The sequence below is a fragment of the Rousettus aegyptiacus genome, unplaced genomic scaffold (assembly GCF_014176215.1).
Source record: "Rousettus aegyptiacus isolate mRouAeg1 unplaced genomic scaffold, mRouAeg1.p scaffold_m13_p_3, whole genome shotgun sequence".
NCBI lineage: Eukaryota > Metazoa > Chordata > Mammalia > Chiroptera > Pteropodidae > Rousettus > Rousettus aegyptiacus.
Genome location: NW_023416306.1, coordinates 128,615,616 through 129,769,048, shown reverse-complemented (window position 1 = coordinate 129,769,048; position 1,153,433 = coordinate 128,615,616). Strand labels below are relative to the sequence as shown.

Genomic DNA, 1,153,433 nt, shown 5'->3' with positions numbered 1-1,153,433 from the left:
ATGAGTTTGGAGGAAGAGAGGGTGGGCAGATTTGGGATAAGAAAGAGACTTAGATTAGTTTGGAAAAAGAGAAGGCAGCCCACCAAATAATTTTATCACATCAGGGACTTACTCATGCAAGATCAAATACATATGTACATGGGAAACAATTAATCCAACTGGTTCCACGTTTAAGATATGATAAATCATCCTCTTCGACAGACTCCAGCAAGTCAGACACATCAGATCTGAGCACTTGAGCACTGTCATACTTCACGCCTGCTGATCTTTAAAAAGATTGATTATCCTGACATGTTCTGAGTAGACCACTATCACGCTCCACCACTGTTTTCTGTGTTCTAAAAACAATATTTCAATTTAGTAGAACACCAGGAAAGTTTCAAAACTGCTAAGCAGTTTCCTGTCTGAAGTTGTAGAGGGAAAAATACCCAAGCTTCCAGAAGTAGGAAGAGTGCTTGCATTGTGTTTCAAGGAGTATGGGAGATCAAGGGATAGGTTGAAAGAAAGGGGAGTAGAGAAACATGTATTTAGTAAAAGAGGAATTTAAACATGTGGCAATTTGTTGCACAACTTAACCATAAAACACTGTTCAGATGCCCCGTTTGTATTCTGTAGCAATGTCCTAGATGGAAATCTTTCTGGGAGTTTCTAAATATGTATTTGTTGGAGACTGCAAAGGGATGTGGCAGGAAAGGTTCCCGAGGATGGCTGGGTGGTTCAGGAAGATGGAAGGTGGACAAAAGAGGCAGGATGCGGAGCTGGGTAACAGCATCAGATTTGGAGAATTATGCACAAGTCTTTCTTACTTTCTTTCATGTCATTTGAAAGCCCTATGGTATTTCATTTACTGGCCGATCCTGTCTTTGCCATTTCCCAAACAATTCTGGTTCATGATCATTTTCTGGTTCATGGCAGTGTTGTAAATGCTGAAACAATGGACGTGTGTCTGCCTCCTGAGACTGTGTCTCACAAGAGGCTGGCTGCAAATCTCTGCACCTTTTGTGGAGGAAGAAGCAGAACATAAGAAAAATAACACAGTAAATAAACTAACTTACTTGAAATCTAGGGAACCGTTTTTCTTGGCTGATAGTTAAGAAATTTTGAAGTTAATAAAGTAACTAGAAATTTTGAAAATTTTAAATTCTTACAGTCTTTTTTTTTTTAAAAAAATCTTGATTGTGTATCAAAATGCTTCCATTTTAAATTAAAGACAAGCATAATGCGATTAGAGAACTGGCATCTAGCCCAACTTTCTCATTTTACAGAAGAAACTTAAGCTCAGAGATGTAAAGTAACTTATCTGAGGTCACACAGCATGCTAGAGTCAAATCAGATCTGGAACCAAGGGGCCAAGATGAACACCAGCTTTCCTTTTAAAATGCAAAATTTCCTGGAATGATCAGAAATAATTCTCTAACATACTCACTCCAAGTGAGTTTTCCCTTTGACAGGAGAAAGGTGGACAGATGAAAATCTTTCTTTTCTAGAGAAGGCACACAAAGGGTCAGCAAGAACTTAGAAAACACACCGTTCTTTAATATTATTGTCCAGAAGCATACCGTCTACAAAATCATTTTCTCAAAATCCTGCTGTTATTATTCATTGTTCTACTCAAAAATCCTCCACGGGCTCTGTCATTATCAACAGAATCAAAAACAAATGCTTAACTGGACAAAGCCCAGCCCCAGATTTCATATCCACTTCTCTCCTGTAATGAGTCCACACTTGGTCCAGTACCTACTTCATGCTTGGCACTTTAAAGATGTGGTGGAACACATTAATAATGGCCAAACAAGGTCCTTTCCCTCACTGAGTGCATATTCATTAGGGGAGACAATGATCAAGTAGAGAAATGAATGGATAAAATAATTATGGCTTATACTGACATATAAGGAAAGCAAACAAGATGAAGTAACAAAGAGTAGTTGGCGGTAGTGTTGGAGGAAAATGGGAAGGGAATTCCTAATTAATTTATCTGGAAATGACATTTGAGCTGTCTGAAAGCATTGATGAATCAACCCTATGAAGAGCTAAGGGGAGAACTGTCTAGACAGAGTGAATTGTAGTTTCCTCAACTGGACAGCTAGCTAGTAGTGCTTGCCTGCCTTCACTTCTTTGTTAATGCCATTTCCACTGGTGGAAATGCCCTTCCCCTACTCGCCTAGACTGGGCAGTCTCATTTGAAGCAATAGTGAATGGTGGTTAAAACTGCGGGTACTAGGTTAGATGTGGGTGTGGTTCTTTCTTCACCACCTGTAAGCTAGGTGGCCTTGGGCAAGTCACTTTTATAAGCTTTAGTTTCCTCATCTTTAAGATGGAGATGATAATAAAACTTACCATGGGGGATTACTGTGAAAATTAAGTGAAATATTTAATATAAAAATTTTATACAGCAAAATATGTAAGTCAATAAATGTCAGTTATTATGTACTTTTCAAAATCCAACTGAAATAATTTCTCTATAAACTTTCTGGACCATAGAAGCCCTAAATAATATTTATTTCATTGAACTTCTTATCTTTTTGGACCTGAATCACCCTATCCCTGTGATTTTTGTATCAACATTCTTCTGTTATATTTTGTGTATCTGTTCTATTCACGTCCCCTAATAGGATGTGAGCTCCTTCACTATAATCAATGATGTATCTTCACATTGCCTTGATCATAAGTTACACTACATGTGTGTTCTATGGGCATATGTGTGGGTGGCTGAGGAAGAGGGATAATGGAGGGGTAATGTTTATAGGTACATGAGTTTGGATGAATGGGTTCTAGTTCTACTTTTATTCTCTCTATTGCGATGGCCCAACTCTAGGACAGCCCCCAGTGATCTGCTCCAGTATTCATGCCTTTGTATAATCCTTTTCACTTCAGTGAAGGTTAGACCTGTGACTTGCTTCTATTCAATAGAATATGGTAAAGGTGATGTCGCTTCCATGACATCATTGTGTAAGAGTGTGACTTTCATCTTCCTAGAGGATTTTCTCCTTAACGAAGCAAGTGACCACATTTTAGGCCATGTACAAGGAACTAAAAGATGGCTTCTGGCAAACAATCACCCAAGGACTAAATCCTGCTAGCAAGCAAGTAAGAGAGCTTGGAAGAGGGTCCTTCCCCCACTGAGCCTTCAGGTGAGACGCAGCCCCGGTGGCTGACACCTTGACTGCAGCCTGTTGGCGACCCTGAAGCAGAGAGCCCAGATAAGATGTGCCTGTGTTTCTGATTCACAGAGACCGAGGTAATAAATGTGTGTCTTTCTGAGCCCTTAGTGGAAGTTTGTAATCAGTTCGTAGTAATTTGTTATGTAGCAATAGGTAACAAATATACTTGTTGAATAACCTTGGAAAGATAACTTCATCTTTCTGAACCTTCTTTGTGCTGGGCACTGGAGTAGGCACTTGTTCTGTAGTAGGAACCAAGGCAGGCAACATTCTGCCCCATGGAGCCTCGAGTCTAGCTTCAGTCCTGGATATTGTTCTCACCCTTCTGGTTTCAGGTCTTTCCATTATTAGTTCAACACAACAACTAGGTAGAGAGACAGAAGCTAGAGCCATTCTGCAGACTCTTAGGAAGGAAAATCAAATCAAACAGATGTGGGCTGTCAACATAAGCAGATGCATTTAGGATTTTTGTTTGTTTTTAAAATTACTGTGTTTTAAAATAAAGGCAAACATAGGGCTCCTTCTGAGAGGTGAGTGTATAACATGAAAGACTTTCTGTAACTAAAGCACATTCTGTTTACCTTGAGCTCAGACTGGAGGCATTCTTACTTTTTCAAGAGAAACACGATTACAAGTGTCATTTGACGCAGGGAATAGTAGAACATTAACTGTGTGGCAGGGTTATTTCTGGCCTATAAAAAGGTGTCTCTGTAAGAGGTTTCTTTCATTCAACTAGTCCCACATGGACTGTGAGACCACTGTTAGAAAGGAGGGCCCAGTGGTCCAACCTCAGGATTCCTATTCTTTACATCTCTCCCCACAGCCTTCCTCCCCTAAGCTGTGTTCCCTCCATTCCACTTCCCATGGATACCACTTTTCACACTTACAAAATTCTTAACTTTACCTCTTACCTTCTTCATTAGTACTGAATAGCCTATGTGAAGTCATTCTCTGAAAGGAGTAATAGCCCTTAAAGAAGTAAACCTTGTTTATTTTCTTTGAAAGCTAAAGTCCTCAAAAATAAATGCCTGCTGGCCCTCCCTGGAAGGAAGATGCAGGTACTTACTTTCTTCTTTGATATACTCATCGACATGTACTTTTAACCCTTATGAGCAGTGGGCAGAATGTTGTCTTTAAGAGCAGGACTCATTTACTGAGCTCCTCATCCTAGCTCATCCACTTACAGCTGTGTGGCCTATGGCAAATTATTTAACTCTCAGGTCTCTGTTTTTTAAATGGGAACAATAATAGCACCTACCTCATAGACATGGTGTAAAATACTTAAAATGGTTCCTGGCACAGGGTGATCACTCAGTAAATGTTAGCTATTACTATTAATGTAGCAAAAGGAACAAACGAAAACAGTTTTCATTTACTCTATTACATTGAGTTTGATCAGGACATTACCAGGAAAAACTAGAGAGACAAACATATTTGTTCTCATAGCTTTGGCACTTTTAATTTAGATCCTCCTTTACCTCCGCCCTCTGTACCTTTCTTGGCCAAAGCCCCTCAGAGCAGCATCCCACCTGGGACCACCTCCTCCAAGCCTCATATTTTACTGTTCCACTTCCTTCCTCATCACATCTCTCCTCTCCTCTGTCCTTGTCCCTAGGGCTTTTGCTAGCATCTGATCAACTAATTTGTGCCAAAATGTTAATCACTCTTGGTTTAAATCAATTGTTCTCAGTTTTTAAAAAAATATCTCCACACCACGTGCATGAAATGCATAATAAATGCCCATTTGTAACAATATCCTTCACCACTCCAGTCATTTTAGGCTTAGTGCAGGAAGGGGTTTTGTAGTCTAGAAAAGCCGCCCTCCCTAGCAAGGTCTCACTCCGAGCCCCTCGTGACCCTGAGAATCACAGCAAGTGCGGCCTCCCAGATTTGTCTTTTGGCAGATGCCTTCAACAACTTAACCCAAATAATATCTGATAATGAAAATTTAAGGATCTGTAACATAACCATTTTTAAGGCCTGGAAAGGGTCGTTGGGTGGGGGCTTGAGAGAAGGCATATTTAATCAATTTTCTAATCATATATGTAAACTATCCACTTCATTCATCTTCAAAAAAACAAATAACTGTGGTGTCTTAACCTCATTTTCCTCTGCTTTTAAATTAAATGTTAGACTAGCTCTTCGGAGTCGTCCTCTACTAGTGTCTTTCGAGCTGGCCCTGGGAAGAGGGCAATGTCTTTTTTAGAAGTAGGAATAATATGAAAATTCAGCTCTCTGCTTACTCAAGGCAATGTGTTAACTGTTGATCACTTGCCACTGAGCACTGTCTGGCCTCAAGGGCAAGATTGGCTGCGAAAGATTAGATGGGATTTCTGCTTCTATTCTTTAGGCGCAACCTAGTCCTAGTCCAGGAAGTCCTTGATGTCCCCAAATCCCAGTCCTCACTGGCTGATCCTAAAATGCAAATTTCTCCAGGAGGAGATACATCTCATGCTATAGTTTCCATTCAGGTTGAGTTGACAAAATACATATCACTTAGTGACACCCTGCTTGGGGGGATGAGTGGAAAGCACCAGGTCAGATCCAACTTTAAGTATTTAATTTTGTCTCATTAAAGCCATCTAAGATGTTTAATATTCTGGTATCAAAACAAAGTCTCCTAATTTGATCCAGGTGATGATTGTTACATCATTGTTGCTTTAAAATAGCCTGTAAATGATACAAAGTGTGTGTGTGTGTGTATGTGCGTGTGTATGTGTGTGTGTATAGATAAATGGATCTACTAGAGCATTGGTTCTCAAATAGTGCCGTATATTAGAGTCCACTTGCATCCCAGACTAATTAAATGAGACTCCCTCGAATATTGGTATTTTTTAAGTTTCCCAGTTGATTTCAATGTGCTACCAGTTTGAGAACCAGAGTACTAGAAGAACAGGATCTACTGAAAACAACAACAAAAAGATTTCATTCTTAATGAAGGCCGATTTCCAACATCCTTTTCAGCTCTAAGTTTCTATGATTAAATAAATATTTGTTGCTTTACAAAAAGAAAAATATATCTGTGAGACTATCTCTTGCACCTGACAGTTGCAAAAATATGAACAAACAAAAAGTCTTTTGGTTCAGAAAACATAGTCCCTAGACTGGAAGCTTTGAGACTTGTTTAACACAAGTTCTGAGAATTCTCCAATTTTCCTATAGGCTGGCCCTGTCTAGTCTAATGCAAACATTCTTAGATGCCCATATGATTTCTCCAGGAAAGATGCCCTAACATGGACAAGCAAAGACTAAAACCTAGAGACCAGGTGGAAACTAAACTCCCAGCTAAGTAATGCATTTGTGTATATGGAGGTCCTAAACTCAGTCTAGGCTATTGGGGCATCATTAATTTCAGTTAGGTGGAGAGTCTTTAGAGTGGTTTGCTCCAGTAACAGTCATGTCAGAATGTCTTGCTAGCACATCCCCTCCACCAAGGATGCTGCTGATGGAGTTTTACTTCAATAGATGCTTTATTAAGTCTCCTCACGTCTGTAGGTACCTGTAGCTGCCCTGTTCCTTCTTAATTCATTTTCTGTGTGGCATTCAAGAGTATTTGGACTCTCTGCAAGAACAAATAAACCTCTGAACTCTGATACACATGTAATCTGCCAAGGTCCACCCCACAACTCCAGACTGTCCCCAAGCACGGCTGAAACATCAAAAAGCATCAGTGTTTCCTGTAATCCATTTGCCAAAGACAATGCACCAGACGTGTCAAGTTCCTATTTTAGCTGTGCCCGGCACTGCTTTCCCTCCAGTAACTGGGCCAAGGGGTCAAGGGAGAGTTTCAAGGTAACAGATTTGTTAAAGAAAGTGTACAGTCACGTTAGCTCCCAGGGCTCAGCACGAGCTACTCCTTATCTACTTTCTGTATCTGCTATATTTTTACTCAGTGGGTGAAGACCTTGTGTTCGATGGAAAGCGCAATTGAAAGCTGTGCAACCTTGGGCCTCAGCAGCCGCCTCTGTGAAACATAATTCCTCAGCGCTCTCTAAATTTCTCTGATTTTACTCTAGTAAGCATATGAGGTCAACAACAACAACAAATGGAATTCTTTCTATTATCACAGTCACCTTTTTGATTCAGCTCTCTCTTGATAGCAATTTTGTGGCCCTTAAAGACAAGTAGACAGCTTTCCAAATAGTGGACAGAGGCAACCCTGACTTTATCGGGGAACCAGAAAGACTAAGGACTTGATGGATGAGTGCAATACACTCTTCCCACTTTCTGTGTAAACTGTCAGGAACCAAAAAACACTGGGGACGCTTCTCCCTCTCGTAATTACTTGGGAAGGAATGTCATAGCCTCAAGCATAATTAACAGCATTTTAATTCATTCTCTCTTTTTAGGCTGTTCACATACTTGCTATTGCAAGAATGAGCACAGAATTATGGTGTGTTAACTTTTTAAATGAGGCCAAAGATGTTGAATTATGGCTATCCCTATAAGGAACCTTGCGCTCAGCTTAAACACAGGTTGAGGGAAAGCATTGTGTGCCTGTGATGAAACATGTTCGGGCCTGTATAGTTTTGTGCTCCCCAAATGACATGCAAACAGCATTTAGTTATGCTTATCCAAGGGAGCGCCCGCTCATTATCTGGACAGCAGGGACAGATTCCACAGTACACCGCCCACTGACAAGTTACAGAGTTAGCCATGACACCGCGATGGTGCATCTGTGGGCTTGCCCTCCCTCTCCCCACTCTCCTTATTGCTAGGCCTGCACATCTTCCGACCTGCCACGGCAGCCATACTCGCTCTCTCTAGCCCAAATTTTAATGAAGAGAAGAGATTCCCGTGAATTTGCTTGCAAAAGACACCACGTGTTATTCCATAAAGTAAAATGTGATGATCTCCATTCTTGAAATGTTTTCAACTCTCGTGGATATCTTTCCTACACTTTTAAAACACACAAAGACACACTCATTATGCGCACATTGACTTAACAGAAACGACTAGTTCTGTCCATCTTTTAATTTCATACTCAATGGTAATGAGTTATTTCAAACAGAAACAGTAAATGTGAAACTGACATTGGTTGAAATTTAGGGCATCCTGCTTTCCTATACCTTATTCCTTGCTTCTGAAATATTCATAACCATTTAAAGATGATTTATAGATGTATATGTAAAATTGTATCCTGATAATAAGAGCTTTATATATTTTTATTTTTCAGAGTATAGATATGTTTGATAGTAATTGGAGACCAAAAAGCAGTAAAATATTTGTATGTGTTAATTATATTATATAAATATACATGTACTCTATATACATATAGATTAGCCGAAGCTCTACAATGAGAGATACCGTGTCAAAAAGCAGTAAACTGTCAGGAATCTATGAATATAAATAATTTTTGGCAATAGCATATTATCAAGGCATTCTTAACTACATTTGGCATTTTTGGAGCAAGAAAAATGCTGGGTTTTCATTAAACTGCAGTGCAAAGGAAATGGAGAATTTGAATCCTATATGGGAATGTCCTTGAAATGGATAGATTGCATAAAAAAGCTGAAATCACACAAAATTTCCCCCCTGCAAAAGAAATCTCAATTCAGTTTTAAGTGCCCAGAAATTAATGGAAAAAAAAAATTGTAGTAAATAATTAAGAGTATGTTTAAATGTCATATACAACATTATTCATGATGAAAGTGGAATTCATAAAAGATTCATTTGTTTTCTTATTCATGTAAAATAGCAAGATCAAATAGAGTGAAAAACTCTATTTTTGTGATCTATCTCAATTGTGTGCATTCATATTTGATTCTAAAAAATTGCAGATGGTATCTAGTGATATACTGCTAAAAAAATATTTGTTTTCAATGCTAAATGCTAAAGTTATATAGCAGATTAAAACTATAAATGATTCTTATTATAAAATACCCAGGCAATATTTTTACTGTATTTTGGGTGCCAGGATATCACCCCAGGTACCTAATTTAAGCCAGCCGATCTGTGCTATTCTCAGAAAAGAAGAATACATTTCTGGGAAATTCGCCATTTGAAATTCCAATGGTTGCTTATCCCCTTCTGAGACTAATGGTGCCAGTTGCTAAGAAAATAGGGCTTCTTGGCTGGCCAGAGAACATAGCTTGTTTGCTGTGTTGCTGTAGGATCAGGGATCAACTTGGAGACACTCATTGTCCTGGAAAATTAGTGTATTATGAGCCTTTTCAAACTTGGCATCCAAGAGTACAATCCATATTGCTTGTTTTTTGATCCCCAAGAAGGTGCTGATGACGGTTTTGAAAACACTGTGTGCTAACTCCCAAGATGCTCCTATTGTAAAGAACTTGAGGTCTGGCTGGCTTGCGGGGAGACTTGGGGGGAGAATTTCTAAAGACAGAGTCAAAGAAAAGAGGCTGGCTACAGCTTCAGGTAATATTTTTAACCCAGCCTCCTTCATCTCCTAACCCCGATGATAAGGTACATTAATTTTGAGTTATACTCTGTCTCTTTATGTTCTCTTGGGATCCGTGGTAGACACCTGATGATGATGCCAAAAATGCACTTTTAGGAAAGGATTTCTTTATTCTTGTGCCTGCACAGCGTGCTGGATTTGACCAGAAACAAAATGGCTCACTATATCAAGATGAGACTCCATTGTAAGCAACAGTTAGACTGTTAGAAGTAATGGTCAGGTCTATAGGCACCATCTTGAGTCAAATTTTCTCTAGGATGCGAGACCTAATTTTCACTTATGAATTGTATTCTTTCTCTAAACCTTTCTGAATGTAAAATTCAAAGCCTTTCTACCTAGAACTACAGAAACAGAGTATGCTAGATGGAAGAAATTGAGTTCAAAGGAAAAAGATTCTGGAGGAAAACAATGGTTTAGAGATCTGTGGAGTGAATGGTAATGGAAAATGATGTAGACCAGCATTCTCAACCTGAACAAGTGGTGTCTACTCCCTAATGATAAGCTCTAAACTGTTCCGTGACTGCCAGTAGCATACTCCCCTCATTATGGCAATGACATTTGTCTCCTCTACCTCTCTTCTTCCTTCACAAGATAATAATACAAATGTTATCATCAATAACCATTATTTATTATATACTAGGCCACATATATATGTTATCAATACTTCCTGTATGGACCATTCAAGGGAGGCTAAACTTTCCTCATTTTACAAATGAGAAAAATGAAACTAAGAGATGTTGAAAAATTTACTAAGACCACAGAGCTAGTAGGTAGTATTGGTTTCAAACCCAGTCTGCCTGAATCCAGCCTGTTATCTTAACCACTCTACTCATGCCTGTCTAATGATACAGAGAAAATCTTCTTGATTCTTGCTTCCTCTCTTCATCTCTGCTCCACAGCAGCTCAGGAGTCTCCCAAACCTGAGACTCCAAATCTAGGTCTGTCTGATGCTAGAGCCTCACCATTTTCCACTAAATTTGCACTGGCAAATACAGTAGCCACTAGCCACATGTAGCTATTGAACACTTAAATTGAGATGGGCTCAAAGTAGAAAATACATACAAATTTTAAAGTCTTAGTATGAAACAAAGAATGTACAAAATCTCATTAATAATTTTATGTTGTTTTTGTGTTGAACTGTAAATATTTTAAGTATATTAGGTTAAATAAAATATTTAAATGAATATTCACTTCTTTTTACCTTTTATAATGTGACTCTTAGACCATTTAAAGTCACATATGTGATACACACTCCTTTTCTACTGGCCGGCACAGCACTAAATCACACAATGACTACATGGAATGGTATAAGGAAAAGCTGCTGCCAGCCTATTCCAGGAACTTTACAAACTCTATTACTCCAAGCCCTCATCACCCTGCATCAACATCTCAAAAGTAACTGCTTCCTACTCAAACGTTGGAGAACCCCGGCATATCATAGAATCTCAAGATTAGAAGGAAATTTACAAATCATCCAGCCAAAGTCACTTAGGCGGTACTTTTATAACTTCTGTCATGGCACAGACATTGGAGTAGACTGTTGTTCCAAAGATTCTCCACCCCTTTACTTCCCTGCCCCATCGATGCCAAGCTTAGCCAGAGGACTTGTTGTGCCCCTCCCTGGAGCAGCCCTATGACTTCCTTTGATTTATGAAATATGTACACAAATGTTCTTCTGAACTGTGGCTTTTAAAAGCAACTAACTTATGGTTTGTCATGACTCTTTTTCTTTTCACACAAGACTTGCCATGTCCTGAATAAGGGCCACTCTGTCAGCCTGAGCCTCCAAGGGAAAAATATGAAAAAGAAATTCATGACAACCATGATGAACATGTAACCTGAGTGACAAATAAGCCTGAGTTGTTGTTAGCCACTGAAGGTTGGGGGTGAGGGAAGATCTTTGTTACTGCGTCATAACTTAGTTGCTATCCCCACCACATCATCACACAATTATATTTGAATCTCTCCAGTGACAAAAATTATTGCTACCACTGCAGGCAGTATGTTCCATCTTTGGATAACCCTGACTACTAGAATATCTTCCTCATAGTGCACCAAGATCTGATTTCTGGGACAAACTTCTTCCTGTACCACAGAATGGGCTCCCTTCCAACAGTCAGCATAAATGAAGGAGTAACAAGCTGAACTTGGTCTTGGCTGAGGTCAGACACCAGCACAAGCAGAAGAGGTCACTGTGGGTTTTTTCATAGAGTAAGCAGGCTTATGGGTGAGCCACACAGGAGGAGAGAACTCGAAAAGCTGAGTCCAGGAGACAGGCAAGCTCAGAGTCATGGGGGGGATGGAAAGGAGAAGCCAGGGAAAGGAGAACGTCAATGCACAGTTGGTCTGCTGTGCGTTGCCAGGTGGGTCACCACTGAACACTCTGGCCCAGTTTGAAGGACCTTGAACTCTGAACCTGACATCACCCTCAGCATTCTACCTACTCGTTTCACCCTAGGAACCACAGTGCAAAATTTTGTCCTTTTGCCACATGACAATCCTCTCTATAGACAGTTTTATTTGTGCCTGAACAAACCAACACCAAAACTTTGTAATTCAGCTAAACGTGTGGTGAACTGACTCAACTTGGATTTCAAAGTTACATTAGATCTGGATTTGATTCCTGACCCCATCAATTGATAGCTCTGTGACCTTTAGCAACTTTCTAACCTTTATAAACCTTACTTATCTGTAAAATAAGGATACTCCCAACCTTGAAGGGCTATTGTTTTGAGAATTAAATGAAATAATATAAAGTTCTTGCTACTGTATCTGACCTTTGATAAATAGTATGGTTATATATTTTTTTATGGTAAAACCAGAGGGGGAAAAAGATCCATCGTAATGGCAAACATAACTGATAACACACACTATGCTTTTAAGGACTCATTAGAGTCTTGCAAAATGCTCAGTAATGATATATTGGTCCTTAAATTTTAGGACAGAGTCATCTGCTATTGAAATTTTGCCACATGATCCCTTAAAGGTTTATTTGAGGTAATTCAGAAAAGGATGCATTCTTTATTTCTATTTATGTCTTGTTTTTTTCTGTTGTATTCTAATTTCTCCCTTCCGTTCTATTGACATCAGTGCTGGGAATCAGCACCTTACAAGAGCATTACAGCAAGGGAGTGTAGGAATTCCACAGCCAATTTCAAATGAGTATTTGAATGAACAAGAGAAGGAAAAGGTGATGAGAACACTTATCATGCACCATGCAATCATAAAAGCATCAGAAATGCAACAGAACTGGTCCAGCCATTCAGCCAGCACAAGATTCTGTCCCTGGCACCCAAGGCTGTCATTCCTTAAGTCACCTTGAAAGGTTTGGGTCTGACGCAAACAACTTTGCTTCCCCTTAATATTCGAGGAAGCCCATTAATAAAGCATAACATATGGTTTTTAAAAATCCCTACCTGATTGAGTGTGTGTGCATGTGCATGTGGGGGAAGAGGGAGAGAGAGAGAATGAATGAATGAATGAGAGAATGAGAGAGTATCTGTTGGACCTCTAGAAATCACTATGTGTTGTTCAAACTTGCGCTCTCCTTTTGCCAGGTCTTCCCCAGTCCTGTGAGCAGGAGACTAAGCCGTCTGTCTGTTACCTTAGTCATTTCAGATGTCCTTCTCCAGCCTTCTCCATGGTGGTTACATTTTATTGAGGCCCAATGACCAGAACTGCTTTGGGTTATGGAGCACAGTGTAGTACTTGATGTTCCCTGTCACACATTAATTCCCTCTTTCCCTAGCATATTTATTTCACAGCTCTACTATACAATAATTTTTATAAAAATTTTACATATGTACAGATAAGATAGATACCAATAATACTAACTTGGGTTCTATAGTTCTATAAATATACTGAAGATCTTATATTTACATAATAATTTTGTAGTATATTTTCAAATTTCTAACCCAATTTTAAGTGTCACCACTATCATTTTTTAACGGAAGTTATTCCCTAATTACATTGTACTTACTTACCTTCAGGGGTTCAATGAAATAAAGTGCCTTCATTTTTGTATTATTAGGGTTTTTAATTCCCTTGTACCACCTTCAATTAGCCCATTTTCTGTCTTTATTCATTATAGACTTTTAAACTCTGGTACATGAATTGGAGATTTTGAAAATGTATTCTCAACTTCTGAGTTGTCATAGTGGTAAACTGGATGTACCCAGTAAGCCTTCTCCCAATTTACAATTAAAATACTCAAAAAATACATTAAAAGATAGAAATTGGTGACAGAATTATCAACTACACTTGCTCTTGGACAGGGATTTATGTTAACTGAGTCATTGATGAAAATGGATTGAGAAGGCCATTGGGTGGCTACGCATCACAAACCATACATCCTCACCAGAGCAAGACAGGTATTTGCTGAGAAGGCTATACTCACAACCGCTGTCTGGACTCACTGGTCTGCCCAGGAAAATAGGATGGCACAACCCAATTAAGCACTGACTTACAGATCCCTACTCTTCCTCACCCATATCAGCTGTTTTTCTACATAGCATCATTCTAACTCAACACTTGCAACACGTCACGAAATAGTAGCTCTTAGTTGTCTAAGGAAAAATATCACAGACTAGGAGTAAAGACAGAGATTTATGAATGGTTGATGTTGTTTCAAATTGTCTGATTCTCCATGTCATATCAAAGAGAAACTATCAGATCAAGGTTCAGCCAAACACACCCACACTGTAAGATGCCTGTCCTTGGCAGACTGAGCGAGAGCACTGCAGAGCAAAATGAACTGAGAAGCAAGAGCTGCCAGGGCCTGCGTGAGCAGCAGGGACATCTGAGGAGCTCTAAGGACAATATCTATTTCCGTTGATGAGACAATAGCCCTAGGGAGCATTTTCTCTCTGTAAGGATGAGTAAAGGAAGGGAGGAATGGGAGAGGAGGAAAACATAATGTGAGGATGTAGATTTAGGTATAGACAGATGTAGACACAGACATACATGCAAACCTTAGGTGTAAATATATAACTGTGCTTATGAACTGATAGTAAAACATGGACATTCTCTGAAGATTTGGAGGAAGAGATTATCTTTAAACATGATCTTCTGAAATTAAATCGTATACTATATTTCTCTGTTTTCCTCAAACACACACACACACACACACACACACACGAAGACATGACACAGGAACAGGTTGTCATAACAGAAAATGACTAAGATGAGAACAAGTATGCCAACAAAATCTGGTCAAAACAAGAAATAACTACAAAGCAATCCAGATTTCAAGATCAGCTTAAAAAATTCTCATTGGAAGCCACAAAGCACAGCATTGGTAATGCAGAAATAAATTGAATCAGTGACGTAGAGACAAATATAAATAAATAAATCATCCAAAATACATATAGAAAGTCCAGGATAAAATCAGTGAGTAAGAGACTGTTCAGGGAGTGAGAAGCTGTTCAACAGGAGTTCAGAAACTGGCATTACAATAAAAGAATTATAAGTAATAGAAAATTAACCAAAATAGAAATGGGAATAGTAATCAAAGATATCTTAGAAGGGAATATGCCTGTGCTACACAATAAATTGAAAGGACTTAAACAAGTAAACAAAATAAATTTATATTTTTGGCTTAGCAATGTTTCCGAATTATGAAAATAAAAGCTCACACACATCAAGGAAGTAAAATAGTTACCTATAAATCAAGCTTACCTCTGACTTCACTTCCAAACCAAATAAAACAAACAAAAAAAGCACAAAACAGTGTAGGAAAGCCTACAGTTTTAAAAAGGAAATTTTGTAATACATTTCTAAACCCAGATATCTAATACATGAAAGCAACAGAAGGAAAATTCTAGAGCTACTTCAACAAATAAAATACACCACTTATATCAAAATGAGGCAGTCAAGAATGGGGAAGTTATAGAATAAGATGTAATAGTGCCGAGCATTCAAACCACTTAAATGTAAGATGATCAGGTGCTCTAAATATGAGTCCGTAGTTTTGAAATTGTTGAATAGGTTCTTACTTGTACTTCTCTCCTGAATCAGAAGCTTTGAGAGATGGATGGAGCCTAGATATTTGTGTTCTTTAAGAGCTCCACAAAGGATGGTGATATGTAGTCAAGTTTGAGAATCATTGTCATATACCGACAATATCTTTGCTTGAATTTACCTTCTAATCAATGGTAAAGTTAAGGTTTTATATTTCTATTAGCTATTTTTATTTCTTCCTTTGTAAATTATACTTTTTTTGACAATGTTTCTGTGAATATGTCAATATTTTCTAAGTGTTTTTAAAATTTTTGTCGTATATTAAAAACATTAAACATTTGTCATAAATGTTATAAATGTTTTTCACAGTTTTTCATTGCCTTTGTACTTTGTTAATCTAGCCATTCACATTCATAGTCAGGTATTTTAGCTATTTCAGACTCTTTGGGTCCATATAATATTTTAAGTTCTCACATGTCTTTTCTGAGTATCTAGAAAAGAAAAACACCTGATATGCACTTATATAGTGCAGCCATAGCACTATACATGGGGCAAATAAAGTATGCAGTAGAGACATTCAAAAGTAATTGAGACGACAGGAAAATCAATATGCAAACATTGGGCCTTTTAAGGCCAATTTGTGTTGAGGAAACATCAAATCCCTGTTCAAACATAAAAAAGAGAAAAGGTAACTACTTTTAAGGCTACAATCCCACACAACTCACTAAAATTTTTAAATTAAATTTATTGGGGTGACATTGGTTAGTAAAATTATACAGGTTTCAAGTGTACAATTCAGTAATATGTCATATGTATATTGCATTGTGTGTTCACCATCCAAGTTAAATTTTCTTCCATCACCATATGTTTGACCCCCTTTACCCTTATCTGCTTCCTCCTACCCCTTTCCCTCTGGTAACCACTAAACTATTGCCTGTGTCTATGAATTTTTATTTGTCTTGTTCATTTGTTTCTTTCAGTTTTATATCCCACATATCAATGAAATCATATGGTTCTGAACATTTTCTGACTGACTTATTTTACTTGGCACCCAATTCTAATTGAGAATTTTCTTTCTAAACCCTCAGAGGAGGACTCACTGACTTTTTTCCTCTTTAGTTTTTCCTTTGTTTTCATGTTTAGAAAAGCCTTTTCCATCTAGCTTTGTAGATTCATGATTCACCTTTAGCTAATTAATTCATCCTGACAATTGGTGTATTATTATCCTTTCCATTTTTCAGATGACAATATGAAAGCTTAGAAATGATTTTAAAAATGTGCCTCAAGGTCAGGTCTTCTAAGTCAGTTCTTTCCCAACAACTCTAGGATATGAACTGGGTTTCCAACCACGCTGGGCCTCATAAAATTTCTGCGATCATAGGAATTGGGCTAGAGACATGGGTGGAATAATGTCTGGCTCATCAACCTTTGACCCTGCCAGTGCAGCAACAGTTATTGGAGGGATACGCCACACTGCACAAGGCAAGGAAACTGTGATCTGCCCTGCGGCCCAAGTGGGAACAACCACTGTGTGCTCAAACTTCAGCATTGAGAGCCTTTTGCGGGTCATCCTGTGGTTCTGTGGAAGGTTCTGTGGAAACTTCTAATAATTTGCTTCCATTTTTTTTCAACATATTCTAGCTTTTTGATAAACTATAGGACTAGTGCTCTTTAAAAGATAACAAAATTATTTCCCTATACAGTAGGTACAAAAGAATCCAGTCAGTCTCAGTAGTATGAACTGAACATTCTATTCCAATGTTTTAGTCTTTTAAATGAAAAATAATTACTTTGATCTTTCAGAAAAGTGTTTGGTTCAGTTTTTGGAATTATGGAGAAACAGTAAAATGTGAGAGAAAAATGGGCTAGGTAGTGTCATGAGTTTAATTCTGCCTTTTCCAGCATCTCTTTACTAAATCTGACTCTGAAACGTAAGTGTTCAAAAGTACCTTTGGGCTAAGATTGACCCAATATTAAATGTGACAATTTGTCAATACAGAGATTTACAAAAACACTGAGGAGAAATTTATGTATGCCATTCAAAAAGTGGAATTCAAGATTCTATTTAATAAATTCCTACGTGGTATAGAGAATTTTTATTAAGAAGAAAGAAAATGATACCACTGTACAGCCTTAATTAAAACTCAGCTCTGGCGACTGTTCTTTCTTCCATTAGAATAGAAAAAGAAAAGCAATTAAATAGAAATATTCTATTTTATAAACACCCATATTTTTTTCTCAATATCTCTTTGATAAGAATACACTGTTATTAGGATATAAATTAACTACTCTCCTTTGCTTTCTCTGTTTTTATTTTTTTATGATAGGGATAAATTGCAAATTATTTTGGACACTATCTCTTAACCTTCCACTGTGAACAAAGCACACTTTTCTGTGAAAACATTAAGCTAATTATATTAGTAAAATTTAATTGAACACAGCATGACCAGTGTTCCAAATTTATATGCATGGTCTACAAATCATTCATTCATTCATTCATCAAACACTTATTGCATACTTAGATAATTCAGGCACTCTGCAAGATATTTGGAACACAAAAATGCAGATAACTGTCCACAGAGTGCTCACAGGCTAATAGAGGATCCTGATCAATGAGGTAATTGCAATATATGATATATGCTGTAACAAAAGCATGTATAAAGTATTAAGACAGCATAGAGGAGGAAGGGGTAAATCTATCTATGGGAGTTAGAGAAGACTTTAATACAGAGATGATAATATTTTGGTTGAATCCTAAAGTTTACCACTTTTACCAGCATACGCAATGTGTTCATAAGTAAGAAACCTTAAAAAGACAACAGTATGGTTCCATATAAATGATAGGATTATTTGTTCTAGCTCTCTGAAAAATGCCATTGATATATTGATAGGGACTGCATTGAATTTATAGATTGCTTTGAGTAGTATGGCCATTTTAATGATGTTGATTTTTCCTACCCATGAGCACGGTATATCCTTCCATTTATTTATATCTTCTTCAATTTCTTTTTTTGATGATTTATAGTTTTTCTGAGAACAGGTCTTTTACCTCCTTGGTTAATTTGATTCCCAAGTATCTTATAGTTTTTGATGCAATTGTAAATGGGATTGTTTTCTTAATTTCTCTTTCTGAAATTTCATCTTTAGTGTATAAAAATGCCACTGGTTTCTGGATAGTCTGGATATTTATTTTGTAACCTACTACTTTTAAATTCATTTATCAGTTCTGTTTTTTGGTGGAATCTTTTGGGTTCTCTATATATAGTATCATGTCATCTGCAAAAAAAAAAAAATGAGAGTTTTACTTCTTCCATTCCAATTTGGTTGCCTTTTATTTCTCTTTCTTGTCTTATTGCTGTGGTTAAGACTTCCAATACAATATTGAAGAGGAGTGGTGAAAGTGGGCATCCTTGTCTTGTTCCTGATCTTAAGAAAAATGCTTCTAGCCTTTCCCCATTGCGTATGATGTTAGCTGTAGGTTTGTCATATATGACGTTCATTACATTGAGGTATTTTTCCTCTATTCCCACTTTACTGAGAATTTTTATCATAAATGGATGCTGGATTTTGTCAAATGCTTTTTCTGCATCTGTCGATATGATTTTGACCCAGAAATTACATTTCCAGGTATTTATCCAAAGAAAACCAAAACAATAATTTGTAAAGATCTATGTACATAAATATTCTTGGCAGCACAATTTATAATAGCCAACATATGAAAGCAATCAATTTGCCTATCAACAGACAATTGGATAAAGAAATTATGGTTCATATATACAATGGAATATTACTCAGCCATTAAAAAAAATGAAATCCTACTATTTGCAATGATATGAATGAACCTAGAGGTTATTATGCTTAGTGAAATAAGTCAGACAGAGAAAGATAAATGCCATATGATTTCACTTATATGCAGACTCTAAGGAATGAAAAAAGCAAAGTAATCAAAAACAGATTGACAAATATAGGGGACAAGTTGGTGATGGACAGGCAGGAGGGTGGATTTGGGGGGCTGGGAGAATGTGGTGAAGGATTAAAGAAGTACAAATTAGTAGTTAATAGATGGTCATGGGGCTGGAGAGCATGACATAGTGAATGCAGTTAGCATTAATATATTGGCTAGGTAGCAAACCAGAGGAGAGAAGGACCAATTAGGGAGATTGTTTTATAAACTATATAAATGCCTAATCAATGTACTGTATACTTAAAACCAATTAAAATAAATATTTTTTTAAAAAAGATGACGGTATTTTTGGAGACTAATAAGAAAATCAGTCTGGTGTTAGAATATGGGAATTTATTTTGGGGACAGATGTAAAAGGAGATTGAAAAGTGGATTGAGACCTAGAACAGAGTTGGTAAATTTTTCTTCTGTTAAAATAGTAAATATGACTTGGGGGAGACCTTTTCAACTTTGTCTTTGTAGTGTGAAAACAGTCATAGACAATATGGAAATGAATGGGCATGGCTGTGATCTAATAAAATTTTATTTACAAAAAGAGTTGATGGGTTAGCATTGGCCCTTGGGCCATACAAAGGGTATTTTAATGTTATAGATTTGAACTCTATCCTGTGAGCATCTTTAAGCATGACATGATCAAACTGGTTTTCAGGATTAACTCATTGTGTCTTTATGTAGGCATAGTGGGAGTGGAGTTGGATATTAGAAACAGTGGTCTGGTTGCTTAGGGAGAAAGACAGTGGAAAGAGAAGAAGGGCCAAATGTTTGAAGTAGTTCCAAAGTAAGATGGACAGGAACTGAAGGTAGAGAGGTGAGGGAGAGGCTAAAGTTGGCTTTTACTCTGAAGCCTCCCCTATGCGTCCTGACAGTATAGAAGGAATGGCATCTTCCACTTCTGTAGCCTAGTTGTCCTTTAGTCTATTGTGAATATGAAACCAGAAGATAATCCCAAAAGGATTTCTACCTATAAGATGCTGTTTATCTGTTTTTAGATCTCAGGTCTTATTCCAATTAGCAAATTCAAGTTATGCAATTCTTGGAATCAGCTTCAGACCTGGCCACACCCAAGACCAGCAAATCAGTTATCCTGCTGAATTTCTGATGTTAAATTCTATTATTTCCTGAAAAGGCCTTGGAGATCTTAGAATCTAAAGATATGGTATGAAGAAAAAACATAAAGGATGAAAAAATTCTATTTTTCTCATTTAGATTTGTGTTTTACATTCCTTTAATGGATGTTAAATGTTCTAAATGGTTATATCTTGACTATGAGATGCCCAGAGTGCATTGGAACTTAAAAATAAATTCGTGCCATGACTCCATCCTTGGAGTATAGGGCGTCTCATAATTCCAACATAATTTATAAACACGAAGTGATAAATTAATATAGGTAATTTGTAATCTAGAAATCTTCCTTCTGAAAGTTGTCTGCGTGTCAATAAGGAAATTGTGGCTCCTGTTCTTACTTGTTTTGTTTTCCTAATTGAACATATAGACAATCTAAGTACTTTTCCCAAGGGACTTTGCTTTTAAAAAGAAGGAAATATCAAACACATTCCAGACTTTTAAAAAATAGTTTAATTTGACTAAAAATATTATGGGTTAGGAAGACTTTTAGAATACTACATACGAAAAATATTTCATGAAGATAGAGCCCAATGTAATTAAAACACAGGAGTTTAGAGAAGTAGTTCCTTGTTTTGATCACTACCAAAGATTGTGCGCTATGACCAAGTAATTTCTTATCTGTGAAATAATAATGAAATTGAATTAGATGCTTAATGTCCCACCCAACTTTAAAAACATATGTCTTTTTGATCATTCAAAATGAGATTTTTGACAATTTGGCATACCTCTTATAACTATGGAATAGCCATTCTCAGGAGTGAGCTCTGCCTGGGAATCAAGATGTAGCTTCTGAGCCTGGCTCTGCCATTATGTTATTAGATGCAGAAGCAGAATTTCTACTATGTCCCATCTGTATGAAGGAGAGGATGAGCCCCTATCACTTTAGGGAACCTTTATTTCCCTTTGGTGGCTGGATTAGAGCTCAGAGAACACACAAAATTCTGGGTCAGACTAGCCATTTCCCTTTTCTAACTCTCTTCTCTCTCATCTGAAGCAATAGGGATAGATAAAATGGCCTCTTCAATTTTTGAAGTTTAGTGTATAACCGAATGTTTTAATCATAATGTTTAATAAATGGAAGAGAATTTAGAGGTCAGATTCTACTTTAAGTGACATACTATCTTTGTGAAACTGGCAAAGCAGAGAGAAAATCAGAATGATTTGGGAACGCTGGAAAATATTTTTAAGTTTCTTAAATCTACAACCCTCATTTCAGTCCACATATTCACCTGGCCTAAAATGCTTTTGTGGCAGACTTTAATAGATATGGCTGTGTTGTGCTATTGTATAGCAATGACATGGACTGTTTTCTCTTAGGAATAATCTAGTCAGGGAACTTGACATTGAGATTCATTCATTGTCTCGGGTTGGGCTCCCTAGAAGCAGAGTCAGAGTCGTGGTTTCCTGTCAAAGTGATTTATTGAGGGGATTGCTCCCGGTTGAAAGTTATAAGGGAGTGGTGGCGGGGAGATCAGAGGAGCACAGAAGAAGCATCTAGGCAAAGGTGTGGGTTGAGGTGACACCTAGCCACAGTCTGACCCCACTGGGAGCCCTGGAGCATATCAGCACCTCCCAGTAATCTTGCCTGGAAGTAACAGAGCCCTTTTTTTCTGCCCTTACCATGGTCTTTGGCTGTGGACCCCCATCTCTGTCCTGTCTTGTCTTGTTCTTGACCTTAGTAACAATACTTGCACATCAGAACTTGTGGACATTCCCTTTTATCTCACATATTTGTCTTCCCAACACCACGGTCATTGCATTACAATTTATCAAAATTCATTAACTTTAATAAAAACATTAATATTTTTTGTAACATACACAGAGGAAAGTTAAATTGTAGTTGAATATAATTCATCAGACTGTTCCCGTCAGTGGTATTAAATACTACTACGAAGTGTCGAACTTAAATCTCAGACGAAGGTGTCTTAATATTTTTCATAAAATATCATGTAATATCCAAAATGTTTTCCCTTATTGTGTCAACTGGAAAAAATATTATAAACATTATTTCTTCTATTTGATAACACTAGGAAATCAAAAATGAAAATACATAAACCAGTCTAACTTAAACCTTAGTAGAACCCCTTCCCCCAAAAAAGAAAATAAATCGTCTCTTTCTGTGTACATAGTGCTCTAGGTACGTTCTAGAAGTTTATTTTAAACAAAATCTATTTTTTAAATAGTAAAAGTTATTTTTTTTTCTGGGAGAAAGATATTTTCATCCAGAAATTATACTTCTTAACCTAAAAGAAAATTTCCTTCAATTTAAAAACTAAGTTTTGTCAATCTAAGAGTTAAAATTAAATGTCTAAAAATTTAAACATCAATAATGTCACCAACACCTAATGATCCAAAATGTGGGTATTTGGATATATACATCATGTATTATGATATCCAAGATAGTATAGACGAGCCTCAACTCACACAAAAGAAGCCTCATAAAAAGATTCCCTTATGAGCCAGTTTTTGGAACTTGAACCACAGTGACCCAGAAATAGTATTAAAGATATTGAGATTCTAGGTGAGTCCTAACCCTAATGATCTATTAAATTTAAATGCACAGGAATGAGTACTATATCATACATTTACTGATAAAATAATTTTCCTAAGGTGAAATATGTTTAGAGTTTCCGTTGGAATGACAGGCATCCATCTCCCATTCAAAGACACTCCTTCCTCTGCCTCTCTCAGCCTCAAGCTGTGAGTGAGGGACTGGTGAACATAGTTATAGGATCAGAGTTTGCTTGGGAGCTTGGGCTTGTTGCCTCTGAATACCCTCCCTTTCTAGCCCCAGCTATGATGCGCTTCACTCTTCCTTTCTCATCCCATTGCATGCACTCTTTATGAATCAATGGGAAAGCATTAGACTTTAAAGAGATGAGAAGAATAACATTGCCTCCTGGTTGGACTCTCCTCTGCCCCTTACCCATTGTCCTAGCTTGGTTTCTCAGTACTTGCTCTGAACCAGAAGAACCTCGTCTTTGAATAGACTCCTTCACCGTAGTTAGACCAGATGCTTTCCAGGCCTGTGATAGCACTTGGAACTGTAATTTTCTCCCTGTTGGTTTACTTCTACCAGCCTGTTTCTGTAAGCCTTTCGTTGCCAGATTTGTGAGAATCAGACTTCATCCAATTCAGCCTGAAGCCCTTGTTTCTAGGACCTATCCAAATGAGAGGAACCTAGTCCAGGCTTCAGTCAAAGCACTGGAATATTTTTTGTCTTCTTCAACTTTGAACGTGAATGTCTTAACTCTGCAAACCAGCTCAAACTTGGGGGCAAAGCAGGGATACAATAATTTTCATTTTTAATTCCCCCTAGTACCAGTGCCTGACACAAGATAGTGGTTATATCAGTTGGCAATGTGTTGGCTACTAGTAACAGAAAATCTGACTGGAGTTGCTTTCACAGTAGGAGTTTGTTTCTCTCGGATAAGTAGTCCAGGGGTAAGCATCTGTTGGTGTTGGTTCAGCTGCTCAGCCATGCCACTGGGGATCCAGGCTTTTTCTCTTCCATTCCCCATAGCATATTGGATATTTGTTCGCATACTTATCAACCATGTTCACAAATGGCCACCCCAAGGTCCAGGCATCACAAGGCAACATGCACATCTAAACTCACCCTCATCTCCACTCTGATGATATGTTGCAATGATCTCCAGCCCATCTCTCTGCTTCCACTCTGTCACCACCCCTAAATCCATTTTCCATCAGCTAAGATGATCTTTATTTAAAAATAAATTTATGTATTTAAATTAGTTTCAAGTTTACAGTACATTGGTTAGACATCTATAATGTTCATAAAACGATCCCCCAATTGCTCCCTCCCTCCCCTGGCCCTCCACTTAGCCATCATATTAATGCTAACTGCATTCCCTCTGCCATGCTCCCCATCCTCATGCCCAACTATCAACTACTAATTTGTACTTCTGTAATCCTTTACCCCATTCTCTCAGCCCCCCAACATCCCTCCCCTCCGTGTGTCACCAAATTGTCCACTATATTCGTGAGTTCGGTTTTGATTAGTTTGTTCTTTTTGTTCCTCAGATTCCACATATAAGTGAAATCATGTGGTATTTATCTTTCTCTATTTGACTTATTTCACTCAGCATAATAACCTCTAGGTCCATTCATGTCGTTGAAAATGGTAGGATTTCATTTTCTTTAATGGCTGAATAATATATTGTAGGTATGATCTTTTTAACAATAAAATCAGATTCTATTTTTTCCGTTATTCAAAACACTCCTATGGCCCTAGTAGATTTAGAATAAAATCCAAACATTTGCCCTCAGCCTGCAAGGAATGTTTTGCTGCTTCTCATTATCCATATCTCAGCTCAAAGGCCACATATTCAGTAGAAGTTTTATTGACCACCCAAAATAAATGAGCCATGCCCTCTACCCTCTACCTCCCTCCCTTCCAGTCAGTTCCTATTTTATAGATTCAAGTTTAATTGGTCTGGGTAGACCCCAAGCATTGGTATTATTTTTAAAGTATACCACATAATTCTGTTGTGCAGCTGGGATTAAGAACTCCCAGCAAACTTGGATAAAAGTAAGAAACTGTGAACAATATTTTTGGATAATTATATAATATTGACTTTTTTATTTATATGACTTAACTTGATGAGGAGACGTTAGGATGGCACCCATTCTTGGTGTATATTACCTGTAGCATCTAATGGGTATTTGTGTTAAATCAAAACTTATAGCAAAGAAGTACTCTTTTTAGGAGAAAATGATCCAAAAGAGGAAATAGAGATTATGGCTCTGTGTGTCTGTGTGTGTTTTCCCATAGAGAGTGTGGTTTCTCAGTTTAGCTCACCCTCTGCACCCCCTCTTCTAGCTGTGTGGGAGTTGTCAGTCAGTTTTGGGAAGATGGACTGTGGAGGCAGGGACCTCAGGGGGTTCTCAACAAGCCTGGAGCCAGCCTGAGTATTCTCTGAGAGGGAAGGCATGGGTCAGAGGCTGACAGATGGTCTTTCTGCCACACGAACTGCAGGCAGATGGCTCTGACAGTTTGGACAAGGCCGCAACTTTGGGCTGCTGAGCTTTGAAAAGATGCTTGAAGAAGCTGCTGATTACATTCCTGTCTCTTGCCCTGAGCAGACATTGAGCCTGAAGACTTGCAGGAGGTGGGGAGGAAGAAGAGAAGCAGGAGAATAAAGAAGAGTGAGAGACTGGGACTTGCTGAAAGCCCTTTCACCTACCCTTTACTTTTCATGCTACAGAGTCTGTGGGAGACACAAGCCTACAGGCCAGGAGGCAGTAAGCATAAGAGGTAAGCACACAGCTGTCACCATGCACAGCTGCCATAAGTTCCCACTCTGTTGCTTATTATGTCCTTAAACTTCAAAGGTTACCTAACATCTTTTAATTTCTGTTTCCTCTCAGTAATCGAATCTAACTCAAAGCATTGTTTTGTGGAAACACATTTCTAAAATACTTGGCATAGGGCCTGGCCCACAGTAAAGACTCCTTACAAGTGAGCTATGAATTGTGGAGCCCAAGGCTTAGAAGGAAGTAAACCCAAACTATGCCTTCATTATTAATATGTCCAACATTTTTACTTCCGTTATGTAGCACCGGCTTTCTTTTTTCCTATCATATGCTCTTATTTTAATTTACCAATATGGTCAGTTTCTACGGAAAGCAAGACGGTGAGATGTAATGAGAAGGGAGGACATCAGGAGGTGGAAACTAATCCTATTTTTACCTCTTTTTAGCAGGAGGCCCCGTTATAGTATTTAACCCTTCTGCAACAGTTGTTTGCATTGTGCAAGATTTCTCTGCTTGCAATCACTTCTGTCAAGGGTCCAGTTGAAAGTTTTTGTGACTCTTCCACTTTAGTCTGTGGACATCTGGGAATGGCCACTGCGGTGAGCATGCCCGTTCTCTTGTCCTCACAGACCGGATTTTGCAGGGCCTCCTGGCACAGAACTACAGTAGACATTTAATTAACATAAGACACTATATAACATCATTAAGACAGCAGCTAGATTAGGAAGCTGGCGATTCCCCAAACCCATGCAGCCAAGTTCTCAGACATAGGTATGTCCTTCAACTTGCTCACAGTGTTTCAAGATGCAGAAGGTCTTTCTTATTCCAGCTCAGTCATCTCGGAAGCTCCCCCACCAACATTTTCTGGTGTATGCTTTTGGGGTGGAAGTTGGAGACACTGCTTTACCCCATCTCCCACTGATCCTTTGGGACTCACCACCTCCTTTGCGGTTATTGGGTCACAACAGCTACATACTGAACAACCTCTGAAAACTGCAGATCCAATCCAGAATACCTGTAGACTTCAGCATCTCATCATCTTGCCTTTCTTATGCCAAATCGTCTTCTTCAAAGCCCACTCCACAGCCCCACTCTTCAGTTTGCCCCTGATGTGACCAGAGCCTGATATTCCCTTTGAAGGCTTTCATGTCACACCTAATTTTCATGCCAGCCCTTATTCTTTAGTTAATTGTACCATCCTATTTTAAGTCATGTTACATGTAAAAAAGAAACTTGTTCAATTGCTCAACAAAATGTGACTGAATACCTGCTATGTGTCCAGCAACTAAAAAAGTAAGGCTAAAATAAGGTTCTTATCGCTGAAAAGACATATGATTTGCCGAGAAGTCCCACATATACACCTCACTTTAATGCAATGTAACTACATGTACAAAATGCTCTGGACATAGAGACAAAGGATTGGCTGTTCTGCTAGGTAGGAATGGCACGTAGAATCAGAAGACAACAAAGGATTTTGAAAGTAGCAGAATCGTACAACATTCTGTGATGATCATACCTGGGATTCTTTCTTGTTCCAGGCACAGGTGTTGGGTTTTATACACAGTTGAATGATTAGGGGTGTCAAAAATGGGCTTTCATAAGATCGACCCCTGTGTCCTGAACTATATCTGAGATGTCAACATTTGAGATTTTTTTTTTTAATTTGCACCATTTAGGGAGCAAATACTCCTTGAAGAGGAAACACATTAAGCCTAAAAAATGATGTCCTTTTTGATTAATTTATCCGATTTTTCTTCTTGGTTCCTCTTTGGTTGTTCTGTACTTTTAGAAGGAAAGTCTTAGAGAATCTGATTGGAAAGTAGAGGTGTTTAAACAGGTTCACTTAGGGTTAGGCCTACATATGGCAAATTTCTTTTTCTTTCCAATTTAGCCAAGAAAATTATATGATTTTCCAAATGTTACTTTATTAGAAAACCAGTGACTGGGGTGGGGGTAGGAGTGGTGGGTAAGAGAGGAAACACAGCAGATGGGAACACAAAACTAAAACCAGAAATTGTAGCATTTATGAATATAGTACAATGTAGTAGGGAAATGGTGATTTTTGAGTATTAAGAGACCTGAGCTCAGGTCCTTGTGTAACGACTTACTGGTTTGCAACTGTTCTGAGCTTTAATTTCCTCCCCTGCATGGTTTACCTTTCAGGTTTGTTTTACAGATTAAATTCTGCACTGTTATGTGAATGGCCACAGTATGGTTAGATATATTTCTTATAAATCTTATTAAAGTATGGTCCATAGACCAACAACATCAGCCTTACCTTGGTGCTTGTGAGAAATGCAGACTTTGGGGCCCCAGTCCAGATCTAATGAGTCAGAATATGTATTTTAACAAGATCCCAAGTGATTGGTTTTCAAACATCAAAATCTGAAAAGCCCTGGCCTAGACAGTAGTTCTCAAATGTATTTGCACGTTAGAATCACTTAGGAACTTTAAAAATACCAAATGTCGAAGTTCCTTTCCAAGAGATCTTCCTGTAATTGGTGTGGGGGGGTCAGCCTGGGCATTGTGGGTTCTATAAGCTCCCCAAGGTGATTTGAATAATAAACAAATTTTGAGAACCACTGTTCTCAGCCAGTGCTTCTCGAACCATCTCTAATGAATACCATTTTGCTTAAAACTTTTCAATCCACCTAGTTGTAAAAATTGGAAAAAGTCACATGTCTTGGGTATACCAGCAAAGTCAAATTGGTATAAAGGTAGATAAATGCATACTCTCAATTTGTTCCTTCACTTGACACAAACATGTAACAAAGAGTTCTCAGACAAATAGTGATCCTTGGACCGCACTTGGACTGAGTTGCTATAGTCTAGGCCGCCCTTCACCCCACCTGGGAAACCGGTCCACCCTGCCTCATCTCTATTGTCTCCCTTCCTCTAGGTCAAGGGCTCTAGTAGATGATTTTATTGAACACACTTATATAAGTGTTTTATAGTATTTACTAATATCAATATTTAACTAATTTATTGTTACCCTCTTCTCTTTTATGGAAGTGGAAAAGGAGGCACTGAAAAGTTAGGTAACTTGCTAAAAGTCAGAGTTGCTATATGGCAGAAGCAGGATTCTGAACCCAGGTCATCTGGCTCTTAGTCACTATGCTCTCTCATCTACCGGTACTTGTGAGAGAAAGGGCTAGTCTCCCATGTATACCCCACCGCACTGGTTATTTTCCTGTCCTTAATTCCTAAGTGACTCTTGGTCCCATCTCTCCCTCTCCATCCCTTTAGCCTCTTCCTGCTCACTGCCTCCATCCAGACACTCATCATCTCTCTCTTGTATCATTACAACAATCTCATCTCTCCCTTCTAATGTAACCTCTGAATCTTTATAAAGGTAATCTTTTTAAAATTTAAAGCCACACAGGTTCTAAATCCTCTAATAGCTCTAAATCTATGCCTCCCAGTAAAGTTCACATTCCTTAGCATTGTGCAGCAGGCACTTTGTGATGGAGCTCTACCCGTCCAGCCTTCTTTCTTGCCCCTTCCCTTCCTCTCACTATAGCCACACAGAACCAATCACAGCTTGCTTCAGCCACTCATGTATCAGGTCCTTTGTGTGTATGGTTTCCTGGATGGATGTCTTCTCTCTAAAGCTAACTCATCCTTCGAGGTGTAGCTCAAGTAGTCCTCAGTAAGGAAGTCTTTCCTGAACATCCCTTCCTGATACCATGCCTGGTTGCTTTTAATTTACACTGGGCACTTCTCCTATAGCATTTGCGACACTGTATCATGCTTCCTGCTTTCTGTGCTAGCATCCCTCTTTACCGTGAGCTCCTTGCATCAGTGACCATGCTTTAGTCAACTTTGTATTCATAAAACTAGTACACATTCATGATCATAGCAAGTATTCACAATTTGGAATGAACCAGTGAGTGAATGAATGCAAGCAGAACCATTTACATCTTTCAAGACATAGTAGATGCCCCTTGTTTCTTTCCTTCCTTACCTCACCCCCTATATTCCCACCACCTTCTGCCTTCAAACAGAAAAGCTATATGTTCTCTTTTGGCCTTGCCAAAGCTCTTCTGACGGTCAGTTTGGGGAATCTGCCCCTTCCTTGTGAGAATGGCAGCTGTTGGGCAGCTGGCACCAAACAGAGGTCTATCTTTCTCTTATCACTTCCTTGCTCTGTGTGCCCTGGAGAGATTATTAAATGCATACACAGAATACATGCTAAAATATTCATGAATGTATTTGGAAAGTTTTTTGCTTAAACCTTTTGTCTGAAAATAGAACAGAAGAGACAAGTAGACAAACATGACACACAAAAGCTTGGAGAGAAATATACAATAAGCAATTAATTGCAATTGATCACTTTGCTCTTGGTTATCTAAAGACCAGTCTTTAAACATGTCTGAACATCAAAGGAGAGACATCCCCCCATTGTTAGAAGAATATGATTCTTAATGAGAGTCTTCTTTCTGTGTTCATGACCAGGTGGTCTATCCCAGTATTGTCTGTCTTTCTCTCCACCTTTTTAATACCTTTTCCATTATCCCTTGAGGCAACCGGGCCTTAGCAAACACAGAGAATTGGGTCAATCTGGCTGGATTTGCCTCAGCTTGCTTGGTGTGGTGTTCTGCGTGAGGGCAGGCAGCTAGGTGTTGCCAGTGGATGCTGATGATGGTGAGGGCTATCAGGTAGCCTTAGACAGAAGCAGGAATGGGAAGCCTCATTTGAATTGGCAGGGCACAGGGCTCTCTGTCCTTATGGACCTTCCACTTGTATTCTCCATCTTGCTGGTTTCCACAGACAGACCTACTTCCTTCATCAAGACCTTCCCAGTCAGCCTTGGCCATGGCATGTCGCACGCTCCTAACCTCCTGTTAATCACCTTTACCACTTATTTCCTTCATTCCTTTCCTCCTACCTTCCTTCTTTCCTTCTCTCCTTCCTTTTTTTTTCCCCTCCTTTGACTTTCTTCCTTCCTATCACTGTGATAGAGTCATCTTCCTATCATTACCAAACTTGGAACAGTAGATATGTAGTAAGTGCTATTTCAGCATTTATTAAATGAATTGAAAGTTAAGCTTCAGTGAGGAGAATCATTGCCCACTAAGATATAGCTCTTTTTAGGGGCAAATATAATGGTAATTGGGTAAAAAGATGATTGTGCTAACACAAAACTCAAAGTTTTGGAAATGCCCTGATATCAGACTGGGGACGCAATGATCAGGGTATGAGGGCAAGGCCACACCCTGGGAGTGGGGACACTAGTAGAGTTTTCTCCAAAGAGTGTAGACTTTTTCACCATGTCTTGTCCTAGAGGAGAGTCTCAGGGTGAGATACTAAGGTCTAAAATTGTCTCTCCAATGGGGATGACCCGCCCCTCCCTTGGAAGGCAAGCATGAGATGTCTCAGTAGCTGTGACATTGCTCTGTGTTCAGTACATCCATTTTCTTATCTTTTGTTTACTTCTCACTTGAAATTACCATTAGCCTCTATTGTGTGTGGGAAACTAGGGAGAGACCAGTGTTCTTTCTTGTGGGGAAGGAATATGAGGGGATCACGATCCTCTCCTGATCCAGGAGTGGGGACAGAAACAGTTCCATTGTGCTCATCAAGGGCCTGGCCTTAGCCAGGTCATGGGAAGCCAGTCAGTGGGTGGCAAGGAGACATAACCAGGGGATCCAGATAAAGAATTCAAGTGTTTATATACTGAGCAATAAGATGCAGGGAACTGGACAAACTGCAGTACAGACAAAGGCCTTTGAGGGAGCTAACTTACAGCATCATGTCATCAGGGACCGTGACTCCATCATTTGTGGCCAACGTAGATTTGACCTTGGATAACGATAGCTCCAACATAGAGGAAGATAGAGCCTGATATGCTGAAACGGGCCAGGGTCTTTAAGTTAGGCAGAACAGGGTTGGGATTCCAAGTCCACTACCTTTAACTTATCATTCCACTACCTTAATAATGGTTTCCACAAGTTATAAAGTGTCTCTGAGAACCAGTGTATTGTTAAAGACATAAGGATTAATAATAAGAAGTCTGGTTAGTATTAACAAAAATAAAAACAAAGCAAAATAACCACAGTGCTTTAGGTATATTGTTAGATCATGTAGATAATTATGAATGTTAGTTTCTTTTCCCTTATATCCAAAACAGCAGTTGTAGGACACTTGTCCTGATCATAGGTATTGGCAGTCATATTGTTTGTCACAGTATCTGCAGAAACTTCACAACCCTCAATAGAGAGTCCAGGTAGCTTCTGCTAACCCATGAATTTGCCATGAGAGGTGGCCTTTCTCTGCCATTTTGCCTGCATATTATACCATTTAAACAAGTGATTGGCTCCCTGCTGGTTTCCAAACCTATTTCTAGGCCTCCCAAGGGATGCAGGTCATGCAGTGTGAGGATCTCTTACTTCAAAGGTCTAGAGGCTGAGGGCACTGAGAATAAATAGCTCTTGAACTCTATAGCCTAGTGACAAAGACAAGATTTCAACGTATAATGTACATGTTATGACAGAGCTATGGATAATGTCTTATGGAAGTTATGGCAGAAGTATGGACAATGTTATATGGAAACAGCAGTAAAAAGTGAATGGGATAGTTAGAGTACTTCCTGGAGAAGATAGCACCTGAGCTGAGTCTTGAAGGAAAAAATGAGAGTTGACCAAATGAAAAGGGGGAGAAGGCATTATATAGGTAAGGAGACATATTGAGCAGAGAAGCAGGGATAAAAGAACATTGTATGTGCAGACGTGCTGGCAACAACCAGAAGAATAATGTTACTGGAGAATAAAATTCAAAGGAAGATATGAGAGGAAGTGAGATCTGAATGTTGAATGGGAAGCAAGTTATAGAAAATATTAAGTTCTATGTTCAGGAGCTAGTAATTTCACTAATGGGCAATGGGTGACCTCCAAAGGATATTTACCAGGAGAGGAACATGGTCAGAATGAAATCTTAAATCTGAGGATGGCCATGTGGATTGGAAAGGGAAATGACAATAAACAGGTTAGGAGGAAGCTGCTGATTTGGGGATAGGGGTAGGGAGAAGGGGACCCATCTGACAGTTACTTAGGAGCTAAATCAAGGGGTATGTGGCTGACAGAAAGTTACAGGAACAAAAGTAGAGGAATCACAGGAGGCCCCAGAGTTCCTGCCTGCTTGCCTGGAGTCAGTGAGGAAAAGTCCATTGTAAGGAGAAGCCAAGGCACAAGGACAAACCTTACTTTTCAAGTTGGTAAAGGTGTCCCTTGAGCTTGGGACATGTGAAGTAAAGAGAATAGCCAAGCCATTCCTATGTGGAAATCCAGAAACCCCCAAGAGAAGTTCTTGCTATATAAGACAAGGGAAAATAAGAAGTGGCACTAGTTTTATTTATTTATTTATTTATTTATTTATTATTTATTATTTATGTAAATGGACTCTGTTGTCAATAATTTGTAAGAATATGGACTATATGATTACAGGCTATCCAACACATTCTATTTACTTTAAAGGTAATTTTAGTCTTAAATTTTTTCCAGACAGCTATAGACCTGATATTTTCTAGCAAAAGATAGAAGCAAAAGAAAAGGAAGGGAAGAAGGGGAGAAAAATTGACCTCGAGTCTGTTGTAGAATGAGGAGACCTCTACCATTTTCCCAGGCAGCCCCACTTCAGTCCTCCTTCTCCTAGATCTCGCTTTCCCTGCGGGGGCAGAGAGCCGATGGGCTGGTCATAGTACAGAGTATTCACCCACCCTTATTTTCCCAGCAAACATGATAACTGTGCCTTGAAGGGCAAAGCCTGCTGTTCTCCTCTTCTCTGTTCTTGTACCTCATCTTTCTCCATACCCCAGAATTGTTGAGACAGGACCTGCACAGGTCTTGTCTCTCTTTTTTTTCTGTGTTTCCATATGGCTGGGTAAGCGAATGAACCCACCCTGGCCATCTCCTGATTCATAGCCTCACATAAAGCACCCTGGCCTCATAGGTTAGTTCTGGGGTGTAAACATAGTGATGGGAGAGTGGTGGTGGTTTGTCCATTTTAGCCTCAAGTCCAAGCCACATGCTGCCACAAGGATTTTTATCAGTATTGTAGTTTGGGGTTGGGCCCTTGCACAGCTGTTAAAAAACAGGTATTTTTGTTCAGACTGCAGGGTAGGAATGGAGAGAATGGAAAAGAGTGATTATTGGGAAAGGATATAAGTATCCCTAAGTCTCTGATCAAATTACATCATAGCAGACAACCTACACATTAATTCCTAGCAATAAAAAGGAAATCTGTCCAAATAACGATTAACACCACTGTGAAAACTCAATCTGGAGTTGAGGTTTGGGGATTCAACTTTTCCTTTCAGATTAGAAGCCATGGCCCTTTCCGATATGTACAGTTTACTTACTCTCCCTTTGGCTGATTAAGTTCCAGGTCATCATAGGCTGCCCAATCCCATGTTCTGAACTTCAAACCTTTTATCGAAAGAGATTATGTAGGGGGACCAAATTTGTTGGCCAATCCTATTTTATTAGACTCAGAGGTTAATAAAGGTTATGATCTACTCAGATCCTTTGAAGGAAGGAGAGCAGTAAACAATATATGCATAAAGCCAGAAGCAAGTCTATGCATTGAGGGCCTATTATGTGCCAGGTGTGGTGCTGTTATTTCGCTTACGTCATTTCCTTTACTAAAAATTATTGGGGATGTGCTTCGCATGTCACAAGGCACCATAGTGATGTCAGGTATTTCTATTATAGTGGAGGGGGAAACATGGATTGTCATGGGAAAGTTTCTAGTTTACATCCCAACACTGTCCTTACTAGTAATGTCAACCTGTGTCGTCACTGTCTCATCTCTCTGGATATCTGCATTCTCATTTGTGAAAACGAAATAGAGAAAGACTGTATCTATCATATCTGTAAAAGAACCTTGTAAACTAGGAACGCAATGAAACATTTTAGAACATGGAGTTTGTTATTTAGGGTCCTTTGTGCATGTGTTGTTGGGGTTCGGACTTGTCCTTTGAGCTGGCGCATGGGGAAAGACCACACAGAATCATGTCTACAGGGTCCTCAGATGATTCCTATCAATGTTTCCAGCTGTAAATGAGTTCTCTGGCTTTATAAGCCCCAGATTTTGCTAAGTCATTTAGGAGTTACATGCCTGCCGAGGAGGTGCCAGAGTTGTGTAACTTGCTACACTGCTCTTGTGAGTGTGAACTGCACTTCTCAGGTACGACAGGGCTGGCAGGGCTATTATAATATTTGGTGTGATGTTGCCTTCTATTATCACCACCTTACCCTCTCCTCTTTTCCCAAACTGTGAGAATGGGAGAGGTGCTATATGGTTCATATGACTGGGCTGTATTTCAGGGTTTGGAGAAAAAAATATATACATGCATTGTATCTTTAATAAATTGTTCTTCATAATATTAGAGTCTGTTATACAGGGATTGGTGATATTGGGACCATCCACAATTTACCAGAAACTAGAGTTTATATTTGTTGGGGATTTTTTTTTCTCACCTGAAGACAAGTACTATACCTTTTGTTTTCAATAAATATTTAACAAATGTTGAATATGTTTTTCTGAGTTGGACTTAATTAACCACTCGAAGAGATACCCGAAAACTTAAGAATTGAGTGCTCTGTTATAGAAAATCACCAGTAGCCACTGGCGTTACTGAGTTCGGTGGCTAATCTCAACAAAAGGTTTTCATCTTCTGTTATGAAGATGTTAGAATCATCGGAGGAGCTTTGGGAAAAAAATTGCATTGCCTAGGCTATGTCCCAGAGGTTCTGGTTTAATTGGTCTAGGAAAGGCTTTAAAAATTGATATTGTCAGTAATCCACTGATACCAAAGTCTTGCATTTACTTCAGTAGAGGTTCTTAACATTGAGTGTACATTTGAATCACCTGGGAAACTTGAAAAAGCACTGATGCCTGGGTCCCATTCTGGGGGGTTCTGATTTGGGCTGGTGTAACCTGGGCATCAGGATTTTTTAAAACTCCCTACTTATTTCTAATGGAACCAAAGTTGAGAATCATTGACTTGGAGATAGAAGCATCTTTGTCTTTCCTAACAAAAGTACAACTTGTAACTAAAACAACCAAATTTAAGTAAGGAGATATATAGCGCTACTCCTATAGTATTCATTGTTCAATGTTCATTGATGTATATTTTATAGAAAACATCTTTTAAAATCAAATACCTCAACCTTTTGTGTAAACCTAGCCCTGAATATAAATATTGCCTTTCTTAACTTAAATCTTGTTTCAGACTCCAGCTGCGATGACTCATGATTTTCAGGCCAGTTTGTTGTCAAATGACTCTGGAAATTTATTTTCAACCGCCTGCCTTTTTCTCACTTTTACCACAAAGAGCCTACTGCCCCCTTTTCATAGAGCTGTTCAAAGGCACCATTTACCTTGACTTTCTGTCTATCACGTAGGAAAATCAGCTACTCCTCTGAGTCCCGAGGACTCCTTCCTTTCATATAGCTAGAATAGAATTCCCAGCCATACACGTTTTGGTATCATTTTCAACACAAAATCCTGTTTGGATTTCAGTTGGGATGTATTGAATATATAGATCAATTTGGGGGAGAATTAATATCTTTTGCTATACTAAGTATTCCAATCCACAAAGATCATATCCTTCTTTATTCAGATATTCTTTAATACCATTCAATAAAGGCATTAATTGTATATTTTAAAATTTATTTGTTGCTAGTATATAATTTCTGTATATTGATATTTTTTAATCCAACAAACTTACTCTCTTATTCAATTTATCTGTAGATGCTTTTGGATTTTCTAAATATAGAATCACATAATCTGCAACCAAAAATGTTTTATTTCTTCTTCACCAATAACTATATTATTACTTTCTTTTCTTACTGGGTTAGCAAAGATCTCTGTTGTCTAATAGTTGTCTAATGAAAATGGTAATGGAGGCATCATTGTTTTCTCCCTGTCTCAAAGGGAAACTGTTTAAATGTCATATATGTTATTGGCTGTAGATTTTTGTTGATTTTTGTAGACATCCTTTATCAGTTAGAGGAAGTTTCCTTCTTTTTCTAATGTGATAAGTTGCATTATCATTCCTAATTTTTCACCTCTCCCTATGTACATGCCTTTTGTCATGTGACATTGCAATTCCTCCCACTTGAGGTGGCATATATTTCCCCACATGATATTGACTATGTGACAACGAGTTTGACCAGTAGAATGTGAATAGAAATGACTTTATGTCAGTTCCACGCCTAGGCCTTAGGAGATATCCTATGTTTCTACTTATTATTTTGTTGTTTCTGTTATCACCATAAGAAAAACATATTTCTCAGAGCCTATTAGTCAACATATGGACAGACTCGAACCTAACCTAAAATTCAGAATGAAGCCTAGATGAACCCGGTATAGATCAGTCAACCATCAGTTGACCTGGTGTTTTGTTACATCACATTATTGTGTCAATAACTCGCCAATATATCTAATTCGCTAATGCTGTTTTTTACCAAATCATGAATGTATTTTTAATGGTATTAAAAGTTGCTATTTCCTCTATTGAGAAGACCAGTTTCCTCTTTAGTTTGCTTATGTGGTAAATATATTAATTTGTTTTCCTAATGTAAATCAGTCTTGCATTTCTAGACTAAATCCTACTTGGTCACGAAATATTCTAGTTTTTATAAATTTCTTCATTTGGTTGGTTAATTTTGTTTAGGACTTTTGCCTCAGTGTTTATGAATGAGATTCCCTGCAATTTTCTTTCCTTGAATTGTCCTTGTCAAGCTAGTTAGCAAGTTTTTGTTATTCCTACACAGTAAAAGATGGGGAACACTCCATGATTTTTTGTTCTTTGGAAGAGACCAAATAAATTGCAATTATCTTTTCCTTGAGTAATTTTAGAACTTGCCAGTGGAAAAAAATGAATCAGAAATTTTATTCATGGGAAAATTTTTGACTATTGCTTTTCTTTTATTTATGGCTTATTTTGAGTCAGTTTTAATGTTATGTTTTTCTAGGAATTTGTCTATGTTATCCAAATTTTTATAATATCTCCTATCAATTTTTATGTTCTCCATTTTGTTCCCAGATAATGGTTATTTGCACCTTCTTTTTTTTTTTAATTAAAATATCAATTTTACCAGTTGAAAGAAATTTAAAACTATTAACTTCTTAAAGAGTAAACTTTTCGTTTTGTTGGTATTCTCTTTGTTCTTCCTCAGTTTTACTTATTTCTGTTTTCATCTTTGCTTCAGTGAACATAGGGGTGCATATATCTTTTCAAATTAGTGTTTTTGTTTTCTTTGGATAAATACTCAAAATTGAAATTAGTAGATTGTGTGGCAGCTCTACTTTTAATTTTTTCAAGAATCTCTATCCTGTTTTATACAGTGGCCGCATCAATTTACAATCCCACCAACAGTGTACAAGGGTTCCCTATTCTTTATATCCTTGCCTGCATTTATTTGTTGATTTATTGATGGTAGCCATTCTGACATGTGTGAGATTATCTATCATTGTGGTTTTAATTTGCATTTCTCTGATAATTAATGATGTTAAGCATCTTGTCATAATTCTTAGCCATCTGTAGGTCCTCTTTGGAAAAATGTCTATTTAAGTCCTCTGCTCATTTTTAATCCAGATTGTTTTTGTTGTTGTTGTTAAGTTGTATGACTTCCTTATATATTTTGGATATTAAATCCTTATTGAATGTGTCATTGACAAATATCTTTTCCCGTTCAGTAGATTCTTTTTGTTTTGTTAATTGTTTCCTTCACTGTGCAAAACCTTTTTAGTCTGATATAGTTTCATTTCTTTTTTCTTTTGTTGTCTTGCCTGAGGAGACATATCCAAAAATAGATTCCTAAGAGCAATGTCAAAAAGTTTACATCCTTTGTTTTCTTCTAGGATTTTTATGATTTCATGTCTTCAAGTCTTTAATCCATTTTGAGTTTATTTTTGTATATGATGTAAGAAAATGGTTCAATTTCATTTTTTTTTGCATGTATCTGTCCAGTTTTCCCAACACCACTTATCGAAGACTGTCCTTACCGCATCGTATATCAATCAGTACCTCCTTTGTTGTAGATTAATTGACCATGTAAGCGTGATTTTATTTCTGTGCTCTCTATTCTCCTTTCATCCTTATATTTGTCTTTAAGCCAGTATCATACTATTTTGATTATTGTAGCTTTGTAGTACAGTTTGATATCAGGGAGCATGATCACTTTGTTCTCTCTCAGGATTTCTTTGGCTATTTGAGGTCTTTTGTGGTTCTATATAAAATTTAGGATTATTTGTTATAGTTCTGAGAAGAATGCCATTGGTATTTTAATAGAGATTGCATTGAATCTGTATATTACTTTAGGTAGTAAGGACATTTTAATAATATTAATCCTTCCAATCTATGAGCATTTTTTATCCTTCCCTGTATTTGTATCTTCTTCAGTTTCTTTCTTTACGGCCCTATAGTTTTTAGAGTACAGGTCTTTCACCTCTTCGGTTAAATTTATTCCTAGGTATTTTGTGCTTTTCGATGCAGTTATAAATGGAATTGTTCTCTTAATTTACCTTCTGATCTTTCATTATTTGTGTATAGAAATATTAGTTCTGATAGTTTTTTGGTGGAGTCTTTAGGGTTTTCTATATATAGTAATACACCATTGCAAATAATGAGAGTTTGACTTCTTCCTTTACAATTTGGATACCTATTATTTCTCTGTCTTGTTTGATTGCTGTGGCTAAGACTCCCAGTATTATGTTGAATAGAAGTGGTGATAGTGGGCATCCTTTTCATGTTCTTGATCATAGAGAAAAAGCTTTCAGATTTTCATCATTATGTGTGACATTAGCTATGGGTTTGTCATATATAGCATTTATTATGTTGAGATGTGTTCTTTCTATACTCAACTTCGCTGAGAGTTTTTATCATAAAAGAGTATTGAATTTTGTCAGATGCCTTTTCTGCATCAATTGAGATGATCCTATGGTATTAATCCTTGCTTTTGTTGATGAGATGAATCACATTTATTGATTTACAAATGTTGAGCCATTCTTGCATCTCTGGGATGAATCCCACTTGGTCATGGTATATATAATTCTTTTAAAGTATTGTTGAATCCATTTTGCTAATATTTTGTTGAGAATTTTTTTTATATTCATCAAGACTATTGGCCTGTAATTTTCTTCTTCTCCTTCTCCTTATGATTTTATGTATTTGGCTCACTTTTTTTTTTTTTTTTGGTGAGTTTGACTAAAAGTTTGTCAATTTTGTTTCTCTTTTTAAAGAACAAGCTCTTGGTTTTATTCATCTTGTCTATTTTTTTCCTATTTTGTTTATTTCTTCGCTGACCTTAACTATTTCATTCCTTCTGTTTACTTTGAGTTTTGTTAGTTCTTCTTCTGGTTCCTTAGGTATAGAGTTATCATTGCTTATTCGGAATTTTTCTTGTTCCTTGAGGTAGGCCTATATACCTATGAACTTCCCTCTTAGAATAGCTTTTGCTGCATCTCATAAATTTTGAAAAGTTGTGTTTTAATTTTCATTTGTTTTCAAGATATTTTTTGATTTTCTGTTTGATTTCCTCTTTGAGTCATTGGTTATTTAGTAACATGTTTAGTTTCCATATATTTCTGGGGTTTTTTAAGTTTTCTTCATGGTTTTTAATTTCACTACTCTGAAATTTGTTGAGAATTGCTTTATGGATTAATATAGAGTAAGTTGTTAATATTCCTTTAAAGTATGTACAAAATACTGTTGCTGGGTATATATTTTATATTTGTCAGTTAAACTAAGTCTGTTAATCATGTTCAAATCTTCTATATCTTTACTGATTTTTTGTTGCTTTCACTATCAGTTAATTCTACAATGATTGTCTATTTTTTCCTTTCTTTTGGTAGTTCTATCTGTTTTCACTTTATGTAGGCACATATAAATTTCAAATTGTTGAAACTTCCTGGTTAATGGAACTTTATTGTTATGAAAACTCCCTCTTTATCTTTAGCATTTTTCTCTTTTTAATTTTGGTTTATTTGGTCTAATATTACACCAACTAACTTTTGGTTAGAATTTTTCTGGTAATGTCATTTTCCATTCTTTTACTTTTAACCATTCTATTTAACCATTATACATTGTAGATGTTTATCTTGTAAATAGCATGTGGTTAGCTTTTTAAAACCCATCCTGATATTTTTATCTTTTATTTGGAACATTTCTCCATATATATTTAATGCAATTGCCAATGTATTTATATTTACCGTTGTGTTTTGGGCTTTCTATTTGGCCCTCCCATATGACCTTCTTTTCCATTAATTATTTTTATTTTATTAAACATTTTCTCACTACTGTTTTAGAATTTATGTTCTATGTTTCTATTCTTTAGTGACTACCTGGAAAGTTGCAGCGTATCTGTGTCATGTATCAGAGGCTAGATTTAATAACTTCATTTTTGCCAAGATAAGAAAAAAATTTAGAAGAGTTAAACTTCTTTCTAACTACTCCCTAACTTATATGATATTGCTATAATGTATTCCAATTCAGACTTTTTGAAAAACTCTTAGTAAATTTATTAGGTAACACTGAGGGTTAAAACAAATAAATCCTGGAATCTTAGTGTTTGGCCTATGAAAGCTAATTTCATATTTGAGAATATGATGTCAATATCCCCAACTAGACTGGAACATCAGAACATCAGTATGTTCCAGTCCAGTCGGAGATATTTCTTTTGGGGCAAATTTCCATGTGGTCATTCAGGGACCTATTCTCCTTCTATCCTGTGGTTCTACCCTCTTTTTAACTTTTGGATCACTCTCCATTACGTCAGAAAATGGGGAAAAGGAACATGAAAAAAGTATACCCATTTTTTTAACCACTTCATTCTACAAGTAACTTACCCATATCACTTTTGCTCAAACACTAATGACCAAAATGAAGTCACATGCCCATATTTAATTGCACTTAAGTTCCTCACAATAAAATGAATAGAACAATGGCAACTGCCTACAGCATTTTGGAAGCATGAAATTCAGTGTATGGATGAGTATTTAGTAAGTTCTCACCATGTGCCAGGTACTATGCTAAGCACGTAGTTTAATACAACACCTTGTAATGTATTAGCTAATTTATCTCCATCTTCAGACAAGGCAACTAAAGCTTGAGGTATAGTGAGTGACTCATCTGGAAAGTGGCCTGTAGCTACTTCTTTCCCAATCTCTTCATAACTGTAATCTTTTAAGTAACTCCAGGAAGCCTCTTCTGACTCCTCCCATGCTTACTTATTATCCTCTTTTAGATTCACATCTAAATCATATCATTTGCACTCATACATGCCAACTTGCATGGTTTTCTATTTGTTCCATATGAATTAATGTTTTTTTCTCAATTAATTGGTAACTTCCTTGATATCAGGGTCCGAATGCCTGAGACTCTTTATTTTTTTTTCCTTTACAATTCTTCACACAGTGCTGAACGTGTAAAGAATATTTTATAAATTGTGCTGATTGATGGATAAGTGTAAGGACATGAAGGATTAGCAAAATGTTCAGGTGGCCACAAATAGAATGGACTAAAATGCTATCAACTACTTATATGATTTTGGATTTTAATTCCCTGGGCTTTACCTTACTAACCTATAAAATCGAGTATGTAAACTCAATATTATGTCTCTTTTGACTCTAAAATTGCATAATTTTGTGGTATTTGGGGATGAAAAATATATGAAGTTTTTACGTGATTAATTCATTGAATCCTTGCAACAAACCTATGTGGTAAATAATGACTATCCCAATTTTATAGTTGAAGACACTGGGATCAGAGAGGCTAAATAACTTGCTTCAGGTCACACAGTTACTAAGTAGAAGAATTGGGATTCATTCCTGCGTCGCTTAGAAACCAAAGCACACATTGTTCCTACTTTACCACTCAGCCTCCTAAAAACCTCTGCCTTAGCAGTAATGGAAGATTTTTATCAGATTTCCTTTTAACTGCTTTTCCTCTAAATGGGCTGTCTTAAGCTTAACCATGTCAGAGAAAATCCTTAGGCTATTAAATCAGAAATCAGTCTGGCAGCCCCTCCTTGCAAGGTGCATGTTTAGCTCACTTTAATTTGTCATTCATTAAGCCTGGAGGAATGGAAGAAGAGACATCTTTGACTTTGAAGGAGCCAGAAGAACAAAGTTATTGCCCAAACTCAACATAAGCACTTGGGCTTCATTTGGGTTTGAGATTTTGGCAAAGGTTCAGAGCTTTCCATTTTCTCTGAAGCCATTGCCCATTCCTGTCAGGAGATCAGTACATTTTGAAAGAGATTCCAGAGCTGACGGATGAGTCACAGACGTCCGGACTCCATAGAGCCTTGCTTGCACAAATGAAATGACCAGATAAGACCCTGCGGCTTCTTTGTGTTACATGGACGTCTGCCATCAAACACGATATAGAACTGAGTTCTTAATACCAATGGATGAGAGGACAGAAAACTGTAAAAGGGACACTTTGAGGAGTGTCCAGAGGATCTCCTGAGACTTTGGTTTAACTGTACTTTAAGATACTGTTAAGCGCGACAGAGACATCAAAGGTGTGTGTCAACCACAGCTCAGGGTAGTGAGTAACGATGTGGGATTTGGAAGTGGTTGGCTTGGGGTTGAATTCTAGCTCTGCCACCTATTTATGAACTTGGGTAAGTTCCCTGACCTCTCTAAGCTTTTGTCATCTATAAATTAGGGATAATATTAGTAGGACAGGCTACTGTGAAAACAAAATAAAATATGTATATGAGGAAGTTAGTATAATTCCCAGTGCACAGTAAACACTCTGTAAATTGTAGGAATTTAAAAGATCTGGTTTCCAAAGCCTTACAGACCATGTGGTTCACTATCTTTTCAGGTAGCCCAGGGGACTGAGGCCCAAACAAGGGAAGTAAACAGCCACTTCATTTAACCAGTGATGCAGAGGGAGGGCTAGAACCTACGTTTCTGGGCACATAAAATCTCTCTCTCTTGTTTCTTAACTGAATTAGCTGGAGAATCTCTAGCTTCCTTTCTTAACTACCTCATCTGACCCAGATAAACAGGAGGCAGGAGGGTGAGGAGCAGAATAGCCCTGCATGTTGTTGTTGAGCTATTGGAGGTTTCAGTCAGGCTGGGCCAGGTCAGACTAGATGCTAGTTATATTTTATGGGACTTCAGCTTAGACTTCATACCATTTGTCATCGTTTGATTCTTGTGGAAAATCAGATTGTAAAAAGGCTTTGAGGGAACTTTGGGAGAGAGAGAGCCTCTTTCTGGTTGGTCCCTTGTCTTTGGAAGTCTGGCTAGAACCTTCAGGTGGTTGACATTTTCCGCCTTGGGCAGAGCTGAGAAGCAAGTTGTATTTGCACTGGGAGAAATTGGCTTCAGTCGTCAAAATCAAAGAAAACTGGAAACTGTTTTAAAGTTTCACTAAAGTATCAGAGGAAGTGCCATTGAAATCCAGACTCTAGAAAACAAACATAAAAATAATACTGAAGAAATTTTATAGGTTGGATTTGTTTTCAGACTTTCTCATCATAGCCTGGGATATCAGAGGAGTGAAATATTCATGGCTTAAGGAACTAGCTTTTTGCCACCAGGTTTGACTGTAAAGAATGGGCACCACTGATTGCATGAAGCAATTCCATCTTCCCATGAAGGACTTCTCGGGCCAGTATCCCCTTCATCTAAATTCAGTGTCAGGGTTGCCAGATAACTTCAAGAAAAGGACCAAGCCCTTTTTAAAAATCTACCAATGTAAACATTGTTCCTATGAAATACTAGAAATACAGTGATTATCTATATTACAGCATGTATTTTAGATTAGATTTATATGGTTTTGTTGGTTATTATATCTGTTTGTATGTGTATGTGTACATCATATACATCAGTTGTGTTATATCTGTGTGTACCACAAATGTTCACTTCATGTTGATTAATATTTATTCAATAAATATGAATTGAGGACTTACTATATGCCAGGCACTCTTATTCAACCTGTTTCTCTTTATTTTATAGATAATCATGACCTAAAACCTTCTTTCACAGCATCAATTGACAGAGGAATTGAGAGAGAATAGTAAATTTATTTTCAAGAAATTTGATAGAGTCTTTGCTCAAAGCTAATATTTCTGTTTATCAAGATATGTTTCTTCAAATCATAAGAACACTGTGTCTAAAGCACATTCCTCCTTACTAAAAAGAAGTCAAAGGGATTATGTTTGTCCAAGTAGCAATGACTAGATTTCTAATGATTAGCCCGAATTAAGGTATTCAGGTCATGGAACAATAATTTTTTAAAAGGAAACCAGTTCTCCAGATATCTGAACCTCCTATGAATTCATTTAGTGCTTTTAAGGGGACTTGATCAACTAAATGAACACATGTATAGTTCTGTAATGGAACTATAACTTACACACTGAAATATGTATCTGCTATGAAAAAAGAATTTCTGTGTTCAATTAAATTTTGAGGCTTTTTAAAAAGCAGATCAAACATTCTTTACCTTAAAAGAACACTGTGTGGTTAAAGATAGATAAATGTTAGATAAAGAATACTACTGGCTTATTGCATTATATTCTTTAAAAAATAGATTAATAACAATCAACATTGATTGCACATTTATTATGTGCAAGGCACTATGCTGAGTTTCTTAGACTCATTACTTCATTTAATCCTTACAATGTCATAATGAAATAGGTATTATTCCTTTTTAGTAGATGAGGAAGGTTAGGGAGAGAGAAGGTTGGTAACTTGCCCACAGTCACGTAACTGCTCAGGCGATAAAGCCAGGCGATCTGTCTGCAGAACCTGCCCTCTCCAGAAGTGGAAGGTGGGGCAGAGGCATTTGAGTCTTTGAGGCAAAAAAAAAAAAACAAAAAACAAAAAACAAACCAAACTCCTGGGGCTAGAATTCCAACTCTACCACTTAACAGGCTGTGTGACTTTGGGCTGTACTATATATTCAGCCCTGCTCTGTTGCAGACTGCTTGGCTGGTAGACAGCACTATATTGATTAGGAATTATGCCAACTGAGTGACCGTGTGGTGCTGCATGCAAGATACCTGTATTAATTCATCAATAAGGCCGGAGATGTGCTGGTAAATGTATAACCACAGGCCCTGCAGGGGAAAAGATCTCCCTGATTGATGGCATTTGCTGATTTCTGTGGGTAGTTACTTCGCCCATGGCTGATTTCAGTGTGATGTAATTGAATGCAGAGTTGAAAGGAGATACAGTCAGCTTTTCCAAGCTGATACAAATCGACTCTAGCACACCACTGAGTAAGACTCATTCTCATATTCAATACCAGTTCAAAATCTTGGTGTATAGTTCAGGTTTTGAGAATGAATGAGAACATCTGGACATTAGGCAAGTCACAGCATGATCTTGATACAATTTACTTAAATGCCCTCAAGGATTCCTTATTTGTCACAGCATTGCTCAAAATAGCAAAAAATTTAGATACAATTTAGTGACACAAATTAGAGAATTAAGAGATTCTATGATACAGTGCTGAAGTGCTCAAAATATTCACAAGAGTGTTTCCAAATTTGGATCAGTGTATAAAATTCCATTTTTATTGTAATTGAGGGACACATTGTCATAGATAAATTCAACAGGTGAAATGTTGTATTGGATGGGCATGTGAAATAGGAATAGAAAGGTACAGAGGTAGGAGGAATAGCGTAATGCCAAGCCAATGCCATAGAAGGATTTAGTGTTTACTATTAAATATGACTTGGTCTATTGGCAATACAAAAGGATGTTGTCATGGCAATTAATAATGTTACTCAGACAGTAACACAGTGATGAAGAGTAATCAAATGAATAATGCAAAACTCTTAGCACAGCGCCTGGTACATACGTTGGCTATAATTATTATTGTGATAAATTATAGCATCTCATATAATGGTGTAATGGTTATTAGAGTTTTATAATATGTTGACATGAAAAGATATAATGTATTTCAAAGTGAAATAAACTTGATCCAATTTTGTAAATTATATATGCTCAATTTTGGTAATGGAAAAATATTTGAAATATCTTAAGTGGTTCTTTATGGATGGCATATTGGGTCATTTTAATTTCTTCATTGTTCTTATGAAGATATTCAAATTTTTCTCCAATGCATATAAAACATTATTATTCAAAAACATTTTTAATTAAAAAGCAAATATACCTAATATACCTTTCCTGTTTTCTTAGAAGAAAAATCAATACGTGTTTATGTGGTTCAACACTGGACAGCTGACGGACTTTTTTCTTAGGTTTTTTGAATGGTAGATTGGTTAATAAGTAGTCAGAGGTCCTAAATAATATTTTGAGTCCTATGCTACCCCATAAACCTGTATGACTTAAGAAACAAAGCAGACCTAGAGAATGGAAAATGAAGCTAGCAAAAATAAGAAAAATGTAAAGAATAACCTCATATCTTTTTTCCAGTTTTTATTATTAAACTGTGTCTTTATATTTAAAATAGATTTCTTTAGACCACATTTAATTAGCCTTTTAAGCTGTGTGGCAATCTCCATCTTTCATATAGACTATTTAGAGTATTGACATTTAATAAAATTATTATATTTAGGTTGAAATCTACCATCTTGGTAGTCCTTTCCTATTTTCCCATGTTCTGTGTTCCTTTTTTACTTTCTCTACCTTCTCTTGGACTAATCGAGTTGTTTAACAATTCCATGTTGTTTCCACTATATACCTCCTTTTCTATTTTTATTTGATTGGTTGCTCTAGGGCTTACAATATGCATTTTTAATTTATCATAATCTGCTTTATACTTCATTATAGTTGACACAGAAGACTTAACACCCTTTTTAGAGGATAGGTAGTACATAAGTCCATTAGAATTAATGAGTAAGAGATGACAAACAAAAATATAATCAGCGAATCTTTAAATGAGATAGAGTATGGACCTACTTTTCATTGTAGGGGTATCTAAGTTGATTTTATGCACAATTTCCTATAAGATTTTCTACCTTTCTTTTTGCTTTAGGATTCTAGAAAAACAGCGTGATGTAATAGAGCATGTGCTTTGGAATCAGGCTGTCTAAGGTTAGAGACTCTGGACTACTGCTTTCTGTAGTGTGACTTCAGGCAAATTACTTAAAATGTGTGAGTCTTATCTATAAAAAGGGAGACATAATATCCATTCTTCAGGAACTTTATAAGGATTAAATACCATTATATGTGTAAGTGCTTTGGCATAGTGAGCACATGCTTAGTGATGGATAGTTTTCAACTAGGAAGATGTGTACATCTTCATTTAGTAGGTTTTAAACAGCTTTTTATCAAATTTATCTTGGAGTCAAAATGAATTTTTATTTCCTTTAAGCTTCTCTAGCCCCTCCACCACCCCCCAAAAAAGTCAGACTTCCAATCCTGACTCAACACTTACTATATAAAGTTGGGTAAATGACAATTTTTCAAGCCTCTGCTTCCTTCTCCACGAAATGGAGATAATTTTGTCATAACTCTTTCAAAAAGTGATGTGACAATGAGTAGAACTCATTTTTAAATAGTTCTACCAATAGTGTCTCGCTATCAAAATGTAAAGTGTCATTAATAATACTTCAGTATTATTGATAAGGATATATCGATAAGGATAATAAATACTGGTGTGTGTTACCATGTATTTATCTAAAACATATGCCACCGATTCTTCCCCTCGTAAACTTGTAGTCTAGTTGGAGGGAGATGGATGAGATCATACTAGCAAAAATGGGTTGACTGTCAATACCAGATGAGGGGGCACAAACAGCAAGGGCTAAAACATTTCACAGAAGGGAGAAGTTTGTGAACCCAAAGGATAACCAAAAGCTTCCATCTTCGTGAAGGGGAACATGACCAGGGTCGTGAATATGGATGAGTAAAGAGGAGGGAAGGAGAGGACAGATGGAGAACTGCAATAAGGGGCCAGGGTGAGAAATGCAGGGACTGACGGGTTTTATCTAGAACAGAGAACTCACCACATGGCTAGGGTATGGTTTGGTGGTAGGTCACAGGGCCAGAAAGGTACACCAAGACCTGGAATTCTTCAGTGGGCTTTGAAACATTTTTTTGTAAGTTAAAATGTATTGAGAAGGGAGTAGGATAGAGAAGAATTGGGCACATTATAAAGAAAGTGGTGTTAAATTTAATCAGACTCTGTATTTGGCCATTCATTAAATTAACATCTAGTGGAAAGAGTATCATTTCACTAAAATGAAATCTACCAACCTACAAACTTGTTTTTTGTAAATGTAATAATTTTTCAAGAATATTATGAAACATTTATATATAACCTTATTTATGTGTAATAGTCAACTAGTTTTAAAGAGAATATTTATTTTATGTAATAAGAGACTGTAATACAGATAAGAGTATGTCTCTAAACATTTCATTAGAAACATTAATGAGCTCCACACACTCTTTCAAGATAGAATATGGAATCTGCTTAAGAAAATTACTTTCCTTCCAAGGCTGCTTTCCCATAAACTACCGACACTGGAAATGGGCTACTCCAGACCAGGGTTTGGGCTTCAATTTAAAAGACAATCTGCAAGCTTTCTTTTCAACTTTTTCCTCTCCATGGTTTTTTTTATCCCATTCTTTATTGACTCGTTCCCTCTTTGTAAGGGAAAATGTGGGTAGCAAAGTTTTGCAGGTGAAGTAAAAGTTATTTTTAGCCTTTTTTTTTTTTTTTTTATAAACTACTGGGGAAAATTGCATTTCATTTACCACGTGTCATAATGGCTCTAGATAGAATGGAAAACTATTAGACCTGAGTAACTTGAAGATTCAGGCCAGTAATATAAATTTTGTCAATTCAAAAAAACTCAAGGACAGTATTCTCTAGAATCATTATTTTTCTTAAGCCATAACTAGTTTGGTTAACTTGACAGGCTTATATTCAGTTGAAATTCAGTTCAGTTTTTAAAAATACTTTGGCAAGCTGATGGAATTAACTAGTTATTTAACTAAATCGACTCATAATATGAAATGACTAGTCAGTTGAATAAAATTCCGACTGATTGTGCATGCAGATGTGAGAATAGACAGGTGAACATTCTCTTTTGGCTATCTTTTGTTAAATGAAATGACAAATGTAAAGATTTTTTAAAAATGTAATATGAATAGCAGATTGTATAAAATGGGCCAGACAGCAAGCAGTTTCTCTTTTGGGATTAGTACTCAGCGCTCTCACTCACAGAGTTTGGATCCTCTAAATATATTTGCCAGATTCCTGTTTAAACTCACGTCCCATCCTGGGCCTTCCTGACTACCCCTTTGATATTTCTTTTTATTCTCTGAGCAGTCCAGCCAGAATGTTTTGGGGATCTGCTCTGTGCTATACATGCTTTTACACTTTACTCTTTATACATACGAAGACTACATTTTCCAGTTAGGGGAGAAAACAGAAGAATAGATAATTTGTAATGTGTCCTAACAATGGACCAAAATATTATCTGCTTGGGTTGTATAATTTTCAAACTTTTGTGTCACAGCAAGGAAGGAAAAAAGAGGGAGGGAAAATAAAAGTTAATTGCATATTAGAGGAGAAATATTAAGTGGAATCAACATCATATAAAATGATAAAAAAATTAAAGTATAGATTCAGCTACTTTCTAACTGTAAGAACATCTGAGTCTTTAAAACAAAACTATTCCTTAGTATAATCCTTTCTTCCATTTTTTCATTGTTTTATTAAGTTGCTATGATACTTATTTTTAACAAAAAGGACAGATTTTTAAAGATGCAGGATATATTCAGTAGCATTCAGGAGTTCTGAATGCTGAGCCTGAATGTTACTGTCTTTGGGGAAATGGGTTCAGTGGATGAGTCCTCCTTATTTTGGAGAAAGAGAAAAGTTGCACAGTTCGAAGACATCTTAGCAGTGAAAACCCACTCTGAAGAGCCTTTGAGGTGAGTGAAATGAATCAGAAACATATGGATTACATTTTGCTTTGAGTGCCTCAGGGCTCAGAGTGTTTGGCTAAGTACATTTTAGGTTTTTTTTTCCCATTGTGGAATTGAAAAAATACTCTTGCCTGAAGCACTTTCCCAAGCCCAACTTGTACTAGGATTCAGCTCAGGGAACATCTTGCCCCTCTTCCATTAGAAATGCAAATGAGCCCAAAGTATCAGTTTTTTCAGAATGCTCTCAGGGAATGCATGAGTGATCTGTAGGAGGCAGCTGCAAAGATGGCATCATTTATGAAGTGGGAGGGAGAAGGAGTGAGAAGAGTGGGGAGAGAGAGAGAAAGAGAAAAGGGACCCTCTGATCAACTATCCAAATGATGAATCTGAAAATTCAACTACTAGGATCTTCTCTCTTTGTGCTAAAACTTTACTTATGTCCTTTCCAAATGCCTCCTACCCTGAGAGAAAGCAATTCACAATGGTGTAGTAACACTTGAGTGTGAATGGGGCATTCGGTTGTCTCCAGTACAGGGCACTGAAAAAGACTGGTCCACACTAGAAGCCTCTCAGATCTTCCAAAAGAGGAGAGAATAGTACTTTTGCTTTAATGGATACAGAATACATGTTTCCTCCCTACTGCAAAGGCAGTGATGATGTTGGGAAAGATTAACCTAGGATTCAAATAATAAAGATAATAATGTCAAATGTTTACTTTATATGGATAATCTAATTTCAATAAATTGTATAATCTCATTCTTAAATATTCTGACTTAATTTTCTGGGATGGGATATGAATATATAGTGCCCAAGAGAGAAAATGTATACCAGAAAATGCTTTCAAAACTATTAGGAGTAGCATCCTTCTTGTCATTTTCCATTTTCCTAAGCAGCAAAATGGAAAAATAAACTGTACCATTGTCATTCAGTGGAAGTCCTCTACAGCAGTACATTGGACTGTGGACACAAGTTATGAACCCAGAAGCATAACAACATCTTGGAGACACATGGAGTGGACACTCCCACTTAAAGGAATAGTTGCCCCTCTTGCCTCTGAATACCAGACGTAGCTGCCATTGCCACCACTTGCATCATCAAGACAGATGTTTGCAGTCCCTGGGTTGAGAGTGTCTAGCTGGCAAGCCCGGTCCCTGTTTTCAAGGCAGTCTGGTAAAGCAAATCTCTGTTACTTTCAAGTTCTCTAGCAAAAGATAGATTAGTGTCTAGGTTATGAGGTAGGAAATTTCCAAAATGGAGGGAGAGAGATCGGATGCTGGACAGCTGAAAGGAATGCCAAACATTGGTAGACTCCATCAGAAAGATACAAAAAGCAGTAGTGAGCCAGGAAACTAATATGGTCGCAGTTAAATCTTATATATAAATTATACACAGAGGTATGAATGTATGTACATAAACTTATGGAATTGATAGATCAAATGATATATGCTTCTCAAATTTTGGTAGATATTATGAAATTGTTCTCTGAAAAATATTGTTTGTACCCTTTTCATTCCACTAATAATGAATGGCAGTACTGTTCTTCCATGTTTTTACCAGTACGATATATTATCAAACTATTTAACATGGCCTATGTAATAGGTGAAAAGTGGCACTTGTTAATTTTAACTTGCATTTTACAAAAATTAGTCATATAATTTAATTATGAATTAGCTGGAACTCCTTTTATATGTTTAATAGCCACTCGTATTTATTTTTCTGTTCGTGTTTTGCTCATTTTTGTAATAAGCGGCCATATATTTATCATTTTGTATTGTGGCAAAATACACATAACATAAAATTAACCATTTTAACTATTTTTAAATGTACAATTTAGTAGCATTAAGTACTTTCATATTGTTTTGTAACCATCAGCACTATCCAGCTCCAGATCTCTTTCATCATTCCTAAAACTTTGTACCCACTAAACAATAACTCCCCATTTCCTTATGAATTTTATGAGCTCTTTATCTATTAAAATAATCTGTGATTTGTCATTTAAATCCTCACCATAATCCTGTGAAGAAGGCAATTGCTTTTATAATTCACTCTAGTGAGTCTTACCCTCAGCACTCAATTAAAACTGCTCTTACCAGGGTCATCAATGACCTCCATATTGCTAAATTCAATAATCAGTTTCAATTCTCTTCTTGCCATATCAACAGAATTTGATACAGATGATCACTTCTTTTAGTAAAACTTGTTCCACTTGGATTCCAAGATTCCACAATCTCATCATGTGTCTTTTATCTCATTTGCTTCTGGATCTCAGTCTCTTTTGTCAACTCTAAGTTTTCTAAACTTTGCAGAACCCTGTCTCATTATTTGCATTATTTCTCTTCTTTGCCTATGCTCAGGCCTTGAGGAATCTCTCCCAGTCTAAAGGCTTTAAATAGCATCTATATGCTAATGACTACCAAAGTTATAACTCCAGCCCAGATCTCTACCTCAAAATCTATGCTTGTACTTTTAACTACTTCCTCAGTGTTTCCACACAAATATTTAATACATGTAACAACCTAATAGATTCAAATTTAAATTCCTGGATTATAGCTTTTTACAATAGAACAACATGGTTGGACTATCCCTCCTACAAACGGCCATTTAAAAATCTAGACAAAATATTTTAAAAACACATTTGAAAACACTGTAGAGCAAACAAATGTAGAAACTGTAGGAAAGTTGACCCTTGAAAGATAGAACTTAGGTATGGTAATATGTACATTTTTGTGGCTATTTGCCTCAGGACATTTCCTAATCTACAGGAGGCAGGGCTAGAGAACATCACATACTTACTGAATTGAGGTAACAGAGGACAGAATTTTGGGGCCAGCAAAGTGACATGAACTTTAAAAGGGGGTGGGAGAGATACCAGAAAGGAGGGCAAACTCCAATAATATAACTCTTCTAACTATCGATTAGTCTTTGAATTGTTATGTTGTGGGAATATTCCAGTGTTAGACCTATCACTGGTAAATTCCAACTTTGTCTGAAAATGGGTTCATTTCATGTTCATTTTGGAAAGATAGTTTTCCTGGGTGTATAATTATAGACAGTTCTTTTTCTTCAGAATTTTTACTATATTTTGATTTCCATGTTGCTATAAGGAATCTGATATAAGTCCATTTGTTAGTTCTTTGGAGGTAATCTTGTTTTTTTAAAAAAAACTGGTCTTGGTATTTTTATTTATTTCTTATTCTATACTTTTATTTATAAATACAGACTTATTTTGTTTCATATTCATTGTGTTTTCTGAATCTGAGAACTTGTGGCTTTTATCAATTCTGGAAAAATTTGCTTATATTTCAAATGTTACCCTCTCTTACTTTTTCTAGTTTTCTCTTCTGGTACTTTGGCCAAATCTTTTCTAGACTTTCTCTTTTAATTTTCCATGTTTCTTTAAATTATTCTGTCACATTTTCATCTTTTCCTCTCTATAGTAAGTAATTGCTTCAGTATGCAGTATATAATAAGTAACTTCTTTACAGCTATTTTCTAGTTCACTAATTCTCCCTTTAACTCTGTTCTGTACTTTATTCCTCCATTGACACTTTTGTTTTAAGAGTTATGCAACTTTTTGTTCCTATATGTCTATTACTTTGGTATTTTTCAAGATTTTTTTCTTCATAATATGTGGTTTCTTGATTATATTTTCAATTTCCTCTTTGCACACTATAAAACATCAGTTGTATATTCCATTTCTGACAATTCCTTCCAGTAGTCCATGGGAACCTAAATCTTTTTTTGTGGTTTTGTCAACTCTTATTCATTTTGGTTTCATTCTTAGAGTTTTATATTTTGGTTTCTTGACTGCTATTTATTTCAGTTATAACCATGTGTATTCTTCAAAGTCTATGTTGATCATGATTCTTTACAGGAGGAATTTGCTTTTGTTTCTGCCAGGCACTTGTTCCATGATCATTTAAAATAATTTTGGCTCAAGGCTTCCTAGACCACTCAAGAAGTATAGAAATAAACCTGAAGTCTATTTGAACACAGAAAGGTGTTCACAAATTCTCAAGAGAGTCTTTTTTTCTCACAAGAGCTTATACCAAGATTATCAAGTTTCTCCTCTTGCTAGTAGGCTGTTTTCTACTTACCCTTTTGTTGAAGTTAGGCTCCTTTTAAAGCTGTAAATTCTATATTGGAGTCTTAATTTCAACTCTATACCATGCACAGTCCCAAAGTTTGTCTTATGTCCTTACATACAGCTATTAAATCACACTGAGTCAAAAGGACCATCATAGGCCCTGAGAGCAGCTAAAGATTCAGTATGAATCTGTCATTCTTAATTCCCATTCCCTCTTATTTTTTGGCTCCTAAGAATTTTCTTTGTTGTAAACTTAGCCAAACCTTTAAATTTTTTTTTATTATATTTTGTCTTATGTTTCTAGGTGTTTTGAAACAGGTAGATTTAGCTAATAATTCCCAAATATGAATCACAAGCTAACCTAGGTCAATCTCTTCTTTATAACAATAAAACTCATTTCAAAGGATTTGAAGAACTTCAATATGTTAATTAAAATAATAAAAAATAAAATAAAATAAATAAAATAAAATAAAAATTCAGAACTTCCTTGGCTATATGTTGACAAGACCAGAACTCTGAGTGTTTGGAGTTTTCCTTATTTTCCATGGCAGCATCCAGGATACCTGTTGAGACCTGTAGGACTATACAGGTTACACTTTGAAGAAAAGTCTAATCTTGATCAAACCTTTTATTTTCAAAAGAAAAACAATGGTAAGAGTTTGCCTTGTTCAGACTTCTCTCTTTAGACTGGGTCCATTCTACAGATGGAAATGAGGAAAGATGATACATTCAGGATAGCCTCACATCTATTGAGGCATTTGGTTTCCTGTTTTTAAATATAAATGAGGCTTAAACATAGTATTAAGATTAATGCATTTATATAGTTCTAGTAAATTTACATGCACGGTTACATCGATTTCTGAAATAGTTACACACCCATGAAAATTTTAATGTAAACATTTAATGTAAAATCCTGCATTCCTACTTTCATTATCAGAACTATGCTATCATGAGAAAGACAGCATGGCCCCAAGATTCTAAACTACCTTAAAGAATGCAGAAAATCTATTATAAAAGTGCATATTAATTGAAAAAAAACTCTTATAATAAAATATTATCTCTTAATAAAATATTAAGCAAGAAAAAAATGGAACACTGTAAATTAGATTGTAAATGAGATATATAAAAAAGAAGCCTCGTTTCATTAATCAAGCACTCCAGGCTTTAAAAAATTATATTTATTATATCCACAAACCTCATCACATTCAAAGACAGCTGAATTGAGCATGCCTTCTCTGATTGTTCATTCTCTTGAGAGTTTCTGGTTCACATTTTTCCCAGGTTGTTAGGACAGATGGAAATATAGCAGAGTAAAAAGCTGGTCACAGACAGTTAGTCTTGGATTTCTGTAACAAGAACCTTTGTTAGTGCAAAGCTCCCACTTTCTCTCTTCTGGCCATAATTCTAGTAGTGGCCAATTTTGGAGGTCAAATCCAGAGAGATTTTGATTGGAAAGGTTGGAAAAGTGGGATTGGGAGGAATAGTCACATGACATGGAGGTTTATTTGCTTCCTTGGCAAGCTAGCAAGAGCAAAGGCAAAAACATGAGAGTGAGGCAGTAAAGAGAGAAGGGAGACAGACAAAAGGCAAAACACAAAACAAGGTACAAACCAACCAAGTGCTTTTACTTCAATGAGCAGTCAAATTTTGGAAAGGGTGTTTGCATGCTTTGGCTCTTCCATACTCCCTCACCCAGTGGCCAGTATTTTCTGTATTTTGTGATATGTCTTACCTTCCTTACTAGATTCCACATTTCTTAAGAGAAGGACATAAATAGTAATTGTTATATTTCTGTAACACTTTCAAGGTTTATGATATTCTCTCATATATTTTTTTGCTTATTCAAATTAAGAAATGCATTTATTAAGAATATCTCCATTTTATAGTTGAGGAAACTGAGTTTCAGAGAGGTTAAGAGATTTGCCCAGAATCACCTAGCTAGAAAATGATAAAGCCAGGAGTTGGACCAGAGTTCTTTGACTAAATTTCCTATGTTATTCCTACCAAACCAGCACCCATATCTGGTTCATTCCTGTGTTCACATGCATTGAATCTTTATTAGCACTTTAAACATAGATGTTTATTTAATGAAGGAATAAATGTTTCTGGAAGAAAGCAAACTTCATATTGAGATGACTTGCAGGAATCACTTAAAGTATTCATGTTAAATTATATCATGTCCAATTTGACTTTTCAGTTGTATTTAATCTAACATATGTGTTTAATCTGTATAGCCTTAATTTTCCAAATGTCTCTAGAAATTTCTTCCACATGAGAGGTACCAGTTAAAGGAATACAACCTCTTTCTATAATAGCTTGCAGTTCATAATCTCTTCTCAAGGCTAGAGTTGTCTTATACCATGGTGGATGATGGTTAAACTGCTTGAACTAACATTTGTAGGCCATTCACTAGAGGCTAGGACAGTGCTTAGAATTTTCTATCCATCGAATCTTTTAATCTCCTCAAAATATGATCCCATGAGGTAGGATTAAACCAACAAAATTTGGATACATTTTCCAGATTAAGTAATTTTCCCAAGACAATTGTGCTGATAAGTTGGAGAATAGGCACACAAACTGAGGTTGACCTAATTCAGTAAACATCTGTGGCAAACTCATTCTGTTACAGTGGGTTAAAATGCTAAGCAGTACCTCCAAGGAGTCTGTAGTTTAGCTGAGGAATCTGATGAGCAAGGAGGTAGAGGACTGCAATGCTGTGTGCTAAGGGCTTGTGAGAAACAAACCCAGTGGGCTATAGTAGGGGATTATGAGAAATATCAAAATAAAACACGAAGGTAATAAAGGCTTCCAAAAGAAGGTGACCTTGAACCGGGTCTCTAGGGATGTTTTGAATTAATAGTATAGAAGAGAAAGAGCAAAACACATTAAAACCAGGGGTCATAATATATATAAGATACAGGAAGGCAAAACAATATAGGTCTTTGAACATGCTGAATATTCAATATTAATTTCATGAACAGGTAAGTAGATCGATAGTTGGTCTACTCAAATAACTGTCAAGAGAAACAAAACTCATGAGTGTGTGGAGCTAAAAACAGTAATAAAAATTGTACATCAAGCTCATGAATTGAGATGAGATCACCAGTAGATTAGAGTAGAGATCCAAGGATGTAGTCCCAAGGAACACTGAGTATAAGAGGCAAGAAGAAGAAGAACCCAAAACAAGCCTGAAAGGGGTAAGCAGAGGAGGAAGAAAACCAGACAGGAGGGAGGGAAATGTGGTATAGACACCAAGCCCAAGAGAGGATAGTCACTCTTCTCCAAGGTCAGAGAGAAAACACCTGAAATAAGACTAGAAAGTTGTTCCGTGGATTTTCCAATAAGATGATCCTAAGAAGGATGACATCAGGATAGAGGCATAAATCACAAGAGAAAGGGTTGCAGAACAGTGGGAAGAGTAGGCAATAGTAAACAGTCTTTCAAGATGCTTGACTGTAGAGGGAAGAGCTCACTGACATAGGACAGTATGTATAGAAAAATCAGGTATATGTGTTGTGAATATATTCTCCCAGTCTGAGGTTTACTGGTTTATTTTCATAATCATGTCTGAAGTTTTTCATTTTGACAGAATGAAATTTATCATTTTTTATTTACCCTTATGGTTAATGCACTCTATGACTCCTCAATGAAATCTTTGTCTATTCTTAAGTTTATGAAGCTATTCTTCTATGTTTACTTGCAGAAGTTTTATAATCTTAGGTCTAGGTTTAGATCTGTGTTTTAGCTCTATGTTTAGATCTGTGGTCTATCATAAATTAATTCTTGTATATGGTTTGAAGTAGGAGTTGAGGCTCATTTTATCTATGACTACCCAATGATTTTTGAAAATACTTTCTTTCCTCTTTGAATTGCTTTGATCCCTTGTCAAAAATTATTTGACTGCATCAGCGTGGGTTTCATTCTAATCTCTGAATTCTATTTCATTAATATTTTTGCTTATCAATAAGCAAAAATATTTGTCAATACCTTATTATTTTGATTAGCATTTCATTTTGGTTCTAATTATTCAATTTTTAACCAGTTAGTTCAGTGGACTCTCCATAATTATGGAGACATTTGCCATTGTTTCATTGTTTCATTCATTTTTTTCATTTATTCAATAACTATTTATTGAATCCCAGCCTTGTGACAGACACTGTGGTTGATACTAGGAAAAAACAATAAATTAAGTATATGTAATTTTCGTCTTAAGGAATTACCATAGTGAAGGAGACACAGAAGCAAATCTCTGTTATACAATGTGCTAAAATCACTTGATCGATAAATATTTATTGAGCATGTACTATCAGTTTGGCAATGTGGAATACTGAGCTCATGTTGAATTTCAGCTTTGCTAATGCGAGTGTGAGCTTCTCTCTCTAACCTGATGTCACCCACATGATATCTTTTCCAAGCTACACATTCACTGCTAATTAGTTGGATCCTTCTCTTTTGAGCATTTTCCCACCAAAAAAGGAAAATAATATGAATAGTAATACCTTATATTACCATAGTGCTGTCAACTTTTCAAAGTGGTTTTACATCTTTTATCTTGTTTTTTTTTTTTTTTTTTCCTCTTCACATTTCTCTGTGAATATAGGAAAAGCAAGTATTTTTATCTGACAGAGAGACAAATTGATCACCATTAACTGACTAGGGCTAGCAGCCTTCCCTTTTCCCACCCCTTAAAACTCTCTTCCTGCTTTTGTTCCCGCTACACGCGCACACACACACACTCACTCTCTCCCTCCCTCCCTCCCTCCCTCCCTCCCTCCCTCCCTCCCTCTCTCCCTTCCCCCCCCTCCCTTGCCCCGCTCTCCCTCTCTCCCTCTCTCCCTCTCTCTCTCTCTCTCTCTCCAGCATCTTATCAGTACATACTATACTTGGGAGTCTTCCAATTTCAGGTACCACTCCTGGGCTCTATGTTAAGCTCCTACAATGGTACCTTACGTTGCAAGACTACAATAGATTGTCAGTGTTATCTTCAGGTGCTGACGGAGATTTATGAATGGGGATGGAAAAAAAGAATCGTGATCATTTTCACTATTATATCTGCCTGCAGAAGATTCATAACATTTCTGACACTGTCTTCATCCTTTTTGCCCAGCATCAGCTGTCAGGGGACGGTTGCCCCTTCCCACCCAGCTTTGGAATGAAGCGATAAATGTGTCAGAAAGCTCACGCCAAGTGCAATCTTCTGTCTGGTAAACAGTTTTCATTGATAACATACATTACATTTCACTGTCCTTTCTTTTTTTAAGCCTCCATAAAGGTGCTTGGAAAACAGCACTGTCCCTGACAAATGTCTCCCCTGTTGTGGGACTTTTTAAGGATATGGGCTTGTTTAAGAAAACAAAGATGTATAAGTGACTAGATATCTTGAATTTTGTTTGATAACAAGCTGACCAGGGTATCAGAGCTGTTGCTTTTACATGAGGAAGTTTCACCAGTGTTCTGAATTTTCATAAACTCATCTTTTTCCAGTTCCTCTTTTTCCATTTCCAATAGCTTACAAAACAAACAAACAAACAAACAAACAAACAAACAATAAACTTATCAAATCTCTAATGACATGGAAATATTGAATGCATATGTTTTTTTAAAAAGGATTTTTAGTGTAGTTTGTTGTTTTCAGTGTTTAATGCAGAAAAGGGCCCATTTTGTGTTCCCATCAGCAATGTAGACAGAGTAAGAAGGGAGTAATTGGCATCACAACAGGAGATGTGCTAGGGACTAAGAAAAAACTTGGCAAAATTAGACTATCAAGAGGGCATGGGGGGTGATAAGAAAAAAGAAAGAACATCTCTTTGGGCAGAATGTGGAATATAGCACATACTAAATTAGAAAATAAAGAATGTTAGTTTAAACAGAACCAGAAATGATCAGTTTAGCTCTAGGTCTTCAGCTTTTAGTAGTGTACTATTATTGTTATTATTATATTATTACTATTATTATTATAATTAAAATGTATTTTATCCAACCAAGCTTCAGAGTAAGAGGAATAAAGTCACAATTGGATCAGAAAATTGGATCAAGTATACCTCTACAGCACTCTCAATTTCTCAGTTGCCCAGGCTCATCATCTTGGGCTCCACTGATGCATAAATCAAGAGAAACAGAGAGACTAAATGGTTTATCCAAAGTCACATAGCTAGGAGACTGTTCAAGCAAGAAACTAAGTCTTTTTGAGTTAGTCCTCTTGCCCATCCCTATCCACTTTATTAGAGTCCCTGACAGTTTTTCGGCTTTTATTCTTTCATTTCATTCCTGCTGCCTCCATGTTTACCAAGTCTCTCAGCACTTTATATCCAAGGTCCCTCACTCAGGTTGCCTCCTGTCTTGCACGTCCCAGACTCTAACCTGCAGAAGCATGGTGCTTGCTACGTTATACCTAGGCATGCCTGCTGTACTTCAGCTGCCTCTTTCTCAATGCCAATCAGAATCCCTATAACCTATGCCTTATGTTTTCAGTTCCTAGGGCTACCATAACAAAGTACCACAAACTGGGTGATTAAAAAAAAAATGTATTGTCTCACAGTTCTGGAGACTAGTAGTCAAAAATCAAGGTGTTAGCAAGGTCATGCTCACTCTGAATCTTTCCTTGCCTCTTTCTGGCTTTGGGTGCTTTGTGGACAGTCTTTGGCTTACCATGTCTTGCAACTGCATAGCTCTAGCCTCTGCCTTCTCCATCACATGGTGCTCTCCCAGTGTGTATCTGTCTTCACGTGGCCATCTTCTTATAAGGACATCAGTCACATTGAACTAGGAGCCCACCCTACTCCAGTTGGACATCATCTTAACTAATTACATCTACAATGGCCCTATTTCCAAATAAGGTCACATTCTTAGGTACTAAGAGTTAGAACTTCAACATATTTTTATGTGTGTGAGAAGGAGGCGTTTTTAAACTCCTCACATCTTCTTCAAGTGGCCACACTCAGCCTAGATAGTCTTAATTCCAAGCCTCTTATTATGTGGCCTCAGTCTGGTTCCAAGTGCTCAATACAGATAAGCCCAGTGATAGTATCACCACGAAGCAAAAAAGACTGAGTTCTGAGGAGCATGTCTATCTGGGAGGGAGGTTTACTCAAGGCCTCTTAAACCATTAATAGCTGCATGGGATTGCGGTCAAGATGAGCGTAAAGTTCCTGGGTAGGACTGCATACTCTCGCATGTCCGAAACCCAACATATTTGTTCCCACTTCCAGGGCCTGACTTATTTCATTTCTCCCGACTCTCAAATAATGTCCACTTTGCTTCGTCTTCAAAGTCCTACCCATTCCAAAAAATAATTTGTACAGTTCACGTTTTCTTGGAAGCTTTTAGACAACTATCCAACTTTTATTGTCTTCATTCTCCAGCCTTAATGGTACTGGAGCTTGTATACCACAACTGTGCACTAAGTTATGTACCATCTACCACTATTTGCACCAGGTCTGACCATTCATTCTGTCCCCCAGAGGGCAAAGACCTAGAATGAGCACTTGGAATATTGGAACTCTGTGGGCTAGATAGAGAATAGTAATCTATTTCACAGTTTCTTAAACTATGCTCAGAAGTGCCATGAAGATAAGCATAGTAAGAAGAGATGTCAGCAGGAAGGGCTTCTAAGCCAGCCACCCCTCTTCAATTGGAGTCACCCTACTTTGATCTAATTTTAATTGGGGAGAGCTGCATAAGATACCATTTGGGTTTTAAAAAGTTCTCCAGCTAAAGAAAAGTTTGAAAACTCTAGTCTAATTTAGTTTCCTGATTTTACAGACAACTAAACTAAGATGCAGCAAACTGGATGTCTGATCCACCATGACGAAGTTAGCCTGAAACGAAATACCCTTTTTCTACTAGAAATGCACCTACCTAATCACATATAATTCACAACACAGTTGTAGAAAATTCACAACAAAGTTGTATTATTTCTCTTTCAAAATCAACAAAATTTAATTCAAAATAAAATTCACATGATTCGTTCAAGCCTTGCCGTTTTGCAGGGTTGAGTTTCTAAAGCATCTACTCATTCCATTGGACCACACTGTCTCAGAAGAATCAGGAACTCTTGGAGCTAAACCATGAAGATTACCTTGTTGAGCCACTTTTATGATGTTTATGACAGGAAAATAACCTAGGCCTCTAATCATAAATCTATTAAATGTTGGTTACCATTATGATGTATAACACACACTAGGGATTCGGTGAAAATTAATTTAAATATTGTTCCTTTGGTCTTCTTTTAAATACAGAAGTAACTCCCCCTGAAATTCATGTATTCAACTTTATAGTAAAAGTAGTATTCTGTTTCTTTATGTCCTCAGTAAGACTGAGCTATAATAGGCTCTTATTTAATGCATATCTTGTTGAAATTGTGCCTTGAGGAATTTACTCTACTGATGTCTTCTTTTTCTCATGCATTATACTAAAACACTTTACTTTCTCTTCATATTCCCTCTTCTTTGTGCCTAGTATGTTTTCCAAACAGGCTGGCTTTTTCTAGAAGCACAGCCATAAGTGCTTTTGGAAAAGTGCTTTAGTTCTTCTGTGAACGACTGCTTATAATTCAGTGAGGCTAAGTTAGACCAAATTAAACTAAAGGTCTGTAATGGTCTCATTTTTTTCTGGCTTTAGGCAAGACACCTTCTCTGATAACAAACAGAAATTCTTAATCTCTCTTTCCCATCAACAGTATGACACTGAATTCAAGGTGCTATAGGAAGGTGATGTAAAGGAAGGCTGAGGAAGGGATCTTCCAAGTTTCAAGTGGTTGTTAAATATTTTACTTTTGGATGCCTTTAAAGTGGCCACAGGGGCCAGCTAGTGTCTCTTTGTGTTAGTTATGGGTGGCAAAACTGGCCAATGAAAATTTAAAGGGATAGATACCTTCACCCTTGTCTTCCTTAGATAATATTTCTTCTCAGCTCAGTAAGCATAGCAGAATTTCTGAATTCTGATGTGCTACAGTGTTTAGTTATTTGAAAGTTAGAAAACTGTCCCCAAAGTAAGCAACTATTTAGAAAAGGGGGAAGGCTAGTATGAACCCTGTGTTGGATTGGAATCAGAGGTATTAGTATGAACTCATGATTTTGTTATACACACACATACACACACACACACGCACAAAATGGTAGATATAGAATAATTATAGGTTTTTTGGGTGTGTGCATGCGTGTGTGTGTGCATGTGTGTGTGTGTGTACATGGGCTGATATACATAGGTGTATTTTCTAACTCTGTCTAGAAGAAATGACACTCTAGCAGCAACAAGCACACCTACTGCCCAGATCTTGGTTTCTAAATACTGTTCTCCAGTAAAAGGAGCCTGGGTTCCTCAGAGAAGTGATTGATTCCAGGGCTGGAGAAAATACAAGATGAGTCTGGAGTATCTGTGGTGCCACAAAGCCAGAAGTGCTCAGAAACAAGATAAGGAATGCCAAAAGGGAACAGAGTTTTCAATGGCCAAAGCCAAAACAATTTGAACAACAAAATATAATGATAGTATTGGGTTATAGTCCATAAAATAAAATAAATATTCATGAGTCTATGTTGAAATAAATAATCAAGAAAACAAATGCGTAGGGGAGACGGAAAATTTATTCCTTACAAAAGGATTACAATTAATCATTATAAAATGGATGTAAAAGATATGAAATTGACAGAACACCATAATTGTTTCAAGCAAGATCCACCAATAGATGCTAAAATTAGTGAGCAAAGTTTTGAGGAGAAAAAGGATATTTGTATAAAAGTATCTCTCCTAAGATTTTTATTTACTGTAAGGAAAAAATAATAACTTTACATTAGTGAAATCTTGCAGGCACCATATTTACCAAATGATCAAGGTCAACTTTGACATCATGTACGCCCTGGTATACATGCACTGTGATGCACGTACTAAGATGGCAAGATTTAGTACATCTTGCCAAAAATACATGACCTCAGTCTAATCATTATGGAACATCAAATGAGCTGAAACTGAGGGACAGTCTACAAATAACTGACCAGTACTCTTTAAAAGTATTAAGGTTGTGAAAGACAGGGAAGTTTGAAGAACTCACATTGAGAGAGGCTAAGGAAGCCTGATAACTAAATGCAAGTGGGATCTTGGGCTGGATTCTAAAAAAGAAAAAGCCTAGTGAAATCCAAACAAAGTCTGGAGTTAGTTAAAATATCATGCAGTGTTAATTTCCTAGTTTCAATCACTTTACGGCAGTTATATAAGATATTAACATTATGAAACTGGGTGAAGTGTATATGGGAGCTCCCCATACTATTTTTACAACTGTTCTGTAAATATAAAATTATTTCAAAAGAAAAAAATGTAATTATAAGTAAGCATCAGGCTAGTAATTTTCTTTCATAGTAAAATTTGATTAATTGCAACCTAACTAACTAAAACCTTAAGGTGTTGGAAACTTTCTCCTCTATATGTCTATGTTTATTTAGAAAATTCACTTTCAAGGGAAAGCCTAGAGTTAGTATAGATCTGGTGTAGACTAAAGTCCTGGATTCTGAGGTAAGCCCCACCTAACTTCTCTATCTAGCCTCTTCCTCGATGGGTAGCCCTACTCTGCAACCAGTTTCCGAACCCATCAGGTACTTCCACATCCATACGTTGTCCGTAATCTTTCCCGAGCCTGGAGCTGCTTTCCCCCTTCATCTGTGCATTTTTGGATCAGCTAGAGCTTGGCCTGAATGACAGACGGTCCTGCCAAAAATTCATTATATGAGTCTAAAGAAGTTACTTTACTCCCCGAATGCTGTTTTCCTCATGTGTAAAACATAGGTATTACCACTTACCTTTCATGAGTTTTAACATGTTTAGTGCAGGGGCCAATACACATATACTGTAAATGGTAATCTTGCAATTGGTGTTAATGGTTGAAGGCTCAGCTGTGCCACCTTTCCTGTGAAGTCCTTAATTGATTAATTCATTTATGTATTCATTATATTAAAGTCTACTGTAATCTACTCTGTGCCAGGCACTGTGCTAGATCTTAGATATACAGCAGTCAGCAATGCAGACTTGCCACTGCTCAGGCACAGCCTACAAAGTCTAATATGGGAGACAGGCATCAAACAAGGCTTTCCAAGTGTGAGCAGTGCTAGAAGAGGGGAAGTAGTTTTGAAGCCCACTGTAATCACATTGATTAGAATAAGTTACTCTTTCCTCCTCTGATTTCTGACAGCAAGGACAGATCTTTAATATTCACTGATTTCCTCTGTTGAGCAGGTACAAGGACAGGTAAAATTAGGATGGATTATTTACTACTACATAAGAAACAGTTTTCTGGAATACTCATTTAAATAGATAGCGCCACTCTCCACGCACTCAGGGTCCTAGTTAACTTTACTTTATTGGTGCTACTTGCTTCATTTCCACATCCAACTGAAATCTCTCTGGGGCCAAGTTTGGATTAGGTGCTTTGTTGGACTTTGGCCTCAATGAGTTCCCAGTCCATTGGTGGCCATGAAAGTTCATAAATATTATAATGCAGTTTGATGAATTAAAACCTAAAGGTAAGGGCATTAAATTCTGTCTCTAGGGAGAGGTCAAGGAAAGTCTAAGGAGGCAATTCAATCTGTATGTGAAGGCAAACAAGACTACTGTTTGTGAAAAAGCCAGGACATATTCATATAAAAGAGTAGAGAAGATGTTACAGGATAAAAAAAAAAAAGGCAGTAAAGTAGTACATTGTAAGACCAATAACTAGTCATTTTACATGTGCCCCACTGGATTTTGTAGACTAGGAGGCAAGGGCCAGTTGGGGCTCTGAGAAGGACTGTGTTCTATGCTGAGACTGTCCTGAGTGCCAAATTTGGGCTGGGTGTTGGTATTTAAGTTTGTCAAGTTTGCAGCATTTCTGGGTGATTTTATTTTTTGTTCAAGTGTTAAATTTCTTTTGATTAGTATCTGTATATGAGTCACTCCCCAAGCTGTATCTGTTCCTGTTCATCAGTCATTACCAAACACCTCTCCGCCTCTCAAACGCTTCTCTGCTGTAAGTGTTTTTGCAGAGAATAGGCCCACCCTAGAAGCCTTGGGCTCCCAAGTCAGCCTCCAAATATATCAGCAGTATCCACAATGAGAGCAGAAATTCTTGCTCTGGAGGACAACATCTAATCCCCAAGGATGCTTGTCATAGTTTCCCTAAACTTGGTTTTCACAAGGAGTCAGGCAATGGGACATACCAGAAAGGGCACATACATACTGCACCTGGAACCTTCTTCAGTCTACTTTTTACTTTAAAAGCAAATTATAGGAGTACTACTACAGGGGTTGTAGAAAGAGCTTTAACCTAGGAGTCAGGTGATTTGGATTAAGCTACTGCTCTATCTCTTGAGCTACTGTGAGTAAGCTTTAATCTCTCTAAATTTCATATCTTTTCTGTTAAATGGGGATAATAATAATTCAACATGACCATCTTCTTGTAAAAGTCAGATAAAATAATGAACATGAAAGTACTCTGTAAACTCCAAAGAGCTGTACAAATTTGAGCAAGGTATTATTAATTTTAATGATAATCTTAAGTAATCCTAAATATAATAGAATGATTCTTTGTTAACATTTTTGGATTTTAAAATTAATCAGGGCCATTTTTCTAGACAGATTATTATGATTATCATTTATTACTGGAAGAAATTGATATTTATGTGAGCTTTTCTAGATAAATCAATGTTTACTAAATATATTCAGTTTGTCATATACTTTAGAACTCCCACCAAATTGCAGAGTTTTAGTAAGAGATAATGTCATTTGGACAATATCTCTCCTACCAGAGTTTGCCTCTAAAATCAGAGGGATAAAACTGCTGAAAAAGCAAATCTAGTGCTAAGAGCTGATGCTGGCGGGACCAGGCATGAAGTTTGGGTCTTGGTTTGGCTGTGTCAGAACTGGGTGATCTGAGCATGTTAGTTGATTTCTCTGAGCTTCAGCCCCTTGTGGGCATAATTACCCCCCTTCATAGGTTATAGTGAATATTAAATAAAGGAATGAAGGTGGAAAATTTTTTCTAAACTGTCCCATGCATTGGATAATATGTAGTTATTGTCATTAGGTGAGAGATATTTTATTCTTTTCTAGATTGACGATAATCATATCTCTTGATATGATATGTGTCTGACAGTGCTCCATGTAATAATACATTAAAATATAGTGCAAAAGACAGATTTACACTTCCTGAGTTCAAATCCTGCCTGGCTTCACTCTTAGCAGCTAAGTGAGCTGGGGCAAGTTCTTTAACCTTTCCGTGCCACAATTTTCTCTTTTCTAGAATGGAAATGACAACCGCATCAGCTTATGAGGGATTTTATGAGGAGAAAATGAGTAAGATAATGAATGAAAAGCCTGGCATGTAAAGGTTAATTCTCTTTATTACTGTGCGTTTTGTGTGTCCGGCATTTTGAAGGAGCCCCTTCTTTCATGTTCAGAGTGAAGACATGCCAGAGGAAACACTTAAATGCTGTTTATGGACAGCGGGTACTCATGCCTCAGAAGCGATCTGTTTTCTCTCAGCCTGGTTTATTTATGCTGATTTTCTGTTTGAGAAGACTTGCTTTTCCTTGTCTCTCTACCTGTGCTATAATTGGCTACAACATTTTTCTTAGAAACCCACTGTCATGGGATGCGTTATTTGTATTTTGCTCATCACATTTTAGATACTGCTGTTGCTCAAGATGGAACGCTAGCCTGGGAATTGCGAGGTTCTGGTCCCAGCTCTGCACTAACTGACTATGTTCCCTGAGCAAGTCATTTCAGCTCCCTAGCTCCTGGTATTCTCCTGTGTGAACTAAAGAAGGGACACTCTGTTTAAAGAAATGTGCTCCAGTTACCCAAATACTTCCTTTTCACATTTTTAATATTTAAAATGTTATATTTTTAATTTCTAAAACAAAACAGAGAAGATAATGGGAGTAGTTGATATTATTTGGGGATTGTTTGTTTTTATGCCCATTTTGAGGCAAAATTAAAGCTGGCAATTCTCTGTTGCTGCCCATATGTATTTAACCCCGGCTCTGAAAACACTTGGAATAGATAAAAGACGGAGACTCACAGGCATCCTTCAGTGATAGCCGCTTCATAACTGAACCCCTGTCCCCTTCCCAAGCCCACTGGAAGAAAGGATTTGGGGGGCTCCACTTTGCCATTATTCATTAGGAAAATCTAGATTCCTAAGTGCTTTGCAGAATTAGTACAAAGTGAACAATTACAAAATATTTAATGAATATTCACAAGAACGGATTGTTGCTTTCATTTTTCTTTCTTTTTCTTCTCGGCCCCACATCTCTCACCTCCTGCTGCATTGATCTTCTCCGCCTTCTCCTCTTTAGACTTGGAGCACCTTCCTTTGTGGCAGGACTCATATCTTATTCCTCTATGTCCCCAATACTAGTACTTAGCTCTGCATATTATACTCATTTAATAAACATTAGTTAAATAAATGAATGGATAATCTCTAAAATCCTTTCAGCTTGAAAATTCTAATTTATGTACCAAAATATTGGTTAATTTATTTCAAAGAGTCTTTCCCCATTATTTCTGGTATAGTCTCCCAGCCTTTGGGGACAGCATTAAAATGTATTAAATATCCTCCTCCCCTTAATTATTTCCTTTAGTCTATAATGGACACTAGGTTAAGTACAATTGAACAAGACAGGCATGGTCTCTGCCTTCACATACCTTACAGCCTAATTAGGAAGGTGAATAGTGAACAGATAATCACAAAATAGAACATTGATTACAGTTGTGAATAGCAGAAAAGTAGAGCGCATGAGGCATAGGGAAAATGCATGCTTCCTGAGGTGGAAAAAATCTGCAAGTCCAGCTGGGATCTTTCTGTCAGCATTCCAAGAGTTAAAGTAAGCTGTGTCATAGACTGACTAAAGGGTTTCTCCTGAGACCATCCCTACTTAAATTCATTTCTGCCAATCATCATGTCCTACTTATGTGAGCTTGCTCAAGTATTATCTCTGTCGCAGTAATGTAATCTTCCACCCTCTCTTACCTGTGCTGCCATCTTATTTTTATACTAATGGATCACACTTACCTCTCTATCTGACTCAGCATCATATCGTTTGACTCCTTCACTGGGCACCTCTCTCATTTCCTTTTTTCTGTTTATAGCTGGGCTTTCTACCATTTGCCCATTAGCTAATGGGAGGCAATAGATTATAGAGAAAAAAGAAAGCCTCAGCTTTGAAGACAGACTACAATTCAAAGTCTAGCTTCACTGATTAACAGTTATGTGACCTTGGGTGAGAGGTTAATAATTGTAAATGTCTAGAGAAGTCAAATAAGATGAGAAAACTGAGTTTCAGAAAAATATTTCCCCACTGTCCTCCTTCAATCTTGATTGGCTGAATGCCTTTTATAACAATAGTACTTGTGATGTGTTAGGCATTTTTATAAATGCCTTATATATATTCCCTCATAAATTCCTCAGAATATTTCTGTGAGATGAAACAATAATCCTCTCTTATCATCTCTCTGCCCATTTTACATAAGAGAACACAGAGCACAGGGAGATAAGACATGTGCCCCAAGTATAACCGCTCATGAATGTCAGAAGCCTGATTGAAACATCGGCATCTCACCCCACGCCCACGCACTGTGGCACCTCCCTGTTCCCAGTTATCCTTCTTAGTTTTCTCATCTGTAAAATGAGACTAATAAGATGCACTTCATGGAATTGTCATGAGAATTACATCAGACGATGTATGTAAAATCCTTAATGCTCTGCCTGCCATTTAGTAGATGGCAAACAGATGTCAGTTCTGATTTCCTTCTTTATTAAAAATATAATTTCTGTGATTTTTCCATTTGTCTTCATTTTGTTAATATGTGCCCACTGTGTTCTACCTATTCTTTGTGCCATGTAGATATCGAAATGTATCATGCTTTTCCTTTTATAAATATTCTCTCTTCTATCTTCACCCCTCATTAAGCATCCCAACTACCATTCTATAGTCTTTATTTAAAAAGAAATTATATGCATCCATGTAAACATGTATGTAGCCCAAAAGGGCAAAGAGCGCTAAAAGAGTTATCCTGAAAAATATTCGTACCCTGCTCACTCTGCCTCACATTCAAGTTCTGCTCCTAAAATACAACTACTTTAAACTCTTTTAGTCTTCTTTTCTAGTTTACTTTCATGTTTTTAAATAATGTACATATGCTATATATCTTGATTTTTTAATTTTAGTGAAAAATAGATTTCTATTGACATCTTACCATGGAAAATGAGCATTTAACAAAAACACCACCACCACTATGCCCAGCCATACACAAAACTGTTCCACACATCCATTTATTTTAATTATGTCACAGTTTTGAAAAGTAATGTTTGATCTCTATATCATTATAAACACTGAGTTAAATATATGTATATGTAAATAATATGTGTGTATGTATATAGTTTGTAGCTTAACCAAGTAGTATATACTATGATTACATGTAGTTCCTCATGTATCTTTGTCTTTCCTGAAATTAACAACTGCCTTTAGCGTTCTGTGTCCCATCACGAGATAATCTGACAGAGCGTGAGATGCTATACTTTCTATAGAAGGAAACATCTACTCTACCTGACTCCTGGCTTTCAGTACAGCACCTCATCCCTTCATTCTCTGTCTCTCCTACTTCCAGGTCTGGAGCTTCTCTGGCCCAATGTGTTCATAGAACAAACCCGGTTCCTTTTTTTTCTGGCAAGTGGAGGGAGGTTGATAGAGACCTGTCTACATAAGTTCAGGGAGGGATGAGGGAGCCTTTATTATTTTTTTAATTTTTATTTTTCAATTAGAGTTGACATTCAATATTATTTTGTATTTGTTTCAGGTGCACAGCATAGTGGTTAGACATTTATATAATTTACAAAGTGATCCTGCTATTAGTCTAGTACTCACCTGGCACTATCATAGTTATTACCATATTATTGTCTATATTCCCTATGCTGTACTTCACATCCCCATGACTATTTTGTAACTACCAATTTGTACTTCTTAATCCCTTCACTTTTTTCACCCAATCCCCACGCCCCCTAACATTTGTCAATCACCAATTTGTTTTCTATATCTAGGGATCCTTTAGATTAGTTGTTCTCAACTGGGATAAATTTTGTTCCAAGGGATATTTAGCAATGTCTGGAGACTTCTTTGGTTGTCACAACTGGAGAGAGGGTGCTACTGGCATCTAGTGAGCAGAGGCCAGGGGTGCTGCTAAACCTCCTACAATGTAGGATAGCCCCCTAAAGAGAATTTTCCTGCTCCAAGTATCAGTAGGGACAAGGATGAGAAACTCTGCTTCAGGCACAATTTCTAACAGTTATCCTGTTTGCAGCCTCTCTTCTGTCTCCAGAGGAACACGATGTCTCTAATTCCTGAGATTTTCCAAGGCCCTAAAGCATGAATCAGCAGATTTTTCACTGGTACCTCCCTGTGAAGGCGGTTATGTTCCAATTATCTCACACTCACAAGTGTCTACCTTTCAAAATGCTTTTTAGTACCCCAGTCCTCTGTTGTCTCCTTTCCCATTTTCCTTGTCCTTGTAGGTTTAAAACTGTTTTATTCCTTTACTATCTTTTTAGTTGAGTGTTGAGAGAATGCCAAAACGAATATGCACGTCTGGTCTGTCATGTTGAGCTGGGAGTCCGCGGCATTTCTAACGTTCTTAAAGAACGATTTTCTCACTTTCCTATTACAATCCGGTGTCATGAATTATAAGTTGTTCCTGTGTTTATTATATAAAGATTCTGGGGGCCACGAAGCCAGGTGAATTGGTATAAGAGGAGGATGTAGGAGGGGTATCTTGTTCTCTGTAAATGTGTTTGCTTAATTAATAGGAACAGCAATTAGGACACAATAGGTAAGCCTGCTTCAGCTGGAGTGCTACTACGGTTCTTGATCATCTAGATCAGTGGTCTCACTTTCAATTATCTCTTGTCCATTCCAGCCATGTGTATTTCCCTCTCATACAAATAATGGTACTCCTTAGACATACTTTTAAAACTTAAAATTCCATTTATTTTTTAAGAAAGCATTGTATTCCCACTGTCAATGGAATAGCAGGATCACTTGCCATAATTACAAGGAGACCTTAAAATCAAACACCGTTGGTGGAGTGGGGGGTGATATTTAAATTCTAGGAAGAGACTACTGCCTGCTAAAAGTTCTGAGCATGTTAAAGGCATATCAGCATCAAATTTTCTCTATCATATAATGTGAGAAAGATCCTGAAAGTTGAAAGGTGATTGATGTTTTTATTATGAGTCAACATTATTGAATGTTTCCAAGTCCCAGATCAGCAGTGTTAGGTCTCCCCTCCTCTGAGAAGCCCTGGCCTGGTCCAAATCTCCTCTTTATTCCTCAGATAATGAGTTTAAGGTTGAGGGATAAATGCCTTTCACAAGTTCCTCAGCTAGATAACAACAGTGCTGGTGCCCAGTTCCAGGTCTTCAGAACTCCTGGTCTGTATTATCTTCCCCATCACCCCCATTTTCCTGTAAAAGTACACACGTTAATGAGGCGATATCTAAAGAACTGAGTTACAAAATGCAAAATCAGAAAAAGTGAGGCTCGTTTCTCTTCGCCCTCTTCCTGTCAAATAAGCAGAAACACATAAGGATTGTTAAATTTACATGAATGTGTCATGGCAGTTCTCTTTGTTTCCCCCTCCTTTAGATCATTTTTTAGTTAAGACTTGTTTTTTCTTCTGAAAATATGTTTTAGCTACTCTTTCACAACATTATCCACACTCTACAGAAAGCAAGCTTATTAAAAGTTACACAGGAGCACAGAAAATAGCACTTACATTGCAGCTGAACAAAAGAATGCATATGATAGAAAAGCTGAGAATTATTTTTATTAATTAAATGACAGTATTACTGATTCCGTTTTCATATACATTTTTAACCAAACAGATTTAGAAATAAATACTGAACACTCATGGTCCTGAAAATATACATCATATTTTGACTTGGAGTTTCAAGAAAAATAAAGAGAGGAAGGCATGTATCAAGCATAATTAATTCAACTCACCAAATCTACACTAGAGATTCTCAGAAAGAAACAAAATCAAGGAAACAAAGTAATTTGCCCCAAATTCATGGGCTCTTTTATTTCTCCACTCTTTATTCCTAGATGTATTTCAAAACCTACTTTCACTTCCATAATTAAGCTAAATTTTGCTAATTAGGATGCCCCATAACAAACAGGATGCTGGGGAGGCTAACAATTATTAAACACTTTTTGTATAATGCATGTGGATGTTTTTTTAATGAGGTGGGCTTCATCTACAAATGTTACCTCCTACATGTTTTACATTTCTTGTTTACTTGCTAGTCACATCAACCCTAACAGATAAAGTTGGTACGTTAGCCATGGTACGTATGCCTCCCTGGTTATTACCTTTTTACTTCAACACATGGAACCCCCTCTGGCCAGGAGAGCAGGGCTCTTCCGTTCTTTGCACAGAATTGGCCCCTTAGTGAGACAAGGTGATCATTTGACCTGAGGAAGGCCTCTCAATCAGTGTTCAGCCACCAGTGACCTGCTGTGAAAGGCTTTATTCAGCTGAGCTGATAATTATGAGCTAATCCAGTTAGACTATCTCCTTCCTGAAACTGGCATTCATAAAACAGAACTGCAGCAGCACAAAAATGGAAATGCAATGTGAGAAAATCACTTGGTCCACATAGAGGAGTGGAGGGATCTGTGGGGTTGGTTATGAATAGCTTTCCAGTTCTGTAATAATCTGCTCATACTTTTCCAGTAACTCCCTTTTTCCTAAAGTAGTCCAAGGGAGTTTTGTTGCCCTAACAGAAGTAGGTATCAGTAGGCCCATTTTATAGATGAAGACATTGAGGCTATGAGATAGTCTATAAAAGTCACTCATGTAATTAAATTTGGCCCTGCCTTTGTCCCAACTCAGTAGTCTGTATTCATCATGCCACATGCTACTTTCCTAGATTCATCGTCTGAGACCCTCATATTTCAGGATCTTACACAAGTCCAAAACATTCAGAAGAAGGGAAAGGAGACCTCTGTCAGTCCTACCTTCAAAATATATCCCCTATCCTTCTCTCTCTCTGTCTCTGTCTCTTTCTGTTTCTCTCTGTCTCTTCCCGCCCCCCCTGCACCCCTCAGTTCTGACCTAGCCCCATCATCTTGCACTTGAAACAGGTAGACCTAACTGAATTCTTAGCTTCCACTTCTGTCCCCATCCAACCCTTCCCCTTATAGCAGCCAGAGTGATTTCCTTAACACATCTATTAATGTTCAGCTGATGCTGTCTTCAAGATGGTGAATTGAGTATGCCTCTTAAGCTACTTGTTACCTACCTCACTTTCTAAATTCCATTGATTTCAGGAAGCAAAGAATGAAATACATTTTTTTCAAGTGTTGACAATGGGAAGGGTGAGGTGTATCTATAGCAGTGATTCTGATAAATATCTGAAAGACTATAAAGGGGATGGAATCGTGTTAACTGATAAACCAGGGAGAAGGGAGATCCAAGTCACGAAAGCTGAGGATTGTTCTTTGTGTGGAGCCCCAGAGTGGCTCTGGGTAGAGGGTGGCAGGCCAGAATTCCCATTGAGGACAGAAGTCCAGAGGGGAAGCTGGTCCTAACAAGTGTGTTTAGTGTTTTCTTGGGCCTGATGCTCGCCATGGTCCTTCATTTGTAAATAGGGAAGGATGACTAAAGACAACCAGACAGCTGAGGCAGTCCAACCACAAAGAAGTGACATTAACAACAAATCACCCAGGAGGTACAGAGAGAATCTATAAAGAGAAACAAACGTTTAAAAACATTTTATTAGTATCCTCAGAGAGACTTAAGAATATATTTCACCTATAAAACAAAAACAGGCCACTATAAAAAAGAAAGTCAAATAACAAGAAATAATTTATGAGAAGGAAGATATATAATATATGGTTGCAAACAAATTTATTTAAAGAGCTACTAGAGAGCATTGAGGAGTTTCCCTAAACAGAGCAAAGAATAAAAAAAAATATAAAAATGAAGGGTAAAATGAATGAGACACAAAAAATCATCAGGGAAGGCCAACATCCATCAAAAGAAAGAACAGAGAAATGGAGGAGGAATAATAAAAGAAATAACAGGAAAATCTTTCCAGTACTAGAAAGATTCAGGTCTTCAGAATGAAAGGCTTCACTGAATGTCAGAAAGAATAAAAGAGGCCCACGCCTAGATTTATACTTATGCAATTTCAGGACATTAAGATTTAAAAGAAGATCAAAAAAGGAAAAAACTTTCGGATAGAAATATAAACACATAATAAACACAGGAGGATGATAGATAGGTAAAGTGGGAGGATGGGTGAATGGATAGATAAGAAAGTAGACATAAGATCTTAATACTTTCAAGTGGAAATATGAGTACAGGGGCGCATATGTCTGTGTGTGTTACTCACAAAAGAACAGGAATCAGATTAGCATCAGAGTTAGCAGCATTTAGTGCTGAACAGAATGGAATCATGTCTTCAAAATTGTGACTTCAGTTTTTTACATATCTTGTTTCATCTGACCTGTATAACAACCCTATGAAAAACTACACTAGATATAAAAAGGTAAGCTCCCCTGTACAAGTTAACCTGTGTCTCTAATCATAATGACTAATAAAAATCACACTCAAAGCATGCTTTCTGTTCCAGGCACATAGTGATAACAGATGCAATTGAAAATCAAGAAATTAAAAAGTCAGAGTTGGATTAGAAAATTGGTTAAACATTTCTGTAAATTAGAAACCGAAGAGAAATTCAAAGTGATAATCAGGGGCAATGAAAAGCTCTTTCTTGAAGCCTGGGGCTGGTGTAGGGCTGTTCTACTCATGAGAAAAGTCTCTCAAAATGCTATTGACCACCAGCTGTAGCTTTTTGCCTTTAACAAGCTATGAGTCATGGAAGGCAGCATGACATAGATACTATTCAAAAGCAGGATCTCACCCCTGCTCCTCCCTGTCTCCATGAATGGTTTGACAATGATCTGATTATCACCCTGGGAAAGGAGTCCTAACATGCCAGGGATCCAAGAAGGAGCCATTGGGAAAGGCTAGATGGAAGGGGATGTGCACAGGGAAAAAAGAGGAAGAAAGAGTACATGAAACTGCAATCTGCCATTCAAACTGGGCCTATATAGTTAAAATTAAAAACCAACAAAAAAAATCAAAGTCAATAAGATCAATGGTGAACCATCAAAATATGGCTTCACTCTGGATGAAATGAATCATATACTCTGCCAAAAAAAAAAAAAAAATGTTTAGAATGCCCTAAGAAAATGCAGAAATTTAAAAAATATTGGAAATAAATATAGTATTAAAATTAAAAACTTATAGATGAGATAAATTTTAGATTAGACACAGCTTAATGAAGAATTAACCAAAGGGTACTAAAGTGAAAATATGTTAAATTTCACCACTAGTTATTAGGGATTCGAAAATTAAAACAATGGAATAATACTGTTTCACATTCATTTGGTTGGCAAAAATTTAAGTCTTAAAATATCTAGTGTGGGTAAAGATGTGAATAAAAATGGGAAATCTCAAATTCTGCTAAAGAGATAAATTGCCACCACCCTGTTATTAAATGTTTAGCAAGATCTAGTAAAGATGAAGATGCATGTACCTGGTAAACTAACAATTTGATTATTCAGTATCCTAGAGGGAATTTCACACATGTGCACAAGGAGATATTTATAAGAAGGCCTATTACAGCATTGTTTGTGGTAACTAAAAATTGAAAACAACTTTAATACACATCAACATAAGGGACAAATTTAGATATAGCCACACTGTTGAATATGTTACCTAAAAAAGAATGAACTGCAATTATCCATGTATCAACATGAATAAATCTCAAGAACTCTTGAAATGTGCAATATGATACTATTTATACAAATTTGAAAAAAATGCACAAACCAATTCTCTATATCATTTAAGACATATATTTGTAGTAAAACTATAAAATTATGGAAAGGAGTGAAAAACACCAAATTCAGAATGGCAGTAATCTATGGGGAGGAAGGGAAGAGAATCAGATTAGAGAAAGGCATACAGGAAACTTTAATGATATCTATAGTTTAAAAAGATATTATAGTAATTTCAAACATACACAAAAATAGAAAAAAAATAGTAAAACCATGTACCTAACCCCCAATTTCAATAATTATCAGATAATTACCAAACACTTTGCCAGTCTTACTTCATAGATTTTTCCTCTATACACAGATTATTTTCCTGGAATTTTTAAATCAAATATCAGACATCATGCCATTTAACTCACAAATAATTTTAGTAAGCATCTGTAACAAATGAGGACATCTAAAAATATAATTGCCATTATTTATCAGAATTATCAATAATTTTTGTGGTAAATTGAATAATGGTTCCCCAAAGATATCTATACCTTAATCCCTGGAACCTGTGAATATTTTACCTTATGTGGTGAAATGGATTTGCAGATGTGATTAAATTAAGGCTCTTCATATTTAGAAAGTATCCTAAATTACCCATGTGAGTCGAATGTAATCACAAGAGTGCTTGTAAGATGGAGGCAGAAGTGTCGGAGTAGGAGATAAGAGGAGGAAAGCAGAGTGAGCTTTGAATATGAAGGAGGAAGGGCTATGAACCAGGTAATGCAGGTGGCCTCTAGAAGCTGGAAAAAACAAGGAAACATTCTCTCATAGAGTCTCCAGAAGAAACAAAGCCCTGCTGACTCAATTTTAGCCTAGTGAGAGCCATTTCAGACTTCTGACTTCCAGAAACGTTAAGATAATAAATCTGTGTTGTTTTAAGCCACTGAATTTGTGGTAATTTATTACAGCAGAATTAGGAAACTAATGCAATTCCTTAATATCATCTAACATATAACTGATAGTTAAATTTCCCCAATTGTCTCAAAAGTGAAAGTATCTCATCATAGAATATGTGCCTGGTACTTCAGTAGAAGAACTAAATTATCAGAAGACAAGATTTCTTATTTTGTGACCTCTGGCAATTCATTTACCTTGAATAAATTAGCAAATGTAAACATACTTTTAAATAGTTAAAATACTTTACAACTCTAGGTAATTGGCTCATAATCGCAATTAGCCAAATAGTATTTATTGAGCAACTATTATGCACAGGACACTTCAAAGCAGAGGCAGGACTCTATTATGAAAAGATTTAATTCCTGACCAAACAAAGCTGGCCAAACATCTAGTTGTGAAAAGCATCCTAATGTCGGGAGAGGTAATATGAAATGGTGGGCAAACTGAGATCTGAGAATCAAACAAACCTGGGTCCAAACTAAGTCTGATTCCAAACTTGGCCAATTTACAAACCAGGTGTTCTTGGAAAAGTTGCTTAAGCTCCAAGAGCTCTTGTATCCTTCAGAGAGTTGATAGTATGATTAAAGGAGTTCAGCCCTGTAAAGCTATGGGCAGATAAAAGTGCTCCAGGTGAGCTGGTTTCCCTTCCAGGTGTTTTATCAGCAAGACAAGTGTTACTCAGTTTAGATTCATGACTCAGCAGGACGACGCAGCAGGGTGAAACTAAAGATGTACAAGCCCGAGGTGCTGCCAGCTCAGAGAAGGTGAGACCGTCGTCAGGCAGAAGCTGAAAAAGTCAATGGTTTAAAGAATATTGTGGGATTTGACCCAAGCTTTGCTACGTGTAGTCTATGTGGGTAGGGAGAAAGGGGGGAAGCCATTCCAGGCGAGAGAGAACAAGGAGAGGGAGGCAGGCTCACATTATGGGTCAGGCAGCAAGGAGATGGTGTCAATGGTGGGGAAGATTTACAAAGGGCAATAGCAGAAGAGAGGACGGGGCCTGAAGCTCATAGCCAGATCACAGGAAGTTCTTTATTAACCATTCCTTCATTCATTAAGTAAGTCTTAGCACCTACAATGTTCCCTTTCCCACTGCTACTGCTCCTACAAAGAACCTCGAATCCTGGTTTGTTTTATCTTTTTTAACCCTGTAGCTTAAAAAATAAATAAATAAATAAACCTAGTAAAGGCAAAATTCATAAATCCCAGACAATGGCATGGTGACAGAGAGCAGAGCATATTGAGGCTGCTGCCAGGAGCCATTTCACAATTCCTGCTCTGAGCCTTTCATTAATCCCCACCGTTTCCATTTAATTTGGAGGCCTGTACAGAGTGTCCTACACAGAATTGCTCGCTGTCTTATTCACCTTCATCTCCGAGTTCCTGTGTGACCCTTACATCAGCATACATTACCCAGTCCCATACCCTTCATGGTTTTCCATTTGAGGGGGCCAATCTGAGTAAAACTGTTCCTGGGTCATATGCCCCAAAGGAGTTGAGTGGGCAGACACAGGAAAGGGGCATTATTTTATTGTTAAATGCTTGTTCCTCCCCCCGGCTGTCTGCAAGTGAGGAGGCTGGATAGGATGTAGTGCTACTGGATGGGTTTGAGAATAGCAAACAGAACCCCCTGTGTATTTCAAGCAGAATGACATTTAACATAGGAAATTGACTTAGATCATTGGGAGGGCCGAAGCAGTGCGCTCTAGGCTGATCCCAAACCCCCAGTGACCCCCAGAGCACTGCAGAATTGATCTGCCAGAGAAGCCACCGTCTCTGCCCCAATCAGGAGGCTGCCCCTGGGGCTGAGAACTATTCTAGGGTCTGTCCTAGAAAGTCACTGCTACCATCACTGTCCAACTCAGTAACTTTCTCTCAGCTCCACCCCTCGCCAGTACGTGATGCTGGTAATTCTCTGAGCCTTCATTTCCTTCTCTGGAAGTTGAATATAAAAATCCAAACAGGAAGGTGGTTAATAGAAAAAAGATAGGGTAGTGAAGTTACCTCCACTGGTTTGAACTCTTGATGAATTTTGGTTCCCTTCTTTTTCCTTCTATAACTACTAAGTGCCTCAGAGAAATAACCAGGTCAGTATGGAAGCAAAGTTTGGTCTTAAGTTGCTGGCTGCTGAGTTACAAAAGGAGCATGTGGGATAACGTCAGAGTGTAATTGAGAGAAAGTTTCATACTATATCAGAGAAGTCCCCGAGAAAATAGTCAACGTGCTCAATTTAGTTTAAAAACGAAACTTTAATCTGTGTGTACATACCATGCCGAGAAAATCACCAGGTGGATGATAACCTTTCCCCCTGTCCAGGAAGGAAGGATGACTTCATATAGACACTGCTTTGTGCCCTTTTCCCCTTATCAGTTTCATTGTCCTGTAGAGATTCTCCAGTGGAGCCAGCCCAGCATCTGTGGTCACCAGCAGTGTCCATGTCTATATTACGATGGTGTCTGCCTGCTCGTTTCTTGCCAGAAAAGGTCATGACCCCGCTGTAACCTTCATGAGCATCTCTTCAAACACTGTTCCCAGTCTCCTCACTCAAGCTGGTGATTAATCTTTTGAACTCTCCTAACCTTTTTTGGAAACTCACACTAGGCCAGACATTGGGCTGCCTCTGGAGGAAATGAAATGAACCAGGATCACTTTCAGACCAGAGAGGGAGGCAGACATGTTAACAAGTACTGTGATTCGATGCAATGAGTGTATAAGGGGGTCAAGGTTGGAGGAGTGGGGAAGGGCACAGAGAAGAGGAGCCGTTACTGTGCCAGAGGAGGTTGGGCGTGCTTTCCAGAAGGGCCTAGCCTTAGTCACCCTTTCAGCAGCTTCCCGCAGCCCACCACATCCTCCTCCTTGAACCTGCACCCCTCTTGGCTTAGGGGTCACGACTCTCCCCTCGCTCGCTGCTTCTTCCTCATCAGTCTCCTTTGTCATCTCTTCCTCTTCTACTCAAGCTCTGTATGTGGAGGCTACTCAGGGTCCTCTACTGGATCCCCTTCCTTCTTTCCCTACTGTTTGTCACCACGTGATTAAATTTATTTCCATAAGTTTAAATGCCCACTATGTGGTGATGATCCCCACACCTGTTTTCTGAACTCACACATTCAGTTTCCCACTTAGCATCTCCCCTTGGGGATCTCAAGAACAGCTGGAACTTAATATGTCCAAAATAGAACTCTTGATCCCAACTTGTTCTCAACCCAGGTTCCTCTTCTCAGTGTGATAAAATCATCCACCTGCCCTTTGTCCTCCTAAACATCAGCTTTCATTCTTCTCACATCCAATGCAGGAGCTTGCTGATGTTCAAACTACATTAGCTCTGATCTCTAAGTTTAGGCCCATTATCATTTCTGGACTTGACTATGCAATAGCTTCCTACAGACACTCTGTCTGCACTTCTGTCCCAATCCATTCTCACAGAGTAATAAACGAGACCTATTAATAATCACATCAATCATCTGCTTAAAACTTCTAATGGCTTCCCATTACGTTCAAGGTAAAACTCAAATTCCTTTCCTTCCACAAAAGGCCCTATATGATCTGCATCCGTCTCCCTAGACTCATCTCCTGATGTCTAGGTGTCAAAGAAGTTGCTTCCTACTCAGGTCTGGGAACACAGCAGGGCTGACAGGACCAGTAATTCATAAAAGGCTTGCGGTCAGAGCAAGGGGCAGGGATGTGGCCACCTGCAAAATGACAAGGTTCCTGACCCCCAGCAGTGGTGCTATCAGCCCACCCAGACCAGTCAGACTCACTGGACGCCAGAGCAGGATCCCCAGTGGCCAAGCAGGACATGTGTCCTTTCATGGGAGCCTAGGAGGCCCAGAGGACAGGTGCACTACCTCCCTACATCCTGGTACCATGAAAGGAGGAGGTGGGGGAGTCTGCTTGAAAGGAGAGAAAAGTATAGATAGGGAGTTTAAACTTTGAATTGATTGAACATTTATCAAAAGAGAAACTGTTTTATGTCACAGAGTCACTTAAGTGGAAATGCTAAGTTTTTCTTTTTTCTTTTTCTTTTTAACTCCATCACTTGGAATGGGGCTCCAGAGCAGGTGAAGACAATTATAGTAACTTTTTAAAGTTCTGTATTTTGAACACACCTTATTTGTGGGCTTACATTTTATACCCATTACAGATACAAATGTAACTATAGATATGGATATAAACTGAAAAGAAACAAACCTAAATTTTAACAATAGTCATCTCTGGGATGTGAGAGTAAATATTTTAACTTTTTAAAATATTTTTCTTCATTCCAATTTTTCTACAATGATCATATGTGATTTAGAATAATACAGTTAACACTTTTTGACAGTTCAAGCATCTCTTTATCTGTGAAGACTTCCATGATACCAAAGGCAAGATCTAAGAGCTCCTTTCTCATCCTGCCATTATCCATGACCCCCTTAGAGCACTTTTCTCACTGTATTGTAATTATCTGGCTTCCTCACGAGGCTGTGAGCTCTTCTGAACAGGGGCAGTGTCTTTTCATCTATGTATTCTCAGTGCCAGCCCAAGACACACAGCCACTGGACATTTAATAAGCATTTGTTGGATAAGATTAAGAATCCACCATGAGACATTCATTCTTTTGGCTTCAGACATTGTAGTTTTAGGGCACTTTTGTTCATTTGGTAATTTCTAGGAGGAGAATAAATTCTTTGTCAGTAATTAGCATACAATATGGATTAACTGAATAACAAGGTAGCAGACAGTAATTTAGGCTTGTCAAGGAGAAAACAGAGACAGGGTCATGGACCAGCACACCACTGCATGAAATTATGTAACATGGAGTGTAACAGGGCCAGGGCTACGGAAGGTGAGCGAGGCATTTGCCATGGGCATAAAATTTCAGGGGACTCAAAAAACTCAGTGATTAAGATAAATCATAGTTTTATGCAATATTTAAAAAATCAGAATTTATGCAAAAAGTCCATAATGAGCAAAATCTCAAACTCGTTCAATAAAAATAGGATCAGTGTTACTAATTTTACCTTTTGCCTCAGGCTCCGATGTGGCTCAGCGCAGCATTGCGGCTGATCTTGTCTTTACTTAAATGTTTGGTGTTTTGTTTTGTTCATCACAGTTTTTTGGTTTTTGTTTTTGCATTGAATTTAATCTTTTTTTAAAAAAAAAAAATAATGCATGGAAATATTTGCTTGATGATGAAGTATTTGGCACCGCCTTAAATTTTACACTGAGGTGAGTGCCTCACTCTCCTCTCCCTAGTCCAGGCCCTGGCTGATTGCCAGCCCTGGGGAATATGTGAACAAGTTCACTCTCTGGGGCAAGAAAAGGGATTTTGCCTGCCGTAACACTCATGTCTTAGTCTACTGGGGCTGCCATAACAAAATACCAAGGACTGGAGGAACTTAAAAAATATATATATATTTTTCATAGCTCTGGAGCTTGAAATCAGGGTACCAACATGGTTGAGTTCTTCATGAGGGCCCTCTTTCTGGGTTTCTACCCTGTGGTTTCTCTTATAAAGGTACTAATCCCATCCTAAGGACTTCGTCTAACCCCAAGTATGTGCTAAAGACATCATCTCCAAATACAATTCCATTGGGGGCTAGGTTTTAACAAATGAATTTTGGGAAGACACGAACATTCAGTCCAAGGGTAACACCCAGGGTGTGCATTGCTTCTGATCATAGTGCCTATAACAACAATAGAGATATTCATTACATTAATAAACTCTTAAGCTATGTCCCAGCTTCACTTCTATTGTCTCATGTGATCTTCACAAAAAGTCTGTGAAGAAGGGCAAGCCAGCATTGTTAGCCTATTTATGGAATGAGGGAACTGAGCAAAGCCAAGTTGTATGTTGATAACAGAGATGTTATTGGAATCCAGGACTTCTGGTTCCAAAGGAACATTCTACCACGATAGTAAGATCTCTCTCTCCCTTGATCTGTGAAGGACATTTTACTTATCATGTACGTTAATCTAGATTATCTTCTTTATGATTCAACCCATTATCTCCTTTATGATTTCAACCCCCAGTTCTTTGACCATGCCTCCTCCTTAGCAGAGAAGCACCCATGTCCCCACCCAATTGAGAGGGGTGGCAGGGTCCTGCCTGTTTGCTGGACCTGAGCCACTGTAATGAAAAAGGGCCTTGTGAACCTACCAAGTGGGAGATTCTTCCTGCTGAGGCACTGTGGTACAGCCTTCCTGGGATGATGAAAGGTGCAGGCATGTGAGCAGGCTGTTCACATCCAGCTCCGGACTCTACTGGAAGCCTTGCCAGTGCCTCTAATGTTCATGATCCTTCTCTAGGAGATGGCAGGTCCCAGACTCACAATATGCAGAAGTTCCCCAGGGCCGACTTCGGAGAAGCCAGGCTCAGCTCCCTCATTTCAGCAGCGCTGATCAACTGATCACAGAATAGGGGCTTTCAGGGTCTCCATTAACCATATTTCCTCAAAATAGGAGGTAACATGTGGGCCCAGAGCTCCATCAGCGACTATAAAAATGCCAGCATATGGCAAATAGACCACATTTCTTAAAATTCAGTTTTTGTGACAGGAGCAAAATATTAGGAGGAAAAAGTGGATCCCATCCAAAGACCTGACTCAAAGAGGAACAAAATGAAATCCCTCTTAAAAGAATTCAGGGGTGGGGGTCTCATTCAGGACCCAGCCCTTTGAAACCCCAGGAATCAATCACCACAGTTTTTTTATCTGCTCAGTAGAGTAATGATGAGTCTTAGAAGGATGTCAGGTAAATGTGTTTCTGACTCAGAATAAAGAATTAATAAGTACCAAAAGGTTCAGTAGCCATAACATTAAGTATGAATGATTGAGAACAAAAATGTCAGAGGCTGATGATGTGTCGGAAGCTGCCAATGGGAGGACAACCCAAGGGAATCTTTATCTTCCATAGAAGGCATCTATCATGCGAGAATCTAGAGTAGACCTTTTTAAATTGGAAAACACCAAATATTTGCCTCTTCCTTCTCTTGCCTTTCTCCTCCTCCTCCTCTTTCTGTTCCTCTTTCTTTACTTTCTCCTCTTCTTCCGTCATCTTCTTTCTCCTTTTCAGTCTTCTTTTTTCCTCTTATTTCTTCTCTGTCTCCCTTTATTCTTCCCTCCTATTTCAATCTTTCTCTTTTACCATTATTCCTTTTTCTACTCCCTCTTTCTTCACCCTTTCCAGAAAGATTTTTCTACTCCCAAATGCCTTTGGCCGTGTGATCTGGGGGCACTTGGAAAACTCAGAAGTCTTCCTGGAAATGAGAAGACTACAACACCTTCCTGACACCAGAAAGAAGAGCATGTGTTGCTTGTAATTTTCCAAACTGGAATGTTATGCAGCCATTAAAAATGATGGCCCTGAAAACTGTGACATGGCATGAAAACAGCTTATCCACTACATTTAAATGAAAAATTCAGGATTTAAAATTGTATGTGCAGCGTGATTACAATTGTGTTTAAAATTCAGCCAAAACGGATGCATAGGGAAAACCTGAAAGTAAATACACCAGAATTTTAACAGCTGTTTTCTTTAGATAGGGTGGCTTTGGGGGATTGTTTTCCATTTTTCACTCCTTTCCAACTTTTTTTTTAGTAAACACATACCGCCTTTTTAATGAAAAAATAAGCAGTAAAACGTCCTTGCCAGAAACTTGCTGTCAGGGCACAGCCATTCTGTAGCTTGAGGTCACGCTCTGCAATGGGAGGGATTTAGTGCCAGCTGAGTAAGAGGCAGCTATTCACCAAACTTCGTATCAACTCCCTCACACTGTGTGGCTTAAGCAACCTCACTTGGCTTTTCAACCTTGAAACAGGAGACTCATATTTGTTGGGTAGCCCAGAAGGAATCAAGTGTTGTATTGGAAGCTTTGCATATCTTATCATTACAGCCCTAAGAGGGAGAGGCTATTTTCATCCACATTTTACTAAGGAGGAAACCGAGACTTAGAAATGGTAAATGATTCATTTTACATAACAGAGAAACTCAGTCATAAAATAAGTTTTAACTCAGTTTGGTCTGACTTCTCTATTTCCTCAAGTGATCTCCAAGGAGTTCAAGGTTCTCAAAGAACCCGGAAAGGGAGGCTCTTTAGGATAGTGAAAAAATATAGAAACCAGGAAAATTTGGGTTGGGAAGGGAACTAGCTCAGGCTACGAAGCTATAGGCCCCCAAATATTGAATAATATTGGTTATCACTACTGACGTCTAAGAACATCTTTTCCCTTGACATTTTAGTTCAAAATGTTTCCATACGTAACCAAGCCGTTAATATTAAGGACAGAAAAGTTCCACATTTAGTACACATTACTGTGCACTAAAGAAAGTAGATTCTTAAAATATTTTTTAGTCTATGTCATTAATTATTTTTGCTTATTATTAGGACAACTTTATAATATTTCAAGAAGGAAAATAAGGATATAATGTTCCCACTCAATCATATTAACTATTTACATTTTTCAATAGTCTCTATAACTTATCATAAGTGTGTTTACATAGTAGTATATTTTTATACAATTTTTGTTTTAGTTTTGTACCTAACATTTTATATACTTTTTCTACTTCCTAGACTTTGTTTTTGTCATCTTCAGTGTGTACTCAATGTTATTGAAATGAATATGCCACGGTTATCTTAATTCCCCTAACACTGGACTTTTTTACAATAAAGATTTTTACTGTTACAAATAATGATGTGATAAGTATGTTTTACATATCACTTAATATTTTTTATTTGAATTATTACCTTCAAACAAGTTCCCAAGAGTCAGATTACTGCTACGAAATATGTAAAAATAGTAATGGCTCTTACTATGTGCTGCTGAATTATAATCCCAAAGCATAGGCCAACACATAGTGCCGAGATCTTAGTAGGTGTTGAATAAATGTTTAATGAGTGCATGAATAAATGCCATGAGCAACATATGTAAATCTTCTTTTGAATATAAAAGCTGTTTAAGGAAAATAATTTTGGCCTTACTTTATTAAATGAATGCATTCTGGTCACATTGACTGAAAACATAATTTCTAAGAATCAAATATTCTTTCCTCATTTATTTTAGTTTTCCTCACTAAAGATTTCCAAGAAGGGAAGGTTCTTCAGGAGACTAACTTGAGGCCTTTGCTAGGGAAAGAGTGGCATTAAGTGCCATCAGTGTGACTGCTGGGAGTCTGGGATTTTCAGGACACCTCAGTGATCAGAGCTTTTCCATATCCCCATTGGCTTCCTAGGTCTGTGCATATTTCCCCTGTTCCTCAGCATCTCTTGAGTTTAAAGCTACAGTTTGTTCATTTCTCCTCTCCCGATTCTAGACTTCAGTAGAATCTTAAGAGAGCAAATCTACCACAAACAACCCAAATGAAGACATGCAGCAACCAGAACTCAGAATCCAAGCCCCCAAAGCACTGTGTAAATTTGAGGGAAGCAGGAGTGAGTCTTTGATGAAACAAACTCTATCGTAATTCCAAAGAGGAATAGAAAGCCAACAGGAACCAATAATGGTAGAATCTCCCTAAAAGTAGCAGAAATCATCTGATACTAGCTCCTTTGGTAGATAATAAAAACACACAAAAACTACAAATGAGAGCTTGCAGGAATAACAAAGGACAGCACTGAACTTGTAAATATGATGACAGTACCAAAGGCATCCCATGGAGACCTTTTCATCAGGGTAAAGAATTAGCTGGAGAAGCTTGTGCACAACCAACTGAAATCTCACAAAATGTCCACACATTTGAAGAAATGCAAGAGAACGAGAGACCTGGGCAAACGAATGACAAATGGACAAAAGAAAACCAAGACCAACAGGACCAGTATTGAAGAAAGTAGGCATGGAGCGAGTGCCGAGTTTGATAAAGTGGCTGGTATTTATGCTAAGAGAGTGTCTGTCAAAAGCAGTCCTTCAAGATAGACCACCAGAAAGTGACCTGTCAGAATCGAAACCGAAGGACAAAGACAAACTCTTCTAAGTGATCAGATACAAAAATAAAAATTATGTCACACTTCACCCATCCACATTTGGCCCACGGCAAGGGCCCTTGGAGGGACATCCACTTAGAGCCAAGAGAAATAAAGCTAGTACGTGTACAGCTTCTTGCCAAGATTATTGTTCTCCTTGTAAGCACAATGCGAATGTTCCAAGACCCGCCCACAGGACGTGAAATGATTTGTCAACTATCCTACAGACATAAAGATCATTTTAGGAAGTAATGAAGATTTAAAACTCAGTAGAGTATAACATTTTTTCCTTAAAGTTATCTACTAGTAATTAATATTCATTTTACCAAAATTTGCTGTCTCATGTATGATGTTCTCTAGCCTAAGTGCTTCTCGAGTTTATAACTGTGGTTAACACACAGTGAAGTGCTGACCCTTCTTTTTCAACTAATCTTGTAAGGTCAAAGCTTTGAACTTCATGAGATGAATTTATTTAAAACAACACAGTCTTACAACTCTAGAAACAGTACTTAACACATTGCTCTGCAAATTTTATGCATTTTATAAGTGTTGGTAAAAATAAAAAAGCCTGTGTCAAAACTGGGAAAAAAATTGTCTTCAAAGGGTTTGTGTATTATTATGCTCGCTGAGCTTGGATTTTTAAAAACAATTTTATTAAGTTGATAGTTGGGCACCAGGAACATGGCAGAGAGAATGCAGTTAGCATTAATATGATGGCTAAGTGGAGGACCAAGGGAGGGAGGGAGAAATTGAGGGATCATTTTATAAACATTATAGATGTCTAACCAAGGTACTATATACTTGAAACTAATTTGAATAAATAAATTTATATTAAAAAACTATTAAAGTAATACATGCACATGGTTTAAAAGTCAAAAAGTTCTGAAAGGGGTAGAACGATTTCTAAATAATTCCCTTTCCTACCACTCCATACTCTCCAATCTCCCTCTTTAGAGGCAACTATTTTGTTCTTTAAGTTTTTTCTTCTGACATTTAAATATACACATTGCTCTTTTTGGATTAGGGATTTTAAGTCTTCTGACTTCCTATTATGTTAGATGAGGATTTAACTCCTTCTCTGCTGTCCTCCATTATATTTGGGTTCATCAATAGCCAATTACTATCCTACTATTCCTACGCAAATATTCCCAGCTTTGCACTGTAGAGCACAGAGTTTGCTTTCTTCTTTGCTTTTTGTTTTTTTCTAAAGTGGATTCATGTCTGTGTATGCATGTATGTGTGTTTTCATGTTATTAGTTGTCTTTTTATATATTGTTGATTTTCTCCATCTCTTCTAAAATCTTGTCAGTAAAAGTTTCACACAGCTGTGAAAGTATTTCAATCTAAAATGGAACCAGAGGGTATGAAATGGAGAGTCTTGGGGAACCTCTCATTTGATTATTTTAATGTCTCTTTCCTTGGGCTTGTCATATACCCTGGGGAATACTCTTCCAGTACCCTGCCTGGAGGGAAGAAGTCTGGCTGCCAGTATTCTGAAAGCTGAAGCACAAAAGAGGGTTGGAAATTCTCAGCATTGGGTATATGATTAGCCATCAATTATTCCTGTAGACTCCATGTCCAAAGACTTTTTTTTTCCTCTCCAGAGAATAACCTCCACAGATAGGGAAGAGATAGTCATCCAGGAATGAGGAATGGAGAAGTGGAATTCTTTCAAAAAAGTACCTTTGCCAATCTTTTCGATTTTACCTTTTCACCTCTTCGCTCCCAGTTCCAGAGTTTCTGGTGCTGTGGTTCCTGAGCCATTTTTAAAGATTCTGCAATGCAACTTTGATTGGTCCTTAGATTCTTCACTTCATCTTACAGCTTTAGACTAGTTATCACTCATCTATCTGCCTGCTTTTCAGCTTCCAAAGTTTTCTAACTGTTGTGGCCTCTCCTGTTTTCTCTTCCTGGAAGGTTTAAATCTTTTAGAACAATCTGTTGGCCTTGTTTAGAGAGATTTTAGCAGCAAGTAGAATTACTGTAGGTGTTCAAGAATTTGCGTTTTTAGATTTGAACCATATAAGATTACCATTTTTGTAGGTCAAAAATTGGTTGGAAATTGGCAACTTCATGTGGTTCAACCTCATATGTGCTTCTTTTTTTATATCACTTTAAAGATCTCTTTTCATGAGATAGGAGAAATGGCATATTTATTCCTCAGTGATGATCCACATGAAAACATAAGGGCTCCCTGAAAAATCAACCTGAGTAGTTTTGACCGTATAATTATCTATCCATATACTTACTACTCACATCAATTGCTCCTTCTCCCAGAAGAGGATTTCATTTTATCTCACCAGAGTAGAATAAATCAAGCTTTGGTACAATGAAATGAACAGTGGAGTTGACATTAACAGACTCAGGTCTTACCTTCAGCATTTACTACCTGTGTAATATTAGGGATTTCCCGAACCTCAGTGTTTTCTTGAATAGAACACTCTGTCTTTGGTGTTAGCATCAGTTGAAAAATTTTTTTAGATAGATGACTTTGGAGAGTCTTCCTCTCTGATTGGGAGTGATAACATACATCTTTATAGGATTCATGAAAGTGAACTTCTTAGCATGGTACCTGGCATGCAGTAGAGTTCTCAACAGTGTTAGCATTATCACTATTAATTGTTAACAGCGTAACAAGAATAATACCTACATGACAGGTATTAAGTTATAAGAATCAAATATATGGTTATTTCCTTTCTCACCATCGGTGCTCTATAGATGTAAGAATCAAAAGGAGACAACATATATAAAATCTCCGTGTGAATGATATATGTATTCTACCATGTATTGTAGACCACTGATCAATGCTTTGCTTTGGATTGGTTAAATCAAAGGCAGCTACAAAATGTTGACAGTAACTGCTTCATGTACCTGCCAATAAGACGGATATATCTTCTTTTGCTTTTGTGCTTCTTTGCCGTAGCTCCCCAAATCACTAGGATCCAGATTAGTTAGCAGAAGTGACAAAAGTCAGATAAACCAAATCCCTTCTAGATTTGGTATATCCCAAATATATTTTATTTTTAAGTACAAACTAGTCTCCAAGAATAATCCTTTCTCCTAACATTGTCAAGAAATGTAATAATTAAGGGGAAAATAAAGATTGGGCTTCTTTTCCAAATGTGGTCTTTCTTGCTACAAGATGAGATATTGGTAAATAAGGCTGACCAAAACATTGTTGGTCAATGTGACTTTTAATTTCACAACTGTGAAATCAATTATGATCTTGTACAGTTTTATGAGATGTAAGTAAGCATATGAAGAATCTATAGATGGATCAAAGGACTAAAAAAATTTCCAAGGTTATTTTTCCATTGATTTGAGACTATTTCTATGGAAAAGTCTCCAGTAAGAATGTAAGTCTTTTGTCAATTTGATAGAGTGGAGTATCTTGAGAATAAATCTTAAAAAGAGCTGTGCTGTGATGTATTATTGCTAGTGACTTGTGAGGTGGAAATGTCTTATAGAATAAAAGAATTGTTCAGATCTTCCAATAGTCTAGTTTTTGGAATTACAGAATATTACAGTTACAAGTATAATCAAAGTGGAGGAGCAAATTAAATCACTGAGCACCAACTCTTCTTCTTAGCCCCCTGAGGATGGAAAAGTGGATGTTATTATCTATTTAGTAGATGAGAAAAAAATGGGCTCAGAGAGATTAAGTAATATGCCCAGAACTCCCAGCACATTGAGTTGAAGTGGAACTAGATATCAGGACTGTCTAGTTCTAAAGTATTAGCTTTTTATTCTCTAACTTGACAGATGAGAAAAATAAGATTCAGAAAGTGGAAGTAATACACTCAAAGCTTCACTGCTAGTTAGTAGTTAAACCAGAACCAGGACTCAGGTCTCTCAGCTTTTAGTACACCAATTCCTACTCTGTATTGCCTTTGTCACAAGTCACCCACAGACTGTCATTGTATAAATATTTTTTCTATGTCCAAAAGTGAGAATGGATTTGTCCTGGGCTCAGGTTTAATACGAAGTTAATTGAGAAGATAAACATGAGGCTTACTATAACTGATGGATGGCACCGAGTTTTACCCTGGGATGAATTTACAGATGGCCAGGAGTCTGGTCAGCAAAGATTCTTTATAGTTCTTGATGTGATCAGATGGTGGCTGCTGAGATTGATCGTCTTGTTACTCCTCAGAAGATGTCTGCTAAGTAATTGAGAGCTAGGAAGCCCCCTTTCCAACAGTGATATTGGGGCATAATCATGAGAATTTACATCATTCATTTGACGTTGCATAAGAGAAAGCTCATTTGTCTACAGAAATAATCCCTTTGAGTATGATGATTCAGGCCATCATTTCTCTAAAACCACTCTAGTCATTACAGATTCCAAAGGCCTGGCTATGGCAAAAGGACTTTAAATGAACTCTCTGAAAATGCCTTAAAGGGCCATCTTGATGGCTAATTGCTGTACTTAATGCTAGAGTGTTGAGAAATTTTGTTTTAAGTAATAGAATGCTTTTCATGCTGTGAAAGAATTGCCTTACTAATGAGCTCCATAGTAAAAAATATCGAGTACCAAATATATATCAAATACATACATATATGTGTGTGTGTGTGTGTGTATCTATCTATCTATCTATCTATCTATCTATCTATCTATCTATCTATCTATCTTGTCAGGAGGTGGATAGTAAGAGACATGTGGAGTAGAACTTTCCTAACTAAGCTGCCCTAACCTAGAATAGAGGCCTTTACCACTCCCCTACCACAGCCAATCCATAGAAGCATGAGTGAGTCCAGCCAGGATCATCAGACAAGCCTACCCTACATTATTAGCCAAGCCCCAGAAGCATTAGCTATAACAACAAATGTTATGTATCCACTTTTTTAAAAAAAAAAAATTATCAGTTTCAAGTATACTGTATAGTGGTTAAACATTTATGTAGTTTATATAAAGATCTCCCTAATTGTTTTTTTTCTCCTCTGGCTCTCCACCTAGCCAATACATTAATGCTAACTGCATTCCCTATTGCATGCTCCCCATCCCTGTGACCACCTATCAGCTACTAATTTGTACTTATTTAATGCTTCACCCCATTCTCCCAGCCCTCACCCCCCATGTATACACTTTTAAAATAAATTCTTTTAAACCACTGAATACTGAGGTGATTTGTTACACAGCATTGCTACCTGACACACTCATAAAAAGTACCTAGTAAGATCTTCTCCAATAAGATCCAGAGTTGAAAAGCCACAACACATGAATCTCTCAACCACATACCTGTTTGTACCAGTTCAGCCTCTTAACACAACTCTGTACATCTATACTGAGGCTCTAGGAACTCTACAGAAAGTGCTTGGAGAGTCTCTTCAGCAGCTAAAAGTTGGTCTCCAGTCTTCTCTTTTTCTGATAAGGTATCTGCAGACTCAATTACCTAGTACCTGGGTTATTCCTCTTCGGCCAGCTCTACAGACTTTCATGTTGGTCATCCTAACAGTTTGGTTTTTTATTTTGATTTTGGTTGGATACTCTGTCACATGCTATTCAACTTTTGTCAGCAGCTCAAGGGGCCTGCCCCACAATATCCCCATACTCAGCTCAAGCTTTGAGACATAAGTTCTGACTTCTCTTTTGTCTAGGATGAAAGACTGAGCAAGAATTATCCATATGATAATGCTTAAGCAGTACTCTCATTGTAACTTTCATTGGAATCACTTGGCTAAACAATTCTTATTGTAGTGTGAGGGCAAAACAGAGCATTTATCAGAGTCCTGTCAAAATTCTTTCAGACAAGTAGGAGCCCAGAACACTAGAATCCCAGATGCCTGTACTGAGCAGAGGATATAGAGAAGCCAATCTTCAAGTTTATAGAGAATAGAAATAAAGAAGTTCCAAGACACAACATCCATGAATAAACCCAAAATCAAAAGCCAAGTAGACAGTTCAATCAAAGTGTCAATTACAAAGGACTTAGACCAAGAGGTACAATCTAGGGGTGAGGCAACTGGTCAGAAGCCAGGAATCTCAGTCCACGTTGGAGTGAAATATTTCCATTGGCGAAGGAAATGGGTCCTGGAGAACTTCCCTAAACTATTGGATCTCCTGAGAGTTCAGCTATGGCTAGGGAAAAAGATTATGTTACATGCCAACTCCAACAGCACCTTTAATGAACTATAAATCAATAAATTGTTAACTGTCAGAAGACCTCTAATGGTTCTTGGACTGTGCGTGTAATACACATTCAGAAAGAGAGTCTCCTCTACCCATATTTCTCCCAAGTACTTCCACTCATTCCATAGTAGAAGAAGGTAATGGAATAACTGCCTGCACTCACCACATCTTAAGGACAGTTTAGCTTTCTTACTTCCTAGGGGTCCCAAAGGTGCAGGGAGATGTCATTGACAGTGGAGATAACTGCTGTGTATATATGAAGAAAATCGTTCATATCTTTCCATGGACCACGTGTAGTCATAGAATTTTAACAAAATTTGGCAGTATGAGGGTGTGGGGAGAAAACTAGATGACTATGAAGGAATAAATCTTCCACTAGGTTAAACTAGTAGAGACCTAGGTGTGGCTATAATTTCAGATGTCTAGTAAATCCTATAGCCTTCAAAAATATTTTGTATCTCTGCCTGAAATTTTATTAGAGATTCATTTACTTAAATACCTTAAATATTTTCCCCAAAATACTCTATTATAATACAGTGGTTTTAGGGAGAGGTAAGAATAAACTAGCCATTTAAACCTTAGTGACAATTAGCTAATAGAATGAGGTTGGGGATAAGCAGGCAACCTGGTGGAGTTTCACAGTGGGTGTCATAAGGCTCTGTGCACCTAACTGTGAAAATGATGGTAAGGTAGGGACCAGGAGACAAGAGAGAAGTAGAAGTGAGGAAAAACACAAGAAGTGAGAAAAATTTCACATACTTAATAATTAGAATGTTAGAAACAAATAGAAAGAAAAAAGACAAGCCTGGGTTCTAATGTTAATATCTTCCTCAGTGGATTATCTAGAGGACCAACTAAAATAATGTAAAGTGTCTAGCATAATGCCTGATACACCAGTAAATGACAACTATTGTTATTTTATTATAAGTAATATAACAACTTCCCTAAGGAGATGCCTGTCTTCTGAAAACAGTTGCCCAGAGACCATTGTATGAAGGTCAGATCCTGAATCTCTTAACCTCACGCAGGTCCACTTTTCAATCCTTATTCTACCCAGTCCTCTTGGTACCAAGTCTGCTGCCCATTTTCCATGTAAGTTCTTCCACTGAGTAGACCATCTGGTTCTACATCCTTCCTTCCTTCTCACTTTTTTTTTTCACTTCCTTTATTCAGTGTTTACATGAACCTAATGCTCTTCCTAGAATAAACTGCCATCCAGACTCTCTTCTTATATACTTTTCCTTTATGCAGACCTTTCTAGTCTGTCCTGGTTTCGCAGAAACATCATTCATGGAAAGAAACTTGCACTTTTATTAAACCCGAGTGTCAGAACTGGGACTGCCCTTGGTAGGTGTGTAACCATAAGAAACTCATCTCCTAGCCTCAATTCTCTCATCTATAAAACCAAGATAACATTTCCTACCCTATCTATTTATTCAGCATTAAATCCATATTTATTGAACAATATGCTTGGTAATAACTATACTATAGTGAGTGAAAAATATGCACGGAGCTTGTAGTCCAGAGTGGGAGGAAGCAAATTTAGACATTAATAAATAATGTAAATATAAAATAATAAATGTGACTTAAAATAAATGTAAAATATCGACTGTGGCAGGTGCAATGAAAAAGGGGTGCTGGACATATAATAGAAGGATTTTACATAGTTATGGAATCAAGGAAGATCAACTTTCTGAGGAAGTGAAGCATGAGCTAGGGTTCGAAGAACTGGTATAAATGAAGTAGACAAAAACAAGTAAGAGAAAAGCAAAAGGAACAGCATTTTCAAAGGTCCTATATTTACATAACAAGATTTGGTGTTGATTGCATAAAAAGGTGGAGGAGACGAAGGTTGAGAAGGTCTTTGCTTTCTAGTGAATGAATGGCTGTTCCATGCACCATGTGGATATGAGAAACTAAGAAGGGTCTAAGATTTTACCCTACATGAAGTTAACAGGTTAGTCTGCTACAGCTTTATGGATGCTGGCAGAAGACATGAGACTCCTGGATCAGAGATAAAATACTTTCTTATCCACGGCACAGCCAGCTGTACAAGCTTCATGTTTGCATCAGTTTTCCTTGCCTCCAAATCCCATAGGGTGCACTAAGTGGACCAGGTGGATGCTGTGCACACAGTAGGTTCTCATCACAGTTGATTACCTCTAACCTTAGGAAACACATTTTTTAATGGGCTGATGCAAACCTGTCCTTTGCCCTGGAAGGGAACATAATCTTTATTTCCCTGGACAATAAGCAAATCTGCTTTGTTCCAGAGCTTGACATTCACTATAGAAACATCCTTAATAATACAGTCCAAAAACTGCTCACAAGCTGTACAGACACACGAGAGACCCAAAAGGAATTGTCGCCCTATGGTGGTAAACTGTGGAAAAGAATCATGAGATTTTATAGCTACCATGGGGGTTTTTATGAGGACCAAATGATGTATGTTAAATTGACTACAAAACTACAAAGAAATAAGCATGAGTAATCACGTCGCCACCTTTTCTTGGTGAAATCATGCTGTTATTTCTTTGAAGCTTTGCAGTCAACAAGAAGGAAAAGAAACAGGAAGGAAACTGACATTTGGTAGTAAGAGAATTATTGGGTATTTCCCACATGCCAGGTTGAATGCTAAGATACAGTATCTTATTTAGTTCTCAAAATCACACTTAAAGTTAATTTTATCCTCTTTTTATGTATAAGAAAATTGAGCTTCAGAGGAATTTAAAAACTTTCTCAAGGCTCCCTTGTAGGTAAATGATGAAGCAGTCATTCAACCCTAGGCCTCCGTGACCCCTAAGCCCATGTTCTTGAGCAATGTGTTATATTATACACCATTTCACCCAAACTCCATGGGGTTGGATTATCATCCTCATCTTAGTCTCCGTTAAACTGGTTAAATCCCACTGATTAAAATGCCAGTAAGCCAAGACAAGGAGCCATGGCAGTAGCTACCTGGCCTCAGTCAATAAGGGACAGACTTGACTTTACTGGCTCATTATAGGCTGCCTTGGGGTATGTAATATTCATGAGTAAGCTTTAAATGAGTCTACCTAGAAATGATGCCTTCTCTGATACTTTGTGGAAAAGAGGCAAACAAGCTTTCTTTAGAACTTTTGTTATAATAAAGTACTGTAAACACATCGAATATCATCCATAAGACACCAGCTACATAAATTATGGAATATCCATGCTATGAGATACTATACTTGCCATTGAAAAATAAGGTAGAAATATATATATATATAATTTGAAAGGAAAATAGCTCCAAGATATATTCACACGTGAAATAAAGCACATAACAAAACAGTATTTACATTATTGTCTATATTTATGTAGGAAACAACATCAAAAATCTATGTACAGGTTTGATTGTGTGTAGGTAGATGAATAGGAAGAGGATCAGAAGCACTAGTTAACTCAGCAGGGAATACGTTTATGGAGAAACGGGGGCCGGTGAGGAGGTAATGGCATCTGGGGGGATCTTTACATTTCATTTTATATACTTGCGTACCATTTGAATCTTTTATAGTAAGAATGCTTTCTATATTACTTATGTAATTAAATGTAATACAAAAAGAGAACCATTTATATTTGGCACTTCCAAATGCATAGTTTGTACCACAAGGACACATTTCCATTTCTTACTGCAAGATCTACACTTAAACCAAGTGCTTGAATTTTGCATGTGCCCAAGTACCTTTTAACATTGCCCATGGAAGGATTGTCATTTAAAATATGTTTTGTACTGCTTTTGAAACACATTTAATCTTTTCTCCATTAATCTGCTTTCCCTAAACCTTTCCCTAATTCTTCTCAAGGATTTCCCACCTGCTGTGCAGGATATACAACAGAGTGACTCTAATCATGTTTGGAATTATTTTTATCAATTTAATCCATATTTGGCAGTTATTTCCATTCCAAAGTCTTAGACGTTTTAGGCTGTTATGCTGATCAGTTTCTCAGTGTTAAGTGACATTGGCAACAGATAAGATAATAAATGGATAATTATCTTCTGAAAAATGTAGCTCTTCACATAGACTAAGCTAAGCTTAGATCTATCTGCTGAATGTGTTTTAGACCTTCCAGTTGTAGAAGTTCTGTACAACCAAAAATAATACCTTTTCATGTGGTTATATACAGGCTGCATAAGTTTTGAACTCCTTCATGCAGGCTTATGAATTCATTGGGGTTTTTTGCTGGTTTATGGGCTACTTTTTGATGCCTAATTCAGGCTGAGACTTTACAAAGAGAAGGAAGGTCAGATGGCTTAACATTTGCGATTACACCTCCCTAGATTTGGCCAGGACTCCCTTTGGTCTTGAATGAACTGGGGTCAGTTTCTCTTTGGGTGGTTGCCCCCTGTGGCTGCAGATGCTGGGTCAGCCTCCTCACTTTGCTTTGTATCCATGGCATGCCCCTTCCTGTCTCTTCGTTTTTATGAAACAGCAGCCATTAAGAATATGTGGAGAAAACGATGAGTCTGGCATCAGAGAGCACAGCCACTGGGCGTTGGGTGGGCACAGTGCTACTGGGAGACATGGCAGGCACCGTGAGGTATGCTGTTTGATTATGTTTGTTTATTGTTCCTTTGTCATTGGGAACTATGGAATGACACCTCATAGTTCTGAGAGCAAACTCTGTACTTTGAGCTGTAGAGTTTATTTCTAGTTTGACCTGCTGCGTGGTTTGGACACTATCTTTATAGTCTCTCAGCACTACGAGTTCTAACCTTCATTAAATGGAAATTATAACAATAACCTTGTTCTAATGCTGTCATAAGATACTAAAAATTCTTTATATAAGTGAAACCTTACCAGAATAAAGTATTTTGTTACTTTCTGTACTCAAGGCTTTATTGGACCAACCCTGGCTCTGCCACTTATCAGCTGTGTGACTTTGGTCAAGTAATTTAATCTCCCAAAGACTCAACTTCTTCATTGCTATCCAATGATTCTCCATCATGAAATTGTTGGGAGAATTAAATGAAATAAAATTAATCGACTCTGAACCCACTCTACCTCTAGACTTCTCATCATATGAAGTAATTGATGTCCTTACACTTTAAAACACAGTACCTGGGGATCCTTCTCTCAAATCAAAAGCATCCTGACACACTTGATTTTGCTGCTTCCAGTCCTAAGGGTTATCCTTCAACAGCTGCAGCCTAGTCCTTGGGACTCTCCCCTGGAACAGTGGTCATCCATGGATCCTTGTCCTTCTTCCCTTACATCCCAATAATAAACATCTGATAGAACCTGGAATTTTTCTTTCTAAATCTTAGATATTAGGTTCCTGAATTATTACCCTATATTCTCTTTAACTGCTTCAAAAAGACAAACCCTTGACTCTTTTCTCTCAACTATTCCATTTGGAATCCAAATTCTGGGGCTAACTGACTGCCTAGCTTATGTTTGTCTCAGGCCCGCCATTCAAGTTTCTGTCCCATAATTTCCTCTTCAGCCACTACTGTGACTTTCTTGGTGAGGATCTCCTGCCTGCTTGGCTTCCTTTCTCTGCAAACAGCACTAAGCCTCTGCCACCAAGCTTCACAATTTCTCTAGCGTTGCACATGAGGAGGACACTGCTTAGGAAAAAAAAAAAAAAATAGATTTCCTAACCAGTTTCTTTTCTTATATTCTCCTTCTTTTTTCCAGTTATACATTAATACAATAACATTGATATACATGAAACACAGAGACCTAGATTTTCGTGGATTTTAAGCCATTTTGTTGAATTTCTTCAAAACTCTCCACTTCTTTCTTAGCATTACCTCATTCAACTGGATATATTATGAAATAATCAGTTTGACCTTGAGCTGCATGCCCTAAACCACTATATTTATTTGGAGTAGGACTAAGTTTTTTGACTATGAAATAAATGAATAGATTTCTATTGCTTAATATGGTAAGTACTAGCCACATGTGATTTTTAAATTTAAATTCACTACAATTAAACAAAATTTAAGATTCAGTTCTTTAATCACACTAACCACTTATGGCTAGTGGCCACTATATTGGACAACACAGATTATAAAATATCTTCATCATCGCAGAAAGTTCTATTTTATAGTATTGTATAGTACTGCTCTAGATTGTAAAGCATCAATTTATAAATCTAGTGATGATGTTCTAATTATGGAAGGAATATGAGTTTCGATATGGTGATAACTTATTGACTTTCAAGTTCATGCTTGTGCTCCACAACCTATGTGACCTTGGGCAAATCACTTTGCTTCCTTGAACTTTAGTTATTTCAGATCTATAAAATGGCAATAAAATATATTACCCATTTCCCTGAGCTGTTGTTGTGACTACAAAAAACATAGAGTTTTGTTGTGGATTGCAGGTAAGGCATGTAATAGAAGCAATCACCATATATCTATCACCAACTCTTAAAATGGAGGGAACTATTTTTGAGTTGACCTTCACAATGATGAGGGGAAAGATATAGGTGGTGGCCAAGCTCCATCAGCCACCGGAATTAGTCTCATGCTGTTTTTGACAGGTACAGCATATTGTCAACCTTTCCTCTCAACCCAGGTGCACCCAGGAATGTACACTGATTGCTTGGCTATGTTTGACATATCTTGTCCAGGGCTTTAAGGCAGAATTCTTACAGTCTCACCAGTGAAGATCTGATTAGCACAGAAAGGGCCTTGGTTCCACTTGTTGACTGTTATTGACCATCTCGGGACCAAATGCAGAGATTCCATTCTGTGTTTTGATGCAAGTGCAGAGGTCTGCCACTCACCCTGGGATAATACCCTTGTACAGCATCACTGAGCTGACTCTTAAATAATCTCATCACAAAAAAACATGTAAGCCATTTGCAAGATCCCACAATTTGTGCCATTTTCCCATGGAGGAGGACATTAGAAACTCAGCTCCATCTCATTATCCATTTGAATAACTTTTTCAATTTCGAGCTTGCTGCCTAACCATGAGGGCTGAATTATGACTAGATTCTCCCTCTCTCATGCCCTCTCTTTCTCTCTCTCCCTACCTAGTGGGAGCACTAAATAGATAAATAAAAATCACTGCAGAATAATTGTAGGCACTGTGGGCTGGAAGCCAAACTGGGCCTATCTGCAGCCTCTGAGCATTGTCTGTCTGGATATTTTTTTTTTTTTGGCCTATCATTATAGGGGATTCAATTATAATCTTTCCCCATAAGCACAGTAGAAGTTTGCATACACCAGCCCTGGGGCAGTATTCATCATAATGCATTTTGAGAGCGAAAGAAAAAGAGGGAAATGTCTCTGGTTTCCCTTAAAGCTGTATTTTTCATTTGGAGATTTGGTCAGATTTTAGCGTTTTAACCCTACCTTAAGTCCCTTTCTCAAATACAGCTATTCTCAGAGTGTCTTCACAAAAATGCTCGAGGATGTTGAGGATGCAAGAGAGTGAAGGCAAAGCCTATTGGCATTTGCTGGGGAGGGTCCCTCAAAAAAAGGTCAAGCCAGCAGAAATTTAAGCCTGGGAATTTGTTCCTTTCCATGTAGACTTTTGGGATGATTTGGGGCAAAGTTTCCACTGAAGGGGAGACAGATCTGTAGGAGTCTGTTTTCTCTAGTGCTACAGCCTTCCCTAATAATGACAGCTACCCCTGAGTGCTTCCTCTGGGCCAGGCACTATTCTGAGTGCTCTAAAGGCATTAACCCATTTAAAGGTCGCAGAACTCCCTTGAGGAAGATTAGCATAATTATTCACATTTTGCAGAGATAAACCTGGAAAGAAAATTTTTTTAACTGAGTCCAGTTCACAGAACCTGTAAGTAGCAGAAATGGGATTCAAAATCTGGATAGCCAGAGCCTTTGCCTTTAGCCTTTATATATACACAAGTGGTTTCATCAAAATAAAGAAGAAATAAAACTACAGTCTTCATGTCTGCATCAAGTCAGGTGGTCATAGCTGCTATTAATAACCATTGTCCTCCACCAACCATGCTGCATTGTACTTAGCAAGTGTTGACTGCTCGTGGTTCCTTGCCTGGTGGGCATGACCCAAACCTTCATTCCCGAAGGGCCTTAACCATAAGCAGTCCTGCCTATATTGGGTTGTCGTAGTTTTCCATTTAGTTTAATCATAGGACAGGGGAGTATTAAGAGGCTCCAGGGAATTTCTTGCATTCCAGACATATTCTTCCTTTATGTGATTTTGCAGTAGCAGACCAATTTCCCCCTGGTAGTCAGGCTCGCTCAACCCATCGGAAGTAAACACCCTTTTTTGTCTGTTGATCACTGGCTTAAGGATCCCTAAGTGGCTGGGTGGCGTTTCAGCTTCAACTTTCAGAGAATCATTTCTGTGTCCCAGGGTGGAAACAGTCCTCCTTTGGAAAGTAAGACCTCTAGAGCAGCACACCCCACAGCTGCGGGGACAGAATGCAAAACCGTTTCCAGTAGATCACTAGTGTGCGGAGTCTCTGCCAATTTTACCCGTGATCACCATCCCATGAATTCTGCCTGTGGGAGAAACAGCACCATATGTTGGTTGCTGAGTTAGTGTACATACCATCTCCTGGAGGACATTTTCCCAGCCCTGCAAGGTTTTTTTCCCCAGCTGTCACTATGTCTGAACTTTAAAAGTCATGCCACCATTCTATCAGGCCAGCTACTCTAGGGGTGATTGGGGGAACATGGTAATATCATGAGCATAGGTCCATCGCTGCACTGCATTTGCTAAAGGATGTGTTCTTTGATCAGAAGCTAGGCTGTGTAGAATATTATGATGGTGAGTAAAGCATTCACAAGTCAATGGGTGTTGGTTATGGCAGAAATATTGCAAGTAGGAAAGGCAAATCTACATTCAGATAAAGTTTCTATTCCATTGAGAATATAGCGACTCCTTCCATGGTGGACGTGTTCCAATGTAAACAAGCTGCCACCAGGTAGCTGGATGATACCCCTGGAGAATGATGCCAGATCATTGTTCAGCAGGCTGTTGGCAAATTCAGCACTCTGTAGGGGTAGAAGCCAGATTGGACTTCACGCATGAAGTCCATTACTAACCCCATGTGTAACCTCCATTGGTGTCACCATGGCTGCTTTGTTTGTGAGCCCATATTGCCTATGGATGGAGGTGGCTGAGGAAAGAGATTCACTCATGTCTACAGGACAGGTAACCTTATCTACCAGATTAAGTTTATGATAATCCACAATTATTCTCCAAGACATGTATGTCCTCTGCATTGTTGAATGGGGATGTGGTAGGCATCACCAGGCCTACATCCTTCAAGTCCTTGGTGGTATCACTAATCTTCATAATCCCTCCAGAAATGTAATACTACTTTTGGCTTAGTATTTTGGTAGATACAGTTTCAGTGGCTTCCAGATGTCCATCACCAAATCTTAAAATGTAGGAACTATTCCAGGGCTGATCTTCACAATAGGTGGCGGGAGGGAAGTGGTAATAGACACAACTCCACCAGCTGCTGGAATGGGCAGCTGGATTGACTGGAAGGTGCCCCAAGCGAGTTAGCGAGTGAGCAGTGAGTGAATGTGAAGGCCTAGGACATTATTGTACACTGCCGTAGACTATAAACGCTGTATACTTGAGCTACACTAAATTTATAAAAAAATATTTTTCTCAATAATAAATGAACCTTATCTTACTATATAACTTCTTAACTTTATAAACTATGAAATTTTAACTTTTTCACTCTCCGTATGTAATACCACTTAGCTTAAAACACAAACACATTGTATAGCTGTACAAAAATATTTTATTTCTTTATAGCCTTACTCTATAAGCTTTTCTCTATTTTTAAAATTTATTTATTTATTTATTCATTTATTTATTTACTTACTTTTAAGCCTTTTTTGGGGGGGCGGGGGGTGGAGGGGTTAAAAACTAAGACACAGACACATTAGCCCAAGCCTACAGAGGGTCAGGATCATCAGTATCCCTGTTCCACATCCACATCTTGTTTAGCATCGGTAAGATCTTCATGGGCCATATACACGTAGAGCTGTCATCCCCTATGGTAACGATGCTTTCTTCTGAAATAACTCCTGTAGGACCTGCCTGAGGCTCTTCTGAAGAGGTGTCACTCTTTTCAGAAACATGTTCATGGTGGTTTGCTTGGTTTGTTTCTTTCTTTTCTTCTTTTTTTTTAATCATAGATTTGCGCATAGCAAATAACATACCATGAAAATTCCACTATATTCATGAAAACCTTTCAGTGTTAGGATCCATGTTTTCGAACATTTTAAGATGCTTGTTGAAGTTTGCAAAAGCTTCTACTAAACACTTTACTATGGATTATCTTGGGGTGGGGTAATTTTTTTCTTCTCCTATAGTTTTCTTTTGCTTTTTTTCCAGCTATGTGTTCTTGTTTCAGCCCCAGCAACTCCTCATTAGTCAATTCCTCAGGAACCATCTCTAGAAGCTCCTCAGTGCCATCTTCATCCAAACCCAGGCTAAAGTTGTTTGCGTCTCATCCACAACCTTGTAGATTTTCGCAACCTACTCATCCTCTGCAAATCCTTTGAAGTCATGGATGAACTTCTTGAGTGTCTTCCTCCAGATGCCATTCACACACTCCTCGGGGACATCACCCCAAGCCCAAGGAAGGTTCTTGATGCATCATAAGTGTTGTGATCCTTCCTGAATTGCATCACTGTCTTCCTCAGTTGCAACAATAGCCTGGACAAAGGTCCTTCTCAGGGAGTAAGCCTTAAAAGCCGCTGTAACTCTTTGATTGATTGCATCAAAGAGGTGATGTTCAGAGGGAGAAACACCGCTTTGATATTGGGATGAAGATCACCAGTAAAAGGAAGATGTCCAGGAGCATTATCAACAGTGAGCAAAATCTTGAAAAGTATGTTATTCTCTAAACAGTGCTTCTCCATTTTGCTGGCATAGCAATTCAGGAGTGTATCTTGGAAGAGGAGCTAGTTAATCCATGACTTCTTATTGCTTTTGTGATACACTGAAAGTGTTTACTGTTGATATGCTTGAAGGCCCTGGAGTTCTCACTGTGCCATATTACAGAGGGTTTCAATTCATCGCCTGCAACATTGCCCCCAAGCTAGACTTATCCTGTCCTTAAAGACCTTGAAACCTGGCATTGACTTGGCCTCATTATGGATGAAAGTCCTTTCAGGCATTTGTTTCCAGAATATTCATCATATTGAATATTTTCTCTGGCAAGTAATTTTCTTCCACATCAGCTTGTCTAGAGTTTCCAAAAATGCTTCAGCTGCCTTCTCATTAGCACTTGCAGACTCACCACTCACTTTCACATTATGAAATGAATAACAATCGTTTAAACCACTCAGAACTAGCAGTAAATTTAACATCAGAGTTGGGCGCAGGCTTTTCTTTCAGTATCGCAAATAAATATTTTGTTTTGGTCATGGATGTTATTATCTATTTAGTAGATGAGAAAAAATGGGCTCAGAGAGATTAAGTAATATGCCCAGAACTCCCAGCACATTGAGTTAAAGTAGAACTAGATATCAGGACTGTCTAGTTCCAAAGTATTAGCTTTTTATTCTCTAACTTGACAGATGAGAAAAATAAGATTCAGAAAGTGGGAGTAATACACTCAAAGCTTCACTGCTAGTTAGTAGTTAAACCAGAACCAGGACTCAGGTCTCTCAGCTTTTAGTACACCAATTCCTACTCTGTATTGCCTTTGTCACAAGTCACCCACAGACTGTCTGAGAGGGATATGTGCTTCTGTGTCTGGTCTTCAATCTAGTCATTAGAAGTTTCTCCATGTCTGATGTAGGCCTTTGTTGAGTTTTTGTTAGTCTTATTGCCTTCAGTGAAACAGATCCTTTAACAGCTTCTTTCATTTGTTCTTCAAGGTTGTAGCCATGGTGGACTAGGATATAGCTAACTAGCGAGCAGTTATTATCCCTGAGTTTCCACTTTCATAGTCCTTAATCACTTTTAATTTCATTTCTAGGTCATTCGGTGTGGCCTCTTATTGGCAGCATTAGCAATGGATTTTGTATGCTTACAGGCCATGCTGAACAAAACAACTCCAGTTAAATCAAGCACAAGAGAAGATGATGCAATCAAGAGACACAGTAACCACGAGATGTATGAGGCTGCTGCCGGCATAATAGGGTATACTGTTTAATAGCAAAACTTCTTTTTGTAAGTCGAGAGAGTACTCTAAGTAATGATAAACAGTATAGTATAGGAAGTACATAAAGCAGTAATATGGTTTATTATATTATCAAGTGTATGTACCGTATATAATTTTATGTGCTATGCTTTTATATGACTGGCAGCACAAAGGTTTGTTTACATCAGCATCACCTCAATACACGAGAAATACATCGTGCTTCAACATTATGATGGCTTTGAGGTCACTAAGCAATAGTTTTTCAGCGCCAATATAATTTTATAGGACCACTGTCATATGGGTGGTCTGTCCTTGACTGAAAAATATTGTAATGCAGAAAGCTTGACTGTTTATGATTCCATTGATATGAAATCTAGAGTAGGCAAAAGTAATCTGTCAGTGTTTGCCTAAAGCAGAGGGCAAAGGGGGACTGGCTAGTTTGAGAATAATAAAAAGGGTCTCTATTATCTGTACACTTAAAATGGGTATATTCATTTTTTAACAGCTTTATAGAAGTCAAAATACGATTCAGTTCTCCTTTTGTAAACTTATAGTTTGATGATTTGTTAGCAAATTAAACAGCTGTGCAACCATCACCCTCAGAAATTCCTTCTTTCTTCATTGTAGTTTATCCCCACTTGAATCCCCAGCCCTAAGATATCACTGAACAGATTTTGGTCTCCACAATATTGCTTTTTCTTGAAATTTCATATACTTGAAACCATAAAATACATAGTCTTTTGTATCTGACTTCTTCATTCAGGATGATGTTTTTGAGGTTCATCTACGTTGATGCATATATCAGTAGTGCCTACTTTTTTATTGCTGAGTAGTATTCGATTAGATGGATATGCCACATTTTGTTTATCTATTCATTGAATCTAGTCTAATCTACTTGTTTATCTATTCATCTATCCATAGGTATACCTCACTTTTTTGTGCTTCACTGATGTTGGGGTTTTTACTAGTCGAAGGCAAGATTCTCAACCAGCAGAAAGATGACAACTCACTTTACTGCCATACTTGCTTTATTGCTGTGGTCTGGAACCGAACATGCAATATTTTTGAGGTATGACTATATTTATCTAATGTTCAACATTTGAGTTATTTCCCGGTTTGGGATATTAGAAATAAGTTGCTGTTAACATTTGTGTATATGTCTTTGTGTGAACATAATCTTCCATTTCTTGTGGGTAGATAGGAGTGGAATTGGTGAGTCATATAAGTATACATTTAACTTTTTAAGGAACTGATGTTTAAAAACCTTTTAAGAGATGTTTTAAGAAACTGCGTTTTCAAGAAACATCATGGTATAGTGGAAAGAATATAGGCATTAGAAGCCAACAGACCTGAACCAACATCTTATCTCTGCTATTTAGCAGCTGAGTGACCCTGGGGAAGTCATTTAACATCCCTGTTTCCTCATCTGAAAATGAGGGTAAGTAATTCTTATTTTGTTAATGTTGTAAGAATTCATTGAGATACTGTTTATAGAGTGCCTAGTAAAATACAAAGAGAAGTCTCTCAAGGACAGGTAGTTAAGAATAGTAGCAGGAGTAGCAATAGTGGTAGTAATAGATAATGCCTCAAATATTTTGTTATTTGGGGAATAGAATTAGCACAAACTAATAGACCACCGATCATCCCTAAATGTCCAACCAGAACCAACAACAAATATATGCTCTTTGTAGCATTTGCTGATATTTATTTTCATTCTTCCTTTTTTTTTTTTTTTCCTGAGCCTCATCTGGCATATGGATCAGTAACCCTCTCCAAGTGCAGGCCACCAGATACAGGTGTTAACAGGAGAGAAACCAGAAGTCAAGAGAGTACAAACCAGAAAAACAACAGAAGTGGCTAATAAAGCCTTCCTGAGAGGCTCAAGATTCAAGAGGTTATCACACAGGAGAAACAGAGATGAAAAAGCATATCTCATTACCTAAATCTGTTTGATGTAACAGTTTGTCCTGGTACCTAATATGTGCCCAGGAATGGGGTGTTAGGGGCTCAAGGCATTTGGAAGGACCACCAACTAGCATATTCTATCTTGGAGAAACTTATCATCAAGTTGAGAGAATAAGCCGAAGGTCCAGGAAAGAGTCAGGCAGTATGCAGTCAGGTGCTCAGTTATGCGGTCCAGATTCATTCACTGTGAGACTCAGAAGGGGGAAGAGATTTATGTAGGTGAGATGGAAAATTTCTTGAAAAATGTAGGGCTTGAGGTAGACACCAAATACTTCCTCTTTTAAGACATAACTTTAATAAGGGCTCAGAAACAAGAAATACAGAAATAGCAGATAAATGTTTGAAAGGCAAAAGGGTAGATGAGATAGAAGCACTGTGAAATGATCACTCAATTCCTATAAATATGACACTTTAAGACATGAACTGATACCTATATGGCCATTAAAATGGATTTAATGTCCAGTTTAGTGTTCATAAATCAAATAACGATGGCTTTTAAACTCAGTGATTTTGATCAAGTAAATAGTCACCTTGTAAGAGAGGTGGCAAAATATCTTCAAATTATGTGCAATTTGCTACATTTCACATCATGTACGATTTACTACATATGGTGCAGTATGTACACCATCCTGATTGTATGGTAAATAGAATGTGTGCTGTGGAAACTTTGAAAGACACAGACACATAGGCACAAACAAAAAGGAAACTCATTTGGCCACAATCCCACCATCCGGAGATTCTGCTTGTTAGCGTGTTGTCATTATCTTTTCAAAAATATTTATGCGTGTGGTTGAAATGATCGCATCAAAGTCACATAGGCAGTCTTACAGTGCACATTAAAACTCACTCATCCTCCCCTCAGATGAAAACCAGGTCAGATAATAACTTCAGATAATGAAAGGTCCTTCAGTCACTTTTCATCACAAAGCAGTTTGGTTCAGTAATTAATGTCTAGCCTAGAGAAACAGTATAAATTTCAATATTTACTTAAAGCAAAGTCCCTCCACCTTCCTTTCCCTCCTGTTTGGCCAATATAGGCCTGCCGCCGGCAGTGGGTAAGGGGCCTTCTTCTTTCCTTGCTCAGCACTTCTGTTTCTCCTCTGACTTGCCCATTTGGTTTCTGAGCCTAAGTAGCTGGGGCATGGGGAGGAAGAAGAGGGAAGGACAGAGAATTCTTACTTCACTGATACTGTCATGAGTTGGCCTCGGTTCTATCTGGTTCTGGCAAGTATTTAAGCTCATAATTTTTCTCATAGAGCATTTCTACGGTTTCTTTGGGGATCCCCAACCCCACCCTGTTGTTGGGAATTTCTCTCTTGTAATTTCCTTGATATAAGTGGATGTGTATCTTCTGACTGGTCATTTAAAACACCTTTCTGAGCCTCTAAGATCTGGTAGTACATTTCCAGCTTGCTTTGCTGAGTTTCCCATGTGCCTCCAGGTGACCCCTCTTGGGCAGGATCTGAGGCAACTGCTCACCAACTCTCTGTGGCATGTGGCCTTCAGATATGGCCAAAAAGAAACAAACCTCTTACCTATAGCAGGAATGAAATTACTTCCCAAACTGCGACCCCTAGTTCACTTCGGCCAGCTACTGACCCCAAGTTCCTCCTCTTTACACTTCTCAGGCATGAGTCAGTCACACTTCTGAGGACTCTAGTTCTCACTGAAATCTCTTTCCTAGGCTTAAAAAGCGGGAGGAGAGGTATAGGCCTCATAGAACAACAGTAACTCTTTTTCTCTATATAAATCCTCTTAGCAGCTATAACTTCAGATCCAGAGATGGAGTTGCAAGACTGTTTTTTGAACACCTTCTTTGCAGATCCTACATGTGCTCTCACATCTCATCACTGTTGTTAGGGTCATAGCTAAAATTGAGACTAATCTAGTTATATGTGTTTATGTATAAATGGATATATATATATATATATCCATATGGATATATATATATAGATGTGTGTGTGTGTGTGTGTGTGTGTACACACACATATACATATACATACACATACACATTTAGCTCCTATAAGACATGTAATTTGACTATGGCCAGAGACTAGGTAGTTGTTCACCACCATTTTCTGTTCTTCCGAGACACACAGCTATACAATATTCCTCACTCTCTTTCCACTTAAATATTCCCATGTGATTTATTTCTATCCAACAGAGTGTGAGTGGGTATGACATGTACCTCTTCCAGGCTTGGCCTGTAACAATATCCCATTCATGAACCCTCTAGATTTTTCGACTCTTCTGTTGATTTAGTGGAACACAACCATCTTGGAAGCCACATGTTGAAAATGATAGAGCCATAAGTGGAAAAGCTCAGGCTCTGAATCTTTACAGGAAGAAAAGCCTCCCACCACTGAGGGGCACTTACTTATATTAGATTTTATGAGAGTGAAAGAGTGTTTCTATTGTAATAAGCCACTGAGATTTTGTTGTTTCAACTGTGAGCATTCCTCTAACTAATATACCCTTTTTATGTTAGGGTATTGGGGTTTTCCTTGTGGATTTATAAGAGTTCTGTATTATTATTAAATATATAAAATGTCATTTTGTCACAAATTTTGCAAAAAAAAAAAAATCCCAGCTTGTTGTTTGCATTTAAAATTGTCTTTATGGCATTTTGGGCAGTCATTACTTTCATGGTTTGGGTCTTTTGCCATTATGCTTAGAAAGGTATTTTGGCATGTTGATAATTATAGATTTAAATGCCAGCTTCTCTGCTGATATGCTAGTCTTCCCAGTGACTCTTGATTCCTGGTTTGGAGACTTTTCATCTGTAACTACAACAAGATTTTGAAATGGCCATTTGAAACTCACTTCGAAATACTGAATGAAAGGGTCCTCAGCCATAAAGGGAAAAAATATGTGCAATCAGGCCTGGTGAATAAGATTAATCTCATATCATTTAAGAAAAAAATCTTGTCAAGATTCACATAAGTAAAGTTCACCTTAAGAGTTTTGATAGTCTGTATCATCATCTCCATCTCCTGCCAGACAATCAATAGTCTCAAGATAACTCGTGGCCGACTAGGAAACTTTAAGAACCCCCTTGTTATTTGTGGCATTTGAGCCATAATTCATGCACTCAGGTTTCATAATGTCACCCTCCACCTTGTCTCCCACATAAAAACTGTCTTAACCTATATCTTATTTCTTTAGAAAATTGCCATAAAAAAAACCAGAATCTGAATTAACATGAATCTAAATTCCTCACATTTCCAAATATCTATACCACAATCAAAGCAGGAAAGAATGGGAAAATTTGTGCAACCTTGGGGAGGAACCCCTAAAGCCATGGTATCTCTGGCACTCCCAGATCACTTATAGTAAGCACTGACCCTGAGTGAGACAGTGATCAATGTAATTATTTAGTATCTGATATGGTCACATACCAAGAAACCTGTGTTTCCAGTGTTAGTATATGCAGGATTTCAGTGAGATACAATGTGTTATTTAGGGAAAATGTTGCTCTGAAGTCAAACTCCTACATGGTCCTACACCATGTACTTGAGCAAGTTGCTTCTTGGTTTCCTCTCCTATCAAATGGAATTAATAACATTACCCTTCTTAGAGGGTTGTTTTGAGGTTAAAATAATATAATATCTGTTAAGTACATGACAGCTATCTGGCAGGCTGTAGGCACTTGGTCACGTTAATTACCGTTGATCCCTTTAAGAGCTTTCTGGTGGAGGTACACCCTCGTTTTGTCTATGAGGAGCTGGGGCTCAAAAAAAATTGGAGCTTGCTCAAGGGCACATGAGCTCAAGCCCAGCTCTGACTCCGGAGGCAGTGCTCACGCCTTATACCCTCAACCAGTCATCTTAGGTGATACTGTCTCCATAGCAGGGAACCTGAGATACGATTACCTTTTTATACCAGTTTGATTTTTGGCAATCTCATAAATCAGAGAACAACAACAACAAAAGATTAAAAATAAGCAAGAAAAGAAGATAATTAGAAGATTAATATAAGAAACCCAAGACCCAACTAATTTGATTCAATAGAAATTCCCCAAATTAAAAGACACATTTCTCCAGCTTAAATGGAGCCATTGAGTACCCAATATAATGAATGAAAAAAGACCTACATGACCCATCACATTGTGAAATTTAGAACTCTGTGATAGAAGGAAAATAAACGCTTCCAGATAGAAAGAAAATAACTACACACAAAATAAAAGGAATTATAATGGCATTGGACTTTTCATCATGCAAAACTGAAGAAAATGGAGCACCACTTAAAAATTCAGAGTGGTCATGATTTTTAACACATAATTATATTTGTAGTAAATTAACCAAAAGAATGGAGTTAAAGTAAGTGTAGTTTCTTAATTGCAAGACTTCAAATGGATATACTCTTTCTTAAAAAGCTATGGAAGGATGTCCTTCAGCAAAAAAAAAGTTGTAAACCAAGAAAGAGAAAAAGATCCAGGAAAGATTTCACTTGATACAGGAGAGTGGTGAAGGGAAGTCATGGAATGTAAGCTGTGTGGGAGAGCCAGGCTGGATTGAAGAAAGAGAATCAGAAGGCTGTGGGAGACTCCAGGAAAGGAAATGGAACTTCCATATTATCTGATGTATTTGATGTTTAGAGAATAATATCAGTAGACTTTAAACAATATTATTTTTTTAACTCTGTGCATACGCTTCATTGATAAAAATTAAAACCAACTTTAAAAAAATAAACCAATGGACTGGATGAGATTGCTCGAGGAAAGAGAAAAGTAGCTAACTCTGAAATCCAAGAACATTCTAATTTGGAAAACAGATACAGGAGAAGAACAAGTGTCATGAGAGATAAAAAGAAAAAAGAGAGAGAGAATATAAGGAAAGAGTAGTTGACTACTACTGAGATATTGAATAAAATGAGATTGAAAGTTGTCCATTTGATTTTGCGTCCTGCAGGTCTGGAAACTTTTTTCCAGGAGAAATCATTGGCAGGATAAAAAAGGGCAAAAGCCAGATGGAAGTAGGGTAAGAGTTAGTGTGAAGCTGATGTGCAGACAACTCAATTTGTAAGGGATTGGGCTATGAACTCAAGAAATGGGATGGTAAATGGGAAGAGATGTGGTGTCAGTGGAGACTTTTGTTTTTGATAAATATGGGAGATAATAGAGTATATTTGTTTATTGGTGAGACTGATCCAGTAAGAGAGCAAAAAACCTATTAATGTATAAAGAGGGAACAGATGAAGTAAGATGGTATTAGAAGGGATGACATCCATGGTACATATAGAAGAGACTGGACTTTGATAGGCTGAAGAGCAGTTTTTTACATTTTAATCAAAGCAAAGAAGAAGAAAATGGGCTCCAGTGAAGATTACAGGTTTGGTGAAGTGAAGATGATTTTTCAGTTTTATCCATGTAATGAAAAGTCATCATCTGAGGGTAGAAGAAGAAATGGAGGAAGTTTCAGGAGAGAAAAGAAGGTATAAAATAGTCCTCTCAGGGGATAGGGAAGTAAGTAAACAAGAGAAAAATAAAAGACCCGCTGGGCAGATTTGAGTGCCCATTTGAAGCTGGAGGTAATGAATTTAAAGTGAATCTTTAGCTCTATTGCATTTTTCTATCCACATGTAGCAACTTAAGTACAAACTCAGAGGAGAAGGTAGAGCACACCCAGAGCTGGAGTCTCGTCTGATGAATAAGATGGAGGGAGTGAGGAACAGAGGTTTTTGCAAGAGGCAAGTGCTAGTGAAGGAATGCTGGAATCTAGACTGATGGTCAGAGGGAATGGGTTGACCTGGTGAAAAAATGGGGGGATCAGTAGGCAGGAAGCCTTCCTGCCCTAGGGCATTGCAGTCTTGAGGGAAAGTAGGCATTTGAATCCTGTATTATTATGGCACAATGTCATTATTTTTGCTAAGGTGGTAATTGGTAAAATAGGGTTGCATGCTTGTCAAGAGAACCTACAGGGTTTTTCTTAAGTTTCATGTTCCAAGCAGGGCAAAATGTGCCAATATCTGAGTTACTGCCATTCTTCTTTAGAGTCCCAACAATTCACTTAAATTAACATTAGCCTAAAGTTGACTCCCAGGTCTCCTCTAGCTCTAAATACCTCATGAGCCATAGAAGCAGAGGCCTAGCCTATGGACAAACTGATGTTTCAAATCCTGGGGCTGCCACTTAATTGGCTGTGAGGCTTCAAGAAGCTACATAATCTGCCTAAATTTGAGGACTGTCCCTTGTTTTTAATGAATTTCTTAGAGCTCTGATATCTATTTTGAATGAGCAGAATGCATGTGTCCTGCTATAGAGAAGAGAAAGTCATGGATCATCTTACACAGAAATGATAGGATTTTCTTATATTAAACAAGGAGTGTCCAACTGGCCTTGCTGAATAATTATTGCAAAGAGGAAGAGCTATGGATCGATTACTCTGAAATCAATTATTTTGGTTAACATTTCCAGTCGTAACTGAATGGTAAATACAAATCCCATAAGATGTGACATGATTGTTTCGTTACATTTTGGCTTGTTTCTCTAACTAGCATGCTCCCTCCAGCATCAGGACTTTTGCACTTAGAATGCTCTTCCATCAGTCCACCCATATTTAGGGTATCTCATTCTGCAGGTCTCGTTTGAACACAAGCTCCTTGAAGACATCTTCCTTGAGCACCATCTTGCGTACCATCCCTAGCCCTCCACTCTTATTCTTTTTCACAGACATACTATTATTTTTCTCCTAAAGCTTAACACCTTTTATAATTATGTATTTATTTGTATGCCATTTATCACCATATCTCCTATTTGGCACCCGACACATGGAAGATATTAAATTTATATTACATGATAGAAAAACTGGAGAATCTAAGTATCTTGGGCATAGTTATGTGATTGTTTGGTCTCCCACACTAGTCTTCCACTTCCATTTGGGCAGTAATCCTGCATTTTGTTTCCAAGAGTATACTTAGTACATGACAGATATCCCAACATATCTATTGGCTCAATAAATGGATGAACAGATAAATGAGTAGATGGATGAATGGTATATATTTCACAAATAACTTCTCTAGAAGAAATAATATTGCCCAACTATAACTATTCTATAGACACTTTGTATAGATTTTCTTTTAGCCGAGGTGAAGATCAGTCACCATGGCCTTAAAATTTGTCCAGTCTAAAACTGTATCATCTTTGTTATATGAAGTATAACTTAAGATCAATCATTCAAATTATTTAGATTTAGAAGAGCATTTTTGGAGGAGAATTCTATTTTTGCACAGAATATTCCATGAAGTTTATCCACCTCAGAGTTGGGGTGGAATGGTTTTTATTCAAGCTGTGTCCTTGTTAAGCAACTATGCACAGTTTTTTATTTAACTCATTTGGACATCCACTCAACCAAAGCTCCCTGCTTTTTGAACAGTTTCTAACTCACAGCTACTTAGCATCTTCCAAAGCTGAGGGTTTCTTGAAAGACTCACAACACTCTCATTTCTCCAGGTTGTCTATGATTCAGTTCTGAATCAAACCACAGCAGCTAAATGCCAGGTGCTGGACTTTGTCATGTGTGTTCCAGAAGGACTGCATTTCTGAATTATGCTTGGTTTTGCTGTGTCGGCCTTCATAGGAGATTATTGTAAACATCACCCCATGAAAGCCGACTTTGGGCGCATTGTGAGTAACTGTTGAGAAAGTCGGTCATTACAGCACAGCATTTCCTTTGTATGAAAGGCCATAGGAGGTTTCTTTGCATGATCTGATGTAAAGAAAGGTTTGCTTTGGTTTTTTAATTACATGACCACTGTGAATTGTTCGCCTGACCAGATTTCTTTTCTTGTTGGCTACTGGAAAGTTGAGTACTAAGGATGGCCAACTGCTGGCAGGCGGGTAGTCCTTGTGTGCTCATTGAGGGCCTCTGCTCTACTTTGTTTGCACCCAGATTTTTCTTTTTGTACCCACATTGAAACTTGTGCTCTCTTGTCCTGATGTTAGATATTCTTGGACATTACTTTATTGATTAAAGTAGAATATGAATAACTAAAAATTCATAATAATGTATTTCTTACTGAACTGCTGTAATAATTACCCATAAAATGTATGAGAACTTAAAATATAAAAGGTATTCAATTAACAATACTACTGCTGCAGCTACTATTGTGGCTGCTGCTGCTAATACTACAGCCTACACTCTGTGATCCCACCTTAAATTTCCTTACCTTACTAATCGAGCTTGTAGCTTTAAATAGACCCTGGTTAGAGTATTGTTTTAGCTTCAATTCTCAGCTCTCCCACATAATTATCCTAATGGCACATACTGGATAACAGCTGGAGAGTATTAGAAATGTCGGTCTGGTTTTAATTTCATTAAGAACTGCTTGGGACTGCTTCACAGATCTGGCCACTCACTGCGTTGTGAGAGAAGGGAAGGTACTGAGCTTTGAAAAGAGGTCCTATTCATAAACCAGTGAATAATTTGGAAGCACTGGGTGTCAGCTAGGATCATGCTACTCAAAGTGTGGTCAGCAAACCAGCAACAGCGGCACTACCTGGGCACTTGCATCTGCGGCCCAACTCCAGACCTATTGAATCAGCGTCTGCCATTTAACAGGAGCCCCAGGTGATTTGTATGCATTTTAATGTTTTAGAAGCACTGAACTAGGACAAACTGAACAGCAGTCCAGGCAGCCTGCATTAGCTGATGGAGAAGTGCCATGCCACCAGCCCACTTGGCAGAATTTCAATGAGATTATGGGAAGCATGTGCACACTGTAATCTAATGAGTGGTTCGGATCCTAGCTCTCCACTTGTGAATTGTGTGACCTCAGACAATTTTATTCACCTTTCAGAGCCTCAGTTTCTTCATCTGTTAAACAGAAATAATCACACAGCCCCTCCTTGCAAGGTTGCTATGAGGATGAAATAAAATAATGTATGTTAAAATGACCCACAGAGAAATTAAAAAGTATTAGTATGACAATTTCTAAACAATGCCTAATGACAACTGGCTGTGGTCTTTGCCTAAAGACATTGGGTATCTTGGAACATCTCTAAACTATAGCACCTAGATGGTGAATATCTGTGGACCATGGACGAGTCACCGCAGGCATTGTCTCTAAGACTCTAGTGCTCTCCCGACTCTGGGCATCTGCTATTGGGGCTTCTTTTCAAGTGAAAATTAGCCAGGACCTTCTTGCTTGATTCTTCCCTCAAAACGAAACCAACTGGGAGAGAGTAGCCCACCCTAAGGAGTCGGGATTAGGAGTCCCATTTGATAGACAAAGAAAGGTAATCGATGGACTCAAAATCCACAGCTGACATTCACAGACTTGGTATTTGAATGTAGCTTATTCCACTTTGTGCTCTTCCTACTATATGATGATTATTGTGGGTACATTGAGGAACCTATCATTGTAAATAGGAGTTTAATAATACAAATTTAATAATACCAATCCTGAGATAAGGTTCCCTTCTCTTTAGTGCACATCTATTCACACACACACACACACACACACACACACACACACACACACACAGGAGTCTTTTGTTTAAACACTTTTGTAAATACAAATGGTATCTCCTTAATTATAATTCTCTTCTATCCCACTGGCATTGGGGCTCTAATCGCTTTTATGGTTCCGCTCATTGTGTCAGGATCTTATCTCACATTCAATGATATTTTTCCTTGAGGACAGTGACCAGTGGCTTTCTCTATGTGATTAACTTGGTAATATTTCACCTGCATCTTTGTGCGCTAAAAAGCATCAACGTTTTACATCAGGATCTTGACTTACTAACCATCTGCTGAGAAGTCTATCATCCACGGGGATGATTTTTTACTCCCTCTAGACTATAATTCTTTGCCAAGGCTCTAGTGAGTCAAGGCCTGACCTTGAAGGCAAAAGGCACATCGTAGCTTACTCTTTAATTGATTTGTCTTCCTGTAAAGGTAAGCGGTAAGCCCTTTTGGTTTTTCTTGCCAAATTTTATGCATTGGAGATGTGACTTAAAGGCATCCTCATAGGGGGATCTCTGAAGAATGTCTTCTTTACTGAGACTTTATTGTTAGGAGCTTTGATACAGTAGGCTGTTAGTTGGAAGGAAAAGAGACTTAATCGGGTGCCTCTGGGAGGTAAAAAGAGATAAATGAAAAGACACATGTGTATGCTAACCCAGGAAAAAGTGAACAATAGCAAAGTCACAAACTGGGGTATCTTTGGGGAACAACTTTTCTTCTCTAATCAATTACTCTTTTATAAGGATACCTGATCTGATTTTATTTCCACCACACTTATGGCAATTTCCTTGTAACACCATCCCACTGCTACATCATAGCTGACAGGTCTAACTCCATGGATATTCTTTTACAATCATGCTTCTCTAACTGGCAACAGTCTCTCAGTTTCCAAATGGCAAAATTCTTTAAAGAGAAGTTGGATTGACCCAGTTCATTTTTATAGGACAGGCTTTAGATTGACTTTGAATCGGGTGCACAACTGGTCCAATTTTATTATGGCTTCCTTACTCCCTATTTCAATAGGGACCATGAATAGGCAGAGTCCCTGGAGACGTCATGGCCAGGGTGTGAACTTACTGTTCCAGAGTACATCTTTGTTATTCCGGTTCTTTGACCCATGCTTTAGTCATGGGCAGAGCAAATATGTGCAAGGTTACCTCCACTACAAGTACCACCTGTTAAACTCCCCCATCCCTGGCAACTTCACGAGTACCCAAACACAGCAAGAAGAGTGAGTGGGGGAACAGACTGCAAACACCCTCTATGGAAGGATGCTGGATCATATAAGTTATCCAGACCTCTCTGTTCTGACCCTTAAGATCTTGTGTCTTGCCGACTTCCTGGCTTTCAGGGTTCCCCTTCTCTAATCTCTGACTCCATGCACCCAGCCTAGTATTCTTAGTGCCTAGGTTTTGATCTGCAATTCCTGGCCTCTGATGCTTGCCCTCTTACTCACTTGTTTTCCTTTTCACTTCCTCATTTTGAAAATCCAACATGAGGATAAAATACTATAGTGTCTGCCTCAATTACAGGCATCTAGCTCAAGGATAGTTAGTGGAATGATGTATATTTAAAGAAAAAATGACTCTTCTAGAAATAATGTGATTATGCCATCAACTTTGTGGAATATCAAGTAGCCATCAACACTGAGAAAGATTATATATGAAAAAGAGTCTAAAATAGAGTATTAACACTAAGGTAGAATTATTCTTACACTATGGGTATATATATACATATATATGTATATGTGTGTGTGTGTGTGTGTATGTGTGTGTGTATATATATTATGAGAAATGTGAATTAAGGGAGACAGATATAAAAGAGTAAATAAGTTATTCTAGGGTGTGAGACATAGGGTATTTACTTTGTACTTTTTCTAAAAATTCTTCAGCGTTGTAGTTGCTATATGGCTTCTATATTTTGTTTTTTAAAAGTGTGTGGGGGGAAGGTGGTGAGAATGTTGTGAACTTAAAGAACCAGTAATCAGAGGGAGAGGAAGTTCTTCCCAATTACCCAGGCACAACTGTCTGTATGAAGTGATGCTGCCGTGCCCTCTCTCTCCCTTGAAAACAAGCAAGGATGTTTCAAGATGCTTTGCCAAAAGCGATCAAGAATTTTTCTTTCAAGTCTGCTTTGTCAAAATAATGATTTAAAAGATGGAAGGTGCTGATTGGAAGCATAGAGGTGAAGTAAGGGGTCTGCTCGAAGGATCGGGGATAGAGTTTGGGGCTTGGATTGAAAGAACAGAAGCACCTGGGCAGGAAGCACCAACATGATGAAGGAGAATGGCCTCCCCTGGTGATGTATTTGGATGCTACTGAGATATCCAGAGGACACCAGAGGGTCTCAGAGGATGTTTGGGAGTACAAGGGACCCATATCACAGAGGCCAACATCTTAACAAGATTCCAAGGCCCAGATAACTAAGTGATGAGGGCACTCAAGGCAGGAATGTCCATCCACTTGAGCTAATGTCTGTCCAAGTACTGGAGCTGTTAAAGCAGAGTTGCCCAGCTGTATGCGGTGCCAGGGATGATCACCTCTGGCCTCCTTACATCAGCACCCCTGCACATCCACTTTCCAGCAGGTGCTATAACTTCTCATAGTTTGACTGCGCTGCTCTGAGGGAGCATGTGTTTGTTTTGGTGCTGCATCCTCAACTAGTCTCTATCATATATAAGGGACCTTAGACTTTCCAAATAGGCAGCCCTTCTGCTAATAGATATTAGGAGTCAGAATTTCAGGGAGCATGTCTGTATCACCATAGATTTCAAGATGGATGACCCTGGGCCTAGACTGTAACCCTTTTTTGTTGGCAGCTCAACAGGCAACAGAGAGTAGCTCTCAGATGGAGAGCTTAAGAAATCTGAGTGAGTGCTATTGCCCTGTAGATACCAAAGAAGCATGGTTGAAAAGCAAGGTGATGGAGTAGCAAGAAGTTGAACTAAGAGTCCAGGAGCTGTATTCTATGAGCAGCTTTGCAGCTCACTCATCGTGCAACTTCAGCAAGTCCTTCATTCATGCTTTCAGGATCTGAGTTCTACTTCTATCATGTGGGAATATAACTATTTCAAATTTTTTAAAAGTTGTTAATTATTACCCAATTCAACCCTATTGCTCTAAACTAGTCAACCTGCTGCAAATTCCCCAGCCAGAATCCAATAGTTTTATATTTGAACCCTGAGTCCCTTATTTGAATCACAGTGCACATCCTGAACCATTTTATCCTGACCGGCCTTGCTTTCTAGTTGCTCACAGCTCGAGTTTTCTTGGCTCCTACCACCTTGCTTCTCATGAGAACTGCTTGGAGACGAAGCCTATGGTCCCAGTCTTCTCCCTCCCCATGCACTCTCCTTTTGGATGTGGCCTTCTTCTAGACCCTCCCACAACAGCCTAGCACACTGGACCCTCCCTGGCACCATTTCCACTGTGTCTTCCTGGCCCCCACAAGGATCACTACATACTTATTATTTAGTGCTTCATGATTTATTCAGAGCTCTGCACTTATTCAGAAAACATGTTGGTATTATACAGGAGGTGGACCTTACTTCTTCTCTTGTTGATTATTTTATTTAATATTTCACACAGTTCTCCTGACATGGGGACTAACTAGTTTTTTAAAATATAAGTAAAAAACACAACAATAACAGCAAAGTAAAAACCATATAACACTTGGTTCCAAAGTTCATTACATATAGAATAAGCCCTAAAAGACATGAAAAAGTGTCCTGTAAACAAAAGTATTTCATGGACAGTAAGACTGGAAATTATTGTACCATGTATGGAAGCATATTAAAGGCTCCAAGAAGTCTTATGTTAAAGAAGCCTATTTATATTTGCCTAACCTAGTATTTGCCACATTAATTTAACCAAGAATCCTTTGCTCATGAACACCTCTTCATAAATAGCATGACATTGAAATTGCATAGAACACACATTTAGGGAAACGCCCCTTTAGAAAGTCAAGACAATGTTCTTTTATATCTACTTAGATATCTACAGTTCTCACTTATTGTCATCATTGTTACTATTGTTTAATAAATCTCCAGTTGGCTGCAGGTTATAACACATTAGTCATCAGAAAAAAGTTGATGCAGTGGCTTATGGTTATATATGGAATGTGTTACTTAGAAATGACTTAATAGTTATCTACAGGCATCAAATCCTAGATATCTGCAGTTCATTAGACACATCGGGAAATAAACAAAAAAGAAAAGACATTCAGAGCCTTATAAATCAAGTTTAAATAAAAAAATAATTATATCACACACAAAATAATTTGGAAGTAACTTTGAAAAAACTATTAATACCTGAAGAGTGATCAAATAAAATCTAAGGAGCCATCAAATAAAAAAAATGGTCAGAGTGAAATGGAGTTGATAATCAAAAGTAATCTGGAAACAAATACAGGGATAATCAGAGAGCAATGGAATTTATGGAAGCTGGAAAGCACTTGGACAAGGCCTAAAGAACTTAGCAGATATGAGAAAACTAATCCTAAACTTGCAAAGGAAATTACCAAGAATCCATCTAATTTTATAGAACCCCAAAAGACTCAGGAGATGATTCCATCACTTACTTCAAGAAGTGAGATGAAGAGGTTAAAATTAAGGACCTTGAGTTGAAAGTATAAGGAGCATTGAGAACTCCAAATTCCCTTACCTATTCCTGACAATCCAGGCAAATGTTTCACAGGTTTTTCTCCCTCACCTCCAATAAAAGGCTAAAACGAGTAAAAGAGAGTCTCTAGTTTGGGGCAAGTTAGCACAGTTTAGGATGGTAGGATGGGCAAACAGTACTAAAAGTGAGGCAATTAAGAAAACACGGACATCTTAAATACTGGGAGCTCCAGTTACCCACCCCTACCTCAGTCTTTCCAAAATAATAGTGGGGGCAGCCAGGCAGGTATGATCCAGACAGATTAGAAAGGTCAATTATTGGGGGATCTGAACTGCTCAAGAAGAAATATCTAAGTATAAAAGTAAGGTGACAATGAAGGTAAAAGGAATCTAGGGAAAGCTTCTAAAATGGAAGGTGAAGACCAAAAAATAAAAAATAAAAAAGAAAGAAAGAAAGAAAGAAAGAAAGAAAGAAAGAAAGAAAGAAAGAAAGAAGCAACTTAAAGGAAATAGAGACTAAGCAGCAAGAATAAACTTTCAAAATATTTTCATAAGTGTACGAAGAAAGATTAGAAGATACTTTAACCATGAAACAAGAACAGTGTACTGTGAAAAGTATGATTCAAAGAACAACCACCAGAACTGCCTCTAGGAAATTAAAATTAAATAGAAGAAACAAAATAATTGATAGGAGTCTTCAAAGATAAGTGAAGAAAATTCCTCGAAAAATAGTGAAGCACAAGAAAAAAGAATAAAAATTAGACAGCTAATCCAAGAAGCCCAACACCTAAAAATTCAAGGAAGGAAGAACAGTAAAAGAATGCATGGACAAAAACAATCAATAGAATAATTTAAGAAAAAAAAAATGAGGAACCCGAGTTTCCCATTTTAAAAAGCTTACTAAGGGCCTAGATAGAAATAGATTCATACAAAGAACATCGTTCTTAAGTTCCAAGATAATTGGCTCAAAGAGAAAAACATACAAACTTCCAGGAGGGAAAAAAACAGTCACATGGGAAGGATTAGGAATTAGAATGGCTTCAGACTTCTCGGAATCGACATTGGAAAGTATAAGGCAATTGAGCAATATTTTCCTTCAAAATTCCAAAGGAATCTTGTTTCCAATCTGGAATCCCATAACAAACCAAATTAGCACTCAAAGTAGAGTATAACAGACATTTTCAGTGGTGCAAAATCTCTAAATATTTACTCACGCAAAGCAAGTAGAAAACACGGGATGCAGGAAAGAGCAGATCCAATCTATGAAATGAACATAGGGAATCCCCGGATGATGGTGAAGGGATGCCAGCTGTCTACAAGATGCGGTCAGCAGCCAGTCTACTTTGGGCAGGTCGGGAATCTCCCATACCAATTACTTCAGAGGATAAAACTGATAGAATATCTATTGCATCTGGATATCCTGTAAGGAGATTTAGGCAGTTGGCGAGGAGTTCAGTTTGGGATTGAATTAGTGATAAATATAGAAACTAAGCAAAGAAACAAAATGAACAAAAATACAAATGTTATTTAGGCAAAACCAGTAAGATTAGAAAAGGAAAAGCTGTCTTGGTTTGAATATCACTTATATAGTTCTTATAAGAAAACACTGATATAGTCATATCTAACTGAAATTATGACTGCATTGGGAGGTCATAGAGAGATGGGAAGAGTATATGTGTATATTGGAGCAGAGAAAGGAAAGATAAGTCCTCATTTTTTGTAGTGGGAAATCATACGTTTTACAATGCAAGCATGTTTTCAGAAATTTTGAGGTAAATATCAAAATAACGAGCTAACAGTTTTTGCTTCTGGGGACAGAAAAAGAAGAATTGGGGGAGGAGTGTGTTAAGAGGGAGGGAAGCTTTCTTTAATCTTTTTTTCTTTTTTGGTAGCAAAACCTTAGAGAAACAATTTTACTTTTTAAAGTGTGTGCATTTCTAACTTGAATATAAAACAAAAATCTGAAAGTAAGCTGGAAAAAATGAGAAAGTTTTACAACTAATTTTATAAGGTTATTATAACTTTAGAAATATGAAAGTGAATTTGTGGACCAATATCAATTACAAACATAGATGCAGAAATCTTGTATGAAATATTAATCTATCTAATTTAACAGCATTTAAAAATAATATGCCAAATTCAAATATATTAATCTCAGAAATCAAAGAACAAGTAAGTATTTGAAATTGATCAGTATAACACACTGATCAATAAATAAAAGGGGAAAAACATGTGACCATTTTAATAGAATTAAAAGAATTATTTGATAAAATTCAATACTATCCAAGAAATAAACTAAATTTTTGAGACAACTTTCTTCATCTGAAAATAAATATCTATTCAAAATCTACATCAGATATTTAATGTAAAACTCTAGAAGCAATTTCATTAAGTTGAGAAACATAACAAGATTACCCTTTATTATTATGTCTAAGTATCTAGCTGTTGCATTAAGATAAGAAAAAAAATTATAAGTATTGGAGAAGAAAAAGAAATTTGTTTATTTATAGTGATTGTTTATATACAGTCTATCGAAATTTACCAATAACTTCCATAATTAATAAGAAAGGTCAGCATGACAACTGGATATCATTTTACCATTCGAAAATCAATATTTTTATATATACCAAGAATAACGTATTTCAAAATGAAATGGAGGTAAAATTTCCATTCCCAATAGCAAAATATTGCTGAGGTAATGAGTACTAATTAACAAATATGTGTATTATTGCTTTGGAGAAAATGTAAAAACATTATTAAATTACATAAGATTGACTGAATTAAAGAAAGTTATACCATGTTCATCAGTTGTGATACTCAATATCACATATATGTCATTTCTCACACAATACTCTATAATTGCAAAAGGTGTCCATTAAAATCCAAAGGAAATTCTTAGAGCTTGAGAAGCTGATCCTAAAGTTCATGTAGAAGAGAAAGAAGCCCTAAGTAGCCAACGCAATTTTGAAAAGAAGAATAAGTATGGGATTATCCTTGGTGCTTGTCCTAACAGATACCAAGATGCTTTGTAAAGGTATCCTAAGTAAGATGATGCATTATAGGCACAAAGCAAGGACAAAAGACCAGTAAAACGAATAATCCAGCAACAGAGCCATTAAAAGTATAAAGTTGATCTATAACAGAGATGACATTACAAATCAGGGAGAACAAATGGACTATTAAAATAACAAGATGCAGAGACAAGTTGCAGTCTAAATGCAAAAAAGTAAAATTGAATCCCTATCTCACAGCATACACAAATAAATTCCAGGTGGATTAAAGACTTAAATATTGGAAACAAAATTGTAAGTCTTTTATAAGATAATGTAGAAGAGCATCATTATGACTTGGAGTAAAGAAGGATTATATAAACAAGACACAGAATGTGAATACACAAAATTTTTTTAAATTTTGCTGCACAATAGACACAGTAAGAAAATGAAGGAAATGAACCCCAGAAGACGGTACTTGCAGTATGTATAACTGAACAAAGGATTGATAACCAAAATCTATAAAGAACTCTAGAAATATTAAGACGAGCCACCCAATGGGAAAAATAACCCCAAAAAAGTCCATAGAGGAGGAACCTGAAATGAAAAATGAACAAATGTAACATTTAGCCCCACTAATAATCAGAGAAATGCAAAACAAAACAATTAGAGACCACTTCATACCAACCAAACAGGCAGCACATCGAAGGGCCTGACAACACCAAATGTTAGCAAGGATGAGGAGAGGTGGCGGCTCCCGCGAACTGCTCCGGCTGATATTGCCTCTTTAGAGGATATGTGGAAAATATCTAGAAAAATTGAAAATGTATGTGCCTTACAATCCTGCCCTTCTACTTTTAGTATGAATCCCAGGGAAGCAATTACAAGTGTGCACAAAGAGCCATGTAGAAAAAGATATATTTTAGCATGGTTTGTAATAGCAACAAGTGGCGTAAGATCTTAGTCAACAATGTCTATTACCCTTTGGACAGAAACATTAATGCCATGACACACCCTGTGTAGCTGCATTAAATATCTCCAGGAGTTTAAAGGACATTTCAGGTCCAATGTGATGTGAGGTAAAAAAACCTCTCAAAAAGAAAACAAACAAAAACAAAAACCTTCCTATTCCACGTCACAGTTCTGTGCCTGTTATCAAAAAGAAAAAGCCATATCTTCATTTAGAACAGAGCTCAGAAACCTCAATAGAGACTGGTTTAAATTTCAATTTTGCCAATCTAAGAGAATACAAATGTAATGTTTTTGGATATGAACAAGCAAAGATAGACAACTGTGTAAATCAAATATTTATTTGTCAATTGTAAAATCATCTTTCAATTTTGTGCATTTGCGTTTATTGAGAGCTACAGGTTCTACAAGAGTAATGTGGCTGAAAAGAATCGATATAAGGCGATTCCCTGATGATCAGTGGTCTCCTCTGAACAGTCCCTGGTGACACATTCTCCTTTGAACACTAAGTACTTTTGGCAAGATCCACCACTTAGACCAGGCAGCTGTGCTTTCCAGAGGCTCTGAACATCTGTCCAAATTGTGGCACAAAACTTGCCTGTCCCAAATTGACCTCATTACTCATTTACAAGCATACAAATAGATGATGGGAGAAAATCATCCTTGTCCACAACAAGGGACTGCACATTGCACTTCCCACCAACTCTGCTTGCTGGCTTGCATTTCTGGGGAGACCTGGAGAGTCTCTCAAAGGGCAGCCTTAACAAATACCTCATTACTACTTTGGATACAGGATGGACATAACAAGCCTGGAGAAAAGAACAGTCTTTGTCCCTCGTATTCAGAGATGATTCATATATGTAACATGAACACATCATCCAGAGTGCTAGTTCTTTGATGCCTGTTTCCTGTTTCCTCTTTTAATGAGCAGCCCCAGGTTTCCCTGTGTACTGTAGGCTTTGTGAGCCCCTAAATGGTTTCTAGGGAGCTGCCAGTAGCATAAGCTGATTTGGTAAAGCATTTGGACACTTGCCCAGTTTCCACTTCACCTTCAGATGAAGAGGAACCCAGTTGAAAGCCCTGATCAGACTCTGTGCTTACTGTAGTTTCTCTAAAAGCTCAAGGGCTGCCTGAGAAGGGTAGAATTTTTCTGTTCAATTTTCATATCAAATCAAGTTAGTAATACTCACTGTTAAGCATAGACTCCTTTTTTCTACAAAGGATGCTTTATTTTAGAGTTATTTTTTTTCTCCTTATGATAAAGTCAATCAATCCATTAACAAGTATGAAAGCATTTACAAATTATGTAACACAGACCACTTATAGTAAGTGGTCAGTGATGTAGGCAGCCTGCCTTTGAACCCCATCTTTCATACTCCCTAGCTGTGTGATCTTAGACAATTTGCTGAATTTCTCTAAGCCTCAGTTTCCTCATTTGTAAAATGAAGATAATACTAGTACCTACCTCACAGGGTTATTGTGAGGATTAAATGGGTTAATACATGTAAAGAGCTTAGAATAGTGCCCAGCAGATGGCAAATGTTCAATAAATGTTGGCTATTGTGAAAACCTAGTGCTATGCTACACATTTTGGGATAAAAGAAATTATACAGCACTGCTGCTTTCCTCAAAGATATTTAATGTAAAGAGACAAGTACTATTCATATGAGATAATTAGTACAGAAAACATTTTCTTTGTCAGCAGCATATGCTGAGGTAAACTCCTAAACTGGGTGTTGCAGACATTTAGGAAATAGAACCACCTCTGCTCTGCCATTTCTGCAACATGGTTCTCAAAGAGTTAACAAACAGAATGACTAGATCTGAGAGCAATGGAAACATGAAGAAATCCTCACAGAGAGGATAGAACTTTACCTGGGCTTTGAAGGTTCAGCAAAATGCAGACAGGAAGAAGACCATTTCGGAAGTAAGAACCACATGAGAGAAGAGACAGATGGTAAAAAGTTGGCATGTAAGGAAATGGGAAGACAACCATAAAAATGGGATTCAGGCACTTCTCACTCTTTGCAGAAACAGCTTTGTACTAGATACCTGCAATGACTTTGTTCATTGCTTTTCTAACCAAATGCCCCAGTTTCTGTACAGGTTCTTTCTTTCCCCCTTCATCTATTTTCCTTTACCCGAAAGACCAGATGCTTCCCCCTTGTGACTATGGAATCTTCCCCTAGCTGAACAACCTCTGGTCATCATTATAAAAATCTCTTCCACCTTAACATAGTCCCTGGTATCCATTCCCCAGGATGGTCATCTTGTCAAGTTTAAGCCAAATGAATGTATAGGAACTACATGCTTTAATCAGTGAAATTCACGGTCAGCTGCTTTACAAATGAAGATTTTAATATGAGACCTATCTAAATTCCTTGTCATCCTCCCTTTATTTGGAGATATGGGCAAGTTATTGCTTAGAATTAGTCTTAAATTCTCTTACAGGATTATTTTTAATTGCTATTGTTTTATAATCTCCTTATCAAATCTCTAGATAAAAGATATATTATCTAGTAGGGAACTCCCCCCCCCCAAATGAATATCTGAACAAAACTAACCTGAGCTTCCTTCAAAGTTTTCTTTCTCTATTTTTCTGTAATTGAAAATTTCTTGTTCATGATGTATCTTGAGTGAAAGTTTAAAAAAAAAAAAGAAAAGAAAAAACTAGATATATGCAAGGGGAGGAAATGGTACAACAAAACAGAGGAAGATGCCTTTCATTGATGGCCTGAAACACAAGCTGGAAGGTTGCTTCCTGGCAAGCCCAAGAGAGGTTCTTCCTCTCCAGATGGGGCTTTTCAGTGTTGCTTCACATCTAGTAGGATCGCAACTCTTGAACCATGTCACCCTCACCAAGAGTAAGGCCTCCAAGTAACAGGGACATTGGCCTTGCTCTTCAGGTGATGAGAGGGACTACATTGCAAGAGCTTGTTCATTCTGGATCATGTGCTTTCCAGACTGGTCTACAGCTTCCAGGCTCTAGGGTTGTGCTTTATAGGAAGAGATGTTGGGGAGGGAAGAAGCTCTCTCAAAGGGATTTCCCTCCGAAGCCTAAGCTCTTCTTAACCCTCAACAAGGGAGCCTCTTGAACATGGCACTTTCCCCCTCTAAAATGCCAGTATCTGAGAAGAACATATTGAATCAGAATAAAATCTTCTGTACAAATGTATGGCAATTACTAGCTCACTCCTTAGGAATCAATGACATATGATACACTGGTTACTGGTAACCAACCCAGAAAAGAAACATAGTCAAGGCAAACAATAAAAGGGAAGATATGTTTGCCTCTCTATGGTATAAGACAAAGAGTTTTATATACAACATGAAGCAAACTACAAACAAGGTCTTAAGCCAAACGTGTAGGTCAAACAGTGAGACCATGAAAAATAACTTCGAACAGGTTAGACCACATCAAAACTACTAGAACTTTCATCAGTATCTTACTACCTGTAGGGACCCTCACAGTGCCTGGCACGGGTAAGCATTTAATAAGTTAACAAAACCTGTACTGTAATGACTCAGATAATCTGAACAGAATCAATCAGGAGAGTGAGAGAGTGGGGATTCGTGTGGGTTAATGGGGTCACAATTATGTTTGTTTAGTCCGTAGGGGAGAAGACCAGCAGCATTCATGGTTTAACAGGTCAGTTTCATTCATGCAGGAGGGAGCTCTACGGTCCATAGAGTAGGGGATTTTCATTTTACTCTGGTACTAATTTGAATTGCATGTGCTGATGGGTTAATGTGCATGATCCCATGAAATGGCTACTGAGTGACCTTAGCAGACTGCTGGAATCTACACTTGACACAGATTTCTGTTATCCTCTTATGTCCATGTGCTTAATGGGAAAAATTTTGTGTGAAAATTTAAAGTCTCAAAGTTTCTGAGAGCCTCCTATGATTAAAGACTTATCATATAGACTAGGAAAGAGGATTGAGACCTAATGAAAGGGCCTACTAGAACTAAATGGCACAAGACACAGGAAGGAAATTTCAACACTAGAACAGGTTTTCTTCCGAAGAAGCTTAATAATTTCAAGTGTGTCCTAGATGGCCAGTTCTTCAAGGGTTTTGTGATCACAGGAACCTATGATATTTGTCTTCAAACCTGATACTATGCATAGTGGCTGGCACGTGAAAAGTCCTAGTGAAACCATAAAATAGTAGAACTCTTAAGGCTCTAATCTCACTACGACATTAATTGGGGAGGAAAACAAACCCCAAAAAGATTAACTGACTTGCTCAATGTCTCATACTATAAAATGGTGGGGGCAGTACTCAAGCTTAGGTCTTTCAATGCCATTTTAGTGCTATTTCTGAATGGGAAGCACTTCACATTTATGTTCATAAAAATACTCTTGGGTGCTAGATATGCTACATATATTAAGTGGTTTCTCAAGCTATTCCTAGAAATTCCTTGAAAGAAAGGGTCGTTTAAGGACATGGGGAAGTGGAGCTTTCTTCCTCTCTCACCCCAGCTTCCCCATTGCGCTGCCGTGTCCTTCACAGAAGAAAATGACCTGAGAGGACGTGGGAAAGTTCACCAGGGATTCAGTATTTCCAAAGGGTTAGAAACCACATCTAAAGAACTGGAACTTTGAGAACTCAGTTGAGGTGGAGGGGTCACTTCCCCATTCACCCTCTTCTCTTTGACTCAGGCATGTGGAAGAATCTCGCCCATTTGTTAAATAAGCATTGGTAGCCTCATTTGCGTTCCAAGTACTGGGCGCTAAGGGGAGTGCTGGAAGGATGCAAAGAGACGTGAGATGCTGATTGCTGACCATTAGCCCAGAGGAGAGATAAGACAACTGCTTTCACGGTACATGTATAGAGGGGAGACAAAGTGCTGGGGAAGCTCCACAAAAGGAGATAATCAGAAAACTCTTTCTGGCCTTTGAAAGATGAGTAGGATTTGCAGATGTGGTTTAAAGACCACATTCTAGGCAGAGGGAACTGAGTGGGTCAAGGTGAAGAGGCTGGAAAGCTCTGACTTGTTTTGTAAAATACTAAATCAATCTGTCAGAACTGTTAGATTTGTGAAGAAAAACAAGGCAAGCATGAATAAGTGGATGGTACTAACCTATTGAGACTTTGGTGTAGTTAAAGAGCTTAGAGTTTAGGGAGTCATTAATGGTTGCTAAGTGGAGCAATGATTGAGCAGTAATATGGCAAGGTTGAACTGGTGGTATCATGAAAATCAGCATAGTGAACACTGTCAACGCTCTGTCAAGTGCCCAGGCCCACCCAGATCCCTTTCACTGTTTCTGTGAGCCCCTTCCCAGCTTCTGTATGCTTTGCTTCCAACGGATCAGACCCGTGACTTTCTGGGCTCTAGAGAACATTTTGACTAAACAAGCAGAATGCTGAAAATGCTGGGAAGTTGACATCCCTTGGGGCAACCCTTAGCCAGTGATTGACAGAGTGGAGATATGAAAGCCCAGCTCCCTTGCCTCTAGTTGGCACAAACTCTGAAGTGCATTTACACTCTAAAGTTACCTGCAACTGAGACTATGTATGAAAACTCACCTTTGCTTAGTGTCTTCTCCTTCCCTGTCTTGCTTCCTGTACTACCTTACCAGTTTTTTCAGAAGCAGTTTCATAATACATTACTGGTTCGTGAATCCTCATCTCACGGTCTGCTTCTGACAGGTTAGAATAAGAAGAGCGCTAAGGTAAGGGCAGTTAGGAAGCTACCGCAAAACTCCAGGCAAGAAATTATAGAGGATGATGCTAAGATAGTGAGTGGCACAGTGACAAAGGCAGGGAAGAAAGAGGAGAAATATTTCAGAAGGAAATAGACAAGACCTTTAGAGTTTGTGCAGTAGAGAGAAGTAGGAGTCAAACAGGATTTTTCCTGGGCAACATTGCAGGAAAAATTTCAAGCCTAGGCAATTTCTAAACCTAGGTGGGATTCTGTTTAAAGAGTTGAAGAACTCCAAAAGGAAGAACATATTTGGAAGGAAAATAGGTTCAGTTCGGAGATATTGCCTTGGCAGTAAGAAGAAAATGCAGTATAAATTCTGAGCAGTTAGCAGGAGGAGTCAGGGTTGGAAATCTCTTTTTGGCAATCGTAAACAATGAGCTCGTCATTAAATGAATTAAGGGAAACTTCCAGAGAGAATCTAGGCTTTGTGTCCATCTATGGAGGTCCCAGAAGAAGAAAACACTCTAAAGTTCGAGTGTACCCCCAGCGGTGGACATGACAAGGTCTGGGATGAATCTGAGCTGATTTCTGTACCAATATCTACTTATAAAAATTCTCACTGAGCACTCTGCCTAGGAAGAAATCTCTACTTCCCAGTAGAGAGAAGGGTGTCTGGAAACGGTTCCAGGGCCTGATGACACTGGAGAATAAGCCATGACAGGTCTCAAAGATGTTGATCTGAAGATGACATTGCCTTTAAAGAATTCATTGAGGAACTGTTAATGAATCTATTATTTTAATCTAAAGTTCTTATCACAGGATTTTAAGGCTGGAAGACGTGAGAGGTTATTTAGTTCATTTAACAGATGAAGAAACTTGAAGCTAATAGTTACATGGTCAATCATAGAGAGACCTTAACCAAAAATTTCGTACTTCCTAAGGCCAGTGCTAGGTTTTCTTCTTACCCAAAGCAGTGCCCAACCTTCTCCTATGCTCTCCATCCCTGTCCTGGACTGCCATTTACATCCTGGGCATAGGCAGGAGGCTCTCTACATGGAATCATTTTTCCAAACGAAATGAGTTATATCTATGAGAGCATCTTAGTATGTCACAGGACTATTTTTAAGGATCTAATAAGGTGGTAAAGTATGTGAAAATATTTTAAGGTAGAAGAATACTATTTAAATGTAATAACATTTATATTTTTAAAGGTATCAACATTTATAAAATTCAAAATGTTTTTACTCTCTGGCTTAGTTTGATGATTATAGATGTGGATTAGGATCATGAAATTAAGTGAAGCCACCAGAAATGCGTAACTAAACACTCTTCCTTCATTTTCACTCACGCTGGATTCCAAGCAACCAGTGACATAGTTTGTATCTATTGAAGGGAAACCATGCCTAAACCCAAGCTCCTAGTTAATTCAGTCAATTAGATGCCCTTGCCATGAGATAATCAAATCTACAACATATACTGATCAGCAAACATGAACCAGGCATTGTATAAGGTTCTGGAGTTAGAGAAATGAAGTATAGTCTGTGCCCTCAGGGAGTCACAGTCCAGCAGAGGCAAAACTTGTAAAGAAATGATTGAAATACAATGAAATGAGTGCAGTGATGGAGAATTGTGAAAGGTATAGTGTTGGCAAAATAGGAGTGCTGGCTCTCATTGAGGAAGGACTTGCTTGATTCACAGAGAAGTTGGCGCTTAACATAGAACTCGGATGAGTTGGAGGTGAGCCAGACAGGAAAGGCAGGGGATAAAGGACGTCATTTCAGAAAAGCCAACAACAGTAGCAAAGGCAAGAAGGTAGGTCATTGCTTCGCTCCTTTCAAGAATTATAGTGGATTAATATCAGGTGCATATTTACTAAATGGGTGAATGAATGAAAAACTGAGTGAATGTATGTGATAGCAATGGAAACAAAGTTAGAATGGGAGGAGGGACTGAATGAGTAAGGGTGTTCTATTCCGTGATGGCTTGCTGGCCTTATACACTCCAGGCCAGTGGTTCTCAAAGTGTGGTATCTGGACCCGCAACATCATCATTATCTGGGAAATTGTTAGAAATGCAAATCCACACAGACCTATTGAAGCAGGAACTCTGAGGTTAGGACCCAGGAATCTGTGTTTTAACTAGACCTCCAGGTAATTCTGATGGATGCCGAAGTTAGAGAACCACTGCTGTAGGCACGGTGGAGAAAGAAAAAGTTAAAAGAACATTTATGGGGACAAAGAACCGCACTAATTTATTGGGGCTAAAAGGGAGAAAGAGAACTCTCTACAAAAAATAGCTCAGTCCTCCAAAAGTGCTCAGCCAGAGCCATCCGGGGTCCTGCCTGGGTCTTTTCAATTGAGTCCTCCTGTCTCATCAGGTAAGTAATCTTGTAGAAACAGCACCTCATTACCCTCCATCAAATAAGCAGTGAGGAAGCACTTTTCATCTGAGAGCTAGATGACTGAAAAGATTTGTCTGGGGCAATCGCAGTAGATAGTAGTGATTTAAGCTAAATTCAGTTCTGGAAGACAGCTGAGCTATGGGACAACTTGTATAAAGTTTAGGCTGAGGTATCAGCAGGAATGTTGAACAGTGCACTCAAATCTGAAATAGAAGGAATTAAATTCATTCGTAGATCCTCTTTCAGACCAATTTATATATTGAATAAAATGGAAGTTTGCACCTGGCCTCTCATCTGAAAGTAAAGTCAGATAGCCCACGACTTGGTCCACTAAAAAAGCAAGCAATCAACCACCACTATCACCCTCCCCCCAAAACACTAATGAAAGAAAATGGAAAATCAGTAGAGAAGCCAAATGATTCATAAAAATCAATTTAAGCTGTGTGAGATAAGCAGAAAGCTTAAATTTTTAAAAAATTCAGTTAGGGCATCAGACAATTCCAAACGAAAATAAATATCTTTAAACAGGACTCTGAATAACCTTGGGTAATTGCTTTAGGCAGGAATTGACCACAAAAACCATAGTTACTATCCAGGGAGATATCCTTGACCAGGGACACACATATGGACCCAAAAAGGTAAAAAGAGCAGTTTGAGGATCAGGTTGGGTTGATGGACAAACAGGCTCAGAAACCGGTTCTCTATGTATTGAAAGTGTCTCTTTTCAACATAACACAACTGCCCACTGCTCCCCACCTGAGTGGTTGGAGCTGTTGTAGAAGCCAGCAGAGCACGTAGTCAGTAGGCAATGACAGTAATCGGATCTTGGAGAAAGCGACACAAGTGTAAATAGCCTTCTCCCAGCTGGCCTGTGATCAACCTGACAACAACTTGGACGTGATTCTCAATGGAACAAGGGCAGCCTAGTCATTTGGAATGAAATTGATAAAAGAGCGTCCTGCTCTATCTATTATGTCCAAACTCTCAGTATCTGCTTAGGATAAAAAATAAGAAAAGCCTATGTTTGAAGTACCAAATATTTGCGAAAGACCTCATATAGTACTCTCTCTTACCCATGGGAGATGTATTTCAAGACCTCCAGTGGATGGCTGAAACCAGAGATAGCATCAAACCCTGTATATACTGTTTTTTTTTTTTTTCCGTACATACATACTTTTTCACTTAAAGGAAGCACTTTATGACTTCTCTTTGGCATATCCGAATTGCCAGAATCACTACTCTTATACTTCGGGGCCATTGTTAAATAACATAATAAGGGTTATATGAACACAAGCCCTGCAATACTGAGACAGTTGAGCTGATAACAAAAACAGCTACTAAGTGACTAATGGACAGGTGACAGGAACTTATACAGTGTGGATATGCTGGACAAAGGGATGATTCACTTCCAGGCAGGATTTAGCGGGATGGCATGAGATTGCATCATTCTGCTCAGAACAGTGTACAATTTGGAACTTATGGATTGTTTTATTTCTGGAATTTTTTATGTAATATTTTCATACTGCAGTTGACCACAGGTAACCGAAACCATTGATAAGGACTACTGTATATACATTAATTCACTCAGTCCTCTATGAAGCTGAAGTTAGCACGAGCCCTACTTTATCCTTTTTGAAGAGGACACAGGCTCAGAGTGGTAAAATAGTCTTTCCAAACAAACTGGGAAAAAGCTCATCAGTTTTAAACTCATGAGTTTTCTGAATCTAGATCCTAAGCTTTTCCAACCACAAGAACAAGATGATCAACTGAGGCTGCAGGGGAGGCAAAGTGATGCTTGATGTATTATCAAAAGAGATTAATGAAAAGCTTGCTAGATCCAACCTTAGATATGAAACATGGCCCCAAAGTCAGAACCACTTCAATCACTGTGGTTGTATGCTTATGCTGGTACTCAGAAATATGGAAATACCAGACTTCGGCTGCTAATGTACATTTTGGGATTCAAGAGGCAGTATCAACAAACCATCAGACATGGAGATTTCCAATATGGTTTGATGAATGAAGCTTGGTGGAGTAGGTCAGAATTAGAGCCATTAATGACAAACATGACGAGGGAGGGTCATCCCTAATTCCCACTGGGGTAGGGATCATGCATTCCTAAGCTCTTACTTTTAGAAAATTTAGTTTTAAATTAGAGAGGAAAGGGTGTGTGTGAGAGAGAGACAATCATAGCCCCTTGAGGATAAGATCAAGTGCATTGGAAACAGAGCTTCATTTCAGAAATAGGGGAGTTACATTCTAAGTGCAGGGAGAGTGTCTTGGTAGGCAGGAGAATCTCATTTTTTATATAGAGTCTGAGACTCTAGAGGGAGAAGCCAGACATCATTCTGGCTGACGGAATAAGAGGCCAAGGTATGGGCCTGGGTGACATAGTATAAGGGAAGCCTTGAGTTTTGGGTTCAACCTCCTTTGGAGACAATAATACCCCATAATGCTTGTAATGTCCCTTTATTTGGGCTTGTTCTCAAAGCTCCTACTGGCACACAAATGCTCAGTGGGACTGCAAGTGTCGGGAAGGAGGGTGAGGACCACTCCTTCCCTATGAGCTATCAGATCCAGGGAGAAACATTCCAGAAGAGATCTCAGAAGCAAGTGTTCTCAGGCTCTTCAAGAGAAGGTTGGGGACGCTGTGCCTGAGTCTGAGGAGACCTGGTGCCACTGGTTTTTGCTTATTTTGCTTCTTCCTTAAACCATCACTCCCTTGAGGGAACAATCATATCATAACTTGTAGGGACAGGGAGGACATTTTGTTCTCTTCACTGAGGGTCAGCCAATGAGGGGGAGGTAGAAGAGGCGAAGGCTCTAATAAGCTGCATATGATGTGGGCTCAGAGGCCAAAAGCAAGCTCAAGTGACAGAAGATGGCCAGGAACTGCCTTCAGGAAGACATGTGCTCCTGACTGGAGGCCCTTGGTCTACAAATACGATGAGTTTGTGTGTACATATGGGAGGGGAAAGACTAGGAGAGAGTTGAATTAGCCTGTCTCCCCAAATTCAAGAGAAGTTAAAGTTGGCAACAATTGAGGGAAGACAACCAGTGATATTGGGAACTTTATGATATCTGGGTCAGGATTAATGGATTTGGCCAAGAGGCCAAAGAGGGGTGTTGGGAACATAACAACACTGAGGAAGCATTTCAAGGTGTAGGCTGTGAGGTGTGATGTGAACCTCCTCTTCTGTGTGCTCTCCAAAGTCTTTGCTAGACTCTAGACACTTGTCTATGCTTTTCCACAAGTGAATTGTTATTGGGGGTTAGGGTCATCTAGGAAACATCTGCAGGGACACAGGAGCCTGATGATTAAGGAAACAGCCACCTGGGTTATAACCGACAGCCTCTTTTAACATTTTCAGCCACTTTGTGGAATAGATACTATTATCATCATTTGAAAGTGAGCAAGCCAAACCTCCTGGAGGTCTAGTAATTTACTCAAGAAGTGGAGCCTGCGTTGCACCAAAATCTTAGAGATGCGAAAGCTCTCTTTCCTCACTTCCATATTACTGGTTCTCGAAGTGTGGCCCCTGAACCAGCAGCATCAGCATCACCTGGGAACTTGTTAGAAGTGCAAACTCTCGGGCTCCACCCTAGCTTTACTGAACCAGAAACTCAGGGGCATCTGTGCTTTAATAAATCTTCCAGATGATTCTGAGGAATGCTAAAGTTTGGGGACCACTGATCTATATTATAGTCCCTCTTAGAAAGCCTGCCCAGCACTTCAGGTCTGATTAGTCTGTGACTCATTGCCAGGGAGATGACATACCACTTGACAGCTTGAGGTGCCTGGGTGAGCAAAGCCTGCAGAGACACAAAATTCAGTCACTCGGCTGTAAAATGAGATACAACTCAAAACCTCAGAGGAACTGATGGGATCCCATGGGTGGGAGTGTGCAGACATAATTATAGCCAGTTTGAAAGTCAAGGCAACAATATTAAAAAGAAATTTAACTGGCTTGCTCCAACATCACCCTGCCTTCAGGCCGCCTCAGCAGCATCTATCTTTAGGCACAATTGTCTACTTTTTGTTTCGTCATGTCTATAGCCTGTCTTGAAAAATGGGGGAAGTAGGTCTGTCAGATTTTTATATATAACAGATATATGGCTCAGGAAAACTGAACTGTGGTCTGAGCCATATAAAGTGGTGTGCTGTGTTCAGAGATCTCCTGGCTTTTGAGCTCTAAACTCAGGTCTTAACTTTGCAGACCATTATCTCTGTGATCTTAGGCAACTCACATAACCTCTCTGTAAAGTAAGGATCGTAATAACATCTTTTCTCAGAGTTTGTCATGAGAACAAAAGGTAATGCACGAGGCACTGCTTTGCAAAACGCAATATTATATGTTGTTATCATTATTTGCATTGTACGAATGTGTGCCTTGTTCCTTCACATTTCCCCTCTCTCTGGAGTCAGGGATTGAGCAACACATGTTCCTCTGGTTAATGAATCTTTGTGTTCTCTGATCCTCCTTAGGTAACACAATGCCCTACAAAGAACATGCTAGAGAGTGTTGCGACAGGCAAGAAGGTGGAGGGATGCTTTGGTCTCAGGAGACTTTTAGAAAGTTTTCCTGCAGAAGAGTCCCACTGGTTTTTAGGTCCGATGGGGGCACTCGGAAATCATGGAATTCATTCTCACGCCACCTACCCGCTTTATTTATGGAAGAGGAAACAGCCCAGAAAGGAAAGGCACCTGCCCAAAAAGCCTATTTCTTTATTTGTAAGTCTTGCAGTGAGCAACAGTCCCTGGCAGGAACACTGGGGTGGGGGTGGGGGTGGGAGTGGGGGGAGGCAGCAGCAGTTGAGAGGATGGAGAAGGGTTCACCCTTGGAGGATGTGCCCCCGGGAGACAAGAGCCCCTGTCATGAGCAGTGACACTAGGCAAACTTGTCCCCTGAGTGCTGATACAGGCTCTTCTTCGGCCACATTTGCACATGCCTAAAACCTGCTCCTGGCCAGAGCTTTTCCTAATGATATTGTATAACCAGAATCTGCTAGGTTGCAAGTCAACATAGAAGTTAGAGAAGAAAATATACATTTGGAAAAAAAGAAATTTTTGAATCTAATATGATTACAATTTATTTAGAAGCCCTGGAAATCGGTTAAAAAAAAAAAAAAACAAGAATGCCAGTCTTAGAAAAGTGAAGATAGTCTGAATTTAAAATTATTAGAAAACAAAAACAAAAACATTTATTGGGTTTTTACCAAGAGTCAGGTACTGTGTGAGTGCTTTGTATGAGTTATCTCATTTCATCCTTTAAAGAGTCCAGTGGATTCAGTATAAGTATCACCCCCATTTTAAAGATAAGAACATGGAAGCTGAGGCAGGGGAGGTAGTGATTTGCCTAAGGTCAAATAGGAACCAAACAGTCAGACTCCAGAGCCTGAAATCACTTTGCTCACTTAGCTATTTACTCTGCAAAGACTACCCCTTCCACGTTGGGTGACTTGGACCAAATTATTCACCTCTCTGAATGTCATCTGAAAACATTCATATAATAGTAGTCCAGCAGGCCTCACAAGGTTGTTGTAAGGATCAAACAAGGATAAAAAACGTTGTTGACTTACCACACACAAAGCTAATTGCTGTTTTGCTAGCTTCCTTACAAAAAGAATAAAGGACACGTTTATGGCAGGATGATTAAAATGAGAATAAAGGAACAAGAGTAGTAGCAGAAGGCAAAGTGAGATACTGCTCCATCCAGTCTTTAGAAAGCAGCTTAGCACGGTAGCATGTGTCCTGCCACTGAATCCCCTGGCTGCAAATCCAGCTGCTGCTGTTTACTGAAGATGATGCTACTGCTTGCCTCTTGGATTGGTACTGGTTGTTATCTGTATTCCGCACCTATCTCAGATCCATTTCCACCCCTCTCTGCTGTATTCAGCACCCAAGAGGCTGAAGTTTATGGACTGTGTCACCCAGCTCCCAGGCCTTCTGATTTCCACTGGGGTTCAGCCAACAGAAGGTGGGAAGACAGGGGTCAGGGTGTTTATTACCAACAGCTCCACACAACATACACTCACTGGGATCTAAACTTGAGCAATGGATGTAGCCCTCTATAGCCACAGCACTCACCTCTAGATTCTAAGAGCACTGTCCCCTCCCCTCCCCCCTTCATTGTTGTGATGAGTAATAATAATTCCCATTGTCAGTAACCTGTGGGTCTGCACCACCCTCACTGGTTCTCGTAATCCAGATTCACAAAATAGCCCCTTTATAAACTCTACATTTATACACTTTGAATATGCCATCTGCTTTCTGGCAAGGACCCTGATTGATATAAGGTTGTAGGGAAGTTAATATGCTTAGACAGCCCCTAACATATAGTAAGTGCTCTCTAAATGCTGGGGATTGTTATGAATGGCAGCAGCAGTGGTGGTGGTAATAGCAGTAGAATAGCCCAGCCCCCCTTATCCCCAAGGGAAATACGTAATCTTGTTCTTTTCTCTATTGACCAAGCCACCCCAGACCATGATGCTCCAGCTGGTGAACTGGTTAGATTATCTGGTGGGAGCAGATGAGCTGAAAATACTCATTTGATTTGGAGGGACTCAGAAAAGAAGGAGCTGATCCTTAAGGGAGAGAAAATAACTATTCAGAGTGGGGACCCTTCTCAGACAGGTGCCTATGCCCCTGACCCTGACAGCAAGTACTGGAGCCAGAGGATATGGAGAAGTCTTCTGGGAGGGAGCTCACAGCGGCAGTGGCTATGAGAGGGGTCCCTGGGCAGCTGCCTCAGTGATCAGGGTAGGATTCACCACCATTGGTTCAATGATGGTGCAAATTCACATCATCCTAAGTCACTTGTAAGGAGATATTTAATGAGAGAGAGATGAGCTCAAGTTTCTGTACTTTGAAGATAGACTGGGTACAAGTAGGGGACCACGTAGAGAGGGTACTCCTATTACTTGTGGAAGAACTTCTAACTGTGGGAGTTAGCCCAAGAGAAACTACTTCTGTGGAGATGGCTCCCCATCACTCCAAGTGTGTGAGAACACAAGGCCCACCATTTCAACAGAAGGCCGTGTAAGTCAGGGTTCTGGGAGAAAACAGTTGATGCAGTCAAAATGGGTAATCAGTGCAGAGTTGAATTCAGAGGCTGTTTACAAAGGTGTAGGCAGGCTGCAGAGAAGCCGTGGAGCACTGCAGCCAGCTCTAGAGTAGCCTGTGACAGTCTTTATGTGTGGCATGGCCCGTCACATCCTCCTTGAGTGATGTCATATTTGTAGTTTGAAACTGGCCATGATGGGAGCATTTACATTATGGAAATCAGCCAGCACCATAAATCAGGCTTTTGCTTTTTATTTTTGTTTTTTGGAGAGCGGTTTCTCAGTGCATCACTGTAGGAAGCATCTCAAGGCTATTAACAGCTAGAATCTGTTCTCACTTCTAGGCTTCAAGGAAATAGGGGAGGAGGAGGCAGCAATTACCAGAACCTCCAGGCAAAGGGCTGTGTGGACAAGGCCTCCAGACAGTAGTAGCTGGTGGTAGCTGAGGTCTTTGATAGAGAGGCAGACATAACCCATGGTAATATCATAAGGAAGGAGCCAGGGAAATAGTTACCAAACATCACTCTCCTCCATGCTTCAGGGCTCCCATTGGTCAAACCCAGGGAGAACCAGAAAGCCAGCAAGCCAGTGGATAGAATTCACATAGGCCAGCCTCCTGGCCTCAGAGGTGAGCATTGGAGAGCAGACCTGGAGAGCAAATGGCAATCATGCATGCACCCCCATGCTAGAGGAAAACCAAGCACTGTGATGAGAGTGGAGAGAGGGGCTGGCCCTGGGAACTTTGAGCCCCTTGCAACTGTGGAGTCTATGAGAAAAGGGCAGCTTTTTCTAAGGTCCAAGGAAGCAGACAGGTGTTTAGGTGTTTGAGGTGAAGGAAAGGTGCCACAGAAGGCAGAGAAGGGGCTCCAACTCTATGGAAGCCAGTTTGCCTGCCTCAGTCTGGTCTGGGCCAGCAGCTACATTGGAATTTGACTAAGGACCCCCCACTCCATCTCCAGAAGGCCCTTGAGCCCTCGGAATTCATAATGAATCCCTGTTCTTTGGCTGCTGTTATTTAGCACATTTCAGACTAGAAAAGAAACATAAACATTTCCATGCCACATCTAATACAATTATAAGGTCATTACACATTCTGTAGCGCAAAACAGCTGTTTCAAAGATCCTTATTAGAATTTCACAGAGTTTTATTTGTTTGGGGCAAAAAAAGCAATCTTTTAAATTATGATTTAATGAGACTGTTAAATGTTCATCATTGAGTGGTAACTTATTAAAGCTGCATGGAGCTGGGCTATTTGAGTTCATAAGAGGTTAACTGAACTTTTCTTGCCACCCTAGCCCCATGCGTGCTTGTGTGTGCACGCACATACACACACATACACACACACGCACATACACACACACATGCAACATTCACAGACATAGACACATACACATTCACATACATGTTCATATAGAAACAAATCAACACATTTTCATCTAAACTCTCTTTTCTCCAAAACTGTATTCCATTCTTTTAAGACAAACTTCATAAAACTAAATAGATCTAAACTCCACATTTCTGTGGTTGAGTTAGCTTTTAAGGCAAATTCATGAATTTATGTAAAAAATACCTTGGCTTTTAAAAATCTTCTTTCCAGTACCTTTGAAGAAGGAAGCGTGTGCATCGCAATTCATCAAGTGATAAAATGTCTGTGGCCAGCCCCGATATTTGGGGTTCTACATAATAGGTTCTTGTGGGGTTTATATTATTTCTCATTGCATTGAGAAACTTTTTGAACTGCCCTATTTTCTGGGGTGAGGGCTGGGGATGGAAGAGGAGGAGGGATTTTGCCTGATGACCTACCAGTGATCTAATACAGATGTGTCATTTTGTCAGGCTGCAATAAGGTAGCAGTTAATCCACCAGCATTTATAATAATTGCTGTATCCTGCAGAAGCCGAACTGTGACACAGTGTATCCCTGGAATTCATAAGTAGGTTGTTTAAATGCAAAATAATTATTAAGCACTCATTCTTAGAATTCATCCTGAGATAAGTAGACCTTAAGAAAATGTCTAATACAAAATGACATTTGGGTTTTAGAATATATAACCTTTTGTATTAATGGTATCCCAAGGTGTTTTGCATAGTAATTGGATGGTAGTGTGGTAAGTATTTCAGTAAATGAAATGGCTCTTGGGACTGAAGTAGAGGTCTAGCTATTCTTGGATTTCAAGTTGGATTTCATTGACTTGGGGAGGTGAGGTGGAATGCCAGGCTGTTTAAAAGTAGCCCAAGGCCTTCTTGAAACTTTATTGAAAACATCAGGAAGCAGAAAGGGTCTCAGAGTTAAAGAGAACAAACCCTTCTGTGATAGATAAGGGATCCGGACAGAAAGATGAGTTAGTCCCACGCAGGACTACAGACTAGGTCTCCTAACTAAGAGGACCCAAGGGATAATATTTATTCAGGGTTCACATTTCACCTTGAGCAGGTTCTAGCTGGGTAACTTAGAGCAACTTAATATTGCTAGGCCTCCATTTTGTCATCTGCAAAATGAAAAGTAATATCTTCCAGAGTCAGAGGAGATATAAAAATAATATATATAAAGTAACATATAATTCCTGGGACGTAGTAGGTGCTTCACAAATGGCAATTATTATTATAAATCCACATTGCCATCAATCTTCCCTGCTTGAACATTTTTAGTATCGATTTGCATCACTTATCGTATTAATGCTGTTATGTTTTACAATTACAAGTTATAATTAGGCAAATATGACTCATCCGACTTTCCATGTCCAATTCTCAGCACTCCACCCGCACATCAAGAAACAAATCAAAATGCAATTAGATGCTGACTAGATGCTAAATAGAAAGTTTATAATTTATTATCTCATAGAAGATTACATTGTGAAAGTGAATTGATCTCATGTCAGTAATGGAAGGGTTGAGACTGGATCCGTGTCAAGCATGAAGAGGATTAATGTAGTTGCTAACTTGTCATGTTTGGTGGGGGCAGGTCTTACATTGCAGTCGGTGGGTGTTGGGAAGTGCAACCACACAGCAACAGGCTGAGAGAGAGACTGCTCGGCATATTTGAACAGATCATATTCTGCAGTTTTTGGTTATAATAATATAAGTGTCCTCATATAGAGACCACTACCACCCAATTAAGATACATGGAAGTTCATATTTAAACTCCCACCATGATAAAGATAATTATTAATTTTACCAAAGGAGTCACAACCAGAGAGTTCTTTGAAATGCCTCATCTCCCCAGTGTGAGTAAAGTATGTTTGACTCGTTTTAAAATCAATTTACAAGTAAAATTTTCAGGAACACATCTGCTAGGTAAAGCATGTTCTGCCAGTACCCTGCAATGAAAGTGACAGTGATATGTTCAGTTTTTATAATGAATAAAATTATGTGAGCAGAGAACATAATTATATATTTTTAAAAGAGCATAGAAATACTTCTAAACCTGGACTTTAAAATCACATTTTCAGTTTCTAAATCTGTATATGTGAAACGATTTAGTATTTACCTTTTTCTCTACATCGGCAGTCTTTGAGACACAGTGTGGGTCATCCCACAGATATAATGGAAAACCTACTAACAGATGCACCCTGGAGGCTGCTAGAGAAGTTGCAAAGCATTTGCACGTTAGAGGCCTAATTTAATCCTTTGGCAACCTTCTGAAGCGGAATATCATTATCCCCATTCTACCGATGAGGAAATTAAGGCTCAGAAAAATGAAGCAATTTATGCAAGCTTGCAAGGCTGGAGTTCCAGGCTGGCCTCCTACATATTTCTTAAAACACACCACTCCCCCCTTCTACTCCCACTAACCTGATTTGGAGCTGCACCCTCTCTCACTCCAACTAGCACGGCAACCTCCTCTTCCTGTCTCTCTCTGCCTCCAGCCGTGTTCCAGTCCATACACCACAAATCTGACCTTGCTGCTCTTGCTCTCGTTACCATTGGATAAAATCCAAACTCTTAACATGTATTCGAGTCTCCACCATCTGCTCTCCGTATATGTCTTACCCTTATTTTCATTTCTCCCTGCTTTGCATGTTTTAATCCTAGCCACACAGTTAGATTGTAGGTCTCTGCAAATGCTACATATGTCATCTCCACTCGCTTGCTCGTGCTGTCTTTTCTCTCTAAAATACTTTCCTCTCCTCTTCGTCTGACTCACTCCTGCATACCCTTCAAGGGCCTGTTTGGGCATTACCTCCAAGGACCTTTATCTGCCCTCCCCATCTCCCCTTGGCTGGCTTTGTTGTGCCTCCCCAAGGCTTTTGTAATCCTTTGTTATTGCCTTTGATGCATTATCTCATGGGAATATGATTGACTGGAGTATCCCTCAACATCAGAGACTCTTATCATCCTTGTGTCCCCAGGGCCTAGCTTAGGGCCTGATCTGCATTAGATGATCAGTAAATAAACACTTACTGAATGGATACATGTGTAAGTAGTAAGTAATAAAACACAGTCCAGGGCTCTTATATTTAAGTCTAATTCTCTTTTTTAATTTGTCCAAGCTAAGTAACGGAAGACAGTAAGCCTTCACGGGCCTCAATCTCAAGAGGCTCCCAGTCCCAATGAGCATGGGACACACAGAACCAGAACCAAAGAGAAATAGGTGGCATACGGTGCTGCACCAAGTGCTCAGGGATTCCTTGCAGCACTGTTCCCTCCGAGGGCTCTAGGAAAGACTCCTTGCCTCTCCCTAGCTTCTGGTAGCTCCCAGCAATCCTCCGTGTTCCTTGGTTTGTGACCGCATCACTCTAGTCTCTGCCCCATTATCACATTGTCTTCCTCCCTGTGTTCTTCACATGACCTGCTTCTTGTAAGGACACCAGCCATTGGATTTAGAACCCTACCCTAGTCCTGTGTGACCTCATCTTAACTTATCTAATTATACCTGCAAAGACATGATTTCCAAATAAATTCACAAAATATTTCACATTCTGAGGTTCCAGTGGTCATAATTTTGGGGAAGAAATTATTCAACCCACTATTGGAGGTATCTCTCAATTCTTGCTATAGATGGTTCCATTTGCAAAGCGGTTACCAACAAACATCATTTATTAGCTCCTTTCCCAGCCTAGGCCAGAATGCCCACAGAACTTAGCTAGACCGTATGTTTTTACCTTGAACTCACAGTTTTCCCATGACTTGGGCCCTAATAACCAATGCCAGACTTTCTTGACATCACCTGCCTCTTTCTCTGGACTTTGGTCAACTTCTACCCCTTCCTTCTGTTGGATGATACTCTGAAATAGAGTGGCCTCGCTGGACTTTTGTCTAATGGTACTTAGCATTTTCCCACTGTTTCTCTCACAGACTGACCCCCATATCCAGAGCCCCTATAGACTTATATCTCCATGTACATGCCCCCAAGCCCTGCAGTAGCTCCCACACCCTGACACCTGGCCTGGCCTATGCCTACTCAGTGGGTTCCGAGTCCTCGTGTTCTCCGGGCTGGCCCATCTCACCTCTTACAAAGCCCTGATTCTAACAAAGAAATATCTTTCTCCTGAAGTAATTTTTCCCTTCCCGAAATCCCTTGTGGTTATTACAGCTCTCATTTATAAACTAAAATAGTCCAGATGACAGGCTCCAAATGTACTAACACTTTAGCATCATAACCTGTTAGCAGGGAAAATATTCATGGTCATCTTCCTCTCATTAAGATGTTTTCTGTTGATCAATCTGCATGCTTCCCCCTAGGGCACCTTTTAAAAATACCTATAAAGGCAAAAGCAGAGTATTCAGCTTTATTTGTGCAATCGTTGCTGGTGTGCTATAAACGGGGACAGATGTGAATTTCATCTTTCATTAGCACAGTACCTATAATCTTTTAAAAAATGGACTGACTTATGAATGTAAGGTATGAAATCCATCTGAATATACTCTTCGCCCTAAAAAAAAAAAAAAGAGAGAGAGAGAAAGAGAGAGAGACGGCAAATTTCACACCAGTAGCTTCCTCCTGTATCAGGCAATGGGGTGAGATGAGGTTTTGACAAAAATGGTAGGTATTACATAACACTCCCGTCGTCTTACAGATGCGTGCGCAGCTTTAAAATAGAAACGGGAAAGCAGTGCATTGTCTGCAGAAGCAAAGTATTTGAGGGAGGAAAGCAACATTCCCTTTTGCCCACAACTATTAAAGTATAACAAATAAGGGGAGGAAAAAGATCCCTGTTGGGCATCTCCGAGCGATCTCAGAGAAAGGATGTTGGTCAGACATTATTTAGGAGAGTTGTGCTCACGGAAGGCTTTCCATCCCTTAAGGGGCAATTGTCTTTGAGTCAGGAGAATCTGCCCTATGTCCAGAAGCAGGTTTGGGTAGCCACTCTGTAAATTGTACCATCTACAGAAAGGATGTGCTGGGTTTAATAGTGTCCTCTGAAAACTCATGGTCACCCAGAATGTGGCCTTATTTGGAAGTAGGGTCTTTGCAGATGTAATTAGTTAAGATGAGGTCATCCTGGAGTAACGTGGGCCCTAAATTCAGTAGCTGATGTCCTTATAAAAGAAGGTCATACGAAGACACAGAGGGACAATCATGAGATGACAAAGGCAGATATTAGGGTGACGCAGCTATAAATAGGAACACTAAGGATTGCTGGGAGCCGCCTGAAGCAAGGGAGTGGCAAGGAAGGAAACTCTTTGTTTTTAAGCCAGCGGTTTGTGGTAATTTTTTATGGCAGCCCTGGGAAGCATACACCACCCAATTCATTTTCACAACTGGGGAAAAACAGGCTGTCTGTCTTGCTACTGCCCCAAGGAAGATGCTACCCCAAGTCACACAACTGCCTTTCTGTCTGCCAATCCACCTTGTCCATTCCGGCCATCAGGCTCTGGTCCATTCCCTTGGCATTGCCCTTTCTCCTTGCCCACCACCAGTTCTAAGTCTCGTCAAGACCCCACCCAAACCCTCTGCCCTCATCAGACTCAAACTGTGGTGTTTTAGGGTGTCCTTCTGCTGCTCATTAATTGTTTAGACCAATCACGTGGGCCCACCACCATCAGCTTTGAGCCCTCTTCAAATCCCATGCTCCTGCCATTTTTTCAGATACCAGCTGCTTTCCCAGCCCTGGTGAGACTCTGCACACATAGTCACACTCACTGAATTTGTGCTAAATGCGCGTTACATGCCTGGTGGGCCAATAGCCTAGCAAGAAGAAAAAAAAAAATGCTATAGGATTTTGTGTAGACTTCAGGGGTTTGCTTCAGTGTGGGACTGCAGATCCAAACATGCTATAAACATAAATTAGGTTTAGGGGTGGTTTGGCACAGTGGGAAGACAATTTACCTTGGAGACCTATGGTGGAACCCCAAAATCATTGCACCCTATCAGGCATTTGAAACAAATTAGAGGTGACGGGGGCAAGTGACTTCCTTCACTATTGGTAATTTATAATTTGGGACACATCTTTGTACTCAGATCTTCTATTAGCTTATTGGTTCTATCCATATGCAGACTGCACAGGCAAGGGGAAGGTTAGGCATGCTAGTGAGGCTTGGATTCAGGATTTTTTTTAGTAGGAGAATAGGAAGCAGGGGAACACACCTCTGGGCATAGAACCTTTGAAGCTAATTAGGAAGTGATGTTCTCTGCCTGCCGGGGGTTCCCTGTCCTATGTATTTGAGATTCAGTTCCCCCAACAGGTCCTGCTTCATCTAGTTCAGCCTGGAGGCAGCCCCTGCTACCTGCCAAGAAAAGGGAAAGAATATGCAAAAAGTCAGCCACCTGGCTGCTCCTACTCACCAGCCTGTCTTCATCCCTGGGCCCCCTGCTCAGGGCCCCTGCCACTCCCAGGGTAGAACATTCTTAGCATATTCCCAAACTTTATCAAAGAATTCTAACAAAGGATCCTTATTCATCAATCTAGATCCTGCTACTTTTAGCTTTTTCTCCTCATTCCTTCTAGGCTATCATTATTTTCCTTTGTTGCTGCATTTTTTTTTATCTTCCTTCCTTCCTTCCTTCCTTCCTTCCTTCCTTCCTTCCTTCCTTCCTTCCTTCCGTCCTTCCTTCCTTCCTTCCTCCCTTTTTTCTTTTCTTTTCTTTTCTTTTCCTCTTTCTTTCTTTTTTTTTTCTTTCTTTTCTTTTCTTTTCTTTCTCTTTTCTTTCTTTTCTTTTCTTTTCTTTCTTTTCTTTCTTTTCTTTTCTTCTTTTCTTTTCTTTTCTTTTCTTTTCTTTTCTTTTCTTTCCTCTTTTCTTTCTTTTCTCCTCTCTGTCTCTTTCTTTCCTCCCGCCCTCCTTCCTTCCTTCTTTCTTACTTTTTTTTTGGAAAAAAATATATATATATGTACACATATATATTTTATTTCTAGGTATTTAAATCAGGAAGAAGAGGTTATAATGTGTGCTCAGTCTACACCTTGAACAGGAAACCCAGGCAAATTTTTTAACTTCTCTAAGCCTTGTTATTTTTATCTATAAAATTAGAAAAAAACAATAGTACCTATTTCATAAACTTGCTATATGGATTAAATGAGATAATACACAAAAAGCACTTCGCACAATGCCCACACACGCACAAAAGAGCATAGATATCATAAATGCATAACCTTTTATGAATCACCTGACTTCTTTGAGCCTCAGATTCTTCCTCTGTAAAATGGAGTCATAATAATGATTTTATATCTAACACAGGGATGACACTAGTCCGTGTTTTTATCCTTCTACTTTTCTCTTGAAAAACCTATGTTCTAGTTACAGCAGCCTATTTGAAGTTCCCCAAATGGTTCATTGTTTCCAGGCTTTTGTGCTTTTATTGAATTATTCTTTTTGCTTCTAATATTCACACTGTATATGTACTTCTCTGCCTCGGCAAATCCTACACATCATCACGTTTACTTAGATTTCACATTCTCTGGTAAAGCTCCTTAATTCAGACAGAGTTCCTTCAGTCATTCAGTGAAGAACTGCTTATTGAGAATTCGCACTAGGCCAGGAGCTAAGACTATAGCTGTGAGCAAGACAGATAAGACCTCTGCTCTCATGGAGCTAAAATTTTTTAAATAAACCTTATTTTCTAGAGCAGTTTTAGGTTCATAGCAAAACTGAGAGGAAAGTGCAAAGATTTCCCATATACCTTTTGCCCCCACATGCACATAGCCTCCCCCATTTTCAGTATCCCCCATGAGACAGGGACGTTTGTTACAATCGATGTACCTATATTGATACATAATCACCAAAAGTTCATAGTTTACATTAGGGTTCACTCTTGATGTTGTATGTTCTATGTGCTTGGACAGATGAATACTGACATGTATCCATCAATATGGCATCACACAGAGTATTTTTACTGCCCTAAAACTCCTCTATTCATTCGTCCCTTCTCCCTAACCCCTGACAAGCACTGATTTTTTTACTGTCTCCATAATTTTGTCTTTTTCAGAATGTCATATAGTTGGAATCACACAGTATGTAGCCTTTTCAGAAGGGCTCCTTTCACTTAGTAATATGCATTTAAATTTCCCTCATGTCTTTTTGTGGTTTGATCGTTTATATCTTTTTAGCGCTGAATATTATTCCATTGTCTGAATGTACCATTGTTAATTTAACCGTTCACTGATGGAAGGGCATCTTGGTTGCTTCTAAGTTTTGGTGATTATAAATAAAGCTGCTATACGCATCCATCTATGTGCAGGTTGTGTAGACACAAATGTTCAATTTTGCGGGGTAAATACCAAAGACTATGGTTGCTGGACCATATGGGAAGTGTCTATTTTTTTGGTAAGAAACTATCACATGTCTTCCAGAGTGGCAGTACCAGTTTGCATTCCCACCAGCAATGAATGAGAGTTCCTGTTGCTCCTCATCCTCACCAGAATTTGATGTTGTCAGTGTTCTGGATTTTGTCCATTCTAATAATAGGCATTTCTAACGGTATTTCTTTGTTGTCTTAATTTGCATTTCCCTAATGACATTATGGGGAGCATCTTTTCATGGGAGCTAATATTTTAAGTCTGGCTACTTAGTCTCTCCTCTCTGTAGCCTTCTCTAGAAGCACCCAGATCATTGCTACCTCCTACAGGCTAGGAGGTTTGAAGCAGTCCCTGTAAACTTTAATTTTCTTATTTCCCAGAGCACTTGGGTTACAGTAGTTGCTCAATCATTTATATAAGATCCTTGCACCTTGAACGATTGGTTGAAAATTTGAGCAGTAAACTAGTTTAGGGGATTCATGACTATGGGCAAGAGTAAAAAGATATGCAGTAGCATCGGTGAGTAATAAGCAACAGGCATGTTATGTCAGTCTCCAGATCAAGTGCCTCTCTCAAAATTGCAAACTGACTTTTGGCCAGAGTCCTCTTGGAAATTTTCTTGTTCTGCAAGTGTAGTTTTTTTCCTCAGTTTGACAGTGGAATGTATTGAGCACTCCCAGATGGGCCTTTGCCCAAGCAGGGCCCACTGGGGCCCAAATGAATCAAGTTGAAGGAGAGTGAGCATAATCAGTGGCAAAAGGAAAGACTTAACTGCAAGGTCAAACTGCATCAAAAAACAGGCACAGTTGAAGATAATTTTCTTGGATCATCGTATAAGAAAAGGGGATGTTTCGTTCCTTTGCTAATCAATACCTTCTAACCATGTGACTAATGATACTACCCTGATTGATTCTGTATCTCCCACCTAAGATGAAACCCAGGGAAATGGTGGCAAAAGCCTGGAACTCAGTGTTAGAAGACTCAGTTTCAGCCCTAGTACCACCCCAGATGATTTGAGTGACCTTATACTCCTGACCTCTCTGTGCCTTAGTTTCCAAATCAGATAATATGGATGTGGTGAAAACTGTCTCCTGGGTCTGTTGTGATGGAGTATGGCAGTTAATATGAAAAGCTTTGAAAAACTGTAAAGCACTCTACAAAAGCAAAGTATTACCATTTCCCTCTTGGAAGCAAGTTTTTTAAGTGACCCCTTGCCTAGTCAGCATCTTTTGCTTCGTTTTGTCTCTGCTTCAAGTGCAGCACCTAAAAACACCTGGGGAAAAGAGCAAAGAATGCAGAATCGAGGGAACCAATGTCCTCTAAGAAAGGAAATTTACAAAGAAGCAAGAATGTGAAGGAACCAATATGACATAAGGGTCCCAAGCAATACCTGGCCTCGTTAGGATGTTTTTGTAAGATGTCTTTGTACATTCAAAGCACACCTGCTACCTTATTTTTTCCTCTTAATATCTAGTTGAGTCTATCCAAATGAGATACACATTCTGCTCCATTTGAATGATGAGCAAACTGAGGTCCAGTGAGGATAAGTGACTTGTTTGAAGTTCACAGAAGTTCAGAATAGAGCTGGAACTAGAATAAACATCTCATGAATCCTAGCCTTGTGCTTTTTCCAATATAGCATGCCATGCGGCAGGATCAGGCAAGAGTGAGCACGCCTCAGTCCTACTATCCCTGAACTGAGAAGGATCCCAGGAGATAGTCTTAGCTTCTTGAGTCTTAATAAACTGCTTTGAGATTGTGATGAAGGTCTGTAAAACCAGATTCCAGGAAAATGCATTCACCTCACTCAGAATTTTAACATACTAGTTCAAGGGCTTGCTTGAAACTAATTCGTGGATCTGGAGTTAAGTCCCTCTTCTGGGGTATACTTAGAGGCATGTTCAAAGCAGAGATAAAACGCTACTGACTGTTTAGGGGATAACTGATGTGGAGTTTTTACACACACACACACACACACACACACACACACACACACAATACCTCAATTATCTTATAAGTTTCAAAAAGAAATTGAGTTTGGAAACAGGAAAATAAAAAGATGTTAATCCAAGCAATCTGTTCAAGAACTGTCAAAACTTTAGAGATACAAATTCAGTTTTAAAAAGACATCAAAGTTACCCAACTGGTTATTCATTTTAGAAATTGGTGCTGTAATTTTTATTTTTATTTTTATTTTTATTATTATTGTTATTATCATTACTACACTTTTTGCAATTCTAGTTGCTTTCTCTCCAAATCTAAGACTTTATTTAAGTAATACTAGATAGGGAAGCTAAATGTAAAATACTGAAATTTTCAAAACTCTTTGCTCAGGAAAGCATCAGCTGGTGGGTTAAAAGGTTAATAACTACTAACAAGAATAGTTTAATCTCCTGCTTGTAAATTGAAATCAAGACGAGGTTAGAATGAACTACAGTTGTGAGTTTTCCTACAACCTAGTGTACATTCCCACATTCATTTAAGCCTTGAGTCCGAACATGTCTGTGCCATTTTTTAAGTGTAAATACTTGACACATGCAAACAAACAAACAAACAAACAAAAACTGAAGAAAATCTGGGTTCAGTAGTGTTTGAGCTTCATAATTAAAGATGTGCTTGGTTCGTTCAATGTGAAATCTCTTTGTTGATTAGAAATTTTTTTAAAACTGAGTGTTTAAAAAAATCTTGTTCAAAGTAAGTTCAGCCACTCTCAAAGCTAATGTGAGACCCCCTTCAGATGCTTTCCAGGGTTTCAGTCCTTCTAGGTTTTTATGTGAAACCTAGAAATACTCCTGGAATCCCTCATTCAGAACATCTGAAGCTGAAGTCTCATTTCCCCTTGAAACGTATTTCTCCTCTTCCAGCTTCTACTGAAGACACCATTATCTGCCCAGGTGTGCAGTCAGGAAACCTCCAAGACACCTTATGTGCTTCCATCTCTTTTTGCCCCTACCATGCTCATTCATTTCAGCCAGCTGCCAGATCCTAAACTGTCCATCTTTACAGCATCTCTCAACTGCCCCTCTATCATCATTCACACAGGTTCTCTCTTTGCTGTTATCTGTATTGATATTACTGATTTTCCCACATCTAATATCTACATGTACCTTCTTTATACAGTGCTTTTGAACAAAGACCAAAAAAAAAACAAAAACAAAAGCAAAACAAAACAAAACACTAAACAGAACAGCTCTAATCAAGTAATTCCTGAAACTCAAAACCTTCAAAACCTTTATAAAATATATCCAAATTATTTAGCATGGCATTTAATGTTCTTCGGGTTCCTAACTATCTTTTTAGGCTTCTCTTCCTGACTCAGTTATGTACTTTAGACTCCAGAAAATTTCACTGTTTTCTAGTCCCCTTTCTGCTTCTTTCTGTTCTTCCTCTTTATTAGAGGGAAAGTTCTGGAGCTTTACTGCCTAATTTTCCCAACTCAACCTATTACAAGCTATGATATTGGCAAGGCCTCTTGTTTGTAATGAGAATAATAACACAGACGCTGTAAGGATGACATGATTTAAGTATGTAAAATGCTTAGCAAAATGCCCAGCACACAGGAAGATATAAATAATTGTCAACTATTGCTATTATTGTACCCAGAATGCATTTTTCTCCCTGACTTATTTTTATCTAAATTCTTGTCATTTTTCAACAATGAACACAGTCACCAATTCGCTGAAGCTTTATCTTGTTCTTACAACTCAGAGGATAATCTTTCTCCTATAAACTGTCCCAATTCACTCATCTTCACCTTCTTTATGATACGTGCGATTTTCTAACTTACACTTATTTGTATTTACACATCATCTCTGCTACCAAATTATAAATTTTTATTTAAAATGAGATTTATTTATTCAATTAATAGCACTTGAAGCCTGTTATGTGCCAGGCACTGTGCTAAACACAAGATCAATACCATAGTCCTTTCTCTATGCTTGGCAGCTTCCAGCACAATAAGACAAAGCTGGCACTTAACAGACATTTCTGTCATCAGTGGATAATTATGCCCTTTCTATTTATGATTTGGTAAGGAAATAAATGATCTCTTTTCCCCAAAATCTGGAGAGTATTTAAGGCCTAGTAACTGAAATTAACAATCTCAGACTATTTTAAAACAGGACTTTGAAATCCTATAATCCTAAGAGCTTCTATCCTTTTTTAATATTTTAAAAATATTTTTATTAACAAAATTTCTATTTTTTTTAGAACTTTAAAAACATGTTTAGATTTATGGAATATTAGTCAGCAATAAAAAAGAATAAACTAATAATGCATGCAACAACTCGAATGGATCTCAAGGGTGTTATGCTAACTAAAAAAGCCTAATCTAAAATGGAACATTCTGTATGATTCCATTTATATAGCATTCTCAAAATAACAAAATTTTTGAGATGGAGAACAGGTTAGTGGTTGTCAGAGGTTAGAGATGGGGAGGAAAAAGGAGCAGGTGTGACTGTAAAGGTAGTACCAGGGAGATTTTTGAGGTAATGGGATAGTTCTGTATCTTGATGGAGGTGATGATTACAGCAATCTACAAGTATACTTTGTTTTACTGTGCTTCACTTTAGTGTGCATCAAAGATATTGGGGGGGGGGGAGTATCCTTTTTTTTTTTTTTTTTCAAATTGAAGGTTTATGTCAACCCTATGTTGAGCAAGTCTATTGGTACATTTTTCCAACGGTATTGGTACGCTTTGTTTCTCTGTGTCACATTTTGGTAATTCTCACAATATTTCAAACATTTTCATCATTATTATATTTGTTATGAATATCTATGATCAGTGGTCTTTGATGCTACTGTTCTAATCATTTTCACGCTCCGCAAACCACACCCACATAAGATGGCAAACTTAATCAGTAAATGCGTGTATTCTGACTACTCTACTGACCAGCCATTCTCTCATCTCTCCCCGTCTCTTTGGGTCTCCCTATTCCACAACAATATTAAAATTAGGCCAGTTAATAAGTCTACAATGGCCTCTAAGTGTTTAAAAGGAATATTTGCAGGTCTCTCACTTTAAAAGCTGGAAATTATTAAGCTTAGTTTTAAATGCAAAGGGAAAGTTCTTAAAATTAAAACTGCTATTCCAGTGAACACACAAATGATAAGAAAATGAAACAGACTTATCGCTAATATGGAGAAAGTTTTAGTGATCTGGATAGAAGATCAAACCAGCTGCAATATTTCCTTAAGCAAAAACCTAATCCAGAGCAATGACCTAACTCTCTTCAATTCTGTGAAGGCCGAGAAAGGTGAGGAAGCTATAGAAGAAAAGCTTGAAGCTAACTGAAGTTGGTTAATAAGGTTTAAGGAAGGAAGTGGTCTCAGTAACATCAAAGTACAAGGCGAAGTAGCAAGTGCTGATGTAGAAGCTGTAGCAAGTTATCAAGAAGTTCTAGCTAAGTTAATTAATGAAGGTGGCTACACTAAACAATATATTTTCAATGTAGGTGAAACAGCTTTAGACTGTGAGAAAATGCCGTCTGGGACAATCATAGCTAGAGAGAGGTCAGTGCCTGACTTCCAAGCTTCAAAGGACAGGCTGACTCTCTTGTTAAGGGCTAATGCAGTCGGTGACTTTAAATTGAAGCCAGTGTGCATTTATCATTTCAAAAATACTAGAACCCTTAAGAATTGTGCTACATCTACTCTGCCTGTGCTCCATAAATGGAACAACAAAGCCTGGATGACAGCACATCTGTTTATAACATAGTGTACTGAATATTTTAAGCCCACTGTTGATACATACTGCTCAGAGAAATTGATTTCTCTCAAAACATTACTGCTCATTGACAGTGCACCCAAGAGCTCTGATAGAGACGTACAGTGAGATTAGTATTCTTTTCATACCTGCTACCACAACATCCATTCTGAAGCCCATAGATCCAGGAGTAATTTCAACTTTCAATCCTTATCATTTAAGAAATACATTTCCTAAAGCTATAGCTGCTGTAAATAGTGATTCCTCCAAAACAGAATTTCCTAACCCTTGGGCTACAGACTGGTATTGGTCCGTGGCCTGTTAGGAACTAGGCTGCACAGCAGGAGGTGAGCAGCAGCAAGCAAATGAAGCTTCATCTGTATTTGCAGCTGCTCTCTAGTGCTAGCGTCACCACCTCAGCTCCACCTCAGATCTTCAGGCATTAGAGTCTCATAGGGGCACTGCTCCCTGGTGCCAAAAATGTTGGGACCACTGCTCTGATGGATATGGGCAAAGTAAATTGAAAACCTTCTGTAAAGGATTCTTCATTCTAGATGCCATTAAGAACATTCATGATTCATGAGAAGAGGTCAAAATATCAATATTAACAGGAATTTGAAAAAAGTTGACTCCAATCCTCATGGATATCTTTGAGAGGTTCAAGACTTCAGTGGAAGACACAGCTGCCCATGCAAGAGAACTAGAATTAGAAGTGCAACCTAAAGATGTGACTGAATTGCTGCAATCTCATGATAAAACTTTAACCAATGAGCACTTGCTTCTTATGGATGAGCAAAGTAAGTGGTTTCTTGAGATGGAATCTACTCCTGGTGAAGATGCTATGAATATTGTTGAAATGATAAAGGATTTAGAACATTGCATAAACCTAGTTGATAAAGCAGTGGCAGGGTTTGAGAGGACTGACTCCAGTTTTGAGAAAAATTCTCCTTTGAGTAAAATGCTATCAAACAGCATTGCATGCTACAGAGAAATCATTTATGAAAAGAAGAGTCAATTGATGCAGCAAACTTTATTGTTGTCTTGTTTTAAGAATTCGCTAGCACTCCAACCTTCAGCAGCCACCACACTTACCAGTCAGCAGCCATCAACACTGAGGCATGTCCCTCCACCAGCAAAAAGATGAGGACTCACTGAGGGCTCAGACGATGGTTAGCATTTTTTAGCAATAAAGTATTTGTTAATTAATATACGTACATTGTTTTTTAGACATAATGCTATCAGATATTTAACAGACTAAAGTATCATGTAAACATAACTTTTACGTTCACTGGAAAACCAAAAAGTTCATGTCCTGCTGTCACTGCTCATCAGAGGTGCTCTTGTCATGTAATGTGCCTCTTCATCCCTGTCACTACTTTGCTTTGGTGCACATTTGCCTGCTGTATGCATTCTCTTGATCCCTTAATATTTAACCTTCTTTTTTTTAGGTGTATTTCTTCTAAAGAGCATTTTTATTTGTTCTGAATGCATTTGAGAATCTGTGTACATGAAGATGCAGGTTGAATCCATAAATGCAGTGTTAGATAGGTAAGAGCTAAAGAAACAGAACCAGTTGGAGCTATATATTAAGAAATTTGTTGCAAGGAATTAGATCACTTATTATGGGGATTGATTAGCCAAGGCTAAAACCATAGGCTGGACCATCAGAAAGGGAAGGCAGGAGCTCTCAGGAATGGGCTGAAGCTGTTGTTCATAGAATTTCCTCCTCTCCAGGGAAGCCTCAGCTCTACTTTTAAGACCTTTGAACTGATTGAATCAGACCCTCAGAGATTATCTAGGATAATCTTTGTTACTTAAAGGCAATTGATTATGGACTTTGATCACAGCTACAAAATACTTTCATAGCAACATCTAGATTACTGTTTGAGCAACTGGGGACTATAGCCCAGTCAAGTTGAGAGGTAAAACTGACTGCCACAGATAGTCATTAACATCTTTAGATTAATTCCTACCATTTTAACTGGAATTTTTTGTTCATTCTTTACATCTCTCATTGTTTCTTTCTTACCATACATCTTTTGAGGTCTCTAAGTTGCATTCTTAAACTCATCTTCCAATTTATTCTTGTATTAGCCGACTTTGACATGCTGTGTTAAATTTTACAATTACGAGAGCAATATTTTTCATTTCTAGAAATTTTTGCTTATTTTCAAGTCTGCTTACTCTGATTTTATAATGTCTTTGACATTATGAGTTCAGTTGATTCATTTATCACTTTGAATATTTTTTAACATACTTATTTTGAAGTTCTTTGAAAACTGCTGTTTTCTTTAGTTTCTCAAGTGGAAATTCTCTCCTTTGCTGTGTCTACTGACCGTCTTTTATGGGGGTAGATTTCCTGATGTGCTTCATATCTTTTTACTGTTAGCTTATTTTCAGCAGTGGTCTTCCATGGTAGTTTCTCAGTAGTGCACTAGATTGTAGAGGTGATTTAATGCGGTAGTTTAACATTTGCTTTTAATAGTGCCCTTCAGATTCATCACTTCTTGACCACTTAAAAATTGTTTAATAATAAAATATTTATATCATGTATTTATGTGTTTATATTGATTTGCTCTTTAATTCTTTTATTTTCAAACTTTTAGTACACATAGATTTTAGATATACTCAGTTCTGATTTTTCTAACAGTTCTGACAATCTCTATGTCTAACCACTGAATTTAGACCATTTATAGTTATAAGTCATATATTTGAACATATTTATGCTGTGTCATTATATATTACTTATTTATCTTTTTTCCATTTTCCCATCTTTTGATCTCTTTTGTCTATTTTTTTTTAAGTGGCAAAGGTTTTGGAGAGGTTTATTTGTCTCCGTTTTTTCTTCTACCGGTTAGGAAATTACATGTTCTTTATTCTTCCAGCAACAATTAAAATTTTAGCACTGTAACATTTTAATTTCTGGGAAGAGATATCCTCCAATGATTTTAAAGTTAGGCCCCTGGGCCTGTTGGGTAATATGAATTTGGCTTCCCTGAGCATATGGCCCACAGCACCCAGCATGAGATTCCACTTTCTTTCTTGGACAAGATGTTTTATTATTCCATTCACAGTCCAGGAGGAGTTATATGCCACCATGCCACTTCTCAGGGTACTGATCTGAGTTTTCCATAACAGTAACCAGTCTCAGCTGCCTGATTTCTAGACTTCTCATCAGGCATCACCTGCCCTGGCCCACAACACCTAGCAGGTCCTGATAGCCCCACAGCCTTCCTATCATCTACTTCTCATCGCTTTCGTTTTCAGTGTTTTCTTTATTTATGGCATCTTGACATTTTCATTTCTTGCTTTCATACTTAGTTACGTTTAAAATTATTTTTTAAACATTCTGTCCATAATTTATCATGTTTGTAGTAAGAATGCTGGCATCCAGAGTTAGCTCAATGCTCCCATCTAAATTCACTCCACAGGCCAGAAAATGTACATAATTTACAAAAATTTCTGTTCTAGCATGGAGAATCCTTATATATAAATCCCTTTACCATTGCAGAGTATTTCTACAGGATAGAAGAGATAGGGTGATGTAATTAAAAACCCAGTTAGTACGTAGAAAGACCGCTTCATTAAGTGTCAGGAAATTCATGTTTTAGTGTTAGTTCCATCACTAACTTTGTGGCTTCAAGTAAATTATTGAATCTCTCTGGGATAAACTTTTTGCCCTTGTCTAATGTGGCTATCTCCTATTTCAAAGAATTCCTTTGAATATGAAAGGGAAGTTTAAAAGATGAATTTACAAAAGTTAAAGTCCTGAAATTTTAAAAAAATATCTATGGATAGGTAATTTTTACAATTACTGTCATTATTAATGATGAGTTATCTGTCATAGAGGAGAATAGTTAAAATTTCTGGAAGGTAATAGCTACGTTTCAACTACCCTACAGCTTTGAGCGTGGTGCCCTGGCAAAATAGAAGCTTAGAAAGTATGGATGGATCAATGTACAGCAAAGACTCCATAGCACAGTTTATAGGCTACTGTGTTATTTGTGTGCAAGTTAATATAGATTTCGGTTTAGACCCCATATCATAATCTGAGGTACCAGTTTAGGAAACAGTGCCAGGATATTGCTCTCTAGAGTAGAATTCGAGCAAATCCAAACATATTTTTAGTTACTGGTAGACACTTAAGCTTTTAATAATGGGTTAAAAACAATCTTACTTAGAATGAATGATTGCCCTTGATAGCTGACGTGTAGTAAAGCCTTAAATAATACATTAACTAATTGCTTGTTCTCTCTGATATTTGCTGTTAATGGTTTTTAATTGTAACATATGAATTTTAATTCATTTGCCCTCAGAAACCAGAAAAGAGTGAAGGTGAACATGGTAACTGCTACCAACCCCAGGAGTTAGTGAGGTATACTTTATGTTTCACCTACTTGGACAATATAAATTGAATTCTCTGCATGAGACTTTCAGACAAGTTCTTTACAATAGAAACCCAAAGCGAGAGAGTTGATTACAGTAGCTACCCTGGGCAGAGTCTTCCTGAGTGAGTTATTGCCCAGTATTGTTGAAAATGCACTTGTAAAATTTCAATATGGTTTTTTGTCCCAATGGGGTACTGTAGGAGCAGGCTTTGCCAGCATGGCAAGAGGGCAGAATTAAGATCTTTTTATTATATTTATAGCTTTGACCAAAATATGGGAAGCCATCAGGAAAGCTGAGGCTTAGCCATAACTAATCTGAGTTGATTGGTGCCCATAAGTTACTTCTTTATGGGGATGTCAGAATCCCCATTACCTAGAGAGTAAAGGACAGTTATTCAACTCCTTTATACTCCACTTTTTAAAGCTCTATTCAAGTAAGCCCAACCAATGCTCTTTTCAGTCCAACAAGCTTTGCCTTCTTCTAGTCATCTCCACCTTGTAATTAAAACACCATCTATATTATACCAATCTCCTACTTGGTGTCTAAACTCCTTATTCTGCTCTTTGGTTCTGGTTTTGTCTATGGCTGGTTCATCTCTCCCACATAAATCCCATTGTGGACCCTTGCTCTGGCAGCCTAGTTTACATAGGGGTTTAATGTGTTCTTCTGATTTCCTCTTGTGAGCCCAGAGCTCCTCTAGCACAAGGTTTCTCCCTCATCTCCAATTTAACTGAACCCAATTTTATGACTGAAGACAGGTCCTCTATTTGGAAAGTTTTCCCTTTTTGACCAAGTTCTCAGCTTTTGAAGGGCTCCACTTGAAACACTGTGGGATGAAGGTTGCCGTTTAGCCGTCCAGATGAGCCAAATCAATCTGGAATCACTTGGGTAGAGGTTGTTGCAGCCAGATGTCACTCTCATTCTGAATTCTCCATCTCCTTCAAAGGTGTTCCAAATCCCATCTTTTCTAGCCCATCTCAGTGGGATCTCTTTTTTCTCTCCGTGGTTATACATCTTGTAGATTTAAGAAAATGCAGACAAACACTTATCTGTATCATTACAGATACATATCAATTCCTTTATGGAAAAATATTCTCTCCTATCCATAAAGTTAAATTATTTTTATGATAATAATTGAAGTATACAAAGATTTTAAAAAGGTACAAATACTTTACAGTTTTATTTCTTTTAAAAAGTTATAAATTAAAACAAAATTTCGTAACCAAAATCAAGTTCAGAGCATGTCATAGACAATGTCCTCTTGCTGAAATTAATTATGACAGATGATGTCATTTTGCTGAAACTAAATTAGCAACAAAAATGTGAATGTGCTTCTGAGTGCCATAGTGCAAGTTCTTCTGGGTTCAGCCAATCTGTCACTTATTAGCTCTATAAATTTGTGCAGATAACTTCTCTGAGCCTCATTTTCTTCATCTGTCAAATGGATCAGTGTCTGTATCATAAAGTTATTATGGTATTAAACATGTCTGGAAGGTATTTAACTATAGGATGGATAATTGTAAAGGATTAAGTGAAATATGCATGTAAAATGTTCTGCATAGAATCTGACACATTATAGGTATTCAAGTTGTTTATATTATTATAGTTATAACATTTTCCTCATTTTATAATTTTAAAAAGCAGTCTTAGTCATTTAATTAATTGCACTTAGGAAACACAAGTTTCTTTATATTAAATGCTCTGGTGAGCGCCTACAGTATAGAGAGGAAACATTACAAATTTAGGCTTCTTTCTGGTCATACGTAGATTGACTTGATTTGAACAATATTCCAAACACTACAGAGTATAAGGTTTGGTGTTATAAGACTATTTTATTTTATTTATTAATTTATTCCAACCCTGTTCCCAAAAGGATTTGAGGCAGCTTTCATATGTGTAATATAAAAAAAATAAAATAAAATAAACTGAAGAGGAAAACAAAATAAAAAGAAAATAGAAAACTGAGTAAGAAAGTCAAGGTTAATATTAGTTAGGCATGCTATACATTTCAATAAAGTTGCTAAAGGTATGTAAAAATTTCTAACTTTTTAAGGAACTGAAGCATAAAGGATTTTCCTCCTTTGAGTCCTCATACAGAAATACTATTTGAAGAGTGGTATTGATTTCAACAACATCCTTGCTCAAACTTAATTGTGAATTTCATGAAAATGATAACTATTGTATTCCCTAATGCAACCTCCATGTGAGTAGCATACCTTCATGGACAGTACTTCTTTCAGCTAGACCTTTGGCAAATATTGAATAACATTTTTTAGGCTGATATATATAAAAGTAGCTGCATTTTGGTTTACTCCTATGGTCAAATCATCAAATGATTTGTATTCATTATCTCGAATAGTAACAGCTATTACTATCGGACCCCTCCAGTGGAAAAAGTTTTTTCTCATATTCCTAATATTAACTTAAATTATTTCTATGGTGATACTTAAAATATAAAAACATAAAATATCCAACATTTATTTGATGCTTTCTATGAGGCAGGTTCTATGTGACTTTATAAATAGTTACTGCATTTTATTCCACAGCTCTCCTATTTTACCAGGAGGAAACCATGCCTCAGGGATTATCTGACTTGTGTAGGGTCACAGAGCTAACAAGCGTCAGAGCTGGGATTCCATCCGAGGTGCGTCTGAACATGAAGACGATGTTCTTCACCATCATCTCCTTGCTACACAGCACCAGCTCTTCTCAGCCATTGCAGGAGGACAGGAGAACAGGACCAGACTTTTCTTCACTTAGCAGTTCAGGTATGTTTTTGTATATATGTCTGGTGATTTTTATTATAGTAATGATTACGAATACTTATTGAGCCTGTTATTATGCACCAGATACTGTGCCAAGTACTTTAACTGCAATATATCATGTAATCTATAACCCTGTAAGTTAGGTATTAATATTATTATCCTCATTTTATAAGTGGAGAAACTATGGATTAGAAAGATTAACTTACTCAGAGTCACAGAGGTAGGAGTGTCAGAATTTAAAACCAGATCTGTTTTCAGAGCTGGTCCTATTATGCATGAACAGAGGGCAGAGGGAAGGTACTACTATTATACATCTTCATATCTCCCATGTCACATGGCCTTCCCATTGGGGGTACCCTAAAACTGTTGGTTGACTGACTGAACTGCCAGGAACATCATCACCATAGGTTGTGTGGTGACAGCTATACTCTACTGATGCATATGGAAGGGGATAAAAAGCTATGGGTGCAGTAATGATAGATGATAGACAGATTTTTCAGTACATCTCAACTCACGTATTCTCTCCTCATGTTGTCATCTTTAAAAACTTTGCCCATCATAATTATTTGGTCATTTTCCAAAGAGCACTCTTGTGATGAGGCTGGGGATACAGATTTGAGGTTTATAATTTAGAATTGGGAACTTTTCTTTTCCCTGAACAATCCAGGTTTTCATATTTTTAAGCAATGAGGTCATATGGTAAAAAGTTACATTTGGTGCTCATTTTATGAGGAAATTAGTCCCAATTCTCCACTTCTCTTAGTAAGTATAGACCTGGCCAAGTTGTCCTCAAACATCCTCTCCTGCCCCTGAAAACAAGCCAAGCTCCAAGGCAGAAGGTAACAGATTTCCAGAATGAAACCTTTCAGCACCAGCAGCCAATCAAGTGGGAGTGAAGGAGGCTCGCTCCCACAACTGAAACCATGAGGGAGTTAGAACAGGAGGCAAGATAATTACCTACCTGGACAACAGCCAAGGAAGCAGCCCGGGCCTCTTGTGAAAATGCCATGGGAAATGCAATGACCACATGTGGTAAGGAGGACCTCGGCTTCCCACCTGATCTGATAAGCAAGGTCAAGCCAGGACACTGATCCCAGGGACAAAAGGGACTAGTATTTATTATTTAGCCTCCATCGGCAGCCCTGCAAGCTCTGCATGATGCAGGGATAAGTCTGGGCACCTACCTTAGGGCTTAAAATGTTTCTCTGGGGACCTAAATTTCTGAAGTTCTCATGTTCCCCATTTTCTTAAACTAAACTCTTTAAAGTCCAGGGTTCTTTAGTGACCTGTATGGGAGTGGGGGGCAGTGGCTTCATGGATATTAGAAGTTCACCCTGTATCCACACATTCTTTTCCCTAGGCTTCTCTTCCTCTTTCCTACTCTTCCTACAGCTCATCCTTTAGAACTTAGCTTAAATGTCTTTTCCCAGATCCCCCAAGGGTGGACAGGGGCACTACCTCAGGGATGTAGAACACTTTGTAACATCTTCTGCCATAGCACACACCTCACTGAACTGTGAACTCCTGTTTCTCTCACTAGATGGCAAGTTTCTTGCAGTCAGGGACTGTTCAGTATTTTATTCAAAGGTGGTAACCCCAGTACAGTTTGCTCTTCTATAATGTATGGTTTCTGTAAATGCAAATGACATACACAAGTTGTAAATAGGAATGTGATGTCTATAGAATTTGGAAATCTCATTGTTTCATAGGCAATCCGTTCCAACACTTTGCTGTTTTGTTCCATGAAACAGCAGCCGATGAAATTAACATGGTGACTAGCAAGCCATGAAAGACTACAGTACTAACACAGCGCTCATTCACCTCACTGTGCACAGTCCCCATTTACCCACTAGCAGATACTGCCCAGATGCTCTCAGTCTACCCACTTCTACCAGGTAACTTGCAGACAGTTCCAGAACCTGTCAGTCACTTTCTACCTCTCTCCAATGGAGCATGCTCTTTGGCCTACAGGAGTGATTGTGAGGCGTGTATATAAGGCAAGAAATGCCAAGGCATTAATGCCCCAAAAGTGATCTGCAGCCTGACAGGGTCCCACATAGGGTCGAGTCTCAGATGCCTATGGTGGTAGATCTGCTCAATGATTCCACTTAATAAAGCGAAGGACTTTCCTCTTTACTCTGTCTCACTATTCCACTTTCTTATTGTGCTTCCATGGAGCACCTCCAATAAACTGCTTGCAGCAAATCCTGATCCCAAGGTACATTTTGGGGGAAACCTGAACTCATTCACCTTGCACTTCCTCTTGACTCTATCTCCGTGCTCTCTTGGAAGTGTTTGCAGCACCATCCTCTTGTAGCTGGGCCCCACCTTCATAACACAGCATCCTTCACCCTACCTTATACCTCACACTCCTACCTAGTAACTACCATCTTTAAAAAAAAAAAAAAGCTTATTTAATAAATATTTACTCTAGTTTTTTTTTTTTAAATAATTAAGTTTAGTGGGGTAACATTGGTTAACACAATTATATAATTTTCAGGTGTACATAGTCATTTGACATCTGTATATTCTATTGTATGTTTACCACACAAAGTCCAGTTTCCTTCAGCTACCATATAATTGATCCCCTTTACCCACTTCACCCTCCCCTAAACCCTCTATTTGACCCCCATCCTCCCCTACCCTGCTAGTAACCACTAGTCTATAGTCCATGTGCATGAGTCTCTGTTTGTTTGTCCTGCTCATTTGTTACTTTTAGGTTTACATCCCACATATAAGTGATATCATGTGATTTTCAACTGTTTCTGTCTGTTTTATTTCGCTTAGCATGATTATCTCAAGATCCATCCATGTTGTTGCAAATGGCAGTATTTTGTCTCTTCGTATGGCTGAGTGTTCTAGTTTTTATCTAGAAATTTTAGATGTCTTTTTAACTATACTATTTTTTTAATAACAGTTATTGTTTTTTATTATTTGTGTTAGTGCACTTGTTCCAAAAATTTCTAGGTTTCAAGTGGTCTGTTTCAATCTTATTTTACTTTCAAGACCTATAATTTTTTAGTGCATAATTTTACAGAACATGAGGTTTTTCAGAAATGCATTTATTATGTTACAGTATGCATTTCTTATGTTCAGCAAGGTACTGGCATTCATAAGTGGATCAATAAATATTTGGTAAGTAACCAAGTAGATGAATTACCGAATGAGCATTCTGGTTGTCCCCTCTAAATTTTGGAAAAGCCACAATTTTCTATGTGACAGAGCCTTCCGTTTGTAACTAAAACATGCGCCATCAGAATTTTCAGCAGCGTTTCCATCACAATTACCTGTCTTCTTGGATTTCGTTATGTATCATTAAAGTATGGGAAGAAACTTTTAAATGCTTAAGGAAGGAGGCTATCCAAATGAAAAGTCCCTCTCAGAGTTTAAACGTGTATAATGCATTATCTCCAGTGACAGATTTAGTTCTACAGAAGCACCACTACCTGTAAAGCGAACGGCAGCTATTTTGGTGTCTGCATGTAGGTTGCTCTTAGTCCTGCTATTTCTAAATTTTAAAAACATTATTCACTGACAACACACTGTAATAAAAAGGGTGCAGCCAATTTTTACAATTTAAATAAATATATTTTAGCCAAAAAGATTCAAATGATCTACTTAACTCCATAGAGCAGTCAATTAATCAGCGTGTACAGAATTCATTAAACATTTTCTATGTGGAAGGGACTATGCTATGAATCATGAGAAGATACACAAAAGTATGAAATTATCATAATTCTAAGTTTTTCATGGTTGACCTCCAATATTCAGCCTTCTTGTGCCCAGAAGTACACAAGCCCCATTTTGGGATTCAAATGATGTGATAGCCATAGTAATCAATTTTGCCACCTTCAAGGGGCTTTCATTTACTCAGGAAGATAGACACATGTAGGAAGAACAAGTTGAGACATCGATACAAGTGACACAGATTAGTTTCCTCTCAAACTATGTATCCCACATGTCCCAAAGGTTCTTTGGGAGATGAGAGGGAGCTGAATGTGGGATCTGGGATGCCCCAGAGCTCTACTTCTTTTTTCAAATTGGACTTATGTATAAGATTTCACTTTTTTAAAAAAAGAGTCCATTACTGGAGAAAAAGTTGAGAACACAGGCAGAATCGTTAAGATCAAGGAATTGGAAGAAGGAGCTGGGCTGGGAATGGGGATCCCTGTGAGCTCAGGTTGTATGGAAAAGATTTCTATTAAAAAAATTATTTTATTTTATTAATTTATTGGAGTGACATTGGTTAATAAAATTATAAAGGTTTCTGTTGTAACATTCAATAATACATCGTATGTATATTGGATTGTGTCTTCACTGTGTGTTCACCACCCAAAGTTAATTTTCTTCCATCGCCATATATTTGACCCTCTTTTCCCTTTTTTACCTTTCCCCTTCCCCCTTCCCCTCTGGTAACCACTAAACTGTTGTCTGCATCTGAGTTTTTGCTTGTTTGTCTTGTTCATTTGTTGCTTTCAGTTTGATATTCCACGTATGAGTGAAATCATATGGTTCTCAATATTTTTCTGGCTTATTTCACTTAGCATGGCAATCTCAAGACCCATCCACGTTTTCTCAAATGACAGTATGTCATCTTTCCTTATGGTTTAGTAATATTCCATTGTGTATATGTACCACATCTTCTTTATCCAATCATCTATTGAAGGGCACTTTGGTTGTTTCCATGTCTTGGCCACTCTCTGTGAATAATGCTGTGATGAGCATCAGAGTGCATATATCTTTACAGATAAATGTTTTCAAATTTTTTGGGTGGATACCTAGAAGAGGGATTCCTGGGTCATGTGGTAATTCTAGTCTTAATTTTTTGAGGAACCTCCATACACTGGGAAAGTCTTTTGAGGGAGAACAAAGAGAAAAGGTCTTAGGTGGACTTGAAAGAGGGATGAGATTAAGATAATTGAAGAGAGGGGGAAATGTCAGGCCAATGAGGAGGACCATCATTTACATGCACATAGGATTTAGAATTGCAATTAGCAAGTTAATGCTGACTCCTCTCAAAATACCAGCCAATCCAAACCAACAAACAAAAAATTCTGCCACCTAAAATAATCTAGAACTCAGTTCCTGATTCAGCTGCTTTGCTGTGGTTGATGGTAGCAAATGGCTTTGGCAGAGGTTAGAGGGCCTTGAGGTTCTGAGTCAGGGGCAGAACTGGGGGCAGAAAGACATTAATCCTCTTTTTAGCACAGATCTTGCTTCTAAAAAAAAAAAAAAAAAAAAGCTTGATTAATTCAATCAGGAATCTCTGTCTACATGTTAGTACCAAGCTCTCTCTTGATTCCAGTTAGACTAAGTACCCACTGTACTTAGTCTCCACCTCTTCACTTGACATTTCTTTTGAAGGCCTGCTCATCATCTCCCTTCTCTCCCTCTTTACTTGCCCAAGGACAAACATCGCATTCACTTGAATTAATATTGTATGACACTTGTTTTTTACCCTTTTAGTGATCTGCAATGGATATTGGATGGGTCTGATAGAATAGAACCAGATTTAAGGATAGGGGGACTTTAAATGCCTTCTGATTGATACTGGCTAAAGTAGCTTTTACCAAACCTGCCCCACATGCATGTTGGAAATCTTCTTTGCTAAATACCGGAAAATAACCTCGAATGTGTTCTGAGAGATATAACCATTTCCAGTCTGTGCTGGGAGCATTCAGTGGCTGCCTGATCAGCTGTAGAACAACTCCAAGGACCCTGTCCATATGAGAGTTTCCGGTACTCAAGGACCAAGATTGGGACAGTCTGTATTTGCATTGAGGGGAAGCGCATAAAGGACTAGCCCCTGCTTATCTCTAGGACTGTCTCTGTCTTTCAGCCAAATGGAACTGTGACAAGACTTGTTATGTGGCGACTCCGACATTCTCTTTCATGAAAGCTGACATAAGGGACTGTTGCCTCCAAACCACACTAGGTCATGGAAGGCCTGTGACAAGCAGCAATTTCATTTTAGTTCATTATTCAACATTTACACAAGCTTAGGTTCATTTGGTATATGTAATAGCTAGCAAGCCAAGTTTCTTCTATGAAAACCGAGAAACCAAACACAAAGTAATTACTCTGAGGAGGGAAAAAACCACCTTCGATCAAATAGTGCCACTCTAAATATTGACATTGTGTACTTTCTGCTCTGGGTTAACCGTTTGGATCCCACTGGCCTTCAAATACTGTCCTGTCCCCACAAGGGAAACTACATACAGAAGAGGAAGGTATTAGATATAGGAAGATAACAGGGAAGGTTGAAAGTCTGAGCAACAACCCAGGAGGCAAAAATGAAAGGGTCAATGTGGTGAGTAGGAAAAAAGAAGAGTGTAAGCCACATTTGGAAGTTATAATGAACATAGCCACCACTTATGGGTATTTCTAGTTGTCAGCTCCTGTGCTAAGTGTTGTACATATGCCAACTTATTTACTATTCAAAAAAAATCTTTTGTGAAGTTAGATACCCATTTTACCCCCATCACTTCTGAGGTCGACATGAGCAGACCACATCAGCTACTGTTAACAGAGTAAAGGTCTTTGAGTCCGAGGAAATCAACTTTCAACCTCCCTTTGGCTCTAGATATCTCTATCGTCCCACCTCCCAAAATGAATCTCTGTTAAATTTGCTTTACATCTTTTTTTTCCTCGTAATAATTTCTGTCGAACACCTTTTCATGTCAAGAATGTTGATGTGAGAACCCTTGGACATCTGGCTGAGCCCAAAATAGAAGTTCATGATGCCTGTCCCCAAGGCAGGAGCACGTTACTTCGGGTGAAAACAGTCACAGATCTTCAAAAACGATCTTCCTCCTCCTCCTCCTTTTTTTTTGAGATGTCAGACTTCAAAAGAACCTCACAGTAGAGAGTCCCAAAACATTTATTACAAGAAAAAACTTCACAATCACTGTGCCCATCCCCTCGTTATACCAGTGTCTGAGTCCTCATATCGGTTAGCTAATCTATGTCCTGTGCTCCACCAGTCTGCTGCCTGGCTTCTCTTATAAGGCCAGTGGTAATTCAAGAGCCAAAATAATTCGAGTCTCAAAACTCAGTACTTAGTTATTGGAATCCCACTCTGAGCAAGAAGCTAAAACTATGAATGCCCCGCACTCACTTTTATATAGATGTGAAAATCCAACTAGCAAACTTAAAGATTGAGTACCGTTTGCTCAGTACTCAACAGAGGCTCCCTTTTGCCCCTCATTACTGAGTTTCAGAAGACATTTGCAGTAGTTTTTCACCAGTCCGTAAAGATGGAGAATTTCCAGGCATGCAGGGCTGTTGAAATATGTGACATCGATAAGGAAGAGGGTTTTTTTCTTCTAATAGCAGAAACTTTTACTAGCAGCCATACATGGTTATTATCTAAATTCAGCAGATAACGATAATGAAATAAAATTTAAAGATATCTAATATCTCACCACCCAAGGATAATTACTGTCAATATTTTGTCTATCTTCAGGTAGTTTTCTATGGATATATGTGAGTATATGTGTTTCTATGTACTTAAATCTATTTCTTTTACAACAAGGAGATAGTATAATCACTGTTTAATAATTTTTCATTAACAATCATAGCAAATTTACCCTCATGTCAGTAAATGTTATTTATAATCTATTTTGATGGTTGCAGAACATTTTATTATGTGTTTGTTTATTTAATTCACTTAGCAAACATTTATTGAGCACCTACTTCGCCCAAAGTACTATGCTATATAAGGGGTACAGAAGTGAATAAGACAGAAACTCAGCCCTCAAGGAATTACATTGCTACACAGTCCCCCCAGTTTGCTTCCCAGGGCCAGTCAAGGTTCTAAAGGGTGAACTCTTGGTCTATGGAGCAGAGCAGTAGCTGGTACCTAAGATCCTGTGGTGGCAGCCTGCGGTAACAATTACCAAAGGCAAGGAGATCTTTAGAAATAGTTTCAGAGAATATAAGACTTTTTCATATCTCCTCTTCTTACCTTCTAACCTGTTCTTACTAGAGTCCGATGCATGTTAAGTACCCAATAAATTCTTGTAGATTGATTGAATGCCAATTATTGTTAAGCAATATAGGAATCTGTTTTTAAAATATGCATTATAAAATAATTTACTCCCCAGCAATTTAATGTTAGCAAGCAGAGAACACTGCACAGAGGTTACTTTGCTATTCTTTATACTATACGAGTCTATCTAATATTAAACTACACTAGTCTATACTATGCTATGCTAAAATTAGTACCATGTGAATAGCTTGTCACATAATTGCTATGCTTTTGTCCTAATGACTGCTCTAAAAATTTTTTGTTCATTCACTACCCAATGTAGGTAGGATAGCGTTAACCACCCTTAAACATAGAGAAAGTCAAGCTCAGAAACATTAGTTAACCTGCAGAATACCACGAACTAGCACCTGTCTGAAACTGAGCCAGAACTCAGGCCACTGCTTTGCTTGGTACTTTAGCTACAGGGCATTAGTAACAAAGTAATTAAAATCAAATAAAAGCAAAGCTAAAGTGACAAAGTGGACAATAGCAGAACTTCCTTTGTCCGTGGTATGGTAGAAAGAGTTAAGAGTTTTAGAATCATAGTGAAGTGTGTTTCTATCCCACCTCCACATTTACAAGCTCTGTCACCTTAACAAATTTTCTCAAGTCCTGGTACTCAGTAGGAATTTGCAGAGTTGTGGTGAGGCTGTAAGAAAATGTATATAAAAGTGCCTTACCTTGGCCAGTACATAATAAAGATCAATAAAAAGATGCTACTGTTGATAGCATAATTATCGTAATTACTATTCTTATTATCTCCTGAAAGAGGAAAGATATTCCCTTCACCAATTCTTTATTAGAATATTCAGAAGCTGAAGTTTGGTACTGCTCATCTGCCATGGGGCTCTGTTTACATCTTGAATTACTCAAATGAAATGTAAAAACAGCTTCACAGCATCTTAAAGTGCTCATTACTTTAATTCAAACAGCACAGAGTTCCCCTCAAAATAAATGACTCTGTCCATCTGTTTATTTCCTTCCGCTAAACTGATTTCCTGCTTTTCTTGGGATGGTGAGAAACACTTCAAAGACAGCTGATGTAAACTAAGTAGGAAAGTCTATAGCTCACATCACTTGTCTTTGGAGGGCCTCACACAGCCTGAGAGGAACAAGCATCAGCATAGTCTCCAGTCTATGCATATCATGATGTCCACAGTCCATAGACACTGTCAGTTCAGAGATCCACTTGAGAAAAGGATTTGTTTAGATGCTAATTTTTCATTTTTAACATAAATTTCATTATGCACGATCGAATATAATTTCACTTATTTTTGGAAACCTTTAGATCATTACTTTCATAGGACACAATTTAAATGAAAACTTTGATTATAATACGTATTTAAATGATTTCGTATAAAGACCAGAAAAAGAAATTTTATGAAAGTGATACATAATAATTTATGAAATGTGTATAACAGTATTTTATTATTCTTCCGAGCATTGAAAGTCCATGAGTAGATCACTCAGACACCTGCAATAATTAAATTTAGTTGTCTTCAATAATTCTCTAATTTAAAGTCATATAAAACTCTCAAATTTTCACATATTTTTAAGTTCTGTCATTTTTTGACAAAATGTATTTGATTTAACTCTTTGTTAAACAATGGATTGATCCCTATAAATATTTAGACATACCATATGTGGGCCTCCATTTAAATTCTTGACCTTGGCCCAGCAAATGTTAGGGAGGAGCCTATTCCTGGCTTCTAGTGATCACAGTGATTATGTGAGTCCATGTGCCTGGTGGGGCAACTGTTGGACTGACCAGGAAGACCAAGAGATTCTGACACTGTAATTGCTTCTTTTATGATTTTATATAGAATTGACTCTTCTATTTTTGACTGTAAATATCAGTTAAATGTTCAGGGTTCTTAGACTGCCACATTCTTAAGCACTGCAATGCTCTTTTTGATTTTTAGGCAACCTCGAATTCAGTGTCATCCTGAGTAATTCCTAAACAGTTTTATAACATACAGACTTTCCCATTTAAATTAGGAAAATAAGTACCAAAAATATTACCGTTTTTACAAGTGACTATTTTTGTTTTTCTGTATGCTACCTCAGTCCATGTTATATGCATTGCTAAAATTCTTAAAATTTTTATTTCTAATCTAGTTAGAATTTTTATATTGTGTATTTTTGTGTTTAACATTGTTATATAAGTAATTTCTTTCTGCATTATTACAGAATCATTACAAATGACTACAGAAAAAACATCGCTTTGGCAGATTGTATTTTATTTAATCATTGTCCTATTGCAAGTTTTAGTTATGTCCAATTCTTCACTATTAAAAAATGTTGCAATGTATTATTCTCCCTCTCCCTAACTGGCCCTATTTTGGGAATTACTTAGGAGAACTCGTAATAATAGTAGTAGTAGAAGAAGTATTCCACAATCCATTATTGAGAACCCTTGGGACAATTATGTTTTGGAATTCAGAATCAATTAGATTTTGAAAAGGTTATATGGTAAGTTTGCTGTGTTTCATGTTAAACACCCAGCAGTGTCTCAAAGCAACAGCCCATAATCAATTCCATGGATATTTCAGTAGTGACATCTATGAATATTCACTCTAAGTAGTAAAAATAAAGGCCGTAAATACCCTCTCATCAGTTTAGGTCAGGTTTTGCTGTCAAATGAGATCATATCAGGTCAGTTACTGATGCCCGATGAGTTAAGGAAAAACTTTTCAGAGCATTTTAGACTTGGAATTGAAAATAAGATATTGATGACTAATAAAAACTATAATTAACACTGGCTACCATGAATTTATTATTATACCAGAATTTATTATTAAAGGTCAGGCACAATTTTAACTAGCATAGATTTGGGTTTTCGCTATGTGAAAATTTGAAAACCTTTTTCTTTTAATAAGGTTACATTTAAATGAATGAAATCTTTGGTCTCAATGCTATCTATTATCTTATTTGTAATTATTAGGTATATTATGTTGCATTTGCGAAGTTTATTTCTCCATTAGAAATATCCTATTTGCTTTTTCAAAAAATTTATTCTAGTATTTCAGAAGGCCTACCTTTTTATTTTAATGGTTACATTTGTATTAATACTTTTTATAGTGTCCTTAATTTCCTCTCTATTTATTCTTTTCCTCAGTTTAAATACTATCACTTAACTCTCATCTATTAACTCTATAGCAGTCAATGATTTTATTCTAAGTTCTTCCTTTTTTCTCTTTTGTCTTACTTTTTAGTTTCATTCTTTCTACTCTATCAAAACATGGTATTTACATATTATTCTTCAATCTATGAAGCTATTCTCTTTCTAGTTTTAGATCTACAGCTAAATATATGAAATAGTTACTATCAGCACTTCTGCAAAGTTTTCTCATTTATATGAGAAAACTTTTATTTATATGCATCTTCTAAATTAACGGTTAGTAAACATTTTCTGTAAATTAGTGTCAAAATAAATATTTTAGGTTTTTTAGGCTATATAATCTCTGTCATAACTGTTCAATTCTGCCACTGTTATCACTAAAGCAACCATAGACAATATTTAAATACACAGGTGTGGCTGTGCCCCCAGTAAAATTTTATTTTAAAAATAGATGGCAGATTGAATTTTGCCCGTGGGCTGTGGTTTTGACTCCTTCTCTAAATCCATGGGAATGGAATATATGTCCAGTATTATCTGACTTCTGGCACATTCAAAATGATTACGTATGACCTTGATAGTTGAAGGACAGTATAGCTGGATATAATAGCCTTTGTTTGCAATTTCTTCTTCAAGCTTACTGAAAATCCTGGTTTCATGTTGTCTTGCTTTGTATGTAGGTTTGGAAAATATGATGCCATTCTGATTCTCTTGCTTTTGTGAAGTATTTTATCTTTTTGCCTGGAGGCCTTATAGAATTTTCTTTATCTTTAAAGTCTAATGGTTTTACCAGAATATTTCTCAGACATAAAAATTATTCTCCACAGTACTCAGTGAGCCTTGATTCAGGTCTTATTTTGGGGAAGTTTTTTTGGATTTTAGTTTTAAATATTACATCTTATTCATTGTTTCAAGTTTCTTCTTCAGGGACAACAGTTATACTTGTGCTCAATCTCCTTTGCCTGACTTCTATTTCAACCACTTTCTTTCTAATCTGTTTTACTTATTTCTTAATCTTATTTTTATTCGCTTGGTTGTTTATCTCCTCAGTTCCATGCTTTTTATTGTTTTTACTTTTAGTATGATTTTGTCTTTTTCTTCTATTTTTTTTTCAGAGTTTCATTTATTTATGTTTCATTCCTCTTTTTTGTCCAATTGTCATGAGCTTATGTATTTCTGATTTGATGTTGTTGTTGTTTTTTTTTCGTATTCTCAAATCTGGTTTGAGGATATGTAATTACATTTAGAATGCTGTGTTATAGTTTTCTTTAGCTTCATGGTTCATTTTGGGAAAAGACTTTTCATCAGAAGAAGAGTTTTATTCTCATTATCTGACTTTTTGCAGTAACTGTGTGTAGATATTCTATGCATTTTGATTAGTTCGATTCATTTCATGGAGAGTTCCTACTTTGCGAGCAACTTCTTCTATCAGTTCTGTCCTCTTTGGGACAAGTTCTTTAAATGATGATTTTGTTACACAGCAAAGCATTGGCATGAATTACGTGTTTCATATCTCTTTCATTTATTTAGAACCCTTAATTTTTCTATTTCTTTTTTTCTCTTCATTGCATCATCACCAAGGGATATCACACACACACACACACACACACACACACACACACACACACACACATATCTATATGTATATCTATCTATCTATCTATCTATCTATCTATCTATCTATCTATCTGATTCTCTCCCAGAAGCAACACTTCTCCAAGGCTGACACTTCTGATTCTATATACTCTTAAACCCTTTCCATATAGCCAGAGCTATGAACAACAAAGTCTACATCTATGTTTAGTATTTTGGCATTTGTTGTTATAGATTCTTTTTCTTCAGGTGATTTTGTCAGTGCTTCCTCTCAGTCCTCCACTCTCCTCTGCTCTTTTATCACTCAGTCTTTTAAGCCTCTCCTCTCTCACTCTCGGTGCCTATAGACTCACAGCATTGTTGAGCAGCAAGATCTCTGTTGGAATTTATTTCCTTATTGTTACACTCACAGGTAATCTAAAGGATGTAGAGTTCTCTTTAGCTTAGTAATACAGAAGATATGTTTTTGTGTAGTTTTATTAATTCACTTTGTTGATTTTATGTTTTGAGGTGAAAGGAAGATTTATAATCAGGTTTCTGCCGTTGTTCTGCAAACCTAGAAGTCACAACTATTCACTATGATGCTTTTGAAAATATATAAAAAAAACTTTTTTGATCTAAAAATGAAGACTAGTAAGGATTTTAAAGATACAATTCCACATCTCCAGGGTTCATTGTTATGTCATGGAGATTGTCTTAAATATTTGTTCCCAATGAAATGAAATACCTACTAGCCAACCCTGTTTTCCTTTAGATAAAGTTCCTAGTGTAAATTAGCATAATTTTTTATAATGTAATGAGGTATAATATAACATAATTATTGTTTGCTTCTGTTATTCAATCATAATACATTATTATTTTCTAATTTATTAGCCTCAAAGGACATATAAGCTTTTGGTACTTGAATACATTTGTGCAAATCACAGAATCTCAGAGTATTAGCCCAACAATTCAGAGGCAAAGCAAACAATTTAATGGGGTTGCCTCAAGACTCACAGGCTCCAAATTTCTCTCCCCATACCTTTCACCAAGAATTAATGCTACTAATCATTAATGTGGTTAGTTTTTCATATTAATGATATTAAATGCTCCTGTTATACTATAAATATATTACCAGAATAGGCACATTAAATTATTAACATCAATTAATAGTTCATTACCCAAGCAAATGAGACTCAGGACCAATAAGGTGCTTCTGTTAAAAGGAAGGCATTGAAGAAACTAAAAGCAGCAAAACAGCAACAGCAAAATTAATAGCAGCAACGACAAAAATAGTATTGACTAACATGCATTAAAAACCAACTAGAGCCCAAGCACTCTACTAATCTCTTTACAGAATGCCACCCACTTGACAATCCTTTGAGGTAGTTAGTATCAATCCTATTTTACATATTAGGAAACAGAACTTTAAAGAAGCTAAGTCACTTTTCTAAGATATAGTAGGAATTCAGACTTGGTGGGTATAAATTATCTCATTCAATCAAGACAATCATCTTTTGAGGAATTTACTGTGATTATTCCCATTTTATAAATAAGAAAGTAAAAACTCAAATAATAAAATGTCCAGCTTGAGAAACTTTAGAGTTAGTTAAAAAAAAAAACAAATTAAATAACACGTGAGCAGTTAAAAAAAGGAAAGATTTTAAGTCACCCATATTTCAACCATCTTGTAGTTACTACTCAATATTTTGCTGTATCCCCTTTTAATAAATATATAAATACATTCAAATGAACTATTTGTAAACAATTTTAGTGACTATGTGAGAATTCCTCCTGTGCATGTTTTAATCCTCTATTGTTGATCAGTTTGTTTCTTTGTTCTAAGTAATGCTGTGATGAATATCATAGAAGACAATATTTTTTCACATGCCTAATTACCTCCTCTGGATTTAATTCTCAAGGTTCACTTCTTATTTTAAAAGTGTTACATGATTAAAACATTTAATACTTGACAAGTAAATTATATTTCTAATAATCTAATATGTTCCAGATCACAATAATGCTACTTTATTTCAATTTTTATTCTCTCTTAATATAGCATTGAAATGTGATCACAGCATTCTATACATACTCTCACATTCATACTCCAATGCATAACAGTGGCTAATAATATGTTTCCATTGAGATAATTTTAAAAGACCTATCACTGAAAAATTAGATAAACATTTCTGTAGATCAGAAATACCCAAAGGCCGAAACCTTGGTCCTACTGGACTTCCAGAATAAAAGCAGACAAAGACAGTCCAGGGTTCATTCCAAGAGAAAGGGATCAAACACACCTATTCATGGTGATAGATCATATTTAGGCTTACTTTGTGAGAAGTTCTAGAGTAGGGCTTTCTTAATTAACAGAGGCTAAAAAATGTTTAAACTACTACCTGAGTCTGCTGAATGGCTAGGTAATTAAAAGTATAGTTTCATGAGACAAGAGTTAAGGGGCTCCAAAAATGAGACCTGTTTCTGAACTAGGGACTCTGTTTGAGGTCTCTGATGGAGACAACCAAAAAGTAGTCAGTTGAGAAGACTAAATGCAGAGAGAAAATAAAACTCCTATACAAAATGAATTTACATGCAAAATATCAAAGCTAATGCAGAAAATTGAGGTATAAAAGATACTTCGTCAACCAAAAAATTTCACTTTGAGGAAATGGATATAATACAAAAGGAAGAACTCACAGGTAGAATAAACACCATACTGACACAGCTGAAAAGAGAATTAATAACTAGAAAGATAATACTGAGGAATTTATTCAGATTACAGAATGGGGTGATAAAAGAAAAAATATGGATGAGAACTTAGGAATCACAGATAACAGAAGGAGAAGCTGTAATTTATATCAGAGGTTCAAGAAATAAAGGATGGAACTGTAGAAAGGCAGTTTTAAAGAGATGTTAGATGAGATTTTGCAGAATTAAAGAAGGACTTGAATTATCAGATAGACAAAAATAGCACTGAATTGCACTCAGGAAATATAAACATGTGATAGACACATCAGAATGAAACTGATAAACACCAAGTATTCTATTATGACACATATACAGGATTAAATGCTTTATTTTAATGCCTTGGTTACTATCATTAGCTTTGTTCCTTTTGAAATAATTACTAAGTATACATGGCTCAATAATGTGAAAAATGCTTGTGATATAATACAATGAACTATATCACATGAATTTTTCCATATGAAGCTGCATGGACTTTGGTATATAGCTCAATTTCTCCAGTTTTGGGCCACCAAGTACTATTTAAAGGCTCTTCTTTATACATAGAGGCAACTAATTTTAGGTTAATTTTTAAAAAGATTTCTCATAAATTTTGTAATAAAGTATGAACACTTTTAAACCATAACATAAATGACATTTTATTTCAATTCATATTATGTTAAGTGTGTATTGTTCGCAGTCTATCACCAACTTATCTGTACCAATGGCCACTTGCCTTACCTCCTGGCCAAAGCTGCTCTAGCCACAGCTCATTCCATTCCCAATATTCAAAAGCCTTTCTGCTGTCACCAATTCCACCATTAAGGAACTTTAGTGTATGATGTCAACTGACAAAAAAGAGGGCTCCACTGACTAGTGTGGGCTTATGGAGACTTTAGCCAAAGGAGAGCTGCCACATTTCAAGTAGACTTTGAATAGTGGAAGAGGAAAGACAAAAGGGAACCAGAAGATAAATTTGTCAACCTTTCTCTCATCTCCATCCCCCTCAGCCTCCATCTGCCTAGGGTTATTCTGAAACACAAAAGTTTCATATTGCCTTAGTGATGATACCTATCTAGGAATGAACAACTCAGCTGTATTCGTTATGGAATTTGGCCATCTCAATAATGCACACCCCTGTATTTGATCTCTCTTCTCCCCTTAATTAATCCCCTTTTCCCTTCACTCTTAATTCCCTGGAATTGCACTTCCTTATAAAGTGTTACAGATAATCTTTTGCCATAGACTCTTTTCTAGAGAATCTGGGTAAGACTGTATCAATATCTGAGAGGTAACTTGAGCCATAGGCCATGTTCTGTAACCAGACAGTTTCTATTCTTTAAATGTACTATATTAAAAAAATGCAAATTTACAATCACAAATTGTCAGGAATGGCAGTGAGTTTTTGGTGGCTCTGACAAATGGTTCTGTATTGAATATGGACATAGAAATTATGAAGAGATTTCCCACTGAAGACTACTTTCATCATTCAGTCAGATACTAAATCAATGAGCATATCACATTCAAAAGCCAGAAGGTTAAATATTTCAATTTGAGAGCTGGCAGTAAATGGCTTCCTAATTTTACTCTTACTGCTTTTGATTTTGGAAAGTATTTCTGCATGTCCTTATGGTTCTCATTCTCTTGAAAAGTATAGAAAGTCAGTGATAGGAAACATCAAATCTTGTGATTATGTTATTTGTACCACACTCTGGTCTTTGTAAGACATCCTAACCTTTATCCTTGACGTTAAAAATCATTTAAAAAAAAACTGAAATAATAGGTTTGTCTTATTCAAAAGATTTAAATTATTATAAAGAAACACCATATGATTAAACACCTAAAATTATAGAAATGGTCTTTATGAGAATTATGAGAACCATGATTTTATTTATTTTATTAGACACATTTTTATTATGTTATGAAAATTTTCAAACATACAGAAAAGTTGAAAGAATTGTGCTGTGAATGCTCATATATTACTTAGATTAGATTTTACTGTTAACATTTTACTGTTTTTATCATATTTCTTTCCATCTATCCATACTTCTATCAATTCATCAATTTACCTCATTTTTCATACATTTCAAAGTAAATTTAGCATGCATATCATTAAGTAAAGTTGAAAATTGTTATAGTTCCTTATAAAAATATAATTTGTTATATACAATGAATGTAAAAATCTTGTGTAGTATTCTATTAGTTTTGACAAATCTAAACACCTATGTTACCCGAACCCCTAAAAAATACCATTACCTCCAAGAAGTTACCTTGTGTGACAATTCCTACTCCCAATCTTCCAAAAACAATCACATTCTGATTTTTTTTTACTATAAATTAATTTTACCTATTCTAGAGTTTCATATAATTGGAATGATAGAGTATTCTTTGTAGACTATTTTTTGTAAGAACTTCTTTCACTCAGCATAATGTTTTGAAGATTCATCCAATCCATTGGGTATATCAGTAATTCATTCTTTTACATTGCTGTGCTCTAATGTTCTATGAATATACCATAATTTAGACATTCTTCTATTGATAAACATCTAATCAGTTTGGGCTATTATGAATAAAGCTGCTATGAACATTCTTATACAAATCTTTTTGTGGATATATGTTTTTATTTTTCTTGGGTAAATACCTAGGAATGGAATTTATGGGAATTACTTTTATCAGAAACTACCAGACTATTTTCACAAAGTGAATAAAGCATTTTACAGGGCATCAATATATGAAAATTTCTATTGCTTTGTAGCCTTGCCAGCATTTGGTATTGTCATTCTTTTTAGTTTTAGCTATTTTAAAGGGTATATACTGGTTTCTCATTATGACTTTAATTTGTGTTTACCTGATGAGGTTGAACACATTTTTATGTGCTCTTTAGCCATTTGTATATCTTCCTATGTAGACTATTTGTTCATATGTCTTACTTACTTTTTATTTAGTAAGTTGTCCTTTTTTATTATTGGGTTGTGGAAGTTCTTTATATATCCTGAAAACCAATTTTCTGTCAGATACATATATTTGTGAATATTTTCTCCTAGTCCATGTCTTGTCTGTTCATTTTCTTAGTAGTGCCTATTGATAACCAGAAGATTTTTTGTTACAATGAAGCCTACAATATCATTTTTTTTCTTTTATGGTTATCGTGTTCTGTAACCTAAGAAAATTCTGCCTATTCCAAAGTCACAAAAAAATATTATTGTACATTTTCTACCATTAGTTTAAAGGTTTTAGCTGTTACATTAAGCATATTATCTACCTTGAATTAATTTTTGTGTACTGTAAGGAAGGGGTAGAGATTCATTTTTTCCATATGAATATCTAGTGAAAAGACTTTGCTTTTTCTATTGCATTGCTTTGATACCTTTGTAAAAAATCAGTTGGACCTCTGTAGAACATTCCACCTAACATTACAGCAAAATACACATTTTTCTATAGTGCACACAAAACATTTTCCAAAGTAGACCATATTTTAGGCCACAAAATGAGTCTCAATAAATTTAAAATGTTGAAATCATACAAAGCATGCTCTCCAACAACAATGGAATGAAATTATAAATTAATTTAAAAAGATAATTTGGAGAATTCACAAATACATGTAAATCAAAAAACACAGTTTTAAATAATCAATGTGTCAGAGAAAACAACTACAAGAAAATTAGAAAATTTTTTGAGATAAATCAAAACAAAACTTAGTGTACCAAAACTTATGAGATGCAGTAAAACAGTGCTCAGAGGGGACTTTATAGCTATAAATGACTATGTTAAAATAAGAAAGATCTCAAATCAATAATCCAGTTTTCTACCTTAAGGAACTGTAAAAAGAAGAGCAAACAAAACTCAGAGCAAAAAAAAGGAATGAAATAATAAACATGAGAGTGGAGATAAACAAAATAGAGAATAGTAAAACCATACAGAAAGTCACCAAAGCCAAATGTTAGTTCTTTGAAAAGAACAACAAAATTGGCACACCATTATCTAGACTGAACAAGAAAGAAAGAATTTACTAAAATCAGGAATAAAAGAGGGGATCTTACTACTGGACATAAAGAAACAAAAAGGATTCAAAGAAATTACTACAATTGTATGCCAGTGAACTAGATAACTTAGATGAAATGAACAAATACTAAGAAACACACAAACTACCAAACATAATTCAAAAAAAAAATGGAAAACCTGAATAGACCAATAACAAAAGATTGACTTAGCAATCCAAAAATAACAAAGAAGTGTGGTTTCTTAGGTATGATACTAACAGCATAAACAACCAAATGGGGGGAAAAAAGAGAAATTGGACTTCATCAAAATTTAAAACTTTTATGTATCAAATGATATTATCAAGAAAATGAAAATCCTACATAATAGGAGAAAATATGCAGATCGTATATCTGGGTTTAATATTCAGATTATATAAATAAGTTTTACAACTCAACAATAAAAAGACAAATACTCCTATTAAAAAATGGTCAAAGTATTCTAATATTCATTTTTCCAAAAGAGATATACAAACGGCCAATAGGCACAAGGAAATATGCTCAACATCATTAGCCAGTAGGGAAATGCATATCAAAGCTATAATTAGATTCCACTTCACACCTACTAGGATGGCTATAATAATAATTTTTTAATGGAAAATAAATATTGATAACGATTTGGAGAAATCAAAACACACTCATATGTTGTTGCTATAAGTTTAAAATGGTATAGCAGCTGTGGAAAATAGTTTGGCAGTTCCTCAAAAGGTTAAACTTAGAGTTTCCATATGACCCAGGAATTTCAATTCTTGTGTTCATAGAACTACTACTCATCATATCCAAACAATGGAAACGACTCAAATATCCATCACCAGATAAATGAATTAACAAAATGTGGTATATCTATACAGTGAAATATTTTTAGCCATGAAAAAGGAATGAAGAAGTACTCATACATGCTGCAGCATGGATAAACCAGTAGGCTATTACACCAATTGTAAATAACCATACACTAAAGTCCACATGTTGTATAATTCCATTTATATGAAGTAAACAACATAGGCAAATCCATGAAGACAGAAATTAGATTAGTGGGTGTCAGGGAATAAGTGAGAAGGGAAGAGGGAATAGGTGGTAACAGGTACAGGTTTTGTTTTGGAGTGATGGATATGTTCTGGAATTAGGTATTAGTCATAGTCGCTCAACATTGTCAATGTACTAAAAAAAAAAAATCCATACACTTCACTTTAAAAATGATGAATTTTATGTTATGTGAGTTTTATCTCGATACTAAAACTGATTTTTAAGAGATCAATTGATGATGTAAGTGTGAATCTACTTCTGGGTTTTCTGACCCGCTGACATATTTACACCACATTGACTTGATTATTGTAGCTTTATGATGAGATTTGAAGTCAGATAGAATATGTCTTTTATCTTTACTCCTCTTTTTCAAGATTGCTTTGGGTAGCTTAAGTTATGCCCCTTGTTTTTAAAAATTTGGGTGTGTATCTTTGCCTTTCACAGCAAGCATACATCACCATAGAATAACGTTCTTGTACCTGCTGCATAACATAGCAAATTGAAAAATGTATACTTGGTAGCTATGATTTACTTGTATTCACAAAGGTCAATATTTCCTTCAGTATTTAATCAAGATCAGCAGGACCATTCATTGTTCACTGGTCTTTAAAACAAAAATGTGGATTGGTGTTGACATAAAGTGTCTTCGCGTGATTATGATGATACCTTGTCTTGTTGCATACATGTCTGATGTTCCATCAGTATTTATCAATATACCTTTTCCAGTTTTATCTTAGTTCACAAAAAGTCGTTACCTAAATTCATGTATGTGGATTTCTCAGTGATGAACAAACAAAAGCTCCTCAAGTCCTCTCCCTTCTACATGTACCATCATTTTCCAAGATCTGATTCATGTGCTGCATATCACTGGGTTTTCTCCCATTGAGAACCTTAATTGCTCTTTCATTCTATGTACCATTGTTATTATGCTGTGTTAATCTGTATCATTTGATAAAGAGATTTTACCAATATTTTGTTCTTTCTAAGTATAATATTTGTTATATTGGGGATCATTTTATAAGCTTTTCAGGAGTGATACTTGTTCCTTTTTATGCTATAAAGAATGACTTTGAAGGACGCTTCTGTAGTTTTGCTCTCTGCCTTTAGCAACAATATATATCAGTTTTGTGCTGAAAAACAATTTTTTGTGCTTATTATGGAAAACCAAATTTTATTTACTAGAGAACTCATTGTGTTTATAGAGATTTTTTTTTAATGTGGTGGTTTTATACAATTATTCGACAGTTTCATATCAGACAAAACACTTAGAACTGAGAGTGAACAGCTGGCTGACTCAATAAAATCTCATTTTCAGATTCATCATAATTCTTTCTATTACCTTTTTTCTTTTTTGACTGTGTGTGAAAAATCATCACACTTATAACTATGCATGTCTCAACACACACCAATTCACATTTTCTCTTAGCACTGGAGCTACTCACTATTCATGTTTTAGAGATTATTTTGAATTGTGTTATTTTATCAGCACTCAGCTACTTCAGTCAGTGACTTCTGAATTATTGACCTTTCAGTTTATTGAGAATTTAACAATAGAATAACAACAAAAAATAAATTTTATAAACAAAAATTATAACATACAAGAGACAAGAAAAAAGTCATTTAATTAACTACACCAGTTATCTGATCTTAGCCAAGACAAAATAACTAATATAATTCTAGTAGTGCATAACTAACATTTAAGAATATAATGCTTATTAAAAATGTAACTTGATTTCTAAAAACTTATCATTAAGCTTACATTTCAAACATATATAAACATAATTGTTTTAAACCTTTCCTTCTGAAACTGTAAAAAGACCTGGAGAATCTTTAATAGACTACCAGAGATCATCAAGGTGCCCACGCCCCTCCTGAGAAACACTGGTTTGGGGCCCTGCCTCTCTACTGAGACACATAACCAAAATGTTTAAATATCCCCAAATAGCAAGCCTATCTTCTTGAAATGCTTCACTAATTTTCCCCAAACTTAGCCAACAATCTGTCCCCTTGCTTGTTGAACAAGTTACAGTTCTCAAATATATTCCTCCTAGGCTCTGGAGCTCATATAGTGCCAAATTACCATCAAGAAAGCTTCCATCGACTTATTTCCCACCAGCTGTGAGTGACAAAGTCAGTGTCCCCAACCTCACCAATACTAGGTGGTTGCATTTCATATGATGTTTAGACTTTAGAAATAATGCTTAATCAGATACAATTCAAAGACTCTTGAAGGTCCCTGGAGTACAGAGACAGGAAAATAAGACTGCATTTCTTGCGTCAAGTGCAATCTAGAGTTCAGGCTTATTGAGTGGAATGACACACAAAATAACCCCAGTTGTTTTTATTGTGATTTTTCTCTCCCTTTATGTTTATTTGTTTTTGACTGCATTATGTTTTAATTCACGTAAACTAAATCTAATTGTTCTGTGAATTGCCTTTGTCACTTTTAAATTTGGAGCATTCATCTTTTTCTTACATTAAGAGTATGTTTACCTTTTTATTTTATATATACATGTGCATATATATATATATTTAATATGTTTTCTAATAGGCCATCTCTGTGCATGATATGTTCTGTGCATTTGTATGTACATATGTGTATGTATTCTATTAATGACCTTCTCCACTAAAAAGATTAAGTATGTAACATCATAAATTTACTTGTAAAATTCTTTCACTTTATTGTATATTTGAATTCTTAATCTTAATGGAATTTTTATATATATACATATTATATATATATATATATATATATATATATATATATAGTACAGCATAAGGTAAGCATAGAAGTTTACTTTTTCTCAAAAGCTTAAACAATTATCTCCTGGAGGGACATCCTTAAAAGTTCTCTGATATTTTTATATTTTCCTTTTCTAGTTTTCATACAAGACTTTCACCTGTTAGTAATCTGAAAGATAAGAAAAAAATCAAGTCTTTCTATACACAAATTTTTCCTGTAACACACTTGTGCCCAGGGCTTTTCCTTCCTCTTGGAGGAGAATGGTGCTACTTCAGTGATTTAGTTATAAATAAGACAATGGAGAAAAGAAAGAAAGTGAGGTCTTTAATCCTGTGGCAAAAGCTGTTAATTATCCCTCAATATTAGTTCTTGCCTTCTTCTTTAGTAACAGAACTCACAATTTTTAGCTGGGCACATGACTGACCAGAATAAAGACTATATGATTACTAGGTTCCTTGAAGCTAGGAAGTATCTAGGGGTGTGTGTGTGTGTGTGTGTGTGTGTGTGTGTGTGTGCGCGCGCGCGCGCGCGCGTGCCAGAGAGAGAGAGAGAGAGAGAGAGAGAGAGAAATGCCCTCAAAGGTAGGAGGCATAAGCTTTCTTGCTCCTACTTCTTTGTTGCTGGCTAAGATCTGGGCATGATGACCAGAGCTAAAGCAGCCATATTGGACTGCATAATATTATGTTAAAGTGGCCAGAGCAATGACACAAAAGCAGCCTGTGTCCTTGACTTTGTGGAGCTGGCACCTTCTCTACTTTTTTTCACCAAAAAAACAGAGTTAACTTCTAGCTAGTGTAAAATGTTACTGTTTTTATTGGATTTTTGTCTTGAATGGTATACAAACACGGGGATGGGGGCTTTATTTTATTTTGCATTATATTCATAAAATTTGACACTGGATCTAAAACATAGTAAATACTCCATAAATGTTTGTAGGAGGCATATATTTTCATTTCTACACAAGATAGTAGTGATTCTGAGAATTTCAGGTAAATTGATAACAATATATACATTCCACATCTCATCTTTGATATTTGGACTGCGAAACTTTAAAGAAAACGTATCTTAGCTATGTTCTGTATAAGAATCACCTTTCATAGACAATTCTTTAGAAGGACCTCTTTTATTTGACTTTTATTTTTTAGGAATGGCAGATCTGGGAGTGCTTACCACCATTTTGATTCACTTTTCCTTGGAGCACACCGTGAATGGGGAATGGTGAGTGCTCTAGAAATGTCCCAGACAATGTCTGGCACTGTGGTGACAGCTCTCTGCAAGGTTTATGTGCCTATTTAATTGCAGTTACATCCTTCTCCATTCCCCGGGGGCCCATCTTTATGGAGAAATAGGCAGTTGGCCGAGGATGTTGGAATTGAACGTTCCTTGCTAATTATTTAATTCTCATCTGGCACAAACTAAAGCCTCTTAAGTTTAATGGGAACTATAAGTCAATTACCTTCCTTTGCTAGCAAAGAGCCTACCACTTATAACTAAAAACAAACACACAGCTCTCCTCTAATATAATACCCATAAAAACCCAAGGAGGAAGATGTCAGCAAACCAGGGCTTGGAGAGGTGAAGGTATTCACTCACAGCTGCACAATTAACCAAGCTGCCTTGGTTATGATTTGGGTCCCGGACCATTATTATCTTTAATACTAGTAGGAGGTCTTTTAACCCCCCTTCTTTCCTTTTAACCCCCTTCAAACTCCTGTTTACCTTTCAGAAATGCTTTGCAGGTGCCACTTAATAGCAGATGAATCCTACTGCCTGGATTGAGGCCCTCTCCTTCAACAACCTGCTTCTTTATTCCAATAAGGTATTTATTTCGAGCATTGCATTTACTGTGTACTGTAAGTGTTTTACGTGGATCACCTACTTTAATTCTCACAAGCCTTCTCAGGAAGGCTGTTATGATTATAGACAATCTATGAGAAAGAAACTTGAGAAACTAGAACCAGGAATGCAAATTCAGGTCTTTTTGGTTCTGAAGCCTGTTCACTTAATTGTTAACGATATAACACATTATACTGAATCTGTTTATTCATTTGATGATCTCTATAATGAACTCATTTTTTAAGACCAGAAACAATTTCTTTCTTTTTTATTTTTTTAGAAACAATCTCTTATTCATTTTGTACTCTCAGCAGGTAGTGCAGGATCTGACCCATAACAAGCAGTAGCTCATCTGATTTAAATCTCCCTCTCCCTCTGTCAGCCCTTGAATGTGTTACCACTACATAAGATGGGGATATTAATTTTTTGGAATGGACATAGTTTCAAAACAAGTGCACATGCCATTCAAAAAACAAAACTGTAGATTCATTTTCTTCATACTCACAACTTGGCTGAAATTTTCTCCGAGTACTTCCAGGTATGTGATGAATAGTATCTTTTTAAAGACGTTCCTTCACAGGAATGTTTCCTATGGTTTGGTCCTCAATGATTAACCAGGTATTTACCATGCTCCTTCCTGGGAACGTGTTAGGATTTCTTTTCCCTGCCACCATGACTTAGGTGAGCCCACGTGACTTGCTTTTTGGCCCATGCAATGTGGATAAAGTGGCAAGTGTCACCTCCAGGTGGCAGCATTAAGAGTCTGTGCATGACTTTCCACTGCTCCAGTGGCCAGCATTATTTGAAATATAACTGTGAAGAGCAGGCCTTCTACCTCTGACCTGCAAATTTATGGTAATCAGGGCGAACATGGCACAAATTTTGGTTGTTATAAGCTATTAAGTCTAGGCAGTTGATTGCTACCATAGCATAAGGGTCTGTCGTGACTGAGAGACTCCTGAAAGTCTCCAACAGAGTGATTCTTGGCATTTTTATTTTACACTGAGGAATGAGAAGGCAAATCATGAAGCTTAACCCCAAAAGCTTTAGACCCACTAGAAGCTTCATGACTGTCATTGAACTTAAGAAAGTTCTGTTTTGGAGGGCGCTACCAATCCTCTGTCCTCCAGAGGATCACTGGAGGCAGAAAAGGTGAAATGACCCAAGTTACTGCCAAAGGGATTTAAGTTAGATGAACGGAAGTATTCTGAGGTCAGAGATGGAATGACTTCCTGGAATCTCCTTCCTTTTGTAATCAGCAAAGATGTCTACCTTGCCTGAGACTGTATAGTGCGAGTGTGCCAGGAGGGTGGTGGGGGTGGGTACCTGTTGCTCTCAAGGAATGCCTTCTGGCTTTATGATTTTATATCTTCAATCTTGGCTGGTTAGAAGATTCATTTATACATTTAACCAGATTTTCCCAGGGTGTAAATTCCCCCCAGAGATAAATTAAACACTTTTAGGGATACAATCAGTCTGTGAGGCCACCAGGGTACCATTCACTGCTTTGCAGCAGCAATTTGCCAAATGGTACCCTGGTGACTTAGGGAGTGAGTATGCATCTGTAAAAGGGCTTCCTTCACATCCAGGGATGCGATGCACTGTCAGAATTCTCCCTGCAATGCATGGACAGCCGAGGGTGGAAAATAGGAAGAGTAAGACCCCCTAGTTGCTCTTCTGCTCCCATCACGCTCTCATGCTGTGCTGCTGTGTCAGTGGAAGATAAGCCAAGGTAAATCAGTGAAGGAGGGCAACTCAGTTTCTGAGCACATGCCATTTCCCCTTGATTAGAGCACCCAAAGTTGGGATCATCCCTCTACAAGGGGCATGCTGTGTTGCCCAGGAGCCCAAATATCAAGGGCTTTTCCTGGACCACATTCTTAGGAGATGGTCCATGCTTTTGTCCTGCCATGTCTCTCTCACTTCATCTCATAAAACTGTGTTAGTTTTCCTTCATTCATTCAACAAATAATTATATTCAGGATAAAGTTTTAACCACACAGGATCTTGGTTTAAATCTTGGCTCCACTGTTTACTGGCCTTCAGCCTCTCTATTGCCTCATTTTATCCATTTATATAATAGGAGTAATAAAAGTTACCTCCTTTATGATGTTACAGTTAGGATTAAATGAAACTATGTAAAGGTTTAATAAAATGCTGAGCACAGAATAAATATTAGCTATTATTCTTATTACCATCTACTACATGTGCCAGTTGCTGAAGTGCTAGAGATATAAATACAGATACCGCCTGGTTCTGGTACTCAAGACATGTATAGTCTCGAGCAGCGAATGTGGTCCCAGACCATCGGCAGCAGCATCACCTGGGAACTTGTTAGAAAAATTCTCAGACCCCACCCAGACTCACTGAATCAGAAACTTTGGGGCCCAGCAATCTGTTTTAACAAGCTCTCCAGGGGACTCTGACCCTAGCTGGGTTTGAGAGCCTCTGCTTTGTATTAGAGGAATACTAGTATCTTATATCTGCAGAGTGCTTAAAGTATATACAATATTGCTATGTGCTTTTGCTTTCAATACAACCAGCCTGCAAAGGAGGAATGGTATTTCCCCTATTTTCAACTGAGGAATGGACAGTTCTGTTGTAGAAATGGCTGGCTTACTAACAGGCCTGCACTTGTTTCATGGGTATCCATTCCTCAAGGAAGGTGACCTTCCAACAATTTATAATAAATCTCAATTAGCCTAAACCAATTCTGGTATTCTTGGTCCCTTTTGTGGTTGGTTTAGTATTGGGCTTGTGACTCAGTCTGGCCAAGAGGCTTGAATGAAAATCTCTCGAGGAGTTTCTGAGGACTGTTTTTCTCTCTTTAAAAATAGAGCGCAAGGACAAGATGGCCATCTTCTCCTGATAAACATGCTACCTATAGCAGCAGCAGCCATCTTGTCGCCATGAGGGAGGTAGTGTGAGGCTCAAGCTGACATGCGGAGGATATAGATAGGGAGATGGAAAGGCCCTTGTCGATATCATGGAGGGGCAGAGCTCACCAACCCCAAGACCATCCTATCATGCCATCCTCTTGTATTAGGGAGATTTCTTGTTTAAGCCATTTTGAATTGGGTTTTCTGTTCCTTGAAATGGAATATAACCTGATACAGTACGACATGGAGAAAGATTGGCCAAGAGTAACAGAGCTAGCAATCTGAACTCATGTTCTGAGGTTCTAAACCCTCTTTTTTTTCTTTAACAACTTTCTGATGGATGATAGTTCTGATGGCTGGGGAAAACTAATACAGTAATTCACATACATACCTCATATCGCAATCCGTACCACTCCCATCAGATAGCTTCTTGAAACTCTAGGCTGTCACATTTTTATCCCCAGTACCAAGTAAAATGCCTGGTTCACAATAAATGGTAACTAATATTGCTTTTACTTTTATAATGCCTTAAAAATGTTTATCAATAGAGGGAATGACCACATAATTGCATGAATAAATAAATGAGTGACTATTGAGGGTTGATGGCATCTGAGGTTTGATTGTGTGTGTGTCTGTGTGTATGTGTATGGATGACCTTGGTCTTGTTACTTATCTTCTCTCTGGACTTCAGTTTCTCCAACCATAACACGAGAATGAGAATAGTAGCTGCTTCATTGCGTTGTTGTATGGGAAGTATGTGTAAAGTGCAGAAAATATGTTTAAAGCACTTGAAGAGTGAGTGTTCAGTGGCTGTTAGTTATATGACACTAATATGTGCTAATGAGGAGTAAGGGATGATGACTGGAAGAACGACCTGGAATTTGGACCCAGGTTTTTTAATTCTTGTATATTTCCACTAACCCATTCATTTCCTTTTCTTTTTCTTTGTCTTTTTCTTTTCCTTAGCCTGAGATTTAAGCTTCATTTTTGTTTTTCATTTTATTGTTGTTTGCACTAGAGAGAAAATATGTCCTAGAAGGAACATGGGCACTGGAATTAGACCTTGGTTAAGAACTTATATTCACTGAATATTAACTGGTCAAACAGTTTAATAATCCAGGCTAAGTTTCTTTGTAATGAAGGGGTTCCACCACCCAATTCCTAGCACTGTCATAATGTAAGTAACACTCTGGTGTGGTTCAAGACTTCCACATCTGTGGTTTGAAATTTTGATTTTTCCCTGAGGCCACAGCCTGGAAAGTGTCCAGGCAAAGATTCTAAGCACTATTTGTCCAAATGGGCCAAGTCCAAATTAACTCAAATCTAACTCGATCATTTGGTTAAGGTTAAGGCTGGTTGCTGACCTTCTAGAATCCTATAGTTAAAATGTGGCCGACAAGAAGGTAAAATGTTGACCACATTTGGGGCCACAGTCATAGAGATAATACTGTCTCCCATCTTATAGGCTATGTCTATTCTTAAAGATCCTTTTGCTCACACTAAAACAAGTGGTGCTTTAAAGTAATCTTTCTGTCAGCCAAAACAGAAGAGCTGCCAGTAGTGTTTGGGGCTGCTAAATTCAGGCCAGCAGAACAGCTTGGGGCAGAGTGAAGGGCATTAAATGGGGGAGTTTGGAGTTTATGGTCTTTCTTTCATGAGGCCACCAACTCTGTGAGTGACTTTGGCCAATTGCTCACTTACCTCTCTAGTTTCCTCTGAGTCCACAGTGCCATTTCTCTGTTTAATGAGCTTCCCCAGCACAGAACATTTTACCCATAACATCTTCCATATTTAACATCTGCTTTTATCCATCTCTTGTAACACAGCTCCCTCCAACACTTTTTGCAGTACCAAGTACTGTTTAGGCAATTAAATGGAATTACAGAGGTGCCTCGGAAGTCATCTAGTTCATCAGATGAGAAAACTGAAGCCCAGCAATGTTTAGCAACTTCTCCGGAGTCACATAGTTTTTTTTTTTTTTTGACAGCACTTCTAGGGCTCCTGCTTTCGGCCTCCTGCAGTGAAATCGTGGTTGGTGCATGATGATGCATCCTTTGTGGTCATGTCATCTTGGAATAAATGTGAAGGGTAACAGCTGTGTAGACCCACGGCTTTATTTTCTTTATTATAACAACATATCCCTGGAAAGAAAATATTTGCAGATCTAACTTTTGGATGTGAAGAAAGTGTCAAACCGAAATGTTATTGACTCTATAGTGCTTCCTACTCTGATAAATGTATCCAATATGTTCCCAGTGACTCATCTGCAGGGCGGATGTGTCTTTTTTTCTTCTTCTGCACTGACATTTTTGTTGCTCTACATAGTGCTCCCCGCTAAATCGATCATCAGCCATAGCATTACAAAATTTCATCCAAAAATTAATAATCTGATTGATTATTCAAAATCTCAAGCATCTCGACACCCAGCAATCAATTGAGGGGAGGAAATAATATGCAAACCAATGATTTATCTTTTTCTTTTTCCAAGAGATGAGCTCATCTATGAACCAGACAACATATTGGGAAATTATGGACAAATGTTTGCTTGATTATTATATATAGAATATCCCTGAAAGATATGAAGTATTCCCTAAAATATAGGTTAGTACTTGAAGTATTATCTTTCTTACACATAGGAAAAAAAATCAGAAAGGGGTCATATGTTATGTTTGTTTTCACAGCGTCATAAAGAGGTTTAGAAATACCCTAAGCTGAAAACAGAAATAAATTAGTAATGGAGTAAATGACATGACAGTTCAAGATTAAAATAATTAGAGACCCTTATGTGGCAAAAACTCAGCTGGAAATAAGTATGGTTTGCAAAAGACTAAGGCTGCTGATTTTCATTAGCCTTAGGTATATCTTTTCTAAATTGTATGGTAGGAAACTTCCTTTAAACAGATCTTTTTAAGAACAGTTATAAGATCCTTTATAATTTCTATATGTTTACAGAACTTTGAATTCCAGAAGGCACCAAAAAAGGCAATGGGCAGTGGGGCTGGGAGTGGGGAGGGTGTTGTCTTTTTGAATGTAAGTACATATAGAAAATATGAAAATAAAAGCAAAGTTAAATGTATTCATTGTCTATGCAAGTGTCCTATGCCTTGAGATGATAGATCATGACCTCTAATGATAACAGCAGGATTCTGTACTGTCCATGGATGGCTTTTCCAGAATTGTAGACATTTAGCAATTAGCGCCCACAGCAGTGTTTTAACTTTAACATAGATGAGTAACAAACGATCACCAGCAATTCATTAGAATTCAATGCTAAGAAAATCTCTGATGGTACCTTTTATGAATCTGACCTGAGGCTGCTCACTGGAGGGAACTGAAATTGCATCTGACACACTAATGTGCTTTAACTGTAAATGGTCTTAAAAGATTGGGAGTTCCCAAAATGAATAGGAAAGGAACGTCCCCAAAGCAGTGGTCAAAATTTTTCAATTCTTTAATCAATAGCATTTATTTTGACACCAGTGGTTCCAGACTTGGCTGCTCATTAGCATCACCTGGGTAGCTTTTACCACTCTCAGGGCTGCACCCCACACCAATTAGAACAGAATCTCTGGGGGAATTAGTACTTTTCAAAACTCCCCAGGTGATTACAATGTATAGCCAAGCTTGAGAAAGCCTGATCTACAGATAAGCCATCTCTGGTGATTGAATTATTGGTCTCAGTTGTTTACTCTCCTCAGTTCATACCCTTGCCTTGTGAAGGGGGTGCTTCTTTACCCCTTGACTTGGGATTTGGGCATGTGACATGTTCTGGCTAACATGATGTTAACAAAGGCTTCACTGTGGTTGGTTGATGGGCATGCTCCCTTATACACTTGCCTTTGCCATGAGCAGAGCAGGCCCCAGTGAGCCACTGTCCCAAGAAGAGAGAGGCATAGAACAGACTTAAACCCAGTCACCTGCCTGGAGTCATCCCCCAGCTTTCCCTACAGATAAAGAATGAGAATGAAATGTTTGTTGCTGAATTTTGGGGTGGTTTGTTATACAGCATTGTTGTATAATAGGTAACCAACATACTTAAAATGGAAAAAAAAAATTAGTGAGATGCCCAACTAAATTTGAGGCCAAATAACTACATTTCTTCTTGAAATGTAGGAAAGTTTGACCCATAAAATCTAATATGATGTAGCATTTTGGAACAGTGCTATGATGGTTGTCACTATTCTGATCTGTTAAGCAGAAAATATTTCCTGCTGATTTCTTACTCAGTTTCACACAGGCCCTCAATCTAAATATCTGTATTCACAGAGGGAAAAACTGACATTCTGAATCATCAGTGCCTGGAGCTAGTTTGACAGGTTTTTTTGCTTGTTTGTTTCTTTGTTTACTTTTCCTTTTTTTCTTTTAATTTTTAAATTTGAGCTCTAAGTTTTTGTCAAAGAGCAGAAAAAGCCTCTGTGTAACTACTACCAAAGTAATGAGACCAGCATAGACTTAGTTATGGCTCCTTACTTGGTGCTGAGAAATCTGTGGTTGTGCTGTAGTCATAGGCCAAGTTAGGCACACAGAGGCATGGATGTTATCTCTCATAAGAACAGCCCTCTTTTAGGATTCAGAGTTATTCATATACGTGCAGTTTTACAAATCAGGTGGTCTTGAATTTAGGACAGTGGTTCTCATACTTGAACATGCATCAGAATCACAGATATAACTTGTTACAACAGATTGCTGGACCCCACCCCAGCATTTCTGACTTGGTAAGTCTGGTGTGAGACCAAAAAATTGTATTTCTAACAAGTTCCCAGGTAATGGTGATGCTGCTGGTTGTGGGCCACACACACTTTGAGAACCATAGTTGTAGGGTGAAAATATAGATGTGTGTTATAGTCTATCTGGGACATTGCCTTGCACAGGGAAGATTCTTATGTACTTTCTTAATGGAAAAATGTCTGTGTGCAACACTAAGAATAGGTCTACCTGGAGAATACGAATGGAGTCAGTGGTCTCCACTTTCCTTGCAAAAGTTCATCTATTCCCATAACCATTTACCAAATGAGTACATGTCTTTAATCCTGACTCCAGAAAAAACAACCCATACAATGTATTCTCTTCAAAGAAACTTTCCTTGATTAATCTAACAGGAAACATTGGCTTCTTCTTCTGAAGTCCTTGTACTTTATCTGAACCTGTCCTGTGGCATTTAGTACTTCACATCCTAAAGTACAAGTCCCATGCTGATGGACTTGTCTGAGCGCCTCATAGAGCTCTACCCAATTCATCTTAAAATCCCAACAGGATCTTCTCAGAGCAGATATAAAACAAATACTTTTAGAATCTAGAACCTATGAATGAATATTCATGTGTGGGCGGCTCAGAAATTCAGAAGATCAAAACTTGAAAAGCCTGCATAGTCCAATATAGTGACCACTAGCCACATGTGACTGTTTAAGCCAGTTTAAGCCTCATCACTGAATGTCACTTAGTTTTGGTGTGCACATCCTACCTTCTCTATAAGACACAATAGTTTCGTCTCTTTTCCTTAGCACCCAGCTCAATGGCCTGCAAATAGCAGTAGCACAATTAAGATTTAGTAAAATGACAAGATGGATGTTCATTCTTGACTCAGTGGTGCCTCCAGCTGAACTCTAGCAGTTACTCTAATTAAATCATTATAATACCTACTATGTGGCAGACATGTTCCCACCAGCACTGTATAATGTATAGGTCTATACTATAAAGCAAGTAATTTTATATTTTCTAGTAGCCACATTTTAAGAGATTAAATTAATTTTAATGATATATTTTATGTTATCCCAATATATCCAGACTTTTGTCGCTTCAACATATAATCAAAAATAATTATTAATGAGGCACTTCACATTTTTCTGTCTTCGAAATTGTGGATTTTAACATCTATCACATAGTTCAGTTTGGATTAACCACATTTCAAGTATTCAATAGCCACATGTAGTTAGTGGCTACTGTATTACACAATGCAGTTTTATACAGTATTTTATTAAATCCTGTAAGATGCATGACAATAAAAGCAGTATTTTGAGTGGCAAGCATTTTAGAAGGATTATCTCATATAATCCTCATAACAACCCTCATCTCAAGATGAGAAACTACAGACAAAGAAATAGTGACTGACCCTCAACCACACTGCTAGTATGTGTGGCAGAGTTGAATCTTGAATCCATTAATCCGAAACTATCACATCATGCCATGGATTAATTGGATGGTCACTTCTCTGCATCTCGGTTTCTTCATGTACAGAATGGGAAGAGGGGTGGAGTTGATCATCCAAGGGAGACACTGCCTGCTTTAATCTTCTTTATTTCCTTGTGTCTGGCAAGCCTGGGTCTCCTGTTCCCATTCATGTGGACTTCAGGTTTATACCATTCCTTCTCTGATTTGAACAGAAGGCCCTTCTTAGCCTGGACTCTCCTAGTTGGGGCTGCTCAGACTATGAACTGCAGCAAGATGGTTTTTCACCTGAGCAGTGATGCATTTTCATCTGAGATTCTTCTATTTTCAGCACATAGTCCAGCTTCAGCTTCTTGAGGCTTATTTGAAAGAAAGGAAACTTGTTGGCTAGGCACTAGCTTTTAATTTTCAGTCTTCTTTGTTCTTAGGCATGTTGTAGAAAGTTCCCCTCTCCTAAGGAAATTCTACTATGTATTTCCATAATTTTCCTCTCTCGCTCTCCAAGAAATGCAAAGAAAATAACTGTCAACTTTTTTTTTGCATATATAAATTTTAACAGCCCATACATGTCAACTAATCCTTTACTCAGGAAGCAAAGGCTTATTTCAAGTGATCGAAAGTTGAAATGCTTAGGTATTCATTCTTGTGTAATGGAATCACTGTGTGGACATGCTACCTTATGATGAGTTCATCAGTTCCATTCCACAAATCTACTTACACTAATGAGTGCCTACTGTGTGCAAGGCCAGGGACCTGTTTTCAAGGAATTCATCTTCCACCAGAGAAAGTAAGGCAGATGTTCAGCCAACCACAGAACAAGGTAGAATATACCAAGTGCGTTAAGAGAGGTACTAAGAGTACTAAGTTTGGATATTTGGTTTGGGGTAAGTCAGGGAAGGTCCCACACAGAAGTTGCCTTTTGGAATAGACCTTAAAAGAAAAGTGGGGTTTCAATAGACAGAGAAGACAGGAAGGACATTTCATGAGAACAGGCATAGGCATCTGTTCCCTGGATCCTGGACTACAAAGGGGAGGAGGCGCAGGAATTAGCATGTGGCATGGATTGAAGGTTACACATGGATTGCAGGGATTATGTAAGGTTGGAAGGCAGTTTGGCAAACTCCTAGCATGAGTGTCACACTCCCAATCCTCCATAGCAGGCAGCATTAATCCATCACAGCCCACACCTTTCCATCCAACTTCAGGACTTCCTTCATGAGACAAGATTGATTTACCATCCCTGGTGCAGGAGTGCAGCGATAAGGTAGAGCCTTGAATACCATGTTGACTAGTTAGTAGTTAATTGGATAGGCAATGGGGAGTCATTAAAGTCTTGTAAGCAGGGGAGTGACATGGTGGCAAATGAGAGCTGTAGTTCAGGATAATTAACTTGGCAGTGCTATCTGGGGTGGATTAGAATGGTTATAAGACTAAAGGCCAGTTGTTTGGAAAGTTACTATAATGGTTTAGGCAAGTAATAATATCTGGATCTGATGCAGTGATAGCAGAAAAGAGGGGCAGATGGTACAGAGGTAGAATTGAAAGCATCCGAAATTATGTTAGGATGTGGAAAGCTAGGCGCAGGAGAGAGGAGTCAAAGCTAACTCTGAGGTTCCCAGTAATTACTTTAGAATAAGAAAAAAGTAGTATTACCATCAAGAGGGGAGCCTGGGATCTGCAAGGAAGCAGGGAGAGTCCTGGTGAATTTAGGGAGAGAGGAGTTGCAAAACATGTATTTAGGTTTATCTCTCCTACGAAGCATAGATTTTCTAAGTCATTGTCTGTCAGAGAACTGAGTAGTACAAAGTCAAATAACCGTTTTTTAAGCAACACTGTTGGCCTTTGTCAGTAAGCAGAGTCTAAGGGAGGCTCCCATCTTTCCAAATATTTGGCAAATTGAAAACCTTAATTAGTAATCCGGGTAGAGGCACGAGGAAAGGAAAGAAATATAAACCTAATCACTGTGCTTTTCAGGTTTCAAATACTTCCCCAATCCAGGTAATTTACACTTTAGTAACAATGATTGACAGTCAAGGAATGTATCTAACTCACTTTTATTTTTCCCTTGGGGAAATCACTTGAGTTCCCAATTGTTTTAAATTGCAGAAGCAGTAATCGTTTGAGAGAGTTAGGAGGAATGGCTTTTTGGAGCTGAAATTTAGTGCGCAGGGGAGTAATGGAGTCTATCTTAATTGACTAAGGTCACTAGGGTTATTTTCAGGAAGGTCCTTCCGGGATGAACAGATACCAGTTCAGGAACCAGTTGAAGGCCCAGGGGAATAGACTTAACCAAAAAAATGTTAACGAGTTGCTACTGGTACCTAAAAAGGAGCCAGGCATGTTTTTTTTTAAGCCACTTGCATCCGAAAGAGAATTAATGGAGAAATTTAATGTGAAAAGCATTTAAAAAAATATTCTAAAAGAAATATGTAGCAGGATACATTTTGAGATACTGTCTCAGAGGAACTTATTTATTAAACTGCGCACTTTGATATATTTGTTTACGTAGAAAAGTCAGATGTAACAAGCTAGATCAATTGTATAAAGAACATTAACAGATCAATTGTAAAGGGTGTGAAGGCTGCTCTAGAAATCTGTGCTTTGATGTATGGGAAAACGCACACATCTGATTTGGGATGGAGGAGACAATTGTGGCATTGTTCATAGGTGCCGACAGGCTAAAACCGGGGATCCTTGCAGAGACTGGATTAAGGTATCAGAACTGTTCACATCTCATTTACATCACTCCCAAGAGTGGACCACAGGTTTTGCTGATTAACATACAGGCCATGGCAAATAGCACTGTGTATTTGAAGTCACACCAAGATGAGTAACAGTAACACAAACCTCGGGTGAAGTTTGGCATGTGGAGATTCCTCTTCAGCTATTATTACCTAGTTAAGTTTTTCCCTTTTATTTTTAAAAAGCAATTTCCAAAGTAGAAAGTTAGCAACAACAAAATGTTCCCCAATTGCCTCCCCCACTCTATCCCCCTAAATACACATATTTATGCCACCTTCTGGTACATAATATTTTTTATTGTCAAAATTTGCATGTGAGCCTTCTGAAAGGAAGGTGGGTTGTGTGTTAAAAATGTGCTGATTTCATCAGTGTCTCCCAGGCAAAAGGAAATGGCAGATTGAGTATTGAAGCTGAGAAATCAAGCTACCACTTGAATGTTTTCCACTCATCCAGTTTGTGTTGTTACTTCATATTGGAGTTTGGGATCAAGGTAACATTGATACAATTCTCCACTTTCTTTGGGTTTCATTAGGCACCTACTGTGTGTTGGGGTGTAGAATGATGCCTACAGTGGTGTGGCTAATTAGCTGTTAATTATCTGAATTTTATCATGCAGACATTATTAATGTCTCTCCAGTATATACTTTATGGATGAGCTTGTACACTTAATACCAAAAGTAACAGTGGGAATTGACAATTAGCAGTCACGCATGAACTAGTTGCATCTGGCTTAGATAGTCATCAATTGAACAGGCCAAAGTTTCTTCAGTAGAAATCGCCCTGCCAAGTGGTTTCTGGATCCTTCGCAGAGGAAACAGCAACGAAGCTGGAAGCAACCTCTTTCAACCACACCAGAAACTGGCTGTTGACGGCGATTGTAGACTCACAAAATCCACTTCAGAAACAGCTGTGTCAAACCAAGATTGGAAATCCACTGGACGTCCCATCACAAAGTCAGAAGTGCCCCGTCCGTCCTCCCATTCTTTCGCCCACCTTGTGGTTTCGAGTCCAGGTCTATTCCTTTTTAGTTTTTTCTCAGTCCTGGGCTGCACTGGGCTGGACTGGGCTGGTGGGGAGCTACCTGCGACTCCCCAATGTGGACAATCGGATTTCTCTCTCTTTCCAGGCTGACTGCTGATGGGGACGAGCTCTTTTCCCGAGAGAGTCTCAGAAGTAGACACAGAATTATCTTGCTGATCTTAATTTCTGTTCCTGGGCTGAGGAGAGGGAAGGATCGGGGCACAGGAGGTTCTTCCCACCTCCTCCCCTCTTTTCCCCACCTCCCAAAATTGGCAGCCAGTCCGTGGCTCCCGGTCTGGGGTCTGGAGGGTGGGGAATGTGGGTGTGGGGGCCGGCTGGAGAAGCTCTCGCTAGCGCTGCCTGTGGCCAGACCCGCCTCCCATCCCCTCTCAGGCGCACACACACGTCCACCCAGACACACTCCGCGCGCTCCCTCGCGCTCTTGCTCGCCCGCCGCCGCCTGCTCTCTCTCTTCTGCTCTCCCCGGTCTCCTTCTCCTTTTTTTTTTTTTTTTTTGGTACCATAGAGTTGCTCTGAAAACAGAAGATAGAGGGAGTCTCAGAGCTCGCCATCTCCAGCGATCTCTACATTGGGAAAAAACATGGAGTCAGCTCCGGCAGCCCCCGACCCCGCCGCCAGCGAGCCGGGCAGTAGCGGCGCGGACGCGGCCGCAGGCTCCAGGGAGACCCCGCTGAACCAGGAATCCGCCCGCAAGAGCGAGCCGCCCGCCCCAGTGCGCAGACAGAGCTATTCCAGCACCAGCAGAGGTAGGCGGCTGCGAGAGGGGCTGAGGAGGGGGCGGCGGGAGCCGGGGCGCGGAGCGGGGGGCGGCCCGGAGCAGGCGCCCGGGGCGCGGGGTCCGGGGCCGCGCGCGAGCCTGCAGCGGCGCCCCAAGCCCGGAGCAACCCTCTCCCCTCCCCCCTCGGCCCCCCAGAAATGTTGCAAACTTTTGCAGCCGGTTCTCGGGTTGCGGGAGGAGAGGGGGGCGGGGGAGGCGGCAGGAGGCTTGACAGCCGGCGGGCTCATCCCCTGGCTTTGATTTTTCTGCAAAGAGAGGAGGAAAGCCGCGTCGCCGAAATTAAATACGCTCCCCCAAAATACGGAGAACCCGAGAGTGGGGGCCCGAGAAAGAAACTTTTAAAGCGGCAGTGTCCTTTAAAGAAAGAAAGAAAAAAAATCTGTTTATGGCCACCCTCTTCCCCCTTTACCTTGTCTCCTTTTGACAGTTTAGGCCCCGGCTGCCCGAAACAGGATATGTTTTCGACCCCCGACAGAGCAGAGGGGGGCAGGAGGAGTGAGCGACCGGGGAAGCCCCGGAGGTGGAGGGGGGGGGCGCTCCTGGATCTGGGGACAACATGGGCACCTTCTCTGGAGCACGGCGGTGGTCTAGGGGTTTGGAAGAAGGGCTGGAGTGAGTGGGGTGCGGGCGCGCGAGGTGTTCGCCAAGTTTTCTGCCGGGTGCGGCGAGGGGAGATGCGCAAGTTTGCCGTCCCAGGGTTCGAAGCCCGGCGTCCGGGCTGGCGGGGAGGCGTGTGCGCGCCAGCGCGCGGAGGGCGGCGGTCCTGTGGGGCGCTCCACGCGCATTCGGAGTGAGCGTCTACCAAAGCAAACAAGCAGAAAGAGAAAGCTCGAAAGGCGCCCAAACTTATTTCTGCCATGGGAATTCTTCCCTCTCTGAGGTTCCAAGCGTTTCTGTAGGAACCTGGGAATGGTCTGTGCAAGTTGAATGTTGGTTGGATTGTGCGAGCGATGTCCACCCCCCCACCTCGAGCGATTTTTACACTTCATTTTGGAGTGTGTATGTGGTGGGGCGAAGGGCTCCATTACCCCCTCCTTTCTTTTCCTAGTTAAAGTGGAGTGTTCGGGAAAGCTTTTTCTTAAAGGTGTCGGAACCCAACTTGGGGGTTTTTCTTGGGGGTGGGAATTATTTATTTGAATGCGCCTGGAGTTTGCAAAGAACTGGAGGAAGCTACGGCTTTAATTACTCTTGTAAATAATGTATAAATCACGCCTGTCACTCCGGAGGAATCGGGCTCCCGCGAGCAGCCCAGGCCTGGGGACAGAAAGGATCTCCACTCCCGGCTTGGGCACTGGCCCAGCGCATCCCCTCCTCTTGACACTCGGCCTCTGGTGGCGATTGGGGAGGGCTTGGGAGAGGCGAGTGGGGGCCCCAGGAGCCGCTCCCTTCCTCTTGATGTTTTAGTTGGAGGCAGGAATATGGCTGATCATGTGCTGGCTGTTTTACAGTATTTCCACCCCCACCACCACCTTAGCCACACCCCCTGTCCGGGAGCTTTCCCATTCACGGAATTCGAGTACAGTAAAAGCCATCAGGATGACATACGAGAAAAACATTTAATTAAAGGCGATTTTTGAAGAGTGAATACACGGAACCACGGGTCGAGCGGGAGGTGTGGGGGGCAGCGAGGGCCAGGAGTTGAAAGGAAAGGAGATCAGGGTCGGGGGCCGGGACCTGCCGTTCGCTGGGTGAGTTTGTGTGTGGAGAGCTTTTGGCTGGAAAGAGTATATTTAGACCCTGAGACGGTGGATTTGGAATGCGAGCGGGTTATGTAACAGGGTTAATCATAAACACTGGAGAAAATCCCCTTCATGTGTTTCTGAGGCTTTTTTTTTTTTTTTTTGATGGGAGATATAGGAAGCTACACTAATTTCTGATTTGAGTTGCCACTCACCTCTGTCTTACCCCCTACCCCCACCCCGCTGCCGTGTTATTAGCATCTTCAGGTGTCATTCTTGCCAGAAGGTATTCTTGCAGGAGATCTGGGTAGCAGGCTGCAGAACCAACTAGCAAATCCGTAACTTGCTGTTCTTGCAAATTATGTAACACTGGGGCATTCAGTAAGTACCACCAGCCCCCTTGGCTCAGCAGAAAGGGGAGAGGGATAACTGGAGGGGTAGGAATGCATCCTGCATAGCTGACCTGCTGACCCATATCCCCTTACCCTGTAGAAGGTCACCCCCCACTCACTTTTATTTGAACCAACCCCTTGTCCATCCCTCAGGAAATTTAATGGGGGGAGGGAGAGGAGGTAAGGCCCAAACACTCAACTCACATCCTGCACGCAGGCACTAGGTTATATAACAGTCTGAATGGAAAAAGGAAGGTCAGAGATGGAGGCATCCTTTAGCTAACACAGCAGTAGTAATAGCTTCCAGGAATTATGTGCATTTGCAGACTTTAACCTCAGCTGTAGCGTCTGCTCCTCAGGGGTACTAATCTTTGTGTGTGTGAGCTAGGGAGAAAAAGAACATGTAAGTATGCCTGGTGGATGAGAGTGATTTGAAAATGGGAAATGTTTGGGTTTTCAGATGATGTAATGGAGTTGGCAGAATATGCAAGTCGGCTCCCAGAGTGTAAGCAGCAAGAAAATTGGAGCTGGCATCCAGTATTAATGTTGCATAAATTACAATATCGGAAAGAAATTAACCTACACACTAGGTGATTACGCCATTTTAATACCTAAAACCTAAAGGCATACAGCTCAAAAGGAAAAGCAAACATCATCACCTTATAATTAGCATTTTCAACCTCAAGAAGGGTCGAGTGGTGTTCTTGGCATTGGGTGAAGTAGGTAGCTTTCTGATTTGGGAGATGCTTTCCAGAGAGGGTGCAGGGTTAGCTTCCAGCCAGCTAACATTTGCAGGCCACAGAGATTGTGCTCCGATTTTCATGACATTGAGGTGACCTCATGAGATATTACGTAGGTAGCCTTAAAGCTGTTGCTGAATTCCAAACTCCTGAGAATCCCTGTGTGAATGGGCTGCGTAGGTTAGCACCTGAGCTTCCAAAATTTGACATATGAGTTTATAATCTGAAAGACGATCTCCTCCTCTCCTGAAAACTGGGCAGGGAATGTTAGCAGTTTTAATGAAAACTATTCCATTTTCTAGGTGATATTAATGATGGCTGGTGTCATTCAGTTCCATCTTACAGCACAATGAAAGGGATAAAAGAAAGGCAAGAGGCAACATGGGAAGTAAGAATGAAGCGGGGAAAAAAACCACAGTGAATCTTTAATTTAACAAGGCTTTCAGGGACTTCAGGGAGCCATGAGCATTGTGACATAACTGTTGTTAAAAAACCCTTTTCCAGAATCTCGTTATTATATGCATGCCGGAAGCTTACATATTTTACTTCACTAAAGTTTCCTCACAGGACTGCGTGCTACACAGTTGGTTTGGATCACCAGTGCTGAAAGTTGCATGCTTTTAGGGCAGGCCATCCTAAGGGAAAAATCGAAACCAAAAGATGGGATTAACACTGAAAAGCTCAGTTGGGTTGAGATCGAACCCCTTGGAAGCTCAGTTTAAATTGACTTAAAATCAGTTAACAAGACCTGTAGTTTATTTGTCACCCCGAGGACTTCTAGAACCACACAAGTCTTTGGAAGTGTTTCGCCTCCACTCCCCCCTTTAGTCTTGACTGACTCACACTTTCTGGTAGGTGCTCTTGCCTGATAATTCAGTGCCCTTTCTTGAGATTGATTCTCAGATCAACTTTTCTTACGTGAATCCTGCTCTCCACAGTGAACAAATGATGCCCAATAGTTTGAAAGAGCTGCTGGCTGGGATAAAATCCTTTGCCAGAGGAGTAGAACAATTATTTTTTAAACTAAGGGACTTTAATTTTCCGGTAAATTGCTCATAAAACCATTTATAATTATACCCTTTAAAAATGTAATAGAATAACTTTAGAGAATGCATTTGATGATAGTTATGATAACCTTTTCTGTTGTTTCCCCCTTATTTCTTAAAAAGAATTGAATTATTAATCCAGAAGTCAAACCCTCACTGGCTAAAAACATTTATTGCAGACTCTTTTTATGTTAGTTGACTGCTGGAATTTCCCAAAGCATACTGGCATTATGAGGAGCCCTTGGCTTTAGAAAGTGTTTCTTTTTCCAATACTGAAACACGGAACCTGTGTGTAGCCCCCTAACCATGAGACCCTTAAACTTGTGTTTTCTAGGCAGCAGAGGTGGGGGTGGGGGGAGAGTACAACACACACTCTAGGTAGACCACAGTAGACCCTTAAGTGGAATGCACAGAGGTGCAAGAATGTTTATTGCAATTGTTGTGCCTCTGGATGAAAATGTTCTGAGGATTTTTGGTGACAGCCGAATTTCTTTTAGAAGCAAACCGACTCCTGTCCACCAGAGCTGACCTTTGGAATTCGAGTGAGACAAGCCCGTGGGTTCTTCTTGGGCCATACTCTTGTCACTTTTCAGTTAAGATGCACATTTTTCTCCAGATCTTCCCATTTTTGCCTTTAAGAAGTTGTGGCATGATGTTGGACAGACTGAGTTGGATGTCACTGGAAATTCTGTTCAAGTGGTATGGTTTCTACAGCACGTGCTGCTTTTTCTGAGTGTGCTCTTCCTTTCTCTTCCACCTTCCCAGTCTACTTGGTGAATTGTATTTCTTAGCTTGTGTATGTACTTCGGTGTCTGTAGAAGCAAAATATGTTACTCATTTTAGGTATCTGGGGAAAGAGTCATAATATGATTGTCCCATATGCTCACTCTCTCTGTCTTCCATGAGCCAATGTGAAGGGACTTTGAGGTAGATATCATCAGCTGCCCCAAGGAGATTCCTTACGCATTCATCTAGATTAGTGTTTCCAGAGCAAAAAGTTTGCTTTGAAAGACCTTCACATTCTAGGCCACTAACCTACCATGTGGAATACCTTTCTGAATTTCAAGTCTCTCTTCCTTGATCAGAATTTCGATCTTTATCTCTCTCCCTCTCATTCTGTTTTCTTCTCTTCTGTCATTTGAAAAAAATGTTTTGTTTTTATTTTTATCTCATACATCATGGGAAATGTTGGTTTGGAAATGAGCTGTTACATTTTTCACCCATCTTATTAAAGCTATATGTTAAGAAAAGTAAAATTGAATCATTTTGAATTAATACTTTAAAAAAACCTTCCAGATAATCAGTGTTTGTGTATTGGTTAATATACAGTGAACCGTGCTTTTTCTATAAGGGTACCAAGGCATTACTGATGAATTGTTGTTGTTTTTTTGGCTCATAGTAGATTAACCAGAAATAGTTTTTTTGTCTTTTTATTATTGAATATGTTTTTAAAATGTGCTAGTTCTCTTTCCTACCCTAGTAGAACATTGAGGATGTAATTGAATCTTGGAAGTTTGAGAATCTTATGATGCCACAGGGTCAGTGTTCTGGAGATGAATTCTGATTGTACATTATAGAACTGTAAATGGAGACAGTGTCAAGAGATTGGTCTAAATCTGTCCTGATCCTATCTTGGAAATTGTTTTCTTTTCTTTTCTTTCTTTCTTTCTTTCTTTTTTTTTTTTTAAATCTTTAATATTAGAATGTTCTGTTATTTGCCTCTCGTTCTCTAAGTTGCAAGTAACAAGATAGAAATTCACTTAAATTAATTGATTTTGGTTAGTTAAGGTTTTTACTTTAAAGGAAAAATTTAATCTGAGTTTAGAGCCATAATTTTTTCTTTAGAGTTATAGAGGATGTCAAATCATTCTCAAATAGTCAGGAAGGCTCTTATACTCAAGAAGTTCTGTATTCTTGTATTCAGGAGGTTCTGTACTATAGTGTCAGCATTATGTAACTTCTCCCCTATATAAAGGTAGATAGAAATCTCAGCTAATTTTGCCTCCTCTGTAGATATGTTCAAGAGGTATCTTTGGTAAAGGCTTCATAAATCTGGAAAATTAGGAAACTCGGGGGTTAGGAGGAAGACTTTCAAGGATATAAATAAAGAACATTTAGATTCTCCCCCCTGCCCCCAAAGAAATTCTTTTTCCAAGCTTAGGCCTTTGTAACCTGGACCAGCAGGGAAAGCATCCCTGGGACCACACCGACAGAGGCGGGTTTTTCCAGGGCCATCCCACTCAACTTAATGATGCTCTGTGGTTATCTTTTGATACCTTTGATGTCCTAGTGTTAAAAATTCAGCTTGGTTGTCTTAATATCCTTTGGTGATGTCTCAATTATTGATTTATTTTTTTGCTTTTGTAGTAAAGACATCAAGGAGATCATCTAAAGAAATCCTTAGAAGAAGGGAATGGGGTATGATGAGGAATAAATGTACCATAGCTCATGGTTTAGGCAGGTTCACTTTTGCTCCGGTTTTTATGCTAAATGTTAAAAGGAATTACAGGTAACAATTCCCTTGTGTTGATGGAAGAACATTTTTTTTTCTCTAACAGATGTTTGTGGCCTTAACTGACACGTCATTATTACAAACTGTCTTATCACATTATGCACTGTGGCACATTGACAATGCGCTGTGGTTTCCTGGTGATTATCTTGTCCACAGACTGAGGCCCTGGTGGCCAGCTGGGGAGGCTTTTGCAGTGTCCACTGACAGCTGAGAGTACAGGTTTCCCACACCCTTGAAAGGGCTGAAGGACTCCAGGCTCTCCCAGGTAGTTGCTATACCAGCACTGTTTTTCCCGAAGCTCAATCAGAGGCTGGAAATGAGTAGGAATGATTATGGTGTAGAGGATTTATCATCTTCCAGCCCCAAATCATCTCTAATAATGTTATTGGGTATTTGATTTTTAATTATGAACTGTCTTAAAGTTTTAAAAAATTATTAGGATGTTCCTAGACCCATGAACAGACCATAATAAATGAAACTCTTCGGGGTACAAGGAAGGGTGCCACTTAGTCTAGGATCTTCAAGCCTGTGAAAGAGGCAGCGCACTGTTAAAAATACCTAGCTTACTTCGGGGGAGGATTTGGCTGAATACTGATGAAGTTTATGAAATATGAATGTAGTGAAGTTGCTATACGTAAGTGGTGGGCGTGTGTGAAAGAAGTAAGAAGAAATAAAATTGTGTATAAATGACACTCTGAAACCTGATGGAATAGTCTACGTGACAAGAATGGTGACATTTTGGTCCGTGCTTAATGGGGGAAAATAAACTGGCTTAAAATCTATATGTCAAACTAGATGTGGGAATAAAAATTACAGAATATGAAATCGTTTGACTTATTTTATAAGCAAAGAATGCCACCAGGGATAAACAGACAGGTTGCAAAGAATAGAGGTGAAATGGAATGGAGGAAAAAATGAGGGACTAACACTTAAATTTATAATGAGGTATGCTAATCTCTGTTTTAAATAACACAGACTATTAACTACTGTGCTGCTAGGTAGAGAATTAGTTATAGCCAAACAAAAGTCATAAATATGAATTTTAGGTTATATGGGAGAAATCCTCTTGATCCCCAAAGCATAAATGCATGTACTGAGAAGCAAAGCTGCACACGATGTAATTTTTTCTGTCTTATCCTGATTAATTGACACAACTGTATGCCTCTTTTCTGAAGGTGACTTTACAATCTCCAGACACAGACATTTCTCTCAGAAGTGGAGTGAAGGAAGGAGAACCACAAGCTAAAGTGTGTTTCACTGGGTGAAGTATTTGGGGGAAAAGATAAGAACGGTGAAATAGGGGAATGCAGTAGTGCCTACTGAGATTAAGAATGCCTGTTTGGGGCTGGGGAGCGGGGCTGCGAATGAAGGAAAGGACTGTCTAGAGGGAAAGGAGGCTTCCGTGCAAAAGAAAATGAAATTAACATTGACTCTGAAATGGCTGGGAATGTGCCTTTCTAATTTTAAATTATCTTTAACAAGGGCAATGAAAAGAGGAAAAGTTGACACTGAGAAATTACAAACTTGTCGAGAATGTCAGTTGACAAAGGCAAGTAAGGGAGTATTTGGGAAAACAGAACAAGATCAGGTCTGAAGGGCATGATGATCTGCTTCCTACTGGGTTCAGGGAATCGGCGGGCGTGTTTATTGACTCTTCCAATTAGTTTTAAAGAAACCTGAAGAAATGGACAAAGATGGAGAAAAGACAACCAGATGTGATTCTGCCCTTCCAGAAGCAAAGAGGCTCATATCATCCTACACAGTCGATGCCAGTCATGGGGAGGAGCGACTATATAGAAGTTAATGGATTTTTAACATACAAATCACAGAAGAAACAAGGATATATTTAGCAAGTCTAAAAACTCTTCAGTAAACTGCATTGCTTTTCATTTTCACTGTACAATTATAAGACCAGTGGATGATAAGAAGGCCACAGTAACAATATAGCGTGTACTCCTAGGAACATTTGTGTGATGGGGATATTTTATCGGAAAGGACAGGGCAACTGGGTGGGTGAACTGCCCATAACTCTCAACTGTCCAGCTAATGAAGCATTGGGAAAGCAAAGGCAAATGAAATACTTCAGTAATCAAAACTGATTCTTCTTTTAGTGATCCTATTAGTTGACTGATGCTGACAAGGGTGAAATTGCCAGAGTTGTATTTTACCATTTCTGGCACTCACGAACCACTTCCGATGAGCACGTTTATGCAGAAAGTGGGCAGTTTCTATAGACCTGGCTGTCAACCCTGAAGATGTAAAATTTCACAGTGTGAATGATGCAAGTCGAAGATTAGTGAGGTTCTACAATTTTCTTGAGGCCCCACAGAGGATCGGTAGTACTGACGCTACACTGAAAGGGCTCTTGAATTTCTAAAGCTTGCTTTCTAATCTTGAGCTTGCGGGTATATCTTAGATAATGTGGTGCTCACTCTCTATCTATGATGTATTGATAAAAGATAGATGTAAATATATTTAGATATATATTCTGCCACTGGTCATGTTTTATTAGAATAAAGCCTATTAGAGCCAGAGGGTGGCCTTATGAATCATCTGGCCTGGCCTCTCATTTAAACCGATACTCACAGAGATCTAAAAATGTGCCTGAGGTCCCATTCCTAGGATGCAGCAAGGCTGTGACTAGAACACTAGTCTTCCGCTTACTTACCTAATGTTCCTTCCACTGTGTGCTGTGCCAGGATGCTCAGAATTTCCAGTAAGGTACAAAATCCAAGTCTCTACCCCCTCCGAGGAAAACCCCCCACAGATATTAAAACATGTTAATCCAGCATTAGGTAAGTGCACATTATTTTGGCTATGTAGCAGTAGTGGAGCATTGTTAGTAATTGTTATTTTTTAAAAATCCCACTGGGCATGTTCATTAATTAAAAATTCGTGAGCTGGTGGCTGTGTCAGAAAAGCCAGTTGAAAGCACAGGGAAAATAGTGCCTGTATCTCATGGTCTGGCTTAGTGGAAAGTAAAATACAAGACATGGAGTTGCGCATCTTGTACTCAACTCTAACCCTCCTCTCAGTGACAGGTTCAGGCCTGTTCTAGTCTTGAGCAACTCAGACCAAGGCTGGACATGTTGGGAGATAGCATGCATGGTTATTACAAGCCTGCTGGAGCTGTTATTCTCACTGGAGTTAGATGCAGCCAGGGGGTAACGTGGGGGGAGATACCGCTGAGCAACAGTTTTCTTTCCTCAAGGCAGAGGGTTTAAAGGTGTGCCTTTTATAGAGATGCTCAAGAGCAAGTCTGCAAATGGAATACTATATAGCCAGTCCAAATCATATTGCAGTAGAAAAATATTTCTTGACAGGAAAATGTTTATGATCTATTGCTTAGGGAAAAGCATCGGCTTCCATAGCAATGTGTACAGAATGATATCCTTTTTAAAAAAAAAATATGTGTGTACATACATACACACACATATGCTATATGTGTGTGTATATTCATATACACACACATATATATACACATATGCTATATGTGTGTGTATATTCATTTATGTATATATATGAATATACACACACATATATGTATTAACATGGACCCACATGGACCTAAGTGATGAAATGATAAAGTGGTCATCTCTGGATAGTGAGATTGTCTATTTTCTTTTTCTTGCTCTTCTGTATTTCAGTTTTCTGCATTGTGCATGTATTACATTTGTAACTAGAGAAAAATAAAATTTTCTTTTAAAAAACATTGTGTGTTGTGAAACTAGAGGTGGTTTGAAGGAACTAATTCTGAAGTTAGTTATGTTGCACAGAATTTCTTGACGTTTTAGCATGGGCCAAGTTTACTGGTCTAAAGAGCAATCCCTTAGAGAGTCATATTCAACCAGGAGGATGAGGGTCATTCAGCTCGAATATGAAAAGGAGTGCCCCAATGTTGGAATTTCTTGCCCTTCTGGGACAATGTCTTACATGTGTTTATACTGTAACTTACAATGAGAAAACATACTACATTGTGAGCCAGTACACACACACACACACACACACACACACACACACACAACTCAGTTAACTTTTCAGATGAAATTTTTAAGCTATACCTGTGATACATCATTATTTTCGTTCTATCATTTAAAGACACAATACAAGTCACAAGCCAGCAAATTGATTTCATGATCTTTTTGTGGGCTGTTCCGGCAGTTGAAAAACCTTGTCCTGGGCATGAGGTAGAAGCAGTCTTTCTGTGGGCCATAGCCTGGTAGCTGTGGGAGGGAGGGAGGTCTGGAGGGAGGTTGGGAGAGTTTCCACAGTAACTGGTGTTGAACTTTACATGTTATTCATTACGATTTCAGGGATTAGGTGTGGGAGGGAAAATGTAAATATTTTAATTTGTAATCATATGGTATCTATATGTCACTTTTCGCACATGTTCATTAATATCCTATTACATTTAGGCATGCTTCTGCCTAGACTGACTTAGAATGTAAATTCTGGGATCCCCCTTGAAGTTGATGTCATGGTGAAAAAGCACGAGGGCTGCCTTCTTTCATTCAACAAATGTTTGCTGAGCACCTTCTGTGTTGCAGGCACTGTGCTAGGCTCGGAGGTAAAGCAGCAAACAGGAGAGGTCAGAACCCCGCCTTCAGAAATTACATTCTAGTGGTGGCGTTTCTCAGCGTAGCCTACTGTCTGGGTCACCTTTGACCAAACACTTCTGATGGTCCTCCTCTGTGTGTGTCTTGGACTTGGCCTATTTCACCTCTATTCCTTCTGTGCACCTTCACCCTTCTCGTCCTCCCTGCCTCCTCCACCCAATCTCCCGTCTTATATCGCAATTTCCCTTTGCTTATTGAAATCTTACAATAGCTCCAGGTAGGTTGTACCCTCTCCTTCCCACAGTTCCCATGATCCTGTCTTTTACGTCAGGTGGGCTTTGCTCATTCAATCAACATGTAACCTCTTCCTTAACCAGGTTCCTCTACACTCTGTTTTGTAGTGTTATTTCCTGGGTAAGAGTCTACTCTCCCCGAGAGACTGGCACCAGGGATTATTCTTTTATCCCTGCACAGTGCCTTGCAAAACCTAGATGCTCACTAACTGTGCATATAATCTCTCCCTCATTACCCTGCTGGGCTGTTTGCTATTTCAGTAGATACAGCTCTGGATTTCCCAGCTCTGCAAGCACAGCTTCTACTTCCTTATTTTTCCAACTGGGCCTTGAGCATGGACCCAGCCACCCTTATTTGTCCCACTTGTTTCTCTTAGATCCACCAACCCTTCTCTCATTGGCAAGTTGAGGCCTGTTCTAGCCTTGAGCAACTTAGACCAAAGCTGGACATTGTTAGGAGACAGCATGCATATTTGTTACAAGCTTGCTATGAGTGAGACAGACCTAGGCCAAAGGCCCAGGTATGCTGCGGGTAAGCTGTGACCTTAGGTAAGTTCATTAACCACTCAGTCTGTTTCTTTCATTACCCGAAAACTGGGGATGATGCTGGTGCTGGCTTCCCAGGGTGGGTGAGAGGATCACTGGATCATGCCTGCTGCATCACCTGATGGGATGTCTGGCACAGTGACAGTGTGATGATGGAGCACATACAGGAGGAGTAGTGGGGCCCTCTAGCCACTTCTTCTCTGGTTCCGCTTCAGCTCCTTTTGATTGGAGCATTCTTTCTCGATTCTGATTGATCACTCTGTGAAATAAGCAGGAGCCCCAGGGCATGGGTGTCTTGAAGTCTTTCCTTTTGCCAGTTTCATTTCCTGGACTGAATCCTGCCCCAGTCCATCAGCTCAGTTGCCATGGGTTGGACCCTGCCAACTGAGGACAAATCACTTAAGTCGAACCCCATCAACCCCTTTTTGGGCTTCCCGAAGATTACACCCCACACATTCGTTAAGCTGAGCCAGAGGAGGGCCCATGTCTGGCTGCTTCCTTTAGTCCTGCCCCAGCTATTCCTGTGGTACCTGCTGGCTGGCTCCCCGCTCTAGCCATTGAGGCTGGGGAGCTCCCTTCCACTGTGCTCCAGTGTGCTCTCACACCACATTTTGTAGCCCATCATTCCTTGCCCTCCCTACCCTTTTACTCACTTTCTCCGTGCTGCCAAAAAATCACACTGGAGAAGCTTGTCTGCAAGGGTTTCATTCAACTTGTTCTACATTAATGCTCCACTATGGTGACCCACTGCTGAGTCTTTCACTTGTAATGTAATCTAATAATTTACATGCACTTTGCAAGTAATACTCTTAGAGACTCACAACCTGCTTGAAATTGCTCTGCTGTTATAGCATTTGGGCTGATGAGAGAGCAGCATGAGAAAGGGTAGTTGTTGGTATACAATGGTATCAGGTAAACCCAGGAAAATAATGTTAGCACAAGGTAAGGGTGTGCTGATGGATTATAATAGTCTTTCTTAGAGAATCAGTTCAACTTGTTAACAGTCTTTTTATTGATTTTAGCTTGCAATTAGCCTAGGATAGTCAAAGTATAGTAGGGGTAGAAACATAACAAGCTAGAAGTGAACCAAGAATTGAATCCTATCTTTCTGGGATGCTGTGAAAATGCTTTAGTTTTGATATACTACATGACTTTTATAGAACTAATTGGCACTGTGATTGGGTTTTATTTCTTCACTCAAACATGTTGGAAGCTGATTCTAATATGCAGTAGTAATGGAAATAGAATAATGCTGTAATAATAGTGCCATTGTAAAGTGAATTACACCATTAAGCATCTATTTTGTCTAATTCGTATTATGATAGTGTGGGTGATACATATACATACAGACTTAGAGTAGCTGGTCTTTAAGAAACAGTCACCAGCTGAGAAGCCCCAATTTTATAATATTGAACAGTCAATCAATGAAAATAAGCCATTATTCAATGATATATTATTCAGTGATATATCAATATACATTTTAATATCAATGCATATATATGTGTGTGTGTGTGCGCATGTGTGTGTATATGTGTGTGTGTGTGTGTGTGTGTAATATGCTCATGCACACACACAAACACACATGTACATATACACACACAGGCACACAGGCGTATTGTACCAGTCAGGCAGATCAAGAAGATACATGACTGTGTCATAAAAATGCTTGCCTCGTGTTGCCTTTTAATGAGTTGGCTAATCTACATGGAGACAGGCATCAGTTATGGCAGACCAAGTCAATAGGAACATCAAGGCCAGGGTTTGAAAACAAGGCTTTGTGTATGTGTTTCAGCCTCTTCATCCACATAACCATGTCTCAGAACTTTTATTAATTGATATTTCTTAAGTTTGCGAAGAAGTATTCAGGGCCCAGGAACTATGGTCATTTTGTCATTTGCCTCCTAAGGAAGTGACATTGGCCAAACAACTTCTTCCACAACAGAAAGATAGAGGCATATTTTTATGCCTTAAATCATAAGCTAACCCTAAGAGTATAAACAAGATCTGAGAAGGTAACATCAAATGGGGCTGCTCCCAGTGGTATCGATAAATTAAAAGTCTGAGAATGTATTACACTTTGACTTGGTTCCAGTGAGGTGATCCCTTCACCCCCCGAGGAGGACTGGCTTTGGGATCATTTGGCAGTAATCGTCTCTGAGTTTTCAATTATTAGGATAGTATCTCTAGGGAGATCCTGAAGACTTACCTGGTTTGTTTCCAGTCTGGATTTTTGCATCTAAGACTCTCCATGTTTTCCAGCAGTGGCCGTCAAGAAGAGTTTTTACTGGTAGCTTTCACCTCTGACTTGCTCTCATTCCAAGGTTTTGTTTCTGTGGCATTGGCAACACCACCACCTGGTAATCCAGAACCTCGGAAAGACCTTGTCTAGAGTCAAGATTTTATGTACTTTAGAATATATTTACCTTTCATATATATACTGATGACCAAAATATTGAAAGCAAATTTGCTTCATAAACAACTATGCCCTCCCTTTATCTCAGACCAACAATGTTGATTTTAAACTCCATCAGCATTTGAGAGGAGAGTATGCAGCATCATTCCTTGGCATGTGGATTAAGAATGTATTTAGTGGAGAAATGTTACAATCCCCAATATAAAATATTGATATCATATTGTGCCTAATAAAATGTTATAATGGCATTCGACAAAGTCCCTTTATTAATTGGTCTTTTCCTCTGTTACTTTCATAGTAACAAAGACTCTGATTTTATCGCTCATTAGTTATAGTTCTTTTTGAATTGGCATTTTGCTGCTTCACCTGTGTTTATATTCTCATTGGTCTCAGTTCCTTCAGGGCAGCTTTGTAGACTGTCTTGAATCTTTTGTCCCATATCTCTGTCTCATAGTTGGACATTCAGTGAGTGCCCTTGGGATGCTAGTGACGGTGCAATTCAGGATCAATATATGAAAGACGAGCCAGCTGAGGAAAAATTGGGATGAGGCAAGAAAATCTAATATTCTTTGAAAGCTTCAGATGTTTAAAGGTGATGCAATATATTGCCTTCTTTCATTGATTCATTATGTATTTATTGAGCACTTACTATTTGCCAAGTCCCATGTTGATCAATGGAGGTACAAAGTTGAATTAAGGTAATTCATAGGCAGGAAAAATACATTAACTTGGAATTTCAAAATATGCTAAAATAGAGATACTTAGAAAATATATAGCATACAGAAGAGGGAGAAAACACTTTACGAAGAGTCAGGGAAAGCTCACTGAGGGGGATACATTTGCCTAGTTTTTGGAAAAATGAGAAATTTGCCTAGAGGGCAGAAAGTGAGGGCATTCTGGGACAAATCGCATGAGGTGAAAGTTTATGGCACATTCAAGTAGCATGAATGAGATGTGTTACTTAGACTAAGCATGGAATATATTGGTGAGGATTAGGAGATGAGATTGGAGAAAGCAGGCAGGGACCAGACTAAGCATCTTGGAAGTTTTCCTATGGCAAAATTTTGAGCAATTTTTTTTTTTAAAGATATTTAAGTATGTCGAAGTTGGGGTAGAGAATTTACATTGTAGATAGGAGGCCAAGGTAGGAAATGTTTGCAGTCATTCTGAAGAGACATACTGTAGGTTGGGGCTTAAATGGGTGAGGAAGTGAACCCTGAGCTAGAATGTCCCAGACGGTAGAATTGGAGGTGCATGATGAAGATAATGACAAGAGTCAGTCTAAGAGCTGGGTGGAATTATAGACTGGAACAGTTTGGTGTGGGACGTGAAGAGGGAAGAACGCATGAGTTCCATTTTGGGTTGGGAGTCGGAGGTACCCAACAAGCATCTGGCATTCAGGATGGACAGCTGGGCTGGAGGCATTATGGAGGAGCATTTTTGACAGAGAATTGGAAGGTAAGATTTTTCTGCCAGGTCATGTTCGTGGATTTTGAAGTGACATCAGGAAAAATAAGCCTAGGGTCCAAGTGGGTGTGATTAACAAAGTAAAGGAGATGAACCAGTGTAGTGACAGAGAAAAGTATCTCAGAAAACTGGATTTAGACCTGGACATGCTAAAGGCATAAAGAACCAAGAATGTCTTTAAATCCAGAGTGAGTTTCCAACACACTTTGCTGCTTCTGACTACATTTGAGTTGTATCTGCTTTGATGGTGGTCTCCTCAACGTGTCTAATTGATGATTGAAGAGTCGCTGCCCTTTTTTTAAAAAAAAAACTTTCTACACAGTCCAGCATTGATTTATCCTGTCTCTAAAGGGAATCTGCCTCACACTTGGCAGGACCTCAAGATTGGGAGAAACAGAATGAATAGTAGCTGTGGAGTGGTCTCCACATGGCCTTGGAAGAAAGGCTTTGTGGGAGAGAAAGTTGAAAGACGGGGTCTTGAGAAAGGGTGTAAGATCTTCAAAGGATGGGTCTAGCCATGGGAAACTAATGAGAAATTTTTATTTAGTTAGTTGACCATGAAGAGAGAAAGAAATGCACAAGTGTTAGCTGGTGGAGTAGATAATGTTGATTATGATTACAGCGGGATTGTTAGTCTGTGTGCGAGGCACTTAACTGTTTTCAAGGGGCTTTCACATATGCATTAGCCTGTGGAAGTCCTGGAAAGAGATTGATAATGTTGCAGCTCACAGAGGGACGAGAGAAGTGTTGTGTAATTAGGGAGACCTGTTGACTTAAAACAACTCAGATGCCGATAGGCTGAACTTATCTTTAACTCCAGTGAGTGTGACAGGAGGGGGCTTTGCCTGTGGGAAGGGCCATCCCTTTGCCTTCAGAGGCAGTAGCCAAGCTCCTTATTGTTTTCAATGAGCTCTGACTAAATACTTTCCCTGTAGATCTTCCACTAATGTGTCATATGAATTATGTGTGTTATCTCCATGCTGTGAAATTAGAGGCCTTCACCCACAGTGTGGTAAGTAGATTAAAAATGAAAGCCTGTTTTTTATGGTATGGGGAAACCAGGCAAATATCAGAACTGTTCTGTGTGTGTTTGATCTGACAGTGGGGAGGCCTTGGGATGCCAGTGTCTTCTAAAACCTGAAAGCTGAGCTGTTGCTCGAGTTTTCTTCAAAGAGGTTTATATTTTATCCCTTGGCACTTCTGAGAGGGAAGGAAGGTTTGGAGTGGGCGAGTCTGTGATTATTCTTTTCTTGCTGCTGTTTTCTTCTCCTTCTTTTTAACTTTGCAGAAAGCCCTTCCAGTTCTACGGTCAGACCCCGTTCAGGACGTTGGTGGCCAAACAGTCCTCTTTTGTTAAGCGAGCGTCCTATTTTTGTTTTTCTTGAAAGGTGCCCTTCAGGACAGCAAAGCCTTTATTTGGGCTGTTTAGAATTGAGCCTTAGAGAAACCAAAACAAATCATTCTAAACCAAGGCCAAGTGCCTCCTTTGCCTAGCGAGGCAAAGCTAACCCCATATAAGATGAAATCTAACCAGCTGGTTACCTGAGAACCACCTTGGGGAGTTCTCCAACTTGACTTCTCTCGCTTTGGCCACCATCCCAAGAGCCAGTGAAAGCTGAGGGTCATGGCCTTTCTGTGCAGAGATGCAGGAAGAGAGTTACAACTCCTGGTGAAGAAGCATAAGTTAGGTTATGTTTTAAAGGGCCCTGTGTCACCTTGGAGAACTTTAAGGATCTGTAAGGATCCTGAGTAGAAATGGATCAGAGCAGATATGGCCATAAGCCTCGTTGCCTTAGGGTGGAGCAGTTTTTCTTCCTTATTGTTCAAGCTTTCGATATACATATATTTTTAAAAGAAGGTATCCATAGCTTTAGCCCACCTCACTTCCGTTATTCCTCATTCTGCCTTTTTTTGGTCACACATTAGGTAAACTGAGTCATTTGAGGAAATCTGGGCATTTTTGAGATTGGATAATTTAGAGGTCATGCAGTTTGAGGTTATTTTGTTTTCTTCTGTTATAATAGGTATGAGGTTAACCTCTGTGATTTGAAACAGAATCTTTGTTCCTTACCCAGAAATCCTCTGGTTTCGGGTTCAGACAAGCCTCACTGCACAAGGACTAACTTCAGTTTGGGAACTTTCCTTCTCACCTTAGGTATCACCTGGGTAGTTTAGGTGGAATAGGGGAAGAGTGTTGGGCTTTGTTAGAGAAAGAAAGACTGGCTAGACAAGTTTGATCCCTTGGGGTAGTTTGGAACCTTCCGGAGTGTGAGGTCATCCGTATATTTAAATTCTGAGCTCCCGCATACACTGGTCAGCGAAACTCTGCCCCTTTTTATTAACTGCCTATTTTCCCCTGTGTTTTGAGCAAGAGACACCTGCTTCTTGGGGAACTGCCAGAACCCTGGGAGCATCCGTCCAACTGGCCCCTGGGTATACAGACAACTACGAAGTGAAGCAGTTGGGAGATAGGCATTATTGTGAGGCTAAAGTCACACATTTTAGAAAGTTAAGGACTGGTTCTGTGACAGGAAAGTTGAGCTAAATATGCAGTTCTATTTTAATTTTCACTTTATGCCAAGGCGAAAGCATTGGGAGATAGGCTATAAATGTATAAGTAAGCCACTGCAAGAATAGCCCCTTGCAAAATGCAGATTTAGGAAGGCTAAATATTTTCTCACATACTTTAATGCACATGAATAACTAACCCCTGATCGAGTTCCTGAGAAAAGGATATTGTATAAACACTTAACCTTGATCAATGTAATGAATTGTATAGCCATCTACAGAACTGGAAAGTCGCTAAGTATTTGGTTGTCTTAGCTTAGGCTGCAATACAAAATAACGTAGACTGGGTGGGCGGGTGGCTTAAACCACAGATGTTTATTTTCTCACAGTTCTGGAGGCAGAGAAATCCAGACCTAGGTGATGGCAGATTTGGTTCTTGCTTGGTGAGGGCCCTCTTCCTGGCTTGCAGACAGCCATCTTTTTTTCTGGATCCTCACATCATGGAAGAGGAAGTTCTGTTGTCTCTTCTTCTCATAAGAGCACTAGTCCCATCGTGGGGACCCCACCCTCAGGACCTCATCTAAATCTAATTGCCTCCAAAAAACCTCACTTCCTAATATCATTGTATTAGAGATCAGGGCTTCAGCATAAGAATTTTAGGGAGACACATACATATAGTCCATGACATTGGTTGATGCTTAAAGCTTACTAATAATTTTCAGGGTGGCCTATCTGTCTCCAAAAAGTTTAAAATTCTTAACGTCATCATTTGTTTATTTAGACAGAGTCCTATTTTTCTTTGTGTATTTTATCTTAGGCAGGCTGTGTCTCCTATTCCATCACTGTTTGAAAGCTACAGTAGTAAAGCCCCTGGTAATTAAGGCTCTGGTATCATTTTTTAAATTAGTGTGTGTGACTTTTTTTTTTTTTTTGATAATTCAACAAGTTCCTCCATATTCTGCATAATTGGATCACATTTTAATTTTGTGGCAAATAAAGATCTATTTTGCATTTCTATGAGAAAGATAAGCCCGTGCAGCTAGGTCTGAATCAGGATGTTTGCTGCTGTTGTACTGAAGTAGCAAGGCTTTTAGAGTTGATTCAGCTTCTGTGATCTTTAGGGTAAGGAAAGAATCCTTAGTCTAAAGGTTATGCACAGTAGTAGAGGGCATGCAAAAACAAATATTGAGATGACAGGAAGACACGTGCTTGTGAAAGATGTAAGCACAAATTCTAGCCGAGAATAGCTAAATTATGGGTTATCTAGTATGGTATATACTCCAAAAACGTGTTGATATGTAATTCAGGCACATCTGTTTGTGAGCATATTTTACTATCTGTATGATTAATGCCCTGGGAGTTCGCATGAAGCAAAACAATGAAGATAAACTGAAGAGTGCTCTGGACAGGTAATCAAGAGGCCTAGGTTCTTATCCCAGCTCAACTATTAATTATGCAAGTGGCTTTAAACAATTGGGTTTCACCCTCCTCCCTCTTGAGGGCTTCCCTCATCTTTCTCCAGGTGAGCTCCAGGTGTAGCTCAGGGATTCACTGAAGTACAAGTTCCTGCCAGGGCTGACATTGTATGACCACATGACTAAGACCCAACTTTTTTAAGAATCCAGCAAATAATACGTTTTTCTTATTCTTTATACCTTTTAAAAATTGAGACATAATCTATGTATCATTAAATTCAGTCTTTTAAAGTGTATGCTTCAGTGATTTTTAGTAAATTGATAGAGTTGTATAACCACACAGTAATCTAGTTGTGGAACATTTCTGTCATCCAAAAAAGATCCCTTGTTCCCATTTGCTATTATTACTCCTCCATACTACAAGCTTAAGAAAGCCATTAATCTACTTTCTATCTCTATAGATTTTCCTTTTCTAGATATTTTGTTTAAATGGAACCATACAATATATGGTCTTTTGCATCAGGCTTCTTTCACTCATGATAATGTTTTGGGGGTTTATCCATGTTGTAACAAGTATCAGTGCCTCAGTCTTTTTTATTGCTGAATAATATTCCATTGTATGACTATACCACATTTTTTATCCATTCATCAGTCAATGGGATCCTTCCTCCCATCCCCCCACCCCCCTTTTCTTTCCTGTAGAATACTTAGTCTCCCTGTAGCCTACTCCATGTGGGGAAATAACAGGTCTCTCTCAGAGAAATGCAACGACTTTATTTCAGGCTTTTCCTTGTAGAACAGGCTAGAGCTTTGTGTTTAAACCACTTACAACTTGCTGGTCATTGGGCTTAGCTCACTGGATCATTGGAAATGTGATTAAACACCTGTGTAGTAACTATCAGTAAATGCGAAAGCACTAGCTGTAGATCTTTTTCTGTGATATATAATTAATAGAAATATGAGGTTTCCCCATTAAAGAACTTGACTCACAAGCTTTCCCAATGACAACTTGCTTGCCGTTTTATATTTGCTTTATACATTGGGTGATGAAATACTTGGGTGCAAGAGTTAAGGACACTGGCCATTACTCTCAGTAATGTCACTTTCAGTATTTTCCTTTAGAAGTCACCAGAATTATAAACAGCAACAAATCCAAAGAGGGAAAGAAATGCTTGAAGAGAAATTCATACTTTGCTTTGCAGCTATAAATTACAAAGACTAATAAATATAATTGTGTAGAAAAGTAGATTGAAAAGAGGACTGAGTTAAGTGTTTGGGCTATTAATTTCTTACAAGCAATACCATAGGCCAGACAACTCTAGTGGTGTCAATATTTGGCATTCTTTCTGGGTGGTGAGTGAATATAGGGTATGCATTATTATCATTTGGTAATCCCTTAGCTAATGGACGGTAGCAGCTCAGTGTTCTGGATTTCCCTCAAATGATTCTCCAGTTTAGAGTTTAGTTCTGGAAATGCGATTAATCTACAATGTGTTTCCATCTTTAGCTGCTCCCAGGTCCATTCAGTTTCTTCTAATCTATCCTTGGCTAGTGTGTCATGTAGGATAATGGAGAAACACTACTCCACTTGATGTGTTTTGTAGCTATGTTCTGTTCTAAATTTTAGAAAGTTTGGACCCACAAGTTGTGTGTGTGCATGTACACATATGTATATACATGTGTATACTTACACACATACATTTGCTCACACACACGTATATTTTTCCAACTGCATAATAGGGGTAGGCCTTTGAAAGCCAGCCGCTTAACTCAGTTTTATTTAGCATGCTAATTATAAACAACATCAGTATTATCTTTTGGAATTTAGACGTTTAACTGTTTACTATTCCCAGTGGTAGAAGTGGTGTTTAGAGCATCATACCCTGCCTCTTGGGTCCTGGGAAAATGTTGCCTTGGGTGAATCCATATGGTGCGTTGTTATAGAGAAAGATAAACCAGGACATTCTTCAGTAAACCTCAGATCCTCCCTTGTGCCAAGACTGAGATATGGTAGCTGTGGGCAGAGAAGGCTGCCCAGGGCTGTGTGCTTCCAGGCCTTTCTAAGGATGAACAAGCCTGCATCCAGGCATGATTACATTCTTATTCTTCTCTCCCACGGCTTTAAAGCAGGACAATTTTCTTCTCTTGGTCAGGAAGGAACCAGTTAGGAAAATAGTGTCCTGTCTCTTTGGTGGTGGGTAGGGGAGGGAGGGCCAGCAGCCTATCGTGCTTGGACCTGTGTTACAGTATTAGCACAGTTGATCATTACCAGGGTGATTAATGGGTGAATCTCTAAGTGGTGAGATCCTTAAGGATAAGGGTACAGTGGGGTGACCTTAGTGTTTTCCATTGATCCCAACACAGTGCTTTGCATACAGTAGGCATTCAGCTTTGTTTCGTGAATAAGCAGATAAGTACTTTCTATACCACAAATGATACTTGTGAGATATGTTAGTATTCACAATAGTGCCTGACACTATTGCTGAGGGTCAAAGATAGAGAAATAAAAGATGGAATCCCTGGTTCTTTCCCTTTCTTCTCTCCTTTGTTTCCTCCCTTCTTTCCTAATACAACCCTGAATTCTGTTCTTATGCTTGCCAGGCACTGTACCAGGGGCTGAGGTTACAAAGATGAAATAAAATATTGTCTGTATCTTCAATGAGTTTGTAAGAACAGTTATTCTAGAGTCTGATATTTGATTTGATAGGAATTCGTAATAGTAATGAGCTCTTACTTGTCACCTACTATGCTCCAGGCACTGGCCACACTGAGCCCAGTCCTTAAAATTCTCTCTACCTTCCCAGGAGGCAAGAATTATGATCCCCATGTTGCAGATGAGAAGACTGAGGCCTAGAAGAGTTGGTTAGTCAGAGTCCAGAACACTGTACCACGCCAGCTACCACAGCTCCTAGGCCCCTTCCCCTAACTGTGACAAATGTGTCTTGTTTGCTAACAGTCCCTTCCTAGCTGTGTTTACGCTCCTCTCCATCTGCGGAGGCAGGAGGGTGCAGCCCAGGCAAATGGAGCTCCTTGGAGTTGTGCAGAGTTCAGCCAAGTCAGCTGACCACAGCCGCCCCTGGAGACTGTTTTGTTACTTTCTTTTGCCCTCTGGCTGTTCCTGTGGCAGCTTCTTCATCCTTCCGGTTGTAGGTTTTCCTTTCATTCCTTAGGTATCCTGTTGCCCTCCCTAGGCCTGAAATGATCGTGCCAGAGAACTCCTTGAGATTGAACCCTCTTCCTCACTGTCTTGGCTGACTTCCGGCTGACTAGACAAAGTGAAACTCCGATCTCGCTGGAGGAATTCCTGCGTGCAGTTGTGACAAGTAACTTTAACCGATTGTTAAGAGCAACCTGCGATTGTGGCTTGGCAGATGTGTGTACTTTGGACTATGAATATTAAGGATGCGGAGTTTACCACATGGCGGGGCCCATGCACACAGGCATGACGCATCTCAGAACCTCCCAGTTCCTCTAGTGCTTGGCAGCCCTAACGGGAGCTGCCAACAGAGAAGTTGCTGAGTTTGGCATTAGCTGGGGCATGGTTTTATTCAGCCAGACTCTTATGGGCTTGCTGCCCCTTTCTGGGAGTTATCTGCACAAGGAAAGTCATGATCATTACCATAGACCCTTTTCTGGTTTGCTACTTTTGCAAGAAGGGAGAAAACTCAAACTTCATAAAAGTAGGCTTTGCTTGGCCCCACATGTGACACTGATATTTCAGGGGATGGTTTGGACCAGTGTAAAGCAGACAACATGAGAACAGCAATGGTGCTGACCAGCACATTGAAGTTTTTAGATTGAAAAGCTGGTACAGAATGTTCAGCTGGAGCTGGGGACATATTCCTTTCCTATTTTATCTTTGCTGTAAGCTTCGGGGCTGATTGGAAAACATACCCACTGCAGGACTTGGATAAGCCAGAATTTTATCTTTATTTCTTAGAGCTGCTTACATACTGTCTCTGTGTTTCTGGCTCTCTCTGGCTCTCTGTCTCTCTCTGTCTTTGTCTGTGTCTTTCTGCCACCACCCCGCCCCCACCATCCCTGTCCTCCTCTCTCTCTGTTTCTCCCTCCTTCCTCTCCCCCTCCCTCCCTCCCAGTCGCCCTTCCTTCCTCTCTCTCCACCTCTTTTGAGATTTGAAAGCTGCTCATCATATTACTGGTGAGGAAGTATACCTTCTCCTAAAGAATAATGCTAATTTCTCTGACGTGGACACTAGGACCCAAGCCATTTTTGCAAATGCAAATCTAGTGTCTCTTCCTTGCTTAAACCCTTCCTAGAATTCCTAGCACTCTTAGAATAAAACGCAAACCCTTTAACATAGCCTAAATTGGCCCCTGTCTAGGTTTCCAGCCTCCTCTTTCACCTTTATCACCCCATCTTCCCCATACTCACATACATACTCTGTTCTCTAGCCATCCTAAGCTTTGGTGCTCAAACATACTGTACTTCCTCACCTCCATATTTCCCTTACACCTGTGTTCTAGCTACTCCATTGATTTATCCACTCATTCATTCACTTGGTTAGCATTTATAGAGCACCTCCGGAGTACCAGCTACTGTTCCGAATTCTAGGGATACCATAGTGCACAGATGGAGAAGCCCTTACTCTCATGGCGTTTATAGTCTTCATTTGCTAATCCCTTTCTTCTGACTGATCTCAGCTTGGCTTTGCTTCTTCTTGGAAGCTTTCCCTTCCCTCCCTCCCTCTGGGTTAGACGTCTTTCTTTTGCCTTCTAGAGCACCTATATTTCAGTTATCACAGCACTTAAAACTCACCTGAATCTAGAGTTTTAAGCTCTTTGAGATCAGGGAAGTTTTTTGACCCAGGCTGGCACATAGTCGGTGCTCAAGAAAAACTTTTTAAAGAGATAAATGAAGGGTGCATTTAACATGAAAGACCTTAGTTAAAAAAAAAAAAAAGAAAGAAAGAAAAAAAAGAAAAAAAAAAAGACGTTTTGTCTGCAAAAATTTCAAACAAAACTCAATCTCCACATTGTCGACAGCTTGAGGTGGCCTTGGACCAATAGGAAGCACCAATAAGGTGTACAGTGTTAAGTTTGCTGTTGGCTAAATCATTGTTCCTTATAGTTAATTTGTCTTCCTGGTCGCTTTAAGATTTTCTCCTTTTTTTTGTGTTCTGCAGTGATATATTTAAGCACAGCCTTATGTATTCATTCTGCTCAGGACTTAGTGTACTTATTCATTCTGATAACTCATGCTTTCTTTTCATTCTGGAAAATTCTCAAACACTGTCTCTTTTCTCAATCTCTCTTTCTGAACTTCCCTTTGGATGTATGCAAGATCTCATTTCTCTTTAATGTCTTTTTTCTCCATTTCTTTTTTCAACATTCTGGGTAATTTCCTCAGTTCTTTGAGTTCACTAAACTTCTTTAATTTATTGTCTAAACTGCCCATAGAACTTTTACAGTAGTGGTTTAACATGCATGCAATGAAGTAATGATGGCTTTATATGGGAATAAACTTGTGTAACCATCACTCTGATCAGGATCTAGAACATTGCTTGCTCCCGAGTAGCCCCTCCCAAGCAGGACCCTCCCAAAGCCAAATCCTCTCCTGACCTCCCTCATCATAGATTAGTTTTGCCTCTTATCGAATTTCATTTGAATGGAAACATATCAAATATATTCTTTTGTCTCACGTCCTTTGAGTTTTTAATTTTAAATGACTAATATTTGTCCTTTCTAGATAGTTTTTAAATTTGTCTAATTAATTTCCATAGTGTTCTGTTACTGCATTATTTATCCTATTTTTTCTTTTTTTAACCTCTCTAATAATTTTAGAGTTGCTTATTTTATAGAATCTTCCATAATATTCTGTCAAGTTCTTATGGTGCTAATTTTGGTAATTTGTATCTTATATATAGTGGATCTTTTCCATATATGACAATAATTTTTTAAAATGACCATTGACATTTAATATTACATCAGTTTGAGGTAATATGACTATCACTTATTACTGTGAATTCATCTTCATCAGGATATTTTCCTCTAAGAAGTCCTGTGTATCTTGAGTTGTGACTTATCCCTACCCTGCTGCACAAGGGGAGTATAAATTCAGAACCCGGATACATTTGCGTGGGTTTAGGATTTCAGCTTCTTATAAAAGACTTTTTCCCCCCAAACTGGAATCGTAGGTGGGAAAAATATTCTAGGTAGATGCCAAACTTCACTTTCAAGCCCCTTAGCAAGGAGTAGAGGGGTTTTTTGTTGTTGTTGTTCTGTTGAAGGGGACAGCTTTCTGCAGCCTTCTGTTTTAATAGAGTTCTCAGTTCTAGCTTCTGACCTAGCAAGGGTGCAAGGTCACATCTCCCAACGCTGTGGGAGTATTAGCACCCTCTGTCCCTCTCCTCAGGGTATTATATATAGGGATGTGTGTATCCCACCCCCTCCCCCATCACAGGCCATCATTGCATCCTGAGGTCATTACTTCAATGGCTCTAACTTTTTTTTGCTATCGTTTTTAAATTTATTTTTCTGACTCTAACATGTTTGTTTTGCATCTGGTCTCTGTGTTTTATGGTAAGTTTCGGCTTCTGGCAGGTTTGTATAAAAAAATAAATCATTGAGGCCCAGACTTACTAAATTTAAATCTCTGGAAGGAGTACCTAAAATTGCTGTGTTTTCATGAAATGATCCAGGTAGCTATTAAAATCAAGCAAGTCTGAGAAATATATACGGTAATCTCTTAGGTTCTATTTAGTCTTGGATGTTATCAGATTCTAATGGTTTTTTCTTTGTTTCTCTCTGTCTTCCTTTATCTTACCTCTTATATCCAGTCCTTACAAAAGTGGACATTGAAATGTCTCACCATGATATTCAGGTAAAAATGAGTTGGTCTCATTCAATTTTGAGTTACATTAATCTTTCCTGGCTCATGGTTAGAGGAGGCCCTGTTAAGACAGTGGTTCACTGCTTTCTCTGTGTCTTATCAGATATGTAGTGATAACCAAGTGGTGTCAAACTTCTGAAGAATAATAGAAAGAATTACTAAACACTTTAGTTAAATCAAAAATATTTCCTTGAAAAAACTGAGTTAATGTGCAGTGTTTGAAAAAAGCTTGTGCTGTTAAGTACCCCCAGGACTGAATCTGACTGGAGGCAAATCACCCAATTACTGGTAGAGAATGAAATCATGTTTACAGAGAAACCTTTAGAATCCCACCTGTCCCTGTTTCATTTCTAACCTTCTTTTTGCTTACCACATGATTGCATTGCTTTGGGGGCCTGGTTCCAAATTTATCTCTTAGCCGATTGTTTTATCTGCCTCCCCTACCCCCAACCCGTCCAACCACCATGGCTACCATGTGATGCAAGAAACTGCCTGTAATTCTTTTCCTTTATTTTGAAAAAGCAGCAGGTTCATGGAGGTGCCACAAAAATTCACAGAGACTTTGACATTTACAACATTTAATAAGATTTGTCAGCGTGGTCTGACCTTGCTTGGGCAACTGGGTCTGAAGACGGTAGCTATCTATTTTGGGGGTTTGTGTGTGGTGCCTCTAAGAAATGCCTTAACTTTCAAAACAAAAACCTGAATGTAAATTATGAGGGTGGCATGGAAGATAATAATTGTTGTGAAGCCTAATTTAGGAAAATTATTTATTGTGCCGCTCTATCACTGTGAAAAAATATGTAGTCTGTTGCATTTGTTAAAACAAGTCAGCTTCTGCTTTCTGGTCTCAAAACACACTTTGCATTTTTTTTTCCCTGGGACCGTCAATTTAATTCAGGAATGATCTAATTATGAGGAAGTGAATCCAGTCCTCAGGATGGTAAGTGTTGACTACCCAGGGAGAAGCCCTGGCAGATGGTTAGTTCAGAGTGAATTTACCTTGGGATTGGGGCTTTAGACTGACAGCTTTTTTCACTCAATTAAGTGCAACAACTGCCAAAAGGACAGCATTGAACTTGATGCAAATCACTACTGTTGCAGGCGTTGATAAAGTTTAAGCCTGAGCCCTGAGTCAGCCAAACTTGTTAGGGTGTTTCAAGGCGCCACATTGTGAACAGAAAACAAAACCCAGTGATGCACAGAGGAATATGAGGCCCCTCCTTTAAAATGCAGGTATTTATTTCCTTTTCCAGGTCAGCCGCTTTATTTAGGGCCTCTATTTTGGTGTCCTGTCTGTCAGTGATTCATTAGCTATCTCTTGCATTTTGCTTTTGCTCTGGGCCCCACAGATCCTGCAGTCGCTCTATGTTCCCCAAAGTTAATTTATTACTATTTTATTTGGGATACAAAATGACCTCACTCTGCATGCCTTGCCTACCCTGAACGGCCCTCTAAACACCTAAGAGGCAGGGTCCACCAAAAAGGAGATAGACCTCCTCAGCGTGTGTGGCACCTCCATACTTTGAGAAGCCCTATGTAGCCTTCCAAGCCATTCCTCCCTCAGAAAGTCAGCTTACGGCAGAAACTGCAGAGCCACTCTTTTCCCTGACCCTTCTGCCGGGTGGACCTCTGGTAGTCTGCAGTCCTCACCACAGTGTACCACTCTGACTTCTATTTGTCTCTTTCTGCTCCCTGAAGATTCCCCTGACTTAGTGCTGTATTTCTGTGGTGTCCAAGGTCAGGACCCATTAAGATGTTTCTGAATGGTGTAACAATAAATGGCCTTCTGCAAAACAAGGTCTTTGAGACGGGCCTTTCAGAGGACTCCTTGGCTCCCCCCATCCCAACCACCCCCGGACTGTACTTCCTCACCCTCCACCCTTTGTCCCAGAGGCTCCCAGGTGCCCAGCAGCGCCGCACAGCTTGTTCTGTGTTGTTATTCCTGCTTTACAAGTCTGGGGAATCTGAGCCTGAACCTCCTCAGTCAGGTATATGCCATTGTCAGCCTGTTATCAGTTTCCTGATTTCCTGTGTAAGCAGTTTTGATAATCCCTGTCATATGTGATTACATTTTCCCCCCTTCCCAGAACATCTCAGTGTAATTGGTTTGATAAACTCGACCTCAGCCCAGTGGTTTGCTTGGAATATACTTCACCTTCTATCCGTGTGACTAAGATGGTTTTGAATTGCTCTGCTTGGGAAAATTAGGCTTTGAGCAGCAGGCCCTTAGCTGTAGAAGCAAATCACGCCAGGCAGGCGACACAGGCCGGGGAGAGCAGACATTCCAGTTACGCCTCTGGAGGTGAAATGGAATTTTTCTCTCCTCCCCTGCTTGGGCCAAGAGTGGTGTGTGTTTCTGTTTGTGTATTCTTCGTGATCTAGAGAATACTCATCTCGTCTCTCTATCTGGGGCCATTACATGGACTTGTTTTCTATACTTTGTCTTTACTAGAAACTGGATGCATTCATTTATCCTTTTATCGAATGCCTACTTTGTTCTTGAAGGTGTCAGTGAGGAAAAAAGAGCTTTATTTTTTTCATTTTTTCCTTTTCTTTCCTCCCTGCAGTGGTACTGCTCTGACGGGTAGAGAAGGAGGAATCAGTGTGCTTTGACAATAAGATGTTTTTAGTAAATTAAATATTTGGTTCATTTGGAGTTAAACTGAAATAGTAAGCTACTTGGAGCTATTTCTTACTAATTTTAATTTGCCTCATTATTTAGCACACAACAGAGCTCTAAAGTTTTGTGGAGAAGGCAGTTGTAAAATTGAGACTGAAAAAATAAATAAAAGATTTAGAGAAGGAGAGATGGGTCGGGAAAAGAGAGAAGGGTGTTTCTGTTCCGAACTGCGGAACAGCCTCGGTGAAGGCAGGAAGGCTGAGAAGCTGAGGTAGGGAGAAGAAAAGAAAACAGACCCGTAAGCATTGGAGAGTAAAGCTCTTGATTTCTTGGCTTTGGAGTTTGAATTTAAATCTGCAGGCATTTAGGAGCCAAGGTTTTTGAGCAAGGGGCGGCATCATCAGAACTATGCTTCAGAAAATAAATGCATATCATGCAGGCCAAAACTTTGTCAGTACTCAGCTAGTAATTATCATTATCATTATCATTCTAGAAAAAAAAATTTTGGTGGCGATATTTTCTTCTAGGACACAACCTTTCACGGAGTCATCCCCAAGAATTTCTGCTTAGTCTGCCTCGTTAGCAGATAGAAGCCAGATACCCTCTCATTGTCATATCCCACCACCATGATTCTGTAGTCCTATTGCTCATTTCTGAATATGCATGATCAGAATTTTAACAAATGGAGATGTGGATATGACAAGGATGAGAACTTGGATAAGTCATCAGCGGTAACGTCCTCTGGTTATTTCCCTAGATCTAAATTTAAAGTGGGTTTGGAAGATGTTTTGATGGTTTATTTTATGCACATCAGACCTACTCTTTTAAAGGAATCCGGCTGTCTGGTCGTTACTAGACTATTGCTCTCTCCATTTAAAACTTTGATATTTATTCATGGTGATTTTTTTTTTTTGCATTGACATTAACTTTTAAAGGATTATATTCAAATATTATTTATCTTTATTACTGAGTTTTTTGGCACCTTTGACCGGAGGTGAGTGCCCTACTCGCCTTGCATATCTGGCCCTATTGCCGTGACAGAACAGAGTGAAAAATCTCAGCAGTGTGAGCTTTTTCGGCATCTCTTCCAGTCTACCGTATCCTTGTAAAATATGTCCCTCACACCACACAAAATAAACAATAAACAAAGCAACTCAGCTCTCAAGCCTCCTTGGGACTTCTTGGGAGTATCTCGTCTTCAAGGGTGACAGTGGGTTCATCCCTGAGCATACCCCTCACCATAAGGTTTTGATATATGCATGAGGAGAACATCTTAAGAGTGGGAACCTCCTTGTCAAGACTGGCTTCACCAGGACTTTTTGGAAGAGGTCCAAGGACAAACCGCTCATAATGAGTTCTGCTGGGGAGTGAAGGGATTGGAAACATGGTCCAGTGGCTTTATATGTTTTGACAACCTGACAGTTCCCAGTGAATGTCCTTCTCTTAGCCTCACCTGACACAGCCCAGTTTAGAATGAGAGGTTCCCTGCAGAGTGAGTCTTTGTCCATGAAACTAGAGGGAGAAATGATAGAATTAGAAGGGCCTCCTTGAGAGTTAATCCCTGCCCCTTATTTTGCAATTGGCAAACCTGAGACGCAAGGACAGATGTGACGTAGCTTCTCCTGAGCCACACGGCTGGCAGTACGGTGGGCAGGCCTGGAAGCCAGGCCACAGTTCTGCTCTTGACAGGATTGGCTGTGCCATGGGAATGGTGGAGCCCAGATGGGGACCCACTTTGTTCTCACTGTAAAGCAACCTGTTATTAAAGCTTCTCCCTGATTCTAGATTTCAGTGCCTTTCCTTCCGAACTACATTAGGCCCCCTAAATGCCTTTATTGCCCTGTAGGGAGAGGGAGAATGCAGACAGTTTTGTAATTGAACAACCATGCTCTTGTCAGTACTCATTGTTTTCAAACCAGTTATTAGGAGGGGCTAATGCCCTGGTCTGGCACAGGCTAGCCGAGCTGGCCTTCTCACCTCACTGTCTGAACAGCTAGCGCCCTAACCAGCTCCCCGCTGTTGTCCATGGAGCAGTGTGTCTTTAAATTTTCGTTGTTTCCTAAGTTCTGCTCTGGCAAGCTAGCTCTGCCTTAAACCTGCAGAGTTAAATTTACCCAGACTGACAACTGTATATGCAGGGTTTAGTTACATAACAGCAGTTGCTGCTTTTCACATCGTGCTAATCCAAACACGGTGCTCAAAGAGACCATGAAAAAGCAACCTTCCGTTTGGTGCGCAGCACGGGTGACTGGATTATGTGTCTTTAAATTTTTTCAAACACTGTAACAATTATCCCATTATCCTGACTTTGGTGCCATTAGGTGACTTTTTTAATATCTTAATTATTAGGTTAGCAGATGCTGTGTGCACATGTGCCATTTGTTAATTTATGCTATTTGAAATGAAATCCAGTTGTTTGCAATGTATTTCATAATATTATGGCTAACTGAATCGTAGCGCTACCAGAGTTGTAGAGCTGCTAGCAGGGAAAATGTGTGTGCACGCCTCATGTACTCTTTGATAATTGCCTTGTGTGCTGCTTGTGTAACTGCTCTGTGACTCTCACCTTCCCAGTTTTCATCTGAGAAGATCATTAGATCCTTACAACATGTAATGGGGCTGGGGGGCCAAGCATAGTGCCTTCAGAGCTGCTCCAGCTGAAGGAGTTTTCCCATCTTTCAGGAGCCCTGCCTTGTTGGATAAGCTGCTGAAATGCCTGGGTTGTCACACACAGACTCTGGGGTCTGAGGTCTGGTGATACACACTACCACTGGTGGGCAGTAGTCTAATATTGCAGATACTCAGCATTAGCTACTTCTTAGCTATTTAAGCAACCCCTAAATGTTTATTTATGTGATGTTAAATGCATATGATTTTAATGTAGCAAAAACGTGGTCTTTTGGGCCAGATCTGGTTTTGAATTCTGGCTTTTGGTTTATTTGCTGTGAGGCCTTGACCAAGTAATTTTATCTTCCTAAGAGTCAATTTCAACAAAGGGAATAGAAATATCCATCTCGTAGGTTTATTGATAAAGATTATGGCGTGACCAGCAATGTACTTGGCACATATTAGGTCCTCAATAAATGGTCATATCTTCCTTTTATTGCTCCTGGACACTCATGTGGAATAGAAAGACATATGTGGCCTCAGGAGATCATAGTCTAGCTGGAGAGGCAAAGCATCAGTTTAATCTGAGTTAGATAAAAGTACAAAATAATTATGTGGGATGTGTCCCAAATAGTCTGGGACTCATTGGCTAGTGATTGGCATAAACCTCAAGTTCACTGGGTTCAAAGGAGGATCTGGATCACCAGTAAGTTGAAATGCAGACAGTGCTTCATAAAGAGGTGGATCCTGATCTTTGAAGGATGAAAAGAATTTAGATCAATGGAAAGACCATTGGGGATTGTGTGTGTGTGTGTGTGTGTGTGTGTGTGTGTGTGTGAGAGAGAGAGAGAGAGAGAGAGAGAGAGAGAGAGAGAGAGAGAGAGAGAGAGAGAAAGAGAGAGAGAGAGAGAGAGTTGCTTATCAGTGGGGGCAAACTGTAAAGGCATAAAGATTAAGAGGCCCAAGGACCATTTGAGAAACAATGTATTTATTTGAGAGTGATAGTTTGTATATGGTAAATAGTGGAATAGGAGTTTAAAAATGTAGATCTGAACACCTAGTTAAGTACCTCGTTACATTATCTAATGTGGTTTGGTTTGTTAAAATATGGAGCTCTGGAGAGACCAGCAGACCTCTGGGAAGCTCCAGAGAGCAGTGAACCCATGAATGAAGGGTAGACCTCTAGTGGACAAGAGAGTTACTGCAAAGCTTCATGGTAGGAATCTTCTTTAATGTGTCTCAGGAGCTTGAGTATATTGTAAATTGAAAGCAGAATGTAAATAATGTCCAGGCTGACATCAGTAATGGCTCACATCCTAGAATCTCAGAATCAAAAGAACTACAGAAAACAGAAACAATTATAAAACAACCGAGGGCCATTTAGGAGTGGTGTAAATCTACCTATATGCTTCTGTAGATCCTAAAGAAATCATTCTTACAAAAAAATAATAATAATTGGTGACATGAAAATAACGACATTAACGATATTATTATTTATAACAACAAAGAAAGAGCTCACATTTTATAACTAGCACAGTGCTAAGCATTTTACTTGCATGATCTTATTTAATTCTCATAGCGCTTTAATGAGAATGGTGCTGCTATTATCTCTTGGTTACAGATGTAGAGAATGTAGCTTAGAGAGGTTTATTATTTTGCCCAAGGTCAGAACAGTTGGGAAATTGTATAACTGGGATACAAACCAGGCAGTGTGGCTCTACCTGTGCTTTTAACAAATACCCTATGCTCCCCAATAACATCCACATCTTAGGTCATGATGACATAGTGATTATGGACTCCTTTAAACAACACCAAAGTGTCTAATGTTTCATTAATGCAATGAAAAAATAGTGAGTTTTCATTACTCATAAAATCACTTATGTGGGATATTGCCTTCTCCAATGATATGGTGTAAGTGAGGAACTATTACACATTTAAGTCAATGTAAGAAATACGTGTTGGTTTGCTCCTGTCTCTTCTACCTCCGACATGGACATTCCTCTTCTTCTCTGGGAACATGGGAGGGCACAGGGTCACACGTTTCTGAAAGGAGTTCAGTTTACCTTCTGCTCTAGAATTTGAAGCAATTTCATTAGTGCTCTCATTGATTCACGTTGGACTTCAGTACACTTCCCACTGGCCATTCATTATGAGTCTTGGCCTTGCTGCTGGGGCGAGTGAAGGGCAGGGAGAGGTGCAGTGTGTGAAAGCATACTCCTGGGGCTGGAGGGGATTGCTCTGGAGCCCCTTCCAGCTAAGTCACTTCTTGAAAGTGGGGCCACTGTCAGACCAGCCACCCTTCCTACACGTGCCCAAAGCCACCCACTAAAGGCAGTGTTTGTGGGTGGCATATGGTGGAAATGGAGCATTAAGCTGGGAGTCTTTACATTTTTGGCACTGTCACTACTTGGGTGACCTTGGGAAAATTATTGATCCTCTCTGGGTCTCAACAGGTCTACAACTATAGACCGAAAATTAAAAGAGATCATATATGTAAAGCAATTAACATAATCTTTCCTCACATGCAAACAGAACTGCTATTAATATTGGTATTGGTCACAAATTTTTTTAGAATTCAAATAAGACAAACCAAACTCAAACTAGCAAAAAATGGGAATTAATGGGCTCATGTACTAAAAAGTTTAAGGGGACTATCAAGAGAGTCAAAGAGTTTCTGAGTTGGCCTTTATTGTCAGGCAGTTCCTCGCCCTGAAGAGATCCAAGGGGAAAAGGACAACTTCCTCTCACTTGGAACCTACATGAATCCTTAAAAACATACTCCTTGACTCAGATTGGGTCATGTGACTCTCTCCCCCCCCCCTTCCCCGGCACCATTAATTGTGTCTAAGAAGGGGTGTATTAACCTCAGCGGCCAGCCTGGATCTTGTGCCTATCCTATGGTACACATATAAGGTTCTAAAAGATATTATGGGTTTATGAATGAATACAATTTAGATAGGCTGAGCCAAGATGAAGACAAAAGCATTTCAAGATGATAAATATGAACAAAAATATAAGGGGCGGAGGTTAATATAATGTGTTCAAGGGTTAATGAAAAGATGTACGGTTGGAGTATATGGTTCATACTGGGAGAAAGAAAAGATTTAAGGTAGGAAAGGGAATGTGGCCTGCCGTAGGTCTCGATCTATGGGCTGGGTCTGGTTATTTTTTTGGTGGTAGAGAGTGGTTGAAGGTTTCAGTGATGAGTTATAAGATGATAGTAATAGCAGCAACTGACATTTGCAAACACTGTTGCTTTTGGCAGTGGCTGTCTTGGATACCTTGTCTGACCTCACAAGAGCCCTGTGAAGCAGGTGTTAGCTCTTTCACAGATTACAAAATCTGTACTTTGAGATTTGAAGGGGCTTGCTGGAGCTGTCTAATAGCCAGAGTCACAGATCTGAGAGGTAGACTCATCTCTGCTCACCAAATTCTGTACTCTGGCTGGGGAACGTATGGGTTTTGATGTGAACTGTGAACGGCAGCTGTGTGCATCTATCAGTCATCTGTTTCCTAAATCACACTGAGTGCTAACCACAGAAAAGCAATAGACTGAGACTCATTGCCAGATTGGCGTTGGGTCTCAGGGAAGTAAAGAGCCATGTTGGGTGTGGCAGGCACCTGTATTTTGCGATGCTTCCTGGTGGATGAGCTTAGACCCAGTGTTGAGCTGCACACAAGGGCCAAATTCCTGAGTGCGGTTCCCATTATTTTGTAGCAGGTATGTCTTGGTGGTGAATGGGATACCTGTAGGCTTCAGGTAGGGATGGTAAACTTTGTTTTCTTTTGTTGTCCATTTAGATTTCTTCCTCTGCCTTGGATGGAATAGGCTGAATTCCTTGTAGCCTGGCTGGGAAACCAGTAATCCAGAGTAATTTGCCTTTAAGCACAAGCCAGTTCGACTTGTCACTTTAAAAATAAAACACATTAATTTACAGAACGACTATTTTATGGTGAAGAGCAGCCTGTCTAAATGAGAGGAATTAAAGGCCAATGGTCAAGTCCTTAGCATTATTCACACCACCCTTCTCAATAAATCACAATTGCTGAAACTGCAGGTTAGCACTTACTTAAATAGCAGTGTGTTGGTTAAGGACGACACGTGCTGACATGACCTCTGTTTGCACACAACATGCTCTGTGGAGAGCTATCCCCCCCCCTCCCAAAAAAAGCTGCACATATCCCTTGGCTAACAACGTAAGTACCTTGTGCACCATTAAACAAGGTTTAGATTGAGCCTGGACTGCGGTTGTAATCTTCATTCTAGGCAGCCTGTTCTGAGAGTAGTGAAGCTTGAATGGCAATAGTATTTGGCATTCAGTCCTTATAGCACTCGGCAGACCTGATTTTTAAATATTCTTGTTGCCACCAGGTTTTCAGAACAGATGCAAGAATATAGAATGTGGGAAGCAGAATTCTTGGGCAAGCTCATTGGCACTTTGGGTCTTGCTGAAGCTGCCTTGATGAACAAATTTGTACTTGGGGTTACCAGGGTGCATCCTTGGGTGATGCATGTGTAATGTCTGCCTGAGTGCCCCTTTACTGCTTTTATTGTTTAGAGAGAGGGACCAGATAAGCAGTCACTCTCTCAGTTCCATTGGAAGGAAGGATAGAAGAGGAAGATGAATATTTTAAAGGCTGACAATGTGTTCATCTGCAAAGCACTGATTTTGACTAAAATGGTTGGACAGAGCCTAAGAAATACAGAAGCCAGCCTTTTAGTGTCCCAGGATGCATCTAAAGGAATGAGAAAGGGCTGCATGGGGGCGTCATCTTCCCATTCCACTTTTCACTCTCAAGTGTTGAGAGTGCCCTAGGTCAGAACTGATATCTATTTTTCCCAACGACGAGAGGTAGCAGTATAGGTGTGCTTTCCTTTAAGAAATATCAATGTGTGAACTAATAACGTAGGTAACAATTATTAAATGTGTGCTCTGTGTTGAGAGTCATACCAGAGACTTCGTGTATTGTGTTCCCATCCTGCATGATGATTGTTCTGGTGTTCTTATTTTTAGATGAGTAAACAGAGGTCCAGAGCTTTGTCCAACGCCACAGCAGTGGAGCCAACATTTCAACAAAGATCTCTTCGACTCTGAAGTTTGTTCTTTCCACGACACAACACTGCCTCCCAAATGAAACCCCACATATATAACGTATCTCCTGATGCAATTAGCCTTTGTGTATAGACCATTCATTTTCAGCTGCAAAGCTGAGAATCTCAAAACTATACTGTTATGAGCTATTGAAGATCAATCAGGTGTTTGCTCTTTTTAAAGGAAGCAAGTGAGAAAATAGAATTCACATATTAAAACAAAAATATTTATACTTTATACAAATTATATATAAAATTGTACTCACACAGATACACACATGCCAGCATTCTACAATATACTCACTGGGTGATGTACCGGCTCTCCCTTGACTTCTCTATGCAACCCACCTTTCATGGCTTTCTTTTTAGATGAAAGCATGTTCTGGTATTTAAAAGTGGGCCTCACCTTATGAATGAGATGTTTCTGTAAAGTTCCTGTTAGTTTAGTTTCCAGGAGATGGCATGCTTTCCTTTGCACCCTGTAAAATATTCAATTTTAAGGAACCTATTGGTATCCCTTTGTTAATGGGAAAACACTTTTTGTAAAGTGAGGAGTCATAGCTGTTGATGTGTGTGCCTCCTAACCTTAGGTTGAGCCTATCAATGTTCTTAAAGCAGGACATGATGATTTTGTTTTCTGGGCCAACTACTAATTGATGGAGAAAATCATTTTTATTGACATGCATGAGAATTTGCCTCACCAGGCTTTAGGGGTGAGGAATAGATAAACTTCAGATGTATCATAGACTTAATTTCAAGTCAATAGATGTAAATCTAATTTACTTTTTATTGAGAATTGCAAAATTTCCCATAGCCTGGACATACCTTTATATATTCATCCATATTGATGAATATGTGCATTGTTTACAGGTTTTTTCATTATAAATAATGCTGGAATAGTTATAGATGATTCTGTCTTAAGTGTCTGAGACCCTTTTAGGCAATACTTCTTCTCTCTGGCACGTTGTCATTGTGCTGGCCTCATCTGGCTCCATCTTCCTCCATCCTTTTAATCAGGTGTCTCCAACCCCCAGGCCGCGGATGGGTACTGCACAGCAGGAGGTGAGCGGCAGGGAGCCAGCAAAGCTTCATCTGTATTTGCAGCCGTTCCCTAGTGCTAGCATCACTGCTTCAGCTCCACCTCAGATCATCAGGCGTTAGAGTCTCATAGGCGCACCCATCGGTGGTGGCGAAAGAGCTGGGGACTGCTGCTTTAAGTCATCTACTACAGATATACTAGGAGCTGGAGAAACCAGATAAGCAGGCTGGAGAGGATCCTCTCTAAGAGTCCATGGATGCTCGGGGGGAAACTGCAAATACAGTGCCTACATGTAGATGCTATATATTATTTATGTTTTCATTCTTTTGTGTGTTCCATAAATAGACCATTAACCCTAGGAAGGCAAAGATCATCTCATATTCATTTCTGAATCATTTAGAACATTGCACATGAAAGTAAAATTCATTTGTTCCAGAAACAGTGACATACTGTGTTAATATAACACTGTCAAGTCACAGATTAAGACATGGTATTTAGACTCAGTGACTTGCCACTTGTTACCCAGGAAGTCATCAAGAGAACCAGGGTCTTCTTGCTCTTGTTTTCTCCTTACTCTTGTTGTCTTTCCCCAATGCTGCGTATTTTTTCATTTTATTCTAGAAAATTCAGGGCTGGGTTTGTAGTGCCTTTGGTTCTGATAGGCTTGTAAAATATTTCCCTTCTTAGTGAGGACTCCAAATATTAGCTCTTAATATTGATAATGGTGGTAAGGCCTTTTCGCACTGACTTGTGTTACTCATGTGATGGGAGGTGATGTCCTACTTTACCCAAAGTGTTTCAAGCTTCTTGAGAGAATCTCCTACAGAAACATGTGGGCATGAGATGTTTTTGAGGTGCGCTGCCCTCTCTCCATCATCTATTTTGAAAGATTTTGATTACCTCACTGTATTTACTAATGATTATTTCCCAATTTTTGTTACAAAGACAATGCAATTTACTATCAAAACAAGTAGCTGACATAGTTCCAGCCAAGAGATTTGGGTTAGCCTGTGTTATTGTGGCAAACAAAAATCAAATGCATCTTTTCTGCCAAATTTTTTGAAATATCCCATCTAGTTTTGTAGAACTCATTAGTACCTGTGTTCCTGGATTGGGCCCTGCTGCTCTAGAGCGAGAGTCAGCAAACTACAACCCATGGATCAGACCCACCTACCCACTGCCTGGTTTTGGGATGAAGGTTTTATTGGAGCAGAGCCACACCCCTTTGTTTTCATATTGTCTACAGTCACTTACAGCCACAAAGGTAGAGTTGAAAAGCTGCCACAGAGATTGTAAGGCCTGCAAAAACTGGCCCTTGACAGACGCAGTTCTCCATCTCTGATCGTGTTTAGAGGAAGGCTGCTAAGGTGGGTGGGGTGAAATAACTTCTTCAAAGCACTGGCAGCTTTGGGTTGGGGTATAGGGTAGTTGGGGGGACCACCGGGAACATACAAGCTGCTAAAAGAGAAGGCACGAGGGAGAAAGACATTGCCCAGCCCAGAGCTTATCAGGGTCCTCCCTGTGTGGGGCAAAGGAGGAAGGTCCGTTAGGCCTAGAGGCAGTGAGGTGAGTGTTAAGGGAGAGGATTCTGGGGGACTTCCCTTAAATTCCAGCACAGAAAGAAAAAGAAACATCGACAAAGCGAGACAGGGGGCAGTTCTGTCTTCTCCCTCACAGAATGTTCTCCAGAGCCCCCAGGGTGCTTCTGGGGAAGCGACCAGATAAACAGCAGCTCTCGCCAACAGCGCAGGCTTGTAAACTTTTCTTCCTTCCTTTTTATGCCTGCGGTGATAAACATATGCTTTGAAGCATGAGATTTGATTATCCTGTCTTAGTGCTTATAAATACAAATGTGATTAATGGTCATAAAAAACAGGTTGACAGTGTAAGACTAATTCTCAGCAAAGCAGCCCAGCGCTGTTCTCTGGAAGCGCTGGGTTCTCGCAGAGGCCTGTTGACCAGTGTGGGTGACGCGAGCCCCCTTCCTGTCCCCACCATATCCTCTCCTCCTGCTCTTGGTTTCCCCCTCCATTGTCCCCATCCTCTCCTCAGAGGCTCCTCTCCTTGATAATTAAAATTGGTGGATTTTCCCCTAGAGAGCTACCTGAGGTAAGTATCCGAGTCTCTTTGTCGTGCCATTAATAGTCCGGAACTCTGCAGGAAGGCGTTTGGCTGCCTCCGTCACTCCCCACTTGGGCCTGGCGGGCCGCCTGCACATGGTGCAGAACAACACAACCTAAATCCGGACAATTTGTATTTTAGTGGTGACGGGGATATTCACTCTCCCCTTCTGTCATTTTGCATTAAAGACCTGCCACTAATAAAACTAATTAATAACTGTTGGCTCGGTGCGGAATAGTTGGACTTCTTAAACCTGGCAGGCTGCCACCGCTGCTTTTGAAAGAAGCACTTCATCTCTGTCATGGACAGGATGAATATTTCTCCACACTTCTAATTGGACAAAGTGCCTTTCAAACTCGCCGGCATTTCGCAGAGAGCAGATAAGTAGTTTGTGTGCTCTCTAGATACAGTCGCCTCTCGGCTGCCTCCGAGGTGGGGAGCTGGTTCCTAAGAGAAGCCAGCACAGAGGGCCCTGAACTTCCTCTGCTTTAGCGGCTCCTTCGGACTTCTCCTCTGACCTGTAACCCCAGAAGGAGGCAGCTTGAAGTGCAGGCGGGGGACTGGAGCTTGTCAAACCCCAAGTGTGAAGGAGTGGTTCTCATCTTTGGGGAGCCACACAGTTAGCTGGCAGGAGTTGGGGGCGTAGTGGAAAGTAGAGATTTCTAGAACTCTCTGCAGTCCTCTGAATCAGAATCGGCAGGGGCAGTGATAGGGCAGTTGCGTTGTTCACAGGCTTCCCAACTGATTCTAGTATACACCGGGGGCCAAGAACCACAGGTGTAATTCTGGAGCTTTTGCCTCCTGGTACCAGCCAGTGTTCACTCTTTAGTCACCCACCAGCACATCTTTTTAAATGACCCAAGTATTCAGGATGCTGTGCTAGGGAGGGAGGAGTTTACAGTCTAGTCAAAGACACGACACATATGCTAGTGAAAACTTAAATAAGAGTTATATAATTAAATTCAACAGATTGTGCTCTGCAGACAAATCATGGACGGGCAGTTCTGCACATTGTGGTTGGGGCCAGCACAGAGAGGACTTTAGTATGGAGTACTAAGCAATGCAGTGTGTTTGCCTTTTCTCTGGGGTGAAGATTAACCAATGCGCTTTAAAGCTGGGCAGTGAAGGATGTGTTGGGGTTTATCAAGTACGAAAAGAGGGTGGAGCATTCAGGAAATATGAGTGGTAGCAGTGAAGGTCTTTGGGCATTTCAAAGTGTTTGTGTTTGTGTGGTAAGAGAGCAGAGAGAAGGAGTAACTGCAGACCCTCTTCTGGTGAGGCCATCAGAGATGTGGTGAGGAGCTGAGATTTTGTTGGGCCCAAAGTACAAGTAGGGATGGCCTGGAGCTAGGGAAACCAGGTAGGCCCTTGTCGTAGCCCAAGCAGTAGATGAAGGTTGGGATTTGAGTCCTGCTGCAGGATGGAGAGGAACATTAGTTTAGGTTACTTCAGTTGTTGATGGGTGACAGGAGGTTTTCCCTCAGTTGTGCGGGCTGAGAGAGAGAAGCAATAACGAATCGAAGGTTTCTTCTAGTTTGGGGGACCACAGAGATAGCAATGCAGCTAGCCAAAAGTAGAGGAGACATTATAACACATAGCCATTAGGGGAAATAGAGGGAGGAAAACGACTCAGAACACTGAGCCGGCTGAGGTGAAGTTTCTGATGAGAAAATTCTAGGCAGATTTCACTTATTTATACTAGAGTAACCCAGGTGTCACTAGAGATCCTTCTGGTTTGGTTGCCCGAATTTACTTCCTACCCTCTTACTGAGCGTTCATGCTCGCAGGGAAATAAACAAGATCGGATGAACAGGTCTGGGGGTTAAATATCATTTAGTTTGCTGCAAAGGCTCAGGAAGTCAGAGTGTCAGCTGATGATCATTTCATGTTTCACCAGTGGGCTGAGGCTTCAAACCTGGAAGCTGGCTGCAGCAGCAAAAAGGACCTGTAGCATGTCCCTGCAGCCCGCGTTCCTTTGTTCCGGGTAACATCTGCATGTTGTGTGTGTCTGCCACCTCAGTAAGTTTCTGGGCGCTGAGAGCCAGAGAATGGGAATAACAGTCATTCTCTGATTCAGCCAACATGTCACTGACTGCATGCCAAGAACTGTCCTAGGGGTGAAGGATCCATGATAAAGCAAAGTTACTGCTCTCAAGGAGTCCCTGTTACAGCCAGAAAGATGGATGTGTAAATAGATCATTAAAATAAAGTGTTACAAGGCAAGAGTACATACCAGGTAACATAGGTAACACAGAGAAGGAAGTGATTAATTCTGAGGAGGATGAGGGCTGTCCAGAGGAGGCTTCCTGGAAGAGGTGATGCAATTCACAAAGTTTGGGAGGATGCCTGAATGCTTTTCCAGACTGAGAAAGATGTGAAGGGCAGTCTGTGCAAAGAGCACAGGGAATTTTCAACAGCATTTGCTTCTTAAGCATTTAGTGAGTGAGGGCAATGTGCTGTGTTGGATTCTGTAAAGAGACAGAAATATGGTTGTAAACACAGCTTGTATGTTTTAACTTATGGAATGGGGAATTGGGGACAAAATCATGAAATGCAGCTGAATGCATATAACTCATCCATGGGAAGCAGGTGCATCTAACATCAGCTGTTCAGAGATGTGTTTGTGAGTTCCATGGACGTGAGATGGGGCTTTAGTAGGAGATGGCTCTGTGTCAGTTCAGCCCCAGATATGAAGTCATCGTCTCGGGGCAGAGCTAGAGCCTGGTGTACACCAGGCATGAGAGCGGGAGCATCAGGGAACTCTTCCCTACTCTGTGAATTCCAAGGCTGGACAGGTTTAGACAAGGTATGTGTATCTGATGTGAATGCAAGGAGGAGAAGTATGAAAAGGGAGCAGGAGACTATTGAATGTAGCTTACTCATTCATGTCACTGACTGTTCCCCTCATTTTTATTGAGATAGAATTGATGTAGAGCACTGTATAAGTTTAAGGCGTACAACATAATGATTCGACTTACATATATTGTGGAATAATTACCAAAATAAGTTTAGTTAACATTTATCATCTCATGTAAGTATATAAAAAAAGGAAAAATCATTTTTTCTTCGTAATGAGTATTCTTAGGATTTACTCTCTTAACAGCTTTCGAATATACCACACAGCAGTGTTAACTATAGCCATCACATGATACATATATCCCTAGTACTCATTTGTTTGATCTTACTAGAAGTTTCTGACTTTTGGCCACCTACATCCAATTCTCCCTCCCTCCCCAAACCCTTCCTTTCACTCTCAACCCTGCCTCTGGTAATCACAAATATGATCTCTTTTTCTATGAATTTGTTTGTTTTTAGATTCCATGTACAAGTGAGATCATACAGTATTGTATTTCTTTGCCTTATTTCACTTATGCTAAGTGAAATAAGGGTCCATCCATGTTGTCACAAATGGCAGGATTTCCTTCTTTTATATGACTGAATAATAGTCTAGTATGCATGTGTGTGTGTATATATGTGTGTATATATGTATGTATATGTGTGTGTATATATGTATGTATATGTGTATATATATGTATATGTGCGTGTGTGTGTATACACACACACACATACACACACAATCTCGTAACTTGTTTATCCATTCATTCATCAGTGGACTCTTAAGTTGTTTACATGTCTTGGTGTTGCAGAATTTTTAATTAAGTACTTTGTGAAAAATATAGGATGAGGTCCTCTTAGCAGTGATAAAGATTCTTCCTAGTCTCTGCCCATGAAACATTACCATTTTTAAAGGACAGATGCACAAATAATCAGAATAAATTAGAAAAAAAGGGCTTGTGCAAGGTGTTTTTGGAAGAAAAATGGAAAAATGATTGATTCTAACAAGGGATTGAGAGGAGGGACTGGAAAGTCTTCAGCTGTGTCTCCTGCCAATTCATGAGCCACTTAAAACATTTTTTAAAAATTTTGAAATAATTCTAGATTTTCAGAACTGTCACAAAGGCAGCATAAGAGCTACTGCCCACTCCTCAAACTATTCACCTAAAGTTAACACCCCCTACAATAGCCCATGTACAGTTATCAAAATTAAGCAAATAACTTTGGCACAATACTACCACCTAAACAATAGACTTTATTTGGATTTCGCCTCTTTCCACCAGGGTCCTTCTGTTCCAGAATCCAATCCAGGTTCCCACATTGCATCTAGGTGTCTTGTTTCCTTGGTCTCCTCCAACCTGTGACAGGTCTTTGTTTTTTACTTGTTTTTCACGTTCTTGACTTTGTGAAGAGCACTAGTCAGATACCTAATAAAATATCCCTCAGCATGGTTATCTGGTGTTTGCTCATGGTTAAGTGGAGGCCTTGATTTTGGAGATGACCACAGAAGCGAAGTGCCCTTTGCAGCATATCATGTCAGCGGAATGTGACATCAATTTGTCCCACTTCCGGGAATATAAACCTCGCTCACCTAATTAAGCGTTTCTCCACTATAAAGTCACTATTTTTCCCTTTGTAATCAATAGATTGTCTGGGGAGACACATTGAGGCGAGGCGAAGATCCTGTTTCTCTTTAGGCATCCACACGGGCCACTTTCAAGCTTGTGCCTGGGCTCACTCTAACTGCTCCTTCTGGAATCAAAACTGCTGCTTCACTGTGATGCTCTGTCTTCCATCTTCCTGCAGTTGGCTCAGGGGACTAAACACCTACACTGTGGATGTTCCCGGGGTGGAGGTGGCAGGTGGAAAGCATTGCTTTTATTTATGTAGGGAGGAAATGATGCTCAGGGCTAGCAATTTGTCCAAACGCACATTTCCAAATGAACATCTATGCTTCTTTGCTTTGGTATCATGGGAACAGTGCTGAATTGGAGGAAGGCAGATCTGAAGCCCTGTTTCTGATAGTCCTTGGCTCTGTGACCCCAGGCAAGGAACTTGAGTTCTCTTAGCCTACATTTTTCTAATGTGGTTGGGGTTAGATTAGTCAATTACTGGGATTACTTTCAGCTCTAGCATAGTGGGATTTCCCCCTGGGCTAAGACTCTAGTTCTAATGAGGAAAACTGAGTTATGATGGAGTAAAGAAAACAGACATGGAGAGTGTCTGAGTGTTAAATGTCCATGGAGTCTCAGATAATTAGGACATCTGATAAGAAGGGTTTGAAATCAGACTAATGAATGAAAAATAAATTGCTGTTTTCGAAGTCTAACAAAAGGATACACATCCAGTTATATTGGATGGTCATAAGGATGGACAAGCTCTTTGTGTTTCAAGACCTTTACTCTCTGTAGCTTTTCGTAAGATTAAATTGCCTATAGTTACCCAATCTCAAATTTTCCCCTGAGTACTACAGGTATTGGCCTCTTCTTTTGGAGGTATGCAGACACCTCTTCCATGTTAGATTTGGGGCAACATCTTAATTCCTACCATTAGGCCATATTCTTAAAGCTAGACATGGAAACAACTTACTTTACCCATTTCTTTGCCAAAGCTAACCCTAGGCAAACAAATTCTTCCTTTGCTCTGCTAATGAAAATGTGTGTTCTTTGCTGGTGGGCATGCCACTTAAAACGAGGCAACAAAGGCTGCTTGATTTTAGAGCATGACTTTCCAACCGTTTTTGATGTCACATAAACGTTCCAGATTGTTAGAGGCCCCCCACCCCTTCTCCAGTCCTTTTCTGCTAATTGACTGTTTTTCACTTTGCTATTGCTCTTTGCCTTGTAAAGTTCTTATCTTGATTTAAGCTGTCCTTTGAAATACGCACCTATACCAGTTGCAATTTGTATACTTTCAGAAGGATGAAAAGAGCTGAATGAATGTTCTTCCAGGAAATATGTTTTTAGGAGACGGCTCTTCATTTTCAAACCTGTCCAGACTAACTCACCATCACTAAGATACACAGGCTGGATTTCTAACTGGGCTTGGAAAAAAATGGAATTTCACCCCTTCCTTAATATTCTTTTGCATTTTACTTAATTCTGATACTTGTACCAGAGTTTGCTTGGGTTTATGAAGTGTCTACCATGTTTTGACACTATAATAGGTACTGGAACACAGAGGTGAATAAAATGTGGCCTTGCCTTCAAGGGGCCATGGTCTACTAAGGGAGACAGTGAAAATAAAGAATTCCAATAGCATGTGCTACATGGTGCCATAGACACATGTACAAAGTACAGAGATAAGACAGATGAAGGAATTTTTAACCTTCTCTGGGAAAGAATTCAAGGAACGTTTTTTTGGAGGAGGTATTATTGTCCAGAGTGGATTTTGCAAAATAAATAAGACATGACCAAGAAGAAAACTGGAAGAAGCACATGAACACTATAGCCATGGAACCCAACAAGTTAACTGATTGATCTACAGAGGTGACCCCAGGACCTTCTGCGGGCTCTGAGCCCTTGAACCATGCAAGATGTTGCATAGTTTAATTAACCTATGTATAAAATTCTCATAAACTGCTTTAAAAGGACATGTTCTCTGAATTCATAGAAGATACTGTTTCTCTGAAATGAGAAATAAGCGGAGATAGGATGGACAAAGGAAGTTCACTGATAATTAGAACTCATTTGCACCAATACTCATCTCTCTTTATTTTACTTGCTTTCTCCTGTCATTAAGACATGCTTACCTTATACATCTATAATAAATCATACTTATAATGCAAAATAAATCCTGCATTATCTAATGCAGTAATTGTTTTTCTATACTTTGTGATCTTACCACCTTTCTTTTGAATTGTGTTATAACCAGCTGCATAGGACGTGAAGGTGGTCATCCAAGGGTCTTTACTGGCCATATCTATTTATTGAATTGTGGGGTCTCTTGCACATTTAAAAATCATCATTAAAACCCTTTAATCAATTCACCATACATGTATTGAGCATTTACTATATGTCAAGCATTACGCTAATTCACTGGTTGTCAAACTTTTTGGTCTCAGGACCCCTTAATACTCTTAAAAATTATTGAAGACCTTCAAGAGCTTTTGTTTATATGAACTATAGATATAGATATAGATGTTTGCCATATTAGAACTAAAAATGGAGAAAATATTTTAAAAGATTTATTTTTGTAAAATAAGAAACCTATTGCATCCTAACATAAAGAAAATATCGCAATAAAAAATATTATTTCAAGATAAAAACAGAAGACTGGCTTTTTTTTTTTTTTTTGGTAAATCATTTCTTTTACTTATAGCTTAATAGACGACAGCTGGATTCTCAACTCCGCTTCTGCGTTCAGTCTGTTGCCACATCACCGCGCCATGTAGCCTCTGGAAAACTCTATCTCTTGTTATAAGTATTATTATGAAAATAGTTTTGATCTCATGGGTCTCCTTAGAGTTTTGGAGACCCTGGGGGTCCATGGATCACACTTGTGGGAACTGCTGTGCTAAATGATGCCCTCGCTTTCCATAGAGGAGAGGCTGAAACATTGGAGATGGCTGGAAAGGAACCCGAAGAGGCAGAGCTTTTCAGATTGATGACCTCTGGTCTATATTGCACTCCAAAAGATTTGTCCATGGATATTTCATGTGATCGTGTTTCTTTAGGTTTGAATTCACATAAGAAAAGAGACTGTATGTGTCTAGGTTTTCTTCGTGTCAAAGGAAATTACATATATGAGGAAGAATAATGGGAAAACAATGGGTTAGGTATACCAAAATAAAGATATTTAAAAAGTTGTATGTATTCTATACAGTTAGCTATTCAAGAACTATGCCATTGATGTGATGTTTCTGTTTATTAGATGTCCCTTAGTAGGTTTTTGCTTATTGTTTATCAGTTATATGTAGGTTTGTTTTCTGTTTTATCTATTTTGTGAACGAGACTTTCTTGTCTAGTTTTCCGTGTGTGTAATGGTAAAATGCTATCATCATTTATAGTTTCTTCATAGAGAGTATCTTTTAAGATGCATTTTGAGATGATGATTTATTTTAGAGTTAAATTAATCAAAATGTCAAAAAGCGTTTCCAATGATACTTTGGAAGCATTTTAATAGACACAGTACTATCAGTATTTTCCAATATCCATGAAAGAAATGGGTATGAGTTTTCTAGATAAAATTGATATATGTATCTGTACTCTTCAGCTCATAAAATGGAATTTGATCACTTTTGGATTATATTTTGAAATATTTAGGGCAAAGTATTTAAAATGTTCTAAAAGTTAACTAGAGAGAAAAGATGAAAGACTTAATTTCCTTGGACCTGAATAGTTCAAGTTGAAAGCTTCTGTATTCAATTTTCCTTGACTTCTGTTGGTTGGTTTGGGATTTTTCTTGGCCTAGGATTGAATATTTCTGCGTCACTTTAGGAAAGTCAGAATGTATCGAGCTTTTGAAGTAATAACCCAGATTTATATTTGAATGGATTTAGATTCAAAGGATTTTGAAAAACACACATTAGGTTCGTTGCTCCTTTTTTTTTTTTTTTTTTAAATACCATTAACAGAGAATACGAATATTCTAAACACACTGTCTAGTGAAACTCTTGGAAGTCTTTCTTAAGGCTAAAATAAGAAAATGGAAGATTTTTTCCTCTCTTGCTTTTCCCCTCCCTTTCTTTCTTTCCCTCACTTTCTCCTTTCTTCCTTGCTTTTTAAAACATTTCTTTATACTTTCCCTCATCAGATTTGCAACATTCAAATGCACATTAAAATGTGAAAACAGTGATGTGATGGAAATTGGGCCCTGGTGCTGACAGCAGTATTTTTCACATAGTGGCGAACATGTGTGCGACCACAAATTAGTCTTTGGTTCAATTATTTGTAGCAATAATACAGTGATTTATAAAGTTCCCCTTTCAAAACAAAATCTGGAGTGTGCAGACCACACAAATTACAAACATATTCAGAGATGCAGGGTGAAAATCCCAAGGCCATTAGTTCTAAAAACAGATTTCTGGAAACATAAATCTCCACTTACCTGCTTTTCTAATTGCATTTTCCTCGAAGCCACTACCCCCTCATCCCCCAGTGCTCACTTGGATTTTCTAACCTTAACTTGGAGCCACAAATCCTCCTCGTTTGCTGGAAATAGCATTAATTGTGGGTGCTGAAATGTTCTAGACTTAAACATCAGAGCTCCTTCTGTCATTTCACAGAAGGCCTGTTATAAACACTGAATGGCTGTGTGGGGATTATCTCTTCAGTGTTTTTTAAATCTTCAACCACCAACATTCATCTAAGGCCCAACCAACCCTGTTTCCTTATTCTTCACCAACTTCCCGGCCCCCACCTACGGGAACAGGCATTTCATAAATGTGGGGTGATGAATCTTCCAGAGGCCAGTGACATGTTAATAAGAGGGCAAATAATATGAAGCATGAACATACATATCAAAACCTTTGTACCTCTTTTGATCGCGAATGAATGCCAGCCATAATTTCAATAATGACAATAATAGTAGCCCTTTTTATTAAATGCTACAGTGTGCCAGGTGTTAGGAACTTCGTATGTATTATCTCATTTAATTATGAATTGCACAACTCTATAAGGTAACTACTGTTATTTGTCTACTTTACAGGTGAAGAAACATAAGCTTGCCCAAGTTCATGCTGCTTAGTTAGGACGTTTTTAAGCAATTGATAAAATATTTTATTTTCATAGACTGGTCAACTTAAAGGGCTGGCCACCTGATATACCAGGAAATAGAATCTACTCTCTGAAAACCAAGTGTTCTCCTAGTCATTGTATTTAGGACACCAGGTTTTCATTTTGATCCTCCTAAACCTAAATGGGTTAAGCCTAGGGAACCTCCCTCCATTGGCAGAGTTCATTACTTAAGTGGTGGTAGAGTAGCATACAGAAGGCACACCCAACGGTCAGTCAGACTGCCCACCAGTAACAGAATGTTCACACACATTTTGCAGCCTCCTGTCTGTGTTATGCATCACTGAATGAGAAAGAACTAGATTTAGTTGACCTGGGCATATATTCAACATATGTTAAGTGATAAAAATTTCAGAAATGAATAATTGTGTGTGTGTATTTTTGTTAAAGAAAGAATGGTGTGTATGCTTCTATATATGTGCATGAGTTTAGGAAATAGTATGATGATATATGACTTGTACGTCACCAAGTCATTGACATGGGCAATCTCTGGAAGCCAGGAACCTGGGGTTAGATACAGGAGAATGCTTCTTTCTTTATCTAAGCTCTTATTTTTCTGCTACAATGATCCTATTTTCTTTTGTGATTAAAAAAAAAAAAGTTTCAGGAAAAAAGACAAGCCTGATTGACAGCAAGAAGCATGGATTTGAGCCTCAGCTTAGTGGTTCATTAGCTGTGTGACAAGGACAGATGTCTAACTTCTGTGAGTCTCAGTGTCCACATCTTCAAAATGAGAGAATGAGACCAGAGATGTCATGAGTCTCTCTGGCCCTTCTGGTCTTGTGAAGCCTTTTGAGAGGCTGTGCTGGCGAGGCAGGTAGGCTCGTGCTCACTGCCACCCGTGTGCCTGGTCCCTTTGAGCCCAGGGTTCTGACTGAGGGCATGCCCCTTGTCGGGTCTTGAGGTGGAAGTGCCCCTGGGCAGGCTGGAACCTTTGACTGATAAGTCTTGTGCTCCTGGCAGGGTGAGCTCTCAGGATGAAGCTCTGTCCTCTGAAAGTGTTTTCCATCAGCTATAGAGAAGACACAGTCTTTCCTTCTTCCATTAATATTTTGATGGCATTGCTTATATTCTGTAAAATCATATGGATCTTCTTATTAAAAAATTAGCAGAGTAGTTAAGATGGGCTTTGCAGTCAGGCAGATTTGAGTTCAAACTCCAGCGTCGCTAACTGTGCAACCATGGTTGAGTTATTTAGCCTCTCTGAGCTCAGTTTTTTCATCTTAGAAAATGATGATGATAGTACCTTAGAGGGCTATTGTGAAGATTAGCTATTATGCATATAAATAGAGGTTTCAGTTCCTGGGACACAGTAAGTGCTCAATAAACATTCTCTGGTCATCAATAAATCTGTCCCCCAGGGAACAGACACAAATTGAAAATGTGGAGTTGCATGGCCGAGGCTTCCTGGGGTCCATGAAGGTACTGCCGGGCTCAGGAGACATTTGCTTCATTTCAGGTGTGATTGAGATGCTTGATCATGATGACAAATGCAAAAATTAAAACTGTATGTCAGAGTTTATTACAGGAAGTTTTGATTACAGGAAAATACTAGTGCCTCATAACCATTTGTGTATTATTAGCTCTGGATCACATTTTTTAAGTGAAAAATGAACATCACTTTTTTCTTTGTTTAATTCCTATATGAGCTCCCTTTCCCCTTTTCTGTTGATGAGAGAAGTCTTGTTTCTAGTACAGTAGCTACTCCTGGTCTCCAGAGACAAATTAGACCTGTAGATCCTCATTAAGAACCTTCTATGGCCAGTGCCTGCGTGAAGAGCTGGGGAAGCAAAGAAGGTTGGTAAGAACCAGTCCTCTTCTTAAAGAGCTCACTGTCTGCTGGGTGAGACAGGGGACAGCTTTTCATGATAGAAGGCAGAATGTAAGCAGGGTGCTGTTGGGGCGAGTAGGACATGACAAATCTCACAGGAGACAGCAGGCGAGGCTCCCAAGAGGAGGCCTTTCAGCTGGGGCTAGGAGGATAGGGTGAGCCATGCACTGCAGGCTGGGGAATGGTCATGGGCAAAGCACAAAGCCAAGAGAGGAGGTAGTGTGCCTAGTAATGGCAAGTTGCCCTAGGAGATTAGTTATTATGCTTTGGATAGTCATGGTCAGAAGGAAATGTTTCTCAATCTTACCTGCCAATTGAGATCTCCCAGAGAGTTTGCTAAAAGTACGGACCCTCAGCCCTCTCACCTATTGATTCAGACTCAGTGTGCGTGACAGAACTGGAAGATGGATTTGAAAAGATAGGACCAGTTTAAGAAGGGCCTTGAATGTCATTCAGAGATTGGAATTTATTTGACTTTATTTCCCAGGGCATTTGACAGTATTTTTAACTACCTATTTTTGTTTGGTCCTAGAAGAATTACATTGCAAATGATAATTCAGATGGTTCTAGGTCAGTGGTTTCTAATGTGAGGTCTAGGATAGCTAGGGATCCATTGAGACTTTAATGGGGCTCTTCACGCTATTTTATGTGTTTTGAAAAAATCTAATGCAAGTTATGCATGCTTACTTCATAAGTTTGTAACTAGTTTGACTGGTCCTTTCTTCGGTCTAGAACTGTATTAACACGGATTAACATGGATAAGGTAAGGCAGCACAGTGCAGTGGTTAAAAGCATGGAGACAGATCTGAGTTTAAGACTCATTCCACTGCCTTCCAGCTCCAAGATCTCAACCAAGTTGCTTCACCTGTGTGATCCTGTTTCCCATATGTAAGGCGTGGATAAGTGCAGTATCCAGCTCGTAGACTTGTGGCGAGAATTCCTAGAGAGAATATGTGTATAGTGCCTGACATAAGGAAAATGCTCAGAAATGTTATTCATATTAAGCTGTCTCATGGAAAAATAATCATATGTGACTGTGTAATTTTGTTTGGTAGCAAAACTCAGGGGAAATAATAGTAATGACAAAGGAGCACTGAAGGTGAAAAGCTTGGAAAGCTCCTCGAAGGGCTTGTTTGGACACAGCATCTAGAGCAGAGTGAAGGCATGCCTTTTCTTAGCTCCCCGCGTCTAGGATAGATACTCCTTAGAGGACCCTCACACTTAAGCTCTGCCTCTGGAGCGTGATTTATCCTGGAAATGGTTCTAACAGAAAATAATAGAAAATTATTTGCCAGGGGAAGAATCAAATGAGAGTGTGTATTTACTTTGGGCGATTTTCCCATTGCACTGGGTTAGACTGCCAAGAAGTTAAAAATAGTGGTGATAAGCAGTCTGCGAATCGGTCCCTCTTGGGGTAGCAAGGGTCAACTGAAAGTAGAATTGTTCCTCCGGGCCCCTGAGAACTCCACTTTATCCCCTTTAACTCTGTTAAGAGCCTCTCTTGCAGCTTCTGTTGGCTGTTCTCCTGCGATCTGCATATTTAGCCTGAGTTTCCCTGCGTAGTCTGTCCTATCAATTTCTCAGACTTGTTCTAGGCAGCCTATGTTAAACCAGTCGGTTTTGGATGGTCTCATGCTTTAAATACGCTATTTATAACCAGTAATTTATGTTTTCATGATACTTCATGTAGCAGCTGGTCTTTGTGCCGCTGTAATAAGGGAATAATGAAATACGTGGTATTTATACGGGTGGCTGTAGTGTTTGTCATTTTGTGTATGGATTGCTATTGTGGGGAGCATGTACAATTGCAAAGGGTATTTTTTTTTCCCTTAAAGATAAGCCTTAGCCTATTAAATATTCATCGGGTGTGTAAGAACACTATACCATCTTTTTGTTTCCTTCATCCTTATTTTCTCGTGGAAATATATTCAGTTGTCTACAATATGTATTGTTCTAATAAAATGCTCCTCATATAACTGGTCCCCTGAACAAAACTTAAAATCTTTATCAGCAGCTGCTCCAAAATATGCTAATGAGCATGCCCTTCAGCCTGTAGGGTCACGTCTAAATAACATCACCAGAACACTTGAGACCTTGGTTTCTAAATTTCTTGAACCCTGGCAAGCTCAGGACTTTGAGCTTCGGGTGAGGTGTGGAGGATTGGTGCCTTTTAAAAGAATTGCTCCTCTCCTCTGCTGCCTCATTTCCGAAGGTGGTGTTTGGTGGCTTATGCTGCATCTCATTGTTTGGCTGAGCTGCAGAGACAGGGTACACAGGTGACTCGGGCCTCTCTTCTGAAGATGTGAGAAAGCCAAGGCTGTGGATCGGGGCCTCCTGGAGGGGCAGCAAGGAAAAGGGAAGGACGTGTTGTAGGTTCTGTGGAGAAGTCACCCCCATCTCTCTGCTGGGCTGTATTAGTCAAGCGGCCCTCATAGCTCTGTGGAAATCACAGAGTGGAAAGAGTGGGTGGCGACCAGGGAGCATCGATCCCACACATCCGAGCAATTCTCCTCTAGTGACTTTACCTCCAGATCACTCCAGAACAGAGGTTCTCAGAGTGCGTTCCTGAACGAGCAGCAGCAGTGTCCCGTGGGTGCTTATTTGAAGTGCAAATTCAAACCTCCTGTCATCTGGGGATGGGGCCTGCCATCTGAGTGCTCAGGCCCTCCAGGTGATTCTGACCAGTGCTCAGGGATCAAAGGCATGCCCCCATCTCATTGGGCTGTCCTGTTCCTCACAAAATGACAATGGCAGGCACTGTGGAGGACACAAGAGAAGCACAAACCAGCCTCCTGCCCTGAAAGAGTGTGCTGGCTGGTGTCGGGCAGGCCTGGGATCGTTCCAGTGATCAGAGCACACAGGAGCCAGTGCATTGCCACATCCTGATGCCTGGAAAGAGGACAGACTCTTGAGTCAAACAAAAGAGGGTTCGTATCCTGCCTTTGCTAGTCCATGGTTGAGTGACTCGAATAAGATGAGTCTTAACCACGAGGAATAAAAAGCAGTGCTATTTAGTGGGTGCCCAGTAAATGTTTGTTTTTATTTAAAAATGAAGGGTGAGGATGTGAAACCTTAAAGTGATGACTCCGGGCACTACCTGGACCCAGGTGTACTTCCTTTTTGCTCCCATTAGAATTGGAACTACCTGGCTCCACTTTACCTAGGTAAGCATTAACAATCACTTCTCTTAGTACTACTAATGCTAGTGCCGGCATGCTGCCGCAATCATGGCTGACATTTTTTGCGCACTAGCGGTGTGCCGGCCAGTGTTGTGGGGACTATGCACGTATTCTCTTCTCATATTTTCATAATGGTCCCGTGAGAGATGGGTGGTAGGCAAATTAATGAGCCCCTGATGCTGCCCACGTTCTGATCCCCAGAACCTATAAATATGTTACTTCACAGATGTGATAAATTAAGGGTCGAGATGGGAGATCATTCTACATGACCTAGGCAGGCCCAGTGTAAGAGAGTCCTTATAAGAGGCAGGTGGGGGGGTCGGAGTTAGAGAAGGAAATGTGATGTTGGGAGTGGAAGAGGGCGAGAGGGCTTTGGAGATGGAAGACGAGGCCTCCGGTCATAGACGGCAAGTGGACTCTGGAAGCTGGAAAAGGGGAGAAAATGAATTATCCCCAGCGCCTCCAGAAGGAACACAGACTGCCAACACCTCGGCTTGAGGGCTTCTGACCTCCAGAACCGTATGTAATATGTTCGTGTCGATTTAAGAAGCTAGTTTGTGGTAATTTGTTTAAATAGCCAGAGCAAAGTAATACAGAAAGTGTTAACCACTGTCCCCATTTGACAAACGAAGGAAGTGGGGATCAGGAAGAGCAATTCCTCCTGGGTCACACTGGTAAGAAGTGGCGCCCCAGGGAAATGTACCCAAGTCCCACTCCAGAGCCCACACTTGGAACTGTTATGACACACGCGGCGTCTCCAGGAGCAGGTGTCTCGCATAGTAGGGCTGCCTTCTGCATCGCCTTTTCAATTTTACTGGCCTAATAGAGTTGGCAGAAAGGTTCATGAGAGACTCAACTTTGTGATGAAATCAGATGAGTTTTTCTTCCAGAGTGTTCCATGCCATTAATGTGAGCTGTTTCTCTTTTCTAAGTCAGTTGGTAAAGAAGGTAATTTCTGAGGGTGGTGTTGAGGGGAAGAGAGAAAGTGGCTTTAGCTATAATACAAATCAATCAGCTGATTGAAAGAGCCAAAAGTGCTTTTTCATGAAAATGGAATAAATGAAATCCAACAACTAAAACACTGAGGCCAAGAAAGCCTTGCAGGGCTAGAGAAAGCCTCAGAGTGGTCTGGCTCCCAGCTGAAGCATGCGTTCAGGCCCTACGTGGGGGTGGGGGGCGCGGGGGAGACGCTGCCCTTCCTATTACCTAGCTCGTTTATTCTCTGGGATCAGAGAGACAGCCTGGAGAAGAGGCGGCGGAACCGGCTGCCAAGAGAGAAGCCGTAGTGGGGAAGATGCCAAACACAGAGGCATCGTCAGGACCCTAAAGAGCCAAGCTCCAGACTGAATGTTTTTTAACATCAAAGTCAAGCCAGGGCCCAAAAGAAGCCGAGACTTTCTTCGAAGCTGTGTACAGGAGTGCGAGAGGGCAAGGTCTGGAAGGGCGATGGTTAAAGCAAAGGGAGGCCCAGTGCAGTGACCGCCTGCAGAGCCAGCACTGTGCTGGGGGCTGCTGGGGCCAGTTGCAGGAATCGGCCAGCTCTCCCTCCTTATGCCCTGGTCAGAAGAAAACTGCATTTTTACAAATTCCTCTAAGGTAGAAGCAGCAGGGTAGAGCCTCAGGGAGGCACAAAGAGTAGTGGGGGCTGGGAGGAGATACAAATCACACTGACTACAGTGGGAAGGAAAGAGAGTAATAATTATCGAGGGTCACTCTGCAGCAGATTGCATACTAGACATAGTTAAGTAAATGCTCTTATAGGAGACACTGAGGTAAACATTACACTGTTTCATAGAATGAGGCTCAGAGATAGTAGATAAGTTGCTCAAACGTAGGGAGTACCTGCCAGGCAAGAACTGAAACTGGATGTTTTGGTTTCAAGCCTAGTGTACTTTCCACCATGCTGCATCAACTCCTGGGGGGATCATAAAATGCCTCATGTGTTAGTTAATGATGTGGAAAGATGTTCAAGAGATACAGCTAAGTGGATAAAGCAGATTATGTGATCCAGCTCTTATTAACACACATTTATCCTAAAAATATCAAGATTAATATATAACACACTATAATACCATCAAGTGGTTACCATTTGAGTGTTGAAGTTGGGGGTATTTTGTTAAAATTCTTTTTGTTAATCTACATTTTACAGATTTTCTATAGGGAACAATACTTAATGTATTCATAAATGCTAATAGAACTCGGCTTACAAACCCCTTTAGAGTTGTGTCTGAACAGAAATTCCAAGTATTTTAGAGGTGCCTGAAAGGACAGGTGACTGCTGGGCTATTTCCAATCATACTAGAAGAGCAAGAGCAAATGTATAGAAGTGGGGGATGTTAGGACTGTTTTTGGATCTGCACGTCTGTGCAGGAAGCTGGGATTCCAGTGTGGCTGTAATATGAGGACTGTGTAGAAGAGGAGTTGGGGTGAGTATGGGTTGTAGGCTTGGTGCCACCTTGCAGGGCATTGAGTGCCAGATTTAAGATTTGGGGCTGAATTCTGCAGATTATGAGGGAATGGTTCAGATGCTTTAGTAAAGCAACACTTTAAATGTGGTAGAAGGCTGAGGCTCTGTGTTACAGAGATTGCTTTTTTTGGTACGGAAAGTGTGAGGAAATCGAGCAGATCCCAGCGCCGCTGGATCTGGGTTGTGGTACACTATCACCATCTAGTGGTCACACAGCCAAATTGCAGGGCTAGTGGGCATAGAACCCTGGTTGTAGAGAAACTTCATCAAAGCCAAAAATCAAAGTCAAGTTTCCTGTGTTTCCAAAGGTGGCTAGAGGTTTGTAAATATGTGGATAAGGAACTGAATATTTTATTGTTAATTTGGAATCTTTGCTGATGTGAACACTGCCTCTTTGAGTAACTCAAAATTGTTCAAACCCAGCAGATAAAGAACATTTATATCTTCTGGAATAGACAAATATCTGGGTTCAGGTGGAAGCTGAGAGCACTCAATAGCTTTGAGACTTAAAGAAGAAAAACGTTTTTGCTACCAGGTTGGCATTTAAGAGACTTAACTGCTGAGTACTAAACGAGCAGTGATTTTTACAGAAGTCCTCATTTCAGCTGATTCCACTGCCTGATTAGATGTCATTACAATAAGGCCAGGATTTTGAACAGAAGAAGAGTTGGGGATGTAGCTGGTTCTGTGATTTTTCTTTTTTGTCCGTGTGTGTGTGCGCGCGCGCGCGTCTTTACAGCCGGTTTGAGACATCTTCTGACAACCGACTTTTTCTTTCTCTGTTTATAATTCTAGGGAGGGCTGGTCTTGAGAAGTGAGTGTAGCTGAGTTCAGAGAATTGTTTGTTGGTAACGAGGCTGAGGGATGATGACGGGAGGGCAATAAATCTGATCATGGAGACATAGTATGGGAAAAGTACCATTTTTTTCCTCCACATTAGCTTTTGGCAGGCAGAGTAGCTATAGATAAACCCATAGCAGGATCTGTTTTACATGGAGCCCTCTTTGTGGTGGGATGAGCACTGTGTTAGGAGTTCTGAGGTCTGGCTCTCCCCCTGATTTTCTTGTGACTTTGGTTAAGAGGACCTCTCTGGGGCCACACGTTCTTGAGCTGTAAAGCTTGGTTTTATATATATATGCTTTTTCTATGCGCTAGTGGTTCTGTGAGGTTCAATCAAACAACATCGAGTAAATAAACATAAGGTGGTGTGATAGTTATCAGTGGGTGTGCAATTTCTTTGAAGAGTCCAAATGCTATGTAAGATGTACTTCTTATTCTCCTCCCTCTCCTTCTATACTTCTATTCTTGCTCCCATCCTATGTATGTTTCTATTCCTGTTCTTGTCTCTGGCCCTTTGCTGTAGTCAGACTCGGAAGGTGGACAGGGGGAGATGATTCTGGCATTTCAAGTTGTGTCTTATTCATCTGTCATCTCCCCAGTGCTTGGGGTGTATTCAGTAGAAACTGGCAATCTAACAGGTCCTGAACACTATCAGTATCACGCTTGTCTTGGCATCAGGATCAGGGTCATCAGTAACCTCTTAAGGAGACAGTTCTCAAATGCTTCAGTCTAAAAAAAAAAAAATTCAGTCGTTCAGATCAGTATGTTTCTCCTCCACATATTGCAGTCTCCTCCTATTGCGCTGATGAATCTGGAGGAGTTTGAGAACTTGCATTTAATGGCAACCAAGCATGTAGGAAGAGTAAAGGTTTCAGAATACAACGTTGGGTTTGAGTTGAGTTTCTACCACTTAGGTCTGTGTGACCTTGGGCAAGTTACTTAACCTTTCCGGGCTTCACATTCTTCATCTATAAGCCGAAAGTCCATAAATCACACAGAATAGTTGTGGGGATTAAATGAGATATGTATAAATGCCTGTATTAAGGGGAAGATATTTTTAATTTTTGTAAAGCAGGCCTATGAGTTTCATATTTCTGCCTGCCCTACATAATTAAGAATGGGTTGAGGATTTTCAGCTTCTATGTTCAAGATGGAATGTTGTTTTCCCTTCTTTCATGTTCATGAGTCCTTTGTTCTCCCAAGTCTTGTTTATTTGTTTGCATTCTGGCTCAGTAATCCACAAAGCCTGAGGGTTCTCCAGGATGGGAGTTGGTGGGACCCCAGCTCCCAACTCTGCTCTGATCAAGCAACCCGCTTTCAGTCTATTTTACATGCTGAAGTTTAGAATGGGGTTTTCTTTGGTAAGAGTTTTTTTTTTTTTTTTTTTTTTTTAAGAGTTTGGAAACAGCAATCATTGGCCTTGGTGTAGGATAAAGACATTGGATCAAAAGGAAGAAAAAGGACAGTCTGGTGAGGTATAACAGCTATAAAATCACAGAACTGCTTTGGGAATAAAGGGCGGACCTAGATACACACAGCCACTTTTGAACTGTGGAGAAGAGGGGGCTATAATTCAAGCAAGAAATAACCCCAAAGGATGACAGTTAGAGTCGCAGCCACAATCAATTTTTCAACGGATGGCATTTTCCTACCCAGAAGTTGTTGGAAAACTGACTGCTGTCACTGGATGCGTGGTGCGGTGTTGACAGGGGGATGCTACTCCCCAGGCAGAAGCAGCAGGAAGGCGAGAAGAATGAAACTGTGTTCCTTCTACAGCACACACTGTGTTCACAGTTACCGCAGCTTCTTCTTTGGGGCTGGTGAGGAGGGCCTGGAGAGAGAAGTAGGATATCTGGCTCTCAGCAGGCACTGTGGGAGGGTGTGAAGACACTGCGGGAGTGGAGTTTAGAGTCCAGGGCAACTTGGGGCGGGGCTCCTATTCTGTCTTTGAAAAGATTCTCTGCTATACAATAAATGGTACAGTATTCTTGAGTATTGATGGGCACTTGGAATTTCGTGGTGCTTTGGAAAATGCTCGGTAATCACCTGCAATAGTCTTAATTTTCTGTTACACCGCCATACCTCTCTTTTAATTTTTCAAGAGTCAAGTCTTTCAGTTTCTAGATCTCTTTAACCCTTATCAGGAACCCTCGATAGAATCTGCAGACCTGGTACAGGGGAAAAAAACAAAGTGTTAATTTAGACCTTACTGATGCAGAATTTGTGATAATTGTGTCAGGGGTGGAGCAAAAGTGTAACTACCTCTGCTCAGGAGCAAAGGGCTCTCCAGAGCAAGTTCAATGGACCAAAAGCTTGTAGGTATTGAAGAGCATGCAAAGTGATGTTCTAATTACAAATCTTCCTTGCCTTTTCATTAAAGCGGGACCTTTGCAAAGCAAGGTTGCATAATCAAAGTGTGTGTTGCTCTGCCTGATAAAAAGAAGGATACCTGATTGAGGGAAAAGTAAACTTTTTCTCATTCAATCTGCTGATCCTCCACCCACTTTCTCTTTAATTAGTCTGAAGTAGAGAGGCTTTACCGCTTATGAAATTATTAGCCTTCCAGCAAATGCTGGCAATTTTTGGGTTGGGGGACTGCAGAGAAACAACTAAAGTGGGAAATAGCTTTAAAGTGCTGATGAAACCTTATACTCAGTCAGAAAAAGTGCATGTTAATACATAATTAAGAGTGCACTCCCCGGGTGTATTTGATCTGAGGTCGCTGAGCTCTCTGGCTACCTATTAGCTGTTCCAGTGATAAAGCGTGTCTGTCACTGTTTTGTTTATTTTTGATCCATGTGTATTTAAATTATCTAGCAGTTTATCAAGCCCAGCCCCTAACCCTACAGATCTGGATCAAGTTCCTCTGAGCTTGGGCAGGTCATTTTCTCTCAGCCCAGCTTCAGGTTCTCCATTTGAATCCTGGAGAGAGCGGCTGCTTTGGGGGAAAACTTCATGCACTTGCACTTCTCAGCATGGGAAAGGCTCTGGATGAATGTCAATGATGATTGTAGGCAAGCTGTGTCATGGTTGGAGTGCAAAGATGACACCGAACGTCCTGTCAGAAACTCTAAGTCATCTTTGTTCCAGGGCGAACCAGCAGCTACTTTCTTTACTCCCTTCACCAGCTACCATGGCTTTTATGACTCACCTACATGCCCAGGTCTCTAAACATCTGGTCTCAATTTCATGTGTCTTTTTTAGCATCACTTCCCTTCTCCACTAGGAAGTACAAATCATGAGTTGTTTTTACTTAAAGATTGGACTAATGTCTACGTGTCGTTTGCTGGCACTGTTTTCTTGCCTGATCTAATTTGTCAGACTCTAGAACCTTCCACATGTCCTGTCCTCTGAAACCTTTCTGGCTTTTGGAAGGCTGACCTGTCTCTGAACAGATGTTCATAGTTGCCCTGTCCCATCAGGACGCTGGTCTGTAGACTGACTTACCTTGACCAACTGCATATACACACATGAAGAAATGGAGAAATAATTGCAAAAACGGTGAGTAGAATTTTGAGAAAACCCTACTGAAATAGAAGTTATGTTGAATGTGTTGCTTTGGCTACTCGTAGCCATTGGCAGTGATTCAATCATTTATTGACGTACACCCAACATATATCGGGTACATGTACCTTATGAGCTCTTCTGCCGGGTAAAGCGAGTGACACAAAGAGTGAAAGGCCCATTCCGACCCGATTAAGTGGAGCATAAGACAATTGTGTATTCTGTCCAATTCCTCAGTAATAGTGGACTTGTGTCTGGTGTTGTGTTGAAGAATTATATTGTGGCTCAGTAGCTGGAAACCAGAGACAGAAAGCTCAGCTATAGAGCTGGCCCAGAGCAGCTTGTATACAGCTGACAGGGGACTGGATTTTGTCTGGAGAACTTGTCGATGGCCCCAGCTCTTTCACTAACAGTGGGACGGTAGATGAGACAATCTTCATTTTGGACCTTGGGTTCTTTAGCCATAAAAAGAGGCAGTTAGTCTAGATGAGCCATCTCTTGAATCCTATTAATTTATAAAAAGGGTTTTGAAATGTCAGGGCTACAAGACGGCCACGGCTTGCTTCCACCCTGCCCCTGTGTTACTCAGAGTTGGTGGATTGCCTCACCAAGACCGTCGCAGGTGAGCCTCGTAGGGAAGTGCCTTTCAAACTTTTAGCACCAGAAGTGCCCCCACTGGCAGCATCTCCTTCAGGAACAGTCTAGCTCTGTGGCTGGTTCCCTGTGTGTTGCCTGACAGGCTTTTGCTAAGACTGGTTTCTATAAAAATACACATTTACCAAGATGTTTCCTCTTTTGCTTTTTAAAAATGTTCAATTCGTGCTATATGAAGATTGAGATTAGCTGTTAGAAGCCATCTCCACTAAAATGACCTAGAATCGAGGACTCAGCCGAATAGTTTTTAAACACATCGTCTGTAGCACTGTGCAGAGGAGCACATGTGTTAGGGGAAAGGTGCACATTACATGTCAGAGGGAATTCATCGGAGTTTGTGGAAGCCTGCGGTTACTATAGTGTAAAATATTTTAAAAAATCCATTCTTAATTTCTTTGTTTATAGACAAAAGATATGCTCATTTTGAAATAGAAAACAATAAAACATCCTAGAAATGACGACTTACAGATTTAGTTGTATATATAATTATGTGCATTTCTATTTATAGTCTGCTTTTTGCATCAGACATTACAGATTATGCATTTTCCTTATTAGTTTAAAAACATGATTTTTAATGGCTGCATATACACTCCATATGATTTTATTATAATTTAACTGTTGCCACAAAGTATTACTGTATTTTTATTTAGACCTCATGAGTTGTTTTTGTTGCTGTTGTTTTTGAAGTAGCCTTTTAGTTGGAAAGACAAATATATAACAGATTTGAAGTTCATATTCACTGTGAAGAAATTGCATGTAATTAGCATATTCAAATTTTCCATTCTAGCCACAATCTAAGATGCTTGATATTTAAAGATTCAAAAGATACATAAGGACTTCTTTTGGAGATTTTATTTTTGTACTTAGGTGTGACCAAACCCAATAATAGCAAAACAGTCAAAACAATAAAACATTAAGAAGCAAAAGGAAGGGATGAAAACTGACATTTATGGAACTCATGCTGTGTAGATACACATATATTATCTCAGTAAGGTCTCATAGCCAGTCTGTGAGATATAGGTTACTTACCCTTATTTCACAAAAGACAAAATTGAGCTCAGAGAGGTTTGCACTTGCCCAGGTTTGCGTAGCTGGAAAATGGCAGAACCAGTGTTTGAACCTAGGTGTGTCACATTGAAAATCCAAATTCTGTCTATATACCTTGCTGACAAAGTAAAATTCAATGCCGGCTCTAGCTAGTTGCTGATGCTTTCCTGCCCCATTCTCTGCAAATGTGTAGGAGATATTCAGAAAGATAACCCCTGCTCTTGGGTACTACTGTTTCTTAAAACCACTCGGGTACTTGCTGGGGTGGGGATCATGTGGCATCCACGGTTCCTCAGCCCTCAGCATCTGCTTCTCTCCCACTGCTTCAGAGCAACTCAGCTTTTTCTAGTTTTACTGACTGGGCTTCTGAGTAAGAAGTTGCCCCCCAATCTTGCAGCCTCAGTCCCCAGTGTAGCAAAATTCATTCCCTGGTATTTCACTGTAATGCAATTGGTTTTTCATGAAAACTCGGCTCAAAACAGTTCTGTGCTCGCACAGTCCAAAGTGGGCGTGTTAGATTGGTACATCCCCCTGATACATCCTCCTTAGATTCTCAATGGAAATGTTCATTTATTGAACACATTATTGTACTGTTTGGGCCGCAACGAAAAAATAATTGTCTTTGTGCTAACTTTGTGACATTTATGTCTTCATTTATGAAGACAGTTCTCTTCATAACCCCCTAAGAGTTCTTACTCGGAGAATTCTCTTTGCTATGATCAATTATGATAGCTCTAAAATAGCATGCAGTTCTGAAATTCTCCACTTGTCACCATGCTTCTTATCACCTCTGCAGTTTATTCATTCATCCATTCGTCAGTAGTTAACTGAGCACCAGCACCAGGTTATGGACCAAGCTTAAGGCCTACTACATCTGCACCAAAGTCCCTTCCTCCGCATTTGTAGAATACTATATTTCAAGGGATTTTGACATTTATTTGAAGTAATAAGAATTAACTTATTTACTGACTATTAAAGCTCAGTAATAAGATACTACAGTGTGAAATGTGGGTCAACATTAAAACAACAATGCTGTGAAAAAAATATGTAATGTAACATGAACTTGTAAATTATAAAAGTTATTTTTTCTCACCTCATAGTTACTTTACATATGTTACCTTAGGCTAAAGACCTCACAAGCTAATGTCTATAAATGGGAACAACTTTTACTTGGAAGCAGGTTTATGTTACTGTTGCTATTTTTTGTTTATTTAAACCAGGTCTTGTCAGTCCTTGGGTTTCTGATCCCTGTCAGTCACATGAGAGCTTTTACTGTGTATTTTAAGTTTGCATAACATGTTTACATTTTTGAAAACTTCTTTTCAGCAATCTTGTGGTGCAGGTACGTGTTAGCCATTTTATAGGCAAGGAAACCAAGGTCATGCAGCTGGTGATCACAGAGAAGGGACTGGAATGGATAATTTTCTATCTCAGTCTACTGCATGATCATTTGACTTTTAAAAAATTTTTTTTGGAATTACGTAGGAATTATCTGCTATCGTTGTGTATACCCATCCTCAGATCATCACAGAATCAAAATTCTCAGTAAACATATATGTTCCCACTTGAACAAATGAGTGCTTTTCATTCACAATAGAAAATAGAACCTCACAAAATGAATTTGGTAATAGCCAGTTCCTATTTATGGATAGCTGCCCAAACTGGTAACGCATACATAATGTACAACTCGTTGCTACTGTACATTCCAAAGACAGTGATTGACGCGAAGGTACATTACTACCCTGAGTCAATATGTCACCTAAATGTATGACTGCAACACAGTGTGGTATTTTGGAACATGATGTTAGGTTGCCTGATTGGAAATGTTCTTGAACTAAAATATCCTCTGTGAAAAGCTTTTTGTGGTTACAAAAAAAGATCAGCATCTTGCAGGTTATCTGATTTGCTAATTACTTAGAATTCAGATCAGGTATTTGTGGTGAAATTAGCATGCAATAACCATCAGTTTTTGACAAGGGCTTCTGATGGAAGAAAAGGATAGCTGTAGGTGATAAAGTGGTAAGAAAAAAATAGGAAGTAGATTTTAAGGTTAAATTTTATCACCTGGGTTAGATGATGGCTTAATGTCTTAATGATGTTCAGTAAGAATAGATGCATAAACAGGGAAAGCAAAGTCTCTTTGTGAGGAGAGAAATGTCTCAAAGGGTGTGGCTTTTCCTTCATAAAGACTAATATCTAGAACTCTTAACATGGGCTAAGTTACCCCCTTGTATTCTATGTAGGAGGACCTGCAAGAGCTGGCTATTTTCTAATTAACAAAGGGTAGAAGGTTATTCTTAATATTATTTACTTGGAGGCACTGATTTGATTATATCTATTCATGTGTGTCTGACTATCTATACTTTCACATATAAAGCCCTCTCTGCTTGCAGTTTGTAGAGGTCTAAACCTGAAATGACTGAGGCTGATTCAGAGAATACCCTAGTACATTTGGGTCATGTCCTTCCTTTGTAGTCTCTGTCCTTGACTAAAGATGCTAATAAAAATGTAAATGCAATATAAACAATGTACTTTCTTGTGGTTCTCCCCTCTGGATCCCTGCCTTCATCCTTTAAATGCCATAGAATATGCTTCAGAATGACTCACCCTAAAAAGGAATGGAGCTCTTTTAACACTCAAGTCTTTCATCAAATACTGTTTCAGCTGACTCGACAGGTCCTGCAGCCATCCAGGTTGTGAGCTGTTTCTTAGCCTCCTTGGGCCTCAGTTACTGTATCTCCAAACTGAGAGAAACAATAGTACCTAACTCAAAAGATTGGATAAGGAGTAAATAAGTGAATATTTGTAAAGCACTAGAAGAGGGGTTGTTACATAGCAAGGGCACAAAAAGTTTAATAAAGGCAAAGATTGACTATTGTCCAGGAAGTAATAAGCTACTCAGCTATTTAAATATGGAGTAGGTCAAAATAATGTCCCTATGAGCAATATTAACTACCCTGGAGGAGGAATAGAAGGGTAATATCCAATTAATGCTGCAGATTGCCCATCTCCCACTAGTTCAAGGATATTGAGAACCCAGGACTGGCAAAAACATCCTGGCTGGGTTCCAGTAGGGATGACCCTTCTATGGAAGAGACTGTCAGACCTTCCTTTGAGACAAGTCAGATGAGCACGTATTTCCTCGCTGCCTGGAGCAGTGGAAAACTCCATGCTGTCACTTCAAGCACTCTGGAGATCACATCTGTCAGGATGGAATTGCTCATCCCATACTCTGGACAAGGGCTTGGCCTCCAAGCCTGACATGTGATCAACACCCTTTTGGGATAGTGGTCACAGCAAATTCTTTTGGAAGGGAATGTGGTGCGTTTTCCTACGAGTCACCGTGCAGCTGGGGTTGGGCTTTGGCACGTCCTCCCTTGGATTGGACCGTGGCTCTCCTGCTCTCCAGGGGTTGGGATTTGGCTCTGGCCAAGGAGCATTCACATGCCTCCGAGGCCTGACGTTGTTTCTCTCTGCAGCTCCACGGATTATGGAATTTTACTGACATGAGTCCTAGGCATGGGGTGATTCGCCCCCGTGCTACTTTCGTTTTCATCTGGTCATTCTTCCGTGCATGTATTTATTCAGCCATTGATTAAAGAGTCATCTAATAATGATCTACTGTGTATCTATTAGGCTAGAGCTGCTTACTGTATATATACACCAGTGGGACAGATCTATGTAAAATCAATGACAAAGGTTTTTTTCCTTCATCTGTGTCTGCCTAGTGCCTCTCAAAGCTCTCAGCACTTGGTGATGGTGGGGTTGTCCCTGAAATCTTAGCCTTTTGGGAACAGTAGGGTTAGTGTTGTGATGAAGCAGATTACAAGTTGAAATGAGAGGCAAATATAGCACAAATACTTAGTTTTATCCCATAATTTTTAACCTTACAATTTGGTTTCATATTCACTATATCACTTAGTTTACACAAATAACTTTAAAATTAAGAGAGATTTTTCTTCTTTCCTTGATAGACCAAACACCAAGGAGCTAACTTAGTTCTCCAACGTCACATAGCTCTTTGGTTACCGTGCCTGTCATCAAACTCTCTCAGGATCGAGGTTCATCTTTATATTCATGGCATTGCCTGTATCGTGCCAAAAGGACTATTCCCTCCCCTGCCTCCCCAGGAGGTGGTGAAACCTAATGTTTCGGGTGCATAATCTACTCCCATTTGGCCAGAGTTCTTGGTGTTGGTCATTTATCTCACAAACATGTTGAGTACTTACCATGTGCCAGGTGCTAACCTATAAGTAATCTACTGAAGATTTACTACATGTGCCATATGGTTTCCCTCCCACCCCCCCCCCCCCACCGAGGCTTAGAAAAAGATCAATTATATTCTTCCTTGAAAACATATTGATCATACTATTGCTTGGGTGATTTGCTTGGAAGGGACTTGAGGCTCTGACTGTCCCCAGGTTCTTCAATACAAGCATCCTTCTTACTGTTCATTATAAAACAGACGGTATTGAGCTGAATCTGCTCTGGCTGTGTTATATATTCTGGAAAACTCTTTTAAAAAGCAAAGCCTTGATATGGGCCAGTACTAAGTCACAGAAGTGTGATCTTGAGCAAGTGTATTAACCTTTTTTTCACCTCAGCTTTAACATCATCTGTAAAATGGAGGGGTCTGGAGAGGAGCTATTTACTAAGGGTCTTCAGATGTGGTGCCAAGCCTTGGCTGTATTTCATGACCCTAACCTAAGTGATGGCTCTTAGAGTGCCATAGTTACCAAAATTTTCTTCTTTCCCAAACAACCTCAACCTCCTAGGGTCTCAGACTTCCTGTTTGCTTTTCACTCCCACAGATTCCTGCTGGGCTGTTCTCTGGCGCCATCTCTCCCTGTCTCTGGGGAAGATAATAGAGAGGAGCTGAGAAAACTCCATGGAGCTGCCTCTTCCATGAGCTATTTTATGACTCATGTACTGTAGGGGGTGCTGGACTGAGGGGGGAGAAGAGAAACTTCCCTTTGTTTTTTTCCTTTCTGCTTAAAAGAAATAACTCAAGGATCCTACAATCTCAGGCAGCTGCCTCTTCCACACACAGTATTGGACCATTTGCAAAAATTACAAAACAAACAAACTCTAGAATTATCCTAAAATTGGTAACAAGAACAGATTTTTAAATATCTTAATACATTTTTGCTGACTATCTCCTGCCTGGTTTTACCTTCTTTTCCTTTTTCTCTCTCTGTTTTAAAAAGAGAAGTGACAGGCAACTGGCTTTTTACCCAATAAAGAATAGAACATCCTTTTGGCTTTGGAGCAGCTCATGAGATTTTTTTCTGCAGAAGTTTCAGGGAATTTCTTCCAGAAAAATCTTTGGTGAGGAGGGTAAATGGTTGCAGCTGGGTTAATACTCTGCCTGTTGGATTCTGAGGCATCAATAGCACCTTTCTTGGTATAATCCCATTTTCCAGAACACGAAGCCCAGAGAGCACACTTGCCCATTCTGGCCTTGGTTGAAATGCTGGGCTCTCCTTCACCTTAAGTGTGGGGAAGAGAAAAAGCCACTACTGTGAGGTGTCTGAGTCCCGGGACCTGCGCCCAGTGATTCACCACATTCTCTGTATCTAAACACATCATCAGCCTTTGTCAAGTTTCTGCTGTGGTTGGGTAATTAATGTTATTGGAGGAAACAGTGAATTTTTTCCCCCTCACAGCTGAAGAAGAGCCAGAATTTGTCAGGCATCACACACAAGTGTATTTTGGTTAATCTTTCCCATTTGAGCGATCTCGGTTACCCAATAGAGCCCAAAGACTCTTCCAAAGATCTTCCCATGCCTGAGGCCACAATTCCCCCAAACAAGCAGCAACCATTTAAAGACGGAAAACCAAGCAACTCTTTAGCTTTGCTCTTTAACTTCCTAATCTTTTTTTCATAGGAATGAAACACGTTTGAAGCCTTCTTGTGAGTTAGATTTGTCTGTGTTTAAGGTTCATATGCCTCAAGAAATGGTTCTTCCAACATCCTGAACCAGAAGTGGCATTGTCTGCGTCATTGGTATGCCCATAGATTTCCTTGCCCAGGCCGATGCCCTCTTCATAATGCAAGAAGCAGAACCATCATTTTCCCCATTTCTCAGCTCACTCTCTACTCTTGAATCAGCCAGAAGTTTTGACATTCATTTCATGCCATAATACATGCCAGACATAATCCATGGCATTGCCTTGCAAGCCACTCATCACATGGAGGCATAGATACAATGGCTGTCCTAGCTCTGACACCATTTTCTCATTAGAGGAAACATACTGAATGCAGGGCTGCTAAGGGGCTTTATTATGTGATAACCTTCAATCCCTCTAGTTTATGTGGGAAAGTTTAATTATTTGACAGCTTTGGAATTTGTACTGCTTTTAAGCCACAAATGTCTCGTGACACATCTGGAATGACAGGTCATGTAGAGTCACGGAGAACCACTTTGTCCTTCCAGAGATCTTTCATGAACATCTTGCCCGGAAGTTCAGTTGGTAATGGAATTCTGTGGTTCAGTTTCTTAGTAATTGTATTTTTTCACCCTGAAAAGCAGGACATAAGAAAGTTTGTGGGTCTGAGAGTCAGAGCAACCTGGTTGGTATATTAACAGTTGACAGATGGCCTCAGGGAAGTCTGGTATGTAAATAGTGAATCAGCTTATCTGTAGGTCCTTCCAGTCTTGCCTTTTCCTTTCCTATTTTTCCATCCCAGAAATAGGATGCGCTAAGAATGTTATTCAGAGACTGCGAAGAGTAAAGCAGTTTTGTTAGTGGGGAGCAATATCTTTAAAATGAGCTATGGGCTCTGGGGAAGTGAAAGGGTGAATTGGGCAGGAGAAAAGGGATAAATTAAAGCCTTGTTATTGGGACATGAGGGACATGGAGAAAGAGTTTGGTTAGGAACTGTGGGATATAAGCATTTGAGATGCACTGGTCAAGAAGGGCCATGTGCTTTGTGTCAGTAAGTTTTGTGAGCCCACTGCAGGTGAGATGTCCACGTGGTTAGAAGTGGCTTGGCCTTCCAAAATCTACTCACTGTTAGACACCAATAAATGCTAGCTAGTGTAAGTGATAACTCCAGCCTGGACCTCCATGTCATTCTGTGTCCTTACATAATACTTTGCTCCTGAGGGTTCTGAACTGCTGAGGAGGGAGCCCATGCATGAAACCCACAATCCAGAATGCACAAGGTCGTTACTGATACTTGTAGCCATAGAGAAGAGTCATGGATTTTAGAGCTGGAAGAAAATTTAGAGCACATTGTGCCCAAATCCCCTCATGCAAATTAATTAACAAAAATTATATAGCCAAACATTCACATAGATGCCCTGTAATTAGTAACTGGAGTTTGAGGTACTCAACAAGGTAATAAAGCCCATTAACAGCCGTCAGACCCACGGAGTCTCTCTGGCACAGCTAGTGGGTTAGCAGCTGCTCGCTGGATGAAGTGGTTGAAAGGAAGAAAATACTATCTCTGGATGTGTTGGGCCCCATCCAGTCTGGGCCAGTCACACTCACATTTCCTGTCCTGGTGATAATTAGCAAAATTTTCCTCATTCATCTGCGAACTGGAGGAGGATCAAAATATTGAGCTGCCACCATTTATCCTCCTCACCCAAGACTCCATCCCACTTAAGGAGAATATAGTGTAAGCTTTTTTGAACAGAATATTAATCAGAAATGGCTCCATCACGCCATTCTCCCAGGTTAAAGGCCAAACTCCTGGACATGATCTTGAGACCCAGCTCCTTAGGGCTCCAGCCTACTTTTCCGGAATCCCCATCCACACTCTGGGCCCCAGGGCTTCTTATGGGTCTTCCAACCCTGTCTGCACTTTAAATACTCTCTGATGCGATTCTCTGTCAGGATACCTTTCCTCCCATAGTTGACTTGGAACACTCATTCATCCTTGGAAGGTCTGCCCGTTCAACTGTGACTTGCATCTTTCCCTAAGAAATGTAAGGAACATCGATCACGTCTCTGTCCGTACCTCCATTAAAGCAGCCTGTTATTCTGCAGTGGATTGCTTAATTATCTTAACTGCTTGGACGTTATGTGTTGTTTTTCTCCCAGTTTAGTTGAAAGCCTGGCATAAAGTGCTTCTCTACCAAATACCTCTGAGTGTATGGATAGACAGATGTATAGACAGATGTCCTGCAAAGCTGCTTTCCTGGTTTTATTTTTTTATATATAAATGTAAATTTTATAAAGCTAGAAATGTCTGTTTATTTTGTTCACTGTTGAATGCCGCAACACCTAGACTAGTTCTTAGCACATAATAGGTTTTAAAAAATATTGGTTGATCAAAGGAATGAAGCATAGTAGAATAATTTTTCAAGGTTTTAACTAATAAAGGCTTTAGATTTTTTGCTCACAAATATAATTGATTTAGAAGAAAGTCTTCATTAGACCCATAATGATTCTTTTCTCATAGTGGCTTGGCATGGCTGTCACCGTCCTCAGGACTGCACGTTGCCACTTCCTTCTAGTAGCCTCTTACTGATAGTTGGGCATGAACTCAGCTGTTTCTCCAGCTTAGCAACTGGGGAGTCTTTTAAGGGATGTGCGTTTCTGCTGGCTTCAGAAAAATGTCCATTTAAGCAATGTGTTTATAACATTTACTTTTCTACCACTGCCTTTCCTGGTTTATCGTTCTCTACCGGGAGACTTGGGGGAGGGGGGCGTGCAGTTGTTTGCTTTCGTTTGCATGTAGAGGAGACAAGCTATTGAGTTGCAGAGAGTGTTTGAAATAGCACTGGAATTTTTCCCAAGCTACTGTGACTGGCAGCTTGATGGAGAAAGATGAACAGCTATTTTCACCAACTGTAGAGCAAACTGGGCCTTCTTTAGACATGAGTGTTGCAGGTGGCAAGACAAACCACGTGCTCATAGTGGACACAGGAACTGGAAGTCAGTATACGTATTTCGTTGGTTGATTGCACCTTGCACCTATCAGCACTCTGCTTACAGTAGGCCATTAATAATTAGGTGCTGCATTGAAAGTAAATGTTTGATGAGCTTCATCATCGAAAAAGGTGTTAGAAGTCAGATCTTAGAAACTTTCCATTTAAAAATGAAAACTGGAAAAATAAAGAAACCAGTTGTATCCAGAGACGGGAATATTCTCCAAGGGTAACAGATCTGTAGTAGCAAAGTGAAGACTGGTGTGCAGTACTCATCCTGTGGGATTTAAGTTGTGGGATATTTGGATTGGTAATTATGAGCTGTGTAATAATGGATGCTTTGGTATTTTTAAATCTAGGAGTGGGTTTCAGTTCTTTCCATTTGTCTACTAAGCTTCATTTGGTACCCAAATATTGTGACTTGATAATAATTGGGAGCATTGTTCCATACATGTCTTCCCAAAAGAGAAGGGGAAGGCACCAGAGAACACAAAGGAAATGTTCATTTATTCACTTACCCCACTTAGTGACTGCTTATTAAGTGCAGCGCACTGCCCTTGGTGTCTAGTGGAAGAGCACTGGATAAGGGCTGTAGAGTTCAGGGGACGGTGCTGAATCATTGCTTAACTACTGCCCATCTTAACCAACTTTGAGTTTGCTCTCCTAACATCAGACTTGGATGACGTAACAGGATGCGAAAAAGCTTTCACCTCATGTGCTGTCAATTGGTATTAACTGTAGCTCTATGCTGAGAAGAAATCTGAAGCCACATGTGGGCACAGAGTAAATGAATGCTCTCGTTGATTGGCTGGTGATGTCTGCTATGGACAGTGGGTTAGGAGTCACAGCCTGGGTGCGACTTAACTGCGAGTCTGAGCCAGATAGTCTGTGAAATTATGTCTGTATACTGTTGCTCCATAAAATTGAGTATTGACTTTCTAAGAATTTAAAAAGGGCAACTGAAGCAATGTAATGATTACAGATCTCTACTTATAATATGAGAAATGGCAGTTTTCCTACAAGCACATTTTTTTAAAAGACCACTGTCCTTCAACAGAACCGAAGAAATATCTGTATAGTTTAGCCTGGTCAATTTAGTTTCTATGTGTCTCAATGAAGAATATTTAAGCTAATGTGAATGCAGAAGTAGAATTCTTCCTGAGTTACTATTTAGCCTAATGAAAGTTTAGTTTTCTCTGCCTCATTTCAGTGAAAATCTTGAATCTTTAAATAAGTCACATGAAGTTTAAAAATATATGCAAGAGCCTTTTTGTATATTTTGGTCTAGGGGACAGATTTAACTCTAATTTGAAATTGTGTTTCATTAGGATGTTTTCTTTTGACTATGGGTTTAAATTAAGGTTGTTATACAGAATATGGGTAGTACAGGGCGGACCAAAGAAGGTCATTAAATATGGACCAAATTTCTGTTTGTTGCACATTTTATCTGTGTATGTTCATCTTTCATTTCTGCGCCAAAAAAAAAATGATGGCTCTAAAATATTTTTAAATAGTACATCCCATTTTAAGGAATGGCAATTGTTGTAGAGCATTAGAAGCCCAAACAGAATCAGCTGAGGCCAGTAAACGTTTCACATGATGTTTTCTAATGGAGTATTTCTTTTACTTCTAAGAAATATGATAGAATACCGCTTGTCACATGTGGCTTATTGCCATATAGAACCATAAACTATTGAGTCTTAGGATACCTCCAAAAACAAAAGCTTAAGAGTTAATTTAGGAGGATTTTAAACGTGTAAAGAGGGTTTTTACCATATGTGATACCCCTAAATGCTTTAAAAACCAATACTATCTTAAAAATCATTTAACACTGGAATCAGAAAGGCTATCTTTGATTCTCTCCTCTTATTTTACGGGAAAGGTGAAACTATTTGGCTAAGGATCCCCTGGCTAGGTATCACGTGAGTCTTGACTCCTAGTCTCCAATGTCTGTTCTTTCCTCAAATAATAAAGACAGTATAAAACATGATAAAGTCACTTAAACATCATAAAGAAGAAATGGGAGTTCTTATCCAGTGATTTGGTTTTTCCAAGTTGGTACTTTGAAAACTGTTCTCAAGTTCTCCCCTGTGGGATATTGGTAATATTTCATCGTTTCTGATCCTAAGAAACAGGTAGCTTATTCTGTAGTCATGCTTTCCCTTTTGTTGTGGCCATGCGGAAGCTCCTGGCTGATGTCCACGTCACGTCTCAACAGTTATATTGATCATTATGGGGTTAGTATATTGGCTTCCTGCTTTCCTCAGAACTGATTTTCTTTATGGCATGTCAGCTCTGAGCTTCTTCAAATCTCTCTGGAGGGAAGTAGAAAAGGAAATGAATAAATTAAAAAATGATTTAGAGAATGGTATGTTCTTAGCAGCTGGAATGTTTTTTTCTGGTAGTGGTGGTGGGATTCTTTGGATGAGAAACTTGTCTGATGAGTTCTGTAGGAAACAAGGAAGCCTTTGGGGCACCCAGGTTTCAAATCAAAGTTAAGATTTCTCTGTAGATGAAGAGAGTCAAGAAGAACCATAGATGGGCAGGCTGAACACAGAAGTTGGAGGAGACTGTCTAATGGGGACTCTCCCCTATAACCCCAAAGATATTCAGTAATGAGAATAAGCTGGGAATGTCTCATGGAAGCTGGTGACAGCTCTCATTTTGTAGGTGATAGTACAGGAGCAGAGTCAGCTGAATAGATGCAATCCTTAGCACTTGAGTTACACTTGCTTACATCGACCATACCTCAAGCATTTGGAATTCCCACATGTAACTTCTGTCCATCTATTGCACTATCAAGGGGGAACAGAGCAAGTTGCCTGATGTGAAGTCCCAGCAGAGCTGGTAAGAGTCCCAGCTAACAAGCATATGGGAAGGGATCTGAAATGCATGCATCCACAGATGCAGCGGCCCTGTGCTTTCTGCATCAGGTGTTTTGTTTGCAGGGTTTGTGAGCTTTCTTTGTTTAATCAGCCTTCAAAAAGGGTCACCTGTGTAGATTTTTGCTCATACAAAAGCTCATCCAGGCCTCCTTCCCTCTTGGATTAGTCAGGCTGCATGATCCCATTATAATCTGATTTTAAATAACTGCTGAGTAGATTTATAAGGACCTCTTTAATAGTATTGAACATTTTGTCTGGGTGTTATCTGTTCCATTTTCTGACCTGAATGAATTGGCCATGAAATTGCAAGAATGTTATGCACATTCATTAGGCAGTTCCTCCCACCTTGTTTTTGTTCTCCTTTTTTGGGATGGGAGGGGTGGTTTGAATTAATTTACCAGGTCTTTTAATGTTTGTTAGGAATAGATGTTTCACACCTGGGCTGTGTTAATGGAGACTAGGGAGCACTTTCTGATAGTTAGCAAGGTGATGCGGTGACTCAGGTAATAGGCCACTGTCCTGTTGCCTTTGTAGTCTAGTGCAGCGGTCCCAACCTTTTTGGCACCAGGGACTGGTTCTCCTATGAGACTCTAACGCCTGATGATCTGAGGTGGAGCTGAGGCAGTGATGCTAGTGCTGGGGAGCAGCCAGCTCCAAATACAGATGAAGCTTTGCACACCTGCCCGCCACTCACCTTCTATGTGGCCTAGTTCCTAGTAGGCCACAGACTTGTACTGGTCAGTGGCCCAGGGGTTGAAGACACCTGGTCTAGCAGACTGTTTAGTATCTAGCAAAGTGGAAGTACAAGCCAGAAGTCCAGCACTGGCTTCTGAACACCTCCATTTTGATGTACCTCAGGTGCCTGACATCCAAGATGTGTGAAACAGCTCACCATCTTTCATCCATCTCCCTCCCCCACCCAACCCGTACCCTGTGCTGCTTCCTGTTTCCCTCCAACCCTCAGAGACCAGCATCACCTTTCACCTGGCTATCTTGGCCTAATTCCCATGCCTCTTCTCATAGCCCACACTGCTGCCCACTTCACTTGGCCCCCACTGCCACACCTTTGATCCATACCTTTGGTCCCCTTCTCACCCAGAGTGATGTGACAGCCTTCTTGCTGATCTCTGTCTTGTTCACGTCACTTTCCACCTTGTTGCCAGAGTGATCACTCCAGGAAGCAAATTAGACTCTGTCACTCTCTTTAAAATCCTCTGGTGGCTCTCCATACCCTTCCTGATAAAGTACGTATTTCTTAGGGTGATGCTGAATGGACTGTCCTTGTTTCTTCCCTGCCATGTATCTCACCATTTCCCCCACGTGGTACCCAGATTGTAAGCAGGCTGAGATTATACAACGAAGCAGACAGGGCAGAAACCTGAAGATGGGGGACACACACGGGCACACACCTACTGACCAGTTTTAGAACTGCAGTAATGAGCGCCTCCTTTCAGGTTACTTGGGCTCAGAAATGTGAAAGGACTACCACCTGGTCAAGGAAGCTTCCCTGCTTATTCTTCTTACTATCCTTTCTATGAGCAGTTATTGATGGAAGAAGGCTCATGTTCTCTTAGATTTTTTTTTTTTTTCCTTGCCTCCAACCTATTCTGTTTTCTGGGAGGGCTAGAGCCAGGACTTCCTGAGCCAGAATCAGCTAGCCTCTAGCAAGGGTTGGAATTTTCCATGTCCCTTCTTCAGTGTCCTCTTGCACCTGACAGGTGACCCTCCTCTTTTCCCAGAAGGCTTGGGAGGGTGGCTGGGACTTGCTATGCCCAAGCAACTTGGCTCCCAGCAGGAGCGGAAAGAGTCAAGCTTAAGCGGACTGGCCAAGCACCACAGAGTTGCCCAGGTCACGTCTGCCCAGCTCGTGAGCCCCTTCATTGTCCCTCCCCAGCCTCATGGTTCCTTCAGGTGGTGAAAATGACTGTGTTTCCAGCCGTGGCTTTGTGGTTGACTCATGTGCAAGTTCTGGGGAATAAAATAAGATGGCCTGAAAATGGCCAGGATGCGTGAGGCGTCTGCCGAAGTTGGATCTATTGTGATGTTGGGCCTGCTTGGTGTTCTCCAAGCGCTCAGAGGGGGCAGAGGAAATGGAATCCATTTAGTTCCCCCGTGACTGCCCCCCACCACGAATAGCCTGGAGAGGGTTTTCTTGGGAAAACGTCTGCTTCAACCTTCTGTTGCTAGCCCTTGCTTTATTGTCTCCCCCTCCTCCGCTGCTGCTATTTCACTGCCTCCGCCCTGACAGAGCATCAGGTTTATTCTCTCCCTCTGTGTGTTTGCTCGCTTGGGTGTCTAACCAATGTCTCAGCCTCAGCTAATACATTAGAATTTGAATAAATGTATAACAGCAGGTAGCAAGTGACTGGTGACAGGGTGACATATTGACTTAATATCTCGTGTAATGTGATATGAAGGATGTGCCTTTTGGTGTGTATTTTCATTTTAATTATTTTTTGTTGCTTTTCTTAGGCAGACACTTGTAGGCAGTTTTGAGTAATTGTCTGAAATCATTAACATGTTTATTAAATAAGGAAGCAGAGTGCATTATCTAGCGAATCAATTATGTAAATGCACAAAAAGCATAAGAAATTAGTGTTTAACTGTTGCTGAACTGCATCTATTCTCTAAATTATAGATGAAAGTTGCCATGTGTGCCTGTGTGTGCACTGGGGGGAAGGAGGTATATTTAAAGTCATCCCCCTTTCTCAGAGTTTTAAAGCAGCAACAGTTCATGTATGGTTTTCTTTGGAACGGGACATCGCTGAGGTACAGCAGCTAGTAGGGATTTGTGTAGATCCTTCATGAAGATGACCGCAGACGGTCGGCAGTGAGAAACGGCAATCTCTGGTGAAGAGCCTGGGTGAAATGATAAAACAGTGTCAGTGAAGCCAAAGCAATTCCACCCCTCCTCTGGATAACACTATCTACGTTCAAAATCTTCCGTACTATTTGTTTTTTTAACCAACCCATCATTCACTCTGATTACTAATGAGTAGAATCTTTTTAAAAAGATTTCTGTCATTTTGGGTCAAACCTAATTTTGGGTAACATTGGCTGTTTTCATTTGGGAAGCAGTTGCTTCCCATCCACCATCCCCCAACTCATTAGTTAAATAAAATTACCTCAATATTTAAGAGAGACATCCTTCACTTAAGCCTTATTTTTTTGTTTTTATTTCATCTCAGAATTCTGTGAGTCTGTTCCGCCCACAGCCTCAAAAAGTTCACCCAGACATGCATAGTTTTCCATTATTTGACCTTGAGTTTAATAACTGAAAGGAAAACAATGATGCTGGCCGCCTACTCCTTCTCTTGGCTAAATGTCTTTCCTCTAATCCTTCTTCTCATGGCAACCCAAAAAGAAAGGCTGGGACAGAGATCTCACCTACTTTGAATTCTCTTTTAGTGAGAGGTTTATGAGCAGATTAAAGTGTAGGAGGATGAAGACTGGCATTCTAATATGTGAAATTTTCTGAGCTAGAGAGAGATATTTGCCTGTTACGGTTTCTCAGTCTTTTCTTCTTTAAAATGGCAATCATACCGCTTCTATTTAATCATACCAACCATTTAGGTTACCAAGGATTGCTTACAAAATACTTTGGAAGCCAAAAGAAAAATATTATGGGAGGCAAAAGGATAGCGTAGAAGAAAGAGGCAAACATCTAGATACAGACTCACGTGGCCACTTTTAATTGTTACATAGAACTGGTCATTTAACCTTTGTGCACTCTTTTCATAATGATAAATTGAGAGTAAGACATACGGTTGTTAGAATTAAATGGAATATGTATTAGAGTGCCTATTAGCATAATTGACATATAGTATTTCAACAGTTCCGTTTCCTTTTCAAATTGTTAAGAACTACTAGGATTTTGAGTTAAATTGATATAGTTTCCTATTCAAAGATAAACACATCTAGAGACTTTATATAGGTTCCCCATATAAGATTAAGTTTACAGTATTGAATCTAGGAGATACTCTAGCTACAGTAGTAAGGAAACCAAAAGTATGTTCTTTTAGATGTAAATATCTTACGGTGTAGACCATACATATCTATCTTTATAGGTAGATATTTCAATTTCATGTTCAGATTTTCTTTTGACCATTATTTTAAAAGTAGTGCCATATACAGGGTAAAAAATAGCATGGTATAAAAGGGTGTAGAGTGAAACCCACCTACTATCCTTTACTTACAGACTGACTGCCCAGAAGTAACCAGTGTTAATAGACTTTGTGCATATTTTGGATATACATATGAATCTGTAGGAACAATTTCTAGAAGTGAAGATGCTGGGTCAAAGGATGTGTGCACTTTCAATTTAGAAACATATGCCAGATTGTCCTCCAAGGAGGTCTTGGGGTTTTACATTCCTTTCAACAGTGTGTAAGAGTACCGATAGTAACAACTCTGGGTTGGCAACCATTTTATCTTTGTTTCTCTAATAGGACAAATGGTACTCATTTTTTAATTTGCAGTTTGTTAGTTGTGAATGAAGTTAAGTATAGTTTTGTATGTTTATTAGCCATTTGTTTTCCTTTTTCTATGAAGATGCACTTACTAAAGCAGAGGCCGCTGTGCTGTGCTACCCAGGTGGCCCTTCAAGAGGAAGCGCCCAATCCCTTAGCTGCGGCACAGGCTGCAGCAGAAAGAACTCAGCTGTGAGTCTCCCTTTTGGCATTGCTTCAGCTGAAGAAAGCCCACTAGCCTAAGATCTCGCTCTCTTCCTGGGACTACTCGTATCCAGTTGTCAGTATGGGACTGTAAAGGCTTAACCCCTTTTGCTACCCAGTTGGCAGTTCCACCCCCAGAGCTGCTGAGGTCTTGGTTGTGATTTTATCACTGTCCAACTTCATCTGTGATTGAAGCTCCCTTCCCTTCTATGGGGATTGACCCTGAGAACACTCCCCAGTGAGCTTCCTGTACCCTCTTCTCCATCTCTAAATCTGCTTCTCGGAGAGCCCAACATACATTGCTAACTGTATGTCCATTTTTTAACGCTGAGTTCTTGGTCCCTTTCTAAATGATTTGAAGGTACACGTTTAGGAGAAATTAACCATTCTTCTAACTTATGAGTTGCTGATATTTTCACCTCTTCGTCACTTTTCACATTTTTGTTGGTATTCTTTGTCTTTCAAATTTTTTAAATGCCGATGCAAATTTATCAGTTTTCTTTCCTTTTATTTTTTGATTTATGGCATTTGGCTTTTGTCCCTTGCCTAGTGGGGCCTTCCTTATGTTAAGCTTTTCTTTTTAATGTTCTCTATTTTTGTTCTAACAACTTTATTTTTTACATTTACATTTTTGAGCCATCTGGGATTTATTTTGATGTAAGACATGAGAATGGAACTGGCATTATTTTTTCCCCAGTAACTGGCCAGTCGTACCAACATATTTATTGTTTAATCCATAATTATTTCACATCTGAAGTGCTAACTTTATAATATAATAAATTTCTATATGTATTGTCTCTATTTCTGAATGCTTTTTGCTCCATTTATTTAACTGTTCTTTTGCTAGTAACAAACTATTTTGATTACCTGAGCTTCTTATGTTTTAATATTCAGTTGGGTTATCAACCCTAGGGAATATTATATATTTCCCTACAATTTCACAGGTTTATTTTCCATGAGTATTTTAGAATTAACTTTCCCAATTTCAAAAAAAAAAAAATTCTTCTTGGCATTTCTACTGAGATTGTATTAAGTTTATTAAGTGATTTTGGAGAAATTTTTACAATGAGTTTTCCATCTATGAACGAAGTATGTCTTTCCATTAACTTGTCATCTTATGTCTCACAGTAAGATTTCAGTTTTTTCTAATGAATTTTATACATTTTAACAGTTATTTCTTGAAAAGGGATGCTCTTTTGCTCTTGTACATAGTATCTATCTTCTATATATTTAATTAGCTTTTGTTTGTATAAGAAAAGCTATTGTATGCTACTTTTGTCATCATCTACTTTGTCACATGTCTTAATTTTCAGTTGATTCGCTTTGATTTTCTAGGTTCAGACATGTATCATCTGCAAAAATAATAATTTTCCTTTTTCAGTTTTTATTGATGACTGTGTTATTCTACTTGGGCTGCCATAACAAAACACCATAGGCTAGGGGGCTTAAACAACAGCGACTTATTTATCAGGGATCTAGAGGCTAAAGTCCCATGGGAAGGTCTGGAGGGGACCTAAAGCGTGAGCTCTCTGGTGTCTCTTCTTGTAGGGACTAATCCAGCAAGAGCAGGGCCTACCGTAGCTATTACCTCATTTAACTTCTTTACTTCCAATACAGCTACACAGGGATTCAACAGAATTTGGAGGTGAGAGTGGGGGGACACACAGACATTCTGTCCGTAACAATGACTTCCTCTTAATGACATTAGCTGGTGGTAAATGGAAAATGGAAAATTACAGAATACTGGCGGTAGCCGTTGTTGTTTTAATAGGCATGTTGCTTACGTGTCACCATTAAGCATTATTCTGGCTTTTGGGTTAAGATTTATTTGTTTGTTTGCCATGTAAAGTATTCATAGGTGCCTATTTTATTAGCACATTAAATCATGATATTTATCGAATGCTTTTTTTTAGGACCTATAGAGATGACCATATGGTCTTTTTCTATTAACATATTAACATTATGAATTTTAGAAGTACAATTTCTGTTCTTGAGTGAGACTTGTATCCTTATAATTAACCCTATTTGGTCTTGGCATGTTTCTTTTATCTGCTAGTGGATTCTGTTTGCTGATGTTTGAGTTAGTTTTTTACATCATTATTTATTAGTTAGATTGATTGGAATTTTCTTGGGTTATTTTTATCCGATTTGAAATCAGTGTTAAAGCTCTTTTGAAAAACATAACTTGGAAGGTTTTTTTCCCTGAATACATGTTTAAGTATTTTAATGTGAATCAGCTTATTAATGGTGTCTTTCCCTGAATATGTTTTTAGAGGAAAATATTTGACAAGTTATAGTTACTAATTGTCAAGGTTGGGCCTGTCCTATTCAAGCTGAAAAAGGAAGATGCAGGAGTAACAAATATATCTCAGAGACATCGGGAGTTTGGTTCCAGACCCTCATAAAAAAGCGAGAATTACAGTAAAGTGAGTCTTAATCTTTTTGCTTGCGAAGGGTCTTGCCTTCAGTTTGTAAAAAAATGCAACATCTGTGAAGTGCAGTAAAGAGGAGCACGATAAAATGATGTAAGCCTGTATTCCTGAGGAATGAAGAAATGCCAGAGGAGCTAATGTGCCTACGAGTACAGTGAGAAAGTAAGGAGCTGTGGAATTCAGCTGGAACACTCTGGAAATTTATAGAAAATCTGGGAGATATTTAGAGTAACAAAAAACCTTTATAAATTGGTCTATAATGAGTGGATTCTGAAATTATGACTATATATTCCCACTGTTATCCTCTGGCAAAATGTGAGAAGGGTAAATGCTGTCACAGTTCCCATCTGCTCCCCAGGTTGCACTTTTTTTGGAGGCCCTCCCCATACCTTAGCCTCCTGCCCCTCCTGCACTTAGCTTAGGATCCACCTGGTGGTACTCACTGGCTGGGCATCAGGACTCTGTCACTTCTTCCCACCAAAGCCTACCTTTGTGTGGTTGCCCTTTATTAAGGAAAGGTCTGGCCAGTCAGACTCAGGTACAAATTGATGATGATAGCTTGTTTGTGTCTCCCATGGGTGACCTGTTTGTATTTTTCAGGGTGACCTAACAGTATTGGAACCCAAGGAGTAGGGAGGTGGTGACCTACTTGACAGGCTTGCAGATCCTTTTTTGTGTGTCCAGTGGAGCCACACTTCTCATTTCTAACTCTGGCTGTCATGGGTAGGGTTGATCTTATGCTTAGGAAGTCAAGCCAGGATACCATTTTGTTCAGTCTCGGCAGTCTTACCTGTTTGAAGGTGTTGACTCCTTTTTAAAGTCTTCTTGAGGTCACTCCTCCAATAGATTTCTAAAATTTAAAGAAAAACATTTTTTCAAGTTTCTTTTCCCCTCTTTCTGATGTTTAGCAGTGAGATTAAAATTGGATCATTTTGCTGCTTTTTTAGGTTTTCTGGTTGTCTCTCTGCTGGTCCTGAGGAACTGTGTTAGACTTTATAACAAGGTATAAGATTACATAATAACATGTATATTGGCTTAAAACTCTTCTGGTCACAAACTGTTCTGATAAAGCCTTTATACCAAATTGTGCATTGATTCCAAACTTAACTGATCATAAAAATGGACTCCCAATAACATATATTGAAGAACATTGTGCATAAGACAAATCTATTAATGGTGCTGGAACCCCTTAAGTTAACATGTACCCTTTCTAAATGTGTTTGTGTGTGTATGTATGAAATATGAATACAGTCTTTTGAAATGTGGCTTCTTGATTAGTTTTTGGCTTTAGAAATAAATAAAAAGGATTTGGGGAAGGGGGGAGAGTCCGTTTTATTCTTTTCCATTGAGATACTACTAACACATAAGGGTACTGCAAATAGAATGGAAGTGGGTAGGATTCAGGTTTCTGAAAGGTTTCTTGTGTGAAAAATGGCTTTTCTTGACAAGCTGCTTGTCAAAGTTTTCAGCAGCCTCTCTTTTATTTATTTGGTTTGAGGGAGTTAGTTGTTTGGTATATTTTGTGCTGGCAGCTTACCGTCACAAACACGAGACTAAAAATATTCCCCAAATATGAATATATAGTATTTTCTCCCACCTCTCCCCCTCCCTGCTTCCCGAGCACCAGTGTTAAAAACTACACAAGAAGTTGACTGGTGGTAAAACTGTCCTGAGGTGAGTCCCTGTCCCTCTGCTCTTGGTTTCCTGTGCTCCTCACTTTTGGCCCACACATGGCCGTTCCTAAGATTTCAGGTTCCCCTTGGGGTTCCCTATCTCAGCAGCTCCTTCTTTATGGTTTGGACCCTTATTTTGGTGTTAAATTTATTGGGGTGATGGTTGATAACATTATATAAATTTCAGGTGTATATTTTAATATGACATCTATAGACTCTGCGCACTTACTCCCGAAGTCTAATTTCCTTCCATCAGCTGGTATTTGACCTATTTTTACCCTTTTCATTTTTCTCCTCTGCCTTTCCCTCTGGTCACCACCACTCTGCTGTCTGTATTCTAGGAGCTTGTTTTGTTTTGTTTTGTTTTGTTTATTGCTTTTTGTTTTAGCATAATACTCTGAAGATCCATTCATGTTGTCACAAATGGCAATATTTTATCATTTTTATGGCCGAGTAGTAGTCTATCTTATGGAATGCTGCTGCTTTATTTATTCATCTGTCAAAGTACACTTAGGTTGTTTCCATGCCTTGACTATTGTGAATAGTGCTGCAATGAACATAGGGGCATATATATCTTTAAGATTTTGGGGTAAATACCCAGAATTGGGATTGCTGGGTCATCTGGTAGCTCTATTCTTAATTTTTTGAGGAACCTCTATACCGTTTTCCATAGTGGCTGCACCAATTTACATTCCCACCAGCAGTGCACAGTTTCCCTTTTCTCCACATCCTCGCTAACACTTGTCATTTCTTGTCTTTAGTGATAGCCATTCTAACAGGTGTGAGGTTGTAGCTCATTGTGGTTTTGATTCACACTTCCCTTATATTTAGTGACATTGAGCATCTTTTCGTATATCTGTTAGGTATCTGTGTGCCTTCCTTGGAAAATTGTCTTCAGAGCCCCTGCCCATTTTTTTAATCAGATTGTTTTTGTTGTTGATTTGTGTGAATTCTTTATATATTTTAAATATTAGCCCTTTACCGAGAGGCATTGTTTGCAGATATACCATTTAGAAGGTCGCCCCTTTGTTTTCTTGATGGTTTCTTTTGCTGTGTAGGAGCTTTTTAGTTTTACATAGTTCCATTCACTTTTTTCATTTGCTTCCCTTGCTTTCAGGGTCAAGTTCACAAACCCCTGAGACCAAGGTCCATAAATTTAATGCCTGTGCTTTCTTCTATGTATTTTATTGTTTCAGGTCTTATATTCAAGTCTTCAATCCATTTTGGTTTAATTTTTGTCTAGTTTCATTCTTTTCCTTATGGCTTTCCTGTTTTCCCAGCACCATTTATTGAAGAGACTTTCCTTTTTCCTCTGTATGTTTTTGACTCTTTTGTCAAAAATTAGTAGCCTGTCCGTATATGTGCGAGTTTACTTGGTCCACCCTTCATCTCTTTTTTCCACAATTAGAATTTATTTATTTTTGGTCCCATTGCTTTTTATTGTAAAAAACAAAACAAAACAAAACAAAACTGAAGCATATTAAACATTTTAAGCGTTTATTTGAGCAAAAATCAGTTTAAATCTAGCAGCACCAAACTGGCTAGATTAGGAGCACTCTACTGACCCGAGGAGCTCAGGGGAGAGAAAATGCAGAAACAAAGAAAGTTACCTGACTGGCTATAGTTTAAAGCCTGGTTGGCCCGCTGTGGTTGATTGTCCTTAGTGTTTTAATTTCATAACCTTGAGGCATTTAAAAGCTTAGATTTTGGTTTGCTTACGTAGGCTCACCTCTGCATTAGAGCCCCTTCAGTCTAATGGCCTCCTTATTTAATTAATTTAACAGTGTGAAGGTGTTGTCTGGGAATCCGTAGCAGAGAACCATTAAAGAGTGAGGGAGAGCTCACGTGGGAGGGAGTATCATAGAATATTTTTTGAAAGAGACGACATTTAAACTGGATCTGTACGATGAGCAGAATTTTGACAGGGGGTATCGATTAGGCACACCTTCTCATGCCATGTAACTCCTCATTTATTTGGAAAGCCCCTATATCAAGAGGCTTGAGGGATTGGTGGTAGTGCTGAAAATTTTAGGCACTGTTCTTGGTCTTCTGCCTAAACACAGAGTGAAGTTAGAACCAAGTTCTCTTCCTCTGTCTTATTTTGGGAAGTGAGCAGACACTGGTAAAATGAGGCAATTGACATGTTGAGGAGAGATATTCTTTCTCAAAAAATAAGTTCGACATTGTACATTCAGTGTACTGTGAATGTGTATGCATACCGGTGGTTACATTTATAGCAGTGCAACTGAGAATGTGCAAATGAAGTCTGAGAAGTGCCAAATGGTGTCCTCCAGCATCTAGCAGAACTTCTCTGGTGTGAGAGGAACTTTCAATCAGGTAACAATTGCTTTTGGTTCTATTTATCTATTTCAAAAAACAAACAAACAAAAAAACAGGGAAAGAGGCTACAATTTTGGAAAACAAAACAAAAAGCCTTTGGGAGAGCATCTTTTCATATTTTTGTTGTGACTTTTTTGTATGTTCTTTTCTCCCATCAGATATTAGTCCCCTCTGTCCTACCTGGCCCTAGTGGCAGCCACCAAGAAGGACAGCTGATGTATGCTGTCCTGTGGTCAAGTTTCTGGGTTTCTTCACGAGATTGGTGAGGAACTGGTTCTGCTGAATGTCTTCCTTTAAAATCAAACTATTGGCTATTCCAAAGTGCTCTGCCTCCCCCAGTGAGAATGCAGTCCCTTCAAGCCAGCGGTTACTGTCAGGCTGCTAGAGTAGGTGGCCCCTTATTACTTGACTTGGTCACATTTTCTCACCTGCAAATTGGAAAGCTTTCTATTAATTTATCTACGGGTTAACAAGTCAAGATCCTCTTCTTCTTTTTGTCCTAGTTTGACTTTATGAATTAAATAGTTCGTATTCCTTTATTTCTTTGTTGGCATATTTGATTTTCTAAAAAAATGTACACAAGACTCTGTGTCTTTTTCAGGCAAAATGTACGGATTCTTCTAATCTGTTAAGTTAGAGAAGTGTTTACCTAAACCGAATTCCATAGAACATTGGTGATTGGCGAGGGTGTCCTAGCAGTTGTGTGGAAACTGCTTCCTGGTCAGTTTAGGCTGGGGAGACACTTCCTGCTGCTTCTCCCTTTTGTTGCTCCCCAGTGCATGACAGAGCATCTTAAGGACTGAGAAGTTTGCAGTTAAAACAATCCGTTTTTTAACTTTGTTTAGCCTAAGTTTGCAAATTTTTTCTTTACTTAAAATTCATTTTTCCCTCTTGTTACCTCTTCACATCAGAGCGACACAAATGTTCCACAGAACAGTCTAGACCCTCCCCAGATACTGTGTTTATCTGTGCTCCACAAGCTTTTTGCTGGCCGTAGTAGTTTGGTTTCGAGACACGAAGGGACTCAGATTTCTTTTGATGTAAAAGCTCACACATTTTGCAAAGAATTTCCAAAGATCTGTGCATTAAACAGGCAACTGTTGCAATTTGAGCATTTACAGAGTGGTCTTCTTTGCCCCAGGGCAGTAATGACAGCCAACCTGAAGCAGTAAGTTTTCATATTGTGTAAAGTCTGCTTTCTGAATATTTTTATTCATACATCATTCAGCATACACGAAACCATCTAGCTCCAACCCACATCTATGTGAGTCACTTTTTTTAAGTACTTCTTTTTTAAAAAGTGTCTCATGCACATAGATAATTAGAAAAAAAAAAGAGTAAAAATAAATCTTGTTGTTTAATTTAAAAACCCAAGTGAATCTTAAGAATCAAATACATATGTTTCTCACTTTCTTGGATTACCAATGATTACCACCTTTGTTCTGGTCCTATTCCAAGCGTGCGAGTTAGCATTTTTTACCATAAAAACGAATGATATGGAAACAGCATGTCAAAATAGAGGTGATACTGTATTAAATTCTCCCAGATGACTCTATATAAATAAAGCATGGAAAAGTTCATTATAACCATATGCTTCAGGTTAACAGCCCCTTGAATTTCTCTTCTCTGGGTAATTATGTTTTCCTGATGGACAATAACTTTCCAATTTATATGCTCCTTCTTTAAGATTGTTGCCCAGGAAATGGGATGTTTAAAGTTGGTCATTATTGTTGAGTGGGTTTACTGATTGTGTAATATTTGTCAGAACTGTAACCTGTTATTACCTATTATTTCATCATTAAATTTAATGTATGAAAAGTGTAATTTTATAGCTGTTCATTACTGTTAATTTAATGTAATGCAAATTGATCAGCTAGAGTGGCACTCATCTAAGCACATGTTTTAAATTAAAAAATGGTAAATATAGTTTAGCTCTTTTTGTAGCTGTGGATAACGTCTGCCATTGCAAAGGCCCAACTCTGACACAAGCTCGGTGATTGCTGCAGGCTAATGGCTCTTTTCACTGCGAGATCCATCAGGCTGTGCGCACACACTACCAGGAAAGAGGGCATTTTACAAATGAGAACAAGTGCGTTCGATACATTAATTTTGCAGGAAAGAACTTAAGGTCTGTTTAAGAAAGTAAACATTCAGAAACGCAGAAGGCAGTTCAAACTCGATCTCCAGGTTTGGCCTGCCCTTCTCTCTTGAGAGAAGACATTTTTGAAAGTTAGACCAGTAACTGCTGTTGCTCATATTTTCTGTATTGTATCTGCTTCAGATTAAGTGACGAAGAGCCTGAAGAACAATAAAACATGTCAAAGTTCGTAGTACTCAGGAGGCAGTTTTAGAGAAATGTATCTAGATTTCTATGGAATCTTATCATTTGTATTGGTAACTGTTGGCCATGCTTATTTGGGTCTGGAGAGACGGGCTCCATTTCTGACTTGTTAGCTTTGGTCTCCAGTCATTGGATGTTGAACCATGCCTTCTTGGAATGGGAGGATGATAGCATGGCAAGTCATGCTATCACATGCAAAACTGAGGCCATTCTTGATGTTGGACTTAAAATAAATGTGATATTTATGAGCGTTATTTTAAGAGCATGAACATTAGCAGAAGATGATATCCTGTGCATGAAAGCACTGTGAACAAACTTTCAAGTGCTTTCCAATAGAATTGTGTTATAATTACCATTATTATTATCATCATACTCATATGCCAGTCTTGGGGGGTGGTTCATCTGTGCTGGTTTCTTTGAATTATATATGAATTGAAGTATTCATATTGAGATTTAATTGACTTACAGTATTGTGTAAGTTTAAGGTGTCCTGCATAATGACTTACAAATATTTTGAAATGATTATCATAAATAGTGGTATCCATCATCTCATAGATACAAAATTAAAAAAAAAAAATTTCCTTGTGATAAGAACTCTTAGGATCTACTCTCTTAACTTTCAAATATACTTTATAGCCGTGTTAATTGTAGTTATCTTATTGTACATTATATTCCCAGTACTTATTTGTCTTACAATTGTAAGTTTGTACCATTTGACCATCTTCATCCAATACCCACGCCCTCCCCTCCCTATCCCCACAAGCGCCCTGCCTCTGGTAACTACAAATCTGATCTCTCTTTCTACGAGTTTATTTTGTTTTTAGATTCAGCATGTGAGTGAAATCATACAGTGTTTATCTTTTTTTTGACTTATTTCACTTACCATAAATGCCCTCAAGGTGTGTTGTAGAAAATGGCAGGATTTTCTTTTTTTATGGCTGAACACACACCCACCTCCCACCCCTGCCAAAAAAAACCCACCATCTTTATCCATTCATTCATTGATGGACATTTAGATTAATTCCATGTTTTGGCTATTGTAAATAATGCTTCTGTGAACATGGGGGTGCAGATATCTCTTTGACATAGTGTTTTTATTTCCTTTGGACGTATTCTCAGAAGTGGAATTGCTGGATCATATGATAGTTCTATTTTTAATTTTTGAAGAATCTCCATATTCTTTTCCTTAGTGGCTATACCAATTTATAATCTTATCAACATTGTACAAGGGTTAACTTTTCTTCACATGCTCACTGACATTTATTTTTTCTTGTCTTTTTGATTATTATCATTCTAACGGGTGTGAGCTGATATTTCATTGTAGTTTTAATTTGCATTTCCTCGTTGATGAGTGAGGGCATTCTCCAGGTACCTGCTGACTGTATATCTTTTTTGGGAAAATATCTGTTCAGGTCCTTTGTCCATTTTTAAATTGGATTATTTGGGGGTTTTTTTTGTGTTTTGTGTTTTGTTTTTGTTGTTTTTTGCTGTTGAGTTCTGTGAGTTCTTTATATATTTTGGATATTAACCACTTATCAAATATGTGGTTTGCAAATATCTGTTCCCATTCTATAGGTTCCCCCTCACCCTGCCATTTTGCTGCTTGTTTCTTTTGCTGTGCAGAAGCTTTTAGTTTGATGTAGTCCCACTTGTTTATTTTTCATCTTGTTAGTTGTGCCTTAGGTGTCATATCTAAAAAATCATTGCTAAGACCCATGTCAAGGAGCTTTATCCCTCTGTTTTCTTCGAGGAGTTTTATGGTTTCAAATCTTACATTTAAGTCTTTAAAGCCATTTTGAGTTAACTTTTGTGGGAGGTAAATGATAAGAGCTAGTTTTATTCTTTTACACGTGAACATCAAATGTTCCCAGCACCATTTATTAAAGAGACTGTCTTTTTTCCAGTGAATATCCTTGGTTCCTTTGTGAAATATTAATTGACTGTATATGCATGGATTTATTCTGGGCTCTCTATTCTGTCTCACTGGTCTGTATATCTGTTTTTATGTTAGTACCATACTGTTTTTATTACCAAAGCTTTATAATAGGAAGCATCATGCCTCCCACTTTGTGCTTTGGACATTTGCGGTCTTTTTGGTTCCATATAAATTTTAGGATTTTTTTTTTTTTACTTTTGTGAAAAATGTCAGTGGAATTTCAATAGGGATTGTCTTCAGTCTATAGATAGTTTTGGGTAGTAGGGACATTTTAACAATATAAGTTCTTCCAGTTTATGAACATAGGATACCTTTCTATTTGTGTTTTTTTTTTCATGTTCTTTGATCAATATTTTGTAATTTTCAGTGTAGAGATCATTCACCTGCTTGGTTAAGTTTATTTCTAAGTATTTTATTGTTTTTGATACCATTATACATGAGAATGTTTTCTTTTTCTTTTCATATAATCCATTTTAGGAGAACTGCCTTTTGACTGTGTGTTAATTTAATGTTTATTTACAAGAAATAAAATATCTTTCCCCAATTTTTTCCTCTGGTGACAAAGTGCCCATTCTGTTTTGTCTCCTCATAGTCTGTTGCATCCTTTATTTTTTTTTAAGTGAAAAACTAGTACCACAGTTAAAGTACTTAAATGATTTTGCTTGGATTGTCCATAATCATAGATTAAACCTCAAACATCAGATACTGGTTCATAGTTGCTCAACTGTAAACTTTACCACCACTAAATTGAACTACTCCAGGTTCAAGTGGAATGGCTTGTTAACATGACATAACTGTTAAAGGAAGAAAATGGGGAAAATGGAGGACGATAAGTTGGGTCACGATCACAGTGGTGCATGTTTGGCAGTCTCTCTTGTCTCATGTGAAGTGATGTGTCTGGTCTGGCTCCCAGTGTTGCTTGGTGTCTACTGGATCTCCTACTGGGCCAGTTTATCACTTTGAACTGTCTTAGTTCATCACCCACGGTTCTCATCGTCCTGTTCTCTGCTTTCTTGGTGTCAGGCAAACCACTTGTGAAGAGGGATGTGCTGGCATTTGTAGCGACATGGTTTTAGGGTTTGGTGATAGGTTTTATTTTTTGAAATGTGGAACTACAAGTCTCTGACGTTACAAATGTGAAAATAACATCAAGTGTGAGAAAATCTCTCACACTTAGATATTATTCTCACACTTTGGGGAACAAAATAGGCTTTATTGGGAGGTTGTGTCTGCACTTGCTGTAAGTAGAATATATCATATTATTCCTCCAAAGTTATGATATAAACAGATAACAACATAAAACTTTTGCTAAAGCAAACATTTAACTAGTACATCTGCTTGCAAGAAAACAACATGAAGAAAGTGAACTTGTTACTGTTAGAAATCAGAAGGAACAGGAGAATACTTTTTGTGATTTACAAAGATTCTTGATTTCATCTGCAACAAATGCACGGCCAAATCGATTCATTTTATTAAAGAAATGGAAGTTCTTATCACAAATTCTAACTGAACTAAGGAACTGGTAACTTTGATCAAGGCGCGCTTGATCTAGTTCATTCCAGATTAAAAAGGAATGAAGATAATACTTTTTAAAACTGTTTTAACTGATAGTTATTAAGTTCCAACAAGACTTTTGGCTCATTTCACGAATAGATGCATTCTACCTATATTTGAGAACTAATGTAAATAAACTGTTCTTTCAGCCGTTTGCATTTCTGACAGCCGCACTGTTACAACAGAATGTACCCTCATCAATACACAGTTTCTGGTCTGAGTACCAGTTCTGGTGTCCTTTGGTTTGATTTCTGTTGTGCAGAGGGTTTCTATCGTTAACAGGAAGCTAATTATTGACTTTCATGTGTACCCTCGAAAGCCAAGGAGAGGATTGAATAAGTAAACAGATACCTAAGAATAAAAACATGTTCCCCTCGATTAAACAGGTGGATAAGACCAAAAGAATTACTTTTATGTGCTTTTCCTAACAGATCAATTCATCGTTGACATTTTCAAATTTATCACCCTAGGGAAAAATAACTACGTGGCGTATTCTCTTGCAACCTCTCGGGACAGTGCTATGTTGGAAGGGGTCACATTTCTTGAGGCAATAATCAGTACAGGACAGGGAAGGGTGGCACACTGATAAGGAAAACAGCCACTCTCCTGAAGGCTGGTAAAACTCTGAAAAGTCTCAAGGTGTGACCACATCTGTCAGACATTTCCTTATGTTCATTGGGCCAAGGATAAGTAGAACAGTCCTGGATCAGGTTTGAAAACTGCGATGTGCATTTGGGAAATTAAAATGAGATGAACGTTTATGGTTTTTATAAATCATGCCTTTGCATGGTTTTGTATTATTCCTGCCCCAGGGGTTTAAAACAGAAATTTTTGCTCAATTCCTTATGGGTTAATATTAAAGGCTAATATTTATTGAATTCCTGCTCTGTTCCCAGGCTCTTCTAAGTTCTTTATATGTATTCTTTTGATCCTGCCTTACAGTTTGAGAGGTGCTATTGTTATCAGCTGGCCTTATAAATGAGGAACCAAGGCACAGAAAGTCACACAGGGAGTCAATAATCAAACCCCAGCAGTAGGCTGCAAAGTCCGTGCTCTTTGCTAACACTAGACTACTTATTCTTATGTGGGAAAGGAAATCTTTTTCAAGCTAAACTGATCAAGAAACTTTACATAGTGTAACACTACTAATCATTAGTATGCCCTCTGGGTCCAGCAAAGCATCCTGCACTTTCAGACTGGCCTGGCCAAGCCAATTCACAGACATTGGGAGGTTTCTGAGGGAAAGATGTAAGTTTCAGCAAGCTATAAAAGGCTAACTCACGGTGCTACATGTGGGTGCCAAATAAGAGCTCCGATGCTGTAAGAAGGGATCCTGGGGCTGCTCTGTGGTTCCAGCAATCTGTGACCTACCTGCCTGAGCCTGCAAGAAACTGGGTATATCCTAAAGGAAACTAGATGATGCTTTCAACAGACTAACTTAGCACCCACTTTCGGTTGCATTTTGGTAAGATGTTCACAAAAATTTGCCTTCCTGTGGGGGAATTTCAGTGTATTTTGCTGCAGTTAGAGATTTATTTTTATTGAGTGTAATGATGCAGTAGGAAGAAGGGGAGGTATTAGAAAGGGTGGGCGGGAGGCATCAAGGTAAACGTTCCCAGGTTTCTAGAACTACAAAGGAATCATAATGTGATGCCAGAGCAACCGGTCAGTTTCAACAAATGGCTAGTTTATTTCCCGTTGGAGGAGAGCAGAGAAGATAAGTTTGCGTAGGTGTAGTCATGGCCTGAGAGTACCTCCACTGGCTCTGGTGGACCTTTTGTCTGTCTGGGCTCTCCTTGGCCACTCCAACTTCTGACTCAGCCTCTTTCCTGGTTGCATAACGTTACACCATCTGCTGACCTTTTCTTCCCTCTCCGATCAATCAGCAGCCTTCCACTTTCTGGGTTTCTTGATCCTGATATGTGCTTCTCCAGATTCTTCTTGCTTTGGGTCATTTTTGTTTTAGTTTGTTTTGTTTTCATGATAAGATGCTTATGTAAACCTGCTGAAGGGGCAAATTTATTTTACTGTTACTGCAATCATTACCTTAAGTCTTGTGAGAGTTATGCAATGCAAATTCGTAGCTATCCCATAGTTAAAAAATTCAGGAAAGTGTTCAGAACTGCTTTTTCTTTACACTTCCAGAGGACATTGGTAGCTACCATGCATTAATTATTTGGAAATAATACTTAAGAAGCAAAGACAACTTTGGTGTTTCTTTTATACATTTTCTAGTATATACAGTTTTGCTTTTAAGGAGTTCACCTTTTGAAGCATGCGTAGTTACTATTAAACTATTGTATTCCTATAGTTGGAAAAACCTAATGAAAAGCAGGCTATTTTTATTAACAGCCGGATTTCACAATAGTGGAGTGTTCCATTTTGATACAAAGAGATACGTAGCAGGATTTATTTGGTGAGTTCTTTATATTTATAAAAGTGTCAGCAGTGGAAACAGCACACGTTTATACAGGTCAGTCATATAAATGTCCCAGGCAAATAGCGGTACCAGCCTTATGGGTTATGTTTCCCCCACCAGCATCCAGTTTGACCTTATTTATAGAACACTAGGTAAATTCGGTGTTTGTTCTTTCAGCCGTTTGCATTTCTGACAGCCGCACTGTTACAACAGAATGTACCCAAAAGCAAGAGGAAATTCTATTTATGTTTATAATCGCTAAAATAACAAGCCCTTAATTATTGCACTTCATTTTTTTAGAATTATAATTATAGCACATTGAAATTTACATTTTCATTATTCATCTTTGACATTATTTATTGCAGTATCACGAGATTATTAAAGATAATATTAGAAAGAATGAAAAAAGTCTGAACTGGGATCTTTGATGGCTATGAAATAGGAACAAGGATGATTATACTTCATTATAGAGGAAAAAATTTAAAAACAACAATGACAATTTAATATACTTTGTTGAATCATCTTTATTTTGCCATGATGGAGGTCCTGGTTTATTGACCATTCAAACATCCGTTAACATATAAAAAATAAATAATTTTTCTGTTGACAGGTATATATGCTAGCATTTAATGTGGTTATACTTTGAGGAAATTAAGATGAATTGAGTTTATTTTTCCGGACTAGCATGATTTCTATAAACCACTCTGAATTATGCATTTCGATGAATTTTTACTTCCATTTTATACAGAGAATAGACAGATTAATGAGCAAATTCTCTCTTTTTTAAAGACCTGAATGCATATCTGATTTCTCTTTTAAAGAGAGAGAAGGGAGGTAGAAAGGAGAAAGAGGGAGGCAACGGGGAACGCCGGCCGAGAGAGACGTGACGTTCACCGGTATATTACAGATCCACCGGTAATAGAGCCACGGCATCCACCCCTAGTTCTAGTTCTGTGTTATTTTTCCAAATGAAAATTTCCTGATTTGCCAATGATGGCGTTTTACGCGACAGAGCTGACTGGCCTGCACCCGCTGGTGGCAGAACTGAGGAGTCGGGTCTCCTTTTTCTCAATCCTGTGCCCCTTCTCTTTAACTCCCCTGCCAGCATTAGAGCTTTGGCTCAGGGTGTTTTTTTGTTTCCGCTCTACCAAATTAGGGCTTGGATTTTAGAACATTGACTGTAATTTCATATTTAATGAATTCATATATGAAAAGTGCTTAAGATGCTGTCTCACAGATAGTAAACAGTAGAGCATGTTTGTTCTTAGTAATATTACTTTTCTAGCACAAGTAATTTGATCACAGTTTTTTGAGCTTTCCCCCAAATGGCCAAAGGACCCTATAATCTCCCTAGGTTTTTGCTCGGTGAGCACTCAGCCTTTACCCCACCCGTCTAGCTTCCACAAAGAACTGCTGCCATGTTCCCTACCGAGAGACTGGGGCCACTCTGCCCCAGCAAGTGCCACTTAAATCTGCCGGATGAATAAAAATGTTTCAAAACTTCATATCTATTTATTTTTAACAGGTAAAGATGTAAATAGCAGAAACATTTTCCTGAGACAGGAGCAGTATCAGGTCACCTGAAGAGTTATTGAAATGGGCCCTGGTAAAAGCAAAGGCAGGAGTGTTAGTGACTGTCACGCTCACGCCTAATGTTCAGAAATGGTATGACCATGCTGGCCAAGAGGAGCATGCTAGGGTTTACCACACAATATGCTAGTGAACTGGCTCTTGGGTGATTTCTGTTTGCTTCACTGGTTATCACAGAGAGTTTGAGTAGTGGAGCGCATCCTAGGAACTAAATACTACGTGTGCTAAGGTTAATTATATGTTTGGGGAATTGGAAAAAATGTTTATATTTGGAGTCGGGGTACTGGTATCACTAATGATCCAGCCTACTACGTATGAACTAAATTAATGATGCCGTAACTACACTGTGAAGATAGATGCCAGCTTTCTCTTCTTTGTTTCTTTCTGCAGCCTTAACTTATTTTTTAAATGAATTTCCTAAAATCTTATCATGAACTTGTCGAAACACACAGAAAAGTTGAAAGAAATTTAAAAAGAAAACACACCCTAGAGTGTATTTCATCAGTCATAATGCCACCAGCAGCTATCCTGTACTGAGTACTTATGCTCCAAGTTCTCTGCTAAAACTTTTACCTGTATTTTCCTCACTTAATCCTCTGAGTGACATTAGAGGTAGATTTACGTATCTCCACTCTATAGATGAGGAAATCAAGGCCAAAAGAAAGTGAATTATTTAGAGCATTTTCATCTAGTAGGTAGCAGAACACAATGTGAACTCAGGTCTGTTAAATCTAATTTCAGAGTGTCTAACCATCACCCCACTGCCAAAACATATGCTGCTAATGACTAGGCTTACATTTGACTCTTCCATTTTCATAGAATAAAAATCTTCGAAGCCCACAATAAAATATTGTTTTTTCAGGTCTTCAGGTGTCTCTTACTTTACCTGCCTGGTCCTCTCTTTTTCTGTTAGATGACGGGTTTGTAGAAGATTTCAAGCCTCTTCCATCTCCAAGATCATGTAGAATCAATTACTGTTACCAATAATTGGATATGTACATAAGGCATCCCTTCCAATACAATTCTGAGTTGTCTCCATTTTGTGGATGAAAAAGCCAGTAAATTATCATGCCAATATTATTATAACCAGTATTATTATGCTGCCTCTTCAGAGAATGGGAAACATTAATTAGGCACCGAGGGTTCAAGAGAATGTTTCTATAGATCTGTCATCTCCCCTTCTCTCCATCCTCTTTCTGCTTCCTTTCCTCCCTTCCTATTTTTCTCCTTCCTTCCTTGATTAAAAAAAAAAAAAAAAAGGGAAACATAATCAGGATGTAACTGTCCAGAGCATTTCGAAATTCATAAGCAACCATCTTCAATTTCTTATTGTTTATAAACACTTAAGAAATTGAATACATCTAAAACTGTTCATTTACTGTGCTTTGGTCACCTGCTCATTTGGACCCTGAGGACTTTTCAGCCAGGAAGGGAGGGCAAGGTGGTGGTCTGTGCCTCATTTCTCTCATCTCTCTCTGTTGCAGATAAATCTCAGGATTAAAAGGTTAAAGCAGGAAACCGGATAGAGGCATTTCCTTCTCTTCTCTAATCCTTTATGAAGCCCTGGCAGGGTGAGCAGAGTGCCCAGGGTTTCTGAGCCTTTGATTCATCTGCCATTCATTAAAACCCAAACTTCAAATTTCACTCTGTGAAACAGTCACTTCTTAAAAGTTGTGGTAAAATTCATATACTGTAAGATTTACCATTTTAACTATGAAAAAAAAAAGCAATTCAGGAGCATTAAGTGCATTCACAGTGTTGTATAACTGTCACCACTATCTAGTCCCAGAACATTCTCACCCACCCACCCAGAAACCCTGTATCCATTAAATAGTCACTCCCCAAACCCCCTGCATAGTGCTGGCAATTACTGATTTACTTTGTTTCTATTTGCTTATTCTGGATATTTTATATAAATGGAATTATACAATTTGTGGCCTTTTGTGTCTGGCATCTTTCACTCAACATGTTTTCAAGAAAACATTGACATTTTAAATCGTTAGGTATCTTACTGTTTCCCCCCGCCCTCAACTCTCAAATGGTACCTGATTTTTTTTTTTTTTTTAGCTTCTTCAGTTATCTTCTGTAACATACAGAGAAGGAGAATATCTAGAAATGAAGACAATATCTAGAAATAGGAGATCAAATAAAGAGGAGAGATATTTCCATAATGACTTGTAAAACTGCCAAATGCAGATTTTGATTTTCTGCCCAGCTGGAAAGTCATTTAGTGTTAACGAGACATGTGAATTCTTAAATTATTCATTTTAAAAAAATTCAGCTATTTTAATTCATGACACTAAATGATTATCTTTTTAAGGGTTGGGGGCATTCAAAGAAGGGACTGGGACATAGGAGACACACACCTTCGGCGTGTCAGTTTATGTTTACATGTATGATGGTGGTTCTCATTCCTGGGGCCAGTCTACTCGTGGCAAGTGATTTGACTTATCTCTTGATTTCTTTTCTCTCGGGATACATTGCCAATGTGGGATTGTCCCTGAGAGAATAGATCCTTCGTGATCTGCTTTGACTCCCCTGGAGGAAATTCAAAAGTAGTTCTCCTCTCCCCTTCTCTGGGAGATATTACAGCATTCATGCATGTTCCTGGCAGTTGAGAACCAGAGAAAGAACATCGCAGTCCTCCCATAAAGCTGGAAAGACCAAGGGAGTATATGTGACAAAATCGATTGCACACACCAGGATTTCTCTCTCCCTGTATCCCTGAGTTCTCTAACATAATCAACAGCCTCATAGGTCTGTACGCATAGCATCTGTAATTATATTCATTTGTATGGGTGTCCAGGGAATTCTAGTGACGAGCCCTGTGAGTGGTTAACTGCAAACTGTAGCCTGCTGGCATTACAGCATCATTTGAGGTCTTGCACATTTCATGTGACTGATCTAAAGTTTATATACTGTTTGGATTTTTTTTTTCTTGTTTATTTGAAGTTTAAGAAAATATCAGCCAAGTCTCAGGTCAGTGTATCATCTTAGTGCTTTTTAAGTGTACTTTTGGAGGAAGGAAAAAAACCCCAGCAGTTGTGATAGAGGGAAAATACAGGAGTCAATCCGACTTAAGTAGAAATGACAGGTAAGCTGACTCCTGAAATAATGTTTCAGTGTGAACCAAAAGCATTTTCCCTCCCTTTTCCATCTTTTCCTTTTTATTTTTTTCCTCCAGATTTAGAATCCTATGGGTAAGCCTCTTCCACTCACTGCATAATTAGGTAGATTAATTAGCACCTGTCCTATAGCAATAAGAAGTTGGTGCATACAGTGTGGACTCTTAGTCTCTGCCAGACCACTTAAAAAGAAACTGTGGGGGTCTAGTGCCTGGCCCTTTGACATTTTCACAAATTAAAAAAATTGAGAGCCAGCCCTAGTACTATGATCTTGCTGGAGAACCAGCCAGCTGAATGGAATTTTGCTGGGTGATCTGTCTGGATGGCCCATATTAATGATGACAAATGAACTTAAAGAAAGACAACTGTTGAAAAATATTGGAAGCCTGAGTTCTGTAGTTGAAACGTGCTGTCAAATTAAAACAAACAAAAAAACCAGCTTAAATGCCAGCAATGCATATCTTCTAGCAGGCAACCAGAGGGAAATTCCTGGATCATCAGATATACTGCACATTTGATATTGCCATTAATTTGGTTTGTGAATCACGTTGTAAGAAAAAAAAAATAGTGGGTAGTGGGAAAATGACTGCCTGATTCTTTGGATAGTTATTTACTAAACACTTAAGTGAAAAATAAACAAGTTGTTTAAACAAAGGGCCTAAAGGGTGTGAAGATCACACATGGACCTTTTTTGTGACCCTGTGTTTCCTGACCTCACACAAAATAATCTCTTGAAACCCACCAGTTTAAATGCTGTTTAATTTGTTTAATAATCTGTATAAGGAAGAGAATATTCCTCACATATCATCCTCCAAAGTAAATTGGTAATGGTGTTATTAAATTTACTCCATCATGAGAGATAAACCAGGTTCTTCTCTCAGAGAAAGGCTGCCAGGCATTAACACACACTCAAGGTCAGAGGGCAGAGTCAGAAGTACACACGGAAGCAGTTTGAAGACTGTGACATACTGTCTTTCAGATAAGGTCCCCTGCTGGATCTTTCCTGGGTAGGTGTCTAATATCGTAATATATTTATAATTGGATTTTAATTGCAATCAGATTTTAGTGTGTGTATGTTCCAGTTTGCCGCTACAGAAGGACAATGCTCCAAATGAAATTATACAATACCTCTCCCAGGGCAATTTGTTCTCTGCCAAAAATATATTGGAAGGATAAAATGCGTGTAGTGTAATTTGCCTTAGTTTATTAACCTAACAACCAAAGTCACTTTATTCTTAGGTGTTTTATCTTGCTCTGTGGTTCAGAGAGTACAGTATGGTGAAGAGCGTGTGGGCTGTGATGGCAGGCTATGGTGCTGCCTCACGACTGCTTCTTCCTAGCCTTGAGTTCCAGGGCAAGTTACTTAGCCTCAATAAGTTCTGGTTTCCTCATCTGTAAAATGGGAATAGCAATCTTTATTGTGTGTGTGTGTGTGTGTGTGTGTGTGTGTGTGTGTGTGTGTGTGTGGCGGGGGGTGGGGGTTGGTCAGGGATGTATTGTGATGATTAAATAGGATAAGGCATAAATTGTATCTGGCATCTAGAATAGAAGGTGACTTCTATCAACAAGTAGTAATAACTTGTTAATGATGACTCTTTCGATGATGATAATTCTTTCATTTAGTATTCTTCACTGTCTCTGTATATTCATAAAAAATCAAGGTCTGGTTGTTGACTGGAGGGGAGGTTAATGATAGCGAAGGTGCATTTCGTATAGCCTCAGAAAAGGGGCTCTCTAAAGAAAAATGACTAGAAATCTTCCCAGCTCTCATTACTCAGCTGCCAAACTATGATTTAATGTCACATGAGACTTCAAAAAGAGCACAACATTAATACTTGTGTCTATTGGTATTGGAGTATAGCTTCCCAACACAAAATTTTGCTTTTCTAGATCCCGTGCCACAATTCCTCTGGCTATTACCATATTGTTCACAGTAAATGTGACAGTCTTTCACTACCGTTTACCTAATTGATTAGATTCAAATCAAAAAACACTCGATAGCAGGGCTTTGATGGAAAATAGAAATTTTAGGTTCATCTATGTTGGTAGTTTTGAATCAACTGGGAGGAGAAATGGGGGAAGTATAGAAGAAGCAGCAAAATCGTAGCAGTATTTGCTAAACAAGGGAATCAGAAGCATAGTCACTTTAAAAAAAATTCACCCATAGAAAAATTATTAAAATAGCATAATAGTTACTTTATTCTAATTTAATTTTTACAAAAGGGAATAATTAGGATTAAATAAATGACACATTCATTGTAATCTAACAAAATGATTTGATATAATTGAAATAAGTAAGAATTTACACAAAATTAATAGACCTTCTGTGCCCCCCTTGTTTGAATACCATTCAGAATAATGGCATATACGTGTTTTGTCCTCTAAAAGTGCCCATCAAGAAACTGACTGCTCTGTGTAGAAACAGTAGCAACAATCCCCTATTTTGTAATTTGATAATCTCTCTAGTTGTAATACCAAGAATATTGCCAAAACTCCATCAGTTTATATATATATATATAGTATTTAATGTCACATTTTATAGTATCCTCATCCCTTTTGCCTTCAAAGGATGCACTTTTTGCAATAATGTGATAATTGGCTTTTGATATGAATACTAATGTTAATAGATGTAAAACATGGCATTCAGTGGGGAAAAAGGCAGTTCTATATTATAGCTAAATTATTCTCATAACACTAATGCTGCAGTAATAGGAAAAAATTAAATTCTTTTGATTCTCTCCCCCCACCAGCCCTAAACACACTTTTTGGGTGAGTGAGTAGAAGTGGACAGGGGTTATATTATATAAGGGAAGATAATAATGTTTATGTGTAATGGATTAGATGATAGACCTAAAGATTATAAGGAATAAAAAGGGTTTACAGTTCTAGAGTCATGTGAGGTCAGAATGGAAGCTTAGTAGTCATCTAGTGAAGTGTCAACTCCTTATCAGATGGGAAAACTGAGCCCCAAAGAGGTATTCAGTGTCACTCAAGGTTATAAGGCTTATTAGCAGCAGTACCTGCCTGGGTTAGGAATGAAGTTTTATTGCTCCAAGGCAAGAATTGAAGAGTAAAGGAATTGGGGAAAAGTGTTGCTGAAAGAAAAAGGAAGGTTTAAAAAGTTGTTGAATAAATACAAGTAAGGCATTGCTTTTCAAGTTACGTTTGTCAGAAACTATAGGGTGATTCTTCTCTTGACATTCTCTGAACTGGAAAGCCATGTTCAAGTTCAGCCCTATTCTGCTCTTGGTGCTTCTGAGCTTCTTTATGAGCCAGACCTGTGAGGCCGACTCCACACTCTGCTCTTAAGTCGGCAGTAAGGGTGCTGAATCGGCACCCACGGCGGGTGGGAGCCTACCCCGCTGCCTCCGACTGCATCCATTTTGTACCTGCCTAGAGGTAGACTGCAGTCAGGATCCCGATATATGGGGAACAAAACCTACCAGCATGAATTATTATAAGCTGTACCCACTAGAATATAAAAATAGTATTTTCCTAGTGTTTGCATTATCTCTGAGCCCTGATAAGGAAATTGCTTAAAGGAAAAGGAGCTGATACCTTAATGGTGGGGGGTGCCAGGATGCATAATGGGCCAAGAGGCAGGAGACTGTCCTGGGGAAGCTGTAAGAGAAAAGTGCTTTGAAGGGAATCGGCAGAGCCAGCGTGCTGCTGGGTGTCTGGGGATAAGGAACCTCACATGCATGGCTTCCAAGGCTGTTTGCCTGTACTTATGAAGTCTGAGGCCTGATAAGCATTTTAGTTAGTAGATTAAGCAGGGACTTTGAAGCAGTCTGAAGTGAATTGTTCCTGTCTTTTCCCTAGCATCCTACCTGGATGTGTCAAGTGTGTGGCAAGGTTGGCCCCTAGTGTGGAGGGAGTGGACAGTATAATTAATTGCACCCTTTACTGTTCCTTAATAAGGGTGGAGATGGAAGGTGAGAAGCATTCTGGGAAATCTCACTTAGACCTAGGCTAGAGCTGTTCTTCTCAGACTTACCTTCATATTAGAATCATCTGGGGAGGAGGGAACAGCGTAGGAACAGTTGAAAATCCCATTGCCCAAGCTGCACTCCAGTCAAATTACATCAGTATCTAAAAGGGCTGGGAGGAGCACAAGCATTGGGATTTTTTATAGACTACCTAGGTACTTTCAAATGGATCTAAGTTTAAGAACCAGAGTCTAGAACATTTCTTATTTGCACATAGTTTCACTTGGGGTATTTGGGGGGGAATTGGTTGTCTTGGACCACAGGAAACTTTTTAAGGGCTCTTCATGTGCACCCTAGAGTGCATCAGGCACCCTGGTTTAGCCCAGGGGAAGGAAGAGAAGGAAGAAGGGACAGACGAGATGGCACCTGCCTTTTTGTCACTTGGGGTAGTGCATTTGCAGCTTTTAGCTGCTCTGTCTTGACATACATTAGTCTGTGAGTCAGTGAGATCTTTGCATCCTCCCCCCAACACACACACACACAACACCTGTCTGGCTGGCAGTTTTCTCAGCCTTTGCTGTATTAAAAAAAAAAAAAAAATCCTCACTATCCATATAGGGTGCATAGTTCCCCCTGAGAATAGGTCAGAGCCAAGACAGAGGAGTGGAGCCCCAGGAAAGACATCTCATCAGGAGTCGATTAAAACCCTAGCCTCCTGACCTCCAATCTTAAGTTCTGGCCCTGGGAAGTAGCTCTCTAATGGGCTTTAGGCGATAAAGCAACAAGGTTGAAATTGAGGTTACATTAAAGCCTAATTTTCCTATGAGGAAAAATGTGCAAATGAATATGAAAGTAATGTACCTTTGTAATACAGCTTCTTGCCTGTGCCCAAACATCCTTAGCCTTTTGTCTCAATTTTCTCTGTATAGCGTGTGCCTGAAATTGTCCGAATATATTTAAACCAGTAAAGCAAGTTTCCCTTAACAGGGGTGTGGACAGCAAGGGTTTAACTTCATTTGGGATGAATCAAGATTAAGGAAGCCTGGTACAGGTACATTTGCCTGCTAGCCACATACATACGTAACACAGGCCGTTTTCTGGATACCAGAGGAGGATTCCAGATATTTGGTTTCAAGAATCGTCCCTTACTGTGTAATCTTAGTAAAACAAAACAAAACGAAACAAAAAAAAAACAAATTATCTTAGCCTTGGTTTTTCCATCTGAAAGAAAGGGATATCCTCAATAGGGTACCTGTGAGATCATATCTGAGAAAGGGCTTTAAGCAATATAGAACCATATATAAAATGTAAGCTATGGCTTTATTAGACTCAGTTCCTCTAGGAAGCTAGTTTTGTAACCTCAGGCAACACGTCACTGCCCTAAGCCTGGTTTCCTCATTTTCAAACCAGGAGTTTGGAGTGGACACCTTTAAATACATTCTAGCTCTGTAGTTCTTATGTCTGGATTCTAAGGAAAGATGGTAGGTTTCCCCAAACCGCCCCTTTTCAAGTGCTTCTCTTAGTTCCCAGTCCCTCTCCTCTCTTTTCCATTATCCATTGTGAGGTCTTAGAAATAGGACAGGGAGCTAAGGAATAACACGGAATAACACCCTCCAGAACTTTTCAGCTCAAACAGCAGAGCCTGGCTGGCTTAAGAAAGAAGTTCTGTGAGTGCAGAGAGCTGCTGAGATGCCATCCGGAAACACTGTTCACTCTCTTGCAAGCACTGTGAAAGGGGATCCAGAAACACCAAGTGAATATTTTCCTTCTTATGTGCAGGTCTTATTTCCCTGGTGTTTCTAGGCAGTATTAGCCTTTGTGCTTAAGCAACCATCTTATATTGTCCAGGGTTTCATACACACTAGACGACGTGCTGTTATTATCACTTCTAATGCTGCAGTAATTTTCACAACCTGCAATATGTATATGATCCTTATTTTAACTTCTACTTGGGTTCTTTTTTTTTTTTTTTTTTATAAGAAGTCATTTTTTTCTTTTGGCAGCTACATTGCTAAGGGCTTTGAGGGTTTCCTTAATTCCATCACTCAATGGGTGTGTGTTCTGAATTGTCATTTTCTGCTTTTGTGCAGTTTTTCCTGTTCCTGTGAGCTTCGTTACTTGCTCATGAAGAATATGACTCTTTGGAAGTATGGATTGCAGGCAGCCCCAGCGATGCCCAGAGTCTTGTTAGGAGGGCATTTCTTCTTGCCCTCGGCGTGACAGATTTGAGATCCTGGTGTAGACTGAAGCTGAAATGGATTGCTGAGATGAGACCCCAAAGACAAAGAGATGTGGAAGTGGCTAAGGGCTTCAAGGGGCAATTTAATCATTTTGACTTGAGGCTCACCGCTTTGCAGAAATTGTTCCTATAGCAGCAAAGAGCTCCCACTTTGAGAAGTTATTAGAGCTTGAGTTGGAGAGGGTGGTGGGCTCCCAAAGTCGTTTGATGATTACTTAGAAATTTTCTTTAGAAGGAACGCATGGGTCCCTCAGGAGAAATACACATCCCTCCATTGCACACAGTGCCCCAATTTTGCTTCTTACTGGCTGTGTGCCCTTGGGCAAGGGAGTAACTTCTCTGAGCCTCAGCTTCCTCATCTGTAAAATGTAACTCTTAACAACCTGGTTTATTTTACATGGTGGTATTAAGGGATTGTGTATGTACGTGTGTATGTATGTGTGTGTGTATATATATATGTATGTATATATATGTGTGTGTATATATATATACATATATATATATATTTTTTAAGCACTAATAACCTTCAGTGAATTTCTCCCTAGCAGATAGTGGAATATAAGACTTTGATTCCTGTTTTAAAAGATTTGCTGCCTTTTTTTTTTTTTTTTTTTTTTTTGTAAATTCTCCACCTAAAACAATGGTCTTCACCCTTTGCATATTAGATTCTGACTTAATTGGTCTGGAATTGGGCTTGGGAATCAATGTTTTAATCTTTTTAAGACAGTAAAATACATAAATCCGAAGTGTATGATCAGATGAATTTTTGCACAGTATATCCATGTAAACATCACCTGTATCAACATATAGGACATTTGGTGTCTGTATTCTTTCTTCCAGATGATTCAGGTGGGCAACCAGGACTGAGAACCACAGCCCAAGCAGATGGTCATTCATACTGGATATGACACTGGTTTTTCCTCACTCTCCAAAATGCCCTGTGTGTTTTCACACTCCTATAACTGTGCTCTCCCCTATTGTCACCTGTTTCACAGAGCTCCTGTCCCTCCCCCTCGGTATGCCCCAGCATCTCTACACACTTCTTTTGTTCACCTCAGAACTTTGTACCACAGAGTGAGTGGGTAAGGTGTCCGTCTCCTCCACAGAGCTAGGAGCTTCTCCAGCACAAAGACTGGATTTCTTTGGAGCCTGTGTGAGTAAATGAGTCAACTCTGAGGCACCCTATCTTTTGCCATTTGCTTCACCCACAATTATGAACTGTGATGGGAAAGAATGGGTGCAGTTAAGTCTAATGTTTGATTGTGGCCCTCGTGGGAGCAACAGTGGGACAAACCCTAAGCACACATTACCTCTGAAGACGTGTCTGGGAAGTGTCCTTCCTCTGGGTAAGCCCAGTGCTTGTCTGTGCACCTGAGCTCAGTGACTATTCCACAGCGGCCACCCCTCCTTCTCTGTCCACCGATCTTCCCAGACTTCAACGCCCAGCTCCAGCTGACATTGTATTTGATAGTGTCTTCCAAGGACCCCAACACCCATGGATTCCTTTTTTATTTTTCTTTTATTTCCTCTTGCATTTGAAGCCCATATCATGGTTGCTCACAACAAGCTTATCGGTCCAAGCTCAACGTGAGAGATGAACTGAGCCTTAATACCTCCTCTGTCTGCCTTGGAAAGAAATGGAGAGAAAATTTGCTTTGGAAATATTTTTAGGAGTTTTAAATGTGGATTTTGTTTCCTTTCTGACTTGCTTTTATGAAGGGAAGAAAAATCGAGAATATCAGCCTTTCTATTTTTGGCAGGAGGAGTGGCATCCTTGAGGGGAGTGTCATGAAGGACAGGGGCCATCTCCCACCATCCCCACCACAACGGGGGGCGGGGGTGCTGAGCTTCTCTGCGACCTCTCACTGAGGCTTTTTCCCCCTCTTAGTAGAATCTTCCCTAATTCTCTGGGCCCTGTGCCTAAATTTTCTCATCTGCAAAATGGAGATATATAGTCCTTTCATTTTAAGTCTTCTAAAAATACAAATAAGATTGAGAAAATCAGCTGAAACTGAGTTTTTAAAAACCCTCTTCCAAATCATGTTTGGATGTTTTCCTTAATAGCTAGAGACGCAAAAGAACTCATTCATTATGCTACAGTTTTCTATTCCTCACCATGGAAAATAATCCCAGTCCAGCTCTTTTGTGCTCTAGTTTACAAGCCCTTTCCCAGGCTTTATCTTACAAGAGCCTCACAATTGGCCTGTGCAGCCAAGACAGGGCAGGTATTAAGACTCAGTGGAGGTATCACCTTCTTTAAGAAACCCTGAAACCCTGATATTCTCTCCTCTCCCACCCACCCCCCCAACTCCTGCCCATTTTTATTCCTAACACTCCCTGGGTATCTTTATCAATTCACCCACCGCATTGTAGGATTATCTGTTTGTGGGTCTTTTTCTCCCCCTTAGACTGTGGGCTCTTTGAGAGCAGAGACCATCTTCTATCATTTCTCTGTAACCAACGCCCAGCATGGTACTGTGCTGTCAAGTTCGGTATATCTTTGTAGAATGAAAGAATGAATGAAAAAAAAAGAACAAATAAGGTTGCAGGTTATCAAGTGGAAGAGGACTAGAACCCCAGGGTCCTGAGCAGGGCAATTTGAGGGCATTTAACAATTCTTTTATATGATTTTCTGGCTGTTTTTTTTTTTGTGTGTGAATTTTATATCTTTTTTTATGTTAAAATTTACTCATGGCTATTGTATTTTACAGCAGCAATAATTAAGAATACTTTCATCCTTATTGGTGGATTGTATGATGCTTATAAATAGAAAATTTACAATTTCAGAAGCCCCAGTAGAGTAGCTAAACTGGAATTGACTCATTTTCTTTTGTCGGGGAATAACTTTGGAAGCTTCAAGTGATTTCAAAATCCAGCTTCCTGATGTCTGAGTGAAAATTCCTTAAACACATTCAACAACAGTCAATTCTATGGGGTATAAAACGTAGCATTTTTTATTTCAAATTAAAGTTTGCTAATTCTATAAATCAGAAAAGAGTGAATACCAAAATATTTTTAGCAGGAAAGAATTTACTTTGCCAGGCACATAAGCATATTGTATTATACTAATGTACAACAAATTCAGCAATTAATAGGAATAGAAAGAACCTGAATTAAGATAAAGAACTCTTTATTAATATCTGCACATTAAAGTGGAGAAAAGTCTATAAATGTGAACTTAACCAAATCATGGTAGATAAAGAGTTATGAGAACAGAAACTTTGATTTTTATTCTGGATTTACTTACTGCCATTAACAGAATCCTTGTACCTGCAACCCACTGGAGTTTTATTTTGTTTTAATCGGATTTGTTGGCTGAGGCAGTTATGTCGTTTAAAAAAAAAATGTAACTTTTAACATCCAGCTGCTTTTCTGAGAATTACCCATCTATGGAAAAAAAAAAAAGTGGCACCATTAACATTTATGAGAAACAGACTTAACATTATCATAAATTATACAGTAAACTATCTTGGCCTTGGATTGAAAGGTGTGTGTTTGTCTTTGAAGCTGATGTATTTTGACAGCACACCAGGAGGCAGCTTACTCTGAATAATGGGCAAGATGAGAGCCTCAGAGGAAAGAAATCACTCCCTTAAGTGAGCATAAACCAGATAGGGGGTAAATGAACTTCCCCACCTGGACACATCACAATTTTAGAAGCATTGATCACTCAGGAAGTTAGTGCTAGCAGGGACCTAGGAGCCATTTAGTTATATCTTTTCTATTTACAAATGCAGAATCTAAGGCTCTGGAAAAAAAGAATGATTCTCTCTGCTTTATCTGGTGTGTCAGTGGTGGGGCCAGGAACAGCTCAGCCAGCACCACCAAGTCCAGCTCTTGGAGCCTGGGGAAACTGCATTTGCTTGCTCGGCCTCTGCCATTTCCTCGTTCATAAAATAAGCATATTTTGAGCTTTACTTGGAAATCTTACGATTCAGGGATATTTGTAATCACATGGGTGATTTCTCTATCTTACTACCTCGTCTCATCAGTTTGCCTCAAAAGAGTGATGGCTCGGTATGGGATGCCGGGAATGGGGTGTCCAGGGACAGGAGACTGTGCCGTGGTGGTGTTTAGAGGAGGAAAAGTGGGAGTCCTTCAACTGCTGCTCTCCTATCTAGGGCAACAGTAGGTCCTACTTCAGGTCAGTGGTACACACGGCCAACCCCTATCCTGTTTTGTCTACGCCTAAAATCCTAAAACTAGATCCATAGTTGGACAATAGTTCTGATGACTTGGGAGGAGGCTCAGCTGTGCCTATTAATTTCCATTTTCACATTTACCACCTACATTCTAAAGCCAGCTGCCTCATACCCAAATGATTAACGCAGACTTATAACTAGTCTCTTTGTCTTCCCAATTCATCTTGCCCATCATTGCTAAAATGGTTTATCCTCCATCAAGACAGTGTTTTTTGAGAAAGTGCTGAAGAACCAGCAGTGGGTTGCTATGGATCCTCTCTACACTGGTCGGCCTACAAAGGCTGTTCACTAATGGGGGTCTTTCTTTCATACTGAGCCACCCAACCAACATACCTCATGTCCCCTACATGTGGCTTATGCTCTTTTACCCTACCCAGGTAGCTTTCCTCTCTGCCAGTACAGGATGAGCTCATGACTATCCTATCAATGAAGTCCCTTCTTTGACTGCTTATTGACTTTTTGGTCTTTGGGTGTTCCAAGTAGAATTCTTACTGGATCATTCATTCTGGTGTCCTCTTGACTCAGGAAAGTTGTGGTGCTACTCTTCCTTCTTCCTTTCCAAGGCTCTCTGGGGCCAGCTTAAGTCTTCCAAACCATGTGGAACATTAACTGAAGCATTTACCTTCCCGTTGCACCTCCATGTGGAAGCTGACTCTCGGAGACTGGTACCATATGAGCGAAAAGGAGTCCATTTAGCAATGCCACCTCTCTCTAATAAAGAGAAAACTCACTTCATTCTGAAACCACAAAAATGTGCTCTTGGCTTTATTGGATAGAGTCTGTTTTGGAAATTCCATGGTCAGAACCAGCAGAGCTGTGGCATGCAGCCGTGTGGTGTGGCATGTTCAGGATCAAGTGTCTTGTCTTTCAAGTCAGTCAGGCTCCCTCTAAAGCCAGCCAGTGGTTTGCTGAGAGATTTTGTGTGGGTTTCATTTTAAATGACGCCCTTGAATGTGGCTCATATTTGCATTTCATTGGACTATCCATTACAAAGCCTTCATATTTGGGAACCTCCCAGTAAAAGGGGTAAAATTAAAAGACTTGAAAGCCAGCTCCTTCATGCACTCTGGAGATATGAAAGAGAGCAGTGTCTTCATCCTGCCAGATCCAAGATACCAAATCTGTGGGTGCCGGGTCCATATGGACCTCTGAGTTTTTACCAGGAGTGGGAATGCATATACCTCCCACCACCAAACAGTGCCTACCCACGGTAGACTAACATCTTTACTACTCTTTTGCAAATAAATGTATATGTTTTGGGATTTGTAAGTAAATATTTATTTTTAAAGTACTGGTAAATAATTTGTTAGTTTTTAATGAATGGGCTGAAATTATAGCTCGAGTGTTGTGCGAGTCTTCATAAAAGTTTTGTCATTCAGGAGTTCTCACACCCACTGGGCAAAGAGCCAACGGACAAAGACTCTGGGGTTGCCTGTGGCCACGTCTATGTGGACAAATATTGGGCAGGCAGAAGGAATAAGCCTGCTTGGCTTGATTTCTATGACAAGAGCAAGGTGTAGGGAAAACTGTCCTGAAAAGCCAATTATATATCTAACTTCATCCGAGGGGTTACTGACCAGCATCTTGTTAAACCATTTTGTAGGTGTAGCAGTTGTCTACAGAATTTTTACTTGAATCTCTGGTAAGTTCTTCAGGCAACAGAAGTAAATGTTAATCCCCAATTTCTTTTAGTCACAGCAACAAATACTTTAGCAAATATGGGTACAGTGAAGAAAGTTGAGAACCAGGCCTAAACAGCAGTGCATTTTTCTGCTAACGGTCATATTAATATAGTTGTTTTTCCCTTCACAGAACAGATAATAATGGAGTAAATGTCCTGGTCTTTCTCCTTACAAAATTTTTTAAAGTTGAAACTTACCTGAGCACTAAATGAGTTTAGAAGTGTGTGCCAGCCATGGGATCAAGCTGAAATTTCAGCCCTTTGTCACTTTCTCCAGAGTTCACTTGGGTTTGGGGGGGAGGGAAGTGGTGACATTGGGTAGACCGAGCGGTGACATCAATCTCCAGGCATGTAAAGAGAAAGGTCTTCCAGTCGCCTGTGCGGTGAGCCAGATTTTCAGTCTCCCAGTTAAGTGTAAACCTAACGCTGTGTTGGCTGAAATCAGAACTTTGTGGAGTGACATTTCTGTTTTAAGGTCTTCTGTGGCGACCTTATTGCTGGTGTAGGAATGTAGCTTCATGGAGCGGGAAACGATTTCAGGCTCTAGTGAGTAATGTTCCCCTATTTCAGATGGAAAAACATTGAAAATCATGATTTTGGCCCTCCAAGATCAGCTATTCGTGGCTGCCTCGGTTAACTTTGTCTCCAGTTTTGCTTCGGCATGGCGGCCAATTTACCACAATAACAGGGACTTCGATTTTATGGCGCTTAACATCTTAAAAATTGCTGAAGTGCCCCACAAATTGGTAAGCTATACTGCACATAAATATGCTTTCTTATGTGCAGTATCTTAAGAAAATATGGGCGGATGTGTATATGTGTGTATGTATATGTGTATGTGTGTATATGTGTTCATTTATAATTATATTTTATGTAAAAAATCATTTTTATGTTTATATAAGTATACATATAAATTATTTTAAAGCAGGCTCAAGAACTCCCTAGCTAGACATTTTAAGACCCTGTCTGCAAAATGTGAACTTGGGAATGACTGCAGTCATCATAAGAACCTGGTTTAGGAAGAGCTGACTCTGTTGTTTCAGCCTTTTTTTTTTTTTTTAACTCAAGAGGATGGTGATATAGGGCCACATGAGTAACTTTGTCATTTCCTACAGTATTGTCCTGCTGAGCCAAAGAATGTTCTTTGCAGAGGTAAAGAGCCTCCTATATGATTTTTATGCTCCATCCATCTGCATTAGCTGCCTATTGTCTTCAACTCCAAGTCCACATCCTGAGCCCATCTATCTTCTGCCCCCAACCTATTGTGCTAGTCTGACTTCTTGTCTCTCTGGAGGCAGCCAGGCCTGAGTTCAAATCATCTATACAAATTAAAAACAGGTGCAGCATTTTTATACAAACCGGTAGGAGCGAAACACACATTTGTAAGGTTAGATTAAGCTCTATACGTAACTGGCCAGAGGTACAAAATCTTGCCCATGTGATGTGAGGTGGCTACTTATAGCCGGATTCAGATGCAGCCCAGCTCAGAGAAACTTTCCCCAGGTCCCTAAGAAGGGGTTGCAGGGCTCACATCACCATTCCAAAAGAACGATTTTGTGCCCTTCTTTTCAGAAGAATATTTACAAACTCAGTTCAGTCACACACTCTTATCCAGTGGGAGACAGTAGAGTTCGTGCCCCTCTGTCTCTGAATAGCACCTGCCTCCTGCCTTCCCGAGGTGCACCCTCACCTCTGATTTAATAGCCTTCACCTGTCTGGGAATCATTTTCACAAATCAGTGTCCCTGCCGTTAGTTGGAAGGAACAAATGGAATAATTCCCACCATATTCTCAGCACAGAGCCCAGCTCGCAGTAAGTGCTCTATAAATGTTAGCCACTATTATTATCGTTATTCACCTGCCCTTTGCTTTACAGAGACTTAAATACACGCTGTACCCTATATAAACCCTTCACGTCCTGACTTCAACCTTTCACTTTGTCTCAAAAGGCCTTTTCTCCTGTCTTTGCCTCCACATCCAGCCAGTCCTATCAGGCTTTGCTCACATGCCACTCCACCCCCCACCGCCTTACTTGCTGCCCTTCTCAGGCTGGAATTGCACTTAATTTTTTGCTCTCCCTCTCCTGTTCTCTCTCCCGAGTTCTATGAACTTTTCCTTTCCACCAGCAAGTCTCCTGAGACTTCTTCCACCTTCGGTTCATCGTGGATCAATACTTTTTCAAGATACAATTAAAAAAGCAATTGAAAATTCAAGCCCTAGGTTTTTTTTTTATTATTATTAGAGTTACGAGACTTAGAACTACACTGTCAAATTTATGTGAAAGGTTATAAAAGACTTATTCTCAGTTTCTGTCTTTCTCTTGTCCTAGACTAGTAGTGACCAGGTTGGGGACCAGCTCTCTCCCTGAGGCATATTCTGAATAGTGTGAGGTTACATCATCTCTGTCTCTCCTGGCAGCAAAATGTGAACTTGGGAGTGACTACAGTCATCATAGGTACGTGGTTTAGGAAGAGCTGACTCTGTTATTTCAGCTGCCCCCTCCCTCTTTTTTCCCTCAGGACGGTGAGTTATTCAGGTACATGTCGAATTCAGTGACATCAACCTCCCACACCTGGCAGGAGCCTTGCATCTAGAGGGTGCTTGATAAATTAGCTGAACTGAATGGATGAATAAATGAATGCACAACAAATATTAGTTGAATTGAATGAATGAATAAATGACTGTACAGAGCATATTTAAAACTCATAATCCTCAGGAAGAATTTTCTTAATGAATGGCATGCCAAAGGGATTATGATTTTTTTTATCTTTTCCTTTTATAAAATTCACTCATTTTGCATTGCATATTAAGACTCATTCTTTTTCCTCAGTTTTTCAAATTTTCTATCTCCGATAGATAAATGGAGATAAAGTTTGTGCTTTCACCAGAATATGAGCATACTTGATAATATACTGAGAAACAAGACATAGACGACAATCTTAAAAGAATGCATATGGTGCGCTTTAGTGAGTCAGAATTTAACTTAATCAAAGAAGATATTAGATACTTATTATGTATATGAACATGATAAGAATAGTTACAACTCAAAAACCATATTTGAACTAACAGGTAAAAGTTTTTTATGTAGTGTTGCCTTCAATCACCAAATCAGTGTTGAATAAAAAGAAAATCTTTCTCCCAGGGTTTTCTTCCTCCTTGAGGAGTATAATCTGGGGACCAGTGTACCAGGTAGCCGGGATGCTTTTCAGTAATCTCTGCTTCTGTCTCAACAGAAGACAAACCCAACTCAGCTTTCTCTCTAACCACTTCAAGGAGGTTTTGAGATTTTAGGGTAAGCTATGCACATTCTTCTCTAGAAATCACATATTGCTGTTTCTTACCTCACAAGCGGGGGGTGGGTATCAAGACCTCCAAACCATTTAACTCTTAATTTTGCTCTCTACCTCTAGTTTCACCTCCCCACAGACTTTTCAAGCCCAAATAACTTCTTCCTTTGAGGTCCACACTGCACAGTCATTCAGTCCACACACCTTTGGAGGTCTCCTGTATGTGGAGCAGGAGTTTAGAAGTAAACAACACATAAAGAAGCAAACAGCTGTACACTTGTGGTTGAGTCTTGCACAAAAAATTACAGGAGTAATTCATCTATAAAGGAAGTGCAGAGTGCAGGGACTATGGGGACTGTGTGGTGGATACTGAGTCAATTGGAGAATGGGTTGGTCAGGGAAGTGACATATAAGCTGGCTAGAAATTAACCCAGGGAGGTACTAGGGGAAGAGTGTTCTAGGGCTTATAGATGATTCTGTTCTCGAACCATCAGCTGTTATTAACACATGGGATTATAGTTTATGATAATGTATTACTTACTAATTGCCTCAGGTGCCAGTTTGTTTTCCCAATCATAGACTTAAGTAAATAACTATAATGTTACTCACAGGTATAAGTACTTACTATGTGACAAGGACTGTAACTTCAACAACTCTCTTAGGCAATGTAATTGCCCTCATTTACAGATGGAGAAACTGAGGCACGAGCAGTATAAATAACTTGCTGAAGATCACCTGGAAAACAGGTGATAGAGTGAAGATGTAGACGTCCAGCCATTGCTCAGAGCGCATGCTTTTAACAACTGTACTATTCCATGTGCGCTATAGGCCAAAAGCATCCTGTGTTTTTTTGTTTGTTTGTTTCTAATGCGGTGCCAAGTAAATCAACACCAGTAAAATGTTTATCATTTAATCAGATTAGATTTAGTTATCCCATTGCCAAAGGGTCTTCATTTAATTGAAAGCAAGATGGGCTGGGGGAGAGCTCGCTAACTGACCCGTGTATTAACAAAGACAGCGCGAGGTATTAAGAGATTGAAAGCACTTGGTTTCCAGTTGCCACTTTGCCTAATGCCAGGACAAACTCCGTGGCATTTTTCCGAGAACGAACTTCTAGTCATTTCTCAAATAGTTTAGGGGTAATAACAATGTGCTGCTCACTGTTCTAAGCACTGAGACCAAACCGTGCACCAAGCGGGCAAACCCTGCCCGTGCGGAGCTTCCGTCCTGGTTACATAACAGTATGTGTAATGTGCAGTGCTTCGGTTGTCTGTTGATTTTATTATATGGTGCTGCCGTTTTAGTGTTTTTTTTTTATAGGCTATGGTGACACATTTCTAATTTTTACACGAGGCATGTCAAATGACATGGCAAAACTAGATTCGTATATGCTGCTGGCAAACTAGATCCCACAAGGTGATTGATTGTGGCGATTTGCAGGTCTTCATGATAATACTGTAGAATTAATCACGCAGTAATTGGCCTTTGTTTTTAAGACAGACAAAGTGTTCTCTTTGGGATTTAGACTAGTGTTTTTGATACTGTGCATTTTGGTGGTAACATTTTGGTGGCAACGAGGGTCTACACACTTTTCTGTAAATGGCCAGATAGTAAACATATAGGATTCGTGGGCAATGTGGTCTCTGTTAGAACTCTGTCACTCATCTCTGCCTGTCACTACAGCAAGAAAGCAGCCCTACACAATAAGTCAATGAATGAGCATAGCTATGTCCCAATAAAGCTTTATTTATAAAAGCAGGAATTCAGCCCACAGGTCATAGTTTACCAACGTCTGTTCCAGAAGAAAGTAAGAATTCTGTTAGCAATAACACTGCACATGGCATTTGCTTTTTTAAGAGGAAAGAAAAGGTGAACAAATACAACAAAGTAACATTGATTCTCTTCAAACTCAGAATATACCCCTTAGACACTTGTAAGTCTGGATTTGACTCTTGAGGGTTTAAGTTTTGTATGAGCTTCTTTCCTGATTCTAAGACCAATACGAGGAAGAAGTTTCAAAAACCCAGAAAGGGCATCTTTCCTGGAATAGAATCAGAGTGAAACTGTCCCATGGGATTTATGTTTAGTAGAAAGAAGAATTTTCAGCACTGAGGGTTTTGCATTATTGAAATAGATTACTGAGGAGGGTTATTGCTGGAAAGGATTTTCTTTCTCTAGATATTTTAAATTCTACATAAGTCCCACTCTGGCTGCTAGTCAACACACAATTATTAATCATTCACTGATTAAAAATCTGACTTTCACCTTATCTTGTAGTTAGTTCCTAATCTAGCCAGAAGGCTGATGGTGGGTAAACTTAATGGATTGTACGTTCTCTCTGGGATTTGGTGATCAGCTTTATAATATTAGCACACTAGAATGAAGTCTCACTAAATTGCAGCAAGGGAGAGGAGGCCAATCTGAAAGAGAGAAAGGGAAGCATTTTCTAATGTCTTTCAAGAAATGAAATTTTATTCAAGAGGCCAGAAGTGCCACAGGGTAATGGGACCGTGACCAGCAAACACCTATCCTAGATAAAAGTAAATTTTAATTAACATATCAATAGTTTGTAGATCTTAGGTGCTTCCAAAGTGCTTGAGGGTGTTTTGAAGAACTATTTTAAACAAAGAGAACCCTGTTCCAATCTATTTTGATCTCAAGGATGCCTGATTTAATGTAATTTTCTCACGATTCTACCAACTTGCCCAAGGTGAGGAATAATTTAAAGAAAAAGAACAAAGAACTTTTGGGAAAATGGAGAATAGTGGACTTCCTTTAAGAATAATAACAATTAAAAACAAAAAAGTACTGTAGTTTATACATATTGGCAAAACTGCCACTAATCATTTTTAACTTCTGCATTCTTCGATGGTCTTACCTACATTTAGGGTCCTTTGTGAATTTGTTCAAACAGGCAGTCATGCAAAAATTGCCTTGTATTCTTCTCTGTCTGTGGTCTCCTGTGTTTTTAGATTTGGTTGATGGGTATATTAGGAACAAGCAGAGCAGAGGTGATTCCAGCCTATTGGATGCAGCAAGTAATTACTTTACGCCCACCTGGGAAATGAATGTAGCCAGGGCCAAGGTGGGCAGATTGGCTGTTCAGTGATCATGCTCAGGAAGATGTGTGTAGGAGGGGATGAAGAGTTCCAAGAAGACTCGGTACCTTCCTCTAGGATTATTAGGACCTAAATGAGTCAGAGGAAAGGACGTGACACAGAGCTCCTTTTCCATAAAGATGACTTGCCATCCTTAACCCCTCTTTCTACTTTCAGTTGCTCTTAGACCTGCTTTGGTTCACATAAAAGTACATTTGTTTTAAATCTGCAGAAGATTCAAGGGCCCATGACCTCTTGACGTTCATAACTAGGTGGAGAAAATATATATTGAGTAAAAGTGCAGTGAGCCCAAGCAGTAGTGAGTGGTAAAATTGGTATGCAAAGCAGAAAATTTTTAAAAGGTTAGGAAGGGTGAAGGACGGTTAAGGAAGGCTTCATGGGGGTGGTGTGAGCTGACCAAGGCCTTGATGAGTGAGCAGGATTTGGATGGATGGGGAGGCAGTGATCAAAGGTGGTAAGAATTATGAGCTCCTAGAAAGCAGGCATGTGTTTTATTTTAAATCATTGCCCAGTGTTTGCTAGGTACTTGATAGATGCTTATTAAATGAATGAATGATTTTTTTCTCCTCTGAACTTAGTCTATACCACCTAGTTTAAGATTGTGCTATCTCACATTATCAAGGCATTACTTCTCTCTCTGCCTACACTCTTAGTGCCTTGTGGGAAAGGCCTGTTTTTAGTATTTCTGCATCTTCTCCAGTACTATCTGGAATGTTGAGCATGGAGAAGATGCTGCTTAAACACTCCTCCTTATTGAACAAAATGGCCCAAAACACAGGATGCTAAACTTCAATAGGGACTAGTATTTTGTTGGGCACGTTGGAAAGGAAATCTTTGTAGCATGAAATGCTTTTTGCTCTCACCGAGAATAGACTCACCTCTGATTAATCCTAGTGGGAATGAACCCATAACCCTATTAGGAGGGTCTCTGTGCCAGCTAGTGACAATAACCCTTGATTTTCCTGTCAACTAATTCTGTAAATAACTTGGCCCATGCTGCTTCTATAACATGTCAAATTTTAGGCATATGGACTTTGGTTTATGATGGTCTAACTTGAAGAATTCAGGTATTTTCTTCACATTTTATGATGAGAGCTAATAGTTAACTATACTTCATATGCAGGAAATGTGTGCAGTGCTTGAAAAATGTCATTTTGTTTAAGTCTCACAATAGCTTTGTAGATATTGCTTTTTCCATTTTATAAGAGAGAAGCTCAGATTATGTAAGTGGCTTGGCAATGGTCACACAATCAATAAGTGGTAAAGACTGAATTTGAACCTAAAATTCCAGTTCAGGGTTGTACTCTTAACGACTGTGTTATTCTGCCTCCTGTGTGTCTATCTTCATGGGAGACCAGCTTTGAAAAGGCAGTGGGGAGAAAAGAGGCTGTTTCAGATGAGGAGCAGTGATCAAAACAATGACCTAGATAGGAGAGGAGAGTACTTTGGGGGGATTGATAAGAAATAATCTTTAATTCCTGTGGTTTGGTGGGATGATGAAGTGTTCTGAAAAACTTCAGACTTCATGAAATGCCATGGGAGCCACTAGAAAATTTTTAACTAGAAGAATGACAGAACAATTAATTAATTAAATGCTTACGAAGCGCATAGTATATGCCAAGTTCTGTGTTGCAGCAAATTGTACATTGTACCTGTTCTCATAAAACTTTTATGGTGGTGGGGATGATAGACCTTAGTCAAACCTCATAAATACTATATTTAATTACCAACTGTGGAATGTGCTTCAAAATGAATATATAAAAGTATGAGCATGTAAATTGTAAGGACTTTCCTAGCCTGAGGAAGTGACTTTAGTGTTGAGACCCAGAAGGATGAGAAAGAGTTAATTAGGTGAGAAGAGAGTTCCCTACAGAGGAATAATAGATGCAAAGGCCCTGTGGCAGATGGAACTTGGACCTGTTTGAAAAATAGAGGAGGCGGCCTTTGGTGGGGCTGAGTAGAAAGAAGAAGGGAGCTGGGTAAGACACGAATGGGGTAGACAAGAGGTAAATCTTATCATGGTCCTTACAGATGATTGAAAGACATTAGTCTTTATCCAGTAAGGGGGTGTATGCTCCTTAGGTGGCAGTGTATGATAAGCAGGGAGATACAGGTAAATGTGAAAGCTGCTAGTGGCCAAACTCTGATACTTCCTCTATTTCAAAAGAAAAGACAACATAGAGTCCTGTTGTGTTTGCAAGCTGTCGACACAACCTGCAAAGGTGAGGGGTTTTTAACAGACTTGTCAGAGTTTGTGTTCTATGGAAACTGACAGAGCCTACAGGCTGAGGGGCTAATTTTAATAGAAATAACCTAGGTGGGTTTGTTAATTTTCTTCATTCCCTCGATGACCTGTCTGCATAGCGTGAAGGTGCTTTGATGTGACTAGGAGAACAGAAGGATATTTTGTGCATAGCCAACCGTGAGAGGAATGCTGGTTTTGCAATGAAGAATTGCAGGAGGATGACAGGTGAGTTGTGTGGAAAGGGGACTTTAGAACAGGTGTGGCTTTTCCCACCTTCCCAGGTGCAACCTTGTTTATCTAAGGTTCATCTTTCCTCTAGCACAGATTTAACTTTTATGAAGTTAGGGTGTTCAGAGTTTCAAGGAAATTAAACAAATTGGCGAATTATTTGGTAACTGCCATAGTATGAGCATCAGAGGGAGGGAACAGACCCCCTCCTCTTTCCTCTGATTCACTAGTTTGTTGTCGTTCCCCTTTGGTTCCATAAAACTTGTGGTGCTTGCAGAGGGCCTTTTAGGTCCAAGCTTCAGTGCACATTCTGCCTGTGTAAATGAACAGGATGGGGGTCGGCCTCTCCCCTGCATACCAATGATCTCGGTGCTGCCTTTGTAGAGTTCTTTGCTGGCTGCAGTATCTGGGATCTGTTCTGGGGGGTGAGTTGCCAGGATAGTGTGAATGCCATGGGAATTAGAATGGATCTCTGAGTCTTTGCACCCACTGCCTTTGGGTCTTTGTGATCACCCCCCAGTGGTGGGCAGAGTCTTCACAGTGTGGACAGGATCAGACACTGAAGAAGGCAATGGTGTTGAAACTCGGGGGTCCTTCTTGCAGCCCTGGCCTCTGTGGTGGTTGTGTTGCAAAGTCAGCTCGATGCAGGTTGGGGCCCTGTTTCTTGGTGTACCACCCTCTCTGAGGGCTTGGAGAAAGCCCTCGACGTATGGTTTACATTATGCAAGTAGAAGTCATTACATTATCAGCCCTCAATTTACTAGGATTGAGCAAGGAGAGACAAAAGAGGGTCTAGATAACCCCAAGTTTGCATCCAGTTAACTCTTAGTTATCAAGTGGCTGATTACCAACCCAATCAGTCATGGTCATGGTTGCCCCCTGCTCCATGATGCTCAGTGCTGGTCCTCTGCTGCCAATTACTCAGCCCCCCTCCTGAGGGGAGGGCAGCCCATGTCCCACTGCGCCTTCCCGTGGTTAGCCAGGACACTGCTTACTATTCCCCATACTCCTATGCCAGAGTACACTGTCTTCAGTCACCCACCCAAAATCAGCGGAAGGGCTTAGGACCAAGGGAGATGGGAGGGTGTTTGAATAGAGGCATCTATTATACAGATATCTCTCTCCAAGCATATAGTAGGGACTCAATAATTTTTATCTAGCTTTAATCTCACTGAGCAAAAACTAAGAGACATTTAGAGTACAGATCGATTCTGAAATAGAGGAATGGGAGGGGTGGTCTTTCACTGGGGCTTTAAAAAGGTCCAGTGGTCCCTCTTAGGAAAACATTCAGTCCATTAACTGGAGGATCTGATTTTGTAAACTACTGACGTGGAGGGGAGAAGAGTAGTCAAGCAAGGAAAGGTTGAGAGGACTGTTTTATATTAACAAGAAAAAGCAGAGACATCTTTCAAAGTAGGAGTGGCACTGGAAAAGAGCAGGCTGGGGCTTTGTGAGGATTAAGCACCGGGGCACGGGGCGTGGGGACGCAGGAGCAGAACCAGGAAATAATTGGTGGGTGCACAACAGAAGAATTTGGATCAGCCCTCCAGCAAGAAAACAGAACTGTACTTTTGACAGTAGGGGCCCTATAAAAGGGAAATTAGATATCAAAGGATGTTTTAAGAAGAGCTTTGGATGTCAGGGGAATGGAGCAGAGGGAATACAGAGCAGAAAGTAAAAGCTTGGGAGGCCAGAGGTCCTCAGCTGTGGTCCTGACAGTTGGGGGAGCCAAGGCCAGAATTCACAGTGGGAAGCAGGGCTTTTATTTTGTTGTTTTAAAGGAAGGATGTTTATAGGCCACTCGAGGAAGAGGAGAGATTAGATTTCACCGTCTGTGGAACATTTTGGAGTCAGTCCTCGGCAACAATGAGTATGTCAAGTCGGTAGAGTTGAGGAGGGGGCTTCTCATATGGAAACCTCAAGGGTAGAGAAATGCACTCTGCTTGACAACTGTTGACAAGGAAGAGTGCGTGAGTTTCCTCAGCATCCACTTCCTTAGGTGGGGCCAGGACCTGGATCTGGTTGTAGGACCTTGTGACAAGGGCTGGGAGAAATATATGTGCAGCTTATGCCAGAACTAGGTTCCAGGGGGACAACCTAAGTCTTGTTATGGTGCACGTTCAACCAGTGCTCCTATCCCAGGTGTATGCCTGGGAGATGGTTTGGGAGATGGGCTCGCTACCACTGCCCGTGGTGGTCTAAGTTAGCTTTGAGAATGCTTAAGCCCACAGATAGACATTGGCCTTCTGCCTCACCCCCATATTGAATCCACCACCCGAGACCTTGAGAGTCACCTTCAGTGGCCATATCAAACCTGTCCATCATCTCTGCTCTGGTCCAGGCCCAACCCTGCTGATTTCCAGCGGCCATCTGGCTGACTTCCCACTTTTGTTCTTACTCTCCACCTTTTCCTCCACCAGGGTGCAACGGGGGAATGTTCTTTTCTAAATGCAGATCTGGTTCTGTCATCTTCCTGCTTGGAGGCTTTCTGTTACCCCGAGAACTGTGTTAAAATCCCTTCAGCAGGTTTGCAAAGCTTTACATGGTCTTATTTTGTTATTTTAAAGGAAGGATATTTTCAGGACACTCAGGAAAAAGGAGGAATTAGATTTCCACAATTACTCCTGCTTCACCCTCTTATTGCTACATTTTAGTCACACTGACCTATCAGTTTTTCCAATGCATCAAGTCCTTTACCACCTCAGGACCTTTGCACATGTCCTTCTCAACGCCTAGAAAACTTTGTCTTCTCATTGTGCCTCCTGCTGGCTAATTCCTACTCATACTTCCAGTCTCATCATCCCTTCCTCTGTGTCTCATTTGCCTCTCACTACCCTAACTTTTCTTCATTCCTTTTGTCACTGTTTGCCGTTGGATATTCATTTGTGTGATTACTTGTTCATAGTCTGTCTTCTCCACTAACCGTAAACATCCTAAGAACAGGGGTCATTCCTGTTGTACTCATCTCTGTGTCTCCAGTGCACTTTAAATATTGTTAGGATAAAATAATGAATGATTGAATGAATACACTATAGCAGGTTGCTATGTTCCAGTTTGTGCTTCCATGTAGAAGAATTTAAGCATTTATTTATTTATTTGTTCATTCTACAAACATTTAATGAGTGGGGAGTGTGTGTAAGCCAAGAATAAGGCATATTTCCTGCCTTCAAGGGGATTCTGATGAAAGAGGCAGTCTTAGAATAAGCTAATATTCCACACAGTGGAAGAAATGTTCTAAGAGAGTTATAGACCGGGTGGCCTGGGTGCACAGTCTCTTGAGCTGGTATTCTAGGTAGGTTATTATACTTTTCTGAAATTAAAGCTGGTAAGAATCAATGTACCAGGGAAGTGATCAACCATTCCCACATCTCATCAGAGAGACATTAACTTAAACTGTAAGGAGTGTAAGATGAGCTGTGATCTATCTAGTTCATTATAATAGGAGGGCATGTGTTGGTGACAGATAATGTGGTGGCTGATAAGGAATATTAAAAACCAGAGCTTGAGAGAGCAGGTGTGTGTCATCACACCTGGCCCTCTGTGGGCTCTCATTCCAAAAGAGTTGTCCTGCTCTCTAGGTATAGATAGCCCTGGAATCGGGAAGGGCAAACCATTCTGCTTCTTTCATGTAGAACTCCACTTCTTCTAGCTTTTCAAAATGTTACTACAATTTGGAAAAGCATTTAAGAATTGGCCACCCATTACTAGGTGTTGGTGGGGCGAGGTAAGGGGTAACTTATGGTTCTCTTGAATTCTGCACATAATTTAACATGATTGATCACTTTATTGGATTTAGTAAATTAAAAGCGTCTCCTTTTTAACTTATATATGAAAAGAGATAATATATAGTATCGAATTCGCTAACTTTAGGAAAATGACCTTTAGATAGTTACTGAGAGTGTCCTACAAACGGGTTCTGTTCACCTAAGGGTAGAAGGGGTTGAACTTTATTTCCTACGTTGATGAGTATTTCATGATAAACCAGTTCTGGCCCATTAACTTCATTTCTCAAAATGCAGGTTTAAAAAGAGCGTTTCCTAAAGGAGTTTGCTGCTAAAAATGGAATGAATCCAACTTTCTGGAAATAAAAATGGTTAGAGCTGAATTGAGCATGGTACATAATCTTGATGAAAACAGTTTTTGGTTTCTTTTTTCTTGTAGGATGTGTGTGTGTGTGTGTGTGTGTGTGTGTGTGTAAGAAGTAACATAAAGAAAAACCAAACATGTCCAATTAACAGCCTAATGTCTGGATAACTATGACATATGAGCCTACCCTATTATTGTATCTTTCCTAATTTATCTAGAAAATTAAACAAGTGAGATAATGTTCCAAGAAAACCATCCCCTCCCATGTGGGGGATTTAGGTGAGGACAAGGTAAACTGTCCTTTTGGAGATAAATGTAACTCATACAGGGGCATCTGCCTATGCATAGATCGACTTTTGCAAATGACTCTGCCCAAACCCTGCACAGGGAAGTTGTGAATTGGAACCACATTATGGGATGCCACATTGTGGCGTGTGATCTCATTCAAACAGTGTCTACAGCTCCCATTTCAATTTGAGTAAACAGGCAGATATGAATGGTCATTGAGGTAAACCATAATTAAATGTGTTTTTGAGATTTTTAGAGTGATTCTTGCATACTTTTTTTAAATCAACCATATAGTAAAGAGAAATGTTCCCCAAAGGTGTTTCAGACCCATTTCTTGGTCTGTCTGAGGATGACTTTTCATTTTCTGTGATAAACTAACCTAATTTGCAAATGAAAAATTTCACCGAAGCATATATTGCCTGGAAGGGAATTACAGGCCTGCACCTTTGGAAGTCCTCAGTAGAACACGCAATTGCATTTTAAACAAAAGACTTATGATCTTAATTTACAGTTAAAATAACAACTGCTCCTTAGTGGTTCTTATTATTTTTAAAAGTTTAGACATTCCAATAACAGTAATCAAGAGGAGTTATAGGAGTAATTGTCAAAAGTTGCTTAGTATTTCACGTTTGTAGGGAAGATTTTTTTCAAATCACACCACATTCCCTTGTTGATGCATTTCACTGATGGTCTTTCTAGATAATTGGACACTGGAAGTCCTGTACAGCTTGGTGGGAAGCATAGGAATAGCAGTTCTCTTCCAAGCTCAGCAGGTCAGCTGGGATTTAGAAGAAGCCAGTAGGATTAAGACAGGGGACTTGGGTTGGAGTTTCAGTCCTTAGAATTCTTAACTCTGTGACTGTCCACAAAGTTGTTTGGCTTGAGTATCATTTTTCTCAACTGTGGGTAAGAACTCAAATGCCAAGTCCTTTTGTGCAGACCGAGGTGATCCTGTATGTGAGAGCTGCAACAGTCCCCTGTGAATGAAAAGTCACAGTGTGTCGGACTTAATACTCATTATAGTCCTTGTGGTTTAAGGCAGGTGAAGTGATTACAACCCAGATAGTTATTTAAAATTAAAAAAAAAAAAATCCAGATGAGTTATCCAAGGAAAACTTCTATATTTCTTGGCTCCTTTCTGCTCTGGTTTAGAACTTACTCATTTATTTACTGCAAAGATATTTCTTGAGCTCATATGTGTGCTAGGCACTGAGGATAAAACTGTAAGTGAGGCAAAGGTCCTGTTCTGATGGCATTTTTCCTCCAGGCAGAGGAAAAGAGCAGTAGAGAGTCCTGGAGGCTGAATGAGCTTGGAGAACAGGGCGGCTGCAGTGAGGGGGAGGGAAGAGGAGGAACAGATTGGAGAAAGAGGCAAGGTGGGAACATGTGGGCCTTGTAATTTGGGGGAAAGAGTTTGGATTTTATTTCAGGTATGTGGCAATTCCTTTGATTTACTTTGCATGCAAGGAGACCTTTAAATTTTGGATATTTAGTCGCAACACCCGTGTGCCAGAACAAGGTACAAGACAAGGCAGATGCCTCTGTCTCTCTTTCTCACGCCCATCTCCTGCTAGTCAATCTTACCTGTCTTTCTGGACCCTGCTCCAGTCTAATCTTCTGCAAGACCCTCCCCAGTTTTCCCACTTGGAACCACTCTCCCGCCTGTTTGCTTTTCCCTTTTTATAGTACTTCGCACATTCTGCCTTGTTTTAAATTTTTTTGAGGCTGGTCTCCCCTGGTAGAAAAGGAGCTGGGGGATGGATGCTGGAGCCTTATGTTACTTCCTCCTCCTCCTTCTGCATCCATTGCCTTGCACATGCACCTTCTACATGGGAGATGCCCAATAAATATTTATCAAGTGGAAATAACTCAAATCTGGATATCAGGTTAGCAAGCAGGGAGTAGTTTTCCAAAGCACTGCACCAGAGAGGAGCTGATCTGGGAGCGAGTGGGAAACATGTCATGAACATGCCCAACAGGGCTTCGTTATTTTATGTGCCTTTACTTCTCAAAGATTATTATAGATTTGATATTATAGACCACTATAGATTGTTTCATTTGCTCGATGGATTTAATTGCGAGGATTGTTAACCCGGAAACTTTAGAATTAAAATCCGCTTCTAGAAGAGGGCATTTTTATCTATTTAAAAAATTCTAAACATAATACTTACAAAAATTCAAACATGTGAGATAATAAAGTGAAAAAATTAAAATCAACCTTTCATAATCCCACATAGAACTGATTCATTCTTTTAATGTTACATGGTCTTCCCTAATGTGAGCATGTTATTTACACCATTCTTTATTGAGAGTTACTTAGATTTCTTGCTATACGAAGAACTCTTTGCACATACCATTGTATCACTCGAAATGTTTGTTTTGCTGAGATAACAGATTGAGTGCATTCTCCTTTTTTTTAAAAAAAAAAAAAAAAAACATACGTTTTCAACTGCCTGCTCACTGTGTGTCTGGCACTTTGATTCGATGGTTTTCCAGACCTCACAAAGATAAATTTGATATTGCCCTTGCCATCAAGGAGTTCATCGTTTGTTGGGGTGGTGGGGAGAGAAGTTGGCTCAACCCAAGTAATTGTACATCATAAATGAAAGCAGCTGGGCTAGAGGAGTGTGCAAGGTATCCTGGACCTAGACGGAGAACCGTCAGATCTGGTGGTGGGTGTCAGGAAAGGCTTTGCTAGAGAGAGCCTGGACTTTGGAATCAGGGGAGTGGTACGGAGAAAGGCATTTGGGGACAAAGAAAAACACCAGGAATGGTGCAGCTGGGTGTAGGATGTTGGGGGAAGGGAAGGAGAAAGAGGAAGAGTAAAAGGTCAGATCTAAGGACAGGCCACCTAAATTGCAGAGGCCTTTGTGTTAACAGGCTTGAAAGAAAGCTCTGAGTAAGGAGGAGTTGGTGGCTTTTCATGAGCTTCATTCTCCCTCCCCTGCGTTTAACGCAAATATGCAAGAAATTGCTGCATATTCAAATTCATGTCTTTTAGAAAGTAGTTTCTTGCTATTTCAAAGAAACCGTGCTAATAAACCAGTTCAAGAGTAGAGGTGCTCTTACAGCATACGGTGCCTTTCAGCAGGACTGCCCCTGGGTTCTGATGAACCCTGTGCCTGGGCTAACATTTTTCTTGCTATCTCCCCACTCCCATCCTCCTACCTCTGCCTGGAGTCTGTGTGCAAAAGGGCCAAGCATCTTTTGTGGTTCCTGCACATAAATGGATAGGACTGGTCCCCAAGGATGTCAGCCTGGCAACCTTTGAGAGTGTGAAATCCATTTAAAAGGGGATCAGGCAAAGAAAATCTGAAAGAATGGAGAAAGACTGTTTAGATGGGGTGGTTTATACAGTTAGTGGCTTTAATTTTTATTTCCTGGAAAGGGTTTGAGAGAAAGACATGTAAGGTAAATTCTCCTGTGAAGTGCTTATTGAATTGCCACTCCATCAGCAAGGAAACCACAGACCAGGGCATAAGTACTGTGAATGTAAAGCAACCTTGGATTAAATTCCTCAGGTAAGCCTGCTAGTCATGTCTCCCCAGTGTATGTTTATCCAGATGTCCTTTTGGGATGGGACAGGACCAATTTTTAATGACTCTGAACCGTCTTCCCTGGGTACCCAAGAGCCTGCGTTTTGCTGACTCTGGAAGCTCTTTGTGTGAGCTCCACGGGCAGCTGTGTGTCAGGAAGATTCGGCTCTCACTGACTCTCTGGGAGCTTGCATATGTCAGTTTCTCCATCTCTGAAATGGGGATTATAACCTTTCTCACAGAGTCTTTGTCGTAGCATAATTTTGTGGGGCTATTTTGTTAAGAAAAATAAGGATTTATGGTATTAAAATATGCATGTCTAAAATAGCTCCCAGTGCTATTTGGCTGTCTTTGCCTGAATTTCACTATGCCTGTAAGTGAGATTCAGCATATTCTTGTGGACTGTGAATTGTCACTACTAAACGAGCTTGTCAGTCTCTGCTAAAGAACAAAATGTCCTTGGATTTACCCCACACTGCATTACTTTGTGTACTTATACCGGAGTGCTAGATATGGAATGTGCCCAATTCTGATTTTTCTCCGGAAGGCTGCAGCTCCATAAGGGACACTGGGGTACACTGCCACTCCCCAGAGCCACAGAGGAGCCTCGGAGACTCAGAACTGGCTCTCCTGCAGACTTCGGGCCCTCAATTTCTCATCTGCAGAATCCCAGCTCTGGGACTCGAGAGGAGCCAATCTTGTTACTCTCACTTCTCCCACTTGTGGAAGAATTTTTGGAGTTTTTCTTTGTGGCCCATGATTCATAATTCCAAGCCTCCTGCTGATTATACAATAAAGCAGCAGGAAGTAACAATCCAGATGACTTGGGGCACATCTTGTCATTCAGGGAACTGGGTCTTTGGTGTGAAAGATGGGCCAGTTTGGAAGTTTCCCTGACTCTTGGAGAGTACTTTATGTCCCAGGGACCTCCTGGGTGTTTGTTCAAGGCCTCTCTTGGCTGCCTCCAGGGGTGAGGAGGGGATAGAAAACAATGGACCATGAGGTCCTCAAGCTCCTAGTACTCCATCTCGGACACCCTTATTTGTTATCTGATTTGCCTACTGGATTTTGCATAAGATTTTGAGGAAATAACTCTGCTGCTTTAAAAAAAAATGTTTAAAACCTCTAGTTTATGTACTCGTGTTTTGTATCCTTGCACAACCTTGGCGCGGTCTTATCTCATTCTCCATGAAATTGGAAAACGCATTTGTCACTCTAGCCCAGCCCCCGGACTGAGTTGATATTTACAAAGTTGCCAGGATTCCTCAGATGGGTAGCCACTGACCTTGTTTACTTGTATCAAAGCCTTTTTATTTGTGGTTTTAGATATGGCTTCCTTTAAAAATCATTAGTACATGTTATTAAAAGCTTTTTTTTCCCCCCCAGAAAATAAGCCTTTTCAAAGATGTTGTCTTTTTCTTTTAATAAATGTTTTTAAAACTATATTTTTGATAAACAAATCCCTATCACAAGTGTCTAAAATACTTCTGGAAACTGCCTGCTGTGATGATGTCTGCTGCCCCAGCCTTTCCTGCCCTTCAGACCATTTGTAGCATTCTCCTATCTGGGCATTGTCACTTATCCCTGGACAAGCCAGCTCACTCCTACTCTCCAGACCACTGGAAAAATCTTTCAGAAATGAGACTCTTCCCAGTGACTCCCCTGATAATGGCTTTTCCCCCAAAGGACAGTCCGTCCATTCATGCCATGAATTCTGACTCATTCAGTAACCGTTACTGTGTTTGAGGCACTGTGCTGGGCACTGAAGAATCCAGGTTGATGTAGGGAAAAAATAGGAGCCCTCAAGGAGATGCAGTGCCTCTTACCCTGGAATCCTCTTCTTTTTTCTGCCTGGTAAAATGTAGGCCAGCTTAAATAGCACCTCTTGTGAATTCTTCTTCACTTAGGCAAAAGAGCTCCTCTCTCGTTCCTGAGTCACGTGGAGGATATATCCATTCTTATTCTACAGTGGGCTTCTTGCTGTTGTGCCCCTGAAAGCCAGCAACTGGGCATAGCTGTCATTGTATCTCGAGCACCTGGCCCAGACCTGGATACCTACTAGTCGTTCAAAGAATATTTCCCTTTACTTTCTGATCTTTCCATCTAAACTGGAAATAACATCCCTCCATTTCATGACATTTATCTCTTTCCACTTTTAAAATAGTTATTTATGTAACTGTTTCCTCTTTCCTACTGGAATATAAGCTCCCCGAGGGCTGGTCTCTTGTCTAATTCATCTTTGTCTTCCACACAGAGCCATGATCACAAGGTGTGCTTGGTGCGTTTTGGGGACCTTATCACATCTCGTGTCATTGAGAGGAGGCTCTTTTTCTGAGAATGTGAGTTGCACTCCTGGTTTGTCCTCTAGGACATTAGCTAGGAGTGGGGCAGAGAGAAAGCTGGGCTCTGTAATGGCATCTCTTAAGACAGACCTGACAGCAGCCACTGAAATATCTGCTGCATGGGTTCTGCTTGTTATTCCCTTGTAGTCACATTTGATTGATTAGAGAAGTAAGAGGAAATATCACTTTAAGGCCTATTTAATGGCCTAAGTCTTCCTTCCTGTAACTGGAGGGTATATATTTATAGGTCTTTCCAAGGGCAAGAATTCTCAATATCCTGAGATCTTGGAATCTATGGAAATCTCAGTATTTCTGTTAACTCACCTAAAGGAATAGTCACTTCAGGAATGGATGTCTCTCGATTATCTAAAAAGAAAGAGCTGAGTCTTTCCAATGAGTATCACATGTTGGCTTGCAGCAGTCATCAACCTGAGGCTGTCTTCTGGATGGGAGTCCTACAGTGAGGCACTGCCCTGGGCTGTGTCAGATCTTGGTAAAGATCTCAGGCCATCATATGCCTCATGGCAGTTGGCAACGGAAGCAGGAAGTTTGGAGTTCTCCTCTGAAGTAATCCCTGTCCTCTGTGGGTCCAAGCATGTGGTTTCATTTCCAGTCAGTACCTCCTTGCTCAAACCTCATTTCGTGGCACTCTGGACTTCTGTCAACTGTGAGGATGGGATGATGGCACATAGACCTCATGGAGCGAGAGAAGGTTTATGCTTTGCTCTTTCCTTGCCTTCTCAGTTTGTGAGCTTCAGGAATGGCTGCAAGTTATCAGTTATGAGAACAGCTTTGCTGCAGTCATCACCTCTCGGGGGTTGATATGACATGTGTTTTCCTCAAGAAGAGCCACGATCTCACACGTCCAGAGGCGCACTCTCACTTATTGTTGACCTACCTCAAGTTACTGCCGTGTCATGGAATTCATTCTGTGTGGGTCACTTTTCCAGATGGTTGTCTACATCCCCCCCACTGTCCAGTGTAACCTCTGAGTACAAGGATGAAAAAAATTAACAACTCAGCCATTAGTGATGGAGAGAGAATTGCATTGCCTGGGTCTCCAGGCTTAGGGAATAATGCCCGTGGGATAACTGAGGTAATCTACCATGTTGGTTTGTGTCTACCTCATTCGTTTGGCCTGTGCCCTTGGCAGACCCCATACTTGATGGCCACCTTGTGCAAGATGTTGAGCTGTGTGTTGAAGAAGCTTTGAGTCCAGAATGGTCTCTGCTGGCATGTAATGCATTTATAAATGAAGGGAATCCGGCTATAGGAAAGGAAGTTTTTCTTTCTAGTTGGGATTATAGAGAACTATTATAGTTGGAAGAATATTGCCCTTTTTGTTCACTTATCTTTTTGTGGGATAACTGAGTAAATACTGTGACCTGATTCACATGAGAGAGCTATCAGTCATCAGTCTAACCACCAAGTCTGAGAAAACAACCACAGTAGTACTTCTTCAGAAGACGCATCCAAGAGAATCAGGCCTCAGTGTCCATGGCAAGTAAAGGACGAGGCATCAGAGTGGGTCCAGAGGTAGCAAAAGGACTGGAGGTAAAGTGTCAGCAGGTCTGCATTGACTTCCTCATTCTCCACCTACACAGCCACCTGACTTCCCCTGGAGTTTATCAGGAGAGAAAGGCTGTGGAGAAGCCCCAAAATCTCCAGTTTGAATTCCCTAAGCACACTACATCAAAACCTCAGATGGTTATCTGTTGACTGCAGGGGAAAGAGGTTTTGACTGTGGTTAGTACTCACCATTCTTTGCACAATGCCAGCACCACCCAGGGCAGTTCATAACATTTTAATTTCCTCCTAAAATGTGCTTTTATTTCACTCTGTAATGTGTCAGCCCATCAGATTGTAGAGATTTAAGTAGATGGAGACTGTTATTCAAATGGAATCTTATGGAAGACACACCCAGCGATCATTTTCATTCATATTTTTCCATTTCTTTTGGCAGCAATAATGCAGCATTTCTATTTTTCATTATTATGTAGTGTTATGGGGATATTCTTTGTGGGTTTAGATTCCAGACTAGCATATCTGATTTATACTTGATAAAGCAGTGTTTGCCAAGTAATTTTGTTGAAAAGCAGCCGCTTAGGCAGAAAGGGAAAAGCCTACTATAAAAAGAACAGAGCATATTATGGAGCTGCAGTGGAGTTCATTGGGACCAAGAGATGTTGGCTACCACGAAGTCTGGGGGCTACATTTGTTTGGACTTAAATTTCAATATTATTTATTTATTTTTGGATAGGCTGCCAGCCTTTCTTTAAGTTAAATGAGTTTCATATTTGCTTATCAACAAGACCCTTTATTATTTCTTCCCTGTAGAACTGGTCACACCAAGCTAAACAATATAGGTGACTATACATTTATTGTAACCATGGAAACTACTGTCAATGATTTATTAAGCATTCTTTTTCCTGATCCCAAACAATACGTTGTGTTGGGCCAAGTTCCCTGGAGGGTTGGCTTTTCCCTTATCATATAAACCAGCCTTATTTTCTATCTTGGTTGTTTATTTGTTTGACGACCATAGTGGCTTCTTGAAACACAATAGCCGGTCTTGAGACTACTGTCAAGCGTTTAAAGTATTTTTAAAAAGTGTTTGAAAGAAAATTTTTATATATGCCATTATGTTACAGGTCAGGAAAAACTCCACCTCTATGCTTTTTCTTCCCTTGTACATGGATCCACAGGAATAGTCCTTATGATTCTGACAATGAGTGGATATGACATTGCTCAGCAGTCTGGGACACCACTAGATACTCAGCAAAGATGTGTTGACTCTGCTTTGCCTGGAGGAGTTGTCTTGATGTGAAGGTGCTTGTGGACGGGTAGAGAACATCCCGTGACTGCTTCCTGTAGTGAATCTAGCAAGACTGCCAGACTGAGAAAGCTGGGTGGGATAAGTTACTCAGCCCCAGGACCCTCATTCCAGAGGGCTCTCTGGTGTCCTTTGTTTGAGCAGGGTAGCCAAGGCCCGTCCCTGGAAAATAGGAGTCTTTGTGCACCGAGCCCCAGAGTGCACTGGGCTCCCTTCATTAAACAAGCCCTTGAATCAGGCTCAGGCAGCGGCAGTTCTAACAGTGCTAACGGACGCCCATTTTGATGGCAATTTGGCAGGGAGTCAAACTTTGGCCCTAAAGCAGAGGTGGTGCAATTAGACAGCTGAGATGCATTCTCTGAACATACACTTTTAATTGATTTCAGCTTGTTCAGTTCACAAAGATAGAGCTCTGACACATAGCCGCCTTCATAGCAGCCTTCTTAGAGGGGCTTATTTTTACTTTTCCTTTATTCAGCAGCGTAATTCAACAGCAACAGAAGCAACAATAATACAGAGCTCTACAGAGTGCGTATTTGGCATGGCTCAGATACAAAAAGTATTATTAAGAACTAATGAGTGAGATAGTTAGATGTTAACCGGAAAAGCATTAATGAGCAGAAGAGAATTCTGGCATAAACATCTGTTTCTGAAGCAGATGTTACCTTGTAAATCTGCTGAAGAAAAGCCTGTGCAAATGGAGCAGTGGACTGTTTTAGGTAATAGGAGGGACAGAATGATATTGCGGGGTTTTCAGACACTGTTTTTGGCTGTTTTGAAACTCACAGTGACTTTCTGTGTCGAGGCAGTGGATTTTGGAGGGCATTTTGTTGGTGACAAAGGACATCAAAAGAGATGAATTATAGTGTCAGATCACAAGGAGCTGTAGTCCACAGATTCTTACTTCACAGGAACAGATTTGGGAGTTTCATTAACTACATAGATTGTCTCTTGCTCCATCTTGTCCAGTACTCCGTAGTCATTTCAATATCTGCGAATTGTCATCTTCCTGGACTGGAAATCTAAGACCTGTTTTGTCTCGCCCCCCCTCACTACCAAAAAAAATTACCTAACCTTTGGCCGACTTATTGGATAGCTTCATGTAGATGACAAAACGGTTGACCAGGGGTTAATGGTCATACATTCCAAGATTATACAATGAGAACATTTTAGCAGCTTTCAATCTTTCATTCACGGCTCACAGGGTGGCAAGATTTTCAGGGATCCCCAATGGAGGCCTGGGTATTTTCTCAGAACCTTCAAATGACACTGTGTTGGCAACTGCCTCATTCATATCCACATAGAGACAGCCTGATATAGCTTCTTTTCACGTAGTATCATGGAATAAACTTTGAGCTGGAAAAAATCTTTAGGATCATCTAGTTGGTCAAAACCCCCTAGTGAACAGACAAAAATACAAGGTCCTGAAAGTCAAATATTTGATGGAAGGAAATCTAACTTCAGGTGGTGGACATACAATCCAATATCTATGTTACATGCTATATGTTGAATTGTGCACTTGAAACTAATTTGATTTTATTAATGTCACCTCAATAATTTTTAATTAAAAAAACAAAACAAGTGATTTACCTGGCCTCACCCAGCAGACGGTGAAAAGGTTAGTCCACAGAACCCAGGCTCTTGTGTAGAGCTCTCCCTACTTCACCCCATTCTAGGGGAAAACTCCTTCTTCTCTTGCCTCCTAGAGGTCAAGAATGGAGAGTCCTCTCTGGGGAAAAAGACCCTTGGGAGGGGACTCTGAGTTTCCTCCATTTGGTGCTTTGAAAGTTAGAAGTAAGGACTAGAGCTGGAGTGAATTCCAGCCCCAGGTTATGTAGTTAGGGATGATCCTTGAACAGGTCATTTGTTTTTTAGATCCACCCTCAGAATGGTCTGAAGTCTGATAATTGGAATTTTTTTAACTATTCATTTTTAGAAAGCTGTGTTTACCCACAGTGTGTTGAGGCAATGACTCCCCCAGTGGCATGCTTGGAGCCTGCTGCTTGTCATGACTAGTGGGCTGCAGAGGAACTCAGCAAGCCAGTCCTGATCCCAGGGACCCAGAGCCTGCACTGATGTTTTTGCTGCAGCTTGGTGGGTCTCCCCTCCTCCAGACAAACAAACAAAGAACAAAACAAATAAAAATTGCGACTCTGAAACCTTTGAAGGAGAATTTCTTGATTAAGGGGATCTTTCTCATTTGTGGCTACTCTAAGACTCTCTTTCTGGACCCCATGGGCTTTGCTCAGGCACTGTTTGGAAGAAGCCTCCAAGAATGGCCTGGGTATTCAGAAATGTGAAAGACGTGCCTTCCATTCTGTACAGTATTTATATAAGACACGAGTCTCAACCCTATAGACACAATGATTCCACTTTGTGTACGTGCGTGAGAGCGTGCACGTGCACATCCATGTGTTATTCATGCACGAAGGAGCCTGAACAAAGACATAGTTTCAAGAAACAGGATGATTTCCCAAATTAGCAAGCTCTGTATTCTTCTGTGGAATTCCTTCTCACACAGAATTAAGGAAGACCTTGGTGAAGAGTAGCCACTAATCTTTGACTTTTTCCCGGAGCACAAGCATTTACTCATAATTATTAGGGGCTTTGTATTCTCCCTGAGAGAAACTGGGAAAGCTCATGTTAACAGAAAATTCTAAATTAATTCCTTTTGTTATGCTCGAGGTGCTGATTTATTTCTCTTGAAAGAACCTTTGCAACTGTCATGTAGCTCCTGGCATGTCAGAGCAGATTTTCTGTAACTTCAAGGGGAAGTCTGTTTCCCACCCTACAGTACTGGGAACACATGACGTGAACAGAGCTTGCATTGGGCTCAGTCATTGGGGAAGTTGCTTGTAGGGCTGCCATTTTGAAAAGTGTCAGTTGTATTTGTGATTCATCGTCTCTCTGACAGCGTTTCTTTTACCTTCCTGACAATGACATAGGAAAATGAGAAATTCAAGCAGCGTTGCTCTGCTTTTGAGTTCTTCTCTTAAATGACTCCATTATTCAGTTCTCCTTCCATTATTCAGTGCTCGTGGAAGAGGGTATCCATAGAGTTCTTTCTTTTTAAAAATCCCCTTTCTTATTGTACAGAAGGGGTGTATTTCTTCCCTGTGGCTTTGTTGTTAGTTTACCAGTTTACTAACTCTTTTTGCTCTCAGGATCCAGCCATTGTCTCCTCTGACCTTCCTAACAACCATTGGAGGTGCATATGACTAATGAGGACTCTGAAAGTTATAGCAATTCTGGAAGTTACTCACGGTCACACTGCTAGTACATGATGAGGCTTGAACTTGAACCAAGATGTACCTCACTCCCAAGCCCACACTCTATCCACACTTCACAGTTGATCCTCACAGCTCCAGGAACTTTATACCACACCAGTAGTAAATTTTATTGACATTCTGGAACAAATCATCCTGTTTCTTGCAACTGCGGCTTTGTTCATGGGTTTTCTTGCATGAACAGCACGTGTGCATGTGCACACACACCCCTTTCTTCGCTTCTGTTCCTTGTGTTGATTTTTAAAGACTTGGTTCAGGTATGACCCCTGCAAGCAGACTTCCATGAACTCTTGTCTATGGAGAGCGCCTGTGGCACTCTGTATATCTCTGTTATATCACTTCCCGTGTCATATTGTGTGTGACTTCTCATCAGGGCCAACGTGTGAGTTCCCTGGGGTCAAGGGCCTTGTCTCAGGGTGGTACATATAGGCTTTGCTAACTTTCTGTAGATCCGAATGGGACCAAGTTGATAGTGAAAGATTTCAAACCTGGGTGGCATTGATGATACAGATTACCTGCCCTTCAGGAGCTGGCATAGGCTGTATTCTTGAGCAGGTCTAGAAATGTCCTGCTAACAGAAGACATCTGTGCCTTTCTACTTTTCAAGCACTATGACAATCTCCACAAGCAAAAGGTTTGAAGAACTATAACACTTATGGCTGCCTGGCCATAAATTCACTGCAGAACACATAAAAAATGCCATTCCCACAGGGTTATGGCAGAGATTCAGTATTGCAAACATCTGCACATGAGCAGTAAAGCTAACCTCTGGTGTGCAGCGCTCGACTGTTATCGACATATATTAACATTAGTGACAATCAAATGTGATTATCTGAGATGGCATTTTATCTGCCAACTGCAGACTTATGGCTTCTGAAAACCCAATTTTCCCCCTTTCCTCATATGTTGTTTTTATATGAGTCAAATCACATGCAGAAATTCATGATTGGTGTCACTCTGTTTTTAATTTTTGGTGGATAATGGGGTACGTATAAATTTTCAGTACTGAGATTGATTTTAGTACTTTGAATAGAATAGGCTTTCAAATGTTTGTTAAACAGCCGACTAAATTTCAAAGCATTATTATTTTACATTTGAAGACATTACTGAAAACCAGGAAAAAGGAACAGATTCTGATATTGGTAGATAGCATTTTTTTGTTTAAATCCCACCTGCATCCTTCCACCCCTGACCTACGGATGTTGCCATCTCCCCTTAATAACTGGATCTGGCTCTGCTGGGGCCTGAACTCAAGATCTTCTGCGCAAAAAGCAGATGTGCTAACCACTGCTCTATGGAACCACATCCAATGGGGTTTTTAATCCAACATATTCATAATTAATTTATGAGGTAATTGGTAGAAATATACATGTTATACATCACATCTTAAGTTTTAAACTGGTGTTATTATTTCTTTTCTATTATTCAAAGAGTTTGGCAGAATTTCTCTGAAAAGGGCTGGATAGTAAATACTTTAGGCTTTGTGGGTCATATGTTCTCTATAGCAACCGCTTAACTCTGCCATTGTTAGTAGAGTGACAATAGACAATAACATTAACAAATGAGAGTGGCTGTGTTCCAGTAAAACTATATTTACAAAAAAAAAAAAAAAGGCAGTGGCTAACCTCTCATTCAAATAAATACAAATTTTTCAAATAGTTATTGTGAAATGTATGAAAATTTTTTTTTTTTTTTTTAGAATTTTGGGAATGGGCCTCTTATCTGGCAATTTCTAAAGTGACCAGATCAAATCTTAAAGTATAAAATTTTAAATTAAAAAAATTATTTTTCATTCTAGTGCATAGAGTCTTAATATTTATTTGATTTTCGTTAATCTAATCATACAATGCATCCCTAATAACAATAGCTTGCTACAGCAAAAATTTTCAGAAAGAAACGGACTTGGGAAACATTTGCCTGGTGAAGTTACTCTGAATTCTTTTCTCTAAGTGTTCTTTTAAAACACTGCCTTCACATGAGCTCTATTACATGAGAATAAGTAGACTTTCAGATGGGCAGAAATATTTAGGCATCTGAAAGCAGGAGCTTGGAACCAGAATTCATTCCTTGGCAAATTCCACCATTACCAGCCTAGTGCTTTCCCCATTTCACATGGGGCTACGCAACTGTGTGAGAATGGACATATACAGGAATTTGCAGATATATCATAGGTGAAGGTCATATTGCTGAATGGCAGAAAGGTTTCTGTTTTTGCAGTTTGGAAAGGATTATACAGCTAGGAACAGGGTAAATATCTGAGAGTGTACTTTATAATACTTCTTTTTCTATTGCTTTGGAGTTATTTTTTATACCTCTCCAAACAGTACTCGAGACTACCAAATTTTCATTGCACTGTTCCAGATAACGTAAGCAGTTGGCAAAAATATGACCCAGGATAACTACCTTGCAAGTGGAGCCTATATAATTTATTCTTATTCCTTCTTTGCTATTTTGAGTTGTCTCCATCGTGTATATTCAAATGATTGCCAAGATGCCCTCACAGGTGTAGCAACTACTTAGAGCATAAAGTGAAGCTAGTAACACTCTTTACCCTTATCTTTGCTGCTTTTCTTTGCAAAGGAGTGAACAGAAGTTGGGGGTAAGAGAAAAACTGTATTAAGTTTGGGAGAGGCCTGTACTTTTGTAGCCCTTTGCGGAATTCTTTGTCAGACAAGGGCCAAATAGTTTTGACTTCTCTTATACCACTGAGCATGAGGATTGAGCAGTGGAATTTTCGGGGTGGAAGATACCATGGCCAGTGATTTTCAAAGTGTGGTGCTCATACCTGCAGCATCAGTATCACCAGGAATCCTGTTAGAAATGCAAATTTTCAGGCCCTATGGCTAATCTGTTAAATTGGAATCTTTGCAGGTGAGCCCAGGAATCTGTTTCAATAAGGCATCCAGATGATTATTATGCATTAGTAAAATTTTAGCCACCTTCCAGTCAGATCTGTCTAGTCCATTTTCATAGTTGTGCAAAACGAAGGCAGGTAACTTGTCTACCATCAAACAACTATCTAGGGGCAGGGACCTGTCTGATTCCTAGTCTAGAGCTATGTTCAGTGACTGTGCCAATCTAGGTGGGCTGCAGGGAGGCCAAGGGCCTTGGAAAGGGTTATGTTTTGGGACTGATGTCTGCCCACCACCATTTATGCCATGGTGGAGAGTTGCTGTGGTTGGAGGAAAAATGGAAGGGTTTGTGACCGCGAGCTCTCCTCCTTACCCTGGGCAGCCTCTCTCTGCTTAAAAGCCTTGTGGCCCTGCTGCTGAACTTCCTCTTTTAAATAAACAGCTCCCTCGAGCATCTTTGGCTGAGCTTAGCCTCAAGGGGAGAGGGAGATAGGAGGAGCAGGAGGAGAATGGACTCCCCGTTATCATCACGTCAGTGCAATCATTGGGAATTACGATTGAGGATTAAGAGTCCCTTAGGGATAATTTAGCTAGGCTGAAGAGGGAAACATACACAATGCACACACACACGCACATGCACGTGCACGCACAACATAAACAGATTGCTAAAACTCATGGCAGGAAACAAACAGCATAGGAAAAAAAGGATAAGTGGAACTAAAAGGGCCTGCATTTTGAATAGGTGGTATAGGCTCCAGAATGATCTGTTTCCTAAACACTTTTGGTGAAGTTGTATACACAGTGACTAGAGCAGAGCAGCTGCTTCCCCAACTCTGTGCATTGCTCTGTTTCAGAACTCCTAGCATCCTTCTCCTCCAGGCATCTGTTACTGAGAATGCTTGAAGGTTCTGCCAAGAGAACTCAAACTGGCAATAGAATCCTTGAAATTTAGAAAACCACACACACACACACACACACACTCATACTCACACTCACACACATACTCACACACACACACACACACACACACACACACACACACACACACACACACAGATGCTTCTAAAAAGATACGTACAGCAAGTCCCGAAGGATAGTGTCAGATATTTTTCAATTTCCAGACACCTCTAAAAAAGGTCAAAAACATTATCCATCTATTGTGATTATCTTTGGACTTGAACAAGAGACCTCAGCGAGTTAGTGTTTTTCTTTTCCCAGAGAGGTTATGGAACTTGCTTCCATTTTCTGACTTTGGGTCCCTCCAGTTGGTACCTTGTGGGTCTTTTCTTGCCATGTGGGGTGAATGTCTAGCCTGACGGGCTCCTCACAGGCATGGGTAATGGAGTCTGGAAGAACCTTGTGCTTTTCTAGTGAACCCTGAAGGAGCTTAATAGACCAGAGCACTCCGAAATAGAGGAAATAATTTGCCTGCCTTCACTGAGAAAGGCTTGACAGAAAATTCAAGTGAGAGGAGTGGCCTAGACAGTTCTCATGGGCCCTGTCCGAGGTGAGAGAGAGCTCCTTTCAATCCTCCTGTGTCTCCGGCTTAAGGTTGGCGGCAAGGGCCTTCTCTCCGTGGTGGAAAGCCTCTTGCCCACTTCCACCCAGCGGAGTCCTGGGCATTAAACATTAGTTATACCAGAAATGGGTAGACACAGCCCAAGGCTTTCCATGCGGGAGCGGCTCGGGGTATTTGTTTGTGCTCTTACTCTGAGCCAAACAGAAATGACTCTTGAGTTATTCTTTGTTTTTGTGTTCTTTCTCCAAACTTCATGCTTTCAGAGGACTTGATAATCAAGAGAAGTCTGGGTACTCCCATTTTCTATTTGTCCTGCCCAGCAGGGCAGTCTCTGTTTTACTTCCTGGAAGGGAGCAATCTCCATAAGGGAGAAGGGGCTTGGGAGGGGTGGGCATTGGTGCAGGCTTAAGGGTCTGTTTTTCTTTTTCCTAAGTTTTTAAAATTTTTTTAGTGTTAGAGCACTACAGAATCCTTGTCCAGATGAACAAACACGGCAACAGATGTGTGTCGGCAGCAGTGTGTTCTGGGGTTATTTGGGTTGTTTAAATTGGGCTTTTCCTGCACCAAAGGATTTTGTGAAATATGTTGGGTTTTTGGACACAGAGAGACTTCTAGCCTCAGATTTGGAGAGGCTATGAAATTAATTACCGTGTTATGTCAGAACGTCCGTGGGTACGCATGGCTTTGTGTTGGGGAACTATGGCTTTGAGTCCAAATAAGCCAATGGACCAAGTCTTCTCTTCTCTCTGATCCCTGCGGGAACTGGACATCTCATGATCTTGATCTTCTGTGGATTCTGCCTGGAAGTTTAGTAACATGGTCACCATTAGTCGAACTGATGATCCATTCAGATACTGGGGTAGAGGAGGGAGTCGTTTTGGGCCTCAGGGAATGCACATCAGTCTCATCTGCCTGTTGCAAAGGTAAAATGACCCTCTGTATGTGGTCAGGAGCCACCCTTAGCCTCCAGACGCAGCTTTCACAGCGGTTCCACACCTTTTTGAGAGGGATACATTTGTGGTCTCAGACACTGACTTTATGTGGAAAGCTGGATAAAGAAGGTTTTATTTAGCATGGAGCATTGAAGACTCAGAGCACCGAAGGAGTTGGGAGCCCTTCCATCTAAACCTGGTTCTGTGAATCCTCTATGTCATCATTCAGCCTCTTTCCTCCTCCCTTTCCTAATCAGTCAAATGAGTGGGTTGGATTAGAATTTGATGCTTTTTCAGTATCTTCTAATGATGACACTTTTTGATTCTTTGATGGAGTATTAAACTGACCAAGTCAATTATTTTATTCTACCTCTTCTCTTAGGATTCTCTAATGTCCTAGTAAAAGAAAACCTAAAGACTGTAATTGATGGCGATTATTTATAAATATGAGTTAACACTAAAAAAAAAAATGTGTTGGTGTAACTTTTCCCTGAAAGAGCAGTCCCATTGGCATTTGCCCTTCAGTGCAGAAGAACTAGAAAGATCTCAGTTACTCCCAAGAAGAGCCCTTTACAAAATCATTTTACATATGATCATCACAGCAAATCTGTGAAGCGACTATGTGTTATCCCCACATTTTGGGAATGATTAGGGAGTGATAAAGCTGAAATCTAAATATGGGTCTTTTGTCTTCCAATTTTCCGGAATTCTAGTTATTATTCTAATGGCTAATTCTAATTACTAATTATAAATCCTGGTTACTCTATTAATCAAATAGATTTTTAGCACCTGCTATGGGCTCTACTTAGTTTTATTTGAAAAACGAAATATAACCAAGGGAAGGTATATACACTGAGAAGTAATTAATCAGATCAGTTTATATTTAGTATCTGCAAATATATATATATATTTAGGTCCCAAACTTGTAAAAATGCCTTTAAAATGACTCACTCTCCTGCCTTTTTATGAGCCATATCTAGTTCGTTGCCCTTTTCCAAATATAAATCCCAAAAAGGTTAAGAGTCCTCTTATTTTTAAGGCAATAAGGAACCGACAGTTAGCCTTTTCAGGTATTTTCATTTAGGCAGGGAAGCTCACCAAGGGAGTGAGGATAAGATGGCTCGGTGCCCTCGAGCCTTCAGAAAACATCTCATGGGGATAGATGCTTTGATTCCCAGCAGTGCAGGAGGTAGCAGATGTGAGGCTCTCCATGGTGCTTACCAGAAATATGTATGTACTGTGGGACAGAACAAGGTACTTTGAAGACTGGAGAATTCACCAGCCCTGTGACTGTTCACTTTATTGCTTTCTTCCTGTGCAAAATGTCTCTGGACCCAGAGGGAGAGGCACCGGCCAGACAGTGAGTCAAATGACAAGTTGACAAAATGGTTGTAATTCTAGAAGCTGTAGTCCCATCCCAGTCCCTTTATGCCGGGGTGGGGATGAGGCCAAAATCTGAAACAGCCTCCAGGAGAACAAGAAGATATTGTTACTAATGTTTGACTGACCTGGGTTCTTCCCATATTTATTTATGCCAGACATTGGAATAAATATCTGGATTGTATCCATCCATGTTAACGCCCATACCTCGCAATGGCAAACTTATTAAGAGTCAGCCAGCCAAGCCTCATAACATCCTTTGTACTTACCATGTGCAGGAGAAGCAGCTGATGTGGTAGAAAGGCCTCCAAGTGACAGCACGACCATCTCTACTTCTTATCCAGAGATTTAATGACACCAGACATAAGACAGGACAGCAGAATTTGATGCCACATTTGAGCCACGTGCTTTTGTTAAGGGCAGATTCGTGCAGATTTAGACATGGTTTCTATTTGTGTTCATTCATGCATCTTCTAAATAAATGGTTACTGAGCACCTGCTACTGTCCATTATTGTACGAGGAACTGGGGAGAGAGCACTGGCACATGGTCCTGCCTTCTAGTTTCTTACGCTCTGGTAAGGGGTGTAGGCAAGAAAATAAGACTCTCAAAGGCTAGTGACAGGTGCTGAGGTGCAGGTACACTTAAGTGTGTTCAGAGTATATGGGATGAGTCATCAGTCTTGTGATAGAGTGGGAGTTTCGGGAAGAAATGGGGTTTAGGTTCAGGTGAAGGATGACTAGAGGTTAACCAAGTGAAGTTTGCTTGAGGTTCAGAGGTAGGGAAGTGGAGTGCAAAGCCCTGGAGAAGTAAAAGAGGGAAACTGTTGAGTAACATGGCTTCTCAATCTGCCTGATGAGTGGCAGAGTGAAGCAGCCCGCTTCTACTCAACTGTGTGCTATCCTTGACTTTAGTAATCTTTACTATATGCTGGTCATACACTGGCTTTTTTATATGCAAGATTCACATACTCCTTCCTACCTTATTATAAGTAATGTTGTCTCCATTTGACCTCAAGAGGTCAAATGATGTGTTCACAGTTGCACAAAAAGTAACAGAGCCAGGGTTCAAATCAGGTTGGATTCAGAACGTGAGCTCTTCAATACCGCCATCCAGAAGTGCCCACACCAGAGTGATGCCTGTGGGCCCTGATCATCAAATTTGTACTGTATAAGTGACTCCCTTCCCCATTCTTTGAGGATGAGGATTGGGGTTATTCTTCAGGTAGCTCTGCCGTGTCTATGACAGAGCAGGTCCATTACCCTTTCTCAGTAAACACTTGCTAACTGAAGTGTCAACTCTACTCTGAGGTCCCCTTTTCTATCCTTGTAAAAGTTCAGAAGGAATTCAGTGCTGCAGTTTTTACATCGTTTTTCTGAAACTGGGTAGGTGACTGAGTAGAAGATAAACTAGTTGATGTGTGAGGAATTTAGCTACTATTAAGAGACCTATGAAATCTTTATATGCTACTTAGTGATACATGTGGGATGTTAATTGCTTGAGAGGGAGAGGGCATATTCTGCCATGAGAGGAAATAAAGTCAGGCTATGTCATGGAAAAAATTTCACAAGCTAAAGGAACAATGTAGAACCAATTCTAAGATCTGGTAATGAAATAAGTCACTTACATCTCTTTAGTTGATCAATTCATAAATTTCAATTTTATTACTTCTTTTTTAAAAAGTGCCTATATATGAGAATTTGAAGGCAGGCCTAAATGAATTGGTGGCATTATTTCTGATGCTCAGACTCTATAATATCTTCAAGGGTATGGTCTTAGAATAGTCCTGGATCAGAGTTGTTATTTATTTATTTATTTGTTTGTTTGTTTATTTATTTATTTTTACCAGTTAGGAGGAGCAGGATAATAAATCTGTAATTGATTAATAAGTGGATCTTGGACAAATGGAGCCAAGAAGGCAAAGTGGGAAGCATGTCAGCTTTCTAATTTAACCTTCTATATCTACCACCTGTGGAACTGTAGGTGCTTTATTCAGTCACATGAACTCAGGGTTTTCTTGTTCAAGTGAGGATAAAACAGCTCACCTTTTAGAGTTGTAAAGTTTAGGAATAGCATATGAAGAACAGCTCATTGTTCGAAGTGTAGTACACATTGAGCCTCCAATTCTATGAGATATGTAAGAACCCATACTCTCCTTCAAATTGTTCCTATGTAGGATGTGCCCCATTGTGGCACGGTTTCTGACCATGAATAGAGTATAAGAGCTTAGACGCTGAATTCAGAGAGATGTGGATTCAAATGATGAGTTTACCACCGTCATTAGGACTTGTAAAATTCTCTCTGTGGTTTTTCTTCTCTGTAAAATGATGATCATCACAGCGTCTACCTAGTTAGCATTGTTGTTGGGACTGAATGAGAAAAACTGTTTAAAGCCCTTTGTATGGACTGGATAAATATTAAATACTCATAGATGCTAATTATTATCAGCTACTTTTCTTATTTTTCAGTTGTTGTTTTACTAGGAAGTGAGTATCGGGCTCTTTCCAGTATGAGAGGGCTGGCTCTCTTCACTGAGGCTTCAATAGCAAAGGTCCAGTGCTATTGAAGATGTGACATAGCCACTATGTGGAAGACAGATGTGGGGCCCTCACTCCCCAGTGCAGGCGATGTAGGACAGTGAGGGGAGAGGGCCAGTCTGCATGGGGGATACAGAAATAGAAGAGCTATATAGCAGGGTAGTACAAAGGGCGTTTAAGAGATTCTTCTTGATGGAGTGGGATGGGAAGCTTCAGAGAAGTGCTGGGCATTTATTTTTATTTCAGGGACCTAACAGCAGATAGAAGTAAGAAAGCATGATTTTGAAAAGGAGATTTTCTTGCGCGATCTACATCTGTAGATAAACAGAGGAATACAGAAGATGGGTAGTTGGCAGTCGGGTCTTAGTGGCAGGGATCTGTTTTCTAGACCCTGTAGCGAATGCTACCTATGCAGAGGTGGCCATGACTTTGCCTGGAACGGCTGGTGACCTGGCAGTGTGGGTGTTTTCTGCCTGTCCAAGTCCATAACCTTTTCTAGGTACGTGCCCTTTCTTGCTACGTGCAGTCTGGACTGAAGGAAATGATTCAGACTTCTCAAGATGTAATATTGTACCTCGGACATGAATGTAGGAAGATGGTAAATAGCAAATGATTGAGGGCAGAATTCTTTGATTCCCTTAAACAATCAATGTCTTCTTCATTAGAAATCTGAATCTGCTAGGTCACCCATAATGTGATATCCTTCTAAAATGATTTCTATTCATTAGCCCCCCCCCTTTTTCTCCTCTCACCCCCACACCACTTAAAAAAAAACAGCCCCTTTGTTCACACCTGGTGTCATCTACAATTAAAGATTACTTCAAGTGCTGACGGCATCCCAAGCTGTTCTTTAAGACAATCTCATTCTACTTAGCAGTGCCCTGTGCCTGCTGATCACACTGTCGTGTTTTCTCCATTTAAGACATTGCCTCGACAAACTCTGTTTTAGAGTTTCCCTTGCTTCTCCTTGCTGAATTGCAGTCACAGTCAACGGCCCACTTGTGTGTAGTTCAAGAAGCAATTAAGGGCTCTTTTCTTCGAACAAGCAAGGGAGGGGGTAGAGTGAAAAATGATCATTATTCTGATGATTCCTCTGCGTAGCTGAACAGTTCACAGATCTTTGATACCATGAGTCCCCCACATTGAAACCCATTTCTGTAACCGCCCTCTGCAGCCATTGCGTGCCTGTCAGCGCTGTGATGATAGTCCAAGACTCACATGTCATTATGTCGGAACAGCTCAGTCTCGCTTTAGGATTATGATTAAATACAGTTGAAACAGCTGCATAGCGATCCATGGCATGATGATGGTAGCCCTGAAAATCAGAAAGTACAAACTTCGGAGACGTCCCGAGGAAGCTTGCAATTTCCATTGTCAGCAACTTTTATTCTGAAGGAATTTATTATAACCGGAATATGGTAGTATTGTCTTTCTATGCGTGTCTGCATGAAGCGTGACTATCTTTACAGGGCAGGGACTTTAACTCATACCACACTGGATCTAAAACAGAGCTAAGGACGGAAGTTGCTTAAATTTTTTTATGATGGTCAACCAGTGCCCTCACCGATGTTTCTCAGTAAGTGTCTGCTACGTGTGGAGCAGTAAGCCAGGCCTTGGGAAGAGACAAGTCCCTAAGTGTGATACCTGAACCTGGGAATGTGTTAGAAAGGCACATCATTCAGTCCTACCCTCAAACTCTAAGGGTGAGGCCCAGCAGTCTGTGCTTTTGGAAGCTTTCTGGGTGATTCCGATTCATGCTGATTCTAGCACCCCCACAGACGTTCCTCTGTGAAGAGGAGACCTCCAGTATGTGTGCGACTAGAGGAGTGGGGACTGAGCTCTGTCGAGGTGTGGACAAGCTTTGACATGGCCTCCCAGCTTCCTCCACGAGGTAGCAACATGAAGCATTCCCTGCTTTGAATCTTTGTTGGGTTCCCTGGCAGCTCAAGTTGCTGAGAAGTTCCACAGACCACATCGCTGTGATGTTGGACCAATCTTACCTTAAAGGGAATGTCATCTTCTCCACTGAGTATGCGTGTCGAGGCAGAGAAGAGCACTGATTCTTGCTCAAAATCAAAGCAACTGTGGTGCGATAAGGGGAAGTTTAGACGTGGAAGACTCGGGTCAAGGCACAGCTCTCTGCTCCAGTAGCATTGGGACTCTGGGAAAATCCATTAACCTCAGTAAACTCGGATAGACCTGAGTTACCCCATCTCAAAAACAGAGCTAATTATATCTGCCCTAACTGTTTTATAGGACGTTCTGCTCAATTAAGATAGGGATTGGGGGGATGTTACCCAAGCTTCTTCTCCACTCGGAGTCCTGGATGAAGGTGCCCTACCTGCAAGAATCACAGCTCAATGAGGGGACAAAGTACTTTGTTAGTTTATAAAACCGATGCACTTACATATACACATGTGTGTGTACAGGTGCACACCCACTGTAGGGCTTCATTGGTAAGGGGTGATAGAACACAAAGCTAAGTCATATCAACCTAAGGGAGGCCTCCCACCTCCACCTTGTGGCTGGGCCATATGTGCAGTTGTTCAACTAGCACAGGTACGAGCAGCTGGAACCCCAAGCATGACCAAGATCAGGGTATGGTGACCACACAAAGGCAGGAACCTGAGTTGAGTGTGCCTAGTACAGATGCCAGAATAAGAGAGGGAGGGAGCCTAGAAGGCTGCATGAGAGGACAGCGATCCTGCCCCTTGCGTTTATGGCCCAGTGATAGCCAAGCTCCTACTCAGTGCATTGGGCAGCCTCTTCCTATGGGAGAGCTAGCAAGGAGTGGAGGGTAAAGATGCAGATGTGAAGCAACCCCTGCAACACTCCCCTCAAATAAGAGAATGCTCAAACTCTGTAGCGCAGAAATTCTCCTTCCTTGCAGTACGATGGAAGATGGTAGAAGTTCCCTCCTTCCTCATTAGCCAAGAAATTACTCTGAAAATGCTAACGATGTATAGGTGTGCAATTGTGTATTACTTTAGCATTTCCTTTCTTTAGTTTCTAGCAGCTTCCCCTGAAGACCCTTATTGGCAGGGCTGGCTCCTCCCTGCCTACTGGTCAGGGATGGGGCTCTTCAACCAAGCTAGCCCAGCATGATTGCCGAGGCAATTCCAAGGAAGTAGGAAGAATGGAAGATAGTGTGGGTAGGTAGAGGTCAAAAGGAAATATGAATGAGAGTCATCAAATAGAATGAGGCACACATTGAAATGAGTTAGAAGAGATGTATGGATGCATGCCTCAGAGTGTGACTGGTGTTTGCTATTTTTACGAGCCACCTGGGGCCTGCCGAATGGGTGGATTTGCTAGATTTAAAATACTAGGGATAACAAGTTTTGGCCTAACCTGGTGGCACATCAGAAGCCCTAGACTTACCACTAGGTGGTACCTGAAGTGTGTCTTGGTGCTGCCCCATGCCCCTTCCTTCCCCAGCTCACAGACTGTACCCACCCAAGACTGTGTGTAAGCACCACTGCTCTTGTGCTTACATTGTGTCGCCCCGCCACCTGCCAGGACTGGACCCTGTCCTCCACCTCAGCATACCTGAGAGCCCGCTCCCATGTTGGCCTAACTGGCCCTGCTCTCTCATTGCCGCTTGGGTTCCCATTTCTACTTACCTGGAGTGTTCCACTATGCAAACACTCACCCAGTAACAAACGTGACTGTTGGCTAGAGACACTCATCACTCTTTTCCATCTAGCAGGTGGGACTTAAGAATATCAAGCAGGATGGATACATAACATTGTGTACTAGATAACTTGAGATGGTGCCCTCTACATGGTTTTCTTTATATGTAGCGTTTAAACACATTTCGAAGCCCCAGTGCCATGGATAAGACCTGAATTTGTCATACTTCTTTGCTGACATGGTGTAATTTAGACGGACAAACCCAGCATTGTACATCTCCATGGCTCCTTGCAAAGATTTACTCTTGGGATAAAAATGAGAAAAAGTTCAGAAATATTGCATTTTTTTAAGTCAGCTAAGTCTGGATGGAGATAATAATCACAACCGTCACACTCCCATCTTGCTACTGCCAACATTTACTGAGCACATGTTATGTGCCAGGCACATAGATGGTTGAGGGGCATCAAAAGGCTTCCTCTTAACTGCACTCTACAGGACCATCTCTTCTTCCTAAACCCGAAGTGACGTGTCACACACTGACAAAATCTATTAAGTCTCCCTTGGCAGCTCCCTTCAAGGTTGAAGAGTAACGACACTCTTAAGCCTGTTGCCTGAGGACACAAGTCCAGTGGAGGGAACCTCCTCCCCCATATCCCTAAGGTTCGCAACCTTTCTCAGCTCATGGTGCCTTTGCGTCTCAGGAACTTTTTCACTCCTTAGACCTAGAGAAATACATAGCAGTTCCATTTATTAATAGTTAGTTTTAAAGAACTTAATAGTGGCAGTCTCTGCTATCTGACAGATGTAACTCTGTTACCCTGGACATTTTAAAATATCCCGTGGCTTTCCTGTGAATTCGTTTCAGCCTACAGCATGGCAACCACAGCCTTAACCTTACCTGAGGCGAAGGAGATGGAATTTGGAACATGGAGAAACATTTCTAGGAGTCTGTTGCCTTCGTGACATTTCCCCCTGGAATAGCCCAGTAAAATAATAATGATTTTTATCCACTTCTATGGGAAGGTAGATAATTTGGGGGAAGGAAGCTGATTTTGATAAATTATAAGGGATTGGTAGACATGGTCTTTTTCTTTACAGGCATTTTAATATCAGGATGAATTTCAGGACAGAGGACAGGGCATCTGGCCAAGAATCTATTTGGATCCATTTGCAGATGTACTGCCTGTGGTTCAGTTTTAAAGCGATGGTTTCTTTCCAGAATAACAGAATGATTGTCTATATTCCATGTCTATTTCCAATCTATCATTCAGTGGACCTTGAGCTACTTCATGGAAGGATCTTGTACAGAACAGGTGCTCAATTGCTCAATGTATGTATGTTTTTTAATTATGTAACTCCTTTATGGATGGCTTATGAATAGGTCTTTTTTTAAGTTCTCCCAAACAGCCATCAGAAAGACTAATTAAGTTACTGTGACACACACAATGGCTTCAATTAGATTGCTGTTTCCAACATTATAACTTTTTTTAATTCAGGTAAAATTGATATAACATTATATTAGTTTCAGGTGTACAGCATAAAATGATTCAATATTTGTATATACTGCAAAATGATTACCACAGTAAGTCTACTTAACATCCATCACCATACATAGTTATAATTTTTTTTTCTTGTAATGAAAACTTTAAGATCTACTCTGAGCAGCTTTCAAATATGTAACACAGTATTATAAACTGTTGTTACCATACTGTATATTGCATCCCCAAGATTTATTTATTTTACGACCGGAAGTTTCTACCTTTTGACTCCCTTCACGCATTTCACCCACCCCTCAACACTGCCCCATACCCCCACCCTCCGCCTCTGACAACCACTAATCTGTTCTCTGTATCTATGAGCTTGGTTTTTCTTTCTTTCTTTCTTTTTTATTTTTTTAAGTGAGATCATACAGCATTTGTCTTTCTCGTTCTGATATATTTCACTTAGCATAATGCCCTCAGGTTCCATCCATGTTGTCACAAATGGCAAGATTTCCTTTTTTATGGCTGAATAAAATACTGATGGACACTTGGGTTGTTTCCATATCTTGGCTATTGTAAATGTGGCAGTGAACATGCCGATGCATATGTCTTTTTGAGTTAGTGTTTTGTTTATTTCAGATAAATACCCAGAAGTAAAATTGTTAGATCATATGGTGGTTTTAGTTTTAATTATTTTAGGAACTTTCATACTGTTTTACATAGTAGCTACATCAATTTACATGTTTCCCAACATTGCGCGGGGGTTCCTTTTTCTCTATATCCTTGCCAACACATCTTATATCTCATATGTTTGATAATAGCTATTCTAACAGGTGTCGTGTGGCATCTCATTGTGGTTTTGATTTGCATTTTCCTGATGATTGGTGATGCTGAGCATCTTTTCATTGCCCTATTGGCCATCTGTGTTTTTAGAAAAATGTCTGTTCAGATCTTCTGATGGCTTGTGGATAACTTTAATTTCTCTAGTGGTTTCCCTAATAGACATCACTGCTCTCATTTTTTAGTCTTGTTCTTTTAGGTTTGTAGGCAAATGGTAGCATAAATACACCTTGCAGTGCAGCTAAAGCTGCATTTAAATGCACCGGCTTATCCTTGCAAGAGTTCTCAAGGATAAGTGAGATCAAAGTATATTGGTATTACTGGATGGGGCGGGGGAGGTCCTGGGACCCTTTGTATCTTGTGATAATGGCAAGCACACCCTTGCTGATTTGCACGTAGGCTCCATTCTGTAGGTGGCCTTGTTCTGGAATAGGAAGCCATTGGAGCCTCACCGTCATCCATATGTTATGATTCAGCTTGGTTATGAGTGGTAAGGCAAAGCTTTGGTGGTAGGAAATTAAGAAACAGTACCTTGTGTTCATCGAAATGATATTCTAGAAAACAATGAAATTTAGCAATGAGTTTGGCAATGGATGGTACTTGTGGTGGGAAAAATTCAGTAACTTCAGAGAACCCAAACAGTTTTTCTTTTGAAATATATCTACCATGAATTATCTGTCCCTCATCTGAAGATAGGTGAAACATAGTCATATTGACACTGGAAGTAGCTTGAGAAGGCAACATGCCCAGTTCCTGTTTAACATTTACCTTACTTTAGGTCAGATATCTCACCAACTGAGCTGAGAATTTTATTACTGGGTTTTTCTCAACTCTCTCCACAAGTCCATTGCCCTTTATCCACTAGGCCAATATCATTGAACTCCCTTGGGTTGAACCAAGTCAAGCCAGCGATATAAGCAGTGGCCCTATTGCTAGGCAGTTCATGTCATTTGAGAAATTTGAACCACTGAGCAATGACTGATAGTGCTTTGAGGAAGTGGGCCTAGACTACCTTTAGTACCTGTCCCACCCTAAGAGATTCCATGCTGTTGAGATGTGAGCTGTTAATAATCGCACAAGGTCATTGAGTATTTTGGTTTTAAATAAAATAGCAGTAAAGGAGCTTGTCATGACAAATAGTACACTTGCTCCCTGCCCTCTACCTGGTCTCACAATCAAACAGGACCTTTAGCATATGAATCTCAACAAACTGGTCAAATGAGCTACTTATAGCAGAGAAGCAAGGGAGAAGAGACCATTTCCAGGCCTTTGCCAGATGTCAGAGCAGACACTCACTGCCTACTCTTCACTTCTTCTCTGCAGTGAGTTAAGAAAAGATGTGTTTGATGGTGATGAGAAGTGAACAGGAAGTCACACCTTTATAAAATTCCTTATTCGCTACAAAAGCACCTTGGGCCTGCCCAGACCTAAAATCCTGGAACTGACTTTACCTGGAAATGGAAACACTAACTTTGACCACTTAACATTATTCTAACAGTTCTAGTATGACCCATGTCCTGTTCCGAGTATTTTAGATGTACTCATTTATCTAATCCCCAAAACAATATTAGAACCCATGAGAAAATATTAGAACCCATGAGAAAGATACTATTATTGTGATTTTTTTGTCCTCCTTAGAGTCATATGGTAGCCCAAGATATACATATATATATACCTATATATATATATAAAATATATGTGTGTGTATATATATAGATAGATAAATATATAGATATAGATATAGATATAGATATAGATATATAACCTTGATCCTCCTTTAGTTCACAAAAATACTGTTTCTGGGTATAGGACTAGGCTTTATAAAACAGGAATTTATAAGAAAAATAAAAACAATGTAGATTATGGTCCCTTTTTGATAATCACAGAGAGAAGTCCTCACCTTACACAGAACTTCAGTTAGGTTCTTCTAAGGTTCAGTTTGTTGCTGTTGTTTTTAAATGGTACACCTTTAAGGATAGAATTATTTGAAGGCCATAGCCGTGTGTAATTTTTGGGACAGATGATCTCTCCGATTCTGCATTTGAGTTATAATCTTTCTGCTCTAATGATTCTTAGAGTAGCTTGAAATATGGAAATGTGAGTGATTTATACTTCTACCTCTGGAAATTACTCCATGTTTAAAACCATAACATAAAAATATAAACTTACGTTGTATTTCTTGTAGGCTTATCAATACCAATGTCCATTGAGGAGACTGAGAAAAGGGGGCATGATGCAGGTAATGATATCTTTTCATGAAAAGAAAGAAATGGAAATGTTTTGGCTTCTGTACAGTAACATATAATTTGTAATGTTCTTCCCCTCATTTACAATGCTGTCCGTGTATAAACAGTAATTTGCTCTTATAAACATGTACTGTAGTTAGAGTTATGTTGAAAGCAATTGGTGTTCTTTATCTGTGACATCATGAACTTTTTTTAAAAAAACAATAATTATACATATCCCCTAGGGGAAAAAAATAGTAGGAAGAGTTGAAGAATTTGTGTAGAGACTAATTGTTTCTTATTGCTCTGTCTCTGAGTGTCCTGCCCCCCTCCTATGTCTAACCCTTTCAAACTCAGTGCAATAGTTACCTATTGCAAAGCTCTAAAGATGTCACTATATTTAGTAATACTATTTCTTTACATCTGAAATAACTTGTTGCTAAAGTTAACATTCATCTTCATTTCTGAAATCTGAAAGTGCATAAGCCTGTCCTTTGCCTAACACAGTGAATTGTGGGTTGTGATTTTTTTCCCCCTTTCCTTTCTTTTCTTTTTCAAATCCAAGCATGTACCAATGGAGTCAAGGTTTATATTTCTCTAAATGGTTTGAATTAGAAAAAGTCTGTACTGGTTAGTGCCATGAGACACTAGTATCTGGGTGAAAAGCATCAATGGATTGAAGATAAACTTCAGTTTCCTAAAACTTTCAGTTATAGAATGTCGTTTCAACTGAGGAGACCATTAGATTACTAATGTGGTATTTATAGAGGGAGCAAAGCACAGTGGAATATGAATATATAAACAGCTTATGTCCATAAAGTCCAATTTATATCCAGTTTTTTGTAATTCACAATGTATTTCCCCGTAGAAACTATATTTTGCATGCTTTTGGGCTCCCAAGCTAGCTTATGAAAATCTATGTCAAGCATAATGTACTAACATTTTTTTTTTTTTTTTTTTGTGTGAAGGGGAGGGGAAGAGCCCAGAACTAGGTATCAGATAGCCCTGGGTTTGAGTCCAAACTGTAGCAGTTGTTTGGCCCTGGGCAGGTCACTAAATCTTTGTAAGCTTTGGTTTACTATTATACAAAATTTATATGCTGGAATCCACTGTTTGATATAGAGTTTGCTGAGTAAATGAACAAATAAATAAGCATATGTTTTATTTATGTGGGAAAAAAACTCATCCACAGCAAGAGGGACTCCTACAATCTCTGTAGTCTCGTGGTCATGAATTCAGGCCAGGATCTTTTCAAACAGACATCTTGAGGAGCCTGCCGTGCATTTACATGGCCTTGGGGTCTCCTCTGAAGAATCTGGTGGCTGGATATCTAGCTGTAGTAATTTCAGAGGCAAGGCCAAGGCTTTGTAAACACTTTTACAGGCTCCTGTACAGGTAGTGGGTTCATCTAAGGGGTATAGTAGCCATTTGTATATTTGATTCGTGCACAAGTTAGATGTTTACAAATAAACGATTTTGTGTATACTTCTACCTTTGTGAAATGTAATAAAAGGTATACAAAAGATTTCTTTATTAGAAAGTATATTAAATATAGCTACATTTCAATTGGCCCAAAGGAAATAGGTTAAAGCCTTTAAAATAATGAGAAGGGAAAAAAATAAACTTACTTAAAAAAAGAAAAGAAATGCATAATGTTACTCAGCAGGGAGCAAAAAGATACAAGGTATTCCAAACCTTGAGGCCTTTGTGTTCCGATTTGGGGAATGGACTTTGCTTTTTTTTTTTTTTTTTTTTTTTTAAATGTGACCTCTACTTTTCCAATTATAGTCAGTTTTCAAACAGACACGAATAAGAGCAGTTTTAAATCTATCTTCTATTTCAGTAGGCATACCTTCTGAAAAATCCCTAAAATTTCAAGAGGAACTTTTCTTCTTTTTTTCTTAAGCAGTTGCTGTTTTTTGAGCTCCAAGGGCTGACAGCTGTTCTAGTTTTGCTTGGGGACTTTTTCACATTGTGGATTAATCAATGTTATGAACTGGGTCCATGGGGTTTTGGGAATGTAATTGGTTTCAGATGACACTTTGCTAGTCAATCTGTGAAACAGCCGAATGTTGACACAGCTGAACAATTCCAGCTGTTTCCACTCGCCCCTTCCTCTTTCCTTGGACGCTGCATCCTTTGCCTTTATTTTTGTCTGCCCTCTTCATTGTGACTTTGCTAAACCAATTTGTTATCCTTTCTGAAATTTCTTTTTGCTTTTCTCTCCTTTGGGATACCGCAGCTCCCCGTTTATTATATCCTCCACCCAATTTTATTTTGCAGAACTTTTTTCTGTGCCGGCATTGTTTTTAAGGGAATAATAGTTTTACTGTTTAAAATCCCTTTTATTTGTGGCGATTACATAGTTTGTTTAGTTCAGGGCATACAGCAACAAATTTAGGTTTTACACAAGTTCTTGGATTCTGCGAATAATTGGTTTCACAACTGCTTGATTAACTTTAAAAAAAATTAACAGGGACATTCCATTGAAAAAACAATACAAGCTATTAGCTTCATTCAATGCATAGCTGAGTTTGCTACCTTATATCCCTCTGAAACAGTGAGAAAAAGAAATTCTGGTGTTAGTATCGCTGCTAGAAAGATGTATAATTAGAAGGGCAGAATCAAAAAAAAAAAAAAGAAGAAGAAGAAGACCAACCCCGAATTATGTACAGTATATTAAGAGTTTCTATACTGTCAGGGGAATGGTTCATAAATTGCTTTCAGTGGTTTTTCATTATCAGACTAATTTCTCTTTGTGTTTTCAAGAGTACTTGTTTCTGCATCTTACCCAATAGAGGAAAGATTTTAACTGCTTGTATGCCCAATACAATTTTACTTTTTTATTGGTTGATGGGCTACAGATCTAGAGTTATGAGCTAAGCCAAAGAATAGGATTGCACAGATAGATTATGTTTGCGAACGGGCTTATTCCTAAGAACTGAAACTCTTCACGTGGAGAAAGGAATCCCATTCTTCCAAGAATGATCTGTATTTACTGAATGGATGGCTCAGATTTATAGGACAGTCGTGCAGCCATCTACTCTGCCTTGCTTGTGTAGACTTAGATGCACGACACAATTAAATATTCTGAAGCCAAAGTCAAGTCTACAATGTCAGAGAATGTGGATCAATTAAACAATTATTATGAGAATTTGGCAAATAAATGCAATTGACACAGTGAATTTTTCCAGATATTTTCTCCCACTACAATTGTTAATTAACATGCTATCAGAGGAAAAGTTTCAGGGGTGGAGACTGTCTTAGAGACAGGAAACAATGGGTAGATATCCAATGTCATTTCTCTGAATGGAGAACTAAACAGTACAGGCCCTTAGGCACTGAGTAGGGGTGATCCAGTTTATACTTTTATATAATTGTGGTCCACACTGCATATTTCTAATGAAGAAATGCTAAGCCGTCATGGACACACGTGCTAAAAAGAGACAGAAGAGCATCCATATGAACAAAGCATATGGAAAAAAAGAACTCAAATTGCACTTGGAGATGAGCAGCCAGAATTATAGCTGATAACCCAGTACATAGGTTTACAAATCATTGCAGACAGTTTTCCGAAGGCTTACCAAAACGTGGTCATGTTTGAAAAAGAGAAATCAGATACTGGCTATAATCATGGACCGTGCTGGAATCGATATTAAAAGCAGGTCTCTGGCCATTTAAAAAATAATCTATAGCTGGACCGACACACCTTGAGAACAACATAACAAAACCAAAGAAGGTTCTGAGACGGGTAAAGCAACTAAGGGATTTGAGATCTACCACACAAGGACAAAGAAATATATCTAGTACTCTCTTTATTTAGGAGCTGAGAATGGAGGAGGTGAAGAATTGTAGGATTGCCGAGGGAAGACCGGTGTGTTCCTCAAATGTGGCAGCAGCGTGTATGTTGAGTGTGACGCCAAAGAGTTCCGAATAAGGACGCCAGTGTTCAAATCCTTGTCTCACTATTTGTTTGACCACAGGCATTCTACCTAAATGATAACACTACCGTTAATTTGTGAAACATCTTGGAACCTTAAATACGTGATTTATTCAGTTGCTTTGGACTCAGATTCTCCATGCTTGAGATACTTGGAACACTGAGTGATTCTTTCTTAGTCTCATTAGAGGGAGACGAGGAAGAGTGAGTAGCTCAGGGCAAGCATTGAGGCAGCATTTGGTATGAGGGGACAAGGGCTAAGGGCTTGGGGAATACTTAATCTACCAAGGCAGTTTGTGTTCCAGGAAAGGGGATGGGTGGATTGTACATTAGTTCTTCTTGCTGCCTGGTGACAGGGGAAGCATGGAAGCCTCCGCTCAGGTAATGATGGTCTCTCCACCATTCATATGGTCTCCCCAAAGCTATCCATAATGATTCTCAGAGAGTGGTTTTCAGTGTGGGCCACTGATATCACAGGAATTTGGGGAGACTGTTAAAATGGCTCATTCTTAGACTTCACAATAGACCTGCAGAATCAGTATGGAGGGGAGAGAGGGTCTACATTTTTAACAGGCTCTTTAGGTAACTCTCATGTATTCTGAAGTTTGCACCAGGATTTCAGGCTATGTGGGAGTGCTGGGTTATAGCCCATGTATAATATAAAGCCATTTAATATAAAGCCAGTTTAATATAAAGCCAGTAAGAATGGGCCATGTAAATGTGCCCTTTGTATAGCAAGGTATTACAAAAATAAAGAGCTCTTCAAATATTTGGTGCTGAGAAGGTACAGACTAAAATTACCTGGATGACCTTCTTAGGTAGAAACTTTGGCTCAAATAAATCATAGTTGTTTTTCTTAACGGTTCGGTGTGACTTGCTACCTTCCCTTCAGAATATGATTGCGTAATTGTACACAGACACGCCCTCTCTGGAGGTAGAGGGATAATTACATAATGTGGCCAACAGGCCCTATCATTCTGTTCTCTAATTATGGTTTATAAAATATACTGTGTTGACTTTTGTCATCATAGCTGCCCTAGAGGGTGACTCCAGAATGTTATGGCTGGAAGGGTCTTGCGACATTATCCAGCACTAACTCTACCAAAGCTCTATTCTGAAGGGAATGTGAGGCCAGCAAGGTGAAGTGACATGCCCAAAGCATCACGGAAAGGCAGTTCAGGACCAGAACCAGCACTTGGCTTTTCTATTATTTTCTATCACCAGTAGTTAGGCCGAACATGCTCTTACTTTATTCTGCAACACTGGCTCATTTTTCACGGGAAACCCAGTTTGGAATCACATGGGATTTTTTATGTGAAGAGCTGTCATTCAGTGTTCTTTTTCTTTTATAATCACAGTTGTTGATATTTATTGAATACATACCAAATGCCAGACAGTGCACTAAAATCTATACACCTTAACCATCTAGTCCTCTCAGCCCATTTTAAAGATGAGGAAAACGAGGCTTTAGAAACTTTCAAGAACCTTTCCAAAGAAATACAACTAGTAAATAGGAGATCAGTGATTTCAACCAGGCCAGTCTGATTCTAGGATTTTATTTTATATTTTATTAGACCGTTGATCATGTTGATGTACAAAAATTTTCTTTGTACAGACACGAGGTCAGATAACCCTGTCAGAATTACTCTTTACATTTAGATAGTAAAAGATGAAGTATTCAACATTTACTCTACACTAGTTCTAGATTACACAACTTTTTGCTTTATCAAGTTATACTGCTAGACTGTAGAACTTGGCAGTGGCTGTCTTCTGTCTACCGCCCTGCCCCCATCTTTTTTACAAGCTTCCTTTCTATAAGATAACCCAGGAAGAAGAGAGTCTGTATTTTCTGAGAAGTGTGAAATTTTATATTAGGTACAACAGCATCTCCATAATGTGAAAGCATCAAATGTTAGTTAGTCACTTAGGGGAGGCTTTGTTGTTGGTGGCACCATTAAATGATGTGTGTTGAGTTGTGGGCCTTGGGAGGCCAGCCTGGAGCTTGCAACTGTGTCCTGCAAGCACACTGGTGAACACGTCTTGTCTGATCTGGGCGCACACTCTTTATACCCTAATTATCATCCATTTGTGCCGCAGATCTTAGTCTTGGGTAGTATATTCAAACTGTAAATTCTTTCGTTTTCAGGTGATTGTGATAACTTAGAAATATCAAATATGGAAAAGGAGCTCACATGAAGTGGAATGCCTTACTATACCACGTGCTACCTCATAGGCTTTTCATGGGGAGCATGACCCTGGACCTTGATAGTCAGCATGTCAGTTTCCACACTCAGGGATGGAGACTGTGTGTCCCTGTAGACACGGAGCTCCTGTCACATTCCCATGCATTTGAGAGAGGAAAGGGTGTAACCGCTATTATCACTCCAGATATGAATGTCATGTGGACCCTGAGTGGATAAATTAATGTGCACATCAAAAGCAAATACCGCCCAGGGACTCCCTGAAGCTGCTCATCTGAAAGGCAGTAGTCACAAACATGCCCAGCCTTTCTCCAGGTGGTTCCCTCTGCCCGAAACACCCTCCTTCATCTTCTCTACTGGGCTGTACCTCCTGTTTTTCAGCACTTGGCTCAAGGTCCCCTCTTCTGAAACCTCTTCCCTGACTCCGTCCAGACCAGGACTGCCCCTTCTCGCTGCTCACTGCTGACCTCATCAGTTCTCACAATGTTCTTGGTTATAATTTTTTATCTTTTTGACCAGACCTGATTTTCAGGGTTCCCAGAGTCCTTTCCAAGGAAACACCAATCTGGAGAAGTGCCCCTTTTCTGCCAAGGGCTCAGAAGTAAATTCTCTTTCTTTCATTGGCATCTGGACCGCTTGTTTGGAGTATGGAGACTAGGAGATCCTCATTACTGTCCAGGATCCACTGCATGGCCCTCCTGGAGCTTATAACCTGAGTAGGGAGAGAGAGAACACGCTCACAATGTAAAAAGCAGCTACTTATTCTACTTTGTAAGTTCCAAATGAAATGCAGAGTCAACAGTGCAGTGCTGCAGAGAAGGGGAAGGTAGCTGAGAACTGGGTTTGGGGAGAACTGGGCTTGGGGAGAAGGACCTGAGCTGGATCTTGAGGAAAAGGCTAAGAAAGAGAAAGGAAGTGGGAAGCGTGGCCTAAGGCCGTCTCCTCAGTTCTTTGGTTTAATGGGGAAAAGCCCTGTGTGTTAGCGTGAGCCTCTATCCCTGTTGAAGGTGTGGCATCACACATGTGTATGGTGGAGCAAAAGGAGCTTTGAAGGCCTAGTGAAGAGGCGGCAGTGCCCCTTGGGGTTGGGGTGCTGACTTTACCTCTAGCATGTCTATTCAACTCATTAACATTTATTGAGCACTTATTATATGCAAGGTGCTGATACAGTGATGCATTATACCCTACTCTTTGCAGGCCCCTTCTGCCCAGCAGCTATAGCAGTAAATTTCCTTTTAACTCTTGCAATTAGAAAAAGGCTACGTAAGTCTGAATTATCCATATACCTAGGGATGAATAAATCATAAAGTGCTTTAGGGCTTGTGCTTAAGAAAATTTGAAGTTTTGGCATTACACTTTAGAACGAGGGATGAAGCCAGAAGTTTGTATACCCTGTGCCACCAAATCCTCACTAATGCCATCCATGCCTCACATCAGCACACAACAGATATGCCTGCCACCTGCACCAGCCTCACCTCAGTACCAGCACATCCTGCCATGCCCTTTCCAGTGGAGGAAGAACAGTATCTCCTCTTTCATAAGGACTTTGCTGTCTTCGATTACATATTCTAGACATTTTGCTTGTTTTAATAAAAAGAATGAGGGGCTGCGTGACCATGGACACATCCCAAGCTAATGTTCCCATGTGTTCTTTGGATGAGAAAGCAGAAACTCCAGCGATAGCATCCACAGTTTCACTGAGCAGCTGAAGGTGGCCTATGGCCAAGAGAGATGTTATCAGCTGTGGATGGAAACTCCTCACTTCATCCCCTGCTGTGGGCCTCAGGGTCTCCCACACTCCCTCCTGCCCTGAGGTATACAGGAAGGCCCTTGTCAAGTGCCTGCTCATAGGGTGTGTTGTCATGGCAACCACTTGGGACCAGGCTAGAGAGAAGCTGGCTCCTACAGTGCATTGACTTTAGCTGGAGCAGAATGGGGAGGAAAAAGTGAGCCAAGAGGTCATGGAAACAGGAATATGGACCAGGGAAAATGATTATCAGGTGCTTAATTTTGCACAGAATGATTCTAGATATGAAGGGGGAACCTGGGAAATGTGAAATCTGTCTCTTCTTACAAGAAATTAGTTTAAAATCTACTCATTTACTAAGTATTTACTGAGTACCTTTCTGAAACCACACTCTGTACCAGGCAATGAGGATTAATCAGATAACATAGACACCCCTCTGCCTCCATAGCACTAATCAATGGTGGCACTTACCAGAAAGGCATTGTTTTTTCAAATGTGGAACTGTGTTTTGATTTATCTTGTATGTCATATGAGTTATTTTATTAAAAGTAACCAAATCCTTTTTTTCTTGATTAGAGAGAGCTGTTCGCTGCCAGAACTGGAGCTTTGAATCTACTTTATTTTTTTTTCCTTGATACCATCTGTCCTTGTCCCAGCTTTTAGACTGATCCCTATTTAGGGATGAAATAGGTAAGAAAACTAGAGAAGAAGAATCTTTTATTATAGGCCATAAATAGCAGGGAATCTTGGGCTCTAGTTTCCCTAAGAGAGGAAAGGTTCTGTCGAAATCAGTCACAATAGTGTATCTCAAAGCAGATTTTGAGTGGAGTAAGAAAAATTTCTATAAACCTCTGCTCTTCCAGAAACATGTAATTTCTCATACAATGGTCTTATAATAAATGGGTGCATTCAAATAACTTTGGTAGGCAGCAAACGTAAAGTGAACTCTCCTTCAAAGACTGACAAATATCATTAATTGCAGTTGAGTGAACATCACGCTAAGGTATGCAGTGACTGTCTCTCAACAGATCATCTGCTGATGGTTCAGATGGCCTGCATTCATGTGTTTCCTTTGGAGGCAAGGGTCTTGGTTGTTTTGGCCCTGTTAAAACAACTGGGATTGTGTTTCTCTGTCTCCTCTTGCTGCTGAGATGGAGGCATCCCCTGAGTTTGTTACTGGTTTTCTTGTATTCTCTCTGCTCTCTCTCTCTCTAGGAGACCAATCCATTCCCTTTGCCAATAACATTCATCTGCTCATTGGAAAGAAAGGCTGTAACTGGTAGACATTAGGAAGATGCAGGAGTAACTATATTTTGGGAGGATGGAGGTAGTTAAGGAATCAAAGATGACCTCTCTCTTACCAATTTCAACACTAATTATATCTATGGAAATGCTTTAATCACCATAAAGTTACTGGATTTTCCAGCTTCCTCCCAAATGGAGCCTTCCTGTACAACAGCTCTCTCTTGAATACCTCTTTTGTGTTAGGTATTGTGCTTCAGGAGCTTGGAACATATAAAGGAAAATAAGACACAGACTTTGTCCTTGCCGAGCTTGTAGTCCAAGGGGCAACACTGAATTATAACGCACTGTGTTTTACCTGGTTGAAATACAGAGTGACAGGTCCTGGAAGTCGGGACAAAGTGCCCCTGAATTCCCTGTCTCTGTCAGTGCTGTCATCATTGGTCACCCCAGCATAAAGAACTGGTTATCAGTAATTTTGTCTTTTCTTCCCCAACTCACCTTATGGTATTTAATTAGTATGTAACCTTCTTGACATTTCTCAAATTGCCTCCTTTGCTTTTTTCTGCCACTGCCTGAACCCTGGGTTCTTGCTACCTCCTACCCATATTCTTTTCCTTGCTTCCTAAGCTGATTTCTTTGCCCCTGAACTGACTCCCTTCAAATCCAAATCAAACCCTGTAGCAAGATTAAAGTTCTTTAAAACATTTCCTTCCTCCTGAGCTTTCATCTCCTGTACATTCACTCATTCAGCAAATGATTAAGAGGTGCTTAGTATCACTAAAAGCTCCCATAGCTTTAGGGATGAACTATAAACCTTAGCCTGATTTTCTCCAGTCTGGTCACACCCTGCCTTTCTGACCTACATCACCCCTCTCTAACTGGGACCTTCCAGCTAATGCCTTTTCTTCATTTGGTCTCTCATCATGAATAATAGAAAACACCCCATCCAGTCAGTAGCAAAATATATTCATGTAAGAATGGCCCATGAAACCCCTAGTACCACTCAAGCTGTTAATTGTATCTCTTCTCAAGTTGGATTCAGAACTAAACACCTATTCATAGTGGTCTATTTTAACAAGGGTTTTTTTTTCCGCCCTAGAATGATGGTTTCTGAATGAAGAAAGGCATTTTGGGAGCTCTAGATTCCCAAGTTGTAATCAGCTTCATTACTGCTCTTTTGTCAATCTGAGTGAGACTCTGAGGTGTAAGTGATGGCTCCTGAATGTGGCCTTGTACAAAAACACATTTTTTGTGTGTGGTGTCTCTATCCTTTAGTTTTCTGTATTAAGGAAAATGGAAGGGGCTAAGAATCTATAGAGGTTTCTACAGATGTCTGTGCCTCTGCGGTAGCTGTAGACACTGAGTGTGGGGCACAAGAAGGTGAGTGCCATAGAGATGAGCATAATTTTTTGTTGTTGTTTTTATTATGTGACAGTCTTACATGCTGACTCCAAATTTCATGTGCTTTCAGTTTAAAAATGCTTCATGACATCTAAAGAAATGCTGAAGGCACTTGCCTTCCCAACAGAAAACACTAAACATGATCGTGCTGAGAAATGCTGGCAGGAAGATCAAGGTTGAGTGTGCAGGGGCTGGAAGTCACGTGTTCCACGTATTTCTGCATTTGGGGCCTTGTCAGTCAGAAATAATATTTCTCGTCTTTTATCCTGCCTTCCTCTTTTATACTCGAATATTAAAAAGCCAGGCATGATAAAATACGTAAGATCGAATTGGAAGTGGGTTGAAATAGCTTCATTTTATGTGGAGTATTTGGTGAGCTCGCTTATGCCGCTTTCCTCTCTCTCCCTCTGCCTGTCGAGGTTAAGGAGATCTGGCAGCCTGAGGTACCCTTGGGTGTTCAGGGAGATGGTCAGGGACAGGCGCCTTGATGTGCTCACCTACCAAAAATACCACATCACCACTGGTTCTGTTGTTTCACATTGAATGTGAAAGATTCACTAAAAGGTTAATTTCAAGTCTCGCCCGGCGTAGATCATTAAAGGCATCGTCTTTTCGTGGCACGCCTGAAACACGTCAGGGGCAAGAAGGAAGGCAGACGCAACGGTGGAGCAGGCCGAATACTGTCAGAAGCCCTTTGGACAACCACGCGAGGGTATTTTTAACTCTATTGAGTAAAAGTAGTGATTGGTGATTATTTGCAGAAGAAAACAAGATCTTTTGTTTGTTGGTTTTTTAATAACAAATAGATCTGCCTTTTTTAAATAGTAAAATAGGCCTGGTCTACTCTAGGACTGGTTTTGGTAACTACTTTTTATTTTTTCGCCTTTATTCCAGGGTAGACATTGCCCATATTTTTTTAAAAAATGGTTTTTATGTTTCTATTTGTTTTGATTTCTAGGACCATGTTTAGATGACAAAAACACCAGATTGAAAGACGGTCCATCTGGTATCTTTGGCTTTCATAAGAGCCAGTTTGAATCACATCATAGTTGATCCAATGACTGGAAAACACATATTTACTCAAAATATGGTTAATTCAATGTCTGAATAATCCTGGATTTTGTCTTCTTGGATGAGTCAGGCTTCAGCTTCTCCCCTTTTTCCTTTCTTCGATTCGAGAGGCATTGTGAAGAGTGGAAAGAACGTGGAATTCAGAAAGACCCTGATTGGAATTCTAGTTTTTTCCCTTTAGAGCTATTGCCCTAGGGTAAGGTAATTAACCTCACTGGACCTGTTTCTTATTTGATAGAAGGATGTTAATACCCACCATAGGATTTAGGCTAAGTCAGATAACCCATACCAGAGTATCTAATTAGGAGCCTGCAAATTAATAGTAGACAGCCCAAAACTGGTTTCCACTACTGATACTGTTGTTTCTTTCTTTCTTTTTTTTTTTTTTTTTTGATTAGTTCTTTTATTTTTTTACTCGCTTTTATTCTTTGCTATTATTTTATTCTTTTATTATTTTTCTTTGCTTTTGCTTTTTTTAAAAAAATAGTAGTAATGGATTTTTTTATGCATTTGAGTAGAAAACTCATTAATTGAACATTTAAGAGTTGTTTTATGGTTTTCTAAGACATCGTATTTAATCGAAGCGTGCTTTTCAAAAACAACACAATTAGCTTGAACAATCTGGAGTTACAGCCTCACACAAAGGAGCAATACCTGTCAGGAGACATTTTGCTCTACTCTGTGAAGAAGGGAGAAGAGTGCCACTGTGTCAATTATTTAAAGCTAGTTTTTCTGAAAATGTTTCTCAAACCCTAACGATTGTTGCCTCTAGACATTAGCAATGCTATTCCACTTTTGTTGAGATGGTTCTAAAAATAAAGGAAATTTTCATGTGCGATAAAGTTCAGATGATCAACCTGTGCGCTTTCTCTAAATATTGCTTTCAGAAAACAGCTGGAACATTTGAAGCAGCCTCTTTCTTTCTAAAATTGTTCTGTATGGTGGAACAAACAAGGGCCCAGCAGATGACGTGAGCATCTGAAACACCTTAATAAGCTGAAACACCTGCAGAGGCATTGCTGGTGAGGTGGTGTGAGAAGCAAGTAGGCAAATGTGTTTTCTTTGAGAAGTGAAGTGATTTTCCACTGAACAAATTAAGGTACTCTGTAAACATTAACCACAAAATAAATATTAATCCCCACTGTGGCCCCGGTCGTTTGAGGAAGCCGTGTTTACTTCATAAAATGCTGTGATGAAGAGTGAGGAAAAATCTGAATGAAAACCAACTTATAGAACACATTAAAACCCACAACACTAAACTTCGCTATAGAAAGGATGAATTAAGATGGTAAATTTTTTTAAAAAGAGAAAGAACTGGGAGAAAGAAGAGGAGGCTGGCTTAGGATTGTCAGTGTGGCATTCCTTAGCTGACTGGTGGGAGAGCTCGGGTAAATGCAAGACTGTGTTTTATAGGCAAGAAAGTTAAAGAGAGAATCTACCATTACTTCATTAGTACAGCTCAGAGAATGTGGACTTTTTGTGAACAGTGCATTGTTTCATGATGTCATTCACCCATATTGTTCACATGCCTCCAACTTCCCAAAAATTGAGTATTTAAATATATGATTAGTGATAAATATAAAAATACATATTGAAGGGACTTTATTGGGACACTGAGTCTTGCTCGGAGCCTGAATCAGAAGGCTGGCTGTTTCTTGTGTCTCAGCGAGGTGACAAATACAAAGACTGTGGGTTCTAACGCTAATACTGTAGCCTCAGCCTCATTGTCACCTTTGGTCCTGATCATCTCTAAAGGAAGACATCAGATATCGTTTGAGACATTTTAGAAATAGAGCATGGCTGTAGCAAGGAATGAAGGTGAACTCTTTTGCATCTATGGGAGAATATTTGTCTGGAAAATAAAAGTTATTTTAAAATGTTTTAGGGGCTACAGGGAGATAGCACAGCTGATGGTCACTTTTGCTTCTGACCTTGTTCTTTGTTTCTCACATGGCAGTACGTTTCTTTTTGTCTGTAGGAGAAACTGTAGACATAAAAGCAACAACTAAGCATGAAAATGCTAATAAGTCCATCTTTAAAATTTTCCATTTATTCACCACCATTCCTTTCAAAACTTTTTTTGTTGTTCGTGCTCAATCCAAGTGGGTTTGCTTGAAACAAACTGGAGATTTCCAAGTCACACCTACCGCCCAGCAGCTTTGGGGTAAAAATATAATGTAGTCTATTTTACTTTGAAAGAATTCCTTTTAAAGCAATGGCTTTGCAGGGAACAAATGGCAAAAGTAAGCTATCCCCCATTCTCCCTTTTCCTTAAGTATTGAATTTTCTGAAGGAAAACTTCCCCCAAGAATGCAATAGGTGTATTATGCTTGGGAATATTAAAGGGACAAATGAAATCTAAACATGCTTCACTGCTGTGTAGATTCTAAGTAGTGCCTTCAAGGGGCACATTTGTCTGAACGCATGCTTATCTCTTACTTGTTTTATGGCTGCAAAAATAACCATCAGCTGCATTGCCTCCCTATGCATTGTCCTCTCAAAAAGAGAGAAGCAAGAATTGTTTTTGAGAGCCATTCTCCAAGCCCGCCCATTCTCAGCCTTGCTGCTGGGGCTCTGCCTCTCTCTCTCTCCTGGGCTCAGCTCTTCCCTGGACCCTAGCTTCAGAGCCTGCAGTGACAGGGGACTCACGAGGGTCATCCCAGTGTCCACTTGTAACTAACTGTTCAGTGTCTGTGTGGTGGCCATCGTGAAGCTGTGTTCACAGCAATGAACCCTCTCACTGAGCTTTCTGTGCTGCTGAGGGGTCACCTGTGCGAGGCCTAATTACGTCTGGATGGGGAGGGAGCAAAGGGAACCTTTGTCCCTTTTGTCAGCATGAGTCAGTGGGCCACCATCGAGGCTTGGGGAAAGAGGGGCAAAAGCCAGATTTTTGCATCCAAAAAAAAAAAAATGTTTTCACAGCTGACAGCTGTATGCAAACAGTAACAATATATCACAATGAACATTTTAAAATATGGAGAGCTGAGCTTATTGGCTTTGGGTGAAAAACAAGTGACCTGGGACCAGCGGTTGAGTAGTTTCAGTTAGATCTACTTCTTCCTGGTTGTTTCATGGACAGAGCAGGAGCGATGTACTTAGTTAAATCTTTAATCATATAGAGTAAATTGAAGAGCATGAACATGAATTTTATTTTTCTTTAGGACACTGTGTACTATGCTACCATTTATTTCAAAAAGCACTTTCAGTGACTTAGGAAAAGGTGATCTGTAATCCTGTACCTGGTATGTAGCTAAGTAAGTAGGATAGAGGCTGGACACTTTTGAACAGGGCAAAACATAAACAGCTGTACATGGCGTGCTACCTGTAGTCATCTGAATGTCTCTCTTCCCTATTGGGCTTTTTATATACTTTCTGTGCTTTTGCCTTATTAACTGTATGAAGGCAATCGAGAGTGCGTGGACATACGTATGACCTAGAATAGAAACCAACTCTCCAGTTTGAAAGCACGCACTCCGAGTATCTGGAATGGTTCCCGCTGAACTGGTGATGATGTGTGGAAACGGGCTGTCTTTGATCTAGTGAAGCAAATCCATTTTCAGAAACTACAATCTGATAAATGTCATTCACCCTCCATTTCTCTCCTGGACTGATGTTTTCCTTCCTTACGAAAAACACACAGTCATAGCTTATTATAATAGCATCTTATGATACTAGAACCACTATTTGAAAGCAGTATTAGTGGTACTGCTGCAGTTAGCTGCATTTCGAAGGATGAAAAGCGTTGTGTGAGGCTTTGCCATCTAGACTTGTAGAATATTCTAGCTATTCAGTAGACCTCTTGCAAGAAATTTGAAGAGGGAGGGAGGGAGAGAGAAAGAGAGAGAGACAGAGAGAGAAAGACAGAGAGAAAGAGAGAGAGACAGAGAGACAGAGAGACAGAGAGAGAGAGACAGAGAGAGAGACAGAGAGAGAGAGAGAGACAGAGAGAGAGAGAGAGAGAGAGAGAGAGTGTGTGTGTGTGTGATATTTTTTGGTAATTAGTACTACAGAGTTGGGCTGCTCCCTCTTAACACAAACTCATTCATATCCTCTGAGCCTCATGGGGAATGGTTAATGCAGCCACAGGAATGTTTTGAAGTGAAGATGGAGACTTCAGACCATTTTTGCTTGTGGGATTGTTGGCCAGAAATAGCAAATGCCAGGCCTCCCCAAAGCCTCTCCTGCTTTTTTCGGGATGAGAACAATACATGCAGGCATCACTAGGTGGCATAGCTGCCTTGGTGTATTATTCTCATGGAGTCAAGCTTGTAACTGTTATGGGATGCTTTGATGATATACCTGTTAGGATTCCTATCCAGAGGCACCAATACAGTCCATTCTTGTCAGGTTGAAGATTCCATTAAGAGTGAATCACAGGAGAAAAGATGTTACATGTTAAGGTTCAGCACCACAAACACCTGCACACCACAATTCATCCCGTGCAGGCTGCTGCTGAGACAGAGCTGCTGAGTGGAGCCCAGGCTTTCAATTTATGGTAACAAGTGCTTGAAGTTAGAATACTCAAATCAGTATACAGCAAACCCATTTGACTGGACCACCAACCAGTTTCCCTGCACCATGCTTTTATCATCCCTGTAACTGGGATCAGAACACCACTACCCATGGGGCAGATCTGACCACTGTTAAGTTTTACTGGAACAGAGCCAACCTCATTCATTTATTCATTCCTTGTCAATGGCTGCTTTCACATAACAGCAGAGTTTAGTAGTGAGGCAGATACTTCATGGCTTACAAAGCCTAAAATATTTACTCTCTGGCCCTTTACAGAAAAAAAATAATTGCCAACTCCTGCCCTCTGGAATACCGTTTGGGAAACTACTTCATTCCTGGTATCAATATTTCTAACAAATTTCTTACATTGAGATGCTTCCCATGGTTACTAGAATTTGTATAATAACTACAGTAAATAACTTGTTGACTATTAAAATATTTTGGCAATAATCTGGAAAGGCGCTGTGCCATATGTGTATGATCTTTGTCTTCAGAGAGCTCACAAGCTAGTTTGGAAGGCATTATGTGAGGAGGATAACACAAGGCACAGGTTAACTATATGCTGACAGGTGTGTTAAACAAAAAGAGAAACCACTATGGCAAAGTAGAAAGAACACAGGAATGTAGAAGAGTGAAACCAACATGGATTTAGAGCCAAAAGAGTTGGGTTTATTCTTGGCAGTGACACTTTCTCCTGTGATAACAATAAAACCTAGTTTTCATTGATATAGTGATGTAGGTATTATTATCATCCCAGTTTATTGGTGAGGAAACCAAGTCTTAGGTTAACTTATCCAAATAAAGCACATACTAGGGCGTGCTGAACAAGAGCCAAACAGGCATGGGTGACAGGGTAACCACCATGTTACAGTGGCTCCTTTTTAGGGTTATCACTTAATCCCTGTGTTTTCCCAGAGGTGGCAGGATGTCACAGCACACCCTGCTCCCAGACATAGGGCAGAATGTCATGTTCTTGAATCTCTGACATGTAGTCCGTATTCAGTGACTAAGCAACCTCACAGTGAGCACCACAGCCTCTTAGGTGGTAGGAAGGTTACTGTGGGCTGGGTAGTTCACACAGATGGCCACTTTTGAGCTGGGTATTGAAGTATGATAGGAGGAAGAAACAAGGCTTTCAGAGCGGTTAGAAAGCGATAGTGCCACATTTTCAACTTTGAAGGAATCAAGAAGGTTTTGGGAAAAAATATACATCCTAACATATATACATACATACACATATATATGTATGTATGTCTTGAGTTGAATCTTTTAACTTCACAGCATCATTACCATATTAAAAGCACTGAGAAGTCCTGCAATTAAACTCTTCAATCGGTTTAACCTCAGCTTCTTTACTTCTGTGAGCATGGAGTATGTTTTTCAGAGCATATCAGTTAGCATCTCAGACCAGAATTTCATCACCAGTTAGAAATGCCGGCTCTTTGGTGTCAACTCACTACAGTCAAACCTATTGTATTTTTAAATGATAATTTGCAGTTATGACATTGTTGCTTTCATTTGGGATATAGACTTGAACGAGGACTGCTTTTTGCAATTTTGTATTTGGCCACAGAAAGAATTGAGCACCTCATCAGAAATGAACCGTGTGCACGAAATCCAAATGGAAGGTGTTGGAGAGGGGTATATCGCCACGTTCATCTCTGTGTTGAGCTCCAACGTAAGTGGGAGTTCTTAGACGCCGTGTGGTTTAATACATCTGTCTCCTTGGCTGCTTTGCCAGCTTTTCATGACAGTGCTTTTCATCATCTGAAACATGTAATTGCTTTTGACGACAACAAGAGAATTGTGGCGAGAGAACACTCCAGTTTCCAAAAACACTGAGCCGCCAGCGCTTCAGGTCCAGTCAACTTCGGCAGACATGGTATTGGGACAGGAGGGTTTTCAGACCCAAAAGGGGTGCCCAAGGGAGAAGGCCTGGGAGTGGCTGCCTCAGTGCACCTTTTTTCAGAAGAAGAGTTTATGGGCGGAGATTTGTCCACAATATAAAGGCATGATGGAAAGCTGATGTGGACGCCAGTGTAGAAGAAGAGGCTAAAAGGTGAATATACATTTGCAGCGGAATGACCCTGGCTATGTGTGAGGCCAGAAGTGGGTCTCGACTCTAGATATGGTGTGTGCTTGAAGACCCAAGTCTTAAGTAGAAGAGACTGTAAATAGGAAGCCCCAACCCTCTATTTAAAACCTCCCCTCAGGCTTCCCACACTGACAGGAATCATTCGGGGGGACTATATGGGTCCTCCTGGAATTGACGTCAAAGCCTCCTTGTGTCCTGCGCTTATGAAATTTCTGAAACTGCACATGTCAGCAAATTGTCTACGTCAAGCAGAATAATCAGAAACAGGTCGGTTGCTCAGCCACGATGCTCACTGGGCTTTTGGAGCAAAGGCCACCACAAGCAGGTTTGGGGAATGGGGCCAGGGGAACATGGTTCTTGCAGGGAGAGAGGTCTCATCTTCCTTTTCGTATGGCTCTTCACAGAGGGCAGAGACCCCACGTTGGGCAGTTCTGTGTCTTCCTCACTTCACAGGTCTAGCTGAGCCACTGACCTCCCCGTAGGCCTGGCTAACAGGAAAGGAGAAGGCAGGACGCAGGGTTAGCTCTCATTTTCTGGGGTTAAATAGGCACTCAGATAAGTGGAACCGGGTAACTTTAGGAACACGTTATCAAAGGCTTCTGTATGAGAACATTCAAGGTTGACTTGCATATAGTTTAACAAGTGACACCAGTGTACTCTTCTATTCATGTGTTGTTGATACTAGTGTTTAGTATAACATAAAGGGAAGAAGCTGTGAAGGATGCATGTTTAAATGAACATGTCTCAAGATGAGTCTCAGTACAATTTTGAGCACATGGGTCACACACTTTATTAAGATGCTAGGAGTCCATTTTAGGCATGTGCTCTCTTTTCCAATGCCATATCTTAAACCCCTGGTTACATAACACATGAATCACTTCTGCCTTCTGGGGAGTTTTAAAGTTACTCATTTTGTCACTGCAGGAGCAAATATCTTGGGATAGCTTATCCTGCAAAATGGGTTTGTAAGAAATGCTTGCTGAATAAATGACTATGTCTTCATTGCTGGGGAAACCAAGAAAAAAAGTTGTGGCCAGAGGACCACACCTTCTCTGCTTTTCTTTCTGAGTTTTTTTCAGGATATAAACAATTATGGTGCAACAAAAGAGTAGGATTTTTGTGTACTATCAGACATGCAGAGAGAAAATTTAACACTGCTGTTATATTTTGCATGAAACAATGCAGCAGAAAGAGAGAAGTGCCTTGAGTTTTTCACTATTTTTTTCTTGACCACTTTTAGCACCCTCATTCTGATTTATTTCTTGAGAACAAGACAAGAGACACTCGAAGGAGAAGTTCCGATTGCCCTTTTGAGAAGGTAGAGAATGCATTGGAGACCGCTATTACCAGGCCCTCTAGAGGCACTTCTATGGTCTTAGTGCATTTTATTGCTTCCTACTTGCAAAAACCCAAGCCCTGTTATTTTCCTCTTCAAGAAAAATGTGCGCCTAGAATGAAAAAAGCGGTCTTCCTTTTGAAATCCTTCAAAAGTCAGGGGATACAAGTTGGTCCCCTGGTAAACCACCCCCATTTCTTAGTCTTGTTCAGAGGGTTTTATAGGGGATACCTAGGCCAGTACCAGCAGATGTCCAGGTAGGTGGTTCAGATCTGGGGCATGAGGACAGAACCCATTCATTCGCAGCATCAAGGGAGACCCTCTGTGCTGCCAAGGTGAGGTCATGTCGTTTCACTTCTCAGCAGGCTAGAGACCCCTCCTCCTTTGAAGATAAACAGAAAAAGTGCTTATAGGTGCACACCACCAGCAGCTACAGGGTGGGAAATTAAGGACTGCACGTCCCGAGTCAAGTTGCCTGGAATGAGCACATCAGGCTGCCCCACCAGTCTCCGCCAAACCAAGACGAACAGTTTGAGCAAAAGATCCTCTTGAGGAAGGGGCTCCTGCTTGAAAATACTGACTTCACTTTGACAAGACATGGTTAAAGTCTGGCTCCAAATACCTCAGAGGGCCCTTGTTTTTCATCAGAGCAGCCTCGAAGTCAGAAGAACCTGGAAAAGTTCATGCAGATGAGGTGGTTGTACTCTCTCTCTTCAAGACCTCGCGGAGTTTGTGCTGGGAGCTACTCTAGGCGCTTTTTTCCTGTTCAATTTCCTGCTGCGTCATACCCCATCCAGTCCAGCTGGAGTTTGTTGGTTTGCTTTTACAAAGAAAAGAAAAGAAAAGAAAAGAAAAAAGATTGAGCAACAACTGGCACAGGAGCCTTGCCTCTTGCTGTGGGAGTGCCCTCCACGCGCTCTGCGTGGAGACCTTTGTGGTGACCTCTGGCTCGCTCAGGTGGAACTCCAAGCTGCTCCAGGTGTCAGCAGGCAGGATGGCTGTGGCATATGTTCTGTGTGCCCAAGTCCACCTTTCCCTTCACAGAGGCTTATCACTAATAGAAACCTACTGCCTGTATCCCGCAAGCTCTCCTGGGGGAGCCTATCCCCTAGGACAATTGTCAGAGCTAAGGAAGAGCTGATAATGTTTTGCCAGAATAGAGTGGGGGAATGTTGAACTGGCTTAAGGAACATTTCTATTTTGTAATATCCTTGTGGTCACACGTAGACTCCTCTTCTTCCTCATGCTAATTAAATGGGAAATTTATTTAAGGTTTTAAGGCACCCCTTCATTTTCTCCCTTCCTCCTTCTCTCTATTTCTCTTCCTCTACCCCCAGGTACACACAGCTTCTGATGGAATTTCCAGGACCTGGCTCCTTCATCTCCATTCCTTTTCTTAACTCCTTTCCTTGTTCCTTGGTTTCTCAGTCTCTGCTGTCTTTTCTCTCTACCCCATGCCGACCCTCTAAGCTCTCTTTTTTTTCCTGAGGTTGGCTGGATGAGGGGTGTGGCTGTCTCAGAGAGAATGCCAGGAGACAGAGACAACAGTTGTAACTTTTGTTCTCTGCACGTCATGACATCCTTTCTCCTGAGCATTTGCTTCTTATTAAAAAAAAAAAAAAAATCAGCTTTATGAGTGCATGTTTTTGTAGCTAATGTGATCAGATATTCCATTTGTTGAGGATTTTAGGTCTAGAAAGGAATGAAATGGAAAGTTGGGATGCAGAACATCCTCTGTCAGACCTTTGGTTTGTGGGCCACTCTGGTGTGCAATGAGGCCAGTGTCACCCTATCCTCGTCCTCTGCTCCATCTGCTTTAAGGCCTTCTTCCTGGTACCTGAAGCTGGATGGTCTGTGTATCTTGAGATCTCAGCAGAAGCAATTGTGTCCAGCTTGGGATCCTCAGAGTACGCACCTGCCCCACTTTCTCTTCTGGTCTCAGCCTTCTTGCTTCCATGGAGCTGTTGAAAGACCCTTTTCTTACTCCCCAGTTTCTAACTCATTAACATGCTTATGATTCACGTGAGGGTCGATTTATATCTAGATTCCAAATCGCTAGTTCTAGGGAGGGACACAGGATTCTAAATTTCTAACTAGATTCTGGGATCTATAAACCATAGTTTCTCAAGGACCATGGTTTCTCGAGGCCAGATACTGTGCACTTGCTAAAATGCAAGGTGATTGATCTGCTGAGTCCATCGATATTCATGAGGCAAAGAAAAAGCCAGAGAAGGGTCTTATCCTTTTCCCAGATCAGTGTGCAGCAACTTCCTATAGATAATTCATGCATTCAACTAATTTTTTTTCAAGTGCCTATAGAGTACTAAGGCAATACTTCTCAAACTTTAACGTGCTTGCAGATTGCTTTGAGATCTTGTTAAAATGCAGAATCTGATTCAGTGGGTCTGAGGTAGGACCTAAGAGTCTGCATTTCTAACAAAATCCCAGTTGATACTGAGGCTGCTTGTCAAGGTAGAACTTCAGAGTGGTCAAGACTCTAGACCAGTGCTGTTCGATGGAAATATGTCATGAGCCACAGATGAGAGCCACCTATGCAATTTTCATTTTTTTCATGGACATATTAAAAAGTAAAAAGAAACAAGTGAAATTAATTTTGAAGAAATATGTTATTTAACCCAGTATGTCCAAAATATTATCATTTCAACATGTAATCAGTATAAACGTTATTGACATAGTCACATTAAGTCTTCAAAAGCAGGTGTGGCTTTTGTCCTTACAACACATTTCCGTTTGGAGTAGCCACCCCCATGTGGAAAAATTGAAATAGAAATCTCACAGCTCAAGCACAGTTTCTTCCTCCAGAGAACACTAATTGCTTTCAGGTGGGTCAGATTTCCTTTCCATTCCAAATGTTGTACCCATCTGCATCATTACAGTGGAATCTCAGACTCCACTGGGGGCAGGAACCTGAGGCCCATTCTTATAGATCTTTTTAGGTTTGTTTCTGACATCAAACCCTTTAGTACTCTGGGAAGGGAATTTCAACTTGTGCATCATTGCAAAGTCTCTTAACGCTCTAGCCTGCTCGTAAAATGGCATAATGTGAGCAGGGTGCACTGTGCTTGTGAGTCACCACCTCCACCTATGAGTTACCACCTCCACCTGTCCTGCTAGCCAAGCAGAGGAAAGGGACCAGGTTAAAGGAGTGGAGACATTTAAAAAATAAAATGCTTTTGCTTCTCGACTTTTCCTTCTATATTCTCCATACCCTATACTCTGTATTTTTATAGTGTTTTGAAAGTACTTAATCCTTCCTTGTTGACAGTGCATTGGGATGTGGCAAATGTTGGCCACCCTGGGAGATACCTGTGTGACAGGCATAAACCCAGAACAAGATGCATTTCCATGGTAGGTGGAATTTGCCCAGGCCCTATGCCTTATGTCCAAGTGTTAAATGACTCTGTCAAAGTAAAATATATTTTCAAATAGAGTATAAGATCTGGTGTAATGATAACAGTTTATGTTTATATAGCACTTTTTTTATGTAGCTTTTGGACCTTCTCTCATTTTATTTTTACAAAGTTATGGACAGGTGTTTTCTGGAGGAGGAAAAAGGATTGAGCTTGGTTCTTCATCTGTGAGATGAGGTGGAGGCATGGGTCTCTCCAGTTCCATTTGTTACTGACATTCTCTTATCTGGGATTGGTTTGTGCATTAAAATGTCAAGGCCCTGTGGGTAAGATTGTTGCTTCTGGGTCAAATTTCCTAGGTTGGGCTTTGGGCAGAACTTTTGCCCTAAGTCTCAATTTCTCCATCTCTAAAATGGGGATGATAATTGTACCTGCCACATAGAAGTGAGAGAGCATTAAATGAGATCATCTGCATAAATCCCATTATAAGTTCTTGGAAGTATTTCGATCATCATCATCAACATCTCTATTGCCCTTGGGCTGGTCCCTATGTCTGACTATAGTTTTAATCAATGTGAAGAGATCGAAGGGTCCTAGATAACCTTGTTCTTGCTCAGTCCTGTGTTTCCCTGCTAGTCATGCACCCCAAAACCCTGATTCTTTTCTGCATTGTTTTAGGAAGGAAGTCTGATATCTTTCCTAGTATTTCTATTTCTAAAAGAAAAAGGGCCTATGAGGACATTAAAAACTACAGTTCAGAATTCCATCAACAGGCAAAAAGGAGGTAAATTAAGAGCTTGGATGGCAATCCCCAAAGTAGCAGGCTTGGGAGGGAGGGAGGAGGGAGGAGGTTTATATAAGGGAAGATGCTGGTCCATGCACAGGCACCATCCGCTATTGAGTTATCACGGTGTCTGCTCAGCCAGCTAAGTACAAATTAATCTCTTGTGGCTGACCAATTACGCAGAGTCTTTTTGTGAGAAAACAAGTTAAAAGAAATGCGTTAGGTAAAGAAAGGGCTAGCAGCTCTAGGGATGGGAGGAAGGATAGGCTTACACAGTGTCAGAAGGCATTTAATTCCACATCTGTAGTCCAGCTGATCTTATTGGAATGTGTCTGAAAGTGACTATCTAATTATGTATGTATGGACATGTATTCATTACTGGAGTAACAGTTCCAGGTTATAGCTGTAGTCTTTGGGTATTTATTAATAAATAGTACCCCTTTTCACTCTCAGGTATCTTGGTTTGGGCAATAAATGATATGGTTACCTTAATTATCAACATGTAACATATCTGTATATGTAATAAAAACATGATTTATAGTACTGGAAGAGTCTAATAAGCTGTTGTTGAGATATGGCTTTTTTATTTACTCCAGAAATATAATCCAAAGTTGTACCCTGGAAAGAATCTGACCTTTGGAAAAAGGCTAACCTAGACCTTATTATAGACACTGGTTGGTGTGGTGGTTAAGAGACTAGGGTCTAAAGCTGAAAGTCTGGGTTCCAGCCCCAATTCTGCCATTTACCAGGTGTGACCCCTTGGCCAAGTTACTTAACCTCTCTGTTTTTGTCCTTTGACCTCAATAAAGGGCATAAGAGCTACCCACCTTATAAGGTTGAAATAAGGATTAAATGAGTTAATAGTTAACGCACATGAAACAATTACTAACACTGATTAATCCCTCAATAAATATTTGCTATTACTTTAGTGCCATCTTTACTTTTTGGCCATGAGGATGGAGATCTGTGAGCCCTGATTTTCTAGAAAATGAATATACTACTTCCTGGAAAGTATCCTGTTTGTGAGGAGTTCAGTACAGCACTTGGGCATTTGTCAGTGGATTCTCAGCAAAGGTTAATTTCTCCTCCCGCCTTCCTTTCCCTAATAGGACGTGGAGGATCTCTGATAGCTCTTAGAGCTTGTCTCTCATCCAGTTTGCTGGTTTCGGGGGGATTTAAGGTTGTTTTTTTGTGATGTCGCTGGTATGAGGCTCTGAAATCCATCAGTGTAATACGTAAACTTCCCAAGGGTTGCCTCTGTCATCTGAACAATACATGAAGGTTCTGAGCCTGGGATGACTACTGATGAAGCAAAGAGAGTTTTTAAAGATGTCTTAAATTTTACTGACTTCTAGAGTGCCCATTGCTAAATACCTTGGTGAGATTCACCGTCGTTTTTGTTAATCTTTCCATCCCCTTCCCAATTCTGCCTCCCTCTTCACTCTCCCAACGTCTGTGAGTTATTTTTAACTTCTAAAAACATTTCTGCTTAATCATAACAAAAATGAAATGAGCTAAAGACTGCAAAGAAAAATTTGTATGCTAGCTTATTACAAAGGAGGGCACATTTAAAATATTATATTTGCTTTTGGTTTTCAAGGGGTAAACAATACTTAACCAAAACTTTTATCATTAAGAACAACCTGAAAAAATGAAAATATTTTGTCATTGTTTAGCACTGTAAACTATGGATCTTTTAAACTAGTTTGTTTCATTCAGACATTATCCAGACAGGGGAGATTTTACTTGTTGTATGTCATGCATCCATCTATCCATCCATCTATTTGTTTGTTTGTTTGTTTATTCTACAAATATTTATTGAGTGCTTACTACATGCCAGACAGTGTGCCACTTTCAGGGGATACAGTGGTGAAAAACAAACTGTCGTCGTAGAGTGAACTGTCTCCCTTGCCTATATACTTGCATTTCAGGACATTTGATAGGCCTTGGAGTATGTTTAAATGATGACAAGTATATTGTAAAAGAAAAATCGAGCTAAGAAGGAAATGCAGGGACTGTATCACCGATCTAGAAATAAACAAACAAAAACTTTTATCAGTGTTTTCAAGAAGATAAAATGGGTAGCTTGAGCCGAGGTCATGAAGAATAGAGAAATGAAGCGACTGTTTCATGTTACAGCTTGTAAACTGCATTTGCTGCGAATTACTGGTTTCACCTTAAGCCTGAAGCCATATCTTCTCTGCTTTTCCATATTATTTGCCTTAGACAGATTTTGATGGGATGACTGAATGTCCCATATACTATCTACCTATTTGAGATAAAGCCTATTTACAGCCAATAGAAAATGGTTGTATATGTATAAAAGCCTGTGATCACACCCATTAAAACTGTGTCCTTGTGATATAGGTGATATGCAATTCGTATAGTTGAAAGTAGCTGGGAAGAGATGTGATTAGAAGATCACTATTTAAAAAAAAGACCCAAATCCTATACCAAATATCATTAATTACCAGTGTTTTCCAAGGCCTCTGCCGGAGAAAATACATCAGAATGACCTGGGTCTCCTTGCTAAAAAGGCAGATTCCTGGGCCCAATCCCACCTGTTAAATGAGGGTTTCTGGAGATGGAGTCTGAGTATCTCGCTTTTTGAACAGCTTTGGTAGGCTCTCATGAATATTGAAATTTGAGAATCCTCAGGTTGACTCATTTTACCAAAAAGAATGTGAATATCACTCTCAGAAAACTGTCTCTGAGAAATGGGCAAAAAGTACAAAAGAAAACAAAACAATACAAAAGGAAACCTAATAAAGCATCTCTTAGAGAAAATAAAGGAATCTTTGGAATATTTGGGATTTCCAGGATTAAACCTCTATTTACAAAGGATCATCGAACCAAATACCTTTCAGGTTCTTCAGAAGTCCAAAATGTCTTTTCTCATGTTTGGAGTTGATAAGAGCTTGAATATATTTGCCAGAAGCAGATTTTCCCTTCATTTTACCTCCCACTGCCATGCACTTTTAGGGAAATTAAATCCATGTGTTCTCTATAGTCCTGCCCTAAATTCATCAAAATGTCATTTTCGTCACAATGATTTGGTAGCCCTGTAGTATTTCAAAGTCTTTTGTTCCCCTTTTGAAACCAGAAGTTGTATTTGCCCAAGGACAAACCAATCCCAAACAGAGAACTTTGAGATGGCTCCAAAACACAGGCCCCACAAGTATTCTGTGAGTCTCCCACAGACTCTGGGCTCTGTCCTTAGAATTGGAACCTAACTGTCAACTACCCCTACCCTCTTGCCACAAAAAAAGGAGTTTAATAACAGCAGCGTGACATTCTGGTTGAGCACTGGGCTGGGAGAAAACTCACGTTTTAGTCTCGGGTTATACTCAATTAGCTGTGTAGCTTTGGGGAGGCATTTTAACCTTTCTGGTCCTCTCTTCACATTAAATGAGAGGATTAAACTATATGACCTTTGGGCCTAAAGCACTTCTCTGTCTCAAGTGTCATAACAATTATTGAAATTGCTGCCTAGAATCTTCCACGACCACAGTGTATTTTGGTTGAGCCCTCTGCTTATTGCCTTTGCAAACACAATGCATTGCTGTGTCTTTGGCTTCTCGCCAGGAAAGACAAGCCAATTTGATTGTGTTGCTTCTGGATGTCAAAACATTCTCGTCTGACCAAGCCACAGAAGAAGTTTGTTGAAAGTGTGACTGACTGACATAATGACTGATTGGCTGATAACAGTGGCTGACAGTGATTGATTGAGTGTAAAATTATCTGCTCTCATTACTTCTGAAATTGAATTCAGATTGGTTCTATTGAAGAGTTTCCATGGAGACCATAACCTACTGTAGCAGGTGTTTGTGGATGTGGTGGCTTATTCTGATCAATACCTGTTTCCTGTGCTGGCCTGAAGAAATTATTAGTGATTGTAGTCAGGTAGAAAGAGGCAGCCGTGTAAGGAAAAAAAAAAAAAAAAAAAAAAACTCTTGAGTACTGTCTTGCTGCTACATAAAGCAAACATGGGCCTTCGTAGGGTTCTGCTTCGGCCAAATAGTCTCTGAGACATTTGGTCATTTGCCATTCTTACTTTGTTATTAACTTGGAGGGACTGCTTTTGAAAATGTGACATTCTTGGATTTTTTTCTCTTTGAAGAAGATCAGAACAGTAGATAAATGTTCATACTTGTTTTTAAAAAAAGTTATGGGTACAGTAACAACAAACATTTAATCAAATCTTAAGCACACACATGTTAATGCAGAGGCAGGGATAGTCTCTCAGGCTTTTTCTGAGTTGTTTCCATGAATGAAAAAGTCATTAAACAATTTCATAGGCTTGCCGTATTGATCTCCTATAATGGCATGCTATGTCTCCTCTTCAGGGAAGCCTTTCCTAACTGCCCCCTTCAGAGTTAATTACACCTTCCTCTGTGTTCACATGGCATCATTCCATCCTCTGTTAGAGCATTCATTGCAGGTGACCACACCTTAAAATTACTTGTATTTCCTGCCCTCTAGGTTATGACCTCCTCAAGGACAGGGTCATTTTCTTTTTTCTCCTTATATCACCTTCAGCATCTAGTAGAGATTCTGATACATCACAGGGGTTCAATAAATGCTTGTCGAATTGAATTAACTGGGTTTGCATTGTGAGGTCATCTCTTCCGAGACTGGTGTTTAATGGGATTCTCATGAACTGAGGCCATGGAACGTATGCTTTTGGTAGTTCAGTTGAATTATCTCCTGCCCTGTAGCTGTCTGTGTCTGTGCCCAAAAGGATTGTTAGAAAATATTGTGCTACAGGAGGGTCATAGTGTATAGGAAGTCTGCACAGCTTCAAAACCACATTGACCTCCTGAGATAATGATGGGAAGATGCCTAATAAGGATTCGATTTTACGCGTCTTAGTTGCATTCATTCATTGGTTCAGTTGGATTCTGCTTCAGTGCACTCACTGCCTCCAAATTTGATTCATTATTGAGAGTACTTTTGGGTGAATGTGCTATTAATGGCAGCTGAAATTTTTTGAGCACTTACCATATGCCTGGTGCTATGCTAAGTACTTTACATACTCTTCAGTTCTTTCACGTTGCTACCATTATTCCATCTTGAAAATAAGGGAAGCGAAGCACAGAGTGGTTAAGAAATTTCCCTAAAGTTGCACAGCTAGGAAGTGATAGAGCTGAGACTGGAGACCCTGTAGTCTGGCTGCCACCCCCACTCTTAAGCTATTTATCGTAGTTATCTTGGCAGAACATTTCAAAGTAATTTTCTGAACCACCCTCGTTAAAACCACCTATAAAATTAAAAGGACCCACAGACCTACTGCTGAGGCCAGTGAATCTGCACCAAGATGTTTTTTCTTTTCTGTACTTGAGGAGCTTTCTTGTTGCTTTGTTTGTTGGTTGGTTTTTGTGAGGAGGTATAAGTGATTTCAGTACTACAAATTAGTAAATCTCTGCTTTACGGTAGACACACACACTCCTTGAGGTTTCTAAATTGAAGGCAAGGGTTTTCGGTTTTTGTTTCTTTGTACTGCCTAACTTTAGAAATAACTGGCGTTGGTAACATGAAACATTTATAGAGAGAATTATCAGACCTTTCTGGTAAAAGGAGTGTTTAATGGAACAGTCCAGAGAACTCATCAAGGTTGTTCATTAAAAGGCACAGACCTGTTCTAGTTAAGGGCCCAGCCGATGATGTTAGCATTGATGGAACTCTTCAAAAGGCACACTTCACAGGATTCCTACAAATATAGGCAATTCGCCGGTGGCTTGTCAATGAACATCATGGCCTTAAACTTGAGCACAAACCCTGCTTTGTATTTTCCTTGTTGGAGTAAATGCAAACCAACGGAGAGCCGAAGCAACCTAATGGTAATCACACAAACCTCTATTTCCTCCAAAGGGGGTTGTTTCTTCTTGCGTTATCTTTCCTGATCTCTCCTCTGGCCCATCCCTGTGGTGTCTTCTTTCTAGGCTTTCTAGCAGAATTTTGCCTGCTCTGATCTCAACACCTTCTTGTAGAAATTTTCCCTGCCAGGTGCAGCCTCCGAGGAGAGCCTCCTTCTTAAAGTTTTAAGAGGCTTACACTTAAAGTTTTAAGAGGGGTAAATTTGGATCTTACCTTCACCTTGCTTTCTATTCTTAGTTATTTTTCTGTAACATTTTTTCTAATCTGCTCTAAAAGACAGTTTCTTTTCAGCACTTTTTCTTACCCTTTTCTCTCCTTCCACTGATACTTCAGCACCTCGATCCACCACTACGTCTTAGCATTTTCTTCCCCCGCCCCAGTTTTATTGAGATATGCTCGATATATAACATGTAAGTTTAATTATTTGATAGATATATATTTTGCAAAATGATCACAATAAATTTAGTTGACATTTGTCACTTCACATAATTAACAGCATTTCTATTTTATGTTTTTGTTGGTTTATTTTCTGCCTTCCACTATTAGGATGTTTGTAGAACAAATAAATGCTTATGAATTAATGAGTTTTCTTCATATCCCCTTCCTCCAACTTTTTCCCTCTCCCTAATCGCTTATAAAAGCTTCAGTTCTTGTCGTATACCCTCCGTCTGTGGGAAGAATCATGATCCTGGTCCTGATCCCATCGCGGTATTGCAGTTTTGTATGTAGCATAAGCACTTTTTTAAATCTTAGCGATTCAGACACCTATCATTCTGCTTTCCTGCTGTGGCCATTCAGGCTGAGCAGAAGACCTCTGTTTTGTTCTAGAAGCTAGTCACAATTGAAAAGCCTCCAAGTGGTTTGCCCCAGGGGTCTAGTGACCTCCCTGTAGTCCAGGAATGCTTTGTGACCCCCAGCTGTGTGGTTCAGGCAGGATTCTTAGGACTCTTAAGTGAAATGGGACAGAAAATTGCTTGATGTATTTTGCTACCTGAAGTACATTTAACCGCCAGTTGTTCTTTCTATTCTTTTCGATTAAGAACTCTCCTAACCCTGTTTGGATAAGTAAAAAGTTATTTATATTTTTATTTGTTTCATTTAAAAAAAAAAAAGAAAATAAAGGAGAGGGAAAAAAAATCTAGGCATTGTCAAAATATTTGCTTAATCTTGCGGATTTACGAAGTTGTATAGCTGCTTGCTCTGACAGACCAGAACAATGGTCATTAAATGAGACGCAGATGCAATAAAGTGTGCAGTAAAAGCCTTCTATTACAGGCTGTAAGGGGAAAAAAATTAGTTAACAGAACACAGTAAGCGTTATGGAATAAATCAGAACAAAACCATTCCCAATTACTGTACAAAGATAATTAAAGTCTACAATGCTAATTAAGGTCTGTTTATATCTATTTCTGTTTGTGTACAAACATAGGCACATAGTTAAATATTTCCTATTGTTTTTTATTCTATGCTAACTTCAGAGTCGAATCTCTCTGAATTTAACTTTTGTTTTTATATCACCAGGAAGTATAATCTCCAAAAATCGAAACTCCAGCTTTTCCTCCTTGATTTTATTTTATTTTTCTTGGCTAACCTAAAAAAATTCTTCAAGCATGTAACATTGTTTCCTTCAGTGGATGTTTTTGGGTCTACTATGTTTTTAGTGGGATTTAATAGGTTTTTTCTCCCCATTTTACAAAAAAAAAAAAGGATTTTTCTTTAACTTGAATATGCCAAATTATATTCACACGTAATATTTCAGCACACTAGCATTACGTAGGAAATATCTTTTGGATATGAATCTCAAGAAAATTCAAACTTGAAGAATGAGAAAGTGATAAATAATCCTCCGTACTGCCAATCCCCCCCGAGTTTTCTTCACATGCTATAAATATCACATAAATACTCCTTAAAATGTAAGCTTTAAGTTTTTGGATGGATGTCAGTGGTTTTTAAGGGGGAACAACAATGAGCTGTAATTATAGTTCAGAAGTGATCGGCTAAACAATTGGAAACGCAGTAGCTTTCAACTAAGTCCAGGAATAGCCTCTGCAGATAACTGTACTTGACCCAACCTTGCGAATCAGGAAGAAACTTAATTCTAACTCGCCGTTGACATTCTTTTGAAAATCACTTTATGCCACCAAACAGAACAATCTCATTTTTAATAGAAAATGCTTGATACTCCTTTTGACTTCCTACTCTTTCTTTCATTCTTTCAAACCCACCTACTTTCCCTTTTTTTCCCTTTAGTCTCAGTTCACCAAGGATTTAATATAGCTGGAATTTTAATATAGTTCTTCCTTCTAGGATTAAACTGAAACAAAAAGAACCTATATATGATGCAGAATTTTAGCATTCTTTAAACAGCCTTGGCAAGCCGTCATTCCAGACCAGCGCTGTCCAATAGAACTATAATGCAATTGGCATATGTAATTTTACATTTTCTAGTAGCCGTATTAAAAAAGTAAAAAGAAACTAATGAAATTAATTTTGATAATATATTTTATTTCACCTCATATATCGAAAATAGTTTAATTCAGCATGTAAGTGATATAAAATAATTGTTAATGAGATAGTTGTTGTTTTTTCTTACAAAGTCCAGTGTGTATTTCACACTTGCAGCACCTCTCGATTTGGACTAGCTATATTTCAGGTGCTCAATAGCCGTATGGGTCGGTGACAACAAAACCGGACAACACAGCTGTAATTAACACTTGGAGAGGACCCAGTGTTAAATTAACAAAATCTGGAGGCTTGATGCCTTGTTTATATGAAGCTACTTATCTAGGTCAGTTTGAAGATTAAGGAAGAATCACCCCCTATTTCTTGGTTGGTGATGCATTTGGAGGAGGAAATGGCAGAAGGTCTTGCAAATTTGAAGAGTCCGACTGATAGGATGACTCGTTTCTTTGAGTATAAAGCTACACATTTGGGGCTCTTAAGTTATGCTTGTATGTGAATTCTCTCCTGTTGGGCTCCGTGTTCTTGTTAGGAGCAAGTGAGAATGGAACTAGAAGGATCATTGGCAAGAATTAGTTCCCTCTGAACAATCTCAGAACAGAAAGAACATTTGGGTTAAAGGAAAGCTCAGCATTCCTCTCTCTCCTGCTTGCCTGAGGCTTGCAGCTCCTGCTGCAGTGAAAACTCATGCTGCCTCTTCTTTCTTGTATCCATAGACTGAAGCCTAAATCCACTCCAAGCTTAGCGATAAATCCATGCAGACTCTCTGTGGTGTAACCAAGAGACCGTGGACTTTTAGAATCGAATGGCCCTCAGTTTGAACAGCTGGGTGACTTGAAGCAAACTGCAGATCTATCTGAATCTGTTCCCAACTCTGTAAAACAGGAAAGATATTGCTTACCTTGCAGAGTCGTTTGAGGAGTAAACACTGTAAAGGGTATAAAGCAGTTGGCAGAGTGCGTAACACAGAGTCAATAAATGATAGCTATCATAATATAAGTATTATATAAATATGTAATATTTATATAGACATAAATAATGATACCATATTTAATTATTGTCCCAAGCTGCTGCCATGACCCTATGCAGAAAGATCCCCTGTGTTGCTCTATAGCCTGTGAATGAAAACAGTGTTCTCTAGTTTATAACCCGTACGAAGATAATTTTTGGCGAAGCTAGAGTAGGAATCAGTAGATGTCTGGCTGTGTTAGAAAACTCCTAAGTATTTCTCAAACTAAGCTCTTGCCTCTTTTAATTTTTTCGAGATGACTTTAACCGTGAATGCAAAATATTTCTAACATCTACACTTAGTCCAGCCTGGGTATATTACTATGCGATAAAACTCCTCACGATTGTCATCTGAAAAGGTGCAGCAGTCAAGATGTGGTCTACTCTTTTTACCAAATACAGATAAAATTTTTGGTTTTTACTTTCTAGGGGCTTGTGATTTTCTTGGAAACCAACTTTTTATTGTTTCTATTCTCTAATTAACTTTTAAGTTTGCGAGTTTAGCAAAATCTCACATCAATTCATTTTCATGGCCAGAAAGGCACTATTTGCAGGCTTCTAATTCATTGGGGGATGTGGGAGAGAGAAGGTCTTTGTTCTGTTTGAAGCTCTTTGCTTTAGATTATGTTTGGGCCACATTTTATAGCTTATTTTATGATCTATAAAAGTGGCAACTGTAATTGGTTAAATGTGATGTGAGCCACTTGGAAGGTTTTTCTTTATTATTCTGCACAGTTCCAAGTACTCTGCATGTAATTTTGCTAACCAGTCTATTAACTGAAGTGTTCTTCATGGGTAGAGTATGTGCTGAATTTGACGTACATAGCTTACGTAAAATGTCTCCCATTCACGGCACACTTCTCCCATGACACAAAAAGATAGTTTTAAAGATGAACCTTTTCAAGTAGTCAGTAATAAAATAGCTGTTCTTGGCAGGACAAGTAGGTGGGACAAATACCCTCCAACTCTTTTGAAGGGAAGTCAGTAATATTGAGAACAAAATTACGAACATCTTTAACTATTATTTAGAAACATCTGTATATAATATTTTCATAAGAAGTTTAACCATTTCTGTGGTCCACCCTTGTGCCCTCACCCCCCACATAATGATGGAACAAGTAAATAAGAGACCGTTGTCCTTTCACATCTTTTGCCTTTCTAATACAGATATGCATATTCATGGATACAGATTGATACAGGTGGGTAATCTCTCAGTTTTGTGGGAGGTTTTTTGGTGTGGAAATGGAAACATGCTACACATTTTTATTTTTTGCATTTCACAGTGTACTACATACACCCTTAAAACTCGGTAGATGTAGCTCTAATCCTGTCCTTTCCCATCTAATCTGCTAAGATCTTTAACTGCCTCGTACAAGTTTAGAACATACACATACAACCCCATTATATTTCAAATCTTTACTGGCATTAGTTTAGGAAGTTGGTTGATTGCTAAGTCTAGTCACGTGTTATTTCAAAAATGCACTGGAGCTAAAACCGAATCAAGAGAATATTTCCCTTTTCTGTAGACAAGAAAAGAAAGAACTCAAACTGGAGGCGTTATGTCTTATGAGCATTATAGATCTTAGATGAAGATGTGTCAAATAAAGCTACCCTTCACCTAGAGACTAGTGAGATCTGGAAAAGAAAGAATTTAAAATAAAATTTTATAAATATTTTACTAAATTTGATATTCAGAGAGAATTTTTCTTTGTATCATAACAAAGTTTCAGCTCTGGCCAATAATAATTTTGGTTTAATATTTTTATGCACTGTTTCTCTTATATATTGTTTTTCATTGCCCAAATTTTGTCAAGAGGCTAATAATTTATAAATAAATTTAGTTTATTTCAGAAACTATGTATTAAACAGTTACTAAAGTGAACTGCATTCATTTTGAAGTGTTTGGATGATATTTTTAACAGCCTGTGTGTGATGTTACTTAATTAAAATGAAATGTGTGTGTTAGGTGTGAATACATGTATACATATATATACAAACAGAACACACACACAACACACACCTGCTGAATTTAACTGTTTTGTGAGTTTTAAACTATATTTTTCTAACATCTTTCACAATTGGTAATTTGAGTTTTTCTTAACATTGAAGAAGAGACAACCTAAAATAGTTATCTATTATTAGAAGTAAATATGTTTACTAAGATGGATATACATATCACTTAAATAGTTTCAAATTCTACATTTTTTAAGTCTTTGAATTTAAAGGCACATCATTGTTTTATGTATAATCATCATCTTGATGTGAGCCCCAAACCTAAACGGCAGTACAACTCTACTTCTCTGATCAGCTCAACATAAAACTATTTCAAGTCTTTTTTGAAACTTTCTTCCCAGGACCTGAGCACCATTGATTATTCCTTCTCTTCTACAATTTGGTCTTCTTCTCAAACGGGTCATGCCCAATGGCTTACAGAAAAGTAGCAAGACTAATACAATTTATTATATATAATAATTAATACAAATAATACAATTATTTTCCTCTGAATCATTTGAGAGTAAGTTGCTAACCCATTGCAACCTTCAAATCCATCAACCCCATTCAGATTTCACCAGTTATTTCCATCTTTATACACACACACACACACACACACTTATACACACAGATATAAGAAAAGATAAAAAGATATATATTGTATTGTCTCTTTATAGCAAAAAGTACCAGTTCAGAATCGTGTATTACGTTTAGTTGTCATGTGTCTGGTTTCTCTTCATGTGGAACAATTTCTCAGCCATTCCTTGATTTTTGTGACCTTGATACACATTACAGGCCAGTTATTTCTTAGAATGACCATCAGTTTGAGATTGTCTTATGATTGGATTCTAGTTATGTGGTATCAGGCTAGTAAATGTTAGAATTCCTCAGAGCTCAGCTTCAGACCTTCTTTTCTTCTCACTAAGCCAAGTTTATGCACACCCATTGGTTCACTTATCTCTATTTAGGTGACTCACATATTCAGAATCAAGCTCAGGCCTCCACAGAGCTCTGAAATCGTAGAACCAACTATCCTTCCTATTATTTCTCTTGATACTAACTACCTATACAACATGTGTTGATTTAGCATCTTAAACATCTTTCCAATTTGTCCACTTCTGTCTATCAGTTGCCCTGGTCTCTCACATCCTCTCACTGGTCTATACATATGTTCTCTGGCCCTGTCAAGTCTATTCTCCTTACTTTAGCCAAAGTGATCTTTTCATAATGCAAATTTGATTATGTTGTATCTCCTTGCCTTTTCAAGCCCTCCAATGGTATCCCAGTGTGCTTAGAATAAGCAAAATGTGAACATGGCCATGGCCATTGGGGCTCTGTGTGGACTGGCCCTTGCCTGCTCAGCCTGATCTCATGCCCGCTCCTCCCTGTGCTGGCCACATTGGCCTTCTCTCTGTCTTTTGAATTGTGCTTACCATGCTTTTTTCAGCCACAGCTCCCTTGCTCTTCCGCTCATCATCTCCCCAACCTTCCAATATTTTTAAATAATTTTATTGAGATATAATTCACATACCACTTAAAGTGTAAAATTCCATGTTTTGTCATATGTTCACCGAGTTCTGTAACCATCACCACTATCTAATTTTAGAATATTTTTATGACCTCAAAAGACATCTCAGGGATGTCTTTTGAGGTCATAAAAGAGAATAGTCACTCTTCACTCTGACCATCCCCACCTACCTACCCCAAGGCAACCACTATTCTACTTCCTACCTATAGATTTTCCTGTTCTGAACATTTTATATCGATGGAATCATGTAATATGTGATGTTTTATGACTGGCTTCTTTTACTTAGCATAATGTTTTCATTTATGTTGAAACATGAATCAGTACTTCTTTATTTCTTCCTCATGCCTCCAGCATCCCTTCCTCAGAGAACTTTCTTGACCCGCCTGGCCAGGCCAGATCCTGCTAGATGAGATTTCATTGCACTGTCTCACTCTCTTTGGTAGCACTTCTTTGAGATGCAATCTTATTTTTGATTCCATGATTATTGGTCTAATTTAATGTCAGCCTTTTCATCCATACTGTAAACCAGAGGATGCAAGAACCATCTCTGTTTTGACTTTCCATGGTGTCCCAGCACTTAACACAGGTCCATGCCACTGTGGAGCCCATTGCTAGACATTTGTTAAATGAATGCATCCTAATTCTGTTCATTAAAACAAGATCGTTTATGGAGTCTAGGTGTTTGAACCATTTTTATGAATTTCTTTGGCATGGCCTCTATTGTGCCTTAGATTAGAGGAGTCCTCCATAAACCATTCAGTTCTTCCTCATGCCTCCAGCATGCCTTTACTCAATTGTATTTCTTAATAGAATTTAGCATTTATTGTATATAGTTATTTGAATTAAGTTGTGAAAACATGGAAGTAACCCTGAGAGGCAAAAGCAGAGAAACATGCTGAAATTAATGCATTGCAAGGTAACTGCAGCCCTGAAAAGGTCTGGGTCACTATCATGTGTGAAGAGAAATGGTATTCCTGGGGCAAGCTTCTCTAAGTATCTGGGGGCAGAATTTTTTTTTTAAAATGAGTTTCTTTGACATTAAAGAGTGAGAAATAGTTTATGATAAACATTTTTACTTGAACAAGTGATTAGTTGGAATGACAGTAGTGCTCCTTCCTGAATCACTTACTGTGGGTTAGATACTGTGTTGTGGGCTCTAGGTATGGAGGTTTATTTAATTATCCCAGCATTACTGTTACCATTTAAAGATAAGTAAATGGGGGCTTTGAAAGGAAAGGTAATGGCCTTTATCCTGTAGTTTTTCTAATTCCAAATCTCATGTAAACTACCATAGTTTTAGATACCACCTGTCCATTTTGGCAGATCTCTGAGGTCTCATTTTTAACTAGAAGGTTTAAAGTAGATGATTAAAGTAGAGAATTAAAAGCTACTAATGATTATGCCTGAATAATAAAAAAAATCTTTTCTATAACAGAGGAAATAGCTTAGGCTCTGGAGCTGGATGGATCCGAATTCAACTCCCACCTCTACTGTTTATTAGCTGAGCAGGTTTCTGACTTTCCCTGAACACCAGTTTTCTAATTTTAAAAGTGGGTACAATTATATCAATCTTGGTTATTTAGGTTGGGATTAAATGAAACAAAATACATAAAACTCCAAGCCAATGTCTGATGTAAATTAGGTGCTGAGGGAAAAAAAAAGTGCCACTTCCCCTTTCATTTCTTCTACTTCTATATTAATGTGCAGATGAATGGCTTCGGTACAAAGTTTTGACTAGCACTTTGGGGTAGTATGTTTTCAAGCCAAGACTAGAAATCAGGTACTTAACAGTTAAAATGTTTATTAGAAATAGTAACTTGCATTCTCCTCTTAAATATACTTCCTTTCATTTTATTGACTACCATCACAACTAATACTACTTAAGCACAGAAACGAAGATGATAACAATGTTCCTTTGCCCACATGGGGTTCATGTTCCAACAGAAGAGACACAAACAAACAAGCTTTTCAATTTAGCCAGATACTGTACAGCTCACTTGCTCTGACAAATGCTGTTGAAGCTACACGGGGAAATTTGGCAACGTTTTTTGCGGGCCGGAAGGCTTTCTAAGCTTACTTCTGATGCAGTTAAAACTCAAAGGTGTTTTTCGAATGCCCCACCTAGTATTCCTGCAGGAACAAAAAGTCATCAGCCACTAGTACTTCTTGTGTCTGATTTTTAAGAGTTTAAAATGAGAATAGGCTGAGGTCAAATTGGAGGTCAACTGGAAATGTTTAATTCTATTGATAAAAATTTCTCATTACTTTGTTATGAAATAGAATTTGTGAGGCCAGCAAGTGTCCTATTTCAGTATTTATGAGGCAAGGGTATTAAATGTGACATAGACCAAGTGGAACTGTGAATGGTATTTCATGGAGTGGAATCAAATATTGGGGGTGAGAGAGACAAGGAGATGAAGTATTCTTGATTTCCTTGGGAGTTACTTTGCTTATAAATACCCAAGTACCAAAAGTTTAAACACACTTTCATGATTCTTTTGTATAAAAAGTGAACGGAATGACTACCGTTGTAATTCTGCTGCTTCTAGCAATTTGCCAGCAGAATACATCCCGAAATAGCATATACACAAAGCATCGTATGCTTTGGTGAATCAAATAATCCCGTGAACTCTTTCACTGCTGGGTTAGTAATCTATACAGCTTTAACGGTGAACTTTATAAAATTTGGAACCTCATGAATAAGAAGGGGAAAAAACAAAAATGGACAGTTTTAACAATGATGGATGAGTTGCTAGGGAGTAAAATTAAATGGTTGATAATAATTGTGGTAGCTCACAAAGACTGATGTTATTTACAAAAGCTCCATTTTGCATGTAATCAGATGTCTATTCCCATGAGCTGGGTCATAATTCATATTCCACTTTAATGTTCGTGGAAAATGTGCTTCTCTCTGTGTATGTATTATTTTTAGGATGTTATGTTTCCTTGGTGCATACACAATGAGCCTGAAATCCTTTAGGAATGTGTTTAATTTGAAAGTTTTATCCTCTGGGTCTGGTTAATTCAAATACACGGCTAGGAACATTACTGTGGGGCCCGAAAGAATGTAGGCATGGCAAATTACATGCACAAAGGCAACCCCTCCAGTGTGGCCGTCACTCATTTGGTAAAAGGTAGCAGGGAGAAAATTTTTCCAAGCTTTTTTTTTTCATCTATCCATTTAATATTTCTTCATTAATTCTTTACCTTAATAACCTTCTTTACACTCGACCAGACTTTTCTGCTTTTAAATTCAGAACCATCTCTGGTGGCTCTTTTGAATTAAAATGTTTAGCCCAGGGACCTTTTATAAACTCGTGCCTTCCACCCAATAGTGCCAGGGTGTCCCACGGTCTCCCTTATCCTCTCTCTTATCCTGGCTCACAAAGACGGTCTGAGCTGCATTTTCTTCTCTAGAAGTTGGGGGAAAGTCCTAGGAGTATGACTCAATGACCACAGTTCTCAGAAATGAACTGGGTTTATCCCATCCATACAGAGGAGACGATCCTGAATAATGTCCTTGAAAAACTGCAGGGGCCTGGAAATTTAGTCCAACAGCCTTTCAAGGGGATGAGTTGCTCTCTGGGAGCTAAAATGTCTCTCAGGACAGACATTTAAACAACACTCTGTGATACCCAGTCTTACAGCCAGACAGAGATGTGGCTTAGAAGTCTGGGGAGAAGTTAAATCTTATCCCGATGTGTAGTACTATGCCGTGGGAATGTTTAGAATGTTCTGCAGCATCCTGAGGCTGACGTGGACTCATCATTTTTATATGTGGTGGGGCTTTGGAGTCACAGAGACTTAAGATCTGAGTCCTGATCACTTGAGTTGTTAGATGTGCCATCTTTGCCTGAACTGAAACTTTGTAGATCTTAAACATCAAGTTCATGCAAAAACATGTCATGCAATCATATAGAGCAAAAAAAAAAAAAAAAAAACAAAACAAAAAGTTAAACGAGGTAGTGAATATAAGATCTAGCACATTTCTGCTTTTCCCGCCAATACGAATGCTACATGAATGATTTTTTTAGAATATCAAATAATTTTTCCCCAAATTTTACATATGCCCCTGCTACGCTGGTGTCCATAGTTTGGGTTTTGTGTAGAAACCCAACACGTGACACTACTACCTCCCTCTCTAGGGTTATGCCTGTTAAAGAAATGGAAGTACATCATGATCCTTGTGCAGTGCCAGGCATGCACACGACATTGATTAATATTTTTTTCATTCCTCATCTTTTTTTTTTTTCTCCATAGACTCTTTAGAGACCAGTTTAATGAGCCCCAGTGCAATGGAACTGGGCCTTCTTGAGCTGAGCCTAATCAAAGTTGGAAGGAAAGTACCATAGTTGTACGTATCAGTGTATACACTTTGGATACTTTCATTTTTTTCTTGAGCCACTGGAAGTTATCTACTGATGGAGACAACATGTGTGATGAGATCTTTCATCCCATGTGAAGTCATGAATGAGAAGAAGTCAGGTTTGTGATTATGTTGAGTAAAGAGGTGTGTCTTTTATAGATAGTTCATTTATTCTGGTGTCTGGCCTCTCCAAGGGAATTTGCTTAAATATAAATATTCAAAGCTCTTAACTGGAACAGTGTAGGGACACAATAGCAAGTTGCCATCTCACAAGTTCATAGCTGATCCTGAGACAGTCTCACCTTTTCATAGCCCTGTAAAAACTTCGTATCTAGCTCTGTCATTTCTTAAACATTGGTTTCCACCAGGAGTACTGCTGTCTCCGTAAATCTCTTCCCTGAGGAGCCAAAAAACAAACTGCAAACTTAGGCTTATATTCAACATACCACTTTCTTCTACCCTGATTTAGACAACCAAACCACAAATGTATTTTGGAATGGAATTAACCTGTTAATCCTCAATTAATCATTTCACTTAAATCTGAATGATCTTTGCCATGATGTGTCATAGTTTTTACCCAGCTGTGAAAACACAAAAATACAGAAAGGTGTTTTACTTATCAAGGCAGCACTCTGAATATATCCTGTCTCTCAGTTCTGAGCCCCATAAGTTTTATTGTGGCTTTAAAGTTTTATATATTTATCATCGTTTTAATTTTTATTGTTGTGTTGTGGCATTTCCAAAGCCTCGTGACATGGAATCCATGAAGTGTATTGTGTTTATGCCTTGCCAAGTCTGTAGCAGCTGTCACTTCAACATGATAAGTCTACGTGGGCACCATTGATGATACTGGCACCAAAACAAAGAGGGCACCCTGAAATTTAAGCTCTGTTTTTAAAAGCATTGGGAAAATGTCAAGCCCAGTGGCTGCATGTGTGATCCAAACTTACTTTCTTGAAGATTTTAGCACATGACACAATTGCTGCACACGTTTCTACTCATATTCATTTGTTCACACAATTAATGTGTATGAATTAATAACTGCCAAAATTTTGAGTGTTTCTGTGTTAAGCGTTTGACATACATAAGCTCACATAGTGATTCCAACCACCCTATGTCAGAGGTTCCAAACCTCTGGGCCATGGATCAGTACTAGTGCATGGCCTGTTAGCAACTGAGCCACAAAGTGAGGAGGTGAGCTTTATCTGTATTTGGAGTTGCTCCTAGTGCTAGCATCACCACCTCAGCTCCACCTCAGATCACCAGGCATTAGATTTTCATAGGAGCATCATTCCCTGGTGCCAAAAAGTTGGGGACCGCTGCTGTATAGGGTAAGTTCCTTTGTTATGATTTTACAGATAGCGAAACTGAGAGAATAAACTAGTGAAGTAAACCATCTCAAGTCATAGATCCCACAAGTGGTTGACACGGTATTTGAATACTGGTGATCTGACAGTAAAATGTGTACCTCACCCACTCCTCAAAACTGCCACTCTATGGTCCTTTGCCTAAGCAAATCCTACCCACCTTCCAAGGATCCCACAGGTCAGCCCATAGCTTATTGACCCAGGGGACTTTCTCTGAACAGAGCAGCACACGAAGCATACCAGGAGATGCACACACTCTTCACGTCCAGTCCCTGCCCAGATAACCGCATTGTGTAGGTAAATGTGATGTTACATGTCCACGAGCACTCTGCTGAAGGTTAAAAACACAGGAAAGATGGTCACACATCCTGGTTGCCCAGGAGAGTATGTCCTGCTGGTATAATTATTAGTCATTTGTGCTTTCGCTCACTCTCAAACATGCCCTGCTTTGGATGTTATCATTGCCTTGGCCATAGAAGTACATTTGAGGGTTTAAGGAAGGAAGGTGTGCATCTGGTAAGGGGATTGCATGCAAGATATTCTATATGGAGAAAATCGTACTCAAGTTGTTCCTTGCATGGCAGTATTGTGTTGTGGCTGGGAGTGTGGGCTCTGGAGTCAGGTTGCTGTTTTAAAATTCTCTCAGCCTCAGTATCCTCACCTGTGAGACTGGAATAATAATATTCTTACCTCAGCATTATGAAGATTAATAGCTAATATTCATAAAGGATTTGAAGTGCTGCCTGGACTAGAGCAAGTGCTTCCTATATATTAACTATCATCATTTATGTAGACCACAGATTTGAAAAGGAAGAATATTTTAAATTTAGGTAGTGACATCTAGAGTACATTTAGGGAACTTTAAGAGTTGGTTACTCAGAACCATTCACAAAGTTTCCTTCTCCCTTGCCAGTCTCCCACCATACAGGCTAAACAATAAAAATCTCTTTCTCAGCCTCTCTTGCAGCCATAGGACCCAGTTATGGCCAGAGAGGCAGGAGAGAGGGGCCCATAAGGAGAACCTTGGTGCAGGCCTCTCCCACTTCCTGAGTTGGAATACACGTGTGGACTTGATGCTTGAGGCAGCTGCCATCATCCCAGGGGAGGACCAAGAGAATTACCAAGTGTGGCCTAGAGCCCTGCCTTTGTGTAACCGCTGAAGCAAAATACAAAACCATCTGCCCTTAGACTTCATATTCTGTTAAAAAAAAAAAAATTTTATTTATTGAGGCCACTGTCAATTGGGTTTCTGGTACTTATAACTAAATTCATCATAACTGATAGGGAACAAGAAATAACCTAATTTGGCCAGTTACAAGGATCAGTTACCATTCAGGAAATAGAGAAGACAGGTGAGACAGGGCCAGAAATGTCCTTGGATATAATAGGGAGCCCTTAAAGGTTTCTTTGTTTGGTTGTAATACGACTTGAGTTATGCTTTAGGAAGGTAATTCTGGCTTCAAGATCTATGATGGATTAGAACAGAGTCTTCAAAATCTAATTGCGTACCAAGATTCCTGAGGACCTTCACAAAATAAAGATCTGAGGGGACTTTTGTTGGTATTCTGAATCAGAATCTGTGAGGGTAAAGGTTTTGAGAACATCTGGATTGGAGGAGGGAGGCATTGGTGGTTTTAACAACAGCCAGGCATTATTAGTTTCAATAAGCCATAGGAAAGGAGACTCATTCATATTTTAGAGATGGGAAAATTGAGCCCGGAGGGGATTAAGTCAATATGCAAAGTCAATTTGTGAAGAGGCAGCAATTCTGAATTGGAATCCTGGCTCATCTTTGTCCAGAGTGTGTGCGCTTTCTACTATGAGATGCTCACTTCTGACGCAAAGGGGGCTCTTTCATCCTGGGTTTTAGGTGCGAAGGTCTGGACATGAATGGTGAGAAAGAGGATGAAATGGAAGTAACAGATGTAAGGAGCTTTGTGGAGGGGATACTTGGAAGCCGACTTAATATGGGAGCTGAAAGAGGGGGAAACAAAAAGACATATTGACCCACTTCAGATTTGTGGTCAGCCCAAAGGGATTTGGAAGGAGGATACAACTTTCAGAACTAGTTTCACTGAAACTTTACAAAGGGGCATTCTGTGGTGATGTCCAGAAGACACTTGGGAATGTGAATCTTGAGCTCTTGAGTGAAGTTAGCAGGTCCTTTGATGGTTAATCCCTTAGGGTGATAGTAAAGGATGCTGGGAGGAGAGAGGAGGTCAGAGGTCAGTATAATGGACATGGGAGTATACTTGGGGCCAGAGCAGGGATCAAAAGATGTTTCAGATGTGGGAAAGGAACCACGAGTGGGCCATACTTTGGAAGTTAGAGGAGGGCCGAAGTCACAGCCTGATTGGCTTGCAGTTGGAGAGGCCAGTGAGGACACCGTGGGGAACCTCATCAAGAGGGTAGGTCAATATTAGTGGAGAACAGAATAGGCAAAGCAAGTGCACAAAGTTAAGGAGGGGACTGTGAGGGAGTTGAGGTAGCAGAATGTTTTACTCTTCTGAGAGGAGCGCTTTTACTTTTTTGAGGTGGGGCGAGACAGGAGAATTTCTCAGTTTCCACCTTTTTCTTCCCCAACCAGAGCAGAGCAGCTTCTGTGTCTTCTGAGCATCAACAGAGGCAATCATCTGAACCAAACTATTTAGCACTACCACGAAATCTTCCTTTGGTCTTTAAGTTTTTGGGGTATAAATTTTGCATCTTAAACTATCATAGATTGTTAGTTAGCAGACAGTGGTGTTTACCATTTACTTGCTGATTGACTGACAATACCAGGAATTAATACAGAAAAAAGGAGGAAGAACCCAGGGGAAGAAGTTTTTTCTCTTTAAAGAAAGGGCATGATGAAGGACAAACATGGGGAAAATATGTTCCTTTTAAATGTGGGAAGCACAGCCTGAGAACAAATAGGGTTATCATGACAATGTTAGAAATTTGGGGCGAGTGATGCTGGCAATATCAATTTCAGAATTGCTGTGCTGGAGCGGTATGTAATGTATTCCGCTGGGCATGTTCTGTGGAGCTGTGAAGCCAGTGCAATTCTTGTGCCTCGCAGCAACTGGGTCCTTTTGTATTAGAGAGCTTTAGAGATGTTAAGAGCATTTGGGGATCTTAGCAGAACTAAAAAAGATCTTTCCTTTCAGAGGGTGTAGTAGATAAGATGGAGGAAAACTCAGAGGGGAATCGAGCTGGATAAGCTCTGCTGGCTTTAAGCCCTTCATCCTGGACACAGAGGTCTAGATTTAGTCCTGGGTCATTTCAGGTACTCTCTGTTGCAAAGGGTACAGGTTAACTGGTTCAGATCCATGTACCTTAATGTGTGTGTTGACACAGAGAAATACATATGTTTGTGAGTATGTACTTATTAGCCTATATGTATCTAATAAGTACATATATGTGAGTATATCATCATATACGTGCTCATATGTGTCATAAATCTTTTTTAGGGGTCACAATATTCATATATATACATTTGTATTTATGTGTGCATACCTATACCTATGAACTCAGTATACACATGCATGCAGAAATAAATACGCACAAATATTCATGAATGCAATTACAGATATGTATTACAAGTGATGTAGAATATTTGTTTGCTTCACACTACACACATATCCCCTCCCAATTTGGAGACCTGTGTCATCTTATGTTTATGAAGCATTTTGGAGACTTTTTCAGATTGTTTTGGCATCCTTTTCTCCTTATTTCGATTCCCTAAGCAATCCTTGAATGTTAACGAGGTTGGTGGGAGGTGCCCCTTAAATGAAGGAGATAGTCCATTGAGACTCATGGCTGTATGATCTATCTGAGGACACAGAGCAAGTGACAGACAGCTAGAGCCATGCAGAGGCCTCGGAAACTTATAACTTTAAACCCATTACACTTTGCTTAGAAATAATAAGGCAAGGGCCCTCTGAGTTAGTGAAGAACCTAGATTATGCTTTTAAAGGCATTCAATTTTAATGCTTTTCTACTACACAGTGAAATAAAATGATCTAACAAAGTACATTGTAATAAATAGAAAAGGCAATTGGACAGCTTCACCAATTTTCTGTATAAACTGTGCTTGTAAATACTCAAGAAGGGTTTATTCCATTATATAGGTTGAGTTTGCATTCTTCACTGCTTGTTTTGATATTTATTTGCTTTGTCAACCCTTTTACCCCTTCGATAACAGTAAATTTCTGCCCCACCCCTGTCAAAATGATCAACACAGGAAATTAGTGGAACTGGGATTCATCAGGTTCAACTGTAACAGCGATTAGGAAGGAATGCACATGTGTTTGTCTCTGGAACAGTTAGAAATGGAAATAAATGCAAAAATATGCTTTTCTGGCAAGTCATCATTTTTAATACGAAAACGGAAAGCACAAGACAGCTTTGTTTTGCCTTTTTTGGGGGCTTGTGGTTGATTTTCTTTTCTTGCTTCCTGGTTTTTGCTAGAAAGAAACTTGTTCATTTCCCACCCACTTCACACCCCCTCTCCCAAGCTGAAATATCTGTCCACAATCATCCTTTTAAGTGCTCAGGCTTAGAGAAGGGAGAAGAAAAAGCACCGTGGTTTAAAATATATATGTACATCTTTTTTTAAGCTTGCAAACTGGGATTTCTAGACTCAATTTGTGTTCTTGAGACATTGGAGTCAAGTTTATATATAGTTTTTGATGTAGGACCTAATTAGGCTCTCAGCATATCTTAATACTTTCTGCTACATCTGCATTAAAGATAACATTGCATATATTTGCATTTCATTTACATAAAAAAGTTAGCCATGCTGTATGTAACAATCACTTTAACCAAGTACCACTGACAGCAAATATTTTGAATAAGCATGTGAAAATCCATGTCTACACAAACCTGTCCCGGATACTGTCGCATCTCTCTCATTTGGAACTTGTTTATGTGTTAACACATTCCGACACAGCCCTAGAGGTTAAGCCAACAAGTAAGAACATTGGAATCAGAAGGGTCTGATATATGTGATACACTGGACTAAGAAAATAAAGGCTTAATTGATATTCTTTTTGATGTTGCTTATAATTTTATCAATAATAATAATGATAATAATGGTGTGATTTTTATGATGTTTTAAAAGAGAAGAAATAACCTTGAAATAAAAGTAGTCATTCATTTCTTTATTCATTCATATGTATTCAGATGAATCTATATGGGGCAACCTTATTTCTAGGTCTCATTTAATGAATCTCAGGTTTATCTGGGCCATTTTACTTTAAAAGTGAGCTTTTACCAGGGGACTGCTCTGCCAATTTCCTGAGAATGAGCTGCTCCTCGCTTTATGTCCTGCGTCCATGAGGAACATTTCCTCCTGCCCAATGGCCCACCTCCCAAGTTCGTCCTGCTCAGCTACTGTTTCCCACTTATGAGTCCCAAAACCTTCAGGCAGACTGGAGTGTGATTTATTTAGTAGGCATAGTTTACTATGCGGGCCCTTCCATAGTCATGTGACCCAAAGTTTTCAAGAACACTCTCTTTCCAGGGAATGTACTTTAAAAATGGTTCTAACCAAACACATCTGAGAATTGTTACATACTTTTACCTCTTCTTGGAAAGCCACAGTGCCTAGAATAAAAATCTTGCTTAAGTTTCTCTAAGTTGGTATTTCCCAAACCTTTGGGACCATTGATGCTTTTGTTGGCATGACATCTATTTACCCCTAGAGACCCATTTTCTGTAGTGATTTTGAAAATCGCTGTTCTATTTTAAGAACCACAAGAACAAGGATAGCAACAATAATAGTGGCTAGCATTTGCTAAGAGTTTCTTGAGTACCAGGTACTAGGTTAAGTGCCTTCCTTAGATTATGTGATCTAATTCTCGAGGTTAAAGTGTCATAGGAGTGCCATCATAGAGATGAGAAGACTGAGACCCAGAGAACATTAAATAACTTACTCAACATTGCACTCCTAATAAGAAAAAAAGGCGAGACTTGAAGCCAGGTCAGTGGTCTTACATTTTACACTATTTGCAAACTCTTCGGTTTCCAGGCTACCAACATTAGTCATTTCTCAGGTGTCATGACTCAAGTCTCCTTACCCTCTCGGACACTTTATCCCTGGTTGATCCATATCCCATGTGAACTGTATTAGTTACACTGAACACACAGACCCCTAGATGGATGTTGACGTCCCAGAAGTCGGGCAAAGCCATCACTTCCCTTGCTTTGGACCCTGTACTTCCATTAATGCAGCCTAACACTGCAGTGGCTCTTTTACCAGTGTATAATTAATTTGTATCATTTGGAGAGCATTTTCAGAATTGTTCAGTCTTTTCCCATGTGCTCAGCTGATTTTTAAAAACTGTGATTGGTGATCTGCAGTAAGTTTTCAACCTCTTTAAGGTTCAGTTTTCTGATGAGTAATAATAATATACACCTCCTAGATTTGTGGGAGGCAACCAATGAGCATGTGGCATTCTCATTATAGTGTCTTGTACATAATAACTATTCAGTAAATATTAACTAATATAATCATTGTTATTATTACAAAATTAGATATTGCGGTTGAACAAAAAGCCTATTTTCCAAACATTTTTCTGTGTATTTTGATGTAATTAATTTTTCTTTACTTTAAAAACTTTGAATTAATATCTCAATTTATATGAGCAGCTTTGTCAATACATTTAAAATGATTCCCATGATGCCGATTTAGGCAGTTTACATTTTTATATGCATGTTTAGCTGGTTTTTAAAGTCGCAAGGCTCTAAGGAAAAAAAAACAAACCTAATCCTTAGTTGGCAGGCATGTCCCCTCCCCAAATCTTGGATTAAAACAGAATCTGCCATCAGGGCTTTCCTCATCTTCTGTGATTGAGATCTGTCTCAGGCAGAAAGATATCTTAATACCTGTGCGTGGCAAGTACATTATTTAGAGAGAGAATTTACAACTTTAATATTTATCGATAGGCACACTAATTCTCTTGATAATGGTAATTAATGAGGTACTTATATCTTAGTTTACAGTAGTTTAACAAGCTACAGGCCTAGTGGGGAGATCTGGTGCCTGCTGTAAATGCTAGAATCAAAGATGCTAGAGGAAAATGTTGAAAATGGAGCAGAAAAATTAAGGTTTTCATAGATAAAATGTCTAAGATTAAAACTATCTCAACGCAAACCTTGGTAAGGCAGTGACGTTTAAAACTCAGTGAGAGCTTTCTGGGGAGGAAAGTCACACGCTTCCCATGCCTTTTTCCCCAGCTGTGCTGTTAATTTTGACCACCTATTTGTCTTTCTACCCCTTGGTCTGATCTGTGTTAGCAGTGTGAGGTGAAAAATTGAGAGGAAAACATATTTCACTTCTTAAGGCTTAGATAGTTATAGCCAAAACATTTTGTCATGTTGGGCTTTGAATAATTGGTCCAAATCTACACTTAATTTTGCCTTAGACAGCTGGCCTTATAACCCTAGTTAACCTGTGTTTTCTCCTGTTCTTTCATCCTTTGAAAATGAGATCCACAGAATACAAATTCAGAAAGGCGTAAATTCTAACTCCTCAGAAGACAGGAATAGAAGTCAAAGTGACCTCAATAAATCAAAAGCTACTTGAAGTTCAATGGGGACAAATGTAAGGTAGGATACTTATGTTCAGTAAATGGACTAACAAATCTAAAATTGAACGCTATAGTGGTAGAAAAGTGTCTTGGTCAATGATGTGAAGAAGACATCTGTAGCCTTGTCTTAGGACCTACTATGTGCAGGGCATTCTGTATAAGTCAACATATTAATAAATATGCTGTTGTAATCTCTATAGTAACTCCTTAAGCTCTTTGTAATTTTCTTTGTAGATCTGGAAGCTAGGGTTAAGAGAAATTGAATAATTTGCTCAGATATTCACAGTTAGTAAATGATTTAACTGGTTTTGGACCGTGCTCTTTCTACTTGACCAAGAATTACAGAGCTGTTATTTAAAAAGCTAACTCAGTTTTTGTCTGTATTAACTTGGATTTCACTCGAGAACCAGATAATAACCTTCCCAGTATACTATATATTAATTAAAATATAAAAGAAAAATGAATAGGGGAAACTGGAGCAAGTCCAAAACTGTCCCACCCAGTAATAAAAGCAGTGAAAGAAATTTAAAACTAGCCTAAAGGAAAAGACACAAGGTGTTTAGAATTGCTTAGCTGAGAAGAATGCAGCTACGGGGTGAGTGGCACACTAATTGCCTATAAACATTGAAAAGGCAGTAATAAGGATTGACATTTGACATAAACATTGCAGTTTATAAAGCACTTCCAGATCAGTCATTTCATTGGTTTCTCATGAGCCTTCTGGGGCAGGAGTTGGCAAACTTTTTCTGTAAAGAGTCAGGTCGTTTAATATGTTTGGCTTTGAGGACCATCTGACCTCTGTCACAACTACTCAACTCTGCAGTTGTAGCACAGGAAAGGGCCTCTGGAGAGTTCCTAAGCACAGTGACTTGTTGAATGCAACTCTGTGAATAAACAATGGCTCTGGAAGCAGACTTCAATTTCCTTGGTTCTTAGTTTGATACTCAGTACACTAAATTGAAGACGTGTCCCCAGAAAGATTTCAGGGAAGTTTATCATCCCAAGATACTGTTTGCCTGTGATATGGATTAAAATTTGGAGCAGATTAATCAGGAAGTTAGATGACTACCTGGTGTAGTAAAATAGTATTTGCTAGGCACTTGAGAAGAGGTATCTGGTCAAAAAACATTTTCTGGCTTGCGTGAAATTTCCATTATTAAAGGAGTCTGTCTCTTAAAGATCTTCCCGAGACATATGAATTTCATTTGAATTACAACATTCCTGTAATTCATTAAATATATTAGGTGGCTTACAAATTAATTTGTCTGGTTATCACATTGGCACTGATTTTTAGATAGTAAAGGGTAGGACTGAGAGAGAATAAGGCAGCAAGGTAAGTTGGTATTTATGGGATATGGGGTAGAGAGGAAGGTTGTTAGCAAAGATTATTGTACCAGTGTGGGTATCCTATATGAACAAATGGGGAAATCATTAATATTATCCGCTAAATGTATTGAGTACTTAATGCCATCTTCTAGTACATGTTCTAAGAGCTGTGTGTGAATCAATTCATTTAATCCTCCGAACAGTCCTGTGAGAACATGCCATTGTTATTTCCACTTTAGGGATAGGGAAACCGAGGCACAAAGGCTCACAGTAAGTATGTGGAGGTGGCACATCAAAATCATGTTTTCTGTAATCTGCTAGCGAAGCTCCTGGGGCCCTTCCTGGTTAACTCTGGGGAACAGAAGCCCTGGAGCATTGGGAAGCTTGGAGTATACACCCGTGCTTCCCTTGCAATTGGCTGGACCAACTGGTCTTCCAGCTCTTACCTATTTTCTGTAGAGCTGTAAATTGAGGTAAACCACGGAGAAAACAGAAGGCACATTCTCTGGAAGTTAGTGCATCATTCCCGTTGAGGCTTCGAGACATAAACTCTAAACTGTAGCTGAAGAATGTTTTCTCTTGTTTGCTGAAAGAATCCTTAAGTGGGCACTTGTGACAAGCTTGGTTAAACACACCCTGCTCTGGGTTGAACCCTCATAAAGCAGAATGGCTCAAGTGACCCTAGTAAGTGCCAGATACCCAGCAATGGCTGGGGTAATTCCATCTATTTTATAAGTGTCAAGTAGCTAATACTGTTTTTTAACCTTTTTTTTTTTTTTTTTTTTGCCATGTGTATGAGAAAGCTTTTGCAAACATACTTTTAATAAGAGTATTTTCCCAATATCTCCCTTGAGAAAATAGAAGGAATGCCACTTCTGTTTCCTCTTTAGATTACAGTTTTAATTTCAAACCAGTATTCTCACAGAAAGTAGACAAGATTTATACATTTAAAAAGAAACAACAAATGAAAAAGCCTTTTATCATTTTTAGTGTTGACATCATTAGTTTTAGGATATTGTTATTATTACAATTTTCTCCCAAATATACATTCTTTTCTTAGGATTCAGGAAATTGATACCTGTACAGTGAGAGAGAAACAGATTGAGTAATGAGATAACGGATGCTTATAGAAAGGTAAAGAAAGAGAATGTGAAAGATAATGGGAAGAGAAGGAAAAAATATGAAACGGAGCTGGGAGAGAAAGGATAAGAAGCTAATGTGTGTGCAGTGGAATGAGGAAGCAGGAAGGATCGCTGAATTCGAAATCTGAAGATGTGGGTTTTCAGTTCCCAGCTCTGCCCTTTGCCTGCATGACCTTTGACTTGTCACTTGTCCTTCATGGAATTCCTGTTTTATCCTGTGGAAATAATTATAACAAACCTTAAAGAGTATTTCAGTGACATGATGTGGGTGAAGGTGCTTGGCTTAAGCAATGAAAATGTATGGAATCTATGTCAGTGTCTTGGAATAACGGCAAAAAGAATCGAGGGACCAGGCTCATGATGCAAGCAGATGGGAAGGAAGCATCTCAAGGAACAAATTCATTTGGTGTTCTCAGCAAGAGGCCTTATTTCCAAGCTCAGTAAAGTCATGGAACATTCTTACTATTTACTATGCATTACATAGCAATACCCCCTTGCAACTAAATCCTAATATTACCAGTTCACTAATTTTTACCAGAACCTTATAAGCCAGCAATAGGGTCTAGGTTGTGTATGATCTTATTCATGGATACTACAGGGATAATTTTGGTACTTCAGGGACCTTCTGCATAGGGCACAGGATAACTTTACTTGAAACAGAACCTGTCTATAATAGTATTAGGTTATGTTTCCAGTGTTCCTTGAAGAATTCTGTGCAAAAATGTACCCCAAATTCTATTGGACATAGGCTTTTCCTCCCCAAAGCTAGGGATTTTCATCAGCTAGATTTAAATTTAATTCTTCGCTCCCAGTGTCTTTTCTTTTTAACTCACCATCTGACAAGGAATAGTTAGTATATAACCCAAAGCATATGTGGTGAGCTTGTTCCTCTCTGCCTAAATATGAGTTTAATAAAAAATAGCAGTTAAACATATGTTAAAAATGAAGCAGTACAGTTGGGGGCAAAGACTAAAAGGCGACACAACTGTTTATTAGTTGTGTTTTTCATTTTCATGTTCAGAGAATTTTAAAACACAATTTTTTTCCCCCCAAGGCTCAGCCAGATCTGCACAGCTACATACTCTATTTTGGTCTTTATTTCTACACAGATAAACACTAGCTCGACAGCATTGAAGTCCATGTCCAAAGCAATGAACATCAATTACCAAATTAATGAATTAGGATCTTTTTATGTATCCATTGTCCAGGTTAAAAATGTCAAGGCTCCCAATTTTTTACCTCAAGAGAGAGTTTTGGCATTACATATAGAAATCAATTCAAGAAGTGTTAAGTGATCTTGGCTCCCTGGATTTCAAGATTTGTGAAATCGAAACATAGAACAAATCAGGTGTTTCTGTTTATAGTTGTTTACAGCTTTATTAAGACAGTCAATAGAGCTTTAAATCAGTAATTAGTGTTGACTTTATAGGTAAAAATCAATTTGCCAATTTTTCTTTCCAGTATCATAAGGATGAATCAAAGTAGAGACATCTTTCATCTTGGTGAAACTGTCTGCACCAAATCATAGTTGTTTAAGAATAGGTCTGTGCCCAGAGTCATATCTGTTTGTTTCACTGCAGTGACCAGGGCTGCAAGCCTAACTTTTCATTGCAATATAAATTCTCCCCATAATAAAGTTTTGTTCTTTGTGCGTGACATCAGTGACAACTCTCTACATCTGGCCACCCAAATGGACTGCTTTATAAGGAAAGAGAGGAAGCATCAGGACAAAGAATGGAATGGGGAACAAGAAGTTAAGGTTCTTCCAAAAGTGTTGGGATAGAAAAGTTTTTAAGACGGAGCAGTGAATCAATAATGATGTATCATGTTCTTTTGGATTCATACTCTAATTTGCTACTTGTAGCAGTCTTGTGAAGTAGAAGGCAAGGTGTCTGTTTTGAACTCCACTTTAAAAATAAGGAAACCAAGGCTCTGAGATGCTAAGGAGGAATGTTCAAGATGGCAATCCAGAAGTCCTGAATTTTTCTACACCCTTTGTCTTTCTAATTATGTTGAGTGGACAATGTGCTATTGCTGAAGTTGGCCTTGGTCAGAGTTGGCAGAGAGGAGGAAAGGCAGTATATGTGTCTCTGTAATTTTTATTTTTTATTTTTTTTATCTATCAATCTCAACGTGGCTGCTTCTTTATATATCCTTCTCTGCAGCTAGTCTTCGGATGGTTCTCTAGGTGGATTGTTCTGTAATTTAGTTGTAACTTTAATGTGGTCATGATTGGAGGAGACAAGCACAGTGTTTACCTATTCTTCCACCTTGACCAGACTCCCTTACAATTCTCCTATGTCATTTATTTCCAAAACTTTTCCATTGGTTTGGTGTTGGTGTATGCACTTAACTTTATTAATAGCACAATGTACTTAGTTGTGGGATTTCGATCTAATAAAATCATGGATAAAGCATTAAAAGGTGTTTAATAGATATAGACAAAAGAAAATACTATTCTCATGCTAATTTTTCCATAATACTTCTTCCATTCTTGCAAATGATACCTATAAATTACTTGACAATAGCTTTATGTCACAGGGAGAAATTTGAGTTTTCATTTGCTTTTGTGAGTCAGATCTTGCCTATCTATCAGGGAAAGACTCAATGCAAGATATTGTTCTTGTCCTTAGAGCTGCCCACTGCTCATTCCTATTCATATGCTTTGAACATCTCCTCCACAGGAGAATGAACCAACACCTGGCCTGTGGCTGCAGGTAGAGTATGGCCAGATCTCTTGAAAGGACTAAATCAAATATTTTCTGTAGCCCCCTTAAACCCAGTAAAATAAATGTCATTCTCTTGGATCTCACAGAGGGAAAAGGATAGCTGTGAAATGTAGTAGACAATGACTTCCAGTTTCCTTTTTTCTTTCTTTTTTTTTCTTTTGCTCATTTACCCCCAATAAAAGAATTTGGAAATTCTTTGTACCCACTTACACATGCTTATCGAAAATTAGATATTTAAATTTTCTTCATAAGTTTAAATAGTTGCAAAGAATATAATTCCTGGCAAATTATAAATATTGACATTTTAAAGTAAAACTAATCATTTTTGAAAATACATCAGTGAAATCTAAATACTATTTTGAGTGAATATTCACCACTATTCATGTTTTAAAAAAATGAACACTCTGTTCTTTAACACTGAAAAACTTTATGTTTTTTAAACTTGTATTTTTATTGTATTTTCCCTGTGGAATTTTATCCTTATGTTATATATTTTCATACTTAAAAGTCTTTTATTGAAAATGCTATCATAATATTTTTGCAATAAAAACATGTATAAATTTATTTTAAAAGTTCCATGATCATAAAGATCTAAGTTATAAAATGTCTTCTAACTTGACTTATCATTACAATGATTTTAGTACAAAGTTGATCAAAACAACATAAATGTATTAAACATTTTGATAAGTAATTATTAAACATAAGTGAAAATTAATTGGAAATGCATTTCTTAATGAGATGGATGGGCTTTATTTTCAATTAGTTCAACCCATGGATGAATATTACTTATTGCTAAGGGTTCAAAGTCAGTTTCATTCCTAGTTTTAGTTTTTAGGGTGTAAATGGTGAGAAACATTGTTTACATATTCTGTGAAGGGACAGATGGAGTTCTGTTAGAACAATATCATTTCTGTCTTTAAACTCTGATTTACAAGCCAAAAACAACCACTTGAATCAATATTTAGTGATCTCTCAGTAAATCGATTAGGTCTTCCTTTGATTTTTGTGAAAACCAAGGAAATGGTGGATACCTGCCTTCTAAAAGCATTTGTTATCCATGCATTAAAATTATCTACTTTCTTGATGCATACCATAAAGTTATTTCACAAGGGCTTTACCAAGATATTAAGTGACTCAAATATATGTGTACTCTTTCACCTAGTGACATGCTGCTTAAGTTGATCTACTTAGAAAGTATTGACAATTTAGAAATATTTATAATTCCAATACACCTTTACCTGCCAAAAATATTTTTCATGTAATGTCACATCTTTGAAGTACATATTCATCAGACCTTGGATCTGCAGATTTAGTTCATTCAATGCATAGATAATATACCCTAATTGTCCTCATCATTTATTTAACCAGTCAAGTCACATTCATTTTGTGTCGGAAAAAGGCTGACTTCATTTTTCAATGAACCTATTTTTTAATATTAATATGTATCCTTGTGACAACCAGGTCACTTCTGAATTCAGATTTAAAATAGAATTTGATTAAGATGTAGCTCCATGAGGACAGGGTTTTATATATATGTATATATTGCAGGAGGAGTCATTTAATAAATATTTGTCACAGAAAGAGAGAAATAGATGAAGAGAGAGAGGTTGAGATGGGGGGAGGAATGCGGCTGGAGAACCATGTGCTTGTGGCCTGAATGTGATAAGCCTGCACGGCTTTCAGTGGTTCTCACCGACCCTCTGCTCTAAGGGAGTCTCTGATAATAGTTGAGGGATAGAAGAAGAAAGATTGCGAAACCATGATTATTGTCATTCTCACCACCCTACTTCACCTATCTGAATCCCGAAACAGGTCAAAATACAGAATTTCTAACTCTTTACAAAAACCCTCACCTCCTGGGATTTATTACCACCTTGATTACAAGAGGCTCACTTATAACCCGTGTATCAGATTGGCCCTTTCCAGCGCACCCCAGTGCTGTTTAGAGCTCCAGACAAAGTGGCGTAGTAGATTTACGGTGGGTGAAAGTCATGTATTTCTGCTATAAAGTAGGAGAAGGACAATTGTAAGCGGGCAGGTGAGTATACTAGGATGAACCCTTGAAAACAAATGTTTTCTCACACAAATTTAAGAATCTTAGAGAAATAGAGAATCTGGAAGCTAATTTCCTTAACACTACCTGTGTCCATGTACTTCTTGGAAGGATTTTTGTGACACTTCAGATACATATGCACATCCCCTAGTTTGAAGACCAGTGTAACAGAGAAAAAACAAAAACAAAAACAAACAAACAAACAAACAAAAAACAAGAACTATACTTTAAAGAAGGCTAGAATTTGGGAGGGGAGGGAAGCCCAATCGCACCTAACATTCTTCAGGCAAGTTATATGTACCTTTCATTTTAGGTCAGTGGTCTTCCCTAAGACAATGAAAACTGTGTATTAGGCAGAGTCCTGGGAATAGTGTACTCCAGAAGACAGCCAAAAGGAAAGGGAAACAGCATTTATTGAGCAAGTATTGTGTATGGGGTGGTTTTACATGCCTTAGCACATTTGTTTCTGACTTCATGTTACAGAGGCAAAGTGACATTTCCCATGGCACAGAGGACATGGCTGTGCCTGGCTCCAGAGTCCATCTGGCAAAAAGAGTCTATTAGCCACATTCTGCCTCTTCTTGAATCCTCCTCAGCCCCAAGGAGTCAAATGGTCATAGAATATCATCTCGAAAGTAGAGATAATTCTATGTTTTTTCTTAGTTACAACAGAAACATTGTAGAAATTATGAAAAACAGAGAAAAGTACTAAGCAGTAACAAAAATTTTCTTTGAGCCTGCTACTTACTCAAGAGGTAACTGTGGATATTTTAGAGTTTATATATTTGTGAGGAAGGACACATGTACACAAACATATGCACACTCATTCTCACAGCAAACAGAGAATGTGGGCGTGGTTTGGACCAGCCACCTCCTGGGTTTAAATTTCCACTGCCCCCATTTACCAGTTTATCTGTGAAAAGGTGGTACATATTTCGTAGGATTTTTGTGTTACATGAGAATACAAGTGTGCTTAGCCGAACGCTTAGCACACAATAAGCATGATAGGTAGGTCGACAGGTAGCTTTGAGATTTACTTTTGGTTGGAGACATTTCCTGAACATTTCTCCATTTAATTAGTTATGTATTGCTTTAAGCATGACTTTTAATCACATCCATTATGTCGATATAACACAATTGACTTAACCAATTGTCCCATTGTTTTGATACATAGCTTCCAACAATTTACTTTCCTAAAGAGTGCTATGATAAACATCCTACTGAAGGTGACTGATAAAATAAATTGCTGAAAGCATAATTGTGCCAGAATCTACACATTTAAGGCATTTCCAAAAGGTTGCCTAATTTAACTTCAGAAAACTCTACTAATGCATATTCCAACTCTAAACAGACATGAGAGTGCCTGTTTGCATAAATCCTCACCAACATTGGTATTATCTTTCTTTTTCATCTTTGCTAATTGAATAATATTTTAAAAGTGTAACACATTTTAGTTTGCATTTCTTTGATTATAGATGAGGTTTGCCATCCTTTTTCGTTTCTTTGGACTTAAAATCCAGCAATGAAAATACGTGCAGGTGTTTGTTCTTATGACGCTTAGTGTTATTTACTCGCTGTCTGTATCCATCTCTTTTCTGTAGGAGGCATAAAATTAAATTTCAGCTTTCCTGGAGCGGATGTGTATGCGTAAGAGGTTTAATCAATAACTGACAGAGGAAGTGGGGGTTCAGAGAGCCCTCCCAGGTCTCTCTGTGGATTCTTTCTCTTTGAATCTGGCTGCTGCTCCTCTGACAGGTGTACTTCTTAGCTCCGGGGACCTGGACCAGACAGCCCTCAGCTCTCATTCTGCTCGATGTGCCTTGGGACTCTGGACGTCGCAAAAATACATATGGTCTGGAGAATACAAAAGGTCACAGGCTTATTTTTAGATGGGAGAAATAAGACTCCATTTTAAGCATAAAGAATCCTATAATATGATGTGCCCTCTTGCTGTGTTATTTGTATTCTGATATTAGTTTCTCTCTCTTTGTCTCTGTCTCTCTTCCTCCCTACTCTGCCTCCCTCTCTCTAGCAAATTATACTTTTTCATGACAGGGGATGCTGTCAATAAGTAAAGCAAATGCATAACAAGGAATTTAAGTGATAGAAGAAAATATCCTAAACCTGGAGAAATCTTCTCGTTTTTGCAAACTGACAGGGTGAGAAGGATTTTTCTCACTTTGCAAAGAGTTGAAACCTCATCCTGTCTGAGTTCTTGTCACTTGAAGATCTGAAACCTGTGACGGAACTTCCTGCTGCTTCTGTCCCTCCACATTGGGATTTTGTTTTTTCCCCTTAAAAAAAAAAATTATTTTTGACCTCAAGAAAAGATTTCTCACTGAAAGAGAGATTGAAAGAGAGACCGAGTGAGAGGCTGCGTGAGAGAGACAGAGGGAGCAGCAGCAAGGCCACCAGTTCCCCCTTCTTCATTTCCTTCCCACCAGGGAAAGAGGCCTGGCCTTGTTGGCCGCTGCCGGAGTGAATTGGAACTATTATCTGCACCTTTTCTCACATTTCAGCCATTTCTTTCTTCTTCTAAAAGCCATCTAGGATAAAGATAATTTCTTCCTAAAAGCTGTCTCTGTTCTCCCCCACCTCCCATGCCTGACCTTGTTTTGCATTTTATAGTTGAAAGAACATGAAATAAACTTTAAAACTTGCTTGATTAAAGATATAGTCACAGGCCTCGCAGATAGACATAAGCCCACATGGTCAGTATGACCAAACTAAGCATTATGAAGACACCAAAGATAAGTCTGGTTCGTCTTTGAATTTCAAGAGTTGGCTTCTCCCAGCTGGAATTCTCGAGTGGGCCTGCATTCATATATATTCAATACCAGCATAAACGGGATCCTAATTAATGACTATGTTAATTCTTCTTGCCAGCTGGGGACAAAACCATTGTTTGGTCTCTAGCCATTGTGTGTGTGTGTGTGTGCGCGTGTGTGCGTGCGTGTTTGTGTGAATTTGGAATCTCCAGATTTGAAATCACTAGATCAGCAGATTATATAGTCTTTTCCATCCCTCAGAGGTTTTTTTTTTTTAAAGTGTAGACATTCTTTTTTATAATGGCTAATAATCAGAACCAATCTCTTTTTTTTTTTTTTAGGCTGCATACTGTATAGTTATCATAATGGATACATAGAGTGATAGATTGATAGATGTTAGATAGTTATGTCCTTGTATTTTCAAGTGACTTACAGAAAGCAAGTTTTGTGACATCCGTAAGCGCAAGATATTTATATTCCCTGGCTGGGTGCATCCAATAACTCCTTTTCAAATTGGAGCATCAGTTCCAAGGATGAAAGGATCGCTTCCCGGAGTTTAAACCCTAAAGCGGCATCATTCATAAGAATGATTTGCTTGCAGAGATTAGCTCTCTGACTAGTCGATGCTGTGGATAAAGCAAGAAGTAGGCTGACTAGTTCCTAAATTACAGGTAGGCTGTGTTCAGCAACTCAAAGTTATTTTTTCAATAGGATACAAGCCCTTTAATCTCTCTGCACGGCATTGTTTTAGCACTGAGTAAGGCTCCTCAAAGCCCAAGATTAAATTAGAAGAACTCCCCCTGCTGCTTCTATTGAATTGAGTTAATATAATGAGTTTATTGTTAAATTAAACAAAATGAAACTTGCCATGTGGAAGAAATACAGCTGAGATCGCAGTGGGATGTTGTTTTTCTCTTCCTACCTGGCTTCCATGTTGCTTAGAGATGCCTTACTGGCTCAGCTGCTACAACTCCAACACACCGAGGGAACTTCCCCTGCGAGGAGAAAACTGAGAGTTCAGGTTGGCACATGAAGCAGAAAGGAACTTGAAACTTTTGGGGTGGCAAGATGTGGTACCCAGCCTTCCTATGAGGATCTCCTTCTTTGTAAACGCAGGTGCTAGTGTTACGTGGACATGTTAAAAACAAAGATGAAACCCATCAGCTGACCCACCTCAGCCCTCTGCCAAGAGCTCATTAGATAGCAGCCAGCTTCCTAACTGCCCCCTCCTGTCCATCAGTTAGTTGCCTCTTCATGCTACATTCTGTTTGACGTTTGCTGTTTTCACTGTATAACCAGCGCCCTTTCCTCTTGCTCACCTGATCTGACTCTTGCCTAGGTCTTCGTGTGGCTGGGTCCTTTTGTCATTCTGTTGTTGGTTTAAATGTCACCCCCACAGCTCTTTTTCCCTCCGCATGTAAAAGCAGCCCCTCAGTCACTCTTTGTAATATTTCCTAGGTTAATTTTTGTTGTATTTCATACTGCCAAGTACTTCTTTATCATTAGCTTGTGTGTTTACAGCTGCTCACCCCTCCCTGCACTAGAAAGCAAACTATGTCAAGGTACATGCCATGCTGGCTTCTCCTAATGTGTCCCACAATGTCTAGAACGGCACTTAGTAGATATTTGAGGAAAGAGGGACTCCTCAGTCTGCCCATGTGACCTGGATCAGGCTTCTTAACCTCTCTGAACTTCAGATTCCTCGCTCACCACAGGGAGGTAATAAATGACCATCTCCCTGTGGCACAGTAAAAGTTCAGTCCCTTACAAGCAGACTAGCTCAGAACAATGGCTGACACATGATAGTTTCCTTCTTTGGGCTCTAAAATTTCACCTCTGAAGGCTTTCTCTGACTTTTGAAGCCTATACCGTACTCAGCCAGCAAACACACTGTTATATGGTTGATGTTCCCAATGGGAAGCTGAGCTCTAAGTGAAGTTATTAATGACTTTTCTATAGCGCCCTCTTCCCCTCCCACAAGAGTTTGTAATTCATCTTTCAACAGACCATGTGTTGGTTAATATCATCTCTGTCCCAGCAGTGACATACATAGTGGTGGACCAGCAATTTGGTGAAAAGGCAGGCATAATCAGGATGTTGGACTCTCGAGAAACCCCTGGGTCTGAAGGTTGGTTGTCTTTTATTAGGGAAATTTAAAATAAATTGTCCACAAACTTAAGTGATACTTTTTATTAACTTTCTCACTTAAGAGAGGTTTTTGTTTGTTTGTTTGTTTGTTTGTTTGTTTGTTTTAAGTTTATTTTTGGTTAAAAGATCCTCTCAATCTGGGAGGAATCTTAGAAGTAATTTTCTGCAACCTTTACCTATAGATGAGGAAACTGATGCCTCATCTGTAAGATACTTATCCAAGGTCTCCTCACTTGTTAGTGACAAGTGGCTCCATCAAGCTTCCTAATCCATGGACGATCACTGCCCTCTTGGCTGGCCTCTCTCCCAAAATGCCTGATTTTCTTTTGCTTTCACTTAATTTTCCGAAAGCATCTCATAAAAGTCAGTGATGTACTTGATGGTGATCATCAAGTTGCCCTTCCTCTTTTCTTCTGAAGTCGAAACCGCCCTAATCGCACTAATCTTTCCTCACCAGATTTGTTTTCCATCTTGTTAGCAGCTTCTGTTCTTCTTGTGTAAATCCTCTGTACTCCCTTGGCCCCCTACTTGGAGGGGAGTGGCTGACATAGCCCCTCCCTGTCCTCCTTAGTATTTTCCCTATATGAAGTCCTCTTTGCCTCTAGGCCTGTGATCCTGGGGATCCCTTGACTTCAAAGTCCTCTCACCAGCATGATTATTTATCACTTAATTTCAAGTATGGAATGTTCACTTTGCTTCTGATGTAATTTCTAGCCTTGATGCCTCTCATCTTTTCCATTAGTTTTCTGGTCAGTAGGATAATCTGTTCCCCAACTTTAAATTTGTCTCTTTAGTGCTTTAAAATGTCTAGGTAATCTTAGGTGAACCTGCATAAGCCACATGTTAAGCTGATTAAAGTATGATTCAGTATAATGAACATTTTTATTTAGTATAATGAACATTTAAAAAATTCTTGCCATCGTCATCAAGAAGTACTAAACATCAAATGTATTTTCCAAAAAGATCTTCTTTAGCTAATAATAAAAAAATCCTAAATGCTAAGTATATCCTATAATTTTACATCTGTTAAGTGATTGAACTGTGAAATGTTCACACTAAAACAGTTTGCCTTTCCAGCTGTTGATCTGCTCTAAACATTGAACATTACTCTACAGGAAGTCTTCCTTGCAGACTCGAAGTAGTTCTGCTTTTTGAGGGGAAGATGAGGAGCAGATTAATTTGTCTGCAATTTAGCTGTTTTCATTTTCTTTTAAAATGTAAAGTCTGTTAGGAATTTGCACCCAGAATCTGATATACTTCTAAATGGCCATGAGCCAGTTTTCATGGTCTTCTATTCAGAAAGAGTTGAGTCTGCTTTGAAGCTAGCAAAAAAACAGGAACCCAGCAGCAAAATCACGTCTTTTTATTATTGTCCACATGCATGGTAAAAGGTGCCATTGGGGCTTTTGAAGGCCAAGTCACCAGCATACACATGTACCAGAAGCCTTGGTAAGACTGAGGAAGGGGAAGACAGGGAGGCAGAGGTGGTTTAAGCTTGAACACCTATCTGGAGGGAGGGTGTGTGTACACAGCCTGCCATATAATGAAGAGCATGTCAAAAATACAGCATACCTGCTGCCTGCCAATACGTGAGGATTTCTCTATGAGAAATGGAGTTATGTTATTTTATTTGGGCTACCATCCATAAATATGAGCTACCAGGAGACAGATTTCAGCTCTGTATAGGGAGGACATCCTCTAAGAGTCTAGGCCACCTGGGGTGGGATGGGCCTTGGTGGTAGTAAGCACCCCATCACTATTCTTTTGAGAACCCCCTGCTCAAATGCACTCCGGGAAACCTCCCATAGCAGTGTTTCAGTGCCCCACAAGCAGTGAGATGAATCTTTCCATCAAACAGGATTTTTAACTTCCCAGCAAGTAACTCATTCCTCAATTTTAATTGTTTTCTATGTCAGGAGTCTATAAGATTTAATTTCAAAAGAAATTCTACATGAAAATATATATATATATTGCTTGAAACCATCACACTTGATTTCCCAGCTCCCTTCTAGCTCTGGGGTGCTGTCACTATAGAAGAATGCAGGGTGGTCGGTCATCAGGCGTGGATTCCCAAAACCATCACCACCTCTCAAGTGGGTTCAGTTCTGCCTATGGGCAGTTAGTTGGCCATCTTCAGTGTGGTCGGTAGGGATACGGACATCCTATTAGCATCTATTCACTGTGGTGCACTCTCCATGAATAATGTGTTGAAGACATGAACAGGAGTATTGTTTTGGTTCTTTTTTAATTAAACATAATAATTAGTTTCCATGGGATTATGGCTTTTACCTTATCACTGGAAATTCTTAAAGCTACAGCAAGAAGGATAACTGGCCCAGTCACTAAAGCAAAGTTAAAGGAAGCATTGAGGTCCAAATGGGGGAAAATCTGGGTTTGCGGTGATAAAAATGTGTTTGAGAATCTTCTATTTTAGGCATGAGATATCAGCAAACATGAATGAGAGGTTTTAAAAGCCCTAACCATTATAGAGAAGATATACATGAGTACTTTCTAAGAAGATAAATATGAGTAATTGAGTATAACACTAGACTATTTTAATTTTTAAAAACACACTTTATTTGAGAAGTAACCATCCTCAGAGGAAAAACATTTTTCTGAAGATGTTTTAAAATATTACTTAATAAAAATATTACTTTGTAGAATGTTGGTGATAGATATAAATATCATATTTGCTTTAAAACTTTAGCAGAGGATGGTATTAAAAACAAGAATATTTAAAAACTGGAAGGAGAAACAGACTTGAGAGCCCAAAGATTCGTGTTTGGCAGAAAATCTCTGTGTGGTGTTGGCCACATTGCTTTCCTTCGCTGAGCCTCAATTTTCTATTGATTTATGAGTTGATTAGACTATATAATCCAATGTCTTTTCACCTTTGAAGTTCTATCATTCTCTTTCTGAATTGAACAAATGTTCTCATTTCATCTGCAAATCAGTATAATTCAAACAACCAGCTTTGTTGTTGTCCTCTCTAAACTCCCAGCCAGAAACCCCCACATCAAGGCTTCTGAGACCAACCAAGTCAAGCACCTAATGTGTCTTACTTTCAGATTATAAGAACAGCAATTACTAGTCAGTTCATATGTGATATATAACAGTATAATCTCTCCCTCCCAGAAAAATCTTTCTGAGCCACTCTGGATTATTAAAGCTCCTAAAATGTACTTGAGGATCACACAGGAATTTTTTTCAGTTATTTTGAAAGTATTCCATTATGTTGAGAATAACTGATGAAGTATCACAATATATGTTTTTCCTGTGCATTTTTACAAAAAAGACCACTTCAATATGCTGATGTAGATGCATTGTATAGATAACAGTGAGTGTTACTGGAGCATAAGCACTTAAATTTAAAATTTTCATCGAGATATAATTAACGTACAATAAAATGTACAGAATCGTAAGCGTTCCATTCAGTGAGTTGGACTGTTGGAAAGAATAAAATGAAGAACGTTTCCATCCTTCTAGAAACTTCCCTTGGGTAAACACTTGCGTTAGCACAACAGGTCCTCAAATAAGGTCATTTCATTCAATGTCGTTTTGTTATATCATTGATGAGATGCTGTAGGAACTTATCTCTTGTTTATATCAATTAGCCTTTAGTAAAACTGGTTTCCTTACATGTCATTTCGCTTAGTTACGAACTCTATTGACAATATTAACCGGGGACTTCCTGTATCTTACTTTTAATTCATTGTTTTTGTCCTTTTTATTCAATTATCTTATAATTCATAAGAGTCACAGAAAAAGGGACCAATTTAATAAGTAAGGAGCTTGCACTGCTATTTACAGGAACTCTTTCTCTACCTTGAACTAGATTCAAAGTATTAATTGCTTTGCTTGAACTAATGGCCTGGTGCGCCCTCCTTTTTTCATATTCGTACTCTGTGTTTGGGCATAGCGATGGGTAAATAAATATGTGTGGCTTATTATTGGGTGTTAGTGAACACTTACAAAGAAGATTTCACTGTTTTGTGGGCAAACGCCAGGGTATTCAGCCAGGGTGTCCACAGACGCTGGTTCAATGCACTGATCTGAAAAGGAATATGCATCAGGCGTTTTCTAGGGCCCTTGAATCGGGCCATCAGATGTGCACTCAGACACCTGGGGACAAGAGTCCTGTGCTGCAGGCTTTTCACTGAGTGAGCAGGAAGAAATGCCACTAGTTTAAAGGAAGAACTTGTCAGTTAGGAGGATGTTAGGGAGTGAAGGAGGAACAAATAGAGGAAGATTCCTCTTCCAAGGTCACCTTTCTCCAAACGTAGAGCCAGGAGGTAGAAGGGGCCCCTGGTGAGATCTCAGAGGCCAAGGGGCCACGTGTGGGGCCAGAATCTCTCAGCAACAGCTACGGAAGTCCTGCTGCCACACCTGAGGCAGCGCCTCGTTTATCGGAGCCTCTGTGCGGGGACTGCTAACCACCAGCTCAAATTGGCTGATTTTTCCACATTTGTCAGGGAGCCAGCTGCACTGGCTCAGCTGAGCATCTGCAGAAAGGGAAGCAGAATACCAGAAGAAAAAGCTTTTAAGTCATTATTCTTATTCATTTCCCTATTCTCTGCCCCACCCCCTCAGTCTCCACTGCCGTGCCTCTTTCTTCTTCTTCTTCTTCTTTTTTAAAAAATCTTTTTATAACAATCTTTTCCTTTATGTGGCTAGTGCCCTTGGCATCCTTCCCGTGACCTGTCTGCAGAGAGATACTCCTCCCTTATAATTAGGCCTTTGTTATGCCACTTCCTGATTTTCTTCTCTTTCTTTTTAAAGCTTCTGGCCCTTGACACCCCAATGCCCCAATGGAAAAACCACACTTGTTAAAATGAAGGGTCTTCAAAAGGCTGATAAAGATGGCTTCCTCAAGGAGGCCTGCGAATCCATTCAGGCCTGTGGTTACAATGGACTAGGGCATGGAAGGACCAATAAGATGTGTGTTGAGATGTCTTCATTCTGGTCACAAAATCACCTATGGAGTGCTCCTGAGCATCTTAGTCCCTGTTCTTAGGCCACTTTACTTCTGGATTACAGTTTCTATGTTCCACTTTTCCTGGGTTATAATCATATTGGTATCTGGGCAGGAGGACAGGATTTCTTGTTGTGAAATATTCCTGAAAGGACAGAAAGAGCTAACGCCTAAGGGTTAAGAACCAGAGATGGAGGCAAGACAGGCACAAGACAGGCAAGTGCAATTAGACCTCATTCTCCTGGGGCTTATCAAATGGTGGTCAGAGGAGAAGGGCAAGTCTTGATTAGGCTCAGGAAAAAAGACATGGTTCTGATTATTTGTGTAAACACTTGGTTGCATTCCATTCGGTCCTTTGAAAGACAGTTGATATCGGGATACCCATAGTTATAACCACCACATTTTAGGGAACTCACAGGGAAAGGCTGGGAGTATTGCAATCACTTAAGTCTTCAGAAAATAAAGAAGAAATGGTGAGAATGTTGAGTCCTTCCGGTTAGGACTGATGACATTCCATTCTGTTCCCTTTGTTTTGAAATCTGAGGTTCAACAATAAATGAATGCCAAACAGGTTAGATAACCACTCTTGGTAACTTGTCTTTCTCGTAGGTGACTTTTAGAAATAAACTTGTTTATGCAGTTCAAACTTAGACAAAATATTAGACTTTTGTTTTCCCTCAGATTGATTTCCTCATTAACCCAAAGTGTGACCAAGTGGCTTGAGTGATCCTAAGTCAAGTGAGGGTAACATGACAGGGAAAAATGCTTTACCAGTTTTTTGCAGGGTAGACGGAGACCCCCTCAATTGTCTTTATAACTAGTTGCAGGTGCCTAGTTAAGAATGCCAAATGTCCTTCCTGTTGGTTTAAGGTTGAAATTAGGTCCCATGGGAAAGTTTGGACTAGGTTGAATGAGGATTAAATGGGGTTTTGACTGTCAAGGCAGGTCTACAACATTGAAGCTAGATCCCAGATCTGTAGTGTGTTTTGTAAGTTACTTAACCAATCTGTAAAAGGGGGGTTATTTATACTTGCCTCACAATAATACGGTGAAGATTAATGAGATCCTATATATGACGTACCTGATAGGATCCTTGGCAAATGCACACACTAGTTATTTTTCAAAAACCTTCAGTTTTCAAAGTGCTTTGTCGACTTAGAAAAGTTGCTACTACCCAAGTAGGAGCTAAGCTTACCATAATGAGATTACTCCAGGTAACCAACTGCTACCTCAGTTTTAGGTAACTGATGCAAAGGGTAGATAAGTGCTGCAGGAAAGTTTGACCAGAATGTCATTTCATTTCAAAATAGTCTGGCACCTGAAGGGTAAGGGATGGGTGGGTGGTCACCTTCAGGTTGTTTGTTTGAATCCAAGAAAGACTTTTCCTACAAGGACAGTGGAACAGTGTTTTAAGTATCATGTAGACATTTTCTTTTTTTTTTTAAAGCACAGATTAACTTTCACTTATTATCTATAATTTTCCTGTGCTTTCTGACTTTCAGACATGTATTGTCCCCCCCTATATCTTATCTCTGCATCCTGTGTGAGTAGCTTTATGACAAATTCTATGGTTTCAGAGACTCTGCCTATAGGATAAAGGGTGACAACAGATGGGTAGATGCGCATAGAGATAAACTCGTACCCTCTCCACAGCTGAAGCAGCAATGGAGAGAAAGAAGCCATCCCACTGTAGGTCACCATCTAGATCTAGGCTAATTCTCAACTCTAGCTGGGGGTACAGAGTATTCCCATCTAGGGAATAGGAGGATTTGGTCTGGACTGTTCTTTATTTCTGTTCTTGTATATGAGTCATCAGTAAGTTGAAAGTATATTGTATCAGTTAGGACTGACCTTGTATGGGTTATAGTGGCAGATTTGTAATGCACAGGTCGGGTAAATCTTTTCTCCTATGGCAAGTTTAAGATGTACAAATACTCAAATTCCCCTCCATGAATGTGACAGCACATCTTAAAATGTAGTCCCTAGACCATCAGCATTAGCATCTCCTGGGAACTTGTTCTAAAATGCAAATTTTAGAGCTCTAACCCAGACCTCTTGAATCAGAAACTAGTAATAAGACCCAGCTGTCCAAAGAATTCTAGAGTTTGAGTATTGCTAGTTTAAGCATTAAGTAGGATTCTTATCTTGAGGCAAGAGATGCCTATGGACAATGGGGTGAGGTGAGTTTTATGGACAAATGAAGGGCTCAATGAACATTTATGGCTTTTATTGGGAATTTACTTCTGAAAGTAGGATTGCCAGATAAAGTACAAAAATGCCCAGTTACATTTGAATTTTAAATTTAAAAAAAAATTTAGTGTAAGTATGTCTCATTTGATGTCCTGTGTTTTTATTTGCAAATGTGGCAACTATCTAAAAGTTAGGTTGTGCAGAAACTTGACAGATAACACCTGAAACAAATGATCAGTGTTAATATCACCAGTGACAAGTCATGTTAATATTAACTGACCCCCGATAAGATGTAATGCGAAGGGCACTTCACTTCTGTGGTATTTTTTTGTTCATCATCTGTACCCTCTGTCTAATCATGAGAAAACATCAGACAGATCCAAATTTTGAGACTCATCTAGGGTTGAGATCATGAAAAACAAGGAAAGACTGAGATACTTCACTGATTTTAAAAAATTAGGAGACATGAACAATTAAATACAATGTGGAATTCTGCATGGAATCCTAGAAAAAGAATTAGTGGAAAAACTGGAAAAATATGAATAAAGTCTAAAATTTAGTTAATAGTAATGTACTAATATTAATTTCTTAGTACATGTACTGTGGTTATATGTGATGTTAACATTAGGGCAAACTGGGCGAAGAGTACATGGGAATTCCGTGCTATCTTTGCAGTCTTTCTATAGTTCTATTATTATTTTAAAATTAAAAGTACTTTTAAAAATTTAGGTTGGGTTTACCTTAGCAGCTTTATGAGTACCTCCTTCCTTTGTTTTCTCATGAAAACAAAGAAATAATTTACTTAAATGCTGAGCTGTGTGAGAACATTTAGATGAATTACATACGCAATGGGACATGACTCTTCCAACACTATAGGGGCCAAAAGTGTTGCCGTGGTTTTAAATCTGCTTTAGACAAATGTAGCCTTTTCCATGAGCATATAATGTGTTTTGCCTGGACATTCATGGGAATTCATATTTACTGTTATGGCTTACTCACCACAGAGCTGATTGAGATGGACTGTTGGGAGGGAAGAGAGATCAGCAGTGGGTGGCCATGTAAGAGGAGGTTGCAAACGGATAGCTGATCAGGGTGGCCTGATTGTTCCTGGAAAATTCTGTTGTATTCCCCCACTTTATAGTTTTATATCTGCGGAGTTTGGTTTATGTGAGCCCATGAGCTTGGGGATGGGACAGTAGCTTTTCTGCTGAAAAGATTTTTCCACAGCACCAATTTGTAGTTGACCAATTTGTCCTGGAATTAGTGGTTCCAGATAAAAACACTTATGGTAGGGCCTATACTTGGAGACATTTGGAATCAGGCTGTGAATTCAGTTTATTCTATGTCCCATCCCCATTCAGTAATTTCTGTATTTCCTTGCATGGGGATGTGTAATAAATTATAAGTCCCCAAACCATAGGGACTGTGAGATCTGCTTCCTAAAGGCTGAAATGCTGAAAGCCTCCCCACCACAGAAGACCTAAGGATTGCAATTAGTTTCTCTGTGAAGGCTTAGGTTAATTTTATCCTTGGCTCAATTCTGAACCAGAAATGCATGTGACCAAAATTCTAGCTACTAGTTGGAACTCTCTGTTTCAGTCAAGTCTCTTCATTTTTCCTTTCCTCCCCATCATTCTGAATACATGGCCTTCTCGGTGCCATTTCCTCCAGCAGGAATCCATTCTTTCTTGTTTAAAACTCTTGCGTTTCTTATTAAAATAATCTTTAAAAGCATATGCATTATAGTACTTATAGATTTGTGATCTTTTTCCACACAACACTGTTTTGTACCTGCTTCTTCTTAGGTCTAAAGACTTGATTTTACTTATTTACTTACCATAATTTTCATCTGATTTTTTATTGTTCAATAATAATTTATTAATATTAAATATTTATTGATATTTATTAATAATTTATTTCAACTGCTATTTTTTATTGTTAATTTGTTTAAAACCTTTTACCATTTTAAGTAACAATGGGATTTATATTTTTAAACTTTATTACTTTTAACTTTATTTTATCTTTCGAGTCATTTTTATAAGGAAAGACTTATGTGTGATATTACTGGAACATAAAAACTCATAACTTTTAGAACTGTCAGTTTTAACTTTTACATGTCTAAAATGACTAGAAATGTCCTCTGTTGTCCCCTCTAAACCATGACTGTCACCTTGAAAACCCATATGGAAACTCTTCTCATCTAGCCTGTAGTTTCCAAATCAATTCTACCTTTCTTCCTTATTCCTTCTAGGGTGTTTCTTTCATTCATTCATGCAACATAGAGTTCTACCATCTATATCAGTATTCTTAGTTTTGTTCTTTGGCTAGAAGTCAACTTAATACAGGAAGTTCTCCTCTTTGCCCACTTGCTTCCAGAAAGAAGAATGAAGTGGTCATCTCCTGGGTATAGTTATCTTCTCAACAGGAACTAGGATTTCCATTAATTTTATCATAGTGCACATTCAATGGTTATTGAATAAATGAATAAGATTTGGTTCTTTCTCATTAGAAAAACAGTTGTTTGCTGTTTTAATAAAAATAACATATAGATAAGGATTATGTAAGATTTGGTAACATAGAGAATAATTTTACTTAGTCATTGGTAATTCATTTTAGCTAAGTAGGTCTGAGATTTATGATTTGATTTCTGCCTGCATTGTATTTTGAGATTCCATTTATTTAACTCCTTTATAACATCTCAGTAAGTGCATATTAAAATAATGTTTGAAGTATTGTTGTTTTGTTGAGAGCCTGAGAAACTTGCTCATGCTATTGGTGGGTATTTATGTGTAGGTGAGTATATGTTCACACGGGTCTGTGAGGTCATAACTTTATATATTATACACATCTAAAATTAGCTGTTACCTTATTCAGAGAACCCAAATTCTCCCAGAATTTGCAGTCTTACCAGTTTACATTCCTAATGAATGTTCAGGATAAATATATTGGCTGTTCGATCATTCTTTTCTTATTGAGTAATAATCAGCTTTGAAGGAATTACACCATTTCTTAACAGTGTGTAGGACCCATATTACATTTTACTCTCCCTCCCCACCCGATTTACTGCAAAAAGCACAGGAGAATAAATATATTTATTTTCTACCTCTTAATAACTGAGTTTCTGGCCAGTCATAATGCGAGACAAAAGTATAATTATATCTTAAAGCAGTGGCCAACAAAAAAGGAGAATCACACTAAACCCGTCCTGATTCTAAAGTAGCCCAACACTTTTATACTATTAACAGTCAAATTAAATTTTCATTTATTATTTCATTAAGCCCTCTGAGTGTGTAAACTCTGCATTAGGGCATAATTGGAGCTTTTTAAAATAAAACTTGTATTTGATCTAACAAGATAAAGTCTTTTGCTATTGATTTGCCTGGGAAACAAAAGCTCAGATCTCAGCATGAGCCAAATGAAACTTCTGGTTCCACAAGTTCAAATTAGTGTTATTAATCATATGACCTCAGGGTGTTTGAGACGAGGTTAAAAGTTAGAATTATTCTACAAATAATTAGTCAGTGAATTTTTAGCTCAAGAAGTTTTAGGTTTAATCGATGGATTACAGAGTCTGGAACCAGGTAAACTGGGTTCCTAATCCTAGCTCCAACCCTGGGCAGGGTACCTACACTCTCTTATTAGCCTTAGTTTCCCTATCTTTACACAGTTTGCTTAAAGCAGCAAATTCACACTTAGGTATATTTCCATAAGAAGCAAAATATGTGTCCACACAGAAACTTGCACATGAATGTTTATAGCAACATCATTCATAAAAGCCAAAAAGAACAATCTAAATATCCACCCCTCAAGTGATGGATAAACAAATTGTAGCATGTACATACAATGGGATGTTATTCAGCCACAAAAGAACAAAGTACTCATAGTGCTACAACTTGGATAAATCTCAGACATTGTTAAATGAAAGAAGCAGGAGCCATACTTAAAAGTTCGCGCATTATATGATTTCTTTGAGATGATATGTTCAGAATAGGCTAATCTATAAAGACAGAAAGCATATTAGTGACCATCAAGAGATGAGAGAGGAAAATGGAAAGTGATTACTTAAAATGTATGTAGTATTTTCCTGGGATAATGAAAATGTTTTGTAACTGGAGACCAGGGGTGGTTGCCCAACATTTGAATACAATAAATGCAACTGAATTGCACACTTTAAAATGCTTAATTGTATATTATGGGATTGTACCTCAAAAAAAAAATGCAATAAGACTACCTTACCCTGAATGTCATTTTGGATTAAATCAGTGATATGCACACAGTAGGCACTCAAAAGATAACCCTCTTTTGTTTATTCTACCTTTATCGCTGCCTACCCGTGCTGCCCCCCCTTTCAAAATGATTCCTGCTTCTTTGAGTGAAAAAAGAAAAAAATAAGATAATAGTATTTTTAACTGAAAGTGAGTTAATCTGATAAGGGATGGTGCAGATACCAATTTCTGTGCACCTGGAATAGATAAATCTAGGTCAGCCCTTTAAGATGTTAATGTCTATCAAACCACATAGGTGTACCTTGTTTAGAGTGTTTCAGGTGGACTTTAAACATCATAAAGGGGTGGGAAAGGACAGAGACAGCCACAGCGTCTAGGGAACCTCATCTAGGGCAGGCATTTGCCAAGGAAACAGAGTCATAATTCTAATAGTTTAGCAACAGATGATTTGCCATAGTTGATAGGCCGTTGGTCAGCGAGGCAAGTGTTCTGCCTTTGACTATGACTTTTATATAGTCTTTCCAATGGAGGCAGAAAAACAGGACAACAAAAATCCCTAACAGTGCACTCACTGGTTGAAAAATAGGCAGTTCCTGAGCTGAATGAAGGTAACTACCTTCTAACCTCTGAGATCATTTGTTCATTTCCAGAAACAACAAATGTGATTCCTTTCCTATTAGCATGCTATGACCGATTGCAGATTATGTTTACCCCTGATTTTTCACCCTGAGGGGAATTAGTATTTCTACCTGATTCTAGAAATAGGTAATCTGTCACTTGCACCCAGTATCTCCTCTTTCCCAAGTCCCCATTCGACCCTGCCAGACATACTTGAGGGTTTCATTTGCCATCTTGTTCTCACTCTTACCACTTAGTTACCCACTGAAGTATGGTTTGCTAACTTCCTGGGTACTTAGAATTCTGTTGCATTGTGCTGATGCTCAATACAATGGCAAGAGTGAAACAGCTGGAGTGGGCAAGTACATTTCAACAGCAAGGAGGATGGCAGGTAAAGATGCCGTGAAGACAAAGATGCAACCCGACTAGGAGTAGGAACACAATCCCGATAATCAGTCAGTATTTGCGCTTGAGTACCTACTACCTACTGTTTGGAGAAGACTTGCTATGGTTAATAAAGGACTTGGGTTCAAAACCAGCCAGACATGCTAGTTACTAGTAATGTGGCCTCCAGAAGTAACCATTGACTCTGGGACTCAGTTTCCTATTCTGTAAACACAAGTAAAAAAAGAAAGAAAGAAAGAAAGAAAGAAAGAAAGAAAGAAAGAAAGAAAGAAAGAAAGAAAGAAAGAAAGAAAATCTCAGAGTCATTTTGAGTATAAAATGAAAGGAACCCAGTACCCATCACAAAGTGAATGTTCCATAAGTCGATAATCAGTATAACTGATTTTCTGCTTCAGAGATGTGGGATGTCTTCAGTGCCCTCAGGGATTCTTAGGGAGATAAGGCCAGAAGTCCTGAATCATATAAGTACTGAAAGAAAAGGTTCTAATTCTTGTGTTTTGGGTATTTATAAGAAAAAGCCTCCAGGGAAATAGGTGGTTAGAATAATGATAAAAATTATAATACCCATCATTCATTTTTTTGTACCTCTGATCCTCACAATGACCCAGCATTTTATAAGGAAGAATCTGTGAGAGAGTAACTCACTCATCTTGGGCGGCCAACTTCAATATCCATGGTCTTCTTATCACCCAATACTGTGTTGATAAGAAGTCTTTGTAGAAGAGCTAGAATTTGAGTTGGACCTTGAAGAATGAGTAGGATTGGATAGATTATGAGTCTGTCTTGGACAGTCATTGAACAGACTATCCTCCAGGCAAGACGGAACAGCTGGGACAAAGGCATGGAGAAGTGAATGACATTGCCCATCAACAAGGAGACACAGTCAGTGTGGAGTGGGAGGAAAGAATGAGACATCACAACCCAAAGGCTTCAGTGTTAAAATCTGTCCCAAGCATCAGTTTCTCAGCGGAACACTGCATGTTGCTGGCATCATTCTGTCTGTTATTATGCAGTTGTAGTTCACTTTAGAGAGGCTAGCTTAGCCTCCACTAAAGGAACATCTGGTGCTTCTGAACATCAGAAGTAGCTGAATCCAAAGTGCTTTAATCACCTAGTCAGTCTAAGGAGTGTACTAAATGAAAGTCTCAGTAATTTGAGGTATTTCCATATCTTCCTAAACTGAAACAGAGCAGATACTTCAAGGAAAACTAGAAATTGTCCTGTGTTTATGCAACCTTGGTGGCTGAACCATACCCCATGCGACCAGCTTTGAGAAAGTCATCCTGCAGTTAGACACAAATACACATCAATGACAACAACCACAGAATGTGATGTACTTTTTGATCTAAGCACTTTTAGAGCCATTCAAAGACTCAGGGTTTGTGTGTCACTGGCCAAAGCAGGCTTGAACAGAGCCTTCACCCTATGCCTTACATCTTTGTATTGCCACCTAGTGAGCCCAGGTCTGAAGCTCCAGTGGCCAGAGACAATTGCCTTCTACTTACCCAGCCAGCCTCCTTCTCTGTACTGACTCACTGTGATCACCCAGGAATTTGGCTGGTTGACGAGGTGGCCTCAAGTTGTTCAGGATCATGAAAAGCAAGTACCTAAAAAGCTGATTGTATGCAATGTCTAATTCTAGTAATAGAAAACTACAAAAGTAAGTGCACTGGATTAGATATTAGGTGACCTCATTGCCTTCACTCACAAACCAGAGTCCTGTGACCTAGTGCTACCTGCCTCTGTCATGCTGTAGGGCCACCAGTCAGTCTTAGCTTCTCATGACCCTAGGACTCTTTATCTCTAAGTTTAAGTGACTTGATTTGGATTACACATGGTGATTTCTAGTTCCCACAAGCTTCAAATACTGTTGAGGTTTTAATTTAAAATTTAATGTAAACTGTTGATTTTGAATTCCTTGATTTAAGTAAAACACGTCAGGGTAAGTTCCTTGTCGAGCCTTAGAACAAGATTAATTTTTCATACGTGAGAAAAACATGATTTTCACTCATACCTAAACAGAATGAGGGCTTTTAAAATACAGGTACTAAAGTTTAAAAAGGATTTAGTTTTCTCAATTTGATCAAATATTATGATTACTTTCAATGCCAAACATTTTAATTTAGTTCTTCTTTCTTTTAGATGGGAGCAAGCTCTTCTATCTAATTTTGAAAATGAGAAGACACTTAATTTGCGTTTGTTCTTTGCTCAAAGATTCTACCAATCACACTATTTAAATTCTAAATCCCTTCTTTAAATAACTTCAAAGCCAAAGAGGAAATTAAAAGATTTTAATCCATTTCCTGATCTTACCGAGCATAATGGAAGGAATGCCTATATTTGGACAAGAGAGACACAAAACCTTAGAAGAATTTACATACCATTTCTAAATTTTGGGAAACTGATCCTGGCATTTTCTTCCATTCTTCACCTGTAATTTGTAACGTTTAAAGTCCCCCTTGTTTCATAAATCCTTTTCAAGCCACTTTAGTCCATAGCAATCTCTCTGTTCCTCCAAATCAAAATAGTAGATGTCACCTAAACATATATCCCAAACTAAGTACCATAGATTGTCTAAGCTGGCATTTCTCACACTGTCTTAGTGAAGGACTAGTTGCTCCCTTCTCCAATATATTACTTCTGTTAAAGAGAACACAGTAAAAGAGAGATACCTGAAAAATGAAATAAGAAAAAAAAAAGACAAAATACAAGCCCAAATTTATTATTATTAAATTACACCGACAATTTTTTTTTTTATTTTGAAGGGGATGTACCCCATTTTCAAAGTGCTTTAAGTTTCTAAGCACTACTCTCAACTTCTGTACTTCAGTGCTGGCTCGTTGACTGTACTTCGAGTCACACTAGTTATTACATGCAGCGCCTTATTATTTTTGCATGTGTTACCTCCTATATTGTGTAAATTACTTGTGGACAGAAGTTACTTGAGTACATATTTCTGTACCCACATCCCCCCACTTCCTCCAGTAAGACTCAAAAGTAGATAATTGTTAGTAGTAATTTTTATAATGATGATGATAATTTCATTTTTAAAATAATTAAAATAATTAGAAGCAATATTGGTAATAGCAATGAATTGCTGTTATTACTCTTCTTTCTAAAAACAAGAAAATATATCAAGAATTCATTCTTCTTCAACTTACCTTTATTAATATTATATTCAAAATAATTGTTTAAAATTAGTTTTTAGGGGAAGTGCAGTTTTTAAAAAATCTAAAGAAACATGCATTTTAAAATCATCATTACTCAATCAGGGTGCTATATTTTCTTATACAGTCGTTCAGAAAATAATTGCATTTGAGAAACTCCACCCTTGAGCATGTTCTCCACATCTTGGTTCTTGTCCTGCTAACATATGCTCAAAAAGTTTTTATTATTATCTTCAGTGTATTCAAGACTCAGGAGTGCTTAGGAAGAAAAACGTAGCAGAGTTACAATTTTACTATGTAGTAAACAAAACCAAAAATATATATAATGCTGCTTCAGAAACACCTAAACCTCACTCCTCACCCTTCAGTCTTATCCAAGGACTATAAAGGTAGCTGGCTTTATACAAGACCCCAAAAAAGTAAGAGGTGCTCTCACATTAGTAACAGGCAAGAAAACAAACCAAAGCAATAGGTGACATCAGAGAAAATGGTGAAGTAAGGAATTCCAAAAGTCTGCTTCTCCATAAAAGCATTAAAAAAAAAAAAATCTGGCAAAATCTATCAGAATCAAATTTTCAAAACTCTGGAATCTAATCAAAGACTTGCAGTAATCTGGGGAGCATTTTTTTTTAAGCCAGTTCTTATTAAGAAGAGCAAACTTTCTGGTGTCTTAAATTACTTTCATCCTATTCCCCATCCCCCCATGTAGTGGCGGCCTTGAAAATAGCAGCCCACATTCTCAGTGCAGGTGTCTGAGAGAGAAGAATGGAGCTCATTTACAAAAATAATTCTTATTTGGTCTGTCTGGTGGCTCTCTGTAAGGCCCACTCAAAAGGGATGTCTTTCTCCTGACTGGTGCTAAGCCACTCCCCAGGGGGCATGGTCTAAGACATTTCTGACAACCAAATAGAAATTGAGGACTCAGAAAGTACAGTAACAAAGAAAAAAATCACTGGGAGACTCAACAACAGATTTGAGCAGACCAAAGAAAGGATTAGCAAACTTGAAAAAAGTCCAGATTTTTTAGTCAGAGGAACAAGAAGGCAAAGGAATGAAGAAAAATTAACAGAGCCTAAGAGACCAGAGTTCATAAAGCATACCAAGAAGGAGAAAGGGGCAGAAAGATTATAAGAAGTAATGTAAAAGCTCCCCATTTTGTTGAAAAACATCAGCCTATGCGTACAAGAAAATGAATGTCACATAGGATAAACTCAGATATCCACATGAGACACATAATCAAACTGTTGAAAACCAATGAGAGAGAATCTTGAAAGCAGCAAGAGAGAACCAGCTTGTTCTATATGAGATTTTCAATAAAATTAACAAATGGTTTCTTATTACAAACCATGGAAACCACAAGCAAGGATGACAGAAAAAATACTTTCAAGCAAGAATTTTGTATCTGAAAAAAAGTGGCCTTCAAAAATGGAGAAATTAAATATTCCCAGCTCAAAACTGAGACAGTTTGTCACTAGAACACTTGACCTACATTTTAAAAAAAATCTCAACTCAACAATCTGACCCATACCCTAATACCTAGAAAAAGAGGTACAAACTAATTCCAAAGCAAACACAAGGAAGCAAAAACAAAAATTAGAAAACAACAGAAAAAAATCAAAAACAAAAGTTGGTTCTTTGAAAAGATTAACAAAATTGACAAGCTTAAACAAACAGACCAAGAAAAAAGAGGACTAAGATCAGAAATAAACGAATAGATATCACTACCAATTTTATAGAAATACAACAGATAAAAGAATACAATGAGCGACTGTATGCCAACAAACTTAAAAACATAGATGAAATGGACAAATTCCTAAAACACACAGACTACCAAAAGTGACTCAAGAAGAAATAGAAAATATAAATATAACAAATTGAGTTATCAATCAAAAGAAATTTCAACAAAAAAAATTCAGGAGAAGATGACTTCATCAATGAATTCTACCAAACATATTTTAAGGAATTAACATCCTCAGTCTTTCTCAAAATTTTCCAAAAAGTTAAAGAGGAAGGAGCATGTTCTAACTCATTCTATGAGGCCAGTTTTACCCTGATACCAAAGCTAAACAAAGACATCACAAGAAAAGTAATCTATAGACCAATATTTTTTATATGTTTGCAAAAATTCTCAACAAGATACAAACTAAATCCAGCAGCACATTAGAAGAACTGGACAGCATGACAGTGGAATTATTCTCAAGAATGCAAGGTTGGTTAAACATACAAAATCAATCAATGTGTAATACCACACTATTAATAGAATAAAGGGACAAAATCTACACAGTCACCTCAATAGATGCTGAAAAAGTATTTGACCAAATCTAAATCCTTTCATGATAAAAATACTCAACAAAGTAGGAATAGGAGAGAACTTAACCTGATAAAAGACGTCCATGAAAAACCAACGGCTAACATTATACTGACTGAAACATCACACTTTTTTTGTAAGATCAGAAACAAGAAATAGATGTTTACTCTCATCACTTCTAGTCAACATTATACTGGATATTTTAGCCAAGACAAATAGGCAAAATATTAAAAAGCTTCTTAATTGGAAGGCAGAATTAAAACTATCCATATGAACAGATGATATAATCTTATATGTGAAACCTTAAGGAACACACATGCACACACTTTATTGGAGCTAATAAGTTCGGCAAAGTTGCAGGACACTAAATCAATATAAAAAAATCAATTGCATTTCTATGCAACAGGTTCTTGAATAATGTCATTTCATTCAATGTCATTTCATTATAATGTTGATAAGTGCTGTAGGAACTTAACTCTTGTTTATATCAACTAGCCTATGGTAAAATTGGTTTCCTTATATATCATTCACTTAAAGTTACAGAACCTATCAATGACATTACACAAGGACTTACCAGTCACTTGCAATAAACAGTACAAACATGAAGTATAGAAAACAATTTTGCTTATAATAACATCAAAGATAATAAATACTTAGGAATAAAATTAACCAAGGAAGCAAAAGTCTTATATATTTAGGACTACAAAAGAGTTTTGAAATATATTAAAGATATTCTGTGTTCATAGATTAGAAGACTCAATATTGTTAAGATGACAGTACTCCCCAAGTTGACTTACAGATTTAATGAAACTCCTATCAAATTCCAGCTATTTTTTTTGCAGAAATGGACCTACCTGATCCCAAATTTATATGGAAATACAAGGGACACTACATAGCCAAAATATTCTTGACAAAGAAGAACAAAGTTGGAAGACTCACACTGCACATTTAATTTCTTACAAGGCTGCAATAATCAAATCGGAGTGATACTGGCATAAGAATAGACCTCTAGACCAGTGAAATAGAATTGAGTGTCTAGAAGTATGGTCAATTGATTTTCAAGAAGGGTACTGAGACTATTCAATGAGGAAAGAATCTGAACAGTGTTTCTGGGATAGCTGGATAGCTACCTGCAAAAGAATGAAATTGGACACTTACATTACACTGTATACCAAAAAAAAAAAAAAAAAAGATCAAAGATGTAAATGTAAGAGAAAATTATAAAACTCTCAGAAAGTAAATATAAGTATAAATCTTATGACTTTGCATTAGGCAATAGTTTCTTAAATATGACCACAAAAGCACAGAAAACAAAACAAAAAAATTAAGACTTTACTAAAATTAAAAACTTTCATGCATTAAAGGACACCATCTCCTAAAAATGAAAAGTAACCCACAGAATAGAAGAAATTATTTGCATATCATATATCTTATAAGGATCTAGTATCCAAAATATGTAATAACTCATACAATTCAACAATAAAAGAAAAATCAAAAAATAAAATGGGAAACTATATGAATAGACATTTTTCCAAAGAAGATATACAAATGGATATTATGAAATGTTCATGAAAGAGCACATGAAAAAATACTCAATATTATTATTTATTAGATGAACGTAATTCAAAACTCTAGAAGGACACCACTTGGCACCTAATAGGTTGGTAATAATAATAAGAAGAAGAAGAATAACAACTGTGGAATAGAATATGAAGGAGTTGGAACCCTCATACATTGCTGGTGGGAACATAAAATGGTCAATCTCTGTGGAAAACAGTTTGGAATACCTCAAAAAGTTTATAAACATATAGAGTTACCATTTAATCCAGTAATTTCACTCCTAAGTATATACCTAATAAAAAATATATGTATGTACCGAAAAAAAAAAAAAAACACCTGTACATGAGTTTTGTAGCAGGGTTATTCATAATAGCAAAGAATTAGAAACAAACCCAACTGATGAATGGATAAACAAAAGGTAGCATATTCATACATTGGGATATTATTCAGCTATAAGAAGGAATGAAGCCCTACTATATGCTACAACATAGATGAACCTGCAATATATTATGCTCAAGGAAATCAGACACGAATGTCCAGAATAGGCAAAACCATAGAGACAAAGTAGATTAGATTAATAATTGCCAGGGATAGAGGGAGAGGGAAATGGAGACTGTCTGCTAATACCTATGAGTTTTCTTTTTGGGGTCACTGAAATCATGTACAATCAGTCTTGATGGTCATCCAAAACTGTAAAATACTAAAAACTACAGAATCGTACACCTTATAAAAATAATGAATTTTATGTTGTGTGAATTTAATCTCAATAAAAAAAGAAACAGGGAAAACCTTTTTTTAATAAAAAATATTTAAAAATGGGTATGAATAAATAATTTATTTGGTTTAATGCAACATTTTTTATAAATACAGGGTGCTTTATTAAGCTGACAACTGACATCCATTTTTTTTTTAAAAAGTACAGAATACCATTCTTGCTTATATAATCTTATAACACTAAACTGCATTTACTACTCCCTCTGTACCTATACCTCAAACTAAATATACAATAACTTTTGTTTGTAAAAACTTTCAGTCGTGATCTTGGAAAAACTCATCTTACAATTTAATCATTGATGGTTCTATAAGTATTCTCTTGCCCTTAACGAACTTTGAGAGCAACTTGCTAGAGCCTAGATAATCACATTATTTATTGTCACATTATTTTTTGAGTATGACAGTGGGCACTAACCAACTGTATGGGATGCTGGCAAAATAGACATGAACTAGACTGTCCTGGGCAACTCAGGACATATGGCCACCTAAGCAGAGGAGGCATTTACTTCCAAGTGCAGATACTCAAAAACTACATTGGGTGGGAGGGAGGTTGCCTTAAAGGTAATAGCTGTACTGTTGCAGGTGGTGGTGCTGGGCTGTGCAGTTTCTCCTCACCAGGAGGAACTGGCTCCAGGGGAGCCCCCTGTAATCCCAGCTCACTGGGGCCATGATTTTAGCAGAGGTGGGAAGGGTAGGGCTCTTCTCATGGCTTAATGTGCCTGTTGGGGTCTCCTGAGATGATCACCCCGTTTTCTGTTCTACATCTAAATAAGGGCTTTGGGATTGATCTCGGCTGCTTTGTTAGCATTTGTCTCTCCATTATCAGCTGGTGTGAGTGAGAGAAAAGATCCGTGTGGTCAGATCAGATTGGCAAATTTGAACTGTTAACACACCTGAATTGTTTGAAAAACAAGCAGGATGGGTGGGTGTAAAAGATTCGATCTTCAGAACTCTGTTCTGATCTGCATTTGCCTAAAGACGCTGAAATTACTTAATCTGACTCGCTCATTTTTATCAGTGGGGAAGCTGAGGCTCAGAAATGGTCAAAGTATTTCCATTTAACACTCCCTCTCCTGGAGAAGGAATTATTTCCTGTCTATTCAGCTTCTGTTTCTCTGGGAGTGTAGGAGGGGGGACTCTTCAAAGGAAAGTTATTTGCAGAAGCCTTGGGTGCAAATTCAAAGTCCAAGGCATTAAGTCCCACAGGAGTGTTTCCTAGCCACAGGCTCAGGTAGCTGAGGATTCGAATGTCTCTCCTGTCACCATGGGGCCCCCACCTGGCCCGGTCCATGCTTTGGGAGCCACTGCCCAGAAAGCTCATTAGTGAGATGGAGATCAGATTTGCTGTCTTTCTCCCTGGGCTGGGTTGTAGATTAATTGCTGAAGGTTCAGAGAGCACCTTAAAGTAACAGTGGTTACCTAGGTCTTTTCAGATGATGTTACCACCCAGGCCAGCCCCTGCTGTTGAGTGATGAGACAGGCTGGTGGGTGCCGTGGGGTCTGAGGCCCTCTGAAAGGGCCCCATGCCCCAGAAAGCCTCACAGACTGCAGAGTCTAACTCTTAACTGAGAGTTGAAAGTGACAGAGGTGTTTGGATATGTTTATCCATGGCACCTGTGAGAAAAGAGACACTTGCCGGGCATGTAAGAATTCGGGAACTGTGTTAGAGGTGTCACATTGGCTGTGCGCCGCCTGGCACTGTGTCAGTCATTTTACATCCATTCACTCTTTTAATCATGAGCCCTTGGACATATGCGTTATCCCCGCTTTCTAAGTGAGTGGCCAGATTGTCCCAGAATCCAGCTTAGTCTGCATGGGGAGGTAGTTTCATTTAAAGTGACCCAGATTCCACACATTCAAGGCAAACATGTCCAGAATATGATGCCACATGTTTATTTCCATGAGTTCCGGGTCAACTTTTCTCGCTGTCTTTTGAGTTTGGCAAACTGGAAATGAACCCCTTCTGGAAGATCTGTCAGAGCCTGCTTGACAAATCCAGGAAGACGTGGTGATGGTGGCAGGACTTAGAAAGCCTGGGAAGGGACTTGGCAGGCCTGGGCAACTTAGCTACAGGAATCCAGCGCCTGGTTTGCCTGCTTCTCTTTTCACATCTCACTTTTAGCATCTGTCTGTCTCCGCACTATATGCCATGAGAGGCTGAGATTGTTTAGGCCTCATTGCTCCCTGCCCAGATCACTGTACCAGCCTCCAAGGGGCATCTCCAGGGCATCTGTGCTCATCCTGCCCTGCCCCCTTCCTTCCTCCCCTCGCCCCGCAGAGTGACCTCATTGCTTCAGCACTTGTCGAAATCCCAGGGCATCCTCCCACCACGCTCACTTTCCCCCATCGATCCCAAGCTCTCTGCAGGTCGTCCCCAGCCCACCTTTCTGACCTGCACTCTCCAGGCCCACACTTGTTCATGAAACCCAGCCAGACATCACTGCTTGCCCTTCTGCAGATCTGCCAACCCTTCCTCATCTTCCTAATGCCTAGGACAGCCGCCTCCCACTTCTTTACTGGTTAAATACTGTCAAGTCTCAAACTAGCTGGGAGGGCCCCTCCTTTGGAGGACGTGCCAGATGCCTTGGCCCCCTCACGCCCAGGCTGGGAGTGGAGGCTGTCCTATGCTGAGATCACACCCTGGCATTTATGTCACACAATGCTGCTGCTAATCTGTAGGTTCCTTAGGGACCTTGTTTGTAATCTGTCACTACTCATTCCCTTGCACAGAGCCTGGGGCAGAGCATGTGGAATGAATGATGCCTTTGGGGGGCTGAAGCCCTAGAACATATTTCTCTCATATCTTGACTCTTAAATATCCTGGTAAATCAGGAGCCGCGAAGGTAAAGCACAAAGTGAATCACTTCAGTGCTATCCAAGGGGGTAATAACATCTTCCTCAGCAGGTCACAGCACTCTGTGCACAATCACCTGAGGTCTGTAAAGAAGAGAGGTGGGTGAGGCAGAGACATTTCCCCCAGTTTGTAGACAAGGAACCCGAGGTCAAACAACTTGAGTGAAATGAGCCGGCAAAGGCGTGCTGATGAAGAGAGCTGCTTTGGGTGGGGTTCAGGTTTGGGTATAGTCTCCATACTTCCGACCACACCACCCTTAATAGCAGCCTGGAAGGACGTGCAATAACCCAAGCTTATTAAAGGATTCAGGGGTGACTAATGGGGAATCGATGCTCCCTTACACTGGCAGTCTCCATACGGCCAGGGTGGGGGCCAGGGTGTCAGTCCTCCCAAGTTGTCCACAGACTTTCTCCAGAAGGGTCTTCATGTGGGTCACTTACCCCCAGGACTCAAGGAACAGCATGTTCGCTAAGGGAAATCACTTATAAGAAGTTTGAAATGCAGTGTTCTGCAACTCGCGGATTGCTAAAAAAACATCCCCAGGTAAAATGACCCTCTGTCAGCTAATTGCCGATTGAGATCCCACACAGAAGGGTGTCACTGGCCAGTCGAGAGGCGGTGTTCCAGGTGTCCAGCACACAGTAGCGGAAGGGAGTGATTACAGGAAGCCGGATTGCGCTGCTGGCCATTCCCAGGCCCTCAGAGCCAAGGTGACTTTTCTTTTTGCTCGCGATGCCCAGCCCTGATGGTGTCACCTCCTCTTTGGGCCTGGCTACAAAGGTCTTGGGGCAACTTCTGTTGTAAGCAGAATAATGTTAACAGCTGGGACGTGCCAGTCTGTCAGAGGTCACTGTTGTTACAAGTTTCAGACCGAACATTTTTAGTAGAGGGTGAGACAGAAGAACTGCAGGCTACGCTTTGAGGCTACAGACTTGAAAAAATCACAGCATTTTCAGAGCAGACGGCTAAGGCTGCCCGGCCACCCCCGCTCGCCCCTCACAGGCGTGGTAAGCACAGGCAGCCAGCTCTCAGTAAAACTGGGCAGGGAGCAGAGAGGAATCGTGGCCTCTGAAACAGGAGACAGATGTGTTAATCCTGCTCTTCCATCAACAAGCTGTGTCCCCGTAGGCAAATAACTTAACCTTCCTGGGTCTCGCTGTGTATGGCCTGGAGGGAGGGTTCTCATAGATCTCACCGTGACATTCAGTGAAACCACGATCTGGAGTTCATGTGTCGGCATCTACCGCATCCCTTCCCAGGACTGCCCCAACCCCTTTTTGATGTCTCCACCCGCTGAGACGTGCAGGGCTTTAATTTGTGTCCTCCTACTGCCCCACTGCCCAAACTGCCTCCACTTTTCATTCTAAGTCTAGATTTCCCATGAGTCATGGATGATTTAGCAAAGTTCCCTCTGTTTTTGATGCTTCTTAATTAATGTAGGGACCTCACCTATTACCTGAAGAGAGAGATGGGGATTCTTGAGCGAATGCTGGTAAGGTATGCTGGGGAACCCTCAGATCAGAGGATAACAATAATAATAACAAATATTGAGAGAACTTACTGTGCCAGGCCCTGTGCTGAGGGACTAACATGTTTTGCACATTTAAATCTCCCCAAAAACCTTACAAGGTAAGTAATATTATTCCTGTTTTACAAATGAGGAAACTGTGTTTAGAGATGTTAAATGATTTTCCTGAAGTCACACAGCCATAAGTATTGGAGCAGCATTTGAATCTGCACTAAACTGTGTGAGGCGTTTTGTGCCAAGACCAACTAGAGAAATTCTAGGCTTTGATTTTAAAGCAGTGAGACTGAACACACACACACACAGCCTTCCTTACCCATGACCAACGGGAGAATTCATGCATATGAATGAGTACCAAACCACCACCATCACTTTAGGGTCAGTTCATGTGCTGGTCACAAAAGCTTGGTTGGGGTTACCAGTTTCTCCTGGGAATACTTTATAAGCTCTGTGTACACACGATGTTTTTAATCATCGCCACAGTCTACTTTTAATTCTGTTATTGTCATCACTGTTTCACCTTCCAGTGGTATTATTCCTGGTGCTCACATACCTTTTCACCAGTCCCGGCTCCCAGTGGCCTTCAGCTATTTTCAATATACAAATCTTTTCCCACTAATCTAGTGACTCACAAAATATTTTACCAATGGAATCATTTTTATTTCTGCTGGAATCTTTTAGAGAAGTCAATTTGTAAGGCCGAGAAGAGCAAAGCTGTGTTTGAAGTGTGAATGGGAGGCATCACCCCTGTCCACTCTTCCCTCCTGCCCTTCTTGTTCTCCTCTTTGACCCAGAGGGTACCACCAAGGAAGCTTCATATTTCAGGGGACCCAGTTTGAAAACAACCCCTGTTCTAGCCCAGGTCACCCAGCAGTGGAAGCAACAGTGTCAGGAATTCTGTGCCCTCTCGCTGGCCCAGTGCGAGCAAGTCACATCTGTGAACTGAAGGAACATATTTGTGTCTCCTTTAAGTTCTTACTGGCGACAAGGAAGGAGAACATGACTGCTTGGTGAAGGCCTCCCCAAGGTCTTTAATTCACCATTTGTATTTGTAGAAGAGCTTTAAGAGGTTTGCAGAAATGCTTTAAAGAAGGAAGAAGAGGGAGCTTAGTGGCTATAAATAGAAAGGCTAGTTCTGAGGTCAAGATGATAAAAGGGGAGAGAAAAAAATTAAGGATTGGAATGGAACGAGGAAAAGAATCACAAAGATATTAAGAAAAAGCACACAGAGCGGGCATTTCCAGCAGAAAGTGAAAAGCACAACATGTCTGAGTCCCAGGCTGAATGTTGGATGTCTGCCGTGGCCTCTGACGTGTCCAGCCTCCTGTCACGGTTAGGGGCAGGCAGAAATGGGAGGGGCGAGAGTGTACCTGCTTCGTCCCTGGGGGCTTCCAGCAAAGATCCCTCTCTAAAGTAACTCACTGTCTAGTAGAGGATGTGTTTTAAAAAAAAAACAAAAACAAAAACAAAAAACAAGGAAATCAGAAAAAGCAGTACGGAAGATACAAATAAAGTGTCAGGGAAATCAGAGAAAGGGCCTTCTGTGAAAATATTCAAGCCAAAGCTAGTTGCTCTAATGAATGATGTTTCTTTCAATGCTTAAATAGGAACTGCAGGTAAAAATCTGGACTCTTCGGATTTTATCTTATCGAACTTATTTTGACTCCCTCATCTTAGCTTAGTTCTCCTGAAAAAAGAATAAATTACTCCTCTGTTTATACCCCCAAAGGAGGTGTAAAGTTATAACTTTTTTCCAACATGAGTCAGTTGGACCCTTTAAGTCATGATTACATGTGGCTCAGGAATTTTTCTGACTTCCTGTCTGAATGTCAGTGGAGCATAGCAAGGCCTTTCCATTTCTGCTTAATTCCTTTAATGTTGCTTTCCTTTAAAGTATCATAATCTAGTACCTCAAACCAACACAAAGGGGAAAAACATCTCTTTGACAGTCAAGGGATAAAAAAGGTTTTGTGTGTTCTTCGTTTTTTTAGTTTGGAGGACCTCAGCCAGATACTAGTAAACTAGGAGAAGTCTTTGTTACCTAATGAATAGAATAAAAGCAAGGGAGAGTGTGGAGGGTTGTTGGATCTAATCCTATGATTTAACTCATTTTCTCAGCAGCCCACGGCTAGGAAACAGGTTTCAAACCACATTCCCGTTTCCTCCTGGGAATCATTCCCTTTACTACAATCGAAATTTGAAACTTCGAACCTCAGCCAGCAGTGGGCAGCATCTTCATTCCTGCCTTTGGACTTGAAGCGATGCCTTTTGTGCTCTATATCCCCAGGGCCTAGTACAGAGCTTGGCACACAGATAGGGGGACTGAACTGATTATGAATAAAGAACAGGGAAGCGGGAACAGGCCGAGTGTGTTTGAGGACAAATAATAGAAGTTGCTGACACTTATTAAACATTTACTAAGATATCATGCTAAATACTTCGGGGCTTTTTTTTTTCCTCATTTAAAACTTACCAGACCTCCATGAGGTAGTAATATTAGTATCCATTTTAGAGGTGGGAAACAGACTTAGATAAGCAATGTTTTCGTTTACTAGGGTTACCATAACAAAATGCTGTAGACTGTGTGACTTAAATAACAGAAATTTATTTTCTCACAGTTCTGGAGCCTGGAAAGTCCAAGGTCAAGGTGCCAGCAGGGTAGGTTTCAATCTGAGGCCTCCTCTTTCGGCTTGTAGACAGTAGCCATCTTGTTGTGTGCTTATATGACTTCTTTGTGCATGCACATGTGGGGAGAGAGGAAGGGAGAGACTTTGGTGTCTCTTCTTGCAAGGATGCTATCCTGTTGAATCAGGACTCCATCCTTAGAATGACATTTGACTTTACTTCCTCAGAGGCCTCATGTTTACAGCCACACTTGGAGTTAGAGGAGGAACTCCAACCCCCTTGTCCTGAAATCCATGTCCTTACTGCAAGGAAGCACCTTCATGGTATATGGGGGTTATAGTCTAGCATACATGGAGGGCTTGGACCCCGTTGTTGGAGATGAAGGTGAGGTACTCTGGACTCAAGTGAGCCCTGAATACTGAATCTCTTGCCATCCCCGTTCTGCCCACCAGCCGTAGTGAAACCTCACGGTTCCCTGAGGCTTCTGCTCAATGACTCCAGTCTTCCAAATATGGCCCTTTACCTACAGAAGTGGGTCTCAGCCTGGGCTGCACATAAGAATCCCCTGGGAAGCATTAGCAAAACCAAGAGTCAGAGCCAGATTGAAGGAGTCCCACTGGCCTCAAACAAGTAACAATAATAACAGATTATAACCTACTGGACAAAATAAGAAATCAGGAGTTCTTGCTGACATAAATTACCTAATGGGTAAATTGAAAATTTGGTGATCAACAGGATATTTATGTAATTTCAAAGTGCCTCCCCACAAAGTACTGATTAATCACAAAAGAGAAATGAATGAATTTACAATGAAGTCTGGGAGTCACCACCTTAAGTCACCAAAGTGAATAGCATCAGTAATGGGACAGAGGGAACCATGTGCCACTTTATGGGTTACAATAAGAAGGTACCATGGCGCTGCTGCAGTAGCCTTTCCAAAGATACGTAGCTTGACTCTCATCACAGGGAGACATCAGATAAACCAAAATTGACATTTCTACAGAATAACTGGCTTGTAATCTTCAAATTGTCAAAGTCATGAATATTAGGAGAACCTTAGGAAATGGTTCCGGAATAAAGGTGACTGCAGAGACACGACAACAAAAGGCAATTTGAAGTGCTGAATTAGATCTATTTGCTATTAAAAAAACAAGCAAACAAACATTTTGAACATTTGGCAAAACTCGAATGGTCGTAATTTATCAATGTGGATTTCCTGATTTTGATGTTTGCATTGTAGTTATGTAGGAGAATCTTCTTGTTTGGAAGAAAATACACACCACAGAGAAATGATTCAGTTAAAAAAAGTTATTTATACTGTAATTGCAACTTTTCTGTCAATTTGAAGTCCAAACACATTAAATGCCTAATGTCCAGTTGTACACCAAACCTACTAAAACAATCTGTAGGGAAAAGATGTGGATTCAGTAGCTGTTGAAATTCCTGGGTGATTCCACCGTGAGCCTGGGCTGACAACTACTGGCCTATTCTCAAATTATGGTCCCTGAAACAGCAGAATTAGAACCAGTGGGAGCTATGTGAGAAATGCAAATTCTCTAGTCCTACTCCAGACCTCTTGCATCAGGAAATCTGAGGGTGGGGCCCAGCAATCTGTATTTTAACAAGCCCTCCAACCGGGGGCTTTGGTTCATGCTTAGGTGTAAGAGCCATTAATCGAGAACCATTTTCATTCTTCTTCTGTCCAGAGGTGCTCCCAGTTATTCTTCCAGAGTCAGTTCAGCCCCTCACCAGGTTCCATCCCTGTAGTTACCTTACTACCTTAGTGTACACCTCAGGGTTTAGAAATGATCTGTTTGCACACTTGTCGCCCCCACCAGAGCTGGTCCAAGTCCCATTCACACAGTCCCTGGCATAGAGTAGGTCCCAATGCCTGCTTATTTAATTGATGCTTATCAAATGAATTGAGGTATCGGCAGTGATGTTCAGTGGAGTTCCCCTATGCTACATTTACTTCCATTTGCATGCCCTTTAGAAGCATGTAGTGATGCGTCAAGTTGTTCTGTGATGGGAATTTGATAAGGGGCTGTGTGGAGGCAGGGAGGATGACAGGCATCTGACACCACATTCAGGAGCACCCCCGCCTTTAAGGGAGCTTGTTCTGAAGCTTTTTTACTGAAAGGTGCCTGCGAGCTGCTGGGCTCTCTAATTAAACCAGATGGACTGGATGATTGCTGATTAGATTCCTGACTTACCGATCCTGCTTCTATTTACTCACATAAATACGTCAATGAGCCAGAAACCATCTCATTCAGGAAAAGCACCTCACTGAATATTTTTAGAAAATTAAACTTTTATGGATGACCCAGTCTGTGAGTAGCTAAAATGCCAAAATCTGTTTCCCGTGGCACTTGGATGGTTCGGTTATCAGCAGGGGAACTGTGAACAAGTTTGTTTCTGCAAATGTGTGCCAAAACAGCAGCAACAAGAAATCTCAGGCCTATCCGTCATTTTGGAGGGAGAAAGGAGCATGTCAGAATGATTGACGTAACCAGGGATGCAGGCACCTCTTTGCAGTAACTGCCTCTGCCTTTCCTGGCTCCGTTTGATGGTGTCACTTTTTGTTAATGCTGATTCCCAGTTTACTTGGCTCTCTTCATTGGTAACCTTTGGGGATGGAGATGACAAAGAACTCAAAAGAACACATAATGTATTTAAACATATTTACAAGTGCATGCATGTAAATACAGCTACATCCATCATGCATAAATGCATATGCACATTTATATCAGCAATTATATGTTACACTTTAAAAATCTACTCAAGATATAGTTACTCAAGTAGCAAGAACCTTAAGTAATTATAGGTTTTGAGAGATTCCTGACTTCAGGTCCTGCTACTGATTTGAATCCATATTAGTGCCCTGTAGAAAATACGTAGGTAGCCCAAATTGGACCCGTGGAAAATCATTTTGTGTAATGCATTGCTTTAGGATATTTCCAAGGTGATTCTGCTGAGATGACAGAAGACCGAGTGGAAGATTTTAAAAGTATGGTGTGGGATGCATGGCCCTGCAGAAACGTCATGGTAATTTAAAAGACAAACCTCACTCTTAAGTGTTCAGGTTGGCTTTGACCTAGTGAAAATTGGTGCTGAACAGGACTGACTGACTTCCATGGTGAACCATATAATCAGAATTCTATTCAGTCACACTCAAAGAACATTTTCGACTTCCTGGTGGATTGCTGCCATATGCTTACTTCTATGGCTGATGCAACATATTTAGAACATACCAGGTTTACCAAAAATATAGCAGCATTCCATCTTACAGTGAAAGCCAAGATCACATAGTTCTCTACAGACAAGGTGGGTCTCTGGAAGGTCAGAGGGATGTAATCCCAATGTGGAACTTTCTGGTCATTTATTTATTCATCTAGTATTTAATACACTTCTACCATGTAACAGGTATTGTTCTAGGACTAAACGATTCAATGACAAGGACAGTCCCTTCTTTCATGGAGCTTACAATTTTTAAGTATTAACTAACCGTTAAGTTTTATGAAATAGAAATGAATGACATTGGTGGAATTTACAAACTATCTGGAGGGATAAGCTTTATCTTCCCGAAACCAATCAGAAAGCCATATCTATAAGATATTGTTACAGGCTGAATTGTGCACCCCTTAAAATCTGTATGTTGAAATCTTAATCCTTAGTACCTCAGAATGAGACTTTATTTGGATGCAGGGCCTTTAAAGAGGTAATTTACTGATCAGGATGGTCTCTAATCTAACATCACTGATGTTCTTATGAAAAAAATTTGGACCCAGATAACATAGAAGGAAGACAATGTGAAAACGTAGGGAGAAGATGGCCAAGGAGAGAGGCATATAATGCATCCATACTTCACTGCTCTTAGAAGGAACCAACCCTGCCAACATCTTGAGACTTCTGGTATCCGTATCTGTGAGACAATAAACTTCTGTTGTGTAAGCCATCCAGTCTGAGGTGCTTACAGCAGCCCTAACAAATTAATATAAATATGTTAAATTCTAAATGTATACGGAGAATGGATTGGCGTAATTGGAGAGGGACAAAGTGCGAGGTAGGGTGGACTATTGGTGAGGTTTTAAGTAGGAATGGAGGATGGTGTAATCAGTGTTCCAGGGTGGGGGTGTGAAAAAAGAAACCAGTGCTTACAAAACAAAAACAAAAACAAAAACAAAAAAAACCCCATAATGTAGTTCTTGCAAACAGAAACCAAGATGCAACTCTTTACATCCTAATAGCTTCGTCAATGTGAAAGAGGCCTCTGCCCTCCAGAGGACGTATTCCCCTTGGTGGCAGGATTATCGAATTGTCTTGTTTTACAAGGAAGCAAAAGTGGCTTTGTGTTGGGCTAGTTTCTTCTTTCACTCAGATATATTAAGTTTATCCAATGCAAGATTCTCGTCCCTTGTAATGATACACTTAGACATTTCCTTGATGCTGGGTCGTAGGGTGTAAGCCCAGTGGACAGAGCCCATCACAAACTCTGCATTTGGTTTTGTGCCCCTACCACAGATGTCCTTAGGGGAACATCAGGACATATACTAGCTGGTGAGAGAAGCAATAGTATGGAGAAGAGGGTGATATTTTGCCATTACTGTTCTATTATTACGATGCTCTATGGCAGGGTGTTGAAAATTTAACTGGGAAGGAAGAGTGGGACACAAGCTTAAAGATGTGAGGCCAAATGCTCCAAACACGTGGTTTGACATAGTTCTTTCGCTGGTGCTTCAAAGGCATGACAATTGCCACAGCACACGAGGTCCCTGTATTAATCCTTCTGGCCCAGAAAGTGTGTTCATGGATGGCTTTGTGACATCGTTGTGAAAGGGTCCGATTGCCTTTAGCATTAGCTGAGAAGTCCGTTGTTTCTCAGTGTGTAATACCACAGCTCCATCATGTCTTCAAGCTCCTTCCCACTGGTCACCAGAAAGACCTGCCCATAGGTGAGAAGAGTTGCTCCCATCCTCCGAAAGGGATGGATGCTAAGACAATCGAAGAGACCTCATCACCACTTACTCCTCTGTATTATAATTGCTCATTATTTGTCTCTCTCCCCAGATGGAAAACACTGATGGACAGGGACCACCATCCTGCAGTTCTCTCAGTATCCCTAGACACTGGTCAATGCCTGGTTCACAGGTGGCACTCAGCTCAATGATTGCTACAAGGAGAGAGGGAGAAGAGGAGTTGTTGGTCTGAGGAGCACCCCTTGTGGCCCAGTCAATGTAACTTATGGTTTCCAAGAGTCTCAAACAGGACGTCTTTCTACCCACTGTCCCCTTTTAACTGTGTCACCTGGGAGGATGTGCGTCTGAAGCCAGTCCTCTTAGCTGCCACCAATAGGCCACTATTTTCCTGTTCTCCCACACCACCGTCCATGATGCTCTTTACTGCTAGAGCTGTAGAGACCAATGTTCTCCTTTAGCTTCTCTTGCTCTACTTGGAATCTTCCCTGGCAAACTGCTCAGGCCTCTGCGTTCTGTGCCTGTGCCCCAACTCCTTCCTTACATGCCAGAAGCCCCACGAGTTTTGAGTAGTTCTTCTGATTTCAGGGCTCAAGTAAGAGGCCACAGGGAATGGGACTGAATGATAGCTCAGAATGACTCTCTCCCCTCTGACCTGAGGATTTATTAGGAAGCTTCCGAGAGTGTTCTGCAGTCAGATGCCCTCCCCTACTCCACCTTCCACCCAGCAAGCCTGAATCCTAGGGTGAGTACTGATTCGACTCAAGCCAGGATCCCTGTGTTATGAAGAAGTAGGCTTGTCCTCCTCAGCTAGAGGCCATACCTCATCTTATCCAGGTTGCTGACTACAATCCATATAAACTCCAGAAAGACTTCAGCAGAGTAGGAGAGCCATGCAGGGGTGAGAGTCAGATGAGATTCTTTTTCAAACCAGACTGTACCACTTACTAGCTGTGTGATCAAGACAAGTTATGAAGACTTTTTGAGCTATGGTTTCAAAGTCAGTTAAATAGGATTGTTTCTATCTCATGGGGATCTGAGAGGTTTATGTGAGTGGAAATATGAAATGAGGGTAGGATGTTGCTGGCAAATAACAGGTACTAAATCCACCTTGCTTTGTCTTTCTTACCATTCTCTTAGGAGTGATGAAGAATTTGCTATAAAGTTTTGACTTTAAACCATTCACTGATGAACTTACCCTTAAATATCCTAGCAAGAGAGCCCCATCCAGTGATCCCATAATGGGGACACATAAGTACCTGAGCCTCTTCATGCTAACCAGGGCTGAAATCTACACCTGCCCACCAGACCCTTCTGGAATGTGCCAGCAGAGCTAACTGGGCCATTCCTGCTGAGTTCTGTAGCATTCCATAGAACTCTTTCATTAGGATGCACAGAAAAGGCTTTGGATAAAACTGACAGAAGTGAGGTAAGCAGAGTGAGCTGAGCAGGGAGCAGAGGAGTGGGAAGGAAATCTTATAAATAAGTACAGTCTCTTTGCCAGAAAGCCAGGGGGCCAAAAACCAGAATATGACAACGTCATTTCCAGCAACATCTAGATGTGGGTAATTGCTCTAAGCCTAAAAGTAATGAATGTAACACTCTTTAGGTTCCTTCATAAGTTAGCCATTTTCAATCATTTGCTCCCACCACCCACCTCCACCATTCCTCATCAGTGCTATTCCTACATAGTGGACAGTGCCTTAGGACCCTTGTCCTGGCCCACCACCCTCTGCAACAGGGGCCCTCCTGTACCATCACCATTCACATGAGACAAGCACACTGTAGCTTCTGACTTCTAGTCCTTAACAGCATTAAGAGCACAGATTATAGAATCAGAGTTGATCTCCTCCATTGGCTGTTCAATTTGGAGGCAAGTCATTTACCCTTTAAAAACTTCAGTTTCTTCTGAGCGTATGTAAGAGTAGTCAACTGCTTTTTAAGTTTCAGAATTAAATAAGATGCTGCATGTATGGCATCTGAGTGTCTGGAATAAAGTACGGTCACTACTTATAGGTGTCATGATAGTGCAAAACATGGTGGTTATTAGATGCATTTATTCATTGGGGACATGGAAAGGGGCCCAGGATACTCTCTCTCACCATTTAAAACCATATCTACTTTTCATGACCCAAAATGGAATCACCTCCATATTGTCTTCACCATCTCTTGTAACCATTTCATTTCCTTTGAACTCATGTTGCACCTACTTTCTACTGCTTTTTGGCCTTTATCTCTCACTACCAATTCTTCTGAACAAGTCTCATATTTTATCATTTTGACTGTATGCCCTTTCAAGACAGGGCCATGCCACCAAAACCACCTGCCTGGGGAGTGTTATAGTACAGGCTGATTGGATCTGTGAATATCAGTGAATATCACCATTCATGTTTGGGCAGGTGAATGTGGTAAGGCTGCCAAGTTCTCATTTCATAGTGTACAAGACAGTGTATTAGTGTATTGAGAACAGCTCAGAAATAGCTAAGATAAAGTGCAGGAAGGAGGAGCTGTGTAGCCTCAAATAGAACTCCAAGTGCCTTGCTGAGGGGCTGCTCTCGGAAAAGGCCAGGCTCTTTGAGCTGTGTGTTTTTTTGGGGGCCAGGTGATTATAGCTGAAGGTGGTTTTCGGAATTTCCGTGCTGCTGAAGACACCATCTGAGAACCTTCTTGTGCTTGGTTCTGACAACAGATACTAAAGTGGAAAAAAAAAATTTCTATCCATCTGCACTAATCTCTTATTTCTCTAGCCGTTTGGGGGAAGGGGCAGCAGGTAAATTAAAGGCTGCATCAGAAAAAAAGGCAGAAAGCCAGGCTTATGCTTAGTCGACAGCCAGGTCATTCTCTAGTTGATACGGGAAATGCCAAATTTCTGTAGCTATTGGATGGAGGTGCTGGGGAATCTAATCATTTGAACTGTGGTCATCGAAGGCATTAAAGAAGAAAGTTTAACTGACAAACTTCCAAAAAAGCAAAGACACTCGCAATCCACAGCCAGCTCCTTGTACCCTCCATTCTAGTGGCCACCATAAGAAGAAAGCTACACTTGGTCAGGATCAGGGCCCCTTTCCAAAAGAATTCACTCATCTGCAGCTAGTGTTCTGTGCCAAACAAAATCCAGACCTCAGAACCTGTCTACATGTTTGTGTGTAGACCTTGTATGTTTGTATGTTCACACCTGTCCACGTGCTTGTATTAGTTACTGCTTTCAGCCTGGGACCCCAGGGAGCATAAACCTGATGAGGGCTTCATGCTTACCTTCGGTTACACAATCTGCATCTTGTTACACTGTCCATTAACTTAACATGTGCTTGTGTTGGCTTGAGCTGGCAATTCTCAGTGTTTCTGGAGGCTGGCCAGGCTGACAACATATATATGTGGATTAAACCATTAAAGCCATAATGGCTTCTTTCCTCTCTTTCCTCCTATTTCCCTTTGGCCCATTCATAGCAGAGACATCTCTCAAAAGTAAGAGGCTCCAGCCCATTCATATTCTAGGCCATTTTTAAAGTAGCAGCTCAGATGCTTCATGACAACACAAACATGGCTGTTTCATACAATCAGTACTTTTTAAGTCTCTGTCACGTACATCAGTGGATTGTAAAATTTTTTCTTGTTAACTTATATTTCTTTCCTTGTGGAGCTTAGATCCAAGACCTGCTCTGTCTGTCTTAGGTCTGGGAAGATTGAGGATGGCCCAATGCCTTTATAAGGCCATCATAGACCTCACCTTTGAACAGGTGTCTGTTGAGCATGATGTACCAGGAACTTAATACTGTGGAACTTAATACTTCCACTTAACCTGTGACTATTTAACAGATGTAGAAGTAATAATCTGTCTAATCCCTGACGTCAGGAGGCTTGTAGTCAGACCAAAAGCCATACACACAAAAATCAGCATGATATAACATGAGACAGAAAGGGTATGCGAGAGAGGGTAAACTGAGGGAAAGGTGATAGGGGACTAAGCTCTGAAAAAGTGCTTCCTTAAGGAGGTGGGCTTGTCCTTGATCTTGACGTATCAGATTTCGAAAAGATGGCAAGATTACTAAAGCCTCTATGAACTGGTAGTGAAGAGTAAAGACACTGGAAACAGATGGCCAGGGCTTAAATCCCAGCTGTACTTCTCCTTAGCTGTGTGACTTGGGCAAATTACTTAACCTTTTAGTGTGTGTATGTGTGAGTGTGTGTGTATGTCTGTATGTCTGTATGAGTATGCATGCCCACGTGTGCACGCACGCTGCAGTGTAACATGGTGAAAGTGGACTTTAAGGGGAAACTAATGTGTTGGCATTTCATCTATCCTGATCCTTTAAATCTCTGATCCCTGTCCCCCTCCCTGTTAAACCATCTGGGCAGACATCTCATCAGCCATACAAATGGGCCAAAGCATCAACCAGACCATTTTCTGAGTGGTTATTTTATCTTAAATCAGATAGACAAATGTAGGACCCAAAGCAGTGCGTAAAGTGCCATTGCAACCCCAGCACCTGCTTCCTAAGAGGGTCACTCACGCTGAGGCTGGCTTCAGGGGGACAGGGAAGAATCGCTGAAGTATTTATATATTCTTGGTGGCTATCCTTGGCCATGGGGGTTTCATAAGAATAGTTTGTTAAATGCATCAGCCATAATCTGATGGCTTTATGATAAAGTCAGAATTTTTTCTTCACCTAGTCTCTATGGAATTATAATTTTAGAGTGGGGGAGGGGCTCAAAAATAAACTAACCTTTGTAGTAATGAGAAGGATATAAATCCAGGTGGCTCCATGAACTGGGAAGAAGTGTCCAGAACCTCAGATCCTAGTTTCAAGAAATTTTTGACACAATTCACAAAAATTTCTGTTTCCATTTATTTTGGAGGCTTCTGAGGAAAATGTTACAATCCCTATTGGCTACAGCATGGAAAGTATAGAGGACAGTCTCTCATATGGTGAGACCCTCCCCACCCCCATTTCCAAAGCCAGCAGTGGGTGACGATCACATTCTAAGTGTTAGATGGGAGAGGAATTTAGAGAGATGCTCACAGATTGTCTCTACCATAAACCAATATGGCAAAATGAGATCCTCTGGAGGAGCATGGGATCCAGCAGCAGAAGGCATCTTCAGGATCATTTAATCCAGTATTTCTGAAAATGTGTTCTAACAGTTTCCAAAGTTGTTTAAAGGTGGTACATGTCGTGGTCCACCAAACTCGGAAATGATGGCTTACAGATCTGTTTGCCTCAGGAATTTCAGGATCTTTAATACGCTACCATTAGCATTGTGACTCTCCAAGAAAGGGATGTAAATGTGAGCCCTATTAATGCATCCGTTTTTGTTTTTGTAAAACATCCTGTTTTTCTAAGGAGCCTGGCAATACCTCCTGCCATGTGCGTTTTGTGGAGCTTCAGGACACTCTGATTTTGTCTAATACCTTAGTTTATAGACAAGGAAAGTACAACAAAGTCACTGTCAAGTTCATGGTTGAATTAGGACTCAAGCCCAGGTCTCCTGAGTCTCTCCTTTAGAGTTCCAGAATTCACATTCGGCAGGCTAAGCTGCCCACTTTAACTGCAATTGTCTGAATGTTTCAGAGAAACAATTTAAAAAAATATTTTCTTTGACCTCTTTGGGTCTATATTTTCATTTGTCACTCTGTCACATAGAGGTAAACAGTCACAGAATATCTAATAAAATCTTCTATCCAAAAAACATAAAGGGAAAGAAAAGGAACACTTAATTTCTATTCCTTTTGCACAAGTGTCCAATAGAAATGGCTGTACTAGCAGACTGGTAATCTTGGTTTTTAAAGTTTCCAAAATCCTGTACATAATTAACTTTGGAACGTGTCCTTAAGGACCTAGCAACAGGAACAAATAAATAGGGATGCCAATTTGGGGAATTTGGCAGTGTCTGAAGAGTTTCAACATTCAGGTTAGGTGGGAGACAATCTGATCCATGTGGCCCAGAAGGATAAGGTCCCTCGCCTTTCTCATTCTTGCCAGCTGCCTGAGAATGTGCCTGAGCCAAGTTGCAGTGCAAATCTGCTGAGCAGACATCTAGGATTGTGTTATATCTAAACAAAGAATCATGAACCTTCTACCCACATAGTACATTTTCCAAGTAAACATTTTGTGGACATTAACTGAGTTAGATTTTCTGAATGACGACAGTAGCTACCAGTATTAGCTATTAGTCACCATACTAGGCACTTAGCACATGTTTTATCTCATTTATTTCTCACAGTGACGATTGCTCAGTCCTACTTACCTGACCTTGAATAAGACATTTAGTCTCTTTGCGCTTCAGTTTCCTCGAGGGGTTGGGAGATTGAGTATGATGAGGTATAATTGAATGAACAGCTATCTCACCTCCAGTATATACTAGGCAATTGATAAATAGTCATTTATTGGACTAGAATTTATATTATGTAGAATATTATAAAATCCAACTTTCCGCTTTCCCCACCTCTATTCAAGGCAATTAGGCCATAATAATATTTTAGATAATCATGTGTTTTGGTAAAGAGGAAGGGATCACCTTAGCCTGCTAAATGCAGAACGGCACTCCAGACCAGAGTCTAACCTGGATGAAATGGAATTTGATTCTCCGTATATGTGAGGGCTCAGGTAATTTGAGTCTGATGTTTAATCCAATATGAACATCCCCTGTATGAAACCTTGGCCATCACTATTTTAGGAAAATTAATGTTTATATCAAACATCTTCTGTAATGAGATATGAAGCTTTGACCTCCAAAATTCTAGCTCAGAGTTTAGATTTGCATGGCCCCATAGTCAGGTTTCTGGATAATTTATTTACCTAATCAGAGAAATAAAGTAGATGAACTATTTCAAAGAAGACATTGAATCAAACCAGATCACTCATTCCCTTATTAAGGTATTCTGGTTCAGAAAAATAAAAGTTGACTCTGAAATCAAACATACTTCACAGATAATTTTGAATATTAGTTATGTTTATAAAGCTCCTTGTAAGGAAAACTAAGAAAAGTAGGCAACATAATGTGATTATATTTTGAATCCAAGCGTTTCTATTTGAGAGGAAAATGTAGTAATTTCCTAGGAACAGTGGTTAGCTCTTTCAGAGTAGTTTCTACCTTGTGTTTATGCTTTTCCCTTTTATGTCATATTCCTCTCCTTTTCCCCCCATTTAACTAATTAACCCTTACCCTTTAAGACTAAGATCGGTGCCACCTTCTCCTAGAAGCCTTCTCTGGCCTCTAGGTTCGCCAAGGGGCCTTTCTCTATATTAATATTGAGTTATTTGTTTACCTGTATCTCAACCATGAGCACCTTATTCTAGGATAATCAGTGTGTGAGTCCGTGTGACCCAATGAACTGCAACCCTCTCAGGGCCTGAGCAAAATGTTCTTTCCATTTTGTTTATCATGCACAATGACTGGTACCCAGTAGGTGTTCAATAAGTCTCTACTGAAAGGAACTACAGTGAATCCTGGGACTTTGCATTGGTGGAGAAATAGCTAAAGGCTCATGTAGTGTCATGGAACTGTTGGGACTGTCACTCAAAAGGCCTTTTACATTTACTAGTTCTTCCATGCTGAAGAAAGATGACAGGCACAATAGAGTTCTCACTTGCATTTATTTCTTGGCAAAGTTCCTAATGTGGGTGTTGAGGGTATGTTAGTCTTTTCCCTCTGCAACAGAATTGTAGAGCGCGTTCACATTTTAAAAGTGTTCTTATGGCCCCCACGGTGTCTATTTCAGTAATAGACAAGTTGTAATGATACCTTACTTGAATTCATATCAGAGTACATTTTACATGTCTGCCTCTCCCACTATCCTGGCTTATTTTTGAATCTCCACTGTTTAATACAGTGCTTGGCACTTGGCAGGCAAGCTACCAACAGTCAACGAATGAATAAATGAATGAATCTGCATTACACCTTATAGACTATGTGGTACTTCTGCTTCAGATCTCACTGGATTTAATCCATACATCAACACCGTGAAGCTGATAGGACTAGAACTATGATCCTATTTTATAGATGAAGAAATTGGCCATCAGAAAGATTAGAGAACTTGCTCATTATTTAATAACTGATGAAAGATGAAACCAGGACTCGCGGCTAAAAGTTCTGGTGCTCAAGCCACAGATTCATACTCCTATGCTTTCTCTGCTGTTTAAGTAGACTGGGTATGCATTTGATAATTGAAGGGATGATGGGACCTGCTAAGTTATTTTTCCCAGAACTGAAGGAGTAATCATAATGAAAATAGCAGTTGCTATTAATATTGAGTCCTTAAGATGGGTACTCAGTAAACACCAAGCCTTTACACAAATAATCCTAACAAACTGACATAATCTGAGGTTGCTACTTTTGTTACTTTCATTTCACACAGGAGGAAACAGAGGCATAGACAGTTTATGTAACTTATGCATCGTCACAGAGCTAGTTCGTAGCGGAGGCATGATTCGAACCTCGGCAGTTTGAGTTCAAAGCCCCTATTCTCAACCACTCTGCCATACTTCCTAACAGGCCAATGCCTGGTGAACAGTTTTGACCTTTGGCAAATTATCTAACTTACCTGGGCCTCTGCTTCTTGATTTGTAAAATGGAGAGATTAATATCTACCTTTTGAAATTGCTGTGAGAATAAAATGGTAATACATGAAGAAGGTGCCTTGAAAGCTGTGAAGCATTGTACTAATGAAAGTTACTGCCCAGTGGAAAAAACACCAGCAAGCTATTATAATAATAATTTGACTGGACATATATTTATTGAGTTCATACTGTAGACAAGGCGTGGTCAAAATAAGAGAAATACTTCTGTTCAACATTGGACAATGCTGTTAAATTTCCAGCAGGAGAATCTACCTTCCCTGCTTCTTTCTGTTACAAACTTGCTGATGAAATTATCTAACAAGGAAAAAACAAAACCAGGTAAAGCAATCTTGTTCAAAATTGTGCCAGTGATTACAATGTTGCTTGTGATTTTCTGTTTTCAGTAATATACCATCCCGCTTAAAAGCTTCGCCTGCCATTATTGTAATTTCAGACGTCATCTGGCCCTTTTGGAGAGAGTATATGTATGTAAACTGTCCTTTTCTCAGTGGAATAAACAAAACGGATAAACTAAAAATGTTGGAATGCTGCAAGGACGAACTAGAGAGGAACTGGTGCCGTCAGGATAAGGAAGTGAGTAGTCCTGGTTGGGCCCAATTCCTCCTTTGGCTCCATCCTGGCTTTGTGGCCTCAAGTAAGACACATAGGCTGGCTGAGCCTCCGTTTCTTCACCAGCAAAATGCAGCAGTCGCAACTCTGTAAAAACAGTTTACAAAATCTTTAGCGCAATATAAACGTAGATTCTTGTTTTATGTTGAATTTCCAAGAATATTTAGCATCTTTTTTTGAAAATATTTGCATGACTGTCAGAACCAGGAATTTTCAAGGCACAGAACCAATGTCTGGTTAAATTTTCATATACTAACAGCACATCAGCTAACATGTATCGAGCACCTATGATGGAACTGAGATACGCTGAAAGTTTCGGATGTATTATTTAATAATGCTCACAGTTCTCAATCTGAAATTCTAGCTATCTGAAATAATACATATAAATTAAGATCACTTTTAAAAAGATAGAAACCCCATATAAACATAAGTCAATGCTAGAGGTAACTGGAGAAAAATGCCCACTTTTCCTCAATTACCTTTTGAATTAAAATCTTCCAGTTACTAGGTGCCGCAAAGAGAAACGAAACAAGTCTCCGCCCTCAGGGAGCTCAGAATGTGATGAGAGCGGATGAAGACCCACAAAGTGCTTGAGGGGCTCAGGAGAAACAGCTCTGCCTGGGGAATCTTAGGCGAAGTTCAAGAAGAGGTGGCATTTCTCCTGACGCTTGGAGCTTGAACAAGAAAACGCCCCCCCTTGGAGTTCTTGGCAGCAGGCCGCTTTCACATTTGTTAAATCCAGTAGAAACCTGATAGGTGGTGAATACCAGATCCACTGGGGACCAGTTCAGGACCTTCCTCCAAAACGTACCCCCACAGAGCAAAAGCTTTCGCCATCCCTGTGTAAGGAGGATTGAAGTTTCCCCTCTGAGTATGTCCAGATGCTCATTAAATGAAGATTTAGCTTCTAGCCTGCAAGTTTAGCTTCTAGCTTGAAAGTTTCCATCATCTTAAAAGATCCTCCTCGTCCTGTTTGCAAAACCAGTGTTTGTGACACACACAACAGATGGTATGAAATGGAGGCTTTATCAGTTGATTTCACTTACGAACCGAGCGCAGATAAAGATGTAAGGAGCTGCCGAGTGAAAAATGGAATGCTAAAGATTTGTGGGAGTGTGTCAATGCCAGTTCTAACACTCCGCCACGGGATCTGCGGCAACTGGAACACGACACCAGGTGACAAGAAGAAGGTTAAAAAGCATCCCTGCAGTCTGTTCTCTGTGCCCTGCCGTGGAGCCCCCAGCTCCAGAGTTCAGATGAGGCTGCGGCGATCGGAACAGAGGTGGCAAGTTCCCTTCGTCGCTGCCTTGTGTCATCACAGCTGCTCCAGTGGTCAAGGAGCTGGGTGGCATTCTCCTGTGTGTGGTAATACTGGGCACCCCACGGAGCAGGGAGCGAAGCCTATTTGGACAGTCTATTTTTACATGCTGAGTTTTTTCCCCTTTAGCTCTATATTGAGAGATTTTATCTTTGTGAGTCAGAGCTGATAAACTAAGTTGAGGAGCCAAGCAAGGTTTGGACTGGCCAGTGGCAACATTGTCATTGTGGATAGTAGGAGGCATTTTGGCTGGCCTGGCATCATGTGGGGTCCAGCTGTTTCACCACATTAGTTTGTAAGCTTCTCAAGGGAGGGACCACGACTGAGGGATATGGGGACTCTCGGGTTTAGCAAAGTGCCTGGCACATGGCAGGTGCTTCAGAGGTGTTTGTGAGAGAATGAAAGCCTGGGCATCACCATCATGCTGCATTCTGTCGCTCTGGTTCAGCTTAGAAAGGCAACTCATATTCCTTCTCGTCCGCTGCTCAGAATGCAACTCACCCTGCCTTTATTCTGTTTGTTCAAATCCCCATCTCTCTCCTTCTCTACAACAACTCTGTGACAACTCTGACCTTCATTGATGCCTTTCTTCTCTTTGGCATCCATCTTTTGGAACCAGGACAGCATATAACAAAGTTGTACTTTCAAGTTCTTTAATGGGTTTGAGTCTCATGGCTCAGACAGGGAGTAGGGTCGTATCTTAGTAATCCACATGAGGGATAGGCGTGGAGGATAAAAATGATCTGGAGCTAGAGCTAGAAGATTTAAGTGTGTGACCCATATCTGTCCCTTAACATGTATATGATCTTGGCCAAGCCATTTAACTTCTTTAAACCTCAGTTTTTCCACCTTTAAAATAGGAATAAACAGTGCTTGTCACAGGGGGGTCATGAGGATTAAATGAGGTCGCTTACAGAAAAATGGCTGGCATAAATTAAATATTGCTGTTGTTCTTGTTGTTGTTTATCCTCGATAGGGGCAACACTAGCTGGGAACTTCATCTATTTTTAGTTACTATTTGTGGAGTGACTGAAGAAATGAACCGTGGAGAGTAGTTTGCCTTCCAGAAGTGACTCCTATAACTCATTTGTAAATGTTGGCCATTTGGAGGGCAAAGAAAAAATGGATTTTGTTTCTTTCAAATGGATGGTGCCATGCATTTGCATCACAAGGAGAAGCAGAGTAGTTCTCCTATTCAATATTTTTTTTTCTTCTTTAACACCTGTGACTTGAGTTTCTTGGGTCATATTTGCCTGAAATAAAAAAATATGATCTCCAAATAGTTTTCTTCACCATTCATTTTGGAAAGAACTTTAATTCCCTCCCTTTCCAAATATCTTTTAAGTAATCTAGGAGTCTTGGAACATTTCTCAGGTGACCTGATTGTCTTGGCCGCCTTCATGTTCCCTATGGCTCTCGGTAGTGACATCTTCTGAAGTTGCCGATACTGAAAACAGCAGCAGCTTAGATGTGAGATTCAAGGAATGCATCATCATCCACCACCAGAGAAGCCCATGGGTGGCCATGGGGTGGTGTTGCTGCTGCCCGTTAATAGCAGTGATGCCACCTCTGATGCCCACAGATAGCTGCACTAAGACTCCATGCCCTGCTCATTCAAGATGCCATTGCTATAGCAACTCTTGCCAATACCCTCACTTCAGTACCTGCTCGTACTGCTGAGGCTGCAAGCAGCAAAGCAGCCAAGATTCCTTTGTGCTCACTCAGTGCCACCAATGTTTTGGGGCAAGTTGCTTTTTTTTTATTTGTTTCATTTTCTTTTTACTCACCCGTGCAACTGTGGCTGTTCTCCTATGGGGCACAGGACAGTTGAGGTGAGGGACATTGTGCTCCACTCAGAATTACCCTCCCTCTGGTCCTGGCTCATTCTCTTGGATTCCAAAAGATACACTTTGATCCACTCTATCTTTGGAATGCATCTTCTTCCCAGAGGCTCTTTGATTTCACCTGCATGTAACCCATACCGAGGTCACTTCTCCTTCAGACATCCCTGAATCCTAGGGTGAGCCCAGCCTGAACGCAAGGTGGGGATCCAGCTCTACCCCTGATTCTTCAAAGTGTCCAGCTGCTGGGAGAACTCATGACCACCATGGGTGAAAATAGGCAGAAAGCAGATTTCATCTAATGAATTGAAAATTAGTTTGATAGTCTGTTTTTCCTCTGGCTCTTCTGGCTGATTGAGTGTCTTTAGGTAGTCATGGCTTCTCTACAAAAAGAGGTGATCTCATGATTTCAGGTCTTGCCACATGTACTGTCATAGTTGAGTACATGCACCCATGTGAGTTACCTTCATTTACCAAGGATATGGCCCTTGCCTGAACCAATTAGTTTCCCTTTTCTGAAATATAGTTTTGACTGTATTCCTTTATAGCTAATGACACTTCTTGAGGAACATCTTTTTGTGCATGTTGTTGGGGATTGGTGGATCCAATGGAAGGAATTTGGAGAAAGGGCTATTTTCTCCCCTAAAAGTGGAAAGCCTTATTTCTTCTGACAAGCTCTTTTCTTAGCAGTTGCAGCCTGAAGTCTTATCCTTCCCCTCACCTTCTCATCTGCAGCAGCCATGATATAACATTTCCCCTGACAGGAGCTCAGGCAAGGCATCGTCTCCTGGATACAAGCCAACCCCACGTGCCAGCCAGTTGGCACCACCCACCTGCATGCGAGAAGCCAGTGTTCTGCTCTGTCCCCGGATATGTCACCCTTGCAGTGCCTGTCTTCTGGAAGGAATTTTGGAGAAGAGAGATGAGAGTCCCTATTCCCCCTACCCATGACATGTGTGGTTTATATGCTCATGAGTTTGCATTTCCAGAGTATGGAGGGGGAAATAATATTTTGTAGGTTGTTTCTACTTCAGTTCCACACTGATAGATTTGCTGGGTATATGCAACTATAACCTTCTTCCCCTCTGCTCTTAAGCCAACCAACTCCTGGCTTTTCCATCCTAAAACCAAAGTGTGAGCCGTTTGCTTTTGCTGTTGTTTATTTCTATTCATTTTGCTCATCCTGAGCATCTGTTATATCTCTGAGCTGTGGGCCCTGTAGAAACTCTGCCTTTTGCTAAACCCAGGTAACTGCCAGTAGGATTTGGACCACAACCGGGCACAGAGCACCCTCAGCCATGAGGTTTGGTGTGCAGTTTTAGGTGTTACTCTTGTTGCTGACATATTTCTAGTCTTCTACAGGGACAATCATTAGAAATGGTTTCCTGTCCTCTCAGAATACAAGAAGTGTCATTCAGGAATTCTGGGCCTTGCTACTTACCGTGCACAGATTTGGGGGTTTTCTACCTGCAACTATGTCTGTAAAGAGGTTTGTGCCAAGTTCCTAGTGTTGTGTCCACCAAGGCCGGCTGGGTCTAGGGCAGGAGGTCCAGCCCTTGTTTTGCACATGAGAGTCTCCTGGGTTCTTTTAAATAATACTGATGCCCAAGCTTCATCTCCTACCAGTTAAATCAGACTCCTGGGGAATGGGGGAATGAGAATGAGGCATTCTGGGTCTCAGGAATTTTTAAGATTCCCCAGGAGCTTCTCATGTTCAGCCCATGTTGCAACTCCTCACTTTATAGGGTTTCTCTGACGGCTGGATGACCTTGTGTGAGTGTGTGTGTGGTTTTCCCTTCACAGTGACGGTCAGCCGACTGACTGTGGCTGTTTTATGCTTTCTTTAGGGCATGGAAGTGATAGCCAGCAGTGGTTAAAGATTTATACCTGGAGGATGGGGTGGATGCTGACCCTCATTGCCCCGAGACCCTCCATTTTACCCTCATTAGTCTGGTTCTATAAAACAGTGGTTACACCTTCACATTGAAACTATAATCATTTCAGAATGCTGATCAAGAAATAACATTTTATTTTAAATTCGACCTTGATTATAGCAAAGAACAAGGGCGCCTTGGAAGAGTGACTGACTACAGGAGCCAGAGCAAGATGGAATAGAATCCGAAATGACATTCTTAAGCTAATTTAAAATGTGAGAAATATAAGAAATGTGAAAAATTAAACTCTAAACCTGGCAGCACACTTTATAAATGTCCTGCTGAACTTGGCACTCTGGGTTTGCCCACAATATCATAGCAAAGTCGCCTTTCTTTCTAAACTGCTAATGAAATGGGCAAGTCTCAAAATGAGATGCTGCTGTGCATAGCTACTTGGACTTGGCTTAGAACATGATGCCAGCAAAGATAGATGCAGGTACCTTTTCTTCAGGTTTTTGTTTTTGTTTTCTTTTCTTTTTTCTCTTTTCTTTTCTTTCTTCTCTTTTCTTTCTTTCTTTGTTTCTCCTTCCTTCCTTCCTTCCTTCCTTCCTTCCTTCCTTCCTTCCTTCCTTCCTTCCTTCCTTCCTTTTTTGATGTGGGGTGAAGCAATTACAAAAGTGTGTGTGCATGCTAATAATAGGAAGTTGTTATCCAACCATTCTACAAGCGGAGAAAAGAAAATTTAATAAATTTCACCTTCAGTAAGCTATTTCACATCTAGCAGAGCTTTGTGGACTTGATAATATTATTATTTTTGTTTGTTCCATAATGTGTAAGGACAGCAAGGGCCAGTCTTAGAGTTGTGGGTTTTTACATCTTTTTCTCTCTGGTTATGCTCAACTTTCTATGACCTTCCCATTCCTATGTATGTCTCTGTTATCGTATTTTTACATAAACCTAAGGGTGAAAGACTAAGCGTTTTTGAAGGAGAAGTGCAAGAGCCAGGTTAAAGAGAAAACAAATGTGTTCGTATGTGTATGCATGTAACATGCATGCAGTGTTCTAACAGCCGAGCTCTAAGCATCACTGGTAAAGGAAAATTCTTTCCAGTGATTGTCATCTTATGAACTAATTGCAGGTCACTGCTTATATACATGTATGCTTGAGCTTACATTGCTAATGTGAAATAAAGTGCAAGACATGAGAAACCTAAACACACACCATTTCATCCATGGACAGATAATTGCAGAATGTCTTGCTTAACATCCATAATGAGCCTTGTGAATGGAAATGTAAATAAAAGCCCAGTCTTTGAATTTGTAAGTAAGCAGTAGAGGGAAGAGCATTGATTTTGGATTTGGTCAGACTTGGATGCTTATAACCTGGGTGGCTTTGGGCTTGTGGCATGAACTTACGACTTGGTTTCCACATTCAGTTGTAAGATTTGAAAGATCTATCATGTACAGAATACCTAACCATTATTAGAGGTTTCATAAATAGTTATTATTATAATTAGCTATGGCTTTCACTGGCTTTTTAGTTTTCAGCCAGAACCATCAAGTGAAAAATAATCAATGCTTTCATAGAATTAATAGAAATCTTCCCTCAGTATTAGGGATTAAGTTTTCATTCAGTCTTTTAGGGTTTACTTGAAGACTTAGGTTTTTTCTTACATAGGAGATTTGCCTGCTCACTGGACTGGTGGATGATGCAGAGATTAACAATTAACTTTACAAAACCTCTGCTTTTGCAAACCGTTTTCTTGGTAATGATGGCAATGATGGTCACTAGAATCAAGTTCTCATGCCTTTTCTTTTCAAGGGCAAACATTTAAAGCCATTCCTTACCTCCAGGATCCTCCACGAGATAAAAAAAATCAGTGACGGGGCAGGCGGTGGTCTTGGGTTACAGGTGCTGTGCGCTGAATGGCTCATAACTGATGAAAAAGTGAGATTTAAAAAAATTCCTTGTGTTAGATATAAAAGTTTTTCTTGGACTGCAAAGTAAGCACTCACCAAGGAACTGAAAATAAAGCAGATAAGTCACTGGAGATCTTCGAAGAACACCTCTGGACGCGGACGTAATACAAACTGGCTGCTGTGTCCAAGTGGGAAACTCAGGCATGGGGGTGACTCATCATTCAGGTCCACTGTTACCTATGGCACTGGTCATCTTCCCTCCCAGTGTCTTAGGGCCCTTCACCCCATTCTACAAAATGCTGACATTGAGACCAGCCAGATTTAGCTATGGAAGATGGGTGGGAGGGATCCCAAGAGCTGAGTGGAATCACAAGATGCCAACTCATTAAAAGACTTGGAAAGATCAAAGAATGGCACAGTTGTACCATTTAAAAGCCTTAATGGCCATCATGTCTAACTCCTTCACTTTTGAAAACAAGAAACGTGGAGTCCAGGGAAGTGAAACCACCTACCTGAGATCATACAGCTGGTTAATTATTCCTGTCATCATTTTAGTGCCTTTTAGACTCGGCTTGAATTAACCAGAAGTTGAACTGAAATGGACAGGACTTTTCTATCATGGCGGTAGTGTATATAACTTATCACCATACAACAGAGATTGTCGTGTTTGATCTCTCCAAGTTCAGACTCATGAGGTTGGCTTATTCATTTTTACTTAAGGAGTATAATTCAATTTTTAATACCAATTCTGTCCTGTAGGGGCTTGTGTCACATAGGAAAATTATGGCGACTCCCCTTAGTCAGCCATTTTTGCTTTCTGTTCTTTTTTTGAGGGGGAGGGTTGCTACGTTTCCATTTATCAAGGTATCAACAATTTTAAGTATGTAATCTGATGAATTTTGGTAATTGCATACAGTCATATAACCGCCATTGAAATCAACATATGGAATGGTCCCCTCACCCTGGAGAACTCCCCTGGCTACATTCTCTCCCCCTGCCCCTGGCAACCACATGTCTGTTTTCTGTCACTGTAGTTTTGCTTTTTTCTAGAATTTTACATAAGTGAAATCATATAATACATAGTCTTTAGTGTTCACCTTCTTTCTCTTTCATAATGTTTTTGAGATTTATTCCTGTTGCGTGTATTGATATTTCATTTTTTTTGATTGCTGGAATAGCACTCCATTGTATGCGTGATACAGGATATCAGTTTACCCATTCCCCAGGTGATGGCCATTTGGGTTGCTCCCCATTTGGGGCTATTAGGAATCATGTTAGCCAACAGTTTTAACCTTGATTTCTTTTAGTCACTTAATACTTTGACCCAGTCTCCAATTTTTACGATCTTAGATTATTTGCCATCACTATTACAGTGAAACATTTTTTTAAATGCTGATGGGGTGGAGGTGTTAGCCCCTGATCTTCTCATCTGTGACTTGGGATCTTCCACTCCTCTCAAAGTAGAAATGTCAAGGCCCAAAGCTGACATGATGGTCTATTTAGTGTGCTATAATGTAATTTACCATCCCATCAGGCCTTCGGGGACATGACAGAGTACAACAAAATGCACTATCCAATATTTATAGTAAGTAGAGTTAAACGGTTTTTTATCTTGCCTTGTAGAAAAATTCACTCTGTTTTTCACCCATTCTAAGTGCTCAGGGAGGGCGAAGAGGGAAGTCCGGTGGGTGATACTGCCTCATGCTAGTGCAGCTGACTTGGAACAAGCTGGGATGAGTTAGCACTTAGACCTAACAGGAGAGACTCTCCTGAAAAATGTGCTGTCCCCCTGTTATAATTCACTGTAATGAGCGGGGAACAAAAGGTTGTGAAGGAGAGTGGTGACTGATGGCCGACACGGCCGCCCTGTGCTGCAGCTGGCACAGCTCCTGCTGGCGAAAGGCATAATATATTATTGCTCCAGGTCACATAGTGGTAAATGAACACTTACGGCCGCTATGGCAACTGGATTGATTATCACAGCTACCTCAGGACCAGCCTTGCCCAGCGTTACAAGTGAGCACGTGTGTCCCTGCCGTGCTTCAGTCAGAAGAACACCTCAAAGGCAATTTGTACAAACTGAAACCTCTGATGACTGCAAGTCTCTCCTCTCCAGCCCCCCCTCGTTCAGTGGGGACCTTGGGCAAGCCTGGCCTAGATGGTTGGGCCTCTCAGACTGAAGAAGAAGGGCCACCCTTTTAAAGGAATGCCTGGTTCACTGTGAGAGCAGGACAACTTTTGTTGAGTGCAATAAAATGAATGAAATGAGTGACTCTATGAATGGAATGCTAAGAAGTCTCTGAGAGAGTGCTCAGGACAAAGTGGGAAGGGAATATGGGGAGGCCAGCGTGGGTATCGGGAGCCGGAATGCCCAGGCAGCAAGTCCAAGAGAGCAAGAAGAAGGAAGCACTATATTTCAACTTAAAATGAACCAACTCGATCAAGCCATTGCCAGTAACTGGACTCTTACATGTTTCTGGAAGCATGCTGCATAAGTATGCTTGGTTCATTTAAGAAGTGAGAAACAAGCCAGTTCCTTTTCTTTTAATGTGCAGATGTTACCTGGAATTTACACATAAATCTCTGATTTTTCCAAAAGCTGTGCCCGCATTGACGGGTTTGGCAGAGTTATAATAATGTTTCAAATACACCCAATTATCATTTTTATCTTTCCCAATGTTTTATTTAAAATGTCAAAATGAGTTTTTCCCACTTCTAGTTTGTGTAAATTGATCACAATATTATCCAGGATGGATAATAGGTAGCATTAGTGATGCATTAACTTTCTGTTTTGATTGGCAGAAGATTTACTCTTTGGAATTTAAATGTCAAGGTATTTATATTCTTAGCACCTAACCTCTGAGCTAGGCCATGCAAAATGGCAACTAAAGTGACCATCACCTTCCCTGGGACCCTGTTTGAATACCGCATGCAGCCAGCCTTCCATTGTAGGAGCCTAATGACATGGCAATACTTGTCTTTATCAATTGTGGGAAATGGAATGATACAGTGAAGTTAGACCAGTATTTCTCACGTTTTTCTTCATTATTGCCTCCCAAGGAGACTTGTTTCGATATTGTTTTTCCTAATTGCCCTCCCTATGAAATTTAAGACCATAAATACACTGTATTAATTCTTTATGTGCTGTATCTATAGCCTGCTTTTTATATAAAAAGAGTAATATTTTTTTGCACCCAAGAACCAATTTTCACCTCCTTAGGAGTGATATCAATTTAGCTAAAAGTGCATGTACCAGAAAAACCTGGTTCTGCTTCTGCTCGTTCAAGTTTTGTTTCTCTCCCTCTGAGACCTCACCTTCTTCTTCCTCTTCAGTGCTGAAGATGTTAGTATCCACTTAGTAAGGTTTCTGGCACATAAGCAGTCAAGAAATGTTAGTTACCGTTGCTGTTTTTGTTATTTATGCTCATAGATGGTTTCACGTGTAGTATCTTCATCGATCCTAGTTGTGAACCTCTGAGGTATGTGGGTTTATGTCACATTATTACAGATATCATCCATAATTTACTGATGATATCACAGAATGGTTCACTGATTTGCTCAAGGTCATTCAAATAGTAACATTGGTGGGAGCTGAGACTTGAACCCTGAAGTCATAGTTCAAAACTCTCTGGTTGAGATTTCTCTTGGATGCACCTTGCTGCCTTGGTGGAACCAGACTCCTATTGTATTATGAAGACCAAGTTGGAATTCAGGGAATTGGTGGAATTACCCATGAGAATGGACTTTAAGGATCAATAATACATTTTCTGCCCCAAGGTGTAGAAGGAAGAATTGTCAGTATTTTCAACCAAGTGGTCACACTTAGTTAGAGGATATCCGTGATAAGCTTTTCCTGTGCCGTCTGGTATCTTATGGGTTTAATGAGGCAGGATTTCCCCAAGCTTGGAAGAACTTGGCTTTCCAACTGATGAGGGTGAGTCTTTTCTCACCAAGACAAAAACTTTATGAAGTGAATAATAATAATCACTCAGAGAGGAAACACTCTTGAGCAACTACCACATTCAAGCTCGGTGCCAACTAGAAGCATTTTGAAGAGTGCTGACGCTGGGCCTCATATTCTTCTGAGCCCTTCTGAGATAAACTGTGCGGCCACGGGGAGCAGTCTGAGTTCTGGTGTCACACTTCTGAGGTTTCTGATTCCATCTTTGCCACGTGCCAGCTGTGTGCCTCAGGCGTTTGTTTGTTTGTTTGTTTGTTTTGGTAATCCAATATAAAGCACTTTATACAGTGCTTGGTGCACATTAAGTGTTTGCAATTATTATCATTAGATAAAAAATAAAAAACATACATTCCCCTCCACAGAGCATAAGATCTAATACTACTTCTGTCTAATAATCATATCCTTCGGCACAGTGCTTTATATCTGGTTTTACTTGAGTTGTTTTAGAAATGGAGACTGGCATCCGGAGAATTCTACCATCTTTCCTTGCCCCATCCAAATGCCTATCTTACACATTTAATCAGTATAAACTGCTAATTTTTCTAACTAAGAGAGATTTAGCTCTCTGCACAAGAAAAGAGGATGTGTAGAGGACAAGAGCTTATTCCTTGACCGCTGCCACTTCATAGTCAAGGGCAGTACGTGTCGCTAAGGTGGAGTGGCCTGTATTGGTTACTGCACATAGTTGTTCTCAGAGCTGGATAGAGCATCTATGATCTGTGTTTGAGATAGATGGTTGTGATGGTGATGTAGAGGTTGCTGAGGTGGGTATTCTCACTTCTGTAGCTAAGAGGTTGAGGGTGACAGATGTGTACAGTTGCCCTCTACTTCTCCATCCAGGCTGTTTCTGGAAACATCCCACTATACTGCATCACACTAGCAAATCTCTCCAACAGAGCTACTCCACAGGTCACCAAGCACCAGGCTAAGCTGAGAACTGGGTGAGAGTAACCTAGTTTATTCCAGCTAAGAGAGGGCTGTTGTGAGCAACCAGAAGGAAAACTGTAAAGGATGAGGTAGGTGATGTTGTTCCAAGAGATGGGCCTTCCCTTTACCCAGAAGGGCTCCCCGCAAGGCCATAGATGCTACAGGGACATCACTAAGGCTTGAATCTGGCGTGATTGTCTTTCTGCTGGAACTTTGCATGGGACTCTGATGTGTAGACTTCCCCATAGCGAGCATTACTGTGGTGGATCCTAAGGCTAGTTAATTGCAGGGCAGGCCACGTGAGGAACCCCTTGGAGGTGACCCAGAAACTTCAGCTGGTGATAAATTTAACATCAATCTCAGTTTACCCAACTCAAAGTGATTTCGGTTCAAACTCACTTTGCAAGCATTATTATCTATCCACAGAAACAGAAATGTTCTCCAGAAAGGACAAAGCTGAGAGTATCTTCTGGGAAGAGCGCAAATCTTAGGAATGACCTGCCTGCCCTCATCTCAAAGGGTCTCATTTTGCTGATCATTTATGCAGCATCTAGCTGATGAACTCCAGCCCCTCCAAAGCACTGAAGGCTGAAGCTACCAGTTTGAGTCTGATGTTTTATTTATCTGTAATGGTAGCTTTATGTATAGTGTGTTTTCTCTGTTTGGGCCTCAAGGCTGGTTAAGCAAAAGGCGGGAAACATAAATAAGTAATAGACAGAGAGGGCCGTCCATTTATAGACTTTCAAAGATGACCTGGTTTTCCATTCCAATGTGAGCGTTAGTGTTGCATTAGAGTAATATGCATCTGTAGATGTTTTGCTGGTGCACTTGGTGGTGATAATCAGGAGAGACATATTCATGTTCTATTTTTATAATAAAAATTAAGAAACCTCAGGCTGTACCAGGGGCCCTTGTTGGCAGTGAATGCCATGCTCCTGAGCAGTCCATTTTCCTCAGATTGTATGGGATCACTGTGTTCCTTTCTGCGCTTCTCCAGTTTCTGGTTATTATTAAACAACCCTTTGTGAGGGATTAACTCTGGCTTTCCTCCCAGTGAGGAGATGTCTACACTGAGCCAGAATATCTAGCCAATTGCAGGCAAATGGGTTATTTGGTATGGTACAGGAACAAATAACCGGTTGGCAAGCCAATTCTTCACTTTCTGATGGCTTCCCTTGGCATGGAAACAGCCTTCTGTAGTCACGGCGTAAATGCTTATGAGGTCCTTTCATCCATTCATTCAGAAAATATTTCCTGAGGGCTCACTGTGGGATTCATTATTTCTAAAATGAGGATAATAATAAAACCTACTGCATAGAATTATGTAGATTAAATGAGTTAATATGTGTAAAAGGTTTAGAACAGTAACTGGCACACAGTTAGGGCTTAGTCGACTTGAGCTTGGCTGTGGAGTTTGAGTTTTATTTTATAGACAAGGAGGAGGCAACGGAGCTAATGGCACCAGTGGAGGCAGATGAGTGCTCTGGAAAGGTGATTTCTCTGTCAGAGTAGGGGGAAGATCTTAGTGCAGCAAAGCGTGGAAGCAGGGAGACAGTCACATGTCTCTTGTCCAACCTCTGATGGCTTTCATTTACCTTTCTTAGGGTAGCCTAGAGCAATGGTTCTCAAAGTGTGGTCCCCAGACCAGTGGCATCAACATCACCTAGGAATTTGTCAGAAATGCAAATTCTTGGTCCTTATCCCAGAACTGCTGAATCAGAGTCTCTGGAGTTTAGGCCCGGCAATCTTTGTTTTAACAAACCTTCCAGGTGACTCTTGATGCTTGCCAAAGTCTGAGAACATTGGTCTCGTCTCTTGAGGAAAAGTGAGAAGTGAGAAGGAGAGCTTCGGAAACACTTCCCCTTTCCCCCTGCAAAGACACACATTTGGATCCCACTGGGCCAGCATGGGACAGTCGCAGAAGCTTTGGGGACTATCACTACGCATGAGGCAGGCCAGGCGGCACTTCTCCTTGTTAGCTGATCACATAGAAAAGGGGACCTCATTAATGTAGATCAAGGCCACCTGTTGGGCACAGCAAACTCCAACCCTCAAATCTCGGCCTGGCTTGCTGTCAGGAGGTCGCTGCACCACACCCCTGTTGATACGTATGGTGTAGAGCTGCAGTGGTGCTATGCTAAATAGGTGTTTTTTGTTTGTTTGTTTGTTGTTTTACCAGAAGGACTGTGAGCTGTCACTGCACCTCTCATCACATTGAGAAACGAGGGTGCCCAGGTGCCCTGGACCCTTTTAGAGCAGATGCTACATCTCGTTCATGAGAGTCTGTGCACACACCCAAAGATATTGCATGGCCAATGAAATGGATGGTACCAATGCTTCTATCCTTTCCCATATCAAAATCTTGTAGCTAGGCTGGTTTCTATTACTGATGTGCAACCACCTCTGGGATAAAATACTACAGCTGTAAACAATGGTAGAACATCCATCTAGATAATTTTGAATTCATTCTATTGTTCTTTAATACAAACTTGTAAAAACTGGTACAATGGGAAATACAACCAGGAATAAGACAGTCCCCTCAGCTCCCACCCTTCATTAAGGAGTATGCCATCCAGAAGGAGAGATGTAAGTCATTCACACAAAGGCTGATATTTTAAAACAGGGTGCTATTTCAATAGGAAGGTGTCAACAACGTGTAGTGAGAGATCAAAGGGATTTCCTAAGAGATGACTGGGGAAGCTATGTGGAGGAAGTGGTAGCATTTGATCTGGGCCTGGGAGGGTGGGCAGAACTCCAAGATGCAGAGAGAAGACATCTCAAGTAAAGGGACTTGCAAGAGCATGGGACATGGGAAGCACATTTGCTCCAGGAAAGAGTGAGTGGTCAAGTTTGCCCAGGACATAGGCTATATGTGGAGAAACGGAAGATGAATCTTGAAAGATAAACTGGTTGAACATGATTTCATAGGCTGGGGAGCCGGTGGAGAGTCTAGGTTAAGAGATTGGTGTGATCTTCACGGCACTAGAAGATGAAAGAGCTGACAGTAAAATTGGGATGAGAAGGACATGAGATTTCTGGTAAGAGACTTGCTTAGAGTCATAGCCCTAGGAAGCAGCAGAATCAAAGCTAGAGCTTGATATTCCATGTCCACAATTCATAACTGGGAGGCAGCCTGGAAACTCCTGGTAAGAAGGAAGAGTGAGCTTCTAAATTTCAGGTCACCTGATATAGAAAGCTACCATAACTCTCCAGGGCTTGGGAAAGAAAGAGAAAGAGCCACTGAGTGATGTCAGCTGCTTTTCTGGCCCCTGCTCCTTGGTCGCTCGTCAGAAAAAGCATCTCCCTTTGTAGATAAACACCAGAGGTCCTCAGTATCCCATACCAGCCAAGCCCAGAGCATCTCAACAGTGCCATGGAACCTTGGCACGAGCTGCACCTTGGGCTTGGTTCTGACTCAGAGGAGTCAGAACCACCTACTGAGTCATTTGTAGGAGCTGTGGTTTCCTGGGAGGCTTCCCAACAAGTTACCCACCCTGCCAATGGCGGGTAGCATGCGAGATCTGAAGGGAGCCGCATATTCCCTGTGCCATGGCCTCAGGCAAATGCACAGTTGCACATCTCGAGCTGTTGCATGGAAATCATTTCCTTGCTCTGCATAGAGAAACTTGGCACTTGGTAGTAACAGATAAACAGATGAAGCTTTTTTTCTTGCCTGCTAATTGTTTGATCTTAAGGAGGCTTCAGTTTCCACAATTATTAATGAACAGTTGTGACTTCTGAGTGAATTGATGGTTCCTAATGGTTTATCTTTAGGAAGGTCCAGAATGTCCCAGAGTTTACAAGAATCTGTCTTCTCCTGCAACCACTTGCCTGAGGATCCTGGTGGGAATGGAATTTGGTCCAAGTCTGCTCATGGTACCTCCATTTCTTATGTCTTGATATACTGCATCTCAAGCATCTTTGCCTTCTTGGGTCTCTCAGATTTCCCCATAGTAATCTTTGAAATTTCAAGCACCATGAAATCTCTCCACTCGGAGGGATACCATAGTTTTTCTTGGTGAATTCAACAACATTGGTACTGCCGTGTTATTCCAAACAGAAGGTGCTCCTTTACCCCATCCATTGGATTTTTTTTTAAACACCTCAATTCAATATTTTTCTAAAGATTGCTTTTAGAATTCAGGATTAGAACAAGTCCCGTTGGTAAATTCCGAACCCTACTTTCCAGCATTTAGTTTACGTTGAGCTGAGTGCCAAGCTAATTCACTGATTCAACGTGGTTCCTTAACTCGAGCTAATGTCGATCAAATGAATATTTAGCTGGAAGACTCAGCCAACCCTTTTGGGTCTGAGCTGTTATCATTGTGAGGCAGAATAGTTTGGGTAGAAGGCTGAGATTTTTGCCAGAACACCTCACTTTTTGGGGTTAGGAGGAACTCATGGTGACCTGTGACCTGTAAGGAGCTCTCCTGTTGAACGAACTCTCTGTATGTGCAGGGAGAGGCAGTTTTGGCCCTGCGCGAGATGCTCGGGAGCATTAAGTCTTGGCATCAAGCACACAACTTTTGATACCAGTGCCCGTTTTCTGGAGGCAAAATAAAGCCACTTGACAAAAAGAAAAGATAGTCAAATGTCGAGACGTGAAAGACTCCGGGAATCAGGGAGATTGATGGAGCCAGACGTCCCTCTCTTCAGCTGTTCCCCTTGCAGCTGTGAGCCAGGGTTCTGCTTCCCCAGATGAGCCAGATGAGTGCTTTAGAAAGAGTGCTTGGGTCGGGAGTGGGTGTCTAATGGTGGCAGGGGGTCTAGTAAAAGCCTGAGGCTACACATTCCCCTCTGGAATGAGGGATCCGTTCTTGGGGTCAGGGGGCAGCCCACCTCCCAAGGCCTCGTACCTCCTCAGGGCTGCCGGGCCCCACTTATAGGCCTGGAAACTTTCTGCTGCTATAGTGAGACACACCCTTCACTTTCCCAGGTGGAATTTTTTTCACAGAAGGGGAGTTTTTCCTCAGGTCCTTGACCAGTCACTCTTCCATGTGGCTTGCCTCTAGACCCTTTAAAAAATATATATATGGGCTGAAACCTTCTCACAGCACTGTGAAGGGGGAACACCCACATCCTTTTATCATCAGAGAACAGATCACTTCTGCTTTTCAGGGACCATTTTCTCATCTGACTCAGCCTTAAGCAGGACGTTAGAGCCCTCACCTGGGCAAATGTGAGTCCATTTCATTTTAGTGCAGACTGGTTGTGCCCTTCCGGTGTCAGCCACTGGGCTAGGCCCTGGGGTTCTGAGAGAAATGAGCCCAGATCTCTCCTCATGGATGTCACAGTCCCTAAAGGATAGCAGGAAGCAGGTTATGTCAGTCACACATGCTACCTGTGACTATAGAGATGAGTCCCATCTCAGCATGGTAGAGATAGTAGGGAATCTACCTTGGACACTTCAGGGAAGGCATTTAGAAGCCCAAGTTGGTTGTTTTATTAATTCCAAAATGGGGAAAGAATGTCTCATGTCCAGAAGTATTCACAACATTAGTTAGAGGAGGCTAGACTCCTGACCCCTTGCTTCTTTAGGTTTTTTTCTGTGACAATCCCAGGGCTTACTTAGAGCATTTATCATGCTGTGCCATCTGGTGTTGGATTGCTTATGTATTTATCTTCTCTCTTTGTATTTGGAAGGAAGGGGTCCAGTCTCAGGGACTAGGACCATATTTTACTCTCAAATCAATATCTCATAGCCCCACAGAAGATGCTTAAGAAATTGGATCTCACTTGTATAGACCTTGGGAATGGAGGCAGGAGGATATGCTCCCCCCGCCTCCTGCTCATGAGTGACTAAATAGGGCACACCCCAGGGGCTTACAGTATTTATTAGCTGGCAAGATAAGGGGGGTGTGGGAGGAGGCTGGTATATCAAGTCTTATGTGCATATTGAATTTTTCAGTTTGTACATGCTCTCCGGAATTTAAATAATCAGAGTGATGAGCTAGAGCTATGCTGTCTAACACGATAGCCACTGGCCACATGTGACAATTTAAATTTCAATTAATTAAATAAAATTAAGAAATTCAGTTCCTCTCTCACATTTCAAGTGCTCAGCAGCCACAAGTAACTGCTGGCTGCAGGATCAGCACAAATATAAAACCTTTCCATCTTTACATAACGTTCAAATGGACGGCACTAGAGACACCAAGCAGCACTTGTTGACCCAAACTATTTATGTGCCATAAATCATATGCATCTGAGTTACTGGAAGGCAAGGGAAAGAGAAAAACTTGTTGAAATACAGATTCCTGGTTTCTCCCGCCTGAATCAAAATCTCTAAGGGGTGGGAAAATCTGGGAATCTGTATTTTAAGAAGCACCCTAAAATGGCTGTTATGCAAACTCACATTTCAGGAGCAGCACTCCAAGGGATGCTAGAAGTTGAATCACGAAGCTGGAAAAGCTCCTGGTACAGCAATTCTGAACATCTGAGATATCTTATAGCACTTTCCACTCCAGTGTAAGGTTGCCTAGCCTAACGTATCCAAGAGTATGTGACTGGAGCTTTCACACTGGCATCTGAGGGCACCATCTCAGTAAAGTACTGGCTGTTCTTCCACCATTAGTAAATAATGAAAAAAGAGCCTGTCTTAGCATCATCTCCCCCTTCTCCTCTTGCAGAACCAGGAAGATGGAAATAAACTCGCTGTTCCCCTTGAGCATGTTTGAATCACAAGTACCTTCCCCCTACAGTAAATTTATTTCCTGCTGCCTTAGTCCCAACAAAGACCAGCTAGTGATGATGAATACTGGACTTCATAGCTTATTTGTCAAAGCAGCACACCTGTGAGGATTCCTGTGGAAGATAAATTCTGGTTTGGGGGAGGGGGTCCTGGAGGAGGAGAGAGATCTGGCCAGGAATAAATCTTAACATGTTGCACCAGACGGTGAATGAGCGTTTGCCTCACAAGGCTGGCTCTCCTGACAAGGTATGATAAATTACCCTCTTTGTTGACACCTTCATTGGGTTATTTATGGCTCATTAATTGAACCAAAAAGGGACCTTGTAGACCCAGCAGGGGCACCTTACAATGCTCCTCCAGTAGACCCAGCTCAAAGAGAAGAACAAAGGAGTGGAGAGGGGGAGGGGGCACAATAATGTGGCCGCTCCTTGGTTTGAGACAGTCTTCACCAAGGAATTCAAGATTTGTTTGGGGGAGGGAAAAAAAAAAAAAAGAACAACCTTTGGCAGCCCAGGTGAACGTCTCTGGGGATGAGTAGCTGTGCACTTCACTCCCAACCTGTGCTGCTGTCTGGCACACTCTAGAGAAGCCTTTGCCTAGTGCTCTGTATGTAATTGCCATCTTTGCTTTAGGCTTGCCTAGAAAGTCAGCACAGCACAGGAGAGGCCATCAGAGGACTCGAACACAGTCCTAGCTTGTTCATGAATTTGCTGTGGGACTTTGGCGAGGTCATTGATCTCTCTGAGTTTCCAGTTCCTTCCTGGTAAAGTGAGGGAGTCAGATTGGATCATCTCAGTCTTTTTTAGTTCTAAAGGGTCTAAGGAAACAACAGTTTGCTCTTCACTGCTCATTGCGTTGTTTAACACCTCCATTTCTGATGATCAATTAGTTTACTCATTTGGTAAATAGTGCCTTCTGAAATCCTGTGGTGTATGAGATTCTAAGGCATGCTGGGTATGTATAGTTGTGTTGTTGACTTCCACGAGTTTTCAGTCTAGAATTTTATTAGTGTTTTCAAGAGCTGGTTAGTTCTTAAGGATTCATTTAATCCTTATAGGATAGTCCCTTGTAATAAACTCTTCTTTACGTAACAGTAAGGAACATGCAGTATTTTCACTAGTGTGTGTGTGTAAGGTTACTTCTCCAGGGTGTCACCGTGGTCCATTAGTTGTAAAAGATTGCCTTTTAAAATGCCAGGTGTTTTCCCTGTTGCTCTTGCTTTCCAGAAGTTATCATCCTGGAGAAAGAACTTCTGAATAAAAGGAATGGCAACATGATTTCGTTCATTTATCTATCCAGTAATCCATTTAATCATTCTTTTATTTTCCAAAATTTTATTATTTACTCTCACCCCCATGTCAGCATCTGTGTTCACAAAACGAATGCGATGAAACTAAAGAATTCAAGGAGATTACACTCTGGTGGGAAGGTAGAGGCACTCCACAATTATTGAGAGCTATTACAGAGCCATTCCCAGGAATCTACAGGGGCACATGGGAGGGAGCATAACTGTGCCTGGGGACTCAGAGAAGGCTTCCAAGATACTTAAGTTAGATTTTAAAGGAAGGGTAGGAGTTTTGTGAGCAAACAAGGCAGAGTATGGCAAAGAGTAAAAGCACAAATTTATACATCAACTGTTTGAAATATTACAAATAGTTGAGCCTGGTTGGACTACAGTGTGAATTTAAAAGGTGGGAGGCACAAGGTGGAGGATAAAGCTGGAACGGGGGCAGATCTTGCAGAGGCTCATGTGAAATGCTGAGGAGCCTGCTCTTTGTTCTGAAGGCCATGAGGAACATGTAGAGATTTATTCATAGGAAAGATATGGTCAGATCAATATTTAAGGAGCTCCTCTGGTGCCAGGGTGGAGTGAGCTTTTTTAGCATGGAGGAGACCAGGGAGGAAAAACCTGCTAGATGACTATTACAATCAACTAAGCAAAAGAAAATATGAGTCCAAAACAAGGGCATGGCCGTGAAGAAGGTGCAGAGAGCACAGGACTGAAAACACGGGACTAGAAGACCTAATCCCGTCAATATCTGATCTCTGTCAGTGTCCGACTTGAATCGTTTTCTCTATAATGTGCATCCCACTCTCTAAAATGAGGACGTTGGACTGTATGGTCTTTAAATCACTGACATTCTATAAGGACTGGGTTTCTTAATCTCCTGTAGCTAGAAGTGGGAAGAGAAGGGAAGGGAAGGGTCTATATTTAAAATTGAGAGAAGGGAAGGGTCTATATTTAAAATAGAGAGAAGTGTCATTTAATAATAATGTTTGAAATTTTCATCAGCTGTTCCCTGCTAAGGATATAGATGGGCCTTGGTCAATGATTATTGATTAGTTTATTCATTATCAATGTTACAGCTGATAATACGGCAAGTTCTTTGCCTACATTCCCAAACTCACAGACAAGATTTCCTTAGCACTCATACAAAAATAGGAGTTAGTAGAACTCCCATTCTGCTCAGGCATCGATTACCTGGCGGCTAGAAAAGAAAGCTCTTGGGGGTGCTGGTCCACACATGCTAAGTACTTTGTGTCAGTTATGTGAGAAGGATAAGCTTGACTAGTGCATACACCCTTTGAAATTCATTTCACCCGTTTGGAGAGAGCTCCACTCTAATACTAATTTCAATTTTAATACTTTTTTTTCTGATACTAAAAAAGAACATGCTCACTGTGAAAAGTTCAAACTATAAAGAAGGGAGGAAGAAGCAAAATTTATCCCAAATCTCGAGATCCAGGTACTAAGTTAACATTTCTGTGAGTATCCTTCCTAGTCATGTATGTATTAATAATCTGGATATATTTACATGTATAGGCAATATCACATAAACTGTCTTATTCGGTCAATGATATCTTCTGGAAGTCATTTGTGACATATTTGCATCATCATTTTTATGATGCATAGTATTTCAGTCATCAGTAAATTATAATGTATTCAACTGATATGTTAGTATTAATGGACATTTATTTAGGTTGTTTCTGATTTTTCTTATATAAACAAGACTAAGGAACACCAATGTACATGTGCATTTGTCAAATTATTTCCTACTACAAGGGCAAGGTATATATATGTTTTAAAGTGTTGCTACATGTTGTCAAACATGCTCTCTGGAAAGATTTATCAATATACTTAAAATGTAATTTAATGTTTTTCTTCACTGGAAAGCCAGTGTTCCAGGGGTTGGGGCTGGGGCAGGATGGAGACAGGAAGTCAGTCGGTGGTCTGCCCCATGACTCTATTCCCCAAGCATTGCTGAGTCCATAGGCCCGATGGGGGTGTGAAAATTTTCCAAGGGCTCATAGAACATATAAAGCGTCAAGGTGCCAGCTGATGCTAGGTCAGATAGGGTTTCTTCCAAGACCTTCACCTGGATGGCTGACCCTGCATCTTGGGACATTTGGCTTTTGAATAGTGATGTGTTAGTACTATAGGTACAGACTATAAAAAATGCAAATATAGAGAGGCCTCCGAAAGTGTTAATGTATACTGTCTAAAATAGTACCTTCTCCTCGCTATGTTTTCTGGTCCCTGATCTGGCAGCCTTCTGTCCTAGGTGGTTAATAGCAGTTCCAATTCAGTATATTCCATCCTGCTGCCCTTGGGGGTCCTCTATGTATGAAAGATCATACAGGCCAGATATGGCTTCAGCAGTTCTGATCATTGCTTAACACCATGTGATGAGTTAGAGTAGAATTCTTCAACCATTTATTTCCATTCCTGCCAAGCTCAGAGTTTCCATCTATTTATGCATTGCTGGTTCATTCAGCAGTATTACTAAGAACATATGTTATTGCAGGCACTGTGCCGGGTGCTGAGCAGAACACAAAAATGAGTAAAAACTTACAGGTTCATGACATTTTGAGCAAGAAGGAATCCTGACACTCATCAGGGCCAATTTCCCATGCTCCTGTTGAGGAAACTGAGGCCCAGAGAAGCAACATACCCCAAATGAACTCCAATGGCCTGTCTGCTTATCTCTGCCCAGTCAGGGGAGGAGTTCTTTTCCTGAGTTGTGGAACTCTTGGGCCAAAGCTCCATGTGGTCCTCTCTAGGGATGGCTTTGACTCTCCTCTAAGGATAAACAGTTCTGCAGGTTTAGAGGCTATGACTGAGCCGTACAGACACTGTGTTGTTCGTACTGTGGGACCCTGGGCATGCAGAGGAAACAGAGAGGTGTTTTGTGGACCCTAACAGTGTGTATAACTCGATATTTCTGGGCCAGCCTCACCTATCTGGCCATCTCCTTTAGATGTGAATGTGGGAGCATTTTAAATGCTCCTTCAGAAATCGATCCTATTTAGAGAAGACAGATAATCTGAAGGTGACAGACTCTGAGCTGGGAGATATTCCACCACTGAGAAACTGACAACTTTCAAACCGTGCTATTGAGAGAGACTTCTAGAATTGTGGCTGAAGCTGGGATCCACCCATCAAGGTGTGATGTGAGGGAACTTTCTGAATTGGTAGATTACCTTTGAATCCTTTCAATGCACGTTCACCACTCTAGCTGGTTCCTTCCCTTATTCCACCCTGTATATTACTGTCTTACTAATTAATTTTACTGTGTATTTGTGCTTTGCTAATTAAAGAGGAATCTGAAAATGGAAAGGTTAAGTAACTTGCCTAAGAGCTAGCAAGAGTCAGAGTTGGAATTTGAAATCAGTTTTCTGACCAAGTTCTGTTCTTTTCCCTGAGCTGCCTTTGTCAACCCTTGGGTTTGTGCACTGACCAGTCATATGAATGGCCAGGTGAGAGGGTCAGCAGGAAAGAGGCCTCTCTGCCTGGAGATTTTAAGGTGGACTAGGAAAGACTCTTTGCCTTAACTATTTGCTCTTACCACAAAACATTAATTCCTTTGTATCGTAGAAGCTTTCTATTAAGAATTCCCTCTCAAATACAGCTCCCCACTTCAGTATAAAAATGCAACCCTATAATAGAACTACATGCATTGTATTTCATTAGAATTAGAATATAAAAGAATAGAATAGAATTTGTATTTCATTAGGAATAGAATTCTATAAAACACGATGGGTAGAAGTATGATTATGGACATATAATAAATATACTCACTTATAAATACATGGGAAAAAATCCAGGCTCTATAAGTTAAAAGGACTATAGTATGTGGTGACTTTAGATTTATTCTTTATTTCAATCCGTGTTTTTAAGTCTTTGTACCATATACATATATTAGAGACAGTGGTGTTCAATAAGATAGTTTCTGAAAATTAAGAAACTATTCATCCCAGTTGCTTGCTTAATTTCAATGAGTAAAAAAGGGATGGAATAAATATAACTCAACACCTCCCTTCCATTCTCCCAGCACCCATATTGGTTACAACTTAAGCCTCAGAGAAGTCATCAGCTAACACCTTCGAGACATGAGTTGTCAACTAGCTAAGAGCCAGAGGTTTTTTTGTTTGTTTGTTTTTGTTTTTTGTTTTTCTGAAATGGGATAGATGGATGACAGGAGAGAGGAGAGCAAGTACCCAGTGAATTTCACCACTTAGTAAGTTTTCAATGGGCTGACCCTACCTGTGCTCGCCTCCTGAAACAGTGCCCAGCTGCCACCCTAGTAATGGTCAGCCATCCATCTCTGTTCACAGCACAGTCAGATATGGACTAAGTAGAAAAAGAAGACTTCTTAGCACCTTCTCATTCCAGCTTCCAGGGTGACCGAGTGGCACCATGTCTAGCACATGGCATGCCATTGGGTGAGTTAGATGAGAAGGTTCCTTCTGGCAATTCTGGGTGAGGTTGTTGCCACTGTGATTGGTGGTAAGGACACAGGAGGTGCAGAAGGTATAGAACAACTGGCAAAACAAAATTGTGTTGCTGTGGAGCATTCTGAAAGGCATTAGTGCTTTGTCTAGCGGTTAGTCTTTAGGTGTAAATTAATAGATGAATCAATACAGAGTCATAAGTAAATGCATTCTAGAATTGGGGACTCTTTTTAAGAGTTGGAAGAGGACTTAGAAATTACTGGAAGCCCAGGGAACTTAGGGTTTGCCTCAGGTCGCCCCAAGAGTCAGAGCGAGAGGTAAGGACAGACTACACACCTCCGACTCCCAGTCCAGTGCTTTTCCCATGGGCTTGCTCACTCTCATTCACTAATTTATCCTAAATGCATTTGTTTTAAGACCTACTGTGTGCCAGATGCTATGCTGGAATGGGGAATCCACAGATGAATAAAATCAGGGCCCTTCCCTCAGGGCCTTAGTGATCTAGTTACAGAAGACAGAAAAATTCCCTGATTATTTAATAAAATGCAATAAGGTGCCCCCGCAGTTCAGGAGATGGTATGTTTTTCAAGCCATCAGCACAAGGTAAAACACTGCTTGGACATGTGATCTTGCCATTGCCCAGACTCAGAAATTGACATCCAGGGTACAAGATAACAACAGGGATGAAAACGAAAGAGAAGAGGGAAAAGATGCAAAATGCAACTTTCCCCTTAATTTTGGCAATGTGTACACGTGAGGAGCTTGAAACACTTGTTTCATCTAAACAATTGCGACCACTTGTATATTGTGTGACCATAGCAGGTGCTCTCCTATTTGTATTCACACTCTTGTGGTAAAGGGTCTTTCCTTTATTGTGTCAGATCTACTTTTGATGGTGACAGCAGCCATCCATGGTTCTAAAGAGTTCAGAAGAGTGTTGTAGACAGAAACTCTGGGTGTTTTCAGGAGCCTTCACAACAGCACTTTTTCCTTCTCCACCATTCTGTGATTGGTGGTAGATGTCATAGACAGTCTTTCTAGCCATTGGCCTTATGATTTTTTAAGAGATTCAACGAATGAAGAATGAAAAAATACACAACAGTATACCTTGTTTGGATCTTGATTTGGGCAAATCAGTTATAAAAAGACAATCTTAAGGTGATCAGGGAAACTTGATATGTAGCAGTAGTTGTATATAAGATTAATGGTGTTATGATCATTTTTTAAAAGTTATCTCTTAGAAATGCAAACTGCTCTATGTATATATAGACAAAAATATGTGTCCTAAATATACTTTTCTTTTTAGTGGTTGAAGAGACAGAGTTATATAAAACAAGATTGACCCTAGGTTGGTAATTATTCAAGCTGATTGATGGGTCTATGGGGGTTAGTTATACTGTCCTCTTTAAGTTCCGTATATATTCAATAATTTTTGTATTAAAATATTTAAATAACGAATGACTATCTATTGAGCAGCTACCATGTGTTAGGTTCAGGGCTGGGTATTTTATATGTGGCCTCTTATTATATTCTCGCAACATCCCTATAAATGGGTCGTATTATGCTGATTTCTCAGATGAAGAAGCAATAGCATAAAAAGGTAAAATGAATTCCAGAAGTCACACAGTGAGCGGTAGAGCTGGGAATTGAACCCTGATCTTTTTCTTTAACTTTTGATTGAAGTTTAACACATATACAGAAATGTGCACAAATCATATTTGTACAACTCAATGAATTTTTATGTGACCACATCAAATACCCTAGACCCACATCAAAAAATAGAATAGTACCATCATCCTCGAAGTACCTCTTGCCCTTGCCAGTCACAATCCCTCCTCAGAGGTAACCACTATCTTGACTTCTGGCATCCTAGCTAAGATTTGCATATATTTTGAACTTTATATCAATGAAATCATACTCTTATATCTTCATTTCCTAATATTATGAGTGTGAAATTCATCCATGTTGCTGCTGCTGACGGGTCTTTCCTTTTTATTGCTGTGTACTTCATGGTAGAAATATGTCACATTTTATCCATTCCATCATTGATGGAATTGGGAGCATTTCTACTTTGGGGTTATTATGAGTAGTGGATCTCTGAACATTTCGATACATGTCCTTGAATGGACATAAGTATGGATTTCTGTTGGACGTATTTCTAGAGATGGAATGACAGGGGCAGACAGTAGGTGTATGTAGGTCAGGGTCTCCAGTTTTCTTCTTTCTGCCATATTGCTCATTTTCCTCAAAATAGATTAAGAAATTAACTACTCTATCTGATTGGTAAGACTGGGGAATAACGTGGGATCCTGGAAGATACTGACGTAGATCCAAGATTCGGGGTTTGAGCCTGGATGTTCTTGTCCAGCACTGATGAATTCTGAGTCCCAATCCAGGCCTTCAGTGCTTCATGAATCTTTTTTGAAATAAGTTTAGTGCAGGAAAAGCATTACTCTGAAGTGTCCTGCATCTGTGATTTAACATAATAGCATGTCATTCCAGGACCTCAAAAATCATATAATAGAGAAATATAAATACTCTAATCTAAACAATCAACAACAAAACATATATCATAAAATAATTATAATAAAAGCCATCTTGACATTTAGCATACTTGAAGATTTGTCAAGGTTATAACATTGGTATCATTACAGCTGCATTTTGAAGGATGAAAAGTAGCTATTGTAATAGCGCATGGTTAACTACGTACCCGAGGGAATGGGCGTCTCCCCTTGGTTAGGCAAGTCATCCTCACACTTCATTCCTGTGCCCCCAACCTGTCCTTCCTGGGTGTCCAATTAGGGTGCTGGTAAACTTGGTGACCTTAAGCCTAAGAGAGGCCTAAAATGGGTGGCCTACTAATGACAGCTCCAGGAGACAGTGATTGCCTGAGGATGTGGGTGATATGGTAGAAAACAAAGTGGACTTCAGGTACAAATGAGAATGGATTCAAATCCCATGTCTATTTATTATTTGACCATAAAAATAATAACCTAATTCCAAATCTCTGCTTCCTTATCTGCAAGGATAAAGGTGACAAAATTCATTTTAAAGTAAAATTAGAAAAAGGTTAACTAGAAAGACAATAGAGGTGAACGATAAAATGGTAGATAGATGGAGGGAGGGAGAGAGAAAAAACATAGATAGGTAAATAGGTAGATACCACGGACAGCACCAGACACACTGCAACAATCTGGGAAATGTCAGTTGCTTTTCTTTGCTGTTTATTAAATGTGTTCCAAGGTATTATAGTTCCCTCTCCTAATCGCACAACTCCAAGGTCTTCCGAAGCCTTTTATTCTGACTCCGACTCTTCTGGATATAATGGTTAGTGGAACAAAACAGTGTTTCTGCTGCTGGAGTACATCTAATAAAGGAACTGGCCTCTTCTGCCTACTGTTCCTTCTCACTCAAACTGAACCTTCCTCCATTCACCTTATGTGTAGAATAGAAGGGTGTGGGATCCTTTCCAACTTATCTGCAAATTCTGTAAGGTTTTATTTTCTGCATGGTCGAACCTTAAGTTTTAAGATTATTATTTGTTTATTGTTATTTATTGATTGGTGGATAGCACCATCTTCATCTAGAAATTTTATAGTAAAAACCACAGGTAGAAAAAGATCCAAACAGTCTACTCAATACAAAAGCAGTAATCAAGTGAAAGAGACGGAAAGAAAATTATAATGAAAACTGCCTTAGGAAAAATTGAGCTTCCTAGCAGCCAGGGAAAAAAGGGGGACTCATCACGCACTGCAGAGTCCTTATCTGATAGTAGGAGGCATTTCAGGCCAAGAGGAATAGATGTCTGCCTGCTCTCCACCACTGAAAGGAATTTGGATACAGAAATCTTTGTATAAGGTTATTTAAGAAGGCAAAGAAAAAAATTATCTCAGAGTAGTTTTTATGATGGATGCTGAGGCACTCCCTGCACAGCTATTATTTAAATTTGCCTAATCTCAAGTTGAAAGCATCAACAACTCCTCCCTCATGACAGAGTTGCAGTATGGAAAATCACCTGGCTGTGATGAAGTTCCTTCCAGGCCTGGTTCTGCCATTTGTGTGCTGTGTTACTTTGGACAACACATTTACCCATTCTATGCCCTGGGTTTCTCCTCTTTTAAGTGAGGGGTGCTTTGCAGTTCTAAAGAGCCAGTGATCCTCTTATTCTACATGCACCAAGCACAGAGCTCCTGGAGAACTGAGAACCTATCACATTATGTGGGTTTCTCCTCCTTGTACCTGGTGAAATCCAGTGAAAATGAAGAGCAAGAATAACCTCAGAGAATAGTCAACTTGAGGGGATATAGAAGAAGGAACAAGGAGGATATGATTCCCAAGAAAACCAGCCTTAGGACCAGTTTTGTTTTCTGGGGGTGGTATATGCCCAGTATCTATTACATGAACTGCATGCCTTTTCATAGCACCACTAGTATATGGAATCCACCATCTTCTCTCCTTCTGGCCTCCTTTCTATAACTTACATTTTCCTGGTCTCCACAGAGCAATCATTCAGCCTCCTAATTCAAATGCCCCTTACCTCAGGCATAGTTTTTCTGAGCTTCCTCAGTCTCTGCTCAAGTTGGTAATTCTCACCTGTGCCCTGGCTCGGCGGATGTGGAGTCTAACCCGATGTATCTCAGTGCCTGTGCCCTTTGCTAAAGCTCACACTTTCTGCCCCCTCGCTATCACCAGGGCACCCAGACATGTCCAGAAATAGGACAAACCTGCACAACTGTATCCTCTTCTGAGAGAAAAAGACACTGTTCCTGGTACCTCCAAGGTCCCTGCTTCTTCTGTCTATTGGGAATGGAAAGATAAAGTCCCTTACATAACAACCTTTCTTGCAAGGCCACAACTAATCATGTCATTAATGGGTAATTCCAAGATAGCCAGTTGTCGATAAACATGTACCTCCAGAGTGTTGATAAACATGCACCTCCAAAGCATCTAGTGTCTACCTGGCAATTCCAATTTAATTACCATGAAATTATATAGCTGCAAATTATCCTGCCATGTGAGTGGTATAAATAAGCATGCTCCTACTCTGTGATAGTAAATTTAAATGACACAGCTAGTTAATTAGAAGCCATTGGAAATTCACCGATGAGCTGCCAAATCAATAACTTTCTCCTAGAGAGGGAAGAAGATGGTTGGAGTTTGTTCAGTTTGTTTGAAATCAAGGCCTCAATGAAAGCATCGATAGCGCCTGTTTTTTTCTTTTCTCCCGGTCCCTGCTGTTTGAATCTGGAAATTGAGCCTCTGCTGAGGTGGCAGCAAGGGCTCCTAGAATGAAAGCAGAGGTTGGAGTCCAAAGAGAATGAGCCCCAGCTTAGCCATGGATGCGTTGTGTGACTTTGGGACAATGCTTCATCCCTCAGAGCCTCAGTTTTCTCCTCTGCAAAATGAGAGAGGTGCCGGGCAATGGCGATGCGTACCTCCTGGGTCACCATGAAGATTAGATGGGGTTACAGACTGGGAAGGTGCAGTCGACACACAGCCCTCTCCAGGGTTAGCTGTTATCATTGACCAGACGCAGGAGAAAAGCCCAGCTTCGTAGGCCACATAACGTCTGTTCTCTCAGGGCTGGGCCTGATTCAGTTGGGTGTGAAGCACTGTCAGAGTAGAGACACTGTCATGCTTTGCCACTTGAGGGTGGCAGATTGAACCCAGCTCTGAATTTTTCCCATTTTCTCAAGGGAAATTCTAATTCCATTTCCATCAGGAAATACAGGGTGATGCTTCACATGTGTGAGAGGAAGGAGTTACATCCAGAGAAATCTAACTCCTGAGAGATTATGTTCTCTGCCCTTGCCTTTATCTGGGAAATAAATCAGTCAAGAGCAAACAAACTCGTAACAACTCCAGTTTTGTTTGCTACAGGAGGGCTCTGGCCTGGCAACCACAGCCAACTTTTCTGACTTTCTCTCAGATAGCTCTTCTTACAGGTGCCTCACTCAGGCAGGGAAGTCCTTGGGGGGTTGGAATGGAGTGCGACAGCACCCAGCAATTTCCAAGAAGTGTCTACACTTGAAGGACTTTCAAATACAATTAGGGCAAGAAAGTCTACTTTCCTTAAGACAGAAAACTAAAGCCACTGCTCAACTTGCTTTTAGATGCGTGTAAGAGCTGCACCTTGACAGATAGAAAGCTGCTTTGGGGGATGATAAATTTATATTCCAAAGTACTGCGAAACTTGTAACCATAGTAACAAACAAAGCTATTACATAAAATGGCTTCGCCATGTGAAAGCAATAATTATATTAACCCGATAGTAGGGAAAAGGAGAAGGAAGCCTGATCGATGTGGAAGGCACCACTAAATTGGATTGAAAATGCATGACATTTTCCTAAATTACATCTCTTTGGGGGAGGGCCCAGAGCCCAAGCCTGAAGAGCAGTGAAAAAGTTAGGGCCAGGCCCCACCAGGTGGCAGTATGCAGAAGTCGTTGCAGCAGCTCTTCTTATGATGGTTTTAGGACTCTGGAAGCAGGCTTAATACTTTTTCAAGGCCTGATTTTAAAGCACCACCCCCTCCTATCACCAATACATTGGGGAATTTCCTTGTCAACACTCAACAATGTGGAAATAGCCCAAATTGGACTTTATTAAAGAGGATGTTGCTTGAGAAACATTCTAGTTGCAATAAGCAATGTGTGCTAAACGAAACATCTGCATAATCTGATTAGGCCTCCAGTGTATGATATAGATCAGGGCTCCCAGTGCAGTTAAATCCTGAATTTCTACTCGGATCACTCCCTCTAAACGCTTAGTTCTCAAACATAGTTGCACATTAGAAACTTTTAAAAATGCTGGCGCCGGGTCCCACCCTCGCCAATTCTGATTTAATTGTATGTGGTGTAGCCTGGGCACTGGGATTTTCAGAACTCCTCCAGGTATTCAAATGATGTTTGCAAGGATTGAATGGGTAGGAAACTGGTTATTCAGATGGAGCTGATGCGAATTATTCGGAGTTAGCATCTTTGGGGGCAAAAGGAGTTGGGGAATGCCTTTCTCACCAGCTGCTTTCCCTTTCAGTCTAATGGGTAAATAGCACAGAAGGTGCCATCCCGATATTTCAGACCGTTCGAGCCATTTGTCATAGAATGTCAAGGACCCCTCCCCTTGTTTCTCGTGAACTGCAAATCTCAGTGATGATGTCTCCTGTAAAATCCCTGGCCAGTCAGGTCTGTTCCCTTGCAAGGCCAGGAGGATTACACAACACAGGCACATCTGAGGGAATCTGAATATCTAGCTAGATCTTGTGTAATTTGACCCAATCAATCAAAGACACATACAGGGACAACCCTGGGAAAAATGTAAAGTAGGCAAAACTGTCCTTGCGTTGCCTCCCTCCTCTCTACCCGCCTCCCCCAGTGGGCTCCCTCCCCCTGCCCCCCAGCAGATTTTAAACCTCTATCTCTTTACACTCAGTTTTAGATGTGATGTGTTGGTGAATGAAATAGTGGATTAATGGGAGAAAGAAACTCCCCCACCCCTTCACGTATGGAGCCGCCATCACGTGCTAGACAATACACTGAGAACTTTTATTCACTTTTCACAAGACATATGTGTGAAAGCCATTATTATCTCCATTTTATGAAAGAAGAAACTGAGATATGAAGAGGTTGAGTGTTCTGTGCTTGGCTCCATAGATAGGAAGTAGCAGAATGGGGTTTGAACCCACGTCTGTGTGAGCTGGAACTCTTCATCCTACCTTAGGCTGCTCCCTACTCTGCTACTTAGAGTTTAAGGTTCTTCACTTCCCTGTCTAATACCAGAGCCACTAGCCACATGTGGCTAATTAAATTTAAATCTAGATTAATTAAAATTATATAAAGTTAAAAATTCAGTTCTTCAGTCACACTAACCACATTTCAAGTCCTTAGTAAGCATATGTGGCTAGTGATGACTGTATTGGGCAGTGCTGAAAATAGAGTATTTGCCTCTTCATAGAAACTTGTACAGTGCTTAGAAGTAATCTGTCATATCTTTTCCACTTACAGACGAGGACCTAAAGGCCAGGGAGGGAAATGGATTTGCATAAGAACCAGCCTTTTCTTGCTATACCACCCCCTGACCCAACAGTAAAGCGGGATTAAAGCAGAACTAGGCTGTATAGGAAACCATACTGCCCACTCAAAAAGCATTCTTGAACATTGAATAAAGGAAGACCGAGCACCAGTCTGGCACGCTCCGTGTTGTCTGTGCCGGGCAGCAGGCGTAGCTGTAGGGAAGAGACTGAATGCTGCCTTGCAAAGGTCTGAAAGGCCTTCCTCAAGCCCCCAGGATTATTCCTGCTAAGGCTGAGTTGCAAGGGTCTCTGTTATAGCAAGGAAGCATCTCTGTGGAAGAGCCTATACTCCGCCAGAGAAATCAGTCTTGCTTGAACACTTCCTCTAGGGCCAGTATTTTGTAGGTGTGTGCACTTGGTCAGGCGGTGGCTGGGCTATAGTCAGACCACTTTTTGGTAAAGAATTGTTACTGTTTGTTATCTGGAATGTAGCTCAGGAAACATGTATCAATCAGTGTTTCTTCTAGCCCACACTGAGGATAGCAGGCTATGAATCCCTGCGGAATTCAAAATCAAGAGGAACTCTATGGGCCAGAGGAACTCTATGGTGGACTGGAGAGAGCTTCATCTTTAGAAATAGGTAGATCTGCATTCAAGTTCTAGCATGGCCACTTTCTGGCTGGGCTACCTCAGGTACGATATATAGTATCTCCAATCCTCCCTTCCGCAATTATAAAGTCATGATCATCATAACATCTGGTAGGTTCCGTTGTCAGAACTGAAATAAGGGACCAAAGTAGTTGGCCCAATACCTGACTCAGAATAGATGCCGAAGAAATATTAGTTCCCTTCCCTCCCCTGCACTCCTACTTCCTCCTGTATGTCCCAGCAGCCCCGTGTCCTCTAACATTTCTGGGGTCACTCAGTAGGTGGGTAATCACTTTAGAATGTCTGAGATTTTGAGTCTTCACTGTGTTTATTTTCTGAATGGTAGAGCTCCAGGCCTTAGTTCCCATGCTTTTACTTTTCTTATTTCCTATTTGTTAATCATGTGCACGAATTGCTTCCTAAACAAGTGAAATGTTCAGTGGAAAATTCATTCCAGGACATTTGTGTTTTTAAAGCACAAGGAAAAAACGGTATCTTTTATAGGGGAAGAAGACAGCCAGACTGAAATATTCATTCACATCACAAGTATTCACTACGTGCTCTCTGTGTTCTGGGTACTGTGGTAAGCACTGGGATATAACAGTGGACATGGCAGACAAAATGAAAATCGTGAAGGTAATTTAAACCGTAAATTGAAAGCACACCTTTGTATTTCATATTGTGGATGTGGCTGACTGTCGATGTTTGTAAGGAGGCGCGGTTGCCTTATGCTCACAAAGCACAGCTGTGGAGTCGCAAAATTATTCTCTTTCACTAGGAGCCTGCATTCCCCTAGCTTTCTCAATGGACAAGTACTTTGGGAAAGCCCCTTCCCCAAGGCCTCCAGTCTCTTCTCTTGCAATCCAACATTGCAGTTTACATTTGGAGCTTCTTGAGTCCAAAACAATTTCTTAATTCAGCAAATTATCACAAATTGTTCCCTGGCTACGTAAAGCCTGGCAAATTAGCACAGCTGCTGAAGAAAGAAATATTTGTTCTGCATGCGAACCCCTCTTTGTTTTCTTGGTCTTTTCCAAGTCAGTGGAGTGCGAATCATCACTTGAGCATCCTTTACGTGCCAGATGTGGTGGTGTTGGACACCAGGGTTACAAAGATGAATAAGACATGAACCCTTTCCCACGAGGCTCACAATGTGGAAGGGAGACAAACATGAACTAAAACACCTGACCCACCAGCCTAAGTTCCGTAGGAAGACGTGACATGGGGAAAGGAGTTGTCAATTGTTTGAGTTTGGAGAACTATGAGACGGAAGGACAGACGAGGAGGAAACAGGATTCTCGAAAGAGAATAGCATGTGTAAAGACATACATATCTTTTGTTCAGACTCTCTTTAATAGACCCTAACTCCATAACTGTTATTCGACCCTAAACAATAAACCTGTAGTGTCCAAGCAGGTTCTGTACTCAACCAAATATTTTCTCATACCCATTTTTACCCGTGTCTGTTACCAACAAATGCCAGCACAGCACAGCAGTGTCTTTGTTCTAGCATTTCCCTTAAGATAGGGCTGTCTTCCATTTGACTCCTAGTGAAACAGAAAAAGACCTGGAATGAGGTAGTCGTTTGGTGCCCCGAGATAAAGGATAGCATAGCCTGTCACATGGGCGTTGGGGGGGGGGAAGTCGTGCTGACAGTCTTTAAGAAGTGCAAAACAATAAGGGGACTTGGCAACAAGAATGGAATGCTAAGATGTTGGCCAATTTCCTGCAGGCTTTCCGAGGATTGGTGGGTGTAGGAGACTGATGTGGCGGGGCTGATCACATGCTTGTTCTCCCAGTTCTAGAAACTGGAGGTGTGAACAGGAGCTCTCTGTAACTTTCCAAGTGGTAGGTGTGGAGGCTGTGGAAGTGACGATGGAGACCTTCCTGTCAACACAAGGTGCTCCTCCTTGAGTCTGAGTACTGGGTGGCTAGCTTCTGAGCTCACCCCCAAATCCCAGCATGCAATTGCTCAGAAACCAGGAAAAGGAACAGGACCTTTCAAAGCATGACTGCCTTATCCACTGGTACTGTGGGGCCTACCCGAGGCAGATTGTGATAAGAAGAAATCCTATAAAGTGTTGTGATGGGAAAGCAGAATCACCTTTTCAACATATCCTTTCTTCCTCAGGTTGAACATGTTTCTAAAACTAGACTATTGTGATGGCTATAATACTTCATAAATTTACTTAAAACCATTAAAGTTGTACACTTACAATATGTGAATTATATGGCATATAAATTTTATCTCAATTAGGCTGTTTAAAAAAAATTTTTTTAATCAAACCTGTTATACCAATCCTCATCATTTCACTAGAACCTCGAACATTTAACAGGCATTACCTTACGCAAAATAATGCGGTCGGTAGACTGGCGTCTGTGTTCCTGGTGTGCTTGTCCTGCCTCTTTCTCACCTCTATAGAGATGTGGGGAAAGAGTTGCTTACTATTTTACTTATTCATTAGTGAATGAGTCTGTTGCCCTGAATTGATTCTTTAATATATTTGTGCTCTAAACCAGTCTCTCATTGTAGAATGGTTATTTTTAAATCTCCATTCAAGAGGTTTAAAACCTTAAGGAAAAAGAGAATCGAAGAAGAGGTGCTTTCCCCTAAGAACCTGGAAATCACAACAAGAAGGCAGCTATCTATTTTGTCTACAAATCAAATCAGTCAACCAAATATGATGAAAGATTGGGTTGATCCCATGTTCTCAGACCTGGCCATGTAAATGGCCTTGGGAGCAGAGGGTATGCCGCAAGACTGGTCCAGCCATTCCGTCTATCCGTCAGTGAATCAGACACAGCAGGTGCTTCCAGAGCTTGCTGCAGTCATGAAGGCAGCCAGAGACTTATAAAGATGTTTTATGTCTGTGGAGAGGAGCATGCCCTCCTAAATATTGACGTGACTGACGGGATGGAGATGAATTTAGTTATTATAGTGTCACTCTTTTAATCTTAAAAAGAACTTTGTGTATACAAAGATAGAAGCAGTGTGATTCCATGGAGAGAGAATTGGATGTAAAAGTAGCCAATCTAGGTTTGTCCCTTCTCTGTTGCTCTCCAGCTGCGTGAACTTAAATGAGCCACCTAACCCCTCTGAGCCTCAGTCCTCTTCTCTAAAATGGGACCATTACCCTCTACTATACAGGGTTATTTTGAAGTAGGTGATATTCACCTGTTTACAGATATTGCAGGGATTAGTGGAGACTGAGTAAAGGAGGGGATTTTTACAAGTTAAAGTCTCTACCAATAGAAAGTATTATTATTCACTTCGTCTTCCCAATAAATTTCAGGGAAAGATAATGCGGATGGTTATTACGTATCTACTCGGTGGCAAAGGAGGACACCAGTAGCTAAGTGACTTGACTGGCGGGATTATCATTCGCATCTCCTGATAGAAACACGGGGCTTTCTGGAAGGCAACATTTTAAAGATTCAGGGTTAGTTTCCACTCTGGTTCAGGGAATCTAGACAGGAAATGCCAACATTGACATTTCAGAACCCTTCCAATTAGTCTCAAGAGTTCAAATACCTCTCTGTTCAATACAACCTGGAGTGTAATCATTTGTTGGCAATACCCCAGCCCTTGTTTAGCTTCATAGATCTGACTCTGAACCTGGACATCCCATGGACAAAAACACCACTTGCTTTTTATTGGCATGTTTGGTGGAATGGCTCCACACAGCTAGGAAACAATTTTATTTTTCCCCTTTGCAACTCAATTATAAGGCTGAAGGGCACATATAGATTTTTCTGCAGGAAGCCAAGGGCTTTCAGGCTCACTTTATTGGTAGATTTCTGTATCCCCTCCGTGGCGAAGGGTCAGCTGCTTTTAAGAGGTAGAAATGCCCGGACTGAAACAAAGAAGGGAAAGAAATACATTCCAGATCACCTTGTAAAAAAAAATAGGGAGGCAGTCTAAATCTTGGCTTTTCACTCCTATCCCACCTGGGCTCACTCTCTTTCAGAGGCTCCATGAATCAAACAGGAAACAGCGAACAGTAAGGGCCCCATTGGTGGTTAGAACTCTGAATGAGGAGCCAGAAGCCCTGGCCAGGGCTCTGTCCCCTACTCTGACACACGGTGAGAGGGGGCCCTTTTCACAACCTTCAGCCTCTGTTCCTCGGTTCTTCGTCTATAGAATGAAGGAAGTGGACTGGTTAATTTATAAAAACGCCCTTTATAAATTTCCTGTGACTATTCTCTATAGATGTTCTCAAAGTCCATTTTCTCCATTTATTTATGCATGTGAGGATTAAATATTGCAATAAAGGCTAAGTCTGAGAGAAGATGGAAAGGCAGGAATAAACTTGAGTCCTGGCTCTACTGCTAATTTGACTCTTCCTGCTTGTGCACCTGGGTGCTAAGGAGCCAGTCTCCAAATCACTGACACCTGGGCCTCGGGATTTGGTGAGACACTTTGTTTTTCTGTGAAAATTCCAGAAATTCCCTAATGCCTCAGATGCACATTTCAGCCGGGAGTCTGTGGCTAAGGCTGGCAGATGTATCCAGCATGACATCTGAAATAGCACCCAAAGCAGATAGAATATTGGGTGCCAGTGTCCTTGCAGTCTGAATATTTACAATCATGTTTCTAGTCCAGTAGAGCTATAGATGGCTGGCATAGCTGCTCTGGCCACGCTTCAGCCTACCCTGAAATCAGTGGCGTGAGCAGACCCTCCCCTGCCCACTTCATGATGTAGCAAAGGCAGGGAGGTTCATCCACGGGGATGGGGGAATGGGGGTGGGAGACAGAGTGGGCTGTACACCGGGCTATATAGATGAGAGAATCCCCGAGTCCAGAGAGACATCCTTTCTCTCCAGCACTTGGTTGTTTATAGTAGCCTTATAGAACTCTTTAAAAAATAAAGGAAAATAATCCCCATCTTCAGTGCACCAAGCAGGGCATAGTCACCTCAGTGCTGTGGCATCTGGCACAATATTCAGTTGGCAGAACCAGGGTGTCTTGTATGGGTAACACGTCAATATTCAGCCTGCATTACTGAGCAGTGGGGGAGGGAGGGAGACAAAATGGAAGAGAGACTGCTATATAAAATGATTATTGAATCCAAAGTATTATTGTTGGAATCTCTGGAGAAAATGGCTCCTGAACATACAGGCTTTTCAATACAGTTTTAAAAAAGGAATGACTCTTCTGGTTTTTCCATTTATTGTAGCTTCCCAAAGCTTATTTTTAGTAGCACTAATAGTGCCGCCTACCTCTGTACTCATTTTCTACAGATTTTAAAATTTGGTATTATCCTGTCTCTCCAGAGGTGCCTTCTATTTCTAAAACATTAGTACCATGGAGGGGGGAAAATAGGGCATTTCTGGGAGAAAGGAACCTTGGATATTTGCATTCCATTTTAATGAGTATTTTTGCTTCTCTTGGTTCATTCTGAATCAAGGGAAAACATATTTAAATGGAAATAAATTGGTGCCAAGGTTCTCTGGACACCAAAGTCCCCACCACCGCCCCTGACACACAAACACAACACAATCTGCTCAGACCTGAGTGTCCCCTTGGCACTGGGCTGATAGTAGCGCTGACACTGGCCTCACCAAGATGGATCAACTATAAACTTAACTGTGGAAGGCACCCCATATGCGAGCTATGGGCAGAAAAGTAACCACATGAGCATGATTCTGGGTGAAGGTAAGGAGTTCTAAGCAGTCAAGCCGACTCCATGCACAGGCTCAGAGGCCAGAAGCAGCCCTCTATGAATGGAAGAAGTCAAACTAACATCACAGAAGGACCCTCTGTGTTAAACTGTGCACCTGGGAGCAAGATTCTGACAATAGAGTCTACCACTGAAGAATTACCATACGTATGTCCTGACTGGAGTTACAGACCTCAGTGACTTTGCACAGACCTCTTCGCAACTAGGCAGCTTTGTCAAACTACACATGGGAGCTAGGTGGTGGACAGCATACGGTGTCTTTACCAACTGACTCCTGGAGTGGCTGATTATTCCTGAAAGAAAGCTAAGTGTGGGCATCCTCAGCCCACCATTCCTCATTTTATAAAGCTATGGCTTTGTGACAACATGACTATCTCGATTTTAGATCGAGTCTTGAGAAAATAATTCTGTTAGATTTCCGTGTATGGCCTCCTTCTAGCTCAAAGGATTCATAATTAGCCTAAAATGTTAGGTCTGGAAGGGACTTAAAATGTCTTTTATCTAACTCACTGAGCTTAGAGAAGAAATGTCACTGGCTGAAAGTCACCTAACAGGTGTCTTGTACAGGTTGATAGGTCATGTCCCTCGGCTCCTCTATTGCTCGTCCCTGATCACTGAAGGATACTGATAGAATGTCTGCTGTGATGATGTACGTTTGGAGAGTCAGTTTGCTTCTTGCCTCTTTCCCCTCTTCCCAACTCTTCCATGCTGGGCACCACTGAGAAAGTTGCTTTACTTCTCTCTGCCTCATTTACTGCATGTGTAAAAGGCAGATGATACTGACACCAATAGTCGTGATGATGAGGCTGCCTCTCTCCCAAAATGAGTAAGTGATCCCGAGTGAGCTTTAGAGTCAGAAAATTGGGTTCAAATCCTAGTGCTCCCTCATTCTCGCTGCTCGGAATGCTTGCAGTAACTTACTGCCTATGAACCTCAGTTTTCTTCATTTTAAAATAGTAATAATTCCTAACTATAAAGTTTTGTGAGAATTAAATGATTAAATAAATATGTGTGTGTGTGTATGTGTGTGTAAAGCTCTTAGCTCAAGTGTTCAGTAAATGGCCACTGCTATTACTATAATTGCCAATCATAATAATGAATTAGAAAAATGTAGGTAGACGTCCTGCAAAAATCTTAATGTGTGATAAAAAACATGTATTAGTTATCATTAACCAAAGTGGCCATAAGTATCCATCCCAAGCTGTCATTAAGATTCCTGCATATGTAGCAGCTGGATCAGCCCAGAGCTGGGTACCAGGTTTGCTTGCTAAGACAGCTTAAATTACCTGTTTGCCTTTGATACAGTCCGGCTATTTCTAACATGGCCAAAGAGACCACAGAGGGGATTAAGCTACAGAAAGGAAACTACAAACAAGATTTCAGAGAGCGATTTCCTATAATGGTTGGGACCACCTCCCCGCCAGTTTGATTTCCTGTGCAGATGAGTGTGTTGAAAAGATTGATGTGGCCATGACCTTCAGACCCCATTTGGAAATTACACAAACAAATGGTACTTTAATGATACGGGTGGCAGTTGGGGGGTTGTGTTAATTATATTTGAATACAGAGATGGTGATAACTCACCAGCTCAGCCCCTAGTAGTTAATTTAGTTACATCCAGGGGAAAATTCTGTTGGGGTCTATGAGTAACTGCGGTGCAATTAGGCGGCAAGAAGGTTTTTGTCAGTACAGTTGCTATTGATTAGTATTTACTTTAAAAAGAGTAAAAGCTATTCCCTCGCACCAGAGCTGCCTAATGTGTCAGGGACGAGGCTACATGTTTCAGAGATGCATAGCAGGCTTTTTCATATATTTTGAAACCCCCCAAAAGAGAGTCCAGTATAAAAATCTTCCCAACTGGTTTTAATGATGCTCAAATAAAAAGCATATACCACAGCCAAGATCTCATTAAAAGAGGGAAGTCTTTTTGTAGATTTGCTTACTTATTTATGAAACACCTCTGAAATATTAATAAATGCTTCCCTGATATTTGTCTGAAAATACATTTTAGGGCTTCTTTGGCAGAAAGCAGGGGGAAGGGAGATGAAGGAAAGGATGTGGGCGGAAGAAAAAGTGGTGAATTCGGCACAATTTCCTTTCTGTAGCAGTAAAACGCGTGTGTGAGGGTATATGAATGTGTCACTAGGGGGTGCCCCAAGAACCGGGCAGACTCTAACCTGCTCAGCACAGGTGACCCAACTTGCTTGGATCTCTTAAACAGAGGCAATGGCAATCACAAGAGCTCTGTTTAATTTTCCTGACAGAACCGGGGCAGATACAGACGCTCTTGAGGCCTTTATCACTTCATTCACTTTTAGAGCTATTTATTAATTGAAATAATAGTTATGCTACCCCTTGCCTCAGACCTACTTTCATCTGTTTAGCAACTGCTTTCTATGAAACACAAAAGAGCTCCGTGATGACATTGGTGTCTTAATTAACCATTGAATACCTTATAGAGAAGCTGTCACAACTCTTGTCACTTGAAAGAAAGCACAGTGGTCCCTCTTTAAAAAAAAAACACACACAGAGGGGAAAAAAAAGTTGATCTAATGAGCTGTCTTTGACATGTCTTAAGAGTTATACTTTTTATCACGGTGCTTTGCACTCACATAGCAATGCAAATTAGGGAATCTCAGGCTGCTTAAGAGGAAACCAGTGAATTAACTTTTCTGTCCGCCTTTCAGAAAGAGAACTTTGTTGCACAGTGACTTGGGGAAGTGGTCCAAGATCAGAGATGATAACAGGGCTAAGACTGCATGTCGGTTAAAAGAAGATGGGTTGGTGTAAGTTTATGTAACCAAAAAGTTTGCAACCCTTTCTGGCCAAGGTTATAAATCAGTCTTATTAACATTAAGACCCCAGTCTCAAGCCCCCCTGTACAATACAGTCCCTTACAGAGCTGTCCCAAACTTGATATCCTTTTGTGTGCCCAAAGTAGTGTTTTATGTGTGTTTAGGAATTAGTCTAGGCTTCTACTCACTGCTGGACTCTGCTTTTCTTCGTTCCACTAGTGCCATTAATATTGGCCTTGCCCACCTCCAACCACACCACCCTATTCTTCTTGACTATTATATATGGACTTCTTCTCATGGCTGATTGCTGGTCTTAGCCACCAGCCTTCAAATCTTTTATTACCATGACAAACTAGTGCAACCGACGTGAAAGTGAGAAAAAGATTTCTGTCTCTGGGCTCGTTTAAGATCATATCACCTCAGTAAAGTAGTTTGAGCCCCGAAGTGTTCCAGAATTTGACGAAGGAATTCTTTCAATACATAGGCATAGCCCTTTACTTCCCATAGTATATACAGCTCATGAAAAATAGGCCTGGATGGGTTCAAACACCAGCCACCATAATGAAGAACCTCCAAGCCATGTGAACATCTTTCCATCTGGCTCTCAGACTGTGGCTGAGTCTAACTGGCCCTGCCAGATTCTCCCACGGTGACCCTTGTTTTTCATCCCTCTTTCCTGACTTTCATCCCTACTCTCCTCAAGCCATCGTACTTGTCTATACATGTCTTAATCCCCAGTGTTGCTAAAGTTCAAGTCTACCTCTCCCAAAAAGGAAGCTCCTTAACTCTGATATAAATCAATATTTAGGGAAAAATAAACTCATCTTATTCCACACCATGTGTCTGAAGCTCCATTCTATACCAAAGAGAGCCTCCAAATCATAAAAGTAAACCTTATAAGAAGGAGGCCTTTAGTAAAGCCCAGGATGAGTCTTGAGGAAGATAAATGTGCAAATGGCATAATAATTGGCTTGTTTCACATATATCACTGCAGTTATATGGAATTTGAAAGGTTACAAAGACATCAATGCCTAATAACTAGTCTGCAGACTTCTCAAGGGCAAAACACTGTTCCCAACATTGAATTTAAGGTCCAGAATTAAGAGACACTCAATATAAATGATAGAGAAGTCATAGTAACCCAAGGATGATTATTATCGACCTTTCATTTTTCAAAGCAAACAAGATACTTTTTATATCACTACATATGAATACAAAATATATCTCGCACACTTATCTAATCAATGGAACAGCAAAGCATTTTATAACAGGGGTTTCCCATGGAAATTTTAACATTAGAAGATATTGTACTTATTGGTACCTCATTTAAATCACTGTTATTTGAATTTTTAGACTGGCCTTCTATTTTGTATAATTCTAAAATCAGAGTCCCTGGGGTGGTAATCACCTCTGCGAGAACTATTATGTTTCTGTTTACTTCTGTGTGCACTCATCTGTGAATTTACACTGGGATAGGATGGTCCATTCTGAATGGTGAGCGTCCAAATTTGCCACCTCGCATTACACAGAGGAAAGAGTAGATGGAATGTAATAATTTTATCAGTTGAATTTCAAAATAAAGCAGAGCTTTGAATATCAGTATCAGATCATGCACCTGGGTCCTTCAGACACTGAGGAGCCTGGTGCCAAGTGGATGGGGCTGGGACAGTGGGGCCACTGACTCTCACTGGGCAGTATAATTCCGGAAGACATTTTATACAAAGCTCCTTGCCAAATAGGCCAATAGGGCCCCTGTAGATGTGTCCAGAGGTAGAACCAGTGGATCCTGCTGTTCTCTGCCAAGGGTGCCGTTGAGAAGACAGATAGTGTCACGTGGCTTACTCTGAAGTTGCATTGGAAAGAGTCTGGAGCCAGATTTTGCTTGCTTTGTATATAATAAGCCTCCTCTCCTCGGTTACATTGTCTGCTCGTCAGGACTGTCTATACTGTCTTCTCTAAAACCACTAATATAATATTGGGCCTCTGGTCAGTGTCTCATGACAGCGATGCGTGTTGACTTGGTTTCCCTGGGCTGGAAGGCTCAGCCAGCAAGGTCAAGGTGGTTTCCACATTCACAGAGGGGAAGACCAGAATTCATCCCCTGCATAAAATGCTTTGGATTAGCCTACTTTCTCTCAAAAGCACCCTTTTTTTTCGACTATATTTATTGTGTCTGGGAGAAATCCTCAATTAGGAGCTAATAAACTTGAACATTTGCATAGCTTCCTTTCAGCAAAGAATATGTCTCTCAACTCAGAGCATTCACCAGACAACTATGGAAGATACAGAAGAAAACCCTGTGCTCGATGGGTGGCTAGAGCCAGCTCTCTGGGGCTGATGGTGTGCTTCTTTACCCAACTTTGAACTCAGTGACCTTGTTCATGGCGGGGGATAGGGAGGGGATATGTTAGTATCACAGAAATTGGCTAGTGCTACAAAGCAGGTTTTTGTTTTTTTTTTTTTTCAGAGAGCATGTGCAGCATACATCTTCCTCCCCACATTGCCTCTCCTTACCACACTCTTCCTGAACAAGGTTTAAACCATCTTTCAGCTTTAAAGACATGCCTATCAAAAACAATACAGATTAGTGTCCAAATAGGATCAGGGATGAGCCTTGTTGCTTTCATAGGCCTGGATTCCAGATGCTGAGCAGCGACCATGCAAGCAAAGTTCTTGGGCGTTAAGCTCTTCTCACATGGAAAAGGGGAGTCCTTTTTTTCACCTCAAATGAATTTACAGGAAGCTGATCCCAAGCTCACAAATTCCTCTTAATGAGAAGGATCACCTGGTAAACTTTGCATTACTCTATGGTTTTGAAGTAAGCAAACATTTGAGGTTAAGATTAGTAGATATTTATCTACTCGAATCCTCAGAACCTTCATTGCAGAATTTATGTAGCGACAATATGACATTACTAGGACAGATTTTAATAGGTGAAATATTAAAACCTAAAACGTTAAATAGAAATACAGTTGAAACTCCATTGTAACGGTCTTGTTACTATTCAGATTTATCTATCATGTCTAATTCATATTTCTGTGATACAGTATCATAGAACAAGAGTCTGATTTGAGATGGTTGGTTAGCCTTTTGGTTCCCAGACAGTGAGCAAAGGTACCCTGGACATTGCAGCAAATTCAAAAGAGTGCCAGGAAATATTTTACATAGTCGAGGAAAATACATCAGTTCTTGACATCTGTCAAATACCGTGTGAACTACCAAGTTAAGATAGTTCAGTTTCACTATTGGAATGCACAACATTCTTTTCAGTGATGTCATACCTTTGTGAAGTTAGGTTTTAGCAGTTGCTCTAATATATAACAGTACCTCTTGGTACACTGTGAACAGGAAATGAGGGTGGGAGTTTCCAGTCTAATATCATGGTTTTAGAAATTATGAAATGTCCAACAGGCACATGTATCTCAGTAGTAAGGACTTGTGATCATTTAACAATGAAAGGAAAATATCATTTTTCTTTTTATTTATGTGTATTATTTTTTCAAAATTTAAAATTTTAGGACACAGATATGTATTAAATTATTTAGTTCTCATTAATAAACTGAACTATCAAGTATTCTTTTAGCCTAGGAGTGCAATAAAAAATTACTGATAGATTAGTCATGAAATAAAAATGTTTGGAAACTTTTCAGTTAGTATAAAAAGTAAATAATTTTGTTTTTGAATAAATCGCAAGAAGTATTTATTGCATACCTACTACATATAGGCCTAATTTCAAAACTAAAGACACATACCCTTGCGCACACACACACACACATCTCTCTGCCCAAAGACAGAAGAGGGGAGGGCAAGAATAATATTTAGGATGTCGTATGTGCCAGGGCCTGATACTTTACATGTAATCTTATTATATCTGTGTAAAAACCTATGAGGAAGGTCATAGGATCTTCATTTTATAGATTATAAGACAGTTTCAGTAAAATGATACTTGCCCCAAATCACACATCGGTAGTGAGTGAACAGGGCTAGCATTTGACTCTGCCCCATTTGATTCTGAAGAATATTCAGCCTTGTGCTACCAGTGTCCTGGACCGTTATGACAGAAATTCTGAAATAGCAGTACATGCATTTCAGCATAGATAAGAAAATGCCACTTTAAGATTTCCGTGACAGTCTAAGTATCTGTGTACTCTCGGGTTACTGTTGTTTATAGTGTCCTGTGTTGATCATTTTGTGAGCATGCCTACCTAATTCTGTATGTGAGCGTCCATTTTAATTTTTTCCCCTAATTATTGTGACTGAACCATTTCACTTTGAAACATTCCATTTGGCAGACAGTAAATGACCCTTTTAATCTTGGACTTTGTAGCTTGTACCCAGTACCCAGGAAAGTTAAAAACCACCAAATGGTGCCAGCTGTGCTGTAGGTGTGAGGTTGTGTGATGTTCAAGATTAACCCACACAATTAAAGCAGCTCAAAGAAGGAGCTTTCCATTCAAACTAATGAGAAAAGTCTATCTTGCTCTTTCCAGGGAAGCAACTAAAATAATTCTGCATAAAATTCATATTCTTGATATGTGCATAAGGAAAAACAGGCTGTAGGGCGGAAGCTAGCACTGCACCAGGCTTCCTTTGCTCTCCAATATTGGCTGGATTAGGAAGTCCTTAGCAGCATCTCAAAAAAGAGTTTGACTTTGTGGTCTGACATTTGTGTCATGGATATTCTGTACACACATTCCCAGATTTTGTTGATTCAGAGATTACTCAAACGCCATCCTGATAAAGCTGTATTTAATCTGGGTTTACTTAGTCGTTTGTTTAGTTTGAAGTGTGGAGAGTTGTTTTGGAAAGTGGGTTGCTGCTTGCGCTGAAAAGGCTTTTTGCTGACGTCTCTACCTGGCGAAATAAGAAGAGGTGGTTTCAGTAGATGGTCCAACACTGGGGTCTGATATCTATCTACATGACTTTAAGAGAACGCCATGAAAGAAACGTGGCTAAGAACTGCCGGGTTATGCTTGATCAGGAAACTCCCCGTCTGAGTTACTTACCTTTTATTACTAACTTTTTACCCAGTCACTATACTGGATTTCCCCTCTTTCCTCTCAGAAAATTAGTAATCATGTCATTTCCAATCCACATTTGTGCACTGTAATCAGATAAGAGCTGTGAAGATACTATGTCCATATTGGGACATATGCTTTGGCTTACCACATGATAATCTGCGTTTGACCTGACCAGGTGGCTGAATGCAGAAATCTGTGCTCATGTTGAGAACATTTGGAAATGACGTATTCCTATTTAGTTCTCTTACATCTTGCCCAGGAGATCTCAAAGCAGGATAGAATAAGATAAGATTGTTAAAAGATAGGTAACAAACATGTTCGGGTACTGGCTGCCCTGTCAAGGCTAAGGCATGGTTTCTGTTGCACTGCAGACAATCCCTGGTGGCCTGGAGGTGAAGTGTTGCTCCTTGTTCCTCTTAGTAGGGTGCAGACGACCCCTGACCCCAATACTCATTTACAGTGGCGTGAAGATCAGTTATTGCTTATGGGACCCCTTGCTAGATGTTTTCCGGAAACACCAAAGGATGTCTATTATGATCTCATCCACCAATAAGCCTGAGATTATGGCTTGTTCCCCAGCCCAGCCTCTATGCCCTCATATCAGATCCCTGAAAACTGTACGCTAGATAAAACATTTGTATCGTTAAGTCCTTGGAGCACGTCACCATCCAACCCCATATGATATTTCTCAAACTGTATTGCCTCGTTTTCTGAAGAGTTCTGCCCTGCTTGCCGTCTGCCCCTCATTCTAACCCTAGAGGACTTAGGCTATACAGAGATTTGCCAGGTCATTTTTCTTCTGCTCCTTGAATCTAGAACTAAGCCCTTGCCTCCAGTAAACAGAAGGCCTCCACAGGTAAAGGCCATCCTGTCCCCACCCTACACATGCTTTGGAGTTGCCAGAACTCAGTCTGAGTATTAGTTTTGTGACTTACTGATGTGCACCTTGACCAAGCTGAGCCTCTGCCTCTTTGGCCTGTAGAGTAGAGAAAATAATTTACTTCATTGTGCTTCTAGATCATATGTTTGATGATTTGGTGCCCATAAAATGCCTAGCACATTGTAGGTGCTCAAGAATTATAGTTTCCTTTCATAATCTTAGAGTTTCTTGACTACTACTTAAGATCCATCTTCAACATTCGTCCATCCAAGATAAGGACAGAGGGAGGTAAGGGTGGAGGGGAAACACCAATTCCTTTCTCTCACTCAGTATGGGCCCTATCTATTCTTTTCACAAGGTCTTCCTCTCTTTAGTGTGGGCAGTTTTGCTTTCCCAGTTGCATGACTTTGTGCTTAAGAGGAAGCTCAAGAAGATTGAAGTGAGTGAATTAAGATGTGGGACTAATGGTTGTTATCTCTTATGAGATTGCAGAAGCATTGTCTGTGCAAACATTATCTGTGGACAGACACTGTAAAATTTCCACGTTCATCTCTTTCATGTAAGCTTCTATTTTTATAAAATAAAAGTGCAAATTGATAAGAATTTCCACATAAATAAAATCCATAAATCATTAGGAAAATAAGTACCTCATTTGCAGTTCAAAAATATGTCTTTAGCCACAGCCGATCTCTCCAGGGGATATGGAATACAAAAACACAGATTCTTCCCTGAGCAATGGCCTCACCCTCCAAAATAAGCAGTCACTCTGGACATATCATCAAGATAATTGGTTCATGCTTTCCTTTACATATTAATTTAATGTTCATCCCCTCTCCACTATAAGAAAAGGATTTGAGGCAACCAGTTTAGCTTGATCCTTAGGAAAGTGGAGATGTATGTGTACATCCTGATTACTCATTAATTCCACAAAGATCTTGAGATATCATTTTTGAGATAATGACTGCACAGCCCTGATATGTAATCAAGTTAGGGCAGAACTGGAGTAAAACTTGTAAAACTGTGGGTAGAGCTGGCTATCAGCAGATGAATGAAGTAGACAAAGGCTGTCCTTGCTAGCCTCCTTCGGTCTTCTCTCCTTTTTACGGCTGTTCCTTCAACTCTTCCATCCTTTCTCCCAAGTGACTAGTATTCTCCTTGTTCCCACTGCTGCCCGTTAACCAACACACACACACACATGCACGCACACACACTCACACCCCTCTACCTGGTGACCCACTCCTTGAGACTGCATTCCCAAAATGTGCTCTGTTTCTTTTATCTCTTCTTGACCTCAGGAGGATAATCTATCCTGATCTCATTCTCCCTGACCAGCCCACCCCACCGGGTGAGAAAGGAATTCACACTGCTGAGCACTATTCAGGTGGCAGACCCCACACAATGTGTCCTTTCTGTTTCTTAATTTACTCCTCACTTCCTCTTTGTTTAATTACTCCTAACTTCTTTATCATTCCCCTTTTATAACTGATAAAGCTGAGCCTCTTAGAGGTGAATCCACTTGTGCGAGTTTGCAGTACTAGGAAACAATGGCTCTTGGAATCCAACTCAGGTGTGTAATAACCCCGAGCCTAAATTCTCTTGGCTATGCCACCAAAATAAAAGAATTGCTAAATCTTCTAGAGTCTTCCTGATTAAATAGATGTCATGAGTTGCCCCTCAGAATAATTTAATATTAAAAGAGTATTCCTGGACTTTGAAATGTCTTTACAGTGGTGAAATTTTCAGCATAAGTTTGATTGGGAAGGGAATTATTTGGGGGGTGGGATTTTGAGTCACTTCTTCATATCATGCTATGCTAAGGAACAGCCTAATATGTTAATGCCTATAACCAGGTCTGTATCTAAGACTAGCCACATGGATATCAGGAAAAATGTTTTTGTCTGGGAAATGGATGTTTTTAAAGAGTCTAACTGGTGGAAATGGAGAAATTTAGAAACAGTCTGTAACCAAGGGGATAAATTAATTCATATTTATACGTGGAGTATTTTGCACGTGTGTTAGCCTTCCATTGATTGGCACCAATGACATCCAAGATGTGTTAGCTTCGAGAGCTGAAATGAGAACAAAGATTTCAGTGGAAAAAGTGGAGTGTAACCATCTGGGAGGCAGATATGAAAATGGCCTTGCCAGGTCACCCTCTCATGGGGATAAATGCCAGAGTGTCTCTAAGTGCTTATAGTAGGAGTGGGTCTTTTCTACTCCCTAGCTTAATGAACAGAGACAGACCTCATAATCCCGTGATGGGAACTGCAGAGACTGCTGGGAAATATGACACAAGTCCTGATGATGGTTTTGAGAGAGTAAATAAATGACCATTTCCTGACAGAATTAAAGTGTATACTTTTAGAAGTCAGTCGGTGAAGAAACTTGGTATTATTAATGTTTTCCTTTTTCTAATTAAAAAAAAAAAAGTCATCATTTACAAATGTTTAAGGATGCAGTTTAAGCTCTGGCCCTCACCAAATGAACAAATTGAGCAGTTAAACTGTGAGGAAAGAGACCAGAATGAAAAGAAGTAAAAAGCTGAAGTAAGAGTATTAGGTTGTAACAGCTATATATTAATTATTCTCAGGAAAATGGCTGAGAGAAGAAAGGACTATACTGGAACATGAGTGTTGTATGGGCAGGCCTCTTAAACGTGCTGCTAGGTGCCTGTAATGATTTATTTCCAGCCACTGACTTTGCTGTGAATGACAGAGTTTATTTTGTTCTTCCAAGAAGAAGCCTCAGCCCCAGGAAACACTGTGCTTCCATAAGATGCCAAGCTATTGAAAGAGCCATTCTGAGAGGAGGGTGGGGGCAGGAAAAGTATATATTTTTTTTCAGATTTTCCGATACTGAAACCCATTTACGAATGTGGAGGAAAATCTCTCTGACGGAGGATTTAGCTCTTACTAATCCTTAAGTGACTTGTTTTGACAGAGCCTTTATAGGAGATTTTCTCAGTAACTCTGCTTTGCTCTAAAGGAGCAATTACTGATTTGTCCTCCAGCACCTTCCTTTTTTTATTATTGTTTCCTGTTTAATGTATGCCAGTTAATGAACTTCATGTATGTTCCAGAAGAGCAAGAGAATCCAATCAGAACTGTTTACTGTAGAAATTCAGGAATGTTTGGATTTTCTTGGATCTCTCATCCTCTTTCTTGCCTCTGGGTATCAAGGACCTGGATTTCATTTCGTGTGTCATGTGGCCTTCTCAGCAGATTCTTTGACTTGAGCTTGTGGAAATCAAGCCCTACTTTCTATTTACACTGCACTTTCTCTACATAAAGTTTTTTTTTTCTTTTTCCTCCTGCTTGATGAACGAGCATGGGGACCCCAGGTTTTAAGCCTCCTTGTGTTTGCTTTTGCTCAGATAGGTGCTATCTTTTTAGAGGTGACTGGAGTACACGGCTTACCTCCCTGTTAAAGGGACCGCTCCGTGCTGATGCTGTGACAACAGGGCCTTCCAATCTGTTTTATGTATTTCCCACCCTGCCTGCTGTGCCTATGAAGAAATTTTAAAATTCTACCTCACATCTTATCTTCCACATGGTAATTAAATCCCATTCCAGCAGAAATCCTGGTGGAAAGGGGAGTTCTTTGTACCCCCCTCCCCTCTGCTCCCCGCAGAGGTTCTCAAAGGGCAGTCTCCAGACCAGCAGCATGAGTGCCACCTGGGAACTCATCAGAAATGCGGATGCTCAGGCCCCACCTCAACCTGCCAAATCGAAAAGTCAAGGAGTGGGGCCTGGTGATCTGAGTTTTAACACACTGTAGTGGTGTTTCTGAGGCATGCTAACATTTGAAAAGCACGATTTTCTAGTCCCTTGCCTAGTTTATTTGCAGGAAGGACCACAAAGGAACTATTCTCTGAAAGAATTACTGCCAATTCCCTCAAAAATCCCAGATTTGTGACTCCCCACTCAATTTTGGTTTGTGACTTTGAAAGTCTCATTTGCATGGTTAGATTTCTGATCTAATGATGACTGGGTCCACTGTACTTTTTTCTTAATTTCAATATACCATGTTAGTGACAGGATACTGTTAGGGTGTGGCAGAAGAGATTTATGGGTTTTCACAAAAGTGTACAAAACTCTAGCTAGACAAGGGTTTTCACGAAAGTGTACAAAACTCTAGACAAGCATTAACATATTGCGTTTTAAATTATTCTTGAGACTTTTTTGAAAGCTTCCTGCTTTAATCCTCTTGTCAGGGAATTGCTTGGTTAAAAAATGATCGCCGAAGCAGCCTTGCCAGCTTCACAGAAAACGTCAGCCGTGAGAGCTCTTCACAATAAGAAACCGTCTCTGTGCCCGTGTGGCCAACGGAGGTAGTTTTTAGAGAAAGTGGGCAGCTGTGACATTGTTTTTGAGGAGAGAAGCATTATGGGAGGCCTCTTGAGGGTGGATGTGGGGTCACCCTGAAGGTACTTCAGTGTTCAAACGGCTGCTTGGTGGGGCGCTGGCAGCTGCTGTGGACTGTGGAGAAGCTGCTGGGTTGTGGACCTTGAGAGAACTAGATTTGGGTCCTGGTTCTCCCTTCACAAGTTGTGTGACCCTGGGCAGGTCTGTTACCACTTCTGAGTTTAGTTTTCTCATTTATAAAACAAAGGAGGTTATACTAGGAGACCTCTAAGGGTCCTTTCAGCTTTAAAATTTATGATTCTGGGATTCCTTCTCCCATCCGCCTCCCCGCGCCATCCCTCTCCTTATGCACAGGAGCAGTTGAATTTATTGATCCCTCAAAGGTTCTGTCATCCACTTCTCCTTCTTGTATGCCCCCTCTTCCCTGAGGAGCCTCCTTCTTGCAGGACTTGAAAATAAAAAATTAAAAAAAAAAAAAAAAGACAAACAGATACAACGGATTATTCTCTTTTCAGCTCCTTGGAAATTCAACTGCAAATTGACTGCTTTGATTTTTTTGTGGAGGGGTAAGGTGGGTACCCAAAGGTGGTAGAGTCTGGGTCAGGGTAAGGGTTTTGTTGTCCAGAAACCCATCGGAGAAACCTGAAGTGAAAACGTGTAATAATACCGTCTTCCCTCAGAAAATCAGGGCTCCCGGCCTGATCCCATTTCCTCTTGCCCTGTCCTCTGAAGAAACCGAGCTGCTGAAAACTACAGCGGAGGTGAGACAAAGGACGGGCTGCTAATTGCCGTTGAGCATCCTGGGATAGGGGGTTTGGGGAATGTCCTATCATTGTCTCGCATTTGCTTCCCGTCCTGGGAATTCTCCTGTCTTCGGTTAGAGCTGTGTCCTTGGGTAACCCGGCGAAGCGGGTCATTTGTTGTTGAAGCACATAACAGGGGGACATCCTGGTGATTCTCTTCAGCCCAGTTCTCTCCAAACCGAAGTTTAAAGGTTAAATGACCCTTTGCAAACTCATGCCATTCTGGGAGAATTCATCTCTAATCATAAACTCTCACAGACGTATGGGTGGTGGGAGAGTGGGCAGGCAGGGAGGTGTTTCATGTTTCTCACCATGTAACATCTCTGGAAAGTGCTTAGTAGAATCCTATACGATGTTCTAGCTAAATTTAAGTACAGTAATAAACTGACAACTTCTTGTCAGACTGAGAGCATGCCAGCTTTCCTTCCCTTATACCTTGTAACCTCCTGAAACTGGAACCCACTGGAAAATTCCCTTCGCTAAGACAAGGAAAGAGTTTATCTTATGAGACCGTTCTAAGTATATTTCCTTCTTAGGAAAGTTTCAGATTCCAGGGTGAGGAGTGTCTCATGAAGTTGGGGAAGGTAGCTTCAACTTCCTCTACCTTTCTTCCCCCAACGCAAAGGAATGTGCATCACCTGAGGGCACATTTGTGATATCGGAAGAGTCAGCTCAGGAGTCTTCATTTTACCTTGGGTAACAGGCACTGGCAGTGCCAACAGTGCTGACCAGAGAAGAGTGTAAAGGCAGCGACTTGTGCAGGATTCATCGGGAGAAAACATTATAAGATACATGAATTTAGGCGAATAGTGTCCAAGCAAAATTGCTAAAACTGTTTCCCTGTGCCAGCTCCATCATTGTATAAATTACCCTACGCCTCCTAAAAGAGCCAAGAATTTGCTAAGGGTTTTAATATTCCAGATTTGGAATCTTTGGGAATCTTAACATTTAAAAGGAGCACTTACTGAGGAATCACGAGACCAGTTTTCCTATCCTGATTTTAACTAGCCTTGCAATACTAGGTGACACCTCCCGTCTTTCAGCCTCAGGTTTCATATCTGGCTAGTGAAGGCGTTAGTCTAGAGCAGGAACAGCCAGCTGTGGCCCGTGCCCTGAAGTGGCAGGTATCCTTAACTGACTGCAGCATTATCTCCTAGTGATTCCAGAGGAGGCCTCAGAATCGTTCTGAACATAGTACCCCAGGTAGCCATGACCCTTTCAGAGTTCAGAGTTGACCCTTTGCATGAAACCTCTTTGCTGTCCTCCTTAGGCAAAAGATTGGAAATTGGAGTGAGATCATCGGAGCATGTAGGAGTGGTACTTAACCCAGCCTAAAGGTATAGGAATCAAGGAGGGCTTCTAGGAGGAGGTGGCTCTAAAGCTATATCTTAGAAAATGAGAGACATTTTGAGGAGAAGAGAGAAAGGATAGTCTACATACCAAGAAAGGAAAAAAACAAAGGTAGGAGTGGAGAACAAAAACAGAGTATGCTGCATTTTTAATTTGATGATATATAAGTGTCACATGGGAAAAAACAGACCATGAGGCTGGAAAGACGGGCAGAGACCAGCTATGGAGGATCTTGGAGGCCAGGGCTGTGGAGGTGTGCTTTCATTAATCTGTCCCTCTAGTCCTTCACGCCCCTGCCTTGCCCCTTGCTTGCCGGCTGATGGCTTCTGAGTCTGTACTTCTCTGCTTCTGCGTCTTGTGGCCCACTTGACCCTTCGGTTGTCCTAGCCCTGCCTTTCTCTGCAGCTAACATTGTTCCTCTCGTCACCTCTGTCTGTATGAACTAACCAGGTGCTGACCCCTTGACCTGAGGCTCACCTTGGATGTTTATCTATTCTTCCACTCTCCGAGCAGCTCCCCATCCACTTTCTCTACTTCGTATGTACACCTTATTATGTGCTGCCCCCTCACATTCTCCCACTGTGCACATATACATGCACACACACCAGATCTGAAGCTTACATCAAGGGTGCTTGGGAAATATTACATAATGACAGCTTCCTTCAGATAGAGTTTGGGGCGGTTAGAAAAAGAAAAATGGGCTCATTTGCAGGATCATATCAGCTTGCACATGGAAAAGGGTCTTTGAGGCTCTAATGGGCAGGCAGCTGATTCTGACAGCAGAATCCTGTGTCCTTGATCTTCCCAAGACATCTCCCCCCTGTTTTGAACATTGGCTGTGGTGTGGGTCCTTCCCACGGAGAACTGTGAATCCTATTCAGCCGCCTCCTTGTGATTTGGACATGAACAGGGAGCTTTCTCTGTCTACTTAATTCTCTTTGAAAGCTTTCTCGTCCCACTATTGGGCACTTCAGAGGGAGCACTGCATTAATATCTTCTGCTCTGGTTTCAACTTGGTATGGTTTTGTGATCTTAAAATAGATGGAATTACCACGGCAAGCATTGTTCTGCCTTGAACTTAAAGTCTCAAGAGCAAGTACTTCTAAAAAGTTAATCCTTTTCTTATTTGCAAGGATTTTGGACAGCAGTTTACAAAGAAATATGCTAAATTATTTATAATCCAGGATTATTGCAATATTGAAGATTTCTTTGCATAACATCCCGGCTTCACCAAGTGGCACAAACAGAATGACCCTCTGCCACACCTTGTCATGGCTATTCGCTGCAGTCCCTGTGGAGGGGTCCCGGAGCACGAGAGGGTTGCTGATGCCCTGACCACAGAAACCACCCTCCATGGCTCACATGTTCATGATTCCACTGCCCCAGGGGCCTCCAGGACAAGAGGAAAACTGAGATGGTTCGAACGAGTGGTACATCTCTTAATGGCCAGGATGTAATTGCTTATTCCAGATTTGTACTCTGCATTCTTCTAGAGGAGTTGGGATGGTCAGTAGGTAACCAGGGGCATTGATGAAGCATTTTAGAAACGTGGCATTCTAGGCTCACCTCTACTATTTACTTTGAGAGGACTTCTGGAGTTCCCAATTTTCCCAAGTGAAAATAAGGGGATTAGAATAAATGATCATGAAAGTGCTTTTAGCTCTAACATTGGATGATTTTAAATGACTACCGATATAATAGGGATGTTTCCATGTACTGTATAGACAACTGGAAAACAAAACAGTGAACTCTGAGTATCTTATCATAGAAAGATGGAGCCCGAGAATCCTCATAGGGCCTGCCATGAGGAGTGGACCTTCCAGAGTGGAAGTATATATGTATAATACATTTTCCTGTATCATCGAATTTGGGAAATTACTTGATGCCCTTTTATAATCTCCTATTCCTTATAAGTCATTCTCAGCTTTCAGAAGTAATCTTCTGATATTTTTATGGTATTTTTACATCCGTCACCATCCAAAAGGGTTGTTATGATTTATGTTTCCAGAAACAATGTATACAGGTTTCTATGTATGAGTTCCACCAGGTTTAAATTTAACTCTGCCAGTGGACAAAGGTGAAGAGGGGTAGGTGGGAACTGCATGTTTTCCGGTTTGGGTCTGTTGCTCTTCAACATTTTAACTTTGGGGCTTCGGTATCTTTGCCTCCTGGGCAGACAGAGCTAAATTCCAGCAGGATTTGGCGCCTCTCCAGGTCCTTCCTTATGCAGCAGTGCTGCCTTCAGCTCGCCATGAGGCTCCGACACTTGTCTGTCCCATGGTCACTGTCTCCAATTGCTTAGCCTTGGAGTTCGCACAACCTTGCATTTTCTCTCCCCATACTCCCTGACAAATCTGCAGGGCAGTGAAACCTAACTCCCTGGGGTCCTGGGGAAAAAGTGATGTCACATGCCTAAGAGGCTCTCTGGCCTGCGGGTATTCCAGAAAGGATTTCTTTCCCTCCTGCTCTCCCTTTCTTTCTCTCCACACGCTAATTTCCTCCTCTGCAAAAGGAGGCTTGACTAAATGATCCATCATTCAGCAAACATTTAGTGAGCATCTCTCTCTGCGGGGAACTCTGTGGAGTGCTTGAAGCACAGCTCTGGAGGCCCCACTGGCTGCCATCAAGGAGTTCATAGTCTCACGGGAAGCAGCCATCTACGGGCCACGATGATAGCGGAGTAAACATAGGATGCTCCTGGGACCACAGGAGGCACACCTAACCCCAGGTACAAGACAAAGAAGTGTCAGGAAGGTACCTCTGAAGTGGCCCTCTTCATCTTAGGCATCTCTTACAATGTGAGCACCTTCTAGGTTCCAGTGACTTCTAGACTTTGAAGACACATGGTCTTTCTGCTGTGAAGGCCCCGTTCTCTGCTCCCACTCACCCATCCATCCCTTTGACCAGAAGGAATGTGAGGATCCAGTCTGGTCTATCTGCCTCAACCCCTCAGGGTAGGAGGCCTGCTGCCATCCTAGGAAGGACTTGCAAAGTGACAGGGTCATGGACAGCCTTTCGCTCTCTGCTCACTCACATTGACAAGCACCCACCTGAAATCTTAAGTGGCAGGAGGTTCTCAGAGGAGAGCCAGAAACATCAGGGCTGAGAGGAACCATGGAATAACAAACGTCATCAGCCACACTATGCCCAGACATACTATATTTAAGCGGGCCAGACAGTTGCTGTTACCTGGTAGTTTGGTTTGATTTTCTTTAGTTAAGGAAAAATGTCCATGAGCTGCTGATCCTGAGAAGATCATCCATGTGTGTGCACGCCCATGTGCATGCATGTATACACCTCTACACATAGCCCTCCTCTCCCCGCCTGTCCTCACTCACACCCTGTGTAACTCTTCCATGACACTCAACACACATTCTCTTCTCGTGTTGTAAGAACTTGGTTAAAAAAAAAAAAACCTACTCCAGAGACTGGTGATACTCAGGGCCAGATCCATTGTCTTGTTGCCACTGCTTTAGTTCAGTCCAGGGGCCCTGGAGAGGCACCCTGACAAGCATGCCGGCCCCCATTCAACTGATACCTGACTACTCACCTAGAGTTGATAGGGTAAGAGGGCAAGTTAACTCGCAACAGGATGAAATGCTGTGAATCAAGCAGGAGAAACAGCCATGTGGCTGGGTGTGAATGGGGCTAGGAGAGGGAGAAGCTAAAGGCCAGGAGCCTGGTTGATGACGTGAGGGCTGGGGAACAAGGCGCAGATGGAGAGACAATCCTGCACTTTCTCCCATAGACCTTTTATCGGCTGAGAAGGACTAATTTTTAGGTTTTCTTCACTTCGAGGTCTCATTAGCTGCCTTCTTTTTAGATGCCCATGAGTAGACTACGTGGAGTATTAGACCGTGTGAAGGAAGGAGGGTGGTTATTCTTCGTTGAAACAAATGCCATTGCTGGAGCCTTGACGTCACCTGCTCGTCACCGCAGCTGAGCGCCGGCGAGGTCATGGCGCGGTTCTTGCAAGAGGACAACCCCACAGCCTGTTTTAGTGGTTCACAACAACCAAACTCTTGTGCTAGTACCGTTTTGTGCCAAAGAGAGTGGGCTATTTTTAAAAAACCCTTCCCTACCCTCTGTCTGTCCAAATGCCAAATAACCACGAACACATAACCACAAAGAAAGAAATAGATGTCCCGGAGTTAAATCAAATATGCAGGAAAAGATACTTTTCTACCCATTTTATACTCCTGCTTCTTTGCCTTCCCCCCGCCCCTTCTTCCTGTTCCTCTGCTCTTGTCCGTAATACGTAGACTACTTTGGTTTGCTGAACTTGGGTTTAAACCATGTAAGGGTCTTCGATAATGCTGAGACTTCTGAAATTCCTGTAAAAACCCAGTTTGGCTCCCTTTTATCATGAACCAGGCTTGCACCCTAGTGACAGCATGACAGTCAGAGTAAGAACAAGAGACTGTCTTCACGACTGACCAAGTAACTAGACCCCTTCAGGCCATGAAGGGTTGCAAATCTGATATGCTTTACATCTCTGTTAAAAGATCAGAAATGTCAGAGAGGTACTTGAAACCTTTTTTCTAATTCCAACTTTCTCTCTCTCTCTCTCTCTCTCTCTCTCTCTCTCTCTCTTTCACTTAGCTCTGGCAAAGGAAAGTATCTTGCTGACCAAGAAGCCAGCTTTCTTCTGGCCTGTCTGGGTTTTCATTTGCGATAACCTGTTGAAGAGCAAATCACTTCCAGAAGCAATAAAAACTATCAAGGAAGGTGATTTTTGTACTCCAATAGCACGAGAGAGAAAATTGGATGATATTCTAGTGGGCTGTTAGGCTTTAGGTTTATATGTGGGGTGACTGCAAGTCTCATCTGGTCTTTGCAAATGTTAGGGATTTTAGAAATTTTACTTGTCTTCCAAGTCTATGCCACAAACACTTAGCAGGTATGCCAAACCATTTCAGAAAGAGACTCAGTTGTCTAGGAAGAAGTTGTAGCTGTAAAATATATTCACTGCAAAATCTGGATGAGGACATAGTAATTTTAGTAATGTTTTAAGTTGTTCTTTAAGAATTTTGATCCTTTCATCATTCTTATAATTGTTTATGTAAGAAAAGTTGTGTTTTTCATTACTGTAGACCCACCTTAGGTAGAGATCAAAATTGTCTATTTTGACTGAGCAAATAGGTTGACATATTTTGCAGGAGGACTTGAAATCCATGGTTGTTACTAGGCGGCCCCTGGCAAGCCACTCTGTAAGTTGTTTAACCTCAGCAAGTATAAGGAAAGGTTTCTCAGGAACCATCCAGACATAGAATTCAGGCCATTCACGTGGGATATCCTGCACTTAGTTGTAGGCAAAAGATGTTGCAGTACAAAGTTTTTGAAACCTAGGTATGCCTCAATCCTTGTGAGCTGTGAGATGAGACGGAATAACAGATACTGAGGGGTCTTGACCTTGCTCATCTTTGTCTAGTCATTTAACTCACACCACATTAGAACCTATTTATTTTTCTTATGATTTTAATTCTCAGGGCCCACATGTTTCTTGGGATTTTTTTATGTCTATGCTATGGATGTGTAGATGGTCTGCCTTCTGTCAGATCACAGTGTCTGATTTTATTGGGAAAATATGATCTCCACATATAACAAGTTCTTTTCTCTCACTTCATGGACCTTCTGCATACCAGATGGGATTCTTTAAAAGATGCCCTGTATTTGCCGAAGTTCTAACACCGAGTCAGGTTAGACGAGACAAACAGGGAGGCAGTCATTCACCAGGAAAAGTTACAGTGTCCAGGAAATGATGTGGTAGAGAAGCTGGCTGAGAATTGGAACCCAGAGACTGGGATAGGCAAGATGGTACAGGGATCACGGGCTATGGGAGCTTCTGCCCTGTGAGCCAAGTGTTGCGCTCCGTGCTATGCATTTGCTTTCTCATATAACAGTCACAGCAACCCCATCAAAAAGGTGTTGTCAGCCCTGTTTTACAGTTGAGGAAGTTGAGGCTTAAAGAGGTTAATAATTTACCTGAGTAAGTCTACCAAACTATGGCAATGCTGAGGTTTGAGCTTAGATACAGGTACTGTTTGCAATGCATTGCATTGCATTCCATAAACAGCACAGACTGTATTTTAGGTCTTATTTCAGATAGATAGACAGATAAATTGATTTCCGAGGCAAAACCAATACTGCAAATAGACAAACATCACCCTCTTCCCTGGACCAAAATATCTATCATTGTGTAACGTGATACTCCCAAACTTTGGGGCTGAAAAACACAACCATTTCCTTGTATCTCACAATTTTTTTGTGGATTAGGAATTCAGGCAGGGCTAGGCTGGGCAATTCTTCTGTTCCATATGACATCACTTGTTGATGTTCAACTGCAGCCAGGCTGCTCCGAAAGGTCCAAAATAGCTTTACTTGTGTGTCTAGTAACTTAGCAGGGACAGCTGGAAGTCTGGGAATCAACTGGGTTCTGCATCCTCTTCACGTGTTATCAGGTCATTTCCACATGGTCCTGCCACAGAATACTTGGATTTCTTATGTGGCAGCTCAGTGTTCAAGAGAGCACGGTAGAAACCGCCAGCCCTCTCTAAGGCTAGGCCCCCAAAAGGTCTAGTATCACTTCTGCTGTGCCTACTGCTCAAAGCATCACAGGCCAATATAGATTCAGAGACAGAGAAAATCAATCCTCATTAGAGGGAGTGCCAAAGAATTTACAGCCATCTCTCATCTACCGCAATCACATATGCTTTTTCCATGAAACAAGTGAAAAGTCTGCCTTTTAAGACAGGGCTTACAGCAGGCCAAACTAAGAAGAAGATAACATTCGCTTTTGTGGCCTAGTATCCTTTCAGTGATTCACACTTCCTTTCACCCTTCCCCTATGTTCTTAAAACCTGTGCAGAAGAATGATGAGATACCCATGACTCACATGATCTAATGGAGGCCAATTTCATTTTGAGCTGTATGTCTAATTGGAAAATGAAAGGATTTTTCTCTTGTTAAAGAAATGTGTTGCTTCTTAAAGTTTTAGGGAGACAGAAAGGCAGGAGAGAATAGGTTTGAGAAGAGGACCCTATCAGAGCTAATAAACTCCAGACTACTCCAATAACTGCCCCAAGACAGTGATTGCTGGGTCCACTCAGTTTTTGTAAGTTTTCTACTTTCTCCGTCTCTCTCTCTCTCTCTCTCTCTCTCTCTCTCTCTCTCTCTCTCTCTCTCTCTCTCTCTCTCTCTCCCCTCCCCCCATCTTTTCTTCATCCTCTTTTACTCTCTCTCCATGCACACATGTAAATTTATATTTTTGGATTTGTTTATTTTCTTCAATCATCCCACCAAGATGACCACAAGTAGTCAAATATATAAAATCACTGCTTTTTTTCTACCGAGGTGACATAAGGATCCAACCATTCCGGGAAAAGGGCAGATGACATTTTTCAGGGTTGCAGTCCCAATGAGGCATTTGTGAAAAGAAAAAGAAAAAAAAGTTCTACAAAAGATGTGAGAATTATATTCATGGGTCTGGGTTAACGGTCTTTTTAGGTTGTTCCAGAAGCTAGCCTCTCATGTCTGTGTCATTTTCTTCTTCTTCTCTCTCTCTCTTTGGGATACTTTTTTCTGTTCTATTTTGAGCACCACACCATAGCTCTTTTATTCCATTTGTCAGCCGCAGACACACATCCAGTTGAAAAGCACCCCCAGCCTCCACTGCCACAATGCCTCTGATCTTGTGGCCACTGGAGCCTCTGACCACACGAGTCTGTTGATTTGTGGCTTCTCTGTTGTTTTAGCTCTTGGTGCTACCAGTGGGAGAAAAGCTCAAATGAGGGAAGAATGTTGAAAGAGTAAACCAGTTATGACAAAGGACTGCTGTCCAGTGGGTTATATATAATCCTCATATTTTGAATCCATGGTAGCTGTATCATCATATCCCTCAGTTGCGTCATGCAATGGGCTTCCCAAGCACCAAATGTTCTTTCGTTCATCCTTTCCTACTGTATTCTTTTTTTCCCTCTTCCTTACCTAAGTTCTACTATGTTCTTTTATTTGTGCAGCAACAAAATAATCTCTGTCTTTTTTTCTGTTTATAAAAGTAACATGCTCATTGGAGAGTTTTTGAGAAACAGACAAAAATAAAAAGATTCTGATTATCAGTGATGTTGTCACAGATTAGTAACCATACTCATTGATTCATTTCATTCATTCAGGAGTAATTATTGAGTGCAATAATTACTACATGAACCATTTGGGGTACCAGGAGAGCAGAAGGGATCGACAGGCAAGATCTCTGGCATCGTAGACTTTAGTTTAATGGGGAAACCAACAGTGAAATAATTAACTGCATAACATGCCATCATTTGCATATATTTAGGGTTAGATTGACACTATCTTTTTATATCATTTAAATATTTCATTAAGTCAAACTAGAATTTATTACACTAATCACATGTTATTAGATACTTCGATTATTTCCAATGTCTTCTTATTGTAAATTAAGTTTCACTTCACATTCTTGTACATATATCTTTGAAACTCTTTCCTTGAGATAAATTTCTTAAAGAATGATTACTAGGTCAAAGACGGAATATTTTTTAAGGTTCTGAACACGTTATTAATTTGTTTTCTAGAAGAGTCTCCATTTACCCATCCCACCCTACCACCTTGTAATGCTGGTCTTGCTATGCTCTTGCCAGAAATAAAGATTGATTAGGTTAGATTTTACCATATTTTATAGAGTTTTTCAAAATTAAAAGTTTTTTTCTGCTTATAAAAGCAATAAATACTTATTGTGAAAATGAAACAAAAATAATAAACCAAATAAATCCAGGCCATACATATCAGAAGAAGAAAAATCAGTGCATTTCTACTATTCAGAAATAACCACAGAATACATTTAGGCTTGTATTCATCCAGACCTTCTTTTTTATGAGGTTAAGTACCATTTTAAGATTAATTCCTGTTAGAATAAACATGCTGTGGGGAAAACGTATAGAACCTGTCTGAGTTCTGAGCAGATTCTAGCATCACTTCCCTCCTTGAGCTTCTGTTTCTTCTTTGCCTGTGGGGTAAGAGGTTGGCCTAAGAGATTTTTGTTACTGTTTCTTTCAGGTCAGGTTTCTCCGCTTCAGCACCATTGTCATTTTGGGCACCATAATTCCTGTTTGTGGGGACCTGCTCTGTACACTGTCGGGCATTAGGCAGCTTCACTGACGCCAGTGGCCACTGCCCACTTCCAGTCATGTCAGTCTCCGGCTGTTGCGAAGTGTACCCTGGGGGGCAAAGTCCCCCCAGATTGAGAAGCACTGTTTTAGGCTGAAAAATGCCATAATTATGTCCAGAGAATTTTAATGGTTGCTACAAAACAAAGCTTCAGTTGATGCTTTGTATTGGAAGACAGAAGAGGTGGTAGACATGGGAATAGCATGGCTAATGGAGGAGAAGCTCCACTTGGGTGCTAGCCTGCACCCTGTGTCGGGGACAGTTCTGGGACATGTACACATGAGGACAATGCTCTGAGTCAGACACAGTTAATTCTCAGGTGCTCATTCATGATCACTGGGTAGAAAAACAAATTTCTTGTGGAGTGGATAAATTGTACGCCAACAAGGTGATGAATTATTGAATGGGTTCTGTTTCTATAAACATATTTATCATCTTTCTTTTTCATCAGTCCTGCAGTGAACAAGGAAAGGCAGAAACAGGGAAACGGTTTTGCAAAGAGCTTCAAATGTTACCTCCGTTTGGTGAATGGCCCCCTGGTTTGAGGTGTTATTTCCTTCTTAAGTGGTCTCTCTGCCTCAAGGACATCTTTTAATGCTGCTATTGTTCAGAAAAAAAGAGTAACCCCATTTTCTAACACATTCTCTTTCACTTGCTCTCTCTTTTTTATTTTGGTGGTAAAAAGAAGCCTAGGGGTTTATTAAAAAACGGAGGACAGTGGCAGAGCGGCCATTTCATATTTTGAAATGTGCTTTGAGCCGCAGCTGTAATGGCCAGCCTAGTAGTTTAAGCGGTATCCTGAAATTCTAAGTAATGCTGTTGAGTTTTATTGAACGTTAAAATGGTCTTTCATCCAATGGGTGGGATGGGGGCTTCAGGAGAGTGGAATATGCTGAGAACACCCTTAACGAGGAACGATGGGGCAGCATGTGGGGCTGGTGGGCGTGTGTCTGTCCAGGCCCCTCTCTAGCAGAGACAGCCATGGCGGGTGTGCCCAGAAGAGTGCCACGCAGGAGGCCATGGGAATTCAGAGTCTTGAAGGGAAGAGAGGCAAGTGCAGCCAAAAAAGCAGAGGCAAGACTGACAGTAATAAAGATGTATTAAGGATACGGAGTTTGCGATGAAATTAAGTGAGTAAGCCTCAACATAGGAAAGGCAGAGTACACAGCATTGTTCCCAGCTCTCTCCTGATGAATGTTTCCTTGTTTAAACCCACGTTTTTCAAATGGTATTTTGAGGAGGCCTTAGAGGGTCCGCAGGAGAGCCCTCAAGGTTAAAATGAGGGTGGGAGATGGCTAAGAGTGTCTGAGGGATTGAGTGGGCAGGTGAATTTGTTTTGTATGTTACTGTCTGCTTCAATTTTTTTTTAAAAAAGGGAATCTTCTAATTAATTTTTAAAAAGTTAAACACATTGGCAGATTTTTGTATTACTAGTTTTCTCAAAGGCAACATATATTCAATTTAATCTTGTTATTTCATAACTTTGGTATCTGTAAAAATCAGACCATTATTTTATTTTATTTTATTTTATTTTGTTTTGTTTATACCGTATATCCATTTACAGAAGCTTTGAGCCGGCCTATAATATACCTATAGTCTAAAATTGGTAAAAAAAAAAAAAAAATAGGTTGAGCTAATCGAAGTTGTTTAGAAATTCAATGAGTTTTGACCAAAAAAAAAATTTATTGTTTAGAGATTAATCTAAGGAAAGTTGGAGTGAAGAGACAGATGCCAAAACAATGCACAGAAATACACAGACCCAAGGACCTGTAGGATTGCTGGACATTGAGCCTTAAATGTTTCTGGAAACCGAACTGTAAAATGAGATATGATTGGTCAGATGCAAGTATTTCAATCTCTGAGGGAGGGAAATCTGCTTCTTACACATTTATCTAAAGTAAATCTGTATACAGCCCTCTTAGGGACCCATGGCTGATAGAATGGATTATTTCTTCAAAGCATGCTAACAGGAAATACGGTCAAAGGTTTCGTAAATCTCCTTCCAACAACCCAGATGACAATACCACTTTTGTCATGATAACTTGTATATTTATTTTTAAAGAAAATGAGTTTCTAAAATGGTACATATAGTTGGAAGGTTTATGTTTCTGTCTTATTTTACAAGTGGTAGGAAAGAAAATTATTTACTTCTGCCATATAACATTTAAAAGCATTTCCTTTTAGCATATGGGGAATTGACGGAATCCTGATCCTAAGCCCCAATCGTATCAGTCCGTTAGAGATAGATTTTATTGTTGTCCTCTTATGTCTGGTGTCCAGCAGTGTTACCTCAAGTTGTCTTAAAGTGAGTCCTCACGATATGTTTCTGTGATCTAAATAATTGATCATAGATAATAAATGTTCTTTTGGAGGAATAATGCTTCAAATCATATAAACAGTACATTTGTACGATGATCGGGTAAGTAGATGTTTGGTGTGTCCTTTTATTGACTGTTGATAGCCGATTGCTTTCCCTTCTCCAAATAGCACTAACAGCTAATATTTCTGAGCATTGCCTGTGCACCAGGCTCTGTTCTAAGGGCTTTACATGGTGCATCACTTCACACACTCACCCAACAGTGCCATAAAGTTGGTACTATAATTATTCCCATTTTACTGATAAACTGAGGCTCAGGAAGGCTAAAAAAAAAAAACAAATAAACAAAACTTCCTCAAGGCTACCTGGCTAGCGACTAGCAAAGCTAGAAGTGAAACTCAGCACTGTGGGCCACGTGATCCTTGTTCTTTATCAGGTACACTCCAAAGTCCACATGATTGTTCTCTGGAGCTACTTAGTGGAGATGAAGCATGTGCTTCTAAGACATACAGACAGCTTGCCCTTGTCACACAGGAATCAACTTGGGCAATAGAGAGACTGAGTAGCCAATAGGGTCAAGGGCAGCTGGGTCTCAAAAAGCACGACTCCCAAGTGCTAAAAGGGCCATTGGAGGTTTTGAGTTCTGTCCTGAAACCTGCTCAAGCTGACAGGTGACTAAGTTGGGGCTTGAAGAGCAGATAGATACATGGCTGTCTGGAATCCAAGGAGCTCAAATTAAGAAAATGAAGATGAAAGATTATAGGACGAGGCACCAGTTCTGGATATCTAGAGGGAGGGTTGCATAATGGGAATTTTCTTTAACCAGCCCGCTGCAGTAACTTGGGGAAAAGGACCTTACCTCTAGGCACAAGTTACTTCATCTGGAAAAATAAGTCCCTTTTGCGGCATTGCTTCTGATAGTTGTTGCTTCCATGGTGCCTACGTTTTCAGATAAAGGTCTGAGCAATGATGGAAGTCAGGATTTAGCCCTGAAGCTAAACAAATGTAGCTAGAAAGCTAAACAAAGTAGTTGTAGAGGAACGGAGCTTTCTTCCAAGCAAGAGTTTTCAGGGACCAAGACTGGCCTCAGAAAGTGGCCAAGACTCAGCCACCATAGGACATGCAGGCAGACCCACAAAGTGAACAAGACAGGTTCACTGTATCTGTAGTTTCTAAGCTCTCATTTTCCTCCATTCTGAGTTACACCAGGCACCAGCAGGGTGTTGCAGAATCCCTAGCTCTCACTGCCACATCCCGAGAGTGTGAGTGCTGGTGAGGAGAAAGTCACACTGTCCTCCTTAATATTGGAAAATTCTATCAACTTAGTTTAGGCTCCACTTGATTCTTCCCCAGCCCAAACTCGCTTCCATGGAATCTGTCTCTAAAGTTTGCATGCTATAGTGAGCTGTTAGAAGTAGGGCATTTTACACGTTTGCTTTGCCTTGAATAGAAATGAATCCAAATCAGGTCTCATTAGAACACCACTGGTGTGCGATTTAGGCAATTTAACATTATCTGCAACGAGAAGAAATCATGGGTACATTCAGACGTAATTCCATAGCATAAAAGTGAAATCTCCCTTTTAATACTTTGACTGCTAGATTTTATTTATATAGTTTCTTTGTGCTTCTGAAGTAGTAAGCATCAGGAAGCAGTGAGTGTGATCTCAAATCCTTAATGAATTTTTAGACCTTGGAATGGTTTAATGGTTTTTAGGTTGAACTTTGGTGTTTTCACTTAAAATACTTGGTTATTTCTTGACTTGAGAAAAGACAGAGGCTTTTTGATAATAATGAAAAAAATGTTTACTGAGTTTTACTCGGGGCGAAGGCCTGAGCAAGTCACCATAGAAAGGTACCGAAAAGGTAGAAGACAGAGTTTGCTCTAAAATGAAGTACCTATGGACTAAAATTTCCAAAGAGAAATCTAATTAGCAATTATATATTGTAGTCTTCAGCTGGCATGAAATAACTACTTAGTGACATTCCCTACCATGTCGTAAGTGATAACAGTGAGGATGATAACACCTACCATGATTAAAACAAAACAAAACAACAACAAAAAAACAAAAAACAAAAAACAGCTTTATTGAGATACAATTCACATAGTATAAATTTCACCACTTTAAAGTTTACATTTCAGTGACATGTTCACAGAGTGTGCAACCATCACCACCATCTAATTTCAGAATATTTCTATTACCCCAAAAAGAAATGTACAAAGTCACTCCCCACATTCCTCTCCCTTTAGATCCTAGCAAACCTCTAATCTATTTTCTATCATGGATTTGCCTATTCTGAACATTTCATATAAATGGAATCATATAATATGTAGCCTTTTGTGACTGAATTCTTTCACTTGGCCTGAGTTTTAGATTCTTTCATGTTGTTGCATGTGTCAGTCCTTCTTTCCTTTTCATTATTTAATAATATTCCATTGTATGTATATATGCTACATTTTGTTTATCCGTTCATCAGCTGATGGATATTTGGGTTGTGTTTACTTTTTTACTATTATGAATAATGTTTCTATGAATATCCATGTACTAGTTTTTGTATGGACATGTGTTTTCAGTTCTCTTGGGAATATACCTAGGAACGGAATCATGGGGTCATATCGTAACTCTATATTTAACATTTTGAAGAACTGCCAGACTGTTTTTCTAAGTTGCCACACCATTTTACAATTTTGCCACCAATGAATGAAGTTTCCAGTTTCTACAAATCTTCAACACTGGTTACTGTCTATTATTTTTATTTTAATTAATCCTAGGGCTGTGAAGTGGTATCTCATTGTAGGTTTGATTTCCAAAGTTACTGATGATGTTAAGTATCTTTTCATGTGCTTATTGGCCTTTCGCATATCTTCTTTGAAGAACTGTATTGAAAGCCTTTGTCCGTTTTTCATTAGGTTGTTTACCCTTTTTATTGTGGAATTATAAGAGTTCTTTATAAATTCTGGATACAAATTCATTATCTTACATATGACTTGCCAAACTTTTCTCCCATTCTCTGTTGTCTTTTACTTTGTTGATTATGTCCTTTGAAGTACACTTTTAATTTTAATGAAGTCCAATTTACTATTTTTTTCTTTGTCACTTCTGCTTTTTGGTGTCAGATATATAAGAAAGCATTGCCTAATCAAAAAACACAAAAATTTACTCCTATGTCTTCTCAGAGAGTTATAATTTTAGCTCTTACATTTAAGTGTATGGTTAATTTCAAGCTAATTTTTATATATTGTATGAGATAAAGTTCCAGCTTAATCCTTTTGCACATAAATACCCAGTTGTCTCAGAACCATTTATCGAAAAGACTATTCTTTGTTCATTGGATTGGCTTGGAATCCTTGTCTAAACCTTGACTGATTTTTACTCACTAACTAAAACTACTAGATATCTTAGCATCACATCAAAACAGTTCCAATCCCTATCTCCAGAGAGCTTGCTATCACCTAAGGAGAAATGCTAGCAAAAACAAAAAACAAAAACAAAAACAAAAAAACAAAAAAAAAATGCATACAGACATTTATTCATTCAACATCATTATTCTTACAAAATCTCAGGCACTGTGCTAGGCCCTGAGGAAACTAGGATATATAAGAAGGATAAGAGCATACTACATTGAAACAGGTTAAACACACACACACACGCGCGCGCGCGCACGCTTTCAATTTCTAGTAAGACCACATTAGATCCCAGGAAGTTTTAAAATCTGCACTTGTACATGCTCAACTTGTGTCCACTTCCCCCATTTAATTGCCTTGGTGACCTGTTTTTCACCCTGAGATTCAGATGTCATTTCTTATAAAAGATCTTTACCAATATCCCCAGAGTTGTAAATAACTCTATAATAGCATTTGGCATGCGGAATTGTAACCAGATGTCTGTCAGTCTCACTAATCTTTGAGGAAAGAACCATGTTTTCTGTGACATCCATGACTTACGATTCTGAGGCATAGAAAATGTCCCATTCATATATAGTAAACAAATGAATATGGACTTGCTCTTTGAAAACTTCCTAGAAGTGGTACTTCGCAAATCTTCCAAATGCAGAAAAGAAAATCAACACCTCAGCACATGGAGTACATTGTGTTACAAATAGACTAAAGTCATATGACCCTCACATTCCCTTGATCTTGTAACAAAGGTTTTTAAAACGGGTGAGGAGATGGTGTGTGTGCGTACTAGTGCAGCGATGGGCAGGACTTCCAAAGAGAACATTGTCTTTGGCTTGGGGAAAAAAGACCTCAGTCGAAGCCCAATGTGACTCAGATGTCTCTCGTCAGCAAAACCATTTGTCAAAAGAATAATTCTACCGTCTCCAACACCGTGGTGGTCTTCTCACACTCCTACATCCTGTCAGAATCCACAAGTGAGAGATCCCAGAAAGCACCAACCTCAGAAAAAAAAAAAAAAACACTTTTTTTTTTTTTTTTGGACCAACCTCAGGAAATTAATTCTCTGCACTCGAGCTGTCATTTTCACAATTATTAAGCTTTAAGTTCCTTGAGAGAACATCTATGCTGTTGTGGCTTGATTTGTTTGAAGCAGTAAAATGTGTGGGCCTCCAGAAGGGTGTGGTGGTACAAAACCCTTGGCTCTAACAGCTCTGGTTTTACTCTTTCCCTGAGGATAACTTACATTAAATACACTGAACAACTGTGGTCTTCAAAGGAGTTTTCGGAGAACCTGATCCTTAAGTGAAACAAGCAAAACGTTGAAAGTAATTACCATGAAAAAAAGCGTTTTGAAGAGCTCATTGGGTGGTCTGCTGGAGCATGCCACCAGGTGGAAGAAGCCAAAATGTGCAACCTCATCCAGCCTTTTTGGTTCACAGTGATTCTACTGAAGGCCTGGCTTCATTCATGCATGGAGAGATTGAATTCTCTCATCTACCTTAGGCCTCTATGCAGAATTTAGTCTTTGAATGATCATAGTCTTCTCATGGGTAATTTCCATTGGTAGCCTCACTGTTGGGCATATCGATGGGATGAGAGCACACGCATTTCTAACAGGTAGTTTTGGGTTAGACCTATTTACTCCAAGTCCCTCTCTGTTCATCAGAGGACAGCTCTAAAATTGCCTGGAGGATTGAATTGAGTGAGTTCTGCTATCCTTTGTAAACATGTCCAGTTTTTATCACTCATGAACCACATGGTTAGGGCAGGGCCTTGCCTTGGGAGGCACAGTGCCTGGGTGTCCATCAGGACTCTGGTACTCAGTAGCTATGGGACCCTCTGCAAGTCATGTCACCTCTCTGAGCCTCAGTGTTTTTGGTGTCACCACTGTTGTTATTTTGACGAATAACTAGAATTTGTTGTGAGTTTAGTATAAGCCATGTGCCTTGATAAATGTTTGCCTGAATTATCTCAAGAGCCTCCTGAGATATAGGTATTATTATCTTCTTCCTTTTATCAATGAGAGAAATAAGGCCTAGGGAGATCACCTGTTGAAAATGAAAAGGCAAGATATGAACCCTGGTGGGCTGACCCCAAAGGCCACACTCTTAACCATGATGTTACCACATGAGGAGAAAGAAAGGTTAAAAATACGTGAATGTCCTTTTTCAACTCTAAATTTATGTAATTCTAAGTCATTCTGTAAATTCTATAACACTGCTATTTAGTTTGTTATTTATAAGAAATTTCATAAACTGAAAGTTGGAAAATTATGGCCTGAAGGTCAAATCAAACCCCCCACCTATTTATATTAATAAAGTTTTATTGTATCATATTCTCCTCATGCTAAATTCCACATTCATTCCTTTATGTATTGTCTGTGGCTGCTTTTGTACGACAACGTCGAGGTTGGGTATTGCAAAAGATAGTCTGAGTGCAAAGCCAAGAATATTTACTCTCCTGATACTTTACACAAGAAATTTGCTGACCTCCTAGGATATAAGGCTATAATGCTAGCCACTTTATTCTTTTTTATTGCCATATTCCCAGGCCCTATAACAATGCTTGGTACATAGTAGGCACTTGATACATTGTTTTGAAAAAAATGAATGAGATAAATTTTTTTGTTCGTAACTTCTTCAGCTGTTTCCTCATAGACGCAGCTGCAGTCTGCATATAAGCAGAATTTTAGTATGAGCTATCCCCCTAAAACCCAAAACCTATAAAATTTAATGTTCAAGTATATAAATTTTATGAGCAGTGAACTCATAAAATGAGATTTTTATCACGTTTCTTGAGCATTTACCAAAGGCCATGGGGGAAGGATGCTAAATGTAAAATAAACAGTTGTTGTACGTTTTTCTCCCCACTCCCTTTCAGGACCTGATGTCTTTCTTGGCTTGCTAAAATTAATATTGACATTGAAAATGTTTATTTGTTTTAGGTGCAGACCCTATAAAGCTAATTGGCAAATATGCCTGGAAAGATAGACAGACTGCTTTGCAATCTGTATTTACCCCTTTCTTTTGTGAATTACTATGCAAAAGATAAATTCCCTGATATTTTTACACCCATCAATTACCTACGAAATTTGCTTTTTGCTCTAGAATGTATTATTTGGGGAGGTTTAAAACAGCAGCTGCATATTTCTAGTTGTATCCCAATTTAATACAGCTAATACAGCTAATTGGAGGTGGGAGTTGTTCAGTGGAAGGTACTTTATATTCCAGAACAAACTTAGAAACATAATAGCTATGGCGGCTTTTTTTCCCCCAAGTTCTTACAGTCATTTATCTTAGCAGCGAATTAATTAATTTTCTTTCATTATCTGGTACTTAGTCATAAAATGTTGTCATTCTCATTATGTCATTCTGCTCCGTACATATTGTTAGTACTGCTGAACTGTGTGAGCTCACTGCTACTCATATGAGTGTAGTATTAAGAAATTACTCTGGTAGAAATAACATTTAACATTTAATACTAGTTTCTGCTATCTTTGGAAGTACATGCATACTTATGGAATAGATTTAAGTGGCTTAACCATTTTACTCATTGATTCATTTGTTCCTATAACCTACTTTGTGCTGAACGCTTGGCTAATGATTAGGATATTGAAAAACACGCACATGTGCATGTGCGCGGGCACACACACACACACACACACACAGACACACACACACACAGCCTTTACCCCTAAAAAACCACAATCTGGTGTGCAGACAGATAGAATATTGGATGAACAATTTGATCATCCATTAGTAGGAGGCACCAGCTGAGATTTTGGGGGAGGGGAAAGATCAGATTTTGATATGATGTGAAACCTGAAAACCAGGAAGAATGACTATGGGGAAAGATGGGAGGCCATAAATAAAAAATACAAAACAGCATTCTGGGGAATAGGAAGAGCAGGTAAAGGGCGTATTGCATTGAACAATATGGGCACATGAGAAACAGCAAATAGGTGAGAATGGCTGGATGTAAGGAGAGTACAGAAGATAAGCAAAGGTGAAGGACCTGTTTGCCATGCTAAGCAGTTGAATGTGACAGTCCAGGTGCTGAGGAGCCATAGAAGAAGGACCAGATGTTCTGCAGTACAAGGGAACCAAGCAATTGGAATGACAGTTCAACATGCAGTGACGCTAGCTTGCATTTAAGTCCACAAGAGTCCCTCTGCATGTGAATGAACCACCTCCCCAATCAGTCTAATAGCTATTTAGGTGATTCCAGTGTAGAGTTCCACTTCTTCCAGGAGATGCTTAACAGAACCTCTGCTACGGTCACTGCCCTATTTTGCACTTGGGCCTCTAAGTTGCCCCGGCTCTTCTCTCATGTACCATTTGAAATTACCCTTGCTGCCAGCTTCCAGAGTTGAGACCAAACTATATCTGCCTATACATTTGCCTGTAGATCGTGTCTCTGTATATGTTATCAAGATACTCAGTGGCTTGTTCAGACCACCTTTCAAGTTTTGTTGTACTTTTAGGTTTTCAGTGAATTCTCTGAAGTGTCTTCACATTTGATCTTCATAATGCCACCATGTGAGTGGCAGAGCCCCTCACAGATGCAGATGTCCATTCTACAGGAAGTTAAATGACTCATCCAAGGTCATGACTTTAATTATATGTAGACCTCAGCTCCTACCATCTAGACTAGTGCTCTCTGCTGTGTCAGACTTGCTTTCTGTTTCCTTAGAGTACGCCAGAGAATTACACTCCAAGAAATAAGTTCCGCCATAAAGTTTTTAATAAATGTTTATTTTGGAATAATTTTAGATTTACATAGAGTTGAAAAGATAATACAGAGTTCCTATATATCTTTCACCCAGTTTCCCCTAATGTTAATGCCCTATATAATATTTGTCAAAATTCAGAAATTAACATTAGTAGATTACTCATAACTGCAGTCCAGACTTGATTTGGATTTCATCAGTTTTTACATTAATATATTTTTTCTATTCCAGTTATGCATTTATTTATTATAATTCATCCTTAGAATTTTTAATTATGCATGATTATAGTATATGGAAACTGACTACTCTGCATAAGAGGCTTTGAATCTGGTGAAGCTGAAAAAGAGAGAGACATTTGTATGAAAGGGAAAGGTTTTCCTTTTTAAATGTAAAAGCCAGCCAGCATTTAGGATGTAGGTACAACATTCCCTTCATCAATTCTCCTAGACCGAATGGTTTTAACAAGGTAGAAAAAATCAGATGAGTCAAAATCCGACTTGGCGATATTTATTTAATGAGTGGTATTATGGGTAGTCTGGCTGGCCATGACCTCTTGAAACAAATGGTGCTCATAAAATACTTCAAACCTCATATAGATGTGGTTTTCTGGTCCCACGAGCAATGTTTTTTTGCTAGGGCAGTGGTTCGAAGAAGGTCATTATTTTGTACACCTTGGGCTTGTAAGCTGAACTCTACATTTAATAGGAAAGTTACCAAATACTTCTTATGTGCCTCGAAGAGTTTGGCCTCCAAATGTGTGCTTTGGTGTTATTTGGGGGGCGGGGGGACCGATCTGCAGCAGGCATGTAATTTTGGAAAGTGTGCAAAACTTCTGTTGCTTGAATCTCCCCAACCTGTATTCTTTCCTAGACCTGAGGTATTGTGCACTAAAGTCCATTCTTATTACCACTTCCCATGCTTGTTCTGATGTGCTATTTCCAGAAGTTTCCATTTTGGAGAAAAGATCTGGCTGTGTTTTCTCAAAGTAGCAGAGCCTCTCCAGCTTGAATTTTCTGGCAAACTAGTCATTTATAGTGTATCTTCAAAACTGGACTAGCAAAGTAACTGAAAAAGCTAAGAAGTTGGTTTATAAATATGTCTTGGCAGAAGATCACGTTGATTATTTTGGAACAGGACAATATGATTAAGACTTGTCTCTCACTAGGACCAGAGGCAGACATGTTCTAGTATCACATGGGCAGTTAATCAACTCTATAAGTGACCCATCTGTGACCAGAGAGGGTGAGGATTGAACTGGCATAAAATGCATGTAACCATTGAGAACCAGAATGCTCAGTGAGGAGGTGGAAAACTCAGGCCATTATCCAGTCTCATACTTTTGTGACAACAAGCAGTTTTCTATGCAAAATGTTTGAGCATCATCACATACACGGAGTCATAAATTGACTGCCTCATGCAATAGTAAAGTTGAGTAAAGCTTCTTAGCCTTCAGGAAACAGACATTTGCTGGCTAAAGGTCTCTCTGCCCTGTCATTGTTCCAACTGTCACACCATCACCTTCTCATGTTCATGTTCTTTTTAATCCATCAAGAACCAGCCTATGAGCTACCTCTTTTATGCAAGCTGGGGGATCCCTGTGGGAAGAAGACATCATTACCTCCGCTGAAATCCCCCAAATCTCTGCCTGTGACTCTTAAATGCACTTCTCACTCTCTAGTTATGTAAGTGGATATCTAATTCATCCTCATTTAGTAAAATTAATTCGAGCATAGAATTTATGTTTAATTCACCTTTGTATGCTTCCACAGTGCTTAACATGTCACTTGGTATATAATGGAACTTCAATAAATATCTTAATAAATAACACCTGGTTTCTGTAGCCAGTCATGCAGCTGATAACAGAATAACCATAGTCTTGCTCATCACCTCATGAGTGAAATCCTGAATAATAAGAAGTCTGATTGAATTGTAATGCCATTGCTGTTAAGACCACTTCATGGAGATCTTTACTTTTGTCTAATCAACCACAATGAGCTTCCAGCAGCCAGTGAGAAAAGATAAGCAGGCAACCAAAGACGAGAGAGAATCCCAAAGACACTTTTTCTTGATGTTGTGAATTCGAAGTTGAATGTTGTATCCTAGATGAGTTGCCTCCTTTCTCTAGACTGTAGGGTGAAGAGCACAGAAAGAAGAAGAAAGGCAACACACTAAAAAGCCAGAAGGGACCAGAGGAGTATCACATGAGTGTCAGGGCTGGCATTCTCCTTGGGCCAGCAGCTATTTTATGGTTTTTCAAGGGGAGAGATGCCATATTACCTGCTTGCCCTTTAATGCCCCCCACCTTTCAAGGCTGGGGAGTCTCCTATATAAGAGCTTTGTGAAAGCCCTAACCTGGTGTCAGTTGAAGCAAGTTCAAACTCTAACAAATAGTTATAGCACCAGGCTGGATAATGCTTGCCACCAGACCTGCCCACTCAAAGTTCAAGAGGCTCTACCAACAAGAAATCACCAGTTCTGTTTCCAACCAAAGTATAAACTGACCCAAGAGTATTAAGTTGAAATCTTTCCTTTAATGCTGGGACTGCCATTTCTTCTTCATTTAGACTCAGGTGCACCTGGACCATCTACATTGTAGACTATCTGGGTAACACCTGTAGTCTCAATCTCTATATAGATGCCCCTTTGGAGATTTTCATGGAAAATAAAAATCCATCTATAAAATCACAAGATCAGTATATGGCCTCTATATCTCTGGGGAATTTCCCACCTGTCAATTCTGCCCCATTCAGGCACCTGACAACTCCTTTGATAAAGGTCAGTGGAAAGCTACCATCGTTGCATGGTGACTTGCAATTTTATGGCCGTTCAAGCCAAAGTGTAGAGAGCTGATGTGTTCCTTTTTTTCTAGAAGGATGACACCATCAAAATACTAGAAAATAATGGGGGTGCATAATGGAGCGATCCGGTGTGAGGGACAGTAATGAAACCAGAACTTTCATCACGCTCGGCACACGTTCTGCAGAGCTTCATAGTTTGAAGTGTATTGTCTGCCTTGATGGAAATAATCAGCTTGCCAAACTCTGTTTGGTAAGCCATGGAGAAAGCAGCTCTTTACTTACAGATTGATAGCAAGGCATGAAGCACTCTCTGACATTTTCTCGGCTCTCCTCCTCCTGGGTGTTTTTTCCCTGGAAAATGCTTTAATATCCAATTGATAAGGTCCCAAGTGAAATTCACACATGAAAGAAGAGAGAATTCCTAATCAAATAACACTAGAGTTACTTATTTTTCCCCTCAATACCCTTATGCTACCTCTGATGATATAGATTTAAAACTCGAGTATCATGAACTTTGGGTTGGGAATGAAGCCTAAAGTTTGCCTTATCTAGCCCCTCGTCATCCGTTTAAATCCACAGTAGCCACACAAGCAGGTTTGGCCCATGACTCCAAGTCCGATTCTTCTGATGACTTGAGAGCTTGCTAACACAACAGAACAGTCAGCTTTAGAGGTGAATTAAGCTACTAAAATAGCTTTCAATGCATGTATTCCTTTTGAAAATAATAGCTACTTTTTTCAAATGCTGACTATATGCATCAGACAGTGACGAATAGCTTAGGTGTTTACCATGCACCAACTCATATACTATTCACAGCAACCTTAAAGGGAGATCTTTTTACTCCTGTTTTATAGTTGGAGAAACTGAAGTTAAGTCAGTTGGCCAAAGTACTTATCCAGTATATTCACAGATACCTCCAGTGCTAGGAACCATACAGCTCTTTTTTAAGCAGCTCTGACTCTCAGAAAGTGCTTCTTTATAAGGCAAAATATGTCTCCCTATAAGTCAAGTAGTAGGTATTTATTGAACACCTGCTCAATTTCAGGCATGATGCTAGTCATTTCAGATCTAAAGAAATAATAGGTTTTATTTACTTATATTTTTATAATGTATTTACTTATATTTTACCTCATTTTAAGAAACACTTGTGGCAAATGAAAAGGAAACTTCTGACATACAACAATGGCAGGATATAAATGTCAGAGAAAGTACAAATAAAATTTAAAACTGTTTTGACCAAATTAAAAATAATACAGATCATATGGAAAAAGAAATAGTATATCAATTCATTTTTTATTTGACCTGCCAAAACAAAAGGGCAGGCACTGTCAATTCATAATTCTTATTAACGAAACAATCATCAAAATAGGTTAGCTATATTCCTGAAATAGAATGGTGAAAGAAATCGCTCTCATAGGACTTTGTACAGGGTACAGTAAAAGACTGACTTAGCTGTAGTCTCAGTGAAATTCCTATAGGATATGCATTAATACATTTAATATAGTTGTTCTTGTAGCATCTTTTGTTAAAACCCAAGAACAGAGCATTAAAATAAATTTGGCAAACAAGACAGTACAGGTCAAATATGCAGCCTATGGACTTCCATCTATATCTCCCCAAAAGTATAAAACATTGCCCCTGGTGCAAAGGATTTTTGTTATAGATCTCAGATGTTGAAACCTATAGACATGCCTGAATCCCAGACTATAAACGATAAGAGTGTAGAGAGCAAGAACTCTTCTGAGGTTCAGAGAAATAACCTGTCACTGTGGGCTGAGCCTTATAGGGGTCATTTCTAGGAAGGGTTGACCTTTGGACTGAGCTAGACTGAACAAGCATTAGGAAGGAGGTAGGTGAAGGATGAGTCAGGCCAAACGTGACTAATTTTATTTATTCCTTTCACTTAAATGTGTTGTGCCTCAGTTTCATGTGTCTGTGGAGGACACTCACTCTTGGCACCAGCTGGAAAGTGAAACTATAGGGGGTTCATGGGCTCTGGCCAAGTAGCCATCAGCAATCCCATCACCAATGCTTAGAGTAAATCTCATAAGGCAGATTTGGCTCCAAGCAGTAACCACAGCTCTATTTTCATAAAGCAATTTCACTCATTTGCCCCAGTTAATATTAATAAGCCCAGGGCTACATGCTTCTACTTATCTGAGCACAAAGATAGAATAATGGAATGTTAAAGCTGAAGTAGACCTTGGAAATCATCCTGTCCAACATCTTCATTTGATAGATGAGGAAACAGAGGGGCAAGGAAGTAAAGGGCCAGGTTGCAGATAGTCAGATTTACAGCCTGAGCTAGAACCCAGTTTCTCTGTCAGCCAGCCCCACCCATAGTCCAGTCAATCTGTCTGGCATCTTCCTACTTCATCCCTAAGAACTGGGGTGTGATAGAAAGAACATTGGGCCAGGCAAGAGGAGGACCAGAATTTAAACATATCTTAATTCATTTTTACCTTGAGTTTCTCTAGCCTCATATTTCCTCCTCATAGTAATTTTATTGTGAAAGAGGTTGCCTAATACTTTTCTCCAAAGGAAGAGATAAAATAAAGCAAAAAATTTCCACAATGCTGGCCACACCATGGTCCTTTTGAATCAGCCCAAACTTGGGACAAACCTGGTCTGGTAGTACTTTGTGCCCTGTGACTTTGAACACATTTTCTAATCTCACTGAACCTAAACCTCACTGGGCTATTAAAATTATATGCGAGTAAGTATGTACAAAGTACACAGCACAAAGCTTAGCACCGAGATACTGAAAACGTGCTCATCGTCTTTGTTGTGCTCCTAACTTCTTCCTTTCTAATAGATCACATGTAAGTCCATGTGTATCTTTAAAGGACATGAATCATCCAGAACTCCATGTAGTCAGAATGTAGAGCGATCTAATGTTCCTAAGTTACTTACCTCTTTCCACTGAATAAGTCAGCCTGCGGGTCTTATTTCCATTTCTCTTCAACTAGCCAAACATCCATTTTCACCTACATGGAACCTTCTACTGGTCCAGGGACAAATAAATCACATTTTGAGTGGTCCCAAGACAATTTAGCTTTACAGAAAAAGAAAGGATGGCAACATGAAGGACATTTGCTGTGTTGGGCTGTCACCAGGTCCCCATCGGAACCATGAAAAATTATGGCCAATAAAATAACATTTTTCAAAATGTGACACTACCCTTAAATTTAGCTTGGGCAATAAATGGATTTTGAAGAGAATATTTGAGGGCAATTCATTCTTCAAGCACTCAATAACATATCGTAAATGAATTGTGTTATTAATTTATAATGGAATAATTGTTTTGTCTCTGTATTCATTTTCAAGAACTCTGTCATTAATTTTCTCTTTCTTTTAATCATCTCGAAATATTAGCACATATATTACCCCCAGCATGCCACCCAATCCTCTCCACCACCTCCTAAAAATATAAAAATGATTCTGACTGGTTGACATACAGAATCTTCCAGCTATCCTTTTGTGATAATGAAAAGAATAAGGACAAAAGCAGCCAGCGTTGGTAGAGTTGCAAATAATATGCTAAACTGTATTATTTCATCAAATCTTCCCAAACAATCTTGTAAGGTAGGTGCCATTATAATGCCAATTTTATCTATGAGAAAACTGAGGCAGAGAATCCTTCTATAAAGCAACAAACAAAAACTATGGTCCCTGTTGATGAGGTTTCATAAGTATAAGTTTCATAGACCAGATCTGTTTAAATTAGATGTGTTCAAATGCTATTCCTTTTGTGTAGCACAGAAGGTAACTATTATCTTTCACTGTACCCACTCTAAGTAGTGAACGGCAGAGAAAAATTAAGTACCTATTTAGTTAAGACCAACAAAACAATGTCTTTGGGAAGGAATTGTTTTTCAAATGAATAAACTGATCAGGTTACTTGTATCTGTTGTGGTGTTAGGATGGGCTTACTATATGGCATGTGCTAATGTTTTGATTGTTTTGCTCCTGGAGAATCTGGATGCCTGGGTGCCAGCCTGGGCTCTGTCATCTCACTCTCAGTGCCATAATAGGGAGGTCGCGTCATCTTTCTGCATCTTCTTTTTCTCAATTGTAAAGGATTGGCCCTGTGATCCCAATATTCCCAGAAGGTACATTGACCCACAGGGCAGATCCAAGTAGCTGTTTACACACTAATCATGAAGATGATGAGGGAAAAATAACCCATCTTTAATGCTCAGCATTCAACATACTAAGACTCAGCCTTAAATTTCAACATGTCTGAAGGGAAAAGTGTATAATTGGACATCAGAGAGGAAAAAGCCTGTACGAAAGCTTAATAATAACAATAACCAAAAAAAAAAAAAAGGTCAATCTTGAAGCATCATGACACTAAAAACTCATTAAGATCTCTGTCCCAGCTTTTACACTCCTAATTGAACAGTTACACAAATAGACATACAATACAATTGTGACTCTAATTAAGACTCCGACCTCAGAATCTAGTAAAAGCTTGTACAGTTCCTACTCCCCCTTTAAATAGCTATTCTGGGCAAGCTTTGGGAAGAGAAACTGTTCTATTATGACTTCACTGAAATAACATGAAAACTCATACAAGTGCCTCTTTTGTTTCTTTTCCTACCCCATAGCATACTACCCACTCTTCATTGCTTTCACTGCTGGGAGTGTATTCCTTTGGTGGGAGAGGATGCAGTTTGCCAACTCCAGTGGTGTATCACTTTTGGCATTTTTCGTCAGTGCCCTCCATCAATGTCCTGATCCACAGGACTGTGGGTCTGAGTGTTGTCTGGTACTCTCAGGCAAAACTCTCTCCCGATTGTGTCATTGGCTTCACTTGCCCACTTTTCCTCACTCATATATAAATACCAGCTAAGAGTTTTAACAGATAAACAGTTTTGAGTTTCTCTGTAATTTTCCTTTTCCTTCTTGTCCTGACACTTTTGCAGGGCAGAAGAATGTCAGGGCTCATAGGAGGTCACCTCAGGAGGAGGAATAAAAATCAAGAGCTGCCTTGGTATAATGGAGAATCCACGGGCTTAGAAAAATTATAAAAGAGAATTAAAGATTTGTACAGCAGGCCCTGGAATAATGTTTCTTTCAAAATTATTTCGTTATCATGTTGATGAGAAAGAAATCGATTCTGGGCTGGGGCCACTGCGTGGAGTTTGCACATTCTCCCCAGACGTGTGTTTTCTCCAGGTCTTCCAGTTTCCTACCACATCACAGAGGTGTGTACGTTAGATGAACCGGCATATCTACCCTGTCCCAGCCTCGGTGAGTGTGGGTGTCTGTGTGAGCGAGTGAGTACACCCTGTAATGGAAGGGTGTCCTGTCTGAGGTGGGTTCCCACTTTGCACCCTGCGGTGCTGAGATAGGCTCCAGGCACACACAGAACCCTGAACTGGATAAGCGGGTAGGAAAGTAATTACCTTCCTGTTTTTATTAATCTTTCTTAAATGTCTGTATAGCTCACATTTATTTCAATGTTTAATGGGTCTTTATTTAGACATTTAGTAATGTTCTCATACTAGAAATAGGCCTTAGGAACTTAACTCTTGTTTATATCAATCAGCCTATTGATTTTCTTATATGTCGTTTCACTGAAAGTCGCAGTTTTTAAGAAACTATCAACAATGTTAAGTGAGGACTTACTATACGTAAAAGGTATTCGTAAAGTACCCATTTCTTGCCACTCTGAGCTAGTTGCCTTCCATGTTATGGATGTTGGACTATTCATCAGCTGGAACCAAGATAAAATCTAGAGTGAAAATAATTTTAACTTAAAGTTGACCACCGCCGTGAATTATTTTCCTTCCCTCCAAAACTAAGGACCTATTTTGAGGGCAGCTTGGTATACCGATTGAGGAGAGCCCAGTGACCTAGAATTTCTTTAGATCCTTAGATCCTTCTTTCTCCTTAAATCTGAGTGATGTGGCATTCTGCAGGGCCAGTTAAATGGAGGAGAGTCTAACACACCAGGATACCCAATGTCAAGTTACATAAAGAGGAAGGCACTTTAGGGAGATGCTTCATTCCTTGGAATCAAAAAAGCATTTCTAATATTTTTAAAATGAGGAATGGCTGCATTTTGCTTGACCGAGAGCACAGCATGAGAGGGTCTCATCTCAATGCTGCACGTGCTCGCCATAGTCATATTGTGACAAGCTACCAACTACCCCGGGGTGACTCAGAGGGCCCAGTAAACAAACATTTATGAAGGTGCATTTAAACAGAAAAGTGTCTTACCAATGTAAGTGGTGAAGTCTACAAATATACTTAGTTCCTCTAGTGGGAATTGATTTACAAAAATTAAGAGGCAAGTACTTTTTTCCAAGATATGTGATTGACATTAAGCCACCTCTGCTATAAATGGTTAACCTCTTTATCAACTGTGATATGCATATTATTCCCTTATGCATTTTCAGTTCCAAAAAGAATATAGCATCATGAATGGAGTCTTCAGGATCTAGTTTTATTGTTGACATCCTCGGGAACATGCACAAAGTCTTTTCCAGGGGCTTGAGCTAGAGTGATCATTAAGGCTGTGTGCACATCCTTATTAAATGACTTTTCCCACCACATTATTGGTTGATGCATCTGTCGCTCCCAGCTGGGATGCAAGGGGCAGAAGAAGAGAAAAATTAGCTACGCCTGTCTTAGCATAGTTTTGGGGACCCAGTAGATGGTCACTAAATATTTGAAAAGAAAAAAGTCAGTATGAAGGGGAAGGGGAGTCCTACATTCAATTCTAAATACCCAACACTTGTAGCACACAGTGAGTGCCTATAAATGTACATTGGATTACTAGCTTTGATATCTGTAGCTATCCTGAAATTTTAGAATTTTGTGCTTAGATAGTAACTGATATTTAGTTAGCATATCACAATTCAGGGAATTTAGGAAATAAAGCTGAGGACTTTGGTTTCATTTTCTTGGATTTTAACAATATCTCCATGTCTCATTGGGCCATTGCTATGCATTACTGTTTCATGAACCATAGTTGGGCTCTAGTCTTCTGGGGCAGAAGGTTCTGCCTATGTTGTTTTCATTAATACTCTAGCAAAGAATTCAGCTACTTTCAAGGGACAACACAGTAGATGCCTGTTTATGCTGGACTTTGTATCAAATGGCCTCTATTTTCTACAGAACATTTGACTGAAAGCCTTCCTTATTGGAAGCTTGAGTTTGGCACCATCTTGAAAGTGTCAGATTTTTCGCAACTTTTGACCTTCGATGCTACACTTAGATTTTCCATTGATGAACAAATTATGCATGTGCTATTAGAGAAATGACTATTCTCTTTTGGATTGTGTGGGACAGCAATCTAAAACTGGTGATCCACATGTTTGGAATGGTTAGAGGACACATATTTGCTTTCAGTCCTCATCTAAAGGTTTGGATGGTTATCTGTACTTGACTCATCTGATTTCAGTCTGGACCATTGAATTTGCAACACAAAGCTTGAAACCTCAAGAGTGAAGACTCCTGACATCTCTGGCCATGCCAGCTTCCCATCAGGCCAGCCACATTTCAATGAAACGTCCTCAAGCACTTTGGCACGTTCAATTTTGTTCCAGGTTCGGGTTGTGGTTTCTTTGAAAGGAGTAGGTGTAAGTGGTAGGCAGATGGAAACAAACCACTGAGTTCTACAGAGTTTATGTCAGGGACCCACCACAGGGCTGAGAACAGAGGGCTCAAGGGTTTACCTTACCTTAACCGTTAACTCTGTCTTGAAGGAGAGAGAATTTCAGCAAGAATAAATGAATTCTTCAGGTAAATTCCACAAACACTTAATCACCCACCCTGTCCAGTGTCTTAAACTTCAGTGTGGCCACAGATTATCTGGGGAGCTTGTTAAATTGAAGTTTGAGATTCAGTAAATCTGGGCGGAGCCTGAGACTCCATACTTCTCACAGGCTCCAGGTGGTGCCGATGCTGCTGGCCCATAAACCATAAACATTTTGAGTTGCTAGGCCCCATGTGTGAAGCACTGCATGCAGTGTGGGGAGCACAAAGATGAATAGAGGAAAAGAACAAGGCAGTCACCCTGAGGGAACCACCTTGTGGTGCGGAGATAGGTCAACATCGCCATTCGACAAGTGCTGAGGACAGAAACAGAGGTGAGCAGAGCCCTGGGGAGCCCTGAACTGGGCCTTAGAGGAGAGTAGAAGGTGAGCAGGTAGGGAAGTCAGAAAGGAGTACTTTAGGCTAAAGCAAGAGCCTGGATAAGAAGAGAAACCAAGTACAAACTTGTCATCTTTCTGCAGAGCAGATGCCTAAAAAATTGCCCAGTTCATTCTCAAGCCCCAGGGGTGGGGGTGGGGACAACGAAGCTTATGAAAGCACAGAACGTTTCAGTGGCAAGTAAGCCATCGCTCACGTTCAAGGGCACCAGGCCTTTCTACTGCACAGTATAATTAGAGCACTCGAGACTTGGGTTGGGTGAAACACCAAGCCGAGGGGATTGTGACCCAGCTGAAGCTGTGAAAAAGTCAAGCGTTCCCATTCTCAGCACTGTCTGCTGCCTTGCTTTTATTTCTAGTAGAGTGACCAAAATGGGGTTTGGGGTTTTGCTTTTTGACCTTTTTTTGGGGGGGGGGTATGTTTTCCTTCTTTTAATAAATCTGAAAACTCAGAATGAGACGCAGGCAGGTTGCTCAATTTCCCTAGGCTTCTCTTCTCCTTCACTCCATCCCCATAACCCCTTTGACTCCCTCCCTCAAATGACTCCCTTTTGCACTGTACATACTGCCCATCTCTTCCCACACTTTAACTCCACACTGGCCCGTCAGACTTTCTAATCCCAACTGGGAGAGTCCAAACACTGCAATCACCTGGTCTTTCTCTTTCACCATGTATGTCTAGTCTTGGCTTCACCCATAACCAGTGCAGAGACCCAGAATGTGTCTTCCTGTAATACTAACAATAGCAACTTGCTTTGGAATTTATACAGCTCTCATTTTCAAGACCTCCATCTACCATAGCAAGATTTTAGGGCAAGTACTAGCATTCTTATCCCCATTTATCAAGTGGAAAAACTGAGGCCTCGGGAACCACAGCTCATGAGTCATAGATCAAGGGTATGCGTCTAGGTTCTGACACTATGTAGTAGCATTATGTACTCACCAACCGGAGGCCCTACAATAATCTTTAGTCAATTCTCACAGCAGTCCAGATTTCAAAGAGGAAACAGGCTTAGAGAAGCTATGGAAGTGTCCCGAGGTCAGTGGATTCCAGTCTTGGGATGCAAACTCAAATTGTCTGATCTGAGGCCTCACTCTTACCCTGATGCCGCACAGCTTCTGAGATCATTCCACAGTGCATTCTGCCTTTACTTCGCCTCTCTGGGCCTTGTTTTCTCATCTGCGAAGTGGAGGTACTGTCTGTGATCTGTGGGACCTCTTCCCACATGTAATAGGCTGTGATCCTGTAATTTTGTCTCAGAAACCAGAGTTCTTCACTGTCAGTTTCTATTCAGTGCTAATCATTTTGCTTAATTATGTTTAACTCTGAGTGTGTTTTATGGCAGCTGTCAACACGCATCAACACGTCAGTTATGCTGCCGAAGCTGATAGCTGGATGATATCACCTGTGTGCCATTTTGCAGGGCGTATTCGGCAGCCAGGCAGGCCTTATACTTGGCTGCATGCTACCATGTGCTGTCTCAATGCCAGCTTAGTTCCTCTGTTTATACTGGAACGAAACAGGCATACCTTCAGCTACAAATACCCGGAAAGCAACATCACTAACCTTTGGCTGAATGTAAACTGCTGGTTGTATTCCAGAAACTGGCATGTTGTGTTGCTGGAGTATTCAAGGTGAAAAGAGCAAAGACTCACATAAAACATTTTCTTCCAAGTTAGGTGTATGAGCAAAGAGTATTTCTCTCTTGGGCTTCTCCATGATAACTCTGCCTTCTGGGTAGCTCCCCCTGTGGTTGAAATCTCTGCTCATTGTTTCCCTTCAAGCCTCAGGAGGTGCCACGTTATCTAGAAAGCTTTTCCTGACATGTTCTGTCTGTGCTCAAGCTTTGCTTGTGTGTCCTGAACTTCCATCCATCATAGCCCTTACCCCACCATAATGAAAATGTCTCTCATTATTTTTCTGGCTGAGGGCACCAGCCATATGTCATTCATCCCTGGATGCTCTCCCACTAAATATTTATTGAATGAAGAATGGATGAATGAATGACTCTTTAACAGCTTTTTCTGTGTTTACCCTTCCAGTGTTCTACATATAGATTAGGAACAAAATTTTCCTTTGTCTTTCTGATGTTCCCCTGTTATTTCTCCCCCTTCCTCTTCTGACAGATTTGCTCTAATTTTATCTAACCGCTCAGTCTCACCTCCTCTAAGCCTTCTATATCTAGAACAGAATTCCTTCTCCCTGTCTTTCCTTACCCCAACACTCCTCTGATGTCCTCCACCTCTGAAATGATACTTAAAACCCTGTTCATTCTCAAAGACTTCTCTCATTAACTGGAAAAGAGGAAGCACTGTCTGTTGCCACAGCTGAAGTAAACATGAGTTTCCAGGACTAGTCTGTCTTCACACTCACAGAATACTCTTTTCTTTCTTCTAGATCCATATACAATGTAAAATTTTATATTTTTTCAAGCTATGAAAGTATCAATTCATTCACATCAATAATTTTTCTAAAATCTGACTTGTCTAGAAGATATTTTGATACTATCTAAGGACACTCCTATTACAAAAAAAAAAACCATTTTTTTTTTTAAAGTTAGTGGTTCTATAAATCAGGGATGGTTTTCACACCAAGATGTTCCATTCAGGAGATCTGATACCAACCCTTAAATAGGTGACTAGTTGGTCAAAGGGGGATCTCACCAAAGTGAATCTTGTTTGGTTTCATTGCTAGGAAGAGAGTTAGAAGGGAAAGAAAATGGCTTCCTCCTTGAGAGACAAAAATCTATCACGCAACTTAATAGTGTCCTGGAATATACCAGAAAGATAGTTTTACTCAAGTTTTTCTTATCTCCCATATTTTCCTTCTCCACTTGATCATTTTCTTGGGTTGGTAGTGATGACCTTCAGACCTGTCCGGGGCTGTGGGTGGTGAGAAGGGATCAACACAACCATATTTAATTTCAGTTGGTTTAAGGATCACGTAATTAATATTGCTAAGCATTTAGATTCCCAAGCCCTTCATCTGGATTTGTGATTCAATATATATGGAATAAGCCCAGAAATTTACATTGTATTTATTTTTGGTTCTAATTTAATACAGGAACAAGGTTTTTTCATATATATAAGCAAACATTGCAAGGGACTAAACAATAAAATGTAAGATACCACTCATTTGCCTTCCACGAACAGAGTCAAATTCTCCCTGCACAATGGGAGAACTTGGCAGAGTCAGCTCAGACATACCTGTGCTTCAGCTTCTGCTCTTGTCCTCCTTCATAACCATGCAACTTAATATGACCAGTTCTGCCAGGTAGAATTTTATTGCACCAGTTTTTAACTTTTATGGGCAAATCGGGGGAGAATGGCAAAGCCCCCTGGAAAATCTGGTGAAAGCGCAAACATCCTAAGCCCATGCATGGATTCCTTTGGCCAGGGGAGGGGAGGGATTCGGGATCCATACATGTCAAGTGAAAACTCTTGCCCATGACAAGAATTACTTATCTCCTCAAAATGGCTCTTTGTAGCTGCAGAGAGCAGAAGCATCTGGGGAATGACTCAGAAGTTATGCAAGCACCTATACAATCTGTCATGTGGTTTTCATATTACCTTAAAAGTTGATTCTAAGTTTGAGCTGCTCTACTAGGCTGTGTGTGTGTCACTCCCTCATTTGCAGCATGAAAAGCCAGGAGACATTTCATTCCTTTGATACTTAGTGTTTCAGGAAGCTTTAGAGAACATATTTCTCCCATATTTTACCAAATAGCTTGTGTCTACCAATGAGCTATATGCAGGCCAGTAAAGCAGACAGTGCCAGGAGCATCATCGGTGTGGTCAGCCACACAAACAAACATGATCTTAAGATCTGCCACAGCTACTCTGAGCCCATCAGCTGCTTTGGAATTATTATGCTACGCTCAAAACTACTACAAGCATGTTTTCCAGACCGATTCACCAGGGTCAGGTACAGAACTTTGCTATATTAGGTGATTCTCTATGTTTTGGACTATTGCTACTACTACAATTGTTTTCTTCCTGGTAAGGAAGGGGGAAAATATTTTCAACAATCCAACTATCATTTCTGCTTTATCTTCTATACTTTTGAATCTAAAAAATTGCCAAATGCCTTTAGCTAGAGCACACATGGAGGGACCAGTATCACAACCTAATGTTACAGGGCTTTTAGGGATGATCATCATAAATATTTGTTATTTATCTATTTCTTTTGCTAGGAAGCTTAGCTGATGTGCTACAAGTTGGTAATTTTTTTTCCTGCTACCCATCCACCAAAGGCCACATTCACCCCGTGCTCATGCATGTACTTGGTTTATTTTTCTTCTTGTGTTTTATGTTATCATCCCACCTAAATAGTTGTGTGTGTAGCATCTCCTAGATTCCATTTAATCAATAGCTTTTTCTCCTAGAAGGGTCTAATAGAGAAAAAGCACCATTACCTAAGAGTATATAGAGATTGAGCTCACATCAGAGTAGATGTTACAACTAGCTTATGGTAATAATTTCTATTTGTATTTATATTGTAACTGATCATTTATAAAGGACTTTTCCACCTTTTCTCACATTTAATCTTCACTAGGACCTTAAGCTGTAGATATTGAGATCATTCTGACTTTCCAGATATTAAAACTGTAGAATCTCAGTACAGGAATGATAAAAGATGATATAAATTATTCATCAAATGTGGAGAGTAGTGAGATTTGAATGTAGGTCTGTCTGACTCCAAGTCCAGTGTCCCTCCAGTTTATTCTACATTAAATTTTCTGAAATTCTGTGAATTAGAGAGTAGTATTGTTGCCTGTGCTGGGCCATAGTGATTGGACTATTCATGAACCAAATGGCTATCACCCTGCACTTTTGTATCAAGTCCTGTCCAGATATATTGGGAGCCCATTTCCACACCAGTGATGTCATGAGATGTTTTCATTGCTACTTCCTCCTTCTTCGATGTCTTGTTGGCAATGGTATAGCCATTTGTTACTCCTCCAATTAAGTCAGCAGTCTTGTAGTCTTTTGTAGAATGTGGAAACGTCTCGTTTTATGCCTTGTGACTCTGCTTCATGGAGCCGACAAGGGAGATGGAGGAAAAGGTTACAGTCACTCCATTTCTCTATTATCATCTACTACTGAGAGCTTATCACTAATTTTGGTGTCAGAGCAATAGTCATTTTGAAGCCTCATGAAAGCCTACATACTCCCCAGAAATACAGACAACCCCCCTGACCTTTGCGGCTGGAGATAATGGCCAAGGCTGAGGCACAGTAACCTTTAGGCCAAGAGTGGGTGGCAGCACTTTCTTTTCTGTGACATTCATTTTGCTTTTCCTTCTGTCTGTATTTTTAATTGGAAGCATGTACAGTGTGAATCTGCCTGGTTTCCCCCACATACCCTGAACTCTGAGTAGAAAGATTGTATCTGGCTGGCTCTTGTCATAAAGGAATGCTCTCAATGCTAAGCTGGGGGTCATTACTAATTGCCACAATTCTAGACACAAAGGATATTATGGGTGACCTTTCAGGGGGAGAAGCTGTTAGCAGAACAGGGCCTTTGTACCACCTGGACCAGCCCATGCTTCTTTCTCATATTCATTTTTTTTTCCCCCATGATCCCATGATATCAGTCTGGGGCTTGGATGTTTTTTGGTTTTGTTTTGTTTTTTTTCCAAATGGCATGTTTTATTGCACCAGGACTCTTATTATTCAAGGGGAACCGCAGCCACTTAAGTCATTTTTTCAAGTCCCATCGCAGGCTCGTTTCCTCCATGAAATAGTTTGTTGCAGGTTCATCCACCCCCTTCATTACCCCTCCAAGTCTGCAGACGACTCTAGCCCAATCCAAGATCTTGCTATTTATTCTATTTAGTTCTTTACTGTTTGCTAACTCTGTAATGTTCTCAAATTACTTTCTGCTTGTTCCATCTTGTTCGCTCAGATCAACGTTTTACTATTTATCAAAGAGAAGCTGGCCACCGCAATTGCCTAAGCACCTACTATGTGCCACATCCCATGTTAGGCACTTCATACGTAGTTTCATTTAATCCTCACAACACACCATGGAGTTAGGTGTTGTTATCCCCATTTTATAAATGAAAGACTGGAACGTATACACACTACGCACTTTATAACCTTGCCAGCGGTGGCACAGTGCTAGTAAGCAGAGAAGCCACACTGCTGTGCAGCGCCCTCGTGCCAAGGCAGGATGCCAGCCATTAGACACCAGTTGGAGATGGGTCAGCGGAGGCTCAAGCATGTACGACGATAGGCTCCTGCAGGCCTCCAAACACAGATTTCGTTACCCTTGTATCACACACTACACAGTGCCAGGTACACAGTTGGTGTTCAGTAAGACCACCTATGATGATGTTCTTACATATGACATTCTTCTGACTGAATCACATAGGGAAGGGCCAACCCCACCCCCCCCTCCCCCCCACACACACTAAAGTTCAAGCACTGGCGTATAGCTGGAACAGGGGAGAATTATAGTGGCAGAGAGAATTATGGGCCCTGGGGAGACCCCATGGGAAATGTGGCAAAGTCCTGGCCCTCAGGGAAATGAGACATTATCAAGAAATGCTTCCTCTTTCTTCAGATTCATCCAGTGATCAGAAGAAAAGTTCTTAGAACTTATATCTGGTTGGCAGTTACCTTTTCAACAAAAGCCGGAGGGAAGAAAACTTGTGGGAAAAAAATGCACGCGCGTACACACACACACACACACACACACACACACACAGAGCCATAAACTAAAGCAACTGAATTGTCCTTCATAAAGGAAAACTTTCAGAGTGCCAAGATTTACTTCTTCCCCCTGCTTGAATTTTTTTTTTTTTTTCCAGAAAATTCAGAGTAGGAGACAATGGTTCTCTCTTAATCTGAGTTGTATGATTTGGCTAACCTGGGGCCTAGTACACCCCAGTACTCTGGTACCTCACTCTTCCTCCACTGTTCAGGCACGTGCCAACTCACGCCAGCTGAGGACTTTCACACACAAGCCCAGGGACTCAGGGGTGTCAGGAATAGAGCAGTCATGCCTTCTTTCTGGGAAGCAGGAGGAGCAGTGTTTCCAAGACAGCAAGACTGACACCAATCAAGCTTAGGAAATTGTTGTCAAAGGGGATAACAGGGTGCCAACATCTTAGAAGAACACTGTGCTTTTGTGTTCTGCCAACTTTCAATATCCAGCCCCTGCTCATAAATTGTGATGTAACCAAGTTGAGGATTATGTAGGGTTTTTATGTTTATATGCATGTGCATTGTTGTTCTGATGCGTCAAGCCGCGGGGCTAGCGGGAAGTTTGGTCCACCTTGCAGAGCACTTAACAAGAGGCACGACAACAGCAATATGTTACCTCTTTTGTTTGTACCGCATCTTCACACCCACTCACTCAGCAACAGACTGAATGAAATGTGCTCTGGTGCTTTGTGTTGGGAAAAAGAATGAAAATAATGGCCATTCAGGCAAAATAAAGCTTTTTAGTGCTTTTCAGAAAGAAGTTATTTTCATTGTTGTCCCTGTGTTCACATAATGGCCTTATTCTTGTCCTTCATTGAAACACACCCAAAGCAAGGAACACATCTCACCCCAAACAAAAACAAATGTGTGTTCTTAAAGTGATCGACAAGCAAGGCATGGACATGGGAGGGCTGTTGGACCCCATCTCCTGAGCATGTGTGAGGAAAGGGCTTCCTGCTCAGAGCAAAGGCGCCTGGATGGCAGGAAGGGGCTCCTTAGGAGGTTAGCTTTGACCTTGAGAAAAGGAAAAACATTTTTTTCATCATTATTACTACAGTTGTGCACATTAGTTGGGCACTGACTATGCGCGGTGTCTTTTATGCATCATGTAATCCTCACAAAGCCCTCTGAGAAAGATATGATTATCCCCATTTTAGATATGAGGAACCCAAAATCTAAAGAGATCAAGTCATCTTCCCAGTGTCACTGACCTGGGAAGTGGTGGAGTCAGTGTTCGAAGCCAGGCACCGTCTGACCCCACACATCAACTTCTTAAATCCCACCCTAAGATCCTCAGAATCAAATCTCTTAGGCTTCCAAATTAGACAGGATGTCCCCTGGATGAGAATGGGAATTGTAAGGAGATTTAGTTTGGGAACCTTAAGTGGGTCGTCTCAAGTTCACTTAACAGCTCATCTTTGTGCTAAGACTGCAGAGAGATACATGTCATATCAGTCAGTCAAACATATGCCAGGCAGAATGAGTGAGGCCATCAGCCTAGGTTCATGTATGGAGATTCTATAACCAGCTCAGTGAACATGGACTATTCACTGTTCCTCCCTGAGCAATGATAGCCTAAGCTCTTAGCTCTGTCCCATGCTTGTTAAAATCATGCTGGGCTGGGAAATCATCATGGTCCTCCTGGCAAAAAGTTCTGTTCTCCTACATCTCTCCAGGCAGCCTTCTTCATGATGATGTCTTTTGTTGTTTATTTCTGTTTGTCTCAGTGATAATAAACCTACTGGGGAGCCACAAAGGCCATTGAGGCCCCACATCACCAGCCCTGAAGAGATTCTCACCTTTGTGTGCACCATTTTTCCTGCCCTCTCCTGAGGCCATCTCCTCATCCACCAACTCTTCTAGGTCTCATTGAAATCCCATTTCAACAAGACCCTACTTGTGGATAGTTCTTCCTAATGCTGTGTTCAGAGACATTATAATGGTAGCTTGATATCAGTCATTGTAGGACTATTTACACCACAGAAATGGGCAAGTACCGAAGATCAGGTTGTAGTTGTCACTGTGGTTTTGAGAGCTGGTTTCCAGCACACCACTGCTTATGCCTAGTGTCCCACCACTTATTTGATCCCAACCATTTAACACTGGCCATTGTTTTATCATGTGCCCATGTATGTCTCTCTACAGGAGGGATAGGATCATCAAATCCTTTGTCTCTGCAGCACCACCTTATAAAGAGTAAGTTCTCGCCAGTATCTATCATTGTTGTTCATTTCATCTTCTTGGGTGTACTTTTTCTCTCAGAGTTTTTAGATGACATCCAATTGGGTGAAATTAAATCTTGCCAATCGTCAATTGTCATTCATTCATTTATTCATTTGTTCATCTACCATTTATTTATACCAAGGAATATTTACTATGTGTCGGGCACTAATTCAAAAGGCAGATCACTCCTGATAAACACACCAGAGGAGATCTCTGCCCACAGGGAGCTCACATTCTAGCCAGGACAGACAGAAAATAAACAAGTAAAAAAATTAACGAATAAATTAGATACTGTCTGATAGCAGTAAATGATAGAAGGATAGAAGAGAGCAACTGGGGTTTGGGTGGTACCTCTTCTCAGATTGAGAGGTATATTAGTTTCCTTTTGTTATTGTAACATTCCCATAATTTGGGGGGCTTAAAACAAAACAAAGTGTTTTATAGTTCTGAGAGGAAGTTAGAAATCTAAAATGAGCTGGAAGTTCTGTGTTCCTTCTGGAGGCTCTCAGGAAGAATCTATTTCTTGCTTTTTCCTGCTTCTACAGGCTGCCTGCATTTTTTGGTTCTTGGCCCTGCATCTCTCTGACCCCCGCTTGTGTCATCACATCTCCTGCTTTCTAATTCTCTTTCCTCCTTTTTTCGTATACATTGGGCCTGCCCAGATAACCCAGGAAAATCTCCCCATCTCCAAAGCTTTAACATAATGGTATCTGGAAAGTCCCTTTTGCCTTGTAAGGTAGCATAATATCAGGTCCCAGGCATTAGGTCATGGACATCTTTGGAAGACCATTATCCTCTCTATCACAGGAAGGAAGGGAAGACCTCTCTGAGGTGGTAACATTAGAGTTGAGACCAAGATGATAAAAACACGATGGATAGAAAAGTATTCCAGGTAGAGAAAACAGCCTGCAAAGCCCCTGAGCCTGGTGCAAGCCCAGAGTTTCGAAGGTAGATGCCAGCCTGACACATGAGAAGCCGGAGGAAGGCTGGCGGGGTAGGGCCCAGGTACTTCAGCATCGCAGGGGTCAGGGTAGGAGCATAGATTTTATTCTGAGTGTGATGAGAGCTGGCAGAGGCCTCGAGAGTTGTGTTTTTCACTGGATTGATCTGTACTTGAATGGAAATGACTTTTCTGATGATCATTTAAAGTAGTCTATCCAGTAGAGATATAATGCCAGCTGCATTTCTAATACTGAATGTACTAGTGGCCATATTTTAAAAAGTGGAAAGAAATGGGAAATTAATTTTAATCAAACATATAATTAACTCAGTACATCCAAAATATTATCATTTTACCATGTAATCAATATTAAAAAAAAAAAAAACATATTGATGTGACATTTTACTTTTTTTTTTTCAGTACTACATCTTCGACATCTGATGTGTATTGGATACTTAATGCACATCTCCATTGAGACTAGCCATATTTTGAATGCTCAGTAGCTACCTGTGGCAACCATTTTGGGCAACCATTTTGGGCAGTGCTTGTCCAGACACTGTCCACAGAGTCCTGTGCAAAATCTACCCAGGCTGTGTTTGAAAAAGCAGTGAACAGTAGGGTATCTCAGAGAATGTGGGGCACATGTCACTCCCATTAGTCATCCCCAACTTCAGAGGCTCTGAGGAGGCTGTGGGAAGCAAAGGACAGAATAGCAGATTCTGGAAAAGAATATGTCCCCTGATGGGGCTGGTAGGGCTCAGACCCTGAGTGGACTGTCGCCTGGCTGGAACCTCTGAGGAACACCTGTCCCTGTCAATTTGATTGGTCCTTAAGTTCATCTCTGTATCACCCCTCACACTTTTAATCCCCAGAGGGAGTTTTAGCCAAAGCCAGACTTTTCTCATTTCTTTACAGACAGGGCCATTTATTCAACTCATTATACCAATATTCCTGAAAACAAGAGCAGAGGTCAAGAACAGGAAAAATTCAGTGAAGCAATGAGAGGGTATCAGTCACTGGGGAAAGAACTTTACCCGAGGAGCTTCCAAGCTATCCCCATATTCTCTTTGTGCTCTTGAAGTGACCCCAGTATTAACCACAAAAGTCTGACCCAAAAAGCTTAGGACCAATATTACATCATGTACTTTCATTTGGATTTTTTTTATAATGATGTCAAATTAAAAGGGTTTATGAAACAGAAAATAAAGTTCTGAATAAAATGTGTAGGTCATGGTGGCTTGCATAAAGGCCAACTTATGGGAAACATATTCAGTACTGCACAAGCCAATAAAAGTAACAGCAACATTTATTAGAATATCTCATTTAGGGCCAACATTCTGCAAAACACACTCAGCTTTCAAGAGAAGGGCTAGTGCTGAGTTTCTTTCCACTGATGGATTCAGTGGGCCAGCTTCTCGACCCTGACATCTGGGCTGTGGATACCAGTAGCCCCATCAAAAGGCAACTTGGCCGTTTTGATATGTAGTGACAATAACTCTAATGTGCAAGGACAAAGGTGCCTTCAGTGAGTGCTTAGGGCTTTAGAGCATCAGTCAAATAACCGGTGACTCTAATTAGTGTGCCTGCAATCTGGAGCAATCTCTGTCTGCATTCCAAAATGGAGTAGAATGTTTCCCTCTGTAACACATTGACACAAGTCCTTCTAGATGAGTTTTTCAACATTATAAAGATGTAGCTATGGCATAGAACCCTGTTGCCTTGAAAATCAGCAACTATCTTTGCAATTAGCTAATCAGCAAATATTTATCCAATACCTGTGAAGTGCTACGCTCTGGGGTAGGAGGCGGGGAGTTAAGCACAGGTCTCTACTTTCCAAAGACTTACGACATGGTTGGAAAAAAATAACTACACAACGCAAAATAACAGTACATGGTACCATTGTGGCACACCAGACCAGGTTCTGGCCAGAATATCAGTAGATCTGAGTTCTGCCACTAACCGCCACTTATGAGTGCTGCTGTCTTCAGTCTTATCATTGTCTATCAGGCCAATAGCTACTGTGTCATCCAAGACTTATTTCCTTGTGACAAGTCACCTTTAGACCTCAGGATCCTCTTCTAGAAATTGAGAAGGTTTAAATGGATTATAATGGTAGTGATAATAATAATAGTTACATACAGTGAGGACTAGCTTTATGCTCATGATTGGGCTATGTACTTACATGAATTAATTCATATATTTCTAAGCAAACTTAACTAGGAGGCAGGTTCTGTTAGTCCCAATTTATAGATGATAAAGCTGTGATTTATGTTAAGAAACCTACCCAAAAGCTTTGAGTATTGACCAATGTAGAGCTGATTTCAATAGCAAAATTTTGAGCCTGAAAGTTTGGGATCTAAATGTTCTAAAGCCTATCCTAGCTGTTACATTCTATAGTTCGGGGAATCTTAATGAATCATGGGAAGATTGGTTAGGGGACTAGAAAGGGAGAAGACTGATGGAGGGAACCATGTTGCAGTCAAACTCTGACCAGGTGTGAGAAGAGCTTCAGGGAAAAGAAACACCATCATCAGTGGCTCAGAGAATTCAGACCTAACTATGTCAGAATAACGTGATGCTGAAACCCAGTACCTCCTTCTGCAATATACTGATCAATCAATGCTGGTGTCTGAGTTTGCATTAGTGTAGCACACTGGTCATTCAGTGAGTCACACAGCAGGTAGTCACTGGAAAGGGACTTCAGACTGCTCATGACAACAAGTCTCACCTTTTCAACCTTTTCGTTTTATAGCAGTCTCAGCCACAGGTTGGGGAGCTGTGAATTTCACTTTAGCCATAGCGTTTAGTGAGGACACATACAGATTGGCGCCCACAGAGTCTTCACTTTGAGACAAGGGTGAGTTTGGTTTCCCTCGCTTATACAACTGATGCCTCCTGGGGACAGTTTGGTTTATATGGCTCACTGGCCACAAACCGTTTCATTATGTGTTGCCCAGTCACCTTGGCTTCCTGCACATTCTCTTGAGCAGATAGTTCATCTCCTTATCTCAGAGAATTGTTTCCCCAAGTATAGCCCCAGAGTCAACAGCTTTGATACCATCGAGGCAAGAAGGCATTAAACCACCCTTTTCGTAATTGTTTTAGTCGTACTTTTTCATGTCTGCTTCATGAAAAGATGATGTGGTTAGATTTAGGCTAGGCCTTGCTGAGGGTATCATTTATGCCTGGGGTTACCCACATCATCACGTGGCTTACCTCTGTTGCAGCATGATGATTTTATCTTTTTTGCTGCCCCTTGCCAAAGAGCACCCAGTTCCTTCCAAATTCTCTGTGTGTGTGTGTGTGTGCACATGCGCAATGTGCATTCAGGCACACATGGACGTTGGCTCATGGCAGAAGTTTGTAAGATGATACTTTATCATTCACCTATAATAATCCCTTTCTTAATCTTTTAAGAAAAAACCCTTCATTGACTTTTTCACTTGGGAATTTAGAGCAGAGATTTTCTTAAGCAGACACATTTCTATTTAAGCTGGTAATTTTGTTGTTCCCTCTATGTGCCAAGAACTGACCTAGCTACTCAGGAAACAGAGATGAATATGATTGAACTACTGTCCTTGAGAGATTCTCAGTATCCACAGAGAGGAAACAAATAGCTAGAATCCAATCCAGGAAGGGCCCAGGAGGTGCCGTGAATGGCGTTCTGAGGGGAGACAGGTGAGGAGGACTAAGAAGGAAGGGCTAGGGGAGGCTATGAAAAGAAGTAGGCATTTAAACTCCCTATTCACAGTACAAGTTTGCCAGTTATAGAGGGAAAAATATTCTCACCATAGGGAATAGCAAAATAAATAATAGAGATGCGAACCGTGGGCTATGTTTAGTGTGGCTTGACCAGAGAATGTATATGAGGTGAGGCTGTAAAAAGATGAGCTGGCCCAGCGGAGGACATTTTGTGCATCGTCCCAGAATGTTTAGCATTTAGTTTGTACTCTAAGATTGAAACCCAGTGGGTCCACCAGAGACCCCAGAAAAATCAAGAGGACTCCTCAGGGACCAAAATGAAGAGTTTTGCCTTCTACTGCCACACAGAGCTGTGCCATGAGTTTGTCACTGGTCTGACTCAGCTGGTGGCTTTCCTTTCACAAGTGACTTCACCCTCTTAGTACCTAGCCTGCCGTGATCAGAGTGTGAATCTTCAAAGTGTCCTTGACTCCTATTGACAACGTAAAAGATACATGGGAAGAATCGCTTTTATGTTTCATCTGGCCCTTGGGCAGCCAGTGGCCACTTAACCATGGGTTTGTGTGGCTGTAGCTGCAAGGTTGCTAGGCCAGGAAAAGTGCTCTAGGCCTGGGAAACTTGAGATGCCTGGTCTTGTCTGGGCTCTGCCATTCTTATGCTGCATGACCTTGGACAAGTAATTTCCCTCCAGTCTCCAATGAACTAACTTATTTGTAAAATGAGCCACAGATGTGGATGTTTCCCCTCTCTGAAGTTCTGCTCATGCCTGGTCCAGGTTTTGCTGCAACATGGTTCCATCCATCACTCTTGGGACCCTAAGGGGCCTCTACTGTCTTGCATCTTTAATTTTTAGGAAATCAGAGTTGTTCATGATGGAAGAGTCTAACCAAGAAGTTTTCCTTCTTAACAACTGGTTCTAGGGGGGTGCGTGCGTGCATGTGTGTGTTTAGACAAGGAAATAAAATCAGCTGGAGGCCCAGTGTGGGTCCCCCTTCCTCCATCCTCCCTGCAGCAAAATAGCAGGGATGAGGGTTAAGGGATGAGTCGGAACCCAGACTTCCTACCTTCATAGTCCTAGGTTTGGAAGTTTGGAGAACATGTCCTAGGAATGGAGCTTCATGAGAGAAGCGGGAAGCAAAAAAGGGGTGTGAGAGAGAAGGAGGCAGTTTCAGGGTGTAGTTTAATTACCCACAACCAGCTCAGAGTCCTTCACCAGCACTCTCCCCCAGCAGTGCAGTGGGCCTGCTCCCCCTGCCTGTCCACTCACTCAAAGCTTCCCATGCGTATCATTTTTTCACCCTATTTTCTGTTTCGAAGGCTGACAATTTTCAACTTATATGCATTGAGGGCACCTTAGGGCTCCTCTGCACCGGGTCCCAGGTTGGGTTTTGGAAGGAGCGATCCTTGGCAGCTCAAGACTTGTGTGGAAGGCGAGCGCCAGGAGCTGGTTGGCTGCAGCGTGGGGCCCCCTGCTCAGGCAGAAGGGGCAATGGAGAGAGGTGGTCATGAGCACAGGTTTTGATATCATAGGAACTGAGTTCAAATGCTGGGCCTACCAGTGACTTGCTGTGCAGACTTCCACAGTTACTTCTCTCTGGGCCCCATTTTCTCATCTCTGAAGTACAAGTAACAGGGCTTCATGGGACTCATGAGAACAAGCTCAGATAAAGTGCTTAATGCTGTGCCTGATGTGTAGTAAGTGTTCCGTAAATGGTAGCTTTGTAAATGTGTGTGTGTGTGTGTGTGTGTGTGTGTGTGTGTGTAATTATTAACATCTAGAAAAGTAAGTTAAGGCCAGAATGTAGAGGCTCCTGTCTGCCAAGGCAAGGAATTTGGACTTTGTTCTACAGCCTGTGGGCAGCCAATGAAGGCCCTCCCACAGGGAATGGTTTTAAACAAATTGGTGTTTGGGGAAGTCTCCACCTGTTATCAATTTGGGACTCATGGAAAGAAAGAAGGAACATTGTCAAGAAGGCTTTATCAGTGTCCAAACAAAGTGGACGAGGGCCCAGGGAGGTGGCCAAAGGAATAGAGTGGAAAAAAAAACAATTGAAGAACTTTAAAAAGGAAGATGGCTGAGAAGGAAGGGATGGGCACTCAGCTTGGACACAGTATGGGGGAATGAAGGAAGAATCAAGGATGTGTTTTGAGATGTACCAATGGCATGGATCCAAACTGAGGTGCAACGGGAAAAAGGACAGTGCTATTCCCTGCCTGGTGGGTAGGGGAGGCCTTCCAACCTGGATCACTTGACCCAGGTCTCAAATCCTCAAGGATGATATTTGGCACATTGATTGATTTGTACATTTGTGCCTTGCTTTGTCTAAAAAGAGTTTGAGATGTTTTTATATCTGACAATTAGGTGGTTTATACTTTCCTCATAAGTAAAGATAAACTGCAACAGTAATAACCAAAGAAAAGAGGAAATAGAAAATAGAGTACTAAGGGTAGGGGATACAGAATGAGTTAAAAAATGACTGACAAATTGGGGGAGGGGGAGGCTGTGTAGTCCCAAAATATCCACTCTTAGCCTTAAAATTAAGATCCTATCATTTCTAACCCAAGCCCCTTCTGAAGAAAGAATCCCTTCCAAAGGGACAGAAAAAAACAGATTCTTTGACCTCTTTTCTAACTTGCAGAATAACAGTGGGGTATTTCTCAATGGTATTTTTCATCTTCCTTTTCTTTGTAATCGAAAAAGCAAAGACAGGTACCTCCTTCTCAAGAATAGTACGACTCCCAAGAAAGGATGAGAGGGAGAGAGAGAAAGCAAGAAAGAGACAGAGAAAGGAAGAGACACAGAAACCCATGACCAGTAGGCACTGCCAGGTGACCCGCTGGTTGGATGGTGGTGGTGGTGGCTGCCACAGGGCCATCCAGCTTGTGGCTTTGCTTCCTCCTTCTCTCTAGTAGCACAGAATCACTCAGCCCTACACTCCTCAGGATTTCAGAACTCAAGAGGTCTGTGAGGGAACCTTGCAATGCCTGAGGCCCCTGAGAGAGTTCACAGCCACCGCAGAATGTGTGGAGTCTCTGGGCCAGTGTTCTTTCTGCAGATGGGGTCAGCTGCTGGGTGGCACAGGGAGAAAACAAGAAAAAAATTGTTTCCTGAAGGTCTCTGCTGAAAATACTAACGGGGAGTCACTCAGCATTTGGTAAGTGCAGTGAACGTTTTTACTTTCAATGCCCAAATTTCTCTGGCTTCCGTAGGTATTATTGTCGAGGAAGAAGGTGCTATTATCGCCACCCTCCCTCCCTTGTGGTGTGACAGCGCAGAGATGGTTATCTCTACACCCAACTCAGTATTGCTTTTTTTGGGTAACAGCTTTCAGAAAACCATCGGCTGGGCTCCAGCTGATCAGGCTTCGAGGGTAGTTACCACAGTGTTAACAGGCAGCTTGCTTTGTCAGGCAGGTTGCCGGGCCACAGATGCAGGCTCTGGGAGATAATGAACCCATCCCCACTCAGCACAGGCCAGAATCTAGGCCTACTCACTCTTGGGATGCAGATAGCAAGGGGCTGGATGAGAAGTTGTGCTGGTTAACCCCGCACACCTTCCCTTCTCTCCACCATAGTCTGGCAGTGGCTGGACACGTGCAGGGGCCATTTCTGGAGAGGACAAGCAGCTTGGCAAACATCTAGCTCCATGATTCTCTTCCTGATGGGAACCCTGAGGCCTACAGTACTGCACTTACTCTCAAGGTCCAGCTACTGCAGCTTAGATCTGGAACGAGATTCAGGATGTCAGGGCTCTGGATCCAGTGTTCGGAGACTTCTAGGTTAAGTGCAAAGAGCTTGACTTTGTAGCCAGACAAACCAAGTCCAGCCTAAAGGAGATTTTGTCTTCACCCAGCCCCATGCCAAGCCCCCAGCTTCCCCCAGGGATGTCGCAGAGCTCTCTGAGACAGATGCCAAGGACTTCTGGGTGAGAAGGCAAGGCACCTGGAGCCAGTGAGTCACAGGAACAGTCACCCGCTTTTTTTGCACAATGAGCAGGCCCTCCTAGGCTGGACCACTCCAGAATAGCACTGCCAGTGGAAACCAAGGTCCCCATGTTAAGTCAGCAGCTGGCAACATCAATTACCCAAGAAGCAGTTCTAATTGCTGCTGTAGACCCAGGCCTCCCTCTACCCACTGGGAGCAATCTCAGCTCTACACACTGAGCCCTCTTCCTATGGTCACACACAGCTTATGTCCCTTGGATGGTGCCCCTGTGGGAGTACTCACCTATCCAGCCCTGCCTCAGTCAGAACAGAACCTAAATTTTGTTCATCCTCTTCCAGTCTGGACATCCTCCTTCTCCATTTACCTTTCAAAATATATTTATATTATTAGGCAAACGACAAAAATGTAAGATCACCTCCTGCCCACCTCCATACTGGACTTCACTGATGATACAAAGACATACATAGCCCATCCCTATACAGGATTTTTCCCTCCTGTACTTCAGGTGCCTCTAAGTGAGCCCATGACAGGACCTCTTTGTCTCACAGCTCTGGGAGGATGCAGGGGTGGTGAGGGAACGTCATTTACCTCATCTCCTGCAGTGCTATGTTCTTGCAGGTGCCAGTCTCATAAAATATCATAAATGATGCTCCCCAAAGGTATGAAGTCACTGTATAGACCCAGGGTCCTCTCTGCCACATGAACCATGCAGAGGTGTGATGACATAATATAGTGGTTAAGTTTATGGTCTCCAAACTCAGATAGATCTAGATTCAAATTTGGGCTTTGCTATCTATAAGCTATGTAGCTTTGGGCAAATTATTTGATCTCTCTGAGCTTCCAAGGAGATAAGACTTACATTTATTTTTAGTGTGGTTTGATAAAGCAAATGAAAAATACAAATAATGAAATTATTCAGTGAGGCACATAAAGGGTCAACACACATTATAAATTATCATCATTAGTATAATTATTGCTTAGTCATATTGTTATTATGTTCATTAAAGGCAGGAGATACCATGCCAACAATGCTTAACACATAAACAATAAATATATGTTGAATGAAGGTAGAAATCCAAATGATCTCTTGCAAGAAGTTCTGAGAGAACCGAGTTAGAACCAGAAGATATTGAGTTGTTGTTGTTGTTGTTGTTGTTTTAGTGTGCTTTTGGTTAAATTGTGTTCCCTTGGAATTGAAAGCAGAGAGGGGAATCTTGACCTGGCCACAGTTTTGACATCAACAAGTGTGAGGACACTGTATCTGTATCTGGGGTTTGTGGTGAACAGACTGCTTTTCCAACCTCCTTGCTGTACCCCTTCCCACCCGCCCCCCCGCCACCCCATGTTTCTTTTCTAAAGGAAACTTCCAGAAGGGGAGGCTTTAGGTATATGGACTTCAGACCAGTTCTTACCTGCACAGAGACGAGGGGGCGGCCTTGAACACAGGTCTCTGCATCCATGGCCAGCATGAGGTGCCAGCGGCCGGCCCAGAACCTGCTGCCTTTCTGCTTGGATCACACACCCTGGTCATGGGGCAGGCGCCAGGATATTACCCCTTCTTTGTGCCAGACATCTGGATGTTTAGAAACAGTTGGAGAGCTTTTTTCTTTTCCATTATGATCCAGATGCTTGGTGCTGTACTGTTGCAGCCTGGGTAGAATTCCACACCCAGGCCCTGCCGTGGTCTACTTGTGTTCAGTGGTTAAAGCAGGATGAGGGTCCAGGATGCTATAGTCCAGGCCAGGCTGAAATCAGCGGGTAAGGATCAGGCCTTAACAGGCGCGCGTGTTTTCTAGGGTCGTTGGCAGATTAAGCAGACTGTAGGGTGTGCTTGCAGAGGAGCAGCGTGATGGGGAGAGGACGGTGTCAAAAAAACAGTGGGTAGGGGGGACCCAGGTCATCCTGCAGCCTGTGAGAGCTTGAGCACATCTCAAAGATCAGCATAGTCTGTAAGCACAGAATCTTCATTCAGAGGGGAGCTGGGTAGCCAAACCTTGAAAGATGTGGAGGGTCAGCTGTGCTCCACCTCACAGTACCTGGCTAGGTTATTTGTTTATAAGACCCCTTCTCAAGCATTCATGGACATTCTTTCTGCCAACCCCTGTGCTAGGGAACAAGGACACAAAGATGAGGGAGACAGCCCCTCTTTGTTTTAGGATGTACCTTCGCAATACCAAATGCCAGCATACAAAATGAACAGCAAATGCTTCCCAAGTTTTCTAGATATCCAGGTTTTTGGCATCAGAAGCAGAAACAATCAGATGCTAACTTATTTGGCGAGGCCCTTTGTGATTTCAAAGCAAGTAGAAACAACGAAGACTGCGTCCCTCCTTAGCTCTTTAGAGGAATAAATGGTATCAGCAGCATGAGATACAATTTAGAGTGGGTACATCTCTACACTCCAGACAGTCTCCCGTGGAAGGCAGGGAAGGAGGTCGCTATTCTCTGGCTTTTTGGTTTTCACATGTTAAACTTGTAGTACCTGCTACCAAGCCTGTGTTGACGTGTGCAGGGAGGGGTGGGTTGGCAGCGTGCAGTGCCCATTGATTGATATACGGGCATCTTCATTGCTGCATAATTATGAGAGCCCCACCTGTGGATGAGCTGGTATTAGCCAAGCTTCATTCCATATCTGGAATTTCCTCAAATAGGCTTCATTTTTCTTTCCTAGTACTTAATTTCCCTATTACAAGGCATTGACCAAAAAGTAGGAAATATGGTCTAGAAAATGAATAAGAAAGAAATGGTTTTTGTGACAATAAATCAAGATGAGAAGATAAGTTTGCTGGGCTCTGGCCCAGGACCTGCCTCTAACCTGCAATGTCGTTTCATTGCCTTGGTGCACATTCAGGCAGCCTGAGAAAAAGGAAAAGATAGGGTTATAGAGGATTTTGTACAAGCCAGGATAAGGATTTTGTACTTGCATAGGGAGTCATTGAAGAGTTTTTCAATAGAGGAGGTCCTGGTCAGATTTGTCTGGTCAGATTCCCCACTGGCTGCAGTGTACACAGGGTTTGGGTTGTAGGCCAGGTAAGAGACGTGGAGGACCTGACCTAGGACGATGGGGATGAGAGGATAGAGGTAGAGACCAATTGGGGAATCTTTAGCAGATAAACCCTTGAGGGCTTAGTGACTGAGGAACACGAGCTGTGATAAAGAGGATGGAGTATGGAAAGATTCCTAGCTTTCCTGCTGACAAAGAAAGAATGGTCAGAAAGGTTCAAGGACAACCAGTGTAACCTTTCAAGTCTCTTCTCATCTGTCATTATCAGTGTGAGAAAAATCAAGAGCAAGAGTGAAGTCTCTCTGTTTTGCTTCCTCTCTTAGTCGATATATAAAGCAAAATGGGCCAGCACTAATTTTTAAGTGACATTTCAAGCCACGCGATAGTTCTTACAAGAGTGTGCCTTTTGCTCTGGCTAAGCATCACAACATAGCAACTATATTTTCACCTTAATGCCATTTATTTAAAAAAAAAATCTTTTAAAACCAATCAGTTACCTGTCAACTGTTATGAGCAAAGTTTAACCATCAAAAATATATCTATTGATGGACATATTAAAGGAGGTCAGTATATTGGAGTAAAAAAACTTATTGGGTAACACCCTAGGAACTGAGCCATTCCTTAAAAATCACAGAGCTTGACAGTCCTTTAGACAAAACAGATAAATAGCATGAAGGCTGTTTGCTTTTAAAACAGTAGTACCTTTTCATCTCATTGCTAATTTCTGGAAGTAAAAAAGGGTTAATAATTTCTCCTCCCTTTGGAGGTGAATCAAATGACACAGACCAGCTATTCCAGGTTGTGTCTGAGGACAGTAAATGGAACCAGAGCATCATAGTCATTAAGCTGCTGAGGAATTTGTGAAAGGAGGTAGAAATCAGAAGACCTGAGATCAGTTTTCCCTCACAGCCACCTCCCTGACCCTCAGGCTCCTCATCTGTGAAATAGGAATGATAATAAATTAGAATCGCAGGTTATCATGACAATTAAATGTGTATAGAAATGGCTTTGTTATGGAAGTGTGTTGGGCACATGTTGTTGTTACCCATATCTCGTGGGGAAGACTTTACTTTCAGACATGTCTCAGGACCCGGGAGGACCGATCAGAGAATCGCTGGTCTTTCTGCTGATTCTGTTTTTGAAACCGTTTTTGGCCCACAGAGTTTTTGCTTACCCTCTCCACTTTACAAACATCAGAAAGATTATATGATTGACTGATAGAACACCAGCAACCCGGAGAGATAGTGCACCACAGCCCAGGGCTATACTTTCCATTTTTATTAAAATTCTTATTAACTCATAGCCCAATAGCTTTAAAGCCAAGCCTGATCTCCTTTAGGGTTCCTTGATTTGATCAGAGCAATTTGTATGCAATGTTCTGGTCCCACTTTGTGGAAAGGCAGTGAAGACAGTGGCCAAATGATACTATTCTGGAGATACCGGGGTCCTCTCTCCTTCCAAAGCCACCTCCCCTTATGATGCTACGCCCACCCTGGCCATGTGAATACACATGAGCTCCACAATATAAAGTCCATTCCCTGAATTTAAGGCCTCGAGTCCCCTTGAAATTCTAAATATTTCTAGGGAAAATAACTATCAATCATCCATAGCTCAGTGACATTGAGTTTTTTGGCTCCTGTTCTGAGTACAGAGATAGCTCTTTGGGGAGAAAAAAAATCCTTCAAGGATAAGGGACCTGAGGGAAAATATGTCGACATAAGGTGTGAGGGGGGAAAGGGTGAACAAGAAGGAGACCTTCTGGCGTTGGGCTAGCTCATAGCCTTGGTGAGCACAAGTTATGTCTAGGAAGCTCTGCCACTCTTTGGTATGACCAAAATGAGCAAGAGCTCTGCATGTGTGATAGGATCAGGTCCATTGTCTGAACTGTTGAGTAAAGCAGCATCTCTATTCTTTCCCCGTGGGTTTCAGAGTGATTTTTATCATTCAATTGGTGTTTGCTTAAGTGTCCTCCCTGAATTATTCACATTTATCTTTCCATTAACAGGTAGTCTTAAACCTAATGGCATCACCTTGGTAATCCACTAAGTGACAGAGCACCTAAAAATAGCAACTCTCTTAGTGGCTTACTAAGTAGAAGCCATTTCCTTTCTGATATAAAATGTATCTGGACCCTTTTCGATGTTTCTTCATGTTCATGTTGAGGTACAGAACACACAGCGTTAAGGCTGAGAAGGGAGGTACCACTGTTCATAGAAGCTAACTCGTGTTTCTAGTATTTTGACTTATACTTTATTGCCATGAATTAGCTAGTAACGAGGCTCTTAAACCACTCGAGTGAAAATTTGTGTCTGAGACTTCGGTTTGACGTATGCCCAATATTTTGTGCCTTTTCTGCATTTGAAGGAGTAGATGTCCAGGAAGAGCCTTATTCTTCGTGATTTCATAACATTGAAGGAACTGTTATTTTTATCTTTTTTTCCTTCCTCCTTTTTTCATTCTACAAGGATGCATGGAACTGTTATTCATCATGTCCATGGCACAGTAGGAAGCCTGCTAGGGATATCTAGCAAATATTAGAGAGAGAACCAATTCTCAAGAACAATTAACATAGTTATGATGCTTGATGGTTGATGAAGTATTTTCATAGTACTAATCTTACAACACATTGGAATAGGCAGAAGAGGGATTACAATCACTGCACCTTATAAATGAGGAAAATGTCACTTAAGATCACCCACATAGCAAGTGCTGGAACTCAGACTTGAACATAGATCTTCTAATCCCGAAACCATATTCTCTCAGCCACACTGCCTCTTTCCAAGACAAAAAATTTAAACATGTAATAAGGTAAATGACTACAAAGAAGCCTGTGATTAAATATCAAATGCATGGTCAAAGTAGGTATTGCCAGATTCCAGAAAAGGACAAAATCTTCATAGCCAAAAATGATACAAGAGATGGAGCTCAGTGGGTTAGGTTAGCTGGAAAGAAAGTAGAAGAGGCCTTTAACAAGGAAAGAAAGTTCATTTAGCTTTCACATGAAAGTCGGAAGCTGGTGTGGCAGCTGTGCTGCATGAAGTTGGCATGGATCCAAGCTCCTTCTGCCATTCCTGTCCAGGATGGTTCACCACCTCATCCATATTCCAAGAGATAGGCCGAAGAAAGGGGTAGTAGGGAGAGAGTCACCAAATATTTAATTTTTTGCCCAGAACTAGATGATTTTCCAGGACATGAGGTTTTCAATGGTAAAACCAGGAAAGTCCCTGGCATATAAGGGGGGTTGTCACCTGAAAAAGTTGTATGCTTCATTCATGGTTATGTTCTCTTTGCTAGCACTTAGTCACATGGTCACACCTAGCTATAAGGAAGGCTGGGAAATATCATCTTTATTTTAGGTGACCATGTGCCTAGCTCAGGTCTTTTTCCTCTGGAAGCAGAATGTAATAGTTATTGGGCTATCTGCCATAACACAGATATTTTTGTTAGTAAAAGAGAATAGTTTTCACAAAACTTAACAAAGGTGCTATGATAGTAATGATAGCTCTGCAAATACAAACCTGTGGACTTTGTGTGCTTTCTGCCACATTAGCTGAATTTCCCCTTTTTACCAACCAGGGAGACATATTTTATAGCGTTAACCTTGGACTCTACTCAGCTTACTTAAAAGTATTAATCAGTCACACATGTTTCTTAAAACATCCTCACAATTGATTATAACACACCAATGTGGCCAGACATGGAAACTCAGATGCATTCTAATAGGTCATCAGAAGAGTTTTAAGTTCAGAAGTCATGAAATGATATAATGAAAAGGTGCTTGAGAAAGATTCATCTGGAGGAACGATTATCTCCTTCACCCCAAAATACCTAAATGAGGTGGAGGTAAATGCATGGATCCAGAGTTTAGTGTTTAAATATTATCAGAGATGTTTATTGGCTTCTAGAACAGGGGTCCCCAACCCTGTGGACCAGTACCAGTCGATGGCCTGTTAGAAACCGGTCCGCTCAGCAGATGAGTGGTGGGCGAGTGAGCAAAGCTTCATCTGTATTCGCAGCCGCTCCCCAGTGCCAGCATCACTGCCTCAGCTCCACCTCAGGTCATCAGGCATTAGATTCTCATAGGAGCACCAGTCGCTAGTGCCAAAAAGGTTGAGGACAGCTGTTCTAGAAGACTCAGCTCTAGGAATTTGAGGACTTCCTCAACCTCACCCTCTGGGGAAGACTATCCAGTGCACTAGCTAGTGGGCACCCAGGCCAGCTTTGAGGGAAAGGTCTTCTGTATCACCTGTACTATTAAAAGATAGTATCAACTCTCAAGCTGATGTGTCATGGGGAGGGAACTAGTGTACACAGGTGCGGCCACCGAGTGCTGAGGGTATTCTGTCCTGCCATCTATCCTTGTCTTTGGTCTGAGTTTTTCATGGAAAACCTTCCTAAATTAGAGTTTCAAATTCACCATATCAAACGCTCCAGCTTCAAAGCAAAGAAGGCTGGATTGGGGTAGGACAGGACCCAAAGAGTGAAAGAGAATGTGGCAACATTTGGAAGCCAGTTATCAATAGAAAAGAGCCCAGGACACGTTTACTTAATGTTTCTCAGTCTGGCAAAGTTCCTTCATCACCTCCTCTGTGGTCACAACCTCACCGGTATTCCTGGTTTCTGCACAGATAATACGGGCATGAGACCGTGTGTCTATTTTTCATTATTGTTTCTCTTCTTGGTGACTTAAGATAAATTTTTTTAGCAAAATCACTTTGCTGTATAGGACTAAAACATTTCTGTTCCTAAACTGAGGTGTGATCCCGCATGCCCAAATAAATCTCGAGTGTTTGGTGAATCCGCTAGCTTCTTGCCATGTGTTTCTCATTACACTCCATGCCTGTTTTCTTGTGTACCCTGGAGCTTCCAACTTGAAGAGAAGAAACATTCCAACGGTATTAGTATGCTTGTATGAATTAGTAACTTTGCGGAGGGAAAGGCTAAAGATTAGATCCAGTCATACTTGCAACGGCTTTTCTTGCCTGAAAGTATTTATTTGTGAAAGTTTTCAGTCAGTATCAGCCACAACAATGGTTCCAGAAGCCTGGGAACAATTTTGATTGTGCAGTGACTCAGGGAGTTATTAAGGATAATAAATCTGCATTAGTTAAGAATTGAAGAGCTATAATGTAATATTATGCAGCCATTAAGTATATCATTTTCAAAGAATATTTAATGATGTCGCAAAATGCTCATGATATAATGTAAGTGGAAAAAAATCAAGATCTAAAACTATAAATACAGCATGATTCCAACTTTGTAAATTTGTATACGCAGGAAAGAAAGACTAGAATGAAATTCTCCTAACAGTGTTGGTGAGATTATGGAGAATTTGTCTTGTCCTTAAGACAGTCTATCTTTTCTAGATTTTCTAAATAAACAACTATTCCTTCCATTTTAATGCAAATATATTAGATTTAATATAATTATAGAAACCTAAACAATAAAGGCAAAAATGCCATTTTATGAATATGTGAAGATATTGATGAAAGTAGATAATTTCTGCAGAAGTCCAAGACAAATGTGATTCCTTACCTTAACTGAGTTCTAACATACAGTCATGTGCTCAGTGGGATATCTTTTCAATTTTTTTGTTTGTTCATTTGTTCATTCATTTATTCATAAACTGTTATTCAATAGCACTATATCCTCGGCACAGTGCTAAACTGAGTACGGCCTAGGCCCCAGCCTTGCGAAGCCTGCTATACAGTATGGAGATGTTAACTACTGACAAGACAACATGATCATTGTCTTATAGTGTTGTGAATGAAAAGTACATGTTTTCTGAATGAATTAATAGACGGATCAGTTCATGAATGAACAGAAACAAGAGTTTATCGGTACCACTGACCTTTCCTTCGGGAGTTTTCTGGTGTTCTGTGAGATTTCACCCATTACCCTGCAGGAATCTCGAGTGTTTAGGCCCTACTCTTTCAGGTGATTGCTTCATAAAATTACAAATGCTCTTGGAAGAACTGACAGGCTCTTTCCATGTGCTGTCCTAGCAAGCTCATGCTGATTCAGGAATGGGTGACTCCAGAAGGAGTCAGAGTTGGAGGCCTTCAGATGTATGGTTTCTCCCTCATTGAAGCAGGGTTCCCATGGGACTAGAACTCAATCCACAGACTTGGGCACACCAGGAGGTAGAAGTTAGTGTCTCTGGGTTGTGATCTTGAGGGTCCTGAAAAGGCTGTCTGTCACCCCCAGGGCCCCCTTATCACTGATGCAGTAACTGGTGACAGCATCTTCCACTCCAGTGGGAGATAGAGCTTACAGGGCCAGTGCCACAGAGGGCAGCAACCCACTGAATTCCATTAGCCCTAAGGTATAAATAAATGCATAGGGAGATTAACACTTCCTACTGCGAAACTCCCTGGGGCATATCCTGCCCCCAGACTGGCAGTAATCCAGGTAAGCAAAGGTAAGGCCCGAGCCAGGTTGGGCCAAAGGAAAGACAGCTCCTCCCTGGTAGAGTCTTACTAAATGCTCCGTGTAATTGGTTCTCGCTTTCTCTGGGATGCACCACCTCCCCCAAGTGGGGCTTTCACATCTTCTGAAAGTCTTGTGGAAAGGAGGATTCCTGATGTCTTCTTTGCAGGACGCCTAGAAATCTTTAAATGATCCAAGTAAACGAGTAACTCCTTGGAAATCACAAGATGAAAGTAAATGAGTTGCCCTGAGACCATAGGGAATGCAAATGAGGTCTGCACCTTTGCACCGATTTGAGAGAGAGCAGAGGAGCTACTGGTGGCAAGACATCTGAACATGAGAGAGAATCAAAATCAGTGGGAATCAAGAAGGGAGGAAGAAACATGTAAAGTGGTAGTCCTTGGAGAAGCTATTAGTCAAGACAGCTTTTACTACTTTCTTTGTAAGGTTATAAAAATTATCCTGAATGGTTTCTACCCAGTGCCTCCCAGCAGCTTTCCCTTCCGGGGTCCCACATCCCCTGTGGGTCTGAACCAGGGTAGGGGTGCAACCATTTGCCCTTCAGGGCATGGAAAGGGTATGGTCCACTCCACATCCAGTATACCTCAGTCATTAGCTGTTTGGAGGTGCCAGAAGTGAATAGAACCCCCCGCTGTGGCTGAGTCCAGATTTGACCGGTCACTCGAGTTTTTCTGCCTCCCCTCTCATTGTCCTCTTCTTAGACTCTCTTCCCTTCTGGGAGCCTCTTAATGGCCTCTGGGCCCCAACTTAAGCCTTCTTCTACCTGATCACTAGATTAGCAGGACCGCCTTCCTCACCCAGCTCCCTCTCTTTCCCTTCCTGCCACAAGCTGTGAGGAGGGTAAGTAGTGGAAGTGAATCTCACCTGCAGCTCTGCCTGTTCCTTATACTTGCCACAACTCCTCTTCTACCGTGTCTGCTCTACTCTTACCTCGCTTCCCATCTCTTCCTTTATACCTTCTTCAGGAAGCCTCTTCAGCCTCTTCTCCTTTCCCCACCGCTCCTGGCATTGCCTATTCTTCATCCTTAGTTACCCTCTACAATGAAATGCCCCACATAGTCAGTACTAGTTTGTTTCTGAAATGCACACAAGTCTTTCTTACTCCATCCGGTTCTCATTGAGCACCTAATACATGCCGTCCGCTGCACCATGAATGAGACATTGTATCTGCTATTTATAAAACAGTAGCTACAATACAGTTTTCTAACTGCTGTCATGGTACTAACTGCTATAAAGGAGAATTCAAGAATCCTGATGGGAAGCAACAATAATAAGGAACAGCCAGAAACCCCTAGGGTTCTAGGAAGCAGACGCCCACAGGTGAAACTGGCCTGTTCTCAGGGACCAACACAGGCAGCTCCTCCCCCCACCCCAATTCCTTCAATATCCCGCTGTCTCCCAGGAGGCATCTACATCTCACCATCACTGCAACAGGAAGATGGAATATGGACCCCCGAAATGGTTCCTAAACACACTTTCTTATGGAAGCTTTGCCCTGAAGGTGATTTGGGGCTACCTTTAGGATTATACTTCAAGTACATTATGGTTAAAACATAACCATATGTTTTTAGACTGTCCTCTGAAAATACAACCACTCTTCATAATTTTGCATTTCTGGGGAAAAGTTTCCAAATAACGAATGAACAAATGATTTCATTTTGGATTTTATGTACACCAGACATTTTCTCACAAGCCCTAAACCCTTCAAAACTCCCAGGCTCCATTTCTACAAGTTAACTCATCTTTTGAAGTCACTTAGGTCACAGTATTACTGGGTTAAAATTTTACTTTCATAAGTAATATGCATTTTAGCAGAGGCTTCTGATTGACTAATTCCTTAACCTTCAAAGAAAGAAAAAAGAGGTTTCTTCATTCTGGTAATTCTCTCCTTAGCTGTAATGGAGGGGATCTGAGATATTAAGGAATGTCAATAACAGAAACATTTGGGAAGAGGGCATGTGGGGCACTCTGAAATCATATACTTAAGGTGGTACCCAGTATGTAAACACAATATTAATACTTTCCAATTAGCTTAATGTTATGCTTGTACCAGGTACTCGATGTTGTATCTGTATCACAGGTGGGGGAGGGAGAGGGTGTTGGTCTACCCAGTTAGATGCCTTTAATTCTGAAATATAATGGAAGGTTGTAGAGTTTCTGAACTGAGGTTGCACACTTTTTATTTTCTGTGGTTGCGTTAGGGCTTGGGAACTGAAGCTAAAGACAAATATCTTAAGTTTGAAATTTGATGGAAATTAAAAAAGAGAAAGAGAGAGAGAGAGAGAGAGAGAGAGAGCATGTCTTTAAAAGAATGAGAGAGCGAGTGAGAGTGTGAACGCGCGAACGAGCACCAGCACAGGTAGAATAATGTCCCCAGGCCAGGAAAGTACCAGTCATTTTCAGATAAATTATACCCTCCTCCTCCTCCATGGGAAAAAAAAAAAAAATCATACTCAGACTTAACTGTCCCTTTGGCACTTTTGTCAAATGAGTTTTAGTAGCAGGAGCTGCTAAAAATATAAGCCAATTTCTTTCTTCATTTAAATCAAGTGCTTAAAAAAAGTGTAGCACCTAGAACTGGTGCAGGGCTCAGCATAGCAGCAGCTGGTTTGCTTGAGTCCCTGAATAGTCCTCAGTGACAGCCCGGCGCCCTCTCAGAGCAAAGATAAGTCTGCGGGGAGGCTGGAGATTGCCCTTCAAGAGTAGGGGCTGTTTTTAGTACCTTGGACCCAAGTTAGAAAGTTCCCTTGCATACATACTTACTGACCAGGTCAGATACAGGAGGTACTCTCAAGAATATTTTCTTTTTTAGACCTTCCTTCCTTCCTTCCTTCCTCCCTTCCTTCCTTCCTTCCTTCCTTCCTTCCTTCCTTCCTTCCTTCCTTCCTTCTTTCCTCCCTCCTCCTTCCCTCCCTTCCTTTTTCCCTCTGTCTTTTCCTCCCTTCCTTCCCTCCTCACAAAAACAAAACCATTAAAAAGTACCAAGCATGTGATAATATCTGTATAAAAACAGGACTTAGGGCTATGAATGAAACATGGTACCCACTCTCAGGTAGAACAGGATTCACCCCATCCCATCCAGGGTTCCATTCCCATGGGGCCTTTCTCTTAGTCATATTTGTAAAGCAAGCTAATTGGCCCTGACTTTAAGGTGTAAACTAGTGAAGGCTTCAATTGTTTTCAGTTACCTGACTTTTAATAGGAGACTCTTAAGAATTTTAAGGCCTCTGAAATCCAAAGAAATATATTTATAATGGTCAAGGGTCAGAAACTGTGATAAGGAGAGAGGGGAATATTTTTTCAGCAGGGAGATTCCTCGTTTTATCCTGTGTGACAGCTGTTTGTTCTTCCCCCAAAATTATGTAAGCTATATCTAAGTCATCTTAGATTTAAATTTTAGAAGTGGAAGGCCTTAGAAATTAGCTCATCTAATTTCCATATTTTTATAGATGAGGAAGTTCTAGAAAAGTCAGGTTCCTGGTGTGCCGTCCTTTCTTCCTTACCCTGCTTTTCGCGAAGGAGACAGCAGTAGCTCACCACTCCGAGATACAAGACAGGGAAGCAGACCTGCTCGGCGCTTCCTGTGGGTTATGCCGGTATTTCACGATAATGCCTCCACTCGTGGCCTTGGGACTTATAAATAAGGCCACTTTGAATCAACCCCCGTATGAAACCTCAGTGTTTCAAACAAACTTCCTGAACGAGATGCTACAATAGCTCTGCCATCGTTCAGATTCTGGTCTCTCATAGATAGTGAACATACTTACCAATGTCCCAGTGACTTCCACAGAAGAGCTACATCATTCTTACCACTGTCAAACCTGACTGTCCTGTGCAATTATTGTAGTAATGCCTCTCTGTGTGTATGTATGGTGCAGATGGAGAAGTACCTAGGCATGTACTAGAAACATTGACAGGTGTGGCAAGCCAGCTCCCCTATGCTTTCTTCTAGTTCTACTTGGTAACAATGACACAGAAATTTAGAAGGCCTCCCAGGTATCCCTGTTACTGTGGCACAGGAGGGAAGTCAGTACTACCCTTGGAAGTCATATGAGACAACTTGATCTTGATGGACTAACTTGCCATAAATTTGAGCTCCAGCATGAAGTGTTTCTAATTCCAATTAGAAACTCTTTGTTCCTCGCAGTGATGCTCCAATCACTTGAGCTAATCCTCGGGTATTGGCTCTAGATGACTCCAGAGGTTCCCTGCTACATAGTCCTACTTTAACCTATTTGCACCTTCTTTATTTATAATGTTTTAGACTCCACCACTGAAGTCATCTGTGTGCCCTTTTTTGTAAGTATCATTATTTTGTCTTCAGCCAGCTGCTATGCTGTCTCTTAGCAGAGTTGCAGTCCATTTTAGGTGTCTTTTGGATAAACAAGTAAATCTTAACAACAGATTGTGTGGGTTTGAGATTGGTTTTGGTTTTTAAATAATGATTGCTAACATTTCTCTAGCCTTTCTTATGTCTCAGGCACTGTTTTGAAACTTCACATAAATTACCTCATTTTTATCTTCACAGCAATAATCGTACAAGTGAGATATTATTATTAGCCTGATTTTACTAAAGGGGAAGCAGAGGCAAAGGGAGATTGAGTAATTTGTCCAAAGTTACATAACTGTTAAATAGCAGAAGCTGAGATTCAACTCCAGCCAGTCTGCTTTAATCACTACAGTATATGGCTACTAACTAACACACTGAGTTTTGAACCATGGACGTTATTATTCAATGTAATACCCCAGTTGCTGGCACTTGAGGATTCCTTTTAGGAGAAAAGAGATCTATGAAAAGAGCCTGTTGGCTTCTGTCAGCAAAACAGTATTTGAAACTCACAGAGATAGTTGTTTCTCTTCATTTGAATGCCCAAATCACATCCAGGAACAAATTTTGTCTTGACTTCATGGATTAGGCCCATTCTTCATTCAGAGCTAGAGAGAGAGGTTGACTATGTTAACTCCCAAAAGCCTAACTGAGTCAAGAATGTTTCTCAGGCCCAGACCTCTTCCTCCTCCGCATGTGTAGGCCCTCTCGATGCCAAAACATTGTGTGCTCTCCCTTTCTGGATCTCTTCCTTGCCTGTCCCCTAAACCTCAGTCAGGGCAGCTGATCTGACCAGCAGATATACATGTACCATTCAACAAATCTTCATGTTGGAAATAATACTTCATTACCTACTAACTCATGTTTTCCTTTCTCATGAAGGGTTTATTAATATGCTGGCCACCCCCAAGCTACCTTTAATAAATATTTAGGGATCTGTCCTAAAGAAGTTGTAGTGTTTTAGGCAAAGCCACTCTTTGGGCCAAAGTTATTACATTGATTTGGCAGAGGGTGGGGGGGAAGAGTAGGGAGGGCAGTATTTATTCTTTTTTCTTTTGTTTTTTCCCTTTCTAAGTCATTGTCTAAAAAGTCCTAGTTACCTGCTTCATTGAGTTAAACTTGATTTTTATTATTTCTGGGAGAGATAAAGCATGTATTACCTATGCTTGTGTTCTATCTCTATAAGGCCATGGCAATGACTTCTGAAAAATGCAAATGTCAATAATAGACCTGTTTTGCCTGTACATACCTAACACTTATTCATTCATTCCCTCATTGAATCTATATTGGTTGAGTCTGCCCTGTGTGCCAGGTGCTCTGAGTAACGTAACAGACGTGGTCAGAACCCCTAGTTGTAAAGGCTACCATCTAGAGTAGAGGGGAGTGGGCAAAGAACATTAAATGAATAAATGGATAATTTCACATCTCGTTGAGTGTTATGAAAAACTAACAGCAGAGTGCTTTGAGAAAACATGACAGAGGGTACCTAATGTAGAATTAGGATCTCGAGCAAGTTCTCAGGGGATGCTGCTTATTTGAGGACACACTCTGAGAATCATTGCCCTAGGATATTATGGGTGGAGGACATTTCTCTTGCCTTATAATTGACTTAGTGCACATTAGAATTATCTAGAAGTTTTTTTAAAAAAATAGCTGGCCCCATCCCTAGAGATTCTTTTATAACTGGTGTGAGCTGGGGCCAGGGCACCAGCATTTTTAAAGCCATCTAATGTTCATGGGGATAAAGAACCATTAATGCGAGATGTCACCAGGGAGGGTGGGTGTTAATTGCTGAGTACCGACTAGTGTATGTATCCTTGGGTATTTTGCAACGTGAATGCTGACTCACTCACCAGTCAACCTCATGGTGGGGAGTTTTGCCTTTTCTAGTGCGTAGCTCGCAGATCCCCAGTTGCAATGTGATTCTGTAATTCTATCCACCTGTCATATGAAAGAACTTGATCTGGATGGCTAGCTTGCCATGAATTTGAGCATAGAGTGTTTCTAATAAACTTATGTCATGAACAGTTGGACTCTCTGTTCCTGAGCTGAGAAGCCTGGGACAAGAGGGTGGTGTGGAATAGGCTGACAGATGGGTGTATGGTGGTGTGGCCAGAGTCAAGAAACCAAGATTTGCTTCCATCTCTGCTCTGATAAAGTGGGCTACAGCGTCCTCCTTTGCAAAAAGTGGGCATTGAACTAAGAGATCACCACACTTCTTTTAAATGGTCCAATTCTAGCAATTCTAGTTGTGGAAGCAAATATGAAACTGATAAAATAAGAGTTGAATCCGTGACTTCTAAGACTATTGTCAACCCGTAGTGCTATGATTCTGCCATAATGACAATAGCTAACTTTTAAAGAACATTCATATATACCAGGCACTTTTCTAAGAAATTTACATTATTTCATTTAATCTTCACAACAAAACAATGAGATAAATTCTGGTACTATTACCCCCATTTTATAGATGAAAAAATTGAGGAAAAAGAAGCCAAGGGACGAGCCCAGGCTCACACAGAGAGCAAGTGACAACTGTATTGTGACCCGAGCCATCTCTTTCACAGCTGGGGCCCCCGACCACCACACTGCTTTTTCTCAGATACATTGTGTCACTGCTCTGACCCGGTTTCTGCAATAATAAAGTAAGGGTTTGGACTAAATGGTTTCTACATTCTTTTTAGCTCCAAAATGCAGTGCTCCTATGGATACTTTCAGTCATTCATTGGTTCATATTTCCTTCATTTATTCGAGCAAACTTTGAATGAGCAAGCTCTCAGTATGGGACCTGGGAGTCAGACTGCTCAGAGTCCATTCCCGGACTTATTAGCTATATGACTTTCATCAAGTTACCTAAACTCTTTGGCCTCACCGGCCTCATTTATTCAAATGGGGTTAATAAAAGTGTCGTTCATACAGAGTTGTTGCAAGGAGAAAGAGGCATACTGCCTGAAAGTACCTAGCACAGCGACTGCCAAAGAATAAGTACTCCATGAATGTTTGTTATCGGTATCATTGAGGTCCCACAGTACCTGCCAGGGATGCAACGATGAGTAAGACACGGTCCTTGCACCATAGAGCTTACAGCCTAGGAAGGGAGGAGAGACAGGTACAAATAATTAGAATATGTTGTGAAATCACAGAAGACATGTATAGAGGAGGAATAATTATTCAGGGGCAGGGGGTCAATGTGGTGTTACCAATCATTTTGAAGACGTTGGGCCCCTTTAGTGGTGAGAGGAAGAGTAGAAGGCTACCCTTTTAATGTGAGTCCCACCTTCTGGAGGGTCGAGGGCTTCAAGGACCACCAGCACTGGGACATAGGCAGCATATGGAGTGGGCCCAGTGTGAAATACAGAGTCTAGGAGCCCCAGATCCAAACAGCCAATGAGGCAGAAAGTGTCATGATGACCAGAGAAGCAAAGCAAGAGTCAGGCTGGAGGAGATGGGCAGGCAGCATGGAGCAGAGAGAGAGCAAGAAGAGACGGCAAGCTGAAAGTGGAGCGCACGTCACCAGTGGTCAGAGAGGTCGAAGGCACTGAAGTCTTCTTAAGAGGAGGAGCCGTCCCTTATACAGCCAGCTGACCTGCTTCTGGGTTCTCTCTTAGGAGCCATTCTTGGCCAAGGCTCTAGGCCCTCAGGTGGGACATCTAGATAATTAGTGACACCTGGCAGAGGCGAGGCGTACTCTGGCAGTGGAGTAACCGCAGTTCCTGGGTGGTTTTCCTTGCTAGGGAGTCTGGAATGGTAGAGTAGAAGAGATGGGGTGAGCTAGGGTGAGTGTGCGGATTAGAAATCAGCCATCTCTTTTATCGATCCCCCCAACCCACACCCAGCATCATTCAGTGTGAGACCTAGGAATCTACATTTTCACAAGCATCCCAAGTAGTTCTCATGTCTGTAGTCTGCCACCGCACTGTGAGAGACACGTGGTGGAGGGGAGCTCGGAAATGAAAAACCGAGACTACGCCGACTGACACGTAAATCGGGACCTCCAGGTCTGCAGTTTTCACAGCTTAGGGGAAATCTGTGTTGTTTTCCTCAAAGTTTCCTGTAAGACCCATACACCTGCCCCCTCTGCCTCACTCTCTGTCCTCATTCTCAATGTGAAAGCTACAAGCCAAAAGGGTAACATTTAGCTTAAAAATAATTTCTTAAAGTTTTACAGGAAAGAGAATATAACTTTTTGACCTCAAATCTTAAACCCCCTTCATACGATGCAGGTATAGTTCTCTCCAGTCCTCTCCTACATGTGACATGTGTAGTCAAGGGCTCGCTTTCTACAAGACCTCCGGCGTGCTGAGAGCTGGGGGGCGGGCGTGGGGGTGGGGTGCTCTGTCCCTTCCCTCCTTTTCTCAACTCCGTGTCTAGTCATTGAAACCTAAGGCCTTATAGCTTTGATTGGCGGTGTTTGCCCATCTCTGGGAAGGAAAAAAAAGTCAACTTTCAAAACACATGCTGGAACCTGTGCTGAGCAGAGAGAAACCCTATAAAGGCAGAGGGGAGTGTCTTGACTTGCCGCATCACTTGTCAGCTTGTCCCAAACTACTAGTTTCCCAATCACAAGATAGCAGGATGGAGTCAGTGTTCTATGGCCCAGGGGAGGACATGGGTAGGTGAAATGCATACACATGCACACTTTTAGTTTAGGTTGTCACGGAGGGGAGGGGTTATGCAAGAGAAATTTCCTTCCAGGTTACCCTGAGGCCCTCACAGGGGTGGAGTCACTGGTCCCAGAAGCTGGCAGGGCACCTCTAGGATTCCTTCTCTTCTCCCTGTGAGGTTTTACCTTCAGAGCCTCCTTCTTGCCTGGTTTGGGGTGCAAGGTCCTCACTCTGAGACAGGGCAGAGAGGCAAGCCATGAGCACTACCCATGAAAAGGCATTGTGTGTGTGTGTGAGTGTGTGTGTGTGTGAGTGTGTGTACTTGTGCATGCATGCATATGTGCATGTGTGAGTTTGACCTCAGTCTTGGGGTGATATTCCCAAAGCCCTAGGAAGCCCCTTACTGGAATTCAAGTGCCCAGCCAGCCAGAGGTCCAAGGGAAGAAGGAGGGAGCCAGCACTGTGTTCTTTTCACTCCACAGACAAGCCCCAGCCTCAGAAGGGCGCCGGCAGCTGCTGAGACGCTGTGGAAATTTCTCTAGGGAAATCTCACAAGCCTCTAAGAAACTTGACCTCATTTGCATTTTCTGATTGAATCACAGATAGGTTTTGGTTCTCTCCCTTCTCTTTACAAAGATAGGCCCAGGAATGAAGAAAGGCTAAGTTAGCTAGTATTTTCAGGAGAAATTATTGATTATAAATAAACTTTGTTCTCTTACACATGATATTTCTAGGCCTTAACTAATTCCATACCGGATGTGTGTCTGTATCGTGTTGTTTAAAAATCTTTCTTCCTTTCTTGTACATCATTGTTTAATGAAAAGTTCAACAGCATCAGAGCACACTCCTGAAGGATTTATTAGTTAACTGAATCTTCACCCTCATTACGGTAGCGATGGAATTTCTCTCAAGGATTGCAGTTACAGTAATAGCATAAATCAAAGACAAGACAGTTGCTTGCTCTGAGCAGGACTCTTGTTTTTAATCTCATTCCCCAAAGGGAGGGGAAATCTAGATGTAGAAAACCAGCGAGTGAGGCTAAGTTATTTAGATGTCGGTAAGCATCTGGACTGCTGGAATCTATTAACTGGTGTCACAGAGCCTCTAAGCAAGGCAAACGGCAGTGGGGAGTTTATTCTTCAGCATGTCTATTGGGCTGTGTTGTGCTGGTTTTGCAAAAGTCCATAAGCACAGTTCTGTGTGCCAGGCCCAAACCATGGTGGAAAATATTGCTGTGATGAGGAATTAACAACTTGTTTGCTGGGCCTATGTACACAGGAGTCTGAGACGTGTACCTAATAATAGAAAAGATGAACCAAGAGCCAGGGAAGATCAGTTCAGTTCATTTTCCTCCTGATGAAAGAAAACAGAAATTCGTTTATGTATGTGTGCAAATGTTAAGAAATCACTCTTCAAAGTACAGCATTTAACACCTAACTGGGTGCTAAGTTCCTTTTTCTTCTTAGTTATTAGTTACCCACTTTGTCTTCTGCATCCCAAAGAGAAGGGAGACTCAAGGGCCCCAGAGTACCAAAGGGAAGGATGCTCCATTAGTGGCGTGGACAACCTACTCTTGTAAATGTGCAAAGTGAGAGTCAGACACATTCAGGTTCCATGTCAGGCTTTGTTATGTATTAGCTGTGTGACCTTGAGCAAGGCACTCCGCCTCTCTGAGCTTTCCTGCCTTCTTCTGTTAAATGACTATCTCATAGAAGGGGTGTGAGCACTAAAGGAGGTCCTAACAGCTTCCCTTGCCCTCCCCACTTCTCTTATGTCAGAAATTCCTGGAAAAGAAAGAGCAAAATGCTTTTAATCTAATCTTAACATCTTAGATCCTTGTACTCCTCTTCCCTGCTTTCATTTCAGATGCCCCCCTCATAAATATCCCTCTTCCTTTCCTACTTTGCCTTGTTCCTAATCTCTCCCACCTATAGTATCTCTCTTCTTTTAGGCATCTATACTTGTCTCCTTTAACCATTCTACTTGCCCTTGGTTGGCATAGGGGATAGGAAATGATTGGGGTTAAGGTCAGTCATAAAATATAAAAGAATGGCATATAAGTGAAAAAAGAGAGAAACTACATTTTTCATGCATTCAACAAATATTGATTAAGCACCTACTGTGTGCAGACTCAGTGCAGAGAATTGGCACACTTTATAGTCCCACAGTTTCATCGGCAGACCTGAAAGTCAACAGGTGAATACAATTTTCTCTGCCAAGTGCATTGGCCCAGGAAATAAAGGATGTTGTAGGGTACCTCGGAAGGCTTGGAAAGGGGGTAACATCTACCTGAGAGCTGAAGGTAAAGACAAGAAACAAAGGATTCGCAAAGGCTGTGGAACGGCATGTACAGAGGCCTGAGGAGAGAGAGAACCTGGTGTGGTTGAAGTGAAAGATCAGGATGGAGGGACAGAGGGCGCAAGGGAGAGTGTCTAAAGATGAGATGGAAGGGCAGTCGGGTAGAATGCAAAGGCTTTGTATGCTTTGGGGAGGAGTTTAGACTTGACTGAGAGCCAGAGGAAAGCAGTGGAAATAAATAGGGGGCAACAGTGATCAGATTTGTGATACGGCACCTTGCTCTAGCTGCAGGGTGGGAAGCTGAGTCTGCTTATCTTGGCTCTATGCCTATCTTTTCACAGTCATAGATGGGGCCCTTAGAGTTGCCAAGTACTCGGCTTTGAAAACAAGCTGCCTCGATAAAGTTAAGTGCTTTCAGTGGTCCAGCAAATTGAGATCAAAAGAGGTCCCCCTTGGCCAGGCGCTGTTTTAAGGACTCAGCTGAGAGTTTAAACCTACTAGTTTTGAAACGTAAGACAAACCATAATCACTGGGCAGTGCTCCCTTGTTTTGCCAGGGAGAGACATTTATAGGTATTAAACTAGATCCAGAAGGCCTCTAATACAGTTTCTTAAATGCAATAATAACACAGAATTATTAGGGGAAACTATTATTATTATTCCAAGTAATAACATAATCTTGTGCCCATGGAGGGCATCCAAAGTGCTGAGAGAAGTGAGCATTAGTTAATTAAGCCTCGCCACTCCTCCATGAGTTAGGCAAAGTATCGTTAGACTCGTTTATAGAAGAGTAAACTGAAACGCTGTTGGGTTCGTTGACTTTCTTAGGGTCAAACCGTGGAAGAGAAACTGGGATTTTTACATTTTATCAACCCCTTTTGCTTTATTAGACCCGCTTATGAAAATCGATTCATATTTTCCCAGTGCCTAAGCAAAGAATATACCTTAAGGATTGGCGGAGACCTTCAAGGTGAGGAGAAGCACCCAAAGCCAATCCCGATAACTGTGCCCCCTACTCCCCCCTTCCCCCCACTGCCTTGGCCTTTATGCTACAGAGAGGCTGATTCATCACCATGCCAAGGGCAGCCCTTTGGAGGAGGATCACAGCACTGGTCAGAAATGGCATACAAAGCCAAAAAGCAAGGGGGGGGGGGTGGTTGGCAGAATGGAGAGGTTACTGTTGTCCAGAGCGTCATGTTTGGTGGCAGCAATATGAACCCCAGAAATTCTTAAGCATCTGCTGGTGCAGCCCCTTTCTTCTCTTCTACCTATTCTCGTCACTTCTGGTCTCCTGCCTCTAAGATTCCAGGATTCAGGCTTGGGAAAGACATCTGTGGGACTCTATTGACAGTCTTAGGTAGCTATATCTTCTCTTTCGGGTTATTTACTTTTTCATTCATGGACCTTGAACTCACGTCAGGAACCATACTGGACCATGGAGATACAGAGGAGGGGAAAGCCTTGATTCCTACTACCCTCAGGAAATCAAGGATTTACCCAGAGGAAATAAAGATACTACACATCCCCTCCATTCTGCGGGCTCCCACCAAAAATCAACAACCTAAACATATGTGTGATTTATGCTCCAGGGTACCAGGAGAAGGCGGACTAACTAATTCTACCAGTGAGTTTGGAGAACACTTTGAGGAAGGAGTAGCATATGAGCCAGCATTAGAAAGTTGAGATTATTGGCCTGAGAAATAAGAGAAAGTTCTCTGTGTCAAAAGAACAACCTGGACAAGGTCATGGAGACATGGTAGTATACTAGGTTTGGGGGCTGTTTAAAAACTTCCATCTTCATTGAGCAAAATTGTCCCTTTGGACTGGAAGAGACAAATTAGTCCCTAATTATATATTCTCTCCTAATTTTCATAGGTTGTTTCATAAAATGTAGAAGATAGAGTATAGTAGTAGATAGAGTATATATTACTTAAGCTTGAAGACCTTGTTTTCCCCCATAACACAGAACTGAGCAATGCTGAGTACTAAGTACTAATCTACTGAAGACACACGAAGGAAAAGCCAAAAGTCAAAGCTAGAGACAAGTGAGAAGACCCAGGCACAAAGGTCACTTCCAGCACCAGCTCACTGAGTAATCTGGATGTGATGCTTCCATTCTCTGAGCATAGATTTTCTCACATGTAAAATTATGATAATTCTGCTTCTTATTTCTCAGCTTATTTCAATGATAAAAATAAGACAGCCAAGATAAAACCATTCTGTGAACTGTATTATGTTATTCAAAATATTTATGTTATCAGGTCTGACCTAATAAATACAATAAATATGTAATATTCTAGAGCAATTTCCCTTCTTGCTCTTCCCTCAGCTGTCACTAGTGAGAATCTCTAAGTTCAGCCACAAGGCAGAACCGATGGGAAGGTGGGAAAAGGATACAGTTCAGTGGAGCTCATTTTTAAAGACCAGGTTGCAGTCAACAGCTTCCAGACCCCACTCACCACTAGGGATGCAGCTCCTACCACATTGTCTGACTAAAATCTCACCATCTCGAGGAGGGGAAGGCTGTGCACACGGGTTTCAGGTCCTGGCCCCCTCTGGGCTCCATAGGACTTGAGCAAAGAGAGACTGGCAGTCCATCATGCACAATTGGAGGTCCTCAGTGAAGAGACAGAAAAGGGCTTCCTAGTAGAAAGCAGCCAGCTGTCCAGATAGCTCTCCAAAATGGGGGTGGCCTGTGTGAGACTCTGGACTAGCTACCTTGTCTGCTCTTCCTGGGCACATGGGATATGACATTTCTCAGCCTACTCTCAGTTAGTTTGGGGCTAGGAGACTGAGTTCTGGCAAATGAAATGTTAGTGGATGTGGTACAAATTCTAGGGTAAGGCGTTTGGGAACCTGTGTGCTTTTTGGTTTCCCTTCCCTCCTGTGAGGAACCTTGGAGACCAGGTGTTCTTGATGGCAGAGAAACAAGATGGAGAAGAACTATGGATCCACATCAGATTTGGTAGAATCAAGGAAAAAAGCTTCTTCTGTTAAGCTACTGAGATTTAGGGATTTCTTTGTTACCATGGAGCCCAGCCTTTTCTGGTCAGCACAGTGGAATTGCCTCAGTAGTTTCACCAAAATGCAGACTCTGACAGTATCCTTTTGATAGAACATTAGCAGAACATGCCCCCCGATGATGTTCATCCACCCAATTTGCACATCCCATCAGTCATGTCACACTAGTGCCCTCTGGCCTGAGACCTCCTTCCTCCCAACTTTGTATATTTGTACTCGAAACAACTGGGTGCAGAATTTATAGTTTAACCATCAGATAACACTATTAGTCCTCTTAAATCACTGTGGGATGAGGAAGTGTCTCATTGTCAAGCCACACTTACACTTAACACATATTTATTAACTTTATTCCTGAGTCCTTAAAAGTATGAGATAATAATGAACAGCATTAGCTAACACCTTTTGAGCTCTTTCTATGTGTTAGTCACTGGTAAAAGTGCTTTATCCGTATATTATTTCATTTAATTTTCAGGATAAACCTAGAGGATAGGTATTACTCTTGCTTCTATTTTACAGATGGAGAGACCAAGGCACAGAGAGATTGATCAGTTTCCCCAAGGCCAAACAGAGGAAGCAAAGATTCCAACATAGGCAGCGTGTACCAGAGGCCCTTGTAAACACACTATGCTTTTCTACAATGCACGTAAATCTTCGAAATTAAATAATGCTACCACTTGACTCAACTTTGAGGTTTTGGGGTTTTTAAACAGGTAGAGCATAGCTATTTCATTATTAAAATAATGAACGTTTGAATGATTCAACTTTCATTTATATCCTGAGGTGGAAAATTATTAGCCTCCCAAGAGACAGTAAATGAAATGGACATCGTTTGGTCTTTGGCTGGCTTTGTACATTGCAAACTGCAGATTAATGGCCAAATAGATATTTAAAAGCCTCGGATTACAAGTCCACTGGGCAGGACCAGGCCTACAAATATGTACTAGGCAGAAATGAGAATTGAGATATGGGCAATAATAAATAACATAAACTATCAGTTTTCTAGTGGATTAAGATTCCTTTAGGCAATGTTATTATATTATTGGTTCAAAATATATTTGACTATTTTACTTTGTTAAAGACAGAATGAAGGAGCTTAAACAAAATTGTTAGAAATAGCAAATAAAATACACATCTTTAAACCTGTTCTTTCCTCAAAATCCACTAAAATGATTTGTAAAGAGTCTTTTTGAAGGATAACCTACAAGGCCACATATGAGAATACATCAGCCACAATATTTTAGAAGCAGGAAAGCCAGTGGAATAGAGGTGACTGATTTACCAGATGACAAGGCTGAATCCCAAGCCAGTAATGGGGAAAACCTAGAGCATCACAGAACTTATTGCCACAAAGATTCAAGAATTGATGGCACCAGTTATCCTTGAAAGCGGGGTAGAAGGTGCCCAACAATAGAATATATTGATTCAAAGTCTGTTTAAGTAAAAGATTCCCTCTAGGAAACTGCCCCACCCCTCACCGAGTGTAACTATTCTTTGGGTACTATAAACAGATGGTCCCTTGACTTGGGACACCATGTGTAAACGGTGAGATTAAGCATACATTTATGTAATTAATTGGCGCCGCCCTGGTTTCTTCCACTAATTTAGCTCCCACACAATGGAAGCCAGGTGTAAACCTCTTAGGTGGAGCTAGAACCTTCACTGTGACCAGTGTAAGAGGAATAAAACACTTAAAAATAAATAAATAAATAAATAAAAAACAGGAGTTGGAATTCTCCAAGGAAATGGCCCAGTCATCCTAACAGTGAATGAACTCCTCTTGTGCACCCAAAAATCATATTCAGTTTTTTAATACCCTACTCTTAAATATGAGCGGAAAGCCAACAATTATCAGGCATTTGAGGAAAAACAGATTTTTTTTTAAGTAGAAAATAAGAGGAAACAGAAGCTATGAAGGGAGAGGGAAATACTCTTGCCTTTAACAAACACAGAAAGATAAATGGCAGTATGATATCTATGAAAGAGGAATAGAATAGTCTAAAAAAAAGGAACACTCAAAAAACAAGAATGAGCTGTAACAAATTAAAAATCTAAGAAATGAAAAATAGAGAAGGAGAATGGGAGGAAGGAAAAGGCTAAAATAATGCCAGAGATGATTCAGGAAAATTTGAAAGTGAGAGACATGAGTTTCCCATGAAATCTTTCAGAATGCCTAGTATAATGGATGGAATTAAATCCATACCGAGGCAAGAGCATTTTAAATTCAGAACACCAAAGAGAAGACTCTTGGTTTCCAAAGAGAAAGAACAGGTTTCATATAAAGGGTTAAAAATTAGACTGGTAATAAGCTTCCGAACAGCAGCCTTGGAAACTAGACGATGATGCAGCAAGGTTTTCAGAATACCAAGGGAAAATGATTTCCAGTGTAGAGTTCTGTATCTAACCCACCTATCATTTATTTATTTGTGAGGTTAGAATAAAAAACATTTTATAATATGTTTATATTTCTCCAAAATTTTACCTCACGCACATCCTTTCCCAGGAGACTGCTGAGAGAAACTCCATTAAAATGAGGACGTAAACCAAGAAAAACACAGGCTCTAAGAAACAAGCCAACAAAACTGAGAGTGAAGAGGGTGCCCAGGAAGACAGGAAAGAGAAATCACAAGACAACAGCTATGAAACAGACGAGAAAAAAACCAGTCTAGAATGGAGCTGATCAGAAGGCTCCTGGGGAAATTGCTATACATGTGAAGGCGAAACTGGTAGAATGCCTGATGTGTTTGAATGTATTGAAACTGGCTGCACCAGATCAGAGTTAGGACTTGAATAAGTAAGTAATCAGTACACGGAAAGTTAAGCAAGCAAAACAGTTCATTATTAACTCCAGGAGAAGCATAATCTTCAGAAAAGGAAGATTACCCATTGGATACAACATGACGTAGCAGTGAAGAGCATTTTCATTGTCATTAAACCAGAAGCACAGAATATCGATCCAGCCAAATGGTGATAGAACTGCATTGGCAGGATGGGGGACAGGAAGTCTGTGTGTGTGTGTGTGTGGTGAGGGCGGGAGTTCTTGAAAGAAAGCAAAAACCTCATCTTCCGTAGTGGAAGGTGAATAGATAAAGCCTAAAACTGAAAAGTCAAAAAGTAGTTACATCAACATGTTATTTAGAGATACCGAGGTAAATATCAAAAGAATCAGCTAAAGGAGTTGGAAGTGGTTGCCCTCGGGGCATGAGGAAGTGGAGGGGTTAGTCGGTTTTTCAACAAAGCTTTCTAGAGTTCCTTGCCTCTTTAAATATTGTGCAAGTGTAACTTTTAAACGAGTTTTTAAAAAGACAGAAAGGGACAGAACTGTGCCCATTTTCACCGATTGTTGTGTTTTAGGCCACTATTCCCATATAATTTACCATTCCAAATCTGATGTCAGTTTGGTCATTCCAAAGAGGCCTGGAATTTGTTACAGAATTTAGAGCTGAGGAGTTGTTTTATAGACAAGAACCTCCCTTTAAATAAGGCAAGTAACTTGTCCAACTCAAAGAAGAATCAAAACTGAAAACCATTTGGCTCAATTTATTCTTTCCCCAACACCCTCAAGGCTCCACTTTTCTCCTATTTTTGCATTCTAGCATGTGCTACTTAGCGGCAGGTGGGTGGGGGTGGGGGGGCCGGACACATGATGATAGCGGAAGAAATCAGCCCTGACCCCAGTCCTTGCTCTGCTCCTGGCCTGCTGGTCCCTAATCTCACTAAACATGTTGGTTGTTTTTTCAACTTCAAAAAGGAGGAAGTGGTGATGCCTATGGGTAGCAATGCTCTGGAGATCAAAATATAGAGAAGAAAGCGCTTTGTGGAATTGTAAAGCCTTTACTGATACCAAGAGCTGCTAGTATTCTTGTTACTACTGCAACCCCCTGAAAGAGGGGACAGTAAAGGCTATTTCCTGTTAGTAACGCTGATAAGAATCCTGTGTAGTGTTAAAAGAATGGCATTCCAGAAGGCATAGCAAGAGCTGTTTGAACCATTCTCTTCTGGTCTAGCCCAGAATTAGTCTGGTGCTTCTCTGTCTATGGGTAGATGCACAGACACCTTCACTCCAAGGTAAGCTTCTAGTCAGAGCGTGTGTCACGTTGGGTGCTTTTTGGGCAGGTGCATGGGCAGTTCAGCCACCTACTAGAATATGGGTTTTCCTTTGCCCCTGGAGTTTTTATTTTGTTTTTAAATCCCTTGCATTTTTCCCTCTTGGGTTTGTACCAAGAAATCAAAAACAGAAGAGTTAGACTCCTGACAGTTCTGACTTTCCTACTGAAAGGAAAAATTTCAAAGCAGCACGTCACTGCCGAAAATGCTTATTAGAGATGCTGTGGAATTGGCTGGAGCACTCCAGAGGGAGGCTTTATGAACAATTCCCAGGCACCAATCCTGCCCAGTCCGCCCTCCACATTCCTGGGGGAGGGGCAGGCTTGGAGAGAGCAGACTCTGCTCCAAAGCAGGGGTTCCTGGACACCTAAAATGTAAACCTTTGTCACTTGTGTTGACAGTTTGATATAGAACAATGAGTAGAGGAAAGAAGTATTAGAGATAATCACACTCTGATTTGGCAGAATTGGAAACTGACACCAAGTAATGTGATTGCCTCAAGTCCTTTATCTGGTCAGAGGCAAAACCTGGACTGGAATTCAGGCCTCCTTCTTAATGGTATAGGGAGCAGTTGGCCAAGTGAGAGGGGCACACTGGGCTCTAGAAGGTTCATTGATGCACAAAAAAGGCAGGCCTACCATGAAATCCTATATCGCTAATACGATATAAATCAGCAAATACAAATCGAGTGCCATGTCTGTATGTTTTACATAAATACTCAGGATCTTAAAACAACCCTGTGAGTTGCATCCTGTTATTCATTCCATCCTACAAATAAGAAAACAGATGAAAGATGTTGCATAACTTTCCCAAGGTGGCATACCCAGTAAGCAGAAATGCCGGACACAAACCCAGTTCTTTCTGACTCCTTACTCCTCCCTCTAGCTCTGCTGTCTCCCTGCATTTCCCAAGTCCAGGCATGGGTAACTGTGTTTTAATTGTTTATGGCACCAGCATGTGGGTTTTGTTTCTTTTTTTTTTTTCTCTCTCTCTCTCTTTCTCCTTTTCTGTTACTCTGAGTTCCCCAGCCCTGTTGGATTGTTGTTTGTGGTTTAAATGACAAGGCTTTATTTGGGCTGTTGTCAGAGTGATTGGTATGGTGAAGTCACCCTCTGGCAGGTGTTCCCTTGCCTGTCAGGGGAAAGTGGCGTCATGGTGACAGGGGATGGCTGCATATGGGGGCAAGGGGGAGCAGAGAGGAGCTTGGGACAACTTGGGCCGCATACTGGGCAAGCGACTGGTGGAAGCGGTGATTCACCACCCTGGATGTGCTCAGGATTCGATCCATGGGATTCTCTCAATTTTCACGCCCTGAACAAAACTGGCGCATTTAAGAACTGTGGCTAGAAAGTCATTTTCCCTTGATTTTCTCGGGCGATGAGAAAATAATTTTTAAAACTACATGTATAAAGAGTCCATTAAAAAAGAGCAGTGAACAAATTTGAATTTTTAAGTTTCTTCTGTAGAAAAGGAGAGACTATTTTAATTTAAGAGCTGTGATCACAGGCTTATAAAGAGAAATAAACTAAGCCAGGATCTCTGAATTTACAATTCAAATATATAAACCCTGGCCAAAATGAAACAAGACTAGTTTTTGTATATCTCTTGAAATCACTTGTTTAATCTCATACATATGTAATTTTATAGTTACACCTCTATCGTTTGTGGAAATTAAAAAATATTTGTAATCCCCCTTGGCTACAGGTGATCTTAATCATCAGTGGAGCTTAAGCAATCAAACTTACTGAACAACATTTTTAAGTCCCCTGATTCATGAACTTGCTCACTTCAGCATTATGGAAATAGCTCTCACTTAGGAGTCAGGTGAGCCTGGGTTCAGGTTTAGATGCTGGGATTCTCTGTGAGATCTTGGGCAAATTACCTCTCTGTGCCTCAGTTTCCTTATCTGTTAAAGGGAGAGGATTAAGGTGGGCCTCCCTAGGTTATTTGGAGCATTAAACAAGATAGTTTTATTCAAAAATTATAATATAATGCCTAACACAGAGCAAACCCATCTCGGATGTTCGTTAATAGTAATGCTAGTTCCAGATAGTGTTTTGTCTATTTCTGAGATGTGTAGGAAAGAGAGACAGTGAAACAGGGGTGGGGAGAGAACAGAGAAGAAATAGAGTGGAGCCAGGAAAGAAAACCGAATACAGGTTCCCCCACCTAGATATATATGAAAATCAGCTCTCTCTATCATGGGTCAGAAACTCATAGTTGTCCCTACCCCATCTATTTTGGGGCAGCTTTAGAAAATAATTACATTGTGAGGATTTAGGTAGTAATAAGCAGTTGGCTATAGTAATAAACAATGAACTACTTCCTCTTGAATTCAAGTCACAGGATGTCAGAGAGAAAGATCTTGAAGGTCTTTTATTTTACTGCTAAGAAAAGCGAGGCCCAGAAGGATATGACCTGACCAAGGTAACGCACAATTATCAGCAAAACTAGGACTCCCAACTCCCCACAGCCACTCTGGAACCCTTTCCACTCTGAGATGCCGTCTTCTGGGCTCCGCATCCTTCCATCTCACTCCTTTTTATACCTTGCCTTTTCTTAGAGCAACAAAAGCTGACACACGTGCTGCATGTATGTCTCTCCTCTTTGGGCTAGAATAGTTGAACATATCTCATAATTGGTTCCTTCTTGGACAGTGAACATGAAGAGGCTGAACAAGTGAACTGGAGAGGATTATTAAGCCTCAACTTTCTTTCCAGCCCACGTAGGATGAATAACCGCCATCATAGTTTATAGCCCCACCATAGCACTCCTAAACCTAACAATCTACATCCTGCTCTTCCCTCCTACCCTGAGAGTGAGAATTGCTTAGGTTTTCCTCTGCCCTGGGATGTACGCAGCCCGGTCCTAAGGGGCTGCTGCTCGGGATGTGCAGATGCAAGGGAAGATTTCACCCAACCGGAGTTCTAATTTGAAGCATAAATTAATGCACACCTGAACAGGTGACATTATCCAAATGATAAATGGCTATAGGCACAGGCCATTGTGTTCATAAGGGTGATTTATGGCCCAGGTTTGGAAATGAACAGAGAAAGAAATATTTAAATGTAGCCATTTAAAAACCAAGCTGTTAGGTTTAGGGCTGTCATTTAAAAATTGAGGCATCTTTCCTCTGTCATAATTGTCCATATTAATCAAAACAGAGTGGAGGGGCTTTGTAAATTAAAAAAAAAAAAAAGAAAAAAAGGAAAAACAGAAAAAGCAGCATTTGTTTTAAATAGGACATGTAAGGCTTTTTGTTCTTATTTTATTTTTTCCAGAACATAGAACCCAGAATGAAACCTCCAGGAATCTGTACACATTTCCTTTACGGAGGCCTTTTCTCATCATCCTGTCTTTTGAGGCTAAGCAGAAAATGAAAACCTTAATTGATTTCCTGCCTTATTGAATCTGTGCAAAGATTTTCATCTCTGTCGACACTGAAATATCTGAAAAAGACAAAGATGGTTTGTCAATAACAGGTGAATGTCATTTCAGAAGTAAAGGAGAATGAAAGAATGGGCCACTAGGTTCAACACACACACACACGCACGCACACCCCCTACCCACTCTCCCCCCCCCCCATATACATACATACATACAATGCTTTGGCAGACCTGGTTATTCCTTCTGAACGTGGAAGCCAGATCCATACTTGAGCTATTTGTCATTTGCTAAGCCCCTAAAGAGGAAAAAGAAAAATGGGACCCCATGAAATATTTAGAGGAATTCCCACCCAGGCAAAATCCCAAAGAACAAATGAAATTAGCCCTTATCTAGGGCCAAGAGCCCTGTATAAGCTAGAAATACTGATAAATACTAATGGCTACCATATTTTTGATCCCTACAATGGACTTTATTTACCCCACCCCCCACATGATCTTCACAACAGTCTTTGAGTTGGGAATTGTATTCACATTTTCAGATGAGGAAACTGTAGCCAGAGGGATCATAGTTGGCCCATGATCACGAGACCTGTCCTTGAGAGGCCCCAAGTACAATGTCAGGCCTGTCTGACTTCAACACTTATTCTCTTCACAGTCCTCTCTAACTATAGGTGTCTCCCTCCTTATTTGACTCCCCACTGCTACCAGGCATCCTGCAAGAGCTCTGGGTTCTGCTTCAAGGTCATCCATGGCCCAGCAGTTAGACCTAGAGCCAGCCACGGCACCTCTCTGTCTTCATTTTCCGTATTGTAACATCAGTAATTCATTCCTTACCTAGCTAAATGGTAGCGGTATCAAATAAAATAAGAGAAAAGTATATAAAAAGAGCTATTTACACTGAGTTACACCTGTGCCACCACCAACACAACCACCATCATCTTGTACTATAAAAGACAGTTAAGTTCTCCTAACCAGCATACTTATATTTTATTAGGAAATGCCGCAACACTAAAGCCAAGGAACAACTACAAAACTCATCTGAAATGGTGAGCTTTCTTTGCCCACAAATTCCACGCTGTGGCAGGCTGCCTCTCCCCGGCTTCTGGACAGCCGTATCAGGGGCGTTTGAGGCCAGAGAGCTTCATGTCTTTATAACATTATGCATTAAAGTCACTGTAAGATGAAGAGACATTCCAAATAGCCCTTATGTTTTTCATTTTTTCTTTTTTGGCACGGGGACACGGAGCAATTTTCCAGAATGTTTTAAATAGGAAAAAACGGTCATTCTCAAGACAGCCGTTTTGTATTTCTGAGCCTCTGGGTCATATTCACATTCTGAAATATCTGAGCCACTAAAGTCTGTGTTCCTTTAAATGGGCTGTTTCTTTTATTAAAACAAATGAAGGCAGCATTCATTCCTTATGTAATATTCTTACCTCTGAGCCCTGTGGGTAGGGAGGGTTCAGAATCCTGGAGTAAAGCTGTTGGAACACACTGGGAGGAGAAGGAGGAGGAGGCCACTATTTGGAAGAATGCTTTCTGTAGTTCCTAATTGAACCTTTCCGCCCAGGTCCTCTAGGCGTTCACAAATTTATTCTAGCAGCTATGTGATTAAAAGCTTTAATAGGGTCTGCACAGGCAAAGGCTATTCCTAAGGCTTGGAAGTAGTGTGCTACCTTTCTTGTGTGTATGTGGTCGTCTCTTGATAAGAACCCTTTACATTTTACATATTATGCTCATGTTTTAAAAAATCTTCCAATTCTAGTTTTTAGTGGTTCACTTTAATAAATATGCGGTGATCAACCACTATGTGCCAAGCACCTTGAAAAGTACTGGGAATGCAGTCTCAGTGTGGCCCCTGCCCTTGAGGAGGTCACAGAGTGACAGAGATGGGGAGAGGACCCAATCTATATGCAGCTGTATGCAGCCCAGCATAATAAACGTGCTGAGGGACATGCATGCCAAGGAGCAAGCTCTCTTCTTCTGACGGAAGGGGGGTGGCTTTGTTAAAGCAGCAGAGGGAACAAGGGCATGAGAACTGGGTTCTGGAGGATGAATAGGAGTTCAGCAGAGGAGTCTCCTGTAGGTGAGGCAGAAAAGGTGTTATTTACTAGTCAATACCAAGGAAAACTGCACTGAGAGAAAGTCCCTTGTTCCCTGAGGTTACAAAGAGGAGGCTGCTGTGTGTGACTGTTCCCTCTGAGCCTGGAATCTTCTCATAGCCTTGTCCCTGCATTGAATACGGTTCTCTTTTTAACATCAAAAGAAATGAGACACGATGTGAAATCTTCACCTCTTCGCTGTGGGTTTATAAGGTTGATACTTTCCACCAGAGCTGAGTCAGAGACACTATTACCAAAGAGAAATTTTGTTTTAAATTAGTCTTCCTGGCATTTCTTTCTCTGCTTCATAACTAAATCCTAAGGCTTGTCATCATGTTGTTGAGAAGAACTTACAGAAGGTCTGCTATGAGTAGGGCCAGAGAGCTGTTGGATTAAATAGAACAGCTCATAATGCATTCTTCCTTTGCTGATTTAACAAATATTTATGGAATACCTATTATCAATGGTGTGCTGATAAATGTTTAACAATCGGCTCTCCAGAGGGGGGCGGGGGAAGCCCTGATTTGTAATGTTTGCCAATTTCTTTGGAATACGTTCTTCCAGTATAGTCGATTTTAGGCGACCAAAATAAATGTCTCTGAATGCAGGCTTGAGAGGTTGAGAGGAGGTTTGCAGAATTGGTGCAGAGCCTGGGCTAGGGTTGGAATTAGACTAGTAAACAAAATAGATATGATTTTGTAAGAAGTCTGTAAGAAATCAGAATGCCCATCATTGGGCAGATGAGATATAGACAGTATTTTCTGTTTGAACCTAGCACTATTTCTGTTATTGTTTTAAAGAGACGGAGATAGAGGCACTGAGAGACAGAGAGCTAGCGAGACAAAAAGAAGGACACATTCCAATATACTTATCTTGATAAATTCTAACATGCTTCGGCCATTTGTCTCTTCCTGTGCCCCTCCCTCCATATCTACCTCTCAACTATTGCATTCTCCAGCACATGGGTGTTTAAAAGAATATCAGATTGCAAAAGAAAATGAGAAGAGGAAAAAGAAATGAGTGCTACTTCTCAGTGCATTTTAGCATGAAAGCATATTGATAAACTTAGTGTTTTGATGGCGGGATCTTTTCAGCATAAGACCTTGTTACCCTTAGTGATTCAGCACCCCTCTCCAGTATTTTTGGACCAAGAGGAGACAGAATGTTTCGAATGGATAGCTATCAACATCTGACTCTAACCAGAAGCATCAGATAACTTCAACAGCAAGTGCTTGGGCCCTATTACTATTAACCCAGGCTCCTTAGGGTAATGCTTCAGATTAGCCACACAGAAGAAACTGCTTATGTGGGTGGTTGAGAGGACACAACTTTGCTGAAATGTCACTATGAGAAATATAGTCCTTTGTCTGACAGCAGTGCCCCTTGCTGTTACCCACAAAAACTTTTCCTTGCTATTATCAAGCATTGATACCTTAGGATAAACTGGTTTATCAGATAATTTATAGAAGAATAGTTAGCCGAAAGGTTTTAAAGAGAGAGGGAGAGCGTCAAAGATGGATGGGCATAAAGGGAGGGAAGCCTGCGACACCTGGGGTCCTGGGGGAGGAAGGGAACGAAGAGCCTCGTGGGAGGGAAGTTCCCTGCCTTCTCCCTGAGAACACACAGACTACATGTTAACGCTCTCTGAATGACTCAAGGTTCTCGTGAACATAAATAACCAGACCACACCACGATATCCTGATGTCCTCGGGTCCTTAAATAAAAAAAAAATAAAAAATAAAAAATAAAAAGTTCTTCATTGAGTAATAACTGGATGCTTTTATTAGCTCATTACATATATTATCTCGTTTTTACAATAGCCCTGTAAGGTCGATACGCCTATCTCCACTCTCAAGTGGGGATGCCGGATTCCTTTATAGAGGGAAACTTGAGAGGAGAAGTAATTTACTCAAGATTACACAGCAAATAAGTGGCAAAGTCTGGCCTTCAAATGCGGGTCTGAAGCCTAAGCCTGTGTTTGCTGCACTCTGCCATGCTGCCTGTTAGGGTAGGTCTGGTTTGCTGGTACTTCACATGACTCCAGGCTATTGGATTTTTTATTGCTTCTGCTTGCTTTTAGTCATTTTGGATTTTCCTGCTTTGATGGTCAGTAATCACACGTTGCTGCAGTCAGGATGCCTTGCCTGTGGGGGTCCCTCTCCCATTTCTAAGAAGCCAGTGTTTTGGTTTAGGAACCAGATAATTAAGCTTCTTGTGTCTCTTTATAAGAGTTCATGCATTCTGAGCAGAGAGTCCTAAGGGCTTCTCAAAATTTAAGTGCTTGATCTTTGAGACATACCTTGAGCAGGTTTTTTTTTTAACTTGTTTTCTAATTCTTTGCTATTTTCTAAGTAAATGAAATAATGAAGTATTACATTTTATTGGTAGAATATTCCATATATAGATTTATTTTTTTGTAGGAACACTCTTGGTGTAATGTGTGTGTTTATGTCTATAAGAAGAAGAGAAGGAAGAAGGTAAGCTCATGAGCTTAGCAACTTATTTGGGGCTCATTCATTACATAAGGTTTTTTGAGTTGTTTTTTTTTTTTCCCCCAGATATGATACTAGGTTTAGTGACTGTTGCCAAGGGAAAACTTTTGTAATATTTATCTCCTTATGCCAGAATTGATCAAACTAGTCATTCTCTTAGTTGCGCTACGGCTGGTCCCATGGCACAGCTATAGAACAGTGGTGATTATGTTAATGTTTTAGATATCTGGTTGATTTTTTTTAGTATATCACACTGAAGTGTCAACCTAGCTCCTGGAAAAAGACTAGAACTGTTACAGTAAAATGTGTTTGTATAGTCAAGTTCCCTTTACCTTAATGGGGCTTCCATGGCCTCAGGTGGCAAAGGAGGACCTGGCTGGACCTGGCGATTGCTCGAGGGCCGTGCAGATCTGCATTCCAGTGACAACTTCTAACCGTCAACCCGTGCTGGCCTCAGTGGAAACCGGAGTGTGCTGTTCCTTTATAAATTGACACCACTGTCCTTGCCTGTGCCAGTAAGGAGTTAACGTCTCGTGTGCAGAGTGTGAGGAGTCTTACATAACCCATTCAGTCTCATCTCATGGGTGTTTTTCTGTAAACTCTGCCAGAACTAATTTCACGGTTTTAAAACAACTCGTGGTACCAAAAGAATGCGTAATGAGCTGCTATGAGATATGATTGTTTTCCGTTTTTAAGGAAAAGACCTGTCGCTCCTTGGGACTTATTAGGCATAATTTCTCAATTAAGCTGACAACCCAGGCCCTTGCAAGGGCACCTACAGTACAGCAGAAATGGTTTTGGAAGGTTCTGCCCCTGCCGGAGCTCCAGAATCCTTTCCTCTTCCCACCTCATCCCCACCTTGGTCTGGCTTGCTTTCTTTTTCCTTTAAATTGTGGTATAAATACCATCTTAGCTATTTTAAACTATACAACTCAGTGGCATTTAGCACATTCACAAGAGTCGTGCCACCATTACCACTATCTAATTCCTGAACATTTTCATGACCTCAGAAGGAGACCCCCCCCCTTATCAGTCATTCCCCACCTCCAGCCCCTGGAAACCACTAATCTGCTTTCTGTGACCATATATATACCTATTTGGGGGGTTCATGTTAATGCAGTCATCTATCATGTGGCCTCTTATGCCTAGCTTCTTTCACTTAGCATGTTTTCAAGGTCCATCTGGGTTGTAGCATGTGTCAGTCCTTCATTCCTTTTTTGTGGCTGAATAATATTCTACTGTACGGATATACGAGATTTTGTTTATTCATTCATTACTTGGTAGACAATTAAGGTTGTTTCCCCTTTTGCCGATTGTGACTAGTGCTGCTGTGAAGATTTATATACAAGTTTTATTTGAACACTTACTTTCAATTTAGAGGAGGGTATATGTGTAGGAGTGGAATTGCTGGGTTGTATGATAGTTCTATGTTCACTCTGCTGAGGAACTGACAGACTCTTTACTAAAGTGGCTGCAGCATTCCCATTGCAATGTATGAGAGTTCCAGTATCTCCACATCTTTGCCAACACATATTTTCCTTTTTCTATTTATTTGCCATTCTAGTGGGTATGAAATGGTCTCTGTCTGGTTTTCTTTTGCTAGTATTTGTTTCTCAAAACAGTTTAAATATTTTCAGTGGTGGAAAGCTTGTATAGGCAAATCGCCGCCATAGCCCAGCCTAGCCTTTCCCACTGAGACCTCATCCCATCTCTTAAGTTTAAAATTAGGCTCTTGCATTTCAAGAAATCAAAAGGGTTATCTCCAGAATTGCAGTGTGCATCAGTGTGGTCAAGAACTCATCTAGTCGTGTGGGTTTGCGCCATCTCAAGGAGTCCCTTCGCATTTAAATAGTCTGTGTGTCCTGCCAGACCTAGACCACCACTCTCTCTGTGCTACAGAGAGGCACAGAGATCTGGGCAGCGTTGTTCTCACACACGGAATGAGATTGTGACAGAACTGCAGCCAGACCTTGGCTCATTCTACTCCCAGGCTTCTTTCTGGTCTGTCACAAACCACAGATTTCATTTTTATACTTCCTGTTTTGAGGAAGCAGAGGTTAGAAAAATATTGGGATGACGATGATAATATTTACATAGGCTGTAAACATTTTGATACTCGCAATACCCTCTGAGGTAGGCCAGACATCAGGTATTACGATCCCCATTTTAAAGCTGAAGAAACAAAGACATGGGGCCATTTAGGTAACTGCCCGGAGCTATTTCCACCGTAATATGTTGCCCTAAATAATGTTCCATTTATGTTTCAGTGCCTTACAGTCTACAGGGCACCTTCACATAAGTAGGGCTAGAGGAGAAGAATGGATGGTTGTCCAAATGAGGGGAATTGGAATACATGGGGGAAGAATTAGGAAGGTCTCCTCTGAGAGTCTGAGGGTCACCCAAAAAAAACAGTTTCTGACTGGCTCACTGTGGAGGGAGAGAAAGGAGGAAGCTGTTTGAAGTTGCAATCTCAAGACTTCGGTGGCTGCTCCAGACCCTTCCCTTATCATTGCACCACAGGATTAGATGCCCATCCTATGGGAAGAACAATAACAACAAAGCCCTAGGGGAAAATACTGTGCCCCACAGAAATGAAGTCAAAGCACTGAGCCTTTCCTCAGGGAACTTCCAGTCTAAACAACTGTCAAGTTTTTAACTCAAAAAGTACTCTCCTGAGGTTTGGCCACCTTTTCTGAGACAGGTCATAGGAAGAAGAGTGTGGAAGAAAATCATATACCTCAAGCAACTCATCTAGGGGCTGAGGTTTTTATCACTGCTCCTGCTGCTGCTGCTGTTTGTCGTGAATACAAGGGTCAGGAATGAGTTCCTGCCAGCCTGCAGGCAGTGAATTTCCCATGTCGAAAGTTGGCTTGGAGGTGCCATGTTGAATCCTCTTTAGACCTGTTCTCATAACCAGCCACAAAATCCAGGTTGGCTTTTTAGAGGTAAGGATTCTTTGCTCTGATTCCTGAGCCGGAGGACATTGAGTGGGTGGGGTTTTGGATAGCTGCTATCACCCCAGGATATGCATGCCAAAATGGTGATAGATTATAAATTACGATGCTTATGGCACCGTTTTCTTGAGGCTTTTTACGTGGTTGGCAAGCAGTGGAGGCGGTTTCACATTTCCCAGACTAAGGTCTTAGGTTTGGTTTTAGACCAACCTCCCTGAGAGCAGTCTCACCACCTTGCAGTTCCCACATTTGCTTATTTGAAGGAATGGAAATGGAAAGGTAGAGCTCCATGTCTATGCTGCTTTTGAGAAGTGAGTTCAAGGATATGGGCAAATGAGCCAAAGCATCCTCTTAACAGAAAGCAGGGAGAAGGAAAGGCAGGTGCTTTTTGCCTGGACTCTAATTACATGACTATTTTTTACTGTCAGAATAGAAGTGCTGTTACTCAACAACCAGTGGCCAATGGGTGACATCGTTCTAGTTGTCATTTTGAAAATATACTGGATTTTACTGTCAGAAACCCGCAGGCAGCTCCCAGGAATGTCAGTGACTCAGTTGCCTCTGACATCAGTGTAGATTTGGATATTCGAAAGCAGGCTTTGGCTCACTGATTATGTACCCAGAATTTTCCCCTAAGGCTTTGTTGTTGTTATTTTTCCCCCAAAGGATAGCATAAAAGCAGGTGTAATGGTCTTGAGGTGGCAATGTTCGAATCTGTCTTAGAGCCATTCAAAAACACAATGATGTGTATACAGCATTACAGGTTACCAGCTAGGAAGTTGGAGCAAATTAAAAAAGGAAAATTTAACCTGGGATGTGTGTGTAGGAGGGAGAAAAGGCTTGTCAAAAATGCCTTGAAATAAGCAGAAAATTATTCAGCATTTCTCTGCTCTGTTCATTAAAGCAATGGTGTTAGGCTTTGAAATTTTCTGTTTTAGTCAGACCTTTATTTCATTTTTGCCAGTATTTGTAAATAATTATATTAACATGGCAATTTAAGTAGACCTGTTTCCAAACAGCATGTTATTCGCAGTGACTGTTTTCTGGGGAGAAAAGAAACAATTAAACATACTGCGCTCAGCAGAATCATAAAGCTACTTCTAATGAAGGGACCAAATTATTCTGCCTCTTCCCTGCCACTTTGGAGGGGCAGCTGGGACCCAGGTCCTTGAAGAGCCCATTCTAGAGTATGCTAAGTCAGTTGAGGACCTCCCAGGGCTTGCTTAATCCAGCAGAGTCTTAGAGATACTGAGGCAGGAGGGAAAGGCTTCCCAGCTCCAATGTCACAGAGCATCCTAACTGAGGAAGACCACCCCGGGGGCAGCCTTCCAGAATGTGGTAGCCTTCCCTTGGAGTCTAGCCTAGCTACATTCCATCTCTGTGGCAAATCACCAGAAAGCTCTTTGCGTTTCCACAGATTCTCCCCTCAGTGAAACATGGGCACACTGAATATCTAATTAACTGTTCCTACTCCTTGGGGCTTCATGGCCTCCCTATTCTCTGTTTGTCACACAGGCAGGACTTGTGCAGTGAACTTTTGCGCTTGGCTAAGCACATTCTGATGTGGATTAATGTAGTTCCTCAGTGTTCAAGATGACTAGGAAACAGGCATCCAGCATCAATATATTGCAAATATGAAAGGGAATCTGACAGTTGGGATAATAAAAACACCTTACCTTTATCTGCTTGAGGCTTCACAGTTTGCAAAGCATGTGTACTGTGACTTATTGCATTTGACTACTTTACCAATGAGAGTATGTTTTGGGTTATTTTTGAATTGCGAGACACAAAAGGTTTTGGTGTATTTAAGAAGCTTCTGAGGCTCATTAGTTCTTGGGTGAATTTCATGAGTTTGTCTGATCATGAAGAGTAAGACTCAATTACCTTAATCATAATAATAGAAATAGAAATGATAACAGTAAAAATTAAATGGAGAGATTACTAACATACTGCTTCAATTTAGTCACAGAATTTCAGCATATTCAGGCCAAAAGGAACTTGTGAGATTATTTAGTTCATCTTTTCACTTTATAAATGGATAAATAAACATACAGGTTAGTTAACTTTTTGCCTAAGATCACACAACTAGATAATAAAACCAAGTTTTCTTTTTTCGTTTTTTGTGGGAGTTGGGGTTGGGGGATAGAGAGGAGGCAGAAAAAAAAATTGAATTTTCAGAGCGTATAATAGGTTCTGCTTAGAGGTCATGTGTTATTTAGTCTAGAGTAAAGCACAATTATGGGGGATAAATTTGCTACCCACTGAAAAATTAATAACTACTTACATTAAAATAATTTTTTTTCAGTGATCCTCTTTCCTTCCTCTAAATCTGAGTTACTATTTGGTGTCATTTCCCTTCAAACTTACACTTAACAATTTTTTAAGTGTAGGTCTATTTAATGAATCTCTTAGTTTTAATTTATCTGAAAATGACTTTATTTTTCCTTTATTTCTGAATATGGAATTCTGGGTTGACATTTTTTACTTTCTGTACTTTAAAGATTCTGTCATCTTCTGACCTTCACTGTTTTTTGAGAGGAGTTGGCTCTCATTCATATTGTTTTCTACTATTTGTATTATGTGCTTTTCTCTGCTGCTTTCAAGATTTTCTCTATGTCTTTGGATGTCAGAAAATTGATGAGAGTGTGTGCATAGGTATGGTTTTCTTTGTATTTATCTGGCTTGGAGTGTATCGAGCTTCTTGGATCTGTAAGTTAGTATCTTTCACCACATTTAGGAAGTTTTCGACCATTCCTTCAAATATACTTTCTGTCTATCCTTTCTCTCCTGTCATTCTGAGACTTTAATTTCACATACGTTAGACTGTTTGATAGTCAATTACACTCAGGTCTCTGAGAGACTATTCATTTTTATTCACTTTTTTATCTTTGTTCTTAAGATCGGATACTTTTTATTGATCCATGTTCAAGTGCACTGAACCTTCTGCCATCTCCAATTCCTTCTTAAAATCAAATATTATTTTTTGTAGTCCTTTTTTTTTTCAACACTAGTATTTCCATTTGATTCACATTTATAGTTTCTGTTTCTCACTAAGGTTCCACATCTGTTCATTCATTATGTATATATTTCTTTCAATTCCTTGAACATATTTATAGTAACTACTTTAAAGTCCTTATCTGCTAAATGCATCATTTGAATATTCTTGGGGTTAGTTTTCATTGACTTCTTTTCTTTTCTTGAATATAGGTTAAATTTTACTCTTTCTTTGCATGTCCAGTGACTTTTGATTGGATAGTTGATAATACAAATGATTGCTGCAGAGACTCTAGATTCCACGATGTTCTTCTGAAGAGAAATTTTTTTAGCAGCCTGGCAACTTGGTTGGACTCAAACTCCAACCCTCTTTTCCCTATGCTTATTAACAACTAAAGTCTCTTTTTCTTGTTTTCATCTTTCAGCTGCTACTTTTGTACTGGACTCCAATATCTTCTTCATGCATATGTATTTTTGCACTTAGCCAGGGACTTGGGCAGATTTTATTTATGGATTTTGTGACCCTCCCCCTCTGCAGTTTCTACCCTTCCACAATTTCTCCCCTAACTTTATTGTGCCTCTTGTAACTCTGGCTTTATCCTATGATGGCTCAAGCTATCCCGAGCCAGAAGCTGACTACAGAGTAGCTCTCAGGCAAAATTCCACAAATTCACAAATTTTACCAAGTGGAGGCCCTGTATCATGTTGAAGTATTTCTAGTCTTCTAGACTTCTTTTTGCTTTAGGTTGCACTCCATTGTCTTCTGATCATTTTTTTGAAGTTGTCTTGTGCAGATATTTTAATTGTTATCCACAGGAGGTTCAGTAGACCATTACTAGAAGCTAATACTCCTTCTATTTATATTTGATTTTTCAGAACACATTGGCTCCATATCATAGCTCTGTGAGGCAGAACTAACATTATATTTAGTCCGTATTACAGATGAAGAAACAGACTCAATGAAGTTAAGTGACTTGCCCACATTCACACAGCTTCATAGAGCCTGAACCAGGCCTGGAACCCAGAGCCCATGACTTCGTCCTGGGCTCATTCTGCCACAGTCGGTGTTATGCACGTTTTATTCTAAATGAGCCAGACTTTCCCAATGCCAAAGCTCCTGTTGCATTCTCTTCCCACTAAATACCACTAAACAAACAAACAAATGGCAATCCTGGCTTTTTGAAGCTTTTTGGTCCAAAGGAAGGATCTGGGACATCCATGGATCACGGATGTCTCTGAGAAGAGAAACTGTGCCGTGCCGATGTCGGAAGCAAAATACCTGGTAATCTTAGAACCAAATGATACCTTCAAGCCCCAAAAGGCATGATTGTGAAATAGAAGCAAGCCCAGAAGTTTCTTTGGCGGGGAGCCAATACAGCCATGACAGGAGCATTGTGTATTACCTATCAGAGCTACCTATTGAAATTCTTAGTATAGTAGAGCTGAAAACTCAAGCTGTATTGGTCCCCGTGGTTGGGGAAGGTATTCGGTTCCTTTTCCTAATGGGGACTCAGTACAAAGAATCTGCAGGATGCAATTCACAGAAGACAAGGCTTTTTTCAAACCGAGGTTCACATAGCTATTTCAAAGTAAATCTAAAGCTTTTTCTACTCTCCAGATTTCAAATGCATGTTTTCTACATCCTTAGTTAGTCCTAGACCTTCCTCAAGTCATGATGCCAAATCATGTTTAAGTCACATTCAAGCTTCTTAAAGGAAATATTATTCTCCACTTGCCCCTGCACCAACCTACTCGCTTTCAACATCAACATTTGTATTTAGTAGAGGTTTCTCAAGGTGTGGTCTTAGTTAACCTACAGCAAGATCGTGAGTGGTCGTGGTGATCTGTGGTATAGCATGGCGACCATGGATAACAATACTGTATTGTATACTTAAAAATTGCTATGAGAGTAGAGCTTTAATGTTCTCATCATAACAAACACAAGATGGTAATTTTGTGAGGCAAAAGATGTTTTAACTAACCTTAGTGTGGTAAACATTTCGCAGTGTGTACATGTATCAAATCACCACATTGTACACCTTAAACTTTCACAATTTTATATGTCAGTTATATCTCAATAAAGATGGAGAGAAGATCATGGGTGAGCACACATGTTTAAAATGCAGGTTCTAGTCCCCATTCCATTTATAAGAAATTAGAATCCCTGGCGTTCGGACCAGGGAATCTACCATGTAGCAGGTGATGCAGGTGATTTCGGTATTCATGGAAGTGGAAGAACCACTGATCTGGGTGAAATGATGAATGCTAAGAGCAATCTAAAGTCTAGAGACCGAGCCATGTGTCTTTTACTTAGGGGCGACTGGTTTTGGGGGTTTTTTTTGTTCTTTTTGGTCATAGGTTCTCAGATGGAAAAACATGATTCTTGGAAATCAATTCTGGCTCTAACCCTTATCAGCCATATCATCTGGGCTGCTGTGATGTTAGAGGAGACTGACCTTACCAAAGCTCTTAGCTGAGCCTATCACAAAGGAACTACTCAAAAGTAGTTCCTTTTCCTTTCGTCATTCAGTTTATGTTACCTACATTACATCAGATGTTTATTATGAGCAAGAAACTATGCTCAAGAGGCCAAAAGTGGATTTACCTCAAAGTCGACAGCACTTAAACTTCAGAACCCCTTATTGCGCAGGTCTCTTCCAAAGCCCTGGGAGGGACCCTTGTAATATGTTATGCTTATACATTTTTGTAGTGTTTGCAACAGTTAGCTTTAAATTCTTTTTTCTTAAAGAAGGCCCTCTAACTTGAATAAGTTTCAGCCACCACCCCAAACTTGTATCTACCCCTGCAAAGAGTTTATAACCAGTAGGAGAAAGAGACATATGCATGGATTATTAAAATACAATGTAGTAGGTACAATGTGGACTCTCTTCTGAGTATTCTGGGAGTATACTTGTAAGAAGGGAGTGTGATCTAGGGAGACTTCCTGGAGGAGGTGATGCCTGTCCTTGACCGTGAAGGAGGGCAAGGAAAATTCTTCTAGAGATAATTTGAGTAGAATTACGGAGGTGAGATATATCATAATGTGTGTGTGTGTGTGAGAGAGAGAGAGAGACAGAGAGACAGAGACAGATTGGGATTAAAGCTTGTTGCTATTCGAAGGCGTCCCCTTTAGGTTGGGGAACCTCTGATAGCAGGATGGTTCCAGGGAACTGTATAGACTGTGGGGCTGTGTGCCCAGAGCATGCCTGATCTTCAGGATCCTGGAGCCCAGCTGGCCCCTCTACTTACCCTTTAAGAGACCTATTAGTTGACAACATCCATAATTGTTCTTCAAGGGAAAATAACAAATAACTCTTTTACTCCTCACTTCTCCTGTGTGCTTCCAACTCTTCTTCACTGTCAGGCTTGCAAATCAATATTTCATTTCGAAGAACCTTGTTTGATGCCAGTTCTGCTTATTTGCTTCGCAGCCACTGTGGGTAACGCTGTGTAGGTCTGTCAGTATGTAAATTAAACCAAGCATAGATAGCTTTGTGTTGCTTAATGTTCAGCTGATAAAAATTAATGTGGTGTGAAATGAGCATTTTATCTGACTGCAGATACAGTGACGGAGTTAATTAGACAGGCAGAGGGAAAGTGTTATTAAGCAAGATGGGGCCTTTCTCCTGGAAGTGGCCCCGACCCTCAGACCGCAGTTATGGATGGGCTGTGGGTGTGGCCAGGGTGCCAGGGCTGAGGCAGGCTGGGAGCAATGAGGCAGGGTGGGGGCCTTTTTTAAGCAATCTGGTACATGGTGCTCATTAATATGTGGATCCTGCCTGAGGAGGAGAGGAGGGAGGCATGGGCCAAGCCAGGCTGGCTACTTCCAGCTCACTGCAAAATGCACATGTCAGCATTTGCTAAGGTGGCTCCTTCTTGGTATGGCAGCACTGCCATTGGTAAAAAAAAATAAAATAAAATAAAAAGGGAGTTTTTTTCTTAAGCGAGACGTAGCAAGATGATGGGCCAGGCAGGACCCCACACAGCAGTCAGCCAGGGGAGTTAGTAACCCCCAGCCTCAAACTAAGATGTCCTGAGATCTACTCTCCTGGCCTTTGCATATGCCGTTCTGTCTGGTGGGAAAGTGTGTCTCCCTCCCAGCCATGAAGGTAACACTTCCTACTACAAGTATCTCCCCCTACGCCCCCACTAGACTCCATGCTCCTTGGGGTCAGAGAAATTTAACTCAACATGTTGACCCCAGTGCTGAGCACGTAAACGTCAGTGGAATGAATGAATACGCGTGATGCTTCCTCTGCCCCAAGTCTCTTTGTGCCCATACTCCTAGCACCTTGGCCTTGGACACTGCTGAGCATCCTTCCCATTCAGCTCAAGGTCATGTCCTGGACAGAGCTCCTACTGCCTCCCAGGCAAGATCTGTCCCTCAGATAGACTCTCTTGAGATACTTTGTACTTTCCCTTCTTAGCACTCTCCAAATTTCTGATTAACTCTTAGTGTGCCTACTACTCCCACTAGACTGTGAGCTTCATGATGGTGGGGACTGAGCTGTTCTACTCACCACTGTATTCCCAGCACCTGGGAGGATGCCCAACATAGTTGAATGTTAATGAATGAGAATAAACACATGGCCTTTCTGATCCCTGATGAATTCCTAGTCTTTCATTGGTACCATGTTCAGGAAGGTTTCCTAGGCTCTTCTGGCAGAGTTTCTCCTTCCTCTGAGTTCCTCTAACACCTTGTATATTACAGCAATAGGCTTGCCAGAGAGGAGCTGTAAATTTTGGTTTATATGCCCTTCTAAACAACTGGAATATAGCTCCTTGAAAGCAGGCAAGGTGTGTCTTATTCAGCTTTGCATTCTCAGTGCCTAGCACAGGGCCTGGCCTTTGTAAGTGTTCAACGCAGGGCCGTAGAATTAATGAAAACAATTGTAGGTATCCCTGGGTTAGTTAAGCATTCGTTCTATTAAATGAACAAATTCTTAACCACTAACTTAAGCTCTCTCACTCATTCCCTTGCCAAGGGACACTCAGAAAAGATGACTGGCTGTGGCCACCCTTCTTCAGGGTTGGCCACGATTGGAGGGGCAAGGTTGTGAGGAAACACCACATTTAATGGATCCTTCCTGATTCCTGTCACCATATGACGAGGGTATAACCTTTCCAAACAAATAAGAAAGGGATTGGTGCAGTGTATAATTCTGTGACTGCCGCATTTGTCACGTAGCTGGGCCAGGGTCCCTAAGCTCCCAAACTTTGTAGTGGCTGCTTAAGCAGTAACAGGGCCTTCTGTGGTTACCCAGCACTTCTCCCCAGTCACCTTGTTACATCTCATTTGATGAACCTACACCTACCTTCACAGCTTTAAATGACTTGCTATAGACTTGTTTATTAATATCTCTGCTCCTCATTTGCAAAACAAGATGACATTGCATTTTTGAGAACTATATACTGGGAGGCCTGAGTATCTTCAGAAAATACTGATGAGGTTCCACTCACCACCATGCCCGCCACTCAGTGGTTCCCGTCACCTTATCCTGAGAAAGGCCATGGTTCTCGCTGTGATTATGCAGGACTCTCCACACCTCTGCTGTAAGGTTGCTGAATAGTTATCACATGCCAAGACTCCCAGAGGGAGCTGCCTCTGTGTGAGAGCAGGATCCAGTCAGGCGAGCGTCAGCTAGGGAGGAGCCTCCCTGTTTGTTTGCCAAACCCAGGTGAGACATGGCTCAAGTACCCTTAGAGAAACAACCGGACTCAGGGCAGATGGTTTGCTTTGCAGAAGAATCGTCCCCTTTGCTCCTTTCTCCTGGTCCTCTGCCATCACAGAGCTACTCAGTATCCCTGTCCAGGGTGGCAGTTCTCCCTGAGTGGCCTTTGTGGAAAGAGGATGGTCCTCCCCAGGTCCTTGGAGTAGCCCTTCACTCTCTCTCTCTGCCCACATGCTAGTGGCCTGTGCCGCCAACTTGGCCCAACCTACTCCTGCTGCTCCAGCTGTGTCCCACCCGAAAGGGTTGCTTCCACTATGTTTTTCCAGTCAGGCCCAAGACTCTTTATAGACGTGGCCAAGGAAGTCGTTGCTTGTAGGTAAAAAGTAATATCAATATTTACCTTTTCAAGGCACTTTTATTTCTGTTATCTGGTTTTATCCTCTGACCATTCAGCAAAGGGCATACCAATATTATCATCATTTGACAAATGAGCAAATGGAGGGACAGAAAGGTTCGGTGGTTTGTCTAGAACACACTTGGATCCACTACGGCCCAACTTTCAATCTCAGTGACATGGTTTATAGGTGAAAATGATATTCCAGCTGGTGAAACTCCCAGAGGCCTAGAACCATGACTTTTTATTTATTTGTTTTTTTATTATTATTTTTTTATGGCGACATTAGTTAATGAAATCCAATAAGTTTCAGCTGTACAGTTTAACAGTAAGGCATATATATATTTACACTGTGTGTTCACCTCCCGTAGTTAGATTTCTTTCTGTCACCATGTATTTGACCCCGTTTGCCCCGTCTACCTCCCCACTTCCCCTACCTTCTGGTAACTATCAGTCTATTGTCCATGTCTATGAGTCTCTTCTTGTAGACCCATGACTTTTAACTTGTTCCACAGGGTGCCTTGCAAAGGCAGGTCATTAAAAAAAGATTCAGTGAATCTAATTGTCAGGGATTCATTCAGTGCACTTATCTAGTACGTACATAGTTACTAAACACCTGCCATGGAGGTGCTGGGTATAGATGGGGAGCAAACACACACGCAGCCCCTATTCTGCAGTTAACAGTCCCATGGGGGAGATGGCATTCATCAAACTGTCGCCAAATAAATATAAAATAACAGCAACAAGTATGAGGAGGCTACAACCTCCAAGGATACATAATTAGGGATTTGTCTTATCATGAAAGGGAGGAATGCTTCCCTGAGAAGGGGATGATCAGAAACACGAATGGGACTAAAACAGGAAAAGAGGTTGTGGTGGCCAAAGGCCCTGTGGAGAGATGAAGAATACGTATTTGAGGAACTGGGTAAAGGCTCCTGGGCAACTGAGGCTGGACCCCCAGAAACATGGGAAAGATGCAGCTGGAGAAGTGGATGAGTAGTCTCACTTAAGCGTCATACATTACAACAGGCAGAACATCTGACATTTCTCTGTGCTGCATGTGAACATAATTTGGAAATGAATTTGTTCAAAAGAATATATGGACTAGTCCTGGCAATTACAAATCTCCCTTTCCCCCTTCACGCCTCATTTACTAGCACTTAAAATCCAAGTCCCTTCTCCATTTACCTCTATCATTTTAAAATATTTATCTATGGAAAGGAGAGGCTGAAAGTTCCCTTTCTTTGTTTGCCTCAATGACTTCTGGAAGAAAGCACATGAGTTTTAAACTCACACAAGTCCCCCTGCTGGTAGACCGTTTGAGGGGTATGGATCAAGCCTGTTAGAAAGATGCTCGCTGATGTTTACATTTCAAGTGCATGAAACCAGACATAGAAACTGTTCATTAAAAATTCCTATGTTCAAGCAGACAAAGAAAACTCATTTCAGAATCTCTGTAATGAATGTACAAGCAGGTACAGGTTATCTTGTCGAACACAATAATCATGAATAAACGCAAACGAATGCTGCTTGTATTAGATTTTGTCTTTCACTGAAGCATGCCGATGGCTGCCTCTGGCCCTCCACCCCCCTGAGTGGGAGGACCTGGCCTTTTGCTTCTCAATCCCCTCTGGCCAGAACTAGGGTAGGGGTGACATGTAAATGTGAGAAGCATCCAGTCAGAGAATATGATGGAGAAAATGAAATGAAATTAACACACATGCAGGCATTTTCACATGACCTATACACAGTGACACAGCTAGGGTGTTGGTGGAAGATGTAAGAAATGTGTCCGTACTATTAGAACTGGAGAGGACAAGTAACTGCCCAAGTCACACAGCTGTTACATGGCAGAACCAGGATTCTAATCTCATCTTCTGAACCCACTTCGAAAGCTTTCTCCTTAATTCCACAGCTCTTCTTCAGATTTCACCCATTTTGTCTGTTGAACCACAGAATAGTTGAACAAGAGCATACTCAATACTGTGTTAGTCACCAAAGATATAAGGACAAGTAAGGCAGTGTGTGGTTCCTGAGCAAAGACGCTCACAACCTGGAAGTTCAGACAGGCAAATACAGCTATGGAAGCAAAGCTCTGTAATATTTACACAGCACATTTTGAAGAGTCAAAAAGACCAAAACTTTTTGCCAGAATGTTAAGTGTGGCCCCATTAGAATGTCTAAAAATTCTATCTATTTGTGTATGAGAACCCAAGGTAAACGTGTTTAATGAAGTACTCTGATTTCACTAGCATTTGGGGGGCCCATATAAGAAGGTTTTTTTATTTTGCTGCAAAAGAATAACAGGACCAAAAAATAACTCCCATCTATTTTCACCATCTTTTCACAAAAGGATGGAGGTTTAACACCAAAAAAATTGAAAAGGACATTATCTTAGAGTGAGAAATAAGTTTTTACATTGAATATATTTAGTTTTATGAAAAGTCATTATATTTTTCTTATTTTCCTCATTGGACACAGACCAGTGAAAACTGGAGCATAGACCTGCCCACACTAGTTCCTGACGGGCGTGGGGAGCTACTGATGTATATATAGCAAAGGGGTGGCTGCACTTGGATTGACCAAAAATCATTGAGTTCAGTCAATTATGGAACTGGTGTAGTATCACGTATAGAGACTTACTTCTTTGCTAGTCTTTCTGAGATGACCAGTCACTTAGACCGAAGTTTCCTTAATTTCAGGATGGATAACATACAGGTTATCTCTCTGGATGGTTCTGAAAACCTCGCAGTGAGTTTTTTCTCAATATTTCTCTGGAGGTGCTTCTAGGACCTGAATGGACGTGAGCTGATATGGCTGGTGTGGGGAGACTGAGGCCCCATTTTAGCAACTTGCAGTCATTCCATTTGGAAAAATGGAAGGAAGAAGTTGTCTGTAGAGGTGAAACTCAAAGGCCAAGGACCTGACTTATACTACAGAGTAAAGGATGCAATGTTTTAAGCCCTCCTCCTGGATCCATGACCTTGGTAACCCTCTCCATTTTCTTATTCTCACGGGAAATTCTTATTAAATATTCCTTTGCATAGATGATCTGAATAGGAACATAACTGTTTGATAGACCTCCTAGTACATTCTCTAAAATACTCTTCATTTCTTTTACATATTAAAAAAAGATAAATACATTTAAGGAAATTTTAGTGATAGAAAGCCTAGTGATATTGGATATTAAATTTTCCCATTGTGTCTTTTGGAGTTTAATAGTTGCTTAATATTCCATTGTCAATATACCATATTTTGTTAAGCCATTCCCCAATTACTGAACATTAGGCTCCTTTTGGAATTTTGTGTGTATGCGCATGATTAGATTTGATCATTATAGACAGTGCCACAGTTTGTGTAGCATTTTGCTTCTGCCATATTATTCCTTTAGTATAAATTCCCAGGAGAAGGATTACTGGGTCAGAGTAAGCACATCTTTATGATTCTTATTACACATTTGCCTTATTTCTTTCAAGAAGAATTATGCTGATTTAACTCAATGCCTATAGCATTTGAGTTTATCAGTTTCACTGCAGCCTAACCATCATTAGGGCATTATTTAGTAAGACTAAAATGCTACCTTTTCCAAGTTGCTTTAATTTGCATTTTTTATTACTAGCAGGGATGAACATTTTCCTACATGTTCACTTATCTAGTACTATTCATTAAAAATGTTTTAGGGCCAAATGGGAGGAGTGTGGATGGGAAACTTCTCATAACTAGAGGGGCAGATGACAGCTGTGGAGAATCTATATGACTAAAACTTAAATTGATTTCTGTGATATGGAGTGACTGTATATCATATGACCACCTTTCCAGTTTAAAAAAAAAAAACAAAAAAACAGATGTTTGTAACTCTCGTGGGCAAAGAAACAGAACCCCCGCCCTCAAAAAAATAAATAGCCAGAAAAGGTACTCATTTGTTTACCCTGTTGTCCTTATCGAGAGGTGTCAAGGAGCTTCTGAGAGGCCATCAGTCTTCAGGTCTTTCCGTCTTTCTAGTTGTCCACATTGAAGCTTTAAAAGCAAAAGAATAGTTGCAAAACTTACGACACTTCCTTAGCTATAATGGTGCGTTAGTTTTTACATGCTCTTCATCATCGACTTCAGTCAACTGAAAACAGCGGTACAACGGGGCATACTTTAAGGCTAAATAAACTCACTGCCCTGTTCACTCCATCAGCCTCCCCACCCACAGCTGACCAGACTCAAATACGCTGGGCTGGAATATTCTAGAGAATAAATGGGAAACAAACGGTTCCAAGCTCTCAAGACTCTGGAAGGTTTCAAAGTCTGTTTTCTTAACATTACACTAATAGTGCTTTTCCTGCTCACCCCCTTCCCCTCCCCCTTCTCCCCCTCCAGGGAGGCACTCAGCCCAGTAGTTATATAACTATGACTTGACACCACAGCCAAGGTACTGGAGTGCAGGAGCTCAGCTCACTGAAATGTGGGAAGGCGCGCATTCTCCTCCCCTGCACTTGCCAGGGAGGAGTACAGTTAGAGGATAAATAGATGACTTCTTGTTGCAGATCAGCGGCACCGAAGTCCGTGGGCTGGCCGGGCCACTCTGTGCTGCCGAAATATTGGCAAGCGGGCCAAGAGAAATCCTGTCCCAGGAATTGAAATAAATGGCTCCCAGGTACCAAACTAGGCCCCAGCACGAAGAGTTTATTTTTTTCTTTTCTCCCTCAAGAGACCAGCCTCAAAGGCACTGCTGACTGTAAAGCTGCCCAGGGTGTGCAACGTCAAGGGGAGGTAGAGAGCCTTCTTAACAGGAATCTTGAAAGCTACAGGCCCCCAAGATACTGAGTTCACTCTTAGCTGGAGTAGCATTGACCTAAGAAGAGAAAAGGATGTGCTCAACTCTCTCCACTCAATCCCAACACAGCCAGCCAAACTGAGTACCCCACATGCCTGAACCCCCACATAACTTCTACAGATTCAAGAAGCAAAATAAGATGGGGATATAAATTTGGCCTACTGAGTCAGAAAGACCCAGGTCAGCTTCTTATAGGTTTTGTGACCTTTGAGAAGTTACTTAAGCCCTCTAAAGTCTCAGCTTCCCCATCCGTAAAATGGGTATGATAATAAAACACATCTAATAAAGTTGTTGTGGGGATGAAATGAGATATGAAATAGAAGGCATTTGAATGATTACATGACCTGTGGGAAAAGGCAAGTAAAAACCAGCCTTTATTATAGTACTTTTCCTTTTTTTTTCTTATCCCCTCCCTTGCTAGACTGTACAACCCTAGCATGTAGGAACTAAATCGGCTCCATCCTAGTATTACTAGGATCAAGCACAGTTCTCAACACACAGTGGACCCTTAACAAGTTTGGCGTGTGTGTGTGTCAACATGTTGAACTCTGAGAAAACTTGGCCATGCCAGCTTTATTTTGTTTTGTTTTGTTTTGTTAAATACTTTTTCATTTTAAGGTATTTGGGGGTCATTAGTGTGACCCTAATTCTGCTCATCTATCAAGCAATTATTTCTTTTGAGTCATTTAAATGAACATAAGAATGAAGGATTTCTTGTTTTAAAATAGTTTCTCACATGAAAGGTCTCATAAAACTAACTTACTAATTAAACAGGGATGCTGATTGGAAGCAAATACTCGTGGAGGCCATGCCCGATTCTTTTTAAAAGAACATCTCTGTTCTTGTTATTCTGACACGTAACGTAACTCACATGTGCCTATTCACAGTCTACACTGTGCTCCCTAGCCCAGCCCAGTGTTTCCTGGACCTGTCTAAACAACAGCATTTTGAAAGGAGCTTTTTTTCTTATACCCCTGTCTAGCCCTACTTCTGGTACTGAAGGAGACATGAGAATCTTCTGAAGTTCTCCAGATGGTTCTGATAAGCAGCCAGGGTTGAGATCCACTAGGCTAAATTTTTCCACTCCCAGCATGGTCGTAAAGAAAGAAATTTCTTTCCCTCTATTTTTCTTTAAATGCCCATATTCATCAAGGCTCAGCTAAAACTCCTTCTCCTCCTGTCTCCCCACCAAGCAGACACATTACATGTGCTTCCTGTGAAATACGACTATTGTTGCTTCCGAAGGTACTTTTGCGAGATGTATAAACATTTGCTGAAAACCCCCAAGTGCTGTGGAAAACATGTATCCACATGTTTTTGATGAGAGAGAGAGCTGAAATCCGTCACCACCCTCTGAACTGAGGCAAACCTCCTTGGTGCATTTGAACCACAAAGATAATTTCTCCTGAGTCTCCGTTGACCATTTCACAGTATTTTAGTCAACAGGAAGAATATTACTGTTCATCAATTTAAGGCAATTCATGAGGAAGATGTAGAACTGTTTCAAGGTGGTCAGCAGCTCTGTCGCTAGGACTGTCTTGGGAAAAACAGTGCACAGTTTCCACTCCCCGCCCCCCCCCAAAGCAACCACCAATTTAGTCTTTGTAAAAGACATATGGATTACTAAGATTAGCCGGTAGGTTTATACAATGAATGGTTACAGAATGTATTGGCCTATTCATCTATCTATTTGTCTATCTATCATCTGTCTATCATCAGTCCGTCTGCTTCTGCAGAACACCATTCTCTTTATGCAGTTCTGCCACAGTCTTAGTCTCACAAGGGACAGTGAGCAGTCAGGGTTGAAGACAACTTCCATAGCAGAGTTAAGTTAGTAAAACAAAAGCCTATGGTTCACAGAATCTTTCCCCGCCCCCCCTTAGGATTTTTTTTATTTACTTTAATTAGTTTTGAGTATACAGTCCATTTGTTAGACATCTATCTAGTTTGTAAAACGATCCGCCCCCCAGTTGCTCCCTCCCTCCCCTGACCCTCCACCAGCCAACATATTCATTCGAATTGCATTCCCTATGCTGTGCTCCCCATCTCCATGTTCATCCATCAGCTACTAATTTGTACTTCTTTAACCTTTCACCCCATTCTTCTGGCCCCCCAAACTCCCCTCCCCTCTGTCCATCACCAAATTGTCCACTATATATGTAAGTCTGTGTTTGATTAGTTTGTTCTTTTTATTCTTTAGATTCCACATATAAGTAAAATCATATAGTGTTTATCTTTCTCCATCTGACTTAAATACCTTATAGGTCTATCAAAGCGATATCTTTTTTCATCCTCTTCCTTTTAGTCTGTGTATTTTAATCTGAAGTGAGTCTCTTCTAGGCAACATGAAGGGGTCTTGTTTTCCTTTTCATTCATCCACACTTTTAGTTGGAGCACTTAATTCTTTTCCTTTTGAGGTACTCATTGATAGGAATGTAGTTGTTACCATTCTTTATTCCTGTTTTTGTTACTTGTTTTTTCTTCTTAAAGACTATTTCCTGTAATACTAGCTTGGTGGTGATAAATTCCTTCATCTTATTTTTGTCTGGAAAGCTCTTTATCTGTCCTTCAACTCTAAATGATAGCTTTGCTGGATAAATTATTCTTGCTTGTATATCCTAGGTCTTCATCCTGTTGAATATTTTTTACCAAGCCCTTTGTACTGCATAGTTTTTTTTTGAGAAATCAGTTGACAGTCTTATGGGGTTTCCCTTATAAGTAACTATCTGTTTTTCTCTGGCTGCTTTTAATATTCTTTTTTTGTATTTAACCTTTGGCATTTTAATTATGATACGTCTTGGTGTGGGCCTCTTTGGATCCCTGATATTTGGAATTCTCTGAGCTTCTAGGGTTTTACGTTTATTTCTTTCACCAGGTTAGGGAAGTTTTCCATCATTATTTTTTGAAACAGCTGTTCAACATCTTGATTTTCTTCAGTTACACTGATCAGACAGATATTTGGACCCTTAATAGTGTCCCATATGCTCCTTAAATTATTTTTATAGCCTTGGCATTTTATCTCTTGTCATTCTGATTGAGTGTCCTTGGCTTTCCCATCCTCTAGATAGGGCATTTGATCCTTTACTTTATTCACTCTGTTTATTCCTTTGTTTATTCCATTTAATATACTTCTCATCTCAGATAATGTGTTCTTCATTTCAGACAGGTTCCCTTTTATAATCTCCATTTCCATTTTTTGTTTTTTCTCTTTGTTGAAGTTCTCACCAAATTTAACCAAAAGTTCATGAGCATCTTTATAACCAGTGTTTTGAACTCTGCATCTGTTAGATTACTTGACTCTATTATAACTGGATCTCTGTTCTATTCTCTCATGTGGTTTCTGTTTCTTTGTCTTCCCATTTTGGCCACCTTTCTGTGTCTGTTTCTATGAACTAAGCAAAGCTCCTAAGTCTCCCGGTCTTATTAGTGTGGATTTGTGAAGTACGTGTACAGTGGCACAGTCCTGAGAGGGGCTCAGCTATAGGCCAAATTTAGCCCAATCCTCTACCCCTCCGGGCAGACATTACGATTCAACAAGCAATCCACAGATGCTGTGCTTATAGTTGCCTCAAAAGGCCACACCAGAAACCGAGGCTTTCTCCAGTTTGAGTCTCAGCAAGGAGCACCTGACTTCTGAGGATACACCTGGATGTGGCTTGGGTGAGGCCGCGAGTTGGGGGAGGTGGGGTTTCAGGGAATCCTCTGGGCAGAGCTCCCTCTGTTATCCCATCTGATGATCTCACAACAATGGCAGCACTGTGTCCATGCACTGGGATGGGAGAGGGCTCAACAGGGAACAATGGATACCGCCGGCACTCCTGTACAGAGTCTCACCTTGGCCCTCACTCCGACAGTGTCTCCCTGTAAGTCCCTAGTGCCCCCTGTGCACTGCCGAATCGGCACTGGTGCTTAGAGCAAGCAGGTCCATCACCGCAAAAATCTATTCACAGAAGCGGCCCCTTTTAGAGGCTTCTGCCGCTGCCACTGCTGCTGCTGCAGCCTCTGTCTCACTCAGCCGCTGGAGACCAGGTCGCCCCGCTTCCTCAACCCGTCCTACCTTCTACCATTGCAGGGTGCTTTCTTGGATTTCTCCCTAGCTGTATGACTAGATCCCAAGCGATTTTTTCTTACTGCTGCTCTTTATTTCTGCCACTTTGATTTGGTCGCCAGAGGGATGATCAGAGCCTCTATCATCTACACCATTTTGGTTGCCCCCTCCTGGTTCACGGAATCTTATTAAGAGAGAAATGTTGAACAGGTTTGGGCATTTAAATGACCCGTAGGTGAGCATTTGCTCTGAGCTCCTTTTAGTTGTGCTGGAAGAGGCAATCCCTTCTGGCCAGAAAACTGAAGACAGAAGTAGGTAGTAGCCAGCTGAGCTAAACTCAGCTTCCTGGTCCTGGGACAGGGTTTGCATCAATTTTTGTATGGGAAAAATCACATGAGCCCTTACTGTGCACAGGAATCAAAATGGCTCAACCTTTCACCGACTAAAGTCCATCTGGGCTTGGAATGAGTCACTCACATTCCCTACCTAAATGTTCTCATCTATAAAATGGGGCCAGTTCATTCCTCACACAGTGTTTAGAGGGGGAATTGATTAATTAATGTTTACAATCTGCTTTGAACTTGAAAAGGATTCCCTAGAAGATGTTATTAAGCCTATATCATTTTTACTTTGAGCTCTGGGGTGTGCCTAAACCTGAAACTCAAGGGAAAGTTCACAATTCTTTGCACCTCCAGAGAAGGCAACCAAAATGGCGTAGATAAAATGGAATGAGATTTAATGCAAACTCCCTGGAAATGACTACCCTTTAACCAGTCAACAGTATATTCTTAAGGCTCTAAAGGGATCCTGAAACAAAAGGAAAAGAGTAGTAGCCATATTTTTTGTGAAGAAGTAAGCAGTTCTTTGAACTGAGAAGGGGTACGGGTGGTGGAGGGGTGGGTTTTGTTCCTTGGTCAAAGGAGCCATTACAGAACATTTAGTTTGCAACCCCTCCGCCTTCATTAAGTCCCCAAACAGAGTTTGCCATGCAGAGAGTTTGCATGTAAGACATTAAAGCATACTCAATATAATTTAATTTCTAGCTCTCCTAATTTATCCTGTTGTCACTCAGCAGAAAAAACAGTAAAATACAGACACTTGTCAGCAGGTAATTGGGCTGTGAGATGGGGCGAGGTTCGATGCCAGAGCAACGCATAGCAGTGAGTACTTTAATGGGGAGCAGCTCTTTGGAGCCAGAGGCGTTTAACCCTTGTGTTTGAAGAGGGCGAGAAAGATGGATCATTGTGCGTGGGAAAAAAAAAAAAATCTCGATAAGCTAATCCTATTAGAGAATCTTTATAAGCCATAAAGATAGCAAGACTGTACCCAGTTCCTCAGTAAGCCAGATCAAAAATTATTAATCACATGGATCCCTGAGCAATGACCATTCCCACCATATGTGGTTTGGGATAAATGTTTCTTACTGAAGAAACAACTGCCTTTGATATGTATCAATACCGGGCCTGTGCTGTTGCATTAGATTTTTCTTGCCGGAGGCTATGGCTTGAATTTTAAGTCAATTGAGTCCATACAACAGAAGCTCATATTGACTATTGGATTAAACAGCAAGTCAATTTATTTTTCTGTGTTCAATATTCAAGGATTCACGAGAGCAAAGAGATCCTCCAGATGTGCTTTTGTGCAGTGGTGGTGACCCATTCACATTGTTGTGATGCTTTATAAGCCACTTGAAAGCGCATTTGCTCACCCCTTGCTCAGCAGTTCAATATGCACCTTGACTATCGGTGCTTTACATTCCCTGTGCTGGTGAGGTTGCTGTTTGATTCTGGTTCTCCACAGTGGCTGTGAGACCTGAGCACCCAGACTCTGCTGCACTGGGGGCCCTCAGCACCTCACCTTTCAGAGTAAATACATACTCTGCTGATAAGGGTGTCTGAGTGAGGATGTAATCCACCTGGGGGCTGCAGCCTACAATTATGAGGAGGAGATACAATTCTAATTTCTCTTTCACAAATGATCAAATTCAGGTGGTAGGCCATTTCAGCATCTTAATATTGAGTGGGACTAGGTAAGATAATACCGTGTTAGAGCTAGAAGTGATAAAGTAGGTATTCCTTAAATATTTTAACTAAATCGAGCTTAATTTGGATGGAGAAACTGAGGCCCAGAGAGGAAAGGTGATTTGCCTAAGGTCACACAGCCAGTTTGTGCCAAACGAGGCTTCAACCAGGGTCTCCTTATATCTATGCCAGTGAGTTTTCCATGATGATATGAGGTTTCACCTTGCGAAGAGATACACCTGTGCTTATTAGCTCAGGAGGAAATACATATATGTTTTCTTCTGAGCTAATGTTCTGGATTTGTTAGTGTTTTTCAGCTTTTCACTTAACTAATTAGAGTACACTTTGCTAGAGTAGACTAAACTGCAAATGTTTCTCTTTGTTTTTGTGTTGTTTTGTTTTCACTACTGTCTTAAAGGGTTGCCAATGTTTTAGACTATGACAACTGCATTTAAGAGTTAACAACATTCGTTTACTTTTTTTCACTAAATATTTATTCAGCACCTACTATTAACCAGGTACAATTCTAAGTATTAAGAATATATCAGCAAACATAATAAAATATCTATGCCTTTGAGTTGCTATTATTCCTGCAGGGAGAGGACAGATAATTAGCCATAAATATAAGAAATAAGTAAATTAGTCTTCCGTGGATATCTGTGGGAGATTGCTCCAGGACCCCCTACCCCCAAATCCACACATGCTCAAACTCCTTTCTATAAACTGGCATAGAATAATGCATATAGTCGGCCCTCCACTTCCGTGGATTGCCAACAGCAGATCAAAAATACTGGTTTTCCTCTGTGGTTGGTTGAATCTAGGGATGTGAAACCCACAGATACAGAAGGCCGACTGTATAATATAGTGTGTTAGAAAGTGATAAGAGCTAAGGGAAAGAGGAAAACTAGAACATGTAAGGGGAGGCAAGTTGCAGGATTAAATAGGGTGATCAGGATAGGACTGCATAAAGCTAGAGACAGTAATTGCACTTACTGATGCAACATCCAGTGATTGATGCAGATGAAGAGTCAAAGACTCTTTACGATAACTCCACTTTCCAAACAAGATCAGGACCCCAAACTTTGAGGAAGTCACACCTCACCCCTGCCTTTTGCATCCATGGCTCAGTTGCAACTCTTTTGGCTGGGGATCCATGCTCTGCTCTTTCAGTTTGGTTTGCTTAATTTACAAGGAGAGAAAAAGCACATTTCAATAAAGCCCTGATGTAAAAAGTCTTTGATGCTCCCTCCTTTTTTGCTCCCCAGCAGTAAGTTCTGTCATGCTCTTAGCTCTCCAGCCCTTCATTGCCCACCAGGTAGCCTTTGGCATCTCCAAAGGCCTGCACCAAGTGCCCTTTTCTATTTCCCTCCTCCTGAAGACCTTGCTAGGAGATTACCTAGCCATCTGACAGACTAATCCAAGATGAAGGGGAAGTGGCTAATACACTTCCTCCTGGGTGACATTTGCATTTAAACAATAATAACAGTATCAAACTCTTTATCCCTTTTGATGTGGGCTAGATCCTGTTCTCAGTATTTTATAATACTAATTATACTCATTTTACAATTAATGAAACCAAGGCACAGAATAACTTGTCCAAACTCACATTGCTTTTAAGTGGTGGAGCTGGGATTCAAACTCCTGTGTTGTAGGCTTGTTCAATGCTTAAACCCGGGAATGTAAATAGCATTCAGCTTCCTTGTCTACTCCAGTTGATTGGTGGTGTTTGCTTGAAATATTGTAGTGAGAAGGATTTGAGACTGTGTTTGATATCAATAGGAAAGAAATCTGTGATTGATTAGCAATGTCTGCATGTGTTCAGTATCGGGAAAGTGATGATGTGATGGTGTCAGTGGTGAGAATGGCTTAACTCAGAGGAGTACTGGAGAGCTGGGCCTCGGGCATGGCCAATGAGTGGGCTGTATAGGACCTGGTCCCTATTAAATCAGAATGGAAAGTCAGCTTTCTAATTTACCAGCTGAATCTGATTCTTATTCTCTTATTGTGGTTATTTTTTTCCCCACACAAGTGGGAAGTGTGAGGTTGGAAATATAGAGAATGCACCCTGAAGAGCATCCATGAAACATAACAGGGGAAGTGGGGTAAGGAGATGGGGGTGGGGGCAGCAGCAAGAGAGAGGCTCACACCTGCAAACTGGCCATGAGTCCCTTCACCTCAAGCCAGTTGACGATCTCAATATCCTGGTTGCTGTCTAAACTCAATTATAACTGAGCCAGCAAAACAAACACCTTCTGCTTCAACAAAGTTTCAGGTTCCCATTGAATTACCGATAAGGACTAAGCCACAGAATCTAAGGTTGAACTAGTTCACACACAGGCATTGCTGGTGTCTGCAGATCTGACACCTTTCCTGGCACTTAGGGATGGAGGAGATGGAGTCAAAGGGTAGAAGATGTCGAAGCCCAATGTAGGACTTTTCCCCTGCCACATTGTGTTCCGTAATGACCCAGCCGTGAAAGGACAGAGATGCTGCATGAGATAATTCTTCTATGTCAGTAATTTTAAACCTAAAGAGGTTTGATGTCCCATAAGCATATTCATCTTTCCATGTTTATTAAATTAAGCCCTCCATGAATCTGCAACAACATACTGTTCATTAATAGGAAAAGAGACCATTGTTTCCCCCCAGGGAATATGTTGGCTCAGATTGTTCCAAGAGAAGCATAAATGAAGTGTGTGTGTGTGTGTGCATGTGTGTGCGCGTGTGTGCCTGTCCCTTGAGTAAGGGTGATAAAGGAGGGGTGAAGAGCAAAGAGTGAAAGAAGGAAAAGAGGTCTTAGAGCTAAGATCAGAAATATCCAAGAAGAGTTCTTATCTGAACTAAATCTAAGGGCTCCTGGCAGAGTGCCTAGTGAGATATTAGTTTTTATAAGGAGAAAAACGAGTATGTAATTGTAGTGTCTCCATAGGAAGAAAATGGCAGATCTGTTCAAGAGAAGCCCCCATGCAAATTTGAAAACAGCTTACATATAGGAAAATCAGTTTTTTTCCTTCTAGCAACATTAACATAGTCAAACAACTGAAGAGAGAATTCTATTAACGAAGTCAGTGCCATCAAGTTAAAGCCTCGTAATGCTGCCATCGGGGCTCAGTAGGGAATCTAATCATTTGCAGCTTGGACCAGAATAACGTGGAAATCCCATTCGTTTAGAGTCAAGTTACTACTAATGCTGAGGACAAAGCCAGGAAGCCCAATACAAGTGTAGGGAGCTTATGAGAGGATTGAAAAAGGAAAGAAGGGGGTAAAGATATTTTGGCAGCCGTGTGATTTACTGGTGAGAAAACTTAGAAGTGTGGGGTGTCTTCGACCCCACTTGTTTCAGGACAACACACTTTATTCAGAGAATGTTACAGTAATATACTCAAAATATCAGTCACAAAGGAAGTTGAGGAAATGTGTTGAGTAATCATGAATTGATACTACAATTACCCTAAATTTTCAAGTTTCCAGTTAAAGCCAATGGTTGTTTTGTAATAGAATCTAAGGAACATGCTTATAATGTGGGTTCAACAGAGAGAAAGCTTTCATCCTCGATGCTTTTGCTCTGCTTCAGGATAAAAATAAGATTACTGTGGGAGGGGGTAGACTAGAACATTCAGAAAGAGACCGTAAATGACTTCTGTCCATTTGAAATACTAGTGGAAAATGTGGTATGTATTAGGACTTCGATGTAAAGTAAAATAAAGGTTGTTAGACATTTGAGTGACCTAGATATGGGAACCTCCAATGAGACTGAACTACTACTATGCTGGCGGCTGGCTACTCAAGGCAGTAATCAGGGAGGGGAAACAAGACAGGCATTCTCTTTTCTAGGAGTAAACTCTACCAGTGAAAACAAGAAAACCAACAGCCCTCTGAGAAGGAGTCTTTAGAAAGGCATGTCTGATAGAGGATCCATGAAGCAAATTGAGCCTCCGTGAGAGACCTCTCATGATGAAATCGTTTCTGGTGATGGTTCCTGGATTAGGATTCTCAGATGAAGGCACCACAAAGTGGGCAGCACATTTGAAGGTGGCTCTTAAGACTGACCTTGACATGAATGGGTAAACACTACACAGACTCATCTGACCCTCACAAAAGCTAATCCATCCAGAGCAGTGTCAGGATTAAGTTCCCTGGTATACAAAGCAGGAGACTGTTCTATTGGGAATCTCAGAAGCCATGGCTATGGATGTCAGCCAGATCCTTGAATTTGAGTCAGGCCAAAGGCACATTGCTATTATCAAAGGGCCTTCCAGCTGTATTCTACCTTAGTGGTCTTCACATTGCTGCTAAGTGCTCCTGACTCATGCCTCCACGGGTAGCCACACCGTATTTCTTAAGCAATCAGAATCTTAAACATGGGGGCTGGGGAGAAAGTGTTTTTTTAATGAACTAGCTGTCATCAAATCTTTATTACACATCACACATCATCAGCATACCCCTTAAAAAAAAGAACTTTTGGCCTCCGCACTGGGGAAGGCTCTATATCAAGGTAGAGTTGTTTCAAGTCTGCTTGGGTGGATACTTCTCAATGTTTCCCAAGTGGGAGCAGACCCGGCCTTCCATGAGTCTTTATGTGCTTATAAATTCTGTGGCCAGAAGTTGGCCTTGTTGGCCTTTTATTTAACTACATTTGCTTCTTCATGGCCAGCTTTGAAACAGTTGTTAGCAATGGCATTTTTCCTTCAGCGTGCAGAAGCAATGGGTGGGGCATCAGCCATTCTCGCCCCTGCCCTCTGTAGTCCACCCCGAGGTGCCTCTGTGACCTTGGGGCTCTGCAGAACAGTGTTTGAGATCCTGTAGTGGACAGAAAAGCTGACTACCTTAGTCCCTGAGCTTGTCTTGACTCTGCTGCCACTGTGTAACCTTCATCAAGTTATTTTACCTTTCTAGGTCTGATTTCTGTCTCCAAGACAGATCATTCTTACTCTTTTCCAAAAGCATTATTTCATTCTCTTGATTCCTGCCCTTCTTTTGTAACCAAGTCTTAAAAGGTACCCAAGAGTATTATCTAGTGGACTTCAAAATCAATCTATATTAGTAGAGTAGACACAATTATTGTAGCTGTTTAAATTTATGAATATGATAACTCAATTGTGGTTATGTAAGAGAACATTCCTATTCTTAGGAAACACATAGTGATGTATTTAAGGCTATAGGACCTACTGTATATACCTTATCCTCAAACTGTTCAGAAAACAAATTATGTATATCCATATAAAAAGAAGGAGGGAGAGAGAAAACAAATGTTTTAAATAAATCAGTATGAATAATAAAGCCAACTCTGAGTGAATGAAGAATATCATTTTTCAGGCCAAAATGCACCAAAGCCAGGAGCCCACCCAAAAGCCTCTGGCTCCCTCTGCTCCAGCTTTCATTAACTTGTCAAGATGGATCAAGGCGTCATCCACACACCCCCAAACTTTAAATGCAAATGAGCTGTCAAGAGAGATTTTCAGAGAGAAATAAAGAACCCCTTCCTTAGAGGCCAGGAGAGTCTGGGTCTCCCATTTGAGTCAGAGGAAGCAAAATGGAACTTGCAACCCAAAAACTGTAATGATTCACCCCATGGTAATAAAGCGGCCCTGGAAAACTCCCCAGAGGGATTAATCTTAATCGGCAATTAAGATAAAGTCAGGGCACATGCTAATCCAGGGCTTAATCGGAGACATTTTAATGTGCTGCTGTGCTGTGGATATAAGACGGATTTCACTGATTGAGCCTGAATGTGGACTTGAGGAGGAGGTCCCACAGTGTACGGATGGCTTGCACATCCAGCAGCAAAATGAGATTGGCAAGAGTGCTGGGCCATCTTGGCTGGCACAAACACTACGTGTGGCTCACCCCTCTATTAAGGCTCCCAGGTAAATGAAAGCGCACTGTCTTTCCTGCAATGCAACAGAAGCAAAAAGGGGAAGCTAGTTCCTAATAAGACGTATGGGACACTTCCTGCCTCACTAGTCTATTCTGAAAGGCCCGGTTTATGAGATGATCAACTAAGGGTGAGGACCAATGTACAAATGTGCGGAAAAGCAAAATATAAATATGAAAAAAAATTTAAAACAGTTTTCAAAGAAGTTGAAGCTAGTATCACTGCTGTGTTGTTTTTTTCTTAGAATTTCCTTTTCTGTGTATTTCTAAATCCAAATACTCACGTGATATATTATGTCATTGTAAATTCCCGGTGACCATGATGTAGTACCATGGCTTAGCCAGAGAATCCCACAACCTGCTCTTCAGCTGATTTGGTCTCATTTTTAAGTCCCACCTTTGCAACCATGATTTGAAGATTTAATGCTCACATTAGCCCTGAAATATGACTGGGAGCATGTGCCTAGACTTCCCCATGTGCCCACTAGTTCACATTATACAGCAGGCACTGAACCTTTCCTCAATACAAGAAAATAAGTAAGACAAAGTTGAAATTGCACAGGAGGGCAGCTCAGTGATGATCAATAGCCACCTTTTAAATCAGTAGGTCTCCTATGAGTACCAGCCAAGTGAAAGGCCTCGTGCAGAACTCCATGATGCACATGAAGAGGTGTGAGGGATGGCCACTTCCAAGCAAGAGCTGTGCCCTCCTGGAAGGAGTACAATATGCAAGTGAAATGATAACCGAAGCTTCTTGACAGAGTGTGAGAAGCACCAATGCATGGCCCAGATAGAAAGAGCTCTCTCTGATCTAAATGGAGCAAGAGATTTCTTTGGACTGGGTGTTCAGAGAAGGCTTCCTAGAGGAGGCACGTTTGAGTAATCCAAGAGAGACAAGGAAAGGAGCCATTTGAGATGGGAAAATAACCTGAATTTAGAGGCTGATAAGTGCCACTTGGAATTGGAGGGGGAAGGAGAGGTCAGATATAGTAGAAAAGAAGGCAGAGAAAGGAAAAAGTCAGAATCAGTGTATGGAGGAACCTGTCCTCTTATACACTGCAGATAAGGTTTCCAGATTGAGAAAGAAAAAAAAAAAGATAAAAATAACAGGACGCTTAGGTAGTTTTGAATTTCAGGTAAACAAAGAATAATGTTTACTATAAATATGTCCCAAATATTGCATGGGACATGGTTTTTTAAATATTAATTGTTTATTTGAAATTCAAATGTAACTTGGTATCCTCTCTTTTATCTGACAACCCTAAATGTGGGACTCCTGAAGGTTTTAGAGTGCAAGAGTCCCATGAAGAAAAGAAATCTGAGAATCAGATAGTGACTGCGGTCATCTAATCTAATGCTTTCCTTTATAGGAAAATCTCAGTGGCTGTCTCATGCTCCATCTAAGGGGTTCCCTGTAGCTGAACTGCATGAATTACATCAGGGGTCTCTAACCCCCAGGCCAAGGACCAGTAAGCTCCTGGCCTGTTAGGAACAGGGCGGGGAGGGGGGGGGGGTGTGGGGGCGCAGGGCGCACAGCAGGAGGCGAGCAGCAGGCAGCCGAGCAAGCAAAGCTTCATCGTTATTTGCAGCCTCTCCCCAGGGCTAGCATCCTCGCCTCAGCTCCACCTCAGATCATCAGGCATTAGATTCTCATAAGAGCACCAGTCCCTAGTACCAAAATGGTTGAGGACCACTGAATTACGTGGTTGTAAGACATGAGCCTTACATGAACCTGAGTTCCACAGTGTCACCAATGAATCAGTTTTCTCTAGGAAAGCTGATTAACGTGGAGCAGGATTCAGCTTTGAAAATATTTCTTACAAACCCCTGACTCCTAGGCTTTTTACCCCTGCCTGTGTGTGCTGGACAGTTAAGAAACACAAAGAGAGATCAGACATAATAGGCATGACATAAAAAAGCATAATAGGAAAATAATGCTGGGCCACTATAATTTTCATGAAAATCTTTTTTCTCCAAGAAAATAAGTAATGTATTTTTTTTTTGAACATTTGTAGTTTTCAGAATTTAAACGGGCAGCCTTCAGAAACAAAAAGCCCTTTAACGAAGGTGTAAATTGTGCCTTTTAAAATGACTTTCCTTCCCTACCCTGGTACCCACAGTAATGAACACTCCTACCCAATCAAAATAGGAAAACAAAATTGGAGCTGTGTCAGCATCTTGGCTGCAAATAAAACTCAAAACAGGTTATAGCACATGCTAGGAATACAAAATAAGGTTAGAAATAATGCTTCAGCTGTGAGTTCTTCAGGCTGTGGAAATAATAGAGCATAATTTAGTAGAGGGGGAACTAGGGAGTCAGCATACACAGAAAAAATGAAAGAAGCGAGAAAAATGCAAGGGGTAAGAAACAGGGTTGGAAGAAATTGGAGGAAGACGCTGGGCGGCTAATTATTAGAGGAGACAAAAGGCCCCGCCTGGTCAGAGAAGGTCCAGGAGCATAGCAGCCAGATTGGTTAAGTTTTATATAAATTACTCATACAGCATTTTGAAAGTTATTCCAAATGGACCTTGGACTTCAGTGAGGCGAGCCCACAGCGTTCAGGTTTATAACATCAGTATCTGACTCCCAACAAGACCAGAAAGAAGGAACCCACTTTTTTTACCTGGTAACCTGACCATTCAAGGACTGTTTATTTTATTAGTCTAAGATTATCCTATGACCCTTAACCAAATTTGTAGAGCCACTCTGTATTTATCTTGGTCTGCAGATTCAGATGTCAACTCACAATGTTCAACCAAAATAGATTTTTTTCCTTTTTTTTTTTTTTTTTGCAACTTCATCAAGATATCACTAGTCCAGATTTCCCACACCCCTACTCTCACTCCATCAGAGCTCCTGACCCTGGTGAATAAAAGAAGAGACAAAAATAGTTAACAAGTTTTCTGCTTCATATTGTACTTGCAAGAGGCTTATCAAGACAGTTATCTTAAATAGCAGTTTGCACATTTGCTTTCATTCTAACTCAATTAAAGAGTATTTTTCTTAACAAATATTGATCATGAAAGTTAATTTCCCTTTGTACTTTACTTCCTGGTGCTAACAGTTAAGAACCTGTTATTAAGGAAAAGGGGCAGCCTTCCTCTACTCTCCTTTCACACCAGGAAAAAGAATACAAAAAATGTGATCTCTACCACCTACCAATCTTGAATAGGGTATCAGCTGCCTGATTACGATGATGACTGAAGTTTCTCGGGCTATGATCACTGTTCACATTTTAGAAATAACCACACATGCAATGAAAATTTGTTCGAGATGGGAAATGAAAACGTGCTGATTAAAACTCCCCTGAATGTACTACAGCCTCCACTCTGTATCCTCTCTTGAAATAATCATTCTGTGAGAAGACACATTTCTCACCTTTAATAATTCATTGCCAAAGTCAACTCCTCCCTCCCACCTGGTCAGTCCTTTCTCATTGTCTGCATGTGATGAGTTCATTAGAAAGAATAAAAATCCATTCTATCAGGCCAGACTTCTACCTTCATCTGTCAGTGCACCTGCTCTTAATTTTACCACTCATTTATGATTTGGGTGTGAGATGAGGTTTATGTTTGGACCGCTTGTTTGGTTTATTCCACACTTATGCTTTTCCATATTAATTTCTTTTTTAAATGAGGTCATTAGTGGTTAGCTGTAGAGGCAATTATTTTTTACTTTCAAAAATAATAAGGGCCTAGAAAATAAAAACGGGAAGGTTAGTGGAGATCTGACTAGTGATTTGGAGGGAAATCAGTAAACATTCAGTTTTCCCTACCCCACATGAGAAAGAGATGTTCAGCCAGCCCTCCACTTACACCTGGGCAAACCTGCATCCTTTCAGGTATTTTCACAGGCTCTTGGTGGGATTGGTCATTTCCTGATTGACCTTATGGTCACGTCATAATCTTGCGGTGCACATCTGTCGGTTCATCATTACCCACGCAGTGCCCAGCAAGTTTCTGACGTTTGCAGCCACTTGACGAGCTTATCTGGGTCTTCAAAACAGTCTGTTCAACCATCTGGCAACGGAAGAGTGGCAAAGTCTTGTTAAGTAGAGAGTGTGGAAGATAGGTGTAGATGCAGTGATGGGGTATAAGAAAACAAACAAAACATAGGTGGAATTTACTGTTGACCCTTCCAATCGAATTTAACTCCCACAAGGAGACCTTGACACGTGCATGGTGCAGATCTCTTCACCATATTGAACACCTCGTGTTGAATACTAACTGTGCGGCAGGCACCCGTGCTAGGCATGGGGGATACAGTGGTGAATGAGATATGGTCCTGCCTTTAAAGGAACTGACAGCCAGATGAAAGGAGTCATGTATGTGAACCTTCTACCATGGAAAGCTTGAGTAAGAATGGAGGCTACAGAAGCCAAGGTCAGAATGACTGACTCAGGGTTTCATGAAAAATTTCACAAGGGATCTGACGATTAAGTTGGGCTTTTGCAGGATGGGGAGGCATTTTCAAGTCCAGAAGGAAGTTGAGGAAAGAGCATTCAAGGCAGAGGGGAGAGAACATGCAAAGGCAAGAAGTGATCAAATGATCCAGAATACCTGGGGTACAGTGAGAAGTTCGAATGAGAGCTGAATGAGAGTGGAAGAGGAGAGTTTGGGGTTCAGCACTCAGTGCGCCCTTCCCCGAGACCGTCTTGCATTGCTAATTGGAGAGAAGGAACCTTCAAAGCCAATAGCTCTAGTTCCAACAAACGATTCTTTCACTGGTTGGCAGTGTGAAATAGTACAAGGTACTTAAACAGAGGGCCTCAAAAATGTGCAGAATTCAATACCTGCTGGTGTCCCCCAAATACGCCAGTTATCTTTATTTGTCTTTGTGTATGTCCTTACCATGAATCACAAACTCAAAAGGCCAGTGGTCCAGAAGGTAACATAAAGATATCAAGAAAGCCTTGTCTAAAGTGCTTAATGGCATCTGTCACTCACCTCAGTTGAGAAGGAACATATACCCCACCCGAAACAGGCCCCATACAGGAAGGAAGCCCTGCACAATCACATCTTCCAATATTCCATGAAAAGTTGCAAGTACAGATTTCTAAGTAAAATTTCATGATGTTTCTATGTTGGCTACTAATCCAAATTTAAAACATGGTGCAAGCAAAACAGTACGTGTCTATGGGCCATACATCAGCCATGGGCTGCCAGTTTATGGCCTCCGATCTCTGTCTCCTCTCTCCCACTACATTACAGGCTCTTCCAGGGCCAGGGCTGTGGTTGCTAGTGATTTGTATCAGGGCTGGCTCATGGCGGATTCATGGTTGGAGGGCACTGACTTTAGCCACATACAGACATCGGCACCAGGGGTGAGGACAAGCCAGCCAACAAGTGAGGTGTTCAAAAGTGCAGAATTCAAAGAGTGACCCAGCGCCACTGCACAAGCCCAGGAATGAAAACTTTTAAAACTTGGCCTCAGCAAGAAGCTCCTGGGAGAGGAGCAGATCCTTGGGGGGAAAAAATGTGCAGTCTGTGAAGGGCAAAGTTTGGCAATCTATTAAACAGCAAGTTACAATAGGCGAGTGCGGAGATCACAGAGGCTGGGATTAATGTACACACATCTATACAGGGAACTTTGATGCTTTCAAATGCCTGCTCGCCATCTGAAAATCAGGCAGCAGGCATCGCCTACATATTTCACAGCAGTCTACCTGTCTGGGTGTTTGGGCTTGACAGCAGGAAGCTCTTTGAAATGAGGCTGAGGCATTTCAAACACTTTTGCTTGTTGAATATCCAGTTTGTATATTCTGCTGATGCCTTTTTGAAAAATCTTTATTTTATTTTTTACTAATTTTGGAATCGCTTATGAAGTCAGAAGTCTGCAAAAGAGCAAATTACAAAGCTAAGATGCCTTTTGACAATCTCAAGTCAATAATCAAATACACAGACTCACATGCTCACATGCAATCTCACGGTAATGAAGGAAAGAAGTTTTACTCATGGATCAGAACTATTTTCAACATCAGTCTAGTAAAAAGTGCCACATGTTTGAACCATTTGACTCCTGCCCAGTTAATTTTATAATGGTGTAGAGAGGTATGTTTACAGCTTTCTATGAGTAATAAATAATTTAAAAGCCATTCATTAAAACCTTCTAAATTATAGACACTGCGGGCAAATTTCTATTTTTTTACAAAGGAAAGGATGACCTGAAAATTGGTCCCTTGCCTCCCGCCTTCTTCCCTTTGATTCTCTTTTTCTTATTCTTCTTACTAGTTAAGAGAGTAAAATACTAGTATTACAGGGTTTGTACCACTGTGATACAGGTAAAAATGAAGCCGGGCCACATCGGCCTGGTGAAATCGTGGGAGGAATTCTGAAGACCTTAAATTTTATTCCAAGGTGCACAAATACCTTGTTCCTTTTTCTCTGCCTGTTTTTAAAAGGAGATGCCAAGGCCCTGACCCTGAGGAGGAGAGTAGAGATTTGCATAAGAGAGGTTCTGACTCAGGTTTCAAAGCTGCTGCATAGAAGGCAAAAAGTATCCTCATCCACACTGTCATGAAGGTGCGGTAGCTTGGCTGTCTCTTCTGACACCACATTGCAAGGCCTTGATGGTGGAGTGTGGGAATATTACACAAGACCTAACCAAGCTAGAGAGGATTAGTTTTAATTTCATTCAAAAACTGTAAGTAGGAGAAAAGATTGTCAGTACCCTAAGGTGATACTTAGGAACAGTTAGAAATAGGTATTGTAGTTTTGAAAATGACAGTAAGACCATGATTCGGAATTGATCTCATATACTCTTGGGCCAGACTCAGTGAGATGACACGGAACGTATTTTCCTTTGGTTTGGTGGGAGTCTTGGGAGCAGGTGGTACTAGTTCAGCCCAGAGACATAAAAGGTAAGAAACCAAACTGTTGACTTGAGCCAGAGTTTCCTTATTTCACAAATGCCTGTGTTAGCCAGAGAGAAAGGAATTAGAAATGTGCCTTTAGATTCTATGGCCTTCACAATAAAAGGTCACTGCTCTCTCTAGGATAGGCATTTCTGATTCTCACCGCTTTGTCACCCGTATTGAAATTCGGTACCAACATTCCCATCCAAATGGAATCAAGGTAACTGAGGATGCCATCTTTTGTGGCAACCATCTCTAGGCTGGCCTTCTTTCACCAAGGCGAGCCACTCAGAGGGCACCCTCTCGGGTTCCACAGGAGCCATCTCCAGCTACTCGATGAACACAATTTTTTAATATGTCCTTTTTGGTTTCTTAAATGGCGAGACATTTTAAGCATAACGTGATAAAGGGGCACGATCGTAAAGTACTGTGGATAGAAAGGAGAGCGTTTCGTGTAATCAGGAGTGTCAAGGCAGAGCTTTATCAATGAATGGAATTTCCTGTAAGTAGAAAGATAAATGAATTAGTAACTCAGAGTAATTTTTTAAAAATACATATCCAGATGAAAGCTTGGATAAGTTTGATCCCTTTTAGCCAATGAAGTATGATCTCTAATTAGGTTTCCATGCAGACGGTGCCGGCTTGGAGTACATTCTGAATCTAGTTGACCTTTTCAACTGGAGAAGCCAAATGATTTCCATTCAATGCTCTTTAATTCTGAAGGAATTTCTAATTTGTTGCCAGAGATAAAAACGTATCCCAAACAGGAAAAAAAAATTTTTTTTAAATAGTCCTGAGTCCCATTTATAGAATATTAAAATTTTAGAGCTAGAAGAACCCCTAAGAGACCATTTTATTCAGTCTCCTTATTTTACTGACACTAAAACTGATGAACAGAAAAAAAAAATCAAAAATCAAAGACTGGCACAAGGTCACTGAGGGATTTTGGACCCAGGACTAGAACCCACATCTCCTGCTTTATCCCCCAGGCATCCTGTGTGCCTAGTTTCTCATCTGCCTGCTGGGCTTTTCGAAGTCTTCCATATGTTGCTGAATCAAAGGTCCCTCACTGTACTCCAGCATCAGGCTTGTTTAGGGAAACTTCCACGGGCCAACACCTACCCTCTTGCCTTTCTTAATTTCTTTTGGAAATTCTCTATTCTCTCACCTTATTAATGTTAAAACAAAACGGGTTCTTTTATTGCCACAGGCAGCAGGAAAGTGAACCTTTTGATGGAGGAACGTGTCTTCCCTAGTGAGAGCAAGTAAATTAGTTCTGAGGTACTCTCACTCACTGTAACTGTAATGAGAGAGACACAGCCCTCCTTCATTAATGAGATGCCAATCACAAAGGGAGCAGCCTCAGAGTGCCTTTGGGGAGGGGGAGACCAGGGGGAGAGCAGTGATTGGCACTGTAGTGAGAAGGTAGGAAGCAGAAAAGCCTCCAGAGGTGGGAAATACACGTGGATGATCTAGAATTGGAGGGGCAGGTCCATTGGGAGCTTGCAGTGCTCCTGAATGGGCAAGTCAGTGTCATTTATGGAAGTACCTTTGAAACTGAGCAGGAGAATTGGGGAGCAACCGTCTGGCACGTTTTCCCACACATACTTCCTGAGGCAAGTTTGTGATCATGCTAAGTGTGTCTCACATGGGGATCCATATGATTGGTGACAGTTGGGGTTGGTTAACAGCTGGGCTTGGAGGGTCGGAAGCAGCATATCTTGTCTTTCCTCTGTCTTAGAACTTGTTAAGAGTTTAACATACTGTGTATGTAACCTCCTAAACTTTGAAAAGGAAGCTTTCTAACAGAAAGTTGAGGAGTTTGATGCTGAGGATGTCTCGTCCTTGCATGAAAAAAGTTCCCAGGTAGGAGACCTGCGACTTATATTTGCCCAAGGACCAATTAACCCAGGGCAGTGAAAACATCAGAGTCATATTTGTACAGCTCTTACTATCAAAAATGGTTTGAGAGTAAGTCCTACCCCTGTCAACGTGGTGCTGTCTTTCCCCCTTAGCTTCCCAGAACAGCTTTTACCACATTGTTGAGAAAGTTTGGGGAAAATATGTGTGCAAGTCTCCTAGCTCAGTTTTCAACATCTGCTGCCTGCCTTTGTTTTGGTAGGTCGGCTAAATTGTGTGCCTTTTGGAAATGAATAGAACTTCTATTTGGAATTAAATGCCCTCTTTTTCTCCAGTTGTTTTTTCACTAAAACATTTATTTTTTTATGAATATGAGTCTATATCAAGGTTAAGAGACTTTCAGCACTCAAAACAACTTAATAAAATGTCTGAGCACACAATTAGGCATGCTTATGTCCTTCAAGAATCAGGTAGCAAAAGTTCTAATTGGCAAAGCAGCATCTTGAATGTCATTTTCTAAACCTATTAGACCATGTCTAACAGAGATTGAGGAGAAGCAGTAGGAGTTTACAAAATACCAAGAGTGCCCTTCTTGGAGACATAATTTTTTTGTAGCAGTTAGATGGTATTGAACTCGTACATGTTACAAAATATAGCTACAAAGCCACGGTTGCTTCAAGCAAAATGACGTTCATTAAGATATGTGTAGGCTCACCTATTCATAGTAATGAGAGTAAATATGTGTGCTAGTGACCCGGAGACACTCCTTAATTGTGTGTGTGTGTGTGTGTGTGTGTGTGTGTGTGTTACACATTTCCTAAAAGACACACAATCAGCCACAAGTGCAGTAACATGTCCTCTTTTCTCTGAATTCTTGGTGATTTTTCTCCATGAATCAGGTAAGCCCTAAGCATGTCATTTAGTGGAAAGACAAAACATCTGTCTTTAGTTATTCAAGCCTGATACCATGACCTCTACATCTGGCTGCTTTGGGTTTACCACCATTAAAATTTGAGAAGACTTGGAATTTTTTAATAGATCCAGACCAGAGCACCTCCAGGAGATTTTAGTGTGCCTGGAATCCCCTCGTTTAGTTCAGCTCTTTGGAAAATCTGATGATCAGACTCATCTAGGAATTTCATTCTTTACTGAAGGCCAAAAAAAGGAATCACCATGGAAAGTAAAAATTCATAAAGCCAATTGAGTGTTATTTGTGACATTTTGTTTCTGCTAGAGACCTGTTTTTCAAAAAGTTGGTTGGGAAAGCTTCTTAGCATATTGTTTCCTCTTAACTTTTAGACACCTGGGTTTTTAAAGATAAAATACTTGCTGATGTTTTGGATTAATTTGTTTTCAAAAATGCCCAAGAACTTGACTTATAAGGACTAGATGTTTTTACTTTGTTACCAACCACTGTGGTTTGCAAGAAGTGGGAAACTCAACTTGTGATTGGCTTGCATGTAATAGAGTCACTTCCTCCTGGTTTTTAGGAGATGTGAAACTAAACAAAGCACAAGTGTGCCACCTGACTTTTTAACAAATAATGTCGTCAACTTTGTCAGATCAAACTTCTTATACAATGATTTAAATTTAATGAGAGCAATAGGTAAATGGTTAAGGGAGAAGGACAGAAGTCTACCCTAAAAATGATTCATAGGAAGATGAGGAATTTCAGTTTTACCAGCTCAGGCATATTGTAGAATAGATATTTCTGCAAGCTGATAAATGAGCTTTTTTTTTTCCCCCCCAGAGAATGGAAGCTAAGACAGAACATTATCTTTTAAAAATATTGTAAGAGAAGTTTGCCCAGAACTTTCTTAACTAGCACTGCTTGTGAACTGGCTCTTCCACACATTTACCATAAATAATTAATGTTTGTAATGCTGACCCTAAGGCACTACAGGATCCCAAAATGCCTTTTGAATCATCAAAGAATGATTCATTGCGTTCTGGGTGGTTTTCTTGTTGAGCGTATTTTATTGTATACTAATCCCTTTGAAAATTGGTAACACAGCCATGACGATTACCAGAGGTTTGCAATCAAGAGCACGTAGTCACAACTGTGAGAGAGAAGTTTCTTTGGTGTACAGGCTGATTGCCACCCCCATATCCTCCATCCCCCTGCCTCAGAAGAGGTCATTCTGCCCTGGGAATCTGCAGAAATTGCTCTCTGTGAAGGTTTCCATTTAACTGCTCAGACCCCTGCCTTTTCTTCTCAGTTTGCTATCTAGAGCACACACATAAACAGAATTCCATATTCCCAGCCTTCCCTGTGCCCAAAAGGAGAAGGACCAGAAAGGGGCAGTGTTAATTAGGTGTTGGACCGTAGGAAAATTCTGATATTTGACTACTTTCTATTTTACAAAAGCAGCAATGTCATATGACCAATTTCAGTAATTACAAATATCAGGTGCCTGTGCGTATCTCTGTGTGTGTGTGTGTGTGTGTGTGTGTGTGTGTGTGTGTAGATATGCGTCTATCATTCAATTACTCAGAAGGCTCGGTTAACAAAGAACAAAGCTCCACCAGACCACACAATCTGCTGCCCCCTGGTTTGTTAAGCAAATGATTTTTCCTTCTGTCCTGTTCTTTAGCCATTCCAGGAACGGAATCCCAGCGTGTCACAGAACTGCTATGTATTAGGAGAAAATGGCCTTCCTGTTTCTTGGTATGCTCTGTTTATATTTTAATACTGTTTACGGATGGAATATTCTATAAATATTCATACAGTGCCTGTACAAAGGAAAGGCTCCGAAGACCTCTTTATTAACAAGCTCCCTCAAGTAAGGGTAACTTTGGGAGAGAGAGCTTTAATCCGTCCTCGGGAAGGTCTCGCACAAAAACTGCACTACCCTCTTTACACATAATGTTGGGGTGACCTGGGATTTACCAGCTAAATTCACAGCTAAAAGTGTCAGCTAATGAATTATTCCAAGTAAATTAACAGACCCAGGGAATCTTTTTTCAGTCCCATACCAATGCTCCCTTCATTAGCGAATACTCTTACTGTAAGAGACAAATCAGCTGGGTGCCCAGAGAATGTTCTGCTCACATTCAGCCCCTCTGCAGTTCCCCCACCCTAGTACATTTTGAATTTTATTTTAGCACCAATGTTCAATTGACATTCGTTAGAAGAGTGTTTCACTCTTCCAGAGAAAGGCTTGGAACATTATAAACTTTTTTTTTTTTTAAAGAAAAGGTCAGAGGAAACTCGTACTGAAGCAAATTGAAACATTTTTTTTTAAACATGTAAATTTGTTTTTGTGCTTCAAATTTAAAACTATATAAAAAACTGTCCAAGGTTGTACATTAAAAAATTTTAACTGCTGAGTTATTGAGTGACTATCAATCCAAAATATCATCAAACTGATCTTTGTGCCAAAGAAATTAAAGCAAAAATAACAAATTATTTAGTATCTCAATGGTGGTGGTGGGGGAGGATGGAATAAGACATCAAATGATAATGTTCCCCCTTTTTATCAAAGTTGGGAAAATATTCCTTTCTGTTCAATGAGGCTGGCTTAACTGGCAAGATAATATTTGGAAAAAAACGAGGTAGAAAGAAGAATGAAACTGGCAGCCGCTGGGATCCGCAGAGCACCATTTGGCATGCGCTTCTTTGAGGCCTACCCAGAAGTGGTTAATCAGAGAGTAGGGACGATGTCAGGTTACATTAGAGGCAGATTTCTCTATGTTTATGGGCAAATCTGAGCCGGCCATTCTCTCAGGTCTGGAGCTGCGGTTGCACGCAAAATGTGATCCTAAAAATGAAATGTCAGTATTTAATCCTTCCAGCGACTCAGCTTCCTCATTATTCCCTTGTGGGAATTGTGGTTGCTACTGACTCAAAACTGTCCCTCCTCCCCTCTGTTTGGTGATGTATTAATTGCCAGAGATGAGCCCTCCGCTCCCCTCAGCTTGGACCCTAATGGAGGGTCCTATACGGAGAATTCAATTAGTCTCAAGAGAAAATCCAGCAGCAAGAAGTTTTAAGCCTTGAAATACATAACACTGTCTATATATTTATGTGTGATGTGATGTGCACCCTCAGACGTGGTCAGGGCTGGCCTCTGTGTGTCAGGACTCTCAGTGTGTTCTCTCGGGCCCTCCTCGGGGAATATTTCTTAGCAGAGCACATTTTTGTTACATGAGGCCATAGCTACATGTGGTCACTGAATCAACCATTTTGACGTCAGTTTGTTCTTTCCAGTTGTCCTAATGACTGTTCATTGAGCATTTGATTGGATTAGGATAGGTCGATGCAGTTCATCTGAATCAAGGTGTAGAAGGGAGGCAGGGAGAAGCACTAAATGATTTCAGCCTCTGCTCGGCTACCAGCTTTCTACGTGACATTCATATCTCTGACCTCTCTGAACTTTGGTTTCTTGGTCTGCAAAATGATAATCTATCTAACCTCTCTTATCGATCTCTCAAGGTTTTTGTGAAGATTAGATGAGTTCGTGGATGTGAAAGTTCTTTAATTCATTTGCGTTATCAGCCCAAATTTTATAGAATTATTTGGCAAAGTGCTGCAGGAGATAATTTATGGGTAGCTTTATGGGGAACTTCTATGCCAGTCAGAAAACATCCTTTTATTATGGGAAAATGGAAGTAAGAAAATGAGAGAGTCAACTAGATCAGACGGACCCACCTGATCACTGCCACTTTAAAGATGAGCAGAAAATAGTTGAGAGAGTCGTGGCAGCTTCTTTGTGTTAACTGTTACTAAAGAAATGAAAAGGAAAAATCCCACTCCCCAGTTGTACTTAGAAAACAGAAAAGCCTAAAGCGTTAGAGCAAGTGGTAGTGAATGGACAGGGTGTCCTAGAATGACACTCTAGGTGTAAATAAATCACTGCAACTGATGGCATCCACCCAAGAGTTTTGAAGGAACTCAAGGGTGAAATTGTGGAACTGCTGGCCAAAATGTGTAACTTGTTACAAATAGGTACTGTGCTCCAGGCCTGGCAAATTGCCGCCGCAACTCTGAAAGAAGAGAAGTGCAAATAGGTGAGTCTCACTTTTATACCTGGCAAGCTGCTAGAAACTGAGTGGATAGTGTCACTGAATGTGTGCTTATCATTGCACAAAGCATTTATTGAACATTCGCCACGCCCCCAGGTACTGTGCTAGAGGATAGAGATGAACCTATGGAAGTGTCTAGGAGGCAGTTTGAAAAGGGGGTCTGAAAACTTCAGTGCTGCAAATACAGATCTAGGAAGTCATTGGCATATAGGTCAGAGAAATAGCTTTCATCTGGAGCACTAACTCCTATCAGTGGGCAGAGCCTCCTTGGAGCACAGTGCACACTAGGACTAGACTGTTTTGAAAAAAGAGCTAAAATCCACTGATAATGTCTGCCTGGGGCAGTACCATGCTCTGAAGTTGTCATCTCCATATATATAGATGGATGTTCGAATTGTGAGGGTGGCTGTGATAATCCAGGGAAGGTGTGAAAAGGGAGAAGGGAAGAGGTTGGAAAGCAGACTCCTACACAACGCAAGTATTTAAGGAATGAAGGAAACACACACACACACAGAGCAAAGGAAGCTGAAACAGATAATCATTTATTCATCTGTTCATTTATTCAACAAATAAATATCGAGCGATTTCTCTAGGCCTGGCACTATTTTACATGCTAGAGTCACATCCAGGGAGCAGACAATACTCTCTCTTTTGCAGTTGTTCCAAAATAAACAAGAAAAATGTCAGATAGTAGTGAACGCTCAGAATCAGAAAGAGCCAATGTGGCAGAGATGGATTTAATGGGTACTTTAGCAGAATTGGTCAGCTCTTGGAAGAGCTGAGACCTGAATAACAGGACTCAGCCAGCTATGCAAAAAACTAGGTGAAGAGTGTTCCAAGTAGAAGAAACAACTAGTGCAAAGGCCCTGAGGCAGAAGGCATGGCAGAAACTATTTTGCCCTACAGTTTGTCTGTGTGAGGTGGCAGCTTGAGAGGAAGGCAGTGCTGAAGAGGAGGTTTCCTGATGCTGGCTGTTTAGAATAGGGAGACTCGCTAATGATTAATGAAAAGGAGAACGTGAAAGGGACAGATCCAGAGTACAGGAGACAGAAAAGATGTCAGGTGGTGCTGAGAAGCACATCCATCTTGGAGAAGGAGCATAGATGATCAGAGCTGGGACAGACAGAGAATCCAGAACAGCATTTCCTGACCACTTTTAAACTTGTGAATTTATTATTAGTAATATATATTATTTGGAAATTTTTTAAATCATTTGATCACATTGCATGCAAAATGAAGTAATTTAATGCTTTAAAATATGTTATTTTAGATCAGTACATATTAAAGATTTTATTACAAAAATAATTGAATATAATATTTACTAATATTCATGGATTATAATAATAAATTCTAAATGCATTCCATCTAACAAGTAATGCACACGACTTATTTTAATTATGTAAGAAATGACAATTTATAAAACATACATTAACATGACATCTAATGGTGTGCTTAGAAGCCAAATGAATATTAAATGGTGGCTTGAAAATTAACCATGTATCATAGAATTTAATATAGATAAAAACAGATAAAATCTGCTCTTATAAGAAATTTTAGGAAATCTTACATTTGGGATAAATGTAAGATTTATTTTTATTCTTTGTTTCTTTTATTCCTAAATAGTAAAATAAAAAAAAGAAGATTTCTGGCCACTGTTGATAGACACTTCTATACAAATAATTAAAAGCCAAATTGGGTATAAGCAATACCAAACTTTCTATTATAAACAATGTTTTTCAAGATAATGGAGTGAGCTCAATTGGTTATGTGAGAGGTGAATCAATTAAATGTAATTCTGAAATCCAATGAAGTACAAATTGAAGTGTATCTGCAGAATTACTATCATATATAGGCTCTTCATAAACTTTTCAAATTTTTACTTCAGAATTCTGCTGTTTGCCTTTACCTAAAGACCCATTCTGGGTAAAAATCAGACAACCTAATTAAGTAAACAACCACAAGAAGATAAGCATCTTAAGTTGCACCACAGTCAAACTGCCACAGTAGCTGGTGACCTTCAGCTGCCCCCCAGTAGAGGATAGTGACCTAGTCACGAGCCCAGGTACCTGATCCCAAACTCTTCTATTTTAAGTGGAAAGGATATTTAAGTAATCGTTATATTTATTCAGTTACCTAAGTAGAAATTAAAACATATGCCATTATCACCTGTAACGACGTGAACATCCTGGAACTTTTTTGTGAAACTCTGCATTTCCCTCAAGTTGGGAGCTGTTACGTAGTAGAAGAAGGTGGAGCCATTGGGGACAATCAGCTCCACAAGGGCAGAGACTTCATGTTGTTCATTGCTGCATCACCAACACCTGGGACAGTGTCTGGCACACAACAGGCACTTAGCAGATATTTCCTAAATATGAGAATGAGCTGCTGAATGAATGCATGCTGAATTAGAAGGGCGAGTCCTCTGTGGAGATGTGGAAACAGGTGGAGGAGGTACCGAGGAGAAGGGAGGAACAAGAAAGGGAACCAATAGGGGATGGGTTAGCAGATGGCTTTATAAATGAAAAGGCAAGTGGTTTCCATAAAGGACATAGTATCCACAAAGGAACTTCATTTATCTCAAAACTGTTTCTTGAACAACTACTATGTGTTCGGGCTTGTGAAAGATGCTATAAGATTTAGAGATGAAGCTCAGAAGCTCACAGAGATTGTGGGGATAGTAAGACAGAGATCCATTCTAGACCGTGTACATACTATTCAGCCATATAATTCCACAGACATTAGTGGAGAGACAGAGGGGCCTAACAGAAGTAATGCTAGCCTTACAAATTAGGAGAGTGGAGTACTTGCTCTGGCTTCAGCATCAGCCAGAAAGTCATTCGACCTCTCTGGACTTGTCCCCTCATTAAGAAGGGATTAGGACCGGATCTCCTCTAAGGTGCCTGCCCAGGAAACCTTTGACAAACTATGGGCTTTGGAACTTCAGAGTAGGGAGGCGTTGATGTTGGCAGAGGTACTGTGAAAATGTGCCCTCGAGGATATGGAAGTTGAGCTGACCTTGAAGAATGGGAGATGGCTGTAGAAGTTGGGAGCCAAGCATTTCAGACAGAAGGACTAACATAATCTAATCAGCAGTCCCCGACCTTGTTGGCATCAGGGACTGGTACTCCTAGGAGAATCTAATGCCCAATGATCTGAGGTGGCGCTGAGGTGGTGATGCTAGCACTAGGGAGCGGCTGCAAATACAGATGAAGCTTCGCTCCCTCAGGCGCTGTTCACTTCCTACTGTGCAGCCTGGTTCCTAACAGGCCACAGACCAGTATGTCTGTGGCCTGAAGTTTGGGGACTCCTGATCCACGTCATAAGGGTAGAATTGTATGATGAATTTTTTCTATGGCCATTTATGAATTAGTGAAGAGAAGGGAGGTGTGAGCCAGAGGGTCAAGTGATATGATGGATTGCATGATGTAGCTGAAGTTCACATGAGTCTCTATGTTGTAACATTTCATCGCTTACCTACAAGAAACAAAAGGTTAAAATGATCTAATTGGAGTAGCACCAACTTTGGAAACTCCATAAATTGATGTTAAGAGCAATCTTACAGAAGAGCTCAGTGAGAGAATGCACAATGAAATCTCCATGTTAGTGAGTGATGATGATGTTAATACAAGATGATGGAAAAATGCTGCAAATTCTTATAAGGTGGAAAAGCAGCAAATGATTGTCAAAGTGGGGAAGTGTAAAAATAGCCCATGCTGTATTTCTAGTGTGGATTTCTACCTAAACGAGGGATGCCACGGAGACCCAAAAGATTGACACATGTAGGCAGCTTCCAGCAATCTATTGAAGCCGAAACTGGAAACATCAGCTTACACTTTCACAAACCCGTTGAGATGAGGTTGATGATGGGGTGGGGCGGGGAGGGGGCAGTTCTATAGTCACTGGCCAGTGTTCTGGTGCTAGGTCCACTTCTGGCAAATTGCTTAACCTTAGTCTCCTGATCTACGCAATGGGAATAATAATGCCCGCTCTATGTGTATCACAACACTGTTAAAAGGATCAAATGAGATAATGAGAATAAATTTGCTCTAAAAAGAATCAAGTGTTAGAATTGCTGGAATGAGGCAATAAAAATTTGTGCATTTGTGATGTCTGTCTAGTATAGGAACACTTTGTGCAAACACACTTAAAATAATTCTTTAAATTAGCAGAATGCTTTGGAGTTTATCGAGTTCCAAAAAAATGTAAAGAGACTTAGTATAGTTTTAAATTCAGAAAACCTGGGTTTGAATTCCAATTTTGTTGCTTGCTAATGTGATTTGGCATCGAGTTATTTAAAGTGTCTAGTCTCCATTTCCTCATCGGTAAAATAGGGATAGTGATACCTACCCTGGCAGGGTAGTTTTGAGATTTGGAAACAGTAGTGGGTGAAGGATGGCAAGGTCAGCACCTGCGCACACAGACCCTCTGTGTACGGTGGCTGTCATTATCTTTTCACTCCACTAGGAATGAGCTCCTAGGGCTGAGACCATGTCAGCAGGTATTCCCAGTGGCCAGCATAGTTCCTGAGATGGACTTGGTTTTCAATAAGTATTTCTTGAATGGATGGATGAACGGAATAAACGGGCGAGTGAACACAACTCTGTAATAGAGATCAAAGAAGGTAATGTCTGCTTTCCTGGGTAGGAAAACCAAGGCTCAGACAGTTTAAATGACTGTCCAAGGTTAATGTCAGAACAGAAAATTACAAGCAGTACCTACGTCTTGAGCCCCTTTTCCAAGCCATCACATGCTGCTCTCTGTTGTAAACCTCTGGCCTTTGGTGAGATCATGGGCTAAAGTTTTCTGAGCTATTATTGTCCTTTTAGAAAAGCAAAAGCAATTCTATTTGCCTCTGCTTTTTTTTTTTCCTGGTTTTTTTTTTTCTTCTTTTTTTTTCAATCAGGGTTCATAGAAAAAAAAATTGAGTCAACTTAATTTTTTTTTATTTTTTGAAAAGGGGCCAAAAGGAAAAGAACAGGAAAAAAAAAAAAAACATAAGCAAAATCACAAACGTCTTTGCTTCTGACAATCCTTGGTTGGCAGAACATAGCCCGAGAAAATAATCTTCACTGAAAGGTACAGTTTGTTTCTTTCTCCCACAGACGGAAATATGTGTTTGGGAGGCTGATTCATCCGATGGCCCTTGCACCAGGCCTGGGACCAGCACTTTCCATTATTTGCTCTGTTCCTCTTTCGTTTACAAGGTCAGAGTCGATGTTTTGGTTGTTTTCCCAGCAGTGCTCTACTGACCGACTTCGCTCTAATCCCTTGATGTCACTTAAATAAACTCTAGGCGGGTGGGGGCGGGGGGGAGCGAGTTGAGAACTCGAATGATTTCCTGCCGCTGTTGTTCTCGGCGGCAAATTAATTTGATGCTGTTATGTAAGTGTAATCATCCTCTCTAATCACATCACAGGATTGGGAACTGCCAGAAATAACAGAAGGGAACATTCGAGGTATCAAAGGGGAGCCACTAAAATAGATTGTTTATTTAGGTACCAAATTGAAACGTTGTTATTGGGAGATGGAAAACAACCTTCACCACACTTTCCTTTCACACATCCCTGCATTTTATATACTGTATTTGTCAGTGTGCATCATCTAGAAGTAAAAAGAGGTTTGGAATCAGAGCTTTCAATTGTGCCATTGAGGAAGGAAAGGAGGGGAGTCGGAGGTGTCTGAACATCCAGGGGTTTTGTTGGTACCTGTTTGTGTTTATGCTGCTCTGAGAGGTTTTTCTCTTTTCTCCTGATGCTCTTTATGTCTGCCTCACTCTCTTTGTTGTTCTCCTCCAGTCTACCTTATTGCCTTTTCTCCCCCCAGTTCTTTTAGCAAGTCAAAGAAACCTCATCCTAACTCAGACCACCCTTGCCAGCTCCTCCTTCGTGGCCCCTTGCTAAATTGATGGATCACAGGAGAGATGCTGAATGCATGCAGCTTCTCTATCTTCTAACACACTTTGTCAGTTCTTTCTTCCTCTCAAGTTCTTGTCCAGCTCCTACCTGGACATAGAGTCCTAGACATGAGAAACAGTCCCATTCTAATCTCAGGATGGGTTTCACAGAATGGTCTGTGGAACAGTGGAGAATGGCTTAGCGTCTTATTTTTGAACATCGGCTCTGCTCCTCTCCCTAGGCAGGGTATCATTTCTGAGCCTCAGTTTCCTCATTCGTAAGGGGGGATAGCAACGCCAGCTCAGCTTGTTTCTGTAAAGATTCAGAAAGGTACTTTTGAAGGCCCAGCACATGGTGGCCAAGAATGCAGGCTCCAGAGTTGGAACCCGCAGCCAGCACTATCAATCACCCACCCACTCAGCGACCTTGGTCAAGGTGCTGACCTCTTCACGCCCCAGCATCCTCATCTGTGAAGTAGGATAATGATAACACTAATCAGAACAGCAGAGAGTTAAATAAGACTGTGTATTTTAAATGCTTGGCATAGTGCCTGACTTACTAAGTGTTAGCTTATCAGCATTGTAATCATTCTCATTATTATTTTTTGTTATGATAGCAAAACCTAATTAAATAAAAACAATAATCAAATAATGGTCCATTTCCTACTATCCTCACTTCTTATTCCCACCACTCATCTTCACACAACTGCCAGTTGTTCCAGATGTTATTTGCCGTAAGTTCAAGATATGACAGCAGGGTGGAAGGAAGCAGAACAATTTAAAACATGGACAGGTTGTAAAGAAGGATGCCCTGCCGTGGGGAAAGAAAAGACAATCAGCTAAAGGATCTCAGGCAACTTTCTCCTTGAATCCTCTGACCGCGGCCTCTTCCTGCTCTCCTGGGCTTCACAATCCTCTGCCTTGTTCCATGTTCAGTCCCCTCTCCTGCCTTTCTCCTCCACTCTGATCACTGCCTGCTTTGAAACGCCTTCTGCCAGCAAAGCCCTCTCACCAGAATGAAGTAATCTCTTTATTGTGGTGTAATGAGAGAGGCACCCAACCTGGGAACTGGGAAGCATCACTCTTTCCCTGCCCTTTACCTCTTGGGTGACTTTGTCTATGAACCTTGGTGGATTTGTCTGTGAACATGGGCATCGGGGGCATAGCCCATGTAACCTGCATTGCCAGACAATTCCCTATTTATGAAGCAACTAATAGAACACCGAATGCTGCTTTTCTTTGCATTCCTTTTATGGGCTACAGATAATTTTTAAGTTAAAAAATGAAAATTCATTTCTAAATTATTCTCTATACACTGGTCACAAAAGAGAATAGATGACTATCATGGCCATATTTCACCTTTTTTTCTCTAATCTAATCTCAGTTTGATATCCTCTAAAGGTTTTCTACATGGAGAGTCTAATGACCAGGCTATCCAAAACATCTACTGTACCTGGAAGAAATGCTGTGGTTCATCACAGACCCAGACAAAGCTGAGTTCTGTGGCAATCATGCCAGGATATGTTTACAAAAATATATTGAAAATAAAATTAAAAGGGGATATTTCCCCCCTTTCCTAAAGAAAATTATCTGCACAGTTATTTACTGTGCACCACTTCATTCTACATGAACTTTCCAAACCGTATGTTTTAGCTAGCTGGTTTGTGCCTAACATGAAGGAAACTCTGGTTGAGGAGACGGAGAGCAGTGTGGAGAGTGAGTGCTTTCTCAGGTATAGACACAGCTGTGGTCTCTTGGGCTTTGCAGTCAGACTCTCACTGTACCTACCATTTTCTAGCTGGCTTTGAGCAAGTTACTTAACCTCTCTGAACCTCAATTTCTTCATTGGTAAACTGATTGATATAGGATCCATCTATAGGGATGTTGTGAAGACAATATGAAATAATGATTATTAAGTATTTGGTACACAGAAAAGGCTTAATTAATATTAGTTATTGTTATTGTTTGGACTTAGATCTTCAGATAGCTAAAATTATGAAGCACATTTTCTTTCTATCACACTTTTGGTAAAGAAGACACTGTGTAAATGTGCTAACAGATACCCTGAAACATTTATCTGGGCAATTCTGGTTCATATCCACTTGGTCCTGCAAAATTTGGCCTCTTAAGGCAAGAGTTACTTAGATGATCATCAATTCTATTCTCCTTCTTAGCTAGTGTAAAAATAGCCTTTAAATTAATCTCCTAAAATAGCTAAAACAGTTTAATATTTGACTGCATATCGTAATTCACCACCATAAAATGTTAGTTAGGGAAAAAACAAGCATTCACAGAAATCTCATTAATTTGTATTTCATCCATTCTTAGAGCAATTTGCAGTAATTTAGTCTGGATCAGACTACGTTAACTTCTTTTGCATATATGTTTTACAGAAATAATTTAGTAGAATAGTTAATGCTGCACATGAGATTGTCAGGGATATAATAAACCTTTTAAAGATAGCAACTATTTTTCCTAACAATAATGATCTGTTTGAAAATAAACTTATAATTCATCTATGGGTGTTGTTCAATGAATTCATAGAGCAACATATCTCAGAATTCCATCCAAAAGAGAGAATCTTGGGGAGAGAAATTCAAAGGTTCCTGAACTATACCCCAAAATTTCTGAATCCCTGGGGAGAGACCTAGGAATGTGCTTTTTAATAAGCGCCCTGGGTAATTTAGTAGGTTTGCTAAAAACTTAAGAACAGCTTTTAAACAGAATATTGGAAAATCACATATACCTTGATTGAAGTAACCCAAGAAATCCTCTTAGTGATTGACTAGCACCTCTCTGTATACTAGAAAACACCAGGCCTCTCCTCGTTAAACTATCCCAGAATTTAAACTATTACTCTCGAATAGACTGACCTTTCCCTATAACATGAGGTATCACCGAAACACACCCTAACTTCCGATGATTCAAGCCAGAGTTCCTACACTGTAACCCTGCAACAGTCAGAAAACCTTATAGCCTACAAATTATGATAATAAGATTGGGATTTGGGGAGATGAGGAAAAGAAAGGAACCAGTCTGGGACTCTTGGAGGCATGGAAAGAGAACCAGAAAAGGACATGCCAGGGACTTGATTACTGAATCAAGAGAAGCTTGGTCATAAAGAACATGTCAGGAGCCCAGTTATTGGAATGATGCTCAGGAGAGGTTGGCAAAGAGGTTGCCTTATTTTAGAGCCACTGTACAATCCACACCTGTGTTGACATATAAGCCAAAATGACCTGAGGCTTTAACATATCTAAGAACAACTTAAGAAGAAATCTCTTTACTCTATTTGCATATGACTTTTTGAAAGCAGATAGCTTGTCCAATATGTGTACCTATTCCCTTGTTAATAAAATAATCCTTATGCCTAAAGGTGCTCGTTTATATCTCTTTAGATCTTTATTTACTTAGTGTACCAATATTGAGTTAAGACTATTTATTCCACTCATTTCTGTGTACTATATATAGATGTACACATGTGCATACACACACATACACATTTCAGAGTGTATGCACATAATTAAAATATTTTAAGTTAGGCTTTGACTCAAAAAATCAGATCTTTATATCTTATTTTACAATGGCAAAGAATGAGCAGCAAATACAAAATTGACCTAGAGATCAATTTTATGCCACTGTTTGCCAGAGATTAAGACCATGGAGTGAGCAAGTTTGCTTGTAACTAAAGCACAGACTCTTGGCTATTTGCAACATTTTAAACTTTAACAAGTGGACGATGCAATATAAATGATGCTTTAAACATTTATGCATTGGGTGGGAATCTATATTAATTATAAAACAAAGGACCAAGTCCTAGAAACAAAGAAGCATTAGTTTTTTCCTTCCTGAGTTGGCTTTACTAAGAATTAGATCCCCTAAAGTAAAGGCATAGAAACAGAAAAGGTTCTACCTACTTGCCAGTTCTTGATTGTGGCTGACCTGGGAGCCCAAGACAACTCATCCAAAAACTTCTTGTGGTCTGTTTACAGATCCTACTCTGTGCCTTACTTGTGTCCTCTAGCTGTCACATACCATGTGTCTCAGAAACACCTCCTTATGCACAGCCCTCATTCTTGTGGTCCAGAATAGGTAAAGTTTCACCTATTCTGAAGGCGTGAGATGGTGGCGGCAAGCCCAAACTGTAGGAGGTTTATAAAAGTGTTTCTGGAAGGTGATGGGGGCATGTTAGCATTTTTCTGTCTGTATAAAATAGTTGTATATATTTCTCTATTTAGCAGACCCAAGTTAAGTAAGGAGATGTCAGTTACTTCAAACCTGTTCCTTTATGTTTGCTCTACTTCCAGTCACTCGAATTCTATACCACACCATGGACTACTCTCTCTCAGAGAATGTTCTACTCCCCTGAAGCTGGTGGATGAGAAGGGTCACATGTGCTCACCTCCCAATTAAAAATATCTCTCTCAGCAGTTTTCCTTGGTTCCAAAGATTCCAACTCTTTTTGGACTTCCCCTTGGGGAAGGTTATCTGGGAGGTGGGACATACTTAGTCTTTCTTACCGCAACAGAAATTACTTTGTGGGTTTTTTAGAGAAGAAGAGAGAACCTGAGTAAGTTTTAATTTGAGCAAGGGCCTATTCCCAACCTGGGATGCTAACAAGCTTTAATGGAGGGGCCCCTTTGTTGAGGAAGAAGGGGAAACAAGCACAGAGGGCCGTGGGCTGTGAAAACAAATGGTCACCAGTTCACAATTCAGCCTGAGGCTGACACTAACAAGAGTCGATCAGTGAGTTTGTACTCACTATTTTATTCAGAGTAATTTGATATAGAATTCGACTCTTCCTCACTGGAAATGAGGTCCTAATTCTACAGGTTTATCTAAAGTAGGCAGCCTACAGCATGAAGTTAAAATAATAATCTGAATTATTTTTCAAAGCCCCCAAAGGAAAGATATTTTCATGACCACATATTTGAGATGGTCTGTGCAGGTTTAAGTGTCCAGTTAACTGTACTTCATTTCATCTTGTCTGTTCACACGTAGACTTAGCGAGGAATAGTCACACACAATGAGCCCAGGCCGAGAATCTTTACCTCTTCCGGAAAGTCAGTAGAAGCTTCTGTCTCCTTGAGTTTCTCTTTCAAAAGGTTTCAGTTTTCTCATGGGAAAGGCTAGCAGGAGCCTGGATCATTGATCACAGGTAGTTTAAGGTCAGAATGTTTTTTCTCTCTCTCCTTCCCAATCTTTAACCATGTTTATAGAGAGAGTTCTAAAGATTAAAATTTATGAATTTCAAAGCTCGTAAACCACTCTCCACCCACCATATAGTTGTAAGCTACGACCATACACATCTGCAAGGCATACCTGGCATGTTCAGCAATTGTGCAGCAAGCTGGAAAATCAAACCTCCATTCACTAAAAAAATAAAATAAAGTAAATGCACATGGCCCACCGCCCCTGACATCTGGCAGCCTATATTTTTCCAGCTGGGTTTTAGCTTAACACCTTTTGGAATGTTATCTTCCAAGAGTATATATTTGTGCTTTTCAAATCTGACTTTTGGATTTAAAAAATGGAGCCCAGAGACTGTGTTGGACACATACTTATAAATCCATGAAGGCTTAGCCTACAGAAGCCACAGGAAATACTATGATATTTTGGAAAAGGTCGAGTTTCATAGATTCTGTAAGGCACTCAGCAGGTTCTAATTATTTCTTTTATTTAAAAGCCCTCCAGATATTTTTTTCCAAAGGGTCTCTGCAGTTGAGGGTAGCAGACATTTTTTTCATACTGTACATTCTTTTTGGCCAAGTGCTGGAAATACACAGGAAATAAAGTGGTTTTTGGAAAATCTAGCAGAGTCCAAGCCAAGGTATGAAGTCACTGAAACAAAATGGGAAATCTCCAGATCAGCAGCATCAGGTTTTGGCTGCCTTTTCCCCCTTCCTTATGCAGGAGGGAAAAAGTGAAGCAGGTGAACACACTGATCTGTTGTGTTCTAACTAAAACCAAATGTCACTGTGTCCACAAGCCTGGCTCAGTTGCTGGAATCGCTCAAGACACAGACCAACAAGACAGATGCGTCGAGGCGGCCAGGAAAGTGGAATAAGTTGCCTGTGTCTTAATTCAAGGTCTTGGTGCTGCTTTGGGCTGTGATTTCTGCTGGTCTGGCTCAGGACAAGGGCAGGACTGGCCATTCCATGGCCAAAGAAAGCAGGGCAGCTCCTCGTCACACCAGCCTCTGGGCTGCCTCTCAGGAAAACCAGTTGCAAAGACTCTCGCCTCAAACCAAAGAGAGAATAGGCCAGTCTTTTGGTCTCAGCTACTAAAACAAAAAGACAAGATCTGATTCTGAGGCAGCAGGTAGACGAGCATCTGGCTTCCTTTCCATAGGGAAGTGCAGGTCCTAGAAGAGACAGGAGCACATGGGAGAGACCTCCGCTGAAGGCGGGCTCTTGGCTTCGGCCAAGCCGTTGCCTCTGTGGTTGGATGGGATTATGTTGGAATCCTGGAAAGCAGAAGAAAACTCCCCTGGAAACAAGCTCGGAGTGTGCAAGGTCTTCACTCACCACTATCTCATTCAGATTCTTTTGGGCTGCTTTGGTCTGAAGAGGGTTAATTTTGAGCAAAAAAGGAAAGAAATTCAGCCAGCATGAATGAAACGCTCCCAGGACGAGTCACAAAATGGCCTTTCAAAAAAAGCCTTCCATTGAGATGGGAGCCAGCAGGTGAAGTCACCATCAGCGCAGGGAGCAGTGGCCATGCATTGGCTGGATTCAACAGAATCCTGGCCTGGGCCCATCATACCCTCCAGCATTTCCATTTAATCAGTGGTAGAGGTCATGGGTGAAATGAGGTGGGGAAGTTGTGCAGTTCCCAGTAGGTTTCCTAGGACTGAGTTTATTCCTTGCTGGCCGCCAACTCGGAGAAGATACCAGGAAGAGGTAGAGAAGAGTCGCTAATAGCCCTGGGCAGAATCAGCTCTGGAGCCATTCCAGCCACCACTGTTATCATCAGTTATAGTGAGAGGCCGAATATCATGCTATACAGGAGGCCATACTAAGTGATGATTTGGGTAGCTCTTGACTGTTCACAAAGCATGCTCACGTACACTTATCTCATTTGGTCTCACAGAGGCCTAAGGCGTAGGCAGATGTCACCATCATTGCCTGCAGTGTACTTGTGAAGACATTGAGCTCAGTGAGGTTAAGTGACATGCCCTGGGCCACATAGCTAGTAAGAAGGAAAACCAGGACTCAAATTCTGGTCTTCAGGTTCCGACTTCAGAGCTTCTATAAATAGGACAAGATGCCTCCCTGGATATAACCAAGTCAGCTACGTGAACATGGCCCCTGCCTGCTAGAAACTGAGAGGACAAAGCAAATAACACAGATATTTAAATGTAACCCATAGAAAACTGAGGTGCCTTGTGTCCCCAGTTTCAGTACATGGTACTTCCAAAGAAACACACCTTGACTTCCGAACAAATTTAAAAACAATTTACATCTTTATTATGGTCTCAGAAAATTCTAAAGAAAGGGTACCATCTACAGTTTATAGGAGATTTTCTGTGGGGAAAAATCGATCCACCTAAATCCTTAAAACCTTAACCATCACGATAGGACTACTGCCTAAATTATGCATCCTCCTCAAAAAGAGAAAAGATTCCCTTCGTACTCTTTCTCAAGCCTAGTACTTCCTGTTTCTTTTTCTCTATCTACCTATTCCATAACTCTGGTTTCTCCAATGTAAACCAGTCAAATGGACTTGGCTTCTTTTCATTCTTCTCCTTCATCTCCAACCCATTGCTCTGATTGGAACAACAAGGCCCGGGATCAGATTGAACTGAGGTTGTCTTCTTGGAATGCAGGAAGAAAGGACAAGCTGTGAATCTTTTGTTTTCCTGGTCACACATGCATATGACATAAAGATGGCAGCCTAAAACCTTCAGTTCAGTGCAGGTAGTGCATAAGGTTGAACCTCACACTGAATTTGGGCTTAGAATCAGACTATGCTTTCTGACGATGGGCCGAAACATTGACAGATTCATTCACCATGCCTTGTTACACTTCTTTGGTCAATCTCAATCATTCTTTTACCTAAACTTATGCTTCTTGCCTTCATTAGACTCATTGGTATCTATAGCCAAATGATAATAGGATTGAACTTGACTTATCTTCCATTTCACAGGAAATATCTTCAGTTCACCGTTTTCTTATGACAGTCTTAGTCAAGTTTAAGCTTTCCACTGAAGTGTGAAAATGATTCTTTCATGGTAGACATGTAAACAGGACCAATTAATAAATAGCTTCAGTACTTACTCTGCTATGGAAATTAGCCTCCATTTAATTTTTACCTCTGTCATAGAGCCAATATCAGTCTAAATTAAATGTATTTGTGAAGAAGTTACCTCTGCGTAGTGGAGTTTGTGTGATTTCCAGATTCTTCTAGATAGGTTTCTACATCAACAAATCTGACTATTCGATGTTAGCATGTAACATTTTTATAATTGGTAAAGTATTAGAATTACTTTCACTTTTAAAAGAGTAACAGCATTTACTGTGGGTGGCAGAGAAGGGACATGAAGCAACTCGGTAGCTACTGGAGACAGTAACTCCTGGAATTATATATATGTTCACTTGAGGCCATGGGAATCATTTCTCTCTAATCAATCTAGAAAGGCTTCCTGGAGGAAATCAGATTTCAGAAGTTATATAAATGCAATGAGAGAAACTTTTGTTCAGCTGGGAGGGAAGGAACTGGAAGGCAACATTCTGAGGAAGCTTGGCAAGGGGTGGAATGTTGGTTTCCAAGGAGATTCATGCACTTGGTCAGAGACATGGGTGTGGGGGTCAGCTGGGGCCATGCAGGAAGTGGATAAAGAAGACAAAGAAAGTAAGGTTGCTGAGGCCTCGCTTGTGAATAAAGAAGCAAAAAGTGAGAAGGGCCCTGAGACTCTAAAGATGAGATTCCGGGCAGAGGGCTAGACGCCCATAGCCAACTCTCTGGAGTCCGTTAGGTCAAGAGAGCTGTAGCCCCCAGGTCCCTGCACTGAGCTGTGGTAATAGCACCTGCTGTAGTAAATTATAGGGCATTCACTCAATACCCTGGGTGTAAATCTCCATATTTCCAGGGCCAGACAGGGAAGAACTAGCAGCAATCTCTGTTCTAGAACACAGTCCTCTGAGCAGTGTTGATGAGAATTTACACAGTCGATCTGACCCAATCCTTGGCCCAGAGGCATTTTCCCATCTCACTTTGCCCTAATCCTGGTCATTACAGCCTCCAGAAAAAAAGCTTGAAGCCCAGGGTCTGCTGAAAGCTGTATTATCGGAGATCATGTGGACAGAGAATAAACCATCCTATTCCCTTTGGAGATAGGGAAGATTGGGAGTAAACACAGTTCCTGTAAGACAAAGAAAGGCTCAAGGTCATATTAAGCAGAAACCACTATTCCTGAGGACACTGTTCCTGTCTCTGAAATCTGACTGTGCTGCATGAAGTTTCTGGCTAGGAATTGAATTTGAGTTATTTGTTCACTGAACCTTCTCTTCCTGTCCCACATGATTTGCTAATGGTCGGTGTTGTATGTGATTAGTCAGCGGAGGCATTTGGAGAGGACTTTGGGATACCTCCAGCAGTCTGTCATATACTGACCTGGAGCATAGAACATCCATTCACTCTAAATCACACCATTTCTACTGCCCAAACCAAATGCCTACGGCATATATTTTGCAATTGCTGAACACCCTCCAGAAAATAGAGATAATCTGAGTGTACACTCTTGAAAAGTACCACAGCCTCTTTCTCACTTGGGGATTGCTCAACATTTACACTGAGTCTGGTAGGTAAACCTACCTGCGAATCTCTTTTGAGAAAAAAGGAGAACCCTGCTAGCTTCCTCTACAAGTCATTTGGTCCCATAGATGTACATAGCAATATCACTTTTTTAAGAAAGTTAACAAAGACCTAAGAGACTTATGGCTCAGAGTAGCTAATGCCATTATTTTATGACAATTTGTGTAGAGAAATGCCTTCCCGGGGTGGTTTCAACTGCTCCTCCATGAAAACATAAAACTCTTCGATTTTGGCCCCCACACTCTCAAAGCCATTGCTGTTTTTACCTCAGCCCACTCTAGGAGAACCATTCCGCATGAACAGTTCAGCTTTCGCTACAACCTAACTGGCATTGTCGTTAGTGTCTTTAATGATGTCTGTGACTCCATTCCACATCCAGGGCTGTGAATGGTATTGCCAGACCCAATTGTGTGTCTTCGAATGAGCCGAAGCTTTTGCAACTTAAATAGACAGGCAAAGTTCATGTACTGTTTCAGTTTTCACTTTATGGGGCCCCTCAGGCTGTGCTGCTTTATTTGGTTGTTTTTGTGTGAAGTGATTTTTCTTCTGAATGTGTGTATTTGTGTGTGTGGTGTTGGGCGGGGGGAGGGAGGTTACTGTCCAAGAGGGTAGTCTGCACTTTCTTTGGGTTTATAGAATCCTTTGGGAATTAAACTATTGAGCCATGGACTGAAAAAGAATTTGGAGGCTTTTGTTGCAATGGGCTGATAGTAACTTTTAAAAATTGAAGCAGAAATAAAAGGGGGAAAGTGATAATCTCAGGTATCCTTTCCAGCCTCCCTCACTTTTTTTCTCTTTTCCAATAGGGGAGAGGAGAAAAGTGGTTGGTGTCCTGGGGTGACAGGCAAGTCTCGCTCTTCAGAGGAAACCTCTCTTTCTTTTCCTCTGTTTTGGATCATCAATCAAGACAGGGGCAAGTCGAACATTTCTTGCAGGGAAAGGAAAATGGTTAACATGGGGGGAAAAGCCTAAGTAGTACATCGACGTGGTGAAAATCAGATAATTTTTATAAAAGGAAATTGTATTCTTCCTCAATTCCTAGGAGGGCTCAGCTCCAAAAATAAGCAGCAAACATGCCGGATGGAAACCTTGGGGTGGAGGAGGGTTTGCTTCCGTTCTGCAGTGTGGTCACTCCCGAGGCCAGGCAGCGCTAGGTCTCACCCGGGGCCTGTTGGACACGGGGCGTTGAGAGAAGCTCACCTTTCTCCAGGTTGAGTCAATCCACTGAAAATGTTCCTTTAAGTATTTTTGAATTCAAAAGTATTTCCTTTGAAAACAAGACAATTAAATAAAACGTAAAACATCTCCCTCTTTCACCTCCCGGGCACTTATCTCATTTCTGATGTTTTGGAGACCCCAGACTCGCATCTTACCCTCAGAATCCCAGAGAAGGCTTTGCAGTGATGACTTCTCCATTAGACACAGGGCCCAAGGCCCTGCAATGGGTTGAATTGTGTCTCCTCAGAATTCATATGCTGAAATCCCAGATCCCCAGTACCTCAGAATATGACCATATTTAGAAATAAGGTCATTCAGAGTAATTAGTTAAGATGAGGTCATACAGCAGTAAGGTGGGCCCCTAATCCAACATGACTGGTGTCCTTATAAAAAGGGGAAATTTGGAGAGAGACATGCATACAAGAAGAACTCCAGGTGAAGATTATAGTTATGCTGCCACAAACCAAGACACTACCAGAAGCTAGGAGAGAAGCCTGGAGCAGATCCTTCTCTATCCTTCGCTGGAGCCTTCAGAGGGCACATGGCACTGCTGTCAATTTGATCTTGGACTGCTAGCCTCCAGATCTGTGAGACAAATATCTATTTTTTGCGCTGCCTGGTTATGGTGCTTTGATACAGCAGCCCTAAGAAACTACTATAGGTGAACAATACTTTAAGGACCCAATAAATTGTTTCAATTTTAATTCTTTTAATCAGAAAAGTAGATATAATAGTAATGAATATATAATTATGAAACCCAGCCTGGAATATATTTGTTTTTATACCAATGCAGTCCTAAAATACAATTTTTACATTTAATGGAGGAAGAGGCTTGTGAAGGCAAGAGTACACAGGGCCCACAGAAGCTGTGATGCAGCCCTGGTGCCGAGAGCTGATTCAGAACAGGAAAAGGGCCCCCGGAATTTACGGTTGGGGTGGGAGTGAGCCCAGGTACCATGTGTTGCAAAATATTCCGCAAGCTTTGCTACTCATCCTTCCTCCTTACCTCTGCATATTGAGTTGTTTTCATGTTCGATTTCTGTGGGAGGAGGAGGATCTGGAAAATATCTCCATTTGGTAGATTGTCTGTGTTTGGACACAGCTAGCGCACAAAGTGAAGCCAAATCCACCACAATCTCGCTTGTCCTCTATGGAACTCCCTGCTTCACTAATGAGAAGGTAGAGCTTCAAATTAAGTCTGGCCTCCTTCATTCAGCTTCCAATAGGTCTTTCTTTTCAGCATCTCTTCCCTTTCACTTTCAAAAGCTGTATTACTTATTTATGACCCAGTCCAGTAGAAATAATATGCACTTAACTTGAACTTGTAACTGTTATCCTATTAATTACTCAGTTAAAAGCCACAGAAGTGCATGAATGTCACCAAAGTCTTTGCTAAAATCCTGACAAAGGGGAGCAGCTCTTGACAAATTCATTAATCAGGGTCTGGTATTTCGTTCTTCGAAGTCAAATAGCCTGAGCTTCTAGGAGCCCAGTGGCCTGTGAAGATTGTATCCCATCCTCTCCAGGTGAAAGTTCACCAAACTATGGAATGAAAGTGAATATCCCTTTCTGACAAGCAGCCATAAACTGAGGTAACTTAGGTCAAACAAAACAGGTAATTCTAAATTGATGAGCAATATGAACACATGACCTTCATAGCCCCCAGTGGGGCTCAAACTGCTGTGAATGTCAGAATTCCCTGGAGGGCTTCTTTAAAGCACAGATTGCTGGGTACACCTCCAGAGTTTCTGACTTAGTAAGTCTGAGATGGAGGCCAAGAATTTGCATTTCTCCCTTGTTCCCAGGTAAGGCCACTGTTGCGGGTCCAGAGGCCACACTTTGAGAACCACTGGTCTAGACATTAGCCTTCATTTGGTCTTTACCACTACTAGGTGGCAGAGAACACCATTCTTCAGTTACTAGGGAGCTAAATGAATATTTCACATAGGAACGGACTGCCTGAAGTTATAGAGTATTCCTTCCTGGATTTGGGTAGAAGTAGATCCACCACTATTCCAAAAGAGTTTTAGGCAGTTTGGCTACAAGACCATGAAATAGGAATGACACGATCAACATGATTGCACCCTGCTCTCTTTCTGTGAGAATCTCTAGTCTCCATCATCACTCCATTGGCATTCCCTCTAGTGATGGGTAGATATTAAATGATTGTAGCAGGATGGTCCAGGAGAAAGGCACTGCAGGTGTTCAGGTATGAAAATAGTATACCTAGATGCTGAGGCACTTAGGAACAGCTACACATGTCGGGTCTAAGAAAGGGTGCAGAGGGTGAAGAAGGAATGGTTAATAAAGGTTTAGCAAGACCTTAGTCTTCTGAGTATGAAAAGATGGGAAGAACCTGAATTCTCTCCGCTGTGTTCCATCAGCAAGGTGTATTTATTGAACACTTTCCCTGTGCAACTTTCACTGTGGGGCAAGGTGTGAAATGCCAAGGTGATTCTTCCAGGGGAGCCGATTTTCTAGGGGGAGAGTAAGGCAGGCAGGTCCATAAATATTATAATACATAGTAGACAGAAACACAAAAGTAAATTAAAACTTTCTCAAAGATGCTCCAGAAATCATCATATCTTAAATGTAACTAATTTTCAGGAGGGAAAAATAGAGTATCAGATTAGAGTTCAAATCAGAAAATATTATATCAGAGTTCATGAACTGAGAAACCAAAGCCAAAAGTCTTAAACTGAATGCTGGCACATGCAAAGGTCTTCCTTTGAATGCAGAAGTCTTTTTTCTAATATTGCTAAGTGCCAAAGGGCCCTTCTTATCAGGGCTTTTTGGAAGACAAAATGAGTTGTATTTTGAGATGTTTTTCTTAATAACTCTGACCTCCTGTCACCAATCGAGATTGCCAACATGAAAGCTCATAGCCCAAGCAGAAAGTACTATTCGAGGAAACTTTGGGACCAGGGAAAAAAGTAGAAGATTGAATCTGGGCCCCACACTCAACCAGCAATGAGCTGACATTTCTATTCACACTCTTCCACCCCCCACAACCTGCACAATTCCTTCCCCAGACTCAATCCCTACTTCTGATAGCATCTGCTTGATCCCTAGATGTCTTCTTAGAGATGACAGGTGAGCAAGATAATTAGGAGAGGTAATATCTGAAATGTAATAGATAATACCCTGTTGTGAAGAGCCTGGACACATCTAATCTATTACAATTGAGAACGGAGGATTAAATTTGCCATGGATGGTCAATACAGCTTTCTCTAGTGGTGAATCAACCTTTCTATTGGTGACTTTCCTGCTTCCCAATTCTTTATCTTAAATGGAAGTGAGGAATTGAATTTTATCTTAAAAAGCATGAGGCCTTGACTCCCATTGTTTTGCTTTGCTTCTATTTCCTGCCAGATTTCCTTGTGAAATTTTTCCCAGTGAGCAAAGCTCATCACGTCCACAGAAAGCTTCTCCTGACAGGTGGACTTTCCTAAACCCAAACATTTCTGTACTGAATTTCTGTTTACCTAGTCTCTTTTGGAAACCAAAGTAGTACCTGTGGTTTTTTTACCCCTTTTAGGATGCTTAGCACTATTCTAAAGGTGGTAGGCCCTCAACAATGCAGTAGTTTGTGTTTATTTAAGTAGCATTAGTTTCTATAACTAAGTAGCAGGTTAGACAGGTAGGATGTAGGTGTCATATGCTTCCCTAGACACAGATTAGAATGATGTCTGCTACAGACTAACTGTTTTCTTGAAAGAGCTACAGAAATAGTGTTTGGCAATATTACATAAAAACAACCTTTTATAAAGCAAGCTATGTTTAGTTAGGGGTCAGATGATGCTTTGTTCAGTATGTCTTATCACAGATGTCTTTTATCATAAGCAACAAATCTTTCTGTGTTGGTGAACATCTCTGAAGCAGATGTCCTGTGACCCAGGGTGAAGGTTTACTCTTTGTTCTGTGATATATTTGCCTTCTCTTGAATTGCAGGCTCAATGACTCAGCTTCTTTCTCTCCTCTAAAGAGATGTCAGTGACTTGTTTTGCTCTCTGATGCTTTATACCTCACAGGGATTTGCTTTTGTAAACTGTATGGCTAAGGGGCACACCTTAAATAACACCATTAAATAACTCTCTTTTATACCCAACTGTGCTGCCCACAGTTGTCTACAAGTCAAGTCTGAGTGCACATAGCAGAGAAAGTGAAACAATAAAAGCAGTATAGAAGCAAACACCAGATTAATGTATTGGATTGCAGGAAAAACGATTTAGTTAGCCATTGCCAAAAGTATCACATAAATTTCTAGCCCCATTTATCCTCTCAAAGTGGCTACATGATTACCATGATGTTACACACAGAGCTGAATGGCTTTTTGGAAAGGTGCACTGTGCCATTTCTGAAGCATGGTACCATTGTGTGGGTCTCTCTCAAATAATGAAAAGCTTCTTTTCTTTAAATGTCTAAAAGAAGGAGGAGGACTCACCCACCACATGGAGAGGTCAGGTGTTCCAAGAAGCCTAACCTTGAGCCATTACCTTGGTGGCTCTCCCATTGATGGAGAATAGCTTTCAGCCCCACTGGCGCAAAGATTTGTCTTTGCAGTGTTCAGAGGTATAAGAACAGATCCAAATTCCACAAACTCCCAAAACTGACATGTAAAACTAGAATATTTCTGTGTTTATTTAAGTGGAGCTCCAGATACAGTCATTGGCTTGTGTTTAGGGCAGTGGTTCTCAAACTATATTATGCATCGGAATTACTGAGAGAGCTTGTTAAAACACAAATTGCAGGCCCCACCCACAGAGTTTCTGATTTAGTAGAGACTGGGGCAGGACCTAAATTTGCATTTCTAACAAATTTCCAGGTGATGGTGATGCTGCTGGCCCAAGGACCATACTTGGGAAACACTGGTTAGAGGTCATGTTGAATGGACAGAGCTATAATTAAACACTAAAAATCATGCTTAGCACAGAGAGATGTTCACAGTCTCAAAAACTAGGGCTGATTGAAGGATCAACGCAGTCACATCTCCTATATCTCCTATATCTATATCTCCCTCTTCTTTTCTCTCTCCATCTTCCCCTCTGCTTTCCTCTCCTCTTACTCATTCTTCTCTCAATTCACTCTCCCTCACCTTCTCTTTCTTCCCGTCCCTCTCCCTCTCTTCTCCTTCCCTCTCACTTCTCCTTCTCCCTCTCTCTTTTCCCCTAATCTGTGTGCAGATGGTTGGATACACGTAAGTTAAGCAACTCAACTTCCTGGCTACTGGGAACAACTGATTGAGTCCTTTGGCCTGAAAAATTCCTAAAAGGGCATTACCTGTGTTTGTCTCTGTGACCATTTTTTTCTCTGCTTCCATGGCAAGATTTAATTATCATACCTTCCTTTGATGTATTTATAAATTCAAGTAGGTCCCAAATTTTGTCTTCCAGAAAGCCGCATAAGGTAACTGCATATCCCTTTATGTGAGATATACAGTTTAACTTTCAGGCCATGGTCTTTTTTTCTTCTGTAGTACTCATTCTTAGGGGATACACTCTGTAATTCCCAAATAATGACAACATTAATATTTACATGTTAGTTAAAGTATAAAGACCTCCTGTATTGAAATGTATTCTTCCTTTGGAATCTCACAACACTCTTAAGTAGACCTCAGCATTAAAGTGAATTGACTTGACCCATACAAGGACCCTACTCGTCCACGGGCTTTAACCATATTCTGATCATACTCAGTATCTAAGTTTGGCATTTAATTTTTAATTTGTCTTCTTTCCCATCTCAGTATAGTACTCTGTTTATGGTTGCTACAGTTGGTAGCTTTACTAATTCAAAGAAATCACCCCAAGAAATCAGAAAAAGATTGATAAATGAGTAAGGGAGGAAGTTGAGGACATTGACTAATGTGTTTCCTTATTTAGCTCCATTTCCAAATTTAGGGACCTCATAAGAAGCATAATTGAGTCTCCTACTTATAAAAGTTCTGAGCCAGAATTCCTCCAGAGGAATAGGCTAATACTCTCTCGGCAATAAAGGGGCCGACGACAGAGCAGGTATGTGCTTATTTTCCACACGGTCCCCCAGGCTCGGTGTTTATGAAAGTGTCCCTGTTGAAGAAGATTTCTATCAAAAGAGAGTCATTTTTGTTTAAAAGGATGATAGTATGAAGGATGAGGGGGCAATATCTGAATCTGTTTCTCTAGCGGCTGATAATAGGATAGTGGGTATATGTGTGAGTAGGTATGTAAGTATACATGTGTGAAATGTGGATTTGGATATATGTGTGTACAGATGTGTGTGTATAAGTTTTTTGTGTGTGAGTGTACATAGGTGGGTGTGTGTATGAGTAAGTGAGTGAAAGAGAGAAAACAAGAATGATATCCCGTCTCAGACAGGCTAGACGGGCTTGCTTGATCTCACTGACGCAGTGAAACAGAGCTGGCCAAATCAGGTAAAGGCTTATTTCATTTGCTTAATTTTTTGACTGGATAAACTTCTACATTGAAACTCCAGAACAGCTTCATGAAATGTGGCTGTAGATTCTTCAGTGTGACTTGGTATAGGAAGCAGCTGCTTGCTGAAGATTCACCACAGGGAGAAAAGCTTTGGCTTGACTTCTGCCCAGGCAGCCTGACTTGGCTGCCTCTCAGGAATCCGGAAGGTGCTGGCTCACTGTCACCTACCTTTCTCTTATATAATGCAACAACTGACACATCTTCTTCCTGTTAGATACCATTTCCGCTTTCCTTGATGGTTACTATATTTTAAAATATTGTATCATAATTTTAGATAATAGGTTCTTTTAAAGATATCTGATCAGGGAGTATGCATATGCAGAAGCCGCCCTATCCAGCAATGGTGTTTTAAAGCAAACTTTCCTTTTATAAATTCTCAGGAACTCTATTTAGTAAAACGTCTGCTAGAGATGTGTTCTATTCCACTGTACAGTTGATTTAGCCCATCTTTCAACTTAGCACCTGCTATAAGTTGGATGTTCTCTTGAGCTCTAGGGAAACAAAGCCTTTATCTACATGTAGCTTCCAGTGTGGTATGAAAGAATCCTAATTTATTAGCTAAGAGAGACTTCCTGTTTTCACTGGGGCTTGTCCTCTGTAGATACTTGGCTGAAAAAGAATCCCGACAGCAACTTTAAGCTTATGCAATTCATGTCTTCTTGTGAAATTCAAACCCGTGGCTGGTAATAATGGAGTTGATGACTCCAGTGACTGAATGACAAACTGGATTTTATTTGGGGCACCAACTGTAGTCAATTGGTAGTGACTGCCTGGAGTGCTGCGTACAGAAGAAATCTGAGGCTGAGTCCTGGATCGTGGGAAAGAATGCCACTATAGATTAATGATGCCTGCTATAAACAGGAATGGGGGTACAGCATGCTCGCTGTACTTCCCTCCTCTGTTCTAGTTAACAAAAGAAAGCCACCACCTTTATAAAAGTCTATTTTTATTTGCTCAGTGAAGTTAACTTTTACTCTTAGCAATTGTGGCTATTTTTAGATAGGTGACATAGTTCAGTTAATTTGGACTCTTACTTTTTCTCTGTTTTCTACTTTCATTACATCTTCTCTACCCTGTGTCTCCCCCTTCCCAGGTTTAGAATTCTCTTCCACCAGAAATACTCAATGTTTTCAGGTTGAATCATGTTTTCTGGAAAGGAAAGCACCTAACAAACTAAGTGGCCATTCATTCCTAAAACATATGCATGTTTAAAGAGAACGCTTAGAGTTGACCATATTTAAACTAAATGAATGAATTTCTATTGGTCAAATTTAGGTATAGTGCTTGGAGGTTTGGGGCATGGCCTTTTTCTTGACATGGTTCAAAGGACCATATTCACCATCATGTTCATCCCATATACCCCATCAGAGTTCTCAAGTCTCTTGAAGTGAAAATAATGCATTGTTTTGCTACATATTTCACTACTTACTACTGCTTAGCCTCATATGTGGTATATTATTCTCAAGAAGTAATGTAAATATTGTTTTATTTTGTGTTCTTTTTGTCAGAAGAAACATTCTCTTCCTACGTAAAAGCAGCTAACTTTGAAACTTAAAAATTCAGACTGTAATAATACCTTTCCACTTATTTTATGTAATACTATGTAGTTGTTAGAAGAAATGATACAAATATAGATATTGACTTGGATTCCAAACTATGATATATTATTAAGTTAAATACAATAATCGCAGAATAATGGGCAAAGAAAATTCTAAGTGAATATGCACACATACATATACATACATATATGTGCATATGCCTATAAAGAAGCTTAGAAAAAGTTGTATTAAAAAATTTTGCCTCAGAAGAGGGGAGAAGGATTTAAAATATGGAGATAAGTGAATGATGGGTCTTTTGATTTTTATTCTACATCCAACTATATTTCTTAGTTTTTTTTTTATAGCCAGCATGCATTGGTCACTTTAAAGAAAGACAAGAGAACTGATTTAAATTAATTGGAAGACAACAGCCACGGAAAGCAGACCATAAAAGTTTAAGGCCATTGGACCAAATGCAGTTGTTCAGAAAAGAATGATATTTCCTATTGTCCTTGATAGGAAGTTCCCACCTGCTAATGATCATCTCCAAGGGTCCTGTACACATACATGAAATGTGAAGGAGGATCATCTTCTTTTATAGTGAGCAGGCCATCTTCTACTTCAGCCCCTCTCCTGTGGTCTGCTGAAGAAAGATAAGATGCTGGGAGCCCCCTATGGAACTGCTGACTAAGGTCTGCTTTTTATAAGTTGCTTCCCAGACACTAGCTGTTTACTTTTGTTTGTGGTTTTATTTTTTTTAGTATGACAGGAAATAAATGTAAGGAGTGACAGGTCACGACAAGGGACACTTTGATTTAGTGCTGCTAGTGTTGCTACTTCCAGAGATGGAACCAAAAATGAAAGAATCTAGCGATTTCTTTATGTTGAAGCTAGATTCATTGTCAGCGACTAGCCTTAAAGCAGAGAAGAGAGGTGTAAGATAGAAAATCCTATATTATTAGCCCTACCGCTGACTATATAAAGTGCAGGTTGAATTAGACTTTACATTTTAGATTTAATGCACAGTTAGAGGAACAAATACATTAAATTATTGCAATCCAATTGGGATGGACTTGATGGCATTTGTTGGTTTAGTAGAACAAAACTACCCAAGGCAGTATGGACGGGTTCCCTGCGCCTGATTGCAATTCCCACCCATGATTGTATTAAATCTATATAATTAATGAGAGCTTATATTACAAGTTACATACAAACCTGGGAGTCTGCTATTGCTGAATTTTAACAATGAAGAAAATGGAGGCTTGAATAAGTAAATGGGTTTGTCCAAGGTTAATACAGGGGGTTACTAATCTGAGACTGGAACCCAAGACTCCTGACCTACTCTCTCTGGCTCTCCTAATACGGAGGGGTTTTTTTTGTTCCAGATTCTACTTCAGAAGACCTAGTTAAAATATAGTGTATTGTTGAAGGTTGAAATAAGAAAAGTAACCAAGAGATTGAGCCTTTTCAGTTAATGTGCTGTCCAGTGGCATTCGTGAGGCTCTTTAGCAATGAAGTTTTGATGATGCAGAACAGAGGCATCCAGACTTTGGAGTGGGTAGAGAGATCTGGGAGGGAGCCCAGTGTGGGAACCTGCATCCCAAAACAAGGAACACCAAAAAACGGGAAGTAAAAATTAGCATCAGCTTAAACTCTTCCTCTTGGCTTCCAGCTCCTGTCCTGATAATATTAAGTAAACCTAGAATGAATACCCTACCAGAAGTTGCAAATGCCCCATCTATAGTGATAATAAAGTGTCAATTTTATTCAAATAGGATAACTTGAGAGACCCCTGCCAGATGGATGACTAATACCTTATGTTTAGATAGCAACTTTATCATTTTATAGTTGTTGTCGTTTTTTTTTAAGTCTGCATCTTTCTTATGGTACTTTTCACACTCTGACTTGCAATTTAATTATATATAAATATGAGTAAACCTCCTTACCACACTCTAAGCTTTTCAAAGGCAGGATCTGTGCCTTCAATACCACCTTATTGTTAGGTATCGAGAAATGAATGGCACTTCAGCATGTACTTGTTGCACTAATGAATGGATCAGGGATGTTAACACAGCTCTTTTTAATTCTCTTTCATGTATTATACTTGTAAGAGCATTGTACTTCTGAAAATTAAAAAGTTGGAGACTCATAGTCCTTTCATTTTTAATCTTCTAGTTCAACTTTATAAGTGAATCGTGGGTCTTCACAGGTGTTTTGGATGAGGATAATTTATTTATTACTATTTAAAAGCACAAATGAACTAACATCCTAAGTTTGTCTATGTTAATGAACTATAACTTGCTGTTCATGCAAATATATAATTGGATAGGAGCAACTTAGTCCCAACACAAACAGGGACAATATAATTCCTATTCCATATTTCCTAGGTCCGAGGGCAGTGGGCATACTGAAAATCCTTAATCAATACTATTGAATGATAAGAGAACATTTGCCTCTCAGTTATAGATTCTGGGTTAGAAAAAAAAATAGGAAGCATTTGCTTATCTTGTTAAATTCTACATGAAGAATAATCACCCAGATGGGAAGAAGTAAGATTTTGGTTCCAGAGCACGTAAGAAAAAAACGGGAAAGTTCCTTAGGCATGTATTCTCTTGATACAGAGGGAAAACACTGGGCTCAGTGTTTCACAGTCCTTGGTTTCCCAGTCTCTGGTTCAGTTGCAGATGTCACCCACTGTGAATGGTCAGACCTTTCAAATGTGTTTGCTGGGAGGGATTGAAGGCAGGCTCAGGAGTGCATTCAAAGACGGGACGAATACCTTCTGAGTGCAGTGAATGTCAGAAGCTCTGTGAACCTCTCCTAGGGTTTCAACTTGGCAGGCAGGTGCCCCATTGAAACTATCTCCCCTGGGATCTCATGGGATCTGAGATCCTGCTTCTTCTCTTACTGGGTGGGACAAGAGAAATGGTTGGTTCATGTGAGGACAGGGACAGATTCTTTTCATTTTCATGCCGTTAAAAAACCGGTCCCAACCCACCTATTCCCAGCCCTTCTCCCTTCACAGTACTGTTCCCAGTTGCCTTTCCTTTGCCTCTTTCTTTCCAGTGATACCTCAGACCTGAAGCATAGAACTATCTGCATTCTTTCCCTGCTCTGTTTTGCTCTGAAACTATTCTAGTCAACAGTTTGGAGCTTTGGTTCATAAGTGATCAGTCGTCAGGATGAGGAATGTGAGGCTCTTCGTTTGAATGCGATTTGGGCAGTCTGTCTGAGTCTTTGCTTTTGGCTGGAAACGTTAAGAACGACTACAGCAGTGTGTGCCCAGTGGCCTAGGAGAGTAGGTAAATCTAAGCCGGGGTCTGTTAGCTGGGGAAGGTATGCTGGGAATTCAGTGGGTTTGCAATCATCTCAGAGTCCAAGTCATATTAAAGACTAAAAATGAGCATCGGGAAGTAATTACAAAGAAGGGAAAGGAGGCACAAGTATGGTTGTGTTCCGGGCTATTCCTGCCAAAAAAAAAAAAAAAAATGAAAGCAATGGGCTGAATTCAACAGAGCAATAGAGTTAGCTGAGGGCAGAAATATTTATCTTTTGGGTTACGGACAGCCATGTAATCATGTGACTTACTAGGGTACAAAACCCAAAAACCCACCAACGTGTGAGGGCTGCTGTTTGTGAGGCATTCACCGAAGTTTGTGATCCAAATGATTGTGAATGTGAAAGTTATTACTGCTCAAAAAACACTTTATATCAGGGTTAATTATAAGGAGATTCTAGAGTATAATTAGTGTTCTTTCTATGGAGGATTAAGGGGCTCTCCTAAATGGCCTTTTTGATTGCCTTCTTCCCTTTTTTAATTTCCTCCTTGTCCTTTTTGATTATCTACCCCACGACCCTCAGGGCTCCTCAATGTAATACAATTAAAATAACATTTTTGTGTTAGAGGGTTTTATTTTATGAGCTATTAACCCCCTGCTTGCCTGTAGTCTGGTTCTATCTCTTTGCACACCCACTGCCCCCAGACACCTTGGCAAGTCTGCAGCCCCGTAGGAGGTACGAACAGATGAGCATCTAGCAGCCCACTTGAGCAAGTATAGAGACCACCTTCGCTTGGTCTTTAAAGAGATGATTGGAAGATGACTTTCAAGCAGGGATGGAAGGCAAAAGGTGGCTTCCTGGCTCAGCTAGATTTAATGTAAGCTGGCCGCTGGGTAATATGACCTTGTCCCAGTTCTGTTCCTGCTCTGTGTCATGGCAGATTGCCTTGCACACAGTAGGTGCTCAAAACTGGCCATTAATTTCTTGCTTAGAATCATTTACTGTCTTTGGCTTTGCAGTCCTAATTCAACTGGGAGCTTAGGCATTTCAACATCCCTTTTCTATTGGTCTTGAACCATTCATTTATTAGACTTGCTAGCAAGGTCTCTTATTAACCTTTATTTCCTTTGTTCTGATCCTAAAGGGAGATCCCAGCCAGTGCATGCATTTCTGAGTGACCCTGGGAAGCAGTATAGAGGAAAATGTATAATTTTGGAGTCGGATAAACCTAGAGTCATACCCCAACCCCACTACCTACTATCTGTGTGGCCTTGGCTGAGTTACTTAAATTCACTGAGCCTCATTTTAATCATAGGTAGGAGAGAGAAATTTTGTCAACATATGAGGGTGCTGTGATTATTAAATGAAATCAGGTGTGTAAAGCATTTAGTCCAGTGCCTAATGTATGTGGCCATTCAAGATATGTCGTGCACCCCACCACCACTATCACCATTCCCCCCACCTACCACCCCCCTCACCCCTGCCTTTCTTGCCATTCACATTTGACCAGAACTTCTACAATTCTGCCTGGAGACTACTCTGTAGAACCTCCCTCCATTTCACTTATGAATCATCTAGTCGTGGAGGACATTTATATTCAACGTATTTGAGGAACATAATCTTTTATGACATTCCATGGCCTTTCCCAAGCCACCATGGAACCAATACTTGCATGACTAGACTCTGTGAAGGATTGCAAGAGGCACAAGTCACAATGGTCTCTTGTCAAGAAATTTCCACGAGAAACAAGTCAGAAACATGGGGACCATGAATTAACAATGAGTTAAATAACGGTTGGAGACAATAATATATACCTCTAAGTAAAACATGATTGTCAAGTAAAAATACTCCCAATAATAAGAGCAGAGAAGATGAAAGAGAAGAAAGAACATGTCGAGCAGGAGAGGGAAGGCTTTAGTGCTGGGGGCATTGCTCTAAGATGAATCAAGATGAATTAGGGAAAAGAAGTCATTGAAATGCCATCAAAATGCCTGGATTCGTAAAAGAATTACAAATGCCCATTCCAGTTTTTAATATGGCACTTTTGAATATACTAAGTTAGACTGGAACCAAGACAATGTTATAATTACTAATCAAGACCTTTCTTCCTTGCAAACTGTGCTCTCTGTTTGATAAAAACCTGGATGCATATTCTTTACAACTAACATATTAATAGCTGTTTAATTTTTGAAGCATCCTGTAGACAGGTAGAAATACAAGTAGGTGAAGCTGCAGACCCATCACAAAGGGACCAATGTGGGGAGGAGGGAGCCAGGACTTTCACGTGCCTCATGGGAAAGTGATGGAGCCCTCTTTCATTCAGTCAATCCACACCAATCTTTTAAACATCTGCTGTGGCTCATATATGCCAACAGGTACTGACAACTTGAAAGTGAGGAGGACACAGTCCCTGTTCTTAAGGAGCTTAAGAGATATTGGTGCTCAGATGTATCCAGAGATATAGGTGCTCAGATGTGATAGTTCCTATCAAGTCACTACAGGGTAAGAGAGGGGTCACAGAGAAAATCAGGCCAGTATTTAAGAAGGCCCCCAAGACTAGTTAAGACACAACATAAGAGTCGTAAAGTCAAATGATAGAGGAAACCTTGTGGGTCAGACCGCTAAGCAAAGGCTTCTTCTGCCTTGTCAGGAGACCTGGAATGCTTGAACACCTGTAAAGACTACAAGGAACCCAAAGTGTGTGGGTTCAAGTCCCGGTTCCTCTGCTTACTAGCATGTGACATCAACTCTCTGTGCTTCATTTTTGTCGTCTACCAAGTAACAGTCTCAAAAGATTATTATGAATAAATGAGAAAATATCTCTAAAGTGTTTGGAATGGTACTTGACACATCAGGGTCCTCAATGACAGTTACAAGTAATAATAAAAATTACCATCTTTGCTATTATGTGATGTAGTAGGGTAATTATATTTATTTTTTAGGAATTTAGACCTTTTTATTTCCCAAGAAGATTTGAGGTAGCTTATAATAATGCATACAGTACTCAAGATGAAAATTCAGTTAGTAAATCCGGGTGGAAAGAAACATGGATGGGTAAGAGTAATATAATGAAGCCAGAGGTAAATAAGTATACAAATTGCATGCTACCAGATTTGCTGCATGTGCTAAGCCTTAAGAAAAGTAACACTTTTACCTAAGTACCTAGTCTAAGACAAGCTCAAGGACTCCAGAGTTAGTTGTGCCACATAGTCGATCCATCTGGTCTCTGATGTGGTTGAGGAAAGCCCTGTACACCTGCGTATACTCATACTGTCACCCCACTGGGAGACTGAGAGCTTGTCTTGGTCCTTCTTGTAGCCCCCAGCCCTCAGGTCCCAAGAACAGGATTTTGCACATAGTAAGTGCTTAATAAACACTTCTTGATTTGTTATTGGAATGGATGGATGGATAGATGCATCGATCTATGGATGGCAAGATAAATGGAGTCAGGTGTAGTCCTGCCAAGAGTCATCACTCTGACCCTGATAACCTCTCAAGATTTTATATCATATTTGTTTTGGCATGAAACCCTCCAGGACAAATTATTTACTTAAAATCTGTTGTTTATTTTACCTAGGGGGATTTTATTTTTCAAATCATTTCACTGAGAAAGTGTTCAACCAATCCAACTGCCCTTCTTTTCCTTTGCTTCTTCCTAATTCTGACCTGAGGAGGGTGTCTGTCCAAAACTTTTCAAAGTGAATGTGTGTGTGTGTGTAAATGGTTTGGAAGGGTCACATTTGTCGATCTCAGTCAGTTTCAAAGTAACAAATGGTCTTTATTTTCTCTCTTTTCCACAAGCCTTTCAACCTCCATGCTCATCTAAATGAAGTGTAACTGCTATTACTGAAGTAAAGCTTTACATATTAAGCCATTTTTCTATGTATAACTGTTAAGGTTTTTTATAAAATCTAGTCGTGGCATTATCTTCCTTGGCTTCTTTCTTTGAGTAAGAAGTTCCGTCTTAAAAAAACAAACAAAAAACATTTTTATGTTTTATTTTAATGATTATTGCAACAAGTGAAGTTCCATTATCTCCATACCCTCAAAAATTCAGTAGCCCAAGGACAAATAATCCAGGGAACGCAGGGCTTCTTGCAAACTGGTCTTTTCCATCTTACCAAAGATCTGATGAGACATTAAACTCAGTGGTCTGTGGTTACATGTTCACATGCAGAATTCCTTTGGCTCCATCTCTAGCTATATCCTGGCCACTTCTCTTGGAAATCTTCTCATTGTTTGAAAGACATGGAGAGGGAGGGATGAGGAATGGAAAGGAGAGCCCTCATGTCTGGTGTTGTATATGTTCAGCAGAACATGAAGATCTGCATCAGCAGAGGATGTGGTCCTTCTTTCCCTCCTTCTTCTTAGATGACAGAGAATGACCAGCATAAGTCCAGGCCAACAAAGAAGTGAGTCCAAGGGAGTCAGCTGAACCAAGGAGGAGCAGGTAGAGGTGATACCATATATGGGCAGGGCCTAGAGTCCAAGAGGTCAGACAGGTAACAGGAGCAGCAAGAGTGAGCCAAGACTCTGATTCTTCAGAAAGGCAGCTTTCTGCTGGTGTCATCAGCCTGTTGCATGTGGGTTCCCCGCTCCTTTAGGAGTTAATCGAGCCAGAAGAAGTTCAGAGACCTTCAGGTAAGTCCTCTACATGAATAAGGCAAGACAGATTTATCTGTACATATATAAAGATAAAATTTCTAAGAAATAGTTTAATTGGTGTTGAGAAAGGGCAAGGGTTGCTAGGTTATCTTTGTGATTTTGTTTCCTCTTCAGTTTGCTAACTGCAACTCATGCTCAGTTCTTCAATGATACGTAGATAATTTTATGTACTTATGCTAATAATATACTTTATGTCGATGACACGTAGAAATTTTCTTTGAATTCAGAACTTAAGAAAAGAACTAGTATTCGGTAAACTGAAAGGAAAGAGAATGGAGTCAAGAGGAAAAAAGTCAAGAATAAATAGTGATAACATGAGCTGTTATTTCTTTGATGGTTTTTCAGTAGAAAAGTACTGGTAAAAATTACCAGTTGTGATCACTTAGACACTTATTGGGCTCAATCTGTAACAAAACGGTTTGCTAAGCAAATGAATATAGGGATAGTTTGTTTAAACAATTGCTGTGTTTCTAAAAAGCTGATTATACACTTTCAATGTGAATCCTTCCGTAAAATAAATCATCAGTCTGCAAGGAGTGGCCCCCAAAGAGTGAGGTTCCGTTTGAGGATCAAGTACTTCTCATCAGCGATGTCCGTTTGCATAAATCATCTTTGCTCAAACTACAAAGGGTTTTATCCTTTTTAATAAAGGAGACTGATTCCTAGTTCATCTGTTTTAGAAGTGCTTCGTATAAATGTTCCACATATCTGTTTTTTTTATAGCCTTGTATGTAAATAGTGTAAATAAAATTTCCAGCAATGTTTTTTTCTTACCAAAAGAGCAACTTGTTTACTAGCATTTAAAAAAATAGCTATTTACCAAGTTCTTCAAAGGTACCCATATCTCTCTTCCATGTGGCATTTCGTACTATGAATTGTACATGGTGGTACTCAACAAATCTGGTTTGTGTAAGTAAATAAATATATACTTACATAATGTACATAAGAAAACGTAGAGTACAATTGCAATGGAAGCAGAACCTCACTCTCAGAGACAGAGAGGTACTTGGCTACTGTGGTTTCAATTTCCTCTTATCTGTTTCTAAATCAGAACTTACACCAGGCAAATTTCTCTAGCTCTTAAGACAGTGCATAAAATAACAAAACAATATTTTGATCATTCAAAAATTTTGCGAATTGGGTCTGTCCTCTCCCCAGCGATCAGTTCAGCTTAATGAGGTCATTTTTCTGCAGAGGCTGATCTCCCCGACTCGGAGTCAAAGAACCCATGGCCTCTTTTTCTCTCTTCTGCCCCTGACTCATTCCGTGACCTTCAAAACTAAGGCAGCACTACCCCAGGAAAGGTGGTTGTATTGATTGCAGTTGAGAACTGAGGTTTCTGCGTTTCTCTAGTTGTTTGATTGATGATGTGTGATGCAGGGAAAGCAGTGTTCAGGGAGACTCTCAGGTGTGGGGGCGGGAGGTAGTAAGTTCAAGAGTACCACAAAGATCTCTAGGCTGAACCGAGAGCTGGCTGGGGGTTTTGGTTAAATTGTGTTTGAAAGCCCTCACAAGCCCCCAGACGAAATATGGCAGATTCGAATGCAAGGAACACTGTAGAAGTCATACCCACAAACTCTGGGAAATTACAGCCGACGGTTATTAGTCATTCTTACGGGCAATAGAGAGTGTTGTTTTAAAAAAAATTCAAATCTGATGCTGTGAGTAAAGAGCTGTTCTTTCCTGGGCCAGATAATAATATTGCCAGGATCAATTCAAGAAATTAATAGGAGACCTTGCTCTGTGCTGCCAGCAAGCTTCGTTTCTTGTCAAGTTGAGCTTGCACACAGGTGTTCTTAAATTCGTGGGAGAACTGTCAATACATAGAATCCCAGACACACTTATTTAGGCAAAAACACAGAGTTCCCAAGGGAAGAGGAAAGGGAGTAAACAGATTGTGACCGGGAGCAGCCACCAAAAGGGATTGTTAAATTTCCTATTGATAAAAGATGATTGGGCCCATTCAGAATTTTTTGACTGTGGAGTCTGGAATTTTTAAATTATTGACTTAGAGTGTGTTGTTCTGCGCCTTTTTGTTCACATTAAACTTTGCAACACAAATAAGACCCTCGTTTGCCATTTAACTCTGGGGGAGGAAAATACAGGTAGTAGAGGGTGGGGACATCAGACTAGCTCTCCTACAGTGTTCACAGCCCAGGCACTCAGGTGTCTTAGGCCTAGAAGGGTGTAAGATGTGGTTCCGGTGTCCCAGAGGAGGCCCCCAAGGCAGGGTCATTGTCTAAGATTTACACTAGCACTCAGCAATAGGGAGACTCGATTCTAGGCTTCTGTTTCCTAGTTAGCACTTCTGCCCCCTGCAAAACATGCTGCTTCTCTCCATTTTTTTTTTATTTTTTTATTTTTTTATTTTTTTTAGATAGAGACTGGGAAAGGAACAAAAGAGGTAGGGGAAGAGGACTTGCTTTTTAGACTCTAAATGCCTCTATTGCGAGGTAGTGTATATTTTGCATGACTGAGAGTACGGTCACGTGGCTGCATCCATGCATTCAGAGCTGTCTCTCCCAGCTCTTTAAGCATACAACACATTTATTTTACCTGTGAACGCCCACCCCACCCCACCCCCAGATCAATTTTGCTAGTACCCAGGCATCTCAACCAATCCTTGAAGCCGGAGTCTGCAAGGTGAATTTCCTAACAAGCTGACTTTTCAAAGGTTTTTCAGCTCTCAAAAACATGAAAGCTGTGTTTAAAAATTTAAGGGTCTGATATGTACCAGTTCTTCGGAGCAGCAGCAGGACGTAGCTCTTTGCAGTGCCATGATTCCCTAAACCCCAGCTCTTTAAATTAAGATGTTTATGACAGCTGCTCGTGTTTAATGAAATGCACGTGGAATTGGCCATTAATTATTGCTTTTGAGTTTTCGCGCTTATTCCCTGCATTTCACCATACAAGTCGATATTGTTGCGTAAACTATTTTTAGTGCCTTCTAGAGAAACTCTCTTTATTTGGGATTGAATCTTTTTAACTTCTATTGTAAAAATTTCCAAACATACTTAAGAGTTGAAAGAAAGTGCAATCCTGCAATGGACCCATCATTTAGCTTCAACGACCATCAACGTTTTACCATAGTTGTTTTATCTAGAACCCACTTCCCCCTCCCCCCCCCCACACACACATACACTTTTAAATTTTGCTGGAGTATTTTAATGAAAACCCCAGATGTCATTTCATTTCACCACTAACCATGTCAAGGTACATATTTTTAGAAATTTTAGGTAACCATAATGCTGTTATCAAAATGAAAGAAAATTAATAATTTCCTAATATTGTATAATATTGAGTGCATTTTCAAATTTGCAGTTGATTTGATCACATAAAGATCCAAACAAGGGAGAAAAGCATTGAATTATCACTGAACAGTTCACATGAGGTTTTTTATCAGTTTTAACCATGTTGTTAACCATCGCCTGGGGATGACACAAATATACACACACAAACACATTGCTAGTATTTTTTTTTAAAGCTCAAGAAGGGTCAATCCTTATACTCTGACCTCTATACTTTACTTTCAAAATGGATCTGGAGGATGTACTAAACAGAAATTTTGTCTTGGTAATGGTACAGTACCCTGCATCTATTGTGGAATCCTTAGCTTTGTGAGAGAACTTACTATTTTCTTGTGGTAAGCTATTTGCACAATTTTTTTGATTCTTATCAGTGAAAGGCATATGGTCTTGGTGTGCCTTTGAGACATCCCTATTCCACATATTAATGATTCCTCATCTGCTTTCTGCCAAGTTTTGTACTTTGGGTTAGAAGGAGGTCCAGACATGGATGTTTAGGTGAATTTCCTGCTACCCAAGCTCTGTGTATTAAGTTCTCACTATTCCACTCTGGCTCTAGTTATTGTTTTAAAGTCTATTTGCAACATGATGACAATTTGACAGGAAAGTCAAGCTTAGTAAATGACCCTGATTCATTCAAATGTGATTAATCCAAAGACTTTTGTTCCTATCCAACTAGAAAATCCTCTTCTCAAACGATTTTTCCTGTTCAATTTGTAAATCTCTTTTTAGATTTCTCTAAAAAAAGCCTAATTAGTTTTTAAATGTAGGAATTACCTTTTCTAGGTGAATGACTTTAGTTCTCTGCCATCACATTCACCTTGAATTCCGCAAGAGAAAAACCCTTAGGAAGTTGGTAGGTACTGTGGCTGCATCATCAGGGATGAGGTGAGAAACTTGAATATTCTTCCATCAGTGACTGATAGATGAACAGAAAGATAAATTTCTGCGTGGTAATGTCCAGACCATAATTTATTTCTGCCCGTGTGTTGAACTAATTTTTTCATTAGTCTAACTTGACCATGTTGGCATAACTTCACTTATATGAAGGTCCCATCTATAGAAAATCAGCTCTTAGAATGATAATGCAACATTTTGATCAATTGTCCAGTTTTTCTACATAAAGTCCAACTAATCTGGAGGCTTATTACTTTTGGAGGCTTCACCTGGATATTTGATTCAGTGTCTGACACATAATAGGAACTTAATAAAAATATGTTAGCAAATTAATTGACAAAGCCAAAAGATGAAATTAGGAGTGATGACAGAAGACAACAAAGCTAGATAAGAGTTTTATAACTTACTGCCAAGAGAGAATTATTCTACTTGTACCTCCACCACCTTGCCTTCCAACTTCCAACTTCATGACAGACTTTACTGACATGCTTTAGGTATTTTAAACCCCATCACTTTCTCCTGTGTACTGATCGAGCCCTGCATGAAGTGCTGATTCTGGGTATGACCCTTAAAGGAAAAGGGCCTGATATTTGTAGAACTCCTATGAAATGCAAGGCGCTGTGCTACATACTGTAAGTTCTCTCATTTATCCACAATAACAGGTACATGTATGGTAATCTCAGCCCCATTTTTACAGATGAGGCTCAAGGATAAGAACTGCCTGGCTACTAAATGGCGTTGCTGAAATTCAAACCCAAGTTCGCATGCTCTTCACCATGTGCCAGTGCACTAGGCCAACTCCTTTAGGTTAGTAACTGCAAATGCATTCAGAAGAGAGGGAAGGAAGATGGTACTGAGGAAGGTATCTGAATGAAGGAAGATCCACAAGGAATATGGTTGCCCAGAGAAGCCTGCTCTCCCAACCATAATTGTCTATAGCTCATTTCCTTCCCTGGTAAGAACAAATGGGCTTGGTATAGAATTTTGCTACTCAAAGTTTAATCCAAAGACTAGAAGTTTTGGCATCACCTAGAAACTTGTAAGAAGTGTAGACTCTCAGGGCCCACTCCAGACCTACTAAATCAGAATCAGCATTTTTAACAAGCTCTCCAGGCAATTCATATGCACATTAAACTTTGAGAAGCACTGGCCTAGAGGCTTGTGGGAAATGATAATTGAAGATGCTGACTGAGTAGTTCTAGTGCAGCGTAAGATCATTTCTGGGTAAAGGCAATTCTGCAGTAGGCTGAGAGGAAGAATCATAATTTTTTTATTAAAAAAGAAAGTATAACGGAATTTCTTCCAACTGTGAATCTCAAGATTGGTAACTTGAACTCGGAGATGGATCTTTCTTTTCTCTAACATGTTAGACTGATTACTTTTTTGACTACTGAACTGGGAGTGTGTTTGTGTACATGCACACCCAATTAGGAAAAAGCTAGCCTATGAATTTATTGGAAACTGTTGTTGGGCACTGTTTGGAAGGTTAATGGAAACTCAATTGTGTTTTCATTATATTCCTTTTCTAAAAATATAATTTTAGCTTTGTTGTTGTTCAACATGCAGAACAATTCGCACGATTTATGTGAATGTAAACCTCAAGGAATGAGTAAAGTTGTGGTTTTCATAGCTTTGTTTGCCCAGGCTTCTACTCTCCTTAGACAATCTCCAAGGAAGCTCCTTTCAGTCTGCCATGAGACACCATATGAAGGCCCTTGGAAAAACAGTGTGAGACTTTCCCACCCACCTGTTGCTGGCAAGCTTTAGAAGAAAGTTAGCAAAGGAGGAAAATGTTTCACAGGTTGCTGTGCCACATCACGTTGACCGAAGGTTCACAGTAATCAGTGTTTTCAAAGTTCCACCACAGCCGAAATTGCTTTTCCTCTCTGTATGCTCCTTTCCTCCTTTCCTCCACACTAAGACCTTGTATGTTGGCTTCCTGCTCCTTGTAGGTCTTACTATGGAAATGATTATACACTGGGAGGCATGGCCCAGACCATGCATCACAGAGCCTGCTAGAGAAGGAATGAGATGTTTTGTGTAAGTTGTTAAAGCTGATCCTCCTTTGCAAGAAAGAGCTAGAATCAGAGAGTCTTGCAAGGTCTAACACTTTCTAATAGAATAGTCAATCAACCCAGCTACCAGAGGTAGCTTGGTGAAATAAAAAACTAATTTGACAGAAAGTCAAAAGACTTGCATTCTAGTCTCACCCTTGCCCCTAAATAGTTAAGAGATTTTGGTCATATTTGCTCAACTCCCTAGGGTTGGATGGCACTTCTACAAAAAGAGGGCCACATACAGCCTCTCTGGCCTTCAAATTTAAGGATTCCATTATTCAGTCTACAAAATAAGGAGACCACATTGAGTGCAGCGGCAGGCTTATAAGATGTTCTTTTCTAGCTGATCACAGGCTGCATGAGTGTATTTTCAGACTGAGAAAAGGCAAGAGCCCATTTTGACATCCCAGGATTCCCCTGTATACAATTTAGAGTTAAGAAGGTACTGATTTGATTGTTCTTGAGTTTCTACAGTGAGAGCGCCTCACTCATCTGAGAAGGTTGCAGGTCTTGACTTCATTCTCTATAAAATCTTGGCTTGGGAGATGTGGGGTCAGTGGTCTGCCAGCTGGTGGCTATTACTCTATATTGTAAATCCTGTTGTAAGGCGTGTGTCTCAGAATCAAGTGCTTTCCTCAGAAAATTAAAATGATAATCACAGCTCATATATACTGAGCCTTTCCTATGTGACAAGTACTAGAACTAGGGACTGATACTAACCTCACTTAATGATGTGAGATTATGGCATGGAGATGTTGGGTTACTTCTGTAGGTCCCCTCAGCTAACTAATTAGGGCAATTGGGATCTGAACACAGACAGCGTGGAGACATTATATCACCTCCCTCCTATGGAAATATTCCTATGGACCGAATATGACTTGGGGAGAAGAGAAAAACAAAGAGAACAGAATATTCGGGAGAGTGTATTTTAAAATGTTCTTTTAATTTTGGATCTTTTCCTCCTCGTTGCCGCTGTTCAGTCTCAGTTTCACAAAACTCTTCAAATATCCATTCAGTGTTCCCTGAGAACTGGGAACGCTGACAGTAGGAACCAAGAATTTCAAGTACAGAATTAAACTTCCCTTTGTCTTGTTGCCAAACTGATAAAAGGCGCCATTGGTTTTCTTTAGTGGGTAAAGAGGAGTAGGAGGAGGCCAGAGCCGTTTCTGTGAACTAAATGACCTCTTCAACCTTATTGCTGTGGCCCGAGGGATGACTTGCATGCTCCTAGGTATCCGGACACCCTAATAAGAGGTGAGTTCCTGGGCTCCTCTGTCATGGATCGCTAGCGTTAGTACATTCACTTTTGTATGAAAGATGATTATGTTAGGGACTTATAATCTTTCTACATAATTTAGAATAGTTTAGTGTGATCTTTAATTGTTGGTGAAGCCTCAGCCACAGTCTGAAAAAAAGTAAAAAAAAAAAAAAAAGGGAAAAGTCTGTTTTTCTTGCTGGTCAGCGTAACCAAAACTGCTGTCTTTTGTCCAGTTTAACTCAGGTGTAAAGTATACCCTTATTGTTGAATAGAGTATAGGTTAAATATCCATGAGCAGAGAGATTTTGAGCTTCCTAGTCTGAGAAATGGGATTTCCAATTTCAAGATTTTTCTCTGTCAGAGGAGAGCAACCTGTCCTCAAAGAAGCAACTGGAGGGACAGTGTGAATTCGAACCCTGTGGTGTATCATTGACTCGAGTTCTCAAAATCCTGAGTCAGGGAAAGAAATGGGGCGCTGGCAGTTAGGAAAGGCATCCCAGAAGCAAGAGGAATTGAGGCAGGTTTGGTACAGTGTAGAAAGCAGGCTAGCCTCCTAGCCTCCAGAAGAATAGCCAGAGCTTTAATTGGGCCCCATCCATTGTGTAATACTTAACAACACACTGAGATACTAAATACAAATGGCTGAGGAGACCATAAGCCAGATGGATGCATATTTAAAGACAAATCAAAATGAACCTAAAACCATGGCGCAAACCTGATGTTAACACGTGACCTCAGCTCCACTAACAGTAGGGAGTGGTGTGGATTATGTCAACTAGAGCAGAGGTCCCCGACCCCAAGGGTGCGGACCAGTATCAGTCTGCACAACAGGAGGTGAACAGCAGGCAAGCGAGCGAAGCTTCATCTGTATTTGCTGCCGCTCCCCAGCGCTAGCATCACCCTCTCAGCTCCACCTCAGATCATCAGGCATTAGATTCTCACAGGAACACTGGTCCCTGGTGCCAAAAAGGTTGGGGACCACTGAACTAGAGAACTTGTACTAAAGATGGCAACCTTTCATTCAGATTTGTAAATGTGTAATACAGGAACATAGGCTTTGTATTGCCATATTTTCTATTTTCAAGAAAAGACTATATATATATGATGTGTGTGTGTTTGTGTGTGTGTGTGCATCTTAAATGAAACACCTGTATGTTTAAATATGGGAATATACTATATAATTTGATTTTTCACAAGTGGTAGGCAGCCGTTTGTAATACAAACAGAACATGTAGGGAACTGCCGGTATGTCACCTCTGGAATAAGTCTTCATCTCTAAATCAACACAATGATATTTTAAGCATGTCCCATTTAAGGTATGATTTCCATTTGAAAATATCAGCCATTCTTTCTAAGATAACAAACATCACTTCTAATATTCATAGAAGAAAAATATACTGTCATTGACATTTCAGATTTCATTTCTAAAAAAAGTCAATATATTATTAGATTACTTACCACAAAATAGTTTTGTACTGTTGCAGGAAAAAATGAATTGAAACCATTGCTATTATAATTTACAGCATCTCGAGAGTGAGCATGGGAATGCTAAGTAATTCAGCATTTTATTGTCATATAATTTGTTTCAGTAAAGGTGTTTTAAATTTTGGATTTTTGTAGTAGGTCATGGATGCAAAGGTGTATTGCTGGGAGCTTTAAAAACCTGGAGGACCAATCCAAAGTTAGACCATCTTTCCTAAAGAAAGTATCATCTCTCTATAGCCCTTGAACTAGAGGGTGTCAGGAGCAGCGGAGACAGCAGGGTCAGAAACAGTGGGAGAGAACAAGAAACGGGGACAGAACCGAATCCACAGATGCTCCTCACAAGATGGGCAATTCTCAATCAAGCGTCCTCTTCAACTGAAGAATAGCTCCCTAAAAATAAACCCTCTAGTTCATGGTCTGTGTGTTCATGGAAGGCAGGGCACAAAATGGGGAAGAGAGTCACCTGATACCACCCCTTATTACAGTTGGCTTCTAATTAACCATTGCCTCAAGCTGTCCATCTTCTTGAGTACTGTAGGCAACTTTTTGACATTTATTCATTATTCATTCATTTAATTAATAAATATGTATTGATTACCTGCTCTAAGCTGGCAGCTTTTTGGGCAAAAAGAAGTTGGCAATGAAGAGAGAAATCTATATAGTCGCAGGTCTGCATTTCGAAGTAAGAGTGAGGAAAGTGCATTAAAGACTAATTCCAGGTGAAATAAGAGATACGCGTGGCCTTGAGGTCTTGGAGGCTATGCTGGGAGCTGTATATCGGAAGGGCAGGAGTGAACTGTTCTTACAAGGCCTTTAGAGGCAAAACTTACTCTGAGATAAACCTGCATAAACTGGGCTGCAGGGGAAGAGGGAGGCTGAACAACCTCCGGCAATATTTGATAAAAGGAACTCCAGAATTCAGCACCCTGCTAGCAGTGTGCCAGTTACGTAAGGAGCTTTCCTTTCGAGTGGCCTCAGTTCCTACCTCTAAGTGATAGAGTTGGAGGGAATATCCCTGAGGCCCCCTTCTGCTGAAAGGGCTGCAGGTGCTGACTGTGTATGTGCCCTGGAGCACAGAGGGTCAAAGGTTTGCTGGGATTCCTCATGCAGGGCCTGCCCGCCCTCTTTCCTGACCTGGGACCAGTGCAGGGAGAGAGCCCTGCTTTTCGGAGGGACCACAGGAGCCATCCAGAAGGTCCATCACAGACTTCCCACTATTCAGGTGGAAACTGGGCTTCAACAGTGAGAATCTAAGTAATCTCATGCAAAGTAAAGGCCATCCAGCCATTAACTGCCAACTCTTCATCTCACAGTTCTTGCTTTGCTAAAGACTTGAACAAATTCCTATATCGATCCATGATCTGCTTGAACATTTCCAGTAGAGGGTTATCTGTTCTATTTTTTGATATGGATAGCTCTCAAGGTAAGGAGGAATCTTGGGGAGGAATCCCCAGGTTCAAGTGTGAGAAAAGATAGGGCTTTGTCCAAAGGGGCAGAGCCTGGATTAGAATCCAGCATCCATCCTATCGAGCCTCCAGCCCAAGAGTGTTCCTGGGACAGTAAAATCAAGATATAACTCTGATTACCCAGACACTTGATATTTTAGTTACTTCTCCCCTCCCGACCAAAATTTTTAGACTCCGCCCCCTAGATGTGGTCATTTTCTCATTTGCAGCATGGAGAGGCGGGGAGGTCTAGAGGAAAGTGATGGGTTTTGGAATCAAACCAGCCTGAGTCTGATTCCCCAGTCTGCTACTTAATTGCTATGAAATTTTAGGAGGTTACCTTACCTCTCTGACTTTCCTAATCAGTAGAACAAGAGTAATAATAATGATTTCTCAGTGGTGGCGTAGAATTAAATGAGACCAGTTTGTAAAATGCCTGGTGCATAGTAGAAACTCAATGCATGGCAGTAGCTGTTGACTACGACTGCCTAAAAACTTAAATATATTTAGTTCAAAGAGGTGTTTACTTGAAGTTCATCAGGCTGATAAAGGAAATACTGCTGCTCTCTCTGAAGTAAATTTTGGAGTGGGTAGGCCTGGAGGAAGAGGCTGCAGCCCAGTGGTTCCTCGAAGACCTCAGTGATTCTCCCCATCCCCATACACTTTCAGGAACTGCCCTGAGATAATCCTGTCTACCTGCTAACAGACCCTTTGCTAGCTGTACTGGCAGTACATCAAGGCCTTTTCCCTATGTGGCCTGAGGTCTGTAGTGAAGCCAGCCTAGTGTACAGCATGGGGTTTTACCTTATCATCAGTGCTTGTTTTCAGCCTGACCCCTGGATGCCCTGTTAGGGGATAGATCTCCTGATTCACTTCCTTCTCAGAATTCTACATAAACAAGCCTGAGCTCTAAGATATAAATAATTCTAACTCTAATACCAAACAGACTTAGCCACAATATTACCACTATACACTGGGAACAGGGAGGGTGAAAATGTAGGGAATTAAAAGGACCTAGGAGGCTGGGGAAGACGTCAGAATTTCTATGGAGCATCTGAGGCGTTAAGTGAAAGAATTTTTGTGCACATAGTATGGAAAATTCCTTCATGGCCCTTTATATAATAGAAGCTATTTCTAAGTGTTTCTCCCACCCACCCTGGGACACAAACAGGCATGAAATGACAAAGAAGCTCAAGTTCTAAAGCTAAGCCACAGTTGAATGTTATTTGGATAAGAAGTTGGTGACATTTTGTTTTTAAAAAGAAGCAGGTGCTTAGGAAAGTCCCAGTTGGGCGGTAAACACAAACAATACAGAAGGACCCCTCTGTGGCCAGAGTGCTATGGAAAAGTTCAGAGGACTTAACAGACAATCTCAAGAATCCTAAACTTGAAGCCACAGTCTAAGGAATCAAAAGTTTCTTCAGGCTGAACAAATAACCATAAAAAAAAAAGTACGCAAATGGGTGATAAACATGGAATCAAGTATGTACTCAATTAGTTTTATGTAAATCCTACAGGGCTGCTGAGATGACCAGGATGATGAGCAGATCTTGGAGAAATCAGAGTGAGCTCCTAGTGTTAAAAAGGGGCAAGGCTGAAGTTGGAGAGATGGAGTGATATTCCAGGCTGAGGAATGGCTAGTGTACAAGCTAAGAGCTGGGGACCAAAGGGACCTCAGTGAAAGAAGAGAAAAGTTGTGGGGGAGGAAGGATCCAAGAAGAATATTAGAAGAGGATTTATGTGGGAGTGAGAAAAGAGACCACTTGAGTGACTTCAAGAAATAGAGGCTTATAGATGCTTAAAGAAAATTATTCTTGCTTGTGTGAAAGGCAAGCTAGAATCAGAAAGTTAATTCAGGGGGTTGAGTGAGGGGTATTTTTGAAATAGCCATCAGTAAATTAGTCTGCCATTTTGAGGTGCTTCAGTAAATGTCCGCCTTTCTGGTAGTAAACCAAGACCCATAGACTCCAGTGACAAACCGGAGGCCATCTGATTGACCTATTAAATTCCAAGTTTGAGCTAAGCGATATCTTCCCGCAGAGCACATATTTACTAAACAAATGACATTGTTAGTGTCTTTTTTTTTTTAAAGACAAGTAACAACATCTCCTGAGCTAGGTAAATAAGAATCAGAAACTTTATTATCATAATGTGTCAAGAAATGTAGTTCACATCAACTAGTTTATTAATTTGACTGAGTTTTCTCTTGAGGGGGTTTCTTTTTTGGGAAGTGATTTTAAGCTGAGCCCTAACTCCCCAGAGAGCTTGGCACTAAAAAGAATTTGAAGTTTAGGAAGTGCTACTTTGGCTGTTATCATAAGGCTTTCTCACTCTTTACAGAAGCACCCTCTTCACTCATCGGTTATTGATCAAGAGAGGGTATACAACAATGGGAAACTGAATTCTACCCACGGAATTTTTAAAATTGCAGTGGAGCAGTACTTAAGGCAGAGGGGAAGCACTTCCTCTCTCAAGGCTCCCGGTTTAGATGTCTCTTGATACAAGAGATGTAGACTTGTCACATGCCCCCTATTAATTTAATAGATCGGAACTACCAAAGAGATCATTCAACCCCCGACCCCTTCTTACCACACCACCAGCCCCAAAATACCATTCACATTGCAGAGGGCAATGGACACCGACTGGCTTAGTCCACCAAACTTGTAAGGACAATGAGAAACAAAACCATAGCCACATGGCCGATGGGTTGTTTGAGGGTACTGTGTCTGTCAAATAACAAACAGAAAATTCAGTGTTATAGAAATCTGCCTTCTGAAGAGACCACCAGGCTGAAAGTTAGAAAATGTGGTTTCTTTTTTTGGCACTCCCTTTAAAGCTCCTGCCACATGAGTATACCTGAGGGAATGGCAAAGTATGCAGTCAGGTGGTCCTGTTCTGTTGTTCACTTGACAGCCAGTATCAAACTTGATTGATTCTTTTTTTCAATGAGTTGATTAGGTGCTTCGAGGTCATACAGACCTAACCTAAATTACTATGCATGTACCCTTTTTACCACTTTATATAACTCCATTTCTTCACTTGAGACATGTTGATGGTGCATGAACCTTCATAATACCTGCCACCTCCCTTCCACCTGGGACCCTATGAGGATTAATTAGATAGTATCTATAATATACTTTGTGCTCCTTGGAGAAAGATTTTACATAAAAGCAAAGTATTATTATTTCTAAAAGGGACGGTACTTATTAGCTCCTTGTAGGATCATTAAGCAAATAGATTATACTTCCCTTTAGAGAAATTATCTCCCAGTTTCCTAATTCTTACAGTCTGTCTATAGAACAGAATATGCACTTGGGCGGTGGCAGGGCGGGGGGGACGGAGAGCAGGCTGGTTGTTGAAAGAGAATGGAGTGGATTTTTAACCATAACTCCAGAAGCTTGTTTTTAAGGACTTAGTTACCAAAGAAAATAGACACTACTATTGCCTTCTCTTTGATTTTATAAAAATTACATGGTAAAGACAGCTCAATATTTCAAAGTTTGTTCATTTCGTGGCCTTTTGATCCTGCTATTGTTGAATCCTTTGATTAAATCACATTTTAGTTAAGAAGCTGTTCAAAAAACACAGGGTCACCATTGCACACATACTTGTGGTGATATTTTGACAAATTGATAATGTAAGTTATGAATGGAAAATTTTAAATCCAAAATCTAGTCCACAGAAATGTCAGGGAAAACTCAAACCAGTATTCATTTTATAGTTGCCTTGTTTTCCAGATTGTGTCAAAATTCCATTTTTGGCATTTCATACAAGCCCAGCCTTCAAATGAAACCAGTTGTACATGACCTGTGTCTTGGGTAACTATAATGAGGTGCAAACTGCCTAGATTTTTTCACTGTGTAGGTAGGGAACGGCTTTCTTTTTCTAGCACAAAAAATTCACGATGAGAATGAGAATCATCCTGGGGGGGGGAGCAAAACAAGACACAAAGCAAAAACAAAAAAAGAACTTGAGACCTTAAAATGAGTCGCTGAGTGAATTTTAGAAAAGAAACCCCAAAGCTGTCTGTGGTGCGTCTGCAGGCACACGAAGAGCATTGCCAGCCCCCCGCAATCACATGTAGAAGCTCATGCAAATCAAATATTAATCCATTAAACTCATTCACAGGAAAATGTAATGTAGGTCAGCGTGGAGAGCAGTGTGGTGTCATGTGTAAGTTCGTTCACTATCCAGAGTGATGTGAGTCAGGGTGTTCAATCTGAAAGATTTGAAACCAATGTTGTAGGATGCCAGAAGGTAAGCATAGTATGAACTGAATCAGTAGCTCACAAGGCCTGATGTAAGTGTCTCTAATACAGCATTCTGTGAATTAGCCCCCATCTGACCTAGATTATGCATTTTAAGTACCTGCAAGTTCGGTTTTTATCACCTCATTCTTCGCATTGCGTTCTTGGCCATCTTTTTCAAGCTTTTATCTCTTCCATTGAGAAGGTTAATGCCTCTCTGAGAGACCTGAGCCAAAACTAGTCAACTTCTGCGGGTAATAGATGCAGGGAGAAAGGAGATAACAGAAAACTTAGCCCATAGAGCCCTGGTGGTTGCTTTTATTTTTTTTGCATTTCAGCCTCATCGGCCCCACCCTCTAAGAGTGTACCTCCAGCATATTGGGGAGCCACCCAAGCAGTATGACAACAGGGTTTGTGGGTTGTGTTTGCTCTTAGAATGGGTGTGATGAAAGAAGGGCGGCAACACCCTTCTTTCCTCGTGACCACACACTGATGTAGCCCCTCCCACAACTCAGCTCCAACCCGAAACCATGAAAAATCGCCAGAAAATAGCCAAAATGTAAACTCTGTGGGAAAAAAGAAAAAGCCTTAATTTTGTACTTTGTCCTTTCGAATTTGGAGTAACCCATCTTTGTCATAGCTGTGTTGCCTAAAGGTAGAGGAAAAAGTCCTTGAGGGCAGTGAGGGCTTTTAAAGCAGATTTCATTAGAATTGATGTGTGTGGTTTTTTTTAAGAGCCTTTATTAAATTATCGAAATCAAGTTCATTTTAATGTCCTCACTATAAAAGTAAAATAATACTCATTATAAAATATCGGAAAAGATATAAAAGCAGAAAGGAGGAAAAGTACTAGACATAATCAGTTAAAATTTTAACATATTTCCTTCCAGATCTCCTTCCTTCTTTTCTTTTCTTTGCTTTTTTTTTTTTTCTTTCAAGTGCTCAAATGTTTCTTAAACCCCCAGGGGCTATTTCCAGGCTCAAATATATGATATTTGCAAATACACAGCTTTAATCAAAACACAGGGATGTGTAAGGATATACCTTAAATTACCCCGTAGCACTTCTCCAGCACCTTCTCCCTTCACATTGACCAGGAAGGATGTGTGATGTGAGCTGGCGTCTTCTCAGTGCCTGAAGCAACTGGAAAAAATGTTAGGGTGGCATCAGCCATCAACCTAATTGCCCTTAAGCAGATTAAACCTCCTACATCTAGTGGTAAAACCTGCTGGTGACTGTCCCCATCTGCCTCCCCTCCCACCCCCCTGTATCCACTGTTGATTAATTGCAAATATGCACGCCTCAAGACGGAGGGGCGAGCACTTGTGCCCCTCTGGTGTTCTCTGTACTGTTCTGCGTTCATTGAAGAAAGTGGATTCCAGTGGGAATGTGGCCAGCAATGCAATTGGCTTTCAGACGCATGTTTCTGTAACACATCTTAGTGCTATATTTGTCAATGGACTTAAGGTCTCAGAGAACTTTCCAAGGTGAAAACCTAACGTTGCTTCCACGGATGTGGAGGGTAAAAGCCCTTAACCCTGCGACTTAATGAGAACAAAATTAAGTGCTCCTTTAAGCAGCTTAGATTTATCTTGTCAGTATAAGTGATGGGAGGTTTCTTTGTGTGCTTTAGAAGAGATTGTATGTGTGTGCGTGAGTGTATGCACGTTAATCTGAAGCATCGTCTCCTTGCTTCATTATGTCACCATCCACACTGTTCCTTTATGATAGACAGGGTTCATCTATTCCCCTGCTCTAAACTTAATTACTTTGCAATTAATTCTTTGTTGAAAATAGCAAGGCTCCTAAACTCAGAACACTCATTGTGAGAAAGGCTGTTTATGGATAGAGGTCAAGGGGACGTATTGGAATATTCCGCAGCATTGCCACAGATATCTTGAATGAAAATGGCAAGAGAGAAAGGCCCGATCCAAACAAGGTGTCTGTGGAAGGTGAGGGCTTCCTCCCTAACAAACCTAGCCAAGAACGTTAAACATAGCACCTGAGAAAAATCTCATTCCAATGACCTTAAGAAACTAACAATTGTTAGGACCTGCTGTATGGCAACCACTTGCACGTGCATTGTTTTAATTAATCCTTATAAAAAAAAAAAAAACTTCCAAGCTAGATAATATTCATACTATCTTATGTATGATGTAATCTCTTCAAGTTATACAGATGCTCATAAAGGAGTTCATCCTATGCTGGTCATTGCTGAGTTGTTTGCACATGTAAGATCATTGACTCTGTTATACCAGTTTTACAGGTGAGAAAACTGAGGCTTCGAGGGGGTGACTTGCCCAACATTCCGTAGCTGTTAAGTGGCAAGCCCACTCTCAGACTCAGTTGTGTCCCTGTCCTTTTCTCGGTTGTCATCCAGAACTTCCTTCCTCACAAAACCCTAGTGCTTCTCCTCCTCCAGCCAGGGAAGAGGGTCTTTCAGAGGGTTTCCTGCATGTTAATTGGTCAAATAAGTGTTCCTCAGGAAGGACTCTGAGGAAGGTCCAGAAGTGTGACCTTTAGGAGAAGCTGCCATTGTTCTCCGGAATGCTGGGGCCTGTGAGGGTTCCAAGCCTGATGAAGTGGCCCCTGCTAAACTCATGGCTCTTTGAAATGCTGCCTCATCAGTCTTCCCCTCAGACGTCAGAGGTCAGTGGTGAGCACATGCGTGACACAGATGGAAGAGGGTACTATCTTTCTCTCATACAGAAGGACAGATCAGGAAAAATCAGAGCCTCCCCTGCCAGACTCAGGGCACTCCCTATAGCATGTGCTGTGCAGAAGGCCCGAGCACTGCCAGAGTTTTTTATGTAATAGGTAATAGATAAATCTTGTTGAATGTTTCATGTAGTAGATAAAAGATAAACCTTGTTGAATGAATAAACAAATGAATTAATGAATTCTCACAGTTATAAGGACAGAGGAGAAGCAGTAAATTGGTGAGTTCTAAATACTCTGCCCATTTCCCCTAAATGGGGGAGACCTGATGTCCAGTTAGGAGTTTCTCTGTGAGACCCCGTGACTCAGTGATGCCAGCTCATTTTCTCTGTGAAACTTCTACCTTCTTCAGTCTCCTCTTATCCTTGGCACATCTTGTCTGAGGCTTTCTTCAGAAACAGCCTATGAAGCATTATACTATTGTGTCATGGTACTTATGGGAATATAAGGTGCTCACACAGAGCTGCAAGTTTTTGAAGGCATGCACTTTTGATTCAATCACCAAATATTCACAAGAGATTTTCCAAGGAGCTACTATGTGCCAGGCACGATGGAAGGGGTCGAGGATCCAGAAATAAGATATTGTCTCTGTACATAATTGGAAGGAGTGATGTTGTATATCTTTGGAAAGGATGATGGTGGGGGACAGAGTGTGACTAGATGGTGGGGTGTGTATGGACAGATACATAATCAAAAGTAACACAGCTTGAAAGCTACGAGAATGGTAAGCACAGAGAAGGAAACCTTTGGGGGGAATTTAGGAAAGATTCCCCTTCCTAGGGGTGGGTGCAGATGCAGACCTGCACCTGGGCACATGGATTGGTGGATGAACTACATCCACACCCATTTCTTCCCCAGTGCCCTTGAGCTGTGACCAAGCTGCAAAACAGACCATACAGGCTGAATTAAGGATGCATTTTGATGAGACAACCGACACAGCTTGGGTGTGATGACGAAGTAAAGCCTACACTGAGTCTTGAAGACTAAGTGGGAATTAGCCCAAGAAAGAAAAGAGGAAGAGCATTCCTAGCAGAGGAAACAGAAGAACACAAAACTCTGTGGTCTCTAAAAACATGGAACACTTGGGAAGTCATAAAGGCTGAGAAACCAGTTGCCTTTCTTCAGCATTATATTGGGAAAACATTTATTGCTGGTGAAATACATCAGCAAAATGATTCTTGATTTTTTTTCTTGTTTTGCATATTGGGCTGTTCTTTTCCCCTCACCAAGCATAAGATGACTGTAGATTATCTTCAGTTCCCATATCCTTAAGGGGTGAGTTGTAAGTATCCCTTGGATGCCATTTCCTATAAGTACAATGAAAGATTTCCCTTTCACATCAACACATCAGCTCTGCTTCCTCCAGTTTCTGCAGAGCTAAAGACCCAGGGATTAGGGCTATGGTCAAAGACGACCAAGGTTAACCACCCTGTTCCCCTTCTCTTACAGATGGCTTCACCTTCCTTTTAAGAATGCATTGCTGCCAAAAATTGTGTTCTGCAGTACCTCCTTGCTGGCAATTATGCTCGCAAAGAGGGGTAGTAAGGAGGGGTTCTTATCATCTAGACACTTTTGAATAGAGTAGTATATTGTTATTCAGATCTCTTTTGATGCCCAATGCGCACATTGTTCTTTCCATGCTCTAGCTTTTTAATAAAATACCTCCCACCCCCATCCACTCTGCCTGTTTCTCCTAATGAGCACAATTCTCATATCTGGGTGGTACAGTCCACTCTGCTAGGTCCTTCCTATCTCTTTGACATCCCCTGCTTCCCCCCTGGACAAAAAGCAGATCAGCTCATGGCATAGTATCAGGAGTGTCATATCATGTTCTATGTGTGGACTTCATGTGACATCAGGGAATGGAGCCCTCTTAGCTTGTGGAATATTACTCTAATCTAAACAAACTTGTATAAATAGCACACGGGGCCTTATTGACAGAATCAGCTACATTTGAAAAACAACTGCTATTGTCACTAGTAATTTTCATTGCAGGCAGATACTAAATATCCTAAGAATAAAAGTGAAACTTTCTATGATGCCAGTGATCTGATAGAGAAAGCATTAACCATTAGTACCACAGTTCTATGTTTCTCTTGTTATAATCCCAGTTTACAGAGAAGTCAGCAAACATGCCCAGGCCTACTCAGTGAAAACAAATTTAAGAAATGGATGCTCCATATCTTAATGTTGGCCTCATTTTCTTAAGAAGGGGTGATTCGACTCAAATTCTATAAAAAAAAAGAAAGAAAGAAAGAGAGAGAGAGAGAGAGAGAGAGAGAGAGAGAGAGAGAGAGAGAGAAAGAAAGAAAGAAAGAAAGAAAGAAAGAAAGAAAGAAAGAAAGAAAGAAAGAAAGAAAGAAAGAAAGAAAGAAAGAAAGAAAAAGAAAGAAAGAAAGAAAAAGAAAGAAAGAAAGAAAAACGGTTTTGGGGCTAGAATTTGGCTACAAGCCTTTTGATATTTCTAGGTTTTTTTCTGACATAATAGACACAGTGACATACCTCACTTGGAAGGAGAAAAAAAAAAAGATAAGACAGTTGGTGTATTGTTTGGACTCAAATTTCAAGAAGTGGAGGGGAATAATTTATCTACAAGCTAAGCGCAAGAAAGAAAATGAGAAAAGTATATCTACACAAATTTCATTTGAATTTTTAAATAAAATATGAAAGTTATTTTAAAAATAACTTTTTAAAAATATAAGTGAATTTGTTTTTGGAACAAAATCTTCATAGCTACACAAGCCGTGGCAGACATCATATATAAAAGATTAGATTTCCCTCTTAAATATATATTTTTTAAATTTTCATAAGTGAAAAACTTTCTTAAAATTCAAGAGGGAAAGTGTCTTCAGCCGTGCCATCCTGAACACACCCAATCCTTTCTGATCTTGGAAGCTAAGCAGAGTAGGGCCTGGTTGGTACTTGGACGGGAGACCACCTAGAAAGACCAGGTACTATAGGCATAAAAAATAAAAAATAAGGGATTGTAAACTGACAAGGTCCTTGCAATCTGTGAGGTCAACCAAGGGTTGCCTTGCCTAAAAAATAAAAAAAAATTTTTTTTAAATTAGGAGGTAAAGCAACATATGATTAACTTTATAGAATTCTTATAAATTAGTAAGTGAAAGACTAATATCATACTACAAAAATGAGCAGAGATTATGAACAGGCAATTAACAAAGGAGGAAATACAAAAGTCAGCAAACTTAAAATAGTCTTATAAGTAATTTTAAAAATGTAAATTAAAAGAAGATACCTTTTTAGTGAATTCGGCCTCAGGCTTTATTTTTCATGATAATATTCAGTGTTGGTGAGGGAGTATACTACTCTAGGAATTACTATATATGGGGCACTTTAATGATATATAGTGAATTCTGTTAAAAAGTTAAACTTTCAAGAATGTAACTTTTTAGTCATATATTCCAACAAAGATCTATGTAAAAGGGATACTTGTATGATAAAATTATTTTTAATAACCAAAAATGAAAATGACATAAAGGGTTCTATCAATTTTAATCCTTTCATTTTTAAAAATCTGTTTAGATGTTCTATAGTAAGTATGCATTACTTTTATTTTTTAAATGATGATGTATCTTTTAAAAGATTAGAATGACCTCACAGTGGCATGGCAAGTAGTGGGCAAGGACTGGGAGTGGTCAGCCTCTGGAGAGAGGAATATTTTTCACTGACATTGCTTTGAATTGTCAGCCCATGATAGCAATCAAGAGCAAACCAGCTTTTGGTCGGGCTCTTTACTGTTTTTAAAATGTTTTTAAATTATTTTAAATTATTGCACCCCGGGCCACTACTCCCATGGCATTCTGCCGTCCTTGATACATGACTGTACCAGCTGATACTTCGGGAAAGAAAGAGGAAGGGGTGCCATCTCAATTTCAGTGTCGGGTATGTAAACACCACTCGAAATCGGTACTTTAAATCAATTTTTATAATAAAAGACGTAATCACTTCAGGGCTACAAACTGCAGCATTTTCCAGCTTACCTGGGCGACCCTACTTCAGGAGTGGAGTGGCATCATTTTCACTTTGTAGGCTTTTCTGTTCTGCATGTGTGTGGAATCCCACGGGAGCCTCATTTGTCCTGTTACACTGGAACTTCACAAGAGAGAGTTGTTGGCTGGCTGGGAGGTATTTCCCCATGTTTCTATCCCTCAGGAACCATGAATGAGATACCATACATAATATGAATGGATATCCCCCACCCCCAGGCACCCTATAAATTTATTATAAAGCACTGGAATTTGCAATAACAAAATAACTTAGGAAATTTGAGAAAAGTGTAAAAATGAGAGATTTATGTCTCTTCAGGGTCACCCGAGACCACATGTTCCACTGAGTAACAGCCTGATTTCATTAACGCGAAAGCAGGCCCTATTTTACCCAGAGCAGGAGGAAATGCTACAATGCGAGCAGCTCTGAAGTTTCCAGTGCTGGGGAGCAGAAAAGTAGACATGAGACAACCAACTTTTCTGGAAGGAACCAGCAGATGTGGACAACTCTGCAGTTTGAGGCAATGAGAACAGCTGGTTAGATGATGCTTTTTTCATGTTCAACATCCACTTTGTAAAAGCTCCTTAGAAAGGTCCTATTTGGGTTTGGGACTATATGAAGATTGTGGTGGGGAGAGGCTTCATTTGGGCAGGTGTGTGGAATGTATAGCATCTAACTTAAGCTTGTGTTTTGTTTTGTTTTTTAAAAAAAAACAATATGTTGGGGTTTATGTAGCTCCTTAGATGTTTCTTGTTCCAACTTGCTTGGCATTTAGTGATCTTTTAAGGCAGTCATAAGCAGAGGTAAAACTTATAATATGGTAATTACTCAAAATCCTACAAAAAGCAATTCATACCAGTTGGAGTTGTTATTAGTTCATTAGAGCTGAGAAGTCTCTACCCCCTATCTATTGTGCCCGCCAGTCAAGAGTAAAGGCAGACATAAAGCTGCCTTCAGAAGTTAGGCCCTGATTTTCGCTCTAATAAAAAACCCTTGAGAATCCCAGGAAACACTTTCCCTGTTTCAGCCACCCACTCTACATGCAGATACTGTTTGTCTATTCTATCAGTTTAATGAGAGGACCATCTCCCACTCATTAAGTCGGTTTGAAGAACAATCAGAAGGATCACGACTGTGTCCTTTGAGAATCTAAGCACCTCCAGGGCTATATCCATTTTCGGAAAACCAGGTCTTTACCTTTGCTCTTACTTCACCTCAGCATTTTCTTCTGCAGCAGAAATAATGCATTTCGTCATTTTGGAACAACAATCTAATACATTAATGACTGCAGGTGCTGTTCCTAGAATTTTGGCTCTGCAGATGTTATATGGTGAGCGAGTCAAAGGTTGGGCAAGCGAGGGTCGTGGAAAGCGAGAATTTTATGAAGCTGGGAGACACAGCAGTATAAGCAGAAGTACCCACACATAATTAAAATAGATGAGGAATACATGCTTCATAGACTGTCAAAGACATATGTGGGCTGGGAGCAGAGGGGGGGCGACCGGAGGGGACGTTAAAAGGATAGGAAATCAGAGAAATGTGGCTTCCTGTTCCTTAGTTTCTGGAATCAGGGAGTTATATAATCCACACCTGCAGCTTGAGGGGATTGGGCTAATAGTTAACTTAATTTTTCTGGAATGTCCTTTTTTTTCTGTAAGTCAGCCCAAGCGGAAAGAAAGTAGAACTCTCATCAATGAATCAAAAGTCGGGAGGGGCCAGCTGGGAGGACTAAATCCCCCTGGATCCTATACGTATTACTTCACTCCTTGGCAGTACTTCGAATGCAGGTTAAATGAATTGTTCCCATTAGCAAGCTGATAGGACAGCTCCTTTAGATGAAGGAGACTTTGTACTTTGAATGTCACCATGAGGAAAAGGTAGCCCTCGCAGAAAAGTTGACAGTGCCACTTGTGGCAGTATTTTACTGTCATTGTTAAAGCTATATAAAGTGATGACTTACAGTAAGGCTCAGAGTTTCAGCATAATATGTAATAATAATAAGACTTCTGTCAGCTTAGAAGTGGTGTCGCAATTCTCTGCAGCTTGGTGGTTTATCTGAGGCATGGTGGTCATAGACGTAGTACTTGGTGCCAGACTCTCTGTCTGAGGCTGATTCACTCTGACATTGATGCTGCATTCACTCTGATTAGTCACTTCTACTTTCATTTGCTGGAACTCAAATCCTGAAAGTTTCCTTGCATCATCTGTGTACCTTTTATAGCCATATTTAAAGCACCCTACAGTAAGTGACACAAAGTATGACTATTGGGGGAAAAACATTAAAAATCAGAAGGATGTTGAGTTGACTGAAAGCTTCCTGATGTCTGAGTTCAAAGCCATCCGACCTTTAGTATATTGGCATCAGGGGGATGGCTTGTTTTATTTATTCTGTTACCTTGGAAACTAAGGCAGAGGTTTCATTTGTGCAAATAAAGAGTAACGGAATTAGTTACCTTCATCATATAGCAGTTGTAGGAATTATCTGGAATATCTAAATCACATGTAAGCATCTTTTAAAATGCAAATAAAAAATCAAGATGTTTGTAGGGGGAAATGTATAAGCAGGAAGAGATCCCTGTCACGTACATTTCTCGATGGGCATGGGCACCTGGAGAAAAGTCAACAGGGCTTCAAGTGACAAAGGATGAAAAGAGAATGTACCGATGATGGACTAAATTAACAAAGCTTGCATTTTTTCAGTGCCCCTAAAACACATTTTGCCCTCGAAGCTCATGGATGTCAAGAGCAGTGTTTGGGCTTCCCGAGAGACAAGAGGTACCTTCTATGAAGGAGAATGGGGCTGGTACAAAACGAATGTCCAGAATAGAATTCGAATCACCAGTGGAGGCTTTGGCTGATACTCATACCATAGGCTTTCCCTCTCGGCACCATGAGTACAGGGTCGTTGCTGTCTTATTGTCCTCTGTGTCCCCATCACCTAACAGTGCCTAACAACATGGGGTGGCGAGAGAACACACACTCGTACGGCCAACAAGCAACAGTATATATGACAAGTCTGTTTAGCTGAAACATCACATTGTTCATTAATGAGATTTTCAAATAGTTTTAAGCTTTCTTTTGGCTCTGGGACCAAATTAGTGACAGCTCTGAAATTAGAGATAACTAAAGCTACCTCACTAGATAGGAGTTGATTTTTAAGTTCATAAAGGCTTCAAGGGTGCTGTTTTTATATTGTGTAGGTGAAAGCACAGAGTGGAAGACATGGCTGTGCGTGGCAAGAATTGGTCCCTGCTTTTACATCATGTCATAGGAGTCCAATCTCTTACCCTGGCAGCTAGGAGTGTCCTCAGGGCTTGGACAAGTCTCCTCCAGTCTGTTGTTTACAAATACATGGGGTGGAACAGAGGGGCACTTACTTGTGCACAGTACATCATCTAAACTGCACAAAATGAGAAAAGACAGCCAGAATGTAAATAAAGTTAAGGAGAGCCTGTTAGTGAAAAAGTTAACACTGGTGGAAGGAAGGGGAGAGACCACAGGGTCTTAGCTGCAATGACCACTGAAAACTCCACTCACTGAGCTCTGGCCCCTGCTCTGCCATACAGGGGCCAGTTGACCTTAAACATGCCCCTCCATGTTTCTGACACTGTTTCCTCACTGCAGAATGGCTTAACAATATCTTTACTACTTAGTTCACAGAAGGAAATGAGCAAATCAGAAGTTGAGTTGAAAATATGCTGTCGACCTTACAACAGTGAACACATTGTTACAATGGTTAATTGCAAATTGCCCTTGAATAAGTTTCTAGTGAGTTTAAAAAAAAAAACTGATGGGGAAATGCTTCATCTTGTTAAAATGAGGATCAGATTGCTATTTTGAGTGATGAAATTACCTGCAAAGGGGGTTAAACTCCGAGTGAGAAACAACCGTCTACCCTAAAATAATCACTTAAGAAAGGAGCCAGAATTGCTCAGGTTCTTGTTTTGGATCATTAACCAAGGGATGTCTGATTCTGTTTAGGTTTCTATGTAGTTGAGGTGCCCTTCACTTAAGAGTGGATGCTATTGGATGCCGCTGATGCAGCAAACAAAAACGTGGGCGGCCGAAACAAAGGGAGAACCAAACAAAAGATTGTCTGAGAGGGCAGACCCATCAAAACTATAGTAAAAAGATGGCGGAGGGTCAGGGCAGGAGAAGGTAGAATTTAAGGTCAGGTCTTCTGATTTATTTTCTACTGCGTGCTTCCTTCACACAGCCATACCAAATTCCAGTTCTCCCTCATCAACCAATGAGTTTATGATCCTAAAATGTATTTTAGTTGACAAAATCTTGATTGGCAAGATTAAAGTCTCATTAAAAAACAGAATTTAAAGAGGAAGAATAAAAGATATTGAATATTTCTTTTCATAAATAACATAAGATGAATGGCTACATAAATATGTTCTGTAGTTATCTGCTCTCCACAGCATTGGACCTACTCTAGTAACACTTTCTTCAGAAGGAAATACCCTGCTGCATATTCAATGCACGGGCAGAATCACTCACACACTTATGGAGACTAAGTCTCTTTTTAAAGTTTTCCAGCCAGTGAGGGGTTTTTATTATGAGAATTTCAAACACACATACAGAGGGACAGCAGAGTAATGAACTCCATCCCAGATTGAATAGTTTTCAAGATTTTGCCGCACTTGCTTCGTCTATCCCTTTTTTCTTTGCTGAAGCATTTCAGAGCGAATCTCAGACACAGTAACAGTTCATCCCTTCATATTTCATATTTCAGTATGTAATTAAGTGCCTGCTGCACTCACATTCTCCCAGTTTTCTTTTCAAGGCCACTCAGAGGGTTTGTAATTGTAATTTTGTTTTGTTTTCTGGGCCCTTTATGTACTGCACACTTGTTTCCTCTTTCTGTTCTGCTCTCATAGACGTGACCTGGACAATGTAGTTCAGAAAAACACGAATCAAGAAATGATGCTACATTGTTCTATTTTAGAAGAATGACTCCCAAACTCACATATCAGATAATAATGATATTCCAAGGATTTAAAAATCTGGGATATACAAGTAGAAAACAGAGCTATGTTTTTTTAAAAAAAAAAAATTTAAAAACCCACGTTAGGCAAATTATGTTTTGAGAAACTACTCTTCCCTATTGGTCCCAGCATAATTCAGTGGCAATGGCAATGGCATCCTGACTTTTATTCTCAAATCACTTTAAGTAGAAGGGAGATTACTAAACCCAAGTTAACTTAGGCTGTTACATCTAAGAACCCTGAGTACTGAAATCATCGTTTCCAGAACAGCTTTCTCAACCTCAGAAATGGGAGAATTAAACTCTTCTAAATTGCCATGATGAGAACTCATGAAGTCTCTTTCTTCTTGCTATTGCATATGGTTAAGTGGAAATTTTTCTGTACGTTCCTTATAATGCCAGAAGAATATGAGATTAGCTTTACAAGCTGGGTTATAACCTTACACCTTCTGTGTCGGGGATCCGTTAACGAGATCATAAAGATCTTTCTAACAGATGAAGCCTACATGCCCTGTGTTCAGCTCTGGTAATGACCAAATTGATTTTATCAGAAGTGTTTAAAAGTGCCATTTTAACTTTTCTATTGATTGCCTGACCTCTGATTCCTGGAGTTGGTGTGTGTTCTTTCCTCTCTCGCTTTTATATGTAGCTTTATGGTTTCTCTTAACCTGTACAGACCTTTCTTTCTATGCCCCGGACCATCTCACTGAGCACTTGTCTCACCATCTCTGTTTTTCTTATCTTCTCTGTACATTTCCAGGGGACTAAGCTTTGACGTCACAAATGGTAACTAGATGCAAGGTTCTTGGGGGCCATCTTCGTTCATTCATTTGACAAATTTTCTTGAGTTCCTACTCTGAGCCAGCCACCATTCTAAGCACTAAAAAATGCAGTGATAATTCAGGAATGAGAAGTCCCTAACTTTAAGAGTTGACATTTGTTGGAAACACATACAACAACTATTTAATAAAATGTCATAAGGAGAGAAGTACTACTGAGAAAAGTGAACCCAAGTGGAGAATGAGGTGGGGAGCACAATTCTAGATGAGCTGGTCGGGGAGCATTCTGGGGCGAGGGGGGGTGACCTTCGAGCAGAGATATGAATGGAGTATAGGTGCATATATTTTAGTCTTTTTTCTATATATGTTTGTGTTATTTTTCTTTTGGCAGAAGTAGGATCACACTATGCTATAGGGATTTAATTTTTTATTTTTCTCTTAGGACAGCTAGAACATTTCCCTATGCAATTAAGTTTTCATTATTTTAGTGGTTGTGGAATACTCCATTATATAGGCATACCATAGTTTATTTAACTCATCCTACACTGTTGACATTTGGGTTGTTCCTCCCTGTGTTTTGCTGATAGAAGCAAAACTATGATGAAAACCCTGTATACATCCATAATTATTTTCTAAAGCCTACATTGTTAGTGCTAGAATTGCCAGATGAAAGAAGACAATATTTTTCCCTTCTTTTAGAGATGAGGAAACTGAGGCTCAGAGAGATTAAGTATTTTGGCCAAACTTGCCCAGCTGTCAAATGAAAGAGCTAAAACTGGAATCTAGGTTTCCTGACTCTAAATCTTTTATGGGACAATAGTTTCTCCATTAATCTAATAATTATCATACTCAATAAATTCTGTGAATGCAGAGGAAATACCTTGACAACTATCTTATTTCCTTGAATTGTCACCCAGCAGTGGCCAATCCAGACAAACTGCCTAAAATTCTGTCATCAGAGGAGAATAGAGAGGCTACAAAGATATATTTAAGTTTTCATCTTCTTTAAGATTATAATAATGTTGACATTTTTAGAAATTCTTAGCAGACCCTTGTTATCCTATGTGTTAAGGAAGCCACTTCTCCACTTCTGAATATCTATTTGCTATCCCATTGGATCCTGGGACTTTTAAGAGTTCATGCCGGTTCTAATAGTAGAACTCATTTTCCCCAAATTTGGAACCAAATTTCAATTGTTTCTACTTCAGCAGGCTCCTTCTCCTTTCTAAGTGAGTCAGGACATGAATAAATCCTTGAAACTGTTTCCTCCTTTTAATAACTAGAATACCCCTGCCCTATCCCTGCTTCTGCCATCAGTAACAGACTTCGGTTTTGGGGCGGCTGCAAACCAGGTGGGATTTCTTCAGTCATTACATGCCTTGACCTGGTATGCGGACCAGGATTCATGCTCCATGAAGTATGATTTAGGTTATCTACACAAGGGTTTAATATATGAAAAGTGTCTGTATTTCCTGACTTGCTTGAGGCCACAACTCCATAATCTTTGGGTCATCCTCACCCAACCTATTGTGATAGCTTTGAGTCTGTGGATTATAGCTATTGCCATGTGTTTGACAACATGCAGGCAAGTCTCCTACAGACAGTTCAAGTGAGTACTTGCCCTTATTAGTGGCAAACATAAACAATTTCAGTGGTACATAAAGTAAAAGCATTTCTTAGAAAAATGTGATAAGAGCTGCTAACTTTTACCTGAGTTGAACTATTCAACTTATAAGATAAAACAACTCAGTACCAGAAGTCTAAGCTGGAGGTGTTGATAGTTGTCATTTCACATCCCTGCTCAGAGCTCCAAGATCAAATTTAAGCCAACTAAGTAATAATATCTGATGGGTAGCTTCATTTTCAATATGGAGACTCAAGAAAAGATAATCAATATGAAAGAACATGGATTCATATTATTCTTGCTTCCATTAGTATTAATCATGCATTTGGCACCAGGAAGCCATAACAGGAGAAATTACCTTCCTTGGGTATGGACTTTTCATAATGCATTGAATAGTAATCTCTAAGATAAAGATGGATGTTTCCCAAATAAGTTAAGTCTCAAAATTTCTTTCTAACATAAACTGATGGTCTCTTTATGTTGACTTTGCTGGGGGACCAGGAATAAGGTTTTGTCCTTGGAACTGTTTTGTAAAAGATAAAGGCAGGACTTGAAAGAGGATATAGCTCTGGCCTGCCTGTCCAAAATTAAAAGATATTTCTGAGCATAAATATCAGGAAATATGACATAGAGACAAAGGGCAATTATGCACACAAAAAGTTTTTAATTGAAAAAAAAAGAAAAATTCCTCTTATCAATACCCGTAACCATTTTTCAAACTAAAATGGAATATTTTTTGTCATAAAAAGCACCTTGATTGGTCAAAAAGCTGAAATATTATTACTGAAACAGCTCAACCTAGGCTCAAATCTAACATAAAAGAACCCTCACATTAAAGTATTATTTATCTTCATAATTAGTATTTCTAAATGATTTTTAAAGGCTTTTTATGCAATTACAAAATATTTGATTGTCGTAACATTGCTAATGCTTTGATGCCTTCGGCGTGTTGTCCTTGGTCCCTGCAACCCTGGCACATAATTTATTTCTCTTTTGAGTGAACTCTAAGCATTAGTGTCCATTAAGAATTTTTGAAACAAAGTCCAGAGATTACTTGGAGCACTTTCAGTAATATGTACTGATTATCATTAATAGCGCTTTTGTCCTAGACAAGGACATGATTTTGTAACATCATTTTGTTTGGTGAGGCCCTGCTCGGCTGTGTTCCTGATCCGCCTCCTGCATAAAATCTCTCCTCGATGATGTGAGGAATGGAGCAAGCTCGTGGAACAACTCAGGATTGGGGGACAGGGGACCCGGAGCCAGCATAAAGTGGTCTTTTTCCTTCATGAAACAATTGTTAGCCATGAAAAAAAAAAAAAAGACTAAATGCTGGACACATGCTAATGTTCATGTGCTACATTCAAACTGATATTTTAACTATTAGCCCCGTACAATGACGAAGTCAAAAAGAAGTACAGGAGGGAGGGAGCGGACCCAGGAGATTGCAGCCTTTGCACGATACTTGTTGATGGTATGGCAGCAAGGAGGTTAAGTGTTCCAGACTTAGTTCTGAAAGTCTGCCTGAGCTCTCAAACACTAATTTACCAGATTCTCCACCTGTTTACCAAAATTGCCCTAATGTCTCTCCCCACAGGATAACTCTGTTTATCCACTGCAAAGTATCTGCAATTAGAAATAGCTTTAGTAAAAGAGAAGATAGGTGTCTATAGGACACAGTGTTAGGTGTTTGACATGAATTCTCTTATTGAAGTCTGTAATCCTAGCATGGAGAATTTGATCCTCATTTTATAGTTAAGAAAATGAAGGCTCAGAGAGGTTAAGTCATTTGCCCAAAACCTCACAGCTTGACCAGTGGACATCATATTTGACTCAGACATCTTATGAGGAGGGAAAATAAGTCTTGTGAAGGCCTTTGGAGTGAGAGCCCACCTTTTCTAGAAATTAACCTAAGAGTCAATATATGTGGCTAGTGTAGACTCATTGCTAATTGGCCAATTAAAGATTTTGTTAATTATTGTTTAGCACATCTCCTCCTCCCTGCTAGACAAACTCACTTGAAATATGGATCCACCAGCATATTTAAAAACAAAAAGTAGAAAAAAGAGAAAAACTTCACTGCATTTTTTTAGGGATTCTTTGTTTCTTTTTGTTTTTTTTTTTTTTTATTCTAACACAACACTTATCCATGCTGAAACTATGTCTACCTTAACAATTGTTATTTCACTGTGAAAGAGGACGAGAGAGGGAATGGGCGAAGAAGACAAGCTCAGGTCAGGCACACTGCTGAATATGTTGGCAGAGGGGCATCTCTAGCTAGGGACTTGTCCAGAGTACAGGACCTCTGGAAATTCTAGTTTAGCAATCGGTGGGGAAGAAGAAAGATGCCATTTCTTATCTACCACCCTCCCCCCAAAAAAAGTTAAAATAAATTTGGTACCCAGACAATTGCCTAGGAACCAAGAGACAATAAGAAGTCCATCAAAGAAGTTAATTGGTCCAAGATTTGGCACTGACTGGAAATATCAGATTACATTCCTAAAATACTCTGCTCTGTGATAACTGTAACTCTGAAACTACTGATAACCGTGACAGTGATAAATTTGTGGTATTTTCATGACATTTCCTTTGCTTTACTTTGAAGCATGGTTGAGTAAATAGAGTCAGAGAATCTTGCTGTATTAGAAACCCTACCTTGGGTAGAGTATTTGTGAAGATTTTTCCTCTGGCAATTTAAAACTGCTATCATTGTTAAGTTAAAAATTAAAGCATTACGTAAATTACATATATATAGAGAGAGAGACAGAATAGGAGAGACTCTTTATATTTTATATATATATATATGTATGTGTGTGCGTATATATATATATATATAGAGAGAGAGAGAGAGAGAGAGAGAGAGAGAGAGAGAGAATATAAGGAGTCTCACAACTGTATCAAAAGGTACCATTTTTCTCTAGCCCAGATAATTTTAAAATATCACCCAAAAGAAGTGTATCTTTTACTTATATAACCTTTTGTGGGCACTGCCTTCTTTCTTCTTTGGATTTTAAGGCAAAAAGAAAAAAGTTTCAGGTGGTTACCTTTGATTGTGAACTACATTAGATTTTGTACAGCGAGAAATAGATCTGGCAGCCTGTTGCTTAGAAAGAAGAGGTTTGGCTTGATAGCTAGAAAGCAGGGCAAGGAGCCACTGATCAATGAACTAGAAGGGAAATAAAGGATCATGTAGTTCAACTACCTCATTCTACAGATGAGAAGACTAAGGCTCAGAGAAGTTAAGTGAATTGTCCAGATCATCTAGTGAGGTCACTTTTGGCTCAGGGTGTGTGAGCACTTTGCATTTAGAAAGTTGGCTCCACCCTATCATTCTCCTACAATTCCATGAAGTCCCAATCTCTGTAGAGAATATGACTCTGATCAGTGGCCCATTTGCAAATCTTGGAGGAAGGATCTTGGTGTCCTTCCCAGTCATTTGGAAATAAATCAAAACCTCCACAACAGCTGGACTAGGTGTGACACCCTTCAGTGGTGGTGATCAAAGTCCTTTGCCCATGCCGGTCAGCAGCCCATTTGGCCCACTTGCCTATGAGCAAGTATCTTCCCTTGATGTCAGAGAGTAAAGAGTCCAGTGGAGTCCACACTGTAGAATAGAGAACACTTGCTTTTAGGAACTCAGTTCTCTGTCTCATGCTCTCCTCCATCAAATATGAATTTTAAAGGCGGAACATTGGTCTTAAAACTAGAGTCCTAGGCCATGAGTCAGTGTGAAACCCAGAAACATCATGAGTAGCTATGGCTTGTCTTTCAGTAGAACATTCTTATTCAACTCTGTTAAAATAAAACTGTGTGGGTTGCCTACCCTTTATCAAAGTAAATAATTAACATTTATATTACTCTTCCTGGTTGATAAAGCTCTTTGTACATCTTTATTTTAATTTTCACAACAACCTTTGCATATTATTATCATCCTAATATGTGTAATATAATACTTACTGATTGTAAACAGTAGACAATTCAGGCCCAGAGAAGTTAAATAACTTGCCCAAGGTCTCTCAGCCAAGAGGCAGGAGAGTGGATGGGCTAAGAATGCAAGCTCAGATCAGCTTGACTCCAAACTGAAAAAGTTTACTCTTCTACTCCTGGGTAGAATTAGAGCTATTTGCCTCCTAAAAGCTCATCAAAATGTATCTTTAGAAAATCCAGTTCTCCAAAAATTCTTGATTCAGAGCTGCTGCTGCTGCTAATAGCATTAGGTTTGTATAAGTCTTTCCTCTTCTGCTTGGATCTGGGCAATGTATGACTGCTGCAATCTCATTTGGGATGAGTTCTATGGTGAGAAAGACAGGAACCTGGCAACCTCTAGGGAAATGAGAAGAAAGAGAAAGGGGAAGACCTATCCCCTTACTACATTTAAGGGTAAAGAAATGCCTACTGGTCACAAACTAGGACACACAGGCCTCCTCTGCTGGAGCTTCCTGGTTTAGACAGGCTTGGGGACAGGGCCCTCTAGGTTTAAATTAATTGCAGAGCTGAGTGCTATGCTCCAGGGAGTAAATATATATTTTTTAATATTTACTCTTTTGAGAGGCACTATCTGTACCAGGGTTTTTAAATATGTGCCATTGGATACACTTCCAGTCAGGTAATAACTTTCCACAAAAAGTTTTTTTTTATACTAATTAAAAACCTCCCTGAGCCTCAGTTGACCTATCTGTGAAATGAAAAAGATGTTTTTTACTTTTTTCTTACTTCTCTGGAGTCAGTTACCGTGAGGTACTAGGGCTTCTGTAGAGAAAGGAATGACACAAATTCAAGCCGTTAGTGTGATCACAGTTGTTTTTGGGGAGAGGAGGAGGAGGAGAATTCCAATAAATGTTCTTATTGTTCCATTAAATGTATCTTTTATATACTTACATTGTTTTCATTTGTTTGCTTTTTGTAAGGAAATAGAATTTTGTCTTCATAATGACTATTAAGTAAAAAAATAAAAATAAACGTTATGTACAGCCCTGTCTCCATGATTAGGAGTTGTAATACACTTTTTTAAAAAGATTGCTTTCATGAGAGGTATAGATTTTTAATCCTTTCACCATAAAAATGCATTTATTAATTAATTGATATGTTCTTCATCATATATAATAGATAAAATTTACATTATATTTGTATATGTTAGAGTTGCCAGATGAAATACAGACTGCCCAGTTAAACTTGAACTTCAGATAAACAACATATTGGTATCTGAAATTCAAATGTAACTGGGCATCCTGTATTTTATCTGCTACATCTAGCAACTCAAACACAGGTGCATCCTCCAATTATTTCTATTGATCACTAATCGACAGTTAAACAAAACGGAGGGCCCGAGTATGTACTGTTGCTGAAGTCACGCCTTCTCCCAGAGACAGATACGAGAAGTTTTAGTTCCGTGCTACTGTGATCTCAAAGATAAGGCAGCTTTCCTGGGAAGATTTTCAAAATCTATTATCAACGTAATCATCATGAAAATATTTGATGAGAACACTGCATCATGCTGTATAATAAATTTAAGTAGAAAAGTCAAAGTAGTGGTATTTTCATCAGGCCTTTGGATGTCAGGAGAAAATAGTTCCACACTCAGCGAATATAGATAGGTCTGTTTTGGGCTGCATTAAATCCAGTTGCGTGGAGGTTCCGAATAATCAGGAGTGACAGCATAAGCACTTTCTCTTCAACGTGATTTTACAGGAAGTATTATTTTCTAAGGGAAGTACACATATAGCTCTCATAATGCTGAAAGAGCACTAATGTATCAACTTGTTGGTGCTGGTGTCGTGAGCTGCCATTGCAGATTGTATTCAGATTTTAAACTCCACTCACCGGCTGTTGTGGAAGTTCCCTTTGATGATCAAGCTTATTTCAAAAAATTCTGCAACACTTTTTTTAGTCCCCGTTGTGAGTGAGCCTTCAAGGCTCTTTGCAGAAGGTTCTAACTTCACTTTGCGAAGCCAACTCAAACATGATGAAAAACAATAGTTTAATTTTCCTCAATAAAAAGAAAAAAAAAAGAATTTGAGTTGGGCTATATAATTTCAGCTTCCCTAAATAAATCCTTTGGAAAGTTGTGGGGGGAACAAGTGTGTGATTTTGGTCTTGGCACACAACTTTGGAACGAACTTTTTTAAAAAAAAAAAATGTCTACCATGGATTTTCATAAAGGATTTCTTCCCTGTACTATTTGTTCCACAGCTAAGTAATAGGTCTGATGTAGGTGCCAAATTTTTCAACAACTTTTACTTTCCAGAGGAGGGTTAAATAGTTCTCTTAATAACTTGAAAGAAAAAATTTCAAGGTTTACCACAGTTCTTAGTCACAGGCTAAAATTTTTAAGAGTTTTATAACTTTGAGCCTATTTAGTCTAAACAATATCCCCCAAGAAGAATGAAGCACAAAGAGTTCAGAATGGAGAACGTTTGAAACAGAGATAGTACTGTTTTCACTGAAGCATACATTCGTGTTATCTTTATGTGGTCTTATGTGCCAAATCTTTCTCAGTTCCATTCTTCACCTGCTCTCTGTAAATCATCTTGGAAACATCAACTGTGCTGACTCATGAATCTCTCATGTTTTCAGATAGTCTGTGTTCTTTTTGGTGCCGTTTATAGAGAAGCTGTAGTCATTCTTCTGATCTTAATGTGTACAGAGAGATAGGTACATTTTGTGGATGTATTTTCCCTCACCATTAAAAGTTATGCTTCATGTGAGCAGGAAGAGTCATTTTCATTAAAAAGTAAACACAGAATCAATCCCCATATCAAATTAATTGCCCTGTTGTGCAGCTCACTCCTGTTTGAGTAGGTCAGCATCATTCTCTTGTGCCTTAAATCTTCCCCACTCTGCCTAGAAACATGATCATCCTCCCTACTTAAAATAAAAAATAAGAGTTTTCTCTCACCCTGTTTAATTCCTACCCATGCTGCCTCTTTTTACCACAGAACTTCTTAAACCAGTAGGTGATGCTCACAGTCCCTATCATTCATGGTTGCATTAACCTGAGGTAGGTCCTGAGATGCTGCCATGTAAGATTAAGACTAATCTTGCCTTCACATCACCGTCTGAACAAAATGTGTTTCTTAGTACACTGTGAATGATGTACATTCTAAGAATCACAGACAGCACACTTTCTTACCTTTGTCATTATTTTGTCTCTTCTAGGTATCTCAGTAACGAAGAAGACACATACATGTAAGTAATGCATTTTTTTTCTTGTCCCAAGTTTTCTGAAGAGTTGGAATTCGCATATGTCTGGCTGCTGTGACCCTTCAAGTATTAACTAATGTTTCAGCTGTGATCCATGGTCAACAGAGGTCATACTTTTCTACCTGTAGTGGTCAGAAGTGGTACATTTCCACCTGTTTGTACTGAGTGTGTGTTAAAGAGAGTCTAGCCATATTCTGATGAATCTAGTGTTTAAGCCATTAAGCTATAGAAAAAACATACAATCTAGCCTGGAGGATCAATTAATTACTTACTGATCACCCCTACTCTGGATCCTTCTCAGAAGAGTGGGTATGTTTCTAGGAAACATTACCTTGATTACTTTTTAACTTTGGTCTCCTTTTCCTCACCACTAGTTCATGATTTAGGCCGTCTTGTACTTGTGTCTGTGGAGTAGAGATACCGACTGGAAATATGGGCGCTGTTGTTCAACCATGAGTGTGGCCTACAAGGGTCCTGGTTAATGGCATCGGTAGTTTGATGTGGAAATGTGTGCTGGATTTATACTCTGTATTCATTCCCACTTCTCAGGTTTAACTGCTTTCATCAATTGCCTTCATTCAAACTGTACCATAAGTTTACAAACTCACGTCAATGTAAAGTGTTGTGATTTGCAATTGAGCAATGATGTTTGACTGTGCTTTGAACCTCAGGATGAAACTAATATGTCATTGATGCAGGCAGTCAATTTTCATTGTACTTGACTAGCATATTTAGACTTTGAATTAATAGTGTCATTAGAATTTGATAAATATTTTAGACCACAAATATGTGCTACCTATGAGATGTGGTTGGGCATCCTTCTAAGGCAAGCAGTGGAATATTTATGGCACAATGTAGGGTTGACAAAGACATATCCCCAAAATTTTCCTAATTACACTTTAATATTTTTTTTATTTCATGTGAAATATTTGGGGGAAAAATCCGTGTAATATCAAAGTAGTTTATCTTGTGCCTCAGTTGATTCTTGAAACCTGCTCTTGGGTTTGTCTGTCTGTCTATCTGTATTTGTAGTAAACAAAAAACAAAACAAACAAAAAAAAAATTTTAAACACCAAATTTGATAGTTGCCTGACATTTAGGGCCCAGTCTTGCCGTCTCTCCACGTGGCTCTCCCATGGGCTTCAATGGAATGTTTGTTTGAAGAAAGATGAAAAGATCAGGCCTGTAATGGACATGTAATCAGGATAGCACCTCCATCTTTCAGTGCACAGTTCCCGTTGGCTGTCCCTCCATCAGGGTAGTCTGTGGCCCTTAGCTTTTTGGGGGTTGTTTTGTTGTCGTCGTTGTTGTTGTTCTTGCTGTTGTCGGTGCATAATTGAGCTCATGATGACTGAGAGATTGACAGTATAGGAGACTGAAGTCCTCTGTATATCCGCAGGGCAGGCATGGTACAGAGCGCTTCCTTGCACAGCCTTGCCCATGAGCTCGTCCCTGGCCTGGAGGGACCCACTCTAGAGGTGGTAAGTAATTCAGTCTTTCTGCTAGCTCAGTCCTGGGCCTCTCCCGAACAGGGGCGGATGATTATGCCTACTGTTTATGGTAGTTTGGGGTATGGACTCCTAGCCACCTGGCAGTATACAGAAAGCCACTGACCACTGGCATTATGACTTAGCTCTTGGATAAGTAGACAAAACCACTAGTTCAACTCCATTAGATACAAAGAGTATCCCTCAACTAGTGAGACAGATGTTCGTTAATATATAGGCTGTCCATCTATAAGGACCTTCAAGGAATTGTCATCCCTGAGAATAATTTCATTGGTCTGTTGCAGAAATAATAACCTGCTGTTGGATTTAAATTCATGGAAGGTTTAGGTGACAGCATGAGAATGGTGGCTAGTGAGGAAAAACTGGATTTCCACTAAGAGGCAATATAACCAGGTTGGCCTTGCAGCAAAGGCTTAACTAACTCCATTAGCTATATACCTGCTTTAAAACAAAATCAAGATATAGCAGAGTAGGTGAATTTTTATTGCCTTCTCAACTAGGAAAATGAGCAGGAAAATTCTTATACATTAAGCACTAAGTAAATATAGACAAGCTCCCTTTATGTAATCCAAATATTAAATTCACAGAAAGATTTAAATCAGAAGTCATCCTGTTTTTTTGGTTGATGTTTACTTTTGTGATTTGGGGGAGGAGCCAAAATAAAATGGCCCAATCAAACTGGGAAGAATAGCACCTGAATAGACAGTTGACTCAAAACTTTGCACATGCCAAGAAAAAACTGAATTGTCCAAGTTGCGTGTTAGTGAAAGTTTTATGCCACTTGAACACAGAGGTTGTTTTTGTCACCAGGCTCAGCAGACAGCCCATCTTTTTTCTGATCTTAGCATCTCTACAGGGCCCACAACTTGTGAGGAGGAAGAAAATCAGCCAGTGCTTTCCCTAATAACAGTAATCCAAATGACTTCTTTAGCATCTGTCGGATTTTTCTTAAAAACTGAACTGTCCTAACTTGCCTATAAGTTTTCTTAAGATGTTAAATTCCAGCTCCTCTTAAATCATCTTGACATCTGTTCCTCAAAAAGTCTCACTACCAGCGAAGTGTGTGAACTCATTTTTGTACTGTTTCAGGACTTCCATTTTTAGCCAGGGTTCTGGAAACCTTGGTCAAGGCTTGACTACATAATCATTGACAGCTGAAGTCACCCCACATTAGCACTTTCGACCTGGGTTTCCTAACTGCCCTCACAGAGAGGTTGTTCAATTTACAAATTAACATGTACAGTTGCAGAAAATATTATCAGACCAGCTCACAGGTACACCAGTCTGAGGTGCAAGAACTACAAAATGAACCCGAATAGTTGTGACACATGATAATATTTTAGGCCTCCTTATTATCTGGAAAGCACAAGTATTGCTTGTTTATTAAAAAAAAAAAAAAATGTTTGGGCAGGTTGAGCCAGAAATTTTCAGGAAAGGAAATCTGATTGTTAGCTTCAGAGGAATCCACAAGCATGGTATTTGGAGAACTCAGATTCTCCTGAGTTACTGAGAAGAGAACAAACACTTTCAGTGTTTGTCATTAACTTTACTTGACCAGTGGGGAAAGGCAAAGCTTTGGGCGTCCAGCACAAAGTCATCATGCCCCGATTAGTCAAGGAATTCTTACATTTTTGATGTTCTTCAGTTGTTGATAGGAAATGTTGCTGTTGGTTTTTGGTGTATGACCATAAAGGGGAAGTTTTACTTGTGAGTCAGGAACGTACTAGAGAAATTTTGCACTGTGGGATAGAATTTCAATTTAATTTTTGTGGCGATTATATAGCACCTGTATTTAGTTGGACACTTTCAAGATTGCTTTTGCCTTGGTGTTCCACAAGTTTGTTCTGATCTCTTTCCTGCCGAAATAGTACGATGTGGATAAGTATCTTTTCCTTGGAATCAGCTGCTGTCTTGGTTTTTATTATTTGCCAAAGACAACTGTTCGTTTGCTCAGACTTCTTAATTTAATTGTACTTGGATAGTTCTGCATTCACTAAAATGTTAAAATATGACAAATATGGAGGTGAAAAATGCAACAGATCATCTTAGCTACTTCCAGCTGCTAGGAAGTTTAGCATCATAGAGTCAAACCTTAGGGATTATATCAACTAGCCACCACATTTCAGACTCGAAAGATACCTGTGAGCCCCTGGATTGCTTCCAGAGTCAACAAACCATTGTCACTTCCTTGTTTATATTCCTTATTCTTCTTGTGTAAGTCTGTTTTGCTTGCTTTCTTCTACATTCAGGCACTTACAAACATGTAAAAAATACAGGTTACTCAGTAAGCAGTCAGGATAATCTATCAGTTTATCCAATTTAATGTCACTTTCCCCCCAATAAATAACAAAATAAAACATGCTTTCGAACCCTCCAAAATATTTTAATTTTAACACAAATTGCCATTGAAAAATAATTTAGTACATTTCCAAATATTTGGCTACAGCAGGCTAATACCTAAAACATAAAATTAAAACACTGTATTATTTATAAATATAAAGAGATTTAGTTCTCAATAGTAAAAATATTTTAAAACAAATCAGAGTAGTTTTCTGAGAAATAACTTTTTGCATCTGTAAAAGGCAAAAATGTTTATTGCACTCATTTAAAGTGGAATAGGTTAATGTATTCACTTTTCACCCCTAGAGACTTGGCTTTGAATTTGACTTAGAGAAAATTAGTTTTGAGGCCTCCACCCCCTCTCCTTAGGCATTTGTTGATATCACAAAACCAACCCAACAATTTGTCACAAGTGTTGCCATTTACTCAGGAGATCTAAGAACTAGAATAACCTTATTTTCTCGCATTCCTTTCCTTTCCTTGAGGCCATTCCTTTTGATTTTAGACTCTTAGCAACCCCAAGTTTGGGGCTCACCCACATTATTTTCACAGTCCAGGAAAACTCAGGAACCATTCTTGGCAAAGCTAATGGAAGGTGCTTTGGTTATATAGTTAATGGGTTGCTGTGACAACTCATGTGACTCATAGTGTGACTCACAGCAATTATAATTTTAAATGCTGGCAGGGTGTTTCATTAGGACAGACCTGAGAAGAAGCCACACTGAAGTTCTTTTAGTAGACTTTCATCCATATCCTCTGTGCCCACTGATGAACAGTCAGGAAAAGGGATAACCTAGTACTCACAAAGTAGCCAGAGGATTCATTTCTCAGCTTGCTAAGGCCACTGGCCATCCCGGACATTAAGCTTGCTGAATATGAGACATGACCAAAATACAGGTGTTGACCTCTTAGAGGGCTAACCTATGGACAACTGGTTATTGAGGAACTGCTAGCTGCTGTCAGGTTCTTTACCCTCAAGGAGCTTACAGACTAAATTGAAGGTGGAGACTGGCGGGGGACAGGGGTAGACACTTAGTCACGGAAAACGATCTGAAACACAAATGCCAAGGGTATCATTTCAGCTCACAACTGGAAAGCAGACTAAGCCGGAAGTGTGGGAGAGGAGAAAAGAATTAGAGAAACCATCCAGGACTCTGATACTGTGATCCAAGCATCTAAGCAATAAAGGGAAATGAGAAGATTTAACCATACATAAGTGCTAGAAAATGATCCCTCCTGCTCATCTCCATTTGTTTTCACCCAGAGTGATACCTCTTTAGTCCCTTTGAGGCCAACCAGCCCAAGGAAGTAAAACTCCCCCTGTACTGTCTGGAAACGTTTTGCCTGGTTTAGACTCGGCCTGTGTGACTAGAGCCAAGCCCTTCTGAGCTTAACAGGATTTCTCTGTCTCATTATATTAAGATATAAATGGACTGCCTTGGCCCTGCCAGTCTGTTCTTCCAAGGTAGAAGATTCTCATAGTATTAAAACCCACAGTTTATGATGAGGATCTGTGAATTCCATTTTTTAAAAAGGAATCTTTAGCTAAGTATTTCCATCAGAACATCCAGTTGATTCAAGTTTGTTCTGTTCGTAGAACTCAGATTTATGAATTGAATTTGGACAAAAAGGGTGTGTGTTCCCATTTCATAACAAGGGTTCAAAAGGGTGTATTGAGATGATGAAAGGCTCCTTAAAATCTTGGAGAAAACAAAAGTGCCTAGCTGACCAGGTACTGGTGTATACTTGATAGATTTATTATATATTTAATAAAACTCTTCCACATGGTTGGGTTGATCTTTAAAGAAAGATTGGATGTCTGATATTTCAGACATTATGCTTAGTGTTTTATATGCATTATATCATTTAATCTTCTCATCAGCTCCATGAGCTTTGTCCAGTACATGTACCCTCATTTTGGATAAGAAAACTAATCTGGGCAATCGTTAACTTAGAGAAGTAAAAAAGAATTACGAACTTATCCAGTGGATAATGGCCAGAGCCAGGCCTCAAAATAAAGTAGATTGTCTCCTGTATGCACATAAGTGCCACACCATTATTTCCAATATCAACATTAGGTAACAGTTATGGAGCATTTACTGAGTGCTAGATGCTTTTCTGAGCACTTTATGAGTGTTACTTGATTTAATCTTTACCATAATCTTGTGAGGTCAGTAATTTCTACTATCCCTACTCTGTAGTTGAAAACTGAGGCCAAGGGTCTGACAACTAGCTAGTACAAGGTGGGGCCAGGATTTAAAGCCAGTCCACAGAGCCTAAACACTTCTGCCTTGACAAACTTCTTTACTTAGAGTAGTCCTTCTATTCTATAGGAAGAAAGCCAAGTGTAACACCATGATTCCTACAATTGACTTTTACTTCATGACTATTTTACCTATAGAGACTTCTAAGTTTGCCAAGCCAACAACATAACGTAATTCATCAAAGAACCGGCATTCACTTAACGTCATTGTTCATAGAACTTAACTGAGTCCATAATAAAAAAAAAAAAATAGTTCAAAGTGGTTACTTTTGCTTCTAAGGTAGTTATGTCCCTCACACTAGGAGTAATATACATTCTTACAGCATGAACCCATCTTCCACCCCAACAAAGCCTTTAATGTATGTTAATGACATTTATAATAAATTCGTGCATTATTCTTTTGTCAGACCAACATGGTAATTCATTGCCCCGATGAGGTAGGATGATTCAGGATACTGTGGTTTTCCTGAAACCTAACCAAAAACAAACAAAACCATGAAAGCTAAAAGAATGCCTAGGGAACTGAAATATATATCAAAAGGATACATAAAAGAATTAAATATCTAGGTTTTGCATATGCTTAAGCATACTTGAATTTAAGACCAGATTTATAATTACATCAACTTCTCTTTATTGGGATCTGGAGGCAAAGGAATAAAAGCTTAGGAGAAACAGGGATGCTAATGTGTTTGAAATTTGAAGCACGTTATTACTTTACATTTACTTTCCTTATAAATTACTTGAAATTTTTTACACTGACTTTATCAACAACACCACCAAGAAGTCACTGTATTTGTAGTCACATGGTCTTTTTGATTATAATTGATGTCCATATTTGCACATTATAATGACTAAGGTTTCATTTCCAAGCTATTCAATTACGCTTTTTCCTTTGACTACCCAACATTCCTTCCAGTAGAATGTTCTTCACTCCACCTCTGGGGAAACATTTTTCCTATGTGGGAGTGATAGAGCTTTCCCTGTTTTACTTTGTTGATCTCCTAGGCATTCATTCCTAATGTCTTAAGTAATTGACAGCCACACATAATAATGAGAAGACATATTGAAGAGCAGAAAATGCTAGAATGTACAAGATTAAGGTTTGGACTCAGTGAAAGAAACTTCATCCATAAATCCTTTCTTTCTTTCTTTCTTTCTTTCTTTCTTTCTTTCTTTCTTTCTTTCTTTCTTTCTTTCTTTATTTTTTGGAGGAGAGAAGAAGGAGGTTATATGGCAGGTAATCCAGTTACCTATAATACAGGGATCTAGAGAAGGAAAGCTAGAAAGCAGACCACAGCCAATCCCTGTAGAAAGAGAATCAGGCAGGGCATCAGATTTTATTAGCTTAATATTTCTGACCTCTACTCTGTGCCTAACCCCATCTTAGGCACAATGTTGTATAGAAAATTTAAGTCATAATCCTTACTCTCCAATGGTTTAATCTGCATCTAAAGAGAAAGGACAGACCCACTTGAAGAACTTTCAATGAAATAATTGCAGTAAAATGCAGGGCTGTGATTCAAGTTGAATTGTCTGTATGAGCTGGGAATGCTCGTGGTGAGCTGAGCTTGATCTGGAAGGGTAGGGAGTGTTAGATATGATCAGGCAGATCAGTGAAGAGCTTGGAGAAAGATGGTATCAACCTGTCTGACTAGAGTAGAGTATTAACAAGGAAAAGAGAAGACATGAAGAACAGAGATAAGATTTTAGTTTTATCTCATAATGGAGAGCCACAGATTGTGTGTGAAAAATACAGCAACCTGTAAACAATTCTTTTATTGCCACTGTCATTTAGTGAGTGTTATATGAGTCAGATGTTCCATACTTCTGTCTCTTCTCTGAACTCAGACAAAATTCTTATCCTTAGATAGAGGTTCTTCTCTGGCCTTTCCACCAATCTAACTGTGTAGAAAAAAGTGCTCACTGAGCAAGTAAGATCTAGTCCAGAAAAAGAAGGGTGTTCTGATTATTAAAGAAAAAGAGCATTTCACTTTTTTTTCATCTCCCTGGTTTTAAGGTCTAATTGTAAGACCAGTTCTTGCAATTTCATTAAAATCAGAGGAACGAAACCGAGCAGTGAAACTCAAAAAAGTACATATGCACTTTGAATTGCGTGGCTAATGGCTCTCCTTACTTTCTTTCATTCGTACTGCTAATCGGCTAGAGGCTACTGAAATACACTAGAAACCCATATCTTTCCAACACTTTTTAATTCAGCCACACGTAGCTTTATAAAACTTGAACCCCAAATTTCAAATCTTGCTCACACTTTAGGTAGGCCAAGTAAACTGCAGTGATGATTATTTTTTCATCAGCACAAAGAATTGTTTCCCCTCACATAACTGAACAATACAGTAAGAAGATAATTATACTTCCTTTTCTCTTTGTTGGTATTTCTTAATTTTCCAAGAATGGGTTTCTGTTCTTTCACTTAAAGAACGCTAAGGTCCAAACAAGGCATTTTCATTGGCTGCACATTCATAAAAGTGTTCAGTATGTAATGAACCACATCACGTTAATTTATCTGTCTCTCTTACACCATGTCTTTTTGTGTCGACAAAACTGAAAATTCACTTTCCCTGACCAAGCTGGGGCGTCGGGATAATTGACTGTTACCAGTCTGTGCTGTTAGTAGACTGGATAACAGCAGTGCCCCTAGAGAACAGGTGAAAACTAAACTCTGTCCCCCGAGGCCAATGAAATAGCTGTTTGGTCCCCTGTGTGAAACTTCCTAATAACTTAACTGGGCAGCCTCTGGGTCCCTGGAGGGTTTCTCCACAAGAGTATTCCCTTTCTTTGTTAAGATTGCTTATTAAAAATGATTTTATAATGAAGTTGCCTCAAATAGCAGCTCTTTTCCTGGTTGTCCTTGAAGCTGTGGTGAAGAATCTTAGAGACAACTGTCTAGGGTTTTCCTCCTTGTTAAAAACTTCTCTGTTACCACTGTTACTCTTGATTTTTAAGGAGACAAAGTCTAACTGACACAAGTCCCACTCTGGTTGATTATGTTGCTTAAAACTCTCTGCAAGGAGTTATTGGTAGTTTAGCTTGTCATTCGGGCTCAGGAATCAAATTGATCTACATGGATTGAAAACATTTAAGTCTGTGGTGGGAACGAGGCTGTCAGGCTTCCCATGGAGAGTCGGGGGTAGGGAGTACTATTGCTAACTCTGCTCCTGATTCCAGCAAAAGAGTGATTTTCAATTATATTATCTCTTTGGCTCTAGATTTAACCTATCTGCAAACTATCTGCTTTCCTACCACAAGGGTCTGTCACGAAGAAGAATCAAATAATAAGAAATGAGTGTTGTACTCTTTGCTATCCATGTGCACTGCATAAATTCAAAGACTTTTAATAGTGGGAGACAAGAAAGAGGGGGAAAAATCAGTTTTCCTATTGTTCACATCATCGGCTTGGCTTTTAGGCTTGAAAAGGGTTTCAATATGCTGGTGTATTTAACATAAACAAATGATAGAGCAGTTGTCAATAATACTCACCACGGGAAACATCTAGTTCAGACTTGGTCTCTCAGTGACCAGGCAACTCAGGAAACAACAAACCATGTAAAGTTGTTAGTGACAGATTTAACTTGAAATATTTTTCTAACTTTAAGGCTTATCAGGCAGTAAATCTGCCAAGCAGAGTACTCAAGATGTGGCTTGGCACTCCTTTCGCTTTGCTGTGTGACGATAACAGAACCCCAGTGGTAAGAGGGACCACTGTGAATCTTTTAATAGAGAGATCAGAGTCTCGTCTAGCGGTGCTAAGAATTAATGTGTGCCAAGCTTGTGCTCAGAACATGCCTCAGCTAAATTCTGATCTCTGAGACCAGGTATGTTAGAAAATACTACCTTTACATGCAGCAATTCCTGCTCCCCCTCCCTCAAATAAAAAGAGAAGAATAGCTATCGACTGCTCTGGAATTCCACTGTCAGTAGGATCTCCTTATTCTACCTCCTTAACAACCTTCTGGCTTTTCCATTGCCTGAGGAGTCTAAACTTTTTAGTGCAGTACTCATGGCCCTTCACAATCTTAATCTTTCTGCCGCTCTTTCCTTGACTTCTATTTGTGCTGGCAGTTTTTGCCATCCTCAGTGACTGGTGCCTAGAAGATTCTGTGCATGGGCATACCTCAGTTCCTTTGCTTCTCCTACGTCTTATTTGTCCTGGAATGTCTTTCACCAGGTACGGCACCTGTAGAAGTCTTACTACTCCACCAAAGGCCGACACAAATTGCACAGTTTTCTGACCTGACACTCTGCTTACACATTTTAGGCTAAGGAAAAATAGTAACTTTTTCTTTGTTAACAGCTATAAGGAAGAACAGAGATTTATTGTTTGAAACTTTATTGTGAGATTTGTACTGTATTATTGGAAACTGATACTACAACCCAAAGGGCTTCTTGATGTCTGGCAATTTAACATCCATATTTTCAGGCTCAGTTTTAAGACTGCTTGTTTTAAAGTTTCCCTTAGCAATTTGTAAGATTTAAGTCGGAATCTCATTTAAAAGGTTTAAAAATACTTGTGTATCATTCTAAAGATGTTGTTTTTCTGAGTGACCTCTTAAACACCATTTGTTAGCATTATAAATACAAAATTTTATAAACCAGATGAACAAGTTTATAGAGTAAAAAAGAAAGGCATTTTCACTTACCACTGTCACCTATTTAAATGCAAAGGAGAAAGCTACCTACTAGAGAAGGGAATTGACCAATCTTCAAGAACGGAAAGTACATTCTACCAAGGGAAATATCCTGTATTTGTCCAATCTGTGGAGGAAAAGTGATCCTTATATGTTAAACAATTTGGGAAGTATATGTTCTGATAATCCTAGATTACTCACTGAATCTTAAGGGAAATTCTGGAAAGAAATGACATTTATTTGTTCAAGGTCAGTATATATGGCATTGCTAAGTTTGCCTAGTCTGGAACATAAGTATGTTTCCTTAACTTAGCAGGAACCAATCGTATCAAAACTATTGTCACTTCATACGTAGCTGAACACAACCACAGTTTTTGTCTTTTTGTGGAATCCTCTGTCTCTTAAGCTTATGTGCAGCTTCTTCACTACTTTTATTTATAACTTTTTCGTGAGTCAAAACAAGAGGAGCAAAATTATCCCCTGCGGTATCAATTCCTTTAGTGAAAACCTTATTTATAAATGAGAGGATGAGATGTGACCCAATAAAAGAATCTATTTTAATTTTAATTTTAATTTATTTCCTGGTGGCCTTTTATGCCTCCTTAGGCGATGACCTAACCAATTCTATCTTCACAGTGATTTTTTATTTCCAAGGTCAAAAAGCATTTTGGAATTATTATAATAGGAGAATAAATGTCCTTTGCCTCTAATGCAAGGTCCGTTTCTTCATATGAAATTTAAATGCTAGATTTCTCAGCTTCACAATAATTCTTCTCTCATTAGGCATCTATTAGCAAGCTAAATGAGAACAGGATGAATTAAGAAGATCTTTTGAGACTCTGAAGTTGATTTTTGATCGAAACATCATTTCTCATTGCCTCTTTCATCCCTTTTCTTTCTCAGATGGGGGTCTTTAATAACACAGCAAGAGGAGCTGTCTTCATTTTGTGCTGCGGCTTCACACAGCAAAGTGCAATCAAAGTAGAAACTGTCCTAGAAGGCAGCTCAACCTATGGTTTTTCGGGTTGAAAAAGGAAAAACGGTTACACCATCACCCATACATACAAACCACCACCCCCCGCTTCCCCCCTCAAAAAAAAAAAAAAAGAGTTCTGACAGATATCTCTAAATCAAAGAACTTTCCATGGCCTGATTTGTGTAAGTTACCTAACCCTGCATATAATTGGGGTGATTTGAGAGATGGGATAATGTTCTCATTTTCATTATGGGAGCCACTGGGAGACAGTATCATTTAGAAGAATATGTTTTTATTGCCCTAAATTGCTTTACCTGAGATTCTATTGATGTGTTTCTCTTAAGTTAGATTTCTAATGAATAAAATGACCAATATGGGTCCCTTTCTCACAGACTCTCCTAGTGCTTAAGCTACTCTTTAATGATCAGTGAGTTTTTATTCATTCTATCCCAGAGTGTCACTTACAAGGAAAAATTCTAGAGGGTTGGGTTAATATGCTCCTGAAACATAGAAGAGCCAACTTCCAACATTCTGCATGTGGTAGAAGGGTCTGCATACTCTCTCTGACTCATCTATATTAATATAACAGTAAAATCTCATCATAAAGTGTCATGTATGATCACCATTAAGCGCACTCACCTTGCAATGCCAGACTCAGAAAACTTCTGAAATCAACCTGTTGGCATAAAGACCAGGCTGGGTTTGCTTCACGTTGAATGAAGTTCTACTATATTCTCATTTCAAATTCATCATTATTTCTAATTTGTCACTTCCACTAAAGTCTCTTTAAATAAATGGATCTCTTAGATTGAGTCCTCAAGAGAGTAGACTTTGAGACATTAAGATTTATACACAGGAAGTTGATTATGAAGTGTTCTTAGGAACAACTCCTACAACGGGTGAAGGAAGCTGAATTGGGCAGGAGAAATTGAACTGTCATCAGTTGCAGCCTGAGTTCCCCAGATGCCTCAGAGAGATCAGAAACAGAGATAGCCCTTGAAAAAAGGTCCCAAATTGAAGCAAGGGAGCTGGATGTTATACCGTGCATCAACTAGCCACTGGGTGCCAGCTGCACCCCCCCCCCCCTCCCAGGGAAGGTCATAATCTTGGACATGGCGTCTCCCTTAAGCTAAAGGCAAGTCTCAGGTACAAGCTGCTGACAGGCAACACTCCAGGCCACAAGGGAAAAAAGGGCCTCAATCCTGAAGGGAGGGACTTGGGTGGCATTCCACAGTATCATTATGGGGGGCGGGAGAGTGTAAGATGGACATTAAATTAACTTTTGTGAGAAACATATTTTCTTTATTTGAAACGACATGTACTTTATTGCTTAGCTAGGATTTAAGCTAATAAAATATATGCTTGGCCTCAGCATTGTGGTATACCAGAATTGCAAATGCTGAAGAGAAAAAATATATTTTTTCTATTGAATAAGGTTCTTCATTAGAATTTCTGGTCCTGGGTATATGCATTATAAATCATATGTGTGCACAATTCCATATAATGTTTTATTTTTCCACACATGGACATTCCAGAGGGTTAACACATTCTTCTCAATCAAAAAGAAATAAATAACACATTTCCAACTCTTTGGGCCCATGTGAAATGAATTTGTATAGGAACAAAGAGAATGCTTGCAAGAGGGACTAGTTATACATATTACATGTTACCAGATTTTGACAGTCTACTACTGTCTTATAATTGAGATACAGTATCTGAAATATTTTTTCAAGGTTTATTTATGTACATGATAAGTCTCTCTTTTTAGTGGTGTATGGGACTCTATCTTCTTTTTGCCTGTTAGCAATCACTTGGAAGTGAGCTCAAAATTACATTGGAGATTAGTGGTGGCTGTCCAAAATGAGACCACCATGAGCCAATAATCCCACTCCCCAACTGTTGTCATAGAAGAAAAAGCATCTCAGTAGTAATTAGTGATAAAGTACAGAAAGAATTCTAGTCTCATTTTTTAAAATCTCGACATAATTTCTCATTTCGTGAAATTACACTTTAATTTTGCTTCTAAGAATGAGAAATCCCACATGAGAAGATCAAACTAAACCGTCTTCATAAAGTATTCTATGGAGGGAAAAAGCTAAGTGTTTCTACTCTTTTCACCTGGGTTCAAAGTACACCTCCCCAACGCTCTAAAGCCCCAAGTTCTGTGTGTCTGTGTGTGTTTGTTTCTGAGATTTTCACAGTTCAGAGTACCCCTATTCCCTCCAGAACCAGGAGCTCGAAACACCTTACAGATATGAACACAGGTTTTCCATTTTCACAGATGCTGAAGGTTTAGACAAATATGTGAACCTGTAGAGCTCAGGTGGAGTCAGGGTTTATCTAAATAGAATTCAATTTCATGGCTTTCCAGGGTTTAGTTTCTGTGTGTCTGCCTTGGAAAAGAGGGGCCCTTTGAGATTGATAGTGAAGTTCATTCATATTCTTCTTTCCCTTATTCAAAGAGAATTAATAGATTAGAGAAACCCTTTACATGGTCTAAGAGCTTCCATGGTTCCAACAGCTCCTACCTGGGAAAATCCCCAGCCATTATTTTGGAGATCCCTGTGCCTGAGACCTTGTGATAGACATTTGGAAGCTGCCCATGGACATCAATGGCAGCTTGATCAGTCGGTCCTGGGTATTACCATAGTAATTACAAGGCCCTGACAGATAGCAACTTTTCAAGTGGCAAAATCATTGGGAGGGCAGTGTCCTGTAACTCACTCTTGGGAGAGGAATCCCATGTATGCTCTATCAAGTAACCCATCTAAATTTGCCATTTCACAGAATACGTCTGACCCAACCCATCCGATCACATGCATTGTGCAACTACTCTTCTCTACAACATTTGCTGATAGTTAGTGCAAATTATAGTGATTTTTATATATATGTAAAGGTAGCTAATGAGCTGAAATGTAAAGTAATTGCTATTTTCAATGGACAGGAGGAATCTGCTCCTTAATTTTTTCCTGGAAAAAAAAATAACTCTATTTTTTTTTTTTTTTATTGCCAGAATCTTAGTGAGTGATTCACATTACTGTCAATTACACGCCCTTATTATGTATTACAGCCACCAGGCAGCTGTCCAGGAAAACACAAGTCTGAAAATGCTTCTGTTTTAAGAAAATTAAATTCATGGTTGCTCCTCCTGTGGGCATGTGCAGCAGGCAGGAAGCCTCCACTTTCTTGCCAAGGAAAGGGATAAGGCCTTGCCTACTTTATCTGGATTAAATAGCCACTCTGACATCTTGAGATCTTGATATCAGTGCCCAGATGCAGGGCCTGGTTTGGGTTTCTAAATAGTCTTATTTTTTGTTGTTGTTTCTATGAGTGTTACAAAACAGACCGATGTTATAAAACAGTATTTCTAGTTATGAGTCACAGCAGTGCCTGTGTGTTAGTAGAGAGGCCTCATGGAGGCTGAATGGAGAAACTGTTCACCTTCTTCTTTCCTAAAAGTCAGAGTCTGTGACAGTTTAGAGCTCTTAGTCCTGCTTACAAAGCTGGCCTCATTGTCGCTTTGTTCAGCCTAAAGCCCCTCTTTTGAAGTGGGGAAGAAGCTACAACTAAAATGCTCCATTTGCTATTAGGCTGCTATACGGTCTAGGAAATTCAGCTTTTATATGGGTAGAAAAAAGGCTGCTGGGATTTGTTAGATGTTTTCTTCCTGAGAATGTTATAAACAAAATATCTTTAAAGAATGTAGTTAAAGTTGCCTAAATCATGTATGCCTTTGAGAAAACCGAGAATTACTTGATATTTTTCCAGTTCTGAAACTTTAAATACATTTGTATCTGATTCATAGACTCAGACCTTTCAAATAATGAAATATTTAGTAGCAATGAAATTGGCCTTCACATTTTTTTGTGTTCCAGAGACATTGTGTCTAAGTAATGTTTGCATCTAAAAGAAATATTTAAAAGACAAAGAACAGAGAATAGGGTGAAATCGGTTTTACCTCTGCCCTTGTTTAAGATGCTGATTTAAGCCAAAAAACTGAAAAAAAAAATGTTTTTAGATGACCGACGAAATTTGAATATGGACTGATAGTACTAAGGAATTATTTTTAAAAATTGTCAGATGTAATAATGGCTTGATACTGTTTTGTTTAATGTCAGTTAAAGATGAAGACTAAAGTTATGGGTGAAATGATAAGATATCTGAGATTTACTTTAAAATGCTTCAGAAAATAAGTATATTGGGGTGGGACTGGGAAGAGGTGAAACCAGAATGGCAAAATATTGTTTCACCAGGGGAGAGGGAAGAGTATATGGGGTGTGTTATACTATTCGATTTTTGCATAAGGTTGAAATTTTTTTAATAGGTTAACTTTCTTTACCTTCTTGTTAACTGTGATCTTTAAGATGATTATTTTTACATCAGAAGTTTGACCACCTTGGATAATTAGTACTTAATGAGACAGATGTGACACCAATGAGCATATCAAATTCAGGAAGTTGATAGGGATCTCTTAAACTACATAAGATCCATGCATTGCTATAAAAATTATGCATTCGTTGTTAGCATACATGTAAGAAAAATTTACCTTTTTATAATTAGGTCCCCTCACTTTTTCAGCTAGGAAAAAGGTAGGAGCATTAGTTGCTCTTGTTTTTAAATTTTTTCAATGTTATGGTCATAGAGGCCCAGACTTGGAGAGGACCAGAGAGTTATTCTGGTGGCCCCACCTCCCATAGTCTAGATGAGGACATTTCTCAAGGAGGTATAAAATGTCTTGTTCAAAGTCAGTGCCACTCGCTTTTACAGAAATGGAAGCATGAGTGGAACCCTTCGAAACCAGTACCCTTTTTGATTCTCTCATGCTACTTCAATCTCGTCCTTTAAAATACTCATTAACAATCTATTCTCTAGGGATCAAAGCAGTTTTCTAAATCCAGACCAGTGACTGTGTGTCAGATGTTCATTCCAAGTAGTGTGGCCCCAAATTATCTTTCCTTTTATTGAACACCATTTTCAAGTTGTGCAATAAGTCCCAGAAGTGATCCTTTTTAATTCTTTTCTTGTTAATGCTCTGCAGTAGATTTGCAGTGTGTTCTTCCTCCTGCAGCCTCCATATACCTTCTGTCAGCGGCAGGTCAATATACTCAAATGACAATCTAGGCTGATGGGAGGATACCCTTGGCTAGGTGATTCCACAAGGGCCATCAGCCACTTCTATAAGGCCTTTCCCAAGGCCTTTAGGAGTTTAAGCCAAAATTCCAAATGTCACAATTGAAATAGGGACATTATTCTCCAAATGCAAAAATGGATCCTGTTCAGCGTCTGTGGTCAAAATCTCTTAAGTGCAAACTTCCCTGCTAAACTATCTTCTTTATAGCCTTACTTTAGAGCAGCTCATTGAGATAAAGTAGAGGATCAAAGTGGTGTGTATAAAATAATTTTTACTCAGTCTTTTCAAGAGTTTTACAAAGAGTACGCCTCTGGGTCCTAAAAACAGTATTATAAAAAGAAATGGAAAATAGAAATAGAGTTGGGACTTTGTCCTGTTGGTGTGGTCCATGGGGAGAGCAGCCAAAGAGTTTGGCCCTCTCTCCTACCCATTGCTCATAACTTGGGATTCTCTTATCTGTCGGATGCCCAAGAAATATAGATTTCATGTATTCATTCAGGAACCCTACTGACTTTACTGACCTCCTAATATGTGAAAGACATGAACGATAGAGAGAGAAAAGATTGGCTCCGTCAGCACCACCACAACCTCCCCCCCCCCACCGCTTTTTTTTTTAGAGGATGTAGGAATACAGAGAGAGAAGGACACAAATGTATGAACTAAGTGCCTTGGATACAAATGCTAAGGAATGATGTAGGACCTGCTTCTCACTGGGGCTTCTGGAAATCACCTTGGATAAAGATCTGGCCAATAGTATAACAGCATGAAGGACAGGCTGAGAGAACATTCCAAGTGGAGGTACATGTGGTATAAAAGCATAGTTATCTGTCTTTGTCCAAGGTGTACTTAATCCTGAGGATTTGGAAAACTCATTTCATCTTTTCTTTTTTTCCCTCAAATTATACCTTCCAAAAGACATCTACTTAACTTAAAACTCACAATAAGAATCCCGTAGAAGGGTCTGTGATGGGATGAATGAAAACAGAGAAGTGCTTGGTTTCTATTTCAGATTCACAAAAAGTTTTCAAAGGGTCTCCGCTCTGTCTCAGCTTCTCCAGAATTGGCTCTGTTATTAATAGCAGCAGGTTTATTTCTTTTCTGGGCCTTCAAATGAAGCATAATCTGACTGAGGGGGTAACTAGTCTAGTCTTCCAGAGACAAGAGAATCAGTTTCCCTTGGTTTTGTTCATTGAAATATGGTTTGTTCCATTGTCCAAAACTGATGGTGGATCTTTAATTGGTAGTTGTCATAGAGGGGCCTGTTTCCTCTGGGGGTTGGCAGAAGCATCATACGCTACATTTAAGCCCTCTAAGATGCCCATATCCAAAGAGAGAAGAGAAGGAGAAGAAGGTGGGGAAGAGAAGGAAGAGAATGAGAAATAGGAAATGCACAGGTAGCTTTGGAGGTTATCCAGGGGCTTCTTTCATGAGCCAACCTCCAACCTGGCAATTCATAGACAAGGCCTTTTATTTGTTCAGGAAACTCTAGAGATTTGTGGTTTCTAATATTCACAGTGCTATGTGCCAACCCACAAAGCCAATACTGCAAGCAAGTAGGGTTGCCGACACATGACCCATATTTCTCACAAATCCCACTATTCAATGGTCTTTCTCGTCTTCTAATTATACCAAAAAGAGAGTCTCTAGTGGGTAATAATCTCTCTTTACTAATGCTTTGTACTTGGGTTCCAAACCAAGACCTTTCCTCTATCACAGCTTGAGTGTGTTATTTTTATTTTAGAGCAAGCCATGAAGAGGAGAGAGTCTCTTGGCCTCCTGGGGTGGTGGTCAATGGATTTATCCTTTCCTCTTCCTTCCTTCTTGACCCAGTGCCTCATTTGGTTTGGCTTGCCTGGGCAGATGGAGAGACACCTGCCCAAATCTCATCCAACACTCATTGTGTGGTCTGGCTCAGTTGTTTATTTTTCAGATCAGATATTCACATGGCATTTGTGGGGAAATCCTTAACTGAGTTATAGTCCAAGTACTGGGTTTAGATGAATCTTGGAAAAAAGGAAGAATTTCACTATTGTACAAGTTTGATTATTATTGTAAAAAATGGAAAAAAATAATATCCGGATCAGTGATTTAAAGATTCCTTTTTAATCTATCCCTCTATTATACAGTTTATCCTTGTTTACTTTGTGTCAGAATTGTTTATATACATATATTATCTTCCCTGCTAGGGTAGAAACACTTGAAGGCAAGATTGGTGTCCATTTTTCTGTACCTCAAGAACTCCTTGTACCATCAGCTAATGAAACAAGGTAGATGGAGATGCATATTGAATTCGGGACTCAGAAGGCCTGCGCCCTAGTCTCGAGTCTTCTGTTTCCCTGCCGGTGTGATGTGGGAAACTCCATCTGGGCCTCAGTTTTCCTCATCTGTGAAGTGAGGACACAGGACTAGATGATCCCCAGGGTCTCTCACTTCCTAAATTATGATTCCAAGAGTCAACCAGATCTTGAATTAGAAGAACTGGAGTTACTTTCAGTTTTTATCATTAATTTTTTTCTGTTCCTATATCTCAAAAATGAATCACATAAATTTCTCCATTTTGGTAGAAGGCATTGGTTTTACCTCTATGATAAATCTAAAAGAATCCTGAATGAGAAGTTACTGTAAATCACTAATATAACCATTAAGTGTTAAGTTCCTTAGGGGAACTATTTTTCAATCAGCTAGAATGACTTAATTTATTATTCTTTAAATTAAAAGACTTGCAAAAATTGGACAAGCAAGGGGGTCCCAGAAAAGGTAAGATGTATTGCTGTGGTCTGCAGCCCCTGTGCCCAAAATACATGCAGCATATTGACAGGTATGTGTGTCTGTGGCTGAGGCTGGAGGGTGGTCTTTTTTTCCTTGCTCTTCTTTAGTTCATATGAGTAAAAATTGATTAAAATTAACTTCTACAGGGAGGCGGAAAAGGCAGAGATAGTAGGAGACTGACTTCTACTATAGAAGGATTTGGGAAGGGGATGAGAGGGTCACGTTTATGCACTGGGTCTGAATAGCATTCATTCTATCATTTGCTTGTCAAGTGCTTATTATATAACAAACATTCTTCCAGGTGCTGGTATTTTCTAGTTGTATTATACAGTAAAGATGCTGCCTCTTCTTCCATCCCCATCTCCTTGATGCTTTGAATCCCTGGAAGCACTCAATAGGTGTTCTTAAAACAATTGCCCTCTAAATGCTGTTTATCATACCCTATGGTCACTTCCACCTGCTGCCAGGAAAGAGCTTGCTAGCCCTGAAGTTCAGGCTAATACAAAGCTGCCTAAACACTGGACAGTCTCATCATGTAGCGCTAGATAATCATACACCCAGCTGAGTGTATGTTCTTCTCATCCTCAGAAATAGTGAGTTTTTTTAAACCAAAAAGTGTTGCCATGATTTGGGTACATTCCATTTTCATGAGTTCCTTCCTTTACATTTTCAATTCATTCAGTAAACATTAATTTTTTAAGTCCATGTTATATGTCAAGCACAAGTCAGGACATAAGAGATGCAATAAATGATAGATTTATTAGTTTCCTGTTGCTTCTATAACAAATTACCATAAATTTGGGACCTAAAGCAACACAAATTTATTCTCTTAAAGTTCTGGATGAAAGAAGTTTGAAATTAGTTTTACTGAGCTAAAATCAGGATGTTAGCGGGGCTAGTTCCTTTTAGAGGATCTAGGGGGAAGTCTGCTTCCTGATTTTTCCAACTTTAGAGCAACCTGTATTCCTTGCCTCATGGCCCCTTCACCATCTTCAAAGCCAGCAACATAGCATCTTCTGCTCTCTTTCGTTCTCTCTCTCTTCTTTCATAGTCATATCACGTTCCGTGTCTTTGACTCTCTCGCCTACCTCTTTCTTATAAGGACCCTCGTGATTACATTGAGCCCACCAGGATAATCCAGAATAGCCTCCCCATCTCAACATCCTTAATGTAATCACATCTGCACTGTCCCTTGGCCATCTAAAATAACACAGTCACAGTCACAGATTCCAGTATTCAGATGTAGCTGTCTTTGGGAAAGAACAGGCCATTTTCAGCCCACTGCAACAAAATACATAGCATTTCTAATCGCAAGGAAAAAGTGGGGTAGGCTTTTTGCTTGTTTGCTTGTCTGCTTGTTTGTTTTTGATGCTTTATTCCAGTCATGTAGTTTCAGTGGAAATAAATTTGTAAAATAGAATATGGAGAAAATGTCTGTTCAATTTAAATTATGTTAAGGTAAAAAATAAAGCTTCCTCTTATAAAACTCTGCCTTGAAAACAGAACATTAACTATGTCATCAAACATTTTAGGGTATTCATCTAAACTGTGACATTATCCATATTTCAGTATGAAAATATTGAGATCTTTATTTGCAAAGGAAAGAAATAAGTCTTCTCTGTCCTTAGCCTGTGAGAAACTTTTGTCGACAAGTCTTTATTCAGCTGCTCCTTTGATTTAAATGACAGACTTTCTAAATCCCAGCTATCCAAAGAAGCAGCTTTTATGGGAGAGGAAGAGCAGCCACTTCATCTTAAGTGTTGGCTACAAAGGTTGGCGGTCTCCCGGTAGAATTCATGCACTTGTTGAGATTTTAATTGTCCCTGAAGTTCTTTGTAGTTATGAAAATTCAAACAGGAAAAACGATGCCCTAGGATATCTGAAACATGAATTATAACATTAGGCAAATAAGAGCACCAACTTGGAGAGGGAGGAATCTGGCCACAAACAGCAAGAAATATAATATCAAAGGCAAAAATAAATTTTTTTAAAAAAAGAGAAAGAGAGAAAGGGTGGCTAAAAGAGGACCCGAGAAGCAGATACAATCAGAGTCTGCACTGAAAGTTATCGAAAGAGGACAGTGTCGTGAAAAGTCCAGAGGACTCAGAGGCATCATCAGGGGTCAGTTTCCACCTCCACCACCACCTGGGGGTAACATGGCTGTGAGAAGCTTGTTTAATCTTTCTGAGCTTCATCTGCAAAATGGGGATAGCAGTCCGGTAGCTGCCCCCCTTCTCCATGGTTTTGTTTTCCGTGGTTTCAGTTACCTGAGGTCGACTACGGTGCAAAAATATTAAATGAAAAATTCCAGAAATAAACAATTCACAAGTTTTAAATTGCATGCCATTCTGAGTAGTGTGATGAAATCTCAGCCATCCAGCTCCATCCTGGGACGTGAATCATCCCTTCGTCCAGCATATCCGCACTGCAGACACTGCTCGCCTGTTAGTCACTTAGTAGCCGTCTCGGTTATCAGATCGACTGTAATGGTATCACAGTATTTGTGTTAAAGTCACCCTTATTTTACTGAATAATGGCCTCAAAGCACAAGAGTAGTTATGCTGGCAATCCAGACATGCCAAAGAGAAGCTGTAAAGTGCTTCCTTTAACTGAAGGGGCACGTATGTATCTTGTGTGTGTGTGTGTGTGTGTGTGTATGTACATATACATCTATACACACACACACACATATATATATACATGTATATACACATATACATGTATATGTGTATATACATGTATATATATACATACGTGTGTGTGTGTGTGTGTGTGTGTGTGTATATATATGGAGTTTGATACTATTCACAGTTTCAGGCATCCACTAGAGACCTTGGAAAGTATCCCCCATGCATAAGGAGACGACTACTGTACCTAGACAAATCAATAAGATCATGTGGGTCCCAGCACCTGTTTCCTCAGTTCCTGGCTGATCAATGTGCAGTCAATAATGACGGTCATTTTGTGATGAGGATGAGGGTGGCAGCCCTAGTCTTGTCACTCCTTTCACTCGCTGTCACACAGTGCCCAACATCTTCTGTGACCCTCCTCCGTTTTAAGGATGCCGTCGATACTCACTTTGGACAAAGAGAAGGTGCTGTTGTGTTAGGTAAACTTATGATCTGCTTCACATCCTGGGCATGTTCAAGTACACAAGCACATACACACATACACTCTCTCCCAGAGGATGACCCTCTATTTATGATTTATACATGGCACCCAATTTTCCAACCAAACTCAAGCTCTGTAACAAGGATTTGGGGTTTGCCCAATAGTTGGGATTTGTCTGCAGGCTCATAGGTCATTTCCCCTGGAAAGCTAAAAAAAAAAAAAAAAAAAAATTCACTTTTAAAGTGGATTATAACCTATAGAAATTAAAACCCTCTGTGTAACATCTTGGGTAAAAAATCCGGTGTCACTCAGATCATGCTTCCTGGCTGACCTCCGATGATTATGAAGTGAACTCTGTTGTTGGAGCCTGTGTGAGCATCAATGTCTGTCATCACTTTTATTGGCAGGTGTCATGGGCTCAGACAGCAAGAGGGCAGGTTGGGAGAGTACTGCCAAGCTAGTCAAATAGAAAGACGATGGAGAGAGGGAACAAGAATCAGCATAGAGAATTTAGATTTTTCTAAAAAATGAAACTATTTGCGTAGTGGAAAGTAATGGAAACTTATAGCCATGTGGTTTGTGTTAAATGTTACATGTTTCAAAATGGTTAAATGTGTTCTGTGCACTAGATGAAAATGGGATCTTCTAGCAACTAATTGAGTGAAGGGGGAAAAACATAGGAGGGATTAGTTTTCTAGAAGGAAAACAAAAATGAGAAAAAAAATAATGTCATTTTACTTGTCTTCTCCATTGGGGAGTTTAAGAGGGTTTATCTTGGATTTTCTGGAAGAACATCTATGCAAATCATAGAATCATTGAATTGCACGATTAGTAGGGAAATTTGCAGTAGCCAGTCTGAACTCCCATCTGTTCCCAGTATCCTCACCCAGCATCCGGCTTATGCACAAAACCCGCAGAAGAAGGTATTTACTTCTTCATTTCTTTTCCAAGCAGCCCATTCTATTTTTGAAACAATTTGATTTTTAGAGAGTTCTTCTGTCTATTAAGCAGAAAATCTATCTCCCTACCTATTGGCCCTAGTTATACCTTTCTTATACTATTTAATTATCTTTAATTATTTTACAGTTGGAAAGACTGGAGCTAAGATGGGCTAAGTAACTTGTGCTTTATTTCTACATAGCTACAAATGGCAGAACAAGGACTTAAATCCAGATCTACCTCACTGCAAATCTCTGGTTCTTTCCATATGTCACCCAGCCTTTCATTCTAGGTAAGAGAATAGCAGCCTGCTATCTAGCACAGGGGACAAGTCATAAAGACCTAACAAGAACTGAGTTTAGAGGAAGGAGGGAAGAATTCATGAGCAGAGTGATGGAGCCGGGCAAAAGGACATCCCTCTCTGATCACGGCTACACTTTCTTAAGCCAGGCCTGCTGTGGTTATCTCCATGTAGCTCACATCCAGCTATTGACAGCTTTCCACCTAGTGACATGCTTAATGTCCCATGAAATTCTAGCCCTCGGACTCAAGCCTGATATTTATGGTTTCCCACATAAACCTAAAGTGGATTATAAATTTATCTCTCTCAGATTTAGGTGACTAAAATGGCTATTTGAAGCTCTGGAAGGGATAGTGGAATGCATGGACATGTTGAACCAACTTTTAAAAAGATTAGGGTAGAAGGAGAATGCAGAAGCCTCCTGGAGTGGAGGCCTTCTCATGTACTTGAGGGTGTTGATGTTATGGGCAAAGCAGAGAGAATAAGTGGGGCGCGTACCAATTTTGTACCATAGAATAGTTGCATATTTTGTGTAACCAAAATATATTATAATGAACAAAGGGCAGTTATTCAGCATAGGTAGGAAGCTTTTTCTAAGCTCCAGAGTAAGCCGAGTGGGTATCTTTATGGCTAGACATATATGGAGTGGGAAATGTCTAAGTAGGAATGCTCTGCTTATAGAAGTTCTTGCTGAGACTTCTAGAGGCAAGCAACTTGGAGTATTTATGTGAGTTTAGATGTGTGCGTCCTTCAGACATAACACTTTCTCATCTCTTCCTCCAATGAGAGTTTGCATCATGCAGGATGTGACTTAAATTTCAACAGCATGTTCCAATATACATATTTTACAAGGAAACCTTTTATTTCCATGGAAAGATGGAGACGTAGCAACAAGAACCAAAGTGGTACCATTTCCATCTGCCTCATGCCCATTCCCCAGTCAGAATTCTTTAGTATTCTTCTCCAGAAGTCTCTCTCTCTTCCCGCCGGTTATAACATCAGTTGTTAGAGAGGATGTAGTTCAGAGTCGCTGTGACTTGTCAGAAGAAGCTCAGCTTTGCATAATCTTTTCTACATGTTTGTTTTATAACTTTGGACTTCATCCCAATTTTCTAGTCCATCAAATGGGGATAAAAAGAAATGGGTTTATAAAACAAGAATATTGTTTGCAAGGGGTTGGCATAGCTCCTTCCTATCTGGAAGATAATTTGCTTGAAAATTCAACTGTGTACCAAATCCTCCTCCACAGGGACCAGCAGAAAATTGCAAGCTCCTTCTGAGTGGAAACCTTCACGGGCTCCACAAATAAACTCTCTCATCTTCACGGTTCATCCCCCAACAAGAGGCACTCTCCACGCAGGCATGTTCACACCATGAGAAAGCTTTCTCGCCCTCTCTCTGTGGCATATCTGTCACTGGTTTTTGAGATATCCTCACCTCAAGGACAGAGCAGTAGTTTGGAAACAAATTCAAATCAGAATGCTTCCCCTTCCCCAAGCTGGGGATGGGTTTCTCAGGCCTCCTTTTCTGAAGATACTTTGTGAGTAACCTGAAGTTGGAATGCCCTCCTGAGGTCGATGTATAAAAGCCAGCAGCATAAATAGGAACTAAGGCTGATGTAAGCATAAATGTTCTCGAACAACTTCAATAGAGAAAGGTTTTTTTGATCCGCTCTAAACTTCCTGAAACCAAGCTGAATATTTGTTTGTTTTGTGGTAGCTCAACTTTTTTTTCAGGCCTTGTAGTGCATGGCTGTTGGTTTCTCTGTTTAAAAAGAAAGTGCTTTTTCTCAGTAATGATGCTAGCATTCTGAACTCGGAGATACCCACTTCTAAAGGCCATTTCATCATAAAGATAAAGTTCTGCTCACTCTTAGGACCCAACAGATAAAGGATGTGGCCGGTTACCATGACTCGTGCTTACCCTCCGGAGTGTGTCATTTGGTGCACACACCTAAAAGTGTGTGAACAGAAAGTTTCTAGATTTATTTTCACATTGACGATTTGATCCCACAAGGAGAAAATGTCAATGTAAATGACTATGCAAAAATGACAAAATAGCATTTTGACCTTTCAGTTGCCAAAGAAACAACGGCCAAGTTAAGATGAGTTTGCTATCCCATTGCTTTTTGAGGGGTCTATTGGTAATTTGCATTATTGCTTATTATTTGTATATTTGTGGAACTTCAGTTCCACAGATGCCCAGTCCAAATAAGACACAGATAGCCTAAGAACAACACATGGAGAAAACACCCAGGGGCAAAGCGGGGGGTTATTTGCAGAAGATAGCAATGGAGGTGAGTCCTTCCTTTTGGCCTCCTTTCTCGTAGATGTGTATCAACACCATAAAACCAGCATATGCTGTGTCAAGCCGACAACTCCTAAGACAGAATGTTCTGAGGTTGGAAGAGCTAAGAAGTGGCATGTCAGGGCCGAGGTGCTTGGCAGAGTTTTCTGATACATGTGTTTATCTATACCTTATCTCCCAAATGCTAATGTCTTCAGGTTTCTATGTGTCTCAGGGCCCCTCAAAGTGTGGGAGACAGCACTTCAGGCCGTGACAACAATGGTCAGATCTCCTCTCTGTGGCCTGTGAACACGGGAAATTTGCCAGGTGTCAGATGCAAGAATCATATATGCCATGGATTTTTTTTTTTTTCCTGGAAGCAACTAGAAACCTAAAACTCGGTGACACTTAAGTCCTTCACCTGCTGCGTTACTGTAGCCAGTGGATGTGAGCCAGAGTGCTACCAAGAAGGGCCCTCATCTGAACAGCCACAAGAGTTATAGGCTCTGGCTCAGAGTGGAATGTTATACTATGTTCAGAGTCATGGCAACTTAAACTTGGCAGCCGTATCTGCTTCTGAGATTACAAGTGCCTCATGGCCAAGTGCACCTGTGATGAGAGTTAACGTCAGAGTGGGATGTAGATTGAGAAACCTCTTTTTTATAGCTAACGATTCATTTGTACTCCTTTAACAGCTGGATGGTTCAGTAGCAGTTTAAGTGCCGGAATTACTTGGCACTGCTTTCTGCCTTCCATTTATTGAATATAAGGTCTATATGGAATCACTGAAAGTTTCCCTCCTCCCAAAAAGAGAAGGGATACTTAGAACTAAAAGGATGTTTCCATGGTGTCTTTTGTTTCCCTCATCAAAGTATATAAAATTAACTCCATTTGAAACTGAGAACCCTCCATGAGGTATAATGAGTATTCTTTGTAAAAAGCCTATTTTTCAGAGCGTTTATTAAGACCATATTTCATGATAGACATGTTTCAGTATGTTTGCACTTCTCAAAACAAGCTACGTTTGCTTTCATGTATTGTGATTAGCTGGGTTTTGTGTTTAATCTGTAGCATGTGGCCTTTTTCTATACTATGCTTCTATTTTAAATTATACTCTTAGCATGTGGGACATCAGCTGTAATGATTTACGTTGGTTTAAAAAAAAAAACTCCTCAACATTCTCAATAACCATGTTTTTTAAAGAAAATGATCCATGGGGCACCCAAGGTTAAAGTTCCAAAAATTATTCTTGCATTTTCTTCAAGTGATTTTTAAATGTCGAGAAATGGTTTTAAAAATGCACCCAATATTGATGCAATTTGAGTATATATCATATTCTACTCATACCAACCTTCTTTAATATGTTTGTATATATTTGAAGTAGCATGGGGTTTACTGCATATCAAATTTCCATTGATCCCCACCTTCTTCAGGACTGTATTTGGAAGGCTATGTCTCACTTACATACAAATGAGACACTGTCATGCTTACAAAAGAGTCTTCTCTCCTTCTCTCTCCCTCCTTCTCAATTGTCCTCATGTAAAGTTAGCCAATCAAAGTCAACATTTCATCTTCCCCTTTGGCCTGTGTTCTCCCTCCTCCTTATATAAGCCTTGGTGGCCCCACACCTTTCTACAGCCACTACCACACCTGGCCGGGCAACCTGCAATAGCTGTCTCACTCTCTTCCTCCTCCTCACCTGATTCCTGTGGCTGACCCAGCTGCCTCTGGGGTGTGATGCCAGGGATTCTGAAGACAGCTGTGGCAGGATGAGGGTACAGAGGAGGCTCTATGTAAATAATGGACATCTTCTGGCCCGTGTTCCCCTCTCAACAACGAACACTGCACACGGTGTTGGTTTGGGGCATAAGGCATTGGATTCTTTTCTCTTTCTGAACAGTTTTGGTCTTTGAATATCTCTAGTGCAGGGGCAGCCTCTGTGATTTAAAAAAAAAAAATGTAAATAGTAATGATAATGCTTTTCAAGGCAGTAACTCAATCCACTATTTTGGTTTGTTTTTTTCTGTCTCTTACCTTCTCACTCTTCCCTCAGGATCAGTTGGCAGCAAACAATTAGCAGCGAAGCTGCAGGCTCGGGCAGTGGTGGCAACACTGAATCTTCTGAAGGCTCTGAGCTCTTAGAAGAGAGGTGGGCATCTGAGAAGCCAGACAGAGTTGTGGTGTCGCTTGTGTAAGCCTTTCCAAATCCCGGTGTTTTCTGGCTCAGGGAACCAACCCCTGTGGGTTTGCTCACAAACTTATGTGTATCATCGCGAACCTTGTTTCTGAGTGTGGGTTGAGAGTACAGGCACTGAGATAAAAGTTCAAGGCCTCACAAGACTTCTGAGCATAAAGGAATCACAGAGAAGGTCTTGTAGTAGAGGAAACCGAGGCCTAGAGGTAGCAAGCTATACACCAAAAGTTAGCAGCAGTGGCCACAGAATGTACTGGAATGGAAGAAATAAGTCTGTGGTCCATTTCCCTATCAACCCAAGTGAGCCATTTTAGAATGATAATAGTTTTTTTTTTTTTTTTTTTAAATAGACTTGTCTTCCAGGTCATACATACTTCCTACTACAGGTTACTGAGCTCCAAAATAAATATGGGAAGATAATCCTTTACGTGCATGAAGCACTTTGTATTTTCTCCTTCTCAATCATTAATTAAGCCTCACAGCCATCCTGTGAAGCCGGTCATTACCACTGGATGAGGAAACAGAGTCCCACAGGAGCTATGTGACTTGCCCAAGCATACAAGCCAGACAGGCCGGGCAGGGTGAGACTTCCCAGTTTCTGAAGCTCACACCCCGTGTGCAATCCAGCCTCGTCACCCTAGGTCTTGGCAGGGGGAATAAATAAACAAATGACGATTATGTTGCTTTTACTTCTGGGGAGCAATGGGTTCTTATTCAAAACAAGGGCAAAACAAATAGCATCTAATAGCAAAGCTACTGGGGCAAAGTGGTGCCACCACTTGTGGGCGTGGAGTTCTGCTCTTTCCGAAGCTATTGATTATGACTCACATACCCAGGTTTTATTCAGCAAAGGTGCCATATGTCTTGGTGGGCAGTGGGGATTCAAAACTGGTACCATGAAGTCTACTTTATTGTATTCAGGGTCAGTAGCATGTAATACCATGTGATATGTGCTGTAATAGAGATATGTATGGAGAAATATGGACATTCAGAAGAGGAAATGTACTCTCCCTGAGGGTCGGGGAAGGTTTCACAGATAAAATGACACTTACCTAGAATCTAAAATGATGAGTAGGTGTTTGCTAGTTGGAAACAAGGGAAAAGAGCATTTGGGCAACCGTGGTAGAGGTTTGATTATTTACGACTTCAGAATCCACCCCCATATTCACATCGTGTTCCCTGTAACCTACAGTGCAACTGAAACAATAAGCTCAGCTCTCAACTCTAATGTCGAATTATCTCTCTCTGCCCTTTGAGATGTCTTTCAATGCACACTCCCCATACTATATGGAAGGCCAGGCCTTGCCAGGATTTCTGAGAGTTCTGAAGTTTGAGAGTGTAAGGGGGAGGTACCCGGGACTATGCTTTCAGTCACCCCTAGCGCTGAATTTCTGCTTTCCACCGATTCATTTCAGTTTACTGACATCTTTTATATAGCAGGTATATGTCCATACATATGTGTATGTATATACATACATGTACATGAATATATGTGTGTATCAGATATACACATATACATATATATATGAAATACATACACACGTGTCATGTACATATATGTATGTGCATATATAACACTTGTATATGATACCCACTCTTTAATTTAAAAATATCTGTTTCACTGAACATTTTACTGGGGTGGCGGAGGGTGGGGCATGATGCGTCACAAATAATGGATTTCTGTGTACCGTCGTGAACCTTTTTTCTGAATGTGGTTTGAGAGCATAGGCACTGAATGGTTATACCCACCAGTCACTGAAGCTGAGCTGCCCCAAAATTCCAAAGCCGCGTTTGTTAAGCCAAATGACTATTTGGTCAGACTGACAAAGCAGGGCGCCCACCAGCTACAGAACAGAGTTTGCCTTTTGGGAAAGAGAAAGAAAGAAGCATGGGAATGGGAAGAACACAACATAACACTGTTTCTTTCAAAAAAAAAAAAAGACTCAAGAAGCAATTGTGAAATCTTAGGAATAAGGATGTGCATTTACCAAGTCTCTGCATTCTTTTTTTTTCATGTTTACATTAAGATCTTTATTCTTTTTATTATTATTATTATTAGTTTCAAGTATATATTACATTGGTTAATTATCTATATAGTTTAAACAATGATCCCCCTAATTACTCCTTCTCTCCCCTTGCTCTACACCTAGCCAATACATTAATGCTAACTGCATTCCCTGTGCCGCACTCCCCGTCGCCATGACCATCTATCAACTACTAATTTATACTTTTTTAACTCTTCACCCCATCCTCCCAGCCCCCAAATACCCCTCCCCTCTTGCAGTCACCAGATTGTCCTCTATATTTGTGGGTCTGTTTTTGATTAGTTTGTTCTTTTTGTTCTTTAGATTCTGCATGTAAGTGAAACCTATGGTATCTATCTTTCTTTGTCTGACTTAATTTCACTCAGCATAATAACCTCTAGGTCCATCCATGTCATTGCAGATGGTAGGATTTCATTTTTTTTTAACGGCTGAGTAATATTCCATTGTGTATATGAACAGTAACTTCTTTATCCAATCATCTGTTGATGGTCATTTAGGTTATTTCCATATTTTGGCTATTGTAAATTGTGCTGCCAAGTCTCTGCATTATTGTGTGTTTTAAATATTTTGTAGTTTTAAAAAGTTTCCATAATTATTTTTAAGAAAAGGAAAGGAAAAAGGCAGAAACAGAAAATTTCATATCAAAGATACCAACTGAAGATAAAATTGCTCCTGCTAATGAAGAGGCATTTCAAAATATGATGCTCTTCCAAGGAGAGAAGTATCTGGCATCTTCAGCAGCCCAAAACAGGAGATGGCTTCTAACGAATGCTATCAATGTGAGGCAAAAACCCTAAGTTTCAAGAGAAATTTTTGTTTCTTCAGAGCTTTGTCTCTTACCACTGTTCTTTGATTAAATTGTTAAAAGCCCATGGTAAAGACTCCCATACCTGTTCACAAAACAATGTGCTGGGTATCCCCAATTGTTTAAAAGCTTGCTGAACTAGTCCTCTCTTCTCTCCCTCACCTCCCTGTACAGGGAATGTTACAAAGGCTGTAAACTAGTCTTATCCACGAATCCTTTTCAAAGCCATATGCATCATTAAAAAAAAAAAAAAAAATCTAGTAACTTCCTGGGAAGGTGAGAGAAACACACAGACATTCCTGCTGCCACTTTGGTTACTAATAAATCTCAAAGAAGCTCCAGTCGCGAGGTTCCATTCAAGTTGCCACACACTGTCCTGAACCTTCCTTCTCAGTTTATTTATTTATTTTCTAGAACAGCCAGCAAATGATTTCACACCTTTTTGTTTAGCTTTTGAAAGCAACACAATAACTCCCCTCAAGACTGCCTTTGTGGGCTCCAAAAATAAGATGGGCTCATTTTCATGCTAAGCATGTAAAGGCTCATAGGAATTCTAATGAAAAACAAAGGAGGGAAAAAAGGAGAAAAGAGGGGTCAAGCTAGGGGTGTCACTGGGGAGGGCCAGCTTCTGTGGAGAGTTACCAGCCACCCCTGCTAGAAGGAATAGGTGAAAAATAATAGACAGTTCTTTGGCTATAAATTTAAAGGTGATCTAATTCAACCTTTAAACCCTCCAGCTTACCTTCCATCCCTAAACCCAGGGTTATTCTTGGAACGCAAACCGGCATCCACCAAGAGAAGCAGCCTCCTTCAGCCTTCCAGATAAGAAATCTCTTGAGTGGGAAATAGCTAGTAACTTACTTCCAGGTCAGAATATAAAATCATGGGTCTCTGAGATTCTAGGTTAACTTTTGAAATTCAAAGTTTTCTGAGCCTAAGTCATTAGCGATAGCAGACTCATCATATTCCACACATTACATATTAGAAAGAACACTGTGTGATGCGAGTCACACCACATTAGGCCCTGCTGGCTTGTCCAGAATGCACGAAAAGATTTCCATGAGAGCTTGCCAGAAGTGTGCAGGCTGCCCACCTACAATAAGAGGAGTCCATGTAGGAAGGACACTGCTGACTCCAGGTGTGCCTGCCTGAAATTTAAACATCCATCGATGGCACCTGCTCATTATATTTCCAATCAGCCCTTTACGTAGGAAGCCATATTGTTGGTGATACCCTCCATTTATCGAGCCAAAATCTGCCTCCCGGTAGCTTCTACTTAGTGGTTTTAGGTTTGTCCCCTGGCACGTGCAGCACAGAATCTGTCTTTTCATGAGAAACTTTCAAATATTTTACAACAGCTATCAGCCCGCACAGTCAGCTCCCGTCAGTTAGGACTTTCCATTTTCTTGTCCGAACACGGTTTCCATTTTCTTCCCTAAGACGTGATCCAGTTTACAGCGTGGCCCTCTTACAGTACAGCCCAAAAGTAGCCTGACCTGCACTGAACACAGCGGGATAAAGAACATGCTATTCATGCAGCCTGCGCTTACCTGTGCCATTTCTTTTAGCAGATACGTTAAGCTGGAGAATCATATTCCTTTCCAAGATCTGTGAAGAAAGGATGTGCTAAGCCAACTGTAAATAGGATTGCTTGGAAAATCTAAGTCCTGCTTAAAGGAACACAATTTTAAATAGTTTAAAAGGATCCCTTTATATATGAGTACTCAACATGCAAATTATAAGTTCTTATTTTTTTTTCATTAAAGCAGATACCCAAAGTGCCTCGACTTGGCAAACCTAAGATGAATTACTCTATGTTGAGTATTTGAACATTTTCTAACTGCATTTCTTTAGAATTATTCTTGGATTCAGACTTTCTGTTCAGGGCATCATAGAATCTTTAGAAAGAGCAGAGAAAGATGTTCAAATCTAGTCACAAACTTTCAGGAAGATAGTATTACTCCTTTTTACATGTTCATTCAGAATTAATTCACCAAATTCTGTCCAAGTGCCTGGTCTACATTGTTGTAGGTTTATTCAGGGGTGAAAAATATAGTCCCTTTCTTTCATGGTGTTTGCATTCTCATGGAAAAAAAAATGTAGAATAATTTTGTGTAGCCATAAGTGCTATGAAGAAAATAAAACAAGGCTATGATAAAGACGAGGTCAGGAAAGACAAATTTTAGGAGGGAACATTTGGCCCAACTATTAAGAAGGTTTCAATCACAGCAGAGTATAGAAGAAACTTTTGGCAAGCTAGGGAAATAGCAAATGCAAAGGCCTTGAGGTAGAAATAAACTTTGCGTGTTCTAGGATGTAAAATTAGGCTAGTACACTGAAAAAATATTAATAGAAGAAAGTGATAAAAGGAAGCCAAAGAGGAAAGAAGTAACAAGGACCAGATTACACAGAGCCTCAAAGGCTGGGCTGAAGAGTTTGGGTTTTATTCTGACTGTAATCAGAAACCATTGGAGGATTTTCGGTAGGGAAGTAGCTTGATTTGATTTATATTTTAAAACATTCTCTCTGCTCATGTGCAGAGATGGGTTGTCCCATTTTAAAAAAACAGAAGAAGAAAAAGGAACTAGGAAGCTATTGCTGTGGCCTAGGCAAGAGATGACAGTGGCTTGTACTGGCATGGTGGCAATGGAAAAAGATGTTGATAAATTCAAGATATACTTTTGAGGTTGAACCAACAGGACTTAATAAAAAAGAACCAACTGGAGTCCAGGGAAGCTTAAATGACTATCTAAAAGGTAAGAAGGAGACCAGCAAAAGTTCGGCACTCAGTAGCGCCATGTAATTTAATCCTAATATTAATCCTAACAACACTGCGAGGGAGACATATATAAGAGCCCTGAGGCTCAGAGAATTTAAGTAATTGGCTCCAAATCAAACATAGGGTCAGATTAAGTTGAGATCCAAACTCAGGACTATTTACACCATATCTCATAGTCCCTTCTCATGATATCACATTGTTTTGCAAATTGGTGGTAGAGAAGGAACGCTGAGCACAGACTCCTGGGGTCGAGCTCCTTCTACGTATCTTGTCTTCCAAGTTATTGATGCTTAATGAGAGGTTAAGCCAATACCACTATTTGTATAGATCCTCCATATGTCATTATTTTTCATCAAAACCAAGACCCCTTTCCGCCTTTTGTTCTGCCCCCTTTTCTTGCTCCTCAAAAACCGAATCGAGGTCAGCCCTTCTACACAGTGTGGCTGGCAGAAACGTGAGTCCTTGTGCCTGTCTCCCTTCCAGAGGAGCCGTAGCTGGAAATTGCTTGTGCAACCTGATGACACCTTATCTATATTTAGCAGAAAAAGTGGTGGCAAGGATCTGTCCAGCTCAATTTTTTTTTTTTTTACGGTTTCAATATTTGGAATCTCACAGTCTCCTAAAAGGCACATTGGCCCTGACAGTATCTGAGTGGAAGGAGGCTTCCTCCATTGCACAGGGTTATTTATTCACTGGAAGCTTCGTTCCAAGAAATTCCATGGACGCCCATTACAGAGCAAAGACTTTATGTGCTCCACACTCCCCCCACCTCCAAACATGAGAGCTGCTGGTATTGTGGGTGCTTTGATGGCTTTTAAGTGTTGTTCTAAGAAAGGAAAACAAGCATGAAAGGTTTAAGGGGGAAATGGACTATTACCCAATGGTTTATGAGTCTAAGTGATATGTACAGAGCTTGGTTTTTATTTCTTTTCAATGTGGCATGGAAAAGAAATACAAAGTGCTGCTTATAGTTTAAGAACAAAGATAAACTTGCTTTGGGGGTGTGCAAAAAAATTGCAGCAGGTATTCATTCTCAAGTGCTTACTTCGACAAAATCATTGCCACGGAGGCTGACTATCACTTATACATAAAGTGACTAATTCGAAGCTGAGGCACAGTTTAGCTTTCTTTGAGCCAGACCAAACCAAATATAGTATATTACCCATGACTCTGCCCCTCATCACTGTTGGTCAGCCAGAGAGAATTATCTACTAATGAAAAGCAGTACAATTAAGAGTTTAGGCAAGAGGAAAGTAGAGGCCATTAAAGAAAACTGGGAATCTTCAAGACAGCAAAATAATGCTGATTATGTCATAAAAAGAGAATTTACAGAGAAAAAAAATGGTATTCAGTGAATACTTACTTATAGTCCTCTACTTTTTAACATGCAAGAGGTATCAATCCTTAGTTGTCAAGGGAAAAGAGCTATTGGAAAAGAATTCCTATTAGCTTTAGAAATAGCAATTTTAAAAGGCAGTTTTTTTCTGAACCTTCTTCCAGTCCCAGCCTCGTTTTGGGTTAAATCTTATTCAGAGCGAAAACACTTGGTTTAGAAATGTCCTGTCTCATTTTCACAAAATCTCTTCTAATGAGATGAGTTTTAGTGTCGCCATATCTACGAAAGAAAAGAGGTGAAGAAACAGAAAATCCACTTTTTGTACCATTGCACTTCTTGGAACTAAAGTTTCTAATACTTCATTTCAGAAGTTAATTAACAGACCATTATTTAATTAAAAAAAAAACTTTTATACGATTTGGGGGAAAATGAAAATACAATTGAAATTTTAAAAAAGGAAAAAGTCATTCTAAGATGTTCACTGTTGACAAGACTTAAAAACAAAACAAAATTATTTGGTGTATACCTCATATAACCCCAACAGGACTATTGTAATTCAGGCTTTCCCTCATTTTTTTTTTTATTTTGGGACAGTTTTTGGCAATTTTCTACAGATATATGGGTCAATATCTTTACTGTTTCCTTAGAAGCCCAAGCAGAGGTGATCTTTAAGCATTACATGTCTTCATCTCCTCACTGGAAATTTTCTTTTCTTGAGATGAACAAAATGATACCTAATTCTTTTTTATATTACTGTTCCTACCACTATCAAGAAACTAAAAAGGCCTTTTTGGTTTTCTGTGTCATAGGATAAACCCCACCCTTCAGAAACACAAGAAAACTAACACTGTACTGTTTTCACCTAAGACCTAAAACTTTAGAGGCGAGATCGTCTTTCTCCATTAACTGTACACAGCCTTTTTTTTATATGTTATCTTAGCCATCTTTTAGGTTGAAAGAATTAGTGTAAGTGCTAAAAGAACCTCTTTTAAAAAATAGGATTAAAGATGGGGAAACTACCAGTAAAAGAATAGGCAAAGACATAGAAAACCCCAAAGCATAATCTTGCATATGAAGGAATATTCTTGAAAATTACGTACAGGATATATATAAAAGCTGTGGGGGAAAGCAGCTTTTATATATATTCTGTATATATATAAAAGTGCTGCGATAATTGTTACCTTATCAGAGAAAAATAATTTTTTTCTCATACCATGTAACAAATTAATTTCTGGATAAATTTTTAAAATATTATTTTTAAATTAATCCAATAACTAAATATATATCTACATATATAGTCTAGATAGGTAAAGATTTTCTTTACTTTAAATCAATGGAAGGAATCACAGTAAAAGGCCAATAAATTGAAATATAGAGAAATACAAAATTTTTCTATGTCAAAAATAATCATAAACAAAATCAGAGGAAAAATTAAATGGGTAAGAAGATGTAATTTTTTTTCAAAATTTGAGGCACAAAGAAAGTTATTAACCTTAATTTATAAAGTGTTGACATAAATCGATGAGAAAATAGACAAGGGTTAGGAACTGACAATTTCTAGAAGTGAAAAAATAAATAGCTAATTATACTACAGTAAACAGTTTTCAGCCTCACCCATGAATGCAAAGTTAAATAACAGGGACCTAACAAAATAGCAAAGATTTTTAAATGACATTAATCAATGCAGTTAGAGCTTCAGGAAGACATTTATGTACTGTGTTAATATAAATTGATACAATCTCCTGGCGTTATATATTAAAGTCCTGAAAAATGACGATGCTCTGTGATCTGATAATTCTGCTTTCAGGGGACTATCCTAAGGAAATAATTTGTAATGCTAAGACTTATGCACGCTCATGCGTGCGCGCACACACACACACACACATTTACTTACGTATACTCTAAATGTCTAATAATAGGAAAATTATTAATAAATTATAGTATAACTCATATGATAGAAAATTATACTGCTAATAAAATAATATTTAAAGAATTAATATTGGCATGAGAAAATATGTTTGATTGAACAAAAACACAGTGTGTGAAATTCTGGGTACAGAATGGCTTCAGTTACGCGAAGATGTTTAAAAAGCATAAGAAAAAATACTGGAACCGTTACTAGATGTTAACAGTGGTTGCATTTGACTAATAAGATAAGATTTGATAATGTTTTGCATACTTCTCCTCTTTCTAAATTTCAGATTTCCTACCATATATAAGTATTATTTTTAGAACCTTTTAAAAAGAAAGAAAAATTGAACTTGAAGCGCGTCAGAGTATGCCACCCAAAAATATGCCATTCTGGAATAAGGCTTATTTTGAGCTGAAGGCAATTGGGAAAAGCAAGCACGGGACAAACTCTCTGGCTTCCCCATCTCTACCAGAAAAGGCATGATGATTCTTAACCATTGCCGAAGATAAATCTAGACTCATCAGCCCAGAAACCGCACCAGAGGATTCTACAAAACAAATCTCACTGAAACAATCTTTACCTTCCATTAGTTTCCCTCATATATTTGCCTTCCCACGGTTTGCTGCCCTTGGAATCCTAAAACCCTTTCCCTTTATCTTGTCACTTCTCTACAAATATTCTGTTGTTCGCTAAGATTCTATAGAAGCCCAAGTTCTAACCGTTCCTTTGAATTACTGATCACTGAGTATTCTATGTGCTGCATGCTGCACAAGTTAAGAAACATTTCTTTTCTTATTAATCTTTCTTTCGTCAATCTAACAAACCTAAGATAGGTAAAGGAAAAAATTTTTTCCTACCCTACAAACTACTATAATAATAAAGAAAAAAATAATCATAGGCATTCCTTTCCTTCAGCCATCGTAGGTTGCGCTCTACCTGATAATGGGGATAATTGGATACTTCCAAGATTATAGAGGTACCACTAACAACTGTGAATCAGTTTACTCAAAAGAATAGATTGCCAGGTGATTCTGGAGCATAGCTACCTGCCACCTTCTCCTTCTTCAAAATTTAGGTTCCCTTTCTCTTTCTTCCTTCCTCCCATACTTGATTCGAGTCAGAGCCAGAAATATGACCACCTACATTCCTTCCTCTTTCCAAGAGTGGCAAGGTAGGATTGTTTTCATCTGTCCTTCCAAACCTGAGAAAATAGACCTGAAAAGGAGAACACAGGTGTCCTGCAGGATGAAAAGTCATGGTCTCAGTAAGGACTTGTACAAGCTTCTGCAACCCTCATTCTTGTAGACCACTCCTGGGTATGCACAGAACATACTCTCTCACAGAATTCATTTGAGAAACAGACAGAGGGACTATTGAACCTAAAAAAAAAAAAAAAAAGATTTTGATGTTTCAAATGGTAACCTCTAGGATGGCCGACTCCATGACCACTACCACTGTCACCACCACAGCCACGAGAAAGCCAGATCTGAAAATAAAGGAACTGAAAATTCAATCGGTCACACCCAAAGTTCACTTGGGAAGAGGATGGCAGATAAACAGGTTCAGGATATTTCTCCAGCCAAGTCCAAAGTGAAGAGTTTTGTTTGTTTGTTTGTGTTGTTTTGTTTCTAGTTAAGATTTAGAGCAAAATACACAGCGCCCTTTGTCCAGCTCATTTACCCTAATGATTTTAAGCATGTTTCTGTTTCTAAGGCAATGGAGAGCCCAAGTGTCAGATTCATTTCCATAATGCCACGTAGCATCCTTGAATGAAAGCATCTCTGTCCAAGAAGACTTGAATGCTTTTTGGAAAGCCGGTTAAACATGTTCTTTTCCCTTTCAATTTAGTAGTTATATTCTGATTGCAGAAAACATATTTTAACTCAATATAGGCAAACGTAATTAAAACCTGAGCAAACAGATTTTGAACGTCTGGGAAGAAACATCTTGTTAAGGATTACAACTTCCTGCCATGTAATTATTATGTTATTAATTGTAGCTGTGTTTTTCTTTGTACCCACGACTCAGTAACTAGGAAAATCTAGCTTTTTCATCTGATTTTCTTTGGACTCAATGCTCTCTTTTCTCCCCTCTCTCCAACAAAAATCTAATTTATTCTAGTCAGACTAAAACACATAATTCAGCAATATGCCACCATCACCCTAAGGTTCAATGTTCTTTCCACTGAAAATAAGTAAAAATAGCACATTATCCTCGAACATGCTGGTTAGGAAGAGAAATATATAGGAAGAGTTTAACCTAACAGCTATCCTTAAACTGCGGTTTGAGGGCCACAGTCATTTGCATTCTTCCATTTGCCCTAAGGCGGCACCCCGATGTGCAAAGTCATGGTGGCAGCAACTTGGCCCAGGTGACAGAAACCATTAAAGAGAAGCAGAGGGCCAGGCTGCACTCCATGCGTTTCATTTAGCTGACTTGTTATAGAGGAGGCAAATGGTGTCTAAAGGGCTCTGGACTTGCTAACCAAAATGTTAATCACTTAGAAACAGTGAGAAATGAGTTAGTGAGATGTTTATCAAGTACCTGGAACAAAAGTCAACTTTCTGTGAAACATCTTTCTGGAATCAAAGCCAAAATCTCTCTCTTCTATTCGGCGAAGCCTAAAAAAAGTGATCATGTCAGAATTAGTGAGGCAAACAACAAACAAAGTGAGGAAGGAGAACAAGCTGATGTTAAAAAGGTTTTGGGGTAGGAGAGAATACCTAAGCTTCAGTAATGACAGCGAGCTGGGATTTTGAGAGTTAAAAAAAAAAAATAGTTACACTGATTCTCTCAGAAAGACAAATATCTAGAATACTAAAGAGGTACTGAATTTCTCAAGTAGATCAGGAACAGGACCATTGGAGGGTGTAATTAGGAGGTAATGTTAAATGGCCCCCTAAAAATTCAGGTTGAAGTAATTTTTAACAGACGTATGTTTCGTATCTTTTTTTACTAATTATAAAAGTAAACAATTACAAGCATTTAAAAACACCATCACTATAGAAAACCAGTATAAGAAAGGTCCCTTTCCCATTCTCCTAATGCAGAGAATATCACATATTAAAAGTTGGGGGGTAAAATTTTTTTATATAATTGTATTCTATATTCTTTAAAATAAAGTTATGGATAGTTATAAAAATATGAGAAATATATATGATAATGTTAAGTTTAAAAGTTTTAAAATGTGTGCATACAAGAATGAAAATATAGCAAATGACCCTATGACTGCAAAAAGACTGAAAAAATATCAATATATTTTAAAAGTTAGGGCTTTTTTTCGTATTTTTTAAGCACATACTAACATATTTTAAAGTGCATGCATGTGTGTGTGTGTGTGTGTGTGTGTGTGTGTGTGTGTGTGTGTGTGTGTAATGACTCCTTTGCTTCTAAGAGTCCCTGAAAAGGATAGTTAGTTTCCAACTTCATAGCCATGGGGAGAAAGAAAATATTTGGAGATCATTAGTAAATAATGCTTTGAATCTCTCTATAGCATACGAAACTTAATTTTAGTCCTATTCAAAAAATGAAGTTTCCCTGGTTTAAAAAAAAAAAAAAAAAAAAGTCTTTCTATGTGCTTCTTGGGTAGGAGAAGGATAGAAGAAACTGCATGCAAAACTCGGGTTGGGCAATTGATTTTAATCGTGGTTTCTATTAATTACTCAGCAATTTCAGGCAATTATCCACTTTCACACCATAGTTTTCCCTTGTGTAAAAGAGGAAGGGTGATAGAAAAGCTGAACCTAGGGACTTGGTCTCCAAGCACTGCTACCAATGACATCTGCCTTTTGGCAAATACCCAACTCTGCTCAATGGGGTCACACAGTCTGCCAGCTCACAGGAGCCAGGAGGCTTAATTACCTGTAGTTTCAAAGACCTTTGAACTCTCTTAGGAAGCGGATTGTTTAAGTTCAACGTCGTATTACCCAGTTCCTGAAGCATTCATTTCACAGAGATAGAGAGGAAGAGTGCAGACATTGGGCTGTGCTCCAAAGGAAGCTTAGAAAAAGGTTTTCTATATATTAGAAGTTGCAGAAATGCTTTGTGGTTTGAGAAGAGTCATGTTATACTTCCACACAAAAAAAATATGCTGCTCAGAAAGAAAATACTTAAATTACATATTAATTTAAGGTCATCAAAATTCAAACCAGCTATGTTCACCTTCTCTTTCCTTTACTAGAAGGTGCCCTGTGATTGAAACCTGTACCTATCATTTTACAGGTGCTGCTGTGGTATAACCTGGTCTGGTGTTCTCAAACCCCAGGGCCAGTACCACACTGTAATGAAGTTTTCACAAAACTGAGGGCAGTACATTGTGAGGCTGCTGACTTTATTTAAGAAATATCACTCCTTATTCTAAGAATATGTCCTTCCTACTATAGGGATGTTAAAATGTCATTTTCTTTTATGAATTAATGGCAATTGAAGATGGCAGTTGGAATTTTTTTAACATCCTGGTTTGATCAAATTTAAACTTAGAACACTATACTGATATTCCCACAATTTCCCAATTTCCTTTTCTTTTTACATTTTACTGGCCTGCAAAATCCAAACTCTGGAAAAACATTAGTTTATGGCTAATTCTGTCTGTATGGTAATAGGGAGGATGCAGATAATCACCATTTTTAACCCAAAATATCAAATTCCTCTCCGACTAAAACATGTGCCTCAGCTAATGATAAGTAGGACACCCAACGTGCTTGAATTGTATTTCTCTCTCTACCCTCTAATAGGGCTCCTCAAATTAAGCCACCGAAAAAAGAAGGATGCAGGGGGAGAAATAATCTAAATAATAAGTAAAACGGCTAGTTAACAAGGAATAAAATATGTCCCATGCAACATTTGGAATATTCTTACACTAAAAAATTATTCTTTGTTTTTATTTCAACTTTAGCTGGATGTTCTGCATTTTATCTGCCAATCTTACACCCAAGACTGTCTGACACATTAGAAGATACAGAGGTAGCAAAACATGAAATAAAGGAGCTCCTACTCATAAATCCCTATTAATGAAATACTCTTTCCTTTACCTTTATGTTGTCTAGTTTTCTCATTTAACATGAACTATTTAGGTGATTGAGTTTTTATAAAAGCATAATAACCTTCAATGAAATCCAGAGATGAATAAAACAAGTTAACTTGCCCCAGTTGGCTTACCTTGTAAACTGATCACCCATGTTTAAAAGCAGGTTCTGCCAAGTCACCTCCACTGCCCACCTCTGAGCTGGCTGTTCAGGTGCCACAGAGCAATTTCCTTCAACCCACACTGAACTGATGTTTTAGAATCTGAAAGTTTGTGGGTGGGAAGTGAGGAGGAAAGCCAGGATCCTCTGAGGAGCCTTTGGACGTACTCAACATGCAGCCAAAGACTTGTTCTTTGTTTCTTACTTTTCCCTCTGACGTTAAAACTAACGCAAAGTTAAAAATTCTACATTTTCTCACTCTGCTACCTGGCAATGTAGAGTTCCCCATCTGAGCTTGAAACAAAAGTAATAATAAAACTGTCAAGTAGTGCTAGTAAACTTTCTAGTAATATTTGCAAGGAAATTACTTTCCATCTGCAAGGCTCACGTGTTTTTTCTGTTAGAGAAATGAATTGATATAAGCTTGAGATTGGCAGGTAAGTAGGAGTACAGGTCACGTACCTGGTGTGCATTTCATTAAAACGAGTGTGAACGTGGGTAGTGTTTTGTTTTTCCTCTGACCACCTCGAGGTTGTTGCAAAAGTAATGGAGGGAAAAAATATGGTAAACAGTGCTCATATAGTCAAATAAAAGAAGAGCGAAAATCAAAAATGTGGAATGGAGCCAACTTTATGGTCATTCCACAGATGGGCTGCTTAGGATGGTGAAAGGAAAGCTGGATTAGAAGGTCTCCCCCTGGCTCCGACACCGTCTACCACAGTGACTCTGGGCAAGTTGTGTTCTCCTCTGGTAATCAGTTTCCTCCCTTCTCAAATGAAGGGATTGCACAGGCTAATACATATGCTTCCTTTAGTCTCGATCTAAGGAGGTGCAGCAGAGAGAAGGAATTCCTGGATTACAAGTCAGTGCAAATAGGACTCACCCATTTACCTTTGGGGGGTTTCGAAGGCTATAGATTTGAAATAACAAAGACACGCTACTAGATCTCGTGTTCTGATCTTCAGATGAAGACATGCAGCCATTCTTTATGCCTTCTGCTGCCCACTCTGCCTCATCAGAAGAAGACCTATTGGACCATTTCTTGGTCCTCCCAGGAACCCAGTGAGCTCTATCACCAGCTTTGAACTCACATATGCACAAGTCAGTGTTATCTTCCTTTTTCAAAGCTGTTACTTAGGATGGATGAAAACTAAGCAGAGTTCACCCATCATAATTATTTATATGGGTATACAAAGACAACATGTAGCACTTTTTTTTTTGTTTTTAAATCATACTCTGGACTCCTGGAGTTCCTTTGCCGTATCCTTTCCAGGCCTTTTCCCACTGGGCTTGTTCCAGTCAGACTCTGTATGAAACATTGCCCCTTTGGTCAGCATTTTTAAATTGAATTCAGATGGGAAAATATATATTTTTCAAGGTAGTCAGTGTATAGTCACTCTGGTTCGGTCCCTTGTAACCATGTAGAAAATATGGTAGACAAGATCAAAGATTTCTCTGGGGTCCTTTCCATTCTGAGCCCCGAAGCCTATTATTGTGTTTTAGATTTCCTCATGCTTACAAAGATGGCAGTTCCTTCCATGTTTTAAAATCTCGTAGCAAATTCACAAGTCTGTATCTTCCGCATTATCTCTCTTACTCAGAAGCATTGACTAGTGTGCCCTTTTTCTTCTTGTGTTTGTGCCAACATCAGAGAAGTTAAGCATACCCCCCTTGTCTTCCAGGAGAATTTATGTTATTCTCATTCATGGGATATGTTCTCAATTTATACACACATTCTTACAGACTTGGACCCTCCCTTGACTCCAGTCATTCCTTATAAGCATTCTCTGTCCTAGGAACCCTGTTGGCTTTCCCAAGATGGAAAATTACTAGATGGCCTCTACCTCTGTGTGGCCCACACCTGGTACAGTGTTGGCCTTTGCCCAAATTATGTCACCCCATTTGGGATCACCTGACACCATGCGATCAGTCTCATGACCTAGCAACGTCCCATCTGCCCACCCAGTTCACTCTTGCTCCATTCCAGTGCCTCTTACAACAGATGTTCACGTATCCTCTTGTCACTGTCTTATGTCTCATAAGGCTCATTCATCATCAACCTTTTTATTCATTAATCAACATAACCTAAGTACCACTATTTACCAGATAACGGGCTCTGCCAGCGTGAATAAAAAAATATAGCACTAGTCCTCAAGGAGCTTAGATTCTAGTGAGAGAGACAGACAATAAAGAAATAAACAATCAGTCATTATAAATGTTGACAAAGGCTATGAAGAAAACAAATAAGGTTGGTGAGAGAGAGCAGTAGGTGGAGTCTATTTTAGGTAATGTGGTCCGCACAGGTCACATGCAGGCCTAGACCTAAAGAATGAGAAGAAGCCAGCCATGAAAAAAGAAGGTTGGAAATTCAGGAAAGAACTTGGTGTGTTTGAGAACTGAAAAAGGCCTCTCTAAATCCTCCCCACTTTTCCAGTTCCTTCCTACACATAGATGTTGCTGATTTCACCCACTCATGCGGATTAATCCATCTCCTGAGCTGCCATCGGTCATCCTCTCCGTTCCCTTTTTTGAAACATGGGTACATACTGTCTTTTGTTATTCAGCTGTGTGGTAGATCTTTACAGGGCTTGAGGTTCCATACTTAATCTCTCCAAGAGCATCAATCAGGGTTCTATTTATACAGTAGGTGCTTAAGAAACACTTGAATTCTATTCAGTTCAATAACTATTAATCAAATGCCTGGTTAATGTGAGGTGATACATGCTAGTTATTTAGCTCATTTCTGATGTTCAGAAATAAACTCCAATGTAACCATGAGAAAAATATTGGACAAACACAAATTGAAGGACATTTTACAGCATACCTGACCAGTGTGTCTCAAAACTGTCTAGGTCATCCAAAACAAGGGAAGTTCAAGAAACTGTCACCGACCACAGGAGGCTAATGAGACATGATGACTAAATGTAATGTGGTACCTGGATGGCATCCTGGAATAGAAAAGGACATTAGAGGAAAATTAGTGAAATCTGAATAAACTGAATTTAGTTAATAGTAGCATACCAATATCGATTCTTTCCTTATGGAAAAAATTTATTACATATGGCAGCAAAAGTACCATAGTTAAGCAAGGTTTTAACAATAGGGGAAACTTTGAAAAGGGTACATGAGAACTCTCTGTACTAGTTTTTCAACTTTTCTGTAAATCTAAAACTATTCTAAAGTAGTTTATTTAAATTAAAAATAAATAACAAGTCATGGTCCCTCCCTCTCTGAGTTTACAACACAGATGATAAGGGCAACAATAAAATTGCATACCAAGTACAAAGGTAACCCAAACAAGGGTATGCCTGCCGCTAAGAATTTAGGGAAGGATTCACTGAGGAGGGAAATGCCAGCAGCTGGGTTTTGAAGGATTACTAGGAGTTTGAAGGATGTGGAAAAGGAGTCTGGAAAAGGTAAGTTCAGTTCTAAAAAGCACTTCTTGGCTAGGCTTGAAATCCCTTCAAGCAGTTTAGCATAGAAAGAGAGAGAAGGGGAGGGAGAGAGGGAGGAGCAAGCGGGGGTGAGCGGGAGTGGGGCTGGGGGAAGAGAGGAGCGTGGCATGGGTATTTGCTGGCCAATTAGGGTAGAATAGTTAGTGATATTATTTGTGTCTGGGACTCATCTGCCCGTGGCAGCTGACTTACAAGGCCTCTGAGCAATGTCCACCAGGATTCCCTCCCATCACTCTCCACCCAACTGTTGAGGTCATATTTGGTCACCTGGGACTCTAGACTCTATAATACACTGGGGCAAGGCACAGCCCCAGTTTCTGGAGGTCAGTGGAAAACCAGGAAAAGACATGAAAGCAGGAACAGTGACTTAGGGACTGAGGCAAGAGTTCAGTGGTCAGTCATGGGTCATTGTCTCCAAACTGCAGAGGCTACAATATCTTCCCTGCCCATAACTGTAGGTAAAAGAAGTAGAAGTTAAGTGCACTGGAGCAACGAGTTTGTTCTATTGCTTCCGATATCTCTAGTGTCCTAATGCACAGCTTAAGGTAAGTTCTCAAAAAAAAAAAAAAAAAAAAAATTGGTGAATGAAAGAAAAGACTAATCCCAAGAGGCCTGGTAGCCCTGGTGTTGAGAAGAAAATGGGAACATGGGAGAGCTCTGAAGACACCCCTCATCCAGCCCCAGCCCTAGAAAATGATACACAGATAAATAAAACAAGATGGGAACCTGACTGGGGACAGCCAGTCCCAAGTGAGGAAGTGCTTGCCTCCAGACAGGAAGGCTGACCTCCCAAGTTCTCTGGCATGGAAGGTCTGAAGAGGAGGAGGCAGTTAGGAGGCAGCTGAAGCACAGAGGAGACCTTGAGGTGAAAGAGGGTCTCTAAGGACCTTGTGGACGCTGATGTTGTAAGGGAGCATAATCAATGAGGGAGCCCAACAGGGAGCAAATAAGCCAGCTGGCATCAGAACAGAGAAGCAAATGTACAGAGAGAAGCAGCAACCCTCGGAGAGAGATGCCATGCTACACATAAGAGCAAGACTAAGAGAGAGCAGATCCCATTTCCAAGGGCCCAGTCACTCTGTGGCACCAGTGACCTCTACAAGCCTAAATGTCTTGTAAGATGGAGGTAATAACAGTGATGACCTCATGGGTTTGTGGTAGAGTTGAGGCGACATTATCCACACAAAGCTCTTAGCACAGTGCTGAGCACCCAGGTGATCCATAATTGTTATTTTTGAGATGTTTGTTTTATCATTCTTATTAGATTCCCATGAGAACTTTGCTATTCTTATTACTCCGCATATATCCTTACAATAATTATCCCCTAGCTTGGTGAGTCTTTGTTCCTTGCAACCAATAAAAAACCCAATTCCAAAATTATCTCTGGTCAGAGTTGCAGCAAATATGTTTGGCATAGCACAGTGCGGGGAGGGCCCTAATTTTTAGGTATCATTTCCCTTGTCAGTCTCAGGGAAGGTCCCTGCATACTAAATCTAATCTGATAGATCTGGTACAGATCAGGGATTTCCTGGTTTGGGAAGTTACCTCAAATAGACACCAGGCCAACCTACCCTGGACTGAGCTGTGGGCAGCTAGAGAAGTCAGAGTCTGGGAAGCCTGGTGTTGAGGAACCTGGGAATATGGGAGAGCGTTGAAGACACACCCCATCTAGCCCCAGCCCTAGAAAATGGTACAAAGTTCATTTTTTTACTTTGTTGGTTAGTCAGTGGTTTCACGCACATTAGCATTACTTAATATTTTTTAGTGGGTCACACAGGTGCATGACACAATATTCAAAAGAATATAAAGTTAGAGGTAAGCCCTATCCTTTAGCCAGTTACTTATGTAGCCTTCTAGAAATAATCCATTCTGTGAATATAGAAGCATGATGAATTCAAACATACATATTCAAATATATATACACGCACACATATAAACACACACACACACACACACAGTTCTGCATATTGACTTTTTTCAATTAACACTACACCTTAAGAGCTTATTCCACAGCCGTGCACATAGGGCTGCCTTATTCTTTTTAACAATTGTGTGATACTCCATTTTACGGATGCACCAGCAGTTTTCAAACTTTACTGAATGTTCTCAAATATATACCATTTTTGCATGTATGCAAATAGATGTACAGGAGAAATTCCTAGGTGTGGAATTGTTGGGACAATGGGAAAGTGCAGTTGTAAGTGACGTCATTGGGTACTGCAAAGTGGTCCTCCACAGAAATTTTAGCTGTTCACGTGCCCACCAATAATGTATGTGAGTGCCTGTTGTCCTCTACCCTCCCCAACACAGAATGCATATGCTTCTTATTTTTCTTTAAAAAGATGATTTTATAACAGATATAAGTTTTATAACAAATATAAACATGTGGGCAGAAGCTTCCTGTATTATTTTTTCCGAAACCCAGTCTGTCTCTCTGAATGCCTGTCTCTCTTTTCTCATCTCCTGTGCAGGTATGTGCGCACACACACACGATACTTTGCCCTCTCCCCACTGGAGCTTGATTTTAACACACTTTAATTCTTTCTTTTTTGTATTGCAGTGGGTTTTCATCTTTGATGGTTTTCATTTGTAAAAAAAGGAAAGAAATTTCGGGGTGAGTGTTTTCACTGATTCCTACATTCCCCCATGTAAGAGGTCTCTTAATCTTTCCAGAAGTGATTGCTGCTGCCAGTATGCCAGGTCCCATTTCTTCATTAATTTTTCCAAAACCCTGATAATACTGAGGGGACTGATTCCAAGGCAGATAATGCCCAGTAATTCTCAGTATTTACAGAGCTTCTTTGTCTGAGATCTCAAAGCACTTGACAGCATTAAATCTTCATTCCCTTGGCTCTCAAAGGCATCTTTGAACCTAGATGGATGGATGGTACACAGAAATGAAAACTCTTTCCATCCAGATTCTCTGAAAGGTGACTGGGAAAAAAAGACAAGCTAACCAGCATAATTTCTAGCCATAGTAGCATGTTCTTTAGTTACTCCCAATTTTTTTTACCTTTTGTGGATATATTTCCAGTGAATCACCTTGTATATAAACAGCAAATAGAAAATCCTCTCTTCCATGTAAGGGGGTTAAATGATATAAGGGGGAATGAGTCCCTGGATGGAAAGAGAGGTATATTCAAGCCTTGAAGCCACACACATTCTCTCTGGTCTGATTCTCTGCTAATCTATTCTGTCTGAGAAAATGTATAAATGTAACAAGATACCACTTATACTGGCCCAGAGAAAGAAAGAATGAAGGAAAGGAGAAAGGAAGGGAGGGGGAGAAAAAGAAAGAAGGCAAGGGGAAAGGAAACCTAATTCAGATCTGATGCTTTTGACCCATGTTGGATAATACCTTCTGAGTAGAAAGTCCAGCCCAGCCTCATGCATCATGTCTGATTCCATCAGTGAGTAATTGTCCTTATAAAGAGTTTCTTACCTTCACACTCCACCCTACTCTTTTCCACCCTTTCCCACCCGCTAGTCTCCACACTCTCCATGTCCTATACACACCACACAAAGAATATCAACCATCGAGCAAGTATTTTAGTGGGAAAATGTTAGCAAATATTATTTCATAGTTCAGGTACAGAGACCAAGGCACAGAGAAGCTGTAATTTATTTAGTGATAAAGATTCTATGTTAGGTACACATATCTCACACTGCATGTGTTGGGTCAGGAATTATCAATATAGGGTTTTTTTTTAAAACTATTTATTACACAAATAACATTGAACATTAAAGTAAAAATAAACACCACTGAAATCCCACCACTCCAGCTAATCATACTGTATTCATTCTCCCTCCATGGCCTTTAAAATTCTTAGCTCACATGCACATAAAATTCAGTCATAGCCTAGAGAGCATAATATTGTGAGCAAGAGCCCAGGTACTGGAACCAGGCTACTTATTTATGCTGGTATGCAATTCCACTATTGACTAGCTGAGCCCTGGTTCCCCCATCTGTAAAATGGGAATATTAATAGTACCCACCTCATGGGTCTGTGATGGACAATCAATGAGACATTTCATTTTAAGTAGTTAGCAAAGTGCCTAGGATATAGTACGTACCTGGTAAATGTTAACTGCTACTGTTATTATTATTAACTTTGCATTCTGCTTTTTAAAAGCAGAACGGAATTGTCTGATACATCCCAAATTCTGACTAAGCAACCTGCCCACTCCTGGTGACGCAACTTCCTCTACGTTTCAGGGGTGGACCCTTCCAATGCAGAGATACCAGCAGAATATTTTAGCCCCTACCCTTTCAGGGCCTCTGCAGACCACACCTGTTATGGCCCTCACTGCTATCCTGACCTCTCACCCTACGAAGGTCAGGGTTTCAGGGGGGAAAGAACAGGGTGAGGAAGTGAGGAGGGAAACACAGGAGACACTGCCCTCCTCAGAGCTTCCAGGGCCTATGTGAGTAGCCTCATCCATCTGACCGAATTCTGATTCATTTCCGATGTGGTTCTGATTATTGCTGATGCCTTTCAGAATGACAGTAATAAAAGGCATTGTCTTTTGGTTATTTCAAAACTAATTTATTTTTTTGTGTGTTTTAAAATTCTTCATTAACTTTTTGTGTTGGCGTGATTTCAAATTTATGAAAATTTGCAAGCATAGCATAAATGGCCCTTTATCCATCTTGATTCACCCATTGTTAGTGTTTTGTCCTATTTGCTTTATCATTCTCATGCTGTCTCTCACCCTCCGTATGTGTGTGTATACAAATATGTACATACTTGTGCGTGTGTGTGTAGAGGGGGGTGGGGCATTCCTCTTTAATCTTCTCACATGGGTTTCCCGGGAACACGGTCTTTCTCTCCCATGGCCACAGTCGTCATAATCAGAGAATGCAATGTTGATATAATACGGTTCTCCAACCCACAATGCTTTTGTATTTTTAAAACCTCTCTTGAAAAAGCAGGTGTGGGACAAAGATAATAAATGTACATCACAGCCTAATTAGGCCACTTGTTCACCTGTTAACCTTCTCGGCGGAGTCATTCTTCAAAGCCCAGCTCTAACAAGACTCCCCTGCAAGACTGGGCAGGCTGCTTTCCCACCTGGCAGAACACCCTCTGTGCAGCCCCAGTGATAGCCCTTCATATCCTAAGGAACAAGTTCCTGTCTGTCTCCACACTGGACTGTAAGTTTCTCAGGGCTCCCAGGGTCCACTTGGGTAACTGACTGATAATTGGTGCTTAGGAAATGTCTATTTAGGAATGAAGGAGCAAACAGATACATGGAAACCTCAAGTGAGTTGAACTTGATAAAGAGTTATGTTCTATTTTTAAATCTATCAGATGAAAGTTCAGCTGTACACAATGCAGTGGGTGAAATTATATATTCACCATAGGAACATCATGGGACATACATGGGATCTTGGCTCATGCCTTACTGCCACTCCCTCAAACTTTTTTTCTTCTGCCCCAAAATATAGTAACTGCGGAAGGAATACAGTTATGTGCCGGGGACGTGTATAGACTAGCCTCTCCAAAGAGCCGAGCCTAAGAAACACAGCCCAGGATTCCAGCACTTGGCAACCCTGCCTTTTCCATCGTTCCTGCCACGTTAGCACGCAGTAACTTTCCGTGCAGGCTCTACGAGGCTGGGGGCGGAGCTCGGAGCTGTCCCCATCACCGCAGCAGCCACCACCAGCCGCCCAGTGCCAGGATGCCCAGCAACTGCTCCCCCACAGGCTAACCCGAAAAGCCACACATCCCAGCCCTGGCAGACGCCCCATCCCAGGCCCATGCTGGTTCAAATGTCACAAAACAGAGAAGGTAGTTGAGTTCAGCCTTTATTGAGCAGCTTCCCTGTGGCAGGCACTATGATAGATTTTGGCATGACGATGTTATTTAATTTTTATTTTCATTTAACAAATGTCTACGTGGCATTTGCTACGTGCCTGGCACTGTTCTCAGCACTTTAAAATATGAACTCATTTAATCCTCATGACAGCCTATGAAGTAGGTACTATTATTTTTTCAATGTTTCGAGAAACTGACACATGGAGAGGTTAAGTGACGTAAGAGAGTGAGACTGGGTCCCTGCCCTCGTTTGAACTAATACCATGATGTCTTTTTCTCTTTCACATTTTCTACATGACTTTCACTTACCTACTTTCCCATTTGACAATTATCTCATCAACAATGTTATTTGGATCAGTCTATAAATAGGCATTAATACTTCCTATGCACTAGATATCAGGGGGACTCAGAGAAATATAAGGAGAGTCCTCACTCAAAAAACGGTAAAGTTTGGTTAGGGGATGAAACGTCTACCCACTAGTGACAAAGAGAGATGGTGAGAGAAGCCAACCATGGGAGCTTCAGGCGTTGAAAGGAAAGAGAGAGTCTTACGGGTAGCAATGTTTAGGGAAAGCCTCAGAGAAGGCGGGTGGAAATCCTGGAAAATCAAATCAGCTTTTGATAAATGAAACTGAGAAGTTGGCTTTGTTTGGACAATGGCTTCCTGTGCCTTGAATTCTGAAAATGCATGCAAAGATACTATGCACCTTCTGCAGAAAGTACCTCAAACAGTGCCTATGGTTCTAGACTTTAAAATCATAGAGCCCTAAAATTTTGGGTAGTTCGGTTGTTCAGCCAGCTCCTGAGCCACAGCAAGATGGTCAGAATGGAAGGTCCTTCTGCTACAGTCCATCATGGTGCATTATGATGAAGTAATGATACAGGGAAACCTGGGGACGAGCAGAACTCCACCTTGCAAACAGGTGTCAATGTTATGAGACCCATGAAGAAGGAAAGCAGTTTGATGTGTTTTAGATTCTAGGACTATAAGTGAGTTTCACATTTCCTTATGTTATGATATTCTTTTTCAAAAAAATTTAAATATTTTAGCAAAGCAAAAACAAGTGTCCCGCAACCCTGCTGATTATGAATATACCCAGAGGGAGTCATCATGATACATCATCTGTGAATATGGGTGGCCATATTTGTAGCCCCAAGGTATTTTATATCAAAATTGATCAAATGAAGCTGAAATGGCTGCTGACAGTGCATAAAACTAGATTCGATCTTCAATAATCACAGGAATCAGAACTACCTTTGTCTCCAAAGAAAGATGATCTACTGAAGAAGATGTGTCAATTTTTGTAGTGGTTTTATTACCATAATCATGCTTTAAATCAAAGAAGCCATTACTGTGTATTGAATTCTGGAGAGTGCACTTTTCATTATGAAACATTATGATAAGCAGCTTATGCCCAACGTGATTGCAATTAGAGTTTAGTGAACCACAAGGAGGGACAGTCTATATAGGATGCATCAGTGTAAACCGCATTTGCCAGGAACAAGTTTTAACCTTTGTACAGCTGTTGAAGGAAAGGTTCCAGCATTCCCTGTGAGAATACCTGTCAGGTTTTCATTTGAACAGGGAACACCTAGTTTATGTTTTCAAAGACCACTCCCTTTTTAAGCTGAGCACCTTTGGGCATGTGTCAGCAGGAGGTGTTAGGACAGATAAAAAAAAATTGCACGAGCTTCAAACCCAGCAGATTAGCAAGATCTGGGGAAATAACAATTCAGGAAAAATTCCAAAGAAATTGTCTATTCCCATTACATATAAATTTGGAGAAATAACATTTACGGTTATTATAGGAGTGAGGAAGGGATCGTCTTTAAAAGGTAAAACTCACAGGAAGAGTGACCTTCAGCTATCTTGAAATGAGAAAGTAAGTTATTTTTATTTTTATCACCAAAATTCAAAGAACTTATTACCTATGTATTCTGACTCTTATAAAGCTCCTTTATGGAGAATAAATACATGGAAAAAAGTTGTGTCCACATAATTATATAGTGAGTTGAAGCTTGGTAGCGGCATGGAGTAGGTACCCTGCCTCTTAATATTTCAATCCAGTTATTCAACATTTGACATATTTATCAGGCACTGCTATGTGCTAGGTACCTGGAGTATACACAGCAGGACAGGCTTCAAGATGTGGGCTGTGTGCCAGTGTACACTCCGTGTGTTTGTGGGAGACTACGTGGGTAGGTGAGAGTCATCGAGGAGAGGAATATAGCAGAGGTCATCTCTTGGTCTTGGTCAAAGTTGAGAGAGGTTCGAGTCCTGATACCCAAGCACGGCTCCATTGCCGTTGCTGAGCGTAGCATTGCCCTCAGATTCTTGGAGTCCCTAGTTACCTCCACTTCACCTCCAGGAACAGAGTGGGGAAAACCCACCCAACTAAGTGTTAATGGTCCCCAAAAAAAGAAACATATGTGGTAATAGCAGACTATTTAACAGCTTACCCGTGGCCTCTAGTAGTCCTGTTCCTATGTGATCATTAAAAATTCCCCTTAGATACAAGCTCCAGTCACCTCTCTGTGACTTAATGGTTTTAAGAACCAGAATATGACCTACTGTCATCACTCCCAACAGAACAACACCCTTGTCAAGCACCTCTCATCCCCCGCTCTCTACCTGTGTTTCCCCAGTGCACACAGGGCCACCCCAGTCCCTGACACAGGCAGACCCTACCTCTGAAACAACCATGCCCCAATTTGGACTTAGCAACTGTCGTCAAGGACCACAGGAAGCCAGGCTTTCTGCCTTTCATGGGGATAATCTGCCCATCACCAGGGCTGAAGATTTAATGAAGACTGGGCTGTCAAGAAGCTCACAGTTACAAGCTTTCCTATGTGAGCGTGTATATTTTTTACTTTATCCTTCCTTCCTGATTAATATGGCTCATCATCCCTGTGTTATGAAACCGTAAAAGGCATTGGAATTGGCCCATGATGGCTCTACCAACAATTCCTCTAAGGCAGCCGAGAAGGTGTCTCACTGACACTGTTCTGCCTCTTGCTAAGTTGCTCCCTCAGACCTTGCTGCTCTTCGAGACTCAGTCCAGAGTTCACCTTTTGCTCCTATATTCTGAGGTAAAAATAGAGGCCCCAAATTTCACTGGCACCAGGTATGTTTTTGCTTCAATTGGGGACCCATTGGATTCTCTACCGTGCATGATTTATTTATTTAGTCAACAAATATGAGCAACAAAAATGGCACCTATTGTGTGCCAAGCACTGTGATGGGCTCTGAGACTATAGCAATGAGCCAGACAGAGACATTCCTTGTCCTAATGGGCTCACCGGCAAAGAATATATATAACCCCTGTCTTTGATAAGCTATGCTAAGGTTGCAAGGGAAAAGCATGGGGCTGCTGTTTGATTTCGTTTGTTTGTTTGTTTTGTTTTTGAAGCAATTCTGTTTTGTGGCAGTCCTTCCCAAAATGCCTTGTCTTTCTATATGAAGCTTGTCTGTCACAGAAAAAGCATTTCCATCAAATCTTCAAGTTATTCTCTCAGAGAGCTGCTCCAGAGGTACGTGTGACACTAGGCTGAGAACAGGGGGTTTCCTGTAGCCTTGCCACTGACTCAGCAAACCTGTGAGCTGACTGGGCCGAACCTGGCTTTGCCCCAACCATACAATGGGGGTGTGGTCATTCTTATTTGTTCAAAGTGTGAGATTATTCAGGGAAAATCAGTTTATTTTTACCTGACACACTTCCTTTCCCAAGCTCTTTTCCTGGAACTTAGTTCTGACATATTTGGGGTCTGTTTTTGTTCCAAGATCAGAATCTCTTAAATCTTATAACCACTGGAATTCCTCAAGACTTCCCTCAAACACTGCTTTGGTGCTCTTCCAGACTTCTGATTTCTTTCAGAACCTTTCTAAGGGCTACAAGAGTTATTTTCTAACTTTTAGTTAACAACGGGTACCAGTAAAACAACAAACAGAAGTCGAAATTTCTCAATCCTCGCCAACCAGAGACAGCCTTCATGTGACTGGGAGGGTGCCTGGAAATTGTGGGAGAGATATTTTAGTAGACAACAAGGTGAGAGAGAGGAGAGAGTGGGTGCCTGTGCTGGCATTAGTCTCACACACGCTGACAACACATCATAGCACCACCCCGGAGAAAGATGCACCCTTTTGGGATTTGATCAACACCTTAATTGTTTGTTTAACACTGTCAATTCACATATTCTCAAATCTACCTTGCTCTTGGTGATACCCACACTGCAAGTGCCTATGTGTGTATGTGTATATGTATGCATACATTAAACATGACATAAAGTGTTTTATATGTGTGAGTATAAACAGATTTATAAAATTGTGTGTATTTTTTTTTAATATTCTTCATACTGAGTTTTATGAGTTGTATGGAGATGCATTGGCTTCCCCTGAAGCAGTGGCACTTTGGAGATGAAATAAATGTAGTTCATGCAAATGAGACATGCCCATCACAACAATAATGCTTATGGGTTGCCCACCAGTAAAGCACCCCCTCAGAGTCTTCCACGAGACTCTGGGAAGCTAAGGGTTTTCACAGCAGAGGGCCTCGTCAGTCATTCCTTGCTCATTAACAAGAGGACTTGTCATCTGGAGAACTGGTTGCATGTGTTTATTGTTAGGAGTTCAGGACAAACAGGTTTCAGCAAAGCACAAGGGTTTTTTTTGCAAACAGAAAACATAAACAGTTTCCTTATGAGCTGGATTGGGAGGGAGCAGCTTCTCCCTGGCTATCATGCATTCATATTCTTCCTCTGCCTACCAGGCATTGCCTCTGTCGTGGGTTTTGCCGGGTAAACTCAAATCCCATTAGCCTTCCTCTCGTGGCTGCTGATGGTGCCCCAGGTCCAGAGTTACTTGCCCTGTCTCATGAGACTTTGGGAAGAATCTTCCCTCCCTTTCTCATTTTACACACGTCGCCAGGTGTGGGGTAGAGATACTGGCTGGGGTGTTATTCTTTTCTATTACCGGCTTCCCAGATGAGATAGGCAAACTTCAGAACTTAGAAACAGTCTGTCTCAGGGCTCAGTAGAGAACAGAAGCCACTCTCTGCCCCTTTATCTGTATCCCCTGACCCCAAGCATGGGGTATTACAGGATTCAAAATAGAGGAATCAGAGCAATCAGCTCAGCCAAGTGCTCCGGCCCTAAGATGAAGAAGCACAAGAGATATTAGGACTTGGGACCGTGGATAATGGTAGCTAATCCACTGCCACATTATAGGAAGCAGAGTGGGGACCTGTGGGGTGTTGCTGTCTATTGTCACTGGCAGCTATTAAACCCTTGGCTTCCTGAGAAGGCTCTTCTGTTCCCTCCGCATGCGTATGAACCTGGATGGAGCCATAACCTTAACTTTATTAAACTTTTTATTTTCTTAGGATAGGAGTTCTTATCTTTTCTGCTCCCTGAAGCAAGAATAGGTACATTATTTTAGAGCTTACTATGTTCCAGGTGTTTCATATGTATGTAAGTATGTATATAATCTTGTTTAAACCTTATAGTAGCTATGACTATTAGGTATAACTATGAATATTAATTGAGGAAACAGAATTTCAGATACTAAGCAAGTTGCCCAATCCACATAGCTGGTGAGTGGCAGATTGGGTTGAACCTAGTTCTCTCAAGCTCGAATCCCTTGTCCTTTCTACCATGCCATGCTGGCTCACAAGTTCATAGAACCAAAGGCAGAAGGGATGTCTTCATAAGCTAGTGTCAATGCGCTATATTCTGAACTCTTGAATACTTTTCTTGGAGCCTTCTCAAGAGATATGGAGCTCATCAGTATACCTTACAGATACCTCTTTTCTTCAGAAATAAACACACATAGCCCAAAAGAATCAGCGCCTTAATGCTCCTCCCTTCATTACTTGCCTTGCCTCTACAGCTTTTCTCATTTCCATTTATTCCACCCCTTGAGCTCCTATCTAGAGCCCATTTTCTCCAAGTCTGCTCCCCTCGACTAGTAGCCATCTTTCAAAATTGTTCTTCTTTCTTCTTCTTCACCTCAGCCAACATTTGCATTCTCTGTGTGCTATGTATTAGGGGGAAAGTATTTCATTAAGCCAAATTATATTTAAGTTCCACTCTTGAGATATTTACCCTTCGGCTAGATAGTCCATCAACATAAAAGGATGAATCTCCAATCATAGAATTCCCTATTTTCCACCTAAATGTCCAACCTCATTTTAAGAATGATAAAGGATATTAAAAAGGACAAAAATGTACCCATTTTTGTCACTAATGTTCCAAAAAGTTCTCATTTTCCTTTTTTATCTTTTATCATATACATTTCACTTTTATCATGTCACTTTTGTTTTTGTAATTATAGATTCAATGTTGTATTGGGTTTTTTACCCCCACATAACTGTTCCCTATCACACATCACCTGTTTAAGGAAAGGTTGGCTGAGGTAGCAGCAGCAAATTTATTGTCCCATAGTGCTGCCTTTCCCGTGAGTTAGCTACATGAGAATTTGAGGGTGCCCCTTTACTCAACAGTAAAGATAAAAAAGAGTCTTTCTCTTTGACACCCTTTTTTTTCAGATGACATTGGTAACTCTAATCCTAACACAAAAACCAGACATGAAATTTGAAATGTCATCATTATTACTCTTCTTACATATTTTTAGAATTTTCAAAGGAGCTCGAAAAGAGACATTCATTGAACACCATGCGCCTGGCATTCTGGTGGGTATGTTTTAGTGCATTTTGTGGTTGTTGTTGTCGTTGTTGTTTTTATCTCAATCACACAACGACCCTGTAGGGAAGATGAGGAAACCAGGGCTCAGAAGGATGAAGCTCCCCGCCCAGCTTACAAGGGACAGGAAAAGATTCAAAGTGGAATCCACCTGACTCCAAAACTTTTTCCAACTTGCCACCTGACTTTCTCTCCTCTTAGAAAAACCTTCGCTAAGTAAGAGTCTATGTGTTATTTCCAAAGCATACCAGAGCAAATGTAACGAAGAAAAGAAATGGAGCCGGGTTTACGGTCGGTGGCACATGTGTTTATTACAGACACACAGAGAATATGAAACAAATGTAAATTTATTCAAAAATTATGAGAGAGGCAGTTGTAGTGATACATGTTAATAGGAGACCTATTACTCATAATTGATTTTACTAATATTTTAGCATCTGACCTGTTTCTCTTAATTGAATTGAAATGACTTATGCAACACATTTGTTTTACTGACTTTGGTGAGATATAATCACCTTCACCTACGCTTTTAATTTTAAAATGAAGATATTTTATAAATAGTTTCTCAACAGTGGCCTTACAGATATGTAAAACACAATCAGAGTTTTCTTCCCTTGGAAATGCCTAGAAAATTGCGGTTACTTTTTGTAAGGAGAAGAAAAAGAAAGGGCATTTTGCACGGTGATCAGTGAGGTCACCCTGAACAAAAATAAAATATGTCCATTAAACTCTTCCCAAGAATCACAGATCGAGTCACTCGGGAGTCACTACTCTGCCCTGTTTAACTTAGTCAAAATTAGTCATTCCAAAGCCCTTAAAATATAAACTAATTTCATGTTTGCAGAAAAAGCTTTACCACCGGGAACAGGGTAAATCAGAGAGACAGAGAGAGAGATTCTTATGGGAGCAGAGGCATCTCAGATCTCTGCTTCTCAGGATAAATGACTTGCTCTGCCAACCTGTAGAGAATGCCAGTCTGCTGAGTTTGCCAGTGCCCAGGCCAGCAATATACCAAGGATGAGAATTCAAGAACATACCAAGAGGTTGTTCACTAAAGCAGGTAAAAATTATAGCTCTACCCTCAGGCTTCAGCTGGGCACACGTCCACCAGTTTCTGCCCGGGGTTAGTTGAGGCTTGGAGAAACATGCCAAAATTAGGAGAGGTTCATTTTTGTTTTTCAAGTTGGCAGGTCTTGTCTTGGAAAAGAAACAGAATTGGTATACCAGCTTTAATGGATTATAAGATGATTGGGTGTTGGGCGAGAGCAGAGGGGGAAAAAAAAAAGGCAAGCAAAAAGAAAAAAAATATTTTTGAGAACTTGCAAGAAATAGGTCTCACTGGCCAACAGTGGCCCTAGGTTGACATCTGTTGTATGTTAGTTTCAAATGCGCCTGTTTCTTAATAAATGATCTCAGAACTTCAGCGATAGTATCCAAAGGAAAATTACAAAATGAGCTTGAGGAAACATTTTTTCTGGGTTCCTTCTCCCTGTGCCCAACAGGGAAAGAGCCGATAGAAGCCCTGCCTAGTCTAACTTGAGGCCACCCATTGGCTGGTAGGACTAGGATGAAACATCAGCACCTTTAATGTGGGGTTGAAAAACGGAATGCCAGGAAGTTAAAAGGACTTAGGGGAAAATGTCCTTTGGCCTTCCGCTGCGTGACAGGATTCTGAAGTGGCAGCTAGTGAGCAGAGTAGACTCAGTTAGTCCAGTCAGAGGAAAAAAGCAGCAAAACCAGAGGACCAACATCAGTAATATCTTTGAGTACAGTGATGAAAGAGTGAGGATGGCTCTGCCAGAAAGGCGGGTCTCTTCATCAGGTTCCCAAAAGCAGCTTGTGTCTCTGGCCAGCTATCAGAGGAAACAAGCCCTACCTTTTGGGTGGTATTTATTGAGCACCTACTAGGTGCTCGGAGTACTCTAGACCCTTCGTGCGAAGAAGACTCTATCTTCTTTATTTTTGCCAAACTTAAGATTGTCTAAGACAGAGACAGATGGTGATTTTGTTTTCTACCAGGATAAAGAAAATAAAATGTGGAAGGGACTAATGAAAAAAATATGTACATATTTTCTTATTGATAGGAACCCAGTAGTATCAAGCACTGAAGACTCTGAGGAGGGCTAAAACTATGGTGAATTGAGTCCCTTTCTCTTTCCATCTGTGCCCTGTTCTCATGCTGATTCAATGCTGGACACCTGGTAGGGTATGGCCCAAACACCCAAAGCGAGAGAAGTCAGAACAAGGCTCCCACCACTCCTCTTCTGGAGACTCTCTTGGAGAGCTTTTGAGATCTAAGAGACTGAACCCATTCAAGCATAAAGTATTTTCCATTCCCCACTGCCTGGGTAATAATACCCGGTGCATCAGAGTGAAGATAATCAACTGAGAAGAGAAATTTTATTTCTTTCCATTTGCAAACTCCCTTTGACTTGTCCCTACTAAGGAATACCTCCTCCCTCCCTTTTGTCCAAAATTAGGTTAAAGATTAGCACAGGGGAAGACTACTGATCCATAAACTTTAGATGACCTCACTTCTTAGCTTTACTACAAATGCGTACATCACTTTTGATCATTTGATGATTTTATACCTTACGTGAACCCGAACACTCCCAATCTGAAGGAGTTATGGACAATCATCTGCATGAAAACAATAATTTTTTAAATTCTATATGTTTTATCTCCGTAATGTTATTTTGTCTGCATTGTCCTTGAGTGAAATTGAAAGTTTTTATTCAGATGATTACCCTGGATCAGACACGATCTTAAAAGAGCCTGTCTGGTCCCTACATTCTCTTTCACTCTCTTCCTCTCTGATCCGGGTGCCATCGCTCAGCTTTGCTGCTTCCCTCATTGCCTACTCAGTAGCAGCAACAGGAAATGAGCCTTAAAAGTAATAACCCATCATTTTTTTTTTTTTTATTCTGCTGGTCTCATAAAAAACTACCAGTCATTTATTTCATCACACTTATTGTCGATCAGTCCCACATTTTTCACCTTCTTACCGTGATTTTCTTTGTGCTGTGGTTCCCAGCCACGGCCCGCCTCCTGCTGAATTAAACTGCAGCCCAGACAAAACCAAAGAGCACATCTCTCCCAGAGTTCACTCAGAAGGTCGCTCCTGGTGAGATGGACATTGCAGATGTGCTAGAAAGATTAGAAGCTGCTTTGATAAAAGCCTGTGTCTGTTCTTTGCTCCTGGTCCTTCAGAGTGGAAGATCGGATGGCTTGTCGTTACCTTGCATTATTTAAGAGTTTTGATGAGCAGCTCCCATCAAAATTCCCCACAGACTCTAGAGTGCGTGTGTGTGTGTGTGTGCGCGCACACGTGAGAGTGTGTGCATGCGCGTGTGTGTGCGTGTGTGTTTTAAACAGCACTTTAGAATGATTGAGATGTTCAAAAGGACATTACCAAGCGAGCTCTTTGTAGGGCTCACATTCCGTTACGTTGTCCTTCCTTAAGGTCTCTTGGTGGCCTTCTGTTCTATTTGATGGCAATTCTGTTCATTCCAGATTGTATGAAATCCCTTTAGCAGCTTCAAACAGTTCTCTTGCCCTGCAGTTTTAGCATTTGGGTGCTGATCACATCAGTCCCTGGACTTTTGTTATTTTCCACCCCTTTGATGGTTTTCCTCCGTTCTTCTGTTTTCGTTGGCTTCCACTTTCATCTCCACTGTGTATTCTGCAATGGTGTTATCTATTCATTTGAGAGAGTCCAGCCATTCAGCCCTCTGAAGAAAAGGCCATTCCCTCACTTCTGTGGCCTGGCTGCCTCAGTGGGTAGTCCATGATTTGTTCCTTTCATCATGCAACTGTGGAGGCTCCTCTTTGGGCAACCACTTTGGCGATAGGCTAAGGATTAGTGGATCGCGATTTCGTTTTTATCAGCCTCTTCTGTGTCTTCCCATTTTCAGTTGAGATGCAGCGGTTTCTGTTACGGCAGGTATTTTTATAAATGGCTTCGTCTCTGATCATTGCGAATGAAGAAAGGTAGGCCACCTCATTTCCATCTTATGGACTTTCCACAGATAACTATTTATTGTCTCTTTTTAGAGTGTGACCAAATGATCAGAACACTGAATAGGAATGAGACCTTAAGAACTGTATTTCTGGGTCTATTGGTATCCTACCTGAAACTTTATATGTCATTTACCTCCTAAGGCTACCACATTTCTGTGCCATTTAAAATTCTTGCCATAATTATTGCATGTTATTTTGCCAAATTAAATATTTCGTGTTTTATTTCAAAAGCCCTACTACACGATAATATTTTTAAAGGTATTACAATATATTATGGTTCTTTTCTCAATTAATTCAGTATTTCATACCAAGCAAAGGGTGGTAAGAGCAAAGTTAAATGTGGAAGAGGGTTGGTTTTAGGATTAATCATAGGAACCACTCCCCTATGCTATTGGAAAATACATGTGATACAGGCTCCCTGGACTCCCCTTCCCATCTGAATGGATAAAATATTAAAAGGTACAAGAAAAATTTAAATAAATTCATGAAAAAGAGAGCCATAAAAAAGAAGAGACATCACTTCGAAATATATTCTTAACTTCTGCGACCAATGTCATGATGGGAACCAGGGCCCTTAAAAACATTCTGTGTATCTCATCATACTGAAAAGACTGGAAACTATGAAACCACCATTATATAACCAGGCTTGGTTTTGTTCTGCTTCATGTGAACTAGTTTTCTGTAGATTGTCATGACATCCAGTTAATTAACAATTAATTGGTGACTTATTAGTGGCATATTGTTGAAGAGCCATGTAAATTATCTGTTGTAGCAGGAATGACTAGATAGTATAAAAATATATGAACAAAAAGAAAAATATAGTGACCAAAATCTTCTGAAAAGTTATGACAGCTTTGTGTTTCACTTTTTAAAATCATCTTATGAGAGATGTTTCTTGTACTTGCCAATCTGAGTTCCTTAGAATATAAAAGAACAGGACATCAATTTTTATTTATTTATTTATTTTTTTAGGAAACCAATTTTTAATATCTAGCATATGGCAACATTTATTGAGCACTAGACTGAGAATCAGAAACCCTGCAGCTCTACCATTAGCTGTGTGACCCAGGCTAAGATGGAAAACCTCTCTGAGCTTCATTTTCCAAACTGTGAGTGGGAATAAGGACCTCTGCATGCCTGCTATCTTCCTGGGCATTTGTAAATGTCTATCTGTAGCCCTTAAACTGCTTTCTCATTAGCAGCAACAACAACGTAACAGTGATGATGATGATGATGATGATGATGATGATGATGATGACAAATTAACTAGCAGTTTAAAGGTAGCCATGGTGATTTTAATTTGAAAGCATTATTCTGGAGCCCAGACAGTAGGTGCAGTCATACCAAAAGTATGACCTAGGGTAGTCGCAATAGTGGCTTCGCCTTCCTCCTTCTAGCCCACAAGCTGAGAAAATTCATCTCGGGACCGTCAGCTCCTGCTTGTGTAGTCTGCACAATGTGGATCTAGCCTGGCAGGTGTAGAGGCAGCAGTTTCCATGACTCCAACAAATTAACTAGTGTTCACGGATGTTTTGCAGCTGCCCTGGAAACGGGCTAGCACTTCTGAAAAAAAAAAAATTGTTATAGCCATGAGGAAGGTGTTGATCTCTTGTGTGTGCAGATATAAAGCAACTTTTAAAAACCTATCACTTCACCTGCACTGAATGAAAGAAATGCCAGGGTGTGCCTGTTTTTCTTTCTTTATTTTTCCCATCAAACTTACTTAAACTATTAACTTTTCCTTCTCTAGAATTCAGCAGGTTAAATATTCTTATATAAATAGTAATTGCTATTATATAAATAGCAAGTATCTTAATATAATGATATTATTTAAACATCAACCTTGAACACTCATAATTCAAGTAAACATTTAAAAAATATTGTAACTTTAAAAAGAGAGAGATGGTATTTGAACAGGTTTTATTTTATTGATATTTGGCTAATATTAGAATTGAATAAAATACCAGTGTATAATACAGTTATTCCTAGTACAGCAAGCTCTTTGTTTTTCCAACAGTCTTCAGAGTATTGCTTACTGAAACTAAACTAATATCTTGATGGTAAGGTCTTAAGTAATGAAGGTTACTATTTGAGGGATGTATACCCATGCCTCATTCACAGACATTATTAGAAAACATGAGATATCCCATATAAATTCATTTTCTGGAGTATGTGTCTGTAAGTACCTAAACTACTTCACTTTGAGGGTGGCAGAGGCCTTTAAAAGTATATTATGTAAGTCCCTGTCTTCTTAGAGTTCAAGGGTTAATCCATTCTTAATGTTTCAAAGTCATTATAAACATTAATTATTATGGTGTGTACAGTATGCTGTCATACAGGTTGTCCTTGGAGGCTCTGCAGGTGTGGCTTGTTGTTTGCCCCTACACTAAATGGCCCCATGCTGCCATACTTCCCGAGTTCTCATGTGTAACTTTTTACCATTTTTTATCTCTTCTTTCAATATTTATTGTTTCTTCTTGCTCCTATGAGAAGAACTCTCTATTCCTTTCTGCTCTGCTCTTTATGTATTCTATATACTGGAAAATCGGATATCAGATTGGCAAAACTGTATCTTACAGAAGAGTAAATAGTCAATAAGTGAATGCCAGAGGGACTTTTTAAAGCATAGATACAAACTATAGTTCCTAGAATTTTCATGGTTATCTTTCTTCTTTTATCTTTCTTTCCTCTGTCCTCTCTTCCTTTTTACCTTCCATCTTCCTTTCTCCCTCCCTCACTTCCTTTTTCTTTCTTTCTGTTTTCTTTCACATTCCATTTCATAAGACTTTTGAATGAAAGATCTGTAATTATGAAAAGTGTTATAGGAATTATTTATACTTCTCTGATAGCAGTTCTAATTTAGTATTACTTAGTTAACTATTTGCCTCACCTGTGGATATACTGGAACCTACCCACCTTCTACTAAGTCTTAATGACAATTTTTGGTGCGTAAGCAAGGGTAGGACTTTTTTAGCTTCCTTTATCAAATACCTCACATGGTGCCTCACCCTCAGTCCGTCTCCAGAAAATATCTGGTGATTAACTGAGATTTAAAAATAATTATCATGCACAAGCTACATACAGTGAAACTTTCTAAGAACTATACTTGCCTTTCATGTTCTGGAAAATGCTTCTGTGCTATTCACACCTTGATTTTTTAAAAAATCAAGAAACACCAAATTGAGCATAAAAGATTTTTTTTAAATGTGTAAAGGAGCTGAAAGTAGAACTCTTCATAGATATGAATTCCAAGTACAATGCAGCATTCCTATGGGATCATTTTGTTGATAGAGGAATTTCGTAGCTCATAATTAGAAACCCTTTAATTCATTCATTCATTCCAACAATAGCATTTATTGAATGCCTGCTGGGCCCCACCAGGGATGTACAGGCTTATCAGACACAATCTCAGGAAACAGTCATTTTGGCCAGAATTTCAAGGTTGCTATGAGTCAGAGTCCAGCTGCCATATGTTAGAAGCATTACCCCAGTTAAAGCTGAAAGCTTTAAAGTGAAATTTAAGCTGTTCTTAAACTAGCCTTAATTCTATTAGAATGATCCCAAATATTTCATGTTCTAGGAAGAAATATGGAGAAGCAACATCATAATGTTTTCCTCTTCCCTGACAAGTCATTCACTAGCCCTGTCCAAGATCATTTAAAATAGCCTGGAAATAATCGGAAGTGATATGCCTCCATGGAAAGCACTTGGAGGATGCCTGTCGGCGAACTATGTTTTAAACCCTAGGTTTGAGTTTAGACCTGTTGTTAGATTCTGCATAAGAATTTATGTGTTTAAAAAATGTCATCTCAAGAAAAGGTAATATCAGTGTAAGTTAGGAAAAAATGAAAGTTTCATGTAAAATAATGATTATTGATTCTGAGGTTTTACCTATCTATTCTGCTTTGTAATCAAATACACAAACTTAACAGCTCTCCCTCCCTACCATTATCTTGCTTTATCAATGAATCATCATGTTTTGCATTTACTACAGACCAATAATCTTAAATAGTGTCACTTAATCATATCTCATCATCATAATTTTGTAAGGCAATCATGTATAAATTTTGAATGATGTAACTATGATAGGCTTATTGTAGCTTTTTTTTGTTTATGTAACTTCTCCACTCTATTTTAGCATTTAGATTATCTAGTTAGCCTTAGCTACACACAGGAGGATTGTGATAATTTTATAGAAATTATTGCTTTTTATTGGCTTGAATCTTAAGGGACATAATAGATCTTTAAAAAAAAAACATTTTGGGCAAAAACATAATATGTTTATTAATTAAACTTAATTCTTTGTTTTTCCAGTAGTGTTTAAGGGGGAAAAAAATTGTTTCCAGAGAGTACGAACTCTGTTATTGCAGGATCACTTTTAAACATTCAGAAAATATTTTCAATTAAAATAAATAAATCATCCTTTCTTATGAAGACATAGTCACAGTATATAGTGTGCATAACCTTTGCTCCTGACGAGTGTGACAAGACTGACAGAATGACAATACGTCTACTTCTAAAGTGAAAAATTCTCTTAACTGTTTGGATTCCCTGGTTTTATAACACTAAATGCATGACAAGTTGGTACTATTTGGATGGCTAAATAAACTCATGGCTATACTGTTCATCAGTATATTTCATCTTGCTTATATATTTATAAACTTCTGATTGTGGTTCGTGAACGATTCCAATCCAATGACTAGTAGATATCAACAGTGTCCTAGATATTCATAGTTTTCATGTTTATTGTCTGCCTTTAAAGTCATTTTGTTTTTAATTTTGAAAGATAAGTGTTATTTTTCCAATTTTACAGGTGAAAAAACTGAGACTCAAGGAATATGAGTAACTTGCTGCCAGGCACAGTCACACAGCCACTAGATATTAGAACTGGGATGAAAAAACAGATTTTCCAACTCCAGTTCCAGTACTCTTTTCACCATACATGCTGCTTTCAAAGAAACGTTCATTTATTCGAAAAATATTTATCCCACAATGAGTATATGCCAGGTACGGTGCTAAGCCTTAGTGTTACCAGAGATAGAAAAGAGAATAAGACAGATGTGTTTCTGGCCTCTTAGAGTCTAGTTTCCAGTGAAGAAGACAGAAAACAGAACAAAGGATTACAAAGCAAAAAAAAAAAAGAAAGAAAAAGAAAAAATTTTAAAGTGGAAAGAATCAGGTTTAGTGAAAGGGAAAAACAGAATGCCAACACGAACCCAAAGCTCATCTGATATAGGCTAGCGTTTTGGCTAAAACCTCCCAAAGACACTGACATTTAAATTAAGACTGTAGGATAGCAAAAATAATGAGAGAGAGAGACAGAGATGAGAGAGACAGAGACAGAGAGAGAGTTATTTCTCATTATTGGCAGATTCTGTATTTGCAAATTCGTCTTCTCAATAAAATTTATTTGTAACCCTAAAATCAGTACTAGCTGCCAATCTCATAATTGCACAAGCAGAGTATCCTGACACACATTCCTTGCTGAAGTCTGATGAGGTGATGCTCTCTCTACCTTCTTGTTTCAGCTCCCATACTATAAACAAGTGTCCTTTTCACAATCTACTTAGTGCCACAATTTTCTAATTTTTTTGCCTTTTTTTTTTTTTTTTTTTTTTTTTTTTTGCTGTTTAAAATGGCCTCCAGGAACACATGAGAAAACAAGGTTATGTATTTCTAGTTGACAAAAATGTTATGAGCACAGATGCACAGGATCTCTGTACTTCCGCTAGGGGCAATGATCCAGTATTTGCTAATTCAATAATCCCAGTGACGTTATAGAACATAACTACTTCTAATAACAAGAATTGACAATAGATAGATAAATATCTGACAACACCAAGTACTGGCAAGGATATGGAACACCTGAATTCTCATGTATTGCTAAATAGGAAGGCAAAATGGTACAGCCACCCTGGAAAACCATTTAACATTTCTTATAGTTAAACTTCTATATCCCATATAATCCAGAAGTCCCATTCCTATATTTACCCAAGTACAATAAAAACATATGTTCACACAAAACCCTGTATATGAATTTATTTTTGATTACTAGAAAATGGAAACAACCTAAATGTCCTTCAGCTAGGGAATAAATAAACTGTAGAATGGAATATTACTCAACAATTAAAAGTAACAAGTTATTGATATGCTCAACAATATGGGATATATTTGAAATGCATTATGCTAAACAAAGGAACCTGAGTCAAATGGCTACATAATATATTATTTCACTTAAATGATATTTTTAAAGACAAAACTAGGGATAGAAAAAAAAAGATCTGTAGTCGTTAGGATTTGGGAAAGGAAAATAAGTTGGCTATAGAGGATAAAACTGTTGGAAAGAGATAAAACTGTTCCACATCTTGATTGTGTTGGCGGTTATGCGATTAAATACCTTTGTCAAAACTTGAAGAACTATACACTAAAATATACTATTTGTAAATTATATTTTAATAAGAGATGAAAAAACTGGGATCTGAAGGATGAATCAAAATACAATTTTTCCAGTTTACCACAAAAACATCAGAAATACCCTTAAAACAGAGAGCACTCTTCGTTTTTTATTATAGTTCTAGTTGATAAAACATCGTTAGTGTACAATAAACGCTGTGTAATAATTTATGTTATACTATGAATTGGTTCGTAGATGCTATAAATTTATGAAATATATTTTCTTGTCTCTTATTTTCTAATCCTTTAATTTAACATTGTTCTTACTGTTCATAAGAAATAGTTTCTTACTAGTTTTTTGACAAATGGTAAAATATAATTGTTGACAAATAATAACACAGGCATTATTCATAAGAAAACAAAACTTTCATTTGATTTGACTTACTCAATTAAATGGAATTTTGACCTTAGGATAAGAGAGAAAACAAGATAAAAGAAAAATATATAATAATATCACTTACCTTGCTTATATATGATTATTTAACGATAGACAACTATCGGATGTGGATGATTTATCCTGCTCATGTCCTTAGAGGCAACAAGACCAACCACATGACTTCTTTGAGTATCTAACAAACAATTCTGATATTTCCCTTTTTATTCTTCCTTGTTTATAATGGCTTTGCCACATTACCTCGGTCATATTTCAAGGCACAAAGATGATGTAAATGAAATCACCATTCTAGTTTATGAAAGCTTCACAGTACGATACATACCGATCCTTTGGAAGAATTGGCAAGTTGTGTTATCTGAAACTATTATTGTGCTTCAGCCTTTGTAACACATTCAATAATGCACAGCAGTAATTTCTCAACAATATATGCCTTAGTTTACACAAACAGGCCACTCTTTCTCACTTGTCTTATGGTATTTTTAAAATTACTTTCTATTTTATTTAAGAAATGTTGTCAAAACATCTCAAGTCTGTGGATGTGTTATGGCTTTATATAAATAGCAAAACTATGTACGACTATAATCAATAAATCTGGACAACCATTTTTTCAAAGTGCATTGACAATTAAGTAGCCGCACTTAAGATTATTATACTATCAAAGCCATTTGTTGAATGATTAAAATAGATGAAGGAAATGACATGTTGCAAAATCTGTTTATGAAAAGAGAAGCAGTGATATGATCTGGAAAAGTAAAAACAGTATCTCTTGTGCTTCTGTTAAGTAGCAGCAACTATGAAATTATATTTTACGTTTTTAACAGATTTATTATTTTGTTTGGAGTCTTTTAAAAATGCATCATTGTAGTTCTTAGTTTCCTTGCAGTTCGTAGTTTTCCTTGCAGTCCTATCTAACATTTCATTACCAATATTTGGAGTTGTTTAATTATTTCAAAATAGGAAAGAATTCCCCTCAAGTGTAAATGTGTAGCAAGTATTTCTTAAATGTACAAATGGCAACATTGTTTTCTAACAGGATAATTACAACCGTGTGCAGTATGTGTCTTCATTAGTAAGTAATTAAATAATTTACCAAATTGTGCAATGATTTGTAATGGCAAATGCTAATCCTGCTCAATTACAGGAGCTAGTGATAAAAGAATTTCTTGTGCACATGCCTAAACTTTATTAGAGTAGTCATTTTTGATTCCCGAAGAAGTCAGTTTGCTATTTTCAAAATACTGTGTCATACGCAATGAAAAATTAATATTATTTTGAGAGTAGTAGCATCATGGTTAAAGTGCACACCCTAGGTTCAGTTTACACAGGTCATTCATATGGTTTCACCACTTATTAGCCAGGTCTTGTCTTCTCGGGCAAGGTACTAAATGTCTCTGTGCCCCAGTTTTTTCACACGTAAAAAAGAGTTTTGGGTAAATTAAATGCTAAAAACAACATAAAAGAAGTGTCTGCCACAAAGTAAATCCCAAGGAATTATTAATCAATTGGAGAAGTAAAAGCAGCAATAGCAGCAGTGATCCGTAATTATTAGAAAACCATTTTGATTTTGGAAAATTGTTTTTGGAGACACAAGATTTAACTGGATACTCAAAATCTGATGTGAATTTTGGAGTCTCTGAATGGAATGCTTGATTTAATTTACCTCCATCTTACAAAATGAAGGAATTGTTTTTAATTCAACAGAAGAGTATTGCTTTTTTTTTTAATGCAAAGCTAACATATTTTGAAAAACTTTAACATTTTTTATTAAAACAGAAAGAAATATACCAGTCTATTCTTACTGCCGTACTCAGAGCATACTTTCCCAGTGCAAGCCTGGACATAAATAATACGTGTACTTCTGAAAGCTGAGAATAGACTTCTGGTCAGACACTGTCAGCCCAATGAATACCATCCTATGAGCCGGAGCTTAGATGTAAGCATCAAAACCACTATTGACATGTGGCACAACTGTCTGAAATGTCAATAGTTATAAAACAAGCATTTCATAATGCAGAATAATTGATTACTTCGCTTGACTGAACAGAAACATTTTCTCTGCGAAAGCAAAATAATGCCAGCATTTGCTCCTGGAACGCTCCTTCTTAGCTGCGAGACTCGGATTTCCCAGTGAAGCCCACGTTACTCCGCCGTCCTTAATCATGCATGACAAAAATAGGGAAAACCATCTGTAACTGCTTATCTTTTCTCCATTATTTGAAAAAATATTTTTTAGATAGTTTTTTTTAAAAAATGAGTTACAGCCTATGTACGAAGCATCTATATTAATGGGACTGTCTCAGATAATTTTCAGAACTGAAATGGATGAGATACAAAATCAAATAACATTCCATTTATCTTGTTCATCCTAAAACGCTCTGCTTAGCTTTTGCTCTGATGAAATAACACCCATTTCCAGTTTTATTCTTCCTCAGTGTGCTGTGATGTGGAATTCTTTTGCCCTATGTTTTTTATTAAGTGTAATTTACCTTTATGACTATCAAACCAACTATTAATCATTACAATAAGACTATGAAATAGGCAAGCTGCAAAGAGATTTATTTTCTAAAGCACGATTTTCTTCTGCCCTCAATTATTTTTCAAAACTCATTCTCTAAATGTGTATAGTTTGCAAAGCTCCGCACTAGGAACTTGGAGGGAAAGCAAAAGAAATAGCTACAACCTATATTTTAAGCTTTCTTCCCTCCTCTGTATATACTTTATGTTACTATAAACCTTTACTACTACTGCGTCCTTAAACAAGAAATGCATTCATTTTCTGTTTCTGTACTTTTACCTGTGTTCTGCCCTCCTTCAAAGATGCCCGTTATTCCTTTTTCTATCCACTAAGATTTGATTTGTCCTTTAAGGTCTAGTTTAAGTGATACCTCCTTCATGGAGTCCTTCTTCTGATAAAATTTAAGATTAAGATTAGCCCTGCACTGACTAAGAAGTACAAATTGATAATTACAAAATAGTCATGGGGATGTAAAGTATAGCATGAGAAATAGAGTCAATAATAGTGTAATAACTATGTACAGTGCCAGGTGGGTACTAGACTGATGGGAGGGATCATTTTATAACTTATATTACTGTCTAACTACTATGCTATACACCTGACACTAAAATAAAATAATATCGAATATCAACTCTAAGTGAAAAATAAAAGTAATATTAAAGAAAAAAAAAAGATTAACCTTGCACCAGGTTACCTTACTTTTGGCTTACATAGCACCTTATTTCTGGAACATTTAGAGTATGTGTAACACATTCTGCCTTATGTTATAAACATTACATTCATACTAGATTGCAAGCTCCTTGAGGGTAAGTCAGATATCTTAATCTTTTTGTTCCTCCTTCATGTCCTAGCCAGTGTAATTCACAGAAAATGTTTATCAATGTTCTTTGGATGGGAGCTTGCACTCTTATGGGAAAAAAAAGATATAAAAAACTTTGTGCTCTTTTAGGACATCAGACATAAAAACAAAACAAAACAAACAAGACCACATGGCACCTTAGGCCTTGGGGTAATTTAATTTTTATTTATCTTTGTGTTATGTGTACTTAGCAGGCAGTTAATAAATGCTTGTTTTATACACACATTTTGAAACTTCAGAAAGCTTAGCAAAAGTGCAACCTGATAGTCATTTCCACACATCTTCATTAAGGTCAATAATTTATGCCAGGCAAGCTCTGTGTGTACAGCCACACAGGGGTTGGTGGCGGAAGTGGTGATGGTATTTCCACTAACAAGCCCTATTAAGAGAGAATCACTTTGTCCCTTCTTTAAATTATTTAATTTATTACTTCCAGGCTCTAGTATCCTTATTTCACATATGAGGAAACAAAGGTTTGCTCAAGATCACCCAGCTAGTGAGTAGGATGAAGGGCGGTTTTGAGCTCAATTTTGTCTAACGTTTGAGATCATCCTATTATACCATGGAGTTCAATGAAACAAAGAAGGCTTCTTAGCGAAATGGACATGGTGTAGGAGAAAGAAAGAGATGAAGGTGTTCCCGAGAAGCAGATGGGACAAGACCCTGAAAGTAGTAATGGGATGTTTGAGTTGCAGGAGCCTTTTGAGGCCTGTTCTCATTCCTTTATTCCTCCGGAAAGGGACCTGATGCCCTAAGAAGTGAAGGGAGATGCCCGAGGTGACATCAAAAGCTAGTAGCAGGTGTGAAACTTGAACCCAGGGCTCCAAGTTCTGAGTTTACTTCTGTTTTTCATATTCCTTTAACTTAAACACACACACACACACACACACACACACACACACACATTATTTCCTGAATGGTCTGTTGCACCACCAGCTGTAGGAGTGGGGTGAGGACACCCCAGGGAACGCAAGGGATAAAGTCTGTTTGGCCTCTGACATAAATCTCCTTCCTTGCTACCTTGCAGGTATGTGTGAGACACCTCTGTGGAGGTTGCTCAGGTCTGTAGGCCTGTGAATTTTACCCTTTCCCTCGTGATGGTTACATAACATCTTCCAGTTCTTGGATTTCCTAATAGATGTATGAAATAGGTTGTTCCAAAAATCTCAGAATCTCTCCACCATTGTCTTAATTCAGACAAATCTTTCACCTTCAACATCCCATTACACTAAAAACCACACTAATGATTTGCAGCCATCTATCAACTGTGAGTGGCAAAGTGCTATACAAACATCTTTTCAATGGGCAACCAGACACTGCCTTCCTTTTGGAATGTTCAGACTGACTCAAGAAACTGACTTCCCTATATTTTCAGAGCCAAGGTCGACTGATTCTCAAAATTAAGCTTCTCAAGATTAAGACTACTATCATTCTTGTTTTTCTAGTATAGTGCCAGGCACATAATAGGAATTCAGTAAATGGAGTTGATAATGTAAAGTGCGTGTGTGTGTGTGTGTGTGTGTGTGTGTGTGTGTGTAAATTTAGGATGACTCTCAACACCCAAAAACAGTTTATTTCACCATCTATCATAAGCTATGTATGTGCATACTTGCATGTACATTTAAATCTATGTGTATAATTGGTTTAAAATCATAATTAAGATATATAAACTATGATAATCTGTTAATTCTATCCCCCTTAACACTCATAAACAGACTGTGGTGTCCAGGTCTCACTGGTATTATTCCATTTATAAGTGTTCTTTTATGGAGCACTGGCTCCTTCCAGACTCAAATTTAAGCAGGGATGTGATCCATTGTAAGTAAATTTATTGCCTTATCTGTACCTTCCTAAGTAGTCTTGCTTGGAATTCTGAGTCCAACCCTGTTTGGCCTGTAGAAGACCTGATCCCCTGGCTCTATGTTGGCCAAAATGGCCTGCAGATCCCAGTGCAGTGGTGGCTAAGGATGCAGCTGAATCCAGCTGCCAGGACCACATTAACCTTTTGCTGATCTCTTTCTTGTTCAGCCAGAAAGAAATTAATTGAATTAGCAAGCTGCCACACTGGAGAGAGAAAATCAAGGCCTGGGTGAGAAAGAACCACAGAGCCAAAATGCTCTCTCTCACGTGCATCAGCACACTTTGAAATCATCTTTGTACTAGGAGCCGCTTGCTGATTTGGGATAAACTTGACGACCCATTGGTTTGCCATTCTTCCCAGTAGCACTATAGGTGTGATTCGGGGTAGTATTCAATGAGATCAGACCCCATTTGGTAGAAAAACAAATATACTCTCATAAAGTCAAGTGTCATTCTTTTATTTAACCTCTGAATGTGGGGAGATTGACATCAATTTACTGATTATACTCCAATCTAGATCCCTGCAGATATACAACATGCTTTTCTCACAGGTATTTCAGAACAACATGGCATCAGAAATGTCTCTCCACCTCCTTGCTAAATAACAGATCCAATGTGAAATCCAGTACATAGGGACACTATGTGGGGTTGTGACTGTGTCTTGAGGACTCCGAGTTGCATTATCTGCGTTTTTAAGTATGCAGTGTGCCTTCTTTTTCTGAGATTAGCCAACAGAAACATTTGAATTGAGAATTAATGTATAACATAATCCTATTCATGGTAAAAAATTCCCATTCCACTTAATTCTCTCCATGTAAGCGATAGTCTTTTAAAAAAAAATTTCAGAGCACTTGGTAAAAAAAAAAATGTAGTGGAAAGAATATGTTGTTTAGCACTGTTTTACCTCACAGTAGGTATTCCATAAGCATTTGTTTAATATAATCCAAATAATTATTCCTATATTTTAACATATAGTTGATAAAAATTTGCACTGAAATGTGTAACATTTATGGCTCCGATTTGGTAGTATTGAACGGAGTAACAGTTTTTTCATTCCTGACATTTATTTGGTTGAAGATTTATAATTCCATAGAAAATTTGTGTTTCAAGAGGCTTTTCTTTTACTTTCAAATTTTATGAGAATGTAAAGAACAATAATATACCCTGGATTAAAAGCTCAAAACGTTTAATAGAGTCACGTTTACAACTAGCACCTAGCCACACAGGAAGGTTAAGACTTAATATTTGCAATTCTGGTGCTCATTAGCTGTAGGATGAGAATAAACTACATTTCTAAAGGGCAAGGTCAGTGTTACATTATCTGGAAACATTTTTGTTGAATAAATGTGTAAATATTTCAAATAAGTATTATGAGATTACATTTCTATTGGGGACATATCTGTAGGATGAATGATCTACTACTTATAATTACAGGAGCACATGTCACGTTACTTGTCATTCTCGATTACCGATTTCATTTGAAATGGCCACCGATTACTAGTAATGAACAACTATTTACCTTGAAGTCAGATATCTGACAGGCAGGCTAGAGCTAATGGATTTGGTCATTTTCAAGCATTATTTGCTAAAGCAGGATACTGTTTTAAAGTAACATTGTGAATTTTCTGAGTTGTATATCTAGGTTCATTTGCTATGAGTGTGAGCATGCAGTCTCTGATGTTTTCCCATCCTTTAACAGTACAAAGGAAATAAAAATGTACCTGGGATCTACCTGCACGGTAGTTTTACATTACCCATCCTTGTTAAAGTTGTTAGCACAAAAAAAATCAAGAACCAGTTGTGAATGATAGTGTCAGAGTAACTGAGGGGCGTTGCCTCACTGCAAGATACAGTTGCACCATAGGAACATGGTGTGATTTAATTTCATAATTGTAAACATCACAGTGGGTATGGTTGATTTATTTGAAACTCTTGTCCACTTTGCTATGGCTGGTCAGCTGAATTAACATGGGTAGGTCTTGGCTTCACCCTTTTATGACTTTTCTTCTTTTTGTGGTTTTATTTGGGAAAAAAATTCTAAAGGAAAAACTGTGTTGGATGACTTTAGCTGAAATCAACCTTTTATAAAGGCTTAATTTAAGGTATGATGAAATTTTTTGACCTTCTAAATCAAAGGACTCTGTAAATTTTGCCTGAAGGTGGTGGTGGGGGGAGGGAGGGGGGGGGGTAGGCGGGGTGTGATCCTAGTTTTCTACAGTGCTGATTGTCTACGTGCGTTTTAAATTACGGCCCAAGTCAGGGAGCAAGGACAACTGTTATATGGAAAAAATGCTAGGACTCTCCTTGTTTAATCACTACGACTGCAGCAACTAATAATCTAATATTTTAAGTTGTAAATGGAAACAGACCATCAGAAGAGAAAGCAGAATTGAAGGAAAAATAGCAGGAATGCAAACTTGACTTTTGATAATTTTTTGTTATGCTTGATACTGCAGACAAACTCGCAGAAATTTTAAATACTACACTCTGGCTAGTAGCATCTGCAATTCATGATAAAAAAAAAAATTCTGATAATAATATCATGATTAAAGTCTCCATAAAGCCAAAAAGGATTAAGCTGTAAAATTTGGAGGGAATTAAGCCTTAGTTGTAAGTTAAAATTCACAAAGTTGACTTTTAGAGATCTTTTTTTTTTTTTTCCTATCCAAAGTTGCACAACGTTTCATTTTTAGGGTGTGAAAATTTGAGCCTTTTTCCACTTTGTAAATGGGTTCCCAGGAGATAATGCTGAATATGGAAGAGCATAGGAATTTAGTGGCTCAAATAGGCTGGCGGCTGGAGTTCACTTAGGTGATTCACATACAGAATTTTCTTCTTTTCTTCTGGCTGTCTCTGGTCTTGGGGGAGAAGCAGGTGTAAATCGGCACCTTAATCAGTTGGTGTGATGAGGGTTACCAATGTTCGGGTGGGCGTTCCCGCCGCCCAGGCCGAGTCTGTCAGGAAAGACTTCGGAGGCGCTTACTCTACTCCCGAGGTGGTCTCGATGGCCGCGTTCTCCACGGATCTGAAAGGGCTCTACCTTCCGAACAGAGCTGGGGCGCTCTGGGAAATGTGTAATGCGGCTGACTGCGGCCCCCCATTCCAAACACCTCTTTCTCACACACAAGCCATAGCATTTAACACTCCTGGGGCCTGAGAACGGAGCGGGAGAGTGGGATTGGGTTTTGTGCCTCTTGCTCCACGAGCTGGGGGTATAAAGTGGTCAGGTGCGAGTTCCACGGGGCTCTGCATACAGAAAGCGCCCGGACGGCCACAGGTGCTCGGGAAGGGAAAGAGAAGGCCGTGGGCCTGGCCGTGGGCCGGGGGCGCGGGAGGGCAGCGCCGGGCCCTGGTTCGCCGGCTGAGCCGCAGCCGCTCACCTGCCCGCGGGGGCGGGGCGGGCGCGGCGCTGGGGCGCGCCTGCCTCCCGCCTCCCGCCTCCCGCCCGGGGAGGAAGCGGAGGGGCGCGGTGTAAACAGAGCGACGGCCGTGATGTCAGCCGGTCACATGGAGCCTCTTATGGCTCGGGATGGCTCTCGGCGGGCGGGCAGCTGCGGCAGCTGCTGCTGTGGCTCGGGCGGCGGCGGCGCGGCGGCGGCAGAGGGGGCTCCGGGGTCGGACCATCCGCTCTCCCTGCACTCTCCGCACCGCGGCTTAAATGATGTATTTTGTGATCGCAGCGATGAAAGGTGAGCCCGGGCGCCCCGCCGGGGCCGGGTGGGCTGGCTGCTCCGGGGGGCGGGGAGGCGGGCGCGCAGGGGGAGGGGTGGGCGCGCCTGCCGGAGCGCACGTACTGCCCGGGGCTGGCCGCCGGAGCCCCGCCAGGGCCTCTGGGCCAACGCAGCGGCGCCACCTGAGCTCGGCCGCGGGATCTGCCTGCCTCCCGTTGGGGGCAAAGGCGCACGGGCTGGACCCTCCTCTTCCACCCTTTCCGGCTCCTGTCAGTCGCTGAGGTCCGCCAGGCACCCAGCGGGGCCCCGGGAAGAAACTTTGCCGGGAGTCGCCGCGCTTCTGAAAGGAATGGGAAAGTCTGGGGCGCTCAGAGGAAGCCGGGGGCACCCGCGGCGGGTCTCCGGGGCCCGCACCCCGAACCGCTCCGGCCTACGTAGGGAAGGCGCGGCAGCCGGGCCGGCCGTGCGTGCGCGCGAACGTGCTGTCATCCCCGGGGACTGGTCAGCGCCCGAGGTCTTGCGCCCTCCCGCCTTGGCGGCCTAGTGGCCCTGAGCGGCCGCCCGCCGGGAAAGCGCAGCGGGTGCGCGCTGCGTCCCGCCGCGGCCACTTCCGAAAGTGGCCGGGCCCGAGCGAGACGGGCTTCTCCGAGGTGTCGAGACTCCCTCGTCGGCCACCGCAGCCGCAGCGCACCCCGACTTGATACTTTGGGGTGTGGATTTTCGGGCAGTGGTGGTTAGACGGCGGTGAGGGTGACCGGCGCGGGTCAGTCGCGGCCAAGCCGGCCTTCAGCCCTGATCAGGCTTGTGGCAGGATAGCAGGGGGCACTGGCTGAAGTGAGGAGTAGCTCGAAGTCCTCCCAGGTTAGGAGGAAAGAAACGACGGCAAGTCAGCGAAGTTTCTAATGAGAAAGTCAAAGTTTGGAGGTGTGCAGGAAGTCGCCTGTGCGGCCCGGAAAAACCAAGACACGCTCTTAGGACTGTTGCAAAGAGCCGCGGAGAAACTCAGCTGGCGGCACGCTGCGGCTCGTGCGCAGGCAGGTTTCTCGGGGTAGATAATCTGCCCGGCGGCTTCGCAGACCCGGCCGCCTGGAGTGGGGATTTAGAGCCCCATCTGTTTGCGAAGGACAGGGCTCACCTAATGCGCACCATTTTTGCAGACCAGGACTGTCCTGCGGGTTCTGCCATCCGTGCGGGCGCTGCTCGTTAAACGTTTGCTAGGTTGAGGTTTTGTTGCAATCCAGGAGGAAGGACACCCGTTCGGTATCTGCGCCGGGTTTACTTTCGGATCACCGAGCTTTGCCTTCCTTCACTAGAGATTGGGTGGCATCTCTTTTATTAATTATTAACAGGTCGAAACGTACGAGACGCTAAGATGAGCTGCTTGAGATGAAATCTTTCTCTACGACGTGCCCACAGCAAATTTTCTTTTTTTCTTGTGGCGTGCAGGGAATGGGATTTAATCATTTTTAGAATATGCAACTGATAAAGGAGATGAAACCTCCTGGTTCTTAAGAACCACTTTCTTGGGCACTTAAAATCATTTTTGGAAACAAAAAAAAAAATTAAGATTTTTCTTACCATCTTCTTCTTATGTAAAAGACATCTACGCTTGTCCTCTCCCCCTAAAAAAACTTTTATCCTGTTTGCTGCGTTTCGTTAATCCTGTAAGAGTTTAGTAGTTAAGACATTTTCTCCAATTTTTTTCCCTTTAAGTTATAAAATAGATTTTGCTATTTGGAAGGTGCCAACGCCAGTCCTTATCCATTTTTTTTTAATATAATTTGTGTTGATTGGGACAACAGTGAGAAGCTAATACCATTTCCTCTAATGAACAGTAATCAAAAAACAATAAAGTATCTTTTAACATTTTAATTTTGACGTTTTCAAGTACATGGGCTTTTTTTTTTTTTTTTTTGCTTTTGTAGTTATAGTACAAAGTGAAGTTTCATACTACCCCTTACTAATAGAATCATGAGAATGACACCACCACCATCATCCCAAAAAAGCTCTAGCCCACACATTTGTCTTGGAGTGACCTCTGGCTGCTGTAAGATAATGGATTCATAGTATTGTGCTTTAGAAAAAGTAGCTCTGAATACTGGCAAAACAGTTTTTCAATAAGCCAGAGAGAGAGAAATAGAATACATCTAGATAATTAGAATGTTTCATTCTCAATATTATAACATCCTGTGTTTTAATGGGATTACTTTGCTTTGGTGCAAATTTAAAGAAAAATAGTTCGTGGGAAAATGAGGAATGCTGTAAATGTGTTCATATCAGATTTAAGGGGGGGAAAACTGACCCAGAATTGTATTAAATACTTCCCTACTACCTCTCAGTTTTAATAGTTAAATTAGTTCCATGTGTAAGAGAGTTTGTACAATTAGATTCTTTGTGCAAAACAGAAACACTGTTTATAATACAGGTTTTTGGTATGTATATAGATGTGGACTGTGAAGGGAGGAAGAGAGACAAGAGACCATAAAAGAGAAACATTCTCTTTGTTGGCTGATTTACTGTTGTTTTTTAAACATCATTAAATCAGGCCTTTTGAACTCACCAAAGAAGAAAATCCTTCCTCTGCGTTAGTTGTCAAATAATTTAGGCTTAAAGTGGTTTCATGCTTAGAAGTAATAAATCTTCATTTGAGTAACTCTAGTCTCATCCTTCAGTTTTGTTTTTGTTTAATTAACAAAACAATTCCAATACCATTTGGATTGCTTCTTGGGCAAACGGAGGGAGCCAGCGATAACATTTATAACCAGGGGAGCACTTGTTCTGCTCATCATAAAAGTGTATTGGCCACATGTCAAGCGGCAGCCCAATGCTGAAAGGAAAGGCAAGTGCTTCGTCACTTTCAGTAGATTTATATACCTCTTTGCTTCTTGGTATCGCTCAGCGTATGTTCATGTAAATGGAGTTTTGAGAGTGAAGGGGAGGCTTAAAGGGAATTTCTGTTCCATAATACATTCTTTCCCAGCACAATTCATGTGCAAATACAAGGTACCTTGTCACTTCGAAAATACTGTATTTGTTGGTGATTAGTAGTATTTCCAACTCTAGTAAATTTGATTTTTATAGTCGTGAAGAGTTTGTACTTTCTTTTTACCAAATAAGATTTAAATTTTAACCCTGGTTTTATTTTAAGAACCATGTCAAAGGTATCCCTTAACTGAGTTTTTTGACCCATTTTTGTGACCTTTGATGGGTGTGTTTGGGAGAGGGTAATGGCGAGATCTCGAAAAGGGGAACCCCAAATGTCTGCTCCACTGCTTATTGGGCAAGGAGGGGTTAGTTCTTTTAAAGACAAAGAGGTTCTCTGAATCTATTTGTCCGTGAGAGCTCAGATCCTCTATGAAGTAGAGTCTTGACTTTATATATTTCAATTACGTCACTTAAAATGCAAAGCAACACTATATTCAAGTAAACCACTTTACCTTCGATTTAAATTGAGTACCATATAACTTCAATACTGTCCAGTAATAAAATAATACAATTTCTAAATATAAATAGTCCTTAAAATATATGCATAGTATATAGTTTAAATCTTAGGATTGTTTAAGACCTTGTAGATATGTTAATATATTAAGATTTCTCATTAGACTCCTTTTTCTCCCACTTTTCCCTCCCAGCCAAGTGAATTACAATAAATTAGATGTCATCAGCAAGTAGATAATTGCAAAGCACCTGCAGTTGCACACAGCTACTTTGTAATTTGCTCTGGGCCACCTAAGAAAACAGTATGTACAAATCACCATTTACTGGCAGAAAAAGTTGATGGATGGGTAGGTAGGTAGGTGGATGTATAGATTAGAGAGAGAGAGAGAGCGAGAGAGAGATACATACATACATAGATCTGCAGAGGTAGAATTGGAATTCAGTTTTCTTGAAATTCTCTTAAATTGTTTTAGCGATCAATAAAAGTCATTGCATGGAACAAGTCTTCTAAGAATATTTTGCCATAGAAATGTTTTCTACATGAATTCTAAATAATCACAGTGTTCGTTAATAAGAAATTGAGGCTGCCTTAACCTATAAATTTTACATTTGGTAATTTTAAAAACCATCATTGGACACTCAGTGTTTGTTTCTCTGCTTAAAAAATAATAATGATTTGGAGACATACACTACTGACAATACAGGTGTAAATTAACATTTGATACTCTCTCAAAGACCACATATTGACCATTTGGAGAATAATTTACAAGTTCTCTCCCCATTCTAGCTCCTCCACTGGGGATACCTCCCTTCCACACCAGCCTTTGAGTCACGGACTTAGAGGTTTGTAGTCAGAGCTTTTGGTATCCGTCAATGTCTTCGACATGATGGAATGCAGTTTTTCTGTACATAAGTGCTATGTCCAGAGATAAGAGCTCTAAATGCACAGATAATAATTTATATTAGCCTATGGGCAAAATGCAAGAAGACAGTTGAAATCTTGTATTTCTGGATTTTCTTTCTTAGATGACAAGTGTTAGCCCTCGTCACGTTATAAGGAGGTAATATAACTTTAAAATCTTTGCTCCTGTGTAAAAAGTAATGTCAAACCTATTCCCTAGGTTTGCCAGTGATTTCATTTTTTGCTTTAGTTTTCATTGCCTCTGAAGTTTACTAGGGATTTCACAAATAAATAGAGGGACGATGTTAATCTATATTTGTTCTATGCTTTACAGTTTATTAGCATTCTTGTCATTTAGTCCTTGGAAAGTCATTGATACTATCATGTTTTTTAGTTGAAGAAACTGAGGCTCACAGAGGTTATGTGCTGTATGTAGCCAAGCTCTTCCAGCTGATACAAGGTGAAGCGATGACTAGAGCCCCAATTTCCACTATCTTCTTGGTGCCTCCCCTTGGAGGAAGCTGTGAAAATGTCCTGGATATAACTTTGTCTCTAGTTAGTGGAAATTATAACTCTGGCATTTATAAGGGGAAAAAATAGATTCAATTATGGAATGCTTTGCTGAGCCTAATATCCTTAAATTACTATTTAATAAAATCAATTTGGTACAAATGGGGTTATTCTTATTTGCTTATCATTAGCACTCTTCATCCATGATTTTCATTGAGTCTGCTTGTTATAAGAGGAACTGGGTGAAATATAAGCATTACTTTCCTAAAAAATACAGAATACCATGAAGTAAAGCTATCCTGTGTAACCTATATCTATTATTATAGAATTGAGCCAGAGACTTATCTGTATGCTCCACTTTAGGCAAAGGAGCCTTCACAAATGCATCTTCTGATATTAATATGCCTTTATGTAGTAGAAAGCGCTAGAGTCCTTGGTCTTGAGAGTGTTGTCTTGGTTCTTTCCATGACAGCTAAGGGACATGGTTGTAGACACACTCTCGAGAACTCTCTTGTCTTTTAGAAAATCACACGAGGAGTAAAAGTTTCCGAGTAGATAGATCTGCAAAAGCTCATTTCTCACTTGATAGGTGTTTACCTCTCTGGTATCTGGATTGAGGTGTTTTTGTCTGAAAGCAAATAAGCATTATTTCATAGAGTCTTGGGGAAACCTTAAAAGTCATTCAGATATATGTCCTATTGGCATTCGGTTTCTCTCCACAGGATTTCTGCCAAATGGTTGTCTGGTTATGCTTGAACATCTATCATGGGGAACTCACTATTGTTAGAGGTAGCTTAGTCCGTCTCATATGAAAGATTGACAGTTATTTGAAGACTAAGTATGAAACACAGAACACACACACACACCTCTCTAACCCTTAATCTTTGCTGTCCCTCTCCACTTCACTTTGTTCACTATGAGCCTTCCCACAATCTTAGTTTCTTCCTCACACTTCAGTTTGTCTAGAACCTCTTGAAAGTTTTGTGCCAAAAGTGAAACCTGAGTACTAGTTATGGTATGAGTGACTAGGCACGTAACCTACCATGTAGTAAAGAGTAAAGATTTTAAATTTTGTTTTAAAATTTGTAAGGTACCTAAGTTAGGCCGTATCTTCAGGCCATCTTAGCCTTTATGACATCATTGTAATTGGCGAAAGTGAACAAATTGACCTATTTAGGAATACTTTTAGATGAACTGAAGTCGATTATTAAATATCCAGGAAAATAAAAGACATTGCAAAAATAATTAGAACATTAGAAGCATTTATGAGATGTTTTTCTCTAGAATAGTTCAGATCCGAGATAAGCCTGCCCTCTAGTGGTTACTTATGCATGGAAAGCTAAAAGTGGTAATAGTGCCAATGAATTTCCCATCAGGCTAGTGGAGAGGTCAGAGGTTGAAATTATTTTCTCAATTGCTTTGGGGAATTCTACATCAGATTCAAAAGTGTAGTTCATTGTTGTATGGTTGTCAGAAATGTAACAGTTAGGGGGGATGGATAATTAATTTTAAAAGTTTGCCTGAAAGGAAGTAAGGGAATTTTTTTTTAATTTAAGATAGATTAAAGCTGATCAATAAAATTCTGCTTGGCTCCATATCAAATTTAATTTTTTAAGTGAGATTTTGTTTCTAAGTAAACAATCACCATGACCTTTATGACAGGCTTTGTTTTTGTTATGGATTTTTCTGTTTTGTTTTTTTTTTAAGTTTCAACCTTAGTTCTATTCCCCTATTCTCAAATATTTTTTAAAAAGAGATTGTCAATCATTCTGATCAGAGAAATGCCACATTTTCCCATTCTAAATCTAAAACTTATTTTTTTCAAAAAAGATAAACATTTAGAAACAGGTAAATTATTGTAGCTATTTTGAGCAATAAGAAATTTTTTAACATGTATGCAAAACTATTAACCCCTTGGTTTCTGAAGACTTATGGTTAGATCATTTGGTTCATTTAAGTGTATACAATTTGCCAAAGAGATAGTTATATTTACACACACTTTTAGAACATTACATACCTTATGCTTTACAACACTGCACAACGTAGAGATAAGCATCCTTTTGTTTAACTTTTTGGATAGTTAATACAAGTGAATTGTGAGGTCAGATTTTGGTGGTGATATATCAAGTGTCACTCATAAAACAATCTGATTTCTCTATTGGAAAAGAAATAAGTATTGATCTTCCTATTTCCTTAAATATCATTTGTCCTGATGCTACACAGAGGAATGAGATCACAAGTTTACATGAATTTTATGAATTTCGCATTGCTCAAGAAGTCAAGCCTTCTGAGCTGAGCTAGAATAAACTGTATAATAATAAGTGATCATCACCAGGACTTTAAAGGATGACAGTATTCACTTGTTCCTACTAGAAAGATGAAATTGCATCTTTACGTAAAAAAACCAGAAGGCGAGGGGAAGAAATAAAAACTGGCTGTTTAAACCTTTCCATCATAGAAATAAGGTAGCAGTTCAGAAGTGAAGATTTGTGGTTGAGTTTCAGATCAGTTCTTAAAGCAAACGGTTTTTCAAACTGCGCCACCCAGAAGTGTGATTCTTTCACCACATGAGAAATATTTTTTTTCACAACGTTATTTACATTTTTCAGTTGTTGGGGTTTTTTTCCCTTCTTTTGTTTGTTTATCTCATGTCAGATCTTCTGTAGCACACTGGATATAAATAATTAAATCAATTTTAGCAAATAATAAGTGCCTACTGTGTGCTAGGTTATTCAGGTGCCACCTCTGTGCTTTTATAATAGAATTAAGACAATTTCCTCCTAATCATACCTCCAGAGCCATGAATCAGCATTTAAAAAATGCACTGAGAAACTGGCAGCAAAGTTTAACTAGAAAAGGGTTAAGGCTATTGGGCTTATAGGTTTGCAGTTTCTATGAGCCACATACCATTTAAAACAAAGAGTTCGTGACACACAATAAAACATTAAGGTAAATAGATAAAGCCAATCCTCATACTAATGTGTGAACATGATTTCCTTCCAAATAAGCCATAAGTTGGCTTTAAAATCCTGCATAAGGCAGTGGTTCTGAAACTTTACAGTACAACCTATAACCTGGATAGTTTCTGAATCCTATCCAGAGAGAGACTAATTCTTCTGTCCTCTGGCCTTCCTGCCTCAGGAAGACATGTATTTAAAAAGCTTCTTGGGTGGTTTTGATTCAGGTGGTCCTCAGAGCTTCCTCTGTGACACCTTGCCTATCAGAGCTGATTGGGCACTGGAGTCTTCCAGCCCTTCAGTGGTTCCCAAATATCATTGATCTTCACAGTCAACTGGGAAGCATTTCGAAAAATAAAATCCCATTCTCCATCACCTTTGCAATCCTTCTTGTGATGCTTTGAGGCCAAGGAATATTTAAAGCTACTCTGGTGACTGAGAATCAGACAGGTTTGGGAACCACTGTGGGGTTCCAACCCTCTCCTCTTACTAGTGAGGAAACTGCAGCTCAGAAAAGTAAATGATATTAGGGGAAGTATAGTTTCCCTTTAGTGCACTGAAATCTCCTTCAGAGTGGAAGAAGTACCCAACATGAACAATGTCTGCCATTATTTGGATGTCATTAACATACTTGAGATATTCTTCTGGCTATTTTAGCCTTGCTATCAACAAGCATGTAGAAGGAAGTAGGCAGACTTCAAATCTTACCCCAAATGGCCCAACAGGAGAGGACTCTGAGGCTGCTTTGGTGCTGGAGGTGCCTGAGACACTTCCCACACACTGTCTTCTTCTTCTACATAAATCTTGCCCAGGAGCACTGGCCTTCCAGCCAGCAAGCTCTAGGCTGGTTTTTGCAACTATTGCGACCACTCAGTGGGAGTAGGCTGAGGATCATGCTGCAGGAGTCAAGGCCAACTCCAATGGAAAGAGTAATGTCTTTGTTGCTTTTTTCAGCAACAAAGTAACAATTTCAGTGCTTTCTATTTACAAGATGGCCTTTCTCAGGCCCTGAGCACATTGTGTGTACCTGCCCACAGAGGGTGAGGCACTGAAGGTGAGGAAGAACATGTCTTCCTGCATCCTAGATTCTAGTCTGGTGAAACAGATCCAAGTAGAACTGCTCTGGTGATGTAGCGGAGGGCAGCCTACCTCCTGCCACACTAACTCCAGACCTCTATCTTTGAGAGATGGTGATGTGCTATCCCATTATTTTGTTGCTGGGGGCTCAGGCCCTGAGGGCAGCAATGAACACAGCACACTTAGTCTCTGGTCTTTGCAAATGTAGGTTCTCATGGGAAGAGACAGATAATACCTCAGTAAACACATAAATGAAGTAGATAAATACAGATAGTGACAACAGCTAGGTCAACATGAAAACAGTGTAACAGTGTAATGGCTTAGAAATGCGTATGGATGGACATCAGGGAATAGATTCCAAGAATTTTCCCAACCAATGCTGAAAGTTATGCAATAGTCCCAGAAGGGAACTTAGAGGTCATCTGGTCTCTTAGTTCTCAACCTTGTCTGCACATTAGACTGTCTAGAGAGCTTTTTAAAACTACACAAGCCCAGGCAGTGCTCCTAGAGGCTCCTGTTTTATTGGTCTAAGGCGGAGCTTGAATATTGGTAATTTTTTAAGATGCCCAAATGATTCTGGTTGAGAAACCCCTGAAGCTCAGCACCTTTACTTGACACACGAGTCATCCGTCCCTAGTTCAGGGAAACAACATTGGATTGTGGAAAACCCCTCTGTAGGGTGGGAGAAGCTGTGGGTTCTTCTCCCGGGTCTGCTACTCAGTCATTGTCAAGTTATCTCAATAGCTCACTTTCCCATTTGTAAAACTGAAGGGTTGAACCTGATAGCTATTAAGATCTTTTCCAGCTCCCTCATTCTATGAAAATGTTTCTATTAAAACAGAAAAGTGGTCTGTTTTTTTGTTCAAGACTTTGAAGAAGCAAAGGAATGCCTTTTAGTTTCCTTATGCCCTGTCTCAACACCTAATTACTATAAACGCCTCTAACAGCTAATCAGTTCCCTTTTGGAAGTGAAAATTTAAGGTAGAGAGGGGTGATTACTTTTCGCCAACTATTTAAATAAATTAAAGAACAAGCGAGCTTTCATTAATATTAATAATATATATGTCCAGACTTAGTGCTTGTAAATTGCAATCATACCTTATTTATCAAATTTTAGCCCAAAGCCTTTTCTATTTTGATGGTTGAGTTACAACCAAGGCAGTTGGGGGAAGGGATGTTGCTTAAAAATGGAAACCCTGGAATGATCTTACCATTTGTGCACCATTGTCATTTTAATCCTTACCAAATATCCCAGGCCAGAAACCCAAGGAAATTATTTTTCCTAATATGTTGTTTGCAGTTTATTAGCAAGCAGAAACAGTGTATCTCCTGCGTAGCCAGCTTATAAAAGGAAAATAACAAAACTAAGCTCTATCATGAAAAATATCGTTGTACTTTCTCTTTTGAGACCCAGTATCTCTAAGAACTTGGGTTTCATTGAAACATTTACTCTGAAAGATAATAGTTTATTATAAAGCAGCATAGTGTGATATAAGCACCTTAACTTTATTTCCTTTTGTGTGGAATCTCCCAGTGAGGTTTGATCGTATTCAGCAGTTCCAGAAGTGATAAAGGAGTTTGAAACGGAAATCTGATGGGAGCTGGTAAAAGAAATTAGAACCTGTCTTTTGCAACAGATTTTTAAAGAAGAGCATTTTGTCTATTTTGCACGTACATAGTTAAGAAATTGTACACAGGTTGAATACATGTCCATATGTTTGCTGTCATAAAATTATGAAAAACCATCTTCCTCTAACGAGTTGCATCCATAAAAGTAACCACCTTCCGAAAATGATACTGTTTAACAAAATAATGGGTTTGGCAGAAATCTATTTCAAAAGCAATGTTTTTATCACAAGCAAAATCCTGTAGAACAGAAGTGTTTTGTTTCCACCATTGCAAAGAAACAAAGTTGTTTAAGATGAGTTAAGATGTCTCAGAGTTTTGGCAGACTTTCTAAGCCCCCTGCTGCTGTTGCATTCAGAATCCCTTTTAAAATGGCTTGGAAGTTTCTTTGTGATTTCAATGGCTGCTTAGGGGAAATACTGACTAAACTACTCATTTTGACTGTTAAGATGGCTTAAGCATTTTTCGAATGTTTTCATTTGCTAGAAATATGTTTTGCACTCAGGCTTCTCTCGTTGAAGAAGTTTGGTTACCAGCCATCTGATGACGCCTCAGGGTGTTTACAGAAAATGTGGGTGCTGTAGTTATATTTGAGCACAGCCCTCCCCCAACAAAGATAGTGTGGTAATCAGCAGGAATGTGAAAACATGTATTTAAGGATTGATGCTTGTAAAAGAGGTGTGGTAAAGAAACATGGTTGTTCAGATGTAAGAAATGACTGACAGCTCTCCTTGTAGGCATGCTAGTAACAATAAAGTCTAGAAGTTCAACATCAAAGCGATCACAGCTTACTCCACCAGTGACTTGCACATCAAAGAGAGAGCGCAAGACAAAGGAAGTGCACAGAGGTATGTTTCTGCCTCATAGCCAGATGCTCAGGGGAAGCTCCCAGAACTTCTTTCATGAATGCAAAGTGATTTTTGCAGATCAGCGTCTTCATTTCATAAATGACCAGGAATTTAAAAGCAGGGCAAATGAGTGCTGTAATTGCTCCCCATCACTTTAAGTTTGGTTAAGGAAGAATCATCGTAGGAGAGATTGGTCTCTCTGGTTTCTTTAAGTAGCAAATTCTGTACCAGTGTGGGCAGCTCTAACTTCACCTAATATAGTACCGGGAATTAATTCACAAAATAAAAGAGTCCATATTGGATTCACTTCAAGCTGACTGTGTTGAATTATTTTTGAGAACATAAAACTGGACTTTAGTTTGTGGCGTTATGCCTTTTTCTCTCTAATACTCGCTTGCTTTTTAATTTTTTAAAATTAACCTTGTGGGTGGATTTTTGCAGATTCGGGTGTGTATTACTTAACAGGTATGTATGATAATGAAATTTAGACCTGTTAAACCAGCTCTTAATTAATCACCAGACCTATGCCTCATTTCTCTAAATCAAATGACCTGTACTCCAAAATGCCAAAAGTAGAACAGGGAGAAAGAGTCTGGATTTGACTCCCCTCCACCCCCCTTGATAGTAAATTGAAAAAAAAATTAACCAGGCAAGTATTATGGGTGTTTTGAAATAATATGCTTTTTTTTTTTTTGGCTTGCCTTTGAAATTTGAAATTCTTTTATAGTTCATCTTCAGTAATTTACTCATTTTTAAATGCTATTGAAAAATAGTAGTGCTCTCTGTAGTCATTAATAAATACAAAGCAGCTTTCTCAAGGCTCTAGGGAGACCTAATAAACACAACTGTGTTACTAATTGATGCTATACTGAGCTGACAAAGTAGTGCATCGGTAAACAGAAGTTAGAAAGCAAGAAGTTAAAGAACTATAGGGGATTATGTAGACATCAAGGGTTGGAAATTATAATAAGGCCTCTTTAGGAGAGCATTAATTTGCATGTGGCTGAATTAGGACACCCAATTATTTCTGAGGACACTACTAAGAACTCATCCGAAATACCCTCAAAGTGAAAGGTTTGGGGAGGGTTGGGAGTTAGATGGGAGAGAGGTGGGACCAGCACATCGTATTTCTTATATCTCATGATAGTTTTCCCAATAACTTGTTAGAGTCGCTTTGTTTGTTAGGGAGAAAAATGATGATGAAGTCAAGAGTACTGCAATTTCTTTGTTTTATTCACACGATTTATGTTGAATTGCCACAATGGAATATTCTTTTAAGCGAGGAGGGCAGAAGGGTGGAGACAGAAATAAACCTTTTAAATCTTCTTTATATGAACCCCACAAGGACATAAGCATTGAGCAGATTAGGGAGTGGATTTATACTGTTACTATCCTCTGCAGCATTGGTCCTCAATGTTGATCCAGGTGCCCCTTGGGGTACCCAAGGCCTTTTCCAGGGTTCCAAGAGATAAAAACTATTTGTACAACAACACTAAAATATTATTTGCCTTTTTTTTTTTTTTTTTTTACTGTATTGACCATCTGCTTTAATAGTGCCAAAGCTGGTGGGCAAAACCCCTGGCACCTTTGCAGGAATCAAGGCAGTGACACCAACTTGTACTAGCAGTCACTGCATTCATTATTACTGTGGATTCGTCATTAACAGAACATGGCCAGCTTCATCTGAGAATGTCCTTGATGAAGCAGTAAAAATTAAGCTTATTAACTTTTGACTCTTGAGTACAAGTCTTTTTAATATTCTTTATGACAAAATTGGGAAGTACACGTAAAGCGCATAGAGCACTTCTGCTCCATATTGAAGTAGAATATTTCTCTCCAGGGAAAAGAACTTGTGCCATTGTTTGAGTTAAGAGCTGAACTAGCTGTTTTTGTTTAAATGGAATGCCATATTATTTACCAGAATGACTGACTGTGGTTATTCAGACTTAAGTATATGTTATACATTTTCTCAAAAATGAACCAAGTGTGCTCATCATTTCAAGTAAAGTAGTTGGTACTATTTATTGCCAATAAAGTCTAGCTTTCAGGGAAATATTAGAGTTTTGTAACACTTGTATCTGACTCCATGAACTTGACAGCTTCCTCATATTTAAAGACTTTTCTGATGATGTTGGTGATGATATTTATAAATATGATAACTAGATATAATCACATTTGGTAATGAATTGTGTCAACATCTGGAAAAGTTACATAACTCAGTAAACTAATAGTCTCCAAATGACCAATGCATGCTCTTATAAAAATATCTTTGGGTAAAAGATTCATTCAAGATATAAAATATACCAGTGTACTTGAATTGCACAGAATACAAAAAAATTACTGGTGTGATTTCAGGTTTTATATTACAACTAACTTTAAGAAACCACCACTTGTTGAGTATTTGGTGTAGTATCAAAAAAGATTCAAAACTATCAGAAAAGACTGTTAAAATTCTCCTCCCTTTTCCAGCTATATCTCTGTGTGAGACCAGATTTTCTTCACGTACTTCAACCCACCCCTTAAAAAAAAAAAAGGAAAAAAAGATTGAATGCAGACGTAGATATGAGAATCCACCTGCCTTCTACTAAGTCAGATTAGAGATTTGTAAAAGTGTAAAATAATAGCATCCTCCTTATTAACGTTTTGGGAGAAATACATTTTTTCCATAAAAATACATTGTTAAACTGTAATGAGTTCATTGCTGTTATTTTAAATTACTTATGTATTTTTTCATGTCCTCAGTTTTAATTTCTTATAATGTAATTGTTAATATATAACACACATAAAAGTTCTTTGTTGCTTTTAAGAGCATAAAAGGGTCCATACACCAAAAAGTTTGAGAACTGCTGCTCTACAGTTTGCTCTAGGGGATATAAAAGATTTTTGTGACAAGGCACAAGGTAGCACTAGAAGGAGCTTTAAATTTAGACAGGTTTATCATATAAGCCATGCATTACATATTAAACAAAGCACTTTCAAACTAGAATTCAAGAACAATATTCTAATCCCCATCTTCTTTATAATTTCTTTCTCTTTAAATGCTGGAGAAGACGAGAACCATTGCTGATGTTATATTCTCAGAGTTTTGTTACTTTCTTTTTTAATGCAACAGAGATTTGGCATCAATGTATGGTTTACGGAAGCCTTACAATTTATCTTTAATCATCTGCAACCTACATTAGCAAAAATAGTAGCAAATTGCTGCTATGTGTCTTTTCAGTTTTGCCTAATAACGAGGAAAAATATTTTCTACAGTTAGCACAACTTCCGGGACTATCCCAACTCATGTGAGATGTGAGATTTTTGCCACTATTGTGTGAGCTTTAAGAAATTTTATTACTGAGTGTAGTGACAGAAAACCCTCACAGGCCCTGCCACTACATGAGTGATGTGACTTCTACCTTGAGCCCTTCATTTATGCTCCCTCAGACCAACTCCAAAGAGGGAGGCATTCTGCCCAGATACCCATCCACACCTAGATTGTTGCCAAGAAGGCTGAGCCTTTGACTAACTACAAATGTACTTGGCAGAATCAGTTCTATTATACTAATTAAATGTACAAAAGTCGAACCTTCCCTGAAATTGCTTGTGAAAAATAATGTGCAGTTAGAAAGCAACATTCTAATACTTGTTCTTAATTTTCTAATCACTTTGTTGGCATTTAACGTGTAGATATTTACACGGCTCTTTGTGGCTGGGCCGTCGGCCTTTTTGTTATCAAATTGGGGGCACGCAGGTTTTGGTTTCATTTGGTTTCTGTCGATCGGCTGTCAGTTGAATGGGAGCAAATGCATTTCAACACATTCTGCATTTCCAAGGTCTTGCTCCCGACTCTTGTAACTAAGAGGAATTGGTGCCCCTAGAGCCAGATCAGTGTCAGAGTATCAGGACCGCTCACTCCAGCATGGTTTTATTGCCAATTAAAGCTATAGACTGAAACATACTCACTATGTAAACAGAGGTTGTGCACTGGCCGACATCTAGCCTGGCTGTGATAAAAAGCACCTCATTTCCTCTTGGATCTGCCCAAAATCAGGAGGACTAAGGGGAGAGAGATGGCCTAGTTTTAGAACAACTCACAATGATAATGTGGGGAAGGATGGGAGTGGAGAGGAAGGAAACAGAGATAGATAGCATCCTCTCCCAGAAAGGCTGTTGGGAAGGTAAAGCATTGACCCTTTTTCCTTTATTGTTTAAAAAAAAAAAAAAAAAAGGTTAGAGAAATAACTATATGTCTATTCATGGTTAAAAACAAACTTCCTCCAAATTTCCAAGATAATTATCCTCTTAGAAGTAAAATGGTTCTTCTTAGGCATTGTATTTTATTAAATTTTTAGCATTTTTATGCCAAGTGAACTTAATAAATTTTATACATGAAGTTTTTCATGATTTGCTGGTTTTGACCCAGGTATAGAAAACTATTAAAACACTGAACGGCATTTTTTTCCTTGATCTAAGATTGTTCACTCTGTGAAAATTCATCAAGCTTACATTTATGATTTGGGCCTATTTCTGAGTGTATGTAGCGCTTCAGTTAAAAGCTTACTAATAAGTGGGGATATTCTAGTATTCTTTTTGTAAATAATACACTCACAGTACTGAAAATATTCTCTAGATTCGAGGCTTTGGAATTTTTCACTTGCATTTAACACATATTTTGTTTGTCCTCAGTTCCTTTGTACCACCACTTCGCAAATATAAAATTGAGTCTGCGACCTTACAGAAGGGAAACTAAAGGCATTTATATACTTCAAGTATGTGTACAAAGCTGTAATTCTATTATCACGAAGGCCTGATAACAGCCTTTATGTTTTCCTTTTCCTTTTTTTAACGTTGGCTTTCAAATGACCCTTGAAGGTAGGAGGAGAAAGTGAATCGGAAGATATGGTGATATTTTTATGGGAATAGGAAGTTCTTCTAAGACTTAATGCTTTCAGTGCACTTTTTAGCTCTTTGCTAAAGGTTCTGGCCCTCAGTAAAGATGGCCTCAGGCAAACTGGCTATGTTTTTCGGGTCTATCATCTCCTTTCTCAGTGTTCTCAGTATTGTCCAGCTCATAGCCGAGGGCAGAGTTGCTCCCCCAACACATAAAGATGGAGTAGTGCATTTCTCTCCAGACCGTCCTCTCTTCTCTCTCCCCTAACTCAGTGTTCAGGCCTTGCATCCCACTTCTCCTGGCTCTTCCAGGTAACAAGAGAGAAATGACTAGGAAAAAGTATAAGAAATTTTTCATAGGTAAAATGAATGTACGGATTTGGAAATTTTTTTTCCAAATATAAGGTTTAAGTTTCAGGGATAGAGCAAGTCATATAACTCCTCTATACCTCAGTTTTATCACCTGTAAAACAAAAAAATAATAATAATATTGACTTTATAGGGGTTTTGGAAAGTGGAATATAACATATAGAAGGTGCTTACTACAGTGTCTAATCCAGAACAGGTACTTAGCACATAATAAACACTTAATATCTTCATCATCATGTTCACATGGACAGTGAATGGTACATGTCATATTCATTAGTTTGAAGTCAGGGTATTGACTTCACCCAATCTTATCTCAGCTGGAACACATTGGCATTTTAACAGGGGCCTTTGCCGGTACCCAAAGATGTGAGATATGTGATCTGGACACGTGGGGGCTGATAGAAGGGTCACTGATGATATTTTTCAGCACATAAGAGGCTTCTATAATTCTGCATTATTCAAGCCCTGCCACTGTAAGCAGTGATACATGTTCTAAGCCTGTCATTTCTGAAGCATTTCCTCTGTGCCAAGCACTGTGAAATGGATTACCACATTTAATACTCATATCAGCTTTTCATCCCCACTTGTCACAGAAGAGGAAGCTGAGGCTCAGAGAGGTAGATCAACCTGTCCAGGATCTCAGAGCTAGCATGTAGCTGCCACTAGCAGCCAAGCCTGTCTGACTCCCAAGGCTGTTCTAACCTTGCTTCTCTGACCCAACAGCACCATAGGAGTCTCACAAAAATGCATTTTTCCAGATTCGAGATTGGGTCATCATGCAAATTGGGATTGGGTGCTTTTTCAGAACACTTCAATGGAGCAGAAGTAGGCAAAACACAAACGTTTAGTGAACATCTGCTGTGTGCCAGGCACCGTACAAAGTGCTAGAACCACAGAGAGGAAAAGATGTCGTCCCTGCCTTCAAGGAGCTCGCAGGCCAGTGAGGGCCTGAGGTGGAAATAAAATCACGACACAGTTTAAGTACCAGACAAGAGTGACGAGGGGTGACAGGAGCACACAGGGGGAGCCCTAATCAGACTGAGGAGTTAGAGACTGCTTTCTAGAGGAGGCAAAAGCCTGGCTGAACTTGAAAGTGAAGGATGATATTCCCAACAAAGGGTTAAGCTTGTGAAAAGTCTCAAAGCCTAGGCGGCCAGTAGGCAAGTTTGGGGATGGCAAGTAATTTCAGGGTGGCCCGTGGGGGCTGCAGGAGGCAGTTAGAAAAGGCTGGTGGGGTTCAGACCATGAAAGGGCCCTGACTGTCATTCTGAGGGAGTTGTTGTTAGACAGCCACTGAAGGAGGATGACAAATGTTTTTAAGGCACATAGAATCATTAGGGACAATCAGATATTCTCTGTATCTTCCTTTTTCTTGAGAGAAAATCATTTCATGAGAGAAACAAAAACAGTTCTTTGGATGTAGCAAAAGCCCCTTCTATGGTATGATTTGGGTTTCTATGCAGACAGCTTTGCTTGCTCGTATGCTGTTGAGAGATATATGAAAGCCATCTGCCACAAGACTCCTTCAATGGATTTGTGCACTTTGCTTGTTATAAATTGATTCAGGGACTTCATTATGATGTCGCTAAGATGAAGGGGGCAGTAGTGTTTTGGCTCGAGCTGCCAGGAGGAGGGAAAACAAGTTTCTGTGGTGCTGCAGTTCAATCGTGCTGCTTACAAAAGTAGGACCATGAAAGGATGGAGGAGTGTGTCTTTGATACTAGAAACCCTGTAGCCCTGTTGGTGCTACAAGCGAATGCTTAAATTAAAGGTTGGAGCCAGCTTTCAAGTATTGACTGTCGAGCAAAAAGCTCAGCCCACACTCATGCACTTACTCAAGCTTGTTAAAATAAAAATACACTCTCGGCTAAGCTCATGTCACAGCCGGCATAATTATTACATTGAAGATGGTTGTTTGAATTGGAGTTGCTGTAGCACACGTTTATTTAAAGATGTGCTTGGTAATTTAATATATGTTAGGATTTATGCCCAAACCGTGAAGAAGTAAATATCACTGCCAATTGCCTCTCAGGTTGTTTCTCCTTCGTGTATTCAAAATAAACACTTGGCACTGGGCAGATGTATCAAAAATAGAGATGATTTGACTTCCTCACCCGAAGACCAGTTGCTTAACTCACTCAGCTCTCATCATCTAACAAGGATAGTATTACCCTCAGTGGATTGTTTTCAGCATTAAATGAGATGATACACTTAAGGTACTCTGCCCATCAGTTAAGTACTTCATAATGTAGTATTATTGCCAGTGTTATTTCTAGATGTTTTAAAAAACAGTGGAAAGGAGATGAGTTAAATGCCACCTTTTTTGTCTGACTACGGCTGAAACAGGTAGGATAGTCCAGCTATCTAAAGCTGTGAGCTTATTAAAGCCTCTGGATTATACACCCTGCGTTCTTTGTAGTTGAATCTGCCCGAATTATTCAAGTGTTTGGGAAAGTTGTGAAAAACTCTGCTCATTTTGCGATTGGTTTCCTGTGGGATTCTTCCTTCTGCTTGACATACAAATTTCTAAGTCATTCTCCCCTTGTTGCCTTATACTGGCCATATGAAATGCAGGACAGCATCTTTCCAACAGATGCGTCCACTTTATAACCATTGGCTGACCTTCTTTCTACATTTAAGGCTATTCAACTTTGCTGTGTCCCTTTAAGGCCCTGAAATTCAAATCATGAGTATCGAGGAACAGAGGAGGATACACCAAGTCGTGGATATTGAGGAAGAGACCTGTGGAAGCTCGTGCATGGCACATAGAGGTCAGACCTCCCTCTCCCCATATCGGTGTGTTGGGATTTCTGGTCTCTAGGGAATGCTTTTGTACAGTTAAGTTAAAATATTGTTCTATTTATATCAATTACCCTCACACCCTGCACTTTTGCATGGATGATTACTTTTAACAAGGTAACAGAAAAGTGATAAGATCAATTTATGTGTTGGCCCGGTGTTCCGATGAGTAAATTTTAATAACTCCCCAGTTGGGAGCAGAATTTTGATCATGGAAGATGACATAGCTAAAAATAAAAGTTTCTTAGCTAGTCCGGCATCTTATAGAATATGAGACGTATAAGCAACTTTAGAAGTCATTCAGTCTAATCCATGTACTTTACAAATCAGGTGGTTAGGAGATTAAATGCCATGCCTAGGATAAGTGATGGCCAGTTAAGGAGCAGAATCAGAATCACCTTACTCCTCTGTCAGTGTTTTTCACTGCTCATGCTTCATCTAAGAGTGCCGCAGTTTACAGGTAATCTTAGATCAAAAAGTGCCGTCAGTGATGTGTTAGGCCCGTTTAACTCTTTAGTAACTAGGTCAGACATTTTTATCAAAAGATCCAATTGTATAATTATTTGTATTTTCATAGAAAAGGGAAAAAATATTTCAGCTAAGGGTAACAGCATAAAGAGCCATATGCAGCCAAGATTTTATTTACTTTTTAAAAGCCCAGAAAAACACAGGAAACCACTTTAAATATATCATCACAATGAATTCAATTCAAACTGTGTCAGAACAGAGGCCCTTCATGCTGAGGATTGTGAAAATCTATCCTTGTTTGCTGTGGTCTCCCTGAGAGAGGCAAGTCAAAATTCCTCCCCACCCCACCCCCCACTCCCAAGAAAAAAAAGAGCAGGAACAGTAAATAGCAACCCTGAGATAATACAGATGGATAAACATTTCCAGAATTGATTATACAAAGTACTGTCGACAAGCCACTAGAAGGCAAGATGAGGAGAAAGTGGGGAAAAAATAACTGTTATCTGCCATTCAACTCTGGGCATAAAGGCAGTACAGAGACAGGGAAATCTGCGATCAACATGGTAACGTACTTCACAGCATACATAAATAAGATCATGAGAGGGTCCTGAGCATTATCTAGTTCAGGCTGCTTCTGTTCCTCCAGAGGAAATAGAAACTCGGAAAGGTTAAGTGGCTGGCCTAGCATCACACGCTTCACAGCAAAGCCAATTTTGGAACCCTAGTCTAGACTCTCAGTCTGGTGTTCCAGCTACTGCCTAGCATGATCCCCTAATTGAATCTGATAGGACCAGCATCAGGGGTACAAGATGAGGCTCATGGAAATTTCTCTAAATAGCTGTTTAAAAATCATCATTAAAGCTGTCTGTGGCTTTTAGCATCTCCAAAGGGTCAAAAACTTAATACGATACTGTATAAATCTTAAGTTGTTGTCATATCTAGAAAGGAAGGAACTTTTTGTGTATGGTTAGCTATTCAACAAACATTTACTAAGTGCTTGTGCTCTATTCGTGTGACCTGTGATCCATGATCAATTATCCTTTCTTTTCTCTGAGTCTAATAAGCAGGGGATCATTGAATCTGTCCCCTTCCTCTCTTCTAAGGATATCATACTCACATCGTCTTACTTTTCTCTAGTTTTTTTTTTTATCCTTTTAATCTGGTCATTAAATGTCAGTCTCTGTTCTCAGCTCTGTTTTTTTTAGCCAGTGTTGGTTTCTCCTGTTTATCTTACTCTCCTTTTGCTGACGTATTTGCATCTCTTTAGCTGCAGTCAGTATCAGCTAAATCAAACCATATTGGTCTGAATAGCTTCCATTGATTTGTGAATAAAAGGATGCTTCAGCTGCCCAGCCCTGCTCTCTATCCTACTTTGTCACCAGTAGGTTTAACTTACTCAAAACCCTCCTTGTCCTTGTCCCTCTTTTACCCCAGTATTGTTCATCCTCTCCCTGTTCAAGCGGCTCCTCCCTTTGAGCTGTCCTTACTGTAAACAGGATCTCTGTTTTGGTGGGTGACTGCTTATTTCATTTACTCATTATTTAGTGAATGAGAGGATCAGTCATTTCTTTTTACTGTTGTCCTGTTTTCACTTTTAACCACCACCTCTCCCCTAAATTATCGTGAGGACCAGAATCACTGTTGTCATTAGCTAAACAGTATTTAGCATCTATTATATATTTGCTAAGCATAATTTAGAAGACTTGAATTTTGAAAAATGGGGCCTTTGGTTTATTTTCAGAAGGGGTGCAAAATGAATAAGGCACTTTCATTAATTAATTTAATTCAACCAATTTCCTGTATAGTATACCTCTCACTGTGGAGAAATGATTAGATTCTGTATGCCAGAAGAAAAAAGTGTGAAAAGCTACTAACCACAAAAATATGGTTTTGTAAGTCACATCGTCAGCCCATCAATTTTACACTCCAGGAAATGCCATAATCTTGAAGTTTTTTTCTCAGCTCAAAAGCAATCCAACTTGAAATCCATCCGAAAAATATCAAAACTCTTCATCAACTTTTACCTACTTTTTGGCTTTGTCATTTAACAACTGCCCACTCTTCCCCCACAAAAGAAACTTGTCATTCTTACTTATACTAGGAAAACATACAAAATCTCATTTTGACAGTTTGCTAATAGGACAATAATGCTTAGATTCAAGGCAAACTTATATTACAGGAAAAACGAAAGAAGTTCTCAGATGAGTGAACTTAGATGTCAGAGACCTTAGAGCTAGAGGATGAGGAAATCCTGGAAGGGGGTCTGATGTATTCTGAGATCTGTGGCTGGCCTCCCTCTAACCTCTCAGGGGTTAGCAATAGCAGCTCCCACTCTCCCCAGTGACACCCAGACTGGACCTCACCATTCACTTCTTTGTTGGGGAGAAGAGGCTTCCTCTGTCCTCAGAGGCATACTGAACCACACTTGGCCAGTGTGTGCAAATGATGAGGTTTGGGTCTTGATAGTAGATCCTCTAGAGGCAAGTTCTTGTCTTTTTTTCCTCAACTACATTAATAATAGAGATCATAGAAATGGGAGTCTTCACTGCTATGCTGACCTGTGAAAGTGTTTAAAGGTTCTCACCGGTAGGAGAGGCCTATTTTGGTATCACTAGCGAAGGCTGCCTGGCTGTTTCCACTCCTTGTGGTTGGGGCAACCTTTGTCTCTGGCAGAATAGAAAGGTGAAGGGGAGGGGGAGGGCAGAAGTGGCAGAGGGAGGTATAAGGCATCGCCCTGTCCGTTTTCCAGCAGAGTAGTACTCTCCTACCAGGGGCTTATTTTCCTGGAAACATTTGTCCCCATAGAGCAGTGGTTCTCAACTAGAGGCGATTTTGACCCCCAGGGCTCATTTGTCAATGTCTGGAGACATTTTCTATTATGATGACTGGGAGTACTACTACCACTCAGAGGCTAGAAGCCAGGGATACTGCTAAATGTTCCACACTGCCCAGGACAGCTCCCACCCCCCAATATACACACTATAAAGAATTGTCCAGACCAAACTGTCGATAGTGTTGACGTTGAGAAATCCTGCCATGGGTCATGTTCTTTATCTCTTGTTTACCTGGGCTCCACACAGATGGCATCTGCATTTTCAACCCAAAGAAATTTGTTTAAAAGTACTTATTGCACTTCTAAATAAAAGAATAAATGGGAAACCTCATTGGCATGAGGGACAAAAAATAAAAAAGGAAAGTAACACATTAGCAAAAGAAACCACAGATAATCAATATAAATTAACTCGTTCAAGTTAATTTATGTTGTATACAATGGCAGAAAATTTCTTGCTGGTGAGAGAGGACCTCTTTAAAACAGAAGGCACAAACCCCTAGGCATATGATATGAGTGTGACAGATAGAAGAATCACCTGGACCACTGCACAGTACATGTGCCATCTGGAGGGAGCTACCTCCCTTGCCTCTGACCAGCTGTCGCCATTTAGAATAACTGTTCCACTACTGCTAAGTCTTTTGAGTTTTCAAGAGAATCTGGAAATCTGAACTTAATTTTGAAATTCCCTGGTTATTCATTATTGGAAACAAATTTAAAAGCTCAGAAACTTTGTGTGGTTGAACATTGGGGCAGATGAGACAAAGTCTTTAGTATATGGATCTGAGTAGTTTAAGTGAATAAAAACTGTTTCAAAAACTTTAAGAAAAATTTTAGAAAATAAGTTCGAATTTGTTAGAGTATCAAGAGCCTTTAAGTTTAGGTCTTGCTAACCTAGCTACGTACTTTCCATCCATTTGCTTCTCTCCACCCTTCCTTTGAGACACACTGAGCCTGTCTTTGAACAGGACATGCATGCTCACGCGGGGACAGCTGCCTGGCTTTCCCTCACTCTCATCTCAACTCTAGCTGCCTATTGAACTGTGATATTCATTCTTCATGGCCCAGATCAAATGACAAATGACCTTCCTGATTTCCCTCCAAAAAAACTGATTGCGATATTATGTTATTATGATCTTTACAACCTAACACATATTTATCTAGTCATCTCTCCCACCACAAGTAGTATATAAGACTGGGAGGTTAGGAACCCGACTTCATTTACTCTTCTTTCCTCCAAGTAAACTTAGCTTTCATAAATTTAAATCACCTGCTCCTTAACTGCCCACAAATATGCACTGCAATTAATGTGGCCATTTCTGCATATAATACCAAATTTTCTCTCTTACCTTCCTATGACCAAATTTTTCAACAACAACAATAATAGTAATACTAATAATAACAAGAACAACAACATTAAAGTAATGTTTTTAATGACAATAAGGGAATTATTTTTTTTGCATCATCTAATACCTTTAATTAAGAAAGAAAAAGTAAAACTTGAGAGATGAGTAATACTTATTAAACATTTGAAATAATATTAAAATAAGCATTTTTGCACAGTTAAATATTTGCGTCTATACTTAGATATACAAATTACTATTCTTTGAACTCAAAGTGGATTTTGAACTCTGCTCTCCATAATTATAATAATCATACATTTATATATACATGTACATATATTGTTGGGCTATATAGACATTAACCAATTAACTCTTGATCACATTGCCTAATAAGAAGACTTTCCTTGGTACCCTATTTTTAGAGTGCCCATAGGAGTGCGTATTAATTACCGGCCTCTGTTATTAACTTTGTATCATGTTACCCAAATGCTTTCTGAACAATTTACCAACTTCAAGAGGCTAGGTGGGCATGATGTTTGTATTAGAATTAACTCCTGTTTTCAAGCCAAAGGCAAGTGACATTTATAAATCCTTTCAAATATTTGGCCCAAATCCAATGACAATTTATTTTCCTTAAGTGTTTGTGGTTGTTCAAGGGGCTGTGTTGACTTTCCCAACCCAGGTCACATCATAATTAACTAAATTTTTTTAAAAAACAGGGGTGGTAGGTATATATGTTTAAACTAAATTGAGTTTCATAATAATCCTAGTTGTATGTAGATGATATAGCAATGATTTGTTATTCCTATTAGGTTATACTTTCAAAAGTTGCTGTTGCCACCTACCTATACCATTTTAAAAACTACCTTTATCACTAATTTTAACATGAAACAGCTCCATCTGGAGAAAATCCATTATGAATGAGACAAAGTTTGTTGTCGAATAACAAGTTTAGGCTGATGCCAAATATGAATGCAATACAAATAGGCAGATATCGGACAAATGCAATTTATCTTATTACTTAGCAGCAAGCTATTCCAAGTGCTTCTGTTAACGAATACATAAAAATAGATTACATATAACATGAACACTGTGAGTCGCATTTGCAGAATTATTTTTGCCACTTCTACCACTGTCTGGAACCAATCCAGTTTGAACAACAATACTTAAACTTCTGATTATAAGAAACAGCTCCTTTAAATTTAACTTTGGGCCATGAACATACAATGCAATACACATATGATGTATTATTGAATTGTACATTTGAAACCTATGTTATTTTATTAACCTATGTCATCCCAGTGCATTTAATTTAAAAAGGAAAGAGACAGCTCCTTTAAAACTAAAAAAGAAAAAAGAGAAAAAGAAAAAATGAAATCAGTGTTTTATATGTGGAATTTACCTTTTTGGAAGAATTCTTGGAAATACACCAATTTTATCTAAACCCAGTTTTGTCTTCTGTTAAACCTCTGTTGACCCTTGAAAAGAAGACAGTGTTCTTCAAAGCTCTGATGGACAAATACAGAGACTGAGGTTACAGGAACACTCTGTCTTTTTGCTGAGATACTGGTAGCATACACTAGATAATATTCACCGAGCTCACAAGGAGGTCACTGTTTGCCCATAGCAGTTTGTAAGCAATTAGTTGTAGCATTGAATTTAAAGCCCCAAAAAGGGAAGCAAAAATGTATAATGGCACCGTTAAGAGCACTGGTTATAGGGTTTTAACTAAGATGTTATTAGGGCATTGAGTTATTTAAATATCAATACTTTTATGCTCTCACATCATTGTCTTAGAATGATTATTTTACATGGAGAAAATAGTTTTAATCTAAAATTCTTTCTGATTCTCCATCCTCAAAATATATTTGAACAGTCAACTCATTGAAAATTCAAAGATGACTTGTTCTTGCAGTCCCCTATCTTTTGTAGAGGATTGTCCTAATGAGACCAAATGCTCAGATTTGTTATGGCCCAAGAGGCTTTGAATTCAGGAAAACAGTATTTTGCAGCCTGCAATTGTACGTACCCCTTATACCTCTCATAAGTGAAGGTAAAAGTACCTGGATGAGAAAGTGTGGGTGATTCTCACCAAATTGTCATCACTGCAAGAAAAAAAGTTTTAAAAACCTAGTTCCAAAAGCAGATCTGATGTGGTGAATACATGTAAAGAGCACCGTATTATGATAAAGTTAGTAGCAATAACAACACAAGCTGACGTTTATTGAATCTTTTCTGTATGCCAGGCACTGGGCAAAGCAGTCAACATGCCTAGTCATATTTAACTTTTAACAACTCCACAAGTAGGAATTGATGTTATCTTCCTTTTACAGATGAGAGGAATGGAGGATCAGAGAAGTTAAAGTGACTTGCACAGTATCACACAGTGGTGTGAACTGAGGTTTGAATTTAGGTGTCTAACACCAGAGCCTTGCAACCATGTCTCCACAGCTGCGCTGTATACAGATTGTCAGCATGCATATTTCTCAGATGTTGGTTTCATTGTCTGGACGTTAACTCACAGGCTAAGGGAAAGAAGTGTATGGTGACAAGCATGCTCAAGATAGGAAGCCTGCACATGAGAGTACAAAGTGAAAGCTGGATCCAGGCCCATGGCATACTTTGAGCATGTTTTATCCAACACTGAGTGCTGTGTTTGCTGTTCAGTTCATATATAGGCCATTGTTACCTGTGCATGTACTTGTAGTGGAACAAATTTTCCAGTGACCACTAAGAATGAACCACAGTGAACTAGAGCCTGTGTCCTCTCATAAGCAATATCTGTGATGTAGCCACAGAGGAAAAGCTATGTTTGAACCATATGGGGAGCCAGTTTCCTAGTAGACTCTTCGGAGTATACAATAAGAGCTCCATTTACTGAGAGCCCCCTATCCCTCAAGTACTGTACTATCTCATTATGTTTTTAGAACACCATGAGGCGAGGTGAGTGGTAGGATCCCCAGGCTACAAATGAAGAAACTGAGGTTCAAAGAAATTTTCCTAAGATCTACGTAAGTGGCAGATAAGAATTCTAAGTGTTCTTGACCACTGCAGTAGTTGAAAATAGATACATGAAAGCTAAAATCTCATGAAGTTTCCCTAATCAAACTCACAAGTTTGATTTCACTTTGAAGTGAAGCAAGTCACTTTCTACCTGTTTAATATCCTCTATTAATCAGAATGAATGTACACTTAAGCCAAAATACAAGAGGTGGAATCCCATATGGAAAAATTGCAGGTGTATCTAGTTAGGCCAAGAAGCATAAAAGGCTGGACAGTTGTCTGGCATACCTATTATTTGCATAGTAAGAATCTTGGACATAGTAGATGCTAACCAAATATTTGTGGTTTGCTTCAGTAAAAGAGATTTTTGTCTCAATATTTGAATACTCACCTCATCTTGGTTTTGCTTTGGTAGGCTGACTGTGCTCACTTTGGGAGAATTTCAACTTATTTGGATATAGTTGTGGATTGACATTTACTTTCCTTCTGTTTTTCTTGACCCTTTTTAAAACACATTAGTATTTTACGATTTGGAATCTATTACATTGTGGAAGGGGGTCCAAAACCTTGGGAGCCATCTTGTGGTGAAAGCATCTTCCTCAAGTTTTCTGGATCTGTAACACTGGGTGGAATTCTTGCATTCATTTCAAAGTAAAGAGTTTAAAATTTCCTTCTTTACTTTCTTATCATAACAATTATAATTATATCTCAATTATTTATGATTTTACTCTCTAACATTTAAAAAATACGAAGTAAAACTTTCCATAATAGTTTAAAACATCACCGCCAATGTTTATGTGAAGATGTGTGTATATAGACATGTACATTTTAAAAACTTTGATTATCCTAAGGAATAAAGACCATGAACACATTATTTTCCTTATACTCCTCTATATTTTCTAAATTCTATTTAATAAGACTGTGTAACTGTTAAATAAGAAACAACTTTTAGCCTGAAATTACAGTTAAATAAGAGCAGCTGCTGCTAAGGGCAGATTGACAGATTGCCCACGTAGCCACATTAGGGGGAAGATAACCACTTGAATATAGTTATTAAGCAAAAACATAACAAAAGTGGAATGGCAGCTCAGTTCCTGTGTTAATAAAATATTAAGAGTGTGACAGAGGCAAGCTGACCCTGGTTTTGTCACATGAATTTTACTGTTTCAGAGAGCACTCTTGAAAACAAAAATAAACACAACAAAAATGAAATAAATAGAAAAAAATTTTAGAAAAGCTCTCTTGTTACTCAATGTTTTTTAATAACATATATTTTAGTATACAGCCAGGCTGCATTTTGTGGCCGTGTGTTAATTTTCAACCTAAATTGTCTTACAAAGTTAGTCAGATTCTCTAAAGAGCTTGAAATTTAATGCAGTCTCATTGGGAACAGAATAAAAACTTGCTGTAATAAACTTTTTGCTTTGCCCGATATGGACTGCACATGATTGGTTGACGTGGTCCAAAAATGAACCAAAACCACAAATTCAAATTATTCACAGACTGCTTGTTATAAATCAAATTGCTTACTTAAGAAAAAGCAACTATAGTAACTTTTGACTATCCATAATTTGAAAAAAAAAAACAAAGTAGCCAGAATTTATACAGTATATATATTTGGCTTGGAATATTTTGGGGGGAGCATAAAATTTGTCTTGCTTAAGTCATATTAAACCAATTTGCCATTCCTTAAAACATACGTACTTGAAGGCCTTGAGAAGAGATAGAGGACCTTTCTCAAAGTGAATGTGCTTTTGACATTTATCAAAGACCATAATGCAAATAACAGAAAGGTTATTATCCTACTCTCTGCTCCTCACATTCTTTGAACGATTTGGAAAACATGGTCTTGCAGTTACCATTTTTGTCTTCCTACTACAGCAATACTTCACCTATGACGATTAAATCCTCTTGCCACTTTTCCTACCAAGAACCATTAAAAAAAAAAAAAAAAAAAGGAAGTAAGCAGATAGGCCTTTGGGCTGCCAAAACAGAATCCCAAAGTTTAAGCACTACAGCTCAAGCCCTTGACTCAGAGGAAATCCCTGTAGACCCAATACATCCTATTTATAATTGGTTTTTACACAGGTCCTGTGACAAGTTTGGTGATCTGGCTAGTTTCCAAGCACATGGCTAATTCTAAGATGAAATATTAGTTACAAGAGAGCCTCATAAGATCTAGCATATGACTACAGATGGAACTGATAAAGAGAAAACTATTAAAAGTCAACATACTAAGGCATTTAGTTTGGGGGCAAAATGTCATATAAATCTTAGCAGGCTTAATAGTATTACAGCATATATAATAATTTTATGCTTTCTTGGTAAGTGTCTAATAGGTTTTAAAATATTTAAATACTCATCAGGAAAGAGTAAATTATGTTCATAATACTCAGAAGAAAAATAAATGTCATGATTTTAGAAATATTCCATAAAAAATATTTACGATAACTACCTCCTTTGTTTTGATGTGCTTACTTGGATAAAACTCCAGCTATTTGAAAATTCAGCTATCCCAAATTACTTACTAAGGCTCTAATCAGCTGAGATTCACTGCTGTTTGCTCTGGTGATGCTCTAAAATACGTAATGTTCACAAAGGTTTCTGAAGTTAGGAGAATTTACTTGATTGAATTCTTTGTGAGAACTATCTAGAAAATGACTTCAATTTGTTTCCAATTTGCAAGATGTTTCTCTTGTAGCTCAAGAGAATGTGCTCCTGATGAAGGGGTGGACTTGACAGACTGGAGGACCGAAGAGGACAGAATTTCCTGTGTTTACCCTCCCATCCCAGAGTTTGTAACAGTTGACTCTGGTGATTTAAAGTCAAGCAAGGCTGAACCTGTATCTCCTTACATAACAGTACAAAGTAACTTAACCAAAGCACAGTGTTCACTACCCTGGCCCTTCCTGTCACGTAACCATGACCTCTGTGATTTTTGCTGCTTCCAAATGAAGGCCAAACCACATGTGTCATCTTACACATCCTCTTCGAGAGCCAAAAAGTCCCACTCTCTAGTTCCCAGGTAACCATAACAGTTAAGTGCATTTTAGATCTTACTTAAGAAAGTAGGTTAATTTTAGGTATGACTAGAGAGGGATAATGCAAATTCTTCCACAGCCACTTGAAGTTCAGCCTTCACAGAATCAGAGTACTAGGCAAAAAGAATACAGATAGCAAAAAATTATTACTGCCAGCAAGTGGTAGGAGAAATTTCTTTAGAACAAAAGGTGAATAAGACGTATTCAGTGACAGTGGAAATTAAAAATTATTTATTGGGTCCGTATTGCTGTTCAAGCATTTGGAGAGGTTCAAACATTTGTGGACAATGCAGAAATATATGCTTCAATAAATCTGTTTCTTGTCATTTATCATTGAATGTGGATGGACAAACAAATGTTCCTGAAGGGAAAATGACAAGGCAACATATTCACAAAAGGAAGATAAGGACATTCAAACTGGATAGATGAATGGTGAAAAGGAAGTGTCTATTGTAATTTGAAAGGTTTCTTCATTTAGAAGGCTTTTAGGAGGAAGAGAGATAGATTGGAAACAAAGATGGGGTCTCCAGTGGAATCTGAAATGATGAAGAGAGAGGGGAAGCCAGAACTTTCAGGCACGGAGGACTTCCATTGTGGCCAGTGGATTCATGGGCTGCTGACTTTGACCCATGACCCACAGGCACATTTGCCCACCATGCTTTCTCAGAAGTGTGGGGAACGGTCAATGGCAGTTTCTTCACCTGCAGAGTAAACAGAACTGAGAAGATAACCTGAGCACTCGGTAGGAAAAACATTTCCCTAAAATATTTAAATAAGTAATACAAAACTTATTTTCAGATAACTGCCTTAGTTCTCTACTTCTACATAATCTGTTTGTAAGAGAGAAGGGGCATGGGAGCAGAATAAATGGTTTAAATTCAGAAGTTGTTGCTTAGCCCACAACTGTTTCTGTTAATGAAAATATTCACAGCACCTTCAGTTTTGAGAGTAGACCTCATGTGGATGTGGATCGGGAACATGGGACCCCTCATCCACAATCGAGTGCATCTGTAAGGAGAGAGCAAGAAATCAGGATGAGATGCATCCCATTTTTTCCTAAACACACACCTGAAGTGCCAGACGCTCTAAAAGCGTTCATTACAGATAGCGCGAAATCCCGCTGCTGCCTGTCCTTCAGTAGAAAGTAGAGAGACCACTCTTTCAAGTGGAGATTTACGTAACAGGAAGAAATGGCAGAAAATAGGTCAACAAAGTCAAGTGACCTATACAGATGTATGTTTCGAGATGTGTAACCTGCGGTTCCATAATCACAGATTCACTTGCAAATATCAAGAGTAAAGGCCAGAAGTGGAAAAATATTTTCTGGGCAGGTGGGAGTAGGGAAGGGGGAGAAGTGGGTTGTCGTTATTCTTTCAAATAACTACCACTTGAAACATTTTTTTTTTGTTTCCTTAATGTCATTGTGCTCAACAGATGACAGTATTTCTCAGAAAAGAAGTAGAAAAAATTTCAAGCAATATGCGTGTCCTCCCAAGCGCCATCTTCCTTCTCTTCCCACCTGTGAATACCAGACAGTTCCTTTTTCCTTCATTGTCCCTGTTCTGCTCGACCTTCGCAACACGGTGCGATCACTTCTTGTTTCAAACAGTAACCTAACACCAAACAGAATTTTAACACAGCACTGTTTCTTTTGAACAAGGCTATGCTGGCAATTTTGAAACAGGGTAGACGTTGGCAAGCGCTTTTGGAATAATTATAGGGTTCCTCGAGTAGTACAGTATAAATAATTGCCGGTTTAAAAGCGTTATTGTGAGCAGCAATTTATACTCAAATTTATATTTGCTCCTTGAAACCAATATACGTCAAGAATGCCTCACTCCCACCCCCGCACCCCCACCTCGATCTCAAGGGCTTCGGAACCTTTTGATTCCATTACACTTTTAACTTAGCAAGGCAACTACGAGGCACGTCTGGGCTGTATAGTAAATAAGGGTAAGAGTAATGCATTTAATAAATGGGCATGAATGAAGTAATGAAACTCTTCCAGCTCTGGCCACCCAGTGTGCTCCCGGGATACTGACGTACAGAAAGGCCATTTTGTACAGAGAGAAGCTGAGAACTGCAGTGGTATCACTTTTGCCTGGCAAGTAGGGCAGGCTGAAGATTATCACCTCCTCTTTGGCTTATGATGGTGTGGATGTGAGGCACAGAGGACCGAGACACAGGAAACTCGTGGAGATAATGCAACTCCAAAATAGCCACAGAGACTTATTAAAACATATATTTTTCTCCCTGCGGAAATTTTCATTTTATCCTATGGCACATTAAAGATGGGTAGGTACGTCAGAAAAACGGGGTGAGTGGGGGCAAAGAAAGCCTGGGCAGTGGAGGCGAGCTGTTTGTGAAGGGCTCTCTCCTCGGGGTGAACGCTGAATAGAAAGGCCCTTTTTTTCCCAAGCAGGTGACTGTAATGTGTCATCTTCTTGTCTTTCTGTTGATCCTAGTGGCTTGTTTTACCCGGTATGAGAACTCCCCTGAGATTTTGACATCCTGAATGTTTCTCACTAAAGTAGCTAGTGTTCTAGGATAATGTATTTTTTGTTTCAACTGCTGTTCCTGGTTTCTGCTCCCTGAAACCCTTTACGCCATATTTTCCATGATTGTTCAGTGCTGGCTTTGGTATTTAAATAAGCCTTTCAATGGGTCATTAGCTTTGTAATTAATTCCAGCTATTTTTAAATGGTGCCTTGGTTATGAAAGAGCTGCCATATTCTCAACAGCCTTGTCTTTCTTGGAGCATCCCTAAACATTAGCCGATTTTTTTTTAGTGCCAAAAATATTGTAATCTTTTTTCTCCTTTCAATTATATTCCTCATTGGTAGGAAGTCAAACTTTTTAAATGAGGACAGGAAATATTTAACTGTTACACTTCTGAATGAAGGCCTTGGGCTTTTATTTTTCTTTCAGATGATCTCAACAAATAACTATCAAGGACTTCCTGTAGGCCAGGCCCTGCCTTGTATATATTTGTTTGAATTTTCAAAATCAATATTGGCAAATAACAGGATTTGAATAGGAAGTAACTTTATGGAGAAGTGACTGGATTAAAAAAATGATTTAGTCAGTTTCAGAGCTAGAATTACAGCCCAGACCACCTGACTCTTAGCCCATTCTTTCTATTTCTTTACGCTTTGTTATATAATATTAACATAGCTGTTAGTCTCTGTGACACTAGAAGAGGCTTACCAGGTCTAATATTAGAACCAGTGAGCCTGGCCCCACACCCTTGGCAGACGTCACAATCAATCACAGCACAGCACATCTCAACCAGTGTTACAAGTATCCACTAGAAATCCATTTGACTTAGGAATGAGCAGAAACCCATTTGCTACCTTGACCTTATAGTAATCCCAGGATAAATTTGTAATTCCTGGTTCAGAAAAGCAGATGGAGATTACCTTTGATTATTGAGTATTACGGCAGATCAGATAAAAATACCAATAGTTCATGTAATGATAGTAATAGTGGCTACCAATGTGTGCCAGGCACTAAGCTAATTGCTTAGATGTATTCTTACCTTTGAGCCTTATTACAACCCTGTGAAATAGTTCTTCTTATCTGCATGGCATAGATTAGGAAATACAAGATTGGAGAGGTTAAATAACTTGCCCATGATCACTGACCTAACAAGTGGTTGACTCAGCGTTTGGGCTCTGATCTGTCTATCCCTAAGGCTATTCCATGGCGTCTAACAGCACACGCGGGGCCTCCATGTGCCAACCGCTCATGGACCAGACCTTGCTGTTAGAAGAGTTGTTACTGCCTTCCTTTCCACGAGAATCCCTCTTCCCTCATTCCCAGACCCCATGGCCTTTTTTTGTTTTCAATCCTGAGAATTCCTTTGGTATCTTTGGGTTGCAGGTTCTAGTAAATGTAGTTCAGAAAAGAGCACTTATACCCTGGTTGGTTTTTCATTTTTCTGTTTCATTTTATGATAAATTAGAAAATCTTTAAGTTGTTTTGGTTCTTGCTATTGAGTTTTCGTGCTTGAACAAAAATGCTTAGGGCTTTCTAGGAGAACTTTAGCAACCCTTTCATTCCCTCTAGGGTAATAGAGATTAATACATGCTAGATGCCAGTTCTAGGATTCCCTAATCTATTCACTCCTTTGGAGCACCTGCTGTATGTCAGGCATTGAATCAGGCACTGGGGATATAGGATGAGAAAGAAAGACAGATCTCGACTCCATACGCCTTTCATTTTAAATGTGCGGAAACAGCTAACAATTACGTAGCATTCCAGGAAGTGATAAATGCTATGAAAAATGAATCTAGGTGTTATAATAACAGATGACTTGGGGAGAGAGGGCGAAGGATGCTTCTGGTTTTTGATTTCCGATGGACCCTAAGACAAATATTAAGAGAGACTTTAAGAGGCAAGTTAAGCTTCTGTATCTCTAGATATGTTTACAGTACTCTTGTGGCTAGGACTGAGACTAGGGGAAAATGTTAAGTGGACACAGTTTTATTTCAGTGTAATCGTCCTCTTTGGCACCACCATCATTTTCCCCATCTGCCGAGATTTCTTCTCCCCAATAACTTTCTCCGCCTCCAGTTTCCCATCATTCTTTGAGCAGCACCAAAGCTCATTGCCTCTCTCTACCACCACTGCTGTGAACTATGAACCATTCTATGATTCCTGTCCTCAAGATCAGGGCCCCTGTGGCTGCCAAGGCCTCAACTAGCCACCCTTATACACTAGCCTCTTATCGGCATTGTTTAAGAAATGAAAAGATGACTCTGCTCACTCCTCCCAAGTGAGTGATCTCTGTTTGACACTAGTCCTGTTTTTCCGTCTGTGAAATGGGGGAGTTGGAATAAACCTAGTTGAAAAGAAGGCAAGAGAATGAGCAGATGTGGGTGGAGCCTCTCCTGGGTTTCACCCCAGCTCAGTAATCTCAGGACAGTCATTTTACCTCTCGAAGACTCAGTTGCCTTGGCTAAAAAGTAAAGGGTCTGATTGGGTCATCTCAGAGGGCCTGTCAGGTCTGGAATTCTGTGATGTAACTGGTTCTGTTTAGCTCCTTATAACACACCAAACAAAACAAAAACTATGATTCACAAGAGGCAGTGCCCTCTGCCTTTATTGTTTAAGCCAGTGAAGAAGTTTCAGACAAGCAAGGAAGGCAGCAAGGCAGAAGTAATTCAAGGTTTTTTAACTTTTCTTCCTGAGGACAGTTAGTGTGGGGAATGGACTCTTACTGAGATTGTTTAAGAAATGAAAAGATGACTTTTCATATACACAAACTATGTTTAATATCCTAACCCTTAGAAATAACAGGTTTTAACTGTCAGCCACATCTGCTGACCAGGATGTGGGAACTGAGCAGAGAACCAAAATGAGCCAAAGCATCAAAATCATTTACTTGTGTAAGTGACCAGCTTCTACTTCCTCGTTATCTGTCATTTTATTCCATATTGAGGTCAGAGCAGTAAAGCTATTAGGCAGTATACATTTCCTTTTGCTTGAAAAACATGAGTTTATCAAGACAATAGGCAAGGGCACTGAATCACTCTCCCCAGTCGTTTCCAAACACTGAAACTAAATGTGCGTGGCTCTCTTCTACATGGATAGATTAATGTGCTGCATATTCCCTGCAGAGCTATACTTATTACTTAATTGATTTCACTTATGGAATCCTGTGAAATCTCCTGGCAGAAATCTGAAAGATGAAAAGAGACTACTTAATTCATTGCTGTCTTGTCCTCTAAAGGTGTTGGCTTAGTGTGGTAAAGAATAAGTGGTCTATTTAACGAGTCTTCTGCACAAACTAGCAGAAAGAGCAGCAAAACCAGCATGATTCTGCAAAATGCTTCTTTTGTTTTCTGAAAGTGTGGTAATGATTTCACACAAATGAAAACTTATTTTTGTAAGCCTATGTTTGGTGTAACTTGAGGGTGTGAATTCAGCCATTCATTGCTTGAACTTTTATTATTTCAAAATTAAGGTAGCATCATTTAGACTCCTTTATCTCCTTTGAGGGTCACCATTTACATATAACCTCCATTCCGTCTTTTTCTGACTGTCTTTGAGGAAAACAAACATCAAAAAAAGATTTTATTTTCCCAATAAAAGCTTACAGTGTGCTGACAACAATCTAATCTCTTTAATGTCCAACTGACAAGGATCGATAACTGATAACATCTCTATTGATATTTCCTAGATGTGATTCTACAGTAAAGTTTGGTTTAATGCCTTTTTGGTGAACACTAAGGAGGGAAATCACAGATACATAGATTATAAATTTTATGGCTTTAAACATTATTTTTTTGAAATGAACATTTTTAGGATTGAACATGAACAACTTAAAATATTAAAATTCCCATTCAGATTTGAAGTCTTAGGTGTTTCTCTCCTATACCTTTTACTAGGGCAAAAGCAGCTCAGCTGTAAACAATTATGTTCTTTGGCCATTTAGTTTCAAAAATCACTTATATTTTGTTTTATAAAATGAGCTGTGTTATCCTTGGGATTTAATCGATGGCTGGAGGAAATCAGATACTACATAAAGCAAGGCTTCTAAACCTTTGGAGTCCTATTTGTGACTATTTCACATTACAAACGAAAAACCAGAATTTTATTTTTTTGTTTTGTAGATTAGAAAGGAGATAAGAGAGGATGGAGAATGACATTGCAGTTCGAATTTGTAGTCTGAAAGCATAGAAAATGAGTGAAATGAAGAGGTGGCCATAAGACTGTCAGCGGATGCCTCACCCTCCCCAACACCCAGGCAATCTCTTTGTTAGAATTCAGCATGGGCATTTAAAAATGATCGCAATAAAAATGCGACATAAAACGTGGCATACTACGATCATAGCATGTATGACAAATATGTGATATTCTGGGAAATTGCAAAATATTTTCTTAACCAGAGTTTGGTACCTTGCGCTCAGAGTGTTTGAAACCAAAGACTATAGCAAATGCCATTTTATATTTAGTGTATTCCCTGATGCCTTGTTTGTCTCTTAAATTAATTCATGGGCAGTGAATAGAGGGCGGAAGATAACAACAACAAAATACCCTGGTGATATGATAGTGAATACCATTTCCTACTGTTTGCTTCCTACCTAAGAAAATAGCTTTATTTTCTTCGGTCTTGTGCCCATCATGATTGCTTAGAAAGAGAAAGTAGATGGCAACTCTGTTCTTAATTGTGCCATTCATTCCACCCGATACAGCGCGCTTCATTCCTCATTCCTCATAACTTTGGGGAGAAGTATGGTGTTTCATTGTTTGTTTACAGCACAGGCAGCAGACACAGTACATAAAAGGTGCTACATATTATCAAGCATTTCAAGGATGCCAGAGAGTTTTCTGCTTTTGTCAATAAGATCTTGTTTAACTGTGTACATCAAGTTCAAGAGGAGCAATGTAAAGCTGCTCCAATATTTTTACATTTCTATCCACCACATTATTTGGAACCAATACTATGTACCTTTAAGTGTAATATTTATACTTCTTGCTTTCCAAAGTTTGAGGATTTCATCACTGACTTGCAATGTTTCTCAGAAAGAAACACTTTCTCCCACAGAAGTTATTGGATGACTTGAGCAAATTCAGGCCACCTATTAATTGAAAACCTAGACTGGATTGCCCAAAGATTCTTTTTTGGAAAAGAACCACCACAATGCCCGAAACGCCAGAGAGTGAAAAGTCATGCTCTCGACGGGGCAATGACTGCAGTGTTCATGGAGACAGTGTTGGAGACAGTGTTTTCGCATGGCTGACATTAATGACAACCCAATGCTATGCACTCACTGAATGTTTTCATTTCAGAAGAGCATCAAAACCACTGAGTCCTTTCAAGTCATCTTCTTTTACTGCGAAACCAGAAACCATGCCAACAACTACTTTCAGTAATAACCTGTGTCCCGGCTGCAGGCCGTATTAAACTCCTTGTCATATAATTTTCTAATTTGTGTGTAGGTTGTTGTAGCAAACAACAGTTTATTTCAGAGCATGACATCAGAAAGCATATTTTAATGCAGCAGTGATGGTAATGAAATCAGAATTTCCACAAAGTCCACTCTAATTGAACAGTATTGTAAGGAGAAATAAAACATGAGACTCGGAGTTTCCTCCCAACGTCCTTTACATTATTAGGTAATGAGGCCGATTTTATTTTGACAAATGTACTGGGAGGTATGCTTCCACATGAATGTTGCCCCTTCAAGGCAGTCAACCAGGGAAGCTAATAAACGTCGGTGCCAAAACGCTCACTGTCACTGCCAAAAATTAATATGTAATTTCTCTTCTGGAACTTTTTTCAACTCTTTTAGCAATGTTTTAATATTCTCCATAGTGGCCATTGTCCTCCTGGAAAAGCGAATTTAATTTTTGAAAACAACCAATAGTTAATGTGATGAGTAAAACAAGAAAAGAAACCAGGCCAGGCCGTTTTCCTTTTTTTTTTTAGAAAAGGAACTATACATTGACAAACTTGTCTTTCTCATCTTGTTGGCACTGAGAACAGTTGCAAAAGAAGTGATTCAAAGTAGTCTGTGGCAATGACAACATCACTTCTTTGAAGGTCAAGCCTTATTTTGGTGTAGGGAGTGGTGCCAGTGATTTCGTTGGAAGAAAACATTGGCTGCTAATTTTCTTCTTCTGGAATATTAATATGGTAGATGACAGCAACAACAAACACAAAGGATTTTTGAAGCCATCCTCTGCTGCCACACAGGAGCACCTCCACACATGTAGTTGGAACACAGTATCCAGATCACCCTAATCATACATGTTTTCAGTTGAGTCAGAATTACTGTTCCCCTGACAAACAAAATTATATATCAAGCAGTGAGTGTGGGAAGCTGAATGGAGGGAGAACCAAAGGGAAACTCCTGTCCAAGAGGACCACAGAATGATGTCTTCGGCCAACATAATCTGATGATAATCACAGGAGAAATCTGACTTCAGCTAAGAGGCAGCTGAGTTTGGTCATGGGGCAGCTCAGTGCCGTGACTGCAGTCAGCACAGAGTTCCCTATTTCCGTGCTGGGCAGACCTCAGTCAGCCACAGGGGTCAAAACAAGGGCACACTGGAGAATTTGATGGAAATGTTAGTTGTGGCATGGAAACTTTCCCCATGGCAAGTCGTTTGGCACTATCAATATTTTATCCCATTTTGCAGTTTGGTTTGTTTAGGGATATAAAAGTGGGCTTTCTTAAAGTTTCATTTTTCAAGGTTTATGATATGCTGCTGAAGAATGTATGGAACTGCTACAACCACCACCACCACAATAACCAACACGAAAGAGGCCCAGAAGTGGGAATGTCTGCATTAAATTTGGGCCATGATAGGTGATTGCAAGTGAGGTCATTTTGATTGACACTTGGCTGCTATATAACTTTGCCTAGTGCGCATGTGCATACCCAGAATTCTACTACCATTGGAGTGTTCTTTGGGTGCTCTCTAGGCTGGGTCCCTATTCCTTTGTTCCCCCTCTTGCTCATGTCTGACTAGCTACCTAATGCTACCTACCTATTTCCTTGTCCTTGTGCTCCCCCCAGATCTTGTTTGGGCTTCCTGCAGTTGGGGAAAAATAGCACACTGGAGTGAAATGAGTGGCAACATTCCTGGAGAAACCACTTAGGTCTTAGATCTGTCACACACAATCTCAAACCCCTTGGCCCACTGGCCACTTACACCCATTGCTAAAGTCTTCGTAACTAATTTCCCCCAGTTTAGTAATTACTCTCTCGATAGACCAAGCATTAATTCAAATAGCAATTAATTCACATTTAAATTCCTAGAATATTAAAATACATCATTAGTTTAGGAAATTTGTTAGTTGGCCTTCAGGGTTTTCAGTTTTCTCCTACATCATTCTTTCAAAGTTTGGTTTTCTCCATTTTAATCTCTTCCTTAAAGACCCTTTAAGGAAAGCCCCTGGAGTGACACAATGTAAAAATCACACAGACTCTTTAAAATAATTACCATCAAACTGTTCCTGAGATCTCCTTGCCTTATTGATAACATTATGTTTTTGCAACGTGCCTTGAACTTTGATCTAGGTTCTCAAAGAATATTTGTAAAATTATGCCCAAAGAAAACATACTTAGAAATTAGGCATGTCTAAAAGTCCAGAAAGAAAGGAAATGAGGAAGGAAAGGAAAATAATATTCACCCTAAAATGGACTGGACTATCTAATTGGGAAACAAAATGTACCTCCTGAATACCATTCACCTCACAGACTAAAAGAGAAAGAATTGTTCTGTCATAGATGGAGGAATTCACTCTCAAGAAACATTTTGAAGTAGACTGATATTTCTCTGGTAAAGTTACCTGATTTGCTATTGACAGTGGTTAAATTATATGGTAATTCATCTCATCTAACTGACAACTCAAAAAGCAAATTCCAAGAACAGGAAATTGGCTTCAATCGAAAGACTATTTGTTTATTTTAGAGGGTGGTAATAGGTAAGGACTGGTCAAACTTATTCTTGTGACATATTTTAAAAGATGTTTTAAATGAAAAATAATTCCTCATAGGTGTTAGCCATCCTGACTATTGATGGGTGTGTTTGAGGTGTGACTGATTTTTTAAAACAAACATACCAAGCTTATGCACCTGAAAAGAATCTTGTCCCATTCAGAATTTCAGTTTGGGAGTTCGTATACTTATTCAAATGATTTTTTTCTAAGCCGTTTTTTTTTTTAACTCCATTTCTTGGAATTGCTTTCAGTATTTGGGTCTCTTTGAATAAAAGTGAAAGCAAAATAGGACCAGATCATTGTGAGTAGTTAGATGAATTTTCCTGGAGCACTGAGATGACTCCAGCCTCCCTTCTAGGCATCAGTTCCCCAACATCTCTCAGGGTTGGTGCTTGTCTGATGAGTAAATTTCTGTGTTATCACTAGATCCTACCTCAGAAGTTACTCCTCTATGCCCTTATGGTCCTTGACATGCCTTGGACTTGGTCCTTGATCTCTAATACTTTAGACATTGGTAGCTAGGAACCATGTAGCTTGAAGGCCTAAAATGCTTCACTGATGGAGAAGGTTTTGTTCTAAAAAAATAATTAATAATGGGAAATACCTTTACATGACTGATGCTACCTGCCACCGTGCACAATTAGTGGCCTTCAAAGAAAGAGAGAAATAAAAACCTAACTTTGTCCCAGCACATTCATTTGTAATTGTTTACCTTGAAGGGAAAAAATAAATTATTTTTTCATCAATACCATATTAGCATTGTGTTGCCTTGTCTGTAATGGCAGGGTGTGGTATTGAAAGGAATTCTCTTTGATTAATAATAATAAACATTACCATTTTTAAATAAAGCAGAAAAAAAAAAGTAGGTGTATTGAAACACAGTATTCTAGCTCCAATGGATAATTTACCAGAATTTTTACTTTGGACTTTAATGAGAACATTCAATGTGTTCCCTTTCTTGAACCAAAATGCAATGAAAATAGACAAAATGGTTGCTCTACTTTATGTCACTTTTCCCTGACTAGATGACACCTGCCGGATTTTGCCATAAAAAAAATAGATGTCCCTGCTGTTGAAGAAATGACAGTTCAACTCACTTTTAATTACCGAATCACAGCATGATATAGCTGGAAGGTTACCTAGTACAGCACTATACCCTAGAAGAGATCAGGGAAGCTGAGCCCTGAAGAAAGATGGTCACAAAGTTTCACAGGTGTTTTGTAAACTTTGCTCATTACACAGGTAGTTTTAGAAGCCTTCTAACCGTGTAATGCAGCCTTTTCCCCAGTTCACCACACAGCTCTTAGAGGCCTCTCTCCCACTTCCTCCACTTACCACTTTTCCGAGATGCCAGCCTTGCTGTGGGCTTTCCTAGAAGGTGGGTCGCTGACATAATACACACTGGTTTCTGTCAGTCATGCTTTATATCTGCTAAGTATTACTTCTCTCATTAGGCCTCTGCATCATAAGTAAAGCTGCTGAACTCCGTGTTTTACCTAAAAGAACGATCCCTCTTCATTCTCTGCTAGTTTCCTCAACTCCAGTTGCAGCCCTCACCAAATACTACCAGCCTTAAAAGATGAGCGCTGATGATGATGATAATGATAAATGCTAGGCATTGATTCTTCAGGCTCTTGATTTGGGTACCCTATAATAGGGAGGTAGGAATCATTTTAAAGGTGAGGAATATTAGGCACAGAGAGATTAAGAAAGCTGCTTAAGTTCACGTGGCTGATAAGTGACAGGGCAGGGATTCAACCCCAGGCTCTAGGGCTTGCATATCGAACCTTGACACTTTACCTTCAGGATGTACTCCATTCCTTTCAAAAAAGTTCTCACTTTCATCTTTAATTCATATACAGTGAAGCTAATGTAACAAGACGAAGGTTGCTAGTGAGTTCTGTATACCTTCTTTGCATCTCTGGTGCCTAGTTGTGCAGGTTCTCAGCAAGGGATGGTAGGGCTTGCAGCTGGATGGACCGGGGTGTAAGCCTGTGGTACGTGGTACCTGTGAGTGAGTGGAATGCATGATAAGTGCGTGTGTGTGTGTGTACGTCATGATTTAAGATGGTAGCCGCCATTGGCATTAAAAAGAACCTGCTATTCTGAGCTCCTGCTGTGACAGTGAGATGTGCCCATAGCAGCTGTTAGCGATCAGAGTGTGTTTCCATCTGATGTGAAATGTGCTGCCATCACTTGTGAAATGATTTCAAAACCTTGCCATACTGAAGTACCAAAGTGTGTGAATGGTGCGCTTTTACTGCAAATTAGAAAGATTCACTTATTCCAATGAAAAAGTCACACTCACTCACTCAAGCTATCTTAAGTGGCAAAGACACACCTTACCAAATGCTGGATAGCTGAACGGAGTATGTGCAGGACAGACATAGAATGTCATGTGAAATGTTTGTCTGCAGGCAAAAGGAGCTCCTTGGCCTCTAAGAACAGAAACTGAAAATGGAATGAAAAGGATAATGTCACGAACCTTATTATGATATCTTTGCATGGCTATGACGTTCTTACCTTCCCTCTAGTGCCTGACTTTCATAAAAATAGGTAGCTCCAAGATAAACACCCAAGATGTACATTTCCTTGGAAAAAAGCAACATTTCTTAGGCATTATAGTCTGAATTGATGTTTCAATGTCAGACCTTCTTAAAATAAATCTGTCAATCTCTTAACCTGGACCAGAGCATTCCTCTTCCTCATGTCTCACAGCTATTTAATATCCCCAAGGCTCTGCTGCCTTTTTCTGTCTTCCTTTTTCTCATGAAGAAGTAGCTACAAGCTCCTGCTTTCTTCCCTTTGGAATAGACCATAGAAACAAATGTGCTTCAGGTATCAGCAGGTATTGTTATTCATTCTCTGGTTAATTGTATATATTATAATTAAAAATGAAAATGTTTCTTTAGTAAGTAACTTTTAAAAGCATATATTTAGAGAGAGTCAAAAAAAAAAAAAAAAAAAAAACTCCTCAGGTCACTTACCTGGTCATTCAGAGGGCCTGAACTGGTGGTCTTGGAAAAGCGTTTTAAAAGAGAATTAAAAAAAAACAAAACAAAAAAAACATTAAACTGCAATCCAAAATTACAGCCATGATATATTTGAAAGCATAGAACTTGCCATATCTGTTGTTTAAATGTCATTTGCTATGCCCTGGAAATTGTAAGTGGAGAACCCAGTAGAGTTTTTCTTCTAGGAATAAGTCAGTAATCCTTCAAAATCTTACATCCCTAAAATGATTAATATGACAACATCTACACTTATGCTTCTGGGAATTCTAAATAATTTGCTTATGATTTTTAATAAAGATCAGACACTTCCCTGGTTTCTTGCCCAAAGCTCTACTCTCCCTATTAATTCTAGGGAAATTTTGTGCAGTGGGAAACAGCACAGAGGTGGAACAGGGATCGGGGCTGGGGGATAATCCTCTTGACCATCCTCAGACACTAAAATAATCTGTAGACCAAGAAAAATTAGGTTTCACCAGTCTGTTGCTGTGGCTATGGATGTGTTGTTGTTTAGTTTTCTATGGCTTAATATAGAAGGATGTAATTGTATTGTCAAGGTTTAAAGTTACAAGTTTATTTCCAATTTTTTTGCCATGAATTCAAACTTAACTAGGTTAGGGAGTATTTCTTAAATGGCATAATTTACTATCTAGTGAACAGTGGATGAACAATGGATCTTGAAAAAAACCATCCAAGCTAATGGAAAAAAGCAATGGGTTCCTTTGCCTGGTAAGCTTTGATGAATTAACCTGGGTTCTTGTCATTTTGACCCACTTCTGCACATCTGCATCTAGCTGATTTTTGTGATGGCAGCATTAGTGGGTCATAGAAATTGTGCAATTGGAATTAGCAATTAATGGCTGACCTTTTTAGACAGGAAACTTTGGCCCTTTAAGGAGTATTCTGAGTTAAACAAAATGTTTATTGATTTATTCAGCAAACTGTGATGCTGTATGTTAAGCATACAATGGGCCAGAGACACATGAAGCCATAGAACAGATAGATTTAAATAAATATCCTATTTATTACAAGACTTATTTCTACATCAATAGATTTTCCTATCTTTGGACTTGTAATTGAATCCCAGGTTTATTTTTATGACATTATATGTGCCCATTAAAAAAAGTAAAAGCTTCTAAATTGCAACACCAAGGTTATACGATGGTATAGCTTTAGGTACACATACGCAGGTGTGAAGTTAAGAGAGCTGTAAAATGGAGTGGTTATCTCAGGCTTAGGTGTGAGAATTTGGAGGGAATTGTGTAAAGTAAGGTTATTTCATAAAATGCAGTAAGAGTAATTCTGATGTTTTTGGTTAAGCAGAAACTAGATAAGATCTCCAGATTTGGTTTGGTTTTAAAGATGTTCTTTCTGTTGTTGTGAAAAACAGACTTTGACTGATAAAAGCAAAGAGCTGACCCCATTGCTCTCAACTGTGAGCAAAGGAAGGCTTAACCTAAATGGGGCAAAATTGTTCTTGTTAAGGGGAAAAAAAGAACTGGTATCTAGAGTGAGGTTGATCGCTAGAAAAGATTAGATGCAGTCTGTGACTCAGATGACATTTTTTTGTTGTTGTTTAGTGTTATCCAAAATTATGTAAGGGATGCACACCTATTGTTGGAAAAGGAGTTATCAGGAATTTCCCTTGAGGATAATCTAATCACTTAGTAAAATAAAGTGGATTCTTTTTCCTACTGATATGAAATGACAGTTAACCCACCACACTGAAAGGTTCAAGAGAGGGATTTTTATTAGGTGTTTCTTATCTCAAAGTCCTAGAAAATCTTCGAGAACTATATATTGAAAAAAAAAATGCAGTTAATTCTAGAATCTTAGAAGGACATTATTCCAACTGGGAATAATTGGCCAATGGCCAGTTACCTTTGTCTCAGTCCCTGATCTCACCTAGCCTCCCAAATTCCCAACAACAAATTTGTTCCATTGTTTACATAGGCAAGAGAGAGGTTAAACTAGGAAAAACAAAAAAAGAGGAAATTATTCATATTGCTGATCTTAATCATCATCTTCTATTGGGTGAGAATTTACTCAGTATTTGACCCACTGGATGAGTAAAGTGAAGTATTAGGAAGCTGCTTCTCTTGCTAGTCAACTATTTTTTTCAAGGCTTAGTTGGTGACTAGGTAGTCAATTAATTGCCTTAGACTTAGGTATTTTGTGCATTACTGTATACTAGGAGAACTCTAGAGAGAACTGGGTCTAAAAATCAAAGCCATCCACTGTTCCTCTATGTGAAAAATCTGTTTTCTCTCTGATTTGACAGAATTTCCCTGTGCGGGGACAAAAGTGCTCATTTGGATTTGGCTTTTAGCAAAAATACATATGCATCAGGGAATGTGAGTCAGTTTCTCTGGAAAGCTTAATCTAGTAGGGATAGAAACATATTACAGAGGATAAATATTCAGTTTCCATTGTCAGAACTACCTGCATATTCACAGAAAGCCACATGAGAAGATGTGCCTGTCCTCCTTATTCTTCAGAGATTTCCTGCCTACACAGCCCTGCTTTCTCTGAATTCATATGGGGCATTCTGGCCCAGTGTTTTAACTCTTACGCACCTGAGTCTTGCATCTAAAAAGACTGAAGGAAATAGTCAAAATTCCAAAACTCCAATTTTGTCTTTTTTTAGATTTAGTGTGCAAATATTTTCTCTCTCGATTGTGTGAGGTGCGCTTATATGTTTGTATTTGGCAAATATACGCAACACTTTTTATTTAAAAATGTTTTTTAAGCTGTTAAGTTTCAAAGGAAGCCACAATCAAGTTAAAGCCTTTAAGAAGTGGTTTTTAATAGTTAAGTAAGGGGTGAGACTTAGTGGGGGGCAGAGTAAGATGCAGGAGTTTTTTTCCTTAATGACTACAGTTAGGCAGGGTCCTTTGAGTCAGATATCAACTTAATATCAAGACTTGAGATGTCAGAGGGTCACACATACGTTGATGTGTTTACCAAGTGGGAATCATGCCATTTCCATGATGTCCCCGTGAGACTGTACAGGCTCTAGTAAAAGTTTAGTTCAGTGACTTGCTCGTGACATCTATTATAGAGTGACTTCTCTATTTGATGTGCTCTTTTTTTCTCTAGTTGAGACTAAGATAGTAACATCTGAACCCATTAGTCTCTCAGGAAGGCATTTTGGGAGCCAACAGTTAAAAAACTTTAAGTCTAGCTAGCATATGAAAATTACAGTTCTATGTATTTTTCTTTTTTCTCTTTGTGGCAGAGCCTGTTGTGGGTAGTGAGGGCACAGCGTCCTGGTCCTTGCCAAGAATGATATGGCAAGCTTCCTAAAGCTTCCCATTATATAGGTCTTTTCATCTTCAAAGAGCTTTGCGAGCATTCATTTACCACCACCTACCTGGGAAGTAAGAATTATTCCCATTTTATAGATGGAGGAAGTGGAGATGTTAGTGACTTGCTTGAGGCCACCCAGGAAGTTGAGGGTCTGACAGAGACTTCAAAGGATTGCCCACTCCACTTCTTAACTGAAGGGACCTCAGCTCTTTCTCTCTCATGTTATTTTACCTTGAGAGCCTCAGGTCACTGATAATGTAAATCTAAAAGCATTAAATAAGAGACACCCAGTCTTTCTGCTTCATGGCTGCCTCTGCAATTAACCCCTGAGAAATCGAGATATGAGAAGCCATTTAATCCTCCTGAGGTCTATTTTCCACATCTGTGGAATGGGCATAGTGATACCCACCTACCTACTTCAGAGTTGTTGCGAGCACCAAAATCAAAACAAGCTAACGACAATAAAAACTTACAGAACTCTGCAAATGTCAGGGATTATTTTTGTTGCTAGAAATGACCAGGAGACTGCGCTACCAAAGGGGCAAGGTTTTTCTATTTAGGGGGCTAAATGCTTTGGTGATGTTCAGTGAGGATCAGTACTGTCATGGAAGAAAAGACTAAACTAAGGAAACACACTAGTCTTATATTTAGTATATATTTAGTAGACAAAATGGCAGAACCAGCTGATTATTAGTTTGCATTGTACTCAGCTGGTCCCCAGAGGACTGCCGAACATGCCTGGGACACGGAACGTATTCATGTGTACTCCAAGCCACAGGTCCAGGATGACAGAATGTGCCAAACTGTCCGAAGCCCACAATGTGTTCCTTTTCCACCATGGAGATGTAATGAGAGCTCTCTGCAGACGCTTATGGTGGCCTGGGATCTCCAGCAGCAGCAGTGAGAGTGCCAGAAAAGCCCTTTGCTCCCCAAAGTGTCCACAGCTAGCATGCGCAGCACCTTTGGTCACTACAGAGAAGGGCGTCACCTCTGGGTGGATGATTTGGAAAAAAAGGCACCCATCTGGGCAGATAAATTAGGAAAAGGCGCCCTTCCTCTAGACTGTTACAGCCACGCTGCAGCAGGGCTGAAAGCCAGGTGAATTTCAGCCCCGACCTTTGCCCCTTCAGCTAGGCTCCATTGGGCAGGCCACAGTGTTCTTAGAACTAGGAGGTGGCTAGACCCAGAGGGGCCAGAAAGCTCTAGAAGCTGGGAGTTTCCAAGGTCCTTCCAGGGAACCAGGTGAAGACTCGCCACTCTTCACTAGCCGGCCTTGACATGCAGGCCAGGCTGCCATCCAGGCGGTTGCAGAAGCCTTTAATACCTCAGCAGTTTTAAACTGGGGATAAAATAGAGTGACTAATCCATAAAGGACTCAAGCCATTTTACTGAAAATAAAATCAAATGCTTTAGGGTTTTTCTTTTTAATCTTTATTGGTTTTTCTGCTTACAAAAGTAATACATGCCGGTTGTATAAAAAAAAAAAATTTAAACATTTGAGAAATACATAACATGGCAAGTAAAAAGTTCTTTATTTTCTCAGCCCGCTAAAAAATTAAAGAAAAAGAAAAAACCCGCTGTCAACAGATTGATATAAAAGATTGATATAAAAGAGTGTTTGTTGTTGTTTTTTTTAATCAGTGGTTCTTGAGCATTTTTGCAAGGCTCGACATTCTTATATGTGACATACCCTCATGGGTGTATCCAAGGTTTGGCCATTTCCTGGCAAGCCAGCAGGAACTCCGCCCTGTTCAGTCCAAATTAAGAAAATGTGCATTGGTGCAAGTGAGCTAGAGTGAAAGATAGTATTGAGGTAACCTTGGGTTCCTATCCATTTCTTTTTATATGAACTCATAAAAAACTTAAATTTTTTTTTACTATTTTTAGTAACAAATTCCATATGACACATCCCCATAGCTGATTGCAACACAGCACTGTGTGCAGCAAACAGTTAAGTGCCAATGTTATGAAGGATTGCTGTGGTGGCTGCTATGAACTGCCTGTCATATTATTTGGAGGATAAGCAGCTTTTCTCTATCCCCACTTTGGAAGGAGCTTAAAGTCTGCAGAAAAGAATTTCATTTCGCTATAAGGCAGGATTTCTTATCAACAATAACAATAATAATAACGACTATTTATTGAGTGCCAAGTATTTCTAAGAACTGTGTGATGTGCATATGAATATATAGAATACATATAAAAGTTAATCATATCTACACTGTCATTTATACATCCTTATCATTGAATCTTCACATATGAAACCAAGGCTCAGAGAGGTTAAGTAATTTACCCAGCCTTAAGAATTGTTAAACCTTGGTCACCTTAAGGTCAAAAAACTACTTGGAATTTTATAAAATTGAGGAGAATGGCTTAGAAGGTCTATGATTACTTCCAGTTATAAACTAATCAGGTAACTTCAGAAAGACATCTTGATATCTGTTCTGAGTAGTAAGTTTAACTGAATTACTTATGAAATGTCTTCTGATTCTTGGTTAGTGGTTGTATATACCAAGAGCAGTAAGCTCTCTCTGTTTGTTATCGGAACAATTGAATCTTGGCAGTGCAGAATGGAGGGGTATCCCTCAGTTTTTAGTCAGATAAAAAGACAAAATGTGCCCAAATTGCAACCTTACTGCTTTCTAGCTCTCTGACTTTGAGCAAGTTATTTAGCCTCTCTGAACTTGTTTTCTCATCTGAAAAATGTAGATGATGATGATTACACCTACCTATAGGGTCGTTGGAGAAGTAAATGTGATATTGCCTGACAAATTATAAACACAAATATGTGTTAGATAGTTTTGATTATTATAAATCCATTATGTTATTATCAAGAGATCACTTCACCCAGAGTGAATGAAATGGTGGGTACAACTCATGTACAGTTGCATTTTTTTAATTATTTGGAGAATGGATAGTTTTCTCTGTACCAACATATCTCTCAAAATAGGTCCTGTGGTATAAATGAGGTGTTAAGAATGCCAGTGCCCATGTTCTTCTTCCTTTTCCTAATTAAAAATATAAAGCAGACTTTTTATAGAAGTACATATGATGCTCCATGACAGCCCAGCACAAGGACCACTTGGCTAATTAGCACACTCGCATTCCAGGATTTCCTGACTCCCCACTGCCACTTGTTGTCAGCTACTTGAAACTGCAGAAATTTGCCTCTGCAGGTGTGGAGAGCCTGCTTGAATACATAGGGTGCATGAGAGAGCAAATTATTTAGGCAATAGAGCTGAAAATGTGGGCAAATTAGAATTTTTCATAGCAAGATTGTTCATTGTTAAGCCAATTCATGATTATGTGTGTGCATCTTGCCTCAGATATTCGTCTACACAATAAACCTTTTTGCTATGAATATGTATATGGACTAATTTAATCAATACACTTGTGACAGTAGTGGTGTCTGACAGAACTCATCCTTTGAAATACTGGCTGAGTTAATCTGTGCAGTGTATCTGTGGGCCAAGACTCATAATTCGTGTTAAAAGAAGATCATTTTGAAAAGACACAACACTGCCTATTGAAAAATGGAAAAGACTGAGGGATAAAAAGCAAAGGGCAAGCGGATTTTTGTGCTTCGCCCTCTTATTGGACTGAAAACTCAAATTTATAGAACTAAACTGCTTGCCTTTTGAAAAATTTGCAAGTCAGTGACTACCTTTTTGTTGTTGTTGTTGTTGCTAATACATTTGAATTCTGTAAATTGACTATAAGGTGGAGGGCAAGTAGCTTTTGTTCACTGTTGGGTTAAATGGAAAGCTGAGTAAGTGCCCTGCTGGAATCTGCAAATGTTTGCTTTCTAGAAATATCAACACATGCGGTCAGATCACATTCAGAGAGTTTGCTTTTTGGAGCAGGTGGATTTTAGTCATTTCCTAAAGAGTGCTTGCAATTGAAATTGTCTTGTGAGGTAAGAGAGCCTCCCCCAAGGGGTAAGCTAGTAGAATAGTTTCATCTAACCAGTCAAGGTACCTGAACCTTGCTATGGAGGACCCTCCCATCACCTTACCACTAGCTTTCTAGAGAAGCGTGTCCTAATTCTGATTTTTCAGCCAGCACTGCCCACTGGAACTAAGCACAGACATGGTGGTGGGTGAAGGGCTAGGCGCATGGTCCCCTGCTTGAAAATACAGATCATCTACATTGCATCCATTCATACCAAGCATCCCGGCCTCCGTAAATCTTATGAAATATGTCTCAGCTTGAGTGTCTGCCAGATCTGAAAACCCCTGGGAGCTGAAACAAAGCTGAAGACCAAGAGTTTGGGAGCCTGTCTCAGGCCAGCTATCCTATGCAGTAGTGGCAGCAAACTCTGGGTTTTTGTTACAATGACCCTCCTACCCCCACCTCCACGATCTGCTCAGCCAGGAGCCATTCCAAAGGTGAAAGTACTGGGCTGAGCGGCACTCCCAGGAAACTGCCATCATGAGCTGACCCCTCCAGGCCAGACCTCCATATCACTTGCCAGATTACAGCAGCCATTAGCTGGTTTAAATATTGTCATTTCACTTCTGACGGGTAATCCACTAAGAGTCCAGGCAGACTGAGCAGCAAAATATCATTTTCCATTTGATCCAGATATAGTTTTACTCAGCGTTCCCAGTGTGGCCTGCCCAGGACCTTCATATCTTATAAAGAGGCAGTCCCCAACCTTTTTGGCACCAGGGACCAGGAATCTAATGCCTGATGATCTGAGGTGGAGCTGAGGCGGTGATGCTAGCGCTGGGGAGCAGCTGCAAATACAGATGAAGCTTTACTTGCCACTCACCTCCTGCGGTGAGGCCCTGTTCCTAACAGGCCAAGGATTCATTCCAGTCTGTGGCCTGGGGGTTGGGGACCCCTGTTGTAAAGAACTAAATAGATGTGTTTTATCTACCCATCTACCCATCTCTACCCATTATTAAAGTGCAATGAAGAAAACTCTTGAAAGTTCCAAATTTAGCACTAGTGTTGATTTAATTGCCTCAGATAGTTTTGATACTGACTTGTACTGTAGGCCTAGCAAGATTTGTCTCTGTCTAATTTCTGTGATCACCGCTTGAGGTGAAACATAGGCCAAAGAGGCTTAGTGTCAGTCTTCTTTATTTCACATATAAATTTTGTTTAATAGATGGTCCAAGTACTTTGTGTTGCCTAATTATTCTATTCCATAGGAGTCGGGGTAGGGGAAGCAGGTTCTCATTATAGACTGGTTAAATCACTTGGGAAAATCCAGGCTATAACTCTCAGCAGGTATCACCTCTCAACATTTCTCTACTAGCACTTGGTTTTTTTTGTCTCTGTAAAATGTTGGATATAACTTTCTCTCTCTCTCTCTCTCTAAAACTGCAGACAACATATAGCACAAAACTTTGCCTTGACTATATTAAGAATATTAGAGGGGCCAAGAGGTGTGAAACATTATTAGAGTTCAGATTTCATAAAGAATTTTCCTTGAAGACGTCAAGCTAGGTGTTGAGAGAAGGAGGCAGACTTGAAGATGATCATTTTTGTTAAACGCAGCCTTATAACACATTAAGTTGCATAACTCAGAAGTAGACCTATCAGTGTATTAAGACTCCATTATTGGGATATTATAAAGCTTCAGAATGATGAAAAATATGTTGGATGTGAGATTTCACACCATCACTACCTCTGGACAAGGAAACTCAGTATATCAACACTAAGAGTGACTAATGGGGGAGGACGCTGGTAGAAGAGCTTGCGCTCCCAGTTATCACAGTACTTGCACTGGTCCCCTTGAAAGGATGTTAGCAAGTATACGTGGTTTATAATAAGGTTAAATCCAGTAATTTTACGTATGCTCTAATTATTGGCTACTTCACACAAAATTCAAAATAAGTGTGTGGAAATAATCCCAGGATATGGGATTACATTGGAAGAAGGAGTGTGCTGTGTGTAAATGTGTGTTACTTACACTGCATGACTTACATTCTTAGACAAGTCATTGCTTTGTGTAAGGCCTGGGCCAGGTAAGAGCTATATGAAAATGAAATACACTCTGGCACTTACAATGGTGTTTGCATGTGTGATCTAGTAGATAATCTGACATGATATCTAGTATTGAAAACCGTGGAAAATAAACAGCATAAAGGTATGGTCCAGGTAAACTGTATGTACACCTCAGCATCGGTCATCTTTATTTCACATAAATTATATTCAATAGGTAATCTAAGTACTTTGTTTTGCCTAATTATTTTATTCTTAGGTTATTATTTTAAGTCCTTAATTTTGCTATTTCCACTTCTGCTCAAGATAGAATGTTTGCTTAGACATGTGCTTTTTCATATTTGAGAACTTTGGTGTAATATATATTAATTATTTGGTTAGATTTACAGCATATGAGGCATCTTTAAGTAATCAGTTAGTTAGAAACACCTGCACGCTGTACCAGGAAATCAATTTTCAATGTAAAGAACTCAGACTCTACATATTCTATTTGTCAGGATTCAGATAGGATATTAACTTTATGGTTGAAAGGTTTTGATCGTACACAAATGGACTCATTTTTAACACATGGCAACTATGTTAATTAAAAAAGGATGAGTAAGGAATTCTTAACTTACCATCACATGTAACTTATTAATATTTTGAACTGAATCATTTTCCTAAGTAGTCTTGACTTTTTAGAGTATTTTTTTCTCTACCAGTCAAGCTACAGCCAACACAGATTTATGACCTTTTAAAAATAATGATGGAAAATGAGATCGGAGGAAACATTTTAGTATCTGCTTTGCTCTGAGGCCTAAACTGCGAACTCTCCAGTTCTAGAAGGCTTTGAAATGCTGATTCCAGCCTTCTTGTGGGTTCTTAAACACCTTCTCAAATGACCCATTTTAATAACCCGAAAGCTATTATATAACGAGCAGCCATAATTTAGTCCAGGGCTCTAGGGGGACCCTCACAGTTCAGCAATGAATAGTTAATGCAGTATAATGTTTAGCAGGTTATTAGTTTTCACTATACAAATGCTGATCAGGGAACGCTTTTATAAGGTGTTTAAAAGAAAATGTAATTAACTGGTTGCGTGCTTCTGTTGCAGCTCAAATTGAAATTATTCCATGCAAGATCTGTGGAGACAAATCATCAGGAATCCATTATGGTGTCATTACATGTGAAGGCTGCAAGGTAAGCCTTTTTAATTGTTGTTTCTATTAATGTTAAAATGTATCTTGCAATTCTTAGTTTTTACTTCTACTGTGTCTAAAAATTCAACATCTTCGAATTTCGAGTGATGAAAAATGACAGGACAGAGTGAGTATTTTGGTGTTAAATTACAATTAAAGAAGTTACACATATTTTTTACACCTTCCATCAAAATAACAGGATACTAGAGAAAAGTGTTTAAGCATTGCTTGTTTGTCATTTCCAGTCCCAGCATTGATTGAACTGATGAATAATCTCCTTGATTATCTTTTTTAAAAAGAGATGAATCTAGACTTCTGTAATGTCCCTGTTACAAGCTTTATAAGAAGATATTGCCAATAAGTTTAATCAGAATGTGATTGGAAGTCTTATCGTTGGCACACAGATGTTGACACAGGTGGCCAAATTGTGGCAAGGCTGTTGGAAAGAACTGAGTTCTGGTCCTGGTGCCATCACTTGTCCATGTTGTTTTGGGTATGTTTCCTCTTTTATAAGGTGGGCAGAGCACCTGTTCTTCCTATCTTTTAGAATTATTCTAAGAATAAAATTAAAAATGTAAGTAAAAGTCCTTATAAACTGAAAAGTACTACTTAAATCTAAACATTTTCATTCTTATTGTTCTTGTTACTATTTTAATTATGACTGATGATGATCTCAGGGCAATAGGTACAGCACATGCATAATATGGCAATCGGAAATATAGATATTTATCCTAATCATTCAAGACTCCAAAACCCAGATTGCTTCTGTTATTTAAATTTCAATTTATTGAGATTTAAATCCTCCTGCTTTTATTGGCAAGGCCTTGAGACAGCTTACAGGATAAAACAGTGCAAAATAAACAGGAGAGCAGCTATTTAAACATGCTGAAAGGCCTCTGAGACAGTTGATTGCCACTGAACCCGGCCTGAATTAGCCCTAAGGCATTTTGAAGCAGCGGCAATAAATAAAATCCACGAATTTGGTTAGCTCCTTGTTAGTGAAATTAGAAAATACAGTGTCATAAAATACAAAATCACCACCGGACACAAATACTGAGAGATTGCAAGGAAATTTGCCTCATAATTTCCTTAAGTCTTGTTTGACTGTTAATCATTGTAGCATTTGCCACCTTGTATGTGTACAAATGCTTCATATTGAGCCCATCTTGGTGAAGCTTGAGATTTCTGCACACTGCCAAACGCACTTAATAATTTAAAAAGAAAAAAAATCACCTGCCTTTTAGGAATAGGAAACTTGCTCCTTAAAGGGAATTTTGAATTATTCATCTCTGTGGTAATCCTCAAGGCCTCAGGGTTCTAGATTACCAAGACAAAAAAATAAAAGTTATGCCCTTTGCCCCTTGACTTCCTCAATCTTCCCTCCCTCAAAAATTAACTTATTTAATTAATTAAAATAAAACAAAATGAAATGGACTGCCTAGCTATGCCATCTCAGGATGTCAGGAAGAGAGGGATCTGCCTGTGACAGCTGTCGCCCCATTGATTTTCAGAATTAATTCGGCCGATTTGGCTGGACAGGTGTAGTAGCACTTCATCACCCTCACCAACTCTTGCGTTCACACCTTTCCAAAGCTGTTTCCCTGGCAACAGCTTTCTTGATGGACGGTTTGTAGTCAGCAATGCTTGCCCACCAGAAATTCCAAGGACAAGTGATTTTTGTGCACTGGGTATCATTCCCTAGGCACTATCTTAAGTGGACACGGTCCTAGAAATTAACTGTTATGTGTCCCTTCATTCTGCCCAAGAAACTGATCACCCTCTCCGAGTCTTTCAGTAATGCCACATGTGGTTTTATGTGGCAACTGCAGTGAGTATCTAGGAATGGAGTCTGGGGCAGGGCCATCGCGTGGATGGGGGCTACTTCCTATGAATCATCCCAACAATTCAAAGATTAATTAATGTGCTATCTAATGAAACCTGAATCAATTGTCTGAGTACCACTGTGTTTACATAGCCATAAGCAATGTGTGTTTTCTTTTTACCCCCAGTGTTTATGATAGAAATAAAAGCAATAAAAAAAAAAGGCCAGCTATTATTTCACAGTTGTCACTTTTCTAGATTCCTTTTTAGATCTTGTCCATATATAGACTCAATTCCAACGTGGTTTTCAGTTATCTGTGTTTCTCTGTTCAAAGTCATAAAAACAAACAATTAAAACTTAATTTTGTTAACATATTGGGCCTATGCCCAGCCTGGGACCTATACAGTGGTATGTGTTTATATTTGATACATATGGTTTTTGTTCTGCACAGTAGTTTCTCTCTACTATAACATTTTTCTTTCTAGTTGTGGTAAAGTCAAGAGCCTTCTGCGTTAGCCATTGATGTTAATGATTTATCATGTTCTAACCAGGTGAAACTGGTTACATCATGACAAATTATAAATAGTTTATCTCTGTGATAGTATCATTAGATATCAGGAAAATTTATAAATAGATATCTAATGAGAGGAAAGAAAGTGACTCAGTCATTTTCTGAACTAATCATTTTGTGAATGTATTTTAAATTGCATTTAAAAGTGACATCCTGGACTCACAAGAAACTAAAGAACCTAATAAATTGCTGAAATGATTATCTATTTTATCATATATTGGCTCAGGTAATGAACAGTGTAAATGGTAGCTATTTTGATAGCTCTTTCTCTGGTCCTAAGTATTCCCAGCTCACCCACTCCTGGTCCTCTAGGCTTCCTGCAGGGACAGTATTGGGTCATGCTTGTGCCCTGACTCTGGGACCAGACTGCCTAGGTTTGAATCCCAGCTCTGCTATTTACCAGCTTGAGCAACCACCCAACCTTTCTGTGCCTCCATTTCTCCATCTGTAGAATGAGGATAATAATTGTAGTTAACTTTGTAGGGCTGACATGTGCATTTAGGTAAACCACTTAGTAGAAGAGTGTCGGGCTATTGCTATTGTCACGTGACAAGCATGCAGTACATGCGGGCTATTGCTATTGTCATTCCTGGCCAAACTTCTTATGCCCAAGTAATGCTAATCTGTATAGTCATATATTATTTCAGGATATCTATGAGTCCAGTCTTGATTTTTGTGACCATTTATGATTTGTTCTATAGACTCTGCCAATAAAAACAACAAAAATATGAGCACCCCCTTGGGACCAGGCACTTTTATAAGCACTGTGAGGGTTCCAAAAACATAGAAGGCCTAATCCTTCTGTCAGGCAGTTTGCAGACTAATTGTGGAGATGAGGTCTACACAGGAAAAAGCATAGCAATGCAAGAACTAAATACTGGAGTAAGGCCACAGTGTAATATGACACAAGAAGCACATACCCACGAGGCAGCAAGAGCCTAGAAAGGGAAATGGCTTGGTTGTGTTTTGAAGACAATCTATAAACCAGCTTGACTGGAGCAAAGAGTCACTTACTGTAGGTAGTGAAAGATAAGGATATGCAGGTACACCATTCCCAAAATTTTAAGGGCTCTGTTATGCCACGGTTTTTATTTTAAAAGTTATTTATTTGTTCTTTTAAAATAACAAGGAACAGTGTCCTATCCCTGCCCAAACCTTGAATATTGCACTTCAGAAGAACATAGAAGCCAAGCCCACAAGTTTAGTTCTGTAAGATGTTCGTAAGTTCTTGGAACAGAATTTAGTCCCGGTCCTGGGTGGACACCAGGAGTGGGTATAAGGTAAGCTGGGGTAGACCCGCCAGGGAAGCAGGGCCACGCCACAGAACATGCAGGCAGAGGAAAAGGCCAGAAGTAAAATGAGAGGCCGTAGATGTTAGGGTTAAGGTTCGATCTTCAAAGTAAATAAAAATGCTGAAGTATTTATAGAAAAATGACTACTAATTTTCTTTTGAAAATATGGTCCTATTTATCATTTAACATCAGTTCTTAGCTTCATCATTAGATACAGTGGCCATTCAGATGATGGTGATAAAAAAATTTATCTGGATATAACACATATACACAGTTTTTTATCGTCTGTATGTTTTTTGACTTTTTGGCTCTACAGTTTCAACTATAACTTTTTAAATGCTAATGTACAATTGAGTATTGAAGTTAGTGAATTGATTTGATTACATTTAAGGCCCTTTGCTTTTGATAGGTCTTAGAGTAGCATTCATTTATCAAATATTTACTTATCATAAACATTTAAGTTTCCTCTTTCACCGAGTAAATTAAGAATTTGGAATAGTGTCTTTGCACTGACAAATATATTACCTGAAATTCACAATAGAAAGCCTTTTCAAAGATATCTAGAATGTATAATTGGTACTTTTTTTTCCTCAAAAAATTAAAGCAATTTCTGGAGCTTTTTGTGTTTTAAGTTAGAAAAAAATGTTTATAAATGTTTCTTTTAGACCCCAATTGTTTTTTAGAAAATGCGAATATTTTTATTTCAGTTGGGAAATGTCACTAGCTCTGGACCAATTTTGTCCACTTTCCAGCATTGATGCATTCATGTTCAACATTTTTATTTTAATGTTTTAAAACAGCTGTCCCTGGTATTAGAGCTAGCCATTGAAAATGAAAATTTGACTTGGCTGTTATTGCGTACTGGGACATCAGAGTTTCAGTTCTGTTACATACAGGTGATAAAAATTATTAATTTAGCTAAATCTTCCAGTCCTGTGATGAAATGCACAAGTGGTAGGATGTGTTAAACCCCAGTTTACATCAAGATGGTTAAGGTTTTTTTTTGTTTGTTTTGTTTAGATCTTAATCATGTCTCAGTAACTATGGCCCTTCCTCAGCTGACAGAAAACACTGGGTTTGTTTGGGGCCTTGTAGATAGGGCTCTGTCAATAGTGTCTGGCTCAGGGTAGCGCCCTTCATGCTTGCTTAGGAATTACTGTTGCTGAATATGTTCACTTGGATTGGATCTGAGTATAGCAAATCACAGTATGGCAAAGCAGACATCTACCCTTACCAAATTTGACACATGAGGTCAGCTTTAATCAGAGATCATTTGCACATACAATTCTACAGGGAGATCAGTCATTATTGAATGAGAAAGTAGTTCAAAAGATCCGAGTTTCTGTGATTTATTGCTGCCAGATGTAGGAGTGTAGGGCTATACCAGCTAACTTTGGCAAATGAGATTGCCTGTTCTTTTCTAAAGAACAAATTTTTTTCTTCTTTTGCTTTCTTGGGGACTGTTAATCCTACCCCGCCCCATTTTAATTTTATTGTTTCTTCTGGCTCTTCCTCTCCCTGATTTTAATCTATATATGTCCTTTCTTTACCCTTCAATGAAATTAATAATTATCTTCTTTTTTTCTTTATCCAGATAGTTCACTTTCTACCCACATTTATCCAAAACGATACTTCTTCTTCCTCACCCCCTTACTTCTGAAATTTCAACAGAAAGTTCCCAAGATAAACAAAATCATAACATAGTTCATGCTTTTACACATAGGATTCTCCACTTAGCCTCAGAAATCCTACGAGAGGGAGACATACACCTACCTACTTTAGCAGTCCCTCAAAGTCCAAAATTTTTAGATGTATTGGGAAATACAATAATTCAGGCAGGCATATGAGCATTCACAATAAGTCATAGAATTATGAATAAATCTTGGTTGTCAAAAGCAAATGTGTAGCCGTTCCAAAGCGTCTGCCATTAGAATGCAGCGAGGCAGCTGTCAGCTGTTTTCTTGTAATTAAACAGCCAATGAGCAGCTAATTAAGACATATGTGTATACAGAAGTGGAAGTGGGTATGTTAATGAACTGTAGGAATCAATTCATTAAGTGAAAATTGTCAAAAGACCAAACATCAGATCTGCATTTCAGCCTGTGCTGCACTGAGTAGGAGCCCCAGGCGGGAGGGGGGCCCTTCAGAACAGGACCCCTGAGCACCTTTCCAACCACACCCCCAGTTCTGTGTGGGCCAGCCCATGCTGTGGGGCAGAACTATTAATCACCCCAATGAGAAGTGCCATGTACATTTCAAAGCTTTTTATTGCACAGATCTAGCAAATGAAAGTGTTTCACTAGCTATATATAAATGTAAACATACACATATGTTTTTAATAACCTATTAAAATGCCATGTTCCTCACCTGTGTCTGAACCATTATATGGAACTTTGACTATGGAAATGAAAAATAGGAGATTTATGCTTGTTTATTTTGTTTCGTCGTTCGTCCGTTTTTGTTGGGTATGCCCTGAATATTTCTCTTGATGGTTTTCTGGTGGGAAATTAAGAGGTGTATGGCCTTTGAAATTAGATGCCCCCAGGGTTCAGGAATTCAAATCCTGGCTCCTGCTTTATCTGCTATGTGACTTTGGACACATGGCTTAACCTCTCTACACTTTAACTTTTCTCGTTTATAAAACAGATATAAAAGTACATACTTTGCATAGTTGCTGTGAATTGCAAATAAATAATGTTTGCAAAGCATCCTCCATAGTGCCCAGTACAGAATAGGTGCTCAGCATGTGATTGTCACCACTGTTTTTATCACGACCATCACTTTTTACTCTGAATATTTATGCAACAAGTATTTTTTGACTTCTTTAAGTCCTGGGTTAGCTGTTAGAAACAGGAAAACAAGGCAGTCAGTGAGGGAGACAGATAAGTAACGCAGCAAGTTAAGGCCTATGAGGGGGGTACTGCTTACAGAGTTCAAAAGGTACACATGGAGGGGTAAGGTCAGAGAAAGTTCCCCTGGGAGAGAGAGACAGACACTGTGTGTTTGTGTCTTTTTGTGTCTATGTGTGTGGTGGGGGTGAAGAGGGGTTGCTTTTCGAGGAACTGTAAACACAGTAGTTTAGGCTTAGCCAGCATATGACTTTGAGCAGAGGATTGAATGTAAGAGAGAGTTGCCCGGACAGGTGGTCATAGCCTAGTCATTAATTGGGAGCCATTGAGAGCTAATAAGCAGGGCAGTGACTTGATCAGGTTTATGTTTTTAAAAGAGATCTTAAGTGACTATGTGAAAATTTATTAGAGAGAGTGAGAATGGAAGCAGAGAGACCAGTTGGGAGGCTGTATAATAACCAATTAATGAGAAAATAGAGAAGGAAAATTACAGTAAAGATGGAGAGAAATACATAAATTTGAGAAATATGAAGGTGGCGAGAAACAGCCTAATGTAATGACTGTGTGAATATGGGTGGGGAGGAGGCAGGCATAAAATGAAGCCCATCTTTTTGCCTTGCATAACTGGGGTAAAGATGGTGCCTTTCACCAAGCAAGCAAGAAAATACTGGAGGAGACAAGACTGGGAAGTGGGGAGTGGATCAGGATATATTGAAGAGAATGAAGAGAAAACCATTCAGCTAAGGTTTCTGGGGATGGGGATGGGTGTGGTGGAGCTATAGAAAGCCAAGCCACAACTCTGAGTAAATGCCTATCTGAAATGGTCTTAGACGGCCTGATGGGATTCTGGGGATCTAGCAAGGACTGAGCTCAGTTTTTATAGCCAGCTCTTGGGAAAGCAAACAGTGTCTAGATGTATGTACATAACTTTAGTGTATGTTTCATTGATATGATTTCACACAATTACAAAGAGCAAACTCTACAATACTGTTTATTTATAAACTTCATATAGACAAATGATTCTCACTAAATGGTCTCACTGTTTTTTGTTGAACTCTTACATCCATACCTATAGTTATAGATGGTGAAAGACTGTAGTGCCAACATGGATGTTAGTTAATATTTTCATTTACATTAATGAGTAAGAGGAAAGTAAAACAAAGAAGACATATTTTGGAAGTTCACTCACTCATCAATGAAGACATGAGCAACTTCTTTGCTGAATCAGATAAAAGTTTTTAAGTACTGGAAGAATGTTTCCTCATTCTCGGGTGCTGTTTACAATGTGATGACTACAGACGTGACATACTTTTAAATTTAACCCACATTGTTATCATTTTCTCCATCACTTTTCGAAAGTAGACAGAAAGCAAAACAATAAAGCAAGACCCAATTTGTAGCATTTGTGAATTTCTGTGGTATAAATATTACCTCCGCATGATCAATATCAAGCCTCCCAATGTGTGATCTTACTGAATACAGAGTAGGGAAGATCTGGACAGCAACAGACAATTATGTAGTATCTCCACCATTCAGATAGAATTGATATAAATAACCCCAAGCATATGGATACTAGCAACATAATAATAAAAATAATAAGTCAATTTTTAATAATGGTTGTGTTTAACAACTGGCTCACGAAATTTTAACATTCAGCTCTTGCAACCTGGTACGAGCCTTCCCCCACGTGCCTTGCCCTCTGACCTGGTCCTGGGAAGCTCCAATCTACTGGACTGATGAACAATTTCATGGTGTACCGCCATATTATTAAGTAAAAAAAAGGCAATAGCGTTTTCCAGAGAGTGAAAGGCAGAAATCAGAAATAAAACTCAATGACTGGCACTTTGAAAGATGAGGTGAAATAAAGGAGGAAACACTGGAGAGTTGTTGACGGAGTGGGAATTGAGACAGAGGTTGATATGCGGGGAGGCCGTGCGTGAGCAAATCAAGACTGTGTGACATCAGTTTTGTTAGTCCAACGCTTAGAGAGAGATACTTAAGTGAGAGGGCACTACGCTCAAAATTAGGACACTGGATTTTGAATCTCGGCACTGACTCTCACCTGCCATGGAACAACCTTGAACAAGTCACTTACCATTCTGAGCTTTGTTTTTGTTATCTGCAAAATCAGAAAATTAGAGTAGATCTCTGGTTCTTAATAAGAGGAAAGCAGCAGAGTTTTCAAGCAACTGTGTTAAAGTATTTACCATTCAAAATTGCCATTATTTTTTTGACCTACAAAAATGACAGTTTCGTACTGTTTAATAGGTATAGCTGGACTACATCCCCAAAGATTTCGGTTCAGTAGACCTAAAGTATTTTTTTAAGCTCCATGGGTGATTCTGATATACCGTCTGTTTGAGAACTACTGAACCTGATCATCTCTCAATTCTCTTCCAGCTCTAATTTACTATTCTAATTTACTATTTGCAATAACTGCATGTTAGTCTGCTGCCACCAGGTGGTGGTAGTGTGCCACAGTCACACTAAATATATCCTACCCTGAAATTCATCACGGCTCTCTGCTCAAGCCCACCATGTTTGTAATGGCACATCTCCATGTGTTTTGACACCTGTAAAAAAAAAATGAACTTTTAAGAAAGCAAGTGAAGTAATTTATTAGCTCATATTTTAGAAATAATATTCCAAAATTATGTGTTTAATATCTTTCCCAATTAACAGCTTCAGCACTTTCTCTGTTCTTTATACCTTCCTCTTCAATTCCACCCAAAACTCCATGCACTGGTTTGTGCTGTCCCTATTCTCTGTGTGGCCTCAAACATCCCAACCCCTAGAAGGGGTGTCTCAGCTCACTCATTTCTCAGTGAAACCCTCTCCAGGATTGCTGCACAATCCACCAAGATTACGCTTCCACATTTATGAGCATACTTCTACCTTTAGGTAGAAAGTACCTTTCTTCCTGTTCCTTTTCACTATTCTAATCTGCCTCCCTCTTATGTGTTTTTTAGCTTTAAATATTTTATCTGTTTAACTTCCTAAATCCTTAAACCTCTGAGAAACCCCCCAGGGAATACTGAAAAGAATTGAGGAACAAAAATAAAAAAGGAAGACCAAGCCCTCATTCCGCCTGACATTCAAAGTTCAATGTTTATCTGACCAATGGAGGCTAAGTCCCTCTCTCTCTAAGGCTCTACTTTATAATTGTGCTTGAACCCTCCCATCTGGTATTTGATAGTTCTCCTTGTGTGCATGACTCTGTTGACTTCCTCCAAAAGAAAGTTCTCTTCCCTGGTTCTTAGCTCTGCCCCTCCAGGCACTCGCTCAACTGACTCAGTGATGAATAAACTGTGTCATGAATAACAAGGTGTGTCTATTTGCTCCCTTGCTATCTCAAACCCTTCCTCATCATCATTATCGTCAGAGTTCCCTTATGGCAGAGCAAATTGGTGGTTATATATGGCTTTTGTGCTACCATTCCAGGACTTTATTAGCGGTAGTCAATGTTAACTTGAATTTAATATGTGGAGACTAAAAAGTAGCATCCTTTTTTGTAAGTGACTCAACCATTATTCAAGAACTGTATCTAATTCCAGAGTTTAGATTTTTAAAGAAAGTAGAGAAATTGAAGAGAATTCTGAGGGAAAAAAATGCTAAAGGTAGAAAAGAACCTAAAAAAGAATGGTGACAGGTGCTGTGATTTGGTCTACAGACTAAATATTGGGAGATAGCGTGGCAGCCCCCAAGTAGTGCTCTGTTTAAAGGAAAAAAAGAGATCACTCAGACATTCTCCATATTCAATGATCATAGGAAAAATTCAACAGGCTCATAGTGAAGCAAGCAGAATTTAGCCTCAAGGAAAGGAAAAGCAAACAATTCCTGGTCCTTGACATCTGCAGTGACAACAAACACAGGGTCTGAGTGGTGGTAGAGTCTCAAGAAAGAAACACAGACATTATGTCTCAGACTAAACTCAATACCTAGACAGCTGACCTCTCAGTTTCTCTTTCTAATGAGTACCTACCTCTGTTACCGTTTGTATTTTCTTGAATTCTCTCCATGAAACCCCAAAGAAAGCCTTATTTTTCTCAGTTCCTTTTCACAGAGTGGGGGAAGAAACACCACACCTTTAGATATTTTGAGAAAAAAGACATTGCTTCACAGACTTGATATAAGGAAAGTTTAAAGTACAATACAGAGACAGTCTGAACCCCTGGGACCCCAGCCCAACTTAAACCATGTTTAGTTTAGGAAGCAGCCTAGCAGAGAGCCAAGAGGGGGCGTGAGAGGTCAGCACCCTGCTCCCTCCCATTCCAGGTTGGCTTCCAAAAGGAAAGAACTGGATGGGGACTGAGGTCATTTCCATCATATACATAGATTTAATCCACAAAGTCACCCAACCATCACAAAAGAGAGCAGATGTACTAGACTCCTCTTCCCGCATAGCCCGTGTAGCTCATGCATATTGTAGAAAAATCAGAAAATACAGATAATTTAAATCACAGAAAGAAAATTTAAATCACTCAGGGCCCCACCATCCAGTGCCAACAGTGTTTTTCATTTAGGAGAATAATTTTCCAAAGTTTCTTCTCTGTTAAATATACAGATTTCCGCCCCCCAAAAGTAGATTATATTGCATTTAGTTCTTTAGCTGTTCTTTTTATTCAGCAGCATATTTTTTATCACCCTTTTATATCAATAATTATATTTCTTAAATTTCATTTTTAATGGTTGCTGAATATATAGGTATCCAATATGACCACTCCAGTTCACTAATGTTGGGGGTTTAGCATTTTTCTGAAACTTTCTTTATAATACCGACAGTGTTACGATGGATATCCTTGTAGGTGAATCTTTGTACCACTCTTAATATTTGTTTAGAATATACTCCCTAAAGAATAATTACTAGTTCAATGGATAGACTTGTTTTTAAGGATTTTGATACAACTGCCAAGTTTGCGTCTAGAAAAATCTTTTGGTAAGAGAATACCCTTATCAGTTTGCCCACCACTCTTACAGTTCTTCAGAATTTTACCTCTGCCTCCTCCACTAGCATCCTCTTGGTTGAAATCATCTAACATTGCCATTAAAGATTTGAAGATGATGATACTCCTGTGTGCTCTTCATGGCTCTGCTTCCTAGAAATAACTCTGGTTACTTTCTTGTTCATCAGAGTACAACCCTAGCTTGCAAGAAAAAGATAACCCAAAACCCTTCATATGTTTGGATATTAAGAAATGTGCTTCTAAATAACATGTGGGATTAAACAAGAAATATATTGAAAATTAGAACGTTTTCAATTGAATGATAATGAAAATACTACATAGCAAATTTGTGGGTTGCTACTAATACATAACTAAAAGGAAAATTTGCAGCTTTAAGAAAAGAATAAACACCACAAATTAATGAACTAGTAAGAATCTAGCTCAAGAATTTAGCAAACATGAATGAATGAATGAATGAATGAATGAATGAATGAATGAAATTCTTGAAGTCAGCGCTCCTTATGCATCTTGGTACATTCTCTCATCTCCAAAACGGTGCTTAACAAGAAAGTGGAACTGGATGAACATCAGATTGAGTTTGTTCAATTTTAAAGGCTGTGATACTGAATACATGGTATTTTCAAATTGTCAGAGTTAGTATTCCCAATCTGATTAATCTGCCAAAGTAATCTATCCAAGCGTCATTTAATTTCTTGGAGAAGTAGATTCTCACTTGGGGAATGCAAGACACCTAAAAAGTAGTGAATTTAAGGGAGCCGATAGAGATTAACCACAGTATACCAGGATTACAGCCACCCTGGGTTATGGTAAGGTTGCATTTTCCTTATCTCTGAACATCACCAAGAAGTGTTTTGCACTTATTCTACTAAAAATATTTTGGGGATAAAGGTTAAAGGTAAGTAAGTGGCTTTGTACTATTCCATCAGCACATCGCTTTTGATCATCAGAAGCCAACAATATGGTCTGCTCCTGTGCCCGTTTACATACACGGCCAGCTCTTGGAATTAAAGAAAGTTTTGCATGTGTAAGGGACTGAGGATTAGGCTCTGGGGATCAATTTCACTCGAGGAAAAAGAAGTGCCTTTAATATCATTAATGGTCTCCTGGATGATTCTGCTACAAGTTTAATTCTCATTAAATATTAATGCAGCCCAGTGCTTAGTATACTGCCTTTAGTATCATACAGCTCAAACTGACACTAACCTGTTTTATATTTTATAACTGAATCACAGGGCTTTTTCAGGAGAAGTCAGCAAAGCAACGCCACCTACTCCTGTCCTCGTCAGAAGAACTGTTTGATTGATCGAACCAGTAGAAACCGCTGCCAACACTGTCGATTACAGAAATGCCTTGCCGTAGGGATGTCTCGAGATGGTGAGCACTCACAGCTTGAGCTATATAGTACATTGGGGTTGTGAAATGCCTTCCGAAACCTGGATCCAGAGCTGCCAAAATATGCACCCCCCTCCCGTGGCAGTTTTGTGGGTTTCACGGCACTTGCTTCCTCTTCCATAACCCATCGGAGTCAGCTGACTGGCAGTGGTGGGTGCAGCGGAGACACATCTGTGTCTTCAGAACACCTTCAGATTTTTGACATTTAAGGCATCACAGGTGACTGAACTGATCCGAGTTAAGTATCATCTGAAGACCCTGAAATTTACCTCCTATAGGCCTTTTCCCCAGAAGGAAACATAAGTGGGAGCAAATTGTTACATGATTTACACAAGTAAGCTTATTGGCAGTTGGGTTGAATTAGCTTTTCTGCTCACTGGATATCTTGAATCACATGCCAAAATCAAATATTTGTACATGCAGAATGTGTGAAAATAGTGCAAAATGTGGCTAAATGACAAATGTTCTTTTCATGAAAAGAAGCTATTTTAAGAAATAAAGACGATCTACCATGCAACTGCAAAACATTTCAAGATCTTCCCAGAAAACTGTCTTTAAGTACACTGAATAATCAACACCAGATTTCAAGACAGTTATTCTCATACAAGGAAACTGGGCAGAAAGTACAGCGGGTACATTTTAAGGACTTTTCCGAATATACTGGTTGGCTGGCTCTCTTAACAGATCCCTTCGAAGGAAACAGCTCTTCCAGTAGAGTTTCAGGCTGTGGAAAAAATACTTCAGATACTGGGCCAGTGTTCTGAAAGCCTGCCTTCCCCGATCAGATGTTTCTGGGGCCTGCAGACCCACCCAAGCACCAGTGTGATGACCGTCAGTAGCAGGGCACAGGGTGGGCTCTTGGAATACATAAAATCAAAAACAACATTTTTGCCATCAAAATATGCAAGCAAAGAACTTACACCTTAGTCTCAGAAATTCCTGTGATAAGCAACTCTTCCAATGGTATGAAACCAACAAAGTTAGATTCATCTCTTACGAACTTGTAGGTTAAAATCACAAGTGGTATGTGTATTTTCTTAAGAGCTGGTCCTTTCATTTTGCTTACAGGATGATATGGTTGCTGTTGTTAATATTCAGGCAAAAGTTAAAACAATTCAGAGTCACAACAGAACAAGTTTGACCTATAGGTATTAATTCCCTTTGGTGTTCTAGAGCATGGATTCTTTACAAAAAATTAAGTGCCTTCAGTATATCTTTTGGGGATTTTGTGTATAAGTGACAGCACATGTTGTTGTGGACTTAGAGTGAATTTGGGGGCTTATACAATTATAAGCCTGAAATTCAGAACCCACATCAGCCTGATTGCTGTCTAACCAGTCCCACCCAGGTTTGTTACCTGAGTCCTAGAACCTGGAAATTGACCAGTATACAGCCCGCTTACTTCCTCTCTGAGTAAGAATGGTTTGTCCTCCTTGGCAGAAAAAGAATTCACCAGGGAATGTCCTCGGTTTTCAACTTCATGTCCATCTATCCTGCCTCCTTCTCCTAGACTCATGGAATTACAATGGTGGTCAAATGGGTGAATTCATCCACCCAGTAAGGTATAAATTTAACCACAATCAATTAAGACATCTTAGTCCTTCCAGCAGAGGCTTTATCTACATATTCAGAGTCAAGCTGAGAAGTAAATGGGTTAGTGAGAGAGTTCAGACCAGGAAATCATAGGGTTTTGTTTCTTCTCAATTATCTGGGTGTTTCAGGAGAAATCGTTTGGAATTCCGAATCAACTGGAAAGTTACTACACTCATTGTTCCACCTTAAATATGAGGATATATTGTAAAGAGAAGCATTACAAACACAAATTTGCCCAACGAAGATCTTACACAGCATTTACCCTTTCCAAAATTCTGGTACTTTTTTTGCTTGAGGCTAAATGAAAACAGTACGAAGTATCATTTAAAGGTAGGTCCAAGGGTTTTACAGGGGCCATCATCACCCAGGAGTAGGAAAGAAGGCTTCTTAGGTAGGTAGACTTAGAGATGTAATTCAGGGAATTGCAAAGGCTTCATGCAGTCTGTTTAGGTCTCTCAATGAAGACCCAGATTCAGCTCTTTGATCAGGAATATAAAGAATAGTGGAATGAATGAAAGTAGAAGTTTGACTGCTTGTGCCTCAGTATACCTCTGTGAATCTGTGCATCCCTGTGCATTGGTCTGAACACTGGGAAGAAAAAGAGGTGGTTCAGGCCAGCTGTGCTGGTGGAAAGTGAACAAGCTCATGCAGTTACATACCAGCGGCCCCCACTGAGCACAGGGATATATATGACAGCAGGAAAACAGATGATCATTACCCCAGGTCTCCTCTACCTGTCCTGGGTCTGTTTTTGAAACTTAGTTCTTCGGGGATATGTCTTTGCTGTTGCGGGTGTGGGGTAGGACTGTTTTCACCTCTGGATCACGTCCTTACTTTGTGGTTATGTGGTTTTGATTGAGATTGTCTGAGACTTCAAAGAAACTCCATAAAACATGCCAGAGAGGATCATGAAGAAAAGCACATCATACATGATATGGTTTGGCTCTTTTCTTCCAGCTGTAAAATTTGGCCGGATGTCGAAAAAGCAGAGAGACAGCTTGTATGCAGAAGTGCAGAAACACCGGATGCAGCAACAGCAGCGAGACCACCAACAGCAGCCTGGAGAGGCCGAGCCGCTGACTCCAACCTACAACATCTCAGCCAATGGGCTGACGGAACTTCACGACGACCTCAGCAACTACATCGACGGGCACACCCCTGAGGGGAGCAAGGCAGACTCAGCCGTCAGCAGCTTCTACCTGGACATACAGCCTTCCCCGGACCAGTCAGGTCTTGATATCAATGGAATCAAACCAGAACCAATATGTGACTACACACCAGCATCAGGCTTCTTTCCCTACTGTTCTTTCACCAATGGAGAGACTTCCCCAACTGTGTCCATGGCAGAATTAGGTAAAAGCTTTCTTTCATGTTTGTATTGCAGTATGCTGCTTACCCCCTTTGAAGTAAATGGGATATCTTTAACGTTCCTCCGATGAGTTATGTTATTAAAATAATGCAGCTAGAAGGGCAATTCACCTTTACCATTTGAACCACTTCATAATTCCACCCTGCCTGTCCCTTCACTTTTGACTGAACCCTGTTTTCATCATATATCCAAGAAATGCATTGACCTCTCGACATCAGAGATAGATCAACATGAACTTAAAGCAGCCTTAAAATTCCACAGAAACTGTTACGCTCAGTGAGTGACCCCGTTACCTTCATTAGTTATTTACTCTAGTCATATTCCAGGTATCGTTTTATAACTAAGGCCATACAAATGGCAGTCCACAAACTGAACCTGGTCCATAGACATGTTTTTTTTTTTTTTTTTGACCAGTGCAAAGTTTTAAAATTTTGAATCAGTTGGCAAAATTTTAAACCTGGAAAATTTCACCAAAAGAAAAAAAAGAAATTAAGATTTTCTGCTGCTTGTGAGAGGAAAAAAATGGCCAGCGTTTGTGAATGGCAACAACCAGCTGACACCAGTTAGGCGCTAACACCATTAGATGGGCCAGCTCCGCTTTTCCTATTTATGTCACTGCCCCGCCCCTGTAGGCATCTAAGTTTTGCAGCCCTGATATACACTATAAATGTTAAAGGGAAATCGGCTTCTTTATTTGCCAAAATGTTTTGGTGATGGATATCGGTGGCAAAACTGATGTATTTCATGGGAGACTCACTCTATATATATATATATATATATATATATATATAAACTCATTTCTTTATTCCTATGACATTGTTGCTTCTTGGGAGATGTGACCTAGAAATGTTGATAACAGACAATGGAAAACTTTCCATTTCAAGGAATTGTTAACATCCTCTGTTATATTTAATCGATTTTTGAGTATGGGACTATTATTAGAGAAACTTTGAGAAGAACCTTTGCAGTTTTAGAATTTGATCTATTCCTCCCCATGATTCCTCGCACAAGGTTATAATCCTTTGGGATATTTCAATTAGTTGCTGTAGAGATGACTAAGTTAATACGAGGAAAGAACGAAGACCTCAGATGGAAAAGAACCAGCAGGTTCTGACTTGAGCACAGAAATCCTCAGTTCACAGAAAAAAAAAATGGTTGTGTTCTTTAGATGGTTTCTCCACCTCTGTACCCCATAAAACATTTTTAAGTGAAATTTATATTTCCAGTAAAATCTTTCTCCAAATAGAACAAATTGAGTGTTCTTTACGGTTTTTACACAAGCACCTCTTTATGGGTCTAAATTTAAATCCTCAAGAGCGAGGACATTTTAAACCTGGTCTTTAACTACTGCACAGCATTAAAGGTGTATCACAGCTCTTTTGATTAGCAGAGAAACCTCTGAACTAGAAGCCAAGCTGAGCAGAGGTAGGCTTGATTTTATTTTTCTTGAACTAGAACAAAAACCTTCCATTTTTGTCATGAGATCTTGGTTGGCTGAGCCTTAAGCACAACTGTAATGAAAGTAAAATTTTCAGAAATGAATAAGGATTTGATTGAAAGCTGACATGATATCATGAAAAATGACCTGGCTCATTTAGGTCTGCTTCCACCTCATATCATAAATAGTAGGGAATCTATCCTGTTTGCGTGTCAAATGTTCAACCCTGAGGTAAATCCACAGGCCTTAGCCAAAGTGTTGCCCTCGGATATGGCACTTTGGCTAAATATGTACTAAAACCTGAGTGGGGCCATAAATGGCTAAGCCGATTCCCCCCAGCTCCCCCTTCCCCCACAAATCAGTGTCCTCTTCCACACTTGTCACCTCCCGATGTAGTCTAGGAGCCCTATGCCTCATATTTTCTTTACGTTCTCCTAAGTTAGGGAATTTTCACATATATTGTGGCATTTTCCAGGATGAATGTCACTAGGATTAGTCCCAAACCTAAAACTAAAGAATTTATCTGAAAAGGATATAACTTGGCTTAATTTTCTATCCCATTTACATGTACAAAATAGTTTGAAAAGCTAAGAATAGCAAAAATGTGGCCAAAGGCTTTGCTGCTGCTTCTTCAAAGTTGTATTTCTTTTGGGGCTTAAGTCTTGCCATCTCTTTAACTAAGATTATTGACTTCATTTAGGCTAAATTTTGTCATCAGATTTTTAACAAATGAAAACAATTATTCAATTAGAAAATGAACTGTAAATTAACATATCCTAAACCTCATTCTGTCTCTTAATATTAGTATCTATAATCTGTCACTTTTAGCGGGAATATATCTGCATTCATGGCTAAGAAATTTTGACCTTAATGTATAATTAGTTCCAGAATTATACATTCCTGATAAACAATCTAGGTTCATTTAAAAAAAAAAAAAACTAACTATACTTGTTAATATAATTAACAACTAAAGCCTAGTATAAGAAAAAAAATGACATATTGAGCAAAGCATGAGACAAGAGGTTAGCTTATATGGGTTGTGGTCCTAGTTTTACGATAGGTTGTACAACTCAGTATAAGTCATGTAACCTCTGCAAGCTACAGTGTCCTTACCTATTGGACATAAAGATTAAGAGCTAGACTCTGGAGCCAAATTCTGTGTGTTTAAATAATTGGCCACTTGCCCAGCCTATGACACCTTGGAAAAGTCACAGCATCATCTGTAAAATGGAGATAATTTTATATGGTAACTAGTACCTTCCTTCTAAGGTTGTTACAAAGATTAAGCAAGAAGATACATATTCAGAATACAATATTATATTATATGGGTCTGGAACATAGTAAATTCTACATTAGTGTTAATTACTATCATCACTATTAATGTTGTTATTATCCATAAACTGAAGAGAGTTTGGACCAGATGATGTCTAAAGTTCTTCCCAACTATGAAAATCTGTGACTAACTCAGAAGTCAGGATTTTCCCTCTGAAGTGTCTAGACCTTGGCTGTACTGATGAAGCAGTCATGGTTGAGGAGGTGAACTGATTTGCCCATCACAGATTGATTATCTACTGAACTCAGACCAGAAACCAGGTCTCCTAACTCCTAGTTCTAAGGTATTTCACTCTTCCAGACTGTTTCTCTGAGAGACCAGACTAACTTAACTTTAACTCGGTTTGACCATTTTCTCCTTTGCCGAAATGAAGATTTGCAAACAGCAAAGTTCCTAAAACCTTAACATTTCCCCCAAATCAACTGTGAATTGAGAGTCAAAGGCAGGTGGTGAGCCGCTGGTGAGAATGCAGCCACTGCCCTCTACTGGTTTGTCATGTGCATTGTATCATTCGTTGCCACTTGTAAAAGCTGGACCCAAACAGGTAGGAGTGAGTGGGAACAATTTTTAAGATGAAGTGGAATAACAAGATGCTCACCATATTAACTGGAAAAGAATAAGAATCTGGAAAAGAACTCTAGGAGCTTCTTCCCATCCTTCACCTCATAGGATCCCCCTAGTTCCCTGTGAATACTTTATATCATTTTTTTTCATGTCTATGAAACTATGATTTACATTCTCGAATCTGTCTTACATGGTTACAGTTCTTTCTATAGCAGATAGTTCACCACCTCTTTACACACTTATTTTCTTGTTTCTGAGTTTCCATTATTTTTGTCTTTATTCTCCTCCTCACAAGCATCATTGATTCTAAGACACATAATTTAGTAGCTTTTCCCTCTTTCTCTCATCTTCCCTCTCTCTCCTTTAAATTATATTCTTTTGTTTACATTTTATTTTTATTACATTTACTTACTTTGTTTTGTATCTTTGTTGCCAGTAGGGCCGTTAAGGTTTATTGTGTTTCCATGTCTCTAAAGAGATTCTAGTTTCGAGCTTCATTTAGGTGAACCTGCTCCGTTTTCGCACAAACTGGTTCTCTTTGGCAAAAGCAGCAACAAATTTCCAAATAAATAAATATTCTTACTAGTGTCGCTAAGTTTGCATTCAGCACTGTTCTTTTAGATGGCTTTCCTATTAAATGTTTAAGATGCTGGGAGGGGGATCACTTTTTAGTATGGTTTCATATTCACTTATCTTCTTTTAAATATTTTTAATTGTTCTTACCTTATGTAACAATGACTACAGCTGCTTCAAGCTCTTATTCCTTTGCATCTATATTCCAGCAGCCTTCTAAATGGTCCTTCTGCCTCCATCCTCTCCATCCTCCAATCCACCAGTCACAAAACTGCTTGTTCTGTTTCCCCAGGTACAATGTTCAGTATGTCAGCTCCCCCTCGAGAATCTTGCTGACTCCTTTTATTACATCACGTCCAAACTCTCGATCCTAACGTTCAGGATCCTTCAGAACTTGGTCTCTTACCTATTCAAACTTCTGTTTTGACTCTATCATATCCACCTGTCTCCTATAAATGCCATGTTTGTTCCTTCATCTTCCATCCTTTAAATATGGAAATGGCCTACCTCCTCACACTACTTGCCTCCACCTGCCAAATCATACCTAGCCTTCAGAGTCCAACTCAGGTGTCCTTCTTCTGCCAAGAAGCACCCACTAACTCCCCTAAGCCAACATTTATCTCCCTCCCCTAAGAGCACCTATTGTCAGTTTTTCTCTTCTGATATAATTCAACATTATACTTTATTGTCTAATGTCTTGAATTGTCCTTTCAGCATGTTCATACATATTCACCAGATTATAAGTCCCTAAAGAAACAACATTGGCATCTACTTCTTTTAATATCTTTAAACTTCCTATACTCTAAGAACTAATGTTTAGGTAGCACACACTCTGTTACCTTCCCAGTTCTAAGTGCTCAACTCATTTAATTCTCACAGAAGCCCTCACAGAATATATACTTTTGTCCTCATTTTACAAATGAGGAAACCAAAACACAGAGAGGTTAAGTAACTTACCCAATATTACACAGCTAGAAAGTAGCAGAACTGAGATTCAAACCTAGGAAGCCCAGCTCCAGAGTCCATCCCTTAACTACTATACTATATATAGTGACATAGTGGGCCCTCAGTAATGCTTGTCCGATTATAGAAATACATAGTTGTCATCATATATAAAAAAAAATCTGATTTTCCAAGAGTAGTCCTTCCCTGGTCAATGGCAGATGTGTCTTTTTTTAAAAATGCCAAGAAAAAGTTGTATCAGTAATTTCCCACACCTATCTAGGTCAATATTTGTTTATTCCCAGACATTGGTGGAAAGGCACTGAAGAATGTCAAGGTCAGGAGGGTCACCAAGACTTATTGCTAACAGCTGGCTTTGTCGGTCTTTCATCCTCAGGTTCCAAATTACTGAATAGTTCCAAATTGTTTATTGAAATGCATAAAGATGATTAAAACTGGTTCAGTGTGTTGCTTTCTACTTATTACTTTTTAAATCACATATTAAGTAGTGAAAAAAACTGATTGTCCAAAGAAGAATTTGACTCGTCATGTTGTGATCTTCTGTTTTTTCCTTAGAACATCTTGCACAGAATATATCTAAATCACATCTGGAAACTTGCCAATACTTGAGAGAAGAGCTCCAGCAGATAACGTGGCAGACCTTTCTACAGGAGGAGATTGAGAACTATCAAAGCAAGGTATACTCTGGAGAATTACGTAGGGTCGAGGCAGCATTGGGAAGGGCGCTCATGCAGGGGATTTGATCAAGACTACAAACATTCCAAAGAATGAATGCATTTCATCAGATGTCAAATTTCTGTTTAAAAATCTTTTTTATAGAACTGATCATGTATTCGAGACTTTGTTGTCTTACTGAAATGCCAGCATGGGAAATTTCAGCAATAGCAAACAAATTCTATTGTGCCTCTAACTACACACACATCTCCTATTATTTGTCAGCAGGGGGCTAAATTAAGCAGTTTCCAAAAGCCTAAATGAATTGGGATTTGTCCCAATATTATAATGGAAGATTTCAAGGTTGAGAAGTTCATGTAAAATAATCTCAGCCTCATGTTTCCAGAAGTTAAGAAGAAGGAGTTTAGACAGTTTGTACACAAAAATGTTTAGAAGCTATGCTCATAACCCCAGTCTGAACTTAGCAATATGAGGCTGACAGGTGCTGCTATTTGCCTTTTGTGTAAAATCCTCTAATCAGTAAGCTACCAAAATGGGAGGGCAGGGATAGAGAAGGGGAATTTTTAATTCTCCATTCTGCTTTTGGTTGAAGAAAATGCTATGGTTTTTCCCAGTAATCATAGAAATTCAGGCTTAAGAAGGACCGTAGAGATTATCTAAGCTAATCTTCCCCTTCATTTTACATAGGAGGAAACTAACATCCATTGGTATATAGCTGAAGAGTGCAAACCTCAGGACTAGAACTGTGACTCCTAGCTCCTAACTCCCTGTTTCTTCTACCCCGCCATATTAGCGGAAACAGTCCTAAACTAAGATTGGGACAACACAGCAGATCCAGGCCATCCTGTCACTAAATTGGAGAATGGGTGTATAATAGAAATTAAACAGGACAGGCTAGGGAAGAGCAACCCATCACTTCATTGGCCTTTGAGACAGCAGTGAACGCGAGCAGCGAAAGTGACAGAGGAGGCAGGAAAGCAGTAAGAAGCAGCAAAGGGTATGGAGTGGGACTCAGAGATGCTGGGATTTGAATCCCAGCTCCAATGCCTGGCCTTCGTGTCCATTTATGGAAAACGGGAACATGTTCTTGTGAAAATAAAATAAAACAAGGATGTCCTAAAGCACCTAGCTCGTAGCAGATGCACAATAAATATAATTGATGCCCCCTTTTTTCCCTTCTGCCACTAAAGTGGTATTGAATTCCCCAAGGCAAAATAATTGCTTAAAAGAAGATCCCACTTTTGCTACTTATTCGTGGCCCAGGGTTAAAGCAGTAACATGCATTTTCATCTTCTGCTACCTGTACGCTCACATCTTCCCCCATTCCCTTGACCCAAAGAGGTAAGAAAGGGATTAAAGGAGATGAGAAAGGACTCGGAAGCGATCGTAATAACCCGAATAACTGCCAACTGTGTATTTTTGAATTCTTTAGCCTTTTTGAATCCATTTCCAAAGACGGATTTTACAAAATAGGAAGTTAAACCAATTGTGCTAAGGATGTGGGTAACCGAGTATGTTAATGTGTCTCCCTCTTTAACAGCAGCGGGAGGTGATGTGGCAATTGTGTGCCATCAAAATCACGGAAGCTATACAGTATGTGGTGGAATTTGCCAAACGCATTGATGGATTTATGGAACTGTGTCAAAACGATCAAATTGTGCTTCTCAAAGCAGGTATGTGCTTTGCAAGTGAATTTTGAGATCTCCTCCTAACCTGCTTTTACCTGCTTATTAAAGAAATGCTTGGTAAGGAAGGTGTCGGGAACAGTTTTTATCCAATGATAATAGCTCAGGTTTCTCTTAGCTGAAACTGAGTTCTTTTTAAAGGTTTTTGAGCTATCTGCAGAAAACATTCCCTCCGTTTTGCTTCTCCTCTGGGTGAAAAGATTAATTTGAAGGACACCTGCATTTCCCCAATTTTACTATCACCTGTTTATTTATTTATTTGTTTTTACACTCTAGATCCCGGGATTAGTCATTAGGAAGAAGGCTATGGAGCTCAGACATCCCTGGTTTTTTAGTTTGTTTTAATAAATATGAATAAATGTTTTCCTAGCAACTCTGAGACTTTATACTGCAAGACAGAAGAGTGCCAAAGAAGTAATTTGTAAATCAATCCTCTCTTCTGTAAAGCAGGCCTCAGCTTTAGCACAAGTGTTTAATTACACTAGTGAACTTTGCCCTTTTAGAGAGCTAATGTGATGAGAGTCCACTGGCTAAACTGCATGCAACGCCCAGTGCACTGACTCAGAAATGGTCTCTACATTAGTGTCTCTAAAACAAACTCACCAAGATGGAATAATCCAAATCATTCTTCTGCCTTTTCTTAGGTTCTCTAGAGGTGGTGTTTATCAGAATGTGCCGTGCCTTCGACTCTCAGAACAACACCGTGTACTTTGATGGGAAATATGCTAGCCCCGATGTCTTCAAATCCTTAGGTGAGGCAATCTCTGGGGGCTTTGTCTTTAAATCAGGTCTATAGGGAAAAGTGGGAGCTGGTGAAAGCTCTTATTAAACAAAATGGAAACTGGTTATTTGGAAACAAAAATTTAAGGATTTTATACCTATTTTACTTTATAGTTAATCACTATAGAAAATTTATTTTATCTAGTTGGTAATGGAAGATATTTATATTATATCTCCTCAAAGTTCCCTTCCAGATTTTAAGAACCACATGGGCAGGGGATATATTATTCAGCTAAACTAGAACATGTGATTTGATACATAAAATTAAGCAAAAAGCTAAAAGTCTGCCCTTCCATATTCCTCAAATAATAACCATCAATGAGAATTAAAGGTAACTAGCAGAGAAATAAAGTATTGCTAAGTGAAACACTAATATATAGTTTATGAATAAATTATTTTGGATTTCTGTAATATAAATAAAGTGGGATATAATCATTAAAAAGAATAGGACAGTATCTAAGATTTGTTATGTGATTTTAAAAAACAGTTAAATTACAGAAGGTATGTATATTGAAGTATAATATAGCCTATTGCCATTTAAATATATATACATAATATGCAAACCTGAAAGAATAGACACTAAACTTAACCAGTCTTTGGGGATGGATTATTATTTTTATGGGACTTGCACTTTCTATGTTTTCAGGTCTCTTCTATACATAACAGTTATATGTATAACTTATAAAGATTTTACCACTACAGTATATTATTTATTAGTATTTAAGGGTGTTTTAGATCAAATAGAGTCAAAAACAAAAATGAACGAATTTAACACCATGTTGGAGGAATACTGAGGAATGTCATCTTTCATGTTTAGATCGCTCGTGGCTGCAGTTAGATTGGTTAAAAGTGTAAGCTCTGAAGTCAGGCAGCCTGACTTTGAATCTCGGAATGTGTTTTCCTCCCTGTGTAATCTTAGGTACATTATTTTCCTCTCCAAGTTTGTTTTTTCGCCTCTAAAATGGGAATAATAAAAATAAGACCTCCCTCACAGGGCTGTTGCGAAATAGTGGGAAATTCAAAGAAATCTCTTAGAGCAGTACCTAACATACCAATCACACAGCAAAAGTTCACTCTCGTTATTCTGAATGATGATCATGTGATGATGGCGATGCCACGTGGTGATGGTGGTAGTGATGGAGATGTTGGTTAGACAGATTTTTCTTTTAACATTTCAAACTATTAAATAGTAGAAATGTTATCACAATCCCCTCTGATTTTCAACTACCAGAGTCCTCTTTACCTTCTTTCACATTGTTCTCCTAGGATAATAACCCTAATCTAAAATTGTCTTTATTTTAATTTTGGCAGGTTGTGAAGACTTTATTAGCTTTGTATTTGAATTTGGAAAGAGTTTATGTTCTATGCACCTAACTGAAGATGAAATTGCATTATTTTCTGCATTCGTACTGATGTCAGCAGGTAAAATAACCAAGTACAAATAAAATGGTTTAAAAACTGTTCAGGTAAAGAATTTTTACAAGGTACATAACTTTTAGAATATTGAGTGGGCTACCAAGAGAAGCCACTACACTTGTTAAATCTTCTTTAATTTTTTCAAATAACAACTCCACATACATGTATACATATATGCTATTAAGAAGACCTCATGCTTGTTCTGATAAAAAATCTTAAGAAATGAGAATTGAGTGAAACGCAGTCCACAGTTAACCTCCTGGTAACAAGAGAAACGCTATCATAGAGTTAGATTTCTCTTTCTTAACGTCAGTGTTCAATATAACATGCTTTTTAAGACATCCTGCATTTTCCTGAAATATATTTGTATTTATCCACAAGTTTATCTGAATTTAATCCATATTTTCAACCAGTACTGCCTCTTGAGGATCATGTTTTGCAAATTTACTATCTTCTGCTTGGAATGCTTACACATAAAGACTTTATCCTAAATTAACAACCCTAAAGTCATCTGGAAATCAACTGACAGTTTTAGTTGCCTTGAATTACAAGGTTATTTTTATATTTTCCAGAAAAGCAGACAGGATTGATATGAGTAGTTCATTCAGAAATGGAATTCTTAGAAAGGCTTGAGGGACCATGGTAATTTCATTGCACTTCTATGAGTGTGGCCTTACTTTAAATGACTATCCTTTGGAAAGGGGAGGACCCTCCCTTCCTTTAAGCATCAGTAGAAACAAAAGGGTTTAATACTGTTTATAACCATGATAGATCAGTTTTTCCCTCCTTTAGCAGCAGATTTTTAAAGAATAGTGAAACTGGCCTGTACAGTATTCTGGGTATAAGATATAAGGAGGAATTGGGGTGCTCTGACACCATGTTGGAGGAATACTGAGGAATGTCATCTTTCATGTTTAGATCGCTCGTGGCTGCAGGAAAAGGTAAAAATTGAAAAACTGCAACAGAAAATTCAGCTAGCTCTTCAGCACGTCCTACAGAAGAATCATCGAGAAGATGGTATACTAACAAAGGTGAGAGCTAAAGGTTTCCATGGGCATAACCTGAATTAACCCTTGCCACATTATCATGCTGCCAACCACCCTTGTAATTCATCCGACCAGACTCCAAAAGCATCACTAAGCAACAAGCTACTGAAAAGAAAGAAATATCTCCATTTCAAAAGTTCTGTTAAATTCTGTTCATTATCATTGGTTATAAAGTACCCTACAATAATAGGGCAATAGTAGAATTTTTTAAAACATATTTTAAAAATCTTTAATACCCTCTGGAAATCCTCCTATTCCATCAGAGTTAAGCATAAAGCCTAATGCATGTTCTGCATCATTATAAATTAGAGAATCTTTGAATTTTGAAGGAGGAACTAAGAAGCACTAAAATAATTAACCAGGATAACCATATATTCTAATATTAGTCTATTTCCACTAAGTTCGTTAGTCATCAACAGTAAATAACTTATATTTTCTTCATCAATTTCCCATTACTACCCTGTATTCAGAGAATAAGTTTTCATTTTTGCTAATTATTATTTTTTACAATGAAAACAATTAGGATGTCAGTTTAAAGTATGCTAATATCCTTCAGTGCTAGTAGTATGTTTTTGTTCTTAAAGAAATCAGCCCTATTCTTTCTTAGATTTATTTTATGTATTTTATTGCTCAAGAGAATGATTTGAAAGGGTATTTTTTTTTCCTATTTGTTTTCTTTTCTCCTGATAGGCAGGTTAGCTCAGGAAAGAGAAATTGGGGCTAATTGCTATTTTGTTTTTGATTTTGCACCTGCTAAGTGAGAGATTGGGGCAGGAAATAGAAAGGAAGATGAACTCTCAGGAGCTTTCCTCGCTTCCCTATCTTCTTGCCCAAATGCAAGGGTACCATTAGGTTTTTTTTTTTGTTTTTTTTTTTTTTACTACAGAGACTACCTAACACATGGACAAGAGCTATGATCTGGCAAAAACATTTCCAAGAAATATTCTTGGTTAAAAAAATAAGCATTTTGTGCTTGTATAGTGCCTTAGAGCTTAAAAAGCATTTTTTGCAGATCATGTTATTATTTTCACCTGGTAAATGTCAATGCTGGGACTTCATTCAGGACTTCTGACTTTGTTTTTTCACTCAGGGCCTTTTGCCCAGACCCAGAATTATTTTGTTTTACGCACAGCTGTTTCTCTAGAAGAAACTTGTTGTCATTGGAGTTAACTAGTCCTCATTCTGCTTAAAATGCTCAAGAGATGTGTCATGTCTAGTTGCGGTGACCTCACCTACCCGTGACTACTCCCTTGTCCTTGTCTCTATCTCCATATCTCTTATTTTTTTCACACTGGCAGATGACAGGGTTTGAGATGATAAAGCAAAAAGCATGTTGGAATAAGAGAAGGAGGTAAGAGACTTAGGTTCTCGGCTCAACTCTGCCACTTTCTCTTCTTATGAACATCTTTTTAGGTTATTGAATTATTTGTCTTCAAAATTATATTTAGCGTATACCTGGTATTCTATAATGTACCGCCATTTATTTTTATCAATCCTCTATGACTGGACATTTAAGTTGCTTCGAGTGTGTTTCTCCATTATAAATAGCGTTGTAAAGATCATCTAGATTCCCTAATATTGATTCTCATGTCTGTTCTGTCCTGACAACATGTCTTTTCTTTTCTTTACAGTTAATATGCAAGGTGTCTACATTAAGAGCCTTATGTGGACGACATACAGAAAAGCTAATGGCATTTAAAGCAATATACCCAGACATTGTGCGACTTCATTTTCCTCCATTATACAAGGAGTTGTTCACTTCAGAATTTGAGCCAGCAATGCAAATTGATGGGTAAATGTATCACCTAAGCACTTCTAGAATGTCTGAAGTACAAACATGAAAAACAAAAAAAAATTAACCGAGACACTTTATATGGCCCTGCACAGACCTGGAGCGCCAACACACTGCACATCTTTTGGTGATCGGGGTCAGGCAAAAGAGGGGAAACAATGAAAACAAATAAAAGTTGAACTTGTTTTTCTCATGCATATGATTTCCATTATGCCTACAGATATGGACCCTTTTTCTGTCTCGACTTCTCGATGATTGACCTCTGTTTACAACAGAAGGAGGGTACTAAAGTTGGAGGATTTCCTTTTCTTGTAGCTCACTGCCCACAGACTTTCTACAGAGTCACCAATCTGTCAGTAACAACAGAGAGTCCAGCAATAATCGGTGTCTGGTGTGCATAGCGGAGGTTGCAGCATTACTTTGCACAACTTGCTCTTTGTTTCATGAAGGAAGTTTTTATTTTTTTCACCGATTATTGCCAGTCAGCAGGATGGCATGAAAAGGGTCCATAGCACTAGCAACAATAGCATTATAATATATTACAGGGTAAATGGGCATGAAGACTATATATAGCTAAAAGAGATATTGTTTATATATTGTTTTAATTAATATAAAATGTAGTTACTGGTGTAGCTTTTCCTGTTGAATTGATAAGGCACTTTCATTTTGCACCTTTTTCTTTAAATTAAATGCTAACGTGTTCACTGTCGTGTCGCATGTGCACCAGAAACACAAGTTTAACTGAGAAGGCTTGGAAGGTACGTCGGGAGGTGTTTATGCTGCTGTTTACAAAATTACTTTTAAAAGACTGGCTGGTCATATCTAGAAATCACGATATTGGATTTTTTTTTTTTTTTGTACATGTGAATTTGGAATTAGAAATGGAACTCTCCCTAAATTATACTTTACGTTTCGGTAAGCTTAAGGATAGATGTGTTTATGCTTCATACAAAGTTGAATGATCGATTGGTGCTGTGGATTTACACCATCATGCACATTATTTTAAAAAAGCTTTTTAAAATGCCTTCTTGTGGAGGCAGGGGAGGGAAGGTTCATTTTATACAATTCAGTAGTTATATAGACTCAGTCTCAACTTGGAATTCTTATGCTTTGAGAACAAATCAGTAACCAGAATATTTATTCTAATCTAGCTTTTATTATAAGGAGGACCCAAAGATTATATCTGGAGCAAACGCAAACTCCCCATGTAAGGACATGAAGCATTCACTTTATGAATGTTTATATTCTTGGTATAATCTAGGTACCCTAAAAGTTTATCTCAGAGTGAACTATTTCTAGACTAGCTGCCTCTAGTTGCTATAATTCTAGAACATTGCTCTCCATATTTCATAGACAGTGAGAGAGGCATGCCATGTTGAACCAGTTTCTGTTATTTAAATATTAAATATTTTAAGCCTTTAAAGTGAAGTCAAGGCTACCTGCAAACATTTACTTTTGTATTTATCGTCACTAGAAAACTGTGGACTGTAATTTATTTTATTAAATATTTAGAAGATTGTTTGGCTTTGATGTTCAGGTGAAAAATATTGAGTTGTTTTTTGTTAATTTTGTAAGTTTTTAAAAATAATTCCCAATGAGGGAAGGGAGAAGAAACAATCTAATATACAAGTGTGCATATTTTAGAAATAAGTGACCTTTGGGAATGTAGGCATGTAGATGATAATTTTAGTCCCACTCGGGGTAGGAGTCAAACTTCTGGTCTTACATCAAAGACCATGTTTGTACAGAAAAGGGAACATCCTTCCGTGGTGTAAAGGAGGGAGTTCCCAAGCAGCCCTTTACAGCAAAGGAAGAGTCTCCTTTACCACCAGGGTCCCTCCTGAATCTTCGACAGGAATGGTGGCTCCTGATGTCATGCTGGGTCACAGCCGAGGCTTCCCAGAGCCCTTCGCTGTTTTTTACTCCACTGTCTTTGACTTGTTTCCCGAGGGACTTGGAAGCGGACGAGGAATTATTCACACAGAAGTGTGTATGAAGCCTAAATAACATCTTAAAATTTTTTTTTCCAAAAATATAGTAAGGGTTTAACCATAAATAGAAGACAGTAGTAATATTTACTTAAATTTCTGACAAGCATGTAAAACTTTATGAGTGTTTATATAGAGAGGTTAACTATAAGCATATAGTATTTATATTTGGGCAAGAAGGGTTAAGTCAAAATTTTAATTTAAATAAACATAGCTCCTTTAAAGATCAATAGTATTTATACTCTGCAAAGAGTACCAAGCTTAGTTCAGTTATTTATTTGTCCATGTTTTTCCTATTGTTTCTCCTTTGGGGGAAAATGATGTGTTTTTATTTTGGTTCAGTTTTGTTTTTTGTTTTTTTTTTTTTTTTGTCATTCTGATTCACTAAATTTGGGGATGGTTTTATTAAAGTATATTAACTTCTTTTTAACCAAAGCTTTCTGAATATGACCAGCCTCAGGTGCTAGCGCATTAAAGAGCAACTAAACCTAATTCCAGTGTCCATGTGTGAAATGATAAGAGCTAATTGAACTTGTCTAAGGGTGAGAGAGAATAAAATGTTGAACTTAAAAGAAATTCCTATACCCAGAAAGGATTTTGCATGTATTAAATGCAAAAAAAAAAAAAAAAAAAAAAAATGATGCTCTAATCTCAGTGATAGTCACACCACGGTGACATTGCTTTTAGAGTAAACCAAGATGTATTGACATGATGCTGCAACCAGATCTTTCTGGAAGAATAGCAGGGTGTGGGCTTTAAGAGCAAAGCACATTGATAGTGCGGGAACATGGTAGAGGCGTACTCGGAGACATGAGGGAACAACTGTTATTTGGATCGAAGTTGGGATCTGAAGTTAGACAATAAATTTAGTTGAAAAAAATATGAGGTATAGAAAAGGATATGAAAATTTTTGCATTTTTATTTTTCTTCTTCCTTGTAGAACACCTGTGTGATGATACAAAATACTTGGTGATTCAGAACAATTACTCTTAATAGTTCTTGTAATTAAAGTCAAATTTAAATGTCCAGTAATCTTTTAAAGATTAGAATCACGTCATTGTTATCTGGGCTGCTATAAGGCCTTTTATACAATTTTTTACTTAAGATAAATGAGGCTTTTCTACAAAGCCTGAATACCTTCAGTTACAAGGGTGTCCAAATGGTTGCATTACATTGAAGAAACGGGCCTTGGTCACAATGAAAACAAAAGTGCAGATGAAAGTGCTTTTTTGGACAGTTTGCAAATTGTGTTAAAGCTATGGATTTTTTTTTAAGTGTTCAGCATCCTAGTTTACGTTAAAGCTATGGATTTTATAAAAAGTCTTCAGAATCCTAATTCACCCTTCCTGACTTAAGGAAAACATGACTTAAGACACTGCTTCTAAGTTTGGTTGTTCTTTATAGTGTGGATACCCAGAAGTCTGTGAGCGTATAGGGGTGGGCTGAGGGTCAGGTGAGGCAGGAGCGTGTGCGTGTGTGTGTATGTGAGAGAGATTTTTGTGTGTATGATGTGCGTGTGTCGGACCGCTTCTAGGCTACTAAGTGTCAATGAAAAGAAAATGTATTCAAAATACTTAAATCAAAACTAGAAGATGGGGAAAAAAAAAGATTTATTCTATACAAAGCCTTGTCTGGACCACTTTAGAGAGACTTCTATTTTTTTAACCCTTCTATAAATATTTGATGGCACTTGAAATATTCCTGCAATAAAATGTGATTTGTGTAAAGAAAAAAAAGATTTTGTAATGTGAAACAAAGAAAGAAAGTAATGTAATTTTCTAAAAAAAAAATACAAACAAACAAACTTTGTATTATTTTCTTGATGGAATTTGTCTATCTGTCTTTGGAAAATTTTTATTTCATTGAATGTGCCATAGTAGAAATATGTGTTTTTAGTTTTAGACTAAGGAATAGCTGTTTGTGTTCCGACATTCCAAAATGCAAAACAACCTAGTAGAATCTTTAACGAAAAGGTTTAAGTAGGATGTAAGCTTCTCTCATTGTTGCTTTTTTGCACATGTTCTTCATTCCTCTCTAGTGCAATATGTACATAGAGCACTTGCGGGTGTACTTTGATCCCTCAGGGAAAAATACATATTTGTACAGTTGTTTTTTTTTTTTCCTTTTGTTTTTGGCTAAGGAATGTCGATTGAATCACTTGTTATTGTTGAGGGGCAGCCAGATAATAATCCTAAAGCCACTGTTGCAAACATTGATTGTTTAAATCATGTGTCCTTCCAGTGCTATTATTTTAAGATAATAATAATAAAAAGTTATTTTCTGACAGTTCTTTGTGCTGATTGGTAAAAAAAAGAAAAGGGTAAATAAGCACCTTATGATTGACTTACTGTGAATGACAATCCATCTTGATATCAACAATAGAAGCCCTATCATTTTTGGAGTTGGGGTTAAGAGTCAGAAACAATGTGCTCAGGGATCTTCTAAAACTCTTAAAACAGGGTGGCCAGTACTACTGGGACAAATTGTGTTTTTTTATTATGAATTATAAGGATAATACTATCCCTCCAAGGCACAACTGAACTGTGTAGAACTGCATATGTGTGTAAACTCTTCACTTTCATCTCATTTTGCTGTGTTCGAAACTTGTGTGTTCTTCAGTCTTGTGTGCTTCAAAACATTGAATAACTTCCAGAGCTGTGGAAAGTTATGCCAGTATGTCCAAAAGATAAGTTAATAGGTAATATACTAACAGGGAGCATCATTCAAAGTACAATACTGCATACTCCATTTACCATTTCTCTAATAATTAAAATATTCTCGATAAATATTTATAGTGTTATATATTAAAAACTACTTCAAACTCTATATAACATGGATAAAAAATTTAAAAACCAGAGAGCCCTGCCTATCAGTGCTTTGAGAGAGGTAAAAGATAAAACATGTTTTTTGATGCCAGCAAATAACTGTCATTTTCACTGTGTTCTCCTATGGAAGCAAACCAAAAAATTCCTTTATGTAACACATACTTATACTTCCACATTGGTAGTTTTTAATCTGTTGAATTAATACAAGAGCTAATGTTTAAAGACAGATAAAACCCACATGATAACAGCAAATGAGCCAGCTCTTAGGGTTACATTTTATGTTTTTGAAATACACTTTTGTTATCATATTTCCATATGTTACTTCCCATACAGTGAGTGAACCTCAGTGTAATTGTTGGCTTTGATTCTTCTATTCCGCATTCAGAATACACATTCAGAAGAAGCTTTACACATTTTCTTCCTACTGTAAAAGAGCAAAATTTGGGAAAACTTTCCATATCATTTAAATACAAGGAAATATTTACCTTATTGTTGTCGATAATAAAGACTATGGAAAATGGCAGAAACATTTCTATATATACACACACACACACACTTACACACATACGAGCACATTTATGGATACATATACACACAAATTATTAACATTTTTACATATTAAATTAGATTTCCACTATTACTTATAAAGATATGACACAACAGAACCCCATGAAAACAACTTTATACTATAGATTAGATTATGTGCCCAGGAATGCAACAGTAAATCTCAATCTATTGCTAATAGTCTATGGTACAGGTAGGTCTTCATTCTATTCCAAACACTAGTATTATTAAAGAAGTTCCACTGGATTTCATTAAAGAGACCTTCCTATGATTGTTTATTGTTGAGAGATAGTAAGGCTGATGAGCAATGGCTTTACAAAGCAATCGGTTTCACTTTTAAGTCTGTCTGCTTGTTTGCTAGTGTAAGCGAGATCAGTTTTGTCAGCCTCTCAGAACAATTTTAAACGTAATCCAGAAGTCTGGCTTCATACTGAGGAAATGTAGATGGCAGGGATAGGGGGATATCCATGTTTAACCGGACTCTCAGAACTCAGAGCAATAAATACATTCAGTCATTTGTTTATTTATAAATGAATGACATAATAGTCAATCTGAATAGAAACATTTTTTTCAGTAATGAAACATAACATGGAGGCTTGTTTTAAGAAAGTGAATATGATTATTTTAAATAGATGCCTAGAGAATTCATGTTTGCTGTTTACATTTAGTGTGTTTATTACATTAGCAATATCACATTTCTTTTTTTATTTTTCTTCTAAGAACAAATGAAAGATAGCTTTCTCTTAGTTTTAACATGCTACACATGCCATTATGTTGTTCTCTAAGAGCAACTAAATTCTCTCCAGTGTTCACGTAATTCTTTTCTCACTCATTACTTCAATGTGGATGAATACTATTTCAAGGAATTTGGTTATCATTGAACAGATTACATATGTAAATGCAGATAATTCTTGAGCAATATGTAGTGAATATGATTTCACACACACACACACACACACACACAAAATCTGTATGTACTGTACACACCTTCCTGAATCCAAAAGTCTCTTCTTATCCACAATGGTTTGAAATCTCTTATAAAAAAACAGTGGTAAATTTTTAAAACATTAGGACATTAGCTGGCTGCTTCTTTAAATGTACCTGTATTGTCTGCCTGCTCCTTTTGTGGAGATGTGTTTTTGTATTGGATGTTTGGGCCAATGGGAGGCTTCAAGCTACAACATATTTTCCCAGTTTAAATATATTTAACATATGACAAACCCCAGACAAGGCTTTTAATATGTATAAAGAACTGCAGTGTTAGGTGGTTTATTTGCAAACCTTTTTCAATGTTGTCCATTTTTATGGCACCTTTAACAATATTCTTGTTTCCAAAGTACAAAAAAAAAAAAATAGGTTAAATAATCTAGCCATAACTGAATGTCAAGCAATAAAACAAATGACTTTTGTGCATAGACTTTTAAAAAATACAAATTTTAGACATCTGCATGTAAATGCAATCTCTTGTTTACTGCTTTCTTCAACTTGAGCAATTGATTCCTTATTTACTGTTAACTTAAGAACTTGTAATGGCCTGTAAACATTTTCTCTCTTACTCTTCTTTCAAATTTACCTTTGTCCCTGCTTTTGAGTCATACTATTTAATGTTGTTCTGCACATCTCTATACAGTTAACTTTTTGGCTTTCATTCTGTATAGATAAGAAAATGTTATATTATAAACAGCCTACTCAGTGCAAATATTTATCCGTTTATCAAATCCACAATATGCTGTATAATACTGGTTTTACTATATAATCTATTTTAGACATAGCTGTTTAGAACTAGAGTGTGCTATTTTTGTGTTTTTCTGATGTGTGGTGCTAGATAAGTTACTTTTGTGAACAACAACAACAACAAAAAAACCTTTTATTCCTAGACAATACCACCTTTGGGTCTTGTTAATTTCACTGAGTATAACTATATATTTGTATATATATACATATATATATATCTACCTGTGCCCAACTGGCAGCTGTATCAGAGTGCTGGATTTGGGACATGCTTTTCTCTTTAAATACATAATATCATTATATAAATTATTCTAGAGTATATTTAATTAGGATAAAATTACTTCCTTAGTATGGATATTTGACATCAATAGGGTGAATTTGTTTATAAATATGGGTATATGAAAACATATTAGCATTTACTTTGTTTGCTACTTGGCTTTATACATATCTCCTGAGCTGAAAAATAATTTGCCAGGCCTTCAAGATCCTAAAGAAACACTCTAATTTAATGGAGTAATACTTTTTTTTTTCTTACTAGGGAATTATATTATTGGTACTTGACAGGGTTGTGTACTTAGCTCCTATTATAGATAATAGGCATTTACATAAAATATCCTCGGTGGCTTGATGGCAGAATAAAATTTCCCCTCCTACCTGAACCAGAGAAGCATGGAGATGTCCACTGTTATTGCAGAACATGGGCCATAAAGCAAATTCAACAAGGGATGTTCTGTTTTAATATGACCTCAACCAGTTCCATGAACTGAGCGAAGGACCTTCATTTTAAAAGTCATTTAATAATGAACTTAGTTAAACTCTTTCACTTGTTCTCCTAAGACCTATTGGCACTGTTAAAAATCAAAGTATATCAAATATCTAACTAAGGATGTAGTTAACCTTATTAAATATTGATTAGAATTGTTCTGTAATATTACTGAATTTGTAAGATCTTTAGCAAAGATTTTTGAGCAATTTATAAATATAGAGCAAATGTTTCTGTTTACTGCACTTTTTGTAATTGAAGGTGATAAATTCTCAAGCCATGGTTATTGGCTTCCATGCACTGCATATTTACCCACAATTCTAGACAGTTTCCATTTTTATGGAAGAGTTGCTGTTACCTTAATTATAAATGCAATCATGTGGTTAATGAGAGCTAATGCTAATAGTTAACCTTTTAAAGTTAATTGGCTACAGTTTAGGGAGAAATCTCTTTTAATACAAATCATGTCATTCCTTAATGCTTCGCTTAGAAAAAGATGGAAATTTTTTTAAAGCACCATTTAGTATCCTAAGCTTCCTGAAGATAGAGATTGTATTTCTTTGTGTCTGCACAGTGGCCAGCACATGTCAGCATTTGATAATTGTTAAATGACAACAAGTGTACCCCAATTTAAACTCTTTTCCTGGGTCGTTATGGTAAATTGATAAAGTATGTCAAGCCTTATGGTTAACACTTCTACAATCAAGTACTAAATCCACATTTTAAAAGACCACATGAAATGCTGATTCTAATTGTGTGTAGGTCTTGAGGATTAAGCACACAAATTTCACAAAACTCTGTGAGTAACAAGCTCAGCCTTCTGTAAATATAATGCAAGTTTGGAAACAGTAATACTGTACCTATAAATATGTCTGTTTTTGTGTACAGTATGTAAAAACTCCTTTTCTGCCACACTAAAAATGCAAGCCATTTATGGGTATCCTAAAATAGTATTGTACTAAAACTTTGCTAATGATCTTTGTTAGAGGATCAGCCAACTTTTCACATACATTGGGTTTCTTTTCAATTCACTCTTACAGTAGTCTGCTTATTTCCAGCTGTTTGTTATTTTATTGAGTCCTGAATTTAAAAAAAAAAATATTTTGATTCATTTTGTAAATACAAGCTGTAAAAAAAGAGAGATTTAATGTTGTCTTTTAAATACTCCAATTTTCATTCTAATATGAATGTTGTTATATTGTACTTAGAAACCGTACCTTTAATATTACATTACCTTTATTAAAAGTGCATTGAACACATCAATTTTAGATGTGCTTTATGTACTGTTATCCTATAATAAAACTTCAGCTTCTAATGGAACGCTTGCCTTGTTGTTCTTCTTTGTTCTTGGTTATTGAGTTGCATTGTACATAGTTTTCTAACTTACATCTTGTCTCCAGAGAACAGTCTAGTAGAACCTTAGTACTCAAAATGTAGTACACAGACCAGTAGGTCTGGCATGGCCTATGACCTTGATCTTACTGGAAATGCAAAATCCCAGGTACCACTTCAAAACTACTAAATCAGAGTTTGCATTTTTATAGCATCCTCAGCTGATTGGTTTGCATATTAAAGTGTGAGAAGCACTGGTCTATAGTACTTTTTTTAAAAATGTATTTCCATTTTGCAGGGGAAAATACCTATATAAGGATCAAGCTACCTTTTTGATCAGAGAAGGCAAAGAAAGAAGTTTTAATTTGTGAGATAATGTCTGTTGATTGGTAGTAGCTGCCAGAAATGCAGAATTGAGGCTTCTGAGGCTGCTTCCTGTCTCAAAGGAGAAGGGTGTCATGACTGAATAATGATATCGGCCCTGAGCATAGGAGGGGAGCAGTCCTGAAAGCACACCATACTTTGTCATCTTTGCTTTGGCAATCGTTAAAATAGAACATCAGAAATAATGCCGAAGACTTTAATGATGCCAAAGACTAAAAATCCAACTTTACCTGGGTTAGCGTTGCTCTATCCCAACTGCACTCCCCTTCTCTTGAGTAGATTATGTAAGAGTGAACCAGTAATTTAAGTATCACACTATTATAACAGTGCAAAAACCTTACCATGAATTATTTTTAAAGTCATGTCAAGGACATTCAAATTATAAAATATTCTGAAGTCAGAATAAAAGCAACGAAGTTAGCGTTTTCCTGCATACACTCATACTACGATACCTAAGTATCTCTTGTGATCAGTAAAATAAATATTTGAATTGATCCTGAAAATTGCCAAACGTAATCCTGTTTTTATTTCCAACTATCTTGGAGAAAAAGAAGAATGACGTGCATGTGAAATATTTATAAACTGTCAAATTCTATGTAATTATAAATATATTACACCTTCTGGTATCTCAGGAAATTGAGTTAATGGAAATCATGGAGTTCAAAATATGAAATCTGTCACCACTAGGCCTTTGGCCAAAGTCATGCCTAAGCTCCTTCTGATAAAACAAATGGTTTACACTCACCTCTTCATTATGGATTAGCTTGCTCCACTTCAAGAAGGGTACTTAAATGAGAGTATAAGAGGGACATCTTACAGTTCTGTTTATAATGATTCACAGGAGAATTAGAAAGGAAAACAAGTGAGGTTATTATTAAACTCTTGAGAAAGCCAAAGTAATAATCATAGACTAGTCAGTAAGACCTGACCACACGTATGTCTTAGTTGCTGCTGTTACTACTAGGCTTTGTTTCATGGGGCCAAATCAATCTAGCCTCTCAAAATCAGACTTCTACTTCTAATGTGCATTTGGATCAAATGAGCCCATGCAGAGCAGGCCTCTCCTTTCAGAGGAAAAGATGAAGCCATCTTCATGTGCTGTAGAGGGTAGCTGCTGTTATGCTGAGATGCAGATGATCTTGCACATTTCTCTGTCTCAATTTTGTCTTTAAGAAGAAATACACACCTCATAACAACTACGATCACTTAAGCAGGTGCTTGCAGTTTTAAATGTTCTTTTTGAAATTCTGATCTGATGAAACATTTTAAAAACTCAAAATACAAAATCTTTCAAACTGAAATTGGATTCTCATTCAACTTCTGAGTTTGTTTCTCGATTTAGCAGAAATGGAAAACCAAACCGTTCCTCTGCTTCAGAATCCAAAGAATAAAATGGTACAATCACTTTGGAAAACAGTTTAGCAATGTCTTTAAAAGTTAAACATAAATTTACCATACAACTCAACAATTCCACTCCTAGATATCTACCCAAGAAAAATGAAAACACAAAGTCTATACAAAGACTTTTACACAAATGTTCATATCAGCATTACTCATAATGGCCAAAAAGTGGAAACTATTGAATGTCCATCAACTGTCAAATGAATAAAACATTTGACATAATGGAGCATATCCACAAATGAGCTACTATTCTGCTACGAAACAACTGTTAACACTTACTACCACATGGATGATCCTCAAAAATATTCTGCTAAGAAAAAGAATCCAGATGCAAAAGACTGTATACTGTATGATTTGATTTATTTGAAATATCCAGAAAAGCAAACCTATAGAGACAGAAAGTAGGTTAGTGTTTGCCTGGGGCTGGGGGTTGGAAGAAGGATTGACTGCAAATGGGCAGAAAGGATTTTCCAGGGTAATGGAAATATTCTAAACTTGGTAATGTCAATGGTTGCAAAACTCCAAACATTTACTAAAAATCACTGAATGGTAAAACTGAAATGGGTGAATTTTATGGTAGGTAGGCTACAGATCAATAAAACTGTTACATACATTGGTTTTCTCATCATCGGGGCATAAAGTCCAAAAGTACAAATTATCTAGCATGGCATGAAGACCCTCTGTAGCCCCTCTCCCCATTTTAGTCCAGTGAACTTCATTCCCTACCCCCCCAAACACACACAACAAGGCAGTAGCTTTTTTCCCTTCACCAGAAAATACAGCAAAAAAAAAAAAAAGGAGCTTTCACACTTCTGTTTTTTCACACCTGAAAATCCAGAACAGCTCCTCTACCCAGTGAACTCCTACTTATCCTTCAAGACTGAATGTAAATTAAATTTTTCTGAAATAGTCTCTAAAGTGTCACAGTCAGAATGACTTCCTTCTTTGTTGTGTTCCCATAGAATCTTCTATAATACGTGTGTATGTGTATATCATTTCTTATTTGTACTATTACCATTTGTTTACAGTGCCACCTCCACTATGTTGTGGATTTTTTTTTTTTTGGCAGAAAAAATTTATACTAATAGCTACCATTTATTGAACATTTACTTTTCCATTTACTCTTTTACATGTTACTTATAATCTTCACAACAATCCTATAGGTGAGCTATTACTGTCTCCATTACCCAGATGGTAAAACTGAGGCTCAAAGAGGAGACACATGTCTAGGATCACACTGCCAGGAAGCAGGAATCTGAGATACAAACCCATATATGCTGGACTCCAAAAATCCATGTACTTTTCACTAAATTGTTTCTGGTTTCCAAAGGAGAGAGCAAAGGAAAAAATGATGCATATATTAAATGTGTTGTAATGGCAAAAATTATGAGACCTGATTTTTAGTATCAGTTTTATCACTGAGCATGCAATGTTGGAAAAGTCACATGACAATCTGGGCCTCAGTTTCCTTAACAGGAAAATAAGGGGGTTGTACTAGATAATCTCCAAAGTTCCTTCTGGCTCTAAAATTTTTGATTTTGTGTGCTATCTTATAGTCACTGGAATTCAAGGTATACCAAACCAGAGCATACAGCCAGATGAGAGTCTAGAATCTCAACACAGGCTACATCCAGTGATGTTACCATAGCACACTACTGTGGGCGGGTGCATCCCAGCAACATTAATGCTTAAACAATTCTTGAGCAGTCCTTGAGTAGTTGCTGAAGATGCCCAAGTCTCTCTGACTGCATAGTTTGGGAGATAGTACCCAACACATGAACTTCTACACTGCGTTGATGTCCATCTCTGTCCTAGCACAGGCCATCAATATTACTTACCTAATAAGAAATGCTGCCTGCACACTGCTAGACATTGTACCAATTGATCTGCAAGCATTTACAAGAACTATTTCCTAACTGGCATCTTCTTTACAACTCATTCAACACCTTGCCAGATAAACTTTGCTGAAACATAGTTCTAATTGTATCATTCCTCTGCTTATAAGCTCCCCATTCCCACCCCCATCCTCTGTTTTCCATTTCTTATACAGTAAAGTTAAAATCCTTGGTCCGGCTTTTAGTCTTCTGTGCTCTGGTCTCAATCTATTTTTCCAAACTCTTCTACTATTCTTCATAAACCTTGCATTCCAGGCAAAATAAACTACCTACGGGTCCTTATATTAAAAAATGTTTATGTTAACACATTTAAACATCATAAATCATTCTGAAATTTAGAACACATCTTCCTGATAGCACACAAACCGGACTCTATCGGTGCAACGAATTTATGTCGTTCCTTGTGCTGGCCTCTGTCTAGAATGCCCTTTCCCATCATCTTCATACTTCAAATTCTTCAAATGAGCTGACATGTCAAGTACCCAATGTGTTAACTGACATACACTCAGTAGAAGTCTTGAGCTATTCAAAGCTGCTTTCTGTTCCTCTCACTAGGAACTCGCTACCTCTCTGTACTCTGTACTAAATACCTCTTATGTAACTAATTACTATTTTTTATAATTACTTAATGTGAATGTCTTAGATTCCCAACAATCAAAAGCTCTTGGAAAAATCAGTATTTGTTCTTAGTCCTACATATATCCAACAATAAGCATGAATTATAAATGTTCAATAAATCTTTCCTTAATGAATGAGGGGAAAAAAAAAAAAAAAAAACAGACTCGTATGTGAGAACCAAAGAGACTGCTGGTGAAAGCTGATATCTAAAACGAGATGGGGATGGAGTGGAAGAGTTACTCCTCCAGATACTGTGTTGAACACGGTTCATCCCTTATTTCATTATATCCTTTCAAAAATTCAACTAAGGAAGTAACTCCATTTTACTGAGAAGATATCAGGGTTAGGGAAGTTAAGACAATGGGCTAAGGTCACAAAATGAGTCTGTTTCGGTCTTTCCAGGACTACTTGTCGCCGGTCCACCTCCCAATTTACGATCCTCCGCGAGATGAAGGACTTTTTAGGACAACATGCAGCCCCCAGCCCCTTCTATACGGCAAATCCCAAGCCCCGTCTGACACATCCGGGACAAAATACACGGGGTAAGCAGGCTGGGAAGCGGCCCTTTGGAGTCGCAGGGCCCGCCCTCTACGTCACATGTGACGTCATCACGCAGTGCCGAGGCGGCGCAGCCACGTCCTTTAAATAAGGGCTTACCCGGGCGTGCAGCGCAGGGTGTGGATTGGGGACGCGGCTCGGGGCAGAGCTGCTGCAGACTGCGAGGTGGGCGGCCAGACTTCTTGCAGCTGCGACGCGGAAGGGAAGGCGCTGCCTTGCAGGAGGGCGTGCTCGTGAGGGGAGGGAGGAGGGAACATGGCGGCGCTCTCAACCAGGCCAGGACCCTGAGCTGCTGGTTGCGGTGCGGCCCCCGCCCACGGTTTAGCTCGCCCCTTTACCTGCCTTCCTGGAACCCTGTTTCTCTTCCCCTTCATTCCTTTTTCCCCTCAGCCACTCCTTTTACCTTCATCGACTCTCCCACCCTAACTTCACACTGGGTCAAAGTGAGAGCTGGATTGAGTGTGAGCCGATCAGGCCTGTCCTGTGGCCCAAGATCAGCCTCTAAATTTATAATTTTGTCTCATAGATTTTATCATTTTGTCCAGGGTTACAGGAGAAACACTGAACATGGGAATGGTCAAGCCAGACCTGTCTTGGTGATTCCTCTAAGTGATCTTGTGAAATGTCCCTTAAGTTGCCTGGACCTCCGTCTCCTCGAAAATGAGGTTCTCTTTGAAAGTCTATGAAAGCTTTTGGCTTGCATTGTTTGCCGGATTCTTCCCCTTAACAGTGTATCATGAGGAAAATGCAAACAAGATTTATTTTGGAAGTAAGGGAGTAGGGGAAAGCTAAGACATACAGCTCCATGACATAAAGTGATGTAGTTGGTTAGTAATGAGAACACCATTCTGTTTCTGCTCATTTCGCAGTGTTTTGAGGGTGACATTCCTGGAGTAAGTTAAATGAAAAAGGACTTATCCTACATCATCATTGATATTCTACAAAAAACCGTGGAAACATTCATCTGTCTGATCTGTTATTTCAGGTGTCCATGTCAGTTGATGGTAGGTGTTAGGAACAGGTTCTTCACATGAGTTAACAGCACCTGGCCCAGCCAGTCACCTGTTTTTAATGTTGACTGTTTGTTTTTCCTTAGGTGAATGTTGATTCTGGAGAAATCCTGCTACAGCTGGTGGAGCCTGCACTCCCATGCAGCAGAATTGTGAACTAGAGTGAAGCAGAAATCTAAGAATATGAGCTCCGGAATGGCCATTGGTGAACCAAGGCTGAACTGGTGAGTTAACGTCTGTTTATAATCACCTGAAGAGAATTTAAGCAAGACTGGGCTGAATTAGGAAAGGAGAGATTTGGAGGAAAGAAAAGATACTAAATTCAGTGGCTGAGATTTTAACCTATTCTCATCTTTTGGATTAGAGCTGACTACACTTCTCCTAAAGTGACAACAATTAAGCATTCAGATTGCTACTACGTATAATTTCATCATGTACTTATTGTTGGTGTTTTAGTGAAGGAGAGACGCTGGAATTTTCATGTTTCCAAGAACCTTGCCCATTTCTGTACAAGTAACAAAAGACTCCCTTTAAAAATAGACAAGCTTCTTTTTATTATGTTGGAACCTATATCAAGTGATAATGTAAATGCATAGACCATATTTTAGAAGTGTATGAGAACTTCACAAGTAGAGGACTTTGTTAAGTAACATAAGAGGCTTCATAGAGATCTAATACATGTTCTACTTTAGATTATCACGTTTACTGAGCATCTACTCTTTACTAGCCAAAGAGAATGAAGAAGTTATGAGATTATTAAGATGATTAAAATAGTACCTGACTCAAGATTCAGTCAGTATGTGCTCAGTAAGTATTTGTTTATTCCAAACAGTGCTTCCTTCCTCCAAAGAGCTCACAATCCCTGAGGCCCATGACTTTAAGATGTGCAAAAATTAAAACATGAGATGTTACAAATATAGTGTTAGAATAAGTAATAACTACGCTAGTATATAGCAAGCAAGACAGTCTAATTTTACCATTTATACCTTAATCTTTTTTTTTTTTTTTTTTTTTTTGGATAAATGCCTTTAAAAACACTAAGAAATGAGTATGGAGCAAATATACTAGAATTTCCCAATTTGGGAATGCGCCAGTCAGAAGTTGGCATTTGATTGGACTATACGCATTTATGCTTCTTGCCATGAAGTGTGTACAAGCAGCACAGATGCTCTTATATACAATCGCCATTGTGACATTGTGAAACCAAATGTGGTTTAGGGCCTTTGTATAGTATTGTAGCCCTGGAACTATCCTTATCCACAGAATCCTGCTAATCTTTGTCCTCCTAGATTAATAGTCCTCAGTGTTTTTAGTTTTTAAATTTTTTCATTCAACCAGCATTTATTGGATGTTTACTATATGGAAAACATTAATTATAATATGTTAGTTTCTATTTATGTTATGGAAATTTGTATTTGACCTTAGAAGTGATTTTAGTAGAAGCACGCCTTTTATCACATTTGTCAAGTTAATTAAATAGGATGTGCAGTCTTTGTAGTGTCTTGTCCTGACGTAGTAGTACATAAACAAAAATAAATTGAGAAGCATATTCTGTCAATAACCAAACATCTTAATGTTATGCCCAGAGCCAGAGGTGAGCCCTGCTCCTAACAGACCCCTTAATCTGTTCTATCTTTAACTCTCTAGTATCTCTGATATTTAATTTGATGCTAAAGGAAAAGCAAGGATTAATGTAATATGAGATTTGGAATTGTCAAATGCAAGTAAATTACTTTGCTTCACAGGGATGTTTCCTCAAAAAATGGCCTAAAGACATTTTTCTCTCGGGAAAATTATAAAGATCATTCCATGGCTCCAAGTTTGAAAGAATTGTGTATTTTATCTAACAGGTAATATATTTATTTGATTATCTATTTTCATATTTGGTTGTTATTTTTCTGATAGTTGATGTTTTATGTCTATTTCCACCATTAAACGTTCAAAGTATAGAAATGTGAAAATTGGAAAATAGAATAACCCAATACCTAAAGCTGAACACTCTTTGTTATATATATTTTCAGACTTTTCCACACATGAACAGATATATATTGAAACAAAAATGGGATCATATTATAAATACTATAAAATACTATAAATACTAAAAAAACTGTCCTGCAGTTTATTTTTTTCACTTAAAATAATATTTTATGTCTTTTCATGTGTCTGCATATAGGTCAGTCTTAAGTGTTGCATATTACTTCATTATATAGATGTACTTTTTAATTCATTTGGCTGGTTTCATGCTGCAAAATGTTTGTTACTCTTTTTTTGAAATAACGAACAATACATTGATGAACTTTTTGTAATTTCTACGAGATAAATACATATAAATTGAATTGTTTGGTCAAGTGGCATATACATTTTGTATATTAGTGCCGAATTGCCAGAGATTTTTTTCTTCTTTTGTATGAAAATCGCTATTAAGTTATAATTTTCTCTTCTCACTGCTTGCCTGCCTATAACAGCTGTTCTTTGTGATTGGCTGTTTCTACTCTATTGTGCATGAATCTTAAAACCAAGTAATCAAATTTACTAGAAGGGAGTGTAAATATACCAAATGAAGAATTAGGAAGCTCCTTTAGGGGAGTTCGGGAGTTCAACATTTACTTTCATCCTTTCTCCACTCCTTTTGCAACAGATTGAATGGGACCCCATCTTTCCCTGCCTTCTCAGTACCCTATTAGCATTTCCTCTTCTGTATCTTTATTCTCTCTCGATCAGTACAGGCACACCTCATTTTATTGCACTTCACAGATGTTATGTTTTCACAAATTGATGACAAGACCCTGCAAAAAAAGATGACAACTCACTTTATTGCAGACTTGCTTTATTGCAGTGGTCTGGAACCAAACACACACTAGCATCTGAGGTATGCCTGTATTTAAAAGTGCTCAAGTTTTTCCCTTTTTAATTCCTGGACTCCAGGTTCTCTCCTAGTTACTTTCTTACTCTTTGCACATTTACATTTAGACTTCTTTAAAGATATGTATATGCTTGCTAGGAGGAAATGATGTATACAAAAACTATAAGACATGCAGAAAACAACAAGATGGCAATAGTAAGTCCTTCCCTATCAATAATTACTTTAAACGGATTAAATTCGCCAGTCAAAAAATACATTGGAGAATAGACATTTTTAAAAAACTGTATAAAAAACTTTTTCTTCATTGCGCATGCCACTGGACTTGGCTTTCACTGAACATCCCACTCTAATCAGGCTTCCACCCTCACTAGTCTACTAAGACTGCTCCTCAACATCATCATTGAGTTCTTAACGATAGAGATATCTCACTCTCCTTGTTTTCCCTCTAATTTTCTGGTGACTCTGGTATTTCTCAGTCTCTTGCCATCATCATCTTCAAGCTTACCGTGCTGGTTCATCAGACTCTGGAGCTTTTAAAAAATACTGATTTTGCACTCTCAGCCCAACCTTTTGAATCTGAACCTTTGAGGATGTTTGTAGAACCAATTAATTGACCCCAATGATATTTATTTAAGTTGTTTCCATTTTTTTACTATTATAATCAATGAGCATCCTTTTTTGTACATGCGCTGACGTAGGCACTGGGATAAATTCCTACAAGAGGTGGGTGTGTACTTATTTTGATAGATGGTGCCAGATTGCCATTAAAAACTTTAAGGAAACAAATGCTTTTTTGATTCCATTAAATGAATAGGTAAGTTTACATAAAAGCAAGCAGAAGTTGTAGTAAAAAGACAATTTCGAAAATATTTTGAAAGCGGTAATTTCAGAAGCAGCATTCTTTTTGCCAAACTGCATAATTATAATCTCTTTGCTAGTATCAGCTGTAGAGGTTAAGACAATAGATCCCTTATGAATGTGCATCTACGGATATTTATTTTTAAGCTATTTCTATTATTCAACTTGTACTATTTCTCAGGCATAACAAATTTCTTAAAACTTACCAAATAAAGAATTGCCTTTATTTGAATTAAAGAATTCAAATAAACATAATTGTTTACCTTTAAAAAAAATTTCTCACCGTTATAAGAACTTTCATCTCAGCTTTTATCTTTTCTTCACCAGAATAAAAATTTCTAATAGTAATCTTTTTCTTTTAATCTTTCTTTTTCTTTTATTTTAATAGTTCTTTTCAAGTCCACTTCTGTTCAGTATATCCCAGGTGTGGAGTATAGTCTGGATTATGTAAAAGAGAGGACATCTTGTTTGCAGTTGGGTTTACCTAACTCCTAAAACCTTATTTTTCCTGGAATATGCTTGTTTCTCTTTCTTTAGATTTCTGTATAGCACAATATTTTTTTTGAGTGCAATTTACCTTTTAGTATAGAAAAAATAAAGACATAAGGCATTGATTTCATGTTTCTAGTCTATTTTGCTAACCTTAACTTTATTAAGTTATAGTGAGGAATGGATTTTCAGACTGATTTACAACTGTTTTCTTGAGAAACTAGGAAGAATTTAAAATTTTTATTACCCCTAATTTTATATTTTTTGAGTTCTGTAACATTTTGGAAAATATTAATACCTCTAATTAAATGATTTTTAACAATGTGAGGTTTTTATTCAACTCTTCTCCCTCCATTGATAGGTAAACATTTGCCTTTTTTTAAATTAAAGTGAATGGGTGTAGGTGTTTAAAACTAAGTTTTAATCCAACAAGGGGGAAAGTAGCTTTAAATAGAAAAAAAATATATCAGATTTTAATGTTTAATATAAAAAAGTGAATCAAATTCAGAAGGTACAGGTAGACTTTAGATGGAGGCTAGAAGCATGATATCCAAATGCTCCTTAAAGAAGCTACCCAAACCCATAGACTTAAAAAATTGGAAACTTGAAGTTTTGAATTCTGTCTTTTTTTCCATAGAAACTTAAGTGAAAAAAGAATGAGTGGTTGACAAAATGAAAACTTCAAACCCTCAACTGAAATAAAATATAATGCTGTAAATGTAGATAGAGAAACCCTGTCAGATGCTTTTTGGCTTGCTCCCTGATGAAGATTTTGACAGCACTGCACATGGAAATGATCTTGATGTGCTGCTATTTCATTCGTTGCTGAATGTAGCCAATTTAAACTGCTAGAATTTCTTGACATTCCTGCTCTGGCATATCTGAGTCAGCATCTTGTTGCTGCAGCAGCTTAATTAAATTTGCCAGTTTGTGCCACAAGGACAGACATGTTCTCATATTCAGAGAGACAGCTGTGAAGCAGTATTGTTAAGAGTTGCGGACACAATACTGTTAGGTTTGAATAGCTCTCAAGACATTTCTAGTGAGAAATCAATTTGCTGTAATACATTTCTCCCAAGATCAGCAGTTAATATTCTTTTTGTTAACCTAAAATATGCTTATTTTTATACAGTTATTGGAGGAACTTTAGTTAAGTATGTCTTCTTTCACCTGTGTTATTTTCAGAACCAGTCTAAGTATCCCTATTTTAATTTCCATAATTCTTTTCCTATTCAGTAACCTCCTATCTTGATTAGTTTTCTTTCTATAGTTTAGCTCTAAAACAGTGCTTGAATATTTTTGCTTTATTATGGGACCCTAAGTCTTTTTCTAAAAATTTAGGAATTTTTACCATATTTATTCTAGTGTTATAAAGTGGATTTAAAACAAATCACTGTTACTTTTGGCTGTGGCTCAACTCACTTTTTGTCCAAACACAGATCTAAATTAATAATTCTAAACCTAATCAGACCAAAACTTCACATTTTTAATGACAAATGTAAGAAGTAAAACACCTCCTTTACTAGCCTGAATTGAAATTCATAGACAATAATAGCCACAGGCATTATATTTAGAAATAATACCGTAGATACATAAATATAAAATAGAAAAATATTTTATATTCTAATATGTATTTTAATATATAAATGCATAGATACTACTACACTAGAAGATATAATGAAGTAGATAGACCAGTTAAAATGAACAAGGTTGGATTTACGAGAAGTGAGATAAACTATACCATGAAGGAATCATGAGAAAAATAAAAGAATAAAAGATATTGTCAGGATAAGTAATAATAAACCAGACTTATTTGTATATGATAACAGAAAGCCTGAAGGGATTTTTGAAAGTTGTGCAGGATACCACTGGATATTACAGGCATTTAGTGTTCTTCACCTCTAAATGCTTTTAATTCCATTCCTTTTGCGACAATCCAGATGCAGCCACAGGCTTCCAAAATTCCCCAAGGGACTTAATACCGTTACAGCTGAGAATATGTGCTCTGGATAATTCCTACTCATCCCCTTTCTCCCTTTTATTCCCTGATCTCAGTGTCCTTCTCAGTCACCTATTTAATATGTTCATTTTGGAAACCTGTGAGCATTATAATCACATTGTATTGCTGTATGTATGTATTTACTTTTCTTCCTTCCCCATTCATTTGTCTGATCCACTCGATTGTAAGGTCTTAGAGAGTAGAGATTGTCCTGTGCTTAACATTGGTTGTATCTCCAGTGTCCAGTATAGGGCTGGTACGTATTAGTCAACTCAGTAAATATTTATGAATGGAGGAATGAAGACTGAATCAACACATGTCCATCTTTCTCATTAGCTTTCCTTCCTCTTGTATTGTTGTTGTTTAATTTGGAACCAAATTAATAGGAATCCGTTAATGTGATAGAAATTAGAGTTTGGATGGTAAGGAAATGTAGTGTGTGTGTGTGTGTGTGTGTGGAATAGAGAGATTATGAACAAGATAAGAAATTTGTATTCATATACCTTAATTGGAGTGGTAAGATGATTTTATAAACAAATATAGCAGCAGTTCTCTAGCTACTTACTACTTTCTCCTGTAGTACATTTCATTATAAATATGCTAAGATTTCTCTTTTGCATCCATACAAAACATAAAGACATTTCTATGGATTCAGCCACTATTCTGTAAAACATGGCACACTAGTTGGAATTTTCTTTTTAATTCTTGAGATAATTAAAGAAGAGGAATCCAGAGAATTTAGAATCTCAGTGAATTTGTTAACTTTAGGCTTGTGACCTCATTATATCCTACTCTTTGTGGCTTTTGTTCACCGTATTAACAGATACATCTTAAGAATTTAAGCATTAAACAACTTGCATTGTAATAAAGTATAATCATGAAATACCTGCATATGTAATTGGAAGAGTGATTTATCCCTCTTCAGTAAAGGGGAAAAAAACTTTCAAATTGAATGACTTGTCTAAGGATTATGCCTCTTCCTGTCCATCAGATAATTGAAGGTAAGCTTGTAATGTGATCCTATCATGCAGAATACTTAATTTACACCAAATAGCTAAACATCAAAATGCAGGTGGCAAAAGTAAGATAATAATTCAGAATTTACTGTGTTAATCATGCTATATTCTCCCTGGTGATTAAGAATCACGAAGTTCTATGATAGTAATCTTCATGTGAAAAGCACATATTTGTAAATTGTATTTTTTTTTTTTTCCCAGACGTATAGGAGAAAATTTGAATGCCTCAGCAAATTCTGTAGAAAATGAGCCGGCAGTTAGTTCAGCAACTCAAGCGAAGGAAAAAGTTAAAACCACAGTTGGAATGGTTCTTCTTCCAAAACCAAGAGTTCCTTATCCTCGTTTCTCTCGTTTCTCACAGAGAGAGCAGAGGAGTTATGTGGATTTATTGGTTAAATACGCAAAAATTTCTACAAATTCCAAAGCTGTTGGAATAAATAAAAATGACTACTTACAGTACTTGGTATGTATTCTGTTCTCCAGCTTTAGTAAAAAATATTTAGAAGTCAAGAAATACTTTAAATTTGCTTTTTTGTTTTTAGATGCAATCGTATTAATAAAAATGGAAAAATTTAATTGACAGAAAAATTGGTGCTTTAGCTCTTTTGTTGGTTCTGTTGCAGTGCAGGCATTTTGCTTTAGTTGTGAGCATGATTCATTCCAGTTCATCTTAAGTACTGGCAGTAGAGCCTTACATGGGTCATTGAACAAGTTTAAAATTTTAAGTAGTTTCCAAATTCTTGACTATATAAAGGATATGCTGACCATTATTGTTGCAAACTTTGTTCTTTATGATTGTTTCCTTAACATAAAATTTTAAAAATATAACATATCAAAAACTGTACATGTTTTTAAGGCTTTGGCATGTACTTCCACATGGGTAAATTGTTTTGCAAATAGTTTAAACAGTTTGTTTATATCACTAATAGTGGGCATCACCTTTTTTGCCTCCAACTTAATAAGGAAAATAATGACGATCTCTTGTTTTACATTTACAGTGATTACTAATGAAAATAAGCATTTCCAAAGTGTTATATGTTTATAAGCCATTTCTATTCTTTTGTAATTTACCTATTTATTTTGTTTGCTCATTTTTCCCTTTAGTGTTTGGGGTTTTTTTAATGTTAATTAAGAGTATTTTATTGTAGTGTTAGTCATTTGTTTTTCAATTTTTGAGTTTTTAATAACAAGTTTGTCATTATTTAATAATAAGTTTGTCATTAATAATTTTTATTAGCTTTTTCTTTGTGATTTTTGCTTTGGATATGATACTTTTATTTATTTTTTAAGTCCAAATTATTAGAGCAGTGACTGAGAAGCAACTGTTTTTAACCAAGCTTCTTATTCCAAAACATCTGCTTCTTTAAAAACCAGGATATGAAAAAACATGTGAGCGAAGAAGTTACTGAATTCCTAAAGTTTTTACAGAATTCTGCAAAGAAATGTGCACAGGATTATAATATGCTTTCTGACGATGGGCGTCTCTTCACAGAGGTAAAAAAAATATCACATTTACTTAAACTGCCAAGTAATAGGCAAATACGTGATGATCCTGCCAAAAGCATATGAAAATACCAGTATTATCAATTTATAGACTAAATTGTATGTAGATCTTTTATTCATCATGTATTTAAATAATAGAAATACTGTGCTAACTCCTCAAAATTATGTGCTATAGTATATTCATATTAGGGCTTTTTTCTTTTTATGATTCAACTACTTACTGCATTTAAGAGTTACGCTTTACTCTCATAAATGATTTGATCTGATGCATCGATTTCCCTTGAGAGAGAATGAAAGTTTAAGAAGTTTATCGTAGTCCCTAAAAATCTGAATGTTCCTTTAGAACATTAATTTGTATATATTACCTCCATGGTAATGTATACCAGCCACCAAATATTAAATTTCAGCTGTGAGTTCATTTTTTGATATAAATCATGCATGTACATTTATTAGCAAAGCATGTAAATTACTCTGCCTTGTACCCTACCGTCCTTCAGTAAGCCTAGGAGAAATTAAGAGTACCCTACTTAAATAATAACTGTTAAAATATACAGCTGACTGTCAAACAACTCCAAGGTTAGGGGAGCCGAATCTCCTGTGCAGTTGAAAATTTGGGTATAACTATTAACTCCTCCAAAACTTACTACTAATAGGCTGCTGTTCACCAGAAGCCTTACCAATAACAAACAGTCAATTAACACATATTTTTTGTGTAATATGTATTGTATACTATATTCTTACAATAAAGTAAGCTAAAGAAAATGTTATTAAGAAAATCATAAGGGAAAATACATTTACAGTATTTATTGAAAAACATTTGCATGCAAATGCACCTGCACAGTTCAAACCCATGTTGTTCAAGGGTAAACTGTGTTATTGTAGTAGAGTTAACTACAAACACCAGCACCAGGCTGGATTTTTTTTAAACCTTTAAAACTAGTCACTATACACAACAATGTAATATACTCAACACTCTTGAACTCTACACTTCACTTCAGAATGGTTAAGGTGGTAAGTTTTATATGTATTTTATCACAATTAAAAAAAAACTAGTCACTATAAATTGAGACAGCAGAGGGCATGAGTTTTGCCTTTTTAAAAAATACTTCTTATTTTTTTATTTCTAATTAAATTTATTGGGATAACATTGGTTAATAATATATATATTTCAGGTGTACAACTTGATAATACAACATCTGGGTACTTAATTATGCGTTCACCATCCAAAGTCTAGTCTCCTTCTGTCACTATATCTTTGACTACGTTTACCGTCTTCATCCTCCTCCTGTCCACATTTTCCTCTGGTAACCACCATTCTGTTGTCTGTACCTGTGAGCTTGTTTTTTTTGTTGCCATGTTGCTTTTGGTTTTATAGCCCACATATGAGTGAAATCATATGAGAGTTCTTGTCCTTTTCCATCTGACTTATTAAACTTAGCATGAAACTCTTAAGATTCATCCTTGTTGTAAATGGCAGTATTTTATCTTTATAATGGTTGAGTAATATTCCATTGTGTATATATACCATATCATCTTTTATCTAGTCATCCATGGAAGGATGCTTAGGTTGTTTCCATGTCTTGACTATTGCGAATAATGCTACAGTAAACATGGGGGTACATATATCTTTACAAATAAGTGTTTTCAAATGTTGGAGGTGGAAACCCAGAAGAGGGGTTGCCGAATCATATGGTAGTTCAATTCTTTAATATTTTCATAACCCTTCATACTGTTTTCTGTAATGACTACCAATTTATATTCCCATCACCAGTCAACAGAGTAAACATTTTTTAAGGTAAAATTTTGTTAATATGAACCAGAAGAATGATTCTTCTGAGTTAAAGGAAGAATTCCATTTTTATTTTCTCTAATTGTAAATATAATATACGCAAAACAGAGTCATACTTTTCCATGTGGAAGTGGAAATGTAGCTGTTTCTGTTTTAATAGTGCCTTTTAAAGAACCAGAGTGATGGTTTTAAAATATAAATCACATCCTCTCATTTCATTAGTTTAGTGTCGCTTCTTATCTTAGGACAAGAGAGTCTTGACAAAGTTCTGCAGTGTCCTACAAAATCACACCCCCATCCATCCCTACTCCTCAGCCTGCTTCATCTTCTACATTTCTTCCTCCCAGTTGTTCCACTCCTGCCTAGTGGCTTCTTTGTGTTTCTTGAATACTCCAGTCATGGTCCTGCCGTAAGGCCTTTGGCTGTTCCCCTTTTTCTGGCAAGCTATTCCCCAGATATCTACATGGATTAGTTCCTTGATTCCTTTAAGCCTCCCTCTGTTTAGGTGCCAGCTGTCAATGAGGATGTTTTTAATTACCCCCCCCCCAAAAGATAGCATCACTCTCAATATTTATTTTGCTATTTTTTTGTTTGTTTATTGTCTTTCTCCACAATGCCTATAAGTAACACTGTTTTGTACACTACAGTGTTCCCAGTGATTAGAATGATGCCTGGTATACAGTAAGTGCTCAAGTGATCAATATAATTATTTAAGTTAGTATAAAAATGCTTTTTAACAGAGTACATTATTTGGTAGCTAACAATCAGCATTGTCTTTTTAAAGCCAGATTGATGTGGCAGCACATTTTCTCTCATTTATACTTTACATTTCCACCCCAAAGATTCACTGGCATTTTTCTAATTTTTTTTTACTATTTAAAATTTTTAATTTTATGTTATGAAATGTAGTGTGCCTATGGAAAAGCATATAGAACAACTGTATATAGCTTAACAAAAAAACACTTATGTAATTGTCTTCCAAGTCAAGAAACAAAACATTACCAATAATCCAAAAGCCCCCTTTGTATCTTTCCTAGATAATATTCTCCTTCCTTGAAGAGATAATCACTATTCCATGCTTTTTTTTTTTTTTTTCCTGGTAGTTCTTTGATTTCTCTTTTGCCTGTTTTTGAATTTTATTTGAGCAGAATTCTTTTATTCTTTTATGTGAACAGAATTTTTCCTTCTTTCAGTCAGTATTATGTTTGTGAGATTCATATGGATATGTGTAATTCATTCATTTTCATTTCTGTACATCATTCCTTTTATGAATAAACTGTATTCTGTTGATCAAAATTTAGCTTGTTTCAATTTTCAAGCTATTTGAAGCAATGCCCCTATGAAAATTCTCATACTTGTTTCTTGGTGCACACGGCCACACATTTTTACTGGGTACATGTATACCTAGGAATGGAGTTGTTGGGTCACAGAGTATGTATATCTTCATCAACTGTGGTATACAATGTCAAACTGTTTTCCAAAGTAGTTGTACCACTTACATTTCAGCCATTCCATTTGAGAGCCTTGTTGCTCTATGTCCTCAACATTGATACTTACAGTCACTTTCGTTTTAACCTATCTAGAGGATATGGTGGTATATATAATAAGACCGTATCTTTTCATGAGCATATTGCTCATTTCTTGTGAATTGACTGTTCAGGTTTGCCCTTTATTCTGGATTTTCCATCTTGCTGATATGTACGAATTCTTTCTATATTCTAAATACAAACATTTTATGGGTTATATATGTTGGAAGTTTTTTCTTTTATTTGATAAAAGCTTCTTTTAATTTACAAGTTCCCCCTCTATACATTTTATCTTTTCTAGAACCTGAGTCATTTAACCATACAAATTTAATTACATATAATGTTTTGTGTATGGCTTCTTTCATTCAGCATCTTTTTGAAATTCGTCCACATTGATGAAAGTATCCATACTTTGTTCCTTTTTTATTCCTTTTTGTTTTATTGTATGGGTATACCAAAACTGGTTTATGAATTCATCTGTTGATGGCCATTTGTGTTATTTCCAATTTGGGATAGTTATGAATAAAACCACTATGAACATTCTCGTACAAGGTTTTTTTGGGGGACATGCTTCAATTTTTCTTGGGTAAAGAGAAATAAAATTTCTAAGTCTTATGGCAAATGTAGTTAAATTTTATTAGAAACGCCGAGCTGTTTTTTATAGTAAGTGTACCATTTTGCATTCTCACCATCTATGAGTTCCACTTGCTCTACCCTTTTACTAGCACTTAGTACTGTTAATCTTTTTAAGTTTTATTCAACCCATTATGGTTTTAATTTCCATTTTCCTCATGAGCAATGCTTGAACATCTTTGGATCTGCTCTGTATATATTCTTATGTGAAATGTCTGTTAAAATTTTTTTGCTGATTTTATTGGTTTATATTTCTGAGTTTTGAAAGTTATATAGTCTGAATACAAGTCTGTTATATGTAGTTTACTCCCAGTTTATGACACACTTTTTAATTTTTTAAACTGTATCTCAAAAAACAATTTTAACGAAGTTTAATGTTTCAAAATGTTTTGTAGTTGGTGCTTTTATGTGTTCTAGCATGGAAGTATTTGCCAAATCCAAGTGATTCTCATCTGGGGTCACTTTTACTTTACCCCTGCTGTGCCAGTTCCTCTCCACTCCCCATCCGGGAAACTTTATCAATGTATGGAGACATTTTTGGTTGTCACAACTGGCAGAGTGTTACTGGTATTTACTGGCTAGAGGCCAGGGTTTCTGCTAAACATCCTACAGTACACAGGACATCTCTCACAACAAAGGATTACCTGTCCCAAACTGTCAATAATGCTTCTGTTGAAAAATCTTGATCTAGAGATTTTATGGTTTTAACTTTTACGTAAATGCCCATGTTCAAGTTAATTTTTTATACAAATGTGAAGTTTGGGTAAAAATTCATTTTCCTTCATATGGCTATCTAATGTTGTTCTAGCATAGTGATTTCCAAATAAGAGTGATTTTGCCTGCCAATGGACATTTGGTAATGTCTGGAGACATTTTTGGTTCCCACAGCTGAGGAGGGAATATTTGTGGCATCTAGTGGGTGGAGCCAAGGATGTTGCTAAGTATTCTGCAACATACAGGACAGCCCCTACCACAAAGAATTATCTGGTCAATGATGTCAATGTTGGGAAACTGCCTAGCACTATTGATTGGGAAAGCTATTTTCTCCCTTACTGAATTACCTTGTTACCATTGATATGTGAGTAAATTTCCTGACTCAATTCTGTTGCATTAATCTGTATATCTGACTATGCCAATACCGCTTAGTCTTGTAGTAAGTTTTGAAATCCTGTGGTGGAACCAACTTTGTCTTTTTTTTTTTTTTTAATTGTTTTGGCTCTTATAGGTTCTTTGCATTTCCATATAAATTTTGGAATCAGCTCGTCAATTTCTACCAAAAAAAAAAAAGAAATTTCGTTTGGATTGCTTTGAATCTATAGAACTTGTAGTTTACAAATATCTCTTAAAATAGTTTAGCTAGACTGCATTTCTTTTTTAAAAAATCTGACCATCTTTTTTGTCTTTTAATTAGAAAGTTTTGTCGTTTATATTTATTATGATAATTGAGGTATATGGACTTGTTTGTGGTTTCTATTTGTCTTTTTCTAAATTTAACTTCTTTTAAGGGCATCGACTTCTCCCTCCCCCATTAAACTACATGAGACCAAAGAGCATTTGACTCATCACATCCCTCCTGACTGATACTGTTGTTTTAATGTTATCTCTTAAAAAAAAAAAAAAAAAAAAAACCTACCTACATTATTATTTTATATGGGCAATGTTTGTTTTAATTTATAAATTTCAAAAATTTTTTTGTCTTTCTATTTTTTCCCCAAATCTACATTCTGAGATCCTTTTCATTATTTCTAAAATGCTATATATTCTAGATGGCCTCCTTTGATGAAGGTCTGTTGGTGATCAGCGATTTCTTTTGTTTATCTGGAAACATTTTTATTTTGTTCTTACTCTAGCAAGATAGTTTTATGCTACACATAATTCTAAATTGACAGTTTTATGTCTCAACATTTGAAGATATAATTCTTTTTCTGGCTCATATTATTGCTATTGAAAAGTGTGTTGTCTATTTAATTGTTATATCTTTTAGGGAACTGCCTTTTCTCTCTGACCACTCTTTATTTTTGGTTTTTTATAGTTGGATTACAATGTACTTCCTTTTTTTTTTAAGCCTACTTGATTCATTGTATTTCTTATCTCTATGAATTCATATTCTTCATCAGTTGTATAAAATTCTGAGCCACTTTCAAATATTGCTTCTCCATTTTCTCAACTCTGGGATTCCCAAATTTCCTAGGTTAGACCTCAGTCTGTCTTCAAGTTTCTCTTTTATTGCGGTAAAATAGACAGAATGTAAAATATACAATTTTGACCATTTTTAAGGACAGTTTAATGGCATTAAATATTTTTGCACTGTTGGAAGTGTATTTTCACCATCCAGAACTTTTTCATCTCTCCAAAGTGAAACTCTATACCCATTAAGTAATAATTCATCATTCTCCCTTCCCAGCCCCAGGGGACCACCATTCTACTTTCTGTCTCTCTGAATTTGACAATCTTTTTTGTCTTTTAATTAGAAAGGTTTATATTTATTATGATAATTGAAGTATATGGACTTGTTTGTGGTTTCTATTTGTCGTTTTCTAAATTTCTTTAACTTCTTTTAAGGGCATTGACTTTTTTTTTTTTTTTCAATGTTTAGCAATCTTTAATTCAAATACGAAAGTTCAGTATAAGCCATTTATAGGGCTTGGGACTTATTCTTTTAAAAACAGGAATGGAAGAATGCAACAATAGTTGTCCTTTTATGATTGGCTTATTACATTTAGCACAATTTCTTCAAGGTTCAACCATTATTATTATGTAGTGTGTGTCAGAATTACCTTCTTAACCATAAAAGGTCCCATATAGCCATGCCAATCTTGAGAAAGAAGAACAAAGTTGGAGATATAACACTACTTGATGTCAAACTATACTACAAGGCTGTGGTAATCAAAACATCATGGTACTGGCATAAAAAGAGACACATAGATCAATGAAACAGAATAGAGAGCCCAGAAATAAATCCACGCCAATATGGTCATTTAATCTATGACAAAGGAGGCAAGAATATACAATGGATAAAGACAGTGTCTTCAACAAATGGTGTTGGGGAGACTTGGATGGATACATGCAAAAAAAATAAAACTGGACCACCTTCTTATAGCACATACAAGAATAAACTTAAAATGGATTAAAGACTTAAATGTTAGACCAGAAGTCATGAAACTTCTAAAGAAAACATAGGCAGTAAACTCTTATACTGCTATTAGTACTTTTTTTCTAATACTTCTCAGAAGGGAAACAGAAGAAAAAATACATGGGACTACATCAAATTAAAAAGTTTCTGCACAGCAAAGGAAACCATCAACTGCAGTGAACATAGGGACATGTAGATCTTAACGAATTTATCCAAAGAAAACCAAAACAGTAATTCGTAAAGATCTATGTTCACTGCAGCGCATTTGACAATAGCCAAGATATGGAAGCAACCTAAGTGCCCATCAATAGACAATTGGATAAAGAAGTTATGGTACACATATACAGTGGAATAGTCCTCAGCCATGAAATGAAATCTTTTATAACGATATGGATGAACCTAGCGGGTATTAGAGTAAGATAAATACCATATGATTTCACTTATATGCAGAATCTAAGGAACAAAAGAAAGAAACTAAACAAAAACAGACTCATACAACTCACATATACAGGTAACAAACTTGGTGAAGAGGGGAAGGTGATTGGGGGCCTGGGTGAAAAGGTGAAGGAATGAAGAAATACAAATTAGCAGTTACAAAACAGTCATGGGGATATAGAATACAGCATATGGAATATAGTCAATATTTTAATGACTGTGTGTAGTGCTAGATGGGTGCTAGAATAGTTGAGAGGATCACTTCATAAATTATATAAATGTCTAGCCATTGTACTGTATAGCTGAAACTAATATAAATTTTTTTAAAAAATCATATAGGAATTGGCAAATGTCCATTTTGACCTATTCACCAGATTTGGAATGTTAAGTAATAGGAGATAAGACTGGGAAGTTTGACCAAAGCCAAATTGGGTCATAGATGTCAAGTCCTGTTCTTACTATAGGCACTTCTGCTTCCTGTGTGAAATAAATAGGCGGCCCTGTGAAATGGAATGACTTTAAGAACAAGTATAAAGCTGACTTTCTTTCTAGAATGTTTTATTTCCTAAGAAAAGCAAATCTTTATTACATCTCCTGACTTTTACTTTCCTCGAGAGGAAACGGTGGCCATGGTCATAACTTTCAGCTGCCCGGGCCACCAATGCATAAATAATTCAGGTGACAAACAAAACATTAACCTTTAAGCTACATACTATGATCTTTTAAAAATGAAAACGTGCTTGGAAACTGAAGAAAGTAAGTCTAATCTTCTCGTCATTAAATCAATAAATGAAACACAAAAAGAATTACCCTCTCTTTTTAAAATTTACTTTTAATACACATAACAAAATTTACCTTCTTAACCATTTTTAAATGTGAAATTCAGTAGTATTAAGTACATTCATATTGTTGTGCAGCCAATCTCCAAAACTCTTCATCTTGTAGAAAAACTCATCTTGAGATTTTATACTCATTTCCGATCTGTTTCTACTCAACACTTCTAACACCAAATATGTGGGTTTTCTTTCACTCACATAAACCAGTTCTCCAGCTCTCTAGACATTAGACTAGGATGCCCATTATCCGCTCCTCTTGCTCAATTTTTGTTAGAATGGCTTACAGACTTATGAAAGTGCTTTACTTCTTCATTTATTATAAAGGATACAACTCAGGAACAGCCAGATGAAAGATGCTAGGACAAGGCATGCCCTCTCCAGGCATACCACCCTTCTAGCATCTCTGTGGTGCACCAACCAGGAAAATCTCTGAATACCATTGTTGAGGGGGTTTTGTCGATGCTTTATTTTGTTGATGTGGTTGATTAAATCTTTGGCTGTTGGCGATTAACTCCATACTTAGCCCTTCTTCCCTCCCTGGAGGTCAGAAAATGGAGCTAAAATTTCCAACGAATCTCATCATGCGTTGGTTGTTCTGGCAACCATCTTCCCTCCTAAAGATCTCTAGGGGCCACTGGTCATCTCATTAATATACAAAAGACATCACTCAGGAGATTCCAGAGGTTTTAGGAGTTGTGTGTCAGGAACCAGGGACAAAAACCAAATATGTATTTTTTTATCGTGACACTCATTAAACAGTAACTCCCCCCTCCCAACTGATGGCAACCACCACTCTACTTTCTGTCTCTGAATTTGTCTACTCTAGGTATATAAGTGAAATCATATTGTATTTGTCTTTTTGTGACTGGCTTATTTTACTTAGCATATTTTCAAGATTTATCTACTTTATAGCATGTATCTGAATTTCCTTCACTTTTAAGGCTGAATAAATATTCCAGTGTATGCAGATGGGCATTTTCTGTCTCCACTTTTCAAGGTTTAATTGTAGGAGTCTTGCGTTCAGTTCCCTCTCTGATTTTAGAGCTGGTTGAGGCATTTGCCCTCAAGCTTCCTCACCTTTCATGGGTTTCCTTACTGTTCACTGCTCCTGTTTCTCCTCACTCTAGGTATTTGGGCTTTATATATTTACTTATGGTCTTGGAGATTCTCCTTGCCCAGCAATGTATAAAAATTGTTGTAATTTATCCAGGATCTAGTGTTATTTGGATGAGCACCCCTCAAGCTACCTATTCTATCCTACTGCCAGACATAGTATCTATTCAATTTTCAAGTTTCAAATACAGATGATACCATTTTCTCTTTTTCTGCACCCCCCCCCCCAAAAAAAAATATTTAGGGAGCTTACTCATTTTTACATTTCTTTGTAATGATAGATCTATATTGTGTCCATGAATGTGTTTTTGGTCTGTTTAACTTCCAAGATATTCCTATTGTTAAATAACATTCAGGAGGTGGGTGATGGCTAACAGCCTGAATCTTAGCCTTGTTCCCTCTTAGCTGTTTTTAAAGACAAATTATTAGTTAAAAACCTTTTCTATTAAATATACCAAATAATGATCCCATAGTTGCTTAATACTTACCAGTTGTGAAATACCTTTAATAATATATATCTGAATATAGGTATGAAAATGTCTTAGATTTCCCTTTGACCCTCTCTCTTGTCATAATTACTGAAGTGAAATTCAGTCATAAGCACTATAACATCCAGCAGAGTTTTGCCAAGAAAGATGTGCCAGTAAATCTCTAACCAGAGTAGTCTCTGTCACATAGTTCTTATATATTGCTTTCCTTTTCACACTTAGATTCTTGCAATAACAGCCATAGGGCAGGAATGTCAGGGGTGAAAGTTAACTTTATAAATGAACAAAGATATTAGGCTGAGGTGAGCTTACAGTTAATCAGGGTGTCTGAAAACAGTACTTTTCCATGTTAAACCACATCCATCTTAATTGCAAGTAATATCCTGAATTAAAACTTAAGAGCAGTATTAAAAAGCATGAACAGGGAGGGAAAATGTGAAAGATAGCTGGGAGTGAGGATTAAAGAAGCCAAGAAGAAAATAATGAAACTATAGATGAAAAGACATACTGTAGTAAAGTTATTGATTTGTAACAACACATTTTATAATGTCTGAAGGGAAAAGGGACATAGGTATAGTATAAAGATAGGCTTCTTGCTGAAAGCTTTTGTGATGTAAAATATATTCTAAAAGGTTCAGATTAGATTCTTTGACAAGAAGAAAAAATACTTAGATGATAATATCTGTATTTATAAAATTATAACTTCCCATTTACACCCAGCCAAAACTGCTCTGCTTCGTTGAGTTATTTACATGTTATCACCACTGGCATATATTCTCCTTGGGTAATGCTGTGAATTTTATTTCCTTCCTGATTATATTTCCTAGTGAGTTGTTAATATTTTGAAGCAGTTTGGAGAGAAGAGAAATAGTCCATATTTGAATTAGTTACAATAGGTCTCATTTATTTTTTAGATTGTAGATTAGAATGACCCTTCAAATAACTATTTTGTTAATACCTTGCACTTGGATATCTTTTCAGGATATTAAACTTATTTATTTCTAATCATTCATGTAACTGCTTTTATTGCAATAAAGTGTGTTGAAATTTCCGTGTAACTTCCTTGACAGTTCTGAAATAGCATAGAAAATATGATGTCTTCTCTATATAATTTTAAATTTTAATATGATTGCTAATTTTAGTATTATTAAATATCAGTATTTTACAAAATTAGGTTAAAAAGAGTTGTTATGAAAAGTAAGAGAGTTAATCAAATAAGGCATATATAATATGCCTGGATTGTTAAGACTTTAATGAAAAAAGGTTAATATTTGAAATGAATTATTATAGTCGCATATAACTAAATTATTTTTATTGCATTATTAGAGAAGTACAATACATATGAATTTTTCTTGGTTTTTATTCCCTAGAAAATTTTAAGAGCTTGCATTGACCAAGTGAAAAAGTATCCAGAATTCTATACTCTCCATGAAGTTACCAGTTTAATGGGATTCTTTCCGTTCAGAATAGAGATGGGATTAAAATTAGAAAAAACTCTTCTTGCACTGGTAAAGTTTACCATATGAAAGTATATACTTATTTTTGTCTGGAACGTAATCTATTTCACATAGACAATATCTACGTGTAAATTTTGAACAATAATGAGATAACTTTTAAAATATGCAATGCAAATGTGTCCCTCTTTATTTTATGGCTACCAATACTTGATTTCTTTTTTTAAATGTCCCTACCAACTTTATTTCTTGATTTTCTTAATTTCAGTCTTTCTTAATGTTCCTAAATACAAGCAAGAAACTCCCCCCGCCCCTTTTTAAGGAATTTTACTTAAAATTGTATTGGAAGGAAGTGTGCATAGAAAAGATATTTTAGAGATCCTACTATACCCTGTGACAATTTGTACCACATAAAATAAAAAGTTAGAATTTAAAGTTGCAGGGAATATTCCACAGCACCCTGGTGTTGGACCCCTTTTAAATAATATGTATGTCAGCCATCAAGCAAAAAGGTGAATGTCTTAAGATGGCTCTAAATTTGACATTTGCATTTAGTAGTATGAAAAACTTTAAGTTAAAAAGTTTTACGTGACAAAAGGATACTTAGAGAAAAAAATACATCACTTTTTAACAATAAAGCATTTGTTTTTTCTTATGTAGGGAAGTGTAAAATATGTGAAAACAGTATTTCCCTCAATGCCTGCAAAGTTGCAACTCTCCAAAGATAGTGTATCTACCATTGAGACACTGGAACAAACAACTGCAGCTATGCATTATGTAAGTAGGAAGGGGGTTTGAGATCTTCCTAAGTAATCTGCACCTCATAAAGTACATTACACATAATATGATTGTTCTAAAGTCTCTTTCCTGAATTTCTCCCTTTTTATTTATTAAATTTCCAATAAGTATAATCAAGTAACAAGTTATATGTTGTTTTTCAGGATATTAGCAAAGATCCAAATGCAGAGAAGCTTGTTTCCAGATATCACCCTCAAATAATTCTAACTAGTCAATCATTATTTGCCTTGTTAAATAATCATGGACCAGAGTACAAGGAGCAATGGGAAATTCCAGTGTGTATTAAAGTAATACCTGTTGCAGGTTTGTAATTTGCCATGTCAGTTAATGCTTTTAACAGAGAAGTTGAAATGGTTCTGTCTGCTGTCTAAACATAGGCAGTCATTTATCAAATACAGAAATCTGAGTTTTTTGATTTATGGAGGATGTAAGTTTGACATTTACATTCAGTATAACTTTTAAATATGTAATGCTACTGTGGAATTGACACTTATAAAAAAACGAGATATTAGATCTATAAAATGTATACTCATGTTTGGGGCAGTGAGAGGTAGAGAAATAATTATGGTTTAGGGTGGCCAAAAATACATGAAATGGTGAGGTTCTTCTGTCTTTCAATGAAATTAAAGGAATGCAATACTTTATTAGACATCCTCACATGGGATGTCCAGGACTCATTTACTTGTCCATTATTGGAATTCAGAAATAAAATAGGTCTATTCTTAGCATAGGATTGTCTCACTGTTGACAGCAAAATTAATATTTGCATGTAAATTTCTCTGTACAGAAGATTACTCCCCTTATATTTTGGTTCATATGTAATAATATTTTCATGTCTTCTGGAATTATTATATGTAACAACATTAGTATATGAAAGATTATGTCTAATGAAACACAACTACAAATTAGAGTAAAATGTTACATATTCTCTGTGGTAAAAATTTCATCACTTTTTAAAAGTGTAACCCTATAAGAACTGAGTAACAATGACAGTAAAAGTATAACAATAAAAAGTAGAAAATCTTTTTTTAAAAATATTAGATTTTTTTTTTTTTTTTTTTTTTTGGCCAGATCCTCTTGCCCTTAGATCTCTAAGAGACTTGAAACACTTTCCAATTCAAGGGTGGTAAATGTACTGGACTTGTGCTACCACTTTTCTATCCTATGTCTTTGTTTAGTGATCCTTTGGTCATACACCGTTTTTTTGTATTTTGGCTTTGTTTTTTGTTTTTGTTTTTGTTTTGTATAACTGCTAGAAACTAATCACTCCCTTCTGTTTCTGTTTTAAGGTTCAAAACCAGTTAAAGTAATTTATGTTAATTCACCACTTCCACAAAAGAAAATGACAATGAGAGAGAGAAATCAAATCTTCCATGAAGTTCCTTTAAAATTCATGATGTCCAAAAATACAGCTGTTCCAGTCTCTGCAGTGTTTATGGACAAACCAGAAGATTATATATCTGAAATGGAAGTATGTAATGCTTTTCTTTTTTTCTTAAGGGAATGTATTTGTTTGTTCTCTTGAAGCCTAAAGTTTTATTGCAAGTCTCTAAATTTAGTAGTTAAAAATCTAGGCTTTAGATTGAAACTTAAAATTGAACCCTAGGTCAAGCTAGACTTTAGGCAACTAATTAAACTTCCTTCAACTTCAATTTTTTCTCTTTTTGTAAAAGAAAGATGATAATACCTACTTCACAAGTTTGATGTAAGCATTAAGTTTGATATTATATGTAAAGTGCTGAGCATAGTCATTGGTATATATGTACTAAAAACTCAGTCAATGATGGTGGTAATTGTGGTGGTGGTTTTATTTAATTGGTCTCATTCACATTTAAGAATTTGAAAGTATGAAAAGGAACGGATGGGTTTGATTGGTACAAAATGTATTTGGCCAGATTGTTAATCTTTTTCAGTGCACTTAGCTTCGTGACCTTAAGCAAGCCACCTAATGTCTCTGTGTCTGGTTTGCTCATCTGTAAAATGGGTATCATGATATTACCTCATAGGATTCTTTGGAATTAAATGAGTTAATACATGTAGAATATTTAGAATAATGCTTAGCACTCCATAAATACTAGCTTTTATTATTTTGTGAATTTAAAAATATTTTCCATGTTAATTAAAGTTTATGCAAAACTTTCTCATTTATTCCACAAATATTTATTGAACAGATACTGTTCTATGCACTGATGATGCAGTACTGAATGAAAATAGTCTCTTTTCTCTTGGAGCTTAGATTAGTGGCAGAGGGCACAGGTAGTTAACAAAACAATAGCAAGAAAAAGCAGGTAGTAATAAATGCTGTGCAGAAAAATAGAGTAGATTAAGGGGAAAGAGATGGGAATGAGACTTAGTTTCATGATCAAGAGGCTTTTCTAAAGACAGGAAATACAAGCAGAGAATTGAATAAAGTGAGAGAGCAAACAAAGTTAATAAAATAGAAAAAACATTTTTCTTATTAATGCCTAAGAGCTCATATTATTTTAAGGATATTGGCCTTTTGTCTTTTATATGTTTATGTTTTTCTCTGCCATTTGCCTTTTAATATTTTTATAGTATATAGGTTGTAGAGCACTTTCATCTTTTTTCTTTTTTTACATTTTTAAATCTACCTAAAACTTGTATTAGTGTGAGGCGAATGTCAGAAAGTAGCAAGTGTTACGAAGAAACATGAAGTAGTTGAAAGGGATGAAAATTGACAGAGTAACTCCTTTTATTAATGGCAGATCAGGTTATTTGGACCTTTATCATTACCGATAACAAATAAAAAGCTGGACAAAATATTAAAAATTCTTTCTTAAAATCATCGAAGAGCTAACAAGATAGGATTTCCAGGGCTGAGACACCTGAGAAAGCCAGAATCCAGAGAGGTTAGTCTGTCCCTTAGGGTTATTTTGACCTGGTTGGTATCTGCCAGTTCTGAAGAGGCAAAATAAAATGAACTGTGCTTTTGGCAGCATCACAGGCCTACGAGGACAAAAGTCATAGTTCAGTTTTCCATCAAAGGCTTAGACCATGCAGGGGTCCGAGAGTAAGAGTGAACTAGAAATAAATCAGTTTTCTCGGTGGTGGTAGCCTGAGTTTTAAGACCTTGAACTTGTATTCAGATGCTTTTGGATTACTAGTATCTCTGGAGACCTAGCACAAGCAAATGAAAATAATTCTTAGAGGAACATAATGCCATTTTGAGCCTCAAGTTATTTCTACAAATAACCTTTTAAAATATAGCATCCAGAAAACATTTAAATATAATTAGACACAGGAAGAGACCATCAGAAAACAGTGACCAAAGAAATACTCACATAAATAGATCTTAGAATTATCAATCACAAACTCTTAGTCAACTCTAATTATACAACAGTCAAGGAAATTATTGCTTGAAAATTTCAGTGAGGAACTGGAAGCTTTTAAAAGAGAACAGATTTGAAAAATAACTAAAAATTTTTTAAACTGAAAAATACAGTAAATATAGTTTAAAATTCTGTGAATGGAGTTATAAGGACATTAAATAAAGCTGAAAAGAAACTGAAAGATCAATCTGAAAAGACTATCCATAATGAACAGACAACAAGAAGAAAATATGGACAATATGGCAAGAGATACAGAGAATATAGTGAGAATGTCCTAACGTGTGTAGTTGCACCCATAAAGATGGTGTAAAACAGACAATGGTACTAAATCAATACTTGGAGACAAAGAATAAACTGAAAAGCTATCAGAGAAACAAAAAGCTCATTACCTATGCAGGACTGAGAGTTAGATTGACAAATAACTTCTCAACAGCAATGGAAGCCAGAAGACATTTGAACATATACTGCAGTAAGAGAAAATAAGCCACTTACTAAAATTCTCTAATCAGTGAAAATACCCTTAAATAATAATTTTTTTTTTAAAAAAGGTTTCCATTTAAAACTTAATTTGCTACCAGCAGGCCCTCTATAATGGATGTTCTTCAGGCACAATGAAAATAATCTCAGATGGAAGGAGGATGGTGACAGATGAAAAAAGGAATGAAGAATAACAAAAGTGAAAATGTGAATAGGCTCTAATTTGTAGGTGATTACAGGAGCACTCAGGGAGATGATATTTCTGAGATGACCTGGGCCCCAAGAACTCTGGAAACTAACCAGCCAAAGTCCCTTCCAAGACAAAAGCCTTCACTCAAGAAAAATAACTGATAGAGTCCATATTGAGCAGAACAAGGACATTAAAGGTAAAGAAAAAGAAGTTTTCAGAAAACTGTAGGAGAGAGGAATAGGGGAAGCAGATCTCAGAATGTACTAAAGATTCACACACACACAAACCAACATGTATACATAGTTTGTGGTAACAAGCATGAGTTTAGAGCCATGAAGCTGAGAGAGCTACCTTGGCACACCCCTACACAGGATTGTTCTCCCATAGGGGCAAAGAAACCCATCTCATTTAAACATGAGGAGCAGATGATTGTTGATGGAAGCTCTTAGAAAAAGTAAAGGGGGAAGAAATTGCCATAACATTTACATAATCAAGATATACCTACAAACATGAAAACTCACGTGCCCTAGAAATCTTGTTTCTAGAAGCATATTCAGAAGAAAACCAGGAAAAGATCAAAATGTATGTGCAAGGTATTCATTGCAGCACTATTTGTTGTAGCAAAAGGTTGGAGACAATCCACATGTTTCTCAATAGGTTATTGATTGAATAAACTGTGCATTCTCAGTAGTATACTATGCAGCTATTAAAAGGGATGTGGAAGCTGTAGAGATGCAACTGTAGAATGATATCCAAAATATATTGTTAAGTAAAAAAGGCAAGGAAGAGAACATTTTGTGTAATACACTATTTATAGAAAGGGGGAAACAAACACACATTTGCTTATATTAAAAAAAAGAAGAATAAACCTAAAATTAATGAAAATGGTTAACTGCTGGGAAGGGATGGAACAAAGTAGAGGAGGCAGGAATATCAGCTAGATTTCTCTGAATGTACTTTGTTTTATAGTTTTGACTTTTGAGCCATATAAATGTTTCAGATGTCTAAAACAAAACTTTTAAATGTTATAAAAGCCAGTCAAAGCTGAAATGAAACAAATGAATCCACTACATATCAAAAGTTAGCGGTTTAACCACTCAGAAGAATTATTTTAAAGGATTAGAAACTTTGTAATTTGACTGTTTATCCCTAAAGATTTATATCCTAAGTTAAAAAAGAACTGCTAAAAAATCTTAAACTGTACTTAGTAACCACATTGTTAATGATATTGCTATTTTTATTTTAAACACATTAGATAGTATAATCAACCAAACAAGTGATTATGTTAGGAACCCAGAATTTCGCCATAAGAGATTCAAATGCTAATCAAAGAAGTTAAGTAAAAGCCCTATAATAATATGGTAATGGTATCAAAAAGATATCAGAGCCAACTTGAAGGGTTTCCCATTGGCCAGAGATGTGTTAGTTTGACCATGACAAAAGTGGATTGAAACACATGAAATACATTAAAAACCATGAATTCATAGTGATACTTAAAAAAATACTAGTCGTCTTTGGAGCATACTAGTGTGTAAAGTCCTTCTGAAAACTGATAAAGAGAAAAAAATCAAGTATTTGTCTTCTCTTTCCATACAAATTATATTTCGGGGTAATGATAGAATATGACTCATCAGTTTGTAGCTGTTAATGAAACAGCGAATCCAGTCAATGATGGTGATCTAATGCTAAAATCATTAGAATATTAATGAGGAATTTTATAGCGGATAGATTATGTTGATGACCCTTGACAAACCAACAGATCAATCATCTTATAGCAAGAAGAAAGATAACCAGACATCATTAGCCTCCTAATTGAAGAGGGAGTTCACAGTCTCACATATAACATTCAGAGAAAAAAAAATTTTATCTGAATCTAATCAAGCTCCTAGTTCATTTTAATAGGATATTTTAAAGATAGAAGAATGTGTTAAATGACATCACAAGGATGCAGAAGTTAAAATTCAGAATATGAAAATTTTTGCAGGATAATTAATATGGTTTTTCCTACAAATATCTGGTGGACATGCGAGTTGGCAGAGTATGGGGGAGAGGCATTTGACAAATGTAAAAAAATCGAGAGACCTGTCAAATGCAATGAAGAAATCTTGGTAGGATACTGATTCCAGTAAACAATTGCAAAAAAAAAAAAAAAGTCAAACTGGGAAATTTTAATACTTGATTAGATATTTTATGACATTGAGGAATCATTTTTGTTGATGTAATTAACAGTATGTTTTTTGGAAGAATCCTTTTGCAACTACATACTTAAGTATTTATAGATAAAGGATATTTTTAATTTTATCTAAACTTATTCTGTCGGGAGTGAGAGCATTGTCTTTCAGTTCATTAGTTTTTAGTTTTATATCTATTAAATTTGTTCATTTTATTATGATATTTTCTTAAAAAGGCTGTGAAGTAATATTTCTGATTTTTTGTTGCTTTTTAAGTATTCTGTAATTATTTTAATCTCTTTTAATGATTTGGAATATTTTTTCATTTCCAAGTGCTTAGGTTGAATGTTTGTTTATATTTTCCTTAATAATTTCTAATTTTATTTCCTTCTAAAGAGCAAATAAGACTTTAGCAGATTCTGCTTTGTGCTATATTGATGTTTTCTTTGTATATTAATTTATAGTCCATCTGTGGAAATGCCCCTTGGATTCTTGGGAGGGAAAAGGTATATCTTTGTAGTCTATATATATGTTTTCAGTCATTCATATATATTTGTTTCAATTATTTACTATTATTTATACTTCGCATTTCTATTCATTTTTACTTAAGGACAGTGTATTAGCCAAGTACAATTGCATTTCTGTCCAATTTTCCTTTTGTTTTTCAGTTTCAAGTACATATTTGATGTTATTTGGCATATCACAATTAATGACTAGACCATTATCTTTTTATCATGGATTTTATCTTTTTTCAACATAGTATTCCTTTTTTTGTTTAATGCTTTTTGCATTGAATTCTGCTTTGTCTAACAGTATGGCTGTTCCTTCCCTCTTTATTTCTTGATGTTATGCCCTGTGATTTTGTTTTTAACCTTTTGTGTAAGAGTGCCCATGTAAACAGTATATTTATTTTTTGACAAAATTTGGTATTCTTTTCATTTTGGTAAGAGATACCATTTAGATGCTTACTATGTGCCAGGGACTATGTCAAGTAACTTAGAGCAAGTTCAAGATGTTGACCCTATTATCACTATTTTAGAAATGAGGAAATTAAGCTTCATAGAGATTTAAAAAAACTTACACAGGTTGATCTTACTACTTGATTTCCATCAGAATTTTTCCCTCAGATCCTAAACTGTAAGACTAGTGCATGTACATAGCCCATAATGAAGTTTTCATGGTATTTATCTAAAGTGCCCCTACCAGGTTGAGGAAAGATCTGCTGTTGCTTGGTGAGAGGACAATTCCTGAACAAATTAAAGCTGTAGTTCTTTCATTATCACAGTACATGAAAACCTATAGCCTCAATGGCTTTATATCTCAGAATACAATAAAACCACTTCTTGTCCATTTCTCCTCATATTACTGAGATTTGTTTTCCCTGAATAGTTGTAGGAAGAAAGTTACTGATTGACGTTAGGGATGCACCAGAAAGAAGCTGGTGACACTTCCCCAGCTGCATTAGAAAGCAGGTTCCATACAGCGGTAAAGAGGTTTTTCTCCTGGTCAGCTGTGGTGTCTCTGCAAGAAAGTGTGGAGTGGGCGTGAATGAAAATCCGCCTTCCTTTTTGGCCCTACATTTCTTTTGTCTATTTTTTTTATTACTGGAAATTCCTCTTGGGATGTGGTAGTTTACGAGTGTTCCCCATTTCCTGTGCTGTTACAGCTTGGCAGATTTGCGTTTCATCAACATTTCATTGAGAATGTAAGGTTAAATAGTTGGTAGTGGTTTATTGTTATCTTGAGCAAGAACCTTTCAAAGCTATTAGACATTTCTTTCTCTTTTTAAAGTGCATAAACTGTGTATGTGAGGGGTAGGAGCACTAAGATGAAGTGTAGCCTGGAATTTTCGCTAATAGTTTACCAATATATTTTCTTAAGATGTCTTACGAAGTTAATGAGTGCCGAAAAATTGAGACCCTTGAAAATTTGGATCTGGATTTTGATGATGACGTCACAGAACTTGAAACTTTCGGAGTAACCACCACCAACCCATCAAAGTCACCAAGTCCAGAAAGCATTTCCACAGTACACAACATGACAGACACTACTACAGCCCCCAGTGCAGCAACTACACCTGTGGTACCAATTGCACCAGATACTTCTGCTCATTCTAGGAGTTTATCTCAGATTCTGATGGAACAATTGCAGAAGGAGAAACAGCTGGTGACTGGTATAGACGATGACCCTGAAGAGTATAAAAATAAAGATGATCAGGAGGGATTTGTACCATGTGGTGAAAAGGTATCAGATAATTCCGACAAGTCCATGATGCAAGATAGTGACTTGAAAACACCTGATGCCTTACAGTTAGAAAGTTCTACAGAAAATGAAACCTCTAATGAAAATGATATGGCTACTGATATGGTATATACCGATGAAAGACCAAATGTTCCAGAGAACACAGAAAATTCAAAGGAAAAGACTGCTACATCAGAAGCAGCGAAAACTGAAGATATAGTTCTTTGTAATAGTGATACAGATGAAGACTGTTTAATCATTGATACGGAGTGTCAAAAGAATAGTAATGAAATGACAGCCAATGTGAGTGCTAATTTAAGTTCTAAACCAGCCAGCCCAAATTCTTCCTTGGGACAGGCTTCTGTAGAAACCCAGACTAATACTAATACTACTTGTAGTCTTGAAGAGTCATGTGTTTTAAAAAAACCTATCAAACGAGTATATAAAAAATTTGATCCAGTTGGGGAAATTTTAAAAATGCAGGATGAACTCTTAAAGCCAGTTTCCAGAAAAATACCTGAATTGCCCTTAATGAATATAGAAAATTCGAAACAACCTCCTGTTTCCGAGCAACCCTCTGTTCCTTCAGATGCCTCCAATTGGCCCAAAACTGTATGGCCTTCTGCATTTCAGAAACCAAAAGGACGTAAGTAAATATTTACAAAGCACTTTTGTCTGTTCTTGTCCTTCAGGTTTCTCCCGCATTCCCTCACATTCTCTTTGTTATATAACCTGTTTTATAATCTTTACATTAGTCATTGATATTTCATTTTTTAATCTGATCAGTATTTTAACTTCCAAATGTTCTAAATATGTACCCAAAGTTGTATGGATTTTGGAACTTATGTTTATCCAACATGTACAGTGGCTACCAGACTATAATGCCAAACTGATCTAAGTGCATTACAAATAATCATAACAATAATCATAAACCCTTATTTGTCCAAAATGTATTTATTCTTGGTGTTAGACTGCAATTTTATACTTTTTAATTTTGCGAAATAGATAAAAAGCTGTACCTCAGCTCTGCTGAGATTAGGAATAACATAGTTTTTTAAAACTCTTTTATGCTTCATATATGGTCTCACTATACATTGCCTAAGGTTAGTTAAAAAAAGAGAATCTTAAAGTTTTTATTGCAGCTCTTACAGTAGTTTCACTAAAAGTAAACAAAAATGGTAATAGTGTGGTGATCAGCAATTAAACAAAGTTAAATTGATAGAAGTTTAAAAGTAGATAATTGAATTGTTTTATCTGGAATTATGATGGATAAAGTGTTAATGTATTTTAAAATAAAAATGAGAAATATACTTATTTTTAAAGGATTGCCATATGAACTTCAGGACTATGTTGAAGATACATCAGAATATGTAGCTCCTCAGGAAGGAAATTTTGTTTACAAGTTGTTTAGCCTGCAGGACCTGTTGTTACTTGTGCGATGCAGTGTCCAGAGGATAGAGACCAGACCACGTTCAAAAAAACGGAAGAAAATCAGAAGAGTAAGTTGTTACTTGGGGAGTTAGGATGTTATAGTAGCATAAGTAGATAATCGGCAAGTATTTAGCATGCCATTGTTCCAAAGTTTAATTTTAAATTGTTGATAACTTTTATGGTAGTTTTTCCAGGTTGATAATACTTTTAATAAGGTGAAGTATTTAGTTAAATGTAATAGTCATGAATGCTGCTAGCATTCTTGCATGAAATATATAAACTTCATGAAAAATGGTACCATCATAGATTTGACCTAGACTGGCACATGATCCTGCTTTCTCTGTGAATTTGGATTTTCATTATGGTGTATTAACCCCTTTCTCTCTTACTTTGGGGATCTTCTTGACTCGTTTTAGAAGTCCATATTGTGAAAGATAGACTTTCACATGGACATTTGATAAGTCTTCCAGGATTGTTAGAAGTCCAAATGTCTTTTTTCCCCCCCTATTGTTTCTTTTGTAGTTTGATATAAACATTTTCCTCATTTAAGAAAGTTTTTGCTACAGTTTGAATATTTGGCTCTTCAACAGTTTTTCATATTTGATATTTGAAATTATCTTTTAGATTCATTTGATATTTTGTATGTGTGACCACTAAATTCTGGAAAATAAAGAGGAGCTTCTGTATAATAATTGATTATGTAAGAAATAGTGAAGTCTCTAATTTTTTAAGAGAATTTTTCTACTATATGTATTTTTCATAGTACACTTTAAAAAAAAAGTTTTGATGTCCGTGTCTCTTGTTGTTCTACCACTCAGTAAGAATCTTCAGTGACCGCTTTATAATGTCAGTGTTTTGGGCTAGGGATCAGGTGAATCAAGAATTATGATGTCCATGCCCACTGCCCCCCCTCCCACCCCCCCAAGTTGTGAGATTCCAGCACTGGCTATTGTGGATCAAGTCCCTGACTACTGCTGTATCATATTAAGGAATAACAGAAAAAAGCCTTCAAAGCTGCTAATAGCAACAGTGCTAGGATCCATCATGAAAATTGCTAAGGCCAAGTCTTCAAGATCTAGTATGTATGCTTTGTACACCAAAATCCAGTGAACTTGGAGGATCTTTTGCTTGATGACACTTTTATCCTTTGTTAAATTTAAGGAGGAATGTGAAAAATTATTAAATTCCTAATTCTCATAATTTGGTTTTCATTACTGGTTCAGACTTGAAAATTTTGAAACTAAATAGTTTTGAATTAAATGTGCAGAAGTTTTTTTAATAAGAGAAAATCAAGGAATGACAAAAATACTATATACATTGGTATCAGTCTCCTCCTAGGTAAATCCTAATCTCTGTATTAAAAGATTTTACTTTGCTGAGTTTTTCATGTCTCATCTATATTTAACTGTGATCAATTTAATGGCCATAGCATGAACATCTTGAATACATGTAGCATCAGTGCTATAGATATTTTCAAGTTTTATTTCTTTAATTCTTACTTGCTATATCTGACTTATTTAGGAGCTTAACCTCATTTCTTTCACTTTTTACCCTGTGAACCCATACCACTTTGTATTGATCTGCCAGTTTACAGCACTTAGAAAGTATTGGTGGGTAGTGTCTCTTAAGTGAAAATAGCGTAAGTATATTTTGGATACTGATTTAATTTCTGAATTGATATTAAGGACATTGTCATCCACTTGAGTAAAGCGAAATTTGTAAATGTCAAGACCAGAACCTTGTAGTATAGAATCACTCTTCATCAAAATATATCAAGACAATTGAGCCCTAAAGAATATCTAAATAGCCTTATATTTCTGATCGTGTTAAACCCAGAATAAAATTTAAAGTTTTTCAGTGAATGCTTACCATATTGCACCTATAATTATATGTAATATTTAGTACACGTGGTTTAAGTCCTTTAGTAGAATATATTCCCCTCGAAATCATGTTATGTTTATCTCCGTTTCTCCCAAAAGTTGTATGCCTTAGAAACTCAGTAAATAGGTATTGAATAAATGAGAAAAATTGAGGGGTGAGTGAGGAGAGAGGAGGATTTTGTTAAGGAAAGGAACTTAAGGGAAGTTGAGACACTCATTTGAGAAATTTTTAAGTGGTACTATTTAAACTCTAATTAGGGTAGAATGCATCCTCATTAACATTTCCTACTTAAAAATCAACTTGTTTAGATAAAGCTTTAAAGTACTTAGAAGTCTCATCAACCTGTGATGTCCAGGAACTTCAGCTCTCCTTTATTTTTCTTTGGTTCTTCAATTCTCTGTTATCATAGTTGAGATTTTATTTTCCAATATCATTTATCCTTCCTCATCAAAACTCTGCTTAATAAGAGCTGTACATCAGAGGAGTACTTAACACAGCAGCCAGTCTCAGATGATGTAATGAAATAAAGGGCTAATTTAGACCACAAAATGAAGTTGGAACTTACTAAATTCCACACAGAAAATCCACACCAAGTAACTTTGAATGATTCAATATTATCTGTTATTGTCTGTCAGTTAACCAGATTTCTTAAGTGATATATTCTAAAATGATTTAAAAATTTAGACCTGGTGATTTAAAAATTTATATTGTCATTCTAGAGCCAGAAAATAGAATCACGAAGGTGCTTGAATATTAGGAAAGAATAGAATGTACCCATTGGGATCAATAACAGAACACTAACTAGGAAATACCTATTTAGGAATGTATGTAAAAGTTGAAAAGATTTACGTGGAAATTGAAAGAGAACCAAGAAAAATTTTCACTTGAGATTAGGAACTATCAGGGGAAAAAAAAGTAAATAGAATTAATTTTTGTAGTTTGAAAACTGTACTTAAAATTTCACTTTAATTTTGGAATACTAAGATAATCAGACTTTTCTTCCCTTGGCTTCCTGGAGATGGCAGTAGAATACACATAGAAATTAAAACCAGATTCTTGACTTAGTTTTATAGATATGGCAGTAATATCAAAGAAAATCTCCCAAATATTTTTTTTTCAGGAATAGAAATATTTTTTTAATTTAAAAAAATCTCTAACTCTATTATCAACTCATGAATCAAAAAGAGAATCTTCTTCCTCCAGTATTCTTTTCCCAACCCTACTTTAAACTTGCTTTGTGTCCTTGAGCAAATTTCTTAACCCTCTGGACATTCATTTCTTTATCTGTAGATTCTCTTTGCAACTATAAGCAACTGTAAATGCAGAATACCATTTACTGAGGAATTATTATACAATAAAATGCTTTTAGCAATTATCCTAATCATAATACATCTTTTTTTTTTTTTTAATAGAAAAGACATTGTAGGAGCCTTACTACTCCAGGTATGGCCCCTATAACAACAACCTGTTAAAAAGGCAAAATCTTTATCTTCACCTCAGAGTCTACATTTTAACAAGAGCACCAAGTTATTCCTATGCACACTGAAATTTAGGAACACTGCTTTATAGATTTTTATAACATTTAAAGGTAATATATGAATCAAACTTCTTGTAAACAGAAATTTTTTATTTTAAATTTTTCTTACCACCACTATTGTGCCAAGCCCATTAAATTTGCTACTTTGTGAAAATCAGGAATTCTGAAACATTTATGCAGTATTTTCAAGTATATAAATAGTAACAGCTTAGTATAATTTCAAAAGTACTAACTAGCCATATCACTCTAAGTTCCGTAAATCATGTGTTTCTCCTTCTGCAGCTGGAGATGAAGACTCTGCTGTTAAGAGTAGAATTTTCTTTGACAGAAATGAGATAACATGAGTATAATGAACATGACTAACATATTATTTCACAAGCATCTATTTCCTTACATATTCTCCTTTAAACCAGTAATGGGTACATTCATTTTACTTAATCTATTTCATGTCCTGAGCAATAACTCTAAATGGATAATTTGTCAGGTACTTAGTGTCTGGAATAAAGCCTTTGTATTAATGAAGATAATGATATTCACAGGTGTTAATGTAGCTATTAATGCTCATACATTCATCGAAGCAAACAAGCTACTCAGAGTGTTTGAGCATTAGATAATGTGACTAATGCTCAAGGGGCAAAAATTCATCCTTTTTTTATCCTTTTGAGAATTATTAGTATATATTACAGTCAGTGTTTCCCAGAATCTGGCTTTGAACCTTTGGGCAATTGTGTATATCATAGTCTCAGTTCCAAGGATTCTGCTGTCAAACACATTCCTTGGCAGAAATAAAATGTTTATATATATATAAGGAGGTAGGTATTTTGGGAGAGGGTTTGAGATCTCTCCTTCTCCTACCTCTTGTGCACACCCCCTTCCACCGCCCCACGTCTACCAAGGGTTCTTTCTGCCTGAATCCTACTGTATTTGAAAGGATGAAATAAAGTTACCCAAAAGCATTTTAAAAGTGAAAGAACTATAAAGGCAAATGTGTTTGCTATTAATAGTAAATTAATGGAACTTTGAAGAATTGCAACCTTGCATTGCAGCAATTTCCAGTTTACGTTCTACCAAAAGTGGAGTATCAAGCTTGTTACGGAGCTGAAGCTCTGACCGAAAGTGAGCTTTGTCGCCTGTGGACTGAAAGTTTATTGCATTCCAACTGCTCATTTTATGTTGGTAAGTTATATGTGAGAGGCTTTATTCTTTTTTAATACCCTTGTAAATACATATAATAATTATAAATACATCCATTCTGTACTTTTTGTTTTCAGTTTTCTGATTGTGTTAACATTCTATTAAAACACCATTCCTACGGCAGTTAAGTGGCAAGATGGGACTCCTTGTGATACCAAATGTTTTAATTTCCCTCTTATTCTCTATTTAGTTGTACATGAATGTCAACATAATTATTTTTAAAATATCTTAACAGTGTAATTAACTAAAAATGTAGATGTCTTTTCTAACAAGCTTCTTTTAAAAATACTATCTGTTGTCATAAATAGCAGAATTCCTTTCTTTCTCATTGCCAAGTAATATTACATTGTATGTGTATAAATATATATATGCCATATCTTCTTTATTCATCTGTTGATGAAAACTTAGGTTATTTCCATATCTTGGCTATTGTCAATAATTAAGCCAGATTTTTATAATTTTTATCTTAAGAGCCACATCTGTCTTAGAGATGTGTAGAGCATACCCAAACTCTAAATTTAATTTTATCTATTTGCTTTGATAATAGGTACATATTTCTCTAAAAATTTAATCTCCATAAAATTCAACTTTAACCAGAATTTAAAGCACCAATATTTTAACAGTTATTATTCTTAAGTTGTGGGCATAGAGATGAATTTTGGGAGGTCGGGGGGTGGGGAGAGGGGTGGACATGTGTAACCTTTTCTACATTCCACACTTTTTTTTAGAATTAATATACATTTCTTTTATAATCTGACTTTTTATGTCATTTTAAAATACAACTTTACTTAATAGACTTAAAACTCCTCTTTTGGAATGTCAAGTTCTTTTACAGTTATTACAATTTTATAAAAACATCTTTAAAGAAATTGGATAACATTGTGTTTTTTAAACACTACAATTGTTCTTTTTAGTTTAATATTTTATTTTAGGTCATATTGATGCTTTTACTTCAAAGCTTTTCCTGCTAGAAGAAATCACCTCAGAAGAATTAAAAGAAAAACTTTCAGCACTCAAGTAAGATAGTTGTTTACTTTGTGGTAGGAATTTAAAAATTTGTTAATATAATCACTAATTTTCCCTTACCTCTAAGTATTGTTTAGCTTTAATTCATTTATTTTCAAGACTTTCAGTCCTTTTACACATTGAGGCTTCTTCTGACCCAGTTTATGACCCATCCATATTAATCATCTCCATCTCCAGATTAAATATGCCAGTGGCATCAGTCTTTCTGCTTAAGACAAAAGAGGCTAGAGCCCATCATCTAGGAAGTGTATAGGAACATACATTTCACCCCTTTTCAGAGATAAGAGAGACTAGGACAGTTACAGACTCTTAGGTGTCAGGATTGTATACATACATTTAGACAGCCTAACTTCCAAAAGTTTGCCATTCTACCCAGCATTACTGTGCATCAGATTGAAATGAATTTATTGTACTCAGAATTCCAAGTATCTAAATACAAAAGAAAATAACTATAAACATTGTGTAATTTACATCTCATAACTTTCTAGGAAGGACTGTTGGTAGTATTATCTCCATTTTGTACATGAGGAAATGTAGACGCTAAGTATCTTGCCTCAGAGCACACAGATAAACCAGAGTGACAGCCTTAGTAGTTAATGTATTTGATTCACCACTTAGGATGAGAAATTGTCCTGATTTATACCAGTTGCATAGTTCCAGCTTTGGGACTTGACACAGTTTCTAAAGGGTCCCAGATTGAAACTTGATTTCTCTGCTTGTACTTAAAAAACACATCCACTTCTATTATGAGGATTCCTTCCTTTGAGGGGCAATTTTTACAAGCATATGTAAAGCTTTTCATGCATATATTTACATACATTTACATATGCGAAGTTTTCTGTGCCATTATTGATTGCCTGCCCCACCACTCCCAGGGAAAACTATTTTTAAATGAATAGTAAAGGAAATGAGTTCAGGTTTAGAAGAGATACTAAAGAAATACCATGTATTTTATTTCTCTTTAACTATCCTGTCCACAATCAGTGGCTTCTCTGGTATCACACATTTAATGTACCTCTCAATTTTCTTTGGAAGCTTATTCACCATCTCTAAAAGGCAATCTCTTCTGCAGATTAGTTCTGCTAAAGACTTCCGATCTCTTTACAACTGCTCTAACATACACACACCAAATACTTTATGATTTTGAAAAATCAGGAAATGGCAAAAATTAAGTATTATAATTTAATTCAATTAGAAATAATATTTGGTATTCTATGTTTCACATTATCTGTTTTGTTGTTGAAAGCATTTCTCTACCTGAGGAGTTATCATTGTTAAGAGCAAGGGTTTTTTTGTTGTTTAATTTTACATGAATTTCTTCTATTTAATAGAATTTCAAGTTTATTTAATATCCTCCAACACATTCTGAAGAAATTAAGTAGGTAAGTAATTTTTTGGACAGTTTGCTTTGATATGTCTGATTTTCTTGAATGAAAATTCACAGAAACTTTGAATATATGCTGTTAGGAATAGATACAATATAACATAGAAATGCAAGATTTATTGTAATTTGTCAAAGTTGAAGCTGAAAATATAACTAAAAAGAATATCATTTACATTTTTCTATAAGGTATATTATATTGGTTTCCTATTGCCACTGTAAAAAATTATCACAGATATGATGGCTTAAAACAACATAAATTTATTCTTTGATAGTTCTGGAAGTCAGAAATCCTAAATCATTTTCACTGGACTGAACTCATGTCAGCAGGGTTGGTTCCTTCTGAAGGCTCTAAGGGAACAATCATTTCCTTACCTTGATTTATATCCATGGCAAATCTTAGAATATGGATTCTTTACCTGATTATTTATCAAACTGTTTTGTTATGTGAACTTTTGTGTTTCTTCTGTTATGCCCTTACCCAAAGATAAACTAAAAAACAATTCAAGAGTCTGTACTAAGTCACAAATCTCAAAGTTCTTTCTTTTAATATGCAACTATAAGCAAATTTCCTTATTTATAAAATGATGGCGTTGAGTTCAATAATTTCATAGGTACTTTTCTTTGACTTTGTGGCAGGATTTTTTATCTTATGTATTCTGTTCTTCATGTGAAGCACAATACTTATATATGAAATTTGCCAAATGCTTTTTGAAATTTTCTTATTAATAGCTTGGTTTGTGTATTAGTTTAATACTGCAGCTGTAACAAATTACAAGAAAATTAATGTTGTAGAGCAACACAAATTGATTACCTTGCAGTTCTGTAAGTCTGAAGTTTAACAGGTCTCCCTGGGATAAAATCAAGGTGTCAGCAGGGCAGCATTCTTTTCTGTAAGGCTCTGGGTATGATCTGTGTCATTGACTTTTGTATATTCTAGGGGCCACTTGTATTCTTTCCTCGTGGCCCTCCTTCTCCATCTTTAAAGTTTCAAAAGCAAGTTGAGTCCTTCTCACATCACATCACTCTGACCTCATCCACAGTTACATTCCGAGTCTCTTCTGCATCCCTCTTCTACATTTAAGGACTCTTTTTCTTACAGTGAGTTCACTAAGATAATCCAGAAAAATCTTACCATTTTAAAATTAGCTGATTAAGAAACTTAATTCCATTTTAATTCTCCTTAACCATGTAATGTAACATATTCACAGGTTTTAGATTTAGGACATAAACATTTTGGGCAGGCCATTTATTCACCTTATCATAGTTTGTATTAATCCGTGTATATTTCACTTTTTATGGTATTTTAAGATTTTCTTGTAGTCTCTCATTTTTTATAAATCCTCTGTGTAAACCACAGCTGCCTTCATTTTTAGTGAAATTGTTAAGCTATGTTATTTTTACTGATGAAGCTCAATCTTTAAAATGTCGTTTATTCCTACCTACAAAATCAACTATTGTTCATTTACTTATATGGAAATCTGAAAGGTATTGTTTGGGAAAGAAATTTTCCAGAGGATAAGAATAATTTTCTGTACCTCCTTTGTCAGCACCTATTACTTTTCTGTTAAAAAAAAAATGTAACATCAAATTTATAGATGATCCGTATAACTGTGATTCTTATTTTTAATGATATATTATGGGAAAGTACTGATGTCCTCCTTAGCACTTTTGAGCTAGCTAGAAGAGTATAGAATCCTAAGAAAGCCTGGTATATTAATCATATCCTTTTAGCTCTTTGTGTTGATACACTGAATTCTATAAAGCTTTCTAAGAATTGTATTGATTGTTTCCTTGACTGTTTCTGCTACTTCATTTTAAACTACTCAATGTAGTGAATGTATCACATTCACTTTTGTATCTCTATTACTGGATACAAAGTAGGAGCAATGTTTGTTGAATAGATTATAATGCTCTGCATAGGAATGCTACGTGTGTACAATCGTGAAATGCTTTTTAGTATGTATTGTCCATGGATTAGAGAATTAGGCAGACTATTCGTTTTCCATTCAATTATTAAAAACTAAAATTGGCTGATATGACAGTAAAAAGAATAATTATATATATATTCAACTTTGGAATAAGAAATAAAATGAGTTACCTAAAAGGCAAGAAAAGAGTTTAAAAGACTTCTTGAATCTTATTTGGTCATAAAAGTATTTTTAGAGGTGATACTCTAGTTCCATAATTGTTTTCAATTTTACTAAGAGACCATGATTAAGAAAATGCTGTTGAAATTGACACATTCACTTGTGTTTCACTGTGTGGATTTAGTTTGCAGGAGGGTTCCTATTTGTTGTCTCATGCAGCAGAAGATTCTTCACTCCTGATCTACAAGACCTCTGATGGAAAAGTTACTAGGACAGCGTACAATTTGCATAAAACACATTGTAGCCTTCCTGGTGTACCTTCCAGTCTCTCAGTTCCCTGGGTTCCATTAGATCCCAATCTATTATTACCATATCATATCCATCATGGAAGAATACCTTGTACTTTTCCACCTAAATCAGTAGGTCCCACAGGACAACAAAAGGTAAGATCTTTTTTGAAATTAAATGTTCTATCAATTTCACTGACTATACAGTATTTCAACCTGTTGTCCACATGTGTCATATTAATTACATCACCATTCTAAAAACTATATCCATCAGAAGGATAGACAAAATTGTATCCTCTACTGAGTCCAGTCATTATGTCAGTGGGACTTTCTATTTTTGTAAGGTTTGTAAGTCAGCTAAAGAAAAGTCTACCAGCTTGCCCAGGGGGAGCGTGAGTATTAAGGCATCAACATAGTTAAATATGTTTCTATGAAAAAAGCAAAGTTATGTTTTTTGTAATTTTCATTTATGATGCCGCTTCATTTCATTAAATATTTGAGGCAATTTACAGAAGAATATATACAATAAAATTATGATACAATTAAAAATTGATAAGTAGGATATAGAAAAATATAAAAACAAGTGTTAGTAATTAGGGAATGCAGTGCCTTATTAAAAGTACAATAAAATATTAAGGACTAAATTATGTTTTGCTAAGTATTGTATAACTCAATATTTATTGAGTTATGATTAATATTACTCTCTTTATAGAATCCTTCCCAGCAATACCAGTTGAATGATTTTTTTCTGTCTGAAACTTCCATAAAGCCATGGCTAGAAATACTCTTCACCACGTTACTCATTATTTATGTCATGTAAGAAATTCCAATTTGAGTTTAGTTGTAGTAAATTTTGTTCTTTGCATATCTGAATGTTCAGGAAACAAAAACTCAGTGTATTTTCCTTCCCAGCTGCCAAAAATATTTGAGTCAAAGTTATTGTCTGAGTTCTGTAATCTTCTCAAGATATGTGCCCCAGAACATCTATAACTGTGGATAATTCTGTTCTTTTTTATTATGTTATATTAAATTAATCTGTAAATGTACTCCAGTCTTTTGAGAAATAGCTGGAGTGCAAATACTGAACTTTCTTTTTTTTTAATAATCTACAATAAAGGAGTTGTTTATATGTTTCTCATTTCTCTACCCTAATGTTACTGTTTGCAAATATTCTTTTACAAATGAGAACTCCTTGCACATCTTTAGTTACCTTTGCCCAAGAAAATATATAAATGTTATTAACTCTTTGCTACAAATGAAAGAATAGAGAAAGTTAGTTGTTAGCATTTTAAGCTGTTTTATCTAAAGTTTTGGTTGTCTATTTCCAGTTTAAATTTAATTTAAGTAGTGATTTTTATAACTTCCTAAGGCGTATATTCTTAACTTAAAAATAGTTATTGAAAACTAGTTTTGAAAGATCTCTTTTTTTTTAGAGTAATGATTTCCTTTTGATTTAGAAACTTTGATGATATTTTTTAGTATATGTGCTGCTGAAGCAAGGGATAGTTTCTTGCGACATAATTCTCGAGTGGCTTATTCTTTTATAATGAAAATGAGCAGTTTAATACTTTGACACAATTCTACATGTTTAGGGTTTGGCCATATATATACAAAGTTTAAACAATTCAATTACATGTATACTACTGAGCACTTGTTGATTTGTATTTTTTAGGATGCTACAATACATGCATACAGTCCAGAAACAAATACTTAGATTATTTAGGGCCCAGTTATTGTACAGCCTAGCATTAGGTACAGTAGACAGATAAATGCTTTGGTGTTTTTTTTTGCGCCCACAGAAAGTCTTTGGTGATCTTTGACACACCTCCCCACAGTCTTGCCCTACATTTGGTGGGAATTACCCTGCCTTCCTCCCATATTTTCTCATAGTTAGACCATGGGAGTAGAACTTTCTATTCCAACCAAGGTAAGCACAGATAGGGATTCTACCCTTAGCAATAGGAAAAGACCAAACCTTCAGGATCCCGGGCAAGGTAAGACTACATGAAACAAATCATCTTTATATTTTTTGGTATAGAAACTCACATAACAAATGCTTCTCCTTCTAATATGATCCCATAGTCCCGAGTCTTCTTAAACTTAGATCTCATCTTTGTGTTGTGCTCTAGGCACTACTCCTGAGAGATAACCCCAGTAGAGCTTTTGTCTGCTTTTTATTGCATGGAGCAAAGCTTAATAGGATCCCATTTGATTCCTGTGTTACTCCTGAATTTTTCCTTCTAGTCCTTTTACAACGGCTCTGTGCCTGTCCCTTCAACAACTTCTGTAATAAACATTTATCACACACACAATCTTACAATTGAGATTTCAAAATACTTGCTTTCCTCAATGGTATAGTAGATACAGTTAATATGGTCAGTATACTTTTATACTAAATATCAGCCGAATGGGGAGTGATCTAGATAATCCGAAATTGCAGCACTTTTCTAGTCACTGTTAGAAAAGTTCATCAGATTCAGACTGACAGACTGGCAAACTCAAATTCCAACTCAAGTTTGTCCTTTCTAGTCATCTAATTATAAACAAACAAAAAAAAAATGCCTTTAAAGAGACAAGGTACTAGGTGAGAGAAGCTGGGATTTGATTCATCCTTAGCCAGTAGCCCTTTAGAGCAATACTTATTATATGTCCATTGTATTAGGAATATGAGAAAGAATGCTTGAAGTTACAATATTAACCATCACTCCCAGGTCTGAAATTCACTGAACAAGATGTGAAGAAACAAAGGATACAAGGTGGCTAAGGAAAATAGAGGTTCTGAGGAAATTGTTCAGGCTCTGCAGCTTGTGTCCATCTCTATGAGGCCTAACCTTCTCTATTAACCCATTTAACCCATTTAAAACTTTATGCTCTCTCAGTGGCCAAAGAGATAACAGCATTTCCAAATCTTATCTGTAGCAGGACTGTAATTAACAAGGGATTGTATCTTAAGAATACACCTCTCCTCCCTAGACAGTATGAGCTAGAAAGTGAGATTGAGCAGCAGCATGCACTGAGGAAGAGTAGACATTACGATAGAGCCAGCCCCCAACAAAGTTTCTTTCCCTGTCTCTTTTTTTTTCTTTTTTCCCATGGTTTATTGTCTCCTTCCAATTTTTTCTCCCCCATTTTCTTTATTTCTTTCTTGCAAAAATCTTCTCTTTCAGTTCTTTAATTTTTTCTTTCTACTTGATTTCTTTTTTCCCTTTCACATTTTTTTTTCTTTACGCTCTTCCCGGATTTTTTTATTTTTTCAGTTTTATAATTTCTCTTCCCTCTTTACAAACTCTGACCTTCTTGTATTTCCTTTCCCTCTCTTTATATTTTTCATTTCTTCTTCTCTCCTGCCATTCAGCTTCATCATTGCAAACACGTTGCTAAAAGGGTTTGTCATTCCCTCATTCTCTAATTTAGCATTTCACCCTCTCCAAAATTTAACACAGAGTGATTTCCCCCTTCACTTCATCTCCCCTGATCTATTCCCTTCCTTGATCGTTATTTGAAAATTTGGTACTCTAAAACATTGTCAGATTAAAGTTTGTTTAGAAGCAGCCAGCTGGCTAGGGATTTAAAAAATATATAAAGGACCATTCACAAGGGAAGTAGTACATGTATAAATAATATAGAGTTGACTGTATATAAATATATTATAAACATGTCAAGCTATTCTGTTCTTTGCTTCATCTCTTAGATTAGTGGAACAAGAATGCCTCCACACAGCCGCAGGAATCCAGTTTCCATGGAAACCAAAAGCCTGCCTGCTCAGCAAGTTGAAAATGAAGGAGTGGCTCCAAATAAAAGAAAAATAACTTAAGGACTCTTCCATGGAAAATGAAGAAAAAACAGTTATTACAATGTTCAATTTAGAAAAGTTTGAGGAGAAATAATACCCAAAGATCAGTTGACAAGATGACCATTTTTCTTTTAGTGTCCTTGAGAGTTCTTAGAGTGCCTTGAAAAGCATGTTCACTATATGAAGGAATGTTTTAACTAGAATGGAATGCTATTCTCTCAAAGTCTTGATGTCTGAGGAAAATTTAGTTATGTTTTAACATTATCATGGCAGGGAAATATATAGAAAAGATAATCATTTTTATAGTAGACCTTTTTCAAAAATTATAAATAGGAAAATCATTTGCTTTCTTCAGGAGCAATATTTATCATTGTATGTTATGTTAAATAATTTGAGTTATATTACCGATCTGTTGGGATTGGCTCAAAAGGTCAATTCTTGCCACTGTCAAATAATTTTGAGCCATATATAAATCTTACTTCTGACCTATTTTGACAGTTTTTATATACTATCTTAAAATGATTATTACAGGTTAATAAAGTTAATACCTTTAAAAACTTGGCAAAATTTTGTTGCAAAAGCCAAAATTAAAATAAAAAGCTTCCTGCCCCTGAAAAGTCACAAGTTGACATTTTTTTGTTGGGCAGCCATCTGTTTAAAAACAACAATAACTTTTGTGTTGCAGGCTTGGTGACGAATGTCTCATCACTTGGTACAAATCCCAGCTGAGTGTTGAAGTACACTACTGAAAGCAAAGAGATGAGCATGTTTTCCATTAAAGTCTAATTATTTCAACTGATAAAGCAAATGTGTGGTAAAACATAAGCTATTTTTTCCTCATATACTGATTAATTTAAAATTTTCAAGACCATATAGATGAATTGGAAAGGGTGTAATCAGCTGATGTTACTCTAGCCAATTTGGACTTAAGAAGGGATAGACTTATTTAATTTTTGTATCATTGTTCTTTAATGTCCATTAAAGTTTTCAGAAATATGTGCATCATTTATAAATACAAGTTTTGTAATCCAAGACAATATTAGGGTTTTTTTGAATTTTTAATGTGTTTTAATATAAGAAACTTACATTAATATAAGAAATCTAAAAATTTTTAGATTCCTAGTGATATCAGCTATTATAAGTAATAGTTGAATGTTTTTATCCTCAATTATCAAGTTTTGTTTTGATTTTTTTTTTCGGTCAATTTTAAAATATTTTTTAATTAATGAGTATTAGTAAAATTATTTTACATGTTTTATAATTTCCTCATTCTGCCATTTTCTTTTTAAAACATTGAGTTTTTTTTTTTTTTAATGGACTTGATTATTTTGTTTTAATGTTGTTACATACTCCTGTGTCCCAGAAGTACTTTAGTTGTGAATCATTTGGCAGTGAACCCAGGGAGAGTCAGGGATTCCCTTGGAAGTTGCTTTTTTTAAAAAAAAAAAAGCTAGACAATTATTTCTTCAGACTTCTGAATACTGGAAACTTGGCTTTCATTTTATTAATATTACTTTTTAGTAAAATATGTGATCTTGTAAGATTTTATTGAAGTTATCTTAGTTATGCATTTGCTTAACCTTAATAATATATATTAAGCTAATCTTTGTTTTCCACTTGTGCTTAATTAAGCCTTTAACATATGGGATCATGTCTAGTGTTCTTTTTCTTGATTTTTAGTACCGAGAATGTGTAAGCCACAAAGTGAAATAATAATAAGAGTAAAGATTTTTTTTTTTTTTTTAAGAAAACAGACTCAGCATTGGCAAGAATGTGATGGACCTGGCCCACTTATACCTCCATGGTGAAGGTATAATTTGTACATACCTCTTAGACCACTTAATTCAGTATAGTTTGAGTGCATCTGTATGTCATGCAGTCTAAAGTAGGTCCCAGCTTAACTCTCTTTTAATGTTCTTTTTTCACATCCCATAATATTAGTTTTTTTCACTTGCTGGCTTTCTTCTTGAATAGACTACATGCTCTGCAAGGGCAGGGGCATATTTGTTTTGTTCACCATTATGTAACAAATAACACATTGTCTGTCATGGAGTTGATTAGTAGATATAAGGTGGATATATGAATAAATGAATGTGTAGAGATTGGTGATAGATTTTTTTTTTCCAGAAACACACATTGTAATGAAGGACACAATACTGACCCATGTGAATGAGTGTTCTGATTAATATAGGGAAGTTATCTAACCCGGACCCGATAATTAATAGAAGTTTTCTGAGAGAAAGCTTGGGCTAAGTCTTTTAAAAATGAGTAGAAGCTATAAGAGAAGAATGAAAGATGTTCCACACAGAAAGAAAGCAGCATATGCAAAGGTGAAAGAAGGCTAGGTTGTAGGCTATGAGAGAAAAGCTCTAGGACAGGGACAAATATGCAATGGCATTTGAATTCTATCCTGTACCATGTGGTGTGAGAGTAAGTAGTGAATTTTAATAAAAATAACATGATCAGATAAGTACTTGAAAATGCTATTGATGTTAGCCTAAAGAATGGAATAGAAGCGAGAAAGTGTAAGGAAGGAGAAAAGTTGGAAAGCTGTGTTGTAGTAATTTTAAAAATGGTAAAGACCCTGAATTAAAGCAATTAGAATAGGGATGGGCTCAGATGATTTAAAAAAAAAAAAAAAGTAACTCACTAGTATGGTTGGTAGGGAGAGTCAAGTATGGCTTTCAGGTTTCCCATTTGGAATGCTGGGTAAGTGATGGTTTTATGCATTGAGAAAGGAGGAAGAATGTAGAATAGGAAGAAATTTGGTAAAAATGTTCATTTCCTTTCACCATTTCTATTCCTTGGATTCTGGATTTAAATGCTCTATTGGTTGTATATTGCTGCATAATAAATTACCCTAGAACTTAGTTAAAACAAGAAACATTATTTCAGAGTTTGGATGCAGTTTAGCTTCGTGCCTCTGGCTCAAGGTCTCTAAAGTTGCAGTCAAGCCATTGGCAGAGGCTGCAGTCATTTGAATGGTCGACTGGGGATGGAGCATCTGCCTCCAAGAAGGCTCACTCTTGGTGATGGTGGAAGGTGTCATTCTCACTGGTTGTTGACGGATAGCCTCATTTTCACTACATGTGCCTCTCCATAGGTCTGCTTGAGTGTCATGACATAGCAGCTGGCTTACCCCAGAGTGAGCAATCCAAGAGAAAGCAAGGAGGAAGCCACAGTGTCTTGTAGCCTAGTCCTGGAAATCAAGCACCGTCTCCTGCCATATTTTCCTTGTTAGAAATAACTAAGTCTACACTCTTAAGCTTCAACTCTTACAGGGAGTGTAAACAGAATTAGTAAACATATATTTAAGCCACTGCAAATGCCATGAACATTTTAGGGATATAGAAGTAGGTTTAGGATGGAAAGCAAAGAAAGGACACTTAAAAAAATGTCTTATTACCAACATGTTAAATCTGAGATAGAGATAGTTAATGCCAAAGATAGTTGATAATTTACGTTTGGAACTTAAGAGAAGCCTGATCTCATCAATACAGATTTGGGAATCAGTATATCTGTGATGTTCAAAATCAGAGAAAAGGATAAGGTAACAGAAATGAACAGAATGAAGAAAGAGCCACAAACGGAGCCCCAGAGAAAACCATCAAACTTCAGCAAAAGGAGAAGTTTCATTAAAGTGGCTAGTATGGAGGCCACATTTATGAACCTTAGGAAATAAGTACAGAGAGAAGTAGAGACAATGTAATTCTTCATTGCCAATTGATCAGCAAAAACTTGAAAATAATTTTAGTATTTGGATCTCTTTGCAATTGCAAAGGGAGTTGACCTGTTATTTTCCAATTCTTCTTGGATTCTTGGACACTGCAAACATTTTAGAGATACAAGGAAGCATGAATTTAGGGTAGAGAGGGAAAAGAACACTTTCTAATATTTTATTACCAACATGCTGAATCTGAAGTTTCTGATGGACATGAAGTTTCTGATGTACATGTTACATGATAGATATATGATACTTTAAATCAAACCCCAGAATATTTCATATCAAGATTTGAGTTTGTCATTGGATGTTGAAATAAAGGGGTTGCATTTCATTGATCCCTCTAGTGCCCACCAGGCTTTGCCATCCCATTCCCTTGGCTGATGTCCAGACTTCTTATCAAGATATATAAGGGCAAATACAGGCTTTTATCTGAGGTTTGGGTCTGTTCTCCTGAGCAAAGCTTACTGAAAGAAGAGACCCACCCAGATGCCTATTTCTTCAATGGGTCTCTAGATTGCCTCATCAAAAAAAGGAACATTCAAACAGTCAAGGGTTCACCCTGGCATATGTATTTGCTTTCAATATATGAGCTCCTGTTGATAAGGAAGCACCAAGAGGTGGTTTTTTATGTACATGCATTGTATACATAACCTGGTTAATTCTCTAATGAATGGGCGGAAGGCACTAGTTTAAATTAATTTGCAGTTTTATAAGTCAAGAGACCTAAAGATTCTGCAGTTTTTTTGGATTCCTCCTTCCCCTTTCTTGAGTATATGCATTTCTTGAGAGGAAAAGGAGATCTTTACTCCCTATCCTGAGTTTTGCTTACTCAATAAAATATATATGTGTAGTACAGGAGAGTTATGTGCATGTTACTCTTAAGTGGTACACTGCAGTAAGGCAAGGCAATGCTGCAGTGATGCAGTGGGTTTTAGGCCTCTTCCGAGCACTGCATTAATGCAACATCTGCTGCAGCCAGGCTTTACCATCCCAGGAATTAGTCATTGTTGTCCCTGCCTGTGTACTAATGCACATACAGCTACATCTGGTTGGATTTATTATCACCCATCATACCTTGCCTGTCCTCTATGGAAATAGTGCATCTTTTAGTATATTGGGTGTAATACATTATAGCAATCTCTTGAGATTTAAAGATAAATAAGTTTGGTTTCTGCCTTAAGGATATTTCCTAATCTAGTTGGGGAGATAGATATGCACAATTAGCTATAATATACAGAGCAGAATATTCAAGTGGCACAATAGTGCATATGAGTAAGAGAAGGGGATGCTTGGAAGTAAAATGGTAAAAATGACTTTTAAGCTGTGTTTGAAAGACAAGTATAATATATGAACAAAAAGGAAGCTGAGCATTAGAGTACGAAGGAAATGATATGAAACATTTTGGTTTTAGGAAATAGCAAATATGCTTATAACAAGAATGGGGGTAAAGGATGATAAATGAGAGATGAAAGGTAAGTTAGAGCTTGATAGTGGGAGATATTATCTTCTCAGTTTGATTTGATTTTGAAAGCAATGAGATAGTGAAGGCTTTTTGAGCATGGTGACATTAATTTTAGGTAATTTGCAACATAAAGGATTACTTATAGAGGAGAAAGACAAAACAAGGAGGTATCAACTATACAAATAGGCAGGAGAGAAATAGATTGGAATGCCATTTTAGAATTAGCAGCTTTCAGGGTTAACCCCACCCCAAAATGAATGTCTACCTCACCGAGTCACAACTTGGTAATAGACGTTAGGTGTTGGGAATACAAAGATGAATTAAAGGTCATGGCATATGAAACAGTATGTGTGGAATTATGAAGTGAGAGAGATCAAAGACAGCTAAAGTTTTTAGTTTGAGTGTTGCCACTGACTTAAAATAGAGGAAAAATATGGATGGAGTGAAAAGACCGCTAGTTATGCTTTCAACCAAATGTCAGCAGTACAATTAAGGCAATGCCCTGTAAAACCTATATACTGAAAATGTGGGTATGCAATTTAGTGGGAAGAATAGATAAAGCTAGGAGCCTACCTATGGGCTGATCCACCAGAAAATTATAGCTAGCGTGTCTGGGACCAAGCTGACCTTTCCCCCACCCCACCCCACTTTTCTTTTCCTCCTCTTCTCTTTTGTTTGGGCCACGGGGATGGAGGTTTGATTATGTACCAGGTTAGTTGAACAAATGGATACATTGAGAATAATGGGAAAGGGGAAGGCAAGAATAAACCTTGTAGTATTAAGTTGGAATTGGAAGTGAACTTATGGTACTTAATATATACATAGAGATGGAGAAACATAGTTTCTGCATATGTACATATGTACACATGTTTTCTAATTCTACTGATAAGGTCTAGAAGCAATGATAATCTATTAGCAGTAGCATGCATACCTAGCGCTCAAATCTTGGTTTCTAAGTCCCATTCTTCACTAAAAGAAATCAGCGCTCCTTGGAGAAACTAATTCAAAGACTTGGGCAGGAAAAATATAAGATGAACCTGGAATACCATCTTTCACCAGAAAGAAGGTGCTCAAATTATAATGGGTACATGTCAAAATTGCACAGGAGCTAGCTCAAAGAAGTTCCCAAGTCTGGGAAAGTTTGAGCATCAAATAATGATAGTGGTGGATTGTGATTCTTTGAATAAAATAATCCGCAAGCCCATAGTGATATAAATGAATAAAAAGGGAATGAAGTGAATATTCTACAGTAGAAGACCAAACAATAAACCTAACGGGAATGATGGAATTTTAAAAATCTCTAATCTGTAACCATTGTAGTAATAATTATTTAGCTGGAATCAAAGGATGTTAAATATAGTTGGTGAGAATTTGATGACAAATAGGAATATTTACATAGTTTTAATTGCCCTACAAGATATTCGTTATTACGTATAACTTTAGTTTACTTAGTGCTGAAGAACCCTGACAGAACCTATTTTAACCCAGTGATTAAAGTTAATATCACCAATAATGAGACAAATTAACAATATGTGTTTTCTTGTTACCAAGAAGAGCACATTACTTTTGTGGTATATACCTGCCAAATACACATAAGTCATAAAATAAGAGAAATCCAAATTGAGGCATTAGTTTATAAAGTAATGGTCAGCAATCATCAAAAATGTCAGGGTCATGAAAGGCAAGGGAACTGTAGGACTGTTTCACTTAAAGATTAGCCATGTGACTCATGCTCCTGGTTTGGATCTTAGTCCAATAAAAGACATTATTAGAACACTGAGCAAAACATGAATGGAGTTTGTGGATTACATGGTGGTAAAGTAGGGATATTAATGTCCTGATTTTGATTAGCCATGTGACTCATGCTCCTGGTTTGGGTCTTAGTCCAATAAAAGACATTATTAGAACACTGAGCAAAACATGAATGGAGTTTGTGGATTACATGGTGGTAATGTATGGATATTAATTTCCTGATTTTGATGTGGCTGTATTAGAGGTGCCCTATACTTAGGAAGTAAACAGTAATGGGATACCATGTCTGCAACTTATTCTGAAATTGGAGCAGTTAGATATGTTAACAAAGAGTCTTGAGGAAAGGATGATATAAGAGCTTTTGTACTATTTCTGTGACTTAAGAAATTTGAGACTTTCCGAATAAAAACTTTGTAAAAAGGGAAGACAGACTGAGAAAAAGACTATTGGATTCAAAAATTAAGCATAAAGACAAAGATATTGCAAAGAGGGGAAATCAGGGATTCTTGTTTTGAGGATGTAAGGCATAAAACTTTCCTTAGAACTCAAACCTCCTAAAAGGCCTTTGTCTTCTAAATTCCAACTGCACATATTATAATGCCACAAATTTTGAATCTTATGTTATCCTGTATTACTCTCCTAAAAGTATGTTGTTTATGTCCATAAACAGACTGTAAACTTTTCATGGTTCTATCTTTATACAGCTGTGTTCGTAACCCAAGACCAAGCCCAGGGCTAGGCGCCTTTCAGATGCTCCATCTACACGTATTGTGCTGATTCCTCAGCACTCCCCATACCAGCATGTAGGTATCTCCACCTCAATCTCAGACCTCCCTGCTCAGAAAAACAAGTCTGTGGGCAGCTGTGAGCCCTGCACAAAAAAAATAAATTTTTAAAACTTGTGTTTATTAAAGACAATACCAGTCACCCCTCTGGAATGAATAAAGCTCCATGTTTTGGATACATTGCACAATACTGTCTAACTCATTTAACATTACTCTATCTCATTTAAAAATATCACAAGACGTACAAATTCAGGTTAGATCTAACAATTTAGGAGATAGCATAGTTCAAAACCTCTTTAAGACATTCTACCTGGAAGCGGAAACTTGTCTGACAGGTCTGTGAATCTTTCTGGAGCAGTGAAAAACAAAAACCTTACCAAAGGAAGTGACAGGTATCCAATCACTGACATGCTGAAAAGAAGCCCATTCTTTTACACAACTCTGCAGGCGATGTTCTCCAATGCCAAGTAAACACAAGTTGTCTGCAGTTTTGCAAGCTGGTTGTTGAACAAACCTCTACCCAACTTAGGCTCCTGGACTGAACTGTAAGTTTTTTTTTTTTTTTTTCATTTTAGCCTATTAGCTAGGATGCCACATAAATAAATAGGGTGTTATGTCTAGGAACAGTCTTTCTGACTGCATAATCCTCCTGAGACAATATTTAAATCTACTTCTAAAGTTTTCAACTGAAAATGAGAAATGAATCCAAATAAATGATCAGGTAGTTACAATCTCTGTTTAATTGAATGGGAAAGTGAACATTTCTATACAACTAAGAAATAGAATGTATTTTATGGAGTTTGTATTTTATTTTTTAGGTGAGGCAACCCTTGGTTGACCTCACAGATTGCCAGGACCTTGTCGGTTTACAATCCCTTATTTTTTTATTTTTTACACCTTACAGGTCTTTCTAGGTTGTCTCCCATCCAAGCACTAACTAGGCCCAACCCTGCTTAGCTTCTGAGATCAGATAGGATCAGGCTTGTTCAGGGTACTGTGGCTATAGACTTGTGTTTTATTTTAAAATATTTGGTCGTGAGTCCCACCAATATGCAAACAGTTTTACTAAATGTGAAAAGTAATTGAATACATTTTGCAAGTATAATGTCTGCTCTCTACCCCACCAAAAGTGATGCAAATTTTAGTTTCCCAAGTGCCACAATGGGCTGCTGGAAACAGTCTGCCCAGTTTCAATATGCAGTCTCATTGAATTGCACAATGAGTTCTTCTGAGTTCAGGAAGAGAGTGAGGGAAACTGAAATCACAGTGCAATAGGCTTCAATGTCTCCGTATATATGTGCTTGTTGGGAGGCTAATAAAGTGGTAGGCCAGTCCCTAATTCAGTTTGGCTTTTTTTAATGCTACAGTCTAGTGCCTGAAAACTTTGACTCTTTAGGAGCAAGGACTATGTAACCTAGTAAATGCCTAAGGCAAAAATGTCATTTTGCATACAAGGAAGTGCTAGATTTGCTGTCAGCCAACCCTTCTGTCTCCCAGGAGCCCATGCTAGAGTTAATTCATACCCAGCAGTTGGGGAAGTCTTCAGAATGTTAAGACTGTCAGCTGCAACTTTGAGAAAAGTATGAGAAGTTGAGTCTTAGAAAGAGCCAGGCCAGAGATGGAGGTTGTTGGAAGAGGCATCAGGGGTAGAAGAGGGTGAGCACTATGTTAGAGTCTCGACGCCACTGTTTGCTAAGGCCATAGCTCTCTCCCCACTTTGAGCCTCAATATTTTCATCTGTAAAATCCAGATATTTATGCCTTCCCAGCATATTCTGTAGGCTCTAGTGGCCTTCCAATAAATAATGGATTCAAAAGTTCTTTTTAAACTGCAACTCATTGAAGAAATGTGAAGCATTGTCAGATTAAATCAATCATAGATGTCATTTGAACTAAAACTCAAAAGTTTTGAATTTGTCAGGTTGGAAAGAAAGACTCAAGCAGAGAGACAGAATAAGATGGATGTTGCAGAGGTACAAACATGCATAGTGTGTTGGAATAGCATGTCATCCAGGGAGGCTAAGACCTGGCCTAGGTACTTATGGTGAAGAGACCAAAAGGAACCTAAGAGAATGTGCTGGGGAGAATCTGTCGATAAAAAGTCCTGGGTGCTTTATTAGAGACCAGAGCCATTATTTTGAGATAGGGAGTAATCAAAAAAAAAAAATTATAATAGAAGTGGTGACCACAGTTAAACTTATGGAAAGCATGGCTATAATATGTAGATTAGGTTGGGGGACAGATGGTAACTAGGGAAGTCTGAGGGCAGGGAGATTGGGGGAGGATATTTTTCAATCTAAATAGAAGGCTCTAGTGATCAGTCTTACTTGACAACCTGCCACCTTGTTACTCCATTACCAAATATGCCTGCCACATTGGTGAGAATGTGGTCAAGACAATGAGATCTTCAATCTACTGGAGTTGCACAAGTCAGAACTAGAATGGTAAGTGTTGCGGACATTCCCACAAGTTGGGTCAAATGCCTCCTTTTATAGCCCAAAGCTAAATGGAGTAAGAATATCTTTGCAAAAATTATTCTTTAGTGAATTAAAGTTCAATTACATATTTGGAAGTAGACTCAATCTGGGGGAAAAAGCGTCTATCCTCCCAAGAAAGTCACTTATAAAAGGATCGTGAACTCTAAATGTTACTTTTACCTAATTGGTTTCTCTCCTAACCTTTTAAAATTTGGACTGGGATGTAGGATAGAAAAAGAAAACGAGCCAAACAGCTGAGCCCAGATGCCCCAGCTGAAACCCCTTGCCTACCCTGGAGGGGCTTGAGGGTCCAAATAAGTCCTGCCATAAGCTCCTCCCAGAACGTTTTGATGTTTGTCCGATATTTATGTTCATGCTTAACTGTTTAAAATGGACACTTGAAAGAGAAAATTTGGCTTAACCAGTTAAAACTAAATAGTAACACAGAGACGAGCACTGCCAGCCACATGGGTCTCAGCCATGGCCCCATTCCTTTTCAGTTTGCTATCATAAGCATGAATGCGGCATGCATTTTTTTTTTTTTGACAGTACAAGGCAGGTAATTTTTATTATGTACATAACTTATTAGCAGACTAATTTGTTAAAAGACTAACAGACGCATTGTTAATGATTCTGAGAATAATTTTAGTTTGTGAAGGAAGAGTAACTACAGATCCAGGAGAGTGGTCAACCTCTGTGAGGACCGGCTGACTTGGGACCAACGACGCCACATCCATTACCTTCTTTTCCTCTTCAGCTGTCTGGGGTCGTGTCTAAGGTTGTCCCAGCTACCTAAAATGCCCACGAGAATGGCCCTGGCTCTGGAAAAGGAAAGGGATGATGGTGTTAACCAAATCCATTTTGAGGGAAATCTGCAGGAGGTTGATGCCATTTACTGGAAGCTGCAACAGACTTGGCCATGAGAGTATTGGTTTCTGAGACTTTTTTTTTTGGTGTGTAACTACCTCCCCGTAGTAGTTGCTACTGAAGCTTTGTTATTACTTAAGATTCCATTTCAGTCCACTCTATTTTGGGATATTTTCACAAAGAAAAAAATTAATTACTTTTAAATAGCGTTACATGATTTTGAATGTTTAGTTTGTCAGGAACTCTGAATGCTCTATTGGACTGATAGATATCCACTTCAGACCTCATAACAGAAGGATCAAGTTTCCTTAAAACTAGAAAATAGATACTACTGAGTCCATTGAACAATGTAATTAAATGAGAATCTGACCATGGCTTCATGTACTTTTAACCCTAGTTAGCAGTGTCCTCTCCTACTATCCTTTATCCTCTTAGTCATGAGCCTTGGCTCAGAATGACCTCTAGGTATTACTCAAAACCTCTCTCAAGTGACCAGAATTTGCCTTCGGCTCTGAGGGTAATACTTAAGTAGGGGAATTCCAAAAATATTTTCACAATTTTCATAATGGTAGCATTAAATAAATACATACCTTCTTCAGTGGTTTGTTTAAAAATTAACAGCCACACCTCTTTATATTGACATTCCCTCCGGATATTGAATGCATTAATATATGTTACATTTCCTCTTTCTAGGTTGCACAATGACTTCAAATGGCTGTGAGTAACCGTGAATGTACTGCCCAAGATGGAATGTTTTAACTTCCTTTCTCTAGAGGTTAACTGTCCCTGACCAATTTATGGCTCTCTTATTGGTCTCCCCTAGTCCTTTGATTTCATTTCTGATTCATTCCTCATAATTACTTATTTACTTTCACTAGACCTCATGGTCAGAATTAGCATGTTTTCTTTTGTATTATGCATCTGCTATACAGTCCTGCCTAGTGCCTGGGGTATAGTGAGTACTCAGTGTTCATTAAATTGAATTTGTCTTGAGAGATTCTTGATTTTTATAGTTGGATAGATACTGGCAGCTTTTTCAGGGATATGGGTGATCAAAACCAGCTAGGCTGCCATCTGTACTGTAATAAGCATTTTACCAATTTCATAGAAAAATATTTATAAAGTACTTGATAAATAAAAAAGTTCATGTAATTGATAATTAAACAGAAAAGATAGATACCAGATATAGGGAGACCTTTTAGAAAATATTCCTGAGTTAGGAGTATTATGAGTTATACTTTTTCATTTTTTTACAATCTTAACAGTTTTTCTTAGATTCCTTCCTTAGATTCCTTAGATAACCTGCATACTAAAGTCATGGGTTTTTTAAATTTTGTAATTTTATTTTTTTTTTACTCCACCCTAGTTGCTATAGCTGATGAATCATAGAAACTACAGAAGGAAAAGACCAGTGAAATCATCTGGCTTATCTCCAAATTAGGGAGTGGAACATTGGGATTTGGGGAAGACTAACCTCTCATTTGAAAAGAGAAAAAAAAAAAAACTGCCAACTAGAGTTGGTTAGAGCAGCTCACCCATTTGTTTGCCTTTTGCTTCTAGCACAATCCTGAAATCCACCCTATTGAAAGTAATCAGGAATTCTTATGAAGAACCCCTGGAAAACTAGATGCCAGTGTTAAGGAGTTGAACTAAAATTCTACTGCCTGAGTATGAAGTTGGATTATGAATCTTTTAATGGTTGTTTTAACTGAGTTTTATAGAATTTGAGACTGTTTTAGAAAGACCTTACAATTTAAAAGCTTAGCAAGCACCTTACAGCTGATCAGAGGTAAATTGTCCAGTTCCCAGATGTAGAAACTAAGATGGAGATGTTAAGAAATTCTAGGTGTGCCTAGGTCATGAGCACCCGTTGATCCATTTCTCTCTGTGTCACAATTGCACAGTGTCCTACCTCCCAATGATCCTCCACTGCTGTCTTCTCCTTATTCTTCTTCTCTATTGCTTTCTTCTTTGGAGAAATGGCAACGATGATTTAGCATTCCTGTATATTTCATGCCAAACAAGCCGGGCCCCCAGGCATCACGTGTCCTTGGGCCACAGAGGCAAGGATGCTGCAGCCCCACGTGCAGCCTCTCCATCATTCTTCTCGCTTTCCTCCTACCTGCTTCTGTCTTATTCCAGCTTCAGAACCTAGGCTTTATCTCCTGTTCAGAATCTGCTTTTGTCCTTTGGACTTTTAAACAAAGCATAGTGTCCTTGGCTCCTACCTTGGTACCTAGCTTAGTTCTACCCCAGCCTCTGATTCCTGTCACATCATCTCTACACCAACTCTGGCCTCTAGGGTTACAAAACTGGCTCCATCTGCTTGCTCTTTGCCAATGCCACCTTACAGAGTGAGGAGAGATGATTGTACCATGTGAGTAATGATAGCATCTACATACTTATGTTCCCAGTGTAACTCCTCATATATAGTTACCTGAGTATTTTATGACAGATTTACATTATTAGAAATCTAAATTCCTTTGCAACACCAGATATTCAGTGGTTGCCTGTTTTTTTTTTTTAATTTAGATAATATTCACCACAGCCTCATTTTACCATAAAGTGATGTTTCTCAGTTACAACTATACATTTGAGTAATCTAAAACCATGCTGAGGTCTCATTGATTTAGAGAATCTGAATTAAAGTAACTACTTGATATTCACTTACACAAAGTATACTCTCCCAATTTGAACAAAACAGGAATGCAGAGACAGAAAATCAGTTGTATTTGATAAAAATGATTTATTGATCTTGTTGAGTTACAATTTAGTAATTGAAAGTACTTCCCTTCAGCAATCCTGTTGGGCTTGTTTTCATGAATAGACAAAACCTGTTTATGTTTAATAACATCCATGTGCATATATATGATTAATGTTTCTAGATCTATTATGTTTGTATATTAAGGATTGAGTTTTAGAGCTAAAAGGGAACTTGAAGGTTTTCTGGTCAAAACCCCTCATTTTCCAGGTGAAAAACAGACCCAAAGAGCCTCAATGATTTGTCCAAGTATACCCAGTTAGGATAGGAGCTAGGACCAGAACTCTTGCCTCCTGAGATCTATGCTGATTAGCACAGGCAGCAATAGAGTACCATCCAACAAAATCTGGTATCTAAAGATGATGAGCCTGTTACATACTCATACTGGGTGAGGTACTGGGGTTGCAAGGATGAGCAGGGAGCCCTCAGTCAAATGATACAGCCTGACATATAAACAGTCATAGTACCGTAAGATAAAGCTGTAATACAAATACAAAGGTTATTTGAATAAAGAAGCCTACTCTACTGGTCCCGTAAACCTCATGCAACAAGTTATTAATTTGTTTACCACAGCTTTCTTTTCATACATTATATGAATTATGTAAGATTTGTCTCAACATAAGTTGTATTATCATAGTTTATTAGCAGAATCAAAACCAAATGAAATTTTACTGTATTGAATGTTTTCTTTGTGGCAGAGGGTGCTGTGATATATAATTTTCCCCTATCATTTCTTTTATTGTTTTCTCAAATATATATGAAAATACCATTAAGAAAATTCAAGTTTTCCACAAAGCCTGGCATGGGCTGTCATAATCTTAATGTGTAAGATAGAAGTCCTTTTTATACTAGCTCTATATCTTTTTTTCCTTTTTTCAACTGTTTAAAATTATGTAATAAAATTATATAAAGAAGTGTATATAATACAAAATGAGCATTCTCCTTTACACATACATACTTATCTTCTTCTTGCCTCAAAGTAACCAATATCAGTTTGGTGTATATCCTTCCATAAATTAACATATGTTGTGTATATACATTTGTATACCTACACACATATGTAAATGTATACACACATAAATTTCAATATAAATAGAATCAATTTGTTTACTTCTTTTTTTATTCAGCCAACACAAGGTCTTCGAAGGTTTAAAATAGTCAAGACATTCAAAATGTATGTAGTGGACATTTAATAAAGATGAAAACATTCAAAGTATAGCTATCTTTGTATAGGTGTTTTCATACTACACATATTTTATGAAAAATACTATCTTATTTTGAGCAAACATGATTAAGAACAGTATCTTTTATTACAGAATTAGGATTTTTCCATTGATAACAGATACTTAGCATTTAAGTATTTGTACATATTCAGTGCAACATTATGTGTGGAAAATGCTGCCTGAAGAAACAATAGAGGCTGGTAGAGTTTGAAATAATTCATCGTCTGACTTGCCAAACCATAACAATTCAATAAAATGTTCCGAGGTAAGAACTAAGATGCTGATAGCTCAGAAAGCATCCCAATATCCCAACGAGTTAATATAAAAATGATCATGATGGGGTTGGCATTTTTAGCCAAATCCATTTTCATAATGTTTTATATATTAGTATTGCAACTTACTATGCCAACAGGACAGTCTTACACCCATGTTCTGCTTGTTCTTCCATTTAACACCATATTTTTGAAATCTTTTCATGTCAGAACATACTGATCTTCAGCAGCTTCAGTCTATAGTACAAATTTTCCATAATTAATTTTTAATTTGGCCGCACTTAGGGTATTTCAACCTTAAAGTGCTTCAATAAAAATCCTGATACACATACTGCTATAGTCATGTGTGACATTCTTTTCAGGATGGCTTTCTAGAAGCAAAATCACTGAATCAAATAGCATAAACATCTTAAATATGAAAAGATACTGCTAAATTGCCTTCCCACCAACAACATATGAGAATTCCCACTTCATCCATTTCCAACCACACTGGATACTGTCGACCTTTTAAATTTTTAAGGCGAGTGTAAGTATGAATAGAGGCAAGGTAATTCATTTATGGAGAGAAATCCAACAGCAGCAGGCACTGGGTAAGACAGTGTCAGCACAATAGAAAACAAATGCTTCTCAAGGAGTTCCTGCCTAGTTACAAAGACCTAACAGATTAGAGCCAAATATATCTGAAGGGCTTGGGGAAAGGCTTTCCTTCATGAGAAAATAATATTTGCTCTAAGGCTTGAAGGATGAAGCAAAGTTCACCATTGAGGAAAACAAGAAAAACATTCCAGGCAGGTAAACAGCATGGAGAAAGGCATGGGAGTGTGAATGAATGTGCTTGGCAGTGGTACATGGTGAGAGTGGACAGATGTGGGAAATAAGGCTGTCAGGTAGATCAGAGCCCACAGAGAAAGGTTTCCAGGGAGGGGGTCATATAATCAGAACTATTTCTTAGATAATTCTGGATGCCATGTAGAGAATCCTCTGAGACCCAAAGTATGTGTTATAGCTGGGAAAGAGAGGTTGGAGTTACTGTAAATGTTTCCTTGAAAATACCTCAAAACAAAATAGAAATTGTGGTTTGTCCACACTGAGCGTACTCTGTGTGGTTTAGGATGCCTAAATTCAGTAAGGGTTTTTTGAAATCTTACTATGAGTTCAGCAGGGCTAGATGCCGAAAAGACCCCAAAACCGAAGAAATAACCCCTATTTTTTCAATGCCTACCAGTAAAGCACTTTTTATACATTGTCTAATCTTTACAATAGTCCCGAAATATCACAAATGAGAAAACAGGTTTCCAAAGTTTTTACCTGGCCAAAAGAAACAGAAACAGAATGAAAACTTGGGGTGGTTCAGTCCAAAGGCCCCCCGCCCCCGCCCCCGCCCCCGCCCATGTTCACTCACTCACTCTCTGACTCTCCTCCCTCCTTCTCTTTCTTCCCTCCTTCCCTATTCTTGGCTAGATTTTTATCTTTAGTTCAAGTTAAACATATAAATACTTCTAAAAACCACATATTTACAGAAGAATTTCATATAATTTTGTGTTAGAGTAAAGTTTATTAGTAAAAGAGACTAGAAATAAGTAATTTAAATAAGGTAAAAATTTATTTTTCTTTTATATAAAAGAGATCTGGAGGAGAGCAGTCTAGGATTGAATTGCCGTTTTCATATTCATCAGGGAAACAGTGTCCTTTTTGTTCTGTGCTTTTGTTTTAATCAAGTTTTTGCTTTCCATCCTTTGTGCTTAGTTTTCATCTTCCTGTTGTCTTCAAGGTCCACAGTAACGGAGGGAGCTCCAGCCATCACATTAAGTATTAGGCCAAGGAAATAGGAGAAAAATGTGGTTTCAGGGGGAAAAATATGTCAACTGTTTTCTCTTTAAAGCAATTTCATTGAAACCCTACTCATAAATTTCATTGGCTGCTTCTTAGCTAGAATTTAGTTAAATGGACACATCTAATTCCAAAAGAAGCTGAAAATTGTAATCTTTTAGCTGACCGCCTGCTAAAAAAAAATTGGGTTTGTTGCTAAGGAAAAAAAAGTAGAATATATATTGAGCAGGAAATTTGTACTTTGTATCATAGCTTACAAACACACACACACGGGGGAGAGAGAGAGAAAGAGAGAGACTCCTGGATAGCAGCTACTTACCTTGATCCACAATACCCACAATTTCTGCTCCCCAGAACCAAATATTTTCAACATTTGTAGCTATTTCTTATGGAGATTCACCAATATATTTCTAAATAGCATGCCAGTGTTTCCTAAGTTTTCAGTTTTAATTAGTATCTATTGTCTACTATGAAAAATAAGTTTTTAACATACACGCATAATCTCAAAATGATTTCATTTTTCTGTAAATATTGTTTATAGAATTATGATTATAACCTGAGCTTAGAGACATAACCTGAGCTTTGTAATGGACTGTATATTTTTCTTGTGATAACTTTCAGTTATTTATTGATGCTTAGCTAACGACCTCCAAATTTAATTTCTTATAACAACAATAAAAATTTGTTTTGCTCATTAATCTGTAGTTTAGACAAAGCTCAGTGGGGAAGGCTTTTCTCTGCTCCACACAGCTTCAGCTGTAATGGCTCAACAGGAGGCTGGATGGTCCACTTTCAAGATGGCTCACGTAGCTGACAACTTGCGACAGGCTGTCAGCTTATGACCTTGGTTCTTCTCTCCGGGTTTCTTGGGCTTCCTCATGGCATGGTGGCTGGATTCCAAGGGAACTGTCCCAAGTAAATAAGAGAGAAATGTGTTCATGATCTGGCTTCAGAAGTTACACAGCATTTTTTCTATATTGTTAGTCAAATAATTCACAAAGGGTCATGAAGTTCAAGGGAAGTGGGCATGCACTCCTTTTTTTGATGGGGAAGTGACAAAGTTTTAGAAGAACATATGGAATGGGAAATATTATTGTGGTCATCTTTAGAGAATAAATACATTGTGTATTCCCCACAGTCTGTTCAGGCTATGGTAACAAACTAGCACAGTTCTGGGGACTGGGAAGTCCAAGATCAAGGTCTAGTGAAAACCCACTTCCTGGTTCATAGATGGCTGTGTTCTCCCTATAACTTCACCTGGAGGAAGTTCAAGGGAGCTCTCTGGGGCCTCTTTTATAAGGTACTAATCCCATAGGACTCAGCTCTTAGAGCCTAATCATTTCCCAAAGGCCACACCTACAAATACTCTCACATGGAGGGTTAGGTTTCAGTATATGAATTTTCGGGTGGGGGGACAAAAATTTATATTCAATTTATAGCTTGCTGTAACAATGTTTTATTTTCCTGGAGCTTCTCATTTGATAGTTTTCTTGTCATTCTTACTACTAATTCTACTAATTCATTCCCAAGCTATCCAATAAAGTTGTTAATTTCTTCTCAGTATCCTTAAACACAGTGGGTAATTGCTTCCTTGCACTCTTTTTGAGGCATCCTTGCTAGAGCCTCAGTTCTCTTCTCCAATCTAGAATGGTTGTTCTTTGTACCTTTGAACAGCTCTGCTTCCAAGTTCTCTCCTCCCCATCATTCTGGAAATTCTAATCACTTGTTTTTGCATTAAGTCCCATATTCTGGATCCAGTGATTCCAATTTGTGCTTTATTCTCTTGTTTTGGTAAAGCACATAATTCAGAAGGCCCCTGAGAAAGGGTGTGCACTGGAATGAATGGTGGCCACCAAACGATGTCCACATCCTAAGCCTTCAGAATGTGAATATTTCCTTATTTGGAAAAGTGTCTTTGTAGATATAATTCAGCTACAAATCTCAAGATGAGATCACCCTTGATTATCCAGGTTGGTCCTAAATCCAATGGCAGTGTTCTTACAAGAGGCAGAAATGGAGAAGACAGAAGCAGAGACTGGAGTGCCAGAGCCACAAGGAAGGTTGATAGCCACGAGAAGTTGGAAGACACCGAAAGAAGGATTGATTCTCCCTTAGAGCCTCCCGAGGGAGTATTGCCATATTGATACATTGATTTCAGACTTCTGGCCTCTCAAACTGTAAGAGAATATATTTCCATTGTTTTAAAGCCACCAGCTTTGTGGTAATTTGTTATGTCAGCTCCAGGAAACTAGTATAGGGTACATAGGCATAAACAGCATTTTTGAAAAATGTTAATTTTTTGCACATTTTTGATTTATAGTTTGGCTGGGTATGGAATTCTAGTTGCAAAATAATGATATTTTTATATTTATCTTTCTCCATATGTTTATAAGTTGGCATTTTTTCTGTAAATAAGAGTTTTCCCTATCCCATCTTTTTATGTATTTTTTTACTATCACTGTATACTGCTCCATGTGACATAATCAATTCCTATCATTATTCAATATGTTGCTCAAATTATCCCAAATTTTAAGCAGTGAGAACCCCTCCAAATTGTCTTTTATGTCTCTTTGATATCTTTCCATCAATTGTTTAGTACAGAGCTCACCGTATATCTTTTCTGCCTCATCTCTGGAACCAATTGTTTTTCCAAAGAGAACTCGTTCATTTACAGGGGAATAATTTTTAGAAGCTAAGGTCTAAGTGTTGAGTATAATGCCATTTCTATTTATTGCCCTTCATATATGACCCTTTTTTCATCTCCTGGAATCTTTTAGGAACTTCTTCCTGTCTCTTCTCAGTGTTCTGAAGTTTCACGAGTGTTTGTTTTTCTATTTATTGTTGTTTTGTCAATCTAAAAACTCATAGCCTTAGGTTCTAGAAAATTGTCTTCAGTTATTTCTTGATGATTTCCACCCCCTCCATTTTGCCTATTCTTTTTTCCTAGAACTCCTAGTATTTGGATGTTGGATTTTTTCCTCTTTTGGCTACATCTTCAAATATAAGACATTATTATATATTGATTGCATATAACGAGGCTCAAGGAAATAACAACTTAATGGTTTACTGAGAGTCTAAACCACATAATGTAGAGCAGTGATCCCCAACCTTTTTGGCACCAGGAATCAGTGCTCCTATGAGAACCTAATGCCTGATGATCTGAAGTGGAGCTGAGGTGGTAATGTTAGCACTGGGGAGTGGCTGCACATACAGATGAAGCTTCGCTTGCTTGCCCGCCACTCACCTCCTGCTGTGTGGCCCCGTTCCTAACAGACTGGTACCAGTCCATGGCCCGGGGGTTGAGGACCCTTGATGTAGAAGACTTGGGAACAGCCTGTGTCTCACTGAAGCAATAATGGGGTGTAAGAAATAGGGTGTAATGGGAAAAGCAGTGGATTGGAAGGCAGAAAAATAAATTCCAGCCTCAGTTCTGCCACTTACTAGTGGTTTATTTGCCAAGTGGTTGCTAACAATTCCTTCCATCCACGTAAACATTTGTCACTCCCTTTAAGGAGAAATGAAATCTATTTCCCTTCTTTGAATCTGAGTTATATGACTTGCTTTGACCAATGGAATGCAGAAGAAATGACACAGTTCCACGGTCACACTGTGACACTGAAAACTACCCTACTGGAGAGAGGCCCTTTTGGATCTTCCAGCCTCATTTGTGTCTTCCTAGCCAACAATAAATAGACCAGAGAAGAGCTGACCTAGTGAACCTCCCCTTTGCAGAATCATGAACAAATAAATGATGGTTGTTTTAAGCTTCTAAGAGTCGAAGGTTGTTTATTTCTAGTCATAGGTAACTGAAACAAATTACCTGGATGTGGAATGTTGCTGTGACAAAAACCTATAATACGTAACACTGACTTTACTACCAAGCAGTCCTAACAGAGAGAAGACTGTTCGTGGAGGTTGGAAGGGCAATGAGAAAAGGCAGCCTAGGTTGTATACTGGCAGAATGTCTAACAGTACTGTTGCCTATGGTAACGTGCATAGTAGAAAATGTGTCTAATGAGCTTGTAGATCTAGACAAGGGGATTTCCAGGAAGAATATTGAAAATGCCAATGGTCCTCTTTCAGGTGCTTAAGATAAAGTATACAAGAAAAAAATGCCCTAAGGAAAGGTCTCATTTTCAAGCAGAATTCTAGCCGGTGGGAGATTTGCAAAGTAAGATATTGCCTCAGGATAAAGGTCAAACCCTGTGGCTACAAAACCTTTTTTTTTTTTTTTTTTTTTAATTTTTAAGATTCCAGAGAGATTCAATGTGTTACTTTGAAGATAATCTCAGGACTTCTAAGAATCTTACCTGCATTGTTCCACTGTAACCTGACATGTACAAAGTAGAGAGGTCTGTTTTCAGGAAGGATAATGAATGTGAATTTTAGAGTATGGAGTAAAACTCACTAAGATTTACAGAAAATCCATAGCTTTTGAAAAAATTTTATAGGATATGAATTGTAGAGCATTAAGTGAACATTAAGATTTATAGACAATCTACATAGTTTTAAAAAGACTTTGTATTAATGAAAGAACTGCCATCTTGGACACAGAAATAATTCAAAATTAAAAGAGGTTTCTAGATCTTTAAGTCTTTGCTGGGATGAAGCAGAGAGCTACTCAGCTACAAATATGGGCCAGTCTTAAGAAAAAGGAAAGACTATTTCAGAGAGTAGAGCCAAGAGGCCAGAGGGCAAAGACAAAAACTGATCAGACAGTGAATTAAAGGAAGGATCACCAAACTTTGGGCCATAAAAAGAGCCATTGGCAGCTTTTGTTTCTGGAAAGCCAGCTGCCATTACTACCCTGGTGTAGAGAAAGATGAGGACCTGGAGGATCAAAGCCCAGGAGAGAGAAAGATCCAGCCTGCTTTCCACCTTTATAGCAACCCCAGCTGAGGCACCGGACAAATGAAGCCGCTTATGATCCTCCAAACCCAGTTAAGCTGCCCTGCCCAACATCATGTAGAACAGAGCCAAGCTGTCTCCACTGAGTCCCGTCAAAATTGCAAAATTAAAAGCAAATAAATGGTTATTTATGTTTCAGACACTAAATTTTGGTGACGATTTGTTGCATTGCAATAAGTACTTTGAGTACAAAACTTAATGTCTGGACCAGGCAAGGAGACTTTATTTGGGCTTTAGTTTCTTCATCTATAAAAATTTAAGATTGGGCAAGTTAATCTCTTAAAGCTTCTTTCTGCTCAGATATTCTGTCACTGAGTGAATAATTCTATCATTCTCTAATTTAACAAGTGCCTGTAATTGCTGCCTAGGCACTATGAGAGGTGTTGAAGTGCGGCAGGTAAGTTGTGAACAAAACAAAGCTAAGGCCTTAAGAGGACAGTATGCACAGCAGCAGACATAATCTGAAATGGTATAGTAAACATTATCCCCAGCTATGGGGGGAAAGAAAGAAAAAACGAATCTTTGCACTAAGAGATTCATAAATTCTTTTATACTGGCGGAATTGGCCCCACATTTTAAAATTTATTTATAAACCATAACTTCTAATAGCTTCATTTTTGTATCAGTGTTAAGTTCTACAGCATGAAACAAAGTGGTTATTGCACAGATCTGTTTTGTTTGGATTTGCTGGATGCCTAAGATAAGCAAAAACATTCTTTTGTATATTTGGTGGCTTTTATGTATTTCATATGATTTGATTTAAATCTCGTCTTTGGTAGAGGGTCCATCACAGCACAATGAGGGATGCGAGGCTGTGAAACCTGCTCAGAGTTGCAGAGAAGGGAGGCTGAATCCTGCCCACCATTACTGTCCGTGTGCCCTTTCTGTCTCAAAGTGCTCATAGGAGTAGGCAGGTAAACACAGTTTCTGCCTGTAAGGCTTTTGGCCTAAATTAAAAATCTGTAAATGTAAATCAGATATTGTATCAAAAGAGTTGCTTTATTTTCTGTTTGTACTTCTGATAGGGCCTGTCAGGTATCATCCAAGTGTAAGAAGAGCTGGGTAACAATGAGGTCTGGGTTGAACGGCCTGAGACCCCGTTTGTGGCCTGGACTTTGCAGCTAACTGGCGTGACAGCGATGTCTTTTTGCCTCTCTATCATGTTTTTTTTGATTCCCAGGAGTGAAACGACATTCAACCGGAAAGTAAAAATGAACGTTAAGATAGATGGGAGACTAAAACACAGAAGCATCAAGAGGAGGAGAAAGAGCTGCATGGAGTGAGAGTGAACAGAGGGAATTCAGAGGCGTCCTGAGAAGCCCTTGGATTGTTAGCGTATCCAGCCAGTTTGAAGTTTGAGTATAGTTCTTGCGCAGGCACAGACAAAAACACGTTTGCGTACTTGTTGCCACTATGGGTTGTGGGAGCAAAGCAGGGAAGACAAGTGAGAGACTGAGGAAAACTATGATAGGGAGCTGGCTGAGCGGCTATGAAAAAAAAAAATGTAGTTGTGAAAGAAGGAAGAGAGGGAACTGGAGACTCAAAACCACTGGCCCCTCCCGGCCCAGGAAGCCATGCCATGAGGATGCCCAGAGCTGCCCGACGGGCAAGGTGCTAAGTCGGGTCCCCCAAGGCTGGGAGAGAAGCTGAGCAGAGCAGTCCTCAGGGAAGGACGTCCGAGGGGTGAGAGGAGAGCGGGATCTTGGTTCCTGGCTTCTGCCTCCCCCCACCCCTCCCCCAATTTTGGCTCCAGGAGGCCCAGGCGGGCCAGTCTCTGCATGGTTGGAGCCGAGGATCGCCTTCCATGGGCTCCTCCCGGGAACTGCTGGCCGGAGGTTAAGCTAACATGTTTGCAGGCGGTAATGAGCTGGATGCCAATGGCCCCAGTTCAGGGGAATCACAACTTATGTTTCTTGGAACAATTCTTCCTTTTTTGCATTGACGCCAAAAAAAAAAAAAAAAATGACTTAACCAAGCTCAGAGTCTACCAAAATCTTACTATTCATCTAAACCGGGACTAAGAACGCCACGTGGCACTCAAGAAGTAAAATGAGGAAGGGAGGCAGAAACGAAGCCGATAATGGGCATCGAGGAAGCCTCGGGGGCGCCTTAACGGAGGGCAGAGGTGTGGGCGCGGGGCCCGCACCACAAGGACTCGGGGAACGTTTCAGGGCGAGACCGGCCCTACCAGCAGGCGGGCCAGGGAGGGTGAGTCACCCTGACTCGGGATGGGAGACGGCAGGGTGAGGGGGAGGCGGGGCGGGGCGGGCCTCGCCCGCGCAGTGAGGATGTGGCGGCATAAAAGCCCCACCCAGGCCTGCCGGCTCCGCTCGGCATCTGGGGACGCTCGCTGCTCTCTGCACCCGGCCCAGGTAAGCTGGGCGCGCCCTGCCCGCCAGCCCGCTATGGCCCCGGGCCGCTGCGCTAGCGGGGCGCCGAGAGCCCGAAGAAAGCTCGGGCAAAGGGAAGCTCGGACGACGGGGACTGGGAGGCCGTTCGGGGTAGGGGGCTCCGGGGACGGTCCGCACAGGGGTTCTGCGGAGAGGGGGCGCAGTGGCGAGGTGGTTCCGGACAGGAGTGAGGGGGGGCCCGGGTGTGCCCCGGCGTTAGGGGTGCTGGGCAGAAGGACGAGGTCGGGCATCCCCCCGAAGTGCTCTCAGGAATCCTGGCAAGGCGGCGCCGGGGAGGGGAGCGGAGGGAGGCCCCGCATTCCAGACGCGGGCTGCTGTGTGTGTAAGACGTGGGGGCGATAGGGTGTGGCCGCCCTGCGAGCTGCCCAGGCCGAGCAGTAATCCCGGGCATTTACCTCCACGTTTAACAAAAGCTTTACGGCTATCTAGAAAGTAATCCCCATCTGTTCCAAGTTTCTTTACTTGAAACTAATGCGCATTTGTGGAACTTGAACCGACCAGCTGCGGTAGGGGGTGGGAGTTCTAGTAGCAACCGCCCTCTCCAATAGAACAAAACAAAACAAAACAACCTCAGCTTATTCTCCTTTGTATAGATTATCTTGTAAGAGACCAATTAATGATTTCTGTGTATCTGGAGAGTTTCCCACTTGGTTGACCGCTTTTACATCTGGAAGGAAGTGTCCTCCGTTGTTCTGTGGGTAGGATTGTCTCTGACTGTTACTCGAGATGATTCGTCAGTGACTCAGTTCAAGGGTACAGAAAAGGGTGTGGCCCCTGGGCCTCTCCATGCAGCTCTATGAAGTGGATCTCAGCCCTGGTGTGAGAGAGCTGGATTCCATCAATTGGCTGTGGAGAAGGTAGGAGGTGGGCTTTATTCTCCTTATCTATGAAAGTGGCATCAAAACGTCCATTTTTACCTCCATTCACATAGATTTATTATTGAAAATTTCAAAAAAGCATTCAAAAATAAATGTGTAAAGCACACTGAAAACATTGTGTCACACAAATGTAGAGTGTCATTTTTGTGTTAAGATCTGCCATTTTAAAGCTGTGTGTATTCTGGAAAAGAGCTGTGGCCTTAGGGGTGCACTAGGGTCTGGAGTCCAGGAATCTGAGTCCCTGAGCTCAGATTCTGCCTAAAAGTGTGTTGCTGCGCCTGTCTGGAACTTGGCGATTTGACATGGACAACGCACTTTCTCACTGAAACAATGTTGTAGGAGTTGCTTAAGTTCCCAGGTTAGCCCAGAAACCCCTTCTTGATTTGCATTGTTTTCTAAGGACTGATTACAAGCCTAATTTGGGGGGTGGGGGTAATGGAGGGTGGAAAGGTGGAAGGGTAACGGAGGATATGTGGGTAGGAAGAATAAATCACTGAAATATTTTTCTGGAACTTGTTTTTCTTTTAAGGTCCCGGATTAAATTATTTTAATTGGAAAATTATGTCTTTGCCCCCTTTCCACTTTTCTCTGACTTCGGACTGCCTCTTTGAAGACCTTTCTTGACGTCGGACAAAAGCCAGCCAGGCTTATCCAGTTCTGCTGTGTTGTCCTCCTTCCCATTTCAGTGTACTCAGCAGAGACCGGCAAATTGAATCAATATTCATTAATTAATATTCAATATTAGGAATGGTTGGTGGTCCGAATATCTTCAGCAACCCGGATGAGCTGTGTTATTTAAAAAAACAAGAAAACCTTGTTAAACAGATCTGTAGTTTATAGAATTTGAGGCTATGGAATCAAGGAGCCACATAATTTAATACTCAGACAATGTGAAGAAAGATTTTAGATGAGGCCAGGTTCAGAGAGCCAAACTTAACATAGTGGCCTCTGTGGCTAGTGACTTCCAGCTTAGCACTCTCTACCCTTCTAAGTCCATTTGTTCTATAAAAGCTTTAAGGGTTTCTCCAAAAGTATCCAACTCATGCAGTGGAAGGGTGTGATCATCAATGTGCCTTTTTTAAAATTTGGGGGTTTAAGATTTGGAGACAGCCTGGATTTTGTAATCCCCCAAAGTGCCAAGTGGCCTGCCTTGGGTAGATGCCCAGGAAATATTGCTGACTCACTGGCTTTGATCAGGAGCTTGGTCTTGGATCGGCGTCTCAATATTTAATATCCTGTGGCGGAACTATTGAAGTACTGTATTGATTGACATTAGGCTGGCAGTTGTGGCCATTAGTTTCCTGACTAATTTCTGATATAAGTACTTTTTCTGGCAAGGTAGATCTCTTTCTATAATTGCTATTGATTTTGAGGCCTGTAGGCTCTTACTGCACCATCAGGCTTACACTCTGGCACTAACACATTGTCATGGGCCTTTGTTCTCTCTCTTTGCTTGTGCAGGGGCCCTGGGCCGGCTGAGCCATTTTTCACTAATTGAGAGTAGGTATGCTGGGCTGCTTTAAACAATATTAAGCACCTACTGTGTTCTACTCATAGGCACTGGGCATACAGCACTGAACAAAAAAGACAAAAAAAATAGACAAAATAAGTGAATTGTATAGTCAGTAACTGGATTTTGAATGTTATATATTTTTCAAATTAGTGTTACTTTCCACACTTGGTTGGAGCTCCTTTCCCCTTCATCCAGCTGTTCCAGACACCTGAGTATCCTATTTACCCTCCTTTAGGGAAACTGTTGTTTAAAGTTATTGCAACTTAACCTGCCTTCCAGATTTGATTGTGAGAATTAGATAGAAATACAATGCTCCTTTTTTTTTTTAATTTTTTTATTTTTGGACAAGAGTATTCAACCCTCCTCATTTTCCCTGGTGCCACACCCTATTCTAGTTTTAGGCAACATCAGAGGAAATTCCAGTCCTTTAAAAAAAGTTCTTTCCGCCCATTCACTCTGTGGGATATTTTTCCTTCTCCTATCGCCAGGGGCAGTCCCCATCTACTTTGTTGGGGAGCAGGTCAGCAGTAGAGGTCAAGAGATGCCCAGGCTTGTTCTTCTGGGTGGTTCCCCTGAGATTACCTAAAAGTCTCCCCTTTAGGATACACCTTGAAGCTTTTAAACCATCTGCGCTCAGTCTTGTCAGAGAAGTCAATAACATCCAAGTAGTCTAATCCCAGGCTTGGTGGAAAATTCTGATTTACTGGAGTGGCTGTGGCTGGAATCCTTGCCCTTTGTCTCCCTGCCACACCCAGTCTACACACTCAGAGGAAATCAGAGTCCCAAGGCCGCTTGTCAGTCTTTCCTCCCCACCTCCTTCCTTGCCTTTCCTGTCATAGGAAATGTAGGCTACACTTCCAGGTTGTCCTGTCCAGTGGACAGTGCTGGGACCCAAGTACAGAGTGGTGTGCCAGGTTGGGGTGCATATCATAAGGAAAAAGAGGTTTCTCTGAAGTGATCTTGCCAGGCTTTGCGAAGGTTCGCTCAGAAGCTGGGAATTGAAGCCTCCAGCTCTGAATGTATGGAGCTGGAACTGAGGTATTCAGTCTGAGGGAGAGAAAGAAAACTGAAGGAGAGTGCATTGGAAAAGAAGAGGGGGCGGGAAGAAAATATGGGAAAACTCAGTTTTTGCAAACCATCCACAAACATGACTGAACGCCTAGTGTGGACGAGGGTCAGACCAATGAGGAAACAGGAATGAATAGAAATGCTGTAATGGAAGACCAGCTCTATTACACTCAACCCTGATGTTTCATAGACACCACAAACCACAGCAGCACAGAGCAAGGAGAGGTGCAGGAGAAAAGGTAACAGTATTTTTTGTGTCCTGAAGTCTCATGAGGATGGTAGTTGATCAAGATTTGAGTTCATAGTGAAGGGAACTTGGAGAACCAGGGGGTAGCAGGGCAGTGCTCAGTGTGTTTGGAGAACAATTATCAGTCCAATCTGACTTTGGTGCTGGATGTGTGTGCTGGTACGTGTGCACACAGGTTTGTAGGAGTTATTTATAGAACAGTAGGTAAAGTCTAGAGTGTGAAAGATCCTGAGTGCTGAGTTCAGACTTTTTTATTCTGTTGGCAGCAGGGTCCCACTGGAAATATAATATGTGGGGCCATAAAACACTGAAATTGAGTTGTACATGTAAAGGCCTTCATGTCCCACCCCTCGAAGTGCTTGGCGCCGACTGACATCATTCTTCTCACTGGTTTCTTTCTGCCCACTCCAACCCCATATCAGGAGACTAACAGAGAGGCTCTAAGAGCAAGAGGCAGCAACATGTCTGTAGGTGGCAAACAAATATTGATCAGATCAGGCAGCGAAAGACAAGCCTGAGCAAGTGATGTTGTGTATACATCTAGCTCGGTATGGCCAAGGCTGCTGGACAGAATTCCAGGATTTTTGGAGAATGACTTGGCCGCGTGACTCAGGCATTAATCAAGAACATGAAACCAAGGAGAAAAGTGTGTGATTTGGGGAAGATTCTGTTAATAAAAAACCTTTGGGGATGGGGTGGGGCAGACAGTGGACTGTAGTGGAAACTCCCCACACTCCTCCACTTATGCATTATTCCCCTGCTAGGTTTCCTCCTTTAGACCCAGGATTTTGCACAGTAAGGGCTTTGGAGGGGAAGCCCAACACTCCACACTCCACACTCCCACTCCACCCATTTTTCGGTTTAAAAATCCTCATTTATATCATCCGGTCAGTCCCTGATTGATTCATCATGGTTGCTAGGGTAGTGTTTTGTGGTGACGCATCAACACTCCACGTTTAAACTATAAAGTGGGTGTGTCCACAAATCTGCTGGATTGTACTTAGATTCTACTGTGCAGACCAGCCCTGTTGCAACATGTTGTGCAAATTAATGTTTGTGCTTTCTGGAGCTGATTTAATTTATTTCAGTAGAACTTGTTTTTACTTAAAGTGTTGACTTTTAGGTTTACTTTTTTTGTTTCAACCTGTTTGCAGACTTTGTTTCACTTTTCTTTTGGGAGGAGAAGTTAAAGCTCTTTCACTGGTACTATTTTCGTTGTAACAATGTGTTTGAAGTGACACAAAATATGAAAATCTATAGGGTTTTTTTTTAAAAAAAAAAAAAAAAGGACAGACCCTTAAATTCTCTTTAAGACAGTCCTGCTAACTGCAAATGACTTGTTTTCAAAAGTTTTTCATTAATGTTTTCCATTCTAAGAGCTTTCTTAGCCAGTTAACAGTCTCATTAATATTTTCAAGGCCAGAGGAAACTGCTCTGTTCCCTATATTAGGGTGGAGCTGAGTCAGTGTGTGAATTATTTAAAACCAGTTTGAAGTGGGTGTGGCTCTTTCACTAAGTTTCTCTGTACCTCTGTTTTCTTAAAGGAAAAACTTTCCCTGATATATGACCATTTTAATGATCTTGTCTAGTAACCCAACCCTTCTCTGGGAATGAAAGGTACTGATGTAGAGGAACTCATCAGCAGATTGAATTTGCTGATTTTTTTTTTCTTTTTTGCAAGTTGAAACTAGTTGGAGATCTGGGTGAGGCTGAAGTATTGGAAAGAGTGATGTACACTACTGCTTTCATGTTCTGTAGGCAGTCTGCCAGAAAAAAGGGTGGTGGTTCCACTTTTAATGAATTTATGAATTTCACACTATGACAAGGAGTCAGTGGGAATGGAATTGTCTCATGGCACATAGACCTTTATTTCATTCTTATTCAAAACAATAGGTATACTAAGGTGGAGCTATAGTTTTCAGTGAGAAAACAGCCTCCAGAGCAAATGTGGTGGTGAACAAATGCTATGAGTATTGGGAAAAATCACTGTGGCTTTCTAGCTCTCTGGCATCTCCGTAGTCAAGTTTAAATTTGCGCCATTCAGAAACTTACATTTTAGCCCCTCCTCACCGCACCCTCCACCAAAGGCGCCACTGTAGACGTGGCATATTTTAAGCCTGTCTTCTTGTTCTGCTGTCGCCCAAGGGACATTCTCCTCCATCCCATCTCCCCAGGCTTTCCAACATGTGTCTCTGGCTGGAGTCTTCCAGGGTGATTGCCCTTCCGAACTAGTCATTACCTCACCTGTTAGTCTCTCAGCTGACCTCACTCCTGTTGTTTTTATCTTTTTCTTGGTGTCTTAATTCCTTTTAATGGAGAACCTCTGTGGTAAAATTGTGAAGGGCAAGGATCCAAGAGTCAGAGGACCCAGATTCTGGCTCTATCTTGCTACTTGTTAGGGGTGATCGGGGCTAATCTCTTCAGTGTCTCACTGGGGCGAAACCGGAGAGAGATCTGGAAGGTCCTGTGGGGTGGGGTCTGCATATATCATAGTTTTGTTTGTGTGTTTCTCATAGCCCTTAATCCAGGGTGGGCAAGTGTGTGCTTGTTATACAGGTTTGTTGATAGATTACTTGAATGTTAACCAGTGTTTGTAACCTACAGTAGCGCTGCCAAGACTTTTTCCACTCTTGAGGGTAGTAGCACACTGACACTTTCTCATTAATCAAATTTACTATATTAAGCTAATGTTTGAACAAATATGTGTGGCAAAGCCAACTATTTCTTCTAGAGACTAATCAATCATCTACAAAATGACTTTGTTTTGCCAGAGGATTGGATGCTGTAAAGAAACGGGACCATAGTTTATTTCTAAGGCGAAAATGTGTTTGCTGTTAAGCTTGTATGAAATAGGAACTATATGGGTGCAAAAGATATGCATGGAGTAATGGCAAGTTTCATGGACATTGCTTTGTGGTTATTGACATTTTTGCTTTTTTTGCAGAATGATTATAGATATAAATGTTAATTATGCAAAATAGCATCTCATTTAGCACCTAGAGTGTGCAAAGACTTATATCTGTGGGTAAGCTGACTTTATGGAGAGACAAGAAAGGTAAAACTTCCCATTGCAATGACTTGGACTTAAGCATTTGCCATTTGAATACTTAGTCCATGGCAGGAACTCTGCACATTTGCTCAGTGCATTAGTCTAGTGGCATGAGAAGGTGCTTCTCGCATTGAGTGGTGGGAGAGAGCGCTGTGGGATGGGGGCTGGAGGAGATGCCAGAGTAATGCTGACTTGAGGGATGGGCAGGGTTTGTGTAACTAGAATTGTTGAGGGTGAGGAGTTGGGGGAGGAAAGAAACCCAAATGAATGTGCTGTAGATTAAAGGAGTTTGGTGTGTTTGGGGAGGAGCAAGTAATGATTTGGCCCGAGTCCACTTTCCCTGGGGAGGAGATAGAAGATGCTGAGGCTGGGTTCCCATGCCAATTTTTGAGGGGCAGACTGAGCTGGAATAAGAACGCCACGGAAGGATGGATTGTGCACAAGATCAAATAGAAGAATTTAATTGATAGTGGCATGTAGGACTAATTTGATGAAAGAATAGCACAGCTGTCAACCATAAAACAGAAAGGAAGATTTATGGAACTTTTAAAAACCCCTATTTTTTGTCTCTTCTCAATGGTTGTGGCTATGGAGAAGAATTAACCTGAGTGGAGAGTATATATCAGATTGTCTTTGATTTGTACAGTACGGAGGGTCCCATGTGGGACACGGTTAAGCAGCTGCCTGCAAAGCCAGTGCTCAGAGCTGGAAAGGCAACTTGAAAGAACTACACAGTAAAAACTTACTCTGCCTCTGTGATTGAGATTTCTTTAGTATCAGAATTAGTGTGATATTTAATAAATAACTGGAATTTAATCCACACGTCTTTATAAGTGGAAATAATTCTATTTGAAACTCTGACTTACTGGTCCTGTTTTTATTTCTTAGCTGTTTACAGTGGGGACTAGAATTCTGCAAGTTTACAGTGGGGACTAGAATTCTGCAAGGCAGGTGACAACAGTTTACCCCTCATGGCAGATCTAGTCCAGTTGTGACCGTGCCCCCAGGGTGATAGTCAAACCGGGACTGGGGTGGTTCAGTGTCTTAGAGGATTCATCTCTGCTCCGTTGTTCCTCAGGCTAAAGGATACTGACGAGACTCTTTGGAATGTTTCTTGGCCCAACTTGAAAATGGAGATTGCATGAGTAGACTCACAAACTTGTCTGTCTTAAATTTAACAGGCAGGACATCGCAAACTTAGTCTTTAAGTGACCTGGCCACTTCACAGGTTTTCGGGGTAGGATTGAATCATGGCACCGTGGGATTTTCTAGACCAGTTTTGTGCAGTAGAAATAGAATGTGAGCGGCATATGCAACTGTAAATTTTTTAGTAGCCACATTAAAAAAAACAAAATAAAAAGTAGATAAAATTGAATTTAAATAGTTTTTGATTTAATCCAATATACCCAATACATCATAAATATAATATATAATTAAATAAAAAATTACTGAGAGATTTTACATTCTTTTTCTCATACTTTTCAAAATCTGGTTTGTACTTTATATTTACAGCACATCTCAGTTTGGACTAGACGGTTTTCAAATGCTTTATAGCTACATGTTGCTGGTGGCAGTCCAGCTACAGAGCAAGAATGTGGAAAAAAAAAAACAAGAACCAAAAAGACAAGACTTTTTCAGGGCAGCATCAGGTTCACAGAAAGATTGAGTGGACAGTACAGCGAGTTCCCATATATCCCCAGCACCACACATGTACAACCTCCTCCACTAACAACATCTCCCACCAAAGTGGTAGATTTGTTACAATTGGTGAATCTATACCGATTGACACATCACTATCAGTCAGTCTGTAGTTCACATTAGGGTTCACTCTTGGTGATATACTGTGGGTTTTGACAGATGCATAATGATGTATATTCACCATTACAGTATCATATACAAGTTTCATGGCTTTAGAAATCCTTTGTGTTCCACCTATTTATCCTTTTCTCCTTCCCCTCTAATCCCTGACAACTACTGACCTTTGTACTATCTGCATAGTTTTGCCTTTTCCAGAATGTCATGTAGTTTGAATCATACAGTATGTAGACTTTTCAGACTGTCTTCTCTCACTTAGTAATGCATTGAAGGTTTTCTTCATGTCTGTTCATGGCTCGATAGCCCATTTCTTTTTGGTGATGAATGTTATTTAGTTGTCTGTATGTACTACAGTTTATAGAGGAAGACTTTTTGCACATCAGGTTGGTACTCCAGTAGTGGGACCTATTTGAAGTGGGGGTGGGGGGTATGAGAGTTATGAGAGTGGGGGGAATTAGAATAGCAGTGGTTTTCTTTTTGTTGTGCTTTAAAAGCTTCTGTGAGCATCAAGAAGAGAGAGGAGGAATCTAGGAGAGAGTTCAGGATGAAAATCTTATGGAAATATATACATAATCACAAATAAAGGCCAATCCTCTGCTCTTATAGTCCCTCTCCTACACCTCACACAGAGCCTGGAATCTGCTTAGTCCAAAGCCATCCGAAAAGTTAGCAAGGGTCTATCAAATAATCCCGCCAAACTGGTTTTATGAAAATATTTAGACCAAGCAAACTTTTGGAGGAGAAGACTGTTAAGCAAAATAGACAAAAGTAGGAGTTGCCGCAATTTCAATGTCATTCCAACCCTGTTTCGGAATATGGCTCTGCGGTCTCCTTTATTTTGGGGATGCTGCTGCCTTGTCTTTGTTAAGATCAATTTCATGCCCGCTGAGTACTCTTTATTGGCAGGGGTTGGTGTGTTGATTCCGAGAATTGTGTGATTGCAAAACTGGAAAGCCACATTCATCAGGCTATAGTGCCACAGCCTGAGTAAGTGTATTAACGGGAAAATGACTTCATCGCAGCCATTTTGAATCTCAAATGCAAGGATCAATCTTTTATGGAATGAGTTAATGTCAGAAAATCTATCCACTGTCTTTCTCATTAACAGCTTAATATCTTCCAAGCATTGGTGAGCTAAGAAAATAATTAAACATAGTAATAAAGTGTTCTTTTCACGAGTGGGCTAGCATGAAAATGTTGCTTTCACTTCACACCCATAGTTTTCAGGCCTTTTCGATCTATTAAATTTCTGGTGAGGAATAACAGAAGTCATGGCTGGTTTGACAAACACCACCTTTTATGAGTGGTGGATGACTCAGTTTTATCCTGTTTGAACAAGGTATAGAGAGTTCCTTGGGCTTGGGCAGCATTTTTTATATTCACAAATCAGTCTCCCCAGGTTCTGTTCAAACCGAGCAAAAGAAAGACTGGCTAGCTCAGTAGTCCATTCCAAACCTAAGGCAAACCATTGCCAACATTTAATTTTCCTAGTCATCAGATGGGAATTGTGTCTATTTGCAAAAATTACTCTAATATCCCCAGATGAAATGGTCCAAGAAGTAGAGATTAATGTAATGAATCACTGTGCTTGAGGGGAAAGGAAAGCCTCTTCATTAAGACTTTTTGTTGTTGTTTTTTTTAGCTTCTTTCAAAATGTCTACTGTTCACGAAATTATGTGCAAGCTCAGCTTGGAGGGTGATGTAAGTATATCATTTTCCTTTGTGTCATTTTTGCAAATTGGACATCTCTCTGGATAACTGTGCTGCTCCCTTTCCTTGTATATCTAAGGAAAAATGGGATCGAATTCAGATAATCATTACCCCTCTTTGTTCTCTTTTCTCCCCTCATTACTTTAGCTGTTCTTAGTAGTTTGATTTGAAAGAAATATTTTGGCACTAGAAACTTTTTTGGCATCACATTAAAATTGAACAGACGCTAGTGACACCGAGGTGGCTAGAATTTTATTCTGCTATATGCTTAACATGCCGGTGGTAGTAATTGTTATTATGATACATGACTTTTAATGTCACACCCTGGGAATGGTTGGCCATATCAGAAATGATTCTGAGTGTTTTAGACTTCTTAGTGTCTGGGAAGTTATTCCAGATAAGAACTTTTTCTTTCTTTTTAAATTTAGCACCTGGAGAATCTTTTCTGGCAAAGATCTAAAATGAGAGTACTATAATTCATCATGTTTCCCTTTTTGCTTTGGCTGTCGAGGAGCTCAGAATTATTAATTGTCTTTCACAAGAAATATGTGAACCTAGAAACCTGACGCTTTTGCTTCTTTGTTTTAGTTTTAAAAAGTTTAAACTATATATGAGATTATAAGTCACTGCAAATTCTTTTAGAATCAAGTAGAATATAAATTATGAATTTACAAAATACGTAATATACATCTTTCAGGTCATCTCAGTCAAAATGGCTTTTACAAAAACTCAGCAGTGACACTGGTTTTTAGGCATAGCTTGCAGATACTACACAATATGCTTTCATTTAAATTAAATTACAGAGAAGCACTCAAGAGTGAGCAGACAACAACTTGGATCCAGTGGTATAAGATCTTCTGTATTATCTCCAGTGCTTGCCATAAATACGTTCAGATTGATGATGTCCATGCAAGCACAGCCAGTCTTCCTTGGTGGTCTCCCATCCAAGTACTAACCAGGCCTGACCCTGCTTAGCTTCCAAGATCAGACAGGAGCGGGAATGTTCAGAGTGGCATGGTCGTAGACTGCAAGCACAGATTTTATGGCATATAAAACCTACACATTTTTAATCTTCCCTTTCGGAACATGTGCGCATTGTTGTTGGCAACAATACAAGCTGCATGTTGCAGTCTAGACAAGTCCAGGAACTAAATGATTTTTTTCAGTAATAGATCTGATCTTTAGATTGTTTTTGGTATCAGTATTCATGAGAGGGCTTTTCATGTAGCCTCTGAAGTTACCATACTCTAATATAATGAATTTCTCAGTGTGGCGATATGAAACTACAGCAGAAAATGTCATGTGTTCCCCAGTATTTTGAAGGAAGAGAAAAATCACTTTTGCCTCAATAATTTGATTTTTACATGAGTGGATTTTACAGGTAATAGGTTCAGTTATCCATTTAATTTTGTTTCCAGAGATACTATAAAATTATGTAAAAATTTTCCTACCCTGTTTTGAAATAAGATGTCTGTCAATAAAGCCGTATGTGATATGGCTCAATAACCAGATTATCTGGCTTTGTAAATAATTGACAGTACTGTTCATAAATAGAAAGATGTTTTCCCTTAGATTTCCATTTACATTTTGTAGCCACCATAGCAAATACAGTATTTCAAGAGAGCACCTTATCCTTACCATTTTTTTCCTGAATGTGTTCTCCATTTCCATTGAGTTAATCTTAATTGGAAAGGTTAAGCAGTGAAATTAGGTGGAAAATGCCTTGATAATCCATTGTTTTTCAGAGTTATAAATATTAACTGTTGGCCAGGATTTACTATTTGGCCACGATGGTTCATTACAAGTACGTTTTGAAACATTTTAACCAGCCCCGAACTTAGATTTTTGTCTTGTTCTGGGAGACATTTAAGAGGATGGCCTCTTAGTTGCTTACCACTTACCTATACAACGTCACTACTAACGAAACCAACTCGTGTGGGAGCCAGAGTGACTTTTATGTGATTACCTGTGGGTAGAGAGGTAAGTTAGGGGACCCAAGTCTCCGACTCTTTCCAGAAACTGAGCCAGGGCAAAGTCATCGTGTTATAATGGGCATTACGTACTTAGGGGGAGATAGTGGGGACTTTTAGGATGGAGAACCTTGATGTTGAAGGTGGGGCAGTGGTGGATGGCTCCACTGACCATCAGCCATCCCGAACCACACTGTGCATCCTGTTGTCTATCTTTTGTTTTGGGAGTGGGTTGCAGGGAGGAGGAAAGTCATAAGAGCATTTCAAAGGAAGGAAGTTGGCCCTTTGAAAGGAGAACTGATAGAGAAGCAGGCTATTGCTCTTACCTCAATCTGGAGTGGGATGAGGGTCAATCCATCCCATCAGGAAGGGTAATGGGCTTTGAAAATCATTGGAAAGGAAGAGGGTCAGGTTTGAAAGGCAAAAAGAAAAAAAATATATGAGGAAGAGTGGTAGGCAGAGGGAATAGTGTTAAAGAAAGCAGAGGAGGAGAGAGAGGAGCAGGAGGAACTTGGTTGACAAGAAGAGGATGTGGGCCTGACCACCTTGGTGCCAAGGCGGTAGCCAAAGTGGAGGGGGACTTCCTTCATTTACCATATAGAGATAGGTGGGCAGGCATCTTTCATTTGCTTTTATTTATTTTATTATTTTTTAAATTAATTTATTTTTTTTATGGTGGATTGGTTAACAAAATCCAATACGTTTCAGCCGTACACTTTAACAGTAAGGCATATATACATTTATACTGTGTGTTCACCTCCCATAGTTAGATTTCTTTCTGTCATCACATATTTGACCCCCTTTACCCAGTCTACCTCCCCGCTCCCCCATTTGCTTTTAAAAGAATTGTGAGCCTAGCAATATACGGGCCCAAGTGGAAATTCATGTGCCAGTAGCAAAAAATTTGACTAAACCCACTTGTTATTCAGGCATTTCCACATTTTCAGTTTGTTTCAGTTTGTTGCCAGCCCAGTTTTATGCTCTTCAAAACCTTCCCAAATAAACAAGTGGTTTCGAGTTACCAACTTTGCATTGTCTGCTTTTGAGCTTGCACTACAAGTATGATAAGCAGAAATATAGATAGCATATTCTAAACTAGCTGAGCCTTTGAAGAATTCTCATGGGAAACAATGAAGTTCTGTGTCCTATTAGTGGTGGCAGATTAATACCTGGTTAGTTACCTAGTTTAAGAATGATTTGAATTGTTAAACAATAGGAACAAAATCTGTTTTAGAAATTGATATTTTAACAAGAGGATCTTAAATGTGTATGATTTGGGTGTGTTTGTCTTTTGACCTCAGCACTCTACACCCCCAAGTGCATATGGGTCAGTCAAAGCCTACACCAACTTTGATGCCGACCGGGATGCTTTGAACATTGAAACAGCCATCAAGACCAAAGGTAGGTGATAGTTTGGGCCTCCTCTTGTCAGGCTCTGACCAGGGCTTATTTAGCTGTCTCTTCATTCTTCCTCAAATCTCCACTACATTTGTTGTTTGAAATTGTTTTAACAATGTGTAGCTTTAATGGGGTGGATCCAAACTTACCTTAACTCACACCTACTTACCTTCCTTCCTCTCTCCATCCCTACTTTTTACCCCTTTTCCCTCCTCTTTTTGGAGAGAAGCTCTAAAACATGAGAAAGCGTTTTAATTAGATACTATAGTAACATGAAATAAATAGTCCTAAGCTGAGAGCCAGGAGGCCTGATGCCCTGGGTGTGTGCTTTGGGCCCAGCTTTTCACTTTGAGGCCTCAGTGCCTCTTCTGTAAAGGAAGAAGTTGGTCATGGTGATCCCTAAGGGCCTTTTTTTGTCCTGATTCCCCTTGAATTTCATTACATTTGTTGGAAAAATACTGGGAAAATTTTACTGCTTTGCTCTTAAATTGATCTAATGAGAGAAAAATTTTAGAGTCTCTTTTTGTTTTTTTAACCCTACAAATTATAGCACTCCTTAGGCCTGGATCTGGAATTGGAAGAGCTGTCAGAATGAGTATGTTTCTTCGAGTTCCAGGATGAGTAAGAGAGGACCAGGAGGCATAAAAGCCTCTCTTTCTAAATTCATCAGATAAAGCATTTAATTGGGTAGAGTTGAGCAAGAGCTTTTCAGGTTATTATGTTCTTTTCTATGTCTACGGAAGTAAATGTTCTGAGTTTAGGGGCTTATATTGAGTTGCATTATACCCCTAATCCCTAGAAACATGGAGATTATTTGTGGTGATGCTTGTGATTCTTTTTCCTTTCTGGACAAAGCACTTATTTTTCACTGGGAGGCTAAATCGAGATGCAGACGTGACCCAAGCATCGGAGCAGCATCGGAGCTGCTGGTTCATACCCCTACTGAAAAGCCATGAGACATTTTTCTCTTCTGAGTGGTTTAACTTCCGGACACACTCATATAATTCACATACAGGTCACGGAAAGAGGGGGAACCTCAACCAGGACGACCTTAGGAACTTAGGGAGGATGATCATGTCTTGGATTATGCCTGCATATTTACTGATTGTGCCCTTTTTCACTCTCAGAATTGTTTTATTTTGCAGAATAAATGACATGTTCACCTTTCCTAAAACCCTTTGAGAAACTGGTGACTTTTTTTCCCCCAGAGGTAGGAAGAAAAGTAGAAAGATTTTTTTACATCCTGTGGTTCCACTAGGACATAGGGGTTTGCATCATCTGCCTCAAAGCAGCCTTAAGTTCCTTGGAGATACTGTGGGAACCTCCCAGAATGGCTGCCTGAGCAACTGAAAGGTTGCTCATAATTAAAGCATCCAAATTTGACTTTTAAAAAGTCTTCATCTTTGGTGCTTTTAAATGGCCATACTTGTCAAAGGCCAGGTTGAGAAGTCAGGAAGTCACTAATCAGAAAATTAAAATCTGCAGGACTATCTATCTCAGTGCACTCCATTCTGCTCAGTGGAGCCTAGTAGTTGAGAGCATGTGTGATCATGGGTTCAAATCTTGGTTCTGCCACTAATTTACTAGCTATCTGACTCTGGAAAACAACTTACTTAAGCCTCAGTTTTTTTTACTAGTAAGTAGGGCTAATCAAAGTTACCATATCACAGAGTTATTGTGAAGTACCATTTAGCATAGTGCCTGGCATATAAATATTGCTTAAAATAGATTACCTACACACACACACACACAGTTTTCTTACTCTTTGGGTGTGCTTGCATTCCTGGGGCTTCCCAACATGCCATTGTTGAAACAGACTCCAAGTTTAACAGTTAACTCATCTGACAAAGATGGTGGCTTTTACCAGCTTGAGACAAAGGCTGCTTTTATCCCTGCATGAGAAAGCTTTTAGCACACTGGAATGTCAGGATTGCGTAAGTGAACTCTGGTAACAGCTGAAACTCCCATGGCAATAAAAATACCTTCAGGCCCTTTCTGGGTTAGTAGAAAAATACTGAGATTTCTAAGCAGAACTGTCTGAAGGGGTAAGATTTGGATTCCTGCTTTCTAGTTTGCTCAAAAGCAGCTGACATCACCATTATCCCAGTTGCAACTATTTATTGTTTTTATTGAGTGCTCGTGTGGGCAGGCATTGCATCGACACTTCAGGAACATTTGTCTTAGATGAACTTGAAATTAACCCTCTGATGTAGTGTTCCATCACCTCCAGTTTATGGGTGACACAGTGGTTGATTAACATGTGGTAGGTCTCTTTTTCTTTTTTTCTAAGTAAGTTTCAGGCATGAAAAACATTTTCTAGTTGTGATTCTATGGGTATCAGAGACATGTCATATTCGTGATCCAGCTTTAGGTCCCTTGTCTTCTTTCCCACACTTAATGCCCGGTGACTTCCACTTAGGAACTCATTTATTTTTGCGGGGTTCCTAGTAATTTTAGAGAATAACTAAATTTTCCTGAGCTGTCTACTAGTCCTTTAAAATAATTCTTAGATTGTCAGTGTGTTTAAAATAGTAAATCCTTCTAGGAAACTATAGAAGGGAAAGAATATGATATCCATACAGAGCTCAGTACACCAAAGATGTTAATATCAGTATTGATTATGATAGTGAAAAACCCAGATGTACCTTCTAGCTGGGGAGTGACTTAGTGGCAGTCATTCCTCTGTGTTGCAGAGAACGTCTGTAGAATGTCAGACCTGAAAAATAAAGTTTCTGAACAATTTTAAACATTTTTTATTGTGATACAATTCACAGATCATACGATTCATATAAAATGTACAATTCACTGATTTTTGTGTGTTCTCTGGGTTGTACAACCAACCACAATTTTAGGACACTCATTTTAATATACATTTACCTTAACTATGTCTATTGCTTAGAAAAAGGAATATAAAAGTATATACAGTTTGATTACACCACAACCATTTTTTTATGTCAAAAAGAAAAGCATTATTAACTGACACAGGATTATATGTAATTGATTCTTTTCCTTTCTTGCACTTTCGGTATGTTCTGTTTTTCAAATTTTCTATGATGGTATATATTACCTTCCTAATGAAAGGCAATGAACTTAATTACGGACAAAAATGATGTCATTAGTTGGAAAGATCCCTTTTGTTCCATTTCCTTCCCCTTGATATTTTTAGATAACACCACTTAAAAAATGAGCTAATAAAGACCTTGCCTTCCCTTTTAGAATGCCTTCTACCCTTAAGTGTAATTAAGGAGCTGTGCCACACCTTAACCTCACTCCCACCTCAAACCCTTATCCAGAGAACACAACTCTAGGTAATTGGTGTTTCCTTGACATCAAAGGAAACAAGGAGTAAACCGGAAATGCTGATACAAACAAAAGCTGAAGGGCCATGTAAAAGAAAGAAGACTATAGGAGCCTTCTCTCCTAGAGAGGGTGGACCAAGTGTGTGTGCAGGGGTGACAAGTGCAGAGCGTGCTGGGTGGTAGGTACTTGTCCCCTTTGACGCACTATCAACTACGTCATGTACTCATAGGAAAGAGAGCTAAGAGCAAGTCACCTGTGGCAGAGAGTTAATCAGCTGCTGTTAAACACAGGGGTTGTAAACGAGCAGACCTGGCATGGGGAGGATTAACGGGAGGAATCAACAAGGGCGAGAAGCAGTTCTTAACTATTCCCCTTCCATCCTTACCTACCATCTCTCTCACCTGGGCTGTTATGGTGTCTGCCCTTTCAATGGGCCTCCTTGACTCATTCGCTGCAGAATCTCTTTCTGGCTTCATTTCCAGGCTATTTGACGCTCCAAACAGAGCCTTTGCTCTGTCAAGAGTGTGCAGCCCCCTTTTAGTGGGAGCATCAGCTTACTTATAACATCCAGGCAGTTCCCCCTCGCCTCTCAGCCTGAACTGATATACTGCCTTTTCTCCAAGCTTTCTCCGAGAGGGCACAATCCATTATTTCTTGGTCTATGTCTCATAATACTGTACATACTCATGTAAAGCTCTTGTTATGTCATGTTGTAGTTACTTACATGTGGATTTGTCTCTCCCATGGGCACGTGTCCTCCTTGAGTGCAATTTCAATACCATTATTTCATTAATCGTATTTAATCCTATTTACACAGCCCTTGGGACTGTGTGGAAAGGTAAACCCCGATAGTCAAAGTGTACACAGATACCAGAGGACACAGGAGAGTGTAGGGAGTGGGGGACACATGGTCGGTAAGATGAGGCAGAAAAGTCTGGACAGTATCTGGAAAGGATAATAGTTCCTTAGCAAGCTTTGATCTGTTTTCACAAAATGAATTTAGCTCACTCTCCTAAGTCTGCTTTGTTCCTAGTTTGAAGGGATCTCAATATTTCTTGAGTATGTTACCTAAACCAAATGCATGATTGTTTTGTGTATGCTCTGGCTTGAGGTAGACTATGCAATTACTTACCTTAATTTATGTCTAGTTAGAAACTGAATAAAGCCATGCAAAAGTAGTAATATTGCTTAATTAACAAGAGGTTTCTGAGACTTAAATCTGCAGGAGTCTCTTGATCTAGATTGGCCTTGGGTTAAATATATACTGTGGAGTGTACAACACAGCTGTGAATGGTTTACCATATGGGTCCAAATAACTAGAGAGGAAAGTCAGCTAAATTAGAAAAGGATGAATCTAGACTACATAAAATAGATTGTAATTAGAAGCAGCACAACCCCGGAGTTAGCGTAAGTGCCAATAAACTGGTACAGCTTGGGTCTCTCTCTCTTTCTGGAAGGGGAGGGTAATGAGTTGCCCTATTATTATTTTCAGTTTTGATTTTAGCAGTATTTGTGTTCTCCGGAAAGGATGCAAAAGCGGGTAATGTTTTTCCCCTTCTCATAAGCACAAGTATAGAAGCATAACTGCAGCAAGTTTTTGCACTAATTTTTTTTTTCTCATGCTTTTAAAGTGGAACCACTTAAGATTTCTAGTGTGGCTAAAAGACTAATATCCCTATGCCAGTGGAGAGCAAAACCAGGACTCCTGTTTTTGGTCTCACCTGCACACCTGGAGGTATATTCATTCAGTTGAGACAGCAGTCAAGTATTCTCTTGAAGATGCCAGGAGGCAGATTGCTTCTGAAAAGTAGCTTGTCTCCTGTTAGAGGGGTGTGGGAGGTGAGGGCTGAAACACGCAAGAACCCCCTAAGTCTAAGTGAGATTGTACTTGTGAGAAAGGCTTTTATGACTCACATAGCCAAGGGCCATCTCACCCTCCTCAAAGGGAAGGGAACGGGAGAGAATATTCCTGTTGCTGAGGCCTTTCTCTTTGTGTACAGATTTACTTTAGTTTGAGATCTCATCTTACAGCACTGCTGGCAACAAAGAGGTACCTGAACTGAATCATTGCCACCTTTACTCAGAGTGCAGATTTTCTGATTTCCTTCAAAATGATCTCTGTCTACGTGGGTATGTAGATGCCCACCCCAAACTAAGAAGCCTGTAAAACATGGGTAAAGGATTCCATGGTCCCTTTCTAATTGTAGGTATCAGCTTTTGTTGCCTGCCTCTCAGCTGTTTCTTTTTTTGTAAAAACTCACCTTTTCCCTGAAGAAATATACCAGTGCCACCCAGGGACAGTGGTAGAAATCAGATTCTTATCTGGTGTCAGCAATGTTAAAACAATAAATAGTAACTTTGCTATCAATTGAGTTCAGGGTGGGTATTTTGCATCTGTTCATATTTTTAATTTTCTTTCTCAAGAGGCTGATAGAATAGCAGGGTACAAAAATGGTGCTTGCATTTTATGTGTAGCCCTTCCTTTACAGTTTGATTCGAATCTTGAGTGGTGGCCTGCCTCGTATTTTCCTGCTGGTCCTGTAGAGTATTTCGGAAATATAATTTGGCACAGAAAGCAGGCAGAGTTCTGGATTATTAACGCATCCAGTGTGTCACCAAATGGGTGGTACTTAAATCCTTTCTAAGGGCCTCAGATGAGGAGAGACCAGAGCAGAATGGAAATAGAAGAAATGCGATGTCTGGGCCAAACCTTCGTAGGCGCTTAGCTAACCAACGCCTTCCCCGAGTGGGGACCATGTCCACCAGCCCAGCTCCCCAGCCTCCTCTCACCCTGTGCAGTGCTTGTTTTCTGTCCTGTCTGTCTTTCAGGCAGCTGCTGGAGTTTATGGTGAAACTCGGCTAGTAATCTAATGTGTGCTAGTGGTGAAAGTGTCCCCCATTTTCTCTATGCGCTATATTTTCATAGACCCCAAACCAAACAGTCAGGAGCCAGGCCTGTGACAGAGAAGCTGAGTAGAGAAGGTAGTAGACACGTTCCCAGTCGTTAACCCAGTCAGTCCTTTCTGCATCCCCATAAATTAAGTGTTCTCATGATCTCTGTTTTACAGGATGAGAAACTGAGGCTTAGAGACGTAACTAACAGATCTCAGATTGTGTAGTACTGAGTCCCATATAGTTTCTAGAGTGCTTTACCTGTCACTGCCACTTACCCAGATGGCTCTCTTTTGCATCGTTTGTTGCCCACCTGGATGTGTGACTCCTGGTGAGTCATCCGGAGCAGTAACTCCAGAGCACCTGTGCAAATGCGGCCCTCTCCTCTCTCTGTGGCCTGCCTCTGACCTTGTAAAGATAATTTCTTCTGAGGTTTGATACTGATAGGCCTGAGTAATCTTGAGTAATCTAAGCCAAGTCATAGTTTTCCCCATGATCTAGATAAGGAGAGGATCTGGGCAATTTTCCTTTGGTTTTCTAATCAGTCAGCCGCACCCCGAGGGCCTCCTGAGTCCTTCATCACACAAAATGAAATCCATTTTCTTTGTGCAGTCCTGTGTCTTGGCAGATGTGAGTCAGCATCCTGTTCCTTGCCCGTGGACAATAATGACACATTTTCCATGGAATGCCAGATGAGGAGCTGACTTGGGGTTTCCACCCGCAGAGAGGAGGAGGAATCTCCAGGGGGCTGATTTTGTGGTTTGGGATTCAGCCATTATTTTAGACTGCAAGTGTTCTTTATGTTTTAAAAATACAGCTGATGGTTTAAGGGACCCGGGACCCTAGAGTTTTTGCTTGAGCTCTGCTGCCAGTGGTGCCTCCCTGTGGCATCACTAGGCAGAGCCGTTGCTTCAGGTCAGTTGGCATTTAATCCAGGGGCTGACCTGTCCGATGCCCCAGCTCAGAGTGCTGGAGACAGTTTTGTAGTTAGCTGATGAGATTAGCTGACCGTTTTCATTCAGGAATAAATGCTTACAAACTTCCTTGTGCTGTTTCCCATCAGGAGCCAAATAAATTTGTGTCTCGGTTCCTCATTCCTGAAAATCTTAACTTCTATTAGTTGTGAAATGAAATTTTTAAAAGTGTATCCGAATCACAGAATTTGTGTTCTCTCACCTCTAGTCTGTAGGATCCCCCACCCATGTCACTGTTCCCCAGTGCAAGCCTTGCTTAGGTTACTCTGTGACCTTCCATGTCAAACACAAGTGGAAGAGGATGGGAAAAGGTGCATCATTCAGGTTCGTTGGGTTTTCCTTATGCTTTTGTCCCACCCACACAGGGCCCTTCCACCCTGCAAATACATCCCTACACACTGGGACGTGAATAATCTGAAAGTGTAAATGCAGAAAGCAGAGCCTCATCTCCCAGGCGTCTGCGCCTGCGTTAAATTTGTTAAAACTTTCCTAGTGTACTGGCACTCGTTCTGTTGACAACAGTTAATGCCGACACAGATAGCTGAGTGTTCAGTGCTCATCCTTCCGCTGCATCCTGGGCAGAAATAGTGAGTAACCGGATGACCCTTGCAGCTTCAACCTGTACTGAACTATTTTCTACAGGAATAAACTGCCTCACCAATTAGGATAGCAGGTCAAGAGGAAGCAGCAGTGTTCTGAAGATAAGATGGTTAAAATCCCTCAGGCAGATATGTGTATTCTGGTGTTATGACATAGGACATGCCTTAAGTGGCTTTGACTAGGCAGTTGATCCTGGGCTCCATGAATTTTTCTTCTTTTCAGTTCAATGTGAAATTTGCAGACAATGGTATGGGAGAAATAGCTGATGTAGGTAAGGTTCTCAGAAGGAGAAGAGGCTTCCATTTGCAGAAATAGCCTCCATTTAATTTCTTTGTAGTTGCTGGCATTAGCATTTTTGTAAAGCATCAGATTGTACACTCATAAGGTGTCCCAGCATGTTGGATGCTGCATCTCAGCAGGCCGTTAGCTTGGTAAATAATTTAGGTAAATTACATTTAGATTCCTTCAGACTATAGTAGTTGCTGCCTCCTAGGTGAGATTCAGGTTAACTACCCGGGCTCTTTATGGGGATTTCCAATAATTGGATTGAATTCTGTCTCTGGGTAGACGCTAAGGTGCTATGAGCAAAAAAGCAAAAGTTGTTTCATTAACTTAAGAGCATGGGACTACACTGCAGTTTGTGCACTGAACTCTTTTCAGGTGTTATTTCTTACATGGGTTGTTTAGACAAAAGCATTTCTTTCCCTAAAATTGTAGTTGACCCTCCACCTCACAGAAGCAGCTGGTAGAAGTATACTTAAATGTCTTGCATTTATGCAGGTTTCTAATGATTCCTCACCTTTGCTGATTCACCTCTGTTGGTGATTCTCAAAGAGTCACCAGGGAGCCAGGTGAAATGCTGCGTCTTGGGTCCAAAGTCCAAGAGAAGCTTTAATCAATAGCTCTCAGGTGGGGCCCAGGGAACTGTGTTTTTAGTAAGTGCTTCATCTGATTTCAATTCAGGTAGGTCCAGGACCACATTCCGACACAAACATAACCTTTGCATTTGTTCCTGAGGGGGAATAATTTTTCATGGGTCAGTGTTCTTGGTATGCGTTCAGGTCAGCAGCCCCAAAATTGACTTCAGGAAATAATTGAATTTAGGTCATAAGATATAATCATATTTTGTTGTTGTTCCCTAGCAGGTTCAGACTTGGGTAAGAAAGTTTAGAGCAGAAACACATTTATAAACAAATGATTTTCCTCATATAAAGTTAGAACCATAGAATACTTAGAGACAGAGACAGAGAGCATGTGCCAGGGAGCACTCATGCATGTGGGTAGGTGTGCATCCATGTATACATGCCCACACACGTCCGCTAACGTAGCCTCTAACTTTAACGAGTCTTTGAATAAATCTATTCTGCCCATACCTAATTGAAACTAAATGTGTTAAAATTTGATTTGACCTGTTAGTATTTTGTGGACGTAGAAATGGGGGTCATTGTTCAAGCCCCTTGTGCAGATTTAGACAGAGACCCAAGGAGGCCAGATGTTTCCACAGGTGACAGTTGCAGAGTTGAGCCTCAATCTCTGAGCTTCGGCGTCTCTGTCTATAAATTAGGACAAGAAATAGCTATCCCCACTGGGTGATCAATAAGATAGTCGGTGTTAGGATGTTTTGGAAACAAAAGAGAGTTATATAGATATAGCTCCTAATTATTTTACAAATTGTGTTTTATTAACTAACTTATTTAGAACTGTGCTAGGAATTACTGATTCTACATCAATAATTGTATGTTATTCATAGTGTATTTAAAAAAGAACCTTTTATGGTCATTATGGTGAACTTTGAAAGCATAATAATCAAAAGAAAGAAAATAAATTATCCATAATCCCACCACTCACTGTTAAAATTTTGGTATAAAGTCTTCTGGATATTTTTCTTTATATGTCTGTGTATTTTTAAAAAATCAAGTTATACTGGGTATACTGCTTTGCAACCTTTTTTAAAAACAGTATATTGTGAACATTTTTCCATGTCAATTAATACTTTATACCATCATTTTATTTTTATTTTTATTTTTTTAAATGCCAGTTTATTTTTTTTCATACTATATATACATGATTATTTTTTAACATTTTATTTTTGTATTTCCTCCCTCCCTCCTTCCCCTCCCCTCTGGTAACCAGTAGTCCATTGTCCATGTCCATGAGTCTCTGTTTGTTTTTCCTGCTCATTTGTTGCTTTTAGGTTTATATCCCACATAAATGATACCACGTGATTTTCATTTTTTCTGTCTGGCTTATTCTGCTTAGTATGATTATTTCAAGGTCCATCCATGTTATTGCAAATGGCAGTATTTCATCTCTTCTTATGGCCGAGTAATATTCCATTTTTATACTGTCATTTTAAATGACTGTACCTATTGTATTCCGTTAAACGAATGAAAGAACATTTATTTAATCAGTCTTGTATTGGACATAGTTCCCCCCCTTTATTTTTCGATGTTATCTGTGATGCTGAAATAAGCATCTCTCAAACTGAATCTCCTATACATAGTGGGTTTCTTTATTGACATTGGCTATTTTGAAAATCAAAGCTAAAGTAATAGATGCTGCAGTTAATATAACTAACATATTGGACTGAACTCACTTCGAAATGAGTATATTAATACAAAAATGTTACTTATTTTTATACCCAGAAATTCTAACTTTCTACTTTTTAACCTTTCTAACATGATTGAGAGTTGGAGATACCTTCTCTGTCAGTCTGTTCATGGCCCCTGCCTCAAATCATCACAGTTCTGACCTTTCTGTTGCTTTGGAACTCTACCGGTTTCCTGCAGGCCAGGCCATTTGCGGTTCACATGTGACCTCATGGACTCAGCCACTCTGTTCTCTCACCCAAGAATTGCCTATCCGGTTATGGCCAAGACTCTTTATTAACAAAGTTCCTAATCAGTCAAGAGAGAGACCTTTTACTTTATGAATTCTTAAAATCATGCTTTCGTAAGGTAAATGGCATGTTAGGAGCATTTCTGATATAAAATTACAAACTTTCAGATACCAGAAGGCATTGCTTATCTTTGTAAATACACATGTTCCAATTAAAATAGGCACTAAAATATTTTGGTGGCACTTCAAAACTCCCAATTTAGATTTAATTTAGATTAAAACACTTACTCTTTTTAATAAAGTTATAAAATTGATTATTAAAATTGCCTGTTGAAGATTAAAAGCAGTGGAACGTTTATTTTCCTTACAAAACAATTTAGTCTTCAATAAGTATGATTGTATTAATCAATTATGCTATTAAAGTACAAATGCCATATTAAATCCAACTCATTTGTCATGACAGTTTCTATAATTATAGAAATTATACCTAGCTGCTTATATAGCCATAATTCTGTAATAAATATAAATAATTGTCTCTATTAATTCAGTTCACAGTTACTATCTATAAAATTCTCAGTTAAATGGCAATTTGGAGACCTTCATTTAAAATCCTCCTAAATCTTTGTTGTTTCATCCGACTGCCAGAGTCCTACAAATGCACCTCCTACTGTTGATTCCAGAAACCAGTTTATGAATAAAGTAGTTTAAAAAAAAAAAAGCAAATATTTAAAAGGTCTACTTAGGCTTGAGATTTGAGGCTGTCAGGGATAGAAGGGTTTATATGCTGGGCGGAGGGTGCTGACAAGAGAGAGAATACATTTTGATGTCCTGGTATTTCCATTTGGAAAATAGTATATAAATCTCAGTTTAAAACACTCTTGTTTAAAATCTTCTTTATAAGCACAAAGGACTAGAGCATGTAGTTAATTATTCACAACTTATATTTCCATAGGTGTGGACGAGGTCACCATCGTCAACATTTTGACCAACCGCAGCAATGAACAGAGACAGGATATTGCCTTTGCATACCAGAGAAGGACCAAAAAGGTACAGACAGTTTCGGAGATGAAGGGCATACCTTGTTGAATTTCATTTCCTCAGCCACTGCTTTTTCTTTTCATGAATTCTGGCTCATACCAGCAAGAGCCTTCTGGAACCCTTGGGGATCCAAGGTTTTCCTATGGTATGAATCAGAGTTTGCACACACAGGGCCTCTGGACCTCGGAACCCATATATAAAGACCACGCCCTCCTCTAACTCAGTGTGTGGAGGGAGAAGTTCTGGGAATAGAAAGTTAAAAAGGAACAGAGTACCAGCATCAGGTATTTTTAATTAAATGCTTACCTCGTGCCAGGCTACATGTAGTTCTCCACATGTAGGAGCAGCTTATTTCATCTTTATGACTTCTGCTGGTTCTTGATAAGATGTTTCTAATTTAATGTGAGGACACTAGCCTCCACTGAGTATTGATCCTGACATGCTCCTCTCATTCTTAACAAACAAACAAACAAACAAAATACACTTGAATTCTTAAGAGCTTTGCAATGGGCATAGTAGTTATTTGGTCCACCAGTCTATCTTCAGCTTGCCATGTTCCCACTATTTAAAGGGTCTTTGTGTGCTTTTTCTCTTGCTTGTTCACCAGTGGTTAGAGAACAGCCTGGGGCTTGTTCATCCTTTATTTTGTTCCAAAGTTAGGAAATTTTATTTTTATTTTTAATTTTAAGGACAGGCTGCTTTATTTTTAACTTCTTGCTATTAAAAGCTTTTGATTTATTCTTGGATGTTACAGTAACTGTGGGTTCCTTCAGCTCCCGTTTGACGTAGGGCTTTCACTCGTAGCCATGGTGGAGGTGAGCTGGAAGGATCCTGGAAGACATTTCTGCTCTCAGGGTGGCCATGACCACCAGCGTTTGGGGAGTTGCAGGTCAATTCCTGCTTTCGCTCCCTCCCACACCTCCAGGACAGTTGGAAAAGGCATAATAGGAAGGCATCTGGCTTCTTTCATCTTGTGTGCATTAAAATTCTTCTTCCGCATACACGTATATTAATTAAAGAAGTATAGTAAAGAAGTATAGAAGGGAGTATTTTTTTTTAATTAAAATATAATAGACACTTAGTCGCTCATATTAGAAGGGAGTATTTTATTTCTCCAGTTTCCCAAAAGGATCTGTGAGCTGGTAGAGCTGAGTTTCACTTGGAGCATAAGGCCCACCTCGTTGGGCAGTGTGCCTGTAATTGTTCTTCACCCGTCACTTATAGGGTGGGGTCTTGGAACACACTTGGGTGTATACACATAAGTGTACATGGAAATACAGAAGCCCGGATCATGATTTCAAATCAGATAGGTGGAGGACAAAGCTCTCATTGTTGTGAGGAAGATACTACTAGAGTCATGATGGGGTTCAGTGACCTCACAGGATTTGCTGTGTACTGGGGACAGCTCACTGTCCTTCTGATTCTTGATGTCTCTCAGCCTTGGGCTAAGGAGAATTGTCATGTTTTACAGAAGGATACATAAACTACTTGAGATGATTTCTGAAGGAAATTTTGGAAGCAGAGCCTTATTGTTTTGAACGAGTTGTTTGCGTAGTAAAGGAGAAAGCTCTGTATTGCAGACTACTTTAGGGATATGGACCAAAGCTGCCAAGGTGATGAACTTGAACAACATAGGCAGAGCTAGAGTAGACGCGGAGAGGAGTTGGGAAAGAGAGTTGATTTTATGTTGCTTTCATGTTCAAGCAGATGCCAGATGCCAGGTTTCTCTATGTGAGAAATGGTTATGTTTTGTCAGACATTTCTGGAGTTTCTGTTCAATGCAAAGCCTTGTGCTAGACATTATGAGAAGCAGGAAGTTGAACACCCATAAGGAATTTATAATAGAAGTGGAAGAAGTCACTAGGTACACAGATGCTATTTGAAGTTTGAATGGAGAATGGGTAGAGGGGAGTGTCAAGGATAGGCTAAGTTTGGAATTACCTAACCTCAAAGTTCCAAGTCGGAAAATTGGTGCTATAATTGGAAGGTGTTGGTTGCTTTTTCAGTCCCTTCCTAAGTGCTATGTATAACTAGGACAGCAGAAGCATGGGAAAGAGGTGGTAAAAAGGGTTGGGCCAGATGATCTCTAAGCTCCATCTCACTTCTCAACCTATCTGAATGATTTGAGAAAATTCTCTCTGAAGCAGGCTGCATATCAACCGCTTAGCACCTGCAGGCACCTCTGGGGGCTGAACAGTGTAGATGCCATCACGTGGTGCTGGAAAGCCAGGAGAGAAGGAAAGACAGGAGAAAAGAGAAAGGAAAAAGTGAACAGGGAGCAAAATAATTACAATAGCAGAGTGCAGTCATCAGCTAATGCCTGTGATTTATAGGAAATTTAATCCCTGAGGAAGTATCTTTAAGAGCCACATTGAATTAGGGTATCTGTCTACATCTGTGGGGGCCGACTCAGACCTCTGGCTTCAAATCTGTGTTAATGGTGACAGTGGGACCCTTAAGAAGTCATGTGCAGCAGGGAAGTCAGGGGGGTAATTAAGGGGCTTTAGTACACCATCATCACTGTCAAACCCATCCTAATTTGTCATGGACAAGTAGATATTTTCGCAGTCTTGAATTAAGTGTTATGCATAGGAAAGCTTCATGAGCCCCTTCCAGCCATTCTGGTGCCTCTGAGTCTTTCTGGAGACTTTTGGGAACCACCCCTGGAGCCGCTGTGAACATCTTTTACAGAAAGATATCAGCAGGTCACGAGGCCTCTGCTTCCCTGGAGACTCTCCACTTGAACCAGCTCCTTCTCAAGAAGGTCCTTGACCCCAGAAAGTGCCAAGTCTTCCATGGGCTATTGCCACATGCAAGTGTATTTAGAAAGTGCCCTCACACTCGTCTCTGAGGAGTTGCATACTGCTCTGGTTTCCTTTTAATGACTGGGGAGAAGGCAAAATCAGCTTTGATTTAAGGGGATTTTGTCAGAGCAAAGTCCGACCTTTCGGTTTCTGACATCTGAGTCTGTTGAAGGGATGTAGTGCAGGGACAGTTTGACCTAGGCCCCCAGTAGCGAGAATCACAACCTGCTTTACAAACACATCCCTCTTTTGTTCCACTCACCAGTATTAAAGTGCACACCGGTTACCAAGTTTTCCCATGTTCTTGCTCATTTTTTCTGAAGGAACTTCCATCAGCACTGAAGTCAGCCTTGTCCGGCCACCTGGAGACAGTGATTTTGGGCCTATTGAAAACACCTGCTCAGTATGATGCTTCGGAGCTGAAAGCTTCCATGAAGGTAAACACATGTGAGATGCAATCTCTGTCAAATCTGCCATTAATATTTGTGAATTACAGCTTTCTCGGTGTAATTAGGTGATTTTCAGTTTTGTTGAATTCTCATTTGGAACCATCTTTTTTTGAATCAACCGAAGCTAAAAGTCTCAGGATTTGTACCAAAAATATTTCAATTACATTTTTTTTTTAAGACCGTAAAGGACTTTTATGATGCGGAGAAGTCTGTTACCAGCTGCTGCTGGTTGGCACCTGGGCAATTGAAATACCATTTGGAAAAACTACTTCCTTGATTACACTTCCTCCGTAAAAAAGATTTGTTGTGATATTAAGGCAAAAGTAAAACTCAGAGCTTTTGTTAAGTGAAGCTTGCAAATTCTGTCCATGCTCTTTTGGGTGTTCCTTTTTCTAACTTTCTCCCTGTCATTTGTTTGATTCAAATTCGGGCAAAATCAGAACATGCAGTGCATGTAAAGGGTGATTTCAAACCATGAATGGTACCTGTGTTGAAAGTATCGGACAGAACACATTAAAGAGTTCTTTTGATTAGAATTTTAGGTTAAATTAGATAATAAAAATTCCAGTTTGGTACCTCTTTGAATTTTGTGCACACACAAAACCTCAAGTGTTATATAAGTGTAACATGCATAAACTTAAATGCATGTTACAGCAAAGCACAGGAGAACCTTTGTCATGGTGTGTCGGAAACACTTTGAGTAATCCGATACTGCCCTCTGCTGATGAAACTGGGTAACGCCTCTGCCTTAGGGGTAAAGCTATAGTTCTGATTTTTTATTCTAAGTACGAATGCGTTTTCTGTGATGCCACACTGATCCTGAATTATGAAGAGACTGAGCTGTAAGCCTGTCACTAGAACTAATATCACACAGTTCAGTTGTCATCCCTTTCTCCAGGGAGTACCTCAAGAGTGAGGCAGCTTCACACACCAGGCATTTCCAGGGTCCAGAATTTGATAGCGTAGGGCTGCTGAAAGATTGGCTGTGAAATCTTTTTTCCTTCAGTTATCCAGTTTAGCTCAAGCTGTGCTCAATGTATTTGAGCATACTTGTTCCAAGCTTCCGAAGTAGGCTATGTTGCAGGAAAGGTATAACTGAGAATGATAAGATGCAATAACATGTCATGGTCCTGCTTAATAAAAAGAACACTCCTGAAAACCGAATCTTGGGACCTTTGTAGCCATAGGTTTCCTCTGACCATCATCGTCTCAGATCAGCTTATCTTATTTTCGTCAAGAATTCATTTAGTTGCGATTTGTACAATTTTACTAGTATCCGTTACCAGGATTAGTGACTTGAAACGGACCTGTTTGAGCTGTCAGTCACCATCGTAATCTATGTAATTGGGCCCAATGAAAGGTGCTTTGACTTCTAAATCTTTGACCTTGTGCCAGCTCTTCCATTAGCTATCACAGTTGACTACCCTTCTGAAATCCATAAGCTTGAAGTGACATTAACTGAACTATGCTTTTAAAAAAAAAAAAAAAAAAAATCTCTTTTGACTCCTGGCAATACCAGTGGCAATATCTGCCATATGTTACAGTAGAAGTTGCCCTTGTGATAGGAATTGTGGACAGTCTGTGGAAAGGTTGGGCCAAGTTTTGGAAATTGCCAAGGTCACCTTTGAATACACAGATAAAAACACTATCAGAATTCTCAGATATTAGCACTCATATATCAGTGATGGAAGAAAACAGATCTTATATTGCTATACCTGTTTTACATTTCAGCACTGTCAAGATACAACGTTTCTTCTAATGCATGAGCTATTTTGAGACGATATTTCTGTCATCTTTGAGACTGAAAACTGCCCTCTAAAATATTTGAAGATGCTTGGTAGTCATTCTATACCATTTGTATAGAATGTTGTGTATTGTGTAGACCTTTTGCTAAAAGGGAAATAAATTTTGGCTTTGGTAAAACCTCTGAATCATGATTAAAAACTGGAGGAAGCGGCATTTGTTCATAGATTAGATTAAGAATAAAATTCAAAATTAACCATTAACCCGAGGCTTAGTTTATATTACACAGACCACTTTTCAGGGACCTATAAACTCTAATAAGTTTAATTAATAGCTGACACACTTTCCATGTGGATAAGTAAGTTTCTCATTGTATTAACACCTTGTAATTGATTTACATTTTAAACAGTTGTAATTCTACTTAGTTCAAAGTGATATTTCCATTTTCGGAAAGACAAGTATTAGAGAATCCTGATTATTAAATCTTGACTTTGATCATGAAGCCAGCTTTGAAATACATATTTTATTGGGTCCTTTCAAGCTATCCGGCATGCTCAAAAGTGTATGTATTAAATTTGAATACATCACCCATCAAATTCTTATTCCTTAATAAAGTGTTGGTGTTAAGGTTTATTTGGCACTTCATTATTTCCTTTTGGTTCAGTAAAATGCCTGAAGAGTGCATAGTAATCAAGCAAAAATGGAAGTACAAGGATGAAATTTTTAACATTAATCCAATTTTACATTTCAAAGAGATGAAGCTAAAAATTTTATCTTTTCTATACCTTTCCCTGGTAAAAAGACTTAATTTCGATCTAACGACGCTGGCTGCAAATGACAACATAAATCTCTATGTTTATTTTAAATTATAGAGCAAAATTGTTTAATGAGGAAATTTATTTTCTATCAAAATAGCGGGTGATTATATAACTTGGAAAATAAAAAAAAAAAATGGGAAGAAAAAGTTATTCGTTTTATAGGCCCATCACCAAAAGGCAACCACTTGTAACATTTCGGTGTATTCCATTGCTGTCTCTTCCCATTCACTATATGTGTATTTAATATAGTCGAGCTCATATATGTCACTTAATGCTATCTTGTCTTCTGGTGAAGCATTTTTTAAAGGAATAGAAGATAACCTGTGCTGAAGAATACAGTGAGATCCCTCAGTAGGAATGTAGAAAGAAGCATGCTAACAGACCCAGTCCGTCTTTGCAGTTTACCTGGTTGAGATCAGAGAAGTAGGCTCATGGCTAGGAGGATTTTCCCTTCTTATGTCTGTACTGCCTGGTTCACAGGGGCTGGGGACCGATGAGGACTCTCTCATTGAGATCATCTGCTCAAGGACCAACCAGGAGCTGCAGGAAATTAACAGAGTCTACAAGGAAAGTGAGTAGCCCTAGTTCTGTGACGTATCCTCTCAGCCCAGTTTCTGGGATAGTGTTTGGGGGGTATGGGGCGCAGATAACAGATGGAGAAATGCCTGCCATCTATAATGTCCGGTGCTTTGCTGTGGTCCAGGTCCCTCTGCTTCACCTCATTATGGCCTGGGTTTTGATTATTATGTTCCGCTAGAACTTCTGCAAAAGGATAGATAGGAGGGAAAGGAGAGAACACAAAACTTTTTGAAAAAAAGATCTGATAGGGAGAAGTAGAAAGTGTTATACATGGATTTCATTTATTGGGTGCTATCCAGTCTCTGCTCAGGAGGTTCCCATCTCCGGACCGTGGTTGTATAATTGTCATGAGAGGCATGTGGACCTCTGTGCACCAAGGAGTATAAGGGACGGTGGGTAGAATAAATGATACGTTTTACATGTGTGTTCCTGTGTTTCAATATAGATACTATTTTGAGTTATAAAATACAAATTTATTCATTAGGTACTATTTAATTCTTACTAGTTCTTGCCGTTGTGAATTTTCTCAGTTGGTGGATAATAAAAATAAACTTTTTGATGTTCAAATGAGCATAGTCAGGGAGGTTGGGAAATAGTACTTTAGCTATAGAAAAGGTCACTGATTAAAGGTGAACTGAGGACCCCTGATTTGATCAAGCTCTGTGCGTTCCTTGTCACTGATAATAACACTGGCTCTAATTTCATGAAGGTAAACGTTCTAGAGGATCCACTCTCATTTGGGCAGGTATATCGGTGCTGCCACAGCAGTTTCTGCTTTTCAGAGGCTTATAGGGCAGGGGGTATTTGGAGTGGGTAGGTGGCTGCCTGCATAGGCAGGAAGCATAAATCCACATACGTTTGTTTTCCAAGTGTACAAGACTGATCTGGAGAAGGACATTATCTCTGACACATCTGGTGACTTCCGCAAGCTGATGGTTGCCCTCGCAAAGGTTGGTTTCCCATTTATTTCTTTGTCCTTGCTTCCTTCCAAGGCAAGTCACATACCTCATTTTATACTTGGGCACAAATTAACTCAATCCTCTGTGCTTGCATCAGAAATTCCTGCTGCATTTCTGACAGTGGGTTAGCATTGCCACTGCAGAGTTGTCATTTTTATATAATAGGATTTCTTATCCAGCAGAGCCCCATGGTCAGGGGGACTTTGGGGGCCAGAGGAGGAACTGGCAGCTCTCCAGTCCTGGCCTGGATGTGTGTGCCAGCCCTTGCTGCGTGGCTTGGTAAAGGTCACTTTGCCTCTATTTGTGGTCACCTAGGACCCTGCAGAAAGCACCTTCTTGTTTCTTTCACCTGCTCTCACTTCATAGGAGAGGATTTGCCCATGCAGTCCTTTGCCTGGACAGGAGTGGGGTTCTTTGTTTGCTAATGTTAACATGTTAATGTGGATGAAAAGCATTTCCCTTCTGAATCTGAGTTCTGACCAGTGTGCAGTTTAAGGCCTGATGACAAATGATGGATTGGCATGCTGCGTCCTGCCCACTCGCATTTCGTTACTGTAACAACGCCCCCTCCGTGCCTCTCCTCTCTTCCGCCTGCCCTGTGTACCACCATCCACTCATCTTTTTGCAATCCTTTTTTACCATTTTATTCCCCTGATCGAACCCATTTCTGCTGCATCAAATCCAAACTTTTAGAAGTTCTCCATACCCTGGTTCTCTCTAACTTAATCTTCTAGGATTCCCTCCCGTCTGCTCCAGCTGGGCAGCCCCTCGCTCACCTGTGATGTGCTCAGCCTCCCCCCGCCACCACTGCTCCTCCTGCCCTGAGTGGCTTTCTTCCCCTTCCCTGTGCCAGCTCCTGACTCATCCTTCAAGATTCACTCCAGCCATACCCCGTTGTCCGCAGACTTTGCTGACTGTGCTCTCTGACAGATTTCTCCCTTATTCTCACCTCACATTTTAGAGCCATGGATTACTGTGTTGTTTTACTCTTTGTTCCATGCTTTTTTTCTCCATCTGGATTGTAAGCTTTCTGAGGAAAGGATTCTGTAAGATGCATAGCCTGGGAATGGGTACCAAGGATGGGGGTTGATGATATGAGGCACAGCCCTTATCCCCATCACTGCCTCAACTATTTTACCCACTTTGGTCTTGTCTAGACTTCAAAGTGAAGAAAAAATTTAAGTGGCTATTTGTTCAGTAAATTAAATAATGGCTTACATAGGCTGGAGAGAAAAATAACATTTCCATTTAAAAATATGGAAAGGAATATATTCAATGTCTTTTTTTTCTTTTGTAGGGTAGAAGAGCAGAAGATGGATCTGTCATTGATTATGAACTGATTGATCAAGATGCCCGGGTAAGTGCCAGGCTTTTTGGTGTGAGTTTCTGTTCTGATTAGTCTCTGGTTAATCTGTATGGTAATTACCTATCTTGTGTAGCAAATTACCTCCAAATGTGGTAGCTTAAAACAACAAACATTTTTCATCTCTCAGTTTTGGTGGGTCAGGAATTGGGGAGTGGCTTAGCTGGGTGGTTCTGTTTCAGGAGCTCTCGTGGCAGACAAAATGTTGACCAGGACTGCAGTTATCTTGAGGGCCCGGCAGGGTCAGGAGGATCTGCTCCAAGGAGGCCCACCCACTTGACTGTTGGCAGGAGGCCTCCGTATCTCCATGGGCCTCTGAAGGGTTGCTTGAGTGACTTTATAACATGGCAGCTGGCTTTCCCCAGAGTGAGCGATCTAGAGGGACAGCAAGGAGGAAGCCAAGTACTTTGTGCCCTAATCTCAAGAGTTGCACACCGTCACTGCTGTTCTCTATTCACTACAGGTCAGCCCACAAGCTGTGGGAGGGAAAGAAGGCTCCACTTTTGGAAGGGAGGAATGTCGAAGAGCTTGTGGGCTTCATTTTCAATTCCTGGGAGCGATAGTTATTATAAGATACTCTCTTACACTGCTGGTGTCAATTACAGGGTCAGTACTAGACTCATGTATATTCGTTGAGGCTTTGCTTGTGTGGAAGTACCAGTTTCTGCAGGGTGTAATACAGATGGGCACACTGGCATGCATTTGCTACAAATGAACACCCAAGAGTAAACGATATGAGAACGTAGGAAGATGGTGGACACATAGTCAGGGATAGGAAGGAAGGCTTATTGTCCTTTGTGGTTGGGGAGATGGGGAGGGTGGCAGAGGCCCTTCCTTCTTTTCTGAATAGAATTCTTGCTGGTTCTAGTCCCGTAATCCCTGAGAACTATTTCTTAAGCTTATTCACTATGAACTACGTGCTTTGCCTGAAGGGTCAACAGCTACCTCAAAACATTTTGTAAGAGATGCAGAACAAAATTTATTTAAATTTATCTTAGTTTTAAATTTCAGTATATTTCACACAACACTTTTAGCAGGCAGTGAAGAAGAGTTTTAACTAAAGTAATGGAAGTTAGAGTTTGCCACTCTCAGGTGGTAGTCACAGAATGAGTATCCACCTTGCATAAGCCTCTCTCCCTCCCAGCCACTGTTAGCATTATTTATAGCGTTAAATTTCCAGAGACTGAAATAAGGTTGGACTGGCTCCTTTTCCAGCTCTATCATTTACTGAGTCTCTAAGGAACTTGGGTGGTGCGGGGGCAGTAGGTACCTGCCTTCGGTAAATGACCGCCAGCTTACTTGCTACTCAAACTGCCAAAAGGGAGGAGAACTGGATGTGCTGATGAACATTTGTTTGTCCTATATGTGAGTAGAAGCTCTTGGTCCTTCCTTTTGTGTTGAGAGGATATTTGTAGAGCACCGGCCTCAGAATCAGTCTAGTCTCATGCTGATCTGTCTGTGCCTAAGGAAGACTCCTCTTGATTAAGACTTGTGGTCTAAATAGTACATATTTTTCCCACGTCTGCAGCGCGATCATCCTTTCTCTCGTTTGGTATTTTGAATGTGTAGGTTTTTAGGTTTTTTCATGACACTTTTTATGACTTGGCTTTGTATCATGTGACCTTTTCTGGCTGGTTGTGCTCATAGGATCTCTATGATGCTGGAGTGAAGAGGAAAGGAACCGATGTTCCAAAATGGATCAACATCATGACCGAGCGGAGCGTGTGTCACCTCCAGAAAGGTGGGTGCTGTGCTGAGAGGTCTTAGAGCCTAGGGGCCAAAATGTTGGGGCTCTGCTCTGCTGGAACAAAGTTCACTCCCCACGTTACACTCGCATTTTCCCTTACCACATCCATTTGGCCTTCTCTCCCATTTTGGATCCTTCTTTCTCCTAAATATCTCCCATGGTTTGATGCTTTAGCTTGCTGCCCCTTCTTGTCTGAGGATCATTTTATCTTGCTATATTTGTCGAAGTGATGGGTTTTGCTGGGTGCTGTGTTTTGTGGCTTCCAGGTAGGACGGGTTTCACTCAGGGGAGGTGTAGGTGTTCAGACGTAGCTTGGGCAGTGCCGTTCAGGACTAGTGCATGAGACAGCTGTCCCAGGGCAGCTGGCGCAATGTCAGCTCTGGTTCACCATGGCAGCCCCTAACCCTCTAGGATGCTGCGATGGTCCTCATTTTTTCTTTTTTGAATGGTGGCGTACAACCGTGTGGGTGATCACTAACAGCTTTGACTAGTAGTAGCTCTGTTGTAGTAATTATTTGTTGCTTTTCTTTAGTATTCGAAAGGTACAAGAGCTACAGCCCTTATGACATGTTGGAGAGCATCAAGAAGGAAGTCAAGGGAGATCTGGAAAATGCTTTCCTGAACCTGGGTAAGTAAACATGGCCCCCCATCCCTGGTGGACACCAACTTTCAGTAAACTGTGTCGAAGTGGAAGGAATGGATGCTCATCTTATTGACTCAAGTGTGTTTGGGAGGTGCTACTCCTTCACATGGTGGTTTTGTGATCTTCACTGGTCACAACCACAGTGGAGCTGAATGTTTCAGAGGACGCTGGTTTTCCTTGCTCTCTTCCCATTTTGCAGCCCCATCCTGTGAGTCAGGTCATCTGGTTTGTGCTTTGAGGTCAGCCCCTCGCCCCACACTGGTGGAGGGGTGAGGAGTTACTAACTCCTTTTCTTTCCACAGTCCAGTGTATCCAGAACAAGCCCCTGTATTTTGCCGATCGACTGTATGACTCCATGAAGGTAAGAGAGGTCCATGTTTCCACACTAGGCTTTTCTTTTGTGTCTCCAAACTAAGTCTCCTTGACTATGGAGGAAGGAACCCCACTGTCTAGAGACAGGAGTGCCCCTCGTCAGTTGTGATTGTATTTAACAGGTGAAAAAGCCACAAAACCATCTTCTGCCTCTCCCAACTACTTGAACACATTTGCGTACAGGTAGAAAATAAAGTGCCCGGGAGGGACGAAATACCAGGTGGTAATTGTGTCTGATTCCTGCTCAGATTTCTTATTGATCCCCTCCTGTTACCTCAGAGTGAAGACAAGCAGGGACAGGAGAGATTATTAAGTGACCAATGTACAACGGATGTTGTGCAACTTACTTTACCTTAAGTTATTACCAAAGAACCTGAGGCTTATTATTATTTTGTTGTCATTATGTTCTTTATAGTTGAGGAGACTGGTACTCCGAAAGCTTCCGCTTGTTTGAGGTTATATAGCCAGATTTGAACTTGAGTCTCACTCCAAAGCCAGCTCAGCAACTTTCCCTTGGATGAACTGTCTCTTTCCATAATCCCATCCCGTTTTCCATGCCTCAAATGTGCCTCGTGCTTTCTAGCTTCCAAGCCTATCCATTTTCTCCTGGGTCATCCCCTTGTCCACACTGCCTCTCCCCAGTCTCTCCTCAGCCTCCGTATCAAATATGACCTGTTCTTTGGTGCCTCTGGAAGTGAATTCAGTCATCTTTATTGATCAGACAATTCACAATAGCACAGAGCCACAAAGAAAACATGGTGGCATGTCTCCTCTAAACCACTAAGGGCCAGGAACTTTTTGTTACATGTGGAAACTCACATACTTCTTGATCTGAGCCCTACAGTAGTTAGTGCTCAGTACACATTTATCGAACACACAAGTGTGGGTTTGTGCTGATGTCATCCTGGTGTTTCATGATCTTTTTCTCTCATGGAATAGTTACGCTGTTACCTTAAATCTCTTAGAGGGCAGCGTCAAGAATTCAGATGAGTTCCATGTGCAAGAAAACTTACTAGATCCATTTTTAATTATCACTGAACACTGACTGATTCACATTGTCGGTGAATTGTAACTCGGAACGCCTGCTTGACTTTCAGGGCAAGGGAACTCGTGATAAGGTCCTGATCAGAATCATGGTCTCCCGCAGTGAAGTGGACATGTTGAAAATTAGATCTGAATTCAAGAGAAAGTACGGCAAGTCCCTCTACTACTACATCCAGGTGAGCCCTGCAGTGCCGTGTCGGCCCTGCCTTGCCATCCAGAGGGCCCGGGTCCATGGGCGAATGGTCTGTTAGAACAGTGACGGAGTAGTGGTTTTGTTTTCTAACTCACTGAGAAAGAGCTGCTAGTCATCAGTTATCAGGGATTTATTTTGAAATAAATTATTTACAATTCGTCTTGGGATCCTATAGAGTCAGGCAAAATATTTTCTATATCCCACATCTGTTTATTCTGCAATGATAATCTGTTTATTCTGCAGTGGTAATTGGTGTTCCTGATGATGGCCTTGTGAGACTTGCTGACATCCTCAAGAGACTTAGATCAGTTCAGTTTTATATTTTATTATATTTCCATTTCTTGAAAAATCTCCTGTGATAGGCCTGGCAACTTTTACTCAGAACTCCCATCTCTCCATCAATTTAGTCTCTCTGTTTTGGAGAGACAGATCAATTGTGTCTAAGGAGTGATTGCATTTTTGGTGGTCCTACTGTGTGTAGTTCAGATAGGTGTTGCCATCCCCCTTTCTAAAAGATCCTGACATTTCCAAAAACACATCAGTGGTTACCAAGGGTGAATTTAGAAGTGGTTTAGATAGTTATATCCAGGTTTATTAGGGCATATGTTTAAAGTTCAGGGACCATTTAGGACTTTAGTAATTGTTTCTTCACCATACTCGCTTATTTCTATGTGGTCTTAAGAACCCAGGACATAGCACAGTGAGGCAGGAAAATATCCCATCTTCTTTGGAAGGGAGAGGATCAGGACGAAAAGTGGTGGTGTTTGCAGGACCTCACGGCAGTGAGAGCAGGTTGGGTTCTGTTGCCCTGGTCACTTATCATGTTAATCCCCAGTACCTCACATCCATTTACTCTTGTAGTAATAATGTGACTTGAAAGCCTTCCCTAGGCCATACTCCCTGAGGGTCCTCCGATGATGATGATGGTTCGGGTGTGGTCTTCTAGGCCTTTGTGTCTGGGCAGGTCTCACAGAGTCCTCTCTGTTAATAGTGGGAGAGGCTCCGCCTGCATGTTATTGCGAAGTTTGGGTCTTTTTCTTGATACCGAATTTCCTTTTTCTCCTTGGCCATTTGTAGCAAGACACCAAGGGGGACTACCAGAAGGCGCTGCTGTACCTGTGTGGTGGGGACGACTGAGGCCTGCAACAGCCCGAGCATCCAGGAGTGCTTCCAGCTAACAGTTCTAGAAAATCAGCTTGCAACTAACAGCCCCCCTGAGCCCCTCCCCGTGAGGATGACGTTAGCATTGCCCCCTGTCCCGTCCGTATTTCAGTTGCCTCAGCATTGCCTGGCTTTCCCGTCTAGTCTCTCCTTTTAGCCAAAGAAATGAACATTCCAAGGATTTGGAAGTGAAATCTATGATGTGAAACACTTTGCCTCTTGTGTACTGTGTCATAAACAGTTGAATAAACCGAATTTTTACTTTAGACTAAACAACCACTTTGTTGACCTCGCTTTCAATCTGTGTAAAAATCAGATGTACTTAAGGGGTGTGTTGTTTAGCTGGCAAAGCTGTCCCTAGAGGAAGAACACTCTAGAATCAAGGTGTCTGATATAGTGGCCACTATGCAGATGTGTCTGTTTCCATTTAATTTATATGAAATGAAATAAGTTCGTTTTCCGTCACGCCATTCGCATTTCCAATGCTCAGTAGCCACTCAGCAGCGAATGGGTTGAACAGCACCAGTCGAGAACATTGCCATTGTAACGGAAAGTTCTCTGGGACAACTCTGCGTGCCCAGGAGCTGATACAACCTCTGGGGGAAATTGTCCCAGCATCACCCCTCAGGTGCTGATTTTCTGTAAGTAAATAAGGTGAAAACAAACATCAGTGGTGGCCTCAAACTGGGAAGGGAAATGGGGTGGGAAGGTAGATTCTGTTTAGCCGTTAGATTTACAGAAAAAGCCTCGAGGACTCACCTCTCCGTGACTCAGGCTACAGCATTCTCGTACATGACGTCTGACAAAAGTGGATTGGGGCCACAGAAGAAAGTGATTGTTTGTGACTATTAAGAAAGATGACCTATAGGAGAAGGTAACATTTGCTATGTGCCATAAAGTCTAAGGCGAAGTTTTATAGCTAGGAGGAATCTCTCGACGCATTCTTAGAGTCTGTTGAATAAGAGGTAATTCATACAACTGGTACACATTTCAAAAGGCACAAAGACTATATACAGTGAAAATTATGTCTCCCACTCTCCCCAAACAGCCAGGAGCTTCCCTGGAGTCCCGTGGTTCCTTATCCTTTCGGACTGCACAATAAGCATATATGTGTTACTTATGTATTTATGTTCATAATGTAAAGGTGCTGTTCACAGGCTGCTAGCCCAAGATGCTGCAGTTTGCATATACAGGTGCTTCTCTGGAGCAGGGTATAAGGCTGGGCATCAGTGGGAGTGAGGAGGTGATGGTAGAGGGTGAGTTGACTATCCCCGAACCCATACACTACATTCTCCTTGTTAGAAGATGCTGAATGAACCACTAATTCTTGACATTTGGCTGAGCCTTGGTGAGGATCAGCTGTGGATCCATATGTGCCTCCCCTGTATCTTTCTTGGCAAATTCTAGTAAATTCATAGGGAAAATTACATAGTCTGCAGGCAGTAGGTAGGTGTGGAAATAAATATGTGAAATGGCTAGTTGGATAGAAGTGGGAAGTTTGGAGAAATGGAGAGTGCTTGCCCCACTTCAAACATTCAAATTCAACTAAAACAATACTGTGTCGATCAGACAAAATACATCTATGAGCTGACTGATTTGCTCTTTTGACCCTTTGATAAACTTTAGTTAGAAACTCGATGAAGCTTGGCGCTTGAGTCACTAGTGGCCCATGAAGTGTCTAAGGCCACTGAGATATTCTTTAAAAAGCAGGTTATGCAAAAATAGGGTGTTTTCTCAAGTGTATCTTCCTATGCATATTAGAATCGAAGTCTCAAATCCCAAAATATACCTTTCCATGTAACTTGGTGCAGAGTTCAAGGAACTGCATAAAAAGTAGACCTTTTTGTTTAACCCAAATTGTCATGTTGAACTCAGGATTGATAGGGCTGGGCAGAGACTGTCAAGGGCAATGTTTCAGATCTGGAAATATTTAGGCTTTGTTTCCTCCCACCATACGGTGTGTTTCAAGTGGCAAAGGGAACCTGGTAAAGGAGAAAGCAAGGCTATGCAGCCAGCGTGAGGGCAGGCTTATGCTCACACCGTGCCCAGGACAGCCAGGCCACCAGCATGAGGGAAAATCCAAAAGGCAGGCAGGCACAGGAAAGGCTCCCGGGGAACTTCCAAACGCTGTCTGCCGTCTCCCCTGTATGGAGCAGTGTCGTCTAGTGTTTTCCAAAACTGACAGAATGCTTGGAATTTGGTCCCATATTCTTCTGGATTCCAGCCCGTCTTCCTCAGTCAAGCTGTACAAACCATTTCTTGAAGTAGGGATAACCATCTGGAGATTTGAATAGTCTCCCAATTTTACTTTGTAAAGAGAAGGAAAAGGGCACAGGCAGGCTTTAACGTTTTGTCAACTGATGATAACTTCGATTTTATTCTTCGAAGAGGTCGTCAGTGCCTGCAGTGCGGCCATGAAAGTCACAGAACTATGACTGTGAAATTATCCCCTAGACTGCATGGTGGGGCTGGACAGGTTGTTACATTTGCACAGTTCCAAACGGCACCCTTTACACTGTGGTCTACGTCAACGGCATCTCCCGTGTAGCAGTGCACAACCTGAGTAGCCATACGCAATGGCCCTGGGTGGTGACCCCAGGCGTGCGTGGCCTGTTAGGCCTTTTGTTCCAGATTAAAGTTGGAAGACAAATCTTACTTGGAAACAGATGGAAAAACCTCCGAAGGTCTCTTTTTTTCCCATGGAATCTCGATCTTTAGACTGGTTTTACGGGGCTATGCACAAATGACTATGCATATGAATCTTCTCAGTGTGCGAAGTTCCTATGGTGTGAATTATTAGTAAAGATAGCTAAGGCAGGGAAAACCAGGCTCACAAAGTGGCTACATTTAGCAAGAAAAATGATTTGAGGACAGAAATCTTTTAAATCAATTTTTAGTCTTTAAATGGCTCCAATCTCCAGGCCTCTCCTCACGTTTTGACAAACGGCTTTGGCTTCTTATCCACATCAGTTTATTTGACCTCCTTTTCCCATCAACTACTAAAATGAAAACTGCTGCGAGAAAGAGAGGGAGCAATTTTAAACATCTCATAGCAATGAGGCAGAACATGCTATAGCCATCAAGTTCTAGTTGTTCATTCTATTTATTGAAAAAAGCCTGTAGCCTGATTTCTTTTATGCGAGTACATTTGAGCAAGCAAAGTTTATAGAGATGACTTATCTCATTACATTAGAAGAGTGATTTGCTATCTCAGCATCTATAAGCAATTTTAACAGACATTTCTGGATGAAGAAAAGCTTTTGTAAATATATGCGAAAGACACAATTTCATCAAGCATTAAATTGGAGGTGCCCTGGAAAAATATTACATTTGTTCATTCAATTAGCTTGATTGTGGCTGAATTTTGTCCACGGAAGGCAGCATTTCTGCAGAAAAACAGGAGCATTCCCTATGTCAGCAGGTTTCCTAAAACAGAAAAGCACACTTTCCTCCTTTGTAAGTCCTCTTTTGCATTTGTGCTGTTCCTAGCTATGCGTCCCTAATCAGGCTGCTCAGTCTTGTTCTCCACAGTAGAGAGCAAGGGGAGAGTGAACCAGAAGCCAAATATTTAGGCCTTATGGAATCCAAACCCAGCGATTCCAACTTTAAATAGCCTGCATCTAGTCTAAAAGCTAGGCGAGTTCTGAGCAAAACTGGGACTGAGGAAGTGGAGAATGGCTGCTGTGCCAGAGGGCTTTCTTGGACCCCTGAAATCGCACTAAAGAAATGAGCTATTTAGGATAATCACTAGCCCTCCTATCTCCTCCCCTTGGTGTGGTGCAGTTGAAACCATCAGCTTTCTATTAATAAGAAACAAATCAGAAAAGACTCATTATGTCAATGGAACCTGGCCGTGGGGGTGGCTGTTATTTTTAAACAGTAGGTGATGACAAATTAGGACTTTCCCAGCTATTTATCCATTGTAGCCCAAGGCTATCATACTTCCAAGTAAATTTCCGGAGATCAATTAATTCAAGGATTAGCAAGGAGTTTGGATCAGAAATAGAGAAATGTTTCAAATAAGGTTTAGGTTTCTATATCAGAGATTTCAAATTTTACCATGGTTTCTTGAGCTCTGCAGAACCATCTCAGTTTTAACGGATCACTTTTGTCCTAATAGATATGAACTAATAGATATATGATTGTGAAGATTAGAGTTGAGCAGGTAATATAGGACCTCACCCATTTACTTATTCATTCAGCGACTTATTACTCTATTCAATAAATAGGCCTATTATGTGTGTGTTACTGAACTGAGCATCGGAGATTTGAAGAACGAGGCAATACTGATCATGTAGAATGATAAGGGCTGTGATTGAGGGAGGCACAGTTAAGGCACTTGGGGGTCCGAAGTAGCTGATCCTCACCCAAGCCGAAGCATCTGGAAAGTTGCTGGAAAAGGTAATTCTTGAAGCAGAATTATTTTTTTCTGACATACAAGAGGAATACATATTCATTGTTGAAATGGGAAAATATAGAAAATTATAAAGAAGAAAATCCAAGTTATCTGGAACTTCAGCTAGAATCAGTTACTGTTAACATTTTGGCAGGCTGACCTGTTTGAGAATAACCTCTAGTTTCCATGGTAGTAAGCTCATCCGGAAAGAATGAGAGTCAGCATTCCCCCTCTTCGAGAGTGAAAATTAGACTTCCTTTTCCCCACGGAAGAGGTAAGTGGCTTTTGATTTTTCAGTCTAGTTTCAAGAACATGAAGGCCTGGATTGTCTCAAAAGGGAAGGTTCTGGGGTAAAAGGAAGAAATGAATAACCTACCCTTGGGACAGCTGGGTTTCCAGATATGAGTGAGTTGGTTCCCAGCTGAAGAGGATGGTGGCCCAGCTGAAGGGGATGGTGGCCCACTTCCATTCAGCACCTGAGTGTCCTGACCTCTCATGGGGGAGCCTGGGTGCTTGCAGGGGATCGAGAACTTGCCCACAACAGTGCTGGCTGCCTCTGGGAACATTTTAGTGCCTGGGTGTGGTGAATGGGGAATGAGGTCCTGCTAATGTTAAAATCTATTTTCCAATCGTAATTTGATTTTATACTACTTTTTTTCCCCAATCACCAGAACAGCCTACGTCCCATGATGAACCACTAGAAGGGAATCTTTTTATGTTTATCTTCTGACTTATTTTTCTTTTTGACATTTTATGATCTACAATATCTATTCTAGATAAATCATAAGTATTCTGGATACCTCAGAGCTCCATAATTTAGATCTGACTCTGTGCTTTAAAGATCCTAAGTTGGCTAAATTTTGTGTATCAGTAGGGAAAACAGGTTCCTATTAGAGGCATAAACCGAGAAAAAGAGAATGAAGGATGCACTCCTTATATCTTATTCCAAGTTGTAGGGAAAACAAAGAAAAACAACAGAAAATGATTTCAGAGCATAGATGAAACAAAGACTCAGAATCAGACCTTTTCATCCAGTTAGCGAGAAAACTGCCAGCTCTGTTTTAACATGAAGTTTCCATGTAAATTTACATCTGGCTTCTAATATGAACAGGTACAGAGTAAGGTAAGGTACATCCATCTCGTTCTGAACCTCTGTATCCTTTTTTTTCTTCTTGGCGGAGCCTTCCAAATCTCTGCATGAAAATCTAGGCCCTGTGGAGGCTGAGGCTGTTGTAAATTGTCTTCTGTCAGTAAACCTCATCTCCCAGCTCCCTTAAGCCCTACGCTTACATGACCTTTCTCCTGATGCCCTGGAATCATTCCCGCCAATCCCCGTCCTGCTTTGCTCAGTTCTTCCTGCCCAACAGGGGCGGTCATTCTTGAAGAATAAGCTCTACGCAGCAATTGAAATATCACACCCCTGTCTCCTTCCATTGTCACAAGTAACTATTTGCCTCTACTCAGAACATTTTTTATGGTTCCTCACCTTACTACAAATAACCAGCCAGGCACTGATGAATTCAGAGATAATAACACAAGTTGTTTATTTGCCACAAAGGATGTGCTACACAAGTTCAGAGGCCAGATAACAACTTTTTCTTCTTTTCTCTTATCTACCTGCTGCTCTGCCAAAGATGCCACCGCCCCTATTAGCCTTTGCATTAAGATATTGTCTCCATGTGAACATATTAATTGAGAGGGGTGATTTCAATTAATCCTAAATTACTATAAAAAGATTTATAGTCATTTATCATTTCTTCAGAGAATGTGGTTCTTAAAGAATGGGATGTGGGACAGGGAGGTTTTTCTTTTTTCTTTTTTGCTATTTTTATTTTGTACTTTAATAATATCATCAACAACAACTAGTAATAAACTGCTTTTCTTTACATTCTTATGGATTTTAGGTAATTATTGCCTTTTCCTCTGGAGACATAACCTACAGTCAAAAAAGGGGTACCACATTGTGAAATTAATAAATCCCAGTAGTCAACGGCTTGAATACAATCCCCAGGGGCAGGAAATAAAACAAGTGTCACAAGAGGCAAGCACCTATAAGGACAGTGAGCTCGGGAATCCACCATTTCAATGCCACTGACCCAGAGAGTAGGTACCCTTTCTCCTGGCACCTGGTGCCACCACCTCAAAGGGGTGATTTTTGGCCTATGGTCTGAAGAGGTCGTTTCAAACGACACAAGAGTTTCTTTGAGAAGAGATGCAACAAGAAATGTTTAAGTATGAATGAATAAGAGTCATGCTAAAGTCCAAAGTCAGGGAAGAACCTGACTATTCCACTAGGGCAGCATAATACAGTGAAGTTTTCAGTACTGTGCAGGTATGAGGGTGTGTCTACGGGTTGAAACAAAATCACGGTTGTTCTTGGGGCTGGGCTAGTTTTCTGTCCTAGGTTTAGCAGGATGTCGCTGTGACTATGGAGCTCTCGCTGAAATCTGAGACCCGTGAGTGGGTGGGCACGAGTGACAGCACTGAGATAGGGAATGTGCAGTAGAACCCTTTACATTAGGGCTCAGGGAAAACGGGCTATAAATGAAGAGCTGGCTGCCTCCTGCTGGCAGGAGGGAGCCTGGAAAATGGACATGGAAGGCAGGATCTCAAACTTACACTGTAGGTGCGGGCCCATGAAGCCACAACTGGGCAAGATCACACTCTTCCGCTTGATGTCGTTGAAGGCCTCCCTCAGGTGGAAGCGATTCTCTTCCTGAGGGAAGCCATGCAGGTGCCAGGTGAACAGGGAGATCCCTATATTGCATTGGACCAGGACCTTCCCTCCCTCTCTCTGACGCAGTCGATTAAGTCTACTGCTTCTTGAAAGTGGGAGCTAATGTCAGGCATGTGGCTCCTTCCCTTGGGATCCATCTGTAGTGCAGGTGGATTGAAACAGAATGCACATAGGCCTCGGACGTCCACCGTGAGGCATTCAGCAGAGCTGTGCTGTGCAGGTGGGCAGGACCTTGCACCTGGATGCAGGGTAGGCACTTCTGGGGTAGAGGACCGGAAGGACTGGTATGGGCTGGGCTTCCCTGGTCCTAGGGCGGCCTTGGCTGATGCTGGGCACTGGTTCCCCACCCTGGCTATTGCGGACCCTTTGGGTTTCAATTTTCTTTTGGGAAATGAGTTTTACAGCCAAACGACGCTCAAGAGATTCCGAGTAGAACGCCTCACTTCCGGGTTAGAGGAGTACGAGCAGGCGGGGTACGAGGTGAGCACGTCCCGCACCGCCACCGCGCCGCAGAGGGGGGTTGACGCTGAGGAGCCACGCAGGGCGAGGGCGGAGCACCGCGCAGGGCCGGGCACGCGGGGGCGCCCCGCGGGGCTGCGGCCGTGACCCAGCCCGGCGCCCTGCGCCCAGCCGGCTTCCCGCCTCGCACGCTCGGCGTCCTGGCGGCCGGGCCAGGGTTTCGCGTGGAGTATTGAGGATAACAAAACGTGCGGCGTTCCTGGAAACCGAAGATAAGTAAGACATGTAACTGCAAGAGCGGGGTCAGATGGGTCATTAATATATTCTTGATGTCTTTTATACTGGAACTCTGGCTCAGGTATCAGAAGTATTTGAGAATCCCCTTCCTCCCCCTAGAGATAAATTAAATCAGTCATTTCTCCCTTCTCCCCTAAAAAAAATACAGATTCGAGGGGGCCCTGTGGTTAGCCTGTGTTTAGATTCAGCTCTACTGCTGCAAGTCCCTGGTGAGAGGGCCATGGGACAGTGAGGACGACGGGCTCAACCCCAACACAGGTGGATTTCCCTTGAACCCCACTGTGAGCCTGAGAAGTTCAACTAAAGTTGAATCCTTTCCCTGAAATCTCCCCAGTGTGTCCTGTGCATCTACTCCCCTGGGAATAATATTTACTGTATAACGTTGTGAGGATTAAATAAGATAATTCAGGTAATGTCCTTAGCATAGTCCTTGGTAGAGTGGAAGCATTTAATAAATCAAAGAAATAAATTTCATATGTATACACATACACAATACTGTCCTTGTCACAAGTAGTATTGTTAGAAAGTTGGCTCTCATGGACCTTGGAGACACTCTTCCCACTGTGTGGTGTTTGCAAAGGGCGGTGGACAATAGTTTCAGGGGTCCCATGTGCCTTGTCCTTCTGTGGCCTGTTTCCATTTGGGAATTTGGCCTCCTTGGTTCTCTTAGCTTTCTCTCATCAAATAATTTGGGAGGTGACACCTACCACCTTCCTTTCTGTCTGTCAGCAAATCACAAGACTTGACTTTGTGAGCCCATCAGGGAAATGTACAGTGTTTGGATCTTTGTAGGTGTCAAAGTTAACATCATTCACCTTGGCAATGAGACAGGTTATTTTTTCTTTCCCTCCACCTCCCCTGCAGCTTTATTGAAATATAATAAACAATTAGCTGCTCGTATTTACGTTGTACAATTCAGTGAGTTTTTTCAATTATAGTTGGCATACAATAATATATTAGTTTCAGTTGTACAGCATTCCTTTTCTTAAATGCCTTTAAATGTATATATATTTATTTTCTTTTTATGGTGACATTGGTTAACAATATCCAATAAGTTTCAGCTGTACACTTTAACAGTAAGGCATATATATGTTTACTCTGTGTGTTCACCTTCCATAGTTAGATTTCTTTCTGTCACCACATATTTGACCCCCTTTACCCCGTCTACCTCTTCCCTCCCCGCTCCTCTCTGGTAAGTGCTAGTCTATTGTCCATGTCCATGAGTCTCTGTTTGTAATGTTCATTTGTTGCTTTTAGGTTTATATCCCACATATAAGTGATATCATGTGATTTTCTACGTTTTCAATCTGGCTTATTTCACTTAGCTGATTATCTCATGGTCCATCCAAGTTGTCGCGAATGGCAGTATTTCATCTCTTCTTATGGCCGAGTAATATTCCATTGTATATATGTACCACATCTTCTTTATCCAGCCATCTCTTGTAGACACTTTGGTTGTTTTCATGTCCTGACCACTGTGAATAATGCTACTATGAACATCAGTGTGCAAATATCTTTTTGGATATAGGTTTTCAAGTCTTTGGGGTAAATACCCAAAGGGATTGCTGGATCATAAGGTAGATTAATTCTTAGTTTTTTGAGGAACCTCCATAGTGTTTTCCATAGTGGCTGTACCAGTTTGCTGTCCCACCAGCAATGTATGAGGATTCCTTTATCTCCAACACACAACATTCCTTTTTTTAAAAAAGAACATTTCTGTCAACTGTGGACCATATCAAGTTGGTGAATATATGTAGGTTGATGATGGGTAGGTAATACTGTTTCATGCTGGCCATTTCCTCTTGTGCCTGAAAACCGTTTACAGTTTTATGAGCTAACACAGACCAGTTCCTTTAGGGGTAATATATTTTTGGTGGAAGATTACAGAGGTAAAATGCCATTTTCATCATCTTACATCAAGAATTACCCTATCAACATGACCTATCACTGTCATGTTAATGTTGATCACCTGGCTGAAGGAATGTTTGTCAGGTTTCTCCCTATAAACTTGCTTTTTCCCTGTTTTCATGGTGCCCTCTGTGGAAGGAAGTCACTATGCACAGCCCACACTTAAGGAGTGGGGAGTACTGTGCCACCTCCTTGAGCATGGAGTAGCTACACAAGTTATTTGGAATTCAGTACAGAGGATTTGTCTCTTTTCCTTATTTATTTATTTATTTGGTCATTAATTTATGTCATGGACTCGTGAATATTTATCTCATACTTTGGGTTATAATCCAATGCAAGCATACCTCATATTATTGTGCTTCACTGTTTTGCACATTACAGATGTTGCATTTTTTACAAACTGAAGGCAAGGCCCTCCACCAGCAAAAACATTATGACTCTATTGAGGTGGTCTGGAACTGGAGTCGCAGTATTTCTCAGGTATGCCTGTACCACTTGTTGCTCAGATTGTTCCAGCTTTGGCCACTGGGAGCACTTTCAGCTGGCTCTTGTGTCCCTTTGACACATCAACCTAGATTTCTTTTTCTTAGCATTTCTTTACTTTCTGGCACTTCAAGGTGCTCCAGGTTCATATTATATGTTTTCTGCCCCAGTCTTTGAATCTGCCATTTTTCAAAGGAGGCCTTCCATTTGTTGGAGGATGGTATCAGAAATCTGGGCATTAGATGTGCTCATTGCTACTGGAATGTCATTGCTTCTAGATCTTCTCAGCTGAAAGAGCAAGGAAATATGAATATACTAACCTGTATACATACACATGTAGAAAATTTCCTATATGTAACCATTTATACCTATATTACCACTCCAACAGTGAGAAACCTGGTTACTACCACTTGCCAACATTACTTAATTGTTTAGTTCCTACATGCATGTACAGCAATATCAGATGTTAACCCTAATCCACAAGGAAACAACTTTATCATTTAGAGTACAATGCTGTGAGCATTTCCTTTTTCCTTTAGTGTGACAGATTCTATTCATTTCCAAAGTTGCTTAGATCAGCACCATTCCCGCCCACCCCCCTTGTTGGAGTTCACACATTTGTAATATGGTTGGGTTGTTTGTCACATTTTGTATTTCATTCTGGGATCCCCTTGGCTCCTAAATCATTTTTTCTAATTTGCAGCATCACACAGAATAGTTTTACCACTCCAAAATCCATTGCACTTCATCTACTCAACCTCATCCCAGAGGGGCAACCACTGATTTGTTTACCAGCTTTGTAGTTTTGTCTTTCCAGAATGTTATATAATTTGAATCAAAGTAGTAGGTAACTTTTTCAGGTGGGCTTCTTTCATTTAGCAATATGCATTTAAGATCCATCCATGACGTTTAGTGGTTTGACAACTTGTTTCTTTTTATAACTAGGTAATATTCCATTGTCTGGATATACCACAGTTTGTTTTTCCATTCACCTATTAAAGGACATGTTAGCCACTTTTCTGATACCATCCTCCAACGAATGGAAGGCCTCCTTTGAAAAATGGCAGATTCAAATGGGCATTTATGAATAAAGCTGTCATACACATCTCTGCAGATTTTTGTAGGGACATACATTTCAGCTTATTTGGATAAATATCTAGGAGTACAATTGTTGAGCCATAAGATAAGACTGTATAATTTTGTAAGAAACTGAAAACCTGTCTTTCAAAGTGGCCGTATCATTTTGAATTCCTATTAGCAGTGAATGAGTGTTCCCATTGCTCTGCATCCTTGCCAGCATTTGGGGTTGTCAGTTTTTTTGGATGTAGTCATTTTAATAGTCGTATAGTGGTATCTCATTGTTGTTTTTATTTGTAATTCCCTAATGAAAATTCTGTTAGTACCTCTTCATATGCTTATTTGCCATCTGTATATTTTCTTTAGTGAGGTGTCTATTCAGATCTTTTGCTCCTTTTTTTGGGGGGGGTTGACTTTTAAGAGTTCTCTTTGTGTTTTCTTTTTTAAGTTTATTTTTCAATTACAGTTGACATAAAATATTATATTAGCTTCAGGTATACAACATAGTGAAGTGATCTCATGAAGTGATTGCCCTGATAAAAGAATTCTTTCATATTTTAGATATAAGCCCTTTATTAGGTATATGTTCTGCACATCTTCCAGTCCATGCCTTGTCTTTTCATTCTATTAACAGCATCTCTTACAGAGCAGAAGTATTACTTTTAATGAAATTCAATTTATCAATTCTTTTCATTCGTAGACTGCGCTATTGATGTTCTATTTAAAAACTTATCGCCAAACTCAAGCTCATGTAGCTTTTCGATGTTTTCATCAAGAAGTTTTTATAGTTCTCCATATTACATTTAGGATTGCCATCCATTCTGAGTTAATTTTTGTGTAAGGTGTATGTCTACGTCTATGAATATGCACATGGATATTCAGTTGGTCCAGCACCATATGTTGAAAAGCCAACATTTATTTTTTCTTATTTGCAAAATACTTCTGTTCAGTTTGTGGAACAAGAGTCCTGTGGAAGCAAGCTTTGAGCACTCTGCCATCGTCATTGAGGTCTCTCATAACCTCCACGTATTGTTTTCATTCGCCCATCTCCTTGCCAATCAGATGTTATCTGCTACTTACTTACTAAAGAGAACTACAGCTCTATTTTTTCAGTAGCACAGAAGAGGAACTGCTCTCTCTCTGTGTGTGTATGTGTGTGTGCTGCGTGTGCAACAAGGATAGGAATTTGGTTGGAGAGCTTCTACTTTAGCCTTGAAGATAGAAAACCCTTAAGACAGGAGAGAGTCTAATTAGCATACATTTTGGATACAATTCACCTTTTAGGAAAAATATAGACTCATGCAGTTCTGACGCATGCACGTGCCTCCCAAGGCCTGGGGAAGCCAGGTGGGAGCTCTCCATGTCCCATACCTAGGAATTGGGGGAAGAATTTCATGACTATAACGCATGTTAAAACATTAAACATTACAGTATATGAAATTGGCTACATATTTCACCACCCTATTTATTCCAGAGTGTCTGAAAATCACTGCTGGTTTTTTTTTTTTTTTTTTTTGCTTATGATGAATTAAACATAAAGAAGAGTGCCATCTTGTGGGCATCTCTTTTACTACCACAACCGCATCAGATCTTTGTGGAAGCCCATCAACCCTACAGAATCTTTCTGCTTGTAGACACATCTCTGTATATCCACAGAGGGCAACTGATCATTGCACTCTCTTCAGTTCTTTTACCTACAACGAATCATTCTATGGGCTTTTATTTTCATAAATGACTGAAAAGTACTTCCTAATTACATATAAAGTTAGTCATAGCATGGTATTAATATTGACATTTGTAATTAAAAAATGGCACACTATCAGTTCCTTAATGTATTCTGATTCCATTTTGTATAGAAGTTTGACTGACAAGTCCCACAGTGACTGAGTGCACATGGAATGGGAATTTGAGAAGTTTCTAGGAAGGATGTTTTATATTCAGTGTCATAATGAGTTTGATGTTTTCAATGGCTAGTCTTGTCTTAAAGAATATACTTATCATTTACTTATCAGTGTGAGGAAAGAACCAAGACAGTCCAGTCAGTAGCAAAAATGTTTTAGTAGCAGTTCAGGGACCACTTGAGCCAGATTGTAGATGAGAGGCCAGGATAGGGAACTGGATGCCAGAAAACTTGTTTGAGAGATGGAGCCAAGGAGGTCATGCTAATTATAGCTGTGAGACCCCCTTCTGATTCCAGGTTTGCTGTGTTTTTTTGGTTGTTATTTTGTTTGTTTGTTTGTTTTTAACCATGAGACCTTGGGCAAATCCCTACATCTTATTGTTTTTTTTTCTTAAGTCTGTAAAATGACAAATTTGAAATGTAGAATCTCCAGGGTCCCTTGAAGACCTGAAATTTGTTGTATCAAAGAGAAAGCCTCATTTCTTAATCCTTCATAGCACAGGCTTTCTGGCCAAAGGCAGGATTTATCACAAAGCTTCTTATTTTTTGTGAAAGTCCTCGGTAGAGCATTCTGAAGCTATGGAAGTGGTTTATATTTTGCATAATTAACAAGTTATTGAAATACTTGAATAAAATTACTTCCATCAATATTTTTATCCTCACTCTGAATTCCTACAGCCCTATTGGAGGGAGTATCAGAGAAAACACACTCGCATTTACACTCAAAGACTGAGGCAGCCGGGCCCTTGCTTCACTGGGGGTATGTGTTCTCCTTGCAGCTGGGTGCAGTCAGTATCTCAGGCAATGATGGGTGACGTGAGCCACCCAGCCTGCAGCTGCTACATCTACTTCATGCTGTCGCTATCTGACAATGGTGTTAATACTTGGGAAATAAACCATTCCTTCTATGGCATTTGGGGTTAGGTGTCATTTCATGAAGAAGACTTTCTCTGTTCCCAAATCACTAAGGAACAATTGCTTTGCATTTGTGTATAATTCATGTGTATATATTTGAAGAGTTCTCATACATTTAATGAGAAGTCTCAAACATTCCTCTTTGCTCGAACGAATGTAATTTAAAGTGTTTTGGGGGAAGAGTAGAGATCTAAAATCCAACAAGGTACTGGAAAGTTCATCCCAGAATTACAGCATATCTTTGTCAAAATTATGCTTCCGTGAGTCGTCAGGTGTTCCTTTTAAAAAAATGTAGAACAGAAATTGTTTTGATAATGTTTGACCACAAGAGGGCACTGTAACAAAACACCTCATGGCTCAAAAATGTACATCCTTCCCCTCAAACTGTACATGCTGCGATTTCTGGCTGGTCTTATGACATAAAGCTCACTGTCACAAATATTATTTCAAAATGCATGAAAAGAGATTTTTTAAAAGAATGTCGGTAGCCCGGAAAGTGAATTCGGAACACAAGTTAAACTACTTTGATTAGGTGGAGGTGCTTTATAAATCCTTCATCTATTTCCAAAAAAGGTGCAAAGAGTTTCAAAACCTTTACTTCCTTTAACAACAGACCAAACAACACAAAGTCAAAACATTTTAGGAACATTTCTATTTCCAAATTAGAGCTTTTTTGGATTATTCTTCTAAGATCTGTCTAGATATGTGATTTAAAAAACCAACCAACCCTACCCTCCAATCTAGATACAGCTCTCAGAGAAAATGTTACCTCTTCCAGAATACAGATATTTGAAAAAGAAAGTGGGGGAAAGGCTGTATGAAAGTCTCTGAAGTAAATTAAAGGGCCCAGACTACATTTCTCTAGTACACAGATAACACTCGAAGGCATCATTGCCAGCAATAAATAACCTTTATATTTAAACAATCTCTAGTGATAATAAAATAATTAGAAAAATTTGTGTGCATCTGTACTATTATTAACATGGCTTTGCTTAAAGGAAATTGAGCTGGTTATTCACGGATATTAGGAGAATGTCCCTGCCCCTTCTCAGATGACATGTTTATACTCAGGCAGCACTTCTAAATTTTTAATAGAGACAAAGAGATTCCATTTAATTAGGTAGAGTGACTTGTTTATGTGCAGGTTATACATTTATGAGTTCTAATGAAGAACAGAAATTACCTATTGAGCAGCCTTTGAAGTTTCGCTTGTTTAAGGATAATTGTCAACCCAGCTCAATGGAAAAGGCATCTCAGTCCATCGAGGAATTGAGAGTAGAGCACAGGGAGTTAAGTCTACGTATAATAATTGCACAAACTGTGTGTCGATCAGCGTTCAAAGGATTTTTTTCTCTCCCAAATCAAAGCTCTTCCACTGTACATTTGACTGGAATATTGAAACTGAGTTGTAGGAAAATAATGTTGAGGAAACAGGACATTTTTTATTTCTTAAAAAATACCTGCACCATCTATATAAAACTTTTTTTTTCTTATCTTTCAGTTTTTACTTCATATATTCTGTGTAGCCTATTTTCTTTGCAAATTAGATCACATAAATGTGTTATTGTCAAAAGCATTTTTCCACATTCATAAATCCTTCCTGACAATGAAAAGTTAATTTTTCTTAACCTCTGACCTAAGGTAAAAATTCCAAATATTTGCATGCCTTAGATGTACTGCAAAAAGGCCACCTAAATTAATGAGGTTTTTCGAATCGGTGTATAGAAATGAATTACAAAGCTTAAGAAGTCGAAGAGATTTCTTGTGATTTTTAAAGCAATATTAATGATCGTATGGAATGAGAAATCGGGCTTTGTGTTATTACTATAGGATTAGTTTTTAGTTCCTGAAAGCCGATCTATTTATGGGTATGTAGAATGGAATTAAACTCTGAAAAGGTTAATTTTATATTAAAAAAAATGTTCTGTAGAAGGTCTATTTCCTATCACCTTTTATAAGTTTCCCTTTGAATGGTAGTTGCAATCTGCATTTGGAGTGAGTCCAGGAAGCTTGAATAATAATGTAATCCCTGGTGGAGCCTCTCTCAGGGGAGGGAGTAGGGTAAATGAAATGCTACGTACAGGTTTCTGGCAATGTATTCATCTTGATATTATCACAGCTGATGGATTGTAGCAAGGCGACTCCTATTACTTGCATTTGCCATCTTTAGTGCACGTTATAATTTCCGTGTGGAAAACAAAACCCCAGCATACCAAAGAAATAAAACCTAATTGAAAAGTAGTATCTTAAAAATATTCATCGAAAGAAAAAGATTCGTCTTTCTGCAGGGTAAACAGAGAGTAGAGAATAAAAAACTAAAGAAGAAAGGAAAAGAAACCATTGCCGTTTGCTTAGTTTGCTGACCACATTGAAGGCTCTCGAACATTTTAGCACTTGCACATCCATTTTCTCTTTCATCTGTTTGCTTGTCTAATTTATTTTTATAAGAAAACTCTACTTCTCTTGTGCGGAGCCAACATCATGCAGCTGAAATCTTGGATGGTGTGGGTTTAGGATCAAACAGGACCTAATAAGTTGGGATTTGTTCCCTTATTGATCTTATTGCTTGGGTCGGCCTGACAAGCTGCAAAGTGATCGGGAGAAATTAGGGCAGCAGCCTTTCAGAGGAATGTGTCTTGGCTGGGGCTCTACCTCTAAATGGGAGAGCAAGAGGTGACAAACAGCGAAAATCCGAAAATCCGGGGTCTTGAAGCCTGGCACACTGGAAGTGGGTTCAGAGGAATGCCCAGCAGCATAAACATTAAACGTGGAAGATGCTAGCTGATTTCTTTTTGTTGATTTTATTTTAGGTTCTTGCAGGTAGGCTGATGTTCTTGATTAGAGTTGCTCAATATGCTTAATTCAGGCCTAATTTAAGAAAGCAAAGCTTCGTGACTTTGTGGGAGTATGGGAGACACTGGAAAGAAGGGCAGGACACCATCTGTATAAGAGAGAAGCAAAGGAGTTTGGTACTTTTTTAGAGAGTTCACTTAGGAGTCAAAAAATACTTAGGAGTTGTTTAAAGGAAGCTACAGGAAATTGAAGTGAGAAAAAAAGATTTGTGAACAAATTAAACTCTCTTACCAGTAAATGGAAAGAAACTGTTACTAAAAATAAGTCATTTCTGCCAAGTCTTCAAAAACAGAGAATTGAAGTAAACAACTATTCATGGTCTTATTGGATAACTTGAACTAGGGAGCATTAAAATCTGTCTTCTATTATGGTAGATAACCCATGTTTAATGTTCTTACAGAACAAGAACTGCAGCATTTTCATTTGTTTTCATCAATAAGAAAATTTGTGTATAGATTCTATATCATATTCCACAACCACTGCTGTCGGCTCAGGCATTAAGTATCATGTTCTGCTTCTGTCCACCTTTTAATGTTGCAGAAAAGCAAGAGGAAAAACCAGAACAGAACGGATTATCCACTACAAGTGAAATATTATCAAGGACGGTGGCACACCCTGTACTGAGAGCTGATTTCTGGAGGCTCTTTGGCAAGGTATTTATAGATGCGATCTTTTTGTCAATACCTTTATGCCACTTTTTGTTCCTTTACTGGGTGAATTAACCTTAGGTTCTTGTTAAATCTCTTTTCGGAAGAGAAAATGATGTACATTGTTATGACTGAGTACTACCAGGGGAAATGTCAGCTGGGGTAGACTGTCACTTTCAGGGGTGCTTTTTACTGGGGATGTGGCTGTCACCAGCTGCTTCAATGTCAGCTCCTTGGTTGGCCTCCTTTCTGAGTTCAGTCCTGTGGGGTAAAGGAAAGAAGATACACAAAATCGTGCTAATGAGAAGGGATTTAGGGTGTGCCTTGGTATATTTGGGCAGAGAGACCTTCTTTTGCTTTTGGAGAAGGAACTTAATAGGAAGTTCCTATTAAGATAAAATAGGAAGGAACTTAAAGTCCCAATACCTCAAGCTTTTCATTTTGCACATGTATAAACTGAGGTCATTTGAAGCTCAGTGAATTGTTTAAGACAATACAGTGAATTCACAGTCAAATAATTTCAACCCTGCAGTGCACCTTTGATGAAGAAATTTCTGAGGAAAGGAGGGCATATTTTAGGGAATTGGAGGGTCCTTGATAAGTGGAGATAACGAAACTGTGGTCCTTCTTCCTCGAAATGTAGTTCTTGGCCCAGCATTATTGGCATCACCTGGAGCTGGTATGCAATGCAGCATCTCAGCCTCCGCCCCACAACTCCAGACCTACCAAATTAGAATCTGCAGTTCAACGAGATTTCCAGGTGATTTCTATACCTCATAGAATTTGAGAAGCACTGATGCCCCAAACCCACACTGGAGTTACTGGGCAACTCAAAGCTGCCTAATTTTAGCAGGTGTCATAGCTACTTCTAAAAAAGATGCTCTGGTAAGCAACATTTTTTGCTAAAGTGGGCACATTACATTTAAAAATACTAAATGCAAAGAATAAAAATAGTGATACTACACTGTGAGGGTGAAGATGTGGGGGAAATGGTGGTATTTAATTGTACAACCTTTTTGGAGGCAATTCGGTAACAGGTATCAAAGTCTTAAAAATGTGCATACTCTTTGATACAACAATTCCACTTCCCAGGAAGTTATTCTGCAGAAATAATTGAACTAGTTTGAAAAGATGTATGAATAAAAATATCATCCACATAACATAAAAAAGTAAATGGAGGAAAAAATTATAGAATACCACCAAACTAAGATAACAGACCAATATGACAAATATGGATTTAAAAATCCTAAACAAAATAATAGCAAGTCAAATACAACAGTACATTAAAGGATAATACATCATAATCAAGTGGGGTTCATTCCAGGGGCGCAAGGATGGCTCAACATATGCAAATCAATCAATGTGATATATTATATTAACAAAATAAGGGATAAAAAGCATGATCATATCAATAGATGCAGATAAAGCATTTGACAAGATACAACAATAAAATGAGTATAGAAAGAAGGTACCTCAACACAATAAAGGCCACACATAACAAACTCTCTGCTAATATCATATGGAGTGATGAAAAACTAAAAGCTTTTCATCTAAGATCAGTAACAAGGCAAGAACGCCCACTCTTACCACTGTTATTCAACATAGTACTGGAAGTCTCAGAGCAATCAGGCAAGAAGAAGAAATAAAAAGTATTCAAATTGGGAATGAAGACATAAATTTGTCACTTTTAGCAGGTGACATGATTCTATATATAGAAAACCCTAAAGATTCTACCAAAAAGCTGTTGGAAACAATAAATGAATACAGTAAAGTTGCAGGATTCAAAATCAATGTACAAAAATCCGTTGCATTCCTATATACTAACAATGAAATATCAGAAAAAAATGAAGAAAATTTCATTTGTAATTGAAACAAAAAGAATAAACTAATAATAAACTTAACAAAGATGTAAAAAATCTATATATTAAAAATTATAGGACATTGTTGAAAGAAATTGAAGAAGACACAAAGAAATGGACTGATATTCTGTGTTCATTGATTGGAAGAGATAACAGTTAAATGGCCATATTACCTAAAACAATATACAGATTTAATGCAATCCCCATCAAAATCCCAATGACAATTTTTAAAGAGAACAATAAAGTCATCAAATTTGTATGGAACCACAAAAGACCCCAAATAGCCAAAGCAATCCTGAGAAAAGAGAACAGAACTACAGATATCACACTCCCTGACATCATATTACACCTTAGAGCCACAATAATCAAAACAGTATGGTACTGGCAGAAAAACAGACTCACAGGCTAATAGAACAGAATTGAGAGCTAAGAAATAAACCCATATATATCTGGGCAACTAATTTTTGATAAAGGGTTGAAAAACACAATGGGGAAAAGAAAGCCTCTTTAATAGATGATACTGAGAAAACTGGAAAGCTGCATGCAAAAGTATAAAACTAGACTGCTATTTGACACCATACACAAATATTAACTCAAAATGGGTCAAAATATTAAGAATAGAGCTACCATATGACCTGAAAATCCCTATTCTGTGTATCTACCCCAGTATTTGAAAACACTTATTTGTAAAGGTATATGCACCCCTCTGTTTATTGCAGCATTATTCACAGTAGACAAGACATGGAAACAACCTAAGTGCCCTTTAATGGATGATTGGATAAAGAAGATGTGGTTGGTACATGTATACAATGGAATACTACTCAGCCATGATAAAGGATGAAATACTGCCATTTGCTACAACATGGATGGATCTTGATAGTATCATGCTTAGCAAAATAAGTCAGATGGAAAAGGATGAGAATCTTATGATTTCACTCATGTGGGATATAAAACATAAAGCACAAATGAACAAACAAACTCATAGATACAACAGAAGGATGGTTACCAGAGAAAAATGGGGGTGAGAGGAAGATGAAGAGGGTAAAAGGGGTCAAATACATGGTGACTAGACTATGGGTGGTGAGAACACAATGCAATATATAGATGATGAATTACACAATTGTACACTTAAAACTTATATGATGTTATTAACCAATGTCACCCCAATAAATTTAATAAAAAAAAAGAAATAAAAAAGGTGTCAGAAAAAAATGTCATTGTGTTTATGATAGCCAAAAAAATTGGAAATGGTCTCAGTATTCAACAGTAAAAGGTAAATAAGTTATGGAACCAATAGTGGAATACTTTGCAATCACTTAAAATAATAAAGGAGCATTTAATACTCCAAAAATATATATTTGTTGATGAGTGAAAAACTCATATTTTCATATTGTGTATAAAGTGATCTCATATCTTATTTAGAAATAGAAATACATTTTAAAACCTGGAGGGTCATTAAGGTAAATGTTAACAGTAGTTACTTCAGACAGTAAGATTATAGGTTATATTTTTCTTTTTGCTTATCTTCATTTTGTGGTTCTTTTACAATTGATGTATATTAATTACCTAATGAAATATGGTAGTATAGTTATTTTGGAAGAGCATTTTTTCTTTAAATCTTGAATATTTTCTTTTGGTACAAATTTCTAAAAGGAAAAACATAGCACCTTCTGTATAACTTTCCATTATACTGGCTATATTATATTAAAATTATCTATTAAACCTCCTCCTCCTCCAAGACTGTGAACACCTCGTTGACAAATACCTAGTCTTATGCATCTTTATATCTAGGGCCAAGCACAGAGTTTGGCACACAGCATGCAGTTAATGTTTTAAATGGATGAAAGAAAGGGTATTGGATGACCATATCTTTTTCATCATGAGTGGTCTATGGGAATAAGTTTTTAGCGCATCTGAATTGATTGCTATTACCTATAGATAATGCGCTTGATGAGATAACTGTGCAGGGACAAGTTCCACCTAACCTATTGGTTTAGCTGAGACCTCTACTCTGGTCCTAAATTGTTCCATGAGGTTGGGCCTGGGCTGAGTATGTCAGGAGGTCGGGCCTGTGAGGAAGTGTGCTTCCCAGGAGCTAACCACCATCTTCTCCAGTGGAGCCCACTGATCCCCAGGTGCCCCAAGAGGAATCCCAGGTGAGGACTATTATGGCCACACAAGTGGAAGTTCATAACAGCAGAAACTGAGTTTCCAGGTCCCCGTTTGTTTGTTTTGTTGTAGTTGTAATTTTGGGTCTTATCATTAGGAGATGGAATTGTGAGAGACTTGCACTATTGCTAACTAGTGCTACTCTATTTCAGCATGATGGTAAGAAGCATTTGCAAGTATTCCCTCACCTGATTTTCACCACCTCCTTATGATGTAGGTACCCATTTTACAGAGCAGGGCACTGAAACTGAAAAAGGCTAAGCTACTTGCTCCAAGTTCAGACATGAAGAGGTAGAGCTGGAATCCACATGGACAGAAGGGGCCTGACTCAGAGACCAAGCCATTCTTTTTCATTTGTTGGCCCCTAGAACAGTTGGGAGATGATCTTGAAAAACATCTGGGACAGGGTTGCGATTTGGTCCACAGTGTATATCCAAGAGGTTTCACAGTCATGCAATGACATGTAACTACTCGGGGCTTCCTTCCTCTGCCCTTCCCCTGGTTTATATCGTCATTGCAACATTTTGTGATTTACATTTATTTGTGTGATTATTTGATTGATACCTGTCTCTGTCACTCATTTGTGAGACCAGGAGAGCCACATCTGTTTTGCTTGTAATTGTATATACTTAGCACATACCAGTGTATCATAGCGCATAACAGTAGCAGCAGCAGCAGCAGCAGCAGCAGCAACAATGATTAAGAGTGATAACTAACACTTGCTGGACCCTTGTTAGGTGCCAGGTGTTGTCTGAGTGCTTAATACTAATCCGTGTAATGGAACTTTGATAAATCTTGGTTCCATGACTTTTATATAAGTTAAAAATAAATTTTGAGTTTATTTGTATGTATCTTTTTAGTGTTGTGGAGGTTTGGGAGATTGTTACAAGAACTGGAAGATATTGTACTCGAAGTAATTCAGCGGTGTAGCTTTTCTTTTTTGTACCTGACAAATATTTAAGTTCTCATGTTTTTACATTCTTTTTCATTTGTTGGTCCCTAGAACAAATTTTTAATAAACAAGAGAAAAGGCTAGACTCTTAACTGCTTAAACAAATTGAATAGCAATACCATTGAAATTGGGATTTAATTTTAATGGAGAAGTCTTTAACTAGCAGCTCTCTCGGGTGATGGGAAGGGAGGATTGTCTTTTAAGAAAGTTTCAAGCTGATGTCTATGTTGTAGCTGTTGTGACCTCCACTTAATTTATTGTCTTTTAGTGCAAAAATTGATGAGAATATAACCTTTGTAAGATTTTTATATTTTATTGGCTATAAAAGATAAAATATGGAGTAAAAGGAAGTAAAATAGTATTTTGTTAGGTCAGGGGATGGATTTATGCTCTAACTAACTAATAGGATAATCAGAGGGTCGTAAAGATCAGAGTCTCTGCCTCCTATCTCTTCTCTTTTTATGTGCGCATTCAACAAGCTTCTCTTTGCGGCTGTCAGATCCATGGGAGCTCACCCACACACCAGGCCCCTTTGTCCAAGGGCATTAACTCAACTGTTCAGATCAAGAAATCACGGAGGCTTCTGGTGCAGACAGCAATTGGGATAAGTCTAAATGAATCAGACACTTGACATGTGCAAATGGGATGTTTGTTCACAAGGGGCTCCATGCTGCATTGTGTCTTGAATGAAGAGGCAAAAACAAAGTGTGTGAGTGAAATTGAATTTTGCGGGCAACACACAAAAGGATCCAGTCTTGGAGAATTACTGTTGATTGTGGTATCGGGGAGGATGCTGGGAAGGCCAACCCCACCAATTCTCCAAACACACCCTCAGCAGCCCCCCCCACCCAAAGGAAAGAACAGAAAAGAAAGATATCAAATAAATTTCAAAGTGATTAAATTTGATTAGTGGCTCTCAAACTTCAGCTCAATCATCAGCATCACCTGGAAGGCTTGTTAAAACCCAGATTGCTGTGCGCCACACGCAGGGTTTCTGATTCAGTAGGTCTGGGTGGTGCTTGAGAATTTGGATCCCTAGTAAACTCCCAAGTGATGCTGATACTGCTGGGCCGGGGACCACACTTTAAGAACTGCCGCTTTAAGCACTCATTTTTCCATGGAGTAGCTGTGTGGACTTGCCTCAAGGAGCTTGTACCAGTCCAGGAAGACATCTCAGAAGGGTGCAGCTGGGTAAGTCTATTGGTGCTGGTGGGGGTCGGGGAATGTTTCATGTGCAAGCGAGCCAGGGCCTGTCTTGAGGATAAATAACTAATCTTTAGAGCTTGCAAATCTTAGTTAGGACTAAGATATAAAATATGTAACTTAATATCTTCCCTTAAGTGTCTTGTTCCAAAGTAATATACTTGTTTGGAGCTTCTGGAGAATGCCGGTCGGTTTTATTGCCATATCCTGGATGCTAAGCATAGTGCCATGCACCAGTACTGCTATATAATTTGCAGGACTCAATGCAAAATGATAGTTAGGGGCTTTTTGTTCAAAAATTAAGAATCTGAAGGTAGTGACAACATTACATTAATCACAGGCCCTTCTAAGTGTAGGGCCCTGTGCAATTGCATAGGTTGCGCACCCTTGAAACTGGTCTTGCTTGTCACCTAGTAGATACAAGCATGCCTCGTTTTATTGTGTTTTGCTTTATTGTGCTTCGTGGAAGTTGCATTTTTTACAAACTGAAGGCAAGACCCTCCACCAGCAAGAAGATTGCTACTCTATTGTGATACTCGCTTTATTGTGGTGGTCTGGAACCAAACCTGCAATATTTCTGAGGTATGCCTGTACTCATGAGAAGCAAGCAGTTTCTTAGCTTTTTTCACCAAAGGATCATTGGGTAAAGACTGACCAAGAAGGGATTTTGAAGGACCTCCTGGTTTGATTCTCTATTTTGGTGGAGGTAAGTACTACCATTTTACGTAGCCTTTGTAGTTAGCCTTTGCACCTGTTACTACATTTATAGCAGCTCCTTGCAGACATTAGAATTCCATTAGCACAAGGCTGAGCTGTGACTTGGATCAGTTTTCTGCAGTCCAGTGATGTTTTTAAAAAATTATTTTTCAGTTACCACATTTGCCTCCCAGAGAGGTTTATCTATATGATTGAAGACACAGAGCCAGTGACAGGGATTTGAATCTAATATTCTAAATCCTAGTTGGAAGTTCTTTCTACTGCCCACCACTGAAGAAAGCTTTGAGAAGTTTATTGATTCTATTGATAAATATCTTTGAGCTCTGAAGCTTTAGGATTGATTCAAGAAACCTAGTTGATTCCTGGTCTCTTTCTGTCCCTGTGTGCTGTTTAGTTCTGAGAACAAACGGCTTCTCAAATATACCCTATTCCTAGGAGAGTCTGGCTCTTTAAGTTTTACTACTGGTGGCTTGGACAACTTCCTCTGAATTAATTCCGTACTCCCATGTTCAAATGCAGTGCTACCCAATATTTTAATAAAAATATTTTCCAGTGCACTGGAATGCTCCTCTGCCCCAAACACTTGATTTATCTGTGTTTGCCTGATGTTCACTCTCCCGTGGGTGAGAACCTCCACCTCCCAGGGTATGAAGCCAGGTGCGCAGGTGATTATGTCAGGATACCCAGGGACAGGCTGTTTGAGTCCAGGTCCTGCTTCTACCTTTTACTTGCTGTGTGATCTTGGCCACGTTTCCTTTTTTTTTTTTTTTAATTTGAGGTATAATTGACACGTAACATATTAATTTCAGGTGTACAACATAATGATTTGAGGTTTGTATATATTGCAAAATGATCATAGTCCAGTTAACATCTGTCACTATACCTAGTTACAAAATTATTTTTTCTTGTGATGAGAACTTTTAAGATTTACTCTCTTAGCAACTTTTAAACATACATTATGGTATTGCTCTCTATTGTCACCGTGCCATACATTATGTCTCCATGACATATATTTTATAACTGGAAATTTGTGCCTTTTGATTTCTTCACCTATTTCACATCCCCAACCCAATCTGGCAACCACTTATTTATTCTTGTGTCTATTAGCTTTTTTTTTTTTTCATTTCACATAAAAGTGAGATCCTGCAGTATTTGGCTTTCTCTGACTCACTTATAATGTCCTCAAAGTCCATCCCTGTTGTCACAAATGGCAAGATTTGATTCTTTTTTATGACTGAGTAACATTCCAGTGTTGTATATACCACGTTTTTCTCTCATCCATTCTTTCACTAATAGACATTTTCATTGTTTCCACATGTTGGCTGTTGTAAATAATGCTGCCATGAACACGGAAGTGCATATATCTGTTTGAACTAGTGTTTTTGTTTTCTTGAGATAAATACCCAGAAGTATTGGCCAAGTTTTTGATGTAACCACACTTCAGCTTGTTTCCTGGTTTGTAGAGATAGTGCAGTAGCAAGTTTGCTATGATGATTAAAGGGTATCATTTATGCAGTGCTTTGCTATATAGCATTACTGTTTCGAGGGCTGGCTCTGACACAAGTAGACCGCAGGTCAAATCTGTCTGGTTTATTCTCCAATGTTTGTTTCATGCTTGGGGACTGCTGGCATGTCACCTTTTTTCTGGGGTGCATTTTCACAATACTTCAAGATTTCAAACCAAATCAAACCAAAAACAAACAATTGAGGGAATGGTGTTGCCCATTTGCGGTAGTAGATGTTTTGAAGCTGACTTTTAATTTGGGGGGTGATGTGTGGAGAATGCCATGTTGAAAAAATTACACCTTGTAAGTGGCTGTGTGTTCTGACAATGGGAGGAAATGAATATGTCTATGAGTGAGTGTGTAAAAGCAAGAGTGTAAAGCACTCATGAACTTCATTTTTAGAATCTCTCTTCCCCCTATTCCTTGAATCTTTCAGCGCCGTAATTTTGCAGTGTGTTACAGATGAATTGATTCTGTGGTTGTATGGGGCTCAGGGAAAATCATTTTATTTTGATTGCTCGCAACAAATTCTCATTCTCAGTTTCTTCTATTAGTTTCCAGTATTTAGAATGAATGCAAATGTTCATTTACCAATACCTTAATATGTTTTTCTGATCCCACAACTATTTTTATGTAGCTAAAAGTTTAGTATAAATATTAAGGAATGACATGGAGATAGATATGTCTAACTCCAGCTGCTTCGTCTCAATGATAATGGGGGAAATGAAGGCCTTGCATGTTTGAGCCTTGTGTACTCTTTCAGCATTTGCTTGCTTCATCCCTTTTGACTATCCTGTACTTGTACAGCTCTTCTTTTTCTCCGCCCACCCTCCCATCATAAAACAAACCATGGGCCTGGGCAGCCATCAGAGTCCCTGTAATAGGGTGAGTTGCTTTAGATTTTCACAGAGCAGTTTTTTGGGAGGATGAGGAAGAGTGAATGGATAACACCTGCATTGCAATTACTAAGTTAAGATTGCTTACCTGAAGGATTTACTCATTCCAAGTGCCTAGGAAATTCTCTAGGCTTTTGTATTTATTAAAGATATGTGAAATCAAAGACCATAATTTGGTCTATAATGTGACAGCTTCACGGAAAATCCACATTGCCAGTGCCCTATGGGAGCCCCACTTCTTTTTTTGGTATTAATGAGACTCGTGCCATCTCTTCTATGATTTGCTAGCCAACTCTGGTTGAACCAAGTGAGTAAGGATAACACAGATACCTTAAAACCAGAGATAATCTAAGAAGCTTGCTATTGAGATTCTGTCTCTTATTGTACATAAAGAGAGAAACCAGCTGATGCTTTTTCTTTGATTTTCCTCTCCACTCTGAGTGTAGGCTCATGAGGGGCTTCCACAAAACTTCAGTGCTGAGTCATCACATGCTTACTTGGACTCATCTCTCTCCTTTTACTTCCCCTCTCCATACCAACACCTCCACTCTTCCCTTGAAATCCTTTATCTTCCTTCTGAATTCCTGATTCAAACCAGATTCTCAGGGATCATCTTGGACACCTCCCTGTTCTTCATCTCAATATCCCCCGACTCACTAAATATTGGTGATTGTACCCTCAGTCTCTCTAGACTCCCTCCTTTCCTCATCACCACATTTCCTGCCCTTATTTAAGCGACTGCATCTCTCACATGGTTTCTGTGGTCTCCTGTCTACCCTCCCTCTCTAGCCTCACCCTGGATTGACAGTACTGCCCCAAACTCACAGATGTAATGAGTCAACTTAATCACTTCTCAGAATGGAGACCAACTCCTCTTTTAGCAAAGAATAGCATGATTTACTAATCTTCCCTTGCCTACCTCTCTAGCTACATCTGCTGGTCTCTCAAAAGCAGCTGGAACATACTAATATTTCAAAATATGGCATATAGCCCTTTAACTTTCTGGGCCTTTTTGTGAGTTCTTTACTCATGCTGCTTTTACCGTGTTTTGTCTAAATAACCATTCTCATACTCAAGAGTCACCTCCTCTTTGAAGTCTTTCCTGATCTTTCAAGCAGAGTTGATTCCTCTCTCATTTCGACTTCAAATAAAAATGTCATAGCACTGGTGGCACTATATTACACCTAGGTTTTAACAGATGCTTGGAGACAAGGAACCTATTACATCATCATCATTTTTATTATTATAACATTAAAAAAATTTTTATAGTACATTTTAAACATTTTGATGAACTGTAGCATACATACAAAAGTGTTTAAAATGTATATATGCAGTTTAAAGAACAGTCACCATAAAATCAAACCCTCATGTATCTGTCACCCAGACCTTAGACATAGGATTTTGCCAATACTCAGAAATCTCCTGTGTGTCCATTTCTGGTCTCATTTGCTTCTCCTACCCCCTGTAGGTAACTGTTATCCTGAATTTCATGTTAATTATTAACTTGCTTTTCTTTATGCTTTTTAAAAAATGCCACGTAAGTATGTATCGCTAGGCAATATATTGTTTAATTGGGTCTGTTTTTGAACATCTTATAATGGAATTATTCTGTTTATATTCATTTATAACTTGCTGCTTTCTTCTGTTATGTTTATGAGATTTATTCTGTTGATATGTTTTGTCATGGTTCATTCACTTTTTCATGGTTGTATAAATTCCATTTTATGAATGCATCATATTTTATTTACTGAAGCTATTGATGATGACTTTTTGCAATTATGAATAAGGCTTCTGTGAACATTCTTGCCCATGCCTTCTGGCACATGTGCAGGACTGGCTTTAGGATAGATATAGTTGGAAGCAGGACATCTGGGTAGAATATATATGCAGGTTCACCTTTGCCAGGCATTACCAAACATTTGCCAAAGTAATTGTATCAGGAACTGCATCTTTTTATTTTGGTATCCCTAGTACCTAGGACAGTGACTGGCTAAACGCAGTTGCTCAATACATACTCCCTGAGTGAAGGTAGATCAATAAAGTAGGTGTTACGTCTCAGCCCTTCTTTTTTTGAATAGCTCTGGGAAAAACAGCCAAAGCAAGTACTTTTTCTCTCCCCAAAATTAGCCAATAGGGGGCATTCTGCCTTAGGATAGAATGATGTGTTTTAATAATAATAAAGATAGAATTGATGCAATATCACTTTAAAGAAGATTCTTAGAGGACCTAGTTGATATTATGGCTATAGCAGTCAGATCTGCAGAAAAAATGGGTCCCAACTATACTTTAAAAATTAATCTTATCTCAGATTGCTAAGGGGCTAGATTTTCGGAGCTAACCCGCTTTGGAATGTGGGTATTTCTTCAATGAATCTTCTGGAGCTTGAAATATATAGATCATTGGCAGAAAGATTAATACTTCTAGAATGGGTGTGGAAAACCACAAATTTACCGTGCTACACAGAGAAAGACAAAGATGGACTTTCTGCGTAGAAAAATACTGCTAAACCCTATAAAAAAAACAGGTGATAAATTTGGATAAAGCATTAATTTAATCTTGTACCTCTCCATAAAGCAATATTTTAGGGATCTCTTATCCAAGCTATATTTAATAATTTCTTTAAATTTTTTTATTTTAAAATAATTTTAGATTTACAGTTTGCTCAGTTTCTGCTGGTGTTAACAGCATTTCACATAATCATGGTATGCTTATCAAAACTAAGAAATTAGTGTTGGTGCAGTACTATTAACTAAATTACAGACTTTTTTCTGATGTCACCAATTTTTCCACTAATGTCCTTTTTCTTTCTAGGATCCAGGTCAAGATACCACATGCATATAACTGTCATGTTCTCCAATCTTTGACACTTTCTTAGACTTTCCTTGTTTTTCGTTTTTTTTTTTTTTTTTTTTGTTTGTTTGTTTTAATGTACTTGGCCCTTTTGAAGAGCAGTGTTTAATCATTTTGTAGAATGGCCCTCAATTTGGGTTGTCTGATGTTTTCTCATGATTAGACTGGGTTATGGATTTTGGGGAAGAATAGCATAAAGGTTAAAGTTTGCTTATCACATCATGTGAGGGGTACATGCTAGCAACGTGACTTGTGACTGGGCATGTTTATCTTGATCAACTGCCAGGTTTCTGTACTGTAAAATTACCTTTTTTTTTTTTTTTGCTTTTCTATACTCATTAGATGTGAATCACTAAGTCCAGGCCATATTAAGGTTAGCAGAGAATTTGTGGACATATATATTAAAAACTACACAGTAATTAATAAATATTTTGGTAGATACTTAGAAGCTACGCAGATAGGCTTTTCCTCCAAATTGAGTCTTAGTTTTAGGCAGGACATAAAATATTTAGAACTCCAGGAACAGAAATCAGTCAAAAGAAATTTCGACAACAAAAGTTCTCCTACTTTTTACTCAAGATAATAAGGAATAATCAGCTAAAACATTGTTTAGGCCTCTGTTGCAGAGGTTTCCCTTGGTTTAAAAGTTGAGCAGTTGAAACCCTTGTCATAGGAACAGTGGACCAGAGAAAGGCTCACCCACAACGAGGCCCTGGGTACAACCTCCAGTGACTGTTTCCTTGTATTTATGTGGCATTGATGTCATCTATTCACAACTTTCCTTTTCTATTTTGGGATATTAAGAATTAGGCTTTATTTTTAATAGAAATATTTTTCAGTAGCAAGCATGCATAATTGCTCTAGATTGAGAGAGCAAAAGGTAAACATTCCATTTTCCTGTATTTTGCTCTCATTGCAACTTATATAAATTATTATTTGGGATAATATTCTCCAGGCCTTAGGAACACTGATGACAATTTATCAAGCCCATATTTCTTTGTAAGTCAATATGATGACCAAGAATACCTTCAACATATAATGCCAATTCTTCTGAGGATTTCTTGGTGCGCGCGCGCACACACACACACACACAAACCCATATTATTAGCTTCTGAATGTATACCTACTCTTGCTTTATTGCCAAGGAAAAGTTCCACTGAAGTCATCTTTTAGGATTTTTGCCTATATTTCCTAGAAAATTATGTACATTTTAGAAAAATGCACTTCTTTGAAAAACTGTTGTATTATATATTTCTTATATTATTTTCTGTCTATACCAGAGGTTCCTGACACAGGGTGCCTGAATTCTTTCTCTGCATTTTTATTTGTTAGTTACAGAAACTAACTCTTCTTTTAAAACAACAAAAAAAGAGTCTGTTAAAAGGATATTGGGTAGGATCTTGAGGATAGACTTGGAGTTGGGTATGCAGCTGAAAATTGTTCCTCCAGTTTGGCAGCAGAATTGATCAATGAGAACAGAGTGCTGTGGATTCTGCAGTGGGATGGATCCTGGGGCATCCCTAGTTCCTTGAGTCACTGGCTACCAATTCTTGGTCTATGTCATGTGTATCTTATTAGCAAAGCTTGATCTATCCTTATACCCTTGCTACAAGAGAAGCTGGGAAAGTTACTATTTCCTTCTGTGGCAGAGTATGCCCTTATTCACTAGGCATGGAGCTTTCCCATGCAGAGTGAGAGGGTTCAGATACTGGCAGTTAAAATGAGAGACAAATATTCATTACTGACCCTTATGGATGGAGTCCCATAAGCTGTAAATTTCATCTGAGTCTCAAATAGGTGCATTTATTAAAAAGAGGCACTGCTTTATGTGTTCTATAACAATTGTATTGTTATAATTACAAAAATCATGAAAATTATTATTTTCCTAAACTGTATATTGACTTTCTTTACACGACAACTGTTAATACTGTTTCACTCTTTTTGGCTTCTCTGGTATTTGTTTAAGGATTTTTTTTCCCCCAGAAAAGCTATATTTTCCTTTAAAAATTTTGGAATCCTAAATTTATCCCCCCCCCCCCACTTCTACTTCATTTAGAAACTCACTTCTGGTGTAAAAAAATGGTTATTGAATCTAAACGTTTACCTCTGAAATGGTAGTAAGACATAGATTCATGATATCAAAGAGAGCAGAAGTGGAGACATTAACAATGATGTTTTGGAAACTGGAAGGCAAGAAGATGAGTAAATAATTGACTTAGGATTCAGAGTTCTGAGATCTGATAAGTCGACAGTGGGGGAAACATTTAGTCAGCATTCAATGTGCATTTATGGAGTATCCGCCGTGCCAGATACTCTTCTTGGTCCTTTGGATTCATTAATGAACAAAATCAAAGATCACTATTCTTACGGAGTTACCACTCTGGCAGGAAAAGTCAGTAAACCAACCAGATTGTACCTGAAAATCTCTAGGACTTGTAATACCAGATATCTCTGGAAGTGGCAGTGAATATAGGACTGAAACATGAGGATTGGTCAACAGTCTTTTTGAGGAGGAATTAGACAGTCATTGTCCAATAGAACTTTCTGCATTGATGGAGATATTCTGTATTTATGCTGTTCAATACTACAGCCATAGCCACTTGTGAGTATTGTACACTTAAAATATGGCTAGCACAACTGAGGAACTGAATTTTAAATTTAAGTTTTAATTAGTTTAAATTTGCATAGCTTCAGTGGTTAGTGGCTACTGTATTAGCAGAGTTGAATCCTCAGTTTCCTCCCCTACCTAGAACAGCTGGATACCCCTTTCGCAATGCAGCAGAAAGTTTTAAAATTTATTATGTGAACTAAGAGATATCACACATAAGAAGGTAGGGATATCATAATGCAAAGAAGGGGATGACTTGAAATTGAGAATTTGGTTTTCTTCTCCCACTCGATCCCCCAAATATTGGCAGTCGGCTTCTACTTTCAGGCATAAGATTAGAAATTTAGTATCTGATCTTTCTGAGTAGTCCAAGAGAAAAGACATTAGTGGTTTAGTTGACATTAGTGGTTTCCCAATGAAACAATCCAACCAGATTATCTAGGATAAGACCTAGAGTTGACAACTCGACCCATATATTCAGAGCTCCTATCAGCTTTTTTTATGCTATAATCTTAAATGTGAATAGACAGTTAAAGCTCACCAGACATCTAAGGATGACTTTTCTCTAAAATACAGACAGACACATAAACCAAAAAACAAATTTGAGGAAATAGAGAATATCTAAGGAGAATAAAAATGAAAAAAAAAAAAAAGATGAGATAATTTTGCATTCACAAGAAAAGAATAGAATGCTGTAATGAAAGATCAAGAAGAATAAAAACTAAAAAGTCGTTGGGAAAAAAAGACACAAATCACAAGATCAATATAAGGTTTAATAAAATAAAGATGTGGAAATCTTTTAGAAACTAGAATATGAAAGCAAGAAAATGTAAAAAAGGAGAAAAAGAGATAATAAAATTAGATCAGGTTAGGAGGTAATATCCGAATAATAGAAATACCTGAAATTGAGATTTGAGTGAATGAAAATGAGGAAAATTATTAGATAAATAATTCAAGAACATTTTCTAGACCTGAAGGATGTGAGGGTTCAGAATGAAAAGAACCATCAAGTGCCCCCCACAATGGATGAAAATAGATCTATACCAGGGTACATCATGATAATATTTTTGAGTACTAGGGACAAAAATAAGGGCCTAAAATTTTCCAGAGCAGGGGAAGTTTGTATACAAAGAATCAGGAATTGTAATCACTTTGGACTTTGCATGTGCTCTCCAACCTAGAATTCTATACCCACCCAAAGTATCAGTAAAGTGTAAGGATTGTGTAAATACATTTTTCAGATATGTTAGATCTCAAACATTTCACCTCCCATGGAGCTTTTTCTCATAACAACCAGAAGAATTGTTCTGTCAAAATAAAGAAGTAAAAAAGATAATGAAGATCTAGATTCTGAGAAAAAGTGAATTTAACACAAGAGAGAGGTGAGGGAAATTCTCAGGATGATGATGGAAGAAGATTACTGGATGATTCTGTGCAACAAATCAAGAGAGCAACCAGAAGATTGGAGCAAGTCAGAAGGTTCAGGAAGAGATAATTCCAACAGATACAATGGGCGGTGTTTGAATGTATTGAAAAGAAAGCTAGGTAATCAGGGGAGGATTTGAAGGTAAACTAATGAACATTCATAAATAAACTAACAAACCAGAAAACTAAGTAAAATTTTAAAAACTCTAGATGTGTTAACTCTGGGAAAAATAAAGTTGTACAGAAAGATAAATTAATTATACTTCATGGCTCAGCAGTGGAATAACATTCACATAATTATCATAATGTAAAATGGAATAATTATTAAACCAGAATTATGATAACATATTGAGGGCATAGAGGATTGGGAAGTATGCACATGTGTGTGTGTGTGTGTGTGCGCGCGCGCGTGCGCGCACAGAGAGAAAACAAAATACCAATTTTCAGCAGGGGAAGTCAGTAGGTAATGTGTAGAACTAAAAACTCAGAAGAGAAAAGTTTCTGCTTGAGATTAGTGATATGAAGGTAAATAAGTAGTAAAAGTGGTTAACTGGACTTGAGGAGAGCTGTGGGAGAACAATTTTCCATAATAGCTCTTGTAGAACTATTTTTCTTCTAAAATTCTTTGCACATAAAATTTCAACTAAGGTGAAAACATCAACAATCAAAAAAAAATTAGAAATGAGATGTGATTAGTTGGGATGGCAAATTTTCTCAACTTCTGAGAAGTTGTTTGGGGAAAGATTTAACATACTTTCAGGAGTCAAATTCTTGTCTTCACTTTTCCAAGGTTGTAGAAGGAAACTTGTTTGTTGCTGCAAATATCTGAAATGATAAAGAGTAATAGTGCCTTGCATAATGTTTTCCCCTCTAAAGTAACGTAGAGAACATATGTTTTGTTTAAACCCCAGGCCTTTTTCCTGTTGCCTTCTTTTTCCTGCTCTCCTTTTCTTTGGAAACGGCTTTATTTCCGCTTTAGTCAATATTGGTGGATGACTATTGGTTCTCTTTCCTAAGAGAGATGGGGACATGACTGAGTTGGAGCCAATCATCATATACTGTCCCTCTGATCACGTAACTGGCCCAGGAATGGGAACATGACTCACCTTAGGCCAATGAGCATTCTTTCATTTTCTAACTGCAGCTGATGAAGAGCAACTTTTTTTCCTCCAGTCTGTCCATGTGGCTATAGGGATGTAAGCCTGGGTGGCTTGTAGTTATATTTCCAGTGTGTGGGGTCAATTGTCCAGATAAATTGAAGTAACTAGGAAGATACAGAGGAGGGAGAGGGAGAGGGGGAGAGCAAGAGAGAAAGAGAAGTAGGAGAAGCAAGAGAAGGCCTCTGAGCCCCTGGATCCAGCTGATCCTTAATCTAGTCCTTTTCATGGTTTGAATTCAGAAGCCAACAAATCCCTACTCCATGTTTTAATAAAACTGCTTAGAGCTGTAGTTTTGTCACTTGCAGCCAGAGTCCAAACTAATACTGTTAGTCAGCATGTTTTATATCATTAGGCAAAAAAAAAAAAGTTTTCAAATTAAAAAAGGGAGCATGTAGACACATCCATTGTTATCTGTTTGTTTGTTTATTTTAACACTTGGGATTATACCATTGAAAGGAAAAGACTCTCAGATGAGACTGAAAAGGATCTAATGGTTTGATGGTTGATGTGCAGAGCTGATCTGTGTCAACCTAAGCGACAAGAATGTTGAGTTTTTGCTATTTGTGCTGAGATAAATTTGATTAAATTCAAATTGGCAAATTATACATTTTATATTAAATCTAGAGTTTACTCGAATTAAAAATTGCGTTTAAGGGTTTATTTAATAATCTGGACACTGTGTTAGGTTGGCACTTTGAAGACATTTGAAATAAGTGTAATGTATGGTCTATACTCTCATGTCACTTAAAATCAGTGAAAGATGATGTAGTGTGAAATGTTTAAGTATCGCAGCATAAGATATATAGGCAGTCACCAAAAAGAAAGAAACATTCTCTTGATGCAATTTCTGGTCTATGTAGTCTAGAACTTGCTTGTAAGTCTCACCCCTATATAGAGTGATCATTTACCCCCCTTTTTTTGAACCCAAGAGTGGGACAAAGGGCCTTGGTTATGAATCAGGATAGAACAAGTCTGCTTTTTGGAGGTTAGGTTGTAAATGAACACTCTTGATATAAACGTGGAGGCTGAGGCACTCCAGTGCTTTGTTAGGAAGATAGTGAAAAGCTCAGCTGTTCTGTGGGCCAAGAAGTGCTGAGCCTGCAGGATCCTCAGCAGAAGGAAAGAAACTGCTTTGCAATGGCCTGATGCCTCTAGAGTTGCCTTGCTCTCATCAGATGCTTTCCCTGTTTCTACAGGCAGGCATCGCCCAGAGGAGGAGGGGATGGCAAGGTGCCAGCCTTAAATAATGAATAGTACCCTCATTTACATTCTTTTTTAGTGGCGCCTGTTTGCACACAGCATTGCAGGAACCTGGAGCCCGAGGAAATACGACTTGGAGCCTGCTTGGGCTCCTTCCCTCCAGTGTGCCTAGCTCAGGAAAAGGCAGAGAGCTTCCCCTCAGACCATCTGGCTCTCTTGAATGTGCTTATTAGTAACAGTGGAGGAGGGTCTGTTAGCCTGGGACAGCAGCTCGGAGGCAAATGCTGAGTTTATGTGTAAAATATGGCTTCCAGCCAAAGCACTAATCATGGTCGCCTCTGAAGTGGTTCCAATTGTCTGGATGAAGCGCTCCGGCTCTTATGTTGTTTGTACAAGCTGGTAGTTAGAGGTGTTGTGTACAAGATATTTGTAGTCATAATTTCTCCAAACAGGTTAAGGCAAACATTATGAGAATCAGCATATTAATGTGCTGTGTTTCAAATTAGAATTATAAACACACTTTCCTCATTGGAGGCCTAATCTGCTAGGAAGAAGCCAGATGTTTAATGATGAAATCATTATTTAGGAGGACCTATCAAAGTAAAACAAATTGTTGTTTAAGTGAAGGGAAAAACCTGCTTCATGCAAGGGAACTCGGAAGAACTGCTTCAAGAGGGTTCCTGCTTGCATTAAATTTCCACGCACTTCTTGCTGCTGCTCAAGAGCAAGGGTTTCTTCTAGAAACATCACTCAGCAAATATGAGTTCTGTCCTCCTAGGACAAAACTACAGGCCAGGACAGTGCATTTCCTGGTGAAAAAGTAGCTGATGTGCTGGAGTAGTAGTTTGGGAAAAAATTTGGTCTCAGAGGCTTTTTGGTGTTAACTTGATATTAACTCCTCTTCCTCTTTCTATCATTTCTAAGGTCAGAGTCAGGAAGCAGTGTTTGGTGACAGCTGATATTTTTGTCCTCCACCTATTTTCTGAGCTTCTTCAGGTATATGGAACTGGCTGCCACATTCCTATTGCTTAGGTATTATCATTCCATTAGTCCCTTATTTTCTTTAAGGGGGTGCAACCCCACACCCTTTGCATCTGTCATGAATACGTCTGTCTTTCTTCTTCCTCCTTCCCTTCTATCCTCCATCCTACTTTCTCACATTCCCTTCTTTCCCCATTTCTTGTTGGAAACACATCTTAGAGAATACATTCGATTATTCCTTTAGGCTGAAGAGCACACAAAAAGTAGGAAGAAGTACAAAGATGGGTACCGGAGGTGGTTTTCTAAAATTTAATTTCATCACATGTCTTGTCCTAAATATCCACAATACTTCCATTACTATTCCAATTTATTCATTTTTTCCAGTTTTCTATGCTGCTGATAGGTTTTTAGACTGCCCGAGTCCTTTCAGAGTACATGACACTGTCTCCTAGCAAATTAACTGAGACAATTTTGACATGCACACATTTTTAGTCATTACAGCAATGAGAGGAATAACAGCTTGGAGTGATTAGAAACCATCGGGGTTTGGAGGCTTCCCTTTTGCTGGATTCTAGAATCTCAGAGCTGTTAAGTATTGAAAGGATCCAGAGAAGCCAGCACCTCACCTGAAGTTTTTTCACAAGACCTGGAGGATGCACGTGGCCCTGAGAGCTCATTTGCCACATCCCCTTTGCCATTATAAGGGACCAAAAAGAAGTCATCCCATAGGGATGAGCATTTTTTCTGTTATGAAGAATGTCTTGATTTCTCTTAATGCCATCTCATTTCCTCGAAATGAGTTTTGATTTCTCCTTCTAATCTGTTTCATGTAATGTACCTCTATTTCATTCATTCAAAAGCATTATCCTTTCCTTGTTTATATTTTCTTTTTTATTCTAGCAAGTCCTAGAAAGGATTTGAAGTAAGATCTAACTCACCTACCCATCTGATAACTTGGATCTTCTCAACAATACTTTCTTGCCTAGGGTTTTCCAGCACATAATTGGTCATATCCAGTGATAGGACATTTGACACCTTCCAAAGCAGCACATTTTGCCTCTGGGTGATTCTAATTGTTAAAATGTACTTCTCTGCACTGGCTTTAAATCTATTTCTTGGTAACTAGCACTCATTTATTATCAGGATTGTTGTGACAATTAAATGGGGTAATGAATATAATGTACTTAGCATAGTGTCTGGCTCAGAGAAAGAACACAATAAAAGGTGATTGCTTTTTATTACTATTGTTATTGGTTCTTGTTTTACTCCTTGGAGTTATATGATACAAACCAATTCTTCCACATGGAAGCTCTTTGCATAATTGAAAACAACTATTGTCTCTTTTTGATCCCTTTTTTTCCCCTCCCAGTAGTTTAAGCTAAATATTCCCATTAACTTAAATCATTCTTCACTTGGCAGGACTTGAGTTTCTTCACTATTGTGGTCACTTGCTTTGAATATCACAGCTTGTTTTTCTAGGCATAGCTCCTAAAATTGAAAGTAATATTTATGTAGGGGGTGTGTTCTGATTCATACAGCATACAGTAGCTGTTAATGAGGCCTCATGTTATCTTTTCTGGCAGCTACATTACACTGATGACTCATATTGGATTTATTGTGACTAAATCGCTAAGTTTTTTTTTTTTTTGACAAGATAAACCTATACATCTACATTTTCTAAAGCAAACACACTTAATGTTTATCATAATTAAATACCACCTTATAAAATACCTGTAGCTTAATATTCTAGCTCTCGAAGACCTCTTTTGGCTCTATCCACATTGCACATCGATTCACAGAAATAGTTTGCTTTATGGTTTTGGTTTTTTGTTTGTTTGTTTGAGATGGGGGAGAATCCCAGATTTCTGCAAGATACCTTAGCTCAGATTGCTACAGCAAAAATACCATAGATTAGGTACTTTTTAAACAACAGAAGTTTTTTTTCCTCACAGTTCTGGAGGCTGGAAGTCCGAGACCAAGGTGCCAGCTTGGCTGGGTTCTGGCAAGGTCCTCTTCTGGGTTGCAAACAGCTGACTTCTCATTGTATTCTCACATGGCAGAGAGCAGAGAGGGGAAGCACATTTTCTTTTGGTGATTCTTTTTATTTTTAATTTATTTTTTAAATTTGTTTATTTTTTTAATGGTGACATTGGTTAACAAAATCCGATAAGTTTCAGCTGTACATTTTAACAGTAAGGCATATATATATATTTACATTGTGTGTTCATTTCCCGTAGTTAGGTTTCTTTCGGTCACCACATATTTGACCCCTTTTACCCCATCTATCTCCTCCCTCCCCTCTGGAGTTACAGAATTTCTTTCTTTTTTTCTTTTACGTTTATTGGGGTAACATTGGTTAATACAATTATATAACTTTCAGGTGTATGTTATAACTTGGCATCTGTATATTCTATCGTGTGATTACCACCCGGAGTCCAGTTTCCTTCCTTCAGCTACCATATTTTTCTGTGATTCTTAAAAGGGCACTAGTGCATCATGAGGGCTTTACCCTCATGATTTTATATAATCCTAATTACCTACCAAAGGCCTCACCTCTTAATACATCACATGGGAGGGTATGGTTTCAACATGGGAATTTTGGAACACAAACATTAGGTCCATAACAGATGAGGAGACTCATGGAGGGTTCAGTAGAAAGAGGAAGAAAGAGTCTGGGTGAGCACAATTGTTCAAAGTGGCAGAGTTATTCCAAATTCTATTTGAGTGAAACAGGAACAGAGAAATAGGTGAACACAAAAGATTGAGTGACCATGAGCACAAATTTGGAGACATCATGAAAACTTAAAAATAATCTAGCTATTCTGGTGGAATGTAGTCACAAGCACTGAATGTAAATGACCAAGCATTAGAGCAGTTACCAAAAAACTCAAGTCTATTAGGATCAGTGACACCATAAGGAAAGAAATGTGTCTAGTAGACATGTGTCCTCCTTGGGTCTTTTTAAATCTTGACTTTGGCCTTCATTTTTTCTCTTTCGTGATTTTCCCTTAAGTGATTGTATTCAGTCCATTAGCTCTTTTCACTTCTCCTCACAATTTCCCTCTCTAGTCTATCATTTTATGAACAAACCTAGGTTTATGCTCTCCTTACTTTTCATGATTTTATAGCCTCTGAGCATTACCCACTTTTCCCTCCACCTTTTCAGGCTAAAGAACCCTAAACTATTTAGCCTACCAAACACGCAAATCACCTCCTTCACTCCAGTCTTTCCTCTCAGGACTTTCTCTAGCTCTCTTCCTTCTTTGATGAAGGACTTCTTACTGGGCTTGACAGAAGTCTCTCTGGTCTTCTCTGGTCTCCTAGTAATCTGAGACGTAGTTTTTCCATCTGTAAAGTGGGACGTGAAGCTAATAATACCATAAGAGGAGGTGATGAGATTTAAGTGAGTTGATGAATATAAGTTGCTGAAAGCAGAGTGTGCCATAGAGGAGTCATTCAGAGATGTGGTTAAAACCATTATGTTCTTAATTAAATCTCCTTTTGTAATTTAATTTAGAAGCAATTAGTGTGAAATATGCAGACCTTCCTTACTAAGTCACTCTGTAGATTTACAATGAGGAACACGAGTAATTTTTCTGTTAACAGGTTAACTCATTTTAGCTTCATGGTAACTTCTGTCACTTTTTGGGAGAATTATGTGAGAGAAAGCCCTGATGGAGTCATTCATTTTATCCTTTTGCCCTCTAATCCATCACATTGGCAATAACAGCTTCCAGGAGCAGGACTTATAGATTCCATGAGCATTACAAGAGCACAGGTTTGAAAAATGTTGACCTCTATGTCACCTGTAAACTTCAAACATTAACAAGAGTGATATAATGATGATGATGATGATCATGATGGCAATAACGATAACTTCCTTTTTCAGCCACCTACTGTGTGCCAAGTACTACTGTAATAGATTCTTGAGTCAAAAGGATGAACACGACAGTCACAAATGAGAGACAATCTACCTAGAACTCCTACCCTAGTACGTGGCACATGGTAAGTGTTCAATAAATATTTGAAGGACAAAAATAAGTGCTTGAGACTCAGGGTCTAAGTGACCTCCAAGGAGGCCTTTTGGATTCTTGGGGAGGGGGGAAACCTTTTGTGAGGCTCAAAATATACTCACTCCATACCAAATTCAGCTCCGTGGAGAGTGGTGTGACAGATTCTATTGCCTTTGGGTTCTTTTCCATTTAAACAAGCTTGCATGAGCCTGACTTTGGGTTCCTTGCTGATTTGTTCCCTCACACTTCTCCTTGGTGCCCCACACTGTTCCCATGGAGCACATCTCTAGACCAAAGCTGTGTTGCAGAAAAGTGGTAGCTAAGGCCATAGGGCTCTCAGTTCATTTGGATAATTTTTCTATGTGTAAGTGACAGCCAGAACTTAGGAAGACAATGCTTTTCTCTTACAGTCTTTTTTTCCCCCCTCAATTACTGACTTTTAACAAATAGACCTTAATTTTCAAACAAATAAGCTGTTTTGAAGTTGCTTTGAAAATAGGACTGTCATGGACAAACTGGTCTTGAGTTTTCTGTTCTTTGTGGCTTTAATTTCCGTTTTGAATGACATTTGGTGGTGAATAATACGTTAGGTACATTGACTCTTCCTGCCTCTTAGGATCCATTTGTTAAATTGTCTATTTCACTACACTTGATGGCCTCTGGGTCCTAGGAAGTTAATGCCCCCATTGAAAGTGAGCAACTTTATTCCTGAGCCTCCCACATTAGAAGGATCATCCCCAATGTTTCTGAATTACTTAAGGATGTGAAAAATATCTTTATTTTCTATTTGATGACACTTCTAGGTAATGTGAGGTATTATAGAATAATACCTTAGCTTGGAGAGGATTTTACTCCAAAATAAAATCAAGTCAGATTCTCAGCTGTTGCCTGTTAAGTGCCAGTTTGACATTCGAAATGATCTGAACTTAGCGATTTGGAGAATCCCATAACTAGGAGCTATAACTTTTATCCACTTAAAACCCATTTGGCCATGACTGATGAAGGAGCTCATTTTGTTTGGGAGGATTGAATTGGAGCAATTGGAGATGAAAACTTAAGACCTAATGATGGAATATCTGCTGTGTAACTTCAAGTTCCAAATTTGTGTTGACTTTAAAATAAACACTCTTACTTTTGTGCCTCTTTTTCTTAGGAAACTTACTATGGAATAAAAATAAACTAATGTTGTGAAATGGTAGAATACATATAAATATTTTGGTCTTAGGAGGCCACATTGTACATCGGCCAACCACAGGGTGTTGGGGTTGGGTCCTGGCTCTATCCTCCATGGCAATGTGACCTTGGGCAGGTGCTCAAACTTTCTTGGCTTTGGTCTCCTCAGTTAAACATTGAAGTTGGAAATAGTGCCTTTCTCAGAAGGCTGGAATGATGATTAAGTGGGCTTCTCTTTGTAATGGGTTGAACATTGCAGAAAACACCCATAGGGGCTTGCTTTTAGGAAAACCTTCTAGGCAGGAGGTGGATTATTGTGAAGGATATGGAACTTAAATTTCAGGATCCCTCATTTGTACAGACTCTTAAAATAAACATTTTCTTTGGTATCTGATTTTGTATTCATTATAGGTTGTTTTCTTAAACAAGGCCTTTCAAATTGCATAGTTCTATAAAGCCTGGATTCTCCCTTGTCAAGCTCTCTTCATAAGTTGTTCTATTAGTCCTCCTACTTGGGTATAGACTCCAGAATTCATCAATTTAAAAAATGCTTTTAATGACTGTTAAAAATAAGACTATTTAAAAAGCATCCACATGGTATATGTTCTGTTAGAGCTCTCAGGCAGGAATTATCGAGAAGAAGAATTAATTTGTCTCCCACATATATTAAAAAATGGGTTTGTTTCTGCCTAGGAAAGCAAGAGTACAGAAGCTTTCTTGATGAGATTTAATATTTTATAGGCTGATACCCTGATGAATATTACCTGATGTTAGAACAGTAAACCCATTGAAGATACGTAGTCCTTTTTGAATGCCTCTGATCTGAGCCCTAGTTATGTGAACATTGCATTCTTTTTAGTTAAATTGTTGTGTTTGTTTTTTGCAGTCTTGGTTGTCTATTTATCAGATCTAGAAATGCTATATCTTTTTAAGGAAAAGAGAGGTATGGGCTATTCTGAGATTAAAAGGGAAAGACTAGATTGTTACGGCCACCACTGCTGTTGCTGCCACTGCCGGAATTGTCGCAACTCCCAGCCTCGCATGTCGCCGCTACCTTCTCGGACAGAAATTTTATGAATGAGCGTGAGAAGCCAGTGCTAATAGGCCAGTGGTTCAAATCTCAGAAAAGGGATGAAAAAGAGAAATTCAAACCTACAGTCTTCAGGGATACACTTGTCCAGGGGTTTAATGAAGCTGGTGATGACCTTGAAGCCGTAGTCAAGTTTCTGGACTCTACAAGATCAAGATTAGATTATCGTCGCTCTGCAGACACACACTTTGATATCCTGGTGGCTGGCAGTATGCTTGCCCCTGGAGGGACACACATCGATGATGGTGACAAGACCAAGATGACCACACACTGTGTATTTTCAGCAAGTGAAGATCACGAAACTATCCGAAACTATGCTCAGGTCTTCAGTAAACTCATCAGTAGATATAAGTGTTTGGAAAAGGCATTTGAGGACGAAATGAAAAAACTTCTCCTCTTCCTTAAACCCTTTCCCAACACAGAACAGACAAAGCTGGCGGTGCTGTCAGGCATCCTGCTGGGCAGTGGCACCTCTCCTGCCGCCATCTTCACCAGTCTCTTCACTGACAGCTCCGTCAAAGAGGGCACTGAAGTCTCATTTGCTGCCAAGCTTTTTAAAGCAAGGATGGAAGAAAAAGATGCAACTCTGTTACCTCTTTTTTGAGAAAAGCCAACTTAGATAAGAAGCTGCTTGAACTCTTTCCAGTTAACAGTATGGATCATTTCGCTAAATACTTCACGGACACAGGACTAAAGGAGCTTTCTGATTTCCTGTGAGTCCAGCAGCCACTGGGCACCAGGAAGGACCTGCAGAAGGAGCTCCAGGAGTATCTTTCTCAGGAATTCCCGATCAAGGAGGTGGTGCTCTATGTGAAAGAAGAAATGAAGAGGAACGACCTTCTGGAAACAGCAGTGATTGGACTTCTGTGGACCTGTATCATGAACGCTGTTGAATGGAATAAGAAGGAGAAACTTGTTGCAGAGCAGGCCCTTAAGCGCCTGAAGCAATATGCTCTCCTGCTGGCTGTGTTTAGCTCCCAAGGCCAGTCAGAGCTGATCCTCTGCCAGAAGGTCCAGGAATACTATTCTGACAACATCCGTTTCATGAAAGCCTTTCAGAAGATTGTGGTTCTCTTTTACAAAGCCGATGTGCTAAGTGAAGAAGCAATTTTGAAATGGTACAAAGAAGCATATGTGGCCAAAGGCAAAAGTGTTTTTCTTGACTAGATGAAGAAATTTGTTGAATGATTACAAAACGCAGAAGAAGATCTGAATCAGAAAGTGAGAAAAATTAGATGGCTCAAGAAGCACAATACCTAGGGTTACTACACAACACTTTGGGAATACTGAACTATTTGAGAAGTGAAACTTGGCTTCTGTTTTCACAAAGGATAAAAAAATAGGATAGGTTTCTCTTGTGCAGAGGGGGAAAGTGGTTTTGTTTTCATTTTGTTTTTAAATGGAGCCCTGAGGCATCAGCAATAACACTTGGGACTCTACCTCTCACTCACTATATGCTAACTTAAATCCATTCAATGAGGAGTCAAGTAGGAATCTGAAAGTAGATACTCAACAGACTCCTCTTTTTTAGCTGTATTTTTCAGATACTGTGTGGTGAACACCCCACTGGTGTCTATTACAGGTACTTTGGTAGTTGTGTATCTGCTCATGGATGTGATTTGACAAACAAGCTTTTTTTTTTTTTTAAATTGCTTTATTTAAAAAAAAAAAAACAGGGAAAGACTATTTGACAGAGGTTTCCATAGGTCATAGGTAGAACTATTAGAGGCATACGGCATGCAGGCAGAGCACCATTATTTCTTTCCAAAGTATGTAGACATTTTCTTGGAGGAAAGAGTTCCGTTAATAGAGAGAAGCTTTTTATTGTAAGTACAGCTCATGCCAAAGGAGGTGCGTGCGCACACACACACACACAATCACACACATATACATACGTACGTATGCTCACTCACATACACACTCATACTCTCTCAGACTTAGAGATGTTGAGTGAGTGGAGGCTGAGTGAGCTCTTCCATGAAAGATTAAGCAATTTGAAATGGAAATGAGAAAAAAATATAATGCATCCTCTCAGATGAAAAATACCAAAGCCGAGACTGATTTTGAAAGAAAAGGAAAATAAAACAAAGATTTCAGTAAGTTCAGAGACTAATTTTACTAAGATGAAAAGCATTCAGAGATGTAGTTCTGCTTCTGAATGCTATCAGAAAGGGAAAGGAACTGCTCAGTAAGCGAGAGGCAGGGGGACAAAGCCACCAGGGCGACCTGCTCCCAAGTGGCTGGGGCAGCTTGCCTGGGGAGGGGCCTAAAGCAGGACTTGACTGAGTGTTGATGTTGGACCAATTGAGGCCAACAAGGCCATGAGCCTGTATAAAAGGAAGACATCTTCAAGAAAAGTGATTATATTAATTGAGAATTCAATAAGTGTTATAATGCTTTATGGTTTCTTATGAGTGATTCACAGTCATTCCATTTATTAGTTACTTAAGTGCTGTGACTCTTATTTTACCAACCCCAAGAACTGTTTATGTGCATCTCTTCCCAACACTGCTTTTAGTGGCATTATCTTGGTTGCTTGAAATTTGCCATGATGGGAGTATTTACATCATGGAAACTGGCAATCACTACAAATCAGAGTTTCCCTCATCCCTGGAGACATGGTTGTTAAATGTTTGCTAGTATATACACATCCCATGTGCAAGGCACTAGGCTAGGCACTGTAGGAGAATTAAAATGTGAATGAGACACATCCCAGTCTTTAAGAATCTTTTAATTTGGTACGGGATTTAATGATGATGATAATAATAAATACTTATTAATCACTCAGTATACTCTGTTGTAGCTTTATAAGTATTAGCCCATTTGATCATTACAAAAAGGGAGAAGGCTTAAGAAAAATAGTTGCATCAATTTGTTATGAAAAGCAGTATTTTATCCTAAATGTATCTTTGCAATGCCAAAATTACCCCTCTTTTCAGGTTCTCATACCACCCCCAGTTCTATTCTGGCATTTTGTGAACAAGCTCATATTTATGCTGTTTGTGTTTTATGACTTTAAAGCCTTTGGTCATTCCACTTTCATTCTCCATCTTCCCAGACTAAAGGGTCTTCAGATCTTTAGCTCATCAGGCTCCCCATCCTCTCGCTCACTACAATTGCCCTTCTAGGACTTTCCCTAGCTCTCGGCCTTTCTTGAAAAACTTCTTGGGATCAGGCGGTGACAGCATAGTCCCCGTGCTCATTTTGAGGTACAGACATGAGATTCATATCTTTATTTATTTTTAAAGTATCTTTAATGTCTCCTTCAAGAAGGAAGAACAAGAGATATTAATGATCATCATGTCTTTGAAGCTAAGGTTTTCAGAAAAAGTCTTTACGAACACTTCATGTTATTGTAGCATCTAACTTATACATCAGCACAAAGAACTCTGGGCAAATGATTTTCACCAAAGCCGTATAGTTGAGGAAGGTCAATACAGTTATTACTTCTCTAGGCTTGTACTTCAAACTGTGGATGCGTAAGCCTCCAAGGGGAGTTCTTTGTATGTATGAATCTGTACTTGACTATTTGCTGTAGGTTCAGGATTGGAGTTGGGATTGCTGCTTCAAGCCTTTTTATTGTTTGATAGAACAAGACATTTACAATTAGGGTATTCATTCTAGGTGGAAGTATACTATAGCTTCTGGGAATGGATCAGGATTCTAGCTAAGAAAACTTATTTTAAAACCTCAACTTGATCAACCAACTTTCTTGGTCAAAAAGGAAATATAGCCATAAGCAGGTCTTGGTTTGAACTGGGAAGGGACGAGCCAGCTTTTGCTTTGGAGTATGTAGTGATAGCTAATTATTTTCTTTCTTTCAAGTTTCCTCCTCTAATTAATGTAAATACATTAATGGGATATGATTTCCCTAATGGACAACAGTGATAGTAACGGGGGTGGGACTGAACCTAATGGTTTCTATAACATGTTTAATTTCTGATGTTGCTGTTAAATGTTGAGGAAAATTAGTCACATTTAGAACCATCTGTTTCCAAAAGTGGTTAAAGTGTGTCTCGCCTTCTGACAAACCATTTTATCGCTTATGGTAATATTTGTGGCATGAAATTACATTTTTTTTATTCCGTGTCTTTGTTTTTTGCTACGAATACTCAAACATTTTGCTTTCAGGAGACTAAGACTAAAAATATCAAAGGATATCGTTTAGGTGTCTTGACAATCATGAATGTAAAAAGGAAACTAAATTTTTACATTTCTCTTTAATCCCAATATACCTTATCTTCAATTCAGATATAGTCACAGATTAGAAACCATAATTATGACGAGTGTAAACCTTCGATGGTAATAAGCACCATATAATCAATAAATGGTTGAAAAATGAATTAGGATGACCCTAATATGTGATGCCTTAGACATTTTATTTCCTGGGTTGTTGCTGTTGAGGGAATGGGAAAAGGTGGGGGGCAGTGAGAAGGAAAAACCAATTTTTAAAGCTGTCAACTGAATAATTTAGCCAGTGTTTCCCTCAATTGTTTTGCCTTCCAAATGGTCATTTCCACAGAGTAGGTATGAAACTTAACTATGACTGTCCATACCTTTTAAAAAGAGCAGGTCAAAGATCTGGCAGGCCCACCTGGAATATTTGTTGGGATATTTAAAATGTCCACATAATGTGTTTCTTTATGAACAAGTCTACCATTTTGGGTTGTGAGTGGTGTGTAATTTTTGAGGGGACACTGGGACCTTTGTTCAGTTTCCTAATTTTGGATTACTCCCTGACATGTTGTTATAGGAAAATCAGACTCAAATTCTTTTTTCCGTCTTGGGTGGCTGTGGATATTCAAATTCACCCTATCAATGAAGCACTTGAGAGCTCTGCTCGGTAGCACTCACACAGTGGAGGAAGAGTTTCTTGCATGCTTGCTGCCTGCCGGCTTATTTGTACTTATTAATGTCAGATGAGTTTTTTTTTTTAATCTGTTTTTTTTTTTTATTTTGTTTTGACAAAGAAAATTAAGAGAAAAATGGAGGGAAAGGGAGAGGTTTTGAAACCAAAAATTGATTGTTTATAGCAACTATATTAAAATGTTTGCTTTTCTATGACTTAAAGATTAAAACAATCGAAATGTAAAATGAATTTTTAAAAACCAAACTGTGTTACAGAGTGTTCTTAACTTCCAGATGTGTAAAGAAACAAAACTTTAAAGGTATATTAACCTAACCGTACACTAAAAGTAAACTAGCCCCCCTACTTATGTTGTCCTGAGTGGCAGCAACTGGGATGTTACGGGTGGATGTTACTGGAAGCTTTAGATGTTCAATTAGTGGGTTAATCCTCCAGAGGGTAGAACAGTTCCTCTCTCGCTGCCTGTGTCTGCTGGTAAGGAAGTAATTGGTTATCTTCTGGAACTATTCATTTGATCTGTTGAATAGGGGTGGGGGATAGCCAAAACTTTGGCCTTTTGAAAATTAAGATATTTAGCTAATTGGGGGAGAAGTTCTCCTTTCCAGCAGCTAGGTGGGCAAGCATCTCGATTGGTCTCCACAAAACGAATTTTCAAATGGGTTGCTGACAACATCTTCAGTAATACTGCATGACAGTAATTTCTAAACGACATTTTGCTCCTATGAGGGCAGTGGAATTGATTGCTTGCAAAATTTTTAAATGGTAGTTTTTTATCGTACAGTTTACAGAACAAATGTGAACTGAACCACCTTATTAGGCCACTGTGAACATGAAAGGGCCCACACTTACAGGATGTGGAATTCTCAAGGAACGTTTAGCAGTGAGAATACTTGATTGCTGTGGTTGAGTTTAATGGCAGAGCCGAATCACCATCTATCTGCCTGTGGACCCTGTGATGAAATGGACAGGAGCTGCTTAAGAGAGAAGCAAGGTGATTAGCTTCACCTATATTCTGCTGTCATTCTCTGAATAACCTCCTGATGCTCTCTTTTTCCACCTTTTTCCTGTTCATTGCCGAATCAGCCCTTGTATAACAAATAGTCATTTATTCATGCCTTATACATAAGAACTTTGCTTGGAATTTTAACAATATATTTTTTTCTAGCTAAAAATGAATATGGATGTGGGAAAAAGAGAGTAGGGACTGAATGTCTTTCTCTCCTGGAATATCTATTTTATACGAGGATAATTTACAGTGTAGGAGAGAATGTGACAATATTATATCATTTTTGCTACTTTTCTCTGCCAGGTGACCCCTTTGTTTCAGGTGACTAGAAGTGTATCAATTATTTGATTATAATGACCAATTAGTGAAAAAAAATGGTTAAAAGAATTTGTTTTCCAACCATGAAATAGTTGGACAAGAAAGATCTTTGAGATTATTTTTGTGTGACTAAAACAGGTTATCATTCTTGCTGAGCGTCTGTCCTTTATTTTTTTATTCATTTATTCACTCCTTTTATAAATATTTATTCTGCCCCTACTTAGGGCCAGATCTGTATGAGGCACTAGAGGGAGTAATGAATCAGCCAGTCAGACATAGAGCTTACAAACAGTGAAAAATTATTGAAATAATAAATGACAATGGTGATGAAAGTTTGAGAGAGAAATAGTGTGCTTTATGAGCATTACTCCAGCAGTGACCTATTATCGATAAGGATGATGGGATTATAGATTGGAAGCTGCATTTAGTCTTGGTTAGTAGTTATGAAAATATATAAACAGATACTACGAAATAGCATTTCTAGCAAGATATTTGTAGAGAAATGTAGCCACATGTTGAGAATATAGGGCGAGTGAATGTGGAAGCCCCTGCAAAATGGAATAGTAACTAAGAGAGAAGACCGTTGGCCACCCATTTGGCCACTCAAGAGGATTCTGGCTTGTTCTGCTGATTGAGCACTAGGAAATGGTGGCCCTTATGCTCTGGATGAAGTTCCCAAGGTGTTATAAGAATTAAGAATTCTGGGAGTGGGGAGAGGGGTGGCAAACACCTTTAGCAGGATGTCTCCATTAGTTTGCTTTTGCAGTTGGTTTATTTGAACAAATTTAGCTGACAGGCTTTCCCCTGTTTCCCCATTATATATCATGTTGCTGATTTTAGCGTATTTCGTTCTCTCTGAATTCTCATCTTGACTTCCACAAACTTCCCTTTTTTCCTTAGAGCCTTCTGGTAATTGGTTAAAGGTGCCTTGTCTGCCTTCATGTTGTTTGATAAAACTGCTGAACATGACAGGGACAAATGCAGAACTGGGAGAATACTCCAGGGGTCTCCCTTCAAGCGTACGTGGCTCCATTAGTAAAGTGCTCAGCTAGATTTGAATTCCCTGCACTGTGCTGTCATCAATGCTGTGTGATGTGGGGGCTAATTAAATAGGAGTGGAGAGCCCAGGCCGGGGATACTAGGATTCTCCACTATCATGGAGTAGCAGACTAGTCACCATGAACTGAGAAGCAGAAATGAGTGCTTAAAAGTGTTTTATTTAGTCACGAAACTACAAACTGAATAAGTGACATACTGATGAAGCCAGAACTTTTTTCCTGAGCTTCAGGCCTGTGTCTCTCCAATGCCATGTTTACCAACCATCTCCACCGGGTGTCCTATAGGGACCTCAACCCAAACAAGTCACAAATTGAACTCATCCTTCCCCACTCCAGAAACTGTCTCCTCTGCTTTTATTTCTATCACTAGAGTCCCCTTCATCCTGATCCATTCTCCACATTGCTTTCAGAGTGAACTTTCTAACAAATCTAACACTGTGCCTTCCTTGTTCAAAATTTGTTCTCGGCTTCCTCTGTATAGCAGGATAAAGTCTGAAGTCCTCTATATGAAAGACTCTGGGTCATCTGATCTTGCCTAACCTGCCAGTTTCATCTACTCACTGCCTTGTTAATTTACATCCACACCGAACTTATTTTTCTTGAACATGTTATGTTTCTCATTCTCTTATCTTTGCATTCTTTATTCCCTTTGGTCAGAACCCCCTTATCTCCCCAACAGCCCCCTGTTCAACCTCCAAGCCTTAATTCCAGGGCCATGTTCTCTGTGAAATCTGAAGAGACTACTGAGAAGTCTTCACAGACTGTCTTGGCTGGCTCATGAGTCCTTCCCAATGCTCAGATTAAACCATGCATACTGCCATTGCCGTGCTGGTCATGGGGATCATAATTAGGTAGGGTCCGTGTCATTCCATCTTTGAACCTCTAATACCTCATGGAGTGTCTAGCTCATGGAAGGCACTCGTGGAAGGAAAGACAGCTGAGTATGACTACAGCTAGGAAACTATGGAAAGAAAGATCAGTAGAGACACCTGTGGTGCTGGACCCTGAGATAAAGACAGAAGGACAAGTTTCCTGTTTGTAAATACTCCCGTTGCACCTCTGTCATAGCTCCACCTGATCCATTCTGTGGCAGAGGCAGCTAGCGGTCCAGCTGTATTCATTCTTCTTTTCTTCCTTTACTAAAACACCTGCAGAGTTTAGCTGGGCACATGCTTTCCAGTGGCTACATTTCTCACATTCCTTCAAGATATGGTCATGAAACAAAGTTCTGGCCAATTAGATGTGAGAAGAAAAAGTGTATGGCAGTTTAATGTTGTACCATTAAGAAGCACACACTCCTTTACTTTTTCTTGATCTTCCTTTGGCTGTTCCGTAGATGTGATGGAGGGTGTTAGAGCATCCATCTTGACCTAGAGATGGTGATCCTGCATTGAGGATGGCAGAGCTGTGCCACTAGCCCTGGACCATCAGATCCTAGACTGGGATCACAAAAGAGAAATTTCTGTCTTGCCTAACCCATTGTAGTTTTGGACATCTGTAGAGATTGGACTTAAATAATAAATATCTTTTTAAAGATGTGTTTATGAATTGTTCTTTGTCATTTAGCAGAAAGATGCCTTGGCATGTAACTTTATATGCTGATTTTATCACATTTGTTAAAAAATTATGAAAACTGTCAAACATACATAATTATAATAATCTTTCTGTGATTTATTTATGTTTTTCTGTTTTTTTTTAAAAGTAATTACATATTATATTTAAATACTCATCATTGATCCCAATTCTTCTTTTTCCCTCAGAAACAATCTCTATTCTGATAGTCTCATGCATATTTTTATACTTTTAACTGTACGTGCCTTTAAATACATATAGCATTTTTGTGCATTTTAAACATTTACAAAAGCATATACTTTTGTTTCTAGTCAACATTAGATTTTTGTGATTTGTCTATGTTGTTTCAATATTTTACTATGTAACATTTCACTGAATGAATATAATTCAATTTAGTGATCTTCTTAGTGATGAATCTTGAGGCTGTTTCTAATTTATAACTATTATGAACAAGTGTTACAAGAACTCCCTTATTACTGTCTTTTGTGGTCATATTCAAGAGAGATAATGGGGCAGAACCAATGTATGAAGAGCAGCTAACCTGGGGTTTCCAAAAATGAGAAAAGATATTAAATCAGCTAAAATTAAAAAGGTTTATGACCCCTAGAGCCCAGGTTGATGGACTAGTTATAATTTGGAATGTTTGCAGGTTTCATGGCAATGGAAAGAGTTCTGGAAGGTTTTGCACTGACAAATAAATGCTCTGGCTTAAAAATGACACATGATACTTTCTCTCACAACTATTGACCAGAACCTAGTCACATAACCCTACCCAACCACAAGGGTCCAGACAGTATAATCCTAGCCTAGCATGTGCCCCAAAGGAGAGAAGGGTAAGAATATTTGGCAATCAACATTATTCATTACCATAAACTCAAAGTATACCTCTGTTAAAACCATCAAATCCAAAAGCAAACAGTTTAATATCTATTTGACAAATCTTTTCAGGATTGATAATAACAGCAAATAAGCGACATTTTTAAGTGCTCACTGTAATACTGGCTCTGGGCTCTATATTCCCTATTTAATTAGATGTTCTCAGTGACCTTAAGAGGAAGATAGTATTATTATTCTCATTTTACAAATGTGGAGACTGAGGAAGATGCTCAAATGGATAAGTAGGTCATAGTGCTAGGGGGCTGGAGAGCCCAGGTATAGACTTTAGTTCTGGTCCGGGTGTCTTCTCCCTACGTGGATGATCGAGGTGTGCCCTCAAAGCCTCTACTTCGAGGCCTCTTTGTCTAACGGAACCAGTGACCAAGGCCTCTCTCTACCTCTCCTCACAGTTTAAAGCCACTAGACTACTCTCCAGAACAGAGTTTAGCAATATTATGCTCCCACAGTAAGCGTTCAAAGCACCTCAGTGTTTTATTCTGGAGATAAAACAGCTGTTTCCTCCAAATGGCTTACACTGAAATGTAAATGAACAAGGACGTTAAAAAAAAAAAAAAAGGAAAATAGATTTAAGTTCTTGCCTTTTAAAATTTTTATCATATTCTATCCAAGCTTACTGTTTTTGTTTAATCTTATCATTCCTTTTCTTCTTCCTTGTATGCTCTTTTTCTTAGGGATATGCAAACTTTATTAGTCAGCTCCTCTTTCAAGCTCTGTATGCTTTTGTGTTTGAGAATTGGGAATCAGGTACTTTTACTGTTAGCCCTAGGGTGGATCTGAGCAGGAGGAAGCTTTATGAATAATCAAGGTTGACATCTCCAACGTTGTTCCTTCATTATAAATATTGTTAAAGGAGCTGTGACCACCATGGGCTCCCACTGAACAGAGTGTGCAGGGGAAGGCAAAGACAGCCTTTGATTTCAGCTCTTTCCTGGTTATTACTTCACTGATGACCCTGGAGTTGACAAGTCTCTTAGATTTGACTGCCTTTTTTTTCATAAAGTTTCTCTTCAATTAGCATAAGTATTTGGTCTGCAAGAAGCTGGGTTCATCTCACCAACTCTGAAGGCTAAGAACCATAGTTAATATTAGTGCTGTGTGTTGCCTTAGCCTGAATCCCTAATGAATGCTGTGCTGCTTTGTGACTTTAACCATTTTAGTTCCATTTGGATTAGTTATAGCATCATGATCTTTTTTAGGGGGAAACAGATTATAATGCCCCAAGGTCATTGGCCTTTCTCTCCAACTCTCGAGAAAGCTCAGGCTCCATACATGTATGAAAAAATACCAGTCCTCTATCCATATCTTTACTAAGGTGCCCCCTCCCACCTGTACCCCACTAATCCCTGCTAATATTACTAGCGAACTATTCTTTAAGATTCTTCATGTAATCTTGTCACTGTTTTTATTTTCAAAATGGAGGAGACATGCAAACTTGAATTTATATGAAATGAGTAAAGATTTATAAATTTTCTTGGGGCTCCCCGCGCCCCAGCTTCCTTGCCTGCTTACTCCCCCAATAAATTCACTAGAGTATTATAGAATTTGTTACATACTAAGAAATTTTGTGGACTTTACCACATTTAATTGTCTCTATAGCCCTGTGAGGAAGGTGATATTGCTGTTCTGATTTTTCTTGAAATATACAAAAACCTAGGCTTAGGGAGTGAAGGGACTTGCCCAAGATCACACGGTAAATTGTCATCACACAGGAAGGCAATGAAATCAGCATACAAACAGATAAGAAGGCCAGCGCTTGAGCCCTGAAAAACATCAATGTTTAGAGAACAAGCAGAGAGGTGCCCTCAAAGAGGTAGGAGTAAATAAGGGGAGTGTGGTCTCGTGAAATCCTAGGGAACATTTCAAAAAGAAAGAGAGCTCAGTAGTGTAATGTTGCTGTCAAGCATACAATGTTCAGTGACACAGGTCCATTGGATTTCGCATCAGGGAAACATTACTAGCCTTTTTGAGAGCAGTTTCAGTGGGGTGTGGGACAGACTTCTCGACTGCAGGAGTGAAGGAATGAACAGAGGGGTGGGAGTTGGAGATCACCTTTTAGGAGTTGGCCTTTGAACAATGAAAGACCACTTTTTCTATCAGTTTATTTGAAGAAGAGGGAAGATGTAGGAGAAGTAGCTGGAGAGGGATGCAATGTTCTGGAAGGCGGTTTCAAGGTGGAAGAGGGCAGTAGGGTTCTGTTCGGGTGTGTCTAGCAGACAGGGACAGGGCAGTCAGTTGAACAGACCTCCAAGATGGGGGAAGGGTAGTGGAGTCCAGGGCAGGAATGGAAGGACTGCCTAAGCAAGAGGAAGAATCCTTTCTCTTTGACAGGAAAGACTGCAGAATGGCTCACGGCTAGGATTGGTACGAATCAAGACTCTAGGATAATTTTCTGAGCGCTAACTATGTGTCAGGTACTGTGCCATTCACACACACAGATAAACTTGAGATCCCCATTCTGCGGGTGGGGAAAGGGAGGCTCTGAGAAGTACAGTAAGCTTCCCAAGGCCACAGTGGGCATGCAGGGCTGGGACTGGAACACAGGCAGTCTAGCTGCAGGGTCTGCTCTCTGGCCACATGTTCTGCTCTAGGAGGGAGGCTGGCTGGTGACTCAGGCCAGAGTCTGGCAGCTTTAGGAAGTGCAGCAAGAAGTCCTGGTTTGCTCCCTCCCTAAGCTGGCTGTCTCTATTCATGAAAATTAATTCCCTTTGCTCCTTGGATGTCAAGTAAAATGTATATTTTGAAGGTGTGAATATTTGACACCTCTACGACAGACATCTTTAGAAAGAAGAATATATGGCTTAGGCTTGAGGATAAATGATCTATTCTATTCCATTCAAACTACCCTACTTATCACCAAATTGAATATTGAAACCTGTGTGTTTATAGTCACAGGGATGTAAAGTACAGCCAGCATAGGGAATATAGTCAATAATATTGTAATAACTATGTATGTTATCAGGTGGGTCCTAGACTTATTGGAGGTGATCACCTCGTAAGTTACGTAAATGTCTAACCACTGTGCTATCACTTGAAATTAATATAATATTAAATGTCAACTGTGATTGAAAAATAAAAAAAAAATCAATTAAAAAAAAAAGGAAACATATGTTTAGTTGAGCCTTACGTAGTAGAGTGAAAGGCGATTGGGTCTGTAGTCCCGGCTATATTCCCGTCTCAGAGGAGGGGAAAGAAGACTATATCTGGGACTCAGGTAACGGAGAAAGAGAATAAAGAGCATCTGTTGGGACGCTGAGGACAGCCATCCTGTTCTTTCCTGTCGGCAGCCTCACAAGTGTCTATGAGTCTGACCAGAACAGCAACTTGTCCTCCCTTAGAGTTAGGCAGGAGAGGGTCAGGTGGGGGAAGGAGTCTGCAGAATCCCTCGCTATCTCATGCACATTTGATGAGACACCAACATGTATGTGTTGTTAGAGGATCCAGGGCATGTTAGAGTCAGCATCAATGTGGGAGTCTTCGTAGTGTAGATCATATTGCTCAGCTTTTCAAGAATAGAGCTCAATTCATTTTTCCAGAGGGGATTAGGCTGAGAAATCAATTCACATCACAAATCCCACAGGAGATTGATGCTCATGCTGGAGTGATGATATATTAATTGGCAGTGGGAGCATGTGACTGGCATCAACTTCCCACACCAGACACTCTCTCCTTTATGTTTGTACACTCGAGATTATATTTCAAGTTATAAGGTTGCTAGATGAGTCCCAAGTTCAAGTAGAGGAATAGAATATTATTGACAAATAACTTTATGAATTGCCCTTCTGCAATCAAGGATATGTCTATTAGTCAATACTGATTAGACTGAGAGCAATAGTATCATGGACAATATTTTTACTATAAATTAGAAGCTTTTGTCATTGTATTTTTTTTTATCGAGATGAATCTGATATATTACATTATATTAATTTCAAGTATACAACGATTCAATATTTCTATATATTGCAAAATGATTCCACATAAGTCTCATTAACATCTATCTTCACACATAGTTACAAATATTTTTTCTTGTGATGAAAACTGTTAAGATCTACTCCCTTAAATTATATGAGTTGTGGTTCATTTGTCAGTAATCTGACAATAGGTACAATTTGGATTGAGGCACTGCAGAGAACATTTTGGGAAGGCACATTACTCTCATGTTTCTCATGTTTTTTTAAGTCATCTCTAACTGTGGGCAACATTCTGGATGATTTCTACAAGTGGTCAATGCAAAATTTTACATTGACTTTTATTAATTTCAATTTCTTAGAGCATTATCTTCTTTCCTGGTCTCATAATTTTAAGTGTACTCTGTAATTAAAGCGTAGCAGTTTAATATTCTGAGAACAGTTTAGAGCATAATCAAAGAAAGACAATGAATTAAGATGATTAAATACTGTACCAGAAATTCTGAGATGCCTGGTGAGGTATAAGAACCCCCATTTTGTATTTTATGAAGTTGATCTGAAGAAGGGTCAGGAACTGTGCAAAGACACATGACTGTAAGTGGAGGACCTTGGAGTCCAGCATAGGCTTGCATCCAAAGGAAGCACTTGAGAAATTCAAATTTTATCTTCCCCAGTTGAAGGGTTTCTTATAAGGTGAGACTATCTGAGTCCTGAAGGGCATGTAAATGTAGAATTTTTGATTTAATGAACAAATCTGCATTCCCTTGGCTAACCCACCTCTTGGCTTTTACATTCAATTTTGGCTACTATACTCTTCAAAGAATGCAGACAAACTGAGACATATTTAAAGCCTTTAATCCACCATGGATTATGTGGTTGATTCCATTCACAAGAACAAAATATTTGCCTGGGTATTTTTAGTTTCTTCCCAGGCTATGACACAAAATAATGTAGAAAGTAAGTTATCCTTAATTCTGGGTGCAGTCTCTGTAGTTATTTACTCTTTCTTTTCTTACTGGTCACGAGAATGATTGTGCTACAAAATCATGGTTGAAATCCACTGACTTAGATGTCAGAAACCAGGATAGTGATGGAACCAAAATCATATTTTATGAGGAATGATTCAAGGAACTAGACCTCTTTAGAAGAGAGTGTTCAGGACAAGGAAGGAGATTTCAAAGAGCATTTAGATGTGTCCCATGAGACCCCAAGGGATATAAACTAGTATCATGGATTAAAGCTACAGGACAAAAAAAAAAAAGCTGTCTTAGAATAAAAACATTTCTAAGGTGATGTAAGAAGAGGGAATGATCTTCATTAGGTAGTGAGCTCCCCATTGCTGGGATGTTGGAGCAAGGGCTGGACAACCATTTTACAGATGTTGCTAAAAATACTCAAGTTCTGGAAAGGGACTAGATTAGATGTGCTTTAAAATTCATTTCAAATCTATAAACTTGAAGCTAATAATTTATAAAACTACTTATTCACCTCTTGTTATGTATGAAACACAAGACAGTTTAACTAACCTGATTAATAACCAACAAATCAAAATTTCAAAATCTTTGGACTGTAAGAATCCAGCCATGTGTTTTATCTTTAAAACTCCAAAACTGAAGAGGTCCTGGCTTCTAAAGACATTATAAAGTTGGCTGAGATTATTGATTGTGTTTGAAAAAAGTATCCTTGAAAAGGAAAGTTTTTCAGGAGCCTTGCATTAGAAAAAGGAGTCCTTGAGAATAAAGGGAACTTAAGAATGGAGGAGTCCTTGGTATTTGTCAAGAGTTTATCTGCCCCCACCATATCAAGCTTATGATAAATGATTATTGAAGTAAGTTAGTCATCTATTTGCTGTCTAAGGATTTAGTATACAAATGCCATGGCAGTGCATAAAATTACTTCCATAAAGAGTACCTGGAAAGAAAGGGCCTAGTTGTTTAAAATTGTGTTTCTCTGTGTGGCATTTGCTGTTTGTGCATGATTTGGAACAATTACATTAGACTTGCGGTTTAAGTTACCTTTGGCTCTCAGGTGTTTGTAGAACACAAAGAGTAGTCTTAACCTCAGATCTTATAATGGACCTCATAGTAATACATTTTTATTATATGAATTTTATGCCATTCCAGTAGGAAGCAGTAATCTCTTTCTAACTACTTTTTGAAATCAATGAGTAGTATAGGTATTGAGGTTTTGTCATAACAAAGCAAATTTTGGTTAAATATTTGGGTTTTCTTCCCTACAAGAAATATTTGAAAAAGGAACAATGGAGAAGGTCATTAGATTCTGATGGCTGAATGGCTAATGGGCAATGAAAAAAAATTGCTTAGCAGAGTAGATAACAATGTTAGAAGAGAAAGAGTTTTAAGAATAATTTTCATTCCTAAGACTTTTTGTCTTCCATTTCTATTTTCTAACAGTAAGCAGAGAATCTAGAGCCCAGTAGGCATTCAACAAATGTTTTGGGATGAATGATTTTTAGGAAAAGGAAACTTACTGTACATTTCAGTTGTTTCTTTAGTGAGACAAGATCTGTGTGACAGAAAAGCAAAAATTCAGTCATCGTTCAGTTGTTAAATATTTAGGTTGCCAAATTGTTTATTTGATTGATGTTTATACCTTTAGAATTGACTGACTTCTTTGGCTTGGCGTAGACACAGCATCCAGTTCCTGTCAGTCAGTGGTTGCATTTCTATGTATAACTAGCTGATTTATGTTGATCACATCAGGCACAAACGTAAATCATGACAGTCCAATAATTGGTACTTGGGCTTTTTCTGAATGGAATGATACCTTGGCCATTCTGTTGCTAATGACACTGAATACTCAGTGATTAAACAGCATTCACCAGCTGACTAAAGAAGTTTCCTACCCTGAAAAGATCTTAAAATATAATGTAAAATAGAATTGGTAAGTGAATGTGAGTTCATCTAAGTGTGAATGCATGGCAGAGAGTGACTCTCCACTGAGAGAAGCTGGGCAGAGTTGGAATAGAGCAGGATACAAAGAATATATTTTTTAGATTTCTGGTTGTGGAGGACAGACTTTAAAGTGGTCCCCATGATCTCTACCTCTTTATGCTTTTGTATAATTCCCTCCACTTGTGTATGGGCAGGATATGTGACATATTTCTCAGCAATAGAATATGGCTAAGGTGATGGGATGGCATTACATTATATAAAGCTATATTGCTAGAAAAATTGCTCTGGAGTCTACCTCTCCTTGCTGTCTTGGAAGAAACAAGATGCCATGAATCATACAAAGGCAAGCACATGAATTCTCCCCAAAACCTGAGTGAGCCTGGAAGCAGAACCTGTCCCAGCTGAGCATCCAGATGAGAAGCCAGCCCTGATTACAACCTTGTAGGGGACTCAGCTAAGCTGTGCTTGGACTCCTAACCCGCAGAAACTGTGAGATGACATGTGTGTATGGTTTTAAGTTGTGGTAAAAATGTATATACTAACCATTGTCCTTACATAATATGTTGGTGTTCAGAATATACACCCAGTAGTCAACTGGAATATGCCATAATGTGTTAACTCCTCTGGATAAGCTACATAAGTACTGAATAGTGATTTGTACAAAGCAGGAATAAAAAGAATAAAGAATGGAGTCTTTAGAATAAAGAATAAAGTTATGGAATCTATATTCCTACTGTCAAGTCTAATCATTTGTATGTTCGCATTATTTCCTAGGACATTTGTTTTTAAAGAAAATAGAAACACAATTGAATTCCCACATGTGAGGTTAAACATTGGATTGAAATTTATGGTTAGTGTGGTAGGTATTGTTTGGTCATCATTGTTCCTCCTCCTTTGCACTTTCCTGGTTTCTCTGTGGGTGAAATGTGCTTCCTGCCTCACTGACAAGGGGCTTAGCTGTATGTCTTGCTTTGGACAAGGGAACATCGTAAAAGTGATAGTGATACTAGTTCTGAACTGAGGCTTAAAATGTTTTGACAAAAGTCTGCCAGAAGTTTTGTGATCCTACCCTATATCTTGAGAAAAGCACACCCAAGGTAGCAACTGCTTTCAAGCTTGGATTCCTAAATGAGAAATACTCAGAACACACATGAATTTAACCTACTGCTTGAAGCCAAACTGTTCTAGAGAGTTATCAATGAGAAGTAAATGTTTGTTGTTACAAGTGTCTCAGATTTGGGGACTGTTTGCTATACAGAGTTATTGCAACAATTGCTAAATATCCAGAGTCCAAAAACTCAGTTATATCTGATTTTAAATGAAGCTAGTGCTGTTTTAATTCCTTACCACAGAAGTAGGAGTGGATAAACTTGTTGATTTTTCTTCTCTCTGGTAGCAGTTTACTTGGTCTTTATTTGGACAAGACCTTTTAGAGTAGTGTTTCCTACTTGGGTTCTATTGAATACTAGTGCTAGTTTAAATGTTTACTGGTCTGTGAAACAATGATTCTATATTCATGCAAATTAAAAAAAAGACCAATAATGTTTATTAGCTCTAAGAAATTCTACATTGAAAAAAAAAGACCCCTACTAAACATAATCTAACCCAATATTTTCCAATCTTATTTGACCACAGAACCCTCTCTACCCCAAACAATTCATCCCTTGTTCCTTTGGAACCAACAGATACTGTTTTTCTTGGCAGCATGTGTCCACCTACCTGTCCTTGCTATATTATAAGCAGACGATGTGCAGTGTAAATTTGGAATGATGCCCTCAAAACTTAAGGTTACTAGGCAGATACCACAGAAATCATTAATTAGCGTATCTCTCCATGAGATATCATGAAACCTGGGTAAGGAAGGTGCCCAGATTGAAACAGATGATAAAGAAAGGCTTTGTCATTGCAAAGTCCTGGATCTTCCGCCAGGTTTAGGATTAGTCTTCTGGGAAGTCAAACAAGAAGTAAAGATCATAGGGATCCAGTCCCACTTGTTCAAATTGTAACTGTGAATGATTGATTCAAGTCTAATACAGAATGACTAGATAATTGGTCCAAATTGATCTGAAAGTGTCGATTTGGAGGTCTGACATGTTTGTAAGTCCAGAGGATCATGTGGTAGAAGTCCACGTAAAATGAGTGCTCAGACATTTACCACTATCAATGAATTTGTTGGCAGATGAATGGTCCTTCTGATTTATGACTTGAAGTAGAGATCTCGAATGTCTGTAAGTACATTAAAAATGAATAGTTGTATTTCAACTTGAGAAAACTTTTAAAACATTCCTCAAATACCTTAAACCCCCAATTTAGTGATGAGAAGTGATTATTTGTCCTCCCTCAGGCTACGTATTCAAAGTACAGTTGACAATCCCTGATAATCTAATATCTGCCTCTTAATATTCAAGTATTAAAGAGAAATTAAAATGGAGGCCACATTTTGCATATACCCTAGACCAAACACTCACAGTCACGAAACCAAAATGTAAAGCTACTTTGGTTTCCTGCAAATGCTGACTCCGACCTTAAAACTGAAGCTTTCTTCATGTCAGTTGGACTTTGTAGCTTTCTAGCTGACCAGCTACAAAAAGTAAACTTATGCAATGAAAAGGAATGTAAGCTTCTAGTAACAATTTACAATAGAAAACTGTACTTATTCATGCTTTACAGACTGAGTTGTAAGTACTAAAAGCGGAAAACTTCTTTTTCTTGTTAAATTTCTTGGGCGACATTGGTTAATAAAATTATATGGGTTTCAAGTGTATAATTCAATAATATGTCATATGTATATTGAATTGTGTGTTCACCACCCAAAGTTAAATTTCCTTCATTCACCATATATTTGACCCCTTTTACACCTATCTACCTCCTCTCCACCCCTCTTCCCTCTGGTAACCACTAAACTGCTGTCTATGTCCATGAATCTCTGTTTAACTGTCTTGCTTATTTCTTGCTTTCGGTTTTATATCCCACATATAAGTGAATCGTATGGGTCTCAACTTTTTCTATCTGACTTATTTTGCTTAGCATGATAATCTCAAGATCCATCCATGTTGTTGCAAATGGCAGTATTTCACATTTTATTTGGCCGAGTAATATTCCATTGTATATATGTCCAACATCTTCTTTATCCAATCATATATTGAAAGACACTTTGGTTGTTTCCATGTCTTGGCTGCTGTGGATGATGTTGCTGTGAACATTAGGGTGCATATATCTTTCTGGATAAATGTTTTCAAACTTTTTGGGTAAATACTCAGAGGAGGGGTTGCTGGGTCATATGGTAATTCTATTCTTAATTTTTTGAGGAACCTCTGTATTTTTTCCAGAGCGGCTGCAACAATTTACATTCCCACCAGTGGTGCACAAGGGTTCCTTCTTCCCCACAACCTCTCCAACACTTATTACTTGTCCTGTTGATGATAGCCATTTTAATAGGTGTGAGGTGGTAGCTCATTGTGGTTTTGATTTGCATTTCCCTAATAGCTAGTGAAGTTGAACATCTTTTCATATATCTGTCGACCATTTGTATGTCTTCTTGGGAAAAGTGTCTGTTCAGGTACTCTGTCAGTTTTTAAATTGGATTTTTTTTTTTTATTGTTGAATTGTATGAGTTTTTTTGTATACTTTGGATATTAGACACTTATCGGAGATGTTGTTTGCAAATATCTTCTCCCATTCAGATGGTTGCCTCTTTGTCTCGTTGATGGTTTCTATTGCTGTGCAGAAACTTTTTAGTTTGATATAGTCCCATTTATTTATTTTTGCTTTTCTTCCTTGTCTTTGAGGTCAAATTCATAAAATTCTTTCTCAATCCAAGGTCTATGAGAAAACTTGTGTTTTCTTCTATGCAATTTATTGTTTCAGGTCTTAAATTCACATCTTTGATCCTTTTTGAGTTAATTTTGGTGTATGGTGACAGATAGCAGTATAGTTTCATCCTTTTGCATGTGGCTTTCCAGGAACTTCTTAACCACCTTCTTTCTGTTTGGAAGTCTCTGGTCATGAACAGTTTGTTTCTCACTCAATAAAATATTCATATCAAGTAAAGTTTCCTGAATTTTCTTTTGACAGTTTCCTTTAATGGGAGTGCTGGTTATTTCATTTCAAGCATTTGGGAGCTAGGTCTATTCTTTCAGATGGGAATGGCAAGGCAGTTCCAGGGCAGGTAATAGCGACTGAAGGAGTCATGGAGATAACTTCCTTAAAAAACGGTTTTGATGGAAGAATGAGATTAGCATATTAATTAAGGCCTTGATATCCAGTAATGATTTCATTTGCTTATATAAACAGATACAATGTTGGGAGCAAAGCCTTTACCTTCATCCCTTTTTTTGATATATGAGTGAATTTTGGTGAAATATAGGAATGGTTGGCTATTCCATAGCTCTGGAAGCTCAAGCCAAACGTTCTATTTCCAGTCACTGTGCCTGGTTTCATGTGCTGATCCCCCTTATTTACTTGCTTTCTCTCATCTCTGAAACAAGGAACTGTGACAGGGGGGCTGGTTATAATGTTTCTTGATAAACCTTCGTAAAGCAATGTGCTGTTGCGAGTAATGGGCTCCATTCATTATTAGCCCAGTTGATTTTCATTTACATTTGGCTCTAACAATTAGCTTGAGCAGGTGTGAAGGTGATGGAGGGGCTGGGACACCCAGAGGTCAGCCTCGGCTGGATGTGATAAATTAACCATTATTATCAGCAGTGAAAGTGGCTCTTTACGCTTGTCAGCAGCAAACAAAGGGACAACACATCTCACATAAACTCACCCTTCAGAGCTGGGTTTGCTGAAAGATCAGAGTTTCCTTCCAGTCCCTACAGGCAGATGGGAGGAAAGCAAAGAACCCACATGTGTAGAGGTGAGGGCGCCTTGAGGGAGTGGCATGTGGATGTCCCTACCTGGGTTTTTCTGCAATGCTTACCCATTCCAATATGAAGCTATCAACAGCCTCTGTTGATGATGGGGGATCCACGTGTGCTTAAGGATTATTATGGAGTCAAGGATGTGTATGTCAGTAAAACAGACATGATTTTTATACGGGGTGTGGATAGCTGTATATTTCCATATACCAATCTATTGGTATTTGAACAGTGCTTTATAATTGAGCACATTTTTAGTCCATGAAAAGTTAATCAGCATTCCTCAGTTCTCCATCTGTACCAGTTTTATAAGACTTCAGTAGCCTTAAAAACTCAGAAAGAAGGTGTGGTAGTGTCCACAGAAGGCAACACCAGATCCTGTCTACTCTAGACCTAATGGATCTAAGTGTCCTGCTTCGGAAACAGGAAGTGTTTCTCCACTTAGTTACACTCTGGCATGTAAACCCACTGAGCACACCCAGAGATGAAACAGTCGAATAAGGGAAGAGGTGGTAGTTACTCAGTGTACAGGTACATAGTTTGTTGGGTTTGTCAGTGTTCTGAGGACTGCATGGATTGAATGTTTGTGTTTCCTGCTCCCAATTCATACATTAAAGACCTAACCCTTGATGACCATATTTAGATATGGGGCATCTTAAAAAGTAATTTGAGTTAGATGAGGTCATAAGCGTGGGACCCTGACCTAGCAGGATTAGTGTCCTTAATGGAAGAGACACCAGAGAGCTTACCCATTCTCCAAGTGCATGCATAGAAAATCCTTGTGAGCATACAATGAGATGGCAGTTGCCTAAAAAGCAGGTAAAGAGAGCTTTTACTAGGAACTGAATTTTCTGGTACCATGATCTGGAATTCTAGTCTTCAGAAGTGTGGGAAGAATCTTACAAACATCTGTCGTTTAAGCCAGTCTGTTATTGTGTTATGACAGGCTGAGCAGACTAAGAGACTAAAATCTGACTGGAATATTGGGGCATATAAGTGGACTTTGTAGACCATGAGCTTTGTTTTAGAATTACTAGACTCAGGCCTTCAGTGAGGAACCATGATATCAATATGTATAAGTGTTTGCTCTTGGGCTGGTAAGACCACATAGAATTTTCCAGGCTCTGCCTGGGGGTGACTGTCTGGGTGCCAAGGTCCTCTCAACTAAGTGAAGCATGGCTGGAGGAGGGTCTCAGTTTGATGCGTTCTTTGTATTTTATGACTTGTACATACACCATCAACTGTACCTAATCATTTTTAGTCTGAATATCCTTTAATTTACCTTTGTCAGGGAAGAAAAACCTTTCAGTCTTCTATTAGGGTGGAGGCTTGTTTCATGGTCCAGATCTTAGAGTCTAGCTATTTCTTAAATAGCCTTCAAACAAATATTCGTTATTTGATTTCCCCTTTTATTTCCACCTTCAGATGCTTCCACTTCATGAGCCTTTTGAGATTTCTGTGATACCTGAGAGTGAGATACTCTTGAGGTTTTAGAGCTTATATCCTATACCTAGTATAGCAGTGATGGAGATGGGAGAAAGCCGAAACTAGAATACTTAGCATAATACCCTCTACGTCCATCCATGTTCTCTCAAATGGGAAGATTTCCTCCTTTTTATGGCCAAGTACTATTCCATTGTGTATATGTATCACTTCTTTCTCATCTATTGATGGGTTCTTAGGTTGCTTTTATATCTTGACTATTGTAAATAGTACTGTAGTGAACATAGGGGTGCATATGTTTTTTCAAATTAGTATTTTATATTTCTTCAGATAAAAACTTAGAAGTGGAGTTGTTGAATCATAAGGCAGTTCTATTTTTAATTTTTTGAGGAACCTACATACTCTCTTCCACAGTGGCTATACCAATTTGTAATCTCACCAACTGTGGATGAGGGGTCACTTTTATCCACATTTTTGCCAAAACTTGTTATTTGTTTATTTATTGATGATAGCTGTTCTGATAGGTGCGAGGTGATATATCACCATGGTTTTATTTTACATTCCTCTGATAATTAGTGACATTGAGTAACTTTTTATATGTCTATTGGCCATCTGTAGAGATGTCTGTTGGTCATCTTTGAAGAAATGTCTGTTCAGGTCCTCTGCCCATTTTTTAATTGGATTGTTTGTTTGTTTGGTTTGAGCCTCATGAGTATAAATTTTGAGTATTAACCCCTTATCCGATGTATCATTGGCGAATATCTTCTCCCATTCAGTGGGTTGTCTTTTACTTTTGTTGATAGTTTTCTTTGCTGTGCAAAAAACTTTTTAGTTTGATGTAGTCCGATTTGTTTATTTTTTTTCTTTTGTTTTCCTTGCCCAAGGAGATATATCAGAAAAAATATTACTAAGAGCGATATCAGAGAGTTTACTGCCTATGTTTTCTTCTAGAAGTGTTATGGTTCCTGGTCTTACATTTAAGTCTTTAATCTTTTTTGAATTTATTCTTGTATATGGTGTAAGAAAAGTGGTCCTGTTCCTTTTTTTTTTTTTTTTTTTTTTTTGCATGTATCTGTTCGGTTTTTTCAACATCATTTATTGAATAGACTGTCTACCCTGTTGTATATTCTTGCCTCCTTTGTCCTAGATTAAATGACCATATAGGTGTAGGTTTATTTTTCGATTCTTTATTCTGTTTCATTGATCTCTATGTCTGTTTTTATGTCAGTAACCTGCTGTTCTGATTACTATAGCCTTGTAGTATAGTTTGATATCAGATAGTATGATACCTCCAATTTTGTTCTTCTTTCTCAAGATTGCTGTGATTTTTCAGGATCTTTTATGATTCCATATAAATTATAGGATTATTCTAGTTCTGTGAAAAATGCTGTTGGTATTTTGATAGGGATTGCATTAAATCTATAGATTGCTTTGGGTAGTATGGACATTTTAAGGATGTTAATTCCTTCTACCCATGAGCAGGATATATGCCTTCCATTTATTTGTATCTTCTTTTTTTAAAATTTATTTAATTAAATTAGTTTCAAATATACAGTACATTGGTTAGGCATCTATAGAGTTTATAAAAACGATTCCCCCAATTGCTCCCTCCCTCCTATTTGTATCTTCTTCAGTTTCTTTCTCCAATGTCAGATAATTTTCTGAGTGCAGCTCTTTACTTGCTTGGTTAAATTTATTTCTAGATATTCTGCTTTGGGGTTTTTTTTTTTTTTGATACAATTGTAAATGGGATTGTTTTCTTAATTTCTCTTTCTGATAGTTAATTATTGGTGTATAAAAATGCCACTGATTTCTGAATATTAATTTGTATCTTGCTACTTTAGTGAAGTCATTTATCAGTTCTAATAGTTTTTTGGTGGAAAAGAGCAGTTCATTTTAATGATATTTCAATTGTTCTAGAGCATTGATGGAAGAGGAAAACCTTCAAATTCTCTTTAGGAAACCAGTGCCAAACTGATATTAAAACCTAACAGAAATTACACAAAAAAGGAAATTACAGCCAATTACTTATGAATATGGACATAAAAATTCTAAATAAAATATTCACAGACAACCCAGAAATTAAAAGAACAGACAACCCAAATTAAAAGAACAAATCATGTGAGGTTTTATTTCAAAAGCAGACATTTGAATATTAGAAAATCTATTACCATAATTTATAATATTTTAAAGTCTAAGAAAGAAATCATAAAATTATATCCACAAATGCTGAAATGGCTTTTGAAAAACCAGCACTCAATACAATTGGATATTTCTTAAACATAAAATATATTTATCTCAGTTCCCCAAACAAACGTTTTTAATGAGGACAGCCTAGATCTATTCCCACTAGAGTCAAGAATAAGACAAAGATTGGAGTAGTTAACATTGTGCTGGAAGCTGGATTTGTTCCTCAACATCTTAAAATAGGAGAAATAAATTAAAATGATAAAGGAGTAAACATTATCTCTATTGACAGATGATATTGTTGTATATCTAAAAAATTGTAAGAAAAAAATTAGAATCTAAAAGCAAATAGAGAATTTAGTAAAATAGGATATGAAATTAACACAGAGAAATTAATAGTTTTTATGTATACAAGGAACAATCAGAAAATGAAATGAAGAGAAAAAACCCATCTGGAAATACTAACTCCAAAGATAAAATACCTAGGAATAAGTTTAGCAATAAATGTAAAAGTTGTATACAAAGAAAACTTTAAAACATCCCTGAAGGACTTAAAATAATTGGAAAAAGTGGGGAAAGGCATATCCTGTTCTTGGCTAAGAAGATTCAATGTCAGAGATGTCAGTCTTCTCAAAGTTAATTTATAAATGTAATATAGTGCCTCAAAAATACTAGAGATTTTCTTCAGAACCAGTCAAAGTTATTGCCACATATAGGACTTCTTTTCTAAAAAGAGCTAAGAAAACTGAAAAAGAGCAAAAATTAGAGGAGACTAGGTATTCCAGATATTAAGACATGCTGTAATAGCTTAGGTATTAATGTGCTATTTGTGTATGTAGTCAGAACAGTGAAGCAGAATAGAAAGTCCAGAAAAGTATCTCAAAATATATACAATTTTAACATATGAAAAGGTGGCAGTGCGAATCAGTGGGAGAAAATGAAATATTCAAAAATGATGATGAGGCAACGGGTAGCCTCTAGGAAAAATCAAGTTAGATCCGTATTTCACAGTGTATACAAAGAAAAATTTAAATGGATAGAAATTTTAATACAAATAAATGAACCCATTAAAAAATCTAAAAGCATGAAAGAATTACTTTATGTCTCAGAATAAGAAAGGCTTTGTAAACTATAACAAAATCTGGAAGCATTAAAGAAAACATGAGTTCATTTGTGTGTATGTTTGTGTATTAATGTGCATGTCTGTATGTTTTTGATACATGGCAAAAATTATCATAAAAGAAAGATGACAAATAGGGAAAAGTATTTTAAGGTTATATTGCAGAGATCTAATTTTGTAAATATATTGAGTCCCTACAATTCAACAAGAAAACACTTATTAGTCGTATGCAAAGATACTTAACCTCACACATAAGGAGAAATGTCTATTAAAACTACACTGAGGCATCATATTTTTTTACCAGTTTGGCAAAAGCTGAAAGTTTAGTAACATATCATACTGGTAAGGGTGTGGGGGAACAGGCACCTTCATCATTGCTAATGGGAGTGAAATAAGCACAACTCCTCTGGAGGGCACTTCGGCAACGGTTTGAGTTATAAATGCATATACCCTTCGACCCAGTAATTCAACATCTGGATATACTTATGCATCTGTGTAACAATTTATGTACAAGATAATTTTTTATAGGATTGTTTGTTGAAAGACTGTTAACAACCTAGAGGTCTATCAATACAAAACTGAAATTATGATACATTCATACAGAAGAATACAATAAAACTGTAACAAAGAGTGAGGATTCTCTTTACGGATTTGGAAGGATTTCTAAGGTACATCTTTAAGTAAAAAAAGGAAGGTGAATGACAGTATAGTATTTGGATAAAATGAGAGGTAAAATATATATATGTATATATATATTTTTTCTTGTATATGCATTTAAAAAATCTCTGGAAGTGTAAATCATAAAATAATAACAGTGGCTGGCTGTTGCAGGAAGGTGAGAACTGTGTAGATAGGTACATGGATGGGAGGGACACTTCTCAGAGTATGCTATTTTGTACTTTTTTGATGTTTGAACCACCTAAATATTTTATCTATTTAAAACAATAAATGAATCACTTTCTAAAAATCCAGAAGTGGGTTTAAGAACTTAGATAGAACTTGCGTATTTGAAAAGGCAAAAAAAAAAAAAAAAAAAAAGTCATTACCATATAGCAGAATTACAACAGGAATCCCAAAGAGCTAAGCTGTTTGGAATTTGTGTTGCATTTAGCTTTTGAGATAAACACCATATAAACAAGAAACGTAAACCAGGAACTTTCATCAAATTACGATGCCTGAACCAGTGGATAGTAAACCTACTGGCATTCATGGTTCTACGGTGATGATTAGTGATGTTTACTTTCATAACCTATAGTTTCTATGAGATTCTTAAATAAGGAAATATGTAATTGCGTTTAAATTGTCTCAAATTTATGTCAAGCTCCTGATCAGCTTAGCATTGTAATAACTGAATGAAAATAAAAACTTAAGTTTTAACTGCTTTAGATTTCACGTATGTCAAAAATGTACTGATGGTGTTTTGCTAGTTTGTTTCATTCGGGTGACTGCTTTCACTGAATCTAATTAGACCAGTGGGTTTGTGTTGGCCAGTAGGCAGGATAAGGACTAAAATACTTAAACCATCCCAAAGTGCTTTGCTTACTTTTTAGTTAACTAGAAAATATGATTAAAAAGATTAATCTGTTTCCTATCCTTATAATATTTTTCACATCAAAATTATGTTTATTGTACAACATTTAGACAATTCAGATAAAGGAAAAGGAAAAAATAAAAGGATACCATGTGAAATAAAATAAACTTTGCTAGCCTTTTGATATCTTTTTTTTCACCTTGTATATATGTTTTTGAAAAACCACAAAAAATCGATTCTACTTTTCTATGACTTTTCACATAAGATTTTATATAATAGCATTTTCAATGTCAATTAACATTCTGGAACACCATTTTTAATGACTCCTGTATACTGCATTGTGTGGATGCACCATAATTTATTTAATTAATTTTATAGTCTCAGACATCTAAGGATAATATATTTCCAAAGCTCTTTAATTAAAATTTTCCTATATTTTGCTTATGATGAATTTACTTTGCTTATTTTTTAAAGGTTTTTAAGTGGAGGCAGTCCAAAATGCCAGACTTTAAATGTGCCGGCCTTATTTTCCTCTGGAATGAAAAGCTGGTCACCATTGAATGGACTGTATTTCTCAAAACCACTTGAAACAATGGTTTTGCTGGCTGATGATTATTTAGATTTTTAGATTAGACTGTTGCTAAAATGCTACAACATGTTTTGGCAACACATATTAAAAACTAACTGTGGTGACGGTGTTCTAGGTAAAGTATCTCTCTCTTTTTTTTTTTTAATTTTTATTGTAAGTATGATAAGGCCATCACTTGTGGAAATCTAGTCCCGAATTTAGCCTAGGTGAGAAGTACTAACCTGGCCAAGCATTCTGTGTCAGGAGCTTTGTCTCAAGTTTTACAAAATTACACAATTTCAGAAAATCATCCCTTTCATTATATTTTCAGCACTCTACCAAACAATATATTGTATAAATTTCCACTTTTGCTTCAATTTAGAAAATGAACATTCGATTTGTAATGTGAAGGATATCATTAATTTTGCTTTAATCGTTTGTAATGTGAATGAAACTAGTCAAGTTATGGTCTATCTCTAGTTTCCTTATAAGTGAACAAAATCGATAATGAATATAAATATTACAAGCAAATGTTGGCTTAGTATATGAGTGAATGAAACAGTTTTTAAGTACATTACATAACTTTTAACTTATAAAAGAATAATTTACTACTTATAAATAATTTTTTTCCATATCTTTGTTTCCTGAGGCTTATTGAATGATGTAATTAGTTTCTTGTGAGTTACTATTTATATTATGAGAAAAGTGATAAAAGTAGAGGTTCCTTTTAAATATTCTATAGTGAAGCCATTGCTAATGACAAATCAGCAGGATTCTATTTTACATCCATCTGTCCTTATGTATATTTCCAAGTCCTCTTACCTAAGATTTTTCTAATGGGAGAGGGAGGAGGTGTTCAAGGTATACCTTGGAGTGTGTGTTAGGGCAAGCCAAAAACAAGCTATAATATCAAATGGAGAAATAATAGAAGTCAAAGTTTGGAGTCAGAAGAGTGGTTGCTGAGTTGCCTGGAATATCACAAGCTAGAGCATTTGCCCCCACATGCTATGTAAGTGTCTGTAACACTGAAGCCAAAGGGACCCTTTCGGCTTCCCCTTACCTAGCTCTGCTTGGGAATTCTGGGATGCAGTTACCTCACAGGCTTCCACCCACGAGCCTGGGATTCAGCCCCGTCAAATACACTTGGGCACATAACATGACAAGAAGAGTCTAGAGGCTTGCCTGAGAAGCTCATTCTAGAAGGGCAAAGTACCTTTTTCTCCAAGACTGTAGAGCAAATAGCCAAACAGAACTCTATCAGGTACTTATTTCATGAAGTTGAAAATTAAGTTGAGAAACTTTAAAAATAAAACAACTTTTAGAAGGGAATTAGGGAAAATATCGGATTTAAAGCATATCATTTTTAAGTGCACGCAACATATTTGCTCTAGAGAAAAAAATTTAAAAATATCTATTGACAGTGAATAGCTTTAGTTCTTTAAGCACCTCAAGGCACTTGGGAAGTGTTCCTTTGCAGAAGGCACCAAAAGTCAATTTGTTTGCTAAAAAGTGAGATTTGGGCATGGGGAATAATGAGGTCAGACAGTGTGTGCTAATTAGAAGTTGAACAAAGAAGGCAATGGAGATGAATTTTTATTTCTATGGCAAATAGTTTTTAGGTAGATGATTATTTAGGAACCAAGAGAAGTATTTTACCTGAACAGTTTTTATTACATTTCTAAGGGTTTCTATCTCAAAAGCTCTATCAGCAGATAAAAATTGTCTTCAAATTTAGACAACAAATCTGCCCTGGTGAAGGTTGTGGCAGATGAACGCTCAGAAGCTCAATTATTACTTGTTGGGGAGATGGGTCCTCTCAGCTCTCAGTTGTGTGAACGTGGTATTTGAAGGAGCAAAGCGTGTGGATTCAGTCCCAAAAGAGCTAATCAGCTTTGCAAGGGAACAAATTATCTCCTTGAGTCCATGTACCAACCATCTCTTCAAACCTCTTGAAATCAAATTCAGAAATGGTTAGAGGGAGGAGGAGAGAGGGAACAAGGTAGGAAGGAGAGAATGGGTGACTCAGAACTCTTAGAAAAGCAACTCAGATTACATTTACTGATTACTAGAGTCAGCTTCAAATGACAAAATATTTATAGTAGATCGTTTGTTAACCCTACCAGTGCATATGTTAAAGGGCTTTAATCCTGCTAACAGTACTTTAAAATTTTTTTCTTAACTGTGAGCTTTTTTATACAGTATTGAAATAATGCAGGCCTTGTGATTATGCTATTCTGAAAACTCCCAAACTAACAGAAGACAAGACTACAGATGGGAAAATGTGAAGGAAAAAATCCAATTGTGATACTGTCATTATAGCAGTACTTAAATTGCATTGATCTATCAAAACTTTCGCCTTCACATCTCACGTAGACACTAGAGATGAGTGAAATTCAAGAAATAATCCACTATGGAATTTGTACAGCCAGGAATGATCTCGGGGAGCCTGTTTCCAATGAATTCTTTCTAAAGAACTAATTTCTCTTGTTCCTATGAAATCACTTGATGGATATTATCTACCAGCCTGTTGGTTGCAGAAGCTTTCAGAGGGCTACTTAACATCTGGTTCAAAATAACCATGTTTTAGGTGTGGACAGTTCTGTCAATTGCACGGTTTCACCATCAAGTAGCATATTTTAATCTTGGTGGCTCTGAATTGTATTTATATTCACAAAATTCCTACTCTACAATTTACAGCTTAATTGAACAGTGTCTGATATCTGCTAATTGCTTCGGTGTGTTCAACTGCCTTTCCATAGATTGTCTTTCTGGCTCCTTGAAGGCAGAGGCCAAATCTTCATACTTTTGTGTGCATTGCATCTCTTAGTAAAAGTAGCCTCTTTGATTTTCAAGGTTCCCCAGGGAACAAAAGGTTTTAAGTGTGTGTGTGTGTGTGTGTGTGTGTGTGTGTATGTGTGTGTGTGTACATACCTAACTAGTTAGCTTTATTTTTTCTTTTACCTTAGCCTTTCTTCCTAATGTTTTGGTGAATTTCATGTGATTGTGGAAACAAGCTATCTAGCTATAGCTCCACAATGATAATTGCTGTTTTTAAAAAAATTCAAAAAACTCCTATAATATAGGTATTCTCCAATAATTATGATTAAAAGATATTTTGTTTTTAACAACTAAATATACTGTCCTCTCTCTCAAATAAGAATATTTCACACCTTCCCTGGCAGGAAGTTATTCTTCTCTTTCTAACTTCAACTGAAAGGTAAGTTTATCCATTTGGATTCATGCAGTTGCAAATAGCAGAGTATCCAGCTAGTCATGTTGCAAACTCTAGAGTCCATTGATAAAGAAGAAGGGGTCAGGAATGTGTCTTGGGTTGGTCAACTAACACTACCAGCATACTTGCTTTAGGAATCAAAATTATGGCTGTTGAATAAATTTATCAGTGCATGTATTTCCTCATTTTGGCTAAAAATTTTAACTCACCAGAATTACTGTCTATGAAATTTCATTCTGACTGTTAAACAATATGGAATGATATTATTTTTGGCTAGAAAACTCTTCAAATATTTCTTAAGAGCTTTATTGAGGGGGTGGCCCCATTGATGTGGTGGTAAGTATTGGGGAGGGAAGGCATTTTATAATTGTATGATTAAATTTCAGGGTTTTTCAAATGGACCTGATTCCCTTATAATTGTTTCTTAGGCTATTTCCCTCCCTCCTTTGATGTGAGACAGAAAGGCTAGAAAGGTGCTCAAGTTGTCTAATTGTCATTCTCCTAGGTCAGATAAGGGTCTGGCAAAGTAATTTCTCTTGAGGGCAAGAATTTGTTATAGAGAACAGAATTCTTTGGGCATGTTTTATAATGGTTATTTTTTCCTTTCCCTATTGAAGTCTTCTTTTGCTATTAGAATCAGAGAGGGGCTGGGGCGGAATAGTCTCCATAAAGAGCAATGAGTCAGCTTGGGAATACACATACTTCCTCTAAAAGCTATGTATCCGGTGAATGATAACATGACTAGCTCATCAGGATCTCCTTAGTATTATTCTTTTGCATTTTAGAGCACTTTACAGTTTACAAAGAACTTTTATTCACCTCATAACATTTTATACTTGCGACAACCTTATGACTGATTGAATGAAATTCCCCCTTCTTAAGAGATAAATGAGGCTCAGGAAATCTGTAATGTACAAGCCATTTATACAATGCTACAAAGTAGGTAATAGGTGCCTTTAGGGCTGGAACTTTTACCTGGGAGCCATAGCTCCTAGCACAGTGTTCTTTCTATTATTATTATTATTATTATTATTATATCATGTCGCCAAATGTGGGAAGATTTACAGAATACTCCAGATGATTCCCCTCTAGCTATAGCAGAAGTTCTGAAATCATGCCACAGAGCCTCCTCTACTTGCAAACTACGGTGTCCCACTGGCTTCACCCATCTTTTTTGGACCAGCCTGAGCTCTGACCAAGTATGAGGGTGAAAGATGTTCTTAATCCCAAGGTGAAAACCACTCAAAAGAGTAACACCTTCAGGGAAGGAAGTCAGGACTCCACAGAGACCATGGCTGGTTTGAGAGAAGAGGAAACACATGCTTAATCTTTTAATCTATCAAATGAAAGGCGTGTTCTCAATAGATGATACACAGGGACTTATTACTGAGCTTGGGGAGGGAAAATAAAACACAAATAATGTATTTATTCTGAGTGGGGATCTATGATATATGTAGGCCACAATCACAGAAATTTTAAGTGGATAATGTGCAAGATAATCTTGGCCATTCCCTGGAGCCAGAGTGGGTTTGGTATCACTTCTTATCTGGATTCCTCTGACTCATCTAATTGGCGGCATGGATAAGGGTTCTTTTGCCACTTTTTTCTTTCTTTGGTCTGTTTTCTTGGTAGCTTTATTGATTACCAGAGAAAAGGAAAAACAGAAAATTAAACTCTACACTGAATGTTCTTGTTTCTCTAATTAGAACCTCTGCTAGCAGCTGTTGACTATATACACACACACCCACACACTCACCCTCACACCTACACATTTGCACTCTGGAACTGTCAGAGGGCCTCAGGCACAGACTGACTCTAGGTTGCCTGGACAGGCACATATGTGCAGTCACTCCCCAGCGCCCTTTGGTGTTTTCTGCTCAGCACTTGCTTGTTGGAAGGAGTCGCCAGGGAGCAGGCACCCCCAGGCTGTGGTTGGAGCCCATGGCCAACCCTTTAGAAACACGAGTAGACGTTCTGGGCCCCTCAGCCTGAGGAGGACGGGAGATAGGGCTTGGCCTGAATCCGTGAGTCAGGTCCTCTTGTGGCCCCATGGGTTGATGTGATTCCTGTGGGTGTGTCTCCAGGGTGGACTTTTGCCTTTTTTTTTTTTTTTTTTTTTGAGTCAGAGAGGCTTCATAGAAGTATAGGGTGTCATGTAAAGCCTTTTGAGGGTGTGCGCATTGTTTTCTGTCTCCTCTGTAAATAAAGGGTCCCTCTACCCCTTGAGGCCCCTGGGGTTCACAGATGAAGTGGAAAAAAATAAAACTCCCTCTTTTTTCCTTGAAAAACCTACTTGTCTATATTCTTAGATCAGCTGAGCTGATGGCAGGGGTGATGAGAAGGCTGATTACTCCAGCTCCAGGCATCAGGCTGATTGCCGAATGGCTGCTGCTTTGGTAACAATTTCTTATAGTGGTACAGGACTTCTGAAAGGTATCAGTGCTTTGCCATCCACTCTTGCCTATGCAATTCTTAACAACTCTAGGAGAATGTCAAATGGGGTATGAACCTCTTCAAAGGCAAGGAAACTGAGTCAGAGAGGGCAAGTGACAGGTCCAAGGTCATATAACTGGTGGGTGGTAAGGGCACAATTTAATCCCAACCATTTGGTTCCATATCCATCAATCCCTTCCACATAATTGGGAACAGGTGTTGTTGCACTATTCTTCGCTTAGAAGGGTGAGTAGCAGGATCCAAAACAATCAGAGGAAATAGAAGGTATTATAAGAGATAGCCCAGGTGGATACGTCAGCATGGGTTTTCCAGGACAGTGGGTTATAGCTGGGGAGGGTCGCTAACTAAGTCGATTTGATTCTTGTTTCCATTTAGAACCTTCTTGACTTTTAGAGATATTAGGGAAAAGCCCTACATGTGGAATGAGATGAGCTGGAGTCAAGTCTGCTCTGTACTACCTGAGTAATTTTAAGGAAGTTTTTTAATGTTTAGTCCTTAACTCCTTGTTCCCAAAAGGATTCAATAATTTTTAAAAATGAATATTATGATGTAAGATTTAAAAACCTGAAAATAAGTAAAAAATTGGTAAAGGGAAACATTAGTAGGACATTTTGAAGCTCCTTTAAAAATGAATCATGAGAAGGGATAAGGCTCAAGGATGCACTGGGATAAGGGGCAAGATAAGGATGTTCGTTGCAAGTATTACTTGGTGATAAAGGAACTGAAGAGCAATGCTTTGTGTTTTAGGGTCATCAGTGGTGGTCCTGATTTCTTGAGCGTCAAAAGAATCAGCTCACGTATCTTTTTTGAGAGCAAAATGGAGCTCAGTTTGAGATTCCCATCATGCATCGCACGAAGTTTCATTTGCTTGTTGGAGAAGGGCTACCAATTGGGCTCTAAGCATCTACACTGCCAAAGCAGGAGAGAACCACAGTCTGTTTCAGGGACTAGCAAACCTGTTCTTTAATAGGTCAGATTGTACATATCTTCAGCTTTGTGGGCCACATATATCTTTGTCAAAGTTTCTTTTTAGTTCGTTTTGTTTTTCAAAATCATATAAAATCAAACTGTGATCCAGATTTGACCATAGTTTACTGATTTCTATTAGATAAATGCTGTCTGTCAATAAAGTCAAAACAAGTTGCTACGGGGCGACACAATAGTTATAGATGACAAAAATCTCACAGAGATGTGTTTAGGGACTCTTCATCGAATGGACACTACACAGAAGCAGTCATATGCTTTAAAGGTCATCCAGGGGAAGGATTAATCTCTGTTGAAAACTGATGAGCCACGCAAGGATGCTCCTGATTCCAAAAATGTGTCAGCCCCACTTAAAGGTGAGAGGCAAGTCATTCTACTTGTCTGAGCTTCTATTTTCTCCTCCTCTCTAAGGTGGGGATAATAATAAGTGTCCTGCTTGCCTCCCACGGTAATTGCAAAGATCAAATGAATTTCTATATGTGAAATTGCCTTGTAAACGATTCTAACAACTGCTAAAGTGTTAGTTACTATTTATCGGCTCAGGCATAGTCAGCTGCCAGGGCGCTGGCCAGCCATAGTCATAAGAAACCATAGAGAGTCCCTGTTCTAGAGAAGATTCCCAGAATAGGGGCAAATGAGGAGAGGATTTCACATCAACCCACATGCAAAGACATGTGTGTGGCCCAGCCCTGGTCTCCAGGAGCTCGTGGTGGTTGAGACCAAGATGGCACCAAAGTAAAAAATCAAAATATGGTATTAGATGTACTTACTCACAGAGAAGCTCTCAGCAACTTGGCTATACTTATTTACTGTTGTAATAATGTACCGACACCAGCCTTGAGCTCTTATTTTTATTTTATCTTATTCGCTACATATCGTGCTAGACCTTTTACTCACATTATTTACAACTACCCAAGGGAGTAGGTCTTAGTATCTCCATTTTCAGACAAGGATACTGAGGCTTGAGTTATCAGGCAAATATCACATGTCTAGTCAATGAAAGAGTTAGGAAGGATGGTCAGAAGTAAGTGAGGCTAGCCTGGCAGGCTTCCTGGATGAGGCAAGTTTGAAGCATAGTTTTAGAGAAAGAAAAGGGCAAGGGCAACTGTGATACTTTTGACTGTAGGATCTAGCAAGTGCAGTGAGTTCAGTTTCCTCTTGTTATTACACTCCCAAATCCCCCAGGTCCTTCCTGTCACATGACTTGGCTTCTCCAATTCCTTCAGAAGGCTGAGCTAGGCAGGCAGTCAGCTTGCAAGGGCCAAATGTGTAGCTCTCCTTTGTTCATTGTACTTAATTTCATAGAAACCACTGGAGGCTTGAATCTAGGGGCCCATAGTTCCTTCCACCTCTGCCTCCCAGTTATTGTGGGACCTTGGGAGGTGCCCACCCTTCTCTGTGCTCAGTCGTTTTCTCTGTAGATTAAAAACCTTGTGGATCTCTCAGGGTCCTTCCACTCGTGAAATATACTGGATAGCAAGGTCCTCAAAGGCAGTGAATGGTGAGGGAGGAATGCTTTTTCAGGAACATCAGAACACCAAGCACTGGTCCTGGCCCAGAGAAAAATGAGGCGTCCTCTAAATGTGTTTTCCAAGTAGCTGAGTCTATTCTTTGTAAACCCTCAAACTGTGTTTTACATACGTAACTGGGGATGAAAGTGTTTTCTAAGATATGTTGTGTCTTTATTTCTTATTAAACGGAGCACCCCAGACATTATTGATCTTTTCATTTATCATCCAGGTCATTTTATACTGCAAAATTCTCAGATATATTTATTGAGTTATATAAAGATGTTTTCCCTTGTACTCAGTGGCCGCTGAATATGATTTATTACCTCTTCTCATTGTCCGTGTACTGTCTGTGTACTATCCCTATTAATTTCTCATATGTATAAATTTCTGGCTTCGAATATGCTCTGAGCTAGGAAACCACATTCCCTTCTTTGTTAGGATGTAAGAAGAAATAGGATTAAAATGTGAGCCCCATGAATCCTATGAATTCAGTGAGCTTTGGAGGTGAACTTTTGGACAACCAGTTCAGGTCTTTTTGGCTTGTTTGGGGCTTCTTAGCGGTGTTACAGATAATCAAGACTAAAAAGCAAACACTAGGTTAGAGATAGTTCTTCAGTTTAGTATACAAATGCCAATCAGCCTTGTAGTTTATTCCTTTTCCCACAGGTTAATGTCCCATCAAGCTAAGGAAGTGTAATTCTTTCCATCTTTTTTTTGTATTCTCTGTTCTTATTGTCAGACCTCTCATGATTTTAAAGTTGTTTCTTGAATTTTTACCTGCACCATCTCTCAGCTGCTGGTTATGCAGAAATAAACACATTACTCTGTAGACAAATGTTCACAGAGAAAAGGAGAGTGTCTTCCTCTGTAATAGTACCTGTGTCTGGAAGTGCTGAATTCTGTAGGTTGGGCTTTTTCTTGCCTTGCTACATAATTTAATTGTCTTCAGCTTCTGTAACCTCTGGGTCATCGTCAAGCCCAAGATCATAGCGTATATTTCATATCCGAACTCAGTTCTTCCCTGAATGACATGGGTGGGGGGACTCTGTAAACAGGTTGAGTAGTGAGTACCATTTATAGTCATTAACGCTAATTATTATGTACATGCAGCCAGAGGCGGAAACACATTTTTTATAAATGGAAAGAGTGCATAAATACATGGTTACTTCTGCATGTTATGTTGATTATGGTTTCTCTTTTTCTTCTCTTTATTTCCCAGTGTAGTATGTTTTTATGTACCACCCTCACCCCATTAGGAAACTCGTTCAGTATTTTTCCTGTCTGATTTCTTTTTGATAGGAGGGGAAGTAAGTGTAGGATGTGATCACTAATTTATCTGGTGTCTAGTCTATCAGCCTTTTCCCCACTTCTTTTGATCTCATTGTGTTATGCTACCATACTTTTCATGCCATCAGAATTATGTTGGAAGATGACCCGATGAATTATACTCTCTTAATGGCAGGTGTCAGTGTTGGTAAGGGTGAGCTCGGCTAGTCACTGCCCAAGGTGGCACTTAGACAGGGTTCTTCAACACGCACATGGGTGGCTAAGCCACCAGTAGCAACGGGGTTGGCAGCCCTTCCCACACTCCCCTTGGCACATGGCAGTTTAGCTTTTTCTACTTTGCAAAGATGTTGTCAGCTAGGGAACAGCGTGCCGGAAAGAAAGGGGTCAACTTTCAGCACACCCCTTTTAAAAGGTTACTGACCTCTAATCCAATCCAATGGTTTATTTACTGCTCCTGTCACCTTTCTAAAGTGCTGTGAACTCAGTGGGTTTGTGTCCACATCTCAGGGGGCCAGTCTTCATCTTGGAGCTGGTCTCTTATTTCTATTTGTATTTCTACTCAACTTGGACCTTTGAGTACAGAAGTCCGATGTACTACTTTCGATATGTAGATATCATGGTGGTTAAATATGAAATGTTGTAAAAAATTGTTAAAGCATTTGAAGCCTCTCTGCATTACTTGGATGTAAAAAGCATTGACTAGTAATAGCATTAAATTCTTATTTATGGGTTTGCTTTCAGTTCCTTGGTCTAATTGTAGTATCAAAATTAAAAGTTCCATTGTTCTCCACAGTTGAACCAGTTACTATAGCTTTGTATCTTAAACTATGAAAACACTAAATTCTGATGGTATCTACAGTAGAGGTTGTTCCAGCATACATACTGAGACACAAACAGAAAATGGGAGAATCCCAGCTAATTCCTCAGAGTAAATTAAAAGATGCATCTGCACTTAAAATGGTAAAATCAATAGAACAAAAATACATGTAAGGGTCATTTAAAGCAATGGTGAGTTTAAAAAAAAAGCTATTAAAAAGTACTTAATTGTGTCTTTTTAGGTTTATCTATATTTATAAAGAGTGATTTTTCAATTAACATATATTGGTGTAATTCATTGAACCTGTCGGCAGAGGTTAGGGATGATTTATCCTCCCACTTTCTTTCAATGCATATCTTTGCACATGCAAGCATTAGTTTAAGAAGTTTATGATTTGGAGAAGATAGATAAGTTAACCTGGGCAGAGTGCCAAGCACAGGCTATATGGGAGCCAAGACTGAAGCAGAGCCTGGATAAGGGATGGTGCCAAAGCAAAGGTGACCTAGACTCTGGGCTTACACTTCAGAGATGTGGGCAGGAAGCTGGGGTTTTGGAGCAGCAAGTCATGACATGACCATGCAGACTCGGTTCTGGTTTTGTCACCGACAAGCTATGGGATCTTGAGCTTGGACACCAACTTCTCCAGGTCTCAGTTTTTCATTTATACCATGAAATAGCAAAGTCTGCCCTATGGTGATTATGAAAAGGCAGTGAGACCCAGAAATAGAACTCCTACTAGATGTAATAGTGTCTCCTGATCAGATAGCACGCCATATTAGCTCAGACTTCTTGCCAAGCCAGCTTTCTTTGTTATTTTTTAACTATTAAAATGTTAAATAAGAAACTAAAAGACTATGAGTCATGCTATGTAATGTTAATATTCAAATTTAAGTCTTGTGGTAATAAGGGTGAATCATATGGCAATAGCACAATGGGGCTTTTTAGGGTCTCAGGGATAAAATTCATTGTGAATTGTCCACCTTGTCATGGAAACAAAAACAATCTAACAAATTTCCAAAAACTTACTTTCACTGCTTGCCAATTTTCTCTATTTTTCTCACTCTCAAAAACAGAGTCATGGAAATCAATACCTCCAGCTAAATCCAGGTCAGATTTATATTAGTTCAAACACCATAGGCTGTGCCTTTATTTTTAAACTATTTACCACAGAATGAGTTCGGCAAAGTACACTGAGGAAGTAAGAAAGTTGCATTTACCTTTTGTTTTTGTGGTTTCATGTTCTCAACAATGCCGCTAGAGGCTCTGAATTTTGAGACCTTCATGCTTCCTTTTCCCAGCAACCATTTTTATTTTCTTCCCTTTGGCCAAATTTTATTGAAAGTCTAGCAAATGTTCCAAATAAATGCTTCACTGGGAATAGAAGCAGTTTATGCAGCTGTATTAAAGTGACCATTTCAAGTAGGCTAGCATGAGCACCGAATAAACACATATTGATATTATAGAACAAAATAATATATTAGCACATTGCTCATTTGTGCTCCAATAGTCACCCTGATACTATTCGTCATGTGGGGAGTGACAAACACAATTACACCCGAGTGCTAATAGAGTGGAAGGGCAAAACTGCCTGACCTCGGCATCCTGGGTCGATTTAAATGTTTGATGTCTCATTGAATTAGTATCACAGTGTGAAAGACAAAGCTCAAACTAATGGAAATGAGCCTGGACATGCAATACTGCTGATTGGGCTGACATAATTAGAATAATATTCTGCACAGAGCTAATAACAAGCCGAAGAAATAAATAACCAAGAGATAACCTAATTGCTGTACGCTAAAACGTTCTTTTGAATATGCTAAGGTTAGCATTTTCTATTTATTTATAAAGCACACTGGTGGGCTTAAAAGAGAAATGTGGTGAGTGTGGCACAGGGGATGGCCACAGCCCAAAATACACAGCCCTCTGGAAGGCCCAGCCCCTTTGTCGCTCCTGACGGTTATTTACCAGTAAACCTTTCTGCGTGTCTACACATTTTTGGGAGAGGGAGATGGTGACAGTGTAAAACAGACATACACCTTGCCCTCCAGGAGCTTATAGCCTTGTGGGAGTAATGATGTGTACATAAAAACGGCAGAGAGTGAGAGGTCTGTGTGAGAAGGCAGATCTGAAGAGAGGTAAGAAAATTCCGCTGAAGTAAACTTCACTTTCAACATATTTGCAAATTCTGTGGCCTGGGGACGCGAATAGAAAGTACAATAATTCACTGGGGTAGGACTTTGGTTTCTCACCCAGATACTTGAGAAAGGTTCCAAATCATCATAGATTCCAGTGTCTCAAGGAAGGAAAAGCAATACTGGGGTTGGTTTGCCAATCTCTGCTTGTGCTTGAGGAGTACTGAAAAAAAATCCCTTCCATTTGTGTGTGTGTGGGTGTGTGTGTGTGTGTTTTACAGTTTTCACAGTAGTTTCACCCATGTTATTATACTCAGTTCCTGCAAGTTCTAGGCAAAGAGGCACACTCTATTTACCTTATTGTAAGCATCTAAAGGGGATTGAGGAGGTGTAGGAAAATTCTTAGAAGTGGAATACTCAGGCCTTGTGGAAATGAGAGCTCACATTTATTTTGGTTCACTGCTGTATCCCCAGTGCCGAGAATGCCACTTGGTACCTAACAGGCAGGCGCTAAATAAATGTTTTCTGAATGGCCGCTTATGTGCCTCACCTCGGTTATCTCATTTAAACCTCACAACAACTGGAGATAGAAATGATGAATAGCTCTGTTTTACACATGAGGAAAATCAGGGCTGGGAGAGGTTAAGTGACTTGCCCCAGGACACACAGCTAAAAATTGATGCAGCCACTTATGACGCAGAGCTTGTGGTGGCTTGAGTGTAGATTCTTTCAAGGAGTTTGCTTATGAAAGGGAAGGGAAAACCAGGTTGTAGGTTGAGCTAGAGACAGAGCCTTGAGACAGGGATGCAATGAAGGGATTTCTAAGCAGAGGGGAAGCAGCTGTGGAGAAGGAACTGTTGAACTTCCTGGACAGTGAGAAGCAGGGCTAGTGAATTTACTGCCTTTAACAAATAGGAAAGCTGAGATTTAAAAAAATTAAGTGACTACTCAACTAGCAAGTGGCAAAATAGGACTACACACTAGGATTTCTGAGGCTTGTTTACCATCTCAGCATTATTTGCACACCCTTGGCTTGTACACGATCAAGTTTCAAATTAGGTTTTAGTAATATTTTCACACAAAATGAGCAGGCAGCATGGAGCAGTGAAAAGTATACAGGTCTAAGAATTAAGAATCATGTGCCCTGGTCTCAACTTTGCCATTAATTGGCTGTATGACCTTAGGTAAATTCCTTCACCTTTCTGGGTCAATCTCTTCCAGCTCTAAGATCCTAGTGATCTATGGAATATTTTTGAGTTATCTACTGTTTCAAATGACTCCCAATCCAGCTCCTTGTGATTATAAAGCTAATGAAGAGTGGTTTCTGTGAAATATCCTAAGTCCCTTTATAGTGATTCTCAGACTCTTTTTGTCAGTCAGTGGACCACCATCAACTGAATCACCTAAACCACTGTTTTTATAGTTAAGGCATGCTGTAAGAGATCTTGCCAAAGAAAAGAGGTAAAATGGCATAGACTTTATGAGAATGTGATGGAGAATATATGAAATATTAAATGAAAATGTTCATGCCCAAGTCCTACCATAAGTTTCACCCACTCGCTAATTTTATTATTTTTTTAAATAAATCCTTTGAGCATCTCCTGTGAGCTAGGTGTGGTGTCATTTATTTGGACAGGTGTTGTAAGAGGTCTTCCAGCCTGGTATAGGATATAGACATTATTTTAAGAACCATAGCCCAAGGTGAGACATCCTAGAGATTTTTTTTAATTCCTGTGATAAAAGTTGCTTTATGTAAAAGGGGATGATGATGATGATGATGGGAAAGATTTTTTTAAAATTAGACATGAGCTGTTAATATTTTGGTTAATTAAACTTTAATTAATCTTTTATTATGTATTTAAGACAGCTAAGCAATTAAATTTTAGCATGAAGAAACTTGAAATGGTGTGCTCATTGATCTTGGATTTCAAAATATGACACTATACCTGTGAGGTCCATGGATAGTGGGTTGACTACAGTCAAGTCCTCTAAAGGAAAAGAACTTTGGGGATCCCTTGTCTAGATAGTTTTTTTTTTAATTTTTTTTATTTTTATTAAAGCAATATTCAAGACTGGGTATTTTCTTTTATGCTTATAATCATTGACATTGTGTTAGTTCAGACTATCATCATTTCTCACCTGGATTATGTGCATAGCTTCCTAATTAGTTTCCCTTTCTTGTCTAGTATGATTGTCATAGGGCTACCAAGGGATATTTCTTAAAAGGAAACCCATGTGTGACAGACAGTCCTTTGGCTTCATATCCTTTAGAGGCTGCCATTGTTCTCAGAGTCAGTCTAACCTTTCATGAGCAGCAGGGCCATTGCAGACTGGGTTCAGTACCCTTTACTGTTCTCTCTTAATCCTTCTTCTCTGCATCCTTGGCTCTAACTTTGTAGAATTCCCTAGAGTCTCTGAGTAAACCATTCTCTACTCCAGCCCCTAGGTATGTGTCTGTACTATTCCCCAGTCAGGAGAACTTTTCCTTTTTTTTTCTCCCTGACTTACCCTTCCTGGTCCTTGAAGACTTAACCCAATGGTCACTTTCTCCAAGAAAGTGGACCACGTCTCAGAAACCCTTCTGAGTCTCTCTCTAAAGGAACTTGGAATTATGATTGGTTATTAGAGGTTTGTTTTTCCCATGGGATCAGAGGGCATATGTAGACAATAGGCTCTAGAGCCTGGTAGCCTGTGTAGTTCAGCTCCTCCACTTATGAGATGTGTCCTCAGGTAAGTTACTTAACTACTCTGCCTCAGTTTCCTCATTTATGAGACAGGGATAATAATGGTACCTATCTCCTATGGCTGTTGTGAGGATTACATATATAAAATTCTTGAAAAAGTGCCTGACAAATAATATGTGCTGTATAAGTATCAGCAATTACTATTAGTGGTAGTGGTGGTAGTAATAGATGTAAAATAGTTTAGATCAGCGCCTGTCACATAGTAACTGTTAGATAATTGTTAGTGATGATGCTAATGATAATTAAAAGGAGGAGGAGGGTGATTGGCTCCATAACACAAGGTTGGCTTGGGAGCCTTGCAGTGAAGGGTAAGAACTCAGAATGCAGAGGTTTCAAGGTATCATTATGACATGCAACTAGGAGGTTGAGTGGTGACTCATAACCTGAAGGAAGGCAGTTACTTCCTGCACTCCTGGCTTGGATGCCTAGAATCTCAGCTTGGAATAGTTACGTGGCTTTGTTAATGCCCTAGAGATGTTTTTTGGCAAGCAGCAGAGTTCGAGATCAGTATAAGATGGCAGCAACAAATGTGGTTCACAGCTGACTGGTCGGCCTTGGCAGTTAGTGAAAGTCAGTATTTAAAAAGCAGATTTTTCCCCCCTCTGGCAAGAAGTAATGTCAATGATAGGCATGATAGGCTGGATGAAACCTACTCTTTATAATATGAAATGTTCTCAATGTAAAATTGCCCAGTGAATTAATCCCAGAACTTCCTATTTCCCATGTTGCTCTGGAACTCACTGAACTTGGGATGTCTGAGCTCATGGCCTTCAGAATGAGAAAAACTCAGCTTTACCATGGAGTTCCTGTGCCTCTTTATGAGTGAGGTTGCTTTGTTTTAATTTTCTTGTGATAACTTTTATTATTTCTCTTTAAAAACATGATAAATGTCAATTCTGTGTGAGTATGTGTACCTTCCTTGGAAGGAGAGGTACAAGCCTGCCAGAAGAGCTAATTATTTCATTTAATTGAGGGTTAAAAGCTTTAGTTCAGTTTATTAACAGTTGATCCTGAGAGAGTAATGCTGAGTGAACAATGACCTCATGTGTTTTGTAGCATGGATATTTTCCTGCATTTGGTTTGCTGATCAGTTACTTAAAGATATGTATTCAAAAGAGGAAGCAGAAAGGCAAGAGTGGAAAATGCAAAACCCAGATGTCAATTATAGTAGGTTCCAGCCAGTGATGGAGAAAAGAAAAGCAGTATTACTGTACTTAGTCCTTCAACGAGCTTGTACTTTACATCGTCATGTACTTAACGTTGTTGTGTACTTAACCTCCCTGTGGGGTAGGCCATTGCTCTGGTCCCAGTGAGGTCTGGGTGTCCTCATTTGCAAGCAAGAATCTGAGTAGCCAGAAGGATTCCTCCCAAGTGTTATCACATAGGGATTTTCAAAACTCAAAGCATGCCCACACATTTAGAAATAAACCAAATACTAATATAGCTCTCAAATTGTTTCTGGCTAAGATCATCAGAGTAAACAAAACAGTGAATTTGTTAGACTCCTTGTGTGACATGTGCGTTTAAAAATCTTATTGTGAAGGCTGGAAGTATATTTGGGAAGGGATCATTTGACCTTTGAGTCACTGAGGAATTGAAAAGATGCTAAATCAGTAGCAGGGAGTGGGTGGCAAATTATAATTTTATATATATATATATATATATATATATATATATATATATAATTAATTTAGTATTCTGACCTAACAGTCATCCATACAGGACTGCCAACAGCCACAAAGAAAGCCCTACCTCTGTTTTAGTCAATATGGGAGTTATCATTTTAGTGCTTGCTGCTTTTGCTATGCAATCCACTACTTTCGTCATTCAACTGCTTCTATGGAGAGCTTCTTGTATCCAGAGCACTACTGTGCAGCCCAACATTTCTCTTTTTTCATATCGTTTCATAATTGGGACAGACTTGGGAAGGGCAATAAACCCTTGCTTGCTACATTTTAATCTAATTGTGAAATGTTGGAAACACATTAAAGGTTTACGTGGAAGCAAGAACAAGTTTAAATCTCTTAGTAAAACCCATTTCTATTGACTGCTCTTATGAAGGAATGATTAGGCCGCCAACGTCTAATCTGAGGCTCAGGGATATATTTTGGGAATGGGCCACTTGAAACAGCCTCATCACTCCAAATTAAACAAAGCCATTATATTCCATATACCCAAAGTTGGTTGCCTGTCTTCTTCAGAATTTTTCAGCTGTGTCAATTATGCTGAAAATTTGAGCCATCTATGATCGTGTCTTTTCCATATGATGGTGAACTCTATTATCTTGAATGGTCAGGGAATGGGGTACTTATTATTTTGATACCAAAATGTATTGCCGACTCACAAAGAATATGAAATTGCAACAAGATACACTAGGAAATTCTGGATCAGGCACATCAGAAGTTTCTAGGGCACGAAGATATTATGGACATTGATCTTGGTAAATATCGAAACATTATAGGTTAGAGATTCTTAATGTTAGAATTTGAGATAAACCAGCTTTTATTCTCATGGAATAGAAAGTCTTCTACAAGCTATATGTATAGATGGCATGAATAGAACAGTATGAGTATCAACTTCAATGTCGTTGCCATTTATGTTCATGCAGAACTAAAACATATCCCCGTTGCGTACTGGTTCCTTAGCCTTGCTTGTCACTCAGCTCTTAATTACAGAGCTTTACAGTTTTGGACACTTAATGTGTGTCAAGAACTGTTATACATTTTACAAACATCTCAGCGAATCTTCTTAATAGCCTTGAGAGGCAGATACCACGTCTATCTCCATTTTACTGAGGAGAACCCTGAGACCCACAATGTCGAGTCAGACAGTAAGTGGCTGAGCTTTTAAACCCAGGTCCATCTGAGTACAGAATGACTTTTTGATTTGAACACGGAACACACATGCCAGGAGTCCTGTGTCCCAAGACGTACTACCATTTCTGTGGAATTCCATGGTCATTCTGAGTATACATGTTATTAACCAATGGCTCATTTCACAGGTCAGTGGTTTACCCTCAAAGTCTGGGAATTATACATGCCAGGATCTGCTTGGTGCCCTCACTCCAGATCTCTTCTTTCTCCATGCTTTGAGTCCTTTTTCATCTGCTACAACATCTGGGGACAGTTGTGAACAGAGGAGGTGAGTAGGGACTCCTCGTTCAACTCGTTATCAACCAACGAACGCTAGTTTAGCCTGCTCCAACCTGGTATCTGGACTAGTCTCATTGCTGAGGCCTGTCATGTCCCACAGTTTCCCACAGTTTGGGTAAGTGAGTGCCTGTTCTAGGATGGGTCACTAGTATCTGCTCAGGGAACTTCTGTAAGCCATCGCTGACTTTGTCTTTCCGATGGCACCCATTCCTGTGGCATGTCTCTTACTCCCTAGCGCCTGCCCGTAGGCACAGCCAGCTTTTGGCCTCAGCTCTTTTAGTGACCACTCCCTCTCCATAGCTTACCCTTCTGTACCCAGCCACAGTAAACTATTAAACAGTAAAAGTTACAGGTAGCACACAGTAAGAGTTACACAGATAGTAATGACTTATCACCATGCTGTTTCCTTCAACAAGCACAGTGTCTGGCACTTAGTGGGTGTTTATTAAATAGTTACCGAATGGCTAAAATATAGCATCCATTGTTTGCTTGGCACTTGCTGGAGTTTTATATAAATTATCTCATTTTCTCTTTCTTCATCAAAGTGTAGTTTATATATATTGAAATACACAAGTCTTAACTGTATAATTTGATGAATTTGACACCTGTGTAACCAACACTCTAAGATAAAAACACTTCTATCGCCCCAAAAAGTTTTCTTGTGTCCTTTCTGGTAAATCCCTAACCTCTGCCCAGAAGCAAGCACAGTCCTGATTTATTTAGGGGTCGCTTGGTTTTGTCTGTTATTAAACTTCATGTGAATGGAGCCACGCAGAATACTCTCTTTTGTGATTGGCTTCTTTCATGAAACATAATGTTTTTTAAAAAACTTTTATTAAAAATTAATCCTTAAAACAAGCTTGCAAAGTGTATATTGTAGTACCTATTTCATGAATGAGAAACTTTATCTCAGGATATTACATAACTTGTACAAGGCTACAATGTGCAGGTGACCTAACCAAGATTTGAATCCAGCTCTGGCTCCAAAGCTGAAGAAGTGCTGCTTGAAACACGGAGAATACAATAGCACACCATTCTGAGAAAAGCCCTTGCTTAGGTCCTAGATTAAGCATCTGATCAAAATTTTGTGTTAAAAAAGGTCTGAATGGTGATTTCCCCTTTTTACTCAAGCATGCCAAAATACAGGAGTTTTTCAGATGGTTGATCTCCTGTAAAGTTGTACAACCCAGTGAGGTAGCTGCCATCAGCCATGTGAAGATGATTTAGAGTTCGTGTAGCAATGGTGGCAGTTAGCAGCCAGTCAGGTGTTCTGTCTGTCTTTAAAATGAGGAAGAGCCCCTGGCATACACGAATCATCCCCCTTGTGACGGCACCACTCCTGTGTCCACATTTGCTCCATCGAGCACCTTTACTAAATGCTTTCTGATTGGGCATGACCTCCAGGGAGAGACAAGGGAAGTAAAAGACATGATCTTGGTCCTTGAGGAATTTGCATTTTAATGGTATGGTGGAATAACAAAAGGTGGAGAAGTATAGAAATGCAAGTCATAGAAACATGGACACATGTATATGTGCCAGTAATAGATGTGTACTTGAAGGGATTCCTGGTATGACTGAGTTGAGAGAGAGAGAGAGAGAGAGAGAGAGAGAGAGAGAGAGTGTGTGTGTGTGTGTGTGTGTGTGTGAGAGAGAGAGAGAGAGAGAGAGAGAGAGAGAGAGAGTGTGTGTGTGTGTGTGTGTGTGTGTGTGTGTGTCTGTCCAGGGTCAGTGGGGAGTATAGTGGGACTCATGATCAATGAAGTCTTCACAGAGGGAGGAAAAGGGAACTATAATGATCTAAGAAGATCTAGAGTGGAGATTCTGAAGTGAGACTGCTTACTAGCTGTGTGTAATTCGGGGAAGGTACATGATCTCTGTAAACGTCAATTTTCTCATTTAAAATATAGAGATTCTGAGAGTGACCTTTTAGGTTTGTTGTGAGGAATTAGATCAGAGAATGTATGTGAAGCAGTTAGTATGTGCCTGGCATACAGTAAATGTTATGACAGCTCCGCCTCCACTCTCTGGTTAAATAAGATTAGTATGTCAGATATAGGACTAGGAGCTCTCTCTGTATTATACATTTAGAACTTTCACCAACATTGAGCATTCAGTTGATGTTATCATCCCCATTTTATTATTGATAAAGCTGAGGGCTAGAGAGGTGAGTGAGTTACCCAATATCACAAGGTAATAAACGGCAAACTCAGGTATCCAAGTTAGGTCCGAAATTCTAAGCCCAATCTTTCCTAACTTTGACACTTGAAAGCTGTGCTTCCAAGGAGTGGTAAGATAGGATATAACAGAAAGGAATAAGAATTACAATAGCAATTGTTATTAATTGAGCTCGCCACATGGCAGGTATTGTGCCAGGCCCTACCCATGCATCCTCTCTGATTGTGACCAGGAGACTACAAATCCCCTTTTGTAGAACAGGAAACGGACTCAGGGAGGGCAAGCCTCCTAGTGCTAATCAGATGATATGGGGCAGAGGCAAGAATTTTGTGAAGAAATGGGGATCACGCTTATGATATAATAGATTTGGATGTTCACTAGAGATGAAAAACTCAGCTAAGGGCCTGTTCCAGTATTCAGAAGTAGTTGGGGTACATACTTGTGAAGATGCACACAATGAAATAAGATAACTTGGCCACTGATTCCAAGCCCTGCCCCTACCGTACTGGCTGTGTAGCCTTAAATAAATTACTTAACTTCTCAAAGTCCTTCACTAGTTAAAACATGTAGACAAACAATGCTATTCCACAAATTTGTTATGCTAATTAACTACTATATGCAACGTATATGTCATTGTGCATAACACCTGGCAGGCCTTCCATAGATGATGGCTATGGCTTTTATATACATCATCTTCATGTTGAAAAGCACAGTGGAGAGAGAGCAGTTGGGATGAATTATAGGTTATCAACAGGGAAGTTGTCTCTACTGTTTGTAAGGGGGGAACGTTGGAAAGGAGGAATGTTTTAAGAGTGTTTGGATTTGGCAATGGTGGGAAGAACATCATGGATTTCATTTTGAAGAAGAGAGAATAATAATTGGAGATAAAGATTAGGGATACTTATTTGCATAGGTATAGCCATCAGAACCATGTTAATGGATGAATTATTTGCCATAACAAGTTAGAGAGAGCAAATGCACAGGGCTGAGTAACCCTTGGCCAGTAGTAGTGGAGAATGTGTGTGTGCATGCGTGTGTGCATGTCCACACATGAGGACAAAGTGGGAGTTACATTTCTTATAATAAATGCTGTGGAACAAGCACCGGCACATCAGATCAAGGACATTTCCCCCTTTCTAATAGCTTTAAATAATTGCCACAGAACCGGTAATAAAGTAAAATAAATTCTGCATTTAGCATATGTGGAAATATTATGAGTAGTTGCAGACTCAGTTCACTTTGATGCCCTTTGACAATCTGATAATTTTTGCAAAGATGTACTTAAGATGCTGTTTCATGCAAAGTTCAGATTTCTTTTTTCCTTGTTTAAAAAATACACCACGACATCATTAATTTGCAGGCCTGTATATTAATTTTGCTGAGAGCACCATTTATTTCTCTTTCCCTCCACTTTGTTTAAAGTCAGTTGTTGACAACTCTCAAGCGTGTCAAACTCTCATCGCCAATAATTGCTTAAGGACCCCTAACTTCTACAAATGTTGGTTCCAGCTCCAAACCCCATGCTAGCCCTGGAAGAAAAAAAAAAAAAAAAGGAAAGGGGGGGAAAAAGAACTTCTTCTGATGAATTTTTGATTTTCCTTCTTAACAAAGAAATGTCTCAGATTCAAAGCGATAGCTTAAAGTGATATTATAAAATAGAATATGGAGTGCACTGTTCTGAATGACTCTTTGCTTTTAATGTGGGGCTGAAAAATTGTCAGTGCCTTTTTTGATTAGATGGGATTTTTTTTTTTTTTTGTTCTTGATCTAAGAATTGAGGAGAAAAACATGCTACTTGCATTTGAATATGGCATGAGCAGAGCTATAATGTACCGGAGACAAAGTGATAGCAGCAACGCCTTAAGGCAGCACCTGTATCTCCGGGTCAGTGCCATCTCTCTTTAGATCGCTGCTGCGCCACTCTTTCTGCGTCTGCTTTATTAGGCCTAATTAGGCGGGCTGTCACTTTTATTGGTGATGGGAAAGGAAGATAAGTAGATCACTTGTGTCATCTATCTCTTTCCGGACGTGTCTAAAAAGTCTAAAGTGATTGCTGTAGGCCACACGTATATACCACAAGAGGGAGAGGGAGCAGGAAAAAAAAAAAAAAAAAGCACCAAAAACTGTAATAAAACAAAAAAAAAAGAAAATGCCTTACCTTTGGCACTGCTGTGTATAATTTCAAACCTACAGAGAAGGGCCTGGGAAACATCCTGGAAGCCCTTTTGTTCTGAGGGAGAAGGTTGTCTAATGGATTTTTGATAGCTGAATGGAGTGTGGGGTAGGGAGAAATGCTTTCTACGTAGAGTGTAGCAATGGGTTCTTAAGAAAAGGGTCATCCGAGTTGTAACAAGAGCCCTATCTATGGTATTACTAAGCAGTAAAGAGTTACATTAATTGGGAGACCCCCGGAGCTGCAGTTTTTGCATATGTAGTGATTGCAATAGTGTCAGAGAGTGGATTTCTGAAAGTTTTAATAATTACATTCTATATGGGAAAATATTTCCTTACTTGCTTGTAAAAATGGTGCCAATAAAGATAAGTAGCCCTGAGGACTTTGGTAATGTTCTCTTCAGCTATAGTCAACTGCCTGAGGCTGTCAGAAAATGGCTTTTTTTTTTTCTTCTGGAAAGGACTTCCTACCTACCAAGGCATTTCTGATAATAACTGGCAAATTCAGTTCTTTCCAAATCCCAGACAGATGCTTTCTCACCATCTGAAAGGAGAATGAACTCTGGCCGCTGGCCTTTAATTACACTCTGTTGATTATGGCTTTCGAGTGGAATCCCTTTGCCCAATCATGTCTCCTCAGTGAGATTATATATTATGTGTAGAAACCATATTTAATATTTTCTATCCATGTCATGCCTAGAACCAGGCTAAGTATATACTAAGGGCTTGAAAAATAGTGGTTTCATTCATTTCTTAACTCCTGTGACTGAGTGGGTTTTTCAGTGACAAATGAGAACTTTAATTTGTTGTGTTATATGAAGTGGTTACTTATGAAGTACCTCTTGATGATGTTTCCATGATACCAAGATGTTTATACTGAGTCTAACTTTCTGCTCATCGTTTCGATGTTGATTATATGCTTTATCAAGTATATAGATTGATTAGATGGAATTTATTCCCAAGAAGCCTTTCTTTTTTTTCTTTTTTTACATTTTCTATTCTGGGAAGACAGGGAATGTTATGATCAGGAAACTGTATTGGGGATGCAGAGTCATGTCAACTTACGCAAGTCAATGTGTTATCATCTTTTAATATCGTTTTAATCCATCTGCATCCTAAGTGCAATTCGTAGCCCTGACTATGTGCCAGACACTTTGTTAAGTGCTTTCTATACGTTACTTCATTTTAGTTTGTACAAACCTTCTTTAAAAATTACTCATTTTTCAGATGAGAAAATTGAGAAAGAGCAATTGAGTAACTTTTCCATGTCTGCATAGTGAGTAAATGAAAGAAATGAAATTCAAATTCACATCTGTTCACTTGTAAAGCTTGCACTCTTAACCACTGTTCGGCTCAGTCTCCTATTTCTACATGTTGCTGAAGAGTATGTTTTGCTTCCTTGAGAAAAAAAGAATTTCATTAACTCATAGATGAATGCAATTTTAGGTTAGAAGAAACTTTTATCACTGGTTTTGTTTAGTTGATTGAGTTGTCATGGGGGTATGACTGTCACAATTAAGAAAAAAATTATTATTTTGATCTTTGACTTTGAACACTATGTACCAGTAAAAATAATTTGGATTCATTTTGTCAAAAATAAATGTAGACATCAGATTATGAAAACATTTGTCACTTGAGGCAGGAAGACTATCCTTAAGTAGAGATATGACTTAAGGGCGCTAAAATCCTGTCTGACCAAAATTTCGCCTTCATCTTATCAGTTTATTGTGAAGGTAAGAATTCTAAAGCATTTGTGGAATGATTGCTACATGCCATGCATGTGTATATATTATTTAATCATCTTAGGAGCATTGAGATTGGGGTATTATCTCTTTTCTACAGATAAAGAGCAGTTCTCAAATGCAGTCTCTATTCTTTCTACGATTCTTTCTGCTTTCTAGCAACAGGGTTTCTGATGGATATAAATGAAATATTTCATTGCCTGAAATTCAGAGGAGATATATGGGGAGGGGTGGAGTACATTACAGTAATTTAAAGATTGGACCAGGACTCTTATTGTCTGGAAAAATGAAACCTCTCATTTGAAAGTGGCGAAATGAGGAGTAAGAGTGAAAGGGACTTAGGAATGTTTTGGTCACATCACAATCTTGATGGTATCAGTTTTATCAGTTGGCACAAAGTTTGATCTGTACCCAGTGATGTTTTTAGAGGAGTCATTTGCAGGATCAAATCAAATCTGTTATCTTGTTGTATTCATTTCTATTGAGTCAGCATCATCTGGTGCAGGACTGGCAAAAATCTGACATACTGCCACCAACCTTTCTTGGTATCATCGCAGACATCACCAGTTTGTCACAGTAGCTTTCCAAGGCCAAATTCAATGTCAGAATATCAACGGAGTGCTTCAGGTAGTTATTACCAATTCATCAGAGTTGATAGACAACTTGAGATCTATTTGTCAACTCTGGGTTAATGGGGCTAATCCTAACTCTTCTCCATTGTAGCTGTCTGCATGCACTGAGGCCAGCATTCATCTCTCTGAGATGAGGCATTTAACCCGTGAGCTAGACCAAACTCATAGGGGAATCAAATGAGATTTATGATAAATAAAAATAAGATTCATTTTCAATGTAAAGAGGCATTATTTTTACTGAAATTGACTATTGTTTTGAGAAAACTATTATCCATTAATCTAGTCACCCAAAGTAGAATCATCATTGGTTTCACTCTTTGCTTTACTCCCCTATATCCAACGAAGTCTCCAAATCTTGTTAATTTTTCTTTTTTTTTGTTTTAAGTATTTTTTTAACTGTAATTTTTTTTAGTTTACACTTACAGTTGACATTTGATTTTTATTTTAAATAGCTCTTGAATCCTCCTCCTTTCTTTCCAAGCACACTGAAACAGAATCCATGTCCCTATCATGGGCATTTTAGGTAACTGGCCTCTGCCACTAGTCCTCCCAGTTTCTAGTCTATTCTCTGTGACTCTGTGGCTGGAGTGACCTCTTCAGACAGATCACATCCCTTCTCTGCTTTATGTAAGGATCTCCACACTTTCCACAATAAACTCTAAATTCCCTAGTCTGGCACACGTGGCCTTTTACTTCCCACCCCTTCCATTTCCATTTCCTTTCTCTCATCATTCTCTCAATTTCCCAGTCTCTTTTTTGACACTTTGATTTTCCTCATGTTGTGCCCGTCAAATGCCATTCACTGTCCTTGTGCAGTTGGCAAACTCAGACTCCCTTCTTGTGGCCCAAATCAGTGTTGCTTGGCTGGGCCTCTAGAGGGGTTGTAATGAAGAGAAACATTTCTGCAGATGGCTTGTGATGGGTTGCCCACCTGTGTCCCCAGGTCTAGTAGTGGCATTCTCTGCATCTAGGGAGTGAGACCCAGGGGACAAAAGGTGGCAGCCCCTAGTTACAGAAACTTATAGGCAGACAGCGCGGTTTCCTCAAGTAAAGATGTCTGAATCTCAGAAGAGTCCAAAGGGCCTAAGTCTAAGAAGGAAGCTGATCACATGGATGGGAAGATATAAATTTTTGGCAAAATCTCTATCTGCTCTATTCAACTAGAAACATCATCCTTGTGCGTGCCTGAGGCTGCAGGAGTGAGACAAGACTTTTGCTCACTGCGGCCTCCCAAGCCCCTCGGCACATGCTTGAGCACTTCTCTCTCTCTCTCCTTCTCTCTGCATTTCCTCCTCCTCCCTCAAAATTGCTAATAATTATAATGACATTTAAAAATTTCCAAAACACTTTCACGAACATCATTTGTCTATATAACAACCATGTGAGTTGAGTTACTATTTTATCCAGTTTTAGAAATGAGTAAATCAAGGTCCAGAGAAGTTAAATTATTTGTTTAAAGTCGTGTAGTTGGTAGGTTATGGAACCGGGATTTAAATTGAGGGTCTTCATCTCTACGTCTCAGGGTTTTGTTGTTTGTTTTTATAAAGTAGTGTGACGTTGATATTTAACTTGGAACTAGGCTTCAATTTGTAACATCTTTTTTGGTAGTAAAGAATTACTCTCTGAGCAACTTGCTTTGGCTGCTCTAGATAAAAAAGCTATTTTATGTGCTTGTATGATATTCTGTATTGCAATTGGCTGACATCATTATACTTGCCCCTTGCCTTATAAATCTCTGCTTGTGTTGATCTCCCAAGGACTGTGAGTAACCGCAGGACAGGGTTTATCACATATCATGCCTGATTTGTCACATATCATCAGGCCCTAGCACACCAGCCTGGCATAGAATAATTGTCTGATTAAAGTTTATTAAATGAGGGAATGATTACTAATAAAAAACAAACATTTGATGAATACTTACTGTTACTAGCCACTTAGCTCTATATACATTTAACTTGTCCATTTTCAGTTAATCACCGCAAAAACCCTGAGGCATGTGCTATTACGATTTCCATTTTACAGTTTGGAAAACAGAGGCTTAGAGATGTTAAGTAACTTGCAAAGGGTCATCCAGCAAACAATAAATGGTAGGGCCAAGATGAGAGCCCAGGTCACAGCCTGCACACCTTCCCTGAGGTTCTACTGTGTCTAGTGAGTGAATAACATCTGCACCAATGGCTGTGATAAGAGGGAGGGGCTTCGACATCAGAAGACCTGAGTCTCAATTCTGCCCTTAACTATCTGAGAAGCTTCGAGTCAGGCACTGAGCTCTGCATCTCAATTTCCTCATCTGTAAAACAGGTGATAATCTGTGTTTCACAGGTTGGGTATGAGGATCAAGCTCTCGTATGGCTAGAGGCTTTGATAGTTTGTCAGTGATGTTATTGCTGTGGTTGTTACAAGGCTGATGATAGGTCCTGTGGGTGAGCCACAGCTTTCTTGTGTTTCCTGCTCAGGGCTGGCCCTCCAAGAGGCTGTATTGAGTCTGGCAGGCAGCTTATGCCCCATGGACTCATCAATTAGCTATGGAGGGGTGTTTTTAATTATTCCTTAGCCTTGGGGCCAGCCAGTATACTTTATCTTCTCCAAAAAAAATTGTCTTTTGACCTTTAGGTGAATTATTCTGAATTCTTAACATTTTTTGCCTTTTGGAGCAAAAGTAGGTTAACCATACCCATTGCTCCAATTCCTCAACTTGTTCTTTATTTTTTTTTCTTTTGTTGCTCACTGACAACATAGAGCAGACATAAGAAACTCATGTAATAATTTGAAAATCAGGTCTTTTGTGAACTACCTCTCCAGTTTCCCACTGGACAGTAGGATTTCTCTGATTTTTTAGTGTAGTAAAAAGGTTAAGTTTGTGAGCTCTAGGGTCAGATTTGCCTGGGTTCAAATCTCAGCTTTACGACTTAGCTATTGTGTAGAGCTCAATAGCTACTTAGCTCCTCTAAGCCTCAGTTTCCACATCTATAACAAGGGGTTGGTTTACACAGTAGCCTTATCATGGGGTTCTCCTGAAAACTAAATAAGTTAATGCATGCAAAACACTCAGAACCATGCTTCCTCATCTTAAATACTCAAAAAAGTTATTTATCTAGAAGATACATTATTGTTTTAAATTCTCCTACATAGATAGATCTAAGATGCTGATTATGATATTGAGTACTTTGAAAGAATTTCAAAGGAGCAGGAATAGTAAAATTTCACTAGGCTGATTTTTATATGATGCATAAACCTCTGGCTGAACAAAAGAAAATTGACCATTCTTGGTTTTTATACATAAAATCCTAAGCATTTGGATATTTCAAAACAATTGTATATTTTAATAAAAATGCTTACCGTATTTCAATCTTAGCTAGAATGTGAAATCAGCGTTGGCACTTGGTTTAAGTGTGGCTATCACTTCATCTAGTCATTCAGGTTCTTAATTAAGTCCACAATTATCATACCCTTTAGTGGCCTGGTCAGTTGTGAGATGTGACCCTAATAATCAATCATCATTGATAAAGTGCTCAAAGTTGCGAATATTTTTTTAAAAAATTATTACTTTTAGAAATTAGAGTAGATCAAGGCGAACTCAGTAATAATATACTTCTAATTCTCTCGTATTCTGGGGGGTTTCTTGAGTGAGTGAGGCGGGCCAAGTCATAATTAGCTCCTGCAAGTGCTCTTAACACTTGTGGAGCATAGGAATTTTTTGTGGTGCTTGATTTCTCCATGAAATTTTTTGGGATATTTGAATCTGGGTGTGCAAATGAGTTTGTTTTATATATTAATTGTCACTTGCCATGTGTTTCCCATTACAGAAAAGCTTGAGAATTGGTGGATTACAATGATCTCCCACGTAGTTTAGGAATACTTTTCATAGCAATGGTTTTTTTTTAATCAATTAATTTTTTATGGTGATATTGGTTAACAAAATCTAATAAATTTCAGCTGTGCATTTTAACAGTAAGGCATATATATATTTACACCGTGTGTTCACCTCAAATAGTTAGATTTCTTTCTGTCACCACATATTTGACCCCCTTTGCCCCATCTACCTCCTTGCCCCCTACCCCTACCCTCTGATAACCACTAATCTATTGTCCATCTCTATGAGTCTCTGTTTGTTCTGTTCATTTGTTGCTTTTAGGTTTATATCTCACACATAAGTGATATTATGTGATTTTCAACTTTTTCTATCTGGCTTATTTTGCTTAGCATGATTATTTTGAGGTCCATCCATGTTGTCACAAATGGCTGTATTTCATCTCTTCTTATTGCTGAGTAATATTCTACTGTATATATGTGCCACAGCTTTAACCAATCATCTATCGTAGGATGCTTCAGTAGCAATGTTTTTTAAACTCTGTTTTTTGAAGCTTTGTGGGGTTGGCTGAGAACCTTAGGAGTTAAAACAAGGTGAGTAAATGGAATTCTAGGTTCGCCATCTTCTACTTCAACCACAGCAATGCATTTTTTATTTGTGTCATATTTTGAAATTTTATGAGACTTTGATAAAAAAAAAAAAGACTAATTTTTTTTTAAACACTGTTAATAACATCCATGATAGTCTTTCAGGCTCTGTTTAGGTGCCTCTGCCTTGTAATTTTCTCTGTTCATTCTATTACTGGACAATCTGCTAGGAAGTTCTAATGGAAACTTTGAGTCTGCTTCATTGTATTTTTTACCCCTGGTCCTGATTTTGTCTTCTGACACAATATAGAGCAGGTTAGCTCCTTTTACTGCTTAGCAGCACATTACTGTAAATACTTTTAGAATTAATGCTCCTGGAAAGTAGCCCAGGGGTATAGATTGGGGCCACTGGGAGATAGCGATGAGAGCCAATCATCTCCCAGAAAGTCAGTCACCCATCATCCACATCTTTATCATTCCTCCCTCATCATTATACATGTAACAACTCTGAAATGGTTAAGAAAAAAAAATTATCTTGTTTCTTCAGGAAAAGTAGTCCTGAAAAGCACAATAATTCCTATTGCTGTTAATGAAAGAGAAGAAAAAGGCAATCATATCTTATGAAGTCATGGCAACAAGAGTTGTGGTAGGCCCACTCAAGAATTTTAAAACTCTATATGCTTAAGGTGATCATGGGAATATTTGTGTTAACCTGGAATTATAGTTACAGCCAAATGTCTTCTCATAATGGTCAATAAGAGCAAGGAGAACTCATTATGTTAGCTTTTCTGTTATTCAGAAAATGATCTAATTGTATTAACGATTTTCTGAATTTCCCTATAATCACATTAACATTAGATTTTTTTTTTCTACTCCTTGGATTAAAAAAAAAAAGCTACTGGTAAAATGCTCAAATATTATTGTACTGAATTAATGGCTTCTCAGTCCAATTAGTGAGCATTATTGTAGCAATATATTTAAACTCACACAACACACCAGAGATAGCACAAAATACTCCTGTGTACAAGTAAACATGAAAAGAATGAAAAAACAGAGTTCCAGAACAGTTTTCATTCTTTTGCGTTAAAAAAAAAAAATCTCATGGCCAATTTCCTAATTTCTACTTGTTTGGCTAACAACTGCAAAAAGAAGAGCTGTTGATGGGCTTCCCCCCTTGCCCCCTTTTAAAAACCCTGTCACAAACAGGGTTGTGTTTTAGCCCCTGTTTGAATATTGAGCCGGCTAAGTTTGCTTGCTCCTGCCAGATCTCTTCAAGAGGGAGGAAGGGCCACCTCCTGGCAGAGGACAGCACTCACCGCCCACTGCAGGTGATATAACCTATTTGTGAAGCACATTTTAAAGAGATTCTGTATTTTAATGGTCAGTTAGTAGCCAGCTACCAACCGTCTGTGCTCTTCGCCTGGGGACAGGAATGCCAGGCTTATTAAATATTGAGAAGTTGTTCATTACTATGTGGATCTGTGACAACAGCCTATCTGCATATTGAGAAAACAGCAAGTTTACATTCTTCAGAATAGCTGCTCCAGTTCTGGGGAAGGGCTAATGTTTGTCTGGCTAAACATGCATAAAAATGCAGCCTCTATCTTGGAGATCTGCTTTGTTGCCTTTTTTTTTTTCCTTTGAAAGTGAAAATTTCAAAAACCAAATGTTTATGAAGAGAGAATTAAAAACCAACAAACAAATCTTTTGAAAATTTAGTTATCTAATACTGGTTGTTTCGGAGGAAATGCCAAACTGTGAAATGCTAACTTACATGTTGGTACATCATGGGAAAATACTTTCAATTAAATTACTTTGGATTCTAAGCGATGAAGAAATGTGGTAGTGTGTAAGTAAATTGTAGGGGATAAAATGATGAGATGTTAGCCCTTCCCCTGATGTCCTCTCAATAATTTGAAAACTATAATCACCAAGGGCTCAGTCAATACCGGCTGCAAATTAAGAACCTAGGCACATGCAGCCCATCTTGTCTTTAAAGGGAGACTTTGTATGTATGAATGTAGTTGCTAATTATCAATTAAGTGCCAAGATCTTGTGAGGAATATTACATAGGGTTAGACCAGTGGTCCAAACAGCCTGGTATTCAGTTTCTGACCATAATCTGAATCATGATTGCCTAAAAGAAGTCCTTGAAAATGTCTGGGATATAACCCGGGTGTGCACAACTTTCCTTCATGATCAAGTATGTCTGTATTACTAATGAGTTTCTATAAACCTTGCTGACTCAGTTTACATTTTAAAACAGTGATTCAATGGTTCAGTATAAGAGAGGACCAATATCATCTTTCTGTTGATTCCCATCAATCTGCGTTGTAACTAGACACCATTTGGCATGGGTTTTCAGGTATATACAGATATTTATAAATGAAAACAGTAAGGAAGTTGATCACAGGAATAATTCCTGTTGCATTATAAACCATGTTCTTGTGTTCCCTCCTTCATCCCCACTCCTGAATCCTCTCTTCATTTGGCTATTGCATATTTGAGAGTCTTTCTCTTTTAGACACATTGAATCAGACCAATGGTCTTCCTGAGAGTCGAATGGTAGAAACATAGCCTCCACAACATTATCCTTAGACATTAGAAATGTTCTCTAATCATCCCTAACCTCTAATTGTTAGAACAAATTTTTTTTGGAATTTACATTTCATGGTTCTCAGTGGATGCATGTGTTTCATGTGCTTTTCCATCTATGACATTTGCCATCTTGCCTAGCTGCTAACTCTCAGTTTGTTACATCATTTTGCTGCTTTTGAAGAACAGTGAATAAGAGCTTGGACTCTAAGGTTTGACCATCACTGTGGATCTTCTGTCCATAACTTAGTAGTTCTGGGACCCTGGGCAAACAAGTCACTTTTTATCTCAGTTTTTCAGTTGTGCAGAGAGGGTAATAATAATATCAGTCTTATGGGGTTGTTACGAAGATTAAATAAATGATTAACATCAAGTGCTTAGTGTCAGTGCTTAACGCATAGTAAATGATTAATCTGTGCTCGTCATTATTACTGTCATTTTGGATTCAATAACATCATCCAACACTAGCTGCACACCTTTTCTAGATAGTCACTGAAGATAAAGAGAAAGTAAAACATAGACATTATTTTGGAATAAGTGCAATCTACTGGCAGGAATAGACAAAGAAGCAAATACAATGCAGTGTGATAAAGTACTTTCACAATGGCATGTTCATTGATTCTTATTCAGTTTTAAAAACAATTCCGTGAGATATTAACCTCATTTTCAGATAAGGATTCTGGGGCCCAGAGAAGTGAAATGAAGAGCCTGCAGTCACGGAGCAGAGACAAATCTCTCTCTAAGCCTCTGGTCACCCACCTTACGTCCCGTTTTGTATACCAGGCCACCTGCCTCGTGGCCATGCAACCCTATACTGTTGCTGGTAATTTTGCATGAACACTCTGCCTCTATTTGGCTGTATGACTTCCCATGCATTATAGGCTCTATTGATCCCATTAGGGACATAGTGCTGTAGAAAGAGTACTGAGTAAGTGCTCAAGGTTACTATAAGCATTTCCCAAGCCTCTTATGTTGCATAAATAGTGACGTTCTATGCTCACCTCTTTGGACCTCAGTCCCTCCAGCTGTTTAATGAAGGATTTCATGAGCACAGTGGTTTTCAGGAGGTGAGCTCTGGGGCAGTGCTCAGCTGCCATCTTAGGGAGTACGATCCACCCCCTCTGTTGGAAGGTCCTGCTTTTACCTGTATCAATATAGCAGTGTTTCATGAAAGATTATATTTGAAAAAAGGATTCTACTATTTACAAACATTTTGAAACCCTATTGACAGAATGACTTTGAAGATCTTAGTCTAAAATTCTATGGTCTTAGTTGTTGAAAAACAGTGAGAAACCCTAGGAGGAGGAAAAGTTGTTTAATATATCCTCACCCTCCCTGTCCCTTCTAAGAAATGCTCAAAAGCAAACTACAAATGCTTTTCAATAGTTAAACGAGTAGTAATTGGGTTTCTTAAGATTATATCTCCTTTATATAAACAGAAAATTAAGGGAAGTTTAAATCAACATGCTAAGTCTTAGAGTGATTTTGGAGTTAAAGGACATGGGTTCAAGTTCTGACTCTAGCATGTGCTGTGCGTGACCCTCCCCAAATCACTTGACTGTTCTTAGCTCTGGTTTCTCTTGCTCAGCCTGCCTCACAGGTTTAAGACAGAGATAACTGAAGTGAACATAGCAGCTATGAAAACATTAATTCTCTTTTTCTGATTGCTCCAAACATATTGATAAAGTTACGGTTAATATTTGTAAGGTTTTCAAATCTTCAGCTTCTCAGTGTTTAAGACATTTCTCTCCAATATGTTCCCATGTTAGGGATATGTCTGGAGTTTGTTCCAACAGACAGGTCTTTAGTTAACAAAGAGGTGTGTGTGTGTGTGTGTGTGTGTGTGTGTGTGTGTGTGTGTGTGTGTTATTGTATTGTCGTTGCCGTCCAGGCTGACAAATGGGTTTAGGTCCAGACTTCCACTTACATTATTAATGAAAAATTTCAGATCACCTGAGGCTAACCTAGTTCCTCTTACAAGTCTTTGGCGACTAACAATCTTGCTGCCATCTGAAGAGAAGTCTGCCAAGCATCTCCTTCCTGCTCTTTCCCTTAAGAAACACTTAGCATGTCTAGAATACAACTGCTTCAAATTAGGTTTGAATAAAACGCTGTGATAAATAAGTAAGTGTCTCTGTGACACAGATTGCCACTTGTTTGGGGATTAGGGTATCGATTTTTGAATGTTGCTGAGATTTAGACACGGGTTAATTAAACATTTACATATATGTGCTGAACAATATATTGCATGGTACAATAATATGCACTTTAATCAGAAACTGTGGGTGTTTGTGTTTGCTTTTTCCATGTTAATTGGCACCATGCTGGCTCAAGCTTAGGTATTTGGCTAGATGGAAGAAAATAGACATGGTGTTTTAAATATTTTAATTAGGACCAGCAGTTCTCTTCTCCCTCATTTCTCATTGGATTGTTTTTCATGCATGAATAAATTAGCTAGCATGGAAGTACTCTGTAGAAAGTGGTTGCCCTCTGGCCATAAAAAGAGTCCTGTTCATTAATACTTTAATGAAATTAGCTGTGAGCAAAATATTATTCCTTTTAACTGTGTTCTAATTTCTTAATTTTAATTAGGCACATAATTGTAGGGTGCTGAAATTATCTTCATGTTCAGCAACTAAAATTCCATCATCAGGGGCCTGTGGCTGAAAACACCACACACTTACAATACGTTCCAGCAGGAAATTTTCCATCCAACTTTTTTTTCCCCCATTTGCTTCACCAAAAATCCCTCTCACCCCTACTTCACTTGAGATCCATAACGTGGTATTTCGAAGCTCATGCTCATGACTCATTGTACTGTGGATCCATTTAGTAGTAAGGCGATATGGAGGTCCGCAAAGAATCTGCTCTGGTGATATTTTTATTTCCTCTCAGATTTTGTCTCCTCAGGGCACCACTTCAATATCTGCCTCCTGCTTTTTTTTATTTTAGAGTTCTCTGTGTCTCTCTTTATGACATTATTTTATTGGCTGGTTTGGATTGAATCTGGGAGCTCTGTGAGGGTAGAGAAATTTTTTTCTCTTTGAATCCCCGGTTCATGGAGCATAATTCCTGGTTTGTATGAATGTAGTTGTTGAATACCTGATACGTAGTAGAACTGTGGATTCCATAATGCTGCAATTTTCTCATATAAGTTATGGCTTATTTATGCTTTACGTAAGTAAGAGAGCACATAGGTAAACACCAAAATGGAACTTCTAAATTTGATAGAACAATATTCTGAATTTGCTAAATTTTGATTTTAGAAGAAATAGTGTAGAATCTGGATTAAAATATAATTGAGAAACTAAAAACTTGTATGTATTTCTTCATATTATTTCCTAAAATTGAAACTGAGATTTATCAGGCCATCTATTGAGCATATGATAACTACCGAAAAATACAAATGTATTTAATGGTTATTTTCAGCATTCTTGCCTGCCACCTCTACCAACTTTAACATAACATCATGCGCCTGGACTGATGGTTTTTATGTGAAATGAGTAAAGCAAATGACTCACTTTTTAAGTATTTTATAGGTCTTAAATTAGTTTTGGTAAATATAGGTCCATCAAAAAGTTATATATTTGATCTGATATGTAAAATGGGAATAATAATAGTGCCTCTCATAGGCTTATTGGAAGTATTAAATGAGATAAATATATATCAGACACATAGAAGAATACCTGACATATAGTGAGTACTCAATAAATTTAAGATATTAACATTCTTATTTTAATAGTTGCTGTAGATTGCCATTTTGCAAACTGTATAAAATTTGACAGCATTTTATAATGTGCAAAGCCCTCTTAAACCTTTGATTTCACTTAATTTAACTGCATCTATTTAATATAGAGATAAGATATCCCATTTTTCTGAATGAGGCAAATCTTTTTCCACCTATTTTCTTATAATTCCATTAATAAGACCATGTATCAGCCGTATCGATACTTACACCAGAGTTCAGGAATTACAGTTCCTGAGTATGTAAAATGCTATAAACACAGGGGAAGCACCATGCTCATCACCCAGAGCATTCTTCTCATTCCTAAGGTAAATAAATTCCCATAGTTGCTAGATTTTCTTCCCATGCATGTTTTCAACTTTTACTGTATATAAATCATAAATAAATAATATAAAGTGACTGGGGCAGGTTCCAGTTTTGTACACCAGAAACTTATACTATTTTGGTAGCTTTTTAAAGTGAATATTTATTTATAATGAGAAAATTAATTATAATAAATTAAAATTTTTAAAAACTTCTGAACACCACAAAAATATAGAAAACTAATATAATATTTTTGTCAACTATTTGAAATACCTCTCTATACTTTTCCTCTAATTTTTTTGGCTGCATGCTTTTATGTGAAAGATTTAGTAATATTGTTTATATAGTTTTCTAAATAAATAGTTTTCTATTTATAAGTAGGTATTTTCCCTGAACTTTTAGAGAAGTATCATATCTAAAAAAATATCTGAGTAAAAAGATAAGTTTTTCCTTTAGCATGGTTGGTTAAACATTTTTTAGTCTTGATAGTTAAAATTCATTAATCATGCAACTTTTCAGACAGAAATACTCATTTTTTGTACTACTGCTATAGGTTTTTGCCTTATAAATACAGAAATTATAATAAATTCTCTTTTATAAGATTTCCCTTCAAAGAAAATAAAAGTGTATTTGTATATGCTTCATATGAGTCCGTTCCTGACAAGAGAGAACTTTATTTTGTTTAGGCATCAATAAAGACTAAATCTCCTATATACAATTTTATGTGTCTGACTGGAAGAATCCCCTACATACCAGCTTCCGCTTCCATACGTTTCAAAGTTTGTAGTTGGTGGTAGTTTTTATTTTTTCGTTTTTTTTTTTTTTTGACTCAGCATACTTCCAGGGTGTGGTGTGGTAGGGCACCTTTATGCCTCGGTCTAACCTCAGACAGTGCCCCTTTGAATCATGATGCCGTGCCTGAGGGTCCACCGGTGGGACAGCAGTAGTATTCCTGGGAATGATCCCTGCATTGAACAATGAGTGAAGTTCATGAACACATCTCACAAAACCTAACATAAATGTATCCCCTACTTGACTTTCCTAAATCAGATCTCCAAAATGCCCATGGTTGTTCCAGTGTTACGTCATATGAAGGGAAAGGGGAAAGATGGCAAAGTTGGTGTGGGAAAAGACAAGTGTCTTAACCAAGGGCGGTTAAAATATTTTGCTTATACAAATTTTACACAACTTATAACCACATGAACACATTGCCAGAACCCCTCCCAGGCTAGGGAATGAGCCCAGACAGGTAAGGGGCCCTGAAGCTTGTTTCATTATTTCTGGAGTAATTCTGCCTAATAGGGTAGTTACATATGATGACAAATACTAGATCAATGTTATGATATGGTACTTATCTTTTGGTAACTTTTTTCATCACTCAACATTAAGGTTTTTGGATTCGTTTTTATTTATACATATGTCTGTTTTATTCATTTTAACTTCTATGCCATATTCCATTTAATGAAGGTACCACAGTTTATTTTCCTTTTTCTTTTAATGGAATTTAAGTTATTTCCAGTTTTATCTGCTAGACCCTTTTTCTGTCTTTTAATAGTTGTTAAAATTGTGTTTATGAAATTCTTACATATAGAGCTTTATATTTTGTCTTTTCCATCTATATTTTTTAATTGGTACTTTAGTCTGGATATTTTTCTTTTGTGAACAATTGTCTATTTTTCCCCTTTAGCTATCCCTAATTGACTATTAAAGCAATTCATTTAATTTTACGTTCTAAGTATCCTAGTATATGTCTCCTTATACACACATGTAAAAAGACCTTGAGGGAGACAGCATAACACAATGATTAAAAGCATAAACTCTAGCATCACATTGCTGGGCTTTACTCCTAGCAGTGCTGTCAACTAGGTTATATGGCCTTGGACAAGTCACTTAACCTCTCTGCGTGATGAGTACCTTCCTAATGGAGTTGTTGTAAGGATTAAGTGAGTTAATGTATAAACATTAAGAACAGGGTTTGGCACATAATAAACCTGTATGAAGGTTTGTATTATTCTTATTTGCCAAGGAGTATCATTATTGGTTTGTAGAATATGGGCATAGTCAGCTTTATTAGATGTTGCCAAGTTGCTCTTCACAGTTGTACATGCTTATTTTCCTACTCAAAATGGATGAGAGTTCCAGTTATCCTGCATCATATCCCAGTTTGGTATTGTTATATTTTCAAAGGTTTTGACAGTCTGATGGTATGAAATATCTTTTTGTTGTTGTAATTTGAATTTCTCTTATTTTTACTGAGATTGAGCACCTTTCCTATGTTTTTGGTCATTCAAGGTGTGTGTGTGTGTGTGTGTGTGTGTGTGTGTGTGTGTGTGTGTATTACTTCTTCATATTCTCCTTTACTAATTTTTCTTTTGTTTGTCTTTTATTGACTTGTAGAAGTTCTATATATATTCTGGATACTAATTTCTTATTGGTTCCATGTAAGAATAGCAAGATTTCTTCTGATATGTGGTTTTGTGTTTTAACTTTATGATTTCTTTTTATTAGAAGTTTTAATTTTTAATATACCCAAATTTATCACTTTTCCCATATATTTAGGCCTTTCGTGTTTTGAAAAGTGATTCCCATGCCATTAGGTCCTAGAAATATTCTTGTATAGTTTTTTCTAAATGTTTCAGAACCTTTTTTCCCCATACGTAGTCCTTAGTGCATTTAAAATATATTTTCATGCACAATATCAAATTATGATATAAATAATTTTTTAAATGTGGATAGCTGGTTGTTCTAGGACTATTTGGTCACTAGTCTTTACTTTTCTTGTTGTTTGGTTATGACTCCAAGTTTCAATCTACACGGGGGGTCACTTTCTGGGCTCTTTCTTCTGTTTCACTGATCTATTTATCCCTGGGCCACAAGGATAAGGATAAGCAATAAAAGATATTTTAATTGTTATGGATTTATTATATGTCTCTAAAGCTGGTGAGTTCCCCCTTGTCTTTATTCTTTAAAATTATCTCTTCTGTTTCATAATTTTTTACTTCCATATAGATTTTAGAGTCAACTTATCAAATTACACACACACACACACACACACACACACACACACAACCATGTTGAGGCTTTGATTGCAATTGCATTGTACTTAGAGATCAATTGAGTCTTCCCCTAATAATCACTGTACATCTTTTCTCCCATTTAGATATTCTTTTCTGTCTTTTAATAGTTTTATAATTTTACCCATAAAATGTTTACATGTAGTATTTAAAAAATTTTTTTATCTTTATTCTTTTAGTGCATACTTAAGTCTATTTTTCTTTTTATGAACAATTTTCCAGTCCTCAGTTCTTCTCTTTAGCTATGTCTAATCTATTAAAATAATTCATTAAAATTATCATTTTTTTGTTTTATAATTTCTGTTTGAATCTTTTTAAACAATACTTTTAAGTTTTCTGCTGAAATTTTCTATCATATCATCTACTTTTTTATTTTTTAAATTTATTTTATTTTTTTAAGTTTATTGGGGTAACATTGGTTAATACAATTATATAATTTTAAGATATACATTATAATTTGATATCTATATATTCTATTGTGTGATTACCACCCAAAGTCCAGTTTCCTTCAGCTACCATATATTTGATCAATCATATAGTGTAAGACACTTCAGTTGCTTCCATCTCCTGGCCACTGTGCATAATGCTGCTATGAACATTGGTGTGCAAATATCTTTTCGGATATGGGTTTTCAACTCTTTGGAGGTAAATACTCAGTAGTGGGATTGCTGGATCATATGGCAGATCAATTCTTAGATTTTTGAAGAACCTCCATACTCTTTTCCATACGGCTGAACCAATTTGCAGTCCCACCAGCAGTGTATGAGCATTCCTTTTTGTCTATATCCTCTCCAACATTTGTTATTACTTGTCCTGTTGGTTATAGCTATTCTAACAGATGTGAGATGGTATTTCATTGTGGTTTTGATTTGCATTTCCCTAATAGCTAGTGATGTTGAACATTTTTTCATATGTTTGTAGGCTGTTTGTATGTCCTCTAGGGAGAAGTGTCTGTTCAGGTCCTCTGCCATTTTTTGATTGGATTTTTTAAATTATTATTTATTGTTATTGAGTCATATGAGTTCTTTGTATATTTTGGATATTAGGCCATTATCAGAGGCATTGCTTGCAAATATATTTTCCCATTGAGATGGTTGTCTCTTTACCTTGTTGACAATTTCTTTCGCTGAGCAGAAGCTTCTTAGTTTGATGTAGTCCCATTCATCTATTTTTGCTTTTACTTCCCTTGCTTTTGAGGTCAAATTCATAAAATCTTCTCTAAGTCTAAAGTCCTTACGTTTAGTTTCTATGTTTTCTTCTATGCATTTTATTGTTTCAGGTGTTATATTCATGTCCTTAATCCATTTTGAGTTAATTTTGGTGTGTGGTGATAGACAATAGTCTAGTTTCATTCTTTTGCAGGTAGCTTTTTAGTTTTCCCAGCACCATTTATTGAAGAGGCTTTCCTTTCTCCACTGTATGTTTTTGGCTTTCTGTTGAAAATTATTTGCCCATATAAATATGGGTTTACTTCTGGACTCTATTCTGTTCCACTGGTCGGTGTGTCTGTTTTTCTAATAATATCCTGCCATTTTGATTACTGTCACTTTGTAGTATACTATGAAGTTAGGCAGAATGATGCCTCCAGCCTCACTCTTTTTTCTGAGAATGGCTTTGGTGATTCAGGGTCTTTTATGCTTCCATAAAATCTGATGATTTTTTGTTCTATTTCTTTAAAAAATGCTGATGGGATTTTGACGGGGATTGCATTAAATCTGTATAATGCTTTAAGTAACATGGTCATTTTAAGTATGTTGTTTCTTCCAATCCAAGAATACAGAATATCTTTCCATTTCTTTGTATCGTCTTCGATTTCTTTAAATAGGGTCTTATAGTTTTCATTATATAGGTCCTTCACATGTTTCATTAAATTTACTCCTAGATATTTTACCATCTACTTTTTAAAACATATTAGTCAATCCTCTTAAAGTTCTTCTCTGATAATACCAATATGTAACTGTCTAGTGAGTCTGAAACTAATTTTTTCCCCTCTTAACTGTCAGGTTATTTCTATATTTATGTATATTTGCTTTAATTTTTTATTAAATATCAGGCAAAATGTCTAAAAACTTTAGAGTTAGTTTGAAATCTGATTAATTTCATAGTTCTCAAGAAATGATTTATTTTTACTTTGGTTGTCCTTAAGATAGAGGCTATATTAGTTGTCTATTGCTGAGTAACAAATTACCCTTGAACTCAATGGCTTCAGGAAACAAACATTTATTATCTTAGTGATTCTGTGTATCAGAATCCAGTGTGGCTTAGTTGGATGCCTCTGTGTTTAAACAAGTTTGAAATTCAAGTATTGTCGGGGGCTGCGGTCTCATCTGAAGGCTCCCCTGGGGCCAGACCTGCTTCCAAGCTCACTCACGTGACTGTTGGAAGGCCTCAGGTCTTCGCTGGCTATTTGCCAGATATTGATTCCTTGCATACAGACTTCCTTGTAGGTCAGCTCACTGGCTAGTATCTGGCTATCCTCAGAGCAAGGAAGAGAAGCAGAGAGGACAGGCAAGACTGGATCATTTCCTTATAACCTGATCTCTGGAATGAGATAACATTTGCCAGTTCTGTTTGTGAGAACGCAGTCAGCAGATCCAGCTTATGCTCAGGGATTACCCAAGGAGATGTGTATCACTGGGAGCCATCTTACAGGCTGTCTGCCACACGGATAGATCATCTTCATCTAGTCTGAGATTACACTGATTGGAAAGTGAACTTTAATCACTGTGAGGGCTGATTGATTTCTTGTTCACATTTAGCATGACCACTGTTCCTTGGTGGGCCCTAAAATTTCAATTCTCCCTACAGTCTTGTAAGCCTACTGAGGTTCTGCTTATTTTCTAAGCCCTTCTGCTATTACTTTAGAATCAACAGGTGCCTATAGGGAAAAATTATATTCAATTCTGTGAGTCATCTCTCTCTCTGGGATCCTACTTTCCCAAGTCTTAATGCATTTAGTGTTCTACCTTCAAACAAATTCTTCATTGTCTATCTTTTCTAGATGTAGTCAGTGGAAGGGTTCTTCTGATCCAAGCTTGTCCACTATAGCCAGAAGTGGAACCAACTCTGAAATCAGGTTGAGTCCTTTGTTTACTCCTGGTTCATTTGTGATCAGGAGGGTTGGGTTTCATAGACTGTTTAATGTGGAGGCTGTTCGCTCACTTGCTTGCTCTCTGTCTCTCCCCCTCCCTCCCTCACCTGCTCCCTCCTCCCACCCTCAGTCTCTCACAAAAATGTGAGCTAAGCAGACATTGCACAGATACAATTGACTTTTATCACTCATCATCATCGGGAACAGATATTAAGTTAATCAGAAAGGATATAAAATTGAAAAAAGAAAAACCCTCATATTTACATATTAAAATTCAAAAACATTCAAATTTTTTTAAAAAATCAAAGTATATATTTTTTAAAATTAGGCTTTTTCACTCAAGGTTTATGAGGTATCTGGTTAACTAGGAGATTCACGAATATGAGTTTTGTCTCCTTATTTTGGAGTCCTCAATACCTAGAATGGTGTCAGAATAAATTAGATGCTCAATAAAAGTTTTCAAATTTAGCTGCATTAGTATTACAATAAAGTTACCTTTTCTAAACACATCTTGACTAATTAGGGATAGGGAATTAGGAGATTCATTGGTAAGTCTAGGATGTAAAATTTTTTCCCAAAACCAACATTCTACTGAATTATTTAATTAAAAAAACTATCCGTCTCAACAGTAAACCCTCAAAATATTGAGCTATATAAATAAATGAACGGACAAAAGAGAAGCAGGAAGGGATGGCAGAAGGGAAGAAGAATTCAAGTGGTGGGTCCCTGGAAGTGGGCAACTTTGCTCCTTCTCATTAACATAGTTCAGACATATTGGAAACCCTTCCGTATACTCTTCTGGTTTGGGGTTGGGGTATGACATAGTAGCCACAAATTTCTATGGATTTTAGCACAAAACGGCCACATAGATGTGGCCCAAATGAAATCTTATGGACTACATATGCTATTAGATATTTGCATTTTTAAACAGTTTCAATTGGTTATCAGAGGAGGAGTAGGGCAAGGTTGAATATCTGTTAAAGAGCAATTTGGTCATGGGTTTTTACTCCATTAGTTCCAGGTGGCGTCTGTTCTAGGTGTTCCTGCTACAGTCTGCCTAAGGCAGGTGGTACAGACAATTGTAGTTCTTAATTATGCCATCCCTCTGGGAACTGAATTCAGGTGGATTTGTAATTCAAAACAAAACATTAAAAAACTAGCCTTGATATAACTTGGAAGCAATTTTCTGCTTTTTCACAGATTGCAACTAGAAATGGGAATGCTAAGAGATTTATCATTTCCACTGGCAATCTAGTTTTGCTATATAAACAATTTAAAGTATAATGTGCTGTATGGTCTGATAGCATGCGACATGTCCATGGGGAGTGTTTACTTTCTACCTGTGGTCAGTCTTCCATCAGCCTGAATACTCTTAGGACTCAAGATGGAAAGACTGGAATCACATAACCTCTAAACCATCATTTATCACTTGGTCAACAATTGCTTCTGATTGAGTAAGCAGGAATATTATTTATTGATAGAAGTTGTTGGAAAGAAACAATTTTGACATTGTCAAAGAAGCAGCTGAGGATTTAGATCATCCAGGACTAAAAATGCAGGGGAAAATGTCTATCTATTCTGTATCTATCTATCTATCTATCTATCTATTTCATCTATCCATCTCTGTCTTTCTATCCACTTCTTTGATTATTCCAAGATGGACTAAGAGACTTATCCAAGTACATGCAGCCACAAATACACATAAATACACGTTCTCTCCCCTCCCCTGACACATACACATTCTTTCCTATGGGAAAAATTGGAATATGTTAGGTACGTAAATAGGCATAGAAATAAGATTGGAAGACTATACTCCAAAACATTAATATTATCTATGAATGTTGGGATTATAAATTTATTTTCTTCCTGAGCTTTTCTATATTTCACCATGTTTCTGCAATGCATATGTATCATATTGTGATACTATGGCATAAGAGATATATATTGGTCTTAATCCTCAATTCCTGGTAGAGAGCTTCTAAAACCCTTATAATTTCCTGAGTGATATGGGTAATAGGAGCATCTTTTGTTATAATATTTGTTCATCATCCCTGGTTCCAAACACAAGAACTCTAAGACCCTTGGAATCTAGAATGCTAAGAGTGTCTTTTTTGTTTGGTAATAAGATAACTGATGGCTATGGACTTATGGATAGCTTCAGGATGGGGTTTGGTCATCAGAAAGACCAAGCCATGTCTGAAAGCATAGAATTTTCAGACCCCACCCCCACTTCCAGACCAACCCTTTATTCTAAGGAGGGAAGAGGGACTGGTGATTAAGTTAATAATCAATCATGCTCACATGTTGCGGTCTCCACAAAAACCTCTTACACCACTGTGAAAGCATCCATGTGCTGGGAGGGTAGCATACCCCAACTTCACTGGAATCGAAGCTTCTGTGCTTGGGACTCTTCCAGACCTCGTCCTGTATACTTTTTCATCTGGCTATTCATTTGTGTTTTTTATAATATCCTTTATAATAAACCAGTAAATGCAAGTAATTTTTTCACCAAGTTTCGTGAGCCATTTTGGCAAATTATTAAACCCAAGGATGGGATTGTGAGTACCTCTAATTTGTAGCCAAGCTGGACAGAAGGGTGGATACCCGGGGCACCCAGTACTTGTGACTGGAGTCTGAAATGTGGCAGTCTTGTGGGACTGAGCCTTTAACCTGTGGGGAGTCTTCACTAACTGGGTAGTTAGTGTCAAAATTGAATTAAATTGTAGAACACCCAGTGGGTGTCTGCAGAAAATTGGGCAATTACTTGATGTGGAAAACCCACACATTTGATAACAGAGTGTTGTGACTAGAGAAATATCTTTTCCTTTTATATAATTTAAATAAATGTTAAATAATAAGTAACCGATATAAACAATAATTTCCTATTAGAATCTTGCTAAATGATAAATAATGACATGTTAAGAATTACACCTACTCAAAAAAACCTTTTACAGAGGAAAATAAGAATAAGAAAAGTAAGCTGAAAGAAGTGCATTTAGCTGCGCAGAGGCAGGCTGGGAAGTGTGGTACTGTTGGTGAAAGTAGACCTCAAATTGGCTTAGATTTTCCTCTACCAACACAACAAAGGTGCCTAGGGCTAAAATAACTCAATTGAAAGTTTCACTGGAGGGTCTTTTATTCATTCCTCCAACTCTTCTATTTTTAATCACTACTTTGGAGGCAAAATCGAGAAGGAAATAGAAGCCTGGTCATTCCTTGGTCTGGAGCATCTCTCTAAAGAGAGTGGGGATTGTGGGCTTCTGGGAAACAAAAGAAGGATCCTGGAAGAACATAGCTAGCAACATCCTCTAGTCAACATTTTGAATTTTGGATTCAACACTGTTTTTTGTTTGTTTGTTTGTTTGTTTGTTTGTAGCTTTTTAAGGGACAAGAACAATTCTCAATTTTGAAGGGAGGGAGGCGTGAGCTCTAAAATTCACCAAAGTCATATCCAAAGTTCTTTCAGGAACAGGAAACATAGAATAGTCGGGTGGAATTATGTGAGGATGAATGAAGACAGTTCAAAAGATGTATGTAAAAACATTTATCAGGTTTTGAAAAAACATTCTTCAGGGTATTGACTTATTAATTTTAAGTATGGGGTTTTAATTTAGTGATTTTCCACCTTTTACTGCTTCTTTTTTTTTTTTTTTTCAACTATAACCTGAGAGACATTTATATCCAGGAACAAAATCCAATTTTATATCTCCAAATGTGTCTCTGAATATTAGATGACAAGATGGTGTATAGTATTTGTAAGAACGTCCTATGGGAACGTGACTGTTCAGTTGCAGTTAATGATCCTTGCAATTCTGTTCAAAACTACTTTTTTTTTTTTTTTACCTGATGTTTGCTTCATGGACTAGCACTGTCTTCAAGCTTATTGTTGAGAATTCTTTGTTCATACTATTTTGCAAAATAGCTACTTGGTTTATTAGTTTGACCATTTTGGCCTATTAAAGTCATCTTGGACCCATGGAGGTATTCTTATGGTATCTTTTAAAAAGATCCTTATAAAATTTGAAATAAATCTTTCATTGCACATATGCCATGTAATAGTGACAACTTATTTTGCAATACTTCGTACAGATAGGCTAGCATATATGTCATCAATATAAGATGTACTTTTTATTACCAATCCTTAGCTCATTTCTCTAAATGGGAGGAAAGATGAAAATGTTTGGGAGAAGGGAGTTAAGGGGGAGAATAGATACATGTGAGTTAATTGAGCAAAAGGATGAAATGTTAGGGCAATTATGCAATCTTGGGAAAGGAAGCCTTAAATCCTGAGGTCTGGAACAAGAAATCACCCATTTACTCAGTAAATAATGATTGATTATATAAGAGATAAATACTATGCTGGTAAATTTAGAATTGAAAAACAATGATTCGAGGTCCCTGTCTTCATCATGCTTATAGTCTAATAGAAAGAAACAGTCATTAAACAAATACTCATTCAAATAAATATATACTTGCAAAATATGGTTTAAAAAACCTAAGAGATTTAATAAAATTATATTAGGGAGACCTGATTTATCTGTAGGAAAAGGCCAGGGAAAGTTTTTCTATTCAAGAACGTTTAAGCTGAGACCTAAAAGATGACTCAGAGCTGGTTAAACTACAAAGAAGAAAGAACATTTCAAGTGAAAGAAACATGGAAAGAGTATAATGCTGTTAAGATATTGAAAGGTCAGTGTGTTAGTGCAGAGGACAAGAGAGAGGTGAGAGGGCCTGTTGGCTGTGTGAGGTAAAGGGCTTGGGATTTCCCCTTAATGTGATAGGAAGGTGCCCAAGAGTTTAAAGTTGGGAATGGCATGATCAGAAATGGTTTTTAAGATCACTCTGGCTAAAGTATGGGGATTGGATAAGGAGGACAAGAGACATGATGGGAACATTTTAACAATTACAAATATGTGAGATACTTAAAGTTTCCCTTTCTAAATCTTACATTTCTGCCTATCACTAATGCCTAATGGATTATGGGATGAAGTGACCACCCATTATTATGCACCCTAATATGAAGAAACAGGTTCTCTTTCAAGCTGCTGATGGCAGAGCATATAAGTATTTTTAGTACTTATAGTACATATGAGTACTAAAGGCACTTTACTGTCACAGCTTTAGCTCTATTAGCTCAATCAGTGATTTCTTTTAAAAAATATGAAGTAAATATGGCAAGATAGTAACATTGTTAAATGTTGTGGTACATGGGGAATTGTGTTATCTTATGTATGTTGGAAGTGAAGGAAGAGAGTATGAAAATAGGAAATACTTTGAATCACAAAATAAAATCTTTTTTCTTTCTTTTTTTTTTTTTTTTTTTTTTTAGATAACAGAAAGGGAATAGAACCAGGGAAGGACAGGGAAAAAGAAAAGAAAGGGAGCACTTGGTGAACAGTTTTTCCTACTATTTCCCTGCAAAAGCTGATTTCTGGTTTTATCAAGCATTGGCCTTCTGTATTGGGACTATAACTTCATTTTGGGGAAATTTAGATATTTTAAATATTCAGTTGTTTCCTATCGCCCTACTCTAATGGAGATGATCTAGTGATGTAAAGAAAATGAGGAAAACATAAAGTATAATCTCAGTATCAATGATGCTGCCAGGAACCAGGGGCCAGTGTGAATTCTGTAACACAGCTGCCATGTCCAGAGCGGATTATTAATGGAGTCTTTATGGGGGCAGGGATGAATTAGTTTGGGATACTTAAGGGGCCTCAGCAGTATCTCTAATGTTTCATTTCCTTAAGAAAAAAAATCTTATTTCCTTGTTTTCATTAAATATTTCATAATAAAAATAACCTTTGAGCTTTATTAGATGGAAACTTCATATGGGATGCTTATTTTATATGACTGTAGCTATAAAGGAGGTACAAATATGAATACTTACAAATGCCATATAAGGCCCCGATTTAAAAATATTGGTTTTAATATTAAGTGTTTAAGTCTATTTTTATTTCTGATGTGATATAACCTGGGTGAAATAGAATATGTTATTGTTGGCTTATAGTAATGTGGGCAAGCTAGAAGACACACATTTACCTAGTTGCCTATAAGAAACCAGTAAGTTACTTCCATGTTTCCCGTTCTCTAGATTGGAGAAAGGGCATCCAGGTCCTTTTGTCTTTCATTGTTAATCTCTTTTAGTTGCTTTAAGCTTCAGAGATTATTCTCATTTATTTCTTGAGCACAGAAGAGACTGCAAATATGATGTCTGACGACTGTCCACTCTATATGAAATAAAGTACACTTAAAAAATAAGTATCGTTTCAGGTTAGCACATTTTCATAATCCTACACCAAAGAAACTTTAAATCCTTGATAGGACAACTGTACATTTAATCCGTTTGGTCTTAAAGATTAGCAAATGATATCAGAGGTTGGTTCAAATTGCCCAAACTTGATGTTTTTTCTTAATATTAGTGGTACTAGAAATAGACATGCCAAACACGGAAGCTTCCAGAAGAGCTCACAGAAACCTTCTCTCTTTTGGTCACCTCAGTCCTCTCACTTTTGGTGCTACTCTAAAAGTCCAAGTATTCACTTTATAAATAATGATAGTGAGCTGTCTGAAGCTAATGCCTCTTCTTTCAGGGGAGTTTTGGGCATTTAAAGCAAACATCAATTTTTTAAGAAATGGGAATGAGTCACAGATGTAAAGAACTATGTAAGGGCGCATGTGTGCTGGGCATCAATTTATCTGAAATTGGGGATATTTTAAAGAAAATAAATTCAAGAATAAAGTTCTCTTGGGGACAGGAAAGCTCGACTTTTGGATACATGCTTCCCTTTTCTAACCTTCACCCCCTACACCCCCATACTTTAGTCATAGGAATACAAGATCAACTTCACCAGTGTCACAATGGACAGGTACTCAGAATTGCATTTATGAGTTTAAACTGAAACCCATATTTACTTCTGTTGGGATTCAGGACATGCTCCTCCAAATATGGCACCTTTGCACATTGAATATGTTAAGTTGAAAGAGTTTGAGAAAACAGAAGGAAGGTCACTCCGACCTTCTCCCCACCCTTCTCCCCTGAAACAGGTCATAAACCTTCATATGAGAGGTGCCCTCTCTATACCCGGAGGAAAGGAGCATCCTTATCTCTGACGATATATGTTACGAAGAATCTAAACAGTCTCTGCTAAGTTTTCCCCATTTTACTGCAATTATCTTAGATTCTTTGACCTATCATATTTCTACACGACTGTCCACTCTATATGAAATCCAACATAAGAATACTTATGTCTAATTATTTTCTTGAGTCTTTATTTCCCTATGAAGGCTCCAGTGTCATGTAAAATATATTAAATAAACTGGTATGTTTCTCTCATGTTAATACTTCAGTTTAATTTTCAAACCCAGGCAGGCACCCTAAGAGGGTTGAGGAACACTTTTTCCTTCTCTAAACTTCATGGTGAATTGAACATTTACAATGAAGAACCTTCTTCTACTTTTTCTTTCCTCAGCAATATTTAAATGAGTATTCTGAAGGAAAAAATAAATAAACATAATTTTTCTTTAAATTTTTATTTGACAGTTGACAGAATCCCTATTTTACAATTTTACTTTTTTTTTTTTTAAAGGAACCATATGTCTGTAGTATATGTTGTATATATGATTGCATAAAGCAACTTTGGTGTTCTTTTTGTTAGAATAATTACTAGTGGACTAAGAATTTATTGCTAATTGACATATTGAGTCACTTTTCTAGTGTTATTTCAAACATGTCAATTTCTTAAGCTTAATTGTTTTCTATCTAAATAGAATTTTTTGGTAGATAGTTTTCTAACAGAAATAAAGTGATCATTTAAAAAGAAAGACCTAGAGTGTGTAACAAGTCCTCAGAAACAGGAAGGCTGTTTTTGTTTTTTGTTTTTCCTCATTTAAGATGAGGAATACTTTATTCAAATCTGTCAGAGAAATAGACCATTTGGGTCTGTAACAAAGCCAGTAGTTGTACATAATAGTATACACCACTATCTGCAGATTAACTGATTACATGGCAACTTTTTAAAGTTTAAAACAGAATAAGCTTCCCTGTAAAAGCAGCACCTTTGTGACATTTTAATTTTGATAATCCTCTCCTTTTTCCTCACCCTCTCCTTCAACAGAATCCACACCAACCTCTTCATAATCCTTCTCAAGGGCAGCCATGTCCTCACAGACCTCAGAAAACTCTCCTTCCCCCATGCCCGCACCTGCGTACCAGTGAACGAAGGCACGCTTGGCATACATCAGGTCAAACTTGTAGTCCAGGTGGGCCCAGGCCTCAGTAACAGCCGTGGTATTGCTCAGCACGCACACAGCTCTCTGTGCTTTGGCTGGGTCTCTACCAGGTACCACACTGGTAGGCTGGTAATGAATGCCAACTTTGAAGCCAGTGGGGCACCAGTCCACAAACTGGATGGTACGCTTGGTCTCAGTGGTGGCAGTGGCAGCATTGACATCTTTGGGAACCACATTGGCATGGTACAACAGGCCGCAAACCATGTATTTACCATGGCAAGGGTCACATTTCACCACCTGGTTAGCTGGCTCAAAGCACGCATTGGTGATCTCTGCTACAGAAAGCTGTTCACGGTAGGCTTTCTCAGCAGGTAGGGCATAGGTGGCCAGAGGGAAGTGGATGCGGGGACAGGGCACCATGTTGGTCTGGAATTGTTCGATCACCATTCAGGACTTCCATCAAATCTCAGGGAAGCAGGAATAGAAGTTACAATTTGACCTATCAGTCTATTCGGGTTAGTACAAGTTGGGTGCTCAATATCAAGGTTTCTACGACAGATGTTGAGACAGCCTTGTTGTCTCAAGGCACAGTCAGAGTGCTGCAGGGTAGTGTGGACGGTGAGGACAGAGTTGTAGGGCTCATCTACAGCTGTGGAAACCTGGGCGGCTGAGTAAATGGAGAACACCAGCTTGGACTTCTTGCCATAATCAACAGAGACATTCCATCAACAGGGAGGTGAACCCAGAACCAATACCCCCACCAAAGCTGTGGAAAACCAAGAAGCCCTGTGCACTGGTGGGCCAGTTTCCAAGTTCAGTCCAAGACAAGGTTATTGATTTCTTTGCAAAAGTTGTAGTGCCTGTGAGCATAGTTATTAGCAGCATCTTCCTTGCCTGTGACGAGCTGCTCAGGGTGGAAGAGCTGGCGGAAGGTGTCAGTGCAAACTTTGTCAACAACCCTGGGTTCCAGGTCTACAGACACTGCCCTGGGCACATGCTTTCCAGCGCCTGTCTTACTGAAGAAGGTGTTGAAGGAGTTATCTCCCCTCACTGATGGTCTTGTCCCTTGGCATCTGGCCATCAGGCTGGATGCCATGCTCAGGCAACAGAGCTCCCAGCAGGCATTGCCGATGGGAACACCAGCCTGGCCTATGTGGATGGAGATGCGCTCATGCATGGCTGCTGCTTTGTGGCTGCTGAGTGGATGGCTGAGAGGAAGAGGAGAGGTGGTTGCTTCTTAAAGTGTGACTCATAGGCGGTCAATGTACGAGAACCTCGATAAGACTGTGTTTTGATACTTTAATTACTTTTGATTATCAAACTGCTGTATTCATGCTAATTGCTAAATTCCATGGGGTCTCACTATGATGAGGTACAACCAAAAATAGACAATAAAACACCAAATCAGCTTAGGTGGTGATTTTAACATCTTAAAGATCGTATTTAAAAAGTACATTATAGGCATGATATTAAGTTAGTAGAAGCACAAACCATTCATTAATGAATAACTTTGAGGGAGGAGGAGGGCAGTCCTGCCGTGATAAAAGAAGTTAACGTATTTATCTCCTCTTGGGATCCCTTCCAACCTCAAAACATCACATATTCCACTTTTAGATCTCTTTGGGAAAACAAGCTGAAAATTGAGTAAGATTTTTAAATTTACTTATTTTTAATTCACCTACATAATGGAGACAAAACCATTTGTCTTCACTCAACCCCCACCCCTCTCAGCCTGAATTGATGAAGACATTGAGAGAAGAAGACAGAGAAAGAGACAGAGGGAAATATAGAGGGACAAGTAAAGTCCAAAAGAAAGCAAAGAGAGAAAAGTGGTCAGAAGAAGATAGTGAAGACAGCCTAAGAAGGAGAATGATCAAGAGAGAGAAATTTAAGGATAGCAGTGATCATTTTTCAAGTAGAACATACCACGTTGAGAACCATCCAAATCTCAACCTATGCTATTAAATAGGTGCCAAAATAGTCAAATGTCTTTTATGCACATGTTTTCAGGGAAAGAATACAACAAAAAGCGAGCTGGGAATTTGTATGTAATGGGCCAAATCTCCTTGCTGGCTCTAAGAGAAACTTGGCTGAAATTTGTGATCAATAGATGATCAGAATAAATTCCTCAAAATCACCCACAGAGACACCAAACAGAAATCTTGATGATTGTTTCATCTAGGACATAGCCATCATAAGGATTTTTCCAAAGTGGCATCATTTTAAAAAGTACATTAATGAAATTGCCCATGATTAAATGGAAGCAAGGTTCTTGTTTGGTTTTATTAAAATGAATCTCTCTTGAAGCAGATCCATTTCCCATTTCTCACCATCTTATCAGAGGATGCCATTGCAGTGGGAACCAAGTGCTCCCTTTCCAATTTAATGGGAAATCAAAAGTGCAGAGCTACCTGCACAGATAAAACCAACAACTCTGAAGGATGACCCTTCAATGGAAATGCATTATGGGGCAGGCCATGTGTTTTCCTAGAATTCATATCTTAACCCCAGCATGGATCTTAGTAAGATCCCAGCTTGTGTTATACCTTGCACAGTGTCTAGAGTGGGCAAACAGTCATTTTCATAGCTCAGATTTCTCTAAAACCTCATATTCTCAGAGTGGATATTATAAGTATAAAGACCAGTGAAGTCGATAACAAAATAGCAAGTATTCCTCTAGGATTTTGATGTCAGAGAGAGGAACTCATCATCTCTGTTGCCAAGAAGCTGTCAGATATGGCTTAATTATGATTAATAACATACATATACCTGAGAAGATGTTTTTCTCTCTCTCTTGTGCTGACTTTCTTAAAATGCCTCTTTGCTAAATATTATCTCAGGGGCCGACACAGTTATAGCTTTGGAGATGAACTAGGATGAAGTCTCTCTGTGCTGTGGTGTTTATAAATCATTGTGCTTGGCTAAACAGTCTGATTTTGATATCTCTCCATGTACATTTATTTTGGTTGCAGTTGCTAGTTTTATAATGAAAAAAAAGAATGTTTTGGGTGGACAATTTAAATCTTTTCTTTAGTGAACTGTCAGATTTTAAAGCAAATCAGTAAATATTTATCAATTGCTCTTGGAGAGTGTGACAATCATTATGCTTCTGAAATGAGCAGTTTTATTGTTCTTAGGGAGGGGAAAATGAGGAATAATTATGATATTGATCTAGGAGTTGAGAAAAAACACATGTTAATTGTGAATTGTGGCCAAACAAGGGTAATAGAGCTGTCTTAATAGTTGTAGTGTAGTAAACAATATTGGTCAATGATAATCATACATATACACACACAAACAGAAATAAAAATGAAATTTATTGTAGAGTCCTATATAATGATGCTCTGAGTTATTTAGATGGAAAGTGAATTCAAAAGTATATATGTTGAAGGAGGATATTAGAGAATTGTGTATAGATTTGTATAGGTTTCAGCTTTTTCTTTTCATCTAGATATATCTTTGCTTATCCTTGTTAACATTCCCAGAGTGTTTTATATTTGCAAAGTGCTTTACTCTGGTTTTACTAGTTATTCCCAGGGCTAATACACACCTGACATCATTCTATTGTTTAGGTAAAGTTAACAGGCCTCAGGATTCAGTGAGTTGATGGCTCTGTCTCCAGCTTAATTAGACAGTTTAAGCTCTAATTGGCTGGTATTAAGTCAATCAATCAGTGAGAGAGTTGCACATTCACTCCCTGGGAATTGTGGGAGCAATTGATCTAGTTGGCGTCAGACACTTCAGGAAAGCAAACTGCACATCGCAAAGGGCCCTGGCAGCGGGTGTCTGTGAATGCCTGGCAAAGTGCAGCACACATCTCAACCTCCATGTACAGAGTCTGAGGAAAAGCAGACTACCCTGTTTCTTGGGCTGGAGAAGGAAAACATGTTAGAATTAAATGTGTCTGCCCTCCAAAGTGGAGACAAGTGACTGTTAACTGCAGCAAAAGCTGCCTTGGAAAGGGAACCAGAACAAGTCAAAATACCCAGATATTATGATGAGATTGCTGTGTGGTCGGGCATGCTGGAACGTAGATGCCAGAGCCAGCATCACACTTCAAATTCTGATCTATTGAATTATGAGTTCCTTGAGAAAAAACTGTCTCATGCACGTGTGTATCTCTCTCAATGTCTATTGCTGGGTCTCATGTGCTGTATTTACTGAAAAACTACTGAGTAAATACATGAAACCACTTCTTCCAGTAGTGGATAGCCATGGCTGAAAACATATATTTATTTTCAAAGCAATTTTTACCCAGTCATTAAAAAAGAGGCTATTTCCTTTCTTAAATTATTTATTTTCAATATGAAAACTCAATACGTATTATTTAATATTTATCATCTGATTGATCATCTACCTTATTCTCTGGCTTTGGTTCTAAGCTATATCCTCAAGTCAGCCCTCCCCTGCCGTGAATATACAGAAGAAGGTGCCACATCACTCTACATGGGGATGGAGTCTCAGGGTGTCCACCTTGAAGGGGTTGTGGACATTCGGTTGTATAAATTTCAATGTATGTGAAAAAAAGCCAGCCATGACACAATGCTCATAAATTGTGAAGATCGGTAATGGATTTATGCAGGTTCATTATATTTTCTCTCTACTTCTATGAATTTTTTAAGTTTCCTATTTAAAAAGTTAAATAATAGTATCAACCATATAACTTCTTATCTTATACAATTTAATCTGCAGACTTATAGGGCTGCCAGATACTCTAAAAACTATTTAGTCCCTACTCCTTACTTTGCTCAAGAGGAAAATGAGGATATTATGATAAAGGACTTTCAAAAGGTCAGTTGTAACAGAACTGATGCAAGAAGGCACTCATCATAAAAGAATTATTTTTCTTTGCTTTAGCTATTTCAAAGATGGCACCATTGGTGTTACCTCGAATGTGTGAGAAAATAGGTAATTGAGAAAGCATTCTAGTCAACATTGCAGCCCTGAGGTTGAACCAGACAGACGGAAGCGGGTATCATGAAAAGGAAGTCCAGAAGTCAACCTTAGCCTCTAAATAGCCAGATAGTTGAGGAAAATACTTTTAAATGTAGTCTTGAATTTTCTTCTAGTTGATTTTGGGATGTTAGATTTAGTTTAAAATACCAAAAAATTCCTACTCGATATGCCCCCCACCAGCCTCTCTGAACTCTTCTGACATTTTCTTCTTCATTCATGCACGTACAGTTCAATTGTCCTGGCTTTTCTGACCTTCCAGGATGTCACGATTGTTCCCACCTCCAAGCCTTTGAACTTGTTATTTCATCTGCCTGGAACTCAATTCTATGTCTTTACAAGTCTGGGTCCTTCTCATCATATTTATTTTAAACAGACTTTATTTTTTAGTGCAGTTTTAGGTTCACAGCAAAACATGAAAAGTACAGAGATTTCCCATATATTCCCTGCCCCCCAATATGCATAGCCTCCCCATTATCAACATTCCCACCAGGTGGTATATTTATTACAATGGATGAACCTACACTGACATCATAATCACCAGAGTTTATAGTTTACATTAGGGTTCACCTTTAGTGCTATATATTCTATGGACTTAGACAAATGTGTAATAAATGACATGTATCCTCCATTATGATATCATACAGAATAGCTTTACTGCCCTAAAAATCTTCTGGGCTTTGCCTATTCACTTCTCCCTCCCTTCTAACCCATGCTCATTATTTTTTAAATCTCTATTCGTATGTTACCTTCTCAGAGAAAGCCTTTTCTCAGCAACCTAGCCAAAATAGCAACCTCCCCTCACTTCTTACTCCCTTATTTTCATTATAATGTTTACTAATACCCAAAATTATCATATCGATTTGGCTATATTTTTTCCCTACTTCTGTCCATTGTAACTCCCCTCCCCATTATAAGGGTGGAATATATTATTCACTGCTCTATCCCTCAGCTCCTTGAATAGTGTCTGGCATATGGTAGGTCCTCAATAAATGTTTGCGGAATGCATGGATCTACTGAGTTTCTTTAATGTGTCAGGGACTATACTGGTGATACAAACATGAGTCAGGCACAACGCCCTCCCTAAAAATGCATATAACTTAGAGGGGAAGACAGTTACATTTATAATATGGTCTAATAAGTGCTATGATTAAGCATCATGCTATGAGAATCGAGTGAAGGACTGTCTAACTCAGACTGGGGGAATCAACGATGCTTTCCCAGAGAAAATAGCACTTAAACTAAGACTAGAAGAATAAGGAGGACTCGGCCTGGGGGGATAGATGCGATCAGTGTCCCACCCACATCTTCTTGGCATTCCCCATTAAGATGTTCCCAGACCCCACCACTTCTAACCTATCTGAGAGCAGGCTCAGTTCAGGGAGCAGGCTGGAAGTGCTGGAGAGTTAAGTGCCTGCTAGGAGCAGTTCACAATGACTAATGGAAGAGGTGATAAATACCCCAGATTCCTTGCCCCTTGGGGAAGCGGGCAATCTGAGATGTATGCTACAATGTCTCTCAGAGGTCCTTAGGGAGCTGAAGCCTCAGTTGCTCACAGTTTGCACTCAAGATGGAATTCCTTCTCTTCCCTGTTTCATATCCCAGAGTCTCTACCTGTGCTTCCTAGGGTCACCTCCAAAATAAATTACTTTCCCTCAAATGCTTGTTTCAGGTTTTGATTCTGAAAGAATCCAAATTAGGACAGCTGGCAAAGAAAAGAAGAGCCAAGGGCATTCTAGACAAAGGCAAAAGCTGTTATAAAAGCCCAGACTTGGAGAAGGGCCTGACATATTTAGAGAATAATGAAAAATTAATTGTGGATTAGTTAGTTGTGAGGTGAGTGGCTGGGAGTAGCAGGAAATGAAACTGGAAACATTTTGGACCAGCTCATTTGCCTCTTGTCTGGATTTTTCTAAGAATGGCGGTGGCAGATTTACCCTAATCTACTCATAGTTCTCCCTATGTGAACAGGAGAAAAAGTACACACACACACACACACACATATGTATATAACACAAAATTTATACACACACATATATAAAATGTGGGTTTTTATAAGTGCTTGAATCTAGAGTTTTGGAATAGAGCAGAAGTACCTGGTTTATGCTGGGTATTACACACATAATCTTATTCTCTTTCGGACTCATCTTTTCATCAAATGCACTAATTAGAGGTGAATCACAGTTTTGTATGTGAGGTTAAAAATGGGACAAAAATCAGTCAATATGAAATAATTTATACCTTGATCTGGAGTTTTCAAATAAAGACCTGAACAGCCTGTCAGGAATAAAACGGCCTGTGCCTGGGCTTTCCCCCACTGCCCAGCAGATCTGAAGGGAGGAAACTATCTGTGGCTTCCAAAGTGCTTTTGGTCCCCACGTCCCTGACCTCATGCATTTTCTGAAGGGGAATCTTCAGAGAAACCCATGCTACATTTAACTTTGGGATCTCTCTTGTGGGCTTGTGTCTAACCAGACACAGCCGATCTGAATATTTCCTGCATGCTAAGCAGACCATTGTCAGCCGCTTCCTCTAGGCTAGATTGTTATAAATGCTGTTTATGATCCTGCTATGACAACTGTGAAGGACATGGCAAAGAATTTATCACAGGATTATTCATCCACCAGCAGAATACCTAATAAGATTCTAAATGACCCAAGATGATAATAAGATCTAGCTTGTAGCAATAAGGTATTAATAAACTGCTTTTTTCAATAAGAGAGAGTCCTAGCATCATTACTCTGACATATTTGTTTTGCTTATATTTTGCGAACAAAGTAGGGCTGCTGGATTGAATAGTAAATTTATAAAAACCCCTGATGTATGAAAAATACAACCCACATGAAGTGGAACCCATAGGTTAAAGTCAAGAGCACAGTGTTTGCCTATGACATCCGAGAGCCAGACTCCCCAGCCATCGATTCTAATTGTTCCGTGCCATTTGCCTTTGTATCTAAAAATTATATAAGAATAATATATTGCCTGCTGTTGACCACAAGGCCATAATTCAAATGCAGAAATTTAGTAAAATCATAAACCAAGAAAGTGCAGTGTAGATGAATAATGGATGAAATGAGAACATTGAATTCAAAATGAAATCTGGGATTCTGCTGCGTGTTCCTGTTTTGAAAATAAAACTATGTAGTATTAAGTTAATAAAAAATGGGTCCCGTTCATTGTCACTCAACTATTCCTAGGGAAGAAAGTGGTAGAGATTCAAGATCCCATTATTAGTGACTTTTTGAAGAACAGAGACTGGGACCGTGAGGCGTAACTCCGGAATGCACTGCCTTATAACTTCTCTCTGTGACAGCACTGTGCAAGGACAAGGCCCAAAAAGCTGAAAGTACTTTTACTTCATTTCCAAGAAAGTAGCCTTGTGCCTTGGAAAGTGGTCTCTAGTGGATTAAATTCATCAGAGCAAATGTCAGCATTGAGATCAGCAATGTTCTTTTTTGTTGTCGTTATAAGGTATATACAGTAAAATGCACAATTCCTATGTGTATATGGTTTGAAGAGTTTTGACAAATGAATTCCTGTGTACCTAGCACTCAAAATAGGCTATGGAACACTTTCATCTCCCCCAGAAAGTTCCCCTAGCACTCCATTTCAGTCAGCATCCTCCCATTCTTAAGCCCCTGTGACCGTTATTCTGACTTCTATCCCATGGATTAGATTTGTTTAATGTCGAACTTCATATAAATTGAAGTGTAGAATATGGTCTTTTTGGGTCTGCCTTTTTTCACTCAGCATATTTTTGGGGTTAATTTATGTTGTTGTGGGTATTAATTGTTCATTTCTTTTTGTTGCTGTATGGATGTACCACATTGTATTTATCCATTCTCTTGTTGATGGACACTTGGTAGTTCCCAGTTTGGGGCTATTATGATGAAAACTGCTTTAAACATTTATGTACCAGCCCTTTGGTTAGCTCAAAATGGATCATGACCCAGATATTAAAGCTAAAACTATAAAACCTCTAGAAGAAAATAAATACAATCTTCACAACCCTAGGGATGGGCAAAAATTTCCTAGATAAGATTCCAAAAGCATGAACTGTAAAGTGAACAGCTAATAAGTAGGGCTTTGTCAAAATTTATAACTTCTGCTCATTATATACATATCTTTTTGTGGCCTGACATTTTCATTTATTTTAAGTATCTAGGAGTAGGTTTAATAGGTCGTAGGATAGATGCAGGTTTTATTACATAAGAAAACTGCCAAATGGTTCTCCAATTTGTTCCATTTTACACTGCCAACAATGTGGAATAGAGTTCCAAATATTCTGTGCCCTTAACAACAGTCAGTATTGTACCTTTTTATTTTAGCCATTCCGATGCGTTTGAAATAGCAGGTAACTGTGGTTTTCACTATCAATAATGTTTTTAAACTTAAAAATGACCAAATAGGTAGATTGGCAACAGATTCAATTTGCATTTAGCTTGGAATCACAATTTGCCACATTCTCTTTTATGAAAGTCCACACATTAAACATTTAAAGCAGGATATTTTGATCGTTGCATTTAAGACTGCAAGATCATCTTCAAATTGCCTTTTGTGACATTCCTCCCATGTTTGTCTCCAACTCCAGCTCCCTTGTGCATTGATTAGTCATAACTCATGAAAAAAGATTTAATATTGTTAAATATTCCAAACCCAACTGGTCTAAAGGTACACAATTAAAATGGGTTAAAGTCTAGGTGAAATTACTCAGATTACACAGAGTATTATTTCATGTCTAGCCCGTGATATGCAGGGATTCTAAAACTGCTTTTCTGTTAAACAGACTGTGCAAAGCCTGTACTGGGGCACTGGGTTCAGATGAAAGCCAAGTGAAAACCATGCGCTAGATCTTTTCAACAAATTCAATTCTGGACCCTCATTAAAGTAAGTTGTGGTGAAATTGCTGCCTGCTACCTAAAGGATATGGCACTTTACTGTAAGAGAGACTTTTGGCAAATAACATAGGGACTTTAACTCCTTTTAAACATGGATTCATATACTTTCTATCTACCCTGTGGTACATACTTATATATGGGATGGGGCCTATCGAATTTTAACCAAAATGTCTATCTTCCTTTGTTTTTTTGAATTTTTTGAAAATGGCATTCTGTTCCATTATGGATACCCTTAGTGTCCTTTAGGATTGAATTTCACATTACTGATCTTAAAAGAGGTGCTTTTGCATGATATACTAGAAAGGTCAGGAAGCCTCCAAGTATCTGATGGTTACAGTGCCCCCTTCCGAAAACAGTGTCTGAAGGCTGTTCCCAGAGTATAAATTGCCCTCTCCGTGTGGTGTGACCTTGTAGCCCTGTCCACGGCCAGTGGTCTGGAAATTGCTACCTGTCACAAAGGCACTTAGCCATGGGCCGAGCATGATGAAAATGATGATGATAATGATGACAGTAACAACAGACATTAATCTAACTCTTATCATCATCAACTGGTTAATATTTTTTGTTAGGAAAATGACCTGTAAGACATAAAACTTTTGGGGTTGCTGTGCTCTACCTGTGCGGGGAACATCGCTGCTATTATCTAGTATCCATCAAATGTGCATTTCGTTTAGTTTCTTAATGTTTCCGGGTGTATTTTTTCCCATTTAGAATGAATGTAAATGATCCTCTTGTTAGTACAGTAATTTTATAATTTAAGAAATGATTCTGGTGTCTCATAAATGCTGCAAAAGAAGTACAGTGAGATAATACAGTTTTTTTCTCTTTTCAATTCATTATTTTATGTCTTCATTAATTATTCTATCCATTATAGTTTTGCTTGTTGAAAAAGTTTCTACTATCAGTAATAAATCTTTATTTTGTACTTTTTGTGTTTTGTACTTGCTTTTAGCACATAAGTCGTCTACTCATTAAATGAGAGGGGTTATGTATGATTCCTTTTGGTGGGAAGAGAAATGCATCTCATATGCTGGGGAACATGGCAGAAGACATGTACCCTGATCTCAAAGATCTTTCATTTTAGTCGTGGAGATGAAATGTATACACTAAACTTATCAGATCTAAAACAGGAGTATTTAAAATTCTCCTAGCATGGAGAATTTATCAATTTCTTCTTGTAATTTGGTTGTTTTTCTTCATATAGTTTGGGGCAATGTTGTTTATTCATTCAATTTCATGATTGTTATGTTTTCTTACATGATTGGTCATTTTATTTCTCATAATTTAATGACCCTTCTTAACTCCTTGCAAAGTTATTTCCCCCTTAAATTATTTTTCTCTCATATTAGTATTTTTTCACTTTCTTTGAGTTAGTAGTTGACTGGCATATCTATTTTCATACCTTACCTTTCAACTTTTATGTCATTATATTTCATACATGTCTTTTTTAAACAACATATAACCAAATTTAATTGGTCAGTTTAATTCATTTAAATTTTATGATTTCAGTCGTGATTTCTTTGGACTTTCTTCTACAATCTTTTTTGTTGTTTCAGTATCAATATACCCTGCCTTTCTTGATTTAGTTTTTTTTAAAAATATTTTTTATTAAAGTATACTTCACATAAAATATATTGATTTCAGGTGTACAGCATACTGATTCAACATTTATATACTTTACGGTGTAAACACCTCACTGAGTCTAGCAACCATCTTTCACCATGCAAAGTTACCACAATATTATTGACTATCTTCCCTGTGCTGTGGCTTATTTTCTAACTGGAAGTTTATAGCTATTATTCCCCTTCAACTTTTTCTTCCCATCCCCAAGCCCCTTCCTCACTGGCAGCTATCAGTTTGTTTTTTTCTTTTTGCAAATCTGGTTTTGTTGTTGTTTTCTTTAGTTTCCACACATAAGTGAAATCATATGGTATTTGTCTTTCTCTTTCTGACTTATTTCTCTTAATATAATGCCATCTGTGTCCATCTGTGTTGTCACAAATGGCAAGGTTTCATTCTCTTTTAATGCTGAGTTATATATCCCATTGTACCTATATGCCACATTTTCTGTCTGTCTGTCTGTTTGTCTATCTATTTTATGGTGACATTGGTTAACAAAATCCACTAAGGTCATTTTAACTATGTTATTTCTTCCAATCTAAGAATACAGAGTAATTTTCAATTTCTTTGTGTCTTCTTTGATTTCTTTTAATAAGTTCTTATAGTTTTCATTATATAGGTCCTTCACATGTTTCGTTAAATTTATTCCTAGGTATTTTATTCTTTTTGTTGCAAAAGGAATTATTTTTCCACTTCTTTTTCTGACACATCAATATTAGAGTATAGGAACGCTATGGATTTTTGAAAGTTGATTTTGTATTCAGAAACTTTATTGTTTATTGTTTCTATTAGTGTTCTTGTCGAGTCTTTAGGGTTTTCTATATAGAAAATCATGTCATCCGCAAATAGTTTGACTTTTCATTTCCTATTTGGATGTCTTTTATATATTTCTCTTGCCTGATTGCTCTCACTAGGACCTCCAATGTTATATTGATTAACAGTGGTGATATCCCACATCTTCTTTACCCATTCTTCTATTGATGAACATCTAGATTGCTTTCATATCTTGGCTATTGTAAATGAAGCTGCAGTGAACATAAGGGTGCATATATCTTTTCAAATTAGTGTTTTTGTTTTCTTTGGATTAATACCCAAGAATGGAATGGCTAAGTCATATGGTAGTAGTATTTTTAATTTTTTTGGAACCTCTATACTATTTTCCATAGCGGCTGCTCCAATTTACAATCCCATCAACAGTGCAAGAGGGTTTCCTTTTCTCCACATTCTCACCAACACTTGTTTTTTGTTGACTTTTTGATATTATTGGCTTAGTTTTTTCTTCTTTACTGGCTTCCTTTGGATAGACTGAATTTTTTTTATTCTTTTCCCCCTCTCTACTGGTTTGAAATTTGTATGTTCTATTTTTTGTCTTTTAGTGGTTGTCATTAAATTTTAATATGCATACTTGAATCCAGAATTTAATATTTCTTCCCTTTTCCAAAATTATACAAGAATCTTTGTACCTAAAGATCCCTCTTATTATCTACATTTTTCCCCTCAGGATTTTAATGCTTCATTGGTGAAAAAATACATATCGTTATTGTCGTTTTTTTCAGCAAGTGTTTATTTAGATTTACCTTATATGTTTATCAATTTCTTCCCTTATTATTACTCTTTGCAATGCTGTTCCTTCATTATGGTTTCAATTTTCTTCCTTCTGTGTACATCCTTTAGTGGTTCTTTCATTACAATTGGTGAATAATGTTTCACAATCTTTGTTAGTTTGAAAAATACCTTTATTTTATCATGCTATTTGACCATTTTGATGATTTTTTTTCTCCTCAGTACTTTGAAGATATTGTTGCTTTGTCTTCCGGGCTCTCTTTTTTAAAATTTTGTATTGAAATATAATTCACATACAGAAAAGCACATATATCATGACTGTACAGCTCAATGAGCCCATGTAATCAAAACCTAGATAAAGAAATAGAACACGGCCAGCACCATTAAAGCTTCCCTCCCCCATGTCCCCTGCCAGCCACCAGCCCTCCAACAGTTAAACACTGTTTAGACTTCTGGCAGCACAGATTAATTTTGTTTTGGTTTCTGCTTTTGCCGATGAGATTCTGCCATCAATCTAATCTTTATTTATTCAGTTAATCTTTTTTTCTCATTTCTTTTAAGATTTTATTTTTGAGGATCTGTGGTTTTATTATGTGATATATCATAATATATATAGCTGTGGATTTATTTCTATTTTCCCTGCTTTGCTTTTGGCATGTTTCCCAAATCTAAGGACATATTTTTTATAAATTCTAGAAAAATATCATCCATTATCTCGTCGAATACTGCTTCTCCCTGATCCTTTTCACTCCATCTTTCTAAAACTACTAAGATACATGTGTGATCTTATTTTGTCCTGTATAACTTTGAACTTTTAAAAAATATTTTCTATCTCTTAATTTTTCTGTTGCATTCTGGATAATTTCCTGATTTAGCTTTTCTTTCATTGATTCTGTTCTGTTGTATCTGATCTAATGTTAAACTATTTGTTATGGGTTGAATTGTGTCTTCCCAAAAGGATATATTGAAGTCCTAACCTCTAGTACTTTAGAATATAATGTTATTTGGAAATAGGTTCTTGATAGAGGTAATCAAGTTAAAATGAAATCATTGGGGTGGGCTATAATCTAATCTGACTGCTGTCTATAAAAAGGGGGATAGGGTGGAATTTGGACAAGAGACATGATCAGAGGTAGGGTTGTGTGAACAGACATGAGGAGAATGCCATGTGAAGACTAGAGTTATGCTACCACAAGGCAGGGAGCGTTTACGGTACCAGAGGCTGAAAGAGGCAAGGAAGGATCCTTATTCTGCAGGTTTCAGAGGGAACATGGCTATGCTGACACCTTGATTTCAGACTTGTAGCCCTTACAACTGCAACACAGTATATTTCTATTGTTCTAAGCCTCTTAGTTTGTGTATAGAAAATTACTATACCATTTATTAAGTTTTAAATTTCAATGATTGTGGTTTTCATTTCCTGAAGTACAATGTGATAATTTCTTTTTCATTATGTGGTGTCTTGTTCTTGCATCATAACTTCTAATCTTTCTCTTATGTCTTTAATTGTTTTGAATATGCTTACCTTAATTGCCTATTTCAGATTGTTCTATTATCATAAATTCTTAGTGTGTAATCTTCCCATTGGTTCTGTGTGCTTACTCTCTCTTTTGGAGAATCATTTCCTTTTGTGATTTCTAATTTTTTTTTTTTTTTTTAGTTGAGAGCTTACTTTCAATAAGGGGAAGTTCCATGCTCCTTGGCTTGTGAAAATATTTGTACAGAGCAGTTTTGTATTTTCTTATGATGGGCATGACAGTGGTTTTATTGGTCTGCAGCCAAGTATTGTTTTAATTTCTTCCTCCCTGCACCTTCTAGGATCTTGACTTCGTAGAGGCTTATCAGTTCTAGTTCCCAACCATGAGTGGACCCTGTTGCAAAGTTGGCCTCTAAATGCTGGTCTCTGGCTGTTTGGCTCTATATCCAGATCTACACCCTGCTGGGCCACCAGAGAGTCAGCCCACAAGTGACAAGATGGCAGCCTGGCTATGTATTCCTCTTCATTTCTAGTGTCTGGGAATTTCTTTCCTCCCTACTCTCTCTTTCTCATTCTTTCAAGTTTGGTTCTATTTCAAAAAACTTTGCTACATTTCCTCCAGCACTTCTATGCAGTTTCAGACAAAGGATATTGGAGGCTGTGTTAGTGTATCTGGCATTTCACTGAAACACCAAGTTGGAACCAAGTTGACACTGAACAATTGTAAAATATGGGCAGAACACACTAATAGAGATTTATGGAAGGAGAGAGTCACCGAAGAGCAGGGACAGCTGAGCACTGGAGCATGCATGCTAGGTGGAATTCAGATAAGGGAGGATTAAATATTTTGAAAAATATTTCTACATCTCAGGTAGATTTAGAGCTATATGTTAGGACAAAGATATGTATCTACTGTCCAATGCAATCATATGTAGACGACATTGTTATTTTCTGCAGATTGACAACTTTTTTCTTCTTCCTGCTCTTTCCTATGCTTTTCCTTTGTAGAAATAAAACTGCTCTGTGAACCGCAGGAAGCCAGGTTTTTGCAGGAAACACCACATGGCTTCAAAACCTCACCATGCTGACTTTGTCCTCAAGGCAGTGGACAGTTGTGAAGAAAGAAAGTAGAAAAGTTCCTAGGGTGTTTCCACCTGTAGTTAATGGAGAAAGGAGGCTCAAGTCAGAATTGGGGTTTTTAATTTTTAATTTCATCAACTATGACTTCATTGTCTAAAAAAAGTAGAAAGCAAATATCCTGCTTCATTTTGGAAATGTCCTCAACACCCACTGAAGTAAAAATGTCTGTCTAATCTAACTTCAGAAGGGGGTTGCAGATAGAAGTGGAAATGCCTTAAAATAAAAATGTCTCATATAAGATAAGCAGCATAATTTAATGGTTTAGTGCATAGGCGCCAGAGCCATAACAGGTTTGAAGCCCTAACTCTGCTACTGACACGCTGTTTGGGAATGTTGCTTCAATTAACCGTGCCTCAGTCTCCTCATTTGTAAAATGAGGATTATGACAGATGTACATCTTAGGGTCATTGTAAATGTTAAAAGAGATGTAATAGTGCCCGACATATAGTAAGTTCTCAATGAGTGTTACTTTATATTACATCCTTTGATATCATAACCTATATAAGACCTAATCTTAGGTCCAGAGTCCCCAAGGAGGTCTAGAAATAAGATCAGAATGTTTGAGAACTCTTTGGAATTGTACCCCAAATTGTGTGTGTTCACATGTGTGCATGTGCGCACATGTTTGTAAGGAAGCCAGTTGATATTTTCCATCAGATTCTTTAAAAAAAGATATGTAACCCCAAAAAAGGTTAAGAACCACTTCTATTTGAATCATACCATAAAGCTAAATGTTCTTATGCATTCTATGTAGGCCTTATAGCCCTCGTTTAGCTCAGTAAATATTGATCAGGAGCCTGACACTGGTCCCTGACGGTCACTCAGCCATGCAGGAGCAACAGTCTCACCCAGGTTACCCTCTTTGTACCTACGGAAGACCCAAATGAGAACCAAAATCACTTGGATGATTTCTACTGAAGGCCATCGATGTCGTGACTTCCTTTATGGGCAATTTCAGTGCCAGGCGAATCAAACTTATACTTAGATTGTCTGTGGAAGGACTAAAGAGTCACTTAAAGCTTTTCTTTGAGAGTAATGTAGGATTTTATTCTTTCCCATGATGTCATGAGAGCCTTCTGGTCATTTCAAGTACAAAGTGAAAGTCATGAGATTAGGAGACCTTGGTGAAGTATCCTAAGATACATAAATGGAGGGTTCTCCAAACTTGATAAACTCTAAGAATTATTAAACTGTTTTCTTCTGTCCTTTGAACCCTCTCTTGTTTTGACTCAGCCTACACATTTAAACAGATTTGACAAGGCTTGCAAAGATGTAAACATCAAACTTTGTTTTTTAATGATGCGTGTCATCTAAATAGCGATGCCATCAATAGGGGATGTTGTGTTTCTGTGATTTTTTTTCTCTTCTACTCTCAGAAGCCTTTTAACTTATGTAAAAATATTTATATAGTGTTTCAAGTCCACAGCATTCAGCACCGACATGCTCTTTTGAGCTCTCCCTTTTGATAATATCATATTTAACTCAAAAGAAGTCATAGGCATATCGGGGGCAGATAGTAGGTACAAATCTGACAAAAAGCTAATGAGCTCTCTTGTGATTATCAGGGAGGACGGTGACTCATTAAATCTCATTTCCTGGGCAAGTCCACACAGGGAGAAGAAATGATCTGAAATAAAGGCCTGAGAACTTAATGTAGTCAGATTTATGGGCATCTGTATAAGTAGCCACATGATAATCAGTGAAATAGTGAAATGTTTTAATGAGGCTCTCTGAAATATCTAATTGGTTACTTTATTAAAATTTTTTTATAGTTTTGTTGTTTTCTGTTAGAAATTAGCCCACAGCAGGGAGGGTCTTGAAACCAAATGGGGTTGTCTTTTGGTTGGATTCAATCCAAGATCTTGTTTCCCTACATAATATCTCTTTATGTGTATTAACATTGTCATTGATATTCAAGGCTATACTGAAAAGATTCAGGATGACTAGAATCTGTAAATACATCTTGTGGTTCCAAGGAATATGAGTATCCGCTTAGAGTTGAACCTCTTCCAGTTTCCTTAATGTGAATCATTTTTCATTGTTAGAATTTTCCATTGCTTAAGAGGAACTTATTTATTTATTTGTTTGTTTGTTTGTTTAATAAGTAAATTTTTGTTGGCAAAGGAAATGCACTTTGGTGTACATCATGGAATTTGAGGATGAGTTTAAGTTGAGTATATGCTGTCTTTTCCATAAGGAAAGGCCATAGAATGATAAAACATTGCTGATATTCAGAGTCCTTATATCAGTGTGATTGTAGCCCTCCCCAGCCAATCCAAAGGGTCCATGGGTTGCATATAAGAGTACATTAGGCTGCCTTTGGCTGTAAGGTCTCTAGAAAGTCACTGGGTGTAGTGTACTCTTCAGGGTGTAAGTCCTTGAGCTGCAAGTGAATATAACTCTTAAGTCCAGAGGAATTTATTTTTAAAAGAAAACCATAAGCAAGATGAAGTAGACATTACAATTGTTTTGGACACTTTAACTTCCTTTTAAATGTTTATCATCACCTTCCTGGTGTTTGCTTTACATCTTGTTCCTCACCCTTGAGTCCTGGTATCTTTCTAATCACAAATTGGTTAAATGAGAATAGCTTAAGATATTGCTCTTCTCAGGGACTCATAAGTGCAAGTAAATTGATTTCTAGTGGTAGAATTTTAGATGTCATAACAGGTGGGATAGGATTGTGATATTTTGTCTAAGATCACTCATCCATTAGACCAACTCTGTTGCTCAATTATCCCATGTCTATTGGTCCTTAATGGTATTTGTTAGAGGAATTACCTGTCAACTGGTGAGAGGAGACTAAGAAGTGATATGAGTGTTGCTATATAACCAGTTCCTGCTCCATCACATAGTGTCATTTGGGAACCTTGTCCTAAAACAGGAGAGATCACTCTTACTTTCAAATTCTTCCCTAACCTTTGTGTTTGTAGATTCTATCCATGTTGTCAGCTTCTAGACTTGCAACTAAAATCCATGCTTTCTTCCACACCACAAAGAGAAGGGTCACCGACAGGTATGATTTGTTTTTCAAGGGCTGTCATTAAATTTCATAGGCAACATTTTCTTAGAATTTAAGAAATACTATTTGTTTTCTCTAGGCTAGAAGGTCTTTTTTCATAACTTCTTTTTTGTATTTTGGCTCATGGAAACATCACAGCCAACTACCTTCTATTTCTGATGAGAGGAAGTTCTGGCAACTCTAAAAGCAAATAAAAGACGTTCAAGTTGCAGAAAACACAGCCTATACACAATGAGTAGCTGAACTGACTCAGAGCTGGGGCAAGTTGTCAAGGCAAAGCTGTTGTGGGTGAGAAGCTAAGTCAAGTCTCGTGGTGGACGTGAAGTTGAGGGTGTATTCAACATTGGAGACCAGGACAGTAAAAGAGTCTGGAAAAATCCAAAGTAGAATCTATAGAGAACACTGGAAGCATAGACCTACAGTAAAAATATGCGAGTAGATTTGCTTAGAAAAAGTTTTGGAGGGATATGGCCAAAATATTAACATTAACACTGTAAAGGAGTGAGACGGTGGGGAACAGAGACTTAGTCATCCTTACTTTTCATTTGTATGTTATAAGACTAAAGTCTCATAATGAGCATGTAATTTTTTTAATTTAAGAAATTATAAAAACGATTAAAGAGAAAAAATATACCTGAGAACTAAAAACAGTATTTAGCTGCTAAAGTACAGGCCTGGCAAATCCCAAATAATTTAATTAGACAACTGTTGGCACCTGCTCTGCTTCCATATGCTCAGTGCTTCTGTCTCTCGGGCCTACTCTAGCAACGTGGGGGCCCAGATAGTGCCCCATCCCGACAGCAGAGCCAGTCCTCCTCCTTCAGATTTTCCCAGGCAGTGTTTGAAAGAGGAGGCCTAGCCAGGCTGCAGAGACCACCTCTTCCAGAGTTACTTAGGAGGGACCAGTGGCAGAGGTTCCCATTCTCTGATCTTGGAAGGGTATGTGCCTAACTCCATGCTGATGGTCAAGGGGAGGATCGAATGTCTTGTTTAATGAAAGCAAACATTAAGTTGTCTCCCACACTTTAGGACCTTCATTCAGTATCCTCATAGAAAGGAGCCTTGTTTTTCCCAAAGGCCAAGAGCTGGGAAAGCTAGACACCACCAATGCTCTTGTTTTCTGGTGCCATGTCATAGCAAGCCAGAGTGGGAAAAAGAAGTCTTTATTTTCCCTTCTCTTTTATGTGCATGGAACAAGAAAATGAAAGTATGTAGTGGCCCATCTGTGACTGCAAGTGGAAAATGCCTCATAAATCGTCATTCATGATTTAAGTAAAAGTGGAGAGCGATGCCCTTAAAACTATCAATGCCATGTATTTCTTTCTTTCTTTCTTTTTTTTTCTAGGAAGATGTTTACCCACAGGGTGTACCTTCAATCCATTTGAATTCTTGATTTTCCAGACTCATCTCCATCCATGTTGAATTGTCCTTCTCCTGTTGTTGGCAACTGCCTGTTTCTAAGCATCCTTTTTACTGGAGATACTTCTGTAACTTTGTAAACTAAGACATGGAAACCAGTGTGGCTATCTAGGTGTGTGTACATTTTTTTAAGTGCACGCTTGAGTTGAAACTGAATCAGCAAAGACTGCCTGGACACTTATGGTTAAAAAATCTTGAAAAGCATTGTCCTTGTAAAAATAGACAGAAACGGCTTGATAATGGTTTTTCCTATCTGGCCTACTTCCCTGCCTTACTGGGGAGTTGGAGCCAAATGGAGATGGGGTGAAGGGTGAACTCTAATGAGACAGTACGAGATCTCAGCAGCAACAAGCAGAATCACAGAGTGGCTTTGCTATCTGCTGTTGCTTACCTTATGTGCCTGTTTTCTTTCTTTCAAACTTCAATGTTTCGTTCCAGTATTCCCCTTTGAAAGAGACCGATGTGGCTGGCGATGGCGGGGGGATTAACATGAATAACAAATTATTTTTACACGTTTGAAGTTATAGGCCTATTATTCTTGCCCTTTAGGGAAACACTGGGCTTTACTGAGCTATTGTTGTCCTCAACAAATTTCAGTAACTATTAGAGCTCGGAGTTGGGTGGCTGGGTTTCAGCTTGGCTTATACAAATCATGTCTTTTGGGAGGCTCCTCTGACTACCTGATTCACAGTGAAGGAGGCTGCATAAGGTAGGGCAACCTTTTGCAACTCCCAAATTTGCAACTAAGCTTTAAACTGTCTAACTGTTTTTCATCTTGGGCCTCAGGCATGACAGAGACAAGATGAGTCGGTAAAGAGAACCCCCTGAAACTGTATTTGTTCAGGAGGCGATGGAGGAGAGGAGTGAGCTTCAGATAGCAATAGTTTGTCCCAAAACCCCAGAGTGTAGTTGAGAAATAGTGAAGAATTGAAAATAGCAGGTTCACATCTCTGATCAAGTCCAATCAGTTGTGTGACTATGGCAACTTGCAGCCATCCTTTGCTCATCTGTAATATGGGTCTGATAGAATACTGATTTCAGGCAGTTTAGAGAAGTTTATAATATAATGAAAATTTCTTACTATGTACATGCTTTTTACAACTACCATTTTTAGTCCTGTTAATACTAGCTTGCTTGTCTCTTGTTTCTGAAGTTCTGATGATAGCCTTGAAAAAGAGGGCCTTCCAATGGGCTGTATAAAGCATCTACATGGAAGAATATGGGTCAAAACAGTGTAATAAATTATATTACACACTTATGTGTGCAGCCAGATTCAAAACCCAGCACCGCCAATTACTAGTTATGTGACCCTGGAAAAGTTACTCACCATTTCAATGCCTCTGTTTCTCTCTCTGTAAATCAACAGTACCTAGTTCACAAAGTTGTCATGAGAATTTAAAAAGGTAATTATCTGTAAAGCAATTCATTGAGCACTCTGAAGCTATATCAGCATAATGGGTCACCAAACCTCCTAGGCAACTCCACACTTTCTGTTGTAATAGAATGAGAACATATCATTTCATAACTTATTAGACAGTACTGATATTCTGCTTCCCAGAGGTGGGTCCACCTCCTTTTCAGGGGTGCCATATTGGCATTTTCAGGTATATGTTTCTGGGTGGACATTTATGTGGCATGGATCCCTATGAGTAGTGTCTACTCTAGGCTTCTCTCCCTTCTTCAGGACACTGACTATTGTGGACCAGCTGTCTGAGTTACAACAATGTTCCAGATTTTGCTATTTACAAGAAATTCTGAATCCCCAAGTCCCAGGCAGCCATGTCTTTTTCTGTGAGAAAAGAGCAAGACTTGTTTATCTTCCCTGTCGCCAAGTGGAGCCATCCTATCAAGATGAGATATCTGCTGGAAAGGAAGGAAATACATTAATGAAAACGGTGGAATTAAGATCAAATGTTAAGGTTATTCAGGCAGAGGACTGAATGAAACACACAGAAATCTTTTCTTTAGCCACTTAAAATAATTCCTTTCTGGATAAGGACAATTGCCACCATACAGCATCCTGATTGAGATTAATGTGAAAGGCAGCAAGTGATCTAAGACAATTACTGTACTTCTATACCAAGAACACAGGCACATCTCATTTTATGCAAATCTTGATGTGAAAAGCCTGAATTTATAAAGGAGAACATTACTGTTAAAACATAAACAGAGTCATATTAAAAAATGTAAAGCGTTTACTTGGGCAAAAATTGATTCAAATTGGGCACCATTCAATCTAGCAGGTAGAAAGGAGCTCTGAAGAGCTGTATAAACTGAAAGACTTATAGGCAGAAGAAAGTGGGAAGAAAGTTATACTGGGGAAAAAAGTGGGTTGGTTAAGGCAAAGTTAGTTTTCTTCAGGGGGTCCATCAGGCAGATTATGTAACTAGTGCAGATCAGGTGATTTCTGGTTGACTGATTTAAGATTCCATTTCTAGGTGAACCGAAACAGCAATTAAGTCTTGGTTTGGTGATGTGAAGCTTAGCCTAAGCAATTCCATATTGAGCTTGTTGTCTTGTTTTTAACAATTCGCCCTGTTCTATTTATTATTAATTATTGTGATTAATCTCTTGCTGTGCCTAATTTATAAATTAATCTTTACCATAGGTATGTGTTGTAGGAAAAAACATACTGTTTTTTCTACAGTTTCAGGCATCCACTGGGGGTTTTGAAACATTCCCCAACTCCCCCCAGATAAGAAGTAACTACTAATTTCCAATATCTGGGACGTACTACAGAGCCATCATCCCAAGATCCAAACCTGTCAAAGACCCTTGTCAAAGAAGTCACTTTCTAAGCCAACTGGTTTATTTAGTGATCTTATGTAACTGAGTCTCAACCTCCCAAGAAGTATCAATCCAAGTACAACAAGTGTTATTGGCCATTAGCGCAAACACTTCTTTGCTCAGCTGAAAGATAATCAAGGGCTATTTTAATATCAAGAACAACTTCACCCAGAGTCTAGGAATTTTTGATGGGCAACTATTACTTTAACAACAGATTCCAAAATATCTCAAGAGTTGAGAAGTTCTTGATCAGAGCCTCATTCGCACTACTCCTAGCCAGGACAGTAGGGTTCTGCCAATGGAAGCTAATTTTGAATCGTGAATGCCTCCTGGTAATTACCATCTGAGTGTGTGGCTCAAGACTGGGAAGATGATAGACCTGGAGATCAGTAAAGTGTAAGGGTCTGTAATCCCACACAGGCAGTTTCATTCTGGTTACCCTTGCCTCATATCCCTTTCTTTGTGGATCTGAGGTTCCCTGGGTTTGGAGTTATCCAGAGGCAAGGGACTGGACCTCTAGGCTTACAGAGTCTGACACAACAGAGAGGGGGTGAATTTGTTTTAGAGAAATTGAAGCATTGGAAATCAGGAATAAGTGTGTGAAAGGCAGAACTATAGGATCACCAGCAGTTGTATGGAGGTTGGATTACACACACACCCTTGCGATGGCCTGAGCTGTGTGAACAGTGACAATATCTTTCGAGGCCAGGAGATGACAAAAGGTGAATAAAAAAATTATAAAGAATCTCATGGTATAGGAATTAGAAAAAGGAAGGTTAGAAAGGAAAGGAAGACTGGAAAGAAACATTTTTGGTTTGACATCTTGGAAGGAAGCAGTCTGTCAGTGGCCAAGCGTAGTTGGTAGGATCCTTTCCATGCATTTCACTTTTGGAAAAGCATCAGAATGAAACAATAATTGTCTCTAAACAAGAAAAGACTTTAAAATGCCATGGTTAAAGATCAGATGAAAGTTCATTATAACAGAATTTACAAGAAAGTTTGGTTATTTCTATGACACAATGTTTTAAGTCAATAACTTGAATTACAGCTGATAACATTATACCAGAACATATCAGATTTTTAGCAATTTCATAAAACTTCTAGAACACTTATATTAATAATAGAGATCCACACAAACATCATTGAAGGAGGTTTATCATCACTTAGTTGACAATGCTTCTCATGTAATTTAACATATCAAATAAACCCAACTAGTTTAACATCTTTTATAAGGTGAGTGAATTATGAGATTTTCCAGGGGCCTCTGGGAAATCTCAAAGTTAATTTGAGATCAGAAAAACTCCATTTAGAATTTTATTTTGGAAAGTTGTCAAAATGTCAAAAGGTTTGACTAAAAGGGATCGTGGATACTATGAAATCATTATTTCTTATAAGCAACAATTGAAGTTTTATAGCAAATAAAGTAGGTTACATAGTTATGAACAAAATTTAGCTCTTTTAATATCGAAAAGATTGGGTTTTCTTAAATAATAAATGACTTGATAAAGACAATCCAAAGCATAATAAATTTTTTTGTAAGGCAAAATTTTTTCTTTCCAGATGGATTACTCAAAAGGCAAAACAAACAAAAAACAACTCTTTTACAATTTGTTATCAAAAACAAACCAATGGTCCAAGAAAACTTTGCCTTTTTAACAGAGACAAACCAAATTCTAATTCTTAAAAAACTTAAATTCATTTCAGTCTTACAGAGCTCGACTACACATAAAATTTCTTTCCCAAGGTTCCTTTTCCACATACCTTCTACAACTGTTTTTTTTTAGTATTCATTTAATTTGTTCTGTGTTTTTCTCTCTTTCTCATTCTGAAATGATCAATCTTTTTACTTTTTGTATCTGCTTTTCATAAACAGTTGTTTCCTTTCGTCTATTTTATTTCTAAGTAATTAAGTAGTTTTAACTATGTATATTAATTAGAATTCTTAACCTCTAGAATCCTTTATTCCTTAGTGAAAACTAAGAAATAAGTAATTGCGGATTGTCTGTTACACTAACATTCTGTGGATTGGTAAATCTCTCTCTCTCTCTCTCTCTCTCTCTCTCTCTCTCTCTCTCTCTCGATACACACACACACACACACACACACACATATATGTGTGTGTATATATATATACATACACACACATATACATACATACATACATATATATAGGCAAATATCTATGTTGTCAAATATCTATATCACCTCATTTGAGGATGAAGCAAAAGTCTAAGATTTGAGGCTTTACTCGATAGGAAGCTCAGGCAACTCACAGGCAGTTCTGCCTGTGATACATGGATGCTTGGCACCCATCGAGCAAGTTGGAAAAGGTACATACCCCGATTCACTCTGCGCTCCCAGTCCTTCCTTTCTCAAGCCCTCTCACCAACATGTTGAGGAAATGGCATCCTCCTTTGCCTTCCTCCCTTCCACTCCACTGCTGTGAAAGGAAGCAAACTGCAGCTAATCAGGCCAGCAGTATAGCCCAGAGCAGTGCCCCTTATACGTGGTGCAGGGACCCATGCTGGTCTGCAAACTCTTTGCTACCAGTCTGAGATGAGGTAAGCATAGACAGTGAGGGTAAGCCCTAAGGAACTTTTATATAAGTTTGACAGGCTGCAACAATCCAGTGTAACTATTGAGAAGTAATTTTATATCTGTTGAATTTAATTTTTTTTAAATTGGGCTTGCTAGTCGTATGTTTTTGTTTTATATTTTATTTTCCTAGCAATTTATTTTAATTATTTTTACAAAAGTATTGGCCTGTGACCAACTGGAAAGAAATGGGCTCTTCATCATGGATAATTAAGCAATTTGGGGAGTGCCAACATAGAGCTTAAGTGTGTGGACTCCGGAGTAAGAGCTCCTAGATAGATAACGTGGTTGTCTGGGTGACTGTATGTTATATATGTGACTTTGGGGAACTTATCCTCTTCTCCCTTGGTTACCTGATCTGTAAAATGGGGGCAGTGGTAATTGTACCTACCTCATTTGGTTGTGAGGACTGAAGAGATTAACATTCATGCTTCTTTTAGAAAAGAGCCTCATACAGAGTAAGGGCTCACCATGTTTTAGGTATCGTCACTTGCACTTCCAGACCTGATTGCTCACCTATATCTCTGCCTAAGCCAGAGCTTATGACTTAGGGCTTTTGAGGACCCTGGGCACTTTTACCTTTATGGGTTTCTTCTTCCATTAAAAGAAATTCGACATTGTATTTTATGACTGTGTTGGTGTGAAGATGAGTATAACATAGGCTGGAGTCATTATTCTATATTCATTATCATTGTATCCATTGTTTCCTTCTGATTTTAAAATAAATTAGAACTAAAACATTTTTGAAGTCCCTTAAAAGTATCTTGGGCCCTGGGCACTGTGGCTTCTGTGGGCGGCTCAGAGAAGTTGGACTCTGTCGGCCAAGTTGGCCCTGGTGTAAGCCCTTCCTTCCCTTGCTGGAAAGCTCTTCTGTTGAGCATCTTCTTCTCTTGAGCATCTTATCTTCATCACTTGAGACTCCACCCAATTTTTCTTCTCAGTCCATCCCCTGGGTATCACAGTATTATAATACTGTCTGTTTACCAGTCAGTCTCCCTGGCTAGACTATCAGTTCTTCAAGTTCAGGAAACATCTCTGTCTCCCCAGTGCTAAGAACATTATAGTTAATTAATTACTTAAGTCATTAATGTGGTTGGGTGAAATGTGTCATGGTGGAGAGAGCAGCTTGGATCAGGGACTGAGGGAATCTTGAAAGGTTCATTCAGAGAACAGGAGTTTAGACAATCATTTTATTACCTTTTCCTGCTAGCACCTGAACACTGGTGGATTTCTAAACATAGAAGGAAGATTTGAGCGTCAGGTAGCAAGAGTATAGTCTCCCGAGCAGTAGCAACTCCCTATTGATTAACATTAACGGGCGCTCCATTCATACATCGCCCTGAGAACATACCCCTAAACGTTCATCTGCTGCCTCATTAGAAGCCAGTCAAATGCGTTTCTATGTTGAATAATGAGTTTGGCTGAGCAGGCTCCAAGAGCAGAACAGGAACGAGGTTCTCTGCTCATTTCAGGTGTCGTGGCAAGGCTGGTGCAGAGAGGAGCCCTAGCAAGAGGATGTGGTGGCTGAACCACAGGGTACAAACTTCTACAAGAGGATGGTCCAATCTGCTGAGATTTCCTGCTATAGCACCTTTATTATAGCATGCTTTATTTCACAGCTTTGCCCAATCTCATCAGCTACTGACGATTTCAGAGGTGCTCCAACTTCAGGTGCTTGAAAAGCACCCAGAAATCTTGTTAAACATGCAGTCTCTGGGCCCACTCCCAGAGCATGTGAGTCATTGGCCTGGGAGGGAGCCCAGAACTCACAGGTTTAACAAACTCCCCAGATGTATAATGTTGCAGGTAGATTCGGTCAGACTTGAACATGCGCACCACTAGTTAGATAAACTTTGTACCAGAGAGAAGCCTTTCTTCTATGTTCTGTCTTCAGGGGTCTATGTCCGTAGCTCTTGGCTCTCATTTCTTAGATGCCTGGAACATAGTATAATCCTTAAGCATAGAAGAAAGCCATAAATATTCCCTATGTTCCCCCAAACCATCTCCTTGGAGATTCTAAAGCCCCAATTTTTCTTGATCTGGTTTTAGGGGTTGGCATGTGGGCATCTGCAAGACAGAGTCATATCTCATTTTTTCCAACTTAGAACAGAATCCTATGCTGTGAAACCAGCTCGCTGGAACTCTGCACTGGAGTCCCATTTACTATTAAGGGCTCTAATGAGGAGGGACAGGCAATTATTATTATTTATTTCGCTAATTAGCCAGATAATCATTCATTTTGAAACTATTCAGGGTTGGAAATCTGTTCATTTGGTGCCCTTTATGTAATGTAGATTCATTTTATTTTTCCTCTTTCCCTTTACAAAAATGGCTACTTTGTTAAATTAGGGGCAAAGGTAGGGGATGAAAAGGGGAGAATTAAAAATAGAGGTAATTTCTGAGCTGTAAAGATAATGCAAAAAAGCACCAGAGTCCATAAAAACATCACCTTTCAGTCTCTGAAGACATAATGCTTGATGATAACCATAAAACATGTGAGTGCAAAATAAATTGCTGTTCTATTCAAATCCTTAAACGTACTACTGTGGATGTCACTGGAGATATGCAACTCTTTTTTCTGATCCCTAGGTATATTTTATCATAATTTGTGGAGTGGATGACAGCCTTGTACACATGATTGCCTTTTCTTGCTCAGTTAGCTTGTCAAGGTCAGAGTCCTTTGGCCTTTCATGAATGTAGGGCTATTAAGAAATGAGCGGGATAACCGAATAGCATGGAAAGGAAACTATTTTCTTTTACTAATCAATATATTACGTTTTCATCATCGTGTTTACCTATAATAAACTACCATTCTACTCTCCAGGTTATTTTGGTGGGTAGAAGGGGATGCTGTTGTTGTTTTGATGCTCTGCATCTTATTTTTATAATGAGATGTAAAGAACTTCCGGGAGATTGGAATTCATTTTCAGTGTCATAAAATAAAGTTTTCAAGGAGTACTTTTACTTTCAGGTAGAATTTTTTTTAAAGGTGGATAATTATAATGGGAAATTGGTTCTGATATAGGGTGGACATGCGGTAAGACACTATTTTTATAAGCCAAGTCTCCCAGATAGAATCAGCCTGGTAGATTAGGCTGAGGATCTGGGTTTTTGTTTTTGTTTTTTTTTCGTTTTAATGAATTTCATTTTGAGAGTTAAAACAAAATCTGAGAATGATAGAAGCTATAGCTTCTATTTCAATCCAATGAAATAGGAGGTGGGGAACAGATCCTAGCAGGAGACAGAGGAGGCTTCACCTCCCTAAAGGATGAGCTAGCTACCTCCCATAACTTCACAATATATTTTTGCCCTTGCATATTCCTCAATGGGTCAAAGAATTCAATGTAGAGAACTTCTGGCCTGATTGACTCTTAGTTGGCTCTTGTATTATCAGTAACACCAAAAGTTGCTCAGAAGTCTTAATAAAAGCAGTCAAAAAGGCATAAACAAGTCCTTGCGTAGAAAGTTTAAAAAATCATTATCCCCAGGTCTTCAACTGCTCCTACTAAACTATCAGACGCTCTATCAGAAGGAATCTTTTATGCCCCAGTATGTAGAGGTATCAGGGTTAGTCTTGAGAGGAGCAGCAGCAAGAAAAATGTCCTGTTCTACCACCATCACGATGATAAAATAGTTACTGAAAAAAAATAAAAAGAACCTTAAAAATAAGAAGCCCTTTCCAGCATTGAATATATAGATCCTAACATGTTAATTTCCTGGAGTTGATCTTTATACTTTATATAGAAGAAAAATAGATGTAAATGAAAGAGATGTTTACATTACTTAAGAGTGAGATACAATTACTGAATCCAAGAACCACTTTAATATAGTGCTGGCATATTTAAAATGAATTTGATTATTTTAAATAATTCTGCTCTATTGTTGAAAACACTTTCAAGACCTCTAGGGGAAGAAAAATTTGAAGGTACTGAAAAACTAGTCAGACTGCATTTATAAAAGATTTTAAGTAACCCAGACTTCTCCCGAAGGTCATCTTACCAAGTTACATGCAAGAAGACTTAGAAATAGATATAACAGATAAATGGGGCAGGTTAAGTTGAATACTAGTCACTTAAAGAACAGAATTTTGTAATCATTATTTAATATGGCAAAGGATAGAAATTAAAAGTTGAGAGAAAAATGGCTGAAATAGAAAGCAAAGATGGAATTAGACAAGGTAAGCTGGAAGCTCTCCTCCCATTATAAGTTTCTACTTTTGGCACAACATTCAGGTGGCTATGGGAGCATCACCTTTTAGTGTCCATGGGGGCTGGGTAAAGGCAGTGGCAGCAGCTGGGAGAGTATTTGCTTCCCTTAAGGACAGGCTCTCACAGCGGTACTTTCTCAGACCTTGAGACACCTATAATGGGTTGTCAAAGTAAGCTTTGTAAGCAGTGCTTCCAAACTGAGAACCTGAGGTCTATGTAAGGATAGCACTGCCAGCCTTCCATAAAGGGGCTTGAGAAAACCAAAATATGTTTTCCTGATCAGTCTTCTCAATAATGGTTTTCCTCCAACACTTCTGCATCAGAATACTTGCATTGGCCATTCTCTCCTCCTAGAATGTTCCTCCCCCACGTATGTATGTGGCTTGCTCCCTAACTTCATCAAGGATTCTGCTTAAATGTCACTCATCAATACTGCCTTCCTTCCCCAGCCGCCCTCTTGAGAATAACAACTTCCTGTCGCTCTCTAACCCTACCTTCCTTAGCAATTATCATCATCTGATGTAAAATATTTGTTTGTCTTCCCCACTAGAAAGTGAGTTCTATGAGGACAGAGTCTATGCTTATGGAACCTCCCAGCAAGTTGGTAGTTGCTCGCTGCTGCGTTCCCAGTGCTTCAAACTGTGCCTGCCATTGTGTAGGAACTCAGTGAATGTTTGTTGAATGAATGAGCAAATAATAACAATAATAGCTTCCCTTTTGGTATACTTTCCCTGTGCTAAGCTCCATACTGAGTTCCCCAAACACTTTGGCACATGCCATTTGCAATACCCTATAAACTGGGTCACTGTACTTTCCATTTTATTTTAAGGACGAGGAGACACTCCTAGTGACCACACCTGCACAGACTCTGCTCTAAGGAATACAGAGCTTCCCTGAGGATATTAGCACTCTTTTTTCTCTAATAAAGAATTTGCTATCATACACAAATTGAAAAAGAAAATGAAGTTAAGAAAGCATCAAAGTTACAAAAAAATTAGTAAGTAAGGAGAACTTGACTTAGAAGGATTTTAATTTCAATAGACTTCCTGGAAGGGACCTTCTGCTTAGGGTTGTCATATTGGGAGGGGGTATGCAGGATGCATAGTTAAATTCAAATTACAGACTAGCAATGAATGATTTTTTTTTTAGTTATGAGCATGTCCTATATATTGTGTGTACACACTTATGCTTAAAAATTATACATTATTTATCTAAAATTTAAATTTAACTGAGCATCTGTACTTCATCTGGCAACGTAGCCCTACCCTTACTGGTTTCCATTTCTAACAAGACAGAGCAGAGAAGATAATAATAACATAATTATAATAAAAATAATAAGTTATACTTTCTGTTTCCCAGGAACTGTGTGCCCTTTGCATACGTCATTTCTAGCCCTCACAAGAACTCTGCAGGTAGATTATCTTCCAGTCTTTCAGATAGGAAACTGACTCAGAGAAGATAAGTAGTTTGCCTAAGGTCACACAGCCTAAAAGCCCATTTTCCTTCTATAACATTTACCATCAACTGATGTAAAATATTTTAATTTTTTTGGTTGTTTTTTTCCACTAGAAAGTAAGTTTTATTAGGATAGGGTCTATGCCCCCAAAGAACATCCTGATGCCCAGATCTAGCTCCCATGACCCCATTCTGTTCCTGGAAGTATCAGGTTAGAGCCAATCCACAAGCAGGAAGAGCCATTCCTACCTGAACCCCAGAAGGAGCTGCTAGAGATCTGAAAGCCCATCTCTGCCTCCTTGGTGCTCACATCCTGAGCAACTTTTGGGCCAAATTTGGTCCATCCCCTGTGGGATCATTGAGACACAGGACTTCCATGTTATTACTGTTTTTGTGTTGTTTTTGTTTTTGTTGTTTACTTGAAAAAAACTAAGAATAAATAGAAAATAGCAACAGCTTCTGCTGTTTAGTTTCAGTCACATGCATTTTACTGCAAACGACAATATTTAACAACAAAATTACTTCATTTCAACCTCATCGCGTTCCTTCAAGCAGGAGTATTATAATTTAAAAATAATAAATGCAACAGAGTGAATGTATTGCTTTCATTAATCCCCAATACTGCTTATTTTCAGCACTTTTAAATTATTTGGGTGTGCTCAATAGATTTAGTTGAAGTGGAAAAGGAATCATTCAAATTTCACACCATTTGCAATTATCAATTTATCTGCTGTTTTCCAGCCAAGTAACTGAACTTCAAAGTAACATTTAGTTTGAATGATTTCCTCCTCACCCCCTGCCTGGTATGAAACAATGAATTAGTCAAGTAAAAATGTCTGTGGAATTGAAGGGGCTATAAACAAGGGCATCATATCCTCTGAATTATCAGCCAGCAGAGGTGATGTTGATTGCATGTCATGGTATCCCAAGGACATCCATAGAAACTTTCTGTCTCTATGCCCGAAGTGAAGTAAAGAATTAAGGCAATAACCTAAAGTTTTTTCTTACCTGTCTTTGCTTGATTCCCAAGTATTTAAAGGAAAACAGGAAATTGTAAGGTCTTTAAGTACCAGAACTCAAGTACAAAATTGCCAGATAAAAGACAGGATGCCTGATTAATTCTGAATTTCAGATAGACACTGAATAATATTTAGTATAATTATGTCTCAGATACTGTATACTGTATTTTTATCTGCTACATCTGGAAACCCTTTTGAGAACCAATACCCCGCATTCTATTAACTTGCCTGGTGGTGTTTTTTAAACATGGCATGGTAGTAACCAAGTATAGTGGCTGGAATTTGTTGAGTGATTACTATGTGCTGAGCATTTTTCTACATGCTTTACGTTTATGATTATCCAGTCCTCACAACAATCCTGTAGTATATCATTACCTCATTTTGCAACTGTAGGAAAATGACGCTTGCAGGAGTTAAGATACTTGCCTAAGATCTCAGCAGATATGTGGTGGTGGAGGGTGGTGGTTGGGGTCTGTACAGAGAACTTTCTGATTTCACTACACTACTATGCTTTCTAATTAAATGAAAACAAATGACCAGTTGCAGATAAGATCATATGTCTAACTTTTCTTTAAGCGTACAAATAACAGTCTTAAATTTATACAGACATATTCAAGGTTGAGTTTTACAACGTGTCTATCAAGGCATACATGCAGAACACATGGGCAAATGGACTGACTCATCCCTTTTGTCATTAAAAGGAACTTCCTAACTATGGCAAAAATATAAATTCAAGGTGTGAAATGCAATGGCAATAATTGGACAACACTTCAAATGAGTGAAAGTAGCTTCCAAACAATTAGTTATTTTGAACTCAGTAAAATTGCCGTTATTTTGTCTAATTTAAAATTCATTATGGTTGCCCTGAGGTGTTTGAATTTAATTCTGGTGTTTTTGAAATGTGGATTTGCTTGAATGTAGGCTCCATTTCCTAACTGAGTAATGAGCAAGTTCGTCTGTAAATGGGCCAGGTTCTGTGCTGAAAGTCTTATCATAACATTTCTTCTTAAACACCTATTGTGTATAATTATTGAAAAGATGATGAAACATTTTGAAAAAATTCAAAAGAAGAAAACAGCGCCCACGACACAGCACAATTTTCAATTTTGCACATTCCTTTTCTGTTACTGATTTCTGAAGTGACCAGAACTGACAGATTCCATGTTGCTTGTTAGAAATGAATTTGTGGTTTCTGTCAAGAAGAAACTGCCTACATAGAAAAAAAAAAAAAAAGGCAGATGAGGAAAGAAAACCCATCTTGCAGTTCAAAGCAATTCTATTTTTTGTTCTTTTTTTTTTTTTAAAATTCCGTAAAGAGGCATGCAATGAAATGTTAAGCAGTTTTTTCCTCTTTCACCATAATTATTTCCTTTATTTTGGAGGTACTGAGGACCTGAGAATTGATTTCTGGAATCAGATCAGTAGGTCCAAGCACCTGCTGTAGAATTAACTGAAAGAGATTGAAGTTAGGATGGGACTCCTTGGTCCTTCCAGTACTCATTTACTGAGCACCCATTGGGCACCCAGCACTGGATTAAGTACTAGAAATGAACAAACATGTACTGAACTTGAACTTGCCATGCTATGACAGAAGTCTGAATTATTGTGGACAGACAGCAGCCTTGTGCTACTGAACTAAAATGACTGACATGACAAGAAATGAAATCAAAGGGTCGCAATTCTTCCAAGAGAGACTGCCTCAACCAAGGACAGTGTCCACATCTGCCAAGAAGGACTGTGGATCATTTGATCAGAGTCCTCAATCAATTAACAGTACTCAATCAGTTAACAGGATCCCCTGAAATGAGAAGACTGTCAAACATTTAAAGAAAACAATGATTTGCCAGAAAATTAAGGGAATTAGTTGTCTGCAGCCCCAGTAGAGCTGCCTTGTTATGTAATACAAATTGCTCAGCCATAGGATCAATGCATGGGCTGTGGAGGGGGGAACTACACCAGCAAAAAGGGAAATGATTTACTTTTGGAAGCCACAGCTGGTATGAAAATAAACATTGAATCAGTTCCTTCCTCTAAGTCCATGTTCCATTAGAATAACTACGGTAGGTGACATTTTTCACATTTTAATTGGTGTTTTGCTGATTTTATCAGAATTTCTGCTGATCAAAGCAAATTGGCTATTTATTTATTTTGCAATGAAGCTAACTGTTCACTGCAAGTTTAATGTACTGTAATGAATTTAAAATATCCTCCTAGTCAGATTACAAAGTGTTTGAATCAAGATGTCCTTGTTACACTTAAATTATTAATTACTCAGATGGACAAAAGACAAGTTTCAGATATAATGTCACATTTTAAATGGATCTGAATTGAACCAAAATGTTGGGCCTGCATTAAAGAATGTCAGAAAAATAAAAATGTTTCCCCCCACAGTCTGCTTAATCCACTCATACCTGCTTGGTGTTTAGACATATGATAAATACTTTCATTATTAGTTTATTTTCATAGCTCACAGAACAATAAGTTTTTATGTTATTTACACTTCAGTGACTTTGGTTTAATTGGCTTCTTTTATGTTATTTATATAAATATAAATCATACTGGGTTTTAAAGTATTAATGGTGCATTTTATGTTATAATGCTATTTTCACCCAGACTAGCACTCCATAAATTCCTACTATCCATGGGTAACAGCTAAGGATCTTTATAAAATCTACTTCAAAAGTTGAAGCAAATGCACTCTGAACCTTAACGGACCCATGCTTGGGATGAAGAGATCCACTGAATTACACTTCATTTGCCTTTGAGTTAGCAAATTAATTTATTCAAATACTTCTAGAGGGCAATTCTCGGGTCTGTATGCTTTGGAAACTGCATAAATTTGTTTTTCAAGGCACTATAACATGGCAAAACAAGAAATCCATTTAAGTAAAGCTGAGTTCTAAGTCTTGCTTCCACTAGCTGAAGGAACATGGGTGAGTGTACTCCAGAAGCTTTCAGAGATGGCATCTGTCAAGTCAAGAGGTTGGTTGAAAGGTCTTTTGGCTCCTAAATGAAAAGTCTTTTGACTCCAGTTGTAGGTTTTTATAACATTCATTCAGTGAACTTTGGGCATTTTTCTCTAAAATCCTAAGATGGTATTATGAGTAAATAGAATTCTCTTATGTAGCTCACATTTCTAAATAAACTTTAATATTTTATGGATTTTAGGCTTTTCAAGTGACTCTGCATACCGGCTTATTTCATTGATGAAAGGCAGGTGAAAAAAAATCAATAAAAGAGATGTTTTCAAATGGAGAAGTGATGTTATTTCAATTGTTGGTTTAAACTAATGTGCATTAGGGGTGGAGGTGGGGAACAAATAAACCAATGTGGTAAGTTTAAACAAAAATCCAATAATTGTGTAATGTGATCAAAGTGGTAACTTAATTTTGGTTTATTTAGGAAGGGTTAGGTACCCATCTGAAGGACAGCCTTGATCTTTATGGTGACAAAGATAGCAAATGGAGAAGTCCAAAATGTTTCATGAGCATTTATTTCTGAACGATCACTTGAACCCAACCCAAACACAAGTTTTCCAATTGAGAGGTATATAAAATGAGCTGGTTCATTTGTCTTTGTCCCTGCATTAGTATGTTCAGTTTTCAAAGTGCCAAGGAGATTCAGGACAAGAATATTTTATGATTTTATTTTACAGGGTGGGTCCACCAAAAGACCTCTTGGAATCAAAGAGATTTGCCTAGCTGTAAAGCTTTTTGATAAGTTACTTAACCTGTCTCAGCCTTTGTTTTCTCATTCATAAAAAAGGGATAGTTGTAGTACTTTCTACATAGGATTGTTTTGGGAAATGAATGAAATAAGCATAGTACCTAGTTCCTACTAATAGCTCAATAAATAATTATTGTAATATTATATGTAATGTCTTATAAAATAATGTCTTCTGTTTGCTTATTCGATATAAGTTTGAAAGGGTATCAACAAGTAAGTCGTGCTGCTAACTATGGCATATTTTCAAACTCAGATGGAAACTACTGGGAAATAACAAATATTTATTTAGTGAGAATGATGTCACTGAAGAGGAGAGAGAGACTGTCTGGTGTCTCAAGAAGTACTAAAATAAGTACTACACGAGACACTAGAAAAATAGCTTGTAGACTATGACAGCTGTTCTCAGTATGAATTGAGTGCTCTCTACAATGGGGACGTGATGAACAGCTGGTGGAAGGAAACCTAGAGTCGATTCACAGGTTTCACTGCACCTGAGGAGGGGAAAATCAGAGTCAAGGTGGTGAATGTGGCAGATGTTTGCTACCTCGCCTGAAATAGCTCTTTCAGTTTACAAAGAACTTACACATTTTCTCGCTTTGTTGTCACACCAGCCCAGTGCTGCAAGTGGTTCAGATGTAATTGTCTCATTTACAGAAGAAGTCATTGTTTCTACGGGAAGTAAAGGGGTTTGCCCAAAGCAGAACTTGTGCCAGATCATCCTTCCTTAAAAGGAGCTGCCTCAGTAAATAGTTTAACCTCATGAAAAAAAAGCTAACAAGCATTAAAACAATTCATTTAATTCTTACAACCAACCTATGAATAGGTTTACAAGTATTAATTTTGCAGCTAAAGAAACTGAGACAGAAAAGTGAAGCAACTTGCACAGTAACATACATTAGTGGAAGATCTGGAATTTGGAGTCAGAAAGTCTGGCTCCGGAATCTACACATTTTACCCTTCTCTCTCCTATCTCCGGTGAACCAAAATTGAGATTAATCTATAGTTCTCAAAATTTAGCAAGCATAAGAATCATCTGGAGGGCTTGTTAAAACACAGATTGCTAGTGCTCACTGCTAGAGTTTCTGATTAATCATGTCTAGAGCGAAGCTCAAGGATTTGAATGTCTAACAGGTTCCCAGTTAATGTTGATGCTGGTGGTCTGGAGACCATACTTTGAGAACCATTGGTCTAGACTAGAGACACAAAATGTTGATGATCCAGACACACTCAGTATTCTCTGGCCTATGAAGAAATGTTAGTAAATATCTAATTTGGGAGCGAGGGGACTGCACCTGGGGCTCCCCATAGGCTTATACCTCGATGTTTCTCTAGCATCCACAAAATACCAAAGTGAAGCCACTTATTTGAATGCTTATAAAGGTTCTCCTAGAGAAGCTAATTTGTACAGTTATGGTCATTTTCAGGGGTGGTGTGTGTGGATGGGAAGCGAGGTAAATGATATGACCCTCCTTCTGATTATTATATATGTAGTCTGTTAAAGTGATTATCACAGAAAATCTGGAAATGGACAAGAAAAGAGCAGATGGAAGGAGAAGTAGAAACATCATTTCTTTCCTTTTATAACAAGGGGCAGTGAGTTGGAGGAGGATCATATGCATTCAGATCCCAAGAACTATAGTTGCTTTTCTGAGATTCTTTAGGAATATTATTATTTTAATGACCAGGATGGCAGTTTGGTTAAATTGCTTAGAAATACCCAGATAGTGGTGAACTCATTCATTTTGCCAAGGTATTGCAATGAAAATAACAGCAATAAAGAACAAAGACTTTGCACTATTATGCTCTGCTATTTAATATTTAATGTAGTTACCCAGACTTCTCCCTGTGTTATGTATTTGTTAAATTTAATACAAAATATACTAATCTAACATCTATGATAGATTACATTGTTTGAAAAAGAAATAAAGTCTGAAATGGTAGTGATCAGGCTCTGGACAGAGATCTGGTGCCTTGCTCCCCACCTGCCTGAAATCCAGGCCATCTCTGCCCACAGGTACCCTCAGCATTGCTTGCCATGGGGCCCCTAAATACAAGCACTTGTCTTTGTCAGATTTCACCAACCTCTGAGGAGGACATCTGTTCTCTGCCAGCTTGGCTGAGTATTCAAGGCATTGAATTTAGCAGAAGAAATAAGTACTTGGCAGGGAATAACATTTTGAACCCCTGGCTGTCTGTTGTTCTTCAAAATATGAGTTGAGAAGAAACTCATTTGTGGAGGATTTTCTGAAGGAGAGGATTTTCATCTCATCCAACACAGTATTCTGCATCATTGGTGTCAGCCAGACCACCAGAGAGCCAGGTATCCAGTCGACATCATTTTGACCACCTCCCCACTTCACCAATTTGCCTACACTGCATCTCATTCACTATTTACCATTGACTTTTATCAAGCAGTGTTAAAAAGAAAGGGCTGAAAGACCTTATAGCATTTACTTTAAAGTTGTTGAAATACCTTGCTCATTACATTATATAAACTTTAAATCTTTATATTTATGAAATGTTTCAAACATGTAGAAAGTAAGAGACCCCAAAGTCATCAAGAAAAGTTTACTTTTTGCCATATTTTTTATTTTTAAAAAGAAACAATGTTTTAATTACAGTTTAACACTTCCCCCCAACCTTTTTCCCTTCCTCACTCACAGGAGATAAACACTATCCCAGAATTTATATATATCTTTCCTATCCACACAAAGTGAATTTCCAAGTGTCTATAAACAATGTATAATATCATTTGGAAGGTTTTCAAAAGTTTCCTTTAAGTGTCATATAGCGCATCTACATTTGCGCACAGTGGGCTCTTTGTGAAGAGATCTGTGAGAAATTTGTATTGGGTAATATGCGGAGCATCTGTTTTGCTCACAGACTCCATGGAACATATAAACAGTGTTCCCCCCTGTGCAGTGGTGGTGGAGAATCTAAACTCTAATTTGTCTACTTTCATTTTGTCCATTTACTTCATCTGGGTAGTTACTTACCTTATGCTCCCTCTGCCTGCATTTCTTCATTTAATTCCTTGA

General features: G+C 39.2%; 3 protein-coding genes, 2 long non-coding RNA genes and 4 pseudogenes across 13 annotated transcripts; 8 read left to right on the top strand and 1 right to left on the bottom strand.

The window, feature by feature from the left end:
- Positions 1–152,103: 152,103 nt before the first annotated feature.
- Positions 152,104–158,496, top strand: LOC107501055 (annotated as a pseudogene).
- A 44,373-nt stretch (positions 158,497–202,869) lies between these two features.
- Positions 202,870–878,823, top strand: RORA (RAR related orphan receptor A). 2 transcript variants are annotated; one of them, XM_016126851.2, is made up of 11 exons: positions 202,870–203,131; positions 709,214–709,243; positions 841,431–841,516; positions 854,246–854,387; positions 856,956–857,351; positions 862,794–862,915; positions 864,454–864,586; positions 865,243–865,350; positions 866,690–866,800; positions 867,713–867,825; positions 869,472–878,823. In XM_016126851.2, the coding sequence occupies exons 1-11, from the start codon at positions 202,966–202,968 to the stop codon at positions 869,634–869,636; spliced, it is 1,572 nt and encodes a 523-aa protein (XP_015982337.1). In that variant the 5' UTR covers positions 202,870–202,965; the 3' UTR covers positions 869,637–878,823. The 2 variants fall into 2 exon arrangements, with proteins under 2 accessions (XP_015982337.1, XP_015982338.1); XM_016126852.2 differs by lacking the exons at positions 202,870–203,131; positions 709,214–709,243 and adding an exon at positions 787,404–787,542.
- LOC118600366 lies at positions 203,204–222,255 on the top strand. Its single transcript, XR_004949967.1, has 2 exons — positions 203,204–210,779; positions 211,197–222,255. It is a non-coding gene; the product is annotated as an uncharacterized LOC118600366 (long non-coding RNA).
- Positions 693,499–693,617, top strand: LOC118600729 (annotated as a pseudogene).
- A 4,913-nt stretch (positions 878,824–883,736) lies between the features above and the next one.
- ICE2 (interactor of little elongation complex ELL subunit 2) lies at positions 883,737–930,785 on the top strand. Of its 8 annotated transcripts, none has more exons than XM_016126840.2 (18): positions 883,753–883,856; positions 884,561–884,695; positions 884,788–884,925; positions 886,447–886,551; positions 892,128–892,389; positions 893,301–893,420; positions 904,753–904,890; positions 905,497–905,613; positions 905,778–905,937; positions 906,924–907,105; positions 912,287–912,328; positions 913,704–914,709; positions 915,387–915,562; positions 919,959–920,088; positions 921,039–921,123; positions 922,464–922,514; positions 924,788–925,046; positions 928,582–930,785. In XM_016126840.2, exons 3-18 carry the CDS (start codon positions 884,885–884,887, stop codon positions 928,702–928,704), a joined length of 2,997 nt encoding a protein of 998 aa, XP_015982326.2. In that variant the 5' UTR covers positions 883,753–883,856; positions 884,561–884,695; positions 884,788–884,884; the 3' UTR covers positions 928,705–930,785. The 8 variants fall into 8 exon arrangements, with proteins under 8 accessions (XP_015982330.2, XP_015982326.2, XP_036094994.1 ...); XM_016126842.2 differs by lacking the exon at positions 883,753–883,856 and adding an exon at positions 883,868–883,992; XM_016126844.2 differs by lacking the exon at positions 884,561–884,695 and having other exon boundaries at positions 883,737–883,856.
- Positions 930,786–953,021: 22,236 nt separating this feature from the next.
- On the top strand, positions 953,022–992,595 carry ANXA2 (annexin A2). The gene is made up of 13 exons (XM_016126947.2): positions 953,022–953,115; positions 963,367–963,425; positions 966,706–966,805; positions 978,359–978,453; positions 981,572–981,685; positions 984,739–984,829; positions 985,708–985,787; positions 987,094–987,153; positions 988,807–988,900; positions 989,439–989,534; positions 989,852–989,910; positions 991,019–991,141; positions 992,236–992,595. The coding sequence occupies exons 2-13, from the start codon at positions 963,378–963,380 to the stop codon at positions 992,293–992,295; spliced, it is 1,020 nt and encodes a 339-aa protein (XP_015982433.1). The 5' UTR covers positions 953,022–953,115; positions 963,367–963,377; the 3' UTR covers positions 992,296–992,595.
- Positions 992,596–1,002,328: 9,733 nt separating this feature from the next.
- Positions 1,002,329–1,012,616, top strand: LOC107501127. The gene is made up of 3 exons (XR_001594694.2): positions 1,002,329–1,002,596; positions 1,009,885–1,009,997; positions 1,012,570–1,012,616. It is a non-coding gene; the product is annotated as an uncharacterized LOC107501127 (long non-coding RNA).
- A 22,913-nt stretch (positions 1,012,617–1,035,529) lies between these two features.
- On the top strand, positions 1,035,530–1,037,027 carry LOC107501126 (annotated as a pseudogene).
- A 77,232-nt stretch (positions 1,037,028–1,114,259) lies between these two features.
- Positions 1,114,260–1,115,785, bottom strand: LOC107501062 (annotated as a pseudogene).
- Positions 1,115,786–1,153,433: the final 37,648 nt, after the last annotated feature.

Bases quoted from the DNA above. Each gene is read 5' to 3' on its own strand.
- RORA (XM_016126851.2), top strand. From the start codon at position 202,966: ATGGAGTCAGCTCCGGCAGCCCCCGACCCCGCCGCCAGCGAGCCGGGC. The intron at 203,132-709,213 runs GTAGGCGGCTGC...TGTCTCTTCTAG, and splicing joins CTATTCCAGCACCAGCAGAG to GTATCTCAGTAACGAAGAAG. The intron at 864,587-865,242 runs GTATGTGCTTTG...GCCTTTTCTTAG, and splicing joins AATTGTGCTTCTCAAAGCAG to GTTCTCTAGAGGTGGTGTTT.
- ICE2 (XM_016126844.2), top strand. From the start codon at position 884,885: ATGAGCTCCGGAATGGCCATTGGTGAACCAAGGCTGAACTG. The intron at 920,089-921,038 runs GTAAGTTATATG...ATTTTATTTTAG, and splicing joins CAACTGCTCATTTTATGTTG to GTCATATTGATGCTTTTACT. The intron at 921,124-922,463 runs GTAAGATAGTTG...TCTATTTAATAG, and splicing joins GAAAAACTTTCAGCACTCAA to AATTTCAAGTTTATTTAATA.
- ANXA2 (XM_016126947.2), top strand. From the start codon at position 963,378: ATGTCTACTGTTCACGAAATTATGTGCAAGCTCAGCTTGGAGGGTGAT. The intron at 988,901-989,438 runs GTGGGTGCTGTG...GCTTTTCTTTAG, and splicing joins CGTGTGTCACCTCCAGAAAG to TATTCGAAAGGTACAAGAGC. The intron at 989,535-989,851 runs GTAAGTAAACAT...TTCTTTCCACAG, and splicing joins AAATGCTTTCCTGAACCTGG to TCCAGTGTATCCAGAACAAG.